Source organism: Pleurodeles waltl, chromosome 3_1 (assembly GCF_031143425.1).
Source record: "Pleurodeles waltl isolate 20211129_DDA chromosome 3_1, aPleWal1.hap1.20221129, whole genome shotgun sequence".
In the NCBI taxonomy this organism is placed as follows: Eukaryota; Metazoa; Chordata; class Amphibia; order Caudata; family Salamandridae; genus Pleurodeles; species Pleurodeles waltl.
Genome location: NC_090440.1, coordinates 1,607,057,750 through 1,608,211,182, shown reverse-complemented (window position 1 = coordinate 1,608,211,182; position 1,153,433 = coordinate 1,607,057,750). Strand labels below are relative to the sequence as shown.

Here is a 1,153,433-nt window from a genome sequence, read left to right as displayed (position 1 = left end):
ATGAACATGATAAAGATAATGAACAATCCCACTACTGTGAAAGAGTTGTAGATATTCCTACATATCCCTCAGTCTATATTGAGAGCATAGTGGGTGTACTCACTGCCTTTGCCTGGTCTTAGGGATTAGCCTTATCCCCACACCTGAAATCTGAGTCATGGGTCAGCCTGTAGTGGGGATGGCGATCATTTGAGGAGGCTGGAAGATTAGAATCAGCAGAGTTGCAGGTGAAACATAGCATACATCACAGGGTCAGTGCACCATTGGTATAATAAAGCCACACTATGTTAGAAGCACAGCTCTGATGCAGTGTTAAGTACAGATGTTAGAAGATGTCTCCTGAATGACAATGCAAGCACTAGGGTATTGTGTGCTGTGTTCCTTGCCTCGAACAGTATATACAGATTGTATGTTGAGAAAAGACTAAATAAAACAAGCAACCTGTACAATATATTTCTAGAATAATATCATGCAAGCAAAGTGTGTAAAATCACTGCTAAAAGCACTGCAACTAAAGCGTATAAAATATGAAAACATAAAATGAAGCTAAAAATGGGGAACCAACTTAGGTCCAAGAGGGCTTCACTACACCAAAAGTATATAAAGTTACGGATGGGCCATTGTGGTCCTGCAACTTATGTAGGCTGGGAAAGAAGGACTGCAGCCAAACCCTCTTCATTGCAAATACTGTTCCTCTTCCCCTCAAGCAGTTGTTGCTCCTTCTCTTTTCAGAGGTTCATGAGACCCTCTGCACCCAGCCTTTTCTAACACTTCTGCATCTTCCCTTCTCTTCTTTTGGCTTTCTGACCATAACACTAAGGGCCAGATGTAGCAAGCAATTTGCATGTCGCAAACTGCGAAAATCGCAGTTTGCGCCATGCAAACAGCCTAACATGATGCTCATTCCCAAATTGCAAGTCGGTACCGACTCGCAATTTGGGAATGCGACTCGCAAATAGGAAGGGGTGTTCCCTTCCTATTTGAGACTCGCATCGCAATTCAGAATTGCTTTGTGACCGCGAAGGCGGTCGCAAAGCAACTCACAGTTACCACCAGTGTCACACTGGTGGTAACTCATTCGCAAAAGGGAAGGGGTCCCATGCCCTTTGTGAATGTCAACAAAAATATTTTTTCAGAGCAGGCAGTGGTCCTATGGACCACTGCCTACTCTGAAAAAACGAAACCAAATGGTTTTGGTATTTTTTTTATTTTGCAACTCGTTTTCCTTTAAGGAAAACGGGCTGCAAAATGAAAGAAAAAAAACGCTTTATTTAAAAAGCAGTCACAGACATGGAGGTCTGCTGACTTCAGCAGGCCACCATCCCTGTGAGTGCAGGGACTCGCTATGGGGTTGCAAAATGCGACCCACCTCATGAATATTGATGAGGTGGGTCTTTGCGACCCCATAGCGAGTCGCAGACGGTGTCTGAGACACCGTTCTGCTTCCGAGATTGCGACTCGGAAATTGTGAGTCGGACAGACTCGCAATTTCCGAGTCGCAATCTTGGAAATTGCTACATCTGGCCCTTGATCCCTACTCTTTGACTGCCTCAACTATATAATTTTTGCACTAAGCTGCAACTACCCACTTCCTTTGTGGTGTGAGAGATGATCAGAGCTCTCCCACTGCAATGGGGCTTTTTGCTACGAGGTGCAAACCTCATGAACATTAATGTGGGAAGAATTATCTTACCAATCATAGTTAAAATATAATAATACTAAAATGGAGTCCTGCATGAGAGAGGATATTTATGTTCAAAATTACAGTGTGCTTGCATTGTGAGTCCTGTTGTTTAAAGAGGCAGGAGTTACAATGCCACACTGTGATTCTGACATTTAGAAGTGCATGCAGTGATTTATGGGACCACTGTAAGGACCTCCGGGTGTGTACAGCTTGCACAAGGAGAGTGCATTTGTAACATTTGAACAGCTTGCGCTTTGCGAATGCTTCGCACTTCCCGTCAGCGGACACAAGTGATCACATTTTATGCAACTACAAAACATGTGTGCATAGCTTTGCGAATCACATTGGAGGGGCTTGCTCTGAAGCCTTCCCTTTTTCTTGAAATTCACATGGTAGTCACACTAACGCTCTGTGATTTATAGTTGAAATTACAAGTTGCAATGCACTTTGGTGCATTGCAAATTCTGTCTACAGTATGCCTTCATGAAATCACTTGCACTAATGTGCGAATGCAGTCTTTTGTACATTAGGCCAATAGATGGCGATCATTGTGCTTACAATTGCACTCTTTAAGACTGAAGCCTCAGAACGTCTTGCACAGTCACCCTAAACTACTACTGTGGTGCCGTACCAGTGGCAGACTGTGTACTAATCAAATGCTAATGCCATTACACGTACGATTTGCCAAAGAAAAATAAATTTGGTAAACTTACCAAGTCACTCATTAGGATATCTACAGATATCATGATAACTACGTTAATATCCTTGGAATTGCATTATATTGGAGCATTTATATAGCACTTCATATCATTTGTGGGGCCACAAAGCGCTCTGGTTAGAATCAGAATTCCTGGCGCACTTTCAGAGAGTGTGGTTGTGATGGTGTAGGATGTTGCTGTTCTTTGAGGGGATACTAGGTGAGTTGAGTAGAATTCCAAAATATGTTTCGAAAATGGTGTGTTGAAGGGGATTGCTGCAGGAAGGCATAGCGTATTACAGCGCGTGACTAGAAGCAGCCGTGCATGCTGGTATCTGCTGCCTAGTTACCCATTTCTGTCTGTCATGTGATAAAGAGTCAGGTTTTAAGTGCTATTTAAAATTCCACATAATTGTCTATTATTCATATTCTTATTCTTCTAGGAATCAAGTTGAAGATTTTTTTCTCTCTCAGCAGAGAAGGAGGTTTGCAATTCGTTGTGGGTTTGGAGACAAGGAACATGATTTAATTGATTTTGTATAGGACGTAATAAAGACAATCAGAATATCTATTCTCTTTTAAAAGAGCCTCAGTGAAAACGCTGAGCTTTAACGGGCAGAGATATATATTGGTTATTCACTAGGCTTAATATCCCATAATAAATCTATTAACAATTGCCTTTGTCTACAACAGCCCGAAGTGCCTTCCTTTGTTGGATTTGGCATGGATACAGAATAAAATGGTAAGCAATGCCATAGTTTTGGGTATGTTAGTCTGTCAAATTAGAGTTAGATGTAAGTTGCACCGTTAGGTAAACTCTGAGGTAATTAGAAATACACTTAAGTACATTTTATATTTCAGTGCTCATTGAAATCGTGAAGTTTTCAGAGGTGCAGTAATTGTACATGCACGTAAATTGCTGCTGAGTGGCTGAATTCAGTGTACTATAATAGATGTGCCAATATTAACCTTGTAAACTGTTAATCCTGCAAATGAAAAGGATAGTTCTACATAAAGCAATATTCGAATTAAATTAGTTAGTTTAATTGATCAAAGTTAATCTAATTTCCTAAAATCCTGTCACATCTAGATAACTAATGGCTTCGAGATTAAATAGCGAAAGTTATTTTCTGTTCAATTGATATGCTGGTGAATTGAGCTAGGCCTATAAAAAAGTCAGTTAGAAGGGGCTAAGACCTCTGTATTAAATCTCATCTGTAGGGTTGGCGCGTCAGACCTTATTAAGTAAACTTACAAGGGAGAGGCGTATAGGCTGATGGACCTTTTGACTGCGCTTCGAGTTGTTCCCACCAAGTAACCCTGTGCCAATACAAATCAATAGTAAATAACAATCAATGACATCAATAATCAATAGGAGTCAGTAATTCAGTAATGTCCACACTCCATGACCTAGTGGTCATGAATAAACACACTTTTATGTAAAAGTTAGAATGTTTATTTCCCTTTATTAACAATGCTAATGTCACATAACTTAGGGCCAGATGTTATGAAGCCTTTTTGCATTCGCAAATGGTGTGAATGCCCGTTTGCGAATGCAAAAAGGACTTTCAGAATGTATGAAAGGAATTCGGAATGCAATTTAAAGGAATCGCTAAAATAGCGGTTCCTTAAAATTGCAACCCCATTTAGAGAATCGCAATTTGCGATGATCTAAATTCGGCATCGCAAATAAGGAATCCTTATTTGCGATTCCTTAAGCAAATGTATGAAGTAATTGCTTAATGCGAATTGGGCATTAAGGAATCGCTATTACCACCAAGTTGACCTTGACCTTGGTAACCATGTGCAAGTTTTAAAAATGCATTAAAAATGCATTTTTTAAATTTACATGCAAAGCACCATGCCCTTTTGGCATGTGTGCACCTTACATGTCTTCCAAAATTGTTTTGGGGTGCAAGAGAGGGGGCCTTCGGCCCCCAGCACCCTGTAGTTTGCATTTACCAAATTGCAAATTCCAGTTAGGAATTTGCAATTTGGGAAATGCAAAAAATTCGCACATATGCGCCGGCAGGCCCATAAGTGCGAATGGGGCCTGTATCGCAATTTGCGATTTGGTAATAGCATTTGCGATTTTTAAGAAATCGCTATTACCGAATCGCAAATATGATACATAGCATTTTGCGACTCAGAAATATCGATTTCTTAAAAATCGCTATTTCCGAATCGCAAAAGGCTTTTTTCATACATCTGGCCCTTAGTCTCAAAATCAAATGGTAACCATATAGAAAGCTTCATCAGTGACAACCCTAACTAATATCAGATTAGAATAGCATGTTTGGACTTCATGCAAAACAATTTAGTCACATGAATTTAAAAAACATCTAACTCAGGCTCTGTCAAAATAGCGGTAGGTACCTAGAAACAAAGCAAATGGTCATAACAATCAGTAATATCATCATGGCTCCTCTTCTCCTGTTCCCATCGTTCGGCTTGTCAGGGATCAAAACTTATTCTCCAGTCAGTGCATCCATTGTCTTCTCCTGGGAAGGTCAGTCTTTCACACACTACGATATACATTGTTTCTCTAGCTAGTACAGCATCTTCTAGCAAACAGTTTCTCATGAGAACGAACTTCAGCTACGAGCACATGGTCATTACAGAGAAAAATCACAATTTAATTCTCTAAGCAACCAATTTGTAAAATGCCTAAGAAATGCAGCTTGAGGCCGTGCAACTAGGCCCAAAATCTCACTAAGTTAAGGCCTACGATTAATAAAACTAATACATAATGCATAACCCTCAATATGACATATTATTACATTAATCAAACATAAGCTCAACCTTTCATATTAATAAGCTACACTTCGTTAACATTGGCGGCCACTCGCGTGGGCGCACCATCAAATGCGTGCATTATTTTCCTCTAAGTTAAAACATTTTCTATGCAAATTCAACACTCAGAATACATGAATATTCATTAATAAAACTCATTAATAAACTCAGCATTAACAGTAATCTCCGCCATTCCAATGTGAAGCATGTACAGTGATCATCCACCTCAACTGCAACAATAAAGAAGAAATTTTAAAAAACGTGCAGCCTATAGTAATTTCCTGCCATTTGTTTGTTTTATTAATTAAGTGTAGTTCCAAACACCTAATCAAGGTACATAACAGCTGATTTTGAGTTTGGTGCAACAGTTGCTCTTTCACAAATGTGATGGATAACCCCCTTGCATCATTACAACTAAGTTATATCCTAAGGCACTTGTAATAAGGCAGACTGGATCACTGTCATGTTAGTGATGGAGTAACCTTTTCACTAAACTCTAAATCAGGTCCTAGGAGGTTTGAATAAATATTATTTTTATAATTTAAAATGAGAGAGACTGAAGACTAGGACCTACATTTGACTTTGGCGGGCAGTAGTCCATCAGAAAGGAGGACAGAGGACAATGCATCCCCCACCCTGAGGGACTACCACTCACCAACTTTAGAGATCACCACACTGCCAGCTATGATCTCTGTGCCTTCAGAACAACTACCATCATGCGGTTTCTCACAAGGTACCAAAAAGTTGGTGCAGGGCTGACATTCATTCTGATTGCCATCCATCAAACCTTTTGTTTTAAAAAAAAAATAAGTTTGTTTTTGGAGAAGTGGACTAATTACTTCACACACGGGGAGGCCTTGGTGAGGATTAACAGAAAAATAAAAATCAGAGAGTCAGCTCTAAAGAGGTGGGCTGTGTGCTACTCTTACTGAGACGACCAGCACCCTGTCAAGCTTTCCATCAACAGAGCCAATGGGGGCACTGCCGACCAAAAGCTGATTGTCCCCCAACTCTAAATAGGGTAGGCGAACAGAGATTTCCCCAGACTGGGTACTCAGGGACCTTTGTGATGGAGTACCCTCTCTGCCAAACTCTAAACCGGGCTCTTCGTTACATCATTATCCTTTGTACGAAAGACAATTGTTTTTCCTGCATACTAACTAGAATAAGAATATTTTAATCCCCCTTCTGAAAATAAATAAATGCAGCGTAATTGTTACTAGCTCTGCCAGTAATTCCTTGAAAATTGTGAAACAATGTTCATTTCTGTAACTTGTCTTTAAATCTCCTTGTAATATTTTGACAAAATCAAATTATAATCTCAGAGCTGCAGCTCTGTGAGTGAGCCTTAAGACCTCACAAAGGAATTCACAGTTTTACCAGTTGTAAATCAAATCTTTCAGGTTTTCATGATTCAGTTCTTGAGTTTGTCCTACTTTAAAAAATCTAAAGCTATTTCCATCTTTACAAACATTAGGAAAGGCCATGGTTTTTCCTTTCATGTTGGTTAACTGGAGATTTTACTTGCACATGTTAAATTCATCATATGCTCCAAAACTGTTCTGTGAGGAACACCTTATGAAATTTCTCTAGCCTCTAGAATGCCATAAGAACTTGCCGTTTTAGTACTTAAAGATTTTTTCAATTTCAAATGATGCTATCATCTATTTCAATTTCAGTCTCATAACTGCAGTTATCTGGGGAAAATCTAGTCTTTAAAAAAAGGAGTATATCTTTACAACATTATGAGGAGCTGATTCTTCTATGTAGGTTTGAAAACAGGATTGGCTAAACTGGAATATGAATACTCTATACACAGAGAACCATGCATTGTCCCATGTCATGACTTAATCTTGTGCCCTATTTACTGTGGGTTTTACTGCCAAGCTCATGTCATCCTTACCTTATGGTGCCTCCCTGTTCCGAGCACTCCAAGTCATCTTTCCCTAGAGGCGCCTTCCTGTCTCAAACACTCCATTGCCCCCTCTCCACCTCTCACAGGAAGCTTGAATCATTGAACCCCTATTCTATTGCAAACCAAATTTAGTCTGTTTTGCACCTGCAGATTATCACGTGTCCTTAGGACAAGTTATGCTATCCACTGTGACGCATTGAACTGTACCACTATACACTTGGGGTCCCATTATACTTGTTTCCATTTACTGTTTGCACCTGCCAACTGAAAGGCCTCTTATCCATTGTATGATAGATGTGGTTTTCCCTAGGTTCATTGGAATTTTCCACGCTCCACATGGGACATATGCCTTTTGGAACAATCCCTTCTTCCAGCATAAACACCCCCCTCTGAACCTGCATCAGCACTTGGCCTCATTCCAGTCCTGCGCAAGCATCATCCCTATACTCACCTCCTGAGTCACCCAGTATTTCCAGCTCTCTAGACCTCCAAGACTTCCTTATGATTCCATGATCATGGCTTCTGCGACATATTGTCTTTCTTCGTGATCTACGATTCCACCTTCTCTTGAGCTTCTTGCACCATAGCCTCCTGTCATCTATATATTCCAGCTAAAAAGCAAGACATGGCTAAGTAGTTTCCCCTCAGGTTAGTGTGCACAAATTCATAGGCTGCAGATAATTCCTCTGAAGTCATGAGCACGTCTTTGGACATTGAGTATTAACCCCCATAAGACCCAGCGCTCCGGACACTTGCATTGCAGCACTCTGAACTTTATTGTACCCGAACTGAAAGATTACCACTCTGTTTTTTGACAAATTGTATCTAATAGTTTGGGAGTAACGTCTAGAGCTTGAAGTTGTATCCAAGTCGAATCGGAACCTTGTATGTTCTGGGAGTGCCAGAAAATCTTCAGTTTATTCTTGAAATAGTTTCTGCTCTCTCTCATGCAATATTTATTATGAATTATGTAAGTTACATATCATGTAAACAATTGATAAATCATTCTGGGTTGAGAACCTATGGGTAACATTGTCTCTTGTTTTTAGTGTTCCACACCTAAATAAAGGATAATGAGGTTCAGGAGTCCAGAACCTACTAGGCAGTGCACAAGACAGCAGAGCAGTCCCCTCATGTAGGAATGTAGCCCCTTTCTAGCATTGTTACCCCCACTTTTGGCCTTTTTGTGAGTATATGTCAGGGTGTTTTTACTGTCTCACTGGGATCCTGCTAGCCAGGACCTCAGTGCTCATAGTGAAAACCCTATTTGTCAGTGTGTTTTATATGTCTCACTGAGAACCTGCTAGCCAGGGCCCCAGTGCTCGTAGGTTGTGGCCTGTATGTGTATCCCTGTGTAGTGTCTAACTGTGTCACTGAGGCTCTGCTAATCAGGACATTAGTACATATGCTCTCTCTGCCTTTAAAATTGCCACTGCAGGCTAGTGACCATTTTTACCAATTCTAATTGGCACACTGGAACACCCTTATAATTCCCCAGTATATGGTACCTAGGTACCCAGGGTATTAGGGTTCCAGGAGATCCCTATGGGCTGCAGCATTTCTTTTGCCACCCATAGGGAGCTCAGACAATTCTTACACAGGACTGCCACTGCAGCCTGAATGAAATAACATCCACGTTATTTCACAGCCATTTTACACTGCACTCAAGTAACTTAGAAGTCACCTACATGTCTAGCCCTCACTTAGTGAATGTTAGGTGCAAAGTTACTAAGTGTGAGGGCACCCTGGCACTAGCCAAGGTACCCCCACATAGTTCAGGACAATTTCCCCAGACTTTGTGATAGCGGGGACACCATTACTTGCGTGCACTACATATAGGTCAATACCTATATGTAGCTTCACAATGGTAAATCCGAATATGGCCATGTAACACGTCTAAGATCATGGAATTGTCCCCCATGCCAAATCTGGTATTGGGGTGCCAATCCCATGCTTCCCCAGGGCTCCAGCATGGACCCCAGGTACTGCCAAACCAGCTCTCTGGGGTTTACACTGCAGCTACAGCTGCTGCCAACCCACAGACAGGCTTTTTCCCTCCTGGGGTCTGGGCATCCGAGTCCCAGGAAGGCAGAACAAAGGATTTCCTCTGAGAGAGGGTGTTATACCCTCTCCCTTTGGAAATAGTTATTAAGGGATGGGGAGGAGTAGCCTCCCCCTGCCTCTGGAAATGCTTTGCAGGGCACAGATGGTGCCCTCCTTGCATAAGCCAGTCTACACCGGTTCAGGGATCCCCCAGCCCCTGCTCTGACGCGAAACTGGACAAAGGAAATGGGAGTGACCACTCCCTTGTCCATCACCACCCCAGGGGTGGTGCCCAGAGCTCCTCCAGTGTGTCCCAGACCTCTGCCATCTTGAATGCAGAGGTGAGGGCACAATGGAGGCCTCTGAGTGGCCAGTGCCAGCAGGTGACGTCAGAGACCCCTCCTGATAGGTCCTTACCTGACTAGGTGGCCAATCCTCCTCTGAGGGCTACTTAGGGTCCCTCCTGTGGGCTTCTCTTCAGATAACGAATGCAAGAGCCCACCAGAGTTCGGCTGCATCTCCCTCTTTGACTTCTGCCAAGGATCGACCGCTGACTGCTCCAGGACACCTGCAAAACTGCAACAAAGTAGCAAGAAGACTACCAGCGACATTGTAGCGCCTAATCCTGCTGGCTTTCTCGACTGTTTCCTTGTGGTGCATGCTCTGTGGGCTGTCTGCCTTCACCCTGCACTGGAAGCCAAGAAGAAATCTCCTGTGGGACGACGGAATCGTCCCCCTGCTAACGACGGACCAAACTTCTGCTTCACCGGTCCTCTGGGTCCCCTCTCATCATGACGAGCATGGTCCCTGGAACACAGAGCTAGATCCAAGTGACCCCGACAGTCCAGTGGTCCATCTGTCCAAATTTGGTGGAGGTAAGTCCTTGCATCCCCACGTCAGACAGTAATCCTGTATACAGCGTGAACTGCAGCTGCTAGGGCTTCTGTGCACTTTTGCAAGGAATCCTTCATGCACAGCACAACCCAGGTCCCCAGCACTCTGTCCTGCATTGCTCAACTCACTGAGTTGACCACCGGTGTCGTGGGACCCTCTTTTGTAGTGTTGAGACAATTGCCATGCTCAGTTTTTTTGAACCCATGTTCAAGTACTTCTGCAGGTGCTGCCTGCTTCTGCATGGGCTCTCTGTACTGCTGAGTTCCCTCTCTGTCTCCTCCTCCAAAAGACAACCTCCTGGTCCTTCCTGGGCCCAAGCAGCACCCATTTTTTTTAACCACAACCTTTGCAGCTAGCAAGGCTTGTTTGTGGTATTTCTGCGTGAAAATAACTCTGCATCCTCCAGCACACCATGGGACATCTTCTGTGCAAAGGAGAAGTTCCTGGCATCTTCTGTTTTGCAGAATCTTCAGCTTCTTCCACCTGGAGGCAGCCATTTTGTACCTTCATCCGGGGTTTAGTGTCCCCCTGGACACTCTTGTGACCCTTGGACTTGGCCCCCTTCCTTTGTAGGTCCTCGGGTCCAGGAATCCATCTTCAGTGCATTGCAGTCAGGTGTGGTCTTTGCAGAATCTCCTATCACTTCTTTAGTGTGTTTGTGTGGAAGTAGGGTCACTTTACTCCTATTTTTCAGGGTTTTGGGGTGGGGTATCTTGGACAGCCCTAGTGTTTTCTAACACTCCCAACAACCCTCTACACACTACACTAGGCCTGGGGTCCCCAAGTCATTCGCATTCCACTTTCTTAGTATATGGTTTGTGTTGCCCCTAAGCCTATTGCATCCTATTGTATTCTACAGTGTTTGCACTACTTTTCCAACTGTTTACTTCCCTGATTTTGGTTTGTGTGTATATTTTGGGTATTTTACTTACCTCCTAAGGGAGTATATCCTCTGAGATATTTTTGGCACATTGTCACTAAAATAAAGTACTTTTATTTTTGGTAACTCTGAGCATAGCGATTCTTATGATATAGTGCTATATGGTATAAGTGGTATAGTAGGAGCTTTGCATGTCTCCTAGTTCAGCCTAGGCTGCTTTGCTATAGCTACCTCTATCAGCCTAAGCTGCTAGAACACTACTAATCTACTAATAAGGGATAACTGGACCTGGCGCAAGGTGTAAGTACCATCAGGTACACACTATGGGCCTGATTACAACTTTGGAGGAGGTGTTAATCCATCCCAAATGTGACGGATATACCACCAGTCATATTACGAGTTCCATAGGATATAATGGACTCGTAATACGGCTGGTGGTATATCCGTCACTTTACCGTCACTTTTGGGATGGATTAACACCTCCTCCAAAGTTGTAATCAGGCCCTATAAGCCACGCCAGCCTCCTACACCTCAGTAATGCAAATTCATCTTTTTTTTTTTATCCCATCCCACTTTCCCCTCTAGGGGCAGGTGATGGAACTAGACAGTAGTTACTTGCTTCATTAAGGTACCCCTACTCTGATTGGAGGTCCAGCAACGTCTCTGTGGCTGGAACCAATTGAGTGTCTGACATCCACATGTCCATTTGTTGCCTTTGGTACAACAGTCACGACACTCGCTAAATTGTGATACTTTATATAGGTAAGTTTTGGAGAAAGCATGCAAGTTTTGGCTGATCTTCCAAGTTAAATGAGAATAATTTGCAATTGCTTCTCATGGCTGCACAAACAGGGCAGTGCTCTTTGATTCCTATCCCAAACCAACAGATACAAATAAATTATGTATCTCTTACCTGCAAGCTTTTACTTTCCCAAAGAATGGCAGGCTTACTATAAAACTAATTATTGAAGTTGAGGGAGATGTGACAGATAGGAAAGGGGCTTGGAAACTCGAAGGAAATGGGGGCTGTTAAAAAATGGGATTTTGTAATACATTTTGTAGTCCTCCAATACATACGAAAAAATGCTATTCACAAACCTACATGAGGAATTTATGCCTCTGCTTCTCCAATACCTACATGTGCAGACATCTCCTCCCCTAATGCAGAGTCTCTGCACACAAAGGTGTACGTTTTAGTAGTAAATGTGGGTGGGGCACAGTCGAGTGGCTGGAAAATGGGGAATACTTATAAATAAAGTGGATGGAAGCAGGGAGGAGTAAGCAGTGATTTAGGGAAAGCCAGGAATGGATTTAGGAAGGGGCATCAACCCACAAACAAAAGAGTAAGCCTATTCCGAGCACAAACTGCACTTCTCTGGTTACTACAGCAAAAATGGGGCCCAAAACAGCAGTGGATCATAGCTGAAGTAAGTCTAGTACCACACATGGCAAACCACTGGTATTGCAACCCCCTCTAGTAGAAAATAATGATGTTAGAGACTTAAAATAAAACCCCATAGAGAATACTGTTAAAATAATTTCAATTATTTGAAATTATATTAAAAATAATTATATACATTTGTGTTAAGAATAATGTATAAATATAGTGCATATTTGTATCTTAATTATAAAAGAGCAAGCTTTTTTTGCATTTAACACTTAACCTAAAAATTAACATATAATTAAATCACATATAATATATTCTGTTGATCACTTTTCATAATTACTAATGAGCAATACATTTCTTATGGTGTTACTTTAAGTAGGAATTTCTTTTTTAATTTAAGATTTCAAAAATGAATTTGAATTGTATTTATTATTTTAAATTAGTTAAAGATTTAATTCAAAATTAAGTTAATAGTGTACTACCGTTTATTATGTAGTTAATTTTTTTAAATACGTACAATTAAAATCCAATAATATTTAACATGAAATTTTTTTTATACACTTTCAGCCTAAAAAACATTAGTAATTTTGACTATACTTTATCATGGGTAGACTCTGCAGTCATTTCCAAATCCAGTGCAAATGCTTTTAAGATCAGATACCTCTCACATCTTTCCAAACTTGCAATGAAAAACTTAAAACACAGGACCTTGAGAGACGTCCCGGAAACCATCTTTGAAGACCTAGACCACCGCCAAAGGAAAGGCTTCCTCAAAACTGACCTCCCCTCTGACCTATGGATAAGATCCTTAACCATTTTTCTCCCATTCTCTTCTCTCTCTAACATCCCCTTTGGATGCAAACTCAAATGCTGTACCCCTTTGGCCTTTCAGGCAACCTTTCTATATCCATCAACAAGAATGAGAAGATCATGTTCCAAGCCAATGACACAATCCTCGACATAACTGACCTAATTTATCTCACCCTCAAGCCTGACTATGATCCTCCACAACCCCCCTCTTTGTCCACACATAACATCCCTCACCCGCTCTCGCCACTTCTGGTCCACCTAGACAACTTCTCTCATCCTAGACTCTCCTACAATCCATTATGAACCGCACAACCCGAAGCCCATCATCAATTCCCGACCTTGAACATCCATCCCACATACCATCTCCACATCATTCCTCTCCAACCTTCCACAGGCAATTATTTCCCACTCCAGCTGCTATCACCACCCTTCTCTTATCCCCCACAGTCAGGCCATATGTCACCCCTTTCCTCCCTTCCTTTTTCACCTCCTGCCCCAACATCTCCAAATACCAGACACCAACAACCAGCACCTCCCCCTCTTGCACCTCAACCCCGCAGGGTTCATTTCTGACGGTCCACCCCAGTCCTCTCACAATTACCAAGCATACTTGGCCTCTGCTCAACAAGCTCCTTTCCTTGTTCTCACACCTCTCTTGAAGAATCTACACACTGGCTCTATTCTAGCTTAGCGACTCTCTGTCTCCCTGTCACTCCTATCATCATCACCCGCTGCGAACCCTCCCCCTACACCTTTCTAGCATACCAAGAAACAGCCGGCTACCTAGACCCAAACGGACACAACCACCCCATGACAACTCAGACCTACTCCTTCTCCTAAAGAGCTAAGCAGCTTCAAATTCCGTTACCCCCTCCTCCTACTTTCTTCCCGTAGGGGGCTGATAGATTTCTACCATCATCTCCGACCACATTAAAACTCACACACACCATCGCAGCGCACATTCATTCCCTCTTAACTTGATAAAAGATCCCAACTACCTTTCCCGATCAGCCAAGTCAGAAAAACAACAGCTTCTCCCTGAACTGCATGCTACACAGTTGTCGATCTGCAGGGAAACACTGCCTAGAGTTAGCAGACTTGATCCTGGCCCATAATCTTGGCATCCTGATCCTCAAGGAAATGTGGCTCAATGTCTCATCTACCCACACTGTAGAAATTCTTCTTCCTCCCAACTAAGTCATTTTGCACTGCGACTGGGAAGATAGACACAGTGGAGGTCTTGCACTCATTCGCCGAAACTCTCTGAGATGCTGAACCCTCCAAACAACTCACTTTCAGTGGTTTGAAAGCTTGTTGGTGGAACTGTTCAGATCCACTTCCTCCAACCTCAGATTGAATGTGATTTACCATCTACCGGGTCAAAACAATAACTTCATGGAGGAATGCATGGATTTCTTCAGCTCTCAACTCATCAGCTCAGACAACAATGTCTTCCTTGGTGACTTCAACATCCACTGGGGAGACGTGGGCAAAAGCTATTTGGACACTTTTACTTCCTTCCTCAATGTCAAAGATCTCCAACAAGACTTCCATAAACATACACACCACAAAGATACCATTCTGGATCTGAAACTCTCCAATTCCCCCTACCAAACGACATATAAGCCCACCCCAATCGACTGGTTTCATCATATGCAGATCCCATTCTCTCTAACCTGCTCTTACACCAAAACATATGGGCAATCCAAGAAAGAGAAAATATGGTTCAGACACATCCAATCTTGACAGAGAAGCCTTTCCCACCCTAACTGCTATTATACCTCATCTTCACATCAACAAGGCCACCAGCAAGTTCAACTGCTGCATGGAATCCCTTTCTGACAAATGTGCACCCCTGAAGTAAGTGCAAATTATCCAGACCAAAACCCTCTAGGCCCTGGTTCACTAAAGAGCTTTATGAAGAATGAAAGCTGAACAGAAAATGCAAGAAAGAATGGAGAAAAGCACTATCTTTCCTGAGCATGACTATGCTTCGCAAAGCAAGAAAATAATACAAAGACCAAATCCTCAGAACCAAATCCTCCCATATCAGAGCCCTTGTGAATTCTTCAAAGAATAGACTGAAACAGCTGTTCAAGGTTATTACAGAGTCTACTAACCCCTCCATCACTTCAGCTCCAATGCCATCTGTGGCCTGTTGCGATGACTTCATGGATTTCTTTGATAAAAAAGTTAGAGGCATCCATACTTCGCTTCCCATCAACAACTCCCGTAAAAAGGCTGAGTCTCTACTAAGCAAGGCACTACAATCATGGTCATCTTTCTCTCCAGTCTCTGACCAGGGCCTACAACATATTATCTCAGAAATAAAAGCCTCAAACCATCATCAAGACGCTACTGCAAGCTTCATCACCAAATCTCTTGTCACATACCTACTCCCTATATGGATCACCATTTCCTCAATTACTTAAAATGGGTCAAATTACTCTGCACTTAAACAAACAACCTCTTGATCCAGAGAATCTGAACGACTGCCCAGTCTCCACACTCCCATTTTTATGCAAAGTCATTGAACGTTGTGTGACCTCCCAACAAGCCTCACACATTCAAACAAACAATCTACTACACACTCTCCAATCAGGTTTCTTCCAGGGTCACAGTACAGAAACTGTGATCCTCCAAATAGTCGATGACTTCCTTAGAATAGTCAACTCCGGCAACTCCTGCCTCTTGGTCCTCCTGGATTTATATGCTGCAGTCAACACTATCAACCATTATGACCTCCTTTGTATTCTTGAACAGCGCATGGAATGTGGAGGCACTGTCCTCAATTGGTTCTCCTCTTACCTATCCAACCATTCCTATATTTTGAAAGTGGGCAACTCTCAAGACCAGTCAGCATACACCAAGGTGTCCCCCAAGGTTCAATCCTTTCCCCAACCGTCTTCGACCTCTATCTAGAACCACCATGTTTGATTCTCAGAATCGCTGGGATTATCTTCCATCTCTATGCTGGCGATACCCAAATATACATGAAAATCTCATCCCTGGAGACCATTGACCTGCTTTTAAATACACCCTTAAAGATTGAAAACTGGATGTCCAATCACCATTTAAAACTCAACCCAACAAAAACAGAATTTCTATTCATCCCACCTTCGAAAGCAAAAACACCAGTACAAGAATGGATGATCAATATTCCCACCTTCGAAGGCTGCGCCACCATTGTCATGAGTGCCAGATCACTTGGTGTTATACCTGACAGCCTTAGAGTGGTCATCCCCTAAATTTTTGCCTGCCTCCCTCCATTTTTCTGACCTCATTTTTGCTGGTTTCAGAACTCTGTGCACCTTACAACTGCTGACGAGTGCTAAAGTGCATGTGCTCTCTCCCTTAAACATGGTAACATTGGCTCCTACCCAATTGGCATATTTAATTTACCTATGAGTATATAGTAAATTGCACTATATGTGTCCAGAGCCTGTATATTAAATAATATTAGTGGACCTGCAGCACTGATTGTGCCACCCACACAAGTAGCCCTCTAACCAAGTCTCAAGCCTGTCATTGCAAGGCCTGTGTGTGTAGTTTCACTGCCACCTCTACTTGGCATTTAGAACTACTTGCCAAATCTTAAACTCTTCTTTCATTACATGTAAGAGACCTCTAAGGTATGCTGTAGGTATCCCACAGGGCAGGGTGCTATGTAAGTAAAAGGCAGGAAATGCACTTCTAAGTTTTACATGTCCTGGTAGTGAAAAGCCTGGGGACTGGAAACACACCTAAATATGCCCTATCCTGAAGAAACCTTTGGCCATCAGAACTAAAGAATTTCCGGCCCATCTTGCTGCTACCCTGCCCCGCCAAAGTACTAGAGAAAGCAATCAACGCACAACTATGGAATTTCATCAAGGCCAATAACCCCCTGGACAGCTCCCAGTCCGGCTTCCACCACCATCACAGCACAGAGATAGCACTTCTGGCAGCCACCGATGACATCCGATTATTCCTAGACTGCGGCCACACCGCAGTACTCATACTCCTCAACCTCTCAGCAGCTTTCGACAAGGTCTCCCACAGCACTCTGCGCACCAGACTCCATGACATAGGAATCCGCGGAAGAGCTTTGGAACGGATCCTGTCAGGAGATTACCCATTAAATCAAACTTCCTCAGGAGCAGATGCCTTTTACCCAGCTCCCTCCAAAAGTTGCGTGCTCAGACTTTACTGATTATCTGAACCCTGCATACGCTAGGGGGAAAAGGGGGTAGGAATAGAAAAAGAGAGACCGTCTCCAGATCCAGTTCCAGCCTTTGTTTCCCACTTGAAGATAGGATATTCAGTGTCTGCTTCTGTAATCTGCACCTTTCTTCTTATTGGGATTTCTTTAAGGGAAGGACCTGCAGTTGGGTGATAAGAGCATAGATGAGTACATTCCTACTGCACTTTCAACTGTTCATCCATTCACATTCACCCAATTCTATTGTTCTCCTAACCTGAATCTTTTGAGAGTAATGCCTCTCTCTAAGAGAACAATGTTAACTTAATATCTTCTTTTCTCCAGGAGTCAGAGGTATACAAGGTTCTCTGGAGAACAGTTCAAAGGTTCACAAATATACAATTTACTAATGTCTTTTACAGTAAACGAAAACTCCTTCTCAAGTTTCAGTTTTCTCAATCACAGTCTCTAGGAATTAGTCTCAGCACTGAGGTTTGTCTCTAAGACTGGCAAGTCTACAAGGCAGAGAGTTTTTGAATATATATGTATATATATATATATATATATATATATATATATATATATTGGAGGGTCTGGAAATCATAAAAAAGGATTCCTTACTGCTGTTGCTTAAAGTTCTGTTAAGCCAAAAACGAATTCTCTTCAAAAAGCCGATAGCCATTTGTTGGAAGAAGGAAGAAATTCAGCTTCTCCAGAAGGGAAAAAGGAGCTTGTGGGCACACCGCAACAAGAAAAAGAATAAATTACTCAAAACTGGAAGAATTCTCTTTTAAACAAAGCGCCTCAGGAACACTGCTCATTCTCCTCAGGATGGCAGTTGAAGTGCAGAGCTCCCTGAGAGAAACATCTGGAGGGAAGCTTCAGCATGAGACTAAGGTAGAAACACTAGAGCGCTGACCTCACAAAGATTTGTGGCCACCATCTTGAGTGGCAGTTAAACCTGAAGAAGCTAGTTCTAAGAACAGCCTCTACCAGAGCCAGCGGGAGTTAGAACGCTGCTGCAACCAACTTGGGTACCAGGAAAAGGGGAATCTTGTTTGCTGAGAGAAGAACTTAACAACTCTGGCAATAGTTTTCCTGACAGTTCCACTCCTTCCTCTCCAGGAGGATGCAGAGAGTCAGACTCCCACCCTACACCTCCATACCCACAGGATTAAACTGCAGATTACCCCAAGGATCCTCACTGAGTCCCACATTGTTAAACGTATACATTGCCCCTATTGCTGCCATCCTCAGAAGCCACGGTGAGAACATTATGTCATGTGCCGATGACACACAACTAATCATTTACCTCACTGAAGACCCGGACATGGCTAAAAGGAACTTTCACGCAGGAATGTAAGCCGTCACCACCTGAATGAGAGAAAGCTGCCTCAAGCTCAATTCCGAGAAGACAGAGCTCATTATTACTGGAAACGGCACCTCAGCTTGGAAGGACTTCTGCTGGCCCACATCCCTCATCACCCCCCCCCCCTGCACTGACCGAGCATGCCTGCAACTTAGGAATCATCCTCGACTCCTCCCTATTCCTGACCCGCCAGGTAAACTCTGTCGCCTCCTCCTGCTGGCAAACACTCCACAAACTCTGAAAGATCTTCAGATGGACCCCAGCAGACTGTCGCAGGACAGTCACCCACACCTTAGTCATGAGCAAGCTCGACTACAGCAACGTCCTCTATGCTGGCACCTCAACTAGGAACATCAAAAAACTTCAACTCATTCAGAACGCCACCGCCAGACTCATTATGGACCTCCCTCACCAAGAACACATCTCTCAACACCTGATGACCCTCCATTGGATACCGGTCGAGAAGTGAATCACCTTCAAGCTTCTCACCCACACATACAAGGCCATACACAACCAGGACCAGCCTACCTGAACCACCACGTCTCGTTCCACACCCACGCCAGATCACTCTGCCCAGATGGCCCTGGCCACCGTCCCTCGCATCCGCAAAACCACAGCTGGAGGACGATCATTCACCTACACTGCAGCAAAGAGCTGGAACAACCTCCCCCTGCACCTCAGACAAAGCCCGTCGCTCACCATCTTGAGGAAGAACCTCAAGACGTGGCTCTTTGGATAAGGCCCTTCCCTCCCCCCCCCCAGCGCCTTGAGACCCTCACAGGTGAGTAGCTGCGCTTTACAAATATTGATTGATTAACTGATTGAGTGAAAACTCATTTTCAATACTGGGAAGCATGCTCCTCTCATAAGCTAGCATTGGGAAATCCATTATATACTTTTAGGGGTAATGTTTGATCTAAAAAAGTGGCATTGTCATGGTTGGTATGGTCTGATTGATAGTGAGAAATCCTGCTTACATTGAAGGTGGCCTTAACGTTATTATTTTTGAAATGCCACATTTAGAAAGTCGGCATTTCTTTGCACTTACTGCTTTCCGTGTCTTACAGCCTGCCTCCAACCCACATTTGGTATGTGCTGGTTGGCAGCTCCTCTTGTGCATTGCACCCAGACATCCATAAAACTAGGACACTCTGCTGCATCTGCATTTATCTGCATACTGATGGGACTTCATGGACAGGAAGGGTGGAGGGTCTCTAACTTACATTTCAAAGGCTAGTGTCCTGACCCCACACGAAGAACTGATAACCCCCCACAAATGTCTTGGCAAACATGACTGTGTTGAAAGGGGAATCAGTGCACTTCAAAAATACTCTTTGAAGTCTCCTCCGCTTCAAAGGCACATTTGGGTATATTGTATTGTATTGTAATCATATTTATATAGAGCTTACTACCCCTGACGAGGCGTCGAAGCGCTTTTTGGCGAGTAGCACGCTACTCTGAAACCCAACAAGAATTAGTGATGGATTAGTATTGGGAAATAATGAGTACAGTTTTAGTATTATTATGAGTTAATTTGAGCTGCGGGTATGAGAGTTTGTTAATTAGATTGACTGGAGTAATGGAGGGGTGGAGGAGGAAAGCAATCCAGAAGTGTTAATTGGGAGTATATCCTTAATTTACTCAACCCAAAGGCTTGGGATGAGTAAAGGGGAATGGAGGAGGGAAGAGTATGTGGACGGGTTAGGATAGCATAGTAGCAGGGTGAGATAAATGCGGGAGAATTTAGTAGGGTTGTGTGGGAGGTCACGGTAGAAGAGTGAGGTTTGGTGAGTTTGATGTGGAAGCAGAGGGAAGAGCTTAGGCAGAGTTATTTAGGAGATGAAAGTAGTAGAAAGGATTTGGGATGAGTCAGAGTGAGAATGGAGGATAGTTTGATAGAGACATGACATATGATGATGGGCAGATAAGTGTGATAAGATGAGAGCAGGAATTCATAGATATCTAGTATAACAAACCACCCAGGAGCCATGCAATGACCCGCGAACATGCCATGCAAAGAAACAACATATATACATACATACATACATAGATGTATATATATATGTATACATACACACACACACATGAATACAAACACATATGCACATACAATACATAATTAGAACCATGGGTAAAATATACTTAGTCAAAAAGGTTTAAAGAGTGTGTGTGTATTTTATTGTTATGACATAGTAGCGATACATATTTTCTAAAGAAACTATACATAATTAGAAATATACACATAATCTGAAAAAAATATTTATCAACATAGGCATATGCAGTTCATAGTTGTTTGAATGTGGTGGTTATAAAGGAAAGAGCCAACTCTTGAGTAGTTTTCTGAAGACAAGAAAGTTATCTGTGGCTCTTATTGTTGGGGGTAATGAATTCCATAGTTTGGCTGCTTGAACGGAGAAGGATGTACCACCTATAGTCTTTTTCTTGTATGGTGGTGTTCTAAGGCGGGGTGCCAATCTTGAGCGGAGGTTTCTTTGTTGGATGTATTTGGTTATTTACTGGGTCTGTAACCCTCTTAAATCAGGCACTTCTGGACCTGCAACTGGATTCTGTCAGAAGGACTGCAGTGCTGCCCAAAGGACTCAGATGGACTGCTTTTCTTGAAGGACTGTTCTTCTGCTTGTTTCCCTACTGCCTGCTGCTCCCTGACTCTGCTGGAAGGACTTTGGCTTCCCCCACAAGTGATCTCCAAAGGCTTGGACTGAGTCTGCCTCCTGTTGCGAAGTCTCAGGGACACCAAAGACTTCATCTTCCAGCATCTGGACTCTTTTGCTGAGAGTCCTGACTTTGCCAAGTCACGCCCAACCCAATTCTTGGTCCCTTGGGAGTGAGTTCTGGTAAAACAAGGAAGAAACCAGTGTCCGACACCCAAAAGGACTTCAGGACCGGCACCGCACACTGATGTTCTGCCGCCTGCACCGAAGCTGTGTTCCTTGCAGACTACGACCTCTGACGCAGACCTTACGCTGCCACAGTGCCTTCATATTCCTCCCACAGCATGAATCCAGAGCGCTGTGTCACTAACATCCATGGCATACAACTCCGACTCTGCTGCAACACCTGTGGCCCCGGTGTGTGATAGCAACCCTGCAAAGGTGGCACCTCCTGTCCTCGCCTGCAGGATTCATCGTCCTTACTGCATTGCATGGAACTGATGCCTCGCAACTGACGCCACATCAACACACCAGCTCTAGCAACGCCTCAGATCCCCGACTCTGCGCAATGTCTTTTTTTCCTCATCTTTTCCAAGGTACTGTACTCCGGGTCCGTGCACCTCAGCCGCCCAGCCTCCCCGTAAGTGGTGTTGGACTATTAGAATCAACTCCGTCAAACGCTGTGGTAGTCCCAGTAGGAGCTACTGTGTTTCTTCGCACTATACCATATTTAATCTTTAAAAATGTGCAACTTCTCTTGTGAATGTTGGATTTTTACTGTTTGGGTCTTATTTTGTTCAGGTAAATATGATTTATTTTTCTAAATTGGTGTGGAGTACTTTTGTGTTTTTTTCTCTTTTACTGTATGATTTACTGCACAAATACTTTACATACTGCTTTCTAAGTTAAGCCTGCCTGCTCTGTACCAATCTACCACAGGGTGAGCACAGGATAATTTAGGTTGTTTTGTTACATATCCTGACTAGGATTGTGGTCCCTACATGGACAGGGTGCATACCTAAGCCAACTAGAGACCCAGTTTCTAACATTGGTGATCAGCGGTGAGGATAGGACTTGTCTTTGTGCAGTGTCATACAATAGCTATGTGTACACAACCTACCCACTTTTAAAGACCATTTAATTTCTTCTGCAATTTTCCCTGCTTTTTATTTTTAATACATCCTATACAACATGTCTCTGACTGGTTCTATAAGTGGAGCCATGATGTTTGAGCTGGCTAAGCCGGAGGAGTACAAAGTGAACCAGCTGAAAATCTTTTGCAAAAGAATGGGGTTACGTACACGAGGAGCCACCAAGAAGGTGGAGCTTCATATGGCAGTGAGGGCCTGGGCAGATTACTGCTCCCAGGAGAATGATGAGTTGGTTGAGCCTGTGAATGGCTCTTCTAAGCAGCAGTTGAGGGGGACACCCCTGTGTTTGTGCTATCCGGGAAGGCAGAAAGTAGTGTCTTTAGTCATGGACTGAACCTAGAGGAAAGGAGAGAGGAGAGAGAATTCCAGATGCAGTTGGCAAAATTTAAAATAGAGTCTGAAAGGGAAGCCAAGCAGGCTGAAAGAGCATTAGCAGAAAAGAAACTACTTCTTGCTCATAAAGTGAGTCTGATATAGTTGGAACGCAAGGTCAGGCAGACAGATTCCAGCAGTAATGGTGGCAGCATACATGCAGTACCTGGTAGAGACAAGAAGGCTCGTACATTCAACAATTTAGTGCCTGGTTATGTGGTGGGAGATGACATTGATAAGTGGTTTTCTGCTTATGAAGTTGCACTGAGGGTCCCTGAAGAGAACTGGGGACGGGTTTGTGGAAACACAAGCCAACACATGATAGGGATACACTTCTAACATTAGAGGTTGGGGCCAGATCAAGTACACTCCCATGAAAACCAGTTTGATTGCCAAATTTGGACTGACCCCTGTGAAATATCGGCAAAGATTCTGGGACAGTCAAAAGCTCCCCCACCAATCCTGGGTAGATTTCATTGATTACTCCAGAAAGGCAGTGAATGGCTGGGTGTGTGGCAACAAAATCAATGATTATGTTGGGTCATACAATTTAATCTTGAGAGAGCACATGCTCAGTACTTGTTTTACATAATTGCACCAGCACCATGTTGATAGTAAGCTGTCTGATCGCAGGAAGCTTGTTGAGGAGGTGGACCACTAGGCTAGCACCAGTGTGTTCAAAAAGGTATCTGCGGGGGACACCGACAAAGGTGGTCAGGGTTCACACCAGGAAAGAAAGGGGGAGAAAAAATCTAAAATAGGGAGTTATCTAAGGGCCCCCAAAATAATTCCCAAGGGAGTAGTAGTAACCAGCCCCAGTCTGCTCCTCAAAAGAAAGGGTTATTTTACCATACAACAGGGAGGATTGTACCCCAATGCAGAGAGTGCTCCAAGTATGGTCACTCTAAGGGCGATCAAAATGTCCCATAAAGGCACAGCCTGCAACTGATGGGCAGACACCTCAGTTGGCCAGTGTAGCGCTCAGGGTGGAGATAGTCCCAGCCAGCTTTGGGGACCAGACAGAGGTAACCCTAATGTCCCTGGAGGATAAAGATATGGTGCCAAATTCCCACATGCCTGTCAATACTTCCAGGTATAGGCAGTAGATCACCAATAATGGCAACGGATGTAGGCTCTGAGTGACACAGCAGCCAACATGACAAATGTCAAATGTCAGCTGGTGTCAGCAGACCAGGTCCTACCGAACACATTCCACCAAGTCATAGTTGCCAAAAATCGTGAGAGCCATCTACTGGTGACTCTGATGCCCTTTGAGTGGGTGAGGGTCTCTGGTGCTCTAAAAGTTGCTGTGAGCCCAGCCATGTTTGTAGATAGTCTTTTAGGCAATGATGTGGAGCACTTTACCTGGAGAGAAGTTGAGCTCAGGTCTCACTTGATGATGATGGGATTGCCTGAGTGGGTCTGTCTGGCCATACAGTCCATGGCTGCTTGGGAAGGGAGCCAAGGGCATTTGGAGCTTGCAATAATGGCCCAAACAGCTGCCAAGTAGAGGGGCAAGGAGCATGGGAAACCGGTCCCTGAAGTTCCAGCAGTAGAGGTTGACAGGGTCTCAGAGAAGGAGGCCCCTGAGCCAACCAAGGAGGACATTGCCATCCTGAGTGACCTACCTGAGCTTGCTAGCTGGCAAGTTGAGGGTGGGCACACCAGGGAGTAATTCTACAGAGTGCAGAGAGATTGCCCCACTCTTGATGGCTTGAGGCAACAGGCCTCAGCCCATGCAGCATGTGAAGCCTGTGGTAATCACCTAATCTACTGGGAGAATGATCTCCTCTACAGCAAGCCTAGGGCTCCAGCTGCTGGGGCAGCACTGGGTCTGGTGGTCCATAGTGCTGCTGAGCCTTCCTACTGGGTTTGGCTCATGACATACCTCTGGCGGGACATTTAGACCAAGACAAGACCTTTGTCAGACTTGCCATCCACTTTTCTTGGCCCAGAACGTAGGCAGCCTCACATAAGTTCTGCAGGTCCTGTCACATCTGCCAGCCAGTGGGAAGTCAGGGTAAAAGCTTAAAGCTCCCCATATCCTACTTCCCATCATTGGCACCCCTTTGAAAGGGTGGGCATCAATGTCATTGGTCCACTGGACCCCAAGACAGCCCTAGGCAACAGGTTCATCCTGGTCTTGGTAGACCATGCCAAACTCTACCCAGAGACAATCCCTCTGAGGATGGTGACTCCACCTGTGGTGACCAGAACTTTGGTGGGGATCTTTACCTATGTGGAGTTCCCCAAAGAGATAGGCCCTCATTACGACCCTGGCGGTCTTTTGACCACCAGGGTAAATGGCAGTCATTATGAGTATGGCTGGTTGGCCGCTGCTAACCCGCCACATCTCCACTCATACTGCCATGGATGTACATCTCTGACCCGGCAGTCCACAGCAGAAAGCCGGTGGCATTATGAACTGGCCTACGAAAACCAGGGCGGTAGGGCTACTGGTGACAGGGAACTCCTTCCCTGTCACTGGTAGAAGGCTCCCCCACCTTCCCAGCAAGCACCTGACCCTTTCTACACAAATAACACCCCCTACACACATACCGTCCTCCACACTCCCTCCCCGCATGCATGCACACACACACCCACACTTTCAGACATGCATCCACTCAAACTCATCCATACACACATTCACTCACACATACTGATACGCATTCAGGCAAGCAAACATACTCACATGCATACACACTGACAGGCAGACACTCAAACGCATACACCACAACACTCACAAACACATTCACACATGCACACACACGTTCATATACACAGGCAGACACCACACAGAACACCAACCACCCTCCCACCCACTCCCCTGTCGGACGCCTGACTTACCTTGTCCGGCGAGAAGGTCATCCACAGGAACGGGGCGCGCTACCGCCGGGAGCATCCTGCCAGCAGGACACAGCCAGGCCATATTAATGGTCTTAATACAGCTGGCGGCGTCCTTCTGGCAGGTTGGTGCAGGTGGTAGCACCGCCCAGACGCCTCCGACCACCAGCATGGATACTGCCAGATTTCCACCCACAGTGTGGCAGAAATCTGGCAATACCCATTATATGGTGGGTCTCTGGCACCCGTGGCTTCGGCGGTCTTTTCTTAAGAGGGCCATGGTGTCTGACCAAGGCACTAAGTTCATGTCTGCGTACATGAAGTCCATGTGGGATGTGTGTGGTGTAACTTATAAGTTCACCACACCTTATCGCCCCAATCTAATGATCTAGTTGAAATGTCCAACATGGCCTTAAAGGGCATGATTGCAGGCTTACATGAGGCATCAGTGGAATGCCCTCCTGTCATGTCTTCTCTTTGCCTATACAGAGGTACCACTGAAAGGAGTATGGTTCAGTCCCTTCAAACTCCTGTATGGCCACCCTGTCAGGGGGCCTCTGAGTATTGCCAAGGAGGTTTGGGAGAAAGCTCACAGCCCCCCCCTCCAGGATGTGGTCAGCTACTTGTTGGCCCTCTGGAACCAGATGCACCGCTTCTGGAAAAAGGCCAAGAGCAACCTCGAGGCCAGCCAGGATATAATGAAACACTATTATGACCAAAAGGCCACTCTGGTAGAGTTTCAAACTGGCCAGATAGTATGGGTCATGGAGCCAGAAGAGCCCAAACTCTCTAGGACTGCTGGACTGCCCCATGCCAAATCAAGCCTCACTTTGAGAGATGCAAAGTGAGCATGTTCCTTGTGACAGATAAGAGTGTGGAGGGTGTAAACCTCTCTGCCACCGTGACCCCAGAGCAGCAAGGTGACTGTTTCTAGTTGCTGGGACAATTTTCCCCACTGTTCTTGCTCACCCCTAGACTCACACATCTGTGCATCCTTGATATTGACACGGGAGAATGTCCCGTTGTAAAGAACAACATTTACAGGTTGTCAGACAGGGTGAGAGCCAGCATCCAGGAAGAGGTCACCAAGATGCTAGCTTTAGGGGTGAGTGAACCCCCTGGTAGTTTCTGGTCCAGTCTTGTTGTGTTAGTACTGAAGGACGCTCCACCAGGCGCCAACCAGAGCTTCAGTTCTGTGTGGACTACAGAGGTCTCAATTCCATCACCAAGACTGACGCACACCCCATCCCCAGAGCTGATCAAGGTACTGGCAGATCACCTCAACTGAGGGAGTAAAAGAGAGTTCAGCATTCTCAACCCCTGAGGGCCAATACCAATTGTGGGTGATGCCATTTTGCTCGAGGAGTGCCCCTGCTACCTTCCAATGGTTGTTTAAAAGGGTCCTGTCCAGTTGGGAGGAACAACTGCATCATCTCCAAGAGGTGCTTCAGGCCCTGCAACAGACAGGCCTGACAATCAAGGCCAGTAAGTGCCAGATTGAGCAGGGCTCTGTGGTGTATTTGGGATGACTGGTGGGTGGTGGCAAGGTGCAGCTCCTCCAGGCCAACATTGAAACCATCACGGCCTGGCAACCACCTAAAACCCAAAACGAAGTGAGAGTCATCCTAAGCAGACAGATGCTTCAGAGCATGGCAAGTTCAGACAGACCACAGGCCCCCCAGATGGCTCATACAAATGAGGGGTGAAAATCCTAAACTCTTGAGGTGGTCCATCTCCCTACAGGGAATAGACATTATGCGGAGCATCGCCTGGGGACTCACCATGCTAATGTTGATGATCTCTCCAGATTCTTCCACCTTACTGATGAGAGCTCCCAAGTGGTTCAGTAGCTCTCCCCACTTTTAGCTGATAGCCTTAGGGTGGTCTTCCCCCAACTTTTTGCCTGCAGCCCTCCATTTTCCTGACCTAGTTTTTGCTCACTTTACCACTCCTGACCAGTGCTGAAGTGCTTGCGCTCTCTACTTCAACATGGTAGCATCGCCTTCTACCCATTGGCATATTTAATTTAGTGATAAATGCCTAGTAGATTGCAGAATATGTGCCCAGGGCCTTTAAATTAAATGCTGCTAGTGGGCTGCAGCGCTGATTGTTCTACTCTCATAAGTAGCCCCTTAACCATGTCTCTGTCCTGCAATTGCAAGGCCTGTGTGTGCAGTTTCACTGCCACTTCAACTTGGCATGTAAAACTATTTGTCAAGCCTTAAACTCCCTGTTTATTACATGTAGATCACCCCTAAGGTAGGTCTTAGCTAGCCCACAGGACAGGGTTCTATGTAAGTAAAAGGCAGGACATGCACTTGTAAGTTTTACATGTCCTGGAAGTAAAAAACTCCCAAATTCATTTTCACTACTGTGAAGCCTGCTCCTCTCGTAGGCCAGCATTAGATATTCAATTTTATACTTTTATGGGTAATTTCTGATCTGGAGGAGCGGCATTGTCATGTTTGGTATGGTTGGAATGGTAGTGAGAAATCCTGCTTACTGATGAAGTTGAATTTAACATTACTATTTTAGAAATGTCATTTTTAGAAATCAGGAATTTCTCTGCACTTACTGCTCTCTGGACACTCAGCTGCATGTGCATTAATCTGCATACTGGTGGGTCTTCCTGGGCGGGGCACTCACTTACAATTCAAAGGTTAGTGGCCTGACCCCACATATAGAACTGATAAACCCCCACAGGTCTCCTGGCAGACAGGACTGGGCGAAAGGGGAACTGGTGCACTTTAAAACCACTCTTTGACATCTCCTCCTCTTCAAAGGCACATTTTGGTTTATATAGTGGGTCTGTGACCCCCTAAAATTAGACACTTCTGGTCCTGCAACTGGACTTGTTCAGAAGGACTGCAGTACTGACCAAAGAACTCCACTGGACTGCTTCTCTGTAAAGACTGCTCTTTTGGTTGTTGCCCTGCTACTTGCTGCTCCCTCACTCTGCTGGAAGAACTTTGCCTTCCCCCACAAGTGATCTCCAACGGGTTTGGACTGAGCTTGCCTTCTGTTGAGAAATCTTAGGGACTCCAAAGACTTTATCTGCCAACTCCTGGGCTCTCTTCCTGAGAGTCCTGACTAGCCAAGACATGCCCAATCCACTTCCTGGGCCCATAGGGGTGTGTTCTGGTAAACCAAAGAAGAAACCAGAATACTGACGCCCAGAACCACACCAGAACCACTTTGCCATCTGCACTGGAGTCGTGTTCCTTACAGACTGCGATCTCCACCGCAGACTTGAAGCCGCCACAGTGCTTCCAAAGTCCCACCACACAACATGAATCCAGAGTGCTGTGTCACCAACGTACATTACACCCGACTTCGCCACAGCACCTGTGGCCCAGGGGTGTGATTGTGACCCCGCAAAGGTGCACCCCCTATCTTGACCTGCTGGATCCATTGCCTCGTTGTATTGTAAGGAACCAAAGCCTCACAACTAGCACCACATCAACTCCTCTGCAACCAGAAGGAACCAATGCCTCCAGTCCCCTGCCTAGCAGTAAGGAACCGGCTCCAGTGACACCTCACCGCCCTGACTCATCTTTGCTTCCTCGTTGTTTCCAAGGTACTGTACTGGGATCTGTATGACTCCGTGACTAGCCCACACTTCCCCGTGAGTGGTGTTGGACTGTTGGAAGCGACTCCGTCATTTGAAGCAACTGTGTTTCTAAGCGCTATACTACATTTAGGTCCTCATTTTGACAATGGCGGTAAAAACCGCCTACCACCGCGGCGACGCCCATCAAAAGACCGTCGCTGCAGCTACCAGCCACCCACCGTATTATGACCACAGCTGGATTTCCGCCACAAGAAGGGCTGAAATCTGGCTGTGGTCATGGCAGCAGATGGCAGTAAGGTGGTGCTGCTGCTACCAGCAGTGCCACGCCAGTAGTCCGCTGCCAGCCAAATTATGACCCATAAGACGGCCTGGCGGTGTTCTGCTGGTGGGCGCTGCCCATCTCCTGCCAGAGGGCCCCCTGAAAACAGGTAAGTCGGGTCTCCGACAGGGGATGGGTGTATGGGTGTTGTGTGTGTGTGTGAGGGTGTGTGAATGTTTGTGTGTGCGTGTATGCGGGTGTGTGTTGCATGTTGAATGCGTGTGTACATGTATGGAGGTGTGATTGTGTGTATGTTGTGTTATGTGTATGTGTGTCTGCGTGGATGCATGTGAGAATGGGTGTGTGTATGCGTGTGTGTGTGTGTGAAGGGGCGTGAATGTAAGGGGGGTTGGGAGGGTTTGGAGAGGTAGGCGGCTGGGGGGCTAACTGGAGTGGTAGTGGGGGAGACCTGTATCAGTGACAGGTAAGGAATTCATAATTCATTCAAAATATGCAGCCCTGTCTTCGTGGATTCTAGCCATGACAGAAGTAGGAAAGAGGGGACTCTCTGCCAGGTATCATTACAGAAGCTTGGCAGTCCTGAAAGTAACTGAGCTGATAAGCCATGTATATAGGGAGTGGGGCCAGTAAAAATCCCAAATATTGTCGTGAGTAATGGATGTTGCAAGAGAGGCCTGTCAGAGTGCTGAAAGGTAGGTCAAGACAAGAGAGTAGATGGTGGGGTCAGAATTTTCTGCCCTGGAAATCTGGTCAAACGAAGCCTGAGGTAGACCAACACAAGACCAATGAAATACTCACTATGGATGTATGTATTTAAATTCCATTGTTATTTTATGGCAAGCCACATTGTTGATATACTCCATTTTAACTAATAAAAATGTACTATTGACTTTAAAAAAAGTGAATCAGCTGATATTAGTAAAAAGGATACATAAATTATGCTGCAAGCATTTTTCGCACTAAGTAGCCCGAAACGTCAAATTACGCCCAAGTCTAATGTAGTCTCACAATGTACAGGAAGCCATACACTGGCAGTCGCCTGATTCCTACTAATCAGTCAGCCATGACTTTAGTGACTAAGAAGAACGGGAAAAAAAATTGAGAAAATGGTTCCTATAACCACAAGCGTTACTCACTCAGCAATGATAAAAGAGCACAAACAATAATGAGACAGACGCGGTTGGTCCTCTCTCTCTCTCTCTCTCTCTATCCCTCTCTCTCCTCTCTCTCTCTCTCTCTCTCTCTCTCTCTCCTGCTCTCCAGTCCAAAGCCAATCTTCATGGTGTTCATAGGCTACCACAGAAGAGACCATAGCCCCTATTGAATAGAAAGAGGCCTGCAACATACCTAGAGCAACAGACAGAAGCAGTGGAAGTTCATCAACCATGCACACTAAAAACCCGGTAGCCCCAGGCACACCAGACCAATTCCCTCCATAGTCTTAAAATGGGAGTAATGTGAGAATAAATTCATCCAAACAAGTAAGTACAAACTGGCAGAAGTAGAAGAACCTCTGATCCTCCAAATGAACCAGTGCCAAAATTTAGGGGCAGATTTATGAAAGTGGTGCTGCACCGAGTGCAGCACCACTTTCCCTGTGACCCTTAGTGCCCCCTACCGCCACCATGTGTGCATTGCATTTAAAATACGGTGCACAATGGCTCAGAGTAGGGGGCAATGATGTTATTTCTCATAACGCTATTGATGTACTCTGCATGAGTAGCGCCAAAATATTGGTGCTAGTGCTGCAGAGTACATAAGAATGGAGGCCCCCTTTTGACGCAAGCTCTTGAGCAGGCATTAAAAGTGCAATTCTTCCGGGTCCCTTAACTGGGGAATGCCCCCTTTGCATTTATTATGCCTGGTGCATGCATAACGTAGCATAAGAGGTTACAGAGTGGCGCAATGCATGCATTGCGCCACCCTGTAAATACGATGCAGGGATTTTGGCCTCGCTGGGCCACATTAACATAAAAAATAATGACGTTAATGTGGCACAAGGTGACTCTAGGGCATTATAAAAATGCCCCTCAGTTTCTTTAGTTGAATGGCTGAGGACGAATTTAACAAAAACAGATCAGAAACATCTACTCAAATAACATCTAAAACACAACAAGAAACAAGTGATGGCAGCACTGCGATTATATAAAAAACATTATGTATCACATGATTTCCAGACATGGCTTCCTATTCCGTCTGAATACATGTCTGAAATGAATCCCGAACCCCTTCTGGCGAATTCAACATTTTCCTCTTGTGATGGTATCAAAGCACATGGTTGAACAGTGCAAGTTTCTGTGTGTGATCTAGAGGTAACATATACATCATTACATCACGCCTAGTGGTCTAGTCTATCTTTGAGATGTAATTGCATAGAAATTGAATGAGGGCTGTTGGTCATCGTTAGTAATGCAACATATGTATCAGCTAGCATATGTATCAGCAGAGCTGCACCTCCCATCAATGCCATGATCATTCACCACTTGCCTAGCAGTTGAATTAATGCCATGAGGCTTCCAACTGCCTTGCCACGCCAGTTCCATATCCTAGCAATGCTATTTTGGTTGACTCAAGAAGTAGGTACAGAGTGATATTTGATGATGGACTGCATTCCATATGTGTATAGAGCATGGTATTGCTAGCATAGATGCAGAAAGTAAAGTCTGCCAGTGAGTGAACACATTGTTGACATACAGAATTATATGAGGAATCTGGTCTGTGTAGGTATTTAGATGTTTAATTTACTCTATGTATGACGTTGAAATGCACCAGTTTGAATCTGATGTTGAACTGTTTTAGTTAGAGGCGAACCTTTTGCTTGGTTGAGAAGACTATACTTGTTGCTATGTGTGTGTCATACTAACTAATACACAAAAAGGTGAAGTGCCCCTATCTCTAATTCATGAAGCAGGTAAGGACACTCCTTCACATAGTTGGATAATGTTTAGCATACCTGCACATGGCAAGGAGTTCTGCCCTGATGCTTCTGCTAAGAGTGGGAGGATAGGATTCTCTTTCCAATGGAGTGCAGGTGAAAACATTTGATTGTACCCTACTTGTCTCTCCAGCCTATACTATGCTCAGTTAGAGGCTGCCACAGTGCTTGCTTCTGCAGTTTGGCCATGCGGTGGCCAGGAGGCTTGGCAGTGGCCGTCCCTCGAGCTGGCCCCTTTCTACCACCATATGAGGCAGTGGAAGGGAGGGGTGAAATCACTAAACTTCCAAGTGTGCTTGCATTAAATATTAGAATATTTGATGCTGAACGGAACGACCGCAAAGGTCAAATCGGAGCCTTTGCAATGGCAAAATGGCATTTATAAAGGTACACAACCCAAATTGTAATTCAGGAACTTGTTACCGAATCACAATTTGGATATTTGGATTTGTGAATAAATACACGATTGACATTTGAAAGAGGAGTGTAAAGGATGTCTCTTCCAAATATCAATTCCTTGAGGTATGTATTAATGTTTTGTGACCAAAATCCTGTAGAAGAACATTAATATTTTAACAGAGTAGGTGGTAAACATAGAAGGGATCCCCGCGGGAATGCAGACAAAAATATTTTCAGGAGCATGAGGGGTCCCTGGGACTACTGCTTACTTTTGAAAAAACTGTTGTGAAAGTTTTTTTTTTGTTTTTTGTAAATGTATACTGTTCTAGTTTTAGGAAAACTTGCTGCATACAGACCTGTGGTCTGCTGACCCTAGCAGGACACTAAGCCTGTGACTACAGCCAATCAAAGTGGGTCACAATTTGAATCTAGTGATTTGGACATTATTCGTTTGTTTTATGGACTCATTGGAGCATGATGACTTGACAGTGGAGTTGTCGAACCATATTAGGCTTGGGTTAGGCCAGAGGTTTTGGGTTAAATGTGGGGTATTTATGCCTATTTCTGATTTGATTATATATACATGTTTTGTTTTGCTGTCTTGTTTGTTACATTTCTTTTGTCATACATGTATAATATGTCTGCATCTTTTTTCTATTTGTATTAAATATATAATTGTAATAATACAGTCTTTTGAGACATTGCATACCTACACCATTGCCATATACATATGCTGTCTTTTCTTTTTTGATTACATTGTGAGTATGTACTAAACTTTTCAGTAGAATTCAGGATTATTTGGACTTGATCAGACAATGCAATTTCACTTACTTTCCAAGTGTGCTCCATTCTTAGTTTAAGCCACAATTTGAATCTACCTCATACATATTAATGAGATATGTCAAACTGCAACCCACTACGATTTAGTAGTTTGTGACACAAACTAATAATGCACAGGTTGGTTTGCAAAATACCAATGCATCTGGTAGAAGTAGGTGCACAAATTGCTTCCACTTCTACAAATAAATTAATTACATTCCAAATATAAACATCACAAATTGCGACTCGTTATTATTGACACTTTACAATTTATTTTTTGGAGTATTAGTACAAGAGGCCCTTAATTCTTTCTTTTTTGTTTTTCCCGCTTCCGCCTGTCAATAGTTGCTTCTACCTGCACACATATACACTGGATTACAAATGATAGTTATTGGGAGTTAATATAGTGAAATGATAAAATACATATACAGATGTATTTATGGTCTTTAAAAAAACTAAAAATGTTTTCAGACCATGCAGTATTCAGAGACTCAGAACAATTTAAAATGTAACACAAGCAAAAGGAAATTAATATGTTCAGGTATTCGTATTCGTTTATTCCAGGAATTTGTAGCAGCAGAGTTATTAATCATTGCCATGTACACAGTCTTCTCTTGCATCAGGCAGGCACATTCTGTGAGCTAGGTGAGCATTCTAGCTCTTTATTAGAACTCTGTGGTCTTGAAAAGCAGCTATCTGAAGAACGCCTAGTGTGATATTTTGGTTAATTTTGCAAAGGGGCTGCTTTCTATATCTTTATGATCTCTTTTCTGACCTCTTTACATGCCCATCTCAATATCAGTTTGGCTATCACAGGCGCAGTTGTAGTGGACATCAAATTACCCAATATGCTGATGTAAATATGGGACTACAGCCTAGACATGTTTGTGTGCTATATTAGTAATACTATGTGCCACTCTTCTAATGTGACTGTTGAAAATTTAATGCAACTAATTTGAACAAAAAATACTGTAATGAGGCTTGTCTCATATAAAAGCTGTAAATCTCCTTGGTAGATTTCAGCCGGTTAGGAGCTAATGAAAATGCAAACTATTTGGTAGTCTACAGCTGTTTGATTTACAATAGCGATTAGATATCACATTATCTAACATTGGCACAAAGAATTAGAAATAAACAATAGTCCCTAGAGGAAAGTGTCTGCTTTTCTGTGGCGTGCAGAATACAAAACACCAGATGCTGCTCATACTGAGCAGATATCTAAAGAACACAAGTTCGAACCCGAGGATAATCACACAAATGTATGAGCCTAACTTGTATAAACACCTATGCCAGGTCAAAACAGTCTGTTGACAATACCTTCCCCACTTACTGTCATTTTTTTCTTCTTTTCTTCGACACTGATATAAAAATCTGCGACAAATAGAATTCCTCTGGTCCAAGGAAATTCAAGCCTTAGACTGCCAATAAAGAGTTTTGTTCAAACGTTAAAAGCTGACTTTTTTGACCCAAAACGTTTATAATTGATTCATGCCTCCTCTTTTGTTTTTGTGTTTGTTACACATTTTTTATACTCAACCTCTGCAATTTCTATATTGCTTCTCGGGGCACAACCCCCATTATATTCGCCTATTTAATTGTTCTCTACATTTAATCATTGTTCGAAACGCCAGATAAAATGTTTCCTTAGAATCAGAAGTAAATCATGAATTAGATCTTGGTAGGTATTTTACCTCAGTTTTCGATAACAACATTATCCCCTCCTCGTGCAGTGTAGTTTAGAGCATATCGATGTACTACTCTCTCCAATCCTCCATCTCCGGTATACTTCAGTTCCGGCCTTCCCTTTATCCCATCTCGTTTCAATTTTCTGTATTTCTCTCAACATGTGCTTAGACACACCAAAAGAATATCGCTGACAGTTGGCACTCTTCAAACCTAGCAGACTTGTCAAAAAGGTTTTCGTGTTGCAGGGAGCACTGATTCGGTTTTACGTTAGTGATAATGGAAGAAAGATTATAAGACATAATGGACTGCAATGGAAGAACGCTGGGAGTGTTCTGTTTTGCTGAGGATGCGTGCTAATGAGGCAATAGTAAGGCTAGCTGAACCTTCATTAACAGTTCACAATTGCTCCATATAGTTAATTTTTTATGTAGAATAGCCATTAAGGGTCCCAGGATAATTGCTTTTCCTTTAACTCACAAAGTAACTTAACCACAAGGAAAAGAGACTCTGGGGCATACTTTGCAGTTAAAGTTATGTTCCACTATTTCGCATTCAGCAATGCAACTGCACGGGTGATTAGCATATGTGCAACACCAATATGAAGCTGGTAGCGTTCTGTTTTTTTGGGGGAGTGACCACAGTTGCTTACATTATTCCATATGTTAATATTTTCTCTGGTACTTATCGCCAATAAGGTGTAGGGAGCCTCTAACTGAAACTGGGTTGACACTATAATTCACAAAGAATAACCCCTGACTGGTGTAAAGATATATGCACAAGGCAGATAAGCAAGGACGTAGCAGACCTGTAGATAGACCATGGCTTGGTGGGCTTTGGAGGTCACATGGAGTTACAGCACCCTAAAATGATTACTGATACAGATTTTTAATGACCCTGGTATATCAAGATGTTTGTGTGAAGGCAGGGCTGTACTCTAAATTTGTGGCTCATGTATCTTGACCTTTATGATGGGAATATTTCTACAGAGTGTCTAACCCAGACTTTGGAATGCTGTGAATCAGCTAAAGATTCCAAATTTCTGTATAGTAATCAGGTTTTTCACACAAAGCTCTTTACTGCTTGCGGCTGTGATTCTTACTAAGTGTGAGTTAGGGATATTACATGAATATACATTCACGGGACTCTCTGAGCTAAAAGCAACAACATTGGAATGCCAAGCAATTGTGAAGTTAGAGTGGCCTACGTACAAAGGCATTTTGTAGTACTCCAGTAGTATTCTTTTATGTACAGTGCCTAATTTGAGCTGGTGGGTGCCTGTGGGGCTCACTGGAATTCAACTTTTGGGGACAAACTTTCCTCATCAGACGTTGATTGCGAACAAACACACAAAGGGGAAAGAAGTAGGAAGAAAACAATGGAAACACCTTCTCAAAGGGAGAAAGCAGGATCCAGCACGAATGAGATAAAGGTTGCAGGGAGTGTCTGAAAGTGTATAGAATAGCCATGAGTCGATTCAAAACTATGCAGCTTTGGTATTTGGAAGCACAGACCTTTAAAAGCACTGGCCACTGGTTTCTGAGCAGAGTTTTGGGCACCAGTACTCATTCCATTACACATTAAGCACTGGCTGTTATATACCTTTGTGACTTGGCCCCACACATTTAAAAAGAGACTACAACAGAAATGTATGAATATTAATATACAATTAGTAAACATAAAAAGGTGTGTGCCCTATTTGCAGTTTTATTAATAAGGGCGTGTTCACAAGGGCATAAAAGCGTATGCAAAAGAGTACTCATGTAGTACTACCTCCTATACTCATAAATGCCTTTGTGAATAGGCCTTGCTGTGTTTTGGTTTTAAACTAATAATTTGTGAGTTAGGGGTAGACCAAAAGAAGAAGACAAGCTTCCAGCAATACCGCAGAGTAGTCCTGATTCTCACATCCGTTTGTATAGCATTGAAACTAAGGGCCTGATTTTGGTGGATGAATCATACTCCAAGGGGGCGACGGAGTACCATTCTGCCAAATTCTGAAATGTCCATCAGCCCCACGAACATTTCACCCATTGACAGAAATCGCCATCAAGACATTTCCTGCCAATTTCTTGCAATTTTGTTGTATGGTAAAGTTTTAAAACATGTTTTATTCTCAGAAACTAATCGCCAGAGTGGGTTTTTCTTTTCAAAAATAAAAAAAGCAGTGCCTGGTGCTAAACCACAGGAAGACGATAACGCTTCAAGCAATATCTCACAATAGTCCTGATTCACAAAGGGATTTTAATACCTATGATAGGTATACAAGTATCATAATCACACTTAGAAATTCTTGCCAGTGAGACTCACAATGTGCCTTCGTAAATGGATTTATATACACTTAAAAGTAAGACAGTACAGTGTATTGTCCACAGGATGGATTGTGGGTATTCCTGGAAATAGAAACCTAAAAAGGTAGCTAAAATGTCACAAACATGAATTTTGGGGTTTTCACAAACAGTGAAAGACACATTTGCATCTTGGATACATACGGTCAAACCTTTACTTCCGTCTGGGGCATAAGGAAGTCCTTATCTATGGTAGAAAAGAGAAGGGAGCACCATGTAATTGATAGGGGGGAGGTGGTTTCTCTATGGGAAATATAATTCCTCCATGTAGAAAATAAAAATAAACAGGCTCAAATGCACTAAAGTATGACAGTTCCACATGCAGGAATAAGAATGTTCTACATTTATGTATGAAAAATGCTATGGTTTAGAGTATTACAAGAAATCTGTGACTGTCCCAGATTTTACAGGCTACCTTTGGAATTCTTTGAGAATTCCCAATAAATCAGAAACTTGCTCCAAAGAGAGGTGTACATCCCATGAGAAAATGTCCTGCTTACTCAATAGTGCCTTTGTGAATCGTCGCCAGTGTGTATGTTGATATGCTGGATCACCTACATAAAAGATAGAAAACGATTATGTTCAATATATATTGGTTCAACGTGTGTAGAGGATATGGCTATCAATCTTAAAAATTTTAACATAAAAACAGAAGGTCAGCATTGAAGCATGTGTTAACGCTGAGTTTTTTAAATAAATATTCATGTATAAGTGTGTTGGATTTGCATAGCAAATGTATTAACGTAGAGATAAATAATGCACGCATTTGAAGGTGCGACCATCAGAGTGGCCGCCAATGTCCACGAAGTGTACTTATTAACGGCATATTTATATGAAATATTGAACTTATGTTTGATTAACGTAGTAATATGTTATATTAAAGGTTATGCATTCTGTATTAGCTTTATTAATTGTAGGCCTTAACTTAGTGAGGTCTTGGCCTAGTTGCACCGCCTCATGTCAAGCTGCATTTTTCTGGCGATTTATAAAATGTCTGCTAGATAATTAAATTGTGATTTTCCACTGCACTGACCAAGTGCTCGTAGCTGAAGTTAATTCTCATTAGAAACTGCTTGCTAGAAGACGCTGTACTTGCTAGTGAAACTATGTATATTGTAGTATGTGTAAGACTGACCTTCCAAGGAGAAGACAATGGATGCACTGACTGGAGTATAAGTATTGATAGCTGCCGAGCCGAATGACGAGAATGGGAGAAGAGGAGCCAATCATTGACATGTAAACCACATAGTAGTAATAGTTTAGATTAAGGGTTTTAGTTTCATTGGACTAAGTGTGAACATGCGTTCCCCTGACCAATTTGAATGGAGGAAGTAGTTTTAGGACATCTAACTTAGCCAGACTGCACTGAGAGAAGACAGGCCATTAGCTATTTTCTTCTTAATGGTCCTGAGAGGCCATTCAGCGATATTCTTCTTAACTGTCTTGAGAGTTTAACTTTTATTCTTTCCTCACTGCTTAAAGAGACTTTGGTTTTCTGAACTTTGATGCTGAATCTTGATGTCTTGCTGACCGAACTGATGTCCTATTGACGGAGACTGTCACAGCTTGCTGAATCATAGTGAGGACAGGTATACTGAAAAAGTTACTGATTGTTATGTCTATTTGTTTTGTTTCTAGGTACCAACCGCTATTTTGATAGAGCCGTAGTTAGATGTTTTTCCTGATTTGTGTGACTAAATTGTTTTGCATGATGCCCAAACATGCTATTTTGATCTAAGGTTAGTTAGGGTTCTCACTGATGAAGTTTGCTATATGTAATAACAGTTGATGTCTTTTCTTTGCTGAATCTAAGGGCCAGATGTAGGTAGCCTTTTGCTCGGGGCAAACGGCGAAAAACGCAGTTTGCGATGTGCAAAAGGCCAAACGCGATGCAGAACCTCAAATTGTGAGTCGGTACCGACTCGCAATTTGAGACTGCGACTCGCATATATGAAGGGATGTTCCCTTCCTATTTGCGACCGCATTGCCATGCTGAGTTGCTTTGTGACCGCTAATGCGGTCGCAAACCAACTCGCAGTTACCATCCACTTGAAGTGGGTGGTAACTCATTCGCAAAAGGGAAGGGGTCCCAGTGGACCCCTTCCCCTTTGTGAATGTCGAAAAAAATGTTTTTTCAGAGCCTGCTCTGAAAAAACTGAAACCAAATGTTTTCGGAAGTTTTTCGTTTTGCAGCTCGCTTTCCTTTAAGGAAAACGGGCTGCAAAATGAAAAAAAAAACTGCTTTATTAAAAAATCAGTCACAGACATGGAGGTCTGCTGTCTCCAGCAAGCCACCATCCCTGTGAGTGCATGGACTCACTATGGGGTCGCAAACTGCGACCCACCTCATAAATATTCATGAGGTGGGTCTTTGCGACCCCATAGCGAGTCGCTGAAGGTGTCTGAGACACCTTTCTGCATTTGGTTTTGCAAGTTGCAATTTGCAAGTCGCTATGACTCGCAAATTGCAAGTCGCAAAATTATACCTACCTACATCTGGCCCTAAATGTATTTAATATTGTTTGCTCAGTTATTCTTGTTATTAATTTGTACTGTAACTTTAGAATGTGTAGTGGCCCAAACTTTGATTAGATTGTGATTTGCGGCTTTGGTCAGCCAGTATTGTTTCTATATGTTTATCATTTGATTTTGAGACTAAGTTACATGACATTAGCATTGTTAATATAGGGAAATAAACATTCTAACTTTTACATAAAGGTGTGGCTATTCATGACTGCAAGGTCATGGTGTGTGGAAATTACTGACTCCTGTTGATTATTGATGTTATTGATTGTTGCGGGTATTGATTTGTATTGGTACGGGGTTCATGGTGGGAAAAACTCGAAGCGCAGTCAAAAGGTCCATCAGCCTATTCACGTCTCCCTTGTAAGTTTACTTAATAAAGTCTGAAGCGCTAACAGAGATGGTAGCAGAGGATGGTTTGTCTCCTTAAGAGCCCATCATAGAGGCCTGGTACATGGTTTGTCTCTTTAAGAGCCCATCATACAGTTCAGAGATAGGTAGAAGAGTATTTGGTCCCGGAGAAAATAAGCTAGGAAAACAGGTGTTCCCAGAGATTTTGGATTTTTTCTGATTAACTGATACAAATTGGAGAGAAAATGTGCCCCTGAGTACCTAAAATGACTTTCCCAGAATCTTGGAGCTTGCCAATGATAGTTTGAGGATGTTCTCAGAGTTCTAGTGTTGGTGCGAATGAAGTAGGTTTTGCGGTTGCACAGTTTATGCAAATCGTAGGTGAATTGTGATCTTGTGAGGATTTAGGGAGTTTGCGTACTCTAAAAGAAGTTGGGGAAGGAGTGTGCATACTCCAAAGTGTGAGAGTAGGGAAGTTGTCAAACTTAACATGTGTGTGGCGCTTTGTGCTAAAAAATTGTACACGTGGTTGTTGGTACATGGACCCTGTGTGGACTAAGACTCCGGAGTATATTGAAAAGTGTAGAAGACACTTGGTTTTTGTTGTAATTTGTCTGGCTTAATATGTTGATCGGGCGTGGTCGACGAGTCAGAGTGTGAGTCAAAGTGAGTGAAAGAATTTCGACTTAGATTTGGCGAGTCCTATGTGCACCAGGACAGCCCCACTGGTCAGTTGAGAGTAAAATTTGTGGGTCAAAATTTGCTTGCGAATCAGGGAAATTGAGAAAGAAGGCGTAGCTGCTAGAGCGAAACGCCGTCAGTGAAAAATCCATAAAGTTTCTGAAGCGATTCTGTTGCCTTACCTGTAGTAAACAGACAAATTGGGTTTTGATTTTGTTGAGTGCTTGCAATAATTTTGCATTAGTTTTGTGTGAATCTGAGTTGGGAGGACAAGCCGCAAGACTTTGTCTGCCGCAATACGTGTGAGTGTGAAGTCATTGGAGCTGCGCTGGGATAGGTTGGTTAATGAAAAGGGTCGCGCATGGATTGGCAGCCATCCGTGAAGCCCAATTGGTTGAGAAGGTGGGTGAAGAGGATTCTGGGATTAAAAGTCACTTCCTGATTTGATTTAGAATAACATAAAGGTCGCAAAAATGACACTTTTCAAGCTTTAAAGAGTGCTTGAGGAGAGATACATACATTACATTGAGTACAGGGGATATTGCACCGCCAGAAGGTACACCCGCTTACATTGTAATCGAAGAGCAGGGTGTCATGCCATATCTTTGGTTGAAGCAGTGGTGCAAAGTAACAGAGAAAGATGGGAGCTTAGCGTTTCCTGCATACAGAACATTCAATTTGAGGAGCTTAGAGGACCTGAGGAGGCTGCTGTATGACCTGAAACCCCCTCCGTGACCGCACAGTTTGAGGCATTGGCAATCTGGGAGTTATTAGCCATAGACAAACAGCAACAAAAATTTGAGAGGAGGATGAAAAAGGCAGAAAAGACACTAGTGGAGGAAACATGGGACCATGCTCAGAAATTGTGGAGAGCCAAGACTTTACAGGGAATTAAAATGTTTCCAGCTATTACACAAGACAGCAAGGGAGAAGGAAAGAAAGCTACCAGAAAAGCAAACAGGAGCCCTTCTAAGAGTAGGAAGTGGAGACCAAAGGAGTCTAGAGGATCATTGGCATTTGAGGAAGAGTCAGATGATGATGAGTTTATTTTGCAGTTATTGAGAAATCGTCCCCCACCATATGTAACACAAGAGAATGGTCCGAGCACCAGTGTAAATCCTTCAACTCCGAACCAGGTTTACATGACTACGAGTCCAGTGCAGGTAAATCCTAGCATGACATAGAGCCCAGTGCAGAGCAGTCTTAATGCACCTATTACTCCGATAGCACAAAATCAGGTGGCACAACTTAATGTCCCGAGGATTTACCCTGATGTACCTATAGTGGAAACTGCCACAAACCTAATAGTGCCTACAGGACAGGTTTTCCAGAAACCGATGTTGGTTCAGACAGAGCCAACTCCACTTTTACTGCTGAAAGTGCAGCCAGAAGTAATGTCAAAGTACACTCCAATAACAGGCACCCACAGAACTTGAGTATCAGACCAAGCCCAAATGCTGTATCGGTACCCGTTACCATTGGTCCAGTAATACCTTTGTTCACACAAGAGAAAACCGGTGCAAATGGACAGGTTGTCCTGAGCCAGAATTCAATGAGGAGAGGACTTAATGAGAATATCCGAGTAGTCTCTCCTAGGGGACAGACCTTTGACGGATCGAGATCATTGCTAAACCTCAGCCCATTCGGAGTTCCTCCGGAGACTGTGATAGGGTTGAATGCTAGTCAGAGCCTGAAATTACTGATGCTGCAGTCCCCGAATAAATTGTTACAGCAAGTGCCACATGCCCAAATTAATAATATTGCACTACAAGGTTTGACAGCCCAACAATTGACTGACTGGTTAGACAAGCTGAATACTCTGCAGAGTGCTCCTTGGGGAGAAGAGTACTTGAACTATACAAGACTAGGAATGGAAGAGGATGAGCTCAGTGAAGGGACTATGGGTGTGAACAGATTAGAGTCTTATACAGAAGCAGAATTGTGATATCTGTGCCTGAAAATTATGAGGGAAGTGAGCAATGTGCATCAAAGGTTAGCAGACTTGGCAGAAAAGTACAGCATAGAAATAGAGAAAACCAAGCATTTGAAAAGGAGTTACAGGTTAGACTTTGACACAAAAGACTTTGAACACATGAGATCTGCAGGGATGAAGGCTCACCTTCAAGAGTTACTCCAAAGTGTCCAGACATGAGGAGCCTTAGACAAATGGGAAGGCAGATGGGCAAAGAAAATAGATAAAATGAAAAGGGATTTTGCGGAGCTGACTGCAAACGTGCAGCAGGGCAAAGATCCAGTGAAAATTTTACCAATGAGAGAGATTCCAGTAGGGGATTTTTTTTTAGTGTCCCTTGGAGCAGAAATGATATTCTGTCCTTTACAAATGACTATCCCAGGCTGAGAGCGAAGCCAGTAGAATGGTATCAGCTGACAGACAGGTTTGTGAAACTTGCAAAATGCCTGTGGGAAGACTGAACACTCTGTTAGAAATAGAAGTCCTAGCTGATTCATGGATGTAGAGTAAGAGGAGTATAGATTGGCCAACAAAAGAACCAGAGGGAGATCTGGGTACGGGTGTACCATGTCCTGAAGTAATGAAATATTACTACAAAGTGATAGAATTTTTGAAGACGATAATTCACCCAAAAACATTGACTGGCAGAGAATAGACAGGACAGCTCAGGATGCAAAGGAGTCGATTCATGCGTATTATGAGAGATTGTTGCAGGTGTTTAAGTATTACAGTGGTACAGAAATGATTGAGCAAAAAGACATGATTCATTTTGTGTTCAGATTTGTGTAAAAGCTTGATACCTGAAATTAGCCAGGTGATTAATAGTCATTTGATTTGCAGGCAAGAAAAGCCGATTGATGAGGTGTTGCAGAATGCAAAGTAAATTGAAGCAGAGAAAGTTGAAGGAAAAGGCGATGGTCATGTAGATTAAGGTGGCACAGACAGGGATGCAGGGAAATTTTCCACAGCAGCAGCAGCAGGTAAATGTGTTGTTTCCAAATCCGATGAGAGATAGAGGCCATAGAGTAACTGGAAATGGAAATCGTAGTCCCAATTTGAATACTGTAGTTGTTCAGAATGATGTGCAGGGAATGAAGGGAGTGTTGCCTTGTCATGCATGCAGAGTGGTCGGACATTGGAAGTGGGAGTGTCCGATGATGGTGCAGGAAGGTGTCGTTCAGCAAACAAATGACATCAATTTGTTTCAAAACATGACAGGACCAACAATGAGAGGTTAGAATACGATTTTTCTTAATAATGAGAATCAAATGCAGAATTTTCAACCCATGCAGCAAGCACAAATGACACAGTTGCAGCCAATGCAACAGCAGGTTCAAATGGTACCTAGAGAGCAAATTCAAATACCTCATGCCCCAATATAACAGCAGCAGGTGATGCTCCTCAACAAGTCAGAGGTCAAACCAAAGTAGTAACAGAGTACACCAATTCCCGTTACGCAGTGAGAATAGAATAAACGATGATTGGGTGAGCAAAAGTTTAGATGAAGAGGAATGTGTGCTTGCAGCTTCTTTAGAAGTAGATCAGAAAGGCCCATATGTGAAGGGAAAGGTGATGGGTCACAAGGTTTCATTCTTGGTTGACACAGGAGCTACACACTCTACAGTAAGAACTGCAGAAGTTCAGAACTTGCCCCTTTCAGGAAAGACAGTTTGTAGGAGTAGCAAATCAGTATTTGACCAAACCGATTACAGAACCAGTTCAGGTTACAATTGGTAATTTTAAAGGATTGCACAACTCATAGTCTGTGATTGAAGTCCGGTTCCCTACTGGGAAGAGACTTGCTGTGGAAAACCAGGTGCTCAATTACTTGCTTGAATTATGGAATCGAGATACAGATGAATAGTGATGATGAGGACGGCCCAGCTCCTGAGGCCAAGTGTGAGACTATAAATGAGGAGTACCCCCTAATTAATTTCTTTCCAGTGTTCACGGTGAAGGAGCTTCCTCCTGATTAGCAGGGAACGGTTAAAGAGAAAGTGTGGGATTTGACAAGGAAAGAAATAGATCTGATAGAGGGAGTTGAGCCAGTTAAAGTTCCTGTAAATCCGAACGCAATTTTTCCTCAGATTCCCCAGTTTCACATGCCACAGGATATCCTTATCAAGATGTGTGTTATGCATGGCGTAAACAGCTAAATTCGCTGTTTGCACCATGCAAAATGCTTTCTACATCTGGCCCCAAATCCAGCTGTGATTCTGTTTCAGATTCCATGTGATGCTGAATGGTTCACCGTCATAGACCTGTCACAAGCTTTCTTTTCTGTGCCTCTTCTTGAGGACAGCCAATTTCTCTTTTGTTTGAAATTTTTTGATTAGTTTACTGTTGGTCTCGAATTCCTCAAGGGTTTTCAGAGTCACCATGTGTTAGAAATGGGGTTTCTGGTTGGCTAGGGTATGCAACTCAGCCAGGCAGAACTTACCCACTCTAGTCAGGGCAAGGGAGTTACACGTCCAAGATAACTCGTGCTCACCCCCTTGGTAGCTTGGCACGAGCAGTCAAGCTTAACCCGGAGGCAATGTGTAAAACGTTTGCACAACACACACACACATGTGACGCAATATCCCCACCACAAAGGAAACACAACACCAGATTATATGAAAATATACTGTATTGTACACAACGTAATTATTAGACCAACATCACATAACAGTACTATACTGCTACATTAGCAGTTGTCAGAACGTTACACATTAGTTACTCTGCAAACTAGCAGTAGTCACACATAACACACAGGTTACTCAGTATTCTGCAACATAAGCAGTAGTCAGGAAACACGTTATCACATTAGAACACTTGTCATAAGAATATCATAAAATGCCCATAATAGGAACATTAGAAAAGATATGACAAGTTAGGAAAACATATTAGCAAGTCATGCCCATAAAAGGAACATTTGCACATATATGAAAAAGCATCATAGAACAGGTAGGCAAGATATCACAATCAGAAAAGTCTTTAGAAATAACTTTGATTATAATTCTATTAGTCCTTTTAAAAGTACCTGGTAGATGATAGAGGCACCTCCAGTGCCTGAAGAACAGAAATAAATGGGGCCCCTGGCGCTCCCTGCACCAAACGGGGGCCTCGTGATCCTGTAAAGGGAGAGGGGCAACACGCACCCTCCCCGATCCTTATTGGGTCCCTCCTGGGGACTCGTGATCTTTAGAGCCCCCCCTCGGGCCTCAAACAGCCCTCTCCAAAATGGGGGAGCCCAAAGCGCCAAAGATTAGGGCCGGAGGGGCGTTCACGCCCCTAGCGCAGTGTCCAGTGGAACCCCCTTTCTCCCCCGCGTCCTGCTTGCAGGGAGGCAGCCGCCCTTGTCCTCGGTGCGGCTGCCACCAAAGTAGTGAGGGAAACAGGGGCCTCCGTTGAGACACTGCACCCGCTTCCGAAAGCGGCCGCACCCGGTCCGGTGCGCGAGCCGCTGTTCTGCCTTTCCTCGTCCTCGAGGGAGGCAGCACAGAGATTTGAAGACCAGGTGTGCCCCGGGGGCGCTCTGAGAAGCGCGCGTCACCCGGGGGCACAATAGGAGTGTGCTAGCTCCTTTCTTCACTTCGGGAATTGCCCCGGGGGCACTAGAGGCAGCGCGATCCTCGCGCCCAAAACCAAATGCTCTGCCCAGGCTGCGGTGGTGATCCCAACAAGGAAAAGGCGCGGTGGAGAGCGCAAGGGCACATTGAGGCTCCCGGGCTGCGGCGGTGTTCTTGTTGTTCAGGAATAAAGCGCTTCCCAAAGCGCTAGAGCCATCTAAAGCTCGGGCTGCAGCGGTGATCTTTTCCAGCTATTTTGAGAGAGAGCGCTTTTGCTAAGCGCTTCAGACAAAGCTGTGGGGATCGTGGCAGGGGACAGGGACCACACCACCCTGCCCCTGGGAACAATAAAGCAAGGAAAAGGTACAGGGCTGGTGGGCCCAGCTACAGGCCAGCACAAGGGGTGCAGATGGTGGCAGTTCCTCCTAGTGACCAGGCAGGTCACAGGTCAGCACAGCAGCAGCAGTCCAAGGCGGTTTCCTGGTGAGTCCATTCATCAGCGTTCTGTGTCCAGTTTCGAGTTCCAAGGATGTTCAAACTGTGGGGAAAATTCCCCTGTACTTATAGTCAGTTCTTACAGTGTTTTACAATGGTAGGGAGAGGAGGTTTCAGCCAGTTACAACTGGTTCTGGGAGTGCCCCCTCTCTCCTTTCAGCACAGGCTCCAAACATCAGTGGGGGGTTAACGACCCTATTGTGTGAGGCCAGGGCACAGTCTTTACAAATGCAGGTGTGCCCCGCCTCTCCCTTCTCTCAGCCCAGGAAGACTATTCAGTATGCAGATGCACCTCTGTGACACCTCCACCCTCCCTGTGTACAGGCTGTCTGAAAAGTATGCACAAAGCCCCAACTGTCACTCTGCCCAGACGTGGATTGGAGTCAAGCTGCAAAACACCAGAGTCATAAGCAAAGATAAATGCGCACTTTCTAGAAGTGGCATTTCTGTGATAGTAATAAAAAATACACCCACACCAGTAAGCAGCATTTATTATCACCATCACAACCATACCAAACACGCCTACGCCACCCCTCATAAATCAGACAATACCCCTTACACATAAGGCAGGGCATTTCTAATGCAATCCTATGAGAAGGCAGCACTCACAGCAGTGAGACACCAGTTAGGCTGTTTGTCACTACCAGGACAGGCCACTCAACTTGGCACATGTCCTGCCTTTCTACATACAAGGCACCCTGCCCATAGGGCTAGCTAGGGCGTACTTACATGTAGTAAAAGGGGAGTTCTGAGCCTGGCAGAAAACTGCGCACACAGGCCCTGCGCTAGCAGGCCTGAGACAGGTTTTGAAAGTCTACTTCAGTGGGTGGCGCAAGCAGCGCTGCAGGCCCACTAGTAGTATTTAATTTACAGGCCCTGGGTATAGAGATACCACTGTACAAGGGACTTATAGGTAAATTAAATATGCCAATTAGGTATAAGCCAATCATACCAACTTTAGATGGGAAAGCACCTGCACTTTAGTACTGGTCAGCGGTGATAAAGTGCTCAGAGTCCTAGAGCCAACAGCGAGAGGTCAGCAAAAACCAGGAGGAAGGAGGCAAAAAGACTGGGGATGGCCCTGCGTAAGGCAAAAAGTCCAACACCATGCATATTCAATCAGATTTGAAAAAGAATTTGGAGTCATTGGAATTGCCTTTCCAGTTGACCTTGGTACAGTACATTGATGACTTGTGGATTGTATCGAAAATAAGGGACGAGTGCAAGTATGACACAATTGCCTTATTGAACCATTTGGGAAAGAATGGTCATAAAGTGTCTCTACTTAAATTACAGTACTGTCAGAAAGAAGTGAAGTACTTGGGTCACCAGATTGAGAAAGGAATAAGAAAAATATCCAGAGAAAGGGTCACAGCCATATTGCAGATGAGTCCCCCAGCCACACAGAGAGATGTCAGGATGTTTCTAGGTATGGTAGGCTATTGTCGCCAAAGGATTCCCAACTTTTCAGTCATTTCCAAGCCATTGCAGAAGCTGACTCACAAGGAGATTACTGATCTCCTAGTGTCGGACCAGGCTTGCATGAAAGCATTTGCTGATCTGAGAGAGAGTTTGTGCAAAGATCTGGCTTTGGCTATGCCTGACTACACAAAGTTCTTCATGTTGTTTTGTCATGAGCGTAATGCATGTTCTTTGTCTGTCCTGGCTCAGGTCCATGGAGGTGTAAACCACCCTGTAGCATATTTTTTATCTACTTTGGACCCATTTGCAGCAGCTTTACCAGGCTGTTTGCGCACAGTTGCAGCGGTTGGGACAGAGCCTCACACAGCGTGAAGGCATTTTGATGGGACATCCTTTAACAATAATGGTCCCTCAGTTTTACTTACTAGAACCAAGGCCCAAGGCCCAATATTTGACAGGTGCAAGATTGACTTCCTACGAGAAGAGTATTCCAGGGTCACCAAATGTGTCATTGAAAACATGTACAGTGCCAAACCCAGCAACCTTGCTTCCAAATGAAAATATTGAAATTGAAAAGTTGGAAAACATTGAGCATGAAGTAACTGATCTGTGCACAAAACCGAGACCTGATATTAGAGACACTCGATTGGAAGAAAATTACCAAATTATCTTTGTTAATGGGTCCCGTCTAGGAGTACTGGGAGCAGATTATGCCATGAGCACAATTACTGGTATTCTGGAAGCGCCCTGGCTTCATGGAGTATATTCTACACAAGTAGCAGAACTGGTAGCCCTTACTAGAGCGTGCCATGTTTCGGCTCAACTTAAAGTTACCATCTATACGGATAGCCAGTATGGATTTGGAATAGTCCATGACTTTGGCCATTGTGGTCACAGAGAGGTTAAATGACCTCTTCTGGTTCAACAGTGAGAAATGGTGAAATAATTTGAGATTTGTTTCATACTATCCAAATGCCTGAAAAGATTGCCATGGTGAAATGCAGTGCACATCTGAAATCGCAAGATTTTGTGTCAATGGGAAATGGATATCAAGTCGCAAGATTTTGAGCATTTAACTGTATATCGTTCAAGGATAAGTGGAAATTGTTACCTCAAGAAGATGAAACAATTCCAAGTTTTGCATTGCAAGAAATAGATACCTTGGAAGACACAGCAGAATAATGTTGACAGGGAGGAAAAACGATCATGGAGCGAAATGAAATGTGTACAGAGACCAGATAAATTATGGGTTTCAGAAGGGCGTCAATTGGTTCTGCTGAATAGTCTGTTGTCTCAAATGGCTAGGTATTATCACGGTCAAGTACGTGTTGGGAGGGATGCAATGGTTTGCCTTTTTAAACATAACTGGTTCAATCCAAGGTTCAGACAAGTTGCTGAAGCAGTTTGCCATCGTTGTGTCATTTGTCAGCAAATGAACGCAGGAAAAGGGCCTGTGGGTAATTTGAGCCACATTGGAAGAGCAGGATGTCCATTCAGCAGAATGCAGATGGATTTTATTGAGATGCCTTTGTGTGGAGGTTTGAGATATATGTTGGTGATTGTCTGTACATTTAGTCATGGGATTGAAGCATACCCTACACAATGAAATGACAGCCTCACAGTAGCAAAATTACTGCTAAGGGAACTGATACCACATTTTGGGTTTCCATTCTCTTTAGAATCAGATAGGGGAAGTCACTTCAATAATCAAGTAATTAAATTACTGTGTGCAGCACTAAACATTGAACAGAAGTTGCATTGTAGTTACCACCCTAAGCATCAGGACTGGTGGAACTGATGAATGGTACCTTGAAATCAAGGATGGCGAAAATGTGTGCGTCCACAAATCTGAAATGGCCTAACACACTGCCATTAGTTCTGATGACAATGACCCGACAGAAAGACAGGATTGTCACCGCACAAAGTCCTCATGGGAAGAGCAATGAGGCTGCCAGCAGTTCCTGCAAATGCTCTTGTGAACATTACAGATGATATGGTGTTGATACTACTGCATAAGTCTTGCTGATGCGGTTTGCTCTTTCTCTCTGCAGGTGAAAGCCATCACACTGCCACTGATCCAAGATCAAGGACACCCCCTGAGGGTGGGTGCCTGGGTGGTGGTCCGGAAACACGTGCGGAAGATGTTTTTGGAGCCTTAGTGGAAAGACCTGTTTCAGGTAGTTTTGATCACTACTACAGCTGTGAAGTGTGCTGGAGTTCTGAACTGGATACACACAAGCCACACAAGAAAAGTGGCATGTCCTTTTAACAATGAAAAGGAGTTGTTGAGAGTACCAACAACGACAAGATAATCCTCAGAGCCAGAAAGAGAAGAAAGAGGAACTGAGACCGGATCTGAGCAGGTTGAGGACGGTTCAGTCACTCCTGTGAGAGACAAAGGAGAAGACCTCCAGGAGAGTGACAGTGAGCCATTATCGATTGAAGCAGCAGGAGGGTATAGTCAGAGGAGGGTTCTCACAGAAATAGACGATTTTGAGAGACAATCAGAGCAAACACCAGACCTCGAGGGGGAAGGAGTCGAGGCGGATCAAAGACAGTGTGGTCTGACTCCTCCTGCACCAGTTGCAGGTCCATCAAGAGAAAATCCTGCAGAGCAAGGAGAAGTTTCAAGTTCAACACTGAAAAGAGCATTGACCAAGGGTCCACTTAAAGGAGATAAGTGGCCAGAGTCACAAGCAAAGAGAAAGGAAGCAGTTGTTGTGACAACAATTGAGGAAGAAGTAGACACAACAAGGAGAGAAGACTTAAGTGAAGGAGAATTGAATGGAGATCAAAAGTTAAAAAGAAAGAGAATAGCAAGTCGAAGGTTTGCAGGTCCTGAATGGGTGTATGCAACAACAAGCGAATGGCAAAGAGAGTTTTTGTCTTTTTGTTTAGATCAAGACATTACAGGTCAATATTTTGGCACTTGAAGGAAATCACTGAACCGAACTCTTGAGACTAATTGAAAAAAAAAGGTAAAAGGAGAAAAGACACTATTGAAAGTAACTGGAAGAGACTTTGATAACCTGATTTCACAAGATAACCTGATTTGACAAGCTGCTAAACTGATTTTTGACAAACTTACGTCATGTGCCATTGGTTTAGGCCTGTGTTTGACTGTGCCACTCTTGTGTGATGTCTTGTGTGCATGTTTGTCTGTATGTGTGCATTGGATGGGTTGGAGTTGAGGAGACTGGGACTGGGAAGTGGTAGTTGGAAGGGGGATGGTAGGAACAGGGACAATGGCTGCCATCAGAGAGGAAGCCAGAGCCTGAATTGATCTCTTTTGGGCCCCAAATTAACCGTGGATGCCCTCCAGGAATGCATTGTATTGCTGCATCTGGAATGCCAGCCCCTGGATGGCATTTGCAATGGTTGACTGCCCTACAGAGATGGATCTCAGGAGGTCACTAGCCTTCTCATTCAGAGCAGCAGGGCTCACTGGGGCAGGGCCAGAGGTGTCTGGGATGAAGGAGATGTCCACGCTCCTAGGTGAGTGGGCACGGGCAACTCACTGAGGGGCTACTGGGAGGGCAATGCTGGTACGGTGTGGTGGCTGTACCTGCAGCTGGGGTGGTCACAGAGGTGTCTGCCACCACCAAGGAGCTTCCATCGGAGGAGGTATCTGAGTCAGTGTTGTCACCTCCTGTCTCTGCTGTGGTGCTCCCCTCACCCTCTGTCCCACTTGTTCCCTCAGCGTCTGTGGACTCTGCCTCCTGGGTCCTGTTGGATGCAGCTCCCTCTCTCACCGATGCCCCTCCTCCTCCGCCAGATTATTCTAATGCACACATGGCCAGGATGACAGAAAGAGAAAGGGGGAGGGAGAGAAAGGGACACTGGGTCAATTACAGCACCAACACCACAGTTGGCATACACAACATTGTCACACACAGGGATCAGGATTGAGCACTATGCATTGCACTGGCATTGAATTGGCTAGATGCCACAGCAAGATGAGGGTCAAACACCGCCAACTGCACACCTCCTGGGACCCACAAAGCCCTGACTGACATGGAATGCAAACGAGCTAGGTTACCTGCATTTGCCATTGACCCATTACCCTTGAGTTGGATCACGCTTCAATGTCTGGCCTGGCAAGGGGCACCCACTAACTCACAACCACCACCCGGATCCCATGCCACCTCACAATTATTGTAGTAAGGCCCACTGTACTCACCTCCTTGTGGCTGCTGTGATGCCCTTCCAGCTCTGGGCAGGCCACTGGCAGTATGCAAGCAATCATTGGGGTCAGGTTCCAACGGTCACCCTTTCCTCGTTGGGAGGCCATTCCCAGCTGGGCATCCGTGGTCTTCCGTAGCCTGCGTCTAATATCCTCCCAACGTTTCCTGCAGTGGGTGCTCCACCTGCTGTACACCCCAGGGTCCGCCATCTTTGGCGATGGCATGCCACAATCCCTTCTTTTGATGGGCGCTGACCTGCAGAGGGAACACAGACAGGAGGACAGCATTGCACATGCAATCCAGCCTGTTACACATACGGCCTCCAAATCCCATTTCCAACTCCATTGGCACACACATCGCCTGGTGCACACCATGTACACTACCACCAGACATACCACCCCACATATTACATGATGCCTGAACACACATCTCCATGCAACCCTCCCACATGCATTGTGGCTAAGGTGTACTCACCTGTTGGTCTGGAGGCCCATACAGCTGTCCATACTGGGGCAGGGCCCTATCCACTCCATCAAAGTGAAGGCAGGGGCCCTTTCCCCAGTCACACAGGCCATGGTAGGTTCCAGACACAGGTCACAGCAGCACACACAGTGTTAGTGGTCTGTGAAAAGTCAGCAATCAAGTGAGGTGATAGTCAGATAATGGCGGAAATGTCCACGACAGTTTACACTGTAACCGGTGACTCTGATCCCCATTGGCCACTATACTCCATAGAACCCCAAATTAGCCAAGTAGGAATTGCACGGTGGTGCAAGACCCCCTTCCGCCACGAAGCCCAACGTCGGCAGAGTTACCTCACTTCCACCTGTCCCTAGATACAGGACAGGCGGTCGCCATTTCATGGTGGTGGACTACATACAGAGCTTCCATAACTGCAACATTTATGGAATTTGCACATGCATTGCCATTCCCACTGTCCCATCACATTAATGTTGTATGCACACTGAGGTTGTGGTTTCATTGAACAAATTGTGACAGCCTTCTAACTCTTATGTCCCTTATATACCTACCACTGCGGATGAATAGGAGGCGGAGACAAACCCCTGTGTATACAGACCCCTTGTGGACTTGGCTGCACTGGAGGACAGGCACATTATACTCACCTGTAAACTGGACACAGCCACAATCACAGAGCTGTGTGCCCAATTGAAGCCTGGCCTGATATCAGCTATCAGTCATCCCACTGGGACCCCCCTCTTGTGCAGGTTCTATCAGTGCTTCATTTCCTGGCAACTGGTTCTTTCCATGTTACAATGGGCTTGGCAGCAGGAGTATCACAGCCAATGTTCTCTATTGTGCTGGCCAGGGTATTGTCTGCCCTGGTGAAACACATGTGCCGCTACATTGTTTTCCCCCAGGTGGAAGATTTGGCCCCTGTGAAAGTGGGATTCTATGCAATGGGACATACTCCCAATATTATTGGGGTGATTGATGGTACACATATTCCGTTTGTCCCCCGCCAAATGAACAGGTGTTCAGGAATCCAAAGAGTTTCCACTCACTCAATGTGCAAATGGTGTGCCTGGCGGACCAGTACATCTCTCACGTTACTGCCAAGTATTCTGGGTCGGTGCATGACACATTTGTTATGAGGAATAGCAGCATCCCAAATGCGATTGCCCAACTACAGAGGCACAGGGTGTGGCTAATAGGTGAGCCTGAGTCCCTATCCACTGTATGTCAGTGTATGCCTTAAAGTGTTATCCCCATTGCATTGTGTAAGGCTACATTTTGTCCCTCAATTCTTGCAGGTGACTTTGGCTACCCAAACCTATCGTGGCTCCTGACCCCTGTGAGGAATGCCAGGATAGGGGCTGAGAACCGTTATTATGATGCACATGGGCGAACCAGGATTCAAGAGGACCTTCGGCCTCCTAAAGGCCAGGTTCAGATGCCTGCATCTGACAGGTGCCTGTGCTACTCACCCAAGAAGGTCTGCTATATAGTAGTGGCATGCTGCATGTTGCACAACCTGGCCCTCAGACGACATGTGCCTTTTCTGCAGGAGGAGGGGACTGGAGATGCCCCTGTGGCAGCAGTGGACCCTGAGGAAAGTGAGGATGAGGAGGCAGAGGATAAGGATGATGACAACAGAACATCAGTTATACGTCAATACTTCCAATGACACACAGGTGAGCGAGTGGAACTGACCATTCCTCTGACTATTGATGTTTTCTGTGTGGCTGTAGCATGAAGACAATCACTTCCTTTGCAGCTCAACTTACTGTTATCTATGGCTTGTCCTTTTACAGATGTTGGTGATATGACAACAGTGTCCTGATGTGTTTACTGCAGACAGCTGCAGGTCATTATTTGTATGGTATCACAGTGTTGATATTATTTGCACTAGATGTGACTGTTCCCTTAAACGCACATTCAACACATAAAATGGTGTCACTCAAATTGTGTTCAAGGGTGTTTATTTCTAGTGCAAATAATTGACTGAAAAGTGCAATAGAATGGGGTGATGGTAGAGAAAAGTCCAGGGTATTGTTCCAGTCTGTTTGTAGCACAGGTCCAGTGTCCAAGGGGCCACAGGAAGGGCAGCAAATGCAGTTCAAAGTGGACAAGGAAACAGGGTGGGACACAAGGGGGACAATCAGGAGATTCCCATTTCCTGGTGGTGGTCTTGGTCTTTGCAAGTGTCTATGGCTTCTGTCTGGGTTGCAGGGACCGTTGGTGGGGTAGTTCACCTTCTGCAGGGGGAGGGGTGCTGGTGGCATGTGGGTCCTGTGGTGGCACCTCCTGACCACTAGCTGCAGTGTAAGTGGAGGGCTGGTCAATAGACTGGCTAGTGGTAGGGGCCCGCTGGTGTGCTGTTGATTCCCTCATGATGTTGGCCATGTCTGCTAGCACCCCTGCTATGGAGATCATGGTGGTGTTGAGAGCCTGCAAGTCCTCCCTGATCTCCTGATGGTGTTCCTCCTGCCGCTGCTTGTTCTCCTGCATGCTGTTAAGAATCTGACCCATCGTGTCCTAGGATTGTGGGTAGGCCCCCAGGATCTTTGTGAGTGCCTCCTGGAGAGTTGGTTCCCTGGGCCTGTCCTCCCCCTGGCAGGGCACAGCGGTCCTCCCAGTGTCCCTGTTGCCCTGTGCCTTTGTCCCCTAAATGGTGTGCTCACTGCCACTGACCCCAGGTCCCTGATTGTCTTGGGGGCGAGGTGTGGACTGGGGTCCCTGTACAGGTAGGCAAACTGCTCATTGTCGTGTCCTGGGGACAGAGGTGTGGGGACGCTGGGTGGGTGCTGTGGTGTTGGATACTGAAGGGGGAGGCTCAGTGGTTGACTATGAGTGGGCTGGGGTGACCGACTGACCAGTGGTCCCTGATGGGCCAAGTAGTTGATCCAGATCCAGAAGTCCAGAGTTACTGTCATCACGGGGGGCATCTTCTGTTGGGGGACTGGTTTGTTGTGGTACCTCCTCTCCGCTGAGATTGGCTGGGGGACCTGTGGAGATGTAAGTGATGTATTATGCTTCAGGTCTGTGACATATTGTACATCCCTAGCTTCCGCTCTATCGTTGCTGTAGCCCTGCCACCTTTGTTTGTGTATGGTGATGTATTGTGGGATTGTTAGTTCTCCATGCTGTGCACGCTTTTGTGATGGGTGTCCATGCAGGGCTGGGAGGGCTGTCCATGTATTGGTATTGCATGCAGGACTTGGCATTTGGGTTAGTCATATGTGTAGGTGCAGTGTGTGGGATGGATGGAGTCATGGGAGTGAGGGTGAGGGTGTTAGATGGCATGCAGGTATGGGGAGTGATAAGCAGTACATTTTGACTCACCAGTGTCCAGTCCTCCTGCAACTCCAGTGAGTCCCTCAGGATGCAGTAATCCCAGGACTTGCTCTTCCCATGCTGTGAGCTGTTGGAAATGAGATGGGGGTCCACCGCCAGTCCTCTGTAAGGCGAGCTGGTGCCTTGCTGCCACGGAACGTACCTTCACCCGTAGGTTGTTCCACCTCTTCCTGATGTTGTCACTTGTTCTTGGATGCTGTCCCACGGCGTTCACCCTGTCCACGATTCTCCGCCATAACTCCATCTTCCTGGCAATGGATATTTGCTGTACCTGTGCTCCAAACAGCTGTGGCTCTACCCTTACTATTTCCTCCACCATGACCCGCAACTCCTTATCTGTGAAACGAGGGTACTTTTGTGGGGACATGGGTGTTGTGTGGTTTGTGTAAGTATGTGGATGTTGGTTACTGTGGTTGGATGTGTGAAGTGGGGTGCATGAGGGATGTATAGGTGTATGTGGTGTTGATGTCTAGCTGTCGCAGTGGTTTTGGTGTCAATCTGGTGGCAGTAATTTGTATTTGTAAAGGGTTGTAGGTAATGTGGTTGTGTGTTTTATAGTTCTGTGGGTGTGTGGGTGTGGTGTGTGTATGACTGTCAGGTGTGTATTTGGTATTGGCCAATGTTGTGTAGTTCAGTATATGGGTGTCCATTTTGAGCGTGCCGGTGTGTACCGCCAATGGTTTACCGCCATTGAATGTCCGCCATGGTGATTTGTTCATCATAATGTGGTGGGCGTAGTTTTGTTGGCGTAACGGTATGGGTGTTGGTACCGCCACTTTAGCACTGACCTCTGGGCTAGCTGATTTGTGTATGTGGCAGTATTCTGTCGGACTGTGGTGTGTGTGTCATAATTTAGCGAACGGATGTTCGCCTCCGCGGCGGTATGTTGGCGCCCGTCATCGCGGCGATAAGCGGCATTTACCGCCAATGTCATAATGACCACCTTAGTCATCAGAGGAGGGATTGTTAATGCTGAGTTTTATTAATGAATATTCATAAATTAGGAGTGTTGGATTTGCATAGAAAATGGATTAACATATAGAAAATAATAGCACGCATTTGAAGGTGCGCCCACCATAGTGGCCTACAATGTTCACAAAGTGTACTTATTAATGGCTTATTAATATGAAATATTGAGCTTATGTTTGATTAACATGTTATATTAAAGGTTATGCATTATGTATTAGCTTTATTAGTTGCAGGCCTTAATTTAGCAAGGTCTTGGCCTAGTTGCACCGTCTCATGTCAAGCTGCATTTTTCCGGTGATTTATAAAATGTCTGCTTAGAGAATTAAATTGTGTTTTTCCACTGCACTGACCAAGTGCTTGTAACTGAAGTTAGTTCTCATGAGAAACTGCTTGCTAGAAGATGCTATACTTGCTAGTGAAACAATGTATATTTTATAAGACTGACCATCCCAGGAGAAGACAATTGATGCACTGACTGGGGTAGAAGCTGCAACAATATTGATACCTGACGAGTCGAGTGATGAGAACAGGAGAAGAGGAGTCAATCTTTGACATGTGAACCATGTAGTAGTAATAGTTTAGATTAAGGATTTTAGTTTCATTGGACTAAGTGTGAACATGCGATCCCCTGACCAATTTGAATGGGGGAAGTAGTTTTAGGAAATCTAACTTAGCCAGACTGCACTGAGAAAAGAAGGCCATTAGCTATTTTCTTCCTAACAGTCCTGAGAGGCTATTCCGTGATATTATTTTTACCTATCTTGAGAGTTTAGCTTTTATTCCTTCCAAACCACTTAAAGAGACTTTGCTTTTCTGAACTTTGATGCTGAAGCCTGATGTCTTCCCGACCAAACTGACGAAGACTGTCACAGCTTGCTGATCCATATTGAGGACAGGTTTACTGAAAAAGATACTGATTGTTATGTGTATTTGTTTTGTTTCTAGGTACCAACCGCTATTTTGATAAAGCCATAGTTAGATGTTTTTCCAAATTTGTGCGACTAAATTGTTTTGCATGAAGCCCAAACATGCTATTCTGATCTGATGTTAGTTAGCGTTCTCACTAATGAAGTTTGCTACATGTAATAACAGTTGATGCCTTTTCTTTGCTGAATCTAAATGTATGTAATATCGTTTGTGCAGTTAGTCTTGTTATTAATTTGTACTGTAACTTTAGAATGTGTAGTAGCTCAAACTTTGATTAGATTGTGATTCTTTTGCTGTGTTGGTCAGCCAGTATTGTTTCTATATGTTTATCTTTTGATTTTGAGACTAAGGGCCAGATGCAAAATGCGCAGGGTGTTCCCTTCCTATTTGTGCCTCGCACCATGATGCAGAATTGCTTTGTGACCGCGAACGCAGTTAGTACCAGGGGGACCCCTTCCCCTTTGTGAATGTCGCTATTAATGTTTTTTCAGAGCAGGAAGTGGTCCAATGGACCACTGCCTACTCTGAGAAAACAAAACCAAATGGTTTCATTATTTTTTTGTATTGCAACTCGTTTTCCTTTAAGGAAAACGGGCTGCAATACAAAAAAAAAAAAACTGCTTTATTGAAAAAGCAGTCACAGACATGGAGGTCTGCTGTCTCCAGCAGGCCACCATCCCTGTGAGTGCAGGGAATCTCAATTGGGATGCAAAATGCGACCCACCTTATTAATATTAATGAGGTGGGTCTTTGCAACCCCATTGAGATTCGCAGAAGGTGTCTGAGACACCATTCTGCATACGATTTTGAGAATCGGAAATTGCGAGTCGCACCGACTCGCAATTTCCGATTCGCAAAATCGATTTTTGCTACATCTGGCCCTAAGTTACCTGACATTAGCATTGTTAATATAGGGAAATAAACATTTTAACTTTTACATAAAGGTGTGGTTATTCATGACTGCAAGGTCATGGTGTGTGGAAATTACTGATTCCTATTGATTAATGATGTTATTTGTTGTTGCGGTTATTGATTTGTATTGGTACGTTGTTCATGGTGGGAAAACTCGAAGCGCAGTCAAATGGTCCATCGGCCTATTCACATCTCCCTTGTAAGTTTACTTAATAAGGTCCGACGTGCTAACACATGCATATTAAGGACATGGATGGTAACTTAGACTCATTTAGATTTGGGCAGGTAGCCACTAGTTTTGTCATGATAACTGAGGCTCTACCTCCTCCCTAATAGCAAATAAACCCCCACCTAATTTTGAAATCCCGCCATGTCACCAGGATTCTTGTTTTACAAATGTTCTTCAAGTGGTGGGAGGAAGCATTTGCAGCAAAATTTAATGCTAGGGATCCTGCACCTATATGATGGCGTCCACTTGTCATTTTTTTATAATGGTGTCTATCTGTCATTTTTTTGGTGTTCCAGAAGCAAATCTACAAATCATTGGTTTATTTCTGCAAACTCAAACATTGTTTTTGCCTCCCAAACATACATACCCATCCTAAACCCTAAAATTGCCTTTGCTTCACAAAAAAAACATATCCACCCAAAACCCTTACAATTCCCCTGCCACCCAAAAACCCATACCCATCCTAAAACCTACATTTCTCCTTACCACCCAAAAAGCCATACCCACCCTAAAACTTAAATTACCCCTTGCCACAGAAACACCCATACCCACCCAAACCCCTTATATTACATTTGCCACCTATAACCTAATACCCACCATGAACCCTCAAATTACCCTTAGCACTCAAAAACCCAAACTGACACTAAACCCTAAAATTATCCTTGCCACCCAAAAACCCATACCCGCCCTAAACCATAAAATTACCCTTGAAACCAAAAATCCATACCCACCCTGCAGCCTAAATAACCCTTGCCACTCAAAAACCCATGCCCGCACTAAACCCTAAAATTACCCTTGCCACCAAAAAACCCATACCCACTCTAAACTCTAAAAATGTTCTGGCCACTCAAAACCCCATACCTACTCTAAACCTTTAAAAAAAAAAATAAGCCTTGCGGGTGGTACCAGGGGGACCCCTGAACCAAGCCTAGGGGGTTAGCGAATATATACCCTGCTCCATTTTTTTTTTTTTTTTTTTTTTCTGTGGTACTTGGCTGAAGCCAAGTCCCATAATGGCTGCCAACACTTCCTTGTTGTAACTTTGGTAGCCAATCAGAAATCAGCACGGGGTCAGTTGGATCCAAGTAGGATATGCGTCCCTAGATATTTATATTTTTCCCCCTTGAATTTCTCAGGAACTACTAAACGGATTTACACCAAGTCACAAAAGCACAATCTACGCAGTGGGATCTAGCTTCCTGCTAAATTTGGTGTAATTTGGTTGAGCGGTTTGGGCTGTAGGTGCACCTTAAAACCCTGTGGGAAAATGAATGGGAAAATTGTGTTTTGAGACCCACCCTCTTTCTCGGCTCCCCCTCAACGAATCACCCAGAAACTTTTAGGACAGCAACTGAACCAACTGTCATATTATTTTTGAAAATTTAATGAAGATTCGTCAAACAATCAATCAATCAATCATTCATTTGTAGAGCGCGCTATTCACCCGCGAGGGTCTCAAGACACTGAGGGGAAGGATGCGGAGGAGATGGTACTGCTCGAACAGCCAGGTCTTGAGGCGTCTCCTGAAGGTCAGCAGGTCATGGGTCTGTCGTAAGTGGATGGGGAGGGTGTTCCAGGTCTTGGTAGCGAGGTGGGAGAATGATCTGCTGCCGGCTGTAGTCCTGTGGATGCGAGGAACGGTGGCAAGGGCAAGGTTGGCGGAGTGGAGTTGACAGTTGGGGGTGTAGAAGGTGAGTCATTCGTTGAGGTTAGCTGTGCCGGCATTGTGGAGTACTTTGTGGGCGTGGGTGAGGAGCTTGAAGGTGATTCTCTTGTTGACAGGGAGCCAGTGTAGGTCTCTCAGGTGGGCTGAGATGTGGTTACGGTGTGGGATGTCGAGGAAGAGGCGTGCGGAGGCGTTGTGTATATGTTACAGTCTTTTCTGGAGTTTGGCCGTGGTTCCCACGTAGAGAGCTTTGCCGTAGTCCAGTCTGCTGCTGACAAGGGCCTGGGTGACCATCCTTCTGGTTTCGGTGGGGATCCACCTGAAGATCTTGCAGAACATGCGGAGGGTGTTGAAGCAGGATGATGAGACGGCGTTGACTTGCTGGGTCATGGAGAGAGATGAGTCCAGGATGAATCCCAGGTTGCGTGTGTGATTGGTGGGCATCAGTGTGGTTCCTAGAGTGGCAGGCCACCAGGAGTCATCCCAGGCAGAGGGGGTGGAGCCGAGGATGAGGATCTCCGTCTTGTCCAAGTTCAGTTTCAAGTGACTGCTCTCCATCCAGTCGGCAATGGCCTTCATTCCGTCATGGAGGTTAGTTTTGGTGGTGGCGGGGTCCTTGGTGAGTGAGAGGATCAGCTGTGTGTCATCGGCGTAAGAGACGATGTTGAGGTTGTGTGATCGGACGATGTTGTTGAGCGGTGCCATGTAGACGGTGAAAAGGGTCGGGCTGAGGGAGGATCCTTGGGGATCGCTGCAGATGGTCTCGATGGCTTCAGATCGGAAGGGAGAGAGGCGGTCTCTGGGTTCTGCCAATGAGGAAGGAAGTAATCCAGTCCAGGGCTTTGTAGCAGATCCCTGCGTCATGAAGGCATGTGTGTAGGGTGTGGTGGCAGACAATGTCGAAGGCGGACGAGAAGTCTAGGAGGATGAGGGCTGCAGTTTTGCTTCTGTTTAGCATGGTCCTAATGTCAATGGTGGTGGCGAAGAGGGCGGTTTCGGTGCTGTGGTTGCTGCAGAAACCGGATTGAGACAGGTCCAGAGTGTTGTTGTCTTCAAGGATCAGTTGACTGTTGACGATTTTTTCAATGAACCTTCGCCGGGAAAAGGAGCAGGGAGATGGGCCGGTAGTTCTTGAGATCGCTTGAGTCTGCCTTGGGTTTCTTTAGTAGGGCATTGATTTTGGCATGCTTCCACCTTTCCCGGAAGGTGGCAGACTCGAAGGAGTTGTTGACGATCATTCGGAGTTGGGGGGCGATGATGGAGCTTGCTTTGTTGAAGATGTGGTGAGGGCAGGGGTCGGATGGTGAGCCGGAGTGAATGGTGCTCATGGTTTTGATGGTATCATCGTCGTTGACGCCGGTCCAGGAGAGCAAGAGGTTGCTGTGGCCCGGTGAGTTAGGTTTTGTGGTGACAGCGGCTGTTGTGGGGGTCGAGATATTGAAGCTGTCGTGGATGTCTGTGATCTTGCGGTGAAAGAAGGTGGAGAGGGAGTCGCAGAGGTCTTGCGAAGGTGGGTTGTCATTGGAGCAGGATCTGGGGTTGGCGAGTTCCTTAACGATGTTGAAGAGCTCTTTGCTGTCGTGTGCATTGTTGTCGATGCGTTCCTTGTAGGAGGATCTCTTGGTGGTCTAGATGAGCTGGTGATGCCTACGGATGGCATTCTTGAGAGCAGTGTGGTTGATCTTTGTTCGTGGTGCCACTTCTTATTGAGTTTTCGGCACTCCCGTTTGGAGTCCTGAAGGTTGGCGGTGAACCAGATGGCCTTAGTGTTGGTGCGGTTGTTGGAGGGTTTTTTGATCGGGGCGAGGATGTTGGCGCAGTCGTCTATCCATTGTCTGAGGTTGTGGGCGGCTGTGTTTGTGTCAGAGGTGTTGGGTGGCGGGGCTCGGGCGAGGATGGAGATCAGTTGGTCTTCTATGACCTTGTTCCAGCTGCGGCGGTGGATCTGTTGTAGGTGGTGGTACGTGGTGTGCTTCTTGAAGGTGAAGTGGACGCAGCGGTGGTCGGTCCAGTGTAGTTGGGTGGTGTGGCTGAATGTGACGTGGCTGCTGGCGGAGAAGACAGGGTCGAGCGTGTGTCCGGCGGAGTGGGTGGGTGTTGTTTGAGACCGAGGTTGGCAAGGTTGTTGAGCAGGGCGGTGGAGTTGCTGTCATTGGCAGTCTTGAGGTGAAAGTTCAGGTCGCCGAGGAGGATGTAGTCCATTGAAGCAAGTGCGTGAGCGCTGATTACAATGGCAATGGAGTCACTGAACTGCGGACGAGATCCGGGGAATGTGTAGACGATTGTTCCTCTGAAGGTGGTGGTGGCGTTGATGTGAATCTGGAAGTGCAAGTGTTCGGCAGCCTCGAGGGTATTTCGGTATTGGTCAAGATTCTGATGGTGTTCCTGTTGATGATGGTGAACCCTCCTCCCGGTCTGTTGGTGCGGTCTCTGTGGGTGATCTTATAGCCGTCCGCGATGGCTATGGCGATGTCAGGCTCCGAGGAGGGGGTCATCCAGGTTTCTGTTAGGAAGGCGACGTCCAGGGAGGGTGAGATGGGTAGGTCCCAAAGTTCGATGGTGTGCTTGTGGACGGAGCAGGTGTTGAGGAGGACGCATCTGAGGTGGTTGCGTCTGGTTGTGGTGGGAGGGGCGGCGGCTCGGGGGCTGGTGAAGCTGCAGCTCTGGCAGGAGAAGGGTCCGTGGGTGAGTTTGGAAGCAGTTGGCTGAACGGCTGGCATTGAGGGCGTGGAGGGCATTGGCCCTGTAGCAGCATGGGGTGGCGTGGGGATCGCGGGGGCCGAGGGGTCTGGTGCTGGGTGCAGTCCAGGCACGGATGGGCGCAGACAGGCTTGCCTGCTGCTCACTCGATGCGCGGCCGCGCAGCAGCCAGCATTAAGAAGGGGAGGTGGGAGGGAGGAACAGCTGGGAAGCGGGAGTGGTGGGTGAAAGGGGGTGTGAGGGGGCGGGGCCCTAGGGGGCGGAGCAGCGGAATTAGGGGAGGGGGAGAGGGCAAGCAGAGCGAGAAGGCTAAGGAATTAGAGAATGGCTTAAGAGAAGGAGAAAACAGCTAAAGAAAAGGAGAAAAAGGCTAAAGAAAAGGAGAAAGAGGCTGAAAAATGGAGACAAAAAGCAGTGAAAAAAAGGCAAAATTGAAAAGACTGTCACAAGACAGACACACAATACTTTCGGCACCACTAGACACCAGGGAGGGCCTTGAACTCGCAGCAGCAGCGAGGGCAGGGTAAAGGGCACGGGCGCAGTCAGGTGGAGCTGTGCGGAGAGGGGACTTCTCCTGATCAAAACAAGGTCAAGGGTCGCTCCACTGTTATTGACCAAACAAAAAACGATTTTCTTATGGAAACTAGGCCCTAACTATAACTACCGACCACCAGTAGGAAACATATATATATGTGCTTACCTTAAAAAGCAAAGGTTACAGGGATGTTATAGTTAGGATCTGAATTTGCTAGCACAAAACTACATTTACTAGTTATAGTTATGGTCAGCTCAAGTAACTAGAACTCGTGCCCTAAGGTAACTGTAATACACTCCCCCGCCATGCACAGTTTTTTCCTAAATAATTTTACTGCAAATGTTACATTGATATTATCAATGATGTTATCAAAGATGTCATGAATGATGTAGTATGTGGGGTAATTAGCAGTGCATGGCAAATGCGCAAGTTACAGTTACCTTAGGGCACGAGCTATAGTTACTTGAGCTAACCATAACTATAACTGAATTTAAAAGGTTTTGTGCAACTAAATGCAGATCCTAACAATAATGTCCCTGTAATCTTTGCTTTTTTGATTGAATTTCTGTTTTTTTAACTTCTATTTCCTAACTGTAATGCTCCTGTCTCCTTTGTTTTTTTCAGTGGATTTCTATGTTTTTTTACATAAATTAATTTTAATTACTATACGTTAATCCACCCTCCACCGTATGTGGCTGGGGTTGGCTGCAAGGCCTGACCGCGATAACTATCCAACCCCGTGCCATGCTACAACTACCCAATCATGCACCTGTGCCCTGCAACCAACCCCCTATAACCACCCAACCCGCATGCATAACTCTAAGAGTGGGTCTGAGAGTGTGCGCATGAGTACCTCAGTGGGTCGGTCAGTGGGTGCATGGGTCCCTGAGTCTGTCAGTGGGTGCATAAGTCAGTGAGTGGATGTGTGAGTGGATGCATGAGTCTTTGAGTATGTCTGTGAGTGGATGCATGACTGAGTGAGTCTGTAAGTAGGTACGTGATTGTCTGAATGGGTCTGTGATTGGGTGCATGAGTGTCTGAGTGGGTCTATGAGTGAGTGAGTCTCTGAGTGGATCTGTGAGTGGGTGTGAGAGTCTCTAAGTGGGTCTGTGAGTGGGTGTGTGTCTCTGAGTTGGTCTGGGTGGGTCTGTGAGTGGGGGCATGAGTGTCTAATAGAGTCTGTGAGTGGGTGCGTGAGTGTCTGAGTAGGTCTGTGAGTGGGAACATAAGTATTTGAGTGTATCTATGAGTGAGTGCCTGAGTCTGAGTGGGTCTGTGAGTGGGTGAGTGAATCTCAGTGGGTCTGTGATTGGGTGGGTGAATGTCTCAGTGAGTCTGTGAGTAGGCACATGACTGTCTGAGTGCATCTGTGACTGGGTATGAGAGTATCTGTGTGGGTGTGTCAGTAGCTGTGTGAATTATTCATTCTCAAAGGAACTTCATCTATCCTTTTATCCAACAAGAGTCCACAGTTTTGCAAATAATATCTACCCATATTGAGTTCCTTCTGCCTCCTTCGGTAAATGTTCAGTATGTATTCCACACTACAGCTGCGTGTTGGAGCACAATGAAATGTCACCAGTGACCTTGTGTGCGTTTTGCAAATATGATTGTTCCTGGTGCATGTGTATCCAGAAATATATGGTGACATGAATCCTCCTATAGAGGGGCACATGATACTACTAAGCCCAAATGGTCCTTCCTGTTTCCTATATAGTGTAAGTGATGCTTTGTTTTGTGGAGATGTCCTATCATTCCTCAGCATCAAGAACGTGGCACCAAAATGAGTGGGAAATGCACTCGGAGCCCTTTAGTAAGCTGTCCATCATCATGGCAAAAGACAGGAAGATCTTTGCATACTGCTAAGGTGGACGGTGAGGGGCCAAGCGGGCGACGCTTCAAGGTGATTTTCACATTTGCATACCCATAGCACTTTAAAAGGAAAACCATGCATTCTGCTCTCACCAGGAGTGGCCAAAAAAGAACCCACTTGTTGCAGTCATATATAGATACACTTCAATAGATCAACAATGCATTCACCACCATGAAGGATGGATTTCAGATCACTTTTTAATATGGAATCGCTGATAAAACACACTTAATGGGGGCCACATATCCCCCTCCCCTGGCCAATTTCAGCCCGGGGCGGGGACCCCAAGCCACGTCTCCTGGGTGCCCTTTGGCACCCAGTGTGCAGGATCGGGACCGTGGGAAGTCCTCAAGGCCCTAACAGTCCCAGCTAGCTTCCTGCCTCCTGCAGGAGCTGGCATTGCTATGGCACACAGGGAGCTGCTAAACATGCAGCTCCCTGTGTGCAATGGCAACAGTTTCATCCCCTACCCACATGTCTGTGGGCAGGGAAAGAGATGAAACCTCCTCTTCCAGCAGGAGGGGCACTTTTACAGCTCCTGCCCAGCTGGCTCCCCGCCTCCTGCAGGAGCTGGCGTTGCTATTGCGCACAGGGATCTGCTAAACATGCGGCTCACGGTGTGCAAGAGCAACAGTTTCATCTCTTTCTCTACCCATATGTCTGAGGCAGGGAAAGAGATGAAACCTCCGCTTCCAGCAAGAGGGAGCACTTTGACAGCTGCCACCCGCTGGTACGGAGTGTTTTCCTTTGCTTGTTAGGAACTGTTAAAGCTTCCACCAACCAAAAGCAAACAGCTATATCCCAAGGATGGGCAACCCTGGACATAGCAGGATCCAGACTGGGAAGTGGCGGTCCCCAGGGCCGAGCATGGCTTCAGGTGGGGGGGGCGTGCAGCCCCCCTCCTTCAATTTGCATGGGCTACCCCAGAGAATTGGAGGGGGGCCAAGAACGGCCTCCTCCTTTTCTAAAAAAAAGAAAGCCCTGATGAAGTGGTGGTCCCTGGGATGTGAAGTAGGGGTCTGCTTGCGCCCTGGCTCCATGTTTAAATCAGCCCTGGGGAAGTGGTGGCTCACGGGGCTTGAGGCTGGTCTGCGCAGCCCCCCAGTCAATTTATATATAGTTTCGGGAAGGTGGGGGTCTTAGGGTCTCGGGAGGTCCACGCGGCCCCTCCTAAGCATTTTAAGTGTAGCCTCAGGGAGGTGGTGGTTCCCGGGATGGTGTGCGCCTCACCCCCCCACTTAATATTAAAATTAGCTCTGGGGAGGTGGTGGTCCCCAGAAGGAAGGGGGCCCCATGCGCCACCCTCCATTGTTTTTATTAAACCCTGCATGTTCCCAGAACCTGGTCCAGTCGAGGCTACAATTAAAATAAGCATAGGAGCCCGCTTTTGATTCTGTAAATTTTTTTTGCTGCAAATTTGCAGCAATTTTTTTAAAAAAACGAATGCTTTTTTGCCATGCTGTGGTCCCTCTGGAACCCTAAGACCAAGGCTTGGGGGGGATCAGTTTATTCCTAGCCTGCCCCCTTTTATTTTGTATTTTTGTGGGGCTGAAACCGAGTCCCAAGATGGCTGCCAACAATTCCTGAGTGAAGAGTTGGCAGGTAGGCAGAACTCTGCAGGCAGATCCCTGCACTAGCTTGGTATTATTTGCGAAGGCTTTGCTACCACAGATATACAAATTTGAATTTCCTTTAATTTCGAAAACTACTGAACGGATTTACACCAAATAACAAAAACACAGTCTGTGGAACAAAATCTAGCTTTTTGCCAAATTTGGTGCAATTCGGTCCAGTGGTAGAGGCTGTAGTCGTGTTCAAAACTCATATAGGAGTTAACATACTTTTTTTGACTCCCCCTTGTTCTCGGCCCTCGCTTGACGGATCACCCCAGAACTTTCCATGCACAACAAGAAATACTGGCACGCTTTTTTGTTTAATTTTATGGAGATCTGTCAAACAGCACCAAAGCTACAGGCAAGTTAACACTTTTCCATGGAAACATATAGACACAGACACACACACACACACACAAAAAAATAAAAGCTTGCACGGATATTATAGTTAGGTTCAGATTGTACACGCACAAAACCATAGAAATTCAGCTGTAATAGAGTTATTTCAAATAACTATAACTCATGCCTTAAGTTAACTATAACTTCCACCCTTCCCATACACAGTTACAATCTTACTGCAAATGTTACATTGATATTATCAATTATGTCAAAGAAGATATCATGAGTGATGCAATATCTCAGGCAATTAGCGGTGCATGGCGAGGGAGCGAGTTATAGTTACTTTAGGGCAAGAGTTATAGGGGGTCATTACAACATTGGCGGTATGAGGCGCTTACCGCCGTGCAGAAGACCGCCAATACACTGCAGGGGCCGTGGTAGACCGCCACAGCTATTATGACACACATCACGGAATCCGCCGAAATTCAGACACCCACAAAATACCGCCACACCAAAGGTCAGCGAGAAACTGGCGGAAACACATCCTCCACCTCCACGCCAACAGAAACACGCCCATGCCATTACGACCCACGAATCCACGCGGCGGTCTTTCAACCACGGTATTCCATTGGCGGTACACGCCGCCGCGCTCAAAATACACACACATATACAAAACACCGCCACATTGGACAATTTGAAATACACACACCTGACACACATACACACACTACTCCCACACACCCAATACTATATAAAACACACACCCACATCACCCACAAACCCCTACTACCAAAAATTCAGAGAGAAGGCCAGAGAGACAGCACAGAACAGACAACCCCATCACACAAAGGCACACAACACCATCATCCACGCAACATCCAAGGACAAAACACCACATACCACTACACTCACCACACTCATCAACACATACACCACCCCACACATCACCTACACCACCCCATGTCACGCCAAAGACACCCCGCTTCTCCGAGGAGGAGCTCAGGGTCATGGTGGAGGAAATCATCTGGGTAGAGCCACAGCTATTTGGCTCACAGCTACAGCACACATCGCCAGGAAGATGGAGCTATAGCAAAGAATAGTGGACAGGGTCAACGCTGTGGGACAGCACCCAAGAAATAGGGAGGACATCAGGAAGAGGTGGAACGACCTACGGGGGAAGGTGTGTTCCACGGTATCCAGGCTCCACATCGCGGTACAGCGGACTGGCGGAGGACCCCCACCTCCTCCCCCACAACTAACAACATGGGAGGAGCAAGTCTTGTCCATCTTGCATCCTGAGGGCCTCGGAGGAGTCGTTGGAGGAACGGACACTGGTAAGTCTAATCTTAACCATCATACCCCCCACCCTACCTGCATGATATCACATACCCCCACCATCACACCCTCCCCTATCACCCCAAATCCTCACCTATCTACCCATGACACCAACCACCCATCCCAACCCCAAGACCTGCATGACATAACTAAGCATGGACACCCATCACCAAAGCATGCCCACTGCACAGACCCACAACACCCCCAACCATCAGCACACAAGCCCCCACACAGGAATGCCTGCACTGGGGTTCACGAACACCCAACCATTGCACTCCATGAAACACACACATGCAATAATCATGTACTTATACCCCCGCAGGAACCCAAAGGAACGTCACCACACCAGAGGGTCCAGACAACACCACTCCACCCCCAGAAGAGGCCCATAGTGACGACAGCAGCTCTGCCCCACTGGATCTTGATGACCAGGCCGGACCATGGTGGGCCTCAGGACAGTCGGTTCCCCTTGCCCAGCCACAGCCCAACACCGAGCTTACACCCTCTGGTAACACCAGCACAGCACCCACCCAGCGGGCCCAAACCTCACTACCCAGGACAGGTCAATCAGCGATGTGTCCACCACTACAGGGCACCCAGGCGAACCCACCACCCCAACAACAACAGGGACCTGGGGGCAGTGGTAGTGGGCACACGGTCCAGGGGACGGAGGCACAGGAACACAGGGGAACTGGGAGGGCTGCTGTGCGACAGAGGGAGGACAGGCAAAGGGAACCAACTCTCAACGAGGCCCTCTCCTCCATCATGGGAGCATACCACCACTCCCAGGAGACGATGGCCACGGTCCTGGACAAGTTGCAGGAGACCCTGCATCTGCAGGAGGAACAATATTTGGGGTTCAGGGAGGAGCTCAGGACCATCGGCTCCGCCCTGGGCACCATCGTAGGGGTGCTGACGGACATTCAATAGACCTTGAGGGACACCGTGGCACTCCAAGGGGCCCCTGACACTAGCCATGACGATGAAATGCCCACCACCTCCGTCGGCGCTAGTGGACAGGACGTCCCGCCACAGGACCAACACACCAGCACCCCATCCCCTGCAGACAGACAACCACCACGCAAGCGGGCCCTGAGATCCAGGAACAGGACAGAGCAAGATGGCAAGACCCCCGCCAGGAAATAAGACCACCCTGATTGTCCCCCCACTGTCCCACTTTGTTACCCTGTCCAAATCGGAACTGACCTAGCTCCACTTCCAATGCCCAGATGTGCAATGTACCTGTGAGACTAATAGACTGGACTCTGCCCTGGACATTCCTCCACCATCACCCATCACCAGTTTACAACCCCCCTTCATTTTTTGAGCACTTAAAGAAACACTAAAAACAAATGGAGTCAGACTATGATTTGTAAATATGTATTATAAATTACAGTTTCATAATGGGTTACCTATTGGAAGGCTAACATACCTATGTCACACATCACAAGCCCTTCAAGGATGCAAACAGTTGACACGTAGGTTACCACACTTGTGAAACTGAAATGGAAGGGTGCAACTCAATTAACAAATAGTGAGTGAAATGTAGGTACAGGATAGAGGTAGATGTGTGAAAGTTAATGTAATGGTAAAAATGAAAATGTTCTCACCTGTTTGTCACTGGAAATATTGCTGTATGACTGACTCCCTGTTGTCGTTTTCGTCTTCCTCAGCTTCATCCTCATCACTGTCCAGAGCCTCCACAGACTCCACAGCTGCCACAACACCGTCATCTGGATCATCCTCCTGCAGAAAAGGCACCTGGCGTCGCAATGCCAAGTTATGGAGCATGGAGCAGGCGATGATGATGTCGCACACCTTCTTCAGTGAATAGAATATGGCGGCACCAGAACCTGGCCTTAAGGAGGCCGAAGGTGCGTTCGATAACCCTCCTAGTCCGCCCATGGGCCTCATTGTAGCGTTCCTCTGCCCTGGTCCTGGGATTCCTCACTGGGGTCAATAGCCAGGAAAGGTTGGGGTAACCAGAGTCCTCTAATAGTGCCTCTGGAGTTCACCCATCATATCAGGGATGCTGCTATTCCACAGGATGTAGGCGTCATGCACTGAGCCAGGGAACATAGCATTTACCTGCGAGATGTACTGGTCTGCCAAACAGACCATCTAGACATTCATTGAATGATAACTCTTCCTGTTCCTGTACACCTGTTCAGTCCTGCGGGGGGGACCAGAGCTACATGGGTCCCATCAATGGCACCTATGATGTTGGGGATATGTCCAAGGGCATAGAAGTCACCTTTCACTGTAGGCAAATCCTCCACCTGAGGGAATATGATGTATCTCCTTACGTGTTTCAGCAGGGCAGACAACACTCTGGACAACACGTTGGAAAACATAGGCTGGGACATCCCTGATGCCATGGCCACTGTTGTTTGAAATGACCCACTTGCAAGGAAATGGAGCACTGACAGCACCTGCACGTCAGGGGGGATTCCAGTCGGATGGCGGATTGGTGACATCAGGTCTGGCTACAACTGGGTACATAGTTCCTGGATTGTAGCACGGTCAAACCGGTAGGTCACGATTAAATGTCTCTCTTCCATTGTCAACAGGTCCACCAGCGGTCGGTACACCAGAGGATTCCGCCATCTTCTCAAATGTCCCAGCTGACGGTGCCTAAGAAGGACAACAGCGAAGAACCAGTCACTATTCCTCCAGGTATGTACCCACAGTTACACACAAGACTACAGCAGACACAAAACCCTTCCTGTATGTGTGTTGAGTGTAGGCCTCAGTATGTGTGACGCAGTTGAAAATGAATCCATTTGGGCCCCTGAAATGGCGGCTGCCTGACCTCTAAACTGGGACAATGGGATTGTGGGATAACAGCGCTGGCGTTGCACACCGTCGCGGTAGAGGCGGTCATAGACCGCGGCGCAATGCTGCATTGGTTAACATTGGACCCTATGGTTCCCAGGAGCCAATGAACAGGTGCGCCGGTGGTGATGATGCACCCCGCCGCGGACGTCACCGCCACAGACGTCACCACCATTTTCTATCTGTTCAATCACTAGATACCTGACCTTCGACAGGAGAGGACCTACACTGCTAGTGCTGCTGTGACCTCGGTCTGGAAGCGACGATGGCTGCTGCGTCTGGGGAAAGGGCCCCTGCCTTCACTGCACAAGAGTTGGAGAAACTTGTGGATGGGGTCCTCCCCCAGTACATGCTACTCTACGGTCCTCCAGACCAACAGGTTAGTACACAGGGAGCACGTTGTAGGGGCTAGGCCTGGGTGGACAGGGCTGGGTGGAAGAGGGAAAGGGGCAGAAGTCATACTACAGTAAAGCATGGGAATAAATGGGCCACATGGTCAGAGTAGGGAGGGGGCCACTCACATTGATGGTGCTGTTGGTAATGACTGTTCCTCTTTCCTTGTGCATGTCATGTAGGTCAGCGCCCACCAGAAGAGGGACATTTGGGGTGCCATCGCCAAGGAGGTCCGGACCCTGGGGGCCCACCAGAGACGGGGCACCCACTGCCATAAGAGATGGGAGGACATTCGCCGCTGAAGCAAGAAGATGGCGGAGGCTCAGCTGGGGAAGGCCTCCCAACGTAGGAGGGGTGCCCGTCGTACCATGACCCCCCTGATGTTCCGGATCCTGGCGGTGGCCTACCCGGAGTTGGGTGGGCGCTTAAGGACATCACAGCAGACACAAGGGGGTGAGTACACTCTCATTCTGCGGACTTTGCGTGCATTGGAGGTGTCTGGGTGGGGGAGGTGGGCTCTGGGTGTCCCTAGGCCAGGGCGAGTTAGGTATGCAAGGCCCCTCCGTAATGTAGGACATGTGGCACTCTACCCCACCTCAGTAAATTATCAAGTTGAGGTATAGTTGCCCCTGTGGCATCCATGTGCGCAGATTTCCACCAATACCATGTAGGCCATATCCCAGAAATTGCATGTGCAGAGGGCAGGAGCGCGGCGTTGTGCATGGGGCTGCTGCGTCTGTCTTGTCCGCCAACGGTAGCGGTATGCCATGCACTAAAACTCTCTTTGTTCTGTCGCCCCCCCTTTTCCTGCTCTCCCTGTCCTTTTGTACATCAGCATCAACAGGCGGAGGTACAGTGGCACCGGAGCACGAGGGAGCTGCATCCCACATGGCCATGGAGGGCCACACCACAGACTCTGAATGCACCAGTGGGACGGAGGGCGAGGGTAGCTTCACGTCGGCCACCGGATCACCAACCAGCGATACAGACTTGTCCGCCGATGTGAGCACCCCTGTGGTGGTGGCACCATCTGTGCGCCCCACTTCTATAGGTACAGCCGCCACCCCCCCTACCAGCACTGCCCTGCCAGCAGCCCCTCAGCATTCGCCCTGTGCCCGCTCACCCAGGAGGGTGGGCATCACCTTCGCCCCAGGCACCTCAGGCCCTGCCCCAGTCACCCCTGCTGCCCTCAGTGAGGAGGCCATTGACCTCCTCAGGTCACTCACTGTTGGGCAGTCTACCATTGTGAATGCCATCCAGGGTGTAGAAAGGGCGTTGCAACACGGTAATGCATTCCTGGAGGGCATTCATTCTGGTCAGGCTGTCCTTCAGCAAACCCTGCAATCTCTGGCCTCAGCACTGATGGCAGCAATTGTCCCTGTGTCCAGCCTCCCCCCTCCAACTTCCTCCACCCAGACCCAATCCCCTGTACCCCAGCCCATCCCAAGCACACCTACAGACTAGCATGCACACAAGTCAACACCCAAAAGTAGCTCAGGCAAACATAGGCATCACACATCCCACAGGCACTCACACAAGCATCACACCCATACAGACACAGCAACATCCACTGTCTCCACTGTGTCCCCCTCCTCCTCTTCTCCCTCCTCCCTCCCAGTCTCGTCTACACACACACCTGCATGCACCACATCTACAGGCACTAGGACTCGCACCAGGACACCCAGCACCACACGCCGCTCACCTGCACTCACCACCTCCACTGCCATTTACACGTCCCCTGTGTCCTCTCCCAGTGTGTCTGTGACGCCCCCTCCCAAAGTACCCAAACGCCGGCAATCACTCACCCAACATCCATCCACCTCACGACAGCCGCCAGTACCTGCACCTGCACCCAAAACAGCTAAAGTGACACCTCCTACAACCACCTCCTCTTCCTCCACTCCCAGACCCCCTCCAGCTACCCATCCCAGTGTTCGTCAGAAACTGTCCCTCTGTCAAATTGACCTTTTTGCCCCCACCCCCCCTCCAATTCATCAGTCCCGTCGTAGCGCCTCAGCCAAAAAGCCACCAGTACCAGTGGTGCGTGTTCCAGGTTTTTGGAGTGCACCGTCCACCAGGGCAGGCAGTAGGACCCGGAGGCAAGGCACTGGCAGTCCACCCCCTGTAAAGGCTCTTAAATTGGAGAGTGGATGACGGGACCGTGTCAAGACTCCTGGTGGGACAACAAGTGAAATGGGATCAAAGGCGATTGGTGAGTCAGCTGTAACTCCAAAAAAGGGGGGAAGGTCCTGAGGAAGTCTGCCCAGCCTGTTGTGAGTGTCACGGCAGAGAAGTGCGCCATTATTTCCGGCGGTCCAGACACAACCGCCAGCACCGTCGTCACTGGCCCAGAGCCCACCGCCAGAGTCAGTGCCCAGGAGGGCCTAAGTATCGTAATGGGTCCAGAGCACACCGCCAGAGTCAGTGCCCAGGAGGGCCCAAGTATCGTAATGGGTCCAGAGCACACCGCCAGAGTCAGTGCCCAGGAGGGCCCAAGTATTGTCACTGGTCCAGAGACCACCGCACAAGACACAGCCCAGGAGGGCCCAAGTATCGTCACTGGTCCAGAGACCACCGCACAAGACACAGCCCAGGAGGGCCCAATTATCGTCACTGGTCCAGAGACCACTGCACAAGACACAGCCCAGGCGGGGCCATGATGCCACAGCCCTGCTGGGCAATGATGGAACGTCATGCCACACACCAATGTCCAGTATGGAGATCGTCATGCCACACACCAATGTCCAGTGTGGAGATCGTCATGCCACACACCAATGTCAGTATCAGAACCGCCATGTCAAAGCACCGCTGAACAGTCCAGAACCGCCATGGCAAAGCACCGCTGAACAGTCCAGAACCGCCATGGCAAAGCACCGCTGAACAGGGCAAAGACGCCATGGCAAAGCACCGCTGAACTGGGCAAAGACCGCCATGGCAAAGCACCGCTGAACAGTCCAGAGACCGCCATGGCAAAGCACCGCTGAACAGGGCAAAGACCGCCATGGCAAAGCACTGCTGAACAGGGCAAAGACCGCCATGGCAAAGCACCGCTGAACAGGGCAAAGACCGCCATGTCAAAGCACCGCTGAACAGTCCAGAGACCGCCATGACAAAGCACTGCTGAACAGTCCAGAACCGCCATGGCAAAGCACAGCTGAACAGCCCAGACACCGCCATGGCAAAGCACCGCTGAACAGGGCAATGCACCGGGTAGGAATGAATGGCCCACCACATCAGGCATCCTTATCCCATGTGCAGCTGGGACAGTGACAGGACACTTACTTTCACGGGGAGACTCATCCAGTCTGGGCACCAGTCACCCCCCAGTACCAGTATGGACCTGCATCGACTTGAGAGACTGTGGCTTTGCACTCCCCAGGATGGTACAGTGGGCAAGCCACCCACTGTATAGACTTGAGAGACTGTGGCTTTGCACTCCCCAGGATTGAACAGTGGGCAAGCCACCCACTGTAGAGACTTGAGAGACTGTGGCTTTGCACTCCCCAGGATACATCAATGGGCATGGAGCCCTGTCGTGGATCTGGCTTTGCATTCATCTGGCTGAGGTGCCCCCCCTTCCCTTCCCCCTGAGGTGCCTGTAGTGTTTCTATCTGATGCCCCGGCAGTGTTCTCTCAGATTTAGGTCAGGTATCTATTGTGGGCCTCGCCCATGCATTTTTGGACTGTTTGTGCACGGACATTGTTGTGTACATATCTGCAATACTTCTCGGATTATTTATGTAAATATGAGTGATTTTGGAATACATATATTTGTATATTTTTGTATGACATGTATATTGGCACATTTTAATGTTTGCCCGAAATTTGCATTGTCTTTGCATTCTTCCGGGGGGATTGTGGGTTGTTACTGTTCTTTTTGTGACTGCATTGGTGTGTATGTTGTACTATGCGAGGGTGGGGGTGTTTGGTGGGTGTCCCCCTAACTTTTGCCTCCCACCTCCCCCGAGTCGTAGGTGCAGTACTCACCGGTATCTTCTGCGCCTACGTCGCTGTTGGTCATGAAGGAGCAGAAAGACAAAGGCAGGTAGTATTTGGAGTTCCAGCTCCATGGAGTCGTCGTTCCTCGTGGGATGTGTAGAAGGTGAGCGTTTTCCCATAGCAAAAGCTGTTTCCGCCGTGTTTTTATCCACGGTGAATCCGCCCCGGAAAAGGTGGCCGATTGGCCTGTTGTGATACTGTGGGCGGTACATTGTCTCCCGCCTGTCTGTTGGCGGTGACCGCGCGCTGCTTGTCTGTACCACCGTGGCGGGCGGTGTGTTAAAGTGGCTGTCTTTGTTGGCGGTTTCCGCCAGGGTCATAATTCCCTTTTTTTGTCCATCTGACTGTTTGCGGTATTACCGCATCTTTAACACCGTCCGCCAGGGTTGTAATGACCACCATAGTGACTTGAAATAACTCTAACTATAACAGCAGAATTGTTATGGTTTTGTGTGTGTACAATCTGAACCTAACTATAACGTCCCTGTAACGTTTGTTTTTCACTAAATTTCGATGTTTTTTTTAACCCCTTCTGTGCCTTGGATGTAATGGTTGCGTCCTACGGCACAGTGCTCATGTGCTGAGGACGTAACCATTACGTCCTGGGAACTGAGCTCAGAGGGAGCGCTAGCACTCCCTCTGTAGGCTTATAAGGCAGGGATGGAAGGGGAAGCCCTTCCCCTTCCACCCCTCCCTCCCCACCCCACCCCATAATGCTGATCGCGCGCTGATATCATTACAGAGTGCCGATCGCACTGGAAGCCATTTGCTTCCAGTGCGACGAGGGAGAAACAGGTGAGTTTCTCCTCCGGCGGGTGGTGTGTTTGGAACAAAGAAGCACCGGGGAAAGGAAAGGCTTTCCGATCGGGCAGCAGGAATGCCCACTAGACGCCAGGGATTTTTTTTTTCTTGATTTATGTATTGTGTTGGGGAGCGGCCCCTTGGGCAAGGGTCGATACCATTTGGGGGGTGTTAGAAATGGGGGTTAGGTTACCCTCTGTCCAAGCAAGAACCCTCACTCTAGTCAGGGTAAGTCACACACAATCCAAAATCAGCCTGTGCCCACCCTCTGGTAGCTTGGCACGAGCAGTCAGGCTTAACTTAGAAGACAATGTGTAAAGCATTTGTGCAATAAATCATACAATACCATAATATAACACCACAAAAATACACCACACAGTGTTTAGAAAAATATATAATATTTATCTGGGTATTTGCAGGTCAAAACGGTCAAAGATGCAATATGAATTTGTAAAGATATCACTGAAAAGTGATATGTAGTGCCTTAAGTCTTTAAAAAGAAAACAAATTGTCTTTCAAGCAGAAAGTACCTGGTTTCTGGTGGAAAATCTCCGCAAAGGGCCGCAGAAGAAGAGATACGTGGAAAAATAGTATGTGAGTCAATTTCTCCCCAGCACACACGGACTTGTGTGGGGGAGTTGTGCATCGTTTTTCGTCTTTCTATGGGTCACGGGGATTACCAGATGTCCCGGGTCTGTGCGTGGATTCTCCTGCTTGTTTTCCAGCTGCGCTTCATTCTGTGGGGCTGTGCGTTGAAGTTTTGCTCTCACAGCAGGCATCGCGTCCATTTCTCCTCTGGAAGTCGGGCGGCGTTATCCTTGCGAGACCGTGCGTCGAAGTTCCGGTCATCCCGAAGGCGTCGCGTAGATCAGCGACGGTGTGCGGCGTTTTTCTCGGCGCGGAACAAGCGGTGTCTCAAAAATTTCGGCGCACGAAGCATCCAAGTGAAAAAGAGAAGTCTTTTTGGTCCTGAGACTTCAGGGAATAGGAGGCAAGCTCTAGCCAAGCACTTTCACAGCCAGACAAGAGTTCGGCAAGGCAGCAGGCAACCGCAAGGCAGCAGTCCTTTGTAGAAAAGCAGACAGGTGAGTCCTTTGAGCAGCCAGGCAGTACAGCAAGGCAGCAGGCCAACAGCAAGTCAGCAGTCCTTTGTAGAAAAGCAGACAGGTGAGACCTTTGAGCAGCTAGGCAGTTCTTCTTGGCAGGATGTAGTTTCTGGTTCAGGTTTCTTCTCCAACAAGTGTCTCATGAGGTAGGGCAGAGGCCCTGTTTTATACTAAGTTATGCCTTTGAAGTGGGGGTGACTTCAAAGAGTGTCTAAGAAATGCATCAAGCTCCCTTTCAGTTCAATCCTGTCTGCCAGAGTCCCAGTAGGGGGTGTGGCAGTCCTTTGTGTGAGGGCAGGCCCTCCACCCTCCCAGCCCAGGAAGACCCATTCAAAATGCAGATGTATGCAAGTGAGGCTGAGTACCCTGTGTTTGGTGTGTGTCTGAGTGAATGCACAAGGAGCTGTCAACTAAACCTAGCCAGACGTTGATTGAAGGGCACAGAAAGATTTAAGTGCAAAGAAATGCTCACTATCTAAAAGTGGCATTTCTAGAATAGTAATATTAAATCCGACTTCACCAATCAGCAGGATTTTATATTACCATTCTGGCCATACTAAATATGGCCTTCCTGCTCCTTTCAGATCAGCAATGTTAGCCTATGAAGGGAGCAGGCCTCACAGTAGTGTACAAACGAATTTAGGAGTTTTACACTACCAGAACATATAACTACACAGGTACATGTCCTGCCGTTTACCCACACAGCACCCTGCTCTAGGGGTTACCTAGGGCACACATTAGGGGTGACTTATATGTAGAAAAAGGGGTTCTAGGCTTGGCAAGTACTTTTAAATGCCAAGTCGAAGTGGCAGTGAAACTGCACACACAGGCCTTGCAATGGCAGGCCTGAGACAAGGTTAAGGGGCTACTGAAGTGGGTGGCACAACCAGTGCTGCAGGCCCACTAGTAGCATTTATTATACAGGCCCTAGACACATATAGTGCACTCTACTAGGGACTTATAGGTAAATTAAATAGCCAATCATGGATAAACCAATCAATAGTACAATTTACACAGAGAGCATATGCACTTTAGCACTGGTTAGCAGTGGTAAAGTGCCCAGAGGTCAAAAGCCAACAACAACAGGTCAGAAAAAATAGGAGGAAGGAGGCAAAAAGTTTGGAGATGACCCTGTCAAAAAGCCAGGTCCAACAGGGGGCATGTTTGTTGTGCCCATTTTTGCCCCCCTTGGGGGCAGATCACCCTATTATTTTTAGGCTGATCTGCCCCCAAAGGGGGCAGAAACCAGTAGAACCACAAAGGGGGCAGAAACCACTAGACACCAGGGATTTTTTGTTTATGTTTGTTTATATTGTGTTTTGGTGTTTGGTATATGGGGGCGCCCCTTGGGCAAGGGTCGCTCCCATTTTGGGGGCATGTTTGTTTTGCCCATTTCTGCCCCAGCCTGTTATTTTTAGGCTGATCTGCCCCCAAGAGGGGTAGAAACCACTAGAACGCCAGGTATTTTTTAAATATGTTTATTTATATGGGGTGCGTCCCCCTGGACACGGGTCATTAAACTGTTGGCCATTTCTGTCCCCCTTGGGGGCAGATCGGCCTATTATTTTTAGGCTGATCTGCCCGCAAGGGGGGCAGAAACCACTAGATGCCAGGGATTTTATTTTTTGTTTATTTCTGCTGAGTTTTGTGTTGGGGAGCGGCCCCTTGGGCAAGTGTTGCTCCCATTTGGGGGGCATGTTTGTTGGGGGCAGAGCAGCCTATTATTTTAGGCTGATCTGGGATATTTTTTGTATATGTTTATTTATGTGGGGGGGCATCCCCTTGGGAAAGGGTTGCCCCCTGAAGGGGGGCATTTAACTGTTGGCCATTTCTGCCCCCTTTGGGGGCAGATTGGCCTATTATTTTTAGGCTGATCTGCCCCTAAGTGGGGCAGAAACCACTAGACTCCAGGGATTTTATTTTTTGTTTATTTCTGCTGTGTTTTGTGTTGGTGAGCGGTCCCTTGGGCAAGGGTCGCTCCCATTTGGGGGGCATGTTTGTTGTGGCCACTTCTGCCCCCCTTGGGGGCAGATCATTCTATTTTTTTTTTTAGGCCCATCTGCCCCCAGGGGGGGCAGAAGTCACCTGGACACCAGGGAAAGTGTGTGTGTGTGTGTTAGTGGATGGGAGGAGTGGCCCCTTGGGCAAGGGTCACCCCCACCCCCAAGGGGAGAATTGTACTGTTGGCCATTTATGCCCCCCTTGGGGGCAGATCGGCCTATTATTTTTAGGCTAATCTGCCCCAAAGGGGGGCAGAAACCACTAGAATGCCAGGGATTTTTTTTTCTATGTTTATGTTTGGGGGCGTCCCCTTGGGCAAGGGGGGCCCCCCCAAGGGGGTCATTAAACTGTTGGCCATTTCCCCCCTTGGGGGCAGAGGGGCCTATTTTTTTCTTTTTAGTCCCATTGCCCCCAAGGGGGGCAGAAGCCACTTAGGCACCAGGGATAGTGAGTGTGTTTTTTTTTGTTTTGTTTTTTGCTTGGGGGTGGCCCCTTGGGCAAGGGTCGCTCCACATGGAGACACACTACTAAAGGTATTTTCTGCCCTCGTTTGGGCAGATAGGCCTATTTTTTAGTAGGCCCATCTGCCCTTATGGCAGAATCCACTTAGGCACCAATTTCTAAATGCTTGATGGTGGGGTGTTCGTCAACTGACGAAGTATTTGCATTTGTGATAAAAAAAAAATCTCCTTTTTGTTCTAGTTCAAAGTTTTAGCTTTTTTTGCTGTGGCTCCTTGCGGTTTTGGCGGTGGTTGACCTGCGGTTTGCGTAGTTGCATGTTTTAGGTAAGTAAAAACAATTTACTCCAAAGGAGTATTGTTGCCATGCATAAATGACATGTTTGTAGGTGGTGTACTAAATGCAGGTTTGTGTGTGAAATTGTCCTTAGATTTGTGCACAACGATATTTGTGTTGTCTTATTTCTAATTTGCTTTTCTTTCTTTCTTTTTAGCGGGATATCATTGGTGATTGCTGTGTCTGTGCAGAGTAGTTGCTGGTGAGTCAATATTTTTCAGGCAACTGAGCGGTATAGTTTTTGAGTTTATAACTCTTACTGATAAAGCTACACTTTATTACTCATCTTACACAGTGCTGGTTGTTGGTGGTGCATTTGTCCAGTTAATTTTCGTAAGAAAGATCATGGCTAGCCGCAAGATGACCGCTCAGCAGGTGGTTGGTATGCTTTTTGAGTCATTGTCTGATCATGATTATGAGACGGACTCTGCAACTGAGGCAGAGGAGGAAGTGAGAGACTCTGGCAGTGAAGTTTTTGTTGGAGAGGAATCTTCTGATGAGGAAGCCACACTCAGTGCAGATGAAAGGCCTGTTTTAGAGGAGGACACTGATGTGCCATTAGTGCAGCAACCTGCGGCTGAAAGGTTTCCTGTTAGAAGACCTGAACTCTGGATTGCCCCAAACATGGAGCAGCCAGAGTTGCCTGCCTTTACTGGTCTCCCGGGGTGTAGAGTCAATACAGATAACTTTTTGCCTGTCAATTTCTTTAAGTTATTTGTGGATGATGTGTTTTTGGAAGAGATTGTTGAGCAGATCAATTTGTATGCTGAGCAGTATTTGAGGGACAACGCTGCTAGACTTAGGCCACACTCTAGAGCTACCCAGTGGATTCCCACACATTTGGAGGAGATGAAAAGGTTTTTGGGTTTGACTCGTTTGGTGGGGTTGATAAGGAAGCCGTCACTGGCTTCTTATTGGTCTACCAGTCCCTTGATGGCAACAGCTATATTTCCTGCAACCATGAGTCGTAATCGGTATTTTCTTCTTCTTAGGATACTGCATTTTGTAGACAATGCATTAGCCTTGCCACAAGATCACCCTGATTCTGACCATCTTTTTAAGATTAGGCCTGTCCTTGATCATTTTGTAGATCGGTTTCCTGAGGTCTATGTTCCAGGCAAAGAAATAGCTGTGGACGAGTCTTTGGTCCTCTTCAAGGGTTGTTTGGTTTTTAGGAAGTACATTTCTAGCAAGAGAGCACAATATGGAATTAAATTGTATATGCTGTCTGAAAGGGAGGATACAGGATATGTGTATAGTTTCCGTGTCTACACTGGTAGGGATTCCAGTATTGACCCCCCTTGTTGTCCTCCCACTTTTGGAGTTACTGAGAAAATTGTGTGGGAACTTGGTAGACGACTGTTCAACAAAGGTCACCATTTGTATGTAGATAACTTCTACACTGGAGTGCAGTTGTTCAAGGAATTGTTTATAGTGGAGACTGTTGCTTGTGGCACAATTCGTTGTAACCGGAAAGGCTATCCAAGGGAGCTTGTTTGTAAAAAACTTGAGAGGGGACAGTGCAGTGCCTTAGGAATGATAAGCTGCTAGCTTTGAAATTTTCAGACAGGAGGAATGTCTACAGGCTAAGTACCATCCATGATGAGAGTACTTCCCCCGTGACTGTTTGGGGCCAGGTTGGTGAAGTACGCAAACCTGTGTGCATTTTAGATTATAGTAAGCACATGGGAGGTGTAGATAGAGTTGATCAAAGGTTGGAACCTTACACTGCTATTCATAAGTCTTACGTTTGGTATAAGAAGTTAGCAATTCACCTCTTCCACTTAGCAACTTTTAATGTTTTTATTGTGTTTGAGGATAGGTCTCCAGAGTCAAAGATGATATTTGTGAAATTTCAGGAGTCAGTGATAGAGAGCCTTATTTTGGTGGAACAGGCCCGAGTTCCTAGAGAAGCTGTGGTGGAGGGTGTGGCTAGATTGAAAGATCGCCACTTTGCTGAGCACATTCCTCCCACACCCAAAAAAGACTTTCCAGCTAAGAAATGTAGAGTGTGTGCTCGAAGAGGTATCCGGAGGGAGACTCAAATGTATTGCCCAGATTGTCCTTCAAAGCCTGGGCTGTGTTTGGGTGGTTGTTTCAAGAATTACCACACCCAGGAGAATTACTGAGAACAACCATGAGTGTAAACTGCCTGTTTTGTATTTTCATGTTTAGCATTTCTGTCATGTACTTAGTTAGAGCTTTTGTGTTTGTAGTTTTGTAATTATTTCTAATACGTTAGTGGTTTCTTTGTTTAAAAAAAAAAAGTGATGCCATTGTGTGTGGAGTGGCTACTGCAACACACTGCTAGCCAAACCACACACTCCCATCAGCTGGTGTGATTGCTGTATCAGGCATGTGGGCGTATGTAAGTGATGGGCCCTTGAGTGGCGCTGTCTGTCGATGCGACTGTTGTAATGTGCTGGGCCCGTGGCTGGCGGCATGAATGATCTTGTGCATGTCATGTATGAAAGGTGTGTGAATGGACTGTAAAGCGGTTGGTGCCTTGCTGTGGCTTTACAGCTCACGAGCTGTGAGTCATTGGTTCAGTTTTTTGGCCTTTCAGTTATTAACAGTGCATTTCATTTTTGTGAAATCTCTTGTTAATAAAAAATGTATCCACTGAACCATCACTCACCCTCGTGCCAAATCCAACCAGTATGTGTGGTAAAAATGACAAAACCTGCACCGCTGTAATCAGGTGTCGCAGCACACCTGTGACACGCTAGGTGTCTCGGTTGGGACCCCGATGATGAAGCATGCCACCAACTTGGTTGGTGGGTGAGGGGTCTTTTTAACATAACCTAAGTGTGTTTCTTTTCACAATTTTTGTGTTTGGAACATCACATAAGTATGAGGACACACCAAAATGATCTATTGCAAAACTACCTGCGTTTGGGGGGGGGCACCTATGTTTTTGGTCCCGGGTGTGGCCTTCACCTAGATCCACAAGTCACCCCATCTTGGATTCCCCTAGGTGTCTAGTTTTCAAAACTGTGCAGGTTTGCTAGGTTTCCCTAGGTGCTGGCTGAGCCAGAGGCCAAAATCCACAGCTAGGCACTTTGCAAAAAAACTACTCTGTTTTCTTTGTGAAAATGTGATGTGTCCACGTTGTGTTTTGGGTCACTTACTGTCGCGGGCGCTAGGCCTATCCACGCAAGTGAGGTACCATTTTTATCGGGAGACACAGGGGAAGACAGAATAGCAAAACAAGTGTTATTGCCCCTTGTCTTTCCCCACATTTTTTCCTTCCAAATGTAAGACAGTGTGTAAAAAAGACATCTATTTGAGGAATGTCCTGTAATTTACATGCTAGTATGCCCCCCCGAAATTCAGAGATGTGCAAATAACCACTGCTTCGCAACACCTTATCTTGTGCCCATTTTGGAAATACAAAGGTTTTCTTGATACCTGTTAGAAATTGGGTTTTTGGTTGGCAGTCAGGTTACCCTCTGTCCAAGCAAGAACCCTCACTCTAGTCAGGGTAAGTCACACACAATCCAAAGTTAGCCTGTGCCCACCCTCTGGTAGCTTGGCACGAGCAGTCAGGCTTAACTTAGAAGGCAATGTGTAAAGCATTTGTGCAATAAATCATACAATACTATAATATAACACCACAAAAATACACCACACAGTGTTTAGAAAAAATATATGATATTTATCTGGGTATTTGCAGGTCAAAATGATCAAAGATGCAATATGAATTTGTAAAGATATCACTGAAAAGTGATATAAAGTGTCTTAAGTCTTTAAAAAGCAAACAAAGTCTCTTTCAAGCACAAAGTACCTGGTTTGGAGTGGAAAATCTCTGCCAAGGGCCGCAGAAAAAGAGATACGTGGAAAAATAGTGTGTGCGTCGATTTCTCCCCATCACACACGGACGTACGTCGTTATTTTTCACGCGGGGAAGTCGTGCGTTGTTTTCCGGCGCGCGGACAGTCTCTTTCTATGGGTCGCGGGGATTACCAGATGTCCCGGGTCTGTGCGTGGATTCTCCTGCTTGTTTTCCGGCTGCGCGCCGTTCCGTGGGGCTGTGCGTCGAAGTTTCGCTCTCACGGCAGGCGTCGTGTCCATTTCTCCTCTGGAAGTCGGGCGGCGTTGTCCTTGCGAGGCCGTGTGTCGAAGTTCCGGTCGTCCCGAAGGCGTCGCGTCGATCAGTGTCGGTGTGTGGCGTTTTTCTCGCCGCAGAACAAGCTGTGCGTCGAAAATTTCGGCACACGAAGCATCCAAGTGAAAAAGAGAAGTCTATTTGGTCCTGAGACTTCAGGGAACAGGAGGCAAGCTCTATCCAAGCCCTTGGAGAGCACTTTTACAGCCAGACAAGAGTTCAGCAAGGCAGCAGGCCAACAGCAAGGCAGCAGTCCTTTGTAGAAAAGCAGACAGGTGAGTCCTTTGAGCAGCCAGGCAGTTCTTCTTGGCAGGATGTAGTTTCTGGTTCAGGTTTCTTCTCCAGCAAGTGTCTGATGAGGTAGGGCAGAGGCCCTGTTTTATACTAAGTTGTGCCTTTGAAGTGGGGGTGACTTCAAAGAGTGTCTAAGAAATACACCAGGTTCCCTTTCAGTTCAATCTTGTTTGCCAGGGTCCCAGTAGGGGGTGTGGCAGTCCTTTGTGTGAGGGCAGGCCCTCCACCCTCCCAGCCCAGGAAGACCCATTCAAAATGCAGATGTATGCAAGTGAGGCTGAGTACCCTGTGTTTGGGGTGTGTCTGTGTGAATGCACAAGGAGCTGTCAACTTAACCTAGCCAGACGTGGATTGAAGGGCACAGAAGATTTAAGTGCAAAGAAATGCTCACTATCTAAAAGTGGCATTTCTAGAATAGTAATATTAAATCCGACTTCACCAGTCAGCAGGATTTTGTATTACCATTCTGGCCATACTAAATATGACCTTCCTGCTACTTTCAGATCAGCAGCTGCCACTTCAACAGTGTATGAGGGCAGCCCCAATGTTAGCCTATGAAGGGAGCAGGCCTCACAGTAGTGTAAAAACGAATTTAGGAGTTTTACACTACCAGGACATATAACTACACAGGTACATGTCCTGCCTTTTACCCACACAGCACCCTGCTCTAGGGGTTACCTAGGGCACACATTAGGGGTGACTTATATGTAGAAAAAGGGGAGTTCTAGGCTTGGCAAGTACTTTTAAATGCCAAGTCAAAGTGGTAGTGAAACTGCACACACAGGCCTTGCAATGGCAGGCCTGAGACAAGGTTAAGGGGCTACTGAAGTGGGTGGCACAACCTGTGCTGCAGGCCCACTAGTAGCATTTAATCTACAGGGCCTAGGCACATATAGTGCACTCTACTAGGGACTTATAAGTAAATTAAATAGCCAATCATCGATAAACCAATCCATAGTACAATTTACACAGAGAGCATAAGCACTTTAGCACTGGTTAGCAGTGGTAAAGTCCCCAGAGGTCAAAAGCCAGCTACAACGGGTCAGAAAAAATAGGAGGAAGGAGGCAAAAAGTTTGGGGATGACACTGTCAAAAGGCCAGGTCCAACAATACCTATTTTTTCACTTTTTATATTTCAGCAAATTAATTGTTGTATACACGGTATAGAATGAAAACCCATTGCAAGGTGCAGCTAATTTATTGGCTCTGGGTACCTAGTGTTCTTGATGAACCTACAAGCCCTATATATCCCAACAACCAGAAGAGTCCAGCTGACGTAAAGGTATATTGCTTTAAAAAATCTGATATCGCAGAGAAAAGTTACAGAGTAAAACGTGGAGAAAAATTGCTGTTTTTTTGCCTCAATTTCAATATTTTATTATTTCAGCTGTTATTTTCTGTAGGAAACACTTGTAGGATCTACAGAAATGACCCCTTGGTGAATGTAGAATTGTATCTACTTTTCAGAAATGTTTAGATTTCTGGGATCCAGCATTGGTTTCTCACCCATTTTGGTCACTAACTGGAAGGAGGCTGAAAGCACAAAAAATAGTAAAAATGGGGTATGTCCCAGTAAAATGTAGAAATTGTGTTGAAAAATTGGGTTTTCTAATTCAAGTCTGACTGTTCCTGAAAGCTGTGAAGATGGTGATCTTACCACCCCAAACCCCTTGTTGATGCCATTTTCAGGCAAAAAACCACAAGCCTTCTTCTGCAGCCCTTTTTTCCAGTTTTTTTTAAAAGAAACTACATTTTTACTGTGTTTTGGCTCCCTAATTTCCTTTTAACTGCAGTATCATCAATAGAAAATGCTTTCAGTTTTCCACTTCGATTCCATTAAATGGCATTCAGATGTACCACACTTTTGGCATGAATTCATATTGTTATCACTCTAGTTGCTCATTAGAATACTGTAAGCTGCTGATCATCAGGGAATTCACTGGCAGTCTGATGCTGGTATTGAAAGTGCATGTTTCAGTCACATGTTTTAATGAAATAGAAGAGAAAGTGATTTGAGAACTCACTTAAAATATGTGCTTATTTTTCTTTCTATAGCACTAACTATAATTTCAGTGAGAAAATGAACCTCTTCATTTTATTCTTTCTCAATTAAATGTTTTACTTTTTACCCGTTTGGTTCAATCAAGATGGCTTAAGGTGTTCCACAGTTTTGTCATAAGTAAAACTGTTAGCGCTCTAAGGGGCAGATTTAAGAAAAGTGGTGCTGCATACAATGCAGCGCCACTTTTCTAGGGGCCCTTAGCGTCCCCCTAATTCCACCATCTGTGTCCCGGATTTAAGATACGGCACATCATGGCGATAGTTAGGCAACAGGTGTCAAAATGTTTTACTCTAGTTTGACGATTTGCAGTATTAGCATAAAAATGTTGATGCAAATTCTGCAAAGCACATAGAGGCCCATCATAAATAACGCTGTGCCTGCTTTTAATGCCTGCTCTGGAAAGGCATTAAAAATGCTGCAAAAAATGACGCAAAGAAATCTTCTAGAGTTCTTTGAGACATTTATTTTGGCTCCCTTATTGAGGGAATGCCCCCCTTGCATACATTATGCCTGGTGCAGGCATAATGTGGTGCCAGGGGTTACAAAGTTGCACAATGCATGCATTGAGCCACTTTGTAAATATAGTGCAACGATTTTGGCATTGTTGGGCCAGATTAGCATTAAAAAATTATGCTAAAGTGGCGCAAGGAGGCACTAGGACCCCTTAAATCTGGGCCTAATTGTTCTTTAGAACACTACGGGAGGCTTCAGTAGAACTCAAAGGAATCATCTGAAAGACTGCGCCTGTTGGAAGTACAACAGGAAGATATTTGAGAACTCACTGAAAACGTGTCCTAATTTTTTTTCTACAGCACTATCATTTATTTGACAAAACAAACCCCCTCATTTTGTTCCTTTCTAAATTAACTGTTTTAAATTTTACCAGTTTGATTCAATCAAGATGGCTTCAGGTGTGCAACACTTTTCTCATAAATAAGACTGTTAGCTCTCTAGCTGTTCTGAGAGGCTGCAGCAGAACACAAGGAAATCAACTCAAAGGCTACTCCTGTTGGAAGTACATGTTTTACTGAGAATGTCTGACTTTATTCTCACATGGCAGAGAAAGATACTGTGAACTTACAGAAAATGTGTTCTCAGCAGCACCTTCCATAACCTCTAAGGGAAAATCATCAGAAAACAGTTTTCTCTAAAACATGATTCATGAAACCACAGCAGGGTAAAATTGCCTTTGACCACACCACAATTACTAATATTAGTATGGTACCATCAACAAATTATTAATATTCTAACAACAATTTGTTATCAGCCTTTATTTTCTTGTTTTTGTGATCTTCAAAATCTGCCATTCACCACAATGCATTTCAATGGGGTGCTATCATGCATATTGGTCCAAAAATGGCTGATATCACTTTCTGTTTGAAAAGCTGACAGCCAGTCAGATCTTAGCATGAGATCTGTGCTAAGGCTCCACCCAGATATACACATTTGTTTTTCCTTTAATATCTCAAGAACTACTGAATGGATTTACACCCAATGAGAAAAGGGGTGCTTTCTGGACCAAGAGATACCTTTCTGCTAACCTTGGTGTAATTCCGTCCAGTGACTTGGGCTGTAGTCATGTCCAAAATCTCTGTGGGGAATTAACATGGGAAACACACTTTTCTTTACCCCCTCTTTTTCTTGGCCCGCGCTTGACGGATCACTCTGAAACTTTCCATGCACAAGGCCCTTGGACACACTTTTTTGGGAAACTTTTGTGAAGATTTGTCAAACGGTGCCAAAGATATAGCCAAGTCAGAAAACACTTTTTCAATGGAACTAGTTCCTAACTATAAGTACCTACACATATATATATATAAAGAACTCAACGGATAAAGTGATGTTAGATTTAAGTGTCAAAAGAACAGAAAAATGAACATTTAAAAATAAAAATAAACTGAAATTCACCAGTTATAGTTCACTGATGACTTGGGCCTCTGCCATGCGTTGCTTATCACCTCAGATATTATATCAATCATGACATTTTTAATTATGTCATTGATGACATCACTGATGACATCTGAAATTACCTCATTGATGACATCACTGATGAGAACAATGATGCTTTCATTCATCAGATATGACAGTCTGTTACCAGCTTTTTATACTGGAAGGCATGCAATAAAATTACCATCGACCCAGTTTTCCATTACCTTTGCAGTACTAACTGGCATAACTTGTTGCAGCAAGCAGAATATGAAGCATTTTAGTGAAATCAACCACATTAAGAAAAAAACCTTTGGCAGTGCAGAGTGAGGGAGGTTCAACGCAGGGCCTGGCCTTATCGCAGACCCTCACTGGAGGGCCCCACTGGGCCCTCTGGAGTACGGTGTTACCCGCAGCACAAAAGTATTTTGTTTCCTTTAGGTCCCTAGGTGGCCTGTCTAGGCCCACCAACATGTGCCTGGGGATCAGGGTATCCTTACCCTGCACCCTTCTACTATTTTTAAATAAACATTTAAGGATAGTGAGACCACAAGTCTTAAAATGGGCACTACAACATTTTCTTCCAAGTTGGGGCTGACCAACCAGATCGCGCTGTACCAAAAAACCAGTACCAGTCCCACGTACTGAAAAGGGCCGATCACAGAAAAAATATCACTCAATCAATCAGAGGACTCTATTTTTTAACTTTTTGTGCTAAGGCTGTCTTTAGGGCAGATGTAAAACTAGAACCCTGACACTGATGAGGGGCTACATGAATGGAGCTATTCTTATATGATCTGAGGTGCAAGGATTGTGCTTTGAAAAATGGCATGCAATTAGCATAATTTATGCACTATCAGGTGGCCCTTGTGAACAGGGAATCCACGTTTTCCTCATCTTGTGTTTGGACAGCACACATAATTGAGAAAAACAATTCACAACTGAGTCTCACTTTATACAGCAATCATAGAGTGACACCAGAAATTCAGTTTCATATGTCAAAATTGTGGATAGCTTTTTAGTTTGATTTAATTTTAGATTTGTTATTTTAGTCTGAAATAATAAAATATTCAGTAATAAATAGTAATTCAAATTAGCAGAATTTTTTGATATCATATTTTGAGTCTAGCTATAACAATCACAAACCTTTCCTATTGAGTAGCATTATGGCATATAAGGCAGTACTTAATTTGAGCTGGTAGTTTCCGGTGCTCAGCACTGCAACTTAATTCTCAACACTGACAATTATGAAAGGCCGCCACAGGGTGGCATTGTCTGTCTAAATTTTAGATGAGCACAACAACAAAAGTTGTTTAGTAATTTAAAATATATTGAATATGAATAATATCTGCTTCCCACACCATTTTTATAGCTTTGGGTGTCCTCGAGCAGTCTGAATTGTTACACTTGTAGGTGTGTGATGGCTAGTAGTTGTGTTGGTACTGTTATTGGAAGCACTGATAGGGTCAACAGGACATGCAAGCTGCAGTGACCTTTTGAGAAGGACCCTGGCACTTACTTTTCTTCAAATTAAGCACTGATAAAAGGCCATATCTTCTGCATGTTTATAAGGGCAGATTTTTTAAGAGTCCCTAGAGCTTCCTTGCGCCACATTAGCGTTATTTTTTTAATGCTAATATGGCCCAACAAGGCCAAAATTCCCACACCATATTTACAAAGTGGCAAAATGCATTGCATTGTGACACTTTGTAACCCTTTGCGCTACATTATGCCTGCACCAGGCACAATGTATGCAAAGAGAGCCTTCCCCCGTTAGGCGAGCCGAAAACATGGTGCACAGAAATCTAAGAGATTTCTTTGCGTCATTTGTTTTGCCACTTTTAACACCTGCTTGAAGCAGGCATTTAAAAAGAGGCACAACATTGATTACACTGGGCCTCATTGGGCTTTGTAGGATTAGCTTCAAATATTTTTATGCTAATCCTGCAAAGCTTCGGACTAGCGTAAAAAATTCTGACGCTAGTCCCCTATCTGCCACCTTGGTGCACCATATTTTAAATACGGTACACACATGGTGGCGTTAGGGGGGTGCTAAGTGGCCCAAGAAAAGTGGTGCTGCAATGTATGCATTGCCACTTTTCTTAAATATGCCTTATAATGTTTTATAACATGAGTAGATAGCACAGCTATTCACCCCAAACTAATAAATTGAACTGAGCATTGCTGAAGGTGCTCAGCCTTCACAGTTCGATTACCCACCCTTACCTTCAAGAGCCATAGCTCTTGCTCGATAGCTACCAATTCCCCCAGCAAGCAGCGGTGCATCCCCCAGGAGGCCACAAGGTAGTTGCCAAGTGTGATAATCTTATGCAAGAGCCATTCTAGGGCCTGGGATGAGGCAGAGCCCTCATTTGATTGTAAAGTAGTGTGTCATGCATTGCGCTAGCTCCTCATGGAATGGGAGATCAGAGACAGCCTCCTTTTGCAGTCGCCAGGTATAGCGGGGCATTGTCTAATCTAGTGCAGGTGACCAACACAGAACAATGATCCGAGAGGAAGCAAGCCAGGTTCTCTGTCTGGGTAATCAAGGGGCCCAGCTGCTGCATGCAGAGGCAAAGATCGATATAGTATGGACATTGTGAACTAGTGAGTAGAGGGAATATTCACAGTCTAGTGGGTGCCCTAGCCACCATGCATCATGTAAGTGTTGATGAATGATCCGATTTTGAAAGTATTTTGTGATGCAAACACATGTATCAGCCAACAAGGGGAGGTGGAGCTGTCAAGACCAAGATCCAGTACCCAATTAAAATCACTTCAACCCTCCAGAGTCCCAGGTGCAGTGGGTCCCGAAAGAGTGCCAGTGTTAGCATATCCAGGAAGCCTGATTACTTAGCATTGGGGGCATAGATTGCAACCAATGTAAGGAGAGCCCTCGTGAGGGGGCCCTCCAAAATCACAAAGTGCCTGTCTATGCCCACCCTGTAAGTCTCCAAGACATATAAGACCACCTCGTGAAATCCAGATGAGGACCCCCTGGGTGCAAGCTGACAGTTTGTGCGGACATTGTGCAGCTCCACTAATGTGAGATGAGATTTGTGGAGCATGGCAATGTGCACATGACAGCGTTTGAGGTACACATGGAAGCGGTGTCTTTTAGAGGTAGTGGTCATACTGTGCACATTCCATGTGAGGATGTGAGATTGCAGGTTGTGAGTGTCAGATGTTGTCCCCATCATGTGACCTAAAAATGAGATCCGCAGAGGAGGGTACAATGCCCCTGTGTGCACCCTGGTTATAGTGACCCACAACCAAGGAGGCCATCCAATGTTAGACGGGGTGCCCCTTTAGAACATGGGTGTGAGCTGCGGATCCTTTAGCAGACTCCAACAAAACAAAAATCTGTGCCCTAATAGCAGCCCAGCAGCCCCCCCAACCAGGAAAGTGGTCACATGTGACTCTGTCCAAAGTTACCCAACTTTTAAACAGAAACAAAACAAAAAAGAAAACCAATCAAACAAGTCCACATTAGAGCACTCACAGGGTGTAGTACAGAAACTTGGGTCATATTCCACCAGCTGGGCCCATCATAGAGGTTCCAAGATCAGGCCTGCCAATGCTAATATGAAACCTCACAATGCAGGGAAGCTGGAGTGCGTCAAGTGCTGACCCAGTTATGAGAGGAAGGTCACAGTAGGTCATCGGCTGATCGTGGTGTGATTTTAGGATCAAGTCTACTGCATGTGATAGAAGCCTCAGAAGTGCCTGTGTGTGAATCAGAGTCTATGATTGGTTCTGAGTGCAGTACTATGAAAGGGTTCTTGATGTGCAGGGAGGTCATCTCAACCATCTCAGCTCCGCAGCTGCCTAGTCCTGAGTAGGGCATGCGCCTCCTGCATTTGGGTCACAGAATCACCCAGCCCCCTTCACCTGATAATTTTTGGTCGTGTATTTGCATCTCTTCATGTGAAGCCAGGTCCAAACATCCTTCGGTGTGGAAAAGACGTGAGAGGACCCACCATTGATGACCTTGAGTTTCGCAGGAACCATTAGTGCATAGCGAAGGTGCAGCTCTACCAGGCGTTGTTTCACCTTCAGGTAGCAGCTCCTTAGGCACTGCAATTTGGTTGTGTAATCTTGGTATGCTGCGATTTCAGTGTTCACGTAGTGCCAGGGGACCTTCGTGTGGAAACGCTGCAATATAAGGTCAGAATCACAATAGTTAAGGAAGGAGCTATTAGTGGGTGAGGCAGTGCTCCAGGTGGGATGGATGGCCCGGGATGCAGTGTGCTCACTTCACCGAGAACCTTGCTCTCCAGCACAGTGGCCATCAGCCAGTCCTCAAGGAAGAGTTCAGTGTTTGGGTATTGTGACCACCCCAGGAACACCAGAAAACTAATGTTGTTGCACCATGCACACCCCGTGGCATCCTCCGCACGACGGTGTGAGGAGGCCACTTCCTCACTTATGCTATCCAGCTTGGCCTGTAGTTCCCCCACTGTGGGGCCCAGGGATGTCAGTGCAGATTCTGCATCAGTGATCCGTCCTCAGCAAGTTCACATCCAGAGATACTGCATCTATTTTCACTTTCAGCTATATCTTTGTGTCCAGAAAGGCAGGGAGAACCTTTTCAAATTGCTCTGAGTGTTTGTCGAGTGTGGATTCAAAGTGTTGCAGGATGCCCATAGTTTAGTCTGAGAAGGTCGCTGGTGTGGCAGGGCACCAGGTTCAGAGGTCAAAGTTTTGGTGAGTCTGATTTTCCCCATCATTATACGATAAAAGTGAATAGATACAAATAGATCCTGCAGAGCAAATGTGGAAGAGTATCCCATTGGTGCTCTGGCTCCTCAAACAGAGGCAGTAAGCTATAGGGGTGGGGGGATTGACATAGTCACAATCCTCTAGGGAAGCCGCAGCAGGGGAGCAGGTGCCCACTCACACAGTCCAACAAGGCAAGCAGCAAAGAGTAATCCCAAATGCTGTAAGAAATAAACCCTTTATTGAGCAGCAGAACCCCAGATGTACATGTGCAGACCACCACCAACAGAGTTCATCAATTGAGAAGTGTCCAGGCCAGCACCGCTCCCAGAGCATGACTCCTTGGTCAAGATGGGGCTAGTCCGTTGGGTGCCCTGGGGCTGCTGACACTCAAGGGAACACAGGAGGGTAGAGCGCTCTCCAACATGGTCTTACATGAAATACCTGATTGTTGTACAGACAATAGCAGTGCAATAGGGGGCAACCAATGAGGCCAGGACACACCAAAACTGATCTGATTCTGTTCAGCCACACTCACCACACTCATCTGGGGACCAAAAGTGAGCCACTATAATGCCTATGCCAACCAGGCATGCCTTGCTCTTCATGCTCCAATGTTGCCCCTGGGTGCACGTGGGGGTAGACACATCTGTGTCTTTGGCTGACTGGGCCTGCAGCAGCTCAAGGGTGTTTCCCCGTGGATAAGGGGGGCACTACCCCTGCAGCAGCCTGTTAAGTTTTTATTGGACTCACTCCCAGTGGCAGAGTCCCTGCAAAGGGGCCAAGGATGCAGATAGTGCTGTGCAACTACATATCACCCAACAAATGTTGCATTGGAGATAAACTGAGTGATGTGCTCAAACATACAAACAGTTCATGAGTGCTACAAGCTCTTTTTTTCCAATTTAACTTAGTAGCGGCAGGAGGCGATGATGCATGTCACTCCATCTGTCATGGTCCACCAGGTGTGTCACACCGCTGCGACTGTGTTCTGCATACAGCACCTAGGGGTTAATAGTGGTGGTGCACCGCTGCATGCCTGGTCTTGGAATACTACTATCCTCGCTCCCCAGTGACACCACCTATTCTCAGTCAAGCCTCTGGAAGCTGAGGCCAGATTCTGCATACATGTAGGGTGGAGCGGTTGAGAGGGCTGCCTTCCTGAGACCAGTTTTAGGCAGGGCTGTGGGGGTACTCCTCAGGTGGCGGGGTCCAGTGTTTCAAAAGCAGTTAATCTCTGCAGCACAGTCTCATTGCAGCCTCATTGCACCGCTCTCCGGGGCAGCCCAAGTGCCACTCTGGTGTTCAGGTGGCAAGAGAGAGTTGCAGGCCTCACACTTCAGCCTCACTTCTGACCATTCTCAGAAAGGCCATCCTGCAGGGACACTTGTGAAACACCGCACAGTCAAAGGGAGGCATGTTGTTGGGCAGATGTTGCAGATGAAATAGGATAGGGAACAGGCATCGCATGGACCTCATTCAAGGAGCGTCCGGTGCAGCACCATCTTAGCCACCCTCCACATATATGTACCTTGACAATATATGTATCTTCGGGATATGTAGATGTGGAGTTAAGAATAATAGATCTATCCTTACGTATTTGCACTTACCTTCTCGATATTTTGATCTTTGATATTTTTGACACAATATTATTTTCACACAATATTTCTGTTTCCAATATTCTGTCAGTGATCAGTCTGTGGCAGCATCCCAGAAACAAATAATTTATTGGATATTGGACCAAACTCCTATTTTTAATTGCATTTGCTTCCCATTTCTCCCAGTAGCATCCCTCTCTCATTAATGTTATTTGCGAATATCTGAACTTCCTACCTACTGCCATCTTTGAAACACTCTTTAAGGTATGACAAGCTTAGGGAGACTATGTCTACACCTGTTCCTACATTCTTCGATGAGAACGTGAAAACACAACATTTACTGGTCTGTTCAACTTTCGGACTTCGATAAAACTAGGACGAGGGCCAGATTTAGGGGCAGTGTGACCAGTGCGCACTTGGCACTGAACTGGGAAAGGGGGTTCCACTGTTTGGAAGTAACACAGCTATAAAAGCACATGCTGCAGAGTTCCATGTGTGTCCAGTGCTTTGAGGCAAAAATAGCAAGCTTTTGCAATGCAATAGGTCTTGCATTTGCTTGGGCTAGAGCTCTTGGCATTGTAAATTCATATCTGGACTCTTCTTGCCACATAACTTGGTCAACCCTGCCTCATAATTTTGTCTTTTGCTACCATATAATTCTAGTGGCCCTGCCACTTCCATTTACCTTCTACCTCTATCTGCAGCAAAAAAATGGAAATGTTGCCATTTAGCATTCTAATTGAAATCTGCCAAGCTAATTCCAGTAGAATACCTCTCTTACCACCTCACTATTCGAGGTGCTGGCTGACTAACACATTCCACCAAAAAAGACACAAGACAGCCACAGAGGAGAATACAACTAGAAGGGTCACCCAAACATATAAAGAGTGTTTAAACAGTTGTAGTGTAATACGGATGTTAAGTTGTCCTGAATTATGTTCATAATTGTAATAAGGAGAGATTATTAAAACATATACAATAATCATATAAACCTTTATTAGAACTTTTGGCATTAGACTGTAATGCTCAAAACAGCCCCAAGAGAGCACCGTAACAGAAAATATAATTTGTAAGAATGGTCATGTAACCACATTGTCAGCCTTTAAGCATAACTTCATGAAGAAAAATAGAAAAAAATAATGCCATATAACTATACACTTAGCCCCTAAAGAGTGTTTTTAGGACTAACAGACCTGCTGCAATGACATTACAAACAAAACAAAACTTCCCCCAGCTATTAAACAAACACTGAATAGTGGGAGGGGTTATTATTTTAGGTTCCCCCAGAACCTAGTGTGGGGACCCAGAGATGATATAGACAGATAGAGCGTTTTGTAGGTGGACCCATTGTCCTAGGACCACCACAGGCTGAGTTATGAGCAAAAATGTTTTGTAAAAGTAATGGCCTACAAAACATTATATGGAGTGTTTTTGTGCCATGAATATTTTAGTATGTCGATATGACTGTAATGCTTAGAAAAGCCCCTAGAGGACACCACAATGAAAATAGCATTTATAAGAAACATGGACATATAACTATATAGTTAGCCCCTAGAGAGCATAACTAAAAAGAAAGAAAATGGCAGTAAATATAACCATATATTTAGCCACTAGCGAATGAAGTGCATTACACATTTTCAGGAGTAGCAGGCCTTTAGCAATAATATTACAAACAAGGCCCTTAACATAAAAGTTATTCCCAGCTGTAAAACAAAATTTCCAGTCATGAGAGCATTTAAAAAGACACTGAATGATGGGAGGGGTTATTATTTTTGGGTCCCCACTAACCTATTGTGACCTAGAAAGAAAGAGTGCATCATGCTGTACATTTTGGTGGTGGTGGTGCCATGCTCCTAGGACCACCACAGGCTTAGTTATGAGCAAACAGTTTTTTTAAAAATAATGCCCTGCAAAGCACTATAGGACGAGTTTCCAGAGTGCAGTGAATATTGTAGTATCAGCTCTCCCACTGTGGTTGTGCTGGGAGAGCCACTTTCCCTTTGAGCATTTTTTTTCTACGCAAAGCCTTTACCAAGAAATGACTGATTAGGTAACTGTGAACAATTTGATACCGCCAATTGAGTTCATGGTGTTGTGCCTGTTCGAACTGTTAGCGCCATGACCGCCATCCAGCAGGAACGGGAGAGACAAAAGAAACAAGCATTTTCAATGCAACGGGGCTCGCATTTGCTTGAGTTCTAGCTATTTGCATTGTAAACTGGCCTTTCCTTTCCTTTCATGTCTCTCTGCTGCCCCCAGGATCAGAAGAGAAATACAAGCGCGCTGACGTCATCAGACATCACTGGGGAGGTGGCGGAAGTGGAAGCAATTTCCCTTCCATCCATGGACGTAACAGTTTCGTTCTTGGCACCTCAGCGCCGCAGCCAATGATATAACTGTTACGTCCCTGGTAGGGAAGGGGTTCATCTTGCATCTTCATGCACCAAGCAAATAAAGGTAGGAGGGAAAAAAGGAAGTACAAACCGTTTGTGCCCCACACCAATCATGCTCCTCACCTCATGAAAACTGAAACTGCACTGGAGAAATCAAAAGCGATCAGGTACAACAAATGTAAACTGTGCTCTGAAACGGTACTTCTAATAACACTTCTACTCTGCTGTGTGATCTTGGGCAGCTCAGCTCCACATCAGTCATAACTGGGAGCATTTACACTAAAGAGGCTCCTGATGTTACAAGCTATATAATACATGGGATTCTCTAATCCCTGTATAAACAGCAGTCAGTAATTTCTTTATAATCAGCTACTTGTGATGCACGAAGTCACCAATTATAAGGAAAAGACATCGGAACCTGAATATTATAATGTTATTACAGTTAAGTTCTGATGTCACAATGCCTTCTGCCAGAGCCAGTAGCCGAGGTGAAAGGCAGGTCAGGCCATGAAGCATCATTAATGCAGCTGTTTAATACACATGGAATGTTGTTATTCTTTCTTCTGCTCTATTTTAGTTGCTTACATTGACAGAAGCTATGCACTAAGGTTTTAACTGATTTGTGGGAAAGTTGAGGGTGTGACCATGTATTATATAGAATAAAGTGCCCCATGGCATTCACTATAAGGATATTGCAAGTCACCTCGGAGTTCCATACCTTATTAATACGCATTGGCAAAGCCAATAGGTCTCACCTATGCAAGAGGTATTGGCTTTGCCAATGTGTTTTAGCCATGTGCATACTAGTGTGGCTACTGTTCATCATGGGTTAAAGTTAATGGCATAAAGGAGAATGGTGTGCCTTGGAGTGTCATTGATTGGTGTGGTGTAGAGTATCACAGTGTGAGTAGAGTGTTGTATAGAGAGTAGCGTCATAGAGTGGAGTAGAGTGGCAGAGTGGAGTGGCATTGAGTGGATTAAAGTAACATGGAGTGGCATAGAGAGAGTTGAGGGTCATTAAGCGTAGGACATTGTCATATAGTGAAGTGGCATAAAGTTTTGTAGAGTGTAGTGGCATAGAGTGGAATAGACTATTGTAGATTGAAGTTCCATATAGTGGAGTGGAACAGAGTGGAGAAGTGGATCATAGAATGGAGTGAGGTAAAGTGGCATGAACTGGCTTAGAGAGAGTTGCGTAGAGAGTCACAGAGTGGAGTAAAGTGTCATACAGTGGCACAGAGCAGAGTAGAGTTCAATTGAGTAGAGTGTCAGAGTGTATTATCAAGGAATACTATGTTGTTGAGTGACGTAGAGTGGTCTAGAGTGAAGTGGCGTAGAGTACAGTGTTACAGAGTAGTTGACAAAGAGTACAGTGGTGTAGAGTGCATTGGCGCAGAATGCACTTGTTTAGAATAGAATGCACTAGGTTGGAGTGGTGAAGAGTAAAGGGCCATGGAGTGGAGAGGCACTGCATAGATTTCAGTGGCACAGAGTGCTGTGGTGCAGAGTGCTGTGTCGTAGAGTGATGTGGTGCATGGTAGAGTGAAGTGGTGCAAGGTACAGTAGTGTGGTAGGGAGTACAGTGGGGGAAGAATGCATGAAGCAGAGTAAAGAGAAGTAGCATTCTTGCAGAGTTGAGAAGAGTGGCATAGAGCTGAGCAGTGCAGAATAGCAGTGTCAGCCGGCAGCTTTAGGAGGGAGGGGGGGTGGGAAAGCACACACACACTCATTCTTTCACACACACATGCATGCACGCACGCACATCCATTAACAACAGTCAACATTCAAACATACACACATGCACCAATCATTCAGTTTAAAAGATCACACACACACACACTCATTCTTTCACACACGCATGCACATCCATTAACAACACTCATAACATTCAAACATGCACGCACGCACCAAAAATTCATTTTAACAGATCACACACACACTCATTCTTTTACACACACATGCACGTACGCACATCCATTAACAACACTCATAACATTCAAACATGCCTGCACACACCAAACATTGATTTGAAAAGATCACACACACACACACTCATTCTTTCACGCATGCACGCACATCCATTGACAACACTCATAACATTCAAGTATGTACGCACACACCAAACATTCATTTTAAAAGATCACACACACACATTCTTTCAGACACACACACACACACACACACACACAAACACACATGCACTCACATCCATTAACAACACTCATAACATTCAAACATGCAAGCACACACCAAAATTCATTTTAAAAGATCACACACACTTCCCTTCAGCCTCTGAGCTCCCAGGAGGGTTGGGACTGCTGCCTTCCCTCATTGGCTAACCCTAGGTCAGAGAAGGGAGCAGTGCCAGCCTCGTCACAGAGTGGGATGGGGTCAGTAAGACTGCTGACCCCACCCCACTCTGTGACGAAGTGTCACTGATTGACACTCACCCTGGGCGCTTCAGGGCTTAAACCTGAAGCGCCCAGGTCGAAGTCAATGGGTGACGCTTTCCTCATCACCCAGGGGAGGGCCTCGTGGCACCTTTGCTGAGCCAAGGAGGTCATGCCTATAGGAGCTGTGACCTCCTCAGCCCAGCAAAGTTCAGCTCAGGCAACCAGGAGTCTGCGCAAATCGCGCATGTCTGCTCCTGGCTGCCTGACCTGAACATGAAGAGTGTCTGTTAGACTGACCTTTGTTCAGCCTGACAGTCACTCTTCATGAGGGGCAAACGGTGAGGGGGGTGGTGCCTTCGTCCCAAAGGATGGGCTGTGCCTGCAGAGTAGAGTGCAGTGGTGCAAAGTAGAGTGATGTAGAGTTCAGTGACAAAGAGTGCAGTGTTGCAGCATAGAGTGCCGTAAGGGCAGCTGTGTACAGTGTAGTGGCATAGGATGCATTGGTGTAGAGTGCAGTTGCATAAAGTGGTGCAGAGCAGAATACAGTGGCGAAGTGTGCAGTGTTGCAAAGTATAGGGTCATAGAATGCAGTTGTGTAGAGTGATGTAGAAAGCAATGGCATAGAATGCGTTGGTGCACAGTAGAATAAAGAGGCATAGTGTAACATGGTGTTAAGTAGAGTACTGCAGAGAAGAGTATAGAGTGGTGCAGAGGTGAGTACAGTGATGTAGCGTGCAATGGCATAGAGTGGTGCCGAGTAGAGTGTTGCAAAGTAGATTGGAGTGTTGCAGGGTAGCTTGGAGGGGTACAGGGTTGATTGCAGTGGAGTAGCATAGAGTGGAGTTGCGTAGAGTGCAATGGTGTACCGTAGATGGTTTCAGGGTACACTGAAGTGCAAAGGAATGGAGTGGTGTTGAGTAGATTAGAATGGCATAGAGTGCAGTGGTGCAGAGTAGAGTGGCATAGAGTTCAGTGGTGGAGAGTGCAGATTTTCAGATTAGAGAGCTGCAGGGTAGAGTGGTGTATAGTAGAGTGGTGAAGCGTGCAGTGGTGCAGTGTAGACTGTCATAGAGTGCAGTTACCTAGAGTGCATTGGTTTTGAGTAAAGTGGTTAAGAGTGCATTGGCATAGAGTGCAGTGGTGTAGTGTGCATTGGTTAGAGTAGGATAGTGTAGATTGTGGTGGCATAGTGTAGAGTGGTGCAAAGTAAAGTGGTGTAGAGTGGAGTGGTACATCATGGATTGCATTGGCATAGAGCGCCGTGGCATAGAATACCACTGAGTGGAGAAGAGTGACATAGAGTGCAGTGGCCTAGAGTAGAGGGATTCAGAGTAGAGTGAAGTGGCCCAGAGCGGAGTGGTGCAGGGTAGAGTGCAGTATTATGGAGTGGTGTACAGTGTATTGGACTGGCATAGAGTGGAGCATGCATGGTGTGGTAACGCACTGCCATTACATTTGCACAGACATACAGATTTACTGCTAAAAGTACATAGCACATAAAGGTTAATATTTGGAAATGTCATTACCTAGTGTATTGATTTGTTTTGATCATATTATAATATTTGTTTCCACCACACATATTCTTAAATATCTGCACATATCATTTACAGACATTTACATTTTGTTGTGTGGTAGAAAAACAATAGCATTCTCCAGCCTTCCTCCAGCACACCCCCTGTAGCCAGGATGATTATCATAGAAATCCTTTCACTTTGAAGCCAGAGAAAAACAGATAAACACCAAGCCCCACGGGAAGACAGAGCCTGTCATTTGACCTTGGTCTTTGATCGCACAGGAAATGTGACAAGATAATCAAAAGATTTAAAGTCCTGTTTATAGAAATCAAACACTGGTGGAAGGATACAGTAAACAATAAATGCTCAAAGGGAGGGACAAACTCAAACCAGACAGTCTAAAACAAATACAGTTAGTAAATAGAAACAAAGCAACTGTGAGTTACAAACCACAAAGCCAATGGAAAGCAATTGGTGGAATGCGTTACCAGGGACGTTTTCCAAATGTCCCCTAAATGTCTTTAGCAAATCCAGCAGCTGCACGGTCTGGTAGGCTTCAACCTAATGAACTCAGTCTTTAGCCTTGTCCCTCTATATGGTTATGAAACTCCTTATAATGTACATCAGGGGGAGTTTATCCCTTATATTAAGAACTGTGTACTGGACATTACAACCTGATGCAAAGCTGGGTGGACGTGCACACTGAACCTCCATGCCCCCCTCTCCTGGACCTGTGCACTGCCCACCAGCCCTACTGGGAGCATTTAAACTGAAGAAGCTCTTGGTTTTACAGACTATTTAATACATGGGATTCTGTGATCCCTGTCTAAACAGCCATCATTCATTTCTATGTAATCGGTTACTTCTGATGCATCAAGTCAACGAATGTAAAGAAAAGACATTAGAGCTAAACTATTATAAGGTTATTACAGCTGAGTTCTGACTCACAATGCCTTCTGCTAGAGCCAGCAACCAAGGTGAAAAGCAGGTCAAGTCACAGAACAAAAATAAAGCAGCTGTTTAAAGCAACAAATAGAACGTTGCTCTATTTTAATAGCTTACAGTGACAGAAGCTATGCACTAAGGCGTGAAGTGTGGCACAATGGTTAGAGCGGCAGACCCTGAAGCAGAGACCTGGTTCAAGACCAGGGTTCAAGTCCTGCTTTGGCAGGTCTTGGGCTCAATTCCCTAAGACCAGATAATTCTTGCCTCGGTGCCTAATCTAATTAATGAGTTCAACTCTGGGCAATAGCTTGCTTAATCTCCACAACAGCCCCAACAGCGCTTGGATGCCTGGGGGTGCCCAGGAGTGGGCACCTCACAGGGAACAGCTAGGAGGGGTTCCATAGTGGTATGAGTACAGTGCCTTGAGACCCTAATGGGTGAGTAGTGCGCTGTGCAAAGTTTTTTAGTTTTACCAGTTTATAAGGCAGTGATTCCCAACCTTTTGACTCCTGAGGACACCCACTGAATCACTATTGCAAGCCGGGGACCCAAAGTAATTTGTATGATTTAAACTTCAAACATCAATACAGTACTTCACAAAAAATACACAAACAAGTTCTCACCAAACAAATACTCGAATTACTAAAGATATAATTATGTTATATTGAAAAAATATCCGAGAATCAAAAAATGTTAATGGGAAGGTTGCCGCTGTATCTCAGGTGATTAACTTTTCAGTGTTTGGTCTTATTTAGGAAAGCTGAATCCTCAGGTCAGATTCTACATTTCCTAGCACACACAGGGGACTACAAGGTGTAGGTTTCACATATCATCCACACTTATAGGCATTTTTTAAGAGTACTTGGTCTGGAGAAGCACAAACTCAGGATCAGAACATAACACAGTGGTTAGCATTGACTTTAATAATCAAAATATACACAAGCAAACCTTTATTAACAGCATAAAAAAATGAAAAACTGGGAACATAAGTTTCTAATTTGTGCCATGAAGTTTTCATACATCTCTTTGATAGCAGTCCGTAGCTCACTGTGCTAGATTACGATTGTAATTTATGAACTGCACAGTAACAAAATAATCTCTGTGACAAAAGTAGTAACCCACTGTGCTAGCCACATAAAATACTGTTCTTTGCAAGATACACACTCTTTGCAGCAGGCATATTAACCATCTGCGCTACCTTAGATGAGTCAAAACTGCAACTAGACAAAATGCCTACCTCTCTCCTGCAGGTACATTAATCACCAGAGTTCTCTTGAAGCTTTTATTTTTGCCCAAAAGCCAGCGGTGGCTGCTATGGAATGGGGGTGGCAGGAGGAATGAAAAAAAAAGAACACTTAATCTGTGTATGGATGCCATCTCTCTGTCCTCTTCTCTTTCTGACTCCCTGCAGCACGGAAGCACACTGGCTCAAGACCCCCCTAAGCCAATCACAATGCTGCTGTCACCTGCATTAAGGCAGCATTGTGGTTGCTCTGGGCAGCCTGGTTCAGCACTTGGCAAGGAGTGGGAGCCTGAGAATGCTCTCTACCTGGCTGTGGAATACAGCCGGGTGTGGAACTGCTAAGTGCGTATGTCTGTTTGGGCGACCCAAGATGGCCAGCTAAACTGTCAATCGCACTTATGGTGCGATTGACAGTATGCCATCCTTGCTACAAAGCCCAGCCCGCCCTAACCTGGCTCTGCACAAAAAAAAGTATACTAACATTGTGTAGAATTTTGAGGATTGACGTGGAATAGAATGTCTATCACTTCACAGGTATATATGAGAGACATGGTTTTCATTTTGTTCAGCCCCTGCATATAAGAGATAGGTATGCACTGTAAGAATGTCACATGTGTTGGCATGTCTTCCCTAGTATTTACACAAATAACAATTTAAATACCACTATTTGTTTTGTTTTATAGCACTGCTCAGCCCAATGCAGGGTGTCCAAGCACTTTACATCATACGTACACACTATTATTTTGCCCTGAGCTATCCTGGGCACACAAAGATCTTTTCAGCAGATGCCTTAACCCCCACAAGATATTTTAAAATGCAGACTTTGCAACCAGTTAAGCAGAACTGATTTACTGCCACATGTCTCCTTTATGCCAATTTATTTGTGGCAGAGACTCTAAAAAATACATTTATAAACTGAGGCCCAGATTTTGTATCAGGATTATCTAACTGTTGTGGCACAACCCCAAAGCTAAATCTCATTTGTTAAATATAGTAATGCACTCAAATGTACTCACGATAGACCTGCTAAACATATGTCTTGAGATGTTAAAATCTGATGCCACTTTCTGTGAGGTCATGGGATGTGATGCCAAGTACAATGTCATGCGCCATGATGTCATGCATTGTGATGTCACTTGCATACTGCCAAACTTGGTTAGTCCCCCCACTTCTTTGTTTAGGACGTGTGCCCGGAGTATTTGTAGTTGCCTAGGATCACACCATTAAGTGAAACAGGGAAGTTGAGCTTTTACTTTTTCACGCTATACAATTTAGCTATTAAAAGGGTATCTCTTTCCAATATTTACACATAATGTTTTTTTTTATCTAAGTGATGAAGAGTTGGATTACGGTGTGGCTAACAGGAAGAAGGCATATTTAATTTTGGGGAGTTTTGCCTAGCGTTATTATTTATGTTGTTGTTATTGTTACATACTTAAGCATAGTGAAGTATATTGAAGTATATTATCTTTTTGTTTGACTTTTATGAGTAGAGACAGAAAAAAATGGAAAATAAAGAATAATCGTTATAATTTGTGTGATGTAAAGTGCTCTGACACCCTACACTGGTATGAATAGCGCTATAAAAGAACTGAATATGTGAGAGGCAGAATATAAAGAGATGAAGGGCTCTGTTTGAGAGTGCTAGTGAGAAAAGCCATGGACACAAAGATAATTCAGGTGTGCCAAAAAATATTCTCGCACTAGGCGCCACTAATGCTGATGCTGGTCCTGACTAGGACAGATTTCTGCATTAGTGTAGGAGGCTGGCTTGGTTTGTAGTGGGTACCTAAGCCACTTACACCTTATACCAGGTCCAGTTATCCCTCATTAGTGCAATGTGGGCAGTGTTCTAGCAGCTTAGGCTGTCTAGGGGTAGCTGTAGCAGAGCAACCACGGCTGAACTAGGAGACATGCAAAGCTCCTGCAATATGACTACAGTTACACAGTACTTATACACAATAAAAGACAATAATCAGTGTTACCCAAAATAAAGGTACTTTATTTTAGTGACACAAGGCCAAAAATATCTAGGGGCAATACTCCTTCTGGAGGTAAGTATTATTATACACAATATATAGACTAGTAACCAAAATGAGGTAAGTAAACAGTCATAGAATAGTGCAAACAGTAAAAAATACAATAGATTGCAATGGGCCTAGGGGCAACACAAACCATATACTAAAATAATGAAATGCGGATGTCGAATTCCCCCTAGGCAGGTGTGGTGTGTAGAGGAGGCACTGGGAGTGTAAGAAAACACCAAAGGTATGTAAAGTACCCCACCCCAGAGCCCAGGAAAGCAGGAGTAAAGTACAGCAAGTTTCCTCGGAACACACTGCAAGCCGTGATGAAGAATTATGCAAGATCCAAGAAAGACTGCTAGCAACAAATGATGGATTCCTGGACCTGAAGACCTGTGGAGAGAGGAGACCAAGTCCAGAAGTCGAAGAAGAGTCGAGGAAGAACAGGAGCCCCTGCCAACCTGGAAGAAAGTGAAAAAGTGGATTCCACGGTTAGAAGAAGAGTACAGAAATGCACCAAAGAAGATAGCTGTGGGTTCCTGCTTGGTGCAACAGATGTCCCACGTTGAGTTGTTGGATGCAGGCTGTTTGTGTCACTGGATTCTGCCAACAAGCCTTGGTTCAAGCAAGTACGTGTTTTGCGTCAAAGAGAAGCTGCCCGGACCCAGGAGGGACCTGGGGGTCTCAACTCAGACCGAGGAGACAGAGGGGATGCTCAGCACTTCAGAGAGCCCTGAGAAGACCTGGCAGCACCTACCAGAGTCCCAGAACATGGGGACAAAGGAGATACAAAGTGTGGTCATTGCCGCACTACAATGGAGGATCCCACTCCACTGGAGAGCAACTCAGGGAGCTGTGCGTCACAGGATGGAGTGCTGGGGACCTGGGCCACGCTGCACATGAAGAACTGTTGGAAGAAGTGCACAGAAGTCCACCACTTGTTTTCCAGGGATCATGCTCATCATCAGGAGAGAAGTCCCAGAGTACAGGTTGTCATCGCAGAGAGGTGCTTACTGAAGGAGGGAAGTGACTCTGTCACTCCACAGGAGATTACTTCAGCTCTTCTGGTTCAGGGTGAAGACAGGCAGTCCTCAGAGCGTGCACACCTTGGAAACTGTTGCAAATGCTGGCTGTAGCTGAATTTGCAGGTCACAGGAGTCATCCTGGATACTTTGTTGCAGTTACAGCGGTTCCTGGAGCTGTCTGCGGTTGATTCGATGGTCAGAAGCTGAAGCAGTGGATGCACAGGAGTCCTGGAGGAATCTTGCAAACTGAATCTGAGAAAACACCCAGAGGAGAGACCCTAAATAGCCCTGAGAGGGGGATTGGCTACCTACCCAGGTATGCACCTATCAGGAGGGGTCTCTGATGTCACCTGCTGGCACTGGCCACTCAGATGCTCCCAGAGGGTCCTCACACCTTTGAATCCAAGATGGCTAACCCCAGGGACACTCTGGAGGAGCTCTGGGCACCACCACTGGGGTGCTGATGGACAGGGGGGTGGTCACTCCCCTTTCCTTTGTCCATTTTTGTACCAGAGCAGGGACTGGGGGGTCCCTGAACTGGTGTAGACTGGATTATGCAAGGAGGGCACCATTTGTGGTCTGTGAGGTGGCAGCAGCTGGGGCTGCAGTGGAAACCTCAGAGAGCTGGTTTGGCAGTACTGGGGGTCCATGGTGGAGCCCCCAGGGTGCATGTGAGTGCCCCCCAATACCACATTTGGATTGGGGGGGTCAATTCACATGGCCATATTCGGAGATACTATTGTGAAGCTACATATATGTTTTGACATATATGTAGTGCACGCTTATAATGGCTTGTAATGGTGTCCCCGCTAGTCCGGGGAACAGGCCCTGGACAACGTGGGGGCACCTTTGCTAGTGCAAGGGTGCCCTCACACACAGTAACTTTGCACCTAGCCTTCAGCAAATGAAGGTTAGACATGTAGGTGACTTATAAGTTACTTAGTGAAGTGAAAAGTGGCTGTGAAATAGTGTGTGCACTGTTTCACTTAGGCTGCAGCGGCAGTCCTGAAGAAAGGTTTGTATTAGCTCCTTATGGGTAGCAAAAGAAATGCTGCAGCCCATAAGAATCTTCTGGAACCCCAATGCCCTGGGTACCTAGGTGCCATATACTAGGGACTTATAATGGTGGTCCAGTGTGCCAATTAGAATTGGAATATGGAGTCACTAAACTGTAGTGACAAATTTGGTAAGCAGAGAGAGCATAAGCAGTGGAGTTCTGGTTAGCAGAACTTCAGTGACACAGTCAAGCATACTGACAACACATATGGACCACAAACTGTGAGCACTGGGGTCCTGACTAGCAGGATCCCAGTGAGACAGTAAAAACACACTGACAAATAGGACTCAAACTATGAACACTGGGGTCCTGGTTATCAGGATCCCAATGAGACACTAAAAACACACTGACAAACACTGAGAAACAGGCCAAAAATGGGGGTAACCATGCTAGAAAGAGGCTACTTTCTCACAACTAGGTTATGTGTTGCTATGTTAAAAAATGACCATTAAAGAAGTATTACAAAAAATAAACTAATTTTTGTACAATTCATTTTCATTTTTTGCTGATTAAAATAGTGTTTTTGGAGAAGGATCTTCCTATGCTTTTTTGATTTCCTACGTAAAAATATGTATTTCTTTTAGGGGGAGTACCTTTTTTTGGGGTGATGAAAGTTTCATTAGCTTTTCGTTCCAATCCCTGGATCTCAAAATGATTCTCCCTATCTACGATAATTAAAGGAACAAAACCTTAACCTTTCTGTCCCTGGTACTGCTTTGGTACTTAATCCAAGCTTACACGACCGTGGCAATATTAATTTTCAAATCAAATAGGTATGCATGCTTCTTTCTGATAAACACTTTTGTCAGTGATATATAACTCTACACCCACAGATTATTCCTGCTGAAGTCATTGCTTGCAAATCATCCGCTCCAGCCTTTCACAGATTTTCAATTATTTAACACAAGGCTTAAGCCAGTTGAGAAATGTTCAAAATTCATTGATGCAGTTCTTTGCCACTTCATTGCATTTAGAACAGGTCTGGAATGCTGCACATAGTCCAGAAAGCATGACTCTGCTAGTAATATGCATCAATATTTTAAGGGCAGTGGTCAACATTCTGCTTGAAAACCTGTGTGATATTCTAAAACATCTTCTCCCGTTAGCTTTGGTACTTCCGGTGTCCCAGTTAGTAGCATCACATAGAAGAGAGTTCCATAGTTTTACCGGGCATTGCCCGAAGGACATAACAACAAGAAAAGACAGTCATGTCCGTTTCCTTTCCCTGCCCCAGAACATAACTGCATAGGTTTAATCTGTTACATAACATCTACTTAGTCATGTCGACAAGATCATTTATCGCCTTTTTAAATGTTGCTTTATAAGCTTGGTCACTGTTTTACCGGTTTTTGGAAATTATTGTTATTGTTTTTCCAACTTAAAGTATTACACGACATTAGGTGAGTCATCCCAACTTTTGCCTCTCACCACCTTCGTAACTTTCTAGATCAATGGGCTCTATAAAGCTTGTCTGCAATCAGTAGGCACATTCAGTGTCCTAAATTCAAGTTGCCCCTTCAATACTGTAATGTCTTCCCAAGCCTGGGTGCATGTAGATGAAATACACCACACTGAAGCTGCAGTCAAACATTACTTTATTCTTCAGCATGCACTCACAAACTTTCCATTGTATCATACTTTCCGTTAACCACACCCTAACACCTTCCTGCACATTACGTACTCCCTATTCAGAGTCTGCCCAGAACCAAACGGATTCTAATGCGCATAACATTAATATGCCGCATCTCCCCCTTTTTTAAATAAAAGGGTGGCAGAAATCACCAAAATCACATTTCCTTGATTAGTTGGCAAGGCGCTCTCACTTGTCTACTAGATTGGGTGATCCGAGATGATGGAGGCCCACCCTGTTCAGGCAATAGTGAGATAGGGTCAGGCGCTCGAGCTGGACCTGCTGGCAGAGCAGCCTCCTATATGGTTTCAGGACTTGCCAAGTGTTGCAAGAAGGTGCTTAAAATGTGATGTGTTCCGAGTGATGGATTGTCCAGGAAAATGTGCTGTCACTAAATGTCCTTTACACGCCACAGCCTGTAATGGATAAGCAGCAAAAGAAGGGCCCATTTTCCATTCACATTTTTCCCTAACCAATACCCAGGCCCTCATTATGGACCGCCAGACTCATGGTGGTAGTCGGACTGCCGCCAATGTGGCAGTCCGACGGCCACATTTTGACCTTAGTGAAAGTGCCACGTTCCGACCGCCGGCACCACCACTTTTCCGTCGGCCAATGGCCTGGTGATGCCGCCCGTCTTAATCCGCTAGGGCAGTGTTGCTGGGGAATACGACTCCCATGTCCGCCAGCTTTAGCATGGCTGTTCCACCGCCATGCAATGGCTGGTTGAGACGGGGTGCCGTGGGCCCCATGGAAAATGGGACTATTTGTATATGACTACCATGAGATGGTGTTCCTTTCCTAGAGGCCCAAAAAGTCAACTGCAACTCTCTCCCAAGCATGAGAAGGAAGGTTAGACATTGTCACTGGGTGCTATGTTGCCTTGGAGGACATGTGGCGTGCCTTTAGCTCACTCTCAACTCGCTCATCTAGCTGAGGGAACAATTCTCATACTGCCTTTTTGGTGTCTACAACACCACGGTGTCCTTTATGGCCCAGCTCGATGTCCCACTGTCTTAGACTTGCAGGTATGGCAATTCTCAAGCCTCATAGTATTACACCTTCTTGGGTGACTGCTAACTCATCCTGAACATTTTTGAATTTTTAGATTCTACATCATCAGCAAGGAGCTGGGTACATCTCCACCATAATTGTGTGGTAATCAGTTCTTCGATTATGTTCATGTCTTTATCTGCATTGGTAGCAGCAAAGGTTTGTTTCATAGACAGCTGCTAGTGTGCTGGATTTCACTATGAAGTTGAGATATGCTTCAGCTGCCTTGTATGTAGAACTGTGACAAAGCAATGGCACTCTTGAAAAGTGATCAGCTTGGTTTTGATCCTTCCACGGTTTGTGCACAATCTCATATTCATATTTTTGTAGTCTTAACCCCCACCTCTTGATGCTAGGTGGCATCTTAGCTTTTGGGTTTCTAAAAATTGTAAGCAATGCCTGGTGATCCGTGATGACGGTGAGTCATTTTTTGTCAAGGAATAAATGAAAATGTTTGCAGGCCCACACCACAACCAGACTCTCTTCTTCCAGCTGAGAGTAAGCACGTTCTGTATCAGATAGGCTTTGACTGGCATAAATCAGGATGTGTCTCTGAGCATGAGGATGGCCATTGGGTTGAGCAAGAAGTGTCCCTAGACCTGCCGGACTCACATTAACTGCTTTTCAGGATGTAACTTAGGGTCAAAGACTGCCATTTCCATTGCATTCTTAATCACATGCTTAATGCCTTTGAAACTTTGGTCACTTTTTGGAGAATAGAATGGTCCATTTTGCTTTTTCAAGTCTCTCAAAGGGACACTCATGGTAGCAAAGTTGTGAATGTATCTTGAGCAATAACATGCCATACCCAGAAAGGATTGCATCATGGTAACATCGTGGGGAGGAGAGTCAAGTGGATGACAATGTTTACACCTTGTCTGGGTCTGGAGTCATTCCACCATCAGAGAATATGGCCCACATTATAACTTTGCAGGTAAGTACCACCTACTGCCACTGCGACAGATGCCAAAAGACCGTCGCCGCGGCTAACATCCGTCCACCATAATATGACCACAGCCGGATTTCCACCACAAGAAGGCCGGAAATCTGGCTGTGGCCATGCTGCCAGATGGTGTTAAGGTGGCGCTGCTACCACCAGCAGCGGCACACCAGTAGACCGCGCCAGCCGTATTATGAAAAATAATATGGCCTGCTGGTGTTCTGCTGGCGGGCACTGCTGGCAGTAGCAGCGCCCCGTCCCGTCCCCTGCTGGAAGACCCCCTGGATTCAGGTAAGTCGGGTTTCCGACAAGGGGGGGGAGTGTTGTGTGTGTGTGTTGGGGTGTGCGCATGAATGTGTGAGTGTGTTCGTGCATGCGAATGAGTGTGTAGTGTTGCTTGCGTGTGTGCATGTGTGAGAATGCGTGAATGAATGGAAATGTGAATGCGTGTAAGTTTGGATGTGTGTAGAGATGTGTACGTGAATGAATGGATGCATGCATGTATGAATGCGTGTATGACTGTGTGGTTGAGTAGGTGAATGTGTGGTGTGTGCCTGCAAGTGTGCATGTATGGGGGGGATTGAAAGGGGCAAGTGTGGATGGAGAGGGGGTGGGGGTTGCTTGGGGAGTGTTAGGGGCTGGGTGGGCCTCCTACCAGTGACAGGGAAGGAATTGTGGTGTTATGAACACCAGGAACACCATGGCGGTAGGCAGGGTCATAATGCCACCGGCGGGACAGTAGCGGCCTCTGGGTTGGAGATTGTTATCTCCAGCCCGGCGCATGCTACCGCCATGGTGGTCAGTGTGGTATTCGAGTTGGTGGTATTCTTTATTTTGGTCAAGGCAGGAAATTACTCTGGCTCTGTTCAATTGCATTATCATGTATATTATGTGCTGACCAGAGTGCATCTTCTTTTTAATGCCTTTGTTTGCCTGGCACATATCAACGCAAATGCGCACCGCTCAGCTACTGTCCTTTTTTTAGTACCACTACTATGGGTGAAACCCATGGTGTGGGGCTGCAGGAGCATTCAATGATGTTGTGTTTTAAGAGGGCTTCCAACTTTTTCTCTACAGTTTTTCTAGATGGAAAGTAACTCTGCGGTGTCACTGAGCAACAGGGTGAATGTATTCATTGGTATAAAGCTGTACTTTCATTTTATTGAGTTTTTCTTGAGTTTTCCCAGGCCATAAAACAATGGCAGGAATCAATTTGTGATCTCAAATGGAGCACAGAGGATGTAGTTAACAGATTGTAATCCCATGTCAGCCGCAGTGGCAAAATTGAGTAAATAGGCACTGGATTAAATCACTGGTAGAACATGAAAGGTAGCTCAAACCTATGTCTTTTTGTGTAACATTGTTGCTAAGAACAACCATTGGCTTTCTTATGGCTCAGAAGCAGCCTAAGTATACACCATTGTGCTAGATGGAGCGAGGCACAGGTGATAGGCTGTTAAACTTTTTTTCTGGTAATATGTTGGTCAACTCACCTATGTCTATCTTGAATGTTATTGGGCAATTGTTCACTTTCAACTTGATTTTGGGACAATTTCCAAATGATGTTTGTTACTCTGTTTGTTGAGCTTTCTTTGAACTGTGATCTTCTTTGCAGGTAGCTAACGCCACACGTGCACGCCGTCTTTTGGTAGTTATCATCAGTGCACATTCATCTTCTTTGCTGGCACTCAATAGTGACGTTGACGAACCTTTGACAATGATTGATTTTGCCTGGTTTCTTCTTGTCGTAGCAGATGTTGCTTTCTGGTCTTAGGGACATGGCACAGATGCTTCTGGAATGTTTTTGCTGCTATTTATTCTTGCTGGCATGACACACTTGAGTTTTCCTTGGCTTTGCAGACAGTTATGAAATGGTTCTCTTTCCCACAAACTTTACAAACTTGTCCTACAGGTGGACATTTATCTTCATAGGGAAATTAAAACTCACATCAGAAGCATATTTTTGTTTTCATTGAAGACGTCAACCTACGTGTATCTTGTTTATGCTTGTGCTTGTTTTGCACGATGTAGGCTACAACTCTCTTAAATTGAAAGAAGCTCTAGAGGTGTTTTGCTTTTAATGACAGTGTGGGTCCCTGTGAAGATAATGGTATGAGTGAGGAATAGAGAGTGCTAAGGGTGTGTGTGTGTGTGTAATCAAATTAAAGCTACCTCTTGGTAGGCTAAATCTAAATTTGATTCTGATGCCTCCAAGGAATGGAATAAAAAAGTATACGGCTAGTCAAAAAACTTCACACTAGTGAAAAAAAGTCAACTTGTGTTTGCCCTATATACTTTCTTAAATCTCTTTATTGCCACTTTCTGGCAAATCGACGCATCTGGAGTGGGATACAATAATGAGTATATATAAATGTGATATGTACTGGCCGATTCCTCACATTATTCCCGCATTGATAACATTATAGTAGAGTTCATACGATAACATGTGATGGGTGGCAAAACGTAATGAGGGAGAAGGGCCTAGTGTAATACCTAAGGGAACGTGTTGCACCCTGACATACTGATAATTAGCTAATGTGTACATCGTTTGGTAAAACAAATCAACACTGTAACTTTATTCATTGTTTTTAAAAAAGAAACCATATGGCTGGCACTACCATGTGTAGTTATTTGGGACTACATGGATGTGTGTGATTGGAGGATGCTATAGACATTTAGAGCACTTTAGCAGCATGTCTTTGGGGGAGGAAAGAAGGGGAGGAGAAGGGAGCACGGGACACATCTCATTGTGTTCTGTCCAGGAGAGTGCCAGGTTTCATAGTGGTGTTTTGCCATCAGTGTGGGGGGTGGATGGATTGCATATTGGTTTGATCCTGTCAGTTAGAGAACCATTGCCGATCTACCAACTTCAGGTAGTGCTTATTGTGCTTAGTTCACTTCATAACCCCTAGAAGACAGAGGAGATGATCTAGCGGCAGTTGGACTTCAATTACTGGCAACACCTATTCCAACACCTAAGTCCAGATACGAAGCAATAGCGGGCATTCCCAAATCATGTGAATAAATGTAGCATCCATGTGGTCACATTTTGGGCATGCCAGGGACGCCCTTGGAAACATTTTCTGTAGGCAGTGTGGTGTAAGGTAAGTTTGGTGTATATAATTAAATTGTGTGAACTTTAAACGAGCATTTAGCTAAATTCGTATTACTTGTTCTAAGGCCATGTTCAAATTGTATGGAGGTTAGTTCGGTGCCCAAGCTACCATCAAATCTGGGCTTGCCCCGGGTCAATAAGTTACTGTTTCCCCCGTGCAGTGCTGCATATAAAACTGACACCTCCCGACGGCCGAGCCCCTGCATTGAAAAATATTGCAGCGGGGTTCCGCCGGTCCCAATGCCCATATGTCCATGATAGCTGCCTTAATGGCAGTGTGTGCAAAAAAGAGACCTGCCCCAATCTCAGAAACATCTTGTAGACCCTGGAAGGACAACAGGACCTGTTGCTGTACAAATCACCTAATTGGGCAAGTCCAGCACCACACCTTGGAGAAGGATCATGAACCCTTCGCCGATTCTTCATAAGCGGTATGCTCCATTAGGGTAGCTGTAGTGCATGGGAAGTCGGTATGTGTCTGGGATGAAAACAACAAGTCCAGATGAGCTTGGCCACTCACGTAAATCTGCCCATCTCTCTAGTTGGCCTGCCAGCTGAAAACAGGCATTGCAATGAATTTATTTCTCCCAGGACTGCCCGAACCAGGTTGCCCTCCATCGTTCTATCTCCAGCCAGCCAGCACATAGGCCTTTGCAACTGGGCTACTGCAAAGTACAGCTCTAGATCTGAGACCCCAAGCCATCTTCAAGCAGGGTGCATTGAAGTAAGGGCAGCAAGACCTGCTTCTGAGCAGGTCCCCATGCTATTTCAGATTGCAGATTTCTCACAGTCTTGAAAAAGGATCTAGTCGATATCACTGGCAGAGCCTCAAAGACATAGAGGAGTCGCATAAGAACCAGCATTTTAGCCACTGATGCTCTTGCCATTGGTGAGAGGGGCAGTTGCGTACAAAAATGCATGGATTGGCGAATCGAGGCCAAGGGCTTACCATGATTACCCTCAAGTAAATCCTTATCTGTGGGGTAAACACTCACTCCAAGATGTCAAAAGGTCTGAAAATGCCTAGGGAGGTACCCCATACTTAGCAACTCCCGGTGTTTCTGTTCAATCAAGCGTAAAGGGAATATACATGATTTACCTCAGTTCACCTTGAGGCCAGCTAATTCCCCAAAGTGATCAAGTAGGACGTAAAAGGCTGGCAGCATGGAGACATGGTCCCGTAGATATACTAAGATATCGTCCGCGCATAGGGACACAGTATGCCAGACCGTCCTCCCTTGATGCCCTAGTCTGGGCCCCTGATGCATAACATGGCTGCTAGTGGCTCAATAGGCAAAAAGTACCAGAGATAAGGAGCATCCTTGGCGAGTCCCTCTTCCTAGAGGAAAAGAACATGAGATCTGATGGCCAGTGCAGACTCACACCCGTGGGGTAATTTATAAAAGCTGAACCCAACCTAAGAAATTCAGACCCATCCCAATTGCCTCTAGTACCTGTAATAAGTAGGACGAACTCAGCATATTGAATGCTTTCCCAAAGTCCAGGGAGAACGCCACCGGTGGGACAGTCCCCCTGGATAACACATTTATTATGTGACATAGGTGCCAAATGTTGAAGTGTGTTGCTCTGCAGGGCACAAATCCACATAAAGGCTCCATTTCAGGCAGTTCAGAGCAGGAGAGCAGTTATGGGAACCCGCGGTGGCTGATCTCCCAGGGACGGGAGCCCCACAACTCCACAAGGCAGCTCCGCTGCAGCTGAGGCCCAGATAACGCTGCTCAGGGAGGGTGTCAACAATACCTAGGTGCCCACACAGCCTAGTTGCTCCGCTGCTCCTCCTTGCCACCGTCATCACCAGTTATTCACCATCACACTTCAGCGGTGATTTCTGCACTCTAGCCCTAAATCAATGACCAGGCAGAGTAGCGTTGGTGGGAAAGGAACATTAATGTGCTGGATGCCGCTTATAGAGGCAGGATGTAAGTCGGACCCTGCACGGAGCTTGGTTATAGAGCATCAGATGTGGCTGCCATCTTGGCCACACCCTGTGTTATTGCCCTATTTATTACCTTGCTATGAGGTTCTTGGAAAATCTACAGGACCAGCAATAAATGTCACTCTGCAATAAACATTGACAACTGTATAGGTTTGTGGTGAACTGCCAGATACAGAAGGTGGCTCACAACTTTGCATCAGACAGTCCACTGTGGTTCTCACCTGAAAGAGTACAAATAACTTTTACATTTACTCAATCAACAATAAAGTACTACAAACTTGAAGTACAATAAATGGTGTCCATAGTATGGAAACGCAAGCATGCATAGGTAATATTGCCCGTCATGAGTTTCATGCTAAGAAAGTGTGTACTCAGTAATGAGGTGAGTGTAACCCTACAGCCCTATTGTGCTCTACTTCAATTCAAGTATAAATGTAAGGCTACTTATGAAGTGAACATGAGAGAGTAAAGAAAGTTAAGAACTTTAATTAGCTATTTTCATGTAAATATTCATATTAGATAATATCTTATTACAAAGAGCCACCAAATGTACATAAGCAATATAGACTAGCCTAACACTGTGAAGAAAATCTAAGCACACTCGAGTGAGTTGTGTTATGCCTGTACATTGGTATCATTCACCCAAGTGCTAATCAAAAAATTGCCAGGAAAACGAGTAGAGCATGACGGTATATAAGAATGTGAACTGCATATTCATAATGTGGTGTATTCATAAAAATAGACCTCTGCCAAAGATTATGCAAGGAGCCTGGTCAATAACATAGGGTTTCGCAATTGAGCGCAATACAAAAGGCATCTATTTCATAAAGAATCAAAAGAAAATATATTTACCCGTAAATGGACCATTGTGTCCTGTCTCTGACATGCCTGGCCCAAAAGCAATGTGGGCTTCTGGCGGACACCATTTTAAAATGTGTGTCTGCTGTCACACTTGTAGCTTGCATGAGCTAAAAATATTCAGGAGAGAGCATGAAGGATGTAGGGAAAAGTAGGCACTTTGCAAAGGAGACATGTGTGGTAGACTCTGTTAAATCTGACGATAAAGATGTTAATAATAAATAGTCAAATAATGTATGTCTCGGCTATGTGTTCCGTTGTATGACACTGGTGACAGGCAAAATCACCTACAGATGCCCAAAGTATGGACAACATTTATTGTACTGTAAGTGTGTAGTACTTCATTGTTATGTATGTTTAAAGGTAATATGTACTCTTTTAGGTGAGGAGGACGGTGGATTCGGCAGATGCAAAGTTGTGGGCTACCTTCTGTATCTAGTGGTTCACCACCAACCTGTATTCTTTACACTATATAATCGTTTGTGTTTATTGCCGAGTGACATTTGTTGATATTTCTGAAGAAAGCCTAAGAACCTTGTGGCAAGGTGATAGATAGAGCTGAAGCATGTTGACCTTTTTCACTAGGGTAAAGTTTTTTGCCTCTCCTTAAACCTTTTTATCCTACCCCTTAAGGCTATCAGAATAAATTGTTTTAATTCACCTTACACACACACACACACACACACACACACACAGTTGTAGCCCATCCCAGGTACCATTGGCCTGGTGTGAGGAGGTGCCCTATGATGAAGCATGCTACCTTATAGTGAGTGAAGGTTGTCATAAATAAAATATTTTTTTACTACAGACCTACCACACATATCTTGTTGTGTTTTGCTTCAAATGGGATGTCATCACTTGGTGTCACTCCATTACCAAGCCATCTCCACATGGCCACGCAACCTGTCTATGGGATAAGCAGACATAGAGACAGGGTCTGTAACAAAATATTGACAAGGAGAAGCCATTCCAATTGATGATCACCCCTGAGTTTGTGTATTGATAGTTTCAGTACAGCCTAATAGTTTTGCTGTTCTCAGTCACGTTTTGTATAGATCTTATTGAGGGAGACAGAGTTAAATTGGGCAACAAACAAGAAGCCCTTTGCATTTGAAAAAAATATTTGTTGTTCTCCACTACAGAATAAAACCACTGAACAGAGTCACGTCAAATATATAGAATGTTCATCAGAAGGGGTCTTTCTTTTGGATTGTTGTGAGTCCAAGTAGTGGTATCTGAGATATTGATGTTATGAAATTGTGTTTCTGGGACTTTAAATGGTTTTGATAAAGATACTGTACTGGTTCATCTTTGAATTAGAAGATCATTTTGAAAAATACTTGTACCCTCTTGGGTGAGGAAGCTTTTACACCAATCCACTGTTATGGGATCCACTCTTGCAGGATATACTTGGTGGGTCAGCAAGCCCTGATGTCAGCAACAAAGTGAAGGAAGCCACATGAGTGTTGGGTGAGCACAGCCCACCCCTCAGTACTTACAGGGGTAAAACCCAAAGGGGTAGAAAATACACAAGAACAGTAAAAAAGAATGAGCATATTCACAATATGTCTGCAGATTGATTTTACTTTGAAACAAAAAAACGATTCATAGTTCCCTCTACCTTTCCTTGCATAAGATGAAGGATATGTGCAATCGCTCATGAATCAGCTTACTAGTGAGTGGAAAAAACATACAGCTTGGGGGAATAAAAGATTAAATACCCCTGCCTAGCCAAAGTGTCTGAGATCCTAAGGGGCATATTCACAAGCCTTGTTGTGTTGCTCTTGCACCACGCAACATGGTGCAAGATCAACGCAAGCCCAAAATGAAATTTATGAAGCAATGGAAGGCCACCTATCATGGCCCTGAGTGGCTTCATAAATCTCAAGCAAAGAAACATAGGGCAAATCACTACATTGCCTTACTCTGCCCTAAAGGAGGCATTCAATTGGTGTTGCATGGGTGTTCCCATGCAGCATCAATCAGATTAGAAGTAGATTAGGGCAAGACTGTGGTCCTGATTCTACTTGACTACTCCACATCATTTGATACTGTCAACACCAGGATAGTGCATGCTCTACGGGCGACTAGAATGCAAAAACCCAACACTCTCAAGATAATGTAATTTATGCATTGTGCTGATATGTTATTGTTTAACCTTTTGTATTGCAGAATTCAATCCAGAAGATTCATTCTTAAAATGCTTATAAATAGTGTTCATTTGCAATGTATTGTTGCAGGCTTTCAGAGTGAGTCAGGGTGTGGTCCCTTTCCAGGGCCTTCTAGAAGCTTTCCCTGCAGCATGCCTACGTGTGGTTGTGGGCTGGGCCAAGACTCTATAAAGGGGAGCCAGCCCAGCTCCACGTGCTCACTATTCAGAGGTCCTGGTGCAGAGCAGCAGCAACTTCCTGAGCTCCTGTTCCGGTGGCCTACCTTGACCTTCTAGGCCTCTGCGCTTCATACTACAGTGGTGATCCTTAGTCAGGGCGGTAAGACGGAGGTTGGGCTGGGCCCCCGACCCCGTAATCAAAGACGCTTGAATTCTTGGGCCTAATTCTTCATGGTAAACAATTCTTGCGAGTGTAAATGTGTGTTTTGGACTTTTCATGGCATTTGCATGCTTTCATTCGAATCAGCAAGACGCGTGATTCTTTTCTTGTGATTAATTCATGATATTCATTGTGCGCTACCATTTCTTGACAGTTACATGGTGGCCTTCGAATCGGCAAGACGCGCAATTCATTTCCTAGTGATTTAACCCTTGATGTTCATTGTACGCTACCATTTCTTGGGCAGTTTCATGGTGGCATTCGAATCGGCAACACGCGCAATTATTTTCCTTGTGGTCAATTCATGATATTCATTGTACGCTACCATTCCTTGGCAGTTTCATGGTGGCATTCGAATTGGCAACACGTGCAATTCTTTTCCTTGTGCTTAATTCATGATATTCATTGTACGCTACCATTCGTTGGCAGTTTCATGGTGGCATTTGAATCGGCAACACGCACAATTCCTTTCCTTGTGTTTAATTCATGATATTCATTGTATGCTACCATTCCTTGGCAATTTTGTGGTAGCATTCGACTCGGAAACACGCGCAATTCTTTTCCTTGTGGTTAATTCATGATATTCATTGTACGCTACCATTCCTTGGCAGTTTCATGGTGACGTTCAAATCGGCAAGACGCGCGATTCGTTTCCTAGTGACTTAACCTTTGATTTTCATTGTGCGCTACCATTCCTTGGCAGTTACATGGTGTCATTCGAATCAGCAAGGCACGCAATTGATTCCTCGTGTTTAATTCATGTTATTTACTGTGCTACCATTCTAAGGCATTTACTTGGTAGTTTCCGAGTTGACAAGCCGCGTGATTTATTCCTTGAATCTACGTTGTGTTATTCATGGTGCACAATCCTTCTATGGTGTTTAATACTTATATAAAAACCTGCAATGTGCACAATTCATTTTCCAATGTTTTGAGAGAACACAAAAAGACCAGAGTTCTAGATGTAATGCTGTGTTTTCCTGATATGTATTCTTAAAATAAGATTCATATGATGGTTTTAGAAATAACTCAGACTTTTTCCTGATTCTCATGCTAAAAAAGTACTTGAATCTGAAAGTTCTATCTAACCTCTCTTGCTTCCCCCACAGGTACTCAGTCATCTAAAAGCCTAATCATTTTAAGACTATTCTAAGGTTGTTTATGTTTTCAGAATGACGGTGCTTAGAGTCATAGCATAGTACTGATTTTCATGAGATGTAATTTTGATATTGTGTGTTTTAACCTTTTGCTTCCTACTGGTCTCCTTCCCAGCTGTTCCCTTCCTAATCCCCTTTTCCCCACTTGGACTCTCTTAGACTCTGTGACAAATCTAATCAGAGTATTGGCGCTGTCTTGTGGTGGAAGTGTTGAGAACGTGCACAGACCCCGAGGATCTGGTGACTCTGACAGATACTGTCTCTCACAGCTTATTGATGAAGAAACTTCATGAGATTAGACTACACTCTAAAGCCCTAAAATGGTTCAGATCTTGTCTAAGTAAAAATACTCAGTCTGTTCAGCTACACACCATTAAATCGCCTCCCATGTATCCAAATGTAGTGTCCCTCAGGGCTCTTTGCTGAGCCTGGCACTTTTTAATGCATATGTCTCTTCCCTGGAAAACTTTGTCAAAAACTGGGGCTTCGAGATTTGCTCATATGTTGACAACACCCAGCTGGTTATCTCCATTAATGAGAAGCATCACAAAACTATGAAAAACCTCATTAGCTGTCAATTCAGAGGTAGCGATATGGATGGTAGAATATTGCTCAAACCTGAATGCCGATGAAATGGAGATGTTACTTTTCGGAAGTGCACACCACATATGAGACTCTATCTGATGGCTGTCTTCATTTCCTAGTGATTTAACCCTTGATGTTCATTGCACGCTACCATTTCTTGGGCAGTTTCATGGTGGAATTCGAATCGGCAACACGTGCGATTCTTTTCCTTGTGGTCAATTCATGATATTCATTCTACGCTACCATTCCTTGGCAGTTTCATGGTGGCATTCGAATCGGCAACACGCGCAATTCTTTTCCTTGTGGTTAATTCATGATATTCATTGTACGCTACCATTCCTTGGCAGTTTCATGGTAGCATTCGAATCGGCAACACGCGCAATTCTTTTCCTTGTGGTTAATTCATGATATTCATTGTACGCTACCATTCCTTGGCAGTTTCATGGTGACATTCGAATCGGCAACACGCGCAATTCTTTTCCTTGTGGTCAATTCATGATATTCATTGTACGCTACCATTCCTTGGCAGTTTCATGGTGGCATTCGAATCGGCAACATGTGCAATTCTTTTCCTTGTGCTTAATTCATGATATTCATTGTGCGCTACCATTCCTTGGCAGTTACATGGTGGCATTCGAATAGGCAAGACGCGCGATTCCTTCCTCGTGTTTAATTCATGTTATTTACTGTGCTACCATTCTAAGGCATTTACTTGTTTTTTTTTCGAATTGACAAGCCGCGTGATTTATTCCTTGAATTTACGTTGTGTTATTCATGGTGCACAATCCTTCTATGATGTTTAATGCTTACATAAAAACCTGCAATGTGCACAATTCATTTTCCAATGTTTTGAGAGAACACAAAAAGACCAGAGTTCTAGATGTAATGCTGTGTTTTCCTGATATGGATTCTTAAAATAAGATTCATATGATGGTTTTAGAAATAACTCAGACTTTTTCCTGATTCTCATGCTAAAAAAGTACTTGAATCTGAAAGTTCTATCTAACCTCTCTTGCTTCACCCACAGGTATTCAGTCATCTAAAAGCCTAATCATTTTAAGACTATTCTAAGGTTATTTATGTTTTCAGAATGACGATGCTTAGAGTCATAGCATAGTACTGATTTTCATGAGATGTAATTTTGATGTTGTGTGTTTTAACCTTTTGCTTCCTACAGGTCTCCTTCCCAGCTGTTCCCTTCCTAATCCCCTTTTCCCCACTTGGACTCTCTTAGGCTCTGTGACAAATCTAATCAGAGTATTGGAGCTGTCTTGTGGTGGAAGTGTTGAGAACGTGCACAGACCCAGAGGATCTGGTGACTCTGACAGATACTGTCTCTCACAGCTTATTGATGAAGAAACTTCATGAGATTAGACTACACTCTAAAGCCCTAAAATGGTTCAGATCTTTTCTAAGTAAAAATACTCAGTCTGTTCAGCTACACACCATTAGATCGCCTCCCATGTATCCAAATATAGTGTCCCTCAGGGCTCTCTGTTGAGCCTGGCACTTTTTAATGCATAGGTCTCGTCCCTGGAAAACTTTGTCAAAAACTGGGGCTTCAAGATTTGCTCATATGCTGACAACGTCCAGCTGGTTATCTCCATCAATGAGAAGGATCACAAAACCATGAAAAACCTCATTAGCTGTCAATTCAGAGGTAGCAATATGGATGGCAGAATATTGCTCAAAGCTGAATGCCGATGAAATGGAGATGTTACTTTTCGGAAGTGCACACCACATATGGGACTCTATCTGATGGCTGTCTTCATAAGGTTCCACTACTGAACACAAGAAAGTGACAAAAAAAACTCTGCTTCCTAATTGATAAGTCCATTTCAATCCAGGAGCAGGTCAACGTCACCTGTGGCAAATGTTTTGCCTATTCAAACTCTTACGGAAACTCTCCAGCTGGATCGCCATTGACTGGTGCAGAAACATGGTTCTCCTATGCCATGCCCACAAAGCACTTTACAACATTGGCCCTGCAATTCTGCACTCAAAGGTAGAAGTCTATGAACCTGCACAAAACCTGATATCTTCAAATTTGGCTCTAGCCAAACACTTCAAAAAAGCCAGAATGGGGGAGTCGCTTACCCACCCATTTAGCAGCTGCCCACTGGAACCTATTGCCCATGGACCTCCATTGCTCCGACCATGTCAGGTTTAGAAAGAACCTAAAAACCTGTCTTTTCCCAGAATAAGATGAGCGCACTAACTCTTAGGGACAGGAGCAATCTAGTACCATGATATCCCTTTGGGGATGAGTGTTGCCCTTTACAAGTTCCTTAAATAAATTAAATAGACAAACATCCATGGATTTACTAGAAGTGATAGACCTGGGAATGTGCCAAAAATCTATGCCTTCCGAGATGAGGCTTGTTATTTCCTCTTTCTATGTGTGTTGCATTCTGCAGTACACATAGAAAGAGACAAAAGCCTCAGGGGGTTGTTTTTGTGCAGGAAGGTGCCCCTTCAAAACAATTGTACATGCAATGGAGGGATCCTTCCACCATGGTGCAAGGGTGCTTGCTTTGGCGTGAGGCAGCCTATTGTGTGCCAGTGCTGGGTAAAGGACAGAAATGCACTGTATTGGGATAAATACAGCACATTCCTTCCATTTCCCTGTGACGCAGTGCAGCAAGGTGACCACTTGGTCATAAATATGGCCCTCAGTGAGCCGTAGTCATTCAACCCTCTCTTATTCCAAATGTTAAACATGAATGAATCCTTCAAAAGAGGGTATCCAGGATCCACACACTGCTCAGGACTTTCTAGGAATATTATGAATTACTGTCTGAAGTGAACTTCTTCGGAGTGTGGCCTCTTTGACATTCAGCAAACAATGACAAGGAGCTACACTGACCCCAAAACATAACCTACTATTCAAGAAAAGGTTACAAATCAAAGGCTCTATTATCATACAAGGCAAACCAGTCTGCAAGTGAAGCTACCAGAGCTTCTGTCCCTTGGCCTTTTCCCATTGGCCTGATGGACCTTTGTTGACTCCATTTGCGTAGTTGACATGGCCAACCATAACACTACTCTGGCAAAGTAGGGCATTTAAAAAAGGCAAGTAACACATCAGTGATTACAATTGAAACCTCACCACTCTTTTCTTCAATCTTTCATGAAGATCCAGAGATGGTGAATAGTGAAACATTTTAGTGGGTCATTATGAATCTGGTGGTCAACTGACCGCCAGACATGCAGTGGCGATTGGACCGACAGACTTTCGGTGGTGGTCCAAGTGCCACATTATGACCACCACGGTTGTGCCATGGTTGGACCACCAGCTCCGCCAGGATCAGAGATCTGAGGTCTGGCAGTTGTGGAGGTCCTTATCCACCAGGGCTGCAGTGCAAGCAGTGCTGCCCTGGGCATTACGATCTCGTTCTCCGCCAGCGATTTCATGGCAGTGACACCGCCATGAAAAGGCTGGTGGAGAGCCAGTGCAGGGGGCCCCATGGGTGCCCCTGCATGCCCATTCACGTGGCATGGGCAGTGCAGGGGTCCCCCAGGCTAGCACCCTCGCAATGTTCACTGTCTGCTCTGCAGACAGTGAACATTGCTAGGGAGCTGGTGCACCCTGCATCCCACAGCATTGCCGCTGGCTTGGTAATCAAGCCAGACACAATGCTGAAGGGTGTTTCCCGCTATGCCAGCGGGCGGAAACTCACGTTTTCGTCTGCCGACCATGGGGGAAACTCTTAATGGGCCCGGCAGGGTGGTAGCCACTATGGCGCAACCTCCCTGTCAGAAGTTCTATGGGCGGCCTAAACCATCCGCCAAACTCGTAATGATGCCCTTAGTGTCATGAGCGCCGGAGTACAGTACCAGAAGCTCAGGACATTAGAGGGCAGTTCCATAAAAGGGAGCACTGTACAGATAAGAAATTAACAGTACGCCACTCTGACATTGTTGAGTGTGTTAACCTTTCTGCAACCTATGTTCCCTCCTTTCCTCCCGCTCTCCTTGAAAAGCAGAGAAATATTAATTGTGTCTTTAAAGCAGGACTAAGGTTTCAGAAGCTTGGAATCCAGCAACACAGCTCCAAAAAAGTGCACCATGTGCAGTGAATACATCAACAATACATTACTCCTCCAGAGGAAGGCATTTAAAATGGTCCCACTGAACACCAAGCAATCTCATCACAAGCCGCTCCCTATTCATTCCAATCATTCTAGCCAGTGCACACGAATTGTTATTAAGGAAACAAGGGAGTATATTTAGATAAGGATCAGAGTCAGATGTACACAAAATCAAAGTGGCGTTTAAAATTACCCCTCCCTCAACCACTAAGCTATCCCGTCCCCTCCTTTCCTCCCACTCCCACCCCACTAAGATGGTGAGTGGGGAAATAGCAGAGCATCTTAGATATGAGAGTTCACTGACAAAATATCGAAAACCTAAATACACTGATACCAAAATACTCTGTCACAAATAGCATGCACAAAAATATTATTTTCCTATACTTATAATTGAAAATACAAAAATATCGAAACAAATATTGTTGTACACTAATATCTAAAAAAATAGACAAAAATACTGTTTAAAAAATATATATAGTTAACAAAATAATACATTAAAAATTTTAACATGTAACAGTACCTTGATGTAGATTAACCATAGCTAAACAATATACAAAATGTATATGAATATATACATATTTAAGCACACACATATATATGTATACTTGTATGTTAATTTACTTATATATAATGAAAAATTATTCTTAAAATAATAATTTGAATTTATATATATGTAATATTTTGTAATTTAATAATATAACATATATATATATATATAGATATATCTATAAATCTCTCTCTCTCTCTCTATGTATATATATATATATATACATAAAGTCTCCAAATCCAGCAAACACAGGGGGCCACTGACACAGCAGTCCGTACTAGGGTGCCGGCTACCCAACAAATCACAAAGAAAAGTTCTCTTATGGAAACAAGAAGAATTATACGAACACCAGAGTCCAGTAACTAGATGTGATTTAATTATGTTAGCTTCACCAACGCATTTCGTCCAGAGTCTTGATCACGGCAATCAATCAATTATTAATTATTGATAATTTATTAATTGTTAATCAATTATGTATATTGTTTAATCATTATAATTGTGTATTTTGGGTACAGGTTGTTGTGTTTGTAGGGGTTAAGCGTCAGAAGTTAATTAAATAATTAATTGCTCATTATGCATACATTATTAATTAGTTAAATCTTAATTATGTCAATTGTGTAATAATTATATATTTTTGATTTACATTAAGGGTGCAGGTCATTGGATGTGTAGGGATATACGGTGGGAAGTTGATTAATTTATAATGAATTAATTGTTAATGTATTATATAAAATGTGTGAATATTATAATTTTTTTATTTTGATATATGTTTAATGTGCGACTATAGTGTGGGAATTTAATGAAATAATAATAAAATAACATTTTCTCATTTTAATTATTTGGTACTTTCCTTTCCATGATCGTGATGGCAAAGGGGAGGATGATGGTAAGTGTTAGGTTCAGCACATGTTTCTTTTTTAGCAAAGTGGTGATAATCGGTGTATTTCAGAAAGCCACAAACAAATCCAAAATGGACGGAGGCATTAATCATGTTGATAGAGTCCATGTGAGAGAAGGGAGAAATAATTTAAAGCATAAGTCTGAGCAGAGATCTACTGGAGAGACAGATGCTTTTATAGGTAGATGGCCAAGCTAAGCAGCTCAGCCATCTCCAAATTTTTTACTGCTAAATCTGACTTTAACAGAGGTGATGAAATGGATGATGAGAAATCTAGTTCACTCACATATGTGCCTTAATGCTTACCTGTTTACTATGAAAATGGAAATGCCCCTATATGTCTTAATGTGTTATGTTACATTCTATTAATCAATTGCAATATAATTTTTAAACCTGTTTGAAGACCATTAATGCTTTAGTATCATTGCACATTTGCAAACATTTTAACTGAATTCTCATTTTGTTACTCCACATTGTACACTTTAGGCTTCTAGTGAGCCATTCTAGCAAAGCATAGCCTTGTTCTGTTTTTTAAACAACTTTATTTATAAATTGTGAGAAAGTGAGTTTCTTGTTGAGGGGAGAGTGAGCCTTTCTCAAGCAATCCTTGTGTGAGTAAAGCACAAAAAGTCACTAAACTAACCCGTTCTTAACCCTCTGGTTGATTTACACAAAAGCAGGCAGGCTTAACTGAGAGGCAATGTGTTAAGTATCTATGCAGCACTTAAACAATGCTAAAGTAAAAACACAACACAAGAACAATCCTGTAGCAATTTAGAAAAATGAAGAACAGTGTAATAAATTATTTAACACCACAATAACAAAAAATCAATCAGTAGTACAACAGTTATGAGTATTTATAGTTTAATGTGAAAATAGCACCTATAAGGTCAAAGCGCCAACTGTAGACATCTAGTTTCACTAGATCTTGGCAAAGTTGAATGTTATGGCCGATCTCAATGGAGCAGGGCTCAGATACACAAAGAGGATTGGGTCCAGTATTCACTTAACTTCAGACTTAGAAGACGTTTTGTAGAAAAATGTCTGAGATGGTGAGGTTCAACAGTCAAGGCAGGTGGCAGTGTCTGATGAGGAGGTGTCGTCATCACTGTCTGGTAGCCGCTGGGTGAAGTCACTGTGAATATTTCTACATTTGTACGTAGACTCATTTTTGGAAATTAAAATTTTCCAGGGGGACAAAGCTGCAGGATGAGTGACCATGAGCCCGGATATCCCTTCTGAGAGGAGCCACAGAACAGGATTTGCTTCTCGAGAAAAACATAGCAGGAAATACCGCAAAGTCAGGTTGATGAGAGATGCAATTTGGCTCAATTGGAGAGCAGGTAGGTTCCGGCCCCTCTCAGTTCTCAGAGCACTTTTTGGCTAAAAATTATTTAAGTCCCAAGTTTTGCACCACTTTCAAAGGGTCCAGGACTGGAGGGACACTATTTTGAGGGTTAAGACTCACTCAGGCTAGATCCAGCTTCAGGTATAAGATTATTGGAGCCTTTTCTGTCCCTAAAACTCTGATCACAAGGCCAGCAACAAGCCCTTGGAGTCACTGTGATAATCCTGGCTTCAAGCAGAAAGGCAGGTCTCAAGCAGCAGGGGAGTCCTCTGAGGGCACAGGGCACGCTTAAGTCAGCAGGATGTCTTCTGAAGTACACAGCAGGCCACATGTAACACACATTCATCAGTCTTCTGAGAGTCCTTCATAGGTTCAGATGTGAACTGAAGAGTGGGTCTGAGGGTCCTATTTATATACCTGGTGCCAGTTTTAAAGTGGAGAAAAATTCTAGAGTTACCCCCACCCCCCTTTTCCCCCCAAGATGGTGCTGGAATTTCCTTCCTACCAATACTGGTCTCAGGATGGTTGGGAGCACACAAGGCTAGTGTGATGGCTGAGATAAGTTCTTTGAAGAGCAAGTAGGGCTATGCACAGTTCTGCCTTTCCCATCCGGTGAGGATGGCCCATGCTGCCAACACCCAATGCCTCTACTGTGTGACTGTCTGGGAGGAATACAAAATGGTCAAATGCCATCTAAGCCTAGTCATGTGAACGAGGAAACAGGCTGCAGGTACCAAATGATTAGGACAAGAAAATCACAGCTTGGAAAAGGTGGCATTTTCAGAATTGTGAATAAAAATCTGACTTTATCATTAAAGAGGATTTGAAATTACAATTCCGCGCTTTCTGATCTCTTTCACCTGGGGGCTGAGCAGCGGAGGCAAAGGGCAGGAGCCCTTTAAATTTCTTCATAGCGCTCCCGCTCGCTGGAACGCGGGACGCGCTTTCTGATCTCTTTCACCTGGGGGCTGAGCAGTGGAGGCAAAGGGCAGGAGCCCTTTAAATTTCTTCATAGCGCTCCCGCTCGCTGGAACGCGGGACGCGCTTTCTGATCTCTTTCACCTGGGGGCTGAGCAGCGGAGGCAAAGGGCAGGAGCCCTTTAATTTTCTTCATAGCGCTCCCGCTCGCTGGAACGCGGGACGCGCTTTCTGATCTCTTTCACCTGGGGGCTGAGCAGCGGAGGCAAAGGGCAGGAGCCCTTTAAATTTCTTCATAGCGCTCCCGCTCGCTGGAACGCGGGACGCACTTTCTGATCTCTTTCACCTGGGGGCTGAGCAGCGGAGGCAAAGGGCAGGAGCCCTTTAAATTATAGCGCTCCCGCTCGCGGGACGGGCGCGGGCGCGCCCGGGCCAAGGGCGGGCCCCTCTGTGCCCGTCAGAGGTCGAAGGAGGCCGGGCTGGGCCCCCCCTCTGGGCCCTAAGGCACGGCATCAGCCTACCTTGTATAGGGAAGTACCCTAAATTCTCCCTCACATTGTGTTGTAGTATCATTCTCCAATGGGGAAGCGTAAGGCAAAAGATAGCCCGGCATCAGGCTCTGTTAAATCAAAAATATCCAAAACCAATAAGGCTACGCTACCCCACACTAACTGTGTTGCCAAGGAAATAGACGATCTGATAGAAGAGGTAGAACAGATCTTAAACAACAAGGAGAGGACTAAACGAAAGGAGCTGAAATCTGGTACTCTTATTCCATTTTTAACATCTAGCTCACATATTGCCTCCAACTCACAATCTGCTGTTTCATCCCACCAGTCATTTCACCATTCGTTGGCTTGCCAAGACCCCACTGCTCTTTCTGCACCCCACTCTGACTCGGAAGCACCAAGAGCCTATACAATACACCCTATAATTCCCTGCTCCAACCGTTTTGCTCCCCTGGCACCCAATGACCTGGATAACCAGCAACCATTCTCCCCAACTTCGCCACGCACAGAGAGTGCTCCTTTACAAAATGACCTGCTAGCACTGGTGCATAGCCTTCAGACTGAAGTTGGTGAGTTGAGATTATTATTGCTTGAAATTACCACTTTTCTCAAAAATAAACATTCTCTCCCTATCAGCGAGCCCAAGCTAACCCTTCTGTCAACCAATCATTCACCTGCAAAAGGCGTCTTATCAACTGAGCCCCCCCCCGTCGCCAGCATGTGCAGCAGGTCCTACAGAAGTCCAGTGTCCTGATAAACAGTCCATGCCCTTTCTTGGAAGAAATATTACTCTTCCCTCTAATGTTCCCTTTAAATGGGACACCACCAAAGCTTTCTGCCGCAACTCTAATCTAACTAACAACAACTACATATATATGTGCAACGTTCCACCTTTGCCCCCAGACATGAGAGAAGACAAAGCTTCACTAGCCAACAAGGTCTCGCATTGGTTGAGACATGTCAGGGGCTGTGGTTCAATCATCCATGACGACATTTTATCTGTTGAACGATCCAATGGCTCCTGTGGTCTTCCTGGTCGCGGTGACTCCATAAGACTTAATCTCAAAAATTCCCATCTGGTAGCAGGCCTTTTAGAAATGGAAGCGCGGTCTACAAGTAGGAAGCCCTCAGCAATTTTTCTTTCAGCTAGCTGCCCTGCTGTCAGTCATATGCGAGCGAATTCTTCCACTAGTACAGCTTATTTGGTCCCGAACCACTCTATAAATATCCAAGACCTCTAAGCCACCAGGCCCAGAGAGACCCACTATCCGATCTGATTCCTACGATCAGCCCTGGTCTTGCCCCAAGGGCCCAAACAGTACACGATCCCGATCTTCAGGGGGCTACCTCGGACATTGATTGACTATGTCTTACCAACCCTTGCACTTCCATTTTTAGTCCAGTCTCAGCGGCTACTCACTTTCCATCTAATCCATCCTGTCCGGGCGTTTCTCTTCCATCGGATCTACAACCTGAATCTATTAACAAAGTCACAAATTCATCTAAGGCGAATCCTGCTGACAGCTATTTTCCAGTCGATACTATTACGAACTCAAGCAACTCTACCGCCCAGGACACAGCAAAACTTCTGTCCTGGAATGTGGCTGGCATCAATAGCAAACTCATTGATACTGAGTGGGGGGCCTTTATCGAAACTTTTAATGTCTGTATGTTCCAGGAAACATGGGCAACACATTGTATGTACAAACAAGGGTTTAGCTCCTTTTTTAAACCTGCCAAGCCATCTCCAGCAGGTAGGGCGGCAGGGGGTTTAACCACTTGGGTAAAATCTAAAGAGGTGAGAGATGTAAAGGAGATACACGTGGATTCTTATGACATTTTGGCTGTTGCCATTCACCCAGTCTCAGGCTCTCCTGTCCTTTGTATAAACATCTACAGCAGGCCGGGACCTTCCAACCACCGCTCTTCCACTATCGAGCTATTGAATACCTTAATCCCAGACCTCCGTCTTAAATACCACATCATAATAGCAGGAGACTTTAATGTTCAACTTGAACTTAATGTAGACCACATAGAGGTCATGCAGCTTGAAGATAGTGTATGGAACATCCCTTCCTTTCTGATTCCTCATTCCATCCAGCGAAATCCACATAAACCATGTGCCAGGGCTACACAGCTAATAGACCTTATGATATCCCACGGCCTCCGTTTTGGCAATGGCCGCTTCCCAGCTGACACTCCTGCCAGACCAACTTTCTTTAGGGGCTCATACAGTAATAAACTGGATTATATTTTTTTCGATTTAAGAGCTTGGCACTATATACTAGATGTGGATGTGGGCAACCCACATACTAGCGATCATGCACCTCTCCAGATTACGTATAAGAGACCTCTCTTAGCAGGAGTTGTACTCCCTCCTGTCTCCTCTACGGCTATGGAGCTGTCTAGTAATAGGCGTACGGTCAGATGGGACTCCTTTGTGCAATCAAAAAAGCTTCAAGAAAAACTGTGTGTCTTAACTTCTTCCCATCAGTTATTTGACGATAACCTTACTCTCGCTCCAACCGAAGTACTGCCTCTCCACTTGAACCTCTTTGCTACCTTGAAAGAGTTGTTTACTAAATGCCCCAGGCCCTTGACTAACTCCTGTACCCAACCTCACTCTAAATGGTTCAATAAGAGGTGTAGGGAGGTTAAAAATACTTTGGTCAATGTGTTAAGGACAAAGGATAGATCAGGTATTATTAATGCTAGACGTCACTATGTCTCTACATGCAACAAAAGCAAACTCGAGTATGAAGAGGGGCTCTGGAGTAATCTACTTGAGGCAGCTACAGTCCACGACTCCAAACGGTTCTGGCTTCTGGTCTCTTGCAGCGACCAGAACCGAGCACCTTATCTGGAGTCTCACATTTCTCCTGACATTTGGCTGTCTTATTTTAAGGAATTGTATGGCCCCTCTCTGGCCAGTCACATTCCTGACACAACCTTGGGGGAGCCAATAATTCTTGGTGAGGCCACGCCCTTCTTGCCTCCCTTTTCATTGAACGAAACCGTGCTGGCCATCACTGCTCAGAAAGCAGCGAAAGCCCCTGGGTCGGATGGGATTCCCTCTGACATGTTTAAAGTGGACCAGAACACCTGGGGTCCATATATCAATAGGCTTTCTAATGCCATTTTGACTACCAGAATTTATCCTGATTCATGGAAAGAGGCAATTATTGTGCCCATACACAAGAAAGGAGAGAGGAACATCCTGGGAAATTATAGACCTATCAGCCTCCTCGACAACCTTCAAAAAATATTCTGCTATCAGTTGTTGAGTAGGCTGAATAAATGGACAGTAGAAAACCAAATCCTAAATCACCTCCAAGCGGGTTTCAGAGAAAAAACTAGCACAATAGATCAGATATTCCGTTTTATTTCTATAAAATGGAAAGTTGTCGATGTAGACTTAGGTCATCTATATGTAGCATTCGTCGACCTAAAACTGGCCTTTGATCTAGTACCCCGCCACAAACTGTGGGAAGTCCTGTCCAAAATAGGAGTCCCTTGCTCTATTTTAAACATTATCAGAGATCTCTATACTGGTAATTATGGAAGAATCAGATGGGGCTCCCAAGGCGAATTAACAGAAAAATGTCTTACTGCTCGTGGTGTAAGACAAGGCTGCGTGCTTGCCCCTACTTTATTCCTCCTCTTTATAAACGCATGTATTCCTTATCTCATGGAGTGTTCCAACGATGCCCCTAAACTAGGAGGGCAGAAGATTCCCTGCCTCCTATTTGCCGACGACACCCTGCTGATATCCCAAACAGCCACAGGTTTCTCAACTCTGCTTTTGAGGTTCATGGATTTTTGCAATGACCATGGCCTCGAAATTAATCGATCAAAAACTAAGTGTATGGTGTTTGGGGACAAAAAAGGCAGGATGCGACGACCTATCTATCTAGAGGGTGCTGTGTTGGAAAGAGTCAGCGACTTTGATTACCTAGGCTTGAAATTAGAAGACTCGCATAAATGGCACGGTCATATCCAGAAAGCCACCCTACGATTGAAACAGCGAGCGAGTGGCATTATAAGATTCGCAGCTAGATCTCCTAGCTTTGCCATGACGCCCGCTGTCGAAATCTACAAATTACAAGCAAGAGTGGGTGCAATCTATGGAGCCGAATTGTGGGGCCACTGTAGCTTAGATGATCTGACAAAGGTGGAAAACTCCTTCTTAAGGTCGTTGCTAAGAGTTCCTTCCAGTACCCCATTGCTCCCAATACGAATGGACCTAAACCTGCCCCCCATCAGTCAGATCGTCGCACTCAGGCCCCTGTTATACTGGATTCGTTTATGGTCTTTAGATTCTTTCGCCCCCTATAGATGTGGGGTAGCTAATCTGATGGCCACCAACACCAGCCCAAAAATTAAGTGGTGTGCATACGTAGAACGGACCTTCTCACTACTTGGTTTGGGTTCTTATTGGAAGGACCCGCTATCTATCCCAAAAAATGCATTACAGATATTAAAGGATGCATTTTGGCTCCATGTCCAACTTTCACAATTGTCTGCTGTCTCGCCATCTTCCATGACGGGCAATTTCCTACAATTCAAATGTCACTACGAATTTGTACAATATATGGACATAGTTTCTTCTCCGTTCGTTCGTGCACTATATATTAGATTTAGGGTAGGCTCTCTTCCTCTGCGTACCCTTACTTATAAATGGTCTAACTCTAGCTTCACTTCCAAGATGTGTCCGATGGGCTGCGCCAGAGAAGAATCCATAACCCACATCCTCTTCCAATGCCCCGCATACCACAAACAAAGAGTCCGCTGGATTATTCCTTTATGTAGGAAAATGGGTTTTAAAAATTGTTCGCTGGCTCTGAGAATTTTTAAATCTGACTCATCTGTTTTAGTGGTTTGCTGTTTGGCAAAATATTTAGATTCAATCTGGCATATTAGATTGAACATTCTCAAAAAAATAGAGGGAAAGTTAACAACGGATGTGGGGACCAGCCATTGATAAATGAATCTATCTTTGTATGCACTTACTATTCTAATTGGCCTAGACGCATCTCCCCTTCGCCCTTTTTACTTATTTTGTTTAGATACTTTTACACTTTTAAATAGAAATGTTTTTTTATCTGATATGTTTGGCCAGGTCAGTATTTGATTTTTAATACCTACTATGTATTTTTACGTAAATCTATAATAAGGTGCGATTTTACAGTAGGGAAATGCTTATATCCAAACACTTCTTCTCTCTTTTTTAATCTATCTTTGTATGTACTTACTATCCTAATTGGCCTAGACGCATCTCCCCTTCGCCCTTTTTACCTGTTTTGTTTAGATACTTTTACACTTTTAAATAGAAATGTTTTTTTATTTTGATATGTTTGGCCAGGTCTGTATTTGATTTTTAATACCTACTATGTATTTTTACGTAAATTTATAATAAGGTGCGATTTTACAGTAGGGAAATGCTTATATCCAAACACTTCTTTTCTCTTTTTTAATTTTCTATGACTAAAACTGTCTATTATGTAGTTTGTTGTTCTATTTTAATTATGAAATTGTCAAATGTGATGTGCTTTTATGGTATTTATACTTACCGAAATAAAGCTAATAATGAATGAAATTACAATTCCTTAGACATGAAACATGAGATTTCTTCCTGATCCCAAACAAAAGTTCTTACTTTTTTAATGTATTACGGTAACCCAATGTTATCCTATGAGAGAGGTAGACCTCATAGTAATGCGAAACAAATTTGTGAGTTTTTTAACTACCAGATGATGTAAAACTTAAGAGTACATGTCCAACTTTTTAAATATAATGCATACTCCCCATTGGGCTGTTATGGGCCTACTCTAGGTGTGACTTATATGGCTAATCAAGGGAATTTTGGGCTTGGGAAAAGGTGTGTTTTTCCAAGTCAAAATGGCAGTTTAAAATTGGAAAGTTGTGTTAGAGAGGAAAGAAATGTTGTTGTATTTACGAAGATCAAAGTAAAGGTAGCAACTACGCGAGGTCTATGTTTGTGGAGCAACCATAGAAAGCAATTTAATGGCATAAAGGAGTAAGATTGCTCGATTGCGGTACCATGACAAAATTGTGGTGCCAGTTGAGTGCAAAACATAGTCGAGCTGCATATATAACTTTCAACATTAGGACGTTGACCTTAGCACCCTGAGAACCTTATTTGTCCAGATAAGCAAAAGTAGTTCACTTTGAATCTGAGTAATCGTCATTTTAGAGAGCTGAAGTAGTAATCCTTGAACACATACAGGAATAAGGGACTAAAGTTAATTTTGATAGTAGTTACTTACCCAACTACATGATCTCCAGTTTCTGTCACCTGTACAGATCTTTGTACCAGATATCTAGTAAAGGTGGTATATTGTACTGGTATGTGTTCTTCAGTACTCGTGTCAGGTAGATCACCATATATTGCATTGATTTCTCATTTCATTGGAACCCTACAGAGTGTATTGCATCTTTGCTTATAGTCCTGGGGTCAGAAATCTCCATTGTGGCTGATCTAGAATTGTTGACCTCTGTAGATTTGTCCAGTACCCAGAACATGCTGGAATTGACGATTTCAGGTTCTCTAAGGAAACCACTTGAATCAGGAGCTCCATTGATAAGGTGAGTATCAACAGAAAAAGAAAGGAGTTTAAAGCTAATCATTATAAACTTGACGATTTCCGTGCCTGTGCCAGTTTTGACAAGAACTTCCTGTATGAATATCCAACATACTCCGTCAAAGTCTGGTTGACATGGCCCTTTTTGTAGGGTCATTCCTAGAATTTTCCCTAGGTTGGGAACAGAGAACTGACCCAAAGGGTGGAATGGGCCACATCACCTTGTTGGCCCTGCTGGTACTGCATGCCTACTGAGCTGCATCTCTGAGGAAGTTAAGGACAAAGATGGGATCCACAAACAAGGAGGAGAGTTTTTTATGGACTAGTGTATTGACCCCTTAGGATAGTTCCAGGGGATACAGTTAGGTTTGGATGGGCATTGAACTAACAAGTGCCACTGCAGCAGATGGCCACTGTCCATGTTCTATTACTTAAGCCGAGATATCCATCAAGGTATTGATTAGTCCACCCTTGCTTTTGGCATGAGGGGAATCATGTTGGACCTTGCCCTTTTTACAGGGTCACCATCATATGTTTGCCTTCTGTTGCTGAACCCATTCTTGATGGCACTAGAACTCTCACCAGTTTTCCCCTGCTATCTAGAGGTAAAGTGCTTTTTCTCTTTCCCTAAAACATGGTAAAATGGGCCTACACCTAAAAGATATACTTAATTTACCTGCAAGACCTTAGTAAAAGGTACCACATGTGCCCATGACCTGTAAATGAAATGCTACTATGGGTCTTGCAGCACTCATTGTACCATCCACTAACACAGAACTTTAAGCATGTCTCAGGCCTGCCACTGCAGCCTCTCTTGCAGTTTTAAACTGCCATTTCGCCAACCAAAATAAACATTTTGCCAGGCCTAACCCACCTTTTTAATACATATCAGACACCCCTGGGTAGGCCCTAAAAGCTCTTACAGTAGGGTGCATTGTATTTAAAAAGTATGAAATGTGTGTTTAAGTTTTATATGTCCTGGCAGTGAAAACCTCCTGAAGTTGCTTTCCACTGCTGCAAGGCCTATCTCTCTCAATGACCAATACAGGGTTATCTTACCATCTTTAAAAATGCTAACTTTAGATTGGGAACAGATACAAATATATTGCTTACACTCAAACTATTTGTCATTTAAAACCATATTCATGGTGAAGTTGGATTTTTCATTACTATTCTGAAAATGCCACTTTTAGAAAGCTGACATATTCTTGTCCCAAGCAACTCTGCCTTCTGCCAGTGTACTGGCTGACATGACTGTGAATGGTGCTAACATTGGGCATTGTGTATTTCTTTCAGGCAGTAACACAGAGGAGGCTCAGGTGTGGGCAGTATTGGTCATCATCACAGCATGACTGGGATAGAGCTATACCCAGCCTCACGTGAACTTTAAAGGGCTTTGCCTCCAGCACACACAAAGGAAACTGACACAAGGCCTGCTTTGCCTTTTGTCAGCCCAGACAGTTTGGGGCCTTGAGACGGGAAGGGAAAGAACTCTCCAGAACAAGATGTTGGAATAGTCATCTCACACAATGGCTGGCACCTGGTAAATATTGGGCCTCCAGAGCCACTCTTCAGAACACTCCTGGACCTGTGGAAGACTGTCCTGCTGTCAGAGGGCTGCCCTGCTGCTTCAAGGACTGCCTAGTGGTCTGAGAAAAAAGGCTGGACCTGCTTGTCTACGTCCCAGGCTACCTACTGTGACAAGGGTCAGTTGGCTGACCAGGTTTGTGAGCTACAGGGGCGCAACAAGCTTCAGAAGCTTCCCTTCAACTGCCCAGCTTTCCTGATACAACCTGACCACCCTGGACCTACAATTTGACCTGGCACCTGGCCTCTGCCGGAGCAAGTGCAGATCCCTAAGATGTGGCACCCGGGACCTGGACCCTTGGCTGACATAATTGAGGGGCCCTCCAAATACAAAAAGGTAAAAATCCTGAAGATTGGGCTCCTTGCAGCAGTGAACGGGCCTGCACATGCCAAGACCCTGCTGCCCGTGGCGGTCACCAACACGAAGCTTGGTGAAACCTGTTCTTGCACCAACAATGACTTTCTGCAGTGTTTCGCCAATACGAGACCTGCACTTTGCACTACAGCAATGAGAGTGCATGACAACGCAAAGGAGAACCTACAGCAAAGACCATCCTCAATGCCTGACTAGCTTTTTGTGCTACAGTGTTGACTATCCACAATGCCACACCTGTTCTTCACACTACAGTGACGATGTTCTGCGGCACTCAGCCTTCTCCTTTCGGCCTCCTTGACCACGAATGGAACTCTTCACCCCAGATTTAGAAGATAACATTGTTAGCCATATTAACCTGGTCCCTGTTACCAACCCACGCTTCTTCATGGTCCGCCTGTAATTTGTTCACGTTCTGGCTCCATCAGATGACCACAAGTGGATTTGTGGCTTTGGATGCTATTTTTACCTCAAATTTTTAAATTTAATATCATCAGTTATACTGATAAATTTTTTGTTGATCTGGTATCATTATATTTAATAAAATGAACTCTATTTTGTTAAATTGGTTTATGATTTTACTTCTGTTTTCACTTTATCACTGTATGTGTGCTGCATAAATACTTTACACATTGCCTCTAAATTAAGCCTGACTTCTTTGTGCCTTGTTTGTGTCAATCGAGAGAAGAACCATTTATCCTCTCTACCCCTCAGTGGTATTGATGAAATCTTAAGCCAGTCTAATATTGTCAGTAGTATGTCTATTTAAAACGAATCCTATCTGTTCCACCCATAACAGTGAGGCTATATATCTCACAGGCATGCCAGGAATGTGGACATAATACATTTTACTCCAAAATGTTCTAAGGCTGTAGGCCTGTATGATTCACAAATAGTTGGGACTTTGCCTGCCTTTGGCTTCAAAGAAATAATGGATTCTGTCATGGTCTTTGTGACCCTTGCTGCCAACTAAAACATGTTACCTACTGTGGTTAAGGGGCATATTGGCAGGTCTGCACATGCCTTAAAAAAGGACACAGACAGGCCATCAGGTTAAAGTGTTTTGTTTGTCTTAAGGTTTCTAAGGCTTTTAATTGCCATTTTGACTTCATCAGTGGTTATGGGTCTACTTATGGAGCAGAAGTGTAAATCGCTTCCACCTGTGAATGATAGACTGCTCAACTAAAGACTGTTCAAGTAATGGTCTTGTAACTCTTCTTAACCCCTTCGCTGCCAGGCCTTTTCCCCCTCCTGTGCCTGGCCTTTTTTTGGCTATTTGGGGCAGTTTGTGCTTAGGCCCTCATAAATTTTTGTCCACATAAGATAGCCAAGCGAAATTTGCGTCCTTTTTTTCCAACATCCTAGGGATTCTAGAGGTACCCAGACTTTGTGGGGTCCCCTGAAGGAGGCCAAGAAATTAGCCAAAATACAGTGACAATTTCGTTTTTTTTTTTTAAATGGGAAAAAGTGGCTGCAGAAGAAGGCTTGTGGTTTTTTCTCTGAAAATGGCATCAACAAAGGGTTTGCTGTGCTAAAATCACCAGCTTCCCAGCTTTCAGGAACAGGCAGACTTGAATCAGAAAACCCAATTTTTAAACACAAATTTGGCATTTTACTGGGACATACCCCATTTTAAAAAGAATTTGTGATTTCAGCCTCCTTCCAGTCAGTGACCGAAATGGGCATGAAACCAATGCTGGATCCCAGAAACCTAAACGTTTCTGAAAAGTAGACAAAATTCTGAATTTAGCAAGGGGTCATTTGTGTAGATCCTACAAGGGTTTAATACAGAAAATAACAACTGAAAAAGAAAAATATTGAAATTGAGGTGAAAAAAACATAAATTTTTCTCTACGTTTTACTCTGTAACTTTTTCCTGCAATGTAAGATTTTAGAAAGCAATATACCGTTATGTCTGCTGGACTCCTCTGGTTGCGGGGATATATAGGGCTTGTAAGTTCCAGAGCCAATAAATGAGCTGCACCCTGCAGTGAGTTTTCATTCTATACCGGGTATACAGCAATTCATTTGCTGAAATATAAAGAGTAAAAAATAGCTATCAAGAAAACCTTTGTATTTCCAAAATGGGCACAAGATAAGGTGTTGAGGAGCAGTGGTTATTTGCACAACTCTGAATTCCGGGGTGACCATACTAGCATGTGAATTACAGGGCATTTCTCAAATAGATGTCTTTTTTACACACTCTCTTATATTTGGAAGGAAAAAATGTAGAGAAAGACAAGAGGCAATAACACTTGTTTTGCTAACCTATGTTCCCCCAAGTCTCCCGATAAAAATGATAACTCACTTGTGTGGGTAGGCCTAGCGCCCGTGACAGGAAACGCCCCAAAACGCAACGTGGACACATCAAATTTTTTGAAAGAAGACAGAGGTGTGTTTTGCAAAGTGCCTACCTGTAGATTTTGGCCTCTAGCTCAGCCGGCACCTAGGGAAACCTACCAAACCTGTGCATTTTTTAAAACTAGAGACCTAGGGGAATCCAAGATGGGGTGACTTGCGGGGCTCTGACCAGGTTCTGTTACCCAGAATCCTTTGCAAACCTCAAAATGTGGCTAACAAAACACATTTTCCTAAAATTTTGGTGACAGAAAGTTCTGGAATCAGAGAGGAGCCACAAATTTCCTTCCACCCAGCGTTCCCCCATGTCTCCCAATATAAATGATACCTCACTTGTGTGGGTAGGCCTAGCGCCCGCGACAGGAAATGCCCCAAAACGCAACATGGACACATCACATTTTTTTAAAGAAAACAGAGGTGTTTTTTGCAAAGTGCCTACCTGTAGATTTTGGCCTCTAGCTCAGCTGGCACCTAGGGAAACCTACCTAACCTGTGCGTTTTTTAAAACTAGAAACCTAGGGGAATCCAAGATGGTGTGACTTGTGGGGCTCTCACCAAGTTCTGTTACCCAGAATTCTTTGCAAACCTCAAAATTTGGCCAAAAAAAACAGTTTTTCCTCACATTTTGGTGACAAAAAGTTCTGGAATCTGAGAGGAGCCACAAATTTCCTTCCACTCAGCATTTCCCCAAGTCTCCCGATAAAAATGGTACCTCACTTGTGTTGGTAGGCCTAGTGCCCTCGAAAGGAAATGCCCCAAAACACTATCTGGACACATCAAAATTATCAAATACAAAACTACCTGTTTTTGCGGGGGCACCTGCGTTTTTGGTCCTGGGATCAGCAGCCATCTAGGGAAAACTACCAAACCCAGACATTTCTGAAAATTAGACACCCGAGGGAGTCCAGGGAGGCGTGGATCCCCCAGTGTTTTCTTACCCAGAATCCTCAGCAAACCTTAATTTTAGCTAAAAAATCTCATTTTTTCCACATTTCTGTGTGGGATCACTGCACGGGGACAGATGTCCCACAACCCAACGTTCCCCTCAGTCTCCCAGTAAAAATGATACCTCACTTCTGTAGATGGGTCAAGTGCCTGTGACAGGGAAGAGCCAAAAACATGTTGAAATTGAGGGGGAACCAAAGTGGGTCCAAAGGGGCAATGTGAAAAAGAACATTTTCAGGTTGACAAGTGGGATAGAATTTTTATCCATATAGATGAGACAATGCTGGATGGTAGGAATTTTGTGGATTCCTGCAGATTCCAGAACGTTCCATCACAAAAATGTGGGAAAAACGTGTGATTTCCAGTAAAGAGGTTTGCAGGGCATTGTGGGTGAGAAGATGGTGCAGGTGCATATGAAGCACACCATCCTGGACTCACCCAGATGTTTGGTTTTCAGATGTGTCTAGGTCTTGTGGATTTTTCTAGATGGCAGCGTCCCAAAGTCCAAAAAGTGCAGCCCTCACCATTCCAAGTGGAACGATTTTGAGAGTTAGAAAAGCTCTCATGGCCCAAATGTAAAACCAAAACCCAAAATAATCAAATGTCCTCTTGCTTGCCATGGGATAAGATGTTTTAGTGTGCAGGGGAGAGCTGAAAGACTGTTACCCCCTTCAGTTGGGGTGGGTCGTAACCATGCCCATACTGGTTGGTAGCCACCACCACACTATTTTTTATTTTTTTTCATTCCCTGGCGTCTAGTAGACTTTCTGCCCCCCTGGGTGTGGATCGGGGGTAATTGCCCCATCTGCCCACTGGTGGGTAGAATAACTTTGTCCCCATTTATCTGGGGTGGGGGTATGGGGTTTGGCCATACCCCAACCCTCTTATTTTGAAAACAAAATCTTCCCTGGTGGGCTTTCTGCCCCCCTTTGGGCAGATGGACTTTCCAAAAATAGGCCCATCTGCCTCCACGGGGGGCAGATCTGGCCAACAGTAATGTTCTCTCATGGGGAGTAACCTTTGCCCAAGGGGCTGCCCCCAAACAAAACACACACACACCAATCCCTGGTGCCTAAGTGATTTCTGCCCCCCCGGGCAGATTGGCTTAATAGAAGTAGGCCTATTTGCCTCCAAGGGGAGCAGAAATGGCCTAAAATAAATTTGCCCCACCAGTGGAGTGACCCTTGCCTAAGCGGTCGCTCCCCTTGCGTGAAATTGATGCAAAAAAATAAAAATCCGTGGTGTCTAGTGGTTTCTGCCCCCCCCCTTTGGGGGCAGATTGGCCTAATAAAAAAATACAATTTACCCTTGCCTAAGGGGTTGCTTCTCATATATAAAAAAATAAAGTAAGCAAAATAATATATATATCCCTGGTGTCTAGGGGTTTCTGTCCCCCCTGGGGGAAGATCAGCCTAATTATAATAGGCTGATTTGCCCCCGGGGGCAGAAACGGCCTAAAAAATAAATTGCCCCCCTGGGCAGCGGCCCTTGCCGAAGGGGCCGCTCCCCTTAGTCAATAAAAGAAAAAAAAAACTCCCTGGTGTCTAGTGGGCATTTCTGGTGCCTGATCGCATCGCGATCGGGCAGCAGAAATGCTGAGAAAGCCATCAAAGGAAAGGAATCATTTCCTTTCCTTTGATGCCTTTCTCAGTCCCTCCACGCGATTGGAAGAGAAATGCTCCTCCGTTTGCAGCGCGGAGGGGCAGGCGTATGATGAGGTCAGCGTGCGATTGCGCGCTGACATCAGATGCCACAGGGGGCCAGGGGATCAGAGGGGTGGGAGTAGAAGGGGAAGCGATCCCCTTTCCATCCCTGCCCAGGGGAAGGGGGTGCGAGGCCCCCAGGGGGAACACTAGTGCTTACCCCGAGGACCCTTATCTGGACGTAATGGTTACACCTGGGCACCCGAGCAGTGCTGCCCAGTATGTAACCGTTGCATCCAGGGCACCCTAAGGATTAATTTCCCACAGTTTACGCTTGGGTCTAAGAGGTGATGTTGTATGTAAGTGCCGAAGGACCAGACCGGTGTATGGTCGCATAGCACTCTGGCTCCTTTGTGAGACTCTGGTATCAGGGGAGTTAGTAAGTCCACTCAAAAAGCCAATTCTAGTATAAGATCTGTGAACATTAAAGAGGAATGTATCATTTCTCTCACCTTATTGTTGCATTCTCCAAACATCAATGAGCGCTAGATCTCCCATACCATGTGTGAGAGAAAGAAGCACCTGTACACTTGTTTCTATATGTGCCAACCTATCACGTGAGGGGTTCAAGGTAGTGTTGAAATTTCCACCTACTATTTTTCACCCTCTATGGAGTGGAGTTATTTTCAAGAACAATCTGACATACGTTTGATGTTTGTTTTCTTTCAGGTCAGAAATTTAAAACACAGTTAAGGCTGTGTGGTCAGTTGTGCCACTGAGACTCAATATTCGACCATCTTTATTCTTGAGTTTTTCTATTAAGGCAAAGAGTAATTCACTGTTTATCAGTATAGCAACCAACCCCTATAGTTTCAGTGTCAGATGTTGCATGGGACTGTAGGGAATTCAACTATAACCACAATCAAGCTATATCTTGAGCCACCAAGTGTGTATCTTAGAGTATGATTGTGTCAATCTCCTTATGGTGTGCCCATGTAATCAGTGCTTTCCTTTTGATAGGTGAGTTAAGGTGTTGCATTCTCCAAATTTCAATGAGCGCTAGATCTCCCATACCATGTGTGAGAGAAAGAAGCACCTGTACACTTGTTTCTATATGTGCCAACCTATCACGTGAGGGGTTTAAGGTAGTGTTGAAATTTCCACCTACTATTTTTCACCCTCTATGGAGTGGAGTTATTTTCAAGAACAATCTGACATACATTTGATGTTTGTTTTCTTTCAGGTCAGAAATTGAAAACACAGTTAAGGCTGTGTGGTCAGTTGTGCCACTGAGACTTAGGGAGTCATTCCGACTCCCGCTGGCGGCGGTAACCGCACGCCCGGCGGGAGCCGCCAAATGACCGCACCGCGGTCAAATGACCGCGGCGGCCATTCTGGCTTTCCCGCTGGGCTGGCGGGCAACCGCCAGAAGGCCACCCGCCGGCCCAGCGGGAAAGCGCCTTCAACGAGGAAGCCGGCTCCGAATGGAGCCGGCGGAGTTGAAGGCGTGCAACGGGTGCAATGGCACCCGTCGCGATGTTCAGTGTCTGCTTGCAATCCGGCTTTTGAAACGTCCACTAGACACCAGGGATTACTTTTTTTTTAAAAATAGCATAAGGGAGCGACCACTTGGGCAAGGGTCGCTCCCAATGGGGGGCATTTTTTAGGAAGGCCTTTTCTGCCCCCCCTGGGGGCAGATCGGCCTATTATTAGGCCGATCTGCCTCCAGGGGGGGCAGAAACCTCTAGGCAGCAGGGATCATTTATTTATTTATTTTTTTGGTGGGGAGCGACCCCTTAGGCAAGGGTCGCTCCCCTAGGGGGCAAATTATATTTAGGCCATTTCTGCCCCCCTTGGGGGCGGATTGGCCTATTTTGATGAGGCCAATCTGCCCCCAAGTGGGGCAGAAACCACTAGACACCAGGGAGTTTTTTTAGTTTTCGTGAATTTCACGCAAAGGGAGCGACCCCTTAGGCAAGGGTCGCTCCCCTGGGCGGGGGGGAATTATTTTAGGCCATTTCTGCCTCCCTGGGGGGTAGATAAGCCTATTTTGATTAGGCCGATCTGACCCCAAGGGGGGCAGAAACCACTAGGCAGTGGGGATTTTTTGTTTTTTTTGTTTTACAGATGGGGAGCGATCCCTTGGACAAGGGTCACTCCCCTGGAGGGGAAAATTGTATTTAGGCCATTTCTGCCCCCTTTGGGGGCAGATCGGCCGATTTTTGCTACGCCAATCTGCCTCCAAGGGGGGCAGAAACCACTAGGCACCGGGGATTTTTTTTTTGGCGCCAATGTCACGCAGGGGGAGCGACCCCGTAGGCAAGGGTCGCTCCCGGGGGGGGGGATTGGGGTGGAGGGGAGGGGCAAATTTATTTTAGGCCATTTCTGCCCCCCCTGGGGGCAATTCGGCCTATTGTTATTAGGCCGATCTGCCCCCAGGGGGGGCAGAAACCTCTAGGCACCAGGGCAATTTTTTATTTTTATTTTTTTTATTTTTTGTTTGTCTGTTTTTTTAGAGATGGGGAGCGATCCATTAGGCAAGGGTCGCTCCCCTGGGGGTCCGATTTTAGGTCAATCTGCCCCCAAGGGGGCAGAAACCACTAGGCACCGAGAATTTTTTTTTGGCGCCAATGTCACGCAGGGGGAGCGACCCCGTAGGCAAAGGTCGCTCCTGGGGGGGGTTGGGAGGGTGGGGGGGCAAATTTATTTTAGGCCATTTCGCCCCCCCTGAGGGCAGATCGGCCTATTGTTATTAGGCCGATCTGCCCCCAGGTGGGGCTGAAACCTCTAGGCGCCAGGGCAAATTCTTTTTTTGTGTTTTTTTTTTTTTGTTTGTTTGTTTTTTTAGAGATGGGGAGCGACCCATTAGGCAAGGGTCGCTCCCCTGGGGGGCAAATTGTATTTAGACCATTTGGCAGATTGGCCGATTTTAGGTAAATCTGCCCCCAAGGGGGCAGAAACCACTAGGCACCGGGATTTTTTTTTTGGCGCCAATGTCACGCCAGGAGTGATCCCATAGGCAAGGGTTGCTCCGGGGGGGGGGCGGGTTGGGGGGTCAAATTAATTTTAGGCCATTTCTGCCCCCCCTGAGGGCAGATCAGCCTATTGTTATTAGGCCGATCTGCCCCCAGGGGGGGGGCAGAAACCACTAGGCACTGGGGATTTTTTGTTTTTTTTTGTTTTACAGATGGGAAGCGATCCCTTGGACAAGGGTCGCTCCCCTGGAGGGAAAAATTGTATTTAGGCCATTTCTGCCCCCTTTGGGGGCAGATCGGACGATTTTTGCTACGCCAATCTGCTCCCAAGGGGGGCAGAAACCACTAGGCACCGGGGATTTTTTTTTTGGCGCCAATGTCACGCAGGGGGAGCGACCCCGTAGGCAAGGGTCGCTCCTGGGGGGGGTTGGGAGGGTGGGGGGGCAAATTTATTTTAGGCCATTTCGCCCCCCCCCCTGAGGGCAGATCGGCCTATTGTTATTAGGCCGATCTGCCCCCAGGTGGGGCAGAAACCTCTAGGCGCCAGGGCAAATTCTTTTTTTGTGTTTTTTTTTGTTTGTTTGTTTGTTTTTTTAGAGATGGGGAGCGACCCATTAGGCAAGGGTCACTCCCCTGGGGGGCTAATTGTATTTAGACCATTTGGCAGATTGGCCGATTTTAGGTAAATCTGCCCCCAAGGGGGCAGAAACCACTAGGCACTGGGGATTTTTTTTTTGGCGCCAATGTCACGCGGGGAGTGATCCCATAGGCAAGGGTCGCTCCGGGGGGGGTTTAGGGGGTCAAATTTATTTTAGGCCATTTCTGCCCCCCCTGAGGGCAGATCAGCCTATTGTTATTAGGCCGATCTGCCCCCAGGGGGGGCAGAAACCACTAGCCACTGGGGATTTTTTTTTGTTTTTTTGTTTTACAGATGGGAAGCGATCCCTTGGACAAGGGTCGCTCCCCTGGAGGGGAAAATTGTATTTAGGCCATTGCTACGCCAATCTGCCCCCAACCGGGGCGGAAAACCACTAGGCACTGGGTATTTTTTTTTTGGCGCCAATGTCACGCAGGGGGAGCGACCCCGTAGGCAAGGGTCGCTCCGGTGGGGGGATTGGGGTGGAGGGGAGGGGCAAATTTATTTTAGGCCATTTCTGCCCCCCCCTGAGGGCAGATCGGCCTATTGTTATTAGGCCGATCTGCCCCTAGGTGGGGCAGAAACCTCTAGGCGCCAGGGCAAATTCTTTTTTTGTGTTTTTTTTTTTGTTTTTTTGTTTTTTTAGAGATGGGGAGCGACCCATTAGGCAAGGGTCGCTCCCCTGGGGGGCAAATTGTATTTAGACCATTTCTGCCCCCCTTGAGGGCAGATTGGCCGATTTTAGGTCAATCTGCCCCCAAGGGGGCAGAAACGACAGGGCACCGGGGATTTTTTTTTTGGCACCAATGTCATGCGGGGAGCGATCCCGTAGGCAAGGGTCGCTCCGGGGGGGGGGAGGTTGGGGGGTCAAATTTATTTTAGGCCATTTCTGCCCCCCCTGAGGGCAGATCAGCCTATTGTTATTAGGCCGATCTGCCCTCGGGGGAGCAGAAACCTCTAGGCCCCAGGGCAACATTTTTTTGGGTGTTTTTATTTTTGTTTGTTTGTTTTTTTAGAGATGGGGAGCGACCCATTAGGCAAGGGTCGCTCCCCTGGGGGGCAAATTGTATTTAGACCATTTCTTCCCCCCTTGGGGGAAGATTGGCGGATTTTAGGTCAATCTGCCCCCAAGAGGGCAGAAACCACTAGGCACCGGGGATTTTTTCTTTGGTACCAATGTCACGCGGGGGAGCGATCCCGTAGGCAAGGGTCGCTCCCGGGGGGGGGGGGGGGGGGATAGGAAATGTGTGGCTCCTCTCAGACTCCACAACTTTCTGTCACCGAAATGAGTGGAAAATGTGTTTTTTTAGCCAAATTTTGAGGTTTGCAAAGAATTCTGGGTAACAGAACCTGGTCAGAGCCCCACAAGTTACCCCATCTTGGATTCCCCTAGGTCTCTAGTTTTCAAAAATGCACAGGTTTGGTAGGTTTCCCTAGGTGCCGGCTGAGCTAGAGGCCAAAATCTACAGGTAGGCACTTTGCCAAAAACACCTCTGTTTTCTTAAAAAAAATGTGATGTGTCCACGTTGCGTTTTGGGGCATTTCCTGTTGCGGGCGCTAGGCCTACCCACACAAATGATGTATCATTTTTATGGGGAGACTTGGGGTAACGCTGGGTGGAAGGAAATTTGTGGCTCCTCCCTGTCGCCAGAACTTTGTGTCACCAAAATGTGAGGAAAATGTGTTTTTTTAACCACATTTTGAGGTTTGCAAAGGATTCTGGGTAACAGAACCTGGTCAGAGCCCCACAAGTCACCCCATCTTGGATTCCCCTAGGTCTCTAGTTTTCAAAAATGCACATGTTTGGTAGGTTTCCCTAGGTGCCGGCTGAGCTAGAGGCCAAAATCTACAGGTAGGCACTTTGCAAAAAACACCTCTGTTTTCTTTAAAAAAATGTGATGTTTCCACGTTGCGTTTTGGGGCACCTCCTGTCGCGGACGCTAGGCCTACCCTCACAAGTGAGGTATCATTTTTATTGGGAGACTTGGGGGAACATAGATTAGCAAAACAAGTGTTATTGCCTCTTGTCTTTCTCTACATTTTTTCCTTCCAAATATAAGAGAGTGTGTAAAAAAGACATCTATTTGAGAAATGCCCTGTAATTCACATGCTAGTATGGTCACCCCGGAATTCAGAGATGTGCAAGTAACCACGGCTCCTCAACACCTTATCTATTGCCCCTCTTGGAAATACAAAGGTTTTCTTGATAGCTATTTTTTACTCTTTATATTTCAGCAAATGAATTGCTGTATACCCGGTATAGAATGAAAACACATTGCAGGGTGCAGCTCATTTATTGGCTCTGGGTACCTAGGTTACTTTATAAACCTACAAGCCCTATATATCCCAGCAACCAGAGGAGTCCAGCAGACGTAACGGTATATTGCTTTAAAAAAATCTGACATTGCAGGAAAAAGTTACAGAGTAAAACGTAGAGAGAAATTGATGTTTTTTCACCTCAATTTAAATATTTTCTTTTTCAGTTGTTAATTTCTGTGGGAAACCCTTGTAGGATCTACACAAATGACCCCTTGCTGAATTCAGAATTTTGTCTACTTTTCAGAAATGTTTAGGTTTCTGGGATCCAACATTGGTTTCAAGCCCATTTCTGTCACTGACTGGAAGGAGGCTGAAAGCACATACAATTGTTAAAATGGGGTATGTCCCAGTAAAATGCCAGATTTGTGTTGAAAAATTGGGTTTTCTGATTCAAGTCTGCCTGTTCCTGAAAGCTGGGAAGCTGGTGATTTTAGCACCACAAACCCTTTGTTGATGCCATTTTCAGGGAAAAAATCACAAGCCTTCTTCTGCAGCCACTTTTTCCCATTGTTTTAACAAAAACTAAATTTTCACTGTATTTTGGCTAATTTCTTGGCCTCCTTCAGGGGAACCCACAAAGTCTGGGTACCTCTAGAATCCCTAGGATGTTGGAAAAAAAGGACGCAAATTTGGCTTGGCTAACTTATGTGGACAAAATGTAATGAGGGCCTAAGCGCGAACTGCCCCAAATAGCCAAAAAAAGGCCTGGCACAGGAGGGGGAAAAGGCCTGGCAGCGAAGGGGTTAAGATGCAGAATGTATCTTGCCTCAATTGGGATTTTTACGGTTTAGAGTTTATTGACCTTGATAAAAGATAAGTGAAACAGGTATCCCCATTTGCAGGGGGTTTTCACCTGCTGCAAAAAAAGATGTTTTTCCCGTAAATTCTTATTGGCTGAAGTTGAAGCAGAGACATCCTGAAACAATAAAATGGTATTTTCCTTTAATTAGATTGCATCATGGGTGCGAAGTGCTGCAAGGAGAGCCTCATTTGTTTTGAAGTTGTGTACTTTTGTGATGATGTCCGCAGTTAGTTTGTTTTGTTGAAAGTCATGAGTCAATTTTATTGTGGTATGTTCAGAAAGTCAGAGAAGGTAGCAAAACAGTGATGTATGTGGAGTTCTGGATCTGTGTCCAATAGCTCTTTGTTCAGCCCTGAAATGTGAACGCTATTTCTGCAATATCTATTCTCACAGACCTCCATCTTGTCTTCAAGCAAGACCTGTTTTGATTCTAACGTTTCCAGTTTGTGTGGCGGCTCATCACTATTATGAGCACATCCTGCCATTTTGGTTTCAAGATGATCTATCTGTGTTTCTGCATTGTGAAGAGGGCAGTCAAGATATCCAAAGGCGTTTTGGAAATCCTGTCACAATGATGCCATATTTTTCTTAAAATCAGATAGTAATAATTGAATGTCTGCTTTAGTAGTTGGGGCTTGCATGTTTTCATGGTAAAAGCTTGTCTCAGATTCAAGTTGAACTGGTCCTTATGAGAAGCACCTTGATAGAGAGGGAGTTGGGTGCTTTTTTTTTAATAGTGGCCATTGTTAATAATCACGACCTGCGCACTTTTAGAAGCTTACTGGTTAGATTGTTTATCAATAGAAAACTTAATCCAATGACATACATACTAACCTGTTAGTTTAGCGGGTCCCTTAGAAGGTCTCTCCACTGCGTCACACGTTTTCAGCTTTTAGAATCGGTGTGGGAAAATCGTCCTTCCTCTCTTATGAGGTTCTTGTTTGTTTGAAAGTTAAAGAGAACAGGACCTTACAGAGGTGTAAGTCTCTTTGGTGATTAAGCTATATATTCAGTTTTAGCGGGGAAGTGGGCAGAGTATCTCAGGATTGTGCCACTCAGTATTACAATTTCGTGTATGTGTTTGGGGGCCATAGGTCAGGTGCTCACTGTTAAAGAGTTGTGACAGCCATTCTTGAATATCAGCCTATCCTTCGGGCTGACTGCATTCGCACCCACTCGTTGCTACGTCCGCAATCTGGTTGAGTTTAAGTTGTCCGCTGTCATCCATAGACTTGATCTCAACTATCCCAGATTTCAGCTGCCAAAGCACAGCATTATGATGGCTTCTGAAGGCCCAGAGGGTTGAACTCCGCTAAGGTGCGTTTTGTTGGGTATCCTCATTCCGAAGGTAGCACAGTGAAGCGAGGAGTTTAGAAAATAGTAGAATCAGCTCTTATTAGTGTTAATTGTGTCAGTTTGCCAAGGTCTTTACACATTCTTCACACAAGAATATCCTGGCACCTGCTTGTTACTGCTTATCGGCCAGTATCTTTTCTATGTTTTCTGTTTTTGCTTCCATTCACTCGCGTTGCGAAAAAGTGCATAAATATTTCACCAAAATGTATTTATTTTAGGACTAAATGCTCCAACTGATCGGGGGCGAAGCTCTGGTCCATTGAAAAGGCAATTGTCTGGATTATTTTAATTGTTTGCTGGCTATTATTGTCTTAAATGCATGTTAGACTTATAAGCGCTATCCTGCTTGCTGCCTTTTCTTAGACAATGGGAAGAAGGATTGATTCAGTGGCTGGGGAAAAAAATGGAGATTTTGAATCAAATCAGTCAATGAAATCAATCACGGATTTGTAAAACGCGGCTAATGACCCATACGGTCTCAAGGGGCTGAATGTAGGCATGCTGCTCAGTCAAAGAGTCAGGTCATGAGGTCCTTCCTGAACTGCTTCAGTGATGCGGTCTGCCTGAGCTTGAGGGGAAGTGTGTTCCATGTCCGGGCTGATCTTGGGGACGGCTGCAAGGGTGAGCTGTGAGGAATGGAGACTTCTGTTGGGTATGTAGAAGGTGAGGCGGTGGTTGAGGTATGCTGGTCCTGTGTTGTGCAGTGCCTTGAAGATGTGGATCAGGAGTTTGTATGTGATGCACTTGTTGACCGGGAGGCAGTGTAGGTCTCTGAGGTGGGAGCAGATACGGCTGTGACAGGGGATGTCCAGGATGAGTCTTGCTGCTGCGTTCTGGACTCTTTCTAGTTTAGATTGAAGTTTCTTGGTACTGCCGGCATAGAGTGCCTTATCGTAGTCTAGTTTGCTGGTGATTAGTGCTTGGGTACTGTCTTTCTTGTGTCGGGGGAATCCATTTGAAGGTCTTCTGCAGGAGACGGAGGGTGTGGAAGCCTGATGAGGAGATGATGTTAACTTGGCAGGTCATCGATAGAGAGGCCCAGGTTGCGCGCATGGTCAGTGGGGGTGGGAGCGTTACCCAGAGCGGTGGGCCACCAGGAGTCGTTCTAGGCAGAAGGGGTGGAGCCGATCATGAGGATCTCTGTCTTGTTCTATTTGAGCTTGAGGCAGCTGGCCTCCATCCAGGCTGAAACTGCTATTATCGCATTGTGGAAATCCCTCTTGGCTTGCGTAGAGACCTTGGTCAGGGAGAGGATAAGCTAGGTGTCGTCGGGGTAGGAGACTATGGGCCTCATTTCAACCTCGGCGGTCTTTCAGCAAGACCGCCGAGGTACCGCCGTGCTGGAGACCACCAGTGCAGGCGGTTTTCTGCACAGCGTATCATGACTGCTGGCAACCCTCAGCCCTTTTTCAGATGGAGAGCCACTAGCAGCCATACTGGTGGTCGGCGGGGAAGTGGAGGCTGCTCCACCGCCACGTCAGCAGAACACCACCCACTGAATCACCATGATTCGGTGTGGCGGTGTTCTGGTGACGGGGAGCTGGCGGCGCAGCAGCCCCCATGGATCCCGTTCCCTCCCGGAGGATCACCAGACCAGGTAAGGTGATCGTCCGTTAGGGGAGAGGGGTGGAGGGGTGTTGTGTGTTGTGTGCGTTCATGGGGGTGTGCGTGTGTAGAGAGGGTGTGTGAGTGTGTGTATGAATGCAGGGGTGTTGTGTGTTTGGAAAATGTGTGCGTGTTTGTCTGTGAGTCTGTCTGTGTGTCTGTGTGTATGTCTGTGTGTGTGTGTGTGTGCGTGTATGTGTGTGTGTATGTGTAGTTGTAGTGTATATGTGCGTGTAGGGGGTGTGTGTGTGTCAATGTTGGGGGTTGGGGAGGGGGTCCTGCCACCTTTGGGGGTTGGTAGGGGGGTCGTGGGTTTGGGGGGAGGACTCTGGGGAGGGGGAGATCCCTATCAGTGTCAGGGAAGGAACTCCATGGCACTGATAGTACCTACCGCCATGGATTTCATGGCAGTACAGAACCCCACAAAATCCATGGTGGTATGCGGGGTCGTGATGCCACCGGCGGTGTAGTAACGGCCGCCGGGCTGGAGACCGAAGTCTCCAGCCCAGCAGTCTTTACCACCCTGGCGATCGGAGTGGAGAAGGGGCGGATTTGCATGGCGGTCACGCCATGTATGCAATTCCAATTTTTTACCGCAGCTTGTTTGTGGTATTACCGCTACTTCTCCACCGACCGCCAGGGTTGTAATGAGGGCCTATGTTTAGCTCGTGTTGTTTGGTGATCTTAGCAAGCAGGCCATGTAGACGTTGAAAAGCATCAAGCTGAGTGAGGATCTTTGGGGCACTCCGCAGCAAGTGTTTTTAGGTTCTGATGTGAACGGTGGTAGTCTCACCCCCTGTGTTCTTCTTGTGAGGAAGGACCTGATCCAGTTCAGGGCTTTGTCTCGAATGCCAGCGTCGTGCAGTCTGTTGCAGAGAGTGGAGTGGGAGACGTTGTCAAATGTAGTGGAGAGGTCGAGTAGGATGAGTGCGGCCGTGCCTCCGCAGTCCAGTATGAAGCATATGTCATTGATGGCTGCTAAGAGTGCGGTTTTGGTGCTGTGGTTGCTTCTGAATCCCACTTGGAAGGGTCTAGGATACAGTGTGACTTGAGGAACTCAGTAATTTTCTCGTTGATGGCTTTCTCTGTTACCTTGGCAGGAAAAGAGAGCAGAGCGATGGGTCTGTAGTTCTTCAGCTCTCTAGGGTCGGCGGTGGGTTTCTTGAGTAGCGGGCAATTTTGACTTCAAAGAAGTATATATTTGCTGTGCTGCTGGAAAACAAAAGGAGCACATTACAGGACCTCAAGATTAGGCAATTCATGGTACATTTTGAAAAATGTCCTTTAGTTCTGGTACATTTAGTGATGTAAGCCTTTTTCACGTTTTGAACTGTTGGTGGTTGCCTCTCCTGTTTATCTTCTTCAGTCTGTGATGTGTGCCATTGTCATTCAAGATTGAGGTTAATGTGTGCCAATTCAGATAGTTCTCTGGTGAATCACTTCCTAGATCCTTTTAATGTCTTGGGGACTGATTTAGAGTTTGGTGGACGGGTTACTCCACCTCAAGTGTGTCGGATATCCTGTTCCCCATATTATGATACCCATAAGATATAATAAGATCATAATACTGCAGACTGGATATCCTTCACATTTGTGATGGAGTAATCCCCTCTGCCAAACTCTAAATCAGACCCTTGGTCAAGTTGGTAGGGTTTGGCTGGAGCTTGATATCTAGTGAAAAAAGGATATTGGAGAGAGTCTGTCCAGCATAGTTTGACAGTGTATGTATGTCTATTCAAAGTTCCCAGAAGAAAGGATTGTTTCTAGAAATGGTCAGTCAAACGTTGTTGTTGCCCTGCTAAGTTTTATGCATCAAACCATGTGTCTGACAGTGGGCAATAGGCAACACACCACCTTTGCGAAGCTAAGGACCTACATATTGTGGAGGAAGTCTGATACAAGTTTTGACCCTAGGTTATTGAGTCATCAATGGAAATCTCCCTTTAGCAACATTTTGTTAGTTTTAGCCTGAAAAGTGAGTGTTGTCCTAAAACATTCTACCAGGAAGTTCTGCTTTAGCCTGGGGCTTTACACCTTATCTCTAATGTGTAGTTATAAAAGCTGTTATACAAGGGGGCAACTGTGCATTCAAATGATAAGTAGGTTATGTCAAGAATGCAGGTGCAAGTCAAGTTATTTACACTTACTAGAGCTAGCATATGCACACTAGCCCCTTTCTTGCCATCTTTATTTCTAGGAAAATATTGTGACTGGGAGAAAAGTAGCCATGAAAGAACATAATGGAAGTATCTCAAAGCCATGTTTCGGTGAAAACATCTATGTGGCACTTGAATGTCACAAGTGGGTAACAGGTATTCAGTGAGTGCTTCAAAGCTGAGTGGTCGTTAATGAGGCTGAGTTTTATAAATGTATTAACTGAACCAGATCGATTGTGCTGCACTCAAGCGAAGGTGTGCTGCATGAGGTGCTCAAGAACATTACATAGTTGAGGATTCTGATCTTGTATGATGTGTTACTTTTAGGATGAGTTGACCACTTTTAAGTCCTGGTCAGGGAATTGCACCAGCAATTTGCTTGGAGTCAAAGTAGTGAGGGGATGAGCTTCTGAAACGGGTAGTTTTGTGTTAGTGCACAGCAACAATGTGGGAGTTCAGAGGCAGATTAATATTGTTTTAGTAGATATGGTCTTGAGTTGTGGCTGTGAGTGGGAGAATTTTGGGGCTTCACTGGTGTGCTGCTTTGTCTTCTTGAGGCACTAGCAGATGTCTTTGAAAGCAGTAACTTCCAATTGTTCTTTTTTCTTTTTGTCCTCATCCACCTCCGGCCGCAAAACAACCCGCTGGTTCTAAATATAACACTCTTCAAATGGGGAGAAAAGGATACCATAGAGGTATTTGTTCTATCTTTCAGGTTTCCCAACCCAAGAGCCGCATAGCACCACTGTAAGCTGTGGAAGGTGCAATCATTGGACATTAAGTGAACTCAACAGTGTTAATCAAACTCTTCACCATTCCAGTCCCAACACCTCAACAGGAGGGACCAAATTGTATTCCTTTTGGAAAATCTCCCTGCAAGGTTGTAGAAAGGTGATGGTATTATATGGTATGGCTAGGTAGTCTGACTATGGAATACCAACACAGTACCCAGTAGTGGACCTTGGATTCCCTCTCAGCAAACCCTAGCCCAGTCCTGGTTGTGTGGCAAATAGTAGTCAGGCTACCTAGAGGAACATGTGTAAAGCATGTCACATTACCAACATTGACGATAAGTAAATGACACGACTCAACAGAAATCCAACACCAATTTAGAAAAATAGATTTGATTTTAATCTTAATTTAGATACCAAAACAAAGTTTGTCACTTTTGTACAACTGGAGTTGTGGATTTTTAAGCCTTTGGAAAATACAGTACTTTGTAGATTTAAAAGGCTTCCATTGAAGTCAATGGGGAAAATAGCAGTGTGCACTTGGACACTTGTAAAATGAGTTCCGGTGAACCGAAGGTAACCTAAGGTTCTGCGTGGATCTAGACCAAGATTCAACAGTCAGTCTTTTGTTACCTTCCCCAGGGAGCCCGGTTGCAGAGGTGACTTGGCTATCCTTGGTGCTGAACAGTCCACAGTGGCTGGTGCGTTTTGCACTCTGTTGTAAAACTGGACTTGGGGGTGGATGTACACTACACCCTTTGGGTGTAGAGGTCTTTGGGGGGCCAGGGCCAGGAATCAATGCTCGGATCTTCACCACCTCATCCGTGGCTCTGGGTGCAGAGACAGCTCCTAGCTCTCAATCACTGTGCTGGTCGTGCCAAAGATGCTTTGCTGCTCCAGTCGAAGTCACGCCCTTCAGGCTGCAGTCCCGCAGGAGAGGGGTCACTGGCAGCGCTGGTCTTAATGCTGGGGGGTGCCCTGGAGTTGGTGAACGTTGTGTGGCTGTTGGTTTCTAGGCAGATGACAGACAAGCCTTGGTACCTGAAGGGATCGTCCAGGGGCTTTCTGGTGGCTGGAGGTCATTTGGCAGGGAGTAGAGGCTTGAAACTTGGCACAGGCCTCACTCCCACTCCTTAGATGCTGGACACTTTGTTTCTTCAGGCTCAGGAACTCAGAGCCCGTCAGGTCACAGTTCCTTTAACTCAGCCCTTCTTTACTCCTGCAATTTACAGGGGACTGGTGTCACCAGTCAGGGTAGTCTTCCTTGGAGTTTCAGTGTTCACACGGGCCCCTCTGCTCGAAACCCACAAGTTTACACCCCCAGAACACGTCGGGCATGTTGGAGGCTGCTCTGGTGTGTGGTGGGTACCTATGGTACCAACACCTTATACCAGGTCCATGTATTTCTTATTAGTGTAGTGTAGTCAGAGTCTAGAAGCCAGGCTCTCTAGGGTTAGCTGTGGATGAGCAGCCTAGGCTTGTCTAGGAGACATGCAAAGCTCATGCAATACCACTATAGTCACACAGTACTTACACACATGAAAGGAAACACTCAGGGGGTCATTACAACATTGGGTGTAAAAAGGCGCTTACCGCCGTGCAGAAGACCGCCAATACACCGCCGCGGTCGCGGAATCACGCCACAGCTATTATGACACACATCTCGGAATCCGCCGAAATTCAGACACCCACACAACTCCGCCACACCAAAGGTCAGTGTTAAACTGGAGAAAACAATTCCTCCACCTCCATGCCAACAGAAACACGCCCATGCTATTACGACCCACGAATCCACGCGGCGGTCTTTCAACGCGGTATTCCATTGGCGGTACACACCGCTGCGCTCAAAATACACACACATCTCCAAAACACCCCACATTGGACAATTCAAAATACGCACACCTGATACACATAAACACACCACTCTCACACACCCAATACAATATAAAACACACACCCACATCACCCACAAACCCCTACGACCAGAAATTTAGACGAAGGCCAGAGAGACAGCACAGCAAAGACAACCCCACCATACAGAGGCACACAACACCATCACCCACACAACATCCACGCACAAAAAACCACACACCACTACACATCACCACACACATCAACACTCACACCTCCCCACACATCACACACACCACCCCATGGCACGCCAAAGACACCCCCGCTTTTCCGAGGAGTAGCTCAGGGTCATGGTGGAGGAAATTGTCCGGGTAGAGCCACAGCTATTTGGCTCACAGGTGCAGCACACATCCATAGCCAGGAAGATGGAGCTATGGCGAAGAATAGTGGACAGGGTCAATGCTGTGGGACAGCACCCAAGAAATCGGGAGGACATCAGGAAGAGGTGGAACGACCTACGGGGGAAGGTGCGTTCAACGGTCTCCAGGCACAACATCGCGGTTCAGCGGACTGGCGGCGGACCCCCACATCCTCCCCCACAACTAACAACATGGGAGGAGCACGTCTTGACCATCATGCATCCTGAGGGCCTCGGAGGAGTCGGTGGAGGAATGGACACTGGTAAGTCAAATCTTAACTATCATATCCCCCACCCTACCTGCATGCTATCACACACCCCCACCCTCACCCCCTCCCCTATCACCCCAACTCCTCACTAATGTACTAATAACACAAACTACACATCCCAACACCAAGCCCTGCATGACACAACTAAGCATGGACACCAATCACCAAAGCATGGCCACTGCACATACCCATAACAACCCCCTAACCATCATCACACAAGCCCCCACACAGGAATGCTTGCACTGGGGTACACAAACACCCACCCATTGCACACCATCACACACACACATGCAATAATCATGCTCTTATGCCCCTGCAGGATCACGACGGACCGTCACACCACCGGAGGGTCCAGACAACTCCACTCCACCCACAGAAGAGACCCACAGTGATGATAGCAGCTCTGCCCTACTGGAGCCTGATGACCAGCCCGGACCATCGTGGGCCTCAGGACAGTCGGTTCCCCTTGCACAGGCACAGCCCAACACTGACCTTCCACCCTCTGGTAACAACAGCACAGCACCCAACCAGCGGGCCCAAACCTCCGTACCCAGGACAGGTCAATCAGCGGTGTGTCCACCACTACAGGGAACCCAGGATAACCCACCACCTCAACAACAACAGGGACCTGGGGGCAGTGGTAGTGGGCACACGGTCCAGGGGACGGAGGCACAGGAACACAGGGGAACTGGGAGGGCTGCTGTGCGACAGGGGGCGGACAGGCCAAGAGAACCTACTCTCCACAAGGCCCTATTCTCCATCATGGGAGCATACCACCACTCCCAGGAGACGATGGCAACGTCCTGGTCAAGTTTCAAGAGACCCAGCGCCTGCAGGAGGACCAGTATTTGGGGTTCAGGGAGGAGCTCAGGACCATCAGCTCCGCCTTGGGCACCATCGAAGGGGTGCTGAAGGACATACAGCAGACCATGAGGGACACTGTGGCACTCCAAGGTGCCCCTGACACTAGCATGGACGATGAACTGCCCACCACCTCCACCGGCGCTAGTGGACAGGACGCCCCACCACAGGACCACCACACCAGCACCCACCCCCTACGGATAACCACCACGCAAGCGGTCCCTGAGAGCCAGGAACAGGACAGAGCAAGATGGCAAGACCCCGCCAGGAAATGAGATCACCCTGATTGTCCCCCCACTGTCCCACTTTGTTACCCTGTCCATACTTAAACTGCCCCAGCTCCACTTTCTATGCCCATATGGGCAGTGCACCTGTGAGACTAATAGACTGTACTCTGCCATGGACATTCCTCCGCCATCACCCATCACCATTTTACAACCCCCATCCATTTTTGAGCACTTCAATAAACACCCTTGAAACACAAAACAATCTGGAGTCAGTCTATGATTTGGTAACATGTAATATCTATGACAGTGTCAAAATGCGTTCTTAGATGTAAAGGCAACATACCAATGTCACCCATCACAAGTCCTTGAAGGATGCAAGCAGATGACACACGTTGGTAACCACACCTGTGAAACCGTAATGGAAAGAAACAACTCAGTTACAAAATAATCCCATTAAATTACACACAGGATAGAGGAGGACGTGTGACAGTGAATGTAATGGTAAAACTGAAAATGTTCCACCTGTGTGTCACTGGAAATATTGCTGTATGACTGACTCCCTGTTGTCGTTGTCTTCTTCCTCAGCTTCCTCCTCATCACTGTCCACAGGCTCCACAGCTGCCACAACACCGTCATCTGGACCATCCTCCTGCAGAAAAGGCACCTGGCGTCGCAAAGCAAGATTGTGAAGCATCGAGCAGGCGATGATGATCTGGCACACCTTCTTCGGTGAGTAGAATAGGGAACCACCTGTCATATGGAGGCACCTGAACCTGGCCTTCAGGAGGCTGAAGGTGCGTTCGATCACCCTCCTAGTCTGCCCATGGGCCTCATTGTAGCGTTCCTCTGCCCTGGTCCTGGGATTCCTCACTAGGGTCAATAGCCAGGACAGGTTGGGGTAACCAGAGTCCCCTAATAGCCACACAGGGTGCCTCTGGAGTTGACCCATCACATCAGGGATGCTGCTATTCCGCAGGATGTAGGCGTCATGCACTGAGCCTGGGAACATAGCATTAACCTGGGAGATGTACTGGTCTGCCAAACATACCATCTGTACATTCATGGAATGATAACTCTTCCTGTTCCTGTACACCTGTTCACTCCTGTGGGGGGGGACCAGAGCTACATGGGTCCCATCAATGGCACCTATGACGTTGGGGATATGTCCAAGGGCATAGAAGTCACCTTTCACTGTAGCCAAATCTTCCACCTGAGGGAAAATGATGTATCTCCTTACGTGTTTCAGCAGGGCAGACAACACTCTGGACAATACGTTGGAAAACCTAGGCTGGGACAGCCCTGGTGCCATGGCCACTGTTGTCTGAAATGACCCACTTGCAAGGAAATGGAGCACTGACAGCAGCTCCACGTCAGGGGGGATGCCAGTGGGATGGCGGATTGGTGACATCAGGTCTGGCTCCAACTGGGTACATAGTTCCTGGATTGTGGCACGGTCAAACCTGTAGGTGACGAGTAAATGTCACTCCTCCATTGTCAACAGGTCCACCAGCGGTCGGTACACCGGAGGATTCCGCCATCTTCTCAAATGTCCCAGCTGACGGCGCCTAGGAAGGACAACAGCGACGATCAAGTCAATTTTTTTCAAGGTATGTAACCACAGTTACACAGAAGATGACACCATACACAAAACCCTTCCCATATGTGTGTTGAGTGTAGGCCTAGCTATGTGTGACGCAGAAGTAAATGAAGCCATGTGGGCCCCTGAAATGGCGGCTGCCTGACCTCTAAACTGGGACAATGGGATTGTGGGGTAACTGCGTTGGCGTTGCACACCGTCGCGGTAGGCATTCGTAGACCGCGGCGCAATGCTGCATTGGTGAACATAGGACCCTATGGGTCCCAGGAGCCAATCAACAGGTGCGCCGGCGGTGATGATACGCACCACCGCGGACGTCACCGCCGCAGACGTGACCGCCATTTTCTATCTGTTCAATCACTAGATACCTGATCTTCGACAGGAGAGGACCTACACTGCAAGTGCTGCTGTGACCTCGGTCTGGAAGAGACAATGGCTGCTGCGTCTGGGGAAAGGGCCCCTGCCTTCACTGCTCAGGAGTTGGAGAAACTGGTAGACGGGGTCCTCCCCCAGTACACGCTACTCTACGGTCCTCCAGACCAACAGGTTATTACACAGGGAGCACGTTGTATGTGCTAGACCTGGGTGGAGAGGGCTGGTTGTAAGAGGGAAGGGGGCAGAGTTCAGGGAACATTAATGCATGTGAATGAATGGCCCACATGGCTAGAGTAGGGAGGGGGGCCACTCACATAGACGGTGCAGTTGGTAATGACTTCTCGTCTTCCCTTGTGCATGTCATGTAGGTCAGCGCCCACCAGAAGAAGGACATTTGGCGTGCCATCGCCAAGGACGTCCGGACCCTGGGGGTCCACCAGAGACGGGGCACCCACTGCCGTAAAAGATGGGAGGACATTCGCCGCTGGCGCAAGAAGACGGCGGAGGCTCAGCTGGGGATGACCTCCCAATGTGGGAGGGGTGCCCGTCGCACCATGACCCCCCTGATGTTCAGGATCCTGGCGGTGGCATACCTGGAGTTGGATGAGCGCTTCAGGGCATCACAGCAGACACAAGGGGGTGAGTACACTCTCAATCTGCGGATTTTGCACGCAGTGGAGGGTTCTGGGTGGGGGAGGAGGCCTGTGGGTGTACCCAGGCCAGGCAGAAAAAAGTAGACTAGGCCCCTCTGTAATGCAGGCCATGTGGCACTCCACCCCACCGCAGTAGAGTGCCAAGTACAGGTATAGATGCCGCTGTGGCATCCATGTGTGCAGCTGTCCACCATAGCCATGTAGGCCAGATCCCAGAAATTGCATCTGCAGAGGCCAGGAGCACGGCGTAGTGCAGGGGGCTGCTGTGTCTGTATTGTCAGCCAACAGTAGCGGTATGCCATGCACTCAACCTGTCTATCTTCTGTCTTCCCCCCTCCTTTTTGTGGTCTCCCTGTTCTTTTGTGCATCAGCATCATCAGGCGGAGGTACAGTGGCACCGGAGCACGAGGGAGTTGCATCCCTCATGGCCATGGAGGGCCACACCACGGACTCAGAATGCACCAGTGGGATGAAGGGTGAGGGGAGCTTCATGTCGGCCACCGGATCACCAACCAGCGACACGGACTCATCCGCCGATGGGAGCTCCCTTGTGGTGGCGGCTCCATCTGTGCGCCCCACTTCTACAGGTACAGCCGCCACCTCCCCTACCAGCACCGCCCTCCCAGCAGCCCCTCAGCGTTCGCCCCGTGCCCGCTCACCCAGGCAGGTGGGCTTCACCTTCGCCCCAGGCACCTCAGGCCCTGCCCTAGTCACCCCTGCTGCCCTCAGTGAGGAGGCCATTGACCTCCTCAGGTCACTCACTGTTGGGCAGTCCACCATTGTGAATGCCATCCAGGATGTAGAAAGGGAGTTGCAACACGGTAATGCAATCCTGGAGGGCATTCATTCTGGTCAGGCTGTCCTTCAGCGAACCCTGCAGTCTCTGGCCTCAGCACTGATGGCAGCCATTGTCCATGTGTCTAGCCTCCCCCCTCCAACCTCCTCCACCCAGACCCAATCCACTGTACCCCAGCCCATCCCAAGCACACCTACAGACCAGCATGGACACAAGTCAACACACAAGGGAAGCTCAGGCAAACATATGCACCACACAACCCACAGGCACACACACAAGCATCACCCACATGAGGACACAGCAACATCCACTGCCTCCACTGTGTCCCCCTCCTCCTCTTCTCCCTCCTCCCTCCCAGTGTCGTCTACACTCTCACCTGCATGCACTACATCTACAGGCACCAGGACTCGCACTAGAACACCCAGCACCACACCCCGCTCACCTGCACTCCCCACCTCCACTCCCATTTACACGTCCCCTGTGTCCTCTCCCAGTGTGTCTGTGACGCCCCCTCCCAAAGTACACAAACGCGAGCACCCACACACCCAACATCCATCCACCTCACAACAGCCTCCAGTACCTGCACCTGCACCCAAAACACCTAAAGTGAGACCTCCTACAACCACCTCCTCTTCCTCCACTCCCAGGCCCCCTCAAACTACCCATCCCAGTGTTCATCAGAAACTGTCCCTCTGTAAAGTTGACCTTTTTGCCCCCACGCCCCCTCCAATTCATCAGTCCCGTCGTAGCGCCTCAGCCAAAAAGCCTCCAATACCAGTGGTGCCTGTTCAAGGTGTGTGGAGTGCACTGGCCACCAGGGCAGGCAGGATGACCCGGAGCCAAGGCACTGGCAGCCCACCCCCTGTAAAGGCTCTGAAATTGGAAAGTGGCCGACGGGACCCTGTGAAGACTCCTGGAGGGAAAACAACTCACATGGGTCCCAGGGGAATGCAGAGTCAGCTGTGACTCCTCCAAAGGTGGGGAAGGGCCAGAGGAAGTCTGCACAGCCTGTTGTGAGCATCACGGCGGAGAAGGGTGGCATCCTTCCCAGCGGTCGGGACGCCACCGCCAGCACCGTCGTCACTGGTCCGGAGAGCACCGCCAGAGTCATTGCCCAGGAGGGCCCAAGTATCGTCACTGGCCCGGAGAGCACTGCCAGAGTCAGTGCCCAGGAGGGCCCAAGTATCGTCACTGGTCAGGAGACCACCGCCACCGCCGGAGTCAGTGCCCAGGAGGGCCCAAGTATCGTCACTGGTCAGGAGACCACCGCCGGAGTCAGTGCCCAGGAGGGCCCAAGTATCGTCACTGGTCAGGAGATCCCCGCCACAGGAGGGCCCAAGTATCGTCACTGGTCAGGAGACCACCGCCGGAGTCAGTGCCCAGGAGGGCCCAAGTATCGTCACTGGTCAGGAGACCACCGCCGGAGTCAGTGCCCAGGAGGGCCCAAGTATCGTCACTGGTCAGGAGACCACCGCCGGGGTCAGTGCCCAGGAGGGCCAAGTATCGTCACTGGTCAGAAGACCACCGCCACCGCCGGAGTCAGTGCCCAGGAGGGCCCAAGTATCGTCACTGGTCAGGAGACCACCACTGGAGTCAGTGCCCAGGAGGGCCCCGGCTGCCACAGCCCCGCTGGGCTATGAGGGAACGTCATGCCACACACCAATGCCCAGTCCAGGGAACGTCATGCCACACACCAATGCCCAGTCCAGGGAACGTCATGCCACACACCAATGCCCATTCCAGAACCGCCATGGCAAAGCACCGCTGAACCGTCCTGAACCGCCATGGCAAAGCACTGCTGAACAGTCCAGAGACCGCCATGGCAAAGCACCGCTGAACAGTCCTGAACCGCCATGGCAAAGCACCGCTGAACAGTCCAGAGACGCCATGGCAAAGCACCGCTGAACAGTCCTGAACCACCATGGCAAAGCACCGCTGAACAGTCCAGAGACCGCCATGGCAAAGCACCGCTGAACAGTCCTGAACCGCCATGGCAAAGCACCGCTGAACAGTCCAGAGAACGCCATGGCAAAGCACCGCTGAACAGTCCTGAACCACCATGGCAAAGCACCGCTGAACAGTCCAGAGACCGCCATGGCAAAGCACCGCTGAACAGTCCAGAGACCGCCATGGCAAAGCACCGCTGAACAGTCCTGAACCGCCATGGCAAAGCACCGCTGAACAGTCCAGAGACCGCCATGGCAAAGCACCGCTGAACAGTCCAGAGACCACCATGGCAAAGCACTGCTGAACAGTCCAGAGACCGCCATGGCAAAGCACCGCTGAACAGTCCTGAACCGCCATGGCAAAGCACCGCTGAACAGTCCAGAGACCGCCATGGCAAAGCACAGCTGAACAGTCCAGAGACCGCCATGGCAAAGCACCTCTGAACAGTCCTGAACCGCCATGGCAAAGCACCGCTGAACAGTCCAGAGACCGCCATGGCAAAGCACTGCTGAACAGAGCATGCACCGGGGAAGAATGAAAAGACCGCCACATCAAGCATCGTTATCCCATGTGCAGCTGGGACAGTGACGGGACAGGAACTTTCACGGGGAGACTAACCCAGTCTGGGCACCAGTCCCCCTCCAGAGCCAGTGGAGGCTGTTATCTACTTGCGAAACTGTGGCTTTGCACTCCCCAGGATGGTACAGTGAGCAACCCACCCACTGTAGAGACTTGAGAGACTATGGCTTTGCACTCCCCAGGATTGAACAGTGGGCAAACCACCCACTGTAGAGACTTGAGAGACTGTGGCTTTGCACTCCCCATGATACATCAATGGGCATGGAGCCCCGTCGTGGAACTGGCTTTGCACTCATCCGGCTGAGGTGCCCCCCCTTCCATTCCCCCTGAGGTGCCTGTAGTATTTCTATCTGATGCCCCGGCAGTGTTCTCTCCGATTGTGGACAGGTATCTTTTGTGGGCCTCGCCCATGCATTTTTGGACTAGTGGTGCACGGACATTGATATGTGCATATCTGCACTACTTCTTGTAATGTATATATTTTTGAATGATTTTATAATATATCTGTATATTTTTGAAACATGTATATTGATACATTACAATGTTTTAACTGATTTTGTTTTGTCTTTGCATTCTTCCGGGGGGATTGTGGGTTGTTACTGTGATTTTTGTACATGCATTGGTGTGTGTGTTGAAATATGCGAGGGTGGGGGTGGGAGTGTTCCGTGTGTGTCCCCCTAACTTTTGCCTCCCCCTCCCCTAGGTCATAGGTGCAGTACTCACCGTTGTCTTTGCCCGCGCCGGCGTTGGTCTTCGTAGATGAGTAGGAATATAAGGGCCGGTAGAATGTGTAATTCTGGCTCCATGGAGTCCTGCTTCCTCGTGGGATGTGTTCAGGTGAGCGTTTTCCCATTGCAGTAACTGTTTCCGCCGTGTTTTTATCCACGGTGATTCCGCCCCGGAAAAGGTGGCGGATTTATGGGCGGTACATTGTCTTCCGCATGTCTGTTGGCGGTGACCGCCGCGCTGCTTGTCTGTACCGCCGTGGCGGGCAGTGTGTTAAAGTGGCTGTCTTTGTTGGCGGTTTCCGCCAGGGTCATAATTCCCTTTTTTGTCCGCCGGCCTGTTTGCGGTATTGCGGCACCTTTAACAACGTCTGCCAGGGTTGTAATGACCCCCTCAGTGTTACAAAAATAAAGGTACTTTATTTTGGGGACATAAATATAAAAAATACCATAGAGGCTAAACGCCCTTAGGAGGTAAGTAACACACAAAGGGGGTAGTTACAACATTGGCGGTAAAAGCCGCTTACCGCCATGCAGAAGACCGCCAACACACTGCTGCGGCCGCAGAAATCCGCCACATCTATCATGACCCACAGCTCGGAATCCGCCAAAATTCAGACACCCACACAAGTCCGCCACACCAAAGGTCAGTGATAAACTGGTGAAAATAAAACCTCCACCGTCATGCCAACAGAAATACACCCACACTATCACGACCCACGAATCCGCCGCGCTCAAAATACACACACTTTTACAAAACACCTCCACATTGGACAATTCGAAATGCACACACCTGATACACATACACACACCACTCCCACACACCCTATACAATATAAAACACACACCCACATCACCCACAAACCCCTACAACCACAATTACAGAGAGAAGGCCAGAGAGAGACATCACAAACAACTACCAAGCATCCACAGGCACACAATACCATCACCCACATAACTTCTACGCACCTCACACAACACACCACTAAATATCACCCCACTTATCACTACACACACCACCCCACACGTCACCCACACCACCCCATGGCACGGCAAAGACACCCCAGGTTCTCTGAGGAGGAGCTCAGGGTCATGGTGGAGGAAATCGTCCAGTAGAGCCACAGCTATTCGGATCACAGGTGCAGCACACCTCCATAGCTAGGAAGATGGAGCTGTGGCACAGAATAGTGGACAGGGTCAACACAGTGGGACAGCACCCAAGAAATAGGGATGACATCAGGAAGAGGTGGAATGACCTACGGGGGAAGGTGCGTTCCGTGGTCTCAAGACACCACCTTGCAGTTCAACGGACTGGCAGCGGACCCCCACCTGCTCCCCCACAACTAACAACATGGGAGGAGCAGGTTTTGGCGATGCTGCATCCTGAGGGCCTCACAGGAGTAGATGGAGGAATGGACTCTGGTAAGTCAAATCTTAGCTATTACATCCCCCACCCTACTTGCATGCCATCACATAACCCCACCCTCACCCTCACCCCAATCACTCCAACTCCTCACAAATGTCCCAACATCACAAACCACACATCCTAACACCAAGCCCTGCATGCAACAACAAAGCATGGACACCCATCACCAAAGCATGGCCACTGCACATACCCATACACCCACCTAAACCACCATCACACAAGGTCCCACACAGGAATGCAAGCACCGGGGCACACAGTCACCCACCTATTGCACACCATGGCACACACAGATGTAATAAACATCCTTTTATACCCCTGCAGGACCCGTACCCAACGTCACCGGACAGGAGGGTCCACACATGCCCACCCCACCAACAGAAGAGGCCCACAATGATGACAGCAGCTCTGTCCAACTGGATCTAGATGACCAGCCCGGCCCATCGGGGACCTCGGGACAGTCGGTTCCCCTCACACATTCACAGGCCACCACATAGCTTCCCCCCTCTGGAAACACCAGCATAGCACCCACCCAGCGGGCTCATACCTCTGTCCCCAGGACACGTCAATCAGCAGTGTGTCCACCACTACAGGGAACCCAGGCTAACCCACCACCTCAACAACAACAGGGACATGGGGGCAGTGGTAGTGGGCACACGGTCCAGGGGACGGAGGCCCAGGAACACAGGGGAACTGGGAGGGCTGCTGTGTGACAGGGGGAGGACAGGCTAAGGGAACCCACTCTCCACAAGGCCCTCTCCAACATCATGGGAGCCTACCACCACTCCCAGGAGACAATGGCAACTGTACTGGCCAAGTTTCAGGAGACCCAGCACCTGCAGGAGGAACAGTATTTCGGCTTCAGGGAGGAACTCAGATCCATCAATTCCACCCTGGGCACCATCGTAGGGGTGCTGAAGGAAGTACTCAACACCAGGAGGGACACTGTGGCACAACAAGGGGCCCCTGACACTAGCCTGGACGATGAACTGCCCACCACCTCCGCCAGCGCTAGTGGACAGGACGCCCCGCCACAGGACCACCACACCAGCACCCCACCCCCTGCAGAGGGAGAACCACCCCGCAAACGGTCCCTGAGATCCAGGACAAAGACAGAGAATAATGCCAAGACCCCCGCCAAGAAATGAGACCACCCTGAATGTCATCTTTCTGTCCCACTTTGTCACCCTGTCCATCCTCAAACTGCCCCAGCTCCACTTCCAATGCCCATTTGGGCAATGCACCTGTGAGACTAATAGACTGGACTCTGTCATGGACATTCCTCCACCATCACCCCTCACCATTTTACAACTCCCTCCAATATTGAGCACTTAAATAAACACCCTTGAAGCATAAAACAATCTGGAGTCAGTCTGTGATTTTGAAATAGTGAATTAGCAATTACAGTGTCAAAATGCTCTTTCAAATATAATGTCAACATACCTATGTCACCCAGCTCTAGTCCATGAGGAAACAAAGCAGATGTCACACAGAGGGACCCACGTCTGTGAAATCGTAAGGGAAAGTGACAACTCAGTGACCATACACTGGGTTAAAACGACAGACAGTACAGAGGTAGTAGTGTTAAAGTACATGTAGTAGGCAGGTTTGTATTCTTACCTGTGTCTCACTGGAAATATTGCAGGATCACCGAGTTCCTGTTGTCAATGTCCTCTTCTTCTGCTTCCTCGTCTTCACTGTCCACAGGCTCCACAGCTGCAACAACACCGCCATCTGGACCATCCTCCTGCAGAAAAGGCACCAGTCGTCGCAAAGCTAAGTTGTGAAGCTTACAGCAGGCCACAATTATCTGGCACACCTTCTTTGGTTAGTAGAATAGGGATCCACCTGTCCTATGGAGGCACCTGAACCTGGCCTTCAGGAGGCCGAAGGTCCGCTCTATTATCCGCCAAGTTTACTCATGGTCCTCATTGTAGCGTTCCTCTGCCCTTGGCAAGGGACAACTGTTAGACACACACTAACCTGTAGGGATATCCCCAGACCCAGACAACCATTCCCACTGACTTGCTTCCAGGTGCTCACCTAATAGCCACACACGGTGCCTCTGGAGTTCACCCATCACATAAGGGATGGTGCTATTCCGCAGGATGTAAGCGTCATGCACTGAGCCAGGGAATTTGGCATTAACATGGGAGATGTACTGGTCTGCCAAACACACCATCTGCACATTCATGGAATGATAACTCTTTTGGTTTCTGTACACCTGTTCACTCCTGCAGGGGGGGGGGCAAAGCCACATGTGTCCCATCAATGGCACCTATGATGTTGGGAATATGCCCCAGGGCATAGAAGTCACCTTTCACTGTAGGCAAATCCTCCACCTGAGGCAAAACGATGTAGCTCCGCATGTGTTTCAGCAGGGCAGGCAACACTCTGGACAACACGTTGGAAAACATAGGCTGGGACATCCCTGATGCTATGGCCACTGTTGTTTGAAATGACCCACTTGCAAGGAAATGGAGTACTGACAGCACCTGCACTTGAGGGGGGATTCCTGTGGGATGGCAGATAGCGGACATCAGGTCTGACTCCAGCTGGGCACACAGTTCCAGGATTGTGGCACGATCAAGCTTGTAGGTGATGATCACATGTCTTTCCTCCATTGTCAACATGTCCACCAGCGGTCTGTACACCGGAGGATGCCGCCATCTCCTCACATGTCCCAGCGGACGGTGCCTATGAAGGACAACAGTGAGCACAGAGTCAACCAACTGAGAGGTACGTACCCACAGCTTACACAGAACACCAATCATAATCTGAAATTTGGCCTGTATGAGTGTTGAGGCAAGGCCTCGGTATGTGTGACGCAGTGAAAATTAAGCCATGTGGGCCCCTGAAATGGTATGTGAGGTAACTGCGCTGGCGTTGTACACTGTTGCGGTAGGCGGTCGAAGACCGCAGCGCAATTCTGCATTGGTTAACATTGGACCCTATGGGTCTCAGGAGCCACTGCGGACATGACCGCCATTTTCTATCTGTTCAATCACTCGATACCTGATCTTCGACAGGAGAGGACCTACACTGCAAGTGCTTCTGTGACCTCGGTCTGGAAGAGACAATGGCTCGTGCGTCTGGGGAAAGGGCCCCTGCCTTCACATCGGAGGAGTTGGAGAAACTTGTGGGTGGGGTCCTCCCCAGTACACGCTACTCTACGGTCCTCCAGACAAACAGGTAAGTACACTGGGAGCATGATGTATGGGCAATGCCTGTGTGGAGTGGGGTGGATGAAAGAGGGGGGGGGGAGATTGAGGCGTGCATGAAACGACGGTGAGTGCATGTTCCACATGGCAAGGATAGGGATGGGGGCCAATGACTGTGACAGTGCAGTTGGTAATAACTTTTCTTTTCCCCCTGTACAATTCATGTAGGTCAGCGCCCACCAGAAAAAATATATATATTTGGCGTGCCATCGCCAAGGACGTCTGGACCCTGTGGGCCTACCACAGACGGAGCACCCACTGCCGTAGGAGATGGGAGGACATTCGCCGCTGGAGCAAGAAGACGGCGGAGCCCCAGCTGGGGATGGCCTCCCAACGTAGGAGGGGTGCCCGTCACACCACAACCCCCCTGATGTTCAGGATCCTGGCGGTGGCGTACCCGGAGTTGGATGGGTGCTTGAGGGCATCACAGCAGCCACAAGGGGGTGAGTACACTCTCATTCTGCTGATTTTGCAGGCAGTGGAGGTGTCTGGGTTGGGGAGGTGGGCTGTGGGTTTCCCTAAGCCAGGGCGAGTGTGCTAGTTAGGTCCCCTTGTTCTGGCAGACCCTGTGGCATCCCACCCCACCTGTGTACAGTGCCAAGTACACCTAGTCAGGCTCCTGTGACATCCATGTGTGCAGATGTTGGCCATAGCCTTGTATGCCATGTCCCAGGGATTGAACAGTGGACCCCAAGTGTGTGGTGTAGTGCAGGGGGCTTCTGTGTCTGTCGTGTCCGCCAACGGTAGCGGTAATGCATGCACTCAACATATCTTTCTTCTGTCATCCCCCACCTTTTTGTGGTCTCCCTGTTCTTGTGTGCATTAGCATAATCAGGCGGAGGAGCAGTGGCACCGGAGCAGGAGGGAGCTGCATCCCACCTGGCCCTGGAGGGCGACACTAGGGACTCGGAGTTCACCAGTGGGACGGAGGGCGAGGGGAGCTCCACGGCAGGGACAGGAGCTGACACCACTGACACAGACTCGTCCTCTGATGGGAGCTCCCTTGCGGTGGCGGCAACATCTGTGCCCCCCGCATCTACAGGTACAGCCGCCACCCCCCCTACCAGCACCGCCCTCCCAGCAGCCCCTCAGCCTTTGCCCTGTGCCCGCTCACCCAGGAGGGTGGGCATCACCTTCGCCCCAGGCACCTCAGCCCCTGCCCCAGTCACCCCTGCTGCCCTCAGTGAGGAGGCCATTGACCTCCTCAGGACCCTCACTGTTGGGCAGTCTACCATTTTGAATGCCATCCAGGGTGTAGAAAGGCAGTTGCAACAAACAAATGCATTCCTGGAGGGCATTCTTTCTGGTCAGGCGGCCCTTCAGCAAGCTTTTCAGACTCTGGCATCAGCACTGATGGCAGCCATTCTTCCTGTCTCTAGCCTTCTCCCACCAACTTCCTCCACCCAGACCCAATCCCCGCTACCTCAGCCTATCCCAAGCACACCTTCAGACCAGCATGCACACACGTCCACACACAAGGGAAGCTCTGGCAAACATAAGCACCAACATCCCACAGGCACTCACGCAAGCATCACACACATGCAGACACGCCAACATCCACTGCCTCCACTGTGTCCCTCTCCTCCTCGTCTCCCTCCCAGTCTCGTCTGCACTCACACCTGCTTGCACGACATCTACAGCCACTATTTCCATCACCAGCACGCACACCACCACACCCTGCTCACGTGCAGTCACCACCCCCTGCCATTCACACGTCCCCTGTATCCTCTCCCAGTGTGTCTGTGACGCCTCCTCCCAAGATACACAAATGCAGGCACACCCCCACCCACCAGCCATCCACCTCATGACAGCCTCCAGCGCATGCACCTTCACCCAAAGTCACCAAACGAACATCTCCTCCACTCCCAAACCCCCTCCAGCTACCCGTCCCAGTGTTCCCAAGAAACTTTTCCTGTCCAACCTTGACCTCTTTCCCTCACCTCCCTCACCCCATCCGCCTCCTAGGGACCGACTCTCCCGGTCCCAACCTAGCACCTCAGCCACAACATCTCTGGGACCAGTGGTGCCTGTAGTCACCGGAATCTGGAGTGTACCGGCCACCAGGGCAGCCAGTGTGGCACGGAGCCACAGCACAGATAGTCCCCCACCTGTCAAGCATCAAAAGTTGGCCAGTGCCCGGCGGGAGAGGGGGAAGACTCCAGCCACCAAAGCCACTCCCAGGGGTACAGGTGGGAGTGTGGAGTCGGCTGCGACACCTTCCAATGTGGGGAAGGGCCACAAGAAAGTCAGCAAGTCTGGGAAGAGCAGCATGGTGGAGAAGACCGCCATCATTCCCGCTGCCCAGGAGGCCACCGCCATCATCCCCGCTGCCCAGGAGGCCACCGCCACCAGCCCAGCTGTCCAGGAGGCCTCCGCCAGCACCAGCCCAGCTGCCTAGGAGGCCACCGCCATCATCCCCGCTGCCCAGGAGGCCACCATCACCAGCCCAGCTGCCCAGGAGGCCTCCACCAGCTCCAGCCCAGCTGCCCAGGAGGCCACCGCCATCATGCCCGCTGCCCAGGAGGCCACCGCCAGCACCAGCCCCCCTGGGCCAGACAGGACCGCCAGCACCAGCTCCGCTGGGCCAGACAGGACTGCCAGCAGCTGAGTGTAGGAAAGTACCATCTTGCCTGGCATGTTACCCCCATTTTTCACTGTATATATGTTGTTTTAGTTGTATGTGTCACTGGGACCCTGGTAACCCAGGGCCCCAGTGCTCATAAGTGTGCCTGAATGTGTTACCTGTGTAGTGACTAACTGTCTCACTGAGGCTCTGCTAATCAGAACCTCAGTGGTTATGCTCTCTCATTTCTTTCCAAATTGTCACTAACAGGCTAGTGACCATTTTTACCAATTTACATTGGCTTACTGGAACACCCTTATAATTCCCTAGTATATGGTACTGAGGTACCCAGGGTATTGGGGTTCCAGGAGATCCCTATGGGCTGCAGCATTTCTTTTGCCACCCATAGGGAGCTCTGACAATTCTTACACAGGCCTGCCACTGCAGCCTGAGTGAAATAACGTCCACGTTATTTCACAGCCATTTTACACTGCACTTAAGTAACTTATAAGTCACCTATATATCTAACCTTTACCTGGTAAAGGTTAGGTGCAAAGTTACTTAGTGTGAGGGCACCCTGGCACTAGCCAAGGTGCCCCCACATTGTTCAGAGCCAATTCCCTGAACTTTGTGAGTGCGGGGACACCATTACACGCGTGCACTACATATAGGTCACTACCTATATGTAGCTTCACAATCGTAACTCCGAATATGGCCATGTAACATGTCTATGATCATGGAATTTCCCCCTCTATGCCATCCTGGCATAGTTGGCACAATCCCATGATCCCAGTGGTCTGTAGCACAGACCCTGGTACTGCCAAACTGCCCTTCCTGGGGTTTCACTGCAGCTGCTGCCAACCCCTCAGACAGGCAGCTGCCCTCCTGGGGTCCAGCCAGGCCTGGCCCAGGATGGCAGAACAAAGAACTTCCTCTGAGAGAGGGTGTGACACCCTCTCCCTTTGGAAAATGGTGTGAAGGCAGGGGAGGAGTAGCCTCCCCCAGCCTCTGGAAATGCTTTGTTGGGCACAGATGTGCCCAATTCTGCATAAGCCAGTCTACACCGGTTCAGGGACCCCTTAGCCCCTGCTCTGGCGCGAAACTGGACAAAGGAAAGGGGAGTGACCACTCCCCTGACCTGCACCTCCCCTGGGAGGTGTCCAGAGCTCCTCCAGTGTGCTCCAGACCTCTGCCATCTTGGAAACAGAGGTGCTGCTGGCACACTGGACTGCTCTGAGTGGCCAGTGCCACCAGGTGACGTCAGAGACTCCTGCTGATAGGCTCCTTCAGGTGTTAGTAGCCTATCCTCTCTCCTAGGTAGCCAAACCCTCTTTTCTGGCTATTTAGGGTCTCTGTCTCTGGGGAAACTTTAGATAACGAATGCAAGAGCTCATCCGAGTTCCTCTGCATCTCTCTCTTCACCTTCTGATAAGGAAACGACCGCTGACCGCGCTGGAAGCCTGCAAACCTGCAACATAGTAGCAAAGACGACTACTGCAACTCTGTAACGCTGATCCTGCCGCCTTCTCGACTGTTTTCTTGCTTGTGCATGCTGTGGGGGTAGCCTGCCTCCTCTCTGCACCAGAAGCTCCGAAGAAATCTCCCGTGGGTCAACGGAATCTTCGCCCTGCAACCGCAGGCACCAAAAAGCTGCATTACCGGTCCCTGGGGTCTCCTCTCAGCACGACGAGCGAGGTCCCTCGAATCCAGCGACTCTGTCCAAGTGACCCCCACAGTCCAGTGTCTCTTCAGCCCAAGTTTGGTGGAGGTAAGTCCTTGCCTCACCTCGCTGGGCTGCATTGCTGGGAACCGCGACTTTGCAGCTACTCCTGCCCCTGTGCACTTCCGGCGGAAATCCTTCCTACACAGCCAAGCCTGGGTCCACGGCACTCTAACCTGCATTGCACGACTTTCTAAGTTGGTCTCCGGCGACGTGGGACTCCTTTGTGCAACTTCGGCGAGCACCATTTCACGCATCCTTGTAGTGCCTGTTTCTGGCACTTCTCCGGGTGCTACCTGCTTCAGTGAGGGCTCTTTGTCTTGCTCGACGTCCCGTCTCTCTTCAGGTCCAATTTGCGACCTCCTGGTCCCTCCTGGGCCCCAGCAGCGTCCAAAAACGCCAAACGCACGATTTGCAGCTAGCAAGGCTTGTTGGCGTATTTTCGGCAGGAAAACACTTCTGCTCAACTCTCCACGGCGAGAGGGATCCGTCCACCAAAGGGGAAGTCACTAGCCCTTTTCGTCCTTGCAGAAACCTCAGCTTCTTCTGTCCAGTAGAAGCTTCTTTGCACCCGCAGCTGGCATTTCCTGGGCATCTGCCCATCTCCGACTTGCTTGTGACTTTTGGACTTGGTCCCCTTGTTCCACAGGTACCCTAGATTGGAAATCCACAGTTGTTGCATTGCTGGTTTGTGTCTTTCCTGCATTATTCCTCTAACACGACTACTTTGTCCTTAGGGGAACTTTAGTGCACTTTGCACTCACTTTTCAGGGTCTTGGGGAGGGTTATTTTTCTAACTCTCACTATTTTCTAATAGTCCCAGCGACCCTCTACAAGGTCACATAGGTTTGGGGTCCATTCGTGGTTCGCATTCCACTTTTGGAGTATATGGTTTGTGTTGCCCCTATCCCTATGTTTCCCCATTGCATCCTATTGTAACTATACATTGTTTGCACTGTTTTCTAAGACTATACTGCATATTTTTGCTATTGTGTATATATATCTTGTGTATATTTCCTATCCTCTCACTGAGGGTACACTCTAAGATACTTTGGCATATTGTCATAAAAATAAAGTACCTTTATTTTTAGTATAACTGTGTATTGTGTTTTCTTATGATATTGTGCATATGACACTAAGTGGTACTGTAGTAGCTTCACACGTCTCCTAGTTCAGCCTAAGCTGCTCTGCTAAGCTACCATTATCTATCAGCCAAAGCTGCTAGACACCCTATACACTAGCTGGGTCTGGTGCAAGATGCAAGTACCCCTTGGTACTCACTACAAGCCAGTCCAGCCTCCTACACTGAGTCACTGCAAAGGACCCCACCGCCACAAGCACCGTTGAACAGGGCACCGCCGCAACAAGCACCGCTGAACAGGGCACTGCCGCCACAAGCACCGCTGAACAGGGCACCGCCGCAACAAGCACCGCTGAACAGGGCACCGCCGCAACAAGCACCGCTGAACAGGGCACTGCCGCCACAAGCACCGCTGGCCCATGAACGCCAAGGGCCCTGACGCTACTGAGTCCATCACAAGCAGGATGAAGCACTCTGGGCACCAAGCCCTCTCCAGAACCAGTGGAGTATCACATCCACTACCTCAGTCCTTGGCAGGATGAAGCACTCTGGGCACAAAGCCCCCTCCAGAACCAGTGGAGTATCACATCCAATACCTCTGTCCTTGGCAGGATGAAGCACTCTGGGCACAAAGCCCCCTCCAGAACCAGTGGAGTATCACATCCACTAACTCTGTCCTTGGCAGGATGAAGCACTCTGGATACAAAGCCCCCTCCAGAACCAGTGGAGTATCACATCCACTACCTCTGTCCTTGGCAGGATGAAGCACTCTGGGCACAAGGCCCCCTCCAGAACCAGTGGAGAAAGGCATCCACTTGAGAGACTGTGGCTTTGCACTCCCCAGGATGGAACAGTGGGCAAACCACCCACTGTAGAGACTTGAGAGACTGTGGGTTTGCACTCCCCAGGACGGAACAGTGGGCAGACCACCCATTGTAGAGACTTGAGAGACTGTGGCTTTGCACTCCCCAGGGTGGAACAGTGGGCAAACCACCCACTGTAGAGACTTGAGGGACTGTGGCTTTGCACTCCCCAGGATGGAACAGTGGGCAAACCACCCATTGTAGAGACTTGAGAGTCTGTGGCTTTGCACTCCCCAGGATGGAACAGTGGGCAACCCACCCACTGTAGAGACTGTGGCTTTGCACTCCCCAGGAATGAACAGTGGGCATGTGGCCCCCTCGTGGATTAGGCGTCGTGCACTCAACCGGCTGAGGTGCCCCCCCTTTCCCTTCCCCCTGAGGTGCCTGTTTTATTGCTATCTGATGCCCCTGCAGTGTTCTCTCCGTCATGTTCGGGGATTGAGTGTGGGCCCAGTGTTCCATTGACTTTAATGGAGCACTACCTGGGCTACTATTCTTGGTGTATATTTTGTTTATAGTGTATATATATATTTTTGCGTACTGGATTTTAATATATTACAATGGTTACACTAATTTCCTTTTGTCCTTGCATTCTTCCAGGGGGGGTTGGGGGGTGTAACTGTAATGTATGATGCTGTATTAGTGTGTGTGTTGCCGTGGGTGAGGGTGGGGGTGTTGAGTATTGCGTAGTGTGCCCCTGTTTTTTCCCTCACCCTCCCCTGTGTCGTAGGTGCAGTACTCACCGTGGTCTTCGCCGCTGGCGTTTGTGCTCCTGGAAGAGGAGCAAGAAGATAAGGGCTGGCAAGATCTGGAGCTTGGGTTCCATGGCGTCCGGATTCCTCGTGGGGTGTGTAGAGGTGAGTGTTTTCCCTTCCAAGTACTGTTTCCGCCGTGTTTTTGTCCGCGGTGAATCCGCCCCGGAACAGGTGGCGGATTGGTAGGTTGTGATACTGTGGGCGGTACATTGTCCTCCACCTGTCTGTTGGCGGTGACCGCCAAGCTGTTTGTTTGTACCGCCGTGGCAGTCGGAGTGTTAAAGTGGCTATCTTTGTTGGCGGTTTCCGCCACAGTCGTGATTCAATTTCTTTTTTCGCCGGCCTGTTTGCGGTTTTACTGCCGCTTTAACACCGACCGCCAGGGTTGTAATGACCACCAAAGTATATACACTAGTATGCAGAAATAGGCATAAATATAGTTAAAAAACAGTGCAATTAGTGAAAATCACATTAGCTAGAAATAGCCCTAGGGGGACCACAAACCATAAACTAAAAAAGTGGAATGCAAGAGTCGGTCCCCCACCTAGGTAAGTGGCGTGTGTGGAGGGGAGCTGGGAGTACTAGGAAAGCCCAAAGTTAAGTACCACAACCCACCACAGCGACCAGGAAAGCAAGAGTAAATCACTGTAATTTCCCCAAAACACCCACTTGGAAGAGAATAATAATAATAATGCAAAGCCCAGAAGAGACTGTGAGACACCAACAGTGGATTACTGGACAAGAGGACCTGTGGAAAAAGGGGACCAAGTCGATGTCCCATGCAGGAAGGAGGATTGCAGTCGGGTTTGCATCTTCAGAACAAGCGTTGGCACATGCAAAACTCATGAAAGTGGAACTGCCCGGGGCCAAGAAGGACCAGGTGGACTCTACCCAGGAGTGACAACACAGAGAGCCCACAGAAGCACAGTCAGAACCCACTGGAGTCCCAGAGGATGAAGACACGAAAGTTGAAGAGGCCCACGCAGCACTACGAAAAAGGCTTCCACGCCGCCGGAGAACCACTCAGGGAGCTATGCATCCCAGGATGGAGTGCTGGGGGCTGGAGCTTCAAGACACCTGAAGATCCCTTGGAAAAGATGCCAACAAGCCTTGTCAACTGCAAAGGATGCAGTGCACGGAGGTACTGTCTTGCTTGGGCAAGCAAGGGCTTACCTCCACCCAAGTTGGACAGCTGGAAGAGAGGACCATCGGGACCACTTCAGTCCACCATCCGTGATGCAGGATTCAGGCAGCCCAGCAGAAATGGGGATCCACGCAGCCGGTCATCGTTGCAGTTGATGCCTGCAGAAGCAGAGGAGTGAATCCTCAACCCAAAGGGAGATTCCTTCTTCCTTCTGATGCAGGCTGAAGACGGGGTGTCCTAAGAGGATGCACAACCGGGGAAATGTTGCAGTTGCTGGAAGGAGCCCTGGATACAATGTTGCACGAGGCATCTTGCTTCTTTGTTGCAGCTGGTCGGGTCCTGGAGCATCCAGATGCAGTTTCTTCAGTCAAAAGTCGAAGTGGAGGTTGGAGAGGAATCCGGCTGGAGTCTTGCAATCCGAATCTGAGGAACAACCCAAGAGAGAGACACTAAATAGCCGTGAAAGGGGGGGTTGGTCACCCAGCCGGTTGACAACCTATCAGGAGGGTGCTCTGACGTCACCTGCTGGCACCTGCCACTCAGATGCCCCCAGTGTTCCCTGCCAACCTTGAATCCAAGATGGCAAAACCTCTGGAGGAGCTCTGAGCACCACCCCTTGGGTGATGATGGACAGGGGAGTGGTCACTCCTCTTCCTGTGCCCAGTTCCGTGCCAAAGCGCAGAGTTGGGGTCCCTGAACTGGTGTAGGCAAGGAGGGCACCAAATGTGCCCTTTAAAGCATTACCAATGGTTTTAGGAGGTTACCACTCCCAAGCCTGTAAAGCCTATTTCCAAAGGGAGAGGGTGTAACACCCCTCTCCCAAAGGAAATCCTTTGTTCTGCCTTCCTGGGCTTGAGCTTCTCAAGCAACAGGAGGGCAGAAACCTGTCTGTGAGGTGGCAGCAGCTTGGGCTGCCCAGAAACCCTTGGAAGGCTGTAATGGCAGTACTGGGGGTCCTCTAAGGAGCCCCCGGAGTGCATGGGATCATACAACCAATGCTTGCAAAAGCATTGGGGTATGATTCCAACATGTTTGATATCAAACATGCCTATGTTCTTTGTTACCATTATGTAGCTGGACATAGGTAGGTATTGACCTATGTCCAGTACACGCATAAAATGGTGTCCCCGCACTCACGAAGTCTGGGAAAATGGGCCTGGAGTTCGTGGGGGCACCTCTGCTAGTGCAGGGATGCCCTGACACACAGGTACTGTGCACCCTGCCCTCTGGGCTAGAAGGCCTGCAATAGGGCTGACTTATAAGTGATCCGATGCACTAAAATGTTACAGTGACAAGGTGCTTGCACCTTTTCACGCAGGCTGCAATGGCAGTCCTGTAGAACACTTTGCTTGGGCTCCCTATGGGTGGCAAAATAGATGCTGGAGCCCATTGTTATCCCCTCGAACCCCATTGCCCTGGTTACCTAAGTACTATATACTAGGGATTTATAATGGGGGCACCAGTGTGCCAATTGTGCAATAAAATACAGAGTGTTGGGAGAGAGAGCATAATCACTGGGGTCCTGGTTAGCAGGATCCCAGTGAACACAGTCAAACCCACTGACATCAGGCAGAAAAAGACTGTAACCATACCAAGAAAGAGGGTACTTTCCTACACCCCCCCAAAAGAAGGACAAGAAGGCTAACCTTGCCCAGATGAGTCTTTGTGTAAGTGGAAATATCTGGAGAGTCCATCTGCATTGCAGTGGAACAGGTCTATGTAAAATCCCCCATACAATGTGGGGTTTTCTCCTTTCATTTGTTTTAGCAATAAGAGATGTTTGTGGTCTGTCTTAACAATGAAGTGAGTGCCAAAGAGGTATGCTCTCAACTTCTTCAAGGCCCAGACCACAGCAAAGGCTGACCAACACTTTTCTCTGGGGGCTCAACCTTCTGCTAATGAAAGCTACTGGTTGATCCTCTCCCTCTGTATTAAGTTGAGAGAGAACTACCACAACCCCTACTTTGAAGCATCAGTTTGCACTATAAACTTCTTGGAGTAGTTAGGACTTTTTAGAACAGGTGCAGAGCACATGGCCTGTTTGCGATCCTCAAAAGCTTCTAGACAGCTCGCTGTCCACAACACCTCCTTAGGCATTTTCTTGGATGTGAGGTCATTAAGAGGGGCAACAATGGAGCCATAGCTCTTAATGAACCTTTTGTAGTCCCCATTGAGGTCTAAGAAGGCTTTGACCTGAGTTTGTGTAGTAGGGGGTTTGGATCTTCCCCTGTAGTGGCTGAATATGTTCCCCACCTACCATGTGTCCCAGATAAACCAATTTCCCCTGCCCTATCTGGCACTTTGAAGCCTTGATAGTGATGCCTGCTTTTTGCAGAGCCTCCATAACATTCCAGAGGTGGACCAGGTATTCATCCCAGGTGGAGCTAACAACAGCTATATCATCAAGATATGCTGCACTATAGGCTTCAAGACCTTGGAGGTCTGTGTTCACCGACCTCGGAAAAGTGGCAGGTGCATTTTTCAGACCAAAGGGCATTACTGTGAATTGGTAGTGCCCTCCAATGGTTGAAAATGCAGTTTTAGGTTTAGCATCTTTTGACAACTTAATCTGCCAATAGCTAGCAGTAAGGTCAAAAGTGCTAAGATACTTGACAGATGCCAGTGTTTCTATGGCATGCCCTGGGGGTAGGATGAGCATCAGTATTGGTTACTGGATTGAGCCCTCTATAATCAACACAAAACCTCATCTCTCTTTTCCCATTCTGAGAGTGGGGGTTTGAGACCAGAACCACTGGACTAGCCCAGGGGCTATCAGAATGCTCAATGTCGCCTAGGTCCAGCATCTTTTGCACCTCTGCTTTGATGCAGTTCCTCACATGGTCAGGCTGCCTGTTGATATTACTCTTAACAGGTAGGCTGTCCACTGTATCAGTGGTGTGTCTACACCATTTGGTTTGTCCAGGTGGAATGGAAAACAGTTCTGAGAACTGCCCTAAGAGATTTCTGCAATCTTCTTTTTGAGACTCAGAAAGGCAATCTGCTAAGACACCCCTCAACTGAGCCATCAGCTGCAGAATTGGAGAAGAGATCAGGGTGAAGGTCACTCTCTTCTTCCTGTCCCTCATCAGTGGCTATGAGCAGGGTTAAGTCAGTCCTGTCATAGTAGGGCTTTAGGCGGTTCACATGAAGTACCCTCAGGGGACTTCTTTAAGTGCCAAGGTCTACTAAATAAGTATCCTCACCCTTTTCTCCACAATGGTGTGTTGTCAACTCCACTTGTCTTGGAGTGCTCTGGGAGCTACAGGCTCCATGATCCACACTTTCTGTTCTTTCAAAGGGTACCCCAACCACTGGAAGCGGAATTAAGGGGGCCATTGGAGTGCTACCTGTCTTGCTACTTGGTTGACAGGTGACACAGGAGCAACACAACTCCTTTGTGTCTTTTGACATATGGGGCCACTGAAAGTGAGAGACCAGTCTGTCCCAAGTTTTGCTTTGCCCCATGTGACCAGCTAGAGGAATGTCATGAGCTAAGGTCAACAAAAGCTCTCTGTATTGCAGAGGTACTTCCAATCTCCTGGTGGCACCAGGTTTGGGTTCCTTAGGTTCTAAATACAGGAGGTTGTCCTCCAGCACATCTTGTGGGTGCCACTGACATCCCTTACTTCTTGTTTGACAGCTTGCTGTCTCAAACCCTCAAGCGTAGGACAAGTCTGTTGAGCCACTCTTAATGTCTCCCTGGCAGGCCCCCTGCACCTAAGAGCTCAGCTGTGTCAGCCTGGAGTTCTTCAGGTGTAGGTTCTGTCCAAGGACTAGATTCTTCCTCCTCAAAGGGGGAATCAGAAGTGGTTCGAGGGATATCGGATAATTTCTTATCTTTTCCATCCATGCTTTTGGGAAGCTCTTGGTCCATAGTTTCAGGATCCAAGTTCCCCTGTTTGCTGTGCCTCTTGGCCTGGACCAAGGTTAAAGCAAATATATGCCCAGGAATGCCCAGCATGGCTGCATGGGCCACTAACTCTACTTCAGCCCAAGTTGAAGTCTCCAAGTCGTTCCCTTGTAGGTACTCTACAGGTTGGTCTATGGACACTACAACCTTTTTAGGACTAATAACCCCCCCAGCTGAGATCAACAACTGCCATTGGATGGCTCACAGGATTGTTGTGGACGTCAGTCACTTGGTAGTGATGACCAAGTAGGTGGTGCTCAGGCGACACCAGTTTTTCAGTTACCATGGTGACACTGGCACCTGTGTCCCTGTAGGCCTCAACCTGAACACCACTGATTAGGGGTTGTTGCTTGTACTTATCCATATTAAGAAAACAAGCAACAAGGGTGGCAAGGTCAGTGCCACCATCAGAAACTTAAAAGCCTCAATGGATTCCCTAACTAAACGAGCCCCCACTACACTTCCCAGAGTTAGCCCTGTTACACCCTTGGATTGACTATTAGTAGTATTAGTCTCTCCACCACTACTGCTATTGCTAGGGGCACTGGTTGTAGGAGTGAGGGTAGTAGTGGTGGAAAGGTTGGTGCTTTTCTTAGGACAGAAGCTGCCTCCTGCCCTATGGCCTTTATTTCTACAAATATAGCACCAAGGCTTTTTGTTCTTATTGTTGTTGGAAGAGGGTTTAGACCCACTACCAGAAGAGTTTTGTGGGCCTGATGAAGACTCTTTCTTATCTTTGTCCTTACCTTTGTCATGTGACTTACAACCTTGCTTCTTCTTGTCTTTGTCACTCCCTGTATGAGCATTTCTGCTCACCCTTGTTCTAATCCATTTGTTTACATTCTTTCCCAGTTCTTGGGGAGAGGTCAGATCTGAGTCTACCAAGTATTAGTGCAACAAATCAGATACACAATAATTCAAAATATGCTCTCTTAATAGCACATTGTACAGGCCCTCATAGTCAGACTGTTTGCTGCCATGTAATCAGTCCTCTAAAGATTTCACAGAACAGTCCACAAAGTCAACCCAATCTTGTGAGGCCTCTTATCTTGTCTCTCTGAACTTGATCCGGTATTGCTCAGTGGTGAGACCAAAACCAGCTAAGAGTGCAGTTTTGAGAATTGTATAATTGCCTACATCCTCTTCTGTGACAGTGAGAAGTCTACCCCTCCCCATGTCAGAGGGCAACCAGAGGATAGCAGCCCAGTGCCTTAGAGGGTCCCTCTAAACTTTACAGGCCCTCCCAAGTGCAGCAAACCACTTATAGATGTCATCCCCCACCTTGTATGGGTGAATCATTTTGTGCAGGTTTCTGGAATTTAAGGATTCCTCCCTGACTCTGTAATCCCTGAAGCCTGAGCTGCTGCCACCATGGGGTGTTAACCCCAACCCCTGCCTCTCTCTCTCCACTGCCAAGGCCTCCCTGTCTAGGGCTAGCTGTTGCTGCTGCAGCCTCAGCCTGGCCTCCTCCAGTCTCAGTTTCCTGAGTTCTCTATCTATAGAGTTATCCCCTGGAGTTTTGCAGTGTGATCCCTCAGACACTGAAGTGATGTGAGAGTGAGCAGAGGGGGACCTATTCCTACATTTAGTGACCTTTCTACTTGCCCTCTGGGTGTAAAAGGAGCCCTACCAGTGTGACTTCCCTTCCCACTACCAGCTATGCTTGTGGGTCTGCTAGGAATATGATGATCGCTTGAGGTACCCTTCCCAGATCTAAAATGTCATGTTGTACCTCAGTGGGGTTAGGGTCTACTTCTTCCTCCTCCTCCCCCTGGCGACCAGCTTGATCTTGGTCATCCTGGAGGAGAAGGCCTAGGAGCAGACCTCCCCATGTCTAGCTTTCTCTCTGCACGCAACCCCTTCAATTCCTTGAAGGTCAGGTTCTCATAGGAAGAGTCCATGACCTCAGAGGTGTGTCCAGTTGCAGACATGGTGTGTGTTAGGATAGTGTAGGGTGTACCTAACCTACCTAACTCCTAGTCTCTCTGAAAGAAGTTTAGAGCAAGGGCTATGCATATACCCTAGCTTACCTAAACATTAGAGACTGCTTTCTGTACTAGGTACTATGTATACCTGTAGGTAACAAGTGGTCTTTCCTGTGGAAAGCACCAGGTGACAGAGTGATAAGGCAATTGCAAGTGCTTAGACCATCATCCTACATTGGTGCCAGTGGTGGGATTCAAACCCACACCTCCATAGAGACAGGAGAATGTAGGAGGCTGCTCTGGTGTGTGGTGGGTACCTATGGTGCCTACACCTTATACCAGATCCAGGTATCCATTATTAGTGTAGTGTAGTCACTGTCTAGATGCCAGGCTCTCTAGAGGTAGCTGTGAATGAGTGGCCAAGGCTTATATAGGAGATATGCAAAGCTCATGCAGTACCACTGTAGTCACACAGTACTTGCACACTTGAAAGAAAACACCCAGTGTTACAAAAATAAAGGTATTTTATTTTGGTGACACAAATACCAAAAATACTATAGAGGCTATACTCCCTTAGGAGGTAAGTAATACACAAATTATATACACTAGTAGGCTGAAATAGGTATATAAACAGTTAGAAAACAGTGTAATTAGTGAAAATAACAATAGGGAGAAATAGCCCTAGGGGGTGCACAAACATATACTAAAAAAGTGGAATGCGAGAGTCGGTCCCACACCTAGGTAAGTGGAGTGTGTAGAGAGGAGCTGGGAGTACTGGGAAAGCCCAAAGGTAAGTATCACAAACCACCCCAGCGACCAGGAAAGCAGGAGTAAATTACTGTAATTCCACAACACCCACTTGGAAGAGAAGAAGATAATGCAAAGCCCAGAAGAGACTGCAAGGCACCAACAGTGGATTCCTGGACAAGAGGACCCGTGGACAAAGGGTACTAAGTCCAAGAAGCACAGCAGAAATCCAGAAAGGGCAGGAGCCCCTACCCACCAGACTGAAGGTGCAAGAAGTGAGTCGACGATGAAGAAGGAGAGTCAGCACTGCACCCAAGAAGACGAAGTCAAGTTCATGGAGGATGAAGGTGATGTTCCTCACCGGAAGGAGAGTTGCAGTCAGGTTTGCTTCTTCGGATTCCACCAACAAGCCTTGGCACACGCAAATGTTTCGGTTAGCGGAAAGTGACCCTCACTCAGGTGGACTCTACCCAGTAGGGGGAGTCAGAGAGGGCTCTCAGCAACAAAGAGAGCCCACAGAAGCACAGGCAGCACCCACAGGAGTCCCACAGGACAGGGACATGAAAGTCAAAGAAGAGGCCCACACAGTACTACGAAAATGATCTTGATGCATTCCTTAAATTGGTTAGACAGTCTGTACAACTTGTTCTTGACAGGTAGGCTGTCACAGGTGTCCACATCATGAGTACACCATGTTGTCTGTCTAGTGGTTGAGGAAAAGAGCTCAGAAAACTGACTGGGAACCTCCCTATAGTCAGCCTGCTGTTGTGCAGTTAGGGTAGCTGACAGCTCAACACCCTCTACTGTACCATTGTGTGGGTTGGATGACAGGAGGTCTGGGAAAGGCTCACTCCCCTCCTCCTGCTCTCCATCTGTGATCAACAGCATGGTCACATCATGTTGTTGTGTCAGTATTTTAGTTATAGCTCCATGCATGTTATTTTAGCACACTAGGCCTGTCGCTGTGCACTTGAATCTAGATATATTTTATTCAGCTTTGTTAATTATTCTTACAATAGCCACTTTTGCGGTCTTGTTTTATTTCTCGCAATCTAGCTCTTTTTGCCTAGGCCAGCACTACGTTCTCAAACAAGACATTCTTGTTCACTCTGTGCGTCTTTCAAGGCTGCAGTAGGATGGGTTGCCGGTGAATGTGGTACAAGTTTTGTTTCTGACATTCATAGAAAAACACACATCCTTAAGTAGGGACATTTTCTCAGAACATCAGCTGTTTTATTATATAAACACTTCCTTGTCCCTTACATGTTAGAGGGAGATTCCAGCCAGAGAACCACAACTGTATGCTGATTGCTGAACTCTTCACTACTGCTGCTTATGCAGACTTCAGGCCTTTGCTCAGATATGGGGGATAATGTCTTCCCAGGGGAACCTGGAGGGCAGAATTAGAGCTTATCATTCTGTGCTCTATTATAGTCTAGGTAGGAATTAGTCTATAGACTCTAGTAACAATATGGTAGTGTTATTACTATGTTTTACTCTCCTTGTCACAATTTTAATCTTGTCATGCTGAATTGTCCTGGTTATTACAGCACATGCTTTGCTATCTAAGATGCAGTCGCTTCATTAAAATCTTATTGAAACATATACTGCCTCTGTTTGTCATTGTGTTTGTTAGACTAAGGTAACTGAGAGAAACAGATGAGACCTGTGTGACCATGGTTTCCCTGAGAAATCAATTATGTCATGCGCTTGGCTGCCCAATCATCCCTGCCTTTGGGTAGAGAGGAGGCACTGCTAGTTAGCTGGAGCAAAACCCTGGTTGGGGCAACAGGTGTTACCTGTAGTGGACCAGACTCAGTCTCCCACACCGCAGGCGATTCTGCCGCTCAAAATCCAGTAGTCTCATTAGAATAATGAGAGCCTACGTGACATGGCGCCCAACATGTGGTCAGGCTATAATTTTCGGGTCCTCCTGAGGATCTCTGTCTCACAATATACAAAGACACCTCAGTACTATATACGGAGACGTTTGTGGTATTGAGAATTTCCTCCTCTGCTAAGCAGGGCACCCTATCTGATGCTGGAGGTTGTTCAAGTTTAAACCCTAAAAGGAAAATCCCCATTTGGTGTGCTTATCTCTGAACAAATTAACATCTAATATGGCGAATCCGCAACAGGTAGCAATTGCAGTAAATATGAGACAACCCCTGACTGCAAATTTATTGGAAAATGGCCTAACGGCCCAGGGGGGTCCAGTCACATTTAATCGTGGACGCACATGCAGCTCACAGAACAGAACTCTTCTATTCTTAGGTCAGATTTCCAGCAGTTGATGGGAACGCAAATACATTTCATTACTGTACACCTCCAAACATACCTGGACAATACAGAGCATTCGCATATTTAGAAATACCTTTATCTTATCAAGAACATAATAATTGGCTTGATGGCGCCCTACCCCACACAATTTTACCTGTTAGGTTAGGTCCTCTAAGCAATGACGGTCCTACCTGGCCTTTATTGGCCACTTATACACCTGACCCTGCTGCACCGAACCTAGTGGTAGCTAAAGTCCATTGCTTATATACTGAGTTGACGGCAATATACAGACGACTAGTACAGTTTGTAATGCAAATATTAAATACAAACCCAGCACGTGCTGCTCCAGCGCAACCACATGCAGGCATTAACCCTGCAACTGTACATTTGATCATGGGTAAGGTATCCGCCAAACGAGAAGAGATTCAATTTTTGGTTAGCTCAAAAAATAAATGCACTGGAAGCAGTATTTCCCCTAACTGGACATCGGGATAACATAGGATAGTAACAGTGTGCTTGCCATTTGGGATGGTTCCTACCTTAGATAACTGTAAGACATGGGGATGCAATAAATGAGCAACTTTGCCACAGTATCCTCAATTATTTTGTGTAACCTTAAAGGGAAAGCGGTCGCATTAGCGGTGCACATGCAGCTCTGGGATGTTCCTCAACAGGATCAAGAGCGCGAGCTGCCAAAGATTATCGGGGAGACCTACTCTAATATCGATCGAGATAGTCTGGGGGCCATACCAATAAAACCACATCTTCTGGGTAAATCTAATAAAGATTTTACCAAGCAAGCTCCTGAGGGTAATAAGAAATGCTGGGATAAAAAACAACAAACTCCTAAAAATGAAAGGGGAGAATCTCTGCGCACCACAGAATAGATATAATATCAGGAATAGAGATAATATAAAAACGCCTGACAGATATCAATATACTGATACCCTCAATCTCGATCCTTTCAGGACTCATCGGAAAAACGCAGTGAGAAAAGTGGGCAGTCAGAGCGAAGAACAGAGTACGTGAAACCGAGACAGGAAACACAACGCTCAACAGAGGTTTCTGTTAAAAAGGAAGAGAAACCTCCCCAACAAAAAAAAACTATTTAAAAAGACAACTGTGGCAGAAGTTGTGGTTCAACATGCCACTCAAGAAGAGGGTCCTCTTGAAGAACAGGAAGTGGGCATTAGCGCTGCTAGACAGTGCGGCAGAGGTCACAATAGTTCACCAGAATCTTCTAGAGCATCTGTAGGTGAAAGCAACTGAAGACTTCTTACAAGTAGAAACTGCAGACATGCGGGTCTCCAATCCTGATAGTGTGTACAAAGCAACGTTACAATTAGAAGGAGATATTGAACGCACAACAGACGCACTCTTTTGGGATCGTGTGGTAAATATATATGACATTTTGTTGGCTGAACAAGATTGGCCACCTGAATTTGTCCGTACATGCCCATATTGGGAAGATGTTATTAAACATTCTTTCTCTCCTCTTGTTCTGGATGAACTTGTAGAATCCTATACCATTGATTGGGCATTTGCACAGGCACCCGCGTTACATCGCAACAATGTAGGTTGGGACAAAGAATCCCCCTACAATGTAATTCCTATTAAAAGTCAACCCCAACCTGAACTCCAATATCCAATAAAACATGATGCTAAAGCAACTGTGAGAGAAATTCTCACACAACTGGAGTACCAGGGCGTAATTGAACTCTGCGTTTTCCCAATGAATAATCCTTTATTCCTAGTAGCTCAACCTGGACCATTCATAGAGAATAGTCTTAGACAACAGACACCTAAACAGTCATACACAAAAATATCCTATACAAAACTCACATAGCACAGCACTGATGAGCAACATAGTGTGTAAAAAATACAAAACAACACTGGACATTTCCAATGGTTTTATCTGCCAAAATGTAGCGCCTGGCAGTAGAGACTTAACAAGTTTCAGCGCACTTGGCTTCCAGAAACAATTCTGTTGTTTACCCCAGGGGTACAAGAACAGACCAGGACTGTTTGTGGCTCGTGTGACTTCAATCTTGCATGACATTGATCCTGAAGCATTGTCCTGTGTGGATGATATCTAACTCACGGATGATTAATTACTACATTTAAGAATGGTAGCCCGCATTGTTGTGGGATTTGCTGAATTTGGCTACAAATTCAATAAAAAAAAATAGCCTTCCTCAGTGTCCTGTTTCTGGGACACGAGCTTTTGAGTGAAGGAAAGAGCCTAGCGCCACAATTCTTGGAAAATTGTGCACAATTACAACCTCCAAATAACATTAAAAAACTCCAATCTCTATTGGGTTTCCCTAATTGTGGCAGAACTTACATTCCTAACTATTCATCATGCATAAAACCTTTATATGACTTAATACGTCCTTTTCAAGTAAGTTTTGGACAGTCGAACACATGTGCATTCTCAGAGACCTGCAAACAGACATTGCAGCACAACATCTACACACAAGGGACAACAAAACACATTTGGTCATCAGAGTAATTTCTGGTGCCATTGGTTTCACCTATGTACCTTTAAATGAGGGTGAGACTGTCCCGATTGCATACAAATCACACTTGTACTCAGCAGCAGAACATCACTTTTCTCCCACTGAGTAAACTTTCACTGCTGTTCAGATGGCTGTCATTAAAGAAAGACCTCTAGCCCAGGGCAAATGCATTATTGTCGCTCTCTCCAATTCCAGCCCTTGAGGCTGTCACCAAATCCAGCGTTCCAAACGCTAAAGCATTACATCCATGTTGGATGCAATGGGCCATGTCTTGCCATGTTGGGCAGCCACTGATGTAGACTACATTTTTGACCCAAAACTACAAACTCAAGAATTTTTCAAATATGAACTAGAATACCCAGTTACTGCAAATACACTGCTTATTGATCAGTATCAAAGAGTCATGTACACCGATGGCTCAGCACAAACTGTAATTGGCACACAGCATCAATACTCCACTGCTTGCGCAGTTGTAAGTTGCTACATGGAGGAAAATACATTTTGTCCCCAACATTCATACACGCAAACCCTAGGGGATTGCACAGCACAACTAGCAGAGCTAAAGGCTCTTGTGATTGCATTGGAACATACGGATCCTGCACAGCTGACACTGATTGTTTGTGATTTATACTACTGTGTGCAGTCCTTCAATGAATACCTGCATTACTGGTGCCAGAATTGGTTCAGAGATTCTAAAGGCAACACCATTACACACAGACTTCTGTGGGGGAAAGTAGAGGATCTGACGGAAACGCTACCAAATGTCCATGTTGTACATACACTTGTACATCAGCACATTGGAATACATGTTGCTAGGAAAACACTGGCTGATGAAGCCGCAAAGTCAGCAGTAGCTGCGGCCACTGTTGCTGCAGTAACCCGCTTAGGTGCAAAACCAGATGAAGACATATGGGCTGCCATGAAAGCTACGGCTGATGGTACGCCCTATCCAAAAGCATTTCCTGATACATATTCCTACCGAATGGGAGGCTGCCTAAACGCTGAGGTTAAAATACCAGGCGTAGGGGTTAGAGATATTACCAACAAAGATATAAGACCGGAGTTGAATAAAGCGGCGCATGCAGACAGGATCTGCCAATCCTGGTGTGGCGGCTACAACATCACTGTTACAAACCTGTTATTGGTGGCGAGGCCTATACAAAGAGACAAAGTAGTATGCCCTTTGTTGTGACATCTGCCAACAAATTAAAGTTTCCACTGCTAAGCGCCCACCGCAGACACCACTCCAAATTTCCAACAAACCTTTACAATGTGTGTAGGTGGACCATTGTGGTCCCCTAATACCAGTTAGTGCATACAAATACATCTTAATCGCTGTTTACACCTGCTCCAGATTTCTATTGGTGTGGCCACAACGCTTGGCTGACACTCAGACTGTTATTAAAAATGTGTGAGTCTTTATCAGTGCATATGCAGTTGCGGCTTTCCACTCGGACCAGGACCCTGCTTTCACCTCAAGGGCATTCCATTTCATAGAGAGGGAAATAGTGTTGTGGAGCGACTAAACTGTGATTTAAAGCAGTCCTTAACAGCCAGAGTCTTAGGTACAGGTCGTAGTTGGCGTAATCACCTGTATGGAGTCCAGAGAGCACTCAACAATCTGCCTAGAAGGTCCCTGGGGGGTCGTACTTCATATGAGTGCCTGGTTGGAACTCGAAAGTATGTTCCAGATGTTGATGGTCCTGGCGTGGAGGTGCAGAAACACCCTTTGACATAAATAAACGTGCCACTGTCTTACAGGAATTGCAACAGTTCCGTGATGATAATGATTCTGGCAGTGCTGCCTCCACAGGAATTAGGGATGTACCTGTACACCTACAGGCTGGATTCCTAAAGTTGGGGATCTAGTATGTGAAAAGGTTGCTCTGAAAAAGGAGTTTGGTCCTTCCTATCGTGCACCAGTCCTAGTCTTGGGAATACTCGGCACAAGAACTGTCATCCTACCACTGTTGGCAGGTGCCAAAGAAAACCGCTTTGTATCTATTGACAATGTCAAGTTACACCATGTGGCCAATCCTGCACAGCCGACCAAAAGAAACAGCCAGTAAGTCCCGAATCCCTCTCACTACTGGTCAAGAAGTTCCTCTACAAGTTGTAAGCAGCAACACTGATACCTCTCCGAGCTTTGGGAGGGTGGAAAATGATCTTGCATTGGTTTCAACAAATAATGCAGAAGCAATTGACCGATTTGACACAACTTCAACACAGATGGATGGCGTCTTTTATTCTGAACCACCGCGGGAAACACTCACTCCACCTACAAACACAGCTCCAGCCTTTGCACAAACGGCTTCTGGATACTTTGCCGACATCAACGACAATGTTTCGGACTCATTCGCCTCTTCGACACCTGAACTCTCAAAAACTCGTAAGCTGATAAATTGGCTTAAAGCAACTCACTTTATTCTTTCATGGAACTATCTGTGGCTTTCTTTGACTGTACTGACTTTCCTGCTTTGGATTGGGTTTGCTATAACATTCTTTTTGTTAATACATGGTGATTTTCTTCCTGAAAAATCAACCGTTGAACTGGTGGCTGAGGTCCTAAAACTGCATTTTTCTTCTCACAAGGTCCGCAGAGACTTGTCTTTTGTGAACGTTTCCACTATACCAATTCCTGATGGAATTGTGTGGGATGAAGTAACATTCTATAAATACGGCCCCACAAAGGTCATTCAGATACCATATGTGTTTAAACTTGAACGATATAATAATACCCGGAGTTGTTTCTGATGATTGGGATGTGAAAACAGTTGATTCTATGATGACTGAGTTGCAGTATTACACTGTATTTGAAAACGAAGATGTTTATCAATCTAAAGAGAATTATGGTGATATGTTTTGCTATAATTATTATGGGCACCATTTCATCCACTGAGCAAGTACCCGGAATACTGTTTTTAATTGCACACAATGGGAACATTGTCCAACTCCACCACAAGGGAGTTCTAAAACATACTCTGAAAAGTTTACATATTTTTCTGGGCACAATGTTAAAATTGCTGAGTCATATTATTTTAAATTGCCACCTACAGAAAATGTATGCATATTATTGACAAATACAAAATGTATTTAATGGATTCATTTGTTTCCCGGTTGACTATAGAAGGCTATGACTATTGGCTGAAGTCGATTGACTTAAAAAGTGTGTGGGGAACTAGACATTGGCTAATAAGGGGGAAGGAAGCTTTATTTAGACCATGCCTGGTACCTGTTCAAATTATATTTTTTTATGAAACTGTACAACAAACAAGTTGTTTAGGCCTAGCAAAGATTAAGGAATTGAACATTTCCAGTATTCCTGCCCCTGCAAAATTTCATAAATGGCAAAAATATATAAATGCAACTGAAGATCAGCTTGATGAATGGGTCCAGAATGGCACATTTACTGCTTCACTGTCACGTCAAGGCGGGTGATTATTGTGGCCAATAGATACCAATGGGTGTCATAAGCGTTTTATAAACTCAACGGGAGGGTTTTAGAACTAGTAAGCCGGACCCTCGCTATATATCATCCGAACATGCGGGTATAGTAACAACATACAGTGTAGGAAAACTATGCCAGCAATGGTTAAAGAGTTCCTCACTAGATGCGGTTAGAGAACACCTCAGTCTCCTGTCTAATAACACCGACTTACAGGACTTCCTGTTAGGCCCCAGGAAACAAGGCAGAAAGCGCTTCTTATATGAAGTATAGAATGAAATTTGGAAGCTTTCCTAACAAGAAGCTGCTGCCTGGTTAAGGCAATTAGACCAAGAAAACATACAGAAGGCATTAGCTGTTGTAGATAATGGGACTCATACCCTGTCCGACTGGATATACACTTTAAATAACATTGTCTCTTCTGCTACATCATACAAACAGATATGTCTTCCTTACACCATGGACAGGGTCAACTAAGGTCCATTATGCAGTTGGGTTGGACACTTCAAACACTAAAGGCAGGTTGCGTTTCCTGGCAACATGTCAGCGAAAAGGAAATAAGGCCACATGTACGTACGTTTTGCAACTCGCAATTGGTCACAGCGCTATTTGCGACCGTGCAAAACGTGAAATGGTATGTACAAATGCCATTTCGGAGTCCCAAAGAGCGATGTGACCAATTACCGAGTCACAAACATTTGCGACTCGAGTTTGCGACTCGCAATTAAGAAATCACAATTTGTGAGTCACAAACGGAATGTACAAGGCAGTCACAAATTGCAAATAGTCGCAAATAAGCTGTTTTGCACACCCAGATTAGAACTAATTCCAAACAGGTGGTAACCAGAACCAAACTATAAAAGCAGACCCAGAAGGCATCTGGGTTTTTCAAAATGGCTGCACTCTACGTGATTGCATGGAGGAGGCGAGTCCAGGCTGCCCAGCAGAGGAGGAGAAGGCGGAGACAGGAGAGGATAAACAGAACCAGGCAGACCATATTTCAACAGACTGAGGAGGAAATATATGACAAATACAGACTGAGCAGCGCAGTCATCTTAGAGGTTATTGAACTGCTGAAACTTCAGCTAGAACGCCAAACCCTGCGCAGCTGCTCCATCCCTACACATCTGCAAGTGCTGTGCTCACTGCACCTCTTGGCCTCGGGTAGCTACCAGGGGGTGATTGCAGTTGCTGGTGGGGTGTCCCAAAGTGCCCTGTCACGATTCTTTAGAAGGTTCCTAGATGCCATACCCGCACACATGTCCAGATACATATACCTTCCCAGGAATGCAGAGGAAATACACAACACTAAATTGGACTTCTACAGAATTGCAAACTTTCCCCATGTAATAGGGTGTGTGGACGGGACACATATACCCATATGTCTTCCTATAAATCTGGAATATGTGTTCCGCAATAGGAAATGTACTCACTCACTCAACATCCAGGTGGTATTTGATGCCCATAATGTCATAACTGATATAGTGGCAAAATGTCCAGGGAGCACACATGACGCGTACATCTTCAGGCACAGTGGGATACACCAACCCTTAGAATGTGGGGAGTTTGGTGGAGGATATTTATTAGGTACTGTGTAGTACACACCAGTGTCAGAAATACATTTCAATGCATAGCCATGTGAAGCCATGCTCATATATGCTGTTTTGTTACACAGGTGACAGTGCATAAGTTCTGAGGCCATGGATACTCACCCCATACCTAACACTTGACAATCAGAATCAGAGGCGCTACAACATTGGACATCGGTGAATCAGAACCATTATTGAGAGGACCTTTGGCATGTTGAAGTCATGTTTTAGATGCCTGCACAAAAGTGGAGGTGCACTCCAAGAAGCCTCAGAGACTGCATGCAAGATTGTGGTGACATGTGCCATCCTACACAACATAGCAACCAGACGTGGTCTACATCTCACCCTAGATGACACAGATTCTGAGGATGAGGAGCAGGAGCCAGCCTGGGGTTGGTAGCATCGCAATGGAGGGCAGACGGAGACGGGATCACATAGCAACTCATTACTTTGGCAGGTAAGTGCCAACCGTAACAGCACTCACAAATGTAAGACACACAAAGCCAGGTTGTGCAAAACAAAACTATCCTTTAATGTCAGGAGTGGCGTATAGCTAGTAGTAAAGATATATAACGTAACAACGTCTGACACATTAAATTCATGTGCCTTAGGCTAAACCTAGGGAGACAACATCACACCCTGCTACTGCTACGACCATCGTAGCCTGTGCCTGGTTGGTCCACTGATGTCTGGCGGGCACTGCTACTACGCAGGTTGTGGGCATCTGAGGCAGAAACTCTGCTTACGCTTGATATGTCCTCACTGTCCTGAGGGGTGTCACCAATACCTCTTGCTGCCTAGGAGGTATGAATGAGGTTAACTGCAGAAGTAATGCACCCTAGTCCCATTGCCATATCTCCAGCAAAATGGCCTAGCTCTACCTGGAGCGTGACAGTGCGCCTTGACTGGCAGCTAGTTGTGGTGGCTAGGCGGTGCCTACACAGGTCATTGATGGCGGTGAGGAGGTTGACCATGTTGGTGTTCACGGTGGATAATTGGTTCTCAGCATTTCCAAATCCCCATGTGGGGGTCTGTTGCATTCGGTGCAGGTTCCGGTGCATCATCCGCATTTGTTTGTTTTGCAGGCGGTGACTGCCAATGAAACCAAAATCCCTACACCATATTTACAAAGTGGCGCAATGCATACGTTGTGCCATGCTATAACCCTTTGCGCTACATTATGCCTGCACCAGGCAAAAAGAAATCAACAAATATTTCTACCCTTTGAAACACCTGCTCAAAGCATTGAGGGGGCATTGATTACAATGGGCCTCAATGAGCTTTGCAGGATTAGTGTCAACATTTTTTACATTAATCCCACAAAGCTAAAAATTCTGATGCTAGTCCCCTAACTACTGCCATAGTGCACCGTATTTTAAATATGGCACACACATGTGGGCATTAGGGGGCATTAAGAGGGCAAGAAAAGGGGTGCTTCACTGTGTGCTGCACCACTTTTCTTAAATATGCCCCTGAGTGTCACCAAGTTTAGACAAAAAATGGTTGCGAGCACCTCCAGGATCTTTTAGCATGGCCTGAACAACAAACCTATCTCCAGACAATCAGAGGAGTTAAAAAGCATTCTGACACTCTTCAGTTGAAAGGCCCAAGAGTAGATTTGTAGATCGGGAGTATCAAACCCCCTTTGTTCCTCCTTCTATGGAGCTTCTTCCATGATACCCTTGCACCCTTATTTGCCCAGATAAATGAATTGATGCCTTATTGCATTTTATCTAACCACTCCTCCCTAAAATGCAAGGGAATTGTGTTAAAAAGAAAGGTGACTTAGGGGAGAATGGCCATTTTCACTAAATTAATTCTGCCAAAGGCCGACAATGGAAGGTGGACCCAGCCCTTCATTAGTTTAATGGAATCAGCTAAAACTTTAGCAAGATTCACAGCAGGAATCATACCTATATCTTGGAAATAATTATGCCAAGGAATTTCATATTTCTTTTAACTAGGTCATTAGTGCATACCTGGTTCCAAACCATAACCTCAGTTTTCCCACATTAACTGAATAGGCAGATATCTTTCCAAATTCAGAAGTCAACTCACCTATAAGTGGATGGGTGGTCTGTAAATTTAAAGTATACAGCCAGTGATCGTCGGCATATAAATCAACTTTTTTCTCCCAGTCATAACAAAGCAAAGGGGGTTATGGAGGAAAGTCTCCTAATCCTGCATACTAGTAGCTCAATATAGAGATTAAAAAGCAAGGGAGAAAGTGGGCACCCTTGCCTCATGCCTCCGATATCTTAAGGGGAGAAGTTAAGGTGCCATTCACTAGGACTTTAGATGAAAGGGTCTTATAAATCAAATGCAATGTTCTACAAAAAAAATCTTCCTGCCTATAATGTTGTAGAACAGTGGCCATATAGGTCCAATTAACCCTATTGTAGGCTTTTGTGGTGTCCAGGGTTAAAACAGTTAAGGGTATATTCAGGGATGTGGACAAGTCTATAGAACCAATGAGGCTATAAGTTATTCATGCAGATGTCTCCCCTTTACAAAACCCTTCTGGTCTGAGTGCAAAACCCACAGACAACTCCACTCAACCTCTCTACTAAAACCTTTGCAAATATTTTATAATCACTGTTTGGGAGAGAGATGGCTCTGTAAGATTCACACATAAAAGGGCTTTTCCCGGGTTTCAGGATTAACATAACTAATTCAAACAAGTATTGGCAAAACCAATAGGTCTGCAATTGACTGCCAGCCTTTTGGGTTGAATTTGCACGATTTGGTTAATAAAAAAAGTTGAAAAGAAAAAATAAATATTTCTTCTCAAAAAGCATACATTGCCATAGTAGTCATGATGTGAGTCAGTGAGCAAGATGCCCTTGATTTGTAGCCACAATTGTGATAGCAAACTATTGAAGTATTATTGAGACCTGAAAAGACATGCTAACTCATTTGCAAAGTGGAAGCTGTTCCTGAATACAGTTTCCACCTTATGAATTTTGGCTGCCAACATCACGGGGAACAGATATCAATCCAGGGTACCACTGTGTTTGTGATGTTGTATCAGTGAGTTAATGAATCCACTCCTTGAATCTGTATTTAACCCCATGATCACAGGTTTGATTCATGGTGGTTGCATTCAGCCTCTCACCCATCTGAGGCTGATAAAATGTTTACTATTCCGATGGATAATAACAAAGTTATTTCAGTGGCAGGGGACCTAGCTATGAATGAGTGCTAAACAAATATGCATGTTATGTTACAGTGTACTTTCCTCTTCCATTTACTGTTAGTCAATTTTTTTTCAATTCACATCCTGTCCCGTTAAGCTTCCAGTCAGTACAATTGCATGGATCAGGTGGTTGGCTGTTACAGGTCCCCACACCTTTATTCACAACCATGAACAGTGAGTCACCACTGCTTAATTGGAGTCTGTGGTTGCCAGTGGAGTCCCTCGCACTAATTTGTAGGGACCTGTACGGTTTCCTCATCGGACGTTTACCGTAAGCAAGAGAGGAAAAACACACAAAGAAGAAACAATGAGAAAGAGGAACACAGCAAAACTGTAGCAAAAAGAGAAAGCAAAAATCTGAAAGAGCAAATTAAAGGGACTGGGAATGTCTGATAGTGGATCAAAGAAACATGAGGTGGATTCAAGACTACGCAGCCTTGGTATTGAGTGTGCCAGCATTTGAAAGTGGCTGTCAATGGCCTTTAAGCAGAGCTTTCGGAACTGGCAATGTTGTGGGCTTCCCTCTTTAAGGAATTACTGAGGTTGTACATTCCACTGAGTGACTCCAGGGGTGTCAATGGAAACGATGGAAGGTATTGCAGTTGGGCTTGGCTGACAAATGTAGCAGGGAGCTGATGGACGAGCTGTGCCATGTCGGTGGAATAAAGAAGTGAAAAAGATATGGGTTTCTGGTCTCTAACTTTAACACTGGTGATGAGGACTACCTGTTAGGTGCAGGTTTGTTCTACCTACACTACTCACAAGTGCAGTGGGAACACAATGTGAAACCCTGTACACCGTGCTGTGTGCAATCAAGCGAAGTCTGGTCTCAGATCGAGTGAGATTCCTCGCAGGTCCTATGTGAAACTCTTTTACTGTAACTTGTAAGGGAATGAACATTTATGGATGCAAAGCTGCAGAAGTGAATCGTTCCATAATCGGGATGGAGAAGCATAAAGTGATATTTTACTCTGAACTGAAACTCCTGAGCAAAGCACAGCTTGACAATTTAGGCTGTCTAATTTCTTTATGCTGACTTGTTTATCTAATTTATTGTATTAATTTATTATTTTAACTTCTTGTTTTGATTTATTATTCCAGTTATTTTCTTTAGTTTGCTGTGAGGAATTTATTGCAGGTTAAGATGGCAGTGAGAAACATGTCCCACCCACCACAATTTCTGTCTAAATCTGGAGAGCCAATTCTACCACGTAAAAGGTGGAAAAAACTACTTGACTTGTACTTGATAGCGATTGGGGCTGAGAAATTCTCAGCAGCAAGAGAACAAGGGGTGTATGGACATAACCTGGGCATATAGGGGGTCATTACGACCCTGGCGGCCGGCGGTATGTTGGCGGTAACACCGCCAACAGGCTGGCGGTGTTCCGCCAGCAATTATGACTGTGGCGGAAAAGCCACGGCCATACCGCCGGTCCCTCCACTTTGCCGCCAGGATTCCGCCTGGCAGTCATAATCCCCTGGGGATTCCCCGACCGCCGGCTTGTCCATGGCGGTACACACCGCCATGGAAAGGCCGGCGGTAAGGGGACTTGGGGTGCCCCTGGGGGCCCCTGCACTGCCCATGCACTTGGCATGGGCAGTGCAGGGGCCTCCAGGCATAGCCCCGTCACGCATTTCACTGCCCGAATTTCGGGCAGTGAAATGCGCGACAGGTGCTACTGCACCCGCTGCACATCAGCATTGCCGCCGGCTCAATTACGAGCCGGCTGCAATGTTGATGTGGCATTTCCGCTGGGCCAGCGGACAGTAACACTGTTACCGTCCGCTGGCCCAGCGGAAATGTCATAATAGGGAGACAGAAATACCACCGGCAATGGCGGTATTCTGTCTCCCGCGGCCTCGGCGTTTTTTTTTAAAAGACCGCCGAGGTCGTAATGACCCCCATAGACTTGAAACTTTTAGGAGAGTTCGGATCCAATTCTGGTGGGCAATTGGGCGGGGGAGCCAAGGGATGTATGTAAAATGTCCATGGTGATGCTTGAATAATCTTGCGCCAAGTATAAATATTGTGATAGAGCGGCATACATTTTTCTCTCAGGTGCAAGGCAGGGATGAAAGAGTAGCAAATTACATAGCTTCTTTCAAAAATCTGGACCATGCTTGCAAATTTGGTGAATTGGCAGAGTTCCTTAACAGGGAACAACTAGGCCCATATTTATACTTTTTAGCCCGGCATTTGCATAGTTTTTTTACGCAAAATTGGCGCAAACATACAAAATACAATTGTAATTGGCCTGAGAAAATTACACAGGCTACCACGCTATCGGACATCGGACAACTGGATATGCTAAGAACATAGGCTTCAATAAGTAGGAACTCATCGGCCTTTATAAGCTAGGAGATGTATGGTCCCAGGGATGAGTCTCCGTTCTCTGACCTACAAGTAGAATATCAACTTGCAGACACTGAGGTTTATTGTTACCCCCAAATCCAAAGTGCGCTATCAAAGCTGCTGCCAAAGGGAGAAGATCCACCTGAATCATTGCACTTGGAGGATAGACTCCTTGATGGTTACATGCCCCATGTTGCAATCTCCCTCGCCTATAAAATGATACTCAATAACTCCCCGACCCACAGGCCCCCGCCTGCACCTAATCCATGGTGGCCTAGTGGCCATCTGCATCTTCAGGTCTGTCTGTACTTTTGCCTTTTTTGTCTCTTTCTCTCTCCTTTCACCCTTTTTCTACTCCCATGCTTTTCCTGCTCCCAGCCGCTGCTGCCCTGTGACTCCACCCCCTCCCTCATTTTGCTTCCTGCCCTCCCGCCTTCCAGCTGACCAATCCCCCCTCCCCTTCTTAAGGGTGGCTACTGTGCGGCCACGCTGATGGTTCGCCAAATGCAAGTCTGTCTGTGCCCATCCACACCTGGACTGTGCCTGGACCGTGCCAAGCCCCACGGACCCTGGATCTCCCACCACCCACTGGTACAATGCCAGGACCATCCACGCTCTGAACCCTGGACGCCATGGAGATTTGGGACCTGATAGACACCACCTGCCCAGACATCGCTTTTTTTACTGAGACATGGACTAGCACAACATTCTGACCAGACATAGCGATCGCCATTCCCAGAGACTACAAGCTGCTATGCAACTACCATACATCCAGAGCAGGAGGAGGCATAACCATTGCCCACAAGACCACTCTCTAACTGACAATAAACTCACAGGAATTCAGCCCTGTTATGAAGCATCTTCACTTCCAAGTGCACACCATCCCTAAGACCACCACCCGCGGCACCCTCATCTACAGACCACCCGGACCACACCCGGCATTCAGCGACGCCATCATCGACTTCATAGCCCCCTACACACTCACCTCCAGCAATTACATTCTCCTCGGCAATCTCAATTTCTATTTCAATGATCTAAGCGACCACAACACCTAAACACTACTCGAGAACCTGGACACAATCAGCACTACTGGATTTTGATTGTATCCTGTATCAACAGAGTCTGTGGTTGCAAAATAGAAGCCTCGACAAAACTGTGTCTACTGAATGCATGGGGCCCCACCGATTTAGGTACTAAAGATTATATTAGGGTAATGCTGTGACTCATGGTGACGAAGCAAAATATTGCACGATTGTGGAGTGCGGACCAGGTTACCAGAAAGGGTTGTATATGAAGGAGGAGGTTGCCTAGGCTAATGGTCCAAAGTAATTTGAAATTGGTGGTAACTGCGATTGTTTTGCGGCCGCATCAACGGTCACAAAACAATCATACCTACCTCTGCAATTCGGTATTAGGAAGGGGCACCCTGGACATGCCCCTTCCTAATACTGAATCGGCATGTAGTCGCAAATCCAATGTGCGATTCGGTATCAAGTTACCGAATCGCAAATTGGATTTGTTACATACCAAAATGCAGTTGTTGTGATCGCAAACAGAAGGGCCATTTGCGATCGAAAAACACTTTGGTGCATCTAGCCCTAAAACCCTAGCGACGCTTGTTGTCACACAGTAGAAGGCCTTTTCTGAATGTTCACTCCTCATCTTCCTGTAGGTTATTGGGTGTTGAACTGGTGCTAATTAGTTGCAACTATGACCAAAAAATATTACCAAGTGTTGAAATGACAAAATAATATAGTAACACTCTCAGAAATTGTGCCACATTACATAGCATAATTTGTTTTTTCCTGCCGCATAATTTAGTCACCCCTGCCGCATAATTTGGCTCTTCCCGCCACTTAATTCCAGGGGCCCTGCTTGTAAAACCCTCTTATGCTATGACAATGGGTCCCAAGAAAGTGAATCCTACCTTGACAAATGGCTTGCAATTCCACGTTACGTGGTTTCTGATAAGGGTTGTCTGTTTGCTTGCAATAGGTTAACAGAGCTGGCAAATATACCTGTCAATATGTTAGGCACAGAGTTTATGCATCTGCTCCTTTCGTTTATTGAGGTGTTTATTTTCTGTTGTAAATAAATGGACTGCGCTTATTAATTTTTCGCACTGAATTGCGCTGAAAAGATTGTTTTTGTTGGCATGCTTCAAAAGCATGCATATTTTGTAGTGTTCTTTTTTCTCCTGGAATACAACTCAATAAAAATCTAAATACATGATTCACGGCAGTTTTTAAACATCCGAGAAGTGCTGAATGCCTAATTACGAACGATTCCCGGAGCCTCTGGCGATTGTATTGTAGTTGTAGAAATTAGGAAACGCTTAATTAAATCAATAAATAACGATAAGCAATGACAATCTTTAGACCAATGAGGAAATATAAGTGGTTACCTTGTTTTTTTCAGTTATTGATCGGTTGTAAAATAAATTGAATTTATGAGCTTCAGGCAAAATGCAAGTGCAGGATATATGGCATATTTCTTTGCTTGTGCAATTTATGAAAGCCAGCATCAACTAGGTTGTGTTGAGAATTTTGTCTGGGTCAGTTATTATTTCAATTTAGAGTTTTACTAATTTTTTACACCATATATAGTTGACAGCAACTGCTCTTGAGCACCTATGCAGCAGTAAAAATAGCAGACATAGAAACATTTATTTTGAAAATGCAGAGGCCAAAGCCTGCTGAATCAATATGGAGGGCCCTGCACCATGTCTATTATGTTTCTCGGTGAATTTCACTATACTATGAAGCGGGCAAGATGCACTGCAATCATTTGTTCATTTACATAATGATAAATCGTCATGGGGGCCTGTTCTGATCACTTCTACTCTGGGAGGCACACCTGGTTAGATTTCCTACTGAAATTAACAGAACAAATCTGTCGGGACAGAAAGGTCCTTCCCATGGTGATGAGCATGCACCCTGGCCTGTGTGCCCCAGGTGTACTGATGCTAATCTTTGTTGTCATGGGCATGTGCCATGACATAGGCCTGTCTCACGCATTGTGGTCTTTTTGGACTAGGAGGGACATCCAAGGCACTAAGTTCATAGTGGTGACAGGCTACTGCCTCTGCCAGGAATTAAGCAGCATGAGCACAGTTGTGGCTCCATACTGTGTAGTGCTCAGTAGAAGTGAACAGGGTCTTTTTACCTGTGTCTCTGAAGTGAGGCCTATGGGCTAACTCGTTCAAAGTTCTACTTCCATGTGTTTAACTTACCCTCGCAAACATTGGTTTGGACTGTAGTGCTGCACAGTGCTTGTGTAGTACACATGTGCTTGGTGGATGAACATGAAGAGAGGAGGCAGAGAAATGTTCCCTTTCAGATTTGTCTATTACTGTATTCCTGTAAGCTGTGTGGGGCACACTGGATGAAGAGAGAGCAAGGCTTTAAAGGGTGCTCTTTGATTCAGAGAGAAAAGGGGTCTGGGCACATTTGAGGAAGGAGATGGGGCTGATAAGATAATGCTAAAGAGTAGGGCTAACCTTTTGATACACATATCACTGAGTCCGACATCCTGGTGTGAATCTCTAGTCACTCCCATGACCAGTGTTGTGAGACTATGAGATTTGGAGTCAATCCTGCTGTGACAGAACAGAGGAGAGGGCACTTTAAAAGGAAGAAGACCCTCAACCTAAGCTCCAAAGACTCAGGCTCCAAGACCAGTGGCCCTACAAGGAAGAAGAGAGCTCTGGAGGGAATGGGATCCTGTCGAGTGGACCCCCCTAGCGGTGTGGGGAAACAGCTGCTGCTCCAATCGGGCCATTTCCCATGAGCCTAGAGAACCAACCTCTGCCGGCTTGCCAAGACCAGTGGCCCTACAAGGAAGAAGAGAGCTCTGGAGGGAACGGGATCCTGTCGAGCGCCCCCTCCCCCCAGCGAAGTGTGGGGAAACAGCTGCTGCTCCAATTGGGCCATTTCCCATGTGCACGTAAAAGTTAGCTAACCCCATATGCCAGAGGAGGGCCACAGTGAAAAATGCCATAATCTTTGCTGCACTGAACGGCTCATTCCCTTTGTGCAGTCCCAAGTTGGCGACCCCGTATTCCACGTGTTCCCTCTGCAAAGATTGTTGCTGTGCTGATCAGCTGTAGTTCCTGTGCAGTATCAAGCCGGTGACCCCGTATGCCAGGCGGGGCCACTCTGAAGATAACTGCTGTGCCAAACCGACAGTAGTCCATTTGTGTATCTAGTCAGTGACCATGCGAAGAGGAGGAACAGTGACCCCATATGCCAGGATGGGCCACCAGAACAAAATCAAGAGGCGTGGTTTGGTTGAGACTGTTGATGTAGGAAGGATACTGCCAGGGGGACCCTCGCAGGCCCAAGTCATAATTGATGAACAGCACCAAGATAGTCACAACACCTCAATCTGTGGGACGTAACCCAAAAAACGTACCAAGCATTGGACGAGCATCAAGAAACCCCTGGACACTGCAGGACAACATGTGAGGAACTTGAGGACACCTGACATTAGCCTACCTAGGGTGCATGTTAAAGACATACTGGAGGGAACCACTACAGCTTCAGCACTCATAAAAGAGATTCACTCAGTGACTCGGGTCTCTTGGATTCTGCTGGTGCATGTAAGACTTATTATTGGGCCAGACAGCCCCAGGGGAACTTGCTTGTCAGATAGTGCTGTGGTGCTGGAACACTTTTGACTTTAATTGAGAGGTTGAACAGGACTCCTAAGGTTCAAACTACTAGTGGGGATTAATCTGAATATAGACTAAGGAGAATGGTGATAACTATTACCGCTAGCTGGGGAGTGGGACTTAGGGACCTGCCTATGAAACACTAGAGCCCTGAACTCAGGGGACTGTGTGTATTGTATTTTATTTTGTGGTGATATGTAAGTACTCCTTTTTTCATGAAAGTAAATATTTAACTGGACAGTCATGTATTGATGCAGCAGAATCAGCTGAATTTTTACTGAATCAGTGCTGGGGGGGCTATCTCAGACCCCGAGCACTGATTCTTATGGGAAGGTACCATTGGAAAGAGGAGAATCTCACCTTTCCAAAAGTATCTCTGCCCAGTGGATCCCTGCTTGGGAATCACTGCAGGAGAGCGATCCCAATCAATCAATAAATTAATCAATCAGTACTTCTATATCGCCGCTTATCAGCCATGGGATCTCAAGGTGCTGTTGTGGGTGTGCTGCTCAATCGAATAGCCAGGTCTTGAGTTCCTTCCTGAACTGCTTCAGTGTTGCAGACTGTCTGAGTTTGAGAGGTAGTGTGTTCCATGTCTGGGCTGCAAGGTAGGAGAATGATCTTACCCCTGCTGTGCTTTTGCAGATCTTGGGATTGGCTGCAAGGGCTAGTGGGATAGAACGGAGTTGTCTGTTCTGTGCATAGAAGGTGATGTGGTGGTTGAGATAGGCCAGTCTTATGTTGTGTAGTGCCTTGTAGGTGTGTGTCAGAAGTTTGTAGGTTATCCACTTGTTGACTGAGAGCCAGTTTAGGTCTTTGAGGTGGGATGAGATGTGACTGTGTTGGGGGATGTCCAGGATGAGCCTTGCTGCTGCATTCTGGATTCTTTGTAGTCTTGATTGCAGTTTCTTGGTGATGCCGGCATAAAGTGCATTGTTGTAGTCCAGTTTGCTACTGACGAGTGTGTGGGTGACTGTCCTCTTCGTCTTGGTGGTGATCAACTTGAAGATCTTTTGAAGAAGTCGAAGGGTGTGGAAGCATGACGATGAGATGGTGTTGACTTGGAGAGGTCATGGACATAGAAGAGTCCAGGATGATGCCTAGTTTGCGTTCGGGTCGGTGGAAGAGGGGGGAATTTCCCAGCGCAGTAGGCCACCATGAGTCATTCCAGGCAGAGGGGGCGGAGCCGATAACCAGGATCTCCGTCTTCTCTGAGTTGAGTTTGAGGTAGCTGGCTTCCATTCAGGCAGTGACTGCTCTCATTCTATTCAGGAAGTTTCTCTTGGCCTTTGCTGGGTCGTCGGTCAAGGAGAGGATCAGTTGGTATCGTCAGCATAGGAGACAATGTTTAGGCCATGATGTCTGGTGATTTTGGCAAGCGGGTCATGTAAATGTTGAAGAGTGACGGGCTGAGTGAGGATCCTTGGGGTACTCCACAGCAGATTTCTTTGGGTTCTGATTTGAACAGTGATAGTTTGGCACTCTGTGTTCTTCTGGTGAGGAAGGAAAGCTCTGATCCATTCCAGTGCTACATAGCGGATGCTGGTGTCATGTAGTGGAGGGATCCACCCACTAGCCACCAGGAATGGGGTAGTGGCCACTTGGGTGAGGGCTTTTGCTCCCCCTGGGCATTTGTTTTGAAAATCAGTCTTTCCGCACCCCCCGGAAAAATTGGGACAATAGCCCAATCCAAAGCCCGTTAGCCACCAGGGACTATTTTTTCAGTAAAGTGTAGCGGTGACGACTGCTCAGAATGAGCATGGCAATGGTCCACTCTCCGAAACATGGGCACAGCAGTCTTTCTGCCCCTGGAGGTCAGATAGGTGTTATAACCCCTGATGTGCCCCCCAGGGGGCAGAAAGCACACTAGACCCCAGATAATTATTGTTTTTATTGTTTTAAAAGAGGGGTGGCGGCTGCCCACCATGGACATAGTCATGCCCCTAGCCCAAATAGATGGGGACCTAAGTCTTTCCCTGGGGGCACATGAGGCAGTAACCCCTGATCTGCACCCTCTGGGCAGAATGTCCACTAGGCCCCAGGGATTTTTTTTTTTTTTAGTAAAATGTAGGGATGGGGGCTGCCCAGAATGGGCATGGTAATGCCCCCCACGCCCCGAAATGGGTACAGCCATTTTGTCCACAGCACAATATCCCACACAACCTGCAATTCTTGCATTCTAGCTCAAAGAGCACTGTGGTCTGACCAAAGACAAATACTGAAAGTCGTTTCAAACTACGTCTTTTAGATCAATTTTATTAATTGGTTATTTGGGATGATTTTGTATAAGCTTTATTGTTCTTGTATCACATATCCAGGATATTATTTTCAAAAATCACATCATCCAATCATGTCTTACATTTTCATGTATCAGGAACATTCTCACAGAACTTAAAAACATAATTGCATATTTTCCATAGAAACCTTTTGGTGTATGTGTACCATGGTTGGCACTGTTATGAGTGGTATGTGTTAGAGGATGTCTTTTGAGAGTGAGTGAGTGGATTGGTGGATAGGGGAGATTAAAAAATCATGTATGTAGTAATTTTGTGATGGATTGTGTTGTAAAGGTTTTTATGATTAGATAGGAGTCTCCACACAAGGGCTCCATTGCCCTTGGTTTGATCCGTTCCTGTTGTCAACACCACCAGCCACACAAGTGGGGCACCATTTTTATTGGCACAGGTTGGGCAACATTGGGTGGTATGAATTTGGTGGGTTCCTGTGGATTCTGGAACTTTCCATCACAGAAATGGAAGGAAAATAAGTGATTTCAGGCAACGATTGAGGGTTGCAGGGCAATGAGGGTAAAAAAACCTAATGGGATTCATGCAAGTCACACCATCTTGAATTTCCGCTAGGTGTCTAGTTTTAAAATTTTTTCAGATTTGCTGGTTTTCCCTGTGTGTCAACTGAACAAGGGTGCAAAATACCCACATTGGAAAAAGACTGTCAGTTTTCAGTGGAAAAATGTGATGCGTCCATGTTGCGTTTTGGACCGTTTACTGTCGTGAGCAGTAGGCCCACCCACACAAGTGAAGTACCATTTTTATCAAGAAACTTGGGTGAAGGGCGGGTGGAAGGAAGTTTGTGGCTCCCCACAGACTCCAGAACTTTCCATTACAGAAATAGGAAGGAAAAATGTTACTTTAGTAAAAGCCTGAGGTTTGCAAGGGATTCTGGGTTAAAACAAAAAGTGGGGAAAGCCACGCAAGTCATCCCACCCTGGATACCCCTAGATGTCTAGTTGTCAAAAATTTACAGGTTGGCAAGTTTTCCCTAGGTCCTGGCTGTACTAGGGTCCAAAATCTAGAGTTACCCAATTTGAGGAAAGGGTCAGTTTCCTGTGGAGAAATTCAGTGCACCCATGTTCGGTTTTGGGGCGTTTCCTGCCACGGGCACTAAGCCTACCCACAAAACTGAGGTACCATTGTTATCAGGAGACTTGAGGGAATGCCAGGAGGAAGAAAGTTTGTGTCTCGCCGCAGATTCCAGGACTTTCCATCACAGAAATGTGAGGAAAATGTTTTTTTTTAATCAAAGTTTGAGGTTTGCAAGGGATTCTGGGTAGAAAAATATGGTGAGAGCCACATAAGTCAGCCTACTCTGGGTAACCCAAGATGTCTTGTTTTAAGAAATGTACAGGTGGCTAGGTTTTCCTGGTGCTGGCTAAGCTAGGGTCCAAAATCTAGAACTACCCACATTGAAAAAAAAAAAAGGTCAGTTTTCTCTGCCAAAATGCGATGCATCCTTGTTGGATTTTGGGCCGTTTCTGTTGCGGGCACTAGGCCTACCCACACAAGTGAGGTACCATTTGTAATGGAAGACTTGGGGGAATGCCGAGTGGAAGGACATTTGTGGCTTCCCACAGATTCCATCACAGAAATGTGAGGAAAATGTGTTTTTTTAGTCAAAGAAGTTTTGGAAGGGATTCTGGGTAAAAAACGTGGTGAAGTCCATGCAAGTCAACTCTCCCTGGGTACCCCTAGGTGTCTAGTTTTCAAAAATGTACAAGTTGGCTAGGTTTCCCTAGGTACCAGCTGAGCTAGGGTGCAAAACCTAAAGCTGCCCACAATGGAAAAAATGGTCAGTTTTCGGTGAAGAAATGCGGTGCGTCCATGTTGCCTTTTGGGCCATTTCCTGTCATGGGCATTAGGCCCCCACACAAAATGGATGTACCATTTTTATTGGGGGAGCATAGAATTACCAATTTGATTTTGCTGCATTGTGCTTTTCAAATGTACGTCAGTGTATAAGAAAAATGATATTTTGAAAAATGCCCTCTGGGTACCCACAAATTCAGAGATGTAGAAATAACCACTGCTGCTAAACTCAATACCTCGTACCCATTTCAGAAATACATTCGTTTCCTTGATACCCATTTTTGACTCTTTTAGAAAAATTCATAGAATGCCCACCACAAACTAGAAGTAGATTGAGAGCACAAAAAATAGAGAAAACAGGATAGCTTTCAGAAGAATGCCAAAAACTGTGGTACAAAAGATTAAGTTTTCTGATTCAGCTCTACATGCTCCTGGAAGATGGGAAGATGGTGATCTTAGTACAGTAAACCATTCACATATGCCATTTTTAGGAGAAAAAAACATACACTTTTATCTTTCTCAAAAAACTCAAAATGTTGCTATATTTGGAACTCTCAGTCCCCTCCAGAGGAATCTACAAACCCTCGGTACCCATAGATTTCCCAGGATGTTGAAAAATAGGGCGCACATTTTGTCTGGATACCTTATCTGGAAAGATAGTTATGGAGCCCTAAGTGCAAACTACCCCAAATAGTCAATAAAGGGCTCAGCAATGAGGGGGGAAAGGCCCAGAAGCTAAGGTGTTAAATAAAAGGGAGGGGGCTGTGTGGCTTCCTCCCTAAGCCTTGATAAGCCCTGGAGACCCCATTCACCAGGGCATGCAACCCTCATTCCAGGGGCGATTTCTGCCCTGGGGACTCCATCTCCAGGGCCCAGCACAACTTTTATGAGGAAGGGGCACATGGCTCCCTTGCTGGGTCAGTTTTGCTAGGTGGGACCCCATCCCTGCGGGGCCCAATAATATATAGGGAATATATATTGGGATGGGGGCCTGTGGCCTGCCTCACTGGGCTGATTTTGACCTCAGGGGCCCCACCCCAAGGGGTCTGGTGCAATTGTTCTGGGAAGGGTACATGTGGCCACCCTCCCTGGGCTTTCTTTGGCCCCAGGGATCCCATCTCCTGGGGTCACGTGCACTTTTTTAAGGGGATGGGGGCACATGGTCCCCCTCCCTGGGCCGATTTTGGCCCCAGGGTCCCCATCCCCAGGTGTTACTATGATTTTGAAGGATAGGGTGGCACAGGGCCCCCCTCCCTGGGCCACTTTCAGCCACGGGGACCCCGTTCACTGAGACCAGGCAGTATATTCAACGGGGAGGGTGCACACAGCCCCCCCCCCCCCCCGCCGGCCTATCCCAGGCCCCGGGACTGCATTCTCCTGGGCCAGGCAGCATTTTATAAAGGGAAGGGGCACACAGCCCCCCTCCCTTCGCTGATTTTGGCTCCGAGATCCCCATCCGTGGGGCCAATGTCAACAAAAGGTGGGTTCACTGGTGCCTACCTAGGGCATCCACCACATTGTCGTTGAGGGATGTGTGGGAGCCTCAAGGCCCCTGTGGCCCCAGTTGGCTCCCTGCATCCAGCGGGAGCCAGCAGTGCTCCTGCCCACTGGGAGCAGCTAATAATGCTGCTCCTTAAGACTGGGCGCAATATTTAGATCTGTTTCCTTACCCCCGTGACTGTGGGCAGGGGAACAGATCAAAAGCCCGCTCCCAGTGAGTGGGAGCATATTTGAAGCTCATACCAGCTGGGAACAAACCTCCAGTTTGCTTTATTTGGTGGGAGATTTAAAAATGCTCCCACAACAAAGAGCAAACACAGATTTCCATGCCTGTGTGACTGCGGGCAGGTAAGTTGCTATGTCCCAGGGGTGGGCACCCCAGGACATAGCTTCTGAGCCGGCATTGAGGTGGGCTCTCTGTAGCCATTAATGGCACAGGGATGGGGCCACATGGCCCCTGCCCCATTTTCAGAATTTTTGGCACTGGGTTGGGCTCCCTGGGACCATTAGAGGCTTGGGGAGGGGGGACTCGGGAGGCAGCCAACCCCATATTGCACACAGCATTCGGCCATGGGCAGTGGGGATTGGCCAGAGGGCCTAGACTATTGCCAGGCCCTGTGGCCAACCACCCCCAGGCAGCCAACTGCACACTGTGCACAGCCTTGGGCAGTGCATAATGGAGAGTTTGGCCTGAGGGCCAGGCCTGTGGCCAGGCTCTGTTATCAACCCACCTGGAGGCAACCAAACTCACATTGCACACAGTCTTTGGCAGTGCACAATGGGGAGTTGGCCACAGGACCTGGCCTGTGGGCAGGCACTGTGGCCAACCCACCCACAGGCAGCCAACACCTCTAGACAGGCTAACCCCATGCCATGCACAGGATTTGGCAACATGACATAGAGTTGGCCTTAAGACATTGGGGGCAGCTTTCCCAAAACATATATATTAATGGGAGGGGGCTGCTGAGCCAGCACTCTGGGCTCTCTGTGGCCATTAATGGCACAGGGATGGGGCCACATGGCCCCTGCCCCATTTTCAGAATTTTTGCCACTGGGTTGGTCTCCCTGAGACCTTTAGAGGCTCAGCGAGGGGGGACTCGGGAGGCAGCCAACCCCATGTTGCACACAGCCTTTGGCCTTGAGCAGTGGGGATTGGCCAGAGGGCCTAGCCTATTGCCAGGCCCTGTGGCCAACCATCCGCAGGCAGCCAACCACACACTGTATACAGCCTTGGGCAGTGCATAATGGAGAGTTTGGCCTGAGGGCCAGGCCTATGGCCAGGCTCTGTTATCAACCCACCTGAAGGCAACCAAACTCACACTGCACACAGTCTTTGGCAGTGCACAGTGGGGAGTTGGCCACAGGACCTGGCCTGTGGGCAGGTACTGTGGCCAACCCTCCCACAGGCAGCCCACACCTCTAGACAGGCCAACCCCATGCCATGCACAGGCTTTGGCAACATGGCATAGAGTTGGCCTTAGGACATTGGGGGCAGCTTTCCCAAAACATATATATTAATGGGAGGGGGCTGCACACCGCCTCCCCAAATAACAGTAGGCTCCAGGAACCACATCCCCAGGGTGAAATTCAACAGAAAACACGAGGTTGGCTGCGTAACCCCCTTCCCAGAGCCTTAATAGGGACCAGGGACGCTATCATCCGGGGCCAAATTCTAATTTGATAGGGGCATGTAGCAACATCTCTGAGCCCTGGAGATGCATGTTACTATAAAAGGGAGGGAGGCTGCATGGCCCCACTCCTCAAGCTTTTGTGGCCGTGTCCTCATTCCCCGGGCTGTATCAAATGTAAAAGGGTACAGCATCAGGGTGTTCTGCCTCCCAACCCTTTTTGGCCTCCGGGACCCCATCAACAGGGCCAAATATACTTAACAAGGAGAAGAGAGCCAGAAGGCGTCCAGTCCACGCCTCATTAGCCATAGGCAACCCATCCCCAGGGCCAAACCTAACTGAAAAGGGGAGGAGGATTGTGACCTTACACCATATATCACATGTTAGGGTCTGTGGGGGAGCCCCAGGGCCCCAGCTGCTCCAGTGGGCTCCCTGTATGGTGCGGAAGCCAGCATTACTCCTGCCTGGAGGGAACGGCTATTTCTGATTGCTCTCTCCAGGCAGAAGCTATATATATTCTGCTTCCCTGCCTGCATCAGTGAGGGCATGAAAACAAAAAACAAGTCTGTTCTGAGCCGACAGGAACATTTTTAAATCTCGCACTGACTGGGAGCAAACTTAGGGGGTCATTACGAACATGGCGGTAAACACCGTTCCCCGCCGTGGTGACAATGAACAGAAACCCACCATTGACGGTGATCAGAAACTCGTCATATAAAGATGAAAAAATCTGAATCCGTCAAAAATGTCTCAGCCACCAGTCACCGCCAGGACCTTGTCGGCAGAAATCCAGGACATCCCACCCTGCCACGGCCGAGCACACAAACACCCCGCCCTCCAAATAATGATGCACAAATCACGGCGGTGGTCAGTGGAAGTCAAACGACCATTGGCAGTACAGACCGCCACTGCCTGCAATGGAACCAACAGTAAGTATTGAACCCATTGGCAAGTCTGAAACCCACACACCTGACACACATCCACAACACTATAAAACATTCAATGACACACCCCACAATCCTTTGCAACGCCAATAGGACAACTGAGATTGAGAACTCCACTAGCAGACATTGAACGCCACAACAGACAAATCACACACCTAACCACACAACAGCACCTTCACCTAGATCCACACAACACACACCATGGCACTCCCCAAGCACCCACGCTTCACAGAAAGGGAGCTAAGGACCCTGGTGGACGAGATACTGAAGGTCGAGCCACAATTATTCGGGGCACAGGTCAAGCATACACCCATCGCCAGGAAGATGAATTTATGGCCGACCATTGTCAACATGGTCAATGCAGTGGGACACCATCCACGCACGAGGGACGACATCCGCAAGAGATGGAACGACCTGCGCGGGAAGGTGAATTCCATGGCATCCCGGCACAACATTGCAGTCCAGAAGACTGGGGGAGGACCTCCACCAACACCACCCGACTACACTGACTGGGAGGAAAAGGTACTGGCCATCCTGCAGCCTGAGGATCTCACTGGACTCACTGGAGGAACGAACTAGGGTAAGTCGTCTACTGTTACCCCATATCCATCACACCTGTAATGCATGCACCACCCCACCACTCCAACATCCACAAGGACCACTACCCCACCCAGGGCACAATCACAATATCCAGTCACCCTGCATGCCCACAAACCCACCAACAGGCCCACATACCTCCCCTGTGCACATCTACCTACCCCCGCAAGTAATCACAAAGGCACTACACCATGCACAATGCACATCCTAAGCAAAATGCAATGGCAGCCTCACAAAGGCATCCTGCATGGCCCAAAAGTGGAAAATCTGCACAAAACAGCCCAGCCCTGTGCACCCCATCCGATTATGCAATTGTAACAGACATATCCATTCCCCCCAACAGGCACCACCACCCATGCCACCCTGACGGACAGGACAAGGAGTGGCAGTGCCCCACATGGAGACATAGGCACCACCCAGGACACTGGAGAGGTAACCCTGGACAGTTAGGAATACCCTGGCCCCTCACACAGTCCTGGACTGTCACCATCCAGCAGCCACACCAGGATACCACTGACACCCCTACCACACACCCACCAACATCATGCCAGGGCAACCGGACCCACACCTGTGTATCCAGGCCACAGACTGGTGGAACACAAGGACAGAGGCCACAATCACCACCTACCAACAGGCAGGAAGACGATGGCCCCAGTACAAGTCGTACCCCCAGACCTGTGCAGGGGACACTGGCCCAGGAGGCTAGGCCCAGTGGGAGGGCATCAGTAGCCCGGGGGGAGGCCACAGGATGGATGCTGCAGCCCAGGACGTGATCTCTGAGGTCCTGTGAGCATACCACCATACCCAGGACAGATTGGCCCAGATTGTGGCCACCCTGGAGCAGAGTCAAAGGCTGCAGAGAGCCCAACACCAAGAGACCATGGAGCAGTGGAAACTGCACAATACCACCATGGCCACCATATCAGGTGCGCTGCTGCACCTTGTCCCAGCCCAGCCTGATACCCCCACAGGCCAGGAAGCAACTGGACTTGTGCCACCATCAGAGGACACACAGGAGACCTGCACCCCAAACCGTACAGGCCAACACCAGGCACCCAAACAGTCCCTCAGGCCCAGATATGGCACTGGAATACCTGCCAAGACCAAGGCCCCCTCTAAGAAGTGACTCTGACAAGAACTGTCCTCCAAGTGTGCCACTGAACCACCGTCTACACCGTGCAATAACAACCCCAAAAACTGTAAATAACAGATGGACATATTACCACTGCCAACAATCGCTGAGACCATGTAGCCAATATGGACATCCACCAGTAGCCCACTCCCATCACTGTAAAGAGCACCACGGCATCCCTGACACCAAATAATACACCTTTTCACCAATGTAAATGTCCCCTGTCGTTATGTGGAATCAAATGGAAGTGTGCATGTCATTCAAATTATTTATTAATTTCTTAATTGCCGGAATGGCACCCCATGCATAACATGGGGTTGTGCCAACAGAAATGTCGAACAAGTTGTCCATAATGTCACATGGCCCATGCAAACCTGGTTACAGTGACAATGTCTATAGACCCAACACCCCCATTGAGCATGTTGTAGTTTGTTTGGACTCTTGCTCTAGGCAAGACTGCTGGTTTAAGGATGACAGTACTTATGTTTGTAGGCGACTATGCCTATCCTACAACAAGTCGCAACTGTCGTCCCAACCCTTCCGGCTCACTAGCAGCACCTCACCAAAAACCAAAATAGTAAGAAGTGATTTGTAGCAGCCTTTATGCATGGACTTGAGAATATGACTTCTCAGGGAGTGTCGTGGTTAAACGGAGATTACCCCTTTCTCACAGATACATCATGTCACAATCAAACACAGGCAATAATGAAGACGCAGTCAAGTTTCAATAGTTTTTATTGAATTTTTACTGCAATCTGCAATATGTTGCATGGGCTGCAACGATTAGGATAATGAACAGTGCAAAAAACAGAATTGTAAAGACAAGAGTCATTATTACAAAGACCCCCACCATCTTGCAATAGCATGTAAAAGACATACAATGTGTAATATGTCCTAATACCCTAATATTATAGGCCTAACCTCCTACCTAAAAGAGAGCTGGGTTTGTTAAACCTAATCTGCCAATGCCATGTCCATGAGAGGAGCCCCCAACCCTTGTTACATTGGAATGAGGACTCTATCTCAGACTCCGCAGGGACACGAAGACTGGGTCAACGTCAAGACGACGTGCAACATCGATATCAGCGATGGTGGCGATGCCCTCTGATTGGAATCCCTATGATTATCTGTCTAAAGTGTGATGTATTTATACAGATCTACCAGGACCCATGACATAGGTGTGTTCCCAAACAATAGATATCAGACATGCTTGGGACAGCAATTATTATAAACAAATCCCTCAAAAGTGTAGAGATGGAAAGTCCCTACGTGTGAACACCTACTGTTTGTTTGTCTTTGTCACTTGACCTTGACGCCTTAGCGCGGCGGCACTGATAATGCAAAGCATAACAAGTGGCCTAACTATAAACAAGGCAGCTATCTTAGATGAATTAAATAATTAAATAGGCTAAGACAGAGCAAGCTAAGTAGGTTAAAAGTCACTAGGTGACAGGGGCACGAGTCTGCAAGCCAAAGGCTAAGCTAACTCCTGTTATCCCATTAAAACAAACTAGGATTCACTACAAGCATAAGACATAACAACAGTATGCTGCACAGACAGCAACAGCATCAAATAATACCACTTAGTTACTGGAAGTACAGTTGGATCAGTTGGATCAATTGGTTCCTGGAGTGTACATCTTCCCCCTCCTCATCATCACCATCACTCTCATCCCCTCTCTGAGGAAGCTGGTCTGGATATACAGCTCCTTCCTCCTCCAAGAGGGGAATAGATTTCCTCACAGCCATGTTGTGCAGCATGCATCAGGCCACAACTATTCTACACACCTTTTCAGGCTCATAGGCCAGAGATCCTCCAGAGATATGGAGGCAACAGAATCTAGCCTTCGGGAGACCTATTGTGCACTCTATCACCCTCCTAGTACGTCCATGGGCCTCATTGTAATTCCTCTCTTCATCTGTCCTAGGATTCCTCACTGGTGGCAGGAGCCAACACATGTTGGGGTAGCCAGAATCACCTGCAAAAAGGGGCAAAACAGGACTGTCACTGACAACGCTCAATTGCAGGCAGCCTGGCTGTCTGCTATGTGCCAAAACGTGTCAGACACACTTACCTATGATCCATCCTCTGTCCCCTTGTAGTTGTACCATCATGTGTGGCAAATTGCTGTTCCTCAGCACAAAGGAATCATGGACTGATCAGGGAACATGGCATTCGCATGTAAGATGTACTGGTCTGGAGTACATACCAATTGAATGTTCATGGAGTGAAAGTTCTTCCTGTTTCTGTACACCTGTTCACTTACTCTTGGGGGATGAGAGCTATGTGGGTTCCATCGATGGCACCTATCACAAAGGGAATGTTTGCAAAGGCACAGAAGTCTGACTTGATGGCAGGGAGGTCAGCACTTTGGGGAAACCTCACATAGGACTGCAGGTTTCGTACAAATGCATTCAAGAATCTGGACAGTATAATGCTAAACATTGGCTGTGAAAAACCTGCACCCATGCCCACTGTCACTTGAAAGGAGCCTGTGGCCAGGAAACGGAGTGCAGAGAGCACTTGCACTTAAAAAAGGGATGGCATGCTGATTCTGAATAGCCGGGCTCAGTGCTGGATCCAGTCATGCACAAAGTTCATGAATAGTAGCACGGTTGAGTCTGTAATTGATAATGATGTGACGCTCCACCATGATCCCCAAATCAACAAGTGGTCTGTACACCGATGGGGCCCTCCTTCGCCACATGGGTCTGCACTTAGGGGGAGTTGAGAACACATGTGAGGAACACACATACATCTGCCCAACCTGTTAAATATTCAGCACTGCTGGCATACAAGTCGATGATACATGCATGGTAGGATGTTAAACTGGAGTGACATGTCCTCAATGATAAATCAGGACTGTTGTGGTGAGTAAATGTATATTTGTCCATGCCTAAGGAGGTTGGGGACAAAATGGGCCTGCATGGGGCAAATAAAAAATTAATACCTGCGTAGTAATGGCCAAAATATCTGTCCCCTGTAATCCAGAAATGTTGTAGTGGAAGTAACCTCATACCGCTAGCGGTTGGCCTAATAGCATAAGGCAGCGTTCACCGCCATGCGACCATTCATTGGTTAACATGTCAATGTGGAATATTAGTGTATCATGATCGCTGCCGGCGGTGATGGTGCACACTGCTGCAGAGCGTACGCCATCTTGTCATCCCAACTTCACTTGACTCCCGGATTACGTGCATGCAGGTTCTCCACTGAGTGTGCTGCTGTGTCCTTACTCTGGTCCTAAAAATGGCACGAGTGGCAGGGAAAAGGGCCCCGGCCTTCACTAGCGAGGAACTGTACAAGCTTGTGGACGGGGTACTACTCCTGTACGCCAAGCTCTATGGTCGACCAGAGGTCGACCAGAGGTACAGGTGAGTAGGTGGATTGGGGGGCATGGATGTGTGTAATGGTGGTAGATGGCTGTAACCATGTGTGCACGTTTGACACTGTACAGTCGTGGGATTCATAGCATGCTTTGTGTGTGAGGTCCTGTTCTGCTGTTGTGAGTGTCCGACCTATAGGGGTACGTAAAGCCAGCAGTATCTAATGGGCATTGTCTGACCTCTGTGTTACTTTTTCTGTGTGTCCCATATAGGTCAGCGCCCATCAGAAGAGGGGACTCTGGCATGCCATCGCCAGGGAGGTGTGGACCCTGGGGATCTACAACCGGCAGAGCACCTACTGCATGAAGCGATGGGAGGACCTGCGGCACTGGGCGAGGAAGACCTGCGAGGCCCAGCTGGGGAAGTCCTCCCAACAAGGAAGGGGTGCCCGTCGGGCCCTGACCCCTCTAATGCGCCGCATTCTGGCTGTGGCATATCCGGACATGGATGGGCGCTTGAAGCCTGCACAGCAGACACAAGGGGATGAGTACAGAAACCATTGTATGCCTCCTTCATGGATGTGTGAGTGTGCTGTGGTATGTTTGCTGTCTATTAGCAGGGACTCTGACTAATGTCATTTTACATAATGGCCCCCATGGGAAGTAAGGTTGTAAGGGACACGTCTGCAGTACTTCAGGTCCCTCTGTGCTGTAGGAAATGGCTGTAGAGCAGGGTTTTGGCCAATATTCAGGGGCAAAGCCATGTGTATAGCAGTAGGTACTGCATGGTGGAATATTTGCAGGGTAAGTGTATGTGTGAACCATTTATGTACCTCCATTCAGCTATTTACAAGTGTCTCTCCTGTTTTGTCACCCATCCCTGTTCTCTTGTGTTGTCTGTGTACATCAGCATCATCTGACGAGGGAGCTGTGGCACAGGCGAGTGGGGATGCAGGGGCCCAAGGTTCCACAGAGGCAGAGTCGAGCGACGCCAAGGGGACCAGTAGGTTGGAGGGCGAGGGGAGTACCACGGGGAGGCAACTATCACTGGAGGTAGTGACTCTGATACCTCCTCCGATTGGAGCTCCCTGGCGGTGGCGGAGCCTAGTGGGCCCACCCATTCTGTGTCATCTTCCACCACCCCCATACCATCACCGTCCTCCCATTTGCTCCCCACCGAGTTGCCCGTGCCTGCTCGCCCAGAAGGGTGGATGTCTCCTTTGCCCCAGGCACCTCTTACCCTGCCCCAGTCAGCCCTGCTGCCCTCACGGAGGAGGATATTGACCTCCTGAGGACCATCTCTGTAGGGCAGACAACCATCGTCAATGCCATCCAGGGGCTAGCATCAGAGGTGCAGCAGACCAATGCCTATCTGGATGGCATTCACGGTGTTGTGTCTGGCCTACAGAGATCTTTTCAGGCTCTGGCCTCCTCTTTGCCGGCAGCCAGTGTCCCTGGTCATTCCGTCGCCCCTCCAACCACCTCTACCTCTTTCAGCACCCCAATCCCTTCACCCATCCCAAGCACACATTCTGACAGCAATGAACACAACTCAACACACAAGAAGCACTCTGAAAAACACAAGCACCACACTTCCTACCACAGGCATACACACAGCCAACATACAAAGGCACACACACCAACATCCACTTCCCCCAGTGTGTCCACCTCTTCCGCCTCCCTGTCTGTCACCTCTACATGCCCACTCACAGGCATTTTACCCTCATTCACTGTTACTGACCCCAGTCTGGCAGTCACCACAAAATCAGTCATCCATTCATGCACCCCATACACCACACCTGAACTCACCACAACGACTTTGGTTTACACATGCAGCACACTCACCAAACTTGCAGACACATAGACAACATACATTTACACTTGCAGCCTGTCTTGTCCCACTGTGTCCACCCCTCCCTCCTCCCAAGACACTGAAACGTTCCAAAACACCCGCCCAACACACATCCACCACACCTCAGCACACTGTACAGTCACCTGCACCCACGTCACGCACACCTCCACCTGTCATGACCACTCCCTCTACCTCCACTCCCATGCCTTCCTCCAAGTCCACCCTGATTGCACCTAAAAAACATTTCCTATCCCACGTTGACCTATTTGAACCCACTGGCCCACCCCATCTCGTCCCTAAACGTGCCCACCTCCTTGCCCTGTCCACTCCTCCACGTCACAGCCCACCCCTGTCCGCCCTTCCCATTCCAGTGCTACCTCCCCTGTGAGCAAGAGACCCGTGCTGGCCCAGGTACATCTGCCGAACCCCAGTCCAAGGCCACTCCACCAGCTTAAAAGACCAGACCCACCTACACCTCCCAAACATAAAGCCAAGCCCCCCCTCTCCCAGTAGTAAGTCCCCACCCCCACCAGCCCCTACCCCTGTTCCTTGAGGTGCCTGGATGCCCCATTGTTGCCCCTTTAAGGTGGAGTACCATTTGTACTTGTTGGAGTCACGTTGGGGCCATTTGGGCCCATCAGACTTTAGACTATGGACTGACCATTCGCCTTCTGTTGGACTTCTGTTGCTCCTGGAGCTTAATAAAAGTTTGTGTGGCTAGTGTTGGTATTGGCACACTCTGGATCCGTGGTTCATTGTTTCTTTGTGGGAGGGGTGTTGTGCACATGTCTGTACATTGGGCAGGTTGTCTTGGCCTTGTGTCGGGTAAGTACCTCTTGCTCTTGGGTGTATGGCTTGTGCTGTTGTGAGGGGTTGTGGGTGCTTTGCGGGGTGGGTGGAGTGGATGGGTATGTAACTGTGCCCTTTCTTCCCTTGTTTAGTAGATTGCGGTACTTACAGTTGTCGTCTTCGTCGGCAGTCTCGGTCGTGGGGGTATATGGCAAGGAGCAGCACTGGCATGATTTGCAACTCTCTATCCATGTCTGCTTCGACGTGTTGTGTGAGCCTCCGGTTAGTGTTTCCTTATATTTGGCTCAATTTCGCTTGCCTTTGCGTGGCGGTGGTTTCCACCCCGGAACTGACGGTGGTCTAGTGCTTTATTATTTGATGGGCGGGTAGGGCCTTTCCGTTGGTCTGTGGGCGGCCTCTGCCGTCGTTGTCGACCCTCCTCTGCTGGCAGTGGGTGGTTTTCAGGCTGCCTGTTTTTCAAGTGGTTCATAATTTGGCGGCCCAGACCACCTGACTGTTGGCGGTAGTTACCACCATCACCGGCGGAGCGGTCTTTCCCTCCGTGTTCATAATGAGAGCCTTAGTCTTTGCTCCCGCTCCCACCAGATGTGAGTAAAGACATGTTTCCCTGCATGCACTAGTCCGGACAGAGAAAAAGTACCATGTCCCAGGGGTGGGCTGCCTGGGACACAATAAGTGTGACAGCCCTGAGGGATGGGGATCCAAGGGCTATTAAAGGCTCAGGGAGGAGGGGGCTTGCAGCCGTCCTCCATTTTAATTTAAGTTAAGGTCCTGGAGTCCCTTGGGCCTTCTTAAAGCTCAGGGAGGGGGCTGAGCAGACCCCGCTCTCTTTAAACTTTATTTATATTTGTTTTATCTTTGTTTATTTGTTTTCTACAGGTAGAATGTGTAACTCTTTCTTCATGTGGAAAAACCCACTGTAAATGGAGAACGGACCTGTGGGCAAAAAGCTCTGTGTCTTGCCAGACGTTGCTCCCGACTCTATGAAGTAATCTAATTTGACCATTTCTACACACTATAGTTTTAACAGTTTTGAACTACTGTTCTTTTTTAAACTTTCTATTTTTTTACTTTTTAAAAGATATTTTCACATAATTTTTAATTATAACTATAAATTTTTTTCCCAAAGATCTTTATGTTCTGCACAAAGATGATCTTGCGTGGATTTTTGAAAATGTACTTTGATTTCTTCTATTCGTTTCTCTAGAAGCCACAAGTTGCAAAATGCTACACCATGTCATCACATTCCTCTCAGTGTTGAAGCAGCACTTCTTCTTTTGCACTTGTCAATCTGCCACTTGTCTCCTCCCAGCACAAACTATGCTGTTGGGATGCATAGCCTGCAGGTGCTTCCATATCCCACTCATTCCCATGGAATATTTTCTAGGGCACATGTAATCTTCTGCACACTTAAGTTTTTTTCAGCCAGCTGGAAGTTGGAAAACTGCCACAGCACTGATTATTTCTCAGACATCTGTTGTTGTGGTGCTGCAGAAGCCAATGGAATGACAATAATGTCATCACCATGTGATTCTGCACCTGTGATATGCCTGGTGGAAAGTGTGTTTGGTGTCTTTTGAAGTCTGATTCCTATAGGCTGCAGGCTTTTCTTTTGAGTACTGTTCCCTGAGGAGCCAATCTAATGGCTGCTTTAATTTTTTTATGTTCCATGAGTACATCAGTCCTCTGCAGATCCCATTGGGCCAATGGCAGAGTGCTGTGTGTCTCCGTGGTGCCTTAATTTGATTTTCGAGTTCCGCAGGGGTACAGTGAGACCCGGACATTTTTTTGAAAAGTTGTGTTCACTATGAAAGGGTCCTTTTTTTTGGTTTTAGCCTAGGGTCTTCCTTACAGGCACAAATAACCACAATCTTTTTAGGTGTTACAATAACACAGAACTTGAAAATGAAACTGCGATCTCTCTCACTCCAAAGAGAATCTAAATATCATTGGCTGATATGACTGTATTGATGTATTTTTGATGGAGTATTCACAACCTCTGAACTCTGATGGCTTTTTTTGTGGCTGCCTCATTTATTTGGGACTCATCTAAAAACAAAACATGCATTTGCATTTGATGAACAGGAAGAACAGGAACAGCAAGAGGATCCACATTCCATTATTTGGGACTTTTTCATTTATGCTAGGGGAAAACATGCCAGGAAAGTTGGTGTCCTGCAACCTCTGCCACCAGAAGTTTTCCTGGGGTACTGAATTAGGAATGGTGAAGCATCTCAGTGCTTGGCATACCACTGAATTTAATGCAGCAAACAGCAGACCACAAGAGGATGAGGGAGCCTTAACATTGTCTGCTTCAGGGCAGAGTCTTCAGCCTGTAGATGTAGTTGCCACCCAAGCACAGGATGTAAACCCCCTAAATGTGAACATTACATTATGTTGCATTGTGACAAAATTAGAGTGCAGAAGCCAGAGACCAGCTGTTGGCAGAATGTCTGCATAAAATAGAAATGTCTCCCGGAAGACTGTGGGGATTTAAATACCCCCTCCCTCCAGCTCTGAAGTCTGTATTTCACGGCTCTTTCTATAAATGTTGACCAATTATAGCTGTGATCATGATCATGGCTGTTAACTGTTGAGCATGCAAAGCCGACAGCTGTGAAATGAGGTAGAAGTGAGTCCCTGGTTTTCCCAACCTCATCCAAATTGCTTTTCCTAGCTCAGGCAAGCCAGGGACACCCAGGAGCATAGCAGAATTTCCCTCTAACTCTTTGCCGAGCTCCAGTGACACTGTGTAATTGAAGGCGTTAGAGCTTTTCTTTGACCCTGGTGCACTTACTTACATTACAGAGGCAGGGGAAAGAGAGAGGCTGTGTATTAGGGAATTGCAGTTTTGAAAGCAGTAGGTATATGCCAGCTTTGCCTGCATTATCTTGCTTTTTAAATGTCCCTCACTGCCATATTTGCCCTGGTGGTGACAGACAATAACAAAAGCTTTTACATCATTAACTATGAATTGGACATATGGTGTAAAGTTCTTCCGCCTACGGACCCCTACTCCGAGGGCCCATCAGAAGATATATTTCATCGACAGCTAAAGATAAAACAAACTGTGATCCGCTCAAGTGGCAGACCTTCGGCTTGTTAAACAAGGTATTCAGGCCTATCGTTCCTTCCCTGTTCTATAGCGTATACAATTAATGAGACTCCAAAAAGACATGCACACCCCTCTATAATACAATGCAAATATTTCTGAGTAATATTTAGCATATGTTTCATACTTTAATAATTTTCACACATAGTCATGTAGTACAAAATATTGTGTTTATATAAACTATAAAAAACTGGGCACTTTTTATGTATTGTGCAATAACAGGAATGACGTTTCAATGTTAGTACATGTCAAGAACATAGTAGGGGAAGGGTAAATAAAAAAACAATTATTTGTACTCACTAGTGACATGCATTATGCAACTATAATCTAATGATGGTGACAGTGTGAGACAAATTAGTACCTAGATAATATAATGACTTGGGTCCTCATCAAACCCATATAAAATACGCATTATTTATAGCAACTTGTTGAAAAATACATTGCATTCCTCTTTAATACCATCCTACAAAGTGTTTTCTTCTCTATGAGTTCTACATCACCTGATAACCATCTATTGGTGGCCATTTTATAGCTGTTCTTTTTCGTTCATTTCTTAATTCAACTACTTAAAATAAGTCATTTGAATTCTATTACAATACTTTCACATTATACTTCAGTATCACTGATTTCAGTGTCTATAAATTAATGATGTTTTGCTTGATCTGTAGTAGATATTTTTACTATTTCTCACAGCCCACTGACATGGGTAAAAATATGATCAATATGGGAAATAAGTGCCATGTACCTTTTGAAAGAACATCCCTTAGTTTGTTAGGATAACTCCATAAATGTAAGGATTACCACAACTGAAAAGGTCTTTTTTATTGTCAATGGTTGCTATTTCAACTTGAGGACTTTTTCACCACTTGTGAGTATCCAGATTTCTTCAGCACCCTAAACACTTCAAAGAAATGTTGTCCTCGTCAAACTATGGGGAAGCATCCTTTGGATTTAAAAAAATAAAAGCTGTTTATTAGTGTGCCAATTGTAAATAGCGGATGTTTTATTTCACTATGTGATGGACCCGATTTTCATTACAACTTTACACAACGTCTAGTTAGAGAAAAACGAAGATTATTTTAAAATACACATATACTTCTCTAAACTAGCACTAAAAAATTATTACTCTCTTAAACTGGCTCGGGTACACTGGGAACTATATTTTTTTTCGAGAAATAATGTATATTATTTTTTTTAATTTCCTTGGCAACAACCTCTCCTTAAAATGTAAGACGAGTTCTGTTAAATTCAGCACAACCTATCCTATTTTTCAGGTACATTGTGTAAATTACATGACAGTATGATGTGTTTCATGAAAAATGATACAAGTGGATCTGACCTGCACACCATTTGGGTGGCTGGGCTGTATACTATCATGAAAAATGATGCCAACAATGTTGTATGTTTTTCTACATAAGACACTTGACCATATCTGAAGTTTGTAATTTCAGTGTTTATGTTAATGACGTCAGCTACTTTCCCTTTCAGTCATTTAAATAATTCAGTTAGAGGTAACCTTGCACTTTTAGGCTGTTTGCGAACTATAGCCTGAAAAGGGTATACCATTTGGGTGATAATACCCTTTTAAAAATCCAGTTGCTGAAGTTTAAAAGGGACAGTAGGGATCTTTAAATTATTATGAATGCCTCTCAGAGGCATTTCATTATCATCCAATTTATTAATATTTGCAGACATTTAGGTTGTTGCACAAATCAAAATGTTACTCGGCTATTAAGTAAAGAGCTAGATTAAACCAGTCTTCCAGACCTTTATCTTTAATCTTAGCAGTGTGTCCATCTTTTAAATCTTGTAGTTCACATGCTGGCAACAAACACACACCTTTTGGAATATTCTGCTGATGTTGCGGTGACTTCAGTGATTTCTTTTCTAAAAGTAACACAATATCTAAAGTGATCCTATCATTGAGACCTCCACTCTACTTAATTTTCCGTAGTGTCTTTCTAGTCCAAATAATTTAATTTGAATTTCTTCTGAAATTCTTGTTACATCAGAGTGTGTCCCATGTCACAGTGTTCATTTCTTTGAGATAAATAGTAGGGCTTTTCGCAAAATACTACTCTCTGACAAGGTTGTGCATCTTACTGTGGTAAACTGACAGCATTCGTATATGATGGAGTGTACTGTGTCACATCTCTTTCACAAACAAGCCAAAGGATGCCCCTGCAAATCTGAAAGTTTCCTAACTTTGCATGGAACAAGGGTTTGTAAAAATCTAAGTTTCTGCATGACTGTTTCTTTGCTATATTTGTGTAAGAACTCAGTTTATCAATTGACTGCTGTCCCATGTTAACACATTACTGCACTAATGTAGGAGATGAAGGATGTATTTGGAACACCCTCCATATATCTTCTTTTTTCTTGGCACTGGCTTCTTTTTTGAGACTGGTATACCTTTTTTCACTCCATATGGATGTGGATGTGTATCAACAGTAAAAAACTAAACTATGCTGCTGGTAGAGTTCTCCCTGTTTCAAAACAGTCTTCTGCACTGGAAGTATGTTTCCTGTCTCCCTCAAACATGCACAAAAGTTGGACTTGTTCATAGACTGCTTTTTTGCACTTCTAAAGTTTTTATTCTGTTGAGAATAAGAATGAACAGCTTTCTTTGGAGTAAATGACTTTCTACAAACTGCTTCTGCCTACGTCTAGTAAATCTTAATTTTACTTACTTCAGTGACTTCGTAATGTTCATTACTGATCTATTGCCGAACAATGTTTCATAAAGCTCTTTGAATGTTTTGCTCCTTACCCTGGTATTCTCATTTCTAGGTTTGGACATATTCCTGGGTTTTACAAATCTGCCATGAGCTGTTCTTGATTTTCCTGCTTGTTGTTAATACCATCAGCTTTATTTCTTACTTTTGTTATTCTTACTAAGGGCCTGATTTAGATCTTGGCGATAACAGTCCTGCTGTTGGTTTTCCATCAGAAAACCGGCCCGCCGCCTTGGCAGTTTGCCCACCCGATAGAGATGTTAGCGTAACCATAAGCAAAAGACTATAAAAAAAAGAGCGAATCGAGCACACAAACGATAAGTATAGTCCCTCTATTCACGATAACCAAAGATTCTAAATGTTTCGTCTTGTCAATGAGATCATATCATAAATTCCCACAATCGTGGTATCAGTAACAAATGCGACCGTTGCAAAATTTAGGAAAGACACAAGTATATTTTGATAAGTGAAACACAGAATTAATCTAATTTAAGAAAGAAAAAGGTTCAATCCATAGAAATCTAATACAAAAAGTAAACTAGAATTAGTAACAAATAATCTGTACAGTATATACACAAATTAGTTCAACATAAAACACATTGAGTGTTGAGTCAACGCGAGAGCAGTAGTCCCCAAAGATGTCCATTTAATGTCCAATATGAGAAAGAGAGGACATAAGGGGATAAAAGTTCTCCACTCCAACAATTTAAGAAGTAGAAAAAATATCTTCATCCAAATAGAATGAGAGAATGTCCAATTCTTCCAAATTCAGCCGACACGTGTTTCGTCCTTCTACAGGACTTTATCAAGGCTTTCTTAATTGTATGGTTGTTGATTGAGAAAAGAAAGTCGAACCAGAATATATTCCAAATTTCAGAAAGAGATTTCTGTATTTCATAAATTTCTAATATGCGAGGATGTAAATACGGATCCTAAATTCGTCTGATATTCCAATTGTAAGGTGCCTCTATAAAAAACGAGTTATCCTGACAAAAGTTCCTCCGATACCGGCTTTCCGAAAAGACCACCTAAGTCCTGCCGACTCTGCCAGGAATCCTCACCAATGTTGGCAGCACCACTGGAAATATCAGCTGGTGGCGGAACTCCAGCCACCCTTCCCACAAAGCAGATTTTGATGTGCCTTCCCACCACGCCAAACGAGGTGGTGCTACCGCCACACCTGAGTTGGCGGATTGGAGAGAAAATAAATTAAAAACCTACCTTTTTTCCTGATTCCACTTCCATTTTTGTCTGGACATGACTGGGCAGGACCTTCCATCACTGCTGCCACTGGACCACAGAGAAAACATGACCCCCCTCCATATGGTCAGACTCGAAGGTAGGGAACCCACATTGCCAGTCTACGATCTGTGGTCACTGCACCTGAGCTCGGGACCACTGCAGTCATATACATGTCACCGTAATTTTTTTAAATTACTGTGAAATGCATATGTAGGGAACGAAATTGTGTCAGAGATGGATGGGGACAAACTGCTACAAGACACATATCGCACACATACGCAAATGTCATTTTGGTTTCAGTATTCATTTTCAAATAAATGCTGGCACCATAATTACATTACAATCATACTTGTCAACTACATCCAGGTGTGCACACTGAAAGGGGACCTGTACTTGTCATGTTGTGCATCTAGTTGTGTATGTGAGTCAGTACTTGTATCTGTGTGTGTGATTGAATTGGCTGGGTGAGGTGGAGGGAGAGGGTGATTTGGTTGTGCCAGTATGTGTGCCACTTGCATACAGGTCTGATTTGTTGTGTATGTTTGGGTGGGTGTTTTGTTGATGTGTGTAACATTCAGGTGAGTGTGTTGTTGTTATGTGATGGTCATTGTTGTGATGTATGTAGTTGTGCTGTTGTGTGGGTGTCTGTGTAGATGATTGTGTAGTTATGTTGGTTTTTGTGGTTGTGACATGTGTGTGGGTGTAGTATCAGTGGTGTGCATATGTCGTGTCATGGATGTATGGCAATCTGGGTTTTCGGCATGTCCATGTGATTTTGTGGTGGAATAGCAATGGATAATAGTGTGTGTGTAGTGTGTTGTGCAGATGGACATATATGGCTAGGGTACAGTGGGTGTGTGGGTGACTTACCTCTATTCCATAGCCACTGCCATTGTACACTGTGCATTGGCTCCAGTGACAGTCTCTCTCTGTTGGCAATCCACCGCCAGTACACCCCTGCAGAACTGTGACATCTCAATATAGTCAGCAGAAACCTCCAGCCTGACAGCTAGGAAGAGCACTCCATTGTGGCGGTCAGTGATGTAGCCGCAATAAAGCTACCTATGGTGACTTGATAGATTACTCGGGTCAGCCGCCACAGTGGATTGACGGAAATACAGTCAAGATCTAAATCAGGCCCTTATTCCAATTTATTTTGGATTAAAGGTATTTCAAATAGCATGGTGAGGCTAAAGAGTTGAAAGCTTGAGACAGAGCTGTATTAGTATTGTGTTCTCTATTTGAAAGGCAAGTGTTAGCAATGTGTCACTAATCACTGGTGCAGTAGAAGTTCGAGAAAACATGGTTTGGTTAAACGTGGTTTAGTTATTCAAAATTAGATGGCTGTATGACATCCTGAGTCGTACCTACAATCCAAAATATTTTATAGTGCCAAAAGACTAGGAAGTACACAAAAAATATAGTTGAGGAAAACAGTTTTTAAATAGTATGCAATACTACTGTACATTAGTTATTTACAATCTAACTTATAAAATGTAATATTTCTGACTATATTAGTATATTGTTCCTCAACCTTCCTGTGCACATGAACCAAGCCATTATCTCCTGGACCCCGCTCAACACATTGGCCACCTCAACCATCATGTCCTCCATCCACAATGGGGCACCCAGTGACCCCTGATGCCACCACTTCTTCAACCTGGGAAAAAAATAAATAGGCGTAGAACTTACCAGCATGGTCAATGCCTTCATCACCATGGCAACCTTCCCCAACTAATGGAAACACTCAGAGGTCAGACCCCTCCTAAGAAACCCTCCACTGACCCCGGCAAACTCAAAAATTACCACCCAATCTCCCTGCTCCCTAGCTCCAACAAAGACCTGGAGATGGCTATCAACATCCAGCTTGCAGAATACCTGGAAAGAAACCGCTTGCTCAGTCGCTCCCAATCCGGCTTCTGCACCAACCACAGCACAGAAACAGCCATAATAGCAGCCACAGACAGCATCAGATCCCTCCTCCACTGCAGAGAGACAGCAGCCCTGATCCCTCTCGACTTCTCAGCAGCATTCAACACTGTATTCCTCCACACCCTTATCAACAGGCTCAACAGCAGTGGCATCCAGACAACACCCTCAAGTGGATATCTTCATTCCTCGTTGGAAGAACACAAGGGTTCTTCCTGCCATGCTTTACCTCAGCACCTAAATACATAATTTGCAGCATACCCCAAGAATCCTCAACACCTACATGACCTTGCTCGTGGACATCGTCAGATCCCACGGACTCAGCATCATATCCTATGCAGATGACACACAACTCATCCTCTCTCTCACCAACGACCCCTCCACCACCAGAAAGAACTACAGCAACACCATGACCAGTGTAACCAACTGGATGAGAACCAACTGCCTCAAGCTTAACTCAGAGAAAACAGAAGTGCTCATCTTTGAGAAAAACATATCCACATGGGATGACAACTGGTGGCCACTAGAGCTAGGCCCTACACCCACACCAACTAACCATGGTCGCAACCTCAGCTTCATCCTCCACAGCAAACTCACCATGAAATTCCAAATCAATGCAGACTGCATACTGCTTCCACACAATCTGCATGCTCCACAAGATCTTTGGCTTGATCCCCACTGACACCAGGAAGACCGTCGCCCAGACCCTCATCACAAGCAGACTCTACTACACCAATGCACTCTACACCTGCATCTACACTCTACTCCTCAAGAGACTCCAAGTCATACAGCACCCCGCTGCCAGACTCATCCTAAACCTTTCCAAATAAGCTCACATTACCCCCCACCTCAGGGACCTCTACTGGCTTCCCATCCAGAAGAGATGCCAGTTCAAGATTCTCACACACGCCTACAAAGCTTTAAACAACCAGGGACCGACTAACATTAGCTGCTGCCACAAACCCTTGTGACACCTTTGTTCCGAATCTGTGGCCCTGGCACACATCCCTTGCATCCGTTGGAGCCACAGTGGAGGCCACAGCTTCTACTACACTGCCCCCAAGACCTGGAATGACCTGCCCCTCCACCTACGAACATCACCTTTCCTGACTGACTTCAGGAAGAAGCTCAAGACTAGCTCTTCAACTGAGACCCTTCAACCTCAGCACCCTGAGGGGTGATAGTGCTGCGTTATACAAATACTGATTGATTTTAGTTAGAAGATGCATAAATGTGCTACAAGTATAGTGATGTAGAAGGTGTCTACTGTATGTACAGTTTTTGCTGCATCCTCTTTTCTCTGCTTAACAGGCTCCCATCCCCTTCCATGTGCCATTGATGACATTCTCTATACTCTTCTTTCCTCTCCTTTTCCTTGCCTTTCTTTCCAAAATAAATTCCTCTTACAGTCTAGTATCTTTTCCATTTTTTTCTGTGCTCTCCTCACGTCACTGTTTTTGCTCACCTCATAGAAAAGCAAGATTGAGGAAGGTGTTGCTGATCACTGGTGTCGAAGAAAAATGGGGAAAATGCTTTCTTTAGTCAAAATTGGATGCCTCTATGACACTGTAAACCACACCTAGGAACCCAAACTACTTCATAGTTCAGAGCCACTGAGCAATACAGAAAAGATTTGAAGCTTTTGTGGTGTTTAAATAGTATAGAACGGCACTGTACATTATTTATGTACAGCATAACTTACAATATGGAATGTTTCTGATTGTCATAGTGTGTTTTGTACAGTTAGGAAGTCAAAGATTATAAGCATGGTAAAAGTATAGTGAGTTAGAAAGTGTTCAATATGTGTTTACATTTCTGCTGTCTGTTTTGTACATTACACCTTCCTATTCCCTTCAAAGTCAATTCTCTACTCGTCGTTCCCTTTCTATCCCAAATAACTTACCCTTTCTTTCTTCTACCCTACCCATCCTTTTTTCTCTGCTTTGCTACTCCATGCTTCTTCACCTCACCCATTTGTTTTCTCGCCTCACATAAAAGCAAGTGCCCTGGTGCTGAAGAATGATAGGGAAAATTGCTTTGATACGTGAAAAACACATACTTCAATGACACTATGCAATAGACCTATGAGCCCAAAATACTGTGCAGCGCTGACACACAAGCCACTATAGAAACGTTTTTTAAGTGTATGTGCTTTTTAAATAATGTACATGTAATATGGAATATCCTTGATCAGAGACTGTGTTTTCTCTAGTTGGAAAATCAGTAACAGTAATGGAGTTAAACAAGTACAGTCTAGAAGATATTCAAGTAATTTACGTCCATGTTTCTGCTATCTTCTCAGTTGTATGCTTTATACCCACTTATTTCCTTCCAGGTCCAGTCCATGAGTTTCTCTGTGCTCTTTTTCTCTCTTGTTTTCTTCTCCTTTCTTTCTACTACTGTACACTGCAGTATGGTTGTTGTGTGAATCGTAGCACAAGCTATTACCTGAATGCTGTAAACTGAAGCTGCATATCATTATAAGTGTATTCTGTTTGAGCCTCTAACTTGAAATTTTAATATAATGCCATAAAGATTACTTTGTTAAAGTTACATATTTATGACACACAAAACATTCTTCTTTATATTGGAAATATTTATACATTATGATCATTAATTTTACTTTTCAAAAGAGGCAAGACATTATGGCCCTCATTTTAACCTCAGCAGGTTACTCCCGGCCGAAGACTGCCAGTGGTGGCAGTCTTCCGCCAACCGTATCATGACTGGGACGGAGAGCCGCCAGCAGCCATACTGGTGGTCGGCGGTGAAGTGGAGGCTGCTCCACCGCTACGTCATCAGAACACCGCCCACCGAATCACGTGCCAAGATTCGGCGTGGTGGTGTTCTGGTGACGGGGTGCTGGTGGCGGAGCAGCCCCCATGGATCCCATTCCCTCCCGGAGGATCACCGGAACAGGTAAGGTGATCGTCCATTAGGGGAAGGTGGTGGGGGGGCGTTGTGTGTTGTGTGCCTGCATGGGGTGTGTTTGTGAGTGTGTAGTGGAGTTGTGTGAGTGCGTGTATGCATGCAGGGGGTGTATTGTGTGTATGGGAAATGTGACGTATATGTCTGTGTGCATGTGTGCATGTATGTCTGTGTCTATGTGTGTGTGTATGTGTATGAGTGGTGTGAGCGTGCCTGTAGGGTGTGTGGGGGGGTGTGTGGGTGTTTCTGTGGGGGGGCGGGGGTGGGGAGGGGGTCCTACCAACTTTGGGGGGTTGTAGGGGGGTCGTGTGTGTTGGAGGAGGACTCTGGGAAGGGGGAGGGGGGAGGAGGAGACCCTAATCAGTGCCAGGGAATGAATTCCCTGGCACTGATAGTGCCTACCGCCATGGATTTCATGGCGGTAGAAAACCCCATGAAATCCATGGCGGTATGCGGGGTCCTGATACCGCCGGTGGTCTAGTGACAGCCGCCAGGCTGGTTACCAAAGTCTCCAGCCCAGCGGTCATTACCACTCTGGCAGTCGATGTGTAAAAGTGGCGGTTTTGCATGGCAGTAACCGCCATGGTCGTAATTCAATTTTTTTTCTGCCGGCCTGTTGGCGGTTATAATGCTACTTTTACACCGACCGCCAGGGTTGTAATGAGGGCCTATGTCTTTGCTGTTGTACGGTCTTGGAAACATTATCATATTAAAACTTGATTTTGCCTTTAAAAATGGTTTAGTTTTATATTTTATTATGTTTGTGAATTGACAAAGGGAAAAACTCAATTTCTACAATTTTTTTCTCGGGTAGCTCTTTTGTCTGATCCATCACAGTGCCACAGTGCTCATAAACTTCAAATAAATATTTCAATAACTCTTTCTAACATTTTACTGATTGGAACTTACTTTCTCGAGTTTGGCTTTCAGTTTATTTCCTGATCCACCATACAAATAATGCATACTTCAACAACTGAACTTTCTAGTTAATACTCTTCCCCTTTTCGGTAATCATAACAGTCTGTAGGTGTATGTTTACTGGATCTCCTCTTCTCAAGCATAACTCTCCACAAACCTACCCTGCTATATCTATTCAGATGGTGCCAGTACTCCAACACTAAAAGTAACAACTTGTTGAAGTTTTTCTGCCATTTCAGAATGGTAAATTGTAGTCCCATATTAACCACATACAGCTCATCTCGACCGGACATGGTAGGTTCTGCTTGGGAAAGAGTTATGCTAGCTGTACATGATGTTTTATGCATCTTCCTCCTAGTTTTAGCTCTTGTTTTCAGTAGTGTGCATGTCGGTGCAAAAACATGTGCCTCATTTACTCACTCAATGTGCCAAAGGCTTGGACCAGGAGTAGTGTAGTCCCTACATGGAGTTTGCTGCTCCCCGATGAACCTTTCTGAGTGCAATCAATCAATATACTTGAATAAGGTTATAAACATTCTCAATAGGAATGATAGACAAGGAGTAAAGTTTACTCAAAGAACATAATCACTGGAATACATTAACTGGACCAACAATTAGTTAAGCAAATAATCGACACTACATGGAGAGCTCAGTAAAGTGCCACAGAGAAAACAGCACAGGTTTGCCTTCCAAGAAAGGGAAACAGTGAATTCCACCTCAGAAGAAAAGCAGGCCCTTCATAGAACTTTAGGCAACATACTTCATACATTTTCTATACATGTACCTGGTTCACATGGTATGCACCAATGAGGAACAGCAAGGAGAGACATTTCACTACAGAATACATTCAAGGATTTCATTACAAGACCGGAGGCTACCATTATGCAATAACCTTTTATTGCTGCCCCAACATGCAGCACTTTAAAGAAACCATCTGCATCATAAAATATTAGAATATTCAGAAGAAAAAAAATATCCAGCACTGTCAACCCTCTTCCTCTTTTATTCGCTGCTCCTTAATGGATAAGTATCTTTTTAACTTTCATTTATAAACCTTGTTGTTTTCTTAGCTGGGTTTATTATTATTATATATATTTGTATATGTATTTATATATAAATATTTGTTTATCCTGCTCCAATTTATGGTTGGGCTAGGTGAGTATATTTCTGGGTCACTAGCTGTATTTTTAATTTCTCAATAACAATCTCTTTATTTATACAAACAAAAAGGGGGGCTAAAAAAGAGAGCTATTAATCTATTTAAGCATCTATTCAGCTATTTTAAGCCTCTTCAGGCTACTTCCTTTTTGAAGCTACTCCCTCTCACAAATCTACTACATTAGGCTCAAGAATTCCTAGGGTCTATTTAGGTGACATGGCTTGTTACATTGTATAAGATCCAGGCTGAGACAGTTAGTTTGTTCTTGAGTAGGTACATCGCTTTCAGTGTGAATGAGATAATCTTGGCTTCTCAGTGTAAGCCCACAATTCTTTATTGCAGCAGGAAATACCAACACCAATAGTGACTCCAGGGTAAGTTACAATGTTTCATCCAAAATGGAAGAAAGCATGAAATTTAATTAAGCTAGCAAACGCTTAATTTCTCGTGCATTAAAGAGTACAAATCAGGAAAACAGATTCCACACGCATGTTAAACTTGTAGCCATGAGCAACATTTCTTCCTCATTCAATACAAGAGTCTCCAAAAAGTGCCTAGTATGAACTGTGATCTACAGTACCTTTTAGGCCTAGTTACAGATTTTGCATGTTTTCATGGGTTACTAGCACAGTGTTCTATGTTGAAACTGCTGTTTGTACTTCTTGAGATATAGTGCTTGTATAAATAAGCCAAGTGCAATAGGGAAGAAAGGTGGAACAGGAGTTGAAAGTCCTATTTCGAAAGGCAATTCTTTGTTAGGCATAGCTACTGCATACTTTTCAGTCACTTTGTGGAGAATATTTTTAATGGGCTTTATATGCATTAATCTGCAATTTCTTTCTAAGAATGAAACAAACAAAAGTATAGATGTATGTAAATGTGAACTTTTAGAGCTGCCTCACACCTGACATCAAAGCATGCAGTCTTTGTAGAATTTGCAGTTTCCCACCTTAACACCTATGCTGGTGTACACTGGTTATGACTTTTCAAACACATCTTTTAGGGAGCAGGGGAGACTTAGTTCACTTTGAGTTTAGTTTTTGATTGGTGATTAACTCAAATCATCCCACAGACAACATGAAAGAAGTTAACCTTTTAAACTTCTTTACAGTTTCAAACTTTCATCCTTTCAGGAAATGACAAATCTATAGCTTTAGCTTTACTTGATCTGCAATTTTCAGAGGCAAAACTCTCCCTAAACCTACCCTGCCATCCCTATATACATTCACCAGTAAACACTACTAAAATCAGTGTGTTTCACTTTTCCATATAACAGATTGTAACACCACAATAAATACACAGTACATGCCTACATCTCAAAAGGTGTGTTATACATGGAAAGGGGTTCAGGTAGCTGTACAAGTGTGCCTTGTTAGTTAGGTATGCTGTCTGATATTGTCTTCTAACATGCCTCTACCCACTTAAGGTATTTGTTTCAGTTTACCAGTACTTCCATGTTATTTTTCAAGTTTAATAATGAATAGGTATGTAAAACAAAGTGAACAGTTTAATTCCTCTTGTAAAGAAAAGCATTTATCAAACTGCAGTAAACCATTCATATTCAACCAACAGTGAACCCTCTCCCATTACTGTACACCAGTATCCTAGATAACCAAAAAAGCCTGCCTCCAGGTCAATATTCACCAAGTGTAGTTTGCGCCACAGAAGCCTCTTAGGTATCCCAATGCATTTTTTTCAACCACAATTCAGAAAAGAAATGTCAGTTACTTGATACCTAAATTCTGTTATACCTCACTAGCAGAAACCAGTCACACAGGTAGAAATTCAGGGTACGTTTCAGGACTGGCTTCACAACAACAATGCAGCTATTGTCAGACATTATGTGATCAACCTAAGAAAGTGCATTAAGAGCCACAGACAGTGAGTGGTTTTGGTTCCTCCCACATATTAGTAGCCTGCAGTACATGTTTTGATTGGGTAGAAGTTGTGTTCTGCCTTTCAGTGTCTTACTGAGAGAGGGGCTAAGGCTCCACACACATGTTGGGTCTCCTAAGCAAAGTTTAGCCTTGGTAGTGCAGGACTGAATTGGTTATAGTAGCAAGGCAACAATCATGGCTATAGGCCTGATCTATTTATTCTGAAACATTATGGTAAATGCCCAGGCCTATTGCATTTTTTTGAAAAGGATATGTTAAAATTGATAGATATTTAAATGTGGATTGTTTTTACTTTATATTAAAGCCTACAGATATTTTGTTTCATGGAATGTCACAGATTACTGTAGTAGGCAAGGGTTTTGGTGTTGGCCACCCACTCTGACAAACCTTGAGGGTTTTCATTGCGATGATTCCTATTACGCCCTGTTGAGAGTGGTTGATTATTGTTTTTCAAGCTGCAGTTTTCTACATATTTGTCATTTTAAAACTGTATGTGTGCACTTGAATAGGTCGGTGTTAATTAAAGTATACATTGTAAAGCTAACTTTAGAGGCTTCACCAGTTCATTTGGGAAAATCGTCATGTTTCATAGTTTTCATCTGCTTATTATGAAATGTTATGAAAAAGCCAGAAGGCCTGACCCACTTATTGTGGAAAGCATGCATTAAAGACAATAGGCTTTTAAGGTTGGATTGTTATTACTCTGTGCTAAAGTCTGTAGGCAGCTATTTTGTTACGTGGACTTTCACAGATGACTGTAGTGGACAGAGGTTTTGGTGTTGCTGATCTACCTGAACAAACTGTGGGGATTGAAGATATACAGCACAATAATCATTGTTTTGCTCTCTTAGGAGAGATAGCATTTTGCTTTGTCAGAACTAATTTTGTGTACATTTGTATTATGTGTCACTGTATGCCAGGTAGTTGCCTTGTGGAAAATGTATGCTCAGTACAATGAGCTTGAGTTGATGTGGTGACAAGCCGTTGATAAAGGCCATATGTGTAATCGTTTATTATAAAACGTTACAATAAAGCCAGTAGGCTTAACCTATTTATTGTAAAAAGTGTATGTTGAAGTCAATAGCAATTTATGGGGTGATTGCTATTACTCTGAATTAAAGCATATAAATAGTTGTTTTTACATGGAATCTCATAGATTACCTTAGTAGGCAGAGGTTTTGGAGTGGATTACCCCCTCTGACAAACCATACTTATAGAAGATTTTCACTGTGAGAATCCTTGTTTTTCCCTGTTAGGAGAGACAGCATTTTGCCATGCCAACTCTAATTTACTATAGATTTGCAGTTGTCTGAGTGTATGCCTCATGGTTGCCACGTGGAAACGATTTTGCTGAGTACTGTAGGCCTGTGTTGGTTATGGTAACAAACCAATGTTAACATCTATTAGCTTAATTGGCGAGCAGAGACATTTTATGCCAGATGCATAGGTCTGGCTTATTTGATATGACAAATTATTATAAGACAGTCAGATTGTCTTATTTACTGTGAAAAGCATATGGGAAAGCTAGTAGGCCTCTAACATTCGTTATCATATTATGTTACAGGCCATCGAAAGGTGTTTGGTTACATGTAATCTCACATATTAACATAGTAGGGAAGGGTTTTGGTGGTGGTCACCCACTCTGAAAACTGGAAGTAGAATTTTACTGTGATGATTCTTGTTAGGCCCTGTTGAGAGGAGTTGTATGTTGTTTTGCCAACAGTTATGTTGCACATAGTTTAAATTTACAAATGTATGCCTGAAGTTTGCCAGCTTATATTCACTTTGGAAGGCATTGGTTGTATATAGTATCATGCCACTAGGCTAGAGGCCTTATCGGTTTACTGGGAAAAGTTAAGTCAAATTTCTTAGGTATGATCTGTTTATAATGAAACGTTATGATAAAGCAAGTAGGTCTTACCTGCTTATTGTGAAAATCATGTGTTAATGACAGTTGGCATTTAAGAGTGGGTAGTTACACTATGCTAAAGTTTGTAGGCAGGTATTTTTTAAATGGACTGTAGTAAGTTAGGGTTCTGGTGTTGGTGCCAACCTGACCAAACTATGGGGATAGACAAATTTCATTTCAGTAATCATTATTTGTGTATATCATTAGGGATTTTATTTTGCTTCACAACTCTATTTTGCAGATATTTGTAATATTATTATGGTATCCTTGATGGTTACCTTGTGGGAAGGCTTATGTGTATGTTGACAGGCCAATGATAATGGTTTAGGTCTGATTGTTTATTATTAAATGTTATGATAAATACAGTTGGCCTCACATACTGATTGTAAAAAGCATATGTTAATGTCAGTAGACATTCAAGTGTAGATTTATATTACCCTGTATTAAAGCCTACAGATAGATATTACATGGAATCTCATAGATTATTTTATAAGTCAAGGGTTTTGGTGGTGGTCACCCCTCAGACAAACCACGGATACAGATGATTTGTACTGTCAGAATCCTTGTTAGGCCCTCTTATGAGGGTTAGTATTTTGTTTTGCCAACCGTAATTTTGTATTCTATGTGGTAAAGCTGTATAGTACAGGAGGCTTCAGTTTGTTATGGTGATAAGCCATTGATAACAGTTTCAGGCTGATGGCTTCATTAGGAAAAAATATTTCTGTTTCCACAGGTCTGACCAGTTTACTATGAAAGATATTATAAACACACTAGGTTTGGCATATTGTTTGTGAAAAGCATATTTTAAAATTAGTAGGCATCGTTATTTTTCTGAGTTAAAGCCTACAGATAAGTATTTTGTTACATGAAATGTCACAGATTACCTTTGTAGAGAATGATTATGGTGTTGGTTACTGCCTCTGACAAACCCTAGAGAGAGGACATTTGCACTGACATATATCCAAATAGATACATAGAGGGTCTTTGGGTCCACTCCATTCTGCCATTGGTCTGTCTAAGTGTCGTTTACACTCGACTTCTGTCTGTGACAGTAAACTGCATTGGGGGTGTAGTGAGCCACCAGAGCTCACAGTAAGGACCGTGACGCAAACATGCACCAGCTCAGCCGGCCATGGCCGAACTGATATAATGAACAGGGACAAGCCGCAATGGGCTCAGTCCTGAAGTGCATATCAGTGTGTCTGTTGTCATTCACTGCACACTGTCAGCAGCGCGTCTGGTCCTGCGCAGCACACTGTAGATGAAAACAGAGGTGTGCGAAGCTATCAGTTGTTACCAAGTCTCTTTCAGGGCTGGCGGCAAGCTGAGGCAGAGCCCCGCCAAGTGAGCGACTGCCGCCTAGTTCCCTGGTTGTTAGGGACCATAAAGGGAGAACACCTGCTGCCATGTCTTTGTTCCCAAAGGTGTAAGGGAGCTTCAATGGGGCTGTGCAGCATTACCTAGGGGTGATCAGTTGCTACCACGTACCTCTACAGCAACGAAGCTTGAGGGGTCAGGCATCTTGGTGGTGCTACAAACAAGGCTCACCTCAACCAGCCATGGTGAAGAAAAGCGCATAAGTAAGGTCCTGGGCACATGTAACCCCTGAGTGCAATGCCAATAGGAGTGTGGGCCCTAACTTGAGGCAGGTACACGAAAGTGTGAAAAAGACGGGTAAACGTGATAAGGAGGACCAACCGGGGTACCACACTCACCGAAGTTGGAATGGTGGAGCCAGGTGTTTTTGCTGCCACGTGTACCTGAAGATGGTGGAGAATGCACAGGCAGGTGGCGCCGAGGGAGCAGGTCCAGACCCTATTACTGCAGCCACACTGGCACACTGAGCATTGGCGCAGGTGTGGGCAGACTGTAAAACTACTTTAGGGCCACGAGAGAGAAGGACAATGAGGTTAGATGGTGCCTGCTGCTGCATTTTGAGGGAGATTAAATCTACAAGCAGTTTCACCACCGTCACAGGGGTGTTGATGATTATGACTCTGCCATACCAAACCTGAATGCAGATTTTCAACTAACTAACTAACAACTAAATCCTGATTTTAAATGTTTCAAGCTGCCCAGACAAGGCAGAGGAAAAGGGAGTCGATGGACAATTTTTACACATGCCTACAGACCCTAGCAAGTACTTGCACTGATGATGACCAGCAGAAAGAGGTCCGGGCCAAACTAATACAGGGGTGCAGGTCGGCAAACCTGTGTAGACTTATTCTAAGACAACCGTGGATAAAGCTAGAATACTTGCTAATCCTAGCCTGGATCTACGAGCTCTTCAGCACCAGAGCCGATGAGATGGAGATTGCGCTCAGAAAGGGATCAGGTGATGTGACCACCCAGGAAATACCTGCCGTAAAAACAGAGGTGGTTGACGCAGTCCACAGCAGACCCTCACCCTGAAGAGGGAGAATGAGTCTGAGTGCTAAGGTGTCCTGCAGGAATTGTGGTCTAGGGAACCACCCAGTGGAAAGATGCCTGGGGGCAAGCCATATGTACTCAGTGTGCATTTCACAAGAGCTTGCAGAGGTAGTGATTGTGTGTGGAAAGGCCGGGGCAGGAGACCACCAACCACAGCGATCCAGCACTTGTCAGTCAATGAGAGGCCCACAGCGGCCAGCAGAAGTGGAGAATAGTGGCCCAATGAGGAGGGCAAAGAGGAAGATTCAGAAGAGGAAGAAGTATTCCTCATATCCTAAACAGATCTTGGCAGCAAAGGCTGCAGGCCACAGCCCTGTTGCAATGTGGTCATCACAGGCACAACACAGGGGGCCTCGCTCTATGTGATGACTCACCGGCAGTATTTACTGTTGCAGCCAAGACCACGCCTTAGCCCTTTGTGTACCAGAATATACACCAGCAGAGGGAAAGAGCTATTGGCCCTAATAGGCATGATGGAAGAAGAGGTTCTTCATAGAGGCAGAGATGTCAGGGGGTGTTTTCATGTGACAGAGGATGCAGAAGGAGGAAGGAGAAGGCACAATGCTCACGTGCCATACGTCTGAAGACCTCGACATTGTCTTCATCGCCAAGGAGGTCCAGGCCTTTTAGGTGGATGACATGCTGGAACCATTCCTAGAGCTGTTCAAAGGACTCATCTGTAGAAAAGGGCCCCCCATCAGACTGTACATAGACTAGATGAAACAAGCCACCGCATTGAGGCACAGGTGAGTACCTTTACACTTACGACATCAGGTAGAGGCCGAGTTGGAGAAGTTGGAAAAGATGGATGTGATTGAGAAAGTCTCTGGGCCCCCGCAGGTATCACCACATGTGATCACAGAAAAACCCAAGCAGCCAAGAGCCATCTGAATCTGTATCGACACAAGACTACCAAACAGAGCGATCAGAAGGGAGCGTCACACCACATCAATAATGGATGACATCACCGCCAAACTTAATGTGATGAAGTGGTTTTCTAAGTTAAACCTAAATGTGGACTATCACCAGCTAGTACTCTATCCGGGCAGCTGGTACATCACCACTTTTTCAGCACACTTGGGACGAAGTGCTACAAGAGACTACATTTTGGAATATCTTTAGCCGCATTACCAAAACTTTATCAGGGCTCGAGGGAGTACTAAATATCAGTGATGATATTTTGATATTTTGATATTTTCATCCACCTTAGCGGATCATCACAAGTGCCTCAAGCCACCCTCCAGAGATTAAGGGAAAGCGGTTTGACATTGCACAAAGACATGTGTTTTTTTAGCACAAGGTGGAATTCTTTGGCTTTGTATTTTCCCAGGAGGGCCTGCAAGGTGATCCCAGAAAGTGGTCAGCAATCAACAAAGCACCAGCTCAAAGAAATGCAACAGAGGTCTGCAGTTTCGTAGGAATGGCGATGTATTGCAGAAGGTTCTTCCAGAGCCTGTCAGAGACCCTCAGAGTGCTCACAAAAACTGGAGTATAATGAATGTGAGGCCCTGTGGAGCAGGAGGCGCTCCCCACAATCAAGAACCCCCTGTTGTCAGATGACACAATGGCATATTTCGACCCGGACAAGGCAACCAAATGCAGTACATGCAAATTGAGCACGTGGCTCTAGCCATTAAGTGGGCATGTCACCATTTTCTCCTCTTCATCTATGGGTGAAAATTTAAGGTAATCACAGACTACAAGCCACTGGTGAGTCTATTTGCAGGGACAGCACCCCACCCACCTCCCTGAATTGAATGTTAGGCAGTGCAACTTCTACTGTACTGATTCATCATAACATACAGGCCTGGAACCAGCAACCCTGCTGATTTTCTTTCATGGCATCCACCTGAACTTGAAGGAGAGTTGACCACAGGCAGTGATGGAGTGTAGGAGTTTGCCAGTATGGTGACCACTGCTGCATGTCCAATGGTAATGATGCTTGACGACATCAGGTGAGCAGTAGCAGAAGGTGATGGTCTCCAGCGGTTCAAAGACTCGATCAGCAGGAATCCTTGGAGGCTATCCTTTGAAATGCGAACCAATGGCACTCTGACAAGAAGTCAAGGCGTTCACAGATGTGGAAGGTGAGAAGTGAGCTAAGCTCCATGGCAAAAGGCATCATCAGGAGGGGTCACTGCATCATAATTCCAAGATGTTGGGGAACCACATCATTGCCCTGGAACATGAGGGACATCAGGGTGTGGAAAAAACTAAAGCAAGAATGTGAAGCAAAGTATAGTTTCCAGGAATGGATGGGAAAGTGGGGGAAACTGTGCGGCTCTGCCAGACATGTCAGATCCTAGGGAGCCCACCTGCACCCACACCAGTGGTGACAGAAAACACAGGCACGTGGGAGAGATTGAGTGTGGACTTTGGAGGTTTCCCCAATGGGAGACTGACCATTGTCATGGTCAATGGCCAGTCCAAATATTCAGTAGTAGAGTTAGTGGCAACCACAGCATTTACCAATGTCAAATCACTGTTAAAGAAAACTTTTGCAACATATGGCATACCTGAAATAATGAATTTGGAAAATGGATCCACCTCCCCTTTCATGGGGCATAATTTGGAGACTACCTGGCAACACTAGGGGTCAAACATCAGAAACGTATCCCTCTGTGGCCTCAGGCGAATGGCACAGAACGGTTCATGCGGACACTGAACAAGGTGATCCGTGTGGCTGTTGATCAGAACAACAACTATGAGTGGGAACTTCACTGTTTTCTAAGAATGAACCACAATAAATCCCACTGTATGACACAGTGCACCCCAATGCACCTCATGTTCCAAAGGGCAGTCAAGGACAGTATTCTGACAAGCCCAAGGTGGCATTTTCCCTTAGATAGAAATTGTTAAGAGGCAAGAGCTCAGATTTATCTAAATTTAATTTATGTCCTGGAACAATGGCAAGTTGATGAACTTCAGGTTGAAAGGCAGAAATATACGTGGATGGGGTAGAGATAAAGGAGTATATCTTCGGCATACACTGACAGTTTGAGGTGGGATTTTTTATATGAAAAAACACATATAAGTTTGTTTTGTTTAATTCATAGCAAAAATTGTTCCAAAGCTAATATGAATACAAGTGGGGATAAAGGACAACCTTAGTATACTCCTTGTTGTAGGGAAAAGTATCCAGAAGTCATACCATCGACCAATATAGCTGCTTTTGGATATGGTGAGAGATTAGGGTTAAGAATTTGGGACCTAAATCAAACCACTGTAAACTTTGAAACATGAACTTTCAAGCTTTCTCCATGTCTAATGTGATAGCAACTAATTCATGAGAAAGTTTAGACGCCTTTCCAAGAACAGTAAATAGGCATCTCATATTATCAGAAGAAAAACTACCTTTTATAAAGCCAACGTTTCTGGGCTAATCTTATAGGGGAGCAAGGGATACAATCCGAGCGCTAAAATGTGGGCTAAGATTTTGTAATTCATATTTACTAGAGATATGAAACAATAATGTTTACACTGTTGGGGATCATTGCCTTCTTTAAGAATTAAACAAATAAGAGCTTCTTGAAAAGTACCAAAGGCAGCATGAGAATGAGCAAAGGATTGATAGAGTTTGAGAAGCCAATGAAGTAAAAATGTAGAGAAGTTAGAATAAAATTCAGATGTGAAATCATGTGGTTCAGGAGATTTATTAGGCTTCAATTTTGTGACATCTGTCGAGATATCTTGAAGAGTAATATCAGATTCTAATGGGCAGAAGTCCAGGTCACAAAGACTAGATTAAGGAATGGAGTTTAAGTATGTGGAGATATAAAAGATGGAGGAGGTTTCTGGGGTATATAAAGATTTATAGAAAGAAGCAAATTATTTTATTATATCTTCATCCTTGAACGTGAATCCTTTTACATTCTTGTTTGACTTTTAAACAATTATGTAAATGTTTACCTGTCTTATTTTGAACCACTTAATAACTGGCATTTTGTTGGATTAAGATTGAAGAAGCTTGTTCAGTGAATAGCCTATTAAATTTACATTTTGCTTTTATAAGGGATTGAAGGGATTCAGAAGATTTGGAAAGGCAAAAAGTGTACTCCAGCTTTTTTATCTCTGCCAGTGGGAATTTAGAGGCATTTTCAGTTTGTTTCCTTTTACCTTGAACATAATGAATAATAACTCCTCTTGCTTAGGCTTTAAAAGAGCCCCATATGGTATGCATTGGAATGTCTGGAAAGTCATTGAGTGTGAAAAGTTAATTAACAAAGTTGGTGAATTGCGTGTTATAAAGAAGGGAATTTTCGAATCTCCATCTCTTTGGGTGATGAATTGGTAGCAAATAAAAGTCAGCAATAGAGGGAGCATGATCAAAGATCAAAATAGGACCAGTTTGAGCATGTGATCTGGAGGTAAAGATGTAATCAATTCTAGATTGAGTATCATTTACTGGGGAAAATAAGGTATATTCTCTTGTGGTTGAGTTAGCAAATGTCCAAGAGTCAATCAAAGCTCTTTGCATCATGGCTGAACAAAACGCTTTGTGCTAAACTTAACTTTAGAAAGCCTATCTAAAATTTGATCAGCAATCTGGTTGCAATCTCCTCCCAAGATAAAATATTCAACAGCAATAGTCATGAGTTATTTAGTAATATCACTCCAAGAAGAGTTACTTACTTCTGGGGGACCATATTCATTAAAAATTGAGTGAAGAATTTTGTCAATTAATAAGTCAACTACATTCCAGCTACCCTCTGTATCTACAGATTGGGAGATGATGGTAACATTAAGTTTCTTATGAACAAGATTTATAGTACAATTTATTTCGCTACCACAGGAGAAAAAACATGACCAACCCAATTTGTTATTTATTTAAAGGATTCTATATCAGTTAAACGTGTATCCTGAAAGAGTGCAATGTCTGTTTACAACTTAGATAAGTGTGAGAGAACTCTTTGTCCTTTTATTGGGTTGTTTAAACCCTTAACAGTATAGGAAGTTACTCTGAATGGTAATAATACATGAAAGGTGGTAAAAGGTGGTGCATACAATTAACAATGAATTAAAATATGAAATACATAACTTTAAAAAGAAAGAAGAAACTTCTGAAGGATACAAAATGCGAAAGAGAGAGAGAGTGTGTAATGGTTAAACAAGAGTAAAAAAAAGGGAAGAAATCAATAAAAAGAGTAACAAATAAGAAAAAAAGAGTCAGCACAAGCCATAAAACTGTTGACTGTAAGCCATACCTAGGGGAAGGAAATCCATGTGAGAGTAGGATGTGGGGGACACCACGACAAACAGGACAGACACAGGCGAACTCCTGACGGTCATTACATCAGGGAAATACATCATGGGATGGAGAAATGTTGTAAAGGAAAGAAAATGTTAATCAAATAAATTATTTGACTTAAGAAGCAATATGAATGCAAACAAGCTATAAAGGAAGAGAAGATTAGTCAGTGTTTTAGCTATTCCATTGAGTTTTCTCTACACTCTACACTGTTTGGTTACAAAGATGTGGTATTAGTATGTTGGGCCAAGGGAGCTTGCTGGAGGATAGGCTAATCAGAGACATGGCATATGCCAAGAAGATCTCCAGTTGGCATAGGACAATCTTAGAGATACTTGACAATGACTTTAAGCTACCTGGAAAGCTTTGGGAAGGAGATATGTTGTTGCCGGCAGAACAATTACAAGACACATAGCAGTCGTCTATGCACATGTTGTTCAGTGCAGTGAGGCCTGCTGCGTTGAGGAGGAACCATCTTTTCACATTGCATAGAGCCTACTACTATCTCTTCAAACTCTCAAAGATGAGGAAGGAGGGTATGGTGAGCTGTCCAAATGTGGATTGCTGAGTGCACCTGATGTCCATATGTTCTAGGACTGCCCAGTTATCTTCCACTTCTGGGAAGAAGTCTGCAAAACGATTTCAAGTATATTAAAACAGGAAGTCTTGGCTACCCAATTGTTAATAATTTTTGGTCTACCACAAGATGGGGAAATTAAGAGCAGGATGGTGAAGATGGCATTGTTTTATGCAATACTGTTGGCCAGGAGGGAAAACTGTTGGCAGAGGGCTTCTGTAGCCCCCTCACATGAAGACTGGCTTAGTGAGCTCTTTCGAGTATCAAAATTAGACATGCTAGTGGGCACTTCAAGAGAAAAGAAGGAAAACATATGGTCTCCGCTGTTGGAATGGAGGGATCGCTATGGGTAAACTGTGAATAGTGATGGACTACTAGGTTGTGTTCATGTCCTATGATTAACCACCACTCTACTCTCCCCCTACTGGAGACAGGCTCCGCCTCCAGGGAACTAGTGAGAGAGAATCTGGCACCCTGGCATTAGCCACCTCCACGTATGCAATAGTGCACCGGATTACAGTATGGAGTGGGTTAAGAATCTGAGGTGTATGAGGACAAAAAGAAAATTGACTTTATGCAGTATTGACAAATCCGCAGGTAGTTAAGGTGACGTTAAATCCAATGAATCCAAGAGTAGCAAAATAGTAAATTAGAGTATCAGCCCAAGGAACCAGAATATAGAAGACTCCTAAGGTAAAATTCAAACAGTGTGTGATAAGGCAGAGAAAGCAAAAAACGGGAGCTGTTTATATAGACAGTAAAATATAATACCAAGAATTCCACAAATAAATAAACTGAAGCAGCTGCCAATATAAGAATAACCCCAATTGGCTTTTCCATGGTTGCAAGCATGTGTTTAATGAATCGAAGTCAGCGCTCTTGAAGGAATTAATCAGCGCACTGAGAGGCAGATAAAATGGTGGCAGTCATATGAAGGAATGACACACTGCTTCGAAAATGCCAAAAAATAAGGTTGAAAACAGCCAACAATGGAGTTAAATGCTCACCATTGTCTTTACACTTGAAATTCCTATGGAATTAAAGAGGAAACAAGGTATTCTTCATCTGTATGACATCATCAAACCGACCATCGGCGTGGAGCTCCACAGTTACGTGGCCATCCTGTTAGGCTTCCAAGCCACGCCCCCACTTACAATGATTTTTGCAAAATAAATTAAATGTAATATCATTTGTGTGAGTGTTTGATGATTGCTTCTTTCTGTATTTTTTGTGTATTGTTTTGCGGTTCAAATTATCAACAATAATTAGGCCCGGATCCCCCTGACTTCCAGTAATGACTCAGTGGGGATCCCCGGGTTCCAGTAATGATAAAGTGAGGGTCCACAAAAGTCAAAAGGTTAAGAACCACTGACCTAGGACATTTCTTGGATTGACCACATGGGGATCAATTGGCATCACCTATTATGGTTGAATGCACCCTGATGTCATAATTGGTACTGCCAAGGAATTGATTTGGGTACAATCAGAGTGGTTACCCTATAAATTCAAATGAAGGAAACTTTTGCAGAGTTGATGGATCTCTTCCCTTGTGCTGCCTATGTCTATTCCAACACACATCAAAGGCAAAAGTGGTCCTACCAACTCTGTCTAAAAGTTGAGAAAGCCCAGAAACATGTCAATAAAGTAACTTTGGCTTTTTTCTGACACAATAACATTCACTAGTATCTATAGAAGAGATAAAGTACATTTCACAGCAGAAGGAAACATAATCTTCCTAAAAAACGTTGAGTTAAATTGAATTGAATTCCATTAAGGAAGCACACGGCTGCTCAAACAGGGCTTTCCAGCACTAACACAAGCAGATTAGAGAGGGCAATGTTAGAAAACTAAAATACCCATGACTTCACTTTCTTTCAAAAGAGCTGTAAGGAGTTAGAGGTTCTTACCAAAAAAGTTAGCATGTTTCATAGTTTGGGGCATAAATAGTCCCCTTTGCCTCACCAATTTCGCCTGAGGCATTACCATGAGGCCCAAACTGCATTAATGTAGGGGGCATTTAGGAACGTAACGGGTGGCCAAGCTGTTAAGATATTTAGGGACATTCTGATTCAAAGCCCTGTACATAAAACAGAGGCCCAGATTTACAAGAATCTGGCACATCAGTACTGACGCGCCAAATTTCTTGTGCCCCTACCGCCACAGGACGACACAGTGTCAAAATATTTGATGCTATTATGGTGCTTTGCTGTACTAGCGTAAAAAATTTGGACACTAGTGCAGCAAAGTTCAAGGAGGCACATTGATTTCAATGGTTGCATCCACTTAATGCCTGCTTTGAGCAGGCATTAAAATTATGGCAGAAATGGTGCAATGAAATCTTGTAGATTTCATTGCACCATTTTTGCAGGCTTCCTAATGCCGGAACGCTCCCTTGCATACATTATGTCAGGCACAGGCATAATGTGATGCAAATATGGGGCAGCAATTTTTTGCCTCGTTTAGCCACATTAGCGCAAACAAAAATATGGTAATGTGGATTAACGAGGCTGTAGGGCCTTGTACATTTGGCCCATAGTGCTTTAAACTTGACCCATTTCTTGATAGTCAACCAATGAAGCTTATCTAGATGGATAGAGACTGAAACACGCCTATTAGTACAACAACTCTTGTCAGAGCCACCCAGTTCTTACTATGACACAGTTTACTTCTATTTAAAAAAAAAAAGAAGTGGTACTTCAGTACTCCTGAGGTACTTGCAAAGTACCTATATAGACCATATTTTCTAGAAAGCACCTTTCCCAGTACAGTGGGAGTACCACGTCACCAATGAATCTCAAAAGAAAAAAATTACATTACCAATTGTAACCTGTTAGAAATTGAGTTTCTGGTTGGCAGAGGTATACACCCTGTCCAAGCAGGAACCACAATCCTAGTCAGGATAAGTCAGATGCACATTATAGATTAACCTGTGCTCACCCTTTGGTAGCTTGGTGCAGAGCAGGCAGGCTTAACCTAGGATGCAATGTGTAAACTATTCTTGCAACACCTAAAACAGTGAAACAGTGAAAAAAGTACAGAAAGTAATCCACATCAGGTTAGAAAAATGTAGCTTTTTTTAGTGAAGAGAACAAGACCAAAACAACAAAAATCCAATAAGTAGAAGTCTAGATATGAATTTTTAAAGAATGTCTGCAAATATAATGCTTAGAAACTTAAAGAACCAACTACAGCTAACTGGTCATGCTAGACCAGGTAAAATTTGAAAAGTCAAGCTAACCACAATGGAACACGGGTCGGATACAGGGACCAACCTTGTCCCGCTGAAAAAGCACCAAGTGATGCATTGTTTCCGATCTGTGCAGTCCGGATGCGTTATCTGCAAGGCCTTGGTGATGAAAGTGATGGTTTATTGTCAAGCCACGCAGGTGCCGATTCGAAGGGGATGTGTCAGTGCTGAAGACAAAGGGCTGATTCCAAGCCATACATCCACCATTGAGATATTCTCATCTTTAGTGGCAGCGGCGATGCATCAAGGAGAGGTGTGACTGTTCCAATTGGCGCAGTGACAGAGATACATGGATGTTTGCAGCTAAAGAACCCATTTCCAATGGCCCACGACTGGATAGGCACTACTTGGCAGTGCAGGTCTCACAGTTGGCAGAGTCCAGAGGCTTTAGCAGGGGTGAGTGAAGTATTTGATGTCCCTGGGACTTCAGAAAAGGAGGCAAGCCAGCAAGCCCTTGAAATCACGTTGGTTCTGGGCATGTAGAGATGCAGGTCGTCCACTCCCAGACAAGGAGGGAAGCAGGCAGTGGGGCAGGCACAGCAGAGCAGAAGTTCAATAAAGTCCAGTAAAGTCCAGCAGAGTGAAATTCCCTTAAGCAGCACAGCAGTCCTTCTTCTTGCCAGAATTTCCTCAAGTCCAGATGTGTACTGATTTGGTGGGGTCAAAAGTCCAGTTCTTATACACAGTGGTGTCTTTTGAGTTGGAGGAGACTTCAAATACAGGCCTCTGAAGGGCAGAATGTCCTTGCCTTTCCTGCCCTGGCTTCAGACACACCACAGGGGATGAGGGAGCCCTTTGTGAGGGCTCAGGACAGAGCCCATTCAGGTGTAAGTGTCAGCTCCTCAGTCCCATCCTGCCCAGGATTGACGATCAATATGCAGATAGCTACTCAGTCACACTTAGGCTCCCTTTGTGTGTGGCTGTCTGGAGGGAATGTACAAGAGCCCAGCTGAAGCCCACTCAGAGGTGTATTCAGAAACAGGCAGAAAGCACTGGGTGATTTTAATTAAGAAAATTCCAACTTTCTAAAAGTAACATTTTTAGAATTGCAATTTAAAATCTGACTTCACAGTAAGGTGTGATGTTAAATTGTGGTTCCAGAGACTCCAAACATGGGGGTCCTATCCCTTCCCAATTAGGAATTACACTTATAAAATGCAATAAGGCTACCTCAATGTTAACCTATGGGAGCGATAGGCTTTGCACTAGTGAAAAACAAATATTAGTGTTTTCACTACCTGGACATATAAAGCTTAAACGTACATGTCCAACATTTCAAATACACTGCGCCCTGCCATTGGGACTGTCTAGGTCCTACATTAGTGGTGACTTTTATGTCTTAAAAATAAAGGTTTGGGCCTGGCAAGAGGGTTGACTTGCCAGGTCAACATGGCAGTTTATAACTGCACACACAGGTTTTGCAATGGCAGGCCAGAGCCATGTTTGAAGGGCTACTGCTGTGGGTGGCATAATCAGTGCTGCAAGCCCTCTAGTAGCATTTGATTTACAGGCCCTAGGCACAGGTAGTGTGTTTTAGTAGGGGCTTATAAGTAAATTAAATATGCCAATTGTGGATAAGCCAATGTTATCATGTTTTAGGGAAAGAGCACATGCATTGTAGCACTGGTCAGCAGTGTAAAAAATGTCCAGAGTCCTAAAGCCAACAAAAACGAGGACAGAAAAACAGGAGGTCAGAAGGTAAAAAGTTAGGGGAAACCACACCAAGGTTCCCATGTTTAACATACCCATTCTTAAATAACCACCCAACTACTTTAAAACATATGTTCTTCAGTCAAACCCATATACGCAACCCTCACACACAAATGTAAAAAGAAAATCATCCATTGCTAACGCTCCTGTCAATGACAGTCACCATCTAAACAGTCTATGCAGCCAGGTCCCCTACACATAAACCATGAAACTGGCTCAGTCCTCAAAAGCAACTGATCAAGTCCCCTGCTACACACAATAACAGACAGCAGGTGTTGAGGTTGGGGGCTCAACCCCCCTGAATGAGCACCACCCCAAACCTGCACAAGACCTTTGACTGTGTAACAGGAGGTTTAGACTGCAGGGCCAGGGCTGTAGGGAGACCCTGTGTCCAACCCCTCGAGTGAGCGATCAACCCCTCGAATGAGCCACAACTTCCCTCCGTTCACAGTCTTAAGCTGTGTGAAGATGGGTGGCACTGAGCTGCAGGGTACAGCCTGTGGCCAGACCCTGTGCCCATCCCTCCAAATGAGCAATCAACCCCCACCTGAGCCCACCATTGCCATGTGCAGGTGGAGGGTTGGCTAAAGGGTCTGGCAGGGCCAACCCCCTTGTCTGGAGAACGAGCTTCCAACACACAGCAGACATTCTTTAACAGTGTGAAGGGAGTTGACTGGATGAAGGGCCTGGCATGCCCCACAAGTGAGCAAACGATCCCCCACTACACTATCAAAAGGAGTCCAACCCTTAAGAATGAGACCCATTGTCTCATATTTCAATTTTTTAAAATTGTAATGTTGGTGAGGTACCTTTGTACCTCCCATTCATGGGACAGAGTGCTAGGGTGTGCTCACCCTGCCCTCTCCATGGCATTTCAAGACATTTTTTAACCTTGTGGATTGAGTACCCTAGTTCTGTAATGGCTGACCAACATTTTGTTCAATGTTGTGCCAGCTAATCATATTGGTCAGTCAGGCAGGACCAAGAACGATCTTGTGGTACCGAAAACACAGGAGAAAACTCCCTCCATCATTCAGAAGGCCATTTTTTTCAATTGTTTTGGTAATGCAGGACTTTCACAGCACCATCCGCACAGAAATACAATACTTTTTTGGGAATTAACTCCTTCATGCCTAACCCAAGCCCTTTTTAAACGCAAAGGTTCTGAAAACAACTGTATGCATCTATAACAAATGAGAAAAAGACGATTTCTGAGTAAAGTTTTTGCCAAATTTGGTTCAATTCATTTCAGCCTTTTTTTCTGTATTGGAGCGCAAAGCTTCTTATGGGAATTAACATGGGAAATCATTTTAATTTTGGGTACTCTCTCCCCCGGTTTTATTTGGCCCCTGCTAGACATATCAGCACAAAACACATCCCAGTAGCCACAGTGTATACAAAAGGTGTCAAGCACAGTGGCGGCCTGCAGCTTTAGGAGGGAGGGGGGCTGGTGTGAAGCACACACACACACTCATTCTTTTACACACAGACATGCACACATGCACATCCATTAACAACACTCATACCATTCAAACATGCATGCACGCACCAAACATTCATTTTAAAACATCACACACACACACTCATTTTTTTCACACACGCACGCACATCCATTAACACTCAGAACATTCAAACATGCACACACGCACCAAACATTCATTTTAAAAGATCACACACACTCATTCTTTCACACACACACACGCACGCACATTAACAACACTCATAACATTCAAACATGCACACATGCACCAAACAGTCATTTTAAAACATCACACACACACTTACCTTCAGCCTAAAGGTCCCAGGGGGGTTGAGACTGCTGCCGTCCCTCATTGGCTGACCTAACAATGAGGGAAGGCAGCAGTCCCATCATTGTCACAGACTTCTGACCCCACCCCACTCTGTGACGAAGTGTCACTGATTGACACTCGCCCTGGGCACTTCAGGGCTTAAACCTGAAGCGCCCAGGTTGAAGTCAATGGGTGACGCTTTCTTCATCACCCAGGGGAGGGCCTTAAGGCACCTTTGCTGAGCCTAGGAGGTCACGCCCATAGGCGCTGTGACTTCCTCAGCCCAGCAAAGTTCAGCTCAGGCTGAACAAAGGTCTGCCTTACAGACATTCTTCATTTTCAGCTCAGACAGCCAGGATTGAGACATGCGCGATTTGTGTAGACTCCTGGCTGTCTGAGCTGAAAATGAAGAATGTCTGTCAGGCTGACCTTTGTTCAGCCTGACAGACACTCTTCATGAGGGGCTAAAGGTAGGGGGGACGTGGCCCCTCCGCCCTAAAGGACGGGCCATGCCTGGTCAAGCATGTCCTTAAAAGGATCCCTGTTAGGAGTGAAATCACAGAGGTTATACTTTTCCTTGGCAATCTTACAACTCTTGATTGATGATCAAGAATAATACAGACGTTATTAGCAAGGCACCAAACTCCCCTAAGATTAGGTAAGAGGAAAGAGCCAAGCAGTAATATCAAGAAGTGTATCCAGTAAAAGTTTCAACTGCAAGTACCAAAACTGAGGAAACAAAACAGCAGCAAGAGGGCAAAAAATACACCAAAAAAATAAGGAAGCAAATGTGTTGCGATGCATTCATCACTTGGAAGTGCCTCATTATATACATTTTAAACGGGAACTGACATCACTGGAAAAAATCTACTTCATCTTGAATTGGGAACCTCCAATAGAATGCTCTGAAGAGACGGCTATCTTTCAAAAGGCAGTGCATAAAAGTTGTTCACACTTCTTTCCTAAAACTCATGATGTCAGTTTGAATAATAAAGGGGAAGCCCAAGTTTAATATCCTTTGAAGAACGAACTTTGCAGCTTCCCTGTTGCTCTTTTATTCTGACGCTCTGTGCTTCACATGGAATACCCCTCCAGATGACTTGAGCACAGAAATGTCAGTACTGTCTAGGTAGGAAGGATGCTTAGCCACGCCCTTAATAGGGCATCAAACAAAATGCTTCCTGATTCTTACTGCCCCAGGAGCGCACACCTTCTTCTGAATGCCTGCAATCTCTAATACACTCTCAGCATGTATGTAACACATCATACCTTTATTGAAACAAGCCACACATCTGAACCACTAGAGATTATTTTCTTCCTAGCTCCATTTGGTTTCCTTTTCCAACTCATTCAATTTTTTTATTTTGTGACGAGCATTTATCAAGGGCTCTGACTTATTACCTGTCTCAAACCCTGCCCAAGGACAGCTTGGGGGTTGGTTATACTTGTCTTGTCTTTGCTCTCAAATATGTCTAGGTTCTATGGTAGAAATCTTAATAGGTCCAAACTTCTAAGTAACTCCGATTGTATGCAATTGCGAGGTGACCTCTTAAACTGATTAGGTCCCTGTCAGAACAACCAGAACATTTAGACAATTGTGACTATTTTTTCACTTCCCACTGGATTTTAATGTAATGTCTTTTTCGTTTCATTTCAATAGGACAATCTCTTTTTTACCTAAACCGGATGTCAATAGTTACTGTTAGTTTCTTTAACTCTGTTGTTGTTTGTTTCTTTTTGTGCATACAACACCGCATCACATTTTCTCACGCTGTTCAGGCCAAACTACCAAAGGTGAGCTATGGTTGTCCTTCTTGGAACATCTCTACCTCTTTGGAAAGGTATGTCTGGAGCACTGCTGAAGCGGACTCTCCCTCTCACATCAATTCAGTGGTTTTCCCCAGGGCCATAGGTGAAATCGTGAGTGCCAAACATATATTTTCTTATATTTGAATTTCAATGAGCGGTCAGGCAAAAAGGATAAGAATCAGGATTCCCATGAGTTGCGAACTACTGCTATGTGGGAGAAACAGTTTACTAAGGTCCAGTGGTGGCTGGCTTATGATTACGGTGGGGGGACACAATAATATTAATAAAAAAGAAAAGGCAAAGAAAGGCACTTACCTTCAGACGTCATCCTCGCAGCGTCCTCCTGCTCCTGGAAGCTTCAAAGCACAGGACCAGGAAATGCCACTAACCAATTCTGATGCTGCATTCATGCTGGTAATCAGCATGAAAGCAGAGTCAGGATTGGTGGGAGCGGCATTCTTAGTGCTCATCAGAGTGCTGGAGGCCTGTGTTTTTTCAAATCCAGCTGTCATAAGACAGCTGGGTTAGAGATGATTAAAGTGCACATGCCTGGCTGGCCAGTGCAAGACGGACAGCTAAAGGGACATGTGCAGTTTAAACAAGTGCACAGCTCCCTGCTGTCACTTAGCAGCAATTGCCCCGCCCAGATACTCGATTCAGGATGGGGTGCTGAAAAATCAAATGGTAATAAACAAAGTGGGGGGTGCTCTTCCACTCAAATGGAGGGGACGTCCTTGGTAAGGCCCTGTGATCCAGGATGTCCAATAAATTACTGTGACTTAATATTACCAGTGTTTGACCTGGCCCTTCTTGCAGGGACATCCCCAAAGGTTTTGCCTCCTCCCTCCTAATATTTCTGACCAGTTTTTGTTGGCTTTAGGACTCTGTGCACTTTACCACTGCTAACCAGTGCTAAAGTGCATATCCTCTCTGTGTAAATTGTATTGGTGATTGGTTGATCCCTGATTGGCATATTTGATTTACTATTAAGTCCCGGGTAAAGTGCACTAGAGGTGCCCGGGGCCTGTAAATCAAATGCTACTAGTGGGCTTGCAGCACTGGTTTTGCCACCCATGTGAGTAGCTCTGTAAACATGGGTCAGACGTACCACTGCAGTGTCTGTGTGTGCAGTTTTAAACTGCCAGTTCAACCTGGCAACTGCATCCATTTGCCAGGCCCAAACCTTTTCTTTTAATCCATGTAAGGCACCCCTAATGTAGGCCCTAGGTAGCCCCATGGGCAGGGTGCAGTGTATGTTAAAGGTGGGACTTGTTCTGATGTGTTTTACATGTCCTAACAATAAAATACTGCCAAATTTGTTTTTCACTGTTGCAAGGCCTATCTCTCTCATAGGTTAACATGGGGGCTGCCTTTAAATATCTTTTAAGTGTAGTTTTCTTATGGGAGCAGATAGAGTTATGGAGTTTGAGGTCTCTGAACTCAGAATTTAAAAATCATCTTTTGGTAAAGTTGGTTTTTAAATTGTCTGTTTGAAAATGCCACTTTTAGAAAGTGGGCATTTTCTTGCTTTAAACCTTTCTGTGATTCAGTAGGGCTGTTTGTGAATCTCCACTAGACAGTGACACGAAGGGAGCTAGGGTGTAGCCTACATATCCTGATGGGCCACCTGGGCTACAGTAGAGGGAGTGGCCATTTACACCAGAATGGGCTGTGCCTGCCCTCACACAATGCAGTCTCCAACCCCCTGGAGTTAGTTTGGAGCCAGACCTGAGCAAGGCAGGATCTTGTGAAAAACAGAGACTACCCTTTGAAGTATACCTACTTCAAAGGCAACAAGGGGTATAAGTAGTGGACCCAAAACCCCAAATTTTCAAATTACGTCTGGAACCAGGATGAAGCTCTGCCAAGGAAAAGAGCCAAAGACCTGGAGAAGGAGTACTGCCCCTTTGCCTGTGTCTGTGCTTTGCTGGGTTGGCCTGCAATTACTGCTTCTGCCTGAAAGAGGACAAAGACTGGACTTTGTCGTATATTCCTGCTTGTGAAGAATCTCCAAGGGCTTGGATTGAGCTTGCCTCCTGTTTTGATGTCTCAGGGTCATCAAAGACTTCGTCTGCGAGCATCTGGACTCTCAGATAAGACTCCTGCCCTGCCAAGTGGTGCCCTATCCAGTCCCTTGAAAGGTGAAGGTGGTAGAACAAGGACTGAAATCCACACACAGGAAGCTATGCGTAGAAATTTTTGATGCACCACCTGCAACGCTGCTGTAAATACGAAGCGCCACCTGCCTTGTGGCTGAAATTGATGCACCACCTGCATCGTGGCTGGGAGATTGACGCATTGCCTGCATCGCAGCTGAAGAAACAACGCATCACCTGCTTGCGGCAGCTGAAAATAACGCAAACCCCACAAAGCGAGGTTTTCCATCACCGTGCAGCTGGATTTCTCATGCATCATCATTGGGCGTCAAAATCAACGTAAACCTGCGCGGCCCCAAGATGCCCCATCCGGAAGACGATACATGACCTCACATGCGAGTGAGAAAATGACATATTGCTGACTTTTTCAACGCATGCTCACCCAGGTACTTTATTTCTAACTCAAACCAGATACTTTGTGTAACAACAACATTTCCATTGTATTCTATGGATTAAGAATCTATTATTATAATAGGCTTCATAACTTTACTTGTGTATGTTGGATTTTTGTCTTTTTGGTCTTTTTTGATTTAGATAAATATTGGCTATTTTTCTAAACTGGTGTGGTGTCCAGGTAGTGTTTCCACTGTATAACTGTGTCTTTTGGTATAAATACTTTGCCTTTGGGAAAAGCCTGACTGCTTAAACCAAGCTACCAAGGGGGTGAGTAGGGGTTGTCTTAGGAGAGTAACTCCCTTACCCTACTAGAGTGAGGGTTCCTGCTTGGACAGTGCAAACTGATTGGGAACCAGAGACCCCATTTCTAACAACCAGCATACATAAGTACCTTCATTGCTCATTTTTATTGCATTGTCAACATTTTAAGCAGAGGGATTTTAAGTTCAGTGGCCAGTATGTCAGATTGCAAAATCGGTGAAGGACACATGGTTGCTGCACTATTCAAGAAAGTGAAGCTGATTTTAATTTCATACTAAGACCAAATCTGCCTAAATTCTTTTTTCCCACTATTATCATTAAGCAGACAGCTAGGAATTTGACAGTGTGGTCAGTTTGGAAAATATTCCTTAAAGTAAAAGCAAAGTTACAGGTAGGATATCTTCCTTGGTAAAAAATAAAATGAAGCTAATTAGGACAAAGCAGTTGCCCCAGGAACTTTGAACAACTCCTAGCTTTAGAGTGTCTCGGACCCAATGCACTAAAAGTAATTCCAACTCATTGGGGACTCTAAATACTAATCCTGTTTACACTTCTGAAAAACATGAAAATTCAGATATCAAGCCCATTTGCTTTAAGTGAGGTGAACAAGGATACCTGTAATAATGTATCAGTTTGTATCTGTTTGTTAAATGAAAGTCAAAAGTTTGAAACATGGTTACACATGTGAGTTGTTCAATAAAATCAAAAATGTTCCAAATGCTTTATAGTGCATAACTGTCTTTGACTAACTACATTATCAGGCTCTGTGTGACCACAAAGCCACTAACATACCATTGACCATGCTGAGGACCAAGGATATTTATCACTCTAGGAGAAAGAGTGAAGTATTACATTCTTGTAACATCCTGAATCCAACTAATGACCTCTGAAAAAACTGTATTGCAGGAGCTTCATGTACAGTTTAATATGGGCATGAATTATAGCTTGTGTGTTGAGCCTGACATCCTTGGCGTGGTTTTCACCCAAATTTTTGCCTTCAATCCTCTTTTTTTGCTGACCTCGTTTTTGTTGGCTTGTAGGTCTCTCTGCACGTTACAGCTGCTAACCAGTGGTAAAGTGCTTGTGCTCGTTCCTTTAATCATGGTAATTGGCTTACACCCAATTGGCTTATTTAATTTACATGTAAGTCCATAGTAAAGTGGTACTGAATGTAACCAGGGACTCTACATTAAATGTTACCTGTGTGCCTGCAGCATTATTTGTTCCACACCCTTAAGTAGCATTTTAAACATGCCTCAGGCCTCCTGTTGTAGTCTATGTGTATAGTTGTAAATTATCATTTTGACTTTGCAAATTAAACCTTTTCCCAGGCCTAAACCTTCCTTTTTAATAGATATGTCACCCCTATGGCAAGCCCTTAACAGACCATATGGCATGGTGCAATGTATTTAAAAAGTTGGACATGCACTTTTAACTTTATATGTTGTGGTACTAAAAAACTCTTATATTGTTTTTTCACTACTGCGAGGTCTACCTTACTCATAGGAAAACATTGTGTCAACTTAGTACCTTGAATAAGTGTTAACTTTCAATTGGGAGCAAGTGGGAATGTCAAGTTCGGTGTCTAAAGAGCTGTAATTTAATACCCTCCCCTCTTTAATAGTAACGTCAGATTTTAAAGTCACAATTCTTAAAATGCAACTTTTTGAAAGTTGCCTTTTTCTTGTCCTAACCATTCAGTACCTGCCACCTGTATCCTAGGTCACATGACTAGGTGTAGCTGGTAGTGGTCTTTGTGTATTACTCCCAGACAGTGAGACAAAGGGGAACAGAATGGACTATCTCTGACTTGATAGTGGGGCTAGGCTGTCACCTACTACACTTGTACATCACTAAGACTGCCTCAGGACACTTACAAAAGGTTTCACAGAAGCCTTTTAGGCCCCAGACAAGCTTGGGGCAGGGCACCTTTTAGAGGTGGAACCCTCTAGAAATGTCATCTACTTCAAAGCTGGCACCAAGGATAAATAGTGGACCATCAGACCTACCTTTTCAGTTCACCTTTGGACCTGTGGAAGGGTCAGAAGGACCGCTGTATTGCTCTCCAGCAAGGAGTACTCCTACTCTGCTGCTCTGCTGCCTGAGAGAGAAGGTCTGGACCTGTATCTTGAACCGAGAACCACCGGAGTTACTCTAAGGGATAGATGGCTAACCTCCTAATCAGAGCCTCAGGGACAGAAAAAGTTTCAAACTCTCTTGAACCCTGCACCTGGAGTCTGGCTGTTGTGAGTCCTAAACCCCCTAGCAGTGCGCCTCCAGTCTTGGATCCTTGGAAGTGAGTATAGAGGTGATCTGCCAAATCAGCTGTTGCCTTCACCAAATCCAGCGCAAAGCCTTGCCACACAGCTACCATCCTCAACAGAATTGACGCCGAGTGTGACAAAGCTACGCCAAGCCTTGCCACACAGCTGCCACCTTCATTGGAACTGACGTGACTTGACCCAAAGTTTCACGTAGTTTCTCTATGCAGCTTCATCCAAATGAATGCAGCATGACAGAGCCCAACACAGGATCTCGCATTGTGGGCCTCGGAACCGACGCCAGACGATGCAAAGCCTTTCTAAAGAATGCTGCGCAATCCACACACCAAGGACATAAGGTACTTTGTTCAGCTGGCCTAAATGGGTCCCTGCAGGGTTGCACTCCATCGCGGTGAGCCTGAACATGTAACTTTGTCCTGGTTCTGTGTACCCAGATAACTACAGTTGGCACTTTGCACTTTTTAGCACTATTTTTACCTACATCTTTACAATTGCATAGCTCTGGGTATACTAACTGGATTTTTGTTGTTTTGGTGTCAAATATCTTATATTTTATTCTAGTTTACTAAGTTGTTGTGGGATATTTCTTGTGTTGTGTTTTCACTTTACTGCTGTTTGAAGTTCTGCATAAAGACATTAAACATTGCCTCTAAATTAAGCCTGACTTTTTTTGTTCCAAGATACCAGATGGTTTGGTACATGTTAATTTGGGGCTTGTTTGTCTTTTCACCCTGACAAGAATTGTGGTTGCTGCTTGAATGGGATTTCACCCTCTTGAACAAGTAGCCCAATTTCCTGCAATGATTTTTCATGTTTTCGATGTCACTTTAATGTTCAGTGCTATATATGTTAGCTTAAACTAGGTGTTTCAGCACAAGTTTCAACCAAACTGTGAGAGTAGCATACATGTTTCAGATAAGCTAAAGTGCGACCTTCAAAGATTACAAACCTAAGTGAGCATTTTTCTCACTGCTACAAAAATATTTCTCTGATATTTGACAAACAGGGACCTAATGGTCATTGAATCAAACTATTATTACGTTTAAAGCATACAGAATCATGGTGCCATCCGTCTCGCTATTGTTAGAACACAGCTCTGAGTCCGAGGTAATAAATGCGTTTCCATTCGTGAAAGCCAAGGGGCATATTTATACTCCGTTTGCGCCGAATTTGCGTTGTTTTTTTCGACGCAAATTCGGCGCAAAACTAACACCATATTTATACTTTGGCGTTAGACGCGTCTAGCGCCAAAGTATGAGGAATGAGCGTAATTTTTTTGCGTGAACGCCTTCCTTGCGTTAATGAGATGCAAGGTAGGCGTTCCCATCTAGAAAAATGACTACGACGCAAATGCGTCGTATTTATACTCCTGGGCAAAAATCACGCCCGGGAGTGGGCGGGGCAAAAAAACCCGCATTTGCGCCTCTTTTTAACTCCTGGGTCAGGGCAGGCGTTAAGGGACCTGTGGGCTCAAAATGAGCCCACAGCTGCCCTCCCATGCCCCCAAGGACCCCCCCTGCCACCCTTGCCCACCCCAGGAGGACACCCAAGGATGGAGGGACCCATCCCAGGGACATTCAGGTAAGTTCAGGTAAGTATATATATATTTTTATTTTATTTTATTTTTTGGCATAGGGGGGCCTGATTTGTGCCCCCCTACATGCCACAATGCCCAATGACCATGCCCAGGGGACATAAGTCCCCTGGGCATGGCCATTGGGCAAGGGGGCATGACTCCTGTCTTTACTAAGACAGGAGTCATGTAAATGGCGTCTGGGCGTCGTTAAAAATGGCGCAAATCGGGTTGAGGCGTTTTTTTTGCCTCAACCTGACTTGCCCCATTTTAAGACGCCCTAACGCCATTTTCCCCAACGCCGGCGCTGCCTGGTGTACGTGTTTTTTTTCCACGCACACCAGGCAGCGCCGGTCTGCTAGCGCCGGCTAGCGCCATTCAATAAATACGGCGCCTGCATGGCGCTTCAGAAGGGCGTTAGCCGGCGCTAAACTTTTTGACGCTAAACTGCGTTAGCGCAGTTTAGCGTCAAAAAGTTTAAATACGGGCCCAAATCCCTTAAAGAAGGTTCAGTGAAGTTAAGGGTTGTCACATTTTTCAGTTTCTTTGTAAAATGTGGAAACTAAATTATCTAACGGTTATTATAGAATGGTTTGCCAGAACCCCGGGAGTTCACAGTCTCTAACGCAGTGGGTATTGGAGTCAGAACACCAGGTTGCCTACTCCCTGGCATTCCAGGTGTTATGTTCTTTGATCAAGTTGACAAGAAGTGACAATGGTGGTCCGGCACTTTGCCAAAGAAAGCTACCAGCAACCCAGCGTTCATCGTGGCAGGAAACGGGAGTTGACAAAAAGGCATTTTGAGCGTGTGGGTAGCAGTGATGTATTGATGTTTGACTGCCCGAGCAAGTTGTTTCCGATGTGTTTTCAGTAGCTCCTAATTATCTTTAAGCCCAAGTGCGATCTGGGCCCCTAGGCAGCACGTGTTTATTTTCGACCTCCAGCTGACCCTATTGGACGGTGGTTGTGTCTCATGGGATCTATGGACTCAATCTTTTGGTACATTAAGGAATTATGACATCAGAATAACTAGTGGATGGGGTCCTTTAGATTATTAGTGAGACTTGGTATGCTTATGTATCGGACTGAATACTGATTGTTTGGGTTTCTTTCCCTTCCGGGATTTTTATGAAATTGATTGCGCCATGAAGAAGGTGGCCCATAGTCCTGCAGCTTCCACAGAAACGCGCGTCCGCACTGCTTTCGTGCCCACAAAAGATCACAGAAAATCATAACATCTTGATGTTTATTAATCTATGTTCTGAAAATGTTCATGTATCAGTATCCTGAAAGTGAAGACGACCAACATCGGAAACTTTACGTTGCTATGTATCCATTGATGAAATCACATAATATGTGTTGTAATGTAAACGGCATGGTATGTAAACAATAGTATGGGTATAGGCATGTTGTGACTAATGAGGCCTGTATCTTTAAACAATTTTAATGTGTGGTTTTGTTTGGTATGCATGATATGTGTTTGTATTATGCTTGTGATGTGATTTCATGATGAGCGATTTTTAGTTAGGATGGTGAGAGAAACCTTGAGAGCCTTTATCATTATAATAGTTTTGGAGTTATCTATGTATGTTTAGAATGATTTACAGATTAATAAACATTTTGTATGCTATTCTGTAGTTCATTGTTTAATGTATTTTGGAGGCTCCAACACAGGGTAAAATATATGAATGTAGGAGTAATACTTATGTGAAATAATTGAGTTTGCAGGATTTTTTCTTTTTGTCTTACGGGTTTCCTCTGGTCTGCAGCTTGCTTCTTATTTTCAGGGGTCCTCTGATTTTCTTGGAGGAAATGGGACTTTAACACTTCAATGGTTGTAAATTATCTCCTGAGTTAGGTCCCTGTACCCGCTCTATTGTAAATGTTGCAAACAAATGTTGACAGTTATCACAGTTGAAAGCCCATCAGGGAATGTTAGAGTTCTCTATATCATGTCAAATTCTGGATACCGCAAGAAACATATTATGGGTACATTAGTTGCATTGTTACTTCAGAGTGTTTTGTTTTCTTGTGTCCTTGTAGACGTTCTAAGGTAGCATGAGGGCCACTCAAAAAACGGAGACTGGCACTCAGTATTGTTGTAGTTTTTATTTAATTCATGCAAACTTTCCTATTCGTCTACTTGGGCAGGAACTCATTTACCGCACGTTCGGCTCTGCTAGAACCTATACAGGTCTCCCATTACCTTCCCTTCATGTTCAGCTATTGGCCTAAAATGGTGGTGTCAATTGGCCAGGAACTGGGCCCTGCACCTCACTGTTCAGGTTCTTGCGTAGGAACCTAACAACTCTTTCTCACGTGTATACTTACCATTCACTTCAATCTTTGGACGTTAATGTCTCTGGCTGATATTCGCAAGAATGATAGTGATTAATTGATCATCTATACTTCAGGCCAACTAATAAGTAATAATAAATTATTTTGAGACCCAAGCCTTGTATCTGACGTTCAGCTGAAGGTCTTCCAGATGTGGGGACCAATATTTTGAAATGTGAGACATCCTTGGTCGTGGTGCAGCTTATGACAAAACCATGTTCCCAGATTCGTTTCTGTCAGCTATCTAAACTAGAGTTCTGTCAAATAATATGTCGGTCATCCTCTGCAAACAATGGATACCTTTGGCAATGCCTGACTTTCTTGCATGACTGTGTTTTTCCAATTGCTCTTCATTTTGCTTTGTTGGTGCACTGATGCAGCGCTGTTCAGTCAACTGAATTAATGGGGTAAGGTATTTGATGTTAGTGCTTTGCAGTGTACAAGGGAAAACAATGACTTTCTCCTACAATCTTTTTTCTGTAAACTGTGTTGGTATTCTGGTATCTACCTTCTTGAGTATTCTAGAGAACCTCTCCACCAATCCAATAACCTAAAGCTGAAGGTGTTTTTTTTAATGTCACAGGTTCTTACAGTCTGCAAGCTTCTCAATCTCTTGTCTGCAGAACACTGGTCCTTTGCCAGGTTTGTGAACATCAGGAATGTCCAATAGCTATAAAAAAATGTTCCAGGTTCGAGATGACAATTACTGCACTTGTGGATAACAAGAGCTCATAAATGGAAATCTTAACTATTATTTCATACTGCATGTTTTTGCCTGACGTCATATTGTTGAGTAAATGTAAAGTCATTAATTCCCAAACTCCACAGGACCTGCTGTTTGGCTAAGAGAATCAACTTGATTCCTGAACTCGTGAAAGGGCACTGATTGAAATCTTTCAGTGTTTTCTCCACCAGACGACCTTGTGATGGGAAGGAAGGTCTATCTCCTAGCCCTTTCTTTGCAGTCACAATTTCAAAATAGGTGTTATGCTTAGATTAATTACGTCATCATGTACGTGTTTTGGTACCCCAACTTGTGCCCCTATCTGCATAATGCCAGTCAAAGCAATCAACAGATTATTGTCAATATGTCTGAGCACCTTTTATCTCTTGCCAAGAGTGTTCAAGCATCACTTCCATGATGGCAACCTTGTATAACCATTACGTTTCTGACCTATATAAAGTGGCTCTGCTTTTACCGATTCATGTAAGCTTTGCCACGGGTAGTACAGACACCAAGACCTTGAAATCAAAATAACCTTCCATTAGTGGTAGTCATGCCACTATCATTTGAAATGGGGCCCTGAAAATCAATCAAGCATATTTTTCCCAGGCTTGTGAGAAATCCGGTAGTTTTACCATTACATCCTAATACATTTTTCTGTTCTGGAATGCACTTTGCCTTATAGTTTCTGGTGATGATTTGCAGAGGATGGTGATTGGTCACAGTAGAGATCTGTATCCCAAATTACAACATTTGATAATGTTTAGAGATCGATACCTCCAACAGCCTTTTCTCCCCAGGATCTACTTCACGAGACTTTGACTGGCATGAATAAATTTTCTCCACCTAATAGTGAGCAGCCTGAGTGTATATTAACCTCAAAGTGCTGTCACCAACTATCAGTTCTGTGCTGAGAAATATATCAAAATTGCCCATGTGTGACCCACTTCTGACTTGATTACCCTCTGTGCTGTTTTTCATGTTGAGAACCATGCAAAATCTTTCCTTTTGCAGACAGATCACACAAAAGCCTGCTTATCATGGCATGTTATCAATGGAGCATGCACAAAAGACCACTTGGAAAAACTCATGCCTTGGGAAATGCTTTATTTGATTGGTGCACATCCACCCTGTGATGATGAAGGTGAACTATTTGTCATGGATGTGGAGCCTTATCCTGCGGTGCAATCACAAATACCATCTTGGGTCCAGTCAGGCTTGTTTACTTAACCTTACCCTCAATGCTGGGTAGCTGTGGCTGCGATCAGTAAGGCTTGGCAAAGGAACTATGTGTAAAGCATTTAACAGCACCAAACAACTAAATAAGAAAGTCACACAACAAGAACGAAATACACCAAATTATAAAAATAGAAAAGAATTGCATGAATTTTTAGAGCCCTTGATCATCACAATCTATCTGAGGGTTCACAAGAAATGTATGTTTAAACATTAAATTATTCTTCAAATCAAACGCAAACAAGCACTGGTCAAAAAAAGTATGTAAACTTATGAAAAGTTTTAAAGAGTTAGTTTGGCAACTCCGACCTGAGCTGGGAGACCAATTCTGACAGGACAGTTTAGGAGGCCAGTAAGGATACTTTGTACAGTTACCTGGCCACCATAGCATTTTAAAGGCGAGATCCAAACTTTACTGGACAACCACCATAGACAGCAATGGAATGGTCCTGATGATGAGGGATGCAGGCAAACGATGCTCAAAGGATGCTCCGGTTGTGGTGGTGTCTTTGTAGGTGCTCCTTGGTCCATGGGTGAAGTGGGGCAAACTTGGCCACAGAGATCGGGTCCCTCGAAGTCCTCTATGTTGCAGTAGCAGGCCGGCCGAAGCTACTGGCCAGTCTGCATCACAGTTGGAGCAAAATCCTTTAGTGGGGGCTAGTGTCCTTTTGGTGCTATAAATCCAAACTTGAATAGCACTCCTGGGTCAGGCAAACTTGAGTGCAGATATTGGCTATCTCAGATTTGTCCTTTTGGGTGCCCAGTGACTGGTAGCAAAACCTGTGTGATAACTACCAACTTATTGGATTGGGCTTCTTAAGCTCTTGTATCCCTGGAGCTGATTCAAGGAGATCAGCCAACTGATCTTTGGGATCACTGCTTTTCCCCATAGCCAGAAGCCGCAGCTAGCCCAAAGTGCAGTAGGTGCAGTCCTTCTGATGGTGCAGCCTATTTTCATGCAAGTCCAAGGGCAGCAGGGCAGTCCTTCTTTAGTCCTTTCTCCAATTCCAGCATGACCTAAGGGGCAGAGTGCCATAGGTGTCATATTTAACCCAGGAAGAGCCATAGGACAACACAGTCACTAGCCAATGGGCTAGTATGTACACTCGTCTTGGGTGACATAGTTTTTGTCTTGTTTGGCATATGGTTATCCCAGAGTGCAACATTCTTGCCCCTTTCAAGATGGCACAACCCTTCCTCTGTTGTTAGAAGCTTGGTATCCCACCCCAGAGATGTGGTTACCTAAGGGCTACAGACCCATGGGAAAACTGGATTCCAACACTGGATTTTACTCTCTGCCCCTGTCTCCAACTTGTCTACAGAAAAAAAGGCCGCCTGATTGGAAGTGTTATCACCAATTACCCTTTAAAGAGGGCTTCCTCTCTGAAGCTCGCTTCTTCGGTTAACACACTGAGTGGCCATCCTGGTGGGAAGGAGGTCACACTTCACTCGGCGGCAACTGCCTTTGTTCATGAGCTTGGGAATCATTCACACATCTCCCCTGGCAGGCAGGCAGACAGTTGTATGTGTGTGTCCTAGGGCCTTTATGAGGCCACTATACTAGCTGGGACACAGACTGGCAACTTTCTAAAAATTGCTTAACTTTAAAAGTGAAATAAATGTTGACTTGACCATCAAGTTGCATCTAATGCCACGGTTAATTTGATACCTTGCAGTACCTAGTTAGGTAGTCCCATTCGGAGGTTAGCCAGGCTGGGATGCCAATCTGGGAACTGTGTGTTAGCCTATGGGGCTACTAACTTTCCTCAGGAAAATGACAAATTTTGGAGTTTTGCTACTAAGATATATATATAAAACTATGGGACAGATTTACAAGAATCTGGTGCATCAGTACTGATGCGCCAGATTTGTTGCACCCACGCCACCTAACGACACCATGGGTGTGCCGTATTTACAATATGGCGCACTATGATGCATGTTAGGCTAATTGCATGAAAATGTTTGAAGCTAATGAGGCTCTTTGCTGCACTACCGTAAAAAATATTGATGCTAGTGCAGCAAAGTGCAAGGAGACTTCAATGGGTGCATCCTTTAACAGCTGCTTTGAGCAGGTGTTAAAAATTACGCCAAAAATGGCGCAACGAAATCTTGTAAATTTCATTATGCCATTTTTGCGTTCCTCCTAATTACGCATCGCCCCCCCTTTGATACATTATGCCTTGCGCAGGCATAATGTGGCACAAAGGGTTACAAAGTTTTGTAAATGTGATGCAGCATTTCTTGCTCCTTGAGCAACATTAGCATAAAAATCGACTCTAATGTCGCGTAAGGTGGCGCTAGGGCCTTGTAAATTTGTCCCCATATGTCTTGCCTAATAATATACAGCTCCTTGCCATAATGCTTGTTGACCTTCCTTGGAAGCCTTACAGGAGACATATATATTAATGATGGACTTGGGGACTTTGTCATTAATGGCAATGGCATAGTCAAACTTGCTATGTGACTCTGCCTTTCCAGTCTGCGGCGGCAGGCTGGGAGCCATGTTTTCACATTGTCATGCACAGGGTGGCACAACCAGTGCTGCAGTCATGTGTGGCCACTCTGCCTTAGAGTCCCTTGGTACCTGGGTACAATATACTCGGGTCTTATAAGTATGTCCATATTTGCCAACTGGGTTCACCCAATCCAACATAACTTTTGTAAGGGACTGAACACTATCACTGGGGTCTGGGCAGCAGGCCTAAGCAGTGGCGTAACGGAACGTGAGGGGAGCCCCCTGCAAAGTACAGGGAGGGGCCACCTTTCCCAGGCCCAAGCAGGAGCCTGCTGCCTGTGCATAGTGTATTGTGCTGAGGGAGCTCCCTGGAGCCTGTCCCCTCACCCCCACCTGCACAACAGGGACTGTGTAGGACTGTGTTACACCACTGGGACTAAGTGCACTGTTAGATTCTAAAAACAGCAGCATATAGTCCGAATTGGGGTAAAATGTGGAGAGAATCTGCAAAAAGCCTGTTTCCTTACACTCCCATACAGTCAGACTACCTTCTGTCTTATTTAATGGGGGCAACAATGAGCATGAATACCAACAACACCTGGATTCTTGAAAACATCAAGCATCAACACGTTATTGAGCTTCTCTTGAATTCCCTTTTGTGGAATGAAAGACACATTTACATCACTGTGCACTGTTAGTATCAATGTGCCATGGGTATAAAGCAGAACTTGCTCATTTTACCTTGTTGTATAATTAGATCTAGGAATTTCTGTGTTGCCGATTTACATTTGTGAAGTAGTTAGTTCATGGTAGACCACCTTTCCTGGTGTGGCAATGCACAGGAGAGAAGGAGGCAGGAAACTCTGACAGAGTCTGGATTAATGAGTTTATGCAATTTTTCCTTTCTGTTTGCCTTTTCGGCCTGTTTGCCACCACATTACGTCAGATGTGTACTTGTTTACTATCGGCCCATATTTTTTTGTGGTACCTGCACTTTAGCCCCAGCATCTGACCTTGCCATTTTGTTGTATTTTTCTAGATAGATTATTTTGTTCAGCAATCTGCACCTAAACAATTCCACCTAAAACTCTGAGTGGGTTTGAAATAAATAATCTCCTTTCTTGATAGTTTATTATATAACAGACTCATCCAATGATTTTTCTTCCCCCTGTTCCACTTTGTAAAATGTACACCTTTTATAGTCAGTATTTGTTTTTGTGTTAGACATCTAGGGCCGAAATTATAAGCTTTTTTCGTATTACTCGAAATTTATTCCAAAACCGGAAGGATGACTACGTACTATAGCAGTTCCTCTCAGTGCTGAATGGGTCTTAGGCTTGTCCACAGGGAATATATTCACCTCACAAAGAGGTCAGAGAATGTCAACTCATCATCATCATTTGCAGATGGGGCTCGGATCCACCACTGTACTATGTGTTGACCTTTTTTACCCACATATTCCCTAATAATATTAGTAGACATAGGCGCAAGTTTACATACCAAGTGATGTAACAGCGCAACTCCATTAATACCATCATTTCACTAAACAGAAGCATGATGCCTTTAAATTAATGAAGCATAAACTGGCCAGCAGCCCAATCTGATTTCTGTCTAGAAGAATGACATGAAATATCAATACACCATTCTGAAAAATTGATATGAGAAATATGGTTTCTGGTTGAGGAGGATGTGAACTCTTCTCAAGCAGCAGCCACAGTATCTGTTAGGATGAACCACCGAAGTTGCTCAATTAACCTGTGCTTAACCCTCTGGTAGCTAGTCAGGCTTAACTTAGAAGCAATGTGTAAAGTATTTATGCAGCACCCGAACAGTAATAGTAATAAAGGGTAGACACAGTACAAGAAAAATCCCATACTAATTAAGAATAATTGAATAGTTTTTCATTAATTAATTGAGGCCAAAATGAAAAAAATAGTATCAGCAGAACTGGAGTTTTGAATATTTAAGTGTAATGAAAACAAGTGCCTAAAGGATCAAAGTGCCAACTGTGGACATCTATTCGCGTGACACCGGAGCAAGCTCTAATGTTATGGCCGACCACAACGGAGCATGGTTCAGATACACTAAGGGGCATATTTATACTCTGTTTGCGCCGGAATTGCGTAGTTTTTTTTTATGCAATTCCGACGCAAAACTAACTCCATATTTATACTTTGGCGTTAGACGCGTCTAGCGCCAAAGTCCATGGAGTTTGCGTCATTTTTTAGCGTGGACACCTACTTTGCGTTAATGACATGCAAGGTAGGCGTTCCCGTCTAAAAAAGTGACTCCGAGGCATGTGCGCCGTATTTACACTCCCGGGCAAAATTCACGCCCGGGAGTGGGCGGGTCAAAAAAAATGACGTCCAGGCGCTTTTGCGCCGTTTTTTAGCGCCTGGTCAGGTCAGGCGTTAAGGGACCTGTGGGCTCGGAAGGAGCCCAGAGGTGCCCTCCCATGCCCCCAGGGACCCCCCCTGTCACCCTTGCCCACCCCAGGAGGACACCCAAGGCTGGAGGGACCCATCCCAGGGACATTAAGGTAAGTTCAGGTAAGTATATATATATATTTTTTTGTGGCATAGGGGGACCTGATTTGTGCCCCCCTACATGCCACTATGCCCAATGACCATGCCCAGGGGACAAAAGTCCCCTGGGCATGGCCATTGGGCAAGGGGGCATGACTCCTGTCTTTGCTAAGACAGGAGTCATTTCAGTGGGGGTTGGGAGTTGAAAAAAATGGCGCAAATTTGCCTCAGCCTGACTTGCCCCATTTTTTGGCGCCCAAGCTCCATATTCCCCTACACCGACGCTGCCTGGTGTACGTCATTTTTTTTCACGCACATCAGGCAGCGCCGGCGGCTAACGCCGGCTAACGTCATTGAATAAATACAGCGCCCGCATGGCGCTTCAGAATGGCGTTAGCCGGCGCTAATTTTTTTGACGCAAAACTGCGTTAGCGCAGTTTTGCGTCAAAAAGTATAAATATGGCCCTAAGTGGATTGGGCCTGGCCTCCACTTATCTTTGGACTTAGAAGAAGTTTTGGTGAAACATGTCTGAGAATGTAAAGTTCAGCAGGGCAAAGCATCTGGAGGTGCTTGAGGAGCAACCACCAGGCAAAGTTGAGGTGAAGATTCATACATTCAGAATTAGGGATCTGATTTAGTTCTTGGCGGATAAGGTACACCGTGACAATGGTGATGGACATCCAGTCTGTCAATATATAAATCCCTTTATATCCTTTGAGAGTTATATTTTGTCAGATGGGATGTCCATCACTGTTGTGACAGAGTAACATGGCCACCAAGAACTAAATCAGTCCCTTAGTGTTGGAAAATGGGTTATTGGTAGGGCAGGTAGGTACCTACACCTAGCAACAAGCCACTAACCTCCACATAGGTACAGTTAGGTCTCAGTAAATTAATCCCAGCTCAACCCTTGGTAGCTTGGCAACGAGCGTCAAGGCTTAACTTAGGAGACAAAGTGTAAAGCATTCAAATATCACAAAACAGTAATTAAATAAAACACAGGAAACAGTTTAAAAATCCAAAACCAATTTATAAAAATAGTTTATATTTGTATCTTTAAAATGACACAAAAACGATTAAAATCGGTTCAGGGGAACCGGAGATATGAATTTTTAAAGAATTATTACTTTTCTAGCGCTTAGAAACCAAAAGCGCCAATCGGGTCATCTGGTTGCACCTCGACCGGGGCAAAGTCAAACTTTCAGGCCGACCGCGATGGAGCCCTGCTCGGCTACAGGTCGCGGGAGGCCTCGGTTAAAAAGTTACCTTCTGACTTAGTCTTTATTTTGAAGTTTTTCTTCACCGGGACAAACCTGCCAGTTGAATCCGACCTCCTGGAGCCCTTGTCCGGATACGCGATGTGGGTTTCCTCGGTGGAGACTTTTACCTTCGGACTTAGTCGTTTTTTCGAGATGAAAATCCTTCGACCGGGGTAAACCTGGATCTTGATCCGACGTCCATGGAGCCCTTCTCGGATACGATGGCTGGGAGGTCCCGGTCAACTTTTTACGTTCGGACTTAGTCTCTTTTTTGGATGTTTTTCTTTACCGGGACGAACCACGAAGTCAGGCCGGGTCGCGGTTGAGGCAAGCCGGCTAGAATTTCCGCGGCGGGTCGGTCCCTCTCTGGAGCTTTTTTCCAAAAATTCTCAAATCTTTTCCAAACTTCTGGGGCTTCACCCAGACGTTCTTTTAAGGTTCTTTTGGGGTCCACAGCTCACCCCAAGGGTCCAGAAGTTCTGTGATGGTCCTTGGGGGGTGCGGACTTCAACTCCCAGAATGCACCTGGCGCAAACTCCTTTTTGGCCACTGGACAGTGGTCAGCTGGTCGCTTTCTTCAGGAGTTGGTGCAGGGGACTCTGGTTAGCAATTTTTCACCTGTAGCAAACAGGGAGTCCCTCCTTGAACTAGTTGAAGCCAGGCAAAGTCCTTCTTGTGGTGAAGCCCCAGTGTGCAGCTGGTGCAGTCCTTCTGAGTGCAGGGTCCAGGTGCAGGCCAGGGGTCCAGCAGGGCAGTCCTTCTTCTTCTTTAGTTCCTTTCTTGTTGAATTCTGGAGGGGATCTGAGGCGTGGGTGCAGGTCTGCCAGTTTTATCCTTGCTCCTGGGTGAAAAGCAGGGGGGCCCTGGTTCTCCAATCAGGGACAGGGTCGTCCCCCTGTGATGACCACTTCCTGGGAAGTGTGGCAAAAATCCATCCCAGAAGGCAACAGTCTCTAAAAATCCAAAATGGATGAATCTGATTTTTGGAGGAGAGATCTGGCTGAGCCCACCCACTGGTGTGGCTAAAAATCATAAACACACCCCTCTCCTGCCCTCTCCTAATCTAATCAAGGGGGCACCTAGCTGTCTGGGTTTGCAGGATGTGGGGGTGTTGCTGGGTGCTCCAGATGTCCTTCTCTGCCTTTGAAGACCAGTTTGGCAGCCCTCCCCCTTCCTGCCTCACCATCTGCTGAGGGGAGATTCTCTCCCCCAAGCACATTCCTTTGTGTGAAGCCAGGCCACTTTACACTTCATTAAAGTAGCCTGGCAGAAGCTGCTGCAGGCTGGCCAATCAGAGCACAGCAGCAAAAACAATGCAGAGCTGAAATTGGCAACTTTTTAGGTAAAGTCTAAACTTTTTACCTGAACTGGTTATATTAAATCCAACAACTGGAAGTTGTGGGATTTATTATAACAATCAATTTGATACCAAATTCTTGGTATGTAACATTTAAGGAGACTTTAAAATTTAAAATAAAGTCTGCCCATTCTAGCCTATGAAGGCCATTTACTTCAATGAGGGAAAAACGAATTTGGCTGTTTTTACCTCACCAGGGCTTATAAATCTATTTTTATAAAGTCCCTGCTTATAGTTACATGGCACCCAGCCCTAGGGGCACATAGGGCACACCTTAGGGGTGACTTATATGTAAAAATAAGGTAGTTTAAGACTTTGGAAGTACCTTTAATTCCAAAGTCGAATTTGCATATAACTTTAATTTAAAAGCAGCCAGCAAGGCAGGCTTGCTTTTAAAATGACACTGGGCACCTCAGCAATGCACCTAGGTGTGCACCACCTATGCTGTGGTCCCTAAACCTACATGCCCTACCATATACTAGGGACTTATAGGTAGGTTAACTTAGCCAATTATAATTAGCCTAATTTGCATATCCATTTTACACAGAGCACAGGCCCTGGGGGGACTGGTTAGCAGTACCCAGGGCACCATCAGAGTCAGGAAAACACATAGCATAAAGTGGAAAATGGGGGCAAAAAGTTATGGGGCCTCTGCAATCAGCCCTAGTTTCTCACACAACCCCCCCCCAGCCCACACGCCCAGGAGACTCAGCCCAACCCTGGGAGAGTCTTCCTGGCTTGTTAGGCGAGGAAGACAGTGAAGAAAACTGGCTGTCCCTTTGCAGGGCCTACTCTGCCTTATATCCTCCTGTCAGGGTCACTCCCTCTGGGTAGTGAAGCCATCCCAACAGTAAAAGGACCCAACTCAAACTGAAACTTCCCTCTAGGGGGGTTTTCCTCCTCTCTCTCTGCCAACTTGGGTAGTGAGGTGCCCACCTCCCCTACTCCTAACTTTGCTAGGGCAACACCTAGCTTACTCAAAGAGGTCACCCAACACTTGAGCAACCCCACCATGACCAATAGGGTCAGGGGGCCTACTTTGCTATTGGCCTTGGGGTCTGCCTCCCAGGCCAAGTACATTGCTACCAGGAAGGCTAGCACCCAGCAGAGGCTACTGACAGCTGTCAGTACCCAGAACCACACCCTAAGCTCTCCACTGACAGGTGGCTGAGCTGCTTTAGGGGCATCTTTGGGGTTCTGGCACCCCTCTTGCTGTCTAGAGTGGGGGGCTACCACCTCCTGTGGCAGACACCCTCCTTCCACTCTCCCTTCTGTCAGTGCAGGGGCAACACCTTGCATCTGGACAGCTGCATGACTACTCAGGACTTCCTTGGGGTCAGGTGAGGCCTCACCAATGCCAACTCTGGGCTCCCCCCCTACTGGGGCAGAGGGCCCTTGGCTCCCTGGAATTCTCTTTAAGAGTGGCCTACCCTTCCTTTTCTTCTTTCCTTTTCTTGGGGACCCCTGTCTCCTAACTGTAGGGACTGACTCCCCAGGACTTTGGGTTGGGGGGGCGCCCTGGGCGACCACCCTATCTGTGACCAGACTCACCTCTGGGAGGTCATTGCCCAGGATACAATCTAGGGGAAGGTCAGCACTGACTACCACCCTAATCCAGTCAAGGATACCCTCCCTTTCTAGGGGCACTATGGCTACAGGTTGGGAGGTGACCTCCCCTGTGGCTATCCTGACTTTCTTTGTCTTTCCTGGGACATACATATCTGGGGTCACTAACCGGTCACTCACTATAGTGTGACTGGCACCGGTGTCTCTCAGGCCAGTGGTAGGGATCCCATTCACTTGAATGTGGTGAAAGTGCCTACTCCCACCCTCAGGGATCACCAGCTTACCATCTGGTCCTGTCTCCCAGCACAATGCTAGGAGGACTTCATCATCTGAGGAATCCTCTTCTATGGCTACACTGGACAGCCCAGTGCTAACCACCTTCTTTGGACAGGCTGCATCTCCTCTGAAGTGACCTGTCTGCTGACAGTCAAAGCAATCCCTACTGTCCAAGAGCTTTTTTAACCCTGGGTCTCCCTGTCTCTGCTTGTCAGAGTGGGAGTGGGATTTACTCTCCTCCTTCTTAGGGTTCTGGGGTACAGAGGGAGTCTCTGTGGTGGGCTTACCACCTCCCTCCTTAGGTTTTTGGGGACCTGTCCCCCCCTTCTTGGAGTCTCCCCCCTGGGACTTGACAACCACCCTGGTTCTCAACCACTCATCAGCTGCCTCCCCTAGCTCTCTAGGGTTGGTCTGCTTAGAGTCCACTAGATGCTGGCGTAACCTTTCTTGGATACAATTGGTCAAGATGTGCTCTCTCATGATCAGATTGTATAACCCCTCATAAGTATCTACTTTGTTACCAATAATCCAGCCCTCTAGTGCCTTTAGTGAGGTGTCCACAAAGTCAACCCAAGACTGGGTACTGACCTTCTGGGTGTCCCTGAACTTCATTCTATATTGCTCTGGGGTCAGACCAAACTTCTTGGCTAAGCACCTCTTCATACTAGGGTATGAATCTGCCTCCTCCCCCCTTAAGGTCAGAAGCCTATCCCTCCCTGAGTTGGGGACCAACTCCCACAAAAGGGAACCCCAGTATTGAGGCCTAACCCTTCTCATTTGGAGTGCCCTCTCAAAGGCCCCCAGCCACTTATCTATGTCATCCCCCTCTACATAAGCAGGAACTACCCCCTTGGGTAATCTGGGGCAAACTCCCCCACCCATGGACACCTCGGCTTCTTTATCGCTGCTTCCATCTCTTTTCTCTTTGTATGCCCACTTTTTCTTTTCTAGGGCCAGCTTCTCTGCTTCCAAAGCTATGTATGCTAGCTGGGCCTCCAGCTCTCTTTCTCTGATGGATGGGTTCTCTCCTCCTGAAAGGACCCCCTTCCCACCACTAGCTTTGGATCTGCCCCTGGTGACTGTATTTACTGAGGACCTTTCTTCCTCATCCTCACTTAGGCTGAGATGCCTTCCCTCCCCTGAGTGGTTAGAGTTAGCATCTTCCCCTTTTTCTTCCCCCTCTGGAGCTTCCTCTGTGCCTAGCCCTTGGGCCTCAGCCCATGCTGTCAGGGATTTAATCAGGATTTGCTTCCTGAGATCAGTGGTTGCAGGCAACCCTCTCTCAATACACAACCCCCTAAGCTGGACTACTGACAGTGTGGGTAGGCTAGCCAGATCAAGCTCCATGGTTCCCTTGTTTTGTGTCAACAAAAACTTTTTGCAAAAATTGGAAACAAGAATTTAGAAAAATTTCAAAAATGCAATAATTGAAATTAATCCAAATTAATAATTAATAAAAAAAATTAAAATTAAAAATTAAAAACAATTTTTGCACTAGGACAATTTAAAGGATTTTTAATTTGTTTTATCTAAAACTGTAACGTGATATTGAACACAAGTACAGGATCCCACCGCTGCCACCAATTATGTTGGAAAATGGGTTATTGGTAGGGCAGGTAGGTACCTACACCTAGCAACAAGCCACTAACCTCCACATAGGTACAGTTAGGTCTCAGTAAATTAATCCCAGCTCAACCCTTGGTAGCTTGGCAACGAGCGTCAAGGCTTAACTTAGGAGACAAAGTGTAAAGCATTCAAATATCACAAAACAGTAATTAAATAAAACACAGGAAACAGTTTAAAAATCCAAAACCAATTTATAAAAATAGTTTATATTTTTATCTTTAAAATGACACAAAAACGATTAAAATCGGTTCAGGGGAACCGGAGATATGAATTTTTAAAGAATTATTACTTTTCTAGCACTTAGAAACCAAAAGCGCCAATCGGGTCATCTTGTTGCACCTCGACCGGGGCAAAGTCAAACTTTCAGGCCGACCGCGATGGAGCCCTGCTCGGCTACAGGTCGCGGGAGGCCTCGGTTAAAAAGTTACCTTCTGACTTAGTCTTTATTTTGAAGTTTTTCTTCACCGGGACGAACCTGCCAGTTGAATCCGACCTCCTGGAGCCCTTGTCCGGATACGCGATGTGGGTTTCCTCGGTGGAGACTTTTACCTTCGGACTTAGTCGTTTTTTCGAGATGAAAATCCTTCGACCGGGGTAAACCTGGATCTTGATCTGACGTCCATGGAGCCCTTCTCGGATGCGATGGCTGGGAGGTCCCGGTCCTTTTTACGTTCGGACTTAGTCTCTTTTTTGGATGTTTTTCTTTACCGGGACGAACCACGAAGTCAGGCCGGGTCGCGGTTGAGGCAAGCCGGCTAGAATTTCCGCGGCAGGTCGGTCCCTCTCTGGAGCTTTTTTCCAAAAATTCTCAAATCTTTTCCAAACTTCTGGGGCTTCACCCAGATGTTCTTTTAAGGTTCTTTTGGGGTCCACAGCTCACCCCAAGGGTCCAGAAGTTCTGTGATGGTCCTTGGGGGGTGCGGACTTCAACTCCCAGAATGCACCTGGCGCAAACTCCTTTTTGGCCACTGGACAGTGGTCAGCTGGTCGCTTTCTTCAGGAGTTGGTGCAGGGGACTCTGGTTAGCAATTTTTCACCTGTAGCAAACAGGGAGTCCCTCCTTGAACTAGTTGAAGCCAGGCAAAGTCCTTCTTGTGGTGAAGCCCCAGTGTGCAGCTGGTGCAGTCCTTCTGAGTGCAGGGTCCAGGTGCAGGCCAGGGGTCCAGCAGGGCAGTCCTTCTTCTTCTTTAGTTCCTTTCTTGTTGAATTCTGGAGGGGATCTGAGGCGTGGGTTCAGGTCTGCCAGTTTTATCCTTGCTCCTGGGTGAAAAGCAGGGGGGCCCTGGTTCTCCAATCAGGGACAGGGTCGTCCCCCTGTGATGACCACTTCCTGGGAAGTGTGGCAAAAATCCATCCCAGAAGGCAACAGTCTCTAAAAATCCAAAATGGATGAATCTGATTTTTGGAGGAGAGATCTGGCTGAGCCCACCCACTGGTGTGGCTAAAAATCATAAACACACCCCTCTCCTGCCCTCTCCTAATCTAATCAAGGGGGCACCTAGCTGTCTGGGTTTGCAGGATGTGGGGGTGTTGCTGGGTGCTCCAGATGTCCTTCTCTGCCTTTGAAGACCAGTTTGGCAGCCCTCCCCCTTCCTGCCTCACCATCTGCTGAGGGGAGATTCTCTCCCCCAAGCACATTCCTTTGTGTGAAGCCAGGCCACTTCACACTTCATTAAAGTAGCCTGGCAGAAGCTGCTGCAGGCTGGCCAATCAGAGCACAGCAGCAAAAACAATGCAGAGCTGAAATTGGCAACTTTTTAGGTAAAGTCTAAACTTTTTACCTTAACTGGTTATATTAAATCCAACAACTGGAAGTTGTGGGATTTATTATACCAATCAATTTGATACCAAATTCTTGGTATGTAACATTTAAGGAGACTTTAAAATTTAAAATAAAGTCTGCCCATTCTAGCCTATGAAGGCCATTTACTTCAATGAGGGAAAAACGAATTTGGCTGTTTTTACCTCACCAGGGCTTATAAATCTATTTTTATAAAGTCCCTGCTTATAGTTACATGGCACCCAGCCCTAGGGGCACATAGGGCACACCTTAGGGGTGACTTATATGTAAAAATAAGGTAGTTTAAGACTTTGGAAGTACCTTTAATTCCAAAGTCGAATTTGCATATAACTTTAATTTAAAAGCAGCCAGCAAGGCAGGCTTGCTTTTAAAATGACACTGGGCACCTCAGCAATGCACCTAGGTGTGCACCACCTATTCTGTGGTCCCTAAACCTACATGCCCTACCATATACTAGGGACTTATAGGTAGGTTAACTTAGCCGATTATAATTAGCCTAATTTGCATATCCATTTTACACAGAGCACAGGCCCTGGGACTGGTTAGCAGTACCCAGGGCACCATCAGAGTCAGGAAAACCCCAGCATAAAGTGGAAAATGGGGGCAAAAAGTTATGGGGCCTCTGCAATCAGCCCTAGTTTCTCACACTTAGTTTCTATTTTAGTAGTTGAAAATCTCCTGCAGGACGAAGCTGCAGGCTTTAGCTAATGAGGGTTCCAGATGGCCGGATACCCTTTCTGCGAGGAGCCGCTGAACAGGATTTGCTCCTATGAAGAATAACATAGGAGGAGCTGCAGCAAATCAGGCTGACCGGCGATGCACCGACATGCAGGTAGGTCTCAGGATTCTCTCAGTTTTCAGTGTAGTTTTTGGCAGAAAAATGTTCCTATGTCCCAAGATTCCAATTTGGACTATTGGGTACCTTTAGCACCACTTCCAAGGGTTCAGGACAGGAGTGACACCACTTAGAGGGCCAGTACTCATTCAGGCAGGGTCTAGGTGCAGGTTCAAGATGTTCAGAGTCTTTTCACTCCCTGACGCTTTGATCAGGAGGCCATCCAGCTACTCCTTCGAGCAAAGCAGGTGACAGACAGCAGAGCAGCCCTTCTTGGTGCAGTAAAGCAGCCTTCTGAAGTATACAGCAGGCCACAGCAGCAGTAAGAGCTTGACATCGGTTATTCCACCAAAATATCCTTACAGATACAATTCTTTTGATAGGTTGAAGTACCAATGTTAGTAGTCTCATTCAGATGTTAGCACAGCTGAGATGTCAGCTTGTAGCCCCATAACCGCCAATGGGGGTGCTAACCATTCTACAACAAAAAAAGCTAAGTTATGCCAATTATAGATTAGCCAATCAAATATACACGTTTCAAGTGTCAGAGCACTGGCAATGAGGCCTGGTTAGCAGGCCTCAGCGCAATCTCAGATATGAAAAACCAGCATCTTTAGCACAAAGTTTTGGGGGTGATTATGAAAAAGAGACATTTCCTTACAATAACCTCTATTGCTATCCCAATCAGGTCTCCGAGCACCAAAAAAAAAAGATCAGCTGGAGAAGTCAGTCATGTCAACCCTAGAGTATTGCAATAAACTCTGGCCTCCCTCAGCACTTCCCCTCGCAGATACATTTCGCAACTTTGAAATCTCTTCAGGCTAATTCCAAGTTATACACCTTTGGATGCAACCTGTAACTCCCTGTAGGTAACTTGGATTCCGATAGCCTTTCAAAATAGAATTGTCCACGAGAAAACCGTGCCAAAGGTTGTGAGCGTGTCTGTCCTGATTTGGTCCTTTATTATTAATTGATAAGGAGACGCATTAGAGGTTTGATAGACCTTTTGACTACGCTTAAAGTGATACCACCATAAATCCCAAATACAATGCAGTGACATCATCATAATCAATAAACAAAACCAATTACACTTAGAGTCCGAAACCTTCACACACCATGACCCATTTGGCCACGAATAACCACACCTTTATGTAAAAGTTAAAATATTTATTTCCCTATATTAACAATGCTAATGTCACGTAAATTAGTCTCAAAACCAACTAATAAACATATAAGAACAATACTGGTTCACCAAATCTTTTACAGAATCTCAATTTAGCTAATGCACTGATTACTAAACATTAAATGGTCACAGTACAAATTAAGAGCAAGAACAACTTCATAACCGAAATAGCATACGTCTAGATTCAGCAAAGGAACAACATCATTAATTTGTTCGCATTTTCTAGGTCTCCCTAACTAACCTTTAGATTAGAATAGCATGTTTGGGATTCATGCAAAACAATTTTTAGTCAGTTCATTTGGAAAAACATCTAACAATGGTTCTGTCAAAATGGTGGTTGGTCCCTAGAATCAAAGAACATAACCCACTACAAGAACAATAGCATTTTGTTATACCTCTCCTCAAATGGATCAGCAAGCTACAATTATCTTCGTCAGCTGGACATCAATTCGGTCAGCATCAACAATGGGCAGTGAAATGGAATGGTTCAGAAAAATGGACTCTAAGCTATCTGAACCATTTAAGAAGCAATATCTAAGGCATCAGCATTCAGCATTAAAGTTTGAGCAATGAAGTTAAGGCTAGAGATAAATCATCACGAACTGTTCTGCTCCTCAGACAGAATAGAATGAGAACATCTCTAAGGAGGAAAATCAAAATGTAAATAGGCACAGTCCTCTCTGTGCAGTCGGGTTAAGTTAAAATCATCGAAAGGACTTCTCACGTTGTCTTTGGTCAAAGAATCGTACATTTACAACTAGTCCAATAAGGATTAAACTTCAAATCTATGATATAACTAAACTGTCTTTCACATGCCAATGATTGGCTCCTCTTCTCCTGTTCCCATCGTCACGCTCAGCAGGTAACATTTTTGTATCCACCCGTACTCCAGTCAGTCCAGCTCCTGGGATCATTGCTGTCACAGGCCTCAAACTATACAGTGTAACAATTACTAATACAAGATTTTCTAGCAAGCAGTTCTTATGAGAAAGTTAAAGAAATCTGCTAAAGTTTGGTAAACACGTTGTGAATAATACAAAAATTAATTCTCTAGACAAGCATTCCCACAACAGTGTAGCTTAACATGAGGCTGTGCAACTAGGCACAAACTTTGTTAACTTAACGCCTATAATTAATAAAGCAAATACATAATGCAAAATCATTAATACACACTACTACAAACTTTCTTAATGTGAGCACTTCAATTAATATTAACACGCATTTAATAATGACACTTTGTGATCAATGGCGGCCACTCAGGTGGGCACATTTTCCAAGTTGCACATTATTTTGTATGTTAGCGAAATTCTATGCAAATCCTTAATCCAAAATGCATGAAATTTATTAGTAATAAATTCAGCGTTCACAACTCCTCCTCTGATGACTAAATATGTATTCACACTTTACATCTTCCCATGCAATTTGTTTTTGTTCCCCTAAAATTTGTCCTCTCTGTAGCCTTTAAATCTTCTTTACCTTTTCAAATTTTTCCTAAATAATCTTTCCATTTGAATGTCTTCCCTTCTCTGACCATTTTTCAGTTTCTTTATTTTAATTACATGATACAGTTTACATATTCTCCATTCTTCAATTATGCAAATTACAATAATCAATATTATGTGTATCATTTTCAATATTATCCCTTTCCCTAAGTTGCCAAGCCAATTTCCCACAGAAGCAAAACCTTTGCCCCCATTTTCCCAAACTCCAGGTTCTTTCAGCGCTTTCAAATCAGCGCTATCATTAGTCAGGTTGTTAATAAGTCTCCTAATTTCTTCACTATTGTTAAGTATATCTGAGCAACAATGTTAAGAATTCACCATTTTACAAACTCCGCCCTCCTTTGCTAAAAGAATGTCTAACACAAGCCAGTTCTGAAGAGTCATAGATCTTACTGCAGCCATTTCTGTGTCCATTAGGATCATGGCTCATGAAAATTTTGTCAGCATGTTATCCACGACAGTAGACAACGTTCAAATTTTCAAAGAATTCAGAATAACTTCCACTGAAGGAATTATTGCTCCAAATATGTCTCCAACTATGCCAGAATATGATTCTCGCTTTTGTCTAACATGATGTAATTCAATCAATTTAGGTATCTTACTCAGGTTTTCAAGCGGATAAATCTTTAGGAAAACTATCCCCACGTAACATGTGCCATACCATCCTCTAGGAAGACGGTAATATGCATTTGGTCCACAGGTGTAATAAATTCCTGGAATTGCTGGGTCTTGTCCATTCAACCTAAATGTCCATTCACTATGAAACAAAAGCACATGCCTACATTCACTCATTCCCACAAACAATGTCTCAGTTCTAGATTTAGGTCTATATACACACAGCTTTCCTACGGATTTTGCATCTAAAGCTAACCTCCCTTGTGTCTTTATGTCACTAAGTGCATGATCATTTTTAAATGTCCTTTTCTCTAAGCCCTTTTCTAATCTCTCCTTTAATGCTTTTCTCCTGTCCTTTGTCTGATCTAGAAAGCACTTTTATATAAGTATAAGCAAGCATGTTAAATTGTTCTGATATGCATAAGCAGTGCTAAATGTCAATGTAGGTTCAAAGAATCCTCTCCCTAATTCTATATTATTTTCCTTAGCTACTCTACTCAGGTACTTAATTATGGGAACAAACGAAAATACTACATTATAATTAGAGTAGAAGTACTGAATGTGCTCCTGGTAATAGAATCTTGTTAGTAAAAGGCTGCAGCTTATTCCATAAGTAAGGGGTAAACTATGGTAAGTAACTCCTTCTTCCACAATCTCTCATCTCAACATACCCATGCAATAAGCGATAGAAAACATTAAATGAAAGTTCTCCCTGAGTGCTGTCTGCGTGCAAATATTTCTCATCTATCCTAAACCTATCCTAAACCTATCTACGTATGTGAGTGTAGTAGTTGTCTCTAAATCCGAAGTATGGTTGACCACACTCTTGTCAAGAAGAGTCATACTCACAATCAACAACAGACACAATGTCATGCATACAATCACCAAACCAATACCCATGTTTTCACAAAACCTATTTTTCCTGCCTGATGATAAGGTCACTTAAGAAGTGTAAAGAATCAGAAAGTAGAAGAGAAAGAAAAACTATGCTGCAAAATCAAAAACAAATCTCCAATCTTCATTTAGCGGTTATTTACAGCCTTCAATCTTTCTTCCAGGACCTTGTTGTCGAAAATAGGTAGCTTTGTCAAAATTGGGTTAGCAGCTTGTCAAATCAGGTTATTTCAAAAGTCTTTTCCAGTTACTTTCAATAGTCTTTCCTTTTGCTCTTTTCTTAGATTTACAGTTTTCAAAGTTCAGTTCATTGCTCTTCTTCACGTGCCAAAATATTGACCTGGAATGTCTTGATCTAAACAAAAGGGCAAAAATTAATTCTGCCATTCACTTATCATTGCAGACACCCATTCAGGACCTGTGTGCCTTCGATATGCAATTCTCTTTCTTTTCGACCTTCGATCCCCATTTAATTCTCCTTCACTCAAGTCTTCTGTCCTCGTTGTGTCAATTTCTTCGTCGGTTGTTGTCACTGTAATTGCTTCTTACCTCTTTGCTTGTGATTTCGGCCATTTATCTCCTTTCAGTGGACCTTTTGTCAATGTTCTTTTCAGTGCTGGACTTGCAACTGCTCCTAGTTCTGCAGGATTTTTTCTTGACATACCTGCAACTGGTTCAGGAAGAGTCAGATTGTTTTGACTTTCATCGGCCTCAACTCCTTCACCCCTAGGGTCGGTAGTTTGCTTTGATTCTCTTTCAAGAAAGTCTGCTTCTGGGAGAGCCCTCCTCTGACTAGACTGTTCTGAACTCAGTTGAGGTTGGTTCACTGTCAATCTCCTGTAGGTCTTCCACTTCGTCACTCACAGGAGTTTTTGCTCTGATTTCAGTCTGCTCTGATTCAGTCTCAAATTCTCTTTCCCTCTTCTCCAATCCTGGAGTTGGTCTGGATGTTGTTGGTACTCTCAACAACCCTTCTTCATGGTCCAGAGGACACAGTACTTTCTGAGTATGGCTGGCATGGATCTAGTTTGGTACTCCAGTGTGCTTCATAGCTGTAGTAGTAATCAGTACTACTTGGTAAGGACCTTTCCACCGAGGCTCCAAACAAGTCTTCCTCATGTGTTTTCTGATCACAACACATCTCCCGCCCGCAGGTTCCTGCTTTGATCTTGAGACGGTTGTATTGGGGGTGCTCCACAGGACCTGAGGTTTCAGGGCAGTAACTACAATGTAACTTCTGCTCAATGTTTACAGCTGAACATAGTAATTTAATGACTTCATTATTGAAGTGACTTCTCCTATCTAATTCTAAAGAGACCAGAAACCCAAAACGAGGTATCAGTTCCCTCAGCAGTAACTTTGCTACTGTAAGGCTGTCATTTCTTCATGTAGGGTAAGCTTCAATCTAATGGCTAAAGATACAAACAATCACCAACACATATTTCAGTCCTTTACACACAGGCATCGCAATGAAACCCAATCTGCATTCTGCTAAATGGCCCTCCCGCTCTTCCAATGTGGCTCATGTTTACCACAGTCCCTTTGCACACGTTGATTTGCTGACAAATGACACATTGATGGCAAACTGCTTCGGCAACCTGTCTAAACTTTGGATTAAACCAGAATTTCTTAAAAGTACGTACCATGGCATCCCTCCCAACATGTGCTTGACCATGATAATATCTAGCCATTTGAGTCAACAGGGTATTCGGCAAGACCACTCATCCTTCTCCTGAAACCCATACATCATCCTCACGCTGAACACATTTTAACTTTATCCAATCCTTTTTCTCATCTTTAACATTATCCTGTAGCGCTTTTAATTCTTCCAAGGTATCTACAACATGCAATGCATAATTTGGGCACCTTTCCTCTTCTTCAGGTAACAATTCCCATTTATCTTTAAATGATATACAGTTCAATGCACAAACTCTTGCGACATGATCCGCATATTCATTTCCCATTGACACAAAATCTTGTGATTTCATGTGTGCACTGGATTTCACCACTGCAATCTTTGCACGCCTTTGAATAGCTTGTAACAACTCATAAGTCCATTCAATATTCCTTATTGGTGAACCAGAAGAGGTCAAGAGGCCTCTCTGTGACCACAGCAGGCCAAAGTCGTCGGCTATTCCAAATCCACACTGGCTTTTTGTATAAATGGTAACTTTAAGCAGCACAGAAACATGGCATGTTCTAGTAAGAGCTACCAACCCCGCCACATGTGCGGAATACACTCCTCGGAGCCAGGACGCTTCGAGTATACCAGAAATTGTGCTCTCAGCATATCGGTTTTGTGCACAAATCAGTTACTTCCAGACAGTCATCTTCAACTTTTTTCAATCTGTCAAGTTCAATATTCTCTTTTGGAAGCAAAGTTGCTGGGTAAGCACTGTACACCTTTTTAACAACACATTGGGGGAACACAGGGTGACAGTTTCATACCGCATCAGCCTGGCATTAGTTAAATGCTGAGTCTAGGTTCTGGTGAGTAAAATGTCAATGGAGTGAGGGACCATGACAGTTAAAGGATGTCCCATCACAATGCTCTCACTCTGAGTAATGCTCAGTCCAACCGCGGCAAAAGTTTGCAGACAGCCTGGTAAAGCTTCTGCAACTGGGTCCAAAGTAGCTGGAAAATATGCTACTAGGCAGTTTACACCACCATGGACTTGAGTCAAGACTCACAAGGAACATGCATCACGCTCATGAAAAAACAACATGAAGGGTTTTGTGTAGTCAGGCATTCCCAAAGCCAGGACTTTCCACAGACTCTCTCTCAACTCAGTAAAAGCTTTCATACAGGCTTGATCTAGCACTAAGGGATCAGTAACTTCATTGTGAGTCAGTTTCTGCAATGGTTTTGAAATTACTGAAAAGTTGGCAGCTCGCCATTCCCAAAAACATCCTGACATCTCCCTGTGTAGCTACAAGATTCATCTGCAATGCGGCTGTTACCCTTTCTGTAGAGATTTTCCTAATTCCCTTATCAATTAGGTGACCTAAATATTTCACTTCTTTCTGATAGTACTGTAAATTAGCTGGGGACACTTTAGGCCCATTCTTCCCTAAATGATTCAGCAAGGCAATAGTATCATACTTGTAGGCTTCCCTCATCTTTGATGCAATTAACAAAGAAACAATGTACTGTACCAAAGTCAATTGAAAAGGCATTTCCAATGAGTCCAGGTTATTTTTCAAGATCTGATTGAAAATGGATGGTGACTCTGAAAACCCTCGAGGAATTCTACACCAGCAGTAGACTTGATCCAAAAATTTGAAACAGAAGAGAAATGATGATCCTTGTGAAGAGGTACAGAAAAGAATGCTTGAGACAGGTCCACTACTGTGAACCATCAAGCATCACATGGGATCTGAAACAAAATCACTGCTGGATTGGGCACAACGGGAAAACATTTAATCACAATATAATTTATTTTTCTTAAATCCTGAACAATTCGAAATTTCCCACATGGCTTTCGCAATCCCATTATTGGTGAATTACATGAACTGCTCAGCACCTCTTTCAAAACACTTTTTTATTTACAAATTCTGCAATTGTGAGTGCAATCCCATCAATTGTGTATTGTGTCATGTGGTGTTGGGGCATCTGGGGAAAAATCACGTTTGGCTTGGCAGGAACCTTTACTGCCTCAACTTCATTTATTAAGCTAATGTCCTTTCCTGTGCAATCCCACACCTTCATTTTAACCGTTCCCTGTAAATCAGAGGGAAGATCTCTCACTGTGAAAACTGGAAAGAAACCCATCAAAGGGTACTCCTCTTTCACTGCATCACAGTCTGTTTCTGTGGACAAGTCATCTTCATCATCACTGTTTGTCTGAATGGCAATTACATCATTTGAGCAAGTAATTGAACATCTTGTTTTGCACAACAAGTCCCTTCTCAATAGGGATACCAGACTCAAGTCATAAACTACAGATTTGTGTAATCCTTTAAAAAATGCCAGTTTTAACCTGAACTGGTTCTGTAATTGGGTTGGTCAAATACTGGTTTGCAACTCCTACAATCTGGACTGTTTTCCCTGAAAGGGGCAGGTTTGGAGCTTCTTCAGTTCTCACTGTAGAGCTTGTAGCTCCTGTGTCAACTAAAACTAAAAATGAGAATTTGTGACCCATTAACTTTCCCTTGACATGTGGACCTTTCTGATCTACTTCTATCAAAGCTGTTAACACACACTCGTCTTCATCGAACTCTCGCTCACCCAGTCATCCTTTGTTTCATCCTCACTCTGTGATGGGAATTGGCGTACTGTGTTATTATTCTGATTAAATCTTTGACCTGTGAATTGCTGAGGAAACATCACCTGCTGCTGCTCCATTGGAGCTTGAGGTATTTGAATTTGCTGTCTAGGTTCCATTTGAACTTGTGGTTGCATTTGCTGCAACTGGGGTATCTGCCAACGAGGCATTTGCATCTGTTGCATGGGCTGGTAACCTTGCACCTGATTCACTTTACTTTGACTATTTGGATTTTGACCTTTCATTCTCGGTCCTCTCATATTTAGGAAAAAATTGATTTTGTTTGTTTGCTGAGCAACACCTTCCTGACCTAACATCGGACACTCCAGTTTCCAATGTCCGAGGCCTCCGCAAGCGTGACATGGCAAAAGACTCTTTATTCCCTGGACATCACTCTGAACAACCACAGTATTCAAATCAGAACTACGGTTCACGTTTCCAATTCCACCACGACCTCTGCCTTTCGTTTAGTTCTGTGACCACATTTTTCCCTGCTGCTGCTGTTGCCAAAAACTTCCCTACATTCCTATTTGTGCTGCTTTAATCTGCATCATCATTGCCTTCTCTTTCTACTTTCTCTGCTTCAACTCCATCTCATCACTACAGTATTTTGCATACTGCAATACTTTATCAATCAGCTTCGCTTGCCAACAAATCAAATGGTTCTTAATCATCTGGCTAATCTCGGGTGTCAATCCTTCAACAAATTTGAACACAAAATGGATCATGTCTTTTGGCTCAATTGTTTCTGTGCCATTGTAATGTTTGAACGGCTGTAGCATTCATTCATAGTATGCATGTGTTGACTCCTTTGCTTCCTGAACTGTCCTGCATATTCTCTGCCAGTCAATATTCTTGGGTGAAATTCTCGTTTTCAAAAATTCAATTACCTTATAGTTATATTTAATTACATCAGGAGACAGTGCTCCTGTTGCTGGATCTCTCTGAGGTTCTCTTGTCTGCCAATCTACACTCCTATTGCACTAGACCCATAAGTCTGATGGAACCACTATTTCTAACAGGGTGTTCAAATCCTCCCATAGGCATTTTGCGAGTTTCACGAACCTATCTGTTTCCTGGTACCACTCTACTGGCTTCTCTTTCAACCTAGGATAATCATTTGTAAATGACAGACTGTTACTTTTGCTCCAAGGGACATGCACAAAACTCCCTCTGGGAATCTCTCTCATTGGGAGAATTTGCATTGGATCCTCAACCTGCTGCACATTTGCAGCGAGATTCGCAGAATCCCTTTTCCTCTTGTCTCTTTTCTTTGCTCATCTGCCTTTCCATTTATCTAATGCGCCCCATGTTTGAATGCTCTGAATCAACTCATTAATTTTCATTCCCGGGACTCTCAAGTTTTCAAAATCCTTAGTGTCAAATTCTAACCTGTAACTCCTCTTCAAGTGCTTCGTCTTCTCAATCTCTAAGTCATATTTCTCTGCTAAGTCTGCTAATTTCTGATGTACTATTCCTGCTTTGTAGGAATCATTTGCACAAATAACGGAACTCGGCTAATCTAGGTCTGGTCAAATTCAGGGCATATCCTCCAGTGGAATCTCCTTGGATACTACTTAACTTTTCTAATCATTTGGTTCACTGCTGAGCTGTCAAACCCTGTAATGAAAGGTTGTTATTGCTCACACCTGGCACTTGCTGTTATGTTGGGCTCGGGGTCTCTGGTGTCACTATACTTGGGTTAGGACTTATATATGATGTTACCTCACGATTTGGAGGAGTCCTGAAAGGACTTAAGTCAATTAATGGACCTGTTCCATCAAATGTCGGTCTAATGGGAGTTATCATTCTTGCACCTTCTTCAAGTCTTTCCTTCGCTATGCTTGGGTTCAGGACTATCTGCTCACTGTTCTTATTGTTTCCCTGGGTGATCAACGGTATGACTGGACCTATGGCAACGGGTACTGACTTAGGCCCTCATTCTGACCTTGGCGGCGGCGGAGGCCGCCCGCCAAAGTCCCGCCGTCAGATTACCGTTCCGCGGTCGAAAGACCGCGGCGGTAATTCTGACTTTCCCGCTGGGCTGGCGGGCGGTCGCCTTCAGACCGCCCGCCAGCCCAGCGGGAAAGAGGCTTCCACGATGAAGCCGGCTCGGAATCGAGCCGGCGGAGTGGAAGCTGTGCGACGGGTGCAGTTGCACCCGTCGCGTATTTCACTGTCTGCGCAGCAGACAGTGAAATACATGTAGGGGCCCTCTTACGGGGGCCCCTGCAATGCCCATGCCAGTGGCATGGGCACTGCAGGGGCCCCCAGGGGCCCCGCGACCCCCCCTACCGCCATCCGGATCCCGGCGGTCCGACCGCCGGGATCTGGATGGCGGTAGGGGGGGTCGGAATCCCCGCGGCGGTGCAGCAAGCTGCGCCGCCGCGGAGGATTCAATGGGGCGGCGGTACACTGGCGGGACCCCGCCAGTGGTGCCGGTCCGACCGCGGCTTTACCGCCGCGGTCGGAATACCCATTGGAGCACCGCCGGCCTGTCGGCGGTGCTCCCGCTGTCCTCCGCCCTGGCGGTCAAAGACCGCCAGGGTCAGAATGACCACCTTAATCTGGGCATTTGGGTCTCTTGGGTGCATTACTCCTGCACTTGGGCTAATCAATGCAGACATTTCTGTCTGTGATCCTGTTATTGGGGTGTACCTCGGGACCATCTGTGTCTGTATCAGGGACATCACATTTGGGTAGACTCTACCTGGGCCAAAGTCTGCTTCTGGTAAACCTGTCCTGTCAGCACTATTAGGTTTGTTGGGGTATCTGCAATAGGTACATCTGGGTAAAGTCTGGGAATATCCATATGCGGTATTGGCCTTTGAATCACTGAAGTAGCTGGAAAATGATGATGAACCTGAGTCTGGCCCTGTGTAGAGTCAATTGGTGTCAGAGCTGCAGGATCTATACCAGTGCTTGAGCTCCTCTCATGCTGCATATGGTGGGGGACAATTTCTCAATAACTGTAAAATAAACTCATCATCATCTGACTGTTACTCGCATGTCAAAGACTTCTTGGACTATGTGGATTTCTGCTCTCTCTCGTCTGAAGAGTATGAATCCCTCTTCCTAGTACTCCTGTTAGCCTCATTTCCGTTTTCGTGTGTGGTTGCAGGAAACAGCTTAATTCCCTGTAAAGTCTCAGTTCTCCAAATTTTCTGTTCACTACCCCATCTAGCCTCTGCTAGTGCCATCTCAGCTTTTCTCATTCTCCTCTCAAATTTCATCTGCTGTTGTTGTCTAGCAACTAGTTTCAAAATCGCTAATGCCTCAAGTTGTGCAGGTCTCATAGAAGGTTTCAAATCATACAGTACTCTCCTCAAATTCACTAAAATCCTCAAATTAAATGTTCCATGGGCAGGAAATTCTAAACTTCCATCTCTCTCTGTCTTTTTGCACCATTGTTTCAGCCAAAAACATGACACAGCACCTTGTTCCTCAAATACAATATAGGCGGGTGTACCTTCTGGCGGCGTGATTTTAACTCCCCTTAGGGCACTCTTGAAAGCTTTGAAAAGTTTAATCTTCGGTCATATACGCTACTTTCAATTAAATCAAAAAGCGACTTTCAGTCCCCAAACATTTTTCACCAACCTTTTCAACCAATTACACTTCACGGTTGTCCATCAATCCGTTTGCGACCTTTCTCACTAACCGACCTATCCAGGCATGGCTCCAATGTCATCACTCTCACACGTACAGCGGCTGACAATGTCTTTGGGCTTGTCTTCCTCAATTCAAATTCACACAAAACTAAATGCAAATATTGCGAGCACTAAACAAAATCAAAACCCAATTTGTCTGTTTACTAGAGGTTGGGTAACACAATCACTTCAGAAAGTTTACTGATTTTTCACTACAGCATTGTGTTCTAACAGATACTCCGTTTATCTCAGTTTCCCTGACTCGCAAGCAAAATTCGACCAGCAATTTTCACTCACAACTGATCATTGGGTCTAGCCTGGTGCACATAGGACTCGTCAAATCTCAACTGAAAACCTTTCACTCACTTAAACACGCACACTCTTGAGTTTGGCAACCACGCCCAATTGACCTATTAAACAGACAAATTACAAAGTAAACCAAGTGTCTCGTACACTCATTCAATACTCCAGAGTCTTAGACCGCGCAGGGTCCGTATACCAACAAGCATGTGGACAATTTTTTAGCACAAAGCGTCACACAATTATGAAGTTTGAAGACTTCCCTACTCTTCACACTTTGGAGTACGCAAACTCCCTAAACAACTGCCTCTGGAGTACGCAGACTCCCTAAACCCTCACAAACATCACATTCACCTGTGCTATGCTTAAGCTGTGCAAGAGCAAAAACGATTTCATTCACACTGTCACTAGAAAGCTTAGAATATCCTCAAACAAGCATTGGCAAGCTCCCACCTTTTGGGAAAGTTATGGTAGGTTGTTAGGGAGACATTTTCTCTCCACTCTGTATCAATGAATCTGAAGATCTTAACCATTACCAGTTTCTCTTACCAAATCTGTGAACTATGTTTTGATTTCTTAAGGAGACTACCCAGCCAACTTTTTTACCACTTCTGAGGAAACTGTCCTTATGATGACTTCTTAAGGAGACAACCCATGTAAAGGACTCTATAATTGCCCTCTAAGGAGACAGACCATCTTACCTTTCCACCTACTTCTAAAGAAACAACTTTAGTGGCTAACGGGACGTAACCATCCTACTCTTTTACCCTTTCTAAACTTTATATGAAGGCCTCTTAAGGAGACTAACCAAGCAAGGGACCCTATGATGGGCTCTGAAGGAGACAAACCCTGTGAGGGAACTTATGATGGGCTCTTAAGGAGATAAATCATTCTACTCTGCTACCATTTCTGTTAGCACATCTATCCCTATTTATTTTTTTATTATTTATTTATAAGGGGACGCGTTAGAGGTTCGATCGACCTACTGACTACGCTAAGAGTGACTCAACCATAAATCCCAAATACAACGCAGTTACATCATCACAATCAATAAACAACACTGATAACATTTGGAGTCAGAAACCTTCACACACTATGACCCATTTGGTCATGAATAGCCACACCTTTATGTAAAAGTTAAAATGTTTTTTTTCCTACATTATTAATGCTAATGAATCTCAATTTAGCTAATGCATTGATTACTAAACATTCAATGGTCACAGTACAAAATAAGCCAGAGAACTGCGTAACTGAAATAGCATACATCTAGATTCAGCAAAGGAACAACATCATTTGTTTTAATAATAATTTGTCAGCATTTTCTGGGCCTCCCTAACTAAACTTCACATTAAAATAGCATGTTTGGGCTTCACGCAAAACAATTTTTAGTCAACGTTAATTTGGATCTAACTATGCCTCTGTCAAAATAGTGGTTGGTACCTAGAAACAAAGAACATAACCCACAACAAGAACAATAGCATTTTGTTATACCTCTCCTCATGTCAATCAGCAAGCTGCAATTATCTTTGTCAGCTGGACATCAATTCAGACAGCATCACCAAGGGGCAGTGAAAGGGAATGGTTCAGAAAGAAGGACTCTAAACTATCCAAACCATTTATTTAAGAAGCAACATCTAAGGGATCAGCATTCAGCATTAAAAGTTTGAGCAATAAAGTTAAAGATAGAGATAAATCATTAGGAACTGTTCAGCTCCACAGACAGAATAGAATGAGAACTCCTCTAAGGAGGAACATCAAAGTGGGAATAGGCACACTCCTCTCTGTGCAGTTGGGTTGAGTTAAATTCGTCTAAAGGAGTTCTCACGTTGTCATTGGTCAAAGAATCGCATGTTCACAATTAGTCCAATAAGGATTAAACTCCTATTCTAAGATATAACTAAATTGTCTTTCACATGTCGATGATTGGCTTCTCTTTTCCTGTTCCCATTGTTAGGCTCGTCAGGTAATCCATCTGTACTCCAGTCAATGTATCCATTGTCAGCTCCTGTAACGTCGCTGTCACATGCCTCAAACTATACAGTGTAACAATTATTAATACAAGGTTTTCTAGCAAGCAGTACTCATGAGAAAGTTAAAGAAATCCGCTAACGTTTGGTCAACATGGTGTGAATAATACATTATTAATTCTCTAGACATGCATTCCCACGATTTTATTAAACAATGAAGCTTAACATGAGGCTGTGCAAATAGGCCCAAACTTTGCTAACTTAAGAACTATAATTAATAGAGAAAATACATAATGCAAAATCATTAATATGACTCACTACTACAAAACTTCTTAGTACGAGCATTTCAGTTAATATTAATATGCATTTAGTAATGACACTTCATGATTAATGAAGGCCACTCAGGTGGGCACATTTTCCAAGTCACACATTTTCTGTCAGCCAAATTCTATGCAAACCCTTAATCCAAAATACATGAAAATTCATTAGTAATAAATTCAGCGTTCACAAGGTCCATAGGCAGCTTATTTTGGTGGGGGGCTCTGGAGCTGAATTCCCAGAGAACGGGCAAAGGGATGAGTATGAATGCCAAACCCGAGCAGTTGTTATTAAAGCCAGTAACATATCGAATATTATGTCATTACAATGTGGGCGTCTGTGATCTGATAATGGTAGCAACTCTTTACTGCGTGTGGTGGGTTCACACTGAGCTCGTAGCAGTTAAGATTTACCTGAAAGTTGGTGAGGGCCATATGGGAACAAATAATTCCAGTCTGGTAAAAATGTATTGTGAAGTCGGCTTATTTTTTTATCATTTTATTTCCACGGACAGATGATCTTGATTCGAAATGAGACAATCATGAAATCGTTTTGGATTCAAGTGCTTATGAAACTGGGTGGAACAGTGTTTCCCAGGAGATGAAAAGGGTTAATTATTTGTTGATGAGAGGTCTGAAGCTTTTGATGTATGCCGGATGTTGTACCCTACAGGCATTAAATTAATTTGGCTGTTATGATGGAGCACCGGTTTGCTACAAGGGATAATATTTTTAACAGTCCGGAAAACCATTGACAACTGAAAAAACTGTGCTGTGTGATTGTTTCTGGATAGAAACATCTCCTCATGTATGATAAAATTTCATTTTGGCTTCAAAACCGTCACTCGCATTTACGTTGGGTAAAAACAAACCCGGAAAGTTGTATGTTAAGCAACCTCAAAAATTCACTGTAAAATAACATATTGCCATCTATTAAATAGCATGTCTTGAGGGGGAAGGGGTGGAGGGCATTTTCTAAATTCCAGCTGAAATGCGTTAAATTGAAATTATGTTCAAATAGATGAAATAAGCAACAAAAAAAAGTCCGAAGTGACTAATAGCTATAAAATATGGGCTGCCTTTCAATATAGAGAAATAGTTAGGAGGGATACGAATGTATTGTCGTTGCTGAAACATTCATTGGTAACAATACACGTTTTTGAAATGGGTGAGCAAAAGGAGAGATCCCAATATGAGCTGATGAGCGACACGTACCACTAATGTATTTTGTTTGTTTTTATATAGCACAAACTTGTCCCAAGTGCATTAGAGTGCTTTACACGAGAACCTGCACAGTAATTTGTCATGCATTGGGAGTCTAAGGGTCTGATTTAGATACTGGCGGACCAGTTACTATGTCACAATGGTGACGGATATCCCGTCCGCGGAAATATAAATCCCATAGGATATTCCACGGACAGGAGCTTCATCAGGCCAATAACTAAATCAGGCCATAAGTGATTTGCCCAGAGTTACAGGATATTGAGCCATGACCAGGATTTGTGCCTGTTTCCGGAGTTCAAAGGTCAGCAGGTTTAGCCTAGACCATATCTCCTTTCAAAATATTTATCTTTAGATGACTCGGTCCAAATTAAAAAATGCATGCTCTGATTAGGAGTGACTAATTAATTCCAGTCCGGTCAGTAAGGGCAGTTTCTGACTCCATCAGAATTATAAATTGTGTGCAAACACTATGGACCTGTTTAAATTCATTCAGTGATTTCTGCTGCTGAAAGTTACCAAAATCCCCGAGTCAAAGTCTTGGGCAAACTAATGAAGTAATAATAGAATTTGAACCAGAAATTAATTGTTCCCGTATAATTCCTTGTTTCTTATTTCGATCCTCAGAATCCAATTGATAATCAGTCATTTATTTACACACCTCCATATTTACCAGTACCCCTGGAATTAGCACCTCTGAAAGTGTGTTAATACTGACCCATTTCCCGTATCATTCAAAATAAAGTCCTTCAAAGGACTGATTTCTACAGTTCATTATTCTTCGTATGCCATAGACAGTCTACTCATTATTTTATTTAATGAAGAATAGACGCTTCTTCCTTTTACTAACCTTAAATGTGACTTTCTCCGACGTTTGGACCTAGCTAGGGACAACTTACGCAATACATAGAGAGAGAGGGCCTTTGGCTTCGCCCTGTGCTGATCTTCTTTATGGGCATTTGGGTGTGCAGCAGTTGTGTTAGCTCATTGCTCAGTGCTGATTCAGATGCACTAATCATCATTTGTAGAGACCCCATTTCAAATATGTAGGGATATTTATATATAGTGTAGCCCCATGACAAATGCAGTAGGAACATTGTGAACTCTGGCAAATTGTATAGGAATGGGTTTTACATTATAAAATCACTGAAAAAATCAACAGCTGGTAGTTTTGCATTGCGAACTCTCTGACAAATATATTAGCAATATTTTTTTACAATGGAGCGCTGTGACATATAAATGCATATAGTGTTAGCATTTTGAACTCTGGAATAAACAACCCTGAGTGCAACAAACACTACAGAGTGCATGTACAAAAGGATGAATGACTGCATGAATGGAATCATAAAGGCGCGTTCAGTTATTATCAAGTCCAAGTTGCTTTACTAGTGCCTGTTTAAGATTGGGAAGTAGGCAGAGGAGGAAGCTACTAATGTGCTGTATTGAGGATCATAATGGAGAGACGGTTCTTCGAGTATTGAGGACTTAAAGGATGGTGGTATTGCAGGGTTGAAGTGGTGCAGACTGACAATGAATGATTATTCGTTGGATAGGGGGAGAGACATGGGGTTGGCAATATGATAGGATGGATGTACAGGGAGACTGATAACTGGATTCAAATATCAAAAGCAAAATGGATGGATACCCAGTGGCAGTGGATCACTGGTATTTGGGTACATCAATACTAATAACTTGGAACTGAGGGTGTTGGAAATTCCATCTACATTGGTACTGACTGGCAATTCAAAGTGGTTGATGATTGGAAACTAATAATGGGAAATGTCCAGTTGTGGAGAGTCTGCTAATGAGGTGGGTTGCATGTTTATTAACAAGGATGTTAGAACAGGAAAACTAGCAATGGGGCCGTACAAAGGTTGATCATTAGAGTTTTTATGTGCTTCACAGAGCTATGAGTTTCCAGCTGACTCCATCGCCCTCAGTAAGCTACGAACTGCGTTGCCTTATTATCACGAATGTCATTTTCAAAAGAAGTGTACTTAGAGATCAGTTTGTGCCCAATTGTTGGTGACCACAGGACTTGACTTTCACTCTTTGAGGGCGATCTTGCAAAGATATCTAACTCAGGTGCACTTAAAGAAGTTTGATTTTCATGGTCTGCATTGTCAGTTTTACATTCACTACTTAGGCGGTCATTCCAACCCTGGCGGTCCGAGACCGCCAGGGTTGGGGACCGCGGGAGCACCGCCAACAGGCTGGCGGTGCTCCCATGGGCATTCTGACCGCGGCGGTACAGCCGTGGTCAGAAACGGAAAACCGGCGGTGTACCGCCGGTTTTCCGCTGCCCTGGGGAATCCTCCATGGCGGCGCAGCTTGCTGCGCCGCCATGAGGATTCCGACCCCCATACCGCCATCCTGTTCCTGGTGGTTTCGGCCGCCAGGAACAGGATGACGGTATGGGGTGTCGTGGGGCCCCTGGGGGCCCACAAAGATTTTCAGTGTCTGCCATGCAGACACTGAAAATCGCGACGGGTGCAACTGCACCCGTCGCACCCCTTCCACTCCGCCGGCTCCATTCGGAGCCGTCATCCTCATGGAAGGGTGTTTCCCGCTGGGCTGGCGGGCGGCCTTCTGGCGGTCGCCCGCCAGCCCAGCGGGAAACCCAGAATAACCGCAGCGGTCTTCTGACCGCGCAGCGGTATTCTGGCGGCTCCCGCCGGCCCTGCGGTTACCGCGGCCAGCGGGAGTCAGAATGATCCCCTTAGTTCTGTGTGAAGTAGATTCTTTTTTTCTCAAACAGTTTTTATTATTTTTTGGCACATACAAAATCAATGCAATGTGACATTTCAGGTAGGCACCAGCCAAGGCTTTGCTGTAGTACAAATCAGCTGTGAACATTGATTGAGTATGTTAATAAGGCCAGAAATACTCAAACACATTGCAGTGCAGTCTCCTGCAACAAGATAAGCATGTGCCGTAAAATTATCCCCCCACCAATACTGGAACACATAAACAAGAAAGGAAAAAGGAAAGAGGAAAAGTAACAAATCTGTAAAAATCTCAACACATTAATCAACAGAAAAAGGTGCATGTCTAATGTGGCAGGTATTGACTGTTATTCAATGGTTAACATTGAGGTTGTGGTTGATTATTGTAAGTTGACTGCAGAGCTGGACTGCAGGGGTTATCAGCAAGAATGGGGTCTCAAGTCTGGAAAAGATGAATTGCTGTAGTGCATGTGGGGCAGGAAAATAGAGGAAGGCCCATAGCTAGGTATTTCACCATTAGGCTCCATATAAATTCAAAGCCCTTACGAGTGTCCGTACGTTTGTCTGTCAAGGGCTCCATGGTAATACTCTGCCAGAGACAGGCATGTGATTGAGACAGTGAGGGGGTTGTTGGCTTCTTTCTGGCCGTGGCTAGAGCCATCTTGGCTGCCTCTAGGCAGAGCCACATGATAGATCTATCCCCAACTGTTTTCTGTTTAAGGGATGGGTCACACAAACCTAGTAGTATAAACTCAGGTGTTTGTGGTAGGGGGTAGCCCAAGATGTCTTTCATATTTCCGGACAATAAGGTTGGATCATGGGACAATCCTACCATATATGGTGGAAGTCATCTAATAGCCCACAACCTCTCCAACATCTGTTAGATGTGTTGTGAAATATCTTGTGAAGTTTGGCAGTGTATAAGTACCATTCATAAAGCACTTTGTAATGGGGTTATCTTTTTCCTAGCGATCAGCTGAATATCGGGATGTCCCTCCATAATCTGCCCCAGGATCTGATTCTAGAGGTTCCTGTGTCTCAGAGTGGGGACTTCATTCGAGGAAACCAGGAGAGAATACAGGTATGAGATAGTCCCCTATATCCTTCCTCCTTATGCACAAATTTCTCTATTGGGAGTAACTCCTGTGTGGCTGCTTGTCGCGTTTTGGGAAGTGTCACTCAATATTTGAGTTGATTGTAGTGGTATATCACAATGGCAGGCAAATTGAAGTTCTGGCTGCAGCTGTCAAAAGTAAGGATTTCCCAGCCATGGAATATGTCAGAAATGGTGAGACATCCTCCCTCCCTCCAATTATCAAACGGGACCAAGGTTAGAGAAGGCTGAAAGTCTCTGTTGAAGTAGATAGGGGTGTGTGGGGAGGAAAAGTTGTCACTTGATTGCAGCAGGTCCCCTTGTCCCAAGCTTTCAGTGTAGTTTTAGTTGGGGTGCTCAAGTAAACGTTAAGGGGGCAATTGGCCTTAGGCTTGCAAAGGCAGCCCCATATCATTTTCTGCACAATTGCCCTGTCCGTATGGAGCCAGTGTTTGTCTGACTCCTTTAATGACAACTCTTTATTACTCAAGGTTGTGCTGCTGTGTAATAGAGGGGGAAATTCAGTAGTGCTAATCTGCCTGCCGTATTGGATAGGGACAGAAGTTTATTTGGGAGACAGGCTCTGCTCTTCAGCCATATGAAGGCCATAAGCACTGATCGTAGAGATGTAAAAAACTGCCTGTTAACTTCCACAGGAAGTCCTTGAAAGAAGTATAAAATACATGGTAGGACTGTCATTTTAATAGCATCTATTTGACCTAACTAAGTTAAATAAAGGGGGTGGTCCCTTTCTTCAGATCTTGTTTTAGCTGGTGTAAGAGTGGGGAGTAGTAAGCTTTATATAGGTCTTCCACCCATGGTGTGCGCTTAACGCCTACATATGTGATTTCTTTTTTGCCATGCTAAAAGGCGTATTGAGAGTCAGTCTCTCCAATTCCCCCAGTGCGACTGTTGAGTAAGAAGGATTTGGTGAGGTTAACTTTAAATCCTGCCACTGGTTCAAACTCCTGTACCTCTGCTTGCAGGGCTGTCAATGATGTCTAGGGGGAGGTTAAGATAAGAAGGACATTGTCCACAAATAGTGACATTTTATGTCCGATTGACCCAAAAGGGATGCCTTGAATGAGATGGGACTCCTGAATTCTAGCGGCTAAAGGTTTTATATTGAGAGCAAACAGTAGAGGAGAGAGAGGACAGCCCTGTCATGTCCCTCGTCCTAGTGGGATGTGTTCGGAGGCTATTTCATTGATAAGTACTCTCAAGCGAGGGTGAGCATAAATGGCCTGTGTCTGTGTTATAAATCTGTTTCCAAACCCCATAAACACTGGAAGAGGACAGACCAGTCAATGTGAATAAACGCTTTAATGTATCTATATATATATATATATATATATATATATATATATATATATATTACCTAATGACGGTCACCACCAGGTAATTATAGTTAGCACCATGTTTCCATAGAAAAAGCGTTTTTTTGACTTGCCCTTTTCTTTTGCACTGCTTGACGAATCTTCACAATTTTTTTTCCAAAAGAAGTGGCCTGGTGATTCTTCTTGCACACTGGAAGTTTCAGGGTGATCTGTCAAGCGGGGGCCGAGAAAAAAGGGGCTGAAAAAACGTTGCATTTCCCAGGTTAGTTCCCAAAGGACCTGTCAACATGTCTACAGCCCAAACCACTGGACGGGATTACACCAAATTTGGCATAAACTAGCTGCCGGTACGCAGATTGTGGTTTTTGTTATTTGGTGTAAATCTGTTCAGTAGTTTAGGAGATATTGAAGGGCAAATAAATTTGTATGTCTCTGGCCACGAATAATTTGTTAAAATTTGCAAAGTTTCATGAATACACATGCAAAAAGAAGCATTGCAATTGCCTGACTGCAACTTGACTAGAAAGTTGCGACCAAAACACAAATGAGAGTACGGGGTTCTTATACCGGGGGCAAGTCAATAGTGCAACATATGTTGCACTATGCCCCTCGTAAACCTGCAAGCGGTCCTGTCGAGAGGTCGGTCTAGGCGCAGAGCGAGTGCCCGCCTTTGATGTAAGTCTGACTATAAGGGGACGCTCCCTCTCCAGGACACCAGAGGCTAGTAGCCTCTAGTGATAGGGTCCCCCCAGGTATTCCCTTGACAAGGTAGGCCCCCCACCCGTTCGGGTGATACTTATTATATTTCTTGATTACTATTAATTACTTAACATGTATAGTAGGGATCCTTCGCCCTAACGAATGCCCCGAGACCCTCCAGCTCCTTGTTGTGGGCAGAAACATGTTGGCCTTTTTCATTTAGATAGGAGACCCAGTGAGTCATTGCTCTCACTTGGTGTCCCAGCCTTCTTTTTAATCACACCAGACAGAACCTTCAATTAAAATACACATACGGGTATCTGTTTAGGTGTTTTTATTTCTTAGTCTAGCTGGATCCCCTTTTCCAGAATCAGAATTGATTTACGCACTCCCTCCTGTTCCTTTAACAGAGAGGTTGAGTCCGCCCAGGTGGCATTGCCCTACCTGGGTGGGGCTAGGTGGTCATATGATGGAGCATGACACCATTGAGTGTGTGAGACCACCTAGTCCGTAAAGGAAATTCCCATTTTCTCATTCCACACACTAGAATCCACTGCTGTCCCACCTCTAGTCGAGGTTTACGAGGGGCATAGCGCAACAAATGTCGCACTAATGACCTGCCCCCGGTATAAGAACCCCGTACTCTCATTTGTGTTTTTGTGTAGACTTCTGGGAGTTGAGTACGGTTGTGTTCTCCATTTATTCCCCCACTCCCAATATCTCTCTCTGTGTGTTTCTAGAAAGTTGCGACCACCATTTTATTTCATGGGACAAGGTCCCCCGGGGTGAAATTTCAAATTGAAAGTGGCAGAAGAGATCAGAGTGAAGGTACCATGACCCCAGAGGTGTGATATAGGTGTGTTTGAGGGGCAAATTATAGGTTTAATATAATTTCAAATTACAGTTTTAATATAATTTTGCATCAGGGCGCACAATATTTATGAAAATTTGTGAATTTTCGCTAATTTCTATGAATTATTCACAAACTATTTGCCATTATGGAAAATTTGGAAACAAAAAACACAGACTCATTCATACACTAATTCATTTACTCATACATGTACTTAGAGGCTCAGGCGCCCACTCAGACCTACTCAAAGGCTCACACACCCACTTTCAGGCCCACTCATCCACCCACTCACACATCCACTGACAGAGACAGGCCATGTGGCCAACCTGCACTGTGCACAACTAAAGGCCAAGTGTGATATGGGGTTGGGTGGTGATAAGTGAATTCCCTGACAATGGTGAAAAGTTCCTTGCTGTTGTGCACATTGGTGTTGAGTCTCTCCTGAATGGCTGATTTCCTAGTCGATCTGATGAGCCAGTTGTGTGATGTGACAGTGTCTTGAAGGCTTTGTGGTCTGCTGCGCTCTTTTTGCTTCTACACTTTCTCTCAAGTCGTCTGCATGCACTCTTTGATTCTTGGAGGTTGGGGGAGAACCAGCTGGGTCTCTTGTGGTGATGGTTGCTGGTGGGTTTCCTTAGGAAGGCTAGGGTATTGGTGCGGTCAGTGATCCATTAGTGGAGGTTGTTGGCCGAGATGTTGGTGCCACATTGCCTGTTGGAGGGGAATGGTGGAGCGCGGGGTGAGCTGGGCTTCGGTGACCTTATTTTAGTTCCTGCTCTGGGGTGGCGTGCTTGGTGCTGTTCAACCATCTTGGTGACGAAGAAGTGGACACAGTGGTGGTCAGTCCAGTGGAGTTCAGAGGTGTGTGAGAAGGAGATGTGGTTTCAGGCGGAGAAGACAAGGTTGAGGTTGTGTCCTGATGAGTGCGTGGAGAGGTTGACCAGGTGCTTGAGTCTGAGTGTGGCGAGGTTCTCCATGAGAGTAGAGGTGTTCGGTCACTGTGGTTGTCGAGGTGAAAGTTGAGGTCACCAAGGAGTATGTAGTCTGTTAGGGTGAAGGCATTGAGGGTGATGAAGCTGGCTAGTGCTTCTCTGAAGGGTGGGTGGGATCCGGGAGATCTATAGATGAGCCTTTTGCAGAGGGTGGTGTCAGGATTATTCTGGATATGAAAGTGAAGGTTTTCAACCAGGGGGCTCTGGATATCGAGGCTGGTCATGAGGCAAAGGGATTTTTTGTGGACGATGGCGACACCTCCTTCAGGTCGGTTGATGCGGTTTTGATTTATGATCTTGAGCCATCGGGGTTGGCAGTGGCAATGTCCGGGGCTGAGGAGGCGGTGATCCAGGCCTGCGTGAAGAAGGTGACATCAGGGCAATAAAGTCGAGGAGGTCCCAAACTTCTATTGCGTGCTTGGTAAGGGAGCAACTGTTGAGTAGTATACATCTGAGGTGTCCGGGAGGTCCAGCGGAGGGGGGGTTTAGGGTGCGAGGACAGATGAAGGTGCACTTGCAGCAGGAGAAACAGGTCTTGGGTGTCCTGGGGCGAGGCGCAGTGGCAGGCGGTTGAACTTCCGGTCCTGGCGTTGTATCAGTGGATAGGGTGGGCACCAGGGTCTGTGGCACTGGGAGCAGTCAAGGCATTGTGCAGACAGGCTTCCCTTTGGCATGCAAGCGGAATGCCCGCTATGTGCGGCCGGCAAGCGGCTGCCTTTAAGAAGGGGAGGGAGCAGGGAGGGGTCACTAAACTGGAAGGCGGAAGGGTTAAAGTTATGTCAAGTACTTATAACTCGTACCCTAAGGTAACCATAACTTGCGACCCCGCAAAGCACAGTTTCCTCATCAATAACGTTACTGCAAATGTTACAGTGATATTATCAATGACCTTTTAAAAGATGTCATGAGTGCTGTAATATCTGGGCTAATAAGCAGTGCATGGGCCCGGGATATGGTGGTCTCCAGGGCGTGGGGGGACCATGTGGCACCCCTTTAGTATTCGCATTAGCCCCAGGAAGGAGATGGTCCCCGGGGCATTACTAAGCTCTTTGAGGGGGGCCTGTGTGCGAATATCCACAAATTGCACTGTGAATTTTGAAAAAAAAAGCTTTTTTGCCCTGGCGTGGTCACAGGGGGACCCCAGGGCCAAGGCTAGGAGTTTATGGTATTCATACCCTGCCTCCTTTTTCTTTTTGGTGCTTTTCTTTGAGACTCAGCAAAGCTGAACACAAAAATGTCTGCCAATACTTCCCGGTTGAAGTGTTGGCAGCCAATCAGATCTCTGCAAGAGATCGGGCCTATTGGCTATTTAGTCGCAATCTTAGATATACAAATTTTGATTTCTTTAAACATCTCTTTAAATATCTCAAAAACCTTGGAAAAGATTTACACCAAAGAGGAAAATGGTGTGTTCTGCTACTTTTCTGACCAGTTTGGTGTAATTCCATTCAGCGGTTTGGGCTGCAGTTGTGTCTAAATTTTATATGGGAATTAACATAGGAAATAATCCTTTTTTTGCCCCGCCTTTTTCTCAGCCACTACTCAACGGATCACCACAAAAGTTTCCATGCACAACAAGACCCAACGTGACACTTTTTGTTTGAAAGATTTCATGATGATTCATCAAACGATGCCAAAGACCAAGCCATGTAAAAAAAAAAACAAATCTATGGAAAACCAAGTCCTAACTACAACTACCTACTGTGTAGATATCTATAAACATATATATAAATATATATATAAATATATATATATATATATATATATATATATAGGTGTGCATCAGCTGGAGCAGCTCACTGGCAATACAAATCAACACACACCTGTCTCCCGACAAAGACAATGCATGTGCTCTTGAAGTATCTTACCTTTCTTTATTGATTCCAACAACCAGCCCCTACAATGCATTTCGGATTTACACCTTGTTCATGCACAGGGTTGTAGTGCTCCCACTCTAACTTATAACATGTTGTGAAGAGAAAAAAAAAAAAGGACTACAATGTCATAGATTGTTGCTTTTGTAATCATACGCCATCTTGTAATGGGGATTCCATTAGCTAAGTAGAATGACAATTCGTTATTACCAGTGCAAATCTGGTCTTTGCTCCTAGACAAAATGCATTCTCCACAACTGTGCCCTAGTATCATTAAAATAAAAAACAAATGTTGGTTTTACACAGTTCTCCCAGTCTGGGGACATTTCATTGTACATGTATAACGTATCTAAATATTCCATGTGATAATATCCTGTCCAACAACCAGAGGATTGACATGAATGCGACATATATCAGTCAGATACCATGACAATACAACATAAATCAAATATAGTTAGAGAAGTATACACCAGATACTGCCAAAATAGGCACATTTCATATAGTGCTCTACAGATACCCCTGGCCCAATTAATAGCAGGCTATGGAAAAATTACATAGCATTAATTCAGTCCTCTCGCATTGTAGTTTCACAAAAGTAAAAAGTGAAATAACATCACCCATGTGTTTGGTTTATCATGCTGGAAGAAACGGTAGGGTACCCCAGCCGGGGTCCCATCTCAAACCTAGCTCCCATAGTGAGAGTTCCTTTCTCTCCTCCCTAATGATAAAATAAAACATAAAAAACGTTTAGGCACTAATCCAAGACGGGTTAATTAAATCCGGTTTTACACTTAAAAAGAGTCTCCATAACCATGATACTGTATTCCAAGTCCATCAAAAGAAATTCTACTCTAAATGTACATGTAACTCCTCATCACAGTTTAGACCTCATGGGGTTTTCTATAATTAGCCTAGATTCAATTCTTCTCAGCCTGGATACCCAGCCCCTGCTGCTCACTGCCGAAGGACATTGATGGCAGAGATTGGCTGCCCGTGTGGTAAATAAATATGACTTTACAGTTGTAAAAACTTTAGAAAGTCACTGAAAAAAACAAAGGTTAGAGTGATTTTAAAATTAGATGACTATTTCAGTAGCAGCATAAAGTTTTAAACTAAAAGAAAACGCTGCAATTCACCAATTATAGTTACCTTTAGCAACTACATCTCGTGCCCTAAGGTTACTATAACTCAAACCCTCTCCATGCACAGCTAATTACACCACATATTACACCATTCTCAACATTGTAATTATAATTGTATTTGTATTTCTTTAGCGCTTACTACCCTTGACTGTTGTGTGGTTCCTATTACGGTAATAAGACTGTGTGTTTAGGGCGGCAGCACCACCGAGTGTGGGTTACCTTTAGCAACTACATCTCGTGCCCTAAGGTTACTATACCTCACACCCTCTCCATGCACAGCTAATTACACCACATATTACACCATTCACAACATTGTAATTATAATTGTATTTGTATTTCTATTGCGCTTACTACCCCTGACTGTTGTGTGGTTCCTATTATGGTAATAAGACTGTGTGTTTAGGGCGGCAGCACCACCGAGTGTGGGAGACTGAGTCAACTCCACACTGTCAGCCTGACTCCTGGCTAGCCTGCAGTGCCTTATCCAATCTAGATAAGAGGAGGTGATTTGTGGCAACCTAAACTTGACACTCTGACTCACATCGTGGAAACAGATCATACCCCCTTCACTCAGTTACTCAGTGACTCACACATGTCAAGGCAGGACACACAATGCAAAATGGATTTCAATGCTTTTATTGAAGCAATTGCATCTTAGTATAAATAGCATGGGCTGCGATAATAAGGCAGATGAAACATAATACGCTATTCATTATTACTATCAGTATAAAGAAGATAAACAACCCTATAATTTTGTATGATTCTAGAAAGCCTAGTGATTCCTGCCTACAACCTATGTCTAGATCTGAGAACATAGCATAGTGGTTGTAACCCTTCTGCCTCTACAGACCTAAGGGAGTAACTCTGATCCCATACCTGTATAGGATGGCAAGGTTCTGCCTGTTGTCTGGGTGGCAATCGTTTCAGGAAGCTAAAAATAAGGTGCCAGGATCAACAAAGCTGTCAGCAATATTGTGTGCATCCCAGGATGGTCATGACCGGAATGCTCTCTGCCCTCCTTAGGCCTATGTGGTGTTTATATAATAACCCATACAGAGTTCGTGGGACAGTCCTGATGTACTGATGTGTCTAGTGAATAGGGACTGGCTCCTAGACTGGCAATACCAGATAACATATCATGTACCGTAGATGACAGCCCTGAGCAGGGCACAGATTGCGTGTTGTACAATGGCTTGTGCATAGTGAACTCTGTCGTCCTAGGAAGTGGCAGCTGATTGAAATATAAAAACAACAAGCTAAAAGCAAGCTGTGTTAAAAATATTGGGCATTTGAAAAAGGAAGGAAATGTTTGTTCTCTGCTGATGAAGGCCTGAACCCAGAAACATGTGTCCAGGGATGCTTGAAAACATAAGGCCTGAAATAATGAAAATGCGAAAGAATTCTTTGTAAGTTGCTGACTTTGCTGCATTCCATAATGACCTGTTGTGAGTGCGCTTTCGTTCAGGACAACTTTCTCTCTCTATATCTATATACATATACATATCTATTTCTCTCTCTCTCTATATATATACATATATATATATATATACACATATATATATACACGCACACTTATATATTTGTGTACATAAATCAACTCAGTCACACAGACTGATGCTCACCCTATCCCCCGAGCGGATGAGCTCGTTGACAGGATAGGTGCTGCCAAGTCCCTGAGTACGCTTGATCTTACATCAGGGTACTGGCAGATCGCCCTGACTGAGGGGTCTAAAGAGAGATCTGCATTTTCCACACCTGATGACCATTACCAGTTTCGGGTGACGCCTTTTGGGTTGAAAAATGCCCTGCTACCTTCCAACGGTTGGTTAACGGGGCCCTAGCTGGCAAGGATTCCTACTGCACAGCCTACCTAGATCACATAGCTGTCTACAGTTCCAGCTGGGAGGAACACCTGCTCCACCTCAAGGAGGTGCTTAAGGCTCTGCGACAGACAGGCCTGACCATCAAGGCTAGTAAGTGCCAGATTGGGCAGGGTTCCGTGGTGTACTTGGGACACCTAGTAGGTGGTGGCAAGGTGCAGCCACTCAAGGCCAAGATTGAAACTATCAAGGCCTGGCAACCATCTAGAACACAGACTGAAGTGAGAGCCTTTTTAGGCCTCACTGCATACTACCGTAGATTTGTCAAGGGCTATGGTACCATTGTGTCACCCTTGACAAAACTCACTTCCAAGAAACAATCTAGGTTGGTAAATTGGACGGAGGCTTGTCGGAAAGCCTTCGATTCTCTGAAGGAAGCTATGTGCATGGCCCCCGTGCTCAAGGCCCCTGACTACTCCCAGGAATTTATTGTGCAGACGCTTCAGAGCATGGCATAGGGGCTGTTCTAGCACAGCTAAATGAGGAGGGCTCAGACTAACCAGTAGCCTTTATTAGCAGAAGGCTATTACCACGGGAACAGAGGTGGAGTGCTATTGAGAGAGAAGCATTTGCTATGGTCTGGGCACTGAAGAAGTTAAGACCCTACCTGTTTGGGACTCACTTCCGGGTTCAGACAGACCACAGGCCCCTCAGATGGCTCATGCAGATGAGGGGTGAGAATCCTAAACTCTTGAGGTGGTCCATTTCCCTACAGGGGATGGACTTTACAGTGGAGCATCGCCCGGAGATTGACCACGCCAACGCTGATGGTCACTCCAGATACTTCCGCCTTAGTGATGAGAGCTACCAGGAGGTCGGGTAGCTCTCCACACTTTCAGCTGGGGAAGGGGGACACATGTTAGACCTGACAGCCTTAGGGTGGTCATCCCTAACTTTTTGCCTGCCTCCCTCCACCTTTGGACACTGTTTCAGCTGGTTTTTAGACTCTGCACACTTTACCACTGCTAACAAGTGCTAAAGTGCATATGCTCTCTCCCTTTAAACATGACAACATTGGATCATACCCAATTGGACTATTTAATTTACTTAAAAGTCCCTAGTAGTGTGCACTGTATGCGCCCAGGGCCTGTAGATTAAATGCTACTAGTGGGCCTGCAGCACTGATTGTGCCACCCACTTAAGTAGCCCCTTAACCTAGTCTCAGGCTTGCGATTGCAAGGCCTGTGTGTGCAGTTTCACTGCCAATTCAACTTGGCATTTAAAAGTACTTGCCAAACCTAAAACTCCCCTTTTTCTACATATAAGACACCCCTAAAGTATGCCCTAGGTAACCGATAGGGCAGGGTGCTGTGTAGGCAAAAGGCAGGACATGTACCTATGTAGCTTACATGTCCTGGTAATGTAAAACTCCCAAATTCGTTTTTACACTGCTGTGAGGCCTGCTCCCTTCATAGGCTAACATTGGGGCTGCCCTCATGCATTGTTTGATTGGTAGCTGCTGATCTGAAAGGAGTAGGAAGGTCATATTTAGTATGACGAGAATGGTAGTATAAAATCCTGCTGACTGGTGAAGTTGGATTCAATATTACTGTTTTAGAAATGCCACTTTTAGAAGTGAGCATTTCTCTGCACTTAAATCTTTCTGTGCCTTACAATCCACGTCTGGCTGGGTTTAGTTGACAGCTCCTTGTGCATTCACTCAGACACACCCCAAACACAGGATACTCAGCCTCACTAACATACATCTGCATTTTGAATGGGTGTTCCTGGGCTGGGAGGGTGGAGGGCCTGCTCTCAAAGAAAGGACTGACACACAACCTACTGGGACCCTGGCAGACAGGATTGAACTGAAAGGGGAGCTGGTGCACTTCTAAGCCACTCTTTGAAGTCTCCCCCACTTCAAAGGCTCATTTGGGTATATAAATAGGTCCTCTACCCCTTCACAACTCAGACACTTCCTGGAGAAGAAAACTGGAACCAGAACCTGCATCCTGCCAAGAAGAACTGCCTGGCTGCCCAAAGTACTCACCTGACTGCTTTCTGTGAAGGACTGCTGCCTTGCTGTTGGCCTGCTGCCTTGCTGCTCTCTGGCTGTGGTGAAGAAGTGCTCTCCAAGGGCTTGGATAGAGCTTGCCTCCTGTTACCTGAAGTCTCAGGACCAAAAATACTTCACTCTTGCAACTGGACTCCTTGAGCGGCGAACATTTTACGCACAGCTTACTAAAGCCGACGCACAGCCTGCCCCGCGGTGAGAAATTCACTGCACGCCGAACCGGAATGACGCAGCACGACTTCGACTTTGATAGTTTTGATCTGCAAATATCCAGATAAATATTGTGTTTTTTTCTAAACACTGTGTGGTGTATTTTTGTGGTGCTATATGGTGTTATTGTATGATTTATTGCACAAATACTTTACACATTGCCTTCTAAGTTAAGCCTGGCTGCTCAGTGCCAAGCTACCAGAGGGTGGGCACAGTATAATTTGGATTGTGTGTGACTTACCCTGACTAGAGTGATGGTCCTTTCTTGGACAGGGGGTAACTTGACTGCCAACCAAAGACCCCATTTCTAACATATACAATGCAGTAAATTACAATTTTAAGTGTCACAGAGACAGAAGTCAAAGGGGCTGGCAAAGAAGTATTCTGGAAAGATTTATTTTGAACAGTGTGCCTGCAGAGAACACTTTACTGAAATGTTTAAACACACATTCTGCTAATGAATTAGCTCTGTGTGAATGTCGTCTTTATTAATGGAAATACGAGCATAAGAGCACTGAGCATTAACAACACAGCGACTGGTATGACTTCTCATAGTTTGTTTACTTGTGAAATAAGCAGAACGCAAATATTGATCAGCTACATTTAAAGAAGGACTCTGAAAGTGGCACTTTGAACTATAACTACCGGAATGCCCCTGTGTGTATATAAGGCAGGTAAATCAGTACCATGTGTGCCTACAAACTGAAACCACCTGTGGATGATGGAATGTTGAAATGCGTAGTGGTGTTTGAAGTGCTGCTCTGTGAATAAATAGAATCTGCTAATCTTTACGGCTAGGAGTGCAGCAATTCTTGCTAGCTTATTTTTCTAGGGTCCTGGTCTCAACCCTATGCTGACACTGGCAGTCAGAGCGCACCGCTTTTCAGACCAATTGTTTTGCAATATAGGACAAGACCCCCCAGCAGCCCGGGGGACCCACACCTCCCCAAGGCTGTAAATAAATCAAATGCAAGGGGCCACCCAGCCCTAATGCAGCCCCAGGGACCGCCACCTCCACAGGTCTCTTAATAAATCAAAAATAGGGGGGCGCCCCCCTCCGCAACCCTGGGGACTACCTCCTTCTCGGGGCTAACTTAAAAAGACATAGGGGGTCTGTTGCGGACACCTGGGCCCCGATGACCACCATCTCCCTGGGTCTGCTAATGTTGGAGGGGTGCTGCGCAGCTCCCCTCAAGAAGCCACAGATGGCCCTGGGGGCCAGCTCCTGCTCTGTCCCATGGTGCCCACCCCCGGGCCATAGCTGTTTGCTCTGACTTTGCTGGAGCTTTGACAGTTCCTGCAGGTCAGAGCAAACACTTCACTTTCTACAAGTGAGAGCTGTCAAACAGCTCTCACTTGCAAAAAGTGAAGTTTTCATCTGTTTCCCTGCACACAAATGTGCAGGAAAACAGATGCAAACATTGCTCCTGCAAGCAGGGAGCTGCCATTTAAAGAAGCTCACTGCCTGTGGGAGCAATGCTGTGCTCACGCAGGATGAGGGGAGCCTGCTATGACCGCAGAAACCATGAGCCTCCCCCCCGCAGTCCTGTCACTCTCTCTCTCTCTCTCTTCCATCCCACAAATGGGTGGCAGAAACAGAGAGAGAGAGATTGTCATTGCAATAGTCTCTCTGTGCAAATACTTCACAGAGTCAGACAGTCAAGATATTTGGTATGAATGCTATAGTTACATGTGGAAGCACAGCAGAACAGAGTCACTTCTTGACTAATAGTTAAGGTCTTGTGCTGTCACTCAGTAGGCTAACAGTGCAGGTACTAGCATGGCTTGGCAGTCTGTTTATTTACTAGTGTTGTGACTGTTAAACCTTCCTAGTGATGGAACATTCATGTTTCTTTCCAATCACATGCGTGGTTTGACTGTCATACTTATGCCTGGAAGCATCACAGCAGGGAGTAACCTGTAGCCTAAAGGTTAAGGTCACAGACTCTCCTACTGAAAGTTGAGTGTTGTACTCCAGTTGTGTCTGTGGCCATTTGCCTTCTTTCATTTCTTTTAAACTCCAAAAGTTTAAGGTTCATACTGAAAGGTGATCTCACTTTTTTTAAATGACAAATACACTATTCTATTTACTTTGTCCTAAGTAAATCTCCTTCTACGTATATCATTCATCAAAGTCTAAAAAAATGCTCTCCTTTTCTCTCCCTCTCAAGTTCTCTCTGTCAATCTTTTTCTCTTAATTTCTCTCCCTCTCTCTCAATCTTTCACTTTTGTGTGTGTTTCTCTCTCTCTCTTCCATCCCATCATGGAGTGGAAGAGAGAGAGATTTTTGTTGAAATGATCTCTCCATACTATGACTTCAAAGTGTCAGACTAGCAAGATGTTTGATAAGAATGTTATAGTTACGTTTGGATGCAAAGGTAAGCAGAGGCACGTCTGGCCTAATAGTTAAGATCTTGTACTATCACTCAGTATGCTGAAGTTTCAAATCCTAGTATTGCTTAGCAGTGTATCTGTTTATTTTCTAGTGTTTCACTGTTAAATATTCCTAGATTCCTAGTGATGGGACATATAAGTTGTTTTTCCCTCAAAGTATGTGGGTTGAATGTCAGCTAAGTTTGGACACTACACCAAACGGGGTTACCTCTGGCCTAACGGTTAAGGTCTCAGACAATCACTCTAAAAGGTTAAGGGTTCTAGTCTAGGTCAGCCTGTGGTTATTTCCTGCTTTAGTTTATTTTCTATACATAATTTAAATATTTAGGATACATACTGAAAAGTGATCTCACTCTTCTTAATTGACAAAAACATTTTCTTTTAAATGTTTCCAGAAATAGCTCTTTCTAAGCATATCATTCATCAAAACCTAAATCGTTCTCTTTTTTTTCAGTCTCTCACATTCTCTCTCTCTCTCTCTCTCAGGGTTGGGTGGTTAGGGGGGTTTGACCACAGGGACTGACCACAGGCCAGGCCCTGCTGTCAACCCCACTGCGCACAGCCAAAGGCCATGCGTGGCACAAGGTTGGGTGGTTATAGGGGGTTGGAAACAGGGCTTGGCCACAGGTTGAATTAATGTATAGGAATGAAAATTACTATACGTTAAAAAACCCTAGAAATTCACTGAAAAAAAAACTAATATTACTTGGATGTTATAGTTAGGAAATAGAATAAAAAAACATAGAAATTCACTTAAAAAAACAAAGGTTACAGGGACGTAATAGTTAGGTTCACATTTTAAACGTACCAAACCATAGAAATTCACCTGTTATAATTAGAATTATCTTAAGAGACTAATACTCGTGTTCCTAAGGTAACTATAACTCACGCCCTCGCCATGCACTGCTAATTACCCCACACATTATGGCACTCATGACATCCTTGATAACATCATTGTTAATATCAATGTAATATTTGCAATACAATTTTTGATGAAAATACTGTGTATGTCAGTGGCGCGAGTTATAGTTACCTTAGGGTATGAGTCATATTTACTTGGGACAATTCTGACTATAACAGGTGAATTTCTATGGTTTGGCACATATAACTATATATGTATATCCATATCTATATATATCTATATATTACAATAAGTAATATATATATATAATAGTTGAGCAAACCTAAGGAATATCTGTATATTTTACAAACCATAGTTAGTATACATATTTGTACAAAGAAATACACATGTCTAGATATATACATATAATTAACTTAGAAATGTTTATATGCACAAGAAAAGACTGTACATTAGTGTTTAAATATGGTGGTTATGCAGGAAGGAGCCAAGTCTTGAGTAGTTTTCTAAAGATAAGATAGTTAAGGTGGATTTTACATTAGGGGGAATGAATTCCATAGTTTGGCTGCTTGAACAGAGAAAGATGTACCACCTATGTTTTTTTCTTGAATGGTGGGGTATTGAGGTGAGGTGCCAATCTGGAGTGGAGGTTCCTTTCTTGAATGCACTTGGTGGTTGTATTCCTGATGAAAAGTGGTCCAGTTCCATGCATTGGTTTGTGGGTGATACAAAGCAGCTTGAAGGTGGATCTTGTGGCAACCGGTGACCAGTGTAAACAATCTAGGTCCCTCAAGGCAGGGGAGATGTGGGCTTGTGGCTCTATATGTAGGAGTAGTCTGTCAGCAGAGTTCTGAATCTGTTGTAGTCTTTTTATAGTTCATAAGGATGATCCGTGGTAGAGGCCATTCGGGTGATCAAGATTAAACAGACCAAGAAAGATAGTAGTCTGGACCTCGTGTGGAAATCCCAGGTAGGGGAAGATGTGTTGCAGAGTTTTCATAGTAATGAAGCTTCATCTTGCTAATTTGTCCACTTGGGAATTCATTGATAACTTGGAGTCTGTGGTAACTCCAGGGTTTCTTACTTCCTTAGATACTTTAGGAGGTGGTCCGAGGTTGTCAGGCCAGGCGCAGAGTGGGTCATGGTTTTTCTAATAGGAACTTGTGAGTATTTCAGTTTTGGAAGTATTCAATTTGAGATGGCTCCATGTCTTCCACTCATCAACAGCTCTGAGGCAACTGAACATTTTTGAGTTTCCAATGTCTTTTGCGCTTTCCAATTTGAGGAGTATTTCTATGTCATATGCATAGTTATAGCATGTGGCTGAAATTCATTGATTATTGGTGATAATGACATCATGTAGATGTTGAAATGCAAGGGTGAAATGATGGAGCCATGAGAGACCCCTGCTTTTGTGAAGTATGGTACAGATGAGAAGGGGAAGTATGGATGGCATTGGTTTGGTTTTGAAAGTAGGATGTGATCTAGTTGAGAGTTGCCCCCTCAATCCTTGCTTTGTAGAGTCTTTGTATTAGAGTGTCATGGTCAACTGTGTTGAAGGCAGCTAAGGTTTAAGAAAAGTAGTACAGTGACCCTGTTGCAGTCTACTGCATTTTTAAGGTCATCCCAGATGGCAATGAGGGCAGATTCTGTACCTCTTATTGGGTGAAATCCTGTTTGGTAGTCTGAAAGTATTGTTTTCTTCAATGAATTGTGACATGTGGGTAAATACTACTCTTTATATCAGTTTGCCCTGGAAAGGTTAATTTGTAATTGGTCTGTAGTTGGGAGTAGGTATGTCTTTTTTAGGTCTTCAGGAAAGATTCCCATAGTTAAAGAATTATTGATGATTCTTCTTAGTGATGTGGCAGCAGAGGTAGTTAAAAGAATGTTGTTGAAGATTTGTGGTGGGCAAGGGTCAGAAGGGCAGCCAGCTGGCCTGCTTGCTTTGACCATATTCATAAATTCACTTTGTAATATTTGTTTAACGGAATGCAGGGGCTGAGTTAGCCTGCTCTTGGAGCGGATTTTTGGAAATGGGTTGGTGCTGGTGTTTTTTCTTTGTTTGAAATAGGAGTCCAATGTGTCTGCTTTGGTTGTGTAGTGATTTGCCAGTTTGTCAGTGAATTCATGAGCAATAGGATGGATTTAGGTTTACCAAATTCAGTTAGAATGTTATAAAAATATTTATTTGCACATTTAGCATTCAGAATTCTGTCTGAATAGTACCTTTTTTATTTTTTGATTGTTGACTTGTATATTCCATTATGTTTCTGTAGGTGAAGTTTGCCTTGATTACTGTTTGTTTTGAGCCAGGTGTGTTGCAGCTTTCTAATTTGTTGTTTTATCTTTTTAATTTTATATTTCTCCAATGTGCTTGCTTTCTTGTCCTGTTTTGTTATTCTCAGTGGTATTAGGATATTTAAAGCTTCCTGCAGCCACTCGTAAAGTTTTTGAATGGACTTTATGGTATATATATCTGTGTTGGATGTTAGTTGTGTTTCTAAGTATTCAAAATTGAGTTTGTTCCATGATCAATAGGTGGATGCATGTAAGGTGTTCTTAGGTGTGTTGATTTGTTGCATTTTATGTTGGAAAGCAAGCAAATGGTAGTCTGACTATGTGGTTGGAGTATTTTTTGAAAGGTAACTAGTTCTGGATTTGCAAAAATGACATCTAGGATGTGTCCAGAGATGTGTGTGTGTTTGTGTACAATATGATGTAGGTTCATTGTGACTAGGCTAGTGATTACAGTTTTTGGGCATACTGGGTTTGTCAAACCAAATGTTTGGGTCACTAAGAATGCATAGGTTTGAGTGTTGTTTTATAAAGTTTGAAACTGTGTATAGAAATGGGCCTGGAAATGTTGCATTGCTAGGTGGTGATCTGTAAAGGAGGAGAGAGTTACAGGAGTAAATTGGTGTAGGGTTACATCTAATGATGGGGCCTCACAACATTGTATGGAAATGTCATCAGGTTTGGTGAGATTTATTGTTTCCGTGAATAAAATAGGTGTGGGTGGCGAACTCCCCTCCGCTCGTGGAGTTTGCTGAGTTTTTCCCACTCTGCGCCCTGATTAGAGCGCAGAGTTCTTAAAAACTCAGCAGAGCAGAGTTTTTTCCTCCTTCGCACTCACCAAGGTTAAGTTGACGAGTGAGTAAAATCTTACTTCAGACCGCCTCCCAGTGAAATTTCTCAATGCAGGCGGTCGTGGACGGTTGCTACCGCTTGTGTTGAGAAACCTTCCGTTCGCGTTGAAGAAGCTGCTGCTCGAGTAGAAAATCCACTTGAGTGGCAGAAAAGAAGCAGCGCCCTCTTGCACTGTGCATGGTGCTGTTCACGCTGATTTTTCAGTGCGGGACAAATACCTGGCGCTAAAAATCTGTGCAAATGGCACAACCTAACGTACTCCGCCATGTTTTTTGGGCACTTCGCAAAGTTCGGCTTAGAGGAACTTTGCAAACTCCTCCCAGGCCTACAATAAAAGAGCTAGTCCCCCTTCTCTTTTGCCTATATGAATTTGTGTGATAGTTTGACAGCCTGGCAGAAGAGTTTCATGCAATACTGCTGCCATGTCATCTCCAAAACATGATTCACTTATGAAGAGTAAGTCAGGTGGTGTGTCAGTGAGTAGGTCATAGATGTGGTGCTTATTTTTTTAGAGTGAATGAGCATTTATTAGTAGGCTATTTAGAGATTCTGTTTTGAAGGTGGTGTGATGTTATTTTGTAAAAGAATGAGCAGTAGTTTTTAGAACTTGTAACAGGTGTGTCAGTGCTGATATTAAATGTATGAGGATAGGAATAGTGTTGATTTCTATATCATATTCCTTTTCTAGCAGGATTAGAAAACATTTTACTGGGTCTGCATGTGTAGGTGGTGGAGATGGTGGTTGAGAGTGAGTTGATGACCTGTGTTGTTTTTTTAGAGTAGCCTTGTTGTGTAGTAGACGTGGAGATGCAAAGTTGTGAAGATTGACATGTTGTTTATTTTGTTTGTATCTGTTTAGGGTGGAAAGGTAAGGGGTGGTGGTGGAGCATATAGATCATGTTTGAAGGCCCTAAATTCTGCAATGGATAAGAGGCAGGTGAGTGTAAGTTGTCGTGTTGATGTATTTGTGGTAGATGTTGATAAAGGTACAAAAATGGGTGTTAAGATGGTTTAGGATGTGTATTATTTGTGTAGTCAGGAGAGTGAAAGTGGGTGTATATTTCTAATTTGTGACGGACTGTATTATGAAATTGCGTGTGTGACAGATTTTGATGTGCTAGTGTATGTGTATTATTTTGGTTTTGTTGAGCAGTGAGAGCAGATATTGATGTAGTGGTTTTCTGAGAAGGATTTGTATGTAAAGTATTGTTGGGGAGTGAAAGTTGAATGGGAAATGCGTGGTGATGTGTTTTGGAAAATAATGTATGCTGTGTGTGAGAGGGGATTGGCAAGAGTTTTTGAGTGTTTGTGTTAGATCTGATAGCTGGAAGAGGTAATATGTTCAGTGGATTGGAGTGTAAGGATTGTTTAGTTGTATGTTTTTGGCAAAAAAAGGAGGAGGATGTTGGTGGATGATACGATTGGGGGCTGAGTATAGGTTTGGTGGTGACAGAAAGAGATCTGTTAGGAGCAGGTAGAGGGTAGAGTTGGTGTTTTGTATGATCAGGGAGTATGTATCTGGATGGAATAAAGTTATGTATAATGTTGCTTTGTGTTGTGTTGGTGAAATCTGGCTTTGTTAGTGGGGGAAGTGGCCAAGCACCAATGAAGTGAGGCAAGGAATTCAGAGCTCTTGGCTGTGGAACCCATCCAGCAACATCCTGAATTTATAGTGAGCCGAGGGGACACCCATAGGATGGGGGAGACCTGACTGTGCCCCAGGAGTGAGGAGGCAACAACTTAGCAGTCCCAGCTGACCCAAATAGGCCCCTTGAGGTCATACTGACAAAATGGCAGCTGAGCAGTGCCACTGAAGACCGAGTGTGGGTGTCAGGCAGCAGAGAGGGTGGCACTCCTTAGCAGCAACACCCCTTACCCCAGTAGTGTGAAGGCAATGACTTAGTGATGCATGCCAATCTGGACTACTACACTACCATTGGGACCAGGGAGCACTCTGCTGTGCTGACAAGATGGTGGCTGACCTCAGATGCTGAAGGCCAAATGAGGGCACCAGACAGCAGAGGGGGTGGCACCCCTGAGCAGTGGGATCCCAAGGAAGTCGACAGTGTGAGGCAGACAGCCATATAACATGGTAGGATGATTGCAGTAAATTGCAGGGGCACTCAGAGTGACCATGGCCCTAGGGGAACTCTGCCAGCTCCATGGGGCCCCCTCCATGCATGTGGACACAAGAGTGGGGCAAAGAAATCTTCTCAATACACCTGTAAGCAGGGTGGTGCTGCTGAGTGGGGGTCTACACCCGCATGCAAGACCCCAAAAGGTTGACTGCTGTAGTCAATCACCAGGGGAGGAGACAGCAGCTCTCTGAGCAGGTGGTGGGAGTGTCACCTCTGGGATGTGAAAACCCCAAAAAGGTGGATGGCCTGAAAAAACAGAGGAACACCCAAGGTAAGCCATGAGGGTAACAAGAGGGAGCAGGACCTCATGACAGCCTTACCTGCATGTAGGAGGCTCCCCCTGCAGGCAGCCATATACAGACAGTCCAGAACCCTCATTGAGACACAGGGAATATGGTGCTGCTGGCAAGAGGGGATGTGCGGTGAAGCTCGAGCAGTGGTGTGGCAACAAAGACCCTCTGAGAGAGTTAAGGGAGTAACCCTTGAGTGGCAGAAAACCCCAAAAGAGCAGTCTAGGAGAAGATGGCCCAAAACACAGTGAATCCCCTGTGGGGAGTGACAGGGACAGCAAGTGGAGCCAGGGCTCCTGGGGGAGACTTATCAGCACCAAAAGATCACCTCCCAGACTGCAGACACTGCCAGGGGGTCCAGGACTCTCATGAGGACACGGTGCAGGGGGTTTCTATTGATGAGTACAGGTGAGAGGGCCATGCTCAGGGCCACTTCAGATCAGTAGGCGGGGAAAGAAGACCCCAGAGCAAACCAGGCAGGACACTGTGTCTGGCATAGGTGGACGCCGCTCTTCAAAGACGAAGCATCAGACAGGGATTGAGAAGGCCCCATAGGAGACAGAAGGACACAAAGCAGTGACTCTCTGCTGGTGAACTGTGGGTGTTGAAGGTTCACCATGCTAAAAGGACTTGAGGAGGAAGGCAAAGCACGGGCCGACCGGGATCCTGAGGGCCTAAATCTGTTCTGTTTTCCCCTGCCATAGCAGGGCACTCTGAAAACAGTGGCAGCATGCCCTACTGCCTAATGCAGCAGTGCATCTGCTGCCCATCACTGCACTGAGGGTGAACCCCCCCCCCACAGCTGGGGTAATATGGAACACTGTCAGGCTCCTGCCTAACTGCACTACCCGTTGAGAGCGGCCATGGGAGAAGTCACCAAACAAAAGGGAAGTGGACCACAGGGTGCCACCCTCATTGGGAGCCAGTGAAACTGAGGGAGGTGGGGAACTAACAGCCACTCAATCAGGGCCTATCAAAGGAACCACCTTAAACAACATATTGCAGCCAATAAGTGACTCCCAGGATGCGCTAGAGTAAAAGAATAGTGACATTAGTGGCAGATATTGGGATCCTGAGGGAAAAATACAGGCATCTAGCATAACGGGTCACAAACACAGAACAAAGAGAGCCTTGCTTGTATGATGAGTAAAGTCAAAACCATAGAATGCAGAGTGAAGGATGCCAAAATTAGCGCTTGGAGGAACAGTATCCATATGGTGATAGGCCTGCCTGAATGTGCTGAGGTGCCTGACATGCTGCACTACCTTGAAAAAAAGCTGAAGGGTGACATAGCACTGAATGGGTTCTTCCCCTGCTTTGCCCTGGAGAGGGCACACAGGGTCCAGCCAAACCTCCTCCTCCTGGGGGCTGCCTTGCTCTGTAGTGGCCAAACTACTTGACTATAAAGACCAGGACCACATCCTACAACAGGCCAGACTATGTGGAGACCAAATGTGGGGAAGAGTAGTGTCATGCTGTTCCTGGATTTCACCAGAGAGGTCCAAAAACAGAGGTCCACATTCCTAGAGGCTAAACAGCGCTTCCACCAGATGGGAGTGTGGTATGCAATGTTGTTTCCAGCTAGGCTGAGAGTGGCCACTGAAGCAGGGGGGCAGTTTTTCAGATCACAGCAGGAAGTATGGGAGTGGATAGATCAGGGCCCATCCTCTGAAAATAACCGGGCTCCCTTATGAAGTAGATTGGTTTGGAAAAAGCCAAGGCACCAAGATTCAGTAAGGTAGCCCCCTCAAGGGCGGAAGCCCAGCACAAACAGATGAGAGTGGTGGAAGTGGTGGCAATGATGAGCAGATCAGGAGTGAGCCCCACATCAATAGTGGAGGAAAATGGAACTCAGGACTCTGAATCTGATCATGGATCAGTCTCTTTGCGGGGCTCAGATACCGTGTTAAGTATGTTGACACACCAGGCAATTGTTGATCTAAAGCGACTCTGCGTACTTACAGATTGACTGGAAACAGCTCCTGGGAAAGGGTTACCAATTGGGTGCCCTGCAGGAACTCTGGAGAAAACATTTGTCCCTTCCCCAGCGTGCGTATACTAATTACATCATGCTGGGTGGTGAGGCTTCCAACCGGGAGGCATCCATATTGTACACCCCTCACTGAGAGTTTCATGTGTGTTATGCATGCGTGTTGTTGCAGGTGGAATGCTAGTTTTGATGGGGGTGTTGCCTACTGGGGTTGGGGAGATGGGATAATTGTTGTTTTTGTTTGAGCCGCATCTTTGTGGGACCATTGCTTAGGCTTGGGACCTGGGACAGCAAGATGCTCGGTGGAGGCAGCACTAGTTTAAGGGTCCAGAGGGAAGCAATTGTGAATTCCTTATGGAGACCTCCATGAAACATTAGTTCCTATCCTGGAATGTACAGGGAATGAACAACGTGTCCAAACAGTTTAAGGTATTTTCACACCTTAAGAGGAAGGGGGGGTCCATATAGCCCTACTAACAAGAAACACATCACACTGCTAAAGAACAATTAGTGCTTCACAGGCACTGGCATGAACAGACTTTTTACACTACGTATTCAGTGGTTGCAAAGGGCGTACCTATCTGGGTGCTCCCTGGGGACCTCTTTCAGACAACCAGGGATCTTGTGGACCCAGCAGGGCATTACCTGGTAGTGACTGGGAGACTGGCTGGGTGAGATCTGGCAGTGGTCAGCATCCACGCCTCGTATGTAGACCAGGTGGGCTTTCTAGAAGAACTGTCTAGAAGAACTGTCACAGGTTTTGGCACCCTATCTAGTGCAATCTGTTTGGACTACAACTGTGTTTCCGACCCCACCTTGGATAGGTCGCATCCACCAATGGGAGACTCCTGTTTATCAGAGTGGCTCATAGATCAGAGAGCATTTCAAGGACAACATGGAGATGGCGTCCACACCACAGCTCCAATGGGATGCCTTCAAAGCAGAGATCTGAGGGAAATGTATAGCAGAAACAGTGGGAGTCAAACGCACACTGTTAAAGGAGGCAAAGACCCTAGAGGCAGAGTTGAGAAAGGTGGAGCTGCAGAGGCCTGGGCACCCAGAGCTTCCCCTGACACTGCTGGAATCCAGGGAACTCCTAGAGGGCTGTATTGAGAAGCTCAGGGACTACATGGTCTGGGAACATGTAGAACAAGGCAAATCTGGTTCACTGCTAGCTTGGCTTGCCAACCCTGCTAAAAGAGGCTCTGTCATTTTGTTTTTTATTCTTTTTGTTGACATTTTCAAACAAACCACAGGCTAGCAATGTACAATCCAGTACTGTCACAGAATTTGTAATACAACATGTCCTCCAAATAGTATCTGCAGTTGCTGTATTGTTGTTTACATTGCTGGAGGGGGGAATAAAAAAGGAGAGAGGGCACTCAGCTAGGGAAGACAATATCAAGATTTTGCAAAGGTATTTTAAAGGTCCACACTCCAATGTATGACAGCTGCGGTTTTGCATCACAGTCAAACTAAACCACTTATAGAGCCTTTATTACAACATTATGGGGGTCCAGCAAGTCATTCACCTCAAATGGCTGCTCCAGGTTCCTCCATCTCAGCCTGAGTGCCAAGGTACCGCTCTAAAGGGGACCCCACATCTTCATGGTGTGATTTCCCCAGCATCAGCTCCCAGTTGGCAGTCAATAGTTCTTGGCAGTAAACCACATCCAGAACCCATCCCATTGGCTGCAGCATCTGCTGCAAGCCCCAATGTATTGTCATTCAGTGCTTTTCCAAGAGAAAGAGAAGAGCTGTCAATTTGTGCACTTCCAAGGGGAAATCTTTCACAAAACCTTAAAGGGCTATGTTTGGAGAACGCTTGAGTGAGTGCCCAGTAATTTTCACTAGAGTATCAAATACCATGCCCCAGAAGTGCTGCGCTCCAGGGCAGGCCCGGCCAGATGTAGAAAGTCAGTGCAAGACACAGCACAGTGTTCTCAGCATGCAATCAAGCTCATTATGTGCATTATTTCCTGGGTTGGTATTTAATCTATGCAGATATTTGAAATGCATTAATAGCACCTATGATTGAGGGAGAGCATGCGAGATTGATAGCAACAATACTTTCACTGGTCGTCAGTAAGAGGAGCTGCCAGATCTCCATTCCACGCCAGCCAACTGGAAGGAACATGCACTTGTGCAGTCTCCTGCATAATAGAATAACGTTTTGTGACCAGCCTGCGTGGGGAGGGGTTTGTAAGAGTCCCCTCCAGCACATGGAAAGTAGGTGGAACCCCGGGGAAAGAGTTGTGAACCGTCCGGATGGTAGCCCGAAGCTGGTGATATGTGAATGTATCAAGTAGAGTCACGTCGGGTCCTTGTATGGTTTGCTGTGGTTCAATAAAGGTACCGTCTCGATATAACGAACCCTTTCATGTCAGCTGCATGTTGTGCAGCCTGTTGCAGGTCCCAATATTGAGGGTAATAGAAAAGGAAGGGTGTCCAATAAGTGGCACCAAAGGCGCAAATAGGCATCCCAACCAAGGCCACCGCCAGAGCTCGTTCCATGCCCATACAGTGCAGGCAACAGTGTCTGTCTGAGCCCGCTGGTGCTGGGGGGCCAAAAACCGTGCCATCTAGATGGGACATGGTGCAGCATGGTCATGTTCTGACGCTGTGTGTGCCAGGAACTGAGTAGGGTGTGCCAGCAATATACCAACTGTGACTGGGCACTATAGTAGTACAAATCCACATCAGGAGCGCCGGATGTCTGCCACACTTTGGGTAGAAATCCAGCAGTAGTCATGCTGGCGGGAGGTGGAGCTCTGACGGTTCCACCACCTGCCCCGCCCCACCAGAAGGACTCCACCAGCAGTATTATGCCCAATAATACAGCCTGGCCGTTTCCTGCTGGTTGGGAGCTGCCGGCGGTGGAAGCGCCCATTCCTGTTCCCTGCCGGACAACCTCCTCCCTGAAACAGGTAAGGTGATCATCCAACAGGGGAGGGGGTGGAAGGATGGGGGGTGTTGTGTGTGCGTGTATGAGTGTGTGGTGTCTGCCTGTGTGTATGAATGCGTGTATGCATGGTTGTATGCGTGTATGAATGTTGAAGTGAGTGCGAGTCTGCATGTAAGTGTGTATGCATGTGAGTATGTCTGTTTGGATGTCTGTGAGAATGCATGTTTGGTTAGGTGTGAGTATGCATGCCTGAAAGTGTGTAAGTATGTGTAGGTGAAAGTTAGTATGGATGCGTGTGAGTGGATGAGTGTTTGTAAGTGTAGGTGAATGGATGTATGCGTGGTGTGTGTGGGTGTCTGTGCATGTATGCAGGGAGGGGGGCACTGTGACTGAAGGGGGTGGGGGTGCTGTGACTGAAGTTTGGGTGGGGAAGGGGAGGTCTAGTGCTTGCTAGGGGGTGGGGAAGCCGTCTACAGGTGACAGGGAATTAATTCCCTGTCAACTGTAGCCATTCCGCCAAGGTTTTCGTGGCGGTGCGACTGCCGTGGAAACCATGGGGGTAAGCCGGCTCCTAATACTGCTGGTGGTCTTCCGGGGACCACCGGGTCAGAGATGATCATATCCGGCCCGGCAGTTCCGACCGCCATGGCGGTATGAATGGAGATGTGGTGGGCTGGCAGAGGCCAACATGGCACACTCATAATGTGGCGGTCTTCACCGCCAGCCTGTTGGCGGTGGGACTGCCATATTTACCCTGGTGGTCAAAAGTTTATAGTGATCCCCAATATTCTGCCATACATAGTAAATTCATTAATCAGTGGGTCTAAATTATTACATGGGTCTCTGACATATAGGATGATGTCGTCTGCATACATAGAGACAATAATTCTGCGAGGCATAAACGCCAGACCCCAATGTACATGGTGCTGATGCAATTGAGCCACAAGCGGCTCCGGAGCAAACCGAATGGGTGACAATGGGCATCCTTGAAGGGTGCCCTAGGACACCAGGAAGGAGAGGGTAGCCATCCCATTGACCTACAAGTGAGCCACTTGCTAAGCATACACAAGACTGATTAATTTGATGAATTTGGGGCTCCCTCCAAAGCATGACAAGAGAGTAAAGAAGTAAGGCCATTCGAGCGCATCAAACACCTTAGTGGCATCTATGAAAAAACACTACAGCACTGAGGGTAGGGTCAACAGCATGGATTACTGCAAAGAAGGTGTACAGGTTGTGAGTCTAGATACCTGCTGGGAACAAAGCCTGACGAGTCCAGAAGCAAGGCAATCAACTTTGCAAGGATTTTATTGTCAGTGTTAATCATGAATAAAGGTGAGTCTGACTTACAGCTCTGAGGATTCTTATCCTGAGGATTCTTATATGGTTTGAGTAACATCAACATCAGAGCCTCCTGCAAGGAAGGGGGCAGGACACCAGCAACTAGAGACTTCTCATACATGGTAAGGAGATGTGGGACCCGGGAGTGGGCGTGTGCCATATAGAAGGCAGCGGTGAGGTCATCCAGGCCAGGAGCCTTGTCTCCAGGTAGTGCATTGATAACCTGTACAACCTCTTCCACTATGAAGGGCTCATCTAAGAAGTGCTGATGGCCCTCCTCAAGCCACAGAAACTACAAGGAATCAAAGTAAGAGGCAATATCCAGGAGTGATGCCGGAGGAGAAAAAGGTGGTCATCTCTCTCTCTCTATGGCCTTAGTTTCCATGCGTTCATTGGATTAGTCGTCTTTGAGCGCAACTATGTAATCACTTGCCCAAGGTCCTCACAGCAAGTTGGCCAATGTCTTGCCTGACCAGTCACCCTAACCATAGTGCTTAGAATGGTCTTCTTTCCTCAAATAATGAGTTTCCCTTTGTGCTGCTTCTTCATAATCTGCGAGTTTACTACGGATAGACCCTAACGTGGCTGTGCTGCAATCAGCAAATTACTGGAGTTCCAGCCCTCTTATCCCCTCCTCTAAGCATTCAAGCTTGCTCTACAGCGCTTGCTGCACTCCAGCCAGTTTTGCAATACATGCTCCCCTTCTCACAACCTTGAAGGCCTCCCAAAGAGAGGACCACAACTCCACTGAGTGCTCATTGAGTTCAGAGTAGTCCTAGAGAGACGATCAAATCTCCTCCCTGAAAGCCTGATCACAAAATGTCCCAGCTTGGAGATGCCAAATAAATGCATGCCTGGAGGGACCATCTCCAACAGCACCAGTGCATGGTCAGACAGTGTCTTTAGCAGGTGTGTGACATTTGTGACCCACAGATCAAAATCTTGTGTTGCCAGCCAGTAGTTAATGTGCAACCAAGTGGCATGGGTAATAGCAATGCATGTACCCTCAGCACTATCCAAGTGTCGGGTACGTCAAAGATCCATGAGGTCATTGGCCTCCATAAGCAGACATAACTGCATGGCTGTCTTTGGATGTGGGCAATGGAAGTTTCTTGATCTATCAGCTATCGGGTTTAAGAATACATTAAAATCATCCCCACAGAATCGCCCCAGCATCCCAGCCAGTCTCCAAACCTCCATAAAGAATTTGGGATCATCCACGTTTGGAGCATATACAGAGAGGAGTCTGATCGGGTATTCTTGCAGTATACCAGAAATCAGGAATTAGCGACCCTGTGGCTCACATGACTTTGTATATCAGCCATGACAACCTCCTAAGGATCAAGATAGCCAACCCACAAACATAATTGGAGTAGTAGGCTGTAAGGCATTTTCCTTTCCACCCGCCCGCATACGCACCTGTATGCACTCTGTGAGATGTAACTCTTGCAACACACAAATATCTATGTTATGTCCCTGCAGATGTGCAAGAATGTGTTGTGCCTTGTGCCTATCATTGAGGTCTCTTATATTCCAATTTAAGCATGTAATGGACGGCAGTTGCATCTATTTGTAAGAGTGAAGTTTCTGATGCGCTAGTACAAACAGCCAAGCAGGAGAGCCTACATCAATAAACTGAGCGTTAAGCAAGTCGGGTAGCAACAAAACCTTTTACAGCCATGAGGCTGACAAAAGCAACACCCTCTCATACTCCCACCCACCACCCACATTGCCCCCCACCAGTTGGATCAAATGCCACTGACCCACCCTCCATGTAACACCCAACAGGCAACCAGTGAGCACAGCCAGGGACTCATGCCTAGGGGGTCGAACCAGCGATCTAGGGGGCAAGGGCCCACCCAAATTGGCCCTTAGTGGCAGTCTTTTGTTCATCCCTGCCACCAGTTCCCAACACATCTCAAGATCAGGTCCTTAAACCATGGTGTAGGAAGAACTGCAACGGGATCACCATCAATTTCCCAGCAGCACAGCTACAAGCAGCCTCTGCAGGGGGTGGCATGCCTTCATCATTGTCACTCAAATGTCTCAAATCACCATCTCAAGCTGCTGATGGTGACCCCTGCATGTTAACAGGGATAATCTTGACAAACCTATAGGCCGCTTTTGGATCTGTAAAGTAGAGTCTTTCCGAAGTTGTGTATGCTCTGCTTGCTGGGTAAATACAGCAGTATTTAGCATCTGTTCATTGGGACAAGCACTTGACTGGCAGAAAGTCCCTCCTGGCAGCCTGCATGGCAATCGTGAAATAGGGGAATATGGAGATCTCATTACATTGGTAGTGGAGCAATTGCTTATATCTTGCCAGGCATAAGGCAGTATCTCTATAGCTCAACAAGCGGGCTATTATTGGGTGGTCCAGTTCACCAGGAGGGGGCCACTGTCAAAGCAATCTATGGACTCCCTCCACAATGAGGATGTTTGAAAGAGCATCACCAAACAGTATACGAATCATCACCTCAACATAGTCCTCCAAGCGGCCCATCTCCGTCGATTCTGGTACTACCAGTATGTGCAGGTTATTACTCCTTAAGCAGGCCTCCAAATCTTTGTTTTTGTTATGGATAACTTCCAGAATAGTTTCTACCCAGCCACGGAGTGTGCATGCGTTCGTCATGCTTGTTAACTTTTTCTTTGAAGCTGTCAAACCCGTCTGTCAAGCGACCTATATTGGTATCAATAGCAGTCAGACTGCTTGAGGTTGAGAAACATAGTGTGGATGCCTAGTTCTGGAGTTGAACGCTCTCCATCATCCTGACTGAGCTGATATTTATCACGAGGTGGGTCGCTGTTCTTGTCTACTTGCGATTCTCAAAAGAGAGTCTGGACTGCCTTGCGTCTGTTTTCCCCATCTTGTACCAGAGATAGTGCAGCAGTCTGCAGTGTTGGGCACTATAGTAGTTGCACTCTGAAGGCAGGCACCACTCCTAAGAGGTCCCTCCACTTCCCTAAGGGTGTGCAATGGGGGGCACAAGCAAACAATGGCCTCCTTAGCAGGGCTACTATGTGGAGCAGGCGTCCTCCGCAGACACAGTCTGGGTACCAGTGTGATCAACTGCAGCTTGTGGGAAGGGGGCCTCTGCAGCCCCATCCAGGCCCTGCCACACCCTGGTTCTCCCATCCCGGGGTGCACGAACAGGCCAGTGCTCATCAATGGCCCCCCCATGTGGCAGGTGAAGGTACTATGCAGCCAATGCAAATCAGAGGGTGTGAAACACGTAGCCAGCCCCACTCATTCAAGCGCTGAGTCTCAGGTCCAGGTAGAGCCACACATCATCAGACTGGCCCTAGATATGAGTTTGTAGGCTCCCCACAGTGACGGGGGGTGCTGTGTAGCCTGCACCGCAGTCCTGGAATTGGTTCTCCTTCCTAAGTCCCAGAGATAATGCGGTGAGCAGAACAGCTGTTCCGTAGTCCACATGAGCCACTGAAAGTCAGGCTTCCGTCTGCCCATGCAAAATAGTCCAGGAGGCACTCCACCCATCGTGATGCGCCGCAAAACCCAGTTACACAGCAAAGCTCCCCATGCTGGCTCCTAAGGGACTGGCCAGCACTCCAGCCCAAGATCACTCACCCGCCAGAGCCTAGACTAGCCCCTAGTGTCACTTCTTCATACAGCCGGATGCAGGGCACATCAAAGATTCAACATGCCCGCAGCTTCACTTCCATGCCTCGGTGTCAGCACCCATCTGAGGGACCACAACCAAGGATGCAAGCCAAAAGTGGGCCACAGCCAGCTCCATCTCAAAAGTGGTCCTCTGCTCACTTCCCGGGCACAGTTCTCATCTCTTTTGGTGCAGCAGAGATTCTGTAAAACAGGCACTTGTCAGCAAGTCCCAACGTGCCCACTGAAACCAGATAATTGTCGGTAGGTAGAGCATCACAGAGTGGCAGTCATCTTGCAACCGGGCACATTAGCGCCCCCCTAGCTCTGTAGTTGTTGAGTTGAAAACAGAACTAGAGGAAAAAGCTCTATATGGAGGACTATATCAATAATCACTTTAGGGAGTACAAAAAACATTTCTATACGAGCACCCCCACCCACTCCCAACACAATGTGGACACCTTTCTGGATCTACTTGATATGTCAGCACTCTTGAAGGAAGAGGCTGAGGCCTTTGGAGGCAACATAACGCTGCCGGAAATTAGAGCAGCTCTTAAGGGGGTGGTGGCAGGGGAAGCACCCAGGACTGATAGGCTGCAAGATACATTTTATATAACAAACGCAGAGATACTAGCACCCACGCTGATGGAGGTATATAAGATAGCGTGCACTTCGGGACAGCTACTGGCCTCCACTTGCACCTGCATTATTGGTACCGCTGCTGCAACAGGGCAGACCTCCCCCACGATAGGCCTGTAGGCCATTACGATGCTAAATATCAATTATAAAATACTGAGCTGGGTCCTGGCAACAGGGCCCCTACCCTACATGACTAACCTAGTACATGCAGACTAAGCACAGTTTATCCCAGACTGTTACACAGCGCTTAATATCCGGCGGCTGTTGACAATGATAGGTGCTGATATCTACGATTGATGGGCAGCGGTGATAGTTGTGGTGGACATAAAGAAGGCCTTTGTTAATTTGGACCGGGGATTCCTCTATAGAGTACTGCACAAGTTGAAACTGGGGAGAGGCTTTATAGGCTGGACCAGATTATTATTCACTGGCCCAGCTGAAGACCGGTGGAATTATATTGAGGGAGTAAGCACTGGGATGAGGCACCCAACAGGGATGCCCATTATCCATGCTGCTCTTCATGCTAGTGATGGAGCCGCTGGCCAGCAGCACAAGGACTGGGTTCCCATATCGAGGACTGCAAGTCAGAGGCTTGGCTTACCACATAGCTCTGGATATAGCCGATTTGCTATTATTTCTGTGCAACCGGACTAGTAGATAGATTCAGAGCACTCTCTGTCATGGGGGTGAACTGGCAGAAGTTGTGGTAGTTCCTTGTGAGAGAGGGTCTACAGCCTCCTGCGACCCCAAAGGCATTGATATGGGAGCCTACCTGCCTGCAAGATTTGGGAGTAAAAATATTCTATGACACTGGAGACCTGTTAGACAGGAACATAGAGACAGTTTGCCAATCCCTCCGGGCTAGTGGTGATTTTTAGAAAATGCTCAGAGTCTCCATTGCTGAGCAAGTGGCCATCATTAAGATGGTGGCACTTCCCATACTGTTGACCTTTTTTGCCTCTATTGATCCAACACAGCAAGATGATGGACAGAGTGCTGAAACTTTTCAGACACTCACTCCCAGTCACAGATCTGGGTTAAATCCATTGTTCTTTTGCTCTCCATGCCACCCCAGTTTTAACCCAGCCATTTTCTAATCAATCTTGATCCTGTTCCCCATGAGAACAGTCCAACCCGAATTGCCAGGCCAGGTCCTCCCTGGACAAGAAACAAGTATTCTGGGATCAGACATTCACTCCTAATAACAGATTTGAGTTCAATACATCAATTATTTGCTCACCACACCACCCCAGTTTGGACCCAGCCATAAGCAAATCAGTCTTGACTCTAGTCCCCATGGGAACAGTCCAGCATATGGCTCGGTCCAAAAACGCCATTTTTGGCATCTTTTTTATGCCTGCTCAGATCAAGCATTTAAATAACTCTCCCATAGTAACCAATGGGCCTCCTTGCACTTTGCTGCACTAGCATAGAACATTTTGATGCTAGTGTAGCAAAGCGCCACAATAGCATAAAAAATGTTGACACTATTATCTGAATGACCACCATGGGTCACTGTTATAAATATGCTGCAACCATGGTGTTGTTAGGTGCCAGCAGGGGTGCGCAAGAAAAGTGATGTATCATAACTGATGCACCACTTTTTTTTACATATGTGCCTAGGTTTCTAGATTTGGCTCTAATAGTGGAAATTACCCAAAACTGGAATGCAGCTATGGGGCCCAGGGTAGCGTCCAGGCATAGTGAACTTGAGAGATGGGCAGGATATGAAAGTGGAGTGCTGTTCCGGGAGGCCTAGCAAGCTTGTGGCTCCCTCGAGGTGACACGAGCATGGGAGGCTTTGGTGGACTGTATAAAAGAACTGGACCCTCCATCGACAGTGGAATCTCCCAGAAATCTGGGCACACAAGAAAGCGATGTGAACTAAATGAAATATAATCATTAGGACTGCTCAACATGTCCTGCTAATATACGCTGCCTAACACTGTGGGACTATGAATGTAGGTAAAACAAGTTGCACAGACCAGAAACTGCTGTGGCTGACAAGATACAGTTGTTAAATGACATGGCTTGGGGAGGGGAAGTGGATAGTTAAGGAAGTGATGTTGGACACTGTGAGAGTTAGTATAATGGTTGTAATGGAACCAACATATTGCCAGTATGGCTTTAAATATGTGTATGGATGTTAAGTCCCAATAAAATTCTGTTAAAGTTAAAAAACAATATGTGCATTTGTCAGTGGTATAGGACAGAATGGTGTTTTGGGTGAGACGGAAGGTGCCATAGTGTGGTACTTGAGGTAGAAAGGTGTATAGGTTTCTTTTGTGGGGACTTGTGATTGTTGTTGAGACACTGAAATGTGGATAGGGTTTGTTTGTAGTTAATTAGGAAAGTGCATTTGCTGAAAGTGTGTTATTCTGTTTGTGGATGTGGATGGGTTGAGGTGGTGGCTGGTGAATGGAAAAAAGGGCAGCATTTCTGGCCCCATATTCTTTCCCAGCTGAATAGGTCTAAAATGACAACTGCCATTGTCCTCGCTGCCTCTAGCCTTGACGCCCTGGATGAGATGACCTGAACCTTCAGGTATATAGCACTAAGTTAGATAACCCTAACCAATCAGAGCCCTGAGCCCTAGGGCCAATGGGAGACCTGGACCCTTCATCCTATCACTGCCCTATCAGCCATTCAAAACCCAAAGGTCCAAAAGAAGCCATAGCCCTAGGAACCAATCAGAGTCAAGATTACATAGCACAAAGTGTGTGTTCTTACTACTTTCTTTGTCTTTCAGTGTGTTTCTTATCAATCAGTGAAGCACAGGCTGGTAGGCAGGAAGGCAGGGGCTTGCATCTCTAGTCAGAGAATCTCCTTGGATACAGACAGGCTCAATCCACACTTTGTAGTTCCTGATCAATCCTGCAGATAAGGCCCAGATCTGAAATCACAAAAAATACTGTTTTTCACACTTTTTCTAGCCAAAACCAAGTGTTACATACACTTTCCAAACACAGTTAAAAGCATAAAGCAGACTAAGCAGTCTCTTAGCCCTACTTTGGTTAGCCTCTGAGGTGTAATTTGCCTTTTTACCATGTAAGAAATAGTGGGGGGAGTGGATTGCCTTCTACAGGCCGTATGGCCTGATTTCGATGTTGGCGGTAATAGTCCCCCTGTTGAGTTTTCAACTGAAAAAGCGGTCCACCCACTGTATTTAGATGTTGGGAGACTCATAGACCAAAGCCTGCATTCAAACTGTCATCTCTGCCCAGAAACACCGCCTGCTTCAACAGCAGGATAAGGAAAAGTGGCTCCTGGCAGAACCCCAGCCAGCCATCCCGCCGTGCAGATTTGGGTGTGCCTTACCGCCAAGCACAAAGTGGCGGTCTGACCTCCACTTCTGAGTTGGCAGATTGGCAGGGGATAGGGTTGAAAACCCAATGATTTTCCTGATTCCACCCCTGTGGTCAACTGGATATGACTCAACAACACCTGCAGTCACTGCTGCCACAGACCCACGGAGTAAGCACAACCCCCCTATCCCCAAACTCAAAGATAGGAATGGTGCATTGCCAGAGTACATTAGGTGGGCACTGCACTGGAGGTCGGGATCACTGTAGGCATATACATGTCACAGTTAAATACCTGTGACATGCATGTGTCAGGGTGACAATTGTGTCACACATGGCCTGGGGCACACTGGTACAACACACGTATCACACACATACACAACTGTCATTGTGGCATCAGTATTCATTGCAAGTGATTGCTGGCACCACAATGACAGTACAATCACACTTTTCAAAGGGGTCTATGTGGTGTATTGCAAAGGGACCTGTACTGGTAGGTTTGTGCTATCTGTTGTGTATGTGAGTAAGTATTTGTATGTGTGTCTGTGTGACTTGGCTGGCTGAGGTGGAGGGAGCTGGAGTGGGTGGTGTGGTTGTGTCTGTATGTGTGTCACTTGCATGTGAGACTGATGTTGTGTATGTTGTGTTGCTGTGTGACACATTCAAGGTAAGTGTTTTTGCGTGGTGGAAGTTGTCATGATGTGTATATTTGTGCTTCTGTGTGTATTTGTTGGTGTAGCTGAGTGTATAGTTGTGTTAGTTGCTGTGGCTGTGTTGTGTGGGTGCAGTGTCAATGGTTTGAGTGTGTAGTGTCATGAATGTATGTCAATATGTGTTTTCTCCCTGTACGGGTAGTGTTGTGTTGGAACTGTAATGAATGAAGGTGTGTATGTGGTGTGTTGTGTAGTGTGTAGTGCAGGGGGGCACATGTGGGGAAAGGACAATGGGGCATATTTACAAGTAAATGGTGCATAAGTGATGATGCTCCAGTTTTGCTGCGTCGTGCCTGCCCCACCTAACAACACCATGTTTGTGCCGTATTTACATATTTTTTACACCATAGTGGCACTTTGCTGTACTAACATAAAAAATATTGATGCTAGTGCAGCAAAATGCAAGAAGGCCCATTGATTACAATGGGTGCGTCACTTTAATGTCTGCTTTGAGCAGGCCTTAAAAATGATGCAAAAAATGGTGCAGTGGAATGCCCCTCTTGATTGCATTAGCAGACATAATGTGGCCCACGGGGTAGCAAAGCGGTGCAATGCATGCATTGACCACTTTGTGGTGCACTGAAAAATGCCTCCTTTGAGCCACATTAGCGTAATGTTTTTAATAAATTATGCTAGTGTGGACCAAGGAGGCACTAGGGCCTTGTAAATCTGGCTCAGCGTGTGTGGCACTTACCTCTATTCCATAGCCACTGCCATTGAACAAAGTCCATTGGGTCCCACTGCCATCTTCCTCCATCAGCAAACCACTGCAAGTGCACTGCCTGCTGGACTGTAACATCTAAATACGGTGGGTGGAACACTGTTGAATTGATGGTCTTCTCAGATCTGCTGCTGCGGTTGTTTGGTGGATTCACTTTGGTGGACCACTTTTTTGGAAAAATTTGTGAAGATCCGTCAAATGGCACCGAAGATATAGTTAAATCAAAAAATGCTTTTTCAATGGAAACATGGTCCTGGCAGTCGACAGTAGGTGGTTATAGTTAGGACTATTTTTTTCATAGCAGTGCATTTTTTCTTTTGCCAATAACTTTGGTGCAGATTGATGAATCTTCACAAAATTTTAAAAACTTATACCTTTGTCAGTTCAACTGATGTCTTGAAAGTTCCAGGGTGATCCATCAAGAGGGGGCTGAAAAACAGGGGTGTCCTAAAACACATGGTCCCCATTCTTTTTTCCATATGGGCTTTAGACGCGCCTACAGCCCAAACTGCTGAACCGAATTAAACCAAATTTGGCAGGAAGCTAGATCCTGTTCTGCTGGTTGTGCTTTTTGTAATTTGGTGTAAATCTGTTCTGTTATTTAGGAGAAATTAAATGTAAAAAATATAGATATCTTGGGAAGGGGATCCTCTGCGGATTCGACTGTCCCCATGCAGATATCTGATTGGCTGCCAACACTTCAACAAGGAAGTGTTGGCAGCCATCTTCAGCCGAGTCCCAGGAATATTGTTTTTTAAAAAAAGCAAAGGGGGCGAGGGTAGGGATGCCCTGACCCCTTAGTTCTGGTGCTGGGGTCCCAGAAGGGCTCCACCTGGGTTTAAAAGCTTTTTTTTTTTAAATGTCAGAAATACCCACAGGTCCAAATCCGCAGATTTTTCTGACATTTTAAAACAAAAAACTGGAATTTTCCTCCACTTTTTGTGAAGTCCCCAGGTGAGCCAAGTCCCAGGGGCATGAGAAAGTTAGGAGAGGAGTGCACAGGCCCCCGTCCTGGGCTTGCCACAGCCCAGGGGACCACCACCCCCCAGGGGCTTTAATCAAAGTGGCTGAGGGGGGGCACTCACCCTCCCCTCAGCCCCAAGGACCACCACCTCCCCGGGGCTAAAATAAAATAATCATGTGGTTCCCACAGTCCAAGGGACCATCACCTCTCCAGGGCTTTAAATAAATACAATGCAAGGGGTTCACTGCCCCTTCCCTCAGCCCCAAGGACAACTACCTCTGTTTCGGATCCCCGAACCCTAGAGAGCACCTCCTCACTGTGGCTATTAAAATTGAATGGGGGCCGCACAACCCCCCTGGAGCCAATGATGGCCTTGAGGACGACTACTCCCCAGGGCCGGCTTCTGCTATGTCCTGGGATGCCCACCCCCGGGACTTAGCTGTTTGCTTTTGCTTGGTGGGACCTGACAGCTCCTACACAAAGCAAAAGCAAACTAAGGCCCTCATTATGACATTGGCAGTAAGTACTGCTTACCGCCATGCTGACTGTCGCCAACATACCGCTGCCACAGCAGATTACCGCCACCCATATTATGATCTACGCATAGCAATCTGTCACTATACAGCCACACACACAAGTCTGCCAGCCCAAAGGTCAGTGATAAACTGGCGGTAGCAAAACCCACACCATTACACCAACAGAACTACACCCACAGCATTATGACCCACAAATTACCGTGGCGGACATTCAATGGTGCTAAACCATTGGCAGTACATACCGCCACGCTCAAAATACACAAAACCTAACAAAACAACACCACATTGAACAATTTGAATAACACACACCTGACACACATACACACATCATACCCACGCACCAACACCACTATAAAACACACACCCACATTACCCACAACCCTTTACAAATACAAACAATTGCCACAAGCGAGATAGCAAGACCTCAGACAAGACCACAGCCACACACCACAATCACCTATACACCATCCACGCACCTTGCATCACACACCCCAACACATCACCCCACACACCCTCACCCACACCACTCACACTACACCCATGGCACCACAACAACACCCCAGGTTCTCAGAGGAGGAGCTAAGAGTCATGGTGGAGGAAATCATCCGGGTTGAGCCACAGCTATTCAGATCACAGGTGCAGCAGACATCCATTGCTCGGAAGATGGAGCTCTGGTGGAGAATCGTGGACAGGGTCAACATCATGGGACAACACCCCAGAACAAGGGATGACATCAGGGAGAGGTGGAACGACCTACGGGGGAAGGTGCATTCCACAGCAGCAAGACACCAAATAGCTGTACAGAAGACTGGCGGTGGACCCCCACCTCTGTCCCCACAACTAACAACATGGGAGGAGCAAGTGCTGGCAATCATGCATCCTGAGGGCCTGGCAGGAGTAGAAGGAGGACTGGACTATGGTAAGTCAACTCTCTATTACTATCACCCACCTCACGTGCATGCCATCACAAACCCCCACCCTTACCCTCACTCCCATCATTCCACCACCTCACATACACCCCACCATCACAACCCACCCCTCCCAATACCAAGCCCTGCATGTAACATCAATGGACACCCATCACTAAAGCAAGCAACCTAGAGAGAATCACCTAGCCCACAAAATAACTACTCACACAAGGCAAAGCTGCCAGGGCAATAACAAACATAGAGGGCAACACACCCATGCACAAGATGACACACACAGAAACAATAACACTGCATTTATATCCCCACAGGTCCCCCACCCAATGTCACCGGAGAGGAGGGGCCAGCAACATCCAGCCCCCCCCCTCCAGAAGAGGCCCACAGTGCTGACTGCAGCTCTGGACACCTGGAGCTGGATGACCAACCTGGCCCATCATGCATCTCCGGACAGTCGGTAACCCAGGCACAGTCCCATACCACCACAGAGCCTCCCCCCTCAGGAAACACCAGCACAGTACCCACCCAGCGGACCCATACCTCTGTCCCCAGGACACATCAATCAGCAGGGTGTCCACCACTACAGTGACCCCAGGCCACCCCACAAACACAGAATGATCAGGGACCTGGGGTCAGTGGCAGTGAGCACACGGTTCAGAGGACAAGGGCACGGGACAACAGGGAAACTAGAAGGACTGCTGTGCGACAGGGGGCAGACAGACCCAGGGAAGAAATTCTCCAGGAGGCACTCACCAACATCCTGGGAGCATACCCCATTCCCAGGAGACGATGGACCAGATACTGGACAAGTTGCAGGAGACCCAGCGGCTGCAGGAGGGACAGTTACTGGGGATCAGGGAGGACTTGAAGGAAATCAACACCACCCTGGTCACCACTGCGGGGGTGCTGGCAGACATGGCCAACACCATGAGGGAGGCAGTGGCACACCAGCGGGCCCCTGATACTAGCCAAACTGATGAACAGCCTTCCACCTCCGCTGCTGCTAGTGGACAGGAGGCTACACCACAGGACCAACAGGCCACCAGCATCCCACCCCCTGCAGAAGGGGAACCACCCCGCAAACAGTCCCTGCGATCCAGGCAGAATCCAGAGACTATTGCCAAGAACCCCGCCAGGAAATAAAACTCTCCTGATTGTCACCCTTGTGTCCCAATCTGTCACCCTATCCACCTTGAACTGCCATTGCTCTACTTCCTATGCCCCCTTGGACAATGCACCTGTGATCTACATAGACTGGACTCTATCCTGGACATTCCTCCACCATCACCCCAGCCCATTGCACATCCCCCTCTACTTATTAGCACCTAAATAAACACAATTTGAAGAAATACAAGTATGGAGTCTGTCAAATGATTGAATTATGTATTCGTTTAACAAGCTTTAAACACTGCATTACAACTGTACAGTAATGTACACACAGGAATGACCTGTAGTTGGCTGCAGTAAACACACCAGGAGCGATAGTGGGGCACAAATATCTGAAAATAGAGATGCATGCCAAAGGGCACAGTCAGTGGACATAGAAGTGGGAGAATCAGCCTGCCAGTGACAATGTCAAACACTAAACTGTCAATGTAAAGTGAATTCATAGTGTCTTACCTGTGTCAGTGGAAGTATTGCCGTATTATTGCACTTCTGTTGTCCTCATCCTCATCCTCTGCCTCCTCATCTTCACTGTCCACAGGGTCCACTGCTGCCACACGGCCATCTCCAGCTTCATCCTCCTGCAGAAAAGGCACCTGGTGACGTAAGGCAAGGTTGTGCAACATCCACCAAGCCACGATGATCTGGCACACATTTTTGGGTGAGTAGTACAGGGATCCACCTGTTAGATGGAGGCAACGAAACCTGGCCTTCAGGAAGGCCGAATGTCCTTTCTATGATTCTTCTTGTGCGCCCATGTGCCTCATTGTAACGTTCCTCTGCCCTTGTCCTGGGATTCCTCACAGAGGTCAATAGCCATGAGAGGTTGGGGAAACCAGAGTCACCTGCAAATATCGAGGGACAACTGTTAGTCACACACTAACCCTTAGGGCCCACACCATACACATACACCAACACCTACTTGGTGTGAACCAGTTCTCACCTATTAGCCACACCCGGTGCTTCTGGAGTTGAGGCATCACATATGGGATGCTGCTATTCCTCACAATAAAGGCATCATGCACAGACAAGGATACTTTGCATTGACATGGGAGATGTACTGGTCCGCCAGGCACACTATCTGCACATTCATGGAGTGAAAGCTCTTTCGATTTCTGAACACCTGTTCTTTTCTCCGGGGGGACAAATGTAATATGTGTGCCATCAATAGCCCCCATAATGTTGGGGATATAGCCCATTATATAGAAATCAGCTTTCACTGTGGCCAAATCCTCCACCTGGGGGAAAACAATGTAGCTGCACATGTGTTTAATCAGAGCAGACAACTCTCTGGTCAGCACTATTGAGAACATTGGCTGAGACATTCCTGCTGCCAAGCCCACTGTCACTTGGAAGGAGCCAGTTGCCAGGAAATGGAGCACAGATAGGACTTGCACAAGAGGGGGGATCCCAGTGGGCTGACGGATAGCAGATATCAGGTCAGGTTCCAATTGGACACACAGCTCTGTGATTGTGGCCCTGTCCAGTCTATAGGTGGGGATAATGTGCCTGTCCTCCATTGTTGCCAAGTCCACCAGGGGCCTGTACACGGGGGATGTCTCCATCTCCTATTCATCCGCAGTGGTTGCAATCTAAGGGGCAAACGGTGAGCAGCTGGTCAGTATTCCATTTTTCCAAACACAACACTGCATTGCATGTTGTGACTGTAACAGTATATTGTTGGGCAGGCCCAAATGGTACCTATGTATACTGCGACACAGTTAGGTGCCATGGCCTGCCCCCCCTGAAATGGCGTCCGCCTGCCCTGTATGGAGGGACATGTGGAAATGAGGTAATTCCGCTGACGTTGTGCGCCGTTGCGGGAGGCGGCCGAGAACCGCCATGCAACTCCTCATTGGATACCATTGGGCCCAATGGTTTACAGTGACCAATGGTGATGTATGCCGGCTGTGACGGTTCGCACTGCAGCAGACATGACCGCCATTTTTTATCTGTTCACTCACTTGCGACCTGACCTTCAACAGGAGAGGACCTACACTGCAAGTGCTGCTGTGACCTGTGTCTGGAACAGACCATGGCTCGTGTCACAGGGGAAAGGGCCCCTGCCTTCACCGCTGCGGAGTTGGAGAGACTGGTGGATAGGGTCCTACCCCAGTATCGAATGCTGTATGGGCCTCCAGACCAACAGGTGAGTACACTGTGAGCACGATGCATGGGGCATGAATGCAGGGAGTGCTGTGTGTGAGGGCCTCGTGTAGGGGGGGTTGGTGGAAGGGCCCTGGGCAGCGTGCTGCATGTATGGTGGGCAGTGTTGGTGAGTTAGGTGATGTGAGGGCTATGGTGGGCCATGAGTGTAACAAGCAGGACGGTCTGACTGATACCTTTTCCTATGTGTATTTCTCTGCAGGTCAGCGCCCATCAAAAAAAGGGTATGTGGCGTACCATCGCCAAGGACGTACAGACCCTGGGGGTCTACGGCAGGTGGAGCACCCACTGTCGTAATCAGTGGGAGGACCTGAGGTGCTTGGTACGGAAAATGGCGGAGGCCCAGCTTGGGATGGCCTCACAATTAGGAATGGGTGCCTCAAACCCTGACCCCCTGATGGCCAGCCTACTTGGGCTGGCCTATCCGGAGCTGGATGGGAGCTTGGGGACATCACAGCAGCCACAAGGGGGTGAGTACAGTGCCCCAATATACTACTTGTGCGTGGTGGGCTGGCATCTGGGTGGAGGATGTGGGCCTGTGGGTGCCCCTAAGCCAGGCCGGACATTGCAGGTTAGGTCCCATGTTGGGCAGGGTCTCATGTAAACCTCCTCCAACCAAGCTAGTAGTCATTTACTACTGGGCAGGTGTCTGTGGGTCTCAGGTATGCTGCAATTGGCGTTAGGTATCCCTGTCCGTGGGCTGGTGACTAGCATTGTGACTGTTAGTGCATTGCCTAGTGCGTAGGGCTGTTCCCTGTGTGTGTGTGTCTTGTACGCCAACGGTGGTGTTGTTGCCACCATTGACTAAGTGTATCCTATGTCTCTTCCCCCCCTTTTTGTTTTGTCACCCTGTCCTTATGTGCATTAGCATCATCTGGCGGAGGAGCAGAGGCACTGGCAACGGGGAGAGCTGCATCCCACAGGGCCCAGGAGGCCGAATCCACCGACGGTGAGGGCACCAGTGGGATGGAGGGCAAGGGGAGTACCACGACAGAGACAATTCTGACAGTGATACCTCCTCTGATGGAAGCTCCCTGGTGGTGGCGGACACCTGTGTGCCCACCCCAACTACAGGTACAGCCGCCACCCCCGTACCAGCACCGCCCTCCCAGCAGACCCTCAGCATGTTTCCCGTGCCTGCTCACCCAGGAGGGTGGGCATCTCTTTCACCCCAGGCACCTCAGGCCCTGCCCCAGTTAGCTCTGCTGCCCTGAGTGAGGAGGCTATTGACCTCCTGCGATCCATCTCTGTTGGGCAGTCAACCATTGTGAATGCCATCCAGGGGCTGGCAGCCCATTTGCAACAAACAAATGCATTCCTGGAGGGCATTCACTCTGGCATGGCGGCTCAATAGAGATCAATCCAGGCTCTAGCCTCCTCCCCTGATGGCAGCCATTGTCCCTGTTTCTAGCCTCCCCCCTCCAACTTCCTCTGCCCAATCCCATTCCCTTCAACCTATCCCAAGCACACAGGCAGCCCAGCATGCACCCAGGACAACACACAGAAGTGGTTCAGGCAAACACAAGCATCACACATCATTCCACAGGCACTCACACAAACACCATCCAGATGCAGACATACCAACATCCACTGCCTTCACTGTGTCCCCCTCCTCCTCGTTGTCCACCTCGCTCCACCATCATGCCTATCACTACACACCCCTCACTGGCAGTTATCACCCCCACATCCATGCACACGTCCCCTGTGTCCTTTCCCACTGTGTCTGTGCCCCCTCCTCCCAAAGTACACAAACGCAAGCACTCAGACACCCAACAGCCATCCACCTCACAACAGCATCCAGCCCATGCACCTGCACCCAAACACAGCAGACAGACACCTCCTACAACCAGTTCCTCTTCTTCCACTCCCAAACCTTCACCATCTTCCTGCCCCAATGTCCCTAAGAAGCTTTTCCTCTCCACCGTTGACCTCTTCCCTACCACTCCCGCCCATCCATCCTTCTCATCAGGCCAGAGTTGTCAGAACCCAGGCGAGCACTTCAGCCACCCAGTACACAGCCACAGTAGTGTCGACAGCTACTGCAGATTGGAAAGGATCCCAGGCACCAGGCAGCAACACTGAGAGGGTGCCTGCACCGGGTGCATCAAGGAAGGGCAAGGAGGCACCACCAGCTGTGACAGGGAAGGCAAGGAGGCACCACCAGCTGCAGGTCGGAAGGGCAAGGAGGCACCACCAGCAGCGTCTAGGAAGGGCAAGGAGGTACCACCAGCTGCAGGAGAGAAGGGCAAGGGGTAATCCCTGGCTGCTGACAGGAAGGGCAAGGGGCCTGGTGCTGGGACTCATTTTGAGCCCCCACCACCAACCATGGTGGTTAAGCCATCCGAGGCTGTAGGGGAAGGGCTGGAGCCTCCCCCACCACTGCCAGCACTGCTACCAGCACCGCTACCATCACCGCCACCAGCACCACTGCCAGAGCAGCAGCCCCAGTGGGCAGCCGTCTGAGGCTGCAGTGGAAGGGCTGGAGCCTCCTCCCACCACTTCCAGCATCGCCACCAGCACCACTGCCAGCAGCAGCAGCCCCAGTGGGCAGCCGTCCGAAGCTGCAGGGGATGGGCTGGAGCCTCCCCACACCACTGCTAGCACCGACACCAGCACCGTCACTGCCACCACTGAGCAGCCGTCACCGCAGGCGGACAGTGCGTAGTCCTGCATCCATGGGCTGTTGTGCATCCTGGCCCCTGCAAATTCTGTGGGTCTGACACCCAGGTGAGAGGCTGTGACCTTGCACTCCCCAAGATCTGCATCACAGGGTACGATACCCCCTCCAGACCCAGTGGAAGAAGCCATCCATTCACCCCATCCTTCCCAGGATGAAGCACACTGGGCGCAAGGCCCCCTCCAGAACCAGTGGAGATGCCATCCACTCACCCCATCCTTCCCAGGATGAAGCACACTGGGCACAAGCCCCCCTCCAGAACCAGTGGAGAAGCCACCCACTAGAGAGACTGTGGCCTTGCACTCCCCAGGACCAAGCAGTGGGCAGAACACCCACTAGAGACACTGTGGCCTTGCACTTCCCAGGACTAACCAGTGGGCAGACCACCCACCAGAGAAACTGTGGCCTTGCACTCCCCATGACCAAGCAGTGGGCAAACCACCCACTTGAGAGACTGTGGCCTTGCACTCCCCAGGACATCGCACAGGGCATGTAGCCCCCTCCAGGACCAGTGGTTTTGTACCATCCTCCGGCTGAGGTGCCCCCATTTCCCATCCCCCTGAGGTGCCTGTGTATTTTCAACCTGAAGCCCCTTCAGTGCTCTCTCCGTGTTGTTGCAGGAGTGAGGTGGGGCCTTGGCCTATGTGATGTGGCCCTGTGGCCCACGGACATTTGTAAATATGTATATACGTTTGTATTTTGATGCACTTATTCATATTATTTTATCGTATTACACTCACCTTCTACCAATCATTTTGTCCTTGCATTATTCCTGAGGGGTACGGAGTGGATATGTAATGTTACTGTATCTGGTTGTGTGTATGGTGTTGGGATGGGGGGTGTTGCATGTTGCGTGTATGTGTCACTCTCTTTTTCCTCCCCCCCTCCCTTGTGTGCTAGGCATCAGTACTCTCCGTGGTCGTCTTCACCGGCGTTGGTGTTCATAATGCAGGAAAAGGTAGGCGAGCATCGGAAAAATGTGCAGCTTGGGCTCCATGGCGTCGTGGTTGTTCCCAGAGTTTCCTGAGGGGAGTCCTTTGATTTCTGTGTTCTGTTTCCGCCGTGCTTTTGATGTTGTTGGTACCGCCCCAGAAAAGGTGGCGGATAGACCTGTCGTAATAGTGTTGGTGGTACATTGCCTTCTACCAGGCTGTGGTGGTTACTGCCGTGGTGCTTGTTGATACCGCCGTGGCGGTCGGTGTGTTAAAGTGGCTGTCTGTCTGAGCAGTTTCCGCCGTGGTCATAATTCCATTTTGTTTTACCGCCGGCCTGTTGGCGGTATTACCACCGCTTTATCACCGACCGCCAGGGTTGTAATGAGGGCCTAAGTCTGCTAAGAGAATTTTCATGTCTTCCCCGCACAGGGAAGACAGATGAAAACATTGCTCCCACAAGCAAGGAGCTGCTATTAAAAGCAGCCCTCTGCTTTTGGGAGCAATGCTGGCTCGTACAGGACGTGGGGAGCTGGCTAGGACCGCTGGGGCCTTCAGGCTCCCCTTCAATCCTCTCACTCTCTCTCACTCTCTCTCTTCCATCCCATGATGGGGTGGAAGAGAGAGAGATTGTCATTGCAATGGTCTCTCCGTGCAATGACTTCAAAGAGTTAAACTAGCAAGAAGTTTGAGAGAAATATTGTAGTTATGTTTGGAAGCACAGTGGAACAGAGTCACACCTAACCTATTGGTCACGGTCTTGTGATGTTACTCAGTAGGTTGAAGGTTCAAATCCTAGTATTGTTTGGCAGTGTATTTGCTTATTTACTGGTGTTTTGACCATTAAACATTCCTACTGATGGAACATTCACATTTCTTTCCAATCACATGGGTGGGTTGACTGTTATAGGTATGTCTAGAAGCATCACAGTAAGGAGTCACCTATAGCCTAAAGTTGAGGGTTCTACTCCAGGTGTGCTTGTGGTCATTTTCCTTCTTTAATTTCTTTTAAACTTCAAATGTTTAAGGTTCATACTGAAAGGTAATCTCACTCTTTTTAATTGACAAATACATTTTTTGTTTCAGTTTGTCCAGGAATATCTCATTATAAATATATCATTCATAAAGCCTAAAAAACTCTCTACCTCTCTCCCTCTCACTCTTTCGTTCTCTCTCTCGCTTAATTTCTCTTTCTCAATCTCTTTCTCCCATGCTCACACCCACTCAGACCCTTACCCACTCATGGACCTATACAGATACTCACCCACCCACACACAAACCAACACAGACCCTTGTGCACCCACTCACAGACCCACTCAGACACTCACACACCCACTCACAGACCTACTTAGACACTCACGCACCCACTCAAAGTCAAACTCAGACTCTCACATACCCACTCACAGACCCACTGAAACCCTCTTCCACCCTCTCATAGATCCTCCCAGACACTGACGCATCCACTAAGACACTGATGCACCCACTTTTACACCCAGACACTCTCACAGTCACTCTCACTCCCAGATACACATTCTCACACCTATTCTCACACCCAAAGAGACAGGCTGCAACCAACCCCCGCCATGCACGGCCAAAGGGCTGTGTGGAGTGGGGGGTTGTGTGGTTAGGAGGGTTGTCCGCAGGGTCTGGCCACAGCCCTGACCTTGCAGCCAACTCCCACCATCCACAGGCGAAGGCTGTGTATAGCCAAAGTCCATGCATGGTGCAAAGTTGAGTGCTCAGGGGGGTTGGCCTCAGGGCCTGGTCTACAGCCAACCGCCACCATGCACGGCCAAAGGTTGTGCGCGGCTGTAGTTGGATCAACGTATAATAATGAAAATTACTATACATTAAAAAAACATAGAAATTCAGGATTGAAACATGGGACATGAGTCTCCTGTGTGTGTACTAACATTCGAAGACAAAAACAGCCTGGAGGGGCACAGACTTCGAGATACGCTTTTGTTTTTCTCCTGCAGTATTAAGCTGTGCCAAGGAAAGCCTCACGGGCGTGAGTGAGTGTATGTCCCTAGTTAATGGAAAACTTGTCCTTCATGCCTTGTAAGGACTTGTGTGGTAAAGTAATGTGTGGTAATGTCGGAGCCGTGGTAGTGACTGCGTTGTAAAGGCAAGTGGGGTAAATGCATACAGGGCTCCATCATACAACCCATTCAAGACCACAGAAATTCAGCAGTTATAGTTATACTCATAGTCATACTTATGTTAAGAAACTATAACACACTTAGCAGCATGAATTATAGTTTCTTCAGATAAATATAACCTTATCTATAACTGCAGATTTTCTATGGTTTTGTATGGGGAAAATGTCAGCCTAATTATAATTTCCCTGTACTTTTTGTTTTTTTTCAGTGAATTTGTATACCTTTTTTAACATAAAGTAATGTCTAGTTACTCCATGCCGCGCGTGGCTCTTGCCATGCACAGCGGGATTTGGTGTGTGAGAGGGTGCTTTTTTTGTTCATTGTTTGTATGGATCTGCAGATCCTTTGTAAGTTCACACGGGGCCACGCAGAGCACCACGGTGGAGCTGCGGATCTGCAGATCGGCCCAAAAAAAACTTAGGCAATTTGGGCAAATTTTTCCCATGAGGGTCCCTTTCCTATGAGGTCAGGATACCTGTGTCCAGATCCTTTTTGTAAGTTTTTCATTGCTTATTCCTTCCCCCAGCCCAAAACAAAATGGTGGCTTCGAATCTCCTCTCAGGTCCCAGCCAACCTGGGACTTGCTTTTCCTCCAGGATACGTAGATCCTTTGCAAGTGGATCTGCAAAGGGTCTGTGTACTAAGATCGCTATAGTTCATTTTCCCTCAATAACCCCAAAACTACTGAATGGGTTTACACCAAATAACAAAAAGGGCTTTTTCTGGACCAAGAGCTAGCTTTCTGCCCAATTTGGTGTAATTCCATCCAGCGGTTCGGGCTGTAGTCGTCTCTAAAATCCCTATAGCAAAAATGCATGGGGAAACCACGTTTTGGGACCCCTCCTATTTTTTCAGCCCTCACTTGACGAATCACTCCAAAACTTTCCAGCTAAAATGACTGGAATAGTCGTTTTGAACATTTGAGAAGATTTGCCAAACAGCGCTAAAGTTATGGACAAAAGACAAAGGGCCTCATTCCGACCCTGGCGGTCATGGACCGCCAGGGCCGGGGACAGAGGAAGCACCGCCAACAGGCTGGCGGTGCTTCAGGGGCAATTCTGACCACGGCGGTAAAGCCGCGGTCAGAAAAGGGAAACCGGCGGTTTCCCGACGGTTTTCCCCTGCCCCAGGAAATCCTCCACGGCGGCGCTGCAAGCAGCGCCGCCATGGGGATTCCGACCCCCTTCCCGCCAGCCTGTTCAAAGGCCCTGCGCAGCGGTGGTTGTATTAACGTGTAGTAATTTAAATTACTTTATGTTAAAAACAACATGGAAATTCATTGAAAAAAATCTGAGGTTACAGGTACGTTATAGTTAGGAAATAGAATGTAAAAAAACATAGAAATTCACTTAAAAAAATTAAGGTTACAGGGACGAGATAGTTAGGCTCACATGTCAAACGTACAAAACCATAAAAATTCAGCTGTTAGAGCTAGAGTTATTTCAAGAAACTATTACTCTAGCTCTAAGATAACTATAACTCATGTCTGCACCATGCACTGCTAATTACCACACATATTACAACACTCACGACATCTTTGATAACATCATTGATAACAACACTGTAATATCTGCAGTGAAATTATTGACGAGAAAACTGTGCATGGCAGGGGTTTGAGTTATAGTTACACTAGGGCATGAGTTATAGTTACACATTATGTCATGCCCAAGTGGGCTAAGACAGAGACATCATATTCAATTATTTCCATATCCTTTCTGTGTGAGTTCATCTCAAATTCACTTAAATCAGGATTCTCAAAAACTCTTATAATGTTATTTTTCTAAGTTCTACATTGTTATATAAAAAAATCAACTTAGCTCACTCTACACCAAGATGGTCACTCTGAGTTTGGCGGTCATCACCGAAGACCACCGGGCAAGCGGCCACAGAAAGACCGCCAGTGATTGCAGAGTGAAGACCGCTGTATTACGAGTCACCCACACAACACCCCCCCAAAATACACCCAAAAAACAACACTATCAGCCGAAACAAATGCATGAAGGAGGTGGCTGCACCACCAGCACAGCCATGTTGAGAATATCCCACCCGCCAAATAACGAGTCACAAATCAGCACCACGGACCCAACACTGCAGAAATCCATTGGTGGTCAGACCCACCATGGGGAAAAAAGGCACCACTATCAGAACACTTCACCACAATGGACAATACCATTACCCAACACCTGAGACACATACATACACCTGTCCACAGCAGTACAAAATACCCCCCCACACATTCCCTGAACCCTTTGCAACCAGAAACTCTAACAGAGTGAGGCAAGAGCACACTGAAAGGAGGCACTGCACCTAGATACCACAGGCACCATCACACTGAACTCGCATCACACAACACACCACTGCACACAAACACCATAGAGCACACACTCATACCACTACACAAACTCACATCAACAAACAGTACACCCAGAATCCCTGCACAACAAACGCCCCCACCCACAACACTACCACCATGGCACCACCAAAAAAGCCACAATTCACAGAATAGGAGCTCAGGTTAATGGTTGAGGAAATCCTCAGAGTGGAGCAGCAACTGTTTGGAGCACAGGTCCAGAAGACATCCATAGCCCGTAAGAACGACCTATGGCAGAGGATAGTCAACAGGGTGAATGCAGTGGGGAACCATCCACGTACAAGGGTCGGACATTAGGAAGATGTGGAATGACCTTAGGGGGAAGGTACAGGCCATGGCTACCAGGCACTAAATCGCCATCATGAAGACATGTGGTGGGCCCCCACGGGACCCTCCAGAAATGTCACAGTGGGAGGAGAAGGTCCTGGCCATATTACATTCAGAAGGGCTGACGGGAATACCTACTGGACTGGACACTGGTAAGTTTACTGTACTCCCCGGCCAACATGTCCCCGTGCACAGCATGTACCCCCACCAGCCTCTCACCGCCTCACACCACCCTAACGTGCACAAACCCCCATGGACACAATATCCCCTTTGCATGCCACAGCACCCTAATGACTCCATTCCCTCACAGGCCCACCCAATGCATGGATACCCCACACTGCAGAAAGTACCACATTTGCCACAATACAACACTCCCTACCCTTGCATGACTGCTACATCCACATCACATCACTGCAATTGCACCTTAAACCATGTCTCTCCCCATCACCAATAAGAATTGGCAATGCACATCAGTACATGGCAATGACAGTCAATCAATCAATCAATCAATCACATTGCTTAAGCGCGCTACTCACCCGGTAGGGTCTCAAGGCACTGTGTGTGGGAGGGGGTGTTACTGCTCGAAGAGCCATGTTTTGAGGCACTTTCTGAAAGTTAGGAGATCCAGGGTCTTGAATAGGTTGGTGGGGAGGGAGTTCTAGGTTTTGGCGGCGAGGTGGGAGAAGGATCTGCCGCCGGAGGCGGTGCGTTGGATGCGGGGGACTGTTGTCAGGGTGAGGTCGGCAGAGCGGAACTGGCAGGCCGGGATGTGGAAGTTGATTCATTCGTTGAGGTAGGCCGGTCCGGTGTCGTGGAGGGCTTTGTGAGCGTGGATTAGGATTTTGAAGACAATCCTTTTGTTGATGGGCAGCCAGTGTAGGGATCTGAGGTGGGCGGAGATGTGCTTGTGGCGAGGGAGGTTGAGGATGAGACGTGCGGCGGCGTTCTGGATGCGCTGGAGTTTTCTCTGAAGCTTGGCTGTGGTCCCTGCGTAGAGGGGGTTGCCGTAGCCCAGTCTGCTGCTGCTGAGGGCGTGGGTGACCGTTCTGGTTTCTATTGGAATCCACTTGAAGGTCTTGCGTAGCATGCGAAGGGTGTTGAAGCAGGAGGATGATATGGCATTGATTTGCTGAGTCATAGAGAGAGACGGGTCTAGTATGATGCTGAGTTTGCGTGCGTGCGTGGGTGGTAGGTGTCGAGGTGGTCCTAGGGTGGCAGGCCACAAAGAGTCATTCCATGATGTCTTGTTGGGTCCGAAGATGATGATCTCAGTTTTCCTGAGTTCAGTTTGAGGTGGCTTGCTGTCATCCAGCTAGCGATGGCGAGGAGTAAAGCGTGTAGGTTGTTCTTGGCAGTAGATGGGTTCCTCAGGAGGGAGAGGATGAGCTGGGTGTTGTCAGCGTATGAAATGATGTTGAGGCCATGGGGGCGGACGATGCTGGCGAGCAGAGCCATGTAGATATTGAAAAGGGTGGGGCTGAATGAGGATCCTTGGGGGACTCCACAAATGGTCTTGGTAGCTTTAGACCAGAATGAAGGGAGGCAAACTCATTGGGTTCTTTTGGAGAGGAAGGAGGTGAGCGAGTCCAGGGCTTTGTGGCGAATCCCGGCATTGAAGAGGCGTGTGCGATGGGTTTGGTGGCATATGGTGTCGAATGCTGCAGAGAGGTCTAGAAGGATGAGGGCGACGGTTTTACCCTTGTCCAGTGTGGTCCTGATGTCGTCTGTGCAGACGATGAAGGCTGTCTGGGTGCTGTGGTTTTTGCGGAATCCAGACTGGGAGACGTTGAGTATGTTGTTGTCCTCCAGGAAGCGGGACAGTTGTTTGTTAATTATCTTCTCTATGACCTTAGCGGAGAAGGGGAGTAGAGACATAGGTCGGTAGTTTGTGAGATCTTCGGGGTCTGCTTTGGGTTTTTTGAGCAGGGCGTTGACTTTGGCCTGTTTCCAAGTACCTGGGAAGGTTGCGGTCTCGAAGGAACTGTTGATGACGGCCCGGAGCTGGGGAGCGATGATTTGGCTGGCCTTCTTGAAGACATGGTGTGGGTAGGGGTCTGTTGGGGAGCCTGAGTGGATGGAGCTCATGATTTTGCTGGTTTCTTCATCATTGGTGGGGGTCCAGGTGTTCAGCACGTTGGTGTAGCAGGGTGCTGTGGGGTTGGCTGCGTCGGTGGTGGTGATGGTGGGTGGCGGCGATATGAAGCTTTTGTGTATGTCTGCGATCTTGCGGTGGAAGTAGTTGGAGAGGGAGTTGCAGAGGTCTTGAGAGTGCAGTGGGTCGATGGTGCAGGGTTTGGGTTTGGTGAGTTCTTTAATGATGGTGAAAAGTTCCTTGCTGTTGTGTGCGTTGTTGTCTATGCGTTCTTTATAGAAGGATCGTTTGGTGGTCCGGATAAGCTGGTGGTGTTTGCGCATGGCTGTTTTGTGGGCGGAGAAGTTGTTCACTGATTAGCAAGGCAAACATGAACTATCCTCCAAAATAGGCCCCTTGTAACATTCCACAGATGGGAACACAAGCAGTGGACTGCTAACTTTCAATGCCATTACTGCCCTGAAAATCCAGTCAATGATGGCACATAACCATGTGTGTCACTGTTACAATACCATCATCTGACACAATACCTCTCATTACACAGGTCTCCCAAGTACTGCCACACAGCAGAGGAGCCCAGTGACAGAAAGCCCAGGCCTGGAAGCATGTCTGTAAGACCTGAAAGCCTTAGGGTGGTCACCCCTAACTTTTTGCCTGCCTCCCTCCACTTTTTGGACACTGTTTTTGCTGGCTTTTAGACTCTGAGCACTTTATCACTGCTAACCAGTGCTAAAGTGCATATGCTCTCTCCCTTTAAACATGGTAACCTTGGATCATACCTGATTGGACTATTTTACTTATAGGTCCCTAGTAATGTGCACTATATGTGCCTAGGGCCTGTAGATTAAATGCTGCTAGTGGGCCTGCAGCACTGGTTGTGCCACCCACTTAAGTAGCCCCTTTACCTTGTCTCAGGCCTGCCATTGCAAGGCCTGTGTGTGCAGTTTCACTGTCACCTCGACTTGGCATTTAAAAGTACTTGCCAAGCCTAAACCTCCCCTTTCTCCACATATAAGTCACCTCTAATGTGTGCCCTAGGTAACCCCTAGAGCAGGGTGCTGTGTGGGTGAAAGGCAGGACATGTACCTGTGTAGTTTACATGTCCTGGTAGTGTAAAGCTCCTAAATTCATTTTTACACTACTGTGAGGCCTGCTCCCTTCATAGGCTAACATTGGGGCTGCCCTCATACAGTATTGAAGTGGTAGCTGCTGATCTGAAAGGAGTAGAAAGGTCATATTTAGTATGGCCAGAATGGTAATACCAAATCCTGCTGACTGGTGAAGTTGGATTTAATATTACTATTCTAGAAATGCCACTTTTAGAAAGTGAGCATTTCTTTGCACTTAAATCTTTCTTTGCCTTACAATCCACGTCTGGCTGGGCTTAGTTGACAGCTCCTTGTGCATTCACTCAGACACACCCCAAACACAGGGTACTCAGCCTCACTTGCATACATCTGCATTTTGAATGGGTCTTCCTGGGCTGGGAGGGTGGAGGGCCTGCTCTCACACAAAGGACTGCCACACCCCCTACTGGGACCCTGGCAGACAGGATTGAACTGAAAGGGGCCCTGGTGCACTTCTTAGCCACTCTTTGAAGTCTCCCCCACTTCAAAGGCACATTTGGGTATAAAACAGGGCCTCTGCCCTAAGTCATCAGACACTTGCTGGAGAAGAAACCTGAACCAAAACCTGCATCCTGCCAAGAAGAACTGCCTGGCTGCCTAAAGGACTCACCTGACTGCTTTCTACAAAGGACTGCTGCCTTGCTGTTGCCCTGCTGCCTTGCTGAACTCTTGCCTTGCTGCTGAAGTGCTCTCCAAGGGCTTGGATAGAGCTTGCTTCCTGTTCCGTGAAGTCTCAGGACCAAAAAGACTTCTCTTTTTCATTTGGACGCCTTGTGCGGCGAAAAGTTTGATGCACAGCTTGCTCCGTGGTGAAAAATTCACTGCATGCCGATCCGGAAAGACGCCGCTCGACGCAACGCCTGCGTTGCGACTGGAACTTCGACGCACGGCCTCGCCTGGACAACGCCGCCCGACTTCAGAAAGGAAATCGACGCGACGCCTGCCGTGATGGAGAAGATTCCATGCACAGCCCACCGGAACGACGCGCAGCCGGAAAACAAGCCTAGAATTCCACGCACAGACCACGGGACATCTGGTAATCTCGCTAACCACAGAAGGAGACTGTCCGTGCGCCAGAAAACAACGCACGACTTCCCCGCGTGAAAAATAATGACGCAAGTCCGTGTGTGAATGGGCGAAACCGACGCACACACCATTTTTCTACGTATCTCCTCCTCTGCGGCCCTTTGCAGAGATTTTCCACTTTAAACCAGGTACTTTGTGCTTGAAAGAGACTTTGGCGGTCATTCTGACCGCGGCGGTCGGCTGTCGCCGCCCGCCAAGCGGTTCCCGCCGAAAGACCGTGGAGGCCATTCCGGCTTTCCCGCTGGGCCGGCGGGTGACCGCCAGAAGACCGCCGGCCGGCACAGCGGGACAGCCCCTTCAACAATGAAGCCGGCTCGGAATGGAGCCGGCGGAGTTGAAGGGGTGCGACGGGTGCAGTGGCACCCATCGCGATTTTCACTGTCTGCACAGCAGACAGTGAAAATCTTTGTGGGGCCCTGTTAGGGGGCCCCTGCACTGACCATGCCAGTGGCATGGGCAGTGCAGGGGCCCCCAGGGGCCCCATGGCACCCGTTCCCGCCATCCTGTTTCTGGCGGTGGACACCGCCAGAAACAGGCTGGCGGGAAGGGGGTCGGAATCTGCATGGCGGTGCTGCAAGCAGCGCCGCCATGGCGGGTTCCCTGGGCCAGCGGGAAACCGCCGGCTCCCCTTTTCCGACCGCGGCTTTACCGCCGCGGTCAGAATCGCCCAGGAAGCACCGCCAGCCTGTTGGCGGTGCTTCCGCCGCACTCCGCCATTGCGGTCATGGACCGCCAAGGTCAGAATGACCCCCTTTGTTTGCTTTTTAAAGACTTAAGACACTTTATATCACTTTTCAGTGATATCTCTACAATTTCATATTGCATCTTTATTCGTTTTGACCTACAAATATCCAGATAAATATTATATATTTTTCTAAACACTGTGGTGTATTTTTGTGGTGTTATATTGTGTTATTGTATGATTTATTGCACAAATACTTTACACATTGCCTTCTAAGTTAAGCCTGACTGCTCGTGCCAAGCTACCAGAGGGTGGGCACCGGATAATTTGGATTGTGTGTGACTTACCCTGACTAGAGTGAGGGTTCTTGCTTGCACAGAGGGTAACCTGACTGCCAACCAAAAAACCCATTTCTAACATTGGTGATCAGCGGCGAGGATAGGACTTGTATTTGTGCAGTGACAAACAATAGCTAAGTATTTCACTACCTACCCACAGTTGAAGGTCAACTTGATTTTTATCTATTTTTTGCAAATTTGTTTTTCCTGACAATTTTCAAAAACTAAATCCTCACTCAACATGTCTCTGGCTGGGTCTCAAGCAGGAGATTTTGACCTAGCCCTGTTGGATACATATACTGTCAAACAGCTAAAAGGGTTCTGCAGGGTGATAAGAGTACCCACCCAAAGGGCCTCCAAAAAGAAGGACTTTCAAGTGGCGCTGAGGGCCCATTTAGAGGAGGATGATGAGGAAGAGGAGCCCGAAAATGGCCCCTCAGAGGATTTGTTGCTATCAGTGGGTGATGTTACCACTGCAATTGTGCCCCCTTCCAGACCAGGGAGCAGTGTCTCTGTGCAAAGCCTGACCGCAGAGGAAAGGAGAGAAGAAAGGGAGTTCCAATTGCAAATGGCAAGACTGAAAATTGAGGCTCAACAGGAGAAAAGAAGGGCAGAGAGAGAAGCCAAGCAAGCTGCGGCTGAAAGAGCAGCCAAACAGATTGAAGCTGAAAGAGCTGCAGCTGAGAGAGCCTTGGCTGAAAAGAAACTTTTGTTGGCTCATGAACTGAGTCTCAAGGAGCTGGATCTCAAGGCAAAGCAGTCTGAATCCAGCAGTAATGGTGGCAGCATACAGACAGGACCGGCTGGAGAAAAGAAGGTTTGTATACCCAAAAATGTGGTGCCCAGTTTTGTGGTGGGAGATGACATAGATAAATGGTTAGCTGCTTATGCAGTTGCACTAGAGGCTTATGAGGTTCCTGAAGTGCAATGGGGTACAGCTATGTGGAGTTATGTACCAATACTGGGGAGGGACACACTTCTCACACTGGATCCTAAGGATAGAAACACATACCCACTTCAGAAAGCCATTTTACTTGCCAAGTTTGGGCTGACCCCTGAGAGATACCATCAGAGGTTCAGGGACAGCACCAAACTATCCACACAAACATGGGTAGATTTCTTTGACTTTTCCAGTAAGGCACTGAATGGATGGGTGCGGGGCTGCAAAGTAGATGATTACACAGGATTATGGGGGTCATTCTGACCCTGGCGGCCGGTGACCGCCAGGGTCACCGACCACGGGAGCACCGCCAACAGGCTGGCGGTGCTCCCAAGGGCATTCTGACCGCGGCGGTTCAGCCGCGGTCAGAAAGGGTAAACCGGCGGTCTCCCGCCGGTTTACCGCTGCCCGATTGAACCCTCCATGGCGGCGGAGCGCGGGATTCAGACACCCCCTACCGCCATCCTGTTCATGGCGGGAAACCCGCCATGAACAGGATGGCGGTAGGGGGTGCCGCGGGGCCCCTGGGGGCCCCTGCAGTGCCCATGCCAATGGCATGGGCACTGCAGGGGCCCCGGTAAGAGGGCCCCACAAAGTATTTCAGTGTCTGCTTTGCAGACACTGAAATACGCGACGGGTGCAACTGCACCCGTCGCACCCCTGCAACTACGCCGGCTCAATTCTGAGCCAGCGTCCACGTTGCAGGGGCATTTCCGCTGGGCCGGCGGGCGCTCTTTTGGAGAGCGCCCGCCGGCCCAGCGGAAATGTTTGAATGGCCGCCGCGGTCTTTTGACCGCGGTGCGGTCATTTGTCGGCGGGACCTTGGCGGACGGCCTCCGCCGTCCGCCAAGGTCTGAATCAGGCCCTATATCAATTGATTCTGAGAGAGCATATGCTCGGTATTTGTTTTACAGAGTTGAGCCGGTACCTAGTAAACAGTAAGCTGACTGATCCCAGGAAGCTTGCTGAGGAGGCGGACCTCTGGACTAGTACCAGAGTGTCCAAGAAGGTATCTGGGGGGACACCCACAAAGGTGGTCAGGGTTCCCATCAGAAGAAAGAGGGGTGAGAAAAACTTAAAAACAAGGAGTTCTCAAAAGGCCCCCAAAATAGTTCCCAAGGGAGTAATGGTAACCAGTCCCGGTCTGATTCTCAAAAGAAAGGTTTCACTGACCATAAGACAGGGAGGTTTGTACACCACTGTTCAGAGTGCAATAAGTATAGGCACTCTGAGGGCGACTCCAAGTGTCCCAAGAGGGCACAGCCCCTCCAAGGAAGGCAGACACCTGGATTGGCTAGCGTAGCGCTCGGGGAGGAGATGGTCCCAGACAGTTTTGGGGTGCAGACAGAAGTAACCCTAGTGTCCCTGGGGGATGCAGAGATGGTGCCAAAAGCCCACATGCCTGCCAGTACTTCCAAGTATAGACAGTGGGTCACCATCAAAGGGCAAAGGGTGGAGGCTCTGCGTGACACAGGAGCCAGCATGACTACTGTCAAGGGTCAGCTGGTGTCAGCAGAGCAGGTCATCCCCAATACATTTCACCAGGTCATAGTCGCTGACAATCGTGAGAGCCACCTACCGGTAGCTCTGGTTCCCTTTGAGTGGGGGGGGGTCTCTGGTACCCTGAAAGTAGCTGTGAGTCCTGCCATGCCTGTAGATTGTCTGTTAGGCAACGACCTTGAGCACACTACCTGGAAGGAGGTAGAGTTAAGGTCTCACTTGGAAATGTTAGGATTGCCTGAGAGGGTCTGCATGACCACACGGTCCCTGGCTGACCGAGAGGGAAGTCAAGGGCGTCTGGAGCCTGGAACGATGGCCCAGACAACTGCCAAGAGCAGGGGCAAGGGGCGCGGAAAACCGACCCCAGAAGTCCCTGCAGTGGTTGACGGTGTTACTGAGGAGGAGGCCCCCGAGCCAACTGGGGAAGACATTGCCACCCTAGGTGATCTACCTGAGCTTGCTGGCTGGCAAGTTGAGGATGGACCCACCAGGGATGAATTCTGCAAGGCGCAGAAAGAATGTCCCACTCTAGAGGTTATGAGGAAGCAAGCCTCAGACCAGGCAGCAGGTGAAGCCTCTGGCGATCACCACATATATTGGGAGAATGATCTCCTCTACAGTGAGCCTAAGGTTCCGGCCATTGGGGCACCGCGTGCGCTGGTGGTCCCCCAGTGTTACCGAACCTTCCTACTGGGTCTGGCTCACAACATTCCCCTGGCAGGACATTTGGGGCAAGGCAAGACCTTTGACAGGCTTGTCACCCACTTTTATTGGCCCAGAATAAGGACAAACTCAGATACATTCTGTAGATCTTGTCCTACCTGCCTGTCAGAGTCACCAGATCCTCGGGGTCTGTGCACGTTCCCAACACGTCCACCACTGAACAGCTCCAAGACTCTGATAGATAAATCACAGAGACTGAGAGAGTTCAAGAGGGGAAGAGGGGATTAGGAAGGGAGCAGCTGGGAAGGAGACCTGTAGTAAGAAAAAGGTTAGAACACACAATATGAAATTTTATATCTCCTGAAATCAATACTAGACTATGATTCTAAGCCTAGTCACTCTGAAAACATGAACAATCTAAGAGTTAAGTTTAAAATTACTAAGTTTTAAGATGGCCGGATACCTGTAGGGGAATCAAGATGAATTAAATGAAAACTTTCTTATTCAAGTACTTTCCTTTACAGGAGAATCAGAAAAACATTCTGACTAAATTTTAAACCAGTCATATAAATCCTGTTTTGAGAATGTATACTAGGACCATACAATATTGCAACTAGAAACTCTGGCCTTCTGTGTCCTCTTAAAATGTTTCAACACAAATTGCGCATATTGCATATATATATATATTATATAGTAAACACCATAAAAGGATTGTGCACCATGAATAACACAATATGGATTCAGGAAACAAATCACATAACTTGTCAACTCGAATATTACATAATAAATATCTTAGAATAGTGGCATACAATAAACAACATGAAATAAACTCGAGGAGAGAATCGTGCGTCTTGCCGATTCGAGTGTCACTATGTAAAATACCAAGAAATGGTAGCACACAATGAATATCAAAGTCAAATCATCATTAATCGAATCGCGCGTCTTGCCAATCCGTAAAACACGATGTAAATGTCAAGAAATAACAGCTCACAATAAATAACAAGATCAAAGTACAATGAAACGGATTGCGCTTCTTTTGCCGATTCTTAAGCCACTATGTAAATGTCAAGAAATGGTAGCGCGCAATGAACAACAAAGTTAAATCCTCATGAAACGAGTTGCGCGTCTTACCAATTCGTAAAACATCATGTAAATGTCAAGAAATAGTAGCGCGCAATGGACAACAATGTTTAAACACCATAAAACGAATCGCGCGTCTTGCCGATTCTTAAGCCACCATGCCAATGTCAAGAAATGGTAGCACGCAACGAATAACAAAGTCAAACCTTTATGAAATAAATCGCGCGTCTTGCCTATTTGTAAACTACCATATAAATGTCAAGAAATGGTAGCGCGCAAGTAATCTGTTACTTATTTAAGAATTCAAACCAAGAATATGAAAATTCTAAATAACGGTGTTGGGACAGTCCAACCACCGTCTTACCGCCTGGAACAATGATCACCAATGAAGGATTAGGGAAGAAGACTGGAAGATCCAAATAGGCCGCCGGGAAAGGAGCTCAGGAAGAAGCTGCTGCTCTGCACCGGGCCCTCTGAATAGTGAGCACTGGGAGTTGGGCTGGCTCTCTTTTATAGAGTCTTGGCCCAGACCAGAACCACGCCCAGGCATGTTGCAGGGAAAGTCTCTGGAAGGCCCTGGAAAGGGGCCACACCCTAACACACTCTGAAAACCTGCAACAATACATTGCAAAGGAACAGTATTTGTAAGCATATTAAAAAGAGGTTTTCAGGATTGAACTCTGCAATGCAAAAGGTTAAACCACAACATATCAGCACAATGCATAAATTACTTTGTTTTGAGAGTGCTGGGTTTTTGCATTTTTGTCGCCAATAGAGTGCGTACTGCTCTGGTGTTGACAGTACTCCCCTCTCCCAGACGCGCTCTAGGGCCTGGTTTGCTTGGATTAAGACAATGAAAGCATCTCACAAGTACTGGAGTATGAACATCAGATGCGGAAACCCATGAGTCACTTTCAGGACCATAACCTTTCCATGAGATTAAGTACCATAGATTACGCCCTCTCAGTTTAGAATCCAACACTTTCTTGACTTCTTCCCCTTGTACTAGAACAGGAGCTGGATGAGGGTGGACCTTTTGGACTGCCTTTTTCAAGAGGGAAGTGTGGAACACTGGATGAATCCGTAAGGATCTGGGCAATTGTAGTTTATAGGTCACCGGATTGATTTGCTGAAGGACAGTATAAGGACCTATGAATTTAGGGTTAAACATGTGCTTCTTCTTGAAGTCTATATGTTTTGTGGAAAGCCACACTTTGTCACCTGGTTGATATTGCGGTCCCTCACAATGTTTCTTGTCATAATGCCTTTTATATTTTTGAGTGGCTTTTTCTAAATGCTGTTGAATCAGTTTCTGGGTTTGATGTAAATGCTGAATGGTTTCTGACACAGCTGGAGTAAGAGAACTTTCTTGAGGAATTGTGATGGGCAAGGGGTCAGGATGATAGCCAAATAAACCAAAAAAGGGTGTAACGCCAATAGAAGTGTGGAATGAGTTATTGTAAGCTAACTCAGCTAACCAGAGTATAAATGTCCAAGAATGAAGTGCCTTTTCAGCATAGGCACGTAGGTATTGTTTCAAAGTCTGATTTAGTGTCTCCGTTTGACCATCTGTTTGAGGATGCTGACTAGTAGATAGCGTAGATGTCACTTGGAGTGTTTTACACCATCTCTTCCAGAAATTGGAGGAAAATTGTGACCCCCGATCGGAGAGGATAACCTTTGGCAGTCGATGATAACGAACCACTCTGTTCAGTAAAATAGTTGCCAATTGACTAGCAGTGGGCAATTTTTTACAGGCGATGAAATGTCCATATTTCGTGAGACTATCTTCCACCACCAGAATTACTGAATGCTGTTGAACCACTGGCAGACCGGTAATAAAGTCTAAAGAAATGTGCTCCCATGGACGACTCGGGGTTGGAAGTGGATGTAACAACCCTTTTGGTTTTGAATGACTTGTTTTAATGCGAGCACAAACTTCACAGTTGTTTACCATTGCTTTTACATCTTTTATTGGGTAGGCCACTAAAAATAGCATTGGATCAGTTCAAGAGTTTTAGGAGTACCTTGGTGACCTGCCGTAGGTATAACATGCAACCAATGAAACACTATCTTGCGAAGTTTGGTAGTGGTAATGAACAAACGAGCGTCATGAAAGGGTAAACCTTGCTTGATTGACCTTTTGGGATCTGCTTGGGCCCATGTTTGCCATTTTTCAACAGTGAAAGAGTTGCGAATTTCTTCAAAGAAATCTTCAGTTTTTATGATACATAGAACCTTGTCAGGAGCAATGATAGCTCTGGAGGCTTGAAATGCAGGCAAAGTGGTAGACTCTTGACAGGACAAGGCATCAGCCTTGCGATTATCTTTACCAGGCCGAAGGTTACTACAAAATAAAATTCGGCAATAAAAAGCATCCAGCGTAATTGCCGAGGGGTCAAAAGTCTGGCGGAACTCATGAATTGAAGATTACGATGATCAGTATATACTGTGACAGTGTATTTGGCACCCAACAAATGATGTCTCCATTCTTTAAAGGCGTCACGAATCGCCAGAAGCTCTTTTTCAGCAATGACAAAGTTCTGTTCAGTTTTGTTCAACTTCCGAGACATATAAGCTACAGGATGAAGTTGACCAGTGTCTTTATTTCGTTGTGATAAGACGGCTCCTATTGCTACATCTGAAGCATCAGCTTCCACTATGAAAGGTTGATTCGCATCAGGATGAGTCAAGACTGAGGCAGTGGAGAAAGCTTCCTTCAAAGTCGAGAAGGCTTGATCAGCTTCTGGGGACCATACAAACTTTTCTTTCTTTCTTAGTAGCTTAGTGATTGGAGCCACTGTCTGGGAGAAATGATTTATGAACCTCCGGTAAAAATTTGCAAACCCCAGGAAACATTGTACATCACGAACAGTCTTTGGGGTGGGCCAATCAGATATGGCTTTTACTTTCTTTTCTGCCATCACCATACCTTGAGGGGCAAGAATAACCCCTAAAAACTCAACTGTGGTAACATGAAACTCACACTTGGTTAGTTTACAATATTAATGGTGTTTTCGAAGGGCTGCAAGACTTTTCTTGACATGTTGTGCATGTTCGTTTTCATTGGCTGAGTAGATCAAAATGTCATCGATGTAGACTATGGCAAATATGTCGAGGTACTCTCTAAGAACGTCATTCAAGAAAAATTGAAATGCTGTTGGAGCATTACACAGACCAAAAGGCATGATGGTGTACTCAAAAAGGCCATATCTTGTCTTGAACGCTGTTTTCCATTCGTCACCCTCTCTCATTCTGACCAAATGATAAGCACCTCGAAGGTCAAGCTTCGTGTAGATTTTTGCTCTCTTTACTTGTTCCAATAAGACCGGAATTAGGGGTAAAGGATATTTATTCTTGATGGTGACTTTGTTCAAACCCCTATAGTCGATGCAAGTTCGAAGTTCTCCATTAGCTTTTGAAACAAAAAACAAAGGCGAAGCTGCAGGAGACTTAGAGGGGCGAATGAAGCCATTGTCCAAAAATTTATCTAGGTATTTTCGTAAATGTTGATTTTCATGTTCTGACAGAGCATATACACGACAGTTGGGAAGTATCGCACCTGGGGCTAGATCAATTTGACAGTCATAAGATCTATGAGGAGGTAGAGTCTCTGCTCCTTTCTCATCAAATACAACTTTGTAAGATGAATACTGTTTGGGCAGCTGAATTTCTTTCTCCGCGGCACTAGCTATGTAAGAGTTGCAAACTTTTGGTACTTGAATCTTTTGGAGACATTGTTCATTACATAGCGCAGATGAGAACACGATTTTTCATTCTGCCCAATTGATCTCCGGATTGTGATGAGTTAACCATGGCAAGCCGAGGATAATCCCATATTGGGGAGCATAGATCACGTCAAGGATGATTTTCTCTTTATGTTTCTTTCTTTTATTCTTATCTTCACAAATCATTGACAAGGGGATAGCCTGAAGAGTTACCGGACCTCCAGTCAAGAGTTTTCCATCGACTGCCTGGATGATTTCTGAGGTCTTCTTTTCAATACATGGGATCCCCCATGCACAAACCAATTGGACATCAACAAAGTTCCCAGTAGCCCCAGAATCGACTAGAGCCTTCTTGAAATAGATATTTTTCTTGACCTGAACTCTTATTTCCAGTTTAAGATGTCTAGATTGTGAAGGGTCCACAGTGACACCCAAGAGCAACCCTTCTCTGCATCTTGGGTGTTTTATTTTTCCAACTCGACCGGTGCTTTGGCTTCGACCTTCTGAACTGGACCTTGCTTGTTCTTTGGTTTGACTGGACAATCTTTGGCAAAATGACCTTTTCGCCCACAATAAAGACATTGTCCATTTTTTCTGCATAGGTCCTTTTCATCTTTGGTCAAAGGTCTTCTGATGGTTCCAATTTCCATTTGTTCCGGCGTTCTTTCTTTCGGAGCTCTTGGGTCTCTGTTCTCATGAACGCGCCATGAATATTTTTCAATCTTTTTGCCCGTTCCTTTACGTTCTGCTAAACGATGATCAAGTCTCAAGACAAGATTTATTAATTCTTGACAGTCTGTAGGTTGTGGGTCGATTTGCGCTAAGATATCTTTTAGTTCCTCTTTGAGTCCCTTGTAAAACAAGACCGCTTGTTTTTCTTCAGGCCAGGATGTCTCGGCAACCAGCCGGTTAAAGTTGGCTAAATATGACACTAGGTCTTGATTCCCTTAGCGTAAATCTAATAATTCACGATCTGTTGACTGTGTTACAGTTCTACGATCAAAAACTCTCTCAAATTTACGAACAAAATTTCTCTAGTTGTACAACAAGGGACTGTTTTTACGCACAAGAGGAATTGCCCAAGTAGCAGCATCCCCAGACAGATATAATAACAAGAAAGCTACTTTGGACTGGGCATCGGGGAAAGTATTTGGTCTGCAGGTGAAGTGTAGTTCCACTTGAACCAGGAAAGATTGCGCTTTCAAAGGGTCACCTGAGAAACGTTCTGGGGAAGCTAAAGGAATTGCAGAAGGAACATTTAGGGAAATCGGATTACTTCCAGATGCTTGAGAAGAAGTATCTGGCCAAGACACACCTGTGGGACTTTGTTCCTTCTTCTCTACCTTATGTTGCAACTGACTCACTGTCTCTGCTAAGCTAGTTGTCAATTTTTTGGATGATACCACCTCTGCTTGGAGCTGGGTGATAGCCTTGACTAGCTCGTCTAGCGTGGCCATGCTGAGAACATACACAAGCCAGGAGGACAATAATTCGTGGGCTCACTATTCTGTCAGAGTCACCAGATCCTCGGGGTCTGTGCACGTTCCCAACATGTCCACCACTGAACAGCTCCAAGACTCTGATAGATAAATCACAGAGACTGAGAGAGTTCAAGAGGGGAAGAGGGGATTAGGAAGGGAGCAGTTGGGAAGGAGACCTGTAGTAAGAAAAAGGGTAGAAAACACAATATGAAAATTATATCTCCTGAAATCAATACTAGACTATGATTCTAAGCCTAGTCACTCTGAAAACATGAACAATCTAAGAGTTAAGTTTAAAATTACTAAGTTTTAAGATGGCCGGATACCTGTAGGGGAATCAAGATGAAATAAATGAAAACTTTCTTATTCAAGTACTTTCCTTTACAGGAGAATCAGAAAAACATTCTGACTAAATTTTAAACCAGTCATATAAATCCTGTTTTGAGAATGTATACTAGGACCATACAATATTGCAACTAGAATCTCTGGCCTTCTGTGTCCTCTTAAAATGTTTCAACAAAAATTGCGCATATTGCATATATATATATATTATATAGTAAACACCATAAAAGGATTGTGCACCATGAATAACACAGTATGGATTCAGGAAACAAATCACATAACTTGTCAACTCGAATATTACATAATAAATATCTTAGAATAGTGGCATACAATAAACAACATGAAATAAACTTGAGGAGAGAATCGTGCGTCTTGCCGATTCGAGTGTTACCATGTAAAATACCAAGAAATGGTAGCACACAATGAATATCAAAGTCAAATCATCATTAATCGAATCGCGCGTCTTGCCGATCCATAAAACACGATGTAAATGTCAAGAAATAACAGCTCACAATCAATAATAAGATCAAAGTACAATGAAACGAATCGTGCTTCTTTTGCCGATTCTTAAGCCACCATGTAAATGTCAAGAAATGGTAGCGCGCAATGAACAACAAAGTTAAATCCTCATGAAACGAGTTGCGCGTCTTACCAATTCGTAAAACATCATGTAAATGTCAAGAAATAGTAGCGCGCAATGGACAACAATGTTTAAACACCATAAAACGAATTGTGCGTCTTGCCGATTCTTAAGCCACCATGCCAATGTCAAGAAATGGTAGCATGCAATGAACAACAAAGTCAAACATTTATGAAACAAATCGCGCGTCTTGCCTATTTGTAAACTACCATATAAATGTCAAGGAATGGTAGCGTGCAAGTAATCTGAAACTCATTTAAGAATTAAATCAAGAATATGAAAATTCTCAATAACGGTCAGTCCAACCACCGTCTTACCGCCTGGAACAATGATCACCAATGAAGGATGAAGGCCAGAAGACTGGAAGATCCAAATAGGCCGCCGGGACAGGAGCTCAGGAAGAAGCTGCTGTTCTGCACTGGGACCTCTGAATATTGAGCACTGGGAGTTGGGCTGGCTCTCTTTTATAGAGTCTTGGCCCAGCCCAGAACCATGCCCAGGCATGTTGCAGGGAAAGTCTCTGGAAGGCCCTGGAAAGGGGCCACACCCTAACACACTCTGAAAACCTGCAGCAATACATTGCAAAGGAACAGTATTTGTAAGCATATTAAAAATAAGTTTTCAGGATTGAACTCTGCAATGCAAAAGGTTAAACCACAACATATCAGCACAATGCATAAATTACTTTGTTTTGAGAGTGCTGGGTTTTTGCATTGTTGTCGCCAATAGAGCGCGTACTGCTCTGGTGTTGACACTGCCAGGCCAGTGGTAAAACAGGAAAAAGGGTTAAGGCCCCCCTGATTCCACTTCCTGTCGTTGGCACCCCCTTTGAAAGGGTGGGCATCGACATTGTTGGTCCATTGGACCCCAAAACTGCCCTAGGCAACAGGTTCATCCTGGTTTTGGTGGACCATGCCACCCGTTACCCAGAGGAAATCCCTCTGAGGACCGTAACTGCACCGGTGGTGACCAGAACTCTGATGGGGATATTTACCCGTGTGGGATTCCCAAAGGAGATAGTGTCTGACAGAGGCACTAACTTCATGTCTGCATACATGAAGTCTATGTGGGATGCGTGTGGTGTATCCTACAAGTTCACCACACCCTATCACCCCCAATCTAATGGTCTTGTGGAGAGATTCAACAAGACCTTGAAAGGCATGATTGGTGGCCTCCCTGAGGCCCTGAGGCGTAAGTGGGACGTCCTCCTACCATGCCTTCTCTTTGCTTACAGAGAGGTACCCCAGAAGGGGATAGGGTTCAGTCCCTTTGAGCTTCTCTATGGGTACCCTGTCAGGGTCCCTTAAGCATTGTCAAGGAGGGGTTGGAAAAAGCTCCAAAGGCACCCCCTCAGGATGTGGTCAGCTACATGTTGGCCCTCCGCAATCAGATGAACCGCTTCTGGAAAGAGGCCAAAGGTAACCTTGAGGCCAGTCAAGAGGTAATGAAACGCTGGTATGACCAGAAGGCCACCCTGGTAGAGTTTCAACCTGGAGACAAAGTGTGGGTAATGGAGCCAGTAGAGCCTAGAGCTCTCCAGGACCGCTGGTCTGGCCCATTTGAAGTAAAGGAGCGGAAAGGGGAAGCCACTTACCTAGGGGAGCTCCAATCCCCTAGGAACCTCCTAAGGGTGCTCCATGTCAACCGACTGAAGCCTCATTTTGAGAGGTCTGAGATCAACATGCTTCTGGTCACAGATGAAGGAATGGAAGAGGAGAGTGAACCTCTCCCCGACCTCCTCTCTGCCCAAGAAGGTGATGGGTCAGTGAGAGGTGACATTCTCTCTGACTCCCTGACTCCAAAGCAGCGAGAAGACTGCTATAAGCTGTTGGAGCAGTTCTCCCTTACTCCTGGACTGACCCACCTCTGTGTTCATGACATTGACACAGGTGACAGTCTCCCTGTAAAGAACAAAATTTACAGGTTATTGGATAAGGTGAAGGCCAGCATCAAGGAGGAGGTCTCCAAGATGTTAGCTTTTAAGGGTTATTGAGAAATCCAGTAGTCCCTGGGCCAGCCCTGTGGTGTTGGTCCCTAAGGCTACTGCCCCAGGTGCGAAGCCAGAACTCAGGTTCTGTGTGGACTACCAGGGTCTCAACTCAGTCACACGGACTGATGCTCACCCCATCCCCCGAGCTGATGAGCTTGCTGCCAAGTTCCTGAGTATGTTTGATCTTACTTCAGGGTACTGGCAGATCGCCCTGACTAAGGGGGCTAAAGAGAGATCCGCATTTTCCACACCTGATGGCCATTACCAGTTCCGGGTGATGCCATTTGGGTTGAAAAATGCCCTGCTACCTTCCAACGGTTGGTTAACGGGGTCCTAGCTGGCAAGGATGCCTTCTGTGCAGCCTAACTGGACGACATAGCTGTCTACAGTTCCAGCTGGGAGGAACACCTGCTCCACCTCAAGGAGGTGCTTCAGGCCCTGCAACAGGCAGGCCTGACCATCAAGGCTAGTAAGTGCCAGATTGGGCAGGGTTCCGTGGTGTACTTGGGACACCTAGTGGGTGGTGGCAAGGTGCAGCCACTCCAGGCCAAGATTGAAACTATCAAGGCCTGGCAACCACCTAGAACACAGACTATGCTAACCAGTGCTAAAGTGCATTTGCTCTCTCCCTTTAAACATGTTGACCTTGTATCATACCTGATTGGACTAGTTAATTTACTTATAAGTCCCTAGTATTGTGCTCTATATGTGCCTAGGGCCTGTAGATTAAATGCTACTAGTGGGCCTGCAGCACTGGTTGTGCCACTCACTTAAGGAGCCCCTTTACCTTGTCTCAGGCCTGCCATTGCAAGGCCTGTGTGTGCAGTTTCACTGTCACCTCGACTTGGCATTTAAAAGTACTTGACAAGCCTAAACCTCCCCTTTCTCCACATATAAGTCACCTCTAATGTGTGCCCTAGGTAACCCCTAGAGCAGGGTGCTGTGTGGGTGAAATGCAGGACATGTACCTGTGTAGTTTACATGTCCTGGTAGTGTAAAGCTCCTAAATTCGTTTTTACACTACTGTGAGGCCTGCTCCCTTCATAGGCTAACATTGGGGCTGCCCTCATACAGTATTGAAGTGGTAGCTGCTGATCTGAAAGGAGTAGGAAGGTCATATTTAGTATGGCCAGAATGGTAATACCAAATCCTGCTGACTGGTGAAGTTGGATTTAATATTACTATTCTAGAAATGCCACTTTTAGAAAGCGAGCTTTTCTTTGCACTTAAATCTTTCTGTCCCTTACAATCCACGTCTGGCTGGGCTTAGTTGACAGCTCCTTGTGCATTCACTCAGACACACCCCAAACACAGGGTACTCAGCCTCACTTGCATACATCTGCATTTTGAATGGGTCTTCCTGGGCTGGGAGGGTGGAGGGCCTGCTCTCACACAAAGGACTGCCACACCCCCTACTGGGACCCTGGCAGACAGGATTGAACTGCAAGGGGACCTGGTGCACTTCTTAGCCACTCTTTGAAGTCTCCCCCACTTCAAAGGCACATTTGGGTATAAAACAGGGCCTCTGCCCTACCTCATCAGACACTTGCTGGAGAAGAAACCTGAATCAGAACCTGCATCCTGCCAAGAAGAACTGTCTGGCTGCCTAAAGGACTCACCTGACTGCTTTCTACAAAGGACTGCTGCCTTTCTGTTGCCCTGCTGCCTTGCTGAACTCTTGCCTTGCTGCTGAAGTGCTCTCCAAGGGCTTGGATAGAGCTTGCCTCCTGTTCCCTGAAGTCTCAGGACCAAAAAGACTTCTCTTTTTCATTTGGAGGCCTTGTGCGCCGAAAAAATCGACGCACAGCTTGCTCCGCGGTGAAAAATTCACTGCACGCCGATCCGGAAAGACACCGCTCGACGCGACGCCTGCGATGCGACCGGAACTTCGATGCATGGCCTCGTCTGGAAAACGCCGCCCGACTTCAGAAAGGAAATCGACGCGACGCCTGCCGTGAGGGAGAAGATTCCACGCACAGCCCACCGGAACAATGCGCAGCCGGAAAACAAGCCTAGGATTCCACGCACAGACCCCGGGACATCTGGTAATCCTGCGAACCACAGAAGGAGACTGTCCGCTCGCCGGAATACGACGCACGACTTCCCCGCGTGAAAAATAATGACGCAAGTCCATGTGTGAAGGGGCGAAACCGACGCACACACCATTTTTCTACGTATCTCCTCCTCTGCGGCCCTTTGCGGAGATTTTCCACTTTAAACCAGGTACTTTGTGTTTGAAAGAGACTTTGTTTGCTTTTTAAAGACTTAAGACACTTTATATCACTTTTCAGTGATATCTCTACAATTTCATATTGCATCTTTATTCGTTTTGACCTACAAATATCCAGATAAATATTATATATTTTTCTAAACACTGTGTGGTGTATTTTTGTGGTGCTATATTGTGTTATTGTATGATTTATTGCACAAATACTTTACACATTGCCTTCTAAGTTAAGCCTGACTGCTCGTGCCAAGCTACCAGAGGGTGGGCACAGGATAATTTGGATTGTCTGTGACTTACCCTGACTAGAGTGAGGGTTCTTGCTTGGACAGAGGGTAACCTGACTGCCAACCAAAAACCCCATTTCTAACAATGTCCAATAAGGGAGGACTCCCCTGGAAGTCTGCATATGGGCGACAAACCTGGCCCATCAGGCATGAGTGGTCAGTCCACCACCACCAGCATCACCCTGCCCACAACTGAAATCACCTCCCCTGTGGCAGCCATTGTACAGAAGAGCCCACCTTCCCATACCTGTGTCCCAAGGTCACATCAAACAACAGTGTGCCCCACAGGACAGGGGCAGGAGTCAACTGTGAAAACCCAAGACAATGATGGTCCTGGTGTCAGTGGGAGAGGGCACACTGCACCAGAGGTAAAGGCACAGGTGGCAAGGGCCAGTGGGAGGGCAATCGTGGGCCAAGGGCCGAAGCTGGTACAGGACATGACTGGCCAGGAGCTGTCTCCAGAGTCCTGGGAGCCTACCAGCAAACCCAGGACAAGATGGGCCAGATACACACCACCTTGCAGGACACACAAAGGCTGCAGGGGGATACCACCAGGAAGCCATGCAGAAGTGGCAGGCACTCAATGCCACCATGGTCTCCAAATAAGGGGAGTTCAAGGAATTGAACAACATCCTGCGGACATCCTCGACCCAACAGCAGGCCACATCCAGTAGTCAGGCAAAACCACTGGCAACAGCATCAGTACCTGCTACTGGAATTGAGGCACAGCAGGAGGACCCACAGGCCACCAGCACCCCTACACCTGCAGCTTAGCCCCCCCCCCCCAACAAAAGATGCTGCCCATCCAGAGATCCTGCAGGACCTCAGGCCAAGACCAATCCCCCCACCAGGAATTTGATCCTTCTTCTGAACTGTCACCCTTGTGTGCCACTGTTACACCCTGTTGGTTGTCCAATACCAAGTACACAGTATAACGGGCAAATAGGTACAGGACCTGTGAGACAAACAGCTGTACCACCCACTCTTATCAGCACCTACACCAATACCCCACTCCTCTGGACTGTGATGTCACACACTCAATAAACACAAATGCACATAAGTAATGGTGCTCATTTCTTCATTGTATGTAGTGGCAATCCTGTTTCCAAGCGGGATATATATACTCATGTTAACACCACAACAATGTTGAAGTGACAGATGTAGTCGGACACCCAGGCAGGTGTGTAAGTAAATCAAAATTGTGATGATTTCCAGTGTCAACGATGGCAACAGAGACTACGGAAATCAGCTTGCAGACAGAGATGTGACCTGAAGACGGAAAATGAAATGGAATCAGGCACAAAGTTGTAAGGTATGTAAACAATACATACATCTACACCATTTGAACACATACACAGGATGACAGGCCAGGCAGATATGATACGACATATGTGAGGGTCTGCATAGGCAGTCACACATGTGTGGGACAGGGAAATTGTAACATAGGTAACATCCTCTATTGTACAGCTCCCTGAGTTGTCAGGAGCATGTACTTGCCACATAGCAGCTGATATTGCACCATGACATGCCTACACAACAGAACAAGACTGATAATTTCCCCTAACATATCCCCAAACAGGCAGACTGAGCACCCTAAACTTTTGTAACAACAATAAGGCTATACTGCAATGGCACCAGCATTCCACACATGTACGTATCAGCAGTGCATTACCACTACCCCTCATGATAAGTCTACTAATCAATGAATCAATGAATCAATCAGAGTAATTGTAAAGCACACTACTCACCCGTGAGGGTCTCAAGGCGCTGGGTGGGCTGCTACTGCTCGAACAGCCATGTCTTGAGGTATCTCCTGAAGGTAAGTAGGTCCTGTGTCTGTCGCAGGTGGGTGGGAAGAGTATTCCACGTCTTGGTGGCGAGATGGGAGAACGATCTGCCACCGGAGGTCGTTCTGTGGAATGCTTAGGACGGTGGCAAGGCCAAGGTCGGCGGAGCGAAGCTGTCGGGTCGGGGTGTAGAAGGAGAGCCATCTGTTGAGGTATTCTGGTCTGGTGTTGTGCAGTGCCTTGTGAGTGTGGGTGAGGAGTTTGAACGTGATTCTCTTGTTTACAAGGAGCCAGTTTAGGTCGCTCTGGTGGGCGGTGATGTGGCAATGGCGGGGTATGTCCAGGATGAGGCATGCGGAGGCCTTCTTCAAGGTCGGAAAACAAGGTGGAAGGCTGTAGTCCCCACACACACCTTGATGCATGCAAATAATGGCTAGTGACTGGCTTCAGCAATACATCTTCCATGTGCAGATGACATACAATTCACACATACCTGTACATCATTGAAAGTTGTGACGAATCAGGTCAGTCCTGTTGTGGTGTGCCTCATCCTTGTCTGCTTCCCCCTCAGCATCAGAGTCACTGGTCCCAAACACTGCTCTAGCATCAATGGCCCCCTCCTCCATCAGTGGGATGTGCCTTCTGAGGGCCAGATTATGGAGCATGCAGCATGCAACAATGATCTTGCAGACTTTCCCTGGTTGGTACTGTAGAGCACCACCAGACACATGAAGGCAATGAAATCTTGCTTTCAAGAGACGGAAAGTCCGCTCAATCACTCGTCTTGTCTGGCCATGTGCCTCATTGTACCTGTTCTCCTCTCCCATAGTTGGATGTCTCAGAGGTGTCAGGAGCCAGGAGTGCTTGGGGTATCGGTGGTCACCTGTGTGGAAAAGGGAACATGATCATAGGTAACAATGCTAGGCAGAGTACTGACTGTTTTATGAGGAGTAAAAACGTCTGACATGGACGGCAGTACACATACCTATGAGCCATGCCCTTTCTCCTTATAGCTGTGAAATCATTGTTGAGACACTGCTGTTCCTCAAGACGTAGGAATCATGTACTGATCCTGGGAATTTTGCGTTCACTTGTGGTATGTACTCGTCTGCAAGACACACCACTTGTACATTGAGCGAATATGTACTCTTCCTGTTTCTGTGAACCTGTTCATTCGTCTTCGGAGGTACCAAGGCAATGTGAGTCCCATCAATGGCCCCAATTACATGTCGTACATTTGGTATGTTGTAGAAGGCTGCTTTTACAGCGGGCAATTTTGGAGGTTGTGGGAACCTTATGTACCTGTGCACATGCTTGAGTAGGGCATCCAGCACATCCTGTAACACCTCACTGAACTGGGGCTGTGACATCCCTGCAGCCAGTCCCACTGTGACCTGAAAAGAGCCACTCTCCAGAAAATGCAGGACTGACAACACCAGGACTGTTGGAGGAACGGCATGGGGATTTCTCAAACCCAGCAGGAGGTCTGGCTTTAACTGGGCAACCAATTCCCTGATTCACAAACAGTTCAGTCGATAGGTCAGGATGATGTGGCGCTCTTCCATGGTATCAAAATCCACAAGTGGCCAGTAAACTGGTGCATTCCTCATCACTCCATTGGGGCGATATCTGTGGTGGGACACAAACAACAATCTGGGAACCTTCACAATGTAGGGCACCAAGTATGACATACAACAGTCGCAAAGTGTCATTCATGCAAGTTGGCTGTCATGTTGTGGGAAGACACATTACTCCACATTCCATTCCTAACCAGACAATGGCACATGATCCCTGTGGCAATGGACTTATACAGGACATGTACACGTACATCTTCCATGTGTTCCACTCTACTGATCATATCTGCTGACAACTGTAGTGACAAATGTGGTGATGTCACCAGACACTCACTAAATGTGTCATTATCCACAATGTGTGACCTGATGTATCTATTTGTGACAACATGCATGTACTTATGCAGTGTGCACTCAGGAAAGTGATGTCAGAGACTAATAAGGCATCCGCCTGTCCGATATGCATTGTTCAGCTGGAAGTGACCTTGTTCCGCCCCCAGAAGTCATCATGGCATAAGGTGGTCTGAACCGCCGTGCAACTCCCCATTGGTTAACATTGACATCTATGGGAGACTGGAACCAATGACGATCACTGTTGGAGGCGATGGTCATGACCGCTGCAGTCGTAACTGCCATTTTGTATGGATCAGCTCACTTGACTCCTGGCTTTTGGGCAAGACAGACTTCCACTTCGTGTGCTGCTGTGCCCTGTCACTTGAAGCAATGATGGCACACACTGCAGGAGATAGGGCCCAGCCTTCACTACGGAGGAACTGGAGAAACTGGTGGAAGGGGTCCTACCCCTGTATGGGCGGTTGTACCGTGCTCCAGGGCAATAGGTTAGTACAACATCCTTTGTCCCACATGTCGGGTGGTGTTTGATGATGTATGTGTGTGCACATTGACATGTTGTGACTGATCAGGTGTTTCGCATGCACAGGATATGTGTGGAATACTGGCAGTGTGCATGGTCCCTGTTTGTTGTGTATAGCCAAAGGTTACTGCTGTATTGTTGTAAATAACATCATGTCCACCCTTTTCTGACTGTTTCCCATGCAGGTCAGTGCCCACCAGAAAAAAGGGCTATGGAGAGCCATCGCCAAGGAACTGAGGACCCTGGGGGTCCATAGCCAGAGGAGCACCCACTGCAGGAAGCGGTGGGAGGACCTGAGGCGCTGGGCCTGGAAGACTGCTTAGGCTCAGCTAGGGAGGCCCTCCCAATGTGGGAAGGGTGCCCGTCAGACCCTGACCCCCCTAATGGCCCACATACTGGTGATGGCATACCCAGAGTTGGATGGGCGCTTGAAGGCAGCACAGCAGCCACAAGGAGGTAAGTCTTGACTGTCAGGTGATTACTGCATGGTTGTGTTCTGTGACCCTCACTGGATTAAGAATTGACATGGTCAGATGTGATTTAGGGAATGCACAGTCCTGGTTGTCACACCCATCATGTAGGAGAGTGTGCATGTTGAGCCATGCAGAAGAAGAGGTGGTGGTACTGTGCACACGTTCACCTGTAGGTATTGGTCACTCATGTATGCAATTATGTCACTGGCTGCATCCTCCAACTCTGCGTGTACTGTTTTAGTACAAGGTGGTCATTTAGGCACTGTATATGGGTTATGACCGTTATGTTACATAAACATTGCAACTGATTGACTTTCTACATCAATGGACCTATGTAGCACATGTACTACACACATTCCTGTCAGTTAGTTAGTGTTCCACTTCCTCTGTGCTAAGATTGGTATCATCCTGTAATGGATGACATGTGGATGGGTATGGTCCTGGGCTGGTTTGTAGGATAAGTCATTCATGCAGTTGATAGCCATGTAGTGATCTTCATTCAGGTGTTTAGGCTGCAGGGATGGGGTGAGTTTGGGTATCGATTGCATGACCCAATAGTAAATGATTGCTAAATGGTCTCTTGTTTCCCTGGCAGGGGCTGTCATCTGTATTGTTTGTATGTGAAGTGGATGTGTGGGTTAGCATCATTTCCTCCCTTTCTGTTCATCCCACCCCCCTTCTCTCTCTCCACCTCTGTCTATGTGTTCATTAGTATCATCTGGCAAAGGAGGAAGGGCACTGGTGAGTGGGGCTGCAGCAGCCCACAGGACCCAGGAGGCAGACACCAGTGAAGCCGAGGGGAACAGTAGGACGGTGGGCGAGGGGAGCACCACGGGGATGACTGGAGCTACCAACACATCTGATTTAGATTCCTCCTCTGATGGCGGCTCCCTGGTGGTTGGCGGCGGATGACTGGAGCTACCAACACATCTGATTCAGATTCCTCCTCTGATGGCAGCTCCCTGGTGGTGGCAGAGCCATCTGGGACCACCCCAGCACCATCCTTGTCTGCCACCCCCTTTACCAGCCCCACCCATTTGCCAGTGCCCACTCACCCTGGAGGGTGGGCATCTGCTTTGCGGAAGGCACCTCTGCCCCTGCCCCAGTCAGCCCTGCTGCCCTCAATGAGGAGGCTATTGACCTCCTGAGGTCCATCTCTGTGGGGCAGACAACAATCGTGAATGCCATCCAGGGACTGGCATCCCAGATGCAGCAGTCCAATGCATTCCTGAAAAGCATTCACGTTGCCTTGTCTGGCCTACAGTGATCATTTCAGGCTCTGGCTTCCTTGTTGACCGCAGCCAGTGTCCCTTCATTTTCTGCCCCACCTCCAGCTACCTGTTCCCAATCCACATCCCTCTCCCTACACCCGTCCAATGCACACTTACATACCAGCATACACCCACTACAACAGACAAGGTGCGCAAAGACAGTCATAGGCATCACAAACGTTCCCACAGGCATGCACACACACAACACACATCTGCAGACATACCAACAGACACTTCCCCCACCATCTCCTCCCCTGCAGTCACATCTCCACTCACACCGGCCAGCACTGCATCATCACACACTGGTCCTACTACCATTCCTGTCATACCCTCAGTCACCACAACAGTAGACTCACAAACACACACCCCACACACCACATCTGCACTCACAAGAACTATCGTCTCAGCCACCTGCAGCACATCCACCCCACTTGCTCACACCACCACAACATTCACTCACACATCTCCCATTCCCTCTCCCTGCATCTCTACCTGCCTCCTCCCAATGCATGCACACACACCCACTCACCCACCCACCATTCAGCCACCACACACATACAGATATTGCACACACCAGCATCCACGTACAGCACACCTACACGTCAGACGAGCACTCCCTCTACCTCCACTCCCAACCCTCAATCATGTGACGGCCACGTGTACCTAAGAGAGTTTTCCTTGTCTCCCTTGACCTCTTCCCTACTCCTCTCCCACTCCATTTTCCCTGTAAATGCAGTGTCCCCTGCCCCTCCCAGGCCCTTCCACCTCCCGTTCCTTGGGTGCCCCCTCTGGTGTTTCCCCTGCTCCTCCACCCAGCATGAAATCCACTCCACCCACTTCCAATGTCACCCCTCCTAAGCCCAAACCGAAACATGCCCCTTCCACATCCAAGTCTCCCCCACCACCCCACACCCCTGAGGTGCATGCAAGTCCCATTGATGCCCCTATTATGTGGAGGCCTATTTGCTGTCCGGAGTCAAGTTGGGGCCATGATATCTGGACAATGTGACCTGCATTACTGGACATTGAACTTGCCATTTGGCACATTTTATACATGTTGTATATGAATACATCTGCCCACATTGCTGTGGTTGGCAAGTTGAGATGCTTGTCCTGATTTCCTTCTACATGGTAGTGTGACATCTGTGTGTGAGGTCTGTGTATGGATTGTGCTGTGTTGTTGCATGCGCTGGGTAGATCGTTTGGCCATGGGGATGTTGTGATGTGTGTGAATGTTTACTTGTGTGATTGTATGGGGTGTTGTGTGCGTTCGTGTGTATGGTGCTGCATGTGTGAATTTCCTTGATTGTTGGTTGTACGTGTTGTGTCACCTGTATCATTGTTTGGATGTGTTTTCACAGCTATTGATTGTGTGTCTTTGCTACTTTGGGTTCATGGTGTGTGTGTATATGTGGTGTCGCACAACGTGCCTGACTGTGCGTGCGTTGAGGTGTTTGTGGTCTAGTTGTTGCTGTGTGGTTATGGGGTGTGTTGGTGGTGTTGGTGTGCGTTGTGCTGTATGTTTGGCACGTATCAGCTTGGCTTTGTGTGTGTATTGGGTACTTGCTATTGACATATATTGTGTGCCTGTATGCAGCCTTAGCTGTCTGTGCGAGGAATGTGTGTTATGTGTTGGATTGTATCACTGCCATTTCCTCCCCTCTGTGCTAGGCGTACTTATGGTTGTCATCTTCGTCGTTGTCAGTGGTCATGAAGGTGTATGGCAAAATACAATGCTGGGAAGGCTAGCAGTTCGTCTGCCATGGCGGCCGCAGTGGTGTCTCTGTGCCTGGAGGTGGGTGTCTCCTTTTGTACGTTCTGTTTCTGCCAGGTTTTTCATGGCGGCCAGCCCACAGTGGAAATACTGGTGGTGTGGTGACTCGGAATATGGCGGGTGGGACATTGGCTTCCACCTGCATGAAGTTGGCTTCCGCCGCCGGTTGCTGCTCGTCGCCGGTGGCGGTGCTGGCAATGAGTTGTCTGTGTTGCATTCGGTTCACCGCCTTCCTCGTTATATGCGTGGCGGTTCAATTACCGCCAAACTCGGAATAACCACCCAAGTCTCTTGAGTGCTTTTCTCAGCATCTGTGTGAAAAAGAAATTAATTAAAAATGCAATTAAAATAAACACAATTTCAAAGAACTCTGCATCATCCAAGCTTTAAATACACTTGATTTATGTGTGACTGGTAGTCACTACTATGTTTCCTGATACCTTATTCTTAACCCGGGTGTACTGCTAATTTCTCATCGGAATTCAAACCCACAGGGCTCATGATGTTAAATGTGATTATAAAGCGTGATTCCAAACGTCTTAAACTCAAGATCCTGTCTCCACCTCTAGGGTAGGTGCTACTCTTTCTACGACCACCATTTGTAGTTGTCTAACATCGCTAGCATGGATTTCCTTAAAATGTCTGGCCACTCTACATTGTTTGTCATTGATCACGATCACCCTGATATGTTCCATCATTCTCTTTTTCACTTTGTGAAGAGTACCCTGTATATAGTACTTATTACAGCTGCATCCTAGAATATAGATACAGTAATTAGAATTACATGTCAGGTGCTTTCTTATCACATAAGGTTTTATTGTCCCTGAAATTTTATCTCTTTTGTGTTTGTACTATGCTTACACACTTTGCACATAGCATATTTCTAGAAATCTTATGGAAGATTACATATATATGGTTCCATAGTAAAAATCATGTTTTTATATAACATATATTTCAAAGGCCTGCATTTCTTAAAGGTTAGTCTTGGCTGTACAATTAAAGGTTTGGTCACTACCTCAACCGTCCGTAGGATATGCCAATGTCTCTGCATCAATGTGTCAGTTTTCTTGTGCCTGCCGCACATGCCGTAATGACACCATGAATGTGTTGTATTCGCAATACAGGGCTCCATGGTGCAAGGATTCATGGGTGCATCAGAAATTCTGATGCATCTTTTGGCGCTAAAGTGACACATTGCTGGAGTTGGTCATAAGACTGATGCAACTCCAGCAATGCATCAGAACACAGAAGCCTGTCCCATGTTAAGAGCCCTGTGTCAATCCCTACTCCTGGTTTGAGGAGGCGTAGGGATTTTGACGCAATCAAGTCGTAAAGTGACACAGTGAAAAGTTGCAAATTTCACTGTGTCAGTTCTACGTGGCTTTTAACATAGTTACGCCTCCCCTGCATACATTATATTTGGCACAGGTATAATGTGACGCAGGACTATACAAACAGATGTATTGGTCTCAATGTGTCAGTTTATAAATATGGAAAAGTGTGGAGTACTCATTTAGCCAGTGCTACGTCAAAAAAAGGATGCTCAGGTGGCACAAAGCTCCTTATAAATATGGTCCTTAGGGACATATTTACAAGAACTGACATATCAATGCATCAGTTTTCTTGCGCCTGCCGCAAATGCCCTAATGATGCCAAGGATGCGCTGCATTTACAATACAAGGCTCCATGGCACAGGGATTCATGGATGCGCCAGAAATTCTGATGCATCTTTTGGTGCTGAAGTGATGCATTGCTGGGGTTGGCTGTAAGACTGACACAACTAGAGCACTGCTTCAGAACACAGAGGCGAGTCCCATATTAAAAGCCCTGCCTAAATTCTTATGCCTGGTTTGAGGAGGCGTAGGAATTTTGACACAGTCAAGTCGTAGAGTGACACAGAGAAAAGTTGTAAATTTCACTACGTCAGTTCTACATGGCTTTTAAGGTGGGAATGCCTACCCTGCATACATTATATCTGGCGCAGATATAATATGATGCAGGCATCTACAAACTGTCGCATTGGGCCCAATGCGTCAGTATGTTAATTTGGAGCAGTGTGGAGTACTGATTGTGCCGCTGCTGCATCAAAAAATGAAGCTGCAGAGGCCCAAAGCGCCTTGAAAATATGAATCTTACTGTCCACCTAAATCCTGCACTCAGTGTAGCTTTCGGGGGATGGGGCCACCTCTGTCCATATCAGGCGCTGTGGGCTTGAGATAACCAAGCAGAAAGGGTTCAGGAAAGCTCAATGATCGTCAGTCCTACTCCTAAAACCCCGTGTAGACTTCTCTACCCTGTGGCACTATGTCCTTCAAAGCAGCCCAGCCGAGAACCCACCCTGTGGTGTGAATCAGCTCTAACTGCACTATCTCCTGCGAAGAGTCTCAGACCAAGCAGGATGCGGCATACCCTTACTTGACCTTCCAGTCATATTCTTCCTCATGCTCCCTATCGTCCAGATAAGCCATACAGTCTTGGAACCTGCTAACTTTTAATAGGGAATGCCTTTCAGCTACCTCGTACCCTGTAGGCACTGGCAGTGTACGGAACGCTGTGAGCCTTGGCATTCACCCTCGTCCACACTCACCGTGGACTGTCATGGCATTCGTCCACCCACACCCATCATTCTATCTGTAAGAGCTGGCCTCCGATTACCTTTGTAAGCCGTGGAGCGTTACTATTAGCGCCGAGTGGTAGTGCCCAATAACAGTCAATAGATCGAGCAAGCCACTGGCTCAATCTAAACCCCGCCCCAACGCTAGGCCTCAGGAATAAATGCTATACAGATGAAGAGGCTTTTGCCCCTTGTCCTCAGCTGTAATACTTGAACTGCTTTATCCCCTGACACGCCACTGATCATGTGTAAGTCGGTCACATACTGAAATCCACCATGTTTATACACCGGAAGTTATAGCCAGGTGCTTGTTCTGAGATCACCTGTGCTTTTGTGACACTTTCAAAATCTTTGTCAGCAAATTCACGGCCTCTGTCCGAGGTCGAAGGATGCTCTTCTGTTACGTAACATCGAGTCCAGTGAACGGGTGGTGTAAGCACATAGTGATAGAGACAGACACACGTTTTTGCCTTTTTATTTAATGCTGACTATAATGCAATCATTAAAAAAAAAACTTCTGCGTCACACACTGAGTGGGACATGCTCCAGTTCATTTGCTTATGTATGGCTTCCCATACACAAAACGTACGTTGGGATCAACTGCAGCGTTTCCTCTAAGCTTCCCCCCTGTCGTTTACACCTTCTGAGCATCCACAATCACCCTCGAGGTGTCATTAAATGTATATCTGCATGGAAAGAAAAAAGTATTGTAATTCGTCTATACCATAACACTCTTTAAATTCAGTGCTCGTCTGTGTGACTAAAGGGGAATGTTTCGGATGGAACAGGACTTAAGACACCTGCAGAAAAAAAAATAAAGGAAGGATACTCTGACCATGCTTGCGGTGAGTAATTTTCGCCCGGCTGCCGGTAGATGTCGCTACCATGTAAGGTGCAGTCTGCACCGTGTAAGATGTTCCCCTGATTTATATGAGCTAATACCTACCATAGAGTGATGCTCAGAACAGGAAGCAGAGGCTGAAATGGTGAGGATTCTGGAGAGGTTTCTTTGTTATTATCGGTATTAATGGACTCGATGGTGATGCGTATTTGCTATAGAGACTAGAAACGAACTCGTCTTCAGAAGGAAGAGGCTTCGAACCCAGTGTTTTTGTGGATGCCAGCCACTCCGATGCTATGATTTGACTAAAGGGGTTTCTTCTTCAGGTAAGCCTGCGGAATATTTCACCAGGGAATGGACATCGGGTATCCTAGGATTGTATTTCGTGCTGATGTGGGACATCGGGGTTTGCTTTGAAAATCAGGTGCAATGCAGAACGAGAAAGCCTCTAATCGTATTACTATTGGCAAGGTTTTTTTTTTCGCTCTTGGTGTGACAAAATGACATTGGGTGTTTGGTTGGTGTGACTGAATTTTACTGCAGTTCAGTGTCATTGTTCCCGGCATTCGGATATCACGCATGTGTTTCTTTTCCGTTTTTCCTTTTCTGTGAGAAATGATTATCAGTGCGATAATTTCCTCGGCAGTAGGCTCTGAGTTTCACACCTCCTCACCGGAGGTCATATTGCTGGCTGCTTGTTACTGTACACTGCGCAAATTGGAGGCGCTGTGGAAACCCCGCACATTCATGCTGAGGCTGCCAGAACACCCCTCGTTCCTCGAGGAGACCAGCGCCCCGCTACCCCCGGGTAAAAAGGGCCTTTTAAATGGATGCCTGTCTACCTTCGGCCTCAGTCTTTTGTTGTTTGAAAAAAATCAATGTCTTTGCAGTGAGATCTGCTATCGAATTTCTTGTCGTTGGCTGAACTGGCTAGTATGCTGACGGTCCACGTCTTAGGAAACTCGAATGTGCGAACGCATTTTTGGTTATATTGACGGTTTGCTGTAAAATGCACAGTGGATGTTACTGGTACTAGGGCATCCTTTTTTATATAGCCTATGTGTCTAGATTTTCAGTTTGCAAGGGGGCATCTGCGGCTCTGCTGTGCTAAATCAGTCGCACAGAATGGTTTCCCGTGAATGAGCGCCCCGTTTCACGGACAGCCGCCTGCGAACGGCCATCGCTTTGAATTGGAAAGCTAACGCCGCATATGACTCAAACCAGGGGCGTAACACATACCCCTGCAGCCCCTGCGGTGCAGGGAGCCCCCCGACCACCCAGCCCCCCAAACATCCGGGGGAGGGGGGCCTCTTTCAGCTTGAGGCCAATGAATTGTGATATATATGACAATCTGGGGGCCCCTTTTCACATTCCGCAGGGGTGTCCCGTCATTTACCGTTGCGCCACTGACTCAAACAGCCATTTCTATAGCAAAGAAAGCCGCGGGCGTGTTTCATTCAACACACGACGCTGCGGACGGGATGCTGCCTCGTGAGATCTTTAATTTGTAGAACGGGAGGGTGTGTCGTGCAAACATACGAAGGTACACACACAGAAAGGCAGCTGCGTGCGGCTAGTGTTCGCCTTTATGTCTCTGACCAGAAAAAGACCGTATCTTCCGCAGCTGCCGGCCGGTGAGGGCGGGTCTTCCTATAGGTGGCGATGTTTAGTCTCCGTGTATGGGCTGATGCCGCAGCATTGCTGCTGGCTGAGGGGTGCGGACGCTGGACCTCGGACGGGCTTTGCCAGACTGCACAATGATAGGCGTTCCCATATGTGAATAAGGGCGCTCGACCTCAGGCGATATGAAAGGAAACTAATTTCAGCACAAGAATGATAGTGTGTCTAGTACGTGCTACTTCCTTTTACTATTTCAGACAGTACTCTTAATAATAGCAACGATAACTAGTTTTAATGCAGTGCTTCATTGCTTCTGTCTTTCCTAGGCGCACTAAATATTATTCGTCGCATTTCTTAAATTTATGGTGTACATGTACTGCTTTGAGTTTGTACCACAACCATTCAATTGAGCGCAGCAGTGTGGTATTGTAATATTGCCATGGACGTCATTTAGGGGTCGCCAGGGGTCGCAGCTGTGTCCCCTGACTTGCCCTTTGCGAGCACTGGCACTTCCTTTGCGACCCCTGGCTTCAGAGGTGGCAAATTCAGTGCCAAAAACACAGTAGCAGCGCGGGGCTTTCGTCAGTTGGGGCTTTGCTCTCATTCTTTTCTGTGAAGTGTTTATTACCCTAATAGTGAATAATAAAATGTTATTCACTATTAGTATAGTAAAAATGTGAATGTGCCCTCCCATGGCTTGTAGGTAGGCCTTCACTTTTTAGGGCTTGGGCTATTGAGTACGAAAGGTAAATGTAATTTGTTTTGAGTGCACTGCTGAGAATTTAACGTAGCTGGATTACGAGGATGCAGTGAGTGTAGTTCTTGACGATGTCATTTCTTGTCAGCCGGGACCCCTCTCAGAAAGATCAATTTGGACACAAGTGGCTGAAGTGTTACCTGTAGTAACACCTCCCTGCGCACTCGAGACAGCTCCTTCTACGTGTCGATAGCGCTTCTCTGGTTCTGATGCTGCCCCTCCAACCTCAGCTTGCATCCCAGAAATGGTCGAAGTGTGGCCTCCCAGGGGTTAGGGGTTCACGCAGCATACTGCTGCAATCAATTGCTGTCGTTAATAATTGAAAGGCCCCGCAGTGATGCTGACATGTTAAGGGGGATTATCTTCGCTGCATCTGGAAGAGAAAGTGCAGGCCTGGAGGTGAAAGCGTACAGTGCTCATCATTTACCGCCCAGCCCTCTCAAAGTAGCTCTCCGGCGGTTTTCCATTTCCTGCCTCGCTGTTCACCAGGATGTGCTGACGGTCAGAGAGTGCATCATGGAGGCCCGGGCCGTCCCCGGGGGGCTCTGCAGTGCTTTGTAATTGAGGCGCACACGGACTCTGCTGACGGCACCGCGGCTGGACGGGGCCACCAGTGAAAGGAGACGGAGGGTGTGGGAAGTATCAGTCACGTGGTGCCGTTACACCTATGCAGTCCTGTCAAGCCCCCGGCGCGAGGATTCCATTTTGTGCCATTCAATGATGGTACCTACTTTTTGGGAAGCCGCCAACATAACCCTCTAATCTCATTGTAGATACCCAGCGCCCTTTATTTCGTTTCCTGTCAACCCGATGACCCTGCAGGCACCTTTACCAAAATCTCGAACATCAGGCCCCAGGGGCTCAGGTTAATGGGTACATCTTGTACGCATAGCTATTGCACTCAAGAGTCTTCTTTGTCAGACTCGACAGTGACACTTAAAGAGAGGGTAGATTTTTCAGAACTTCGCAATGGCACAAAGCCCTGACTAATCCAAACAAGGAATTTGTCTCCTCATCCCCTAAATTGATAATAAAAAGCCACTAATTGGGGTCAAGTGGCCCCCCTGAACCCCTGTGCAACGGCACTGCTGCCGTAGTGTAGCCATGCCGCCGTAGACCCTACAGTTAAAACGTGTTACCTTATATTTATGCAAGTTGCTTAGACATAAAGCCTTCTATACCTATACATAATATACATACCTGGTATTCTGCTGACATTTGTATGTGTTTGTACTTTAGTGATTCGGATGGATGCATCAGTTTGCCACCCAACACTAAACTACCACCTCTGTGTACCATTTAAGCTTGCGATGGCAAGAAATGGTCAGCAAAGATGGTTTATAAACTCGTTTCACAAATGTAGTGCGTGCAGTTACTGGAACACGAGTCACGTGACAGTGAGCTAAAGTGGTCTCTGTAGATGCTAAGCTGATACAGGATACATTTTGGATTCACCAGTTCTTGAAAGAACATTAGCAATCATTGCAAGCCTTGGAATGCACGATGGGTGAGGACCGCTGGCTGCATTAAATACTGCCTGCCGCCCTTACTGAATTCTCAAAGTGTTGCAGCCCACTCTGCATGCTCCCTGGCCTGAGCTGGGGGCTCTGCTAATGGATGACTTGGGAAACTCACTACAAGCAATATCCATCAATAATTTATTTGAAAAGAAAGGAACGTAGTCAAACGTTTTACTAGCAGATATTGCATCCATTTCACACCAGTGTGTCCTGCCCTAAACCTTTTGAGATGTGTTTCATAGCTGTAGTTGAACAACAATCTCAAGGACCTCTAAATAAAAAACACCAATTCAGTTTTAGTTTTTTACTCATTCTACATTTGTGCAATTTTTGCAAAAGTCCTTAATTATACAGATTAGACTTCACAGTCTATCATACAGTGTGTACACCATTCTAGACTTTCAAAAGGTGCATAAGTGATTAAACAAAAGACATAATATTAGTCTTAGAAATTAGTGTTTAAAGGACAGAAAGGAACAACCGCCCTGAACTGTAATATAATCTATAGAGTAACAATTCCTTTTGCCTTGAGCGAGTTAAACTATATCCTTATATAATGCACAGAATAGCCTCAAGTTTAGGCTTCCCCAACGAGTAGCTCGCATAGTCTGGCCACTGATGTAATCTTGTCTGATGTGATCCTATTACAACTCTACAATATTCCTAATATTAGTAGCTCATGATGATTTTAATTGAGCATAAGTAACTCTTATTAAAGAAATGGTTGAAGAGCCCTGCTCTAGATACTCCAGTTTTTAGGAGCTCAAAAATACGAGTTACAGAGAGACACTAATTTGCTTAGGATCACACAGTTTGGGTTAAATGGGGAAACGTGGATGACGTCCCATGTCTCTAGGATCTAACTTCTATAGAATAGCCACTTTATCACACCTCACCCCAAAATACATTAGAGTAATTCTTCAATATAATAAATCTCCATGAAAATTAGACAAAGGACGCAAACTTCAACATCTGACTCTAATTGTAAATTGACTTTATTGGTCTAGACTGGAGTTCAAAACATATCCGTGGATCTCAGACTTGTTGTCTCTAAAATGTGCAACACTCAAATAAAGAGGCATCCAAATAAATTATTAAACACATTCACCCTGTCTCCCACTTTTGTAAAATGTTTTTGGTGGAAAAGACACTACTGTTAATAGACACTGGTTCAAAATGTGTCTGAGCTAAATTTTGGTGATTTCTCTGAAACATATTATGCTTTGTTTTAGGACCTCAGCTTATACTTTGTACGAAATGCATTTAATATTAGAACTTTCTGTTGCTTGAATGTTTGATTGTTCAAGCAAGTTTGCTGACACGAGAAAGTTTTATTGTCGGTGGGTGGGAGGGATGAAAAAGGGGCATGTCCATGTTACTTACATGTTTTTACATTTTTATCAACACAATCCCATATGAGTTTCTATGAAAATATGAATGCAAATTATATCTTCTAATTCACCCTTGAATAAGTGGAGCAAAACCACAAATGGGATTTGCAATTTTTACTTTGTGCCGACAGCTAATCAGACACACATTGGGGGTTATTACAACTTTGGAGGAGGTGTTAATCCGTCCCAAAAGTGACGGTAAAGTGACGGATATACCACCAGCCGTATTATGAGTCCATTATAACCTATGGAACTCGTAATACGGCTGGTGGTATATCCGTCACATTTGGGACGGATTAACACCTCCTCCAAAGTTGTAATAACCCCAATTGTGCTTGATATTTTGTAACAGAATGTGACTAAGAAATTAACCAAGCAGACATTAGCATTGTGGTCTTATTTAATGTTTTATGCAGGCATCAGGCACGTGGTTCAGAACATGCCTGTCACTGACACTTACTAGTCTTAGACTGGGAAGTGGCAAAGGAATGGAGCTTCTCTCTTATACTGAAGTCATTTGAACGTCATGTGTTGTCATACGTTCCATTCACATTGTAAACATTTGAAATCATCATAGCACAAAGCAATTCTTCACGTGCCGTTTCGCGGAGTGATTTTTAGGGATTATGTCTAATTTAAGACCTTTAATTGACCGGTGTGTAATTTCGTTTGCTTTGGCATATGCAAATTAATCAAAGTATGAGTGAATGGCCACTAACGCACAACATGTCATTACCGAAACATCCCCCGTTGGTGACTGTGTTAACAGTATACCTTTCCTCCATACCTCTTCCTATAGCCTATCATTCATCATTTATTTAACTCGTCCACGTGATGTGCCTGCTTATGAGTCAGCAGCACAGTATGATGCTGATGATGATGTCAGTTGGACGAAGGGTTCTGTGACATCAATAAGAGATAGACCAGCAAATATGCAAATTTTAAATATAGAATATTACATCATCTGTCATCAGGGTCCTGGTGATGCATAACCTTTTACTGAGAAACACTTTTGTGTTATGTGAAAACTCTTTTCAAACTTGTTGTTGAAAACAATATTTTCTTTGATACTCACGAAGGACAAGGCAGCTTTCCAAAGCAGGAATACACTGTTTTTGCACACAGTTTTACTAGGTAAATTCTCTTTATCCTTCTATCCTTCTATCATACTGCTTCTGTCTTCCTGTCGATACACCATCGGATTATGTCATATATGGTCTAAAATTACTGTCATTGCTTTATTTATTTACTAATTTATAAAAAAACGATTGCAAGGACAGTTTGTGAATAGACAATGCCCGCAATAAGCAAATACAAATCCATTTCACAATACTCTTGTAATAATACACCGTATTTTGCGATGCCCATACCTGGCAGGAAAGACAAGCTGTAAATCACTGAAAACAGTAGCTTTCTATCTTGTCTTTAGAGGCAGTGAGCAGCCGATGACCATCAAGAGGTGTGAAAACATCTCAGGACATGGGCAACAGACTAAGCTACCCTTTGTTTCAAGTGCCTCTAAGTTAGCTCCTGGCATGAGGTTCTGCCTTCCCAATGCACACCCTCCATCCTCAAAAAATGAATTTATTTACTAGTTGGCAGGTGTGAATCCCTGTTTAAAAACCTGTTTCTAACTTCTTTGTAACCAGGGACATCTGATGCACCCAGTCGCTGATTATGAAGAAATTATGTCAGAACTCAACTTTAATAACTTATTAAAATCGAGTTCTGATGTCACAATGCCTGCTGCTAGAGCCAGCAGCCAAGGGCAAAGGCAGGTCAGTTCATGGAGCATAATTAAAGCAGCTGTTTATAGAATGAAAACAAAACATGGATATTTTTTCTTCCACTTTGTTTTTCTAGATGTGCAGTGACAACCAGAAAGGAGATATTTATGGCAACATGTTTATTTTTCACACTTCCTATGTAAATATGGACAACCCAGAATCGTTCTGCCGAGTGAAATATCTTTGTGTAACAAATATTTCACAGCTTTTGTGATGTGTTTAATGTTGCATTAGAGATTCTATTTCTATTTTTCATGTTTGTAAACATGGTTTGTAGGAAAGGCGATGGTGTGACCATGATTTATAAGGAATAAAGTACGCCCTACTGTGCATGATAAGGTTTTTGTAAGCCACCTTATAGTTCCATAACTTTATAAAGCAACGCGGCCTTCGGCCTCATTCCTTTTTATGGTCATGGAACTCCTCTGTGACTTGCACTATCCTTATGATGTATGGCAGGGGGTAATTTATCCCATAAATTATCACTTAGGAATTTTGTAAAAGTGAACTGTACATAGTCTTGCAACAATTAGTTCTCGAAAAACGTTTTTTTATATTCTTTGAAAACAGTCAATTCATAATTATTAATACTTATAAAGGCCAAACTCTATCCACACCAGAAATTATGTGTATATACTAGGGCAGTCCCTAAAAGGTTTTTTTCAACTAGCAACGTTGTTGGGGCAATCATGTATGCCTTATTACTTTTCCCCATTGTTGGAAGTGGCCTTTCTGCACGGTCATCCCAGACTTTTTGCCTTCCTCCTTCACTTTTTCTGACCTCATTTTTGCTGGCTTTAGGACTCTGCGCACTTTCCCACTGCTAATCAGTGCTAAAGTGCATATGCTCTCTCCTTAAAACATGGTAACATTGGATCATACCCAATTGGACTATTTCATGTACTTATAGGTCCCTAGTAGAGTGCACTATATATGCCCTGGGCCTGTAGATGAAATGCTACTAGTGGGCCTGCAGCACTGATTGTGCCACCCACTTAAGTAGCCCCTTAACCTTGTCTCAGGCCTGCCGTTGCAAGGCCTGTGTGTGCAGTTTCACTGCCAATTCGACTTGGCTTTTAAAAGTACTTGCCAAGCTAAGACTCCCCTTTTTCTACATATAAGATACCCTTAAGGTATGCCCTAGGTAACCCATAGGGCAGGGTGCTGTGTAGGCAAAAGGCAGGACATGTACTTATGTAGTTTATATGTCCTGGTAGTGTAAAACTCCTAAATTCGTTTTTACACTGCTGTGAGGCCTGCTCCCTTCATAGGCTAGCATTGGGGCTGCCCTCATACATGGTTTGAGTGGTAGCTGCTGATCTGAAAGGAGTAGGAAGGTCAGATTTAGTATGGACAGAATGGTGATATAAAATCCTGCTGACTGGTGAAGTTGGATTTACTATTACTATTTTAGAAATGCCACTTTTAGAAAGTGAGCATTTCTCTGCACTTGAATCTTTCTGTGCCATACAATCCACGTCTGGCTGGGTTTAGTTGACAGCTCCTTGTGCGTTCACTCAGACACACCCCAAACACAGGATACTCAGCTTCACTTGCATACATCTGCATTTTGAATGGGTCTTCCTGGGCTGGGAGGGTGGAGGGCCTGCCCTCACACAAAGAACCTCCACGCCTCCTACTGGGACCCTGGCAGACAGGTTTGAACTGAAAGGGGACCTGGTGCACTTCTAAGCCACATTTTGAAGTCTCCCCCACTTCAAAGGCACATTTGTGTATATAAACAGGGCCTATAACCCTACCAACTCAGACACTTCTTGAGGTAGACACTCTAACTCACAGACATTTCCTGGAGAAGAAACTTGAACCAGAACCTGCATCCTGAGCAACATCCAAAGATCATTAGATAGAGTTTAATTTAATCTAAGTTTATGAAATGGGTAATTTAAAAGTGACAAAGGGAATAAGCTGCAAATAGGATGGACAATAGTAACACAGGAATAAACAAAGAAATAGCTAAGCAGATTTTGCAGGATCCTATAAACAGGGAACTGATGAAGGCAGTTAATACAAATAACTAAAGGTATTGCTTGAAGTGGTAGCTTCAATTTTTCTGGTGAATCCCAAGTATCAGCTTGGGCCCTACGTAGAGTTTGACAGATGGGATACTCTGTCAAAATGTGGCAGATATCCTGTCTGTCATTTCACACGTGCCATAGGCTATAACACAGTAGATGTAGCATTACCCACTTTAGTGGTGCAGTTTCACATCCGGAAAAATCTCAATAAGGCTATAAGTAATCAATAGTCAAGTATGTGATTTTTGAATTTCATCCTGGCAGATATACCATTACAGTTTTTAAATAGAACAACATTTTATTAAGTTTATTTAATTAACTGTGACTTCACAAGTCATATTACAGTAGAAATGCAACTTTATAAATATTACTAATAAAGTGAGTTTTATAGGACAGTCAGTTGTGAGAAGACATCACTGACACATTCATTTAAAATGATATTACTAGCAACTTAATAATCATAGTTGAAGAAGCGGAACAGGGTGATTAATTTACTGATCATTTGAGGTCTTTGTCTAAGGCCAAGATAAGAAAAATCACCTGCTGCAGTAAAGTGGCAAATTTGGTTACTCAAACGTTATGGTCACATTTACAAAAAACAAGATAAAAGAGACCATGGATTAGAAATGTTATGTTCTCAGCTTAGAAGAAATTCAGTATTCAAATTGAAAACAATAAACCATAGCATTTCAGAGAAAAAAAGAGAAACATTTATAAAGTGGGGCAATACATACATCAAAATACACTACAGAGAGTTGATGTAAAACTGTACATCTACAATGGTTGAAAGATAAAAGATGCTTTAAATGAATACAATTATTTTAATGTGAGTGCCAGTGTGTAGGGATAATGGTCACGTGGGCAAATAAGACACACACTCTTCTACTTGCTAGAGGACTCAAGGGAGTACACTGAATAGTCTCTAAAGCACAAAGGGGAAAAGACTGGAAAAACATGTAAGGGAAAATACATTAGCAGAGGAAATTACTATGAAATTGATCAGGACAGATGATAAATTGCCAAAAAAGACAGACACCCCCCTTGAACTCTTCAGAAATCTTACATACACTTCCGATACAAGACTGCCGAAGGTAATGGATGCAAATTCTTAAACTGCAATTTGCTTACACAGTCTGAAATGGTAATTGCTGTGTACTCTCCCGTACACTGTGTGTAACCTAACAGCACAATATGTTTATTATGTCATGTTAATAAAAATAACAAAAATCAATATATATTTATACATGTTTAGGGAGAAACTACGATGTATAACCTAGCTCTCTCAGCACAATATTTTGAAGAAGTGCCCTTTGAGTTAAATGTCTAACTTCACTGCCACTCCCACAATTATTCACTAGTTTGGGTGGTTAAATGAGGTTTAATATTATTTTATTGTCAAACAAATAGGCTTAATGAAGGGAAGGTATTTACTTGCTTACATTTATACCCGAAATAGTTTTTATTGTAATAACAGCTTGATCTAAAAAATGTAGAGAGCAAAATTCAAATCATTGAGAAGCGTGCTTATCTGGTTTGTTAAGGTCAACTGAAGAAAGACTGAGGTCTTGCTTGCAATACTGCAGTGGATTCTAACATCAAGTTTAAGTAAACCTAATTATTCTCAAAAGTGACACTGGGGAATAAAATCTCCAGGAACAATGTTAATTCTTATGCTATTATTTAGGACCATTATTACTGATGCAATAAAGTATTTGATAAAAATGCTGTTCCTTCCACAGTCTTTTTTATGAATCTCACATTTCTTGGTTATTATTTTCATTTTCTTTAATAGGTAGACTGGAATTAATTGCAGGCTCTTAACTTGGAGCCCTGAAATGGCAGAATAAATGCTAATAAAATTACTTAGTCGCTACTTTGCTGCTACTTTCAGCTATACAAAGTGTCTGATTTTCAATAGCAATCCTGGTTCCTGCAACTGCTTCATATTGTTGGAAATGAGCAGTTCATCCCATTTAAAGTATTTTAGAAGAAAAATTAATTTCTTTGTGAGGTAGGTAGATTCTTTCAAGGTATACAGGCAACTATGAAACCACAATAATATGTGAAATCCTAAGGGATTGAGGTACACATTTTAAATGTATACTGCAAATGCAGACTTGCATGCAGTTCTGAAGATCAGATGTATTCTCACAGATCTGCACATAAAGAAGTCTCACTTGTTGCAAGGGGTCTACAGTTTACCGAAACAACTTGAAGTCTTGTGTGTGACAATTTTACATTTTTATTGAACTCATCTAAAGTGTCTGTGTTTCATATTTGGTATTTGTAATACACAACAATGACATATATGAGTCCCTAATTGTTTACTGGTTCAGCTTTAATGAAAATATTGTTTTAGAATTTATTTTTATAATTTTATAAAAACAAACTAAACTCACCAGGCAGCAAAGTGCTTTGCAAAGGAATCCAAGCGCTACATGAAAAGGTTGACAGGAACATGTAGTTACATATTGTATCATAAATGCTTGTTTGAGAATTTGTGATTTTTTTCAAGAGTGGGTCTTCGAGCCAGAGAGAATCTGCACTTTGGAGAATGAGGCCCCTCCTAAGATGATCAAATTTGATTTTAAGCTAAATACTTTACTGACTCACTGGGGAAAAATGTATGTATTATATTGGTTGTTTTGAATGAAATCTGACTTCTATGTGAAACCAGTTGAGCAATATGAGGACTCAAGTAATGTGGTCAGATTTTCTTGCTATGTATATCACATTCTTGGTAGCTTTTAGTGGGACTCAGTAGACTTTTTAAGTGCTGGTTGGAGGAAAACTCCTTAATCTAGTTTTGATAGGTAGGGGTTGGACTACCGTTTTGAGGGTTGTCTGGTGGGATAAAGATCTTAATTTCCTGTAAAAGTCTTTTTTGTTTTTGAGATCCTTTAGATAAGGTATTCATTTGTGCCTGGAGATGTAGGGCCTGATTTAGAGTTTGACAAACAGGTTACTCGGTCACAAACATGATGGATATCACTTCTGCCTTATTACAAGTGCATAATAGTTGATTGCACTTGTAATAAGGCAGACAGGATGTCCGTCATGTATGTGACAGAATAATCATCTCCCAAACTCCAAATCAGACCCTTAGATTGTTATCTAACATGATGGATAGCCCTTCTGCCATTTTACAAGTGCATAATATCTTAATGCACTTGTAATAAGACAGACAGGATATCCATCACGTTTGTGCCAGAATGCCCATCCCCCCAACTCTACATCAGGCCCTTAGGTCCTTATCAAGAATGATGCCCAGGTATTTCACATTTTCTATGGTTGAAGGCTTGCATTCCAGTAGCTTAGATACATCCAACCAGGGAGGTACGTGTATGTTGCAGGTGGTGGGGATCAATAAGAATCACTTTTCTAGTGGCTCAGTTTAGGATGCTGTCTAGTCAGCCTTGCTTGAATATCTTCAAGGATTTTAGCAATATATGGTAAATCCTCCATCAATAAAACTTTCATGAAACTTTCCTGCTTAGGTGGGTATCATCAGCATACAGATGGAAGGAAATATCAGATTATCTCAAATTAGAGCAAAGTCATTTTATGTTTAGACTGAAGACTGTTTTGGAACTCCTTGCTGGAGCTCTAAAGTATCATAGGGATACCTTAACCATTTTATTCATTGTCTGCTATTTTTGAGTATGAGTCAGATTATTTCAAGAAATTGCCAGTGGATCCAGTCCAGTCTTCCAGAATTTGTGTGATGGTGAAATGGTTTACATTGTTGAATGCAACCGTATAACTCCCTGATGAACGAGAAGGCAGGACCCTTCTTTGTTAAGGAAGCTCAGTGAATCATCAACTATGTGTGGCATTGTAATTTCTGTGCTACAGGCTAATCCAAGCCTTACCTGAATTGTTTAAGGAGAATGTTATCTTCAATGACATTGTCAAGTCATTTTGTGATACAACCATATCATATTTTTGCTATGAAAACTATGACTAGAATAGGGCCATCATTGTTAACATATTCTGTTTTTGTGCTGTGCTTTTTAGGAATAGGAGCAATCTAGCCAATTTTGAGGCAGTTGTGAAAAAATGCCATTCGTTCAGCCAGGATTTGATCACAATATTTAGGAAAGTAATGCATGGTGTACTTATTACTGTCATAATTTCTGCAGTAAAAGTGTTAACAAATTAAGTGGACGGCATAAGATTTGAAAGTGTGTTGATCAGGTCAGTGTGGTTTAATAAATTGAAAGGGAGCAATTCTATTGTAGATATTCTAGGGTAGGATTATTTTGGGGTTGTTGGTGGTGTAGATTACAGGGAGAGCTCAGTCTTTAGAGGGATAGGAACATTTGTCATAGTTATATCTGTGCTAGAAAATTTATCAGAGCAGAAAGTATAATTCACCTATTGCCTGTGCTGAAGGGAGTCTTAGGTCTATTTCTCGCCAAGTTAATTTCCTCCCTGAATGAGCCAGCTTTCTTCCAGCATTTTTGTATGCTTTGGAGGGAATTAAGATTTTGTACATTTGGATTCTGGCATCATATCCATTGACTTTCCCTAAGAGAGTTTTGTTCTTCTAGTATGTCTTTTAGGAAACTTTGGCAGGATATTTTATTGTTATGCCATTTTAGTTATATTAGGGCTAGCTCATCAATTTGTTACCATAGAAGTTACTTATGACTCATCTGGCATTGATCTCAGCTTTGAAGAGATCTTGTTTTCTGAGGAATCAAGACTAATGTCTTCAAAATATCTCACCAAAGCTTTGTCTCAAATGTGGTGATTTGGTGCAAAACAAAGTGAAAAGAAAATGATCAGACAAACGCACCAAAATAGGGGTTGGCCCTTAATGACATTTTGTAGGAGGTGAACTAAAGCTCTTTTGTCTTGGGGATCTGAGCTGAATTGGTGAAGGTTGGGTTTAAGAAGAAAAAGAGACATTTAGGATACTACCAAAGAACTAAGAAAATGTTGTTAGCAGCAGGATGGATTCTTATTGACATACTTACCATCACCTGTTCAGCAAAAAGGAGATTATCTTCAGGTGGATGACAGATGGCATGGAAGAGAGTTTGTGCAAAATATCATGATTGCTTGGATTGGAAGACATTGGAATTATGAGAATTCATCATTTATTGAGCTTTTGCATTTTATTAATGTTCTATGAATGATCACTACTCTTTTGTCTCTTTTCCCTTCCTGATCCAATTGAATGTCAAGTATTCTGATCATAGAATTTGGCCAATTACTAGTTGGGAACATTCTGTTAACCATGTTTCTACTAGGAATAGTAAGATTAAATGTTGTGTTTGGATCAATTCTGCATTTTCTATATTCTGCCTTGCCATAAACCTACAATTGTCCAGCAATCTCTTGATTACAAAATGCTCAGTTTTAGTAATGTGAATAGAAACAATCAGAACACCAAATAGATTTTGTGGGTGGAGGGAATTTCTGTTGTGTTATGTATTCAGTTTTCTTATTATTGTATAGTTTGAAAATCTGGTTCAATGAGCGAGTTTTGGTATTGTTCATTTGAGATCGAGGATTGGGGTATAAGCAGGTGATTTCTTATCTACTGTCTGCTGGTTCTTGACTAGAAAGGGGCAGAGATATTCTGAGGAAATTATCTTGCCGCTCTTTTAGAGAGATTTGGAGGGACAAATATTTTAAATTATTTTTTACCTAATTTGGACTGAGCATGGGAGCTATGTAGCAACAGAGTCATCCTCTTATGTCTACAGAATGCTGCACTGTCTTACATTCAGATTCCAACCAAGTTGTTGGTGGAGCTCAAATCAGAGCTCTTGGCCTAGAATGTTTGAATAAGCATTGCACACAATTAAGCTTCTATAATGGCACACTTAGTGACCTGTAGGTTTATTGTGATTTATTCAATAGACATATTTTTTCTTCATGGACATAGATCTGGCTGTAGTAAGTAATATTGGCAATGTCCAAAGCCACAGATTATTTTATCTATTCATGCAATACTGTTTATTGTTTTTTGGTGCTTGGGACATTCATAGATTCTCTGCTTGTGCTTGCAATGACCCTGTCTTATTCACACTGCATTTTGGCCTATCATTCAAAAGCATTGGTTGTGGCAATGTTTGTGATATTCCCAATGTCACCACCGTGGTTAACTTCATACTGTGTAAAAAAGAACAGAGCTAAGAATGGAGATGGTTAAAGTGAGTAATTCATCAAATTCAATTGGGTAAGGATCACTATGGATCCAGTTCTTAAGCATAGGATTGTTCTATTATATCCCAGAAAATTAATTGTTGGCCACCTGACAATCATCCACGAGGTATGAAATGCATAGGTATATGAAGTTGAAAAATATGGCTGCATGTTTTTTTAACTGTACAAAATGATCGCATAATTGTATAGCAATTTTCAGTTTGTTTGGGCATATTAAAGAATTAAAGCTCACCCCAGTGATGATTACGAAGTTTAAGACTTGAAAATCCGAAGAAGCCTATAATTTTTCTCTGTGGAATTATGAACTGGAGAACACCTATGCTAAAAGTAGTCCTTGCATGAATGAATTTGATGGAGCTTGGTTGTATGTAAATGAATTCAAATCAACGTTTGATTTTTAGATAATATGTATAATTCCAAATTGAATTTTAATTTGAACTTGAATTTCATTTTATGTTTTGTATGTTTTTATTTTGTTTTCTGAGCAGTTCTTTTCAGAAAACAAATAAAACTGCACCACACATGTTCAAATAAAATTTAAAACAAGAGACTGAAAATATGTTTTGAGACTAGGACTAGAAGGGAAACCAGCTCAGAGTTGATTGTTCTCGAGCAGGTTTGCTGGTCCCTCAATCATGTTATTGTCATAGCATGACATAATCGACATATTGTCAGTTACCATTACTGTTGGAAAAACATGAAGAAGGATGTATCAAGGGGTGCTTTGAAGTACCTCACACTTTTTCTAAATAATGTTCTTATAGGTACAATACATGAAACATTTGTAAAACTATGATCCTCTGTGGTATGAATGAATAGGTAATCTGTACCGATCTAAGGGACTGGAGTGGTTCCTGAAATTCTCCTATAACATGTGTCAGTTTCAGGACAAATTCTGTACCACACTATCACAACCTTAATAATAGCAAAAGCAAAACCATTCCATGGAAAGCATTTCCAAGCATCTGTAGGATATTCTGGTGGGTTGCTGTCTAAGGCAGACAAAGGAGGATCCATTGATAACGATAAATAGCTAATTGAAAAGTTTGATGAGGATGGGACGGACAGATAGATAAAATATGGATGAGGGCCCATATTCCTTTAGAGCAGTGGAGTACCTATGAAGTAAACCCAGAGTACTCCAGGCATAGAACTGTGAAATAAATTTGGTTGTTGGTTGTGGGGGCCGAGGGGGTTATGAAACCCTACTCAGGCAACAGCCATATTCCTTGTAATGGTAAATCACAAGAAGTCTCAAAGTCATTAAGTTAACCTGTGTATAACCGTCTGGTAGCTTGACACAAAAGCAGTCATGCATAACTTAGAGGAAATGTGTGATGAATTTAGGCAGCACTTAAACAGTAATAAAGTGAAAACACAGCACAAGAAAAATCTTACACAAATTCAGAAAAATAGAATACATTTTAATAAATTATTTGACACTAAAACAACAGAAATCCTATCAGTAAAACTAGAGGTATGACTTGTTAAATGTTAAAGTGAAAAATAGCAATAAAAATATCAAAGCGCAAACAACTATGGCTATCAAGTCGTGCAAGACCGGGGCAAAGTCGAACAATATGGGCGATCGCGATGTAACACAATTTAGCTGCACAAAGTGGATAGGGCCTATTTCCACTCACCTTCAGAAGAAATTCTGAAGAAAAATGTTGGAGAAGGTAAAGTTCAGCAGGGAAAGCCAGCCTTCAGTGTCCAAAGAGGAGGCGTCATCGTCAGGGAGCCGCAGGACAAAGTGGCAATGAAGATTTCTAGGTTCAGACTTGGGGACTGATTTATAGTTTGGCGGACGGGTTACTCCGTCACAAACGCAACAGATTTCTCGTCCACCATATTACGATCTCCATAGGCTATTTTGGGATCTTAATACGGCGGATGGAATATCTTTGATGTTCGTGATGGAGTAACACCCTCTGCCAAACTCTAAATCAAGCCCTTAGTTTCCTTTATGGAAGTCTAAGGCCTGCAGTGGGATGAAGCTTCAGGCTGTAGCCGAAGAGGGCTCCACGAGGTTAGATAGCCCTTCTGCCCTTCTGTGAGGAGCCACTGAACAAGATTTGCTGTGGTGAAGAAGGATGTAGCAGGAACTACAGTAAAGTCAGACTGACCATGATGCTTCTTAGGTGCATCAGCTTGCAGGTAGGTCCCTGTTTCGCCTCAGATCTTGGAGCCCTTTTTGGCTGAAGATTTTTGGATTTGGCTATCAGGGCACGTTTAGCACTACATCCAAGGGCCCAGGACTGTACAGGCACCACTTTGAAGGCCACACCCACTCAGGCTGGGACCAGGAGCGGGTTAAAGATGGTTGGAGCTTTTGTTGTCCCTGGGGCTCTGATCAGGAGGCCACCCAACTAGCTCTTGGAGTTGCTTGGGAAGGCCTGGGTTCAAACAGGAAAGCAGTTCTGAAGCAACAGTCCTCTGAAGACACAGGGCAGTCTTCAAGTAGCAGTGCAGTCCCCTTGGTACAGCAGGGTAGTCATCTGTAGTACACAGCTGGCCAAAGAAAGCAGATCAGTACGCCAATATTCCTTTCACAGGTCCAGAAGTGAACTGAGGAGTGGGTCTGAGGGTCCTAATTTTATGGTTGTATGACTGAACAACACAGGTAAAAACATCACATTTGTTTACAATGCATTTTTCACCCTGCATTTTGTTTTACCACACATATGTTTTTACCACACATTATTTGTCTAGCTAGGGTAAGTATTATCAAGGTAAGTTTAAATAAATACATGGTTTTATGTGTATCTTTTTGTTGGGAGAGCCCCCAAACCCACATACTTACTTTGAATGCATGGTAAAGGCATGTGTGGTAAAGGCCTATATGTGGAAAAAACTTGTGTGGTAATAAATGTGTCGTAAATGTACAGTGATGTAAAAATCATGTTGTAAAGACTGTTTCCCTAATTTTATACCTAGTGCCAGCTTTCAAGTGAAATATACTTCTGAAGTTTTCTCTTCACAGAAGTGCCTGGAATGGTCTGCCTCCCTGCCCTGGTCCCAGACTGTCTGCAGGCACAGTAGGCTAGTATGAAGTCATTTTTGTGTGTATGCTGAGGCAGTATCTTTGAAGTACAAGTGTGGCTGTGCTCAGCTCCACCTCTTCATCTTGCAAGGATAGCCAATCCTGCCTACATCCATTCCTCCTATTGTGTGGCTGACTGGGAGAAATACAAGTATACTTAGTCATATGACCTAGGAACAGGCTGCAGGCACCATTGCCAGGACTAGAAAAATATCAGCTATATAAAAGTGGCATTCTCAGAATTGTGAGTTAAAATCCAATTTTACCATGAAAGAGATTTCCATCGACATCAAACATCATATTGCCACCTGCTCCCAATCAAAGTTATCACTTATTTAATGTAATAAGGTAACTCAACGTTATCCTTTTGGAGAGGCAGGGCACCACAGTAGTGAAAAGCAAATGTGTGAGTTTTTCAGTACAGGAAATGTTAAACTTAAAAGCACACATCCAACTTTTTAAATGCAATGACCCTGCCCTAACGCCTGATGAGGGCCTACTTTAAGCGTGAGATATGTACTAAAAAGGGAGCTTTAGGCCTGGGAAGAGGTTTATTTTTTTAGGTCAAATTGGCAATTAAAAACTACACATACACTCAAATGGTAGGCCTGACTCATGATTTAAGGCACTACTTAAGTGGGAGGCACAATAAGTGCTGCAAGCCAACTAGTAGTATTTATGTTACCATCCCTGGGGATATGGTATACCACTTTACTAGGGACTTATAAGTAAATTAAATATGTCAATCAGGTGTAAGGCAGTTTTACTATGTTATAGGGAGTGCACATAAGCACTTTATCAACGGTTAGCAGTGGTAAAGTGCACTGAGTTCTAAGGCCAACAACAATGAATTCAGCAAAACAGGACAGGAGAAGGCAAAAAAAGGCTTGGTGGAAGTCCACCACAAGGCTGAAAGGTCTAACAACCAGTAAATGAGTAAATAATATGTATTCAATGAAACTTTAAATGAAAGTGAGTGACACCCATCTTGAGAAATGTTGCTGTGAAAATAAATAACATGGATGAAATATTGACACAGCTAAAGATACATTGTAAGGGACCTGGAGCAGCTCCATTCTAGTCCCAAATGTCTGTGATTTCTCAAGCTCTTGATAGAGCCCCAATTTCATTTCCTGTTTGCTACCCTAAGGGTGCTTTGAAAATATATATTTGGCAGGCACATTGATAGAGGTCTATGTGCCATCCATGTGGCCTACTGTGTGGGGATAAGAGGGTTGTACACTGACAGTGGCAGCCAGCTTGTCCCCTGTCCTCTTAACAAGAGAAATGGCAGCCTGGGAGCAATGGACTTTACAGTGGACCAAAGAGGAGACACATCAGACAATCCCTGAGGAGCACCATAGTGTCCTGGAACAACAGTGGTCAAAGGAAACAAGGAATGAGCCAGAGTACAAAATAAACCTTGTATTCCTTGTGGGCCCCGGTCATGCCCCTACAATGCTGATAGAGGAGCTTACATTTGGATCATGGGTCTCCCAGCTGAGCTCTCATCTGAATCTGCCCTTTGATTTGAAGGAGATATTTGTCATTTACTGAGCCTACCACGTGGCATTGAAAATGGAGTAGTAAAGAAGGCATACAGACTGTCCTCAAGCAACCCGAGAGGTCAGAAAACCACCTAAGGGGCTATAATGTAGCAGTATAGCCACAAGACTGGACAGGTCAAGATATTTTGTGTGCAGGATACTGAAAAGGCCAGTAATGTCTGGAGAATGTAAAGTTTTATTTTGTTCTTTAGCTTTTTGTAATGGGACCTGAGAAGGTAAAGGGCCTTGATGGCTATTAGGAGCTATATGGTAGCCTGAGGGCTGAAGGCTAAGGTGGGGTTCCTGATATGATGCAGGGTCAAACATCAGGAAAAAAGGTATATGAGAGACAAGGAGATTACACTGAGCCAGTTGGAAGGTTTAAACTTTTACAGTGGATAGATTGTAAGTCTTAAATTAATCTGATTGTCCTGTGGCAATATTTCAGAGATGGGAGAGGATGATTCTTTAGATGAATAGGGTCTGGAGATGAAACTGTTATACTGGTAGAGGGTAGCCTCTATATATTGTTTGTCTTTTGTTTCTTTATCACATCTCTCCATTCCCTTTCCTATCCATAGTCTCCCCTGAACTCAGTTGTGTTTTTAGATTTAGTGTTCTTGAATGTAACAAAACGATTATTTTAAACCAGGTGTTTTAGGTTTTTCTTAATGAGTCTGCTGGAGTCTGAATTCCACCAGTGATATTCATATTGCCCATCTTATTACACTGAGTGACAGCAAAAAAATAAAATAAAATGGGAACCAGATATCACTGTTACAAGTCTGTGCTTTTGTGTGACCCCACTTGATGATGTTTTTCAATGCTAGCAAAATTATTTGGTAATTGATACAAAAGCACACTTAGGCAGATTTTCACCACTTGATCAAGAGAGCTCTAATTATAATATTCAGACTTTATAATTTCATTATTTTATGAAAATGTTTACCTGAAAGTTTAATCTTTATAAATACATCTAACTTTATATGTATGAATAACTGTGATGAACATACAAATGAATTACAAATAGAGCAACAAAGGTATTTTTTTCAATTCAAAACATTACTTTTTTAATACCGTAGCTCTTTAAACTTAAAACAATAAAATAGAATAAAACACCTTCATTGATACAATACCACTTAATAAAACACTGTAATTATATTATGATTAATACATAATAAAACTTGTTACTGAATATACTACATCTAAAAATCTACGCCTTTCTCTATATACAATCTAATATGCATAGTACAGATTTGGGCCTATCCTGACTCTAAGATTGTTTGCCTCATTTCAAGATTTGGTAAAGTAGAAATGTAAGGGAAGACTATTTCCCTGTTCCATGAGTCCCACAATGGAGTTGTTGATTGCTTGAATGATAGATTGCAAACAGCCCTTTCTCTGGAAACTTCTTCAATCCTTCTTTGTATGTCTCATTTTAAAAGTTCTACTGGAGCTGTTAAAAAGGGAGAGCCTATGGAGCTGTTCTGCAGTTCCTTCCAAATTCTCACATAATTGAATTGTCTTTCTATCATAAGATGCAATCTTATTACCTCCTGACATTAGTAATCTACTCCAAAATCGTAATCTTGCCCTAACTGAAATATGATACCCAGATGTTACACCTATCTCCATTCGTATAATCTGAAATATAGAAGTGTTAGGCAAATTCCAATTATGAACTTCTCTCATGAGTAAAATTTGTTTCACAAAACACTTCTGTGTGAACATTTCTTTAAATGCAATTAATATTATTTACACAAACCCAATATTGTTGGCACAGTACTTGACCTCATCTCATTGAGGTGGGGTTTCCAGTTTAACTTTGCTGTAAATGTGCATACCTCAATATTGATAGGATTTTACCTCATCAACCCTTGCCTTACCCAGATGCAAGTTAAGTCCAAAAACATCATTTTTATTGTTTCCAGATTATTCTGTAGTTTTTTAATTCCCAATACATATAAACGTCATTCCATTTTCTCTGCAGACTTCTTTGTGTCATGTTCATTATTACAGGATTATCTGCATAGAGTAGACATGGGAAATTGCAACTTCTCATTTTAGGAGTAAAAGAGGCCATTAAATGACAAGACTGTTCGCAGATCTCTCAAATAAAGTCGAACTAATACACATCCTTGCTGCAATCCATTTCCTATCTCTGTCATCTCGGATAGGGTACCATTGTGATCTAGCTCCACTCTCACACAGTTTTCCCTATACAGCTTCTTCAACATAATAAGCCACTGGGTAATTCCATCTCTTTTGAATTATCCAATACCATCTCTCAATTCACCAAGCCAGAAGCTGCTCGGAAGTTGGCATAACAACAAAAATGATTTCCCTTAATCTCTGTTGACTTCTTTGCTATTGGCCGTAGACCATAGACGATAGGCTGAAGCAGTGGTATTTTGTTGAGTGGACTTCTTAAATCGACTGGAATCAGCCTGTTTTCCACTGCCCATTCTGTCAGCCTCTGAAGGATGAACTTTGGCCCCCATGCCCTTTAAATTTATTCATCTATAGTTAAAAATGTCCGAGGAGTACCTTTTTTCATATATTGATTTTGTGAATACCCCTTTCCAACTTTCTGAAATCAATCCTTTTAAGGTTGTACCTTTAAATACAGCCAGGAGAACCTTAGTCCATCAGTCAATATTAGTCTTTTTTAATTATAGTTTATAGGAGGGGCCCGCTGCTTTTGACAGGGAGAGTGCTCTAATAACTTATTTTATGGATTTAACAGGGAAGCTTTCTAACAAATCTTTATCCGCCACATAGTCTCCACGGAAAGGAATGATATATCCATTAGTATAGGTATCTTCCAAATATTTTACCTTTGACACTTCTGGGTCCTTACAGCTTACATTAATTTGTTTCCTATCCATCCCAGTTCAAACTAATTTCCATTTTTTAAATTTTAGTTGATATAGCATACACCAGTTCTTCTCAAATTGAAGAGAAAACATATTTTTTATTTTGTCACTGTTTTATACTCACAACGTAACATACATAAATTTCCTGCACATTATTTCCTTGTTTTATTTTACTCTTTTTCTGGAAGGTCCTTATCTGAATCTTTTCAATTTGATATTGTGAATCTCACCAATCGTTCTTGCAATCCCCCTTTATTACTAGTCCAGCTGATGACCTTATGTCCACTAGCATTCTACCCTTATACGTTTAAAACTACAAAAACTGTTTCCGTATACCAACTGATTATATGCTCAACTCCAGCACTAAATCTTCGACTCTCCACTTTATTTGGCAAATTACATAACTTTCCAACTTTTTTTTTCTCTCCGATACACTTGTTATTATCTTCCTTGAGCATTCTACCTGTGTAATAGAGATCTTTTCCCTCTCCTCTGTTATACCAAGTTGTAACAATGTTTGCAATGGATAGTAATCACTGCCCCTTAAAGACAGGGAAATCAACAATTGGAAAAATGTCACATTGGAATAAAAACATAATCTAGTGGGCAACACTGTGCACCTATAGAAAACATTTCTGCAGATGGGTATTTAGTTGTAAAACAACTTTTCAAACTTATCATTCCATTATTTTGCATTAGAACTCTCCAATTGTGATCCATCTTCATAGCTGTACGATCAGGAAAAACTGTGTTCTGAATGTCATATACAGATACTAACTTATTCTCTGTATCTACGTTTTCATATGGATCAATTCTTGCTTAACAATCTCTCAGTAGCAGCATTATAGAATTCGATGCAAAGTTTATGGAATCACTAAAGTCCTCCCTAATTAGGTTTAGCTGATCTTCATTATACAGCTGTTCACCCATACTTAAATACACATTTGCCAAAATAAGATGCATAATATGTGCATTGTTTTGACAAAGCTCAGTTTTGGTTATTGCATCCAGTCACATTTTGTTCTTAATTGTTTTATATGACATCCTATTTTAGCTGAAACTAGTGTTAATAATCTTCCTGACGGATGAGCCTGATAATTTTTTCTTTTGTATTAGTTTTTATTGGTCAGGGTTTTGCCACACAGCGAGGTTTCTTGGAAACATATCACTTTGTTATCTGAACACAATCTATCAACGTTCCTGAAATTCTTCAAGTCTTAGGTTTTTCAGTTGATAACTTTCAGTATATAAGGGGGGACATTTTCCTAATCTATGTCCTTAATGGAATTTTGTTCTCCCTTTTCATAGTTTAAGCATTCATAGTAATTCCTTATTTGTACTTGTGGCCATCTTTGTTCAGTATTTGTATTATAACCCTTATTCTCAATGTTTCCTTGTCCATATCTATATGCCATGCTGACATTTTATTTCTTTTTCCTCTTTCTGTTTTTCTATAGTCTGATCTAAGGTCAATTCTGGATGAAATTTCATGATGGTTTGTGATTGTTGCTGCTACAGTCCAATGCTTAGAATTATCTTAATTTCAATAATGTCAAAATCTTTTTCTTTACTTTCTATTAATTCCTTTACTAATTGGGAGTGGAATAAGATCTTTGTTACTTTCTCCCCTTTGTTATCTGATGTAAAACCCACTCATCTTGTTTCACTGATTGTCACTAGACATAGGGCTTTACAGTTGTGGAAATTTTCCAAGTGCTGCTTTCTATTTAGAGGTCTCAATTTGTTACTCTTTTTCCGTGTTCTGAGGATATTTAATCCACAAATTATTTTCTATTACCCCATTTTCTCCTGCTTACTTTGGTCCTTTACTCTTACACCGTTTACTACACAGTAGAGGCTGATTTCGAAATTAAATTGCGTTCCCTTTTGGGCGGAGTCCTCCCCTCACTAGTTTTCCTACATTTTGATTGACTTCACATTTCCATGTAATGTTTTCCTGTTTAGGGTTAGTGTTTTTATCTTTCTCCTGATTTCCCTTCACAACTGTTGATGCTTTGCTCTTCATTCTTCAGTTTGTACACAATCTTTTTAATCCAGAAACTTTTGTAGAACCTTTCCTTTTTTTTATACCTTTCTATTCTCTACCATATGCAAAGGACAATCTTCTGATATAAAATAGACACACTCTTCTTTTTATTCAACATAGGTCTATATAAGGGATACATTGAGTTAGCATTGTTGCCTATTGAGCAAGTCTCCTGAGGCTTTACCTCTACCAGTTTAACCAAGCAAGGCATTCAAGAATTTATGTTTTTTTAGTTCCATCACTATTGTCCTCAAAAGACTTGAAGGAAGCTGTCTCTCTACACAGTGCACTAGAATGACGTGCATTGTGCAGAGAGTCCAGTGGATCCCCAATTGGTTTGCAGAGGCAAAAGTAGATAGGACTAATGCTAAATTTTGTGGTAGTGTAGGCTAGCAGTTAGACTTATCAGAGGGTAGTCCTAAGCATCTGTTGTACTCACAGAGGCAGCAAATGAGACACACTCACAGAATAAATCCAAGACCAATTTAGAAAAATAATTATTTTTATATATGTTTCAAACCTAAGAACTTTGTAATCAGGCAAGTAGACTCTTAAGCATAAATACTTTGCATTTTCAGAAATCAATTCTTTGTGCAATTTTCAGAGTTCTCTCAATGTTATCGTGTAGAGGAAAACAGTGTTTAGCAAACACAGGGTTATCAACGATGTTAGAAATGGGGTCTTTGGCTGACAGTCCGGTTGCCCCCTGTTCAAGCAAGGACCCTCACTCTAGTCAGGGTAAAAGAGAATCACCCTCAGCTAACCCCTGCTTACCCACTTGGTAGCTTGGCAGAGCAGTACGCTTAACTTCAGAGTGCTAGGTGTAAAGTATTTGTACCAACACACACAGTAACTTAATGAAAATACTACAAAATGACACAACACCAGTTCAGTAATATAGGACATATTTATATAAACAAAACAAGACCAAAATGACAAAAATCCGACATACAAATGTCAAGTTATGAATTTTTAAAGATTAAACTCAAAAATAGCACTTAGAAACACAAAATGCTTCGCTGAGATATTAACACGGCGTCGTGACGGAGTCGTTCCCAACAGGCCGACACCAGCGGCACCAGACACGGAGTCGTGTAGACCCCCAAGTACAGTACCTTTGGTGAAGAGTGAAAACAAGTCAATGCGCAAAGTCGGGGACCGCGGCGTCTGTGCGAAACATTGAATCCGTGCACTTCGAGCGGCGTCGGTCACGACGTGGTGCGGCGACTTCCACGGAGTCGCAGACTTCAGCGGGGCTGCAGCGGCGTCAGGTCTGCGAAGATCGCTGCGTTCCAGCGAAGGTCACAGCGTTGGGTGCAGGCGGCGTCACCGGATTCAGCAGCGGCGGTAGTCCGAAATCGTCCGAAGTCGATTTCCTTGGATTTCCACCAGCTTTCCTTTCAAGGGCCCAGGGACTGGATAGGGCACCACTTGTCAGAGCAGGAGTCTCTCCAGAGACTCCAGGTGCTGGCAGAGAGAAGTCTTTGCTGTCCCTGAGACTTCAAACAACAGGAGGCAAGCTCTAAATCAAGTCCTTGGAGATTTCGTCACAAGGTGGAAGGCACACAAAGTCCAGTCTTTGCCCTCTTACTCTGGCAGAAGCAGCAACTGCAGGATAGCTCCACAAAGCACAGTCACAGGCAGGGCAGCACTTCTCCTCAGCTCTTCAGCTCTTCTCCAGGCAGAGGTTCCTCTTGTTTCCAGAAGTGTTCTAAAGTCTGTGGTTTTGGGTGCCCTTCTTTTACTCAATTTCTCCTTTGAAGTAGGCCTACTTCAAAGTAAAGTCTCTTTTGAATGTGAAATCTGCCTTTCCCAGGCCAGGCCTCAGACACTCACCAGGGGGTCGGAGACGGCATTGTGTGAGGACAGGCACTGCCCTTTCAGGTGTAAGTGACCACTCCTCCTAGCACAGATGCTCATCAGGAAATGCCAACTACACCCCAGCTCCCTTTGTGTCACTGTCTAGTGTGAGGTGCAACCAGACCAACTGTCAAACTGACCCAGACAGAGAATCTACAAACATACAGAGTCACAGAAATGGTATAAGCAAGAAAATGCTCACTTTCTAAAAGTGGCATTTTCAAACACACAATCTTAAAATCAACTTTATTAAAAGATGTATTTTTAAATTGTGAGCTCAGAGACCCCAAACTCCACATGTCCATCCGCTCCCAAAGGAAATCTACACTTTAATCAGATTTAAAGGTAGCCCCCATGTTAACCTATGAGAGGGACAGGCCTTGCAACAGTGAAAAACAAATTTAGCAATATTTCACTGTCAGGACATATAAAACGCATTACTATATGTCCTACCTTAACCATACACTGCACCCTGCCCTTGGGGCTACCTAGGGCCTAACTTAGGGGTGAATTTTCAGTTAAAACTGCACACACAGACACTGCAGTGGCAGGTCTGAGACATGATTACAGACCTACTTATGTTGGTGGCACAACCAGTGCTGCAGGCCCACTAGTAGCATTTGATTTACAGGCCCTGGCACCTCTAGTCCACTTTACTAGGGACTTACTAGTAAATCATATATACCAATCGTGGATAAACCAATCACATACAATTTACACAGAGAGCATATGCACTTTAGCACTGGTTAGCAGTGGTAAAGTGCTCAGAGTTCAAAAGCCAACAGCAACAGGTCAGAATAAATAGGAGGCAGGATGCAAAAAGATTGGGGATGACCCTGCATAAGCAAAAAAATCCAACAAACGACTTATGAGGCCAATCTAAGGGAGTTAAAGTAAGCACTTGGCATTCATCAGAACCACACCAGCAGGTCACTCCGGGCAGCGCTGGGGCGGCCGGTTGCAGGAAGGCGTTGGGTGCCCAACTGTTTCATATGGGAGTTTGGTCCTTGTGAAGACAGACTGCAGTCCTGGGAGTGTAAGCCAGTCGAGGACAACAAACAGATACGTTGTAGACTTGGGGTTCTCAGGGACATAGTTGCACCTATGGTCCTTTTCTCCTGTTCCTAGGGGTGACGGATGCAGGGTTATCTTTAGGCGTTGATTTTTCACACCCAGGAGCACCCGCGATCAGAGGTCTAGCATGTTAAAGCTGTAGGCTTCGTCAGAGAGTCTGGCAGGGTTGGATCCAGGGTGGACTCAAGCTCTTAGGAGCTGGTGGACATCATCGGCACCCGTGACTCATGTCAGCTGGGGTCAGGGGTCAAAGGTGCAGTGGTTGTTGGCGGTGTTGAATTTTCTCTCAGCACAAGCTTTTAGGGTGGGGGTCTGCGTGCAAAGGCTGCAGACATCTCAGGAGAGTCCGAGAGGGGTCAGACCATACTGGACTCGGTCTCTGGGCAGCTGGGGAACCACAGTGGCACTGTTGGTTGGCTTCACCTCGGGTTGTGGATGTTGGGTGCAGTGGTACCTTCAGGTGTCGGGTTTCTGTGGTTCCAAGCAGCTGAAGGTTCTTTTCCTTGGAGTTCCTTCTTGCAGGGCAGGTCCGCTGCCCACAGGAGACTTAAGTCATAATTGAAGGCTGGACAAGGTGGCTTCTTGTGTAGGATCCTTTGAGGTCATCAGGCAGTCTGACGTGGTCAGCTGCATCTTCTTTTCCTCGTCTGCAGGTGCAACTATTCTTTGTCCAGGTCTTCTTAGGTTGTCAAAATCTGACTTCTAGGATTTAGGGGTGCTGACTAAATGCTCAATTTAGAGGCTTTACAGGGAGTGCTAGGCGGTAGCCAATGGGCTGACCACCTTGAGGGTGTCCACAGCCTTCTTATGACCATTTATGCTGGGAAGTGGGCATAACCCTAACCCTAACCCTAGTGGTCTAATTCCTTCCAAGCAAGATGGAGGAATTTAAAGAATAGTGTCCATTTCAGCTGAACCACCTTAGGGGTGGGACTGGCATGAAGTGGTCACTCCTCCTAAGTTAACTAATTTTCCCACCTGTACTACCGCCAAAAGAGGGGTCAGAACAGGGGGGTTGGTCATCTTTGCCATTTGGAGAGACCTGGGTCAGATTACAAGGGTGGCAACGCCTTTGAAGCTTCCCGCCCTGGAATATCCATTCTGCCTGGGAGAGGAGGTCCCTCCTCTACCCAGAGCAGGCCTTTCTTATCAGGCCCTCGAGAGCATTAGCTCACACCTTGGTGGGTGGAGGGGGCAGGAATCCATCTGTGGTGGCTGAACTGGTCAGGACCTGTCAGTCAGCACACTAATTGCTGGTAGGTTTTCAGGGGGCACCTCTAAGATGCCTACTGTGTGCATTTTTTAATAAATCCACCACTGGGTCAGTGAGGGTTTATCATTCTGAGATGGTTGGTACCAAACACCCCAGGAGTCAGAGAAGCCATCATGTAGCTGGGGGACTCATCATGACCAATGTCCAGCACATGCATTTAAAATGGCTTCCCTGTGCACTTACCATGTATCAGAATGGACAGAGACATAGCATAACAGGGGACCTGGCACACAAGGGTGTGTGACAGGTCTTATTTTCAGTTTTGCCTGCAGAAACACTCAGTCTGGAATGGCAGCTTTCGTGAGGGGTCCCCGAGGGTGACACAATTGGTTCTTCAGCCCTCAGAGCCCTTGCTTAGTCCCCCAGGCCCTAGGTACATTGGTAGCTAAAGAGTTTGTCAATTGTGCAAAACAACTATGCTGTTTTGGGGAAAGAGGTCTGGCACTGAGGACCTGGTTAGCAGGTACCCAGTGCACTAACAGTCAAAGCCCCATCAGAAACCAGGCAAAAAGTGGAGGCTAACCATGACAAAAAGGGTACTTTCCTTCAAGACTTGACTGGGTTTTCATTTCATTATTCAACTCTAAAGACTGCCAAATTCCGTGCAAGGTACTCTGTATCAGGGGTATACATCCAACAACGATGATGAGGCACAAGCTGAGGTATCCAGTAGGGATGGCATTAGTTTGCTTCCATTATTCTAATTCTCTTGTTCCAGGATTTTTACTCTCTCTGGTCTCTGATCCTGTTTGTCTACTATACAGTTAATAAAACTACATCCTCACGATGGACTACGGTATATTGTGCAGAGTATTACATGTACTGTCGGCCTGCAGAAGTGAGTAAGCATGGAGCAGACTATTGATCCGTTGTAGATATCAGTTTTATATGCCATATTCTATTGAGATGTAAAATCAGTAAAGTACAAAATCAACAGTAGGCGAAGACTGTATTAGGAAATACACGGACAGCTTTTAATAATTGAATGAAAATGAACCTCTAAATAAAGTAAAACACAGCCCATCTGGTGTCACCCTTGGAATAACACTTAAAGGTAAGTTAATATATGCATATAAGCAAGTAATCACTGCAAGAAATGTTTGAAGGGAAATTCAATAAGTCAAACATTACATCTATGAAAACGGCTGCATTGGCTTTCATATATTTGCAAAGTATTCGTGCATCAGTTTATTTGTTTTTCAAGAGGATGCTTAAAGAGGTAAGTCATTGGTCCAGGTCACACTTTTCAAGCCCAGTTTTGTAGCAGCAATTAGGTATAGAATCATGAAGTTACAATGAAAATGTTTGCAAGTTGTAGGAGTTGCCATTCGAAACAGAAGACTAAACGCGTAACAGTTCTTGATGTCCATGTCTCAAAGTAATAAAACCTTTATCCTATAAAGGCAATATTTTTTTACACGATCATACCCTGTACACTAGGTTCCAGTGCCCTTTGTACCTCTCCAGTAAAGATTGCCATCTGAAAGCTCCCAATTAATCACCAAAGGAGTGGTGCAGAATTATCAGTAGAATATTTTCTGATGGCTTAAGCTTAGTTATGGGCCCAAAACTATGTAAAATGTTTGAACAGGATTTCTGTAAATTCCTCAGCGAAGATCTAGTTTTTAAACAAAAAAGAGTTTATTAGAGATATCATTTTCATTAGTGGTTTTCTAAGTCTCCATAGTCTGCTAAAGTCAAAAACTTGTTTTACCACACTTTAAAATAAAATGATCGAGTTTTCATGGAACAAACAAAAAAGCGGGTGGCCTTAACCCTACTTCAAGTTGACGTGCAGATAAAGACTGATATGTAAAAGACACCCTTGGAACCGATATGTGAGGTAAAGTTGCAAAGGGTGTACAAATTGCTCGCACTGGAGAGATGATCACCTTGACAAAAACCTTGGTCAATCAAAGATTTGCATGTACATTTTTCCCAGTAATGTTTAGGTTACTTTTACAACACAGTAATGAATGTGGGTTTAGTATCTTTTAACAGCATATTACTTACAGGGATTTCTTCTTTTTTTCCAGTTCTAAATTACAGTTAGGTGTGATATAAATACTTCTCAGACAATCCAGTTTTCAGACTTGGATATTCCTTGTGATATTGGGAATGGGATTGGGTACGGTTTTAAAAATCCAGGTGGGTTTTTCAAGAGCAGCTGATATAGGGTGAGTCTGGTGATTAAGATAGAATGCTTACTGAAAGATATGACAATAGCAAGAAAAATGAAAAAACAAAGAGTGATGTTTGACATTTTTAATGAAAAGCTTTTGCAGGACTGGAAATGACTACAAAGTACAGTGTTTATTATAAATGTACTATGTAGATGTCAAGGGCTATGAAATGTCGAATTGTACTTCGTTCTTCTAGATTTTCTCACCATTACTTAGTTTCCGAAACCAAATGTGCCTTTAAGCAGAATTTCAATTGTTTCCTCACGCTTTTTGCAGATCAGATGCAATGATAATTCACTAACAATTTATACAAGCCCTCAGTTGTGAAAAAGTGATTTACAGATGTTTGTGAATCACCACCAAGATCAGTTTCCAATGAATGTATGTTCATCACATTTCCTGTGTATTTTCTCTGAACATTTCTCCTACTCACCTCTGGAAATGTCCGCCCCCGATAATTACCTATGATTAATCAAAATGCCATGTGTAAGCTTAATTGGTGAAATGCTCATGGCATGCAGGCAAATCTTAAAAGATACCCACAAGGCGAAACAAGTAGCACAGAAATATATCAGTTGCAACTTACATCTCAATGTAAAATAGCCCAGATGCAGTTTGTACCAAAGGAGGTATACAAAGACTTTGGAACATGGAGGATTCTTAAAAACCCTAGAACTCCATGGGAAATGTGGTACACAAGAAATAGTTATGTATGTCATGATTAAGATGTATGAGGATGCCCAGGAGCATCCATAAACCCTTCCTGTACCTAAAACTGTCTTCATTATTATACATTATTCCTCATGTAAAGAAGAACCAGCAATTCCATAAGTACTTGGTAATCCCATTCCAGACTCAAGAACTCATACTTGGCCCTTAAGATAACTTGCAGTGTTATACAGTAGCAATGCAGCACTGCTGTCAGACTTACAGAACTACAGGTGGACTCACCGTTAGTTCTTAAATTCCCTTGACTCTATCTACAATGAGGTAAAAATCTCCAGTACGGGATTTGAGGATTAGAGGGGAAAGAATAGTGCTAAAGAGAGATAGAAAGAGAGAGGAAGAGATATTGAGAGAGAGAGAGAAAGAGACTAACACAGTCCTGCTATTCACTACAGTGCTCAGTCTTGTTCATTAGATGGAAGGCAGGACACGAGGCACACAGACCTTTAGACAAAAAACAACATGTTACAACTGATAGCAAATGGAATAGGTTGTATAATAGTTGGAATAGCGAAAACCCTTTTTACCCTTCAGGTGATGGTATGCATTGGTGAGCTCAAAGACGAACCATGATAACTATGGAACCTGAAAAAATATCCCAGAGACTGAAGTATCTATAAAGGAGAAGGCAAATGGAAGACAGCAAGCAAAGTAAAACAGCACAAACACAGACACTAAATGGGGACCTAGAACCGGAGGGTACTGAGATGGAAGAAAGCAACACAGGTGTAGGAATACAGAGCCGGATAATGGACTATGCAGGAGTGAAATGCTGAGTGCAACTCACCAATCATAAGCAGGCTAAGGTGTACTTAGGAAACTTCCAATTGTGCTGACTCCAGCTCCTTGGCCCAGGAAGTGTAACACACTGACCCCTACCCAAGGTCTTTCCCTAAAGACTCTGATGGGCTGGCCCCCACAGACTCATTCTCCACAGTCTCAGTGCTTCTGCTTTGTTGTTCTTAGTGGCTATTTGGATATAATGTCGGCTTGAGGTAACTGCGTAGTGAAATTAACTGACCATTGGCATCTGTAATTCCCAATTTCAAGTCTTACTCAAGCCTGAGACCTGGCAACTACAGTAAGTTAAATTAGTATTTTTGTAGTTAATGTTTGGCAATTTAAAAGCTTGTAAACTATAAAATAACCAGAGCCTGTCAATGACTGTGTGTTGTAAGAAAGTTTCAAAAGCATAATAACAAATATTTATGCCATTCACCAATGCCACTGCAACGGGGGCCATGTGCTGCACTCAATGGAGCTGTGTGCATTCTGAAAAAGCTCTTGCCTGACCCCGCGAACCAGCAGAGTAATCTGTTACTCATCCTACTGCCAGAGGGTTGAGCTCCCCACCCCAGTTCACTGGAGGTGAGGACTAAGAATTGGCATAGAGGCCCGACAAGAACGACTATGGGAAGGCCAAGTTCTGCATCCCTTTGGAGGTGAAGGCCACAAGGGAAATTGGTGGCAAATGTAAACACTAGCAGCAGCACAGAGATGGCACTATGGAACAATGCAGCATCCTTTGCGGCTCAATTCTCAATAGAGGGATGGAGGTGGAAGGGGCATGAGGGACACCAGCAGGTAGCAAATGGAACTGAGCTCAGAGGAAGCCAGTCCTTAAGGAGTAGCAGTGGTACACTGAGGCTGGCCTTTGAGACAATAGGATGCTGGCGGGGCATGTCTATACTAGGTGGAGCTGCAGTTTGGAAGCCTCTAGTGGTGCTTCTGTGAGTCACGGACAAGTTGCTTGTGGACTTGAATGGGGCTTCCCTCCCCTCTGTTCTTTCATTAAGAGGAGAAATTAATAGTGAACTGCAACTGCTACAACCCTTGTACACTCCCAACGTAGCAAGTTTTGTTGAATGGTATGCCCCTTCATGGACAGGGTCTCCTGATGCTGAGCTCAGTGTGCATGGAGGACTGCAAGACTGCAAGGCTACAGAGCTAGTTGGGGGATCCAGGGTTGCCTCGCCAGCCTGATGAGAGCTTCTTCTGGTGCTGGGGGACCTACATCATCTCTGAGCCTACGAGGCAAGTACACTGGTTGATGAACTGTAGGAGCTGCTACGGATGCCCAGGGCTACATGGCAGACGATTCAGGAGTGGACAAGGGTAGAACCTTTATTAATGACTGGAGGAAAATTGGCTGAGAAGAATTCCTCCTCTACTCCTCCCACACTTGCTGAATCCACTGTGGAGCAGACTAAATTGGACTACATAATAAGTGCAATCAAAAAATCACTGGAAGCTCTTGAAAATAAATTTGACGCTGTGGTCATGGACCTAACGTTGCTCAGGGCAGATCAGAAGAAAACAGCAGAACGTTTCACCAACACTGAACGCGCACTATAGAGCATCCACCCTTAAGCCAAGCAGCTTAAACAGAAAATGTTGGTAGTTAACCAGCAATTTTGAAATCCTGGAAGCCAGACCCCAAGATGCTGAAGGAAGGCCATGGCCTAATAATATAAGAATTTTTGGAATCCCTTAAGAAAATGACACGATCACTTTCTTTGAATACAGAGAGGCTCTCACGTCATTTCAAGCTGGAAGGGGTGCACGGGGTGCCAGCACTGATGCCTCCACCCAACACTCATCTGCACCCGATAGTGGCTTGACTCCTCAACTACAGGGGCAGGGATGAAATCTTGCACTTGTGAAGGAAGTTTGTCAAGCTGTCAATTTACAATCACAAAATGTTCATTTTTCTGGATTATACTTTTGCTGTTCAATCCAAACTCTGATCAATTCTGGAGGTAAAAAGGTGCTTGTGACAACTTGAGGTGAAATATATGCTGATATTTCCAGCAACTTTGTAGGCCATTCTAGCATATGAGTTCCATGTCAGTAGCAACCAGCTTAGCAACCACATTGTTCAAGAAAGCATTGTGCGAATCAACATATGAAGCCCACTGGGTCAACTGCAGAGCACTTACGGTGGCTTAACAAGATGCCCTGAGCTCCATATGTCAATAGGATAGGAGGGTCCTGATGCCTGGATCTGGCAACACTGCCTCAGACTCTGAGCCATTGAGGTCAGGAGAGGAGGAGAAGGAGGGTCCCGATGAACAGGCACACTTACATTTGACACAGATGACTGCTGAGGGTATTGTGGCTTAGTGGTTCTTCTTACCTGATAAATGATGTGCTGAGGTTGCTTTACTTTGCTTATTATTAGAAGCTCTGGAATATAGCCCTTCAGTTAATCAGCCTTTCAAGTAAATTGTGCAGAGGAGATGGTGACATTCCCCTTATTTATGGGCAACAACGGTTAAATGTGATTTGATAGTGACTGCGGAAGGAGTATTGTGTTTGGTGGTATGTTACTCTCCCTCTAGAACAGCAGTTGTGTTTCTATCACAAGCGAATGCACAGCAAATGTTTGGTTATGATGGGCGGCAGTAAGTTTCTACTGGGCCCTGGCTGGTAAAAAAAGTTGGGGTTGTTCATTATATTAAATCTTTGTTCAAGCAAGATAGTTTCACTCGCATGAATCAAGGAAATTTCCCAGACTTGTGAAATATGTTCCTTTGTTGGAGAGAGGAATTCTGGAGGACTCTGATTACTCTGAATGAAACTGGAGGGAATGGGAGCACTATGGTGATCAGACTTTTCGACTGTATCAATGAAGAGGAATCAGAAATATAATTTTTGGACACGGTGTGTAAGAGTACAGGGCAACCCTGTGAAATGCCATAAAATACACCCTTACATAAGATGGAGATGCATTAATGTGACCTTTCTCTGGGAGGCACAGTTGAATGAGATTAAGTTGGGGAAACTGTCGTTAAAGTAGGGGCAAATTACATGGTATGATTTCCTCCTTGTTTGCAAGAAGAACTTTGATATAGATTGACCCTCAGGTATCCATCTAGGTGGTGCAGTCTATAGTTGTCCCTGATGGGAGGTATATGACAGTGACTGGCAGGCTGAACCATAGACTGATTAGTCTGGTTAATGTGTATGCTCTAAATTCTGCACAGCAGGGCTTCCTTTTCAGAGTTGTTTGGTTCCTTGTGAATGTGGTTCATTGCTCATACTGTGGAGGAATTTCAATTGTGAACCATCTGTAGCCCCTGACAGACCACTGTCTGCATTACATGGCACTCAATCTATGATGCTGGCTATCCATTCACTAGCTGGATCAATGGTTGGGGTTGCTGATGTTTGGTGCACCATGCACCCCAGAGAACCTGGCTATTCTCACTAGTGCATACACTGCATACTAACATTGACTTGTTTGTATGTCCATTTCTATGGCAAGGTGAAATCGTGCACATTGAATACCTTACCAAATGTTGTCAGATCATTGCCCATTGATATTGAAACTATGCTGGAGGATATGCTTCTGCAGGATTTAATTGTGGCGCTTTCAAGCAGCGCACTGCTTGATGGTCCATACAGGAAGATGCTCCAAACTTCAGTGATGCAGTTTTTTAATGAAAATAGCAGCCCAGCTGAGAATGCAATGGTTGAGCAGGAGGCCTTAGGGTAATGATAAAAGGGTCATGAGTGGGAATGTCATATGGTGTAGGCCAAGATTTTGAATGACACACTGGAAAGTTAGGGAATGACTTAAGATTGTTGGTGGACCCCACAGTGAGGCTGCACTTGGTGCAAACCAGGTTGGAAAACAAAGAAGCCATGAATAGATTGGGTTCTCAAAGTTATAGGAGATACCATGCCAGTAGGCATGCAGTGGAGACAAAGCTGGGAGGCTTCAGGCTAAACTGATAAAACCAAGCACTAGATATGCCCCTGTGTCTGCCATACATAGGGCAACAGCAGCACTAATACGATACAGGCAGACATCTGCAAAGAAGTGGCCCAATATTACTCAGCCCTATGTGCCAATATTGGGGTGTATGACATTGAAGGGCAGTGGAAGTATGTGCAGAAAGCCTGCCTAACACCATTCCCAACTGAGGAATCTAGTCCCTTGACTTACCTATCCCAGTTTTTCAAGATGAAGGTTTCTATCTGTGGGCTAGCTGTAGGGAATCTCTAAGCTGATATGGGTTACCCCAAGAATTCTATGCTCATTATGTGACTGAGTTTGCCTTGTGGCACCTAGCGATGTATAAAACAGCCCAGGAGTTGGATGCACTCTCCCATCTCTGTGTGAGGTGATCATTATAACCCTATTGAAACCAAGGATGGAGCTTTTGGTGGTGAAATCATTTTGTCACCTGTCCATGTTAAACCTGGACTGTAAAATAATAGAAAAACATCTGGTAAGTAGACATTTTATCTTCTATGGCCGACTTGATACACCCTGATCAGTCAGGTTTTATTCCTGATAGTGACACTGTCCCTAGTGTCCGCAGACTTTTTAATTTTGTACAAAACCCCTTGCTATGCCTGGAACCCCAGCAAGGGTGGCAATAGAGATAGAAAAGGTGTTCACCACTCTCCATTTGGACTTTCTCCAAATAATGTTGAAGGAGATAGGTTTAGGAGCTGGGTTCAGGGGATGTGTAAATCGTTATATTTGAACCGCATGGCAAGGTGAAGACAGGCAGTGTAGATATGGAAGTATGGCAGATGAAGCAGGGTACGCATCAAGGTTGTCTATTGTCTCCATTGCTATTTCCCCAGGCTATGGAGACAATGGTAGCCACCCTCTGAAAAGACAAACCTCACAAGGGGAGAGGGGTCAGGGTGTAGAGTCACACACATGTACTGTCCTTGTGTGTGGACAATGTACTGCTATATATTTGCGAAACCCAATGACAGATCTATTTTTGACCAGCTGAAGACTTTTGGATCTTACTCTGGCCTGTCAATCAACATAAGAAAGTCCTGTGTCCACATAGATCCTGTATGCAGGGTCAAGAGCCAGATCTACTCTCGCTACCGCAGAGCACGTTTTAAGCAAATTTAACTCAGAATATGACATAGAGCGCACAACACAACTATGTGCTTACATCAAATGTACCCTGGCACACCTGATAATTGCCTCCACTGATGGCAGCCTGATGCAGAGGTGACACACCTGTTGGCCCGGCCATGAGCTCCCCCATTATTTGAAAACAGATCATTGCTTGGTCTGGGAGGTGATGAGTAAAGACTGACCGCATTCATTTGAGACAAATGTTTTAGGGCTGTCTAAACTAACCAAGGCTACTAAATTAGAGGACAGATTTGCGGACCTTGCATGGATACTGGCCAAGTTGCAGATTACAATGACATGGACGCCTGCGCAGGGTCCCTGACTGAACGTAAGGTCACATAAGTTGCTCATGTGGGCTGAGGAAGAGAGTGATGTATTGAGTGATGTGAAGCGTGCCGGTGAGTCATGTGTTAATCAAATTATTGGGTGCCATGATAATCAGGTCAAAGCTAAGAAGGACACTAGGACTCCCTAAACTCTTTCACTAGATCTAGTATGTGATAGACACTGTTTACTGACCTGATGTGCACCATAATTGAAGAATAGAGGACTCTCGTATGTAGGTACACCAGAGGGGATTTTATGATTGTGTGTTAGGGGATTCATTGAGAACTTCAAGCTATCTCAGTGTCTTTAAAATTAGAATAAGTTGATCGTGGTAGTACTGTGTCACTGAGTTTATCTTCATCCCCTCGATGTATGTCTGTTCAAATTCAAGATAGGAACTGACCTTCTACCCGACCATGAAGTTTAGAATAGTTTTTGATTATGCTTATCTACATTTCCTTTTCGAATATTTTTCTGTATTTCACAGTATTTGGACATCCAATTGCATTTTTTCTTTTTTTCTTATGTCATTTTATCTGTTCCTGTATTATAAGTTGGTCTCCTGATTGCATTAGTTGTGAGTCGTTTCATAATACAAATGTAGGTTGGTTTATAGTGTGGCATGTAAGTACCGTTCAGATAAGGATCTGTTCATTTAGCTGTTGTAGAAGTGTTTAACGGAAGGTTGCTAGTTGTAACTTTAAATTCAATAGTTTAAACGAAACGGAAAAAAAAAACAATGCCTCTGCTACTACGTACATGTGCTTGCAGCGAACCGGGCCATAAAATGAGCCAAACAGCAAGATATTAACAGCCAGCCTTAGCAAACGCGTGTAATTATTAAGGTGTTGCTCAGAGCACACACAGTGTCATTTAGTGCTATGGATGCCTTTTATTTGATCGCATTATTTGCTGTAGACAATTTAGAGGTGACTGGCTTTTTCTGAATACTTAATCACTTATGTAGGCGGCAACCGCGTTTGGTTGATTTAGCCCATTAGTCTGACTTATTTTGGAAGAACCTCCAAGAGCTAAAATTATGCCTGTTAGACATGCTGTGTGCGTTTAATGCAGGGTACAGTCTATTTTTCTAAAATTATGTGATAAACCCGCCATTTAATAAATCATTAATAAGCCTACTTATATGAACATGTTTTCACATTGTTTCTACAACATATATGGAAATTGCTTCCACGAAAGCAACACTGCTTGTTACTGTTAACAGAATGGTTACATTGCTGACTGTTGTTGCTTAAACCTGCAACCTGGGCCCAAGTTATATATTAGATGATGATGTAATACTTCAGTCTGAACACACATACGTTAGCGGTCTTAGGCCACGATTGGGGTTTTCTATCTGTGAACAATGAAGATATTGCTTAAATTGTTTTTGGTGAAAACCTGACATTAATATTGTGCCATTGTGGGGACGTGTTTTGAGCATGGAAATGTCCTATTTGAAAAGCTTCTGCTATCTCAGACCTGCAGGTTGAAATTAATGCAGATTGAATTAAGTCAAACAATTTAGACTTGGTAGCCACTTCAAGAAAGTAACCCCTAGCTTGTGCACTCTGACGGATTTACCTGTGACCCTCCTGTTCAGGCTCAAAAAGGCCATGGTGGTTTCTGGCACGAAGTTTACTGGGCCCTGAAGGGTATTGGTTACATTTTTTTACAGTCCTAAATCCTGCACTAGAAAGGCAGTAGTTAGAACCTAGAGACCTTAGAGGATGCACACCTGATGAAAACAAGAGTTTGCTTTCGTCTTTATGTGCATATGTTCTTTCAATCTTATCACCAGAAAAGTACAATTATTTGTAAAGGGTGATCTAGCACTGAGCCCTATCTCTAAATCCATGGTCCGATTCATTTTTCTTCTCAGTTTTGAAGGGTGAGTAGACAACGCTTCAAATTATTCAAATTAATGAGAGTGTAACTCAATCGTTACACATTAACTTCCAACTTATAGCCCAAAGAGCTTTATTTCAGACTTAAAGTCAAACTTACATATATGAGCCTCAAAATCATAGTAAAGGAGAATCAAAACGTCTCACAATATGAAATTTAACTAACATGTAAAAGGCCACTAATTGAGTAGCGATAATACAGAAAATAAGAAAAACAATTGATGCATTTAGGTTCAATTCCAAGTTTTCCTGCCTAACCATTTGATCTACAGTCCTAACAATGCTAATATTCTATAGGGTCAGGAAAGTAGTCAGCATGACAGAACTTCTGTAGAAGTTTCCAGCAAGAAAAGAAGGGCAGCATGAAGCCACATAGAAATTACATTTCTAGAGATGTATCTCAGTGAGGTCCGCTCTCATCTAAAGACAGAAGGAATCTGAACCTTACTGCTAACTAAACCACACTTAAATCTTGATTCTCCCAAGGGTGATCTTATAGGCAAATACCTTTCCCAGTTCAAAAACATAGTCACAAATCATAAGTTGCCAATTGACATTTGAGCCTTCTGAAGTTTTCAGCGTCAACCTTGATAGACCCTCGGGCTTTGGAATTCCACAAAAGTTACAGCTGCCAACCCAGGATACTCCTCTCGTCCTCGAAAAGCATTCCTATGGGCTTTTCTTATCTTCCAAAACAATGAGCTCCCTATTAACCTGGTCTCAGATCCTGACATCTGCAGCTTTAGAAAAACATAAAAAAATGTTAAGATTGAAGGTTAGAACACTGCAAAATATATGGGCCTTCACTTTGGCCAAACTAATTAAACACAAATACAATACAATTTCAGGTTAAATAAATTCTATACATCTGTTATGTCAAATATGTTATGATTTAAAGAATAACGGGCCATATGTACGAACACTTTTTCCCATAGACACAGAATGGGTAAAAACCTTTGCTACATCTGGCCCAACATTCCTAAAATACTATAACATCAATTTTTCACCAAAACAATGATAAAACTTGAGACATTGCATTCATATGTGCACTTTACTTGCACCACGTTTAAATTAAAACATTTCTTACATTGAGCAGAAAACAACCACCCCTTCATTTTGTGTTTTAAGAGATGTAATGGCAGAGCTTAGATATGCTTTCTTATCCCTCCCTCTGATGACATTTACAGTCATCATAAATCCATTTCAGTCTTGAATGAGAGTCTCTAAAATCTGGCTGTTCTGAAATGATTTTACCTTGATTCCTCCAAAAGCTTCATATCATCATAATATTTACACTGGCTATCTTCCAATACAGCTTCTGCTCTTTTTCTCTCTCTGGATCTTCCTTCTCTGAAAGATTTTGCATCTAACCAACAAAACTATTCCCAGTATTGAAATAATCAACAAAGGTCTCAACACAAAACCTACAATTAAGAGAAGCGCTCCAGGGACGGAGACCAAGAGATAGCGCAACACAATGGGATTCATTACTGGAGAGTTTGAAAACCCTAAACGACCCAACACCGGATAATGACCCGACGGCCTCAGTCGCTGAATCAGAAACAGCTCCCACACCGACAACATAAACTTTGTATGCGTACACTGCACGGCTTAGCCCATCAAGAACTGTCAGCAATATAACTTAATACGTTGATTTAAGTGCAATATGGGGGGGGGGGGATTTCATAGCTAAAATTGGAGAATTTACTGTTTAAGGTTAAAAAACAATAAAGGATATTTAAAAAAAAAAAAAAAAAAACGTACAATTCCCAAATCACCTGCCTATAGCAGAAAATCCATCTCTAATTGATTCCCATGCAGCAGTCACCTCCAACTCCTTCAACGCCTTTGTGACCCCTGAAGTGTACTAGACATGCTTCTTCAAATCTTTACTTTTATCCAGAATAAAGGTACAATATTTTTGAACCTTAAGCATCCAACAGACTCTGCCCTCTTGACCAAGAAACAAATCTAGTGCAAGCCGATTTTGTAAAACCATTGATCTTATCTCAGTGTTTACCAACTACAACATATTTGCTGTGCTAGTAGCAAGTTTATCCACTATTGAAGGCAGCTTTGTAATCTTCAGATCTTTCAAAACCACTCCCATTGGTTGAATCAATGCACCAAATGTATCTCCCGCTATTTCTGCAGCACTAGATCCTCGTCTAGTTCTGGGTTTCATCTTCCACACAGGATCTTCAAGATTCTCCACATAATAGATCTTTGGAAATACTATTGCTAGATAACACATGCCACCCCATCCTTTCAGCAACTTAAAATATGCATTCTGTCGACAGGCAAAATACACTACAGGAATCACAAGATCCTTTCAATCCAAAAATAATTCACTCTTTCCTCTAACAGTAAAAACATGCCCACAATCACTCTTCCATATGAACAATGGATCTATATAACTATGATCATTATATGTGCACAATTTCCCTTTATGCTGCCAGTCTAAAGTTAAGCTGTTAAATTCCCTTGCACTTTATGTTCTATTTTTTTCCATCTTCCACCTGTGTTGTGTTGCAAGATCTTTTTCTGTTTTTAATTTAGTTTCTAACTCCCTCCTTCAGTCTTCCACTAAATTCAAACATGTCTTTTCTAACTGAGTCCTTAAACAGGTCAGAGTGTGTATATGTGTATATGCAGTATCTAAAGGTTTTAATGATATAAATATTTACCTGCAATCTCTGCACTTTTAAAATACAGGTTCTTATTCAGGTGTTCCAACAAAGGAACTCTAAGTCATAATTCAAAAACTAATATTGAAAACTTCCCTCATTGAAAAAATATACTCAATAGCAAACTACAAGAAATATGATATAATTTACATATTTACAGTTACATACATTAGCTTAATATATACGTTGTCCGAATAATCTCCAGTAGGACTCATCTAAGTGTAATGCTTACTCATCTAACATATAAACATTATTATACTTAGGACTAGGAGTTTGTGGGAAACACTAGGAGATAACCGCTTCTCCTCAGAATGTGTAGAGGGAAACATCCCTACTAACACTATTAATACTACAAGGGAAGTAAGCAATAAGGCACCTATTATGTATCTACTGTTATTGCTCTTACTTGTCTCCATCACGCCTTTAGAATCAGATCTATTATCATAATAAGTGCTGCAGCAGCAAAATATCTTCATTGGTTTCCCCAATCAGAACAGCAGCAGAGTTCAAATTTTGTTAAGCAACAATGTGTAAATCTTTCTTAGATTTCCCTAGCCCTACTCCATGTTCTCCTAAATGACAACCACCTTTCTTCTTCTACTGGGGCCTACCTAGGATATTTTCTAAATTCTCTATCCCAATTATTAAAAATGTTTGTAATAGTTATACAAACCAAGTTCATTGATGGCAGTGAAAATTCAAAATACAACTCAACCAGAATGTTCGGTTCATAGAGGTTCAGCCAAAACAGTATATTCATTCCAAAATTCCCAGAACTCCTTATGTGTGACTGTGTAATTTGCAAAGTAAGTCAACTCTGGTGAAGAATACCTATGATCAGGCACTCTTGTTTTCTTTGATCTTCTTAGTGCCACACCTTTGTCATCACTTTCACTCCAATGACACCTTTCAGTTTCTTCAGCAGTCATTGGTGGCACTTTTTTGGGCAGACTCACTTTCCCTCTTTCCTTCCTTCTGGGCCAATGGTTTTCCAGCTTCAAATCGCTTTCTTCCAGTCCTAGTTCCTTTTTCGGAGTCGAATTCTTAGTCTAACTCATTCACCACAGGGCAAGGTTTGATTGTCCCTGCTTTGGTCTCAGACGTGACTTGTTCAGGACCCCTTTGAGCATGATCAAGTGCTGTTTCTGGCTCACTTTGTTCCCCAAGAGCCTGTCAGTACTGTTCTTGTCCTCTCTCTCTCACCACTGGTTCTTCTGGAACAGGCACTGCCCTGTTGAGGGGACACTCAACTTTGCAATTGTGGGAAGCATGCATCCAGTTGGGGAGGCCTCCCCATTTTACAGCAGTTATCGTCACCAGGATCACCTGGTAAAGCCGATGCCAATGAGGTTCTAAACATGTCTTTCTGATATGTTTCTTCACCAGGACCCAAACACCAGGATTAAGGTCATGGCATTGTTTTTGATGGGGAAGTGTTGAGGCTGCTCTGACCTGATGGGACACAGAAAGCACCACATCAGCTAGTCCTTTGCAATAGTCTAGGACCATATCATGAGTAATATTCACAAGTGCATTCACAGGAATCACTGACAGTCTTATCACGCTCCCCGTTATGATCTCATGGAAGGCAGTCCTGTCTTTGAATCAGGTACACTACACACACTCATTAACACAAGAGGCACAGCATTAGGCCATTTCAATGAGGTTGAGGCACACACTTTTGCCAGTCTGGATTTCAACATGCGTTTCATCTGCTCCACAAGACCTGAAGCCTCCGTTCTATAACTAGAATGTAATCTCTGCTCCACTTGCGAAGCTGCACACAGCAATTTCAGGACCTCATTGTTAAAATGAGTCCCTTATCTAATTCCAAAGAGGTTGGGATACCAAACCTAGGAATGAGTTCCCTCAGTAACAGTGTAGTACAGTGAGACTATTATTTTGCCTAGTTGGGTAAGCCTCAACCCAACGGGAAAGACATACACTACAAACAGAACATATCTTAATCTACTGCACTATAAAATCCATTTGTATTCTGTTAAAGGGTCCTCCTGACCTTCCTATGTTACACAGTGTAACTGCAGTTATTTTAACAAGATTGTTCTGTTGATACACAAAACATCTATGACACAATGCTTCAGCCATCAACCTGAATTAAGGATTGAACTAAGTCTGTCTGAGCAATGCCATAGTGTCCCTTCCAATATGAGCTGGACCATAGAAATGTCTAACCATAAGGGGTAACAGACTATTTGGCAACACCGGTCATCCATCCATTGAAACTCAAATGTCATCATCTCTCTTGATACAACCAACTCTGACCCAACTTTATTATTCCTCCTCAGACACTTCCTCCTGAAGTCCCTCAAATTCATCCTAGTTATTCCTTCATTTGTGAATTCATCACTAAATGTACAAACATTGTGTGCACAGTATTTTGCAACCTTGTCAGCACACCTATTGCCTAAAGCCACATAATTATCTTAAGAATGTTGTGGAAGGCACTTAACCATTGCAATCTGCTCAGACAAGTTTAGTGCGTTGAGGAGGTCTCTCACTGGTTCACCGTTCTGGATCAGAGATCCAGAATATACCATGAATCCTATCTGAGACCACAGTTGTATGAAGTCATGAACGACACCAAAGCCGTACTGAGTATCAGTAAATATTGTCACTTTCAATTAATTGGAACAACATGCTCTAGTAATGGCAATCAATTTGGCTACTTAGGTAGAGAATATTCCTCGAAACGGGAAAGCTTCAACAACTCCAGAAAGAGTGCAAACAGAATAAGCTGCTCTCAGACTTTCTCCACTGTCTCTTAAGCATGATCCATCAACATAGAGGACATAATCAGATTCAGGTAATGGTTTGTCTCGAATGTCTGGTCTCGGTTTGGTGCACAGTTCAGTAACATCAAGATTATCGTGGTCCCCTTCACAATCTTCAGCAATTTCATGATTCAATATTGGCAACAGATTGACAGGATTCAAAATACCACAACCATTGATAGTTACATTCTCTGCATCCAATATCACATGCTCGTATTTGGTAAGTGTGAGATGCTGTGTTCTTGTTCTATTCAACAGAAGCTCAATGTACACAGTTAATGGGTGACCCATAACACTATTTTCATACCTCTCTATACTAGTGCTGATTGCAGCTACCAATTTAAGGCAGCTGAGGAATGCAGAAGCAATAAGATCTAATGTAGCTGAAAAATATACCACATGTCTCTTAGCATTTCTATGTGTTTGAGTTAGCACTGAGAGAGCACAGCCCTCCCTCTCACAGCTGAAAAGTGCAAAAGAGTTGTTATAATCAGACATCCCTAGATACGGGGCACAACAGAGACATTCCCTCAACTCTAGAAATATGACAAGACAGTTGTTATCCTATGGTACCGGATCGGACACAGCCTCTGTAAAGGCTTGGCCATCAGGGAAGAGTTGGGTATCCACTGTATACAGAAGGCCACCATTCCCAGAAACATCCTGACGTCCCTCTGTGTAGTTGGTGGACTCCTTTTCAGTATGACTGAAATTCTATGTTGTGACACTTTCCTCACTCCCTTTTCAATGTGATGTCCAAGATATTGAACTTCTTTTTGACACAATTGTAACTTTCCTGGTGACACCTTTTTGTCCATTCTCAGCCAGATGGTTCAGCAATGCAATAACGTCTTGTTTACAAGCTTCTTGGGTAGTCAGCGCCACCATTGGGTCATGGATGTATTGGCGAAGACTGAGCTGCAAGGCATGACCAAAGATTCCAAATGTTTCTTTAAAATCTGATTAAAAATAGATGGAGGTTCAGTATTCTCTTTTGGGACACAAATCCACGTTAAGACCCTGTTTCTGAGCTGGAATGCAAAAATGAACTGACTGTCCTCATGCAACAGTATTGAAAAGAAGGCTTGACACAAATCAGTGACAGTGAACCACTCAGCCTCACATGGAATGTGGAACAGTATTACAGCTGGATTTGGAACCACAGGGCAACAATGAACAATGGTATTTATTTTTCTCAGGTCCTGTATCCTCAAAAGATCCTATTTTCACTTTGACTGGGGCAGTTGCTTATGCTGTCATTTGTTTATTCTCCACGCCACCAACTTGGATTGTTTTTCCGAGAAAGGTAGGTTTGAGACTTCGACTGTCCCAAAGTAGAACAGGCAGCACCAGTATCAACCAAGAGTGACACAGGATGGCCATTCACTTCACTGTCTATAAATGGTCCACTCTGGGCCACCTCTAAGTCTGTGTCAAGTACGCGGTCTTCCTCCCGCTTCAGGGAATGCCAGGCTGACTGATCGGAGCGATTTGTCTCATTCAAATTGAACAGGGGAAATTGTTAAAATGGATTATTATCCTGCATCAGATTCATATTCATTCTGAATCCTGATTCATATTCTGATGTGACCCAACAGCATTTTGCTGTGGCATTGGAGGTTTAGGGCACATTAACATTTTGACTTCTGGGTCTTTGCACACCCTGCATCTGATTGGAATTATTATTCTGAGAACTGCACTCTATTGCAGATGTGACATGGACTTGCTCTCTTTAGACTATTTACATCCATCCCTGTACCTGGAACTGTATGGAATTCTTGATCTCTACCTTGCATTGGATTTTGTGGTTGCGCCTATACACATTGCATTGTGCCCACATTATTACAGCTAGGGGCGTCTGGCTAGTTCTTTGAGCTGCTTTCATTTGAGCAACCATCAGTTTTTCCTTAATCCTTTTCTGCTTCATCTCTATCTCATCATGGCAGTAGTTTGCATAGCACAACATTTCAATTAATTTCAATTTCATTTATTCTGCCAACAGATCAAATGTTGCTGTATCATCATCCTGATTTCTGGCCTCAACCCTGTCACAAATCTTGACACAAAATGTTCCATATTCTTTGCTTCTAGCATTTCCATACCAATATATTGTTTGAATGCCTGCAACGACCTCTAATAGTAAGCATGGATTGACTCCATTGATTCTTGAGTCGTTCTGTCAATTTTAATCCATTCAACGTCCTGAAGATGCACCTTCACTTTCAGGAATGTCATGACCTCCTGATATTTCTTTCTTACCAACAGTGAAGGACTCTTTGTCAATGCATTTCTAGTCGGTTCCACCTCAGGCCATTGAACAGCTATATTACATTCTATCTACAGAGCAGTCGGAACAGCAATGTCAAATAACGTATTCAGATCAATCCACAACTCCTGTGAAATTTCCACAAATCTTTCAACCTGTTGATACCGTTCCACTGACTCCTCATAATTTTGGGAAATCATTGCCAAGTGATGCAAGATCACCCCCGCTCCTTGGCACATGAACATAACTTCCACAAGGGCGCTTCTCTCATAGGGAAAGTTGTAACACCTCCCTCTGCTCCAAACGGAGGCGGTTCACCTGAAGGCTTCTTTACCTCCTTCTTTTTCACCCATTTAGTCTCCCATTTAACTAATTCATTAAATTCCCTAATATTCAGAATCAATTCTCTAATCTGGGTTTTCAACCCTGGAATTCTCATATCAGCAATGTCTCTTTCACTAAAGTATACTCAATAGCTCCTTTGCAGAGCCTTAGTTTTAGTTAAGTCAACCTCATATTTCTGAGCCAATTTTGCCTATTTATCATGAACTCGACTCAATGTGAACTCTTCCTCTCAATAAGTCTCCAATTGTTCTAAGCCAAGATTTGCAAAAATCATTGCATCCTATTTTACTGTCAGCTTCGTTACATCCAGAGTTCTTTCTCTCTGTGTCAATGAAATTGTTCCCTGACTCACTTCTGTACTCGTGCTCTCCTTAGATGGAGTACTTCCATTAAAAATTATACCCATTTGTCTATCTCTTTTGCACTAATAGATTGGGTTTCCTACAGGAAATAAAGGGGTGTGGAATTGTTTCTCAGTGCGCCATTCCCCAAATTCAAAGACAGTTCCCAAGCAGGAGCAGTATCAGTTGGCATCTTCTGATATGTACCTATTGAAGTACATTCTGGCATATTCAAAGTCGTATCAGAACTTGTTGCACATGGAGGGCTTGTATGTGTAGGAATCAAGGGAACAAGTTCCCTTAATACCTGAATTTATTTAGAGCATTTGTTGGTCCCACAATACTATTAGGTACTGCCAAATTGTATATATTTCCACCAGAGCTTTCTGATTAATACACAGAAACTACCGGACTAATAGTAACTGGTACTGTGAGAGCATCAATAGTACTCACGGTGGGATCAACTGGGACACATTTTCTCAAACCCTCACTTTTTAATTCGCAATGCAGGCCAGTAGGAATAGGTCCACAGGATTAAGAGCCTTCCTAACTGGGGCGGTAGGGAAGGTAATTATGCCACTCCCCCCAGTACCAGTGTTCCCACCCTCACCTCTAACTTCATTATACTGGGATGGATGTTTGGATAATAACACATCCAAAAGACTATCTCCGGAATGGTTGTCACTGTCTATGCTCATGTCATGATGCTCTTTTTGCTTCTTCTCCTTTTCTTTTCTGATCATCTTCCTTTACCTTTTTCCTTCAGTCACATCTGTGGGCAAAGCCGGATACAGCTTAACCCCTTCTTTCAACAATGTTCTCCACCTTTTCCACTCAACATCTAATCTAGCATCTGCATAAGAACTGCATAGAGCTTTCTTCACTCTACCTTGGTATCTCTCCCTTCCCCTCAAATGGGCAGTACGTTCCCAAGCATTAAGTGCTTCATATTGTGTAGGTCCAGGGGGTGGCTTCATTTTGTACAGCACTCTCCGCAAATGTTTTGTAATTCTCAAATTAAATGTGCAGAATTGTGGTATCTCAATGGGCCATCCTTTTCTGTGATTTTGTACCACTGACCAAGCCAAACACATGTGTGAAGCCGTACATTAATCGCCATATTTAATGACCAAGAGTACTTTTGGGAGGGGCCACTTTGCCCCCTCTTCTAGGAATATGAACATCACCTCTGAACAGGTCTCACAACACTTTAAAACATTTAATTTTCAACAATTTTCACAAGACTTTAATTCAATAAAAACACCATATGACGTTGTCGACCAATAGCAGGATGGCACTACACCAACTGACCTATATTATGGCAGTACACTGTGATGTAAACCTTGCTCCTCACAGCAGCCCCACTCGTTTACAATCTGCACACATGCTAACTTTGCAATATTACATGCACCAAAAATATAAACCTTTGTCTGCTCTGCTAAAATGAATAGTTTCAAACACACAAGGAAGTTCACAATCACTTATGATGAAACCTTCCCCCAGGGCATCATCCAGACGTGTATAGTTTCACTCTGTGCATTGAGATCCACTGTACCAATCACCTCACGTTCACACAAAATAAGTCCCTATCTTAATAATGCCATTGACGACGTCTCAAAACAACACAACCTCTGAGCAGATAATGTAATATTGTGTCTTCTACACCATTTAAACTATCCCAGGATCTGAGGCCATGTCAAACCCGATAACCTCTTCAACCTCTTTATAAATCATCGCACTCACACAACATGCAAAAACATCTCTGCAAGGCACCATGTTTTCACAAATCACCGCAAGCTAAATGCAACTGTTGCAGTCTACAATCCTTTTAATACTTACTCATTCACCGCAACACAACTCTCATCCGAATCACCATGATTCCGCTGATCTTCGCATCCAAATTGGACATTGGAGACTGACTGTTCTAGAGCCTAATTCCATTTGTCCTCATTCTGGAAAGAGAACTGTTAGAAATGCGTTTTTTGGTTGGCAGTCAGGTTACCCTCTGTCCAAGCAAGAACCCTCACTCTAGTCAGGGTAAGTCACACACAATCCAAATTATCCTGTGCCCACCCTCTGGTAGCTTGGCACGAGCAGTCAGGCTTAACTTAGAAGGCAATGTGTAAAGTATTTGTGCAATAAATCATACAATAACACCATATAGCACCACAAAAATACACCACACAGTGTTTAGAACAATATAGAATATTTATCTGGATATTTGTAGATCAACACAATAAAAGATGCAATAATAAGTATCACTGAAAAGTGATATAAAGGTGGTCATTCCGACCTCGGCGGTCTTTTTTCCAGACCGCCGAGGCCGGGGGAGACAGAATACCGCCATTGCCGGCGGTATTCATGCCTCCCTATTCCGACATTTCCGCTGGGCCAGCGGAAAATGGCACATCAACATTGCTGCCGGCTCGTAATAGAGCCGGCGGCAATGTTGATGTGCAGCGGGTGCAGTAGCACCCGTCGTGCATTTCACTGCCCGAAATTCGGGCAGTGAAATGCGCGACGGGGCTACGCCTGGGGGCCCCTGCACTGCCCATGCCAAGTGCATGGGCAGTGCAGGGGCCCCCAGGGGCCCCGTGCGTCCCCTTGCCGCCAGTTTTTCCATGGCGATGTCTACCGCCACGGACAGGCTGGCGGTCGGGGACTCATAATCCCCAGGGCAGCGGTGCTTGCACCGCTGCCCTGGGGATTATGACCGCCAGGCGGAAACCTGGCGGTTAAGTGGAGGGGCCGGCGGTATGGCCGTGGCTTTTGCGCCACGGTCATAATAGCTGGCGGGACACCGCCAGCCTGTCGGCGGTGTTCCCGCCAGCAAACCGCCGGCCGCCAGGGTCGGAACGACCCCCAAAGTGTCTTAAGTCTTTAAAAAGCAAACAAAGTCTCTTTCAAACACAAAGTACCTGGTTTGGAGTGGAAAATCTCCGCAGAGGACCGCAGAGGAGGAGATGCGTGGAAAAATGGTGTGTGCGTCGGTTTTGCCCCTTCACACACGGACTTGCGTCGTTATTTTTCACTCGGGGAAGACGTGCGTCGTTTTCCGGCATGCGGGCCGACTCCTTCTATGGTTCGCGGGATTACCAGATGTCCCAGGGACTGTGCGTGGATTCCTTGGCTTGTTATCCAGCTGCGCGTCATTCCGGGAGGCTCTGCGTGGAATTTTCCTTCTCAAGGCAGACGTCGCATCGATTTCCTCTCTGGAAGTCGGGCGGCGTTGTCCATGCGAGGCCGTGCATCGAAGTTCCAGTCGCACCGTAGGTGTCGCGTCGGGCAGCGTCGGCGTGCAGTGAATTTTGGGCGCACAAGGAGTCCAAATGAAAAAGAGAAGTCTTTTTGGTTCCTGAGACTTCAGGGAACAGGAGGCAAGCTCTATCCAAGCCCTTGGAGAGCACTTTTGCAGCCAGACAAGAGTTCAGCAAGGCAGCAGGCCAACAGCAAGGCAGCAGTCCTTTGTAGAAAGCAGACAGGTGAGTCCTTTGAGCAGCCAGGCAGTTCTTCTTGGCAAGATTCAGGTTCTGGTTCAGGTTTCTTCTCCAGCAAGTGTCTGAGGTGGTATGGCAGAGGCCCTGTTTTATACCCAAATGTGCCTTTGAAGTGAAGGAGACTTCAAAGAGTGGCTTAGAAGTGCACCAGGTCCCCTTTCAGTTCAATCCTGTCTGCCAGGGTCCCAGGAGGGGGTGTGACAGTCCTTTGTGTCAGAGCAGGTCCTCCACCCTCTCAGCCCAGGAAGACCCATTCAAAATGCAGATGTATGCAAGTGAGGCTGAGTACCCTGTGTTTGGGGTGTGTCTGAGTGAATGCACAAGGAGCTGTCAACTAAACCTAGCCAGACGTGGATTGTAAGGCACAGAAAGATTTAAATGCAGAGAAATGCTCACTTTCTAAAAGTGGCATTTCTAAAATAGTAATATCAAATCCAACTTCACCAGTCAGCAGGATTTTGTATTACCATTCTGGCCATATTAAATATGACCTGCCTACTCCCTTCAGATCAGCAGCTGCCACCTCAACAATGTATGAGGGCAGCCCCAATGTTAGCCTATGAAGGGAGCAAGCCTCACAGTAGTGTAAAAACGAATTTAGGAGTTTTACACTACCAGGACATGTAAACTACACAGGTACATGTCCTGCCTTTTACCCACACAGCACCCTGCTCTAGGGGTTACCTGGACACACATTAGAGGTGTGTAGAAAAAGGGGAGCTTTAGGCTTGGCAAGTACTTTTAAATGGCAAGTTGAAGTGGCAGTGAAACTGCACACACAGGCCTTGCCATGGCAGGCCTCGGACAAGGTAAAGAGGCTACTTGAGTGGGTGGCACAACCAGTGCTGGAGGCCCACAGTAGCATTTAATCTACAGGCCCTAGGCACATACAGTGCACATTACTAGGGACTTATAAGTATATTAAATATTCCAATTGGGTATGATCCAAAGTTACCATGTTTAAAGGGAGAGAGTATATGCACTTTAGCACTGGTTAGCAGTGGTAAAGTGTGCAGAGTCTAAAAGCCAGCAAAAACAGGTCCAAAAAGTGGAGCGAGGCAGGCAAAAAGTTAGGGGTAACCACCCTAAGGCATGTCAGATCTAACATGTGTCCCCCCCAGCTGAAAGTGGGGAGAGCTACCCGACCTCCTGGTAGCTCTCATCACTAAGGCGGAAGTATCTGGAGAGAGCATCAGCATTGGCGTGGTCAACCCCTGGGCAATGCTCCACCGTAAAGTCCATCCCCTGTAGGGAAATGGACCACCTCAAGAGTTTTGGATTCTCACCCCTCATCTGCATGAGCCATCTGAGGGGCCTGTGGTCTGTCTGAACCCGGAAGTGAGTCCCAAACAGGTAGGGTCTTAGCTTCTTCAGTGCCCAGACCACAGCAAATGCTTCTCTCTCAATAGCACTCCACCTTTGTTCCCGTGGTAATAGTCTTCTGCTAATAAAGACTGCTGGTTGGTCTGAGCCCTCCTCATTTAGCTGTGCTAGAACAGCCCCTTTGCCATGCTCTGAAGTGTCTGTCTGCACAATAAATTCCTGGGAGTAGTCAGGGGCCTTGAGAACGGGGGCCGTGCACATGGCTTCCTTCAGAGAATCAAAGGCTTTCTGACAAGCCTCTGTCCAATACACTACCCTAGGTTGTTTCTTGGAAGTGAGTTCTGTCAAGGGGGACACAATGGTACCATAGCCCTTGACGAATCAGCGGTAGTATCCAGTGAGGCTCAAAAAGGCTCTCACCTCAGTCTGTGTTCTAGGTGGTTGCCAGGCCTTGATAGTTTCAATCTTGGCCTCGAGTGGCTGCACCTTGCCACCACCCACTAGGTGTCCCAAGTACACCACGGAACCCTGCCCAATCTGGCACTTACTAGCCTTGATCATCAGGCCTGCCTGTTGCAGAGCCTGAAGCACCTCCTTGAGGTGTGTGAGAAAGTAGCCTCTTTCTAGCTTTGTTACCCCCATTTTTTGCCTGTTTGTGAGTATATGTCAGGGTGTTTTCACTGTCTCACTGGGATCCTGCTAGCCAGGGCCCAGTGCTCATAGTGAAAACCCTATGTTGTCAGTGTGTTTGTTATGTGTCACTGGGACTCTGCTAGCCAGGACCCCAGTGCTCATAAGTTTGTGGCCTATATGTATGTGTTCCCTGTGTGATGCCTAACTGTCTCACCGAGGCTCTGCTAACCAGAACCTCAGTGGTTATGCTCTCTCTGCTTTCCAAATTGTCACTAACAGGCTAGTGACCAATTTCACCAATTCACATTGGCATACTGGTACACCCATATAACTCCCTAGTATATGGTACTGAGGTACCCAGGGCATTGGGGTTCCAGGAGATCTCTATGGGCTGCAGCATTTCTTTTGCCACCCATAGGGAGATCTGACAATTCTTACACAGGCCTGCCAGTGCAGCCTGAGTCAAATAACGTCCACGTTATTTCACAGCCATTTACCACTGCACTTAAGTAACTTATAAGTCACCTATATGTCTAACCTTCACCTGGTGAAGATTGGGTGCAAAGTTACTTAGTGTGTGGGCACCCTGGCACTAGCCAAGGTGCCCCCACATTGTTCAGGGCAAATTCCCTGGACTTTGTGAGTGCGGGGACACCATTTCACGCGTGCACTATACATAGGTCACTACCTATGTATAGCTCACAATGGTAACTCCGAACATGGCCATGTAACATGTCTAAGATCATAGAATTGTCCCCCCAATGCCATTCTGGCATTGGGGGGACAATTCCATGATCCCCCGGGTCTCTAGCACAGAACCCGGGTACTGCCAAACTGCCTTTTCAGGGTTTGCACTGCAGCTGCTGCCAACCCCTCAGACAGGTTTTTGCCACCCTGGGGTCCAGCCTGGCCTGGCCCAGGATGGCAGAACAAAGGACTTCCTCAGAGAGAGGGTGTTTCACCCTCTCCCTTTGGAAAAAGGTGTCAGGGCTGGGGGAGTATTATATCTGTGTATTGTGTTTTCTTATGATATTGTGCATGTGACACCAGTGGTATAGTAGGAGCTTTGCATGTCTCTTAGTTCAGCCTAAGCTGCTCTGCTATAGCTACCTTCTATCAGCCTAAGCTGCTAGAAACACCTTTTCTACACTAATAAGGGATAACTGGACCTGGTACAGAGTGTAAGTACCCCTTGGTACCCACTACAAGCCAGGCCAGCCTCCTACAAGGTGTAGCAGGTGTTCCTCCCAGCTGGAACTGTAGACAGCTATGTCGTCCAGGTAAGCTGCACAGTAGGCATCTTTACCAGCTAGGACCCCGTTAACCAACCGTTGGAAGGTAGCAGGGGCATTTTTCAGTCCAAATGGCATCACCCAGAATTGGTAATGGCCATCAGGGGTGGAAAATGATGATCTTTCTTTAGCCCCCTCAGTCAGGCCGATCTGTCAGTACCCTGAAGTAAGATCGAACATACTCAGGAACTTGGCAGCAGCGAGTCTGTCAACAAGCTCATCAGCTCGGGGGATGGGGTGAGCATCAGTCCGGGTGACTAAGTTGAGACCCCGGTAGTCCACACAGAACCGTAGTTCTGGCTTCGCACCTGGGGCAGTAGCCTTAGGAACCAATGCCATCGGGCTGGCCCAGCGACTACTGGATTTCTCAATAACCCCTAAAGTCAACATCTTGGAGACCTCCTGCTTGATGCTGGCCTTCACCTTATCCGACAACCTGTACATTTTGTTCTTCACAGGGGGACTGTCACCTGTGTCAATGTCATGAACACAGAGGTGGGTCAGTCCAGGAGTAAGGGAGAACAGGGGGGAGAACTGCTCTAACAGCTCATAGCAGTCTCCTCTCTGGGCTAGAGTCAGGGAGTCAGAGAGAATGACATCTGCCACTGACCCATCCCCTTCTTTGACAGAGAGGAGGTCGGGGAGAGGTTCAATCTCCTCTTCCATGCCCTCATCTGTGACCAGGAGCATGCTGACCTCAGACCTCTCAAAGTGAGGTTTGAGCCGGTTGTAATGGAGGACCCTTAGGGGTGCCTAGGGGTCTTGAGGTCCACTAGGTAAGTGGCCTCCCCTTTACGCTCCTTGATCTCAAAGGGGCCAGTCCAGCTGTCCTGGAGAGCCCTGGGCTCTACTGCTCCATCACCCAAACTTTGCCTCCAGGTGAGAACTCAACCAGAGTGGTCTTCCGGTCATACCACTCCTTCATCACCTCTTGACTGGCCTCGAGGTTACTCTGGGCCTGCTTCCAGAAGCGTTGGGTTTGGTTGCGGAGGGCCAGCATGTAGCTGACCACATCCTGGGGAGGTGACTTGGGAGCTTTCTCCCAGCCCTCCTTCACAATGCTTAGGGGTCCCCTGACAGGGTGCCCATAGAGACTGAACCCCACCCCTTTCTGGGGCACCTCTCTGTAAGCAAACAACAGGCAGGGTAAGAGGACGTCCCACTTACGCCTCATGGCATCAGTCAGGCCACTAATCATGCCTTTCAGGGTCTTGTTGAGTCTCTCAACAAGCCCATTGGATTGAGGATGATAAGGGGTGGTAAACCGGTAGGTCACCCCACACTCATCCCAAGGGGACTTCATGTATGCAGACATGAAGTTTGTGCCCCTGTCAGACACGACCTCCTTAGGGAATCCCACACGGGTAAATATTCCCAAAAGGGCTCCGGTCACCACCGGTGCAGTCACTGTTCTCAGAGGGATTGCCTCTGGATAGCGGTTGGCATGGTCCACCAAAACCAGGATAAACCTGTTGCCCAAGGCAGTTTTGGGGTCCAAGGGACCAACAATGTCGATGCGCACCCTTTCAAAGGGGGTGCCAATGACTGGGAGTGGGAGCAGGGGAGCTTTAAGCCGTTTCCCTGTCTTCCCACTAGCCTGGCAGGTGGGACAAGCTCTGCAGAAGTTATCTGAGGCTGTCCTCATTCTGGGCCAATGGAAGTGGGTGTCAAGCCTGTTAAAGGTCTTGCCTTGGCCCAGGTGTCCTGCCAGGGGGATGTCGTGAGCCAGACCCAGTAGGAAGTTCCGGTAACACTGGGGGACCACCAGCACACGGGCTGCCCCAGGACCTGGAACCTTACGCTCACTGTAAAGGAGATCATTCTCCCAGTAAATATGGTGAGTGCCAGAGGCGTCACCTGCTGCTTGGGCTGTGGCCTGTTGCCTCAGACCCTCAAGGGTGGGGCATTCCTTCTGCGCCTTGCAGAATTCTGCTCTGGTTGCCCCCCCCTCTACTTGCTAGCCAGCAAGTTCAGGTAGGTTACCCAGGTCAGCTATGTCCTCCCCAGTAGGCTCAGGGGCCTCCTCCTCCTCAGGGGCCTGGTCCACCACCGTGGAATCATTTGAGGCGGGTTTCCCGCGCCTCCTGCCCTTCCTCTTTGCAGCTGTCTGGACCATTTTTCGACTCCCTTCCCGGGCAGCCATGGACCGTGTGGTCATGCAGACCCACTCAGGTAACCCTAACATCTCCAGGTGAGATCTGAACTCTACTTCTTTACAAGCAGTATGCTCAAGATCATTGCCTAACAGACAATCTACAGGCATGGCAGGACTCACAGCTACTTTCAGAGTACCTGAGACCCCCCCCCCACTCAAAGGGAACCAGAGCCACCGGTAGGTGACTCTCATGATTGTCAGCGACTATGACCTGGTGGAATGTATTAGGGACTATCTGCTCTGTTGACACCAGCTGACTCTTGATAGTAGTCATACTGGCTCCTGTGTCACGCAGAGCCTCCACCTTTTGCCCATCAATGGTGACCCACTGCCTGTACTTGGAAGTATTTTGGGGCATGTGGGCTTTGGTCACCATTTCTCTTTCCCCCAGGGACACTAGGGAAATCTCTACCTGCTCCCCAAAGCTATCTGGGTCCATCTCCCCCCGAGCTCTACACTAGTCAACCTAGGGGTCTGTCCAGTAGTGGACGGTGCCCTCTTGGAGCACTGGGGGTCGCCTTTATAGTGACCATACTGGTAGCACTCTAAGCATTTGGGGTTTGATCTCCCTGATTTATCATAAGTCCCTGGCCTTTTCCCAAATCTTGAAAAGGAATGGTTGCCACCCCCTCCCTAGGACTTCTTTTGGGGGCCTTTTGAGAGTTCCTTATCTGTAAGTTTATCTCCCCCCTCTTTCTTCTGTTGGGAACCCTGACCACCTTTGTGGGTGTCCCCCCCAGGTACCTTTTTGGACACTCTGGTGCTAACCCAGAGGTCCGCCTCCTCAGCAAGCTTCCTGGGATCAGTCAGCTTACTATCTACCAAGTGCTGGTGCAACTCTGTAAAAGTAGTATTGAGCATATGCTCTCTCAGAATTAAGTCATATAACCCTTTATAATCCTGTACTTTGTTGCCCCGCACCCATCCATTCAGTACCTTACTGGAAAAGTTAAAGAAATCTACCCATGTGTGTGTGGTTTGTTTGGTGCTGTCCCTGAACCTCTGATGGTATCCCTCAGGGGTCAGCCCAAACTTGGCAAGTAAAGTGGCTTTCTGAAGTGGGTATGTGTTTTGATCAGGTTGATCCAATGTGAGAAGTGTGTCCCTCCCCAATGGCAGCACATAACCCCACATAGCTGTACCCCATTGCCCTTCAGGAACCTCATGAGCCCTTAGTGCAACTTCATAAGCAGCTAACCATTTATCTATGTCATCTCCCACCACAAAACGGGACTCCACATTTTTGGGTATACAAACCTTCTTTTCTCCAGTAGGTCCTGTCTGTATGCTGCCAGCATTACTGCTGGATTCAGACCATCTCTCCTTGATCTCCAGCTCTTTGAGACTCAGTTCATGAGCCAACAATAGTTTCTTTTCATCCAAAGCTCTCTCAGCTGCAGCTTCAGCTCTTTCAGCTTCCATCTGTTTGGCTGCTCTTTCAGCTTCCACCTGTTTGGCTGCTCTTTCAGCCTCAGCTTGTTTGGCTTCTCTCTCTGCCCTCCTTTCCTCCTGTTGGGCCTCAATTTTCAGTTTTGCCATTTGCAATTGGAACTCCCTTTCTTCTCTCCTTTCCTCTGCGGTCAGGCTTTGCTCAGAGACACTGCTCCTTGGTCTGGAAGGGGGCACAATTGCAGTGGTAACCCACTGATGGCAATAAATCCTCTGAGAGGCCATTTTCTGGCTCCTCTTCCTCATCACTTTCCTCTAAATGGGCTTCTGCCCAGGCCCTCAGCGCGACTTGAAAGTCCTCCTTTTTGGAGGCCCCTTGGGTGGGTACTCTCATCACCCTGCAGAACCCTTTTAGCTGTTTGACAGTATATGTCTCCAGCAGGGCTAGGTCCAAATCTCCCACTTGAGACCCAGCCAGAGACATGTTGAGTGAGGATTTAGTTTTTGAAAATTGTCAGGAAAAACGAATTTGCAAAAAAGAGATAAAAATCAAGTTGACCTTCAACTGTGGGTAGGTAGTGAAATACTTAGCTACTGTATGTCACTGCACTAATACAAGTCTTATCCTCAACGCTGATCACCAATGTTAGAAATGGGGTTTTTGGTTGGCAGTCAGGTTACCCTCTGTCCAAGCAAGAACCCTCACTCTAGTCAGGGTAAGTCACACACAATCCAAATTATCCTGTGCCCACCCTCTGGTAGCTTGGCACGAGCAGTCAGGCTTAACTTAGAAGGCAATGTGTAAAGTATTTGTGCAATAAATCATACAATAACACCATATAGCACCACAAACATACACCACACAGTGTTTAGAAAAATATAGAATATTTATCTGGATATTTGTAGATCAACACAATAAAATATGCAATAAGAATTTGTAGAAGTATCACTGAAAAGTGATATAAAGGCCCTCATTCTGACCCTGGCGGTCGGCGGAGAGGCGGCGGTCGAACCGCGACCAGACCGGCGGTAAAAAAAATGGCATTCTGACCGCGGCGGTCACCGCCGCGATCGACCGCAACTTCACCACTCCGACCGCCACGGCGGTCATGACCGCCGGGCTGGAGGTTGCGCTCTCCAGCCCGGCGGTCGACCCAAGACCGCCAAGGGTATCATGACCCTGCTTACCGCCGCGGTTTCTGGCGGTCGGGAACCGCCATGCAAACCATGGCGGTAGGCACTATCGGGACCAGGGAATTCCTTCCCTGGCACTGATAGGGGTCTCCCCCACCCCCCACTAGTCCTCCCCCCACACCCTCCACCCCCCTGCCACCCTCAGAGATGTTACAAACCCCCACCCCGACATGCACATACACGCACCCCGACATGCACACACCCCCAACATGCACATATACACACCCCCTACACACACTCACACGCACACCCCCATGCACGCACACATCACACAACACCCCCCCACCCCCTCCCCTCACGGACGATCAACTTACCTTGTGCGTTGGTCCTCCGGGAGGCGATGGGAGCCATAGGGACGTGACCGCCAACAGAAGACCGCTAACAGAAGACCGCCACACAGAAATGTGGGTCGTATTTCTGTGGGCGGTGTTCTGCTGGCGTGGCGGTGGAGGTTGACCAGTCTCCACTTTCCCGCCGACCGCCAGTGTGGCTGCTGGTGGTTTTCCGGCGGAATGCTGCCAGCGGTCGGAATACGCGCAGCGGCATACCGCGCGGCCGGCGGTCTTCACCGCGGCGGTAACTCGGCGGTCTTGCGAAAAGACCGCCAGGGTCAGAATGACCCCCAAAGTGTCTTAAGTCTTTAAAAAGCAAACAAAGTCTCTTTCAAGCACAAAGTACCTGGTTTGGAGTGGAAAATCTCCGCAGAGAGCCGCAGAGGAGGAGATGCGTGGAAAAATGGTATGTGCGTCGGTTTCTCCCCTTCACACACGGACTTGCGTCGTTATTTTTCAATCGGGGAAGACATGCGTCGTTTTCCGGCACGCTGGCCAACTCCTTCTATGGTTAGCGGGATTACTAGATGTCCCAGGGTGTGTGCGTGGATTCCTCGGCTTGTTATCCGGCTGCGCGTCATTCCGAGAGGCTGTGCGTGGAATTTTCTTTCTCACAGCAGGCGTTGCGTCGATTTCCTCTCTGGAAGTCAGACGGCGTTGTCCATGCGAGGCCGTGCATCGAAGTTCCGGTCGCACCGTAGGTGTCGCATCGGGCAGCGTCGGCGTGCGGCGATTTTCTCACTGCGGAGCAAGCTGTGCATCGAAATTTTCAGAGCACGAGGAGTCCAAATGAAAAAGAGAAGTCTTTTTGGTCCTGAGACTTCAGGGAACAGGAGGCAAGCTCTATCCAAGCCCTTGGAGAGCACTTTTGCAGTCAGACAAGAGTTCAGCAAGGCAGCAGGCCAACAGCAAGGCAGTAGTCCTTTGTAGAAAGCAGACAGGTGAGTCCTTTCAGCAGCCAGGCAGTTCTTCTTGGCAGGATGCAGGTTCTGGTTCAGGTTTCTTCTCCAGCAAGTGTCTGAGGTGGTAGGGCAGAGGCCCTGTTTTATACCCAAATGTGCCTTTGAAGTGGGGGAGACTTCAAAGAGTGGCTTAGAAGTGCACCAGGTCCCCTTTCAGTTCAATCCTGTCTGCCAGGGTCCCAGCAGGGGGTGTGGCAGTCCTTTGTGTCAGAGCAGGCCCTCCACCCTCCCAGCCCAGGAAGACCCATTCAAAATGCAGATGTATGCAAGTGAGGCTGAGTACCCTGTGTTTGGGGTGTGTCTGAGTGAATGCACAAGGAGCTGTCAACTAAACCTAGCCATACCTGGATTGTAAGGCACAGAAAGATTTAAGTGCAGAGAAATGCTCACTTTCTAAAAGTGGCATTTCTAAAATAGTAATATCAAATCCAACTTCACCAGTCAGCAGGATTTTGTATTATCAATCTGGCCATACTAAATATGACCTGCCTACTCCCTTCAGATCAGCAGCTGCCACCTCAACAATGTATGAGGGCAGCCCCAATGTTAGCCTATGAAGGGAGCAGGCCTCACAGTAGTGTAAAAACTAATTTAGGAGTTTTACACTACCAGGACATGTGAACTACACAGGTACATTTCCTGCCTTTTACCCACACAGCACCCTGCTCTAGGGGTTACCTAGGGCACACATTAGAGGTGTCTTATGTGTAGAAAAAGGGGAGCTTTAGGCTTGGCAAGTACTTTTAAATGGCAAGTCGAAGTGGCAGTGAAACTGCACACACAGGCCTTGCCATGGCAGGCCTGGGACAAGGTAAAGGGGCGACTTGAGTGGGTGGCACAACCAGTGCTGCAGGCCCACTAGTAGCATTTAATCTACAGGCCCTAGGCACATACAATGCACATTACTAGGGACTTATAAGTATATTAAATATTCCAATTGGGTATGATCCAAAGTTACCATGTTTAAAGGGAGAGAGCATATGCACTTTAGCACTGGTTAGCAGTGGTAAAGTGCACAGAGTCTAAAAGCCAGCAAAAACAGGTCCAAAAAGTGGAGGGAGGCAGGCAAAAAGTTAGGGGTGACCACCCTAAGGCATGTCAGGTCTAACAAGAACCATCCTCATCACTACTGTGTGATTCAGCACCGGGCCCTATCTCTAAATCCAGGCTCCGATTAATTTTTCTTCTCTGTTCCGAAGGGTGAGGAGACAACACTTCAAATTATTCAAATTAATTACAGTGTAACTTGATCATCACATATTAAATTCCAGAGACTAACCTTCTCTTCACAATTCAGAATACACCAATTTTTACATGATTAAATCCTGCTTCCAAATTCAAAAAAATCAAATAAAATAATATCTTATCAAATGAAGCTTGAAATATCTAGGCGCGTAAGGCTTAGAAGTGGGACCAAGCTGAAAGTTAACATGGGACCTCCACAGCAGAATCATAAAGGTATTGTGTACTTACTAGGAAAAAAGCTGCCTTTCTATTGCTCAAGACCTTTTAGGTTAACAAAAAAATCAGATTTGTAACTTGATTTATGGACCACCAGAAATTCATCTTTGGTGCACTGTGTTCATTATTAAAAAATCTAATTAATTGAATAACTTTGACAGTGCATAATGACACAAAGATGATATTTGAAAAATTAATTATGGATAAGACCTGACAGACCTTAACCTCTTAGCTGCTGGGCCTTCCGCCACCCCCCCTTTCCCCCCCCCCCAGTGCTGAGCCCTTTTTTGGCTATTTGGGGTAGTTCGCGCTTAGGCCTTCATAACTTTTTGTCCACATAAGCTATCCACACCAAATTTGCGTCCTTTTTTCCAACACCCTAGGGATTATAATGGTACCCAGAGTTTGTGGTTTTCCCATGGAGGAGACCAAGAAATTAGCCAAAATACAGTGAAAATTTCGTTTTTTCCCAAAAAATTGGAAAAAAGGGCTGCCGAAGAAGGCTTGTGGTTTTTACCCTGAAAATGCCATCAACAAAGGGTTTCTGGTGCTGAAATCACCATCTTCCCACCTTTCAGGAACAGGCAGACTTGAATCAGAAAACCACATTTTTCAAAACAAATTTGGCATTTTACTGGGACATACCCCATTTTTACTATTTTTGGTGCTTTAAGCCTCCTTCCAGTTAGTGACAGGAATGGGTGTGAAACCAATGCTGGATCCCGGAAAGCTAAACAAAATTAGACAAAATTCTGAATTCAGCAAGGGGTCATTTGTGTAGATCCTACAAGGTTTTCCTACAGAAAATAACAGCTGAAATAAAAAAATATTGAAATTGAGCTGAAAACAACAGACATTTTTCTTTATGTTTTACTCTTTAACTTTTTCCTGCGATGTCAGATTTCTGAAAGCAATATACCGTTTTGTCTGCTGGACTCTTCTGGTTGCGGGGATATAAAGGGCTTGTAGGTTCATCAAGAACCCTAGGTACCCAGAGTCAATAAATGAGCTGCACCCTGCAGTTGGTTTTCATTCTATACTGGGTATACAGCAATTCATTTGCTGAAATATGAAGAGTGAGAAATAGGTATCAAGAAAACCTTTGCATTTCCAAAATGGGCTCAAGATAAGGTTTTGAGGAGCAGTGGTTATTTGCACATCTCTGAATTCCGGGGTGCCCGTACTAGCATGTGAATTGCAGGGCATTTCTCAAATAGACGTCTTTTTTACACACTCTCTTATATTTGGAAGGAAAAAATGTAGAGAAAGATAAGGGGCAATAACTCTTGTTTTGCTATTCTATGTTCCCCCAAGTATCCCGATAAAAATGATACCTCAATTGTGTGGTTAGGTCTAGCGCCCGCGACAGGAAATGCCCCAAAACACAACGTGGACACATCAAATTTTTTGGACAGAAAACAGAGCTGTTTTTTGCAAAGTGCCTAGCTGTGGATTTTGGCCTCTAGCTCAGCCGGCACATAGGGAAACCTGTGCATTTTTGACAACTAGAGACCTAGGGGAATCCAAGATGGGGTGACTTGTGGGGCTCTGACCAGGTTCTGTTACCCAGAATCCTTTGCAAACCTCAAAACGTGGCTAAAAAAACACGTTTTCCTCACAATTCGGTGACAGAAAGTTCTGAAATCTGAGAGGAGCCACAAAGTTCCTTCCACCCAGCGTTCCCCCAAGTCTCCCGATAAAAATGATACCTCACTTGTGTGGGTAGGCCTAGCGCCCGCGACAGGAAATGCCCCAAAACACAACGTGGACACATTCCATTTTTTGACAGAAAACAGAGCTGTTTTTTGCAAAATGCCTACCTGTAGATTTTGGCCTCTAGCTCAGCCGGCACATAGGGAAACCTACCGAACCTGTGCATTTGTGAAAACTAGAGACCTAGGGGAATCCAAGATGGGGTGACTTGTGGGGCTCTGACCAGGTTCTGTTACCCAGAATCCTTTGCAAACCTCAAAATGTGGCTAAAAAAACAAGTTTTCCTCACATTTCAGTGACAGAAAGTTCTGAAATCTGAGAGGAGCCACAAATTTCCTTCCACCCAGCGTTCCCCCAAGTCTCCCGATAAAAATGATACCTCACTTGTGTGGGTAGGCCTAGTGCCCGCGACAGGAAGTGCCCCAAAACACAACGTGGACACATCACATTTTTTCATAGAAAACAGTGCCTACCTGTGGATTTTGGCCTCTAGCTCAGCCGGCACCTGGGGAAACCTAGCAAACCAGCGCATGTTTGAAAACTAGAAACTCAGGGGAATCCAAGATGGGGTGACTTGTGGGGCTCTGACCAGGTTCTGTTACCCAGAATCCTTTGCAAACATCAAAATTTGGCCAAAAAAACACTTTTTCCTCTCATTTCGGTGACAGAAAGTTCTGGAATCTGAGAGGAGCCACAAATTTCCTTCCACCCAGCATTCCCCCAAGTCTCCCGATAAAAAAGGTACCTCACTTGTGTGGGTAGGCCTGGTGCCCGCGACAGGAATAGATCACACAGCGTTCAATGTTGGTCCTTACATGAGGCAGCTGTTGACCCTGGGGTGATCCATTCCTGATGCAGGCACTAGGTGTAGGCACTCAAGTGGGGTAGTGTTTTTATCAGGACAGGTGAGGAGTCACTGGGTGGTAGGAATTTTGTGGATCCCAGCATATTCCTGTAGTTTGTGTGACAGAAATGCGAGAAAAATAGAGTTTTTATTCAACATTTCAGCTTTGCAGGGTATTCTGGGTAAGAAAACTTTGGGGAATCCACACAAGTCACACCTCTGTGGACTCCCCCGAATGTCTTGTTTCCAGAAATGTTTGGGTTTAGTGTGTTTCTCTATATGGCCGCCGAACCCAGGACCAAAAACACAGGTGCCTGCCTTACAAAACCAGTTTGTTTTGCCATAGATAATTTTGATGTCTCCACAATACGATTTGGGCGGTGGAATTTGTGGCTGAACTAAATTGGGGAGCTCCCAAGAGAGCACTCACTCTCTCTCTCTGCTTGCCGCCGCATTCACCTGCTCTCTGGGTTGGGCTAACCCACTATTACCCAGTTGCACAGACTGCTTGCGAAGGGACAGCAGGACTGTCCTCATCACCTCCCTCATAATGTACTGGAAGAGGAGTTATTGAATGGGACTCCTCCGACTGAAAAATCACTCCCAGAGTCTGCGCCATTGTCCTATCCCTCAGATGCTGTCTCAGTATCTGATGTCTCAGTCTCTTATCCTATGTCAGAGCTGTCCTCTATAACCCGAGTGCCGGCAGCAGTCATCCATCAAGATGCCATCTCTGCTATTGGCTAAACTGTTGCTCTAAAACACTAGCCTACATAGACAGTCACAAAATCGATGGTGTGTGTGAGATACGTGCAACAGTAGAGGCCTCCTTACCTGCGCTTCTTCCCTCAATCAGCACGTTCTTTCAAGACACTCAAAAAACACCTTTTCACATACCATTCGTCACAGTCTTTAGCACCTCCTGAGCCCAGTCCAACAATCATTATTGGTGCTCCCACTCCCTCCTCCTCGGATTCCCTCATTACCACCCAGCAAAAGTGCCCTTCATCTCTCCATAGCCGCCCTCCACCCGCACATACATTTCATTGGTATTATAGCACAGGTAATGGCTGACTTTACTAATGTACTCAGCTATTTACATAAAATACAGATTTGCTCTTTGCAGTAGGCATATAAACCTTCTGCGCTTCTTTATGGCACTAAAACTGCCACTAGACAAGTCTGACCCTTTTGTAGCAGAAACATAGTCACAATACTTACTTGACTTTTTTATTGCTGCCTAAAAGCTACAGTTGAAAAGCATCAGTTGAAGTATGTGCATTGCTTTGAAGACGCAAGCTGCAACTGCAAGACAACTGGCAGCAAATCTATATATATATATCACTTTTATATGTGGGTCTGGTTTTCCTGGGGGCCGATTGCAGCCCCCAGGGAAACCACACACGTATTGACAAAAGTGATATATATATATATATATATATGTATATATATATATATATATATATATATATATAGATCTATCTCTCTATATATATATCTATCTACATAGATATATCTATAGATAGATCTATAGATATATATAGATATATACATATATCTATATATATCTATAGATCTATCTATAGATATATCCATGTACATAGATATATCTACATAGATATAACTATCTATATATATAGATCTATATATATACATATATATATATAGATCTATGTTTTTTAGTTGTTGTATGGTTTCCTTGGGGGCCAAAATGGCCCCCAGGGAAACCCTACAACAGCTAAAAAAAATATTGCCCCCAAAGGGGGTCGCCCTGCCCACGGGCGACCCCCTGTCCATTTTTTTTTTTTTTTTAAAGAAAAAAAAAATGTTTCCCCGGGGGGGCGAGATCGCGCCCCCCGGGGGCACCTACCTTTTATTTTTTTTTAATATGCCCCCGGGGGGGGGGAGCAGCCCGTTTTCCGAGGGGGCCGACCCCCCCAAGTGAAATCCCTGGCGTCTAGTGGTGTTTCCTGGCCCCCGATCACAGCTGTGCTGCGATCGGGGGCCAGGAAACACTTTCAGAAGGCCTCGTAAGAAAGGGGAGACTCTCCCCTTTCTTACGAGGCCTTCTGAAACTGTTTCCTGGCCCCCGATCGCAGCACAGCTGTGATCGGGGGCCAGGAAACAGTTTCAGAAGGCCTCGTAAGTAAGGGGAGACTCTCCCCTTTCTTACGAGGCCTTCTGAAACTGTTTCCTGGCCCCCGGATCGCAGCTGTGCTGCGATTGGCGGCCAGGGAACCTGAAAGTGTTTCCTGGACCCCGATCGCAGCACAGCTGCGACCGGGGGCCAGGAAACACTTTCAGGAAGGCCTCCTAAGAAAGGGGAGAGTCTCCCCTTTCTTAAGAGGCCTTCCTGAAAGTGTTTCGCTGTGCTGCGATCGGGGGCCAGGAAACACTTTCAGGAAGGCCTCGTGAGAAAGGGGAGACACTCCCCTTTCTTACGAGGCCTTCCCGAACGTGGGGAAGGCCGTTTTCCCCATCGGAGCAGGAAGAGGCCGCAAGGCTGCTTCCTGCTCCGATGGGGAAATCAACTTTGTAACGTCAGCGCGCCTCGCGGCGCGCTGACGTCACAAAGGGGCGGGTGGGGGGCAGAGGGGGGAGACACGTAAGCTTCCGTGTCTCCCTGGGATATAAAAAAAATAAAAATAAAAATCCTCGGGTGCGACGTACCTGAGGATTTATTAACCCCCTCCCTGGTGTCGGCCACTGGTCGTGACCCGCGCCCGCAGTGAAGGGGTTAAGCCAGTTCTGCAAGGTTCCCACTTACTACAGTGTCTGTAACTAGATGTCCCATAGCCCAATACTCTACATAGAATAGGTGTGAATGAGTGTCATTAGCTTATGAACCTAGAGGACAAAAGGTATTATGCTGTACTTGCTCTGCTGTGGGATCCCTCTCGGGTAAACAAGAGAAAGTTAATCAGAGGGCATCACACACTCTTGAAACATAAGCTTGCTCTCAGAGGAGAGGGTAGAGAAGAAAGTAGAGGCAAACTGTCATGCGCAATGATAAACAGTAACCTCTTGAAGTTTCCTGCCAGTGTCAAAGCAAAGGCACAGAGACATAGGCCCTCATTACGAGCCTGGCGGTCTGTGACCGCCAGGCTCGCGGTTGGCGGGAGCACCGCCGACAGCCTGGCGGTGCCCCTTAGGGCATTCTGACCGCGGCGCTTTGGCCGCGGTCAGTGCAGGAAAACCGGCGGTCTCCCGCCGGTTTTCCGCTGCCCGTCAGAATCCTCCAAGGCGGCGCAGCATGCTGCGCCGCCTTGGGGATTCTGACACCCCCTACCGCCATCCTGTTCCTGGCGGTTCGCCCGCCAGGAACAGGATGGCGGTAGGGGGTGTCGCGGGGCCCCTGGGGGCCCCTGCAGTGCCCATGCCAATGGCATGGGCACTGCAGGGGCCCCCGTAAGAGGGCCCCGCTTGTATTTCACTGTCTGCATAGCAGACAGTGAAATACGCGACGGGTGCAGTAGCACCCGTCGCACCTTCCCACTCCGCCGGCTCGATTCCGAGCCGGCGTCCTCGTGGGAAGGTTGTTTCCCGCTGGGCTGGCGGGCGGCCTTAAGGCGGCCGCCCGCCTGCCCAGCGGGAAACTCAGAATGCCGGCCGCGGTCTTCAGACCGCGGTGCAGTATTCCTGCGGCGCAACTTTGGCGGGCGGCCTCCGCCGCCCGTCAAAGTTGTAATGAGGGCCATAATTCTTTGAAGCTTCCCTTCCCCTAGCTACAGTAGCATTTATCACCAGGGAGCTACCAGAGAGCAAGAACAAGTAGATTAGATGTGCCATTTTAATAGGTAATATTCTTGGCCAGAAGAATGCTTTCTGGAATAATATTGGCTAGATGTCAGAGGAAATGTAGAAAATCTGTGAAGTTGGTATTGTGTGAACTATGTGAACATAGATTCAAGGCTTCTGAGCAAGCACTGATGAGCTACCCCTATAACTGGCTCACACCACTTTAAAATTAGAACGAAATCTAGAACAGAGAAGGAAAGAAGGTGCTGGTGTGTAGATATTCCTAATTCCCCTGGCAGAGGTCTGAGGAGTGACTGACATTTCTTTTCTCTTGAATCTGTATGTCTGAAAGCTATACAGAGTACCTAAAAGGGCTAACACAAAAAGGAAAAACGGAGACTCAAGACATACAGGAGAAGGTACTGCTGCTGATCTACTTCCCAAAAGATTGTAAATAGGAAGAGGGTTACTGAAACAGTGAATGGTCCTTCTTTAGACAAGACCAGCCATTTTGCTCTAGTTCTGAAGTGAATAATTGAGAAACCTTTCGTCGAAAGCAATAATTTTTTGTCCTTATATAAGACAAGAAGCTGGAGTACTTTGTGACCTTCCAACATGGCCCGTCTAGCTAAGCGCCACTTTCTCCTGATCAGGCCATGTTCAACATTTCATGGAAGATTCCCCAAATAATCTCTGTACTCCTTCCATGTTGATTTCTGTCTTTAATCTTTGCACTTCTAGGTTAATTCTTAAATCGTACCAGGAATCCCATATCTTGACTCATTTATCCAACCTGTTTATACAACCCATCCTAGCAATTAACTGTGCTGATCTGACCTATTCAGTGCATGTCGGTGGAACACCCATTTCATACAGATTTCTCTCTCTTGGATTAATATTAGTATGAATAATAATTGTGTCTTTAGCTTCCCAAGATTTCTTTTAGAACCTTCACCTTCCAAGATACCAAAGATTATTAGTGCAAGGCTTACCGTGATTTCTTTTTTCATCACCTCTGTTATTATCTTACCCTCTTCCTGTCAGAAGGGCTCGATTTTCGGACACTGGCAGAATAAATGTACATCATCTTCTTTTTCCATTCTGCATTTTTTGCAGCACCTCACCTTCTGCTCCCCCAGCCTTGACAACTTCTTCAGAGACCAGTACGCCCTATGTAATGTAAATAAATGGTTTCTCTTTGGAGGTGCAGGTTTTTGAACAGCACAAAATGTAGACTCATACTTGTCATAGGTCTGATAGCTCCAGCGTTAGCTGTTCCGCTGGCCAAATATCCTGTTGCAGAGTAAGGGGCCCATCTTCGCTTTGCAGTATCATCCAGTACCTCCTTCTGAGGGGATGTTTTGTAATTTTTCCTCCCATTTTCTACTGTCTTTCTCTCCATTACCCCATTTCCATACCTAAGTCATCATTTGCTAAAACTTAAATTTTGAGAGCCTATTATTCGAGAGATGAAGTAGTGTTTCCAATGGGCTCAGGGTACCCCCCTCCATCAGTTTCCCCCATCTTGGTATCCTAGCATCCATTAAAGATCGTGCCAGTGTATCTTGCAGACAAGCTGGCATTCCTGGTGAGTCCCATATCAGTCCCAAGTCACTGTAATATGAAATTCCTAAAATCTGCCTAATCTGCAACCATACCTTGCACACTACCTGAAAAGACTTCAAATTGATTTTCTAAAAGAATATTGGGTAACTACATTTGAATTGAAAAAAGTCTCCTTCTCCCAGGAAAACTGTTGGAAGCCTCTCATTAGTAAGATTCTAATGTTGTTCAATTGAAACTCCCAGGAGTATGGTTGAAAATTTTGGAAGGCTATCCCGCCCTCAAGTTTACACTTGTGCAACTTCCTCCAGGCTAGTCACACACCTTTGTAACTCCAGATGATGCTACACAGTTCTCCCTGTAATTTGCTAAACCATTCTGCCCTAAAGTTCAAAGTTAGAGCACTAAAAATGAAAGTGAACTTCGGAAGAACAATTTTGATTATATTGGTTCAACCTAATATTGAGAGCAGTTTCTTATTTTCTAACCAAAGCTTATTAAAGTTTATTTGGGCCACTTTGTCCAAATTCATCACTACTTGGATACCTGAGTATCTGATTTCTTTCTTCTCCATCTCTTCTACATGGGATTATCAAGTGAGCCATTCCATGTCATCAACTCGGTTACTAGATATCCTGACACCCACCCCACCCTGCCAAAGTCATTTAAAGAATTTTGAATAGCAGAAAGGTAGGTCTTATAAACTTGGATGTACCTTAGCAAGTCATCTGCATTAAGTTCCACTTTTTTACCTAATCATGATGTTGGAATGGGATGATCACCTGTTTTTAATTCATCCAAGTTGCTAATGGATCGATAGAAAGGTTAAAAAGTAGGGAAGGCAAAGGCCAACCTTGCCTGGTACCTCTACTGAAATTGCTTTGTTAGGTTTCCGTTGATTATTATCCTTGCCATTGGTGTTTTGTAAATAACCGTGATTGCTCTAAGAAAGTTTTCTTCTACACCATATAGTTTAGTAACTTTTTTTTAAAAAGTGGTCAGCTCATCCTATCAAAGGCCTTTTTGGCATCAAAGGTCATAATAGCAAGATGGAGGTTTGTATCTAGTGCCACATCTATTTCATGCATGGTCCAATCACTTTCTCTAGCCTTTTTGTCAAAATTTGAGGGTAAATCTTAAAATCATTGTTCAGTAATGATACTGGCCTGTACGATTTACAACTTTTGGAGTCCTTGTTTAGCTTTCAAATTATAGTGATTATCACCTCATACCATGACCTTCCAATCATTTTTTAGTTAATAAACTAGTCAGGAATGGAATGAATTCCTCTCTCAGAGCACTATACACCTCAAATTGTATACAGTCAGGGCCCAGAGCCTTCCCCTTTTTTAATCCTTTAAGTGTTCTCACCAATTCCTCTGCAGTTATTTCTCAATTTAAACTCCATTTCAAGTCTGTCTGCAATACAGGTAGAGTATCCTCTCGAAGCCAAGTAAGTATCTGCTCATCTGTAGACTTAGAGTCATTGGTACACAGATCCTGAAAGAATTGAACAAAGGTCGACTCTATGTCAGATTCTTCTGACCAGTGTTCCCCAGTCTCTCTATTTACTATCTCCTTGGTTATACTTTTCGAGCTGCCCACCCTCATCTTCCAGGTCAGTCATTTTCTGTAACAATCCCCATACGCATGGTGCACCAACTTACTGGCCTCGCACCTTCTCCGTACCATCTCTTCTAAATAATCTGCTAGTTGTCCCTTTGCATCTTTAATCATGTTATTTAGTGCTGCCTGTGGATCAATACAGTTAGCAGATCTTTTTGGAACCTCTCTATTTTCAACTCCAGTTCTCTCAATTTTTTCTATTTTCCCTACTTGTATACACTGCATAACTGAGAAGCCTCCCATGAATAAAGGCTTTATGCCTGTCCCATATAATCCGTAAGAGGCCAGAGTCTATAATTACTTCAACAAATTCGACTGTGTCATTTTTTAGCTGTCTGATAATTAGAGGATCCCCTAATAAAGTCATGTTCAGTTTTCATTTGGGCAGAGCTAGGTTCTTGCCTATCAGAAGGTCTAACTTCACAGCAGAGTGGTCAGATAAATGTTCTGATTGATGTAGCACTGCTTTTATTTTTGGTGCCAGCTTTACATCTATCAGGAAAAAATCTATCTGAGAAGCATGACCATATTTTTTATTGTAGTAGGTAAAACCCTTCTTTTGACCTGCTCTGCCTCCTAATATCCTCTAGACCCAAATCTTTCATTATATAGTGAACACAGTCCTTCATCTTAGGGGAAGTTACTAATGACCGAGTTGTGGATTTATCCAAAGTGGGATCTAGCAATGTGTTAAAGTCTCTACCCATCACTAAATGATTTCTACTATCCACTAGTAGGCTACATAGTTCCTAAAGTGGCTTTGGATCATCAATATCTGGACCATAATACCCTACAAACGAGTATTCTACTCTGTAGATTTTAACATTTGCTTTCACTCATCTCCCCCAAGGATCAGAGAAATAATTTACCATTCTTACGTTGGTCAACTTTTTCAGCAGGACAGCTACCCCTTTCACATTGAATCTCTGATTTGTGCATGCTAGCTGGGTGATCCATTTTTGCCCCTTACGTATTTTGTCCCACTCTTCTTGGAGTAAATGTGTTTCCTGGAGTATTATGAAGTCACTGACTGATTGTTTTAGGAATTCTAAAATTCTCCTCCTCCTACCAACTACTCTGGGCCCATTTACGTTCTATGTTAGGAGTTCCACAGAGGACCTTAGAGGAAAAAAAGCTAGCCCTCGAGAAGGAATAAGTTGGCTGAAAGGAAACTGGTACTGGCTCATGAAGGGAGTCTTAAAGAGCTGGGCATAAAAGCAAGGTAAGTGTCAGAGTCCAGCTACAATGGTGGAAGCAATACCCCAGTGGCCAGAGGAGACAGGAGGGTACTCCACATCACCAGCAATCTGGCACCTTAAAGTTGTTGTGGGAAGTGATATTGATGAGTGAGTTGCAGCCTATGAGGTTGTCTTGGTGATGCATTGGGTCCATGAAGAGGATTGGGGAGCCAGTCTCTGGAGGCACATTCCCAATGAAGGGAGGGAAGCATTACCGGCATTACCGGCCCAAGGGAAGTTGGACAGAAAGAGGTATTCCTTCATTATTGATGCCCTTGTCAGTAAGTATGTACGTATGGATTATAGATAGAAGTTTAAGGACAGCCACAAGATACCCCAACAGTCCTTAGTGGATTATGTGGATCACATTTGCAAGGCACTGGATTGTTGGGTGAAGGGCACTGATTTGAGTAATTACAAAAGGCTGTACAATCTGATTGCCAGTGAGCACATGTTTAGTCCTTGTTTTACAGAGCTGTGCCAACAACTAGTGGCTAGCAATCCCAGTGACCACAGAAAGCTTGCCAAAGAGGCTTAGCACCAGGGTCCATAAGAAGGTACCTGTGAGAAACCACAAGAAGGGTGGTTCAGGCTCCATACAGCAGAGTTAGGGGGAGCTTCAGTGAGACAAAGACAGGTCCCAGAATAAGGTGAGTGAAGGGCTTACTATGACACTGAGAAGAAGAGGAGGGATGTTCTGGTGGGCAGTGGCCCAGGGTATCCTATTTCTAATCCTGTTGCTTTGAGTATTCACAGTTAGGGCACAAGCAGGGGGACTCTGTCTGTCTCAAGAAACGACCCACTGGTGGGAACGCTAAGGAGAGGCCAGTGCTGCCTTTTTGGGGCAATAGTAATAAGGGACAGGTGGTACCACTCCTGGAATTGTGGGAAAGAGAGTGGAAGTATGGTGTCTAACACCCAGGGCAGTTAATGCCCACCCTGAGAAACCTCAGAAGTCAGAGAATCCTCAAGAGCAGTTAGGGAACTCCTTGCCAGGCCCAAAGTTGGAAGTTAGGCCTGCTCAGGACCCCGACTTGGAACCTCCAGTTGGCAGTGAGTGGCCCGGGTCTGCTTTTTGACACTGGCAGCTGTCAGTGGCCTCTTTTGGCTGCTGTTCTTATGGGCAGAGTTTTCCTTGGAATGGGGACAGAAGTTTGATCGAAGGAGTGGAATGGGCCATGTAACTTTCTTGGCCCTGGTCGTATTGTCTATCTACTAGAATATATCTTTGAGCAAAATAAGGTCAGGAATTTCATGGATGGGATCCACAGATGGGGAGAAGGATTCCCCATGGGCTAGTGTAGTGACTCCAGAGAGTGTTGACAGAGGGATCCAACTGGGTGTAGACGGGGAATAGAACTGACAAGTGCCAGTGCAGAAGAAGACCTTTGTCCACGTTTTGCTACCTGAACAGAAAAGCCCATCACGATATTGCTAAGTATACCATGGCTTTGAGCTGGGAAGGGGTTGTATTGGAATTTGCCCTCTCAGCAGACTCACCTCCAAACTTTTTGCCTTCACCCCTGTTTTCTGAATTTCATTTTTTGTTGTCATTAGGGCTCTGTGCACTTTGCACTGCTAAACAGTGCTAAAGTGCTTTTGCTCTCACTGCATGTACCCAATTGTCAGGCCTGGGTAAATAAAGAACCATTTATTAGGGAATTGTAATTAAATTAAAAATGCCAATCAGGTGTAAGCCAATTGTACCATGTTTTAGAGAGAGAGCACAAGTACAGGCACTGATTAACAGCGGTAAAGAGTCCTAATGCCAACAAAAACAAAATTCAGAAAACAGGAGGGGTAAAGGCAAAACTTTTTGGGGTGACCCTGCTGTGAGGCCAATATCCAAAACTTCTTAGTTGTGTTCCGGGTACCTAAATACGTTTACTTGTATTAATCTGCCATTTCTTACAATTAATGAGATCCATTATTCAGCCCCTATTTTTTGATGATGGCCCCTTGCACCATTTCATTTCTATGCTTCCTTTTGCCAAAAGTCACTCGTTGGCTATGTATTTTGTCACTCCCTTAGGTATCTTCTACATTTATACCAGTAGAATTCTAAGGGACAAAGGTGCTATTCCCACATGTATCTTTTTTTTAAGATTCTTGAAAACTTAGACACAATATTGTGAAATAGATGGGCATAGCCAGGCCACATATATGTAGACTTAATTAGTGTGACGCCATGGGCAACCTGAGTTTAGCTACAAGCCCTTTAAATAAAGCTTGGCCGGTGCATAATGTAGGCATTTAAAGTGCATAAATATGTACCTACTATTCATAGATAGCTTCTCTATTTCTGCACATCAGTAATACTATACATCATTAGAGAATGTTTCTCCTGTATCATACTCACATTTTGCCCTGGCTATAATGCTAGAAGACACCCTACCATCCACAATTGCCTAATGTAGATTAACCATGGTTACGCTATGCTTGTGATTGGTAATAAGCTGTGTCAGGGCTATAAGTGCATGCAGCTCAGAAGGAAAAAGTAGTATATCTTGCCTCTTACAAAAGTGGCGAAGCATAAAATCCTAGAAAGTATCTGGGGAGAACGTGTCCCCTGTTTTTAAAGTTGTCAAGAGATATACATGTTCCTGCTGTGTAGAGATCTCCTTATTCTGTGATTGAAGTTGTATTCAATCACAAAAGTTGCAGTTGCGTTCTAGGTTCCTCACAGCTTCTAGCTGAGGATTATTGCAGATAGGTAGTTCAGGGGAATCTAGTCGTCCAGCGCAGAGTATTAGCAAGTTCCTTGGCATAAACTTGCTAATACTCTGCACTGGACGACTAGATTCCCCTGAACTACCTATCTGCAATAATCCTCAGCTAGAAGCTGTGAGGAACCTAGAACGCAACTGCAACTTTTGTGATTGAATACAACTTCAATCACAGAATAAGGAGATCTCTACACAGCAGGAACATGTATATCTCTTGACAACTTTAAAAACAGGGGACACGTTCTCCCCAGATACTTTCTAGGATTTTATGCTTCGCCACTTTTGTAAGAGGCAAGATATACTACTTTTTCCTTCTGAGCTGCATGCACTTATAGCCCTGACACAGCTTATTACCAATCACAAGCATAGCGTAACCATGGTTAATCTATATTAGGCAATTGTGGATGGTAGGGTTTAGTCAGGAGAGAGGTTGGTAGGATGGGGAACACCATGTCCTGTTCTATTTTGACATGTGTAGATTTGTGTTGATTTATGACAAAGATGGAACTAATGAAAGCGTATTTTACTTGTACTACCCAAAAATAATCTTGTGGCATTACAAATCCACCCATTGCATATGGAAGTGTCAACATCTCCCAACTCAGTTGGGGTCGCTTCCTTGCCCATACAAGCGTTGTGCGGGACATCCCTAATTGTATAAAAAAGGATCCCAGGTGTAGAGTGGGTATATTGGTGAACAAAATGTTATAACTTGGGCAAGGGTATCATTTTAATGATCGCAACTCTACCCGCTATATACAGTGGAGAGGTCACCAAAGCTGAATTTTCTCCTTGATCTTGACTATAACTGGCCCATAGATTTCTTGTATAACTTTACCCAGATTCCAATGTATTTAACACACCTAAATAGCACACTAATTAAGCACACAGTTTCAATAAAAATTCAAGTTGTTGGCTTGTTTGTAATAGGTGTAATTGGGATGTGTTGGGTCTTATGTCAGTTGATCTGGAGTCCCGAAAAGAGTCCAAAGTGTATAATCTCTCTGACTAAAGGAGAAATGCAATTGGTTAGATCGTTCACATAAAGATTGGCAACAGGACAGGTTCAATCCACTCAAATACTTTATCTGTCGTTCGTGAGCAGGTATATTCCATAGTGGTTTTCAACTATAAAGACTCCTGTGGGCAAATGGTTTTGGTGAATTGATTGACTGGTGGAGCGGTCCGACACTACAATGTCACCATGTTAGCTGACATCTCTCTAGCGCCACTAAGGGGGTCATTCTGACCCTGGCGGTCACCGACAGCCAGGGCCAACGACCGCGGAAGCACCGCCAACAGGCTGGCGGTGCTTCCTGGGCCATTCTGACTGCGGCGGTAAAGCCGCGGTCAGAAAAGGGGAACCGGCGGTTTCCCGCCGGTTTTCCCATGGCCCAGGGAATCCTCCAAGGCGGCGCTGCTTGCAGCGCCGCCATGGGGATTCCGACCCCCTTCCCGCCACCCTGTTCCTGGCGGTTGTTACCGCCAGGAACAGGATGGCGGGAACGGGTGTCGTGGGGCCCCTGGGGGCCCCTGCACTGCCCATGCCACTGGCATGGGCAGTGCAGGGGCCCCCTAACAGGGCCCCATAATGATTTTCAGTGTCTGCTTTGCAGACACTGAATATCGCGACGGGTGCCACTGCACCCGTCGCACCCCAGCAACTCCGCTGGCTCCATTCGGAGCCGGCTTCATCGTTGCTGGGTCTTTCCCGCTGGGCCGGCGGGCGGCCTTTTGGCGGTCGCCCGCCGGCCCAGCCGGAAAGCCGGAATGACCGCCTAAGTCTGTTCTTTAATTTGGAGGTGTTTTGCTTTAAAAAAATATATACATTTAAATGAATCATTGCCATTTTTCTGTTCTTTTTTTAGTGAATTAGTGTCAAATATGTATTTATTTTATTTCCTAGCTTTAATGTTGTTTTGTTGGTATTATCATACTTTGCACACATTTTTTTTGAGAGGATCTTTTCACTTCAGTCACATCCAACTTGGGTAAGTCTAGGATTTCTCACTGAAACCTAATTTTGCCTCCGAGAAAATAGTTTACGTAAACGTTTGGAAACTTTTCCTCCCTATCCAATCTCTTCAACAAACCAACTTTGTGCAAAAAAAACAGAGCAGGTATTTTGCATTCCAATAATCAGACAAAAGACTGATTTCCTTGACAATGTGCAATCAACATATAACCTTATTTTAGCAGTGTTTATTCAAGCCCACCAACATATTTATTGTTAATTCTATTTACCATCATTTTATCTAATTTGCCAACCTTGGGACTTTTAATGATAATCCGTTATTATAAAGACACTTTGATATGCAAGTGAATGAACGACATTGAGCAAGAATAGTTTTTAGTTTGTAAATATTATTTAAAGCAATTTCCACAACCAGTGTTTCATGATTAAATTTTTTTCTGTTGTGGTGTATTACGAGTGGTCGACCAACATTAGTAGCTGGATTATCTTTCATTTATAAACACAACTGTTATGAATTTATTCCTTGCTTTTGCTCGCACATTGATGGTGAGCTTCTACTTTCTGAATTGCAGCTACTAGGTCATATGGCTGGCTGGCCGTCACCGCTCAGAATAAATAGTCTTTCATTAATAAAAGCAATTGCCTTCAAAACAGCTGCTCTGGCTCTTTCAGGCTCCAGCTCAATTTCAGTGCTAAAAAAACAATGACAAGATCAGCAGTTTCTGTAAATGATACTCCAGCAGCTCATCCACTGAAAGCCATTTTGTAGTCCAGTGCTCTTAATAAGAAGGGTGTTTATAGTCTTGCAGTTTTCTCCCACCACCATTTATGCTGCTGATTTTTATTGTGTAGGTGTATATGTTAACTTTGTAAAGGGGCAATTCGCCAGGAGGTATGTCCACAAAGAAATCATAAGGATTTTGTTAAGAACTGCTCTCCGCAAGTTTCAAAGATGATTTATTTTCAGATAGTGAATAGTCAGCCTGCCAGTGACACTGATTGCCTCCAAATGGCATTCAATAAAACTGCCACCATGGAAACATGAACTATCCCGGCATGAACTGATTACATACACTTAAAGGTAACTGCACCTATAACATACCCCCTTATACAGCAATATAAAGACATTGCAATAAGTATGTATATAAATAAAACAAAATAGAAACAATACCTAACGTCAATATTAATTGAAAAGGAGAACATTCAACAGAGATTGTATATATACATAAAAATAATTTAAGCATGGTAAAGGGGAAAGAAATTATGATGCTTCAGCTGAAGCCTCCCAACAGTAAGGAAGGGCACTAATTCATAATGTAATCTTAATATTTCAATGGCATTCTTCTGGGTCTCGTGGCACCATTGTTCATAGGATCATCACATGAGATCCCCTTTTTTCTCAGGTCTAACTCTGCCTTTTTTTCCAGCTGAGAAACACAGATTTTTACCATGATTCTTCACCAACCTAGACATAATCCATTTACAAACTATGTTAACAGTTACAACATGTCTCTTAATGGAAATAATGATGAAAGGCCTCATAAACTTAGTCACACCCTTCCTATCTCATCTCTTTACTAAGACTAGGTCTCCAACATTTCTTTTTCATCATATCTGAGTTTATTCATCTGTTGATAGGACCTGAACCTGGCCACCATCTCCTCTATACCCAAATTAACAGTTTCCTTAATAATTAACCTTTGGTTCTGAATGTGAAGAACGATAATGAAGAAGTGGATGCCGTAATTGTGATTGTGTGAAGTTGACAATGGAGGAAAATAATTTGTGGTGCAGACTCTGGTTCCCCATTCACCTTGATTGGGAACAAAGAATAGTAAGATACATTTCCAAATGAGATTGCTTCCCTTTGGATATCATTCGTATTAGTTATGGGGGCACGCACATTGATGTAGTGGGTTATGTTGTAAAGAAAATTTAGTTTAATGGCTAAGCAAATCATTGGAAAGGTATATATTCCCATAAAAGGAGATAACCTCCTGGTCTGGAGGCATCAAAGGGATAGGGCATTATTTGAAATCCCAATGCACAAAATCCACGTGAGCAAATTATGCTCATTGCAGAATGTGGGGGAGGAGAAGCGTTTTACAATGAATTCCCAGAGGTATTCAGGGATGAGTTGGGACTACTAAAAGACTTTTAGCATTGCATAGCCTTGAAGAAAGATGCAAAACCATGTGTGTGTAAAGTTTGCAAAGTACCTAACATTATGCTTGCATCTTTGAAAGAAGAGTTGGATAGATTATTAAGCTTGGGGGTTATCGAAGAGATTGAGTCATCAGAGTGGTTGGCTCAGGTAGTTCTAGCACCGGAGGATAGAGGGAGTTCTATCAGGATGTGTGTGGACTTGAGAGGACTCAATAAGATTTGGGTGGATTGCCAACCACTCCCAAATATTTCTGAATTAATTAGCATTTTGAAAGGAGCAAATATATTCAGTGTTTTAGACCTCTCTTCGGCATATCACCATCTACAATTGCATAAAGAATCAAGGCATTTGACCTCCTTTGTGATGCCACCGATAGCTTATCTATTTTTATGGATGCCTTTTAGGCTGGCCTCCATGGCAGCTTGCTTTCAGAGAATCACAAAGATGATTCTCGGGAAACTACCTAACATTCTGTTTTTTTTCAGGATGACATACGCATATATGGCAAGGATATGAGTGACAATGATGACAGTTTGAGGAAAGTGTTGAAAATACTAGTGGAAAAGGGACTTACTGTAAAAAAACAAAAGAGTGAAATTGGAGTAGCATCAGTCAAATACCTGGGGCATGTCATATCAGTTGAGGGCATAAACCTAAGTTAGAATTGGCAGACAGTATTGTAAATGCCCCCAACACGGTTGACAAAGGTACGATTATTCTTGGGGGTGGCATGGTTTTACTTTAAATTCATCAAGGGTTTGTAAGTGTTGTCCAACCCATCAAAATGTGGTGGAGAAAAGCAGTTCATTTTTAGTGGTCAAAGCAATGTGAGGAGGCATTTAAAACTGTGAAACAAGAAATTAGTAAATTGCCTATGTTAAGACATTTCAACACCAGAAACAAAAGCATCCTGACAACGGATGCCAGCTTTAAAGTGTTGGGCACTGTAATTATTCAAGTTGGGAATGGTGCTGAGAGAGTGGCAGCATTTGCTTCAAGGGCACTCTTGTGGGGTATACATTTCTCAGTGAGAACAGATCACCGCCCCCTTGTTCTAGTTTTTTTCTGACAGCCACAGTAAGTGGTTTACCTCCAGAATTAAATGTTGGTGTGAAGATCTGGAGGAGTTCAATTTTCAAGTGCAGTACCTTCCTGGTTTCACAAACAACGCAGCGGATTGTTTGTCATGGCTGCCAATAGAGCATGAAAGTGTGGTGATTGTGAATGAAATGTGTTGTATAAAATGTGTGAAGGAACCGGCAATCACGAATGATGAGTGGGATGAAAGTAAAGAAAAAGATGAGTTGTTTCCCATTATTAGAACCTTTATTATTGAAGGCTGGCCTGATTACAGAATGTTGTATCCAGACTTAAGACCATTTTGGTCAGTGAGAGATGAACTCACTGTACACCAGGGTGATCTAATGAGGGATGAGAGAATCATTCCTCCCATGATTAGGGTAATCTCGGGAGGAGTCTCACCAAAGCTCAGGTCAGAGAGAAGTACTGATGGCCAAGCATGGATCTCCAGGTGGAGGAAGTAGTCAAGGAGTGTTATTTATGTGCCTCCAATGATCAAACTTGTATCACTAATATTGCTCCTCTATAACCTGTGGAGCAAGTTAGGTCTTGATATAATGGGCCAATTTGAGTTATTGCTGCCACCGAAAAGATTAGTGTTGCTATTGGTAGACTACACCACAAAATGGGTTTCTACAAAGTGTGTGAGCAATGTAACCACCACGGTGGTCCTAGAATTTCTCAAAGATGGGTTTGCGAGTGAAGGTCCGTGGGGTTTCTACATAGTAGTTTCTGCTGTACTCTGCTACTGTTGGTGCATCGTACCAATTGGTCTCTTATTAAAGAGTCCGTTAGTTGTCCAAATTCACCGGTCCTAGCTAATGTTTTTAATGACGCAGTATAGTTGCCCACTTTTTCATTAGGCTCTTGGGTCCTGGTGAAAAATGTGTGCCTCTCCAACACAACATTTATGCATGCACCAAAATATTGTTCTAGCATCTACATAGACATTTTAAATACACCTGAAGGTTCCCCATCACCATTTCCAATTGGTATCTCATCAATACTTTCATAGATATTGCGCCCCTTGAACCAAGGTTATGCAATAAAATTGCTTGTTTTCTAGGGGCAGAATTATTTTCCCCACCAATGGTCACTAAATATGAACCAATTTTCTCCATCTTTTCCTTGGTACTATGGGTTCTCCTTTCTGATAAAAAAAGGTGGGGGCCGTGACATGTTACTGACAGGCATTATAAATGTTACAGGCAAACTAAATCAGTTTAGGGCACTGAAAGTTACCTTACTATTTGCCTATTGTTGCAGGTGTGGCTATGTGCTATTGGGGTAACAATGCACTCCTACTAGTGTGCCACCTTATCCTCCTCAATAGCTTAGTTGTGTAAAGTGAACATTATCTCTGCTGTGGTATTTTCTTTTTTTAAATTTATCAATGTGTATCTCTGTACTTAAAAACTCTTTAACGCAATGGTTCCTTATGGGTTTTGTCCCAATTTAAGATGGCCGCTGTTTTATGTGGTGCGCAATGACAGCAACAGCATCCTACACCCTATGAGCTCATGAGGTGTCTTTTCAATTTAGGAATACGTCAACAGACTGCGAGTGCGACAGCGCGCACAGTATCCAGCTCACCGATCTCGCTAAGTGCTTGTGCCTGGTGAGGGTGAAGGAACTTGTTGTTAGGGCGCTCGTGTCGGTGATCATGTTCACAACATTTGCACTAGTGAGCACACCATTTGTGGTGTAGTGATCCACCAAATCTGGCCCAAATTTAAGGTAACTGAAAACCTTACTGTTGTGGCATCCCCTTGTTCTGCCTGTAGTGCTCTTCAATCGTTGATGCAGTGCAATCCAATAGTTGGATTCAGTCTTTGTCATACAGTATTTCATATAATTTCTGCTGCATTGGCCCTTGGGGAATTGGTTGTGTGCTTGTCTCCAATCAAGTTTGCTTGTCCTCAATGTTAAGAACTGCTCTCTGGAAGTTTCAAAGGTGATTTATTTTCAGATAATGCACCGGCAACACAGCCTGCCAGTGACACTGTCTGCCTCCAACTAGCCTTCAATAGAACTCTGCCTCCATGGAGTCATGAACATTCCTGGAATGAGCTGATTACATACACTTAAAGGTAACTGTACCCGTATACAACTGTAACAGATTTCAAAGGTTGCATAGGTGTCAAGTCTTTGTAGAAGAGAACGATGTGCCATTTCAGCCTGATTCAATCAATATGGCCAAATCAAACATGCTAAAATAGGAGAATGTATTCATATATTTATTTACTGTTTTTATTTATTTATCACTGATTTAACCAGCCATGCTAAATTTGAGAACTTAATTTAGTAAGGATTTAATCAATATGGCCATATCAGACATGCTCAAATTGAGAATTTAACAATTTATTTATTCATTTGCAGTTTCTACAAATCAGTACGAGACACTTGATGGCAAATATGAAACATTTTGCACACCTACATTATTCAAAAGAGTGTAACACCTTTGTGAATTGGCCCACAGTGAAATCAACAGCATTATAAGCGCCAGACACTTAACATCCCAAAAGAATTGCAGATTAACTATTTTTTCTAAAATGTTAGAGGCACTCTTCTTTCAAGTTACAGAGTAAATCAGTATTCATTATGACAAGCAGTTCAGAACTATTACAGATTTTGTATTGGTCGTAGGTTTTCCCGGTGCTCTATGGGCGTGCCCTTTTTCAAAGGCCGATAATCTCTAATAGAGGTTATTATGGTTTTCATTAGTAACTTCATTTTCATACTTCTCATCTTCTGTGCAGGGAATTATCAAAAATGCACAGATAAGAAGTTTTTCTGGATTCCTTTAGGTTCTGAAAGGCGTAGGTGAGAAGAGAGCATTTTATTTATTTCAGGTGGTCAGAGAGGGCTCTTAGCTATTTGTTTTTCGCGTATTAGAAGCAATAGAGTAATTAACGCGACACCAATCTGTTACTGCATCTCATGGAAGCTGAGCCTGGTATCCCTTTCACTTTCAAAGGCACGCTTGAATGAATGATTGACAGGTATTCAGAAGTGGAGAAGCACCCTGGAACCACCGAGCTCCAGTAAAAATGTGCTCATGGTATTCTTTACACGCCTTTGTAGTCTTTTGTCCTGTGACTACTGAAAAGGTGTTGATAAAAAGGTACCACATTTACTCTACGACTAGACTACTATTATTAATATTATTAATACTCATAATATATGGGATAAAGGCCCCTCCACCATACATTACAAGTATATTGCAAGGCATTTAGGAGTTAAAAGACCACATAGAGCAATGAGGCTGAACATTTCCCACAAATCACTTGAACCCTTGGTGCGTAGCTCCTTCATATGAAGCAGAAAGCATGTGAGCAAACATTTGTTTTGTTTTTGTTCTTTAAACAGTTTCTTTAATTATGCTTCATGACCCGTTTTTTTTCCTCAGCTGCTGGGTCAGGCAGCAGGCATTGTGACATCAGAACTCAACTTATTTTTTTACATTATTATAGGCGACTAGGTGCCCCTATTAAATACATTAGACACTGTTTTTTTATACAGGGAGTGCAGAATCCCATGTAGTATACAAATACAAATAAGTAAATGTCTTTACGGTGCTAAATACTACACTTCTTTTACTTGCAAGCACAGTATGCAACTAGTGTTGTTATTCCCCAATTGATGGTTCTTAATTTACACACCTCTTAGAGATGGAAGGCTGATTTTGATTTAATCAGATTTGATCCAAATATTTTTTGAACCTCACATTTGACAGCAGCGAAAGTTCAGTTCAATGAGACATCCTCCTGGACAAATACAATTTAAATGTGATATTTGCAGACAAACAATATCTGTCATTTTATAATGTGCTGCAAAGTGGCCAGTCATGTCAACTTGGTCACTTCATCTCTGGTGTAAGATTCTCTGAAACCTCTAAGTTAGGCCCTCCTGCATTCATAGCTGAATATATAACACCTGTGTTCTAGTTCACATTATTTTACAGATCTGTGATTCAACATGCCATCAGTGTCCAAAATATGACTTACATTTAAAGTGTTCGAAAACCTGCCTTAGGAAATCCCAAAGAGTACATATGAAAGTGTGTGAAAATCATACATTTTACAGGTGTGCCAAGAGTCAAAGAATATGAACTTTTTTACAGTTTCATTGAAGACCTTCATTCAATGTCAGGTTCGGCAACTAAGGACTGATTTAGAGATTGGCACATGGGGTTACTCCATCACAAATGTGACACATATCCCGTCTGCCATATTATGAGTCCATTATATTTTAAGGACATTGTAATGCGGTGGATGGGATATCTGTCACGTTTGTGACGAAGAACCCATCCACCAGACTCTAAATCAGGCCTTAAATCTGTTGTTATCTGATGTCTGCAGCAAAAATAACCAAATAATTCCAGTGGTCCTGACAAACGTGTAATCTCTTGAACATGGAATGAAAATTGTTAAGGCTACAATTCAGCTGGAGCCATACCTTGATGTCATGATTTAGGTGGCTGTGTTTAGTTTGTTAGAATGAAATCCATATTTGAATTGGAGTGACTCTCATTCCACCAAATTTGCTGTTTACCTACTCTGCTCAATTAAGAGTTAGGAAACAGTGAAGCCTCCATATAAGTCAGTCATTGGTAGTGGCACATCCACAACAAAGATTCCACGTTGATCAATTGGGAAGTACCTCCAAATACAAAGCTTTCCTGCCTTGGACCATCATGAGGTGGGCATGGAAAATTAACAATGACTCCCAAGTGTATAAAAATAAAATCTGTGCAAATGAAGAGCATTTTTGTTTCTTAGGTCAACCTCAAGCTATTTGTTTTCCTGAGAAACTACCAAAAAATGCTTAGCAGGCTGCCCCTTCATGGGTATTAATTTGTGATAAGTGTGCCATTGTTCTGTCAGGACATTCCTCAGAAATTATGTGCACGTTCAGTGGATTTCTGATGTCAAGAGGATATCGACTGCAAACCTCATAGCCTAAAACCTCAAGCGAGAGACATTTCTAAGTTTTAGTATATAAATATGGGTGTTGTAGTTGACAAAGTTCTAATGCACAATGATGTGCTGGGAATCTGTTTAGGGCCCTCCTTGAGTGACAAACCTGTGAATGGGTGAGTGTCTGCAACATCCCTCCTTGAAGATAAGGTGTCCTTTAGACAGTTTCATCATTGGGGGTGGCCCAACAATAGCATCCCTTCCCAGTGTTTAAATGGAAGCACCAAATTGAATACAAAGGCATTTCACTGTGTAGAAGAATAGAGATTGGCCAGAGAATTGTCTCTCGTACCCATGCTGTAGTCTAGCCTGGAGGCTAAGTCAGATGGAGAGGTGTAGCATGTGTTTTCCCACTCTGTTGGGTGTCACATTATTTATATGTATACAAGGTCTTGCTGCTGTAATATCCCATGCATTGTTGTGCATGCTCACAGCGCACTCTCCCTCTGTCTCCCGTTCTGTCTAATGTTGGATGTAGTGTTACTTTGTGATTACCACCCGATGGTAGGGTAGTGGGGTCAAGCCTCTGTACAGTGACTACAATGTTTGAAAAAAGTCTGGGTTGTGTAGTTTGTCCATAGGGATGTATCAGGGCTGTGTGAAGTCATCTCCCTGTGTAATTACATACTGATCCTCTGGATCAGTGATGTCCTGGATGTGTAGCTATGCTAGCCCTTTATGGATAAATATTGCCACCCCCTTGCATACATTGAAAATGATGCCAAAAATCTAAGGGAGCTCCATTGACGTGCAATGTTCAGCTCCTGTTCTCAGACCAAGTGCATTTCCTGTAAACACAGTGTATCTACTGCATTGCGTATGACATCCACCAGTATTTGTTGAGTGTTTTTGGGGTTCTTGAGGCCCTGGACATTCCATGTCAAAAATGTGTCTTCCTGTCAGCTATTTGTACAGTGCACTAAGTTCAGCTGGTACTAATGAAGGCACTATCTCTCTGCCACATATTATTCTGATAGCACTCCCCCAGTCGTGGTACTATATGTTTAGACCCTGCAATCTCTGTTCCTACCTCCACCCACACTGAACCCCAACTCTCCAGTGGCATCCACCCCCCTGGCGATATATTCAAAGAAAATTCACATAACTCACAAGCCAAGGTCATTTAGAACGTCATAACAGGCTGCAGCTGGTGACATGCAGCCAGAATGTGTCCAACATACTAAATGCTCATTGCCTGAAAGTTCAAGAGGGGTGTCATCAGCTCAGTGTCGCAGGCAACAAAGCAGTCCCCTGTCTGGTCACTCTCTTCTTTTATATTCCAGTCTAGGTGAGTTGCAGTGTTTTATTTGACTGCCTGGCACACTATTCTCAATATTTCATTCATTTATACGCATTCCATTTGATTGTGCGCATCATTCATGTAGTAGTTCAGCAAGATTCACCTCTTGGGGATGTCCTTCCCAGAACATGTATGGTTAATAGTTAAATCCATACTCAGTTGATATCAGTTCTCGTACCTCACTCCCATTATACGTCCCTTAGGGACTAAGTCGTGGATGGCTTCTGGTTCCTACTTTTGGGGCTCTTCTTTGGTAGAACTATGTTCAAGAATTCTGCTGATGCGTGAGGTTCTGTGAAGAAGTACACCATTCTGGCCAAATTGAATCTGAATCACACTGAGTATAGCATGGAACATTTGACATTGGCATCTTGTAGTTTCCTTTTTACCTGCAGGAATTTTCACCTTACTTTCTGCTAGGTGTTCCTGTTCCAGCAGTGAGGCCAGATTTTCCTCAATGTAGTCTTTCATTCCCCCTGTTTCTGGCATCTCAGGGATGCCCAGAATGTGCAAGTTGCTCTAGCGTAGGTGTGCCTCCAAATTCACATTACACAGTTTAAGTCCATCAATATCTTTGGCTATTTCTTCCTGTAGTTTAGTCTGCTAGATAGTTTCATCTTCGATGCCCGATATGCGCTGCTTGGTTGCTCTAATGCACATTGTGTGTTTATCTAGGCACTCCTTTAGATCATCTACACATCTTGTGCGGTCCTCCACTTTACCACCCAGAGACCTTGAACCCTACGCCTTGCCTCTGCCAGGAGAGGATCCTGACTCCAACAAGTGGTGCCAAGCCTGTCCTGGAGCCTGCTAAGTGGTATTTCTCCAGCCAAAACCTGGAACTTGGGACTTACAATTTTTTTTACTAAAAAGTAGACTGAGAACTTACAGAAGAACAGTATCTATCTGCTCCCTGATCCACCGAGGTGTATTGCCAGTTGGCCTTACTTTGCAGTAGCTCCCATTATGTATTTCTCCACGACAGCAAATCCTATTCAGCAGGATATTTCTGGAGGGTTATCCAGCCATGTGGAGGACTCATTGGCTACCGCCTGCTTCTCTGTACCACTGGAGATTTTTGACTTCCAAAAACATCCTGACATAGACATCTTCACCACAACTTCATCCATTGGCTCCCTGATGACAACACCACCTTCTTTTCAGGTGCTTTGCCCTGCTGCCCTGCTGAACATTTCCTTCTCAGAAACTTTTCTTGAAAATTTCTTCTTAGCCCATTCTACCCCGTGTAGCAGAACCACAATGCATCACGGTTGGCCTTAACCTTTGACTTTGCCCCAGTTTTGCGCGACTAGATACCCGTGGTTGGTGCGTTGATCTTTCAGGCATTATTTTCCACTTAAAACAGTTAAAATTCATAAATCTGGTCCTTCTGATTGGATTTAATTTTTCTAAATTGGTGTGGGATATCTCTTGTTTTGTGTTTTCACTTTACCGCTTTTTGCATGCAGCTTAAGTACTGAACACAGTGCCTCTAAGTAAAGCCTGACTGCTTTTGTACCAAACTATCAGAGAGTTAAGCACAGGTTAATTTAGTGACTTTTGTGGTTTACTGTGACAAAGATTGTGGCTGCTGTTTAAGAAGGGCTTACACTGTCCCACAACTAATAGCCCAATAACCTAAAATCATCAAATGCAATATGAAGCCATTGCACAAAGCATCCAATATATTAGGCACAGAGATTGAAGTAATTTCTAGACAGCCTGTTCAAATAGAGATTTGGGTCTCAGATAAATGCTAACTGGGAATCTAAAAGATGGCATTTTCTTACAACTTGCTATTAGGTCTGGGTTTTGAAAGTCTAACAGTCAAACAGACCTACAGTGTTTTTAGAGTGAGCTTTGGCTCTGCCCATTACAGTCATTGACTTTCTTTGACCCGCCACTTTCAGCCATTTGCTTCCGACTGTGTCAGACATTTGCTTCAGACTTTGTCAACAATATTTTTTGGCTCAGCCATTGGAGTACTCATCTTTCACCTAATGCTATTGGCTATTTGTGTGTATTCCCCCACAACAACTTACATTCTCACGTTGAAGGATGAGGGGCTTCTTTACAACCACAGGCCTCTTTATATGAAATGTCAATGAAAACAGTTCTGCATCAAAGGAAAGGGAGTCTTGGATACAGTTGGCCCTTTGCTCCTTGTCTGGCTTTAATTTGCTTACATTGCTGCAATACTAAATTAAGCCCAAACCTATTGGCTTTTCCAATGCTTGGTTTTCATAAGGATTTTGACCAGTTGAAGACAATTCCTAGGCAATCCTGAGACCTAACGAGGTTTAATATTTATTTCTGTGAATTTTCACCTTTGGAAATAAATTTCACTTGGATGCTTTCTCCAAAAGGATTATCACAATTTGGATTTGGGGAAACCCAGTTAAATCTTTGCTATGCCACATGTATTGATAAGTGACCTTGCTTCTGATTTTTCTGAATATTAGGCAATTGGACACATGAGTGCCTAGTTTTTGAATTACAGTTTGTCATAAAGCTGTTACTGGGCGGGGTCAATGCCCCTCTCTCTCTCTCTCTATATATATATATATACATACATATATATATATATACATATATATATATATATTTCACAGTGAGTAACTAAACTCATGCTTTTGCCAACATAAACAATTTGTATACAATTCAATGGATTAAAACAAAGGGGGTCATTACGACTCTGGCGGCCGGCGGTATGTTGGCGGTAACACCGCCAACAGGCTGGCGATGTTCCGCCAGCAATTATGACCGTGGCGGAATTGCCACGGCCATACCGCCGGCCCCTCCAGTATACCGCCAGGATTCCGCCTGGCGGTCATAATCCCCAGGGCAGCGGTGCAAGCTCCGCTGCCCTGGGGATTATGAGTCCCCGACCGCCGGCCTGTCTGTGGCGGTACACACCGCCATTGAAAGGCCGGCGGTAAGGGGACTTGGGGTGCCCCTGGGGGGCCCTGCACTGTCCATGCACTTGGCATGGGCAGTGCAGGGGCCCCCAGGCATAGCCCCGTCGCGCATTTCACTGCCCGAATTTCGGGCAGTGAAATGCGCGACTGGTGCTACTGCACCCGCTGCACATCAGCATTGCCGCCGGCTCTATTACGAGCCGGCTGCAATGTTGATGTGACATTTCCGCTGGGCCAGCGGACGGTAACACTGTTACCGTCCTCTGGCCAAGCAGAAATGTCATAATAGGGAGACATGAATACCACCGGCAATGGCGGTATTCTGTCACCCGCGGCCTCGGCACTCTTTTTTAAAAAGACCGCCGAGGTCGTAATGACCCCCAAAGTATTTTGTTCAAATTTAGAAAAGTTGTAAGTTCCAAATAAATGGTCAATAGAACATAATTATGTGTTGAATTTGTGCAGGTAATGAAGAGGGGCCCTTGTAAACTCTTTTAGTGATTTCCATAGCACCAGAGAAAATCTGACACTTCCGTTGGTGATCTCATGGAGCATTCCACTCCCTTTGATCTGCTAAATCTTGTGGTTATCTTGGGTGATTTTCATTAATGCTTTTTTGAGCCTACCCCAGTCACTGTGGTCTGGAATATGTTTTATGACTTACTGTTCAATCAACTTGCTAGAAAACACACATATAAGGGAGTGGCACTGGTTAAGTACACTGTCATCAACAAAAATAGACAATTGGGTTGTCATGACGGATATTAGTGCTGTAAACAGGTATGTTATAGGTGGATATCCTTAACAGGTACCTAATTGACCAAGTTATCCGACATTTACTTCAAATGAATATTGTAGCTCATCATGCTGTGTATGGCAAAAAAAGCCAGAGGTGTCTTAAACTTAGCAACTTTGACAATCACAATTAAAGATCTTGGAAGTCCACCTGAGCATTCCTTTGGATTTTAAAAAGCCTTTCTGTGGCTGTACATGTTGAATATTATCTAGAGTAAACAGGTACACCATGCCTCTGGGGCCAGACTAACTAAGATTGCTGCCACAACTGTGACACTCCTAAGGGGCAGCCTGATGAAAAATTCATGTTGGGATTTACAAAGCCACACAAATCAAGATTTGCATGACTTTCCATGGTATGTTAGCCTAAATGTAATGTAAGGCAGCTCATTTTGTGTCAGGTAGGCATTACATTGGTGGAACATGGGCTCTTCCATGCACCCACACAGCAATGTTTACGCAAGTCCATATTACTAAAATCAGTAAACATGGGTTTGCTCCAAAATGGTCCATCTAGATGAGGCCAGGGTAATAAGGAAAAATAGCTTTATTTCTCCTGTTTACTTCCTCTTTACCTGTGTGCTGCATTTTGCAGCACATATGCAAAGTGGAATAGGCCTCTAACAATAGTTTTTGTGCAGTGAGGTATCCCTCCCTTTAAAAAAATATTCTGACAACAAAGGCACAAATAGTTGTGGCACAACATTGGCACTAGGCAGCCAATTTGCCCAAGCATTACGATAGAGTTAAACATCAATATCTTGCAATATCTTAGAATATCATTTCTGCTCTCTCCAATGGACACAACACATTGCAGCAACTTCCCTTGTTGCTTTCTGTTACCTCAAAGTTTAGGAAATCTGGCACTTGATGTATACCAGTCAGTGACTGCCCTGAGTGTAGAAGTGACGTCATGGTTAGTAGTGTCTAACACTGATCTTTTTACTAAAGGTATGTGAGTTCTTGCAGACTAGCAGAGATGAAACTATAATTAACATCTTATACTTATCACTCCTGATATGAGTGCTGTAAAAGCACTCAAGTCTTTCAGTTTTGGTTTCAGAGTAAGTTTACGTCCTTGAGCCCAAAAAAACAACTTATTCCATAACATGTGCTCCAAATGGGAGTGTGAGATCTGCTCATTTAATCCTCCTGGGCTTTTTACTTTTGGACCTTTACTGTGAGTGAGTCTTAACAACTGACTCTCATTCACCAGAAATTCTGTGAAAATGGATGACTGCTAACCACCAATGTCTGCCTTTGTGATAAGGCCTGCTGCTGCACATCTAGGATAAGAAGCTCCGAGCTGGGTATAGCTGAGCATGTGAACATATGTAAGTGGACATGTGTGCAGGCTAAGTGTGTGAGACTATCGTCTAGCTCAGCTCGATATCTGGGCACAGGTAGACTGTCACAGAAGGGACCCTTTGCTGCGGTCCTTGTGTAGGCCTTATAATGTCGTAGTTTGACTCTTGCTCTAGGCAAGACTACTGGTTTAAGGATGACAGTACTTAGCTTGTAGGTGACTATGCCAGTCCTAAAACAAGTCGCAACTGTCGTCCCAACCCTCCTGACTCACAAGCAGCACCTCACCAAAAACCCAATCAGTAAAGGTGATTTGTGGCAGCCTTTACACATGGACTCAAGAGTGTGACATCTCAGGGAGTGTCGTGGTTAAACGAGATTACCCCTTTCTCACTTGAAAAACATGTCTCAATCAAACACAGGCAATGAAGAAGATGCAGTAAGGTTTCAATAGGTGTAATTTAACAAAACTGCATTCTACAATAAGTTGCATGGGCTGCAATGATTAAGATAATGAATAATGCAAGAAACGGTAAATACAAGAGTTATTAATACAAAGACCCCCACCATCTTGCAATATTGTTAATGACATGAAATATGAAATATGTCCTAATATTCTAAAAATGTGAACCTAATCTCTAACCTAAATAGAGCTATGTATGCTAAACCTAATATGCCAATGCCATGTCCATGAGAAGAGCTCCCCAACCCTTGTTACCTTGGAATGAGGTCTCTAGCTCAGACTCCATAGGGACACAAAGACTGGATCAGCATCAAGGCGATGTGCAGCATCGATAGCAGCGATGGCATCTGGTTGTAATCCCTCTGACTAGCTGTCTAAATGTGGTGCATTTATACAGATCTGCTCGGACCCCTGACGTAGGTCTGTTCCCAAATAATAGATAACAAGACATGCTTGGGACAGCAATTTATGTAAACAATTCACACGAAGGCGTAAATAGGGAAAGTGCCTAATGTGAACACCTACAGTTTGTTTATCTTTGTCGCTTGATATTGACGTCTTAGCGCTGTGGCACTGATAACGTGAAACTAAAACATTCGCCTAAGTAGAAACAAGGCATCCACCCTAAAAGATATAATTAAATAAATGTGCTAAAATGTGCTAAAACAGAACAAACTAAGTAGGGTAAAAGTCACTGGGTGACGGGGACATGAGTCTGCAAGCCAAAGGCTAAGTTAACTCCTGTTTCCCATTAAGACAAAATAGGATTCACTACACGCTCCCCACTGCCGTAACAAGTATGACGCCATATGTTGACGCCACCGATGGTGAATGAATCCAAATGCTAAACAGTGCTCTGGACTAAAAGTTAAAAGCATAAAAAGTAGGTAAAAATCACATTTTAAAAAGTGTTAAAATAAATAGCTAAAAAACATACAAAGAGATATAATGTCGACCATGACAAGCACAGCAGGCCAAAGTAAAGACAATAAATGAAAACTTTGAATTTGTTATAGTAAGCCAATCATCAAATCTTTCTAACAATAGTCATGATCTTGAAGAGGATCCTCGAAGCCATTGAATGGAAAGGACCTCAGGAAAGAGGCCACATCGTCAGATGCTACAACGATAACAGGATAGGCAGACGGATCCACGGAGCAGTAGTGCGTAGCAGTCTCCTGTATAGGTCCACCTGCTGGAATGGCAATCTCCACAGTGCCAAAAGAGCCAGATCGTTCACCAAGGATGGCTCATAAGTGGCCTCACGAATCAGCCTTAGTCTCAAGGGACACGACCATGAACGAACCCTCATCCGGACATCAGCAGTGCTTGGTCCACAGGAGGCGCTGGCGTAACAGCAAGACACACTGAGGTCAAATGTTCGAAGAGACATCATACGCAGTGAAAGACTGGCTGCACGCATCATAGGAGTGGACGGAATGACAATGACCAATCACGCTCCAATTCTTCCAGTAACGGGGCATTAAAGACCTGAACCATGCATTCTCGGCACAGTTGAGGTGGTGGCAGTGGTTCCATTGCTTCACATAGCTGGAAAGGCACAATCACTGTGAATCAGACGTAGTAGCAGCAGTATTCCGCCTATTAATGCCAAAATTATAGGGAAGCCACCAAACACACGTGAAAAGAGTAAATGGATGGTGGATGGAATGACTTTGAAGACAGTCTGGAACATGGACACAAATCCAGACCCAACAGCCTTAAAGAAATGGACAATCCCTGTAGTGCTTGAAGTGTTGAAAATTCTGGATACCAGCTCTCCAAAGTGCTCCAAAGTGCTTCGGGAAGTTGGTATTTATAGGGATTGTATCTCTCCTTTAGTCTGCTCAGCTTGTCATAATTTACATTAGCAGTATCAATGTGAGGCCACATTTCTGATACTTTTATCTCTCGTGTGGGGTGGAATAAAAATTGTCCACAACACGTAACGGCCTTAGAGACTAAAATTGCGTAGGCAATTCCTGGTCGCATACCGCAACAGCTTTGGTTGCTCAGCACCACATAACTTCATTCAAAAGTACATGAAATGCTGGGCGAATCAAAGTGATGGGAGTACCCTTCAGAAAACAGGCCAAGTTTGTTACCCCCGCATTGCAAAGGCTGTGAAAGGACACCTGCTTGCAGATCATTGAATGACTAACTGTAGACTCGGATTCGCTTCCGCTGAGAAAGACCTCTGCTTCACCGTTCAGACATTTATATTCAAAAGGCAACTCCCACTCTTCTTTAATATAGCAATCGCCTAGTCGCCCATGGCAAAATGTTTCAGGCATTTCGAAAAACGAAAATTGGAAATGGGCAGATTAATAACGCCATGCAGGAGCCATACTGTTAAAGGACTCTCCCCAACTGTGAAAGGCAACTTCTCTATGTGAAGCATGGTGAAACTTGCTTCCCTTTTAGCCGTTGTCTGTTGTTCCTTGGATAAATTAAAAGCAGTGAACGATTCACTACCGTTAATATACTTCCATGGAACTCGACCATTTTTCAAAGTCTGTAACGTCCAACCTGACTGCATGATGGAACGCAGCTGACTTTGCCCATGATATAAAATGTCTATCGCAGACAATACTATGTTTGTCAGGGAATAAGTCCTGTTGGACAGAGTGTTCATGCCCTTATTTACAACAGCTAAAGCCTTTTCTAAGTTTTCCTTATCTATTTGCTTTAAACCTGCAGCAGCTTCTATCTGAGAAATCTTCCAGATCTTATTATATATAGCATAGCTGAATCTCTTAGAGCGTGCCTTTCTAGGACCTAACAAAAAGTCATGCAAGTCTATATCTTCAGAAAGAGTGTTAAGATGTTCTTGAACTGCGGCTAACCTGTTAGACTGTAACCATTGTTGGCACAGTTTACCCACACTCTATGTTGTAACTATACCGATGTTTTGACCCGAGACAAAGCAAGGGTCTGGCCAGCTAATCTTGAAACCCCCTGAGCAATTCACAAAACATGGCTAACACCCGTCTGTGTCTATTGGCCATAATAACCACCCGCCTGGACTGGAAAGTGAAGAATTATATGTACTAGCCTGAACCTTTGCATCTAGTTCTTCTCGATGACATTCAGGAAGGATTGCCAATTATTAAACTTTGCCGGTGTGGGGATACTGGGCGTGTTCATTTATTTTATGTTTGCTAACCCCAGACCGGATGTCTGTTGAATGGTGTCATTCAAAAAGATCCTTTGCACAGGAATAAGGCACGCTCTGAACAAAGCTTCCTTACCCTCTATTTGCCAATCTTGTGTTTCCCATACACTCTTTAAATCAATAGTATTCTTCCAGGATTCGTAACCTTCAACTGCAAGACGGGAAACAAAGGAATCTGAATAAATCATTTTTGTATCAGTTAGCAAACTTTTCCTAATTTTTGAAGGAAGTAATTTGAAATAATATGACTCTGGATGTTTTATGTCGTGCCCAAAAAAATAAGGGCATTTATCTGAATATTGTTTTGGGTTTCCCACAGGTGGTGTTGAACAGTGTTCCCACTGTGGGTAGTTACGTACTGGTCTATGACTAGTAGCACGGTGTAGGTAGTAATGTCCCCAATTGTTATAGCAGAACGTTTCCCCATAATTCTGTGTACTTGTGTATCATTACTTTCAAATACTGAATAGTCCTTCATTTCAGTTAACATAGAATCAACTGTCTGGACATCCCAATCATCAGATGCAACACCAGGTGTAATTATATTAGTCATAGAAATTTTGAAGACCTATGGAATTTGAATGACCTCAGTAGGCCCGAAAAAAATGGAACGTCCCACACAATCCCATCAGGAATAGGTACAGCTGAAATGTTCACAAAGGACAAGTCTCTTCGGACCTTATGGGAGGAATGATATGGCGTTAAGACTTCATCCACAGGCTCAACAGAGGAGCATTCAGGAAGGTAATGACCATTTATAAATAGAAAGAAAACAGTCATGTAACCAATCTATAGAAAGATGCAAAAAATATCAAGCAGAACCATAAATAGTTCCATGGGTGAATTAAATAGTTATTTTTGAGCCATAGGTACAGCTTACGTATCTTTGAAATATTTTCAATCACAGGAGTGGATGAGTTTGAAGAAAAGTCATCAATGTCGATGAAGGAGCCAGAAGCAGTCTCTGTAAATGCAGGAGCAGGTGCATTACCAGTGGATGCATCCAGTTCGTGTGGAGGCACATAGTAGATGGTGCTGTCAGTCTGTGTAGTGTTGGTGTGGAAAACAGCCAAACCTTGGACAGGTGTTGTCATCGAAGTGGTAACTAGAATCAGCAAGAGCTTATTTTTCGCCCTCCCCATGGTAGAGGAGGTATTTGTAGCATGGTTGGACATGCTTGTGTAGCCAGAAGTAATGTTGTTATTTCTGCTTTGAAGAGGTATGTACTGTTGGGTAGTGAGAGGGAACTGGGAACTACCTAAGGGACCTCTGGGTCTACTATGCAAGATGGGCCACATGGTGAAGTTTGATGTCTTATGGAAATGAATATGTTTGCTTTAGAACCAGGCAGCGGTGGTAAGATGACAGTTCTGGTACCGTGTACTTCCAGGACTGGGACGGTGCTCTGTAGGATGGGCTGAATTCCTTCTTCACATCGATGTTCTCACAAACCAGATCCCTGACTTTAGGAATCCAGCCAGTGGAAGTTGTTAGTAAATCCCTTATTCCTGAGGTGGCAGCACTGGTGGATGATTTATCATCACAAAATTGCTGAAGCTCCTGTAAGACAGTGAGACGTTAATTTATGTAAAAAGTTGTGTCTGCTGCCACCAAACCAGGGCCCTCAAGATCTGGGACATACAAAGGTATCCCAAAGAGAACCTCATAGGGAGTGCGTCCCCCAAGGACTGTCTTGGCAGATTATTCAGTGCTCTCTGGACCTCCCCATAGGTGATGAAGCCAGCTACGACCAGAACCTAATATTCTAGCTGTTAAGAGCTGCTTTAGATCACGATTCCTCCTCTCCACAACCGGATTGCCCTCAGGGTGGTATGGTGAGGAGTAATGGAGTTCAACACCCATCGTCCACATGGTGTCCCTGAATACCTTGGAGGCAAAGGCAGGGCTCCGGCCCGAATGGAATGTTGCAACTGCATATGTACCGATAAAGATCAGCAAGTCTTTTATAACAGTTGGAGCGTCAGCCGACCGCTGTGGCCATACCCACAGGAATCTAGAACAAGAATCTACAGCGACTAAGACATTTTTGTATGCACCATCAGGTTGGAGTGGACCGCAGTGGTCCAGGTAACAACTAATAGTGGCCTGCTGGACACTAAGAGGGATGTCCGCCGTGGGCGTTTGATGTTGGAGCCCTTAATTTGCTGGCAATGTCACAACAAAGGATGTACTGTTTTGTCTGTTTGTATAGACCTGTCCACCAGAAGCGTTTCTGTAAGAGTGTTACTGTGGCCGAAATACTAGCATGAGCCGATGCGACACCCTCATGTGCTGCTCTAATTAGATCTAATCTCTGGTCTTGATTGGGGTTCATTTGATCACAAACCCCAGGAAGTGTTGCATAGGCAACATTCTGTGCACTGATGTGGTAAGAGCATTTTGTAGGGGTTCCTTTTGGAAGAGACTTGCCTTCAGCCGAAGCTTTCACGGCAGTCAGAATTTCATTATGCACTCTCTTCTGAGAACGAGTCACTGCAGCCACAGAAGCGGTAGCTACTGCAGATTTGGCCGCTTCATCAGCCAAAGTATTGCCGATAACGTGTACTCTTACATATTGGTGGCTCAATGTATGTACTACATGGACACAAGGTAGCTTATCCTTGAGATCAGCCACCCTCCCCCATAGAGTTCTGTGTTTTATGGTGCACCCTTTGGAATCTTTGAATCCTTTCAATCGCCAATGATTAAGATGATCATTGTGAGACTGGACGCAGTAGTATGAGTCACAGACAATTAAAGTCAATAATCCAGACTCTGGGGGTCATTCTGACTTTGGCGGGCGGCGGAGGCCGCCCGCCAAAGTACCGCCGTCAGAATACCGCTGCGCGGTCAAAAGAAGGCCGCCCGCCAGCCCAGCGGGAAACCCCCTTCCATGAGGATGCCGGCTCCGAATGGAGCCGGCGGAGTGGAAGGGGTGCGACGGGTGCAGTTGCACCCGTCGCGATTTTCAGTGTCTGCCGGCTCTTTTGTTTTGCCGATGATGCCGCGGAGCCAAGTGCGGGTCCGTGGGGAAAGAAAATACAAGAGTAAAGGATAAAATTGGCTCAGGACCCTCACTAATTATTTTTATTCTTTGATGTTGGGAGATGGCCAAGATTAAAAAATGGCAAGGGAGTGCAAATCGAGGTAATGCTCAAACACTCACACAAGACAATCGAATAGAGGAAGTCGGTAATTATCCGAAATTCCTTAATATGCGGTCGACATGTTTCGTGTCTTCTTATGGTCCCAAAAGGATCCTATGACGCTTCTTCAGGACCTATTAAATGATTGGACTTCTTCAATTGAAACCAAGGTGAAAAAATGTATATGTATAGACTCCTGCAATCTATCGTTTACAGTCCAGACGTCATCAGTCACTTACTAGGATGAAACAGGACTGGCTTTTTCCTATCAGTCACCCTGAATATAAAAAGAACAGAGGTTAAAATTGTATAATCTCTTCGTTGAACATGAAAGAGTAGTTTGATCAAGTCAGTGAAAACATAGTGACAAACTGTGCAACACAACGTGGTGGAGTGGAAGATAGCAACCCATGCTGATAATATATTGGTTCGGCTTACCATCTCCACTAGAGAAGGGGCTTCATGGGATCACGTAGGCCTGATGCCCGATACACAACAATTCTGGTCAAGGTAAAAGAGATACATAATACGGAGAACACAAGGGTGAGTAAAAAAGTAAACAACAAAGTGACTGTTCCTCAATAGTAAACCAAGCCATTAGTACGGTACCTGAAAGCAAGTAAGACAAACTTTACAATGCAAGTCAGATAAAGAAAGCTACATGATATGTTCTAATATGTGCAGAGAAACAGCATTCACATAATCATGGAAAAAACAAACAAACACAATAGTAAAGGCAATTACCCCGGGTTCTAGATGCATGTTCATGCAATCAGTGTCGCAGTCACATTCAGACAAATGCTAAAAAATTGTGAGACAGTCATGCTAGTGGCTCGAGGTTTAGGCGCATACTCGGTCCCTCCCTCTTGTTGCCAAAGTCAGTTGAGCGATTTCACAGACAGATTCAGAGTAACTGTTAGTTAACAGATCGCTTTTAAAAGGAAGTGCCGACGGAGGAGATACGCGTCCCCCCTATGGGACCGGTGTCTCGAGTAAAAAAGACGGTATTTTGTCCAGAAGTATTTTTAAAGACGCGGAGGCACTTACTTGTGTGTGTGTCGGTGCCCTAACGCAGCACCTACCCTCAGGCTCCGTTCCCGGATGAGAACGAAGCCGGGTGCTCAAGGGGCATAAATAGTACGCGTGCAGAGCGCGCGGACGTCAATTGTTCAATTAGTTGCCTCGCAACATCTCCCTCCACACACAATGTGATCGGGACAATAAAAATAGAAATAGAAGAGGGGGCTTCCAAATACGTTACTAGGTGAGGAAAAACATGGCGGCCATCTTAGGCTAGTTTGAATGTAGGGAAAATGGGTGTGTAATCCACTCTAGGACAGCATAAAAAACTCAAAAGGCCACCCCATCTGATACAGTGACATGATCATGGCTAATTCAATCCCGTAGGGGCACTCGTTTCAATAGTCAAAAGTGTTAAAAACTGACGTGGGGGATGTTACCACCATAGCCCACATTGTCATAGTCATAAGAGAAAAATTGTATCCATTTTTTCTGCCATAAGCGGATGATAGGTCAACCGACAGTTATCTACATTGAAAGGTTAAACCAGGGTATATTGTCATTCAACCCTTGACGATGGGTGTTGAGTCTGTACACCCAGCGCTGTTCAAGGTCAAAAAGTTGGCGAGTACCTTTTGAGGCACTAGTCTGTAATACAACCCACCACATATCATCTGGTGTATGGTTGGACTCAATGTAATGGATGCTGAGTTTAGTTGTGGTTCTCCTGCAGCGAATGTTGCTGCGGTGTTCATTTATTCTTACTTTCACAGCTCGTGTGGTCATCCCTACATATCGCAGATTGCATGGGCAGGTGATCAAATAAACGCAATTGCGAGTATTGCAATTAGTATGTTTCAACAATCGCCATGTTAGTATGGGTTCTAAATCTAGGGTGTCTGTCCGTTTAGTGAGTGAGCAAACATTGCAATTTCCACATGGAAAATGTCCCTTGACTGGGGGAAGATCCCACAGAGACCTTTGGCTGGTCGAAGTCATAGTAAGTCTCGGTCGAGTGTGTACTAACATATCTTTAATGTTAGAGGTCCTCTTAAAAGCAAAAACAGGTTTAGGAATGGTCTCGCCTCCACTGCAGAGAACAGACCATCTCTTGTTGATAATCTTTTTGACTGTATTAGAGAATGGTGTAAAGGTAGAGACACACGTCAATTTGGTTTCCGTGGATCTGGGAGTCAACTGTAATAGTGAATCTCTGTCACTATGGCGGTGATTCTAACCGCGGCGGGCGGCGGTCGCCGCCCGCCATGCGGTTACCGCCAAATGACCGCACCGCGGTCACAAGACCGCGGCGGCCATTCTGGCTTTCCCGCTGTGCTGGCGGGCGACCGCCAAAAGGCCGCCCGCCAGCACAGCGGGAAAGACCCAGCAACGATGAAGCCGGCTCCGAATGGAGCCGGCGGAGTTGCTGGAGTGCGACGGGTGCAGTAGCACCCGTCGCGAATTTCAGTGTCTGCCAGGCAGACACTGAAATTCCTTTTGGGGCCCTCTTACGGGGGCCCCTGCAGTGCCCATGCCATTGTCATGGGCACTGCAGGGGCCCCCAGTGGCCCCGCGGCACCCCCTACCGCCATCCTGTTCCTGGCGGGAGACCCGCCAGGAACAGGATGGCGGTAGGGGGTGTCAGAATCCCCATGGCGGCGGAGCGCGCTCCGCCGCCATGGAGGATTCTCAAGGGCAGCGGAAAGTCGGCGGGACACCGCCGACTTTCCGTTTCTGGCCGCAGCTGAACCGCCGCGTTCAGAATGCCCAGCAGTGCACCGCCAGCCTGTTGGCGGTGCTACCGCGGTCATTCGCCCTGGCGGTTTTTACCGCCAGGGTTAGAATGACCCCCTATATTTGGCTCGTTTAAAGACCGCCCTTATGACTTTATCAGGATAGTGGCGGTCATGTCGTTTTGTCTGGAGATCAGTAGCTTGGGTATTGAATAGCTTAAGATCACTACAATTCCGACGGAGACGCAAAAATTGTCCGTACGGTAAATTGTCTCTCAATGCCTTAGGGTGATAGCTGTCATATAATAATAAGCTATTCCAATCAGTCACTTTATGATAAGTTCTTGTCTTCAGTTTACCTTCCTCAATGCTGATCACTAAGTCTAAGAAAGGAATCTCAATAGTAGAGACAGAAGATGTAAAATTCAGAAAGGGATCCAGACCATTTATCCAGGTCGTGAAGGAGTCAACTTCTGAGACAGATCCATGCCAGATAACTAAAATGTCGTCTATATATCGACGCCATAGTTTAATGTTGTCAAAGAAAGGATTAGTCTCTGGCAGAATGAAGCGCTTCTCAAAGTCATACATATACATACATGCTAGACTAGGGGCAAAAGTACTGCCCATCGAGGTGCCGTGGATTTGATGGAAAAGTTTATCCTCGAACTGAAAAAAAATTCTTGTCATGGGTAAGCTAGCACAGTGCATGATGAAATGAACGGGGGTAGTTGACTCCAATCTAGCTGACAAAAGGGCTGCCTCAACTACCTCCAGTGTAGCTGCCTGTGGGATGTTGGTATATAGAGCCTCAACATCTAGAGTGATGAGGGCATGGACGTTGACTGTTAGGTTTATAGATTCAATAAGATTGAGGACATCTTTAGTATCCCTCAGGTAAGTTACTGATTGTTGTACAAGAGGTCGTAGAAAATGGTCACAAAATATGGATAGTGGTTCGAGGACAGACCCAATCCCTGAAACTATCGGGCGGCCTGGAGGGGGAGACCGGCCTTTGTGAATCTTCGGGAGACAGTAGAAGTATGGGGTGCGAGGGTCCTCAGTATCCAGAAATTCTGCTTCTTTCTGGGATATCCACTTGTTACCACAGGCCTCCTCTATCATACCCCGGATCTCAATTTGCAAGCTGGCTGTAGGATCCTGGGCAATCTGTGCATAATAAGTAGAGTCTCCTAGAAGGCGTAGGCATTCCTGTCTATAATCCTCTGTGTTCATCACAACAATTGCGCCCCCCTTATCCGCTGGTTTTATGATAATGTTGGTATCCACTGCTAGGTTTTGAAGGGCCTCGTTCTCGGCTCTTGGAATATTGATAAATCTATGCCGAGGTTGTATTTTCGTAATATCAGAGGTGACCGCTTTTTCAAAGGCCAAAACCTCGCAAGGCATAGAGGATGAGGGAGGCATAAAATTAGAGGGTTTTTTTAGGCCAGAATCCGGTGGAGAGTCATCAATGGGTCTATCTTAGAAAAAGAATTGCAATCGAATCTTCCTGAAGAAACGGGAAAGTTCGCATTGGAGGCGAAAAGGGTCGTCCTTGGGAGTGGGATCATAACCCAAGCCTCTATTAAGTGCCTTTGTTTCATAAAAGGAGAGAGGCCTTGAGGACAAATTAACCACTAGATCTTGGTTGGTGGGGTTTTGCCCTGGCTCCTTGTGACCATCTGTGGTTCCTCCTGAGACCAATGGACTCTCCTGAATCTTCCTCGCCTTCTGCCTCTTCCTCTGCCGCGGCCTAAAAAAGGCATATATGGTGGCATTGGACGGGGTTGATAGAAAGGGAAAGGTTGCTGCCATGCCATCGGATGGCCCGGTTGGTACTGTGGAAAGTTATAGTAAGGTTGTGGTCTCTCATCTTCGGAGCTCCATCCATCAGAGGATGAGCTCTGACTATATTTACGAGGTCTTCTACCTGAAATAGAGGATTCATCTGATGATATAGATGGTGTATCCATCGTGTAATCCTCCTTAATATAAGGGTAAACTTTCTCTCTATTGAACTTGTTAATGTCTTTCTGTAACTTAGTGATCTTCTGTTGGGTTAGAAACTGTTTGGTTTCATTCAGATCCATATTTATCTCTGCGAGTCGACTCTTGAATGCTGTTATGGAAACAGTAGTTTTAAGTGTATTCTCCATGAAGGTGATCTGTATAGCCATGGATTCCGCTAGTCGTCTAGATGTATTAATGATCAAGACCAGCCAATCCCGAGTGCATTTCCATGCAATCTGAGCCCAGTCCTTCCTAAAGACAAGGTCTTGTAGGAAGATCCTGGGCATATTGGACACAAGTAGTCCATTGGGGGCTATGTTTGCTCTGAGGTATTCGGTCATGATAGTCCTGTGTAAATCCGTTTTGACCAGGTCTCGTTTAAGTGAAGACAGTTTGTCCCATTCTTCCTTAGTGGGACCAGATGGTCCTGCACCGTCATTGGTCAGAATGGAGGGGGTCTGCAAGATGGCAGCCAGAACATCATCATCAAAGCTGAGACCTTGAAAATTATCCATATTAAGGGTCTCAGAGAAATTATCTAATCAATAACCCCACAGCAAACCTGCTGTACTAGATACTTCAAATAAAAGGAGGGGATAGGAGGATTAATGGTCCAGTGTATGTCCTCCAGAGAGCCTAATAATAGAATATGATACACTGTTCCAAAAAAATAGGGAGAAGGAGTAAAAGAGTCCTGATCATCAGGAGCAAGAGTCCTCACACACCATACTCGGTGTCATGCTTCATCATCGGACAGCTCCTCGTCAGACCGGCGCTGCAATGTCTGACGGGCTCCCCCCGAAGGGGGGCTCTTTGCCGGAGATCTTTTGTTTTGCCGATGATGCCGCGGAGCCAAGTGTGGGTCCGTGGGGAAAGAAAATACAAGAGTAAAGGATAAAATTGGCTAAGGACCCTCACTAATTATTTTTATTCTTTGATGTTGGGAGATGGCCAAGATAAAAAAATGGCAAGGGAGTGCAAATCGAGGTAATGCTCAAACACTCACACAAGACAATCGAATAGAGGAAGTCGGTAATTTTTCCGAAATTCCTTAATATGCGGTCACATGTTTTGCGTCTTCTTATGGTCCCAAAAGGATCCTATGACGCTTCTTCAGGACCTATTAAATGATTGGACTTCTTCAATTGAAACGTGCCCATCCGTAGTCTCAACTGCATTGAAATCGCTAGTTGCTGTCGCATCCAGATGATCTTTCAGACTCTGGCGACTTATCTTGACCGCTGCTGCGCTGTCTGACAGTGTCACTGCTCACATTTTGTTCTTCAGCAATGTTATCAAGTGAACTGGCATTTCTAATTAACAGTGCTGCCACCTTATTCTTTTTAAACTGTGGCTTTTGTTGTAGGAACTTATCTTCCTTTGTTGTCTGAAGAATGTGGTGAGTCTTTCTTCTGTTTCATGGATTCAAGACGTCGATCAGGATAGCCCCCTCTCTCACTACGTCTATCCGGTGCGTCCTGAAAGGAACGAGAGGGACTTGAATCAGTGTACCTGTCAGGAGATTTTATATTTTCTCTATTTCTGAGAGTATATCTCCTGTCAGAGTTCTCCGGGTGTGGAGAATCTGACATCTGATTTTGTCTATCTTTAGATTGTTTTGTTTATCCCAGTGCTTCTTAAAACCTTCCTGTGCATGTTTAGTACCGTTTTTTCTTTGGCTTGGCTCCCAAACTATTGCGTCCTATACTGGTATAGGTGTCAGAAATAATTTTTGGAAGCTGTTTCTCCTGGTCCAAATGTGGAATCTCCTGGAGGCGCTGGCGTATAGCCAGTGCTACTGCTTCCCCTTTAATGTTACTGAGTATGATTGAGGATACTGCTTCAAAGTTTCGCATTAATTTCATCCCCAAATCTAAGGCTGGAGCAGCCTCATGCTCATTCTGAATTTAACACTTCCGGTAAATTGGCAAGTGTCAGGGAACCATGTGTGGTAGTATAAATTGCAGCGAAGACTGTACCCCATGTGGCACAGTCATCCACCAAGGTGACCATCCCGAAGGGCAAGCACATTGTGAGAATTCTATGTTTTTCCTGTGGTCCCGTATGCGTGAATAAAGCTTCCAACTGATTTGTTTTCTGGGCTATCCAAAACGATATTTTCTCTTGTTCCGTGGGTACCTTACCCATGATAGTATGCACTGTTTTGGGATTAATCCCAGTAGCAAATTGGTATCCAGCAGGTGCTGGTGGTGCTAGATACGCTGGTATAGTGTTCAGAGTTTGCATTACAAACTGAACAAGTCGTCTGTAAAGTGTTACTAGCTCAATGTATATGTTTTGCGGGTCTGCTGCCTGTATGTTTTGTACACCTGGGTGGGGTGTGTATGTGGCAAACATAGGCCATGTTGGTCTGTCATTACCTAACGGACCTAATCGCACAGGTTGTATTACATGTGCTAGAGCGCCTTCAAACCAGTTCTGTTGCTCCTGATAATTGAGCGGTATTTCATGATACTGGTATGCTTGGTACCGATGACGTACATTTTCAATTCTGTATGTGTGGAATGTGAATGTAGTGTTGTCTGCCTTAGGAAAGTGAACCCAGGAATAATATGTTTCCGTTTGATAGGCTTTATTGGCTTCCACTATGAATGTAACATCCTGCCCTCTTCTCTTAAGCCATGCGCTACTAGGTGCAATATTAATGCTTGTCTAGCATTTTCAGGAATATCTACGGCATTAGCCATATTGTATGATGGGTAAAGAGGTGGAACACCAAATGAGGATTAAATGGTTTGAGCTCGAACAACTTACAGCCTAATTAGGTACTTCCTGTTCAGCTGAGGAGGATCTTCCCAAAGACAACGGACGTCTTCATATAATGGTACTTAGGGTACCTGTTGTATGTGAGACAGTGATAATCAGGGCATCTGTAAGTTAGGACCTAAACACCATGGTTGGTGGTGCCATGTCGTAGTTTGACACTAGGCAAGACTGATGATAGTAATTATGTTTGTAGGCGACTATGCCAGTCCTACAACAAGTCCTAACTGTCGTCCCAACCCTCCCGGCTCACAAGCAGCACCTCACCAAAAACCCAAATAGTAAAAGATGATTTGTGGCAGCCTTTACACATGGACTCAAGAGTGTGACATCTCAGGGAGTGTCGTGATTAACCTGAAATTACCCCTTTCTCACATGAACAACATGTCTCAATCAAACACAGGCATTGAAGAAGATGCTGTAAGGTTTCAGTAGTTTTATTACACAAAACTGCAATCTACAATAAGTTGCATGGGCTACAATGATTAGGATAATGAATAATGCAAGAAACAGAATGGTAAAGACAAGAGTCATTAATACAAAGACCCCCACCATCTTGCAATAGCATGAAATGACATGAAGTATGAAATATGTCCTAATTCCCTAATTATGTGAACTTAATCTCTAACCTAAAGAGAGCTAGGTATGTTAAACCTAATCTGCCAATGCCATGTCCATGAGAAGAGCCCCCAACCAATGTTACCTTGGAATGAGGTCTCTAGCTCAGACTCTATAGGAACACAAAGATTGGGTCAGCTTCAAGGCGACGTGCAGAATCGATAGCAGCGATGGCATCTGGTCAGAATCCCTCTGACTATCTGTCGAAGCGAGGTGCATTTTTACAGATCTGCTCAGACCCCTGACATAGGTCTGTTCCCAAACAATAGATAACAAGACATGCTTGGGACAGCAATTAATGTAAACAATTCCCTCGAAGGCGTGAAAAGGGAAAGTAACTAATGTGAACACCTACAGTTTTTTTATCTTTGTCTCTTGAATTTGATGCCTTAGCGTGGTGGCACTGATAACGTGAAACTAAAACATTGGCCTAACTAGAAACAAGGCAGCCATCATAAAAGATATAATTAAATACATGTGCTAAAAAAAGCAAGCTAAGTAAGGCGAAAGTCACGTGGTGACGGGCGCATGAGTCTGCAAGCCAAAGGTTAAGTTAACTACTGTTTCCCATTAAAATAAAATATGATTCACTAAATAATGTTAATGTGAATTTCTACTGTACATCAGAAGTGAATATTGAAAAGGCTGTGTGCGTCACTGATTTACACATCAATGGGTAAAATCTGTACCAAAGTACAGTTTTACCTTAATGAGACCTAGCGAGGTTAGGTACCAATCATAGAGTACAGCTGTACCCTGAGTGCATATCAAAAGTAAATTCTGCAATATCTGTAATCCTTGTGTTACATGGAGATTTGCCCTATTTCCCTGATTCAGCTCATAATTAGATTATAGTCCTTAGCCCAACCTATTGGCATAATTATTCTGTGGGATTCCCCACACAGTAGGGCTGTTTGCCAGTGTTTGGACCTGTTCCTGGAAAAGGAAGTATTGGGGACGGAGTTTGCCTGTGCTAATTACCTTCCACACTGCACCTGGCCTGAGACGGCTCACTCCCACAGAAACAAGGGAAAATAACCAAACCTCTCAAGACATTCACAGGAGGGGCTCCCCTTTAAAGTATTGGAATAAAGGGGTCAGCCACCAGTGTCAGTTAGACGTGGGCTGAGGCTCTCAGGGAAGTGCTTTCTACAGACCACTTCAAGTTGGCATGTTGGAATGTCCCAGAATTCTGTGCAGTAGGGTTGTAGTAAACATAAACATGGCATATAGTAGGAAGAGATCATACATATCATACATTGCGGTATGTCACAAGTAAACATTTGTTTGTCAATGAGATATCAATATGATTTATATGCAACATTTTATTTACTTTGCTTTCATATAGTAGTCCTCTCTCCTCAACTATAGACGTACCTGGACTGTATATTGACAGCACATAAACAAAAGAACAAAATAGCAAGAAAAGGAAGGACAGAAAAAAATCTCCATAAATATTAAACTAGAAAGTAACAATTTAAAATGCAGTCATTCTTGTCTTCAGGCTTCCTACAATATTACACATGATGTGGTTACACTCCTTATTTTATGTGTAATCTGCCTAGGAGGTAATCCTTGTGTAGTGTCCAATACATGAGCAGTTTTTAGCCCCACACCATTTTGAATATGTGTCCATATGATTTTTGCATTCTTGAACTTTCTATTGACTCCACCAATCAGAACTTGTCAACGTGTTTCGGCTGCACTGTTACTTTAGGCCTCTTCAGGGCTCCGGAAGAACAAAGGCCCATGTTTATTCTATTTTTGTGCCGCATTTGCGTCACTTTTTGATGCAAAAATGGCGCAAACTTACAAAATACAATTCTATTTTGTAAGTTTGCGCCATTTGTGCGTCAAACAATGACGCAAATGCAGCGCAAAAAAAGTATAAATATGGGTCAAAGTACCTAATAATCAAGTGATATATACAACAAATAGAACCTTTTTAAATGACTTCACATAACCTCCAACCAAATGTCAAGAACAGGTGCAGCCACATAATTGTGTGGTAGATGCCATACCAGGTTAAAAAACCTCCAGAAACCACATGCCATTCAAGTGACCTGAGCTGGGATTGATGCAAAACTTAATGTTAGAAATGGGGCCTTGGTTGACAGTCAGGTTACCCCCTGTTCAAGCAAGGACCCTCACTCTAGTCAGGGTAAAAGAGAATCACCCTCAGCTAACCCCTGCTTACCCCCTTGATAGCTTGGCAGAGCAGTAGGCTTAACTTCAGAGTACCAACACACACAGTAACTTAATGAAAACACTACAAAATGACACAGCACCAGTTTAGAAAAATAGGAAATATTTATCTAAACAAAACAAGACCAAAACGACAAAAATCCAACATACACAAGTCAAGTTATGAATTTTTAAAGATTAAACTCAAAAATAGCGCTTAGAAACAAAAATGCTTTGATGAGATGTTAACACGGTGTTGTGACGGAGTCGTTCCCAACCAGCCGACACCAGCGGCGCCGGACACGGAGTCGTGTAGACCCCCAAGTACAGTACCTTTGGTGAAGAGTGAAAACAAGCCGATGCGCGAAGTCGGGGATCCCGGCGTCTGTGCGAAATGTTGAATCCACGCACTTCGCGCGGTGTCGGTCACGACGTGGTGCAGCGACTTCCACGGAGTCGCGGACTTCAGCGGGGCTGCTGCGGCATCAGGCCTGCGAAGAGCGTTGCCTTCCAGCGAAGGTCACGGCGTCGGGTGCAGGCGGCGTTACCGGATTCAGCAGCGGCATCGGTCTGGAGTCGTCCGAAGTCGATTTCCTTGGATTTCCACCAGCTTTCCTTTCAAGGGCCCAGGGACTGGATAGGGCACCACTTGTCGGAGCAGGAGTCTCTCCAGAGACTCCAGGTGCTGGCAGAGAGAAGTCTTTGCTGTCCCTGAGACTTCAAACAACAGGAGGCAAGCTCTAACTCAAGCCCTTGGAGATTTCTTCACAAGATGGAATGCACACAAAGTCCAGTCTTTGCCCTCTTACTGTGGCGGAAGCAGCACTGCAGGAAAGCTCCACAAAGCACAGTCACAAGCAGTGCAGCACTTCTTCCTCAGCTATCAGCTCTTCTCCAGGCAGAGGTTCCTCTTGGTTCCAGAAGTGTTTCTAAAGTCTGTAGATTTGGGTGCCCTTCTTATACCCATTTTAGTCTTTGAAGTCACCTTTCTTCAAAGGGGACTCACACCTACTTGTGAAATCCTGCCTTGCCCAGGCAAGGCCTCAGACACACACCATGGGGTTGGAGCCGGCATTGTCAGAGGCAGGCACAGTCCTTTCAGATGAGAGTGACCACTCCACCCCTCCCTCCTAGCAGAGATGGCTAATCAGGAAATGCAGGTTACACCCCAACCCCCTTTGTGTCACTGTCTAGTGCGAGGTGAAAAACAACCCAACTGTCAAACTGACCCAGACAGGGAATCCACAAACAAGGCAAGAGTCACAGAATGGTTTAAGCAAGAATGTGCTCACTTTCTAAAAGTGGCATTTTCAAACGCACAATCTCAAAATCAACTTTACTAAAAGATGTATTTTTAAATTGTGAGTACAGGGACCCCAAACTCCACATGTCCATCTACTCTCTAGGGGAATCTACACTTTAATCATATTTAAAGGTAGCCCCCATGTTATCCTATGAGAGAGACAGGCCTTGCAACAGTGAAAAACGAAGTTGGCAGCATTTCACTGTCAGGACATATAAATCACATTACTATGGGGGTCATTCCGACCCTGGCGGTCCATGACCGCTTTACCGCCGCGGTCAGAAAAGGGGAACCGGCGGTTTCCCGCCGGTTTTCCCAAGCAGCGCCGCCACGGGGATTCCGCCCCCCTTCCCGCCAGCCTGTTTCTGGCGGTCTTCACCGCCAGAACCAGGATGGCGGGAACGGGTGTCGTGGGGCCCCTGGGGGCCCCTGCACTGCCCATGCCACTGGCCCCAAACAGATTTTCACATTTTCGCTTTGCAGACAGTGAAAATCGCGACGGGTGCCACTGCACCCGTCGCACCCCTGCAACTCCGCCGGCTCCGCTTCCTCGTTGCAGGGGCTTTCCCGCTGGGCCGGCGAACGGCCTTTTGGCGGTCGCCCGCCGGCCCAGCGGGAAAGTTGGAATGACCGCTGCGGTCTTTTGACCGTGGGGCGGTCATTCGGCGGTAACCGCATGGTGCCCGCCGCGGTCAGAATGACCGCCTATATGTCCTACCTAATCCATACACTGCACCCTACCCTTGGGGCTACCTAGGGCCTACCTTAGGGGTGCCTTACATGTAAGAAAAGGGAAGGTTTAGGCCTGGCAAGTGGGTACACTTGCCAAGTCGAATTTACAGTGTAAAAATACACATACAGACACTGCAGTGGCAGGTCTGAGACATGATTACAGGGTTACTTGTGTGGGTGGCACAACCAGTGCTGCAGGCCCACTAGTAATATTTGATTTACAGGCCCTGTCACCTCTAGTGCACTTTACTAGGGACTTACTAATAAATCAAATATGCCAATCATGGATAAACCAATCAACAATACACAATTTACACAGAGAGCATATGCACTTTAGCACTGGTTAGCAGTGGTAAAGTGCTCAGAGTTAAAAAACTAACAGCAACAGATCAGAAAAAATAGGAGGCAGGAGGCAAAAAGACTGGGGGTGACCCTGCATAAGCAAAAAAGTCCAACACTTAATAATCACCTTCAGTGTCTATACTGAACTTACTGGTACAAATGCCTGCTTTAGACGTGATGGTGGGTTGAGACATGGGCAGAATGATGTTTCACCCTAGGATTGGGCAGAGTAGCCTACCTTGTATAGCTTTTTGCCCCAACTTAAAAACCACTGCACAAGGGAGAGACTGTTGAGAGCTTACAGTACCCTGGAGAGATGAGCCTGATGAATGCCCAGCTGGAAAGAGAGGCAACCTGATGTAAGGATCGACATAAGGATTTTTGGACTTCATCTGGCACCCAGGGACTAGGAGGTTTTCTCCAGGGCCAGTGGTGTCTGCTCATTACACCCTTTAAGGGACTATAGAGAGATGCACCTGCTGGGGGAACCCTAGAGTATTCCCCTGGAACTTCTGTGGACTGGTGCTGTGGATGGGTGACCTCCATCAAGATGGGAACCACTGACTTAGTTGCTGATACACAGATGCCCTGCAAGGTGACCAAAGCTATGTGACATGTGGAGTCTGTTGGGGGCTATGGAGGAGCGGCTGAAGAAAATCCCAAGTGAAGGCAGGTGCCAGGAACTCATAGAGAGAACTATTTAAACATTAGGTGCAATAAAATCAAGGGCTACAAAGAAGGATGAATGTAGCAGCAGAAGAGTTATTTGCTGGTGGCTAGAGCCTGCCACCAGAAGTAAAATGACACCAGAGTTGTGTAAATGTGTCTAACGGGGCCAGAGAAAATAGTGCAAGGAGCCTGGTTTCTTGAGAAACCGCACAGGAAATAGGTGCAAATAGAGTGCAAAAATCAGTGTCATGGTCATAGCTTACAAAGTACATATTTCCTTACTTCTTACCTAAAAACCAATACATCTAAAACACAAATAACCATGACAAAAAATAATGTGCGGTCCATGGTCCAATACCAAAAATAAAAATATTTTTTATAAAAACTCTCCCATCACAACAAGACACTCAATAAAACAAATCTTACCGTCCACCATGAAAATAACAATCCAGCTAAAACATCAGAGATTCCTTCTGCTAACCGCACACTTTAAAAAGAACAAATATTAATACAGTTAGATGGGAAGTCAATTTGTTGAAGATACACTAAAGCTAATCGAGAAGTTCTAATTCCCCTCTCCCTTATAATGGGGTTTATAAACCTTTTAGTAAAATCAATAAAAAAATTACAAAAAAAGTAAAATGCAACAAGCTTTGTGGGGAGGACTCATCACAAGGACGTCAATACTTTTGATGGCTTAAACTGGCCGAGGGGTAAACTAGGGTGCCACCTCACAAAACCTAACCTGAACCTAGTTAATAATTGTCTATCCCAGGAGCCATAGATCCATTCTAAATATGGTTCCATAGTTGGAGAACTGTGTACCTCTGCATGCTCTCTAATAGGCCATTTGTTGAGTTCAGAATCCTCCCTAAGGTCTCTCGTCATATCCCTGAATGTAGACTTAACCCAGGCCGTATCTGTTGTGGTTAAAGTTGATGATTTAATAAAAAGAGTTGGCCTACCCAGCTTTGTCATACTGACTTAATGTAATCAAACAAAGGGGATTTTCAAGCCTCTCATACACAAGGCTGTCATAAATAATCTCTCTGTTTAGAGAGGTGTGTGGGTTTGTCCAAATTGAGCACCACAGAAGTTGGGGGGCCAACTTGATAGTATCTTTAACATACTCCAGCCCAAGCTCCTGGTGCATGATATAAGTGGAACATACAAATGGAACACCCAGAAGCCGTCTAAGCATTCTATTGTGCTCAACTTGGAGGGAGCTTAAGTTGGAATATCCCCATATTCCTGAAACCTAAGTAAGGACCAGGAGACACTTTGGGCCTGATTTAGATCTGGACAGAGGGAATACTGTCACAAATGTGATGGATCTCCCGTCAGCAGTATTACGATCTCCATAGGAGATAATGGGATCGTAATTTGGCAGGCAGGATATTGGTCCAGTTTGTGACGGAGTAACCCCATCCGCCAAGATCTAAATCAGGCCCCTTCTCATATAAACCACCAAGAGGGCAGCTACAGATTTTTCCCCAATGCTCAAAGATATGCCCCTCTGAACTTGAACATTTTTATCTTGCTTTAGCTATACAAGGACCCCTGTTGGTTGGTCCTAAAGCTGCAGTGGCAAAAACTTGTGGGCACATGTTAAAATTACAATGCTTCATTTACAAAGATGGAATTTACAATGAACTGTTATATGGTTTAATAGAGGTTATTATAAGATGATATCATACATAGGACTTTAATGGTGTTGCACCAGTTGTATGATCTGTTTCAGATTTATGTTTATGTGGTGACACCTTGACAAATCCAGCAGGCCTGCCTTTTGATAATGACACCCCACTGTATTGTGCGTAGAATATATGGAAGGTACTGTAGTCTTAAGTCAGAGCTCACAAGAGGTGTAAACTATTAGAAGGGTGTTACCATAGACATTTCCATCTGCCTACTTTTAAACATTTGTAAATTAATACATAGTATTCAGTAGTGTGGATGTGACAAAGTACTTTTACTTTTATAAGAAAAAGCACTAACTGGGCAATGATTTATTTAGTGCTGGTGTTGCGTACCAGTGAACTGTAGTGAATTGGGGTACTAGCCCACACCACCTTCACTGACTGGGACTTGAACTGCTCTGCTTCACTATGTCGAGAGAGTCAAGTGCTAAAATGTGGTACTTGGTTCCGAGTTATCAGAAGGTTGGGGAATTATTACTTGTGAGTTAATCACATTCTTGGTAACTAGTAACCCACTTTCTTACAGGTAGCATTAAGTAATTCATGTGTTCAGAATATAATCTGATCATAGATTTCTTAGCAGGCACCTGTTTCACAAGTGACATCATACTCCAGATTTTGAATTGTATACTTGCTATGCACAGAGTCACTATTTCAAAAATCATGCTTGGAGTGAGTGGTCATTATTGATTTATCTGACCTCTTAAGTGTTCCAAAAGATAAATGCAATGCATTAGAACAACAGTCAGTCATTAATGACTTGATTTAAAGCCAGATTCTATTGTTGGACTAGCCGGCGAAGCAGCTTCCTTCACTTTGTGTTTGCTTCCTGACATAAAAATAATAATTTTGCTTTAAAGATTTAAAGAGAGGAGTAAATATTAAGGAAGCTGTTCAGCATATCATTTTGACTCAATCCACAGAGATTACTCCTATCTAAACTTGGTTTATTTTTACTATTTTTAATCCTTGCTTTAAGTGGGCTTTAGAGTCATTCCTATCAAATATATTTTCAGAAAACAAACATGATTCTCAGGAAAGTCAACTGGATGCAGTTTAGCTTCTGTTCTCATTTGTCCATTGTATTGCGGGTTCCTGATTGGTTGGATTCAACATTTCAATGTGTGTGCATCCACCCAAATTTACTACTGCATGTCCACCGTACTCTCCTAAAGGAAAATGTGTTCTGCAATGTCAAGTTCATGACTCAGGAGAATACTTGTCATTCATGTGGACCTTTTTAGGTCTCATATTATCACAAAACACACCTCCTCATATCACTAATTTAATGTATGGTTGGCAAGAGGCATACATGCCTTGCAAACCATGATGTGGTTTCTTGCTGCATAGGGCAGAAAACATTATTCTGCCTCAAAAGTACATGCAGCAAATGCCACATTCAAATGTTTGGGCTTGTTTATATAAAGGATCAGTATTCCTCCAAGATGGCCAACACTGTAAGTTGCTTCATCGTAAGGTTTGGTGGAGCACGTCTCAGAATAAAAATAAAGTAACACTTCTTCTGTCCATTGATTTTCAATTCTCTACAGTACCATCCCACAAGAAGCCACAAGAAGCAGTGTGAACTTTGCCAAGCCCCGTCTCATTGGCTGCAAGTGCAGATGGCACACCCTGAGCAAATGAGTTTGTGCTTGTTTATACTTGGAACCGTACGACTCCAAAATGACTGCCATACCAATAGTGTGGCCCAAACCTGTCTGCTTTTACTGCCCTAAGCTGCCATCAGCACTGGAAGCAGTGTGAGGTCAGTCTCTGGCACTATGTACTAGACTGCTTAGCACAGCCTTAGCATTGTTCCTGACACAGTGATGTGCCCTGCAGTAGCATTCTGTATGTGGGGGCCATTGTTATGCCACTGTATTCAGCATGCTGACATTTAGTTCCATTCAGTTCAATCAACTGTGGGCTTCTAAGCACAGCACTGGGCAGTATCACTCATACTTTTACAAGTTAAGCTCTATATAACAGGATTGCTGGCTCCCATGCATTTTATATATGTTATTACTAAAATCAAAAGATGTTGCCCAATGCTAGACCTAAAAAGGGCAAAACAGGTTTTACCAGTCAGTATTAGCAAAACTTCATGTTATCCCCCATAGAACTTGGAATAAGGAAATGAATATGCCCAACAAAATAAAACCCAGGACGTGTGCTAATGCTATTTTATCTGGGTAATTCTACTGACTACGATTCCTGAGGTAGTTAAGTTACAGGCTGTCTTTGCTGTCACACATTAACAACTATGCTTACAAATATATAATATATGAATATATAGCAGCACAGATAAATAGGTACTGAAGTCAAAAGCAAACTACCAGTTCTACTTAGTTTGGCCTTGTCTGAAGGAGCACGATAGTCCATTTCTCTCTTTGCACTTTTGTTATGATAATATTTAATGTAAATGTACGGATATAGAGAAATGAGTATGGACGGCCCATCACACATCAGCACTTATCAAGAAAGTCTTCTCAAAGCATTTGCTCCCTATAAGGGGTCAGAGTCTTAGGGGCATATTTATACTCTGTTTGCGCCAGAATTGCGTCGTTTTTTTTTACGCAATTCCGACGCAAAACTAACTCCATATTTATACTTTGGCGTTAGACCCGTCTAGCGCCAAAGATCTTGGAGTTTGCGTCATTTTTTAGCGTGGACACCTACCTTGCGTTAATGATATGCAAGGTAGGCGTTCCCGTCTAAAAAAATGACTCCGAGGCATGTGCGCCGTATTTACACTCCCGGGCAAAAATGACGCCCGGGAGTGGGCGGGTCAAAAAAAAATGACGTCCAGCCGTTTTAGCGTCATTTTTTAACGCCTGGTCAGGGCAGGCATTAAGGGATCTGTGGGCTCGGAAGGAGCCCAGAGGTGCCCTCCCATGCCCCCAGGGACACCCCCTGCCACCCTTGCCCACCCCAGGAGGACACCCAAGGATGGAGGGACCCATCCCAGGGAAAATAAGGTAAGTTCAGGTAAGTATTTTTTTTTTTTTTTTTTGTGGCATAGGGGGGCCTGATTTGTGCCCCCCTACATGCCACTATGCCCAATGACCATGCCCAGGGGACAGTAGTCCCCTGGGCATGGCCATTGGGCAAGGGGGCATGACTCCTGTCTTTGCTAAGACAGGAGTCATTTCAATGGGGGTTGGGAGTCAAAACAAATGCCGCTAATCGGGTTGAGGCGAAAATTTTGCCTCAGCCTGACTTGCCCCATTTTTGGGCGCCCAAGCTCCATTTTCCCCTACGCCGGCGCTGCCTGGTGTAAGTCATTTTTTTTACGCACACCAGGCAGCTCCGCCGGCTAACGTCATTCCATAAATACGGCGCCCCCATGGTGCTTTGGAATGGCGTTAGCCGGCGTTAAATTTTTTGACGCACAACTGCGTTGGCGCAGTTGTGCGCCAAGAAGTATAAATACGGCCCTTACTGTGGCGAAAGGAAGATGCAAATAAAAAAAAACTCCTCAAAAGTAGGTGGAAGCGATTCAGCACTGGAAAACGGAGATATGGGATATAATATGGGTCTAATTACTCAAATTGGAATTAGAAATGTAGAACGCCTGGAAACCTTTATGAATGTAAAAAATAAATAAATAAACCTACTCCAACCTAAACCTTTGAGAGTAGATATAAAGTTTTACATGAATTTACCTTGTTGTTTCTATTTCGATGTGGGCCTTATTACGACCTTGACAAAGGGATTTCCTGCATCACAAATCTGACGGATATCCTGTCCACCATATTACGATCCCATTATATTCAAAGGAGATCGTAATATGGTGGACAGGATATCCGTCACATTTGTGATGGAGGAAACCCCTCCGTCAAGGTCGTAATAAGGCCCTGTGTTATCCTAAGCACGCCCATATCCCTCTGTTGCCAAAGCCCTTAGCATCAAACACGTTGTACTTCTGAGGTGAATGAAAACACTGTTAACAAAATTACTTCTGCATATTGTGAGCCATAATGAGGAGCAGGAGAAGATGTTTCCTGAAGCTCTGGGGCTCTATGGGATTATTTTAGGTTTGCATTCATACTAAGAATCTTTGGGGCATATTTAAAAGCCTTTAGTGCCACTCCCACATTAGTGTAATTTTTTTATGGTAATGTGGCGTAAGAAGGACAAAAACACAGCTCATATTTACAGAGTTGTGCAATGCAAGCATTGCGCCACTCTGTAACCCTTTGCGCTACAATGGGCCTGTGCCAAGCATAATGTATGCAAAGGGGGTATTCCCCCGTTAGGGTGGGGCTAAAAAAATGGTGCAAGGTAATCTAAGAGATTTCCTCGCTGTCTTTTTTTCACCACTTTTAACACCTTCTCAGAGCGTGCGTTAAAAGAAGGCTTCCATTGGTTACAATGGGCCTCTGGGTGCTTTGCAGGATTAGCATCAGAATGTTTGATACTAGCGTCCCCTAACTACCAGTATGGTGCGACCTATTTCAAATACGGCACACATATGGGGGCGTTCAGGGGGACATTAAGGGGCGCAAGACAAGTGGTGTTGCGCTGTGTGCAGTGCCATTTTTCTTAACTATGCCCCTTTGTTTGCAATTCTAGTCTGTATTTGACACCAGGGAACATATTGTGCAGCATTTGTAACATCCAAAGGAATTTATTTTTGTTCCTATTTTCCAAATTCGGTATTTTCATCTACTTGCAAACAGAGAAATGCAATAGGAGCCTACGAACTCCAAAAAAACTAATATTTTAAAATATTTATCAGTTCAAAATATCAAGACAAATTTGCCATTATAGAAGACAATATGGGTGTAACAATAGAATGAAATAACACAATGGCAGCAAGCAAACAATTTCTGTTTGCACTGCATTTGTGACCTCATTACTGTGTGTTACCTTTAAAGGGAACCACATTGAGCTGCATTATACCGCAGGGTTATTTGATCTGTGTTTTTGTTATGCCACAACATTCTTTTACATCTTTTCATATTGTGCCCAGAGTAATTGCCAAGATTTACATGGCATCTATTTTGTGAAAGTTTATTTATTGCGTACCATTACATTTTGACATAAGCATTAGTGATTGTAAGAAAATAATAAGGGTAACTGAGTGGAAATACATATGCAACAAAATGTTATACTTTCAGTGTCCGTGTAGCCCCTAAATCACACCTCACAATAAAGAAAGAAATGGCAGGCTTTTTAATTTTAAAATTTCAGTAGATTTTTGCGTCTCGGTGCCTTTGCATACAAACAATAATTCCGACAAAGACTAAGTATGCATTAAAATTGTAAAGTAATAAAAAGTTTGAATTCTGCCATCTAAATGTGGTGTGAATAGTTTTAGTAAAAAAAAGAAGTAAAAAAGATTAACTGTAAAAATAAAAAAAGAAATGAAAAAAAGAAAGCAGACATGAAAGCAGTAATGGCCTACCAGCATTGGCATTTAGAGGCATACTTTATAAGAGGATATCACATGTGTGCAAGCAAAATGCCATCACTCACAGAAAAGACAGCAAATAACTAAGGGCCACATGTATCAAGCCTTTTTGCATTTGCAAACGGTGCAAATGCCCGTTTGTGAATGCAAAGTGCCTTTCAGTATGTTTGAAAGGCATTGGCAATGCAATTTTAAGGAATCGCTAAAATAGCGATTCCTTAAAATTGCGGGCCTGTTTAGAGAATCGCAAAACAGCCACCAGCCGCCACTGCCATTGACATCATGTCATCTTCTGTTTCTGTTTCCTCTTGGGTTATTGTGTCTGGTAAGTGTACTATCAGTCCTCACCTGTGTATAAGTGTTTTCCTTTGTACTGGGGTTGGCTCCTAGTTTCCAGGAGGCAATTCCTGCCCCATTGTTTGTTTGTCTGGTGTTTGTCTAGCCTATCAGTGATAGTGTGCTATTCCTGTTTTCCAGGAATTGCCACTGTGTTTCCAGGTGGAACCACAAGGGCTTGTCTTGTGTATGTAAGTACAATCCTTGTTTGTGCCCGAAGGGTCCAGAGACAGAATCACTTCTGCTGCCTGCTTTCTATGGGCTTGCGGGGTGACTATCTGTAAGAGTAATCTGCACAGTGGCATTGACGTTCCCTGTTGCTGTGAGAAGTTCTGAGCCTTACCTGTGTACAACCTTAGTGGTACCTCCAGTGTGGTTGTCCATTACTGATTTGTTCTCTGTTTGTTCACACTAAGGTTGCTCTGTCTTCACTATCCTGTTTCTGTGCCTTACCATAGGTTTCCCTTCCCAGTGTATGCCTTTAGCTGCTCTTCTGCTTCGGTACACTATCTCCATAGGGAGATATTCTGTGACCTCAAGGGGTGCCCCAACCAGAGTCTAGACCGAACCGCCCGGAGCCATGACAGAATTAGGGTGGGGTGGATTGGATTGAGGTGGGGTGGACTGGATTGACGTTAATTGGGTAGGGATAGATTGGAGTGGGGTGGGGTGGGGTGGATTGTAGTGGAATGGAGTGGAGTGGACTGTGGTGGATTGGACTGGAGTGGGGTAGATTGGAGTGGGTTGGATTGGATTGGATCTGAGAGGGGTGGATTGGAATGGTGTGGGTTGGACTGGATTGGTGTGGGGTGGATTGATTGGAGAGAGGAAGACTGGATTGAAGTGGGGTAGAATAAAGTGGTTTGGTGTGGGGTGGATTGGACTGGTGTAGGGTGGATTGTGTTGGAGTAAGATGGACTGGTGTGGGTGGGATGGATTGGAGTGGGGTAGGATGGATTGGAGTGGGGTGGGGTGGAATGGACTGGATTGGAGTGGGTTAGATTGGAGTAGGGTAGGTTGGATTGGGATGGGGTGGGATGGAGTGGAATGGGTTGTGATAGACTGGAGTGGGTGGATTGGACTGGAGTGGGGTGTATCGGACTGGACTGGGGTGGATTGGACTGGAATAGGGTGGATTGGATTAGAGTGGGGTAGATTGGACTGGAATGGATCAGGGTGGATTGGATTGTAGTGGGGTGGATTGGATTGGAGTGAGTTGTATTGGCTGGAGTGGGGTAGATTGGACTGGGGTGGACTGAGGTGGATTGGATTTGAGTGGGGTTGACTGGATTGGTGAGGGGTTGACTGAATTGTAGTGGGGTGGATAGTGGTGGTTGGAGTGGGATGAATTCAGTTTGAGTGGGGTGGATTGGGTTGGGGTAAAGTGAGGTGGATTTGATTGGAGTGGAGCAGATTGTTTTGGATTCAAGTGGGTTGTTTGGGATTGGAGTGGGGCAGGGTGGAGTGCTGCAGGTTGGAGTGGGGCAGGTTGTTTTGAATTAAAGTGAGGCAGATTGGAGTGGGGCAGACTGAAATCGATTGGAGAGGTGCAGATTGTTTTGGATTGAAGAGGAGCAGATTGTTTTGGATTTGAGTGGAGAAGAAGGGAGTTGGACAGTTTGTTTTGGATTACAGTGGGGCCGATTGTTTTGGATGGAGTGGGGCAGATTGTTTTGGATTGGAATGGTGCAGATTGGAGTGGGGCAGTTTGGAGTGGGACAGATTGCCTTGGATTGGAGTGGGCAGACTGGAGTGGGGCAGATTGCAGTGGGGAAGATTGTATTAGAGTGGATTGGAGTGGGGTGGATTGGGTTGGTGTGGGATGGGGTGGATTGGTTGAGAGTGTGATGGATTGGAGTGGAGTAAATTGGGATGGAGTGGGGTGGGGTGGATTGGAGTGGGGCGTATTGTTTTGGATTGGAGTGGGGCAGACTGGAGTGAGGAAGGTTGTTTTGGATTGGAGGGGGGCAGATGAGAGTGGGGAAGATTGTAGTGGGGAAAATTGTTTTGGATTGGAGTGGGTGGATTAGAGCGGGCAGATTAGGTTGAAATTGGTTGGGAGGATTGGAGTGGGGAGGGTTGCACTGGGTTGGGGTGAGTGCTTTGGATTGGAGTTGGGTGGACTGGTGTGAGGTAGAGTGGGTTGGATTATAGCGGAGTGGATTGGAGGGGGATTGAGTGTACTGAACGATTATATGTTAGATCACCTTTTGTATAAATTATACATAATAAAGAAACAACGTTGCATTGCAATATTTAGAACAAGATAATCTTTTGAGAAGAGCTCCCATGAGCAAAAATTAACCTGATTGGAAAATGAGAAAAGACAGCTTGGCAAAATAAAAGAAATCTATAAAAAGAAAACTGCAATTTTGTTTGTCCTACTGGGCACATTTTTGCCAGTCACAAGCCTTCTGTTTGCAGGGCACTAGAAGTTAAAAAGAACAAAATAGTACTTCGATCATGAGTGGACCGGCACTGATTAAGTTCAATCAAGCAGTGCTTGGTCCCTTCACCAAAGAGAGGAATGGAAATGATGCCAGGCCTGAAGTGGACAAATTACGAGGCTGTAAACAAGAGTGCTACGCAAGCCAACAAATGGCGAGCGACAGGTGGGCTCCAAGCCCTTTACTGTACACAACAGAGTCTCACAAGTGAGCCACATGCTGTAGCACATGCACTTGCAAGCTAGGCCCTGAAAAAGATAGATTTCCTGAGTGATGAGCTTCACTGCTGAAGAAGAGCGGACCATCCGCGATGCAATTCTGTACCAGAAGAGGACCACTAGCTGTGTTGTGCTGCTAAAGCCTAGAATTCTCTGCCTCTTGAGATTAAAGACACCCTTGGGTATTTGATCGCTCTATAAGGATTCTAACATTAGCATGTGGGGACTATTACAGTCAGACCTCACACATACACAATACATTTATGACATGCTGCACTAGCGCCACAAAGAGCAGCATGTCAGATAATGGGGCTTGTTAATCATATGCCCTCTTACCCTGTCAGAAGTTGGAACAGAGAACAAAGGTTTACATCAGTGCCTTCAACACTATTCTAGCTCTTGATAGGGTGGAAGCTCCTTGGTCTTCCTCTGGTGTGTTGCAGACAAGTAGAGGGGTCAGAAATTGCAGGCCTATGCTAGAAAAGTTTGTGTTTAGTGTTTAAAGGCCTTCATGTGTGGTTGACTGTGTGCTGGAGGGTGCATGTGTATGTCTGTGGGACTGTCTTTTTATGCATATCTGCAACTGTGTGTGTATATCTCTGCCTGTATGTCTGAATGCGTGTGTAAGTGTATTATGTGTGTGTGCGATCTGAAAGCCTGGCCCAGGGTTTGACAAAGCTGAATGCTGCATAGTGCTTCTGGGCTTCCAGGGGTGCTACCACTTCTATTAGCCACCAGCCACCACTGCCATGGACATCATGTCATCATCTGTGAACAACAATATTTTGTGTTCTGCCCCTTCACACTTTATCCTTTTATAAAGAGGATTTATTCTGGGCTTGGTTATTAATAGGTCTATAGATAGGACAAGTAGAAGTGGTAATACCCATGCTGCCCTGGCCTGTTCTCCTCTCAAGCTTAAAAGGCTGTCTTTGACTGCAGTGAATGTTAATGGTATTGTCATCTCAATAGAGGTTGTTCTCAGTCCAAAAGTGGCATGTTGCCATGAGGAAGGACCAGCTCATCTTGTCTAGCACTACCAATGCTTCCTTGATTTTTTTTCTTTTGAGAGTTCTTTACAAGGGGAGCCAGCGTGCCTATGTTGAAAAACCTTTTCATCACCCTCACAAGTTCCTATTGGCCCTTGTGCATGAATGTAGGTAATATTAGTCTAACTTCTAGTATCTTCATTTCATTTTTTTAAAGCCTTTACAAAGAGCAGCCTTCTATCTCTGCCCTCTGTTTTCAAACTTTAGATAATGTTCTTATTTTTGTGCTTTCAGTCTGTTTTCCAGGATTCTGTGAGTTTTAAAATCCGTGGATCTGAGGGTCAGTAGTGTTTTTTAGCTTTGTTTGTTTAGATCATTCTTTAGCGTTCTGAACTTCTAGACTTCTCTGAGATCCTTTTGGAATTACATGATTTCTTAGCTACCTCCAAATGTTGCACAGGGTATGATTTAAAGCCCTCTATCTCTTGGCCCCACCATCATCAAATTAATTTTCCAGGAGGACAAACTTCAAGACATCTCAACACCTGTCAAGGCATGTTCATATATAACAAAAGAAATACCAATGTGATTGTTAGATAACTCATTTAACATATTAAACAATTAACAATGATGAATATTCACATTGACAATAATAATAGTCACTCATGCCCCAATACAAACCCACTAGCTGTAAAAATAAATACAGTAATAAGAGAATATTTGTATACAATAAATTAATTAACATATGAACAGTAATTTGAATATAAATATATTTAAATAATTAGGTACTCTTCAATATTAATTTACATTTTATTTAAATAAAACCTACCCAATCCCCGAAATAGATACCAAAACCCCAAATTAAGACCTTGTAAACTATTACAAAATAATTTACCATGCAAACAAACAGCAAATAAAATAAATAAATGAATCGATTAAGTAATTAATATATATAATAACATTACTTAATGACCCAACAAGCCCAACAACCTAAAAGAAAATATACATTGCTGTGATATAATTTGTAAATCAATTAAACTATGTTTCACTGTAATACAAACAAATAAAAGTATAGTATGGTACACTAAAACAACTAAAACAACTTAATAAAACAATATTATAGTAAACTTCAATATTTATGGAACTTTAAAAAAAAAAAAAGATATACTTTACTTAAATAGTTTTGTAGTCACCATATTTTGACCTCTCTATTATGGTCATCCAGTATTTTTGTGTCAGTATTGGAACACTCAGAAATATGAGACAGAGCATCTTGTATTTTTAGGTTAAGTTTACGTGATACTGATTAGAAGTATACGCAAATTGATACATTTTCTTCTTCTGTTTCACCCTTTACTATCATATGCATCCCTCCTTTATCTGCAGTGTCAAGAAATCAAAAGATTTTTAAATTAAAATGGACTCTTCGCTGGTTTTAGTTAGGGCTACCACTTGGATTTATGTGTTATATTGTCTAAATGTCAGTCCATGAGTTTCATCTCTTTTCAAGTGAATCTTTTGCAATGCCATTATCTCTTTTTAAGACTTGGGCCTTGTTAAGAGTTTGGTGGGTGGGGGAGGCCACTCCCCAAACTCTTTGGGCTGGAAAATTGCCACTCCAGTTGTCCGCTGGCTGGCCCTATTACGAGTTTCCTGTTTGCCCAGTGGGAAACTCACCACAGCAATGTTGTGTCAGGTGCGACAGCACCCATCACGCTTTTCACTGCCCGTAATGTGGGCAATGAAAAGCGCAACGGGCCTGTCCATGGGGGCCCCTGCACTACCCATTCCAAGTGCATGGGCAGTGTAGAGGCCTCCATAGGGCCCCCAGCACCCTGTCTCTGGCAGCCTTTACATGGCGGTGGAACTGCCATACAAAAGCCGCTGGAAGAGGGAGTCGCAATCCCAGGGCAGCCCTGCTTGCAGGGCTGCCCTGGTGGATTAAGACCGCCAGCACCATCAGGCTGTCAACTGGCGGCAACCTAGCGGTGTCGGCGGTCGGACCATGATGGCTTCGCCAGGGTCATAATGTGGAGGCCTGACCAATGCTTTGGCGGCAGTCCGACCACCACCGTGAGCCTGGTGGTCCCGGGACCGCCAGACTCATAATGAGCACATTTGTGTACTTTTGTTCTTGGGACTGGGGAGTACAGCGCCTCAATAAGTTAGAACCCTGAAAATTGCCCATTTACTTGAATATTCATCTCACACTCCCAAATGACATTATAATATGTCCTCCATTGGGTTCCAGTCAACCCCTTCTCTATCCTTTCCTCTTGGTCATAACTAGAACATGCTAACAAACACCAGTTAAATTTGAAAACTGTTAGCACCACTGCGCCCATTTGATTTACGTATGTAGGCGTGTGTGTGTGTGTGTGTGTGTGTGTATACACATATATATAGTCACTAAAAAAACAAAGGTAACAAGGATGTTATAGTTAGGTTCAGATTTTACATAAATAAAACCATTGAAATTCAGCAGTTATAGTTATTTCAAGAAACTATAAGTCATGCCCTAAGATAACTAGAGCTCCATAATCATGTAAAATAAAAATATGTCATGCTTTTTTTAGGTACTTGCAATGGCATTGTTTATTCTTGTTATATATTTTGTATTTAATTAGTGTTATGTCTTGTGCCCTTATGCTGCTTCTTGACAGCTTGAGGCCACCATTCATTCAATGAAGTGAAATGGTGATTGATATAACTCTGTACTTTTATACTACCTGTGAGATAGGTTATGGCATATGTTGAACTTAAAAGCAGTGAATGACAATAGGTGCGAGGGCAGATGCAGTAATGTAGTTAGTTCCATTCTGCTTCCTGAAGAAGTGATAGACCTTTGCAGAGAATTGTAAGTTGTTGATGGGCACCTTTGCTGACAATGTTTATTTAGGTAGGGAAGGAAAAGTCTGAATCAAAAATGACCTCTAATCTTCCCCCTGGTGGCAGCATATTGCAATACACACCCCTAATGCGTAAGTGATTACTAGAAGGCCTATAGGCAATATCATGTGGCTAAACAGTGATTCAAGAACCGATCCTTGGTCAGAAACAGTAGTGAACAGGATGAATGATAGCTTTTATGTATATTTTGGGTAGTGTGTAAAAAAATAATTCCTGGCATTTTATGGGTTGAGGTGGAGAAGCCATAATATTAGCAGTGAGAGTTGAGCCAGGACCGAGCCCAGGGTCGGACTTTCCTATAAAAGACCATGCACAAGCCTGGAAATTAAAATATTTTATAGGTAAATCATGCAATAAACATCATGTAAAAATATGATAAAGTCACTTTAAAAAAACATGTGGAGCAGCCTGGGGAACAAAACAGATTTTTATACAGCGTACTTCCTTAATGAAAAAGTAGAAGGCTCAGTGAAATAAAATTATTGACTAGGTGTCAGAGTCACCAGATCCTCGGGGTCTGTGTACGTTTCCAACACGTCCACCACTGGACAGCTCTGATAGATAAATCACAGAGACTGAGAGAGTTCAAGAGGGTAAGAGGGGATTAGGAAGGGAACAGCTGGGAAGGAGACCTGTAGTAAGAAAAAGGTTAGAACACACGATATGAAAATTATATCTCCTGAAATCAATACTAGACTATGATTCTAAGCCTAGTCACTCTGAAACCATGAACAATGTAAGAGTTAAGTTTAAAATGATTAAGTTTCAAGATGGCCGGATACCTGTAGGGGAATCAAGATGAATTAAATGAAAACTTTCTTATTCAAGTACTTTCCTTTACATGAGAATCAGAAAAACATTCTGACTAAATTTTAAACCAGTCATATAAATCCTGTTTTGAGAATGTATACTAGGACCATACAATATTGCATCTAGAAACTCTGGCCTTCTGTGTACTCTTAAAATGTTTCAACACAAATTGCACATATTGCAGATATATATATATAGTAAACACCATAAAAGGATTGTGCACCATGAATAACACGATATGGATTCAGGAAACAAATCACATAACTTGTCAACTCGAATATTACCTAATAAATATCTTAGAATAGTGGCATACAATAAACAACATGAAATAAACTCGAGTAGAGAATCGTGCGTCTTGCCGATTCGAGTGTCACCATGTAAAATAACAAGAAACGGCAACACGCAATTAACATCAAGGTCAAATCATCATTAATAGAATCACGTGTCTTGCCGATTCGTAAAACACGATGTAAATGTCAAGAAATAACAGCTCACAATAAATAACAAGATCAAAGTTCAATGAAACGAATCGCGCTTCTTTTGCCGATTCTTAAGCCACCATGTAAATGTCAAGAAATGGTAGCGCGCAATGAACAACAAAGTTAAATCCTCATGAAACGAGTTGCACGTCTTGTCAATTCATAAAACGTCATGTAAATGTCAAGAAATAGTAGCGCGCAATGGACAACAATGTTTAAACACCATAAAACGAATCACGCGTCTTGCCGATTCTTAAGCCACCATGCCAATGTCAAGAAATGGTAGCACGCAATGAATAACAAAGTCAAACCTTTATTAAACCAATTGCGTGTCTTGCCTATTTGTAAACTACCATATAAATGTCAAGAAATGGTAGCGTGCAAGTAATCTGTTACTCATTTAAGAATTAAACCAAGAATATGAAAATTCTCAATAACGGTGTTGGGACAGTCTAACCACCATCTTACCGCCTGGAACAATGATCACCACTGAAGGATGAAGGGCAGAAGACTGGAAAATCCAAATAGGCCGCCGGAACAGGAGCTCAGGAAGAAGCTGCTGCTCTGCACCGGGACCTCTGAATAGTGAACACTGGGAGTTGGGCTGGCTCTCTTTTATAGAGTCTTGGCCCAGCCCAGAACCACGCCCAGGCATGTTGCAGGGAAAGTCTCTGGAAGGCCCTGGAAAGGGGCCACACCCTAACACACTCTGAAAACCTGCAGCAATACATTGCAAAGGAACAGTATTTGTAAGCATATTAAAAATAAGTTTTCAGGATTGAACTCTGCAATGCAAAAGGTTAAACCACAACATATCAGCACTATGCATAAATTACTTTGTTTTGAGAGTGCTGGGTTTTTGCATTTTTGTTGCCAATAGAGCATGTACTGCTCTGGTGTTGACACTAGGATCACCCAATTTGTTCAAGCGTGGAAGCAGGATTGACCCCCCCACATATTCTGGTGTCATATTGTGCAATTCAACTACTAGATGCACACCTTGTCGATCTTTTGATTAGTCTTTGAAACACTTTTTCCTGCCCATTTTAAGTTACAGGTCACTGCTTGAACAGGCAGACCCCGGCTCACGGGAACCTAATGGCCTCAAGATGAGCCAGAGACAGCTAGCTGGCTTGAGTTTTAAGTAGCTCGCCCACCTCCTAGATTTGGCCTAGAATTGCAGTGTGACCTATGAAGATGTGTGTGATATGAAGACAAGGTCAAGGGCATGGATTTGATTGGGCTCCTGCGTGTCACTCATTCCACAAAAATGTGCCACCTGCAGGGCTTTAGGTGGGTCAGTCCTGCCAGGTCTCAGATGCAGCAGTAATTAAAAACTTAGAATGAGGTCCCTATCGGATCCTAAATTTATGCCCTTTTCAGGTAAAAATAATGCTTTAATTCCCAACAATGACTGCATAAAACCTTGAGGTTATCCATAACAGCGATAAAGTTCCCATTTACATTTAATTTTAACATCATCTTGCAATCCCTCAGATATTTGTTTTGTTCCATACATTTGCCCTCATTACAACCCTGGGGGTCGGTGATAAAGCAGCAGTAAAACCGCCAACAAGCTGGCGGTAAATAAAATAGGAATCATGACCATGGCGGAAACCGCCCAAACAGACAGCCACTTTCACACACCAACAGCCACGTTGGTAGCAAGAAGCACCACAGTGGTAACCGCCAACAGCCAGGCGGAAGTCAATGTTCTGCCCACTGTATTAAGACAGGCCTATCTGCCACCTTTTCCAGGGCAGTATCAACGACATCAAAAGCACGGCAGAAACAGTACACAGAAGTCAAAGGACTCACTTCTGGAGACTCAGGGAACAACCACAACGCCATTGTGCCTGAGTTGCACATTTTTCCCATGCTTGTATACCTCTTCATGCATTACGAACATCAACGCCGGCGAAGACGACCATGGTGAGTACTGCCGCCTAGCACACAAGGGAGGGGGAGGAAAAAGAGAGTGACACACACGCAACACACAACACCCCCACCCCCAACACCATCCACACAATCAGATGCTGTAACATTACATATTCACCCCGTACCCCCTCAGAAATAATGCAAGGACAAAAGGAATTGATTAAAGTGAGTGTAATAAGATAAAATAGTATAAGTATGTGCTTCTATATCAAAACAGAATATACACATATAAAAATGGAGGGACACTGCCCAGTCCTCAATGCCCGTGGGCCACAGGGCCACTACACATAGGCCAAGGCCCCACCTCAGTCCTGCAACAACACGGAGGGAACACTGCAGGGGCATAAGGTTGAAAATACACAGGCACCTCAGGGGGACGGGGAATGGTGAGGCACCTCAGCTGGAAGATGGTACAACACCACTGGTCCTGGAGGGGGCTACATGCCCTGTGCGATGTCCTGGGGAGTGCAAGGCCACAGTCTCTGAAGTGGGTGGGTTGCCCACTCATTGGTCCTGGGTAGTTCAAGGCCACAATCTCTCAAGTGGGTGGTTTGCCCACTGCTCGGTCCTGGAGAGTGCAAAGCCACAGTCTCTCAAGTGGGTGGTTTGCCCACTGCCTGGTCCTGGGGAGTGCAAAGCCACGGTCTCTCAAGTGGGTGGTTTACCCACTGTTTGGTCCTGGGTAGTTCAAGGCCACAATCTCTCAAGTGGGTGGTTTGCCCACTGCCTGGTCCTGGGGAGTGCAAGGCCGCAGTATCTCAAGTGGATGGCTTCTCCACTGGTTCTGGAGGGGGCCTTGTGCCCAGTGTGCCTCATCCTGGCAAGGATGGGTTGAGTGGATGGCTTTTTCCACTGGTTCTGGAGGGGGCCTTGTGCCCTGTGTGCTTCATTCTGGCAAGGATGGGGTGAGTGGATGGCTTCTTCCACTGGTTCTGGAGGGGGCCTTGTGCCCTGTGTGCTTCATCCTGGCAACAATGGGGTGAGAGGATGGCTTCTTCCACTGGTTCTGGAGGGGGCCTTGTGCCCTGTGATGCAGCACTTGGGGAGTGCAAGGTCACAGTCTCTCACCTGGGTGTCACACCTACAGGATTTGCAGGGTCCAGAACGCACTACAGCCCATGGAGGCAGGACTACACACTGCCCGCCGGCGGTGACAGCTGCTCAGTGGTGGCAGTGTGTTGCTGGTGTCGGGGCTGCCAGTGGTGGGGGGAGGCTCCAGCCCTTCCCCTGCAGCCTCGGACAGCTGCCCACTGGGGCTGCTGCTGCTGGTGGCAGTGCTGGTGTCAGTGCAGGCAGTGGTGGGGGGATGCTCCAGCCCTTCCCCTGCAGCCTTGGACAGCTACCCACTGGGGCTGCTGCTACTGGTGGCGGTGCTGGTGGCAGTGCTGGTGCCGGTGCAGGCCGTGGTGAAGGGAGGCTCCAGCCCTTCCCCTGCAGCATCGGATGGCTGTCCACTGGGGCTGCTGCTGCTGGTGCTGGTGCTGGTGTTGTGCTTTTGGCGGTGCAGGCACTGGTGAGGGAAGGCTCCAGCCCTTCCCCTGCAGACTCTGAAAGCTGCTCACTGGGGCTGCTGCTGCTGGAGTCGGTGCTGGTGGTGGTGCAGGCACTGGTGGGGGGAGGCTCCAGCCCTTTCCCTGCAGCCTTGGACGGCTGCCCACTGGGGCTGCTGCTGCTGGTGTCGGTGCTGGTGGCAGTGCAGACAGTGGTGGGGGGAGGCTCCAGCCCTTCCCCTGCAGCCTCAAAAGGCTGCCCACTGGGGCTGCTGCTGGTGTCAGTGCTGGTAGCAGTGCTGGTGGCGGTGCAGACAGTGGTGGGGGGAGGCTCCACCCTTCCCCTGCAGCCTCAGACGGCTGCCCACTGGGGCTGCTGCTGCTGTTGGCAGTGCTGGTGGCGGTGCAGGCAGTGGTGGGGGAGGCTCCAGCCCTTTCCCTGCAGCCTCGGACGGCTGCCCACTGGGGCTGCTGCTGCTGGTGTCGGTGCTGGTGGCGGTGCAGGCAGTGGTGGGGGGAGGCTCCAGCCCTTCCCCTGCAGCCTCGGACGACTGAACCGCCATGGTTGGTGGTCGGGGATCAGAATCAGTCCCAGCACCAGGCCTCCTGTCCTTCCTACCCACTGGTGCAATCCCCTTGCCCTTCCCTTTGGCAGCTGGTGGTGCATCCTTGCCCTTCCCCTTGGCAGCTGGTGGTGCCTCCTTGCCCTTGGCAGCTGGTGGTGCCTCCTTGCCCTTCCTTTTGGCAGCTGGTGCAGGCACACTTACAGTGCTGATGGCTGGTTCTCTGGAGCCTCTCCCACCTGCAGTAGCTGTCAACATTACTGTGGCTGTGGACTGGGTGGCTGAGGTGCTCGCCTAGCTTCTGACCACCCCCGCCCAACGTGAAGGACGGGTGGAAAGGGGTACGGAAGAGGTCAGTGGTGGAGAGCAAAAACTCCTTAGGGACATTGGGGCAGGAAGAGGGTGAAGGTTTGGGAGTGCAGGATGAGGGAGTGGTTGTAGGAGGTGTCTGCTGATTTTGGGAGCAGGTGCATGGACTGGATGATGTTGTGAGGTGGATGGCTGGTGGTGGAGGTTGGGTGTCTGAGTGCTTGCGTTTGTGTACTTTGGGAGGAGGGGGCACAGACACAATGGGAGAGGACACAGGGGACGTGTGCATGGATGTGGGGTTGGTGACTGGCAGTGAGGGGTGTGTAGTGATAGGCATGATGGTGATGGAGGTAGTGGATGAGGATGTAGTGCATGCAGGTGTGAGTGTAGACACTACTGGGAGGGAGGTGGAGGACGAGGAGGAAGGGGACACAGTGGAGGCAGTGGATGTTGATATGTTTGCATCTGGATGGTGTTTGTGTGAGTGCCTGTGGGATGATGTGTGGTGCTTGTGTTTGCCTGAGCCACTCCTGTGTGTTGTCTTGGGTGCATTCTGGTCTGACTGTGAGCTTGGGATAGGTTGGGGTTGAGGGGAATGGGACTGGGTAGAGGAAGTTGGAGGGAGGAGGCTAGAAACAGGGACAATGGGTGCCATCAGGGAGGAGGCCAGAGCCTGGATTGATCTCTGTTGGGCCGCCATGCCAGAGTGAATGCCCTCCAGGAATGCATTTTTTTGTTGCAAATGGGCTGCCAGCCCTTGGATGGCATTCACAATGGTTGACTGCCCAACACAGATGAATCGCAGGAGGTCAATAGCCTCCTCACTCAGGGCAGCAGGGCTAACTGGGGCAGGGCCTGAGGTGTCTGGGGTGAAGGAGATGCCCACCCTCCTGGGTGACCGAGCACGGGAAACTCACTGAGGGGCTGCTGGGAGGGCAGTGCTGGTACGGGGGTGGCGGCTGTACCTGTAGTTGGGGTGGGCACAGAGGTGTCCGCCACCAGCAGGGAGCTTCCATCGGAGGAGGTATCACTGTCAGGACTGTCCCCTCCTGTCTGCTGTGGTGCTCCCCTAGCCCTCCGTCCCACTGGTGCCCTCACCGTCGGTGGATTCGGCCTCATGGGCTCTGTGGGATGCAGCTCCCTCCATCGCCGGTGCTTCTGCTCCTCTACCAGATGATGCTAATGCACATAAGGACAAGGTGACAAAACAAAAAGGTGGGGAAGAGACAAAGGATACACTTGGTCAGTGGCTGATCCAACACCACCTTTAGCGTACATGATACACACACACAGGGAACAGCCCTACGCACTAGGCAATGTACTACCAGTCACAATGCTAGTCACCAGGCCATGGACAGGAATACCTAATGCTAATAGCAGCATACCTGGCACCCACAGACCCCTGCCCAGTAGTGGATGCCAACTAGCTTGGTAGGAGGTGGTGTTCATCAGCCCCTGCCCAACATGGGACCTACCCTGCAATGTCGGGCCTGGCCTAGGGGCACCTACAGGCCCACATCCCCCACCCGGAGACCACCCCACCACGTGCAAGTAGTATATTGGGAAACTGTACTCACCCCCTTGTGGCTGCTGTGATGCCCTCAAGTGCCCATCCTGCTCCGTATAGGCCACCGCCAGTATGCAGGCCATCAGGGGGGTCAGGGTTCGACGGGCACCCCTTCCTCATTGGGAGGCCATCCCCAGATGGGCCTCCGCCGTCTTCCTTGCCCAGCATCTCAGGTCCTCCCACCGTTTGCGACAGTGGGTGCTCAGCCTACCGCACGTCCTTGGCGATGGCACGCCATACACCCTTTTTTGATGGGCGCTGACCTGCAGAAAAATAAACATAGAAAAAGGTATCAGTCAGACCGTCCTGCCTGTTACACTCATGGCCCGCCATAAATGCATCACGCTGCCAGAACCCTTCCACCAACCCCCCCCCCACACGAGGCCCTCACACACGGCACTCCATGCATTCAGGCCCCTTGCATCGTGCTCACAGTGTACTCACGTGTTAGTCCGGAGGCCCATACAGTGTTCGGTACTGGGGTAGTGTCAGAGTCACCAGATCCTCGGGTTTGCGTACGTTCCCAACATGTCCACCACAAGACAGCTCCAATACTCTGATTAGAATGTCACAGAGTCTAAGAGAGTCCAAGTGGGGAAAAGGGGATTAGGTAGGGAACAGCTGGAAAGGAGACCTGTAGGAAGTAAAAGGTTAAACAACACAACATCAGAATAAAATCATTGACTGTCACTAGATTATGATTCTTAGTATTGTCTTACTGTTACCATGGATACTCTAAGGAGTGATTTTAACTAGGCCTCAAGAACTCTGGATACCTGGAATAAAATCAAGGGTGATTAATGCAATGTTTCTTAAAAGCTTTTTATAACATGTCATGTAATGTCTAGAAATACAAGAACCTTCTAGAATGTAGTTTCAGAACAAACACTGCCTTATTTTTAACATGAGGACTAAAGCCTGTCTGAAACCCACCTCTGGAAAACAATGGGGATTATGCTAGGAACTTAATATGCACAAGAACATCACATTTAGGATTTGTCATCTTCATAAAAGAAATGTGTGCACATTAAATAACATTACACTTCAAAAAAAAATTGTATGGCCATGAAATGATTTCACACACTGTTTCTGATCTGGGAATCAAGTTTTACATGAGGGAAATGAATCGTGTACTCTCCAGCAGGAATATGTAAGTGTCTTGAAATGATCGTGCAAGCCTTTGCCGATCCGAACACCAAGGTTGTCATGCAAGAAATGAATCGCGCACACAGCCGATTCTAACCAGAATATGTAAATGCCATGAAATGATCGAGCAGGCCTTTGCCGATCCGAACACCAAGGTTGTCATGCAAGAGATGAATCGCGCACACAGCCGATTCTAACCAGAATATGTAAATGCCATGAAATGATCGCGCAGGCCTTGGCCGATCCGAACACCAAGGTTGTCATGCAAGAGATGAATCGCGCACACAGCCGATTCTAACCAGAATATGTAAAAGCCATGAAATGATCGCGCAAGCCTTTGCCGATCCGATCACCAAAGTTGTCATGCAAGAAATGAATTGCGCACACAGCCGATTCTAATCAGAATATGTATATACGATGAAATGATCGCGCAAGCCTTTGCCGATCCGAACACCAAGGTTGTCATGCAAGAAATGAATCGCGCACACAGCCGATTCTAACCAGAATATGTAAAAGCCATGAAATGATCGCGCAAAACTTTGCCGATCCGTGCACCAGGTTTGTCATGCAAAAAATGAATCACGCGCTCAGCCGATTCTAACAAAATATGCAAATGCCATGAAATGATCATGCAAACCTTTGCCGATCCGAACACCAAGATTAACATCAAAGCAATGCTTCGCGTACTCTGAAAGTTTTCAAGAATAGGCCCAAAAATTCAAGAGTCTTTTTTAGAGCTGGGTCAGGGGCCCAGCCCGACCACCGTCTTACCACCCTACTCTAGGATCACCAAGATAATGCAGTGCAGGACTGGAACTTCAAAGTAGGCCTCTGGAACAGAAGCTCAGGAAATTGCTGCTGCTCTGCACCGGGACCTCTGAATAGTGAGCACGTGGATCTGGGCTGGCTCCCTTATATAGAGTCTGGCCCAGCCCACAAACCACACCCAGTCATGCTGCAGGGAAAGCTTCTAGAAGGGCCTAGAAAGGGACCACACCCTAACACATTCAGTAAGCCTGCAGCAATACATTGGAAATGAACAGTTATTGCAAACATCGTTAATAGTGTTTTTCAAGGTTAAAGTCTGCAATGCAAAAGGTTAACATACTGCATATAAATACAATGCATGAATTATGCTCTTGCATAAAGGCTGGGTTTTTGCATTTTCGGCACCCATAGAGCGCGCACTGTCCTGATGTTGACAGGTAGGACCCCATCTACCAGTCTCTCCAACTCCGCAGCTGCGAAGTCAGGGGCCCTTTCCCCAGTGACACGAGCCATGGTCGGTTCCAGACACAGGTCACAGCAGCGCTTGCAGTGTAGGTCCTCTCCTGTTGAAGGTCAGGTAGCAAGTGAGTGAACAGATAGAAAATGGCGGTCACGTCCACTGCGGTGCGTACCGTCACTGCCAGCGTAAATCACCATTGGCCGCTGTAACCCATAGGGCCCAATGACAACCAATGAGGAGTTTCACGGCGGTAGTCGACCGCCTCTCACAACGACACACAACGTCAGCGATATTACCTCATTTCCACATGTCCATACACACAGGACAGGCGGATGCCATTTCAGGGGGGGGGGGGGGGCAGACCATGGCACCTAACTTCGTCACAGTACACATAGGCACCATTTGGGCCTATACAACAATATACTGTTACAGTCACATAATTCAATGCAGTGTAGTGTTTGGAAATGTGGAATACTGACCAGATACTCCCCGTTTTGCCTGTTAGATTACAACAGCTGCAGATGAATAGGAGATGGAGACATCCCCACATGTACAGACCCCTGGTGGACTTGGCAATAATGGAGGACAGGCACATTATCCTCATCTATAGACTGGACAGGGCCATAATCACAGAGCTGTGTGCCCAATTGGAGCCTGACTAGATATCTGCTATCTGTCACCCCACCGGGATCCCCCCTCTTGTGCAAGCCCTATCTGTGCTCCATTTCTTGGCAACTGACTCCTTCCAAGTGACAGTGGGCTTGGCAGCAGGAATGTCACAGCCAATGTTCTCAATAGTGCTGACCTGAGTGTTGTCTGCCCTGGTTAAACACAAGTGCAGCTACATTGTTTTCCCCCAGGTGGAGGATTTGGCCACAGTGAAAGCTGACTTCTATGCAATGGGGCATATCCCCAACATCATTGGGGCAATCAATGGTACACGTATTGCAATTGTCCCCCCCCCGGAGAAATGAACAGGTGTTCAGAAATCGAAAGAGCTTTCACTCGATGAATGTGCAGATAGTGTGCCTGGTGGACCAGTACATCTCCCATGTCAATGCAAAGTATCCTGGTCTGTGCATGATGCCTATATCCTGAGGAATAGCAGCATCCTATATGTGATGGGTCAGCTCCAGATGCACTGGATCTGGCTAATAGGTGAGCCCTGGTTCCCACCCAGTGTATGTTGGTGTATGGGTATGGTGTAGACCATAAGGGTTAGTGTGTGTCTAACAGGTATCCCTCAATATTTGCAGGTGACTCTGGTTTCCCCAACCTCTCATGGCTATTGACCTCTGTGAGGAATCCCAGGACAAGGGCAGGACAATGAGGCACATGGGCGAACAAGAAGAATCATAGAAAGGACATTCGGCCTCCTGAAGGACAGGTTTTGTTGCCTCCATCTAACTGGTGGATCCTGGTACTACTCACCCAAGAAGGTCTGGGAGATAATTGTGGCATGCTGCATGTTGCATAACCTTGCCTTGAGATGCAGGGTGCCTTTTCTGCAGGAGGATGAGGCTGGGGATGGGCATGTGTCAGCAGTTGACCCTTTGGACAGCGAAGATGAGGAGGCGGATGATGAGGATGAGGACAACAGAACAGCAATTATACGACAGTACTTCCAGTGACACACACTAAGACACTGTAACTTCACTTGACATTGCCAGTTTTGTGTTTGACATTGTACATGGCAGGCAGATTCTCCCAATTGTATGGCCACTTTGGCATCTCTATTTTCAGATATATTTGCCCTACTCTGGCACCTGGTGTGTTGACTGCAGCCTACTACAGGTCATTCCTATGTATTTATTACTGTACAGTTGTATTGCAGTGTTTAAAGCTTGTTAAACTAATACTTTGTTCAATCATTTGACAGACTCCATACTTGTATTTTTAAATGGTGTTTATTTAAGTGCTAAAAAGTAGAGGGGGTAGTGGAATAGGCTGGGTTAGTGTCCAGTCTATTTGCATCATAGGTGCATTGTCCAAAGGGGCATAGGAAGGGGAGCAATGGCAGTTCAAGGTGGACAGGGTGACAGAGTGGGACAAAAGGGTGACAATCAGGAGAGTCTTATTTCCTGGCGGGGGTCTTGGCAATGTTCTCTGGCATCTGTCTGGATCGCAGGGACCGTTTGCGGGGCGGTTCTCCTTTTGCAGGGGTAGGGGTGCTGGTGGCCTGTTGTTCCTGTGGCGGGGCCTCCTGTCCACTAGCGTCAGCGGAGGTTGAGGGCTGTTCATCGGTGTGGCTAGTGTCAGGGGCCCAGTGGTGTGCCACTGCCCCCCTCATGGTGTTGGCCATGTCTGCCAGCACACCTGCAATGGTAACCAGGGTGGTGTTGATATCCTTCAGGTCCTCCATGATCCCCAGGTAATGTCCCTCCTGCAGCCGCTGGGTTTCCTGCAACTTGACCAGTATCTGGCCCATAGTCTCCTGGGAATGGTGGTATGCTCCCAGGATGTTGGTGAGTGCCTCCTGGAGAGTCAGTTCCCTGGGCCTGTCCTCCCCTTGTCGCACAGCAGTCCTCCCAGCTTCCCTGTTGCCCTGTGCCTCTGTCCCCTGAACCGTGTGCCCACTGCCACTGACCCCAGGTCCCTGATCGTCCTGTGTTTGTGGTCCCTGTAGTGGTGGACACACTGCTGATTGACGTGTCCTGGGGAAAGAGGTATGGGCCCGCTGGGTGGGTGCTGTGCTGGTTTTTCCTGAGGGGGGGAGGATCTGTGGTGGTATGGGACTGTGCCTGGGTAACCGACTGTCCGGAGATCCCTGATGGGCCAGGTTGGTCATCCAGATTCAGGTGTCCAGAGCTGCTGTCATCACTGTGGGCCTCTTCTGTGGGGGGACTGGATATGGCTGGCACCTCCTCTCCGGTGATGTTGTGTGGGGGACCTGTGGGGATATAAATGCGTGTGACATCTTGTACATGGGTGTGTTGCCTTCTATGGTTGTTATTGCCCTGTCAGCTTTGCCTTGTGTGAGTAGTGATTTTGTGGGCTAGGTGATTCTCTCTAATGTGCATGCTTTAGTGATGTGTGTCCATGCAGGTCTGTGATGGGGGTCCATGCATTGGTGTTACGTGCAGGGCTTGGTATTGGGATGGGTGGGTTGTGATGGTAGAGTGTATGTGAGGTGGTGAAGTGATGGGGTGAGGGAAGGGGTGGAGGTATGTCATGGCATGCAGGTAGGGGTGGTGAAAGTAGTAAAGAGTTGACTTACCAGAGTCCAGTCCTCCTACTACTCCTGCCAGGTCCTTAGGATGCAGTATTGCCAAGACTTGCTCCTCCCATGTTGTTAGTTGTGGGGGAGGAGGTGGGGGTCCACCCCTGTCCTCTGTACAGCTATCTGGTGTCTTGCTACCATGGAAAGCACCTTCCCCATAGGTCGTTCCACCTCTTCCTGATGTCATCCCTTGTTCTTGAGTGCTGTCCCACGGTGTAGACCCTGTCCACGATTCTCCGTCATAGCTCCATCTTCCTAGCACTGGATGTGTGCTGCACCTGTGAATTGAATAGCTGTGGCTCTACCCGGATGATTTCCTCCACCATGACCCTTAGCTCCTCCACAGAGAATCTGGGGTGTCTTTGTGGGGCCATGGGTGTAGTGCGTGTGGTATGTGTGTGTGAGGGTGTGTGGGGTGATGTATTGGGGTGTGTGCTGTAAGGTGCGTGGATGGTGTATGGGTGATGGTGTTCTGTGGCTCTAGTCCTGTGGATGCTCTTGGTGTCTCTCTCTCTCTCTGTTGTCAATTTCTTTTTGTCGTAAAGGGTTTTGGGTAGTGTGTGTATTTTATAGTGGTGTGGTGTGTATATGTGTTTCAGGTGTATGTAGTTTGAATTGTCCAATGTAGTATTGTTTTGTTAGGTTGTGTGTATTTTGAGTGCTGCAGTATGTACAGCCAATGGTTTAACACAATTGAATGTCCGCAGCAGTGATTCGTGGGTCATAATGCTGTGGGCGTAGTTCTGTTGGCGTAGCGGTGTGGATTTTGCTACCGCCAGTTTATCACTGACCTTTGGGTTGGCGGACTTGTGTGTGTGGCTGTATAGTGATGGATTGCTATGTGTGGGTCATAATATGGGTAGCAGTAAACCGCTGCACCGAAGGTATGTTGGCGGCAGTCAGCATGGCGGTAAGCAGTACTTACCGCCAATGTCATAATGATGGCCATTTTGTCTATAAAGTTTATCATGCAACATATGTCTCTTTGATGTGAATCAAGTTGCTTCTGGCATCTGGGTGAGTTCCGGTTCTAGCTGAGTGATCATGATTGGACATGATTGAGAGATCTAGCGATGAGCCTTAAGCCAATGTTAATTTGTCACAGTACCTTTCAATGTGTCATATAGATGTTAACACTTCATGCACATGAAATCTGGGCTACTAAAAACCCTGCTCTGGGTGCTTATCATTAGCCTTGCTGTTGATATTAGGTACAGACTTTTGCTAGCCAACTTTCCTGGTCCTCTCTGCCTTATAAACATAGTCCAACTGTCTAGACTGCCTGGCCATATTTTTTCAAAAACTGAAAACTGACACCCCCAACACAGTTCACTACCACCATTCAGTGGCCGCCATCCCATCCTATCCTTTTTAGCTGGGCGCACCTCATTGCTTCTTGGAAAATCTCAGCATCACACACCCTAACATTATTGATTAAGCTACGCCCCTTGCAAAATATGTTGGTCCAGCACATTTATTGTGGTGGTGGGGCCAGTAGAAAATGACTAGTTCCTTTACTCTGACCTTTATTCCGGCTGATTGACTCATCTTCACTAAAGATCCATTTAGAGAGAATCTATCTCTATCCTTTGTTCTTTTGGGTTTTCTGCTGTGGTTGAGAAAAATATTCATGTGATGTAGGGATAGGCTGTTCTATGTGATATAATTTTTTTAATTTGTGTTTTTTTTCAAACTGGAAGGGCATTCTTTGTGTTGTGCCATTTCCTTGATGATTTAATTTAGTAATTCTTATAGATATTTATCTGGACAGTTTTTTTTACATTGGATTCTCTGGCAGGAATCTCTACCAGTATGGCATCAGAGATGCGCTTCAAAGTGCTTATGATTAATATCGACCAACTTCAAATACAAGTCCAAGTGAAGTATGACCAATCTTTTCTGAAGAGTGTATGATATTCAGAAATACAAGAGCTCCTTGCTGGCTATTAGTCACTTTGGCCGATACTTGCCCATAGGTATTCTATTATTATGACAACGTGGAGTGCAGACCTTATCTGATTTTTCTTAAAAAAGATAAAGGTTCACATTCATTGACATTGTCAGTGTCTTCATTACACACTAAAGCCATCTGTTCAGCCATGTTTGTGAGTTCCAGTTCAAAGTTCAGGTATGTATAAACAAACAATGAAAAATAGACCTACCCCCTCTTTTATTCTGCTACTTCAATAACCCACTCTTCAGCCCAAAGGTTTAGTTTCTGCTATGCTACTCCAGTCAAACACTTACAGTTCTGATACTCAATCTCTGAAGCCTCCAATCTGCCATTCATGCCTATTTACTACAACTCTGCATAATCTGCAAAAACAACTAGTCAGGTCAAAACAACTGACAGAAAGAAGGTTTATGTACGTTTATACAGCTTGCTTCTTCTAGTGCTGCTCGGCACCGCGTATGAGGCGAAATCAGGTTGTAAACCCTGTTTCTGTTGAAACAGGCAATGTTATTTTTTTAATGGGTTACCTTACCTTAAGAAGGTTAGGGCTTGGTCTTGGCTTCTCTTCTTTTGGGCCTGCTGAAAGACATTGGATGATTTAGGCTACCAAGATTTGTCATATCTGTGTGTCGCGCTAATAGCAATTTACCAGCTAATGATGATTGAGCTGACCTTATTTGTTTTTTTGACCCTTGTTTGGCATATGTGATTGCTCGGAATTCTAGAGTTACAATAGGTAAAATTAAGTGAGACACCACATGTTTTTACCTCTCTGTTCAATTGTGTCCTTCCACTGCTCTTCCTTCAGGTCACTAAAGGCCTTATTTAGCTTTTGAAGGGTTGTACTTCATTCCACCAGGTCAATAGAGGGTTGTAGTCCGCTGACTTTTGTTTTTAAAGAACATTCTGTTGCAACAACTTTTGGGGAGAAAAATAAATGCTTTCCTTTCTTACAAAATCAAATTATTGTTTTGCTACTATGCATAGATTTGTTTCCTACTGTAAAGGCTAGTATGTCGAAATACCATTGTCAATAATATCACTTCAGTTATATTCTTTCAAGAATGTTGACTACCGGCCTATCATCAAAGTAAACATCCACAGAGAATTATATAGTTACTATTAACATCTATTTACCTTGCTTATATGTTGATTCTTGATATTGTAGAGTCAATGTAAGTGCAGGTCATTATAAAAGTCTCAATATGTGGTAGAAAAAGTGTAAACATAGTTTATCCTCATTTTATTGACTCTGTGCATCAAGGAACTGGTGACAAAGGAGAATTTTTTCCAGCACAAGTGTCCCTCCCTAACCTGGAGTCAATGAAGCCAGAAACAATAAGACAAGAAGGGCTTTCATTGTTGGCAGAGAGATCCGCTGAGCCTCATAACCCTCATAATACCCATTAGCCACAATTCAAATTTACACACAAATGGAAGAGGCTTCAAAGAAGAAATAGGAAGGGTGGTAATTGTAGGAGGAGACCAACACTATCTTAACGCCATCACACACAACGTTTCAAATTATCACATGGTGTGTGACTCTTTCAGTAATTTGTGGCTTTTAGCTATGGGCTGGCAGGTACATCAAATGATTAATCCAGAGACTGGTTCTATGTGTAATTACAAATAAAAAATATCAAGTGAATGATATATGTCTTCTTTAAAATGTTTGTGGTAGAGCGATGAATTTACAGCTACAGGAAAGTCAATTTATTGATCATGTTTATCAATAATCTACATGATTTAGGGGCCACTAGTCTATAATTGTTATACCTTCTTGGAGAAGTCAGAGTTATAACAAATGATCTGCTTTCAGTCGGTGAACCAGATGTGTCTTAATTTTTCATCTAAATGCCTCCGAAGCATACATTATGTAAATAATATACCGTTTTGTGGATATTTCAGCATGGGGCAAACACCAACACACACTTGACGCTGGTCTGTGCCCCGCAGTGGTTGCCGTTTTTTATTTTGTTTATGTAGTTGTGCCCTCTGAGCCCCTGCTACACTCCCCACACTGCCCCCGGGCATTTCGCTACTTCCAACTGAAGCATTTTTTGATTAGTATAGTACAAGCGACTAAGGGGGTCATTCTGACCCTGGCGGTAATTACCGCCATGGCGGAGGTCGGCGGTAGCACCACCAACAGGCTGGCGGTGCACCGCTGGGCATTCTGACCGCGGCGGTTCAGCCGCGGCCAGAAACGGAAAGTCGTCGGTGTCCCGCCGACTTTCCGCTGCCCTTGAGAATCCTCCATGGCGGCGGAGCGCGCTCCGCCGCCATGGGGATTCTGACACCCCCTACCGCCATCCAGTTCCTGGCGGTTCTCCCGCCGGGAACAGGATGGCGGTAGGGGGTGCTGCGGGGCCCCCGTAAGAGGGCCCCAAAAAGAATTTCAGTGTCTGCCTAGCAGACACTGAAATTCGCGACGGGTGCAACTGCACCCGTCGCACCTTCCCACACCGCCGGCTCAATTCTGAGCCGGCGTCCTCGTGGGAAGGGTGTTTCCCGCTGGGCTGGCGGGCGGACTTTCGGCGGTCGCCCGCCAGCCCAGTGGGAAAGCCAGAATGACCGCCGCGGTCTTTTGACCGCGGAGCGGTCTTTCGGCGGGAACCGCGTGGCGGGCGGCGACCGCCGTCCGCCGCGGTCAGAATGACCCCCTAAGTGTTCACCAGAAAAATAAACGTTGCACACCTTATATAAATCTTATTTAATAGAAACGATTGCATTCTGGATGGTATCCTGATTAATGAAGACCTATTATGATGGAGGAAGTTTAATTAAGTTTGATTATAATTTTCTTGTTAAGTGAAGTTATGTTTGGAAGACCATAACGAATTTGATTTTTTTAATGAATTTTGTGTGAAATGTGTATGTAATCTATACACTTTATTGATTAGTATACCACATTAATTAATATAGTGTAAAGGACTTCCAAAGCATGTAATTTAGTTTCTTTATGTGATGTGTTGCTCAAACTAAATACCTCAATGTATGTGCACTGATTTGTATGGTTACTCAGCAATGGATAAATTTATAAACTGTTGTTTCTTATATTTACCATTCCACTGCAAAATAGGGGAAAGGACATTTTATACATACACAGACTCACAAAGCAAATCCACACGTTCAGAAAACGCATAGTGGGTCTGCAGTTTATGTCTTCTATGTGGTTACCCAAGTGCAGAAAGTAGACTTAAAGGGAGGACCAAGGTTGTGGTATGCACAGATCTCAACAAATCTCAACTGGGCCTCTTTCGGCCGGTAGCTCCTTGCCTGGAGCGGGGTGTTTCTTGGCCCCCTTTGCACATTGGGCGTAGGGACTGGCCCTGCATTGCGACCCCTCTGTGGGACACTAATATAGAGGTGAGTAGGCATCCGGGGGCCCTGGGGGATATTCCACACATGCCCGGAGAGACTGGGCTGCATGGGGCCTATTAAGTCCCAGGACCTTGGGTTGCAGATGTATGAGGGTGGCACAGTTTGTTGTGGCCTAAAACCAGACGGTGGCACAGTGTTTCAGAGGTGCACAACTGGACAGCCCTGCATTCATCTATGGCGCCTTCTGCTCAGGGCTAAAGTGATGAAAGAAGTTACTGCATGTTCTGGTTGGGCTGCCCCCTTGATCTTGCATAGAGACACAGTTTCCTGTGCCCACAGATATAGGGCCTGATTACAACTTTGGAGGAAGGTGTGAATCCGTCCCAAATGTGACGGATATACCACCAGCCGTATTACGAGTCCATTTCATCCTTTGGAACTCGTAATACGGCTGGTGGTATATCCGTCACATTTGGGACGGCTTAACACCTCCTCCAAAGTTGTAATCAGGCCCATAGACTCTTCTGTGGTGGGCTATGGGCGTGCATCATCCATGAGGAATGCTGTACAATGAAATTGCCGGCCACTGTCACCTCACATAAGGCCTGCAACAGGTTAGGGTTCCCCCTGTGCATCCCATACTGCAAGAATCTGAATCTGGACGGTTGTGCAGCGATTTTGACTATCCCCCTGCTCTGTCCTACACAAACATAATAGACTCCACCTGGCTTCTGATAGTGATTTGGGCATTATCCACTACAATTGGCAAAACTGATAAAATGCAACCCAAGCCTCATTTCAACCTGCGGATAACCCTCCGGGCATGTGAGGGAGGGCATGCCTGAGATGGAGCCCGACAACTCTGGGCCAGAGATGGATGGCGAACTTCTCCAAATTGTGACAGCCATGCAGCACAGCCTAACCAAGATTGACTGGAAGATACAGTCCCTCACATATCATATGAATAGGATGTCGGAATGCATTGACAAAGATGCGGAGTGCCTGGATATGGTGGAAAGGCAGATCTCGGAGGCCAAGGATGGGCAGGTCTAGTCTGCAAGGGGCACTGAAGCAGCTTGAGAAGACACTACTAACGCTGCAAGCCACATTAAAAAACTTAGAAGCCTGCACCCACAGAAACAAGGTCCACATTGTGGGCCTGGCAGAAACTACCAACGTCGGGAATATGGAAATCTTTGTGGAACACCTCCTTATAGAGCTGTTTGGGTGAGAGAGTTTTTCCTACATGTTCGTGGTGGAGCCCGCTCACCAATCTCTTGTACCCAGAGGGTTGCTGGGGTCCAAGCCTCGCCCAAATATTGCTAGAATGCTCAATTATCAGGAGGCAGTTCTACGCCAATCTCAGGAACTACAAACACTCCAGTACGAGGGTGCAGAACTTTCCATTCTTCAAGTCTTTACTTCTCATGTGCAAGAGGCATGGAGATAGTTCCGTCTTGCCAAGCATAAATTGCAATAACTGAAGCTTGATTATGCCATGCTATCCCTGGCCCATTCATATGTGACTGTGGAAGGCAAAACCAAGATCTTCACTGACCCTAAGCTCCTACAACAGTTTCACAAGTAGTGGAAAGTGACAAACGGAAGGCGTCGATCACCAAGGTTGGAGGATGGCAAGCTGGCATCTTTTCTAGACCTTGAGAGACTAGACTGATCATCATATTGTATTCAATATCACTTGAATATATAGCTGCAGTGTTACAATCAATGCTAGTTTTATTTATATTTCGTTATTTTAATTCTTGCGGAAAAATCATCATGATTAATTTCTTTTGTAGAGCAGAACTGTAGAAAGGGGTATCTAGCTTTGCTGCAGTGCTGCAGACTGCTGGGATCCCCTGGTGGTATGAACTGAATGCTTGCTTGGTTTCTCAGTGGTAGGGCAGCGATGGAGTATGTGGTTGTGTTGGCGTTTTCGTGCAGGTCAAGATCCTAGCAAATGGTTGTGGAGCGATGTTCCATGCTTAAGTTTGTATGTTACACAACATATTGTATAATTTGGAAGTAGCCCCTCCCCACAACTCTTGGTTGTGGGGGTGATCGGCGGGCACCATCTGTCCCCCTGTCCCCATGTGTACACCACATTGTTTCTCTGAGGGCATTATGCTTGAGGTCCTGGGGAGGGATAGCGGTGGGTTACGTATTGCTATGCATGTTGTTGGGAAGCATAGCGTGAGTGGTGAGCAGTTTAAGATAAATTAAACTGGATAGATGGCACTGGTGAGTTCTGGTACAGTTGTGTGGCTCACAGCACGGCTCTTTGTTTTTTAGCAAGGAGTGTATATGCCTGACAGTGGGGAGGACAGTGAAGAGGACGTGAGTCATCTATTATTGCTGAACTTTCTCACCAGGAATGTCAAATTACACTTGAAAATGTCATGAAGTGGTATTGTATCTGCAGCGACATAACATAGACATTGACATGTTTCAGGAAAATCACTTGGCCACTAGTAGTGGGTTATTAATGCAAAGGCACTTGCTATGCAGCGGGATTTACTGCACATGCACGTGGAGTCCTGATCTAGACTGGGCACGACTCTGGTGTCAAGTCAAAAGATGTTCAAGTGGACCCTGGTAGCTGCTTTGTGGGGGACTGTTGTTATGAGGAGCCCTTCTCAACACTCCTGGAGTTCTGGGCAGTGTATATGGCCCCAGCTACGATGCCCCACAGCTCTACCGCACACTGCATGCTAAACTAGCTAGCTATGATAACCTATATTAGATCTGGAGTGATGATTTTAATTGCATCCTGTCGCCCGACCCAGACCTCCCTCGTGGTGCAACTAAGCAACCCTCAGTTGCAGCCTGTGCCATAACAGCTGTGGCTGGGCAGTATGGTCCGGTGGAAGTGTGGCGTCACCGTTCACCACAGGGGGTACATCCATTACTCTATGGTCCACGGCATTCACACATGCATTGACTACTGGCTTGTATCACATACTGTTCAGGATCTGGCAGTGCGACCATTAACCACAAACATGCTCTGACCACTCCCCAGTACTGCTGGTGCCAAAACCTGAGGGTCTGCATTCCCATGCATTCTCCTGGCATTTCCCACAGTAGTCATTGATGGATGTAGTGTTCCGTGAAGTACTAGTGCAGGTGATCAATGCATATTTCAATACTAACCTAGGGTCAGTTGAGAAATTTGCCATTATTTTGGAGGCCTGTAAAACCTTCATTCGCTGAGTCACCATCTCAAAGCATGCAGGCGTTCTACACTCGATAAGAAGCCACCTGGCATAACTGGGGGTGGACCTAGTCAATCAAGAGTGCACTCATAGGGTGACAGCAAAGCAGAGCCTATTGGGCAACATCAGAACCAAATTAAACTAACACAACAAGCTGGTGCAAAGCGAGGTCGCACACTTAGGTAGGTATGCACTGGTGCAGGTTGACAGTGAGGGCGAACAGCCCTGGCGGCCCTCATTTGACCCAGCCATGAGGATAGCATAGTCCTAAACATTATGGATGAACAAGGCAAGCCTCTGCATGGGGTCGATCAGGTAGCAGATCGGTTCCGCCGTTGCTATTCTGACCATTACACCACCTGGGTCCCTCATGATGAGCAGTTTATTACTGGCTGTTTATCCCATATTACCATGAAGTGGCTGATGGCAGTGCATATGGAGAGGCTTATGGTGCCACTCAGACCCTCAGAAAGTCGTTGCTGCATTGAAAAATATGCCAGGCGGGAAGGAGTTAGGCACTGATGGGCTCACAGTGGCTTTCTGTAAGGCCTACTGTAGAAAGCTGGCTTTCTATGCAGTGTACCAAATGTAGGGCCACAGTATGCAGATAGTACAAGTTACCCTTATTGGTTTACAAGAGTAAAAGTAATAATCCCAAAAGCTCTCTTTTGTGGTAGTATGGGTGAGCAGTTAGGCTTATCAGAGGGTTGAGCTAAGCATTTGTTGAATGCACAGAGTCAATAAATGAGGCACACACTCATGAACAAACTTGAGACCAATGTTTAGAAAAATAGTTACTTTGTTTATATTATGTTTGAACACCAGAATGCTCTCAAGAAGCTAAATACTGTTGCAATTTGTATCGTTTACGCAAGTAACTAACACTTTTACTCAAATGTGCTTTTACGCAGTAAAGGTTCCTAAGTACTTTTACTGCAAAGAGGCCTTTGCAAACAGTTCTCTGGGGTTCCCTGTGGATTCTAGGGTGCTAGGGGTGCAAAGTCACAAGCAAGAACAGCAATACAGTTTTACCTGCCCTGGGGCATCTGGGTGCAGTGGTGCTAGTTGAGTCAGGTGCCTTGAGCGCCGCACTGTTGGCAACGAGGGGACCACCAAAAGAGATACTGCAAGGAGGAACTTGGGGACAAGTCTGGGAGCTCCCAACGGGGGTGGGGGGGCTCAGTCAGCAGAGGTCCTGGGTGCAAGGGAGCACCATCGGTTGTAATGGACTCAGGCTGTGGAGCTCGGGTGCAGCGGGTCTTTGTTATTGGTGCCCCTTCTTCAAGGCTCCCACTGTTCTTTGGTGGACCTGCAAGAAGAAGGACAAAACAAGATGGACTCCTCTGGATGATGTTCTCTGTGATGCTGTTGTCCCGCAACCACTGGTCTTTGAATGCAATGTTGGAATAGTGATTGGACTTTTACAACTCTTGGCTGCTGCAGGGGGTCCGGTACCTCAAGCATTGGTGCAGGGTAGTTGCTGTTGGTCCTGGTGTCTTCTCACTTAGTGGGAAGATGGGACTGGCTTCCTAGAACCTGGTGAACTTCAGAGGCTTTTTGAGTCCTCACAGCTGCAGGATGAGTCTGTTGTCATGATTGTTGGGACAGAAACAGATAGGCAGGAAGGATTTGGGACCAAAGGTCCACCAGTTGTCCACAGTTCTCACTCTTTCGGCTGTTCTGTGTCCTCTTCTTCTTGAAGCAGATGAATCTGTACTTCTGGTGTCAGGGGGCCTACTAAATACTCTTTTTACGGCTGGTTAGGGCAATGTTGAGTACTTCAGAGGCTTTTTGAGTCCTCACAGCTGCAGGATGAGTCTGTTGTCATGATTGTTGGGACAGAAACAGATAGGCAGGAAGGATTTGGGACCAAAGGTCCACCAGTTGTCCACAGTTCTCACTCTTTCGGCTGTTCTGTGTCCTCTTCTTCTTGAAGCAGATGAATCTGTACTTCTGGTGTCAGGGGGCCTACTAAATACTCTTTTTAGGGCTGGTTAGGGCAATGTTGAGTAGTAGCCAAGGGCTACTTATCCTTGGGGTGACTACACCCCATATGACCACTTCCTGTGAAAAGTTGGCACACCCTGTCCCAAAATTCCTAGTTTCACCAAAATCAAGATGGTGGAATCCTTCCTAGAGTGTCGACTTCGAGTAGCACAGCCTAGGGGTGTGGCTAGCTCAAAGGTGGACCATGGCTACTGCCTCACTAATTGTCCTGTCTGTCCTGGTGCCAAGTGTCCTCGGGCGGGGTGGCAACTCCCAGGTCCAGGGAAGCCCGGGACGCATGCCAAAGACAGCAGGATCTTTTAAGTCCCTGGCCTTGGTATGCAGATTCACTAGCAATCCTGCTGGAGTAGGTGTTAACACCATCTTCCAGAGCAGACATTGATTCTGGCGTCTGAGAGCGAGGCCTCTCACCTTCAAGGGTTCAATGTCTGTGGTGGCAGGCTGGTTGAGACCAGTCAGCCAGCACACTTAGAGATTAGTAGGTTTCAGGGGGCACCTCTTAGGTGCCCTCTGGGTGCACGTCACAATAAATTCAAGGCTGTCATCATCCTGGATTTTTTGAGACAAAGTGTTTGATACCAAACATAATAGGTTTCAAAGAAGCCATTATATAGCTGGGGAACTCATAATGATGAGTGTCCAATACGTACCTATAGATGAATTCCCTGTTCACTTGCAATATCGAGTTATCGAACTAGACATCACAGGGACATGTCTGCTCATGCAAGTATGTCCCATATTACATATAATGCACCCTGCCATAGGGCTGTAAGTCCTGCTGTAGGGGTGACTTACGTATATTTAGAAGCAGTGAGAGGGGCATGGCACACAATGGGTGTGTCATGTGTTTTCACATGGTTTGCACCAGAACACACAGTGTGCAATGGAAGCTGGGTGCAGCCTGCTTTAGGGGGGTCCCTAGGGTGGCATAATGCATGCTGCAACCCTTGGGGATCCTCTCCAGTACCCAGGCCCTAGGTACCTAGGGCACCATTTACTACGGACTTACAGAGGTATGGCAGTGTGTGGCAGTTGTACACATTTTACCTTGGTATAGGGAAATAGCACTGACACAGGGGACATGATTAGCAGGGACCTAGTGCACCTCAGTCGAAAAACCTCAGTAAGTGGATGTGACCATGTCCAAAATGAGAACTTTCCTACACCTACCAAGACAAACCTGTGCCACATTTGATCAGCATCTTTGAGGAGATGGTGAGGGATGGACAGATACCCCCAACAATAGATGAGGCCCTGTTTACTCACTTTACTCAAACCAGGTAAGCCACGGGATCACGGTTCATCCTATCGCCTATTTTTGCTCTTAAATACAGATAATCTTCACCAAAGTATTAGCTAACAGATTAGCACCTTTGCTCCCAGGCATTGTGGGTCCCAAGCAGTCTGATTTCATACCTGGCCAGACTCTCTTATACAGTTGCCATACTCTTTTCGGTGCAATCTCCCTCATTGAACATAATGTGCACTATAGCATTTTTCTTAGATGATTCTGTTGAGTGGGGATTCATGCTCTCTCTGTTGGGATGCGTGAGGGTGGGAAATGTCTTCCTAAAACTTGTTCAGGTCCTCTATACTGACCCTACGGTGCAGATCCGCGTCACTGGTTTGGTGTTGACTCCAACACACATCCCAAGAGGCATGCGCCATGGTGGTGTCTTGTCCCTGCTCCTGTATGTGCTCGTCATGGAGTCTTTGGCTTGTGTGCTGCTGGAGTACCACACTCATCAGGGTATTAGTTTCCCCATTATAATCTGATAGTGTCTGTGTACGCGGATGATACACTCTTGTATGTTCAAAATCTCAAGCATAACCTTTTTCCAGTCCTCAGTGAGGTCATCCTCTTTTGCAGTTGGAGTAAAAATCTACTGGGCTAGATCTCTTATATTCCCCTTGACTGCCACGCCACTGCAACTTGAGTACCCATTGAAGTGACATCGGGACCAGTAAGGTATCTGACCATTCGGGTACACCCTGACCCGGAGATTGTAATGCTGGAGAGTAATGGGAAGGTGCTACAATGTCTCAAAGAGGCAATAGACTGAAGGGCTCGCCTCCCTCTGTCTTCATGTGGCCGCATAGCCATCATGATATGATAGTGCTCCCTCAATTTTCGTTCTTACTCACAAACATCCATATGCTATTACCCAGCACAGTCTTCAGCACTCTGCGTGCCCAGATGATATGCTTGGCATGGACTGGTAAGAGGGTGTGAAGAGACACACTCACACTGCCGTTTAGTTCTGAGGGCTTAATGCTCCAGATCTCAAAGCTTATTACAGAGCTGGGCAGTGCATGTTTGCCTATTTCTGCCTACATCTATGGTTGGAGCGGAATGCTGCACTTCCACTGTCCCTCCTCCAATTTCCATTTATTAAAACTGTATGGTGTTTTCATATTGTGGACCTCATTGGAACCACGTTGTGCCTCTGGAAGAAAATGGAAGACTCACTGGCTTGGGCTTTGCTCTACTCCCCACAGCTTCTCTTGGAGTGGTGTATTTGGTTTACATTAGGGCAGGAATGGGCGGCCATGGAATACAATATGTGGGAGACCTCTCTGTAAATGGGTTCTCTGGAACTGGGTGCAGGTCAGTGCACAGTGTGATGCACTGTGCTTGCGCAGTTTCATTGTTATTGAGTGTGATACACAATGTGCACCTTGCTGGGTGACTTATTGGTGGAAACAAAGGAGAAACCAGCTCTCACTTACTTGCTGCTGGCAACGTCGCTGCAGGGGTGGTTGCAACATTATGGCCCTCATTCTGACCCTGGCGGTTTGTAACCGCCAGGGCAGAGGGCAGAGGAAGCACCGCCAACAGGCTGGCGGTGCTTCCGGGGCAATTCTGACCGCGGCGGTAAAGCCGCGGTCAGAAAAGGGGAACCGGCGGTTTCCCGCCGGTTTTCCCCTGCCCCATGGAATCCTCCATGGCGGCGCTGCATGCAGCGCCGCCATGGGGATTGCGACCCCCTTCCCGCCAGCCTGTTCCTGGCGGTTTACACCGCCAGGAAGATGCTGTCGGGAACGGGTGTCGTGGGGCCCCTGGGGGCCCCTGCAGTGACCATGCAACTGGCATGGGCACTGCAGGGGCCCCCTAACAGGGCCCCATTAGGATTTTCAGTGTCTGCAAAGCAGACACTGAAAATCGGGACGGGTGCCACTGCACCTGTCGCACCCCAGCAAATCCGCCGGCTCCATTCGGAGCCGGCTTCATCTGTGCTGGGGCTTTCCTGCTGGGCCGGCGGGCGATCTGCTTGAGATCGCCCGCCGGCCCAGCGGGAAAGTTGTGATCACCGCCGCGGTCATTTGACCGCGGTGCTGTGTTTGGGCGGTATGACCCCCTATATACCCACTCACAGGAAGCCCGGCATCCTCGTATCGCCAAGGCATGCCTCAACCGTCAGGACGACCTAAATATAGTTATTAGTGACAAGCAATGGGCTAACTGTTGCTCTGTGGTTTGCATTGTGTCTTTAAATGGCCACCATTGACTGGCGCACTTCAAGTATCTTAAAAGGGTATATTACACCCCAGCTCAGTTGTTTCGGTATGGCCTAGTGATGACTCCCGTTGCCTATGCTGTGTGGTAGATGATGGAGGCTTTGCACATGTAGCGTGTAATTGCCCTGGGGTGCAGTGCTTTTGCTGTGCACTATTTTAAGAGCTGTCAGAGATTACTGGGGAAGTAATTTCGAAGAGCTGTAGGCGTCTTGTTGCATTGGGAGTCTTGCTTTCATGGCAAAGAATAGCGATGCATTGGATGAAAGTCCCCCTTCCAACTGTGAGTGGCATATGAATACGGCATATTGTAATCCCCAGCTGGACGCTTACCACAACCTAATGCCACTTTGCAATGGCCCGAAAGATGTATGGGGCCCATACCAGGAGTACTTGATGATGTTGACACTTATGGGGACGAGAATGGAAATGTGTCATAGATACTGTGCACAGGCCATCTCCTGCAAGGAAGTTGCAAATTATCCCCCAAAGCCTAGGCACCTCTGATGGAAATACAAATTTCATCTCGTTAGTATATCTTGCTGTACTGTCTATATCACCTTTATTGTACACGTCAGCCATGTGCCTGTCATGACTTCATTCATATACACTTTACCTCGTCAGTGCTTTACAAATCATTTTCTTGCTGTCTGGTTGTTAAATAAAATGAAAATGAAGTTTAAAAAATGGTGCAACTCAGGCATGGGTTAGAAATGTCCCCCACCCGTACTTTGTTGCTCATGCACATAATAGTGAAACATAGAAATACATTCCTTCACATTTCTCTGATATCTATAGAGGGATGGACAGAAATGTGGTTCACAGATGTGATTGTCAATTGATGTCTGTATAGCCAGATGATACACCTGTGCAAGTGTAGGGGAAATCATCCTTCTGCTTGATATTTTCATTTCTTTATTCTATGGAATAATGATCATTTGTCACCTTTTTATTTGGTATCACATGTATATTGACTGGTACATGAAAATATCTTAGATAACATTACTTCATCAAGATTTGGAAGATCTTCCTCATCATAAGATATTGGCCCTCATTATGACCCTCGAGACACACTGTATCCTAGTTCTTTCCAAGTCCAGATTAAGAAGCAACCACAGCACTGAAACCACACTCATAGCAGCCACAGACCACATACTGGACCTCCGAGGCACCGCCGCACTCATCCTCTGCGCCCTCTCTGCTGAATTTGACACCGCCTTCCACTCCACCCTCTGCAACAGACTTCATGACACCGGTATCCGAGACAAAGCCCTGAACTGGATCAGGTTCTACCTCACCAGAAGAACACCGAGGGTCAGACTACCACTGTTCACATCAGAACCTAAAGACACTTGCTACGGAGTGCCCCAAGGATCCTCACTCAGCCCAACGCTTTTCAACAACTACATGGCCCCGCTCCCTAAGATCATCAGACAACACAAGCTAAACATAGTCTCCTAGGCCAACAGCACCCATCTGATCCTCTGTGTGTCCGAGGACTCTACGCAAGCCAAGAGGAATTTCCACAACGGGATGAGAGCAGTCGCCACCTGGATGGAGGCCAGCTGCCTCAAGCTCAACTCAGACAAGACAGACATCCTTGTGATCAGATCCACCCCTTCTGCCTGGAATGACTCCTGGTAGCCCACTGCTCTGGGTAATGCCCCTGCCCCCATTGACCATGCAAGCAACCTGGGCATCATCCTGAACTTCTCTATCAATGACCCGCCAAGTTAACTCCATTTCCTCATCAAGCTTCCACACTCTCTGTCTCCAACAGATGAATTTCAAATGGATTCCCCTCGACATGAGGAAGACAGTCACCCACGCTCTCATCACCAGCAAACTGGACTACAGCACTGCACTCTATTCCGGCATTACCAAGAAACTTCAGTCAAGATTACAAAGAGTCCAGAATGCAGCACCCTTACTCATCCAGGACATCCGTCTATATATCTGAATCTCCTCTCACCCTAGAAGCCTACACTGGCTCCCAGTCAACAAGCGCATCACATACAAACTCCTGATCCACACCTTCAAGGCACTGCACAACATAGGACCAGCATACCTCAATTACCGCCTCACCTTCCATGTACCCAATAGATGTCTCCAATCCTCCCAACTCGCCCTTGCAGCCGTTCCAACATCCGAAAAAGTACAGCAGGAGGAAGATTCTTCTCCTACTTAGCAGCCCGGACACGGGACACGGAACACACTGCCCCTCATGCTCAGGTAGACAGCATCGCTGAAGTAGCTCAGGAAGGACCTCAAGACCTGGCTGTTCGACTGAGCAGCACGTCTACATTCAGCATCTTGAGACCTTATGGGTGACTAGCCAAGATTTACAAATCCATGATTGATTGATTGATTGGTCTTAAGACCAGGGTATGCGGTGGTAGTCCGACCGCCGCAGGATGGACTAGCGGTGCTGGTGGTCCTAATCCACTGGGGCAGCACTGCAAGCCGTGCTGCCCCAAGGATTATGACTGCCCTCTCCACCAGCGGTTTCACGGAGGTAGCACCGACATGTAGTGGCTGGCAGAGACGGGGTGCAAGGGGCTCCACTGGAGCCCCTGCACTGCCCATACGCTTGGCATGGGCAGTGCAGAGGCCTACTGACCAGCACTGTCTCAAAGTTCACTGTCTGCCTTACAGACAGTGAACTTTGTGACAGGTGCTGGTGCATCCTACGCATGACAGCATTGCTGCCGGCTCTATTACGAGCCGGTGACAATGCTGTAGGCTGTTTCCTGCTAGGCCAGCGGACAGAACTTCTGTTTCTGCCTGCTGACCCAGTGGGAAACACGTAATGGGGCCGACAGGGAGGCGGCAGGACTGGTGGCAACCTACCCGTCGGGACTTCGTGGATGGGCTTTTCCATCTGCTGAAGTCGTAATCGGCCCCATTATGTTAAAAGTTATTTTTCTCTAAACTGGGCGAAGGTCCCTCTGTAGAGGTATTCAAAATGAAATGTTGAAGAAATAGTGGAATGCAAGTTGTTTCCAGATTACTTTTGGAACGAAACTATGAGCAGAGGGACTTTTAAGAAAAAATAATTTGTCTTTTACTAGCAAAGCACTGATTTCAAACAGCAATGCTAACCTCATTAGAAAGAGTAACATTCAACATCATTGGTTTGTAAATTGATATAGTGATGCCTAAGGCTATTTTTTACAGGAATCGTTCTAAGTGTGCCAAGGGCACTTGAGACTTATTTTTATATCCATGGACACCTCTGGTGAAGTACTAATTGTACACCACCTATCAAGTGGTGCACAGTTAAAGTCCTTCCTAGGGTGCTTTAAGGGAGGAGCAATGGGGATCCCAATATCCCTTGTAGTGTCACACTGCCGGTGGATGTATTCACAGCGAAGTGGTTTGAAACTGCCACTCCTTCATAAACGTGATGTTCTCAGTGCAGGATTGCAGCAAGCATGCACAACAAGCATGCACAACAAGGATGCACCCAGCATAGACTGAGTATGTGCACTGGTTTATTGTAATACATCCCCTGGGGGCCCTTTGTGATTGATTAATGTATTGGATGGAGTCTGAAGAATATAAGCTTATGGTCCATTCAATAGAAATCAAGGTCAATCTATTAACAGAAATAATACATTTTTCCTTTCATCTAGTGCTGTGCTTTCCTCCTCTTGCCCATCTGCATGCTTGTTAATCATTATTGTTATGATTTGTTGTGAACTATAAAGTAGTGTATTTATTCTTGCAGAATGCATGTTTGCTTTTCTTAGAAATGTTTTACTTATAAAACCTATTTTTTGCTACCCTGCATTCTAAAAATGAATACAAATGTAAACAATAAAAGGTGTAGTTACATAATTCCGTGTGTGACTACACAAATGCTAATTATTCCTTGAGTTGGTTTGCTGCACTGTTTAACTGATTTACAGATAAAGGGTATCTGGCACACTTTTTTCCTATGTTTGATTGTTTTGTGTTCCTTTGAGACTAGCACCGATCTTACTTACAGACGAAGGGAAACACATTGCTTCTTTGTCTAACTTTGATTTCAGCACAAATAGTCCTGAAGTACTTCTTATGCATGTGGGGTAACTTGACATTACATGCTTAGGGCAGAAAATGTGCCTGAATACCACACTAAAGATAGAATGAATCCTCTACCAGCTGAAACATTTAAGTTTAAATGATTATGCATCTTGTAGTGAAAGAAGTGCTAAGCAAGGCTGACCTTTGTGCCATGTTTTATTCATACTTTCCTTAGAACATTTCTTGACAAAAATTCTGCAATACCAAAATATTAAAGGATTTCAATTTGTGTCTTATGAAATAATATATTCTGTACAAGTAGACAGAGACAATGTTCTCTTATGTTTTAATAATCCTGCATTGCCATAACCTGCGTTCTTTAGAAAAGCTATTAGTTATTTCATAGTATGTTTATAAATTGAAAATTAATATGAAGTACTACCCCTACGTCAATTTTGTCTTTTCAATAATGTTAAACAATATAACTTAAAGTGAAATATTGAACATTTAGGAGTATTGTTTCCAGCACAGTATAACAAACAATTTGAGCCTTTAGTTAAGAATAGATCTCCTCATAATTAAGACTCCCTGTTTTCCATTTATACTGATTTTTACAGTGTGTTTCCTGTCAGTATTTATTTTTAAAAGCAGAAAGAAACAGAAAATGTTGAATCTTTTTGAGTGATTCTCCATGCTGGGATTATTGAATGTCAGGCCAATAGCTGTCCTGATTGGCAGCATGGGGAGGTAAAACACTCGAAAGACATTTGCTTAAATCACTGCATATCTTAACATTTATTTAAACAATTATACTAGTTTTTCATGTGGATGTATTGTTTTGCTATTTTTGAATGATGAATGTGGTAAAACCTGACAGGCATCAAAGAATGAGTGCACGTTTATCTAATAAATAAATGTGGAAATATACAAGTTATTACCTCATTTGTTCACAAAACACAAAGTAAATGTGGATAAATACCAATGAGATGGCCCAAACATAAATATGGATAAACATAGATAGGAATGTTAAAAAAAAATATATAATAAAACTGTGAGCCCTACTCATAATCTGGCAAAGTGGTATTGCTTGGATCTGTAAAGAGAGTGCATGCCCTGATAACCTTGTGTTCTGTTTCTACATTACCAGTTAATTTACCAAAACCAGTTTTAGCTAGAATATTGCCGACATTGTTTTAAATAATAACAAGGAACACATTTCTTTATATAGGTTAAGGACCTAGGAAGAAGAAATTGCAATTCGGTTTCTCAAATTGTTACTATATCATACATCTTTTTGTCTTAGGTATGCTAGACATTTGATACGCTTATCTGAAGCTGTTGAGATTGACTTTTAATTTTTAAAGACATTTTATGTCTATGCCTACGACTTCTTCTATTACTGTCCCAATTTTGATAAGTATGTGTCAGCTAATCTCATCTCATGTTGTGTATTACTTTTCAAACAGAGATAGGTGCATCCATGCTCCTATTTGTTATAATGATTTCATTAAAATATTAACAGAGTGATATTTAGGAAAAATGTAATTTGAAAGGTATATTCTGGGTGTATCAGTTATTTGAAAGTAATAGTTTATATACTTTTAGTTAATCTATTTTGGAGACAGAATAAAACTGCTATTCTAAAATCTAAAGTTCAGCTCTAACAAAGGGGAGTCTAGTTGAAGACAGGCATACCTTTGCATCGAAAGGTAAACTAGGTGATATATCAATTGCTGCTGCTATTCAACAAGTAACTCTGTACTGGAAAAATAACACATAACTGTCATATATAGCATGGTGAAATTGCAATTGCTTTAATTATAGAAGACAGAATGGATAAGCCAGCTCTTTAAGCAACAGAAACAGATTGTTATGGCCTCGTTTAATAAATTCACTATCCATCTTCCTATCATATATTAAGCAGGAATTGATAATAGAGCAGGGAGCTGCCATGGCTTCAACTGATAGATACCTATATTAAATTTAGGTTGATTATTATTACATGTTTTTGTTTCTGTAGAAAACATGTCTGTTGTTCAGTAGTTGTGTTGTAATATAGCACCATGTTGTAATATAGCAACTTCATATCTTTATTTTTTCTCTTCTGTCTCTTTTTGTTAAGAAATGTTCTTGCTCTTATTGATATTGATCACATTTTTGTCAGTTAGGGTTTGATGTAGATGGTGGAGGCGAGTACGCCTTTCCCAAGCCTGAAGGATATGCCTTCTGCCATATTACAATCCCATGATATCCCATGGGGATCATAAAACAGTGGACAGGATATCCGTCACATTTGTGACGGAGTATTCCCTCCGCCAAGATCTAAATCAGGCCCTTACTGTTTTTATGAGCAATGTAAGAATATAACTACTGTTTCATCCTATTTATACTAGCTTTGTCTTCAAAGTGAACAATGTGAACTATTTACTAACTTAATAAAAACTTTTATACAAAAACCAAGATTAGATAAATGTGACTGCCACAGATGTTTAGTAGTATACATTAGAAGGGCATCATAGTCTTCAAGAGTTACAGCAAACACATCTATATAGTGACACAATTATAATGGTAATGGTAGAGATACAAAGCTTTGTATTGCCCCTGATGAGACATCAAAGTGTATTTTTAGATGACTATCACCCTAATCTGTGCGTGTATTTGCATGGCAGAATGTGGGTGTCTAGTTTGTGGAGTGCCCTGTCTGGGAAGTGTTTAGATGTTGTGCGTGATGACCAAATTTGTGCTAGCATTGAGTTTGTGTCAAGCTGCTTTGGAGTGTTGAGAACCAAAAAGAGGGAGACTTTTGATGCCTACGTTTGTAAAGTCTTAGGACATGATTACAACCTTGCCGAAGGTGACTACTTCATCACTAACGTGACGGATATCCTGTCTGCCGTATTACAAGTTCCATAGGATGTAATGGAACTTGTAATTCGGCAGACGGGCTATCCGTCACGTTTGTGATAGAGTAATCCTCTCCACCAAGGTCGGAATCCGGCCCTTAGTGTAAAGATGAAGAAAAGTGAGCTCTTTTGGGTTGCCTATAAAAATGTGCTTTAGTACTATGTTGTCTGCAGAGGCTGCTGATATTGGATTGCTGTGAACAGGTTACAGGTGTTATGCCTTGATTTGAGGGATCACTGCATATGTGGATCTGTCTACCATCCTTGAGGGAATTTGTTCTTCCTTGTGGTGGATATGATATTGAGTTCTGAGTCTTCCATCCCCTCATTATGATATAAAAATCCCTTCAACATCAGTTCAATAATCAAGTCATAATTGCCTTCTGCCTTCTTTCACTTCAGATGATCTTAAAAATGTATTGTTTTTGATTCCTGAGATCCCTTACAAGAGAGTTCCACCTTCTTGTATAAGTGGCTAGCCATCAGAGTTGCAATCTATAGATGTGGGTTATCTTCTGCAAGTGTCTTTGCAACTTTTTCTGCAAAATGATGATGGGTGGTATATGTTTTTGCTGTCCTAGACATGCCCTAACATGCACTGCACTGGCCAACGTTTCCTGCTTGTTGGAGAAATCTGCTACCTCCTGCTGGTGACGTCCTCAGCAGTCATCGTGTCTCTCTTTGCCCTAGAACTGGCACTAACAATTACTTTAAGTTCTGTCTCTTTACCTTACCTACCTTGGTGTTTAAAATCTTCCTTTTTGTCATATAAATTTTAGGTTTTTATCACTCTTCAATCTTGCCACTGCAACTATCCGCCCATCTGCAAGCTATGTCATTTTTTCCTATCACATTCTCAAACCAAGCAAGGATATTTATCCACAATGATGTGCTGATGTCTTCCATACAATCAAACATTGGGTTAAAGGACTGGAAAGATGGAAGAGGTTGAGAATAACTGGGGACACAAGTACATGCCTTGTTTACTAGCACGGCCTCAAGTACGGTATACTAAGATTGAAAACAAAAATCAAGCTTCCATTCACTCAATTCTGTAGCTAACATGTCCCCAAAAGAATTAATCCTGATCTGCCAGGAGATATCAGATATATTTTCTAAACTGAATGCAGTTCCATTTGTGCTGATTAAATATTGTTTGTGATATTCATTCAAAAGTATAAATGCTGTCATTTCTTTGTTGAGCCTTTGGAATGTTGACAATTCTTCCTCCCTTTCCATAGCATTTATTATTGCTCATCTATATTAATATAGTAATTTTCTGGACATTGTATCCTAAAAATCTTACAGTTCCACAACATGTTTTCATATATTCTGTGACAAATAGATTTTATCAGAATGGATGTAAATGTTCTATCTGCTTTCATTCCATGCAGTGAACTCAATCAGTGTCAGCAAAATTGTGTCAGTGTCAATAAAACAGTTTATTCTAGTGCCCAAGACATCCCTGAGATATCATTGCACTATTGTCTTTGCATCTTGATTTGCCAGACAACAGATTTCCTACGCATATTTCAAATACTTTTATAAGCTTCACAAAAAAGACAAAAAAACAATATTTTATGAATGATGAGATGTAAACATAGGTCAATATTATTGATTCTTTAGAGAATTTCCTCATCTATATGGATGAGTGATTACCCTGTTTTTAATATCTTTGCTATACACTATGCTACCTTCAGTTTGGAGAAAGGCACAGAGGCACAGACGAACAAAATCAAGCGACTCTCAAAGAGTTTGAACAATCTAACAGAAAAATGTTTCACAAAAATCGGGCATTATTTAAAATTCTATTGATTATCTGAATAGAATATTTTTTTTAATTAAAGGCAATTATATAGGATAATTTTTGAATCAGGAACCCTGCCTTTGCAGCTGGTTTTGCTCTATCCCACCTAAGCCCTGTCCTCTGATAAAGCACCACTGGATCCTTCATACTTTTCAGAACATATACGAAATGCTATGAAACCTGCGTTCATTTCTCTAAATGCACAAATGTATCAGAAATATATATGGTCATGTTTATATTTCCCTCATTTTTTGTTCTTTTGACATTTTTGTGGTAAGATAAAAATCCACACTATTTATGCAAAGACTTGAATACTCCTACTTGACGAATTGAATGTCTTTATTTTTTGTTATTTGTATGTAGATTCTTACATCTTAATGAAAAGATTTAAAAAACTGAAAATCACGTATTTGTGACTATCATTTACAAAATCATTTACAAAACTGATTCGGGGTGCCTCAATTGAGTGTGAGAGTAATTCCTCAAAATACTCCATTCAGTTAGGGATCCAGGGCCCACATGTCAAAGGTCAGTGTTTGGGATTACCAAATAGCGAATTTTTGCGATTAGCTATTTGTTAATTGCAAAGACCCATCTGTTTAACACATTTTCCAATTCCCAGTTGGTCGCAAATAGACCTACCTGATAAATAATAATAATGAGGTAGGTCTTGGTTTTTGACTGATTGTAAATAGCAAAAATTACAGGGACGGTGGCCTGCTGTCTTTGATTGCTTTTCAATAAAGTAATGTTTTTTTTTTAATGCAGACCGTTTTCCTTAATGAAAAACGGGATGTGTTTCCAACAGAAAAATGGAAAGTTTTGTTTTCATTTTTTAAGTCTAGGCACAGGTTCCTTGGACCACTGCCTGCTCTTAAAAAATGTTTTTGCAAAGATTCACAAAGTGGAAGGGTCCCTTGGGAAACCCTTCCCATTTGTGAATTGTTTACCACCTACTTGATGCAGATGGTAAAAATCGAATGTTTTCAAGAGGACTTGGAATAGGAGTTAATTTTTTCGCCCAGTAAATACCTCACTTCCCGGCAATGCTGTTTACCAGGTGCCCGCTTATAATTATATTCATAACCTTTTCACACCAGTAGTTGATTTCACTTTTTCTAAAATAAGCAGCAATATTGCTCCATTCTGCAAATCGAAATCCTTGCTATCGTTGCTGTTACCGAAAATTGGGTTTGAGATTTGGTATTAAGAACGGGTGTGTTTAGGGCGTCCCTTCCTAATACCAAATCGCAGTGGTATGTAAAGAATGTTTTGCGACTGAAATACGGCTACAAAACAATTGCATTTTACCACCTACATGAAGTAGGTGGTAACCCATTAGTAAATGGAAAGGTGTCCCTAAGGGACCACATACCCTTTGTGAATGTTAGTAAATACAGTTTAGAAGAGCAGGCAGTGATCCCAGGGACTACTGCCTAATTTTGAAAAACGAAAAGAAAACTTTTCATTTTTCTTTTTGAAACACATCTCATTTTTCTTTAAGGAAAACAAGATGCATTTACAGAAAAAAAGACTGCTATATTGAAGTTGTAAGAATGTTTTGCGTCTGAAATGTGGTCAGGTATTAACCAATTCACAAAGGGGTAGGGGTCACCAAAGGACACCTTCCCCTTTGTGAATCTTTGCAAAAACATTTTTAAGAGCAAGCACTGTTCCTATGGACCATTGCCTACGCTTAAAAAATTAAAAGAAATCTTTTCATTTTTCTTTATGAAACACATCCGATTTTCTATTAAGGAAAATGGGCTGCATTAAAAATAAATTGCTTTATTCAAAAGCAATCAAAGACATGATGGTCATCTGACAACAGCAGGCCATCATCCCTGTAAATTTTGCAATTCTCAAGGGGTTATGAACCGAGACCTACCTCATTAATATTTATGACATAGGTCTATTTAGGGCCCACTAGGAATAGCAAAATATTTTAAACACACATAATTACATTGGTCTTTGCGAATACCAATTAGCAAGTCAGGAAAGATCGCTATATGGTAATCAACAAACTCCTTTGTACATGTGTCCCCAATTCCTTCTGAAGCCAAACAATATTTGAGAGCCAACAGTACTAGCAATATGCAGTGTTTGACTACAGCAGAAATTTAGATACAATCCATAGTGCCTTCTCCAAAGAAGGACCGCCAGGGGTTCCAGCAAACTGTCTTAATGGTTTTTAGGCAGTTCATAAGACTGGATCAAAAAATAGTTTACTTCTATGTTCTATTAATTTATTTTTTTAAATAGCCGTCTTAGTATTAAGTCTTTTCATCAGTTGTCATGACGATCTTATGCAGGGTTTATACAAATCTGTGTTGATCCATTGACATGCAGAATCTCTGTCAGCAGCCAGGATCACAAAGAATCTTATCAAAAGATCCACCATGCGGTACTCTATATAGACACCAGGAATAAACATACATTTTGTCCTAATTTCAAGAGATGCAATGAGGTCCACAGGTGGAGCCCACTCTTATATACAGGTTGTAGTTTTCTATTTCATTGTTCCCAGTGTGAAATAGTATGTATCAACATGTTTGCAAGTTTAAACAAGCATTTGCAATGCTAATAAATCTGGTGTTGGCTACCAACATTTTGGTTTGTCAATGTTTTTTATTTTTTTCATGCTGTTTGAAAAACTTTAGTGTTATAGAAGTTGCTGGGCCTCTGTAATTTTTTGCAAAAATAAGAATTGCCTAAGACATAAAATATTTGTTTTTGGTCTTCAAAAGCAGACATTGCCCTGGTAGTCCCTGGCTATCAGGGGAACTATTTTGTGTGTGAATATGCATCTTGTGAAATGGCTAGATGCTGTCACTCTCAATAAAGTTATCCAATGCCTGAAGTGGGCTGACTCATTGCCACCTGCGGTCTGCTGTAGCAGGTAGAAGAAAAATGTGAACAAAATAATAATAGATCAATGGTCGAAGAGGCCTAGCAGAAAACTACTATACATCAACTATTCGAGTAAAATGAAAAGGTAAAATCAAAAGGTCTTGGCTAATACCAGACCTAATCATGACCCTTTCTAAACATGCAAAACTATTTTGTTACAAGGATGTAAAGAAAGGCTTCTTTCTTTCTTGCACAAAGGTAATGTTTCCAATAAATTAGGCAAAATATCCCAATCACATGCGGGTAATCCTCACCCATAAATCATTTTGCAAGAACGGATTCCTATACAAAACGGTAACAATTCCTGGTCTAATTTTAGGTATATAGCTACACAGATGTTTTTAAGACTAAATAATGAATGCAACATAAACAGAAGTTGCGATTTTAGCTCTACAGTTATGCATGAACGCATTTCACTGGGAAACGCATAGCATAATTCTAGTGAGTGAGGTTGGGAAGACAGATGATAAAGAGCAAATCGCCATCCTTATTTACCTGGATGCAGGGGCCAGATAACATGTTGGTTGAATTCCTGACAGGGCTGGCTTTAGCGCTGGTGGCACCCAATGTGACAATCTTTGTTGGCACCCTGCCTCAAAGAAACTCAGTTACCACAAATTCCCTCAAAACCATGCTCCATCTCATCTCTCCAGAGCTGCTCTCTAACATGCATTACATTTATTTTGTAGCACTACTCATACAAGTGTAGGGTGTCAGAGCACTTTACATCGCACACACATTATGCAGAGCCAATGAATCATACAAGTTTAAATAAGTCTACAGGACATGCTACATGAGACAATGAGTATTACAAGGTGTAGGAACCACATCATCTATACTAGTCTAGTAGGCAGTACATTATAAGCTTGTTTGATCTAGAGAAGCACAAACACAGAATTTAGAAACATACCATAGTGGTTGGGGTTGGCTTTACTAATTTCTACTCCACAGTGGAGTAACAAAACTTGAGAGGGCCTCCCTACAAAGTACATTTAGTGGCCCCATCGGGACTTCGTCAGGAGCTCTCAGGCCTGGGTACTGTGCTGAGGGGGCCCCCTGGAGCTTGGTGCCCCTCCGAACTGCTAGGGCTGATGGGGCCTTTGTTATGCCACTGCTACACCATCTATCAAAATTAGGATAATGAAAAACTGGGGGAAAAACATGGGGGCAGATTTAAGAGCCCCTATCGCCTCCTTGCGCCACATTAGCGTATTTTTTGCAGTAATGTGGCCCAATGAGGCCTAAATCACCACGCCAATTTTACAAAGTGGTTTAATGCATGCATTGCGTCACTTTGTAACCCTTAATATATAATAGTATATGCAAAGGGGGCGTTCCCCCATTAGGGGGGTGAAAAAATGATGCAAAGAAAATCTAAGAGATTTCTTTGTGCCGTTTTTTTGGCACTTTTAACGCCTGCTCATAGCACCTATCACCCCCCAAACATCTTTCTGGGTAAGACAGAGTGTGCAGATCCCCAATATGATGAGAACTGCAGCAACAGACTGCACATCAGTAATCAGTATGGTACTGCAACCTGTGCTCTGGTATTCAATGAAAAAACCTAAGGTTACAGCTTAGTGATAGTTAGGGAAACTTATTTCCCATATACAAACCAAGTTTAAATTAGACAAACTTTAAAAGTTATAGTTAAAACTTTCATTTACAATTTATCCACCACCTTCACATTACTATAAGTAGCAGACCTTATTACACTCTTTTTTCAGCTCGCTAACCAGACAACACTAGCTATAACTCATCACTGTAATTTAAACTTGGCTGGTATATGGAAAATCTAAAAGACTAACCTTAGACCAAAAGTCTAAATTTAGACCTTATGTCTAATTTTACTACGAGTAAAGTTAGAATTTAGGTCTAAACTTGGACTTTTGGCCTAAACCTATACTTTTGGTCTCTGTTTACCTTTGTGAATTGCACCCCATATCTCTATCTGCACCCAGTGCGAAATTACACTTAAAAGATGTTTCAAGGCAATCCCCGTGTTACCGAAATTATCAATATCTCACTATCAGGACGTGTAAAACACACCAGTACATGTCCTACCTTTTAAATACACTGCATCCTTCCCATGGGGTTGATCGGGCCTGCCTTAGGGGTGACATACAGGTAATAAAAGGGAATGTTTGGGCCTGGCAAGTGGGTGCACTTGTCAGGTCGACATGGCAGTCTAAAAACTGCACACACAGACACTGAAGTGGCAGGTCTGAGACATGTTTACAGGACTACTCATGTAGGTGGCATAATCAGTACTGCAGGCCCACTAGTGACATTTGATTTACAGGTCCTGGGCAAAATTCGTGCACTTTAATAGTGACTTACCAGTAAATCAAATATGCCATTCATGGATAAAAAAATCACCAATACAATTTAGACAGGGAGCACTTGCACTCTAGTACTGGTCAGCAGTGTTAAAGTGGCCAGAGTCCTAAAGTCAGCAAAAACGAAATTCAGCACAGGATCAAAAACAGGAGGTCAGAAGCAAAAAGGCTGGGGAAACCATGGCAAGAGCTGACAGATCTAACAACCATACAGTAGAGGGACAAAGACTGAGTTTGCATACAATGTAATTAGCGTACAGTAGAGTACAGTGGAGTGGCATAGAGTAGAATAGCATAGAGCAGAGTGGCATAGAGTGGAGTGGCTTACAGTAAAGTGGTGTACACTGAAATTGTGTACAGTGCAGTGGGGTAGAGTGGAACAGCAATTAGTTGCATACAATGGAGTGCGTCCAATGTCCTAGCATTGAATGAAGTGGTTAGAGTGAAGTGGTGTGCCCTGGAGTGGCGTAGAGTGGAGTAGCATTTAATCGAGTGGCATTCAGTGGAATAGCGTGGAGTGGAGTGGTGTACTGTAGAGTGGTGTAGACTGGAATAGAGTATAGGGGCGTACAGCGAAGTGGTGTAGACTGGTGTGTCATACACTGGAATGGGGTTGAGAAAGCATAAAGTGACGTGGCATACGGTGGAGTGGTGTCTAGTGGAATAGCTTAGAATGGAGTAGAGTAGAATAGAGTGGTATACACTGGAGTGGTGAAGAGTGGAGTATACAGTATAGTGGCACACAATGGAATAGCATAGAGTGGATTATCAGGCAGTGGAATAGCATAGAGTAGAATAGCATATACTTGAGTAGCATACAGTGGAATGGCATACAGTGAAGTGGTTTATACTGAAGAGGTGTAGAGTGGAGTTCCATACAGTGTAATAAGGTAAAGTGAACTTACGTAGAGTGGAGTTTTGTACGCTGTAGTAGCATAGAGTGAAGTGATGTTGAGCGGAGTGTTGTAGAGTGGAGAGGTGTTGAGTGTAATAGTGTATAGTGGAGTAGCATACAGTAGAGTGGCATTTAATGGAGTGGTGTCCACTGGGGCGACATATAGTGGCAAGGGTTATAGTGTAATAGCATATAGTGAAGTGCCGTACATTTGAGTGGGATCCAATCTATTAATATAGAATGAAGTGGCATAGAATGGAGTGCATTACAATGGAGTATTGTAGAGTGGAGTAGTGTACATTAGAGTGGCACACAGTGGAATAGCAAAGAATGGAGTAGCCTTCAGTGGAAAGTCATAGTGTGGAATAGTATATACTAGAGTAGCTTATAGTGGAGTGGCAAAAAAGTGGAGTGGCATACAGTGACGTGGCGTAGAGTTGTACACAGTGTGATAGCATACAGTGGACTGGCATAGACTAGAGTTGTGTTCAGTGTAATAGCCCTAGAGTGGAGAGGCATAGAGTGGAGAGCTGTACAGTGGAGTGGGGTAGAATGTAATAATGTGTAGTAGAATAGCTTACAGTGGATAGTCGTAGAATGGAATGCTGTAGACTAGAGTGGCACACAGTGGCGTGGGGTAGAGTGAAATAGCATACAGTGGAGTGGCATACATTGCAGTGGAGTCCAATAGAATAGGGAAGAATGAAGTGGAGTACCATACACTAGAGTGGCGTAGAGTGGAGTAGTGTACAATGGAGTGGCATACAGTGAACTAGCGTACAGTGGAGTGATGTAGAGTGGAGGGGCATACAGTGGAATAGAGTAGAGTGGAGTGTCATACAGTAGAATGGCATAATGGGGAAACGTGTTTAGTGGAGTAGCATCCAGTGGAGTGGCTTGCAGTGGAGTGACATAGACTGGAATGGCATACAGTGGCACTGCGTATAGTGTAATAGCGTACAGTGAAGTGGTGTAGACTGGAGTCTCATACAGTAGATAGGCATAGAGTAGAGTGCCGTAGAGTAGAAGACTGTATAGTGGAGTGGCTACAATGGTGTGGAATACAACTGTATGTGTATGTTGGAAAATGGGTTATTGATAGGGCAGGTAGGTACCTACACCTAGCAACAAGCCACAAACCTCCACAAAAGTACAGTTAGGTCTCAGTAAATTAATCCCAGCTCTACCCTTGGTAGCTTAGCATCGAGCGTCAAGGCTTAACTTAGGAGACAAAGTGTAAAGCATTCAAATATCACAAAACAGTAATTAAATAAAACACAGGAAACAGTTTAAAAATCCAAAACCAATTTATAAAAATAGCTTATATTTTTATCTTTAAAATGACACAAAAACGATTAAAATCGGTTCAGGGGAACCGGAGATATGAATTTTTAAAGTATTATTATTTTCTAGCGCATAGAAACAAAAAGCGCCAATCGGGTCATCTGGTTGCACCAGGACCGGGACAAAGTCAAACTTTCAGGCCGACCGCGATGGAGCCCTGCTCGGCTACAGGTCGCGGGAGGCCTCGGTTAAAAAGTTACCTTCTGACTTAGTCTTTATTTTGAAGTTTTTCTTCACCGGGACGAACCTGCCAGTTGGATCCGACCTCCTGGAGCCCTTGTCCGGATACGCGAAGTCGGTTTCCTCGGTGGTGATTTCTACCTTCGGACTTAGTCGTTTTTTCGAGATGAAAATCCTTCGACCGGGGTAAACCTGGATCTTGATCCGACGTCCGTGGAGCCCTTCTCGGATACGATGGCTGGAAGGTCCCGGTCAACTTTTTACGTTCGGACTTAGTCTCTTTTTCGGATGTTTTTCTTGACCGGGACGAACCACGAAGTCAGGCCGGGTCGCGGTTGAGGCAAGCCGGCTAGAATTTCCGCGTCGAGTCGGTCACTTTATGGAGCTTTTTTCTAAAATTTCTCCAATCTTTTCCAAACTTCTGGGGCTTCACCCAGATGTTCTTTTAAGGTTCTTTTGGGGTCCACAGCTCACCCCAAGGGTCCAGAAGTTCTGTGATGGTCCTTGGGAAGTGCGGACTTCAACTCCCAGAGTGCACCTGGCGCAAACTCCTTTTTGGCCACTGGACAGTGGTCAGCTGGTCGCTTTCTTCAGGAGTTGGTGCAGGGGACTCTGGTTTAGCAATTTTTCACCTGTAGCAAACAGGGAGTCCCTCCTTGAACCAGTTGAAGCCAGGCAAAGTCCTTCTTGTGGTGAAGCCCAAGTGTGCAGCTGGTGCAGTCCTTCTGAGTGCAGGGTCCAGGTGCAGGCCAGGGGTCCAGCAGGGCAGTCCTTCTTCTTCTTTAGTTCCTTTCTTGTTGAATTCTGGAGGGGATCTGAGGCGTGGGTGCAGGTCTGCCAGTTTTATCCTTGCTCCTGGGTGAAAAGCAGGGGGGCCCTGGTCCTCCAATCAGGGACAGGGTCGTCCCCCTGTGATGACCACTTCCTGGGAAGTGTGGCAAAAATCCATCCCAGAAGGCAATAGTCTCTAAAAATCCAAAATGGATGAATCTGATTTTTGGAGGAGAGATCTGGCTGAGCCCACCCACTGGTGTGGCTAAAAATCATAAACACACCCCTCTCCTGCCCTCTCCTAATCTAATCAAGGGGGCACCTAGCTGTCTGGGGTTGCAGGATGTGGGGGTGTTGCTGGGTGCTCCAGATGTCCTTCTCTGCCTTTGAAGACCAGTTTGGCAGCCCTCCCCCTTCCTGCTTCCCCATCTGCTGAGGGGAGATTCTCTCCCCCAAGCACATTCCTTTGTGTGAAGTCAGGCCACTTCACACCTCATTAAAGTAGCCTGGCAGAAGCTGCTGCAGGCTGGCCAATCAGAGCACAGCAGCAAAAACAATGCAGAGCTGAAATTGGCAACTTTTTAGGTAAAGTCTAAACTTTTTACCTGCACTAGTTATATTAAATCCAACAACTGGAAGTTGTGGGATTTATTATAACAATCAATTTGATACCAAATTCTTGGTATGTAACATTTAAGGAGACTTTAAAATTTTAAATAAAGTCTGCCCATTCTAGCCTATGAAGGCCATTTACTTCAATGAGGGAAAAACGAATTTGGCTGTTTTTACCTCACCAGGGCTTATAAATCTATTTTTATAAAGTCCCTGCTTATAGTTACATGGCACCCAGCCCTAGGGGCACATAGGGCACACCTTAGGGGTGACTTATATGTAAAAATAAGGTAGTTTAAGACTTTGGAAGTACCTTTAATTCCAAAGTCGAATTTGCATATAACTTTAATTTAAAAGCAGCCAGCAAGGCAGGCTTGCTTTTAAAATGACACTGGGCACCTCAGCAATGCACCTAGGTGTGCACCACCTATGCTGTGGTCCCTAAACCTACATGCCCTACCATATACTAGGGACTTATAGGTAGGTTAACTTAGCCAATTATAATTAGCCTAATTTGCATATCCATTTTACACAGAGCACAGGCCCTGGGACTGGTTAGCAGTACCCAGGGCACCATCAGAGTCAGGAAAACACCAGCATAAAGTGGAAAATGGGGGCAAAAAGTTAGGGGGCCTCTGCAATCAGCCCCAGTTTCTCACACAACCCCCCCCCAGCCCACACGCCCAGGAGACTCAGCCCAACCCTGGGAGAGTCTTCCTGGCTTGTTAGGCGAGGAAGACAGTGAAGAAAACTGGCTGTCCCTTTGCAGGGCCTACTCTGCCTTATATCCTCCTGTCAGGGTCACTCCCTCTGGGTAGTGAAGCCATCCCAACAGTAAAAGGACCCAACCCAAACTGAAACTTCCCTCTAGGGGGGTCTTCCTCCTCTCTCTCTGCCAACTTGGGTAGTGAGGTGCCCACCTCCCCTACTCCAAACTTTGCTAGGGCAACACCTAGCTTACCCAAAGAGGTCACCCAACACTTGAGCAACCCCACCATGACCAATAGGGTCAGGGGGCCTACTTTGCTATTGGCCTTGGGGTCTGCCTCCCAGGCCAAGTACAGTGCTGCCAGGAAGGCTAGCACCCAGCAGAGGCTACTGACAGCTGTCAGTACCCAGAACCACACCCTAAGCTCTCCACTGACAGGTGGCTGAGCTGCTTTAGGGGCATCTTTGGGGTCCTCGCACCCCTCTTGCTGTCTAGAGTGGGGGGCTACCACCTCCTGTGGCAGACACCCTCCTTCCACTCTCCCTTCTGTCAGTGCAGGGGCAACACCTTGCATCTGGACAGCTGCCTGACTACTCAGGACTTCCTTGGGGTCAGGTGAGGCCTCACCAGTGCCAACTCTGGGCTCCCCCCCTACTGGGGCAGAAGGCCTTTGGCTCCCTGGAACTCTCTTTAAGAGTGGCCTACCCTTCCTTTTCTTCTTTCCTTTTCTTGGGGACCCCTGTCTCCTAACTGTAGGGACTGACTCCCCAGGACTTTGGGTTGGGGGGGCGCCCTGGGCGACCACCCCATCTGTGACCAGACTCACCTCTGGGAGGTCATTGCCCAGGATACAATCTAGGGGAAGGTCAGCACTGACTACCACCCTAATCCAGTCAAGGATACCCTCCCTCTCTAGGGGCACTATGGCTACAGGTTTGGAGGTGACCTCCCCTGTGGCTATCCTGACTTTCTTTGTCTTTCCTGGGACATACATGTCTGGGGTCACTAACCGGTCACTCACTACAGTGTGACTGGCACAGGTGTCTCTCAGGCCAGTGGTAGGGATCCCATTCACTTGAATGTGGTGGAAGTGCCTACTCCCACCCTCAGGGATCACCAGCTTACCATCTGGTCCTGTCTCCCAGCACAATGCTAGGAGGACTTCATCATCTGAGGAATCCTCCTCTATGGCTACACTGGACAGCCCAGTGCTAACCACTTTCTTTGGACAGGCTGCATCTCCTCTGAAGTGACCTGTCTGCTGACAGTCAAAGCAAGCCCTACTGTCCAAGAGCTTTTTTAACCCTGGGTCTCCCTGTCTCTGCATGTCAGATTGGGAGTGGGATTTACTCTCCTCCTTCTTAGGGTTCTGGGGTACAGAGGGAGTCTCTGTGGTGGGCTTACCACCTCCCTCCTTAGGTTTTTGGGGACCTGTCCCCCCCTTCTTGGAGTCTCCCCCCTGGGACTTGACAACCACCCTGGTTCTCAACCACTCATCAGCTGCCTCCCCTAGCTCTCTAGGGTTGGTCAGCTTAGAGTCCACTAGATGCTGGCGTAACCTTTCTTGGATACAATTGGTCAAGATGTGCTCTCTCATGATCAGATTGTATAACCCCTCATAAGTATTTACTTTGTTGCCAATAATCCAGCCCTCTAGTGCCTTTAGTGAGGTGTCCACAAAGTCAACCCAAGACTGGGTACTGACCTTCTGGGTGTCCCTGAACTTCATTCTATATTGCTCTGGGGTCAGACCAAACTTCTTGACTAAGCACCTCTTCATACTAGGGTATGAATCTGCCTCCTCCCCCCTTAAGGTCAGAAGCCTATCCCTCCCTGAGTTGGGGACCAACTCCCACAAAAGGGAACCCCAGTATTGAGGCTTAACCCTTCTCATTTGGAGTGCCCTCTCAAAGGCCCCTAGCCACTTATCTATGTCATCCCCCTCTATATAAGCAGGAACTACCCCCTTGGGTAATCTGGGGCAAACTCCCCCACCCATGGACACCTCAGCTTCTTTATCGCTGCTTCCATCTCTTTTTTCTTTGTATGCCCACTTTTTCTTCTCTAGGGCCAGCTTCTCTGCTTCCAAAGCTATGTAGGCTAGCTGGGCTTCCAGCTCTCTTTCCCTGATGGATGGGTTCTCTCCTCCTGAAAGGACCCTCTTCCTACCACTAGCTTTGGGTCTGCCCCTAGTGACTGTATCCATTGAGGACCGTTCCTCCTCTTCCTCACTTGGGGTCTGATGCCTTTCCTCCCCTGAGTGGTTAGAGTTAGCATCATCCTCTTTTGGTTCCTCCTCTGGAGCTTCCTCTGTCTCTACCTCTTGGGCCTCAGCCCATGCTGTCAGGGATTTAATCAGGATTTCCTTCCTGAGATTAGTGGTTGCAGGCAACCCCCTCTCCATACACAACCCCCTAAGCTGGACTACTGTCAGTGTGGGTAGGCTAGCCAGATCAAGCTCCATGGTTCCCTAGTTTTGTGTCAACAAAAACTTTTTGCAAAAATTGGAAACAAGAATTTAGAAAAATTACAAAAATTCAATAATTGAAATTAATCCAAATTAATTTTAAAAAAAAATTTAAAATTAAAAATTAAAAACAATTTTTGCACTAGGACAATTTAAAGGATTTTTAATTTGTTTTATCTAAAACTGTAACGTGATATTGAACACAAGTACAGGATCCCGTCGCTGCTTCCAATTATGTTGGAAAATGGGTTATTGATAGGGCAGGTAGGTACCTACACCTAGCAACAAGCCACAAACCTCCACAAAAGTACAGTTAGGTCTCAGTAAATTAATCCCAGCTCTACCCTTGGTAGCTTAGCATCGAGCGTCAAGGCTTAACTTAGGAGACAAAGTGTAAAGCATTCAAATATCACAAAACAGTAATTAAATAAAACACAGGAAACAGTTTAAAAATCCAAAACCAATTTATAAAAATAGCTTATATTTTTATCTTTAAAATGACACAAAAACGATTAAAATCGGTTCAGGGGAACCGGAGATATGAATTTTTAAAGTATTATTATTTTCTAGCGCATAGAAACAAAAAGCGCCAATCGGGTCATCTGGTTGCACCAGGACCGGGACAAAGTCAAACTTTCAGGCCGACCGCGATGGAGCCCTGCTCGGCTACAGGTCGCGGGAGGCCTCGGTTAAAAAGTTACCTTCTGACTTAGTCTTTATTTTGAAGTTTTTCTTCACCGGGACGAACCTGCCAGTTGGATCCGACCTCCTGGAGCCCTTGTCCGGATACGCGAAGTCGGTTTCCTCGGTGGTGATTTCTACCTTCGGACTTAGTCGTTTTTTCGAGATGAAAATCCTTCGACCGGGGTAAACCTGGATCTTGATCCGACGTCCGTGGAGCCCTTCTCGGATACGATGGCTGGAAGGTCCCGGTCAACTTTTTACGTTCGGACTTAGTCTCTTTTTCGGATGTTTTTCTTGACCGGGACGAACCACGAAGTCAGGCCGGGTCGCGGTTGAGGCAAGCCGGCTAGAATTTCCGCGTCGAGTCGGTCACTTTATGGAGCTTTTTTCTAAAATTTCTCCAATCTTTTCCAAACTTCTGGGGCTTCACCCAGATGTTCTTTTAAGGTTCTTTTGGGGTCCACAGCTCACCCCAAGGGTCCAGAAGTTCTGTGATGGTCCTTGGGAAGTGCGGACTTCAACTCCCAGAGTGCACCTGGCGCAAACTCCTTTTTGGCCACTGGACAGTGGTCAGCTGGTCGCTTTCTTCAGGAGTTGGTGCAGGGGACTCTGGTTTAGCAATTTTTCACCTGTAGCAAACAGGGAGTCCCTCCTTGAACCAGTTGAAGCCAGGCAAAGTCCTTCTTGTGGTGAAGCCCAAGTGTGCAGCTGGTGCAGTCCTTCTGAGTGCAGGGTCCAGGTGCAGGCCAGGGGTCCAGCAGGGCAGTCCTTCTTCTTCTTTAGTTCCTTTCTTGTTGAATTCTGGAGGGGATCTGAGGCGTGGGTGCAGGTCTGCCAGTTTTATCCTTGCTCCTGGGTGAAAAGCAGGGGGGCCCTGGTCCTCCAATCAGGGACAGGGTCGTCCCCCTGTGATGACCACTTCCTGGGAAGTGTGGCAAAAATCCATCCCAGAAGGCAATAGTCTCTAAAAATCCAAAATGGATGAATCTGATTTTTGGAGGAGAGATCTGGCTGAGCCCACCCACTGGTGTGGCTAAAAATCATAAACACACCCCTCTCCTGCCCTCTCCTAATCTAATCAAGGGGGCACCTAGCTGTCTGGGGTTGCAGGATGTGGGGGTGTTGCTGGGTGCTCCAGATGTCCTTCTCTGCCTTTGAAGACCAGTTTGGCAGCCCTCCCCCTTCCTGCTTCCCCATCTGCTGAGGGGAGATTCTCTCCCCCAAGCACATTCCTTTGTGTGAAGTCAGGCCACTTCACACCTCATTAAAGTAGCCTGGCAGAAGCTGCTGCAGGCTGGCCAATCAGAGCACAGCAGCAAAAACAATGCAGAGCTGAAATTGGCAACTTTTTAGGTAAAGTCTAAACTTTTTACCTGCACTAGTTATATTAAATCCAACAACTGGAAGTTGTGGGATTTATTATAACAATCAATTTGATACCAAATTCTTGGTATGTAACATTTAAGGAGACTTTAAAATTTTAAATAAAGTCTGCCCATTCTAGCCTATGAAGGCCATTTACTTCAATGAGGGAAAAACGAATTTGGCTGTTTTTACCTCACCAGGGCTTATAAATCTATTTTTATAAAGTCCCTGCTTGTAGTTACATGGCACCCAGCCCTAGGGGCACATAGGGCACACCTTAGGGGTGACTTATATGTAAAAATAAGGTAGTTTAAGACTTTGGAAGTACCTTTAATTCCAAAGTCGAATTTGCATATAACTTTAATTTAAAAGCAGCCAGCAAGGCAGGCTTGCTTTTAAAATGACACTGGGCACCTCAGCAATGCACCTAGGTGTGCACCACCTATGCTGTGGTCCCTAAACCTACATGCCCTACCATATACTAGGGACTTATAGGTAGGTTAACTTAGCCAATTATAATTAGCCTAATTTGCATATCCATTTTACACAGAGCACAGGCCCTGGGACTGGTTAGCAGTACCCAGGGCACCATCAGAGTCAGGAAAACACCAGCATAAAGTGGAAAATGGGGGCAAAAAGTTAGGGGGCCTCTGCAATCAGCCCCAGTTTCTCACTGTGTAATTTAGCTGCAATGTAGATTATGGTGTGCAGAGTAATGAAAAACAGTGAATTGCATTGCCTTGCATTTCTCCAGATTTACCAGGCACCGCAGGGTCATAGATGGTGACCTTGCATTCCTTTTTAAATCTGACTTAACAACACCATGAGTGACACAAGGGTAACGCAATCCAATATTACAGCTAGGCCTTAGCTATATGTTGGCCCATGGTATACCCGTGATAGCTTTTAGGTATACCATGGTACATGGTGATGACAAACCAGTATACAATTGGGTAATGGCTGTTTTTTTAGCATGAAAAGGCAGTTATATTGTTTTTACTACAATTAGGCTGTGTTCAGGCCTTAGATATTACTAAGTAACTAAAGATAAGTAATAGGTCCCTATATATTGCCACTTTGTGAAAGTCGTAATAGGTAGGGAAATGTATTTCTATGTTTTATTTTATTTTTTTAATATGTTTACGGCCATGTACCAAGTTCATGAAATTCCACAAAACTACAGTGGTGACTGATGTCACTGAGGGTAAATGCCTTGTAACTAAAAAAAATACTTATCCTACTTACCTGCAACATCCAAAATGAATCATCTCTGCACCGTAATGTATAATCCTGGCAAAGATAATGTAAATCCATTTAGCCGTTTTCACGATACGTCACATGAATAGGATAATGAAAATGCATTGATGGAAAAACATGTTTTGGGACCTTCTTTTATACTTACAACCCCTTAACAATTCGCCACAAAAACTTACATCATCTCAAAATGTAGAATGATCTAGGTCTGGAAGGTTTTGTGGTGATTCTCAAATGGGTGGAAAGTTATTGGGAGGGAACATCCCAGGAATTCCTATCTTTAGGAACAGTAACTATATCTAGAGTGGCTATCAGATTTAATGTAATTTCTTTCTTTCTTTTTATCTATTGTACTTGGTATATATTTGTTTATTGGTTTACATAATCATGTGACCATAAATGTGACTTTTAGATGTTCATGTAGTAATTATGAAACTTTACCTATGTAATCTAGTTTTTTTTTTGGAGTTCCTTGCTACTTTTTGTAGGATTGTGCTACATATGAAGCTGAAAATGAATAAAAGCTAAGCATTGTTGTTTTATAAAGTAAACGCATGTCCTCCATAAAGTACTCTGTGTAGCTCACTGCTAGGTCACTTTTCTATTTTGTTGCACAGGAGTACACAAGAAAGATGGCTTTTATTTGGCTTGTTGGGCACAGTTTTATTTTGTGAGCCAAACAGCATGTTAAGAAAACCTATGTAGATTAGGATGTATTCTATTTGTTATGTATTTGTTTATAGGTTTCCATTAGCATGTGACAATAGGTGGGTCTTTCAGCTCATGCAGTAACTCTGAAACTTTACATATGCAATCTAGTTTATTCTTTAAGGTTCCTTGCTACTTTTAGTAGGGTTGTTCTTCGTATGAAGGCCAAAGTGAATGATGGCAATCATTGTTATTGTTATAAAAATTTTGGATCATTATTTTTTTCCTAGTGATCAATTATCATGTCCTCTGAATAGTAGTTTGTGTGGCTTATTGTTAGGGCATTTTTTCATTTTGTTGCACAGGGGTGCATAAGAAAGATGGTTTTTGTTTGGCTTGTTGGTCCTGTTTTATTTTGCAAGCCAGAGAGATGTAATCTATTCGTTATGTATTTGTGTCTACTTTTCCATTAATATGTGACCATTAATGGGTATTTCAGTTGTTCATGTAGTAAATCTGGAACTTTCCATATGCAGCCTAGTTTTTTTGGGGGTGGGTCCTTGCTACTTTTAGTAGTATTGTGTTAGAAAATATCACTAAATTGAAAAACCTTGGGCCATATTTATACTTTTTGACGCGAAACTGCACTAACACAGTTTTGCGTCAAAAAAATTAGCGCCGGCTAACGCCATTCTGAAGCGCCATGCGGGCGCCGTATTTAATCAATGACGTTAGCCGGCGTTAGCCGGCGGCGCTGCCTGGTGTGCGATTAAAAAAACGACATACACCAGGCAGCGCCGGCGTAGGGGGGTATGGGGCTTGGGCGTCAAGAAATGGGGCAAGTCAGGTTGAGGCAATTTTTTCGCCTCAACCCGATTTGCGCCATTTTTTTCGACTCCCAACCCCCATAGAAATGACTCCTGTCTTAGCAAAGACAGGAGTCATGCCCCCTTGCCCAATAGCAATGCCCAGGGGACTTATGTCCCCTGGGCATGGTCATTGGGCAAAGTGGCATGTAGGGGGGCACAAATCAGGCCCCCCTATGCCACAAAAAAAAATGAAAAAAAAGACTTACCTAAACTTAACTTAATGTCCCTGGGATGGGTCCCTCCAGCCTTGGGTGTCCTCCTGGGATGGGCAAGGGTCCTTCAGAGCCCACAGGTCCCTTAACGCCTGCCTTTTGCAGGCGCTAAAAAACGGCGCAAAAGCGGCCGTACGTCATTTTTTTTGACCCGCCCACTCCCGGGCGTGAATTTTGCCCGGGAGTATAAATCCGACGCACATGCCTCGGAGTTGATTTTTTAGACGTGAACGCCTACCTTGCATCTCATTAACGCAAAGTAGGTGTCCACGCAAAAAAATGACGCAAACTCCATGGACTTTGGCGCTAGAGTATAAATATGGAGTTAGTTTTGTGTCGAAATTGCGTCAAAAAAAACAACGCAATTCCAGCGCAAACGGAGTATAAATATGCCCCCTTGTAACTAAACATTTAATTACTCTACTTACCTGCAGTACACCACAGAAACATCTGAATAATGCAACAATTCATTAAAAAACTGATGACATTTTATACGCTATCCTAAATACAAAAGTATATGGAAAATGCAAATGTTTTGCAGCCCATTTTTCTTTGCGCCCCCTTGACCAAACACTGGTAAACTTTCAGTCATCCCAAAATAAAACTTGGGCAGCAGGCCTAATGGTGGTCGCCAGTAGGTAGTTATAGTTAGGACCTAGTTTCCATAGGAAAAGCATTTTTTTTTTGCCAATAACTTTGGCACTGTTTGATGAATCTTCCCAAAATTGTAAAAACTAGTAAACCACTCACTTTAGCTGCTGTCTTTAAAGTTTCGGGGTGATCCGTCAAGGGGGGGCAAAAAAAAGAGGGGTCCCAAAATACATATTCACATGAATTTTCCCATAGGGATTTTAGACACGACTACAACTCAAGCCGCTGAATCGAATTACACCAAATTTGTCAGGAAGCTAGATCTTGGTGCTCAGGTCGTGCTTTTTTTTATTTGATGTAAATATGTTTCATAGTTTTTGAGATATTAGAGGAAAAAGGCATATAAATATCTGGACAGTTGGTGTTCAGATATTCTCTGATTAGCCAATTTACATGAGGCTAGTCAATCCTGATCGGTTGGTGCAACCAACAGTCATTACAAGACTCAGGTTCTTGACCCCTGTATCCTGAAAATGGAAACAATATATGTGTCAGTGGGTGGGGTGAACACACCCATACCCCAAAGGCACATATGGGGGTCTCAAATGGACCCCACTCCCCCATTGTCTAGCCACAACATGGACAACATGCTGTGGAAGCACTTTCAGGACTCTGAGGCATAGTCCCAAATTGAAATGCATTGAAGTGAATGGCAGGTTTTAGAGTCACAAAAAAGAGAACGTATAAAGGGTCATAACATATTTTAGTTACAATATAAATCATTTGTTGATGATACCATACACACTTTATGAACGGTGGTGTGTTCTAAGGTGATTTTGCTCTGTGAAAAAGCCTTCTGCTGAGATGTCCTGAATTATGTTTGAGAAAAAACTGTTTTCTCATGATTTTCCCATAAAGGTTATGTAAGGTGCTCCAGAAGCTAAAAGGAGACCATATTTTCTGTAAATTAACCCTCTCTTTCTCAATCATATGAGAAAGAAGTCTGATATTCTCAGTAAAACATGCACTTCCAACAGGAGCAGCCTGTCACTTGATTTCCTTGTGTTCTACTGCAGCCTCCCAGAGGGTTCTAAAGAACAACTAGAGTGCTAACGTTCGTACTTAATGACAATAGTGTGGCAGACCTGAAACCATCTTGATTGGATCAAACTGGTATAATGTAACACATTTAATTTAGAAAAAAACAAAATGAGGGGCTTCATTTTGTCATAGAAATGATGGTTAGTGCTATAGAAGGAAACATTAGGATATGTTTTAAGTGAGTTCTCAAATATCTTCCTCTTCTATTTAATTAGAACATTCTGACATGCAGACTGAGACATGCACTTTTATCACCAGGAGCGGACTGCCAGTTAACGTCCTGGTAATCAGCAGCTTTACTACATTATTCTAATGAGCAACTAGAATGATAACATTCTGAGGTTATGCCATAAGTGTGGAACATCTGAGTGCCATTTTGATAGAATTGAAGTGGAAAATTGAAAGCATTTTCTACTGAGAATACTGCAGTAAATGTAGAAATTAGGGAGCTTCATAACAAATACTGTATGTCTCCCAAGATGGCCACCAGGGAACAAAGAGCCCAAATGTGGCACAAATATCACCCAGATGCAGCCCATGTATAATCCAATGACAGAGGTGTTCAAAATACTTAATTCTTGTTGTTTTTTTGCAGTTTTGTAAAGCGTACACTTGATCCAAAAGTACTGGAGTGCTTTACATGAGCATCAGTTACATTATACAAGGACACATTCACTGGTGTTAGGCATGGGGAGATTAAGTACTGATTTGCCTAGAATCACAGGATGTTGATCTGACACTGAAACTCAAACCTGGTTCCCATGTTGCAAAGTCTGCAGCTCTGGCCGTAACCCCACATCCTCTCCTCTACGTGGAACATATAATCAATTGATCAACTGGATAAAAAACATACAGATAGCAAATAGTTTAAAAGTGCTTTGTCGCTATTTGACTGAGAATAGAGCTGTAACCATAATGTCTATGGGAATAAGACCCTCTAATTTTTATAATTTCTAAAGGAAATTTTTTAGGTATTACACTTATGAATACATTAAGGTGAGGTCAGGCGTGCCACACTTTTGTAATAAATATAGAACCTAAGCAATCTATTTAGATTACTGTGGGGAGGCAGGTGGCAGGGGCATGGACTTGGATTATTGAGGGCAGGGAGGAGGGTACAGAGTGGACAAGCTGATCACGATGGGCAGGCCGGAGGGACAGTGGCAGCACAACAGACAATGAAGGTCAGGGAAGAGGGAGGCAGGGCCAACAAACCAACCATTCAGGACAGGGAAGAGAGGCTGTGACAATATGACAAAGCATGGAGGGCAGAAGGAAGAGCAGTGGCAGTGGCAGTACAACCATACATGGCAACAGACCCGATTCATGCAAGAGGCCCCTGATGTGTTTAAGCTCAAAAGGGATATATCTTGTCTGTCTCCTGCCTAAAATACCTCTTTTTCAATGTAAGTCAATGGAAAAAATTAATTCCCCAATTATTTAAAAAAATGTCCCTCTTACCAAGTTAAACATTTTGGCAAGTATGGTACATTGGATCACGGAGTGCAGGATGAATGGGTTAGGGGCATTGACTCGGATAACAGAGGGCAGGAAGGGGATAGGCAGGTGCACCAAACTGGCATTACGGGGCAGGCGTCAGGAGCTGCTGCAGCACAATACACCACACAAAGCAAGTGGGACAGCAGTGCAGCACAACAGACCATGGAAAGCAATAGGGAGGGGACTGGACCATGCACATGGAGAACAGAGAGCAGAGGGGAAAGAGGCAAGGGCAGCAAGCTGACCATACCGGACAGGCAGGAGAGACCGTTATAACATAATGGACCATGAAATGCAGGAGGGAGGGGCCAGGGGCCCAACAACAGACCAGACAAGGCAGGAGGAAGGGGATAGGGGCCTTCACATAGAAAATGGAGGGCAGGGAGGAGCAGCAAGCTGACTATGGAGGACCGGGAGGATGGACATTGGAACCACATCACACCATGGTGGGCAACAGTGAGATTATAATGGCATACACACAGACAATGGAGGGAAGGTGGAAGGGGGCGGGGGCAGCAAGCTGACCAAACTGGGATGGTGGGAGGGGCTGAGGCACCACAGAAGACCATGCATGGCAAGTGGGAGAGTAAGTGGCAGCACATCAGCCATGGTTGGAAAGAGGGAGGGGGCAGGGGCGTGCACAAAGGACCGTTGATGACAGAAGGGGCTGGAAACAGGCAAAAAAGGGGAGGGGAAGGGGCTTCACAACAAACCACGCAGGGCAGGCAAGAGTAGCAGTTGCAGCACATGGAGGGCAGAAAGGAGTGGCATCAAAATGGATCATGGAGTACAGGAGGGAGGAGAAAGGGGCATGGAACTCGGGCAAGCAGGGTGGAGGTGGAAGGGGCAGGCAACAGCCATTTGACCATGCTAGGCAGGTGGGAGGGGCAGTGGCAGTTCAACAGAACACTCATAGTAGCTAGGATGGGCAGTGGCAGGTCCATTGAACATGGTGGGCAAAAAGGAGGGAGCAGGGGCTTGCAAGCAGGAGGGAAGTTATGGGGCATAGAATTGGGCAACAGAGAACAGGAGGACTGGGCAGGAACATCAAGCTAAATGGAAGGCAGTGGCAGCACTCGGGCCATGCAGGGCAGGAGGGAGCGGGCTGGTGTATGGACTCGGACAACACAGGGTAGGGAGGAGGTGGATGGAGCAGCAAGCTAACTATTCAGGACAGGTGGGAAAGGCAGTGGCAGAACAACAGGCACACACGGCTGTAATCATGGAGCAGGGGCATTTATTAGAACAGAGGATGGCAAGGAGTGGGAGAAGCAGGAGCAGCAAGCTTGTGTGGGGGTGGTACAATGCCAGCCCAGCGCATGGGTCCAAACACACCATGCATTGTCATAGGAATCATACTTGACATTAAAAAACCATAGAAATTCACTGAAAAACTAAAGGTTACAGGGATGTTATAGTTAGGAAATAGAATTAAAAAACCTTAGAAACTCACTACAACACCAAAGGTTACAGGGACATTGTAGTTAGGTTCAGATTTTACACAATCAAAACCATAGAAAGTCAGCTTTTATAATTAGAGTTATTTCAGGTAACTGTAACTCATGTCCTAAGGTATCTATGACTCGCGCCCTCACCATGAGTTGCTTATTACTCCAGATATTACATCACTCATGACATCTCCTATGACATCATTGATAATATCACAGTAACATTTCCAGTAAAATTATTGATGAGAAAATTGTGCATGGGGAGCGTGTGAGTTCTAGTTACATTAGGGCACAAGTTATAGTTACTTGATATAACTCTAATTATAAAAACTGAATTTGTATGTGTAAGGAAATGCCTCCTTGGCATGGTTACCCTCTAACTTTTTGCCTTTGCTGATGCTAAGTTACGATTTGAAAGTGTGCTGGGACCCTGCTAACCAGGCCCCAGCACCAGTGTTTTTTCCCTAAACTGTACCTTTGTCTCCACAATTGGGACAACCCTGGCACTCAGGTAAGTCCCTTGTAACTGGTACCCCTGGTACAAAGGGCCCTGATGCCAGGAAAGGTCCCTAAGGGCTGCAGCAGGTCTTATGCCACCCCCTCACTCAGCACATGCACACTGTCTCACAGCTTGTATGTGCTGGTGGGGAGAAAATTACTAAGTCGACATGGCACTCCCCTCAGAGTGCCATGCCAATCTCACACTGCCTGTGGCATAGGTAGGTCACCCCTCTAGTAGGCCTTACAGCCCTACGGCAGGGGGCACTATACCACAGGTGAGGGCATATATGCATGAGCACTATGCCCCTACAGTGTCTAAGCAAAACCTTAGACATTGTAAGTGCAGGGTAGCCATAAGAGTATATGGTCTGGGAGTTTGTCAAACACGAACTCCACAGTTCCATAATGGCTACACTGAAAACTGGGAAGTTTGATATCAAACTTCTAAGCACAATAAATGCACACTGATGTCAGTGTGCAATTTATTGTAACATACACCCACAGGGCATCTTAGAGATGCCCCCTGAATACCAATCCAACTTCTAGGGTAGGCTGACCAGTTTCTGCCAGCCTGCCACACACCAGACATGTTGCTGGCCACATTGGGAGAGTGCCTTTGTCACTCTGTGACCAGGAACAAAGCCTGTACAGGTGGAGGTGCTTCTCACCTCCCCCTGCAGGAACTGTAACACCTGGCGGTGAGCCTCAAAGGCTCACCCCTTGTGTTACAGTGCCCCAGGACATCCCAGATAGTGGAGATGCCCGCCCTTCCGACCACTGCCCCCACTTTTGGCGGAAAGGCTGGAGGAGATAATGAGAAGAACAAGGAGGAGTCACCCACCAGTCACGACAGCCCCTAAGGTGTCCTGAGCTCAGGGGACCCCTACCTTGAGAAATCCTCCATCTTGAGTTTGGAGGATTCCCCCAATAGGATTAGGGATGTGCCCCCCTCCCCACAGGGAGGAGGCACAAAGAGGGTGCATCCACCCTCAAGGACAGTAGCCTTTGGTTACTGCCCTCCCAGACCTAAACACACCCCTACATTCAGTATATAGGGGCTCCCCAGATCCCAGGAAATCAGATTCCTGCAACCTGAAGAAACAAGAAGGACTGCTGACCTACAAGCCTGCAGAGAAGGAGGAAGATGACAACTACTTTGGCCCCAGCCCTATAGGCCTGTTTACAACTTCGAAAACCTGCTCCAGCGATGCATCCGACAGGGACCAGCGACCTCTGAAGCCTCAGAGGGCTGCCCTGGACTAAAGGACCAAGAACCTCCAGTGAACAGCGGCCCTGTTCAAAACCAGCTACTTCTTTGCAACAAAGAAGCACCTTTCAAAGACTGCACGTTTCCCGCCGGAAGCGTGAGACTTCACACTCTGCACCCAACGCCTCCGGCTCGAGATCCAGAGAACAAACACATCAGGGAGGACTCCCCGGCGACTGCGAGCCCGTGAGTAACCTGAGATGACCCACCCTGGGCCCCAACAGTGATGCCTGCAGAGAGAATCCAGAGGCTCTCCCTGACCGCGACGCCTGGAACCAACACTGCACCCGCAGCCCCCAGGACATGAAGGAACCGAATTTCAATGCAGGAGTGACCCCCAGGCAACCCTCTGCCTAGCCCAGGTGGTGGCTGTCCCGGGAAGCTCCCGTTGTGCTTGCCTGCTCCGCTAGAGTGACCCCCAGGTCCCTCCATTGTTTTCTTTCTGAAACCCGACGCCTGCTTTGCACACTGCACCCGGCCACCCCTGTGCCGCTGAGGGTGTGTTTTGTGTACCTACTTGTGTCCCCCCCAGTGCTCTACAAAATCCCCCTGGTCTGTCCCCCGAGGATGCAGGTGCTTACTTGCTGGCAGACTGGAACCGGAGCACCCCTGTTCTACATAGGCACCTATGTGTTTTGGGCACCTCTTTGACCTCTGCACCTGACAGGCCCTGAGCTGCTGGTGTGGTAACTGTGGGGTTGCCCTGAACCCCCAACGGTGGGCTGCCTATGCCCCAGGACTGAGACTTTTAAGTGTTTTACTTACCTCCTAATCTAACCTTTACTTACCTCCCCCAGGAACTGTTGATCTTTGCAGTGTCCACTTTGAAAATAGCTTATTGACATTTTTACAAAGACTGTACATGATATTGTTTTCATTCAAAGTTCCCAAAGTAACTAAATAAAGTACCTTACATTTAAAGTGTTTAATGCAAATCTTCAACCTGTGGTTCTTACAATACACTAAGAAAAGCTATTTTTCAATATAAAAACCTATTGGCCTGGAGTAAATCTTTGAATGCGTGTTCCTCATTTATTTCCTGTGTGTGTACAACAAATGCTTAACACTACCCTCTGATAAGCCTACTGCACGACCACACTACCACAAAATAGCATTAGAATTATCAAATTTTGACACTATCTTACCTCCAAGGGGAACCCTTGGACTCTGTGCAAAGTATTTCTTACTTTGAAATAGTATATACAGCGCCAACTTCATACACTATGTTTTTGTGCGTGTAAATTCTGAACCTAAATATAACATCCCTGTGGTTTTTTTGCTCAATATATATCTCTGTACCTCTACAACCAAAGGTTACAGGGACGTTATAGTTAGGTTCTGAATTTACTCATGCCAAATCATAGAAATTCAGCTGTTATAGTTATAGTTCGTCCAAGTAACTATAACTCGTGCCCTAAGGTAATTATAACTCTCGCATTCGCCATGCACATCTAATTACGCCACATATTATATCATTGATGAGATCTTGTATGACATCTTTGATATTATCACTGCAACATTTGCAATAAAATTGTTGATAAAAAAACTGAGCATGGCAAGGGCACATGTTTTAGTTACTTGAAGGAACTCTAACTCTAACATCAGTTTCTGAACATCAGCATACCCCCAGATTTCAGCTCCAAAAGGAGCTGCACTTTGGACTTTGTCGCTGTAGGCCTCAAGAGCAGGGGAAGTTGGTCGAGAATAAAATTGCTTATGCAGGCAAAGCATGGCTTTAGATTTATGTGCTATGAGCAAGGAACTCATAGAGAGTTGAGGTTTCAAAGTTAGTTTGTCTTTGAGTCAGATTCCTAAATAATCAAAACTAAACACCATTTCAAGGGGCACATTCGCCATCTTTATGACACTGCTCCAAATGTCATAAATTTAGTTTTATTTACGTTCAACTCAAAGCCCCAATGATTGCAAAAATTTACAAATTTGTTTATAAGCATTTGTAAGCCCATAGAGGTCTTCGAAATAAGTACAAAGTCATCAGCAAATAACAAAATAGGAACCCTTTTGCCAAAGTAGGAGTCATTATTGCATGACATTAGCTCTTCTACCACCCATTTGTGTACAGTGTAAACAACATGGGGGCAATGACACATCCCTGCTGGACACCCCCAGAAATAGGAATGTGATTAGTCCAATCCCCTCAGCTACCCCAGTGGACCTGCACATAATTCCCATTGTGCAGCCTAGCCAGAAGATTGATAAGAATAGCAGGTGTCTCTATGTGGCAAGCACTTTGCATAAATTATTTCCTGGGACCAACTCAAACGCTGCATGCAGATCTACGAATGCAATGTATAATTTTTGCTTAACTAACAGGGCATACTTCCAGTACATGAGTCCAGATCTGAAGGCCAGGTCAGAAGTGCTAGTTTTCACATGAAACCCAGCTTGTAACCCCCTGCCACAATCACATTTGACAAGGAATTTATATAACTAGCTCTCGCTCAGAGTTCTGATTTGAATAGGTCACCTGAGATCTGATCAGGGCCCTGGGCTTTGGCTGATTTCAACCAACAGATGGCAGGCTGAGTATCCTCTAAACTAAAAAAGGGCCTCACTGAGCTCCAGTGGAACAGATCTACTATAAAGCCCAGGAGAGATATTAGATCTAACGACAGCAAGTTGTGTGCGAGGAGTGCTTTGGGCATAAAGCCTAGCAAAGTGATCTTCCCATTTCTCTTGTTGAATAAAGTGTCAGCAAGTGTCTGCACTCCCTTGAGAGACTATTCACAAATATGATTGATTGTCATCAAATTTAACAGCACACTACATATCTTGCTGCATTTTTTCATCTGAATCTCGTTTAGCTTTTTCCTTTACTGCTTTACACTTGCTTGGGACCTCATCGATTTCTGCACGTGCTCCTTCTTTAACAGCCGCCTTCAGAGTTTTTTTTTCAAATTTACATGTAGAGTTGAATAATTTCAGATCATGCTGGGAAATGAGCTGATAGCAACCACTATTTGTAAAAATACTTTGTAATTTACTGAAAAGTCATTGGTGGACATCAAGGAAAGCTTAATTTAATTCAGGATTATCTTCAATTTCGGACACAAAAAGCACATACCAATGATAGATCTCTGCATGTAGTTTGGGATTAGCCATTATCCAGGGCCATGAGACTCTCCTATGGTTACTATCAATGATGGGTGCTGGAACCACAGTATGGCAAAGAGTAGCTGACCTTCTAAGAGCTTCTCCTTTTAGACTAGTAATCAAAGGATTATGGCTACTATCTGAGTGGTAAAACATGACCATGTCAGTAAGCAATGGTCAATGCCTAAAATCAAGATAGATATAGTCAATGACACTTGAGTAGGTTCCCCTTTTAAATGTAGGTTCTCTTGCAAGGTCTGATTGAGTACGTCCATGCCAAGCCCTAAGTCCCCAACCAACCACCAAAAATGCTAGTTGGGAAGCAGCACTAGAAAAGTGATGCCAAGATTTGCCCTTGAGGCTCAGTCAAGTCATTTATATAAGAAGAAGGCTCAAAAGATAAATTAAAATATCCTGCAGCCACAATTTTAGCCTCTTGCTGGTACCCCTGAATTAATTCATCCAGAAGAGCAGCAGTTTATGCGATAATTGCTTGCAGGTACAGACCTGGAATACACATTAAACAGCACCACATGAAAGCCTGACGGAAATACCAATAAGGTCATGACAGTAAATTTTCAAAGGCGAGGGCAAGCATGCAACAATATTCTTTATAAAAATTTACAGCCCCCCAACTGCTTTCCCAAACCCTCTCGAAGGCATTGGCTCCACATTTTAGGTGGCAAAGCCGCCAAGAAAGACCTTCTCTGGTGCCCAAATTTCCTGAAATAAACAAATATCATAGTTCGCGATAAAGGTAATCCAGCCTTGGTCTAACAATTTTGGCCTAATCCCTGCCTGATTCCATGAAATCACAGTAAGACCATCGTACAGAGCTGGTGAAGTGTGGCCGAGGTTTCTCTCACTAACAAAACCATTGGAAGGCTCCAACTACATGTGGATTTAATATACCTGTAGTCGACTCAACTCTACAATTAGCTTAACAACAAGCCCCAAGGGCAGTAGATGGGCTCATGGTATAAACTTCAAATTGAGAAGCAGGTAAATCAGAGTTAACAGTTTGCCTCTGTCATTCAATCGAATTTAAGGTGGAGGCCGCATCACCATCCAGAACAGCAGATACAGGGCGCCCTGAAGTAGGAGCAAGCACAAGATGAGCTGGAAGCGGGCTGTGTTTGTGTGGGTTTTCATAGGTGAAGGTGGCAGCATTCCTAATTGGATAGCAGAATTAGCATACCTAGTAAGGTGGAAGGTTCAGAGTTCCATACCAATAAGACCATGTACTAAATGTTCACTCTTTAGTGTCAGTACAATATACTCGAAGTTTGAAAAGCCACTATTATAGAATTGGGCATATTCAATATCTGATTGAATTGTAGAAAGGCACTTGCATTTTAATCTGAGCCAATGGGGTGCTTTATTTATTAGTGCCTCAGTGTCCTCCTAAACATCCTTTCTCAGTATAGGTATTGATGTCATATAAACTTGTCTCTTGAGCACATTCTCCTTTGGGTAGATTCTTGGCCTGATAGGTTAGCCTGCAACAGAGTACTTATTCAAAACTAGAAATTGACCATTAGCGGCCAGATTGACATGGTTGACATAGGGTGGCTGGGACGGGAGGAGTCTCTCATTCGACCACAAGTAGCGTGTTCATTAGAGGGTGACGTGCTCATGAATCCTGGCAGGGCCCGCCTATGGAATGGAACTTCCATTGATTTACTTTTAGTTGGAGTCTGACTCAACTCTACAGGAGGCACGAGTTGTCAGGAAATTGCTTGGGTTATAGACATGTACACTTATTAAGCCACCATCAGAATGTCCTGTTTGTTGTGAGACTTTGCAGGCCTCATTGCATCACACACCCAGAGTGTTATTGAAAACACACAACCTGATTGGACATGTCAATAAGAGTGTATTGCAGACCGTCTCTAACCCCCTGAAACCGCAAAGTAATTAAAACTAGCTGCTGCTACATCCCAAATTTGAGCCTGCCCACCCCGCCGCCCTTCAGAGTACTTGTACTCTCCCTGGCCCAGAAGAAGTTCTGATACTCAAAGGAGGAGAAATCACAAGTGCTGGTACTCAGTACCAGTGCGTATGCGTACTAGCCCATTTGAAGCACTGGGGCTGATGCCTGAAACTACGCTGGTTGGCAGTGTGTACCTCTCTTATCAATGACAAAGGAAAATATCAAAAGACCAAGGAGACATGCTCACAACAAATAGTAAAATAAGACTACATACATATGTGGAAGGAAGCGACCACCCAACCAACCCTTGTTTCAGAGTATTTAACATAGTCCAGCAGCACCGTGGCACTAATAAAAAAAATTCAGTGTCCATAGCTTCAGTCAGAAGGATAGGGATACTTAAATTGCAGATATACTCACAGAATCATTTAATTTGCGATAGATTTGTGATTTTTTTATTTCTAGATGGCATGTGAAGTGACTGTACATACTGTATCAGCTTCTAAGCTCTATACTTCATTCTAGTTGGAGTTGGATTACGTAGACGCATTATTGATCACCTGCTTCAAGACTTAATCCCACCAGACTCTTCATTGAATTATTCTTCGGGGGAGCTTACTTTTAGTTATTCCAAGAATAGACCACAGTAATGTAGTGACCACATCCTAAAAACTAGGTCAGATGTAGCAGTTACAATTATATCACAGTGAAAATTCAGCAACTGGGCCAGACCGTACAATGATGGAGCAAGATTCTAAAATGGTGGTGAATTAATAATTCAGTTAGATAGCAGAAGTTGGATAGAGGGGTGCCTTTTGTGTGCTTACTTGTCTATGTTTTGAGTATTGCACCATTTCTTTACTATACTGGCTGATAGATAGATCTAAATTGTCTGTGCTACTTGGTGCTGCACATTTCGAAACGCATAAGTAATTTGTATTTCATGTTTCATAAAAAAGACTTCTACGTCTGTATCAAATGAGTTATTTGCTTGCTGAAATGCAACTGGTTTTAAGGATGAAATAGCAATAATTTTAATTCCAAACGCAACAATTCTTGTATTTTATAACTAAAGTTTGCTTGTCATATTTAAATGTTTAGAGCACAGAAAGGATACAATTGAAGAATTAAAAAAATACCATGGCACTGCTTTCTCCTTCTGTGTAGGAAGAGTACTCACTGAGCTAGGAGAGTCCAGCAAACATTAAAGCTACTTAATACCTTGTCCGTCTGTTATTTAAGCTGTCATTCAAAATTCACTCACTGTCCAGTAACACGGATTGGAAACATGTATAGTAGCCGACCATTAGTGTAAATCTTTCTGTACCTGTCAGCACACTTTGATATGATGGGCACTGCTGTGCACTTTGATTGACTATAAAGGTTGATAGGAGCATTTAGATGAGCACCAGCATGATTCAGGCCATTCCTCTAGACTAAGATATAAAAAGAAAAGGATGCTGTCTTGCTTTCTCTGGTCAACATTCAGAAAGCGTTCCTTGAGAACAAGCCTGGTCTCCTCTGAAACCTAACTGTTCGATCCAGAGTTCAAGAAGCATGCTAAAGATATTCAGCCTTTTTTACGTATGGGGGGAAAAGATGTGTTGATGTCAGGGCTGGACTGGGGAACCAAAAGAAGCCTTAACAAAAATGGTCAAACCAGCTTGCACCCTTCTTTACCTTGCACAGTTTCTCTCTTTACATCCATTTACTCTCTCTCATCTCCTTTCTGATTGCTTTCTTTCTACCCCCTTCTCTCTCTCTCTCTCTCTCTCTCTCTCACTCTTTCTTTCACTCTGCGCCTGCTGCAATTAAACTTGGGGAGCTGGGGTAAGTGGCACAGCCACCAGAAATGGCTACAGCTTTTGAAATAGGCTTTCAAGAGTCCCAGCCCACTGGGGGAAATGCCTGGTGGAAAATGGGTCCTGTCTGACCATAGTTGATGTTGAGTGGGTCCCCCTCCCGTGGAATACCAGTAGTGGTGGTTATTTGAATGGTTTGCAAAAAGATAGACTATCCTTTAATAGAGTTAAAATTGAAATCCTGGTCATTGTACTCCCTACTAACTCTCAGACAATTCCTTGTTGGTCTGGCTACTTGGCTGATTAGCCAACTTCAGGCCCAGGAGTTTGCAAATTGACCACCTTATTTCACTAAAGGTATCCTGAAAGCCTTGAATATTTAATTTTGTGAACAATTCTAATCATAATGGCTTTCCAGAAACATCACACTTTTTCACACGTTCACACAAGGCTACTGAATGCTGAGCTCATGGTTAAACAAAATGATAAAAAGTGAAATGTGTGTGTCATTTGTTGCATGAGGTTTGGTTTACTTACTGTTAAAATTTGGTGAGGACTACATGTGCGATAAATACTTTAATGTGTAAAATCTAAGAATCTTAAGAGGATGTACTTCCTTTCTGCATCACTGCACATATCCTCTACCAGAACATCTGGTTAATTATAGGGAACACAAGACCAAAAGATATTGATATTGATCATTCTTACATAGCGCACAAATGACAAAAGGCATCTTGGCGCTAAGTCTGCAGACATAGAGGGAGGAGAAAAAATAAAAGCACAGTGTTAATGACAGCCAGACCTATGACTGTTCATATCACATGGGAAAACAGACATGTTTTAAGAAGCTTCCTAAAACTGAGAAGATTTGGCTTACGTCTAAGTTGGAAGGATAATTTATTCCTTAGTTAAGAAGTAATGTGAGTAAAAGTCCTGCATCCCCAGCTCCTTCTTCTGAATTTGGAGACGTTAATTGTCCTAGAATGTGCTGAACGCAAAGTTCTTCTGGGAATATACCAGGAAAGATATCCTACCAAGTAAGCTGGACCTTTGCCATGCCAAGTTTTGTGTGCTACACATAAGGTTCTAAAGGCTACTCTTTTTCAATGATGTTTATGCAATGCCTCGGCCATTGACTCGAATTTAGGGATTTTCTTTGGAGAAAATATTGCGCAACTATGCACTTATAGAATAATAAAGTACCTGCTTCATATGCAGAAAGTATTCCAAAAGTGGATCATGCAACAGGACAGTGATCCCAAACCCACAAGTAAGTCTATAACTGATTGGCTAAAAAAGAAAAGAATCATCACTTTGGAATGGCTAAGTCAAAGTCTGGCCCTCAGCCTCATTGAGATGCTGGTGTGAGAGTTAATGAGAGCTGTGCATAAACAAATACCCTCAAACATCACCAAGCTTAAACAGTTTTGTAAGAAATGGGCACACGTCTACCCTGATGATGTGAGAGACTGATAAACTCTTACTGTAAATGTTTACTTCAAGTTATCGCTGTCAGTCGGGGTTCCACATATTACTGAAGCATGGGGTGCATTAACTTTTGCACCCACGTCACTGAACGTTGATGATTTTCTTGTTAAATAAACAATAACAAAACGAATTTGTGGCTGTCATTAGTCACATGGCTTTAGACTTGTGCTGTTAGGACTTGGTGAGGAATAGATAATACTAGAAACATTTCAATATTCAAACCAGTAGAGTTTTAAGAAGGCGTACTTTCTTTACCAATCAATACTGTGAAAATAAATACATCAATGTTAAGAGTCTAACATGTTGCAAACAATTATTCAAGACTGGGAGGTTAAAATAACTTTCAAAGCCCTGTCAGTGTTTTAAAATATTTGGTAACATGCCGCTTGATTTCTCTCCTGCATGGGGTCAATTAGTGATAGCCAGGCTGCTACCCTACAATAACTACTGCTACCTCGGCAGCGTCCTTAATATAACTGTTCTCAATGGCAATTAAGATACCAACAGGATCATAAAATCAACAGGCATTTCTCGAGTTTCCATTCTTTGTTCTTGCTAGAAAGCAGCCAATAGGACTCAAGGGTAGGATATAGAGTCAATCTTGTGCTGCCGCCTACTGTCAAATGGAGCGCAATGTCACTTCTGCTACCCCCTTGTGTCAAGCAGAAATGAAATGCATGTTTTGCTGCTCTTAACAAACCTGATGATAGAAAAGGTTCGCTATCAATTGATCATAAAATATTCCAAGCAAATAATATTTATTAGAAAATTATGTGAATGGTTAGTCATCTCTCCAATAGCCCTTGGTGGTGTATCACAGTGCTGGCAGCAGGCACTCTGATGTCAGAACTCAACTGCACTAAGCTACTGTAGTAGTAAAGTGAGGTAATGTTCTCACTGCTATCTGGTGTCCAATAACAAGCTCTTGTGCAATGCAGTGCTGTCTGTGATAGCTAATATTTTGTATTTTGGAATAATATATTTTGTTTGTGCTTTATTTAGCTTTGGACCTTTAGAATAAGCAGGTGCTTCCATCGGTTTTATTTTCTCTTAAATGCAAGCTGGCTGGGGCTTCTTGGAGCTGCCTGGAGTAAGATTGGAATTGCTGGGTTTGCTTTTCCTTGGGACCAGCCAATAATTATTAATGTGTTCATGGGATAGAAACCTAGAGTCTGTAGAGAGATGTGTGCCTCTCCTGCTTTACCACACCTTAACCTCAGAACCTAAATGAATGGCGTAATTGTAACAGACAGTTCCATAAGTAATTCATACAAATGGCGTGGCCTAAACCATGACACGTGCACAAAAAACAGAGGAAACTAGGGGAGCAGAGCGGTGAATGCAAAAGTACCCGCACCATTACACGTGTAAATATAAATAACTCAAAATTGCACATACAGAAAATATGTTTCCGAACCCATCGGATTTATAAATACAATGCCTCTCTATAAATAAGAGTTTATAGAAGCATCTGATTAACCCGTACTGGAAAACTGTAGGGGAGGTGAGTGGACGGTACTTGCACTATTTTTGGAGGTCTAACTCAGTGCTTTAAATGGGAAAAAGAAGTGCAGGTACTTATTACCATCAACTAGTAGTGTAGTGGGTGGGGCTAGGTACGGGGCTGAGAGCAAGAGAATATTTTATGACATATACAATTTGCAGCACATAACAAGGCCCATGAGAAATGAGTTTAAATAAACAAAATAAGCTAACTCGTTACACAAAATGAAAGCGAAACAATGATGTTTATCTTAATGCCATACTGTTATTTGCTGTCGTTTTGCACAATACTATATATTCTTGAACGTGCACACACACAGAAAGAAACAAGCAGACACACACACACAAAGCATTCCACACAGTCCTCCTTAATGTGTTCCGATTCTCTCCCTCTTTCATTCGCTTTTCTCTCACACAAAAACACACACATACAAGCAGCAGTGCTTAATTTGTAAATAACAGCGTGCAGGTGCCCAAAGCCCTCCTCTGAAGCATGCGGCTGCTGTATTTAAATATGCATGCACGGAATACTGAGGCAGAGTAATCCTGAAGCCATCTCTGGCCTATTTAATCCATTTAAAGCCACTCCCTGCCCCTTCAGCTCACTCTTGCAGCTTTCTGCTTTCTCCCATTGTGACACTTTTTCGTTTTTGTCTTCCTCCGTCTTTCCCAAATGTGTCTTTTGCTCACAGTAAATGCTTGAGGCAGAAGACTAAGCGCCGGAAACAACAAGCATAAATTAAGCACTGACAAGCAGGAATACACACATACAGAAGCAGACTCTCGTTCAAAAGACTCGGGTGGGATTAAAGCCATTTTAAACTTATTTCCTCTCATGGCTTTCTTAGTTGTCACTGTCACAGGGCTGCCTCTATTCCTGTGTTTGCACTAATGCACACAATAGTGTAAATGTGATTGACAGCACAGGGTCTGAATGGACCCTGTTCTGTCAAACACAGCGTGATAGTGAATACCCAGACATTAGGCACATAATCCCTGCTGAATAGCGAAGTGGGGGCCAGTTTAGGGCTACAGAACCACTTTAGTTGTCTGAGGAAGCTTCAAATCTGACAGCCTAGTGCTCACCTACACTAGCAGCTAATGTGCCTACCTTTCATGAGTACCGGTACTCTCCTTGGCAACTGAGAAGTGCTGGTTCTCAGAGTGAGAAACATAAGAAGTATCGGTACTCAGTACCTGTGAGTACCGGCCCCTTTAGAAGACTGGTCTAACTGCTTTGTGTGTCTCCTGCGAGACTAATCCTTTTATTAAGTGTTCATGATGTCGGCAAATGCAATAAAGTCGACTTTGTTTAAATAAGCTATACTGCAATAATGAACCAGAAATATGAAAACATGTAAATACACCTGGTAAAAATAAAGAAATGTAATTTCAACCTTTAGTTATTTTGGAAAATAAGGAAAGTCCCACGTAAACAGGTGGCCTGAATCACTGAGCGAATGCGCAAGTGGGGACTCCGTCCTCCTGCGACTATATCCAGTAGAGAAGTAGGAATGTAAAGGACTCTTTTGATTTGCTTGTCAACCTAGAATGTTTAGCAAAGGTACACATTGTTCAGTTCCCTTCAGGGTCTAAGTGCATGGTTTCATGTTAATGTAGTCAAAATGTTATGTTCCCTAGGGACCGCGTTTATGATTGCGTTTTTATGGTTGGGAAGTTGATAAAAAAACACTGACACATGTTTTGATCACATTAAATGCTGTACTGGGTCTCATTTTAAACACTGTATTGATTTAATAAAGTTGACAATGATTATTGATAAAAGTGAATACACGTTATTAACATTAATAAGTGTATTTACATCTGATGATTATAATTGATTATTGCATTTACCTGCAAAATAATGTCTTTAATATGTGTTTTGTTGATCTTGAACCTCTGACAAGTCAGTAGACTTGCCTTCTATGTTGGTATGACCCCCTTAGGGGGGTCAAAGGTTATTATGTAATGACATCTGCCAGTGCATATATTTGTAGGTTATGATGTAGCATTTGCTACTGTGTTGTGCAATAAGTCTTAAGAAAAAGTTCTGACTAGGCAATCGTTTATTAAGTGTTATTGAGTGATAATTACTAGCCCACACAACCTCTTCTGAGTAGGCCTTTTATTTGAGAGTATTTGAGATGTGAAAGCATGGATTCTAACCGCATATTTGCTTAAATGTACCCCGTACATGTTGTGTTTTTCTTTTTTTTTTTGTGATATTGCTGAAATCTAAAGCTTGAATATTTGGAAGTTCTGGACTTTCCTTCCATTTTTAATCAACAATTTGGATGCAGGATAGCTATAATAATAAAGGTCTTTGCAACATTACACTTCATGCTGCACCTAATTTCACTTTCAAATGAAAGCATTCCCAATACACAAATGTTATTGCTTACAAACTGAAACATCTCCAACCAGTAATTACGTAGATGCTGTCACAGTACACATTACAACATGTATTGCCCAGGGTTTATTATGTTAAAATGCCTATGAAAAGCATCCCCAATTGTCATATGAATACTGAGCCCAATTCACAAAAGTGTTTTTAGGCCGTAAACATGCACTTAAGGCTGAAGGGATGACATTGATGCCTGACAGACATTCACGAAAGGAAACCCTGAAGACATAAATGGCTTTGCTATTGCATATTTCTCCTCCATGAGTTATTTACCCTGTAAGTAATTATACCCTATGTAAAATTACACGCAGGAGGAAGAGGAGCCTGGGCAACATGTTGCATGACGTTCACAGTAGTATGCTTCACGAAATTCTCAGTAGAAAATTCCAAGAAGGACATGGCATGTTTAACTGTACCATTCTGGGCATCCTCAAACTCCTGTGCAACCCTTTACCAGCCTTGAAATAGTCATAGATCTACTCCAACTGGTGTACTTCGCCTTCTAGAATGGGAAGGTGAATTATTTTGGTGAGGTGAAGCAGAAGAGCTTTCTGCAGGGTGAAGAATGTTTGGCCCGTGAAGAAAAATTAGAAAAAACATGTGTTTGCACAGAAGTCTCCGTTCCCTCTGCCGCTAATTCTAATATATGTAGGATTATGCACTGGGGAAATAGAAGTCTGTCATGTTGCAAGGCATTCTCAGTAGTATGTCTGGAAACCAGTGTTTGAGTTTGGTTAGTTTGGGTCGAGTATGAAGTCCCTGATTGCTGAAGAAGATAATTTATCCTACAATGGACCTCATTACAAAAGCCAAATTTGGCAACACTAAGCAACAGTATCAATGCACATTTCCTAATTTACCCAAGTATAAATGCTGTTAGGTAGTGCTCATACACTAATGCACATCGTTGCCCTGATGTGCTTTCCGGTTTTTCATAGAAAAGACCGTAATAATAGAACCAAACAAAATGTACTAGCGGAGCAATACAATTTTTTTCTTTCTTTCTTTTTTCTAAAGTATTGATAATCAAAAAGTCAAAAAGTCAAATATGACTATATAATTAGTAAATTGTGATAGACTGTCCACCATCCATATACATTCATATATTATTAACCTCAAGCAATGTAGGTTCTCATAATTTTATATAATGAAAATATTTATTTCAAAAATTGGTGACAATGATAAATAACATACAACACTAGACCCCTACAGTAGACAACCAATCAACATAAAAGACATTGATATTTTGACGAATCCACATGTAACATCAGCCGACACGTGTTTCGTCCACACATTGGACTTCTTCAAGGATGATAAATCATAATTCAAAGTGCCTGTAATTTCATGTGGCTCTGTGTCAGGACATCCATTCACATGAACTCTGCTGCAGGTCCACGGGTCCATACATAAATGTTCAGAAAGATCTCAATTTCTTACTAAGAGAGTAATCGATGAACCACTTTTCTCTGAAGGTGTACCTTTGCTAGAACTGCAGGTGTGCACTGACACTGATACCCTATATAAAGTTCCATAGGGATATTCGACTTGGCCATCTCTGTAGGGTCACCGCCAAACATTTTTGCTTTCACTCCTCCTATTTTTGCTGAATTTGTTTTTGTTGACCATCACACTCTGTGCACTTCACCACTGCTAACCATTGCTAAAGTGCTTGTGCTCATGCCTTAAAACGTAGTAAAAGTGGCTTCCACCTGATTTCCTTATTTAATTTACGTATGAGCCTATACTAAAGTGGTATACCATATACCCAGAGCCTGGAAATTCAATGCAACCAGTGGGCCTGCAGCGCTTATTGTGCCAGCCACTTAAGTAGCCCCTCAAAACATTTTACAGGTCTGCCAGGTATGCAGTTTTAAACTAACAATTCAAGTTGGCAATATAACCCCCTTGCTATGTCTAAAATACCTTTTTTAGTGCATAAGAGTCACTCCTAAGGTAGGCCCTAGACAGACCCTAGGCAAGGGTGCATTGTAATTAAAAAGTTGGCCATGTACTTTTAAGTTTTATAGGTCCTGGTATTAAATAAGTCCAAATTTGTTTTTCATATTGTGAGGCCTACGTCTCCCATAGCATAGCACTGGCTTAGCTCATTACATTTAATGCTAACGTCTGATTGGGAGCAGGTAAGAAAGTCATATTTGGTACAATCAGATTTTAAATCACAATTATGAAAATGCCACTTGGAAAGTTGGTATTTCCCAACCGTTTGGTACCTACAGCCTGTTTTTGGGTCAGATGACCAGGTGTGAGTGGCATTGGCATTTGCATATTCATCCCAGACAGCCACACAGTAGAGAGCTTAGGTGTACCTTGGATGGGCCATTTGGGGCAGGATGGGTGGTGGAGCTGAGTACTGCCCAACTAGCACGCTAATAGTCTGAGCTCTGCTCTCACTCAACCTCACACTCATCTATTGTGCCTGGATTGTGGCTGTTGTCTAAAGAGGGTTCAAACCACCCTCAACCAACATCACGATTTCTCACAGAGGGCATTACATTGTAATAATGCATGATTTATTACAGTTATATTTATTAGAACATTGGTGGTTTGCAGAAGTTTAAGCAAATTCCAAAACAAAATTATGCGTTTTGCCATACAAACGTTTTGTATATTTGTTTCTGATCTGCCTACAGTGTTATTGTTTGTAGAGACAAATTGCAGAAATCTACTTGGGACAAGAAGAAATAATCACTTGCTTTCTTTTACAATACCATGTAAACATTATAAAGCATGTGTAGCAAGTGGACTATAGTTAATGACACATAGCAAATGGTGATGATCTATTGAAATGTTGAGACTGGCAAATGCAATACTTTTTTGAATTGTATACTATTAAGAAACGTATGGAAATATTTTTTCTGAAATCTTTATTATTTTTTCAATGTCTTTAAGCCATACATAGTTCACAATGGTTGTGTATGCAGCTTTGCAAATGAATTCCTAATATGTATTATTTCACAATTTTTTCAGCACGTTCTTATGGAAGAGGGACTCTGGTAACTATTGCAGGATGAAAAGATGGAGCCGCCTCTGCATATACCACCAGGACCTGACAGCCTACGCTTCTTCACCAGGGAATCTCTCCAAGCTATTGAAAGGCGCATTGCTGAAGAAAAGGCCAAGAAGCCACCCAAACAAGATCGTAGAGATGACAATGATGACGATGGCCCAAAGCCAAATAGTGACTTGGAAGCAGGGAGATCACTGCCATTTATTTATGGGGACCTCCCTTCAGAAATGGTTTCCACACCATTGGAGGACCTGGACCCATACTACAGCAATCAGAAAGTGAGTCCACATTAGCAAACATAAAGCTCATGAAGCTATTAACATTTTAAATGTGCTCCTTGTGGGGCTGATTATTGTTTTTGTTGTGTTTGTATTATGATATTAACTCACAGACCTCTAGAGTGCTAATGCTTTTGGGCATGTTTTCTTGCTTGTTGAATAGGTATTGGTTATGCTCATTGACAATGGGTTTGACCCTTCTTGATTATTGTTACAATTTATGATATTGATGTTGTAATTTTTCATTAGTCAAAGAGGTTCACATATCTTGTATTTTGTGGGTTTAGGAATTGTTCAGCCCGGTGCCACAAACCTCTTTCGCCAAACACCAATAAAACATTTTGTATTCCAATCTTCCTTAAAGGGAGATGACTCTGAATGATAATCCAATGTATATAGATCTAAATCAAAATCAAGAGATGTTGCACTCCACTTTTATTATTTGATCCTATTTATTATGCTTCTTTATGGTTCTTCATAAACATAGGACAGCCAAAACATGTTTCAAGGTAAAAACCTATTTTTCAAGGCAGTCTAGTATATAATAATCTTCAAGTCTATCCCATCTGATCAGTTGGTGATTAAAAAGACCAAAACTTCCACTTACACAGAGACCTCACTGGTAGCCACAATAAGTTGAGTTCTCCTCAGACCATACAAGATGGAGGTTTGGTCTTTTGAGTCAGAGACTAATCAGATGGGCTAAACTTGCTGATGAAAATTGCAAAATACTGATGTAAATATTAAAGGATCTAGGTTATCCCATTCTAAAAATTGTGACACTCAGTTAAATGTCCCTAAAGTAATTCTGTTTAGAGAAAACTTAAATCTAATCTTTACTCTTAAGGGTATTCACAAGTGTCAAAACATCTATTGATTTTGATTTAGATCTATGTACGTTGGAATATCATTTAGAGCCAACTACCTATAAGGAAGAAAAGAGGTAAACATGTTTGTTGTTTGGAAATCTTTTTTGGTTTGATATAGCAGAATGCTTTGATATTAGCAGCAATCTCCATTAATAATTATATTAATACAAATAAATAATTCTCCATTAAAACATTATTGGGTACCTCAACTGTGTGATGACCGAATGGATTTAAATGGCCAGTATATAAATTTACTAGGCAATAATTCAACAGTATAGGATATGTTGTGGTTGTAAAGGATGAAGATGGACATTTAGGGGCATTAACATTACGTTTTTCTCTTGTGCAACTAATTCCAAAACTCAAACCTTGAGGAAACCTTTAGTAGCTTATTTAGTTTATTAACCTATATTCCCATTTAAAATGCATTGCTTAACTAAAAAAATCTACACGTTTTATTTTCTTGAAAATGATAACTGACACGCAACATTCTTAGGGCCTCATTAGGAGTTTGGTGATCAGACGAGCCGACCGCCAAACTCATGGGGAGGACGCCACTGTTAACTGGTGGCATCCCCCCAAGCCTATTACAATGTTCCCACTGGGCTGAACAGTGGTAACATGGTATTACGCATTCCCGTCAGGCTGACCGGCAGGATCAGAGCTGCGATGTTGGCCTGGAATCCTTTAAGGGATCCAAGACCAATACCGCAGCACACCAGCACCATCGGAAAGCGCACTGATGGTGCTTGGCAGGGGGGGGGCTGAACTACACATGCCATGGACATGGACCTTTCATGGTGGAAAGCTGAGTTGTAATCAGCCAGGCAGCGCTGAGATCAGCACTGCTGTGGCTGAGTACAACTCCCACCGCCGTCACCTCATCAGAAACCATGTTCTTGGTGGTAATGGTGGTCCCCTAGCAGGTCCACCGGCAAGGGTTGTAATGTGGAAGCCGGACCTCTACAGTTCTGGCAGCCTTTGGACAACCACCCTTGTATTGAGGCCCTTAATATGTGTATTGTGTAGTAACCCTGACACATACGTTTAAAAGTTCTTGAAATCACATGTTTATTATGATTATACTTAGATGATGGGCTGTTCAAGGTAGAAAGAAGAGAACAATATTGACTTTGCCCTTTTAGAGATTGGTTTACATCATCAAAGCATAGACCAAAATGTGAAGAAATTACAATTTACTAGACTCCAAAACAAAGTAACCAGATACATATAGTCAGAGTTATGGAGTTTCAAGTGAAAAATAAAACAGTACATTACAAGCTCTCAAACTTTACCATTGCCGTCAGTAGGGAAAATCATTTGTGATATCCGGCCACATGCGGAATGAGTTCAGAGGAACCCACTTGAGGTTAAGGTGATGCGGGTCCCAGGACAAAGCTTCAACAATCATATTAATTTTACCAGGCTTGTCGGGCCCTACCAGGCTTGTCACGCCCGGTTGTAGAGGTGTCCTGGCTGCCTTTAGTGTTGAATGCATGAGCCACTGGTGCTGATAAAGGACACTTTAACATGTTCAGTTCGTGGGAGCCTTCCGCTGGTTAAGCTTCTGTGGACCCCTAGACCAAGATTTACCAGGCAGAACAACTCTACCTAGCTTTGGCATCTTGGGTTCAGAGGTGTGCTTGACTATCCTTGGTGATGGACGGGAGCTGTGCTGATGGTTTTACCACTGCGAATGTGAAGATGAGGAAGCAGATGCAAAAACTCGTCAACGGAGCCACTGATGACATCGGATGAAGGTGTTGTGGTGTGCCCTCAAGTTGGAGTGCCAAGTAAAGGTGATGATGACAGGGCTGGCCCCCAACATGCCTTGGCAGTGGTAAGGTTGAGGAGAAACTATCTTTCCTTCTGGAGGTCCTGTGGAAAATGTCAGCTGGCTATAACTTGTTGGAGAGCTGGAGTATCATTCCCATACTGCACTGAACCACCTGGTTTTGGGCAATCCTTCAGAGGGCGGATGGCCAGCGCTTCCTCAGTTTCCATAGGTGCGTTTTACCTGTGGTTGTAGAGTGCTAGTGCCACTAGCCCAAGTGAGTCTGGTCTTACCTTTGGCTCACAAAGAGTTTCCTCTTATTGGGACAACAGAACTTTGGTCCAAGACGACCTGCAGTTCCAGAAATGTTGCCACAGGTTCAAGGTATCACACCTTTTGTTTGTGTAGGCTTATGTTGTCATCGATCCAAGTCTTCTGTCCTTTCTTGGCAAGTTGTTTCATATCTGAGGTTCTGTGCCAGGGGTGCACCATACATTCTACATTTAGGGGTGTTAGTGGTGTGGGTACAAGTAGCCAATGGGCTACTAACCCCAGCATCTAATCCACCCCTAAGGTGACCACATCTGGTGGGATGTGGCACCTTTTCTACCCAGAACCCTCCATTTTGCCACTCTTCAAGATGACAGAAGACTTCCTCTGCTTACAGAGCAGGTTGCACATCCTTGAGGTGTGGCTAGCCTTGTGGGAGTGTACGTCTCCTGATGAACTAATTTTCCCATCTGTCTGGGTACAGATGTGCCTGGGTCCGGGGTATGGACTTGTCCTCCACTGGCAAAGGCTTCCTTGCATATCAGTGGTGGTGTGTCCTTTGAAGTTCATCCCCTTAATGTGCCACTTCACCAGCCTTCCTGGGAGGGAGGGAGGTGTGACCTCCTTCCCATCCAGGCCTTTATTCTGACTACTGGGAGTGTTAACCCTTCCTTCCAAGGGGTCAGAATCCTGTCTTGGTGGCAGCAGCTGCGAGCTGGCAGACAGAGCACAGGAAAGCTGGGGCAACCAAGTGGGCAACATCTAAGATTGCCACCTGGGTTTATGCCACATTGCCCTCAACACAAAATTCGTGTCAGGGTTAGAAGGCACATTGTTTAACACCAAACATGACATATTTCAGAGAACCATAATGGAGCTGGCGACCTTGGGTGCCAGTCCCATGTTTTCTTATGGTCCGTCTATCACTTACAGTAGCCTTTATTGGGAAAAGCCACTATAGGAGCTTATTAGCTTGCAATTATATGCTCACACCTTTAATATAATGTGCCCATCTTTTTGGACTCAGGGGACCTTCCTTAGGGGCGACTTACAGATATTAAAAATAGTTTATTGCCTTTGTCACATATGGTGTGGGCAAAGTCGAGTTTGAGCAGAATACACTGCCTTGGCAGGCTGCAATGTCAGGCCTGATGTTAGTAGTTTACTTGGGTCACTCAGGATGGCATAAATAGTGCTTCAGGGCCTGGAGACCCCTTTAACACCCAGGCCCTGTGTACAACTGGTACCATATACTAGGGAATTATAAGGGGAGTTAAAGTCCTTGCCAGTTTTAATTACCAATTCACTTATACCAATTTAGAAAGAGAGCACTGGCAGTGAGACTGGTTAGCCGGCTCTAGTCCCATTTCAGAGTCATAACCAACAGGATATAGAACGAAAAGTGTGGGTTGACCGTCCAAAAGAGACACTTTCCTACACTGAAAATTTTAATGAAATGTGCATTATGTCATAGACACTATCAAAGAAGATGAATACATTCCAAAACATTCAAAGGTCTGTACTATATCAAAATACTTCATATCAGTCTGGGTACTGATCTTTTCCACATAGCAACTTTTAAAAGCATCACTCAACACAAGGTGACCTTTCATTGATTATGTCATATCCTCCCACACGACCATCCTCTAGTACAGATGGGGAAATGGATTAGTTCTCTCTCCCATGTGGCAACAAAAACATAAGGGCAGAAACCCTCAAACAAATAGGGCAAATAGTTAACCAAGCCATTTCACTGTATACAAAATATATCATGTAAATGATAAAGAATTTAGGTAATCCCATGCTTCAAACTGTGACACTCAATTAAATGTCCATAAAGTAATTTTGTTCAGAGAAAACATACAGTTGATCTTTCGTCTTAAGGGTATCCACAAATGTCATAATATAACAATCACAACATTAAAATTTCTAAAATATTTTGGAACTAGTAAAAGTTATGACTGAGCTGTGAGTGGCTAATGACTGAAAAATTGGAGACAAATTGACTTTGAGGAGCAGGCCTTGCTGTAGATCTCACTATCAGTACTCATTTCGGAATCCAGAATTGTCACAGTCAGCATTCAAAGTAAAGAAGGCAAGAATCTCCTGCATGTTGGGCACAAGGAAAGATTGAACAGCATATAATAAATGCATGGTGCTTCCCACCCTATCTCGGGGATGGCTTAGTGTAAACTCTATTTGTAAATGATTTTACTTTATCATTTGCAGTCCTTCCTACAGGATGTGGGTGATGTAGATACTTTAAAATTGGTATCAAAACTGTAAAGTAAATGAGTACATGATTAAAAGCTATTCAGAGAAATGTAATAGATTATAGTAAAGATAGTCACAAGGTCAACTCATCAGAACACTGACATTTGAAAATGAGCAAATATACACATAAAAACTCTTATGCAGACTGTGAGGCCTGTCAAACAGGATATCATTGCTATCTGTATGGTAGAGTTTAAAATGTAATCCTATTCTCCATTTATCCAGATGGGGTCTGTGGGATAGCCTTTTGACCTCCTACTCTTCATCAGAGTTTACATGCTCTGTTCAAAGGGCTGCAGAGCACATATGCTGTCAATGTTGGCACTCTTTCATCATAAAAGTAATGTAACTGAATTGGCATCTGTGTACAGGAATTTAGCCCTTGCAGATCTCCAAGTACCATTCTCGCTATCACATATATGTGACATCAGATTTGTGAATCTGACCTGGTGGTTCTGTAATGCATAGTTCCATCCTTTGATCCTACACATAGAAAAAGAGGATGTGGTGCCAGAAGGTGTTACAATTAAAGAATGTCTGACACTCATATTCTGATATTTTACAAAAGCAAACTCCCATAATTAATCTTTACATAGTAAAGGCTCCTCTGCTTTTTCACTAGGTTAGTGCTATAGAAAAGCCATAATCATGCATGCATACACAAATATTTCTTGCTGTTGAGAACCACCATAACTTTGACTATTTGAATCACTTTGAGTGCCTCAGTAACTGAACTATACTAACATTTTGCCCTTGACCCTGCAAAGAGAAAAAGAGTGTAAGGGAAGGTAAAAGGTACATGTCACTTTAAATCCACTCCTAAGACCTGCAAGAGGCAAATCCTATGTCAGATTTTACACTTTTAGTAACAGATGATTGAAACGTAGAGTGATCAGGATGTTTTCCATCACTGATCTTCAATCCATCTAATGTGGATTATTGAGTCGAAATGATCAGTTTTTAAAGCTTTGTTTAATGAGGCATCAGTGCATTAATCTACAGATCTTCATGTCTGCAAACTGGCTTAGTGGGGAAAAAACTGATGCTCCATGATTTACAGTAGAACACTGAAAGGTAATAAATAGGCTCAGTGCATCTTACATCTCTGGTTTGTTTTCCACATAGCTACACTGATTGCTCCATTGTGTATAAACTATTTTCCAAGCTGCACTGATGAAGCAATCAGCTCTCCACAAAAATATTACTAGAAATCTAAAAAAACAGGACCACCTCAAGTAAGGATATACAGCGGATTCTTAGATTATTTTTTACAATATTCCAAGTATGTTGTCAGATGTAACAGTATGGTATCTATCTAATTCCATAAAAAAATATTACCACCTTTTACCAACACTTAGCAGAATCTCACAATTGCTGATCTGTGGTGAACAATACCTCTGTTGTTTTTCTTGAAACTGGAGATGCCTTAAAACAGTTACAGAGCTCAGGATTCAATAAATTCAGTGTGCACAGTGTCATCGATAGGTTTGCACTGGGCCACAACCTCCTACCCTCTGTTGTAGCTTGTCAACTGCGACACATGGTACATGGGTGACCCTGAAATGTATACTTTTTTAGCAAATCTATTCTCACAAGTTTTAACACCATAGAATAAGGCTCTTCTAATTTGGAAGTTTTTTTCCCATTGTTCACTGTGGCCATCATTGGTATAGCTGTCTAGAAAACCTTTGCATTACTGAATATTGTGTGGAAGAAGCATAATAAATTATTCGTTTCTATGTCTGAAGTGAGATCAAAATTGCATTGAAGGTCTGTCTGCCAAAGCTATTGATCATACTTGATCTCTTACGAAAAAAGGGCTAGACATATTTCTCCTTTATATAGACGCATGGTTACACTGTATGGGACATGGAAAGTTGTAACTGCCAAGTCAATAACTGAAGGTAACCTGTTCTTTTTCACCTTCAAACACTCATCATTTGACATTTTCTTCTTCATAGCCTAGATCTAAATTCTATAGGATACAAAGAGGTTCAGCATTATAGATACCCCACACATATAATGGAAATAACAATGGTGTAGGCTTGCTTAAGAAAACCCTGCAACATAAGTGTACAGTGTGTGTAAAGTGACACTCTTTGAATAGCCGTGCACTCTACAAATCATTACAAATCAAATCATATTCATAAGTGTACAGTAGTTGGTGTAGAACTGCCCCATGTTACAAAATACCATACATTTAATGTTTCACATTTTAAAAAGTAAATTTTTGCTCATGTAACTTCTAGACTTTTTAACTTTTCCTGCATGGGTATACCTACGTGTGAACTCCTCACCATCTTTATATATTGGGAAGGCAGTTATTCTTTGTGTATATTTCATTGTCTATGTTTATAAAGCTCTGATAAAGTCCAGTGAGAATTAAAGCTAATGAATCTGGGCTACAGCCTGACATAGAAGGATTTGGGTTACTACTTTGTTCTGGTGCTCCCTTGATTCTATTTCTTTACACTAATGTTCATAATTGGCAGTTCATGAATGTACTCCTCTTCTTCTGGAGACTTATTTCATGTCATAATGAATGAACGAGATAAGATTGGATTCAGACTACCCAATCATAATATCTTCCTCATCAGGAAGAATCTGCAAGAAAATGCCTATGCATGGTATTTAAATCATGACCTATTGTGGAACAGAAGGGAGCATTGTTCAGTGCATTGCAATCCATCATTTATAATCATAGGAAGAGCACACCTAAACTCCCATTAAGGGGGTAAGGTGAGCAGCGCTGGAGGCTTTTTGTGAGAAAAGGGATTGCTTACTGGGGATTGGTATGTACAAAGGCTATTTCTGATTTGGTAACCTATTCCCAAATCGCAAATTGGGTTTGAGATTAGGTATTAAGAAAGGGCATGCTTCGGGTGTCTCTTCCTAATACCGAATCACAGTGCTATGGGTGAATGTTTTGTGCTCGAAATGAGGTCACAAAACTTTCACATTTCACTATCTACTTCAAGTAGGTGGTAACCCATTCACAAATGGGAAGGGACCCCAAAGGGAAGGGACCCCTTTCCCTTTTTGAATGTTTGTAAAAACATTTTTTTAGGAGCAGGCAGTGGTCCAAAGGACCACTGCCTGCTCTTAAACAATGAAAAGAAACCTTTTCATTTTTTTGTGTGAAACATCCCATTAGCCTTAAAGGCCTAAAAGGAAGCAAATCGGCTGCATTGAAAAAAAATATATATATGTTTTTTTTTTATTTAAAAGCAGTCACAGACATGGTGGTGTGGTGTTGACTCCAGCAGGAGACCATCCCAGTTGTTTTAGCAATTCCCTATGCTTGAGAAACCAGCGTTTAATTCAAAATGCCAGTTGTCTAACTAAATACTGTTATGAGTGGAGGTGGCTATGAGAAATCAAAAAAGCCATGAGAAAGCAGGTGTCTATGCAAGCCCATCAGCTTTAGCTCTGGATGTTCTATTGTAATAATATGAACTGTGTGTTCATGTAAGATGTTTATGTGAAATGGAGACTTTTTAGAAAATCTTGTGAAGAATAGAGAAGAAAAATAATCGAGTCTGTCTGGATATATGGACTCTGATTATGTATTGATTAGCTTCTTCATCATTTTGGATTTATCCAAGGCCCTTCTGACTCACAAAATAGATTTTGCTGTCCACTCCAAATTACAACCAGGAAGCAACATGAAAGGGGGTGTTCCTTTAATAATGTGATTAGCAATGGTTTGTATCTGTGTTTTACAACCATAATTATGGCCACTAAACCTAGATCAGTTACAGACTACTCAAAAGTGGCATTTGATTCACAACGAGGAATATATCCTCTTGGGATACTTTCGTTTTTATGAACTATAGGCCCAGAGCCTAATCCCCACACTATTTTCCCAATTTGAAAAATTATTTTTAAGAAGCATCATTTCCCGTAAGGAAAAGGGGCTGCTTACCTAAAAGTTCCCATTTCAGAGTATATATACAGGGATAGTGTTCCTTACATACCACCACTCTTGAGTTTGTAGGCAATCACAGTGGTTTGCAAAGAGCAACCTGCTTCATTAATATTCATAAGTCATGTCGACCTGTGATTCATTGCGTGTGAAGGTTTTGTGGCACACATTTTTAGTATATAGGTCACATCGCAAAATTAGATACAGGTTTCAAAAGGTTGTTCTGCGAATTACCACTTTTTGAATACCTATCTCTTAATACATTAGGGCCGTTTACACCAGTCTCTTTCCTGGAGCTTAGCAGCTTTATTCAAAATCTGTTTAATCATTTGCTTATATCTTTCCACAAGTCTATCTGTTTGTGTATAGTACTCAAATGTGTGTAGGTGTTTGATGACAAGAACTTCACATATTTGCTTATTATTTGGGACATGAAATTAGTCACTTCTTCTGTTATTATTTCAAATAAAATACCAACGCTAGTAATTAAAGGTAGTAGTTTATTACAGATACTTCTTTTGAAATGCCTTTGGATGCCTTGCCTCATAATTTATAATCACTAATATGTGTCAGTGCCCCTGTACGAAATGAAAAAGAGGCTCTACCAAATTCACCCTGATAGGCTTAAGAGGCACCTGGAGGATGGGCATTTCTTGTAAGGATCCTCTTCGCATTTTATGCTTATTATTTTATTGGCAAACACTACACACTTCTCACAATACTTTGTGATTTCAGCACCAAGCCAATACAATCGTTTAATTATGTTGTTTTTGCCCCTAAGTATCCACTTGTAGATGGTAATTAACCAACAGTTAAATAATCTCTTAGAATGGTGTGGGTAGAGGTATTTGCTTGACACTAGTGTTTTTTTCTTTGGGAATTACATGAGGCAGCAGACCTTTTTCCTTCTGGGCACCCTCCCCATAAAAAATAGACTTCTGACTATTCTGTTATAGATCCATTAAGCAAACATATTGTAGAGTTGTGTGTCTTCACAGGGCTGATCTAAAGCTACGGCAGTCTGCTTGGTTCCTCTGTTAGAGTTTGACTCTGGGCAACCAATGACATTTTTTCTTCAACTCACTTTCTTATTTTGATCCTACTAGTATTCTCATCTCCTTGGGAAAAGGCAACTCTCCAATCACTTTGTTAAAGGATCAGAACTATAAAATACTTGGAAACATCCTTCCCTGTTTCTCCTCCTATCTATCCAAGCAACACCATTTTGTTCACAAGGGCACGGCCTGATTCTAGACAAATCTGATAGCCTGCAGAGTTCCCAGGAGTTTAATCTTTTCCCCTGTCATCTTAATTTATTACATTGAGGCTCTATTCACTGAAATCAAAATTCAGTGATGACACACACAATTATATAAAAAAGTCAACCTTACTGTAATCATCTAATGCCCCAAACACTGCATGTACCTAATTCAGACCGGGATGTTCACCACCTACCTGGCATTTGTTCCCACCAAAACAGACTTTTTGCTATTTACCAAGGAATACCAAGCAACTACTAGACCAGATCTGGCTCAATTGCATGAACCTCAAGCGATTCAAACCCCAACTTTCATTAACTGCAAAGTGACTCAAATTCACCCTGGACACCATTCTCTTCCTCAAGGAGTATATTGTCAACCTAACCGAGATACCCTTAAAAAAGTGACAATATTCTTCACAGAAAATCACTTCAGAATTGTTGTTCAATGCTTTGAGAGCTACCAACAGTTTATGGAAATGCTCTACTCTGTGATCGCCCACACTTCAGAACAGCCTCCCAGGAGGGCATCTGCACCATGATTCCTTAGCGGCTGAAGAAATATAACTACAACATACCCACTCTGATGGTGCTTCACTGGCTCCCATTGATGGCCACCACCATCTTCAAAACCAGCAGCATTATCCTGCTGCTTCTGCTTTCTTAGATGAGAATCTAACCATCTTTGATGGCTGTCTGCACATCCACTGGCAGGAACTATCTGACTGGAGACAAGGATGTGGAAATAAGAAAAAAACAAGGCAATAGATCTTTTTCATATAAACATCTAGATTCTGGAACAGTATTCTTATATCCATTAGAACAATTCTGAACCTAATCCAATTTAGGAAAGAGCTGAAGAATCCCCTCTTTAAAAGATAATATGGGCCTGATTAGGGCCCTGGCGAGGGGATTACTCTATTATAAACGTGATGGATAACCCATTTGCTGTTTAACAAGTTCCATAGGATATAATGGAACTTGTAATACGGCGGGCGGGATATCAGTCACGTCTGTGACGGAGTATACCCCTCCGCCAAGGTCATAATCAGACCCTATATTATGATTACGTTTCTGTCCACAACAAGCCACTCCTCTTATCACGTTTACTTTGAATTTGTCATTGACATTATTTAGTGCTGCACTGGCTTTTGGCTAGGTGTGCACTATATCCACATATACTTACGTTCATACAATTGAAAACGTTATCCGTACCCATGAATATGAGTTCAAGGAGTTGAAGCAAAATCCCTACTCTTATTCGAAGAACCTTTTTCCATATTTTTAGATTCACTAAACAGTAGTAGTTGTTCTCCTGGGCTATTTACTGGTCACATTTCAGGACTAATCCTAGTTTGAAAGCAGTCACTATCACCTAACCCCTTGTTGATTCTGCTATTTACACCTACTGTGCATCTGTGCACATTTAAGGTAGACATCTAGTAATGGAGTTTTTAAAAATTCACTACAAGATAGCCACTGTGCAAACGCATAGATACTGAGGCCCTCATCACGAGGCTGGCAGTCATCGGTCTAACTGCCGCGGACCTGGCGGAAAAGACCGCCACATCACGAGTTGTGGGGCTTGGCTGCCAAAAAACCTCTACAATGCCACATGTGCACCTCCAACTTGGTGGCAAGCCTCAGCCTGCCGGCTTAATTACAAGGCTGCAGACCGCCAGGCTTTTTGCCACAAAAACCATGGCGGTCACGCACCCGGAGACAGGAATCCCCATTCCTGTCACTGGTACACGCACCCTGACACATCCGCACACATGCACACACCTGTCCACACACTTACAAACAACCCCTTCAAGCATGCATGCATTCACATTCACACCCCTCGGCATACGCATTCATCCACACAGACCCCCCCACTAACTCGCACACATGCAGACACCCCCCCACTCACTGGCTCACATGTAGACACACACACCCATTCGTGTGCACATACACACACACAAACATTCACATTCAATCACATACACACAGAAATGGGTGGAAGTCCTACAAAGACTTCTAATATGGCAGGCAACAGATCGCCTGCTCTGATGTTCTGTTGCCTGCAGCGGCTTCGGCGGTCTTCAGAAAAGACCACCAAAGTCGTAATGAGGCCCTGTGTGTCATTTTGCACTTATTTGGATTTGCCAGTGCTTCCACAGCAATTGAACAAACATTCACAAAGTCCTAATATGAGTTCCCCTGCACCAGATAGCGGGTAGTGCAGAGTAAGGGTTGTATTGCCTCCTACACTACAGCAGTGAGGGATGAAGCTGGAGCACAATAGTTAGAAGCAGAGAAATTGACAGGTGTGGTGGCAGAACAGTGCAGATGTTGCTACAGGGGATAATTCAAAGTCCTACGTAACCTTCCACAAAATGTCTTGGCTTTAAGGACAGTCCACCCAGCCAGTGACAACTACTAGAATTTTCTTACAGCCAATAGCGTAAGGGGCCTGACTAAAAGCCCACTCTTTTGTACTGTATGTATTTACGTATATGTTATGCAGCTCTTTGAAGGTGAAACAGTCCTTTAATGTAGATGCCATAGTATGAGAAGGGGCATCCTATTACCAAACAATATTCTTTATATATACACATTATCTATCAATGCAAAACTGTAATTAGAAGCAGATGCCCACACACTTGTTCACAGATGATGCAATTATGATCATATAACTTGAGTTGCCTACTTCTACACTATTTCATGTGTTTTGCAGAATTACATCTAAAAAAACATGTAGAAATGTCAAAATGTGTAAACAAAACTTACTTTGGACCTAAAATATTGACCTTCAATGTTATACTTAATTTACATTACAGTCGCTTGCATAATAATGATTCTATTATTACTGTGGGTTCAATCTGATAAAGTCTAAGGAGGATTCTTCTAATTGGATTATCAGTAGATATAAGTAGACATTAGATCCTTATTAATAAATGTAGTAAGTGCTCCGGTAACTGAAAGTACCACACAGCAAAGTATAAGTAAGCCCTACAGTCGTATAAAATAGGCCTGTCTAAATCAAGTACAAACTACCTAGTTCAAAGAAATGAAAACCATCCCTCGCCCAGGCACAATTTGTTTTTTACAGAGTAGACAAAAGGAGCTTCAGTCTATAAATTGCTAAAGAGATTTGGTGCACAGTGAAATGCAATGAATCAAACAAACACACCAAAACATGATTGCTCAATCCCAACCTACATATCCCAGGCACACAGTTCACACCAAAGTCATCAACTTTAAAGTAAAACATTTTAATTTGGAGAGGGAGTAGGGGGCAAGTCGGCAAGGAGACATGCTGGAACTTAAGCAGGAGAGGAACTAGATGTTCTGTGTCAGTACAAGGAAATGCTGTCAGTTGCTCTTTGTTACATATTTTTACAACTGACCTCTAGTTTAAGCCATGCCAGAAGGAGTAAAGTCCTCCGTGGCCCATAACAACATGTAGGCACACAGAACAGCTTTGTTGCATGGGCTCCAACATTAAGGGATCCTTCCTGCTTAAAGTTGTTAGTGGAGGGTGAGTCAGCGGAAGGTCGCTTGGTTGATGCATCCAGCAAACATCATTTCTGGTCCTACTTAAGGAGGTCTTTAAGGAGCTGACGTACATTGTGCTCACCAAAAGATTCATTCTCTTCCTTCGATCTATCCTAAAAGTACACTTCGGTGATTCCTAACTAATGATAAATAATTTAGGGCTAGATGTACTAAGCATTTTTGCATTTGGAAACAGCCCAATTCTGCAAATGAGGCCGGTTGCCACCACGGTAATGCTTTTTTTGAGGGAGTCCCTTCCTAATACCAATAGGAATTATATGTACAATGTTTTTCAACCAAAATGCAGTTGCAAAACATTCACAATTTACTGACAGTTGACAGTTTATGGTAACTCATTCACAAATAGGAAGGGGTCCTCAAGGGACATCTTCCTCTTCGAGAATGGTTGGGATTTTCTTTTTAAGAGCACTGCCTACACGTCAAAAAATGCATCTTCCAAGCTTTCTTTTAAAACGCTTCCTGTTTTCCTTTAAGAAAAACAAGCTGTGTTTAAAAAAAAGATTGCTTCATTTAAAAGCAATCACAGACATGGTGTTCATGAGGTAGGTCTATTTGTGACCCACTATGAATCCTTAATGAAATTCACAATAGTTTAATACATTAGTAATAGTGATTTTCTAATTGTGATTCACAAAAAATCACAATTAGGTAATCACTATTCCTGTTTTCATACATCTAGCTCTTAATTATTCGACGTTTGTTGTGGGTGCATGTTTGGAAGAACATACCATGGAATATAGCAAAACTTGTTGAAACAATGTCCCGTGCAGCTGCACGACAAAATCTAACACTGGAAATGAAAGGAGTTAGTTTACACTAGTTATACCTTGTAGAGAATATGTACTGGTTCAGAAACTTCAGTAAAACCTATTAATAAATTGTTACTTTGATCTCAAATGAGACTATCTCTTCACTATGCTTACTTGCCTACCTAGTTACCGACTTAGGGCCTGATTTAGAGTTTGGCAGAAGGGTGCCTCCATTACAAACATGATGGATATCCTGTCCCCCATATTACAATCTCCATAGTCTAAAATGGGACCATGATATGGCAGACAGGGTTGATCAGGTGAACAGGCTAGTGATCTAGGTCTGATTTGGATCTTGACAGTGTTACCGCCAAGACTCATCAATGGCAGGCCCAAAAAGACTGTCAAGACAATGGTGTTTGGCCCGCTGTATTTAGATGTATTGTGACTGAGTCGAAGACCGCCACGACAGAGCACTCTTCTTAGTGCTCAGGCAGGTGGGTTCCTGATGGCCAAATTTAGATGTTACAGTTGTAGAGGTGGTGTTCTGACAGCAGTTTGCTGACAAGGGGGGGGACATCGCCGGACCCCATGGACATTGGACTATGCCAGTGGCTGTGGAATACAGGTAAGTCACACACACATCCTACCCATCACACATACATCCCCCTGTATCACACACGACACAACACACCACATACACACCAATATACATTGGCATTCCACCACAACACAACACGTACATGCTGCAGTCACACATGGACGTACCTCTGTGACACATCATACACAAGCTAGTGACACTGCACCCACACAAGACACAACCACAGTTGCCCACTCATCTACTCAAATACGCACACACAAGCATAATTACACACATCACAACAATGACTGCCACACAAAAGCATGCAGCTGAATGTTGCATGCAGCAACACAACAACTTCTATGCCATTTGCAAGTGTCACATATACTGACAGAACCACATCGCCCACTACACCTCCCTCCACCTCAACCAGCCAATCGCATCGTACACACACATGCACATATTGATTCACACACACATCTCAATGCACAACATGACAGGTACAGGTTCACTTGCAATGTGACTCATTGGCACAGTTGCATTTGGCAATGAATACTGGCACCATAATGACAGTCGTGTATGTGTTCGATATGTGTTGTATACCAGTGTTTCCCTGTCCATATCTGACACACCAGTGTCCTCGACATTTGCATGTCACAGTAATTTAAAAACAAAATGACTGTGATATGTACATGTCTTCAGTGGTCCCGTGCCCATGTGCAGTGACCTCCCAACGCTCACGGCCAATACAGGTTCACTACCTTCGTGTCCAGTGATGTGGGGTCATGTTTTCTCTGGTGTCCCATGGCAGCAGCGACAGAGGGTCCTGTCCAGTCGTGTCCAGTCGTGTCCAGACAGAAACAGAAGTGTCACAAGAAGGAAAGGAGAGTTTTCACCTCTTTTGCCCTCCAATCTGCCAAGTCAGAAGTGAAAGTCGGACAACCGCCTTTTGTTTGGTGGTTTGCCTCATCCAAATCTCCTCAGCTGTAAGTGGAGCTGGAATCCCACCATCAGCCACACTTTCCTATAGTGCTGTCTGGGTGGATGAGAATACTTGGCGGAGTCAGCGGGACTTGGGCAGGTTAAAGTCTATGGGACTGCCAACATCTAAGATGAGCAGATGGCGGACGGGTTTTCAGTCGAAAACACAATGGTGGGACCGTTACCACCAACATCTAAATCAGGTCGTTAGTCGTAGCACTACTGACAATTCCCTATGCTCCAGTTTGCCAGCCTCACATGTGATTGGCTCTGCTCTAGCCGTACAGAACTAGTATGTGATATGACTCTGCCGCACCTCGGTCAGCCTGATATGCAATAGATCCTGCAGCACAATGTGAGCCTGACATGTGAATATCTGTGCTCCAGGACCACTTACTTGTGAGTCGCTCTGATCCAGTCCCACTGACCTGGTCCATGAAATGGCTCTGTCACCATCCTGAAAACCTGAGAGGCCACTGACTTTTCCGCAGCTCCACTGTACTGCCATGAGATTGGTAGTACAGCCTTGCCTCTCTGACATGGCTCTGGCTTTGCCCTAGCCCCCCAACTTGATACGGTCCTGGTCCTGACCCAGCTCTGCTGGCCTAGCATGCTTGTTCATTTTGCTTCCTGAAACACATCAAAATCTTTTTTATTTATTGATTGTTTATAAAGGTCAGGACTCCCCAAGCAGTAAATAAATCATTTGAGCATGACCTGATGAGACACGTGCCCGATATAACGTAATCGCATAGCTTTTGTCAATATGTGACACACGGCTGTTGGGGGCTTGACGTGGCAGAGATTACCAAAAGGAAGGGAGATGCTGGTTGTTGATAGTTAAATTAATTTTGTTAATGTTTTGAAAAATTGACAGATGCTACATTTTTATAATAAACCAAATCACGAATCTGGAACTTTGTTTTGTGGGTTATCCAGTATCCAAAATAAGTTGAGAGGAGCTTTCGCTTAAATCGTACTAGGGCTCAAAGGTAGTCATTTAGCCAGAGTTGAGGAAAACGCAATGTTGTAACACAATAACACACATTAAAAGGGGTAGTATTTCAGGATTCTTCAGGGCCTCTGCCCCACGTTGTGAGATTTTGACTGCCATTCGCATGGATAAGTGTTTAACAAACTCGACAGTGACATGTTTAGAAACAAGTTTTATTGGCAACGATATTAGACTGTCTTCCGAAATGATAGCTATAAGCATGTGATTTGTTAGGTGCGTGCATCACTCTTTCACTTTGACTGAATCACAATTTACCAATTATAATTCTACGATGGCAGTAAACCAGCTGCATTTGTTATTGAAATCCGATAAAGGTTATCTAAAATTGTGGAATATTGTGTAATTAATTTAGAATTTACAACACTTTCTACTAAATGGTGCCATTCACGGTTCAATAAGGCAAGTGTTTTTCTCAGTCAGGAAAGTCACATTAGTAACGTGAAGATACAGCGAGGGCAAACTTTGTTTCAAAGATAATTCTTGTTTATCACGTGTGGGTCTGGATATCTTTGCAGTGAAAAATAAAATCATCTGCAGTCATAAATTTACTATGAACTCGTAGTTCGTTAATACCAAAAACAGGTAAAGTACAGCAAAGTGTAAAGTTACCTTTGTAAATCAGGCCCGTAACACCCACTATCAGTGGCCAAGGCATACCTTCACCAGGTCAGCTATTCGTAGAAGTGCAGTAGTGCACAATGGACGACGGGCACACATCATCCTTTCGTGAAGCATGTCATCATCCAGGTCAGAGGTGTCTATAATGCCACCGTTAAATATGTAAATTCCAGAGCACACAGCATAGCAAATGCTTCCTCAGCATCCATTTTTATGAACAGTTTTCGATATTGTGTTCAAAGCATAGTCATGCATTAATGAAACTCGAAACCCCGGGCTTCGTTAATTTCAATTGGCCAGTGCCAAGGTTATTTTGAGATAATATTTTGTATCGGTGATGTTCTATCTTATAGTTAAATTCCAAATTGTGGTTTAAAGTGTGGCAATGACATCTCAATTTGTAATTATTTTTTCTCCACAGGAGAGATAAAGAATGTGCATTTGACATTAGTCGCAATGTTAAAATGTTAACAAATGTTTCATTGTTTTTCTTTTGCAGACTTTTATAGTATTAAACAGAGGGAAGGCAATCTTCCGCTTCAGTGCCACTTCTGCCTTGTATATGTTAACTCCTTTCAATCCTCTCAGAAGAGTAGCTATTAAAGTTTTGGTTCATTCATATCCTTTTCAAGTTACATGTTATATCATACCAACCATATTTTGATCAAATATGCTGTGTTTTAATTTTGAGGAGGCCACTAAACTGTATATTACATTGTTGGCAATTTGAGTTCATAAAATACTGGTCATTTCTAGCATAATAGTGCACGTTTTCTGATTAAGAACTTGGGCGGTAGTTGTGTACTATGAACTGAGCTTTCACCCCATCAGGTGCTTCAGAGCTATTCTAGTCAAAAGCATTAGGCTGTTTCCCCCTTACACCGCACACTTGATGTCGCAGGAATCCCTTGCATTGCTATGAACTGGAAGAGAGCATGAGGTAGACCTCCCTTTGTTATGAGAACATGCTTCGCTAACTCAAAGAATCAAGGACCAGCACTTTGCATCCTGCTGTGAGGACCATGGACGTATGAGTACAGTACTGTCAAGACTGGAGACATGTGGCTTGTCCAGCCATGCTCCAAGGCAACCATTGTTTACAGAAGGGCTCTCACTAGCATTTTCAAAGTAAATGAAATAAAGAGGCCTTTATACCGACCACCATGAGTGAGTGCAAAGGAAGCGCTAAAGAAACCTAAGGCATCAACGACTGTGCAGCTCACCTTGCTCGAGTTACATTTTCTCCCATTGTTGCGATCATGCTGCTCATATGCCACCTACGATGTGTGGATCTCATTACAACCACTGCAATGTTCCAACGAGGTGCTAGCGCGCCTGGTCCTTAGTAAGTAAACTTACAAGGGTACACGTATAGGTCGATGGACCTTTTGAATCACATGGAGTATCCTAGTCATGCAGTGGTCTCCAAAATGGTAGCTAACCTCAATAATCAAGAAACATTCTATGAAAAACAACTTTAAACCATAATACTCAAGAATAACCACTACTCAGGAAGGAGTTAACAATTTTTATTCCATATTGATTACAATTCTAACCATCTGTTAATTCAATCTTTATTAGTCTATCTTTATTAATCCATTATAGAGAGACATTATTCTTAATGAAACATATGCAACAATGCAATACCATATACTATGAATATTAGCATTAATAATGTAATTCAGCAACTAAGTTTGTCAGTCATTTGTCACCACTAACAGCCTACCTAACCAATATTAGCATTAGCATGTGGGTCTTCATGCGAAAACAATTTAGAAAACATTAATTTGGAAAAAAATCTACCTAAGAGAGTGTCTCTGTAAAGTGCGCAATTGGTACCTAGAAGAAAAGGCACAAAACCATCAGTCACATTTTCATAGTTACCTATCCAAGATGGATCAGCAACAAGTCAGTCTTCATCTTCAGGTCATCGATCAGTCAGCTATGGATCAGGCTCACAGAGTATGAGCCCAATATCAGCAACTAGAACAGAGTCTCCTGACGTCATCAATTTCTCCCCGAAATCGCCTAAATTCTGAAGTCTTAGCCCCTTGTCATGACTTTTTATTAGGGTCTCCCAGTCCATCCCACTAATTGCTAATTGGTCCGTCGGTCGGAAGATATGACTTTAACCTATAGTTTTTGTTTATCAAATCTTTTAATTTGCATATAGTTTATTTCACAGAAAGCTGATTGGTTCTTCTGGCGATGAGGACATCATCCGACTCTTCAGGTATCAAAATTGTTGCATACGGCTTTTCAGTCAGTGCCTCTATTGTTCAAGTGCTATGAAAGTACATTTAGCCTACACTACACATATTTGTATCAAATTGTCTTCATCATCTCCTGTCCGTCTGTAAATTGCAGAATGTTCTAGCTAAGCAACTTGAATTCTGAGAAGTTCAAGGTCTCTGCCCCCGGTTACCAGTCCTTTGCAAGGCGTTCGAATTCTCCATGTCCAGAGCGAGCAAAGCCCAGTGGAACTAGGCCTCTGGTTCAGCTAACTTAACAATACAAAACAAAGTTTATACATTTTATTCTGATATATTACTACATTTTTCTCATATATTTTCATTATTTCACATATTTTAGTCAATTTAGTACATATGGTGATCACTCCCCGAGGGCACATTTTTAAACACACACATTATTTTGTGCCATTAATTTCTCTATGCATTTTTCTCATTAGTAAACATATATTTAAGTCATTAATAATTTCTTAATTAACATATCTGCTCCAACAGAGGCCTACATCTCACCTCAAGGATCACATCACCAAAGGGGCAGTACTCACTCATCTCCCTTGAGTACATTGATTTGAGGGGTGCCCCTGCCATGACCTTCTGTGGAAAAAGGAGAGTTGGACAAATCACACCAGCCAGAAGTTACCAAATGGCAGCTGCAAATCGAATGAAAGACAGTAAGACACTTGCAAGACTCTCTCACAGAACCTGCTGTCTTTGCTTGTCAGACCTGGTCATGACCTATTGCCACAATGCTAATAAGCATATCTCTGTGTCTCCATAGTGATAATCATAGCAGGGTCCCCTGTGCATACCCGTAAACCTAAATCCAATAACCCACCCTTAAAAACATATGATGTATGTATCTCCAAAATAGGGGTTTGTAAAGTCAGCAATATATAGTCTACCTTAAGACATCTGTTTATTACTTTGGTTACTAAGGCTCACAGTCCCCATTGACAAATATCTATGGTCCAAGCACAAAAAACATTTGTTCAATAAGGGCAAATGTGATTTTTGGGTATTCCAGCAGTATATGGTAAACGTTTAATTGTATGTGTTTGTGAGGAGCCTTGTCCTCCAAGAATTCCTGTGGGCAATGGGAAAGGTTCTCATCAGGACTCCGGTGAAGCCCTTTGCTTTCTGCAGGGCAAGGCAGCTGGAAACATTCTGGTATTCTGATGACCTGGATAGGATATACAGAAATTCTGAAGTACAAAACAGTGTGATTATCTGAGACAGTTATCACTGATAAATACAAAGTGGCCTAGGCGTTCTCTTACCCATACTTTCTACGAACCAAGATGGAATCTGATAGGTGGCACAAAATATGGGATTGATGCACCTGATGCACCCCAGGAGTGACAAAGAGGTTGTAACAACCTTGACTGATAGAACAACCTGAGAGTGAGAGTTGTGTACTTGTCCCTATGACCTCCTGAGTATGCACTTCAATTGAGCTACTACCATATGGAGTTTATCACAGACACCCTCCTGCTATACATAAAAAATGGTAATGATGCTTCAGTAACAGCATACTTTCACTGCAATGTACATTGGCAACAGGCTGTAGAAATTCCCAAAAGGTGTGCCTGTCCCCATAACTCACACCAGGAGCAGTCTGTTTTTTAAGAAATGCAATCTTTAATGAAGGTGTGCATGTTACCGTTAAACACACTGGCAACAGGCTGCAACTTACAACAAAATAAGCTGCCCCCAAGTAGATGCTTCAGGATGCAAAAGCATAAAAAATGTAACAAGGTGTGCCTGTCGCCGTAAAAAACAGGCTGGAGGAAATATGTCTGCAATTGATATTTGTGAAGTGCATATAAATTCAGTTTTTCCTAGCTTTAGTAAAGGAAAGTCTAGATTTTATTAAAGACACAGAGGTGTGTATTGTGCTTCCTTTTCTTGCTTTAATTTAAACAGCAGCCAAGATAGTACAACAAGAATACTACATCTCCAATGAACCCATGGAAGAAACAAGTCACCAATGAAGGCACAAAGTAATAGCCAATAGGGAGAGCTCATATGCAATAACTGTCTTAACTGCGAGCAACAAATCCTCTTTTCAAGCATGTCAAGGATAACAAAACAATGGAATAATAGCAAGAACAATAGAAACCACCAGTAAAGGAGCAAAAAACTATTTAGCAAAATCCAAGAATGAAGGTGAAAAGGCGTTCAACTGTTATATAGATTGCCAGGAAGTTAGAAGACGCCAATCATGTAGACTCGTTGATGTAGAGAGATCCTGCGTGATAAACTTGGTAGAAAGATGAACAGCCTTATGATGAATTAGAGGGTGTAGGGGGAGCCGGCACTGAAAAAACAAATAGGGAGGATTATCAAAGAGAAGCGTTGGGATAATACTCATCTCTGTGTTTAATAAAATCTAGATTTTCCTTTACTAAAGCTAGGAAAATCAGAATTGTATTACAAGACTGGAGGCTCCTACTATGCTTGTTTAACAACATTTTAAATTGGTTTCCAATAAAAGGAAACTGTAAATATTAGACTAGTCTGCAAATCTGAAAATGTCCTCCAATCGAGCACCCGCCCAGAAGGCTTTAGAAGCCATAGCCCCCCTAGCCGAATGGCTCCAAAAGAACTGGTGTCAATTCTCTCCAGGGACATAGTCCACCTTACCCAACCGGCAAAGGTAGAGGAAGACACAGGTTTAAAAGGTTTCAAGAAGGAAATTAACAATGGGGTGAGGAGGATGTTCACAAATCTGCAGTTTTTGAAATATATATTTTTAAACAATTTCCAACACAGAGTTTAGGATGGGAAGGAAAGTAAGGATAATGTAACACAGACAAATCTGTTATTGTTCTTCTATAAATTCTGAAAGACACCCCTGTAGGAGAAACTTGTAGTTAGGATACATCTAGAGCTCTAACATCAGATACTCACTTTAATCATACTAAATATAACAATGTTGTTAGTTTTGCTGAAAGGTATTTAAGAGTAAGAAACTTATTATCCTGCCAAGAAATGAACAAATTAAAAATTAAATTAACATCCCACATATGACTGTACTTTAGAGTAAGAGGATTAGACAATCTTACTCCCTTCAAAAGACAAAAAATCAAAGGATGTTCACCTACGGGGTTTCCATCCACTCTAACATGTTCCGCAGAAATAGCAGATCTGAAAGTATTTACTGTTTTATATGCCTTACCTTGAGAAGCTAAGGGGGCAAAAAAAATTATAATTAAAGTCACATAGGGGATCTGAATCTTGTCCATAAACCAGCCACACCAGACCAGCCAGGCGGAGTTATAAACTTTTATCGCCCTTGGAGCACAAGAGTGGCGCATGTATTCTTCCGAAATTGCAGGGGTTCTCCAGGCTGATCTGAAGTTTTCCATGCCACTAGGGTTAGAGAATGATTGAGAATCATGTCACGAGGAAGACCCTCCAGGTTGAGAAGAAGACTGGGAAATAAAACGGGGAAGTTGGTTGACAGTTCTAGAACAGAAGGAAACCAAGGCTGGGTTTGCCAAAAGGGGTTTACTAGAACCAGTAAAACTTGCTGACAGCGAACTTGAGCCATGACCCTGGCTATCATCATGAAGGGAGAAAAGGTGAAGAAACCAGTCTTGCAGAATAGCCTCCGTTGCTAGAGCGTGAGGACCTGGTCTCCAACTGTAAAATTCAGGAAGGTGTGAATTCAAACGAGAGGCGAACAAGTCCACTGAAATTACGCCGTATTTCAAATAAAAGGCTTTTGAATATTGAAGTATGAGGACGCCAATCGCTTGTGTCTTTGAGGTGTCTGGAGCACCAATCTGCTGTAGTGTTCGGTTTCCCTGGAATATATTGAGCTTGGACTGACAGTTTCTGATGTAGGGAGAATTCACAAAAGCTTATGGCTAGGTCTGCTAATGGTTTTGATTTCTTTACCCCAAGATGATTGATGTATTTTACTGTGGCGATATTGTCTATCCTCAGAAGAACTGAACAACTTACCTTGTCTTTCGTGAATGTCTGCAGCGCAAAGGAGCCTGCAAGCATCTCTAAACAAGTGATATGCATTGAGAACTCCTTCTTTGACCATACACATCCAGTTGAGATGTTGCCACACCTTGCACCCCAAACTATCCAACTTGCCAAAGAGAAAATAGCTCTTCTGTTCTAGTTGTCCAAATGATGTAGCCACCATTGGAGTTCCGTTTGTGTCTCCTGGTCCAAATGGATCAACTCTGAGTAGAGAAGACCTCTGCAAAGATGTTGAATCTTTCATCTTTGAATGACCCTGTAATGTAGGGGTCCAGGAAAGATAACTTGGATAGAAGAGCCTAAAAGACCACAATCCTTGCGCGGCACCGGATAGATAAAATGGAAAGGTTGAGTACTTGCCGAAGTTCGTGTTTTATTTGATTGACTTTTTGTTGAGGGAGAAGCAGAGAGGATGTTTCTGTGTCTATGAGGAAACCCAGAAATTCGGTCTGAGTTAGGGAACAAGAGAAGATTTCTTCATGTTGATTAGAAAACCGAGAGCATTTAAAAGGTGAAGGCATGTATCTAAATGACACAGGAGAATACCTTTGTTCTGGGCCATAATAAGTAAATCTTCTAAATAAATGGTCAGTTTTATCCCATGTGCTCTTATATGTGCCAATACCGGTTTCATTATCTGCGTGAAGCACCAAGGTGCCGAAGAGAGTCCAGAGGGAAGAGCTGTGAACTGGAAGATTGAACCTTCCCATTGAAATTGTAGAAATTTTCTGTAAAATGGACGCATATGTATAGTGAAATAAGCGTCTTGGAGTTCTAAGCGGACCATCCAATCGCCTTCTAACAAAGTGTCTCTGAGATGAACTACATAGTTGTCGATCATTTTTAGGTTGATCACAGGATGAAATTTTTTTAGGGGTTTTTTTGCGCAAGCAAAATGGTACTGAGAAATCCTGATGGGTGAAAACTTGCTTTCTCTATCATATTCTTCGAGATTAGAGAAATAATTTCCATGTTGATTAAATGGGTTTGTTCTTTGGAAAATTTTAAAGGGCGTGGAAGATGAGTTTGTCAGGGGTTTTGGTAAAGGTCTATGCAATAACCCTGAACCGTTTGAAGAACCCAGGGGTCTGTGGTAATTTTGTACCAATTTGGAAAAAAGAATGCCAAACGAACACCTACAGGAAGAGGGCCAGAATTGAAATTTCTTATCTGAGATTTGGCCTGTTTTTTTAACGGAAACCTCTGCTCCTGAATCCTGTACCCCTTTGAGGGTAGAACTGGGCTTTGAATTAGTCAGAGAAAGTAGAGGAGCCTCTGAAGAAGTTGCCACCATGGAGGCCTAATGGCCGGTAAAGCAGCTCCTCCCTTTATCCGCCCTGCCAAAAACTCTGGGGCTGAAGATCTTTTTTAGGGAAAACTAAGCTGTTAGAAATGGGGTTTTTGGTTGGCAGTCAGGTTACCCCCTGTCCAAGCAAAAGCCCTCACTCAAGTCAGGGTAAGTCGCACACAATCCAAGATTATCCTGTGCCCACCCTCTGGTAGCTTGGCACGAGCAGTCAGGCTTAACTTAGAAGGCAATGTGTAAAGTATTTGTGCAATAAATCATACAATACCACCATATAGAACCACAAAAATACACCACACAGTGTTTAGAAAAATATATAATATTTATCAGGATAATTGTAGGTCAAAACGAAATAAAGTTGTAATGTGAATTTGTAGAGATATCACTGGAAAGCGATATAAAGGGGGTAATTCTGAACCCGGCCGGCGGCGGAAGCCGCCGGCCTGGCTGGAACCGCCAGAATACCGCTGCGCGGTCAAAAGACCGCCGCGGGTATTCTGGGTTTCCCGCTGGGCTGGCGGGCGACCGCCAGAAGGCCGCCCGCCAGCCCAGCGGGAAACACCCTTCCATGAGGATGCCGGCTCCGAATGGAGCCGGCGGAGTGGAAGGGGTGCGACGGGTGCAGTTGCACCCGTCGCGATTGCAGACACTGAAAATCTTTGTGGGGCCCTGTTACGGGGGCCCCTGCAGTGCCCATGCCATTGGCATGGGCACTGCAGGGGCCCCCAGGGGCCCCATGACACCCCTTACCGCCATCCTGTTCCTGGCGGCCAAAACCGCCAGGAACAGGATGGCGGTATGGGGGTCAGAATCGCCATGGCGGCGCAGCAAGCTGCGCCGCCATGGAGGATTCCCCAGGGCAGCGGGAAACCGGCGGTACACCGCCGGTTTTCCGTTTCTGACCGCGGCTGTACCGCCGCGGTCAGAATGCCCATGGGAGCACCGCCAGCCTGTTGGCGGTGCTCCCGCGGTCGTTGGCCCTGGCGGATTTTACCGCCAGGGTCAGAATGACCCCCAAAGTGTCTTAAGTCTTTAAAAAGCAAACAAAGTCTCTTTCACGCACAAAGTACCTGGTTTGGAGTGGAAAATCTCCTCAGAGGGCCACAGAAGAAGAGATACGTGGAAAAAGGGTGTGTGCGTCGATTTCTCCTCAGCACACATGGACTTGCGTCGTTATTTTTCATGCGGGGAAGTCGTGCATCGTTTTCCGGCGCGCGGACAGTCTCTTTCTGTGGATCGCGGGGATTACCAGATGTCCCGGGTCTGTGCAGGGATTTTCCTACTTGTTTTCCGGCTGCGCGTCGTACAGTGGGGCTGCGCCTCGAAATTACGATCTCACGGCAGGCGTCGTGTCGATTTCTCCTCTAGAGGTCGTGCGGCGTTGTCCTTGCGAAGCCGTGCATCGAAGTTCAGGTCGTCCCGAAGGCGTCGCGTCGATCAGCGTCAGTGTGCGGCGTTTTTCTCGCCGCGGAACAAGCTGTGCGTGGAAATTTTTGGTGCACGGAGCGTCCAAGTGAAAAAGAGAAGAGTCCTTTTTGGTCCTGAGACTTCAGGGAACAGGAGGCAAGCTCTATCCAAGCCCTTGGAGAGCACTTTCACAGCCAGACAAGAGTTCAGCAAGGCAGCAGGCCAACAGCAAGGCAGCAGTCCTTTGTAGAAAGCAGACAGGTGAGTCCTTTGAGCAGCCAGGCAGTTCTTCTTGGCAGGATGTAGTTTCTGGTTCAGGTTTCTTCTCCAGCAAGTGTCTCATGAGGTAGGGCAGAGGCCCTGTTTTATACCCAAATGTGCCTTTGAAGTGGGGGAGACTTCAAAGAGTGGCTAAGAAGTGCACCAGGTCCCCTTTCAGTTCAATCCTGTCTGCCAGGGTCCCACTAGGGGGTGTGGCAGTCCTTTGTGTGAGAGCAGGCCCTCCACCCTCCCAGCCCAGGAAGACCCATTCAAAATGCAGATGTATGCAAGTGAGGCTGAGTACCCTGTGTTTGGGGTGTGTCTGAGTGAATGCACAAGGAGCTGTCAACTAAGCCCAGCCAGACATGGAATGTAAGGCACAGAAAGATTTAAGTGCAAAGAAATGCTCACTTTCTAAAAGTGGCATTTCTAGAATAGTAATATTAAATCCAACTTCACCAGTCAGTAGGATTTTATATTACCATTCTGGCCATACTAAATATGACCTTCCTACTCCTTTCAGATCAGCAGCTACCACTTCAATACTGTATGAGGGCAGCCCCAATGTTAGCCTATGAAGGGAGCAGGCCTCACAGTAGTGCAAAAATGAATTTAGGAGTTTTACACTACCAGGACATGTAAACTACACAGGTACATGTCCTGCCTTTCACCCACACAGCACCCTGCTCTAGGGGTTATCTAGGGCACACATTAGAGGTGACATATGTGGAGAAAGGGGAGGTTTAGGCTTGGCAAGTACTTTTAAATGGCAAGTCGAGGTGACAGTGAAACTGCACACACAGGCCTTGCAATGGCAGGCCTGAGAGAAGGGAAAGGGGCTACTTAAGTGGGTGGCACAACCAGTGCTGCAGGCCCACTAGCAGCATTTAATCTACTGGCCCTATGCACATAGAGTGCACATTACTAGGGACTTATAAGTAAATTAATAGTCCAATCAGGTATGATTCAAGGTTACCATGTTTTAAGGGAGAGAGCATATACACTTTAGCACTGGTTAGCAGTGGTAAAGTGCGCAGAGTCTAAAAGCCAGCAAAAACAGTGTCCAAAATGTGGAGGGAGGCAGGCAAAAAGTTAGGGGTGACCACCCTAAGGCTGTCAGGTCTAACATAAGCTTTGTCCAAAGTGGCAAAAGTAGTCACATTCTTGCTCAATTCTCTTATAAAAGAGTCTCTGAAAAGCAGTCCATTGGCCTGTTGGCCTTCTTCTCTGGTAGCCAAGTTCCCCAGCTTTGAATTAATCTTCAATAAAATACTTTTACGTCTCTCCTGGGAAATGGCAGTATTCGCATTGTCCAGAATGCAGAGTGTTCTCTGAGCCCAGTTTGATGGAACTTCTAGATCAATTTTTACGCCTTCCAGCCTAGCCTCCTCCGCTAAATCTAAGATTCTAGTTAGAGGACCTACAAAATCAAGAAGCCTTTCTTGACAAACTGACCAGGCCCTATCCATCACTTTTTAGGGTCCTGGCCAAAATTTGAAAAGAATAAGACCATATTAGGATCTATAACAGGAGTGGCTGTAATATTGTGTAGAAGAGAGAGACAGGGACATTCGGAAAGTAATTTGTTCCTGGTGGATTTATCCAACGGATGTCTCAAATAAAGTGAAAAGTGTTCAGCTACATCATTAGATGAGAACCATTCTGTAGAATTTGGATGGTGGATTAAAATAGGATCAACAGTCGGTTCCCCAATACAATCAAGAACAGTGAAATCTATGTTACTGGATGAATCACCCAAATCTGTTTGAGAAATTGTGCGCCTTTTCTTAAAAGGCCCATGTCAGAGATTGTCTGTATCCTGGTCACTTACATCATCCATATCATTGCTATCCATGTCATCATCAGCATCCCTCAACTGGGTAATATTCAGTTGTAAGAAAACCTTATCCACCATATTAGAATCCTCATGGGGGAAAGGACTGGAATTTTCGGGCAAATTTGTATTGATTTGGTTAGATTGAAGCTTAGAAAGGGTGCGTTTCATCCAATTATTTAATTCAGAAATTCTAGTATTTTGAGAAACAAATTTTTGAAAAGAGACTCCTACATTTTTTTACACCTGCAGCATGGAAGCTGAGACCGCTTGTGGGACAGAGTTCTGAATAAAAGTGTTTAAATGATCACAAACTTCTTATACCTCATTATCATTAATGGCATCAGAGGAGTTTTTTGACATTTTTAAGAAGAATATATGTAAATACTCACTGTAGGCTGGAATGCTCACAAATACACCCAACTAATTAATAAAATTATATATATATATATATATATATATAGAGAGAGAGAGAGAGAGAAAGCGAGAGAGATAGATAGATATATAGATAGATATAGCTATATATAAAGAAATATATATATATATATATATATATATATATATATATATATATATATAAAATAAAATAAATGTGTGTCAAAATATTAGGAAACAGAAGAGGCTCAGAAGGGGTTAAAAGAAGAAGTATCCAGGCAAGAGGCGTGGACAAGGGGAATGCTCAAGACTGAGACACTCCCACACACAATGGATATAGGTGGGCTGAACCCACAAGCTCTGTCCGCTAGGAGGACGAAGGGCAAACAAGAGGAACAACTGTGGTAAAGAAGAAGCAGACACGAGCTGCGTAGGAATCATTTCACCACTGAGGCAAGCGATTGGGAGGAAGCCCCATGCAGTGAGGCTGCAAAAGTGAAGCGCATCTCCTCAGAAGACATAGAGCGCGCAATAAGGCATGCGCTCGTAAAGAACGCTCACTTCAGAACATAACGGTGGAAAGAAGCACTCGTGCGTGAAATGGACAGCATGCTCAACAGAAGAAAGCCATGCACATTACATATAAAGAATTAAAATTCAGACAATTAGCAATGAATAAATAAATTATTAAGGCATGCACATATAAATCATGAAACTTATCTTGACTGCGAGCAGCAAGAAAAGAGGATTTGTTGCTCTCAATTAAGACAGTTATTGTATATGAACTCTCCAGGTTGGCTATTGTTTTGTGACTTCATTGGTGACTTGTTTCTTCCATGGGTTCATGGGAGATGTAGTTCTCTTCTTGTAATATCTTGGCTGCTGTTTAAATTAAAGCAAGTAAAGGAAGCATAATATGAGCCTCTCGTCTTGTAATAAAATCCATCAACACCTTCCCAAACACGTAAGATGGTCTCCATGTGATGCAAAACGTGTTGTTTTTACTTTCAGTGGGGCTTGTTTAGTGCTGCTTGATTCTGGAGACACAAAAGGCACTCAAAGATGGCCTCAGATCATGTGCATCTGAGAATTAAGTGCAAGGATATGTGCATTTAAATTTCTGAAAGCAGTTCAGATACTACCCAAATACTGCCGTACAGTCATGAAACCTATATGCAGCCACCCATATTAAAATGACAATAAAAGTGACCTGAATGCAGTCTCTCAACAGGGTCCTAAGTTACTTCACAGATTTCCTTCGCGTAAGTTTATTACTATCCTTGTCACTAATGTTACATTGAAGAAAATATATGCAGAAGAAATATTATCCATGCCAAATTACGTGCTCCATGTTCATTTCCAGATGAACCGCTCCTGTGCAAAACCAACAAAAACATGGAAAAAACGTCTGATTTAAAATGAAAAAGTAATTAATTAAATTTTATAATTAAAATGAATTAGCTGAAAAAATTAAAACTAAGATGTGTTTAGAACACAGCCAGTTTAAATATATGCAGAGCTCTCCGCTCATTTATGTGCTGGTGTAGTATTGTTATAAATCTAATATTCAAAAGTGGTTCAAGAGATTGTAATTTCTGTATTATCTTTCAATTTTTTTTTACTTTGAAATTTCTCCATCAGAACTGTGAATTTACCTTTACTCATTTTTCTTATCTAAAATGAAATTTACTGAACATTACTGAATTATATTAATATATTTCATTTTTCACAGTGTATTAATGTCTCTGAAAGATCGGACTTAAAATAAATAATAATGTGATTACAAAGTGTTTGCTTTACTATTGATTTACTGTTGGTGATTCAAGCATTCACCACTCTCATTTATTCTGAATGGTAGAATTGTGAGTAGATTGTGTAGCTGAGTCATTCATAACCTTACCAAATCGTTGACAACACTTCCATCTAAAAATGTCTCTGCATAATGCAATCTTATTAGTTCTTTGACATATATTCGAACGGCCCTGGTTACTTTTAGTGGGATGCCTTAAAGGATTGTGCTTTATTTTATTTTATTTTATTTATTTTATTTTATGTTAGATTGAATTGTTTCTGTCATAAATATAACAGGCTGGACAGTAGATCACTGTCGGAAGAATGATTATGTAGACAAGTTGTGAGTGCAACAATAGACTGGCAGTTCATTACACAATCGTAGTAAATAGACAGTTACATATTTAAAGTGTAAGGCATATGGATACTAAATGATAAAATAAGAGCTGCACCATTATTAGTCAAATGAAAAAGCTAAGATTAGAACCCTATACTAGAGCCACAAGACTCCATACCATCCATCAGTATACATCTTAAGATGTCAATTGACTAAATACATAAGGGATCAGTCAAATAGGAATTGGTATAATACTGGGTTATGCTTGCAAATCTTTAATGTATGCATATTTATTTTCCACTCAATGTTAACTGTGAGGTAACTCGATGCATGTTATAGAACAAGTGTAAGCACTGTATGCTTAAGTAAATGTACATGTTCTCTAATTAAGCCAATGATTCTGTGGATTCCTTAACTATCCTCTACATTATTCAGCATGCTCATCATGTTCACAATTTTAACCAACTGTGTGTTTATGACCTTGAGTAACCCACCGGAATGGACCAAGAATGTAGAGTAAGTGGGAAATAAATTACTTTTATTTTTGTGATTTAAACTGTGTACATGTTGGTAGTTGGTGTGCATCTTTATACAAGATACAAACATTCAAATGTATCTCTGTGATGTTTGTATATTATTGATTAACAGACTGTATGGTGATATGTATAGCTATATTCCTACCTGATGTATCCTTTTAACATAAATATATAACTGCAGCACATTCAATTGAAGGTTATTGTGGCATTAACTTGTTTTGATCTAGACATACCTCTTCTTCACCCCAACTAATATTCTGGGGTTTAAAACAAGTAAGTATTTACTTTTGTGATATTGTTAGACATTTTAGTATTTGTGTTGGCTTCCGTTTGAAGTGAACCTGTGCTATAAAAGAAATCTGGCCTCATTACAATCGCCCCAAACCTCCAGCACCTGGGAAGACTCTACCCCTAGAGCTTAGGTTACTGGGGTGTCATGTTAACTCCAGGGAGTGCGATTAGGAGTTATTTTGATTGGACCTCTAAGGGTGCACTGGAAAATGGTAAATTACTGGGTAAGTTGGTCATTCCTTGTCTGATTCATCCACATATTTCTAACACCTCTCTGCTGTTTTGCATGAAGTTTAGGTTGTTTCAAACCGCTAAAAGTTCTAGAAAAAATAAGATTAGTCTGTTGTGATTTTGCTGAACTTGTAATTTCTTATGATGCTGGTAACTATTTTAGTGGCCCCACTGGAAATTCTGGGACACATGTAATGAGCCCCTCCTTAGAGTACTAGGTTCTAATCTACTGATTTGCTAGGTAGACAAAGAAACAACTTGGCCAAATCACTTTAGTACTCAATGTACAAATAGAGTATCTGGCGGAAATAATTTTAGAGATTAGTGTTGTGTTCCATATGTCATGTTCCTACAACTAATTCAGGTAGTTATGATTTTGTCTGTTTACTCAAGGTGTGGCTTTTATCATACTTGTCCACAGAGGAAGTAATTCCATTGCAAAGTATTGGTGAAACAAGTGAAAACCATGGAACTGTTTTATTTTACCATTTTGGGTAGTTACATGTGCATTCCAAGATTCAAAGGGAACTTTGCATTTGGATAACTTTGTATGCACTGCATGCACATTTTCACATAATTATCAGTTATTTGCTTAACACTGCCTACAAATACAGGATCAATTCCAAGCAATGATAGCTACAAACTTTACATTACTTTTTAAATTGCATAGTTATATTAATTAAATGATAAATCATTTTGATAACAATTTAATCAAATGAATAGTACATAACACGATTACGATTACAATTACAATACAATTTACAAGTGGTGATAAAATGCAATTATATTTTGGAGAGTATAGAACAGATGAGGCTCATTGCAGGAGACTGGAAATTCAGAGAAGAAGGAATAAGAATCAAGTGGGAACACTGTTGAAAATATTAAATTGGATGCAGTTCAAATGCTGAACTTAGAGACTTGATAAATAATGTGAAAGATGTGCTGAGCTAAATCAATGTTATGAAATCAGGTGCTTGATGTTTGCTTTAAAACACTCATTATAGTGAATATTAAATAAGTGACTGTCCAAAAAGGTGCAAATGCCAAGTAAGAACAATACAAAAAAGCTACAGATTCCGAATTGCACAGGCAGTCGGTAGGTACTACCCAGTAAGCGACAATCATAGTCTGTACAAGTGCAAATCTAGGAGCAGAAGGCATATTTTGGCCTCATGAATCATACCAGTTTGAAGAGATTGTCCATTCTTTCCAATTAAAACTGTCCACTTCCTCTCCTCTTCTTCTGACTCTCTGTGTCTATTACCATCTCCCCTTGAAGGTAAAGACAAAAAGAAAGAAATTGATGCAAAAGCAACCCTTTTATGTCATAATTGTAGGCTTATGCTATGGGTAAGATTAAAGCATGTGAATCTTCATAATGTTCTGAAAATAATTTCATTTTTTTCTTTTTAGTTAAATTTATCTTTTTGATATTCTTAACCCCATCTCAGGACCAACTTTGTTGGTTCCAGACCACCAGTATGTTATACTACTTTAGTTATAGTTGTTGTGATTCCACACCAGCCTCTTTCCCTCTGTTGTATTATAAATCCACCATATTACATGTAGCCTTTCTCAGTCCCACTTGTAGTTCCTGACCTGGATAATAAGCAATCAATATAAATACGTTAAGCTTCCCACTGTTTTTCCTAGACCTAAAGTATCCTGCGTAATAAAAAAACGGAATAGTAAGCAATGCTGCATTTGAGATACAGCACCTTCAAGGGACATAATTGAATAATACAGACAGGAGCAGATAATTCCACAATTGTAGGTTAGCTCATTTTTCTTTCTGAGGAGGTGTGTGTTCCCTCCACCCAATAGCCTGGGATCCACTATCCATATGCTAATCTTAATTTATTTTCTGTTTCTTCTGTTCTCTATTCATTCATGACCAGCATCTTCCTACCTTTTCTTGCTTCCCTCGTCTTTTCATGTGGGTAGCCGGCAAGGAATGAGGCCCTTAAATTGCTGTGTATTTTCTTATTATGGCTCCCGATGCTTTCTGCTTGAATTATGGTAACTCATTCTTGCTTAAACTCTAAAAATCATCCAGTTAGCCTTATATTTGGCCTCAATCGTTTGTATGCTAAAGTTCTTGCCTTGGAGTTTACTACTAATGTGAACCTCATCAACTTAATCTAACAGAACTTTTGTCATGCATATAATTTAAGCGTAAGCAAAGCGTAAAAGTGCAGGGACTTAATGAACATTTGAAGCCATATCTATTATTCTTTAGGAACCTTGATGAAACAATAACATCAGCTTGAGTATGGCTCTGGCAGTTCCCAATGAGTGCATGTATTATGATCATGATTCAGCCAATGGGGTCAGTACCACATGTAGCATCAGTAATGCATAATATTCCTTAGGTATCTCCTTTACAAATAGTAATAATGATAAAGCTCTAACTACTAATTATCTTACATTATTATTTCTCAGCTTTTTTGTTGTGTAATCTATAGCCCCTATAACTCCACCTTTCCCTTTGGAATGAGTAATTGTACATTTCTTAAAGTGCTGAAATCTGACAAAAAAGAATTGCCTTTGATGAGTCTTATGTTTTGGTTGGATATGTTGTACATATTAATCTGATTAAAATATTTTAATCCATGATTTAATCAATGAGTAACCTATTTATAAGATGACAGTTCGATCTTCTATTATTGGTTTGTATGCTATGGTCAACCCAGCCAAGATACACTACATTTGGTTGGTGTTTGCCTCATCTATGGTTCAAGCCTTACCATTCTTCTTACTGTTGATCCTATTTTGTGCTTATGCATGTTCTCTAATTGTTTGATCTATGGGTTAGATACTACTGCCGCAATAATGCCAAGTTAGGTAATGACTCAGGATTATCATGCTCCTTGGTCTTTCCTGAGCTGATGATAGCAAAATCTTTATGAAAGAAGGTAGGATTTCTTTACAATGTATTTACTAAATAGAACTAATTATAAATAGGCAAGAAGTTAAAATAGTCCATCTTGAAATATCATCCTTTTAGCTACAAAATTGTGTGAATCTGGCACCTAATTTAGCTACAGAGATGCATTCCACTATTAAGAAAGCACCCCTCCTGACTCTCCAGCTAAAGCACTTCCTTCTGAAAAAATGTTAAAGAACTTGCTAACATTTGGATTTCTAAGTTTCCATACTAATGTGTGGATATTAATTATTACCAGGGATACCCTTGTCATTAACTATTCTGGATTTATGCTGGTTTAGAGTGCTTTTATTAGGTTTGAGAACATTTGAATTAGATTCATCAAATTTTATTGCATGGCAGAACCAAATTTTAATTGGGTTTGTACATTTACCTAGCCATTTTCACCTCTTGACTTGTGCGCAAAGAAATTACCAAAATGAGTAGTACACAAATTTGGTTTCTCCTTAATATCTCATATGATGCCAGGATTGCTTTGGGGTCATTAAATGCACGACTGCCCCAACTCTTTAAAATAAAATGTTCTTGTCCCTCAGATTGCCTTTAGTTTCCTTCCCAGCTCTGTTGGCAGCTGTTGCCAAGATCTTTGACAGACCCAGCACTGAGCAGGCATACCTTGTGGTAAAGTGCAATTTGCTTGATGCTGCGTAATAAGGCTTTTGTTTGTCTTGCGGCATGGATTTTCTCTTGGGCCTGGATAATCTTTCACAGCACATAGATTTAGACCTATCACCTGCATTTGACACCAGTAACCATTCCAATTCCTTCTTGGCAGCCAGTCATGTTACGATGGCCATACAGAACATGGCACTGAGTGCAATTTCATTCTCTCTTTCAAAGAACTAAGAAAGTTCCTTGCCCACCCTTTTCATTTCTTAATTTGAACCTTTCTTGTGTGGTGAATCCAGTCCCTTTTTACTGAGCAGCTTCTTTTTAATCATTATAAGGCTACCTTGACAGCTCTGATTCAATCTTTCAGTACTCATATTTTGGTTGTATATCAGAATACAATTAGACAGTCAGTAAAACTATCATCTGACAGAAAGATCTGGTCATAAATATTTCTTAGAAAAATAGTACCACATTGGATATTGATTTCCCCATTACTAACTTCAATAGGGGGGTGTCTTTATAAAGGATATTTAGAACAGAATATTTCTGTCCAACAATATTTTGTTTACATTTTTATGATTCCATACTCATTTAAGACTGTTGCCGATGGCATTCACATAATTTCCACCTTCATTAAGGATCTTAGTGTCATTACCAGATGATTTCAAAATTATTTAACCATCATTGCAAATTAGTTGATAAAACATTTCAAACCTTCAATAAATGTGAGTTTTAATTTTGGATGCTCCTCTTCTACTTGACCCTCTGTTTTTTGCCTGAGTCTGTCAGCTGTCTTACACCCCAGCCCAATCCATTCAGAATCTCAGAATTAAGCTTGATCAGACACCTTGATACCATACCTTGCTCAGTTGCATTATGTTGATTATTTTTGCCTGCTATAGATTGTAGTTAAGTGTGCATTTTCCTTCTACAAGCATCCCAAAAATGTTAGTAACATAAGCATTTCATCTTGCCTAGATAATTTCAACTTCTTGTACCCAGTTTTTGTAATGGTACTCCATAGCTCACAAAACAGTACCAGCATACTCATTCTGGAAACCTTCATTGTTAATTTGTCAAGAATGATTTGTGGAAAAAACATTGGTTACCAAGCCTATCATTGTAACAAACTAAGCTTCTATATATGTCTCTAATAGTAACACTGACATTGTGGAACTCTTTTCTGCTTCAATTAAAAGTGACCATGTATTAAAATTTGCTCTCAAAATGGCCTTACAATCTGGCTCTTCTGAGCTAACTGTATGATACAAGGCATTGCAATATTTAGCACAGCTCTTGAGATTAGCACCACATGACCCCTGACTATCTAATTTATTAATTCACTGACTTTGTGTAATGAAAGCACTACTAAGATCTAAAGGAGCATACAGGAGTACCTTAATCAGTGTTGTTAGCTTGCCTTCATATCAATCAAACAACAGAGCAGGTAAGTGCTTTTTACTGGAGGCATAAAGCACGTGTGCAATAAATATATGATGTCCATCAAGTAAGAAATGCCAGAGCCCATGGACAAGATATAATTGACTTCTACCATGTTAAAAAGAAGACATCACAAGTTTGTGGAAAATAGATAAAAAAACTAGAAAAACTGTGTGGCTTTGGACACAGGGGATTGACCAAATTTCACTCCAACAATCAGGATGTTTATTTTTCACAGTCTTTCTTTCTGTTTGAGACTTGTCTTAAACAGTACTTACGCTATCTCATTTTCCATGCAACCATCGACCTTGATGGGCAAGCCCCCCCTAGACAGTCCATTAGGATATATTGTCTTTCTCAACAGTGGTTGGACCATGTGCTTCCAAAGACCAATATGCTTACCTTTCGATGATGGATTATCCCACAAATATCCATTGAGAAAGAAGGATCCATAAATGTGATCTGAGGCTAGCCAGCTGCCATTGTAAGTGTAAGGTGATCTCATTGCCACAAAGTAGAAGTTATGTGGCCTTTTGACCCTATAGAAAAGACCCAAATAAACAAATAATAAAAATAATTAAACAAAAAGTCATTCAATGGCCATTACATTTTTACGTCCTTTCATTTAGTCCCAATTAAGGGAATTGAAACATATGCAGTCAATTCTACTCATACCATTTGTACAGGATGGTTGCAAAACCAACCCTTTTGGAAGGTGTAAGCTGGCAAACTCTCAACTACCCTGAAAACAGAAAAAGCAGAAGGTTGTGCTGTAGAACTCCTTTTCCATCCTCCTTCTCCCCACAGAGTAGCTGCCACTGCTGAGGGTTGAAGCTACAGTGATCCTCGCTGGTAACAGGTTACAGTCATATCAAAAAGATCAGATCAGAGTTGGAAGCATCATTAAAAACAAAGACAGTCAAAGAAGGTTGTAGCATCCTTACATTTTAAAGCCATGGATTAACAATCACATCAGATCCTTAGTTACCCACACTCTCACTTTCAAGCGGCCAACTTAAATGTGGGTACAATCACATGGAAGATACAGAGAAGCATGTTGTTCTATATAAATACAACTGTAGCCTGCTATTTACTTAGTGTAGCAGTGACTGGCACTATATTATTAGTATATCATTAGCAAAATGCTAGCACTTTGTAAAATGCATTTTCTATCCCATAATGACTTCGTAGTTTGCACATTCCAGTTTTGCAACCTCAGTGATCCTTCTGCAAATATTGAGCTAACTAGTAAATATCCATTTTGCCCTGTTCTTCTTACCATATATATCTCAAGACATTAGTCAAATAATGTGCTGTTTCTCATCATAATTTTATGTTATATGAAAATAAAGCATTTACCACTACCATTGTTCGACAATACCTGTGTATTTGCCACAAGTTATTGCTAGCTTTCTAGTGCATTGCTTTGGTGAATTTATTGCATGTTTGTATGGTCAAATTCTTTTCAGGTTGTGTAATGGTAGCAAATTTGTCCTTTCTGTATGATTACCCCCGATTTGTTTCCTTTTCCTGGACTTTATTTTTGTTGGCATTAATCCTCTCTGCCCTGTGACACTGCTAATCAATACCACAGTGTGGGCACTCTAACCCGAAAATTAGTATTGAGAAAATTTGTTTTTCCCAAGTGGTCCATTAAACTTACAGTAAGGTAATAATAGATAGCACAGAACATACACCAATGACATGGGAGTTAAATGTAATCTGTGGGATGCATCTTGCAGCTACACCATCCACATATATGACAAAACAGATGAAAGCAACAAGCATAATGCTTCTTGTATAATGTTTTAATGACATCCTTAACGTGTACCTTGTAAGCTCATCAGGCAGAGTACCTAATATACATAAAAAGTGGTGCACCCTATATTTAAGGAGTGTGCCCCTACAGTGACTGAGGCCTAAAAACATTTTTCTGTGTAGATCCAGCTGCATTTTCCATAGGGCAGGCCTAAGTGTGATTAAAATCTTTGAATCCTTATCTCTGCCTATGAAAATGCCAGAGAAGCCATTTAGAGTTATTTCCGAATTAATTAAGTAGGAAAGTAATTTTATAAAAATGTACTTTAGAGTGCATGACCCATAACTGGCTTAAAACCAGTTCTGCAACTCATCGTACTGCCAGAGCTGAAGTACACACCGTTGGGTGGTAGACAGGTGTCAACTGTTGACCACATAACAGGCTAAGCTATCTGGGAGTAGACAGTAACAGGTGGAAGAACAAAGACAGCCTAACACAACTTCTTTTGCCAGAGACAGCTTCTCCTATTCATTACCACGACCCTCCAAGGTAGGCAAACTCCAGGTGGGAAGAGAGCAGATCTAAACAGTGGAGTGGCCAAGGAGCTGAATTCAGTCCTGCATTGTGTCTGAAGAGTTTTGCCATGTTGAAATAGGAGGCCTGGCTAATTTTAAATTTAGGCAAAGAGGGGCTGCTGCAAAAGAAGATGGGAGATTATGAGAAAATCGTGATGAAAGAGAAGCAGACTTTCTCCAGTCACTGGTTAGCACATAGGGTAAATGTGGCACCTCAACCATCACCTCCTCAGAACATTCCTTGACCTGGGGAGAGTCCACTTTAAGAAGAATGCTGTGATGGAAGTAGATTCCTTACTCCTTATTGCTGACTCCAGCTGGAAGAAGAAGACTGACTGAAGGCCCCAAGATTCAAGGCCCCAAAGATGCAAGGACTAAAGGCCTCTTGAATCATACTGGTATCTAGGGACTGGAACTGATCTCCAAAGGTCAAGTGGTGCGCCTCCTGTTTTCCTGCCTCAGTGACACAAAATGACTCCTGATTCCAAGAAGGCCAAGCTAACCATAGGGTACTATATCCTCCAGGAGACCTGGCTGGAGAGATACATGGTGCCTAGAAACATGCAATAGGAAGGTTGGAGTTGCAGAATTGACCAGCACTTTGAGTGAAGTGGGTTGTAGCCACAAAACACAACTTGGTCCCGCTTGGAGCTTTTGGTGCCAAAACAACTGCAACAGGAACTCGATAATGATGTTTCCTAATTCGAGGAATCCTATATTTAAGGAGTGTGCCCCTACAGTGACTGAGGCCTATATGCTATTTTACTGTGTAGATCCAGCTGCATTTTCCATAGGGCAGGCCTAAAGTGATTAAAATCTTTGAATCCTTATCTCTGCCTATGAAAATGCCAGAGAAGGCATTTAGAGTTATTTCCTAATTAATTAAGTAGGAAAGTATTTTTATAAAAATGGACTTTAGACTGCATGACCCATCACTGGCTTAAAACTAGTTCTGCATCTGATCCTACTGCCAGAGCTGAAGTACACACCCTTGGGTGGTAGAGTTAGAAACCCTGGTTAAGAAGGCACTAGCCTGCTCATAGCCCAGGAAGGACAGACAGGTGTCAACTGTTGACCATATAACAGGCTAAGCTATCTGGGAGGAGACAGTAACAGCTGGAAGAACAAAGGACAGCCTAACGCAACGCCTTATGCCAGAGACAGCTTCTCCTATTCATTACCAGGTCCCTCCAAGGCAGGCAAACTCCAGGTGGGAAGAGAGCAGATCTAAACAGTAGAGTGGCCAAGGAGCTGAATTCAGGCCTGCATTGTGTGTGAAGAGAGACTAGGACTGCAGGTAAATGTTTTGACTGGGATGACCCACTTGGTGTATCTGACCTCCACTCTATTGCAGTTGTCTTGAAATTGCAGCTAAGTCCCATTCAACTACATTGAGTTATTTTCAATAGTGTTTATGTTTTTTGCAGCCTTTTTGCCTTAAAACTTAAAAAAAAATTATCCCCAGTTGTAATTAACCTATTTTAATTGCCTCAGTGTCTCTTTGCTCATTAAATAGTGCTCTGTTTTCTAAATTTGTTTGGGACTTTTCATATGTTGTGTTCTTTACTGTGGAATTGTTGGTCTGCTCCTTGCACCATAGCTAAATAGGGTTGTGCAGAGTTTCTCGGAGAACTGTGCTTTGACCTAACCGTATTGTGTTTGTTAAGTTGTTAGGATTTACCTTCAGTATTAATACCTCAATTTCTGACAGTAGCCTACTCTTTTCTAATAACCTTTCTTTTAGAAATGGGGTCTTTGGTTGGCAGTCAGGTTACCCCATGTCTAAGCAAGGACCCTCACTTTAGTCAGGGTACAGGAGACTCACCCTCAGTTAACCCCCACTCACCCGCTTGGTAGCTTGGCACGAGCAGGCAGGCTTAACTTCAGAAGCAACGTGTAAAGTATTTGGACCAACACACACAGTAACTCAGTGAAAACACTATAAAATGACACAACACAGGTTTAGAAAAAAATAGATAATATTTATCTATACAAAACAACACCAAAACAACAATAATCCAACAAACAGAAGTCCAGTTATGAATTTTCAAAGGAAGAAGAGTCTTAGGCCCTCATAATGAACACGGCGGTCGAAACCGCCGTGTTCATGCTGGCTGTCAAAACACTGACCACCAGCATCCCCGGATCCCCGCTGGCCGTATTAGGAACATGTTGTTTTCCCTGAGACTTCAACAACAGGAGGCAAGCTCAGTTTCAAGCCCTTGGAGATTCTTCACCAGTGGGAAGTCACACAAAAGTCAGTCTTTGTCCTCTCTCAGGTAGAAGCAGCTACTCCAGGCCAACCCAGCAAAGCACAATCACATGCAAAGTGTCAGTTTTCCTCCTCCAGCTTCTCCAGCTCTTCTCCTTGGCTGAGGTTCCTCTTGGTTCCAGACGTAATCTGATTTTCAGGGGTTTGCGGTGCTCTTCTTATACCCCTTTCTGCCTTTGAAGTAGGCCTACTTCAAAGAGAAGTCCCTGTGGTTTTAAAGATCCTAGCTTGCCCAGGTCAGGCCCCAGAAACACACCAGGGGGTTGGAGACTGTATTGTGTGAAGGCAGGCACAGTCCTTTCAGGTGTAAGTGGCCACTCCTCCCCTCCCCTCAGCCCATATGGCCCATCAGGATATGCAGGCTACACCCCAGCTCCCTTTGTGTCACTGTCTAGAGGAGAGGTGCAAACAGCCCAACTGTCAAACTGACCCAGACAAGGAATCCACAAACAAGCAGAGTCACAGAATGGTTGAAGCAAGGAAATGCCTACTTTCTAAAAGTGGCATTTTCAAATACACAATCTAAAAACCAACTTCACTAAAAGATGTATTTTTATATTGTGATTTCAGAGACCCCAAACTCCATATAGCCATCTGCTCCCAAAGGGAATCTGCACTTTAATAATTTTTAAAGGCAGCCCTCATGTTAAACTATGAGAGAGATAGGCCTTGCAACATTGAAAACCGAATTTAGCAGTATTTCACTGTCCCACCTTTAACATACACTGCACCATGCCCATGGGGCTACCTACGGTCTACCTTAGGGGTGCCTTACATGTATAAAAGGCGGCAGGTCTGAGCCATGTTTACAGGGCTACTAGTGGGCGTGCCACAACCAGTGCTGCAGACCCACTAGTAGCATTTAATTTACAGGCCCTGGGCACCTCTAGTGCCCTTTACTAGTAAATCAAACATGCCAATCATGGATAAGCTAATGTATGCATACAATTCATACAGGGAGCACTTACACTTTAGCACTGGTCAGCAGTGCTAAAGTGTCCAGAGCAAACAAAAACAGCAAAAACAAAGTCCAGCACTCAAAAACAACCTGGGAAGTAGAGGCAAAAAGTTAGGGGAGGCCATGCTAACACTTTCCATCCTTCATTCTAAAATAAAGGGGTCATGATGACCTGTGTTTTGGGATGTGTGCTTTGATCTGTGTGTATGTGTGCACAAATATAGTGGCGCAAACATTGTTAACATTTCTTCAGTGTTTATTTTATTTAAAATGTCTTGCAATAGTGCAACAGAAGAATGCAGAAAGTAATGAGTCCAAAAGAAAAATGCAGAAATTAATGTTTGTTCAAATTCTTCCCATTAGGTACACATTCACAGGAATTTATACTTTTGAGTCTCTTATAAAAATTCTTGCAAGAGGTTTCTGTTTAGAAAACTTTACTTTCCTCCGAGATCCATGGAACTGGTTGGATTTCAGTGTCATTTCGATGGCGTAAGTATACACACAATATTTTATCTGTAGAGAAGGACATGAAATTAGCAACATTGAGTAACATATAGAGTTTAAACCTTTTTACAAACATAACTCCTAATTGGCCCACTGTCAACAGTGTTACTAAACTTGGGTTTCATTTCAGTGTAATTGTGCAATTAGTTGGATTATACAACAGTGTGACCCATGCTATAGATTCATCGTTAAGTATGTGTAAATGTCTGGGATAAATATGTCACTGCAAATATCCTCCAAAAGGGGTGATTATATGATTTTCATGCGGGTGATGGAGAGGGAAGGAGTCTCCTTGTGAGGTTCAGTAAAGATATAATACATTTTCCAAACCACATGCGTCAAGGGTCAGTTTAGTATTCAATTGACAATCAGTTACATCATAATACCAATGTGATGAAAAGCAGGATGAAGTGAGAATAACACTGACATCTATAGTAAGTTATTTTAGCAGATTAACATATTTCTGAAGGCGGTGCTCTGTGCATAAACTCAAAATCAAAAGTATGATTCTGTTCTGGCACTACTAAACCATACACCCTTCTGAAGGGGAGCAAATAAGACATAAGAGCATTTATTTAGAACACTTTAAGATTATTCAGTGTGCACTATGTAAACGGTCAAAATTTCTTCTCAGTGTTTTCTCAGATGAGTTTCTAAGCGAGAGAGCTTGGTTTGATAATATAGTTGCTGTCATTGATGGTCTAGCATTAATAAACTTAAAATAGTTGTGCACAGACATGTGTATCACAACGTTCATTAGGGCCATGAGAATGAGGGGAGAGAAGGTATGATTTCATCAGGCCTGCACTTTTTAGGGTCCCATACTCACACTACCAAACATATTTAAGATTTTGATGAAACCTTGCCCTGTTAGCTAGTGATGAGGCTGATAAAATAGCTATTCCATGGTGCCAGATGCTTGAGTGCCATATTTGCTTTTTCACTGGAAGAAATGTTTTTTGTCATGCTAGGTGATGCCTCATGCATGGTTGACTCATGCCCTGCAAAACCTTCTGACATGCCTGAGGTCCAGGAGAGTTGGGGCAGAGTTAGTTGACATTGTACAGTCCACCAGAACGGTGACTAAACCATGATCACCACCCCTCCCAAAAATATTACATTATGCCATTATTGTGTTGCTTCCAGGTCACAGGTTGAAAATTGAAGGGGGTGATTCAGCCTTTCAATGTCCAAGAACTGATCAATTTATACTGTGATATTAGTAACAAATAACACTAAAAAACTATAAGATCTAGTTCAGTAGTTCTTCCCGGATCTGTACTTTTGACTTCCAGCTCACACACATTCCAGCGTGCACTTTATCCACTGACATTTTTCAAATATATAAAGAAATACTTTGGAGAACTCATTTCCATCAGCTTCTCAGAACACATTACCATAATTTGAGCTATTTTAGAAATTATCATTTGTTTTCTTGTAGTGAGCGTGTAGCAGGAATTGTTATAGCTCGTTGAATCCTTGTTTATGTTAAAAACAGAAGACTGGGCTTGGCCCAAACTAATAAATAATATTTTCATGACATCTCTAATGAAAATATTAGAAAACTGAAATTACCCACAAATCCCTATAGGTTATAATTACCTCAGATTGATATTCTCATGTACAATGCATATTATAAAAAGCAAAGAATAGAAAATAACAATTCGATGCAACGCTGCAGAGTAAGTTTGTACTGTGAACATAGCATATCATCAACAGTTCACTAGAAGACAATTCAACAGTTCTAAAACAATGAAAATATCAGAGATGAGGTTTAGCAAGAGAAAATGGACATAGTGCACATTTTCAGCGCTCCTTCTCCAATTATAGTTTTGTTTTCAGGTATGAATTTTTAAAGTGAATAGGAGTAGTTTCTTGTCCTAAAATTCCAAAGCCAGCTCAGACCTCAGACGGAAGCCTAGTGAACAACACATTCCTTTGGCTTGTACTGCTGCCTAGTGATAGCTGTTTGGTTCCTATTCCCCACACCTTATTTTATTCAGTGCATATGTTTTTCCCTGGGATTCAATATTCCTAAATATCTAATCCACAACAGAGTGTGCTACAGCTATGTAGTAAATTCCAGATCTTTTCATCCTCCGTGAATAATTTACTGACAACATTTGTGCATTAATTTACATGTCTTATATCCCATCTGTTTCCTGATTGCTTGAGTACACTGAAATAGTAAAATTTGTTCTGACCAATTAGTCTGCATTTTACCTCCATGGAAAGATAAAGAAGGGAAGCTTTTAGGTGTATTAATCACTGACATTAGTATTTTACAGTGTTTTGAATTGCATGTTTTTATATGATGTTAAGTATTAAGAGTGTTTGATATATTTAATATTGTTATTATTAAATTAAGCATTTCTTTTGTTGGTGGATATCATTATAGAAAGAGTGATTCTCTTATACAGAGATAAGAAAATGTTTGCTAAAGATATATTAAGTAATGAATACCAGTGGAAATGCTTTTCCCATTCAATACGTTTTGCTAAATTACAAGCTATTAATTCACCACTATTGGGAACTACAATTAGGCTCAACTTTGTTTTAAGCATATCTTTAACAAGGGTGAGGGCGTGGGAACAGTGTGGACTGCTGCTAATTTGCATGCTATTATTTCACAGTGTTGATTGTGAAATCTGGCCTCATGAAAGCTGACTTAAAATGCCATGTGGATCTCCATTACTGAAACAAACCTATCAGACTTAAAGGGGTCAGTTACTTTTCTCAAATCGTAATCAATGGGAAAATACATTGTCACTGTTGATCCCATCACAGGTATTACTGTCAACCATCAGTAAGACAAAATCAAAATGTAAAGCCATAGATGTCTTAGTACTTCTTTTCCTTGTGACTGCTGTGCTAATGCAGTGTTTTATCTAATAACATGGGTCATACTGTAATTGCTCCATTACCCACTGAGTGAGCTAATTTCATGGCCTTCATCTTTTGTATTCTCGTTCTTGCATGACTAAAAGATCTAGATAAATTAGAGGCTTGATAAATAAAAAGTAATGAGATAGATTTTGTTAAATGCCCTTGTATTTTGGATTGAGTTCATGAATGTATATTGTTGTGAAATGTTCAGTCTAGAGCAGGGATTCAAGATTATCTGATTTGGTAGAAATCAAATCCACACATATTGTCCTGTTACAGTGCTTTCAGCCATACAACCACGCTGACTTTTAAGTGAAATTGAAGGGAGATAAGTAATATATTTATTTTTGCAGCATAATTTTTTGCTGGATTCACATGCTGTGCATTATTCTTCCATCTAGTGGTTGGGTCCAGAATGTTTACTACTTCACCAAAATGTTTACTACTTCACCAAAATGAACATTTTCTGCTGGTGGCCATCACCGGAACCTTTATTTGGTGTCTACTTATGACGTTTTGTTCTTTCTCTGGATGTTCTCACCTTAGGTCGCCATCTTCAAATTCTTTTGGTCCGTCATTGGGTCTGAATGTATTTTGCAGAGACATCTCCAGCTTGTAGGAAATATTGAAGATTTGCTGGGAAAAATTGGTCAAGATCTTTATTTAAAGCCACAGAACATCATTGAAGGACAGCGGTCAACCAAAGTAGCGGGTGCGAAGATTTTACAAAACTTCGATGTAGGGCCAAGAATGCCCGGGTGGGGTGCTTCCCGCATGGTGTGATGGAGAAAACACCATTCGAGTTTTGCAATAATTGCTATCACAAATCCATGTAGAAGGACGAGCATCCAGTGTGTAAAATCTGGCTTCCGCTCAACCACCGAAGTGAAGATTATAACACCAGGGCCATTTTTACACCGAAGACGCTGTGGGTCGGAGCGAAACAAAGAATGGCCCATCATTCAATGCAAGGCTAAAAATCCACAACATCCCTGAAAGATCTGGGACTTTCCAGTAACAATGAGGAAAATGTTGCTGAGGATTCAGGGAGAGATCTCGGAGGGTGATCGTGAGATCATACAGGTCAAAGAAGAGCAGCTGAATAAGATCAAGAAGGGGGTAAGAGAGTCGGACACCTTTGTTAAGGTGCCCGAGTTGAAAAAATCTGACTCACAGGCACAAAAGGGAGTCTCGGCTTCAAAACCCTAGCCATGCACAGGCATGCCCTATGGAAAGGAGTCACTCAGAGCCCTTGAAGGGGTTTCTGGTGGAGATAAAACTCCGGAAAAATATTTTTGACAAAAGACGAAAAGGCCTGGAACCTCAAACTGTTCGCCGAAGCTCCGACTCCAAACAATCGGTGAAAGAGCGTTCCTCTTCAAAGGGGAAACACTCCACTATCCTCCCAGAAGGCAAAGCCTCGAGATGGAAAGGAAGAGGAAGAGACTTGAGGCCGAAGTGGCTGCCTTGATACAGAAGAAAAAGGAATTCAACAAAAGTTTAAGAGGGTTCTGAATTCCACCAAAAGCTTCAAGATTGAAGGAGGTTTCAGAGACAGAAGTCAAAGCGATTCGGCCCCTTCTCATACCTGAGCCTCAAGAAGAAGAGGAAGAACTCTTTTATGAGGAAGAGGAGGAACAGGTACCGTATCAACCTTTGGAGGAAGGTGAATTTGAGGAAATGCAGTGGGAAGACTTGGAGGGGATTCACCAGAGGAAGAGGTGGAAACTTATCCATCCAAACCCTCACCTCCTAATAATATTGGCATTTATAACATGGTCATTAGAAATGCAGCAGAAAAAAATAATGTCCAACTGGAGGAGGAGAAACCACAGCCATGGTTCCTTTAAGAGACACTGCTGCTGACAAGAAACCAGTATCTGCCCATGCTACCAAGCATCCTCAATCAAGGCAGGGAAGCCTCTAATGAACCAGCCACCTGCAGAGCAGTTACACCTAGGGCAGAGGAAAAATACAACTTTTCCTCTAAAGCCCCACCGTACATTAAGAGTATACATTCAGCTCATTCTATAATGACATCTATGGCAAGAAAGAGGGTAAATATCCCAGCATTATCAGGGCCACCCCCAAATAAAGAAAGTAAAAGGATGAAACTTATGGGCTGCAGGATGGAAAGCAGTTTGGCAAACCAATTGTGCATTGAAAATTCCAGTCCTTTGCTTAACAGACACGCAAATCAGCATTGGAAAGAGATAGGAGAATTAATGAAGCATCTCCCAGAATGGTTAAAAAAGAGGGCTACTCATCTGGTAAAGAGTTGAATAAGCATATCAAACACTTCCTTGACATCTGCATTGGATGTGGCGGAAACATCTAGCCACCAATTGATTATGGGTGTTAGTTTAAGGCATCATTCATGGCTAAGAATTTCTGGATTTAAGCCAGAGGTTCAAGCAATCATTATTAATACCCCCCTTTACGGACAACAGTTGTTTGGAAATACAGTTGATGAAATCCTCAATTAGCCAAAAAAGGACAATTAAATGGCTAAGTTCATGGTTGCATTGCAGTTTCGTGGGGGAACCTAAAGGAGGTCATTCACGACAAGAAGTCCAGTCTCTAGGGGCACATTTCAGGTGGGGTATCTTATCAGAGCATCTGCATCACAACAAAGTTGGCAGTACCAACAACACGGAAGGAGTTCCTTTCAAGGAAGAGCCAGAGGACGGGGACATGCAGCTAGAGGAGGTATAACTCTCATTGGTAAATTATTGTATTTCAGCAACAACAAGGGACACAAAACCATCAGTGATAGGAAACAGCAAAGGCTTACAATACTTTCACAGCACACCAGTAGGTGGCAGACTACAGAGTCAAATGGACACTAAATCAATACAATACAGATATTGCATAGAACTAGACAAATTCCCTCCAACAAGAGGTCCAAAGAAAAAGATACATTCAAAAGAGGAAACAGATCAACTTCTCAAGGAGGTTAAAGAATTGTTAAACAAACAAGCAATAGAATAGGTCCCACATCAAGAAATCAACCAAGGAAATTACGATACATATTTCCTAATTCCAAAGGTAGACAGAGTCCTACGTCCAGTCCTAGACCTCAGGTTCATCAGCAAGTTTATAAAGACACTAAAGTTCAAAATAACTGGAAGTTATTCCACAATTGCAAAGAGGAGATTATGTGGCAACAATAGATTCGAAGGATGCATACTTACACATACCAGTGAATGCAAAGCACAAAAAATACCTCAGGTTTGTGGTAAAAAGAAAACATTATCAATTCAAGGTACTAGCCTTCAGAATAAAGTCAGCTCATAGAGTATTCACAAAAGGTGTAGCTGCAGGAGCAGCACATCTCAGAAGAATGGGTATTCATGTATATTCATACCTCGATGATTGGTTAGTAAGGGCACACTCTTATCACAAATGCAAGCAGGATATTCAAATAGTGATGGGACGCTGTACACCCTAGGCTTCTCATTAAACATAGAGAAGTCATCTCCAGAACCAGAACAGGACAAGATTTTCTTAGGAGCAAGATTGAATTTGAACACAGTCTCTTCTGGAGGAGGTTCTCTGACTGCAAGGTCTGTGAGGAGATTATTGGGAAAGATGGAATCATGCATTTCCTTGATCCCATATATGAGACTTCATAGGAGATCAATCCAGGAGTAGGTTCCAAATCAATGGTCACAAGCAACAAGGAGTTGAGAAGATCTAGTTGTTGTCAGATAGAAAGTGCAGGTGGAAATTGCGTGGTTCAGCAGAGAAAACATTACACAAGGAAGACCATTTCAGTAAACAACTCCTTCAGGAACAGTACCCACAGACGCCTCCCATATAGGATGATGAGCAGATATGGACCCTCCGAAGTTACGAGAAATCTAGAGGGAGCAAGATGTGGTCAAACATATCATCCTCCTGGAATTAAAGACTGTTTTTCTAGCATTTAGGCCCGTATTTATACTATTTTTGCGCCGCATTTGCGTCGTTTTTTGATGCAAAAACGGCGCAAACTTGCAAAATGCCATTGTATTTTGTAGGTTTGCGCCGCTTTGCGTCAAAAAGCAGCGCAAATGCGGCGCTAAAAAAAGTATAAATACGGGCCTTAATACTTTCTAGAAACACATTCAGGAAAAGACAATATTTATCCAAACGGACAACACAACAACAATCTCCACCCCTTTCAAAACAGGTCAGCAACTCCGGAAATGGACAATTCAAAGGAAAGTAGAGGTTCAGGCAATACATCTGCCAGGAAAGGACAACTGCAAGGCAGACAAACTGAGCAGGCAGGCCTCATGTTCACACTAATGGGAGCTCAATCAGAAAGCAGTACAGAAGATTTTCAAATTGTGGGGCACACTAACAATTGATCTGTTTGCATCTCCTTTGAATGCAAAATGCCTAAACTTTGCCTCCAGGCAGCCACATATCAGTCTAAGGGGAATTCCTTTTCGATACACTGGTCAGGGACATTTGCATATACTTTTCCACCAACTGCTACACAGGGTCATCGGGAAATGCAAAATGAGTCACATGACCTTGATTTTAATTGCTCCACAGTGGCCAAAACAAACGTGGTACTCAGAAATTGTACAGTTAGCATAAGGAACCTGCTGTCAATGGAAAAGGTGCTGCACCCAGAGCTCAAATATTTCAAACTGACACCATGGCTCCTGAAGATTTAGAATTTGGATGCATGAAGGTACCTGAAAAGACAATGGCATTGATAAGAGAAGCTAGGAACAAAATAACTAGGAAATCTTATATGGTAAAATGGAAAAGATTTACTTTTTGGTGTGTTAAAGATAAGTTTTCATAAGGAAAAAGACAGTGGTAAAATATCTGACTCACCTGTTAAAAGAAGGTCTGACATACACATCCTTAAAGATCCATCTGGTTGCAATTGTGGCCTATAAAACAGATCAAATGGGAACAAGTTTCTTCACAGCGCCAGTGGTTAAAAGATTCTTAGAGGGTGCTAAAAGATTAGCACCACCAAGAAGTATACCAGCACCTGCATTGAACCTAAATTGTGTTCTGTCACAACTCCTGAAGAAACCCTTTGAGCCACTACACAAGGCTACTTAACAGGTGCTTTCTCTAAAAACTGATTTCTTAGTAGCTATTACTTCCTTGCGCAGATGTAGTGAGCTACAAGCACTCACAATACAAGAACCCTATTTGGAAATCCATAAGGACAGAATTGTCATGAAAACAGATCCACAATTTATATCAAAGGTGGTTTCACAGTTTCACATTAACCAGTCTATTCAAATCCCATGTTTTGTCCTAGAAGCCAAAGACGCATGCTGAAAGAACATTACTCACATTGAATGTGTGATGGTCCATTATGTTTTACATTGAAAGGACAAATCCCTTCAGGAAAACTCAGCAATTGTTTTTATCCTTCTCAAACAGCTACTTGGGAAAAACAGTTACAAAGATCACAATATAAAGATAGATTCCACAAATAATTCAGTTATGTCACACAGGTGCAGGTGAAGCATTAACCATAGCACCAGAAGCTCACTCAACAAGGAAAAAGGGTGCAACTATTGCATCTATGTCAAATACTGTGTTACAAGAAATCTACATGACCGCAACTTGGTCATCAGCGCACATGTTTACTAAACATTATTGCATTGGCATTCAGAAGAACAAGGAAGCTCAAGTTGGACAAAAGGTACTAAAGCATTTATTTACAAGTCAATGTCTTCAACCCAGCCCCGCTTTAAAATCAATGCACAGCATGTGAATCCAGAAAAGATTCACGCTGCGAAATGTAAAGTTTCCTACCTGTGAGAGTAGTTTTTCAGTTTGAAAAATGTTCCGTATTCACAAGTGACCCACCCACCACCACCAAGAAGATCGGAGTAGAAAACAAGTAAAAAAAAAAAGAAAAAATGTATCTGAAGATGGCGACCTAAGGTGGGAATATTTGGGGTAAGTACGACAACGTCACAAAGAGACACCAAACTGAGGTTCTATTGAGGCTCACCATCAGACAAGGGTAGAAAAAGAAGATGGACAAAAATGTTAATTTTGGTGAAGTAGTAGAAATTCCGGACCCAACCACTAGATGGCGGAATAATGCACATCATGTGAATCCAGAAAATTCTTCAAGCTGCAAAACTACACCTACAGGTAACAATCTTTATGATATAGATATATTAAAGGCTTAAAGGCAAGTGGAAGGAAGACATACACATAGAAATAAATGTATACATACAATACTTACAATATTTATCAATATTTATAAAGTGGCAAGTAGTTGGGTAACCTAAATATAGACATGAATTTTTTGAGGTAGTTCCTCTTTGTGGCTCGACTGGTACAACATCGTTTTTTTTTTAAATGAAGGAAAATTGCATTTATTTTTTACTTATTTTAGGATGTGTGTGGAAAATTATAGTAGAAAATCTTGATAGTCACAATGGGGTCTATATGTTGTACCATCAAATTTTTTCTCACTTTTGCCTTTTAATCATATCAGAGCACCTGTGGTTAATACCCAGTAGCCTACAATAGGTCTGACCACGAGCTAACAAGAACATATAATGCTCAAAGACAACAGTAGTCAGATACACCTCATTTTAATTACTGATTCCTTTGTAAGTATCACAGAAAAAGGGTCATATAACAGTATTAACTCAACTAAAAGTACACTTTTCTAGACTTCTGAATAATTGTGATTTAATTCTACAGGTATGTAACAGAATTTGTAAACCTAGGCAATGTTTCAGCTCTTCGAACTTTCAGAGTGTTAAGAGCTTTGAAAACTATTTCTGTAATTCCAGGTAAGAAGTAGTAATTGGTGTAAAGTGTTAGGTCCTTGTGTACATCCAACTGTTTCTTTGTGTCCTGTCATTGTGTTTGTGTGTGAACTCCCCTATTACAGATATTTGACAGAGTTTGTGGACTTGGGCAATGTCTCAGCGTTGAGAACATTCAGAGTTCTCCGAGCATTGAAAACAATATCAGTCATTCCAGGTGAGAGCTAGGTTAAACACTCAGGCTGACTTTTGTTTCATCAAATTTGAGAATGCTTCTTTTTAGCATAAGCCTTGTTGCTTGCTGCTCACATTGCAACAAAAAAGCGGGAATCAAGATACAAAAGCTGGACTGCAGCATGATTCCATGCTTTTATCGTTATATAGATTTTCTTTTCAAAATCAGCCTTGGAGTTTAACATATTCTTGCATGGGACATCGCAAAAGCTAGCCTTGTGTGATTTGCATCTTATGACATACAGTTTTAATTTTTTTACACCTCCATACAAATTAAGTAAACTTAAAATTAATTAACAACCTGATTTTATTGAGATGTCGGTATATATACATAGAATATCTGGCATACAGTATGACTAAAAATAGTATTCACTTTTAACATTAATTTACTAATTAATTAATGATTTTATGAGAAAATAAAACTCAAACTGAGAGCATGGATGTTGCATGTGTTAACTGGCTTAGGAATTATCTGCATCTCTAAACCAGTTACAGTTTTATAACATACAGTATTGTTTCGTTTTCAAACATATGATAGCGTGTTATTACCAATAAAGTATGTTATAAAAACAGAATTCACTAACCAAATTTTGGGAAACAGCAGTGATAACATGAAACGTAAATATGTATGTTTATATAGCTATTTTCTTAAGGTGGATATCAGATTTTGCATGTATAATAACATTACTTGTTTTTCCATAAAACAAGTTTTTTTGGAACGTGTGTCATTCATTTCCATTCACAAGTTAACATTTGTGAGCACATTAAGCTGCTTTCTAATCTTTGCAAGCCACTGTCATCACTATTGTGCGTCAGCAGTTCATTTTATGTAAATGTTTTGCAAATATTTAAAGTAATTTATTTGGGCTTCTGCATGGGATATTTATCCTTATCTGGATGATGTTTTATTTTTTTTCAATTTGGAATTTTATATAGAAAGAAACAAGAATTCTTCTGTTTTTTTTCAGGTTTGAAGACTATCGTGGGGGCCTTGATTCAGTCAGTAAAGAAGCTTTCCGATGTCATGATTCTGACTGTGTTTTGTCTCAGTGTATTTGCACTAATAGGGCTGCAGTTGTTCATGGGCAACTTGAGGCACAAATGTCTGCAGTGGCCGCCAGACGATTCTGCTACTGAGCTAAATATTACTACCGTCTTTAATAGCTCAGCGGGCGTCAATGGAACATATTATAATGTAACAGAAACAGTCTTTAACTGGGAAGAGTACATCGCCGACTACAGTAAGAATAATTTTAATCAGTATTATTCCATTGTTTGTACCTAAAAATAAAATGTCAATTGGAGTGAAAAAATGTCTAAGAAGGGTCACTTGGATCTACTGAATAGTATAACATAGTAAGGGACATATTTGTCAAAGAGGTGCGTTGCTGTTGAGCCACGCAAGAGGGTGCAAGAGCAAGGCAAATCTTAAGTTATATTTATCAAGCCACGCAAGGCCACCACGCGTGGCCTTGCCAAGCTTGATAAATCTAGAGTAACGCAAAGCAGTGCAAATCTGCATGTGCACTACTCTGCCCTGGGAAGGCATGCTATGGGTGGGACATGGGTGTCCACCCATGGATTTTGGTATATTCCCAGATTTACCATTACTGGTAGACCTGGGAATGTGCCAAATCCTATGCCTGCTTACAATGCAGGCACCCGTTCACCACTGTATTGTTGTTAGATAGCACATTGTGCGTCAGCACAGGTAAAAGGCAGGAATGCACCATACAGTGTTGAATACGGTTCATCCCTGCCCTTTCCCTATCATGTAGTGTAGCACAGCAAGTGGTATTGCCTCACTGCATGTTTTTTTTAATAAATGTGCCCCTAAGTCTTGTTAGGTCAACCACAATTAAATGTTTGAGGCAAATTTGGATTCAATTAATTTCAGTGAAGATGATTTGGCTATTTTTATCATTTTGAAAAACAAATTGGATTTTGTTGTTTAATGGGTCAGTGAGCCTAATCTTAAAACGTTTGTTTTTTATGTAGCATAATCCATGCTAAAACTAGTATTGCAAACAGCGAACATGCTAATTCAGACTTCCTTGGCTTTTAAATTATTATTAAACGGCGTATTGCCATGAGTTACTTATTTGTGACTTTATTCTCGAGTCACTACTTTGAATAGTCAAAATTCTACTCTGGTTGGTTTCATCTTATATTTGAATAAATTTCCAACATCTGAAAATCACTAGCATCTACAATAGTGTTCCTGAAAATCAGCGACAGATTTCTAGATATACTCCTGCAACATCTGCAGTAGTACTCCTAAAAATCAGTCAGAGGTGTCCAGATGTACTCCTGAAAAGAAAAACAATAATTACTCAAGTGGATAAACTGCCATACCAACCTCTAAATATTGCATGGAAGGTCAGGCGTTCGTGAATTGGACATGTGCCAATTTTTAACAGATGGCCCTTTAGTGCTAACATCTAAATGAGTTGGTAAGGGTCTCTGCCATTAAAAATGAAGAGGGTCTTCCACAACAAGTGAGGTGGGGTACTAAAGAACTTGAATGATTAAGGGAGCCCCCAACTTTTGCCAAATGCCCCATTACCACTAAATCATTATGTTATTGTTTATCAGGTGCATGCTCAAGACATTTGTGATGTCATCTGTAGTTAAAATGCAAGGACAACTAATAATGAAAACAGCAAAAATGTGTATTGTTTTACATTTATTTATTTCAACTAAAGTTACATATTTTCCACATTTATCATGCCACTAAAATGTGTAAGTGTAGCTAGTGCTTGAAACATTAGTGTGATGCAAATATCATACTGAGAATGACCCTGAGTGTCCATTGTAATTTCTACACTATTTTTAATACAACAATATTGCACATTTACATTATATTCATTGCATCCAGTTGAGTGATTGAGTTCCATATCTTCCCTTCGTTTTCTTCATTGTGATAGAGCAGTGCTTAAAAATGCTATAAATAAACAGTAAGCTTCTGGTCTTAAAGTATATGAAGACAGCAGGAGGAAAAAAGCAAGCAGGGCTTTAGGATACCTGTTTACTTTCTATTGTCCCCACTGCTTGGCCACTTGCAATCCTTCATCGGGGCGACAGAAGCTAGAGATGATCTAACAGTTGTGCAAGGAGTCAACCCTGTGAGGTCAATCAGTGTAAAATGATGCATGATGTCACAATACTTCCACTGACATTTTGGTGAAACAATATTCATATGATGGACATTTGGAGACTGATGTACTATTGTTCAGAAACCAGGGATGTTATATTTGCACACCAACCGGGAGAACAGGAATGCCGATTTTGATGCAACAATGTACTAATAAGTCCAAACTGTCCATTCACAGAGGGTCACAAAATGATCTGCCTAATCCACATTAATTAGGCAGATCATAATTTAAGCTCTCAGTGGATTGGCTGTGAATGCGGGGGCAGAGGCTGCAAGAGACAGTATATTTTATGCTTGCATTTCTATTCCCAAATTCAAAACATTTGTTTTAAAAAGTGGCCCATCTAAAGACAAGTGCTGCTTAAAAAATGATGCCTGTTAGCAAGGAACGGGAAGTGGTCCTGGGACACCTTCCCTTTAAAAATCAGTTACCACCACAACTCAGGAGTCAGTAACTGGTCAACAGTTTGTGACCCCAATTGTAGTCACAAATCATTGATACATTCCATTATGATTTTCAAATAGGAGACATGCCTTTTTATACCTCCTTCTATTTCCAGTTTGTATTAGATCACAAAACCCATCGACGAGTTAGAGATTAATTTTTCGACTCAAAAAGGGCTTCGATATATTACAAAAAACCATTTCAGTGGCTGCAAACCCATGGATGGATTTATCAATATTTCACGCAATGCAGCAAGACATCTTGCTACCCTGCATGAAAAGCAGAGGTCAGGAATGCACCATATTTAATATTATATGGCACATTCTTTCTCTTCTCCTTGCACTGGCGCATTTTGGCTGCCTACAGCCAACTCAGGCACCCCTACATCCTGCTGCAAGAGTGTTTGCTTTGCAGGCAAGATTGTTCTTGTGCAGAAAGGGATACCTTCCTCCACAAAGTCTTTGAGACTTTTTCCTCCTTCTGCGTGTGTCAAAGAATTCAGCACATGTGAAAAGAGGAATAAATGAAAAAAAGACAAAGATATTTCTCTTTGTTACACCTCCTCTAGGAAGGTGTACCATTTAGATGCATTCTCACATCTACTACTTATCGCAAATGTGGGAATGCGCCAAGATCCATGGGTAGATGCCTGGGGACACCCACGCTCCACCCATGGAACTCTTCCCTGGGAGAGGGTAACACATGGCAGTGACTTGCGCTGTGTTTTATTACTTCATTTTTAGCAAGCACCTCAGACCCAAGCAGGGTAGCCTTGTGTGGCATGGCAAATCTGACTTTAGTGTTGTGTTGCCCTTGCATTATCATGTGTGATGCAAGGGCAGTGCAACACTTTGATAAAAATGTCCCCCAGTGTTTTTAGAACTGCAGGCATTGGGACCATTAAACTTATTTGTACAAAAGGCACTCAATTCATCATCATCACATTTTGCATGGCTAAGCTTTGCATCGTAGTACTAATGACAACCTGTGGTATCTTCAAAAGCCTTTGGCTCATCCATGATTTCTACTGATACTCCACTATTGGTACTCATTTGGACGTTCTGTGGGCCATTCTGTTGTGCACTGGACTTCACACACACATAGAAATGCAAAAATGCTTATAACTAAATACCTTAACACAGCTGATACATCTGGTCCATGCTTGAATTCTAAGCAACCTCCTTCCCTTCCCTTCCTACATTCCACTATCCACTTCTGCAGCATTCCTGCCTAAGAATCCCTAATAATTTGCTCTATTGCCTACAGATGGTGTTGATTTTTCACCTTTTGACAGAGGTCTGATACCCTCATTTACATTGCGCCATGGCATGGGTGGCATCAATCAGTATCCAATTATTTTTAAATTATATTGCTGGAATAGTTAATTGTATTTATTTACTTAGTGGCGGTATGTTTGAATTGACGCTGTTCTGTGTGCTCATAGCTAGGGATATGTTTCAGCCTTCAGTATGTGGATGAGCAAGTCAAGTGGTCATCCAAAACTAAAGAAAAGCCTAATTCATTTTCCCGACCCTTTCATCCCTGAAACATCTCTTTTTTCCAGGTCATTGCCAGGCAGTTTAACTGAGGAAGTAATGTTGCTGTAGGCCTTTATTACTTAGACCATGATTTGAGCAGAAGATTTTAGTAGGCCCATTCCATTTGGATCGCTGTCTTCAGTGATTCAGATATGTTGCTCTAGTGTTATGTTATAATAAAACATACTGTCTCCCAAGGTCGGACTGGGACAGAATATAGGCTGGGGCACCAATATAAAAGTGTCCCCCATTAGTGAATTAGGTAGCTAAAAAATAGTGATCCATGTTTGTAAATTAGGACAGTTTTTAAAGACATGCTGAATAAGTAGTTTGCAGGGTATGGAAAACTGCATGGATTTGAGCTTGCTGCACTCAATGTTTGTTTTAAAATCAGGGAAATTAACGGAACAAAATAGGCCAGGAGACCATAAAACAGGCCCACAAAAAAATGACCCACATACTGAACTGTCAAATTAGCCCGTTGAACACTGCCTGATTGCCCAATTGACCAGTCTGACACTGCTGTCACTTCACCTCAAATAGGCCTCCTGGCCCTAGAAAAGAAAACAGGAGTGATACAGTTTCTGTGACCTTATCTGGGACACACAGGCATAAGTAATTTACTCTAATGGCTAACAGTCTGAAGAAGAACTTTCATTTATTAAGTGTTGCATTTGAAGCTAATATAAGCATTCTTAATTATTCATTCTAAATGTGTCCAATTTTGAAGGTCATATATAAACATTCTTATTTATTCAAAATATGTCCATTTCTCATGGGAGACAGAGTTTAGTATATTTATGATTGCAAAGATATGTGCTTGATTGTACTCTATAATATAGTTTATGAAAAGGTACATTTGCTCTATATACTGATGCCAGCAGCATTCAGAATTTACTTTCTTCATCCCTGCTGAATCCAGACTGTATAGTAATAAGTTGTTTTACTTAAATATTGTTCCTAAAGTGCAATACATTTGAGGCACATTGTGCTGACAGAAACAAAAAGTACCTCTTCATAGAGCTTCCATATGCCACAATTTCATGCCTTCTCATTGAACACGCATTAGGTTAGACAAAAACACTGCACGTCAGTCGAATACAAATTTTTATTGCATCTTAATGTGTTCATCTTTAATAATTGTTCAATGTGCTATTTGTTGAGGTATTTCAATTCCAATATTGTTTTCTCCACTAACAGTCAACAACATACATAACATTCATACAAGGTGCAGTAAAAGTAATAATGAGAAAGTGGATTATTAGTTGGGATGAATGCTAGTCCACCACAATTAATAATGTCTCTATTTGTGTTACATCCAGTCAAGGTTTCAGTAATTAAAGCCTGAGCTCAATCCCTGGTAGCTATGGTGCAAGCACAAATGCTTAATTCAAGAAAATCATTTAGAAGTGCCAAACCATTTAAAAAGTCGAAATCACAACAGAATACAAATCTTATTCCAATTTATAAACATAGAAACTAGTTTACGGAACAAAATGACAAAGATATGACAAAAATCCAATAAGGGGTGCCAGAGATATGACTTTTTAAAGTTCTAGATGAATATAGCAAGAAAAAGCATTTTGGGGCAACCACTGTCATCACTTTGTGCTTGACTAGTACATAGGCATGATTTAAGGCAGACCCCAAAGGAACATAGGTCGGAAAGAGGAACCAGGTTCATCCTGGTAAGGAGTTTCACCTTTTAACTTGTGGCTGATAGGGGCTCAGAAGGTCATCTAGCCATCAAACTAAGTCCCAGTAAAGCTGTTGACTTCTGGCGGGAAAGCTGTGAGCGGTAGAAATTCAAAATTTGCACCCCAAGGAAGGTCTGTCACCGGCCACTTACTTTTAGGCACCATCGCCTGATGAAGATTTCTATGATCAGACGGAGTGCCTTTTTTTGAAGCTCGGATTCCCCCAGTGGAGTAAGTCGGCAAACAGTATCCAAAATGGGCTCCACAAGGCCAGATACCCTCCTGCAAGGTCCTGCTGAGCCGGAGTACCCTGAATCTTTGGCCTAGCGGCAATGCGCCTTTGTCAGATTGGCTTGGCAGGTTTGTCCTCTATGTCTCCAAAAGTATTTCAAATCACAGGTTTCCAAGTCCCAAGCTTTCAGGATAGCAGGAGTTACCCAAAGGTCTGTAAAGACAAAAGTTACTACATCCCAAGATTTCAGGATGTTAAGAGGAGTACATTGTGTTAGTGCCAAAGGCCCCAGGACCTTAGGAACTGCCCTTGGTTCAGAGGAGGTGTCAGGACTCACTCATGCAGAAGCCACCAGCAAGGCCCAGGGCAGGTCCAGTTGGAACTGGTCATCTGGGCTGTTTCAGAAAATGGTTTGTAACAACTTGGTATGTCCCTGTAGCTTAAATGGATGTCAGCTAACTGACCCTTGCAGTCCATGTCTTTGTCCTGGAAGCAAGTGGGAGGAGGAACAGCCTTATCATCTCCTCACAGGCCTTAACAGCAGGATCAATCCTTCCTCTGTCTACCACTGGTCCAGAATTGTACTAAAGCGGGTGTCCAGGGGTGCCACATTCATGCCTGGTGTGGGCAGAGCAATGAGCAACTCCTTCTCTGTGCTTGCTTAAAACAAAGTGTTAGCTACCTCTGCATGTGACATGGTAGGCCTCTTTGAAGTTAATTAACTTCCTGAGCACTGCCCTGCTGGTCATCCTGTCAGGGGAACATCACATCTCCCCACAACCAAGGCCTTGGTCTCAACTGTAGGAGCAAGTTCTCACCTCCTCAAATGGGCTGTTCAGCTCCCGGTGACAGCTGGAAGTTATGCATATGGGCTTCTTGATGCTTTAGGCAGTAACTTTCTTAAACTACCTGTTCTAAGATATGTATTACAAATCTGACTTCATCAATGAATTGGGCTTGGAATAAATATTTTAAAAAGTCCATCATGGAGTTTGTAGCTGTTTCCCAGGCAGAGATGACATTATTACATTTAATATTATAGCCCAATTCATTCCATTAGAACAGCTAATCATGTTGCAGCAAAAATAGCTTTTGAGACCTTGTCATTGTCAGGACATGTTAAACATTAAACTTTTACATGTCTTACTTGTAAATACTATGCATCCTGCCTTATGGGCATTAAGTTTTACTCAGGGGTGACATTAATATTTAAAAAGAGGGTTTAGTTCTGCCATATTTGTAAGTTACTGTAGTGGGTGGCACCATGGGGGTTGCAGTCCCCTAGTGGCATTAAACTTACCGGCCCTGAATACACTTAGTACCACATACTAACGACTTATAGGTATGTTAAATATGCCAATTAGAAGTATAGGCAATTTCGACATGTTTTAAGGCTCAGAGCACAAGCATTGGGGCCTGGTTAGCAGAGTTCCAGTGCACAGTCATAAATCCAGCAACATCAGATGAGACTGATCATACAAAAACAGGGATTTCCCAAGCGTAATAATTAGTCAAAATAAACAGTATACAATTTTACAACCATCAAAATATCATTGTATCAAGAATCAGAATACAAATTCTAAAACTAACATTTGTAGAAAATTGAATGAAATCCTAGCTTTTCTAGGATAAGCTCAGATGTTCTTTTTTCAGCATTTCACACATAAATCAAAATGCAATTGAATGTTGTTTAGAGTCCAATTTTTTAAAGCAACTATCAGATCTTTTAATGATTTCCATTTTCGTGCATTAATTTATCAAAAATAAATCTGCTGAAATATCATCAATAGACTACAGCTAATTCAGAATGCTGTGGCTCGTCTAGTGCTGAATCTCCTGCGCCGTGCATCGGCTAGCAGTAGCATGAGACAGCTGCATTTGGTTACTGGTGGAAAAACGGATCACGTTTAAGACACTTTGCCTCAGGTATAAGGCTCTCCACCAGGAAGGCTGTAATTATCTTAGCTCTGCCCTACAGCCTTGCCTAACTTGTCGTCAGCTTAGATCTTCTGCTCTTCATCTTATACCAGTCCCCCGCTGCCGTAGGGCTAGATGGGGGGATAAAGCCTTTTCAGTGGTGGCAGCGAGACTCTGGAACTCACTTGCACTGTCCATTTGGAAGGAGGAGACGTACCTTCACTTCCGGAAGCGACTTAAAACTTGGCTATTTTTGCATTAGGGAGGGCTCCCCCGTTTTTTTTTTTCATAGCTTCAGTAACTGGTTTTACACTGTTAGGACTCCTTCAACTTAACTTTCGTCTTCAGCTCTTCGATGCTACGGCCAGAATGCGCTCAATTAATATATATAATACAATATAATAATACAATAGCAGTTTGCAGTTTTCTGTGCAGCAGGTATTGTCCCTCACATGTTTTAAGTGCCTATTGTTTTAACTCATTCTGTGTTAAGTTATAAACATTTCTAACTTTTTGCCTCAAGTTTCAGCTTTCACATTAAGGAGAGATGTTGCTGGAATATTGAATGCTTCATCTGCTTCCTTGGTCAATACCTGACCTATGCATTGTTGCATGGCTTCCATTAAAATCGACTGCTAAAATCTAACAGACTTAAAACGACTTTCAAGCTGGATGTAACTTGTGGCCTTAGCCCAAAATATTTCTTCTGTTTTTGGTAGGCTTAACACTTATCAGCCATTTTCAGAATGAAAATGGCCTCAAACTCGCAAGGTCATAAGCTTACAATGCAAACCACAACTTGTTCCACCCACACCCTACGCATCGTAGAGTTTGTTTAATTCTACATAATCCTGGTGGAGAATTGCACTTAGTAAAATCATTTACCCCTGACAGTTATCCATTTGAGGATAGCTGTCAGGAGAATATGGAAGCATTGAAGGCAATGAATTAATGAATTAATGAATTATACTTTTATAGCGCAAGCAGCTATTCAAATTGAGTGTCCTGGCACTGCAACATGAGTAACGTAGGGAGTGAGGACATTATTGGCTCAAAAGATAGATTTTTAGGGTTTTGCAGGAGGCAGAATCAGTTTATATGCTTCTAAACTAAATTGGGAGACGGGTCCATATTTTGTCAGTGCGTACTAGAAAAGACGTCCCATCACATCGGTTTTTTTTAAGTGTTGGGTTGGCAAAAGGTGAGCCTTACTGGACTGCAGATTTCAGCTTGGCTGGTACTCTGATTCTTTAAATCGGATAAATGGGGCCAGTGTTGTGCAGGTCCCAGTGTGCTAGAAAATGAGTTCTTTAAAGGTAAACCCATTGCTGATTGGGAGCCTGTGCAGTTTGGCGACGTAAGGTGAGGTACGAGTACCTTTTCAGAGGTTGTAAATTACAGATGTAAATGGTTGTGAATTAGGCCCATTGTTACTAAAAAATTTTTACAGTTTACATGAAAGTGATTCTTTGATCTTGTGACCTCTACAGCCGGATCCCAACTTCACTATCTTGATAGGTGCTTCATTTCCACGGTAAACCAATTACGCCTGCTATTCAACTGGCTCTGATAGAAGGGCAAGTTCGCCCTGGTCTCACTGCTGTACAGGTCTGAGCTGTTCCTCTGGATTCTTTAGTAGACACCTTTGAGGCCACTTTATGTGGTGATGTGCCATGTGTTATTTTTTCTGCACCAGACTATTGCTGCTTGGCTGATGTGAAACCCTGCTTGATCTGCATGCTGCTGTCAGTCATCACAAACAGCCTTCTTGTATATGGTACGGAGTGCAACTGTCCACCGCCCCCACTGGGTCAGCTGCATTTCTGTGTGCTTTTCCACATATCCATCATTCCCGTTTCAGATAAGTGTGTCATGTATTGTCCTCCAAGACCTGTATGTCAGAGTGTTCCTGCCAGCCTGTTTAACAACTGTCTCTCATTCGTAATGCTCATTTATCAAAGGATTATATTCGCCGCATTCGCTTGTCGGCTTGAATCTCAAATGATCTGCAGTTTGATGGCTGCTTCGTCCTACAGGACTGACGATATCCACCCACCTGGCTGCGTGTCGCCTCTGCTGCTAGTTTTACTGTATTTTTGTACTATTTTTGGATTGACAAATCTCGATTGGAGCACAAAAAACCGGAGCACAACCAGTGTAGCTGTACTTGTTGAAAGCAGTAAGGCTTTTTGCCCTACTGACTTGTTCTGGCCAATTGTTTCTGTTTTGGATCTCTTTCTCTCATCCCCTGGAGGAGTCCCCTCCTTATGGACTCAGATCCTTTCCTCCCACGTACCTGCCGTGTCTTTGCTGCAGCCTGTCTGTAACTGTGAGAACAAAGATTATATCTCATACAATGATGCTTTCTTCACTTGCATGTCTGTTGTTAACGTTGGCTATGCCACCAACAAGAATGCAGGCATGCAGAAATTGGCCCATGCAGCTAAAATGCATCAGTATTACGGACTCTTCTGAATATTTAGCCTTTTTGCAGAGCCAGCATACCGGAACTCGCATCTTCATGTACCATTCTGTTTTGGACTGGATACCTTTATCTTTTTATCTGTTTGTTTGCTTTGTTATTTGAAGCGACTTTAGCCTCCTTTGCTTGCATGTAAGACGTGTTTTCTATTTCTTCTTTCGACCATTTTTTTGTGCAATCATATGTCCATCATGCCACTTGCTTTCTACTAATTACTGCATCTGCCTCACGCCCTCATTACTAGAAAGCAATTAATTAGGGGGGCCAGTAATAGCAGTTACTGAAATCCTGAAATTATGAAACACTGCAGATTTGTTAACTTTCACCCAGATAATTTGTCAGAAAAAGGAATAATTGCTAGGGGAATAGACCAGAAGTTACGGATTCCTCTAGTATTTCCTCATTTCTTAGTGAACTCTCATGGTTGAACTGATAATCGGACTGATTTTCTTTGCTTTATTGTTTCCGGTAGAATCAGTATCAGTAACTCTGTGAGTGATAACAAGGGTGGGGAAGTACCATCCCATTTCCTGGGCAACTAATTATGAGGGCCAGCTCAGAGATGATTGCAGTGCAAATGAGGCATTGAAAACGTACCATAATAACACATTTGTTGAGTGCCACAATGGTGATATTTTACCATTCTTAACAGGTTTTTTTTAAAAGTCCAGACAAATATTAACTTGTTTTCTTAAATGCAAACACATATGGAAGCAATTGTTTTGTAATTTTTAATTCTCAAGAGATATATGCTCCCATTGTTGCGATGCCTTACTGATGACTGATTTTGTGCTATAAAATGTTATTATGTAATATCGAAAGTAGCTCCTTTCGTTCTAACTTTTATTGCTGTGAACGCTAAAGCATCGAATTGCCACTGAAGAACTGTTTGATTGCTGCACATTTCGTCCACCAAAGATGTTAAGTGCCAAACTTTCTTTTGTCATCTTCTCACAACACCTACTGAATGCCTTTTTATGTTTATGTAGCTGTCCTCAATTGCTCTTAGATGTTTTCCTTACATCAGAACTCACCCGAGAGTATCTTACCATGTCCAAATTGTTGAGCAACAAACCAGTGTCATCATTCCAAGAGGGGCTTGTTTCGTAGAGACTTGTAAAAGTACCAATTTTAGATGTACATGTTCATTTTGCCAACATTTTCATATTTAAAGGAATTCACAAAAAATCCAGGAACATACCTGGGAACCTACAAAAAGCTGTTCTTTTTCTTGTGAAGTCTTACTCCACTGTAGGAGTCTGTTGGAATCGTTCATATTTATCCGGTTTCTACTTTTTCTTTACATAGAAAGTATTTTCCCATGTGGAGGAATCGATTCCTTTGCACCCTCTGAAAATATGAAAATCATTAGGGCACTTCCTCATCCAATCTTTACACTTACTACAGCTTTTTTTTAAAAACTAAAACAGGTGCTCAAACTGGTCGTGGAGTGTCTGTAAGTGCTGAGAAAGGTATGACAGCAGATGTTCGTATGATTGCAAATGACAACTCCCCTTCCTCTTCTCCAGTGACATCCAAGTTCTAACCAGTTATTCCTAGAGGAACAAAACTTTGGCTGCTTGTTTAGCATTTATAGGCAAACATTTGACCCAATCTGGCAAAGGTACCTGTAGCAAAATATTAGTTTTTATTCTGGGAACTGTCTCCTCTGCTGAATGTTTACTCATCTCTCCTATTTTATTAGCGATTTATCAGTTCGTGCAGTTATATTGGTTGAAAGGTGGCAAGAGTCAAACTGTTTTGGAGTGGCCTTTATAAGGCCTTCTAACTCAATACCCACATTTTATGTTACAGAACAAATCTTTGCTTCAAGTATTGCAGGCAAAATATGGTAGCCTTCACGTGTGACTAGCTAAGGTCTTATGACCAAAGATCATGGAATGATAACTGTTAAAAATGAAGGCATCTCATAATGGAATAACTGATGACTCGGTTTAATCCGGAAAACAAGCTATGGCAAATAGGTATATTTTAGGAGTTGTAGTCTTGCTTAAGGTCAACAAAACCAATTGTATTTACACACCCGAATGCAGACATGTGTAAAAGAAAGTCACAGGACTGTAAAAGTTGTAACCCAGTACCATTGAGTTATCCCATAATACTAAGCTGACTTAAAATGGAGAGTATGTTTGTGTGTGTGTGTGCAGTATGCGTGTGTTGCACTTGCAAACTTCACCTGTTGTGCTTTTAGAAGATTGATTGGTGACCCCCGCAGATGACTGCATTATTTGCTTTCAGAAATCTACACCTGAGATTGGACATTTTTGGCGCATCTTCTTGTCAAAACTGTGCTCAGACAGTATCATACTTGTCATATTGGTGCACATTTTGCTTTTCTTGGAATTATATTTTCTAGCATTGTGGGAAATAAAATGGCTGATGGATAAACACTTTGCCAAGTCTGAAGTCGACAATTTGGAAGTTTGTTTTTACATCAAATATGCTTTCTCAAAAAGTGTAATACATTGAATATCAAATCGTTTGCACATAAAACATTGTACGAGTTGAATGTACTCGTGTTTCACATGCAGCAACGTTGTGATATGATTGCGCTCACTTTTGCGTGAGTACGTTTTCCTAACATCGATTTAGACTGTGTTTTCGTACAGCTAATGGACTGACCAAAGGTTTCCATAGCGTTACTCATTACTTAACTGTCTCATGCATCCAGGGCACAAAAGTGAAGCTTAGTTTAAAAAAGACCATAGCTTTTTTCCATATCTTTAAACGTACTATTATTTCAACACACGTATCCTTCAGATTGCAAAAAAATACATTATGCCATATTTTTCCATTTCTTATGCAGGTCATTACTATCGTTTGGAAGGTCAGAGGGACGCGCTGCTGTGTGGTAATAGTACTGATGCGGGGTAAGAAAATGAGCTTCAATTATATATTTTTCTAAGTTGTGCCAGGCAGGGTCTCATTCAGCAAAGTTGATAGCTGGAGGGCCCCACTCACGGCTTTATGTGCAGCATTTTAAACATGTGCACCTGAAAGGGAAATTATTACAACATTAATGACTGTTCTAGAGGGCTTTATCGTTATCACTGAATGCACGGCTCCTAATGCAAACTGGCAACATATGCCCTAGGTGTATACCGGAAGAAGAGATTGAGGCATGGCCTCTCCGAGACAGCTGGAGACAGTTGTGACGTGCTGGGGCCACATCATAAGATGTTCGGAACTATGTACTAAATCATTACTGGCAACAATATCATTCAAAGTATAAAGCAGAGTAGGAACATTAACATTTTAAAAATAGAATGAACTTGAGCTCTGTTAATGTCCCCATTGGTAAATACTGCCTAACCCCCTCTCCTTTCTCCTGTGTCTTCCAGGCAGTGCCCAGGAGGGTATATATGTGTGAAGGCGAACAGAAATCCCAACTATGGCTATACAAGCTTCGACACCTTCAGCTGGGCTTTTTTGTCATTGTTTCGTTTAATGACTCAGGACTACTGGGAAAATCTTTATCAACTGGTAAGAACGTTTTTGTGTCTTTTAGGAAATTTGTAGATTTATGGCATGTGTAAGCTACTGTTGAATTAATTAACCTATGAAGTTTAATTTATTCATCAGTAGCTTTTACATGCCATAAATAGTTTTGTTTCTCTAATGCTAGCCTGAAAAACATAGTTGGTTTTCAATTGCTATTTTCTAGTTTAATTTCCATAGCCATGAAAATTAAAATAGAAAATAGAATTTCAAAACCAACTATCTTTTTCAGGCTAGCATTAGAGAAATAAAAATATAAATACATTAATCTTACAGGATGTCCCTCAGTTTAATCTTTTCCAAACTACCAACAGAGGAATCAAAATATACATAAATAGATCTTACAAGACTTCCCTCCAGTTTATTCCTTTCAATGTAATGGTTTTGTTGGAAACGACCTAACTATGAGCACATTCTGTTGGATTCTGTCTGAGTTCAGTTTGCAAAACCATCACACATCGCTGTATTGATAATGGTTGAAAAAGCTAACTGAATGTTTAAGAATTTGGGATGTTGAGAATTTTGCTTAGCACCAGTACTTTAAAAGTGAAAGATCAACATTTGCATAAGCTGTCCAGTGAACATGCATCATATTCTCTAAAAAACTAAAGTTCACAGGGAGTTATGGTTGACAAATACATTTATAGTGATAAATAAATTCCCAGGTCAACATGCTATATTCATTTTGTGTCCCGTACCTGCCCAAATAAGTCAGTCAACCATAGCTCCTACCCTTGTTTTTACATGTTAAATATGGTGTTTATATATGCATGAAAGGTTCAATGAAGGGGTGTTTGTGAATCGAGAGAGAAAAACAAATCACACCTGAGGATCGGAGGGGTGTTCATCTAACACCCCCTTGATCAGAGGATTACATTTTGATGTAATCTGTCCCAATGATTGCCAACATTGGGAGAGATTTCAAAAAATGTGTTTGGGATGTGGCTTGGTGTAATGGTACCCCTCAGAGGAACATCAGGGGATTTTCCTCCACCTCCCCAAGGTGGGAGAGGCAGTTTAATAATTTCGACCAATGATTTGCCCAAGGGCAGAGGTAATATGTTCCTTCCCCATTGGCGTTGCCCAAGTGTGGTGGTCAAATTGCTTCTCCTCTCTTCAGCTTACTCAAGGAAATAAAAAACAAAACTAGCATCGATAAGTGTCAGCTGCTTCTCCTCTCTGTTTCCAACTTGGGGACAGTTGATCTACTCCATTCTGTCTTGCCGTATTTTGTGGCCATGGAAGAAGGAGCCAGAATCACCTGTCACATACCCATGTGTCCTCTTTAAAAATTACAGCATGTTTCTGGGGAAAGGTAACTGATAAACTGCTCACTCGTTTTTATAATCCCCACAAAGTGGGATGCACAGCAATACATTTCCTATCGGATTGGGCAAGATAGGGGACTGGAGGAATTCCATTAAGGTTGCTGTTATCAACCCCCTTGTCTTTTGACAAAGTGAGGGGGTTGAGGGCAAAAACCCGGGTACCTACTACTTCTCTGTTGTAATCTAAAATGTTGCTCCTGCCTTTGGGTAAGAGGGATGGCCGGGGCTAAGTTGTCTCCTCCCAACCCTAATGCAAAGCCAATGAGGGACTAAATTAACTCCACTGCCTTTGGTCAAGGACGGAGGTTCTCTGATTAGCCTCCCTGGTTCTGGTCATACAAAAGGAGAGGGGGTACCGGGGTGTATAAGAGATATTAATTAGTGGTTGGGCTTTCCTGGCTATCTTATGACTCATGCAACATTAGCTCTTCTACAATGCTGCTTTCTTTTTCAAATTTTCCTTTTGTTTTCCTTCCAGTGTTTGCGAGCACTGCGAGGAAAGCCCTAATTATTGTCCAGTGCCCATACCCAGAGGGCCTAATTCACAAAGGTAAACTTTCATGGAGGGCCTATCTTTGTATGCACACTGTTCTCCATCCCTACTGTGAAGTCCCCTCACTTGTACATTTACTATTAAATTGCAGTTTTGGAAATACTGAAAAGGAGTAAACTTACACAACGGTGTAAGTTTACCTGTGTGAAAGAGGCCCAGAGTGTTGTTTGGGAACCCTGGCCAATTAATTTGCTGACATTTTAAAGAACATACATGTTTGGACATGGGCACTGGACATTCACATTTGTGTTCACATCTCCAAAACAACTGGGTGGACTTTCACTAAACCAAGAAAAAGTACTGAATGACTGAAAGACACTTGCCTTTCACAATAAATAATAACATTTTGCTGGTCATCCATTCATCAGTTTCGGAGCTAGGCAATGGGATGTGGATCTCCTTTCGGAGGTCACATTTTAAAGACAACTGTAATATGATTTTGAGAGCCTTCTCCTTCCAACTTTCGAACCATTTGACCTAACTACATCAAAGCTGGCATTCGCCAAAACAATTACTACCAATGGTTTAAACGATTGTCCAAAGGTGGCCAAAGTTATTAGATTAGAGATACAAAAATATTTCTTCTTTTGGATGGATACATAAACCTTTCCTTCAGAGCTGCAACTGTGCATCTTTAATTAGTGATGCTGGTCACTTCAAATGTTGATGAAGACTTACACTAGCTCCAGTTCAATCTATTTGACCTGGCATGCCAGTAGGATGGCTTAGTGCATTAAATGATCACTATCAAGATATGCGGTGAGCTGAAGATCACAAGATTAAATGCTAGAAAACCTGCCCTATCCTTACCATGTTGGTAAGCCGAGTAGAACAAAATTAGGTAATTTAATTTAATTTAATATAGGTAATTAGGTAATTACACCAATTGTGTGCTGGGCTCAGAAGTAGCAGACGTGTAGTATGAAACACTACGAACAAATCAGGTATTATAAATATGAATTGTAAATGCAAAATTGCTCAATCCAGTATATGTAAAAAGAACTTGATGGTGATGATGACTGTAGGAAAGTCCTTTTTTTTGCCTGATCACCCCCACTCTTTCTGGATAGGTACTGGTGGTTACTGACTCTTGGCTGTGCCCTGGGTACTGCTTACCAGTCCCAGGGCCAGTGCTCTGTGTAAAATGGATATGCAAATTAGGCTAATTATAATTGGCTAAGTTAACCTACCTATAAGTCCCTAGTATATGGTAGGGCATGTAGGTTTAGGGACCACAGCATAGGTGGTGCACACCTAGGTGCATTGCTGAGGTGCCCAGTGTCATTTTAAAAGCAAGCCTGCCTTGCTGGCTGCTTTTAAATTAAAGTCATATGCAAATTCGACTTTGGAATTAAAGGTACTTCCAAAGTTTTAAACTACCTTATTTTTACATATAAGTCACCCCTAAGGTGTGCCCTATGTGCCCCTAGGGCTGGGTGCCATGTAACTATAAGCAGGGACTTTATAAAAATAGATTTATAAGCCCTGGTGAGGTAAAAACAGCCAAATTCGTTTTTCCCTCATTGAAGTAAATGGCCTTCATAGGCTAGAATGGGCAGACTTTATTTTTAATTTTAAAGTCTCCTTAAATGTTACATACCAAGAATTTGGTATCAAATTGATTGTTATAATAAATCCCACAACTTCCAGTTGTTGGATTTAATATAACTAGTGCAGGTAAAAAGTTTAGACTTTACCTAAAAAGTTGCCAATTTCAGCTCTGCATTGTTTTTGCTGCTGTGCTCTGATTGGCCAGCCTGCAGCAGCTTCTGCCAGGCCACTTTTATGAGGTGTGAAGTGGCCTGGCTTTACACAAAGGAATGTGCTTGGGGGAGAGAATCTCCCCTCAGCAGATGGGGAAGCAGGAAGGGGGAGGGCTGCCAAACTGGTCTTCAAAGGCAGGGAAGGACATCTGGAGCACCCAGCAACTCCCCCACATCCTGCAACCCCAGACAGCTAGGTGCCCCCTTGATTAGATTAGGAGAGGGCAGGAGAGGGGTGTGTTTATGATTTTTAGCCACACCAGTGGGTGGGCTCAGCCAGATCGCTCCTCTAAAAATCAGATTCATCCATTTTGGATTTTTAGAGACTGTTGCCTTCTGGGATGGATTTTTGCCACACTTCCCAGGAAGTGGTCATCACAGGGGGACGACCCTGTCCCTGATTGGAGGACCAGGGCCCCCCTGCTTTTCACCCAGGAGCAAGGATAAAACTGGCAGACCTGCACCCACGCCTCAGATCCCCTCCAGAATTCAACAAGAAAGGAACTAAAGAAGAAGAAGGACTGCCCTGCTGGACCCCTGGCCTGCACCTGGACCCTGCACTCAGAAAGACTGCACCAGCTGCACACTTGGGCTTCACCACAAGAAGGACTTTGCCTGGCTTCCACTGGTTCAAGGAGGGACTCCCTGTTTGCTACAGGTGAAAAATTGCTAACCAGAGTCCCCTGCACCAACTCCTGAAAAAGTGACCAGCTGACCACTGTCCAGTGGCCAAAAAGGAGTTTGCGCCAGGTGTATTCTGGGAGTTGAAGTCCGCACTTCCCAAGGACCATCACAGAACTTCTGGACCCTTGGGGTGAGCTGTGGACCCCAAAAGAACCTTAAAAGAACATCTGGGTGAAGCCCCAGAAGTTTGGAAAAGATTGGAGAAATTTTAGAAAAAAGCTCCATAAAGTGACCGACTCGACGCGGAAATTCTAGCCGGCTTGCCTCAACCGCGACCCGGCCTGACTTCGTGGTTCGTCCCGGTCAAGAAAAACATCCGAAAAAAAGACTAAGTCCGAACGTAAAAAGTTGACCGGGACCTTCCAGCCATCGTATCCGAGAAGGGCTCCACGGACGTCGGATCAAGATCCAGGTTTACCCCGGTCGAAGGATTTTCATCTCGAAAAAACGACTAAGTCCGAAGGTAGAAATCACCACCGAGGAAACCGACTTCGCGTATCCGGACAAGGGCTCCAGGAGGTCGGATCCAACTGGCAGGTTCGTCCCGGTGAAGAAAAACTTCAAAATAAAGACTAAGTCAGAAGGTAACTTTTTAACCGAGGCCTCCCGCGACCTGTAGCCGAGCAGGGCTCCATCGCGGTCGGCCTGAAAGTTTGACTTTGTCCCGGTCCTGGTGCAACCAGATGACCCGATTGGCGCTTTTTGTTTCTATGCGCTAGAAAATAATAATACTTTAAAAATTCATATCTCCGGTTCCCCTGAACCGATTTTAATCGTTTTTGTGTCATTTTAAAGATAAAAATATAAGCTATTTTTATAAATTGGTTTTGGATTTTTAAACTGTTTCCTGTGTTTTATTTAATTACTGTTTTGTGATATTTGAATGCTTTACACTTTGTCTCCTAAGTTAAGCCTTGACGCTCGTTGCCAAGCTACCAAGGGTAGAGCTGGGATTAATTTACTGAGACCTAACTGTACTTTTGTGGAGGTTTGTGGCTTGTTGCCAGGTGTAGGTACCTACCTGCCCTACCAATAACCCATTTTCCAACATAATTGGAAGCAGCGACGGGATCCTGTACTTGTGTTCAATATCACGTTACAGTTTTAGATAAAACAAATTAAAAATCCTTTAAATTGTCCTAGTGCAAAAATTGTTTTTAATTTTTAATTTTAATTTTTTTTTAAAATTAATTTGGATTAATTTCAATTATTGAATTTTTGTAATTTTTCTAAATTCTTGTTTCCAATTTTTGCAAAAAGTTTTTGTTGACACAAAACTAGGGAACCATGGAGCTTGATCTGGCTAGCCTACCCACACTGACAGTAGTCCAGCTTAGGGGGTTGTGTATTGAGAGGGGGTTGCCTGCAACCACTAATCTCAGGAAAGAAATCCTGATTAAATCCCTGACAGCATGGGCTGAGGCCCAAGAGGTAGAGACAGAGGAAGCTCCAGAGGAGGAACCAAAAGAAGATGATGCTAACTCTAACCATTCAGGGGAGGAAAGGCATCAGACCCCAAGTGAGGAAGAGGAGGAACGGTCCTCACTGGACACAGTCACTAGGGGTAGACCCAAAGCTAGTGGTAGGAAGAGGGTCCTTTCAGGAGGAGAGAACCCATCCATCAGGGAGAGAGAGCTGGAAGCCCAGCTAGCCTACATAGCTTTGGAGGCAGATAAGCTTGCCCTAGAAAAAAAGAAGTGGGCAAGCAAAGAAAAAAAAGATGGAAGCAGCGAGAAAGAAACTGAGGTGTCCCTGGGTGGGGGTTTTGCCCCCAGATTACCCAAAGGGGTGGTTCCTGCCTATGTAGAGGGGGATGACATCGATAAGTGGCTGGGGGCCTTTGAGAGGGCCCTCCAGATGAGGAAAGTCAAGCCTCAGTACTGGGGTTCACTCCTTTGGGAGTTAGTTCCCAACTCTGGGAGGGATAGGCTCCTAACCATGAGTGGGGAGGATGCAGACTCATACCCCAGTATGAAGAGATGCTTGACTAAAAAGTTTGGTCTAACCCCAGAGCAGTATAGGCTTAAGTTTAGGGACACCCAAAAGACAAGCACCCAGTCCTGGGTGGACTTTGTGGACATTTCAGTGAAAGCACTGGAGGGCTGGATACAGGGCAACAGGGTAAGTACCTTTGAGGGGCTGTACAATTTGATTATGAGGGAGCACCTTCTAACTAATTGTGTCCAAGAGAGGCTCCGCCAGTATCTAGTAGACTCTAGGATGACCAACCCCAGAGAGCTGGGGGAGGCAGCAGATGACTGGTTAAGAACTAGGGTTAACCAGAGACCCCCAGGGGGTGATCAGAAAAAGGGAGGACATGGTTCTTCTCAGGGGAAGAACCAGGGGAAAGATGACAAAAAACCCAAAGAGTCCTCACAAGAGTCCCCAAAAACTTCTCAGGGAGGGGGAGCCCCGAGCCAATTCACTTCTAAAGGGAAAGGGTATCAGGGGAAGAATTTTGATCCTGCTAAAGCAGGAAGGTTTCAGGAGCTTGCTAAGGCCGGCAAGTGTTTTGACTGTTATCAGCCAGGACATAAAAGAGGAGATGCTATCTGCACCAAGAAGCCCCCCACTGGTGGGCAATCCCAGGGGATTGCTAGTGTAGGGTTGGGGGTGGAAGTTGGCCCAGGGGTGGAATCAGGGTACACTGAAGTCACCTTAGTATCCGTGGGTGGGGTGGACATTGCAACTATGGCCACCTTACCTCCCATCATGCAGAGGTATAGGCAGAGGCCTAAAGTCAATGGGACTGAAGTGGAAGCTCTGAGAGATACAGGAGCCAGTGTGACAATGGTCACAGAAAAGCTGGTTTCTCCAGAGCAGGTCTTACCTGGTGTCTTCCACCAGGTGACTTATGCAGATAGCAGAACCAAACTCCATCCCATGGCTATGGTGAGTCTGGAATGGGGAGGTGTGACTGGCCCTAAAAAAGTAGCTGTAGCTCCTGCCCTCCCAGTAGAGTGTCTACTGGGAAATGATCTTGAAGCATCTGAATGGTCAGAAGTGGAGAGAAGGGTCCATGCAAAGATGCTGGATCTCCCTGAATGGGTGTGTGCTGTGACTAGGTCACAGGCAGCACAACAGGGAAATGCTGGACACTTGGACCCTGGAACAATGGGCCAAGCCTCCAAGAAAAAGAGAAAGAGCACTGGGTCTGGCTTGCCAGCCCCAACAAGTACAGAGGGTCAGGAAGAATCCAACCCTGAGGGGGAGGATCTGAACTCTGAGGGAGGGACACCTTCCCTGCAAACTCTGCCTGACTTGGCAGAACTGCAAGGGGCAGGTGGGCCCACCAGAGAAGATTTGTGCCAGGGACAAAGAGAGTGTCCCACTCTTGAGGGCCTGAGGCAGACTGCTGCCAGGCAAGAACAAGGGGATACCAGTGGTACCCACAAGGTTTACTGGGAGGATGGAGTTCTCTACACTGAGGCTAGGACCCTCAAAGAAGGGGCTACTAGGAGAGTAGTGGTCCCCCAAAAGTATAGAGAATTCCTCCTTACCTTAAGCCATGATATCCCCTTAGCTGGTCATTTGGGACAGACCAAGACCTGGAACAGGCTGGTCAACCATTTTTTTTGGCCAGAAATGTCCGAAAAAGTCAAGGAGTTTTGCAGCTCCTGTGTCACCTGTCAAGCCAGTGGCAAGACAGGGGGCAAGTCAAAGGCTCCCTTAATTCCACTGCCAGTGGTTGGGACTCCCTTTGAGAGGGTGGGGATTGACATTGTTGGTCCTCTAGACCCACCAACTGCTTCAGGTAACAGGTACATTGTGGTGGTAGTGGACCATGCCACCAGGTACCCTGAGGCAATACCCCTCCGGACAATCACTGCACCCACAGTGGCTAGGGCCCTACTTGGTGTGTTCACCAGAGTGGGATTCCCAAAGGAGGTGGTCTCAGATAGGGGCACAAACTTTATGTCAGCCTATCTGAAAGCCATGTGGGAGGAGTGTGGTGTTACTTATAAGTTCAGCACCCCCTACCATCCACAGACCAATGGTCTAGTGGAAAGATTCAATAAGACCCTGAAGGGCATGATCATGGGTTTGTCTGACAAACTCAGGAGGAGATGGGATGTCCTCCTCCCATGCCTGCTGTTTGCCTACAGGGAGGTGCCACAGAAGGGGGTTGGATTCAGCCCCTTTGAGTTACTGTTTGGGCACCCTGTAAGAGGCCCATTGTGCTTGGTGAGAGAGTCTTGGGAAAAGCCTCTCAAGGAAGCCAAGGAGAATGTGCTGGATTATGTACTAGGCCTGCGGTCTCGCATGGCTGAGTATATGAAGAAGGCAAGCAGGAACCTGGAGGCCAGTCAGGAGCTCATGAAGCTCTGGCATGATCAAAAGGCTACCATGCCTGAGTATCACCCAGGACAGCTGGTGTGGGTTTTGGAGCCCATGGCTCCTAGGGCACTACAGGCCAAATGGACTGGGCCCTATCCAATCCTAGAGAAAAAAGGTGAGGTCACCTACTTGGTGGACCTTGGCACCCCCAGGAATCCTCACAGGATCCTGCATGTTAATAGGATGAAACCCCACCAGGACAGGGCAGACATGACCATGCTGATGGTCACTGATGAAGGGAAGGAGGAGGAGGGTGAACCTCTGCCAGACCTCCTGTCCTCAAAAGAAAAAGATGGGTCAGTGGAGGGAGTGGTACTCTCTCCCAAACTGACAGATCAGCAACAACAAGACTGTAAGCAAGTCTTGGGACAGTTTGCTAGTCTGTTCTCCCTGACCCCTGGACTCACCAATTGGTGTGTCCATGATGTTGACACTGGTGACAGCTTGCCTGTCAAGAACAAGCTGTACAGGCTGTCTGACCAGGTCAAGGCCAACATCAAAGCTGAAGTGGCTAAGATGTTGGATCTGAAGGTAATTGAGCACTCTGATAGTCCTTGGTCCAGTCCAGTGGTACTGGTGCCCAAAGCTAGTCCCCAAGGTGGGAAGAAAGAATTAAGATTCTGTGTGGACTACAGAGGTCTAAATGCAGTCACTAGGACTGATGCTCACCCCATACCTAGAGCTGATGAGCTCATTGACAGGTTGGGGGCTGCCAAATTCCTGAGCACATTTGATCTGACCTCAGGATATTGGCAGATTGCCTTAAGTCCAAGAGCTAAGGAGAGGTCAGCATTTTCCACACCAGAGGGCCACTTTCAGTTCAAGGTGATGCCCTTTGGGATGAAAAATGCTCCTGCCACCTTCCAACGGTTGGTGAATAGAGTCCTATCTGGGTTGGAATCTTTTAGTGCAGCTTATCTGGATGATATAGCTGTATTTAGTTCCACCTGGAGGGACCACCTGCTCCACCTGAAGGAAGTGCTTCAGGCCCTGCTTCAAGCAGGCCTGACTATCAAGGCAAGCAAGTGCCAGATAGGGCAAAGTTCTGTTGTGTACCTGGGCCACCTTGTTGGTGGAGGCCATGTACAACCTCTCCAGCCCAAGATCCAGACTATCCTGGATTGGGAGGCTCCAAAAACCCAGACTCAGGTCAGGGCCTTTCTTGGCCTGACTGGGTATTACAGGAGGTTTGTTCAGAATTTTGGGACCATAGTGGCCCCTCTGACTGAGCTTACCTCCAAGAAACAACCCAAGAAGGTCATTTGGACCCCAGAGTGTCAAAAAGCTTTTGACACCCTAAAACAGGCTATGTGTTCAGCACCAGTGTTACTGGCCCCTGACTATAGCAAGGAGTTTGTAGTGCAAACAGATGCTTCAGAGGAAGGGATTGGGGCAGTGTTAGCACAAGTTAATGAAGAGGGCCATGATCACCCAGTTGCCTTCATCAGCAGGCGACTACTCCCCAGAGAGAAGAAATGGAGTGCCATTGAGAGGGAGGCCTTTGCTGTGGTTTGGTCCCTGAAGAAGTTGAGGCCTTACTTGTTTGGCACTCACTTCCGTGTACAAACTGACCACAGACCTCTCAGATGGTTGATGCAGATGAGGGGGGAGAACCCAAAACTGTTAAGGTGGTCCATTTCCCTACAGGGGATGGACTTCACAGTGGAGCACAGACCTGGGACTGCTCATGCCAATGCAGATGGCCTTTCCAGGTTTTTCCACTTAGCTGATGAGGACTACCAGGGTGTAGGTTAGTACCCATCACCTTTCATCTGGGGGGGGGCAGTGTAGGAAAGTCCTTTTTTTTGCCTGATCACCCCCACTCTTTCTGGATAGGTACTGGTGGTTACTGACTCTTGGCTGTGCCCTGGGTACTGCTTACCAGTCCCAGGGCCAGTGCTCTGTGTAAAATGGATATGCAAATTAGGCTAATTATAATTGGCTAAGTTAACCTACCTATAAGTCCCTAGTATATGGTAGGGCATGTAGGTTTAGGGACCACAGCATAGGTGGTGCACACCTAGGTGCATTGCTGAGGTGCCCAGTGTCATTTTAAAAGCAAGCCTGCCTTGCTGGCTGCTTTTAAATTAAAGTCATATGCAAATTCGACTTTGGAATTAAAGGTACTTCCAAAGTTTTAAACTACCTTATTTTTACATATAAGTCACCCCTAAGGTGTGCCCTATGTGCCCCTAGGGCTGGGTGCCATGTAACTATAAGCAGGGACTTTATAAAAATAGATTTATAAGCCCTGGTGAGGTAAAAACAGCCAAATTCGTTTTTCCCTCATTGAAGTAAATGGCCTTCATAGGCTAGAATGGGCAGACTTTATTTTTAATTTTAAAGTCTCCTTAAATGTTACATACCAAGAATTTGGTATCAAATTGATTGTTATAATAAATCCCACAACTTCCAGTTGTTGGATTTAATATAACTAGTGCAGGTAAAAAGTTTAGACTTTACCTAAAAAGTTGCCAATTTCAGCTCTGCATTGTTTTTGCTGCTGTGCTCTGATTGGCCAGCCTGCAGCAGCTTCTGCCAGGCCACTTTTATGAGGTGTGAAGTGGCCTGGCTTTACACAAAGGAATGTGCTTGGGGGAGAGAATCTCCCCTCAGCAGATGGGGAAGCAGGAAGGGGGAGGGCTGCCAAACTGGTCTTCAAAGGCAGGGAAGGACATCTGGAGCACCCAGCAACTCCCCCACATCCTGCAACCCCAGACAGCTAGGTGCCCCCTTGATTAGATTAGGAGAGGGCAGGAGAGGGGTGTGTTTATGATTTTTAGCCACACCAGTGGGTGGGCTCAGCCAGATCTCTCCTCTAAAAATCAGATTCATCCATTTTGGATTTTTAGAGACTGTTGCCTTCTGGGATGGATTTTTGCCACACTTCCCAGGAAGTGGTCATCACAGGGGGACGACCCTGTCCCTGATTGGAGGACCAGGGCCCCCCTGCTTTTCACCCAGGAGCAAGGATAAAACTGGCAGACCTGCACCCACGCCTCAGATCCCCTCCAGAATTCAACAAGAAAGGAACTAAAGAAGAAGAAGGACTGCCCTGCTGGACCCCTGGCCTGCACCTGGACCCTGCACTCAGAAAGACTGCACCAGCTGCACACTTGGGCTTCACCACAAGAAGGACTTTGCCTGGCTTCCACTGGTTCAAGGAGGGACTCCCTGTTTGCTACAGGTGAAAAATTGCTAACCAGAGTCCCCTGCACCAACTCCTGAAAAAGTGACCAGCTGACCACTGTCCAGTGGCCAAAAAGGAGTTTGCGCCAGGTGTATTCTGGGAGTTGAAGTCCGCACTTCCCAAGGACCATCACAGAACTTCTGGACCCTTGGGGTGAGCTGTGGACCCCAAAAGAACCTTAAAAGAACATCTGGGTGAAGCCCCAGAAGTTTGGAAAAGATTGGAGAAATTTTAGAAAAAAGCTCCATAAAGTGACCGACTCGACGCGGAAATTCTAGCCGGCTTGCCTCAACCGCGACCCGGCCTGACTTCGTGGTTCGTCCCGGTCAAGAAAAACATCCGAAAAAAAGACTAAGTCCGAACGTAAAAAGTTGACCGGGACCTTCCAGCCATCGTATCCGAGAAGGGCTCCACGGACGTCGGATCAAGATCCAGGTTTACCCCGGTCGAAGGATTTTCATCTCGAAAAAACGACTAAGTCCGAAGGTAGAAATCACCACCGAGGAAACCGACTTCGCGTATCCGGACAAGGGCTCCAGGAGGTCGGATCCAACTGGCAGGTTCGTCCCGGTGAAGAAAAACTTCAAAATAAAGACTAAGTCAGAAGGTAACTTTTTAACCGAGGCCTCCCGCGACCTGTAGCCGAGCAGGGCTCCATCGCGGTCGGCCTGAAAGTTTGACTTTGTCCCGGTCCTGGTGCAACCAGATGACCCGATTGGCGCTTTTTGTTTCTATGCGCTAGAAAATAATAATACTTTAAAAATTCATATCTCCGGTTCCCCTGAACCGATTTTAATCGTTTTTGTGTCATTTTAAAGATAAAAATATAAGCTATTTTTATAAATTGGTTTTGGATTTTTAAACTGTTTCCTGTGTTTTATTTAATTACTGTTTTGTGATATTTGAATGCTTTACACTTTGTCTCCTAAGTTAAGCCTTGACGCTCGTTGCCAAGCTACCAAGGGTAGAGCTGGGATTAATTTACTGAGACCTAACTGTACTTTTGTGGAGGTTTGTGGCTTGTTGCCAGGTGTAGGTACCTACCTGCCCTACCAATAACCCATTTTCCAACAATGACAGTGATATTTCAGTATCATCCTACACACATCATTGTCCAACTGAAAATGTCAACATCATTTGGTGAGCTGAGTTGAAAAGGGTGGATTGTGACCTATTATGATTGGTTATTATTACATAAATAGCGTGCCCAGAGAATATCACTTCTCAGTTTTCATGCCCTCAAGGAAGTCACTATTAGAAAGACCACTCTTTGCAAAAGTGAAAATCTGAGGCGCGGCCTAATCTAGCCACAGTATTTTAATCAGAAAGTCAGATCAACACAGCAATGAGAAGCCAATGCTAAGCATCTGCTTCATTTCAAGAGTGTAGGGTCACATGACCTATTCTTGGATTATAATAATATTCAAACTTTTTTGTACATCTTTAAAATGAAAAACTGAATTTTGGATACATTCATGATAAAATGAGTAAGGGCCAGATGTATCAAACTGCAATTTTACATTTCCTAAATAGGGACTCCATAAAATTCGCTATTTAGGGAATGCAAAATGATATGTTTGTAATTACCGATTTCCTAATAGTAGAAAGCAAAAAGTAGGAATCGCTATTAGGAAATCGCAATTATGAAATCCTATTGCATTTGTTTTAACGGCCCGGTTTTGCAGCCATCCTTGGTTTTGCATTTCTCAAATAGCGACTCCATAGAAATCGCTATTTGAGAAATGCAAAACCAAGGATGGCTATGGGCAATAGGCATCCAGTGATGCTCTCCAAAAATAGTGGTGCACAAGTAGAGCACACATATGCCCTAGGGGCATGTGTGTGCTCTATTGCATTAAAAAAAAAGCATCTTTGGGTGATTTTTTTAAATTGCACATGGTTGCCATCAACTTGGAGTATATTGTAATTGTATTTCCTAAAGGACCATTTTGCATATGGTTAATGCCTTGTACATCTGCTTTGGAAATCACAAATGGGAAAATCCTATTAGCGATTTCCTATTTGGGTATCGCAGAATATGATTTCTAGTGGGTAGAAATCACATTTTGTGATTCCCTAACAGGCTTTTTATGTCTCAAAAGCCCATAGTGATTCGGACCATTAAGAAATGCTAAATGACTTTGTACATCTGGCCCATAGTTTGCTGTATACTCAGGTTTCAGAATGTCATTGTATAGCTCATTAACCATGAAGTACATTTTTATATTTTGAGCACATGTTTATTTTTCTCCAGACTCTTCGTGCTGCTGGCAAAACCTACATGATATTTTTTGTTCTGGTGATTTTCCTTGGTTCCTTTTACCTGGTGAACCTGATCTTGGCTGTGGTTGCCATGGCCTACGATGAGCAAAATCAGGCTACCTTAGATGAAGCTGAGCAGAAGGAGGCAGAATTCCAACAAATGATGGAAGCACTTAAAAAACATCAGGATAACTTGCAGGTAGTACAATCACAAATAATGATTTTTTTTATTGTAGTTATTATTACTGTTTTACATAATCAGGTTATTGCTGCTCAAAACCTTGTGAGATACACTCATGATGAGCATGAACTTTAAACAACCTTTGTATAGAAGTTCTGATTTTTACGTTTAGAAATAGAAAGTAACAAGCATGCCAATGATATTTATGTACTACATTCTTAAATCCTATATTTAAGTAGCCATGTATAAAGGTGCTGTGAAGCAAATCCTATTTACATATTTGACACTATTAAAAACTTTGTGAATAAGGAAACTACCACAGTATTTTCCATGATGTTTATGGCACACTGTCTGTTTCCAGGTGGACAAGTAAAAGCTGGTTTAGAAATGTGTCTGGGGATAGAAGATGTTCATCAGGGCTAGACTGGAACATAGTTAAAGTTCAATATGCTCAGATATATTTTAAGAATGATCCTGCTTTGCCCATTATTATTCTTAGAGCAGGACAAAAACTCCTAATCTGAGCTGGCATAACCAAGATCAAGCACTCGTTAGGTAGGCAAGGTGGATATTTATATTGCTTTTTCCAGTACCTCAGATTCACATTTAGAAAAATGCCACAGCACACTACTTCTCGTTTTCTAACATATAATGCCACCAAAAGGGGGTAGAAGGAAGAAGTCAAAAGCTAATATGAAGTAACTAATGTCTAGTTATAAAGGGGGTGAATTACCTAATACATTGGTTTGTTTGGGGTTTTTATGAAAGGAAGTTATAATTTAAAGCATTTTTGAATCTGAATGCATGACTTACAAGCTACAAAGATTTATTTGTATGTGACTGTCATGAATTTAAAATGTTGTTGAAGATTATGTCTTACAGTTGCAAGATCTACAAGAGAATTATAATACAAAAGTATAACCCATAGAAAAGATTGAGTTAAAGTACATGTTAACCAAAATAACTGAGTTAAAGCACATTGCATGATTGCCCTCAAGTAAACATGTGACCAGGAAAAAGGACCAGGTTGATATGATACATGAATGAAATGACTTGTGAAGTCAATGAAGTGATGGGATTATATGAATCTGATCTGTGTTGCTCAATAAATGTTTTTGAAAGGTCTCAGGATTTTATATGCACCTAAAGTGCACATAAGCTACAAGCACACAATTTCCGATGAATTTTGGTAGTAAAATCCCCCTAATCCTCCATTCTTGTCAGTACTACATACAGCATACTGTAGGGTTATCACATTGTTAACCAGTTATGAAACGTTCCTTAATCCCAAGTATTGCAAAAAGTACAATAAGGCTGTTTTCTTAATGTTTTCTTGATGTGAAGGGTCTTCAAATCTTCATGAGAGATGTCCCAGACCACATTCCAAGGGTTCCATATGTTTTGTAGTTTTCAACAACTCCAGATCTAGTCTATTACAAAATGTAGAGTTTAAAAACAGGTACACATTTATTTTCCATAGTAGGCGTTGCTGCCTGCTTCCTAAGGAGGAATATCCCACCAGGGCAAGCAGACTGGCAGGATTGGGTCCCCATTGTATTGTGGGTCAGTATTAGAGTGGAGAAAACATCCCTGGTAAACATGCAAGAGCTGTGTGTAATACTGAGTTGGAGACAGTTTTCTTCACCCTCCAGCCAGGTATGTAGGAATTGATCATTGGACGCTATGGTTTGTTATAGATTTTACACACACATAACCATAGAAATTCACCAGGTTACAGATATCCCAAGTAACTATTACTCGCGCCCTGATGTAATAGATGATGTCATGAGTGATGTAATATGTGGGGTGATTAGCAGTGCATGGTGAGGGTGTGAGTTATAGTTATCCTAGGGTACAAGGTACAGTTACTTGAGATAAATATAACTGCTGAATTTCTGTGGTTTTGTTTGTGTACAATCTCTAACAAACCATAGCGTCCCTATAACCTTTGTTGTTTTCAGTGAGTGTTTATGTTTTTAAAAAAAAATCTATTTCCTAACTGTAACATCCTTGTAACCTTTGTCGTTTATCAGTAAACTTCTCCTATTTTTTAATGCTATTGCCTAACTAAAACATCCCTGTAACCTTTGTTTTCACAATTTTTAATATAAATTGTATTACGATTTGATCCGTAAGTTTAATTTACTAATATGCATTTTCACAAATTTATAAATATATTTTATTCACTCATTCTTATTATATGTTTTAAACAAAATGTAAAAATTAATTTAGGGTTACTTATGTAGTCTTTCTATAAATGCAATGCACCAAGTGTTTCTTATTTTAAAATTTATTTTTTAAGGATCTGCAGTTATGCTGCGAATCCTCAGACAAATAGGTTGTCTGCTGGTTGTATTGCACACATTCATTAATAAAAAACAACACATTTAATACAAACATGTGCTATTGCAATCTCTACGACCGTATCAATGCCTGTGGGTGGGTGTGTCAGTGTGTGTGTGAGTGACTGTGTGAGTGGCTATATGGGTGTGTGAGTGGGTGTGTGAGTGGCTGTGTGGGCAGGTGTGCGAGTGGCTGGGTGAATGTGTGAATAGGTGTGTGAGTGGGTGTGTGAGTAGTTTTGTGGGTGTGTGAGTGGCTGTATGGGTGCATGAGTGGGGGGGTGAGTGGCTATATGGGTGTGTAAGTAGGTGTGTGAGTGGGAGTATGAGTGTGTGAGTGGTTGTGTTCATGTGTAAGTGGTTATGTGAGTGTGTGAGTGAGTCCTGTGTGGGTCTGTGAGTGGATGTCTGAGTGGTTTTTTTGGTCTGTGAGTTGGTATGTGAGGCTGTATGGGTGTGTGAGTGGTTGTGTGGGTGTGTAAGTGGGTGTTTGAGTGTGTGAGAGAGTGTGTGTGTAGATGTGTTGGTCTGTGATTGCGTGAATGTGTTTTTTTAAAATAAGGTCTGGATTCGTGGAACCACCCGAATCCACCTGAATCCATGAGGATCCAGGTAGTCCCTTGGATCCACATGCTAAAAAAAACACTTTGGACAAATTTTTGGACTCGTCCATCAGACCCATTGGGTCATGGTACCTCTACCTTGACCCCTTCTATCACTTGTTAATGTTATTTTACTCACAGGAAACAGAGTCGCAATAAACAAAATGGCAGCCACAGCTTTCCTTTCAGGTTGCAGCCAGCCAATCAAAGCATCGCTGTTTGCATGTGGGTCCACAAATCTGCCTGGATCCATGGAGGAGGTGTGGTGGATCCACGTTTCAAGATATACATAAATCTTTTTACTTTGATAACTCCAAAACTACTGAACAGATTTACACCATATTACAAAAAGGACTCTTTCTGGACAAAGATCTAACTTTCTGCCAAACTTGGTGTAACTCCGATCAGCATTTGGAGCTGCAGTCATGTCTAAAATCCCTAATGGAACTTGCATGGTGAAAATGCATTTTGGGACACCCCCTTTTTCCTGCCCCCTTCAATTGACAGATCAACCTGAAACGTTACAGACAGCAGCAGCTGAATTGACTGTCAATCTAGTTTTGAGAATTTTATTAAGGTTCGTCAAATGCCATCAAAGTTATTAGCAAAATAAAATAAAAAATTCTTATGGAAACTAAGTCCTAACTATAACTACCTTCTGGCGACTGCCAGTAGGTTATATATATAACAGAGTGCTGATCTCTTTCTGAAGTGCAAGAGGCTCTGTGTAAATATATATATATATATATATATATATATATATATATATATATATATATATATATTCAAGAAAGACAAGTCTCTTCTCAGCCACTTCCCCCGGACCAGTTGCACGGTGGCACAAGAACAGCTGACTCCCAGTCCAGTTCAAAAACATCAGGTGATTTTTATTGCTGTTCTTCTTTGGGCATCCTAATGCTAAATTAAATAAAGTGCAAAACAAATGAAATAAAAACAGCCTACGCGTTTCGGCTACGCCTTCAACTGGGCCTATATATATATTTATATATATATATATATATATATATATATATCAAACAAGGATGGTCTAAAGGTTGCTGGGTGGTGCACCCTACTGCCGGTGCTCGTGACGAAGAGGACCAATCTCGAAAAATACAATTCACCAAAAGTATTCACTGCACTCCGTGAAGTTCCAATAGTGCCTATTTATTGATGCCAAGGTAACAACCACCAACGCGTTTCAACTCCCCAAGGAGTCTTGTTCACAGTGAATGAGTCCCTTTTCCCTTTCGCTATTTATACTCCATGGTGCCTCATTATTTCCAATGCATTCTGGATAGTGTAGTTTTTGAATAAAAAACATTTATATCATTTTCTAATTTCACATACAAATACTAAAAACAAATAACAAATACAAAAAATAGTGCTTATAAGCAACCCTCAACCTACATAATAAAATAATGCTTGTTACGTGTATTATCCCCTGTTGTGCCATTGCATTCAATTACCAAATTCTAACTTGATACTAATTATGTTGAACATTGACCTTTTACTATGTTCTATTTTGACAAGAAAGCTACGCACAGGTGACACACATTGCCCAATAACAACTATTCAATTTTTCATATATATTTTGAGAGAAGTATCACTCTAATATTTCTGTATCTCACTAACAAAATACTATGTAAAAAGTAGCTAACTCCTTAGTCGTATAATGACAGGCAGTACTCTGGATAGAATTGATATAGGTTTGCCTAAAATCGAGAGAGTAGAATTCACTAAGTAACTTACTAAATCTCTCACGGTCATTAACGACTTATAGGAATGTGTGAGTTAGAGATACAGAAATATTAGAGTGATACTTCTCTCAAAATATATATGAAAAATTGAATAGTTGTTATTGGGCTCCTTGGGGAGTTGAAGCGTGTTGGTGGTTGTTACCTTGGCATCAATAAATAGGCACTATTGGAACTTAATGGAGTGCAGTGAATACTTTTGGTGAATTATATATATATATATATATATATATATATTGTTGTTTTTTTTTTCCCATAGATGGAGTATTTTTTGCTTTGCCAATACCTTCCCTCTCCATTTGATGAATCTTCTAAAAAATTTCAAAACGTATACTTTGGTCAGTTCAGCTTGTTTCTTAAAAGTTTCAGGGTGAGGTATACTGACCCTATCGGACATATATAGAGGCCCCTAAGGAACCCCTTGTGGGAAAAATTGCCCAATTATTTTTTAAACTATAACTTGGGCCTTCGCCATGCACAACTAATTATTCCAAATATTACATCATTGATGACACCTTCAATGGCATCATTGATATTATTACTGCAATGTTTGCAATAAAATTATTGATGAAAAAACTAGGCATTTCAGGGGTGCAAGTTATAGTTACCCTAGGGTGCCAGCTATAGTTACTTGAGTTAACCATAACTATAACTGCTGAATATCTAAGGTTTTCTGCGGATGAATTCAGAACCTAACTATAACGTCCCTGTAACCTTTGTTTTTTCTGTTTATATATATATATATATATAGAGAGAGAGAGAGGGAGAGAGAGAGAGAGAGAGAAAGAGAGCGAGCGAGAGAGAGAGAGAGCGAAAAAGAGTGTGTACTGCATAAATTATGCAAATCATCAGCTAGGAATAATTCCCTTTCTTTAGGTGGAGAGCTGCTCCTTTTTATGGAGCTCGCATACAGCACCACTGACATTTTAATTCTGCCCACCCCAAATGTATTTTTCTACAGTAAATTTAAAGCATTGCATTTTTTATAGCATTAACCAGGCAACCTCTTCCTAAGTGCTTGAAGTGTTTAAAACCCTTCCACTACATTTACCATTGCTTTAGACAGTAACACTGAACAAACAGAAGTAATCGTAAAACAATTAAATAAAAAACATACGCCAAGAGATTTGTTAAGGTTTCTCCCACACTCTGATCTTCAGATAAAAATTCAAAGGAAGTGAAGAAAGATTTTCCATCACATGTTCCTGCACTGCTGGTGATCTCTTATCACAGAGAACCCATTGAAAGTTCTGCACTGTATAGCTCTATTTCTAAAATGTGCGTGGGGTCATGAGGATGTTACTGATATTTCCCATGACGACGCACCCCCACCAATGAATGAAGAAAAGGAGGGGAAGGCTTACAGCTCCTTTGAACATAAAAAGTTATTATTCTTTAGGACTAAGCTCTCTGGAAATTTTGCAGCAACCCTTAACTCGTGGGACCATATTCATCAAACTTTCACGCTGCACAACGCAGCAAGACACCTTGCTGTATTGAGCTACACGAAAGAGGGAGGGCAGAAATGTGCCATATCTATCACGATATGGCACATTTCTGTCCTCTGCCTATAATGGTACACAATTAGAAGCATATCAGTAACATAGGCACCCTTCCATCATGGTAGAAGAGTGCCGGTGTTACAGTCAGGATTGTTTTTATAGGGAAAGAGACACCTTCCTACACAGAAACAATCGTCAGAGACATTTTGTCTGCTGCATTCTGCAGCACACAAAGAAAGAGGAAAAACGAGGAGAAATAATGATAGTCCTCTTCCGTAGGCCTCTCCTGGGTGAACGAAGCATTTTGACGCATTCACAGGTCTACCACTAACAGTAAGTCGGGGAATTTTCCACCTATGAAGCTTCTTCCTGGGGCAGAAGGACACAAAGGAACGGTTTGTGCTGCCTTGCGTTTCTCAAGATTTATCAAACAATGCAGTGCACTGCAAGGTGTGCTTGCGTGGTTTGATAAATCACACTTTAGTTTTTCGCAAGGGTGACGCAACACTAGGATAAATCTGACCCGTAAGTGCCTTACTTATGGAGCATTTTCGAGGGGCAAGCAATTATTTTGCCCACCTTTTAGAAAATACATTAAATCGAAATGTCATAAAAAGGATGTCCACAATCATTTGTATGTGTGCCTTATTTTGAGGGCATTAGAAAAACAAACTAACATCGGGCACTGTAAAATTGCGCCGAGTTTGTGATGGCGACTAAATTTAATGGCTCGTTCTTCAAAAAAATACTAAAGTCCTAAACATCTGCGAAACTGTAAATGTAGCAAAGTAGTTAAAGCTTTACTACTGAGCAGAGATCTTTTGATAATGCCACAGTTTTAGTGTAAGGAAGAGAACTATGAACACTTTAAAATGTTCAGAGTTCCCCATAAATTTACGCGTCAGTTTATGTTCATTGGATCAGCAAGGTGTTTTCCTGACCTCCCCGTGAAACAGCCAAGAGAAGTGCTCACAAGTGAAACTTAGATGAAATACATACGCACTGGTTATTCCCTTGCATTTTGAAGATTTACTATTTTTTGTCTTTTTGTAAAGATAATGAAACTTACACAATCGTTACTCAAATTTATCAGTGTAAAGGACACGCTCGAGCTCCGTGATAATTGTGCCCCGAGATCATTTGTGGTAGGTTTTCATGATTATTTTTTTTCTGTCAATAGTTATGCTCAGAAAAGTGATGCTGACTTGGTTGGGCCAAACATTGGCAAAGGCAATAACCTTGTCAAGCATGAGCCTTTGTATTTTTTTTCAATATACAAAAAGAATGTTGGCATACCTTTAAAAATAAATGTGGCCCAGCAGCCTAGGCACCCCAACCCTGTCACACCAACCTTGGCACTGAAGTGCACGGCTTTTCAACCGGCTGTGCACACATGATCAGGGAAAATGTAATTATCCACAATGCAAGTAAGTGAAGTGATGGCCCGTTTAGCCCAATCAAAATGTGACCAAAACGGAAAAGGGCTGACCACAACACTCTACGGAGCATATTTAAGAGCCCCTAGCGCCACCTGAGCGTCACTTTTCGTGATGCTCTGGTGGTGCTAAGCACTTCTCCATATTTACAAGGAGGTGTAATGCCACTTTTTTGTGGCGTTACGCCTCCTTGTACATATGGGCCCCACCAATGCAGTTTTCTGTGTCAGAGGGGCTTGCAATGGGTGCAGTTGTGGGCGTTCTACCGCAACACCCGTTGCTTTTAACACTGCCCAGATTTACAAGGTTTCGTCAACCTGAGGCAGCGCCAAAAACTAACACCACCCCATAGCATTCTGCAGCACACATAGAAGAAGCAAAATGCCATGGACAATTACACCTTTCTGCACATAAACAATCATTCAAAATGATGCTTTGGTACTTTTATGTGTGCTACATTTTGCAGCACACATAGAAGTGCCAAATCGCCATTATAGATTGTTTATGTGCAGGAAGAAACACATTCCTGTACATAAGCAATATATCCCATCAACGCAGACACCCTTACACTAAGGTGCAAGGATGCCTGCGTTGGCGCTAGGCAGGTTAATTCAGCACCAGTGGAGGGGAAAACGCAGGGGTGTTCCGTATTCTAAAGTGGCGTGGCGTGGCGCTGCTAATTTTAGCGCAGCACAGCGCTGCTCCACTTTAACAAAAATCTGCACCTATATGTATAAAATATGTATATGAATATGTATGTGTTTTTATTATGATTTTATGGACAAGGCAGGTAAAGCTAATAAGATTAATGAATGCTCTAATTGCACGTGCAAATGAATATATGTCAGAAATGAGGGCAAGGATTGGTCTTCTCAGTGAGATTTTGCACCAAATACTCAGAGTACCCATTTCATGCACTATTTCAGGCAGCGGCAGCAGCAGCGTCATCAGATGCTATGGATGACGGTAGAGGGTACAGTGAAGTCTACGGTGGAACACTGTCAGAGAGTTCTTCAGAAGCATCAATGCTGAGCTCGAAAAGTGCTAAGGAAAGAAGAAATAGAAAGAAGAAACGGAAACAGAAAGAGTCTGAAGGAGACGAAAAAGGGGATAATGAGAAATTCCACCAATCAGAATCTGACAGCAGTTTCAAAAGAAAAGGTTTCAGACTGACATACGAAAAGAAGTACACTTCTCCCCATCAGGTACACGAGCATTATGAACTGCACTCTTCTATATGCTTTTTGTTTCCTCATGTATTTTCTTAGAAATGTTGGTTATAATCAGTTGTATTATCATTCACAAGAGGAGTGTAGTGGTCTGTTGTCTTACAAAGCTCTGTTATCCAAAGTATTTTCCACAAGACACTTTACATACATATATACTTTATTATTGCCCAATCTAAATTGGTGAAAGTTTATCGACCACAGAAGGATGAAAGCCTGATTAGACCTTATCAGGATTCAAATATGCTATCTGCAGAGGACACACACTATCTTACCCGCTGAGCCATTTTGTAAAGAAAAAAACACAGGTCTGAAATATTTGCCCAATTACGTTATGGTATGAGTATTTCTATGCACGCAGGAGGGTATCCTGGCTCCTTGAGAAGGAGGGTGCTGTCCTGACTAAGGCCTATTGGAATATACAGGTTTTCTGTTTCTTACAAACTAATAGGACTGAACTATTATAAAAAACTTTTTTGTAATATTTTTGTAGAACTTTCTTACAAACAGGCAACCAGACAGGTGTACACAGACAAATATACAGAAAGGCTTGCCCAGACAGACAGATAGAGGCTTAGCAGGCAAGCAGAGGCTTGCAGAGAGAGACAGAGGCTTACACAGACAGAGAGGCCTGCAAAGACAGGTTGCACAGAGAGGCTTGAACAGACAGGCAGGAAGATATACAGATGTGTGCACAGGCAGACCGACTAGATTGCACAGACAGAGGAAGGCTTACACATGCAGAGAATTGGAAAGTGATATAGAGCACATATGTTTGCAAAAGCTGGTGGACAGATATGGTTACAAAGGTAGACAGAGAGCTGTAAAAGTAGCCGGACAGATAGAGTTGCATAGATAGATAGATAGATAGATAGATAGATAGATAGATAGATAGATAGATAGAAATAAATGGCAGAGTTAAAATTAGAAATATAATAGTAAAATGTGTACATAAGCAGGACATATCAGAGCACACAAAGCACATGAGAAAGCCATACAAGTAGGATAAAGAATGAATTAGTTTACAAATATACCAACATAAAAGAGCACTAAAAGCTAACTAGAAAGCAATGCAAACTGGACTACATTTTTTTACAAATCTAACTGTAGTCCTCAATTAAAATGCTTATCAGAATAACATACAGGAAGGTAGTTAGAAATGTACTTTATTGTGTGCACAGTAAAATAGGATGACAACTTCATGAAAATAGTATCAAATGGAATTTGGTAGACTAAGAAACAGCGAAGCCAGAAAAGAAAAGAAAAAAAGCATTGGCTACTCCAAAAGGAATTTGAACACCATTAGCAGGAGCTAGGAACTGATAAAGATGGACCATGCTCTGTGCTTCACATGGAATAGAGAGTACAAAGGGGCCTTCTATCATATCAAACCCTAAACACAAAGGCCACACCATAGCAATAAAGTGCAAACAAAAACCCTGGCACTGAAGAGAACTACTTTGTGTGTGGATGTACACCTTGTGAAACAGCACAATGCAGTCACTCAAGGTCGAGTTACCCAGTGGCCAAAGTGGGCTCACCCACTGCCCCATACTGTATGCTGTAGTGGATAGAAGTAAAATGTGAATAATAACTAACAGACCAATGGATGAAGTCAGCTGGATAAAAGCCCAAGGTCTTGGCTAACACCAGACCTAAACATGAGTATTATAGACTTAAAATGGCAGCACAGTATGAAGCGATCCTGCATCGCTAGTAGCCCATGCTTACTCTGCGGCTATCAGCACTAAACTGTTAAGCCACTTTTAATGAAATGTAGAATTGATCGATTGAAGGCATTTCTTCATATTATGTGTATTGCAAAGGTTTATAGCATCAGTTATGTGAAGAAAGGCATGGCAAACTTCTGCAAGCCCAACTGCTGCATGATGTTTGTGCAATTACCTCTAATTGAGTGTAAGGATGCCTAATTCTGTAAAAGAATATTCACCGTAAAGTGATGGCATGTAAAAGCAAGTATATCGTACTGAAACACCAATTCATTTTTCCAAATGCATGACTTACCCTTATGCCCGCAAAAATAAATTCAAAAGGTTACCAATTGAGGGGTGACATGTTCAAGCAAAGCACGAGTGTTGCTCTGTTTTTGGTCAGAGAGATGACCGAATCAGACACACACGGAGCTTCATTGACATTCAACTGACTGTTTAGGCAATTGGGTCATTCCTGTTACACCATACGCATGCAATAATAGAACAAGCATTTGCAACGCAACGGGTCTTGCGTTTGCTCATGTTCGAGTTGATAGCGTTGTAAACTCCTAACCCGACTTTTCACCTATCGGCAAAAGTGCATTTATGTACGTAAGACGAAAAAGTGCATTTAACTATGTAAAGCGCTCGACTTCTGCAAAGTGAAATCCCGCTAGTAAATTAGGGAAAAAGTAATCCACGAGCCGGACAGAAAACAGCGAGCCTCGCATGTTTTCTGTACTTGGTCGATGCGCTCGAGGAGGGCTAGCCACCGGAAAAGGCATGACGTATGCATGCCTTTGACTAATGAAAGCAAGCAGATTTTAATAGGCAAGCCCACTAACCAATGAAAAACACTGACGTGAGGTAGACAGGGCTCCGAGGCCTTTTCTAAACCCTAAAGCGCCTCGCTGCGATACGCATGCGCGAGCGCAAGCAACGCAGGCTGGACCCTAAAGTTCTCTGACTCATATGTGAAGTATTTGCTAGTGTATAAGTTCCTTGGGCAATCTTAATATACACAGCCCCACAGCCCAGGTATTATTTATTCATCAGCACTGGCAGATCGATGTCCACAGACTGCAAGAGACAGACAGTGCATACGTAGCCTCATTTACAGGAATGAAACAAGAGAACCCCGCTGTTTCAGACTTGCCTGACTCAGAAGGGTCAAATCTCACAACCTCAACTTGCAAAGCGCATTTGCAGCATTGTCTGTGACATAGTTGTGGCTGACCTCTGCCCTGTAAAGTCGCGGAGAATGGCGCTGGCACATTTCTGTCTTTGGCGGTGATTCTTGTGTGCTCTGTATTGAAACAATGGTAGAACCTGGTGTTTTTAGATATACTCAAAATCAATTACGAGTCAATAGAGACAGAGACACAACGGAACGGCAACATAGCATGTCAGACCAGCAACACAAAAAACATCGGACCAATAACACAACAAAAACAACAAAACGCATTCACAGTGCACAACGAAGCAAACACAATACACCACAGAAATTGCAAAACTACACTGCAACGCAATATGAAACCAACACAATATGATTCAAAAGGCACCCAGCACAATAAGAAAACACAATAACACAACTGAGCCTAACACAACAACACAAATCACCACACTTGGAAGTTTTGCTGTGGTACATATCTCATTTGTGTTTTTTTGCTTTATTGTTCCATTGTCCATCTGTTGTGTTGTGTTAGTGTGCTTTGATGATGTGTTCATTTGATGGCTTCTTTTGATGTGCTATTATTTTTCTATGATATTGTGTTTTGATTTGCCGTGTTCCAGATCTTTTATACTGCTGATGTGTGCTGTATAGTACTGTGGTGATTTTTCATGTTGTTGTGTGGCTTTATCTTGAAACGCAACTACAGTCCATCCGCTTAATCATGCACAAACACTCCTCACTCAATAGCACGCTACAAAACCGCGTTTATTACAATTTGGGAAAAGATGCTTGGACAACATTTTCCATCTAGGGCCTGTAATGGGGCTGACCGAAAATATTTTGTGATTTAGTCCTAATTTTCTGTTGAAACGTATCATGTGCAGGTGCATTGTCAGTACCTGAATCTGATCTGCAGTGTTGTATGCTTTGAGGCCCTCTAGGGAAGGGTGCGATGTGCAGGTATTGCATGTAGAATACTGGTGCAGCAATTACCTTGAAATATAGGAGATTATGGGGGTGATTCTGACCGCGGCGGACGGCGGTCGCCGCCCGCCAAGCGGTTCCCGCCGAAAGACCGCTCCGCGGTCAAAAGACCGCGGCAGTCATTCTGGCTTTCCCACTGGTCTGGCGGGTGACCGCCGAAAGTCCGCCCGCCAGCCCAGCGGGAAACACCCTTCCCACGAGGAAGCCGGCTCAGAATGGAGACACTGAAATTCTTTGTGGGGCCCTCTTACGGGGGCCCCTGCAGTGCCCATGCCATTGGCATGGGCACTGCAGGGGCCCCCAGGGGCCCCACGACACCCCATACCGCCATCCTGTTCCTGGCGGGTGAACCGCCAGGAACAGGATGGCGGTATGGGCTGTCAGAATCCCCATGGCGGCGCAGCAAGCTGCGCCGCCATGGCGGATTCCCATGGGCAGCGGAAAGTCGGCGGTACACCGCCGGCTTTCCGCTTCTGGCCGCGGCTGTACCGCTGCGGTCAGAATGCCCGGCGGAGCACCGCCAGCCTGTTGGCGGTGCTACCGCCAACCTCCGCCATGGCGGTAATTACCGCCAGGGTCAGAATGACCCCCTATGTCATTTATACTGCCCAGACACAGTTATCTCTAAATGGTGGATATTTTGTTGATTGGTCCACTATTTCAAGACAAAGGCTTCTCATAAGGCTTCAAGTACACACTAGGTTACCAGTATGCCACTCTGCCCAAACAGAAGGAAATTGGTATTTCTCATTTATCGTTAAATGTATGTACATTTTTGTATTGGCCCAAGTTGTTGTCACAGTTCTAGGATATTATTGATGTTTGAGCAATATTCTGACTCTGTTTTTGTCTCTTCTATTTTTGCAGTCCATGCTGAGCATACGTGATTCTTTGTTTTTCCCTCGGCGCAATAGCAGAGCCAGCCTTTTCAGCAACAGAGGACGTGGAAAAGACGTTGGCTCAGAAAATGACTTTGCTGATGATGAGCACAGCACTTTTGAGGACAATGAAAGCAGACGGGGATCGCTCTTTGTGCCTCATGGACATAGAGAACGGCGCAACAGTAACCTTAGCCAGGCCAGCAAGGTGTCCAGGATCCTGCCAGTTTTTCCAGTGAATGGGAAAATGCACAGCACAGTGGATTGCAACGGAGTGGTTTCCTTGGTCGGTGGTCCATCAGCTCCCACATCGCCTGTTGGATTACTTCTGCCAGAGGTGATAATAGATAAACCACCCTCTGATGACAATGTAAGGAGGTTTAAAATAGTTCAGGCATGGTGGCCCTTTCTTATTGCATCAGCCAGTGTTTCCCCACCACGGAATTCCTTGGGAATGATACCTGGTTGGTCTAGCTTTGAATGAACCTGCTTCTTGCAATGCCTTTAATATACTAACTGCACCCCATCAATATTCCCATAGCCAATTCCTAACTCCATGCATTTACAGTACTTGTTAACACTTTCTCATGACAACATATGCTAACAATGTCTTGGAGTTTGTTTGGCAGGCCAATGACACTACATTTTGAATCATCTTTAAAGTTACACTTTAGCCAACGGGATACAGGTTTTTTCTTCCTGACCACATATGCTACATTAATTTGATTTAAAAAATGAAACTCGTCATACTGGGAACAATAACTGCACAATTTCTACAACACTGCAAATGGAACAGCCTCAGACCAGAGTGAAACACATATCCATTTGTCATGGAAATCTTTCCTAACTAAGAAGATTTGTTTTGAAAATAGATCTAGTATTATGTTGAGATTAACAATAGTCTATCTGAAGTTTCTGGGACACTGTATACATAGGAATGCACATGGCAAAAATAGGCATCCATGGACAGTTATTGTATACCCTTGCACATAGACATTGGGGCATTTGTGTAGGTTTCAACATGTAGATGTTTAAGTCTATGTTCCTTTTAATCACTTTTTGTCTGATATCACCATAGGAGCCTGCTTATGACGTCTCAGAGGGGTAATCAGCATTTTTGCACCTGGGGAATTTATTGGGTGAACTAAAGAGCATCTATTCTGACTTTTTCGGGTACCCACCAGACCTTTTCGCTATAACATTCCAGGAGATGTCCCCTGCCGAAATTTAAAACGACTGCAGATTTTATCACAGCCGGTCAATACCCAGTGCCATAACTGTGACAAACAGGTGTTTGCACAGTGATTCCAATTTACTGGAGCACGTATGGTCAACTGTATCATGAGAAATAAACAAGAATCCAATTATTTGTATATGCAATGTTATAAGTAGAGTTCGAGAGAATATGGCTGAGTTGACTGGCACATGTAATTGAAATTCAAGAGCCTATCCTTGAGCTAACTGACATATATTACTAGGATGTAATTGGCTATGTTTAAGGGAACTGCCATCCATCATCTAGCAAATATTTGTCACTGTAGCACTTGGTTGAAAACCTCCATTTATATGATAGATACAGGAGACTAGGATAGTCTGTTGCTATTTTTACTCAATGTGAAATGTTGAAGTACACCAGGAGATTTCTTTTTTAGTCCATAGTTTAGGCTTATCTGAGATCCGACACTTGTTAATGGCCAGCAACATTGTGAGACTTCTCATAAAATGAATATCTTGCCATTTTAACAAGTAAACTCTTGATAATAATTTTACAGTTTAATTAGTTCTGCTGTGCCTAAGACCTTGATTGTTGGATACAGCGAATATCGTGCAGCCTTTCTGTTGCCCCATCCACAGTTCAGAAGAGAAGAGACAGTCCTCATCTCTTGTGCAGGAAAGGAGGACAGCAGAATTGCCTTGCAGCAAGGCGCCACACACAATGGTTAGTTTAATGATAAAAAATGCCGACCCATGTAGTATGCCATAGACAAGCAAACCATTAATATTCATCAGATATTAGCCAAACGCAGAAATAGAATTCTAAAAAAAGACATTTGATGTCCAAATTAAATAATCCCATTACTATTTCTGTAAATTCAAGATTATCCATTGAGGATTCTGCAGCAGCCTAATGGTATGTGCAATTCTTGCACTAAACAAGAGGATTATGACCGGTTTTCATATTTCAACACTGTCAAAATTTATTATAGCTATAGGGTAGACATGCCTGGCATGATTAACAGAGATATAATTCTGCATGGAGCATGCCTATCCTTGACCCAGATCCTTCCTTTCCAGGATGTGAATGGTAAATGCTGAGTCTGTCACTGTAGCTGTCTATTTAATATACCATTGCCTAATTTGCAGGCTGGCACGGAAACAGAAATGAAGAAGCGGAGGCTGAGCTCTTACCATGTGTCAATGGATTTGTTGGAAGATCCTATGCTTCGGCAGCGAGCTCTGAGTGCAGCCAGCATTCTATCGAACACAATGGAAGGTAATTCAACTCCTTCCTAATATGATTTGATTTCTATATCGTGGTTTGTGGTACTGCATAACACTGTACCTCGAATTATCTTAAGTATGTGGAAAGATGGGGTCATTACTGAATGCAGTGTGCTGGATAATAAGGGTGCTTCTTGAAGAAATCAAATAGGAATGTGTTTTGAAAAGTGTTAGCTATGGAAACTATTTTCAGTGTACTTCAAAGACTAAAGTGCAACTTTGTATATATTTTTTGCCACCAAAGTTGCAAACAACACATATTTTTGACAAGTATTGCACATCAAATTTCCGAGCGGGGCTGCCTTAAGTCAACCGGAGCAATACCATGGTAGCATTATCCAAATAATAAGTATACAACATACAGATGGTATCCACAAAAAGCTGGTGGAGGGATATGTCCAACTGTTCTATTTATGAATGACTATATTGCGCAAATGTGTCTCTTTCTGCAAACTGCAGATTGCACAGTTTGTACTCAGAAAGTTGTGAAAAGAATTCAGGAGGCGCTTTCTGGACCGTGTCCTACTTTATTGAAGAGAGATCAAGCGAGATGCTAAGATTCTGAAGATGTTAAGAGCAGCTTCGGAATATCCTGCTTGTTTTGTTTCAGTGAGATAATCGAAGTAAAACCTATGATAAATGTAAAATGAATTGACTAAAATAACTAATGGTCTATCCCAGGGCCCACCATGTGATTTAGGGAAACCCAATATGTTCCGTGTTGTTTTTCCGGGGCTTGGTCATCTCTCTCTTAGGTGAATAAGGAAATATATTTATGCAGCTTTAACGCAGTTTGCAGACTACAGATTCATGCATAAGTCAAAAATAATTGAATATATATTTTGAACATTTAAACAACCTATTTAGCTATTGAGCATTTGTTGGATTTTCTTTTTAGGAATGCAAAATGCCTCAAATATTTTGTGATGTATTCAAACCGTGTGAGTGGATATTTTTAAGAGTAGTATTGCAAATTTAATTTCTAAGGTTTCATTTAGAAAAATATGTGATTTCTAAGATTTTTGTCATTAAAGTCGTTTAGAAAATGTTTTAATGCTTGCTATCAGATTGAAACACAATATTACTTTAAGATTTTAGAAGCTCTCTCATTCCATAAGTTGAAAGCGACAAATATTGAAAGCAGTTTACATGGTATATTGAACATTTAACTATAAAAACACACTATGTAGCTTTTTTTCCATTGTTGGGTCTTATTGTGTGAGCAGCAAGAGTGTGTGCATTAGTCTAATAATATGTTAAACGACTCAAATAGATTAATTCAAGATCTTTTTGAGATGGATCACACAACTATCAAATTGCAGGTACATAGGCAAATGAGCTGGATTGCAATTGACCACCCAGGACATTCTTAATGCATAGTATGCCTCAGTGACCGCTTACCATGCCATAAGCAACAGCATGCACGATTTTGTGTAAAAGTAGTAAAAGTCAACTAGCAGGTGGGTACAACAGAAAAATGTCACTTTGTTGAGAGTGGCAAAAATGTGTATGGCAGCCCCAATAATAAAACCCGTAGCTCAAGCTAAAGAAACTATCATTAATATATATTAATTCACATATGGGCTATTTGGATATATTTAATCTAAGACAAGACCACCTTAAAGGCTCTCACCAAGAGCGGTCATGCACAATTGTGATGTTTTTGTCAGTGTATGGAGCACCTTTCAAATTTTTCCACCCAGTTTAGCATGCAGGCAAAGAAACAAATATCACGTTTTCTTTCAATTCTGTACTCACAGAACTATATAGTGGCTGTATGGACATTGGAGTACTGCCATTTTAGTAAAACTCATATGTGAAGTGAAAATAACACTTCTGAGGGGTCTACATAAATACAGAACCTTAATACGACATGAAGTTGTGATCAGAATTAGACAATTTTATGAACACAACAAATCTTCAATGGGTGAATGAGGTAGCATGCAAAACAGTAGTTTTCAATTTTCATCTAGAAAAGAATCATATATGTTTCACCCAATCACATTCTTGATCATGGACATTTTTATCCTTTTTTCTTTTTCATTTTTGTAGATGCTTAGGATTTAGTGATTGGCTAGTTGTTTTTTAAAACATTGCTACTCACATGGACTATGTCACACTTTTGAGACTTAATTCTGGTCAATAAATGCCAGCATACCACTTTGACCATCTTTTCACCACCCGATGGTGTATATTTTGTTTTTAGTCTATTATTTGTCCTATTTGATGTTACCCAACATTCCTATACAGTGGGCTCACGCTGTGGAATAATTTTTGATCAATACCATTTCTATAAAGGTGTAACTAATTTCTTTCACATTTATACTTACCATTAACATATTTTCATGGCAACATTTACTACGGTGTGATGTAATACAGCACAGAAACCAAGGCTGCAGCGCAGTGTTGTTTCATAGGTGATGTTTTTCCCTCCCCCAGTGCTGATGCAATTTAGACTGCCATGCACCACTGCACACACCCTTCCTCCACAGTACAAGGATGTATGCATTCTGTCAAACATATATTTTTACTGGAATGAAGCTGTACAAAAACTCTGCTTCAATACCTTTTACATTTTGTATGTGTGCTGTACAGTGCTCACACATGCAAAGTTTGAAAAGGATGGAGAAATTTAAACATTTCTCCTTCATTGTGCCTGCTTCAAGGAGGCTTAAGGATTTGCCACCAATCCTTATCTACAATTGTTAGTGGATAGGAATTTGCTTCCAAACACATGGATGATTGCGTTGGAAGGCTTATGCGATACCCAGGAAACCCCTTGATACAAGTACCACAAAGTAGAACTATACTACATTGGATATGTTTTCAATGCAAATTCTGATTTGTGTTAGAAAGTAAATACCCACACAACACTTTGCGTAGGATTTTCCTTATAAAACTAAACCAGCCCCAGTGCAAAATGCTGGTAAATGTGGAACTAAATGTTTATTTTTTGCTGCTACTTTTGTAACATGCACTGTTGCATTTCCTATTCCTCAACATTGTATTGTAATGTTTTTTCTCTTAATTGGAATGCACATGTATCTGGTCATTCAATTTAAATCCATTCACAAAGAGAGCACTCAAATTAGACATTTGGGGCCAGATGTAAGTCCTTCTGACTCGCAAATTGCAACTCGCAATTTGCTATGCAGAAAGGAGTCTCAGACACCTTCTGCGACTCGCTATGGGGTCGCAAAGACCCACCTCATTAACATTAATGAGGTGGGTCGCAGTTTGCGACCCCATAGCGAGTCTGGGCACTCACAGGGATGGTGGCCTGCTGGAGACTGCAGACCACTATGTCCGTGATTGCTTTTAAATAAAGCAGTTTTTTTTTTCTATCTGCAGCCCGTTTTCCTTAAAGGAAAACGAGCTGCACTTAGAAAAAAATACCGAAACCTTTTGTTTCGGTTTTTTTCAGAGTAGGCAGTGGTCCATAGGAAAAAATAATTTTGTGATCATTCACAAAGGGGAAGGGGTCCCATGGGTTCCCCTTCCCGTTTGCGAATGAGTTACCATCCACTTCAAGTGGATGGTAACTGCGAGTTGATTTGCGACCGCTTTTGCGGTCGCAAATCATCTTACATCGCGGTGCGAGTCGCAAATAGGAAGGGAACACCCCTTCCTATTTGCGAGTCGGAAACACATTTTGCGAGTCTGTTCCGACTCGCAAAATGTGTTTCTGCATCGCGCGCAGGCATTAGCGCCTCGCAAACTGCGTTTTTCACCGTTTGCGAGGCGCTAATGCCTTGTTACATCTGGCCCTTAGTTCAACACTAGTGGTTGTAATTTACATTTTGGATTACCTCATCTTTTATTCTTTGGTATGTTATCTATTGCAAACTATTTCAAAGCTTTCAGATTATTCTGATGGTCCTTTTGTTAGTACCTTGTGATTAATGTGATAGCAATAGCTATATTTTACTTTCATTCAAAGTTGCCTATTGAAGGCATCTGAAAAACATTTTTGAATTTTAACAGTTAACATGAATAAACAGAAAGAAGTGTGATTTTCTGCACTGCAAGCAGTAAAATGTTTACTTAGCTTGTTAAAAGTTTTTTCTCTGGCCGCTGCGGTGAGAATTCCCAGATGACCAATACGGGCAAGGATGCTTGGCTTTTAATATTGTTCCTCAAAATAATATCAGATTTGTTTTCGCCAGATGCACTGAGTTAATTGTTTTCTTGAAATCTGTTATTTTACGCAAATCAGTGACTTTGAGCTACTGTGCTTCAACCGAACTTGCAGAAAAAGAGTCAGTAATTGGAATGATAACACACATTTGATACAGTAAAGATGTGACCTTGGTAAAGTCAAGGATTGTAATAATTGCCTTCATACTTCGCAATGTACCAAGATAGAAGAAATGCATAGCTGTGGTTTGCATCCAAAAGGGTGCTTTAACCCTTACTCAGAATATGGAAGTATAAAAGGAGTAACTTTGCATAGTTGTATCCAACACCTTCTGGTCTCCTGAGCAATGAATTGTGCTCCTTCTGTTCCTTTTCTTCACAAGTGGAGGATGTTGTTAGAAGAATCATGATAGATTTTTAAAGATAATCAATATGGCTCACGGTCTCAAAGTTCTTGTCTAGGTGTTGAGGTCTGTTTGATTGGTTCATGGATTAAAATAAGGTAACATTAGGAATAGTTATCTCTGCATTCACAGGACTTCCAATGTACATTTTGTGCTTTAAGCTATTTCCTTTTTTCAGGCCATTTTCATAAATAAAGGAAGTGTTGTACATACTGCCTATTAAAATCAGAATTTTAATTTGCTTACCTTTTAAATGTCTCCTGGTGCTTGGAGAGCTTAGCCTTAGAAAGAGTCCCAAAACATCAATGTGGCCTTCTTCTACTGCACTGGACTAGAAAGGCTTGTGCAGCACTATTACGTCTAGCATTTCATATATTGCCTAACTGGCCAATGTAAAGGGGGATTAATGTTTTCTAACCTAGGTGATAGAACAGTATTTACATGGTCCACCTCTTTATGAACCACTGGTCATATGAATTGTCGAACCTTGGGTTAGGTATTGAGTTAAGAGTGCTGGCTTAGACCACAGAGGCTTTGAGACATGTGTTACATCAGAAAAAAACCTTTGAGACTTTAACGTTTGCTTCCGTTTGTTGCCTATGTGTGAATATGAAACGAGGTGCTTGAAAATAAAAGATTCCAGTCATTATATCTGAACCAGGTTCAGTAAGTTCTACCTTTATCTACCCTAAAAAATGAGATGAGATAACTCAAACACTATAAACCTAAAGCGATTCTGAAAATGTGAAAATCGATCAAAGTGGGTATTGCTAGGCAAAACATAATTTCATATACTTTATTTGATACCCTACAAATTTGAAGTAAAGCGTCAAAGTCAGTAATTGGCATATGTGGCATCATTTTGATAAGCAGAGCTGCTTGACATAATAGTATGTCTCGACGAAATGCAAATTTCACTTGTGAAATTCGTAACATTTCCAAAATTTACTTTAAGTGAAATTTCCATCTTTTCTTCATATTTCTGAATTCCGTGACCTTTTTTTCCTGCAGGAGACGGGTTTGAGCAGAATATGTTTTGCCAAGAGCCAAGCATGAAAATTTCAAGGAAGATACTATTAAATATCACATTTCACACCACACATATAATTTCACGTAATTTGAGCAAAATTGCACTAGTAAATAATATGCACTTTGACACCTCTTAAATATATAGGGGCTCATTTACAAGCCCCTTGCGCTGCTGTAGCATCATTTTGTTTTACGCTGCGGTGGTACCGAACAACCCTCATCCTATGCCATATTTACATACTGGCGCAATGGCACCATTGCGCCAGTTTGAAAACCCTTGCTCCAATTTATACCTACCCCCGCTAGGAGCCCACAGGAATGGCTCAGAGAAATCTACAAGATATCACTGCGCCATCCTAGCATCATTTTCTTAATGCCTGCTCAAGGGCAGGCGTTAAAGTGACACTACGCTTTTTTAAATGGGCAAAGCGCCACAACTGCGTCAGAAATTCTGATGCGGCTGTTTTAACGAGCGCCATGGTGTGATGTTTTGTAAATATAGCACTAGTATGGTGTCCTTAGGGGGGTGCAGGGCAGCGCAAGCAAACTGAAGTATCATGATCGATGCACCAGTTTGTAGTTAATAAGGCCCATAGCATAAATCCTCTCTCCTAAATTTGAGTGTGGTGTGTTATTCCCGGGCGAAACCTGGTTAGAAATTAGGTACATTGGGTCCCGTCCTCAAATAAATCCGAAAGCTGCTACTTTGCTTTAGCTGAAATAGTCCAATTTATAGGCAGTCACAGAGGTTTCCAAGGCATTAAACTCTGTTCGATTTAGACAGTAACAGTGAGGGGGCAAGATCAAGCTGTTGGTTAAGATAAAACAATAGAAGTTGTTTAAAACAATAGGGAGGTGGCAAAATACATGAGCTCCAGGATGGAACGAAAAGGAAGACTGCCTTACTTTAAAGCTTTCCAGATGTGAGATTATAAAGTGAGATAGTTCAAGTTCTCCTTGCAAGCCTCCACGTGAGCCGCGGGCAGCTCTTAAGTGATGCGGCTGATGCTCAGCTCTGTCGCTGGTCTCATTACCCAAAGATCCTATCTAATAACTGTCAGGTTTCTTAATGTAAGCAAGCACCAGGCTGATGGCGTCTGCCCACGGTACACCGAGCACTTGACTTACGACGCCAACGTACTTAGTAGCTATATATTTGCCTCATTCTCTAAGTGTAATTTATATAAAGCATGGATATTTGTTTATTGTCTTATTCGGTCATCCAGTAAAATGTGGACCGCCCGCTGTTTGCACGTTGGGATTGTTGAGTGTGCTGGCCTCGCACGTGCCTATCTTCCATTGGAAAACGTGTTTTTAGTGTGGATTGACCTTAAGGTGTGGCATTGCATTAGATATGGTTTGCTACGAAAGGCTGGATATTTTCACCAGAACATCGGCATTCACCAATTTTATTGTGTATTCTTCATTTGGCCCTTTTCACAAATATCACGCCTGGCCTTTCTTAGCCCAAAAAACGCAAAACATGTAGAGACTGGGGCCAGATTGGACACCGAAAATGAGGCCAGTTCGAGCCAACAGCACATATGCAGAAGGCCGCGACTAGAATGACACGAGGGCTTTCATGGTTAGGTCATGGCAGCGCATTCAGGTCTGAAAGCAGCCTGCTACCCTCTAATCCACTAGGAACAATCGAGTGGCAAAACGGGCACTGATAGAGACTTATTGGTAGATTTTACGTTAATGCATTACAATATTACATTATAAGAACGTTTTCTTTCACTCGAGAAAGGGAACTTTTCTTTCTTTATTTTTCTATTTTAGTGGCACAGGTTAAACCAAAAATAACATAGCACAAACAACTGACAGTCCCCACTTAACTGTGCTGTATCCAACCATATAATCGTGATATAATCTTCAGGCAGTTCTCAGGTTACATCTCATTGCGCAGACTGCACAATCCGCTTTCGCCCTGCAACATTGATAACAAGTAGATAGGACAGCACAGGACGACCAGGCGGCATTGTATTCATCATACTCCCTATGACATCTCAAAGTACCCCACACATTTACAAATTTGTAGAGACTGCCAGGACTTTCGAATATTGATTTTTTTGAGCACATAAACAAATCCAAATATTTACTCTATTGTTTGGATGAGAGTGGCACACACTCCTTGGCTGAGCAATGTTTCGCTGGGCCACAATAAGGCCCAAATTTCAAAACAGTGTCTGATACCAGATACTCCTTTCCTCAGTCATATTCCAAGACCAAGGTTTTATTACTAGTGGTCAGCTGTGCTTTAGCCACTTTAGAGATACTTTGTGGTGACAATACTACAGCGCCTGCACATCCAGAAGTATCCTCACAGTTTGGGGTTAAGTAAACACAGAAGGAAGTCCACGATTGTCTACTTCAGAGATACATCCAGTCACTTTATCCCAAAATCTCCAAACCTAAGGTCATTCCGATATAGTATGTATGAATGTTCCAAAAAACCTGTACCCACTAAGGCACACATCGGAATTTGCTCGACCAATCCATGCCAGCTCCCTGGTGTAATACACCGTATGCAAAAGGTTCAAGTGTACTAGGATAAATTCTTCTTTAACTGCAACCTTCCTAGGTCACCAGTATTCTTCTGTTAACACCCCTAAATCTCTTTCCAAACTTTTCGAATTTTCACTAGTTTATCTAGCATGTTATTAACTCGTTTTCATACATGACTGATACTGCTTTATGTGGCAAACGTTCCATAAGTAGTCTATCTACCAGAGGGCTGAAAGGTCTTCATTGTGTTCCTCAGCTTGCACATCACCAACCTTACTTATGCCTTTAGATCTCATCCTCCAAAGCCGGTTCAGACAGGCAACATTTGGGCTAAAAATGCACCTGAAGAGTGAAAACCTTCATATTAAATATATATGTTCAGTCCATGCTAAAATATCAAAGTTGGTAATGCCAGGGTTACACCAGTTGAAAAAGCGCCATCTTTGTGGCTCCTTTCTAACTCCAACAGGTGGATGAGAATATGAGTTGCTAATTCATTATACCATAACATTGCTGAAACATATTAATTCCTTTGCAATGACAAATATACCTCTAAAATTAAAAACTTTCAAGGAAAAGTAAAAAAATATCAAGTGGTAATAAATGCCATAGAACATACCTTGAATAATACACCTATGCACTCATTATACATATTTTTCATTTAAATCTTTTTTTGACATTTCATTGTAATCAACAGAGAACTCATTTGATAAAGAACATGATGGGTGCACTCCAACAGTTTATTATTCACATTTAAAAAATGTAGTAAATAACTCACATTTCAGTTATATTTCAGCCTCATTCAAGTACGTTCCATAACAACTAATTTGTTCCGAAAGTGGAATTTTCTTACCGATAATGTGCTGTTTCCGGATGGGAACCTTAAAACTAAGTATATAATTACTAATAAAAAACACTAACACATTTCCTTGGTAACAAGGAGAGAGGATGAAGGTAACACATTAAGGGCCTCATTAGAACCCTGGCAGTCTTGAGACCGCCAGCTTTGCAGTGGCGGTCTGACCGCTGCCAAAGCAACAATCTGACTGCCACATTACGACCATGGCGGTTTCGCCACGGTCAGACCGCCAGCACCACCACTTTTCCTCCATAGGAGGGACTGGTGGTGCTGGTGGTCCTAATCCGCAAGGCCCGTGCTGCAAGCAGCGCCGCTATGCGGATTACGACCCCCCTCTCTCTGCTAGCTTTTACATTGCGGTAGCACCGCTATGTAAAGGCTGGAAGAGATGGGGTGCAGGAGGCCCCAGTGGGGCCCTTGGCAGGGGCCCCCATTGCCAGCCCTGCCCCAGTGTTTACTGTCTGCTTTGCAGACAGTGAACAGTGCAATGAGTGCTGGCACACCCTACACACTGCAGCATTGCCGCTGGCTCAATTATGAGCTGGCGTCAATGTTGTAGGCAGCTTCCTACTGGGCAAGCGGGCGGAACCACAGTTTCTGCCCACTGACCCAGCAGGAAACTCCTAATGGGGCCCGCAGGGAGGCAGCCACACTGGCGGCAACCTAAACGCGGGAGTTTGGCGGACGGCCTTTTCCATCCGCCAAACTCAAAATGACCCCATAAGCCTGTATAGGGTTTGAACTGTGTGCGATGCTCTTTATGGAGTGATTGTAGTAATATGAATGAAGGCGGGTATATGTTTAAGGAACATCCAAGTGTGAATCATGTGGTTTGTCCTTATTTGCAACACCATACAGAACTAGGCTTTTGTTTTGGGAATAAAATACATCAGCTAATGAGGGCATCATGTCGTTCTTTTTAATTTCAGATAAAGATGAACATAACTTGTCACACATCCTAGCAATGGGGAATTTATGTCACTCATTATAGGAAGGGATAAATTCGGATCCCTACTCAAACTCTTGTGTGAAAAGGGATCAGCAATTCTGAAAATTTCAGCAAATTCCGCAGCCCCACTAGTTTCACCTTTCGGCAGCTCAAATCACAAAAATATTCGGATTCATCCCGAATTTAGTGCAGAATATGAATGTTATGTAGGGACGGAGGAATGGTAGGTCTCCTCTGTATTGCACAAGGTTAGGCATTTATCAATTAAGGGTTGCCTCTGAGATTTTCCTTTTTTTTGGAAAAGTTCGATATCTATCTTGCCTGTGTCCCCCCTCTTTGTTCCCCTTAACTCTCGCCAGCTAAATTTTTTTTTGCATTCCTTTGTGTGTAACAGATCTTGCTGATGATGCAGGCCAGAGTGGAGATTCATAAGGGTAGAAGAAATATGACTGAGGAAACATGTGGTTTAGAAGTGTAAGCTTGGACTTGAAATCAGGCTACTGTATGGAATGCTGGCAAACTCAGCATTTCCCTCATCCAAACAGTTTATGTCTTCATGTAAGCACTAATGAGTGCATTGGGATAGTGTCAGATGTGTGCTCTCTGTTACCTCCACATACATTCACAGCTGTGTCCCTATACACATTTTGTGTACTTTGGTATCATTTTTGGTATTTTTGCTGTGCATACATGCAAATTAAAAATAATAACGTTCTACACAGAATGTTTGGAGGTTGGGTCATAATGTGAGCTGAGAGTATCTGTAATAAGTCAGTCTCCCAAATGATTATTTGCTCTCCGATACAGAAATAATGGTTCAATGGAACTACACCTAACATGGCATGACAGTGGAGCTTTGCTCATTGGAGTGCCTTTGTGTAGTTTGGTGTAAATCCATTCAATAATTGCTGATAAATTAGTGTTACAAAAGTGTTTTTAGGCTTCCATCAAAGCTGAGCTGTCAATCAAGGTAGAGATATCAGGATCTAAATTACATATCAAGCATTCTGTCCCTGTTTTCACCAGTACACACCATTAACAAGGTGCATCTTGCACAGACCAGGACAGTGCACCTGATTACACCACAAAATCACTCTCCTCTGTGCAAGCACAAATATTGACATTTTGTGCCTGCACTGGGGAGATGGTGTTAGAGAAAAGTCAGACCGCAGTTTGAAACTGCGCTCTGTCCTTTACTGGAGGCATATATTTGAAGAGGTATGGCGATACCTGGGGTCCATTGCGGTGCACTCAGGCATGGCTGAAACACTGTGCCTTCCAACAACAACTTTGCCTCTGTGTCCACATGTGTAATATGGCACAGGTGAAAAGGGAAAGTGTTCCTTTGCATGAGGCCGCACAGCCATGTAAAGGAGGTAACACCCCATTGTGATCGTACTGGCACCAAATATGCACAGGGCAATTCATATTAAACACAGGTCACGCTCAAGCATCTGTGGATGCTCCTATAATACCAAATTGCAGTGGGGGAGGAATTAGCAGGCTGAATACCCATTGCACCATGTTGGGGCACATTCTCTAATACAGTTCCTAAACTGTTAGTCTGTTAAATGGGTCTGTGAACCCAGGTCGATCACTGCCTGCACATCAGAATTTTGATACATACTCAAATCCAACTGTACAAAAGAGCATTTTCCTGTCATTCATTTTGTGTAGGAGGTCCCAGAACTAGCCCTACAGATCAGAGTGATATGATTGGCTAGCCACAAGAGAAAATCTTCACTTACGGCTGCCATTATAGCATAATGGATCTGTTGTTCTGCACAGTTGCAGAGTAGATATAATGTCTCCTGGGGAAGGTTTGAGACATTTCATTCTAAGACACTTGTCAATTTGACAATGGAAAAGAAAGTGGATTAAATGGTATCATTCCATATGCACTTAGCCAGTTTGCGGCTGCAGCCTTTTCAGCCATGCCTCACTGTAGCTAGTGGTAGACAGTTGAATCTGGATCTTATATTTATGGATCCAAACTCTACCCATTATTCATTTATCTATGCATTGCATACTTGCCCACTCTTTCATTCAAGGTGTATTTAAGCCAGTGTGATCTCAAAAGCTTTGAGTAGCCATTGAGAGCAGCTCTTTGCTAGTTGCCTTCGTACAGGCGGCTATACCTGTGTGACTGGGCACTAACACAGGTACATTTCCACTCTCTGTATGGCCTGAATTGACCTCTGTCAGGAGTAGAAATAAGTTTCTGTCAGGTTGAAGTGTGGAATTAACTCCCCAAAACCAGTCTAGGTGCAGGGGAAGGGAGTGCTCCAAGAAGAGGCTTATTTTTTTGTGGAGAAAAAAATCTGCAAAGTACAAGTGGTCTACTGTTTCACATTTAGAAAATTCAGAGCACCGCCTAGGACACTATGACTGTCAAAGATTCCCAAGAGGAGTCACAGAATCCTTTGTGAAATCAATGCTAATAAAACATTCCTATGAAATGTAAGTAGATGCTTAAAGGGTTACATTTTAGATTATCTTGTGTGTATCAAATCCAAGGAACTAAAGAGGACAGGTGCAAGATTGCATCCCTGAACCACTTTATTTACCATAAACTGCTTTGTTAACTCTCTGAACTTGGCACAGAAACCGCAATGCAGATCAAAATTTCTATGTAAAAAGTCCATACAAAGGCTGTGAGATGCTATCTGTGGGCTATTTTAAGCTCCATTGTTAACCACCTACAAATGTGACTGAAAATTGCAGGGATGGAAGCAGGAGGGAAGTGTGACAGTCAACGGTGGGAGGCAGGCAAAATAAATGCTAAGAGGGGGAAAAAGGTGCAAGAGAATCAGCAGGTAGGCTTCATTGGGGCACAAAGTTAGAAGCTGGAATGAGAAGGAGGAGCGATATTTAGGATCCAGGTAAGTGGAGTAATTAGATATGGAAGCACAAGCAGACAACAGGAGTGAAATGTAAATACAGGGACTGAACCGGATGAGTAACAGGGAATTGAAGGGAATGAGTCAGGAGGAGGGGATGCTAGGTGCTTGCGCGCGATATGAGAAAGGTATGGGACACGTGCGGGAGCTCAGGTGTTGATTGGCTGGCAGACGATGGTTGTAGGCTGGAACACGGAGAATGACAGAAACAGAAGAGGAGAAATAGAAAAATATAAGACACAGTAGAACAAAAAGTAGCATTGAAAGGAGGCAGAGGACAAGAGCAGCAAAAAGTATCTTACTTTTTGTAAATGTGTACAGCAAGAGAAATGTGGCCGACAGTGTTGGTGGATGAAGGAGAAAAGTGGGCATAGGAATTTCTCCGTCACTTACCCACTGGGCAAACATTTGGCTGCGACATGAATGTAGATGTTGAAAGGAAGATGGCAGGTATAAACAATGAAGAAGTCCCATACCATGGCTGCTGAAAATAAAACGCAAGTTACCCAAACCTCTGTTTTGGGATTGATCTTTGCACGCAACAGAAGGGCCCTCGTATATCCATACCAAAAAAAAACTTTCCACTGGATCCAGCTTGTTTTCACATGGTACTCTTTGAAGGTGGATGCTGTGTGTTTAAGGTGCTAATTTAGTTAGGGATCATACAATGCAGCGCCGTAACCAAGATTTCTGTGCTTCGGTGTGCGACAGGAGAGTGTAGGACATCTCCATATCGATTGAAAAAATTGCATTGTTGCTTCCTGCACTGGTGTACTTTACGATGTATTATGCTATGCACACACCCTTCTACCATAGTGTATGGGTGTCTGTGTTATGTCTGGAACAATTTTGCACAGGAAGGACATTTACGTACAAAAATACTATGCTTAGACTTACTTATGAAGATTTCCCACTTCGTATGTGTGCACACATACCAAGTTAGAAAAGTTTGGAGAAAAGAAAACTTTTCCTTATTTCCACCTGCTTCGAGAAGACCATTTTTCAGTGGAAAGCTCTGTCTACAAAAGTTAGCACGTAGGTCTTTGTATCACAGACCAGATTGAACGGGAATAGTCATGCATCACCTATGGGATGAATACAGTGTTAGTAATTTTAGGCAACTTTCCAAACAAAATTTTTTTGCCTTGGAAAGCAAATCACAAATCAACACTTTGCTCCAGTTTGCATCACTTTTCTGGTGAAATGTGTTGATAAATCTGTGCCAACGTGTTTTTCTATGCTGTGTCATCTGTTACTATAATGAAGCTCAATGACAACTCAAATAAGGGAAAGGGAAGCTTGGATAGTGATAAAAAAACAATGGTTCCCTTGGACTTACTTAAATATTCCATAGAGTGGGTATCAAAAATTAATTTAGCACCCACAACATCTTTATTAACATTTACATGCATTTAGAGTCTGAGCCTGAGTCATCACATATAAAACCTAAAAAAAAGCAAGAAGCTAAAAAAGTAAACTTGAGACAGGCCTATCTTATTATGTGTAGAGTTTAGTGCCCCGACTGCTAGCCTCCACAGTCATAAACTTACTATTACATTGTTGGTATAGGAATAGCGAAAAAGACTAAAAGAACACATATGTATGTTTACCTTTGTGAATCGGGGCCTCAGTATCTTGTATCTGTTGTGGTGCTATGTTTGCATATTTTTGAGGTGGAAATATGTGAAAAGATAGTGGTTTAAAATTACGTTTTCACCTTCAATGGCCTTATAGAGAGTATCACGAGACCCTAGTTCTTCTGCAAACTACTGTTAACATCACTTCAATTTATTGGTGTAAATAGAAGAACACAATACCATGCTCACAAGAGTCTTTCAACCCATTGTAATATGAAAACACCGGGTCTCCTCCCTTTTATCAGACTGCTCTAGTATAGATCTCGTCCTTGGTTGTGAGGCCCGATTTCCAGTGCTTAATTGGAGCTTGTGGTTGCCAGTGAGTGCCACTGGCACTCATTTTTGCTGACCAGCACTTATTTTTCTTCATCCGTCATTTCCCAAGAGAAAGAGGGGAAACACACAAAGGGGAAAGAGAAAGGAAGACAAAGATGGAAACAACGTATCAAAGGTAGGAACCAGAAAAAGTGAAGTAAGGAGGAAGTGTGTTGAAGTGATTAGAGAGGCGTGAGGTTGAATGAAAACTGTGCAGCCTTAGTGATCGGCACACTTACATTTAACAGTGCCCGCTGCAGTTTCTGAGCAGAGCATTGGGCATCGGCACCCATTCTTTTACAAAATAGGCACTGTGTATTTAACATCTGCCACAGCTTTGCCTGCTGATGACATTGAAGCAAATATATCATATTGTACTTAATAAGTGAAGCAGCAATAAACTTTCTTGAACAAGAGTAGATTTGAAAATGTGCATACATAAGGTAAATCACAGGCTCATTGTTTGGCATGCCAATATAACAGGAGGTTTCAAGCTTCATGTGGAGGAACAGCAAGACCTCTGAAATAGCGAACATGCACCCCATTGTCACACAGCCAGCCAAGTGACTTAGGGCCAGATGTAGCAAGGCTTTTGCGCCTCGCAAATGGCGAAAAATGCAGTTTGCGAGGCGCAAAAGCCCTCACGCGATGCAGAAACGCATTTTGCGAGTCGGAACCGACTCGCAAAATGCGTTTCCGATTCGCAAATAGGAAGGGGAGTTCCCTTCCTATTTGCGACTCGCAACGCAATGTAAGTTGATTTGCGACCGCGAAAGCGGTCGCAAATCAACTCGCAGTTACCATCCACTTGAAGTGGATGGCACCTCATTCGCAAACGGGAAGGGGTCCCCATGGGATCCCTTACCCTTTGTGAATGATCACAAAAATATTTTTTCAGAGCAGGTAGTGGTCCTATGGACCACTGCCTGCTCTGAAAAAAAGCGAAACAAAAGGTTTCGGTATTTTTTTCCAAGTGCAGCTCGTTTTCCTTTAAGGAAAACGGGCTGCAGATGGAAAAAAAAAAACTGCTTTCTTGAAAAGCAGTCACGGACATGGTGGTCTGCTGTCTCCAGCAGGCCACCATCCCCGTGAGTGCCCAGACTCGCAATGGGGTCGCAAACTGCGACCCACCTCATTAATATTAATGAGGTGGGTCTTTGTGACCCCATTGCGAGTCGCAGAAGGTGTCTGAGACACCTTTCTGCATAACAAATTGCGAGTTGCAATTTGCGAGTCGCTCGGACTCGCAATTTGCAACGTACGTACATCTGGCCCTTGATGTGTTGGGAGAAGCCACTCAATATCATTCTTTAGTGCTGTGCGGGCAGGCTTCCACAGAATGTTTCCCATTCTCAGTTCTTGCCCATCCTTGCCTGAAACTAAGACCCATCAAGATTCTTCTGTATAATGCAGCAGTGTGGTGAACTTTCTTTGAACCCGGTGACCCCATCTAGGGTCTCAGTAAGCTTCTATGTTCTTTTGAAAGCAGTATTTCCCAATTCTTTATTTTCATTCAATATTTCGTACATTCACCTATCCTATGATTCATGGTTCAAATCCTTCATCGGTTTGTAATATTTCAATTAAGATTGATACGGTTTAATCCTACATATTTGATTAGGTACCTGGCTTAATAAATATCTATTGTTTTTACTTTGGATAGTTGTTGTTACTTCACTTTCTGTCTTTCACTGCTTGAGATGTATTTATTTTAGTTAACATACTTCAACGTTTCAGAAAGGAAGCTTTGGATCTTTTACCATCTTGAACATTGGTGACCTTAAAGAAGTCATCCTTCCCCAACAGAGCCTGATTTACATGGAAGTGTAACTTAGAACTAGCCACAAATCTTTACAGCGCTCTCATTTATCTGACTGGAAAAAAATCTGAACATAAAGATATATTTATATTTGCTGCAACAGTAACTAGATGAATAGAAATATTCTTTACTAACGTGTGTACCGAGCACCTTTTAGTAATGTAGGTCAAATTATTTTCTTCACACTAGAATTTGGATCCCCTGTTTTCCTATTACAATCAGAGATGTATATATGACGCCTGCCTGTTTAAATTGCCATCAATGTCAAAGCAATACAACCATGACAATTAGTGGTATATTTCACTGTAGAACTCATAATTTGTGTAAGGAAAGCACACATACTACACATAACCCACATACTGAGCCTGAAACTCAAATGATGAATATGTAATTCAATGACAAAATAAAATATTTTATTTCTGGCTTTCAAGGTTGGACTCAGAAACCATTGCCATTTTATTCCGAAAAAGTGTCAAATTCTCCATGTGTATGTGGCTGAATGTAAGAAATAGGATTCGCTTGGTGAAGCCATTCATTAAAAACACTGGAATTATTTGGCACAACCAGCATTCTTGTTAGCTATTTTTTTTAAGTCTCCAATTTTGTTGCAACTAGTGTGTGTTTGCCTGGAGAATTTGCTGTTAATTGGAGGAATCCATGGATGTATTTTGATCAGATGTTATTTGAATCTGCCAGGAGTATAAAGCCTGAATTCTTGGGGATTACTAAGAGTATTCCCTCCGAGCTAGGGAATTTGGAACAAAGCACTCAGAAGAATGCTTCTCCCCACCCAGCTGTTTATACATTATGCACCCCAGAGAAGCACCAGCCTTTAGAGGACCAATTCATTGAAAAGGCTGAAAAATACAGAAGGGGAAACGTAACTTTCCTACCTTTCTCCACTCACAAACATTGTCAGTAGTATGCCTTGAAAGTTGTGAGGTGTACACCTCTGGAGGTCACTTGAGTTTCCATGAGTGTTCCTATTCTCGCTGTAATGAGATCTCCATAGTGGAGAAACAGAATCCTATGTGCAAATACACACTTCTTGCTCTCTGTGGGGAACAAAATGTTCTCTTTCTTTAGGTCGAAAGAAGAGGGAGAGGAGTTTGGGAATTTTCCTCAAAAGTACAAGTTTGTGGCATTTCCAAACTTCACAACAAATCATGTGATGGTATGCTCACGGAGACCCCTTTAGTGGCATTTAGGGCTGCAAAGGTGAATGAGTTCACATCTGTGAGAAATCTCTCTGTGATTTGCTGGTAGGCGTAAAAAGGCGAAATTTGAAAGTAAACATATATTTATCACAAACTGTACCTTTATGAATAGGCCCCAATATCTCCAGCCAGATAAGGGTAAACGGGTCTCTTCTTAGAGATTGGATGGTATGCAACAAACTCTCAGCACAGGGGCTGTCAGAGAACAGGGCCATTGCCCCTACATTGCACATGAAAGACTGCTGTAAATATTGACCCTGTTTATTCTGTTACCAACTAATTTTTAACACATAACCAAAAAAACAGCGGATATACTTTTCCAACAAACTTGCAGTTCCCAACTCATTTAGAGATGGGGGAACTCCTGGGATTCCACCTCAAGAGTCTCAGCTGATCCACCAGTAGAAACTTACTTGGCTGTTTGTCTTATTTAAGGTGCATCAGCCATCACTTGGTTTCCTTTCCTAGTACTACCAGGTGAGATATGGAAGTCCCATTAGGGAAATTGTGCAGTGGCCCTTTGTATAGGTGTAAAAGTCCATATGTACCAGGTCATTGTTATTTTGCAAGTGTAAAGTCTTGCTGTAGGACTTTATTTTACAGAACAAAGGATGAGTGTCTTTACTGATGTCTCCACAGCAGTGGTATCACTAAAGACACAGAGTTCCTAGCCAGGTAGCCAGGCAGGCAGAGATCTTTAAATGAGGTAGCATTCCTCTGCCAGAAGAGTGAAGGGCATAGTCTTTTCTGAACTAGCAGGTCATCCGACAACCTGCCAGACTAAGCTCCAACCTCTCATATGCTTACCATGTCAGTGCTTATAGGAATGGCCTGCATCAACTATGTTGAAATCTTTTTTCTGTTCAATACCTGTAACAGAATTTTGAGAAATACACTTGGCAAGTTAAGGTAAAGTAATGGCTCAAGCTATTTATTTGCACTTTATTTTAACTCTTTTTGACCCCCCCCAATTGCTTGAAGATATGGAAATGAGTAGATGAAGTGGATTTTTAGGCCAAGGAGATGGGGGGTTGCCAGAACTGGTGCAACACAGTTGTTGCAGTTTTCTGATGGGACTGTGAAAGATTTAAACATTTGGTGTGTGACAATTCTTACCTTCTGGCAGTACAGCCCTGATGTTTTTGAAGTATTTGAATCCTACTTATCAGGTTCAGTAGTTTGGGTGGGGGGGGCATCAATCAGCAAATATCAGAGGTGTTCCCTTATGTTTTCACTCTTAACAACATTTGGCCACTGTAGGTAAACATGTCACACTTTTTCTCTGTGAGACTAGGCACACCCTTTGCCAGAAGATTCATAGTTTTAAAGAGCATGTCTTCTGCCCTCTGAGTCCCTCCATTATTCTGGACATTTATTATTTTTCTTGTATTTATTTATCTAATAAGTTTATGTTTATTGTGCCTGGGCTTGTGACCCCTCAGAATGGCTGTTAGATCGTATCACATACTGGCTCATCACATATAAACAGAAAGTTAAGTAAAAACATAAGATAAGAATACAGGCACATATTCGGACACTTTCAGAGATTACAGACCTATTTACAACAGTCTTATCTGTTGAAAGACATCAAGAGATTTTTTTGGTATTGTGCTTTATCTTCATAATTTTTCATCTGAGTTTATGTTTATGATATGCAGGTATTTGCAGCTCTGAGGCTATTTTGGTATTTTGGTAGTCTCTTTTCAGATATAACTGTGTGCCATTGGGTTGTTGGTGAAGGAAGACACACAGGTGCACTCCGTAAAGGATAAACATGAAAGGGGGTAATATGTAGACTTGTAGCATACTTAAAAGGTGTGTAGTGAGCTTTGAAGCAGAGTTTCAAGTTGTTACTTGTTGGAATTGGTTCAGAGGTTAGGGCTGGAACCAACTCAGTGTAGTATCCTCAAACCCATGCATACTGATAAACGGATGATAAGGATCTCATGGCCAATCGTAGAAAATGCTAATGGTAGATAAAGTTACCTTTATTTGTTAGTTGAAGGTAGTCCTCTACACGTTTGTGGAGACTTGTTTTGGTTCAGTGAACATCTCTAAAGCCTTACTGAAAAGGTCCTAGAAGTTGGCTGCCATTAATTTGCTGTTTGCTTGAACTGCCACACATTTACCAAGTAATTTTGTCAGACAAGGAAGGTCTTTGATTTTAAGTTTCTGTGTTTGATAGGGTCGGTGTCACTTCTTTTTTTGTAGAGGATATGCACAGTTGATTTTTAGAGGGGCAGGAACAATGCCACAAGGAAATGAAGCCCTGCAAAAAGGAGCTGTCTTTTCATGTTCAGGAATGCAAGTTGAGTAAGAGAACAACAATCTTGCAAGTCCACTGCTCTTCACCATCTTGGCCAACTGACTTTAATTGTTCTTCACCAAATGTGTTTCAAGTGTTAAAGACATAGGTTGGCCTGCTTAGGGCTCAGCCCAAATTCCTTAGCCTGAGGAAACCTACACATCCTATTTAAGATGTATGTAATGTCCAAACGCTACAGGTAATTGGATTATGACACCATGCTTTTTGTGAGTTCTTAAAGGTCAGGGCCTCATTTCTGCTGTCAGTCAGTACAAGGGTCGAAACCACCTACTCTGAAGTAAGCTAGTGACCTCTTGTGGGTCTTCCTAAGAGAACTCGTCATACAACTTATAGAATAACCTATTCTTCAACTGTCCACACAGAAATATAATACTGAGTTTCTGGTGTAAATTAAAATTTTAAACATTTTCTAAAATATAATTGTACAAATCTCACTAATGATAGTTCACAGCATTCTGCCTAAATGAAATACATTGAACATTGCACGAGTGTGATATTATTAAGATATATTTTGTATAAAAGTAAAAGCAGAATCTCACAGAGGAGGATGGAAGACTCTGGCTTTCCTTTTGAACAATCACAGCCCCTGACTGTAAAACTTTATTACCTTCAGCAGAGGCAGAGGAAAGAAAGAGGAAAAGAGTAAAATCAGGGTACAGGAATGATGACAGCAATTGGTATACAACAATGTTAAAAATATGCAACATTTTCTATGCTTTGACTTAAGCTCCCAACATTCCAGTGTTCTGGTGCAGCATATTTTAGGGTGAACTGCGAAAATGTTTTCACTTAATTGTGCCTGTGTGTTATTGGTTCTGAAGCAGGGATGAGCACATAGGTGCAAAATAATCCACAGTTTATATGACCAAACCAAGCAACTGGTGGCATGGCCAGGTCAATGAATTGTGAACACATTAGATAAAGTATTACTTTTCCTGACCTTAGAATAAGATTTTTGTTTATTGTGTGGATAGAATTGTGTGTAAAGTGTACTGCCTTAAACCTTTTGAACCACAACAATTGATCAAGATGTCCTTAAGGAATAAAGTGAAAAAGGGGAGTATGGAATTCAACATGTAGTCTTCTTTCTCTTTGTCGATTAGTAATTTTGTGGGTAATGTGTTACACCATTTCCTTATGATGGAGTGGAGTATTCAATTCTCAAAGCAGATACTAGAAGTGTAACACTGGTGATTTCCCCCTGGCTGTGATGCGAATCAAGTGCCTTTTGATGGACCGGTCACCCTGAATCAATAAATGAAATATATATAGGAAACAAGTCTAAAGGAGGAGTGTTTTGAGAAGTGGCAATTTCACTAACACAATTGTCTTATGCATACCTTTGGGTCCCATATTTGTGACTCAGAAATGTGCAGGTATATTTAGGGGTTTGTCAATTGATGATACATCTGTGCCATAACTATATGTCAGTTTTTAAGTCACTTGATTTTAAGCAGAAGAACACTAATTAGTGCACAATGCCCCAATAATATAAATATGATTCTGGGAGGTCATTCATTTTCCAATCTCTAGTTATGGGCTCATTAGTTAAATAGAATCACATGGGGTAGGAAATAGTGTTCTGGTAAAACTGACCTACAAATGCAAGCAAAACATACTGACTTTCAGGAAAAAATAAAAACAACAAGGTGAAGGATGGAATACTTGAATTAATGTCAGCCACAGGCAATCGCTCAGGCTGCATCCTAATCTATCATTTTTTGCCACCCATGCCACTTCACGTTAGACCCAGCCATATGCAAATCAGTCTTGACCCTGCTCCTCATGGTAACAGTCCAGCTCGAACCACCAGGTCAGGTCCTCCCTGGACCAGGACTCAAGCAACCTAGGACCGCTTTTGCCCTAGTTAGGGCTCTTCAGCCAGGTACAGCTTGATTCCAGTGGCATAGTAAGCCCAGGAACCATGTTGAGGAATACCAGGTACTCTTAGGGCGGCAAAAGCAAAAACAACAAGGTGATGGATGGAATGCTTGAATTAATCTCAGCCACTTGCAATCGTGCAGGTGGCATCCTCATCCATTCTTTTTATATCCCCATGCCTCTTCAGTTTGAACCCAGCCATATACAAATCCATCTTGACCCTGCTCCTCATGGAATAGTCCAGCCGAAACTGCCAGGCCAGGTCATCCCTGGACCATAACACAAGCAACCTAGGAGCTGATTTGCTCTATGTAGGGCTCTTAAGTCAGGTATAGCTTGATTCCAGTGGCATAGTGAGCTGGGACCCATGCCTGGGCATACCCAGCAATCTTAGGGCAGCAAAAGCAAAAACAACATGGTGGTGAATGGAATGTTGTAATTAATCTCAACCACTGGCAATCGCATGGGCCACATCCCAATACATTATTTTTTTGCCCACCATGCCACCTCAGATTTATGCAAATCATTCTTTACCTTGCTCCTCATGGGAACAGTTCAGCCTGAACTGCCAGTCCAGGCCCTCCCTGAACTGGAACACAAGCTACCTAGGACCGTTTTTCCCTATTTAGAGCTCTTTTGCCAGGTATAGCTTGATTCCAGTGGCACAGTGAGCCCGGGACCCACGTCTGGGGTTACCCGGTTGAGATTATATCAAGCATTCCATCCTTCACCTTGTTGTGTTTGTTTCAGAAAAAAGCCCTTGTCTGTGCATTTTGGAAACACAATACAAATGAAGAAGCTTGCAGCACTCTAGTCATTTGTTTCATGGCTGTTAGTGAACCGTAGTGAAACTGGTATGGCTGACTAATTTCTGTATGCATATGCCCATACTGTGCTTCTGTGAGTTGCAGGATGCAGGTTTAATAGGTACTCAGACCTGCACTTACGTGGTAGAGGCAGTGTCTGAACAGAAACTATTTAGCGCTATTTCAACATTTACCAGGGAAGTGTGTGGACAAATTTAAAGGGATATCATTTTGGTGTGTGCCATATTCAGTAAAACAGATCATCTCAATTAGTGAGCAAAGTTGTATGTTGTATTGATGTTTTCTGGCATTTTCATACTACTAAGACTGTATTTTTGCTTGATGTAGTTGTAAATACAGAAAAATTAATATACCTTGTTATTGGACCACTAGAAAATGAAAACAGTTGACTATGACATCACAACTTCAGGGGAATTGGTCTTCTGCCACTAACTCCTGAAATCGATCTGCGTAAGTCCTAGGTATAGTGATGATTAGTCCATTGGTAATTCCCAAGGATCGGAAGATCACGTGGTCCAGTATCTTCACGTTACTCAGCAGCTTTTGAAACAGCCTTTTAGATTCCCAGGACCATCCTGGGAAGGTAGCTGTCCTTGGTCCCCTGTACAACTTTGCAAGATAATGTATAGGTCATTTGACACATTCTCGATCCTTCTTTGTACTGTCCTCAAGGTTGATTTATAAGGCTCTCTATGAGTAAAACTATAGCACATCTATTTCCAAACTAACATTTTATGTGAAAGCCACCTAAAAAGAAATGGCATGTTAGCAGAAATGAAAAGCAGTTTCCCACATTAGGGAGATTCGGCCTAGCAGACCTAACATGGTTAATCTCAAACAGGATGAGAATCCACATTTTATTCATTTTCTTTAAGCATGTTGACTTTTGCAATTATAAAATGTCAGTTACATTCTCATATAACTTCATGTTACAGTAAATGCAAAATGAAATAACTATTAATACATGTAAGTAAATATGATGGAAAACTACATTTCTTCAGGTTTAGCCTATACATTGTGTGCACACATGCTGTAAAAATCATTAGCGTTTCAAAGATAAACACTTTCTAGTAATATCAGGATTATCATAAAATCAGAATCAATGTTTACATTTAAATTAATATGGTTATACTGCACACATTTCTTCTAACACTAAAGTTATGGACTTCAAAATGGGCTTTGGGTGCTCCACTTCCCAAATAGTTCAGCATTCATTCATACGTTATGTTTTCAGTATGGTTGCATATAGATCAACATTGTGACACCAAGGGTAGCAGTAATTTCTCAGCTGCACAAACATGTAGCAGCCGATCCAGCCACAGGTAGGAATAACAATAATTGGTGGCTTTACCCAACAGCACTTATGGCAGTTTCGTGGTAAGTACAAACAAAAGGCCAAACACAAAGCTTCTTGTCACTTGATCAGTCTAATGATTTTCTTTCACAAATACATATACCTTATTCATATATTAACAAAAGTAGTTTGTGAAAGGTTTTTGGTAGGCCAGCTTTTGAAGATGGTGGCCACATTTTAAATGTGCATTTGGCCCACAAATCCCCAGTCGTCCACTGGGGCGATCCATTGATCCGACCTGCCTCACACTGGGCCTTGCCTTTCAAAGACAGAGTTAGCTACACTTGTGTTGCATGGAGTGCTGGGAGCTGGCCATGGACTTCCTAAGCCCAGATGCATGGAGGGCCGTGGCCTCATGGGTGACTCTTGCTGGAGATAACCTGGTCATGGCTTTGTTGGGCTGGCTCAAACATGCAAATTCTGCGGTCCTCTGCCCTGCTCCAGCCCTCTTTCTGGCCAGAAGCCCCTCGACTGTGATGTTTGTCTTCCATTGGTGCTCTACACCTGGCCACTCTGAATGAGTGGTGAGTCAAGCACTGGCAAGGGGGAATGAGTGGATGGAGCCCTGTGGCACAATTTTGGGCATGTGCACCTTATTACGACCAGAGGTAATAACATTGCTTCTCAACATGACTAAGCGGGTGTGGGCCTCTGCCCCTTGGCAGCCGGCGCTGAGGGGTGGTCACTTCAATATGGCCTCATGGGAGAAGAAGGGGGTTTCCCTGTTTGCTTCAGATTACACCAGTTTCGGAGACAGTGTTACTGGAGTCCTTCAGTCCCCATCATCAGTGCAGCAGTTACACCAGCACCAGAGAGTGTGCTTCCTGACAATCGCTCCCCCTCTGCTGATCGGCCCATCACTTCTTGCTGACCGGTCTTGTCATCACTGCTGGACATTGAATTGAAGTCTGCAGAACACGGGGCTTGCTGCCCCTCCCATGCAACTGGCCCTACAGAGAGGTGACCCCACTTCACTATAGCCTTCCTTACTCTGTGCGGTTGGGTTCTGGAATGTTAGATTGAGTCTTCCTCTGAGATCGTGAGAGGGTGGCTGCATGTGCCAACCTTCCCCACATTCTGCCATAGTGGGGATAGGTATATGGCTTACTGCAAATGATTCTATTCCTGAGTATCCTGGATGACTTTAGATTGACTCCAGTCTATTCAACCATGCCTCAGGTGGCCTGGGAGCTCCATGACAGATCTCTTCTTATCACAGTGGTAGTACGTACCATCCTTTGGACTGATCTTGGCATTCTCGCAGGTTGTGGATTGGGGTCTTGCAAGGACGTAACTGTTGACTGGTTATTGGGAGATGCTTTGAACAAACCATTAAAGACATTAAAGGAGGGATTACTGATCTAGCTGTAGGAACAACTCTCAGAATCAATGGCCTCCTGGAAGAGTTTTAAATAATTTTTACAGGTTCCTTGGGACTGAAACTGGTTAAATTGTTCAGTGATGCACTTAGCTTGGGGAACCTCCCAGCCTCCGGTTGAGAAGCTCTATTGGTTTCGCTATTAAAACTAAACGAACCCAGCATCTTTTAAAAACAGATTACAAAATCCTAAGTAAGATTTTGTGGAATTGCATCCAGCATGTGCCCCTCAGTTTGATTCATGCAGACTAGAATTGGTTTGTTCCCAGTCGAAATGCGCCTCTCAATATCTGAAGGTTTTATTGAATTATGGAGACTGCAAAGATATGATGGCCACGAGTGGCCATCCTAATTTTAGAGCTAGAGAAAGCATTTGACTCCCTTGCTTGAGAGCATCTGTTTGACGTCTTAGCCCAGTTTGGGTTCAGAGTGCCTACCATCAAATTAGTCCAGCTTTTACCCTATCATCATCAGACTAACATCTGCAGCATTACCTGTCAGTAGGGGCTTCAAGCAGGGACGCCCCATTCCCCTATTTCTATTTGCATTAGCGATAGAACCCTTAGCAGCTCGCTCTTGCCTGCACAAGAGGGACTGGAAAATCCCCCTGCAGGAGGGGACCCACTCAGTTTCATTTAATGCAGATGGTGTACTGTTTTACATTAGGGATCCGCGGGATGATCTTTCTAATATATCTGACCTCCTTGCTATCTTTGGAGGGATTTCGGGGATGTGGGTGTCTCTTTAGCTGTCCTAGTGCAATGGGACCTGGAGGATGGCCCATTGGGGTGGCAATCAATATGCTTTAGGTACTTGGGGATTCAAATATTTGCAGCAGATCAGGATCTCCTTGATGGCAATCTCACTGTGACTGTAACATCTCAGCGGCTCCATGTTACCTTCTTTTGGTCACTCCCATTGTTGGCCTTGGTAACTATTGCTGTCCTGAATGTAGCGATGCTTTCAAAACTCTCACTTTGCCAATCTTCTGATAGTGCTCTTGCCAAAGACTTTCTGGGACCTTGAAAGATTGCCCAGTGAGCTTATTTGGCATAACTCCTGTCACTGGGTGGCCTTGTCAAAGCTACAACTTCCCCAGACCAGAGAGGTCTTGGGGCCCCTAACTTTGAGTTCTATTATCCCCACCACAGTGGCCAATCTCCTTGCTTTTAATACACATTCCAGAGCACACAGGCACGCTTGCTCCACCGGAGTGGTCGGTGTTTTGGATTTAATGACTCTCAACGCCTGTCAGTGCACCAATCTCTGTCATCTCTTATGAGTGTATTTTATAGCTTTGAAGTATCTAACCATGGGATGTGGATTACCATGAGTCTCCCACCCTATGTCCCAGTGCTGCCTCTCCTGGATCTGGTCACAAACCGAGGGCACCAAACGGGCCTGAGTGGCAGCTTGGGACAAGGCAGGAAACACCACCCTGGGAGAACTCTTCCAGGATTTTCAGCTTCTTTCTTTCTCAGCCCTAATAAGCAGTTTGGCATCTAGGGAGGACGTTTATTCACTGCATCCTTTCTGACACTGGGTGCTGGGAGACTGAACCATTCACCAGCCATCTCATACATAATCTGCGTACAATGGGCAACAAGCAGAGACCTATTACCTCACTGTATAGGGTTTTAGTTGCTCAAATGTCACAACAACCACTGAGGGACAACTGGAAGGCTTGAATAGGCTGAACCTTTCATGATGAAGTGTGGTCGAGACCCCTGTAATACCCCCGGAAGATCTCCCACAATGCCCACCTAAAGTTAATCCAGTTTTACACACTGCACAGGACTTACCTCTCCCCAAAACAAATCCGCAGGATCTTTCCTGATGCTTCAGACACATGTTCTAGATGAGGTACCCCTGCTGTGGACTTCAAGCATGTGCTGTGTGACGGCCTTCGACTGAGTCTATACTGGGAAGAGGTTACACAAAGAATCTCCACAATCAGGGGCAATTAAGGGGTGGACAAACAGGAGGCTAGAATCCTGGGTATCTATAAATGACCTAGCAAGCACAAAACAGTCACATGCTTCCTAGATCATAGCCCTGATCATCGTGAAATGCACCATTACCATGAGGTAGAAAAAGATATACCACTATCTAAGGAGACTTGGGGGCAGGCTCTAGACCTGTGGACTAAGGCCAAAGCTACGGTCTTGCATAGAGAGGAGGTGCAGCGCCTACTTCACGACCAGATCACCAGCAAATAAGCAGGTCTCCTCTGCTCAACATTGGGGCCTTTCCCTCCATCGCTAGGCCCCCAGTTTGTGTGCTGTGTTCTAGACTGGTAAGACAATTCACTAGTCGACTTCCCTTATTCAGCACCTGACAATCTTGGGGGCAGATTTATGGAAAGTGGCGCTGCACAGAGTGCAGCGCCACTTTCCCTGCGCCCCTTAGCATCCCGCCTACCGCCACGATGTGTGCTCCGTATTTAAAATACGGTGCACCATGGCGCAGGGTAGGGGGCAATAGAGTAATTTTTAATGACTCTATTGATGCACTCTGCGGGATTAGCGCCAAACTGTTGGTGCTACTCCTGCAGAGTACATAGGGGCCCATTCTAAAGAATAAAAGCCCCCTTTTAAAGCCTGCTCTTGAACAGGCGTTAAAAGTGCTGTAATAAATGGTGCAAGGAAATCCCATAGATTTCCTTGACCATTTTACTGGCTCCCCTAATGGGGGAATGCCTCCTTTGCATACATTATGATTGGTGCAGGCATAGTGTAGCGCAAAGAGTTACACCCTATAAATATGGCATGGGGATTTTGGCCTCTGGCCACATTAACGTCTAAAATAAATGACGTTAATGTGGCTAAAGGTGGCGCTAGGGGCCTATAAATAAGCCCCTTGGTTCCATCTCCACACTTAGGGTATCCGCACTGGGGGTGCATATCCCGAGTGCAGAGTTTGCTGAGGGCAGAGGTATAGATACAACTCGTATTTTACCTTATTGAATACTGAAAAGTCATTAAGTTAGAGTTTTGGTCTAAACTTAGACCAAAGGTCTTGCTTTACCTTAGTGAACTGGGCCCTTAGTTTTTAAATTCTAACAAAATAAAAAGGGATTGCAGAAACATGAATCGGTAAATCATAAGGTTCAAATTCTGAAAGTCAAAGACAGAGTGATCTCCACAGCTAAAGGGAAACCCTGCTAAAAGTAAAAATTAAATTTACTTGACTTGGTAGAATATTACAAATAAATCATACTTTGGGTCCACTGTCCACAATGCAGACAGATTACACAAAGCATTGTTTGGCTGTGAGAGCTGCCAATCAGTAAACTGACTATTTCACATTTTAGACATAATACACAGATTTGTGGAATCACATTTTGCTGTAATCCACTATCCTGCCAGCAAACTTGGGGCTGGCAATCATCAAATAACCACATCATGTAGCAAAATATAAATAAAATATATGTAGTAATAATATAAAACAAATAGGTATTTATACTGTTTCCGGCATCCCCCAGTAGAGGTACAGAGGATTGCCCCAATTTTCCAAAATAAGGAAAGCTGCAAATTGAATTAGGAAATGAATGAGAATGAAAATGGGTTTCTTTAAAGTTAAAGTGAGTTTAGCATTTCGTTTTAATCCAGTATCTTGCCAACAAACTCGGGGTTATTTATAAACGGAGCAAAAGTTCCTCAAGTGAAAATGTAAGAGTCAAATATCCCATAGAAACTCAATGGAGTCTATGCTCTTTGTACAAATGTAAAAAGTACATTTATTTAAATTCAAAACAGTTGTAGTAGGGAACAACAGGCACAGGAAAAATAACATACAACATATAGAAAACAAACATGTAAAAAACAAAGTACAAATATTCAGGCATTGTATATGTGACAGAAATTGCAAATCAAGAGATGGGGTCACAATAGTACATTATCCTTGCTCTTACACACTTAGAAAATTGTTCAGAAACCGAGTCAAGGTACTCCAGTCAACGAAGTTTTAATCCCTTAGTAAAGTGCTGGGATCATCATCAGGACATAAGATCTATGACTGAGATAAGAGGGTTGCAGAACACATAACCCAATGTTTGCTTAAGTAAGAATCTCAATCAAAGAGTAGGCTGGACAATATGGCACCAACAACTATACTCTCACCCTAGTTGGGGCGGTGTGAGGCAAAATAGTCGAATGATGTGCTGATGTATACCAGCACCCTCGGGGAGATCAGTGTAGCCTCATGTGAGGATCGGGCATGCCGTGGAGAATGAGCCACGAGGGTGTAGAGTGCGGCGAAAAGGAGGCAGCAAGGATAACCAACCACGCTTGTCTACGCAATGAGGGCGGTGCGTCCGAATCCTCATGAAGGAGAAACCAGTGGTCCAAATTTGGGGGTGGCAATCATCAAGTAACTGCTTCATGTAGCAACATACAAAGCAAATATGTAGCAAATATATAAAACAAATATGTATGTAAAGCATCAATATGAGACCATCAGATGAATCACTGATATACACTGATATTGATTGTGAACCTACAGCACCATGATTTGACACTGTTGACACAGTCTACATATATTATTCTGTAATCGAGACTGTGATAAATGAATATCATAGACATAGTATATGAATGGATGACAAAAATGTGATCTCAGTAGTATGCAGAATTTAAAATGAATCTTTAAATTTTGATGTTGGGTTCAGAACTATGCTATTTTAGGTACAAAAACACTGAATGCACTATTAATGTATGTCTGATCTGAATATAACCACATTGTGATGTAATTTCCCTTTAGAACTTGAAGAATCCAGAGAAAAATGCCCTCCATGCTGGAATAAATTTGCTAATACGTTCCTCATTTGGGACTGCTCTGAAAAATGGCTGAAAATAAAAGAAATTGTCAATATCATTGTGATGGATCCATTTGTGGATCTAGGAATTACTATATGCATTGTTTTGAATACCTTGTTCATGGCCATGGAACACTATCCAATGACTGAACATTTCAGCAATGTACTAACAGTTGGAAACCTGGTAAGTTCTAAGCATTATTTATTACACTGATTCGTGTTTTTTTGGTGGGTAATATGACTGGTCACTTTTGAGTACTGTGGATTTTTGCTATCTCAGTGAGAAATGTTGGAAGTCTAATCAGGTGCATGTGGGACCTGGTCTGATGCTCATCATTCACAACCCCCATATAATGAAGAGTTCAGTGGAAGGCAAGTTTAAGCAGTGTTCTGAAGTTTCTTGATGTGAATATTGTTTAGTTAAGTCATTGTGTTTGGGAAAACGGTGACCCACCGTAGTAATCTGTCTCTATATTTTATTTGCTTGAAGCTTTGTTAGGCGATCGGAGGTGCAGCAATAGCACACAATTTCCCATTTGGCTCCATTTCTATATGTATATTGTCCATCTGCAGAGACTTTGCACATAATCCCCATGTCTACTGGGCACTGAAGGGATAATTTAGGCTCTGGGTTTATGTGATAATCTTTCAAGGGTTCACATGCTAGCCACCTGGTTTTATTATGTTCAAAACTAATTGACATGCTTTTTTGGGGAAGAGGAGATAGTATTACATTCGTCTAAGCATGTCACCAACAATTCTCTTGCCGGCTCCCCCAGTAGCAGGTACAGAGGATTGTCCAGATCTTCCTGAATAAGAAAAGCTGCCAATTGGTTTAGGAAATGAATGAGAATTAAAAGTCAAAGGTGGCATAGAAGTTGACAATCCCTGCTTTGGCAGCAAGGTGGAGTGATATTCCAACACAGGCATAAATGACAAAAACATGCCCCCCTAGACTCTCAAAGACTGTCATTATTTTCAAACCTTCTGCATGGTTGTTGAACATCATACTGGTTGTGTTTGGCTATATGACTAAAGACTAGTAGGCTATAGTTTAATGCTGGTAACCAAGCATATCTTATGAAGGACTACTGATGACATCTGTAAAATAGTTTTGTCAAGGGGAGGGATGCCAATATATCAGCATATTGAGAAAGCACTAAGCCAGGCTGTTAACTTTTACCTTTCACTTTAGCACCTTATTTTATCATTGTTATCTCTATTAGAATAGATTTGATTTATGATTGATTCAAAGACAGTATATTTAAAACCGCATAAATTGGTTTCTTTGAATTTCAGTACTTCTTGAACTGTTTATACATTTTCATTAGATATCAAATTATTCCATGAATTTGTTTTGTTCCATGATTATTCAGTTGCCCTTCACGCTTGCTTAAGAGTACCTCCAGAAGGAACCACTGTTCTCTCTTTGTTATACAGCCCAGATTTCCATGGTTAATGGGTTAACCGATATACCGTGGTGGGGAGCTGTCTTAGTGTGCAGGTTTTGCATTGTAGTTTTGTAGTATTGAACATGATATCATTGTTAATGTCAACTGTGGGGCATATAGCATTCTAACAGTTCTGAAGATTACTTGCTAATTATTATGTGCACTCTGAAGACCTATTTCCTATTGTCATTTGTGCTTGTGAGTTCCACTTACAGGAGCAAATGATTTGTTTTATTAGTGCAAAGCATACTTAAATTTCACAAATTCTAAACATATATTTGTAAAAGGATGCCCACTTGTCAACTGTTACTACATGACGGTGTATCATTAAACATGTGTTACTCCTACTTCAGGGACATGGAGAGCACATTGTGGTGTTGGAATGGCTCAGAATGCTTAGAAATATATGGGTTTTGATGGTATTTACAAACTTGTTTCTGATGTATTCTCACTCAGGAACCTGAAAACCCAATAAACCCCTTTTTATGCTAGAAATGGGCTTAGCTTACTTCCAGAATTTGTGGCAGTGTACTGGAGGTTTTTTTCAGTGTGACAAATGTGCTATCTGATGAGCATAAAAAAAGTAATTTTCACATGACAAATTTTGCCTTACATACAAATGTTCATGCAGAAAGTCTTACTCCTGAATACAAACAGGAATTCTAACAAGTGTTCCTGCATTATTCATAGAAACCTACAATAGGTCGCCAGCCCATCCATGGAAATTTTGGAGAATTTTTTAAACAAGTAATTCTGCACCCATACAAAGTAATACACCTGCAGACCCAGATTTCTGAATTTTTATCTGAATAAGAACGTTAAAGTTTTTCTGTATATAAGAGGTTACGCTTTGTGATTGTGCAGCATGGTGGTAGGTGTTTGAAGCTATATACTTATGAGAGTAGCATGCAAAGGATGCTTGTTTTTAACTATTAGACATTCAACAGAATTTTATTTGTTTGGAGATACTGTTTTATGACTAAGGCTTATCACTTCTGAAGAGGATGTTGTGGTGTCGGCTTTACAACAGGGCTGATTTGGCCATGCTGCCTTTAATGATGTATCCCACATTCAGATGTCCCTGTCCCTCCATACACAGACCATTTGAACGACAATGAAAAAAAAATGTTCGTGTTGATTGGCCGGAATGACAATTCTCAGCCCCATCACACATACAGCTTATTTGTTTACCCTCTGTCAAAGCTAATCAATATGCAGTTTGGCTATGTCAAAGTAAAACTTTGTAAGTGTCTTGGCCCACTGTTCACAATAGCATGGTTGGTGGCAGGCATGGAGCAAGGACTGCAGAGGACAAGTAACCCCTATAATCATTTAAAACAAGGTACCAATGATCTAACTCTACTGGTGTACAACAAGATACCATGTATTGTTAGTAACAGTGGAATGGCTTACTAGAGGATGGAAGCAGAGAGGCCGTAACCAGCCTCCATTTGACCGGGACACAGTCTGGGAACCAAATACAAAGGTCCGTCTACAATAGCAGAGATGCCAGGTTGACTTCTAGTGTTAGAAGCTAGTGCAGGAATTCTGTAATGGGAGCAAGCAACGCACAGTATCTGTGAAGGAAAGGATTAACCTGAACTGCCCTATACACCCATGGGAACTGAAGGGCATTATACCAAAGAAGGTGCAAGGAACACAAATGTTACAAACTATGCGTTCGGAGTAGAGAGCCCATCACTCGCTGTTGCCAGGCAAAATGTAGTGCTGTGAGGGTTGGAGGGTTGCTTATATCCTCCCATTTTTTACTGATCTGGGAGTGTCTGGAACATTCTGTCTCCTTCTAGAATATTCTGGCTTTTTCAGAATGTTCCAGATCTTCCAGAATGATCTGGCTCTTACCACCTTTCCCCAGAAGTGCTGATCCATGCTACCCTTTGACTCCACACTTCTTCAGCTCCCCAGCTACCTCTGTACTGTCTACCACAGTCTCCAATGCCTTTCCATAGCAAGTTTGTGTTGTGGAGTCTGAGACATGTGACTGCTTCCCTGCAACAGTGGACATGATCCTCAGAGATGATAAACTCCAGGATTCCTGACAGGCATCCAACATACCAGTGTATTCATTATTGGTGAATAAATACTTACCTTCAACCTTGCAAACATATGTATGCAATTTAACCTTGCTATTAAAATCATGGGGACTTTCAGGATGTGCAAAATTAAAACAACTGCTGTTTTAGGTCATGATAACCCCCTGATTCATCTGGCATAGGTAAGGATTTCTTCTTGCTTCCGCTGTTGTACCAATGATAAACAATTAAGTTGGCCCGTATTGACCTTTTTCCAGTTCCTGCGTTCTCTACCAGTCATAACTTTGTCCTCAAGTAGATCTCATCAATGGCAATTTTTTAGGGGTTGAAATATCAACTTAACCCATATTTCAAATTGTGTTTACTTTGAACTGTTCAGTGAAAGTAAGAATACAAATAATTGTTCTTTTGTGCACTCTTGTTAGACAGCCAATACATTAATAAATGTATTTTAAAAATTGTTTTGACTTGTAATATTTTTCTATCACAGTTCACAAGTCACACGCCTTGCCCATATGTTGTCACTTGTAAAACCTTACAAGTAAATCATTCTGTGGATACTGCACATGTATCCTGACTCTAAATTCTCAGTTGCATTCTCAGTTACATATTTGTTGACAGTGGTTGTAATGTTTGGTATTCTTAAAATAAGAAGCTTATTGAGTTGGGCATTTAATGACTCCACTTCATTGAGAAATTCACTTATGAATAAATCCGGCGGGAAGTATTGTTTTACTTATTTCACCTGTAATACTGATCCTCCTATGAATAAAAGGTTGCCTCTTGTTTTTCCTTCCATCTTTCATTTACACAAGAAACACTAGATGTGTAGTAGATGTGTGGTGTGTTATATCTCCCAAGCCTCTCCACCCTCTTGGTCCTCCACAACCTTTGATTTTCCCCCTTCTTACTATCCTTTTCATTCACTACCTTACTGCTCTATCTTCACGGATTACTGCTGTGTTTTTTCCATAGCTCCCCCCTCTGTAAAATGACCCTCGCTCACTATTGCGGAATTGATGAATTGATATTGATCAATAGCTACTGATTACCTGCTGTGCTCTTCACCATCAGTGTTAACATAGAACTATACTATATTTCCTCCCCCACTTTTTTACCCATTTTTACATCTTCCCATCATATCTGACACCCCTCTGTTTCCCCCTATTGTTTTTAACTTTACAGGACATTAAACACTCTCCAATTCTCATCTTCCAGTTTTCTACTTACCCTCACACTTCCCATCCCTCAGTTTACTACCACCCTCACTGCTCTCTCCTGAATTCTGCCTGTTCTGCCACCCCTCAGTGTCACCAACTATTGTTAATATCCTATTCCGGCTCAGAAATGGTTTTGGTTTGTTTACCAATTGTTTTTTCCAGTTTCAAGGTAAGAGATATCTTTCTCAAGATTGGTTATTGATAAAAAACCCTCTTGCCAAAGCATCACTTTATTAAATCATAACACAGAAATGTATAAAATGAATAACTGGAGCACTGTTAAAAATAGATCATTATTGGCCTTGATATCCTGGATACAGCTTATTCCCTGGATTGTTAAACCACCCTACTACCTCAGTTGGCAGATCAGGATTTACAGGCAGCAGTGATGGCACATAATGCCATCAAAAGGTGTACTGTCTCCTTATGCCTACACTGAAAGATGAGAAACTCTGTATGGATCACAGTCTATAATATGTGCTTTTCAAAAATCAGAGACTAATTCAGCATTGACTTTGAGAAAGTGTATTATGCATTTCATCACATACAATCAAAGATGCCCACTCGAGCATGCAAGTATCATGGAAAAAATATATATCAGTATTCCTGTATGTGAATGTGCTGAGTGAGACATTACTTTACATGGAGGAGGAAGAGAGGTAGGCCCTAACACAGCATTAACCCCCAAACATCTAATAAAAACAAGGAGTTAAGTCACAATATATTTGTGCAGCGTGAATGGTCTCTGAATCTTGTGATTGATCTGGAAATCTTTGTAGCGTAGTAAGGGAACAGCAAAAAACATTCTGCAGTAGAATGTGTGCGTATAGTACAAGTTTATCTTTCTACCACCCTCTCTTTCTTCCCAGGCTCAGCTTTTCCTGCCTCTCTATTTCTTCACTCTCAAGGATTTGTGGCATGGATGAGTAAAAGGTAGTCTCTGGTTTTTGATTTCCTTATGCACAGGCCCGACTAGCATACTGACCTTGCAATTGCAAGTGTAAGGGTATGCACACTTTTTTCACTGACCAGTTGCCATAGACATGGTGGGGTGCATAACCTCCCCTCCTGCTTCCCACTATCGAAAGACGTACTTTGATTCAGCTCCTGCACTTGACTTTGATTCCAAGAGCCTCATCTGAAGGCATGGTTTGTGAACATTTGCAGTGACTTCATCCAAAGTGCTGTGGAAGCTCGATGTCAGTGCATGGCACCGAGACAAGGCCATCGTCCATGTGGTAGTTACATCCAGCATGTTTTCAACAAGAATCCCACAGCACAAACATCAGAAACATAAATTTAATTTTGCCAATCTACTGTAAGCAGCATTTGTTCATGTCTATTTCACTCCACTGCGTTTTTCTCATGTCAGTCTCCCTCTGTTGTGGCAATAGAACTAGAAATGTTACGTTGCACTATAATAAATGTGTTAATGTGTCTTTATTAGTACATTTCTTCTAAATATCATGTTATTGAGCCGCATTTATTTTCATTGCCATCGCATAAAATTAAATATGCGATATATTTTTAATCTTCCTATATAGATGAAAGATTTATTTATGTATAAAGTTACAGGTTTCAGATGCAATCGACAGCCTTCGTTGGACACATTCCTGCATCACTGTGTGATCTAGGGCCTATGTTTGGGAAGCCAGTGACTTTCATTACGCTGATGGAAACCCTTTTAAATGATGTACTTTTTCTTAGCTTCTTCGCATGCTTTCATAACAAACTCATGAAATATTGATATTCTTCAGTGCACTCTGTGTTCCCCATAATTACCTATTTGGCTGAGGTTGTCAGTTATGTTCTTTTTTCTTCTATTCGCAACAGTTAAATTATTAAACAGATTGCCAGTTAACTCTGTTCACTTCTGAGGATGTGTAGATGGTGAACTTGGGTATTTAAAATATTTAACATTCCCATACTATATCAAGACCAGGTTTAGCTTTTCAAAAGAAAGGTGTGAATGTAATGCTTTTAAATAATCAATGAAGGGGGTTGTGAGTAGGGTTGGGTGAAATTTACATAGTTTGCTTTTGTGTAATTACCAGGATTGTTTATGATATACATCTTTTTCTAAATACAAATAATAGCTGTCATTATGCTGAGATGTAAATATGATGCAACAATCTCCCATGTGGATTGACATGCAAAGTATCGTTAACAACCACATTTCTAAAAAGTAGAAGGATGATCGAAGTACAATTTCTGTTGATTTGTAACTCTATGAGCATATGTACTTATATAGTTTGTGTATGATTCCTGTTGTGAATTAATGTTATATGCTGATTTGGACTTTTTTGTCGTCTGATTAAAAACATACGAAAAGAATTGTACAAATGAACTGTTGTTCCAGTGATTGATTTATAGTTTCACTGTTGGACTGACAGTTGTACATTATTTCCTACTATTGTACCACTTTTTCTTATTATGTCTTAATTTACCCAGGTCTAGTAGGGTTACTAGGGTAGACCCCTATTTTTTCCTATTGAGGAGGAGGATGGCAGTTATGTAAGTAGTTTAGTAAGTAGTATAGCAAGAGTGGTTCTAATTGTGGTGATTTTGGTGGAGAAATAGAATGCGAAATTGTCTACTGTAAGGGACTGGTGTAAGTTCTTTACAGGTGTTGGCTTGAGTAGTATTTAGTGTTCTTGCGATTGTAGTTGGAAGAGGGCAAAATGCAGTGATAAGATTTTGACAATATGAGGATTTAACGTTGTTCAGACTTGTGCATAATTCTGTCAGTGTCTGTCTATGTATGATCTTAAGATTTATTTGAATTTCCCTTCTGTAATTTTTTGGGGAATGAGTGGATAGCAAGATGCAGGACTGCAGCCCTGGAGTGGTGGGAGTGAAATTACATGTGGGTTAGTGTGAGTCGAGCACATGCTTCAGGATCTTCTTCAAGCAGCCAAATGAAAAGGGGTTGTATCTGGTGAGGAGTTTTTTAGAGACAGTGGGAGAGATGGAAGGGTAGATAGTGATCAGAGTATGCAGGATAGCATGATCGGTGGGGAGGTAGCTCAATAGTGGGGGGTCAGTGAGTAAGTGTGTTGAAAACTAGTATTGTGTCCCATGGATTCCTATTAGTATGTGTAGTGATGATTGTTGATTACAAATGATCCAAGAGTAACTGGGTGAACAGGGTTTTTTGCAAGGGGATGGCAAGGTCTAGGTAGTCAAGAATGATGGCAGCGTTAGTGGTAGTGGGTCAATCAAATTATTAATCCAATTTATCAATACATTTGTCTTTAAGGGGGCAGTCATTGATTTGTGATGCTCAAATGAGGAATGAATCAGCATAAGCTGGAATGGGAATGGTTTGAAGAGCCTCATTTAGCATAATGCCTACTTCCTCCCCTCGTGTAATGTCATGATATATGGGAGAATGCAGCATTTTCAGTGTGTTGACGTGCCATATTGTCACTGAAATCGTGACTGACTGTATTATTCTCGTGAGATGTAGTTCATGAATCAACAAATATCGTATGATAGCAATGCCAAAAAGTTGCCCTTGCCGGCATCTTCACAATCCTCCTCTATCATGTGTATCCTTAGAGTATTCCTTTGCATTAAATTCTTAAACTCATTCATGAACTTTCATTCACTCATGAACTTTCATACGTAAAAACATAATTTATATTTTCTGTTAACATAGCCCGAATGTTCCCAACGCGAGTGTGATCATAATGCACACTAATTAATGTTTAAAAAAAGAATCAAAGAAAACTTTAAAATGATTAAATATTTCTAAATATACATTTTGTTATCCTGTAAGAATGAATATGGTTATTTTATCAACGGATACGACCCAAAGACAGAGCCTGTTACAAACTAAATTGCCCTATTTATGCCACATTGAAGCCAGGTAGCTGCTTACAGCACATCTTTTTTTGCATTTTTCTACAAGACACCTTCATCCTTATCACTGTTATAATCATTTGCCCTATTCTCTCAAATGCTTAACAATAGCCTAAAAATCCCTAGATGTGTAACAGGTTGTTCACATAACTGTGAACTAGAGGAGGGGAGAATGTGTGGTGTAATGGCCAGAGCTGCCGACTTTGGAGCTGAAGAACCAGGTTGGTGCCTCGGTGTCGGTTTAACATCATCCTCTGATTATGGGCAAATCACTTCATCTCTCTGTGCCTACCAAAAATAAATGTGTCCTTGTGTAATGTGACTGGTGCTTCCGCGAAGCACTCTAACACCTTCGAGTCGAGTTCGTGCTATACAAAAACTGCAAAAAAAATAGATGAGAACTCTTAAGGTGAATGCCATCCCACAAGATTACATTTGTAAGATGTAGGAGTGGTCGGGAAAAACAACTTTTACCCCATGCATTTTCCCCAGACAATGTCTTGACTACAGCTCTATGCCACCTTCTGGGCAAAGCACTGTCCCTATCTGTAGTGCTCACTATAACAAGCCGTAACCCAAGCTCAGTTTCTGGTACCTGTTAATAAGTATCGAGTGCAGTGTGTTCGCTCAAGATGCAAACATTCCTTGTTTGGTAGTTTATGTACAGATTGTGCCGCTACTGGACAGTGTGTGATGACGTGTGCATGAGAGACAACAAGGTATGCACATCATCACAATCTCTTCTGTCACTGTAGATTCCAAGTGGAGAGCCTGATTATTGGAACAGTAAATGAACTCACCACTCGTAATTCTGTCACAAGTCGAGTTGGTTGGCTAACCATTAGGAACATAAGAACGTGCTTATGCCTTTTTTAAAAAAAAAATGCAAAATACTACAGTACAAGTAGCAGGCACTGTGAGGCCACTTTTCATCCTACAAACTTTGAGATGAGTACATAGGTTTCCCAGTGAGGCATGATTCACCTTCAAGAGCACTTGATCTCAATTCTCCTTACATGCACTTATCACACCAGAAGTTTCTTCGAGTAAATTTAGTTCGAACAACAGCAAAATGTTTTATATAAATTCATCCATTAATTGATAGAGCGTTCCGTACTAATAATTTTACTCGTATCTTGGACGCTCTTTAGGCCGATGAATCTTTTGGCTAAGTGGGACTCTCTTCACCCGAGATCAGTCAATTTAATCAAATCGATAATCAATAACGAACATAAGCAATACCCTGATCAACATAACACTTAACAATTAATCCAGAGTACATTTCGGCGAACCCTGACCTTTCAGTCAGGAATAACCACACCAGTTTATTCAAAGTTAGTGAATTTATTTCCCTATATTAACAAAGCTAGCACAATATAGATGTGTCTCAACACCAAATGATATACGTAAATGAACATTAATAGCTGTCCATAACGGCGAAACAGGTGCAATCTATGCAGCATTTGAATGACAAGGCATTCGATAATAGCAATGCAAATCACTAATATTATAATCTGTAATGAACTAATTGCATACATTTAGTCAGCATAACAAGGTCTCAAATTGCATCGTGCAACAAAAAGAATCCTCATCTAACCACAAATTAGCATCGGCATGTGGGACTTCATGCAAAAACAATTTAGCAACATAAATTTGGAAAACTCCTAGCTAGGGATCTTATCAAAATCAGCAGTTGGTTACCTAAAAGAAACACAATGCAATTTTACAATTTCCTTTCATATTTACCAATTACGATCAGCATACAAGGAAGTCTTCGTCTCACAGGTACCGTTTCCCGATCAGCATGGGACGGGGCAAAGGGGCAAGGTGGACGGGACAGTTGCCTCACAGCGGCAAGGTAAACTACTACTTCATGCAAAGGGACAAATCAAAGTTAAAGTCTCTAGGGTAAGAATCATTTAAAGTCTCTTTCTCTCCATTAGAGAAAGCATCAAAGTCTCTTTCAAAATGGCGTCGCAGCAAGGTGGGCCATAATAACTACAAAATGGCGCAATGAGTGCGATGTCGGGTAATAGCTGGTAATGGCTAATTTCTTCTCGTACACCTGGTTTAAATAGACAACAGTTCAAATCCAGTAGGGTCTTCCATTGGAGGGTTCATAGGTTGGCTTCAAATTGTCCAATCAAAAACAACAGTTCTCAAGCTTTTACTTAAGCATACATTATCCTTGGAGACGGGTACGCAAGTTGCAACATTTTATACCAATTAACTCACTTTCAGAGCTTCCATTGTCCGCACCTGCAGATTGACCTTGGAGCAAAGAGAAAAATGCCAGGCTGGCACGAAACCTTAAGATAAGCATGTGAACGATCTCAGTGGAAAAGTACAGCTTCAAGCAAAAATACACGTTTATTAGCACATTGGAAAAATACGAGCATCTAAACCGTGAGACCAGGCAACTAGGCCAAAGCCTGCACTAAAGTAATGCTAAGCTAAAACATTTCAAACAAGCAAATCATAGCACACGTTTATGATTATGTCGGATTAGTGCACTTCTAATACATCACGTTATATAAAGCACGCTTACAAATGTTGGCAAACTACTCTGAGGGCACATTTTGTCCCCGTACAATATTTATTAGTTCGGTTAAAGTCACTCTTGATTATTGCAGCACTACGTTTAAGCGTCAATAAATGAAAACCTTAATTTTCTGCGTCATCAATCCCTCCTCTGATGACTACTTGTCATCACACAAACTATTCCCACAAATTTTATTCCATTAAAATTCTGTCAGTTCTCTTTTCCTTTTAGTTCCCCTAGTTTTCGCTTCATATTCTTCTGCCATTCTTTTCATCATTTTCTCTTCCTTCCTTCTTTTAATTCTTTCCATAATCATTATTATTCCCCTTTTTATTCCCCAAATTCCAAATATACAAATCAGTACTATTAATATTCCCTGTATTATTTTTAGTAACATTCCATTCCAAATTCCACCAATCCAATTTCCCACTGAAGCAAGTCCTTTTCCAACCTTCTCCCACACTCCTGGTTCTTTCAGTTCCTTCAAATCTGCACTCTCTCTTGTTAGATTAGCAAGCATTGTTTTAATCTTCACACTATTATCTGGAATATACGTGCAACAGTGTCGTGCACCAAGCATTTTGCAAACGCCGCCATCCTTTGCTAAAAGAATGTCTAAAGCAAGCCTATTTTGAAGAGTCATAGCTCTTTCCGAATGATCTACTGAAGTCCTCTTGCTTAGCTCTTTTTCTAATTTCGCATTCATTTGTGCCCTTCTATCATCTGTGCGATCTAAAAAGCTTATTTCTACTGCAGAGAGCGAGCAGGTAAGGTTTTCCCTATGAGCGTGAGCCGTTTCAAAAGGTTGCATTGGCTCGAAAAATTCCCTCATTATTTTAGCATCCCAATCTTTAGCAATCTGGCTTAGCTGCGCTATTATAGGAACATATGCAAAGGTAACATCATAATTTGAGTAAAAATACTGTATGTTAGTTTGACCATAAAATCTAGACATTACTATACTACATGTAATCCCGTATGTAAAAGGCATGTGGTGATAAGTCACCCCTTCCTTTACTGATGTTGGTATCTGTGTACACACATAACAATCTTTCGCATCCATAGTCTCAACATATTCTGTTAGCAAGCGATAGAAAACATTATACGAAAGTTCTTTCTTATCATGCAAGTGTCTCTCATCTAATTCTAGTCTTTTCAATGCGGTTAGTTCAGTGACAGTAACAGGAGCAAAAGTAGAAGCATCAATTTTCTCATTCTCACCCTTACCATGCATTCCAAGCACGATTGCCATTATTGTTAGTACACATGCAATTATCAAGCCTATAAACGCATATTTACAATATTTCTTTCTACTGTTTTGCGTCATGATCTGTATAGAATCAGAGAGCTAGAAGCACCTGTAAAAGAAACTATTTAGCAATTCAGTTACAAAGCTGAACGAGCGCAATGTTCACACAGTTTTCTTCAAGAGGCCTGTCACTTCTCGGTTAGCAGCATTCGTCTCAATTCGGCAATAACTCAGTCTTTATCAGTTCAGCAAGGGTCTCATCCGGTTTAGCAATATCTCAGCTGGTTGTATCACGTTAGATTGTAGCAAGCAATGTCATTTATCACCCTTTCAATCAACAGCGTCCATAAAACTTTTCTTTTCTATTGGTATCTCTTCTTCTTCGTTCTCGAGGCTTAGAGATACAAATTCGTCAGTCCAATCGTCATTGACTGCATAGGCCCATTCTGGACCGGAATATCTCCTATTCGGTATCCTTTTCCTTTTCAATTTTGCTTCTCTTTTCGATTCTGCCTCACTGGTACTTTCCTCTTTAGCCAAGTCTTTTCCTTCACTTGAGGATGATACCACGACAGACACTTCCTTTCTTTTCTCTTTCACTTTTGGCCTTTCTCCGTCGTTCAAATTTTCTTTAGTCCTCTGTTTTATTGGTGATATACTTAGTCTTCTCTTTGCACCATGTCCATTTGATGGACCTGCGATCTTTTCTGTGGAAGCTTGAACTGTTTCGTTCTGTTCTGCCTTGTCCCCTCCTTCTGGGGAATCAATCACGTTCTCTTTTTCTTTTTCTGTATCGTCTGCTTCTGGGAAAGCCCTCCTCTGATCAGGCTCTCCTGCTTTTTCACCTCTTTCGAGCCCTTCGTCACCGTTACTTTCGTCAGGCTCTTTATCACTTTCAGCTGTTTCAGGTTCTTTGTCACCTTCAGCTGCTTCAGGCTCTTTGCTACCCTCAGCTGCTTCAGGTTCTTTGTCACCTTCAGCTGCTTCGTCGCTGTCTGAGGTTTCTCCTTGGTCTTCCCCAAGTGAGTCTGTTGCTTCGTCCTCAGAGAATGTTTCCCTCTCTTCTGTTCCTGCCTGTTCTCTTTCAGTTCTGTTTTGCTCTGTCTCAGCACTCAGCACTGTTTTATCAGGCACTGGCAGTTTCAGCGCTTCAACTTCCTCATCTGTGGGACACAACACTTTCTTTGTGTGACTGGCGTGAATCCAGTTGGGAACTCCTGCGCACTTCACAGCGGTAGTTGTCGTCAGGATCACTTGGAAAGGGCCTTTCCAACGGGGTTCCAGACACGACTTCCTCACGTGCTTCTTTACCACGACCCAGTCACCTGCTTTCAGTGCGTGTCCTGGACCTTGGATCGGTGGCAAGGTGGTTGCTTCCACCTGGTGAGAAAAAGAGCGAACCACGTCAGCCAGACCCTTGCAGTAGTCTAACACCATATCATCTGTAATATTCAAAAGCGCGTTTGCGGGAACTGCAGGAAGTCTCATAGCCCTGCCCATGAGAATTTCGTGCGGAGACAATCCAGTCTTTCTATCAGGGGTGTTTCTCATTGACATTAGCACCAAGGGCAATGCGTCAGGCCATTTCAAATTTGTCGATGCACATATTTTCGCCATTCTTGATTTCAGTGTACCATTCATCTGCTCCATCAGTCCTGATGCTTCAGGGCGATAGCTACAATGCAGTTTTTGCTCAATGTTCAGCGCTTCGCAAAGTAACTTTATCACCTCGTTATTGAAGTGACTTCCCCTATCTGATTCTAAAGAGATCGGGAATCCAAAACGTGGTATCAACTCCCTCAACAATAGTTTTGCAACTGTAAGGCTGTCATTTCTACGTGTGGGGTATGCCTCAATCCAGTGACTAAAAATGCACACAATCACCAACACATACTTTAGACCTCCATGCACCGGCATCTCAATGAAGTCCATCTGCATCCTACTAAATGGGCCACTGGCCCTACCAATGTGGCTCGCGTTCACAACTGTTCCCTTTCCTGGGTTCATTTGCTGGCAAGTGACACATCGATGGCAAACTGCTTCTGCAGCTTGACGGAATCTGGGGTTAAACCAATCAGTTTTGAACAATCTTATCATGGCATCTCTCCCTAGGTGAGCTTGCCCATGATAGAACCGCGCTAGCTGTGATAAGAGACTATTTGGCAAAACAAATTTTCCCTCATTTGAAACCCATAACTCGTCTGGTCTCTTTATACATTGTGATTTAATCCAGGAATCTCTTTCATCCTCCCTGACGTTATTCTGTAATGCTTTTAGTTAATCTATTGTATCTACGACCTTCAAGGCAAATGCTTCGGCTGGTTCGAGTTCTGGTTCACTTATCGAATTCCATTCATCCCTGAGTAATATACAGTTCAAGGCACAAAATCTTGCGACTTGATCCGCATATGCATTTCCCAGAGAAACATAGTCCTGTCCTTTTGTATGAGCACTACACTTTACCACTGCAACTTCAGCTGGCATTTGGATGGCGTGTAACAATTCCCTTATTCTCTCCCCGTTTTTCACTGGGGATCCTGAAGAAGTCAGGAAACCTCTCTGTGACCATAGTTGTCCAAAGTCGTGCACAATTCCAAACCCGTACTGACTATCAGTGTAAATGGTGACTTTCATCAATGTAGACAATTGGCATGCTCTTGTAAGGGCTACAAGTTCTGCTACTTGTGCAGAATAGACTCCTTGGAGCCAGGATGCTTCCAAGACACCTGTTACAGTACATACAGCATATCCTGCTTTCAAAATTCCCATCCCATCTCTTAGACATGAACCATCAACGAAAACAATTTGGTCATTTTCATCAAGCTTAGTATCCTTAATGTCAGGTCAAGGTTTTGTGCAAAATTCAGTCACCTGAAGGCAGTCATGCTCGACGTCTTCAGCGTTTTCAATTTCAGCATTTTCACCAGGAAGCAAGGTTGCTGGATTCAACGTAGTGCACCTTTTCAGCTGCACATTCGGTGAGCCCAGAATTATCGTTTCATACCTTGTGAGTCTTGCTCCAGTCATGTGTTGCGTTCGGGAGCGGGTCAAAAGTATCTCAACTGAGTGAGGGACCATGACTGTTACTGGGTGTCCCATCACTATTCCTTCACTCTGAGTGAGGCTGATACCAACTGCTGCTACGGCGCGCAAACACCCTGGAAGTGCTGCTGCGACCGGATCCAAAGTAGCTGAAAAATACGCTTCTGGTCTGTTTATGCCACCATGGGCTTGAGTCAAGACAGACAAAGAACATGCATCACGTTCATGACAAAACAATGTGAAAGGCTTTGTGTAATCAGGCATACCTAAAGCTGGAGCCCTGCACATGCATTCTTTCAATTCGATAAAAGCATCCATCTCATCTCCTTTCAGCTCAATTTGATCCAAGGCATCCTTCTGGGTCAGCTTCAGTAAAGGCTTTGCTAGAGTTGAGAAGTTGGGAATCCACTGGCGACAGTAGCTCACCATCCCCAAAAACTTCCTCACCTCCCTCCTTGTCTTTGGTGGACTCATTTGAAGTACACTTGTTATTCTTTCCTTCATTATTCTCCGTGACCCTTTCTCTATCTGGTGACCCAAGTATTTCACTTTCTTCTGACAGAACTGCAACTTGGAAGGAGACACCTTGTGTCCATTCCTTCCCAAATGGTTCAACAGAGCAATGGTATCGGCTGTGCAGCCACTTTCTGTCTTTGATGCAATCAGTAAGTCATCGATGTACTGTACTAGGGTTGACTCGAATGGCAATTCTAATGCTTCCAAGTCCTTCTTTAGAATCTGATTGAATATTGACGGTGACTCAGAAAACCCTTGAGGAATTCGACACCAACTGTACACTCTGTCTAAGAATTTGAAACAAAAGAGAAATTGACTGTCCTCATGAAGAGGCACCGAAAAGAATGCTTGTGACAAGTCGATGACTGAGAACCACTCAGCATCGCAAGGGACGTGAAACATTATCACAGCTGGATTTGGTACGACAAGGCAACACTTGACTATGATGTCATTTATTTTCCTCAAGTCCTGTACAATTCGGACCTTTCCACTCGGCTTTATTAGTCCCATGATTGGTGAATTACATGGACTGCTTAACACTTCTTTCAGTACTCCCTGTTTTACAAATTCGTCAATGAGTTGGGCAACTTTCATGAGGGTGTCTTGTGCCATGTGGTATTGTGGGGTCTGGGGAAAGGTTGCATTGGGCTTTACAGTCACTTTCACTGGTTCCACTCCTTTCATCAATCCCACCTCTTTCCCTGTCATATCCCACACTTCCTTTCCGACTGTTTCCCGTAATTCAGCTGGAATATCTTCTTCAGTTATCATCGGGAAAAGACAAATCAGAGGATACTCTTCATCAACAGTTTCCATCTCATCCCCCTCTACACTGTCCTCTTCTTCCCCATCACTGCTCGTCTGAATTTTAATTCCCTCGTTCGAACACATAATCGAACATCCCAACTTGCACAATAAGTCTCTCCCTAACAGTGCTATCGGGCTTGAGTCACATACCACAAATTTATGTAACCCTTGATAGTTACCAATGCTGACTGGTACCGGATCTGTAATTGGGTTTGTCAGGTGCCTGTTTGCTACTCCCACCACTTGAACTGTTCTCCCTGAGAGTGGCAAATTTGGTACTTCAATGCTCTTAACAGTTGAACGTGTTGCTCCTGTGTCAACCAAGAATGAAACACGATGACCCATTACTCTTCCCTCCACGTACGGATCCTTTTGATCAACTTCCAAGGATGCTGCAAGCACACAATCTCCTTCCTCTCCTGAACTTTCACTCTCCCACACATTGTTTATTCCACTCTCACTGTGTAATGGGAACTGTTGTACGGTGCCATTTGTATTCATTACCTGACCCGAGACCTGTGGAAGAACCATCACTTGCTGCTGACTCATTGGTGCCAAAGGTATTTGCATTTGCTGATTAGGTACCATGGGAAACTGCTGTTGCATTGGCTGCATTTGCGTCATCTGCATACGGGGCATCTGCTGCGGCTGCATAGGTTGTAATCCCTGCAACTGATTTACGGTCTGAAAATTTGGGTTTGGACCTCTCATTTTCGGTCTCCTCATTGTCTGAAATGCATTGACATCATTGTTTTGCTGACCAACACCTGCACCTTCCTGCACCACCATCGGGCACTCGCGTTTCCAATGTCTGACAATTCCGCACACGTGACACGGCATCACCTTTTTCAATACCTGCACACCATTCGGAGTCACAACAGTGTTCAAATCCGGACCATTATTCCCAAAACCTCCTCTGCCTCTGCCTCTCGCCTGTGGCTGAAACATCATATTTCCCTGCAACTGCGGCTGCGGTTGCGGTACCTGCTGTTGGGACCCTTGCAAACCTTGCAGACCTGTCTGAGCTGCTTTAAGTTGCATCATCATCACTTTCTCCTTCAACCTTTTCTGTTTCACTTCAATTTCGTCGCTACAGTATTTCGCATAATTCAACACCTCATCAATAGGTTTCGATTGCCAACAAATCAAATGCGACTTTATCATCTGACTTATCTTTGGTCTCAGCCCTTCCACAAATCTGAACACAAAATGAAGCATGTCCTTCGCCTCTATTGTTTCCATGCCGCTGTAGTTCTTGAACGCCTTCAACAACCTCTCATAGTAACTATGAATCGACTCTTTAGCCTCTTGGGCAGTTCGATCGATCTTCTGCCAATCCACATTTTTCGCGGCAACCTTCGTCTTCAAATGCTCAATCACCTTATAGTACAGGCTCATCACCATAGGTGATGGTGCACCCGTATCCCTGTCTCTCTCTGGTTCACTTGTCGGCCAAACTACAGCTCTTTTGCAATCCTCCCACAAATCTGCCGGAACCACAATCTCAAAGAGAGTGTTCAGGTCTTCCCAGAGACATTTTGCAAGCTTCACAAACCTGTCAGTCTGTTGATACCATTCAATAGGTTTCTCTCTCAGTTTGGGAAAATCATCCATAAAAGACTGAATGTCGCTTCTGTGCCATGGTACATGTATTAATTTTCCCCCTGCTGTCTCCCTCATTGGTAACATGGTTACTGCATCACTACTCTGTGGTCTTTTCTCGTTGAGCTCTGGGACACTGTCTTTCCTCTTTTCCTTTCTCTTTACCCATCTGCTTTCCCATTTGTCTAAGCACCTCCACACTTGTGCACTCTGCAACAATTCTCTAAGGTGGGCCTTCATGCCTGCTGACCTCATGTGTTCAAAATCTGTGGTCCCGAACTCCAACCTATAGCTCCTGCTCAAGTGTTTTGTCTTGTCTATATCAACCCCGTTTTTGTCAGCTATTTCTTGCAAGCTTCTATGTACCTTGTTCACTTCTCTCGTAATCCTGGGACATAGATACCTCAGCTCTTCTTCCGAGTAGGACTCTAACCTATTCACACCCATAGTCCCTTCCACCAATTCTTGTGCTTCCATGTTCAACCTGACCCTATTCAGATAGTCTTCTCCCTTCCCACTGGCTGAGCTTTGTGTAGAATTCAGACTGTTAAACCACTGTGTCAGCTGTTGCGCATTCAATCCCATCAGTGTAGCATTCACATCGACTGCCATTGATGGTTGCGGCAACTTTTCAGTGTTCGATGACAGCGGTATCACCAGTGGGGGACTCGACCTCACCAGTGTTGACTGAGCACATATGGGACTAAACTCCATCAAGGACCCAGATCCAGTTGGCTGAGCCGCTATCGGAGTTATCCCTGGAGTGTTTTCTATGCACCTCCTTTCTGTCCCATTCTGCAGCATTGATCCCTGACCGCTCATACCTAAGTTAGGCTGACTGTACAAAGGTACCGGTGGACCTACAGTAATGGGTAGCGATATCGCATCTGGGTTTTGTCCATTTCCCATGTTCTGAGACATGTTCATTCCCACACTATGGGTCATCATTGCCGGCATGCCCATCTGACTCCCCGTCATCTGAGCATGTGCTGTCCCCCCCTGCATCTGCTTTTGAGGCATCAAAAACTGGGTTGATTCGGCTTGTGCCAATGTCGGGTTGTGACCATTCTGTACTCCCCTTACGGTTGGATCTAGAATCATTCCTGCACTGTTGTCACTGCTGTAGTACCCTGGGATCTGCGGCTGATAATTTTCTGCTGGTTTCAACATGGGCACGTCTGGATATATTCTCCTAACCTGCGGTATCTGCGGGGTGAACAGTAAACTCGGGTCCTTAGACCCCGATGATGCTCCTGAATTCTGAGTTTCACTGTTCTGTACCGGTGCCGGAGGGGCAGAACTGGTACTTGAACCTTGTCCACTCTCTGCATAAGGTGGTGGACGGTCGTTCAGCAATTGCATGATTAACTCCTCATCCTCTAACTCCTCTTCTCTTCTCAACTTTTCCTCGTCCTCTCTATCCTTGGAACACCTCCTGTTTGTCTTACAGGTAGCTTTCTTACCTGTCTCCTCTTCTTCCTTAGTAATTGCGGGGAACAATTTTATCCCCTGCAATACATCTGACCTCCACACCTTCTGTGCATTATCCCACCTAGCGTCCGCTAGTGTCTTTTCTACCTTTCTTATCCTTGTCTCGAACTTATTTTGCTGTTGCTGTCTAGCCATCAGTTCCCAAATCGCTAGAGCCTCAAACTGTGCTGGCCTTGGAGGTACCTTCATGTCGTACATCGCGAATCTCAAATTCTCTAGGATCCTTATATTGAATGTCCCATGGATCGGGAATGCTACGCTCCCATGTTTCTCTGTCAGCTTGTGCCATTGCTTTAGCCAAAGGCACGGAGCTACCCCCTTTTCCTCCATTACAATGTAAGCTGGTGTGCCTTCGGGCGGCGTCTCCTCTCCTACGCTCGCTTTAATGTAAGACTCCCCCTTCATCGCACTCCTTAATGCTTTAAAAAATTTCATTTTCTCGTCTTTTATTTCACAAAGTTTGTAATCAATAGGTGACTTTAATTCCCGGAATACTCTTTGCTTGCCTTTCCCCTTCCAATCGAGCCCCACGGACTGCGTCCAATCCGTGCGCGACCCTTCTCTGCAACCAACCTATCCCAGCGCGGCTCCTAGTGACGTCACACTCACACACTCTGCGGCTGACAAAGCCTCGCGGCTAATCCTCCTTCACTCAGCTCCTCTCGTAACAACTTCTGGCATGTATCGCGAGCTACCAAAAAATTATAATAAAACAGATCTGTCGGTTTACTACAGGAAGGGTAACACAATCGCTTCAGGACCTTAGGGATTTTTCACTAGCCTCGGCAGTTATTCCATCTTTCTCGGTCCCCACGTTCGCAAGCAAATCTGACCCGCAGACTCTGCTCTCAACTTGTCAATGATCTATTCTAGTGCACTTAGAATTTTGTCAAAGCCCGAAGTCGAAGTTTTCTTTCACTCCCTTAACACACGTACCGACTCGTTGACCACGCCCGATCAACCTACTAAACCGACCAGACCACAACATAAAACAAGTGTCTCATACACTTTTCAACATACTCCGGAGTCTCTTGACCTCGCAGGGCCCGTCTCAACAACAACAACCACGTGGACCTTTTTATGCACAAAGCGCCACACGCACATGAAGTTCGACGACTTCCCTACTCTCACACTCGGAGTCGCACCTCCGCTATTTTCTATGAAGTTCGACGACTTCCCTACTTCTACACTCGGAGTCGCACCTCCGCTATTCTCTAAAATCCTCGCAACCTTTTCACACAATCTGCGGCAATAAGCTGTGCAAGCGCAAAACCCTAACTTCACTCATACCATCACCAGTACCGCCAACGCCGATCTCACACCTCCATTCTCTTCATTCGCAAGCTCCGAGATCCCGGGAAAGTCGCGGTGGACTTAGCCCATCATCATTCTGTCAATCTGTTTTACCCAAGAAAATCTAATTCAACTTCTCGAGTGGGATCTCAAAAGTCGAAACCGTTAATTCAACACCATGTATGTCTCTAGTGGGGTCCCAAAAGTCTAAACCGTCCTCTGCTACCATCTACTGATAGAGCGTTCCGTACTAATAATTTTACTCGTATCTTGGACGCTCTTTAGGCCGATGAATCTTTTGGCTAAGTGGGACTCTCTTCACCCGAGATCAGTCAATTTAATCAAATCGATAATCAATAACGAACATAAGCAATACCCTGATCAACATAACACTTAACAATTAATCCAGAGTACATTTCGGCGAACCCTGACCTTTCAGTCAGGAATAACCACACCAGTTTATTCAAAGTTAGTGAATTTATTTCCCTATATTAACAAAGCTAGCACAATATAGATGTGTCTCAACACCAAATGATATACGTAAATGAACATTAATAGCTGTCCATAACGGCGAAACAGGTGCAATCTATGCAGCATTTGAATGACAAGGCATTCGATAATAGCAATGCAAATCACTAATATTATAATCTGTAATGAACTAATTGCATACATTTAGTCAGCATAACAAGGTCTCAAATTGCATCGTGCAACAAAAAGAATCCTCATCTAACCACAAATTAGCATCGGCATGTGGGACTTCATGCAAAAACAATTTAGCAACATAAATTTGGAAAACTCCTAGCTAGGGATCTTATCAAAATCAGCAGTTGGTTACCTAAAAGAAACACAATGCAATTTTACAATTTCCTTTCATATTTACCAATTACGATCAGCATACAAGGAAGTCTTCGTCTCACAGGTACCGTTTCTCGATCAGCATGGGACGGGGCAAGGGGGCAAGGTGGACGGGACAGTTGCCTCACGGCGGCAAGGTAAACTACTACTTCATGCAAAGGGACAAATCAAAGTTAAAGTCTCTAGGGTAAGAATCATTTAAAGTCTCTTTCTCTCCATTAGAGAAAGCATCAAAGTCTCTTTCAAAATGGCGTCGCAGCAAGGTGGGCCATAATAACTACAAAATGGCGCAATGAGTGCGATGTCGGGTAATAGCTGGTAATGGCTAATTTCTTCTCGTACACCTGGTTTAAATAGACAACAGTTCAAATCCAGTAGGGTCTTCCATTGGAGGGTGCATAGGTTGGCTTCAAATTGTCCAATCAAAAACAACAGTTCTCAAGCTTTTACTTAAGCATACATTATCCTTGGAGACGGGTACGCAAGTTGCAACATTTTATACCAATTAACTCACTTTCAGAGCTTCCATTGTCCGCACCTGCAGATTGACCTTGGAGCAAAGAGAAAAATGCCAGGCTGGCACGAAACCTTAAGATAAGCATGTGAACGATCTCAGTGGAAAAGTACAGCTTCAAGCAAAAATACACGTTTATTAGCACATTGGAAAAATACGAGCATCTAAACCGTGAGACCAGGCAACTAGGCCAAAGCCTGCACTAAAGTAATGCTAAGCTAAAACATTTCAAACAAGCAAATCATAGCACACGTTTATGATTATGTCGGATTAGTGCACTTCTAATACATCACGTTATATAAAGCACGCTTATAAATGTTGGCAAACTACTCTGAGGGCACATTTTGTCCCCGTACAATCTTTATTAGTTCGGTTAAAGTCACTCTTGATTATTGCAGCACTACGTTTAAGCGTCAATAAATGAAAACCTTCATTTTCTGCGTCATCATAATCTATTGCTTCATTCTTCCCTTCCACCTCTATTCCGTCTTACGTGACTATTGTTAAAGTGCCCAAGGTTAGTCATGCTTCACGTTTTGTTCAAAAGAGCTGGCTCCTCATAAACCTCCAGTCATAAGCATTACCACAGGAGGCAGAGAACAAGCTGCCTAAAACACCAAGACCCAGATTTACTAAACTTTCATGCCATGCAACACATCAGGGAACTAGCTGCACTGCACTGCTTGAAAGGGATAGCAGATAAATGCGCCACATTTGCTAGGCTTTGGCACCCTTCTGCTCTCTCCTTGGACTGATGCACTTGTGGCTGCCTAGCACCAATGCAGACACCCATACATCATGCTGCAAGGGTGCCTGCATTGTGGTCAGGACAGTGGTTGATAGCTTTTGTGCAGGACGGGACAGCTTTTTGCACACAAATTATGCTTATGGGTGTATCCTCTTTGTATGTGCCTTGCATAATGAATCATAATACATGATAATATACAGGCATTTCGCCTCATTACTCCAAAGTTGAGAAGGTGCACCCAGGTTTACATACTTAGTAAATCAAGGTTTGAGTTAAAATACATGGGTGGAAGCACTGGAATGCCTATACTCAACTCTTGGAATACCTCCCAGACGCAGGGGTAATGCAAGGCTGGAAGAAGCCGCCATGTCCGGTTGCCAGCTATAATTTTGCATACCCAAAAAATGTGCACACTGAGGTATGTGGAAACTGGGGCTGTGGAAAAGGCCTATTTTAAGGTTTTGTCTTGTACTCAGAGCCTTCTAGCCTTCTCTGCATAGCCCACAATTGTGCCTAGCTGTTTTATTGGGTGCGAAGAGTGGGTGCAGGATGTGGTCAGAGGCCTCACTCCTCAATCTCACTGCACCATCCAGTGCCAAGTGCTTTTGTGTAATATGTTCCGTGAACATTATGGCGGTCATTCCAACCCTGGCGGTCGGTGATAAAGCGGCGGCCAACCCGCCAACAGGCAGGCGGTCAAAAAAATGGAATTCTGACCCTGGCGGGAACCGCCAACACAGGCCGCCACTTTAACACTCCGACCGCCATGGCGGGAAAGACAAACAGCGCGGCGGTCACCGCCAACAGGCAGGCGGCAGACAATGTACCGCCCACAGTATCACAACTCACCAATCCGCCACCTTTTCCGGGGCGGGAGTCCCGCCGATAAAAACACGGCGGAAACAGACTATGAACGGGAAAACGCTCACCTCTATACACTCCACGAGGACGGAGGACAGCATGGAACCCGAATTAAACATCCTACCAGCTCTTGTCTACCTGCTCATCTACCACGAGTACGAACTCCGGCGCAGAAGACAACGGTGAGTACTGCACCTACGACACAGGGGAGGGGGGAGGACGAAAGGTTACGGGCACACACATACGCCCCCCCCCCAACTATCAACATACCAATGCAGAGCAACAACTGAGTGACACCCCCCAAACCCCCCTGAAAAATGCAAAGACACAATAAAATGTTAAGTTAAATTTATGTATAAATTAGGTTCATTGAAGTCATGGAAAATTATCGTCATGAAATATCAAAGCAAAAATCATGAACAGTGCGAAAGCTATGTACATAGTCAATAAGTCCTGCTCAGTGTGTCAAATATCCACAGTCCGTGGGCCAATGTCTAACAAACACATGGGCAAAGCCCACACAGGAGACCTGAGTCCGTTGGAGAGAACACTGCTGGGGCATCAGATGACAAAACTACAGGCACCTCAGGGGGAAGGGAAGGGGGGGCACCTCAGCCACAGGAGTCCACGACGCCAGAACCACGAACGGGCCATCATGCCCACTGTGCCATCCTGGGGAGTGCAAAGCCACAGTCCATCAGGTGGATTACAGACTCCACTGGTCATGGAGGAGGCAGGGTGCCCAGAGTGCAGCGTGAACACTAGCTCGACACAGAACCGGCACTGTCAATGGGCCAGCGGTGCTTGAGACGGCGGGGCCCAGCGGAGCGGTGCTTGAGAGGAAGGGCCCAGCGGAGCGGTGCTTGACAGGAAGGGCCCAGCGGAGCGGTGCTTGAGAGGAAGGGCCCAGCGGAGCGGTGCTTGACAGGAAGGGCCCAGCGGAGCGGTGCTTGAGACGGCGGGCCCAGCGGAGCGGTGCTTGAGAGGAAGGGCCCAGCGGAGCGGTGCTTGACAGGAAGGGCCCAGCGGAGCGGTGCTTGACAGGAAGGTCCCAGCGGAGCGGTGCTTGACAGGAAGGGCCCAGCGGAGCGGTGCTTGACAGGAAGGGCCCAGCGGAGCGGTGCTTGAGAGGAAGGGCCCAGCGGAGCGGTGCTTGAGAGGAAGGGCCCAGCGGAGCGGTGCTTGAGACGGCGTGGCCCAGTGGAGCGGTGCTTGAGACGGCGGGCCCTGTTCAGTGGTGCCTGTCTTCACGGCGGGGCCCTGTTCAGCAGTGCCTGTCTTCACGGCGGGACCCTGTTCAGCTGTGCCTGTCTTCACGGCGGGGCCCTGTTCAGCGGTGCCTTTCTTCTCGGCGGGGCCCTGTTCAGCGGTGCCTTTCTTATCGGCGGGGCCCTGTTCAGCGGTGCCTTTCTGCTCGGCGGGGCCCTGTTCAGCGGTGCCTTTCTTCTCAGCGGGGCCCTGTTCAGCGGTGCCTTTCTTCTCGGCGGGGCCCTGTTCAGCGGTGCCTTTCTGCTCGGCGGGGCCCTGTTCAGCGGTGCCTTTCTTCTCGGCGGGGCCCTGTTCAGCGGTGCCTTTCTTGTCTATCAAGGGAGCCAGACCTGGCCAGGACTCTCTGCTTAGTCGCCCTCCGACCGTGCAGTTGCTGGACCCTCCTGTGACGGAGTCCTGGGCCCGTGGGTGTCCTCCGTCACACCCGGGATGGGGCTTGTGGGGCCCTCCTGGTCCGCGCCCCTGCTGGCTGACTTCTCCGCCCTGCTGCCCTTGCCCTCCTTCGATGAGGCTCTCTGGCCCTTGCCTGCCCTTGATGTTGTGGCAGGTGACGGGCCACGACTTTGCTCCTTGGGGGCAGCCGTGTCAGCCTTCTCACGGCGGGCCTTGGTCTTGCGGGTTCTCTTTCCAGGGGGGGGGGCTGGCTGTTCCCTTGCTGCTGGCCGATGTATCTGTGCTGGGAAAGGGTGGACTCCAAAACCCGTGCACAATGGTCAGACTTGATGCAGGGCTGGTGGTGGCTGAGGTGCTCTTCGGACTCTTACCAGATGGAGGGGGTGGGTCAGGTGGTGCAAAGAGGTCAAGTTTGGAGAGGAAAAGTTTTTTAGGAGCAATGGGAAGGGTAGGTGCAGTGGGTATGGGAGTGGAGGGAGAGGATGTGGTTGTAGGAGAGTCAGGTGTGCTGTCTATGGGTGCAGGTGCTTGTGACGTAGGCTGTTGTGTGGTGGTTGGCTGTTGTGTGGGTGGCTGCCTGCGTTTGTGTGTTTTGGAAGAGGGGGTGATAGACACAGTGGGAGAGGACACAGGGGACGTGTAAATGGCAGTGGGGTGGTGACTGCACGTGTGCGGACAGTACTGGAGGGTGTGGTGGTGATGGAAGTACTGGCTGATGGTGGTGTGCATGCAGATGTGAGTGGAGACGTCACAGGGAGGGGGGAGGGAGACGGGGAGGAGGGGGACACAGAGGTGGTAGTGACTGTTGCCATGGCTGCATCTGGATGTTGCTTGGGTGAATGCTTGTGGGATCTGTGGTGCTTATGTCTGGATGAGCTGCCCTTGGGTGTTGAGGTGTGTGCAGGCTGGTCTGATGGTGTGGATGGGATAGGCTGAGGAACAGGAGACTGGGAGACGGTGGAGGCAGTTAGAAGAGGGAGGCTGGAAACAGGGACAATGGCTGCCATCAGTGCTGAGGCCAGAGCATTGAACGATCGTTGATGGGCAGCCTGACCCGAATGAATTCCCTCCAGGTATGCATTGCCCCGATGCACCTCCCTCTCCACCCCCTGGATGGCATTCAAAAGGGTAGACTGCCCAACAATGATGGTCTGTAGGAGGTCAATGACCTCCTCACTGAGGGCAGCAGGGGTAACTGGGGCAGGGCCTGAGGTGCCTGGGGCGAAGGAGATGCCCGCCTTCCTGGGCGAGCGGGCACGGAGCGCAGGCTGAGGGGCTGCTGGGAGGGCGGAGCTGGTGTGCTGGGTGGCGGCTGTACCTGTTGAGGCGGGGGGCACGGATGTTGCCGCCACCGCTAGGGAGCTCCCTTCCGAGGACGTGTCAGTGTCGCTGGTGTCACCACGGGTCCCCGTTGTGGAGCTCCCCTCGCCCTCCGTATCACTGGTGACCTCGGTGTCTGTAGCATGGCCCACCGGGGCCTTGTGAGTTGCAGCTCCCTCGTGCTCCGATGCCAATTCTCCTCCACCTGATGATGCTAATGCACACATGCACAAGAAGATAAAGAAAAAGGGTGGGGGGAGAAATAAAGACAGGTTGAGTGCATGCATTGTCAACACCGTTGTCGGAGAGGATAGACACAGGAGCCTCCAGCACTACGCCGCGCAATCGGGGTACACTACTCAGTACTTGTGACTAGGCCTACAGGTCTATGGACAACAAATGCACACATGGGTGATGCTGGACCATGGATTGCTGTACTTGGCACCCTACAGAGGTGGGGGGCGGGGGCACAGGGCCATGCCTAAAGGAGGGGACTACACTACAGAAAGCGCCCTGGCCTAATGTCACCCACAGCCCTCCTCCCCCACCCAGGCACCTCCACTGCGTGTAAAGATAGCAGAATGTGCTGGTACTCACCCCCTTGTGTCTGCTCTGATGTCCTCACGCGCCCATCCAAATCGGGGTAGGCCACCGCCAGGATCCGGGACATCAGGGGGGTCAAGGTACGACTGGCACCCCTCCTACGTTGGGAGGCCATCCCCAGCAGTGACTCGGCGGTCTTCCTGGTCCCACGGCGGATGTCCTCCCACCTCTTTCGGCAGTGGGTGCCCCGTCTGTTGTGGACCCCCAGGGCCCGGACTTCCTTGGCGATGGCACGCCAAATGTCGACTTTCTGATGGGCGCTGACCTATTTGACATGTACAGGGTGGGAAAGGACATTTCAAAATTTTTCTGCATGTTAGATGTGATTACCCCCCCCTCCCCAACCCTGCCATGTGGCACATGCTCTCATCTGTCGTGCCTTGCACTCCTCATTCGCTCCCCACCCCACCATCTTACATCCACCATACACAACCCAGGCATAGCCCATTCAACGTGCACCCAGTGTACTTAACTGTTGGTCTGGAGGACCGTAGAGTTGCGCATACTGGGGCAGGACCCCATCCACAAGTTTCTCCAACTCTTCTGAAGTGAAGGCAGGGGCCCTTTCCCCAGTCGCAGCAGCCAATGTCTCTTCCAGACCGAGGTCACAGCAGCACTTGCAGTATAGGTCCTCTCCTGTGGATGATCAGGTCTCGAGTGATTAAGCAGATAGAAAATGGCGGTCACACCCGCGGCGGTGCGTACCGGCGCGGTGCGTACCGTGACCGCCGGCACACCTCGTCATTGGCTCCTGAGACCCATAGGGTGCAATGTTAACCAATGCGCCTTCGCACTGCGGTCTTCGACTGCCTACTGCCACGGTGTGCCACGCCAGCGCTTTGACCTCACATCCCACTGTCACACTTCTCAGGTCAGGCAGCCGCCATTACAAGGGCCCACATGGCTTAATTGCTACTGCGTCACACAGGCCTAGGCCTTGCATTGCCACTCATACAAGCCTTTCAATGCATAGCAATTCGTGTACTGTGCAAGCTGGGTGAACGTACCTGTGGGTTGCTTGACTCTGTGCTCCATGTTGTCCTTCCTAGGCACCGTCCGCTGGGACTTGCGAGGAGAAGGATGAATCCTCCCGTGTACCGACCGCTGGTGGACCTGTCGACAATGGAAGAACGACATATTATACTTCGATACCGACTTGACCGAGCCACTATACATGAACTGTGTGCCCAGCTGGAGCCAGACCTGATGTCCCCCATCCGCCAACCCACAGGGATTCCCCCTCTGGTGCAGGTTCTGTCAGTACTCCATTTTTTGGCAAGTGGGTCTTTTCAGACAACAGTGGCCATGTCATCAGGGATTTCTCAGCCTATGTTTTCTAAGGTTTTGTCCAGAGTGTTGTCTGCCCTGATGAAATACATGCGGAGATACATTGTTTTCCCTGAGGAGGGTGATTTGGCCACTGTGAAGGGTGATTTCTATGCCCTTGGACATATTCCCAACATCATTGGTGCCATTGATGGGACCCATGTGGCTTTAGTACCCCCAAAAGACAATGAGCAGGTGTACAGAAATAGAAAAAATTACCATTCGATGAATGTCCAGGTGGTCTGTTTGGCTGACCAGTACATCTCCCATCTAAATGCCAAGTTCCCTGGGTCAGTGCATGACGCGTATGTCATGCGAAATAGCAGCATCCCTTATGTGATGGAACAGCTACAGAGACACCGTGTGTGGCTAATAGGTGACTCTGGTTACCCCAACCTGCCTTGGCTATTGACCCCAGTGAGTAATCCCCGGACCAGGGCAGAGGAACGGTACAATGAGGCACATGGGCGAACTAGGAGGATTATAGAACGGACCTTCGGGTCCTGAAGGCCAGGTTTAGGTGCCTGCATATGACAGGTGGATCCCTAATGTACTCACCAAAGAAGGTGTGTCATATCATCGTGGCCTGCTGTATGCTTCACAATCTTGCATTGCGACGCCAGGTGCCTTTCCTGCAGGAGGATGGTCCAGATGGTGGTGTTGTAGCAGCTGTGGAGCCTGTGGAGAGTGAAGAGGAGGAAGACGACGGGGACGACACGGACAACAGGGACACAGTTATACAACAGTATTTTCAGTAGCACACAGGTAAGAATCACCCACGCCATTTTACATTTACTTCTGGCCTCCTGCATCTCTACTTTCTGTGTTTCCCCCCAGTTCCTTTTAACTGATTTTTGACTTTCCCTTCCCTTTTCAGAGCTGTATGACCCACAGCGTGACTTCTGCTTTGTTTGCCCATGGACTAATGCTTATTGACATTGGTATGTTGTCATCACAATGTAACTGAACATTATTGCACCGTTATGTGTAATACATTTGTAAAGAATACAAGCAGACTCCTGAAATTTGAAGTGCAATTGGTGATTTATTTTAAGTGCTGCATATAGATCCATGATAGTAAAACGGTGATGGGTGGGGGTGGAGTAATGTCCATGGCAGAGTCCAGTTCTCAGTAGCACAGGTGCATTGTCCATATGCCTGTGGAAGGATGGAGCAGGGGCAGTTCAAGGTTGGACAGGGTGACAATGTGGGACAGTGGGATGACATCAGGGGGTATCTTATGCTGGCGGGGGTCTTGGCATCCTACTCTGTCTTCTTGTGTGATCTCAGGTTCCGCTTGCGGGGTGGTTGATCTTCAGCAGGAGGTGGGGTTCTGGTGGCCTGTCGTTGTGTGGGGGCCTCCTGTCCACTAGCGCCGGCAGAGGTGGTAGGCTGTTTGTCGTCCGGGCTAGTGACAGGGGCCCTTTGGGGTGCCACATGGTCCCGCAATGTGGTGACTATCTGGTTGAGGGCCAGGACGATGGTCCCCATTGCGGTACCGATGTTCCTGAGTTCGTCTCTGAACCCCATGTACCGTTCCTCCTGCTGTGCCTGGATCTCCTGGAACCTGGCCAGTACTGTCGCCATCGTCTCCTGGGAGTGGTGGTATGCTCCCATGATGGTGGTGAGGGCCTCTTGGAGAGTGGGTTCCCTGGGCCGGTCAACCCCCTCTCGCACAGCAGCCCTCCCAGTTTCCCTGTTTCCCCGGGCCTCTGTCCCCTGGACGGTGTGCCCACTACCACTGCCCCCAGGTCCCTGTTGTTGTTGGGGTGGTGGGTCAGCCTGGGTGCCCTGTAGTGGCGGACACACCGCTGATTGACGCGTCCTGGAGACAGAGGCATGGGCCCGCTGGGTGGGAGCTGTGCTGGTATTCCCAGAGGGAGTTGGGTAGGCTGTGGCCTGTGTCTGTGTGTGGGGAACCGACTGTCCAGAGGTCCCCGATGGTCCGGGCTGGTCATCAGGTTCTAGGTCGACAGAGCTGCTGTCATCACTGGGGGCCTGTTCTGGGGGCGGGATGGACAAATCTGGACCCTCCTGGCCGGTGTGTTGGCGTTCGGGCCCTGCAGGGGTAAAAGAGTATGGTTATTGCTTCTGTGTGTGCCATGGTGTGCGATTTGTGGGTGCCCTTGTCCCCCAGTGCTGGCATTCCCTTGTGGGAGGAGCTGTGAGGGTGGTTTGTGGGGGGGATGGGTATGTGCAGTGGTCATGCTTAGGTGATGGGTGTCCATGGTTTGTGTTGGCATTCAGGGATTGGTGTTGTGTTGGGTGGGTTGTGCTGGTGAGACATTGGCAGGGAGGATGTGTGCTGGGGGGTTGGGGGTGAGGGTGGGGGTGTAGGTTGGCATGCTGGTGGTTGGGGGGGGTGAAGTAGTTGAGATTAGACTTACCAGAGTCCATTCCTCCGCCTACTCCAGCGAGGCCCTCAGGATGCAGGATGTTCAAGACCTCTTGCTCCCATGCTGTGAATTCGGGTGGAGTGGGTGGGGGTCCGCCGCCAGTCTTCTGCACAGCGATGTTGTGTCTTGACACCATCGACCGCACCTTCCCCCGTAGGTCGTTCCAGCGCTTTCGGATGTCTTCCCGGTTTCTGGGATGCTGTCCCACAGCGTTGACCCTGTCGACGATCCTTTGCCATAGCTCCGCCTTCCTGGCTATTGTGGTGTGCTGCACCTGTGTGCCGAATAGCTGGGGCTCTACCCTAATTATTTCCTCCACCATGACCCTGAGTTCTTGGTCCGAGAACCTGGGGTGTCTTTGGGGTGCCATGGGGTGGTGTGGGGTGGTGTTTGTGGTGATGAGTGTGGTGTGTGTGGTGGTGTGTGGGGTTTTGTGCGTGGATGTAGTGTGGGTGATGATGTTGTGTTCCTCTGTGTGTTGGGGTTTTCGATAGCTGTGCTTTCTCTCTCTCTCTCGCCTTCTCTCCGAATTTCTAGTAGTGGGGGTTTGTGGGTGATGTGGGTGTGTGTTTTATAGTTGATTGGATGTGTGGGAGTGGTGTTTGTATGTGTATCAGGTGTGTGTATTTCAAATTGTCCAATGTGGCTGTGTTTTGGAGCTGGGTGTGTATTTTGACTGCGGCGGTGTGTAACGCCAATGGAATACCGCGGTTAAATGACCGCCGCGTGGATTCGTGGGTCGTAATGGCATGGGCGTGTTTGTGTTGGCGTGACGGTGGAGGTTTGGTCATCTCCAGTTTATCGCTGACCACTGATGAGGCGGCCTTCCGTGGATGTCGGGTTTTTGGCGGTTTGGCAGTTGTGGGTCAGAATGACCGTGGCGGTTTACCGCGGCCGCGGCGGTAGAATGGCGGTCTTCTGACCGACGGTAAGAGCCTTTTACCGCCGAGGTCAGAATGACCCCCTATATTTGGATGCCTGGCAAAACTATAGCCATTTGCTGCACCTACTGTTTAATAGGCCTCAGTTTTAAAACTAATGATGACACAGTCATTTTTATTCATCTTCACCGAATTTTCCTCCCAATCTACTCTCTGCACCAAATTGATTTGGTCACGTGACCCCCCAAGGCTTTCTATCCCCTCATTCACCCATTGGACCACCTTCTTCAGGGGCTAGATATGATTTTGTCCGACTCCCTGCTTCAAGTGAGGCACCCCTTTTAGCACCATTACAAACAGGGTGGCTTGGGGGGAGCTGTAAGGTTGGCAATGGAAAGGGTTCGTAGGTCGGGGAACCGATTGAGTTGAGATGGTGCCCGAATTCAGTGAGCAAACCTCTCTCCCCTTAGGACCTCCTACCAGATTACAAGGGAGATTTGTGCACAAGCCTTGTGTTCAAACCACACTACTTCAAGGGCCTGCATCCTTTGAGCAACCCCTATAACTTGTTGGCTGCTTGGTGGCTCCCAAGCAGGTCCCTGGGCTCCCAGAGGGGTGATCCCCTGGGCACAACCTCGCCTACCATACTGTGAGTCCAAAACATTTCCCCCTATGCCCGAATTGGTGCCACTCACACACAAACTCCTCCCCAGCCCAGATTTCAAATGGATAGTTTCTCTTCAAACTTAGGTAGACGGTCAATAAAGGACTTTAATGCATCCAAAAGTAATCCAAGCACATCCTCTATAGACACTTTGGCCTGAGGGATAGTGCCTATGGTTTGCTCCTCTCCACCTGTTGGTAAATTGTCCCTAGTGTCATTAGCTCTGCCATATTGACTCATCAAGGCATTTACATTTCGAGGTGAGTTCCCCCTCAGTTCTCTTCCTCTTTCCTCCTTTGTATTTTAGCTTTATTCTCTTTTATGAGGGCTTGGACCTTTGAGTTGACTCCATCCTCTTGTTCTCCCAAGGATGGGGCCAAGATAGAATTTAGGGGACCAGGAGTATCAGGGATGAACTAAGATGTTGCTGCTTGGCTATTGACCGGTGTTGGTGCGATGTGACCACTGTGAAGAGGTGTAGAGCTATTAATGACCAGAGGGGAAGACATTGATAAGCACTATTCCGCTAGTTCAATTTCTTTGTTGATCACACTCACAGCGCGCTGCAAAAAGCTGTCTATGGTGTTCCCGGGAGCCAGTGCAGGTGTTCTTCATTTTCCCATATTATCAGTATAAATAGTGCTCACTTCTCCGGGTAGATGCTAGAAAGGAGACACATCCCACCCTCTAACAGTCACTGACAGACGGAGACGGGCCCGTCCTGGCCTGGTCTTTACTCCGTCACACGCCTGGGCACGTCCCACACTGCAGTCGGCAGAAGCAGCAGAAATCAGTGGCGGGGCTTCTCCCCTCATCAGTGACCACAGGGGGACGTACTTCCCAGCGAAGAGCCCGTGGCCAGAACAGCAGGTAAGTGAAGCTGGTGGTACAGAGGCCGCCTTTCCAGTTCAATAGGCTTTGTGAAAGAGCCCCTGTGAAATGCTTCTTTGCTTTGACAAGCAGCTGAAGTAAAGACAAAAAAATCCTTAAAAATAAACCATAGTAATTCGCCCAAAAATATTGTAGCGAAAATCCATTGAACAGTATTAATGATCACAGTTTCAGTTCGATTTACATATTATTGCTTACGCTGAAACATTCAAACAAAATGGTGCGTAAGAAATACTGATGTATTTATGAAATTAATTAGATAGTATACAGTAAAATAGGCATCTTTTTGTTCCATGAATGCCCTTTGTGAGGTTAAGTTTAAATTGGCCCAAACCAGTGTATGTGCCGGATTGCATGGGACTTTTGTCTACATTTTACCAGATAGAAATCAAACAGGGAAAATAGGAAAAAAATCAATAGGGTTCAGTTTTACCACACGTTACTTCCCATATGGACCTGGTAATGAAGCGGTAAAACTACTTTTAATGATGCTTTAGCCTTATTTATTTTTTATTGTTTTCAGTTAATAAAAACCATCACAATATAAATGCATTCATGATACAATTTAAAATATATACAAAAAAACACATGAATAAGACTTATAGGCAGTGCGCCAACATCAGAAAGGACACACCGCATCCTGCCAGCCTTCACCACCACCGTGATTAAGTCTCTGCTGTGCCCTGTGGTGTGCTAGTACAAAGTATTTTGTTTAACTAGTGTTTCATGAAAAAAACAGATATTTAATTAAATTACAGTTAATCTGCAAATCCAGAGGATGGCCCTTTGTAATGGCCTTTCCGCATGATCTAATATCCCTGCTGTTAAAGATGTTTTTCAGCATCTGGGTGCAAGCTGTCTTTAAATAAGGGCATATGCAAACCATGTGAATAATGCCTTCCTTTGTTGCTCTGCATAGCCTACACAATTTCAGGCCGCCGTATTTTAAGGATGGTTGGTCGGCTAAAGATGGAAGGACACTGAATCGGATTGCCATCAGCTTTCTTTTTAGATAAACCGAATACGTCATGTTTTAATATACTGATGGCTCGAGTTTGTGGTATGATTGGCTTACTATCCAGGCATGGCTTCGGCTGGCCAGTGTGAGGTTGTCATTTATAAGTGAACGCCTTGTGGCTACTTTATCGTATTGGAAAAAGCAGGGTAGGGTATGTTCAAGCTCCATAGGTTCTTGTGGAGTGGATTTGTTTGGTTTAACCATACTTTGTACCACGTTTCAATAGTGGCGTAGCGTTTTGCGATGAATTGTTGCAATAATCCAAACTCTAAATGAACATGCGCTGGTGATGCGCTCCGAGGCAGTCGGAATACCTGCTTGTACGTATTCGTTTGCCATTTCTCCAGGGTTGAAGCATCTGCTCCATGCATGGCGGCCCTCGTGTGAGCTACAGCTGGTAGAAATTTAGATGCTATAACTGCAAGTAGTGGTTTAAATGCAGTCCCGTCCAGTTTTTTGGCGAGAACAAAGAAGGTGTGAATCAAAGCGTTTCCCTTCCTCAGGATATGCTGCTAATATACTTGAAAGGTCAGATTATTGTATAAATATAGCCCCAAGTATTTATAGCTACCGACTTCCTCTAGTGTCTTGTCTTCCAACATGATGTAGAGGGTTCCCAGGTTGATTTGATATGGACATTATTTTTGTTTTTGCTGTGTTTATTTCCAAGTTATTGAGATTGGCAGTGACTGCGAAATCTGAGAGTGATCGCTGCAGCCCAACTCTTGTGTGCACGATATCGTCCACGTAGGAAAGATGTGACAAAGCTATTGAAGATCCGGATTATTATCGACCCCTTCCAACTGCTTGGAATTTTTCCTGATCTTTCCACCTCACTATAAAACAGCAATAGCGGTTTTGCCCAGTATTCGAGATCAAGCTTGTAAATTGCCTGCGGGATACCATTTGGGCCTGGGTCCCATCTGTCCATCCTGACCGTATCACTTTGGCCACCTTGGTCGCTGTGTAACACAGCTTAACTAGAGCATGTGGGCCTTCTGCATTATTAAGATGGACATTGTGGAGTGTTGCAGTGGTTTGGTGTATCCTGTGACCTGAAGGATGACAACGGTGTTTTGGGGTCTAATACGTTCAAAGGGCTGCTACAACACTCAGGGTCCGAGTTTCGGGCTTCAGAACCTTCCAGGAATGCCTTGGTCAGATAGACTACCCAGTCTCTCTCCGGCACGCTTGAGCAATTTATTACCTTATTACCTGTGGGTTCCTATTGATACCATTTATTGCTTCGCAGAATATTCTGGTATTGGTTTGCTTGTTGTCAATGAGTAAATTGGACCAGAACTTGTCTCTGGCTGCCTTCCTGTCTTCCCACAACTGTTTTTTATATTGCCTCCGTATTAATTTTATCCTCTCCCAGGCCTGATCTTCAGCGTTAGATTTTCTAGCGTACCTTGCTATCCGCCTCAGCTTATTTCTCAAATTTAAGCACTTGCTGGTTAGACAATTTTTTTGTTTGATGACTTCCCTTCTGGCGGAAGTTGCCACAGGGCCACATAGTAGCAACCTTCTTGAAAAGGATGTTCAGGCATTAATTATGGTGGTTTAAGGTATGGAGCTGGACTCCAATATGGTCTTTGCTTTATTAGCTAGCCTTGGTAGTGCATGATGTGTCCATCTTAGATGCTTCAAGTTTGTTGTATTAAGGTTTCCTATTTCCCTTGGCGATGACACGTGCCTAGGTGGGTTCAAATTCAGCTCAAAGAGTTGGTACGAGTGGTCACTTTGCATTGTGAATTTGACTGTGTATTTCCTTAAATGCTGGTGTAATAGTAGAGGAAGAACTGTGTAATCTATTATTGATCTTGTATTCACTCCGAAGAGGTTGTGCCTTCGGGGGTTTTCATCCTTGGTTCTGCCATTAATTACTCTTAAGCCTAGATTTTCAAGAGTGGTAACTAATTTTTTCCCTTTAGGTTTAGGGCATAGCCCAGGTCAGACAGCCTGTTGCGGGATGGCACAGATTACATTCTCAGCTGTCAAATGTTCGTCTTCATCCAGAGTGCATATTAGGTTTGTGTTGAAATCACCTGTCACAATGATTTCCAAAGTAGATTTGTGAACCTTAGTTTCAGTATCTCGTAGATTAGAGTGTTGAAGAGAGCAGCCTTTATTTGTGCGCTAGGGTGTGCGTGACGATGAATAGAATAATTATGTTTGTGACCTTTTTAAGTTGCATGTTGAGCCTAACTACTTGTAAATTGGGACCTGAGTTCAGTAGTTGCTCAGTGGCTACATTTAGTCATGTGGACACGTAAACAGCAAAGCCCCTTTTGGTCTCCGGGATCGATGCTGGCATCAGCCAGGTCTCTTGAAGTGCAAGGATCTCAACTTTTCCCCAGTTTGAGGGGGGACACTCTGTCACAGAGCTCACACCTTGCTCCAGCTATATTCCATGAGAGGATGTGTAATATGTTTTCCTGGTTTGTACTCAGAATACTGGTTAAAATGGCTAGAATAAAGCTTACCATGTTGATGATTGGGCCACAACTGCACATTTCTTGTCGAACTGGGAGCTTTTTCTCCTTGTGCATTGATCATCTCTGTACTTTTTCTAGCTTGATGTTACTGCCGGAAATGTGGGTGGCTATGATGTTCATTAGCTCTATCTGAAGGTCCAGTTTGTCCCATTGCATATTGAGAGCTGAGATAGTGGCTTGTAAGATGTTCAGTAGTGAGGAATGTAGATTTGAAAAACTGTCCACCTTTAGAGTATGCTTTGTGCGCAGTTGGACGCCGCATCACTTCCCCCTAGTGTGTGATTACTGCGGCTGCGGATTGCAGAAGGTGAGTGAGGTGGAACAAGTGCATCTTGGTTTACTGTAGGCTGCTGCCTCCACCTGGTTAGATGATCCCCCCACCCGGTTAGAAGGAATGAGACACAAACTTGTGCTGGAAAGTGGCCGTAGGATGCCGCCTCACCTCCCCCCTAGTATATTTTCTGAAGCTGTGAGGTGGTGGAGGGGCATGAGCGCCTCAGTTGAAACCTCAGCCCATTCTATATCGGTGTTATATTTATTTTGGTGCCAACTCCCCCTCCTAACTGAAGGGAAGAAGCACAGTTGTCTTGCACTTTTTGCACCTCTTATTTCACGCTCTTTCCCCCCTCTTGCTAGTAGACAGTTGGGCGTTGCCTCACCTCCCCAGAATGTACACAAAATGGCGGGGGGGAATAAAAAAGGGGAGGGGCACACGCATGCCTTAATCTTTGATCCTTGATCCAACAGTTAAGTGGCAGTGCTAATTAGTACTAAATAAAGGCCAGCTGGACCGTATCCTTGGGTCCGTCGGGCTCCGACGGGCTCGGGCTCACTGCTCGGGCTTGCTACCGCTACACCTCTGCTGCACCTCCTCTCACCACTCTTCTTCTGCCTCCACTACATCTGCTGCATCTTCTGCATCTTTCGTCAGAACCACTGAATAGGTGTTTCCAAGCTGTACTGCCTGCACTGATGTTATTCTGATGCAGATACAGTATTTTCACATCAGAATGGGGTTAGTGGAACTGAGGTGGAGGGAGCTCATACACTTAAGGCCTGATTTCGATCTTGGCAGATGGGGTTACTCTGTCCCAAACATGACAGGTATTGCGTCCACTGTATTACAATTCCATGATATCCTATGGAGATTGTAATACGGCGGGTCAAATAACGATCAAGTTTGTGTCAGAGGAACCTGTTGATCTAAATCAGGCCCTTAGTTTTGGTACTCCATTCGAATTGTGGAACAGTTGATGAAGTTGCAAAAGAGTTAATTTGATAAATACTATGAGGCTGTGCATACAAAATAACCTGTTTTCATAATTGCTTTCCACTACACCTTAAACTACTGTACAGGTTTATACTAAATTTGCAAAGAAGCCAGATGATTTTGGAGAATTTGTCCACTGGGAAGACTGTTGCAAACATTTACAGTATATTTGGGGTTATTAGCAATTAAAAATCATTAATTCACAATTGGAAGAATTAATTTTATGTACATCTATATTGTAAGAATTGACAGATAAGCTCTCAGCCAACAGTTAACCTGATTGGTTGGCATCATTAACAGTCTACTCCTGCACACTTCTGATGCATCCACAGAACTATTGTGACTGGCCCTCCAAGTAACAACCACAAACATTTGAACCATGGGGAGAGAAAGGGTACACTTAAACAAGTTGAAAATGCTCTTATCCCCTATAAAAGCTGTGCATTTGCATCAGTGACATAAATGGACAATTTTAGGTTGTTTTCTTTAAGAATTTAAGTTGATATTAAACATAATGCCCCTAACCATACTTTTTCAGGGAACACATATGTCAGGGTACAAAGTTATTTGGGATGAATCAAAAATGGCATTAATTTTAAGCCCCATATCAATTTGTGTTCTGAAGTACACCAAAATTAGCATAAATATATAATTTTACTCATGACAGGTACTTCTTTTGGTTTGTTAGGTAAAAATGCGCACCATATTTTTTTAAATATGTGTTACAAAAAGATCTTGGGCTATTTATATGTAAACCCGTGTTTTATCCAATGACTCTGGCACTGTTTAATGAGTCTCCATAGATTTTTGAAGCAGGTGGAGAAGGGATCAACACACACAGTGGTTTCAAACTCATCCTTCAGTGAATGGTCTGAGCTGCCAGGAGAAGAGGGACAGGAAAGCCCTTTTGACACCCCTATGGCATCAGACTTTGTAGTGGGGTGAAGCTGAATAGAATGTATGGTAAAGAAATGAACAAATAACCCCAGGAGTGTACATACATGAGGAGGGTTGGATAGTAGAAGCATGCAAGATTGAGAGAGGAAAGATATAGAAGAGTACTGCAGTAAGGTGCTATTTCAGTTCCTGCTGTAGTGTTAAAGACAGGGATATGGTCATGAATATTGAATATACTCTGATCCTGACAGAAATTAAATAGGCACCCACTATAGGACCATTTTCTAGGAGTTAGGGTGTAATAGTTTAATCTGAGTCCTGGGAGGGGGTTACGTTTAGTTCATGTCATTATACTTTAGGAAGTTAGAATGAGTTTATGCTGAAATATGGAGTCCTACAAAGAGAAGAGAATGGGCTGTTTAGAGGGGCACGATGTGGGAGACAACACAAATATTAGACAATGGACGCAAATATATACAAACTACTGAGATGGAATGCTAGGTGTACCAGGGTTTTAGTACAGTCAAATATGTTCATACCTCTAACGGTGGGGCGTAGATTTTGCATGTTTTTAAAAAACATAGCTGTCCACTTAAAAGGCACAGAAGATACAAAGGCTGTGGTGGGTACAACTAATCCATACGTCTTATTAATCTTATGCAAGGGCCGTTTTGCTCTAGGTAAGATCAGGGTGTCAACTTGGAACTGATGGGCATGATTGACACATCAACAAAATGGGCAGCAGATTACAACTGTGTGGTGGACATTATGCTGGAAAGATCATGATAATTGTTTGCTATACCGCCGGCTGCAATGCTGCCCATGCCCCACCTGACTGCTTCCCTCGAGTCCCACTCTGTACAGCGAGACATGCCTTTCACTTACCTGCAGGGCTGTGGCGATGCCGGTGGGCCACCGTGAGTAACCATGAGCATTTCTTGATGGCAGCAGTGAAGTCTTTGGTTATTCACTCCCCGGGGGCCACACCTGAAAACAGCATGGCCCTCCTTCCCAGAATTCCTGAGGTGCTTTATGGGGTTTTTCATCTTCCCTAACCATGATGGAGGCCTCTCCATTGATTCCTTGGTTTGCTTTCTGTCCTGGGGTATAAAAGGACTTGGTTTTTCTTCATCCTTGTGTTGCAACACTTCTCTCCTGTTGGTGTGTGCCACGCTCCTGTTGGTCTTCTATGCTCCTGTATGTGTGTTCCACGCTCCTATTGTTTTCCTCACTCGTGGAGGTGGGTTCCATGCTCCAGTTGGTACTCTTCGATCCTGTTTGGGATTCCTTTTTCTTGACGCTGTCTCCAGTGGTGCTCCTATAATATGTACTTGTCTGCTGGGTCCATTTTCTCTGCTTTTGTCATCTCGAAGTCCTACTACCTTTGGTGGAGGTTTTCTTCCATTCACTGTTTTTCCTCCTTGGATCGCCCTCTGAAAGCCACTATCTGCAGAGGTGCTTAATGTATCAGCAGCATCGTGGCTACTGGAAGGGGTTGCCCATATCTCTGGCCGACAATGACTGGTCTCTAAGATCTAGTCATCGTCCCAGGCCAACGGTCAGAAGTTCCTCTCCTGAGAGACCTGACACCTTCACAGGGCAGCTATCATTAAAGTCACTGACATCTGCACTAAAAGGGCCCAAAACTGGTGGCTATCAGATGGGTGGAGAGTCCAATATTTGATGGAGAAAGAGTAAACGTGCTACACCCCAACACATGGCCTTCACACAAGCCTGGATATGATGTAACACATGGAGAACATGGTAGAGCAAATAACATATGAAAAGAACTTAGGTCATACAATTTCAGATCATTGCCCAGTTAGGATACATATTCAAGACTAGGCCTGCCGTTTGAGGTATACATTTATTGCGAACATACCATTCACAGTAAAAATGTACAATGAAAGCATGGAAACAACAGATCATGAGCAGCTGTTGTTCGCAATGCTTTTGGTTTTCTGTACTTTTTCTAGTATGAAATGTGTCCTCGCATTACAAATTGACATGAGGATGCATTTCACACTAAAATATACAGTGAAATGCTAGATAAGCATTTTGTGTAACTATGTGGAATTTTGCTGAGATTTCACAGTATTATGCACATTTTGCACACCCCTATTCAAGACCATGGATCCCTGTGTGCAGACTGCAGCTTGGGGCACTGAAAAAACACTTTGAATGGGCTAAGTCAGGAGTACATAAATCAATACCAGAAAGGTGGAGATGGAAATGACGACATAATCGACAGTACTGGCAGACCTCAAGATTAAGAGAACAGAATACAGGGTAACAGTGGCTAGATTGAGAGGGTTTGATTGTGAACAACATCTTAACACAACTCTTGAATTATTGTAGGAATGTTGTAGAGCATCAGTACTGTGAATTAACAGTGGTACGTTCTGTATCTTCCCGCTTAGAGCACAGGAAAATAGATTCTAAGACTCATTCAGCTCACAAGTGGTTCGGAGCCAAGGCACCGTTAAATACTTTGGAATTCAGGTTTCCAAGGAGGAGGATGATCTGATTAAAGGGGGTGTTGATAACATTAAACAAAGTGAAACATTCAGCTGCCTTTCCCGAAATCCTTACCTCTCTCTACTAAGGGGAGAATAGGCATCCCCACGAAGGTGATTTTGCTGAATATATTTATTTGAAGTTACTTCCATGTGCTTAAAGAGAGTCTACATTATAGAAATATATGCAACTGTAATAGATATGGTGTGTTGCCCAGCTAGACATAGGATTGCACTGAACAAACCGCAGCTCACAACCAAGGGGAAAGGAGTTGGAGTTCACAAGTAAAGAGGTAGGAGTTGCAGATCCAAATCTAGAACTGTAGTATCTAGTGACCCAGCTGCAGTGGGTAGCTCTATGGTGGGACGAGGACCATATCTAAGAGACCATACACTTGTATAATAAGCAAATTGGGAACTGGGCAATAATGCTGGCAAAAAAGGCAACAGCAGGGAAATGAGAATGAGTTGAAGTTGATGAGGTTAGAAAGACATTGTTGGAGTAGAATGTTGCTAATATTGCAAACAAAAATGGCTTTTACCCCATGACTACCAATTTGGAGTCTGGTAAATTTCAAAAAGGCAGACCACCAGCAGACACTTTATTGTGTTAAGAGGTTGGAATTGGTACACTTGGAGAGCTTTACAATGGGTAAAACACATATGAAACATTACAAGATGTGTGTACAACAGAGCCGGAGCAATTTCTTATATTGAATACAATGCTGTGTGTAGCAAAGAGATTATGACCTGAGGGCAATGAGGTTAACAAGGTGTATCGTAACCTGGAAACTGTGATCAGCATAGGATTATACTCACCAATGCTGAATATGACATGCCTAACACTACAGAAACTTAAAAATAAATGGGAGGAAGACATTGGTAATGAGATACAGAAAGCTCCTGCATTTGACCCTTTTGTACTGCACCCACCTGACATCATACCAACTTTATAAGATGTTTCCAACAGTGTTGCACTAATGTTCTAAATGTATAGCTGAGGAAATTGGCCTAATGCATATAATGCACATAATTCCTTGGAGGAGTATTTTCTTGAGGTGAAGAGAGTGATGGGAAGAACAGTACCCATGAACCCGGGGGCAGTGTTATTAGGATTGATGTTTAGGAATAAGCAATGTAGAGTAGAAGCTAGACATTTATCCTGCCCAAACAGGCCGTAGCCTTGCAATGGAAAGCAAACTCCTCCCCAAAGTTGGAGGGATAGGAAAAGGATCTGATTAATTGTCGGAAGCTGAAAGTATAGCCATGGCAGTATGAGCCATAAATTAAAAAGAGTGGACCCAGACTGTAAACTGGAATCTTATGACGCAGAACTTGAAGGCCAAGAAAGATGTGAGACCATGATGAGATGTAGTCAGCAAAGTTATGTGCAGCACAGATGACAATGAAATTATGCTTCCAATATGCCACAAGACTCCATATTGATGAACTCCCCGTAAGGAGGTGTGCTCCCCCTCTCTTCTTTCTTCTCCTCCTTCCAACCCCCGGACCCCCACTTTAATATGGCTGTTACCTTAGAATAGACGGTCTCTTTCGGCACACACAGCCCTCCCTGTAAGTAAGGCTTTATGTAAGTGCGTCCTGGGTGGAAAAAGGAGGTATTATCTGGATTGTGGATGGATGCATAGTGGACCATGTAACTTCGAACTCCATCGAGCTGCTGTTGCTTGGGCGTGTATGTATGACATAGATTGGTAATACAGTAGAAAGATCATTAGGACTCCACATAAGAACGACTTGTATATTGTTAACGTTGTTTGTATAGAAACAAGCGTTTGTTTATATAAAAGTATATGGAGTAATCCGAGAATAATATTGAAGCATTGTAAACTGATGGATATTCAAAGGAAAATAAAACAAAACATATTTTAAAAAATCAGTAATTCTGTATTTAATTGTTTAGAACATTTTATGCTGTGTGGAGAGCCGTAACTGACTTTCACAAGTGCCAAAAATGTGACCCTGAAGGGGAAACTGTACTAAGTTATAAATTCCAAATTTACCGTTTATAGCTTGGCTCAAGCAGCAATTTGTTCTCAGATACAAGTATGCTGGACAAGTGCAACACTTTGCACTTGCTCCACACACCAAAGCAACAAAATAACATTACTTTTAGGAACTGAAAAATAAAAAATTACGAAGTCAATTTAACACAGGAGTAAAATTCAATGAGTATTATACCACAGAAACCATTCCAATGCAAACATTATGAAACAAAAAATCATTGCTGGTTTATAAGATGCAGTAGACAGGGATCCAGGCATCCTTTGCACCTAAATTTGTGAGGACCACAGATGGGAAAGGGTCAATGGTTCATCTATATCTAAGATAAGGGGTGTTCAAAACTCATGCAATTTGTTTTATTTCCGTGAAATTTCACCAGAAATATGCAAAGTTATACAAAATACAAATACGTAATTTGTGCTATATTTTGTATGTGCGATAAGAATAGTGCAATAAACACACTGCTTGCAACAGTCACTCGCGTTCTGTTGTACCCATGCATTTCCAGTACATTTGTACCCCAATAGAGCGTAATTATGCAAAGAGAGACAATGGGGGAATTACAAGCGTTTAACAAGTGTAAAATCAAATTCGCGAAATTATACACATTACGCTGGTATAATTTAAATTTCACAAAAGCCTAGATTTTATCTTGAGATTTAGAAATGTCTCCTAAAGATGAAGATTTTGTCAAGTTTAGACTGGAAGCTGTACATTCTCAGGCAGGGAAGTCAAATTTGGTGGGAGATGTCACAAAAATTCTGCGCCTGCCCAGGCTGGCTCCTGCCAGCATCCTGTATGGGGCTGGCTGGAAAGCCAACAAGGGTCTTGGCCTCCTATCACACCTGGCGTGTCAGTACTCTAGGTAGGCACAGGGGCGCACCCACCTACAAGTAAAGTGACCAGGGGGCCCTGGGACTTCTCTTGTGGCCCCCAATAGACTGGAATTGTGGGTGCCTCGGTTGGGCATCAGGGTACCCATCTACTAAATAAAGTGGCTGGCTTCTGCATTGGGACATGCCAGTTGTAGCGGGGGCCCTGGAGCTCCCAGCAGCCCTCAATAGATTATCATTGTGGATGCCATGGGTGGGCCCTGAATAGATTGTCATTGTGGGTGCCATTGGTGGGCTTTTGGGCATCCACCTACAAATAAAGTGGCTGGCTCCCACAAGAGAAGCCGTCTGGGGCTGCCGGGGCCCTCAGATTCACCCTTCTGCACCCAACTAAAAAAATTGAGCTATGGGTGCCTGGGTAGACCCCAGGGCACACACTTAAAAAACGAGCTGGCTCCCACCAGCACCTACAATGGGTATTCACTGCTCTGGCAAGAAGTGTCCCAAAATGCTCAAGGTCGTTTTTTAAACAAACATTTTCTCACTGGTGGTGGATTTACAAGAAGCAAGGGCACCACAAACATGTTTTATGTTGTGGGGGGCTGTAGAAAATGCAGCAACTCCCCAGCAACATTAAAAAAAAGTAAGTCCCCTGGGTCAATAATTCTATGACGCAAGGAGATTAGCATATTTCTTTAGAGCACACATAGCTGAACCTCTATGCTCTTCAGCAGGAGTGCAAAAGCATCTTATTGGTGGTTTTTATGATTGTGTTTTCTGTCTTGAAAAATTTAAAGGAAAGATACGGAGACATGTAGGTTTTATTTTTGGGGAAAAAAAACAATGTGTTTCTGAGTATTTCTTCAAACATTTTCAGACCACAAAATGCAGTCATAAAATCTCATCAAAAAGAAAGACTCACAGACATGTTGATTTTATTTTTATGAATTAAACCTTTACTAAATATGTTTATGATAATCACCGTTATTAGACATTGTATTGTGTAAATTACTCAAATATGATAGATCTGCTTTATATATTTCTTGGTTTTGTGCATGTAAAATCTGAACCTAAATATAACGTATCTGTAATCTTTGTTTTTTTAGTGAATTTCTAAGCTTTTTTGGAGTTCTGTTTCCTAACTATAATGTCACTGTCACCTTTGTTTTTTTCACTTTTTCAGTGAATTTCTAGGTTTTTTTTAACATTAAGTAAAATTCCTATTGCAATGCATGGTGGAGGGGCAGAGTAGGACGCAGGGCCTGGCCTGGCATTGTGCTGCCTACATCCAAGCTTGCCTCCCCTCCTCCTTCCCATCCATTGTCCAACTCCATGCCCCTGCTCCCTCATTACAGCCCTGTTTGATCATTGTTCTGCCACTGCCCTCCCGTCCTGCCCTGAACAGTTACCTTGCTGCCACAACCACCTCTTCCCTACCCCCTGTTGTCCAAGTCCATGCACCAGCCCCGCCCTCCTTCTCTGCATGGTCCAATGTGCTTCCACTGCCCTACCTTTTAGTTTGATGTCCCTGCCCACTCCTCCTGCCCTCTGTTGCCCAGTTCTATGCCCCGTCATTGCTCTTCAGCTTAGCTTCCGTGCTTAGCTTGGTGTCACTACAGTCCTTCCCCTGCTCTCCTATGTCTGTGTGCTTGCCCCTGCTTCCTCCTTTTTCCTCACCATTTTCCATTGGCCTGCCACTCCCCCTCCTGTCTACTGTGAGTGTTCTGTTGAGCTGCCACTGCCCCTCCCACCTGCCTAGCATGGTCAGATGACCGCCACCTCTCCCTGTTACCTCTACCCTGCCTGTCCGAGTTGCATGCCCCATCCCCTCCCTCCTGACCTCCATGATCCATTTGGCTGCCACTCCCTTCTATTCTCCATGCTCTGTTGTGCTGCAACTGCTCCTCCTGCCTGCCCTGGGTGGTTTGTTGTGAAGTCCCTTCCGCTGCCCTCTCTCGTCTGTGTCTAGCCCCTACCCCTCCCTTCTGTCCTCTATGGTCTCTTGTGAACACCCTTGCCCCCTCCCTCTTGCCCACCATGGCCTTTGTGCTATCACTTACCCTCCTGCTTGCCTTGCACGGCCTTCTGTGCTAGCAAAGCCCCACCCTCCTGCCCTGTGTGGTCAGCTTGCTGCCCCTGACCCCCTCCCACCTTCCCTCTGTTGTCTGAGTGTATGCCACTATAATCTTACTGCTGTCCTCTAAGGTGTGTTATGCTTCCAGTGCCCATCTGACCTGGTCCCCATGGTCAGGTTGCTGCTCCAGCCCTGCCCCTTGCCTCCTGCCCTCCGTTTTCCATGTGCAGGCCCCTATCCCTTTCTTCTGCCTTGTCTGGTCCTGCTGTGCCTCTGTACAGTGTGGTCTGCTTGCTGCTCTTGCCTCTTTCCTCTCTACTCTTTTGTCCAAGTGCATGGCTTTTCCCCCTACCTATAGCTTTGCATAGGTCTTGTGCTGCACTGCCATCCAGTTTGCCCTGTGTGGTGTACTGTGCTGCTGCATCCCCTGGTGCCTGCCCTGTAAGGTTAGTTTGGCATGCCTGTCCATCGCCCCCCTGCCCTCTGTTATCCAAGTCCATGTCCCTACCCCATTCCTACTGCCCTCAGTGATCCAGTGTACCATACTTGCCAGCATTTGGAACTAGGTAAGAGGGAGATATTTAAAAAAACCTTGGAATTGATTTTCCTCATTAACTTATATTGAAAAAGAGGATAATTGAGGCAGGAGATAGATTTAAAAAAATGCCCTTTTGGGCTTTAAAACATCATGAGTCTCCTGCCTGAATAGGATCTGTTTGCATTTATAGTTGTACTGCCACTGGCTCTTACTTTTGCCCTCAATGGTCTGTTAAACTGTCACATCCTTGCTTGCCTTTCCTGCATGGTTGATTTGTTGCTCCTGCCCCCCTTTCCCCTGCCCTCCAGGGTCTGTTGTGCTGCCTCTGCCTCTCCCGCCTGCCCAGTGTGGTCAACTTGTTGCCTCAGCACCCTCCTCCCTGTCCTTAATTATCCAAGTCCGTGCCCCTGACATCTGCCTCCCCACATTATTCTAATGAACAACTACATTGCTAACATTCGTCCGCCAGTAGGTAGTTACAGTTAGGACATAGCGTATATAGGTCCATGGAAAATCTCCTGAAGATTATTCAAACAGTGCCAAAGATATAGCCAAGGAAAAATGCATTTACAATAGAAACTAGGTCCTAACTATAACTACCTACTGGTGGATCGCCAGTAGGGAATTCAAATATCTATATCTATATATCTCTCTATATATATCTATACCTACTAGGTTACTAGGTAATAGTTTTTACATATGGTTCCGTAGGGAGAGTGATTTTTGTTTTTCCAACAACTTTGGAGCTGCTTGGTGAATCTTGAGGAAATGTTCAAAACATATGCTTTATTCAGTTCAGCTACTGTCTTGAAAGCTTTGGGGTGATTCGTCAACTGGGGCTGAGAAAAAGGGGGTGTCCCAAACATGTTTTCCCCATTCATTTTTCCATAGGGTATTTAGACACACCTACAGCCTTAACTGCTGAACTTAATTACATCAAAATTGGCAGAAAGCTAGATCCTGTTCTGCAGTTTGTGCTTTTTAAGATTTGGTGTAAATCAGTTTAGTAGTTTTGGACATATTAGAATCTAAAAAATATAGAAATCTAGGGACGTAGGTGCTGATGTCTGATCGACTGGCAACACTTGCTCGCGTCAGCCGAACCCCACAAAAAAGTTTCAAAAAAAGAAAAAGGGACCTGGGTAGGGTCACCCTGAGCCCCTAGCCTTTGTGCAGGGGTCCTTCACGGACCCCACCAGAGCTAAGAAGCATTTTTATAAAAAACAAATCTCAAAAAAATCTGCAGATGAATCTGCGGATATTTCTGTGATTTGTTTTTTTATAAAGGGCGGTCTCCCTTTTCTTTTATTTTGCACCCAGGAGGGCCTGGGGACATGGGGAGTTTAAAAATATAGGGGGCTCCCGAGGCTACTGTCCTAGGGCTTGTATTAGACCCGGGTACCACCACTTCAATGGGACAATGAGACTGAAATATGCCCACAGCCCTAGGGACCGCCACCTGCCAGGGGCAAAACACTAATGGCCTGATTAGATGTTGGCAGATGGACTACTCCATCACAAACCTGACAGATATACCATCTGCCAGATTATGATTTCCATAGGATATAATAGGATTGTAAAATGGTGGACGGGATATCCATCATGTTTGTGATGGAGTATTCCCATCTGCCAACATCTAAATCAAGGCCCAAGTTGTAATGGGGGAGGATCGTACAGCCCACTCCACAGCTCTGGGGACACCACCTCGCTGGGCTAAATATGAAATGAATGTGAAAGGGCCTATGGTGCCCCCCCACCTCAATGACCACCACCTCCCCAGGGCAAAACACTAAGTTGTAATGGGGGAGGCCTTTATTGCTAAATATGAAATGAATGCAGGAGGCCTACACACACCCCCTGCTGCACCAGGGTCCGCCACTTCCCCAGGGCTGAAATAAAATAATGAAGGGGGTATATCGCAGATTCCCGGCTCCGGGCACCACAACCTCTCTGGGGAAAAGTTAAATGTTTGAGTGGGGCTGCACGACCCCCCTCATGGATCCAATAATGGCCGTGGGGACTCCAGGGCTGGGTCCTACTATGTCTGGGGTGCCAACCCCCAGGACATATCTGTTTGTTTTAACTTGGCAGGAGCTTAGACAGCTCCCGCCAAGTCAGGGCAATCACTTTACTTCCAGCGGGCGAGAGCCGTCAAAGTGCCCTTACCAGCTGGAAGCAGAGGTTTCAGGGAGCCGGCTGAGACTGCGGGGGTCTTGAGGCTCACCTCGCGGTCCCATTGCACACTGGGTGCCCTGTGGGGCACCCAGGAGACATGGCCGGGCCCCAGGACTCAGATTGGCTGGGGGGCCGTACAGCCCCCCTTCTCCATTTGTTTACGGCCAGACCCTGGGGGATAGGGTCTCCGAGGCCAAAATTAGCCCGGACTTAGGGGCCATGCAGCCTCCCCTCCCCTAGAGTATGGTTCTCACAAATTTGTCAGGAAGCTAAGCCTTGGTCTGCAGATTGTGCTTTTTGTGATTTGATGTAAATCCATTTAGTACTTTTTAAGAAATTAAGGTTCAAATATATTTGTATATTTGGATGGTTGAGTCCATGAGAGGCTGGGGAGAATCTTGCAGAGTGCAATTAAAAAATGGAGCACTTTAATTAGCCCAGGGAGCTTTTTTCCCCTTGGGCCATTTTACTCCAGTGGCAGTCAGATTCCCACAGGTGAGCGCTCTGATTGGTGGCCAGCAACACGAGAAAAATGTTGCTGGCAACCATTACAGCCCGCTGTCCTGAAGTTTGGAAAAAAGATATAAGGATTGGCCCCCATAGGCCTCCTGGGGGGAAGCCAGAGGGTCCCCCTAGGGCCAAAAGAAGAAAAAGCATTTTTTACTGCAATCCCCCAGGTTTCCTGCTGGATTTAAAAAAAACAAACAGGCGGTGTGGGGCTGTATGTTTATTTAAGGGGGGGGTTGTGCTGCATTATAGCCCCGAGGGAGCCCACCCCTGGGGCCGCATTTCATAATGGGAGGGTGCACGGCCTCCCTCCCCAAGCCATTGAAGACCTCGGAGAGCCTACCCCCTGGGCTGTATTTTATGAGGGGTCTAGAAAAGGGGAGGAGGCCCCTCTCCCTGAGCCTTTAAAAGGTTCTGGGGACCCCATCCCTCAGGGCGGCTATTTACATTAAAAGAAAGGAGGGCTTCATGCCCCCCCGCCTGAGTTACTGATGTGGGAACGGAAATAGTTCAAAAGATTACTCTCACCCGGAGGGAGCAGAATAAATAGCTGCTCCCTGCAGGCGAGATCTATGCCAGCTTCTGCAGCATGCAGGATGCCAGCTGGGGGTGTGGGCCCTGGTCTTCCTTCGTTGGGAGATACACTCAGGGAGTGGACTTGTATTCCCAGACAGTGGGGGTCTTCACTTCCACGAGGTCAAGGTGAATGGAGTCCCTGCTCTAAAAGACACCTGGGCTAGCCAGACCATAGTAGTGGAAAGGCTGGTTTCCCCAGAGCAATTTACTGGTAGGTAGAGAGGCACAAATGAAGGGTAGGGGAATGAAGGACTTACCCCTGACTCCTGCTCAGCCTTAGGGTAAAGACTCTGGGCTAGATGGCCAGTCTCAAGCTTCCACTCCTGGAATGGTAGGGAAGGGAATGGCGGAAGGGTCTCTGCACTTGGGGATTTTGTCCCCCTCTGAGAAAACTCAGAGGTCAGAGATGCCTGGATGGTCTGAGGCCTAGCTCTTGACATTGACAGCTATAAGTGGCCTCTGTTGGTTGTGGGCAGAGTTTCCTTGGGTAGGGAACATAAGTTTGATACCATACAGGGAGTGGTTCACATCACTCTGTTGACCATTTTGGTACTCTCTGCCTACTAGGATGCATCTGTGAACAAGTTATGGTTAGGTCCTGTACAGATGGGGTCCACAGATGAGGAGAAGGGTTGCTGATGGGTCAGTTCAGTGGCTCAGAAGAGGGTAGTTCAGAAGGACATAGAACTGACAAGTACCTCTGCAGTAGCCAACCATTGTCCACGATCTATTGCCTAAGCAGGGAAGACCATCAATGTATTGATTAGTCTCCCCTGGCTTCAGGCTGGAGGAAGGTCATGCTGAACCTGGCCCTCTTTGCAGAGTAATTTCCAAACTTTGTGCCTTTGCCGTCCACTTTTTGCTGAATTTGTTTTTGTTGGCCTTTGGACTCTGTGCACTTCACCACTACTAGCCAGTGCTAATGTGCTTGTTTAATTTCCTTATAAGTCACTAGAAGAGTGACATACCATTTATGCAAGGCCTGTAAATAAAATGCTACTAATGGACCTTCAGCACTTATTGTGCCACCACTTATGTAGCCCTCTCCCCCCCCCCTTAAAACATGTCTCCGGCCTGGAATTGCAGCCTGCATGCAACTTGGCAATATAATCCTATTGCTAAAACTTAATCTCCCCTTTTAATGGGAATGGACACATGTCACTCCTAAGATAGGCCCTATGTAGGTCCTAGGTAGCCCATAGAGCAGGGTGCATTTCAATGAGATGATTGGACATGTACTGGTAGTGAAAAACTCCTAATTCAGTTTTTCACTACTGTGAGGCCTACCTGTCCTATTGGATAACATTCGGTTGACTTATTACATTGAATAAGTGCTCAATTTTGCTTGGGGCAAATAGGCATTTCATGTTTGCCATCTATGACATTGTTATGAAAAATCCTCTTTAATGTTAATGTTGGATTTTTTATTACAATTTTGAAAATGCCACTTTTAGAAAGTTGCCAATGTCCTGCCCTTAGCCATTCAGGGCGTGCGGCCTTCCTCAGGTCACATGACTGGGTGTAACTGACAGTTGAACTTTATGAATTCCTCTCATACTGTCACACAAGAGACAGATTAAGTATACCTGAATGGACCATCTGCTGGCAGGATATGGGGAGGAGCTGGGCACAGCCCCAATTGCAAATGAATAGGCTGTGATCTGCCTTGATACAAAGGGCTTGTCACCACTTCATTGTTTATGCAGCCAGCTTGCAGCCAGGGCAGGAAGGTCAGGAACATCCAGGCACTTCAAAGAGAAACATCTAGAAAACTTCTACCAGCTGCAAAGATGGCACCAGGTATAAAATAGAGCCCTCAGACCCACTCTTCAGTTCACTTTCTGGAACTGTAAAAGGACTCTCAGAGGAATGCATGCTGCTGTGGCCAGCTGTGTACTCCACAAGACTGCTTTGCTGTACCTTGAAGGACTGCTTTGCTGCCTGGATCCTGTCTTGAACCATCAAAGGTCTGCCCTGCTGCTTGGGCTCTGTTTTTTCACTTGAATCCAGGATTACCAGAGTAACTCCAAGGGGTAGTCTTCTAACCTCCTTTTTAGAGCCACAGGGACATAACAGGCTCCAACCATCTTGACTCAGCACCTGTACCCAAGTGAAGTGAGTTCCTGACCCCCAAGTGGTGCCCCGTACATCCTAGGCCCTTGGTACGGTCTCAGTTGAGCTCTTATGAAGTTTTTAGGCTCTTAGCAAACTCAAATCGGCCGATTGGCACCTACATATTTCCACCCACGCCACCTACCAATGCAGGGTTCAGGTGAACCAACTCTTTGAGCTACAGCATCAACCGTTCATGGTGACTGGGAATGAAAAAGCTCTAGACACCACCGTCCATGGCGCTAACAGGATCTTCACGCTACTGAAGCATCTTCAGCTACTCCAGAATGTGGCGGCAAGAATGACATGTACGACTCCTGTAAGCACACACACACACACATTATTTAGGCAACTTCATTGGCTCCCAGTCACCCAATGGATATTGTTTAAGCTGTACAGTCTAGTATTCAAGTCTCTCCATGGCTTAGCACTGAATTGCTTTGCTAAAGGTTTAATTAGATACACCCCTAGGCGGACTTTGTTGTCTTCTAAGGCCTATCTGTTGGTTGTACCTCGATCTTCTAAATCTAGGACACAGCTTCTCAGTCATGGCTTCCGTGGATGGGACTCTCACTCTCTTTATTGTTACCTTAGGGCTCCAGCTATAGTTACTTGAAATAACTATAACTATAACTGCTGAATTTCTAAGGTTTTGTGCGAGCAAATTCAGAACCTAAATATATATTTTAAATTCTATGTTCTAACTAAAACATCCCTATAACCTTTGTTTTTTCAATGACTTTCTATTTTTTTAATGCAAAGTAATTTTAATTACTATATGTTAATCCACCCACAGCTGTGTATGGCCTTCGGTGGGGGCTGGTCACAGGGACTGTCTCACTGGGTGTGAGAATAGGTGTGAGAGTGTATCTCTGGGTGTGCGAGTGGGTGTGGTAGTGTCTGGGCGTGAGAGTGGGTGTGAGAGGATCTATGTGGGTATGAGAGAGGGTGTGAGAGTGTCTGAATATGACAGTAGGTGGTGTGAGAGAGAGGCTATGGGTATGACAGTGGGTGAAAAAGTGTCTCTGTTAGTGAGTGTTTGAATGTCTGTGTGGGTCTGTGTTGGTGTATGAGGGTCTGAGTGGGTCTGTGAGTGGGTGCGTGAATGTCTGAGTACCTCTGTGAGAGAGGTCATAAGTCTCTGAATGCGTCTGTGGGTGGGTGCAAGAGATTCTGAGTGGGTCTGTGAGTGAGAGCATGAGTCTCTGAGTGGGTCTGTGAGTGGGTGTGTGACCCTGAGTGGGTCTGTGAGTGCCTGTGTGGGTGTGTCAGTAGCTGCTTGAGTGACTTGGCTACTAAGGGAATCGCACTTGCCCGTTTATCTAACAAGAGTCCACAGTTTTGCACAAAATGTCTACCCAATTGAAGTACTTTCTTCTGGTTAGTTAGTAAGGGCTAACTCGTTGGGTAAATGTCCAGTGTGTATTCTACACTACAGCTGCATAATGGACCATGAGGAAATGTTGCCAGGTGACCTTGTGTGCATTTAGCAATGTGATTGTTCCCTGTGCATCTTTCACCAGAATTCTGTGATAGCATGAATCCTGCTATAGAGAGGCCAACAAGACTACAAACAATTAAATCTACAGGGTCCTTCCTCTTATCAATTTGATGTAAGTTGTTTTGTGGAGAAGTACTCATATTTCTCAACTTCAAGAATGTGCCATCTCAATTGGTGGGAAAAGCACTGGGGGGGCTCTTTGTTAAGCTGTCCATCATCCTGACAAGGGGTGGGAAGACCTTTACATACTACTAAGGTGAACAGTGCAGGACCAAGCAGGCAGAGCTTTCAGGTGATTTGCACATGTGTGTACTTGTAGCAATTTAAAGGGAGACCCATGGATTTTAGGGGAGGGGGCTGTGGGGCGACCTCCACAAATCGATTTCGGCTTCGATACCTCATCCCCTGAGGCCCGGCCATAAATAAAGGACGGAAGAGGCAGTGTGGTCCCTCTCCCTGGGCCAATCTCAGCCCCAGAGACCCCATCCCCCAGAGCCCAGCCTTCATTAAATAGAAGAGGGGGGAAGCACAGCTCCTCTCCCTGGGCCGAACTGAGCCCAGGGAACACTATCCCCTGGGGCCCAGCCATCTGTCCAATGGAACTGTGGGGGGAGCCTCAAGGACCCCACAGTCCCCGCTGGCTCCCCACGTCCTGCAGGAGTGGGCATTGCTTTTGCAGACAGAGATCTGCTAAACATGCAGCCCGCTGTCTGCAAAAGCAATCATTTCATCTCTTTCCCTACCCTCATGTCTGCGGGTAGGGAAATAGATGAAACCTCTGCTTCCAGCGGGCTGGAGCACTTTGACAGCTCTCACCCACTGGAAGCAGAGTGTTTGCTCTGACTTGATGGGACCTGTCAAAGCTCCTGCCAACTCAGAGCAAAGGTATATCCTGGGAGGGGGCACCCCAGAACATAGAAAGGAGCCGGCCCTCGGGAGTGGAGGTCCCCAGGGCCATTATTGGCTTCATGAGGAGGGCAGTGTGGCCCACTCCAATGTTTAACCTAGCCCCGGGGAGGTGGTGGTCACCAGGGCCACGGCTCCACAATGGTCTCCTTTCATCATGTAATTTCAGCCAGGGATGTGGCGGTTCACAGAGCTGCAGGGAGGCCTTACGAGCCTCCTGCATTTCAAGTTACAATTTTGCCCTGGGGAGGTGGCAGTCCCCAGGGCTGCAGCAGGGCGAGAAGGGCCCTCTGCATGAATTTCAGTATTAGCCCCAGAGAGGTGGTGGTCCCTGGGTGTGTGGGGGAGCATTATAAATCATTGGTTTGCCCTGTGTGGTGGTCCCTGAGGCGTGTGGGGCAGCGTGGCCCCCGCATATTTTTTAATATTTGCCCAGCGGAGGTGGACCCTTAGGAAGTGGGCCCCATGCATTGCCCTCCTTTTCTAAAAAAAAATGCCCCTGGGACCTGGTCCACCCTGGGACTCTATTCGAAACAAACAGATGCCCCTATGCTTGTTTTTTTTAAAAATATTCAACAAATTTGCAGTTCCTCAGTGATTTTTGCTGAAAAATGAAAAAAAACAAGGCTTTTTTGCCCTGGTGGGAGAGCTAAGGAGTCAGGGTGTCCCCACCTTGCCCCCTTTTCTTTTTCTTTTACATTTTTTCCAGAACTCTGCTTAAGCGGAGTCCTAAGATATCTGTCAACCCTTACCGGTTGAAGTGCTGGCAGCCAATCAGACCTCAGCACAAGATCAGGAGTATTTGTGAACCCTTTAATATCTGAAAAAGTACTGAAGAGATTTTCGCCAAAAAAAAAAAAAAGCTTCTTTCTGGACCAAAAGCTAAGCTTGGTGTAATTCCGTCCAACAGTTCAGACAGTAGTTGTGTTCTCTATGGGAATTATATTGTGAAAGACGCTTTTTTTTTAACCCCCCTTTTTCTCTGCCCAGTTTGATGGATCACCCCGAAATTTCCCATGTACAAAAAGATTCTCGGGAACACTTTTTTGAGGAAAATTTTGTGAAGATTTGTCAAACTGCGCCAAAGATATAGGCAAGTCAAAAAATTCTTCTTCTTTGTCCTAACTATAACTTCCTACTGGTGACCATCATTAGGTAATATATATAGGTCATATTTATATATATATATATATATATATATATATATATATATAACTTACTGGCGTCACCGGTAGGTAGTTATAGTAGGGAGTTATAGTTAGAATAACTTTGGCGCTGTTTGACCATTCTCCATCAAAGTTTCACAACTGGTTTGCCACTCACTTCTGCTGCTGTTTGGAAAGTTTGAGGTTGATTCATCAACTTTGGGCCATGAAAAAGGAGGTCCCAAAACACTTTTTTCCAATGAAATTTCCAAAGTGATTTTTAGGCATGACTACAGCCTAAACTGCTGGACAGAATTACACCAAATGTGGCAGAAATGTAGCTTTTGGTCCAGAAAGCGCCCTTTGTGTTATTTGGTATAAATCTGTTCAGTAGTTTTGGATATATTAAAGAAAAAAGAAATATGGATGTCTAGGGACGCTGATCCTCCATTGATCCAACAGTCCCCATGCTGGTATCTAATCAACAACAAAAGGCAACTCATTACTTGAAATAAATGCACATTCTAAGCATGTGAAGATACATTTTTTGAGTGCTCATACACTGACACACATCGTTGCCTTAATGTGTAATACCGGGTTTACAATAGTAGACCCGTTTTGACAATAAATAAACAATACAGTGGGGCACATCAATAGTCAATGTCTATATTAATATAATATCCAAATAAGATGATGTGAGAGATCCTAGTATATTGTAGACTAATATATAAATGAGAAAAACTCCCTTTCCTAAATGTGTAGACCAAAAATTACTAAACCAAGAGAAAAAAACATGTATTCATCTAAACTTGACCAAACGATGTGTGTACATGCAATTAGAAAGTTTTTAATACAAAAGAGAAATCATATTATATACATAAATACATATATATACAGACACAACATAAAAATGGGAATGAATAGCCATCAGCCGACACGTGTTTCGTCCTGACTGGACTTCTTCAAGGCTTTGTTCACTTCTACATTCATATGTTCATATTCCATTTATCTTCCTCTGTTTATAATCACAGTCAGTTACTTCCTTGCTGTCTTCAAGATAAGTCAAAGTTACAGGCATCACAAACCTCCTGCATTGAGGAGTCAACTCTAAACTTCTCTTTCTGCGCTTAAATTACAACCCAGTTCAACTTTTCGATGTAAATCGGCAAGAGCATCGAGGGCCCCTGTACCGCGCCTCACTCTTCCAGTTTTTTCTAAGGCGAGTGTGAGTTACTGGGTTGTAATTTAAGCGCAGAAAGAGAAGTTTAGAGTTGACTCCTCAATGCAGGAGGTTTGTGATGCCTGTAACTTTGACTTATCTTGAAGACAGCAAGGAAGTAACTGACTGTGATTATAAACAGAGGAAGATAAATGGAATATGAACATATGAATGTAGAAGTGAACAAAGCCTTGAAGAAGTCCAGTCAGGACGAAACACGTGTCGGCTGATGGCTATTCATTCCCATTTTTATGTTGTGTCTGTATATTTATGTATTTATGTATATAATATGATTTCTCTTTTGTATTAAAAACTTTCTAATTGCATGTACACACGTCGTTTGGTCAAGTTTAGATGAATACATGTTTTTTTCTCTTGGGTTAGTAATTTTTGGTCTACACATTTAGGAAAGGGAGTTTTTCTCATTTATATATTAGTCTACAATATACTAGGATCTCTCACATCATCTTATTTGGATATTATATTAATATAGACATTGACTATTGATGTGCCCCACTGTATTGTTTACCCATGCTGGTATCTGATTGGCTGTCAACACAACTAGGAAGTGTTGGCAACCATTTTGGGCCTCATGCTGAGCTGAGCTCCCCAAAAATAAAGTATATTAAAAAAACTAAAAAAGAGTACAGCGAAGGAATACTCTGACACCCTAGCCCTTGTGCAGGGGTCCCCCAGGTACCCTGTCTGGGGAAAAAAGCATTTTATTTTAAAATTTTCATCAGAATCCGCAGTGGATCTGTGGATTCAGGAAAAAAATGAAGAAAAAATGAACAAGAGCAGGTTCCCGTGATTGTGTTTTCATCAGCTCCTGCGTGGGCCACGCCCCTGCGGCATGCAGTGGATTAAAAATGAGAGGAGGGGGCACACGTGGCTCCCCCTCCTTGGGCTCCCTTGAGTCCTAGAGACCCTCACCTCCCCTGGGTTTTATGTGCATACTGGAGGGGGGCCTTGCGCATCCCCCCTCCATAGCACTATAGGGAACCGGGGACCACCATCTCCCTGGGGCCAGAAATCCAAATTAATGGGGATGGGGGGGGCTATGTTCCCCACTCTTGGGCCATATGCTAGCCTTACCACCACCTCCCCAGGACTGGTCAATGTAAAATCAAACTGTCCCCCTCCTAGAGCCATTTATGGCCCTGGGAACCACCACCACCCTGGGCCGGCTCCCTATCTCCTGAGATGCCCACGCTTGAGAGATAGCAGTTTGCCTTTGCTTGATGGGAGCTTTGACAACTCCTGCCAAGCAAGAGCAAACTGTAAGTCTATTCCCAGCAGGCGGGAGAAGAAAAATTGCTCCCATCAGCTGGGAGCAGACGTTTCATCTGCTCCCACAAACAGGGAGCACAATATTTTATGTAGGGACTGTAATGAGTGAGTTCTTTTTTGTAACCTGTTGTTGAGGCCAGAGATTGCTGCTCTCGCTTTTAACTACTACTAGTATGTAAAATGACCCAGAAGCCCTGCCTGTTTGACCCCACCACAGATACCCTAGTAGTATGCAAGGTCTTCACTTTTTTCCAGGATGACGGACAACTTAGCAAAAAGCGCCCAAAGCATGTTCCCACCAAATTTGGAGATGCATTCTTGATGCAGAGGAATATGAGTACATTTCCACCAAATGAAGAAGCACTTGCTACATATAATTAAGAGAAAGTACCCTTCTTTGTTGGAGAGTCAACTCTTTGTAGCCTCTTTGTATTCTCTACATGAAGATTCATGTTATGGCAGGTTTCTGTATGAAGACACTTGAGGAAAAATCACATTGATAAAATTACAAAACACACAAGGTTACTGGAGATATGACCTTGTGGTCGTTTACACAGCTGCAGTGTGGAATATTCACTATACATTTGTCTAACAAGGTAGCACTTACTAAGTAAGCAGTAGAAAATATTCCAGCTATGTAGACATTTTGCACAAAACTGTGGCATCTTCTTGAATAAATAAGCAGGTCAGGATGAATTCTGGCACCAATTCTCATTTCACAAAAACTAAACCTTGACCCCCCCTTAGGGTGACAATTGGGGATTGGCCACAGGGCCTTGCTGCAGACCAGGCCCTGCTGCCAACTCTCCCGTGCATTGCCAAAGACTGTGCGTGGTTGAATCCCAATGGTGGGGGTTGGCTGCAGGGCCTGGCCAGGCATGGCCACAGTCCAAGCCCCCCAGCAAACCCCTGTCATGCACCGCCGGAGGCAGTGTTTGGTGCTGGAAATGGTTGTCTACCTGGCGTGCAACCAGAAATTCACTGGAAAAAAACAAAGTTTACAAGGAATTATAGATAGGAATTAGCATTTTAAAAACCTTAGGATTTCAGTGAAACAAAGCAAAGATTAGGGAGACGTTATAGTTAGATTCTGAATTGACGTGCACAAAACCATAGAAATTCAGCTGTTATACTTAGAGTTATTTCAAGCAACTATAACACGTGCCCTAAGGTAACTATAACTCAAGCCCTCACCATACACCACTAATTACCTAGATATTACATCACTCATGACATCTATATGACATCATTGATAATATCACTGTGAACTTTTTGGTAAAATTACTGATGAGGTAACTGTGCATGCCGGGAGCCTGAGTTATAGTTGCCTTAGGGCCCTAAGGTAACTATAACTTGCGCCCCAGCTATTCACAATTTTCTCATCAGTAATTTTATTGCAAATGTTGCAGTAATAATATCAATGATGCCATAGAAAGTGTAATCAATGACGTAATATGTAGAGTAATTAGCTGTGCATAGCAAAGGCACAAGTTACAGTTACCTTAGGGCACGAGTTATAGTTATGTGAGTTAACCATAACTATAACTGCTGAATTTCTATGGCTTTGTATGAGGTAATTCAGAACCTAACTATAACGTCCCTGTAATCTTAGTTTTTTTAATGAATGTGTCTGTTTTTTTTAGCATGCACAGAAATAAATATAACTAGCGCTACACACTGCCTTTGGCCGTTCGTGGTGGGGGTTGGCCACAGGGCCTGATCTATGGCAAGGCTAGGCAGCTAACCCTCCTGCATGCACCCAAACCTAAGCTGCGCACAGCCTTCAGCCATGTGCAGCATGAGGTTGGATACAGTGGGTGGTTTTTTTTCAATTTTTCTCTAGATCCGCGGATCCACCGGTGGGTCCATGGGTCTGCAGATCTGTGGATCCATGGATCCATGGATTGGATGAAAAAAAATATAATTGGGCACTTTTTTGTCTACGAGGTGTCTCCAAGAGAGCCCTCTACTTGTTCTGTCGGGTCAGGATACCTATATCCTGATCTCTTATGTGCTTTTGTACTCTTCTTTTTCCACCCCTAGTTGATGCGACAAACAAAATGGGGGCTGCAACTTTTCTGTCAGGTTGTGCTTCCACTCATATCCAGACCCAGATCCGTAGGTCCCGATCCGTGTCCCTATATAGCTATATTTTTTAAACTCTAATATCTCAGAAACTACTGAACATATTTACACCAAATCTGGATCAAGAGGTAGCTTTCTGCCACACTTGGTGTAATTCTGTTCAGTAGTTTGGGCTGTAGCCATGTTCAAAAAGTTCCAAAAATCCCATTGATGTAGAGTGGGGAAAAAGAATTTTGGGACCACCCCTTTTTCTTTGGTCACCTCGAAATTTGTAAGACAGCAGCTAAAGTGACCAAAGTATATGGTTTGAAATTTTTGTGAAGATACATCAAACGGTGCCAAAGTTATTGGCAAAACAAATAAACTGTCTGTCTACTGAAAAAAAGATCCTAACTATAACTAGCTAGTGGGGTTTGCCACTAGGTAATATATATATCAATCAATCAATCAATCATTGGATTTATAAAGCACACTACGTACCCGTGAGGGTTTCAAGGCGCTGGGGGGGGGGGGAAGTAGGTGTTACTGGTCGAAGAGCCAGGTCTTGAGGAGTCTTCTGAAGGTGAGTAGGTCTTGAGTGTGTCGCAGGTTGGTGGGGAGGGTGTTCCAGGTTTTGGCGGCGAGGTATGAGAAGGATCTTCCGCCGGAGGTCTTTCTTCGGATGCGGGGGACAACGGCGAGGGCGAGGCCAGAGGAGCGGAGCTGACGGGTGTGGGTGTAGAAGCTGAGTCTGTTGTTTAGGTAGGCTGGTCCGATGTCGTGGAGCGCTTTGTGAGTGTGGGTAAGAAGCTTGAAAGTGATCCTCTTGTCCACAGGGAGCCAGTGAAGGTTTCTCAGGTGGTGGGAGATGTGGCTGTGGCGGGGTACGTTGAGGATCAGTCGGGCGGAGGCATTTTGGATGCGTTGGAGGCGTAGTAGGTCTTTTGCTGGGATGCCTGTGTAGAGTGCGTTGCCATAGTCCAGCCTGCTGCTGAGGGCCTGTGTCACTGTTCTTCTTGTTTCTGTCAGGATCCATTTGTAGATTCTGCGGAGCATGCAGAGTGTGTTGTAGCAGGAGGAGGAAACTACGTTGACCTGTTTAGACAAGGTGAGGGAGGAGTCGAGGATGAAGCCCAGGTTGCGAGCGTGGTCGGTCGGTGTTGGTGGGGTTCCTAGTGCGGTGGGCCACCAGGAGACTATATATATATATATATATATATATATATATATATATATATATATATATATATATTAACCTTTAATGTGTGGTGAAAGCATATCTGGTAAAGGCATATGTGATAAAGCCATCAGCATGGTAAAGGCATGCATGGTAAAGGCTGATGTGGTAAAAGCATTACTGTATGTCATAAAGGCATTGTTGTAAAGAGTGTTTCTTGCTTAGATCTGTCATAAATTAGCAAGGGGTAAGGACTCTGACTCTTGGAGAATGTTGCATTGTTGGTGCGCTGGCACAAAGTAGTCACACAAGAAACAAGGTGACCTCCTTAATGTTTTGGATTCAGCTAGTACAGAATGCCACCAGGTGATGGAACTCAGGTTAGCAAGACAAAGTGAAGAGCTTTCTAATTTGGCTTGTGGGCACTTCTTCTGGCTTACAGATCAGTCTCTATAAGGAGCAGGCAGTTTCCATGCAGGCAAGGTCAGCAGAGGCCGTAAAGGAATCCAGCAGACGTTCAACTAGGCATCAAACCTAGATCTATACTTGAGTAAATGGACGCTGCACAGTTAGGTTCAGAAAGCATCTGTGCATGAAGTTCTTCAGAGTGCTATGCAGAGTGTCAGTTTATATGCTCAGTCCTTGGCCCTTAGGCAGTAGCATTCTGACAATTGGATTAGTACATTCTCCAGGTTGGAAAATGAGGTCAACGTGTGGAAGGATTTCCCTCTTAAGAGAAGATGTGTGGCAGAACTGCCCTTCCCTTGCTTCCTGAATGCAGCGCTGAGGATGGTGCATACGACATCAGGAAGTTAGGCATTGCACAGATGTGTTCTTGCTGGAAATCTTGTGCATATTCCTTATAGAATCCACAAATACAAAGGGCCGAAATGGGGTTAGATGTGGGTGACTGGGCTGTCGCTATTATTTCTCTGTAAGCAGCAACCACCATCCATCTTTCATTAGCCATTCGTGTAGAAAATGCTTGCAAGCATCTAAGGGCTAACCTAATAAAAGATGTACACTAAGAGATCGTGATGAGTCTTCTCTGTACTGTCTATTCACGATAACTTTCTCAAATACTAACTAGAAAATTATCAAAAATCACACAGTGGCCCATTTAACTGAGGGAGTTTAACTTCATTTATCTGGGAACCCAGAAGGCATCTCCCCTGAACCAATCTATTACACCTCAAAACTAAATGTAGCCACAAATGAGGGCCTGGGTAGCAAGGCAAGGGCAATACTTACCAAGGTTACAGGATATAGAGGCCAGTTAATTGTCTTTTATGTAAGGTTTAACAAGGGTTACCCTTGTATAGAAGTATTACCAAGCGTGTCCACAGGAAGCGCTAGATTTGCCACTTGAAGTGTTCATTTCAAACAAGGTCCCCTTGTACTCATCAAAAGGGAAAATGCTGGTGAATCGCAACAATAAAGCTAGAAATGGCAGAAACGCAACCGCTACACAGTTGGGAAGTTTCATTCTCACAAGAGTACAAAAGATATCGGCTTTCAGTTGTCTAGGAAAGAGATGGGTGGTCTTTTAATTTGGGGGAGAAAGAGACTAGAGGTCTGAAGAAAGTGTCTTCCAGAACTTTTGTATGCATAGCTAAATAAACATAACACCAAACAGTGACAGAATATTTAGAGAGAAGGGGTTTGGTCAGCCTTTGCATGTTTAGAAGTGTCATCCATAATGTGGAACAATTCACACTGTAGCCATCTGGTGTTTGGAGTGCCATTCAATGTCGTACATGGTTTTGACACTGCACCAGAGCTTTCATTGTTAGAGTTTCCCATGAATCTGACAGGCCTGTACGTGTGGGAGCTGTAAACACTATTAGGCAAAGTAGTCCGTTTTAGAAGGTGCGCTCTTGTTCCTTTACGCTGTGCGGCTGAGGCGCCACGACGACATTTCATATTCTTTTGTCAGCCTTATGTCCCTGTGGGGATGGGTCTGATATTCCACGGCAGTAATCATTGGGGAGTTTGAGCATAAAGGACAGTGATGGCCTACCAGTTGCTACAACTGGGTGTGTTAGCTAAACTTGCATCTCTTCCCAACATCCCAACACCTGTTAAATGCTATACGCTGCTTTCATCTACACATCTTCCTGTTCGCCCAGTTCGTGCCTCTAACTAGATGCTGTGCACACCAGACGCCACTGCGACACACAGAAGGGACCACAACGACAGACACACAGCACTACACATGCACTTTGGAACAAACAGCATGTACACATAAAATAGCCCAAACTTTTTGGCTAGTTTATTCAGTGGTTCAGGAATTCTGATGCTAGTCTAAGATGGCTGGCAGGATTCTAGGTACACTGTCCATCACACACGTGTTACTCCGTGAATTCCTTCCTCACTCTTTGACACACTGTGAAAGTTTTTTTTTGTTGTAAATCCCTTTACGAGAATAGATAGGTGTCAGATAGTGAGCGCCCTTGCCGATTCCTTATGCGGCCCCAGGGCAAGCGCGTGCACCCACCACATGTGACCATCCTTCAGTATGATAAATCAGGATTTCCTCATCGCAGATGACCTGTTTTTCCTCGAGGTAGGCTGCGTGATTTCCAAACCCTGACAGATTTTGAGATAAAAATGGAGTTTAAACTATGAACATACAAGAAGCAAAGAAACACTGGACTTTTGAGACACGTGTTTGAATGTTAATTGAATTAGGAAATTCGACAATGTTTACAGTTAAAAAAGTTAACAGTTTTAAACGCGATGCGTGTACCTTATATATACACGCCTTACAGGCTGCTGTATGCTTTTGCTATAATTGCGTGTTAAATTAAGAGAGCTGACCTTCTGAATTTAAAGTTTAATTTCCTATTTTTATAACATTACCAATAAAACTGCATTGCTGTGAAATCTCAATGCGAGAGCCACCAAGGAATATTGAATGAAACTTTCTGTCAGAGGTCATTATTGCACAGAACTGCATCAAAACAATTACTTCAAATCGGCCAGCATTGATTTTTTGTGGTTTTCTGACTGCTGCTTTTATGAACATCTACAGTTCCGGCCAAAGCCGTATATTTTTAAAAGAAGCGAAATATGGGTCGCAGGATAAGAAATATGTTCTAAAACCGCAATTGCTAATGCTTACGAAAGAACTTGTAGTAATACTGCATCATGATTCCCTATTTTGTGCTGCAAATCTTGGCATGTACAATGTTCTCCAGTACAAATTCCACTGGGTGTTACTTCATTACATTTGGGTAGGGGAAAGTACAGTATTACTACAAAAATTGTGATCTGGGTTTTGTCACAATCTCTGCTTCCTGGATTGGAATATTGAGTCCTATTGGACTGTGGGTCTTGGTAGAAAAGATGGCCTGTACGCCTGCAGAATTGGAGCATGAACTGAAGCAGTTAAGTTATACAGAATTTATTCTCCCTCCATGGTATTTTATTTAAATGTCACTTTGCTTTTTTAGGTTTTCACGGGAATCTTTACAGCAGAAATGGTTTTCAAGCTAATCGCCCTCGACCCTTATTACTATTTCCAAGTCGGGTGGAATATTTTTGATGGAATCATTGTCAGCCTCAGCTTGATGGAGTTGGGTCTTCAAGATGTGGAAGGACTTTCTGTTCTAAGATCTTTCCGTTTGGTAAGTATACTTTCGCCTAATAATCAATATGTGTTTTACGTGTGTCTATATGTCAATAGGGGTACTCTGCACTTCTAACGTTTTCCTTTCTAGATACAAACCCCGTGTTCCCCTGAATACCTTAAAAAATTAAAGTACATTAGTTTACTTCATAACTTCGGTGACTTTTTTCACAATACTGTTCGGGGATCCACTTCAGCTGCAGTTTTAACAAGAGAACATCATGCCAGCTGAAGACAGTTACCAGAAACAAATTACCACCACACTGCAATTTTACAATGCATTCATCACTGCTGTGCGATCTCAAACGTATTGTGAAATTACTGTAAAACCTGATCAATAAACTCCACATTGTATCACGAAGGGTGTGCTTTACTTACACTGTGTACTGCTTGCATTCTTCCAGTACTAGAGCTACTTCGAATTGCTTAAAAAACGAGCTATTTCACCTCCACCTTGGAAATGGTTCTTCTTTCAAAGAATTTCTTGAGCTGCCACGCTTTGGTTTTCATTCTTTTGCATGGGTAATTGGTGGCGGTAGAGCCAATGCAGTATAAATCTCATTGCTTTAAAACTACAAGGAAGGAAGTAGTATCACAAAAACAGACATGCTTTAAAAATATTTCAGCCGTTTTTATGTTGTATGTAGGTATATAGTGCACGTTCTGCCACAAGTTTGGCTTCGAAGTGGCAAGTAAGTTCTCTGTAAAAATGAGGGCATTTTCTTTGCCCGGTGGGTGCTCCAATTATGGAAGCATTGCTGGGTAAACATACATACATACGTACATACATAAATACATACATAGGGACCGTCTAATCACCCTTCGCTGGAAACAGATGGGTGTAGTACATCCTGCACATATATCACCCCCACATTTTTGACTTGCTTTATATAATCCAGGTAAAGGGATGTAGAGTTAGAATAGCAAATCTGTACTTCTCTGTTACTTACCTTGGCGGTCTAATGAAAGTGAATATTTTGGAGCTGATGTGTTATGTTATTTTATTTGGTTATTGTACCCTCAAAAAGTCTCTTGGTGCTAACGTCTAGCATAGCAATAAGGTAAGCATTAATGAATCTCAGATAGCCATTATTCATAGAAAAGATATAGGTTTTAATTTTTTTCTGGAAATGTGAAGGGAAGATTTCTGATGGATATTAAGTGGAATTCTGATCCACAGTTAATTAACTGGGCGATCTAATGATAGTCAATATTTTGGCGTTGATGTGTTATGTTATTTTATTTGGTTTTTGAAGCATCAAAACTTACTTGGTGCTATCGTTAAGCATAGCTGTAAGGGAAGCATTAATGAAACACAGACAGCCATTATACATAGAAAAGACCTATGTTTTCATTTTTTTCCTGGAATTGAGAAGGGAAGATTCATGACGGATATTAAGTGGAATTCTGTTCCATGGTTTCATTTCACAAACTCAGAAAACTCTTCCACCAAGTGTTTTGGAGTTACTTTTCAGAATGGGAAACAGGAACACCATATGTCGTTTGAGAGTATATTTTGGTGCGTATTTTACACAAACAATTCTCAGAAAAAAGGACCAATATTTTGGTTAAACAATACAAACTTTTATGAACATAATTTGTTTATGTACTGGTAACTAGTGAATATAATTCAAAGGTACCAAAGCTCTCAAATGTCCTTACATTGTGAGTAAGACTTACTGTGCCATTTTGTTTAGGTTGTAATTTAAGGATACTTTCCCATAAGAGCCCAAGATAGATTGACTTACAGAAAGCAGTTTGAGAATGAGTACTGGAGTCAGCTGTTGTGATTCTCTGTGAAGATATGGAATGGAAAGATGTGTTTCAGAATATGGAGATTGAAGAAACAGCTTTTATCTGTTGAAACAGTATGTGTAGTGTTCTTTAGATTGAGGTCAAGCAGGACCCCAAAATTCCAAACACATCGTCCTGGAGATGGGATGCTTTCCTCCTTGGTTGGTCACAGTCTAGTGCCCCAGAAATACACATTACAGTAATCAGAATTATGGACTTCATAAGGTTAAATTTGTGGAAGTCCTTCCCCTCCCAGCTTTCCACCGCCTCTAAAGCCTCTGTGACTTCTGATGTATCCTCCAATTGTTACGCTCTCAGGTTGACTATAATTGTGTGTCATTTGCATATATATTTAGAGAGATATGAAAATCCCTTAGTACTATAGCTATAGTTGTCAGGTATAATTTAAAACAAGCATTTGCAATACACCAGGCCTCGCATTTCTCCGAGTTAGAGCTATTAGCAGTTGTAAACTCCCAACCGGACTTTTCTTGCCTCATTAAATGGAAAAAAAGAGTTTGATCACGCTGCTACAGTTCACTCATAGTGAAACCTATCGGCAAAAGTGCAATTATCTACGTAACCCGCAAAAGTGCAATTAACTATGTAACAGGGTCGATGTCATGCAAAGCGTTCGACTTCTGCCGAGCGAGATCGCGCTGCGAAAAAAGAGAAAAAGTAGTCCACAAACCGGACAGAAAACAGCAAGCCTCATATGTTTTCAGTACTTGGTCGCTACGCTCGAAGAGGGCTAACCACTGGAAAAGGCATGACGTAGGCATGCCTTCCACTAATGAAAGCAAGGAGATTTTAAAAGGCAAGCCCGCAAACCAATGAAAGACACTGACGGGACATGGACGGGGCTCCGAGCCCTTTTCTACCTACTACAGGGTCTTGCAAGCAATACACATGTGCAAGCGCACACTACAGGCTCGACCCTAAAAAAGGCCTTGCCCTAAGCCCTCCACTTCACATCCCGTTCCTCCCATTCGAAGGCACGTAAGCTCCTGCCCTTGACCCTCAGTTGCTAGTTTCAGGTCTTAAGGCCCGACTCTACACCTGATACAAAGGGAAATAATGATGCTTGCACAACTTAACCTGATAAACCACAGAAATTGTAGAAAGAAAATGGAATGGCTGGACCTACTCACATCAGATTTAAATAGATATAAAATACTTTTTACTGCCACCCAAACCACAATGACAAAATAATAATTTACAATAGCTTCCTTATATAATTGGACAAAAGTCAACCAACCACCATGACCGAGACAACCTACAAGTCCAATAATAATAGGATATTTCTATGGGAAAATCTCAGACCCCCAAGCAAATATGAACGGTGTATGATTAAGAAATGTGTTCAAACACATAACCAACCAAAAACTGAATTAATGTACAGCTGAATCTGGAAAATAATTAATAAAAGCTCAAGGCCAACATCATTTCTACACACCATATTAAGTATCCTCCACAGAATAACGTAGTCCGCAGACTGACTACACCAAACAGGATAAGGACAGACTAACAGATGTCAAGCAAATGGAACCATAGTAGAACTCATGTCTCTTTCATACCCCAAATTGCAACATTATTCAATAAGCATCACTGATAAGTGCTAGAAATTGTCATCCCTAATTATAAAAACTAATTGACAAACCTCCTTTTATCATCTCTAGGTCTATGATGTATCTCCTAGACACTCTATTATTATTGTGCTTTATAAAATAACAAACACAAGTAAACCCCCTCACCCCACCAAAAGTTATTGAAGTGTGGAACCATGCTAGCCACTCTCCTAAGCTTGAATTTAAAGTGCCACCTCTTTAGGTCTCTGGGTATAGTGGAAGCTACTCCTTATAAGTTTGATGGAATACTTCAAAAGAAAACCAACTAACCCAGTGTCCAGAAAGGACTGCCTCAGAGAGCACAGAAAAAATAATAATGGATATGCATATTGACCTGCCACAAGGCAACACAAACATAAATAGCTCCCTTCACCTTCCCCATCCTTACATTCTTGCTCCTCAGTCATGAACCCATAGCCCACAGTACATGTTCAATATGTTACTCACCGTTTGCCACCTCCATCTCTGTACCATTATTGCTCATGTCAAGTATTGTTCTACCTACAGATGTTGTTCACTTTGTCAACTAACCAATGTTTTTTGAAATCAATAAAATATTAGTCTTAAAAATCTTTAAATACGTGTTGTTGAAGGAGTGTGAGTCCTTTGAAAGCTTGGAGCCTGAGGCATAATGCCCTCTTTTCTTGATGGCGCTGTCTTATTGGTTAATACACTCTTGTAGTTTTCTGTCAATGTCTTTTAGTCTGTTCACAGACTGGGATCTCATGTTATTCCCTACCAGGGAATACATTTTACACCACCCTCTTCGTTCTTTATATTCTGGTGCTTATCATTTCGCTTTTTTGTTTTCAAACATAGCACCACATAAGTCAGAATGCCAAGTAAAGCCGAGTATCTGACGAGCTTCTCACAAATGACTTGGAGTAACTTAACATCATCCACAAAAGTGTAACTGCCCATTGATGACCGGGTGGTCACAGCGTATTCTAATAAGGAAAATTGTCTAGCCCTCACAAAGAACAGCTGAGTAAATGATAAGCATGCAGCTGAAGTGAGTTTTATGAAATCTGCACCCTCAGAAACACTGTGAATGTATTTATTGGGTCCGACTAGACAGAGCTTCAACTCTCTTCCAGAGCTCTTGTAAGATAGGAAAACAAGCAAGGCTCTTCCTGCAAAATGCAGATTTGCAAGAGGTTTGATTGGCTGCTGGGCTACTTCTTGTATTTCTCTGGCATCATGTGATTGAATGTTGTACCATTAGCGTACAGCATCCCCATTGTATTGGATAATACTGCAGAATTAGCACAGCGTTTGAAACTCCTTCCTAGGCTGCAAATCACTTCCGGATGGGCAGGTAAGAGCCCACCACGTTTGTTGTGGTAGAATATGGGCTTGTATGGTGGTCTGTGTCGGAAGCGTTGGGTATAATCTGTGTGATCTGGAGGGATGCTCCAATCGTGTCATGGTGAACCTATGGCTGCATTCAAACAGGGAGTGAACAGAGAGATTTGCAACAGACAGAGCTGCACTTGATGGGTCACTACAGATGCATACAGTAAATGTTTGAAAATGAATATAAGTAATTCGAAGCAGACAGTGACAAGCGAACCTGTTAATGCAGTTGTTTGGCTTTTCTGGGTGTGAGCTGCATCTGAGCAGCATTCACAATTTCAGAGAAAAGTTTATAATAGCCAGGTTTCGATAGGGAGATGCCAGCAAGTAACGTATATGATTCCAGCCCCCCATATTCCAAAATTTGGCTAACTCCTAAATAGGCCATTAGAATCAGGTGCTGCTGATCACACCTTTCCAAAACAGAAGAAACATCCAGAGGGCCCTGCAATACGTTTTGGATACATACTTTACATTAACTTCTGCCAAGCATGCATGCAGGGCCAATATGTGGACCAGTGTTGACCGATGTTTCTCTCAAATCCTAGAAGGAGACCCAGAACGCTACTTTTCTTTACTCTTACAATAAGAAAAACATCAAGGAAGTCAGTTAGAATCTGGCATGCCGGCTGGCAAACACCTGGGGTTGGTGGGGGCACTGCATACCTAACATAGGCCCTCATTCTAAGTCTGGCGGGCGGCAGAGGCCGCCCGCCAGACTTCCCCCCTCCAAAATACCGCTCCGCGGTCCAGAGACCGCGGAGGGTATTCCAAGTTTTCCCCTGGGCTGGCGGGCGGCCGCCAAAAGGCCGCCCGCCAGCCCAGGGGAAAACAACCTTCCCACGATGAAGCCAGCTCGTAATCGAGCCGGCGGAGTGGGAAGGTGCGACGGGTGCTACTGCACCCGTCGCGTATTTCACTGTCTGCTATGCAGACAGTGAAATACTAGCGGGGCCCTCTTACGGGGGCCCCTGCAGTGCCCATGCCATTGGCATGGGCACTGCAGGGGCCCCCAGGGGCCCCGCGACACCCCCTACCGCCATCCTGTTCCTGGCGGGCGAACCGCCAGGAACAGGATGGCGGTAGGGGGTGTCAGAATCCCCAAGGCGGCGCAGCATGCTGCGCCGCCTTGGAGGATTCATTTGGGCAGCGGGAAACTGGCGGGAGACCGCCAGTTGTCCCGGTCCGACCGCGGCGTTACCGCCACGGTCGGAATGCCCAAGGGAGCACCGCCGGCCTGTCGGCGGTGCTCCCGCCCCCGTTGACCCTGGCGGTTCTGTACCGCCAGGGTCATAATGAGGCCCATAATGTGAGAAACTCACTGTGTCAAAAGGGCTTCTTCATCAAAAGTGCTTCTGCCAACATGGCCGCAGCACTTCTGGCACAACAATCAGCTGCAAGGCTGCATGGCTGAACATTTGGCATTTTTTACATTTTCAAAAGACAAACCCCCAAAATAAGCATTGTTTTTTGGAAAACGTAAAGCCATTCCTCATAATAGCTGGAAGGTATTCTTTTCAGCTTGTTAGGAACTTGTTCCAGAGTAAAAACCTGGCTCTGCCGATCCACACATTAGACTGGCTCAGGCCACAAAGGGTTACTGTGTCGTGATTTATGGTTCAACTTCCACTCAGGCTGCTGACCTGCACAGTGAGTGTTCCGTAACTGAAAACAATATGAAGTAATAGTATGTATGCTTAGCACACCATGTACCAAATGAGTGATGCAACGCACTGCCTGGCCTTCAAAAAAACTATGATTTTCACCAACACAGCTATTGATATTATAATAGCAAGGAGGTCTTACTCGTTTGAGATTTTAAAGAGTTGTGTAATTTTAGTCAGAGATTATTAACATGGTTCCGGAGGTGGTGGCTGGCTCTGGTGGTGTGTCATGTTGCCCTCTCCACTGAACCAAGGCTATCGATACTCCTTGTACAGTGGGAGTTCTTTCTATGAGGCAGCAGGACTCCGTGCATTGCAGGAAGAGGTCGTCAGCTTCAGCACTTGCTCCCTCCGTCTCCCTGCCTTACACTGTTTAGCGTGTAACATGTTTGCATTGCACAGTGTAGTCCAAAGAAAGGAAAAGCAACATGCTCATGTCTGTAGCATGCGTTCATCTGCAGCAGAATGTCAATCACAAGGCAGTTGTGAGTCACGCTGGTGCAGTACTTCATAACACAGAAATTGACAAGAGAAAGCATTTTACCTAGGCTTTGCATTTGCATACTCTTTTTCTGATACAGCCAAAAAAATATACATTTTGAAACCCTGGAATATGTTAAAAAGGAACATTATCTCGTTTTCTGCTGAATATATCACAGTGAGGAAGGCTTGAAATAGTCAAAATGATGCTCACCTCCAAATTCATATATTCCATCACTACGTTCCCTATCTCATTGACCCAATCATTCTTCATTGAAATTAACGCACGAATGAAGTTCTGTGGAAAGGTAAGACTCAAGAACACCAATACACCAACTACAAAAAAGATGCTAGTTTGACAAGACACTTTCCCAAACTTTTATCTTTCTCAAGAAGAATAACATAGGCCTTAGAACAGCAAAAAAATCCTATGGACTATGACACGCCACCTTGGGGTAAACTTAAAGCCCCCTTAACTGAAGATGTAGTTCTAACAGTCTTCCGCCAGTAACTAGAAACTACCTCATTCCCCATATTTTGTCACAAACACAAAAAGAATCGTAAATAAATATACAAAAATGTGATGTTTAATGAAAGAAGAATATTTTAGCAGCAGCATTGTGTGTAGCAAAGAGTTGAACACAGAAATGCGGGAACTCCGGGTGTCATGATGGCGGATCGGTCACAGGAAGAACAATCAGACATCGTGCTCATCTCGCTACTCCAAACCATAAAAAAGATGAAAAGTAGTCCACAATCCATACGGAAAACAGCAAGCCTCGCATGTTTTCAGTACTTGGTCACTGCGCTCGAGGAGGGCTAACTACCGGAAAAGGTATGGCGTATGCATACCTTTCACTAATGAAAGCAAGCAGATTTTAACAGGCAAGCCAACAAACCAATGAAAGACACTGACATGACATGGATGGGGCTCCAAACCCTTTTCTAACTACTAAAGCGTCTCACAAGCGAAACTCCTCCATTTTATGTTCTTTGGTTCTGAGCGTTAAAAGCATATGTGAGTCATCTGTATTCAGTTTGTGAGAAAAGAGAAGAAACAGGTTTATGTTTGTTTGTTTAATTAGCTATATTGGCTCAAAGCCATTAATGTACATTACAATAGAAAAAAAAACATACACTGCACAATTCAAAAATTCAAATTCCCAAAGGAATGCTCGTAAGTGGTGTATATGTAAACACCACCTTAACTCGCGTTGTTGAAACAGCACGTAATAGCGTGTCGTGGAGCCATGCAATGAGAGCTCCGGTCGGCAAGTAGCTACTTTGGGATTTCTCTACACAGAGCCACATAGGTTGTTCTTTGGTTTTAGGAACCAGAGGGATTGTATTGCTACTTGGTTTCTTGAATATTTGCATTATACCTTAAAGAGCCCTGAGGAAGTTGCGGGGACTAGTTTCTCCTACGACGAAACACGTGTTGGCTGTTTTTCTGTTTCAATAAAAGATGAACATTACATTCCAAGAATAAATTGGAGTTTCTGTTAACCTGTATGATCTATTCAGATTTGGAAATTGACTTGGAAATCAGTATACATGGACTACTGTTCTCATAATATTATTTCACGTGTGCCTTGACTTCTGTTGAGCTTATAAGTGCGCACAGCCTTAGACTTTCTAATAGATGATGAACTAGGCACTGCACTCCTGGCCGTGCTCCTCAGGTGCTCATTTGTGGGGGCCCGGCCCTGGTCTGTTATTTCTGTACACTCAGTGCCAACTGATGGATCGCATACTACAGTCTCTGAGGATGCGGCGGTGTTGGTCTGAGAGTCTAGAGAGAAGCCCGATATATCACAACCTAATGAGAGCAATTTCTCTGTTAATTCTATCTCTTATGCCAAAACCCCCATAGCCATTTGGAGCATCTTGCCAATCGATGTGGGCTTGATGGAGGCAACTGGTGACAACACCCTGCCCAGACCATTTCTCTTCCCCATATTCACAGCTCAACCAGCCTGGACCAAACCACCAGCTATCAATCTAAAATTAACAACCTTGTGAGCAGGCAATTAAAACAGTGAAAGTAAATTGCTGGAGTTGTGACAAGCTCTTAGAGTCACTCACTCCACCAGTTACGTTTAGCACTAAATCCAACCAACTGAATAACAGAAGAAAGTGGGGGTCCCAGTCCAACCTCATACAGGCGCCGAATGCGCAGACAGGCCTGCTCCTGGCTGAGTCTTCGCCCGGGCACGTGCGTGGGAGTGTCCCAGGTGCCTCCCGTGCAGCAGAACCAGCATGGTACTTTTATGCACCTCCGGGTGTGTGTGCTGTACGGAGGTGACAAAGACTGCTGGGGAATAGAGTACAGGCTTCCCCTGTTCCCATAGAGGATCCTCCCGCACGGCAGGACCAGCAAGTTACTTTTATACACCTCTGGGCATGTGTGTTGTGGGGAGGCAGTCATCCTGCAACAAAGACTGCTGGGGAATGGATCTCAGGTTCCCCCGGCCCCATAGATAAGCATAGTATGAAGCAGGACTAGCGAGTTACTTTTATTTGCCTCTGGGGGCATGTGTTGTAGGTATGCAGTACTCCTGCCACAAAGGCTACTGGGGAACGGATTTCAGGCTCTCCCAGTCCCGTAGACAAGCATCCCATGCAGTAGGACCAGCGAGTTACTTTTATGCACCTCTGAGCATGTGTGTTGTACGGAGGCAGCCCTCCTGCCACAAAGACTGCTGAGGAACAGAGTTCAGGCCACCCAGTCCTGTAGACAAGCATCCCACGCAGCGGGACCAGCAAGTTACTTTTATTCGCCTCTGGGAGCGTGTGTTGTAGTGAGGTGGCCCTACTGCTGCAAAAACTGCTGGGCAATGGAGTTCAGGCTCCCCTGGTCCTGTTGACAATCGGCCCATGCAGCGGGATCCGCAAGCTACTTATATGCTCCTCCAGGTATGCGTGTTGTAGGGAGGCAGCCCTCCTGCTGCAAAGACTGCTGAAGAATGGAGTTCAGGCTCCCTCGGTCCTGTAGACAAGCGGTTTATATTCCTTTTCTCGTTGCTCCAATTTTAGATAAACTGGGGGCAGGATTCCAAAGTTCACTGTTGCAGATGTGACAGACAGCTCTAAGGGGCCCAATTCTCTGGCATCACCTCTATCCAGTGTCATGCATAAATTGTCTGAGACAGAGTTCAACACATATTTCAGATTTTGTCTGTGGAAGAAACCTTCTTGAATTCAAACAAGAATATTACTATGACCAAAATAATCTTGTAATTGGGCAGTCACTACCTACTTTAACATTTTGCTACATAAAGGAGGATAGTGGTGGGTCTAAAGTTGTCCAGATCTTCCACATTTTTCCCAGGTTTCTTCAGTAAGCAGTGGATAATGGTTATTTTAAATCCAGTAGTAATGACTTTGGAACGTAGTGAGACAGTACCATTGTACTTATTGCAAATTACTGGTCCAACACCACAAGAAACAAACACAACATTTTTATTTGGCTACTTTTTTAATAGGGAGGAGTGTAAAGATTAAGTGCAGGTTTTCATTTGGTCCTATGTACTTACCTTCTGAGGGATTGTGGTTGCCTTGTCATGTATCATTTATTTTTACTTTGAATAAGCAGTTAAGGCAGTACAAGCTAGGTTAAAGTGTAGTTACCTGGAGAAAATAATTTTGGGAGACTAAAATTAGTTTTATAAATTATATAATTTCCAGCATAGCTGTGACAATGTTTTGTTGACTCCTTGTCACACACCTGTTCCCCTTCACATCTATGTCACCCTCGTTAGCCCACTATCACTATGGCTTTGGACCTCAACGAGGCACTGAGATGCATTAAAATGGAAAATACTATTGTTAAAATTATTGATTCGAGTGACCCATCCTTACTCATTCTTCTGGACCATTTCAGCAGCAATTGACACTTTAGTTTATACTCAGCTTCTAAATAGCGGTAGAAGCAAGGTTGGGATGTTGGATATTTCCAGTCACTGGTTGGATCTTCTTTCTGTAAAAGGAAAGTTAATGTGGTGGCTGGATCAGAGCTTGTGGAGACAATTACAGACCTGCAAGGACTCTTTCTGTCTCCCTTTGTTTTCAAATTGTGTGTGCAGTACTGAAACCAAATCCTATGAGACCTCGGTATGGAATTTCAGAATTATGCTGATGATACACAAAATGTATCACACTTGTTTCAATATCCAATTTTAGATAAAGCAAATATTTCATAGGTAATTGACAAAATATAGAGCTTGCTTAGCTTATTTGCATAGGTCCTTATGACAAAATAAACAGAGCTCTATTCACCTCTTTCATAGCCGGCAACTCTGGTGATCTTAGTGATTTGGTCAAAGTTATAGGAGGAATATTGTGACAGTCACATGACTAAGGGCCTAATTAGGAGTGCGGCGGAAGTAAAGACCCGTCCTCTGAACTTCTGACAGGGAGGTTGTCGCCACACTGGCTACCACCTCGCCAGACCCATTAAGACTTTCCCATCTTGCTGACTACCGGAAACCGAAGTCAGTCAGCCTATCGGGAAAGTGACAGCATCATTGTCTCTGGCTTGTAATCAACCCGGTGGCAATGCTGCTGCCTGCACGGTGCACTAGCAACTTCTCAATGATCACTATCTGCACAGCAGACAGTAAACATTCTGAGGGTGCTGGGCAGGGGGACCCCTGCACTGCCCATGCAAAGTGCATGGGCAGTGCAGGGGCCCTCCTGTGGCCTCCTGCACCTGTTCTCTGCCAGCCTTTTCATGGCAGTAAAATCCCCATGAAAAGGCTGGCTGAGAACCAGGTCGTAATCAGCAGGTTGGCACTGCGTGCAGCGCCACCCTGGCTGATTCTGACCTCCGCCACTGTCAGGATCATTGATCCCAGCGGAGATGGAGGGACCCTGGCAGTCTGACCACTAGGGTCTTAATGTGGTGGTTGGACTGCCACAGCAGGGTAATGAGGCCCTAAGTATTGTGTCCTTCTTCCTTTATCATCTGAAGAGACTGCCAAAAAAGTATGTGCCTTTTGTCATTGACAGGAGAGAGTCTGTGGCTAGTTAGATTACAGCAATGCTATGTTGGCCAGAACATCTAAAGCCAACATAAAAAAAATGAAATTAAATTGGCAGCCTTTGCCTTCAATGTTCAATTTAATAGCTTGGTTCTCACGCATAAAACTATCTACATGGATGCACCTGAATATCTGGCTTTGAACTTTGTCCCTTAAATGCCAAGCCGGAATTTAATATTTTCTGACAAAAAGCTCCTTGTGTTGCCAAAACATTTTTGGCAAATGTCCTGTGGGAATTTCTTATGAATGAGTGCACGTTTCACCTGGAATATGGGAATATAGACATGGAAAAGGCATTGATAATTTTTTTGTTATTTGGTAAACCAATGAAGACCTTGCAGTTTTAAATGCATTGTGGTGTATTCAGTTCTTTGTTGCCACTCTTTCTTTTTCTGCTGTTCACAAAAGCCGAACCTGATTGAGTGAATCAAAGGTTGTTATCAAACATAATTTTAAGTATGTAAATGTTTTGAACATGTCAAGGCTTGATTCCAGTGGGGTGAAGGTGCTGCTGTTGTGACTAATGCGCAATCTGAATACATAGCCAGTTAAGGTTCAAAAACGTCATAGAGACAAATCAATCCTGGCCGACTTTATAAATTCACGGATAACCCAAAAATATATTTTTTGCAAATACTCCCATCACCTCTGACAAGCACATGTGAAGTTTGCATACACCTTACTATCAATGCCTCTTCAGGATATTAATCATTCTGCTGAAGAATCTCCCACCCACAAACTCATCTATAGATCCATGCACAATCTGGGTGGTTTAGAGCATGCTACAATGATTGGATTTGGGGTGTCATGTTGGTAAACAAATGCAGCTCCACAGGAATAGCACAAGCTACTTCAGAGAGGTAGGAGTCAGACCTGTTCGGAAGAATAACCTTTCCCCTTGCACTTTACCACTATTGACCTATTAGAGACATATTGCAGATCTTTTTTCCTAGCCAATTTGATGAAAACGATCATAGTCTTTCAGCTCCAGTCTAATACAGACCATCACCTTTGTCTCTCGCCTTGCAATCTGGGTTTAGGGTGGGTCTTCATTCGAAAGGTCATTGTCTGACCCAATAAGACGTTTCTTCTTTGGAAGAGTCACATCCAGGTTGTAATGTCAGGCATTAATTACAATATCCTTCAGGTTTGGATTTCTGTGTTGTGAACCTTGATGAGAAAAGTTTAGAAAGTTGTTTTATTATCAGACATGTCAATAAATATAATAAATTATTTAGGAATTGTCTTGATTTCATTTTTATTATTAGACGTTTCCATAACTAAAATACTTGAATATTTTGTTTTTGTTCTGTACTGTACTACACTATACTTCTTGTGCATAAAATCTAGAATGGGTCAATACCACACCCATATGAACTTATTCAAATGACGATATTACTTTTGTCTTTGTTTTTAGCTTCGCGTTTTTAAGCTGGCAAAATCTTGGCCAACCCTCAACATGCTGATCAAGATTATTGGTAACTCTGTGGGCGCTTTGGGAAATCTAACATTGGTGCTGGCCATCATTGTCTTCATTTTCGCTGTTGTTGGAATGCAGCTATTTGGTAAAAGCTATAAGGAATGTGTCTGCAAGATTGCTGAAGACTGTGAACTTCCACGCTGGCACATGAATGACTTCTTCCACTCCTTCTTGATTGTGTTCCGGGTACTGTGTGGAGAATGGATAGAGACCATGTGGGACTGCATGGAGGTTGCAGGACAATCGATGTGCCTCACTGTTTTCATGATGGTGATGGTGATAGGAAACCTTGTGGTACGTATTAAAAAATATGCAAAATTCAATAACCTATAGTGACACATTTTTAGAAATTGCATCAGTATTGTACTATATACATATATTTCAGCAGTTCAGATGACAATATGCTAATCCAGCAAAACATTTCCAAAATGACGAAAAACCTAGAATAAATGATAGACATTGCATTTTACATATGGTTCCCTATTCATGTCTGAACTATGAAATATTGCAGGCAATATTAATTAATAAACAAGCAGAGGCAATTAAGTCAAACCCATTTTTAATATTGGTAAATTGGTGATAAGTACTTACATCTGCTCATGGTGATTTTCCATTTTTTTCACTTTTTGAACCTCTAGATTTTGGTCTCCTGGAGTGTTTTGAGCCCTGGTGAGCAGGTCACAACCAGTAAAGGCTAAGTGTAAAAGTGTTGTCTCTTCACTCTCGGTGTATCTCATAGTACAAGAGCATTGGCTCGATAATGTGATAATGTGTGAAGCCACTAGACTGAAACTGAAAGGTACTGAGAATTAGTGACTTACGTACTATAGGTTATATTTAGTAGTTATGGAAGTAATCAGAACAGTTGCATGCATCTGTTTCTGTAGTTCATATTTTATGATTCTGGTATTGAAATACATCAGGGAATGGCTATTCATGGCCTTAACCTCTTCGCTGCTAGGCCTTTTCCCCTCAAGTGGCAGGCCTTTTTTCAGCTATTTGGGGCACTTCACACTTAGGCCCTCATAACATTTTGTCCACATAAGCTACCCAAGCCAAATTGGCGTCCTTTTTTCAAACATCCTAGGGAATCTAGAGGTACCAAGAGTTTGTGGGTTACTCTGGAGGACACCAAGAAGTTAGCCAAAATACAGCAAAAATTTAGGTTTTTTAAAATAAAAAATGGGAAAAAAGTGCTGAAGAAGGAGGCTTGTGGTTTTTTCCTGAAAATGGCATCAACAAAGGGTTTGTGGTGCTAAAATCGCCAACTTCCCAGCTTTCACAAACAGGCAGACTTGAATCAGAAAACCACAATTTCAACACAATTTTGGCATTTGATTGGGACATACCCCATTTATATTATTTTTGGTGCTTTTAGCCTCCTTCCAGTTAGTGACAGAAATGGTGTGAAACCAATGCTGGATCCCAAACAGCTAAACATTAACAAAATTCTGAATTCAGCAAGGGGACATTTGTGTAGATCCTACAAAGTTTTCCTACAGAAAATAACAGCTGAAATGAAAAAATATTAAAATTGAGGTGAAACAAACAGCCTTTTTCTCCGTGTTTTACTTTGTAACTTTTTCCTGCAATGTCAGAGTTTCAAAAGCAATATACTGTTACATTTGCTAGACTCTTCTGGTTGTGGGGATATATAGGGCTTGTAGGTTCATAAAGAACTCTAGGTACCCAGAGCCAATAAAGGAGCTGTACCTTGCAATGGGTTTTGATTTTATACAGCAATTCATTTGGTGAAATATAAAGAGTCAAAAACAGGTATCAAGGAAACCTTTCTATTTTCAAAATAGGCACAAGATACGGTATTGAGAAGCAGTGGGCATTTGCACATCTGTGAATTCCGGGGTCCCAATACTAGCATGTGAATTACAGGGCATTTCTCAAATAGACATCTTTTTTGCACACTGTCTCCCATTTGAAAGGAAAAAATGTAGAGAAAGACAAAGGGCCAATAACACTTGTTCTTCTATTTTGTGTTCCCCCAAGTATCCCGATAAAAATGGTACCTCACTTACAGGAGTAGACCTAAGGCCCACAACAGGAAACGCAACATGGACACATCACATTTTTACATTGCAATCAGAGGTGTTTTTTGGAAAGTGTCTAGTTGTGGATTTTGGCCTTTAGCTCAGCCGGAACCTAGGGAAACCTAGCAAACCTATACATTTTAGAAAACTAGACACTTAGCGGAATTCAGAATGGGGTGACGTTTGGGGCTCTCACCAGGTTCTGTTACCCAGAATCCTTAGCAAACCTCAAAATTTGGCAAAATGAACACTTTTTCCTCACATTTCGTTGATGGAACGTTCTAGAATCTTAGAGGAGCCACACATTTCCTTCCATACAGCATTTCCCCAAGTCTCCCGATAAAAATGGTACCTCACTTCTGTGAGTAGGCCTAGTGCCCGTGACAGGAAATGCCCCAAAACACAACATGGACACATCACATTTTCCCAAAGAAAACCGACCTGTTTTTTGCAAAGTGCCTTACTGTGGATTTTGGCCTGTAGTTCAGCCACCACCTAGGGAAACCTACCCAACCTGTACATTTTAGAAAACTAGACACCTAGGGTAATTCAAGATGAGGTAAGTTGTGGGGCTCTCACCAGGTGCTGTTACCCAGACTCCCTTGCAAACCTACAAATTTGGCAAAAAAAACTGTTTTTCCTCACCTTTCAGTAATGCAACGTTCTGAAATCTGAGAGGAGCCACAAATTTCTTTCAACCCAGCATTCCCCCAAGTCAGTCTCCCAATAAAAATGTTACCTCACTTGTGTGGGTAGGCCTTGTGCCCGTGACAGGAAATGCCCCAAAACACAATGTGGACACATCACATTTTCCCAAGAAAACTGGCCTGTTTTTTGCAAACTGCCTAGCTGTGGATTTTGGCCTCTTGCTCATCCGGCGCCTAGGAAAACCTAGCAAACCTGGACATTTCTGAAAACTAGACAACAAGGGCAACCTAGGATGGGGTTACTTGTGGCACTCTCACAGGTTCTGTAACCCAGAATCCTTTGCAAACCTCAAAATATGACCAAAAAAAAACACTTTTTCTTTACATTTCGGTGATGGAAAGTTCTGGAATTTGAGAGGAGCACATATTTCCTTCCACCCAGCATTCCCCTAGGTGTCCCGATAAAAATGGTACTTCACTTGTGTGGGTAGACCTAGTGTCCGCGACAGGAAATTCCCCAAAACACCAGTTGGATACATCAAAATGATCAAATACAAAACTACCTGTTTTTGCGAGGGGCACCTGCATTTTTCATTCTGGGCTCAGCAGCCATCTAGGGAAACCCAGAAATTTCTGAAAACTAGACACCCGATGGAGTGCAGGGAGGTGCGACTTGCGTGAATCCCACAGTGTTTTCTTACCCATAATCCTCAGCAAACCTCAAATTTAGCTAAATAAAATCACATTTTACTCACATTTCTGTGTAGGATCACTGCACCTTGCACAAATTTCCTACCACCCAACATTCCCCTCAGTCTCCCGATAAAAAGTATGCCTCGCTTGTGTAGGTGGGCCAAGTGCCTGTGACAGGGAATAGCCAAAGACAGGTTGAAAATTAGGGGGAACCAAAGCGGGTCCAAAAGGGCAGTTTGAAAAAAAACATTTTTAGGCTGACAAGTGGGGCAGAATTGTTATTGGTATAGATGTGACAATGCTGGGTGGTAGGAATTTTGTGGATTCCAGCAGATTCCGCAAGGTTTCATCACAAAAATGTGGGAAAAATGTGTGACTTGAAGCAAAGTTGGAGGTTTGCAGGGCATTGTGGGTAAGACAATGGTGCTGGTGCATGTGAAGCACACAACCCTGGACTCACCCAGATGTTTAGTTTTCAGATGTGTCTAGATCTCATAGATTGTTCTAGATGGCAGCGTCCCAAAGTCCAAAAAGTGCAGCTCTATCCATTCCAAGTGGGACGATTATGAAAGTTAGACAAGCTCTCATGGCCCAAATGTAAAACCAAAACCCGAAATAATCAAACGTCCTCTTGCTTGCTTTGGGATAAGATGTTTTAGTGTGAAGGGGGGAGCTAAAAGGGCCCGCTCCCCATCTGTAAAAAAAAAAAAATAAAAATCCCTTGTGCTTGGTAGTTTCTCCCCCCCCATTGGGGGCAGATCGGCCTAATTAATATAGACCGGCCAGAAAAGGCCTAATAAAAAATTGCCTCCTGGGGAGCGACCCTCGCCTAACGGGTCTCTCCCCTTATAGACATAATTAAAAAAAAAATCCCTGCTGTCTAATGGCTTCTGCCCCACCAGGGGCAGATCAGCCTAATTAATATAGGCCAATCTGCCCCCAGGGGGCAGAAATGGCCTAAGTAAAAATGCCCAGCCTTGGGGAGTGACCCTTGCCACAGGGGTCACTCCTCTTATGCCAATTAAAAAAAAAAAAAAAACCTGGTGTCTAGTGGCTTCTGCCCCCCTGGGGGCAGTTTGGCCTAATTAATGTAGGCCGATCTGCCCCCGGTGGAGGGGGGGGCAGAAAAGGCCTAATAATGAAATGGCCCCCTGGGGAGTGACCCTTGCCTAAGGGGTCACTCCCCTTATAAACATAATAAAATAAAAAAACATCCCTGGTGTCTTATGGCTTCTGCCCCCACTGGGGCAGATTGGCCTAATTAATAAAGGCAGAAATGGCCATTGATAAAATGTCCCCCCTTGGGGAGCGACCCTTGCCAAAGGGGTCGCTCCCCTTATGCCAGTTACACACCAACACAAACATAAACACAAAATCTCTGGTGCCTAGTAGGCATTTCTGCAGCCCGATCGCCTCACCATTTGGCTGCAGAAATGCTCAGAGAGACATCAAAGGAAAGGAAAGGCCTTTCCTTTCCTTTGATGCCTCTCCTGCCCCCAGCACATGATCGGAAGAGAATTTTTTTGCATTTCTCTTTTGCGCTTCCCCTGAGGGCTGGTAGCAGTACGTAATGGTTACATCAGTGCCTCCTCAGCGCAGCGTCATCGGACGTAACCATTACGTCCATGGCAGTTAAGGGGTTAATCTGATTTGGCTTCAAAATTACATAAAATAATTAAATTAGCTTTTTTAGTTTTTGCAATATATATATATATATATATATATATATATATATATATATATATATATATATACATACGTTTCCAAAGAGTCGAAGGATTATTCACCCGTGAACAAAGAAACTTAGTTTCGGAAACGTTTTGGGTGTTTGGTTGCACTCATGACATCTTTGATAACCTCATTGATAATATCAATGTAATATTTGCAGTAACATTTTTGATGAAAAAACTGTGCAAGGCAGGGGCGCGAGTTATATTTACTTTAGGGCACGAGTTATAGTTACTTGTGATAACTCGAACTATAACAGGTGAATTTCTATCATTTTGTATGTTTAAAATCTGAGCCTAACTATAACATCCCTGTAGCCTTTGTTTTTTCAGTGAATTTCTATATATTTTTTTAACATTACAGGGAGTGCAGAATTATTAGGCAAATGAGTATTTTGACCACATCATCCTCTTTATGCATGTTGTCTTACTCCAAGCTGTATAGGCTCGAAAGCCTACTACCAATTAAGCATATTAGGTGATGTGCATCTCTGTAATGAGAAGGGGTGTGGTCTAATGACATCAACACCCTATATCAGGTGTGCATAATTATTAGGCAACTTCCTTTCCTTTGGCAAAATGGGTCAAAAGAAGGACTTGACAGGCTCAGAAAAGTCAAAAATAGTGAGATATCTTGCAGAGGGATGCAGCACTCTTAAAATTGCAAAGCTTCTGAAGCGTGATCATCGAACAATCAAGCGTTTCATTCAAAATAGTCAACAGGGTTGCAAGAAGCGTGTGGAAAAACCAAGGCGCAAAATAACTGCCCATGAACTGAGAAAAGTCAAGCGTACAGCTGCCACGATGCCACTTGCCACCAGTTTGGCCATATTTCAGAGCTGCAACATCACTGGAGTGCCCAAAAGCACAAGGTGTGCAATACTCAGAGACATGGCCAAGGTAAGAAAGGCTGAAAGACGACCACCACTGAACAAGACACACAAGCTGAAAAGTCGAGACTGGGCCAAGAAATATCTCAAGACTGATTTTTCTAAGGTTTTATTGACTGATGAAATGAGAGTGAGTCTTGATGGGCCAGATGGATGGGCCCGTGGCTGGATTGGTAAAGGGCAGAGAGCTCCAGTCCGACTCAGACGCCAGCAAGGTGGAGGTGGAGTACTGGTTTGGGCTGGTATCATCAAAGATGAGCTTGTGGGGCCTTTTCGGGTTGAGGATGGAGTCAAGCTCAACTCCCAGTCCTACTGCCAGTTCCTGGAAGACACCTTCTTCAAGCAGTGGTACAGGAAGAAGTCTGCATCCTTCAAGAAAAACATGATTTTCATGCAGGACAATGCTCCATCACACGCGTCCAAGTACTCCACAGCGTGGCTGGCAAGAAAGGGTATAAAAGAAGGAAATCTAATGACATGGCCTCCTTGTTCACCTGATCTGAACCCCATTGAGAACCTGTGGTCCATCATCAAATGTGAGATTTACAAGGAGGGAAAACAGTACACCTCTCTGAACAGTGTCTGGGAGGCTGTGGTTGCTGCTGCACGCAATGTTGATGGTGAACAGATCAAAACACTGACAGAATCCATGGATGGCAGGCTTTTGAGTGTCCTTGCAAAGAAAGGTGGCTATATTGGTCACTGATTTGTTTTTGTTTTGTTTTTGAATGTCAGAAATGTATATTTGTGAATGTTGAGATGTTATATTGGTTTCACTGGTAATAATAAATAATTGAAATGGGTATATATTTGTTTTTTGTTAAGTTGCCTAATAATTATGCACAGTAATAGTCACCTGCACACACAGATATCCCCCTAACATAGCTAAAACTAAAAACAAACTAAAAACTACTTCCAAAAATATTCAGCTTTGATATTAATGAGTTTTTTGGGTTCATTGAGAACATGGTTGTTGTTCAATAATAAAATTAATCCTCAAAAATACAACTTGCCTAATAATTCTGCACTCCCTGTAATAATTTTCATTACTATACTTTAATCCAACCACCGCCGTGCACGGCCTTTGGCCCTGCCCAGCAGGGTCCAGGCCCTGCGGTAAACCCCTGATAACCACGCAAACCAGCGCTGCATATGGCCGAACACTCTGTCTCTCTTATTGTGAGAATAGATGTGAGAAGGTGTCTCTGGGTGTGAGAGTGTCTGGTTGTGAAAGTGGGTGTGAGAGTGTAGTATGGTGTGGTGAGAGGAAGAACAACCAGAATGAAACTTCCCAAAAAAGTATGTAATCCAAGAAAAAGGTAAGTTTCTTTATTTGGGATCCAGGGCAGGCACACATGTCCAGTACAGAATAAACCAGGACAGCAAGTGCCAACCGAAGAACATGAGAACCTTAAGAAATGTTCTATGATGATAAAACAAAGCATAACAGTTAAATGAAAGAAAAGATGCACACACAAATGTAAATACAACATACACATATTACAGAGAGGGACTGAGTGGTTCTGTGAGTGGGTGCCTATGGGTTTAAGTGGGTGTGTGAGTGGGTGCATCAGTCTCTGAGTGGGTCTATGAGTGGGTGCATGAGTGTCTGAGTGGGTCTGTGACCTGGTGTGTGAGGGTCTGAGTGGGTCAGTGAGTGGGTGCGTCAGTGTCTGAGTGGGTCTGTGAGTGGGTGCATCAGTGTCTGAGTGGGTCTGTGAGTGGGTGCATGAGGGTCTGATTGGGTTTGTGAGTGGGTGCATGAGTGTCTGAGTGGGTTTATGTGTGGGTGCCTGAGTGTCTGAGTGGGTCTGTGAGTGGCTGCGTGAGGGTCTGAATGTGTCTATGAGTGGGTGCATCAGTGTCTGAGTGGGACTGTGAGTGAGCGCATAAGTGTCTATGTAGGTCGGTAAGTGTCTGAGTGCATGTCTGAGTGCATCTGTGAGTGAGTGTGTTAGTATCTGCATGAGTGACTTGGACACCAAGGAACTTTACCTGCCCATTTATCCAAAAAGAGTCCATAGTTTTGCACAAAATGTCTACCCAACTGAAGTACTTTCTACTGGTTAGTTAGAAAGTGCTACCTCATTGGATAAATGTCCAGTGTGTATTCTACACTACAGCTGCAAATGGCCCAAAAGGAAATGTGTCAAGAGACCTTGTGTGCATTTGGCAATGTGATTATTCCTTGTGAACTTTTCTCTGATAACATTATTCTTCCTATAGAGAGGCCAACAAGACTACAAAGAAGTAAGTCTCCAGAAATCCAGGGCCCTTCCTTTTATCTATATGACATAAGTGCTTCTTTGTTTTGTGGAGATGTCCTCATCTTCTTCAGTATCATGAAAGTGCCACCGAAATTGGCATGATCTTGGTAAGCTGTACATCATCCTGGCAAAAGGTGGTAAGACATATGCCTACTTCTAAGGTGGGCAGTGAAGCCTGCCCATTTATTAGAAGGGGAAGTGGCACTCCCTAGGCTGATTTCAGCCCCGGAGCGCCATCTTCCAGGGCACACCACAATTCAATAGGGAAGGGGGTCAGTGTGCCCTCCCTGGGCTAATTTAGGCAATGGGGACCCCATGCCCCAGGACCCTGCCATCTGTCCCTAGGTGCCCTAGTCCCAGCCAGGTTACAGAGTGTGCTGTACAACCCCAAGCGGAGCCTCAATGCCCCTGTAGATCCAGCCGACTGGCCCCTTCCTGCAGGAGCAGGCATTGCTGTTACACATAGGGAGTTGCTAAACATTCAGCTCCAAGTGTGCAAGAGCAATAGTTTCATCTCTTTCCTTGCCTGCATGTTTGTGGGCAGGAAAAGAGATGAAACCTCAGCTTCCAGCCGGCAGAAGCACTTTGACAGCTCCTGCTCACTGGAACTGGAGTGTTTGCTTTTCCTTGGTGAGAGCTGCCAAAACTCTCACCAAGCAAAAGCAAACAGCTTTGTCAAGGGGGTAGGCACCCCAGGACATAGCTGGAGCCAGCTCCAAGAGGGGAGCCACATGCCCCCCTCCTTCTGTTTGCATGGGCTGCCTGGGGAGGTGGTAGTCCCCTGGGCTGAGAACGGCCCGGAAGGGGGGAGGGGGAGTGAGGCCCTCTGCTTTCTTTTTAAAAACGAAAGCCCCAGAGAGGGGGTGGTCTTCTGGATATTGGGGTCTGCACACCCCCCACAGTCAATTTATTTATGGCCCCAGGGCTCAGGGGCACCATTCAGTCACCCTAAGCATTTTATTTGTAGCCCATGGGAGGTGGTGGTCCCTAAGGTTCGGGGTGGGTCCATGTGGCCCCCCCATATCATTTTAAAAGTGTAGCCCCGGGAAGGTGGTGGCCTCCATGGCTCGGGTGGTCCATGCGGCCCCTCCCCCCACTTACTATGAAAATCCACCTGGGAAGGTGGTGGTCTCTGGGGCATTTTAAGCCCTTAGAGGGGGGCTCTGTATGCCCGCCTCAATTTTTTCAATTAAAATTTGCATGCCCCAGGACTTGGCCAACCTGGGGGCTACAATTAAAAGAAGCGCAGGCTTGTTTTAAAAAATATTTTTACAAGAATCTGTGAATTGGCGGCAACTTTGTTTAAAAAACAAATGCTTTTTTGCCCTGCTGGAGTCCCTCTTGGACCCCAAGACCAAGTTTTCCTATCCTGCTTCCTTTTCCTTTTTTTCCTTTTTTTCGTGGGCCTCGGCTGAAGTCAAGTCTCAAGACAGCTGCCAAAACTTGTGAGTTAAAGTGTTGGCAGCCACTCTGGGGCTTTTGCATTCCCCTGCATTAGCTTGTTACTCTTCGCCAAGTTGTTGCGGAGGAACCGCTGCCCTAGATATACAAATTTGGATTTCCTTCAGTTTCTCAACAAATACTGAACAGATTTTCACCGGATAACAGAAAGCACAATCTGCAGAACAAAATCTAGCTTTCTGCCAAATGTGGTGTAATTACATCCAGCAGTTCAGGCTGTAGTTGTATTCAAAATTACTATTGGAATTAACTTGGGAAACACACTTTTTTTACCCCCTCCTTTTCTCCACCCCCACTTGACAGATCAACCTGAAACTTTGCATGCACAACAAGAATTACTGGTGCACTTTTTTTGGACATTTCCGTGAAGATCTGTTAACCGGCGCCAAAGATATAGTCCAAAAACACTTTTCCTATGGAAACATAGTCCTAACTATAGCTACCTAATAATAATGGTGCCCACCAGTAGGTAATATATATTTATACACACACACACATATATTAGATTATATTTGTAGTTAGGATTCGTAGAGGTAGGAATTCCTCTGATTTTTTTAACCTTTAATAACTTTGTGCTTGTTTGATGAATCTCTACAAAACTTTGCAGAACAATAGCTTTTTCTACATTGGCCGATGATGCAACGTTTTACAGTGATTGGCAAGGGAATGCAAAGAAAAAATAGGGGTCCCCAAACATGTTATACTACTAATGCATTTTCCTTAGGCTTTTGTATTGCACGTAGCACAAAAGAGCTGGTCGAATTTGGGTGACATTTGGCAGGAATATATTGTGTGGTGTGTAAATTATCTTTTTGGGGAGTACAGGTAAGTAGAGTAAGTATTTTAAAGTTAGAAAGCATTTTAAGTTCGCAATATCTGTTGTGGTAATTTAGTGAAACCTTGTGGTATTTTGAGAAAGTACAGCTGTACAGAGTGATGACAAGGCATCAATGGGTGGCCTGAAAAGCAAGCCATTGCCTTTCAGGCTAGAACCATTCGCTTTCCTGCTCTGGAGATGTGATGAGCAGTAGAACTGGTTTTACACCATTGATGGTACAGGCAGTCCAAAGTATATTTAAATTAAGTTACTTCTCTGCTTAAATGATCAAAAATCAGATTTTATCATTATGCCAGAATTGGGAAATTAAGTAAGAAACAACTTTGAAGGACTTTGATAGCATGAATTAAATATTTTACTCATACCTAAGTCTGTGTTTTGGAAAATATATATGGACATCCATAGTGAAATAGTCTTTAGGCCTTTAGTTACTCTGAGGGAACACTTTTTAAAAATAGAATGTCTCAATTACTTTTTTATATATTATGTACTCTATGTTTTGTGCCTGCAAGGAAAACTTTAGGGGTAACTTATGCATATATACAAATACGTTTTCCTACATGACGAAGGCACTTTCCTTTGCCATCTGTTATTGCAGTGCTGTTAAATATTAGCCCAGTTCGGCACAGTGCTGCTCCTGACAGTCATATATTTGTGTCATAAATGACACATTTAACACCCAGGCCATTGGTGTATTTAGTGTGACACCTACTACGTCATCTACTATGGCCCTGCAGAAAAGATAAATAGCCAGCGGGTTGAAAGCTATTTTACCAATATCATTTTAGTTCCAGAGAACACACAGGCCCTGATTCTCACCCTGGCGGTAATTACCGCCAGGGCGGAGGTCGGCGGTAGCACCGCCAACAGGCTGGCGGTGCTCCGCCGGGCATTCTGACCGCAGCGGTACAGCCGCGGCCAGAAGCGGAAAGCCGGCGGGGTACCGCTGACTTTCCGCTGCCCGTCTGAATCATGATCCGCCGCCATGGGGATTCAGACACCCCCTACCGCCATCCTGTTCATGGCGGCTCTCCCGCCATGAACAGGATGGCGGTAGGGGGTGCCGCGGGCCCCTGGGGGCCCCTGCAGTGCCCATGCCAATGGCATGGGCACTGCAGGGGCCCCCGTAAGAGGGGCCCGCAAAGTATTTCAGTGTCTGCTTTGCAGACACTGAAATACGCGACGGGTGCAACTGCACCCGTCGCACCTTCCCACTCCGCCGGCTCAATTCTGAGCCGGCATCCTAGTGGGAAGGTTGATTTGCCCTGGGCTGGCGGGCGGCCTTTTGGCGGCCGCCCGCCAGCCCAGGGCAAATGTCAGAATCACCGCCGCGGTCTTTCGACCGCGGAGCGGTGTTCTGACGGCGGTACCTTGGCGGACAGCCTCCGCCGTCCGCCAAGGTCAGAATGACCGCCACAATGTGGCAATAATTATCAGTCTCACGAGCATATAGCCTTAATATTTGCATAAATATGGTCAAGTATGGCATAGAAAAAGAACAGGAAGCCATCCTATGCTGCTTTTGCATTTTTAATTCACCCCATTCTGGTATTCATGTTTCTGATTTTAGCAGCAAAACTGAGATAAAGTGATTAATTCAATAGTATATATAGAGATATAAAATGAAATTCTAGAAAATCCTATTCTGTGTCCACACACAAACAACACATGTAACACATGTAAATTAAACCTTTTCAATAACTTATTTGAAAGAGACAGGAATTGATTCAACTTCCAAGGCATCCCTGCCCTGGAACACTCACTATCCTGTTCACCAAAGCAGACATGCTCGCATCTAATATTATTACATCATACGTATCCAATATTACATGTAAGCACATAACATTGCGAGTCTAAATTCAAGATTTGGGGATACACACACCCGAATTTACACTAGTTCGGTGTGATAATGGCTGCATAGATAAGGCCCTACGATCTCACTCTCACACATGGGCGAGATAAAAAATTAAAGCACATGGACAGAAACACTGAAATATTTACTTGCTCCCATTGTAAATATCATGACACAGCCTCTTTCCTAAGCAGTATATGCAGCAGTACAATTTAGCCCTATGTTGAATGGCTGCAAACTCTATAAAGTGATGTCAGGGTAGTTAAAGGTTTGACGTTTGTTGCTGATGGTTTTATGAAAATAATTCTAACCAATTAGTGTTGTCACACCTATTTCAACTGCATGTTTTTTTAAATAACATTTGCAGAAATTGAGTTAACTATGTTACACATGAAAGGATTTTTTGTTGAAGCATGTTATCCCTTTTTCTTCGATGCATTTCTAGGTGTTGAACCTATTCCTTGCCTTGCTACTGAGCTCATTTAGTTCAGACAACCTTACAGCAACAGAAGATGATAACGAAATGAACAATCTCCAGATTGCAGTGGCAAGAATGCACATTGGAATTGCTTATGTGAAAAGAAGTGTGAGGGAAATTTTTGAAAACGCTGTTATTAAGAAGAAAAAAACTTTAGATGAGCTCAAACCACTTGAGGAGATGCAGAACCAGAAGGATGGATGCATTTCCAACCACACTACAGTGGAACTCTGCAAAGATTTCGAATATCTTAAAGACGGGAATGCAACCACTGGCACTAGTGGAATAGGGAGTAGTGTGGACAAGTACATCATCGATGAGAGCGATTACATGTCCTTTATACATAACCCGAGCCTCACTGTTACTGTGCCTATTGCTGTGGGAGAATCAGATTTTGAAAACCTAAATACCGAAGAATTTAGCAGTGAATCAGACATTGAAGAAAGCAAAGAGGTAGGACATTAATATTTTATTTTATCGTAAAAGATTAAGATGTATCTATTATTGCTAAACTGTTAAATGTTCAACTCTGACTCTCTAAACAATTGTATTTACTTAAGACAGATGCTTGTCACTCCTCAATCCTGTATGACAATGATGCAAGAGCGTTGTTGCAGTATATAACAGAGCAAGTGCTCATAAATGAGTGGATCATTATGGTTGGAATATGTTAACAATCTATACTTGAATTTTAAACAATCGTAAATTAAAGTTTGATGGAGGGCTGCTATTAAACAACAGGACTCCCGCCCAATGAAAGATTTGGTTTGCCAGCCTCATTTAGAAGTGAAAAATTGAAGGGCCTCCACTGGTGGAGCACGCTTTATACTTCAAAGTAATTGCAGCTGCATTGCGTTCTATGAATGCTCAGAGATCCCGCTCAAATGAGTATCTCTAAATAGGGCAGGCAGTGATCTCTTAAATCAGGTTGGCTGGTAGGTCACACATCTGGATCTAGATGGCACTAAGGTACTCATTGTGAGACTGGCGGTCCTGGGACCGCCAGACTTGCAGTTGGACCGCCACCATAGCAGCGGTCTGGCCTCCACATTATGACCGTGGTGGAGCTGCCACGGTCTGACCGCTAGCACTGCCAGGTTTCCGCTGGGTGCCAATGGTCTTAATCCACCAGGGCAGCGCTGCAAGCAGCGCTGCCCTGGGGATTACAAGTCCCCTGTCCGTCAGGTGGAACCGCCATGCAAAGGCTGGTGGAGACCGGGGGTCCAATGAGGGCTCCTTCACTGACATGGACAGTGCAGGGGGCCCATGGACAGCCCTGTCACACTTTTCACTGCCTGACCCACAGGCAGTGAATAGCGCGTCCGGTGCTCTTGCACCCGACCCACCGCAACATTGCCACTGGCTTGATTACAAACTGGCATCAATGTTGTGGTCTGTTTCCCACTGGCCCAGTGGGTGGAAACACTGTTTCTGCCTGCTGACCCAGTGGGAAACTCGTAATAGGGCCAGTGTAGGGAAAACCGGAGTGGCGGTTTTCCATCCTAAAACATTTGGCAGGCGGCCTCTGCTGCCCGCCAAACTCAAAATGAGGCCCTAAATGTTAGTTGTAAGTGATATATGCACAGATAGGTAAAAGACAGAGCAAAAAAATGATAAATGCCCATTCACAGCCTGGTTTCCATGGTGATTTGTTCCTGTTGCCCACTTTACCAGAAATGGTTACTTTCGAGGCAAAGAATAGAAAACACATAAACAAATATTCAGACAACTTATACACTATTAATCAAAAGGAAAGGTAGACAATGGATAAGTGTAGATGGGCAATGGCAAAGTCCCATTAAATCTGGAAAATAGAATGCATTAAAGTGACTTGCAAAGGAGAGGAATCAGCAAATATTTCTCTAACGAAGGGAAAGAAGAAATTCACACAGAATTTGGTGGGTTCTGTTTAAGTTTGCCATAGGTTGAAAGCTTTTTGTGCTAAATTTTGTCCTACATGTTGGAGTGTCCAAACCGAGGATACTTTCGGCCTGATTATGATCTTGGTGGATGGAATACTCTGTCACAAATGTGATGGATATTCCATCCACCGTATTACGATTTCCATAGGACATAGTAGAATCGTAATATGGCACACGGGATATCCGTCATGTTTGTGATGGAGTAACCCCGTACGCCAAGATCGTAATCAGGCCCTTTGACTAGTCAGACCTGTATAGCTCCTGATGTTGTTTGATTTGCAGTTAAGCAAACCCAAATTACAAATCAAAATTTGGGGATAAAATCTGTGCAATTATCTGCTGAATTTGCCATAGCCCAATTAAGAAACCTTAGGGTTATTTAGAGTAGGAAGGCTGTTCTCCATTCTGCCAGAACTGCAGAGACATATATTCCACCTGTGTGTTGGAGATCCCTTTCCCTTCAAAAACGCCGCTGCCTTGTGGCTCCACCACAGTCACTTTAAGTTTGCCGATTGACTACAATACTTCATGGAATAGAGCAGCAAACATTTTGTTTGTCAAAAATAAACTTACAAAGCAGGAGTTTATATCTGAAAAAAACAAATATCTAATGACTATGACCTTCTGGGAGTTTTCACACCAGGATGTGAGGGCTTCTTTTGTTTATTTATTTTTGCAGTACCACCAAGCTTTTCCTCTCAGTCCCAAGCAGGAAAGTAGTGCATCAGAACATCTGCCCAAAATAAGCCGGATATTCTGAGGTACTTAGAAAGACTACACAGTGTCCTTGAGAACATTGGTGTAATGTTTCTGCCAACAGAGCCAATTGGGCTCTGCTGGCAGAAACTTGATGGTTCACCTAACTCTAAATAGAGCATTTGGATAATTGGTGTGGGGCACGCTACTCTGTGATGTTAGTGACAGAGTACCCTGACCACCAAAAGCTAAGTATCCCCTTAGTATTTGTATTTGCAGAATGGGCTAATCTTGTTTGAGAAATAAAGGTTTCAATGCAGCTGAATTCAATGCATAATTCTTTATTCATCTGAGACACACATAAAAAAACATACAAATGCTACACATATTAATACAATTCATAACAAATTATTAGTACATTAATATTTACAAAAAAGTGATTAATTTTAAAAATGACCTTCCTTAAAAAAAGATTCATTTTTAAAAGAATCCTACCCTGAAACATATTATACATTATATAGTTCATGATTAATTATCTATGCAAAGATTTCCTTGAGTAAACAGCTGATTTTAAAAGGATCCAACCCTACACACCATTTTGTCTCCAAATTGCAAATATCTTTTCGCTATTCTACTTTGCACAAAGTCATGCTTCTTTAAAAGTGGAATTAAAAACCACTTAGTATAAATTACATAATATTTACAGAAAGAAAAAGCTAAAATGGAGTAGTGACAGGTCTGAGACCCTATCACAAGGACACACATAAATAGAAAAATCATAAAAATGGCCAAACGCTAAGCACAGCAAATATTTAATTGGCCCTGCCCCCAAGAAAGGCAGCAATGACCTTTCCTAATTCCTGAGTGCTAACAATAAGTACCATTCTATGCCAGTCCTCACCTTTAAATTTGCATAGACTTTCACAGTAAGTTTTGCTGGACTCCACATTTCTCCTGGCAAAATATCTTCTTTCAAGAAACAATGAGCCAACTACATTTTTATCCGGTATAGTAATAGAAGTGAGGTTGTCAGAAAAAAAGAATAACCTAACTCTGGGAGTGTTCAATTAACATAAGCAGGCCATGGGACCTTGAGCCCCTCATGACATGCAAGACAATCTTTTCTAATTAAATGATCCATACTGGTTATTGAGTTAAGCCAAACAGATAGCCATAAAGACAGCAGACCCAATTTACTTCCATCTTCTAAATAGAGGAGACCAAACTCCCTGTGACAGACAAAATATGAAGCTGAGGGAGGTTGTAAAAGTAGAAACCTGCAAAAGCGATTCTCCTCAACCTGTAATGTAGAAGTGTAGGCACAATCCCCAAAGCCCTGCTCCACACGCAGCAACCGGTGAAGACTGAGTCTTATAAACCGCCTGCTCCAACAACCAGAGGAATCGAATGAGACCCCTAAATTGGGAAAGCTATTAAACATTATCTGATAACTATTAAAACACTGCTAAATATACCCTGATGTTAGGGGCCACATTATATGTGATTTTGTGAAATTGATGTGTAAATCAACACCTGCCATAAACTCTACAAAGGAGCTAACTAACTTAGGAATGCCCTATGTGTGCATGCCATCAAGACTGCATCAAATCATACAATAATCCAGGAATGGGGACTTTATTTATAAGTGGAACATCCCTTAGAGAAGTTATTAAAAAGGAACTCAATTTATTAATGCTCAAGCTAAATAAAAGGCTTCAAGAACACACACCTGCTGAACACCTGTGGAAAGATTAAATGTATCACATAATTCTCCATTCACACCAATCCTAATTTCCTACAGTTAGTTCATCATGTAGTTCTTAAAGAAAGTGCATAAGTACCCTGTCCAGCCCCAACTCTAGAAGGGTAAACACAGTTTGGTGTAATTGGCACACTAAAAAGCTGAACCCAAGGTATGGGGGCAGCACTTGGTGATGGTATATTTTCCTATATTAAGGTTCAAGCACTGCTGCAAGGTACCAAAGTGCTCAGGGAACCCCTATTGACATTGGTCAAGAATGTTATTACTGCTGACACAGTCCCACATCCTGTTAGGAATCACTCTAGCTAAAACGTTCAGAGACATATCTATCAAGGAGATTGGATGGTAACAAAGTGGATCAGAACCATCACTCTTCTCACAAACATGGACAATGATCAAAGTAGACCATGATCTTGGAAAGAAATGACTGTCCAGGGCATTAAAATCTTTTTCAATAATGGTGCTCAGAGATCTATTTGACATTTTAGCAGATCAACAGGCATCCTATCCGGGCCAGGTGCTTTAGTGCCTAAACTCTGGCATACTGCAACAATTGTCTCTGCTAAAGAAAAAAGTAGTTTTTTTGCTTCACTGAAATAGGGCCATAAGGTATTCTGTGAGGGCTCCCGGATAGAAGCACAGTAGATATCTGCAAAATGTGTAACCCAATACTCACCTCTAATATGGATACTTATTAAATTGGTTGGATTGGTATGTAGCCTGCACAGATTTAATGTAGTCCAGAAACCCTAAAAGTTTTTGTCTGCCGAAGCTGTTACTAGACACTTCCAATTTTCATTATTTATCTCATTTTTCCTCCTTTCAGAGAATCTTTATAAATTGAACATGATTGTGCCACCTCTAAAGAGTCCCTAGGATCTGCCTTAAGGCTTTCTGAAGTCGCATAGTTGCTAAAGAGCAGTGAGAGTTGAACCAGCTGGGATTGTCCTTAGGTTTTTTTACCATTTTTTACAAAAAGCAGATTTAATACTCTTACCTAGTCTCCACAAAAGAATATAGAAAATAGTTACTACTACAACCCTTGCAGAAACAGTTTAAAAAGGATCACAACGGTTGTCAAGGAAATTAGCAAAGTCCAGCATAGTCACAAAATGATGGGCAAAGTTGTAACTGCTACATCTTCGTGTAAGGAGGACCACTAGCCAATTTTCCCAGTACTAATGGTCATTTGGAGTCAGCACATTAAATAATTTTAGGTTGCTGCTGGACCAATCATAACTACGTTTTTAAGTATTGCTTTGCTGGAGAATTTTCTGTATACTCTAATTTGAGGCCGCTGGTCTTGGAGTTTGCACAGGGTGTTAAATTAAACACTTAAACAAAGCACAATCAACATTTAGTTTACATAGTAACCAATTTGGCCACGCAATGAACACCCAAATCGGAAATAAAGTTAAAGGGTTTTATTACAAGTTAACACTCAAGTTAATGTAAACAAATCTCAAGAAAATACTGTAAAGGTACAGTATTACCATTAGGTAACAGAATCAGCAGAAAAAAATGTAATCTAGTCAGTATGATGCATACCAAAAACTGCAAAATATCAACAGAAGAATTTGGTGTTCCAAAAACGAGCGGTCATTTTTCTTACACATTAGCGCACGTTAAAGAAACCTAACTAAATTAGCTCTGGGCAAGGATGATTTCCTTGAAAGTACCTAAACCAACGTAAAAAGGATTTTAAGTAAATCAGATATAAAGTTACACCACACACTATATTTTCTCCTAACACTACACTGAATACACATTATTACTGAGTCTGAATGCTTCAATGCATCACTTTACATTAAACAAGGAATAAACCACACTCTCTGTTATGTCTGATGAGTACACATATGTCATGTTTGTGAACTCAAGGATAGCAGCAAATTCTCGGCTTCACCAGACTAAACCAAATGAATTAACAAAATTATTATTGCTCACACTTGAAAAATCATTTTTACAAAAAATAAATAGCTAATAATTTAAATGATGCCTTCCTATAATACAAACTAACTGGATTTTCAGTACTGTCCATTTCCAAAATTTCAACCCCAACTTTAAGAGACAATTTTATCCAAGTTGATGAATGACCCCGTTTTACACCCCCTCAACCGAGAGGGGAAAGTAGGCATAGAAAAACAGGCATATATATCACAGGCTAAAGGTGTCCTAGGTTTCATGGAACATAATAATATTGAATGATTTACCCAGACTAACTCAATCACGAAACAATAGTTTTGAACTGATCCCGACTATGTTTCCAATTTTTGTCAGGCTAGACATATTTTGCTGTAGAACCCATCCTCAATGTGATGGATGCCTGAGGCAGCTTGATTAGGTGACTGCAACGTACCATCCTTAATAGGATGCACAAATCAATCCACCCACTCCAGATTTTACAGCACATCATCCCTATTGGACAGAGGTATAATAGCCTGCATTTAATAAGGATAGGAGACTGGAAATTAATCTGTAATTTAGAAATAGAGTATCATTTGGAACTCTTAATTTGCCATCCATTATCACTAGCCCAACAACATTTTTAAGGCCATTTTTTTATTTTACAATACGTGGCTCAAACTAGAAAATGTCAGCAAAACAATTATAAATTGTGACTCCTTAGATAATATGGTGAGTTTGGGCCATGTTTAATATGTACAAGAAGATGGAATGTTAATGTTTTATAAATATTATGTTTTGAATTTGATATCTTATGTGCATGTTCTATTGGCACATGTTGCACGGTCAACATGCCAAAATTAGCAGATTTATTATTAGAAAGTGTCTGGGGTATGCAGGGGTCTTAAAATATTGAGCTTTATATGATAAGTAGATATTTCTATATAGATTTTGGCCTCCAAATGAGAATCATTGTTGGAGCTTTGATATATCTTTGGCTTGGCGAGAGCTGTGCAGACAATGTGAAACCTGAATTTAATATGGACAAGGTGGAAACTGATAGACGTTATTCGACAGAACAGCCTTAGAGGATGTAGAGGGTGATGGCTGTGTGAAATACAGATTATAATTAAGTATAAGCTGATTTTTCTAAGCAAACATAGCCAAAAGCTCCATATGCCATTCAGTGCCAATGATTTGGTTCCTCTTATGCACCTGGGTTTGAGCTGATTCTATATGAGACAATACAAACATTTAAATGGATTTGAATCATATGAATTGGATGAGGACAATGACTGATGTCTATAATTAACTGTGTGAGGCATCGTTTACACTGGAATGCCATAGTTCTTTGCAGTCCCTAGAAATGTAGTGTAGACACTGGTCTAATTAGGGAATGCATTTCCAGTAATTACTTATTTTTTACAATAGCTTAACAATACGTGCTGGATAGGTATTTAATTTATTAGTTTCCGTCCCTACTATAGAGAAGAACAATTGTTTTTATCAGCTTTTATTCGATTTAGCATGAAAATAATAAAATAATACTAACACTAAAAAGTATTTAGCGTGAGAAATGAAAAGGTTTGTGCTTTGATCCCGATCTAAGTGTATCTATTTGGGATTCCACTAAGCTGTTGTAAATGTTTACGATAGTAGAACAGTCATTTGAATAATAATCTTCAGAAGTGAGCATTTATTGTGAATTATAATACAATTTTTTAAGAATGTCTGCCAGTGAGTGTCGATGAATTTCACCAATTACGTTCTAAATCGTTCTAAATTGCTTTTCTTCTCTCATTCACATTTATTTCTCTATCAAACTCTCTCCCTTTCCCAAGCTATCTATATCTCTTATTGTGTCTGTCTCCCACTGTCACCGTATGGATTTTAAAAAAACCCAGAAAAAGCTGTTTTGTGTGACACAATTCATTAGAAAGAAAGAAAGAAAAGTTTTATTCGGTATGAAAAAGTTCATCCATTACAGCAAATAATCACCAATACATTATTAATATACCAATAAAACCATATATGATAAAAACACCCATCATAGATATGAACATATAAAAACCACATTCATAAAAAACAATAAAATAGAAGAACTCATTCTAAAAACTCTACATTATTACGCCAGGTGATAGCTCCCTTCAAGAATGATCCCAGGCTCTTCCATACCAATATATCTGAGGCCATTTGTAACCACAGAAAAGCAGGACGATATTGCACGAAACCCTTGGGCCTTAGGAGAGGTAATACAAAACGAGTTCTAAACAATGCATAAAAAACACAAAACAATGTAAAATGGAGCAAGGTCTGATGGGACACCCCATCGCAGGGCAAAGTCTAATACATTTGTCCCCATACTGACCTAGCGGGAAACACAAATTACTTCTAATGCTTCCCAGGCGGAATCGAGTTATGAGAGACCTTTCCCTCACATCCTTTATTTCTAAAAGATAGCACTCAGGGCCCACCCACATCTTTAACATGATGTAGTACCTGATTGATTTTTTCCCTAAAGCCTCCCCCTCCCTTTTGGAGGCCTGTATTCTCAGAAAATTGTCCTTAACCCATTTCTTGTCATGGCTAGTCAGACCCTCGGGATAATCAAACAATTCAGGCCGCCCCAGGTCATGAGCCATCTTCCTTATGTGCATCAGCCAGGGAATATTCTTTGCATTGTCGCAAGCCAAACAATCCCTTAGAATTTCCCTATTAAGAGTAGCATGTTTGTTACTCCAGATTGAGATCCATAGCAGAAGGGGAGCCAACTGGATAGTATCCTGCACAAACTCAAGCTCCAGTTCCAGGTGAAGGCAAAAACCAGGGATGTTTTGTCCAACTCCCAGGAGCCTTCTACAAAAGCAATTTTCTTCCACCGTAAGAGCTCGAGTATCCCTATACCCCCAAAGTGCCATGCCATACAGCAGGACAGGAAGGCATTTCCGCCTATAGATTTCAAGCAGGGGCTTGATAGGTCTACTACCTACCCTTACAGCAAAGTCAAAAGCCGCACCAACTGTTGCATGGAAAAGCACAACCCTTCTGGCAATACAGGGTTTCCAGGATCCGTTCTCATCAAAAATCACCCCTAAGTATGGGAACTCATGGACCCTGCTAATAACTTGATCCTCCACCCTAAGCTCCCCCACCCTGCTCAGGGGTCTTCCACAAACCATAAAATGTGATTTCTTAAAATTGACCTCTAAACCCAAAGCTGACATAAAAGTAACATAAGCTCTAACTATTTCCTGGAGACCATTCATCGTGCGGGCCATGAGGACTGCGTCATCCGCGTACGTCAGCACAGGGATATCAATACCCTTCACCTTTGGGACATCCCTACAGTGTTTCATCAAAAAATCAGACAGTCCATTTGTATATAGAAGGAACAAAGTAGGAGCCAGGACACACCCCTGACGCACACCTCTTGAAAGTTTAAAAGTCTCTGAGCATTCCCCATTAGGCCCTACCCTTACATTTGCAACTTTCCCAGAGTGGAGATATCGGAGCAGCTCTACAATATTAGGATCCAGACCTAAATGATTTAGCCTCTCCCATAAAATAGACCGGTTCACTTTATCAAAGGCACAATTAAGGTCCATAAAAGCAAGATAAAGGGTACCTTTCCTGGCCTGCGTGTATTTACCGATCATCATCAGTAAGTTAAGACATTGTTCTCGCGTACCGAGGCCTTCCCTAAAACCATACTGTTCCCGGCTTAAGATGTCATTTCCTATCATCCAGGCCTCCAGACGCCTTAGAATGATCCGTCCCAGAATCTTCGCAGAAGAGTCCAGGAGGGATATAGGGCGATAAGACTTAGGGTCATTACAATCGCCCTTTTTAAACACTGGGACAATACATGCCAGTCTCCAAGAGGCAGGAATGCCCACTGTAACTGCTGCATTGAGAACATTCAGGAGAATAGGTGCCCATAGCTGGGGGTTAGCTTTATATAAATCCATAGGGATTGAGTCCGGGCCCGGAGCTTTATTGCTCGCGCTACTCTGTAATGCATCAATAACCTCCTGGAGCAAAAACCTGATTGCTAGGTTTGGGGCCACATCATATACGTTCTCCCGGATATTTCTTAAAGGAATACCCTCAAAGATTTTACAAAAATGAATTACCAAGGCCCTCAGATGTTTCTGTTTCAAAGGAACCTCTATTTACCACCTTCCAAAACAGGCCAGGGTCCTTCAGAGCAGTGGCACGCTCTAACTCTTCCCAGGCTTTATCTTTATGTTTTAGCTTACTATCCCTCAGGGCCCTTTTATACCTCATTCTAGCTTCTTTTACAAGGGCCCAATCTCTAGGGTGATTCTTGGTAACCATCTTTAGGTTTGCCCTTGCATCATAGCAGGCCTTGTCATACCAGCCACATTTACGTTTACTGGGGAGGCTGCCTACTGAGAGAAGGCAGTCTCTGACTGCTGCATTTACCACTGTTATAGCATCCAAAACAGTCTTAGGATTCGGAGACTCTATCAGGAGTATTTCCATAAATAGATGTAAATTTTCCCCCACCACCCTTCCTACAACTTTTTGGGGGTCCACTTGCTTACACCCAAGCCGCCTCCCCTGGTCCTTTATCATCATTGCTACAGGCCTACCTCGTCCTAGTTTACGTAGGGCCCCAGGCAGTTTAAAGGACACTATAAGGGGATTATGATCGCTAAAGCACTCCCCTAGCACTTCACCCCCAGTCACTAAGTCTCTGATAGGGGGAGACACAAAAATGTAATCAATGGTGGATCCAGACCCTCTTCCCACATAAGTTGGGAGTTGGTGGGTACCTACTGCTTCTATGTCATAAAAATTCAGAAAGCCCATCTTCCTGAGTTCCTTTATTAGCTCCCTACCTCTTGAGTCCTGCAGACCATACGCTGAGTAGTCCTCGCAGTCACGAATAAAGGGATTAACCACAGTGCTGAACCTGCCCAGCTTGGCATTAAAATCTCCAGAGACGATAGCACAAAATTCCAGCCCCACCTTCTCCATTCTGTATTTCAGAACCTGAAGAACGGAGAACAGAGCCCCAATTTGGCACCCCCCATCCCACACAGCATTATAGAAGTTAACCAATAAAATATTAAAATTATTGGAGAAGATTACCCATACCAACAATATACCTTGGTGGTTGCAGTTAATTTGAAAGGCACCCACTATCTTGGAGAGGCGAATTAGGGTAACCAAGCCACCTTTCGAGCGGCCACCAAGAGACTGCACAGCTGGAACTGCATATCTAACATACCCATCCCACACAGACAGCCCCTCCGACCAGGTTTCCTGAAGCATGATAATATCATAGTTAGTCACACACCCAACCCATGCTTGATCGGATAACTTAGCATCATAACCCGCAATATTCCATGAGATAAGATTACATTGGGGAGGAACCTCTTCCTGTACAGCCAATGCATTGGCGCATTGTCATTCCACCCTATCCAAGGATAAATTGCTATTGGTAGCAGTTCTTCTCCTAGTCGCCTGCAGGTTATTCTGACCCTGGCGGGGATTCTTGCCATAGCCAAGAGACACCCCAGTACTCAATCGCATGTGGTTGTAAAAAAAGCCCAGAGGGACCATACTCATTGAGCCTGCTCTGAGGACAGCAGAACGATAGATAGAAAGGAGCCTTTGGGTCAGAGCAGGATATCTGACATTTATAATGATACAGTCTTCTTTCCCCACCTTATTTTTGGGGCCGACCCAGCCAATTCTTCTAGCAAACAGAATGTCCTTAAAGTCCTTATATGAAAAATCACAGTTGTTACTCAGCCAATGGCCCACCTTATTTATGAGTTGGTTCGTAGACTCAATTGCCCCAGGAGCAAGGACAGGCACATTTGTCAACACTACCACGTAGGGGGCACATGCTGGGGGGAGATCCAGACAGGCCAGGGAAGGCCTGGCCATCAGCAAGTTTAAATTATCGTTTCCAATCAGCTGTTGGCCAATCCCCCCGGCTGCCACAAAATCCGGATCAGGCTGCCTACTGCAACTAGACATGTTAACAGTCCTATCCGCCCTCAATAGAGAGGTCGGTGCAGCCGGAGCAGTCTCAGCACAAACACCCTGACCCCCAGAATTTACAGGATTTACCACTGGATAAGACGTTTTTCCCAGGGGCCCCGCAACTTCCTCTGGTAGGGACAACTCATCACGGGGTGGGGATGCCTAGTCAAGGCCACACATCCACCTACCCCATGCCTTCCTTGTCTTCCTTGCACACATATCTGCGAAACTGTTTTTTCTATGGCTGATAATTTCACCAAAACGGGGGACAGAATCTCCTGGATCAGTTCCCGAAATTTGGACAATAAATTGGTTGCATCACACCCCAGGTGCTGACAAGGTGCGGGGTCACCGCTCGCACCTTTAGGGAGCTCCAAGAAAGATGTTTTTGGCTTGGATATCAATTTCTTTAGGGCCTTTTTTTTCCTCGGGGGAGGGCTACATTTATCCATGGGGCAGGCCGGGGGAGAAGATAATAAAAGTATTTTACTTCTTCTAGAGGGGCCTTGGCCACCAGAACCCTCTATTGACTCTGTTGGCTCAACCTGGACATACTCAGCAGCAGCTATAACAGCACCTTGATCCTCCCCCAGATAAGCAACCTCCACATCCACGGCCTCACGAGGACCATTGTCTATTGGGGCCTGGCGCCAATCCTCCAGTTCCATGGATAACCTCCTCTCTGCCAAATCAATTTCCTTTGTAACAACCCCGACAGCTCTTGCGAGGAAGGAATCCAATGTGGTAGTGCCACTACCCTGTCTGCTACCGCCACCACCACCCCCCAGTGGACCAGTTAATGGACCTTTTTTCCTGCCCATTACTACAAAAATAGCAGAATAAATAAAAACAATGCAACAGCAGAGCAACAAACAAAAACAGACTAATTAAGCTGTCAAAAACCCAGTAAAAGCAACAAAAAAAAACACCAGTTTATACTCCAAGTGTTATTAGATATGAATAGTCACCTTCCACTGAAAACAAAGGAGGGGTGACCCAGCCCAGCCTCTTACGGGCGATGACGGGCGCAGGACGGGCCCGCCCTTGGCCCGGGCTTTGCCCGGGCACCGCCCACGCGCGTCCCGCGGGCGGGGGCGCGAGTGTTCAAATTTAAAGGGCTCCTGCCCTTCAACAAGTGGCTGCCGCCGCCTCCCATCAATTGCGTGCTTCCCGCAGGGCGGGGCGCGAGTGTTCAAATTTAAAGGGCTCCTGCCCTTCAACAAGTGGCTGCCGCCGCCTCCAGACAATTGCGCGCTTCCCGCGGCGGGGGCGCGAGTGTTCAAATTTAAAGGGCTCCTGCACTTCAACAAGTGGCTGCCGCCGCCTCCCGTCAATTGCGCGCTTCCCGCAGGGCGGGGGCGCGAGTGTTCAAATTTAAAGGGCTCCTGCCCTTCAACAAGTGGCTGCCGCCGCCTCCCGTCAATTGCGCGCTTCCCGCAGGGCGGGGGCGCAAGTGTTCAAATTTAAAGGGCTCCTGCCCTTCAACAAGTGGCTGCCACCGCCTCCCGTCAATTGCGCTTATACAATTTTTTAAGAATGTCTGCCAGTGAGTGTCGATGAATTTCACCAATTACGTTCTAAATCGTTCTAAATTGCTTTTCTTCTCTCATTCACATTTATTTCTCTATCAAACTCTCTCCCTTTCCCAAGATATCTATATCTCTTATTGTGTCTGTCTCCCACTGTCACCGTATGGATTTTTAAAAAACCCAGAAAAAGCTGTTTTGTGTGACACAATTCATTATTATTTGGCATTATGCAGTCTTGAATTTGCAGAAAATGTGTAATGACATTTAAATTGTTCTGAAAAGGGGCCCCCAAAATATATCTTGCCTGAGGCCCCATCATTTCTTTGGATGACACTGAGACTCAGCAGCAGGTTGACATTGCACGTTGTTGGATCACTTCTCCACTTATCTAGCAGCTAGAGAGCTGGATGGCTGGTAAAAAACATAGGAAAAATTAAGAATCTGGGGTTCTGTGGTCTAGAAGTATAAGGTGGATAGGGCCTCAATACACTTCTGTGAATATCAGTGAAAGAGTGCAGAAACGTTGAGCTGGGAGTATCTAATAAAGAGCTACAGATACATCCTAACAAAATAGCACTGCTGATGATCAAATTAATGTTAGGAAACTAACTGACTACCTAGTGTCCACCATGGACTGGTTCGCATCTTGCTGGGCTAACCTCAGGTCACATTGAAGATTTCAGAATTATGCTGTAGACGCCTACATTACATGTATTTCTTCAGCTCTCGAAAGCCTTACCTGACATTGAAGTAGGTTTTTAGTTCTTAGGATTTTTATTTTAAAAAGTAGCATTTGATACAAATATTGGGGTTTTGCTGAAGAGAAAATGAATGCAGCATTTCCTTTTTATCATTAATGTATGTTCCTCCTTGGCTAAATGTGCATATTTCTTAATCGGTTCAGCTTGTCTACAGTTAGACGGTAGGAACAAACGGAGACGTGTAGACTGATTTGTTGCTCAGTCTGAGACTATAGAGCTCTGCATTATTTATCTGTAATGTGTTGGCCTTGCAAAATAAGAGCAGGTTTTATGTTGCACAGCGGTACTTCCTAAATGTACTTCTGTTACAAAAATGGGTGCTGTTTCTTCCATTAAAACATTATGATTCTTGTTCAAATGCTATCATAAGATGTTCTGATTGTACAAAGTGGTGGCAGCGTGTCACGTTGCTAGCACTTCTGTAAGGCGGTGGCTCTTTAGCCAGCCTCCAGGTAAATAGTGAATTATCTTCACTGATGGCTAAACAGTGGGGATTATTTACTAGCTGACCAGCTGCCTTGCAACAGCAGAGAAAGTTCACTATTTATCCAGCCACCTGCTAAACAGTTAAGATTCACTGCTAGGCTGGAAAGTATTGAAATAACAAAGAAATGTGAATATTCACCCTGCCAATGGCTAAATAACAAATATTTTTTACTATTTGTCCAGCAGCAGTGCAACTTGCCAAGACACTACCCTCTTTAGCCGGCTGCTGGCAAAATAGCAGACGTTATATACAATTTGTCTGATGGCCCTAAAAATAGCAGATAATTTCATAGTTTCCCTGGTTAGTGGCTAAATAGCAGAAATAAAGTCGCAGTTGGTTGGTGGCCTTGCAATTAACAATGATATTTCACAATTGTTCCAGCTGCTGGCTAAATAGCTGACATTAAGCACTATTTAAATGGCAGCCTTGCAAATAGTAAATAAACTTCAGAAAAATCCTGGCCACTGACTAAATAGCAGAAACTATGCACTGCTGGGCTAGCAGCCAGGCAAATAGTAACAAGACTTCAGGAGGATGGTTAAATAGCAGACAGTATGCGTAATCTGACCTGAAGCTGAGAAAACTGGGAGAAACATCAGTATTTACCCAAATGTGCTGTCTAAGCAGCAGAAATGATGCATTGTTATGGTGTGGATTTAAAAAGGCACTGAAAACCAGGTTGAACTTCAGACAAGGACTGAACACAGCTGGCACCCATCTCCTTCTACAAGTTAGTGCTAAAACTGGCTTCAATACAATTAAACCCTTAACAGCACCAAGTCCCAGGTCTAAAGGTCTCAACAGCCATTGAAGAGAATGCTTGAATGTTTCCAAGTTAATTTGGGAAACAAGGCACAAATGTCACTCCACTATACCAAGGGCCATTGCTCAGCAACTTGGAAGGCCCATTATGGGGCTCTTATGTACTTTACAAATGCTCCTTAAATTTGAAGTGAACAAGGAACTAATGAAAAAGACGCTAGGATTCTTTGCAGGACTAAGGGGGTCATTCTGAGCTTGGCGGGCGGCGGGAGCCGCCAAGCGAGAACCGCTAGAATACTGCTGCGCGGTCAAAAGACCGCCGCGGTTATTCTGAGTTTCCCGCTGGGCTGGCGGGCGACCGCCAGAAGGCCGCCCGCCAGCCCAGCGGGAAACCCCCTTCCATGAGGATGCCGGCTCCGAATGGAGCCGGCGGAGTGGAAGGGGTGCGACGGGTGCAGTTGCACCCGTCGCGATTTTCAGTGTCTGATTGGCAGACACTGAAAATCTTGGTGGGGCCTTGTTAGGGGGCCCCGTGACACACGTTACCGCCAGCCAGGTTCTGGCGGTCAAAACCGCCAGAGCCAGGCTGGCAGTAAGGGGGTCGGAATCCCCATGGCGGCGCTGCCTGCAGCGCCGGCATGGAGGATTCCCCAGGGCAGCGGGAAACCGGCGGGACACCGCCGGTTTTCCGTTTCTGACGGCGGCGGTACCGCAGCGGTCAGAATGCCCATGGATGCACCGCCAGCCTGTTGGCGGTGCATCCGCGGTCGTTGGCCCTGGCGGTAGTCTACCGCCAGGGTCAGAATGACCCCCTAAGTGAAGCTGTTTACTCTCCCATTGCTAAGCACTTTCTCTCCCTAAAGTTATGGAAACGTATCAGGGCCAAATATAGTATTATCAAAAGTCTCCATAATATAAGAACACCTCTTGCTGTGTCCTGTGTTTCCATGCAACAAATCAGTGCATTCTGGCAATAGTATTTCAGTTAAATTAAACAAATCTGACTAAAATACCAGAAAACATGGATTTGTAAAAGCAAAGGCCAGATCTACATGCTGTATCCCAGTGACATCTAATATTGATGGTGATTATTTAAAAATACAAGTCACTAATAGAGTATAATTAAAAGGCTTTATTTCAATCTCATGACAGAAAGAAGAAAGATATTTATCTTTAAGAAAAGCACAATCTATGTACCTAGCCAAAGGTCAGTCAGTGTTTTCGTTAGATGACTTTGTAGCTATGTTCAGCAAGTAAAGATTTAGGCCCTCATTATGAACACGGCAGTTGAAACCGCCGTGTTCATGCTGGTGGACTTCTCAGTGACCGCCAGCTCCCCCGGAACTCTGCCGGCCGTATAATTTACATTCCTCTGGGCCGGCGGGCAGAAACAATGTTTCCGCCCGCCGGCCCAGAGGAATGCCTGGCTGGGACATTGACGGCGCCAATGCTTCTGTGTGGTGGGTGCAGCTGCACCTGTCGCACAGATCACTGCCCGACCTGCGCAATGGGGCACTGCACAGGGGCCCCTGCACTGCGCATGCCAAGTGCATGGGCAGTGCAGGGGCCCCCAGGGTGCCCCGGTGTACCCCTTTCACCAGCCTTTCCCTGGCAGGGAAACCCGCCAGGGAAAGTCTGGAGGCTAAGAGATCATTATCTGAGGGGCAGCACCGCTGCCCTGTCGGATAATGATGCCGTCCACTGCCAGGCTGCCTGACGGAGGCAGCCTGGCGGTGGGTGAGGGCTGCCTATGGCAGGCCTTCATGGCTTCATTATGTGGCGGTGTGGGCTGCCATGCCGGCTGGTGGAATTTCCTGCCACCGCCGGCATGGCAGCCCACACCGCCATGTTCATAATGAGGGCCTTAGTATGACTGACTGTGTGGTTGATAATGGCATCAACATTTGAGTCTAATTCTTTTAAAAAGAAATGTCAGGAACAGTGGATCAAGGATGTTTCCTGCATTATTTAATTTCTAAAAATATGAGTCTTAACAGACTGCATCTGTGCATTATGTTTATAGATCTGTTGACCCAGTCGACATTCCAGACTGATGGGTATTGATTATCCTCTCATTGAATATGAAGCACTGATTTCATACAGCCAGTACTCAGACTACAGAGTCAACAAGGATAGGCAGGAAGGTGTGCTGCACTTGAGTCCCAGCTCCTCTTATATTCTCTGCATGTAAATAAGATGCATACCCTCTTTCATAAGGTCACTTTGTGTCTCTTAAAGACCTACACTGAAATCATTCTTTCATGTCTGTGCCGGTGTTGTGTTATGAATAAAGATTGTATTGGGTAAACGTTTAAAAACATTAGAAATATTCTTAAAATAATCATCTTGAGACTTTGAGGTTGAGGGAGTAAAGGGGTGTGCTAATATCATTGCTTTCCCAACACCAGAAAAGTTTTACTAAATGAGTGTGTGGAAAGTAGTGTGCATGATGGAAATTTTATCCTAGACTATACTCTCACTTATTCTGATTGTGCCTGTGTTGCAATTATGTATGCCTTCTGCAAGTGTTTCATCCTTTTGTTGTTCAGTTTGGTGTGAATCTGATGACTGGGAAACACATAAATTGTACCCATTCTCAGTGAGATTGGCTACTGAGCCATCAATTTGCGCTATACAGTCACAGGTCCTAGTTGAAAAAGTTTAATATTGCATGGGCACATGTAACCAGTGTTTTTTGGTTTCAGAGTCCAGGAAACGTTGGACAGCAAAAGGAAGAAGCACTTCCCCAGGCTTGTAGTACTTTGTTTTGCAAGATTTGTAAAGTGGTTCTTGCTTCTGATAAGGCTACAAGGCACTCCTGAGTCATAAACTAAAAAGCAAGTCTATTTGTCATGCGTGGTTCATATTGTGTGGCCTATGTGGGAATACTGGGTATCATGTGTAAGGGTCAGAAATGTGATCCGGTAATTTCACTGCAAACGTGTGGTTGTGCTTAGACAAAGTAAATCAGAGTTGTAAGAGAGATAGAGTTGCATTTTCAGACATGTGCCTTTTATAGTTGATTGTGCTTGTTTGATACTTGTGGATTTGTAGGGTGGCCTGTTAGAAAATGATTTAGTATCACATCGGATGTTCAGAGAAATGCTACAGTTTTGTGACAACTATCTTGAAGGTACTCATATGCATGGAGTGTGGCAGGAAAGTGTAAAATAGATAGAGTCAAATTTGTAACTTTGTACCATCATGAACTAATCAGAGCTTTGTATGATAATCTGTGAAAGAGCAGTTTATACAGTCCACTAATATTCAGAGCTACACCATGCAATGGTCTAGGTTCCTTTAAAGTAATCATAAAACAGACCCTTTAACAGCAGAATATGGTACTTTATGATACAACAATACTCCCTTAATGACGTAGGCACAGTATAGGCAAGCAAAGAATGCAAAGGGTGGCAAAGTAGCTTGGTCCTAAACCCATTACATCCCTTGCATATTTTACAGTGACTGACTCAATGGCTCCCCCACTTCACAGTTCATTTTCCATTCTTATTATGACTGTTAATATTAGGTAATAAAACACTGAAAATACTTTCCAAAAAAGGTGATACTATATTGGCTGCACTCCAATGCTTGGCCTATATCTTCAGCATATTCAACTTGAATTGTCATGGGAAAACTTTGGAAATATTAAAATTGTTGATGTGGCATTCATGTATTAATTTATATATCATAATCAGTTCTCCAGTAGATAATCTCCAAAAGTGAAAACAACACTTTTGAAAAATATTTATAATTTTATGTGATTATTAATACTGGCTAATAAAAAAGCATAGATGCAAGTTTCACAAGCATTCATGATAGGGGTACACAGCTGTACTTTGCAGGGGACATTTCGGTCCCAGCGTTGTCTATATTACTTTATTTAACAGTTCTATTTAGTGCCTCTGAAAAGTCTAGTAGTCTGGTACCCACCCACAGCACCTATTCAAACAACCTTCATCCACATCCATTTTCACAACTCCATCACAACTTCTTCTATTCCTCCACTAAAAAATCCTACCTAAACAGTTCGTAATTTGTAAAATAATATGTGTTAGTGCTCAAAGTTTTCCTTAGAAGCCTACAACATGTGCAGCGGAATGTCAGGATTGCCAAATACCAATGCTCCATAGACTTTTTTTAAACATCATTTTATTAAAATTTCCATTTCATAACATACATGATAAATAATGAATCAAACTGAAATGTTATAGCTCAGCCAAGGAAAACATCTGTCATAAACAGAAGAGAAGTACATAGCACACATACAAAATACTTTTAGTTCACTGTTTCCCAACCTCACATTATTACACCTTTATGAACATCTGAATTAAGTTTCAATGAGGCTTGTTGTTAGATACAGTAGGAGCAGCTCGCACTCTCCACAATCAGGCTATTTCTCTTTGGTGATCATCAGACCTAGTGCAACTAGTTTTATTACCTGCTTACTTACCATCCCATTCTGACATATTCCCCAATCTTGTCATCTTAGATTCCACCATTAAGTACAGCTCGATCATCCAGGATAAAGGAGCATAAATGATATACCAATATTTTCGGATCACTGGGCATTCCAACATCATATGAATAAATGTAGTCCTCCCCCTCCAATGTGTACAGATTGGGCAGGGGCTTTTCCCGAATTTATAGTGATATACAAGGGCAAAGTAATTCTGTGAAAGTAATTAAATTAAATAAGACAGAGCCTCTCCGGTACCTCCAGTTCCCTGGTAGACATTTTTGCCTCTGTTCATTCTTTGTCTTCCAGGGAGCCCAACTCTAGTTCCCACCTGTCGCTGAAAGTCTGCATTGGATCTGACAAACTGACTATTGACTATATACAGTCTGAAAATGGCTTTCCCCGTGATGTTTGAGGAACAATTTGACTCCAGTGGATTAAAGTCCTGGACTAATGCGGTGTAGTCTTGACTTCACTTCATGCCTCTTTCTTCCTTCACCAGACTCTTCCTGCCCTTTTAGTTGGCTTGTTTTCTTAACGTATTTATTGAAAATCAAGGCAGCAATACATTATATTTAAAATCTTGGTATACATACATTTCCAACAATGCTAGCATGCATCAGATAAGTGAATCCATTAATCACAAATTTGTAATGGCATTAGAAAAAACCAGGAAGACGTAAATAGAGAATCTAAGTTACCCATTTAAGAACAAGAAAAACCCGCTCCTAAGTGCCTCTTTATCTTTAGCCCTTTCTTCTATCTTGCTTTGATAATCGCAGCTTACCTCTCAAATAGCTGACAGAGAAGTACCTACCAATTGTTCAAGGAAAGCAGGCTAGGCAATTTCCATTCTCGGGCAATGCAAAGCCTAGTTGCAATTATTGATATAAATAAGGTGGATATAAACTGGTCCGGAAGACTCCATTCTGTACACATCATGATGATCTTTGTGCTTGGTCAACTTGCAACCTAGTTAATAAGTATTGAGTAATTTTAAGTAATTTAAAACCAAAACCTGTGTAGTTTTGGGCAAGTGGCAAACATATGCACGATGTCTGCATTTTCCATCATGGTACTGGGGCAGAGAGTAGGTCCCTCTCTTTACCATCTATATATTTTATCAAGTGTAGAGTAAGGCAAACAGACCGTTTTGAAATGTTGCAGCTTAAACCTTGCAGAAATCAACATTTTATTAGCCAAAATCAGGGACTGCTCAATCTTCTCCAGATGAACATCATACCGGATCTTAGATGTCCATCTAGCCAACAACTGATCCAAATCATCTACTCATTGAGCTGACAGAATATTATAAAATTGTCTGACTGTGATTTTATTTCTTTGGAAAAGAGAAAATCTTAAAAATCAAATCTATTGAGATTAATGCTAAACTACATTCTCTTAAGGACATTTCAAAAGTAATTGCGGTTCTGCTGGTATTTAAAATTGAGAATGATAGGTCTTATTTGTATATATTTGACCTACATTCTTCAGCCCTTTGCTAACCAAGCCTTGAATTACAGAGTTGTGGAAAATATCAGGAAAAGAGTAATATTTTCCGGATTCTTCAAATGAATGTATCATCCATTGAGCGTACATTTTACAGCACACCTGCCAGATTTTCAGGGCATCCAAAGTTAAAGCTTTTAAAATAGTTCAAAATTATGAGAACAAACCCCCTCCTTGCCCTAAAGCGATGCTGACAGATACATAAGTATCCTATGTCCCCTTTATCAGAAACCAACATTCTCACTCACTGCTCCAAGCAGCCCAGCAGAATGATTTAAAATTGGGAAGAGGCCAATCTCCTCTTTGAGGAGGTATCTGCATAAGATGAGTTATCCTTCTTGCCCTTTTGAGAGAGCCAATGACACTACTAGCCAACAATTCTAATCTCTTTGAAATGGAATTAGTAACATACATGGGATAGAATGAAACAAATAAAGAAATAGGAAGTATCGCCACTTTAATGAGATTTCAGCATCTCACCAAACTAATAGGAAACCGTAGTCACAGATGCACCAAACTGGCAAATTGCTTCAAAGGATTGTGTTGATTTAGATAGATAATATCTTGTGTCGACTTGAAAGTTTAATCCCCAGATACACTGCTGTCTTGGTAACCCTTGAATCTTCATCCCTAATCTTTTAGTTGGCCACAATTTGAGTATTCCTCATATTAAATTTATAACCTTACCAAATTCTGTGCCTTCTGCTTCAATGTATTTAATGGCTTTTTCTGTATTAGAAGAGTAGATTGCAACATCGGTGGTGTATGCAGAGATCTTAATTGCTTTCCCATTAAGCGTGATAGGGCGGAGATCCTTTTTATTCTGTATACAAAAGAGATATGGATCCAAATAGATTGAGAATAGTAGCAAAGATTTCAGGCACCCCTGATGGGTCCCATGAGAATAACGAAAAGTGTCAGAATGGCAGCCGTTTTCTGTAACTGTAGCCGCTGGGTCTCGCTGAGAGTCTGCATTGGATCTGGCATGTTGACTTTTAATTACCTATACAGTCTGAAGATTATGTTTTTCCCTTGGTGTTTGAAGACCAGTGTGGACTCCAGTGGATTAAATTCCTGGATGAATGTGACATGGTCCTGATTTTACATCATGCCTTTTTTCCTCACCCAGACTCTCTATGCCAAGTGTTCCAACTCCCATATCACTTCCTTCTGGTTCTTCAATCTCCACTTCTGAACTTAAGACCATCCTGCCCATGCAATCATTACCTCTACCCCAGGCCAGCCCTCGGAGGTCCTCTGCCAGTCTGAGCCTTGTCAGCCTCGTTGTCCTTTAGATTGCCCTCCAATCTCCCACCAATTTCAGACATGCTCTCTCCACTCCCATGCTCTGGCTGCCATTAGCTCTTATACCATGCCAGGAAACCTCATCCATAATATCTCCAGCAGGTCTGAAACCCCTCAAACCACATCACATAGCCTCTTTCAGACTCTACACAGACCCATACCCTGTTTGATTTTCTCCCCCTTTCACTGCCACTAAGAGATTTTGGGCCACATGTACAAAATTTCGGATTTGCGACCCGCAAATTGTGAGTCAGAGCAACTTGCAATTTGCGAGTCACAAATGCGAATGTAGGATGGTGTCCCTGACACCATCTGCGATTCGCAAGGGGGTCGCAAATGTCACCCCCTTTCGTATGGCGGCCCTCACATCGATGGTGGCCTGCTGCGGACAGCAGACCACCATGTCTGTGACTGCTTTTCAATAAAGCAGTTTTTTATTTTAAATGCAGCCTGTTTTCCATAAAGGAAAATGAGATGCATTACAAAAACAAAAAGTGAAACGTTTTTGATTAATTTTTTCAGAGCAGGCAGTGGTCCCTAGGACCACTGCCTGCTCTGAAAAAATATTTACAGTGACATTCACAATGGGGAAGGGGTCCCATTGGGACTCCTTCCCTTTTGCGAATGAGTTAGCACCCATTTGAAATGGGTGCAAACTCTGATTGGTTTGCGATCACGTTCACGGTCACAAAACAATCCTACATTGCACTGCGAGTCGCAATTAGGAAGGGAACACCCCTTCCTAATTGTGAGTCGCTAACCCGTTTGCGATTCGGTAACCAGGTAATTGAATCGCAAAACTGGGTTTGTGCATCGCAAAGTGCTTTTTGCATGTTGCAAACAGCGAAATTCGCTGTTTGCGACGTTCAAAAAGCTACCTACAGGTGGCCCTTTGTCCTCCTATTATGACCATCAGTGCCAAGAGCACCTCTTTCTTTTGGATCTCACAGTCCCACTATCAACACTTTGGGGCATATTTAAGAGCCCCTAGCGCCACCTTGCGCCACATGTGCATACTTTTGTGTATGCAAATGTGGCGTTAAGGTGGCACTTCCCCCGCACCATATTTACAATACTTGCATTGCGCCACTTTGTAAACCCTTGTGCCACATTATGCCTGCGCCAGGCACAATTTATACAAGGGGGCGTGTTCCGACGGTATGAGGCCCGAAAAAATGGCGAAGTGAAATTTAACAGATTTCACTGCATAATTTTTTACATCATTTTTAATAATCATACCTGCTCAGAGCAGGTATTAAAATTACGCACCCATTAAAATCAATGGGCCTCCTTACACTTTGCTACACTAAAGTCAAAATATTTGACGTTAGTGTAGCAAAGCACCACAATAGTGTCAAAAATCTTGATGCTATTGTTCTAAATACTACCACGGTGCACTGTGTTTTAAATACAGCGCAACAATGGTGTCGTTAGGTACCAGTAGGGGGGCTCATAAAAAGTCATACATCAAAGCTGATACGCCACTTTTTCTTAAATATGGCCCTTAGTGTGATCAGTATCTCTCTAATCACTACCACTAACTCCTGAGCCTGCAATCAAGTGCCACAGGCCCTCAGAATCTCTTGACAATCATTGATCCTTCAAAACCCACCAGGATCTCCCCTATGCCAGTTCTAAACCCTCATCTGACCTGTATGGCTCTCTCAATCACATTTTTCAGCTTTTTGCTGTCCAACAGAGATCTAATTTCAGTTCTGCCATCCACACCTCTAAGAACCTATATGCTTATTGCACTTCTGTTCATATAAGAGCTCATCCAGCCCTGTCAGCACTTCCACCTTTCACTGGTCCTCAAACTTCTAACCACTTTTTTGGCAGCACTCAGAGCCTCTATACCAGTGCACACACCACATCCCTCATCATTACCTTTCAATGCCACTGGTTTTGGTATATTCCTTTGCTGGCTCCTACCACTACTTGGCTAGCCAGTGGGTGCCCTTCTTATACCCAGTTTCTCCTTTGAAGTAGGCCTACTTCAAAGTAAAGTCTCTTTTGAATGTGAAATCTTGCCTGGCCCAGGCCAGACCCCAGACACTCACCAGGGGGTTGGAGACTGCATTGTGTGAGGGCAGGCACAGCCCTTTCAGGTGTGAGTGACCACTCCTCCCCTCCCTCGTAGTACAGATGGCTCATCGGGATATGCAGGCTACACCCCAGCTCCCTTTGTGTCACTGACTAGTGTGAGGTGCAACCAGCCCAACTGTCAAACTGACCCAGACAGGGGATCCACAAACAGGCAGAGTCACAAAAATGGTATAAGCAAGAAAATGCCCACTTTCTAAAAGTGGCAATTTCAAACACACAATCTTAAAATCAACTTTACTAAAAGATGTATTTTTAAATTGTGAGCTCAGAGACCTCAACCTCCACATGTCCATCCGCTCCCAAAGGGAATCTACACTTTAATCAGATTTAAAGGTAGCCCCCATGTTACCTATGAGAGGGACAGGCCTTGCAACAGTGAAAAACGAATTTAACAATATTTCACTGTCAGGACATATAAACCACATTGCTATATGTCCTACCTTAACCATACACTGCACCCTGCCCTTGGCGCTACCTAGGGCCTAACTTAGGGGTGCCACCCATGTAAGAAAAGGGAAGGTTTAGGCCTGGCAAGTGGGTACACTTGCCATGTCGAATTTACAGTTAAAACTGCACACACAGGCACTGCAGTGGCAGGTCTGAGACATGATTACAGAGCTACTCATGTGGGTGGCACAACCAGTGCTGCAGGCCCACTAGTAGCATTTGATTTATAGGCCCTGGCACCTCTAGTGCACTTTACTTGGGACTTACTAATAAATCAAATATGCCAATCATGAATAAACCAATCAACATTACAATTTACACAGGGAGCATATGCACTTAAGCACTGGTTAGCAGTGGTAAAGTGCTCAGAGTTCAAAAGCCAACGGCAACAGGTCAGAAAATATATGAGGCAGGAGGCAAAAAGATTGGGGATGACCCTGCATAAGCAAAAACGTCCAACAGCGGCTGTGGCACTTTGAATCGGCTCGCTCACATGAAACTGTTTTACTTTTCATTTTCAATTTATGTGGCAAGAAAAGTCCGGTTTGGAGTTTACAACGCTAATAGCTTGAACTCGAGCAAATGCGAAACCCATTGCATTGCAAATACTTGTTGCCTATTTCAATGAATTTTCATGCCCACAAATGCTTCCTCGTGGGATAACATAATCCTGGAGCAATGTATGTTAAAAAACCTGCCTCCCCTATTCATTTTGTTATCTTTGTCAGTGATGATGGCAAGACGTATAGGATACTAGAAGTAAAATGTCAGTGCCAGATAAAATAGACTTAACATGACAATGTTTTCAGTGCATTATTTGGTATTATGTGGTGTTGAGGCTGTTAACGATGCATTTATCAGGTGGTAACTGCACCCAAGAAATATTTGAAGAGAAGATAATCCTTGATATGGTAAAGTGGACCCGAGAACCAGTAATCCTCTTAAAAAACATCTATATTCCTTAGGTAATTATAACTTCACCCGATGACTCCAAATGTAATATGGCTAAAGATGCCATCAATTCAGCTAGGCAACACGATAGTCCTGCCAAGTTTCTCATGCTATTTAAAGCTATTATCTCATAAGAGAAGTGCTTGGCAAACACACCCTAGGGAAAATCTGTAACCTGGCATGACCCAGTACCATAGCATGTTCAAGAAGTAAGCAACTAGTATTTCCTGAATTCACAAATGCAACTAAAGGTGATAATTAGTTTCCAAAGTGCGGGTTAAAAGAACGCCGTTGCTAACTTCGCTGATCATCCTAAAACCGTAAAATGATAAAAACATGCACTGGTATTAAAAGGAGCTTCATTTGGTTGCTGGTGGGTCCACTGGCACTCATTTTTGGGGACAAGCGCGAGGAATATGAGTGCACATAGTGATAATGCTGCACTAAAAGCACGGCGTGTGAATATTGTTTAAAGGGGTATGCAGGGGAGGTCTAAATTAGACATTTTACAAATATGAGCAAGCCAAAGTCAGGCCACTTTTAGTGAGAACTTCAAACCGATGGCTGGCTAGGGGCACAGCCACTAGACCATAATTTTATGTAATAAGGGGTTACCCAATACCCCTAAAAGGGTCTCGGATTATGCATGAACATTTATAAAAAGATACCCTAGAGGAAAATCATTTAATTTTTTTTAAATTTCTTGAACTAATTAGTTAAAAAGTATACGCTAAGACCTTGATTTACTAAACTTTCACTCAACACATTGCAACAAGTGAAGTTGCTGCGCTTCTTTGCATGACCAGAACACTTCTGATCTCTCCTTACGTTCGCACACTTGTGGCTGCCTAGTACTAATGCAGGTACCCTTGTGCCAAGACGCAGGGGTGCCTGTGTTGTGGTCAGAACAGTTTTGCGCTGTATGGATTACCTTCTTGCACAAAAACTATTCTTAGAGGCTTAGGGGCTTATTTACAAGCTTCTTGCGCCACCGGTGCATCACTTTTAATGACACTCCAGCGGCTCAGAGTGCACACTCATATCTACGAGGCCACGCAAAGCCACTTCGCGTGGCTTTTTATGGCCTCATAGATATGGTGTAAGGCAATTGCCGTCTCCATTGTGAGTTGTCCCAGTTTTTCAGGAAGGTTCGACTTCATTTTTTCTTTAAAGATCGACCAGAACCTCCTGTGATCCATGACACAGGCTTGAAGAAACCCTCTACCTTCATGCCTCCAACGAGCTCTCTTCCATGTGAAGTACTAGCCTTTGAAAAAGCAGTTTTGCAGGATCTTGAACAGATTATTCCCAAACGTCCCTTTGTCAATCTTCCTGCAATTGAACGTGAAGCACTCAAGACTCTGGCCCTCATTCTGACCTTGGCGGGCGGCGGAGGCCGCCCGCCAAAGTCCCGCCGTCAGGTTACCGTTCCGCGGTCGAAAGACCGCGGCGGTAATTCTGACTTTCCCGCTGGGCTGGCGGGCGGTCGCCTTCAGACCGCCCGCCAGCCCAGCGGGAAAGAGGCTTCCACGATGAAGCCGGCTCGGAATCGAGCCGGCGGAGTGGAAGCTGTGCGACGGGTGCAGTTGCACCCGTCGCGTATTTCACTGTCTGCGCAGCAGACAGTGAAATACATTTAGGGGCCCTCTTACGGGGGCCCCTGCAATGCCCATGCCAGTGGCATGGGCACTGCAGGGGCCCCCAGGGGCCCCGCGACCCCCCCTACCGCCATCCGGATCACGGCGGTCGGACCGCCGGGATCTGGATGGCGGTAGGGGGGGTCGGAATCTCCTCGGCGGCGCAGCAAGCTGCGCCGCCTTGGAGGATTCAATGGGGCGGCGGTACACTGGCGGGAGCCCGCCAGTGGTGCCGGTCCGACCGCGGCTTTACCGCCGCGGTCGGAATCCCCATTGGAGCACCGCCGGCCTGTCGGCGGTGCTTCCGCGGTCCTCCGCCCTGGCGGTCTTTGACCGCCAGGGTCAGAATGACCGCCTCTGTCTCTAGATTCCACTATAGTCATAAAACCAGCAGACAAAGGCGGAGCTATAGTCATTATGGACTCTATTGACTATAGACAGGAATGTCTCCGCCTTCTGAGTGACATGACCTACTACACACCATTGAACCATGACCCTACCCACTCCTTACAATTACAGATAAGGAGCATGCTCAATGAGGCAAAAGGCAATTCCTGGATTACCCCGAGAGAAGCAGAGTTTCTTGAGAACACACACCCCCGTGTTCCCTACTTTTACTGCCTACCCAAGATCCACAAAGGCTCTCATCCACCTCCGGGCCGTCCAATAGTCTCTGGCATTGGTTCGGTCTTGGAACCTTTGTCAACTTTCTGTGACTCTTTTCTTCAACCATTAGTCAAAAGTTCAAGCACCTATCTTAAAGACACCAAGGATGTCTTGAACCTCATAGAAACAATCAACTCTACCATCCAGGTCGAGGTACTGATCACATTGGATGTAGAATCTCTATATACCAATATTCCACAGACAGCCACCTTAGAAGTCATTGAATCTGCCCTTCGCCTTCAGCCTTGGGCTTCTCCAACTCCGGTAGACTTCGTTATGCACTGTGCAACCTTGGCAATGACACAAAATTACTTTCAATTTGAGGACACCATATACCATCAAATTAGAGGGACCTCGATGGGTAGTACTTTTGCTCCCAGCCTGGCCTGCCTATATATGTATCAGTTTGAAAAAAAATTCATTCTACCGGTCACCAATCCTTTCTTCAATAATATCAAATTATGGCGACGCTACATAGATGATATTCTGATCATATGGCAAGGCACTATTTCTAAGATTGATTTGTTCACCAATTGGATCAACACTTTAGATCCCTTTTTGAAATTCACAGCACACGTTTCAACAACACAAGTACCGTTTCTGGATTTATTGATCCACAACGTGAATGGCAAATTAGTAACAGACACCTTTCATAAGACCACTGACAGGAACAGCTTACTCAGATATGACAGCCATCATCTGAAGGCTCTACGCGACAATCTTCCCTTTGGCCAATTTTTGACATTACGTAGGAATTGCTCTTCTGTCCAGTCATTTGAAACCCAGGCTCGTGAGTTGAAAGACAAACTCCTACGTCGACGTTATCCTGCAAGGATTATCAACTCATCTTATAAAAGAGCTAGAAATAACCACAGAGACGCCCTTTTAGAACCATCGATACGAGATGAACAAACACGATTTACCTGTGTATCTACATACACTCCCCTCTCGAATACTGTCAAAAGACTTATTAACAGAAGGTGGCAAATTCTATTGAGCGGGGGAACACAGTTAGCGAAACCCCTCTTTGCATTTAAGAGATCCTCTAACATTAGGGACCTAATTATTCACACACGACCGCAAAGAAAGGAGATATCTCCAGAGCAGTCCACACTATGGAATCTTCCACCAGTCTCTGGACACTATCCATGCGGTTCTTGCAATGTGTGTGCATTAACTAAACGGACAGACAGTCTTCAGTTGAAATACTTTGGAGACTGGCGATTGACTAAACACACCAATTGTAACAGACGTCACTGTATATACTTGATCACTTGTCCTTGCAACTTACAGTATGTAGGAATGACAACGAGACCAGTAAAGTTAAGAATTAATGAACACCGTAGTAACATCAGATGTGCACGGGTGACGACTAAATTGAGTGCACATTTTCTAGAAGCAAGACATGGCCCCAATGATTTGTCGTGGACAGTCTTAGAAGTACCCAGATACAATGAGAATGACCCCAAATATCTGTTCAGGATTGAGCAGCGGTGGGTCTTTCGTCTTAAGACAGCAAGGGAGGGTCTCAATGATGATATTCCTTGGTGGACCCTATCCCCTTAACCTCTTTTGACAGCACTACAGAAAGAACCAGGATGTTGCAGTCTATAGACAACATATCAGTATAATACACCATCTGATAATGATACTGGTACTACTTTCTCATCTCCTAGATGTCTTTATATTAAGTAGAAAACTATTTTTTTCCTTTGATTGGAGATTCCTATAGATTGGGACCTATTGACACAAATTTGTGAATATGTACCCCTATTTTAAGCAGGTAGTTGTCCCGTTTAAAGATGGCCGCCGCCAGACTCATTTTTCACGCGAGTCCTTTGTCTATTTTGATTTCTACAACATGACGCGACGTACTGAGGGCTTATCGCCCTAATTAACTGCATATTATTTAAACGCGGACAGGACACGCTAAGCCTGTCATGCAGGGACGCGACCTGGGGTAGGTGGACGGCACACGAACACGAGAGCCAAGTAAGTGAACAGCTGACACGCCGTATACGAGTGCGCTACTCGCACCTTGTTTATTAGCCTAATCAACGGTTAGCGCTCAGAGAGGGCTTCTAACCGTGCCCGTTCCGTGTAACGATCACGCGTTACCAGAGTGTTCAAGTTCCATTACCTTCCCATACGTTGCCGGCATTACCCAGCTTACGATATGGATGATGTTTTGTTTTTCCGTGTGCCTTATAACCGACATGTCATTTTAACTCAGACAGATGCTGTAAAAACTATTTTAGAGAACACTGTCATAATTGACAGTGTGGGTTAAGAGAACATTACAAGACCCTGCTTCACCAACGTGAATGACATGAGAATATCTTTTGCAGACATTGAACTCCCTCACAAATGAGTGTTTTAAGTTTGTTAACCCTGTGCAGTCATGACTTTTTCCATGCATAGATGTTTCAGTTACACTTGATCTCACTGTATAACTTTTCATTTAGTGAACTCACGGTGCTTACAAGGTTTACGCGTCCCAATGATGCCTTATCCTCACATGGGATGGTAAGCCTTTATTTCTATTGTCATGTTTGTCTCCACGTCTCTCTTCTTTGTGATCTGATGCCTAACACTCTTATACTAGTTTGGACACCAATGAATGTCTATTGATTGCACGTTATTTTTCATATGTGTTTTATCCTTTATTCAGGGCGACTCTCCATTAGACTGACTGTGACGAATGGTCCATAGACTGTAAGTGACCTCCCAGCATTTACGGTCTTTTCCTACCTTTTGGTGTTTTTCTTTGTTATATGAAGGAGAAGTTACAACTATATGGTCCTGATGAAGCGCCGATGGATCTAGCCTTGACCAATTAGGCGCGAAACATGTCGACCCAGCGGTAGGAGTGGAGATTCTTCCCTCCTCCCCTCCTCTTAGGAGTATAGGAGACATTATTTCCTGATTACTCCTTCCAGTTTTTAACCTTGGCCTGACCCCCATTATAATCATTAAATCGAGTTATCAGGTGTTCATAGCCAATTTTAATATTTTCTCTCCTTATCTCCTCTGCCAGCATATCCTGCGGTGTTGAGCTGATTAGTCGAACTATCTTTCGGTTTAAGAACCACCACCTATGAGTGGTGGCCCGTCAGATATTGCAGTGCCGGTCTGGCGAGGAGTTAGCCCGATGATGATGCTTAACATCCTATTGTGATGTTTGAGGGCACTCCTACAACCCTTTTAATATCAGCTTCACAGTCTCTTTTCTTCGCCCGCCTTTATTCTTTTTTCTTGGAACAGTGTACACATTTATTATAAGTTTATGATTAGGGAGAAAGTACACTGGACCAGTCTAATCTCCCAGTCCTCTTAGTTATATGAGTAAGGCAATGCAGCTCAAGTCACTGCATTGTCTTCCACAACGTCAGGGGAGTGTCCCATGGGTGCTGTAGTGGGTTTTCCCACACAAGTTCCATGAGTTTTGAGGCATTCCCAGATTTACAAGGGTCTGTAAACCTGGGAATGCATCAAAACTGTATGCCCCCCTAGGGTAGGTGTAAAAAGGATAAATAACTTTATTTCTCCTAGTGTTTTCCACTTTCTATGTATGCTGCATTCTGTAGCACATTTAGAATGAGAAAAAAGCCACCATGGATTGTTTTTGTGCAGAAAGGTGTCCCTTCCTGCACAAAAACAATCCTGCCAACAACGTAGACACCCTTGGACCATGGTGCAATGGTGCCTGCATTGGCGCTAGGCCCCAAATTGTACATGGTGCTGACTGAAAAGACAGAAATGCACCATATCTCATAAATACGGTGCATTCTTGCCCTTTTGAATTGGCATAGGGCAGTGCAGCAAAAAGACTTGCGGTGCTGCCCTATGTCAATTAATTGCAGATATGCCCCTCAGTCTTATATATAGTCTTATTTGTAGGTGTGCTGCAGAATGCAGCATACATCTCAAGAGGCGATAACAAGAAGAAATAAAGATAGTGCTTCTCGTTGCGCCAGCCTCCAATAGGTGCTCCATTTCAGCGCAAACCCATGTTTACAAGTCTTTGTAAATCTGGGTTTGCATCAATATCCATGGGTGAATAAACAGGAACTCCCATGTTCCAATAATAGTACACCTCTCTGATGCAAGGTAATGCAAGGCAGTGATGTGCGCTGCATTGCATTACTTTCTTTCACAAACCCAGGCAAATCCACACAAATTGTACTAGTCATTTAAAAATATGGTACACGTATTTCACAGTAGAATCAATTATTAATATCCAATGGTATTTCTTGTATTCTCTCAAATAGTATGCATACAGATATGGATTGTGTGTGTGCTTGATAGGAGACTAGTATTCCTTCTCACAATCTGTGCCACCTTAAACGGTGTTGGCTGCAACCCTGTCAACCCAGGTTATTCAATTAATGTTGGCAGCCATTCCATGCATAAATCGGATCAACACAACACAAGGACTTTAATGTATAGATTACTTTCAGAAATGCATTTTGCCACACAACTTTACACAGCTTCAACAAAGAGTTTGTAATGCTGGTAGCACTCCATGACAAAATGTAAGACCTCATTATGACTTCGACGGTCAGAATGCTCTGACCACCAGAGCCATGGGGAAGAGGCAGCCGTCATACCAGCTGTTCCCCCCCACCCCGGTCGTATTACGATGTGCCCTCCGGGCTGACTGGTGGGAACAGTGCTATGGTATTGGTCTCGGCTCCCTGAAGGGACCCTCGGAATGCCCACTGTCTGTAAAGAGGCTGTGCTCATTCCGAGGGTGCTGGGCTGGGAGGTCCCTGCACTGCCCATGTCCTGGGCATGGGCAGTGCAGTGCAGTGACCCCCTGTGGCCCCCTGCACTGTGTTTGTACCGGCCTTCCCATGGCAGGGTCCCCACTATGGAAAGGCTGGAGCAAACAGGAGTCGTGATCAGCACAGTGGTGTTGAGTCCAGCGCCACCGTGGCTGACCATAAGTGCTGGCAGAACCTCTTATCATATTCTGCGTGACAATACCCAACAAAACATTTAACATTTGCACCATTACTGATGCTGACTGAGTGCTGAGCAAATTTGGTAGTTTTCCTTCAAGAATGTAGGCAGCAATACCTGGCATAAAAGTAAAAATATATAGGGGGTCATTCTGACCCCCGCGGGCGGCGGTCGCCGCCCGCCTGGAGGGTGCCGCCATATGGCCGCTCCGCGGTCGAAAGACCGCGGAGGCCATTCTGGCTTTCCCGCTGGGCTGGCGGGCGACCGCCAGAAGGCCGCCCGCCAGCCCAGCGGGAAACCCCTCCCCACAAGGAAGCCGGCTCCGAATGGAGCCGGCGGAGTGGGTATGTGCGACGGGTGCAGTGGCACCCGTCGCGTATTTCAGTGTCTGCAAAGCAGACACTGAAATACAAAGTGGGGCCCTCTTATGGGGGCCCCTGCAGTGCCCATGCCATTGGCATGGGCACTGCCATGGAGGATTCTGCAGGACAGCGGAAAACCGGCGGGAGACCGCCGGTTTTCCTGTTCTGACCGCGGCTGAACCGCCGCGGTCAGAATGTCCTGAGGAGCACCGCCAGCCTGTTGGCGGTGCTCCCGCATCCCCGGCCCCGGCGGTCGGAATGACCCCCATAGTGTCAGGAATGTTTACACTACAGTGACTGCATTTTTAAATAAGTTATAATGACTCACTTACATATAGTGTAAGCAACCTATGGGAAGTGTAAGCAGCAGCCACTGGCATACCTACTTCACCATTCTATTGAATAACGTCAGTAGTATTCTGATTATTGGTGGAAGCACAGGTCTGTCATAAGTTTGGTAACACAGTGTGATATAAAGTCAGTACTTTCTGGGATAGGGTTGGCAAAGATCTGTTGCAAAATGTACAGCATTAAGGCTGGGTAACTGAATAGAGGGAATAGTTTTCACTGAATGGTTTTGAGTAACATCAAATAGAGAACAAGTGCAAATCTTGAGTTTCATTTGGTGTAATTCAGAACTCTGAGGTGCAAATCATCCCTATTATACAAATTTTACCCATTTGGAATTGTATATGACCCCCATTTTATCTGCTTCTGCATCCAATATGTATGCAGGAGTTAAGGAGTATGGGGGACGCTTATAAACCTGTAAAAAAAGTTACAAAATAACCAGGTTGCACAACAACTTGCTCATTCTATCAATATGTTACCAGCTCACAGAAATACTCCCCTCTGGGTTAAGTTTGAAGTAATTACGTACGTTTGACAGGGAATTGGTGATTTCCTGTACCAAACATCTGTGACTTACAAATTCCAATAACTCCATCATATATTTATCACAATTAGCTTGGCAGAAAGCACATACACTTACGAGTACTCATAATCGTTTACATTCCCATGCACCACTCTGGAAAAATAAAGACGTTACACATACGGGAGGTGAGTTCAACTGGCCCCTCTGGACTAAAGGTAAAATGAATCACCCCTCTGGACTAAACATAAAATAAAACAAGCTAATGACGTATTCATGAAACAGCAGTCTTTAAAGTCATACTCACAATTACAACAAAAATTTGAACTTCCTTCTTCACAATTTAATAGATGTATTCAGCTTAGAGGTGTTCTGTCATCAATAATGGCAAAAGATCAGGACATTGCCTCCCAATTCTGAATTGCACTATTGTGATTCACGGGAATCACTTCACTATTTGAAGAGCTTCACGGGAATCGGGAATCGTTCCTCGTCTTTATTCCATTATAAATGACCACTTTTTCTCTACAGATACCTCTTCTTCTATAAAACTTTGGTGGTCTTCATAAAGCTACTGAACAAGGGTTGGGACACATTACTGGTAAACTACAATAGAGGGCTCAGAGAGTCCCATCTTAAATTTTGTTATTTTAAAATACTACACTGCTGGCACAGGTCCCCCTGCCAAGCTACACTCAGCCAAATGTAGTCCCAACTACCTTTGCTGGAAATACCAAGAACCTGATTGCAACATAGTTTATATAATGGGGAAATGTCAAGAAATTGTACTTTTTGGTTGTGCATTGAGAAATATTTGAAAGAATACTCTCCCATTACCCTTTCCTTAACATCACGATTATCTCTTTTGCATGATATTTCTGACATAACCCATGTCCATGCACACTTATAAATGACTTTCCTCAGTCTTCGGTTTATCCAAAGTAAACATATTATGTTTTTGGAAGACAGATGTACTTCCGAAAATTCAATCCTGGCTTGAGGATATATACAAAGTGGCAAATTATGAAAAAATTATATATAAGCTAAATGACAAGTGGATACAATCTGATTATATTTGGGGTGCTCAACAGTTTTAACTTTGTTACCCCATAAATATTCAGGACTATAACTACTCAGAATTCATTGTTCATGTAAGTGTTAATATTCATTTGCATATTCATATGATATGTTGAGATGATTGATCACATATACCTCTAACAGATGTACTAGATTGTTCTTTGTTCTCCATTTTTTCTTTCTTTGATTATCGTCACATGTATCATTTGTACTTTATGTATGAGAATATTTATATGCTGAATGTAGCATGTTCCTGAAATCCCAATAAGAAAAATGGAGAAAAAAGCATGTCACATACAGCAGTGAAGTAATGTTGGTCATCACTCTTGCACAATGTTCATTTATGTCTGTCCCAAACAAATTGATTGCATTTGGATACATTAAACATAACTCAGACTGAGGCCCTCATTACGAGTGTGGCAGTCTTAAGACACAGCAGTAAAGACTGATGCATTACAAGTAGGCAGGTTTGGCAGAAGCCAAACCGCCACACCATTGCCCGGTCTGCCGGTGCGTTCGCACCGGCGTGGCCAGCGGTGAGCTCCTCCAGGCAGGTGGCAGGCATCAGACTGACGGCCGTATTAGGTGGCATCATACCACCAGGCTTTTCGTGGCAGTTGCCCTGCCATGAAAAGCCTGGCAGTAATACACCCGGCAACAGGAATCCCCATTCCTGTAGCTGGCACATGCACCCCAACACGTACACACACTTCCATGCACCTCCCCCACCCATCCACACACTTGCAAACACCGCCCTCAACTGCACACTAGCACACACCCAACTGCATACATGCAGACACACACCCCCAACCACATACATGCAGACACACACCCCTAACCGCACGCATTCATCAAAAACACCCCCACTCGCCCACTCACAAACATGCACTCGGACACCCCCATTCGCACACATACATGCACTCAGACACCCCCACTCCACTACACATACACGCACACACCACACACATGCACCCAACACCCCCCTCCTTTCAGACACCCATTAAGGGCAGAAATCCAAAGCAACTCAAAATATTTCGGTCTTCGGAATGCCAACACTGGTGGTCTGTTGGTGGCAGTGGCTTTGTAATCTTCCAAAAAGACCACCAAAGTCGTAATGAGGGCCTGAGTATCTTTTAGGAGTTGTGTCTGTGTTATAATTTTTCCAGATAGACTTGTGCGCCCTGAACTATTTTCCCATGCACACAGCAATCCCCTGTTATATGTAAGCATTGTCCATTTATGCACAGTATACTAACTAAAGGGGAAAAGAAGGCTTTAAGGGGGCTGGGTCTATCCTCCTTAAAGCTTCAGTAAGCGTACACAAAGGTCCAGCCCAAAATAACTTTTCCCAGGGAGACAAAAAGGGTTTTTTGTATGGAAAAACCATCACCCACCAGGGTTACCCCTTGGTGGCATGCTTCATCATTGGGTTTCCTCCCGTTCTGCTACAGAACGAGGCGTGCTGCAACCCACGGAATACGTGGGAGCACTGTTGGTTTCAACAATGTGAATGCTAAAAAGGGATAGGAGTGGTGGGGATTTGGTGAGTTAAAAATACTACCCTCTGGATGATATCACTAATTTAATACATCTCACAGGGGTGGTATGATTAAAAAGGGGTGCTTGGAGGGTGGGTATATTATGTGCCTTGACTCCTAAGTGGTCTACATGTTTCGGAGTCTACCCCCAGACTCCTCATCAGGACCACAGTGAACTCCCTAGTGTCACTCCTTGTGCACCTACCATTAATAAAAGCACTACTACTACTTGCTATGTGGTAAGGTAATATATACAACTAAATTAAATTAGATAATACCCATCAGTATTGTTGTTCTGCTCGGCAAACCTGTGAAAGAAAAAAGGAATAAAGGAGTAAATGCATCTCTCAGGGGTGTGGTGCTATTGCCACCATAACCCAGCCAAATGGTAATCCACATAGAAAAACAAATACAAGACATACTACACATAAGAAACACTACAACACACTTCAACACGTGAGGTACCTGTAAGAAAACACACGTGGTGCATGCATGACCTACTTTCAGTATCTATGCTATTCGCATCTTAGGTCCTCCGGGAGGGGTGTGTGATTGTAGTCACACACTGAAAAATATATGCGGCAAAAGTCAAACTCACCGAGTGCATCGCTACCACTGCAGGTGGTCAGGGGCATTGTGCGCACTTACTTCGTGAAAGCGACACTCCCGCATGCAGCCTAGTTCTCACCTCACCCGGGCCCGAAAAACTGCTTGTTTCATATTATGCCACTTAGTCAAAACAAACATTACCACTTAATAAAGCATTTTTAAAAACACAATACGAATCTCAATATATAACTTAAACTGTAAAGCATAAAAAAACTTTTTTTTAAATACCAGAAAATAGTCATGAAATAATATCTAAAACTTTTAAGCACTGACTACAGTAATAAAGTGCAAACTGGAGTTTTTATAAATGGTTTCAACTGAAAGAGGCATGTTTAAGTTGTTCTAAAGGGCAAAATGGGTTAACACATCATTGGTGTATGTATGATGAGAGCACCACCTGCAGAATATTGCGTTGTTACAGCAAAACAAATGCTCAACCATTGGCGGTCGAGGATCCCTCTTGTATGATGAACGTCAAGCAACAAGCAATGTTCATTGTGTCATGGCTGGAGGTCATCATCTAGGTGTCAATACTTTCAATCTGAAAAGAGTTGTTCTGTGCTCCAATTTTCACCCTCCTCTAGAAAGCCTAGTTCACAAAGTTCCCTTTTCCGATGGAGAGTTCAGAACTGAAATACATGTTTGTCTTACATTTCTTGTCTGATTTTTTGAAATATTCTCATACAGAGTTCCATGACCTGTTTTGTAAATTCACAGAATAGCCTTGTATAGGCACTCTTAGCATATGAGGGCCTGGAGCTGAAATGAGACACTGGTACTCCAGCTATTTCCCGGAGGATTAGTGAATGTCTATAAGCATTCTGCAGTGGCAAAGGTTTTGGGTAGTGAATTAGCAACATTATTGTCCTATTCAAGCATTGCCATGCATCAGAAATATACATCATGAGGGGCCTTGAATTTGGAAGTGCATATGCTATTAAATATTGGTAACCACATTATTTAGAAAAAAGAACAGAAAGTCATCTGTCAATATTTTGGCAACATTAATGTTCAGCTTAAACACTTTGAGCCTCATTACAAGTCTAGCAGTCACTAGACTGCCAGACTTGTGGATGGCGGTCGGACTGCCACCAATGCGCCAGGATCAGAGAGTTCTGGAGGTAGGTGGTGGTCCTAATCTGCCAGGGCAGTGCTGCAAGAGACGCAGCCCTGGGGATCACAGCCCCCTGTTCACCAGTGGTTTCATGGTGGGACCACTGCCCTAAAAATGCTGGTGGAGAATGGGTGAAGGGGACTCCACGGGGGCCCCTGCACTGCCCATGCACTTGGCCCCCTCCCTTGGACCCCTTGACCAGCACCCTTGCAATGTTCACTGTCTGCTTTTCAGACAATGAACATTGCAAGGGTGCTGGTGCACCCTGAAGGCTACAGCATTGCAGCCGGCTCGATTACGAGTTGGTGATAATGCTGTATCCTGCATCCCGCTAGGCTGGCGGGCGGAAACTGAGGTTCTCATAATGAGGGCGGCGGGGAGATAACCTGTGTGGCAGCAACCTCCCTGCTGGAAGTTCGGCTCATGGTTAAAAACACTCCACCAAAAATCGTATTGAGCCTCCTTTGTCATTCTCCATATGGTATTTGTCTCATTTCAATGGCAAGAGATATAGCCGACTGCCACATTGCCCCACAAGTAATCATATTTCTGTTTTATCTTTCATAATTTATGGCAGGGTTAGCACTGCCTGAACATCTTTCACCATCTATTATGAGTCATTATTAGTATGTGAAAGGTTGCCTTTCTGGTTAATGTAAATGCCTTTGAAGCTAGTGTGGTATCACACATGCTGTCTTTGTTGCTTTATTGAGTACAGGCCAAAGTGATACTTCTGATACTTGTTGCTGGCTGTCCCTATGTTCTGATCACACACACCATCACTCTAATGAAGAAGTTTTGTTTCTGGGAGATCTCAGCTATGATGCTCCTAAATGTAACTTTGTCCTCATCCTTCTCACACTATTTCTGCACAATGCAAAAAAGCATTAGCAAAGCCAACCTGTCTCGTCTTTGATACCAGCTTTTACACGTGTTAGCTTTGGCAATTTTTGTTTCCTGCCAGCTGGACATCAATCATACTAGTATTTGCATGGTGGCAATATTCTAAGGGATTTAAAAGATTTTTTTGAAAAATCGGTAAAAGCTGCCTACTGTATATGTGCACATATACATTGTGTATTCTTACACGCAAGGCAGCCATTTTAATTTATTTCACTATTGGCTTTGTCAATGCTTCTGAGACTATTCTGAAAACATAGGCAAATTTAAAAGCGCAAGTAGTGCTGGTGCCAGGTAGCAGGCAGCAGGTGGTGGTGGAAGTGGCTGGCAGTGGGGTCACATACTGCACCATTGGGATGGGTACAGAGACATCTGGGGATAAATATTGGCAACAGTGGACGGATGCTGACAGGGACTACCCCTATGTAGCCTTCCATGAATTATGGACCTCCTACCCAGCCAAAGGTAACTGCTAAAATACAGGTAATAGCTTGAAGGGGCTAACCAAACATCATCTAGCAGTGCTGCATGTATGCATGTATGTTGTACTATGCTGGTAACATAAGGTCTTTAGGCCAGATCTAAAAAGGAGGCAAAATAAAACTTTTTTTCAATGCTGGTGAACTATTTCCACACTGATTTTATGAGAAGATCAATATGTAGACAGTGTAGACATTAAAGAGAAAATGGATGCTTAATGAAATATAAAAATCATCTAAAATAACCAAAATTAAGCTATTTATAGACAGTGAGTAACAAAAATGCCTCTATGGTATTATTGTATTTTCTTGTAATACCATGTCTGAGTTCAAGATGCAATAGGGGATGAAAGAAACAATTTGGAAAATTAAAAAAGTTGTCAGATAAAGATCATAGCGGCAAGGTAATGGTTTAATAATAATCAGAAAAAGGTATTAGTTAAATAAATACAAGGAGTGAAAACAGCAGCACTGTGATGAAAATGAAGAATCTGATAACCCAAATCTTTTCTATGAGTAGTAATGTTTTACTCTTACATTATGTGTAACTTACTTCTAAATTTCTGTAAGTTGCGCTGTCACACTGCAAAATGCCTTCTGAATTAAGAACAAAATTAATGATTCACTGAGCTATATGTTTTGTTATGCTACGTTTCAACAGTTTTGAATCACGTTGCATACATTATTTACACACGTCCTTAATGCTGTTTGAATGGTAATAGTTTGTCCCTGTGACGAGCAACTGGGACAGGACATGCCACTTTCCACCAAGACTGAGGGGTGCCTGCACACTGTCCCTATGCTAAGAAATGCTTCAAGTTATTTTTTGTTGTGTTCATATCCACTTGTCACTGTTGAGTTCCAGGGAGGATATGTGGCATCACACCGAGGTCAATGTATCTATGTCTATAGGATTTATCTTCCAGAGCCTGTTGTCTGCTGCGAGATAGGGTGTTCCAAATAGAAAATTCCAGAGTGTTCGCGTTCTGCGTAACAGTGTGGAACTGTACTGAAAACCTCAATCATGTTCATGTTGTGGTTGATGTGGTGCACAAGCCTGAATATTGTTAGTGGCTTATCATCTTGATTGTTCTTGTTGATTACCAGTGTGGCAACCGGTGTGCCATGGTTTCCAATTATATGATGTGCAAGAGTGATAATTTCATTGCAGCATGTAACTGTCCCTTACATCTATTTGGAATGACAAGCATTGCATGCATGGTGTAACTTCATTAATTGCTTACAGCACAGTGGTGAGATGTGCATGCTACTCGAGTTATTAGTGAAAGGTGTGTTATACCTGCTGTATCATTACTAGTGTTGATACTTGCCACAAGTGTCACCAATACTGCATTTAATATTACCAAGGAGAGTACTGCTGTCTAAGATAATTTGGTGATGCTTGGTCTACCACTGATAGTACCCTGATGTCATCAACAACCTTTATTTTCTCCTTACTTTGGATTCAGAACATCCCAACACTAATGTGTCCATATTTTACTGGAAGGACAGAGAATCCTAAATTCATAAAATACTCTGCACCTCTTAGACACCCAGTAGGGAATATTTAATGTGAGTTGAAAAGGAATTTTGGAATGTTTAAACATCAATTCATGAATTCCTTTCTCTCAGGAGGAATAATGAAAGTTATATTCAGAGTTTAAAAGTTTTATTTATCAGAAGTGTTAAATATTTTTTTTAGTCAAATAAGGTTTACAGAACATTGCATAAAGCATGTACCATAGTTTATCACTACTCTAGCATTCTAAATCAGTAAAGTAATTAATTTTTAGTCGGAAAAAAACAAAAAGGAACAAATATTTTAGAGGCAGTCTGGCCAGCAGAGCTAACAGTACTCATAAAGAATAATATAACAGACTCTGCTAGAGAATAGCATAGGCAGAGAGCAAAGTCGGTCTGAGTCTCGCAGTCAGGAGCTCTGCACCAGAATGACAGAATTGGTCAGCCATGAGAGGATTGAGGATGATCTTAACTGTTCTGTCTCTGGACACCTTCATAATAAAAGTGCAATCAAAACAATATAATACAATTGTTTTAAGCTGAGATATTCAGTCAGCCAATCATAAACAAGAAAGAACGTGGGATAGGAACAGTTTCCGTTGAGATGGTAACTTCTAAGAAAGACAGTTTATAGAGATATATTTGACAAACATTTTTTAAGCAAGCTGATACACTAAAACACTTTCTCAGCAACGTTGGTCTCTGAAAGAAAAGCCATTCATGTACATTTTATGTACAAATCGTGTATATCATTTTAATTCTCACACATTTTTACACTAAAAGATGTTCATAAAAGATGCAAGATTCAGATTAGTTTGCAAGTTTCAAGATTCCAATGCAGGTCAAGCTGCGGTTAAAATGAATGAAATAATAAAGTTTTCTTTGCTAGCATAGGAAGTTTACATCACACAAAGGCCATGCATAAGTCACAGTAGAAGCATTTCTGATGAGTTAAATGCTGTTTGGAGTTTGTTAACATTAGCAAATCAAGCAAGTCAAACAAATGTGGGTCATGCAAAGTATAGAAAGGAAATGTGCGTTTAAAATACAGCTTTTGGTTAGGCCTAGATTCTACTCATACAAGTTGTTAAATAATTGCTTTTTATTTTTAATGAAATCTACTAATGAAATGTAGCAACGTCCCCTTCTGATGGTTTGCAACCATCACAAAAATTCCATTCACAAATTTATTTGTCAGAATTTACTTTCATCTTCAGTATCTCGTCTTTTCCTCTTACGATTTTCTCTTTTTTTTTATCTCTTATACACTTCATTCTCTCTGTCACTCAATTCTAAATCTTTTATTCATGTCTATTGCTCTTCTCTTTATTAAAATCATTTTATTACCTTGTATATTGCTAATGTTGAAAGGAAGCAGCTACTACTCTTAATCCAGGAACTAATATTGCTTTAAGAATCCCTTCTCCTATTGCACTAAGCCAATTAGCTACTGTCGAAAATCCTTTTGCAAAACTTTGAACTATACTTGTGGTTTCTAAAGTTTCAAGATCAAGCTTTAGAACAATATTCTTTGCATACTCTACTATTTTTCTATTCTTGTCAGGAATGTATGTACGATTCTCAATTTTCAGCATTGTGCAGACTTCATCTTTCTCAGTGAGTAAGATATCTAAAGTGTAGCAATTTTGCAAAACCACAGATCTAATTGCTACAAGTTCAGTGTTTTCTACTAACAAAGCTCCAGATATACTCATTACTAATCAGTCAACTACTGTTGAAAGCTTTCTGATTTCCTCCTCATTTAAACAACTCCTCATTTACACTACAAGCATATCTTCTGTGTGCAGGTGTCATTGTTAATGCATCTAAGATTTGAATGTGATACATATTTGGAAAAAGTAAACCTAAATAGTATATACCCTACCAATAAACCCTCCCAATAAGCAGGCAATCTAATATATGTATTCTCTCCACATTTAAAGTACACTCCAGATATTGTAGGATAATCTTCTTGCAAAATTTGCCATTCTCCATCAGACATGCACAAAATTACTATTTCCCACTGGTGTCTTTTTCCCACTATTTTCCTTCTTAAATACACACAGCGGGTGATTCTGACCCCGGCGGTCCTTGACCGCCGGGGCCAGGGTCGGTGGGAGCACCGCCAACAGGCTGGCGGTGCCCCGCAGGGCATTCTGACCGCAGCGGTTTGGCCGCGGGCAAAACAGGAAAACCGGCGGTCTCCCGCCGGTTTTCCGCTGCCCTGCTGAATCCTCCATGGCGGCGCAGCTTGCTGCGCCACCATGGGGATTCAGACACCCCATACCGCCATCCTGTTCCTGGCGGTTCGCCCGCCAGGAACAGGATGGCGGTATGGGGTATCGTGGAGCCCCTGGGGGCCCCTGCAGTGCCCATGCCAATGGCATGGGCACTGCAGGGGCCCCCGTAAGAGGGCCCCACAAAGAATTTCAGTGTCTGCTGAGCAGAAACTGAAATTTGCGACGGGTGCAACTGCACCCGTCGCACCTTCCCACTCTGCCGGCTCCATTCGGAGCCGGCTTCCTCGTGGGAAGGGGGTTTCCCGCTGGGCTGGCGGGCGGCCTTCTGGGGGTCGCCCGCCAGCCCAGTGGGAAACACAGAATAACCGCAGCGGTCTTCTGACCGCGGTGCGGTATTCTGGAGAGGGGAACTCTGGCGGGCGGCCTCCGCCGCCCGCCAGAGTTAGAATGACCCCCATAATTTCCCTTTGTGTCTTTTATCTAAATTAAGCTTAGGAGCAGACATGTTCTTTCCATCTTCATCCTCTTCTTTTCTCCATACATTCTTCTGAACATCCTCTTTCTTATACTCACTTCTTGCAAATTGCTAATTTCTCTCTTCTAACATTAGAATACAAGCATTTTCTTGTGAGTTCATTAAGTGTGTTAGGTTTTTTTTGTGTTCTTTACCAGTATTTACATGAAGAAATGGTCTAAGGTAATGCTATGCAGTCTTCATTTCTTTAGCTTGTGGGGGTAGATTCATATTCTACCATGTCAAAGTTTGAGTAACAGTATTTAAAATGACATTGTCTATACACTAAACCAAGAAATATACTACATGAGATAGCACGGGAAAGTGAAATATGATGATAGGAAACTTGTCCATCTTCTGAGGATGACATGTGTGCACAAACATGGCAGTCTTTAACGTCCATAACCTTAGTGTATTCTTGAAATAATCTAGAGTAGACATTCATTGAGTAATCTTCATTCATATAATCCACAAAGGAGGTCTTCAACTCATCTTTATCTATACCTGGATTATATATTACATTCACATATTGTATTGCAGCTTTTTCTGTTTCTGATGTGAAGTGTATAGTTAATAATATTACTTCTCCTACTAAAACTATGTAGGTGTAAGTTAAGTCTCTAAAAATAGGTTCTTTTTAATTGATGTTTTTTTTTTTTTCTTTTAGTCTGGTTAATGGTAATATGGTTGCATAGACAATGCTTAACCCTTCTCTGTGCTCCTCTAAAATGTTATCTCTACTTATCAGCTGCTCTTTCTGCTATAGGTGCTCTTCTTATCTTCTTACACAATCAATTATATTAGTCTATTTATTTCATAAACAGTTCATATGACGTCTCAGTTTTTTATTTTTCAGTTCTCAAAACTTTAAGTCAATAGTTTGTTTGTAATCAAGTGCTTTCAAGGAGGCTCTGGTAGTTCTTTGCTCCAATCAAGCCTGTCAGAAAGGGAAACTTGGACGCATAATATATTTATTAAGTTGACCAGTATCTTCAACAAGGTACTCTAGATGGTTTTGGTCTTCTGAGTCTGTTTTCTTCTCCTTCTGAGTCACTTATACCACTTGACTCTGCTTCTTTCTTGATTGCCGGTGGTATTGATTCGGCTGGCAGACTCAATGTTAATTTCTTTTTGCTGTAAGGTTTTGGACATCTTTTATTATGTGGATAACTTCTTGTCTCTGTTTAAGAACTCATTCCTTCTGTTAGATCATCAAGATTCTCTGCTTGTTCCAGAACTGGTCCAGCAGTCACTTCATCAATTTGTGTTACTAGTTCTTCTCCAGTGTCACTGTGTGAGATGTCCAGCAGTTGGACTTCTTTACCTGTCAAAGATTCTTCATCCCTTACTCCTTCTTGCTGTCTCCTATCACAGTCTTTTCTTTCTGGATTTTGTTCTTGTATAACATGCAGTAGTATGTACACCAGTGTACTAGGTTCTTGCTCATAGAACACTATTTCTTCATAAGCATCCCTTGTTTTCTGGGTATGTGAAGCATGTACCCAGTTTGGGATTCTGGAACATTTAACTGGTGTATTAGTGATCGGGATTACTTGAAAGGGGCCTTTTCAATGTGACTCTAGACAGGACTTTCTCAGTTGCTTCTTGACTAAGACCCAGTCACCAGTACCAGAGCTGTGACAATGCTCCTCGTTCGGATTTGCAGTAAAAGCTTCAACCTACTGAGAACGCACCACAACAATCCCTTGCAGTAATTGAGTACCATATCATCTGTAATATTCACAAGTGCATTTGCTGAAACTGCATTAATCTCATTGCTCTGCCCATTAAGATCCTGTGCGGCAATAAACCAGTTTTCCTGTCAGGTGTACTTTGTAGACACATCAACACTAGCAGCAAAGCATCAGGCCATTTCAGAAAGGTGGAGCACATACTTTTGCCAATCTTGATTTATTCATCCCATTAAGTTTCTCCACTAAGCCTGAAGCTTCCAGATGATAGCTGCAATGGAACTTTTTTTCAACTTCTAATGTTGCACTCAACATTTATATAATTTCAGTGTTAAAGTGAGTACCTCAGTTTGACTCTAGACAGACAGGCATACCGTGTCTGAGCACTAACTCCCTCAACAGTAACTTTGCTACAGTGACACTATAATTTCTCCTGGTTGGATAAGCTTCCACCCATCTGGAGAATATGCAGAAAACCACCAGGACATCCCTCAACCCATTGCAAATGGGCATTTTGATGAAACCCATCTGCATCCTGTTAGAAGGACCTCCTGGTCTTCTTAAATGACTCAATGTAATGTATGTCCATTTGCCTACATTCATCTGTTGACATGTTACACATCAATGACACAATTCTTCTGGTTGGGCTCCGAATCTGGTGTTAAACCATAACTGTTTAGAAGTTTGAGTCATGGCACCTCTACCTAGGTGAGTCAGGCCATGGAAGTGTCATGTCATTAGAGATAACAGACTTTCTGCAAATACTGGTCTTCCATCCATTGAAACCCAAATATTGTACTCATCTATCCCACATCCTGCTCCGATCCAACCCTGTTTCTCTGTGTTTGGTGCATGTTCTTGCATTTCTCTCACTTCCTGCCACGTATCTGCCATTCCCATCATCATGGAAAAGACAAATTCTCCTGGATTTTCATTTGTAAATGATCCGTCAAATATGCAGGCCACAATTGCACAATAGCGTGCCACTTTATCAGCATACCTGTTGCCAACTGTGACAAAACTACTACCACTCTTGTGTGCTGCACATTTCAGAACAGCAACTTCAGTGGGAAGATGCAGGGCTACCAATAGGTTCTTTACATGTTTCCCATTTCTAATAGGGGAACCAGATGAGATCATGCTTGCTGTGACCACAGTTTCCCAGAATCATGGACAACCTCAAATCTATGCTGACTACCTGTAAATATAGTCACTCTCATTTGTGCTGTCAAGTTGCAGCTCTGGTAAGGGCAATTCGTTTTGGAACTTGTTCTGAAAGAAATCCTTGGAGCAATGAAGCTTCTGTTATTTTTTGGATTGTGCAGACTGCATAAGCTGCCCTCAAAAAACCTTCATTTGTTTGTAAGCATGAGCCATCCACAAATAAAACCTAATCTTGACTTATTAAAGGCTCATCTTTTATGTCTGGTCTGCATTTGGTGCATAAGTCCATGACATCAAGACAAACATGTTCAAACAATCAGATTAAATCTCCTTCAGGGATTGGTAACAGTGTGCTAGGATCAAGTACTTGAGGCTTCTTAGCACATCATTACTTCCCACCAACATTTGCTGTTCATAACGAGTTAGTCTAGAGTTTGTAAAGTACTGAGTATTAGTTAATGTAAGTAATACTTCTACAGAGTGAGGGGCCATGACAGTTAAAGCATGTCCCATCACCATGTTTTCACATTTACTGCAGTTACTGCTTTGAGACAGCCAGGCAAAGCAGCAGCTATGGGATCGAGTAATAACAGAAACATAAGCCACAGGCTTTTTTGCGTCTACATGAATTTGAGTTAGCACCGTGAGAGTGCAGCCCTCCGTCTCACTAAAAAGCAGTATGACATCATTTTAATAATCTGTCATTCCCAGTGCTAGGGCACAACAGAGACTTTCTATGAGCTCTAGGGACCCCCTTATGTATTCGTTGTCCCACGGAATTGGATCTGGTACATCTTTGTGTGTCAACCTCATTAAAGGTTTTGCCACTAGAAAAGTTGTGTATCCACTGTGCCAGCCAGTCCCAAAAAAACCCTGGGTTTTCTCTGCATTTTTGGAGGTCTCACTCTCACGATAGCTTTGACTCTCTCTTATGACACTTTACTTGTTCCTTTTTCAATGATGTTTCCCAAATATCGGACTTCTATTTGACAATTTAGCAATTTGTTTGGATACACTTTATGCTCATTCTCTGTCAAACTATTCAACAATGCAATGGTGTCAATTTGGAAAATTCATTTGTCTTAGATGCAATGAGTAAATCATCAATATATTGCACCAAGACTGAACTTTAGGCATGATCAGTGTTTCCAGATTATTTTTCAAGATCTGATTAAAAATGCAGAGACTCTCAGTGTACCCTTCTCTTGAAACACGAAGGAGAGCAATGTAATGGAATTGAGAAGAAATCTTGACAGAGATCAATAACAGTAAACCATTCAGCTATACATGGGATTTGATAAAGTATGGTGGGTGGATTCAGTACCACAGGACAACATGAGATTATGATCTCATTCACCTTTCTCAAATCCTGTACAATCCTAAATTTGCCATTGGCCTCTCACAATCCCATAACCGACGAGTTGCATAGACTCCCAATTATTTCTTTCAAAATTCCCCTTTCTAGGATGTCATTAACCAAGGGCGTTATTCCCTCTATCACTTCAGGTGTCACATGATAAGGTGTTGTTCTTGGAAAAACTGAATTTGGTTTTATTTTTATTCTGACTGGTTCAACTCCTTTGATTAATCTACTATGCTTTCTTGTAAAATACCACACTTCTGGATTCACTGTCCTTTTTAAATCTGCAGGCAACTCTTTTGTTCTTAACATTGGGTAGATCCCTACTGTCTCTTGTTAGGCAATTTTAAAATCGACTTTCTTATCATGAGTCTGAAACTCGACAATAGATAGTGCAGTTTAGCTTGCACAAAAGATGTCTCCATAATAGGTTAACAAGACTTGAATTGCACACCACAAACTGATGACTTTCTTGAAATTATCCTAGTTTACAGGTAATTTCTTATACATTGAATTAGCAATCTGTCTGTTTGTAACCCCCACAACTTGAATCTCTTTCCTGCGACAGGTAGGGCTCGTGATTCTGCTGTTCTTACAGTGGAATGGGTAGTTCCTGTGCCAATCACAAATGACACTTGGTGTTCATTCACCTCACCTTCTACAAATGGTTCATTCTGGTCTACCGCTAAGACTACGCCAAGCATGCAAGCTACCTCCCCTCTCAGGCACTGTCATTGTTACGTGATTGTATCTAACATCTCAATGTTATCAAACATGAGAAACTGCTGGACTGCATGTTGTTTTTGAACGTGCACCAGATTTTAATTTATTTCAGGCAACTGATTCTGATTTAATGTTGCACTGCTTACATTTGACTGGACCACAGGTGCTTGTGGCATGGGTAGTATTTGAGTTTGATTTTGAATTGGCACTTGCATCTGTCGCAGAAGAACATTCAGCATCTGCATTTGATTTACTCCCTGCATCTGCTTTTTGACAGTTCTATCTGGATTAAGCCTACACTTGCTCTTCCAAAGCCCCACCCTGTTACACAAGAGACAAGGTGCATCTTATTCAGTGTTGCAACATCAACACCTATACTCAGATCAATCAGAGCAATTCTTCCTCTTCCTTGAGACACCATTATTCCTCCCTGTACACTTTGCATTCCTGCTTGAAAACCACCTGTTTGCATTCCACTATCTCTGCACCAGCATATCATACAAATGGCTGATTTTGAAAACCTCGCTGTACAAACTTAGTCTGAGCCAACCTAAACTTCTCCTTGATCTCACACTGTTTCTTCTCCTGCTCATCATTTCAATACTTTGTATACTTCAAAATCTCAATTTAAGACTTTGTCTGCCAACAAATTACATTCTGGTGTATGTTCTGAGAAACTCAGGTTTCAGCCCAAGCACAAACTGTGTAATGAAAAATACCATATCTGTTGGATCAAGATGCGCTTGTCCTATATGTTGCTGAAATGTTTTTATAAAATTCATGCAAGGTTTCCTTAATTTTCCCCTGCATTTGATTCATTTTAAAATACTTAAAATCCTTAGGCAGAACTCTGCCTCTCCAAAATGTTATCATCTCATTATACTTAGTCATTACCAAAGGAGAAGGTGCATTTGTGACAGAATCACTCACTTGTTCTGCAGCTGACCATTGAACAGCAATCTTACATTCTGCCCACAAATCATTCAGAATCAGATTATCAAAAAATGTATTAAAATCAACCCATAACACCCCTGAAATCTTAACAATTCTTTTGCCTTGTGTATACTACTGCACTGGGCTTTCCTTCAACTTCAGAAAATTGTTTGTAAATGATGCAAAGTCTGCCCTACTCCCAAGAACATATACCTACCATACAACTGGTATCTCCCTTAAAGGATAGGCTGTAGTTTTCCTTTTCTTTTCTGAATATATGATTTGTTTTCTTTTTTCCTCAGCTTCTTCTGCCTGTTTCTTTTTCTTTTCATGTTTTTGTGACCGTTTACTTTCAACCTTGTCAAATTAACTCCATTTGCATGCGCATTTCATTAATTCCGTGAAATTTGTATTTGTATCTGTTTGTATTTGTAAAGCGCGTTCGGGCTGTAGCATCGAAGCTCTAAGCGAAAAGTGATACAAGTGAGAGCAGAAAGAGATGGAGGAGCAGCATCAACTTCTCATGGACAATAAGTTATAGGGCAAAAAGCCATGTTTTCAGCTGTTTCCGGAAAGACATAAAAGTTCCCTCTTTCCTGATACAGAGCGGGAGAGCATTCCAAAGCTTAGTTGCCGCCACCGGGAAAGCTCTGTCGCCCCATTTAGATTTTCTGCAACGTGGTACTGAAGCCAGATGGAGACTGGTGGATCTTAGGTGATGACTAGGCACATACCATCTCAAAGTTGGGCAAAGGTATTTGGATGTCTGGGAATGTAGAGCCGTATGAGGGAGCAGAGAGCTTTAAAGAAAATACGCTTCTCCACAGGTAGCCAATGCAGCCGCCTCAGACTTTCACTGGCGGACGCCGACCGTGGAAGATCCAACACCAGACGAGCTGCAGTTTTCTGTATGAGTTGCAGCTAGTGGAGAGATCCTTGGTTGATGTTCCGTATCAAAGCATTGCAGTAGTCCAATTTAGATATGACTAAAGCAAGAATCACTGAAACCCTGAGATCCTTCTGGATGAAAGGTAAAGTTTTCTTGAGGGTTTTAATCACCCAGAAACAGGTTTTAATAGTATGGTTAATCTGTAGGTCAAAGGACATGGCACTGCTGAACAGGATTCCTAAATTTCTCACCGCCGGTAAGGGTGCAGGCAGGTCACCACAGGATTGGGGCCACCAACGCGAGCTCCATAAAGAGCTTTTAGAGCTGTTTCTCCCGCTCATTTTTAGCCAATTCTGGCTCATCCACTTATTGACTTTATTCATACAACTGTGAAACCTATCTGCTACCTCTTCCCAGTTCCTATTAACCGGGATGATAAGCTGGGTATCATCAGCATATGAGGAGACCAGAAAACCAATCGAGCAGACCAACTTCACCAGCAGTGCCACATACAGATAGAACAGGGTGGGGCTAAGTGATGATCTCTGGGGGACCCCACAAGGAAGTTGGAAAGGGGTAGCTCTAGCTCAAAAATCTCCCCAGCTCACAATGGTGAATCTTTCACACAGAAAAGGCTCCAGATTATCCAGGGCGCTGTCTCTTAACCCAGACTGGCAAAGGTGATGCATCATCAGTTGCAGAGAGATGGTATCTAACGCAGCCGAAAGGTGTAATAATACTAATATGGCTCCCCACCTTGATCCACCATCTGAGGAATCGGGTCAGAAGTGGCAATAAGGGTGGATTCTGTACTGTGTGCTTTCCAAAACCCATGCTGGAAGGGGTCTAAGCAGCCACTTTCCTGGAGGAAACGGGCTAATTCGATATTGAGATGCTTTTCTAGAATTTTAGCCAGGGTAGGTAATAACGAGAGAGGGTGAAGATTCTTGAGACCATTAAGTTCGCCTCCTGGTTTCTTTTTAAGAGGGATTACAATTGCTTATTTCCAGAAAGGGGGTGAACCCCGGTGTTCAATACCTCCTGGTAAGCCTATTCCAATGCCTTGGACATCAGGTCACGGGTGAGCCTCGTTACTTTAGGGGGGCAGGGATCGTTTGGGGACCCTGACCTAACCCCTGACAGCAGTACTTTAATTCTGTCCGCTGACAGTGGGTAGAAATTGGTGAGTTGGGCACTGTTGTGAGTCTCAGTACCAGGCCTTGAGACTTCAGGGTCCAGATCCAAAGGATGCTGAACAAAATTTGCTTGGATCTGTAACACTTTGTTTTTAAAAAAGTCTGCTACTGTGTCGCAAGAGGCTTGGGAATTCTCTAGTTCCAGGGAGATGGCCAGGGAAGTAAGGGAGTGGACCACCCTAGAGTTCCCTAGGTGAATTGGCTGTTTCCTTAACTTTAAGAGAGAAATAATCAGAGTTGGCTTTCCTAATCACCTGTTTGTAGTCTTCAAGCAAATCCTAAGCTTGTCTCTCTCAGCTGAGTTTTGATCTAGTTTCCATCTGCGCTCCTGCCTTCCATACTGTCTTTGTAGGTCTTTGAGTTCCTTGGTATACCATGGGGAAAAGCCAAGGGTCTAGTCTTCCTCAAGGGAGCCAGAAGGTCAATTGCTGCCCTTATCCCCTGTTCATACCTTTCTACTGAGGAGCTAAACAACCCCCAAACCTGTTCCCAGCCATCCTTCAAGGCCTGCGCAAACTTCTGCTCCCCAATTCAACCCCAATGTCTAACCATCTTGACGGCTGGAGGGATAAGTGCTAAAAGATAGCAGAAGATGATCGTACCAATCGAAGGCTCCATTCTCCATAAAGGTGCCCCCAATCCCTGGCGGGTGCGGATGGGTGCAGACGAGCTTGCCTTAGGTGCCTGCATCCCGATCGGTTTAAATACCGATGGTCTCTCCATATGGCGTCAGCAGGCATCAGCAGGCCTCCAGAAGCTAGTCTGCTAACCCCCCGATCTCCTATACCAAAAATGAGGGCCACTGAAAAACGGGGAGGACTCTGACAGGCCCTTTGGCCCCCCCAGGCAGCGGCGAGCAGAGTGCAGGCGCAGCGCGCGTCTCACAAGGTAAGAAAAAAAACATAACGAGGCTAGAAATAGATTTTTTGTTGTATTTCTCTTTGCTTTTGGTTATTTTTTTAAAAAGGCGATATTAAATATAAATGGTGAGAAAATGTAAGGTAAAAGCAAGATAAAAGATACTAACATAACGGCCCCACCACAATTAGTGCTCACTCTTGGATCCACTGCGCGCCCATGGCCAGATCGGTTCAAATAACGATGGCTGCTCAATATGGCGTCAGCAGGCCTCCAGAAGCTACTCTTTCAGCGGCGAGTAGAGTGCAGGTGCAGCTCGCGTCCCATCAGGTTAAGAAAAGAAAAAAAACGAGGCTAGAAATGTCAGTAATTTTTTTGTTGTTTTTTTTCAAAGGCGATATTAAGCACAAAAGGTGAAAAATTTAACGTAAAAGCAAGATAAAAGATACTAACATAACGGCCCCACCACAATAAGTGCTTACTCTTGGATCCGCTGCACGCCTGTGGCCCGCTCAGTTTAAATACCCATGGTCGCTCTATACGGCGTCAGCAAGCCTCCAGAAGCTGGTCTGCTAACCCACCCTAGACTCCTACACCCAAAATGCAACTGCCGAAAACCAGGGAGAGCACTGACAGGCCCTTTCGCCCCCCAGGCAGCGGCGAGCAGAGTGCAGGCACAGAGCGTGTCCAACCAGGTAAGAGAAGAAAAAAAATGAGGCTAGAAATTTCAATAGATTTTTTGTTGTATTTCTTATTGTTTTTGGTTATTTTTTAAAAAAGGTGATATTAAAAACAAAAGGTGAAAAATGTAGGGTAAAAGCAAGATAAAAGATACTGACATAATGGACAATTAGTGCTCACTCTTTGATCCGCTGAATTTGCATTTCTGAAGACCTCATGTTTTCAATTGATTTGTCATCTAATAGCACCATAAAACGTCTCTGTAATGGTATGCTTTTAGAAATATCAATCTCATATTTGCCTGCTAATTCAGCTAATCTGTCATGAACAGTTGCAGCTGTTCTCATAATTTCTTTGCACAACTATGGCAATTGTTTTTCTTGATATTGGTTTATGTGATCAAGATTCAAACATCCTCTAATAGTTTATTCTAATTCGACTTTCAACTTGGGCACATTTAAAGGTCTCCCCTTTTCAGGAGTTGAGATGGTATCTTGAAGTAGTACTCGATCTTTCTGCATCCTCAACTTTCACGCAACTTCTAGCAGCCTCTTCAAACCAGCGAGGAAATAAAACGCCTTTTAATTACATTCACCTGGTCCTGTTTCTGTTGTGACGACAAATCGCCTTCCTTCTTCTAATGCTTGGATGGTCTGTGGAGGTGTCCACATTACAATCTTTGAGTTTTACTTGTGTTCCCCCCTTTGTTTCCTGAACCATTATAACTGGCGTATGAACAACCTGTGCAGATACTGTGCGCGGTGTAATCAATTCAGTAACCTGTGTTGGAGCTGTCACCACAGTAACTGGAGTATCTGTTCATGTCAACCTTTGAGCTGTACTCATTGGTACTGGAGCACCTGCAACTGTTTGCTGAGTGAGAAGGCTGTGTAGTAACAGGTTGTGCAACAATCGGTTGAGTTGTTACTGGTTGCAACACAATTGGCTGAGGTAATTCGGGTTGTAGATTTGCAGGCTGTACTACTTGCATTGAACTAGTAGCTTATGGAACATCTTGATATATTGTAGCTGTAGCTATGGTCATATTATTTATCAATTGAGTCTCGTCATTTGGCTAAGACCCACATATGGTGGTGGACCCATAGCCAAATGTACATCTAAGATATCATCACCCAAATAAGTATCTGAATCAAATTTTGTTTCTGTTTTCACTTCATTATCCCCCTTTAATCTTTTTCCTTACAGGTTTTTCAGAGTCTTGCAAAATGACAAAGCCAGCGCTAAACTTTTTGCCGCAAAACTGTGTTAGCGCAGTTTTGCGGCAAAATGTATAAATCTGGGTCTGAATTTTTCTTTATTAGTCACATAAGGTTTACAGAACAATGCATAAAGCATGTTCCATGCTCTATCCCTATTCTACCATTCTTTGTCAGTAAGTTAATTTATTTTTAGTCAGAACATTTAAAAAAAAGGAACAAATGTCTAGGAGGCAGTCTAGCCAGTGAAGCTATCAGTGCTCATAAAGAATATTGTAACAGACTCTGATAGAGGATAGTCTAGGCAGAGAGCAAAGTCTGTCTGAGTCTTGCAATCAGGAGCACTACACAAGAGTGTGAAAATAAATCAGGCATGAGAGAATCGAGGGTGATGTTATCTGTTTTTCCCTTGGACACTTTAACAATAAAAGTACAATGAAAAACAATATAATACAATTTTTTCAGCTGAGATTTTCAGTAAGCCAATCACAAACAAGAAAAACTGTGAGACAGGAACAGTTTACGTAGAGACGGTAACGTCTAACAACGATAGCTCTAATACAAGGTACATTTAACAAACATTTTTATACAAGCTGATACACTAAAAGATTTTTTCTCAGCTGTCTTGGCCTCTGAGAGGAAATTCATTAATGTACATTTTATGCACAAATAGATTATATCATTTTAATTCTCGCACATCTTCACACTAAAAGCTATTCATAAAAGAAACACATTTCAGATTACTTTGTAAGTTTTGAGATTCCAATGCAACTCAAGTGGTTAAAAAGAATAAAATTATATAGATGTCTTTGTTAGTATAAGAAGTTTGCGTCATGCAAAGGCCATGCAAAACTCATGATAGAAAGATTTCTGAATTGTTAAATGCTGTTTGAAATTTGTTAACATTAGCACACCAAGCAAGTGAAACAAATGCTGGTCATGCAAAGTTTAGAAAGGAAATGCACATTTAAAATACATCTTTTGGTGAGGCCTAGTTTTTTCTAGGTTACAGATAATAAAAAATACCCCATCCTGTATGAGTTTGACCTGGCCCTTGACCCCACCATAACATTATGGGGGTCATTACCAGTGTGTCGGTCTATAGACCCCCACACCTGCGGTGGTGGTCTGGACCACCCCCAATCCAGCAATTCGTCTGCCGCTTTACAACCCAGGCAGTTGGACCATAGGAGAACTGCCAGTTACACCAGGATCTTGCAAGAAGCACTGCCCTGGGGATTACTAACTCGTTATCCACCTGACCTTTTCATGGCAGTTTCATCACCATGAAAAGGCTAGGGGAGAACAGGTGGAGGTGGCCACAGGGGATCCCTGCACTGCCCATGCACTTGGCATGGACAATGCAGGGACCTCCCTGCCTAGCACCATTGCAATGTTCACTGGCTGCTTGCATTGCGGCCGGCTCAATTATGAGCCTGAAACAATGCCTATTTCCCTCTAGGCTAGCGGGTGGAAACTTTGCATTCCACCCAGCGACCTAGCGGGAAACCCATAATAACTCCAGCGGGGAGGTCGTCCGCCAAACACGTAATGACCCTCTATATCAGGAACTTGGGAATGGATTGCTGTAATTTGTGTATGTGTGCCTACTCGGGTTCCCCACACAAGCAAAACCTTGCTTATATGTCCATTTTCTGCTTTAGCATTTGAGGGGTCTGACATTGCACAAATTGTGAGCTCGTTTATGCCTTCTTTGCTTTTGCTAGTCCCATTTTTCAGGGAAGTGATTACTTATACATTTTTCCATAATTAGTAGGAATCACCATGGGAGTAGTTGCTCATTCTACATATTCAGGAAATTTTCATGTGTTAGTAAGACTCCTAATGATCAAACGTTAGCATTGAACAAGTATTTGACATTATATTGTATTGTATTCCTTTTGCATTTATATAGCCCTGTGACAAGGTTCCACAATGCTTTAGCTTATGAGTAGCATGTTACTCAGCAAGCTTTGTAGGTGGAATGGTGTAGGTTTGTACCATGCAATATGTGGGGGATGCTTTGGTGTCCTGATGAGAGGGTTAGATTTGAAAGATGATTTTGGTTGATCGCTGACTGGTGATTTATTAAATTATTTTTAGAATCTTCTATTATTTTGAATATTATCACAGTACCTTTTGTACGAAAACATTTGCTCTGCAGCTAAAAAGATGTTTAATTACTAAAGATAAAGGAGACAATAGGAAGAGCTATGTGATAATCTTCATATGGACTGAGAGAAGGGGAAATTGAAATCGGCCATAATCCACTGATTTACACGATGACAGAAAAGTACTACACTGTTTCAAAACCATTCTGCCACAGATGGATCCTGCTGATGTATTCCCATGATGCGTGCTTCACTCAATATAATTGTAAGTGATATTTACAACTCAATATTTCTGTATTATACTGGTTTGGTTCTGTAGCAAGCTACAATACCTCATGCACTAAGGGCCAAATATGCTAAGGCCAAGTGATAGGCCAAGGCTGGGGGTTGCAAACTATTTGTGATTCTCCAAGCACACACTTTCATGTTCTCTCTATTCCCTAACCGCATAGTTGTGATCCTCTGGAGTGAGAATGGCTGCAGGATTATGATCTTTTCCCATCCCTTTCAGGTAAGAGATTGGTGAATTATCATTGGTGTAGGAAATGGATTCTACCCATTCAATCTCTCTGGATTTTTCTTAATGGACTACCCAGTTCTTTTACATGACCATGTCATGAGTGATGAAATATGTGAGGTCATAGGCAGTGCATTACGGGGGTGCAAGTTATAGTTAGCTCAGGTAACTATAAATACTGAATTTCTATGGTTTTATATGAGTTAAATGTGAGCCTAACTATAACATATTTGTAACTTTTGTTTATTTCTAGTGAATTTCTAAGGGTTTTTAAATTATTTTTCTTACTATAACGTCACTGTAACCTTTTTTTTTTTTTTCAGTGAATTACTATGTTTTTTTTTAATTCTATTTTCTAATTAAAATATCTTTGTAACCTTTGTTTTTTTTGAGTGAATTTCTATTTTTTCTTAACTTGTATTTCCTGACTATAACCTTTTTTTTTACAAATGTATTTGTATGCTTTTTTGTAATTTATGTCTTGTAACTCTTACCTTTACATTTTTGTAATTTTTTAAGCGATGTTTTATTTTTTTATTTATCATGCCTCTAAGGTGTGTATATGAACATATTCTGGAAATATCGTTGTAATATATACATATTTTTTTATTATTCTGGAGTTGCGTCCCCATCGTGAATAGACGCGTTCCAGTTGCGACTCCATAGTATTTTTCATACTGTGAAAAGATATTTTAAAGCATTTCATAACGTTTTGTTACATAAAGAGATTAATTTATAAAGTATTAAAATCAACTATTTTGTACTGTAAATTAATTTTACTGATGCTTTTGATACTTTTTCTGGAGTCGCGAAGCATACGCGATCCCCTGTTGCAATGTATGTCTGGGGTCTTAGTGGAGACGCAGCTCCACAGTATTTTCAACAGTATGAAACAGTATATAAAACCCCAATAAAATACCAAAAGTGGTATAAATATAAATACATAAGTTTTAAATCATGTTTTTATTAGATTGATGAAGCCGTGACTTGCAGAGTTGCAGAGTGTACGTGATGCCGTTGTGTACCCCATGTGACTACACAAAAGAAAATTTGATTGGTTGAACACATTTTCATTATTTCTACAGGAAGGTCCCACCTGTTTTTAGTCATCCTTTGGGTGTGTTACACTGGGAACAGACCTCTGTTGCAATAGCAATTTTGGTGTTTTTTGGGGTGTTTTACTTTTTTGTAGAAAAAGATAAGATGGCAGCTGCTTCACCACCAAATGCAGACCTTCGTAGCAGTAATCCTAATGAGGAGGAACTCCTCTGGCACTTCATCAATGATGAAACATCTATAGTGAACACCATGCAAGAGCAGAAAGGGAAAGGGAACTCTCCTTTGGAAGATGCACATACCAGGATTCACAACTAGGCACATCATCTGGACCTGTGTTGTCTGCTAACTCACCACTAACTGTTCCAGATTTTGTTGCTGTTGGACAACACTGCCTCAAATGTAAGGCTATTTTGAGTGTGATAGAAAAATCAATCTCAACCATCATAAACAGCATCAGCACTCATAAGTGTTAGTTTGGTTGGATGGGTGACTAAGCGTTTGCATGAGTGGGTGTATGTGTGAATGAGAGGGTGTGTCAGTGGTTGTATTAGTGAGTGAGTGGGTGCATGAGTGGGCATATGGGTGAGTGAGTGCATGAGAAGATGAATGGGAGAGTACATGAGTGGCTGTATGGGTATGCCAGTAGGTGTATGAATGGCTGTATGGCTGTGTGAGTGAGTGAGTGCGTGCATGTGTGGCTGTATGGGTGAGCAAGTAGATGTGTGAATATATGGGTGGGTGTGTGCCTGAGTGGGAGTATGGGTGAGTGATAGGGTATGTGAGTGGCTGTGTGAATGAAGGGTTGCATGAGTTGTTGAATTAATTGTTGACTGGCTGCATGAGTTTCTGTATGGGTGAGTGAGTAGGTGAGTGACTTTATGGGTGAGTAAGTGAGTGCATGAGTGGGTGTATGAGTGAGTGATATGGTGCTTGAATAACTCTATAGGAGTCTATAGTGGGTGTATGGGTGTGTGAGTGAGTACATGAGTGGCTGTTTGAGTGAGTGAGGGGTTGTATGAGTGATTCAATGGGTGAGGGAGTGGGTGTATAAGTGGGTGTGTGAATAAGTGAGTAGGTTATGAGTGGGTTTATGTGTGATTAAGTGAGTGCATGAGTGGTGTATGGGGGAGTTAATGCACCCATGAAGCATGGGTAATGTAATGACTGTGTAAGTGTTTTATGTGTTAGTGAGTGAGACTATATCTGTGTGAAGGAGTGAGTGAATGAATGAGTGAATGAATGTATAAGTGGTGTATGTACAGTTGTGTGAGTGCTTCCATGGCAGACTGAGGCCCTAGTGATCAGTTTGGCAGGTGGAAAAGGACGCCTACCAAACTCCTGCGATCAGGTTACCGCCTATGCGGCAGCCATCTTGCAGTGCCTATCATGAGTTGTCCGCTGGCCCAGCGGGAAACACACAACAACATTGACAACGGCTCATAATAGAGCCTGCGGCAATGCTGTTGTGCATCGGGTGCACCAGCACCTGTTGCACAAATCTGCACAATAGGGCTTGCCCGGAGGGCCCCGCGCTGCCTATGCCAAGTGCATGGGCAGTGCGGGGCTCCCCTGGGGCCGCCGGCACCCCATCTATGTCAGCATTTACTGGTGCAACTGCCATGTAAATGCCAGCGGAGAGAGAGGTCGTAATCCTGGCAGATTGAGACTGCCAGCACCACCAGGCCGACGGAAACATGGTGGTGTTTGGGCCCGACCGTGGCACATTCACTCCACTTGTAATGTTGCGGTCGGACGCTGCTTTGGCGGAGGTCCGATCGCAACTCCAAGGCTGGCGGTCTAAAGACCACCTGCCTCGTAATGAGGGCCAGAGTCTGTGCCAGGTACTGTATAGGTGAGTAACAAAAAAAAACACTGCTGGTAACACATATGAAAACTGTCTAAGGATGAAGACTGTCTTCATAAGGGTCTGAAACAAATATTTCTCTGCCACTGCTACTATCTTCACAGATTTTATGACATATGTCTCCAAACACTATTGAAAAAAAAGAACATAAATATGTTAGTTTTATGCTTAGAAGAGATCTGAATCAAAACATTATACAATACCTATGCTGCAGGAGTATAAGCATTTTAGTAAAATATTTTATTTTCCCTCTTTCCTGTTCTCAGTCTTTATACTAGTACATATAAATAGGGTACTGCATAATCATCATTGAACAGTGTGGGAAAAACAATCATATAGACTGTAGAAAAAAAACATAACTCCATAGTATTTCACTACAAGTAAGTGATACTGTGAATTGCACTCACTACAATTTTTAAATTATCTAATTAAGCCACACTTACTACACTAAGCAAAAGACCATGGCTCTCATTATGACACTGGCTTTAAATGCCGCTTACCGGCCCGGTGACAGCCGCCAACATACCGTCACGGAGGCAAACATCTGTTCGTGATATTATGGCACACACACTCTAAACTGACAGAATACTGCCACAAACACAAATCCGCCAGATCAAAGGTAAGTGGTAAAGTGTAGGTATGAACACCCACACCGTCATGCCAACAAAACAACGCCCTCCACATTATGACCCACAAATCACCATGGTGGACATTCAACAGTGGTAAACCATTGGTGGTACACACCGGCTCTGTCAGAATGGCCACCCAAAAACAATAAAACACAACATTGGCCAATACCAAAACACACACCTGACACTAATACACACACCACACCCACCCACAGTACTATAAACCACACACCCATATAATTCACAACCCTTTAGGAACATGAAAAATTGCCAAGCGACAGACATGCTAATCACAGACACAACTACACACACCACTAACACCCAGTCATCCGTTATGCACCCCACACCCCACCACATCATTCAACACCCACTGCACAACACACAACACCCATGTCCCCAGAAAGGCACCCCTGTTTCACTGATGAGGAGTTGTGGGTCATGGTGGAAGAAATAGTCAGGGTAGAGCCACAGCTGTTTGGAGCACAGGTACAGCAAATATCCATTGCAAGGAAGATGGAGCTATAGTGGAGAATTGTGGACCAGGTGAATGCCGTGGGACAGCATCCAAGAACAAGGAACAACATGAGGAAGAGCTGGAATGACCTATGGGGGAAGGTACGTTCCATGGCAGCAAGGCACCAACTCGCCATCCAGAGAACTGGCGGTGGACCCCCACCTCCTTCCCCACAGCTGACAGCATGGGAGGAGAAAGTCTTGGCAATCCTGCATCCTGCATCCTGAGGGACTCACTGGAGTAGCTGGAGGACTGGACACTGGTGAGTCAAAATGTACGACCTATCACCCCCATACCTGCATGCCATCTCACCCCTTTACCCTGACTCTCAACACTCCACTCCATCCCACACAGTGCACCTAAACATATGCGTAACCCCAATGCCAAGCCCTGCATGTCATACCCACTGCATGTACAGCCCTCCCTGCCCTGCATGTGCATCCACCACCTATGCATGCACAGCATGAAGAACTAACAATCCCACAATCCATCACCAAACACAAACAAAGGTGGCAGGGCTACAGCAACGATATAGGGGAAGTTAGGGATGTAGAATATGTCACAGACATGATGCATAATACATCACTTACATCCCCGCAGGTGCCCCAGCCAATCCCAGAGACGAGGAGGTGCTGCGGCTATCCAGTCCCCCAACGGAAGATGCCCCCAGTGATGACACTAAGGGGGTCATTCTGACCCCGGCGGTCATGGACCGCCGGGGCCAGGGTTGGCAGGAGCACCGCCAACAGGCTGGCGGTGCCCCGCAGGGCATTCTGACCGCGGCGGTTTGGCCACGGTCAGAAGAGGAAAACCGGCGGTCTCCCGCCGGTTTTCCGCTGCCCAAAAGAATCCTCCATGGTGTCATGGGGATTCTGACACGCCATCCCAGAGCCGCCAGGAACAGGATGGCAGTGTGGGGTGTCGTGGGGCCCCTGGGGGCCCCTGCAGTGCCCATGCCAATTGCATGGGCACTGCAGGGGCTCCCGTAAGAGGGCCCCACCTTGAATTTCACTGTCTGCATTGCACCCGTCGCACCTTCCCACTCCGCCGGCTCCATTCAGAGCCGGCGTCCTCGTGGGAAGGTTGTTTTTCCACTGGGCTGGCGGGCGGCCTTTTGGCGGTCGCCCGCCAGCCCAGTTGAAAACCCAGAATCACCGCAGCGGTCTTACGACCGCGGTGCGGTATTCTGGAGGGGGGAACCCCTAAGTCTGTACATCTGGATCTGGATGAACTTCCTGGCCTATCAGGGACCACTGGTCAGTCAGCCACCCCAGCCCACTCCCAGTCCACCACAGAGCCTCCCCCTCAGTATCCAACACCACAGCACCCACCCAATGTCCCCACACCTCTGTCACCAGGAAAAGTCAATCAGCAATGTACCCACCTGTACAGGGACCCCAGTCCACACCTCACAGCCAAGACAATCAGGGTCCTGGGGTCAATGTCAGTGGGCACACCATTCAGGGGACACAGGCACAGGGGCACTGGGAGGACAGATGTGCGCCAGGGAACCGACTGTCCAGGAGGCACTCACTGATATCCTGGGGGCCTACCAATAATCCCAGGACAAAATGGACCAGATTCTTGACATCGTGCAGGAGAACCAGCGGCTGCAGGAGGTACACTATCAGGAGATCAGGAAAGATTTGCAGGCCCTCAACACCACCATGGTCTCCACATCAGGGGTGCTGGCTCATATGGCCAACATAATGAGGGAATATACAGCAAACCAGCGGGCCCCTTCCACTAGCCAATCAACTGAACAGCCTACGACATCTGCTGTAGCTGGTGGACAGGAGGCGCTGCCACAGGACCCACAGGCCCCATCACCACTCCCCCTGCAGTAGGTGAACCACCCTGCAAACCTTCCCTGCAACCCAGACAGATGCCAGAGACACTTGCCAAGACCAAGACCACCATCAGGAAATGAGACCCTCCTGAATAACCCCCTTGTGTCCATTCAATCACCTCGTCCCCTTTGAAGTGCCTTTGCACCCCTTCCTATGGCCCCTTGGACCCTGGACCTGTGCTACAAACAGACTGGACCAATAGCCTGGACTTACCTCCACCATCACCCCATTCCATTGCACTATTCCATCTATAAATTTCACTACAATAAACACCCTTGAACACAACTTGAGTGATAGTGCTTTATGTGATGAAAATGTGCAATTATGGTAACAGTTACACCTTGTGCAAATTACCTGAATTCTATCATAGCATACAAATAATGAGCTGTAGCTGTCTGTAGCCATCAGATCAGTACACAGTTGTTATAACATCAACATCTGCAAAATGAGAAGGCATTGGTGACAGTCAGTTGAGGTGCAAAGGATATGAATGCTATCTTGCTACAGCCACACTGAAAACATAAATAATCAGAGGAATGGTTAGTTCCACTGTCTCACCTGTGTGTCATTGGAAACACTGATGTATAACTGATGTTCTGTTGTCCACATCCTCATCCTCACTTTCCTCAGGGTCCACTCCTGCCACAGAAGCATTTCCAATCTCCTCCTCCTGCAGATAAGGCACATGTCGTCTGAGGGCCAGGTTCTGCAACATGCAGCATGCTACAACTACCTGGCAGACCTTCTCAGGGGAGTAGCAGAGGCACCCACCTGTCAGATAGAGGCATCTGAGCCTGGCCTTCAGGAGGCCGAAGGTACGTTCTATGATCCGCCTGGTTCACCCATGTGCATCATTATACCGATTCTCAGCCCCTGTCCTGGCATTCCTCACAGGGGTCAGGAGCCACAATATGTTTGGGTTGCCAGAGTCACCTGCAAGTATTGAGGGACAAACATTAGCCTTACATAATGGTATAGGGGATGACTCCTGAAGGCATACACTGACATACATTGGGTAGGGACTCTGGCTCACCTATTAACCACACCCTGTGCCTCTGCAGTTGTGCCATCACATTTGGGATGCTGCTATTTGTAAGGACGAAGGTGTCATGCACCAACCCAGGATACTTGGCAGTGACATGGGGGATGTACTGGTCCGCCAGGCACACCTTTTGCACATTCAGTGAGTGGAAACACCTGTGCACTGTGCCGGAGGGGGACAAATGCAATATGTGTTCCGTCAATCACCCCAATAATATTTAGTATATGTCCCATTGCATAGAATCCAGCCTTCACAGTGGCCAAATCGTCAACTTGGGGGAAAGCAATGTAGCTGCACATGTGTTTAACCAAGGCAGACAAAACCCTTGCCAGCACAATTGAGAACATTGCTGTGACATTCCTGCTGCCAAGCCCACTGTCACTTGGAAAGCACCAGTTGCCAGGAAAGGAAGCACTTATAGAACTTGGACAAGAGGGGGGATCCCAGTGGGTTGACGGATGGCTGATATCAGACCAGGCTCAAATTGTCCACACAGCTCTGTGATTGTAGCCATGTCCAGTCTATAGGTGAGTATAATGTGCTTGTCCTCTAGTGTAGCCAAGTCTACAAGGGGTCTGTACACAGGGTTTTGTCTCCTCCTATTCCTCCGCAGTAGTAGATATCTAAGGGACACAAGAGTGAGTACGGTGTCACAGACTGAACAATGGAACCACCACCTCAGTGTACATAGAGCATATATGTAATCAGACAATGTAAGTGGCAATGTATGTGCAATTTACAGCAATGACGTAGTTACTCATTTCTGAATGTTGTCCACCACCATAAAATGGCGACCGCCTGTCCTGTATGTATGGACAGGTGGCAGTAAGGTCACTCCGCCGGCATTGCGCGTCATGGCGGAAGGCGGTCATGCACTGCCGTGCTATTCCTCATTGGCTAAAACAGGGCTCTGTGGAGTACAGTGTCCAATGGGGATCACCGGCGGCAGTGACGGTGTACACCGCCGTGAACGTGACCACCATTTTCTGTCTAAAACCTCACTTGATTCCTGACTTTCCATAGGACAACACCTCCATTGCGTGTGCTGCTGTGACCTGTGTCTGGATCCTGCCATGGCCCGTGTGACCGGGGAAATGGTCCCTGCCTTCACTTCGGAGAAGTTAGAGCAGCTGGTGGATGGGGTCCTATCCCTGTATGGATAGCTGTATGGGCCTCCAGACCAACAGGTGAGTACACCATGGGCACAATGGATGTGACAAGGTTGCATGGAGATGTGTGTGCTAGCAGCGTGTCAATTGAGTGGGGGTATGTCTGGTGGTAGTGTACATGCAGGGCTCCGGGTGATATGTGTGCCAATGGAGATGGAAATAGTATTTGTGGGCCATATGTGTGGCAGGCTGGATTGTATGGTTAATGGCGTCCTCCTGTCTGTATTACCTCTGCAGGTGAGTGCCCATCAGAAGAAGGGATTGTGGCATGCCATCGCCAAGGATGTGTGAACCCTGGAGGTCTATAGCAGGCAGAGCACCCACTGTAGGAAAAGGTGGGAGGACCTGAGATGCTGTGCCCGGAAGACTGCAGAGGCCCAGCTGGGGATGGCCTCCCAACAAGGTCAAGGTGCCTGTTGGAACCTGACCCTTCTGATGGCCCGCATACTGGCGGTGGCCTAGCCAGAGCTGGATAGGCACTTGTGGGCAGCACAGCAGCCACATGGGGTGAGTACAGTGAGCATGACAACAATTATTGTTGGGTGGCATGGGATCCTGGTGGTGGGTTTCAGTTAGTGGGTGCCCCTTAATGCCAGCTCAGCCATTGCTGCGTGATCCAGCTCAAGGTAAATGGGTGTATAGCAAAATCTAGTAACTTAGCTAGGTTGCATTCCATGTCAGACAGGCCTTAGTGGGTCCCAGGAGGGGTGCAGTTGGTGGTGGTTGGCTCTTATCTTGTTGTGGCACCTAGCCAATGGAATGCCAGTGCGATGCATAGTGCTCAATCCTGATCCCTGTGTGTGATGGTAATGTGTATGCCAACTGTGGTGTTGGCGCTGCAATTGACCTACTGCTCCCTTTCCCCCCCCCCTATTTTCTTCTGTCATCCTGTCCATGTGTGCATTAGCATCATCTGGCGGAGGAGCAGGGGCAGCGGTGACTAAGGGAGCTGCATCCCACAGGGCCCAGGAGGCCGAATCCACCGACGGTGAGGGCATCAATGGAACAGAGGGTGAGGGGAGCACCACGGCGGAGACAGGAGGGGACAGTTCAGACAGTAATACCTCCTCCGATGGAAGCTCCCTGGTGGTGGTGGACACCTCTGTGGCCACCCCAACTACAGGTACAACCGCCACCCCCGTACCAGCACCGCCCTCCCAGCAGCCCCTCAGCGAGTTTCCCGTGCCCGGTCACCCAGGAGGGTGGGCATCTCCTTCGCCCTAGGCACATCAGGCCCTGCCCCAGTGAGCCCTGCTGCCCTCAGGGAGGAGGTTATTGACCTCCTGGGATTCATCTCTGTAGGGCAGTCAACCATAGTGAATGCCGTCTAGGAGCTTGCATCCCAGATGCAGCAATGAAATGCATACCTGGAGGGCATCCACAGTGGTTTTGCAGCCCTCCAGAGATCGTTTCAGGATCTTGCCTCCTCTCTGATGGCAACCAGTATCCCTGTTCCTACCGCCACCCCCCTCCAACTACCACTTCCCAGTCCCAGTCTCCTCTACCCCAACCTGTCCCAGGCACAGAAACAGACAAGCATGCACACAAAACCTCACACAAGAGTAGCACCGTCAAACACAGGCAACACACTTCATGCCACAAGCACTCACATGAACAACAGACAGTTGCACACACACACAACCACATCCACTGCCTCCACTGTCTCCACCTCCTCCTTCCTCACAGTCACATCCTCACCTATACCTGCATGCACTCCATCAACAGCCACCGCCACGATCACCAAATCAAGCAGCACACACACCTCACTTGTAGACACCTCCACAACATCCTTCCATGTGTCCCCTTTGTCCTCTCTCGCCCTGTCTGCCCCCCTCCTAAGGGACACAAACACACGCACTCAGACACCCAACAGCCATCCAACTCACACATGCACACTGTCCATGCACCTGCACCCAAGTCCAGCAGATGTACACCTCCGATGACCACTCCCTCAACCTCAATTCCCATTCCTCATCCCACATCCCACCCCAACGTCCATAAGAACCATTTCCTTGCGCAACTCGACCTCTTCCCTACCCCTTCACCTCCGTCCTGCCCTTAAGAACAGGGTCCCAATGACCCAGCACAGCACCTCAGCCAAACAGTCTGCCACTGCTCCCAACAAATCATCAGCTGCTAGCACAAAGTGCCCCCAGAGTGTGATGCCTGCTACTCCTACTGAGAGCACACCTCCGGCTCAGAAAGGAAGGACTAGGGTGGTGAAAAGCAAGGGAAAGGAGATGGGGAGAGTGGACGTAACTCCTAGTCCTGGAGGCAAGGACACAAGCAACATGTTAAAAGCCAGGGGGACCCGTCACAAGAGGGGACACATGGATCCCTCTCCACTGCCAAAGATTACCAAATATCCCCCTCTACCAGCAAAGAAAGGGAAGGTTCTCACTCAACTACCAATGAAAGTAAGGGCTCCCACTCAACCACCAATGAAAGGCAAGAGGCCCACTCAAACACCAATTAAAAGCAAGAAGCCCACTCCAACAGCAGAGGGCAAGGAGCCCCCACCTCCATTTGAGGCACAGGAGCCCCCAGCTCCAGCACAGGCACAGCAGCCCCCACCTCCAGCTGAGGCACAGGAGCCCCCACTTCTAGCTCAGGCACAGCAGCCCTCACCTCCAGCTGAGGCACAGGAGCCCCCACCTCCAGCACAGGCACAGCAGCCCTCACCTCCAGCTGAGGCACAGGAGCCCCCACCTCCAGCACAGGTATAGCAGCCCTCACCTTCAGCTGAGGCACAGGAGCTCCCACCTCCAGCAGAGGGCATGTTGGCCACCTTCCAGGGACTGTTGTACAAGGAGCCCCCTCCAGAACCAATGTGCAAGTTCCCCATTTCCGAGACTGTGGCCTTGCGCTCCCCAACAAAGACAAATGGGCATGGAGCCCCTTCCAGAACCAGTGGGCAAGTTCCCCACTTCAGCTGAGGTGCCCCTACCCCTCACCACTTTCCCCTGTGGCCTCTGTGGTGCCTATGTTTGTCCTTGCGTACTGTGTATGTTGATGTGGATCAGTAGGTGTACCTTGGATGGGTGAGGGGAGAGGGATGTGGGATTGGGAACAGGTAGCTGGAGGAGAGACAGAAGAAGAAGGGACACTGGCTGGTCAACGAGGAGGCCAGACCCTGAAACAATCTCTGTAGGCCAGACAAAGCATTGTGAATGCCTTCCAGGAACGCATTAGTCTGTTGCATCTGGGATGCCAGTCCCTGGATGGCATTCATGATAGTTCTCTGCCCCAGGTCAATAGCCTCCTCATTGAGGGCAGCAGGGCTGACTAGGGCTGGGGCAGAGGTGCCTGCAGCAAAGGAGATGGGCACCCTCTTGGGTGAGCGGGCACAGGCAACTGTTTGGTGAGCTACAGGGAAGGCAGTGTGGTGTGGGGAGTGGCGGACAAGGATGGTGCTGGGGTGGTCCTAGATGGGTCCACCACTGCCAGGGAGCCGCCATCAGAGGCGGAATCAGAAGACGTAGTAGTCAATCCGGTCTCCCCCGTGGCCCTCCCCTCGCGCTCCATAACACTGGTCCCCTAGGTCTGCTGGTGTCAGCCTCCTGGGTCCCGTGGGTTGCAGCTTCACCTCTCACCGGTGCCCCTTCTTGTTCACCAGATTATGCTAATGCACACAAAGATAGAGGAGGACAGGGAGGGAGAAAGAGAGAGAGACAGGGTGCAGTCGGTCAGTGCCAGCACAACTGCCACACAGGGTAGTACATCTACTCTTGATGGTGTCATGATACATTTTGCCCACCTATGAACATCCTACTACTTTGTGACACCATGGGGGAAAGAACAACAATTCACATGCCAACCGCTGATGGTCTAACTGAGGCATATCTCGACATAAGGACCTGTCCAGTACCTGCCCACTACCCATGGCCGTCGTGACACATGCAAAGTACTGGACACCCAAGGGAATCCTGCACAACTAGTTGGATGGCCCCCTTGGTCAATGTCAAGAATCATTGTCACAACCACATTTTTTAAATCACAGGGTTGCAGTCTCTGTACTTCTTAGGTTATATGTGTTCTATGGTGATTTCCATGTCAGAGTATGTCTGACTGAAGACAAGAAGCTGTTTACTTTTGAAATGACGGGTCTTGGAAATCCAAATCGACATCTTGTGTACAAATTTCATTTGGATCTGTATTTAGGATGACAGTGTGAGTTCGTATGGTACATGTCACATACTGTTCTATAAAAGACAGTACAGAGGCATCAGTGTGTGCTTTAAATTTGGGTGCCTCTTTTATCCATGGCAGCACATGAAAATGAGGAGAACCTCTTGCCTGGCACTCTTTCTGCCACAAGAAATCAATTACTTCTCCAAAAGGGGATTGCATTTGTTACAGATAAAAGCCAGCATAGCTTGGAATCCACGGCTGAAATATCTACCATCATTAGCAGGGTCTAATGAGCAAAGTTCTCCAGCTGTTTTTACATTGATGTATTTTAGGTTTGAGTTCGCCTCTCTCGAAAATTTAAGGAAGGTATCCCACACATACTCAGTGAAACTGAGTGTCAAACCAGGTTGGTGCACCCAGGTTTCTCAGCATGCATTTCAGTTCTCCATGACAGCGGAACAAATGTTCGTTGCAGATAAAAGCCAGCATAGCTTGGAACCCATGGCTGAAATTTCTACCAAGATTAGCATGGTCCAATGAGCAAAGTTCTCCTGCTGTTTTAACATTGCTGTCTTTTAGGTTTGAGTTCACCTCTCTAGAAAATTAAAGGAAGTTATTCCACACATACTCAGTGCAACTGAGTGTCAGAAACTAGGTTAGTGCACAAAGGTTTCTCAGCATACATTTCAGTTCTCCGTGACAGCGGAACCAATGTTCGTTGGTACCACATTGGCATACCATTAAGGTAATCAAGTTGTATTCTAGGTTTTCATCATTTTCTTGGAATTATTAACAAAATCTCTTGCAAAGAAATTTTGAAGATTAACTCCTGTTTTTAGATTGTGATTTACTGCATACTGTAGTCCAGACAGGTCACTCTCAAATGGAAGGTGAAATATGTATGGGATACACTTTCTGAATCTTGGATCCTCTGAATACAATCTTGTAGGTCGGTATTCAGCTACTGGTATTTGTAAGGGCTAGTCAACATAGTAACCACCTACTCCAGTGGTAAACAACTGGGGAAAACAGCAAGCCTCTAAACGTTTTTCCCCACACACTTATGGGAACTCACTTTGCTTGTTTCATTTGGAACAGCTCAATAGTATCACAAATGGCTTCTTTGGAATGTAACAGTTAGATGCTGTATTGCTCAAAAATTTGTTCTGATCGTAATCCATCCACGCATTCTATTTGTTGACTTGCTGGCAAACTGTCATCTTCAACATTTGATATATCAGGTTCAACATCACCATTTTTATTATAAACAATATTTTGTACCAGGTATAATGTTGCTTGTTTTACTTTATTAACATCAACTAAATCTTGACAAATTGTTTTATTCTTAGTCTCACACCATTTACTAGGATATTAAGTGGCTGATCAGTGTCTTTGTCAACATCTACACTTTCAATATTTTTTTAAAGTTTAATAGCAAATACACTACTAATCCTTTAAGGCTTTTCTGCAACTCTTTTTAATGTAATTTACCTGTTTTTGGCTCCAATCGTATGATTGCTTGAAATGAAAGAACAGACTGTATAAGGATTGATTCATATACAGGTTCCAGCCCGTTATGTACTGCTCTAGCTGGTGTTTTATGATCCTCTGACTTGTCACAGCAGTTCTTACATATAACTTGCTACATGGACAAGCCAAATTGGTTTCTTTTTTTTGCTGTTTTTTTGGCATCCTGAATGTCTCTTCTTAGTAGAAATAGATGTCTGAAATGAAAAAACATATCAACATATTTACACATACTGTTCATATATATATATTGTTACAATATACTTTTAATACAGTCACATAACTATATTGTAAGCACTCTATATTTATTAACATTTGCCTGGCTATCTCAGCGTATTAATGAGTGTCCACCGGGGTGTCTCATTTTATGCCTGAGTGTATGTTTCTGTGTGTTAGTGTATGTATGAGTGCAAGAGTCAGTCTGTCACTGTATGTTAGTGAGTACCTGATAGTGTTGGTGTATATATCAGTGTGTGTCTAGGTATCTCAGCGTATGCATCAGTGTGTACCTGGGTTGTACAGTCTATATATTATTGTATCCTAGGGAATACAATTGTATGTATGAGTGTGTTCCTAAGTGCATATGTGTATTCATTAGTATGGGCCTGTTTTTTCACTATATGCATCATTGTGTACCTGAATGTCATGGTGCGCTAGGTTGTATCACTGCATACATCTGTGTGTACTTCGATATGTCACTGTATACATAAGCGTGTACCTGGGTGTGTCACTGTATACATGACTGTGTGTTTCTGTGTCTTATTCTAGTTTCTGTCTGTCTCATTGTATACATCAGTGTGTATATGGGGGTGTATAGGTATTTATCAATGTGTGTCTGGGTGTCTAAGCATAAGTGTCATAGTGTGCCTAGAGATGTTGCTGTATGCACAACTGTACGGTTGGGTGTACTAGTCTACACACAATTGTGTGTCTGGGTGTGTGTGTCAGTGTTATACTATTATACTGAATGCACAAGTGTATGCCTGAGTATACTCTGTTATTATGTTTTCAAATGCATCACTTCCTAAATTTCTTTTTGACTTGGTGTGTCACACTCAGTATCCTTATAACAAAAGGATTGTGACACATACTGTAGGTGAAACACTGCACCTACAATCCACCATATGGAACTTCAAGTGCAGAAGTGATAAGCTACAATTTCAAAGTGTGTGTCTTATACTATAAGCATATACCACCCTCCTAATAACCAACATACATCCTACTTTAGACTTGGCCTGCCGGTGCAGCCACACTGACACGGCCAGCAGTAAGCACCTCCAAACTGGTGACAGGCCACAGCCTGCTGGCTGGATTACAAGGCTGCAGACCGCCAGGCTTTCTGTGGCGGTCACCTCACCGCAAAAACCCTGGCGGAAATGCACCCAGAAACAGGAATCCCCATTCCTGTTGCCAGTACACGCATTCCCACACGTCCACACACATGCACACATTCACCCACACACATCCACACTCTTACAAACTCGCACCCCACTCACCCATGCACTCGCTACACACACCCCCATTCACTCGGAGACACACACTCAAACACACATACTGAAACACGCATTCACACACTGACGCACTCAGGCACACCCATGCAAACGAGCACACAAACAACCCCATTCATGCGCACACATGCACACAAACATTAACATTCAATTGCATACACGCACGCATTCACAACCCTCTTCCCCCTCTGCAAACTTGCATGCATACTACACCCCCTGCCCCGCATACTCGCACTCACACACACACACACTGACACCCCCCCTGTACCGCATACATGCACCCTCAAACACTTCCAACCGTATACATCCATTCACACACCCACACTCACACATACGCCCACCCATCCGTACACTTGCACACAGACACCCCCACTCACTGGCTCACAAACACGCACTTGTGCACCCTCATTTACACACATACACACACTCATACACCCCCATTCGCACACAAACACACACTTATACACTCTAATTCGCACACATACATCTTTTCCGGCAAGCTGGTCATCCAGGAGGGGATGGGTCCTGGTGTTATGGCAGCGCCAGCACCACCACGCCTGAAGACTCCGCCAAGCTGTATGACACCTCGTAATACAGCGAGCAGAGTCTTGCTGCCGTGGTGGTGCTGGTGATGCTACTGCGGAAGTCCTCTAATGACTCCAGATATGGTGGTCAGCGACTTCAGCGGTCTTTGAAAAAGACCTCCGAAGTCATAATGAGGGCTATAGTTTTAAATCAGCTAGTGTTCATCATTTTCTAATGTGATAAATACATTACTACATATATGAATAAAAGTATCAATACCTCTCTGGCTAAATATGAGTTACTATAGTTAGAGTACTATTTTTCTTATTTACAGACCCAGCTTTGTTTTAAACCAATACTCTAGTTAACATACCGGTTAAACAGCTTTTGTTGATAAATAAAATGCTGTCACAATATCACTTTAACTCTTTCCTTTTTATAACCATGAAATCACAGCATAAGAATGGTACACCACTCTTAGACCAAGGAGCCAGTAATGACAACCTGTTAACCTTTGCTCCCAATGATACTGTTCTAGTTAGCAAATCACAAACTGTGCTTCATATTTTATTCCCAAATCTGAACAGTTAGTGTTGGTTAACCCTTTCTTGTATTTTTTAAAAGCAGCTCAATTTGGTACTGTGTGCCTCTAAGCACGTCACCCCCTTGTAACTTCATGACAGAGTCGAGAATTTAGAGGGGGGTCGAAAATATATTTACCATTATATTTTGGTAATGTTTCACATAATATTAAAATTCAATGATGATACTGATTTAGAAAAAAAAATTCCAGTTGCTTCTCTACCAAATTCTCTCTTCTTTGAAAATTGTAAGTCTGCTTTAATAGCTGCCCTTCCCCCATACTCTTTCTCCTCAGCTGCCATAGCAAGCTCCTCTAGCACACTCTTCTGTACCAGTAGTTCAAAAGTTCATAGCACTTTTTCTTAGCAGCAGACTAGCATCATGTAGCAGGTGTGGTTGACTATTACATAATGCATAATGTAAGCATATACAAAATGGGGTTACTTGTTTATGAAAAAATAACAATTAATCACAGATTTACTGACTTAATATTTTTAATCACAACCTATTTTTTTTATCTAGGAATGTGTTTACAATATCTAATCACAATAGTGTGTTTTTTAAATCCAGTGCTCCCTCCATTTTAACCACCTCACATTTAAAAAACACCCTCATTCAGCTGCAGCCTTAGCCGGTTTGCTACTGCTCCTCCCCTTCAAAATGGTCAGAGTGTGGATTGCAGGTCACAACTATGTTTTTTGGGCTAGTGAATATGCTAGCAAGAGTGGCATTGACAGGAACCTGGGTTTGCCTGATGTGGATATTACTTGGGTTGGCCACAGAGGGTTACAGTGGCAGCAATTGCTTCAGTAGGTTGAAAGCTTTACAGATTTCCAACCACCTCACCTCATGATTGTGCACTGCGGTGGTAATGACTGGGATAGGACTGGACTTTGTTCAATTAATGAAACTTTTCCCTCACACTGCCTTTGTGTTCTCTAAGATATGCCAGAGGCAGAAAAGTAGTCAACTGAATTCTGTCCACAGATAGACAAAGCCACGAAACATGTTAATTAACCTGTTTCAGAATTCTTCAGAAACCATAAGATGGGCTCTATATACAATAATAACCTGCACTTTGACATGGATGGAGTATATAGAAGAGATGGTGTTCAATTCACAGATGAAGGTAACAAAGTGCAACTTAAAACTCTGCTTCTGCTCTTATGTGTACTAATGATATACACAGAGTAAACACAAAGGCTCTTCTTAGACCCACCCTACATCCCAAACACTATTTACATTTAAGAGAAAGTCTGATTAACAAAAATCGGAGTTACAACTCTGTCACAGGTCCTCAAATCGAAAGCACACACTCAATGCACAACACCGAATATATTGTACATATATCTTTGTTTCACTCTCTCCGTGTCACAATTCATTTCTGAATACCTCAGTGGAAGTCTAATGGGGTCTCTGAGTGGGTGCATGAGTGTGTGTGGGTGTGTGAGTAGGTCTGTGAGTGACTGAGTGGGTGTTTGAGTGGGTGTATAAGTGTCAATGGGTCTGTGAATGGGTGTATGAGTGATTGGGTCTTTAAGTGGGTGTATGAGTGTCAGTGGTTCTCTCACTGGGTGCACGAGTGTATGGGTGGGTGTGTGAGTGTTTGAGGGGCTGTTTGAGTGTCAGTGAGCCTGTTACTGTGTGCATGACTATGTGTGAGTGGGTCTGTGAGTGGGTGCAAGAGTGCCTGAGTGGGTCTTTCAGTGGGTGTATGAGTGTCAATGGGTCTATGGGTGGGTGCATGAGTGTGTGAGTGGGTCTGTGAGTAGGTGTATGAAGGCATCTGAGTGGGTCTCTGAGTGGTTGTCTGAGTGGGTCTTAAAATGGAAGTATTAGTGTCTGTGTGTCTATGAGTGAGTGCATGAGTGGGTCTGTGAGAAGGTGCATGAATGTGTCTGAGTGGTGAGTGGATCCCTGAGTGTGGGTGTGAGTGTCCGAGTGGGTCTTTAACTGGATATATGAGTGTCAGTGGATATCTGAGTGGGTGCACGAGTGTGTGAGTGGGTCTGTGACTGGGTTTATGAGTGTCTGAGTGGATCTCTGAGTGGGTGTGTGAGAGTGTGAGTGGTCATGTGAGTTGATATGTGAGGTTCTGAGTGAGTCTTTCACTGAGTGTATAAATGTCAGTGTGTCTGTCAATGGGTGCAGTCGTGACTAAGTGGGTCTGTGAGTGGTTGTATGAGTAACTGAGTGGTCTTTGAGTGGTTATATAAATGTACGACTGGGTCCGTGATTGGGTGTCTGAGTGTCTGAATGGGTCTTTGAGTGGGTCAATGAGTGTCAGTGGATCTGTGAGCAGGTGCATGAGTGTATGTGTGGGTCTGTGAGAGGGTGTGTAAGAGTGTGAGTGGATCTGTGATTGGGTGTGTGAGTGTCTGAAAGGGTCTTTCCTGGGTGTATGAGTGTTAGTGGGCCTGTGAGTGGGTGTATGAGTGTCTGTGTGGGTCTGTGAGTAGGTGTGTGAGATTGTGAGTGGATATGTGAGTGGGTATGTGAGTGTCTGAATGGGTCTTTGAGTGAGTGCATGAGTGTCTGTGTGGGTCTGTGAGAGTGTGAGTGGAGGTGTGATTGGGTATGTGAGTGTCTGAAAGGGTCTTTCCTGGGTGTATGAGTGTTAGTGCATCTGTGAGTGGGTGCATGAGTGTCTGTGTGGGTCTGTGAGTAGGTGTGTGAGATTGTGAGTGGATATGTAAGTGGGTGTGTGAGTGTCTGAATGGGTCTTTGAGTGAGTGCATGAGTGTCTGTGTGGGTCTGTGAGAGTGTGAGTGGATATGTGAGTGGGTGTGTGAGTGTCTGAATGGGTCTTTGAGTGAGTGCATGAGTGTCTGTGTGGGTCTGTGAGAGTGTGAGTGGAGGTGTGATTGGGTGTGAGTGTTTGAATGGGTCTTTGACTGAGCCTATAAGTGTTACTGGGTCTGAGTGGGTGTATGAGTGTCAGTGCATCTGTGACTGGGTGCATGTGTGTCTGTGTGGGTCTGTGAGTGGGGGTATGAGAATGTGAGTGGGTGCCTGAGTGTCTGAATGGGTCTTTGACTGGGTGTATGAGCGTCAGTGGGTGTGTAAGTGGTTGTATGAGTGTCTGTGCATCTGTGAGTGGGTGAATAAATGTTTGTGTGGGTCTTTAAGTGGGTGTGTGAGAATGTGAGTGAGTCTGTGAGTATATGTGTGAGTGTCTGACTGGGTCTTTCAGTGAGTGTATGAGTGTCACCGAGTTTTTCAGTGGGTGCATGAGTGTGTCAGTGGGTCTGTCAGTGGGTGTATGAGTGACTGAGTGTGTTTCTGAGTGATTGTACAAATATCTGTCATGGTCTGTGAGGAGGTGTGTGATTGTCTGACAGTACGTGCATTAGCGTGTGAATGAGTATGTGAAGGTATATTTTTCAATTTGTTTTTCAGCAGGGTTTGCAACTCCATTTTGGCGTTAGTTGGCAGGCCACACTGAGCACTGCAACGGAGTCACAACTCCACAATCATGACCAAAAAAGGGGTTTAAAATGTTTTAAAATAATAAGGGGTCCCTGAGATCCCCATTGATAACCCTTGTGGGGTCAGAGTACCTCTACCCTGACTCCTTCTATTGTTTTCAGCCTCTAATTTCATTTCATAAAATGGTGGCCACAATTTTCTGCACAGGTTGCAGCCAGCCAATCACAGTACTGCTTCTGGCACGCGGAGTTGCAACCCTCTGCGTGGGAGTCGTGGTGGATCCGCATCCCTATATATACAAATTTGTTTTTCACTTAATAACTAGAAAACCACTGAATGGATTTACACCAAATAACAAAAAGGCTCTTTCTGAACCAAGATATACATTTCTGGCAAATTTGATGTTATTCCGTCCCACAGGTCAGGCTGTAGATGTGTTCAAAATCTTTATGGAAAAATGAATGGGGAAAATGTGTTTTAGGAACCCCCCTTTTTCTCGACCCCCATATGATGGATCACCCCACAACTTTCCGAACAGACGCTAAAGTGAGCATTGTACTTTTATGAAACATTTCGTGAAGATCCGGCAAACAGAGCCAAAGTTATTAGCAAAACAATAATACTTTTTCTATAGAAACTAAGGCCCATATTCATACTTTTTTAGTGCCACATTTGCGTCATTTTTTGAAGCAAAAATGGCGCAAACTTCCAAAATACAATTGTTATTTGTAAGTTTGTCCTGTTTTTGAGTCAAAAAGCGGCGCAAATGCGGCACTAAAAAAGTATAAATATGGGCCTAAAACCTAAGTATAACTACCTAGTGGCGAAGGCCTCTAGGTAATATATGACAGGATAGACTATATATATGTATATATATATATATATATATATATATATATATATATATAGGATTCTTTCCTTTTCCTATGCTTGTGAACAAGGTCGGTGAGACTGAAACGCTAAAGCTCTTTCTCTGCCAGAACGAGCAATTTTCCAAATAAATATATGCCAGCAGAGTGCGGTTTATGTCTTTTCTGGATAAGTAAGAAAAGGAAAGAATCCTTTGTTTATTTAATTCAGTGCCCCAAATGAAAGGAAAAAGCGAGCCATAAGATGCCTTGACAGGGGAAACTCTTTTGAATGTATATACATTTATATGTACATATACACATGTGTATATATATATATATATATATATATATATATATATATATATATATATATATATATATATATATATATATATATTTCCTGCATATAATGGAAACTTAGCACTGGGAAGTTAGCGGTCCCTGGTGCCTGGGGGGTCCTCTGGACCCCCCCTTACTATTATAAATGTATCTTGTCCCAAACAGGTGGTGGCACCTGGAGCATAGGGGTCATGTGACCCGCCACGCATATTTTCGCATCATCACCCCTTGGAGGTAGTGCTCCCTGGGGCTAATAAAAGCCCTAGTAGGGGGGCCCTGTGCACCTCCCTCCTTTTTTAAATCCCCAGTGCCCTCTGAACCAGGCCCACCCAGGGGCAAAACAAAAGAAAAGTACAGGAGGCCACCCTTTTTTTTATAACAAATTAAGAGAAATCTGCAAATCCATCAGTGGATTTTTCAAAGATTTAAAAATAAATGCTTTTTAGGCCTGGCCCTAACCTGGCCCCTTTCTTTTTATTACCATTTTTGTGTGACACAGCTGAAGGTCAGTACCAATATGGCTGCGAACACTTCCTTGTTTAAGTGTTGGCTGCCCATCAGATATCAGCATGGGGACAGCTGGATCCATGAACAATCTGCGTCCCTAGATATCTATATTTAATAACCTTCAATATCTCCAAAACTATTGAACATATTTACACCAAATCACAAAAAGCACAATCTACGTAACAGGACCTAGCTTCCTGCCAAATTTGGTGTAACTCTGTTCATCGGCTTGGGCTGTAGTCTTGTCTAAAAAACCTTGGAAAAATGAATTGATAAAACACATTTTGGGACCCACCCTTTTTCTTGGCCCCCACTTGACAGATCACCCCGAAACTTCCAAGACAGCAGTTGAGTAATATTAGTTTTGAAAATTTTGTAAGAATTTGTCAAGCGGTGCCAAAGTCATTGGCAAAACGCTCTTCCTATGGAAACTAGGCCTTTACTATAACTGCCCAGTGTCAGTTCAGCTGCTGTCTTGAAAGTTTCAGGGTGATCGGTGAAGCAGGGGCTGAGAAAAAGGGGGGTCGCAAAACACTTTTCCCCCATTCTGCGTCAATAGGATTTTAAACATTTTTGTACACGCCTACAGCCCGAACCACTGAATGGAATTACAACAAATTTGGCAGAAAGATAGCTCGTGGTCCTGAACGCGTACTTTTTGTGATTTGGTGTAAATCCATTCAGTAGTTTCTGAGATATTAGTGTATAAAAAATATAGATATGTAGGGACGTGGATCCTCTGTAGATCCAGACTTGCAGATCTGGGGGAAAAGCAAGGCCCTAATTGGGCAGAAAAGTCAGCTTGGGTGTGAAAAGAGGAGTGCAAAACTCATAAGGGTTCAGGACACAGGTATCCTGAACACATAGGACACATAGAGGGGTCCCTTAGGGACCCCTCACGGGCACAAATTGCACCATGGTGCAAGGGTGCCTGCATTGGTGCTAGGCTACCAAAAGTGCACCAATGAAGAGGGAAAGGAAAGGAAGCACCGTTTTGGATAAATGCAGCACATTTCTGCCCTTTCCCTGTGACGTTGGGTAGCGCAGCAAGGTGACTTGGGTTCTCCAAGAGCGTCAGGTGCCTCAACTTTATTAAGTTAGGTGTAACAAGCAGTGCCTGGCAACAGTATACTTGCCAAATAATCAATTAAGGTAATGGCATTGTTCAACAGTACCTAGGTGCTCTTTAAACTAATTTTGACAGCTGCTCAGAATGCTCTCAGCATTTGTCCACTCCCAAATTCTGTTAAATTCTGCCCTGCTTAAGATGTTAACTGAGGAACTTATCTATTTCCTCTTTTGACAATAGAGAAGATGAGAGATGCTGAACAAGATGTAGGTAGTTGGGCAGTACAATAATTATTACAAATATGAGTGAAAAGAGGTGACCATAGCTTTAAGTTACATTTTAAAAGATCCAAAGAGACACGGTCTGGTCCGGCTGCTTTGTTTGATGAACTCTGACATATAGCTGGTGATATTTCTTCAACATTAACATCTACTTTAGATTCAAATAGATTATTATGCAAAGCAGCAGGTTCACATATAGAATCATCATAAAAAATATCAGTCATCTGGGAATCTGATACCCATTGTATCACATGCCAAAAAAGTTTAGCTGCTTTTTCCATACGCCATTTGCACTTTTTGGAGTTCTAAAAACAAAGAAATGGTTAGGAAAATGCCATGTTTGTCTCAGACCGTATGTTGAGAAGTTGGTTGCGGAGTATATTCTACAAACATAATAACAGGAAATGTGGTATCCCAAATGATATAATTTACATTTAAAATCCAGAATATTGCTGCTTACAAAATATTTCAAAAGACCATGAGAAAAAGATAATCACTAGTAGAAGCACATCCACACCCAAAATAGGTAGGTCAAGGAGTAGTGGTAGATTTGTATATTTCATGTGGCTGGGTTGAATCATGACTTAATATCTAATTACATAATATTTGACACCTGGAATCTCTTTGCACTCTAAGGGGTGTATTTAAGAAAAATGACACTGCACACAGTGCAGGGCCACTTTTATTGGGCCCCTTAGTGCCCCCCTAGTGCCACCATGTGTGTGCCGTATTTAAAATATGGTGCACCATGGCAGTAGCTAGGGGACTAGCATAAGAATTCTTGATGCTAGTCCGACCCTTTGCAGGATTAGCATCAAACATTCTGACGCTAATCCTGCAAATCTCCCAGAGGCCCATTGCTCTGAGCAGGTGTTAAAAGTGTCAAAACAAATGGTGCAGGGAAATCTCTTATATTTCCTTGTGCCATTTTTTGGCCTCCCTAAAGGAGCAGGCATAATGTAGCACAAAGGGTTACAAAGTGGTGCAATGCATGCATTGCGCCACTTTGTAAATATGGTGTGGCATTTTTGGCCTTCTAAAGCTACATTAGCATCAAAAAATTACTCTAATGTGGCGTTTGAATGGCGCAAGGGGCTCTTAACTATTCCCCTAAGGGTCTACTCTACTCACAAAAGCCATTTTCTAAAAAATGCTGTCCCCCAGATGGGCCACAAACTCCTCCTAATGCTTTGAGGATGTTTGAGTTTGTCAACTGGCAATGATTGAGTGTTCCAGAATGTGTTTATGGCTATAAGAGAGGCTTGGCCAAAAACGTAGCAAAGTGGACTGCATAGTAACGACTTTCAAGAACTCCGTTATTATAGAAAAAATGTTGTCCTGGTATGTTAGTTGGCCAAATTACAGCAGTAATAGCATTATGAGGACATTTCCATTGGGCTATTTCTACAGATCAGCGGAATGTGACAGGCATACAGACATCAGCTTGTATTGTATATCTGTGAGGGATTTAGGGAAGTTCACCTGGTATACACTGTAGAAACTAGCGATGTCTTTCAGCCCTTACATGACCATGGGGACAATGTCTGACTGAAACAAGTTGCTTGACTAGAAGAGGAGCACACAGAACTTGGCAATCACTTTGTTCACCTATTAAATCCAAATCCAATTTTATTTTCACCCAACAGAGCCATTGGAAGGGCATTTAACTTAGGAAGTGGTATACAGATACTGTCCTGGAATATAGCTGGGATAGGTACTAAGTTGGTCACTGCAGACTGGGTGTCATAGATATAAAAGTATGAGGTGATTTGCGTCACATGGGTGGATGGGCTAGATGTTTACACATCCGTCCTTGTGTACCCCAGCCATAGCAATAAGTACGGCATAGGAGGATTGGCAACCTTTGTCTCAGTAAATTATGAGGGCAAGGTTAAACATGTCTTATGTAGTTCAAACTGTTACCATCTAGAGCATTTACATTGTGCAGAGTCATATAATATCCTCTTTGTTAGTTTTTATTATAATATTTTCTATCACAAAGAACTGAGGTAGTAGATAAACTAGGTCATGATCTAGAGACGTTTGCTTGTAAACGTGAGTGCATTTACCACATTTTATGACTAGGTGATTTCAAATGAAGAGTGTGTAGCCACTCCCAGATTGTGGATACATAGACACCTTTGAGGAAGGGCATGTTCACATCTCATGACCCTTACAGGAACGCCCTGAATAGTCTTGTGATTAAATATATTGTGGTGTTTGTTTCAGAGGCCTGTCCAGCCCTTAAAGTGCCCAATCTCAACTTTTAATATAGGTAATATCAGAGGCACAATAGATCATATTTTAATTTTAGAGTCCACTGTATCCTACAATGCAGATTTTACAATTATCATAAATTGTTCCAGTGATCACAATCCATTATTTCTAGATTTAGGTATTGTAAATGTCACTGTTTGACACCCTATCTTAATCAGTGGTAATGATTATTTAAAGAACAAGGAAGCTACAAGGAAATGGCCAATGGTTGGTCCAGCGCAGCTGGCAACTGATTTATGGAAGGGAAATCTGGGAGCATGCTGGAAGTGTTTAGAGGAGACAAAACTAAACGTGAGTCTGATGGCACTTGAGGTGATATGTGGTTATCTGAAGTCATTGTTAACAGTTAAGGCAGATACACATGAGATTAAACTCTATAGATGGCTTGTTTCACAATGCTCTGCAGCACATATGAACCTCATGTTGGCACTCAAAAGTCTACAGCCAAGAGGAGGTGCAGGAGACAGAAAACAATATAAAGAGGATCTAGTAGTGAGGGAAAAAGAAATAAGGGAAAAGTGCAGGATTCATTTGTATTGGTAGGAAAGAACATAGGGGGTCATTCTAACTCTGACGGGCGGCGGAGGCCGCCCGCCAGAGTTCCCCCCTCCAGAACACCGCTCCGCGGTCAGAAGACCGCCGCGGTGATTCTGGGTTTCCCACTGGGCTGGCAGGCGACCGCCAAAAGGCCGCCCGCCAGCCCAGTGGGAAACACCCCTCCATGAGGATGCCGGCTCGGAATGGAGCCGGCGGCGTGGAGGATGTGCGACGGGTGCAGTTGCACCCGTCGCGAATTTCAGTGTCTGCTCAGCAGACACTGAAATTCTTTGTGGGGCCCTCTTACGGGGGCCCCTGCAGTGCCCATGCCATTGGCATGGGCACTGCAGGGGCCCCCAGGGGCCCCACGACACCCCATACCGCCATCCTGTTCCTGGCGGGCGAACCGCCAGGAACAGGATGGCGGTATGGGGTGTCAGAATCCCCATGGCGGCGCAGCAAGCTGCGCCGCCATGGAGGATTCTGCAGGACAAAGGAAAACCGGCGGGAGACCGCCGGTTTTCCTGTTCTGACCGCGGCCATACCGCCGCGGTCAGAATGTCCTGCGGAGCACCGCCAGCCGTTTGGCGGTGCACCCGCCGACCCTGGCCCCGGAGGTCCGTGACCGCCGGGGTCAGAATCACCCCCATAGTTTCTTCTGTATTTTGCAGTTATATTAATCATCCTTTTTTTAGAGATTTTAACATTCCCAGAACTGTATTGCTCACCTCAATAAAATCTACTCTATGTCAACATAATGCACTGCAGGCGGGGCGGCATGACACGGTACAGTGGTGCTGGTTGCTAAGTACCCCTTTGGGTGATTAATGCAATAAGAAAAAGTAAAAGGGGGGAAGCAGCAGGTCCAAATGGTATTTCTATTTCCATCTACAAAAATAATACAGTGCTTTGGACACCATTATTGACAAATGTCATTAGAGCTGCTACTAGGAGCACATTGCCTTCAACTTGGTCAACCTCCGTTATCATGCAATATTCAAGAACAATGACAAAAATGAATAAAGTTATAAACATTTAATATCACTTCTGGACACCACTATGAAAGTGGTAGGTAGAGGCCTCTTGGTAAGTGTAGGAAATGTGGCTACTTGTTGAGGGGGGGGGGTCAAACAATACTCAAGCAGCAATCACACTTCTTGTCAAGATGAAACACGCGCAAACCCCAAATTAACCTTTGCTTAATCCTCTGGTAGCTTAGCACAAAAGCTACTTACAGACCATGTCTTAAGTGAAAACAGAACACAAGAAAAATCCCACACCACATTAGAAAATGTAATACATTATTTGAGACAAAATGAAAATAATGGAATCAGTAGAAATAGAGATATGCAGTTTTGAAGATTTTAGTATAAACAGTGCTTAAAAGCACAAAGCACCAACTGTGATTATCTGGGTATGTCGGACTGGGATAAAGTCAAAAGTTCAGGCTTACCATGATGGACTGCCGGCCAGATATGTCGTCCAATTTAAGTCCACTGAACAAAGTAGCCCTAAATCCTGGTTATCGAGATCCCACTCGAGGGTCCGTCACACAGCGATGCGTGTGAGATCCTGTGTTGAGGATGATTTGAACAGCGGCAGTTACAAGGAGCCGCAGGGCTGCAACACAAGGTCCTGATTTGAGGATGTGCTGCACAGCGGCTGTCCAAAGGAGCTGCGAGGTCATGCATTGGGGAGGCTTTGCAGCGGCAGTTCCAATACGAGCCACAATACAATGCAGCTCACTGCATTAATTCTGCTTAGACCTCAGCTGGCCTGGCGGGGCACCTTCAGGCACACTTCCAAGGGTCCAGGACTGGAGTAGCACCACTTGGGGGGCAAGTCTCACAATAGGCAGAATCCAGGTGCTAAGAGTTAGGTGGTTGGAGTCTTTTCTGTCTCTGAGGCTCTGGTCAGTAGGCCAGCCAGCAAGCCATTGGAGTCACTCTGGTGATCCTGGGTTCAAAGTGCAGGTGGAGTCCTTTTTTACTCAGGCAGCAGGGCAGCAGAGTAGCAGTCCCTCTTCCAGCAGAGCAGTAGTCCTTCTACCTCTTTCACAGGTTCAGAGGTGAACCAAGGAGTTGGGACTGTGGATCAACTATTTATACAGTTGTGTAGCCGTTTTAGTTATAGCTCCATACACATTATTTTAGCAAACTAGGCCTGCGGCTGTGCACTTTCACCTATATATATTTTATTCAGCTTTGTTTATTATTTTAACAATAGCCACATTTGCAGTCTTGTTTTATTTCTCTCTATCTAGCTGTTCTTTACCTAGACGAGCACTGCGTTCTTAAACAAGATATTTCTTTCAATCCGTGCTTTTCTCAAGGCTGCAGTAAGATAGGTTGCTGGTAAATGTGGTAACGCTTTGTCTCTAGTGTTCATAGAAACATACACATCCTTACATAGGGACATTTTCTCAGAACATCAGCTGTTTTAATATAAAAACACTTCTCCGTCCCATACACTCTTAAGGGAGATTCCAGCCAGATGACCACGACTGTATGCGATTGCTGAACGCTTCACTACAGCTGCTTCTGTAGGCCACAGGCCACTCGCTCAGGTATGAGGGATGATGTCTATCCAGGGGAACCTGAAGGGCAGAACTAGAGCTTAACATGCTGTGCTCTAACATAGCCCAAGGTAAGAATTATTTTAATGACTCTAGTGACACCATGGTAGCGTTATTTTTATGCTTTACTCTCCTTGTCACAATTTTAATCCTGTCATGCTTTATAGTCCTGGTTATTGCACTACATGCTCTATTATCTAAGATGCAGTTGCTTCATTAAAATCTTATTGAAACATATGCTGTCTCCGATTGTCCCTGTATATGTAAGACTAATGTAACTGAAAGAAACGGATGGAATCTGAGTGACCACGATTTCCCCTGAGGAATCAATTGTGTCGTGCGCTCGACTGCCTAATCATCCCTGCTCTTGGGTGTGGATGAGGCACTGCTAGTTAGCCGGAGTAAAACCCGGATTAGGCCGACAGGTGTCACTTGTAGTGGGTTCAGACTCAGTCCCCCTCAGCGATAGTGATTCTGCCACCCAAATCCAGTAGACTCATTAGAATAATGAGAGCCTACACGACAATACATGGTGCCCACTTTGAAGTAGGAGAAGCTTCTGGGTGTCTTGTAAATATTCTCCTATCCTGACTTCATTATTTGTGAACACTAAACAAGAGATTAAGCAGGGGTTTTTTAATCAAAAGGATAAATTAATAGTGAGAAGTATATAAACCTATGGTGCAATCCCATGAAGAAATACTGACATCAAGTACTCCAGAGCCTTATTTGTTTTTTATATCAAATGTACAACACAGGTTTTATGTAAAGCACTTCATATTCACATGATTCACTTTTTAGTCATATTTCCTTCAGGTGGTGTTTGGTTTAAGCATCTCCTATGCTGCTCATGTGATAACGTTTCTGCTCAAACTACATTTCACTTTATGCTCCTGTGTACTTTTTTCATCAGGGATAGGAAACGATTTGAATGCCAATTTTGCATAGTGTACAATAGAGGAGATTTAGACCAGATCTGAGTCTCATGCAGCAGTTTAAATCAGAGGTACTCTGTGTGAGGGTAGTAAATTTTATTCTGTGTGCACTTCAATTTAGAAAGGGACGGAGCAGCTAAAATGTATTTCACTTTGATGTATTTGTTGATAAATGGGTTTTAGCGCAATTTTACATTTTCTAGTTATGAAGCGTTATTTTATTCAATGTTAATGTATGTATATATTTTTTATGGCATGAATAAAGATTATATTGAATTGAATTCAGTGTACTAGTGAATGAAGTTACCAAGACTGAGGTGGCCTGGTGTGAACTTCCAAGACTTCTCATTAATATGCATGTAAAGTCCCTAGTGACATCCCACACAAATTAGATGGTCTTGGGATGGATTACCTATCACCTAGTAGGTCCATTCAAGGGCTGTGCTGGTATGTGGGGCTACAGGAGTCTGAAGGCCACTTTAACCACCCACGTCACTCTTTAGCCAGCCCCACCAGATCAATCCAATGTTTTTCTATGGGTGCAAGGAAATGAAGTATGTCTTTGTGTATTCAAAAAGCTAGGCACTGTTTTGATGTTTTTTTAGCTTAAGAAAAAATTCACACAGTGTTTGGCTTTTTTATAGGGTACAAAAACACAGTTTTGAATGCCACCAAGGAGCCAGTTGCCTTTTGGATTTTTTATTAGGCAAACAAAAAATACAAGAAGCTTCTGGCTCCTTGCTGGGGCACACACATGTAGACATGTTCAAAATTATATGGTTGTGACATGCTTCAATAGAGCTTCTATAGCGCCCAGGGGTAATGTCTGTGACCAAAACACAGGGGCCATACCACGCCATTTCCCTTCCAGTTGCTTTCAGAATTTCCAAAATGCACTAGTCTCAGTTTATCGACTTTAGTCATCCTGAACCCACAGAAAACCCATGAATTTCTGATATCCGTACTTAGGAGTCTCAGAGAAACAATGCTAGTGCCTAAGCATAGGCGGGTCTGGTGGCTTAGTGGACTAATGTGTCCTCTGTAGAGGCCTGTGTTGTACCTCATGATCATAGGTTCAAATGCTGGCAAGTCCACTCAGCCTTACATCCTTCTGAGGTCAATAAAATTAGTATCATTGAGTCAGGTAACAATAAGCATCTGTTGTTCAGCTCCAAGTTATAGTTCTGGATTAATGTGAGCTTTACAAATACACATTATGTTATGTAAGTCTTGGTAGATATTTGAGAAATTTGGTTGTTGAATGACTGGGGTGTGAGTCCTGGTCAAGCAACAGCCATAATGGCTGGCAGGGTGAACCACAAATAGTCACGAAGTCAACCTGTGCGTAGCCCTGGATAACTTGGCACAAAAAATGCAATAAGGCTTAACTTGGAGGAAATGGGTAAAGTATTTATGCAGCACACAAACAGCAATAAAGTGAAAACACAACACAAGAACAATCCAATAACAATATGGAAAAATAAAGTAAATTGTACTATACTACTCCACAGCAAAAAAACTAAAATCCAATCAGTAGGTCAGGGCTTATGAATTGTTAAAGTTTTTTGCAAAAGATATGCCTAAACAGTCATATCACCAACTGCAGACGTTTAGTTACATGAGACTGAGTCAAGTTTGTAAAATATTGCTGACCATGATGGAACATGGTTCAGATGCAAGAAGTAGATTGGGTCCAGTCAGCGCTTACCTTTGCACTTAGAAGCATTTTTAAGACAAATGTTCTGAGAAGGTAAAGTTCAGAGGGGCAGGGCTGCAGGCACTGTTAGAGAAGGGAGTGTCACTGTCGGGGAACCTTGGGTCGAAGCCACAAGGAAGGTTTCTATTTTCAGAATTAGGGCTTCATTGTGAGCTTGGCAAATTCCGGGCTGCCAAGCTCCAGGTAGAGGTCGGACTACTTCACTCCTGTCGGTCTGACTGCCTGATTATAACTCTTAAAAGGCTGGTGGAAAGGCAGCATTGGGGTCCACTGGGAAGCTCTTGCACTGCCAACAACCATGTTCCCCTTCCAGCACCCTCAGAATGTTCACGGTCTGCTAAGGCAGACAGTGCACATTCTGAGGGTGCTGTGGGTGACGGCGTTGGCCTTGGCTCCCTCAGGGAGCCGAAGTCAATGCCGCTACACTGTTCCCATCTGACTGACTGGCAGAAACGTCATAATACGACATTTCCACCGATCAGCCCGGTGGAAACATCATAATACGATGGTTGTAAGGCTGCCGACTTGATGGCCTCCTCACCACCGTCATATTGGAGTTGTGGTGGTTCAACCACTCAACTCATACTCAAGCCCTTAGACTCTTTTTTGGAAGTTGAAAATCTCCAGAGGGATGAGGCAGTAGGCTGTGGCCAAAGACAAGTCCAGTTGCTCGGATTCCCCTTTGGTGAAGGACCGCTGAACAGAATCTACTGTAGTAGAGAAAAATATAGTGCAAGCAGCTGCAAAATCAGGCAGACAGATGATGCATCCTGAGCGTATCAATGTGTAGGTTACTCCTGGTCTTCCTTTGGTTCTCAGAGCAGTTTTTAGCCAAAAAAATTCCCAACTTTTGAACTTTGGCTATCTGGGAACTTTTAGCACCACAACCAAGGGTCCACGACTGGTGGGCTACCACTTGGTGGTTCAGGCCCCACTCAGGCTGGGTCCAGATGCTGGTTCAAGATGATGGAGCCATTTTATGTCCCTGTGGCTTCGAATAGGACACAAGCAAACTAGCCCTTGGGGTTACTCTGGTAGTTCTGGGTTCAGGTGAAGATGCAGTGCTCAAAAAGAAGAACTGGCCTCTAGGGGTCAAGCCAGGTTCCAAACAGAAAAGCCGTCCTTACAGGTACAGAAAATCAGTCTTGCAGAGTGTACAGAAGGTCACAGCAGCAGGCAGTCCTCTCAGAGTCATTCTGCAGGTCCATGAGTGAATTGAAGAATGAGCCTGAGGACCCTACATATATATTGGGTACCTCCTTTGACGGGTGAGAGATGTCTCTAGAGGTTTCTCTTGGAAGTGCTTGGAATTTCCTCACTCCCCTGCTCTGGCTCCAAGCTGACTGAAGGAGCAATGCAGGGGTGACAAGCCCTTTCTGTGACGGTAGAGCACAGCCTAATCAGTTGTAAGTGGGGTTGTGCTCCACTCCTCCCCCCAGCCTGCTGGTAGGTGGCCCATTCAGGCATATTTAATCTGTTGGACCTGGCCCTTTTTGCAGGGTCATCCCCAAACGTTTTGCCTCCTTCTTCCTATTTTTTCTGACCTCTTGATGTTGGCTCTAGGACTCTGAGCACTTTATCACTGCTGATCAGTGCTAAAGTGCAGGTGCCCTTCCTTCTAAAGTTGGTATGATTACCTAATTCGCACATTTAATTGACCTTTAAGCCCCTTGTACTGTGGTATCTCTATAATCAGGGCCTGTAAATTAAATGCTACTAGTGGGCCTGCAGTGTTGCTTGCACCACCCACAAAAGTAGCCTTTCAAACCTGTCTCAGGCCTGCTAGAGCAGGGACTGCATGCAGAGTTTACTGCCCCGGGGACCTGGCATCTAAATTTACTTGCCAGGCCTGGAACTCCCCTTTTACCACATGTAAGTCACCCCTAAGGTAGGCCCTAGCTAAACCTATGGGCAGGGTGCTATGTATGTAGAAGACAGGATATGTGCCTGGGTGTGGGGCCTGTTCTGGAGTGACAAACTGCTTATTTGGTTTCTCACTGCTGTGAGTGCTCCCTTGCTCATAGGATTGCATTGGAAATGCCCTGCCTTATGTCTAAGGGGCATTGTCTGCTCTATGAGGGGTAGTGTAGGCATGTTTGGTAGGGTTGTAATGGTAGCGAGAAATGCTGCTTATTGGTGTAGGTGGATTTTTATTACAATTATAGAAATGCCACTTCTACAAAGTGAGCCTTTCTCTGGCCTTATGACTCAGGTGTTTTGCAACTTTTCTCTAATCCACGTCTGGGGCAAAGTGACAGTCGGGCTTTGTGCATACTTTTCAGACAGGCTGTACACAGGGAGGGTGGAGGAGTCACAGACGTACATCTGCATATTGAATGGTCTTCCTGGGCTGAGAGAAGGGGAGGTAGGGCACACCTGCATTTGTAAAGGCTGTGCCCTGGCCTCACACAAAGGGCTTGTTTACCCCCAAATGATATCTTATACCTGTGCTGGAGGAGAGTGAGACACTCCTAGAGCCAGTTGGAACTGGTTGGAACATTTTCTTCCCTCTTTGGAAAAGTTGTGCAAAACTGAGTATAAGTACAGGGGGTTTTCCCCATTTTGGGGAGACACGTGGAGACATTCTTGAAGAACTGACCTGGACACAGAATGCTTCTGGAGGGACTCACCAGGAACTGCCTTGGACTTCTGCTGGGTCACTAGGAGGAATTTCCACTGACAGCAACCTCTTGTGTTGCCCTGCTTGTTGGACCCTACCGCCCTGTGCTCCCACTAACTGTTCTCCAGGGGCTGGGTGCTGAAGTCCTTGTTCCCCTGCACCTTTTCCCTGCACTGAAGAGGTGCAGAAAGAGCGCTATATTCTTTTTCCTTAAGAGCATGAGAGGAGTGCTTTATTCTTTTGAATTAGTGCATGGTGAGCGCCTTTCTCCAACTTGATTGTGCCCAAACATAAGCAATAGGCGGGGTGACTCACAATTCCACAATCTGTTTTCTAGCGCGTGAAGACTGCTACAGTGCGTGACTGCCCAGGCACCTCTGCCCCTCACCTGAAGCAAGGAAGACCGAAAGGAGCCCACTGGCAACCCCTCAGCGCAGAACGGGGAGAACTGCTCTCTTGAGTGCACCGGGGGCACTGGCAATCCCCACCTTTGGTGACCCTTCGTCGGTGTGTGGAGAGCATGAGCCCACTCTCCTGCTTATGTGAGCGAGGGGGGCCCACTGACGTGTCTGTGATCAGTAGCCTCCACTCATGTGAAGAGAAGGAGGACCAGCCAGCATCCATCTCTGGGGTCAGAGCAGCGAGGACAGCCGTCCTCTGCTCTGCCGTGCTACTGTGGCACAGCCCAGGTTGGATGAGACCCCAGGGTGCCCAGTAGCAAGGCACCGGCAACAGCACTGGGGTAGCTTGTGGGCGAAGGTTCGGCGGGGGACCATTCTAGGTCTCCCCTGGTGGACAGAAGGCATGTGGGATTTCTTTCCCACCCACCACAGTAGGATTCCCCCTGGTCACGGGAGCCTTGTTATTCGGGGAGGGGGTGGCACTTTTTGGGTTTCATACCTATCCCTGGCAGGGCAGGAAGGTATGGCCTTTGTGTAGAGGGCGAGATTGTGCTGACCTTATTACTTAATTTGTATTCCTTTGCTCCTTCACCCTACGTATTTCTCCTGTATTTCCAGACCTGAGTGAGTTTGTACCTTGTATTTCCAGGTTCAGGTGATGTGCCTGTTTGCAGGATCTACTGAGTATACAGTGAGAGTGGGGGTAATGCCTTGTGAGACATATGCCACATGGAAAGATGTTCATGAGATGGTGTAATATGTTGAAGATCTGTGCTACTGATATGGTTTTCATGACTTACCCTTGTGTACTCTGATGTTCCTTGTATGGGCATTTATGATGGTGTGTTTACTGGGACCATGTGCATTTTTGTTAACATGTTTATTATGACCTTATGCATTTCTGGTACTAAGGGGGTTATTCTAACTTTGGAGGAGGTGTTAATCCGTCCCAAAAGTGACGGAAAAGTGACGGATTTACCACCAGCCGTATTACGAGTCCATTATATCCTATGGAACTCGTAATACGGCTGGTGGTATATCCGTCACTTTTGGGACGGATTAACACTCCTCCAAAGTTAGAATAACCCCCTATGTGTTTTACCATGATGTGTGCATTTTATCAATATTTATTTATATGATATTTATCTGACTACTGCTTATGTTGCAGGCTAACCAGTAACCTATGGAACAGTTAGGCCTCACGATAAAGAAAAATCAAGAGTGATCACTTATTAAATTTACTAAGGCAACCCAATTATATACTGTGGGACAGTTAAAAATGAATTTAAGAGTTTCTCACTACCAGGGCATGTAAAACTTAAATGTAGATGTCCAACCTTTTAAATACAATACATTCTACCCGGTGGGCTACCTAGGGCCTACCTTAGGGGTGATGTATTTTCAATCAGAGTGCAGTATAAGGTTTGACAAGGGAGTTATATTGGCAGGTTAAACTGACAATTTTAAAACTGCATTCAGGCTGCAAAGGCAGACCTGGGACACGTTTTAATATGCTACATAAGTGGGTGGCACAATAAGTTCTGCATGCTCGCTAGTAGCATTTAATTTACATGTCCTGAGTTTATTTTATACCACTCTACAAGGGACTTATAAGTAAAATAAATATGTGAATCAGATATAACCATGTTTAGGGGAGTGCACTAAGTCCGAAGGACAACAAAAAGTAATTCAGCGAAAACTGAAGGAAAAAAGGGAAAACAACTGAGGGTGACCCTGCAGAAAGGACCAGGTACATTTACCCTCATGAGGGAGTCTGGAGGGAATTGATATAGTTTGGGGAAAATTCTATAAATCTGAAAAAGATAATTTTCATTGTAATCCCCTGACACCAATTAGGGTGAGGGAGGTCTGGCAGTCCGTGAAAGAATTCCTATGTGTAGATGCTAAAAGTATATAGTTGTGGTATGTTTTACTGCAGCCTGGAACTGTTTCCTGTGGCAAAATTGTAGCCTAAACCAAAACTTTGCATGTAGTTGCTTTCCAGATTTCCAAAATGCACTTCACCCAGTTACATCTTTAGAAAACCCATACTTGTCTAATATCCTGATGCCGAGGAGACCCGAAAATAAAGTTGAAGCTCAAGCCTTTTCAGATATATGTACAAGTACAGGGAGACTTAATTACTATGTTTTGGGAAACAATTGCTGAAAATCTGACACGTCAGCATGTTTTTCCGACCAAGTACTGAGGGCAAGAGAAGTCTGGCTTGCACCAATAGATTTGTTACCTAGTACAGAATTAGAACTACAAAATAGATTGGGCCTGATTTAGAGTTTGGCAGATGGTTTTAGTACTTTACTCCCACCATGATGAGAGTACTCCCCCAGCCACATTTGTAGGTGTCCACCAGCCCTCAGAAATCTCCTATGTTTACAAGAACTGCTGTCATGGTGGTTCCTAAAAATGCTTTGAAAGTTTGATGTATGGCGCCATCAACATGATGGATCTGTACAACAAAATATCAGTAGTTTTTATTTATTTTCACAAACAAAATCGCAAAAAGAAGGATTTTCTTTTTAAAAATTAAAAAACAAAGACCCTACCCCTGCCATTGGAGATTTATTTAGCATGGGTGTTATTTTTCAGTTTTCACTCCCTGTTACTGCCAGGTTTACCTGGCAGTGAAAGACAGTGAAAATTGGTCATGTATTCCATTTATCCTAAATATGAAATAAAGGAACAAATGCCCCGTACTGTCTCATACAGTCTGAGATGTATGCAGGCAGGGAAGATAGAGTAGTGTCTGCAGTCTACATACCGAAGTACTACCCGACTCTAAATTTTGAAAAACAAAATTGTGAAGCAGGATTTTCCTTTTGAAAAAAACAAAAAAACAAGGACCTCTCACCATGGGAGATTTCTCCAGGGTGGGGGTCATTTTCCAGTTTTCAATGCCCATTACTGCCACGTTTTGCCTGGCGGTGATGGACCATGAAAACTGCCCATGTGTTTGCCCATTCTAAATAGGGGCTAAAGGATTTGACAGCCCTTACTCCATGGGATTGTCTGAGGTGCATGTATGTGGCAGAGGCAGAGGCAGAGTAGTCTCAACTGTCTACATACTGAAGTCTACCCTACTCTGCGTGAGGCAGGCAGAATTTAGCTTTGGCAGAAAGGGTACTCAGTCACTTTTGTGAAATAGTACCCTGTCAGCCAAAGTCTAAATCAGGCCCAGAGTTTTTATACTTTCCATACAGTACTAATTTTCATATCTGCAGACATGCCAACAGTTTGAAATTGGAAAGAGGGGGATTTTGAAAAAAAATTGGGAAACTGTATTTTCTCTATAGACTTCCCTTGAAGCAGAGGCAATTTCAGGCAGGAGACTGGTAAAATACAGCTTTTATGGCTTAAAAAATTGAGGGGTTTATTTATAAGAATCTGACCCATCGCCATCGATGTGTCAGATTTCTTGCACAGCCCTACATCCCTTAACGACGCCAGAGCTGTATTTACCTTACAGTACTCCATGGACCACAGTGTCCACAGATGCCTCAGAAATTCTGACGCATCTGTGGCACTAAAATGACCCAATGCTGGACTAGCGTCAAAGAAATGATGCTACTCCAGCAATGCCAGGAGGCCCCATTAAAAAAAGGCTTGAGTCAGTTTAACGCCTGCTCTGTGCAGGTTTTAAAAAAGTGACGCTCTGAATGCGCAGAACGAAGCAGTGAAATCTTTTAGATTTCACTGCATTTGTTCTGCGTGGCTTCTAACAGGGAAATACGTACCCTGCATACATTATACCTGGCGCAAGTCAAGGCTTTACAAACTAGTACAATGGTCCCTTTGCGCCAGTTTGTAAATGTGGCACACTGTAGGGGATTGCTTAGCACCACTGCAGCATAAGAAAAAATCATGCTACTTTGGCGTAATAAAGCCCCCTAAAGTCTTTGGCCTAAATGATGTTTGTTGGCATGTATATATCTGTCATCAAAAAAATGCATTGCATTTGTACTCCTGCCACAATTTTGTTATCTGTACCACTGTTATGTAATTGATTGTGTCAAGTGCTTCCCTTAGAAAATCCCTCACATATTTGGCATTGTTGAATTCCAGACATTTAGGGACACATTTCCTTAGTTAGCATTCCAGGATTTTTATTTCTTTATTTTAGAAATGCAAGAAAATATTGAGCACATTTGTTTAAAACAAATAAAATATTCCCACTTATTTTATAATAATATCTTCAAGTTGCAGTGTGATATTGATAGTGTAGTTGGCACAAACACATAGGTCTGAAAGAGCAGAAAAAAAAACACATAGGCTAGAGTTTGATAGAAAATTTTACTTCATCACAAATGCTATGGCTTACCCTGCCTTCCACAACACTTGGTCTGCTCGCCTCATTTAGAGATGGGCATGCTTTAAGATTTCTGTGGACGGAGCCCCCATTGGCTGTTTCAAAGGAATGCTTCTTCTGGCAGCCTGGAGTAGGGGCTGTCAGAAGAAGCATATTGCACCATTTACCCTTTTTAGGGTGGATGATGTAATGTCTTTTTTCTGTATGTCACCTCTAGGACAAACATGGCGATGAAGGACAAAAAATAATGACCCATCCTCCCCCCACACAATACATCCTTCAAGAAAACTCCTAATGGTGCTTAGGTCATGAGGTTTTTTTTCAGAAACAAACTCCACATTTGGGAGTTGTTTGTGAAAAACAAAACTTTGGAAAAGTTTGGTACACAGCTGTCACATTTTATGGCGGAATTCCCTTAACCCGCAATTCTCTTCAATGTGCAAAGATGACCGCTGGTCTCACAGTTATCTCTAAATTTGTTAGGCGGTAGTCCATCAGTGAGATGGAGGTAATATCCTTTGCCACCAAGATGTACAGAGTACCACCAGTTAAACCTTAAATCAGACCAATAGTTTGAATGGGTGTGAAAAAAAAAGCTGTACACGTTTTTATACAAACTAATACTGTTTTTTGAAAAGTGCTCCTGGACAAACGTGCTCAAAAACTCAGACACTGAAAGGTATAATGGGATGGTGTAGAGGATGGGTTTCTCCATGTGCAAATGTATTTTTCACATGGAAAAGAAATTAAACAAAATGAAAGTATACCTGTTTCACATTTACATTTGCGGTGTTTTACACTGGTAGAACATTCGCATTTCTATATTTTAGGTATTAGGGCACTTCAGTCATTCTATGACTAAATAATTTAGAAATCTGCAAGACATTTGCAAGAACCATATTGGTCACAACTCTGAACTTTAAAAACAGTTCCGTTGTACTGTTGGTGTTGAAGGGCAATATGTTTGCTAGGAGTAAGCAACACTTGTAAATATTGCCCCAATTCCAGCATTATGATATACATATAACTACCTACTGCATGATTATCTTCCTTTGTAATGTGAAGTACGGCTGGTTAAACACAATTTCCTTGGTGTTTTCCAGAATATAGCCTTGTCTAGCCCATCAGAAGGAAGCACTGTTGACATAAGGCCAATAGCTGAAGGGGTACCGGAAGTGATTGAAACTCAAGAACCAGAAGAAGAACCAGAAGCCTGCTTTACAGAAGGTGAAAAGAACAAAACATCTTAATTATATGTAAATTCTGCATAGGTGCTTTTCCTTGTCTTTATCTTTGTGTAAACACTTCATTGGATGTTCTTTGTTTAATCGACAGACTCACCCTTTACTTTTCCTACTTCTTAAAGATAGTACTTCTATCTTGAGTTCTTCTTTCTAATTAAACCACTGTGCATTTTTGAACCTATGTAATGTTTCTGTTAGTTTGGGCCTTTAGCCAAACTACTGTAACAAAAGATCACTAGAGTGACTGTCTTGAAGATTTGTGGCAATGAATTGACAATTACAGGTTCTGCAAGGGCAGAAGAAGGTATAATTGCATGCATCTGATATGTGTTTCTCATTGTTGATTTTCATTGGCCAATCAGACTTTATTTTACCCAAAAAAGTACATTCTTTAATTAAAGAGTTGTGAGGGAGGAATATTTACCAAGCAAACGACTCCAATTTTAGATACAACACTACTTGAAAACGTCATGGTCTTCCAATAAATAGGACAATGCAGCACAACGTTTGATGTTACTACCCTTACCCACCTAGCCTACACTTGATGTAACTACACCCACCTCGACACATCCCTGCAGATACCTCAAAACTCCACTGGATCAATTAAAATGTTCCATTCTAAAACATACTCCACAGTGACTCTTTCATACACCACAGCATGCCGCATCTCACCTCAGACAGCTTTGGCACACTCCAACTTACTGCACCCTGTTCATACTTGAAACCCAAAAGCCTTCTTACCTCCACAACTCACTGAGCCAAAGTTGACCAATCTTTCCAGTAACTCAAACAACTCTTCATTTCCACTACACCCCACCTCACTGCAGCACACTTAAACACACTCTGCTACACAAACCACCCCATCAAAGTCTTTCCTGGATACTAAACTGACCCACATGCACCACCCACACCAAACTCTAAACCCTAATTAAAACATGTTTCCCTTTATAGTTTGAAGTTGTAACACCGTCTGACATACAACATACCACCACCTATAATCACGCTCATTGTAATTGAAGTTACATACGTTTAAGGACTTGGTATAACCAAATGCGACTATATACTCCCATCGCATGCATCTTCCCTGCAGTTTGCTCTTACCAGTACGATTGGCAGAATAAGGCCCTCATTTCTATGAGTGGTACAGAAAATGTGCAAATAAAGAACTTCTTTAACTATTACGACTCTAAATTCAACATGGTGCCAATAACCTATGGCTGGATTCAGAAACTATTTTGATGGCATCCAATCGCCATAGATACTTTCCTGCCAGTCACCCCATGACGAGCTGGGCTTGCATTATACACTTCATTAATTTTAAACTTTAAAAGATGCTGTAGTAGTACGAATGTTCTGAGGACTGTTTGTGGCATTATGAGTTCATGGTGATACACTTTTGTGCATAATTTCAGAATTCTTTATTTAGTGAAATGTATGTGGTTAATGTGTGATGGATCAAATCACGAGGAGAGCAGGTCAAAATATATGCCTCTGTTGCAGCCACGTTCACCATCATAAGCATGATTTGTAATTTATATCCAAGTATATCCAACTATATCCAAGTTATCTTTACTGTTATTTTCTGTAAGATGGATACTACTACTACTGCAACTGTTACTACTAACTACTAGCTACTACTACTGTTACTACTGGTTATTATTATTATTATTATTATTAATATTATTATTATTATTATTATTATTATTATTATTATTATTATTAATATTAATGAAGGTAATAATAATAACAATAATACGATTTATGACAAATAAATAAATCAGATTATCGAATTAGGAGTGGCCAGAACTCATGCATCTTTTACTACTCTCATCCTAATTGATATGTAGTTGGGATTTTTTGTGTTTCAACTGAATAATATGGGGACACCCAATTTGATCCCACTGGTTTAAATGGCCAAAGGTAGCGTGTTATTCATTTTTACTTGTTTTGAAGCTCTTGTTTAGTTGTGTTGCACAGCAATGCCTTTATTAACATGAATACTGATGTAGTAACTTTCTTAAAAATATGTGCATTCTAGTGAGGTTGGCAGTACCTCTAAATGGTGAGAATCTAGGTGAAATATCACTCAACCTTTTACAATGAATATCCTCTTCGTGTTTAACAAGAGGAATTTGATTTTTCAGATGTATTCAAAATGTTAGTCAGCTTTAAGTGATTCTAAATGTGTATGGCCCCCATCTAGAATTTTCTGAGGTGAGAACACAGTCATTATTTAAAGGTGGGAAACTGCTCTTGATCTTGCAATACGCCTGCCACACAGTTGTCAAGTTGAACCACCTAATTTAGAATGGGGCAATATTTATTGTATTTCCTGCCTGGGTCTGCATGTGAGGCACGGTGGATCACTTATCAGTGATAGATCTTCAGGTCGCAGAGATCTGTATGACTGACCCGTGATGATAGGGCAAGAGGTTTAATGTCCCACTCTTCAATTTAACAAATGGATAGTTTTCTAGTCGTGTTTCCTTAATTGACCCAAATAGGCTAATGGCCCATTCACAAGGAACACCAGTACTTCAAACACGCTGCACTGGTGAAAGGAAGCAATCTGGTAACCCTACTGTCATCTTATTTCTCAGCACTAAGCAAAAACCTTCCTTTGACCAAGGCCTCTGTGTGCACCCATCACTAGCATGCTACTTTGCATTTGAAAGACGCTCTACCTCATACCTCCTAGCAGCAATTTACAGTGCTGGGATACTTCATTGAACTACTGTGAGTACTTTGTAATTATGGGTATGATTCCATAGCCGCAAACAACTTTGCATGCTTTGACCTGGAGCCAATACTTTTTATTCAGAAAATTGAATCTACAAGCCCCATAATCCTTGTGGAGTGGTGTGGAGGAACTGTGTCCTGACACAACACTTATCACATGTTATAGGTAGGCGGCTTTTAAGGGGAGTGGGTTTAGAAACAAATAGCATTTACTATGCATTATTATGCTTTCATAGGGCATATGTCACCCTTTTTAGGGGCTGTAATGTGCAAGAGAACGACTCTGGGTATTATAGCTTACCAGTAAACAAAGGTTGTATTCAAAGGATAAGTTAAGTTGTGCTCTACCTCAGTGCATTTCATCAAATGATTATCTATATGTTATTTGTATTGCAGCTCTAGAATCATTAGAGAGGGAGTGTGGCCAGGATGGCGGTTGGACAGGACATGCTTTTTAGTCCCTCTGTCCCCACCGCGGGATGACCCAGCTACCAGCCCATTGAGGTGACTCAAAATGCATACCTGTGCTCCTTAACAAAAGAATGCAAAAACAACAGATGATGGACGGAATGAAGAGCAAATCAAACAGTGATCCCCAGTCACAGATCTGGGTTTAATCCATCAGTTTTTTGGCTTGCCATGCCATTCCAGTTTGGACCTAGCCATGTGTAAATCAGTCTCGATGCTGTTCCCCATGGGAACAGTCTAGCCCAAACTGCCTGGACCTGAAACAAGCTCCCTGGGACCGGTTTCAGGGTATCACCCTTCATCAGCCAGGCTAGCTTTAATCTGGTGGCCAGACATGGGTCCCGCACTCACTGTGCCCTTGGGGTGACGTTAGCAAGGTGCAATGAGGACAAAAACATTTATTTCTCCTCCTTTTTGCTTTTTCCATGTGTGCTGCATCCTGCAACATACATAGAAGAGCAAAAGACTGTGAATTATTATTTATGTGCAGGAAGGTGTCCCTTTCTGAAAATAAACAGGGCACTCTCTAACCATGCTGTAGTTTCTCTAGAACTAAAGCTGCCTCCGGCACAGAGAAGACCTCAGCAGTGGAGAATGAGCGATACCCTTCCACACAGGCCCGTAGTGGTGAAGCAAACTACCTGAGCTATTGCCACATTTCTAGAAATAAATGACTCCATAGACACCCTGTTTCCATATTGTGGGAAACGCTACAAGCTGGTAGCAGGTGAGAATTTATAGCAATCTCCGCTGCATATATTAAAATCTGTCAGAAAAAGAGGGGCCAATTGGACCAGCAGGTGTTAGAACTGGAGAGAATACATAAGTGCACAGGTGCGCCTCATGTTTGGAGACAGTGGAGGCGAATAGGGCACAAATCGCAGGCCTGGACATAGACAGGGCCAAATACACCTTACTACACCTTCTTCACTCCTTTTATATGGTAGGTAATAAATGTAGACGCCTACTGCCCATTAGACTTCGAACATAGAGACAGGTGCGAGAGTGGACTGCTTAAGTCCCCTGATGGGCTTGAGATAGCGGAGGTTATACATATTGTCTCTGTTTCCAAGGCTTTTACAAAGATCTGTATCCTCCACAGACTCCCTGTGGGGAGGATCCACACCAGTACCTCAGCAGTGCTCACACAGCTCGTCTGACGCCTGCACAAGCAGAATCACTGGATAGCATGATCAGAATAGAGGAGGTGATTTCTGCAATCGAGTGATTACAACCTCTTAAATCACCTGAGCCAGATAGTTTTCTGGCCTTGTTTCATAAAACATTCTGCGGAGGTCTTGCACCCATCCTGACTCAATTATTCAACGCTATCACAGGTCTGGTTACGGTTCCACCCTCCATGGTGGAGGCATCTATCAGAGTTATCTCAAAATCCGGGAAAGATCCCACCCAATATGGGTCTATAGAGCTAATTCCCTCCTCAACATCAATATTAAACTTACCACAGGCATTCTGGAGTCTGCCCCAATCCCCTCATTCCAGGGCTGGTGGATCCAGACCAGGCAGGATTTATTCCGCGCAGGCAGTGTAGCAACAATAACAAACAGATATTACTCCTCTTGGACAAGGACAAGCATCCTCATCGAGAACTTATGCTCTTGGGCATAGATGCCGAGAACGTGTTTAACTGAGATCACTGGCCGTACCTCAAGACCACCCTAGAAAATTCTGGCCCTTGTCCTAGATTCAGATCCTGGATCACGGGTATTTAAAGCCACCCGACAGCTTCCGTAAGAGTTAATGGTTTGATCCCCATTTTCCATTCAACGTGGGACACGACAAGGATGCCCATTCTCACCCCTATTGTTTGTTCTTTATATGAAGCACTTTGCCCAGGAGGTGCGTGATAACCCAGATATTACGGGCGCTGTTTTGGGGTACAAGAGCACACCCTAGCACTATATGCAGACAATGTTACAGAAGTAACAAAACAGCACTCCCCACCTTCATTCAAGAGATAGAAGCTTTCAGGGAGATGTCCGGTTTGGGGATAAACATCCAGAAGTCCTAGGCCCTTAACGTTTTGATTCCTTCAGCTCACCAATACCCAATTCAGTGGCAGCTGCTTTTCATCCTGTATCTGGGAATACAGCTTGCCTCTAAGGTTCTGGAGACATTGGTGTTGAACTACTAGACCCTTCTACAAAGAGTCAGGAGGGACATTTACATTTGCGGTGTTTTACACTGGTAGAACATTTGCATTTCTATATTTTAGGTATTAGGTCACTTCAGTCATTCTATGACTAAATAATTTAGAAATCTGCAAGAGGAACTTTACCCCATCTCCTGGATAGGAAGTATAGCGGCAATTAAATTGTTTCTGCTTTAGAGAGTTCTTTTCTTGTTCCAGGCCTTGCAGATCGAGCCTCTGCCTGGGATGCTCTAAACACTACTAGGTGAAATAAATTGCTTTGTCTGGGCAGAGAGGAGACCTCGTATGCGCCAGGCCTTTGCCTACCAGTCCCCACAAGGGAAGGGCCTTGGCATTCCCAACATTTTGCAATATTACCAGGCAGTTAAACTCCGTTACCTATTGGAGTGGTCCAAGGTGATCAGATATGCCCTGGTTTTTCATGGACCGAGCTATGGCGGGGACCCTTTCTTCTGTGGAAACACCAACCCTGGGGTCAATTCTTCTCACCAGTTGCCCGCACAACCTCAAAGGTGTGGGACCATGTGGCATGGCAAGGGGGTCTCACCCCCTTTCCCTCCCCTTTGACTCCTATAATGGGGAATGCGGTCTTTGTGCCTGGCTTGGATCAGGGAGCCCTTTGCACCTATTGTTGTCCTATCGGACACTTAGTTTAGTTTAGTTTAGTTTTTCAGAATTTGTAAAGCGCATGGCGGCCCAGAGGCATCCCAGCGCTAAAAGTAACGAAACACAAGAAGGAGAGAGAGCCGGTATTAGTTACAGAATAAAAAGGTTTTAAGCTTTTTCCTAAAGAGGCGCTCGGAAGGTTCCAAACGGAGCTCCGTAGGAAGGGTGTTCCAAAGGTGGGAGGCTCTAGTAGAGAAGGAGTTATTACCCCAGGCTCTCTTGAAGCGAGAGACATGTGCATACCTAAGAGAAGAGGAGCGAAGGCTCCTGGAAGGGATGTGCATGAAAATATGTTTCCTCAGAGAGATGGGACCTTTGTCCTGTAAGGCCCTATGAACAATGAAGAGAGATTTGAACTGGATCCTTTCTCTGACAGGAAGCCAGTGGAGGGTGGAGATAGCCAGTTTAGTGGAGGCGAATTTTGAAGAGTGGGTAAGAAGTCTGGCCGCTGCATTTTGTACTCTTTGCAGCTTCTTTAAAACATAGAGCGGGGAACTAAGGAACAGAGAGTTTCCGTAGTCCAAGCGAGAGAGAATTAGGGATTGAATAAGGATTCTTCTGGCTGTGGGAGGAAGAAGGGTAAGGATCTTTCTAAACATCCGCAAGAGGCCAAAACAGGTAGAAGAGATTTTACTGGCTTGAGAATCCATAGTAAGCCGGGGATCAAGTATCACACCTAAAGTCTTAACTTGGAGTTTAGGAGGAGGAAGAGATTTAAAGGCATCTGAGAGAGATGGAAGAGGGAGAGCGAGGGGGCCGTTACCAAGGATCAGAACTTCCAATTTCCCATCGTTGAACTTGAGTTTGGACTTGGTCATCCAATTGGCAATATCAATAACAAAGAAGACCCAATTCCCTTTGAAAGCTTGAGGGCAGACCATGATCTCCCAGAGATGGCGAGGATGGAGTACCTATAAATAAGACACTGGGTGATGCATCCCAAGATGCGGACAGGAGCTCAAAAAACCCTTACGGATTATGAGAAATGGCTGCTATTGAGCACTATGGACAAATACCTTTTTTCTGACATATGCACTCTATTACAGTGATCGTCTCTGGCACCTAAATCACAAAGTCAGGCACGCTGGGAGGTGGAACTGGGGAGGACACTCATAGCCAACGAATAGGAGGAGGTATATTAGAGCATACCACATTGTGCGTAATACAGCCAGTGTTGAGACTGCCACAAAAATTGCCACTTACTGGTACTTTACCACTGTACGCTTACATAAGAGTGACCCTACCTGTAATGCTGATTGTTGGAGATAATGTGGGGCGCCCAGAACATTGGTACACCTGCTATGGAATTGCCCAAGGCTAACTTCATATTGGGAGGGAATCTTAAATGATATTTGTTAGACTTTTGAGTTTATGCAGGGTCATCCCCAATCTTTTTGCCTACTGCCTCCTATTTTTTCTTACCTGTTGCTGTTGGCTTTTTAACTCTGAGCACTTTACCACTGCTAATCAGTGCTAAAGTGCATATGCTTTCTGTGTAAATTGTATTGTTGATTGGTTTTTCCATGATTGGCATATTTAATTTACTAGTAAGTCCCTAGTAAATTGCACTCAGAGTGCCCAAGGCCTGTAAACCAAATGCTACTAGTGGGCACGCAGCACTGGTTGTGCCACCCACATTAGTAGCCCTGTAATCATGTCTCAGACCTGCCACTGCAGTGTCTGTGTGTGCAGTTTTAACTGTAAATTCAACTTGCCAAGTGTACACACTTGCCAGGCCTAAACCTTCCCTTTTCTTACATGTCATACACCCCTAAGGTAGACCCTAGGTAGCCCCAAGGGCAGGGTGCAGTGTATGGTAAAGGTAGGACATATAGTAATGTGTTTTATATGTCCTGACAGTGAAATATTGCTAAATTCGTTTTTCACTGTTGCAAAGCCTGTCCCTCTCATAGGTTAACATGTGGGCTACCTTTAAATCTGATTAAAGTGTAGATTCCCTTTGGGAGCTGACGGACATGTGGAGTTAGAGGTCTCTGAGCTCACAATTTAGAAATACATCTTTTAGTAAAGTTGATTTTGAGATTGTGTGTTTGAAAATGCCACTTTTAGAAAGTGAGCATTTTCTTGCTTATACCATTTCTGTGACTCTGGCTGTTTGTGGATTCCCTGACTGGGTCAGTTTGACAGTTGGGCTGGTTGCACCTCACACTGACAGTGACACAAAGGGAGCAGGTGTAGTCTGCATTTCCTGAGGAACCATCTGTGCTAGGAGGGAGGGGAGGAGTGGTCACTCACACCTGAAAGGGCTGTGCCTGCCCTCGCAAATGGAGTCTCCAACCCCCTGGTGAGTGTCTGGGGCCTGGCCTGGGCAAGCAGGATTTCACATTCAAAAGAGACTTTGCTTTGAAGTAGGCCTACTTCAAATGAGAAATTGTGTATAAGAAGGGCACCCAAAACCACAGACTTTGGAACACTTCTGGAAACCAAGAGGAACCTCTGCCTGGAGAAGAGCTGAGGAAGAAGAGCTGCCCTGCCATTGACTGTGCTTTGTGGAGCTATCCTGCAGTTGCTGCTTCTGCCAGAGTAAGAGGGCACAGACTGGACTTTGTGTGCCTTCCATCTTGTGAAGATCTCCAAGGGCTTGATTTAGAGCTTGCCTCCTGTTGTTTGAAGTCTCAGGGACAGCAAAGACTTCTCTCTGCCAGCACCTGGAGTCTCTGGGGAGACTCCTACTGTGCCCTGTGGTGCCCATCCATTTCCTGTGACCCTGAAAGGAGAAGCTGGCAGCCTAAGAGGAAGAAATCCACGCACAGAACTCCGTGTGGGGAAAAAATTTACATGACTCTGATCTGCGGCTGGGAAATCGACACGCTGACGGCTTTGTGGCTGAAAATCGACACTCGTCTGGAACGCAACTGAAGAATTGATGCATGGAGCTGGAGAAACGAAGTGCAGCATCGCTGACAAAGGCTGGTGAGATCGCAATCCGCGCTGCGTGGTATTCAGATCATCGTGTGGCTGGATTTCTGCGGCAAGCACCACTGGGTGTGTAAAAACGACGCAAGGCCTGCCCGGACCCGACAGGATCGACGCATCGCTCTCTTATGGAGAGAAGAAATGACACGCCCGACCCGACGAAAGGAGAAACGACGCAAGGTCTCGCTTGTGAGTGAAATCGATGCATCGCCAGCCCCTTTTTGATGCACACTCGCCTGTGCGGGGTTATTTTGACTCACCCAAGGTACATTTTCACGCTAACAGTGTTAGACTCTTTTTGCTTTTTAATTGATAACTTGACTTGTGTATTGTGGATTTTTGTCATTTTGGTCTTGTTTTGTTTAGATAAATATCCTCTATTTTTCTAAACCTGTTTTGTGCAATTTTGTAGTGTTTTCATTAAGCTACTGTGTGTGTTGGTACAAATACTTTACTCCTACCACTTATGCCAAGCTACCAAGGGGGTGAGGAGGGGTTAGCTGTGGGTGATTCTCTTTTACCCTGACTAGAGTGATGGTCCTTGCTTGGACGGGGGGTAACCTGACTGCCAACCAAAGACCCCATTTCTAACAATATTGATACTCATTTACAGACCCAGCGTCCAAGATTCCCTGCATACATAATACTGGGACTTCTCAACCCCTTGACGGTCCCGCTGAAGTCTCTTAGGGAATGAAAGATCGGGCTGGCACTTGGGACGGCATTCCAAAAATCTTAGCTTTCTGGGGCACGCCAACAACTGCAATACATCTGGGATGGTTACACAGAATGTGGCATGTTTTGAGAATGGAGAAACCCACCTTGGTGCTCACGGATCAAGGAGATTGCTTTGGAGATCTGTGACGTCCCAATTTGTCTCTCCTTGTCGGAGAGTTTCTGGAATTGACTTGACTCAAATATCAGCCGTAGGTAACTCACAGTAATTCACACAGGGGAAATGAATGTAACTGGGCATGTGGTCCGGATGCCTGTAGATGTGATTATTCGTGGATATATCCAGGTGTAGGAGGTATTAGATTGTTTACTTGGGAGGTTAATCAATGAGGGCGCTGTGTCGCCCTGCTGGTTGTTCCATTCTTTGATGTATCCTAATAATAATAAAAAAATAAATTGGACCATAAAATCATTAGAGACAGCCTTGGCTCCTCATACAACGTTGTTAATCTACAGAAGGAAAGATTCATGCTTATCCAGAGTTTGCTTGCAATTTTCAATCTTGGTGAACTCCAATGGATATGTGTGTCGCATTCAGGTCCTATGATGTGATTATATTCCAGTGTGACTCATGTTAAAGAACATAAATATTTATTAATTTGCCTGTTAAACTATGTAGGTAGTACAGAGGGGTAGACATACCTTGGAGTTAAGCTGCAATGTGTACAATTTAGTAATTGAAACACACATAAAACGTATATCTTGTCATCAATACATGATGCTTACCCAAAAGTGGAATATGGTAGAATTGGCGTAGATTTATGCAAGAGCCTCTATGATTTTCATTTGCACAAATAATGCAAGTATGTATATGCATGCAATATGAACATAGCTTACAGTTTGTACAATCAATGACATTCTATTCTGCAATACCAGACCAAATTAAATACCTGTTTCTTGCTGATGGTAGATCTTTGATGTGGTCATGGGACCTTTTCCCTAATAGATGTCCAAGAATGTCCCCCAGACACCATGAGGGGTGGAAATGTACAACACTGATTTTTTCACAGTGAAGGAAATGGCCCTACACTGATCCAACTCCTTAACTGATAGTGACAACAGAAATTCGCTGTGCAAGTGTAAATAGGGCAAAACCGCAATCTCCTGGCATCTGGTCCTGGAAATGGTAGTGAGATCTATGTACACGTTCACACACAAGTTGGAATTATTGTGTACTCTTCTTTTGTCATACCTACTCGTACAGATGGTAACACTGGGCACAGTTGCAAGAGAGGAGTTCATTCTTTCCCATCAAAGTAGTCTTCAGAGACCTAAAGGTTTGCCTTGCTGCAGGGTAATAACATAAAACGAGCCGGGCATTTAATTAGAGTTCTTCTCTTCCTTCTTGAACATTTGGATCAAGAAGAGGAAAAGTCATCCTTGATACCACTCAAATATCTGGCTGTATCTCATCCGTAACTGAATTCACACATAAAACAATGTCCATGCTCTGGATTGATGGTACACAATTCCACTTGTTCATTAAACATTTATTGGTATTCACAATGGAGTCCACAGGTCTTTCCAACTTTGCTATGAAATGTGCTATTCAATGAGTTTATTATCAATTGTAGGTGCAGATTTACATACTGGTGTAGCATTTAATCTCCATGTGTTTCCTTGACTACATATAATTTGCCAGTGGAAGGGTCCCTCTGGCAATGAGTATGCTGTCAAACACATTTACTGTTTGGCCTCTGGGAGGATTTACTATTCTCAGGAGACTTTACCCAAATAAATTCTATTTGTGTTTATGTCATCTCGAGGCATGTAAAGCTAAAACATAATTTGTATCTTAAGTAGTGTGTTACTCATTTCAGCCCTGAGAGCGTTAGATCCTTAAGGCTGGCTACATTAATAAAACCTCTTTCCACTCACCATATCTCAGTGAAGTAAACAAGGTTGGCGGTCTGTTCTCTTCTAATCTCTTAAGCCACTCAAGAGCTTTTGGGGGTCATGGGCACCATTCCTCCATGGCACACAATCATTAGTATATATGTTTGCCTCTCTTTCAGTCCTCCTTGTTTGCTGAAGCTCCTGAGCCACACAGTTTTTGGAAAATAATGGAGGCCTTTCCCTTATATGAGTTTCTAGGTGATAACACACTTCCTTTAACACCTTGGTGGTATCAGGGATACCCAAAACTCTTCCTGGGTGCACTAAGTGACCATTCACTTGTTATTCACCTGTACTGCCGCTTGTTGCCATTCAACAGTAGGATGCCCCTCAATGCTGTTGTACCTATTTGGAGTCTGTGGGCCCCTCCAGAGGCATAAACATCTTGGATCCCCTCTCACCATTGGTGCTTCTCTACCTTGGCAGTGTGGCTTACTCGGGCTGAGCATGACTTCAGAATCGTGAAGCTCTCCCAGACTAACCCGCAGAAGGTTCACACGGTGGCACTATGAATGGTAGAAATACACTAGGCTCAGCTTTGACTTTTCCTGGCTCCGTTCTGGGAGTCTTGACGGGTCCACTGGCCTGTCCTTCATTCGGTTCCTCTCACGCACTCCCTGCATCCCTATCAGATAAGATCAAATCCGTCTGAGCATTGTTTTCACAATGGCTGTCCTATGAGTCTGCATCACATGATTACTTTCGCACTGCAAGCACCATCATAATCATACACGGTGGACAAAAGAAAAAGGGTCCTGCACTCCTATAAACAAAATACTAACAATCAAAGTGTAATACTTGAGGATTATGATGGTGAGAAAACTGGCACTGGAGGAATTGTCATCCTCTGGTAAGATCCCTAATATTAAATTGGCAGCTGACATTAGCTGGTGTTAAGTTGCTGTTCTGACAAGAAAAAGTGTGGTAAATTCACATTTAATTTAAGTTTGTTATATCTTTAAAGGCATCTCACCCATCCGACCGACCCCACACCAAATCAATTACATTTTGAATACTAACATTCTTTACGGAACTCAGATGGACCTGAGTTCTACTGTGTATTCCACAAGATGCTTCCACATAAAGTGTGTCAACGCATATATAACAGCTGGTATTTCCTGGCATAATGCAGTACCCTAAACACAAGATGTGCATCGCAGACAGACTATGCAAACCCCTAACAATTACCATGTCTGGCATAAAGTGTGTACCTAGGCCATAATGTGAGCACTCTTAACAAAAGTGGGCACTTGGATTAGAGTGTCCCCCAGCATTTTGGTGGGCATTGTTGGCACTAAGTGACTATCAATGGCGTCTGGCAACATTCTTGGTATATGTTGGATATCCAAGGCGTCCTGCTGAAAAATGAACTTAAATTAAATATCTGTCGGTTTTGGCAGTAGAATCATGTGTTAATTTACCAAAAGTGACAAACTGGAATTTTCTGACAAAAAATAGCACGCGGATGTGTGAGGAAAACAAATATTCTCTTTAATGTTTACATGAGTTTCTGATCAGACTAGTTCAGGTGTGAGTTTGTGCATGATTAATGCCCCTTACATTATAAAATGAACGTTTGAGGCACTCTTTTATAATTCTCTTTTTGTATAGGGTAAATGCACATTCAACTTCTACACGTATAACTATCACCCATCTCTGGAATCTTTTTTTGTCAATATGTTTGAAACAAAAATGTATTCTCAATTAAAAATGACAACCGCTTATTTTACACACACCTTTTGAATTTTAGACCTTGCTGCAACACAAAATTTGTCACAGTAATGCTAAACAGCAATATTTCTAGACAATTTGATACACTTAATTAATGCCTTTTTATCCTATTGGATCAATATTAAACACTTAGAGCTTTATTTAGAGTTCAGTGGACGGGTTAGAAGTGCATTATATCCAATGGCGCTTACAATACGGTGGACAGGATATTCGGCATGTTTGTGACAGAGTTAGAAAATCCACCAAACTCTAAATCAGGCCTTTACCACAAAATATTGAATACCTTTACACACTTAGGCCCAGATTTACTGAATTTCCAAGCAGCGCAGTGCAGCAGCCAAAAATGCTGCACTGCGTGAAAAGGAGCGAGCAGGAGAGTGCCCCTTTCCCTAGCAGAGGCGCAGAAAGTTGCTACAATGTACATCATACACTCCTTTGTACCATAGTGCAAAGATGTCTGCGTGAGTCTAGCATAGGTTTTGTACAGGAAGGATAACCTTCCAGTGTAAAACACTATCTTTAGACTAGCTTTAAAACTTGTCCTACTTTGTTTGTGTGCTGCACACATACAAAGTAGGAAAAGAAAGGAGAAATAAAAGCTTTTCTCCGTGATAGCGCCTAGTTGGGATGGGTGCTATTTTGTTTACACAAAACCCTGACTCCTTTTTTTTAGTAAATAGGGTTTTGCATAAAAAAACGTGGGTGGTTGCATGGGAATGACCATGCACCACCCATAGAATGCCCAACCCTTGCTGTTAAGTAATACAAAGCAGTGCTATGTTCTTCTTTGCATTACTTTCAAGTGAGTTTCCAGTGTAAAAAGTTTTGCGCTGGAAAGTAAATAGGTAAAACATGATTTTGCATCACTTTTGTGAAGCAAACACAGCACAGCCTCTTAGTAAATATGCCCCTAAATGTTCTAAGTCATGTTTGTCCTAACACATTCAGTGAAAATTGCCTTCAGGGAATGCACCCAACGGCTGCTCCTGTTTCTCTTGTTTCTCTTGTTTGGCTTGGCAAAGGAAATACAGCTCCTTCCTGTAGCCCATATGCCCTTCGATATTGAGAGAATATAAATAGAAGTAGCATGCATTTCCTGGGAAGAGTCACTGTTTGGAAAAAAGGCTCAGGAGCCTTTAAGAAAACTCAAAGGAGCAGTAGAGTCTTTGCATCAGGACAGAAGAAAATACCAGGCACCAAATATGTCTGTTGGGCAAGGCTAGACATAATCAGGACATGGTGAACCTGTATCACTCTAGCTTTGGACTAAAAAGAAAAAAGTGATACAAATAGAGACAGAATAGGAGAAGATTCTGTTGTAAACAAATGCTCTGTAGTTCATTGAAATATAGTGTTCCTTGTTTCAGGGCTGCATATAAAGAGGGAAACAGGAAGTGATGCATAAGAGCAGGAAATACTGTGTAAGAACATCTGAAGCCATGATAGTTTGGATTTTTTCCACAGACTCCATTTGTGAAGACAGCCATCTTGAATTAAGAGACTGAACATCTCTTCCTCTCAGTATGCATCCTGAGCCTCCATACACTAACCCTTGTGAGGAAACACACGGCTCTTCCTCTTACACTTGCCTCTGTATCAAGTGACATACTGATCACAGGAAAGAGTTGCCCTTTCCTCCACATCTCTCGTCCTCACCACATTTCAGTGGTGCACTTTTCTCATGGAGACGGTGATGTCTGGCAATCAGATCCGTATAGAGATATACTGAAGTGGCTCACATCCAGAAGCTCTGCTGAAATAATTCACAAACTCTCTTCTCTAGCTTGTAGAGCATCAGAACTGGAGAACAACTTGTGGCTAGGCAAGTGTTGATCCAGGTTTTGCTTCTTCAGGTATTTGGATTAAGGTGATTGAGGACTGCTGATGGGATTAACTGCCAGTAATGAACCAAGCAAGGTCCAACCAGTCACATGGTGTTTAGGCAACTTGTTCTCTCTGCACCATTTTGGGGCCCACTTCAGACTAAGGCCACAAAGGAGAAACATTGCAAAATAGAGAACAGATGGGTGATGATTTAATTGAGAAGTGCATTACACTGCATTTTGATGTGCTACTTGCATCCTGGCCCCTTATAAAAGAGAAAACAGTAAGTGATGCATGCAAAGAGGAGGAAGTTATGTGCATAAACTACTATACTAATAATGGCTTGGATTTTCTACATAGACACTATCTGTAGAGCCAGCCACCTCCAATTAAGGGACTGAACATTTCGTCCCTTTGATATGCACAGGAATCTGGTAGTAAGTAAGCCCCGGAGATGATATAAAGATGACACCAGCAGAGGATGCTGCCTCATTTCTTTTAAATTGGTCAGCTGCTTTATGGGTCCATTGCTTGCATGTAAGCCCTCCATCATGCTGCAGCCACACTAAATTGAATGCTTGCCCTGGCAAACATTGGAAGGACACTTGCCAAGGTAGGGACAGTACTCAGTGCTGATGTCCAGCAGGCTTCAGCAGAGCTCCTCTCCCTCAGACCCTGCTGCCAATCATCACCTTCATCCTGGGAGGAGTGTGCACCGCTAGGCAGCGATGTAAACAAGAGATGCAAGATGCCTTGGGTCTAGTCATTAAAAAATATCTTTTTATACTGAATGGTGTTCCTCAGGGCTCCACAGTTACAGCAATCAATTTCAACATTTATGTTAAACCTGTAAGAGAATTGCTAACCAATTTAAGTGTTTCATTTCATCAGTGCATGGATCTTACTCAGGCATAGGTGAAGACTGACTTACCTGTATCCAATACCAATCTAAATGAATTAAAAGTGGGTGTAGCACTGACGCGTGAAATTCACCTCTTTCACTCCTGATCATAATATTGACACAAATCAGTCTTCAATCAGTGCACAAAAGTCTGCAAATGTCAAAAAGCAAACACCATGGCTAAATTCCTAGGCTTTTTACTAATTGAAAAACTTCACCTTAAAGGCCACATCCAAGCTTTGGCCCAATGGACTAGTTTTCATTTACAGACTATGGCACATACCGACAGTACAATCTTAATATAAACTCTACGGCTCTAATCATATCCCCTTTGATTAATGAGTTGCTTTTCTTAGCACATTTCCAAAGCTGCTTTGGCCCATTAGAAGCAGTTTTCCTGCTAAGGGTTCTTTTGTAAGAAGACTCACACAACTGTAGAAGAAATTCCCTCTTAACACCCCTGTCTTAAAAAGAGTATTCTGGCTACGTACTTCTCAGACAGCGCCCAGAGTATTTTGAATGCATTTCTAATTCACATCAGAAACACCACTTTTTTAGGTTGAGCCTAGACAGTGCGCATGCGCCATCTACAAGACCTGATGGAATGAGTAAAGGACTTTACCCCCGTCTGCCGCTGCCTGCTGCTTACCATAGGTTGAAGGCAGCATTGGTCTTGTTTTGCTACCTCCTGAAAGCTTTGGCAACCAATGCGTCACTTCTTGTTCTTTGCTGAGGAGCACTGGCCAAATACAGTTTAATGACACCTGGATTCCTTTTCTGTTGTTTGGATAGACAATTTTTTTGTTTTCTGCATCTTTGGCGCTTTCAAGTTTTATACAGTGGTACTGCTGATCGAGTTACTGCTGTATAAAACTTGAAAGCGCCATGAGCGTGACTGAAAAACAAAACAAACTTGTAGTTATTTGTCATTGTTTGCTTTGCTTTTCAGTTCCGCTCATGGTGCTTTCAAGTTTTATACAGCGGGAATGCCTACTGTACAAAACCTGTTCTTTCCTTTCCAGTTTCTCACCCCGTCACCTTTTCTTTCCTACCTCTTCTCCCCCCTACATGGCAAAAATAATCCAGTTAGGAATTTAAAACGCTAATAGCTCTAACTCCAGCAAATGCGAGACCTATTGCATTACAAATCATTGTTTCCATTATTATCAAGAGATGATAATCTTTTTGCCTGACAAGAGAACCATAGTCCTCTCCCACCTAGAAACAATTTCCCTTACTCCACATTCCCAACTAGGAACAACTATGTTTCAAATGCTTCTTTCACTGTCCACTGACTAGCTGGCACTGCTTTTTCCTACATCTCTTTGATTCTGTCTTCACCTTTCTCTTTGTTTTAGTAAAAGATACTCATTAGGTAAACATCGCTCAAACGTTACTCTGTACATTAATCAATATCCACTGTTTCTAAAATCAATATATGTAATCATGTTTTTAGTTTCACTGTAAAATGATCTCCCTTTTTATTCCACTCCTTAATGACCAAATCATAAGATTGTATGGATACTCAAATTGCAATATTATACAATGGCTCGATATTGCACTTAAATTTAATTTTTTCTGTTATTATGCAAGCTGTGGGGCACTCTGGATCCTGCTTGGGTTAGATTTATACTGTCTAAAACAACTTTAAATTCAAACATGGAAAACAATGTTCAGAATAAATCCCAAGCATACAGCATCTGCCCTCTTTAAAGTGTATTTACGTAATACGCAAATATAATTGCAATTAAAAAGTAAAGCAAATGTTTACTTTTCAAAAATTAACACCAGAGGTCTGTGCTTTCCAATTATGTATATCACACATAATATTCGACCAGACTTGAATGTTTACTCTTTTCAGATACCTTTTGCAGATTTTCAAAAAGTCAAATTGCTAGGCCATGCATGCCATGCATGCATAAAAAATACATTTTTACCAAATGAGCAATACGGTTTATTCTGTTTGCTTAACTGTGACTCCACCACCATAGTGGAGGTGATGCACAATGCACTTACTACCAATCACACTGGTATTTTTCAGAAAAATCCATATGTTGTGTAAAAAAAAAAAACATTCAGCCCTATGTAGGCTTACTAATAGCAAAGGAAAGGCACTGTGGGACTGTACAATCTGTGAGATCAAGGCACTTCACTTAGAAGTACACGGGCTCATGCTAGACACATACTTACAAAATCAGACTCATGCAAAATGGCAATCCAGTAGCGCCAACTCTCCTCTGGCCATTTTTCCAGAGTACGGCCTTAAAAATATATGACATACTAAATTCAAAGTTATTTAAAACACTGTTATTAGTCTGTATACTCTTGACATCATCTCCCACAATCACATGTGTTTCCCTTGCCTTCTATAGCTAACAAATGTCCAATCAGTCCAGGGCTTCCTAATGTCATGGGTTATGGTGCGAGACCCAGTTTTCTTGATCTATTTAAAATAAGCAACCCATTCTCCATCATTTTATGGTAAATCATTCACTCTACTCCTGTTCTGAAGTCCAAATTTTTTTTTTTCTTAAAGAGGGAGTTGAACTCCCTTTCCTAAAATAAAAAAAACACATTGTAGAGCAACATCCTCTTCCTAGCCTATGTCCTATCAGAACCACTCTTCCCTTCTAACGGACACAAAGACAACCAATGTCATGCATTCAGTCTCATGTCCCATTCTGTCAGTCATAATCTGAACTTCATCTGATTTACTGGATAGAACATATCATGACTTTTATTCTGGACAACATTCAGAAATCATATGATTAGGGCTTCATGACTGTATAACATTTTCTGAGTGGATTCTGTTTCCCTTGACTTCCTCAGCCAACCAGTCGTATTTCATAGACTTTCAGCTGTAGAGATGGCATCAAGGGCATCCCTGACTTTGATCTACGTTTTATGATTAATTTCACTTGACCTGTTCTTTTTATTTGGTAATATCATATATACATTACCCTGTTGCCACTATGGAACCATACTTCATAACATGGTGTTCAAGTGGAAAGACTTGGGGCCTGATTTATACTTTTTTAGCGGCGCCACATTTACGTCATTTTTTGATGCAAAAGTGGCACAAACTTACAAAATTCAACTATATTTTGTAAGTGTGCACTGCTTTTGCATCAAAAAATGACGCAAATGGGGTTGCTAAAAAAGTATAAATCAGGCCCTCGATGTCTAAAAACCTTTGATAAAAAAGCTATAAAGTAATGAATAAAAAAGCCAAGATTTTATCAATTTTCTAAAAGAGATTAAACAAGATTTTGAGTATAAGCATAAAGCCTTAGAATAATAAATGATGGGTATAACCATGGAAAATGTTCTGTTCCATAAGCGGATAGTCTAAATTTGTGTATCTGTAGGAGGAACTGATTTGTGACTGCAGATTTTTGGCCAGTGTATATAATGAGAATTTAATGGCGAGCATGGCGGGATGTTTGATAAATGGCTTTCTGAGGAACAGTCATGTGTTTAGAAAAAAACTCTGCTGTGGATGGGAAGCCAATGCAGTGATCTTAAAACCAGTGTTATGTGGTCAAGCTTAGGGCAACCTCCAACAAGGATAGCTGCTGCATTCTTCACAAGCTGGAATTATTGAAATAGTCTGGTGGGGAAAGCAAGGTAAATAGCATTGCCATGTTCCAGCCAGACCAGAACAAGGGTGTTAGCAACTGGAACATGCAGATGAGATTCCAAGAAGGAAATCATTATTTTGATATTCAGGTTAAAGAGAGAAATTAGGAAAATGGCAAAGTTTCTACTATCCTTTAGGGTTGTGAATGTGGCATCATTACCGGAGGCCAAATTATAGCATTCCATGGTTCTGTATTAGTAGAGGTAAGAATAACATAGCTTTCAGAGTTCAGTTGGCATCCACCATTGGGCAATACATAAGAGTTTTTCCTTTTGGATTACATTTTGCCAGGTTGTGGGTCATTGTGGGTGCAGGAAGAGATGGCCGCTTTCAATTGCCAATTACAAGTTTGATGGGAATAGCAGCTTGATATTTCCCCCAGGAGATAGTAATCCCACAGGGATTGGTATTTCATCAGGGAGAAATTCACAAGAGATAACACGTTTTGACCATCACACTGCAGAATAACAGCAACCACAAGTTTTTCACATTCATTCAGAGACTTTTCTTGCAATTTTTCATCAGGATAAACCTGCTGAAATATGCTCAGTAAAAAAAAAGTTAGTGATGTCAAACACACAGCTTGTACTTCCTGATGTTGATGAGTTACCAGCCCAACGAGGGCTTATGGGTCGTTTAAAATGAGGTTCCAGAGAATTGCACTTAAGAAGTAAAATAGAAATTTCTAGCTATGGTTTCCATTGTAAATACTCTCCACACACATAAGTCACTTTTTGCTTGTTGTAAATTGTCTTTGTAAGAGTTAGTTTGGCAACTTACAAATGTATTTTATCTTTATTTATTGTCTCTCAAACCCGTAAATCCATTTATCTACATGAATTCACTCACCATTGGTATTGAATAATTGTATCTTCTACAAATACTTATTTTTTTATTTCCACAAGGTTGTGTCGCAAAGTACAAATGCTGTCAAGTTAGCGTGGAAAGTGGAAGATGGAAACAGTGGTGGAATCTGAGAAAAACATGTTTCAAGATAGTTGAGCACAACTGGTTTGAAACCTTCATAATCTTTATGATCCTCATGAGCAGTGGTGCACTGGTGAGTAAAGAGCATCAATAGAAGAACATACTTTATACGTTGACACCAGGGTCCTCATTATGAGTGACCTGCTGGAACACTGCAGATTTCTTCTTTTCTTCTTTTATCTGGAGATTTTGGGGGCTAAAGCTGCTAAAATGTCTAGGTGAAAGTCCAGCCCAAAATGTGAAATGACCAGAGAATAATATAAAAGGTTGTAACCTATTGTATGCACTCCTTTAACAATTATGGTCTTACTTTCATGTCAATTTTCAGTATGTAGCCTTACTACCTTGGGGTGCCCTCCTGCCAAAGACACAAAAATCAACAATTCAACAGCTGCACTCAAAAGGTGCAGGCAATAAATGCTCTAATGAGCTTCAGATTAATTGGTGATTATACCAATATTAAAGTTATTTATTTTATTTAATTAATCATTCCTTTTCATTCCATCGTCAGCAACCAAGGTCACAGGGATTTAGTACCATGTTGTAAGGGCTACAGCATCCTAACTCTTTTGAATCATAAACTGATATATTAAGTCATTCCAAGAAGGCATTCAGCATCACTACAAAATGGCCACAGTGTTTAACTGTGTCACTGAACTCACACGTCATAGCAGGATATGCATCTTTTAAGTGGTTTGGATGAGACGCGAACACACACCATACAGAACTGAAGTCAGCATGCACAGTGCATGGAATGCTGCTCACAAGAAATTCAGGAGTGGTTTCTTGACTCTGTAGGATGTTAACCAATTTCAGAGAGACTGACGTTTGGATGAAGTTAGATTTGAAAGCAGTGTATACACTGCTCTTCTAGGAGAACTGTAGAAGCACAATTGCATGATAAATATAATTATTACTAGTATCTGTAGCAGATAGCATTTTGCTTGGAAGCAATTAAGAGCATGTTTTGACTGGTTTAAAGTTCGGGTGTGTTTGAATTTGGTATCTACATAAAGCATATGTTGATTTGTTGATCTTTGCATCACAGGAAAAGTTTCTAATGCCTTAGCAGAAAGTAAGCAGGGGGCTAGTTCTTTAATTCTCTAATGAACAAGAATACCAAGCCATGAGGCAGGTAGAGAAAATACACCTATTGTAGGAAATGTACAATTCACTATGTTGTTCTGTGGGACCTTGTTTTGTGTTTTGATCATTGCAAATTATTGAATAATTTTCATTGAACTTGGCTTTATTTTTTGTCTGTATTGTTGATGTTCCCCAATGAAGGACCAGAGAGGTCCAAAATGCATTGGTGTAAAAATTGAAGGGGACAGTATGACAAATTAGCGTAATAGATATTGACGAGCCAATGTTGGATATAACTTCAAATAGATCAATTTTAACTTATTGGATGATGTATAATTGCACCAACTGTGGTTGCCAATGATGGAATGAAAATAAATGATCAATTAAACAATTTAATAAAAGTAAATAACTTTTACACTGACATAATATGCAAGTCTTTGATGTTCATTAGAGCAGTTATTGCCTGCGCACTTTGGGACTGCACTCATTTGTGTGCATCTATTGTTTTGATTTAACAGAGAAATCAGATCCAGAGATACTCATTTCCTGGTAATTCCTAATTTTTGTGTGGACCCTCAGGATCTAACTAGTCAAAGGCTGGATTTACCTCACCCTCAAAGTTACTGGTACCTTGCAGTATTGGTAAATCCAGGGGTGGGGCAAATACAGCCCATTTACTGGGCCCTCATAATGAGGGACAAACACCTCTCTAGTATTATTATTCATGTTTTAAATATGAGAACAGCAGAGGTTTTTCGACTGTATCATAAGTAATTGCTTTATTAGCAATATTGCATGTGTCAATATAGACATGTTAGGTTCAATTACAGCATTAGAAAAGAACAACACAATAACACACCTATGATGTTCAAATCACATTCAGAGTACGTTGTAAGAGTGAGCACCATCACCAATGAAAAATGTGAGAGAATCTGATAGAAAAAAACTTTTTGATTCAATTAATAAAAAGTGTTAGTTATAGGCAGACATCCAACTAGTGAAGAAAATAGGGTATGAAAAACATGTCTTGAAGCATTCTTTCCCTGTGGCAATAAGTATACATAAAAGGGTAGCTGGAACCCTAAAGCGCATTCTGGGCACTAACTCACTTCAATCAGTTCTTGAACGATGCCACATTGGTTACATTTCTGGTAGCTTCTGTTCCTTATGTCAATATTAATCTTGGTCTGGCCTTCCCTATTTTTAAGGAGCCAACCACATTTTTTTTAACTTTCATAAATGTGCAGCTGCAATTTGTTGTGGCCAAAGGTCCTGTTTACATTCAGGAAATGTGGTGGGCAAACTATGAACACAGCTCCTATTCACTCCTGATCTCCCCCAAATGCCCTGGCTACCACAAACGATGTGGATGTAATAATGGGACCCTATTGATTTCATGTGTCTCCTGCCTCTGCACTCATATTGAGATGTATGGCCAAAGACCCTGTGGTTGTTTGATCCTGTCTTAGTGATACCATAGGTGCTGAATCAAGCGTACTCTTCTGTTGTGAAGAGAAAACAGGTGAATGTGCACCTGATATAGAACTGGCATGCTCCGAAAAACAGAATTAAAAAACCATTGCATATACAAAATGCACTGGCAGAGATAAAGCATTCAAATCTTAAATCAGGCCTATGTTGTGTACCGGTATATCATTTATTATAAATGACCTAAGAACTTTAAAACAGACTGCATACATTACATGTCTCAACATTCTGTAGTCCAAAATTCCCAGTAAAACATTTTTGGCTCATACCATGTAATCTAAATGGCGTTTATATGGTATAAACACATTGGGGTTCATTCACAAGAAATTGGTGCATCATGATCAGTGCACCAGTTTTCTTTCTCAGCCCGCGCCCCTAACGATGCCACGGAAGCGCTGTATTTACAATGCACTGATGCATGGCACAAAGGGCCTGATTACGACCTTTCTGGGGGGATTACTCCGTCACAAACGTGATTGATATCCTGTCAGCCATATTACAAGTTCCATAGGATAAAATGGAACTTGTAATAAGGCGGGCAGGATATCTGTGAATTTTGTGACAGAGTAATCCCCTCCGCCAAGGTCATAATCAGGCCCAAAGTGTCCACAACAGTGTCAGAAATTCCGACGCTGTTGTGGTGGTAAACCTTAACACTGCTGGACTAGCGTCAACATTTTGAAGCTAGTCCAGCAATGTTAAGGGGACAGACAACAGCACAGCATCACCTCGAACGCTTCCCCTGAGCAGGTGTTAAAAAAAGACACTATGCTGGAGCACCATGGTGCAGTGAAATCTTGTATTCTCCGTGCCATTCCTGCTGGACTTTAAATGGGGGAATGCCTACCTTGCATACATTATATCTGGCACAGGTATAATGTGGCGCAAGACTTTACAAACTGGTGCAATGGTGACATTGCGCCAGCTTGTAGATATGGTGTGAGGTGGGTGACTGTTTAGCGCCGCCTAAGCGTAAACAAAACAAAAAAATGACATTAGGGCAGTGCAAAAGCCTTGTGAATGAGGCCAATTAAGTGGTTTTCATTTCAAGGTTGGACATATGTTTCATTTATGCACTGCGTTTTATACCTCTTTATATCATTGTATAGCTCCATCCAATATAATTGAAACTACACTATATCATTGGACATTATGCTCTACAATTTGACTCAACAGCTAATTAGTCTGTATACATTGTAATCAAGACTTCAAAATGAATGTTATTCTTTAATATTCACATTTATAATTAGATCCAGCTCTTTATCATTAGAACTGTAACTTGGGGCCTCATTACAAGTCTGGCGGTCCATGGACCTCCAGACATGTGGTGACTCTTGGACAGCCTCACTCCTGGTGGTCTGACTGCCACATTATGGCCCTGGTGGTCAAACCACCAGGTGACCCCTGTCCCCACCAGGAACATGGTTCACGGTAGCATGACGGTGGTCGGAGTCGTGGTCAGCCACGCTGATCACAAGTCCCTTTTCCGCCAGCTTTTCTATAGCGGGGAAACCGCCATGAAAAGGCTGGCAGAAACACAGTGCAGGGGCCCACCTGGGCAGCGCCTTCAGAATGCACACAGTGTGCCTTTCGAGGGTGCTAGAGTTCTCCTCTGTGCGTCGGCATTGATGAGCCGAGGCCAAGGCAGCTCATGGTTTCCGCTGGGCTGACCGGGAGAAACCTCTGATTTGCTGAGATTTCTGCCAGTTAGCCCAGTGGAAACTCATAATGGACCTGGTTGGGGGGGGGGGGGAGGGGTGAGACCGCCAGCTCCGTGGCTGTGTCCTCTCCACAAGTTTGCACGTCAGCTTGTCCGACCACCAAACTCGGAATGAGTCCCTGTGAGAAAGTAGCCTCTTTCTAGCCTTGTTACCCCCACTTTTGGCCTGTTTGTGAGTATATGTCAGGGTGTTTTCACTGTCTAACTGGGATCCTGCTAGCCAGGGCCCAGTGCTCATAGTGAAAACCCTATGTTGTCAGTATGTTTGTTATGTGTCACTGGGACCCTGCTAGCCAGGACCCCAGTGCTCATAAGTTTGTGGCCTATATGTGTTCCCTGTGTGGTGCCTAACTGTCTCACTGAGGCTCTGCTAACCAGAACCTCAGTGGTTATGCTCTCTCTGCTTTCCAGATTTGCCACTAACAGGCTAGTGACTACATTTACCAATTCACATTGGCATACTGGTACACCCATATAATTCCCTAGTATATGGTACTGAGGTACCCAGGGTATTGGGGTTCCAGGAGATCCCTATGGGCTGCAGCATTTATTTTGCCACCCATAGGGAGCTCTGACAATTCCTACACAGGCCTGCCAGTGCAGCCTGAGTGAAATAACATCCACGTTATTTCACAGCCATTTACCACTGCACTTAAGTAACTTTTAAGTCACCTTTATGTCTAACCTTCACCTGGTGAAGGTTGGGTGCAAAGTCACTTAGTGTGTGGGCACCCTGGCACTAGCCAAGGTGCCCCCACATCGTTCAGGGCAAATTCCCCGGACTTCGTGAGTGCGGGGACACCATTACACGCGTGCACTGTACATAGGTCAGTACCTATGTACAGCGTCACAATGGTAACTCCGAACATGGCCATGTAACATGTCTAAGATCATGGAATTGTCCCCCCAATGCCATTCTGGCATTGGGGGGACAATTCCATGATCCCCTGGGTCTCTAGCACGGAACCCAGGTACTGCCAACTGCTTTTCCCGGGTCTCCACTGCAGCTGCTGCTGCTGCCAACCCCTCAGACAGGTTTCTGCCCTCCTGGGGTCCAGGCAGCCCTGGCCCAGGAAGGCAGAACAAAGGACTTCCTCTGAGAGAGGGTGTAACACCCTCTCCTTTGGAAATAGGTGTCAGGGCTAGGGAGGAGTAGCCTCCCCCAGCCTCTGAAAATGCTTTGATGGGCACAGATGGTGCCCATCGCTGCATAAGCCAGTCTACACCGGTTTAGGGATCCCCCAGCCCTGCTCTGGCATGAAACTGGACAAAGGAAAGGGGAGTGACCACTCCCCTGACCTACACCTCCCAGGGGAGGTGTCCAGAGCTCCTCCAGTGTGTCCCAGACCTCTTCCATCTTGGAAACAGAGGTGTTTGTGGCACACTGGACTGCTCTGAGTGGCCAGTGCCAGCAGGTGACGTCAGAGGCTCCTTCTGATAGGCTCTTACCTCTCTTGGTAGCCAATCCTCCTTCCTTGGTAGCCAAACCTCCTTTTCTGGCTATTTAGGGTCTCTGCTTTGGTTAATTCTTCAGATAACGAATGCAAGAGCTCATCAGAGTTCCTCTGCATCTCCCTCTTCACCTTCTGCCAAAGGATCGACCGCTTACTGCTCAGGACACCTGCAAAACCGCAACAAAGTAGCAAGACGACTACTAGCAACCTTGTATCGCTTCATCCTGCCGGCTTTCTCAACTGTTTCCAGGTGGTGCATGCTCTGGGGGTAGCCTGCCTCCTCTCTGCACCAGGAGCTCTGAAGAAATCTCCTGTGGGTCGACGGAATCTTCCCCCTGCAACCACAGGCACCAAAAGACTGCATCACTGGTCCTCTGGGTCCCCTCTCAGCACGACGAGCGTGGTCCCTGCAACTCAGCAACTCTGTCCAAGTGACTCCCACAGTCCAGTGACTCTTCAGTCCAAGTTTGGTGGAGGTAAGTCCTTGCCTCCCCACGCTAGACTGCACTGCTGGGTACCACGTGATTTGCAGCTGCTCCGGCTCCTGTGCGCTCTTCCAGGATTTCCTTCATGCACAGCCAAGCCTGGGTCCCTGACACTCTAACCTGCAGTGCACAACCTTCTGAGTTGTCCTCCGGCGTCGTGGGACTCCCTTTTGTGACTTTGCGTGGACTCCGGTTCACTCTTCCAAGTGCCTGTTCAGGTACTTCTGCGGGTGCTGCCTGCTTCTCTGAGGGCTATCTGACTTGCTAGGTGCCCCCTCTGTCTCCTCCTCCAAGTGACGACATCCTGGACCCTCCTGGGCCACATCAGCACCCAAAAACCTCTACCACGACCCTTGCAGCTAGCAAGGCTTGTTTGCGGTCTTTCTGTGTGGGAACACCTCTGCAAGCTTCATCGCGACGTGGGACATCCATCCTCCAAAGGAGAAATTCCTAGCTCTCTTCTTTCTTGCAGAACTCCAAGCTTCTTCCAACAGGTGGCAGCTTCCTTGCACCCTCAGCTGGCATTTCCTGGGCTCCTGTCCACTCTCGACACTGTCGCGACTATTGGACTTGGTCCCCTTGTCTTACAGGTACTCAGGTCCGGAAATCCACTGTTGTTGCCTTGCTGGTGTTTGTTCTTCCTGCAGAATCCCCCTATCACGACTTCTGTGCTCTCTGGGGGTAGTAGGTGCACTTTACACCTACCTTTCAGGGTCTTGGGGTGGGCTATTTTTCTAACCCTCACTGTTTCCTTACAGTCCCAGCGACCCTCTACAAGCCCACATAGGTTTGGGGTCCATTCATGGTTCGCATTCCACTTTTGGAGTATATGGTTTGTGTTGCCCCTATACCTATGTGCTCCTATTGCAATCTACTGAAATGTGACACTGCTTGCATTACTTTTCTCGCTATTACCTGCATAATTTTGGTTTGTGTACATATATCTTGTGTATATAACGTATCCTCATACTGAGGGTACTCACTGAGATACTTTTGGCATAGTGTCATAAAAATAAAGTGCCTTTATTTTTAGTACTTCTGTGTATTGTGTTTTCTTATGATATTATGCATATGACACCAGTGGTATAGTAGGAGCTTTACATGTCTCCTAGTTCAGCCTAAGCTGCTTTGCCAGAGCTACCTTCTATCAGTCTAAGCTGCTAGAAACACCTCTTCTACACTTATAAGGGATAACTGGACCTGGCACAGGGTGTAAGAACTTCTGGTACCCACTACAAGCCAGGCCAGCAGGACCCACGTTTTGAATTTCTACTGTAGCTCATGTGATTGAAACATATTAAGCATTTTGAATAAACACATACAAAATCCTTTCATTCATAGGCATTTGAAGACATATACATTGAACAACGGAAGACAATTAAGATTGTGCTTGAATATGCAGACAAAGTTTTCACTTACATCTTCATACTGGAAATGCTTCTGAAATGGGTGGCATATGGATTCCAAAAGTATTTCACAAATGCCTGGTGCTGGCTCGACTTCCTGATTGTTGATGTAGGTATTACAATTTCTTTAACACTCTTTAATAATGCTTGTGTAAAATCAAAATCCTACTGAATGCATTTTGCATTTTTATAAACGCAGTCAGCGATAAGATGTTAGTAGTGATGCATTGCATTGTAAAATGAAGATGTATTTGGGTTTGGAATCTCTCTGCTTTCATGCTGACTCACCAGTACAACTCACACCTTATTCAATGTGTCAGTAAATACCCATTTAGAAAATTAAAAAATTTACATTAACCAAACATTGACTAGTTGAAGGTCAATGCCTCTTTAACAAGAGAAAATATATTTGGAAAGCTTCCAACATTTATTGTCTGTCTTTATAACCTTCTTTTGATACTGTACTGCACATGAATTTGGTTAAATTGTAATATATATGGCTCTTTAGATTATAAAGGACCATAGATCAATTTATTATTACACATTAACAAGCATGCACCTAAAATATATATATTTGAATAACAAAATAACATTATTCAACATAAGCATGATCTCAGAAATAGGATTTTGATTTCTAGAAACTATGGGGGCCGGGGTCGGCGGGAGCACCGCCAACAGGCTGGCGGTGCCCCGCAGGGCATTCTGACCGCGGCTGTTTGGCCGTGGTCAGAACAGGAAAACCGGCGGTGTCCCGCCGGTTTTCCGCTGCCCTGAGGAATGGCATGGGCACTGCAGGGGCCCCCGTAAGCGGGCCCCACTTTGAATTTCAGTGTCTGCATAGCAGACACTGAAATTCGCGACGGGTGCTACTGCACCCGTCGCACCCTTCCCACTCCGCCGGCTCCATTCGGAGCCGGCTTCCTCGTGGGAAGGGGTTTCCCGCTGGGCTGGCGGGCGGCCTTCTGGCGGTCGCCCGCCAGCCCAGCGGGAAACACAGAATGGCCGCCGCGGTCTTTCTGAATGACCCCCTATGTATTAAAAATATGAAAATGCAGTGAAACAGAGTCTCAAAACCCTGGACATTCATGCAAAGTATGGAAGTCACTGATGAAGTTGAGGTATCACTTCAACCATATCCCTACAGCTTGAATCAAAAAGAAACCTGATCAGAATTGGTCTGTGTCTACTCAGAACTGATATTGCTTTCCACTCGCAACTGTTCCTCAAGAAAACAGCTTTGTCAAATGAGAAAATGTAGGTTATTGGAGACTTTTTATTTTTTTGTAAGTTTGGTAATTTTTTATCATTAAGGGCCTGATTATGACCTGTCCAGTCATTGGACCGCCAAAAGCTGCAGGTATGAGGCCACAGTCAAGCCGGCAGCCTCCTCCCCGTCATATTACGATGTTTCCACCATGCTGACTGGTGGAAAAATTGTATTATGATGTTTCCGCTGGTCAGCCTGGTGGAAATAGTGTGGCTGCATTGGCCTTGGCTCTCCTAGCAAGCAGAGGCCAATGTCATCACACACCAGCACCCTTTGGAATGCACACTGTCTGCATAGCGCATTCCAAGGGTGCTGACGGTGGGGCTGCACTGCCCTTGACATGGTTGTGGGCATTGCAGGGCCCTCCCCTGAGGCCCCCAGCACTGGCTTTCCACCAGCCTTTCCACTGCAGTGCAACCTCCATGGAAAAGCTGGCAGATAGTGGAGTCGTGATCAGCATGGCGGGGTCGCCATGGGCACCACCATGGCTGACCACGACTCCGATCGCCATCAGCCCGTCAAGATCCATGATCCTGGTGGTGGTGGTGGCAGTCTCCTGGCTGTCCGACTACCAGGAGACTAATAGTGCAACAGCCTGAAAGCCACTGCAGGTTTGGCTGTCCTCGGACCACCAAACTTGTAATGAGGCCCTAAGTGTTCATTATGCCGGGGTGAACCTGTTGTTATGCAATGTACAAATAATAATGAGTTTCCATGAGCCTTAACAAGCTGCAAGTGGATTATATGTTTTTCTCTACAGTAACTCTTTTTGTTAAATTTGTAACTCTTCATAGAAATATCCAAAACAATATCTACTGGCACAGTGTTAGTGATATATAAACAGATGCTTCCCAGGTTACCCTTGAGCATACAGTCAATATTACCTTCTCCATTATATAAATGCCTGATGAATTCTGCCATCATAGAAAAATACTGAAGTAATATTACTGTGAAATAGTAGCATGTTATGTGCTTGCACCTCAGTCTGAAAGAAAAAAAAGCATTCTTAATAAAATACTGTTGAGAAATATGCACCATTAGACATTTAAGAACCAGTGGTCAGAAGTATATAAACAAATACATGACAAGAAGAGAGAAGGAAGCAGATGAATGAAAATAAAATACAGTGCAGTGTTCCAAACCTATTGAAGTACCAAGGACCCCTTTCACATATTTGTTTGCAGGTGATCAAAAAAACAATTACAAATGCATATTCAAACTTGTAGTTAACAAAATGTAAAAGTAGGCTCATAAGTAGAATTCCTAACACGTGAAAACAACAACATGGTGTAATTTAAAGTGGGCTTAAATCTCCTCATGGGAAAAAACAGCTCTAAAATATGATATGCCCCTACCCAGTTGCAGGTTTGACAGTTTGATTCCTCAAGTAAGCCAAACTCTTACACATTTAGTCAGACCAAATATTCCACTTATAAATTCCACATCAAGCTTATGATTTATGCATGTATTATTACTACACTGTATTAATAATTTGTGGCACGTTCATCTAGTAGAAGGTTGTTCTGATAGCAACTGTCACTAAAATGTGAAATCTTATTTATTACGTTTTCTCTTTTTTAGCCAACTAAAATGACTCCCTGTTTAATGAGATAAGTATGAATCCATTGAAAATACTTTCACATAGATAGGTTGTATGGGAGCTTGTACCCAAAAAATAAATAAATAATGAAATCTGGGCAGAATCTGATGTTTGGTCCTTTGCTGTCTTTGTGGAAGGTAAGGTAATAGGTCACTTAAGTTGAAGAAAAGATGTTATGAAGTTCAGAACCTCAAGTTTGTTCCCAGAAATGTTGTGACTTTTCACTTTCCAAGCATTGTTAAAACAGCCTACGGGACACAAGCACCCAACTCACAGCCCGCTGGTATCCTATGGAACAGCTATTCGTCAATCTCATATTTAAAATGTGGATGTGTGCAATACGTTATGTAATGTCATCCTAGTCCACTAGCAGGTCCCTAAAACGTTTGTGGGAGGTTTCCAACCTGCCGTCAGCCATTGTGTACAAACTTAAAACGTATAACATTAGTTATGGATAGGAATGTGTGTCATATGTAATGCAGATATTTTGTAGTATTCAACAATCAGGCTGCCTTCTTCTGAACCCCATGAAACATAGACAAAGACAAGTGTTTTACGAGGCTGGATAACATTCACATATAACGCGAGGCAGCACTGAACAGATCTGAGGTGGTGTGTACATCTGCTTATGTGCTCCTGGGTACATGTCTAATCGAAGGCTGATGTGAACTGGAGAAAGGCCAGGTGGTCACTTTTATGAATTTTGAGATTTAGTCAGGGTACGCAGAAACCTTGTTTATTAGTCCCATTGCATACATTTTTTAGGTAAGTTAAAAAAATAACGATTTATAATGCAGTCGACAATAATACCTTCATAGATTTGGACTTCACCTTAAAATGTGTGTCACAAGTAATAAGCAAATGTCACTAGCTGAAAACCAAGCAAGGACAAAGCTCTTTGCAGTTACCAGATTTGAGGAACAATGAATTATTTAATCTTCAGTGTATGTTGCTGCTGCTGCTAATAATAATAATAATAATAATAATAATAATAACAATTTTAATAATAACTTGTCCCTCTTCTCCCTCTTCTTCTTTTTCTACTTCTTTTTCTTTTTCTTTTTCTTCTTCTTGTTCCTGTCCCTGCTCTTCTTCTTCTTACTATTATAGTATTGTCATTAATTAGATAGTAACAATAATAACAATACTACTACTACGACTTATAAAAAGAAGATATCCACAGCAACAAAAACAACAATAATAATAATAATAAAAATAATAATAATTGGGTTCCTGGTATAAATATGACCGGTGTCACTATTGGTCTTAAACCCCCCACACCAAGCTATTGAAGCACGATAGGAATGTAACTATCCAGCTCCAGGGTATACTTTTGTTATATTGCAAGAAGTTCACAGTTGATACTTTTAATCATCATGAAAGCATTGAGACATGCGTCTGAACAAATAAAAGTTATTTTGGCTGATGTTTTAGGTGTGTATGAAGGACCTATGGCCCCCAATGGCCTATCTTGAAGTGCTAAATATATTGTGTTGTTAATGTCCATCTTCCCTCTTCTATGTTGTGTAATAAAAACAACAGTATATTTTTGTGTGGTGTTTGTATCCTCTGCTGATGTGCATGCCTTATTTTTATAACGTGTCATTGTAACATGTACTGCTTAGACATTTCGAGCCTTTTCATGTAATTTCCCAGAACAAAAATGAAATTATCTATCTATCTATCTATCTATCTATCTATCTATCTATCTATCTATCTATCTATCTATCTATCTATCTATCTTAGAAAGGTGGGTGGTTGGATGAATAGATAGATAGATAGATAGATAGATAGATAGATAGATAGATAGATAGATAGATAGATAGATAGATAGATAATTTCATTTTATTTAGATAGATAAATAGATAGAACCTTCGACTAGGATGAGCTTTTGATTGCCAGCCAGATATACCTATCCAGTTCTCACATCTGCCCTTTTACCTCCATTGCATTCCAGGGAGCATTAGGAAGCATCACAAAATATTTAAAAAATACCATTGTTATACTTTAGTTGATAAAACGCCCATTTATAGAAAACATATGTAGCCCTATTCAGCATTGTACAACTGAACAAATGCACGGTGCGCGGAAAAGGCTGAGGATTTCACAGTATGGGCATGCAGAGCCTTTTCCTGGTCTCAAACAACAAACGGACTGTAGTACCATGATCAATAATGCGCAGTGACCCCACATGCCCATTTAAATGGTATTGATCAAAGGGAATCAGACATCTATCGGACTCTGGACAAAAGCCCAATGTTCCTTCAAGCAGAAAATAAGCTGCTTATAAATGCTTCACCAGATGGTTAAAAGTAAAGAGCGAGCGCACTTCGAGCTACTTGGATTACAAACGGTATATTGGATGTGTTTTGCGCAGCATGTAATAGCAAGCCATTAGTTAGCCCTCGGAGGTCTATGATTTGTCACAGAATTCCTTCTTGTAAAATAGCACTACATATTCTAGCATGCGTACACGTCGCAGGATCAACACACTAAACAGAACCATCTGCTTACGCCTTTAGTCATAAATTGGGCCACTCGAATTATTCCGCAATGAAGGACCAAAGTTTGGAGCAGAGTTGACTAAATGATCGAGTGGAAAAAACTAATTTTGCAGCATAATGTGGCACATTCAGCAGCACTAATTTGTTTCCTATATACTCCGGGGAAAATGCTCCACTACATTAAAGGCAAGTTAACACCTGGCAACAGGAATCAGGAAATGAAAGATGACCAGTTTACCTTTGTAAAGGGTTTGTCACTGTGAAACTAGTTTTCTTAAAATCTGCGAACTATGCGGTAGATGGTGGATTATGAGGTAAACATGGTAAATCTGGCCCAGACATTTTGTAGTATAAGTGAAGCAATGCACCTCTGCTAAGAAGCCACCGAGTCTGGTTATTTAAATAGAAGTTTAGACAGATGGTATGAGAGAAGATGTGAATTGTCTGCTTGATTATCAAACTGATCAACTGCTCATCCACAAACTTAGAGATGGAGAGGAAACCCAAGTTCTTTTTTTATTAGTGTTGGTATAGGGGAGTCACATCTTGATAAACAAAGGCACTAAAAAAGAATCAAAGATAAGGTAGATCTAGTTGTCAGTATTTCAGTCTTTTCCTGTGGAAGAAGGAATACCTCTCAGATAAGATGACTCGACAGAGATATTATCAGGAGATTCAAGATTGTTCTGAAGAGATAGAGTCAAATATCTATGTATCATTATCATACATTTGGAAGGGAACCTGATGGCATGCTTGACGATGTCAGCCAAAGGCCCAATCTAGGCCCTGAAGATATTCTGCTGGTCCTGCTCTCAAAGTCAACAAGTGATTCTGTATTTGTGTTTGAAATTATCAAAGACAAATTGCAATCTTGTCTGTAGAGCTGCTCCCCAGAGATGCAGAACCTGACCACCTACTCTTAAGTGAAATACTAAATGCTGAACCACTGAAAACTTGAAGAAGTGAATGAATGACAAATGAAGCTTAGTCAATATGCCCAATTAATTATGCAAAGTGTATTCCCATAACTCTGGCTACAGGAAATACCATAATTAGCCTCAAATAACATTTGACGCAGTGCAATAGAGCCCTTAGGAGAGATGATCAAACTGATATTGAGTTGGAATTTAACTGAATGCACACAGCATGGTAACAAAAGCGGTCCATATAATGGATTTATCTTTGGAAGGATATTAACTACTAGCCAACACATCATCAACCAAACTCTCAAAACCAGAAATCCCCACGTTGTGGTGCTAGGGCACTTAGAGGCATATTTACATGCCCCTAGCACCAGTGGAGATTGAATTTTTGTGATACTTTGGTGGCACTGTGCACTGTGCAATATTCACAATGTGGCGCTAAGCCACTTTTTGTGGCTTAAAGCCGCATTGTAAATATGGGCCCCTCTTACGCAGTTTTCTGCTGCACAGGGGTGTGCAATGGGTGTTGCTATGGGCGCTCCACCACAAAACCCATTGCTTTTGACGCTGCCCCAGATTTCCAAGAATTCGTAAATCTGTGGCAGCACCAAAAACTAACATCACCCCAGTGATGGCCCTAGGGTGGCGCAATGAGGAAAAATACTTTTATGAATGACTGCTTATGTGCAGTAAGGTGTTCCTTCTGGCACATAAACATTCAGTAATGATAATTTGCTACTTCTATGTTTGCTAACAAATCAGTGTAGATTTTTTATGTACAGGAAGGGATACCTTCCTGTACATAAACAATCATTCCCTTCAACCCAAACACCCTTGTACTATGGTGCAAGGATGCCTGCGTTGACGCTGGCCGCTAAATTTAGTGGCAGTGGTAGGAGAAACACAGGGGTGCGCCGTATTTGTGTAAATACGAAGTATCCCTGCTTTTCAGAGATGACACAGCGCTTCACCAAAATTGGTCCCATTCCTGTGTAAATATGCCCCTAAGTATAGAGATAACAAATGGGAAACAAACCCTACCTTGAACACTCCTTTTTAGTAAAAATCACCCCTTTTATCATTTGTAATTTCCTTACTGACAGGTGGACACTTTTGGGGCTTTTAAACAAATTTATAATTGAAACTTTCAATCCCTCCCATGTGCATGTGCGCACACCAGAACACAAATATTCATACATTCACATACACAGACACACTGATACACACACCTCCTCCCAAACTGAACAGTAAAAGATTAAAACGTGACTTGGGTAATGACAAAAAATAGAATGCTTTTGAAAAAGTACACAAAGTCTGGTAAGCTGGCAACAACTTAACAGACTGTGTAAGTGCCCAGGGACAACTATTTGCACAAAACCCAAGGTAACCAGTGCTCTGCGGTTTTAATAACAAAAAATGTTTGGAAAGTGCTGAGTGGATTAATTTTCAAACTGCAAAACAACAATGACTAGTTTGGTAAGCCAACAATCTATTTTGTTTGTGCAGGACACTAAGGGGGTCATTAGGAGTTTGGCAAATGGAAACATCCATCTGCCAAACTCCCGAAGAGGAGACTGCTGCAGTGCTGGTGGTCTTCCCACCTGTCCCATTGCAACTTTCCCACTGGGCTGACCCAGTGGGAAAGGTGCGGGAGCATTGTTCCCGGCTCATAATTGAGCCGGCGGCAATGCTGCTGCACAGAGGGTGCACCAGCACCCTTGACATTTCAAGGATGCTGGTCAGGGGCACAGGGGGCCACCTGCACTTGTTCTATGCCAGCCTTTTCATGGTGGTGAAACTGCCATAAAAAGGCTGGCGGAGAACAATGTTGTAATTAGCAGGGTGGCGCTGAGTTCAGTGCTGCCTTGGTTGATTACAACCACAACCTCCGTCACCCCGTGAGGATCATGGATCCTGGCGGAGTCGGTGGTAGGTTAGTGGGTCTGCTCGCTAACCTTGTAATGTGGATGTTGCGGTCTGACCACTAAGGTCTTGTGACTGCCACACTCATCATCAGCCCCTCTGTCTGGGCTACCAGGCCCTGTTACAGTGCAGGTTATATCTATGGGCTACAGCTCTGCACAGTCTTTGAAATTTTCCCGCCTGATTGATGCTTACCCCTTTTCCTTTGCATAATGCATGATTAGAACATATTAGATGTTTTTTTATGTTTAACTTTTAATAGGCATGCCCTAAAAAATACAGGCAATATGAAAATGGCAGTGCTAGAAGTCTGATTTAGGTTAACCCAGACACATCTGGGAAGAACCAGTATTTTTAAGGTAGTCCCATCTGACGCCAGTGGTCTAAGCTGTAAAAACTAAAGAATAACTAGATATGTTTCTTACATGGAAAGACAATGGTCGAATCATACAGGTGATTACTGAAATGGATCACTGACACAATATCATCAAAAAATATACAGTTGTCAAAAATATAGTTTACCACAATGTTGTGTTCCTATACTACGTATAAATACAGGAAAAATATAGTTGACACTAATGTTGTCAAAAAACATACAAAACTATACATTTCTAAAATATATATACAGTTTAAAGCAGTAAATGTATAATGTTACAATATACAACATTAGTATAGCGTAAAATAAATAAATTCCACTAATATTTAATGCTCTCTATAAATATATACTTAGTTAAACACATTTATGTTTATATATGTATATATATATATAAATATATATGTGTGTGTATATATATATATATATATATATATATATATATATATATATATATATATATATATATATATATGCTCAAACAGATCCACAAAAGGAAGCGCGCTCTACTCGTCGGTGCCGGCATCCGGGAAGGACCTATTCCCGTAAAACATTATACCAGTTTAACACTAAGGTCACCGTGACCAAGACCGTGAAGGTCGAAACGCGTAGGTGTTAGGTGGTGGGATGTTTCGTTATTGAAAATAAAAGTGGATTCATCACAATCCTGTGAGTGCGGCATTTTTAACCTTAGTGTTAAACTGGTATAATATATATATATATATATATATATATATATTACTTAGTGGCAGTCACCATTGGTTCTATAGAAAAAGCATTTTTTTTTGTTGCCTATAGCTTTGACGAAGTTGATCAATCTTCACAAAAGTGTCCCAAAAACTTTGACGCTCATGTCAGCTGCTGTCTGGAAAGTTTTGCGGTGATCTATGAAGTGGGGCCAAGAAAAAGGGGGAGCCAAAAACATTTCCCCATGTTAATTCCCATAGCGTTTTTTTAATAGGTCCACAGCCTGAATCGCTGGACGGAATTACACCAAAGTTGGCAGAAAGGTAGCTCTTGGTCCATTCAGTAGTTTTTGAAATATTAAAGAAAATTAAAATTTGTACATATAGGGATGCGATGGCTCCGCAAACCCTCCTGATCTCGTGCTGAGATCTGATTCGCTTCAGCTGAGTCCCAGATAAAAAGATGTAAAATAAGAAAAGGGGCCAGGGTAGTGACACCCTGACCACTTAGCTTTGGTGCTGGGTCCCAGAGGAACCCCCACTTACAGCGAAACAGCACTTTTTTATCAACATTTTTGCTGCAAATTTGCAATGGGTTTGCATATCCACAGCAAAAATTAAAAAGAAAAACAAACGTGGTCTCCCCCTTGTTTTAGTAAAGGCCCAAGGCAGGCCAGGTCCTGCGAGCATATAAAAAACAAGCATTTGCAATGCAATGGGTCTTGCGTTTGCTCAAGTTAAAGCTGTTAGCGGTGTAAACTCCTAACCTGACTTTTCTTGCCACATAAACTGAAAGATGAAAAGTAAAAGTTTCACATAACTAACCGGACTTATCTTATCACATAAACTGAAAATGAAAAGTAAAACAATATCACATAAGCGAGCCATGAGTGCAAAGCAGACACACAAAAGGAAACAGAAGTGCGCTCGCAGTGAAACGTGTCGGCAAAAGTGCAATTATCCATGTAACCAGCAAAACTGCAAATATCCATGTAACAGGGTCAATGTCATGCAAAGAGCTCGACTACTGCCCAGCGAGATTGCACTGCCTATGAAATAAAGAGAAAAAGTAGTGCAGAAACCATACCGAAAACATGGCGCCTCGTATCTTTTCAGTATTTGGCTGGTGCGCTGGAGGCGGGCTAAACACCAGTAAAGGATTGCTGTATGCATGCCTTTCACTAATGAAATCAAGCAAATGTTAAAAGGCAAGCACACAAACTAATGAAACTGATGGGCGTGACATGGGTGTGGTTAAAAGCCCACAGAGAGAGATTACACCAGGGACAGAGCGCTTTGCACTCAACTCTAATAAAGGAGGGGGATGCAAGGGTACCCCCTCTTGGGCTTATTTATGCCCTGGAGATTGCCACCTCCCCAGGGCTTAAATTAAATAGTATGTGGGGTCGCACAGCTGTCACGCAGCCCTGGGGACCACCTCCTCCCCGGGCTGAACTGTACCAAAAAATAGCGCATTCCCCCGACCCTCGCAGCCCCAGGAACCGCCACCTCACCAGGGCTAAATTGAAATAATGAAGGGGGTCCATTGAAGAGCCCCGGCCCAACAAACTACCACCTCCCGAGGGCAAATTCAAATGTTAGAGGGGGCCTCATGGCCCCCCTCGAGGAGCACATAATGGCCCGGGGGAGCGCCACCCCGCCAGGTCCTACTCCTGTTATGTCCCAGCAGGGGCTCTCACTCCCAGCAAGTGAGAGCTGTCACACAGCTCTTGCATGCTGGGACTGGAGAACTTCTCTGTTTTTCTCTTGCTCGTAGACATGCGGACAGGGAAACAGAGGAAACTATTGCTCTCACAGACAGGAAGCTACATGTTCAGCAGCTCCCTGTCTGTGACAGCAATGCCGGCTCCCACAGGAGGCGAGGAGCCAGCTGGGACTGTGGGGGCCTTGAGGTTCCCCTCTGGTCCCATTGCACACTGGTTGCTCTGTGGGGCAGCCAGGACAGATGGCCAGGCCCCAGGAGATGGGGTCCCTGGGGCTGAGATCAGCTCGATAAGGGGCCACGTGACGCCCTCCCCTAAAACAAATAAAATATTATATAAGACCAGGACATGCGGGATGGGGTCCGTATGTTTGAGATCATCCCACCCGGGGAGGCGTGGGGGAATATTCCTCCCCCCCCCCATTGATTTGTAGTAGGCCCTGGGGTCCCCAGGACCAAAATCAGTCCGGGGAGGGGGGCACACGGCCCCCCCTCCCACACACTGGCCATTAACCCAGCGAGGTAGCTCCTACTAACCAACCAGTAGAATGTATTCTAGTTGTATGGACATTTTGTGCAAAACGGTGGACTCATGTTGGATAAACGAGCAGGTCAGCTTCCATTCTGACCATGATGCTCATTTCACAGAAATTAAACATCAACAGGAAGCACTTACAAATATAAACGTAGCAGGTGCCCCAGTTGAAAGCTCCACTTCTGGAAAGGACAAATTATCCTAACTCCTGGGCTTGGCGAAGGCAAAGCAAGTGTGTTTACTCTGCGATTCCATATTTAAAAATTATCTACATTTCTTTGTAGAGGTGAATGCATCTTTTATCCATTGAAGCGCAATGAGACACTCTCACACCAACTCTCACACCCAGGCATACACTCTCACAGCCACTCTCACACCCAGAGACACCCTCTCACACCTATTTTCACACCGAAAGAGACAGGACCTGAGGCCAACTCTCACTGCCCATGGCTGAAGGCTGTGTGCAGTGTGAGGTTGGATGGTTAGTGGGTTTGGCTGCATGGACTGGTCACAAGCTAACCCCCACCGGGCATGTGCGGCACGGGGTTGGGTGGTTAAAGGGGGTTGCCCAGGTGGTTGGATTAACGTATAGTAATAAAAATTACTTAATGTTAAAAAAAACATAGAAATTTACTGAAAAAAACAAAGGTTACAGGCACATTTTAGTTAGGTTCTGAATTTACTCGTACAAAACCAGAGAAATTCAGCAGTTATACTTAAAGTTATTTCAAGTAACTATAACTCGCGGCCTACGGTAACTATAACTTGCGCCCTCACCATGCACTGCTAATTACCCCAGATGTTACAGCACTCATGACAACTTTTATAACATCAACAAAAATATCAATGAAACATTTGAAGTAAAAATATTATAGAAAAAACTGTGCATGGCAGGGCCGCAAGTTTTAGTTCCAAACCAACTCATCAAAAAAAAAAAAAAAAACACAACATTGAAATATGCATGTGTTTTACACATATAAATACCAAAATTCATAGGAAATACATTAAACAGTAGAACAACTACACAATTATTTATAACTTGATTTCTTGACAATGTAAACTAATACCAAATAATGAAAAAAAAAGAATTAAATTACATTTAATTTTATGTAACTTCTCACCCTATACCCCTACAAACTCAGCAACCTGCACCTAAAATACATTTCAAATAAATTAGTATTAAACAATTTACATAATTAATAATCCATTAAATAATTAATTAACAATTAATAATTGTTAATTAATTATAACCAAGTAACTTCCCACCCTATACGTCTACAAACCTAGCAGTTTGCACCAAAAATATAACTAAAATAAATCACTATTAAGCAATTTACATATTTAATAAAATAACTAATTAACAATTAATAATGATTTCTTAAATAATTATTAGGTAATGAACTTTCCTAACACTCTTAATCTTGTACCTATGCAGAGCATTGTGATTCAGTGCAGCCTTATAGCTGGGCCTGTAATGATACAAGTTGAATAGTAATTATCATCTTTAATCACGTAGTCACTTTTAACAAACGTAGCCCATTCCCATAGAACAAAAAGCTTGGGACATTTTTCCTGTTGGATATAATGAATGTCAAAGCCATTAATTTCTCCACAGCTCTGCATAGAGGGCAGAATATTTGTATATATTTATGATTGGAAACTGGATCCTGCTCTGTCCCAAGAATCTGTTTTGCTTTTCCAGTTTTCCTCCTTAAATAGATAATTAGGTTACAACAAGTAGGTGACTCAGAGAACCCTCGGCTATTTTGCAGTGCCTGAACTCTGGGGAGGCAGCAGTTTGTTTTTTGTAGTATTTCACTGGAGCCAAAATGACTCTTTGCAATTGGAAGCAGTTGATTTTAAAAACGGTAGAGTTCATAAACTCCTTCATCCTTGAACAGTTTGTTTTAGAATACTAATTTCTTTGTAGCCTGAAGTGTCTGGAAACCCTTTCATCACTTAGTATTACATATGTCTTAGATGCAATGTGATCTTCATAACGGAGACTACGCAAATTCCAAGCATTAAGAAAGTTGGCATGAGGCATGCAGATTGGAGGAAGAGCTATGAAACAACACCTGTATCGTGGAGAAGGCAAAAACCGAGCATTAGGCAAATTAAAGTTTGGCACAATGTGAAATTAGGAATAAGAACCGGTTAGTATCAAGTCTTCTACAGTGGGGATGGGAGGAATTAGTCTGTGTCTACTCTTTCCAGGCAAAAGGGTGAACCAAAATATGAAGATTGAAACTGTCCCATTGTGTGGATAGTTGAGACTGAATCACCTATGATGGGTTTATAGTGTCATGTCTTAATCAATCTCTCCTGACAAAAAATGGCATTGGGAATTCAGGTTTCATAAGAACAGAGCTGAACAATTACCCTTTCACAGAAGACATGAACTAGAATGCTTCATGATAGAATTTTTAATCAGATAGATTGCATGTATCCCTTCATTTGCAAGTCCCCAGTCAAAATTCTTGGCCTCCTACTTGCCCAAAGCTACCTCAGGGATTTAGAAAAGCGAATTCAGAATGCCTATAGTTTAGGAGTCCTTAATATGATTACCACAGATTTAAGGGTTTACCCACTAGAAAGCATACCAATATTTGTACATAATCCATCAAATCACAGAATAAAGATGGTGCATTTAAGAAGACACAACACATGAGTGAAATCCATGTGGGTGCAACTGCTTGTCACAAATGACACATACAGGAATTCCCTGTGTAAATTACCAGATGGAGAGCTTATGCAGATATAAAATGAAAAACTACATCTCGTGTGCATGGTTAATCAAAAGACTGCTTTGTGCTTTAAATCTGGGAATCCCGCACATTGACTCAATGATTGGCTTGACGCTGATCTAAGGCACCTAACAAAAGAATGACTTAATAGGAAAATTCAAAGGAGTACAAAAACTCATGGCAATGTATAGTGCATTATCAATTATCAGGTTTCTGAAGGTTATGTAAAGGAGGCACGCATGTAGCGGCCGTTGGTTAAACCATATTAATAGAGTCATTTACTTGCTCCTCCACATGCCTGAATGAACAGCTAATTTCAAATTGCTGTGTGATTTAACACCCTGTAAAGCCTAGTTTTTAACACTTTAAAAGAGTACCTCAACAGTCTTAAACCACCACTGGGATCCCATGGATTCTGGTTATCCTCCTTGCACTGTTATAACACACCAGAGTTATGTACCCAACCTAATAAAGTTTTTCAACACAGTCTTTACTCCTCTATCTCTGTCTCTCATTGTGATGCACAAACCAATCACAAACGCTGAGGGCATGATTACGAGTTTGACGGAGGGGATTGCTCCATCACAAACGTGACAGATATCCCGTCCACCGTGTTACACCTTCCATAGGACATCCTGGGACTTGTAATATGGCGGACGGGATATCCATCCATGATTACTTACCGGTAATCCTCATTACTCCTCGTCCTACTTGCCCTCAACCCAGTCCTGAAGTCATGAGGTTATCACCTGTCCAGACAGAAAAAAAACAGGAAACATTCTTCAGCCCCATCCACCCTCCAGGTCAGGCATATAACCCCATACCAATAGAAGGACATCCTGAAATGCCAAGCCCAGAAAGGCATGAACCGGGAGGGTGGGTGGTAAGCAGGACTGGGTTGAGGATGAGTAGGGCTAAGAGTATTGGGGATTACCGGTAAGTAATCAGGGCATTACCTTTACGTCCCTCATCCTCAACTTAGTCCTGACGTCATGAGGCATACCAAAGCAAGCACCTCAAGAAGGCCTCTGTGTAGGCCCAGAAAAGGAAGTAAGCACAACCCACACAGCCAAAAGTAAATGCAGTGATTTAATGAACACACAAAAACAATCAGATCAAAGGGTTTACAGCAATAGCTGGCAGAACATCACAACCAAAAATTCCCAGAGGCAGACTGTGCACCGTTCAGATGATAATGTTTGACAAAGGTGCAGTCCAAAGCCCAGGTCCCCACTAGACACATTTCTGCAAAAGAGACCCCTTAAAAAATAACCCAGGAGGCCAAGAGACCCCTAATGGACCGTGCCTGGACGGACACAGTGCAAGAAAACCCTGCACCTTAAGCCAGGGAAATCATCTCCTTGAGCCAGCAGCGCAGTGTCAATTTGGAGGCTGCCTTACCCCGACCTGGAAACCCCAAAAGTCACAAAAAGACTGTTGGAGGACCGCAAAGGGGCAGTGCATTCCCCGTAGACAGAAAGGGCACATTTAGCATCAGTGAGGCAGAACTTCCTCAGGAGAAGAAGGAGAAGGACAAAAACCTGGAAGAATCAGTTACTGGGAAGAATGGAAGAGGGAAACAACCTTAGGAAGGAATGCCAGATCCAGACAGAGGACCACAGCATCCTTCAGGGATTTCAGAAAAGGAGGGGAACAGCGTAGAGCAGTCAACTCACCCAGCTGCCGAGCAGAAGTAATTGCCACCAAAAAGGCCACCTTACAAAAAAAACTTCAGATCCACAGAGGACAGAGGTTCAAAAGGAGAAGAATAAAGTGCATGAAGAACCACAGAAAGGTCCCAAGAAGGAAGAGATGACCTCATCACAGGTGTAGGAAGAAAAAACTGCAGAACAACTGAGAAAACAGAGTTGAAGCAAGGGAGGACCACAAAGCAGAATCCTAAAATGCGCAGATAGCAACCCATTGCTTTTCAAGGTGGAAAGGGCCTAACCCTTACAAAACCCATCCACCAGAAACTGCAGAATAGCAGAAACCGGACAGGAGACAGCAGAAAAATTGTGAAGGAAACACTAACAAGTAAATTGAGTTCAATGCTTAAAATAGGAGGAGAGCATAGACTGCCTCCTAGAATCCTGCCCCAATGAAACAAGATGAGCAGGCAAGCCATCTCTCAGCAATGCTCTCCATTTAACATCCAGACCGCAAGCGTCAGGGAGGTTGGTAGAGGAGGACCCATAAGCCACAAGGGGGAGGGAATCCACAAAGAACCCAAGGAGGAAAAACAGCCAGGCCCTGCAGCAACGGGAACCAGGACATACCGGTCCAGTAATGAAGGTCTGCCACCACCCGAGCACCTTCCAGCCATACCTTTAGCAGAAAGGATTTGACAAGGGGAAAAGGACTAACAGCATGCAACAGACCCTGAGGCCATTAAACTGACAAAGCGTCCAGCCCCCCAGGCACCCTCCTCCGGACTCCTGCAGCAGAACAGGGGTAGAAGGGAGTTTCCCTTGGAGACAAACAGATCCAGACGAGAACACCCAAACCTCCTGCAAATCAGGCAAAACACTTGAGGAGAGAGCCTCAGGCCCAGGGAAGAGGGCACCTTCCAACTAGAGAGTCTGCCATCACATTGCCCATCTCCCAGCTGTGCTGGGCACAAAGTGATTGAAGATGACACTCGCCCCACTTCACAGTAGAGCAGATCACCATATTGTGAGACCGACTGTGCGTACTGCCCTGATGGTTGATGTAAGCCACTGTTACTGTGTTGTCTGATCAAACTAACATTTTGCAACCCATCAGGAGTCTGAAAATGTTGCAGAGCCCTGGTCACTGCTGACATTTCACTCCAGTTGGATGAGTGACGGGCCTCTGAGGGAAGCCACCGCCCCTGCACTACCAGTGGACCCAGTGTAGCACCCCAGCCAAGGGGGCTTGCATCCTTCACCAGCACTACCGGAAGAAAGGGATGTATCAACACCCCCCTGTCGAGATTCAAGATGTCCAGCCACCATTGCAGACTAGAGATCACTGCCTGATGCACAAGGACCAACTGGGACAGGTTCCACATGGGCAGGGTCACAAACGTGCAGAGATGCCGCAGCAACGGTCTTAGATGAAGATGGACCCAAGGGACAGTGAAGACCGCAGCTGCCATATGACCCTGAACTTCCATTCACAGGCCTAGAGGAGTGGATGACCGGTCCAACAATGATGGAACCAGACCCTGTCACTTGAATGGGAGAAACACCTTGCCTAGCATGTTGAATACTGCTCCGATAAACAACTTCCTGGTTTCTGGCTGGAGATGGCAATTGGGAAGATTCAGAAGAAAACTATGGCTATTTAGTATATGAATGGTCTGCTCCAGATACAGACTTAGCACTGGGATGGATGGAGCTTGAAGGAGCCAGTCATCCATGTAAGGAAATATGGATACCCCCTGAAGATGGAGAGAAGCCACCAAAGGGGGCACACCCTTCGTAAACACCCCAGGGTGGATGAGCAAATATTGGAGGGCAGGACACAAAACTGCCAATGGTAACCCATCACAACAAACCTCAGAACTAGAGATCCAATGTGGCCAGAATAGCATCCTTCTGAATACAAGGAATAATGCGCTGCAGAATCTTCATTTTGAAAGGAATTTTCCGCACAAAAGTGTTCAGGCCCTTCAGATTGATTGCGATCCTGAAACCCCTGTTACCTTTGCACCAGACAAATGGCGGAATACACTCCGGACCCCCACTGGACATGGGGGACGGGCACAATGACCTTCTTCTCTATGAGGGGCTGGATGCCAGATATCAAGGCCTGGTGTCTCACCCGATGATGTGGTACAGGGGTCATCACTGTGCCGTATGGGTCAGATCAGGAGAGGAACTCGATCCTGTAGCCCATCATCCAGTATGTCTAGTACCCACTTGTCCGATGTGGTAAGGTACCTAGTGTCCCAAAACCACAGTTGCCTCCCCCTGACCACAGATGGAACCCCATGGGGAGTGTTGCCAGCATAGTCAGGACCACTGAAAGTCAGTGCCTGGGTCAGTGAGGGAGTTCTTCTGAAATTTCCCATGCAATCCCATAACTTGGAATTTCTGATTCACAGCAACTGCAGGCTGTCTTCTGGAATGTTGCTGAAAGGACCTGGACGAGGAACCACCAAAAGGTGGTCTGGACTTCTGAGGCTTCCAGACGGACAAAGAATACTTCCACTCCTTAAGAATATGATGCAACTTCTCCTCCAACTCATGCCCAAACAGACGCTACCCTGTAAAAGGCAGATGGTGGGCCATGGAGCATTGTGAAGCACATCTATTCCAACCCTTCAAATACAGGTTACAACAGGCAGCCACTGAAGCACACAGGAAAGTGTGGAAGCCATCACAGAGTCAAAAGCAATATCTGATAAGAACTCAGCCTGCTGCTCCATTGACTCTAGGAGATCTGTGTACGGTCTCCCCTCCTGAATAATAGCAAACAGGATTTTAAAGTCATACAAAAGAGACTGAGACACATAAGGCCCATAAATCCCATCCATAAAAGTGAGATGTGCACCCACATAAGCCTTCTTCCCGAAGAGTCCACTTTCTTGTATTCCCCATCCTTCAGGATATTGTACTTCACTATGGATGACCTACCCACCAAACTGGCCCTCACAGAATCCATGTGCAATGAGTCAGGCAATTTATCCTCCATGTCCTCCAAGGGGTAAAGCTTGGTCATAAAGCTAGGCAAAGCAATACGATCAAAATCCCTCCATTCCTGTAACTATACATCCATAACAAACTGATTTATTGGAAGGGCCACACTAGGCAGTTTCTTAAACTAGGGCAACACTGAGTCCTGAGAGGCACCAGCCACAGTGTCCCCTGAAAAAACCATATTAATGCACACATGTCCAAGTAAGGCAGGCAGCAGATCTTTAGAAATGTATTTCCCCCTATGGTCAATGCAGTGGGATGAGTCATCTGAAGAAGAGAAACTGGTAATATCGTAGTACAAATCCTTCGCTTGGAAAGACCGGGAACCTGACTTCTTCATTTTCAAGGAAGACAAGAACTCCAGAATCAATTGCCTCAACTTCGCTTCCTTGTCCACTCTCGCTTTCCGAGGGGGAGGGGAAGAAGGCAACCCCACTGCAGAAGAAGAAGAGGAAGAAGAAGAATCTGAGGTGCTGGCAGAGCAATGCCTCAGCTTAGCCATATACTTCCCCATCATAAACCAGGAGCAACATGAGCCCACCAACACACAGGAACAAATTGCACAAGACTGCCCCAAGAACAATCCATTTAAAAAAAGCAGATACGCAAATTAATCTGAAACAGCTGAGGACCACTCACCCAGCCCAGAAATGTCAAAGTAACATCACTCACATAGAGGCGGTCCACTGCAGCATATGTGGGGAGGGAGAGAACCACTGTAACAATGCACCAGCAACAAACGTGGGTGAAGCATCCATACACCATGTGAATCGCTGTCAGGAATGAGGCGGGACCGTCCAGCAAACTCAACTCTTGTCCGCTCATGTCTCGGGATGCGTATTGCAAAGGAGTTTAGGCGACAGCAATAAAATCAGCTCCCCTCTCCGCAAGGGCAGCCGGTCCGCCCCATGCTTCCAGAGCGAAAACATGGCACGCAGCCAGTAACAACACGGCCGGTGCGCAACACCTCGCTACGGCCAAAAGTGGAAAATATCCAGCAGGAGCCCCCGACGCAACCTCACACAGTGCCCAGACACACCTGCCTGACAGCCGTGGAGGCCCAGCGCAATTCCAATGTCACGTGTTGCTCTCACAAAGAATACATAGTCCCCTAAAGCCCAGCAAAAGGGGGACCCCTGCAACAAGATGGAGGTGATAGCTCAGCAGTCAACTCAGCATCACCTGCAAACACCTATCACAGACAGTAAACAAAACAGGAAGTCGTCCTATTGGTAGGTGGTTAAATGCCTGACCTGGATGGTGGGTGGGGCTGAAGAGTGTTGCGCTGTTTTATTTCCTGTCTGGATAGGGGATAACCTCCTGACACCAGGACTGGGTCAAGGACGAGGGATGTAGAGGTAAGGTCTTGTTGAGAGAATATGGAATGGGCAGGAAATATCTTGTGGTAACAGTAAAACTATGACTCAGAGACTTTTTCCTTAACTCAATCTCAATTTGGTATCTTGCATGACTTTTGAATGCAAGGTATGCAGTTCCATTAAGTATTCGCATAAAATACTGACAACTGTACTTTGGTGGGTTCTTTGTACATATGCTTAAGCATGTTTAATTTTTGGCCACAACCATGCATAGGGAAAACAGATTTGGAAGTGTAGAGCAGAGAAGTGGCAATCTGTCCAGTTATGTTATATAGAAGCTTCCGAGAGGTGCCTTCTTCCCCAGGAAACGAACATTCCAGGAAAACACATTTCCCATTCCCTTTTTTCCCAATGATGCACTTCCAGTGCCTAATTTAAGCCAGATGGTTGCAGGTGGGACCCTCCTTCGCTCATTTAGGGGAACCAGCACTTATTTTTCCTCGTCAGACTTTAACCCAGAGCAAGAGAGAGAAAAACACAAAAGGGCGAAAGAAGAAAGAATAGAAATACGGAAAATAGTGGCAGTGGGAGAAAGCAGAGATAAAAAAAATAACCAGAAAGAATGAGATTAAGGGGAAGGAGTGACTGCTGGTGGATTAAAGAATCATCAAGTGGAATCAAGCACTGCTTTGGTATTCAGCAGCCGGATGTTCGATCGCACTGGCCACAGGCTACCGAGCAAAACATTGGGCCCAGGCACTTAGGGCCCGATTCACAAAGATAAACTCACATTTACGATTTTAGGAATTCACAAACGTCATTTACAGAGTAGTATCTTTACGTCCGCACTCGGGGTGGGGCGAAAATGCTACTCTTAAATGCCCTTTCTGAATTCCCAAGGTCGAAAACTTGGACGTTTGGTATAGGTATAGACCAAACAGTTTACCTTTGTGAATCGGGAACAAACTCTTATACAAATTAAGTACTGTGAACTCGTGTCAGAAGAAATGTCATAAAAGCCTAAAACGTTTCCAATGTTTACTTCATGAAGATCCAGATTGACTAGTAGAATAGTAAAACAAAATAAAAGACAGAAAGTAAGTATCGATGGCCTGCAGGTTGTGTACAAATGTGGCATTTGGAAGCCTAATTTACTGTAAAAGTATTGGCGTACTGTGAGATGGCTATAGAATGTAAGAGACAGACGTACTCGGTTTTTCTAGTTATCTATTATTCGTTACTATGTTGCTTTTTTGTTGGTGTGCACTGTAACTGTATGTTCAGCCCTCTTATCGTGATTATCTGAAATGCTATCTTGCCTGAATCTCCCAAATTTTGATGCCTGCAGTTTCGTAACATATGTTTCACATTGTATACCTCATAGACCTTCACTTTCTTCGTGACTTCTTAGTACGGCTAAATCCAGAGCTTGTAAAACACATATAAAGAAAAAAAAAGTGCAGTGGTGCGCTGCCTATCTCTCGTGCTCTTGATCAAAGTCTGACGATGAGCAGTACGTGACGGTCCCCAAAAAACGTGTGCTGTACCCAACAACCTGCAAAAGCCAGAAAACTGCTAAGCACTGCCTAACCACGAAAAATGTGCATCGCTAACATTTCCTTTCTGCAACAAGACTACTTACTGCACGAGTGTACATCGTGCCGCAAGGCAGTACCAGGCCTCCGGTTTTCTTTCTGTGTTTCTGTGTTATGCCATTACCACGAGCAATAATCATCACAAACTCATTAGAAAGTGGCAAGGCGCCTGAGGAATGCTGAGTGGCTGAGCGAGCACCCATTTGAAAAGGCAAAACTCCCAGGAGGACAGCCAGGAAACTGGTGTCCTGTTAGTCTGACATCAATATTGGGAAAGAGGATTGAGTGTATCATTAGAGAGGGAACTGCAAAGCACTTTTAGAAGCATGAATTGTTAAAAGGAAGCTAGCTGAGATCTACATTAGCAAATACTCTTGCCAGCAAATCCAATAATGCTCTATAAAAATACTGTATTATGAAGCCATTTAGGCATTCTGCAGTCCCTCGCGTTGCTGAAAGGCAGCAGGACAGCATGGGAGTGGGTAATTATATGTGACCAAATTCAAATATTCAAATTCAGGAGCCTGGCATAATGGTACAATGTCTGCTGCCATTCCTCCTGAGGAATATTGAAATCCACTCGATAGATTTAAGTATTGCCGCTGTGTTATGTCCCGTCCAATTGTGGTTGCAGTTTCATTCAATGTGCCCATATATTTAACACACATTTGTTTTTTTCACAGTCACCTAAAAGTATTTTTGATTATATCAGTTTGCTCCTAAGAGCAAAATGAAATCACACTGCTCTGTATTCTGCCATAAAAAAAGATGTGTACAGGAAAATGTGGTATATGTTATCTCATGTTAAAAATCTTTTAAATGCTTGCATACCGTGAGAGGGTTAAAGGCACTGCAAGGCTCAGTCCAGAATCGATAATGCAGACGACCACAGTCAGGGAACTGCACAGGATTCACCCCACGTAGGGGAGCTAATAATGGCTGTTGGACCTCGAGTTCATTCTGTGGTGGCAAATCGGATGGTTTGCCATTCTTAGAGCAAACTGGTCACAGAGTGTAGGGGCCTGTGGAGAAGGAGCTCTGCCCTGCGCACATTATCAGCCTGATAAAGTATACCAACTCATGGCTTTAGCAATCCTGGCATACGTGGCATGGGGGTTTGTAGAAGGCATAGATAGGGCATGGTTCACCTTTTTTCCGCTCCCTCACTTGTTTATCTAGTCGTCTTGCGATATTCCACATTTACATGGAATCCTCGAATGCTTAGTTGGGAATACACTTCCCCCAAGAGGGTCATTAATGCCTGTCCAAAACTGATTCATCTGCTAAATACCATGACTCACCACCACAAAAACTGTGCCAAGACTATTCAATTATTTGGCCAAATCCCAACCGAGCTCTCGCTTTTAATGCTAAAGTAAATGGAAATAGTTTAATGTTGGCTGCTCCAGAAAATCATTGACTTATGACTGCCCACCTGTAAAGTCACCAGTCACCTCATTCAACTGACCTCCTTGAATGTGAAAAACATAATTAAGATCACATTATTTTAAGATAACTGAATTGTATTAGTCCCACTCATAGGTAATGGAACCCAACACCACACACAACTTTCTATTCACACCCTATGAATAGCCAACTCTCCATGTTTTGTCTTCTTTCTCTTTGGCAGAAGTCACCTACCTCTTCCCCTAAGTATCATTGCACAGGTGCATGTTGACTTTGTGCATTCTATTTCTGTATTATGTTGTTATTGCATTTACATAGCGTTTCAGAGTCTTGAAGAAGCACTGCAGTGCATTGGCGTGAGTCATGTCTTTCTTCTTTCTACCTGTCTTCAAGCATTGGTTTGGCAATTTTAGTCCAGAGCAGGCTATATCATTCCTGAGGTCTATTAACACAATGAGCACAGCAACCCCATGCTATCTCAAATAATGTAGTACAGCATTTGAAATGACAAAATAATGTAAACATTTAATTAAAAACACTGAATGAATTAAACTCATGTTGATTGTAGAGAATGTTCTCTGCCAATATCCTGATTATAAACGTTGGTTGAAAATGCTGCTGTAAATAACATATTGACCTTCCTTATTGTTTGTGGAATATCACGTTCACACACAGCCATACCATTTCCACCACCCTAACGTCAATTCATCAGTAATGTGCTTTCAGTTGCTCTTTAGGACTATTTCTTTGGATTACCGTGAATCTGCTCGACTTTCTCTAATCCTGCTTTGATGGGCTAAAGCAAACAGCTGTTGCAATGCAACATAGCCAGTTCTCTCAACTTTCATGCCAAGTAAGACAAGCTAATAGACGAAGGAATAAACAACTGAGCGCAAAGTTATTAGCACTGTAATGGTCCAACTTCAACATATATGGGATCCTTGTGAACAACATTGCATTGAACATTCTAAAAACCTAAGAATTTTGAATACAATCTTGTATCATTAACGCTGTTAATGAAATAGAACATGTGAATTTTCATACAGTGTAACAAGTTTTTACATTATAGTTGGACAAACAATGCCAACATTTAGTATTTTACAGCATGATGCTTTGATCTCTTCGCTCTAACATTCACTTTAGTCATGCACATCCCACCATACTCCTTGAAACCAACTGAACAATAGTGTTAAGACCCTGACAATAGTCCTGTTAGCAAACACATATTAACTCCTACCATCCCTCTCTACTCACAAAACATTTTTGCTTGACGCTAGTTTATGTCCTTCGTGGTAAGTTAAGGTGGTGCTTGGGACTAACAATATTTACAACCATATTATGAAATTAGGTTTCTGGAGATAGTAATGTCTGACAAGACTGCATATTTATTTTGCCAAATTTTCTTGTAAGAGTGACATCATCTGTTATTTCCTGTGAGGCATTATTGTAATGTGATATTTTGTTGTACCCTGTTGGTTATGCTCTCTTCTGTTTTAATTGTGTTGCTTTGTTGCTTTGTATATGTTATTGTGCTGTGTTCTGTTGGTTGCTTCAGCTATATTAACTAATGCTGATACATTTCCATCCAAAAGCAACACATTCCTTAAAAGTTCCTACAACAAACAACCATTTGTTGCATGGTCTGTGGTGGTAAAATAGAACTGCTGTATATCGTCAAACATTTAGGGTATTAGTTAACAAAAAACTGAGGCTTGTCATAAATGAACACTGCTCACATTACGAGATAAAGTCTTGTTTTTCAGTATGTTCCATTTCAGTCACACAGCAAATGTCTTTCTTGCAGCATAGAAACCCTTGTCTTTCTTGCAATTAGCTCACAATTTGTGAGTACCAGGCCCTGCAGTACTGAAGAGGCTAAAAGGTTTTAAAGCATTTTTAAACGCTGAACCTGCTCAGTTGATATTTAATTGCCCAACTAGATATTCTATTAAAGTACAGAGGTCCAGATTTACTAATGATTTGCGCCAGAATAAAGCATTGCGCAGCAACACAAAGTCTGGAATCATATTTACTGGCCATCCCAAAATATGTTTTGCAGTGGGAAAGTGCCCTTTTCACAGTACAAAAATCTCTGTGTATTGCTTCAGATCACTTTGCATCTCTTTATGTCAAGACTCTTCACTGGGGCCCTATTGGGGTGGAGCAGTCTACACAATAGGTTTTGATGCAAAGCCCAATCTGCTAAGCTAGCCAGATCCACCTTTGCCTAAAAACAAATGCCCACACATGTTCATTTTTCAAAAGATGGGTGCATTGCATGAGTGTTGCGCTGCACTGCACAGTACACATCAACGGTGTGGGATCCTTCTGTTTGTCTAGATCTAAGAATTTGCATTGGAAGCCAATGTTTGACAGACACAATCATCTGTGCGCCATTTTGAAAGGCTATACGTCAAGCAAGGCAATCTGTCTGTGCTCTAGCACAGGGAATGACAGCATCAGTAGGCCAATTTTAGTAAGTATGGTTCCTGCTCTGTGTTTTTCCCCTTGTGAAAATTGTAAAAACTAATTTGGTGGTTCCACTGCTTTGCTTGAAAAAATTAGTACATCTGGGCCAGAGACTCGCAGCCATGCAAACTGTGGAGGCCTCCGTGATTTCTCTCCACATAAAAGGGCATAAAGGTGCAATCCACTTGTCAAAATTCCATTAATAAACAGAGGCACAATATTTTGGTCAATTGAGCAATCTTATCAGCAGTTCATTTCCTTGAGTTATCTGCTTAATTGTCACTAAAACCTCAGAAATGCAGGATCTTGCCGTACTGTCTGTGCTAATTGTTTGGTGATTTTCATCCTAAAAACAATAAAATTTGTTTATAAAAAAAAACAACTCAGAAATGCATGCAAGTGAAATCTATTAGCACAATTCAGCCCCAATTCTGACTTGGCCATCATAGTAGCACGTTACTGGTAAGTGGCAATTCACATAAATAAGATAAAGTACTGCTGCCAGGTTAGCATTTTATAGAATGTGTTCCATTATTAGAAATTATCTAAATATTGATTAATGATCTTGCTACATTGCAGTGTTACTGTCAGTAGCTCCATTCAAATTGTTTTTTGTGAGGACTGGAGCTGTAACAGTAAAACAATCCAAAAGACTATGAAATAAATAACTGAGTGTAAATATATTATCTCTATAACAGTCCCAGTTCAATATACTTTGGATCCTTGTGAACCATATTCCATTAATACATACTAACACTCAATGACATTTTAATACAATCTTATAATGTTAATGAAAGAGGACATGTGCATTTTCATGCAGCGTAACAAGTGTTCACCAGCTTTCTCAGAAAACTGGTATTCAGTATATTTTACATCATGACTGTTCCCAAGGATGTTTGAACTCTCACTCATATCTGTCAAAGGTTTTTTTTTTTAAAACTGAAACACAATCATTCTAAAGAAGGTACATTAGATTAAACGAAGAGACTATCAAACCCAGCTGAAAAGTGGCAATTCAAGGATCTGCACTAAAAGTGTTTCCTCCTGTTATAGGCACCAAAAGAACAATATTATGGTCCCACGTCGCATGATATAACTGGAATAAATGTAAAGATATAAGAGTAACTATCTTCCTTGATTGACATTGCCAGATTTGGCCCATTCTTCCTCAAATTCAGAGGCTCCTAATTAGATCCTTGGAACAATCCAATATCTTCCACAAATAAAAATACAACTTATCTCCCGTTCAAACTAACCTTTCCCAATCAAAGCTAACCAGCCATAATCAGCCCTATTTACATGACAGTCCTTAAGTAGCAGCTGTCCTATTCCAGAAGCTTATCATCTATGTTCTTTGCTGGTACTGCAAGAGCTTTGCAGCTAGTACACTGTAGAAATCGCAAACATACATAAACCACATACATGCAACAGTATTTTTAAGTCAGTCATATTTCCTTTGATATTTAGCTATTATTTTATGATTGAACTATCTTCTGAACACGTTGTTTATTAATACTCCATAATCCATTGTATTAATGGCAATTTGCATTTTGATGCCACATCAGTTTAATATGGCTACATGTTTACAAATCACTTTGATATTGTTAGTCCCTTTTTTGGATAACCTTCCCCTCAGTCACACTAATAATGACTTCTGAAGAAGAGTGCCATGAATTTTGAATGTTTCTTTGATTGAAACAGTTGATACACTTATTTTGTTGTCTATCCTTTATTGTAAAGTAGTGGTTGCTGTGACCATGCATATCATGCACCTGCACAGATCTCCAGGATCTGTTCTCTTCAAAATGAAATTACAGCGCATTGATTCTGTTTATTTTAAACCATTTGACATGTCAACCAGAGGTACTAAATACTTTCACTAGACCCTGATGCCTGAGCAACATAAACAAACAATTTTTTGTCAAGGCCCACCTTCTCCAGTTTCTTGGTTTTTATGTGTGGTTTACAAGAGTGAACCACCTACAGGATTGGGCCATTTGCAAAGGGATGCTGTGGGAAAAATGGAATGATATATTGTGTTCTAACCAGTTTTACAAATCTTGCCCAATGGAATAGCATTTGTGAGAACTACTGCTTGTTGTGTGTTGATTTGCCATTTCCACCCTAGAGTCGATTGTCTTTTCTGTCTTTCCAGCAGGTAGACCTCTTTTAATCATGAAGCTTACTTTATGAGCATGGCCTACAAAGCATTCATCCAACAGTCAATCGATTGCCCATACAAGTACTATAGATCGACTAAGCTCGTCAAGTGTTGATTAACAATGCCATTAATTCTGAACAGATTTCTATCATTTCCCTTTTGGCTGTGGCCTTCGGGTACGACCAACTGGCCGCTATTAAGTCCATGAGGACGTTGAGGGCACTGAGGCCTCTGCGAGCATTATCAAGATTTGAAGGCATGAGGGTAAGGCCAATACAAATATTGGCAAACAGTACACATTCACCTATATTCTTTTTTGTAGGTTCCTTTTAATTGTGTGGCTTAGTTTTCCTTCAAAGTCAACTGGACCTTCAACAAAATATGTGAGAGGGTAAGGCTTTTATGCTCGCTTGTGCCACAGGTTTTCATCAACACATGTTGTTTTTATATGTTTTCTTTCCTACCTTTACCCGCTTAACAAATTTCTCCTAGGTGTAGTAGTTCATGTCGGTGGATATGGTTGTGTCTCAGTTCTGCTTCTTCAAAGGCCCCTGGCACATACAATAATGCATCCAAATGTATGTATAGTAGGTTCAGAAGACAAATTAGAATTATTGCTTTTCTGTTTTTGTGTAGGTCTCTTTGGTTAGCTTAATAGCTAATGCCATGGGCTACTCAGAACTAGGTGCCATTAAATCACTTAGGACACTAAGAGCATTGAGACCTCTAAGAGCCCTGTCACGATTTGAAGGGATGAGGGTAAGACAAAATTAAAGCACCTGAAATAATGCATGCATTAAAAACATGCATGTGAAGTAAGCATAAGGAATGATAAATCCATGCAGAAATGCTGCAATGCCCTCTTACCTTCTGTCTATCAATAACAGATGTGAGGTAGGATGCTTCAGCACATTGCCTATATCCATATGCTATCACACATACCAGCTTTGCTCATTTAGAACACTGTAGCTTCTTCCATAGAAGAAATCTCCTTTTGTCATTAGATGCATGTGTATGCTGTCAATGTCTAACACATTTAGTAGCAAAAAAGTAAACGTGAACTGATTCCATATAAAGATACTGTAATGTGTGTTACTAAAAATATATATATTCCAATTGACATGTTAATTATTTATAGTTTATATTAAGACCTTGTTTTATCCAATAACAATAACCTGATGGCTACAGGTTAGAAGTAGGTGGAGTATATGATAGGATTTGTTTCATTCATCTGATGACTGACATACAAGAAAGTATTTATTGCAATTGTACAAGGATGTGCTTGCCCCTCTTATTTTATCAGTGTTGTTTGCTCTTTACCCTAGAATTTGATCACAGTGACAAAATACCTATAATTAGCATGATTTAATCATTTTCAACTCATGTCAGAGTAGGCAAATATTTTCACCCAGTCCATTTTGGGCAAGGAAGGATGCACTGTGACACTGTAATGCACTGTAACACAACTAAGATAACATAGGAAGTGTGTTTTCCTTCTCTCTCACATGGGTAGCCCAGTCTAAAATGGGATCATATGGATTCTGTCTTTCGAAAGACATTGAATATTCATGCTCTTTTTTTTGGTATATTCGAATTTAGAAATGTGCATTTTGGATCTTGCAGCTTGAAAACTCTCTAGGCAGTTGCCATTGCTGAACTGATCCCAATAAGCAGGAGTTAGTTGCACTGAAAGCCATATTTCAGCCAGAGCTTGTGCACAAAGTGTATTCCTTACATATTGCACTGAACAATTGTACAGCAAAGTGAATACATCTTTATTTATTTAAAATCATACTGTAAGAGGATTTGACACATGTAGCCCCCTGTTTAATGAATGGGGGAAGGAAAACAATCAGATGAAAAAGCACTTGAAAGGTCCATGAAAGTGACATTAAAAGAAAATGAACTCTCTTAGAGTTGCATGAGATAACTGTATCTTGTGATACATAGTCTCATTTTAGTACACCTTAATCACAGCATGTTTGCTACAACTCATATTCCAGATAAGTTTCTTTCCATTAAAATGTAAATATATACCTATAGTTCTTTGAAATGTATTTTAGTTGTGTAAAAAGATAATTGCAATCAAGTTTACATATCTCAGAAACACATAGGGAAGTAAATGTTATATATGTTTTAGATATATTCAAATATGGGTGCAGTGGACTGGTATCAGCAATAGTTCTGTAACAACAAAATTCATTTGATGAAGCCCATAAAATAAAAAATAAAAAACATTGTGTTGTAACTTGTATGTCAGTCTCAGATGATATAGGTCACCCCTTAAACCATGTATGTGTTTTTAAATTATATTTAATGTTTTGGCAGTTTATTGTTTAATGCCTTTAAGTATTATTGCTATGTATCAGTTGTGGCTAACAATTGTAGTGATCGTTTTATACATAGGTCAGGAGATTTCAGAAAGTATATGTTCAGAGGAAATTGGAGCACAGAGCAACCACAAGCTAAAATCAGATTTACTTTTTGGTTGGTTGCCTTTGAAATCTGTCTTGGTGGCATATAAAATACCTCCAAGAGTATAATAATATTTCAAATAAAATGAACTTAGTTAATTAAAACCAAATTTAAAATTACTCCATAAATGATATGCCTAGTTTCCTTAGTACTCCTTATGGTACACTTTAGAATCAGTGATTCATCTGCAGGATAAACTGAATGCACTAAAATGTCTGCATTGATTTAACAAGTGATATAACAAATAAACCAATTATTAATGCATGTATTAGTGTACAAAAGCACTTGAAGCATGACACATAGTGCTTGATTACTATATAGCAAAATAAATATGCAGATATCAACTTTAAACACTTCTTAAAGTTGCATTTTTGATTTGCATGCTCTGAGCACATATGTGGCTGACTGCTTTAAATTTTACCTGCATTTGAAATTTCCAATGCATACTAACTACACACCATTGCTGTTCAGCTTTTATGTTAAATTACATGTCATACTGTTTTGCAGATTAAATTTATTTTTGTATATATTGGATGATTATTTGTACAATTGTGTAGGGCTGACAGTAATTTCTACTGCCTGGTTGAGCAGGTTAGATACCAGATTTCAAAACATATTTGCTATTTATTAATTCAATCAACTAAAAAATATAATTATTTTATTTTGTGGGATATGGTTACTTAAATTTGTGGCAGAGGGAGGGGGTTTACTTCACTTTTTCATACATTCATTAATCCATTTCCATGCTCCTAAACAAAATATCTCTTTTAAAATATTTGTAGACTAAACTGTTTCATATTTTTAAACCTTAGACGGTTATATATGCCCTAATAAGGAAGGAAAATTATTTCTGTTAAAATTAATGATTATATTAACTGGCATTTTATTTAGTTTTACTGAACCATTTGCAAAAATTGCTGTATGGTGAATATTCAGAAACATGGATTTAATACAAGCAGCTATAAAAACAGTGAAGAATGAGGTGCTCTTCATTTTCATTGCCCAAATTACTTACGTGGTTCAGTATTTAACCTACTTGCAATGATCGACTTGTATTAATTTATTTAAGCAGTGTTACCCTTATGTGGGCAATAAATGTTTCAAGGTATATGAAGAAATTCACACGAAAGCTGGGAGGGGAAGGGATATTTGAACCCATTAGAATACAGTCAAATTGTATGTACATTACTCTTTCCCTCTGTAGATGCATTTGTTTAGTTCAGACTAGATGAGACAAACACTTTACAGAGCTTGCATACAACCATAAGAATGTAAAATGATACCATATGTGTTAATGCAAGTATGGCTGCTTCCTTCATGTAATCCTAACATAAAATATTTCAGTACAAATAAAAATATATTTAGAAGATTAAATGGAATAGCACAGATTGTAAAGCTATTTGCAAAAATATAAGCATTGTTGTCAATATACATTATTGATTTCAGTGGATATTGGAAGCATTAATATTGGTAGAACATACCCAAATACTTAATATTCTCCAGCCATACTCCACACATGTAGATGCAGATTGTATAATAAATTCAATAAAGTCACTTCATTATCTGACCTTGGCAGCTCGCACAAAAACAATGCACAAGTACCATAGCCCATCATAATGATAACCAAAAAGAAGCAAGGGCGGTATGCAAATAGTAAGATATGGTCGCACCGGCTATGACGCTGCACGTAGATTACACAGAAAGGCAACTGAAGAATACAAATCACAATCAAAACTTGTTTAGCAGTTATTTGAAATAGTATAGATGATGCCAATTCATGTGAGAACCCATCTCCGGCATCCACATATTTTGGGATTGATTACTACTCAGTGGTGTGGTACACTGCTTCCCCGATCAGAACTGGCCTATAAATCCTGCACTTTAGATTACTGTATGGGGAAACACAGGTTTCAATTTTACTAGCAGGAAATCCCAGCTGGCAAAATCATCTTTTTCATTCTATTGTGTCTCTGTCTTTGAGGGACTTTGAAATATCATTTCAGAAGAGGTTGCAGGCTGGCTTGTTTTCTTTCCACATAATATGACATGCACATGCTCTTTGTACATATGATCAAATATCAACTCCCACTCTCACCTCTCAGAATAAGCTGTGATTGGCAGATGAAATAATAGCCCTGAACCTCTCCTGGACATGCTGTCTAAATTAAATATCTTTAGTGGTTATGTTCAACAGCAGCAATTGCTTAATTTATTTTTTATAATTTTGCTAGTCACAAATCCTTTATGAATCAGTTCCCTTAAGGAATTTTTATCGTTTCAATTAGACAAATAAGGAAGTCAGACATTTTAAAAAATACAGTTTTTTTGTACAGGTGACCTTGAGACATTCTTGCTTTCCTAGAGCAAAGTGGCAATTACATGCTTTTATGTCCAAAAATCCATACAAAAAAGTATCTGCCATCAATAGACTTCCCTCCCATTATCACTATCGCCCTATCAGTTTCATCATTGGAGAAATAAAATCATATTGACAAAGTCCCTTCAGTATCCTGATCAGAGGACCTCATATAATCAAATTAAAGACTAACACATGAATTCTTTCTCTTAGCTTCCGGTAATGCAAATCTAGCACATGACTTTATCTTTCAGAGGGTTTTTGGCATAGGCAATAACAAGAAAAAATGTAAAACATAAGAAAAATAATGCTCCAGAGCAAAATTGAAAGAAAATAATAAAAATACAATAACTAAACAATACGATGTTTTTGTGATGCAAGTAGGCCTATCTTGTTTAAGGCATTACAGAACTTTACCATAGAGTTAAATAGTATCCTCTCTTTGACTTGGAGCCAATGGAGTTCTTTCAATGCTCCAGAGGATGAGTCATATCAGGATTTGCTCAATGGCAGTTTTGCGGCTATCCTTGTACTCAATATAGCCTTCTTGTCAGGTGGTCCCATGGAGAAGAGCATTACACTAATCGATTCTACCTAGAATCATGCACTGGACCACTAGCTTCCTTGTAGGTTGGAGTAATAGCACAACAATCTCCCTAAGCCAAAACTTGTTCTTCACTACCTTGCTAGCACAGTTCAAGGTGACCCTGAGTATGTGTATATGTTGGGGACTAACCAGTAAACAACAACCTCCCTCTTATATATAGCCACTCACTCATGAGTCACTTCAGCCTCCCACTTTTATATTGCCACTCACTTGTAAGTCACAGAGATACACATAACATACCACTACAAAAAGAAAACTCTACTTATTATTTACCCTGCCATGTTTCCGTCCTGAAAATGTCATGCACCTAGAGGAGCATCATACACACTTCCAGAGGATCTTTGTAGAACCATTCCACTATAACATTTAGCTTTAACTATAACCATTATTTAACAAGTCCATTTTGCACTGGATAGGCACTGTAACATGGTGGCTCCATTTGAAAGCAGAGCCCCTTATTCAAATAGCAAACGCTAGTAGGGTTCAACTTAAAACTCATTAGCTAGTGTATGTGTTTGAATGAGGGTGTGGTTACTTGAAGGAGAATGGTGTCTTAGTTTCTCATAAAGCCTGAAGTAGTTGATGAAACTGAGATTTCTAGGAATCAACATTTTAAAATCTGAGATTTGAAAATGACTGTGACACCAAATAAATGAAACACAACAGGCCATATTTTTGGCAGAGAAATGGAATAAAAGAGGAATCTTTCTTGCTCAATGAGCGCTGAATATAACAGTAACGTCTAATTACGTTATTTAAAAGAAGTGTTAATTCCTTTAGCTGAATCAATTTACACTAAAACATAAGAATTCATCTGTATTTTCTCTTTTCTTGGCAGCCATCTTTGATCAGTCAGTCCTCAGTCATGAACCATTCTTTGCAGATTGTGCTCTACAGTTTTTCAATTGATTTTATTTATATTTATAAATTAACAGGTATCTCTTTTTTATAGTCCACACACTGTACAGTCTGACTACATTATACCAGGTTTTTCTTTTGTGTTTTTCTTTAAATCTTCCTCCTATTTTCCATCTAGATATTTTAGTCACCTCATTATTTGTGCTTCTTCATTTCATCTGTGCTTTGCTTCAACTCTTTAAGTGGGTAGATTGTGATACTTTGTCCACCTACATTTAGTGTAACTAGTTTTGATGTTGAAAAATGGTTGTAACTTTCATTGATTCTATACTTATATACTTCTTTTCTGCCATTTTTTGCATTAGGTGGTTGTGAATGCCCTTGTAGGAGCAATCCCATCCATTATGAACGTTCTTCTGGTGTGTCTCATATTTTGGCTAATTTTCAGTATCATGGGAGTAAACATGTTCTCTGGCAAGTACTATCACTGTGTGAACACCACGACAGACGAAATGTTCCTAGAAACTGAAGTCAATAATAAGTCTGAATGTGAGGCCCTCATATACCAGAATAAGTCAGCTCGATGGAGAAATGTCAAAGTGAACTTTGATAATGTAGGATTTGGATATCTTGCTTTGCTTCAGGTGGTAAGTAATTGTCAATATACAGTATGTCACATTACAAACAATACTGATTTATTAACTTGTCCTCCTGCTTTAAACATGTGTTCAGACAGGTCACGTTTTAGGTGTCTTTATCCAGGCAATATTTTTCATCATTTGTGGAGTTGCACAGTAAAGCAATATACACTTACTGCCATACACTAGCACTCTCTTCTGATTTCTAAAACATACATTTGTCCTCTGAAGAGATGCTCTAGATGGGCCTCCCTTTACTTGATAATGTTTATTTTTCACTCTATCTCAGTTGCCTTTTTCCTCATCTGCTGAAAAAATCCACCTTTAAGTGCTAAAAGTATATCTGTGTATTTCTATGTTATGTATGTGAATGTCCAATATTCGATGTACCACCATCCTGAAATAATATTTGCCTTTCCAGTTGGAGTGATGCAGGACCAACGTTTATAACAGGATGTGGTGTTCTGATGTACAATATTATTTCTAACATTATGTTGTAAATGTTAATGATCTATGTAATGATCCCTCTCTGCACCTGTTTAGAGGTGCTAGAAGGCATGCACCTGTTTCCTTTTAAACTGTGCTGTCTGCAGCATATACCCTAAGGTTGAGGTTTGTGATGCATCCTGTAAATTCTGACAATGCAGGGTGTGGCATTTGTCAGGTGCTGTAAATACCACTGGTCCAAAGTTTTCTGTATGGAAATAAGAAATTACATTCAGATTTTGGTGTTTCAGGCACCAAATGTGCATGCAACTAAACATACTGCATGGTTTTGCCTGGTAACTTTTGGCCAATTTTACTTGTTGATAGCCAGCACTGGATAATTGAGGGTTATATCCACAAATACCAGAATTGCTATCCCTACGCAAATATGGATTTGTGGAAGGATCACAATTTAACAGCCCACGTGAAATCAGGGCCTCACTTAATGAACTGCAGAAAATGAAATTCGAAATTAAACAGCTGACAATTATATTAGGCATCTCAGTTTTAATGAAAACAGTCCCTGGGCCACTTTTTGTTCTGTGCATGTGCACAGAATGATTTGAAAAGATCGAATTTCTTTCACTCACAGTTACATTTTTATTGGCTTGCATTTTATTAACAATGGGTGCAGAGGAGACCTCAGCCTAGGGCCGCATTCTGCTTTCTGGAGTCATTTGAATTTGCTATTAAAGTTATTTGTGGTGATATATGCACCTGACATAGTAATACCAATACTAATAATTACAATAATAATAATATAAAAAATAATAATACTCCTGTACAACTACTACTACTATGACTACTACTGCTACTACTACTAATAATAATAATAATCACCATCATTATCATCATCCTTACAATAATTATAATCATGTTTTAGATAGCTCTTCATGCTGCATCTTTATCATTTTAAGTGTTGTAAATACAAATTTAACCATTACTCTAATTATGTTACAATTCCCTTACTTTCAGGACAATGGACACAAAATAGCATGTGCATCACACTTATCTCAAAGTCTTCCTAATACACTATAAACATTGTTTTCTCAAGGTTATACATTTCTAAGTCTTCATTGCATAAATATTTTTTGTATGCAGAGGTGCATTCACCAACTAAGGTTGTGAGGCCTATTCACAAAAGTATTTTATATGTAAAGTAATACCTCTTTAGTAGTACTCCAGTAGTAGTCTTTTATGTACACCTGTATGCCTTTGTGAATTGGTACCAAAACACTTAAAGGTGTTGTAGAATGTGAATATTCAGGGAAAAGGAATATACAATTAGTGAAAATAGAAAGGGCTGTGTCCTCTTTGAACATTTACCGATAGGGAGCTGGACCTTCTGCGGCCAAATCACAAAGGCACAGAAGAGTATGGAAAAGAGTTCTCATTTGTAATTTATTCCCATGCTCACAAATGGCTTTGTGAATCAGCCCCTATGTGTTTAGCCATAGGAAACTATTTGACAGAAAACTGTTTTATGCAAATACAAACATAATTTTTTTTCATTCCAAACATGTCAGTATTGGTCATGCTGCTGGGCCACAAGCCCGGCACATCCAATAGTAGATAAAAAAGAGATCAGAAAAGAAAGGTGGTGACTATTCTGTAGAAGGTATAAAATTGATTACATTGGTATATGGAAATTCATGGAGGAGCGGTCTTAGAGTGGAAGCTGAACTAAAAACATAATCATGATTTCTGATTCGCTTTGAAGAGCAACTGAACTTTCAAGGATCTTTTCTTCAGCCACAGCTCAAACTAGGGACTGAACAAGAACAACAAAAAGTATTACTTCAAACTGATTAAGCCCTCTCACATATTGTCTAACTCAGTTATCTGCACATAGCAATACAGTATTCATAAACGTAGGTAACAAGTTTAAGCATGGCTGTAAGTCAATGGTTGTGAGGCTAGGTAAAACACTTTAAATACATAAACACACATACAAACATTATACAAACTTCAGTTCTTGCTGATTTGATGCCAAAGGACAATACCAGAAACAGAATGTTCAGATTTACTTCTGCGGACTGAAAGAACTGATTATGCCTCTGAAGGGTTAGAATACTCAAGTATGGTTGTGTAGGTCTACAGAAGCAAATACTTTTGTTTAGAAGGACCAAGGTGATGACATTCTACAGAACATAATGGGGTAAAAGTGAATGTCTCATCCAGTAGAAGTTACTGGCAAGCCATAATTCTGTGCCTGTCAAATCTGTATAGTATCTCACATTGATTCCCTCTTCAGAGGTTCTCTGGGCCAGTAAGTGATCAGAATACCTGGTTCTGAATGTAATACATCTATATTCCCTGTATTTACAATGAGCACAATGCAATATTCCAAAACAGATCCTTTCCTTCCCTAGAAACAACTTATGGGACCACACCCTGGAGCAGCCCTCAAACTGGCATAGTCATTCATGCTTATTTGGGGAGATTAGGGGCCACATGTACGAACTTCAGGTATTGCAACTTGCAAATTGCGAGTCATAGTGACTCGCAATTTGCGGGTCGCAAAACCAGATGTACAACAGTGTCAATTACACTGTTTGAGATTCCCAATGGGGTCACAAATGACCAACCTCATGAATATTCATGAGGTAGGTCGCAATTTGCAACCCCATTGGGATGGCCGCCTCACAGGGATGGTGACCTGCTGGAGACAGAAGACCACCATGTCTGTGACTGCTTTTCCATAAAGGAAAACGAGATGCATTTCAAAAACAAAAAATGAAAAGTTTTCTTTTCATTTTTGCAGAACAGGCAGGTCCATAGTACCACTGGCTGCTCTGAAAAAGTATTTTTGATGCCATTCACAAAGGGAAATGGGTCTCATGGGGACCCCTTCTCGTTTGCGAATGGGTTAGCCCCAGTTTGAAACTGGTGCTAACTGCTATTGTTTTGCGACCTCACTCGCAGTCACAAAACAATCATACATGGAACAGCAACTCGCAATTAGGAAGGGAACACCCCTTCCTAATTGCGACTCGCAAACCCTTTTTGCGATTCGGTAAATAGATCACTGAATCTCAAAAATGGGTCTGTACATCCCACATAGCATTTTCCACGTCGCAAACGACCCAATTTGCCGTTTGTGAAATGGAAAATGCTTCGTACATCTGGCCCTGGATGAGGAACTTCCAGATATGGAAATGAAAGGTGCCTTTTTCTTTAAGACTGCCCTCATCATTAGTGATTTTTAGAATATAACCAAAGACCAAAAAATCTGTAAAAATCTACTGTTTACATTTATCATAAAGAAGCAGAGCTTAGTTTCTGTTGAGGAAAGCCATAGTGGCCAGATCCCTAAGTTTTGATCCAAAAAGTTTTCAACTAGAAAATGTGAGTTTGAGATAAATATTCTTCAGAGAAACTTTGTCTTCCAGCCTGTTATCCAGTGTATCTCTCTGCCAGTATAGCAGCACCAGAAATGATGGCATGAAAACGGATCTGATTATAAATGAAAGTTGAATAACAATAAAAAGTAGTCAGGGGGATATTTTTGAATAATTTATTATGAATCGATATAGGTTACGAATCACAAGTGACTAAGGGCCAGATGTAGGAAGCCTTTTGCGCCTCGCAAACGGCGAAAAACGCAGTTTGCGAGGCGCAAAAGGCCTTACGCGATGCAGAGTCACATTTTGCGAGTCGGTACCGACTCGCAAAATGTGATTCCGACTCGCAAATAGGAAGGGGTGTTCCCTTCCTATTTGCGACAGCATCGCGATGTTGAGTTGCTTTGTGATCGCAAAAGTGGTCGCAAACCAACTCGCAGTTACCATCCACTTGAAGTGGATGGTAACTCATTCGCAAAAGGGAAGGGGTCCCGATGGGACCCCTTCCCCTTTGTGAATGACACAAAAAAGTATTTTTCAGAGCAGGCAGTAGTCCTATGGACCACTGCCTACTCTGAAAAACCCGAAACTAAATGGTTTCGGTATTTTTTCTTTTTGCAGTTCGTTTTCCTTTAAGGAAAACGGGCTGCAAAAAGAAAAGAAAAAAACTGCTTTATTTAAAAGCAGTAACAGACATGGGGGTCGGCTGTCTCCAGCAGGCCACCATCCCTGTGAGTGCCTAGACTCGCTATGGGGTCGCAAACTGCGACCCACCTCATTAATATTCATGAAGTGAGTCTTTGCGACCCCATAGTGAGTCGCAGAAGGTGTCTGAGACACCTTTCTGCATTTCATTTTGCGAGTTGCAAATTGTGAGTCGCTAGTACTCGCAATTTGCAACTCGCAAAATGAAACCTACCCACATCTGGCCCTAAGAGTCTCATTATAAGTCTGGGGGTCGGAAAAGCCGGCCGCTGGACTCGCGGTGAGGAGACCATCGTGGAGCTGACAGTTTCCCCACCAGACCCATTTCAAGATTTCCAGTGGGCTGAATGTCAGAAACCAAGGTTTGCACTGGCCAGCCCAGTGGAACCTGTATGACGGCATTGGTCTCGGCTCCACATGGAGCCAAGGCCAACATTGTTGTACAGGGGGGCCTCCAGGACCATCGGAATGCACACTGTCTGCTTTGCAGGCAGTATTCATTCCGATGGTGCTGAGCAGAGGGGACACTGCACTGCCCAAGCCATAGTCCCCAAAAACATACAATGAGGCAATATTCAACCTACCGTTAAATTTCCAACTCTGCTAAGTTAGATTTTACCAGCTGAGATAAATATCACAGAAGTTACAGGCCACTCATAATGTGGGCCTTAAAGAGGTCTTTAGGTTAGCCCCTTGCTCATGACTGGATGGCTGTGCTGTTTATCTCAATTGTCTGCTCTTGAGTTGATGTTTTCCCTCCATTCCTGTGTTTGTCCAGTCTAGGAGCATTTCAGCCTCACAATGGTATGAATGCATAACTTCTGTGCGTCCCCCAGCATTCTTGAGGGCACTCTTTTTCATTAACTCTGAGCCATTCATGAAAGTTTGTGTTTCTTTGTTCTATGTCCTTTTTACCCTTTCCTGTTTTCCTCTTAATCGTACTTCCTCTCCTCCACTTTATTTTTGCTCCCCTCACCCCAAATGTGTCCCACTCAACTCCCCCTGTCAAACTTTTTTTTAATTTTACTTTTTCTGTTTTTATGAAGGCAAGGCAGCTGCAATGGACTGCTGGGCCACTCCACACTTTGTGTGCTCTTCTCTTTGAGTTCACACAACTGTCCCCATTCCCTCATGGTACCCACCCCCTCCATATCCCTCTCCTCATGTTATTTATTTATTATTATTATTGTTGTTTTTATTATTGTTATTTGCATTATTATGTCTACTAACTCCCAAGAAGCTGCAAACTGATGCTACAGTAGTTGGTGTCTTTTCAAGTTATACATGTGTTTTTTTTCCCCTTTTTTCATGTCTGCTGTTAGACCTGGCTGCTTTTCGGCATGTCTCCCCTGTCTTTTTGCCTTCTGACCTCCTGTTTTTATGGTATAGTGGACTCTGTTTTAGCTGGCTTATTGTCTCTGCGCACTTTATCACTTCAGATCAGTGCTAAAGTGCAGGTGCTCCCTATGTAAATTGTATTGGTGATTGGGTAATCCATGATTGGCATATATGATTTACTGGTAAGTCCCTAGTACAGTGCACTAGAGGAGCCAGGGCCTGTAAATCAAATGCTACTTGTGGACATGCAGCACTAGTTGTGCCACCCACATTAGTAGCCCTGTTATCATAACTCAGACCTGCCACTGCAGTGTCTGTGTGTGCAGTTTTAAACTGCCAATTCGACTTGGCAAGTGTATCCACTTGCCATGCCCAAACCTTCCCTTTTCGTACACGCAAGGCACCCCTAAAGTAGGCCCTAGGTAACCCCATGGCCAGGGTGCGGGGCATTTAAAGGGTAGGACATGTAATGGTGTGAAATACTGCCCAATTTTGGTTTTCATTGTAGCAAGGCCTATCTCCCTCATAGGTTAACATGGCGCTGCCTTTAAATAACTTTAAAGTGCATATTCCCTTTGAGGGCAGAACATCAATGTGCCAAGCTTGGTGACAATCTTGGAATGGGTTTTTCTTTAATAGAAAACTCATTACAGGAAAGCAGTTCATGCATATGCTTATGTTTTGGTGCAGTTACAGGCATGTGCAAGTGATTTTTTTTAAAGCATTGTCAAAGCAAAAAGCTCAGCCTAATAGAGGTAAGACATATTGACTATGCCGATGATTGTTGTAAAAATGCTCATGACAGGGAACATCATAAGGCTGTTATTCTAGACCAGTGCACTTTTCAATCAGGTTAAGATTTGCTTTATATAAAGAGATGAAGCACTGTGGAATTCAAAGATTTAAATGTATTTATTAATAACCCAGTAATCATGAACATGATAAATGTCTTCTGCTGATGAGTGCGGTTTTGGTTTGAGTAACATTACAATAATTCCCCATAAGAAATTGTGCTGGATCAAAAGCAATTGATAAAATATCCAAACAGCTGTTTAGGGGTCCTCGCTGGATGGAGCTCCCCCTCTCCTACACTTATGACTCTCTAGTTGACCGTGATACAGTTGTGGGGGCTCCAGCCCTGACGTACCAACTGCTCAACTTCACTAACAGTAAACCTAGACTGGTACAATGCAAGCTGGCAGCTCAGCAGACACAAATCAAAATAAACAAATGCATAGCCTTAATGTCAGGTGCTGGCAGGACAACTTGACAGATGGGGCAGCCTGTCCAGCTCCCTGAGGCAGCTGACTCCAATACCACCTTCCATGCAACCCAGGCCTCAAGAGGGGCCCACGTACCAAAAACTGGGGAGGTCAGAAATGAGGTCTCACTGCTTTGCCATGACCTTTGGGGTGTGACTGAGCAAGATCACTGAAGCAAAAGTCTGCATCTCGGAGATGGAGGGCAAGGTGAAGGAACTCACAATCATGGTGTCCCGTCTCTCAAATATATCATGACTATGGAGAACCAGGTGGATGGTCCCAAAAAACAGTACTAGACAGTGCATCCTTCGCTTTGTGAACTTTCCTGAAGGGTTGAAGGGCTCCACTCCAGGGGCCATTTGTACTAAAGCATTTTCCCATAGACACAGAATGGGTAAAATCCTTTGGTACATCTGGCCCCAGAATCCTTCCTGAAACAATGGATTATATCCAGGGTTCCCACAGACCATCTGTCCACCTGCTACATACTTGAACAGGCCTATAGATCCCTAGCACAGAGGCCCCCTCGAGGGGCTACTCCACCCCCTTCTATATCAAAAATCCTTAATTATAAAGACAGAGACATGAACATGTGAGCGACAAGTTGAGTGGGGGATCTTGTCTTCCAATTATTATTATTATCATTATTATTATTCCAATTTACAAAGTGCATTGCTACCTCAAGGGGGCTTTGATGTGCTACCATAAATGGAAGGGGATAAATGTGGAAGGTTAAAAAATCCACATCATCAGGAATCCCTGAAGCGTTTGAAAATAATTGAAAAGCTGAATTGTGGCAGACAGGGAATTCCAGAGTTTGTGGCCAAGGTATGCAAAGAGCAATCACCTTGCCTCACCTTATTAATCCGAGGAACAAATGCATAATTCCAATTGCTAGATCAGAGAGCGCAATTAGGAAGATATGGCAACACCAACGACCTTAGCTATAGCCAACCAGAATTAGTCAAGGTTTTGTACATATAGCACCGTGCCTTAAACTGGACATGCTTGCCAATTGGGAGCCAACGTAGGTCTCAAAGATGGTGAGAGACTAGGGCGTGTTCAGGTAGATTGTAAAGTATCTCTGTCATCACATTCTGAATGACTTGTAATCTCCTAATTAAGGTTTTTGTCGCACCCACATAAAGAATGTTACCATAATCAGGTTTTTAAATAATCTGGCTTGCACAGCTGCCCTTTGGGATGAGGCAGGAAGGAGCCAAAGTATTTTCCTCAAACAACTAAGTATGCTGAAAGAAGAAGCTGCTACCTTAGTGATTTGCAGGTCCGTGGTAAACTTGTCATCGAGCAAGAAGGCTAGCTTCTTAACCACCTGAGCGTAAGAAAAGCCCCTAAGTTGATAGACCAGAAGTGAGGGGTCCCAGATTTGCCACTCATTGCCAATCAATAAAACTTCAGACTTGTTCCCGTTTAGCTTTGAAGAGTTGTTATTCTTCCAGGTCGCCACACTAGTAAGGCAATAATTAAGAGCAGCTGTACTGCGATCTTCATTAGAGGATAGGGATACAAAAACTTGTATATCACCCACTTATGAAAACAGCCCCTCACCCTGCGCCCTAACACCCGATACCCCAGCCCTGCAATCCACCCTGCCCAATCCCTTAAAAGTACCCCTCCCACCCGCCCGGAGCCCGAAAGTGCAGATCCAGCCCTTAAAACTACTCCTTCCCCTCCCCCGAGGCCTAAACCCTGCCCACTGCCAAATACAACCCCGACCCCAGCCTCCCCACCCGAGCCCTAAAACTGACCCCACCACTGAAAACTCCCTCTCCCCCCTGCCCTGAGTCCTAAAGCCCGGCCCCAGCCCTTAAAGCTACCCCGACCTGACCCCACACCCTGAGCCCTAAAACCCTGACCCCTGCCAAAAAGACTAACCCAAACCCCCAAACACGGCCACAGCCCCACTTACCAGGGTGCGTCAAGAGCTTCCTCTCCCGATCCTTCCTGTTCCTCCTCCCACCCATCCGCACTGCTAGATGGGTGTCTGCCTTAACCACGGGCAGATGCGGGGTTTGGCAAGCATCGTTCCACTTCAGTGGAAATGGCACGCATGGCTTAGCCCACATTGTAAAGGCTGTTTTCCTTCTCAGATAGACTGAAATCTGTTGATTGACATGCTTTTAAAAAATGTTAAAAACTGTGGCAACACTGAAATGGGCCAATTAGCCCTATTTGATATATCCAGGTTAGATTTCTTCATTAGTGGTACCACCAGCACATGTTTCCAAGGCTTAGGAACTAAGGGCCAGATTTACAAGGCCATTGCGTCCCTTAGCGCCACATTTGCGACAACAATTTTTCTGCAAATGGGACGCTAACAGGCCACTACCATAGCACAATATTAGCAAGGTGATGCAAACTAGGTTTGCGCCACCTTGTAAAGTCTTTGTGCCACATCATGCATGATATATGCATAATGTATGCAAAGGAGGGGTTCCCTCGTTAGAGGGTCGCTGAACACTGCAAGATTCCATTGTGCCATTTCTGGCATAATTTTTAAAGCCTGCTTAAAGCAGGCTTAGAATGAGGCTCCCATTGATTTCAGAAGGCTGTTTAACAATATACTGGATTAGAGTCATTTTTTTACACTAATCCAGTATAGCGTTACAATAAAGTAAAAAAAATGATGCTATAGCCCCTAACATGTGCCATGGTACACTGTATTTTAAACACAGCGCTACCTTGGTGGTGTTAGGGGATGGAAGGAGGCCCCAAAAAGTGGCACATCACTGGTGATGCACCACTTTCTTATAAATATGGCCCTAAACCCCTCGATATAGAAGAATTTAGATGATTTGTCACAATAGGAGAGTATAAAGGACCCATTTTACATATGATAGCAGGTGGCAGAGAGTCTAACGGTAAGCCTGATTTTATGGCGTTCAAAAGAGACAAAAACTTAGGGCCTGATTTAGATGTTGACAGAGAAAATACTCCATCACAAACATGAAGCATATCCTGTCCGCTGTATTATGATCCCCATAGGATATAATGGGATTGTAATACTGCGGATGGGTTATCCGTCATGTTTGTGATGGAGTATTCCCTCCACTAGCATCTAAAAAAGGCCCTTAGTGTTCCCAATAGCGGAAAAGGTCTCCATAGAACATGCAGAGGAAGTAAGAGAAGAGGCACCGGCTTTCCTATCTTGAGAGGGGGAAATAGAGGCATGTATATCGGCCCCTTTTTAAAAAAAATAATCTGCTAAATAATCACACTGTTTTTTGCAAAAGTGAGGGGCGCGGGGAAAGAGCAGCAGTATCAATTAAAGATCTGACAGTCTAAAGGAGCAGGTTAGGACAATTGTGTGCATGGATAATTTTATAAGAATACTAAGTGGCCCGTGCACTGTAACTGGTTCTATGATAATCCCTCCTGGCCAGCTTATACTTAATTTTATCCTCATAAAGGTAGTGTTTGTGCCAAGCCCCCACCAGGCGTTTACAACTCTGTTAGCCAAAGTGAGGAATGAGCAAACCGTGGAGGCGGGGGGGGATGGGATTTATAATTTCAGGTTTTGTTTGAGTAGAAGCACAGATTCAAGGGAAGGCTGCAACCAGTTGTCAATCGCACTGGAGACAGTATCCACAGTCCTGACCAACTCTGGCATAGTCTCTTGAAGGAGGGAACTGAAGGTCGCTGAAATTAATTTAGATCTATGTCTAGAGAAGGTCAAGGAAGCCAGAGTTTGCTCCATGTGGGTACCAATTGAATTTAGATTTGATAAAAAGTGAACAGAGCAGGTAAGTGGAAGAGGGGGGTTCTTCCGACGCAGTCCTATGATTAAAAATTCAATTTTTACTTCTAAACCCAGCAAAATACAAAGTGCTTCATGCCTCCAAATAATTTTTCTGTGACACTTAGGAGGCTGTCTAGGACCGGGCAAAGGAACAGTGATGCCACAGGAACAATCAGAACCTCCCCTGGGGCACTGTGCATGTCAAGACATGTTCTGGCTGGGCAGCATCACACAGGGGCCATAAGAGGTGGCACACAAAGCCCAGGAGGCAACACTACTGAGCTTCAGACAATGCTCTACATGGCCAGGTCCTGATCATCAATACACCAGCACCTTCAAGCAAGTCTCAATTCCCTCAACCTTATGACTGGGAGACCTCGATCGGCTTCAGGGCACCAGCATGAGGACATCATCTGACTCACATTGTGAGACTCAATTAAGACAATCGCTTAGTTTAGTTTGTGAGTTGACAGATGCTTATAGGAAGAAGTATGGGGAAAGGGGTGTTTGAGGGTTTTGCTACTATTGTTAGCTAGACTGGGCTTGTGCATCCTTAAGGATTTCATAGTGTTTGTCTTATACAAGTCGCCCACCTATTTCCAGGTTACCATACTGCTTCATTCACCCTTCACTGCCCACTTGTCAGGGCTTCAGGGACCAATATTCACCACACAACACTTTCCTCAGCAGTATGCAAGAGTTTACTTTCATGAATTGGAATATAAACGGCCTCAATAACTGTATTACACGTACCAATGTCCTGAGATTTGCCAAACGTCAGAGTCCAGCTTTTCTGTTCCTCCAGGAGACCCATTTGTTGGGAATAGCTGCCCACACCTAGCTTGTAATGGGTACGAAAGAGTCTTCACTCTGAATATGCAAGAGGGTTCCAGGAATCATGATCCTTATGCATAAAGCCTTCTCATTTGCCATATCACCAGTTTCACACAACCCCCTTAGTGAAGCTCCAGACCTGATACTAGGGCTACCTCTTGGACCTAACAATATAAGGGGGAACTTAAAAGATGTGGTGAACCCTGCAATAGACCCCACAGACCCCATGACTCATGGGGTGGTGCTAGAGGAAAACATAGGGCATGGTTCTGGGACTCTGTGTTTGTGCTGGTTCATCTTTTTGGACATGTTGACTGGTCCTTCATGGACACTGTACTCACAAAACTGGTCTTTGGTCTGAGATTTCGTTCCTATGTCAAAGTCTTATACTATCACCCAAATGTGCATGTCCACAAAGGTGTCCACTATATCCCCTTGTTTTTGCTCTGGCTATAGAACCGCTGACAACATGAGTGAGTTGTGACACCCTGGGTCCTTGATTGGACGCAGGTGGTAGAGGACCATATATTATTTTACCTGGATGACAGCCTTCTATTCCTTTGTTCAGCTTTCCTTCACAAGCCCTCCCCTCCTCCTCCAAATGCTGGGCTGCAGGTCACTTGGACCAAATCTCTCTTGGTCCCATTGAAGGGCAACTTGAGCATGGTGGTAGAGGATGTATCCCCCGGATATTTAAAGGGCCCTGAAATTCCCCCAAATTCCTATTAGACTTAAAAGCAAAGTTTGATCAACTGGGGGGGGCTCTTGTTAAGCCAGATTGGAGGGATGCTTGTCTATTAGAGTGCTGGTGATCCCCTTCAGATTCTGGCTCATCCTACTCAAATATCTGCACATTGCCTGTTTCACACCTATGTATTTGCAGCAGGTAAAAAAAAGCTGCCCACCCCAACATATAATCAGAAGCCCCTTTCTACCATCTGACATGGGAATGCCCAATCTTTGCGGGTTCCAGGCGAGGGTTTTCACTGAGATCCCACCAGTAATTGGGGACACTCTAGAATCCTCCCCAAGAATGGCTCTGCTCTGTAGTGAGCACGACTTTGCTGGGTCAAGAGGAGACCATAAGCTCCTCAGTTCTGGTATGATAATTGGCAAACAAGACTTAGCTAAACAATTGCACTCCCCATTAGCTCCACCATTGCCCAGCTGGAGAGTGGCAATGGGCTGGTGTGCTAAACTGTAGAAGGTGATCTACAAAATTAGGGGATGCCCCTAGATGTGAGGGGAAATGGATGGCTTACTGCGGCCTTAGTTGAAACGCTATGTAATGTGCTTTGTCCAGATGTTTTGTATGGATTATATTGCCGGTCTGTCAGCTGTTGTGTTAAAGTATAAGCTGGCACAAAATGATTACAAAAAAAATATGAAAATAATGGGCTTGTTAGAAATGGGGTCTTTGGTTGACAGTCAGGTTATCCCCTGTTCAAGCAAGGACCCTCACTCTAGTCAGGGTAAAAGAGAATCACCCTCAGCTAACCCCTGCTTGCCCCCTTGGTAGCTTGGCAGAGCAGTAGGCTTAACTTCAGAGTGCTAGGTGTAAGTATTTGTACCAACACACACAGTAACTTAATGAAAACACTACAAAATGACACAACACCAGTTTAGAGAAATAGGAAATATTTATCTAAACAAAACAAGACCAAAATGACAAAAATCCAACATACACAAGTCAAGTTATACATTTTTAAAGATTAAACTCAAAAATAGCGCTTAGAAGAAAAATGCTTCTATGAGGTGATACCACGGCGTCGTGACGAGTCATTCCCAACAAGCCGACACCAGCGGCGCCGGACACGGAGTCGCGTAGACCCCCAAGTACAGTACCTTTGGTGAAGAGTGAAAACAAGTCGATGTGCGAAGTCGGGGATCGTAGCGTCAGTGCAAAACGTTGAATCGTGCACTTTGAGCGGCGTTGGTCACGACGTGGTGCGGCGACTTCCACGGAGTCGCAGACTTCAGCGGGGCTGCAGGGGCGTTGGGCCTGTGAAGAGCGTCGTGTTCCAGCGAAAGTCACGGTGTCAGGTGCAGGCGGCGTCCCCGGATTCAGCAGCGACATTGGTCCGGAGTCGTCCGAAGTCGATTTCCTTGGATTTCCACCAGCTTTCATTTCAAGGGCCCAGGGACTGGATAGGGCACCACTTGTCAGAGGAGGAGTCTCTCCAGAGATTCCAGGTGCTGGCAGAGAGAAGTCTTTGCTGTCCCTGAGACTTCAAACAACAGGAGGCAAGCTCTAAATCAAGCCCTTGGAGATTTCTTCCCAAGATGGAAGGCACACAAAGTCCAGTCTTTGCCCTCTTACTCTGGCAGAAGCAGCAACTGCAGGATAGCTCCACAAAGCACAGCCACAGGCAGGGCAGCACTTCTCCTTAGCCCTTCAGCTCTTCTCCAGGCAGAGGTTCCTTCTTGTTTTCCGAAGTGTTCTAAAGTCTGTGGTTTTGGGTGCCCTTCTTATACCCAGTTTCTCCTTTGAAGTAGGCCTACTTCAAAGTAAAGTCTCTTTGGAATGTGAAATCCTGCCTTGCCCAGGCCAGGCCCCAGACACTAACCAGGGGGTTGGAGACTGCATTGTGTGAGGGCAGGCACAGCCCTTTCGGGTGCGAGTGACCACTCCTCCCCTCCCTCCTAGCACAGATGGCTCATCAGGATATGCAGGATACACCCCAGCTCCCTTTGTGTCACTGTCTAGTATGAGGTGCAACCAGCCCAACTGTCAAACTGACCCAGACAAGGAATCCACAAACAGGCAGAGTCACAGAAATGGTATAAGCAAGAAAATGCTCACTTTCTAAAAGTGGCATTTTCAAGCGCACAATCATAAAATCAACTTTACTATAAGATGTATTTTTAAATTGTGAGCTCAGAGACCCCAAACTCCACATATCCATCCGCTCCCAAATGGAATCTACACTTTAATCAGATTTAAAGGTAGCCCCCATGTTAACCTATGAGAGGGACAGGCCTTGCAACAGTGAAAAACGAATTTAGCAATATTTCACTATCGGGACATATAAAACACATTACTATATGTCCTACCTTAACCATACACTGCACCCTGCCCTTGGGGCTACCTAGGGCCTACCTTAAGGGTGTCTGACATGTAAGAAAAGGGAAGGTTTAGGCCTGGCAAGTGGGTACACTTTGCCAAGTCGAATTTACAGGTAAAACTGCACACACAGACACTGCAGTGGCAGGTCTGAGACATGATTACAGAGCTACGTATGTGGGTGGCACAACCAGTGCTGCAGGCCCACTAGTAGCATTTGATTTACAGGCCCTGGCACCTCTACTGCACTTTACTACAGACTTACTAGTAAATCAAATATGCCAATCATGGATAAACCAATCACATACACATTTTGTAAAGGAGAACTTGCACTTTAGCACTGGTTAGCAGTGGTAAAGTGCCCAGAGTAAAACAAATAGCAAAATCAGAGTCCAGCACACATCAACAACCTGGGGAACAGAGGCAAAAAGTTAAGGGAAACCACACCAAGGATGAAAAGTCTAACACGTGTCCCCCCCAGCTGAAAGTGGGGAGCAACTACCCAACCTCATGGGAGTTCTCACCACTAAGGCGGAGGAACCTGGACAGACCATCAGCATTGGCGTGCTCTGTACCAGGACGGTGTTCCACCGTAAAGTCAATCCCCTGTAGGGAAATGGAACGCCTCAACATTTTTGGATTCTCACCCCTCATCTGCATTAACCATCTGAGGGGCATGTGGTCGGTCTGAACTCGGAAGTGAGTCCCAAACAAGTAGGGTCTTAGCTTCTTCAGTGCCCAGACCACAGCAAACGCTTCGCGTTCTATGGCACTCCACCTACGTTCCCTGGGTAGTAACCTCCTGCTAATGAAGGCTACGGGTTGATCTAGGCCCTCTTCATTAAGCTGTGAGAGTACTGCTCCAATACCATGCTCTGAGGCATCTGTTTGCACAACAAACTCCTTGGAGTAGTCAGGTGCCTTCAGCACAGGTGAGTGCACCTGGCAGCCTTCAGGGCATCAAAAGTTTTCTGGCAAGCCTCTGTCCAGATCACTTTCCTGGGTTGCTTCTTAGAAGTCAACTCAGTTAAGGGGGTAACAATGGTACCATATCCCTTAACAAACCTCCTGTAATATCCTGTGAGACCTAAAAAGGCTCTCACTTCAGTCTGGGTCTTGGGATGCTCCCAAGCCAGAATCGTGTCAATCTTAGGCTGTAGGGGTGCCACCTGGCCACTCCCCACCTGGTGTCCTAAGTACACCACAGAACCTTGCCCTATTTGGCACTTGCTCGCCTTAATAGTGAGGCCTGCCTTCTGCAGGGCCTATAACACTCGCCAGAGGTGTTTCAGGTGTTCCTCCCATGTGGAACTAAACACAGCAATGTCATCCAGGTAGGCTGCACTGAACTCATCCAGTCCTGCCAACACCTGGTTGACCAACCTCTGAAAGGTGGCAGGGGCATTCTTCATCCCAAATGGCATCACTTTAAATTGAAAGTGTCCCTCTGGTGTAGAAAATGATGACCTCTCCTTGGCCCCCTCAGTTAAGGTAATCTTCCAGTACCCAGATGTTAAATCAAACGTACTGAGGTACTTGGCAGCTCCCAACCGGTCAATGAGCTCATCAGCTCGGGGGATGTGGTGTGCGTCAGTGTTGCTGACCACATTGAGTCCCCGGTAGTCCACACAGAACCTGAGTTCTGGAGTGGTACCCGGTGCAGCAGCCTTTGGGACCAATACCACTGGGCTGGCCCAAGGACTGCTGGAGTGCTCAATAACCCCTGGGGTAAGCATTTTGGATACCTCATCCTTAATGCATGCCCTGACCCTGTCAGTCACCCTGTAAACCTTCGGTTTAATAGGTGTACTGTCCCCAGTGTCCACATCATGTGTGCACAAGTGTGTGACTCCTGGGATCAGGGAAAACAGTTAGGAAAACTATCCCAACACGTGGTGACAGTCACCTTGCTGCTCTTCAGTCAGGGAGGGAGAGAGGATCACTAACTCCACTGACCCATCTTTCTCTCCTGCAGACAGGAGGTCAGGAAGAGGCTCACTCTCCTCCTCTACCCCATCATCAGTCGCAAGGAGCATGGACAGTTCAGTCCGCTCAAAGTGAGGTTTGAGGTGGTTGACTTGCAGGACCCTTAAAGGGTTCCTTGGAGACCGCAAGTCTACCAGGTAGGTGACTTCGCTCTTGCGCTCCACCACCTCAAATGGCCCAGTCCACTTATCCTGGAGCGCCCTAGGCTCCACTGGCGCCATCACCCACACTTTCTGAGCAGGTTGAAACTCGACCAGAGTGGCATTCTGGTCATACCACCGTTTCATATCCTCCTGGCTTGCTTCCAGGTTCTCCTGAGAGAGACTCCTGAAGCGGGCAGTCTGGCTTTTCAAAGCCAGCATGTAACTGAATGCATCCTGTGGGGGGTTTACTAGGAGCTTTCTCCAAAGCTTCCTTAACCAGACTCAAAGTTCCCCTCACAGGGTGGCCATAGATCAGCTCAAAGGGGCTAAACCCAAGTCCCTTTTGAGGCACCTCCATGTAGGCGAACAGAAGGCATGGTAAGAGAACGTTCCACTTCCGCCTCAAGGGCTCTGACAGGCCCATGATCATGCCTTTTAAGGTGTGGTTGAATCTCTCAACCAGACCATTACTTTGGGGGTGGTAAGGGGTGGTGAACTTGTAGGGTACCCCACACTCCTTCCACATAGACTTCATATACATGGATATGAAGTTGGTACCCCTATCAGATACCACTTCCTTGGGGAACCCCATGTGGGTAAAAACCCCCAACAATGCATGACCCGCCACAGGGGAAGTGATTGATCTCAAAGGAATGGCTTCTGGGTACCGGGTGATGTGGTCCCCCAAGACTAGGATAAACCTGTTGCCCATGGCTGTCTTGGGATCCAGAGGCCCCACAATGTCAATGCCTACCCTCTCAAAGGGAGTACTGACAACAGGCAAAGGCTGGAGGGGAGGTTTACATTTCCTCCCACTCTTGCCACTTGCCTGACAAGTCTGACAAGACCTGCAATGTGCTTCTGAGTGCCTGCGTATTAGTGGCCAGTAAAAGTGGGTGACAATCCTCTCAAAGGTCTTGTCCTGCCCTAAATGTCCAGCTAAAGGCACATCATGAGCCAACCCCAGTAGGAAGGCCCTGAAGCACTGGGGTACCACCAGCACACGGGCTGACCCAGGCTCAGGAACCTTAGGCTCGCTATACAAGAGGTCATCCTCCCAATAAATCAGGTGTGATCCTGGCTCCTTGCCAGCTGCCTGGTCTGCCGCCTGCTGCCGCAAACCCTTCAAAGTAGGGCATGACTTCTGTGCTGCACAGAATGCTTCCCTGGTGGGCCCCTCTTCCTGCTGCCACTGCGACAGCTCAGGGACCTCCCCCAGTTCAGCCATCTGTTCCCCTGTAGGCTCTGGGGCGTCATCCTCGGGCTCTGCCTCCTCCCGGACTGTGGGAACCTCTGGGGCCGGTTTCCCGGGCCACTGTTTCAGGCTCCAGTGGCTCTTGATTACACTGACAGGCTGCAATTGACCGGGTGGATACGCATACCCACCCAGGCAGACCCAACATCTCCAAGTGAGACCTGTGTTCCACCTCCTTCCAAGGGGAATCCTCCAGGTCATTGCCTAACAAACAATCAACAGGCATGGTTGGACTCACAGCTACCTTCAAGGAACCTGAGACCACCCCCCCCCATTCAAAGGGAACCTGCGCCACTCTGCACAGGCGCTCTGAGTTGTCCACTGCAACTACTTGGTGAAGTACCCGGGGATCAATCTGCTCTTCAGACACCCGCTGACTCCTCACTGTAGTCACACTGGCTCCTGTGTCTCTCAGAGCCTCCACCCTCTGTCCATTAATGGTCACCCACTGCCTGTAGTTCTTATTGTTTTCAGGCACTAGGGTTCTCTGGACCATCTCACTGTCCCCTAGTGAGACAAGGATCATCTCAGCTGGTTCCCACCTACCTGAAACCAACTCCTCCCCAAGCGCTACACTGGCCAAACCATGGGACGGTGCACCAGTGGGTGCTGGTGTACTTTTGGGGCATTTGGGGTCCCCCCTCACATGACCCACCTGGTCACATGCATAACACTTACGTGGGGGACCACCTGCCACTGGCTTCCCTATGGAGAACCATGGCTTCTTTTCATTGGGGGGTTGGGAATCCTTACCCTGGGAATCAGTTTGGGGCCCTTTAGAGAACTCCCCCTGTTTGCCCTTACCCCCCCTTTCTTCTAAGAGGGACTCTGCCCACCCTTGGCGTGGTCTCCCACATACCTCTTTTGGACCCTGGTGCTCTCCCAGCGGTCCGCTTCCTGCGCAAGCTTCCTGGGGTCAGTCAGCTTGCTGTCAATCAGGTGTTGGCGCAGCTCTGGAAAACATAACCTGTACAAGTGCTCCCAAGCAATCAGGTTGTAAAGCCCCTCATACGTAGTTACCTTACTGCCCTTCACCCAACCATCCAGTGACCTGCAATAAGAATCAACACATTCCAACCATGTTTGCGATTCCTTCTTCTTGTAGGACCTAAACTTATCCTTGTACTGCTCAGGGGTAAGACCATACCTTGTAAGCAAGGCATCCTTCATGTTAGAGTAGGTGAGGTTTTGAGCATCCCCTAAGGCTGTCAGTGTATCCCTCCCCTCTACCTCAAAGTGCTTCCACAGACCCACCCCCCAATGAGCTTCAGGGACCAGATTCATGCGGAGAGCAGACTCATACCCCTTGAACCACAAGTATATGTCATCCTCCCTCTTGTAATCTTTCACAAGGTCTTTAGGAATGTGCACCCTCCTCTCAGGCTGCACTGTAGGGTTGCTGCCACCATCTCAACTGGACTGGCTTCTATGATTCATCTCTTTCAAGCTAAGCTCATGAGCCATCCCTAACTTCCTCTCCTCAAGGGCTAACCTCCTCTGCTCCAATTGGTACTCCCTTTCTGTCTGTCTGTCCTGTAACTCCTCAGGTGTCAGACCCTTGGATGAGACACAGCTACCTGACCTGGAGACCTTCTCCCTGGACATAACAGGCCCACCCACAATACCATTGTGTACTGAACACTCTTCCTCCTCATCTCCCTCATCCTCTGTGTGCCCTTCAGTGCTCTTGGCTGTCACCCAGGCCCTCAGCGCCTTTTGCAGCTCCTCCTTCCTGGATGAGCTCTTAATGGGACAGTCAAAACTTTTACAGAACTGCTTCAACTGAGCTTTGGTATAACTCTCCAATTTCTCAAGGTCAAAGTCAGCTCCAACTGATGCATCTCCATCATGGGACATGATGAAGATTCAAAAACAAGTGCAAAGTTCCAAAGGCAGAAAAACAAGTTCCCAAATGAAGTTCCAAAGAATTTCAATCAAGGAATCAGCTGAAAAAATGGAAGTAGAACAAAAACAGTCCAAAAGAGAAAAAATCTAAAGATCACCAAACAAGTAGTATGTGGTCACGTAGTGGTCTGACTCAAACAGTAGTGTACACTTAACACTGTATGTCAAGTACAAATACAAGTCCAAATCCCAAACGCAGATCACCAATGTTAGAAATGGGGTCTTTGGTTGACAGTCAGGTTACCCCCTGTTCAAGCAAGGACCCTCACTCTAGTCAGGGTAAAAGAGAATCACCCTCAGCTAACCCCTGCTTACCCCCTTGGTAGCTTGGCAGAGCAGTAGGCTTAACTTCAGAGTGCTAGGTGTAAAGTATCTGTACCAACACACACAGTAACTTAATGAAAACACTATAAAATGACACAACACCAGTTTAGAAAAATAGGAAATATTTATCTACACAAAACAAGACCAAAACGACAAAAATCCAACATACACAAGTCAAGTTATGAATTTTTAAAGATTAAACTCAAAAATAGCGCTTAGAAAAAAAATGCTTCGATGAGGTGTTACCACGGCGTCGTGACGAGTCGTTCCCAACAAGCCGACACCAGCGCCGCCGGACACGGAGTCGCATAGACCCCCAAGTACAGTACCTTTGGTGAAGAGTGAAAACAAGTCGATGTACGAATACGGGGATCGTGGCGTCAGTGCGAAACGTTGAATCCGCGCACTTCGCGCGGCGTCAGTCACGACGTGGTGCGGCGACTTCCACGGAGTCGCGGACTTCAGTGAGGCTGCAGTGGCGTCAGGCCTGCGAAGAGCGTCGTGTTCCAGCGAAGGTCACTACGTCAGGTGCAGGCGGCGTCCCCGGTTTCAGCAGCGGTCCGGAGTCGTCCGAAGGATTTCCTTGGATTTCCACCAGCTTTCCTTTCAAGGACCCATGGACTGGATAGGGCACCACTTGTCAGAGCAGGAGTCTCTCCAGACACTCCAGGGGCTGGCAGAGAGAAGTCTTTGCTGTCCCTGAGACTTCAAACAACAGGAGGCAAGCTCTAAATCAAGCCCTTGGGGATTTCTTCACAAGATGGAAGACACACAAAGTCCAGTCTTTGCCCTCTTACTCTGGCAGAAGCAGCAACTGCAGGATAGCTCCACAAAGCACAGTCACAGGCAGGGCAGCACTTCTCCTCAGTTCTTCAGCTCTTCTCCAGGCAGAGGTTCCTTCTTGTTTCCAGAAGTGTTCTAAAGTCTGTGGTTTTGGGTGCCCTTCTTATACCCAGTTTCTCCTTTGAAGTAGGCCTACTTCAAAGTAAAGTCTCTTTGGAATGTGAAATCCTGCCTTGCCCAGGCCAGGCCCCAGGCACACATCAGGGGGTTGGAGACTGCATTGTGTGAGGGCAGGCACAGCCCTTTCAGTTGTGAGTGGCCACTCCTCCCCTCCCTCCTAGCACAGATGGCTCATCAGGATATGCAGGCTACACCCCAGCTCCCTTTGTGTCACTGTCTAGTGTGAGTTGCAACCAGCCCAACTGTCAAACTGACCCAGGCAAGCAATCCACAAACAGGCAGAGTCACAGAAATGGTATAAGCAAGAAAATGCTCACTTTCTAAAAGTGGCATTTTCAAGCGCACAATCTTAAAATCAACTTTACTAAAAGATGTATTTTTAAATTGTGAGCTCAGAGACCCCCAAACTCCACATGTCCATCCGCTCCCAAAGGGAATCTACACTTTAATCAGATTTAAGTGTAGCCACCATGTTAACCTATGAGAGGGACAGGCCTTGCAACAGTGAAAAACGAATTTAGCAATATTTTACTGTCAGGACATATAAAACACATTACTATATGTCCTACCTTAACCATACACTGCACCCTGCCCTTGGGGCTACCTAGGGCCTACCTTAAGGGTGTCTGACATGTGAGAAAAGGGAAGGTTTAGGCCTGGCAAGTGGGTACACTTTGCCAAGTCGAATTTACAGGTAAAACTGCACACACAGACACTGCAGTGGCAGGTCTGAGTCATGATTACAGAGCTACTTATGTGGGTGGCACAACCAGTGCTGCAGGCCCACTAGTAGCATTTGATTTACAGGCCTTGGCACCTCTAGTGCACTTCATTACTAGTAAATCAAATATGCCAATCATGGATAAACCAATCACATACACATTTTGTAAAGGAGCACTTGCACTTTAGCACTGGTTAGCAGTGGTAAAGTGCCCAGAGTAAAACAAATAGCAAAATCAGAGTCCAGCACACATCAACAATCTGGGGAACAGAGGCAAAAAGTTAAGGGACACCACGCCAAGGATGAAAAGTCTAACAGGGCTTATGTGTTTTGATTGGGATTTCTTTTCCTGCTACTTTCAAGAAACATAAAACGGTTACTGCGTCCCAGCCAACCCAAGACTTTATCAGTTCCACCTCTAGTTAATTGCATTAAGTGCTTAATTTGAGCTTCTTTTGCAGGAGCTGACATTGTGTGTGCCTAGGTGAGTAAGACTGGAGGATGGCAGCGGTGGTGTTTATTTGAGATTTCCTCATTGCGTACTCAACTTAAAAATATAGGACCATATTTATTATTTGTTCACGCATGCAGCAAGACATCTTGCTGCACTGCGTGAAAAGGGAAACACAGAAAGGCACCATATCTATCAAGATATGGATGCTTTACTGCTCTCCTTGAGCTGGCACACTTTAGGCTATCTAGCACCAATGTAGGCACCCTTGCACCATGGTGCATGGTCTCTGCACTGCAGGCGGGAGTCCTTCTCCTTTTTAATAAAGATTTTTCTCCCCACTACTCCTCCCAAAGGAAGGTATATGATTTTGAAACACTCACAGATATACCACTCCTGGCATATCTGGGAATGAGCCATAATCCATGAGTGGATGCGCGGGAACACCCATGTGTCTCCCCCAGGGTAGAGTATTGCAAGGCAGCAACTTATGCTGCCTTGCATTACTTAAGATTTAACAAGCTCCACAGGGCCACAAAAGGTGGCATTCCATGGCTTTGTAAATATCATCTAGGTTTTGCATCTCCCTTGCGTGCCCTAATGACAACCCAAAACCTTTGCTAAATATGACCCCTGATGTGCCGTGCATGGGTAGCTAAGTGTCTTAGGAAGGTCGAGGGGCGTATAGCATTGGCTGTATCCCTTTGATGAAAATCAACACTTTGAAGAAAAAGGAAATATTATTATTCAAACTCTTCAAATCTATTAAAGCATTTCTTTGTGTTGTACAAACACAGCTTTTGGGAATCTGCAACTAGAATCCAATTCCAGGAGGTTGAGAGATGTTGCACTGATCCGAGCATAACGTGCAGGTGACTCTTAAGAAGATGTACATAAAACTGGCATGTGTACGTGTACCCGGCTGAAGGAAGAGTACTACAAGCATTGGCAAAACCAAAGGTCTTGTCCTTGTGACCTATTAACTTTGGCAACGGGGTTTAGTTCTGTTGCAAAAGAAGCAAGGCCAAAGTTCGAAAAAATAAAAACACCTTCGACACAGCTGCTGCACCATTTTGTAGGTGCACATGTGCACATTTACAAAATAATATGAGCACTTTTTTCTTTTTAATTATCAATCCGAGTTGCATCACTAACTAAAAAGAAACTAAAACTTGCCAAAACGTTTTTCAAACAGGCGGAAGAACAGAGTGAAATCAACACAGGAAGGGTGGGGGGGACAGCAAGGCAACGTAGGGGATGATGGGAGGCAAATGACAAAGTAAGAAATGGGAGGGTGAAGGTAACACCAAAGTAGAACAGAAGGAGCATGCAATTGGGAGAAGCACACAGGTGCACGCAAGAGGGAAGGGACGGGAGAAGCAGCTGAGCAAAAGGGAGCAACACTGAGTACAGGGGAAGAGATGTACATGAGGGAGGAGGCTTAAAAACACATGCTCCATAGTTGGAGTGATTCACGCAAAAGAGAAAGTAGTGCTTGAACAGTGTGCAGTGGATGCAGCAATATCAGCCGTTCAAAGAGATTGTAAGAAAGCAATGCTCAATGGGAAGGACAAACACAAGATTGACAAACTGTGATAGGCAAATGAAAGGGACAAAGAATAACCATTCAATGGTAAGAAATGGACAGACTCCAAGCCACTCTGGGGGTTATTACAACTTTGGAGGAGGTGTTAATCCGTCCCAAAAGTGACGGTAAAGTGACGGATATACCACCAGCCGTATTACGAGTCCATTATATCCTATGGAACTCGTAATACGGCTGGTGGTATATCCGTCACTTTACCCTCACTTTTGGGACGGATTAACACCTCCTCCAAAGTTGTAATAACCCCCTCTATGTTTTTGTGAACTGCACTATGCCGTGTGCTGTCTAGTAGCTTGGCCTAAAAGCAGCTTTGATGATCAGATAGGGAAGTATCATGTTGGGGCATTGGCAACCCCTGCATCTCAATCAGGCCTATATCCAGGAGTATATCCTTTGTATTATGTCTTCTGTACCAACAACATCAAAAGAGTCTCTGTGGATAGAGGCCAAGAAATTGCATGGAATATATTTTTTTTAAATTAGAAAATATGGTGACAGTAAGAAAAAAAATAAAGAAAAAATATATATATATATATATACATGTATATATATTATATATATATTTTTTTTTCTTAATTACCACATTTTCTAATTTCACTATATAAAATAATTTGTATTATTCTACCCAATAAATTATCCATTAAAAGTGCATTTGGTCAAGAACATTGGCCAAAGCAATATTGAATTTGGAGACTCTTTCCCTAGACATAGCTGGGGAATTTGTAACATATGGTGTTTTTTAAAAGCATTTTTGGTAATTACTATTGATGAACATTGGATAGCGTGTATGTGTAACTATACATGCCTGCTGCCCTTATAATGGGAACATTAATCAGCAGAGCAGCAATATTTTCCATGGACAGTATGAACACTTCCAAGCATGACAGCTTTATATCTATTGTGTATTTAAAACATAATCTTTACTAGAACGGTGCTAATACATTTTAGAAACTATACAATGGTTTTCATAGCCAGCTACATTTTGGAATTTTTTACTAGATGCTTGAAATTTCCTTTTATACATGTAGCCTGCAAATCCCCATTTAGACTGCTGGAAAAACTGAAAGCTTATCGTAAATTGGGTTATTGGTTGAGGGGAGTGAAACTCCACAGAAACAACAACCACACTCCTTGTCAAGGTGAACCATAAAAAGTCAGTAAATTATACTTTCCTTAACCCAGTGATAGCTTGCCACAAAAGAAGTCAGGCTTAGCATAGAGGCAATGTTCAAAGTAATCATGGAGCCCTCAAGGTGTAATAAAGTGTAAACAAAAAACAAATCCCACACCAATTTAGAAGAATAGAATAAACTTTAATAATGATACAAAAACAACAAATATTCAATCAGTAGAACCAGAGCTATACAAATTCAAGATTCTTGTAATTATAGTGCCTAAAAGCAGAGCCTAAAACCTGCCATTCGTGGGTATCTGGTAGTGAAAGACTGGATGAAAGTCGCAAGTTCAGACCAACTATGATGGAGTGCGGGCAAGATACAGGGACCAGGTTAGTCCCATTGAAAAAAGTTTCCTTCTCAAATTGTGGCACGAAGAGTCCAGGTAACCCAATGTTATCCAATTGAAGAGGTAGGCCTCACAGTACTGAAAAACGAATTTGACATGAAACATGAAAACTTAAAAGTACAGTCCAGCTTTTGAAATACAATGCACCCTGCTCTAAGAGCTGTTTAGGGCCTACCCTTGGGGTGACAAATGTATTAAAAAAGAAGGTTTAGTCCTGGCAAAATAGTTAAAAACTGCATCTAGGCAGCAATGGCAGGCCTGAGACATGTTTTAGAAGGGCTACTAAGTGGATGCACAATCTGTGCTGCAGTCCCACAAGTAGCATTTATTTTATTTGCATGCCCCTGGCTACATTTAGTGCCATTTTAGTACAGACTTACAAGTAACTTGAATGTGGCAGTTGGGTGTAAGCCTTTTTAACCGTGTTTAGAGGAGAGAGCACAATCACTTTAGCACTGGTTACCACTGATAAAGTACACAGAGGTTTAGCTAGGGGGTCACAGGTGCCGACATTGACTTGCCCATTTCTTCCCTTGGTACTCTCTTTGGCCTAAAGATTCATGAAGGAAATGGCAGAAATAGAAAGTAATCAGGATTGCCAAACCCATATTTACTTGTCATTACCAATTTATGCCATTTAACGTATCCCGTTAGGATCAAATAAGATGTTGTTGAGAGGGGAATGGTGCAAAGGTGTTGCTTCCTGTATGTAATCAGGGATCAAACAGGGAATTAGGTCACGTATACTATCCTGACATTTTGGAGAATTGACACCTTGGTTTTCACTCCCATGAGAAAAAATAGTAGGTGGCATTTCTACCATGGATATATGCTAGTTATGTGACCCGCTCTTGGTGCGGACTGTCAAAGGACTGAGATGTTTATTTGGGGTCACTGTCTTGCTTGTGCTGAAGTCCACAGTCTCTAGGTCCCAGGTGTCTCCACGTTTCCAAGGCTCTGTGGCCTGATTTGAGCCTCAGCATCAGTGGTCCATTATCCTCATATATGTGTGCCAGTGTCAAAATACATTTCTCAGAGTTAGTGCTCTAACATCACTGCCAATATCCGATTGTCAACATCCCTTCACTAGTGACCATGTGCCAGTGGCTCAGTCAGTGACCCACTGTCAGTGTCCCTATGAAAGTGCCCTTGCTTCATTTTGCACAAGAGGTGATGTACCATTATAAGTATTCTTCTGTCTGTGTCCTCATGTTTGCTTCTGTGTCAGAACGAGCACCTCATTACCAATATTCCCATGCCAGCATACCTGTGTAGGGGGTATCTTTTCAGTGTCAGTGTTCCACTGTCCACATGTCAGTTTCCCTGCTATAGTGTTCTATTTGCAATGGCATGGAAAGCAATTTATTATATGGTGTGGTTGTGCAGCCTCATTGTGTGAGTGTGATATTCTCACACATCCATCTTGGGTCCCGTCAGGCACATTTGGAAAACCTTAGCTCAACTTTTGATAGCTGTTGTTTTGAGCAGTCAGGCTTTATCAGTGGAACAAGTGCAAATTATTTAGAAGTACCAAAACAGTTGAATAAGAAAGAAACATGACACAAAGAAAACCCAACACCAAGATATAAAAAATAGTTCTTATTTGTATGCATTTTTACACACCAACACAAACAAAATCCACCAGAGGGATTCGGAAATATAAATGAATAAGCAAATAATAAATTGGTGTTTTCACTCAAATAGAAAACAAGTATTGGCAATTACTACAGTTAGTGGTTACTGGTTAGTGGTTACTTTAAAAAAACTTCTGTGAAGTTGTATAGCACTACTGCTTTTTCTGGGCAACTAACTCCAGCAGGGAGCGAGTCTCAGGGGCCAATGAGGCTTGGCAGAACAGTTACCTTGCAATCAAAGGAGTCTCAAGCCCAGTTCCGGTGAGCTGGCCAAAGATACCAATGGAATGGACCGGAAGCAAAGGAGACAAGATGCTGAAGACAGGTACAGCGGGCTCTGGTGCATCTTTTGAGTGTCAGGACTCAGTCATCCAGGCTGAACTTCGGCAGTCAGCGGCAGTCAAGCGTTTGTGGCTACCAACTCACCAAGGCAACCTTTTTAAGCTTTTGTGGCCCTGTAGATGGAGCAGGAAGTCATCCAACTGACTCTTGCAGTAATTTCTTCTAGCTAGGCCTCTAGGATGACTTTTCCTCAAGCAGAGCAGCACAGACACAATTCTTTCTTTGCTAGCCCAAGGATCAGCATGTGCAGTCCAGTCTTTGGTGCAGCCTCTCTTTGAAGGTTCCAGGAACAACAGAACAGTCCCTCTCGGGTCCTTTCCACAGTGCGGATGTGATCTCAGGTCTGGGTGCACTTTTATGGGCAGGTCTTGCCCTCTGGGGATACAGTGACTAGTAGCCAATGGGCTACCAGGCACCCTTGTGCCTTATGACAACTTTGTGCCAAGTGTGCCATCTTGCTGTTCAGGAATGCAACATTCTACCCTTTTCCAAGATAGCAAGATCCTCTCTCTAGAGGCAAGGCTACCTAGAGCTTGCATGCCTTTCATATAGAGCAACCTGCCTTAGGGATCTGTAGGCCTGCCTTATGGATGACATATATATATTAAAAAGGAAGATCTGGACTTTGTCATCAGTTTAAATGGCAAAGTTGAGTTTAGCAGTTTGAAACTGCTCTGCCAGCCAGCAGAGGCAGGCCAAAAGTCTTGCTTTTGATTTCTGACACTCGTAGTTGGCACAATAGGTCTTGTAGTCCATGATGGACACTTTAACTTACAGGCTCAGGGTAACCCTAGTACCATACTCTAGGAACTTTTGAGTATGGTATTCAATAGAGTATAAGCTAATTGAACATACACTTTTAAGGGTACGGTCACATGCACTGAGGTCTGGTCCACAGGATCCAGTGCATCACAGCCATTGTGCCAATATCTAATAGAAGGTGGGACAAAACCCGGGGGATGAACCTGCAAAAAGCCATTTCCTAACAGTTACTGTGCAATTTGCAGTGTCCTATGTCACAGCCTTACTTTCTCTATTTGTGTTATTGTCCCCATTTGGTTGTAAGTGGGCGCTGCCAGTATACCTGTGTTAATGTCAAGGTACTACTATTGGGTCCAAGTGCCAGTGTTGTACCCAAAGGTGTTAGTGGTGGTGCCCTGTCTCAATGTCCTACTGCCATTGTCCAAGCTCCTATGTCAGTGTTCTAGTGGTAGTGCCCATGTGTCCATGTATTATTGTCAGTGCTGATACTCCAGTGTCAGTTTTCTAATATCTGTGTCCTAATGTCATTGTTTTTGCCCCTGTGCCAGTGGCTTAGTGTTAGTGTTCCACTCAAATTATGTGTCCTCCTGTATCAGTGTTAGTTTGCCCATGGCAGTGTCTCAATGTCAATGGATGGCTCCTGGTGTCCCCATGTCAGTATTGGAGTCTGTGTGTCAGTGTGGATGTCCTAACCTGCTATCATATGTTTTAATTATAACAACAATATCATTTTTAATATTGCACATAATACCAGATTTTGAATCTTCAAGCACTGTTTATTATGACTATTTCTATCACCTAGTGTAATTGCGGTTGATCGTCAACTGCTGCCGGAAGAAAGACTGAATTAGCCCTTTAGGGATTTAAACTCAAGATTTGCTGGTCACCATTAACCTCCCTTAGAGGATAGCAGTGAGGCAGTGAATCGGAAAAGTGTTCAATAAAAAGGTTATTGCACATATGTAACCATAACAGAACCAGCAGCATTTCAAGGTAATTCTCAAAATGAGCAAAAGCTTACTTGGAAAATATTGTAGAAAATTAGGATTGCATTTGACTCATTCTTTGCACAGCACTCTATACCCTGTTTTCTGCCAGGGCTAGAAGGCAGTACTAACTGAATTACAGATACTGCATTTTAGCAATATTTTACACATCGGGGTTGATAGAAACCCACATTTGTGAGCAGGGAGTGTATAGGATGCTTGAATCCTGTCCAGGGAGGACCTGGCTTGGCAGTTCGGGCTGGACTGCTCCCTTAGGGAGCAGGGTCTAGACTGATTTGCACATGGCTGGGTCTGAACTGTGGTGACATTGCAAGCATAATAACGATGGCTTTGTGAATGGGGGCGCCAACATGTTTTAGAGCAGGCAATGGTCTCACAGACCACAGCCCATTCTGTAAAAATGAAAAAAACAATGTTTAATTTTCATTTTTGAAATGCATTCCATTTTCCTGTAAGGAAACGGCTGTATTTAAAAAAACTGCTTTATTTAAAAAACAGTCACAGACATGGTGGTCTGCTGATCCCAGCAGGCTACCATCCCTGTGTCCCTTGCAACCCATTTGGGAATTGCGAGCAGTGTCTCAAACACTGTTGTACATCAGTGTTTGCAAATCAGAATTTGAGAGTTGCAAAGAAATGCAAATTGCGAGTCGCCAATACTGAGGGTCATACATCTGGACCCTGGAGGGGAGTGCTGTAGAGTGGAGTTGCATAGAATGGGAACAATTGAGTGACACAGTGTGGAACAGTTTAGAGTGGAGTCCTGTAGAGTGGAGTGGCATAGAGTGGAGTAGTGTACAGTAGAGTGGAATGGAGTGGAGTAGCATCAAGTGGAAAATTGATAGTGGAGTGGTAGAAATGTACAATGAAGTGGAATATAGTGGAATACCGTATAGTGGACTGGCATAGAGTAAAGTGTAATTGTGTGGCATAAAATGGAGAGACATAGAGCTGAGTGTGGTAGAGTGGAGTGGCATTGAGTAGAGAGGTGTAGAGTGGTGTGGTGTATAGTGGAGTAGCATACAGGGGTGCAGTATAAAGTGGAATAGCTTGGAGTTGTTAGAGTGGACTGGCATATAGTGAAGTGGCATAGAGTTGAATACCGTAGAGTGGAGTGGCATGGAGTAGTGTAGAGTCAAGTGCTGTAGAGTGAAATAGCATAGAGAAGAGTGTCATTGAAGAAGTGCCTTACAGTTGAGTGGCGTAGAGTGGAGTGGCATAAAGTGAAGTTGCATAGAGTGGGGTGGTATAGAATGGAACAGTATAGATTTGAGTGGTGTAGCGTGGAATAGACAGAGCGGTATACAGTGGAATACCCTAGAGTGGAGTGGCATGGAGTGCAGTTGAGGAGCATAGAGTAGAGTGGTGTACAATAGAGTGGTGTAGAGTGGAGTGCCATAGAGTCAGGTGGCATAGAGTGGACTGGCATAAAGAGGAGTGTCATAGAGTGGAGTGGTGTACAGTGTAATGGCACAGAGTGGAGTGAAGCAGAGTGGCATACAATTGAGTGGCGTAGAGTGGAATAGTAGTGTGGGGTGGCATAGAGTGGAATAGAGTACAGTAGAGTGGAATGGAGTGGAGTAGCATCAAGTGGAAAATTGATAGTGGAGTGGTAGAAATGTACAATGAAGTGGAATATAGTGGAATACCGTATAGTGGACTGGCATAGAGTAAAGTGTAATTGTGTGGCATAAAATGGAGAGACATAGAGCTGAGTGTGGTAGAGTGGAGTGGCATTGAGTAGAGAGGTGTAGAGTGGTGTGGTGTATAGTGGAGTAGCATACAGGGGTGCAGTATAAAGTGGAATAGCTTGGAGTTGTTAGAGTGGACTGGCATATAGTGAAGTGGCATAGAGTTGAATACCGTAGAGTGGAGTGGCATGGAGTAGTGTAGAGTCAAGTGCTGTAGAGTGAAATAGCATAGAGAAGAGTGTCATTGAAGAAGTGCCTTACAGTTGAGTGGCGTAGAGTGGAGTGGCATAAAGTGAAGTTGCATAGAGTGGGGTGGTATAGAATGGAACAGTATAGATTTGAGTGGTGTAGCGTGGAATAGACAGAGCGGTATACAGTGGAATACCCTAGAGTGGAGTGGCATGGAGTGCAGTTGAGGAGCATAGAGTAGAGTGGTGTACAATAGAGTGGTGTAGAGTGGAGTGCCATAGAGTCAGGTGGCATAGAGTGGACTGGCATAAAGAGGAGTGTCATAGAGTGGAGTGGTGTACAGTGTAATGGCACAGAGTGGAGTGAAGCAGAGTGGCATACAATTGAGTGGCGTAGAGTGGAATAGTAGTGTGGGGTGGCATAGAGTGGAATAGAGTAGAGTGGAGTGAGGTAGAGTATAGTAGCATAGATTGGAATAGTGTAGAGTGAAGTGAAATAGAGTAAAGTGGTGTAGACTGGAGTGGCATTGAGTGTAGTGGTGTGGAGTGAAGTGGCATTGAGTGTAGTGGTCTAGAGTGCAGTGACATAGAGTGGAACAGCATAGAGAAGAGCAGCGTAGAGTTAAGTGGCATAGAGTAGAATAGCGTAGAGTGGAGTGGCATAGTTTGGCATGGCATACATTAGAATGGCATAGAGTTGAGTGGCATACTTTACAATGGCATTGAGTGGAGTAGCTTAGAGAGGAACATCATAGAGTGGAATGGCATAGAGTGCAGTGGCATAAAGTGGAGTGGTGGAAAGTGCAGTAGCATACAGTAGAGTGGTGTGGGGTGGTATGGCGTAGTGTAGAGTGGTATAGTGTGGATTGGCATAGAGTGGAGTGGAAGTGGGTGGCATAAAATGGAGAGGCATTTAGTGTAGTGGGGTAGAGTGGAATGTCGTAGAGTGTAGCTGCAAAGAGTGGCATGGTGTGGAGTAGAGTGGAGTGGTGTATAGTAAAATGGTGTAGAGTGGGGTGGCACAGAGTGGCATACAATCGTGTAGCATAGAGTGGAATGGTATAAAGTGGAGTGGCATCATGTACAGTGGCATAGAGTGGAGTGGTGTACAGTAGAGTAGAGTAGCATTAAGTGGAGTGGTATATGGTGGACTAGCCGAGCGCTGAGTGGCATAGAGTAGAGTGGTGTAAAATTGAGTGTCATAAAGTGGAGTGGCGTAGTGTGGAGTGGCGTGATGAGTGAAATATCATTTAGTGGAGTAGAGTGACATATACTGAAGTGATGTAGAGTGGAATAGCATAGAATGGAGTGTGTAGAGTGGAGTGGAATAGAGTGGAACATCGTAGAGTAGAGCGGTGTACAGTGGAGTGTCACAGAGTCGAGCAGTGTACAGTGGAACGCACAGAGTAGTGTAGCATAGTGTGGAATACTATAGAGTGGAGATGAGTAGAGTGGAGTGGCATAGAATGGAATGGCATACATTGGAGTGGTGAAGAGTGGAATAGCTGAGAGTGGAGTGACATACAGTGGAGTGACGTACAGCAGAGTGACATAGAGTGGATTGGCATAGAGTAGAATAGAAGTGGAGTGGCCCACAGTTCAGTGCTGTAGAGTGGAACAGTGTAGAGTAGAGTGGCATTGAGTGGAGCTGCGTAGAGTGGAGTGGCATACAGCGGAGTGGTTTAGAGTGGAGTGACATAAGCTGGAGTGACATAAGTGAAACAGTGTTGAGTGTAGTGTACAGTGGGATAGTGTAGAGTGAAGTGTCAGAGTAGAATGGCATAGAGTGGAATACCATACAGTGGATAGAATAAATTTGAGTGGTATAGTGTGGAGTGGCATAGAGTGGAATAGCATAGAGTGTTGTGGGGTAGAGTGGAATGGCATAAAGTGGAATACCAAAGAGTGGAAAGGCATGGAGTAGAGTGGCATAGAGTAGAATATAATAGAGTGGAGGGTCATTCAGTAGCATAGATTCAAGTGGTGTACATTGGAATAGTGTAGAGTGCCATGTCGTAGAGTGGGGTGGTCTATGGCATCTTGTGTCACTATATGTAGTTTGTAGAGAACTAGCGAGAAAATGACTGAACTGATGTAGATGAAATTGTAGAGGAAAATATAATTTGTTAGTATATGTAAATTGGTTCAGCAGTGTCAAAGTTATAAGCACAAAATGTTTTGTTGTATATTGGGCCACAATAAGAAAACAGTATATGGGTGGGTAATGAAAGTCCTTATATAACTGAAAGGTAGCCATATTGTTTACACCACCCTTATTCTGCATTCTGGGATTTAAGGGTAGTGTACTACTGTATTATAAGTGAATATGAATAAATGAAACAGTTTAGTTAAAAGTAAGCATCCAAAGGTAAGGAAAAGTAGTTTTATTTCTTAATGTTTTAACCGAAATCATAGATTATTGTGCTAACACCTAGAAATTACCCTGCCATTTTTTACAGAAATTTGACTGGCTATTCTGCTGATATGTGTGTTTTAAAAGTCTATGGAAAATGCATTTGGAGGAAAAATGCATTTTGGAACAGCTTTTATTCCTTGTACCCCCTGAAAGAATCACCACAAAACATTGAATCAGTGCCTATGTAGAAAAAGTCTGCAAAGGTTTGCGGAGATTTTTCATACAGTGGCAAATGTATTAGGGAGCAAAAATCCTATTCTAGATATAGTAAGGATCCTTTTTCCATAGAAAATGCATGTTTTGGTTTAGACAAATCTTCATTAAAGTTCCCAAAATAAAAAATGTTCACCTGAGCTCCTTCATGGAAAGGTTTTGGGGGGTACGACAAGCAGTGGCCGAGAAAAAGGGGGGTATCAAAACATGTTTTCCCCATTAATTTTTCCATAGGAACTTTAGATACAGCTTCACCCAAACCACTGAACAGCTTTACACCAAATTTGGCAGAAAGTTAGATCTTGGTCCAGAAAGAGTGCGTTTTGTGGCTTGGTGTAAATCCGTTCACTGGTTTTTGAGCACCTAATGCTCAAAAATCTAAAACTTTGTATATTTCATTCAGCCGATCCACACCTAGCATTGTGATTGGTTGGCCCCATGTCCTCCTAGTATTTTATAAAAAACGTAGAAGGATTGCTTGTGGGTGGTTTGGAAAAGGACCCTCTCTGTGCTTGAAGCTGTTAAAAAAATTATCTTTTTTTGATCATGTGGTGGATTTGCTGAGCCATTGTGGTGCTCAGCACAGCCCCCTGAAACTTTGTGATGAATCTATGCTATTGTTTTTTAAACAAAAATACATACACAAATGCACAGACACACAATCACACAATCCTATGAACAGAGTCATACTCACACACACACATATAGATATAATTACACAACTCCACACAGACAAACTCACCCACACAACTACATGAATTCACGCATAAACCAACAGAATGTAGCACTCAGAAACACACCCATGCTACACCAGCACACACACTTACAGACACAACCCCAACATAGAGTCACACACACTCTCACAATCCAGTACTTAAAGTCACTCACACACACCCACTGAACCGCACACTGTCACACACACATATGGACATGTCGACAACCTCACACACACGTAGTCACCCACACGATGCCACAAAAGCACAACCACACAGCCAGAGAAACAAGCCCACATAACCACACAACATCCTTATCATACTCACACACAACCACCACCACAGACACAGAGTCACAACCACCCTCATAACAAATGTTCATAGACACATACAGTGACAGACGCAACCACACAATCTCACAAGCACATGGTGACCAAAAACATACAAAACCACACAAATTCACACACACAGACGTTTATACAACTTGCAGACATATAGTCACCCACATAATGCTATAACACCAAGCAAGCACACACATACACCCACACATTGAAATACACACCCACACACCCAGCCTCCCCACTCATTAAAAAAAACAACCCCATACAGCCACACACTTGCACAACAATGCTATACTCTGACCCACACAATCACCATCAGACTTAGGGGGTCATTCCGACCCTGGCGGTCATGGACCGCCAGGGCCGGGGACTGCGGATGCACCGCCAACAGGCTGGCAGTGCATCCAGGCCAATTCTGACCGCGGTGGTAAAGCCGCGGTCAGAAAAGGGAAACCGGCGGTTTCCCGACGGTTTTCCCCTGGCCTGAGGAATCCTCCATGGGATTCCAACCCCCTTACCACCAGCCTGGTTCTGGCGGTTTTGACTGCCAGAACCTGGCTGGCGGTAACGGGTGTCGTGGGGCCCCTGGGGGCCCCTGCAGTGCCCATGCCAATGGCATGGGCACTGTAGGGGCCCCCTAACAGGGCCCCACCAAGATTTTCAGTGTCTGCATAGCAGACACTGAAAATCGCGACGGGTGCAACTGCACCCATCGCACCCTTTCCACTCAGCCGGCTCCATTCGGAGCCGGCATCCTCGTGGAAGGGGGTTTCCCGCTGGGCGGGCGGGCGGCCTTCTGGCGGTCGCCCGCCCGCCCAGTGGGAAACTCAGAATTACAGCGGCGGTCTTTTGACCGCGCAGCGGTATTCTGTTGGCGGGACTTTGGCAGGCGGTGGAATAATGAGGCCCTTAGTCATTTAAGTTAATTTCAAATATGCTGTATTTGAATTATGCATAAACCATAAAATCATCTTCATATAATGTAGTGCAGACAATAACTGCCAAACAATGGTCCATGTGCAGAACAATGAATACAAAGATATAAGAGATAAAAAGCTAAATAAACACATGATTTCAATAATCAAAAGTTGATAAAAAATTGTAAAAATCCATCTATGTACACATTTAATGGACCACTAGGACAAGGTAAAATCCATCCTACAATTAACACCATATTGTTCATAACTGTTTCTCAGTCTCGCTGAAGCTTTTAAAAAACTAACCACACTAAGGCTAATTTCATCAGGGAGCATTTGAAGGTACATGAGTACTGGATAAACTTGGATAAAATTGGCTCTCTGTAATATGGGGATAATGTATGTCCTTCTAGGGGCCACATAAAACTTACAAAATATCATAAAATGGAGGATGTGCTGCATAGACAAACTGTCGCAGACACATGGCCCCAAGCTCTGCCCCCTCGTGCTCCCAGAGGAACTGCTAATAAATAATGCAGCATGTCCAGTCTGAATCTGGTGAGTGGAAAACGATCATAAGTGTTAACTACCACTGATAAGTAAGACTCCCTATCAGGAACTGTTTTCAACAGAAAATAGTTCCGGACTTTAGACTTTAGAAAAGCTGTTCTTTAGCCGGGGCCCTATGCTGTAGGAAATTAGATTTGAGGTGCAACCTGTCCGCCTTAACCATAAGCTCCTCTGTATGAAATAGTTCACTCCTACCTAAAATCTGCAGAGTATCATTAATATACCTAACCCATTGCATACAATTACTATAATGAAGGGATAAATAATCTTTTAAGATTTCCCTATTCAGCTTGGCCTCGGGCCTAGACCAGATATTCAGCCAACGAGAGAGGGGTGAAACGCTATAATATCCATAATATAACCCACTCCCAACTCTTCAAGCAGAGAAATAGGGGGGCACATTGTGGGACACTCTAAAATGGCGTAAGCAAGTGTTCTTCACTGTCTGTAACTCAAAATGCTTTGCATATCCCCACACTTCGCTCATGTATACCACCTTTGAAACATATGTGGCTCTGTACATTTGTAGCGTAGCCCTCAAAGGTTTTTCCCCATACAAGCAAAAACATTAAACACAGCAGCATTAGCACAAACAAATTCCTCTTTTTTCTTATTGACCAGGGGGAGCCAATCAAAAAATATGGTTGAACAATATACCTAAGTAAGAAAATACTCTTCGGTAATATGCTAGTACTTAGGAAGAACATTTTAGTTTTAGTAGTGGTGGAGTCAAAATCACCCTCACAACACACACAGCCAGTGATACACACAAGCACTGAATCTCACATGTATGTAGTCACACACACTCACACATACACAGAGATCTGTAAACAACCTCACATACACAGTGTCACCCATACACCCACACAATGCCACTCAGCCACAGACATATGCATCTGCATAATGATACACATGAAAATACACCCTATGCCCCCACAGAGTCACAGGATCAAACTCACACAACCACAAATTAGGACACCTCTGCCACAAACTCAAATACAATCACCCCGCACCCACTGACATACAAATGTATATATCTCCACACATCCAAAGCACATGCAGACACATATAAACCTCAAATACTCACACACAGATGTACTTAATCACACACACACACATATTTTCTTACACATGCACACACCACCACACTCAAAGGAAAACAATATTAATTCAGTGTATAACAAGTGTATTCCTATAAAAAACTTAAATATTTGTTGAAAAAACAGAAGGTAAAAGAATGGTTCTAGTGAGAAGAAATTAGTAAGTGTTTTATATCTTTAAAAAAACCTTAGAAATTCACTGAAAAACAAAGGATAAAGTGACATTGTAGCCAGGAGAATATTTCAGTGCTAGCCTAATGCTTTGAACTAAAAAAAACACCAAACTTCACCAGGTATAGTTGGCAGAGCTAACTATACCTTGCACCCTGCCATGCACTGCTTATGTCCCCACATATGACATGTTCTATTACATCATTTTGACATCTCAAATCAAGTCACTGAGATCACAATTTAAGCTACTTTTGTACACAATAGTCGATGTATGAAAGTAAGTACTTCTCAATTATAGGAAGCATCATTAATCTAATTGCTTATACAACCACCATAGGTCATGCAAGCTTCTGTTATGTGCAACATTGACACTATTTGACATACTTAATGGGTCATCGAGCTCATGGTTGCAATCAACCATACATAGATGGGTAACCCCTACTGCTAGTGGTTTTTAATCTGTATATAACACCTTCTTGCTGACACTCAAGCCCTGTTACATAAGTAATGCCCTACTATGGGCAGCCTTTAGCTTTTATCAAACCATTTAAAGTTATCGAATCTCTTGTGAGAAACAGTGTGTACCCTATTTCAACAGTTTATCCTGTAACACACTGTTTGCTGACAGTCAAACTCACATATGGAATACACGCACAGATTATTAAATAGTATCTACTAAGAACAGTATTCACTGTATGCAAGTCTCTATCCAAAGAGAAAGTACTCATTGTAAACACCCAAGGTCTGAAGATTTTAATGGTCATACTACCCACACCCTTTATACTCTGCTGAATCCATACAGTATAGAAAGGTCAGTTTCAGTACACATATACAGGAATAAGTACCTGGTGCAGTCATTCATCCTCTATAGAAATTATCATGCTGAGACATTTTCCTTAAAATACTCAAGGATGTGTACAATACATAGGGCCATATTAATGGCCAGGTTTGCATTGCTTTTACACCTTGCAACATGGTGCAAGAGCTATGCAAACCATAAGTGAGATTAATGAAGCCACACAAGGCCACCTTGCTTGGCTCTGCATGGCTTCATAAATCTCAAATAATGTAACGCAGCTCAAATTATTGTGTTACATTACTCTGTGTTAGGGGGGCTTTTCCATGGGTTTTGTGTGGGTGCTTCCACACAACATCCAAGTATTTTAATGCATTCCCATATTTACATGAACATGTAAACCTGAGAATGCGCCAAAAAGATGCACCTTCCCAGGAGAAGCATAGGGAGGAGAAATATGTTTATATCTCCTTGTTTTTACCCCTATATGTCTGCCTCAAAATGCAGCGCACATAGAAATAGGAAAAAGCCTGTCTGGATTGTTTTTGTAAGGGAAGGTATCCCTTCCTGCACAAAGACAATCTTGCATGCAACACAGGCACCCCTTGCACCATGGTGCAAGGGGTGAAAGGACAGAAATGAACCATATTGGTTACATACAGCACATTCCTGCCCTTTCCCTGTGATGCAGTGCAGCACAGCAATGTCACTTGCTGTGCTGCCTTGTGCCGCAAAGCTTAGAATATGAAAATAGGCCTTAGTGTCTACTATGTAGAATCTTAACTTCGTTGGTAACTTTTTCTGAAGAACCAAAAAACTTCTGTGAAACATACTGAACCCAGTCATCAACAGTCACCATCACTCAGAGTTACTCCTGGAAAAAAAAGATTTATAACATATTTAGTACCTCTTGGCACCTATGATGCACATGTGCTTTGTAAACACTTACACCCATTAGCCGAACCTAGCCTGTACTAAATTAGAAGTAGTATGGTAGTTAGCCTCCACAATGTAAACTATGAAACTAAATAACACACTCTTTGAACAATGTCATCGGTGATGTCATCAATGATGTCATTGGAGATGTCATCAAGGATGTCATCAATGATGCCATAATGTCATAGAACATGTCATGAGTGATGTAATATGTGACAGCACTGGAATAAAACACAATATTAACATGTGCATTTGATACATGCGACAGACATAATGTAGAATTTTCCACAAATAGACAACAGTCTAAGTGGGCTCAATTACAAACCAAAGATCAGAATACATGGAGGACAAGTAAAATAGACCAGACTCTACAAAGAGCATAGTTGAAGCCATTTTGGAAATCTCCATAAGTAGTATATATTTGGAATCACGTCCTGGTGGGTCACCATCATGAACAGTTCACGGTTAAAATCCATTCTTGCATTGATTTTAAACCACAGAAGTGAATGGGTGTAGTGCATAGAAACCCAGTCATATATTAAAATAAGTCATTTTCAAAGTAAAAGAGTTTGAAGTTGGGACTCCTGAATTATGTACTGCAAAGTAACCATAGAATTAATTTGACTGTGCATGGTGTGTGTATTATGAGGTAAATGAAGTTTTAAAAAATAGCTGAGGAAAGACTTTTATGGATTGTCTGGACCTGCTAGTCCCTCTCACGCCCATAACGTCTCCCACCACTGCACCAGCTATAGCCTATAGATAATGAGTGTTAAATATTCCTTTGCTTACTTTCTTTCTAAGTGCCCTGTTCTGTGTGTTGTAAAGAGTGGGGGGTCCTAGAATAGAAATTGATAAACACAGGCATCTGCTCAATTGCTGTTTGCCCCAAATCAGACGCAAACAATAAAGTAGAGTATTAATATTTTAGAGGGTGTAATACCCTAAACAAGTTATTAAAGATGTACTACTAGGTTTTGGTATTTACACTCATTTTTTGGGACTGGGGCTTACTTCTTATCATCATTCTTTGATTCAAAGCAGGACAGAGTAAGGCAGAAAAGGAAGAATGAAGGAAAATGAGAAAGATTGGAAAACAATGACTGAAGACTCACCAAATTCATCTCCACATGATAGGATTTACCACCAATGAATATCCTATGTCATTGTAAATTACCTTGAATTGTAACTCTGGATCCCTCTTGTTCAGCGTTCTCATGCTCTCTAGTTAGGATTGAGCTCTAAAATTTCTTATAGATACATGCATAAAGTAACAAACAGAGAAAGTAGGAATGATGAAAAAAGACGTGACACAGTAATAATAAGGAAGAGGAAGTGTACAGTGGTGGAAGAAAGATGCATGATACGGAGGCAAGATCAGGAAAATGTATTTTTTATGTTTTGGAAACTAAACACTATTGATCTTGTTTGCCATGCAGTATAACACAAAACATAATTCTGTCCCAACTATCGCACCAAAACCTCAAGACACAGTAAGAAGGCCAGACCCTGCAGCAGTCTCTACTGCACGCAGCCAAAGGCAGCACAACGCAGGGTTTGGCAACCTGTGACAGGTTGGGCACAAGAACCTTTTGGATGTTGTATATAATAACAAAATTAAAATTTACTGGAAAAGTGATTTTACATTTTAGCTATGGGTAACTTTGGTTATTCTGAAAAAATACACTCAAATTGTAGTTTTGGTTAAATTAAAACCAAAAAAACACAAAGATTGTGGTTAGGACCATTATCAGTAACTTGCACAATAGTTCTGCAAAGAAAAACACACAAGTGCAATGCTTATTATCACATCTTTGATGCAGGAGATGCAATTTGAAATTTAAATAATCCTACAGATGAGATTTCATGTTACTCTGCCCTTAATGCTATGAAAGCAATGACTATGACATATTTTTGGGATGGTATCTGGTTATCTGCTTAATAAAGATAAGACTCAGATAGTGGTAAATGAGTACGCTAGGACAACTGATACTCGAAGGGTCGACCACGCAGTATATTTAGAGATCGATATTAGACCCAATGTGGAGCAGATAGTTCAGTCTAATTTATTGCCGATTGTAAGAAAAGCTAAATATAATTTTGGTAGATGGAATAACTTGCTTATGTCAATTGTGGGACGATGCAATTTGGTCAAGATGATGTTTCACCCTAAGGTTTTATATTTATTCGGGGCTATCCCGCTGGAGTTTGAGAAATCTTGGTTTAACATGCTGGATCAAATGGTGATTCGGTTCATCTGGTTGTATGGTAAGATCAGGAGGGCGGGTAGATATATGACGTTATCTAGGGAGAAGGGGGGTTGGTCCCTTCCAAACTTTAAATTATACCAGCTGGCGGCTGCACTACAGTTCATGCATCCTCTGTTTAACGCTAGAAGACCCACGAGTAGTGCAGGGTATATCCAGGATATATACGAATTACTAATTGGATCTCTGGCTAGGGGTGTACTCTTGACATTCCTGGAACCAAGTTATTATAAGAAGACGCGGTTTAAGTTCCTAAATGCTGCATATAAGTGCTGGAACCCCTGGCGGAAAAGAATGGGACTAGGTAGATATAATTAATATAGGATGATTGCAAATAACACATCGCTTCCTGAGATATTTAGGGATAACTACATGGAGCGGTGGAATAGACAAGGGGTACAAAGACTAGGGGACCTCATTCTTGGATCCACTGTACACACATTCGAGAACCTGCGGGAGAAATTTGGTCTAGAGCAGAGGGGATTCTTTAAATACTTACAAGTTAGGGATTTTATACATAAGAAAACGGGGGGAAGTAGGATTTGTAAAATGCCCCATGATGGAGATTTTGGTGAATGGAGATAGGTTTACTATAAAGACAGCTTATGCCAGACTTAATGATGAGTTGACAGATGATCTGCATAAGTATTTTAAGAAGTGGGAAGCGCAAATTAATGTGAGCGAGGGAGAATTTTATGAATCCTTTGGGTTGGGTTGTAGAATTTTGTTGTCTGCTGCACTCTAGGCACAATATTACAAAACAATTTTTGATTTATAGTTCACCCCAGGGAAAATAGCTAAGTGGGGCAGGGCAGAGGGGGCAAATTGCCCAAGATGTCAGGTACATGGTGCAGACCTAATTCATATGTTTGCCACATGCACAGTATTAACAACCCTGAGAAAGGATGTCGGACAGTTTATCAGGGGAGTAGTTAATCAGGATGTGGATTTGACCCTTGGGGTGATAGTGCTTGGGGTATCGGATGCAAGCAGCCATCGCGCGTCTAGGTTTATTTTTGTATCCATGGCATAGCCATAGCCATCCCTGAAGGCTACAAAATCACAAGAAGAGACTGCACCAACAAACCAGGAGGAGGAATCGCCGTAGTCCACAAAAGCACCATCAGAGTCTCAACCAGCACCCACGACACCCTCAACCCCGCCGAGCACCTCCATTTAAAAATTCATGTCAATGCCAACACCACCCTCAGAGGAACACTGGTCTACAGACCCCCGGGCCCCCGACCTCACTTCTGCGACCCCATCGCCAACATCATCAGCACCCAAGCCCTCGCCTCAACAGACTACATCCTCCTCGGCGACCTGAACTTTCACTTAGAAAACAACAACAATATCAACACCACCACCTGCTCAACAACCTCGCCAACCTGGGCCTTAAGCAACTCGTCACATCGCCCACTCACACTGCAGGCCACACACTTGACCCCATCTTCTCAGCCAGCAGCCACGTCTTCTCCAGCCACACCACTGAACTACACAGGACCGACCATCGCTGCATCCATTTTTCCTTCCAGAAGCCAGTCACTCACCACCACCCTACACAACCCCCCCGCCACTACTGGAGCAAAGTCTCATCAGAACAGCTGTTCTCCACCCTCGCTCAGGCCCCACCTCCTAGGATCCCAGACCCCAACACAGCCGCCGCCAACCTGCATCAATGGATAGACGACTGCGGCAACACCCTCACGCCACTCAAACAACCCTCAGACATCCACTACAGAACCAAGGCGAGCTGGTTCACCCTGACCTACAGGCCTCGCAGGGAATGCAGAAGAATCGAGAAAACCTGACGCCATGAAGCTACCGAATCCAACCACATCACCCTCAAGACTGCCATCCGCAAACATCACCAGCTGATCCGCACCACCAAAAGAACCTACTACAAAAGCCGCTTAGACACTAACACTCACAACAGCAAAGAGCTCTTCGGCATCATCAAATAACTCTCCAACCCCAGGCCCTGCTCCAACGAGCCCCCGCCATCACAGGAGCTCCGCAACTCCCTCGCCACCTATCTCCATCGAAAGATCGAAAACATCCACAACAGCTTCAACCCCCAGACCCACCAGCCAACCACAGACACCCACGACCCCAACGCACCAAGCAACATCAACCTCCTATGCATCTGGACCCACGTCAACAATGAAGACACCGTCAACACCATGGCCTCCATCCACTCCAGCTCTCCCTCGGACCCCTGCCCACACCATATCTTCAATAAAGCCTGCAATATCATCGCCCCCCACCTTTGTGCCATCATCAACAGCTCCTTTGAGACAGCCACCTTCCTGGAGAGCTGGAAACATGCCAATGTCAACGCCCTGTTGAAGAAACCCAAAGTGGACCGAGATGACCCCAAGAACTACCGGCCCATCTCCCTCCTCCTGGCCCATCTCCCTCCTCCCCTTCCCAGCAAAGGTCATCAAGAAAATTGTGACCGGCCAACTATCTCGCTTCCTGGAAGACAACAAGGTACTTGACACCTCCCAATCCGGATTCCGCAAGAACCACAGCACTGAGACCGCACTCATTGCTGCTACAGATGACATCAGGACCATGCTTGACGAAGGTGAAACCGCAGCGCTTATCATTCTGGACCTCTCTGCAGCGTTCGACTCTGTTTGTCACCATACCCTTCGCACATGCCTCCACAACGCCGGAATCCGCGGCAAGGCTCTCGAGCGGATCTTTTCATTCCTCTCCGGCAGAACCCAGAGAGTCCACCTTCTGACGTTTTTGTTCGAAGCCTCCAAGACCATCTGTGGCATCCCCCAAGGATCCTCCCTCAGCCCAACACTCTTCAACGCCTATATGGCCCCACTCACCAACATCGCACGAACCCACCACATCAACATAGTAACCTACGCAGACAACACCCTGCTGAACCTCTCCCTCACGAAAGACCCTGATTGAATCAAGCCGCCTTAAGTTAAACACTGACAAAACAGAGATCCTCATCTTCGGCACCAACCTCTCAGTGTGGAACAACTCCTGGTGGCCTACCTCCCTAGGAACTGCACCCACACCCACCACTCAAGCACGAAACCTAGGATTCATCCTGGACTCAGCATGACTCAGCAGGTCAATGCAATCTCCTCTTCCTGCTACAACACCCTCTGCATGCTCCACAAGATCTTCAAATGGATTCCCGTCGAAACCAGGAAAACAGTCACCCACGCTTTTATCAGCAGCCGATTAGACTACGGAAACGCACTCTACGCGGGAACCAAGGCCAAACTCCAAACGAAAATGCAACTAATCCAAAACGCAACCGCCCGCCTCATCTTTGACGTCCCACGCCGTGACCACATCTCATCCCACCTCAGAGACTTACACTGGCTACCCGTAACGAAGAGGATCACCTTCAAGCTCCTCACCCATGCACACAAAGCCCTCCACAACACTGACCCAGCCTACCTCAACAATAGACTCACCTTCCACACTCCCACCCGCCATCTCCGCTCCGCCAGCCTCGCCCTCGCCTTCATCCCCCGCATCTGCCGCACCACTGCCAGAGGAAGATCCTTCTCTCACATTGCCGCCAAGACCTGGAACTCCCTACCGCTCCACCTACACCAGATCCAGGACCACCTGACATTCAGGAAAAGCCTCAAATCATGGCTATTTCGATCAGTTGCTTCCCTCCCCGTGCCTTGAGACCCTGATGGGTGAGTAGCACGCTCTATAAATTACGTCATTGATTGATTGATTGATGGCCATATATGGACTCTGCAGCACCTCAGCGTGGCTCCACCAGCAACCTCCCACATTTCAGTCGTGGTTGGGTCGACTTTTTTCGGTTTATCAGCTCGAACATGCACTATGTGAACATAAGGGGAGGAAGGCGAGACGGAAAGGTCAAGATATTTGGGGAGTACTGGGCACATGGCTAGCTAATCGATGGACCCAAAGACTGAGGGAGTCCCTGCCCATCGATTTCTGTGCCCTGCCCACAGGGTTTGTGGACCCCAAATCAATAGTTTCGACCCTGTGCTCTTTTGTGGTCTTTTGAACATTTCTTCAGAATGCCACACTTTATGTAGTGACCTTGCAGAGAAGGCTAAATCCAACAATACCATAATAGCAAATCTGAAATAAAAATGTGTAACCAGTCTTAATGCTTTTTCGTTTTACTCATTGTCTCAGCATCACCATATACTTATAAATCAACAAATTGTACTCATATGTCCACGAATCTATTCCATTATACATGAGAAAGACAGGACTTCTAATACAATTTCCAAGCATCCCTTTTGGTGGACTCAGTGTGTGACTAAACCAAACTTCCTGGGTTGATAAGTGGTTCCTGGGACACCTATCTTCTCCACCAACATATGGTAGTAGTTCAGCTTCTTATGTTGCACAAAGATAGTGCACCTCCCAAATGCCTGTTTGCTCCTGCACCATTGCACATGGATAAGGTATTTGCACATTTGTGCAATCTTCATGCAGACAATCGGACTGCCCCCTTGAGATCGCTTGTGGAAAAATGATGGCAAGGCTAAAAAATGTAATCCAAGTGTATGAAACAATGTGGCGGAAGGAAGGTGGTTTGGAAGAAAAATAGATCTGTGGCGATTTTAAAAGGAGAATGTTAGAGTACATGATAAAGGCTGCTCACGTGCTTGCTTGCAGTGGTAAAGACTGGGATGTTTTAATAAAGCTGTCATCTGTGAGTATAGAGTCTGTATACTTCTGTTAAAAAGTTTATGATATTTGTATTGGTATGGAAGGGCCTGGGATCATTCCTGAAGGGAGCTACTACTTGGCGCAAAAATGTAGAATTTTTAGAATGATCTCATTTATTTTTCTTCAGTTTTTATGAATGAGGTTTTTATCTTCTTCTGTTTTTTATTTTATATATGTATATATATATATATATATATATATATATATATATATATATATATATATATATGTATATGTATGTGTGTATATATTTATATGTACATGTTTTTATGATGCGTGCTTTTATTATACATGGTTTTTATTGGTATTCTTATAATGTTCTGTTGATTATGTGTTGTAATGGATGATTTTTTTTATACCGAATAAAGCAACTGTAACTGTATTCAGTCAATATCTGATTTATGAAAAGGGAGGTTAAATGACATGTTTTGATCATCATCACTGTGGATTTTATATCGTTCTTCAAAATGTGATTTCTTGTTCGCAGGCGACTTTCAAAGGATGGATGGAAATTATGTATGCAGCAGTTGATTCACGGAAGGTAAGTGCTTGGCATAATGTTATTGTATTATTAATGCATATCTATATCAAGAGAGGAGAGTTGTAATAGGAGCCTCTAATCTTTCCGCCCTGATACAATATATAATACACACAACGGTTACTGAGCACAGGAAAAAAAAAAAAATTGAGGTGTGTTCCTCTCAGGATTACGAAGGTCCCTCATTAAGGATACCAGATGTCACCCTCAATTTGTAGCATGCTTCATATTTGGGCTTTTTTCCGCACCCAAAGCACCAAGTAGTGTTTGCGTTCAATCAACCATTAAGTGGGAGCACAAGATGTCGATAGGGATAAGTTAATAGTTAAATAAGGTTAAAACTGCCTAAGGCTCAAGTACCCGTATTCAGTTTGTTCAGGGCTATTCTGGCAGAATTAAAAGAAAGAGGAAAATTGTGCCGCTAATGGGACAGTATTACTCTGCTACCCTCGATAATGGTATCCTCGAAATGCTTCAACTTATCCGTGGTGCCTAAATTCCACCTGCAGTTCCTGAAATTCAAATGTTAAACAACCCCAGATTCAATAGCTAAAACAAATTGATCAAATTCAGGAAAGATCAGCCTCCTCATTCAGGAATATCACATTTTCTGTTTAAGAAGTCAAACGTGATGAAGGCCTTATGTACCGAAACATCAGCTAAAAGCAAGTTTTGTTTCAGAAAATAGACGCAGTAGAAAACAAGGGCTGCGTTTCACTTTGGGCCCTTCTTATCCTTGGAACGCCCATTACAGCAGTGGACTTATTGAGAGGCATCCATGACCCTCGATACACGTGAATACTAGAAGCCAGATCGCAAGTTTGCGGTACCACCAATTCCTTTTTTCACTAAACACTGCTGTTTGAACACACACTGGGTCAAGTGAGGCAAGGATGAGTGGAATTGTAAAATTGTGCAGACTCCACCGCCAGGCACGCAACTGAGTAAAATTTGGACTTAAACATCTTACCACAATGAGCCCCTGTCTCTGAAACAATCTCCTCTTATACATTTAGGGCATACCTTCTAACCTTTCAGTTAGGAAGCTCCTAAAAAACTATCTATTCATATTTCTCTCCTTTTAGTGTTTTTATCATTGAAATGTTGTAATGCCCTCTGGTTCCATAGTGCCAAGATGACTGTTGATAAATGAGTGTTTTAGAAAATAAATCAAACCAACTACAACTTTAGGAATAGCACTCAGCAGATAATTAGGTCCAGCCCTATGGTACAACACTAAAAATCTTTACAAACGTTTTTGTGGCATGTTTTAAATCAGAAAGCACCTCATCATTAAATGTATCCTAGTGGCTATTCTCTAAGAAGAACTACTGCCCTTCTTTCTGAGTTAGTGTGAGGGTATTCTTTTGCTACTTGCAAATCATTTAAAAATCAGCTCGTGTATGAGCATTGTAAAAGTCCTATCTTAAAAAAACATTTAATTTCAGATTCTAGACATAGGCTTAAGAAACTACACAATGAATCACAGCATCGGTTGTAACCTATATATTTTAGACGAAAACAAATGCTTGTAAATCTTATACTCTGGTTGTCATTTTAAATATTGATTTGTTACTTGTTTCACATATACACATTACCTAAGAATTACCATTTTGTACTCACTGGCCCCATATTGAAATACAGCTTCCAGTGTTGAGGTGTCACTGTGGGGCCTTCCCTTGTTCCCCCTATAACCTGTGAAGTGTCATAGCAACGTCCCAATACCCCTAAAAAGCACAGTTCACATTTTGTCAAAAATAGCTAGACTTATTCTGTTTATTGTTTGGCCTCACCCCACTTGCACTGTAACCCTGTGAGGAATCTTTGGCTTCCTCGGCACCATTGTGGGAAGCTAGGGAGGGCAGTCACTACTCCTGGCTTGCTCTCCTGTACATCAGCCACTGGCCTTGATAGTAATGATTTAAACAGCCACCATGGTAGTGACTGGAATAGAAAGTAAATAGGACTCTTGGAGTTTTGTTTACTTTCTGTAGTTTTTACTCCTTGCCCACTCCCTACCACCAAAAAGCAGACAGGTGAAGGGCTAAGGGTCAGAAAAGGGGCTAATGCTTTGATGTGGTGTCATCCTATGTCAGCTGTAACAGACATCAGTGCACGTATTGTGTCCAATCTGCCGCCCCTGGTATTTTGGTGAATCAACGTTTGTTTAATTTCCTGGAATCAATAACTTGCTGAAGTCAAGACCACAATATAAGCTCTTGTGATATTTGCGTGTCAGATGAGCAACATATTGTATTGGTATTTAGTGTTTGTCATAGGATTAGAATATAGGGGACATATTTATGAAGGGTTTGCACCAAGTTTGCACCACGCAACATGGTACTTGCATGGCGCAAACTAATAGGTCATATTTTTGAAGTCAAGCATAGGCACTTTGCGTGGCTTCAAATGGCTTCAAATTTAGGGAGTACGAAAACATAGCGCAAATCACTGGGTTGCCTTACTCTACGCTAGGGAGGCGTTCCATGGGCGATGCATGGGTGTTCCCACGCAACTCCCATTGTTTTTGACACATTCCCAGATTTACCAGCCTTGGTAAACCTGGAATGCACTAAAATCCAACACCTTCCCAGGTGAGGCATAACAAGTGAAAATATCTTTATTTCTCCTCGTTTTCCTCTTTCTATGTGTGCTGCAGTAAAAAGCCTCTCAGGGTTTGTTTTTGTGCAAGAAGGTGCCCCTTCCTGCACAAAACAACCCTGCATGCAACGCAGGCACCCTGTTACCATGGTGCAAGGGTGCCTGCGTTGGTGCTGGCAGCCAAAAAGGATTAAGCAATGGGGAAAGGACAAGGTGACTTACTGCGCTGCGCTTTACGGCACCACAAAGGTCATACATCTGTGCTATGGTCTTAAGTGTTTCTCCGTCATGCTAGTAATTTTGAAAAATATTGATTGTTGTTTTTCTTTTTGGATCTTAGTGAATCTCATATGACGTTACACTTCAATGCAGAATTCTAAAAAAAATTCTGCAAGTAAAAGACATAAACATAAAATCACAATATGTTGAAAAATGCAAACTTTAATCTAAACCCAAACATTCTGTGCTCTTTGCAGGTGGAGGAACAGCCGAAATATGAAGACAATCTCTACATGTATCTGTATTTTGTCATCTTCATCATCTTTGGATCCTTTTTCACCCTCAATCTGTTCATTGGTGTCATCATTGATAACTTCAACCAGCAGAAAAAGAAGATAAGTATTTTATGTGCAACAATCAGGAGAGCTGCCTGCAGACATTTTCTGTTGTTTATTTTCCTGCATTTAACTTAATGATTGATAAGTACAATTAATTCAAATTTCAATCACTTTTTACTATGATGTCACGTTTAGGATTGGCTGAATTACACATTCATGAAATTATGTACATAATTGAATCAAGCTTGTGATAGTCAATTTTACACTTGAGCCCAGATTTATGGGCTTTGTGGTGCAGGGCAGCACAGCAAGTCACCTTGCTGAGCTGCCCTGGATCAAAGGGAAAGTGCATGAGTGTGCTGTATTTATTCAATATGGCGCATTCCTGCTTTCCACCCTGTGCTACTGCCCTTCTACCTGCCTAGTGCCAATGCAGGCACCCTTGCACCATGATGCAAGGGGACCTGTGTTGCATGCAGGACTGTTTTTGTGCAGGAAGAGAAAAAAAGAATAAAAAACGAGGAGAAATAAAGATATTTCTCCACGTAATGCCTTATCTGGGAGCAATATCATTTGGCACATTCCAAGGTTTACCAGGGTTGGTAAATCTGGAAATGCGTCAAAAACCATGGGTGTTCTGTGGGAACACCCACGCACTGCCCATGGCACTCTTCCCTACCGCAGAGTAAGACAATGCAGTGATTTGCGCTACATTGCCTTACTCCATAAGTGGCTTTGTATGGCCTCAAATATTTGACTTAGTGCTACTCACCACACATGTACCATGTTGCATGGTGCATGCATGGCACAAACCCCTTATAACTATGCCCCTTAGTTCCTGTTTTTCTCATCACACTTCTTACTTGCTGAGTGCCGCATGGTAGAATAACAGAAACAAAGTTGACTCCAGTGAGACAGGTATAATATAAGGAACAGGGGTCCCTTATCCACAAAAATAAATTGCAATTTGCACATAGAAATATGACGGAAATGGAAAGGCATATTACAATAATCCTCATTTTATTATAATTATTGTATTGCCTTCATCAAAATGTATCAACTACTATGTTTAATTGAAAACCTTTATACATATAACTGTTGAACCTGAGACAAATTATTGTGTTTCCTTTTCACAACATCAGATGTGCTGGAAATCGTCTACTTTACTTTATTCCCTTACATGTATGTCCACGTTCCTTTATCTTTTTTATGATTTCTTTATTAATAAATATATTTTACTCAGAGACTATACACAGTCCTCATTGTATTTCTATGTGCAAATTGCAATTTATATTTTGTGGATAAGTTCCCTTTTCCTTATAATATACTTAGAGCCCTGGTCTCTTTACATCCTTGGGTTTCCCTTGTTGTATGTATCCAGTGAGAGAGGTAGCACTGTGAAAAGGTGGTGGTGTGTTTAGAAACCTTTGACTACTCCAGCAGGTTCTAAGCAGAGTGACAATCCCACCAACTACTCCTGTGTCTTCTCCCACAAAGTGCCTTCCAAACAAGGTGACATGTCAAATCAGAGCTGTACGTTTTTGTACTCTAATAATGACTAGTACGCCAAAGGTGATTGTGATCAATATTCACTTTGCACAACGTTTACAGTCCTTCTTGCAAAACCCAAGCACGTAATGTTCACCAAATCTGCATGACTTTAACAAATAAAAACAAAGGGGTCTGACTTCCCACATATCACTACATTTTATTTTGAAGGGGAGGTCTGAAGGCATCACCATTGTCTGCAGCTACTGAACCCCTCCATACTATAAATACTGTCACATGCCACAAGCTGGGCAAAGACCTGAAGTGGAATAGCCCCTCAAGACAGTGTTTGAGTTTGTCATAGATGTTCACAGAAAGCACAGCATATAATGGGGATTAGAAACCCAGCATACTGCAGGAGAACATCAAAGTAAATAAAATATGATGAGGCTAAACCAGATGCTTAATTGGTTGTAGTTGTCCACCTTTACAAGAGGTCTATTAAATATTCAGACATGAAGACTGCAATATCCATGGGTAGACCTCAGATTCACAAACAGCTCATCAGATTGATAAAAAGGAGTTGAACACTCGAGGTAAATCTGGACTGCCCACAAACATACAGAAATTGAGAAAATTCATATTTGTAACAACAGGGTTAGGAGAACAGTCCACACAGCAATCTTCTGGTTTTAATGAAAGTGGAAAGCGACCCAGCAAACGACTGATTCCTCAATCTATGTTCTAATATAGTGGCAACTAAATAATACATTACCCGCAAGAAACACCAGGGAAGCTGTAGGTAGGGACTCAAAATGAGAAAACAACAAGGATTAGAACTTGATGAGGAGACAAACAGAGATAACTGGTTAGATAACATGGCTTTATAGGATTATCAGTGGATAATCCTATAAAGGTCTGGTAGTGACCACATTCATCTGGGATACCTACTTCCAGGATTTGCCATTTGTTGAACTGCATCCTGTTTTTGACCCATTTGCAAATGTATCCTTCAAAAAAAGGTAACCTAGACACAGGACTTGCCCACATCCAAATAGAGTGCACTGAAATGAGGAAAAATGGTGGGCCAAAGATGTGAGTTCAGATGGGAGCATGCAATGCATTGCCAAAGAAGTCAAATCTAAGGAAGACCCTAATGCATCAGGCATAACCTATTGTCTCTCAAACTAAGAGGAACATTGCAGCAAAACTGTAGGGTGGGAGACCCACTGCAATATGGATGAGAAAGTATACCACCACCCCAACCTGAACACTCACCCTTTCATTTCTACAAGGACAAGTCAAACTGGGGAGGGGTGGGAAGGTGGGCAATAGGTGTGGACAGAAAGAAGAGAGCATCCAGTCCACATACTTCCAACTCCTGATTGTGAGATCAAAACTCAAGGAGAAGGGTAGCCTGTTCTAGTGTATGCAGGGTAGCCAAGGATTCACTAACTACTAGGAACTGTCTTAGATGACAACTTTCTTGAAAGGAAAGTCTCTGTGTTTAGGACTGAGACTAGGCATCTAAGGGTCTGATTTATGAAACATTAGCGCTGCCTTTGCGTCAATTGTTTACGCAAAGGCGGCACCACCTTTTCATAAATCAGGCCCTAAGTATGCTACTTTCACTTTATTAATTAAAGTCCACTCAGAGTTCATGCGTAGTACCACAGGCTAAGTATACCTCTCCACATATTGGATTACAGTGCTGAGTTCAATATTGATCTTTTGTAGAAACAGTTTTCCTTCTAGACAGATATAGGCCAGATTTAGAGTGGTAATCAGAATCTTCCCCTGTTGGATAGTCCTCCTTTTTGCCATGGTCACCCCCACACTTTTTGGACAGGTACTGGTGGTTACTGACTCTTGGCTGTGCCCTGGGTATTGCTTACCAGTCCCAGGGCCAGTGCTCTGTGTAAAGTGGATATGCAAATTAGGCTAATTATAATTGGCTAAGTTAACCTACCTATAAGTCCCTAGTATATGGTAAGGCATGTAGGTTTAGGGACCACAGCATAGGTAGTGCACCCATGCACTGCTGAGGTGCCCAGTGTCATTTTAAAGGCAGGCCTGCCTTGCTGGCTGCTTTTGAATTAAAGTTAAATGCAAATTCGACTTTTGAATTAAACATAGGTCCAAAGTCTTAAACAACCTTATTTTCACATTTAAGTCACCCCTAAGGTGTGCCCTATGTGCCCCAAGGGCTGGGTGCCATGTATCTATAAGCAGGGACCTTATAAAAATAGTTTTATAAGCCTGGTGAGGTAAAAACAGCCAAATTTGTTTTTCCCTCATTGTGGTGAATGGCCTCCATAGGCTAGAATGGGGAGACTTTATTTTATTTTATTTTTAAAAGTCCACTTAAGTAATGGATACAAAGTTTTTGGTATCAAATTAATTGTTATAATAAGTCCCACAACTTCCAGTTGTATATAACTTGTTCAGGTAAAACGTTTTTAACTTTACCTGCAAAGTTGCCCATTTCAGCCCTGCATTGTTTTTGCTGCTGTGGCCTGATTGGTCAGCCTCTGGCAGCCTGGCCAGGCTGCCTTGATGAGGTGTGAAGTGGCCTGGCTTCACACAAAGGGATGTGCCTGTGGGAGGGAATCTCCCCTCAGCAGATGGTGAGGCAGGAAGAGGGAGGGCTGCCAAACTGGTCTTCAAAGGCAGAGAAGGACATTTGGAGCAGCCCAGCAACACCCCCACATCCTGCAACCCCAGACAACTAGGTGCCTCCTTGATTAGATTAGGAGAGGGCAGGAGAGGGGTGTGTTTATGATTTTTAGCCACACCAGTGGGTGGGCTCAGCCAGATGTAACCTCCAAAAATCAGATTCAGCCATGATGGATTTTTGAAGAATGTTGCCTCCTGGGATAGATTTTTGCCACACTTCCAAGGAAGTGGTCATCACAGGGGGAAGGACCCTGCACCTAATTGGAGAATCAGGACCCCCCCTGATTTTCACCCAGGAGCAAGGATAAAACTAGCAGACCTGCAGCCACACCTCAGATCCCCATCAGATTCCAACAAGGAAGAACCAAAGGAGAAGAAGGACTGCCCTGCTGGACCCCTGGCCTGTACCTGGAACCTGCACTCAGAAGGACTGCACCAGCTGCACACTTGGGCTTCACCACAAGAAGGACTTCAACTGGTTCAAGGAGGGACTCCCTGTTTGCTACAGGTGACAAATTGCTAACCAGAGTCCCCTGTACCAACTCCTGAAGAAATCAACCAGCTGACCACTGCCCAGTGGCCAAAAAGGAGTTTGTGCCAGGTGCATTCTGGGAGTTGTAGTCCACACCCCCAAGGATCATCTCAGAGCTTCTGGACCCTTGGGGTGAGCTGTGGACCCCAAAAGAACCTTAAAAGAACATCTGGGAGAAGACCCAGAAGTTTGGAGAAGTTTGGAGAACTTTTGAAAAAAAGCTCTATAGAGGGACCGACCCACCGCGGCAACTCTAGCCGGCTTGCCTCAACCGCGACCCAGCCTGATTTGCAGGTTCATCCCGGTGAAGAAAAATCTCAAAAAAAGAGACTAAGTCCGAACCTACAAAGTTGACTGGGACCTCCCAGCCAGCGTATCCGAGGAGGGCTTCAAGGACGTCGGATCAAGACCCAGGTTTATCCCGGTCGAAGGATGTTCACTTCAAAAAAACGACTAAGTCAGAAGGTAAAAATCTCCACCAAGGATTCCCACTATGCGTATCCGGAGAAGAGTTCCAGGAGGTCGGATTGGACTGGCAGGTTTGTCCCATTGAAGAAAATCTTCAGAAAAACGATTAAGTGCGAAGATAAACTTATGACCGAGGCCTCCCGCGGCCTGTAGCCGAGCCGGGCTCCATTGCGGTCGGCCTTCAACTTTGACTTTGCCCCGGTCGAGATGCAACCAGATGACCCGATTGGCGCTTTTTGTTTCTAGGCGCTAAAAAAACAATAATTCTTTAAAAATTCATATCTCCGGTTCCCCTTATCCGATTTTATTCGTTTTTGTGTCATTTTAAAGATAAAAATATATCTATTTTTATAAATTGGTTTTGGATTTTTAAGCTGTTTCCTCTGTTTTATTTAATTACTGTTTTGTGATATTTGAATGCTTTACACTCTGTCTCCTAAGTTAAGCCTTGTTGCTTGTTGCCAAGCTACCAAGGGTTGAGCTGGGTTTAATTTACTGAGACCGAACTGGACCTAAGTGGAGGTTAGTGGCCTATTGTTAAGTGAAGGTACTTACCTGCCCTTACCAATAACCCATTTTCCAATACCCCCCAATTTATTGCCTTCCTCTTCCACTTTTTCTGACCTCGTTTTTGCTAGTATTAGGACTCTGCCCATATTACAATTGTTAACCAGTGCTAAAGTGCTCTCTCCTCTAAACATGGTAATATCAGCTTATCTCCAGTTGTCCCCATTAAAGTGGTACTACTTGTGCCTGGGGGCAGTAAATTAAATTCTACTAGTTGGCCTGCAGCACAGGTTGTGCCACCCACATAAGAAGCAGCTTTAAACATCACTCAAGCCTAACATTGCAGAACGTGCGTGGTGTTTCACCTGCAATTCTTACCTGGAAAAATAAACCCTTTGCCAGGCCCAAACCTTCCCTTTTTATGCATGTAGGTCACCCTTTGGGTAGGCCCTGGACAGTCTGGAAGGCAGGGTACAGTGTATTTAAAAGGTATGACATGTACTTTTAAGTGTTACATGTCCTGGCAGGAAAATTTTTACCACTGTAAGGCCTGTCTCTCCCATAGGAAAACATTGACGTTGCCATATTATTATATTTTATATGTATAATTTCTCAATGGGAAAAAATTACTTCTTCATGTTTGATGTCTCTGGATTCACAATTTAAAATCCTAGCTTATGGTGAAGTCAGATTTTAAACTGCATATCTGAAAATGCCACTGTGGTGCCCGAGGCCTGTCTCTAGTCAAATGACCAAGTGTAGTTGACAGTTCTAATTTGTTTATTCCGCCTAGACAGAAACACGCAATGGAAGCCTAGGTGTGACAAGATGGGCCATCATTGGCAAGATTTGAGGAAGGAGGTGGACCCATCCTCACTTACACCGGAATAGGCTGTGTCCTGTATCCACATAAAAGGCCTAACGACCCTGTGTTGTCACTTCAGCCGTCTTGAAGCCAAGGCAGGGGAGGCAGGGAATTTCTTGCACTTCAAAGCCACTGTCTAGAAGTTTATCTCACCTTCCAGATCCAGGGCACCAGAGGATAAAAATAGACCTCAGATACCACCATTTCAGTACACCTTTCGGACCTTTGGATACTGTTCCAGGAAGAAGGACTGCTATTCTGCTGAAGGACTGCCTCTCTGCTGGACTGCACTCTGCTTAACTCTTTGCGTGTGCTTACCTGCTGGCTGCTGCCCTCTTGCCTGTGTGGGAAGGACTGGACATGCATCCCTTAAACATAGAACCCAGAGTGACTCCAAGTGCTAGTTGGCTGGCCTCATGATCTGAAGCCTAAGGGGCATAACAGGCTTCCAACAACCTTACATCTATACCTGGACCCTCCCATCTGTGAGTCTGCCCTACCAAGCAGGGCCACCCCAGTCCTGGACCCTTGGAAGTGGACCTAAAGTGCTCTGCCAGCCTGTGGATCCAGCGGAACCACTGTATCTGCTCTGCTGCACGGTGCCAACCCAGGCAGAACCACTGCATGGATTGGACCCATCACAAAGACTCCCACCCCATCTCAGTCAGCCTGAACTTGTGACTTTGTCCTGTCCAATGCAATCAGATATCCACAGTTGGAGCTTTGTGCCTATTGATACTATTTGTACCTAATACTTTAAAATTCAGTAAATCTGATTCTACTAACTGGATTTGTATCAATTTGGTCTTCTTTCATTTACTAAATGTTAGAAATGGGGTCTCTAGTAGGCAGAGGTATGCACCCTTGTCCAAAAAGGGACCACAATCCTAGTCAGTGTAAGTCACAACACAATCAAAACTATCCTGTGCCCAGCCTCTATTAGCTTGGCACTGAGCAGTTAGACTTTAATTAGATGGCAATGTGTAAAGTATTTGTGCATTAAATCATATAGTAACACAAGGAATACACCACACAGGTTTAGAAAAATAGATAATATTTATTTGAATAAAAGAAGGTAAAAACGACAAAGATCCAATAAGCACAAGTTGAAATATCACTTTTAAAATTTTAAGAGAGTCTCAATCCTTAAAAATCAATAGTGATTTATTTGTATCACACAGTACCTGGGATGCGTAAAAATAACGATGCACAGAGACCACAAAGGAGGAGATGCGTGGAAAAATAAGGTGTTGTGTCGGATGTTCTGGTGCAGCACAGAAGATGCGTTGTTTCTTTCCACACTGTAAGGGGTTGTGTAGTTTTTCTGGCACACAATCTTTGCTCTTCACTGTGATGCAGGGATATTTTGACACCCAGGGGCGATGCGTTGAAAATCCTGAATGCGCTGGTAAAAGAAGCAGTCGCAACATCGATCCAGTTGGTGATGCGTCGAATTTTCAGTCGCAAGGCAGGTGCTGCATCAAATTTTCCATCAGGAAGTTGGTGCTACGTCGTTCTGGTAGGAGGTGAGGTGATTCCCAGACGCGATGCAGGCATTGTAACAGTTTCTGCAGGCGGTGCATTGATTTTCGATGCACAAGGATTTTCTTGAAGAGGTGAAGTCTTTGTTGGCCCTCAGACTTCAGAAACAGGAGGCAAGCACAATCCAAGCCCTTGTAGAGCACTTCAGGAGGAATGCAGAGTACTTCCAGCAGAGTCAGAAGCCAGCAGGGCAGCAGGGCAGCATTCCTTCTCAGCAAAGCAGTCCTGATGAGTCCTTTGGGCATCCAGACAGTTCCTCTGACAGAGTGCAGGTGTAGGTCCAAAAGTGTCTGATTTGTTAGGGCCGGAGACCCAGTTTATATATTTAAAAATGCCTTTGAAGTGGGGGAAACTTCAAAGTGTGGTTTTCAAATGCACAAGTTCCCCTTTCAGCCCAGTCCTGTCTGCCAGGATCCATGTGGATGGTTATCAGTCCTTTGTATGAGGTCAGGCCAACGGCCTTTGAAATGTAAGTGTGAGCTCCTCGACCCTTCCTGCCCAAGAAGACCCATTCAATATGCAGATGAATGCAGATATGACTGAGTGTCCTGTGTTGTGTTTATGGTTGTCTGGTTGGAATGCACAAGGGGAGCTGTCAACCAGCACAGACCAGATGTGGACTGGAGACTGGCTTCAAGGCACAAATGGCAGTAAGTGCAGAGCAATACCCACTTTCCCAAAGTGTAATTTCTAAACTAGAAATATTAAATCCCAAATTCACCAGAAAGCAGGATTTTCTATTACCATTCCGGCAAAACCAAACAAGACATGACTGCTCCTTCCAGATCAGAATCTAACACTTAAGAGAACATAAGGGCAGTTCTAATATTAGTCCATGAGAGGAGCAGGCCTCAAAGTAGTGGAAAACACATAAGTACATGTCCTGCCTTTTACCTACATAGCACCCTGCCCTATGGGTTACCTAGGGCCTACCTTAGGGTGCCTTATATGTAGCAAATGGGGAGTTTAAGGCTTGGCAAGTAGTTTTAAAGGCCAAGACAAAGTGGCAGTGAAACCGCACACAATGGCAGGCCTGAGACATGGTTAAAGGGCTACTTATGTGGGTAGCACAATCGGTGCTGCAGGCCCACTAATAGCATTTAGTTTACAGGCCCTAGGCACATGTAGTGCTCTTTACTAGGGACATACAGGTAAAATTAAATATGCCAGTTGGGTAGGAACCAATGTTACCATGTTTAGGGGGCAGAGCATATGCTCTTTTGTGCTGGACAGCAGTTGTAAAGTGTGCAAAGTCCTAACACCAGCAAATCAGTGTCAGGAAAATGGAGGGAGGCAAGCAAAATGTTGAGGGATGACCACCCTAAGGCTGACAGGTCTAACGCTAAAAATATTCTATTATTCTAACTCTGTTGTAGGCTCCTTTTGTGGTGTGTTTTCACTCTGTTACTGTTTGAAGTATTGCACAAATACTTTACACACTGCCTCTAAGGTAAACCGGACTGCTCTGTGGCAAGCTACCAGGGGATTGTGCACAGTTTAATTTGGGGTTTGCTTTTGCATTACTCTGAGACTCACACCCCAGTCAACCAACAAATCAATTTCTTACTTAGCGTTGAGGAGGAAAGGCCTCTGGTGGATTTAAGTCTGGATATACCTCTTAAACCTAATAAGGGGTTGTTTGCAAAATAAATACACAATAATAAGTTGTAAACAAATAAACATATTCCCACCTCCAACCGTCAAGGACCACTCAAATAATTTGTTGAACCTCTCAGCCAACAATGTGTTTAAACAATCCCTTCATGTCCCACTAAACTTGAGACCTAAGAAGACATAAGAGAAACTTAGCAAGATCTAAATCCAGTTTAAATTGAGAATAGAAATAGTCATGTGTCCTCGCCTATGAGACTGCAAGCCCTAGGTGCAATGTAAAAGGAGCAAGGCATTATAAGGTTGAATAATTGGTGTGCAGAATACACTATGAGGCTTTATCAAAGATTGTTTTGAATAGCACAGAGTGTACAAGCCTGTCTTAGTGGAACGAACTATCAGCTGGCATGCTCGCAAGGGGAATGAAGGATGAACATCAGTTTTATGCAGCTGAAAACATAAGGTTGATAACTTTGATTGCATGTAAAGTCAAAGCCCTCTTTAGGTGACAAATGCCCAGTGTCAGGGGCAAATTACTGTACACCCATTTTCCAAGTTTGCTGTTGCTATGCCGCTGCAGAAGAAACACAGCATCAGGTACTAAGACAGCAGTACTTAGAGTGGAGCATCACTTGAATACCATTATACAGATTCCAATCAGAAGTGCCTAGTCTGAAGATGTTGCACAGTGTATGAGTTATTGGAAAATTCATTAAATCTCTCAGAAAGCATTCCAACTTTAAACACTGCAAAGGGTGGCAGGAGATTAAAAAAATACTTCTATATGAAAAAACACCTTACATACACTGGGAAGAAAAATGAACTTGCATTCTAAGATGCAGATCTGGGCCGTACAATTAAAGAGATCACACACCTGTTCAGAAGCATTTTCAAGAAAGTGTATTACTAATTGTTTATAGCTTTTCAAGAAAATGTGTTATTCATGCATACCTACCACAGATAAACTACAAAGTCACAAAGAATCTATGTGAAGAAGCCATCTTTTCAGTACTCTGCATATGCCAGCGTTCTTCAGTATTCTCAATAGGTCATTGCAGGTATTTCAATAGGATAGACCTTCCATCATAAAGGTTGTTTCAATATTTTTCATTCTGTGGATATTAGGGGCCACATATTTGGCCTATATAGATTTTATACAACTGCTTTAGGACTGTAGTTAGATATCAGCAATCAACAAAGATGTTTATGCTAGACAAATAGACTCAAACTGAACACTCCCCTTAATAGAAAATGAATATAGTTGTTACAAGACAAGAAACATGCACCTTCTTTTGTTTGAACGCATACGCATTTTGGGTCTGTGGCCGTTTGATATTTTTAGAGGGCAAAATAATTGTTTGTGTTTTACATTAATCTAGAAAAAATGATGGCAGTACAGCGCCTTAAGCCAATGTAATGTGAAATGGCAAATCTTCCATAGAATGTTATGAGTAAATAACATACTTTGTGGTAGAAGAGTCAGTTTTGAGTCCAAGAGAAATATATGTTCCTCACTTTATTAAAAAAAAGTCCAGTAGTATATTCAGTGACACATGAATTGCAATGAGCTGACTAGTCACCAACCAGTACCAGCTCAGATTTCCAGGGTTAATTTCAATCATTTAGATTTCTTCCAATAACTAACTGCTGCTTAAGAAGGTATGCAGTTTTCTAGTGGATGACACCTGTTAAATTTTTATATATTCTGCCTATGAGTAACTGAGACAGTAAATAATAGAGGATTGAATTAAATATGGAAAAGTGGTTGAACTTGAACGCTGGATAACAGACACAAGAGTGATGTTCTAATGATCTCTGCATGCCAAAGGGACAGCTCTAGATCTAAAAGGGGCCACTGCACCACTGGTTGTGATGAAACAGAGATTGTCCTACACAGGAAACACTGTCCACCTGATGCCTCATTTCTGCAAACACCTTAAAAGAGATTGGTGGGCTACCGTATGAAATGCTTCAGACAACATAATGATGATCAAGGTGCCTGTCTAGACAGAAATCAAATCAGGAATGCACTGTGAACAATGCGGGTTGCACACCAGTGAGATAAGCAACACCCAGTAGGATGATGAAAAGCTGAATTTGACATACGGAAATGAATCACAGACAAGTAGGTATACTCTCTCCTACAGAAGATGCAAGGGATGGTTTTCTAAGGGAACTTAAAGTAACACCCTCTCTGCAGTGAAACTTGCCAATAGAGAACAGGCTGGAAGGAAGGCATAAATGTCATGACAGAAATGTGATTTATCAAAGATAAATGGAATGTTTGGTTCTTAACAGTTTAGATCCATTTGACAGCACGTTGGACAAAAAACAACGGAAGGACAGTGATCCACACCTTAGTACAAATCTAAGTAAAGTGCCACAGTGCCAAGCGGCACAAAACGCTTGTATCCATTTTCATAATTTCTTAGCTCAATACAAATCAACAGATCATAGAGTTTCCTATCATCCTCATAATTTCTTAGCTCAATACAAATCAACAGATGATAGGATTTCTTATCATTTAGATCCAGTCACCAGTCAACAATAAAATTGATCTATTGCTCAATTCATCCTCTAGACAACAGAGGACAAACATTCAACTACTGAAATTTTGTATCACCGAATTAGAACAAGGTCAGCATTGCACCTTGGTCATAGCATACTAACATCATAGACTTAATTTGACAAAGCTGTGACAATTGCTGACATACGAAACACTCTCTGAATGACTTGGTTTCCAGCACTTCTCTCATAATCATTAAATATGTGGTAGTAGTGGATCACATCATATGCTGTCAGGGAGCAACCAGTATATCATTTAAAACCATATGTTAACAGAGTATTGGAAGAGGCAAGTACATTGATGCAATTCAGTATTTAAGATTTACAACAAGGAGTGGAGAGCCGCCCACATCATCATTCTGATATCATTAGCAATACAAAAGAGAGGAGAGCATTTGCACCTATGAAATAGGGATATGCCAAATTTGCGCATTTTGTTTTTATCTAATTAGGCAAAATTTCATAAAAGTTATGAAAAATTATGTGTAATTACACAAAACCAAGACTGGAATTTGGTGCTATATTTTCTATACTTTGTATGTGAGGATGCATTTCGCACTTAACAAAATAGGCCAAAAAAGCAAAAAAGCATAATCGCCACAAACAACAGCTCCCTGTGTTCTGTCACATTTGCTTACTTTCCGTGCATATGTTAAATTTGCTGTAAATGTTTACCCATAATGGTGGTTAATGATATGATGTGCCTCAATATCATAATTTCTCTAACAAGAGTAAACAAAATTACTGGAATTACACTACTCTATGGTAGGACACAATAGCATCATGTAATTTAAGGCTTACACAGTTGACTTTTGGTAGAACTTTTTTGGGGGGTGGTACAAGAATTCACTTACTAGCCTTTAACATGCAGCTTTATTTTTACAGGAATGCACAAACAAATACTTCCATAGTAGTCTTCTACGTACCCCTACATACTTCTGTGACTTCTCCTCAAAACAACTAAAATGGGAATAACACGGAAATAAAGAATACATATTCATATACAGTTAGCACAAACTGAAAGGACCCTGGCATCTCTGTACTTCTACTAATAGGTAGTTGGGAACTTCTGGGCCAATTCACAAAGGAATGCAACAGTATATAGAAGACCTGTTCATGTGACACCACATTCAAAAACCTAGCCAATTTCTGATTAATTGCTGTCAGCATAGCCATGACAACATTTAATGCACAGAGTAAAAATTAGTTTCTAATTTTAACTACACTAAACATTGATATTGTCTCATACATACACTTTAAAAGCAGTGTGTCATTTAAAACAAATATCCAATAATATTCCAGTAACTAACAGGACTACTTCATAGACCTTAAAGCATCATTAGACCTCACTCCAAATTGTTTTCATTAGTAAAGCCAACATTTCTTTGACACAGTCCAGATCACTTAGTACTTGGTTATTCTAGAGCTACATTGATAATAACTGTTAATGCACACTTACTTTGGACCATTTCATACCATTACAACACATGATTTACTTTCAATGTAAGCTACAGAATATAATTGCCTATGCATCACCACATCAACCTTCCACTGCATTATGATCATTCATGTAGTTAGTTAGTGTTTACTTGAGAATTGGCTTTGGGGCAGGAACCAATTTAAGTCTGGCTCATGGTAGGCTGGAAGTTCTTGTGAAACCCTGTCCACTTTCTGGCGAGACAATTGACCAACACCTGAAACCAGCAAATGAGCTGAATATTCCTATGTTAAAGACTTTTTGTGATATTTGCATATTGACTTCTCTCATTATTTTGATCACAGTATGATGTGCAACATACGGTATAAAAGAAAGATACAACACATTTTTCTGACACCTGCAACAATAACTTTTGATGGTGTGGTGATATTGCAATCTCTTCTTCTGTAAACCAATGCAAGTTCTACTATACCTTAAATGTATCAACATGCAACACCTGTTGCAGTTTGGTGCTTACGGGTCATGAGTCACAGGTGTAATAGGCATCCCAAATCACCTGGATGTAGATAAATGGCTGGTTTGTTAGGATGTTGTACAAAGTAATAGTTGCATCTCAGCAAATGGAATTACTATGGAGGACATGACATATTTTGCAGATCCCACACACCTGGATCAGAAATGGTCAGCAGTAAGACAGAATCAAAGATGGTTTGTCTGTTGATGTCATACTTACAACCTGGGGCAGGGTATCCTTGGCCACACAATCCTATAAGGAATATAGGTTATTGCTGGATCTGTAACTGCTGTATTATTACACCAATGAATGCATTGGTCACATTCTCTTTGTGCAGCATACTTGTTGTTGCTGTATATGTAACTATTGTTCCTTTGTGACAGCATGGCATGGGCCAGTCAATGTAACCTCAATCCATAGTCCTAGATGCAGGGGGTATATTTATCAGTGAGTTGTGTTGCCCTTGCACCATGCAAGGGGCACAAGGGTGATTCAACTGCTAAGTCAGATCTGTCAAGCCACGCAAGGCCACCATGTGTGGCCCTATGTGGCTTGATAAATCAAAGGTAACACATAAATCGCATAAATTGCATAAATCGCTGTACTGCATTACTCTTCCCCAGGGAGGCGTTCCATGTGTGGAGCATGGGTATCCCATGCATCCACTCATAGTTCCCAGTGCATTCCCAGATGTACCATTACTGGTAGACCTGGGAATGTATCAAAATGCAACTCCCCACGAGGAGAAATATCTTTTTTTCTCCTTGTTTCTTTCTTGTTTCTATGTGTGCTGCAGAATGCCTCTTCTTGCACAAAAACAATCCTGTTTGAAATGCAGGCACCCTTGCACCACGACACAAGGGTGCCTGCATTGGAATAGGCAGCACATCGTGCACCAGTGCAAGGAAAGGACCGGAATGCACCGTATAATGTTAAATACAGCACATTCCTGCCCTTTCCCTTTGATGCATCACAGCAAGGTGGGTTGCTGTACAGCGTGAACATTTGATAAATATGCCACAAAACATATACATACCCCTAAACTGGATATCAAGAATTACTGCCACCATAATATGTCTCTCATTAATTGAACCTGTGTACATCCAATTATGCCAGTAAAGGCAAATATGGTATTGTTTATGCTGATAGACTGTTAATTTACTAAAAGAATCAATTGTCGGTTACAAAGTCTACTACAAACAGTTAACTGTGCACATTCTTATAACATGCTTTGGTCTTCTTTTCTATACTTTGGAGGTCAAGACATCTTCATGACAGAAGAACAAAAAAAGTATTATAATGCAATGAAAAAGCTGGGTTCCAAGAAACCACAGAAACCAGTGCCAAGGCCACAGGTAAAATATGTTTTATTTTACATGCACTCAGTCATAGATATACATTTTACATTCAGAAACAGGTATCACATTAGAATGTCTGGACAATAACAAAACTATATCATGTCTAAGCACCACATATGCATGCCAAAATTAATTGCAATAGAACCTGGCCTTTCCTCTTTCTGCTCTTCTGGAACTCATACATCACCCAAGAAAGTCTTGTTACAGTTCTATTGATTTTGTTACGTTCTGGGTTACTCATATCAATATGGTAGACACTGGCATGCAAGTTGTTAGACCTGGCATCCTTTGCATGGTCTCCCCTAACCGTTTGCCTCTACTTCCCAGGTTGTTGCTGTGTGCTGTTTTTGTTACTCTGGGCAAGTGCTTCCTATGTGAAATTGTATGTGTAACTGGCTTTTCCATAATTGGCATATTTGATTTACTAGTAAATCCCTAGTAAAGTGCACTAGAGGTGCCTAGGGCCTGTACATCAAATGCTACTAGTGGGCCTGCAGCACTGATTGTACCACCCACATATGTAGCCCTGTCAACATGGCTCAGACCTGCCACTGCAGTGTCTGTGTAGTTTTAAACTGCCAATTTGACCTGGCAAGTGTACCTATTTGCCAGGCCTAAACCTTCCCTTTTTGTACATGTAAGTCACCCCTAAGGTAGGCTCTAGGTAGCCCATGGGCAGGGTGCAGTGTATTTTAAAGGTGGGACATGTACTGATATTTTTTACATGTCCTAATAGTGAAATACTGCCAAATTTGGTTTTCACTGTTGCAAGGCCTGTCTCTCTCATAGGTTAACATGAGGGCTACCTTTAAATTTCTTCAAAGTGCAGTTCCCTTTGAGAGCAGATAGAAATGTGGAGTTTAGGGTCTCTGAACTTACAACCTAAAAATACGTCTGTTAGTGAAGATGGTTGTTAGTTTGAAAATGCCACTTTTAGAAAGTGAGCATTTTCTTGCTTAAAGCATTCTGTGACTGTTTATGGATTCCCTGTCTGGGTCAGATTGATGGGTGGGTTGTTTGTGAATCTCCTCTAGACAGTGGCACAAAGGCAGCTGGGGAGTAGCCTATATGTCCTAATCTGGGCTAGAGTGGAGGGAGGAGTGGTCACTTACACCTGAATGGGCTGTGCCTGGCCTCACACAATGCAGTCTCTAACCTCACGGTGTATGTCTGGGACCTGGCCAGGGCAAGGCAGGATCCTGTAAACAACAGAGACTTTTCTTTGAAGTTTACAACTTCAAAGGCAGAAAGGGGTATAAGTATTGGACCCAAAACCCCAGGCTTGAGATCACTTCTGGATTCAAGAGGAACCTCTGCCAAGGAGAAGAGCTGAGGAGAAGTGCTGCCCCTGCCTGAGACTGTGCTTTGTTGGGCTATCCTGCAATTGCTGCTTCCAAAGACTGGACTTTGTGGTATATTCCTGCTGGAGAAGAATCTCCAAGGGCTTGGACTGAGCTTGACCTGGGTTCTGAAGTCTCAGGGCCATCAAAGACTTCCTCTGCTAGCACCTGGACTCCCTGCTGAGACATCCACCCTGCCAAGTGATGCCTAATCTAGTCCCTGGGTCCTTGGAAGGAGAAGCTGGTGGAAAATCAAGATAAAACCAAGTGCACCCACTTCGGACGACCCCGGACGTACGCCTGTGCCGTACTCCATGATGCCACCTGCACCTGAAGCCATGCTCCCCAGAGTGCGATGACCCAGCAGGCCCGACAACGCATCTGCCCCACCAAAGTTCACGACCCCGTGAGTCCTGAGGTGCCGGTTTCACCGATGTCCCTGGCACCCGACTTTGCCACACCATGCTGTGACTGACGAATATCCACCCTGCCAGAAGTGCACGGATCCTAATCCATTCCCTGGGCCCTTGAAAGGCTGACACCGCTGCTGGATTCCGTGACACCACCTACACCTGAAGCCGTGGTCCTCATTGGAGTGTGGTGACCATGAAAGCCTGACACTGCAGCAGCCCCGCCAAAGTCTGCGACTCTGTGAGTCTCGAGGTGCTGTGTCAATGATGTCCGTGGCACCTGACTTTGCCACACCACGCTGTGACCACCGGATATGGACCCTACCGGAAGTGTGCGGATCCAGTGATTTGCACCGACACCGCCTCACCTCTACCGCTCCTCAGCAAGGACCCGATGCCTCTTCGTGATGCCTCAGCTCCTCTGCTCCGCAGCACCAGAAAGGACACCGCCTCGGATCCAGCAACACTGTGATCCCCGACTTCGTCCATTAGCTGTTTTCCACACTTTTGCTAAGGTACTGTACCTGGGGGTCTGTGTGACTCCGTAAACGGCGCTGGTGGCGTCGCATTATTTGAAATAACTCCATCACGGCACCGCTTAACATCAAATTGCATTATTGGTGCTTCTAAGCGCTATTTTTGTGTTCTTAATTGCAAAAACCATACTTTAAACTGTGTATTCACGATTTTTATCGTATTTGGTCTTGATATTTAGATAAATATTTACTATTTTTCTAAACCTGTGTGGTGTCCATTATGTAGTGTTTCACCGTATTACTGTGTGTGTTGGTACAAATACTTTACGCAATGCTTCTGGGTTAAGCCTTTCTTGTGCCAAGCTACCAAGAGGGTGAGGGGGTTAACCAGGTGTTTTTCTCCTTTGCCCTGATTAGAGTGAGGGCCCTTGCTTGGACAGGGGCAACCTGACTGCCAACCAAAGACCCCATTTCTAACACAAGTATTGAAGAATGTGCTGTCTCTTTTCAAATCCAAAGCCTTAATCATGTTTTCTTCAGGTGTTTCCTTGTGGGAGGAGACATTCTCTTCATCTGATTGTATTTCAAATAACATAATGATTGTAAAGGAAGCTGAGCTGGCATGTAGTTTTCCAGGGGTGTACAGAAGATACATTTTGAATTCTTTAGTGGTTTATTGGTTTTAGTTGTTTTACATTACATTGCTGTGATGGTATGTAGCCACTGCTGGTTTTAACAGACTTTTGGAGAATTTCCCAAGGATGCTAAGATTGACATTATTATCCTGAGTAGTCTGTTGATCTAGTGACTATCTGTACAACATTTGGATTCTCACCCAAATTCATTCTGAATCAGGGTACCATGCTGGGTAGCAGAAGATCCAATGGCATAAACGAAACCTTTTTATAATAATTATAAGATTTTCAAAGAGAGTACAACACTATTCAAAATACGATTGTGAAACAAAGAGGGAAACAAGCCACCCCAATTTTTTCCAAAATAGAAAACACAAGACTCCAAAATCTAGAAAAATATATGTCTGCACACAAATCCCAAGAATTAAACATGAGTGTCCCTAGGCATCTTGTAGATCAAAGTTGGTATAAGTAAACCTTCCAGCCAAAAAAACATCTAATCAACACATTTGTTTCATATGGGTACGTGACCACACAATGTCTGCAGGACTAGAAAGCCATTTTCATCACTTTTCACTGGAATGCCACATCTAACATGTACAACATTAAACTAAATAAAGGATAAAGTATAAAGATCAGTCTAAAAGGCATAGAATAAAATGTCCAAATATACCAAAAGGAAAAACTTTATGTACAGGATGATTGGAATTTGTAAAACCTTTGCAAGATATTTATAAAATTTACATAAGGATACAAAATGCAAGGTTTGATCGAAATGTCATCACATGGCCAACAAAACTGATGGCATCATGTTAGCCAAGAGGGAAACATAATTTCCACCTGATTGAGCCCACTAGTCAGAAGTGACCTTTCCCGGAGATAGCTAACCCACTCCAGATATGGTTCCATCGTGGGACACAATTCCTTCATCGCATAACCCTTAATAGAGTCCAAAGTGACAATGCCATATCCCTATCCCAGGCACTATTCACCAGATTGTTTTCCTTTACCCATACCTTATCCTCCTTTGAAGATTTGGTCTCCCCATGTTTGAAAAGTTTGACCAGATATATTTAATGCAAGGTCTCATGGCACAAGAGGCACATGCCAAACAATCCTCTAATATTTATCTATCAAGAGTTGCTTGAAATGTTTCACCAGATAGAACACCAGAGTAACAAAAGAGGCAATTGTATATGGTGCTCCACATAATCCACGCCAAGTTCCTCTTGCACCATTAAATTGTGGGTACTAGGTGGGGTTCCTAGAATTCTTGTGAGCACCCAGTTTTCTTCAAGCTGTACATTTTTAGTATTGCAAAAACCCCATACCTCTGCTCCATATGTAAGAACAGCAACACAGAGACATTTATAATGGGCAGATAGGCTTGTTTTCTATACAAGCAGAGACATTAAAAATAGTGGCAGTTGCTTAGGAGAAGCCGACATTTCTGTTCACCAAGTAGGTGGTCCAGGTGTAATTTTGGACAAAGGAGATACCCTCATAGGAAAAATAACTCACTCTCTCTAGCCATTTTCTCTTGATGGTAAGAGTTTGGGTTTTCACATTGTTTGGGCCACAGGACATGACAAGGATTTTAGACCTATTAGTTTCCAGGTTAAGATTCTCCATGAAGGCCACAAAGCCTTCAACGATGGCTCTAAGGCCAGTGGGAGTCCTGGCTAACAACACAGCGTAATTGGCATAGAGGAGCACTGGCAGTGATCTGTTCTTAACTACCAGCACATCTATTCCATCTCCATGAAGGGAGGTCTGTAGCTTGTTGATATATAGTAAGAAGAGAAAGGTGCCAAGACATACCCCTCATGAACTCCTCATGTAAGACTAAAGGAGTCCGTACATTCTCCATTATTCCCATATCTCACTGAGGTAAAAATACCAAAGTGTAATATTCACAAAAACTGTACCAACTTCTTTTCAATCCAAATGGAGGATAAAAGGTCCCAAAGCTTAGTCCTGTTCATACTATCAAACATGCTAGAGAGATCCATAAAGGTGAGATGGATCGCTCTGCACTTGACCAATTTATACTTTCTCATTAAAAAACACAGGTTAGGGCATTGTTCATTCATGCCACGTTCTGGCCGAAAACTGTACTGCACTCCAGTCAGGAAATTGTTTTCAGTAATCCAAGTTTCGAACCTATCTAGAATTATATGTCCCACTATTTTACAAGAGGAATCTAAAAGGTAAATGGGGCAATTACAGGCCGAGTCCTGTCTATTACCTTTTTTTAAAGACTGGCACTATAATTGCAGTCTTCCAGGACTTGGTAAACCCTACCACACAGGACATATTTAATAGGTTCGTAAAGTGGGGTGCCCAAAATTAGACATTACCCTTATACAGATCCATAGCCAGTGGCAATCAGTTTTGTGCTTAAAGCTATCTTGTGCTGAAAGTTGACAATAATGTACCTCCAAAATTGATTTGCACCACAAAAGGCTACTCAACTCTTTAAGGAATTGAAAGGAGGTTTTATTGGGGTTGGAACCATGCGAACACCCATGGAATTAAGCATAAAGCTATGTCATTTAAAAATGCATGAACAGCCTTTTTATCAAGCCCTTGTGCCCTTGTGCCAACTGAAACCAAGCGCAATCTCAAAAGGGGTACTGAGTACCATTACAGCATGTTATATTCGTACAAGTAAGATATGATTTATGCCAACTCACACATTTGATGCATCTTAAACATAAATGTTTACCATGAAATAGACATTTATATGAAAAGGTATAGCTAACAAGTACAAATCTCATGCTTGATATTCCTGGTTCATCTTCGCACCCTAGCACAATATGTTTTTTCATGCAAATTAGGCTATTTCTGTTCAAGCTCTGCAGATGCCACTATCAGTGCATGATGTCTAGTGAATCACACTGCTTGGATATACACAGAAAGAAGGGATCTTGTTTGGTGGTAGAGGAATGAGGAAAATAAAAATACAATGCAAATATTAGGTATTTTGCAGTTCTTGTTATATATTATAGAAATCAACAACAATTGTTTGTTGGAGTGGTTGGTGGGGGTGTGGGGTTGTTAGTCTTTTTGGGACTCTAGTAAAAGGAGGTGGGCTTTGATTACTGTTTTGAATAATTGTGTGAAGACAGCTTGAAGGTCATATGTAATTACGATCCAAGGTACATCCACTGGAAGAGCAGCAGTATGTTTAATTTCAGGGAGATACAGAGTGGATTAGGAAGAACTAGAATGTTTTGATTGGCCATGTGCAGTTTGCAATGGGGATGTAATGAATACAAGTTTGAGTGAGACCGTTGGCACAGGTGTCATTCATAGCTTTAGACACTTAGGCCCTCATTCTGACCTTGGCGGGCGGCGGAGGCCGCCCGCCAAAGTCCCGCCGTCAGATTACCGTTCCGCGGTCGAAAGACCGCGGCGGTAATTCTGACTTTCCCGCTGGGCTGGCGGGCGGTCGCCTTCAGACCGCCCGCCAGCCCAGCGGGAAAGAGGCTTCCACGATGAAGCCGGCTCGGAATCGAGCCGGCGGAGTGGAAGCTGTGCGACGGGTGCAGTTGCACCCGTCGCGTATTTCACTGTCTGCGCAGCAGACAGTGAAATACATGTAGGGGCCCTCTTACGGGGGCCCCTGCAATGCCCATGCCAGTGGCATGGGCACTGCAGGGGCCCCCAGGGGCCCCGCGACCCCCCCTACCGCCATCCGGATCCCGGCGGTCCGACCGCCGGGATCTGGATGGCGGTAGGGGGGGTCGGAATCCCCGCGGCGGTGCAGCAAGCTGCGCCGCCGCGGAGGATTCAATGGGGCGGCGGTACACTGGCGGGACCCCGCCAGTGGTGCCGGTCCGACCACGGCTTTACCGCCGCGGTCGGAATACCCATTGGAGCACTGCCGGCCTGTCGGCGGTGCTCCCGCGGTCCTCCGCCCTGGCGATCAAAGACCGCCAGGGTCAGAATGACCACCTTAGGCCTTAATCACAACAGGTAAACTTACACATTTGAGTATGTTTATCCTTTTTCCGAATTTACAAAAAGCAATTTAATACTATGTTTATGGGTGAGGATGGCTCCGCTGTTGGGTCAGTGAGCTCTGCACATAAGACAGACCTGTCCTGTCTTTTTCTGCGTGACGCTCTCCGGTCCGATAGCTGAGTCTCCACACTCATAAACGGACTATTAAAATGCAGTTTTGTGAATACTATAAAAGCGTAAACTTACACAAAAGTGTAAGCTTACCTTTGTGAATCAGGTTCTCAGTGCAGTAATCCAAGATTTTTTTTCTCTCAGTGATCCAGTCTGATTGTGATAGAATGAGATAGTGGAATGCCGGGGAGAATAACTGTGTTTTCTTCACAAAGGTTAGAGCTTTATGCAGTTGGAGGAAGGAGACCAATCTGCATCTATTGTAGTAAGAGTAGGGCATAATGCCTTGGGTAAAAGGAAGGTAATGTTTTGGTGGATCTTGCATATGTTTCAGTCTTAATTACTCTCTATTGTCCCGGTTATGAATGACTCCCAAACCCAATGAAGTTAATAGCACCCCAGTGTTTCTCTTCTTGTTGATTGCAATGCTGTCAAGTACCTGAGGGAAAAGAGATATCAACAGGTATAGAAGTAGATATGGCAAGAAAATAAGCATTTTAAATGAGTTCAATATAAGAGAGGAGACACCTATCTGGTGAAAGATTTTGGTGAAGCATTGAGAGATGTGAGAATGAAGATGGGAGGGGAAATCTGGAAATAGTGGTAGAACACAAAATAGGAGATGATGACACGAAGGGAGGTGGTAAATGAAAGAAGAGAGGTAGTGCCAAAACTGATCCTTAAAAAGTCAATGAGAGGTGAGGAAGTTGGCAGAACGAGTTTTAGGAAGTGACACTAATATTCAGTGAATGTCAGTAGTCAGAGAGCATCAGGTGAAAAAGAATTGCAGAGTGGTGGCTGTAGTTGACAGTTGTAAGGAAGTTATTCATATCAAACTGCATAGTTTCCAAGGAGATGTGATTTATTTGGAAGAAATTGAGCAGGCTGTCTACATCAGGAAAAGTTATGAGGCAGCTGATTAAAATGTGTTACAGAGAGGTTGAAAAGAGTGGCATTTTAGAGACCAGATGATATGTTATGGTGATGGGATCAGTACTGTTTTTGTTTGCTTTTTTAATCATCTGTAAGACCACTGCAGATTGAAAACAACAAAGCACAAAGTTGCAAAAGAATTGTCTCCTTCTGTAAGCCGCTGAAGGAAATAACACCATCAGCTTAGCAAAGCATGCCTCACTCAGCCTGATTCATAACTGTGAGTAACTCAACAGAAACAGTCACATGGGACAATCGGTCAGGGCTTATTGACAGGCCGGCCACTCCACTGTAGGACTGTTTTCCACAAATGTTTGTTACAATACTCTCTCAGCTGACTCATCATCCATTGTTTCAAGGCAGTTTGCCATCCTGTTAAGACTGGATTACAAGCTGTCATTGATGTTTACAAAATGGACGGCAAACAACCAAAATGTAGGGTGGACAAGAGTCCAGAAAGGTCACCAAGTCCTTCTACTCTTCGCTGACTCCCACATTGCCGCATGCTGGGGCCCTTTGTGTACAAAAATGTTTTACACAGTACACAACTTATACGTATGCAAGCAAAATGTGAAACAAAGTATGCAAGAAATGTGGACAGAGACGATCAAATAGAGGGACAGGAAAAGAAGGGGTTCAAAGGAAGTGGAAGGAAAAGGAGGAATATGAGATACATATCATAGAAACATACCTACAAATATGGAAATGCAGCTGTCAAAGAAGCTAGCAAGACAGGACAGATCACTAGATTGCAATATCGAAAAAAAATATATATTTTAGCCCTCTGCTCTTCACCTGCTTCATTGATTACTCCACCACGTTTGATAGTGTGGATAGAAATATTTGATAGTCAAAATTAGTACAACACAGCATTCCTCCTCCGCTATTGAAGCCAATTATATTTCTTTATTCAAACACATGAGTCCTCATTATTCTCAACAACAGAAATAGGGTTAAATCTGAAATACCGATGAAAGGTGGCTTGAAACAGGGGTGCGTGCTAACACCAATTCTGTTCAACTCATATACAGCAGACTTTGGGCAAGTCATATCAAGAGCTAAAACTATATCACCAAGGACTGGGTCTCTTAGACTGCTAGTACTTTAATATGCAGATGATCTTATCATTCTGGACCACACGAGAAATGGGCTGCAGAGCGCTCGGGACCAGCTAAATTCATATAAAATTTGCAGTAACTTGATTGCCAATGCTAGAAAGATCAAGGTTATGATATTTAGCACTTACAAACACAAGTAAACTCAGCAAGGGAGTCTAGGAGAAACGAAGATCAATAAGTCAACAAACTACAACTACCAGGGAGTTGTTTTCTGATAACTGTAAATATGGGACACATCAGCAGCATCTCAAGAAAAGAGCGGCTGCAGTCATTTGCCCTCTGCAAATGAAACAAACTCCTGCATAGTCCATCAGTTGCAGCAATAATTTGAGTTATGTGAAGCAAATGTTTGCCTACTGTTTCCTATAGCCATCAAACTTACCCTGGGAAACTATCAACTACACTTGGCATCAAACAGTGCAAGGCCTACAGGCAGATATTTACGCTACCAAAATACACAAGACAGTTGCCGTTATGGCTGGAGCTCGGCCTTCCCAGGCAAGAGCTGGAGTGTAAGGCATCACACATCAAATATTACTACTCACTAGTCTCTGCCATACTGGGAACTTTGAGATTTATAAGATTGTGGATCATACTTGGGGACTATATGTAGCAGCTGCCGCTAATGACTTAAAGATCAGCCTAGGCTCTATCTCTGCATTTACAACTACATATATCAATTCAGCATTGAAAAAACAAGCCATGTGTATTTCCCATAAAGATGACAGAGAGAAAATTGAAGATGTTCCCTATGCACCTCTAATTATCGAAACGTATGAAAATGCGAAGATCTTGCCCTATCTTAAAGAGTCTCTAAACAGACAAGCTCAAGGCTCAATTCTATGCCTTAGGCTAATGATTCTTCCGATCAGAGATAATTGAACAGTCAACATTGCAGATTTGTGATTTCAGGCAAGAATCAATGCTTAATCTATTGCGCCGTTCCCCAGCATTTTTAAAAGCACAATGCACTTTATTGAGACCTATGTCCTCAAATCTTGGTACTTTTACCTGTAAGGAGCCCTGGGCATACTGTTTAAGCACTAACAGACTGTAGCTCCTTGCCCAGTTTTGTTGTATAACGCCATGAACTCCCTTAATACCTCTGCACAAAAGAAGGTTAAATCTATCCTCACTGGATCTCTACGACTGGTATCCTTTCTGCACAAAACCTACTCATGTACACTTTAGAACTTATATTTATCCATCTCATAATATTGTCTTTTTATAATACAGTGATTTTAAACAGTTACATTTTAATCAATTGCCACAATAGAGGTTTTACTCTATTGCCATTTAGAGTCAACCTGTGACTTAAAGTTTATTTTTGAGACATTAGAAATACATGGAATAATCTGGTAGTTTAAAAGGAGAAATTATTATCATCAAGCCACTGCTGTGCAGAATTATAAGCTCCTATAAAAAGAAACCTGAAAGTAAGAAGCAGGTTGGTCAGAATCTGTGATCTAGCCTGCAGGTTCTATTGAAGCATGGACGTATTAGCATCATGGGTTGGGGCACTTACAAAGAGTCCTAGAAAAATGGATCTCTTTATGAAGCTGACCATGAAAGAAGTATAATTCTGCAAAATAAGGCCAATTTACATATGTCTTCCTATGCTAAAATAGAGATGCCTTAGGGCTTCATTTAAGGTCTGGCCTGGCCTCAATGAGCTTGGCTGAGGGACACCACCCAGATTTAGAGATCCCTATCTGCCTGGTAGAGATGTATGTGCCTTCAATCAATGAAGTTGTAGATGTGGAAGCTCTGTTGAAGGCATGTTCTTCTAAGCGGTAGTTTCCCATGTTTGATGATCCTGCTCAGCAAATTATTTGTTCTGCAAGAACCCAAAACAGGAGGAACAAAATGCCAATTGCCAAGACATGTGAGGAGTGTTCTCCTTTTTTTGTGAGGACCATTGTGTAACCATTACCTTGGAATGCTTTGTCTCACATGGCCTGCAAAACCTCGATCCACACAGCTCTGCAGAGACTGATACCTTCCCATTCCTGAAAGAAACACAATGCAATGAAGTTTGAAGTATCGCTCACCTGCTCTTGAGCAATATTAAGTGGTAATCAGTGCCTCCAGCCCTGCTTCGTAAGAGAATCTTCTCAGCTCCCACTTCTTGTCATTCTGCTCAAATACGCACAACACACAAATGTAGAGGCCTCAAAGCAATTGGATGGGCTTATAACCACAAGGCCCAGAACTGAAATATTCATATTAGGATTCCTCTGCCTCCTCAAATAACTGAACACTGTATGTCCAGTTCACCTCCCAGTTTCTTCAGAGACGTGCTCCCCAATTAACCCATGCTCAAAATATTAGGTCTCATGTGTTCTTGAAATGATCCTTAACTCTCAAATAAAGATAGTAGATAATTTCACTGTGAGAAATTGGGTTGTTGGTTGAATGAGGTGTGAACCCTGTTCAAGCAACAGCCACAACCCGTGTCATATTAACCTGTACTTAACCGTCTGGTAGCTTGGCACAAAATAAGTCAGGCTTAGCTTAGAGGTAAAATGTATTTATACAGCACACAAACAGTAATAAAATAAAAACACAACACAAGAAAAATCCCAAAACAGTTTAAAAAAACAGAGTAAATACTAATAAATTATTTGACACCAAAACAGCAAACATCCAATCAGTCTCTAAGTTACGCCTGGCTGCTTTTGGTGCCAAACAACCCAGGGCTGCACACAGGTTAATTTAGTGACTTTTCGTAGTTCACCCTACAAGGGAGTGTGTTTTTTGCTTGACCAGGGTTCACATCTCAGTCACCCAACAACCCAATTTCTCACAAATACATTTCAAACAATTAAACTTTCAGTGCAAGTGCAAGGTTAAAACCCTTATGATCAATGCCGCCCTTACGAAATCCTGTGAGTTGATAACTTCCTAGCGAAAACAACATAAACATATAGAAAGGGCCTTGCATAAAGACATGCACTGGCAAAGCAATATGTTTGGCCTTTGTATCCCCAAGCTGTACATATTTCAAACCTGATGGCTTTGCCAATGTTGGTTGAACCAGGAGCACAGGGGAATGAATCCCACAAAAACATCAGATAAATAGATTATAAAAGAACATTGCTTTCTTTTCTATGGGATCCAAATGTTTTATCATCTTTCAGTCCTGTCTGACAGCGATCTGACTTATTATAAATATAACAGGCATTTGGGAAGGTTAAATAATAATAGAATGTGTTGTGTTAAGGAAACTGTGCTCAGAATAATTCAGATCTTAAAATGTTTATTAATAAAAGAAAACTATTTGTCTGTGAATCATAGAATCAGCCCACAAGGATGCCCCACAACAGTCATGGAAAAATGAGTGTTGCTAAGCAGACACGAAAACTAACAGGCTTTCAGTGGAAATCATATGGCGTTGGGGAACAAATGGAATAAACAACTGTTAGGTACTTTATTCATAGGAAAGGAAGGAGACAACCTTTGTTTGATTCATGAATGTACGTTTTTAGGGGGAGCAAGCTTATCAGTTCTTTCTCATCTTGAGAGAGCCATGATATGAAAGAGGGACTAGAAAGACCTGCTTCACAATAGTAAACTTACATTTTGTTCTTAAGTTTAAAAAAATTTTGCAATTCAAAAAGCAATTTTACAAGTAGTATCCTTATGACTTAGTGCGGATTCTTCACCACTACTCATAAATTTCCTTTGTGAATTTTAAAAACGTGTAAACATACTCAAAAATTTACATTTATTTGTGTGCCTATGGCCCAGAGTGTCATACAACGGCACATCCTTTGGGCACAGTTTGCAAGAGAACATGGGTGTAGCAGTCATGCTATGTTAAAGGGTTCTGTTGCCAGTTCTTCCCTCTTTTACCATTTATCGATGCACTTCAGGTCATTCCAGTAATCTTTAAACAATTGACTTTTAAATTCATTTCAGGCTCAAAACATTCTAATGAACCATAATCTGATTTCCAATCAATCTCGTCATTACTCTCCATTACTCTCAGTGGGTAAGCTGGCAAAGTATCCTTGACATGAGTAATGTAGTTGATGCAGGCAATGCAAAGTTAAACAATAATGTAAATCAGTATGCGAATGACAAAGATGGCCAGTACAATTTCGGAAATCTTCATTCCACAGCCTTCAACAATATTCTTTAGCCAAATCCAAACACTAACCCCCTTGAAGTCAGCCTAACCATCGGTCATATTTAATTCTTTAACGCGTTCACAATTTTGAGGTATCCAATCAAGAGATATTAGGTATAAAATGTGCAATGTTCAGAACTTATGGTTGCACAGACTCCAACTTTGACAGCCACTACAAAATTGAGTACTATCAGACAAGTCAGCCCTACAGTGTATACCTGAGGATGGAAGATGTTGAGAAAACAAATCAGTTGCTTGAGGTGTTGCAGAATCATATCATCATTCAACTGTAGGAGTCACACGGGTAGATAGAAGCACAGTTCTTAAACAAACTTAGATAAGCCTTTTGATTAGAAGTGTTATTAGGAAGAGCATCGGACCCTCAAGCCATGTTTTACTACACATCTCAGCTATTTTGTTTTTAAAGCACCATTGAACCTTCCCATTCTCCAAGAGGACTTGGGTCGGTAAGTACAGTGAATGGGTTGCTTGAGTCATAAACATTTACACAATTTTTGGAGAACAGATTAGACAAACTGATTACAGTTGTCATTCTCTGTCCAAAGGGGAATGCTGAACCAGAAAATTAATCAGCTGGTTTAGAGTTTGGTGGAGAGAGTACTTCACCACAAAAGCAATGGAGTACCCTCTTTGCCAAACTGAAAGGCATCTCTACTGATCCACAGTCGGCGGACCTTAAGTATGTCAGCAGCGGAGACATATTCCACTGATGGAGTGAGAACCATCAGAGGTTTGGCCACTGAACAGCCTTCCCAATTTTGAGTAGGCAATCGAATGGCCTGTTTTTACTCTCCATAACTGCTTATAAATATGGTGGTAAGGAACAGCAAACATGTTTAAATGTCCCCCACGCCATTGAAGAAAACTCCCATGTCATGGAGTTATTACTTTTTGTTATATTCAAAAAAGGAAATGCCACTTTGACATTTGTTTTTGAAAAAACAAAAACAAGTTAAAAGTTTGACAGACATTACTGTCATTTTGACAATACCCTCCGTCAAACTTTTAACTCATTGACAGGAACCACCATAAAGTTGGTGGTTCCTGTCAATGACTCAAGATGTCCGTTGGCCCAATGGTCAACTCTAAATATGGAGCACGGGTACTCTATCAGGGTGACAGAGTACTTTACTGTCAGGACATGTAAAACATAAACTATCTATGTCTTGCTTTTTAACTATCATGCTCCCTGCCCTATGAGTCTTTGGGGCCTACTTTAGCGGTGACTTATAAGAATTAAATGGGAAGGCTTAGGCCTGTCAAAATGCCTCCATCAAATGACAGTTTAAAACTGCACTACGGGCTGCAGTGGCAAACCTGAGATGTATTTGACTGTTTTTTTAGAAGGTGGCTCAATCAGTGCTGAAGCACACTAATAGTACTTATTTTCGATGCCCTGGGGGCATGTAGTACCACATAATAGGGTTTATTAGTAAACTAAATGTGCTAATTAGGTGTATGGCAATTTAGCTATGTTTAAAAGGAAGAGCAGAAGCAAGTTAGCTCTGATTAGCAATGCTAAAGTGCACAGAGCGAGAATGCCAACAAAAACTGGCTCTGCAAAAATAGGGTAGTGAAGGCAAAAATCTAGTGTGATCCTGCAGAAAGGGCACATTTTCACCAGTAAGGAATTGTCACACCAGTCATCTTGTAAGCCAGAGCCTCCCAGTGACTGAACTCAGTGCTAACCAGGCCACTTTATCCTCACTCTGGCCTGCGAGACATTCAGAGTTTTATGCATGCCTATGTTTTGCTAACACGTACGTGCAGCTGCCCCCAGGTTGTACCTCATTGTGGACCATGCTGCGTGGTGGTTAGAGTCCAAACACTGGTTGTGTGTCACACAGTAGCAGAGCAGAACTGAATGACAGTCAGATGCTTATTAGTTGTGGGTGTGTGATGTGAACAAAGTGTGTGCTTTTAGACATTGACCAGATTAAAGATGTGTTGCTAAAATGCTGCAAACATCAGAGCTACTTTTTATGTGACCCTCTGAGCTGAAATGTAGCTGAGAGCAGACATGAAGAAATGGAATAAGCATGGGCACTTCGCCTAGTTTTAGATTTTAACTAAAAACAATGCTATCTCCTGAAGTAACATAATTGTTTTGCGATGTTGGTATACTGATGTTTTTAAGGTAAGTGGACTAGTTGGGCAGGGAAGGTGTAGCACCTCTATGTGCTTAGGTCCCAACTGTATTTGTGAAACAACACTATTTTCATTAGATTAATCAATTTCTCATTGTGTCCTGATTTCTCTGAGTCAGTAGCAACAGCGGCTGCTGCAAATCTCAAAGGGAATGGGGAGGGGGTCTGTAGGGGGGGAAAAAAAAATTACCTAGGACCACCGTCTCCCACCATCTCACCAGCACAGACACCCCAGCAATCCTGGTGCTGCTTTCATGCTAAGATTAGCATGAAAGCAGTGTCAGGATTGGTCTGTGCATCTGAGACTGGCGCTCAGACATAGCCGTGGGGTCTGTGCAGTTTCTCCAGTTCGACTTTTAAGCAAAGCCAGGCCGGAGACACCTAAGTGCGCATTTATGTTTAGCCAGCCTGAGAAGGCCATACAAATACACATACGCACTTAGGTGCACTCCATTCCTCCTCCTCCCTCCCACCTCTCGTGGCCCAGCCCCGCCTCCCCCTGCACTGCTGGCTGAGCCAGAAGCAGAAAAATAAAACAATTGTGAACTATCATTTTATTTTTCTGCTGCGGGCTCAGCCAGGGGGGCAACGCTCCTTCACTATAGCAAAAGAGCCGCCCCTGGTCAGTAGCAAGTTTCAATATTGTATATGTAAGTATGTTTTTAACATTGGGAATACCAATCCTTTAAACATTCAGTTTGAGTGATTAATATATTTAGGATTGAAGTGCATCCCCAGAGCAGGTGTGTGTACCAATTCCAGGACTTGCTCCACTACAAGACTGTGGTGAAGTAATAAAATATTATTGTATTAAAGACATTTTAACAAAATTGTTATGAGCAGGGATTGCAGCTTACCAGAATTGAAATAGTTTGCTGTATGATATTATGTGCATTGCATTCCTATTACAGGATGAAATCAATGCATATTTATTTTCATTATTCCATAAACAGTTCATTTCTTTTCAATATTGAACTAACTGCACATCCTTGCTATGTATGGGACACAAATGTCATGTTCATTTTTCATTACGGAATAAGACAATGCACATTCTTTTCCATCAAGCGATCAGACAGAGCACATCTCGTGCTCTCGGGTTACCTATGTCATATACGAGTAGCTCATCCATGTTTTTCATTACATTCTGATACCTGTAGTCCTGTATTTATTATTTCAAAGCAGGATTACAAGAATAGGAATGGGCAACTCACACATGAAATCAGAAAACTTCAGAACTTTGCATTTATAGTACATGGAGGCTGAGCAATTAAGCCCATTGTCACTAGCCTCGCCCTTGAGCCCACTAGTAAACTGCATCCTGTTTGCAGAAGGGCTAGTGAGGACCTGAATGACGGGGCCCTCAAGGGATGATTGTTGTAACAAACTTTAAGTTAGCACTGTCTGGGGGCTTGCCTGTCCACCTCAATTCTCCCAAGGTATTGTCCAAAGGACTGATGAAAAACAGTGCAGTTCTAAACTATACCATTACCCAAAGTGGAGAAAGGCAACCAATGCTTCGTGGTCCACTGAGTGGATGTCCCGTTTTCAGAGGAAAACCACGAATCGCTTTCCCATCACTGAATAAAACTGAAGTATATTTTGGGTATTGAATACAATCTCAAATAACTAGAACACTGCCAATAAATAATAAATGCCTTCAGTATTCCACTCAAATGCTGCCAATTAGTGGCTTCAGTATTATTTAGTTTGACACCACCAACGTTTTGAACGATCGTGTTAGTAAACATATGTAGATTTGTTATGTTGCACAAGAACTTTAAGAATTTTGACGTTGTTTTAAGAATGTTTATCTAGTTAATTTACTTTCTGTAATGTATATGATTGCACTGTGATAACTGTTCTTTTCTAGTTTGGAATGTGTCAGACACAAAGCATTGGGATGTCACACAAAACTCTCAAAACACCACACCCAAGCCGCTGAAAATTTAGCAGCTGTGCCTACGTTTTTTATGTTCAGTTTTTTAAAAAGACCAGAGTACACTTGTTAGAGCAAAAAGTCAAAATTGATTTATGAACACAAAAGTAAACGTAATTTGATTCTGCAACGTTTGTGTTTGTTCTGTGTTCTTGCTGTATAACATTCATACAATGCATACAGACAGAAAGGACAATTCACTAAACAAAGATTGCCTAACATGACAATGACAAACAAATGTATTCTGGCCCAAACGGCAAGCAAGGCGAGAATTACTGAAGAAGGATGGTTGGCGGGAGAGTATTTACCTCTTACAGCTGCTAACACTAAGGTGCCAAATGAGGGGGCATGTAGAGGACTCTAAGTTCAAATGTCCACAACCTATGTGCATTTTTCTATAAGTGCTTCTATAAATTCTGCCGATAAATCAGAAATTAACTTGCACTATACAAATAATAGAAATCGTAGACGTTACCAAAGGACATTCCCAATAACTGCTTTAAAAATAGGTTGATCTGCATAGCTCAATTCGTGCAACAATCAATAGGCATATTCACAAGGTATGTGGAGTACTCAACTTTGTGAATTGGCTCCAACACATCTAAAATGGGAATGTTCATGAAATATTCATATGAAATGAGTACAAATAGGAAAGCCTTTGCCCTCTTTTTAACTGTTATTCGTAGGAAGTTGGACGTTTTGAGTCCTATTCACAAAGTCACGTAAAAGTATGTAAAAGAGTACTCCTGCAGATCTACTTTCTTTACTCACAAAATGATTTTGTGAATTAGCCCTTCAACATTGAGGGGAGTTCAGCGGCTCAATTTAGGAGTGTTTGTTGGTAATTCTATCCCACTAGTCATTAATCCTTTGCCTAAAACTCATCACTTATTTTCACAAATCCTCCTGAAATGTACATGTAGGAGCATCAAATTATTACTGTGCTTCAGAGTAAATGTGGCCCCTCATCCTAATACTGGCATGATCATTAACTGTACTTATAGTATTTGCTCCCTTCCAGTTATTGCAAATAACTTCAAGTAGAGTGCCCATGAAAATATCCATCAAATTCACAGCTGAACCATACCACTCTGAGTATTACAACAGCCAAAGGCATTAGTATCTCAGTGCAAACAATTGTCAGGATAGTAAACCACACTGTTCACTCTCACTTAAGCTTCATACAATGAAAAGCTGTGTGCACTAGTGTCACAACCCTGTACTGCAATATTGTGAGAAATTGCATTGCTGATTGACTGGAGTGTGAGCTCTGGGAAAACAGCAACCACAATCCTTGACAGGGTAAGGCACAAGCAAACCCAAAATTAACCTGTGCTCAACCCCCTGGTAGCTTGGTACAGAACAGTCAGGCTTAATGTAGAAGCCATGTGTAAAGTATGTGTGCAATACTTCAAACAGTAATACAGTAAGAAAAATAAACAAAAAGGATCCCACCCCAATTTAGAACAATAGAGCTGAATTTAATAAATAAAACAATACCACAATGACGATATTTCAATCTGTAGAACTAAAAACATGAATTTTAAAGAATTTAGTGAAAATAGCACCAAAAAGCCCAAAGCACCAACTGCAGGTATCTGCTTGTGCTGAACCAGGTCAAAGCCAAATCTTTAGGCCGACTGCGGTGAAGTGCAGATTGGCTACAGTCCTGGATTAGTCCCGCTGAAGTTTTACTTTCTCAGGTTTTGTGCCAAGAATCCCATTCATGTTGCAGAGGAGCAAGGAGAGTGTCATAGAATGCTGTCAGCGAAGCATGAGGAGCTGGCTAGCGTCTCATGCGGACGTTGCTGGAACTTCACCGTGGTGGTCCCTGTGAGCGGTCGATAGTGAGAAGATTTGGGCTGACAAAGCTTTGATAGAGCCGAAAAGATTTCAGTGCCCTTGAGACACACTGAGGGTCCAGGACTTGAGAGGCACCTCTTGGGGGGGCAGGAACTCGCTGCAGCTGGGACCAGGAGCTGTTTGGGGTGCCTTTAATATCCCTGAAGCTCAGATCAGGAGGTCAGCAGACTAGCCCTTGGAGCCACTCTGGGTTTAAGATAAGGTTGCAGGTCCAGTTCTTCCTCCACAGGAATGATGGCAGCATGCAGCAGGTCGGCAGGGCAGTAGCTTCCTTGGAATAGCAGTCCAGCAGAATGGCAGTGATTTTAGCAGCATAGCAGTCCTTTCTGTGGCAGGGTATCCACAGGTCCGAAGTGTAGCCAAGAGTTGGTGACTGAGGTCCTTTATTTATTTACAGTTGTACCTTTGAATTGGGAAGAAGGTTCTAGAGGCGTGCATTTGGAATGCACAGATGCCCTGCCTTCCTGGTCATGGTTCCCGACTAACTACAGGGGGTAATCAGCCCTCTGTTTGGACACAGGACACAACCTATTCAAGGGTAAGTGGGGCTAGGCGCAGCTCCTTCCACTCCTCCTGCCAGTGATGGCCCATTCAGTCACTCCTAAGCTCCCCATTGTGTGTGGCTGTCTAGGAGGAATACACAAACCCAGCTGCCAGCTACACCCAGTCATGTGATCCAGAGGCAGGCTGCAGGCACCAAATTGATAAGGCAAATAAATATCAACTTTCTAAAAGTAGCAGCTTCAGAATAGCAATTTAAATTGTGACTCCACCACAACCTATACTCCTTTAAATTGTGATTCCAGAGACACCAAACATGGAGTGATTACCTATTTCCATTTGGTAAATACACTTCCAGAATTGTAATATTGCAATTCAGTGTTATCCTATGGGAGAGGAAGGTCTTGCAATAGTGCAAAAATGAATGTAAGAGTTTTTCGTTACGAGGACATGTGAAACGTAAAAGTACATGTCCATATTTTAAAATACATTGCACCCAGCACCCTGGGCTGTCCAGGGTCTACACTATGAGTGGCATATGTATTAAAAAGGAAAGTTTGGGCCTGGTGTACTTTGCCAGGCTGACATGGTGGTTTAAAAACTGCAGATACAGGTTCTACAATGACAGACCTGAGACAGGCTTAAAGTGCAACTAAAGTGGTTGGCACAATCAGTGCTGCAGGCCCACTAGTAGCATTCCATTTACAGGCCCTGGGCGCAAGTAGTGGCACTTTACTAGGGAGTTCTTTAGCCAACAAAAATAATTCAGCAAAAAGTGAAGGGCAAAGGCAAAAGGTTGGGCAATTGCCCTGCAGAAAAGAGGAAGTCCAACAAGTACTAGGAGTCTTTTATCATCCTTAACTTCACCTTATTGAGGGTAACTGAAATCCAGAATATTGTTTAAGGGTAGTTATAGTCTAGAACCAATGCACGAAGTCATTGCCTTCCATAAACATTTGTTTATTATTTTGTAATTCATTCTAACATTTCTGTTGTATTTTCTGTACCTTTTGTTGAGGCCTCGCAGTGCCTCTCCGAGTGGGCAACCAGATAGGGCCCAGTATTCCATTGCATGGGTGTGGAAACATGTTATTTGCTGTGTTTACCTAAATGTAGAAGTTTATTGGAGTGCTTGATGCTCAGAGAGTGTGCTTCAGACTTTTTGCAGCAGCGTAGCAAACTCCTCTCCTACCCATTCTCACCATGGAAATTACTAGCAAATTGCTGCTGCAAATGGTAGAGTAAATTTCCTTTTAGGGGGAGAGGTTGAACAGAACATCTCAAAGTCTGAAGGGGAGACAAATGTAGAAAAAGAAAAAAATGTGCAATTGTGCAGCTGGGCAGACTTTTCCCATTGCGAAACTGGGTCCTACACACAATTCTGAACTGAGGAAACAGCAACATCAAAAAAGTAATTTTCATATCCAACTAGGATGCTTGTAAAGCTGAAACCTGCATATCTTTCCACATGTATTGTGTGTATGGTAGAGAACTATAAATCTGCAATCTTGTGGGAGATTACCTTCATGGGTGACTTTTTGAATGGCCTTTGTGAAGACAACCTGTTTCCTTAAACAAAACGGTAACACAGGCTTTGATATCATTGGCCCTTTTGAGGTCACATTGGCTAAACCCAAAAAACGTTTTCCAATTTAACAAATGTGCCATTATACCCTCTGAAAACCATTGGTTTGTGTTCAGTGAACACATACCAGGTGTTCTGTTCTTTAACTAATAATTTACAAAAATACACAATACAGAACTCAAAATACATTTCCTGCACAATGTCAGGAATAAATATCTAAATCTCCAAAGAAAAACTATAAAAACCCAGCTATCCATTATCAATTTATTCTAACAAAATAATCCTTATTTGCTGAGAAATCGACTTCATCATGATAGAATAGGACCTCACTAGGGGAAATGAATGGAAAAACATAACAGGGGGAAAATACAAGACATCAAGGGCCAGTTGTAGGAAGCATTTTGCACATCGCAAACAGTGATTTTCGCTGTTTGCGACGTGCAAAATGCACTTTGCAATGCACAAAACCCGTTTCGCGATTTGGTAACCTAGTTACCGAATCGCAAAACTTGTTTGTGAGTCGCAATTACGAAGGGGTGTCCAATTCCTAATTGCGAGTCACAGTGCAATGCAGGATTGCTTTGTGACTGCGAACGCGGTCACAAAGCAATCGCAGTTTGCACCTATTTGAAATGAGTGGTAACCCATTCTTAAAAGGGAAGGTTTCCCCATGGGCCCCCTTCCCCGTTGTGAATGGAACTGCAAACATTTTTTTAGAACAGGCAGTGGTCCCATGGACCACTGCCTACTCTGAAAAAATGAAACAAAATCGTTTCATTTTTCGTTTTTGTAATGCAACTCGTTTTCCTTAAAGGAAAACAGGCTGCATTACAACAACAAAAAACTGCTTTATTTAAAAGCAGTCACGGACATGGTGGTCTGCTGTCTCCAGCAGGCCACCATCCCTGTGAGTGCCGCGATTCTCAAGGGGGTCGCAAATTGCAACCCACCTCATGAATATTCATGAGGCGGGCATTTGCGACCCCCTTACGAGACTCAGTGTCAGGGACACTGTTGTGCTTAAGGTTTTGCGACTCGCAAATTGCGAGTCGCAAAACCCAACGTACCTACATCTGGCCCCAAGACACTGTTAACAATTGTGACAGTCAACAGCATCAAAGGTGTTCATGAACAACCTAATTTTTATGTAGTGAAACGTATGCACGCATTTAATAATTCTGACTTGGTTTGCACTATACTCTTCTATGCCTGAGTGTTTTGTTCATGCAAGCGCTATCTCATGTAAATCATGAATCTTTTGATTTGCGTATTTTCATGTTATATCTGTTTTTCTTCCACTTTACCTTTTCATGCAATTTACATCTGTGAGAGACTGTTTTGAACTGAACATTTCTCAGGTGAATTGTGAAACAGAATTAGAGCCTTTACTGCATTTGCTGTGTTAGCAACATTCACCATGTGACCTTAGAAACTGGGGCCCTCATTTACAAGAGTCCTGCGCCTCCGGAGCGTCACTTTTTTAGATGCTCCAGTGGTGCAGGACTCTAAATCATCTCTATGAGGCGATGCAAAGCTACCTTGTGTGGCTTTGCATGGCCTCATAGATATGAAGTAAGACAGGGCAGCGCAAAGCACTGCATTGCCTTACTCTACATCAAGGAGGCATTTCATGGGCTTTGTGGTGGGTGTTCCCTCACAACACCCATGGATTTTGATGCTGCTCCAGATTTACACAAGCATTGGCAAAGCCAAAATGTTTTGTGTTTGTCTTTTTTTCTACGTAACTGGCTTACAAAGATTAGAGAAATTGTATAGTAATGTTTGCTTTGTTAAAGTAAAAACAAACATTATTATAACATTTTTCTAATATTTGAAGCCAGTTACATAGAAAAACAGACAAAGGTGAAACGTATTGGCGTGCATGTTAGAAGATAGAAGATAGAAGAAAGAAGATAGAAGATGGAAGAAGACAGAAGACTCGAGACGACAGAAAATGTGAGAAGAGTACATACGTAAAAGTCAGAATACAGCATGTCGAAAAGAAGACAGAGAAGACAGAAGACGGTATGCAGAAAGAAAAAAGAAGACGGACAGCAATGAAGAAAGAAGACAGAGAAGTAGGCATCAAAGAAAGAAGACGTCAGCGAAGTAAGAAGATGGCATCCTGTAAGAAATAGAAGACAGCAATGAAAAACGGAGACAGAGAAGATGGCAGCGGAAAAAAAAGACATCAGACATCAGCAAAGAAAGAAGACATCATGCAAGAAGAAAACAGAAGTATCTTCTGCGTCACAGCCAGAGGAAGGACACTGCCCAGTGTCCAATAGGAAGTGACCCGAAGGAGTACCTGGTCCACAGGCAAGTCAACGGCAAAATCGGCGAAGAAGACGAAGACAGGAAGTGATGTGAAGAAGACATGATCCCCAATCCGAAGCAGGTAAATCAGAGAGACGGAATAAGCCAATGGTATGTTCATGTAAGTAAGGGGCTGGTTCCAAGCCCCTTTTATTTTTTTTTCTACTAACAAAAGATTTCACAAGCATGCACACAGGCACATGTGCATGCAAAACCTAAAAATCATGTAAAGCGAGGGCAGAGCCAAAAGCTTTCGCTTCCCTGGGGGTGGCATAACGAGGTAAAATGTTTTCATGCCTCCTCATTTTTTCCTCTTTCCATGTATACTGCATTCTGCAGCACGCAAACAACGAGAAAAATGCCTCTATAGATTGTTTGCTATCACACTGTTCACAAAGTCAACTCTGTGCTTACTCTCAACCCAACTGTCTAAGCTAGTTTGAGAGGTGTTAAGTGTGCAGGTCTGGCTGGGCATTGCAAGAGAGCCAGCCAAATAGACTTAGGGCCAGATGTACCAAGCCTTTTGCATGTTGCAACCTGCGAAAAATGCAGTTTGCTGCATGCAAAAGGCCGAACGCGATGCTCATTCCCAAATTGCGAGTCGGTACCAACTCGCAATTTGGGAATGCGACTCGCAAATAGGAAGGGGTGTTCCCTTCCTATTTGCGACCGCATCATCATTCAGAGTTGCTTTGTGACCGTGAATGCGGTCGCAAACCAACTTGCAGTTACCACCAGTGTCACACTGGTGGTAACTCATTCGCAAAAGGGAAGGGTCCCCATGGGACCACTTCCCCTTTGTGAATGCCGAAAAAAATAATTTTTCCTATGGACCACTGCCTACTCTGAAAAAAACTAAACCAAATGGTTTCGGTTTCGTTTTCATTTTGCAACTCATTTTCCTTTAAGGAAAACGGGCTGCAAAATGAAAAAAAAACTGCTTTATTGACAAAGCAGTCACAGACATGGTGGTCTGCTGACTACAGCAGGCCACCATCCCCGTGAGTGCAGGGACTCGCTATGGGGTCGCAAACTGCGACCCACCTCATGAATATTGATGAGGTGAGTCTTTGCAACCCCATAGCGAGTCGCAGAAGGTGTTTGAGACACCTTTCTGCATCCAGTTTTGCGAGTTGCAAATTGCGAGTCGGTCAGACTCGCAACTTGCAAGTCGCAAAATTGGAGTTTACTACATCTGGCCCATACTTATTTTAAACAAGTGCACAGGCAGCCCACCACTCCTCCCTGCTACTTGCACTCAGCTAGCCCCGCCTTGCCTGACATTTAGTTCGGGATGGGTGATGAAAAATAAAATGGTAATAAATTAAATCTATTACATTTTATTTTTCATCTCTGGACAGTGTCTAATGTATGAGCTGCCCCTGGGTTTTATCATATGAAAGTCGTTTTAAGGTGGATGTTAAATATTGCAATGCACACATTTTCAGGTACATTTCTGGTGCCCGAAGCTCTGCAGGGAGCCCATGATCGGTCAGTGCATTGAATACCAAGTCTGGAAGCCTTAAATCCTCCTCCTTCTCACTTTAATCCACTATAAGAGACCACCTGTCCCCACATTTTTGCAGATTCCTGCTTTCTCTTTTTGCAACTGTTTTCCATACTTTTCTTCTTTCGTCTTTGTGATGTTTTTTTTTTTCCCTGTCTTGTGCTCCGTACTATTGGTTGGGGATAAATAAGTGTTGGTCATCAAAAATAAGTGACAGTACCCCTCCACTGGCAACCACCGGCTCAAATTAAGCACTTTTTATGGGGACTGAGATGAGAGTTATGTCCTTCCTAGAAGTTGGGAATACATAGATGCCACCAATGATCAATAAAAAATAATGCTATATCCCTTTTGAATTATGTCTTGCATGCATACTAGAGTTAAACAAGCTTCCGTCTACAATTCAGGGCTCAAGTGGTGGCACATATGCCTTCTTTTTTAATAGAGACAAAGCTTCCTCTGTTTAATTTATCAAATTATACCAGACCTTCTTGGTCCATGCTAGAAACTGCAACTTTCTTGTTTCCAAATGGAATTTGCCTCTCCTCAACTACCTCCTGCACAACCTTTCCTCCCTGCTTCAATGCTATTGTGTCTAGTAAAAGGTGTAAAGGGCAGCCCCGTGCCTGGGAGGAGGGACAAGTTGGGCAGGGGAGGGCTCAAACTAGGCAGGTGCTGCAAGGAGGAAAAGCGTGAACAGATAAGACGAAGATCAGTTTAGATGAGGATCTGCAGAAGAAGACAAAAAGGCGAAAAGGGATAACAGGGGAGTGGGAACATAAAAGCAAGGCAGATGTACAAAAAGGTAGCAACAAAATTAAAAAATAGCTGAGGAGAGTGATCATAAGAGAATAGATTGACAGCAAACAGCAGAGAGGAGGATAAGGATCAGTTTAGAGTACAAAGCAGGTTATGTTTCAAGATATATGAAGACATTTGTCTACAGAGAGATATATATATATTAGGTGCATACCACAATGGTGGAGGAGCATCGCCCCACTGGATTAAGAGCCAGCAGCTGAAAAATAAAATGATACTTAAGTATCATTTTATTTTTTAGCTGCTGGCTCAGCTAGCATGTGAAGGGAGGGGCGGGCTGTGCTATGGGACGTGGGAGGAGGGATGAGGAATCGAGTGCATTAAGTGCGCATGTGTGTTTGGGTTTGGATGGCCTAAGATGGCTGTCCAAACACACATGCGCACTTAAGTTCCTCCAGCCCAGTTGTGTACACAGCCGGAATGGAGAAACTGCACAGGCCCTTGGGGTTGGTGTCTTAGTGGCAGTCCAAGCCACTCAGACCAATCCTGCCTCTGCTTTCATGCTAGCTTGTGCATGAAAGCAGTGCCAGGATTGCTGGGGAGCCTGTTCTGGTGTCCCAGCAAATGTTGGAACACCAGAACAGGAAAGGAGGAGGAGCGAGGCTGGAGATGTGGATGGTGGCGGCGACGCACAGTAAGTCTTTTTTTTTATTTATTCCCCCCCCCTGTTGTTCCCCCACCCATCCCCTTGATATTTGTGGAAACTGACACATGTGCATACCTCAGTTTTCTCTCAGTTTGGAGGAGGTACTAATCGTGGATCACTCTAGTGGACCGTAAATTGTGGAAAGAACTTCAGAAGCAGCTGTATTAGTTTGTTTCAGTAAATTCCCTGTCATCTTGGATGCCCATGTCTTATTTAAAGCTTCTGACAGCAACAAGGGAATGAAACAGGTATGCCCTGCACTCTATGAGTGTACCTCGGTATACATAAAAAACAAACACAGACCCCACTTAAGTGATTCAGGAAAAGAGGGCCGCACCAATCTTCCAGTTTAGCCACTGGTGTGCAGCTGCTCAACAGGTACAGAACTTTGATAAATGAGACCATAGGGGTCATTACGACACTGGCGGTCAGAGACCGCCAGGGGTAATGTGGCGTCCGTACCGCCAACAGGCTGGCGGTACGGGGAGCCGTATTACGACCGCGTGGTAGCGCCGCGGTCGCACCGCCGGGGCCGGCGGTTTCCCACCGTTTTAGCCCCGGCGGTGATAATCCGCCAGGGCAGCGCTGCAAGCAGCGCTGCCCTGGGGATTATGACCCCCATACCACCAGCCTGTTTCTGGCGGTTTGCACCACCAGGAAGAGGCTGGCGGTAAGGGGTGTCCTGGGGCCACTGGCATGGGCAGTGCAGGGGCCCCCTAACAGGGCCCCGGGCAGCTTTTCACTGTCTGCATAGCAGACAGTGAAAAGCGCGACGGGTGCTACTGCACCCGTCGCACGGCCGCAACACCGCCGGCTCCATTAGGAGCTGGCTCCTATGTTGTGGCCTCATCCCCGCTGGGCCGGCGGGCGTAAACTTGGTTTGCATCCGCTGGTCCAGCGGGGATGTCGTAATGGGGTCCGCAGGAGTGCGGCAGCATTTGCGGCCGCACGGCGGTTACCGCTTGGCGGGCGGCGGTAGCCGCCCGCCAAGCTCGTAATGACCCCCCATGTTTGTTACTCCTCGTTAAATAAATTGTGTTTCTCAAGAACAAACTCTCAAAACAGGAGTTTGGTACTGAAAAATCTTAATGACCCTGATGCACAAGCCAACTTCTCATTGTGCTTTGGAGCCATTAATTGATATGCCAGTCCAGGAATGCCAGGCCTTGCATTGGCGAAGGGGATATCCAGAGTTTTTGACAGATGCCCTGCACCCACAAAAACTCTAATTGATTTCCAAATTCTTGTATTGTCTTGAAGATAGATGATAGCTTGCAACCAGTGCTGAGATTACTCGTGGCCCTCGGGGGGTAGCACCTGTAGACCATTCTGCACCATTTCAAGGCAGGGTCACAAGCAGGTGCTCCGAAATAGGGGTACCACCACATTGTTTCCTTTCGTAGTGTCTATGTTACTTGCATTGTTCTTGCAAATAACGTATTTAGTTCACCAAGGCGTGTCAATATTAGTCTATTAGGTGACATCTTCCTATTTGCACTTGAAAGACTATCTCTGCCCTCTCACTCACTGGGCTGTTTAACCCTCAAGAAAATAGGTAAAAAAATTAAGTACACATTTTTATTTTGCATTTCACAAGTCTGTCAAGTGCACTATGATATCTCAGCCATTCCTCACTTTTCAGCCAACAGCATATTGCATTGCGGGGTTTGTATTTTTGCCACAAGTATTTTTTATGGCTTCAACTTCCCAGAATATAAAGTGATATTGACTAAAATGCCGGAACGGGCCTAATGTGTTGTACATGGCATGGAGACACTTGTCAGGTATGTTTTAAAATAATTCTAACTCATCTTGTCCATTTCAAATTCTGATTGTTTCACACAAAAAAGAAAAGTAAACTCTGCTCACATATTTTGTGAGGGTTCATGTTTTCATTTAAATTATGCATTCTCTCTTCAAATCGTTTTGTCTTTTATCTAGTGGAATGTTTTATACCAAGTTTCACAACACAGCAAAGATTCAATGTGGGGAGTTGCAGCTAAGCCTTCCCTAAATCAAACAATACTTAAAGAGCAGGTGGCAGTTGCAGGAGGACCACACACATCTCTCACTCATAAAGGACAGGGAGAACATGGGTAGCTAACACATTAAAGCTGTAAGGAGAGGTGTTAAAGGAATGGTTTACACTCTCTGTAAACATACATAAACATACAAAAAGTGCATCACACCTGGAAGAAAAAGCCAAGCCTCTAATAGAATTACCATACATTTATGTACTCATTTAGGATTTTGAAACACACCTACCTAGTGTGGAATGGTTTGTCTGTGGGTTCCACATCTAACACTGTAAACATTCAAGAGTACTATTGTTCAATGGTTGTACAGTGTCCTAGTTATGTGTTTCCTATGTTTAGTAAGGTTATGTTCCTTATGTTTTCATGTATGTTCTACCTTTATCAAACTCGCAGACCTATATTCAAATTGTGTATGGGTAAGCCAAAAATGATTTCACTGTTGTCTTCATGCCACAAGATTGCATGTAGAGGATGGAGCAACAGAGTCTCCTTTACTATTCTATCAACATGTTTCAGCAATATTGCCTGTTTGGAGACAGAAGCATCCTCAGGAATACAGGCATCTCACATCAAATATTGTGGAAACATCCCCGTTCATAAGGCATGCTATGCAATTGCACTCCACTTATACATCTTTTTCTCCATAAGCAATGGAAACACTTTTATTCAGCAGAGGGAACACCCCATTTTTCATAGGAGAGGTTTACCTTGGGTAGAAATAGTGCAAGCTCCCTCCTGCAAAGGACAAATATAGGTAGAGCACTGAAGTGCTAGCTTTCCCCAGCACATGATCCATACAAATCATGCAGCAGCACTGCAAGTTTTGCTTCCTCACAGAATGGGTAAATGATGGCATTAGCAAAGCAAGCTTCGAGTTCTCGCAGAAGGCAGCAACTGCAATTTTCCATTACCAGCAGAACAGATCCAGCACGGCAGACTAGTACAAACTTTCATCAATCACAAAACATGCACAGTTATTGCATGAGTGACATGATTTCTGGAGTGGGTGCTTACCTGAGAGGAAGGTACATGAATGAATGAGTTTACATGCATTTTCTGACACCATTCTCACTTAGGTAATATTCCACATCAACATCTTGAAAGTTCCAGGTTTTCCACATATTAAGAAGTAACTGTTAAATCGTACATCATTGTTATTTGGAGCACTTCAGCCACAAGAAACATAATTATGCCATATACAGGCACACAGGTGGTAACTTCTTTGAAAAGGATTTCAGTGTCCCCACACCAGGTGCTGTGAGACCCCAGCCTCAATGATGCATCTGTTGAAAATGTTGAAGGCCACCAGTGGCTGAGTTCATGCATCCTTGGAACAATGTGGAGCTTCAATGGTGTTTAGTTAAAACAAGCAAGAACATTTGTTAGGATAAACTAGGATCAATCAGGGGTACAGACAAATAAGTGAACACATTGGAGCTTTCAATTTGTCATCGTCATTGTGCGTTGGGTATGTGGGCCAGAGCTGCTGAATGCAGCAAGTGCAAAGAGACCGAGTGATGGTAGATAAGGACACAAATATTGCCTGATTGTACTAGAAGTAAAACAGGTATGAGTGGGGGAGAACGGGGAGCGGAGTGGATTACATATTTCAGTTTGTTGACTAGTTAATGGATGAATAAAATGCCGAATGATACGAGAAACGCTGGCAGTTCTCCAACGTTTGGCAAAGCATGACATCTGTTGGGTTTCTTGTTATTTATCGAACCATATAATTGGGTAGCTGCTTTTTGAAGTGCTAATATACAAGCAGTGAATGTGCCAGACACGCCTCTTGTGTCTTTTTATTTTTTATTTTGCCAGTCCACCAAGAGATGGCTGTATGCACTTTCTTAGAGACTGACATGATTCCTATGCCACCGCTTTAAAAGCGTTAGTATTTAAATGAATAGATGTTAATGGGCTCCATGGTGTACAATGTATTCATTTGTTCCAGGAAATATACACGTCCGCCTTGAAAATCTGATTCTGTATACAGTTTTATTTCTTATTGTACAGTATGAACCATTGATTGTATATCTGCCATTGATTGCACTGCAGTGAGAGCTGTTGCTAGGTAACATTGCCATTTCTGCTGACAGTTTTTTTTGTTTTAATAACTAATGAACCCAAAGAGCACCGTCTTTGTGATTGTCTTAGAACATGATGATCTGTGCAGCAGGTATATGCGCTTCAGCGGCTGTTTGATAATGTACCTCTACGTGTCTGCAAAATCACGTATACAGCAATAGAATTGAATTGGACCATGGGGCAAAAAACGAGGAGGAAATGATTGGCAACTAGTGTAAGGGATAAAAGCATAAACTATACAAGTGTGAATTATGTTATCCTGCAGCTGCAACATTTTTCGCACAAGTATACATTTGCTGCATGCATCGCACAGTTGAGGAACTGCTGCACAGTTTGCAGATTCCCACAAAAAATAATAGTTTCTAGCACAAATGGTTCAAAGGGTAGCATGGTACAGGTGATGCACCTCGGTTGAGATACTCTGCATGCGATAGGAAGTCACATTTCATCCGTTTATTGCTGTATTCATATGTTAAACGGGTACTTGAGGGGTGAAAATGTTGTCCATATAGCAGGAGTGCCCAAACTGATGGACTGGAGAAAGGAACCTGTTTAAAACATAAAAACCTGTTTCATATATGAATGCAATTCAAACATGGTAAAAATAAAGATCGCTTCTTTTCCAAAGGAATATCTTTCTTTTATTGTTCATGCAAATATATGCTACTCTATAGACTGTTCCAAGCAGGCGTCATTTCATCAGTTCCTCGAAGTGTATAAAAAAATTCCAAATCTGTACTCTTCTTTGTAAGGACTGAGGCCTTGAATATTGCAGTGCCTCCTAGTGAGACAAATACATGATGCATTATGTAGTGTACAATACTGTTCTTTAGGCCTGTTTCTTAATGGAAAGAGGTGCTTCCAAAACCCCATTCAAGGACTTAGAATAAACCCTACACTGAAAATCAATATTATAATATTTTAGTTTTTTGTTGTCCGCCCACTGAACTATTGTATGTCATTTGGAAACAACTTTATGATGGGCGTTAGAAGCCAGTGTAAACAAGCACTGAAAAAGCCAATTGATTTCACTTTGCCACTGCTGCGCAAGCCTTCAATTGGTACGATGGGGGGCAGAGCTGAACACAGCCCCTCTTGAATTTGAACAGGCGGTGTCCTTTCTCCACAAATAAGGTGTACTGATCTTGTATTGCCACTGCAGCCAGCTTGTAGCCAGGGCAGGCAGGGAAGCCCATGCACTTCAAAGAATCTTTCCAGAAGCTTCTCCCACCTTCCAGGAGAAGGGCATCAGGGTATAAAAATAAGGCCTTCAGAACCACTATTCTGTTCACTACTAGACCAACAGAAGGACTCTCAGAGGACTACCTGCTGCCGTGACCTAATGTGGCCTGCTGTGCCCTCTGCCAGACTGTTGCTGTACCTGGAAGGAATGTCCTGACCTGGAGCCTGCCTTGAACCATCATAGGCTAGCCCTGCTGTTGAGCTCTGCATAAATATCTGCCAGAAGTGACTCCAAGGGCTAGTTTGCTGGTCTCCTGTTGAGAACCACAGTGGCATAACAGGCTCCTACCATCTTGAATCCAGACCTGGACCCAGCCTGAGTGAGTCCTGAATGCCCAAAAGGTCTTCATCCACTCCAGGACCCAAACTAGTGACAGGCAAAATTTGGCCAAAAAGTGCTCTGAGAACCAGGAGGAGACTGGGACCAACCTGCTCGCCTATCTGCCCGAGGTACATTGCCGGTCGGATCGACTTTGTGGCTTCTCCCACGATGTTCTTCTCTGCATCAGCAAATCCCTTCAGCAAATGGTTGTTTGCCAAAGGGGTATTCGACCTCTTGGAATTGTTTTGGGTTACAGCCTTCTGCTTCATCTTGCTGGAGATTTTCAACTTGCATTTCAACGATTAAGTCAGAGGTAAAAATCTTCACTGCAGCTTCGCTCAACAGCCATCCTACGATGATAGTCCCTCCTCGGACACTGCTGCAGCCTTGCCCCAGTGAACTTCTACTTTCTCACATATTTTTCTCTCAAACATTTTCTAAGTCTGAAGGTAAGAGTTAACTGGGACCAATCCTCTACTTGTATCTGAGCTGCGCTCCATCATGGTCAGCCTTAACGTTCAAACTTTGACCCAATCTCGCATGATCAGATGTTCGCATTTGGCACTTTGCTCTTTTAGGTGCTATCTTGAACCTTAAACTTGAAAAAATCATAACTCCGTTTTTTCATACTGGATTTTTGTGGTTTTGGAGTCAAAAAATGTATTAGAATTTACTATATTCTTCTAAATTGTTTTTAGATTTTTCTGTGTTGTATTTTCACTTTATTACTGTTTGTGTGCCACATATATACGTTACACATTGCCTCTGAGTTAAGCATGACTAATTTTTGTGCCAATCTATCCAGGGTTAAGCACAGGGTAATCTAGTGACATTCATTTTTGTTTCATCCTGCAAGGGATTGTGGCTATTGCTTGACCAGGGCTTAAACCTCAGTCAACCAACAACCCAATTTCTCACAGATACCTTGAGGGACAACAGACCATGAATTTGATTAACATGTCGACCTTGGGTATCTATATAAACAAGTGGTTATTAGCAGATGTATCTATTATTTAGTAATAATTACAATATTCAGGTTGAGAGTCAAATGTTTTGGAAATTAATATGTTTGCAGTGTTGTACTTTTCCTAAATGTACTTCTTGATTGTTTAATGTTGTTGATATTTGTTTAGAAATTTGAGGACCAAAACAACCTAATAAATATTTCTGAATATTTTATAAAAAATTCTGAGTTTCTTGCTATCACTTTTTGCCAAAAATCAATTTTCACTGTTCCTATCCTTCTACGTTTTTAATACTATATATATATATATATATATATATATATATATATATATATATATATATATGTATGTATATATTTTATTTTTCACTTAAAAATACAAAAGTTATAGGGACATTATACTCACATTTTAAAAGTACAAGACCATAGAAGTCCAGGTGTTATAGTTATAGTTATTTCAAGTAACTATAACTCATGCCTTAAGGTAACTATAACCAGTGCCCCCGCCATGCACAGTTTTCTTATCAATAATGTTACTGCAAATGTTACAGTGATATTATCAATGATGTTATAAATGATGTCATGAGTACTTTTATATCTGGGGTTATTAGCAGTGCATGGAGAGGCTGCAACTTATATTTACTTTAGTTACCTGCGTCCTACCCCATGGCCATCATGAAGTGCTTCTTTGATTGGTGGAGATGTAATCATATTCCTATGGATCAAGAATGTGTCTCCAAAATCTGTTGGAAAACACGTTCAGTGGGTTCCTTCTAGTAAGCTGTCCATCTTTCTTGGAAAATGGGGGGGGGGCGGGTTTGCATATGACTAATGTATATGGCTCATGACCAAAAAGGTGGGGCTTTTAGGCCATTTTGCATACTTGTAGTTTTTAAAAGGGATGAGACAATCTCTGGTCTCAGCATCAGATGACAAGTATGAACCCACTTGTCACAGTCACTACATGAGATATTGTGCTAAAAAAAGCATGGATGCAAACACCTCCTTCAAGGTTTAGAAATTACTTTTCACTGTGGAAATGCAGAAAAAAACACACTTGCTTTGCCTTAGTCATGCGCATGAAGTTAGGATGATTAGTACTATACAAAAGCTGAGCTTCATTTAGGGCACTGATTTGTGCCAGAATGAGTCCTTCACTGTATTTTTACCAGGCATAAATAAACAGTAGGACTCTTTTATTTTTTATTTTTTATTATTGGGGTCCACAGGGGAGCCTCAAGGTCCCCACAGTCCCAGCCAGCTCCCCGCCTCCTGTGAGAGCCAACATTGCTCCCGCCAGAAGGGAGCTCCTGAAAATGCAGCTCCCTGCGTGCAGGAGCAATCTTTTAATCAGAAAGGGATGAAAACTCCACTCCCAGTAAACAGGAGCACTTTTAATGCTCCTGATTGCTGGGAGCAAAGTTCTGTTTGCTTTAGCTTGGCGGGAGCTGTCACAGCTTCTGCCAAGCAAACAGCTACCTCCTGAGAGTGGGCACCTCGGGAGGTAGCAGGAGCCTGCCCTGGGGTGTGGAAGTTCCCAGGGCCATTTATGCTTCAGAAGGGGGAGGGCACATGGCTCCCCTCCTTTTTTCTGCGCGGGCTGGGAACGGAGAGATGGTGGACCACATATTTGGCCCAGGAGGGGGGGGCCATGCACCCACCCTCCATTTTTTTTAATTGTCTATGGTCCTGGGCAGGTGGTGGTCCCCTGGGCCTGAGGGGGCTGCGCAGCCCCTCAACAATAATTAAAATGTAGCCACTGGAAGGTGGCAGTCCCCAGGGCCTGGTGGTGCCCACGCTCCCTTCATATACTTATAAACTGTAGGACACCCCTATTGTTTTTCATTATGTGGTCCTGGGGAGGTGGGTTCCTGGGGGCCAGAGTGGTCGATACAGCCCCGCGTATTTATAAAATATAGCCCTGGGAAGGTGGTGGACCCCAGGGCCCGTGGGGGGCTGCAGGGCTCCCCTGTTCATTTTAATATCTAGCCCTGAGGAGGTAGTGGTCCTTAGGTCCTGCGGGATTCATGCACCCCTGCATATTTATCACATATAGCCCCAGGGAGACAGTGGTCCCTGGGGCTTTTCTACAGCCCTAGGAGTGTGGCCCAGTGCACCCCTTCATCATTTTTCCATAAGCGAGTATGCCCTCTGGACCTGGCCCACCCACGGGCAAAAGTGAAAAGCAATAATGGGAGACCGCACTTGTCATTTTTTTAAATTCACTGCAAATTTGCGAATATCCGCAAATTTTCCAATGATTTTAAAAAAAACATGCTTTTTTGCCATGGCAGGGTCCCAGGGGCACCCCAGGACCAAGTTTAGGGGGTTAAGGTATTCCTATCCTGCCCCCTTTTCTTTTTTTTCACTTTTATTTGGGGGACTCTGCTGAAGCTGAGTCCCAAAACAGCTGCCAACACGTCCTGTTTGAAGTGTTGGCAGCCAATCAAATCTCAGCACGAGATCAGGACTATTCATGAAGTATTCACACTTCTAGATATACAATTTTTAAATTTCTTTATTCTCTAGAAAACTGCTGAACAGATTTACACCAACTAAGAACAATCAGGATCTATGGAAAAAATGTTACCTTTCTGCAAAATTTTGTGTAATTCCATCAAGCGGTGCGGGCTGCAGATGTGTCTAAATAGTGTATGAGAATTAACATCAGAAACACACTTTTTTGACCCCTTCCCCCCTTTTCCTTGACCCCCGACAGATCATCCGGAAACTTTCCATGCACACAAGACCCCTCTTGACTCTTTTTCTAGGAAATGTCGTGTAGATTCTTCAAAGGGCACCAAAGATATAACCAGTCAAAAATTGCTTTTTCTATGGAAACTTGTTCCTAACTATAACTACCTACTGGCGACCGCCAGTAGGTTATATATACACATACATATATGTGTGTGTGTGTGTGTGTGTGTGTATGTATATATATATATATATATATATGTGTGTGTGTGTGTGTGTTTGTGTGTATATATATATATATATATATATATATATATATATACATACAGATATATATACATATATATGTATGTATATATATATATATATATATATATATATATATATATATATATATATATATACACACACAAACACACACACACACACATATATATATATATATATATATATATATTAAGTCCTGTGACTTTATGATATCAGATACATCCTGAGATCCTGAGAGTTAATAATAAAAAAAAGTTTCTTAGCTCAAGCAGTCAGGCAACATCTCCACAGTGATCCCTATACTACCTGTGTGATAGATAAAAAAGTGACGTTAAAAAACCCATACATAATGAAGGGAATATAAGCACAAAAACATACAGTAATATTATTTAACATCATCCTAAATGTACCACCAATTCCTCATCCATATTCAGTACTGCTGGAAGAAGAGTATCAAACTTGATTATGTACTTTGATTCCAACCTCCGCAGTGATAACACTCTGTCACCCTCATGGGTAATGGGAAGAACTTGATCCAGTACAAAAAACTTTAAGATACTACTATCACTGGAATGATACTATTTGAAATGCCTGGCCATAGGGTATTGCTTATCTTGATGGTTAATGCCCCACATATGTTCCAGGATCTGTTTCTTTGCCCTGTGAATAGTGCTGCCTAAGTATAGCAGATTGCATGGACACTGCAGTGCATATACGCAAAAATCAGAATTACAAGACACTATTTTCATTATCTTAAATTCTTGATTGGTATCGCATATATTGAAGGACTGTGCCCTTTATCTGCACTTATAAGCTTTACAGTTCCTGCATGGCATAAAGCCAGGTGTTCTTCTCATCACTAATGATCCTTGTTTTTTTTATAATCATATTTCTTCACAGTATAGCCTCAGATTTGTGTTCCTTCTGAAGGTAATGCTTGGTTCGGTGAATAAGTATCTGGATAGGGTGTCCTCGGTATGAAGGACATGCCAGTGTTTCCGAATAATGTCACTCACCTTGTTGGCCCTGCTGTTATAAGTAGTGATAAATGTGGCTTTCTCTCCTTAATTTGTCTTCCTTCTGGGAGCAGTTAATAAGCTCTCTCTTTTGATCATATCTACCATTCTCATTGCAGCTGATAGGGTGTTGGTGTTGTATCCCCTTTGACAAAAGCTATCAAGCATTACCTCTTTTTCTTCTTTGAATGCCTCATCACTTATGCAGTTGCATCTTGCTCTTATAAGCTCCCCATATGGGATACTGCATATTAGATTATTCAGATGACTGCTTGTCACATGCACTATGCAATTACCAGCAGTCACCTTGCGAAATAGCTTTGTCTCAGTCTTGGAGCTGCATACCTCCAATGTGAGATCCAGGAACTCTAAAGATTGTTTATGAATGTGACTAGTAAAACTAAGGTTAAAGTCACTGATTGAGTTCCCTCACAAAATCCAGAGCAGGTTGTTCTGATCTTTTCCATATGACAAATATGTCATCAATATACCTTGCCCAGACCACCACGTGGTTTTCTTAAAGATGGATATTCCACACTACCTCTTCTTCCCACCGGCCTATGTACAGAGATGCATAGCTGGGGGCAAAACAAGTACCCATCATGGTGCCCCGGGTTTGGAGATATTATTGGCCAGCAAATATAAGAAAAGTTGTTCTTTAAACAATATTCCATCATATTCCAAATAATTTCATTGTGCAACAGGTAAGATAATGATGTTGCTCTCAAGAAATGACGGCAAGCATTAATTCCCAGTAGGTGGGGAATACATGCGTAGATGCTGCATACATCCAATCCCATTAGTAAGTGATCCATATGATACCCTGAATGATAGGAAGGAAATCCCCACTCCTGTATATAGGAAGGCAAGGCCTCTACAAGGGGTTGAAAAAATAGTCAACATATCTAGAAGTATTTTCCAAAAGACAGTTGATGGAAGATAGATTTGGTGTGCAATAATGTCTGCCAATGTCCAGTTGAAGGCGTTTGCCGAAATGCGTAGACATTTGGCCAGGACAGCGTGGTGGTGAATTTGTGTTGAATTTACTACTACTATGGATTTTTTTACAATAAATTGCTGACGGTGGATTTATATTTGAGAGATTTTTTGGGATTCTTTTCTCCCAACCAAACACGATCCCCGGGACATTGTGCAGCCGTCCGGTGATTTCTTTCTCACTGGGTTTGACATATATATATATATATATATATATATTTAGAGCGAGAGAGAGAGAAAGAGAGCCTGCAAGCTGATCCTTAGCACAATACAGAGTCTTATTCAGATTTCTCAGAATGAAATGTGTGCAGTATCCAATGCTTACAAGCAATGAAAACATAAAAATCACTTTATGTTGGACTTTTTAGCTTATGCAGGGTCATCCCCAATCTTTTTGCCTCCTGCCCCTTATTTTTTCTGACCTGTTGGCTTTTGAACTCTGAGCACTTTACCACTGCTAACCAGTGCTAAAGTGCATATGCTTTCTGTGTAAATTGTATGTCATTGGTTTATCCATGATTGGCATATTTGATTTACTAGTAAGTCCCTAGTAAAGTGCACTAGAGGTGCCAGGGCGTGCAAATCAAAATCTACTAGTGGGCCTGCAGCACTGGTTGTGCCACCCACCTAAGTAGCTCTGTAATCATGTCTCAGACCTGCCACTGCAGTGTCTGTTTGTGCAGTTTTACCTGTAAATTCGACTTGGCAAGTGTACCCACTTGCCAGGCCCAAACCTCCCCTTTTCTTACAAGTAAGGCACCCCCAAGGTAAGCCCTAGGTAGCCCCAAGGGCAGGGTGCAGTGTATGGTTAATGGAGGACATATAGTAATGTGTTTTACGTGTCCTGACAGTGAAATATTGCTAAATTCGTTTTTCACTGTTGCAAGGCCTGTCCCTCTCATAGGTTAACATGGGGGCTACCTTTAAATCAGACTAAAGTGTAGATTTCCTTTGGGAGCGGATGGACATGTGGAGTTTGGGGTCTCTGAGCTCACAATTTAAAAATATATCTTTTAGTAAAGTTGATTTTAAGATTGTGTGTTTGAAAATGCCACTTTTAGAAGGTGAGCATTTTCTTGCTTATACCATTTCTGTGACTCTGCCTGTTTGTGGATTCCCTGTCTGGGTCAGTTTGACAGTTGGGCTGGTTGAACCTCACACTAGACAGTGACACAAAGGGAGCTGGGGTGTAGTCATTTCCTGATGAGCAATCTCTGCTAGGAAGGAGGGGAGGAGTGGTCACTTACACCTGAAAGGGCTGTGCCTGTCCTCACACAATGCAGTCTCCGACCCCCTAGTGAGTGTCTGGGGCCTGGCCTGGGCAAGGCATGACTTCACATTCAAAAGAGACTTTACTTTGAAGTAGGCCTTCTTCAAAGGAGAAATTGGGTATAAGAAGGGCACCCAAAACCACAGACTTTAGATCACTTCTGGACATCAAGAGGAACCCCTGCTTGGAGAAGAGCTGAAGAGCTGACGAGAAGTGCTGCCCTGCCTGTGACTGTGCTTCATGGGGCTATCCTGCAGTTGCTGCTTCTGCCAGAGTAAGAGGGCAAAGACTGGACTTTGTGTGCCTTCCATCTTGTGAAGAAATCCCCAAGGGCTTGATTTAGAGCTTTCCTCCTGTTGTTTGAAGTCTCAGGGACAGCAAAGACTTCTCTCTGCCAGCACCTGGAGTGTCTGGAGAGACTCCTGCTCTGACAAGTGGTGCCCTATCCAGTCCCAGGGCCCTTGAAAGGAAAGCTGGTGGAAATCCAAGGAAATCGGCTTCGGATGACTTCGCACCGCCGCTGCTGCTGAATCCGGTGACGCCACCTGCAACCGACTCTGTGATCTTTGCTGGAACGCGACGACCTTCGCAAGCCCGTTGCCGCTGCAGCCCTGCTGAAATCCACGACTCTGTGGAAGTCACCACGCCACGTCGTGACCGATGCCTGCTCGAAGTGCACGGATTCAACATTTCACAAAGACGCTGCGATCCCGACTTTGCGCATCGACTTGTTTTCACTCTTCACCAAAGGTACTGTACTTGGGGGTCTACGCGACTCAGTGTCTGGCGCCGCTGGTGTCGGATTGTTGGGAACGACTCCGTCACGACGCCGTGTTAACACCTCATCGGAGCATTTTGTGTTTCTAAGCGCTATCTTTTAGTTACTCTTTAAAAATTCATAACGTGACTTGTGTATATCGGATTTTTGTCGTTTTGGTCTTGTTTTGTTTAGATAAATATTTCCTATTTTTCTAAACTGGTGTTGAGTCATTTTGTAGTGTTTTCATTAAGTTACTGTGTGTGTTGGTACAAATACTTTACACCTAGCACTCTGAAGTTAAGCCTACTGCTCTGCCAAGCTACCAAGGGGGTAAGCAGGGGTTAGCTGATGGTGATTCTCTTTTATCCTGACTAGAGTGAGGGTCCTTGCTTGAACAGGGGGTAACCTGACTCTCAACCAAAGACCCCATTTCTAACACTTTACAATTGTCTCCCATCTTTTGCAAGGAAAATAGTACTTTCATACTAATATAAGTATTTTATACCTAAAAGAGAGACAGCGTTGTGAGTTTAGAGACTGGATAGATGCATACGATTCATACACGTTCAAGGATATTAATGAAATAAAATGATATGTCAATGAGTTTTTGTAAAATGGTTTGCTTTTCTGCCTTCAAAACAAGATGAGCCTCTACCCTCAGTGACTGTTTCAATGGAAGTACTAGTGAAATTAGTATATATGTCACAGGGCTCAGAAAGGCTGAGCGCTCCCCTCACACATCTCATATGATGTATACATAGCAAGTGTCTTGTAGTTCTGTATATCAAAATGTGAAGCTCTGGAAATATGTATATAAAAAGTCACACTTTGCATATTTTTTAATAATTGTTCTTGAATATATGCAGACTAAAACAAGTTTGCATAATGTATGCGTTTTGCCTTGTTTTAATCATCAATCAGCATTTTTATCTTATCTCCTTTTATATCTGTTGTGAAGTTTTCATTTTATTATAACATTCCAATGTTTCCATGAAGCTAGACTTATATGTAATTTCTTGCCTGGTTGTTAGAATTATGGATAATATAATTTAATGCAGCAATGCAACTTTTTGAGTCAATTCCTTTCACTGTTGTTTCCTGAATGGCACATGCATGTCAGACATACTGATTTATTTCAACTAAATGTATTTTATTCCAGTTGGAAATAGATAGTGTTACAAAAATAGGAACCCCCCACCCGTAATGCCAAAACTGTGGCACAGCAAAGACTGGTATTGCATCCCAATTAGTGATTTAACATTTAGTCAATTTCATTTCAATGGCACACATGCAATACACAGGTGCTAAATCAGTTTAAAAACACTGAAGGATTATTATTACTTACAATGGAAGTAGACTACAATAGACATTGTCTAAAAGGTATCAAGCCAATACCAAAGAAACCTAGAAATAAATCATAAAGTCACCCTCCCTGGCATTTTAGATTCTTATTAGACCAACACTGCAGGCAAAATATAGGAAAATTACAAATAACTTTTTTTTTTACTTTAGAGAGGGTGTCTCACAAAAAGAAACAATCTCTCTAAATCTGTATTTCTTCTTCGCAACAAGTCATAAAGGTTCTAAAACGCAAAGGAAAAACAATATTTTTCATGTTAACAGTCTTTTGAAAGTAAATGCAATTCCTTGCAGCAAGGAATGAATGCAAAAACCAGCTGAAAATATGATGACATAAAAATGAATGACCCAGAGGCAGACTACAATGACAGCATGCTTAAGCAGACATAAGGCCCCCAGTTTAACACTCAGGCATTAGTCTGTTAAATTATTAGAGCTCATTATTAAAATAAAGGGAGCAACCAATGCCTATTGCATAAACAAATTCCCCTATGGCTTTTCACTATTGTTATTGTTGGACTAAACCTAAAAAGCAGATTTTTTGATGTGTCTACTTACAATACACTTTAACTTGTAAACAATTTTGTTTTCATAATAGAAGACTACTAGGTACTCAACCTCTTTTTAAAATATGAAAAGAAAATGTCTGTAAAATGTGAATGTGAAACAATAAAGAATCTTTTTGTTGTATTTTTCAGAATAAATTTCAAGGTGCTGTCTTTGATTTTGCGACACAGCAAGCATTTGACATCACCATCATGGTTCTGATTTGCCTCAACATGGTAACGATGATGATAGAAACGGATGACCAGAGTAAAGAAATGGAGAACAATTTATACAATATTAACATGGTCTTCATTATCCTTTTTACTGGAGAATGTGTGCTGAAGTTGATCTCTCTACGCCATTATTACTTCACCATTGGTTGGAATGTTTTTGATTTTGTGGTTGTAATTCTTTCCATCGTAGGTATGTAAAGACTCTTAAAGGTGAAAAACAACTGTTCAAAAATAGTTAAATGGCTTCCATTGCTTTCATTTTTCACATCTTACAGGCAAACAAATTTAACTTTAGTTCTGTATTCCATTTTATGTGTCTAAATAATATGTGATTGTCTTAGACAGTCTTTTTTCACAGTACTTTCACATTGTCAAAAGTACAATGGAAATATTTGTAATAGTTGTACGTTTTATTTCACAATTGCCCTATGAATGCACATTGCTCTGGAATGATAGAAAATACCCAATATATGTCAATGTTCACAAATACTAAATGCTTTCTGTGAACTATATCATGTGTCCTTAAGAAGAAATGTGATTGATGTGCTGAATGTATTTAAATATTAATTTCCATGCATGTCTATGGGAGAAAACAGCAGAGTTATTATAAAAGTCTGGCCAGTACATCTTTTAAATAAGTTTATTTATCATGTCATAAACAATGTACAGCATGTAGCGACATGCATGTAGATATATTCTTCGAGGAGGCAGTGCCATTTCTAACTTGAAAGATATCACATTTTGCTTTTTACCTCCATGACTGATATACAATCGCTAAATATTTCAATGATGTAATGCTTTGCAATTATTGTGAGTTTAACAGCTCACATCAGCAATTGTATTGTAAACACATTGCATATTGTATACCAATGCAATCTTTTTCACCATCTTTCTTTCTTTCTTTCCAGGTATGTTTCTATCTGAAATTATTGAAAAATACTTTGTTTCACCAACCTTGTTCAGAGTGATACGACTTGCCAGGATTGGTAGAATTTTGCGACTTATTAAAGGTGCCAAGGGAATACGCACACTCCTCTTTGCTTTGATGATGTCACTTCCTGCTTTGTTTAACATTGGCCTATTACTTTTCCTGGTGATGTTCATCTATGCGATATTTGGAATGTCCAACTTTGCCTATGTTAAGAGGGAAGGAGGAATCGATGACATGTACAACTTTGAAACTTTTGGCAATAGTATGATCTGTCTGTTTATGATCACCACATCTGCTGGCTGGGATGGCTTGTTGGCCCCAATTCTCAACAGTGGGCCACCAGACTGCAACCCAACAGTGTCTCACCCTGGAAGTAGCACTGTAAAAGGAGACTGTGGAAATCCTTCAGTTGGGATTTTCTTCTTTGTCAGTTACATAATAATATCATTTTTAGTAGTTGTAAACATGTACATTGCTGTTATATTGGAAAACTTCAGTGTTGCTACTGAAGAAAGTGCTGAACCCTTGGGTGAGGATGATTTTGAGATGTTTTACGAGGTCTGGGAAAAGTTTGATCCAAGTGCAAGTCAGTTCATAGAATTTCGTAATTTGACTAATTTTGCAGATGCATTGGATCCTCCTCTACGCATAGCAAAGCCAAACACAGTGCAGCTCATAGCGATGGACATGCCCATGGTAAGTGGTGACAGAATTCATTGCCTTGACATCCTATTTGCTTTTACAAAGCGTGTTTTGGGTGAAGGTGATGAAATGGATGCTCTACGTCAACCAATGGAAGAACGATTTATGGCATCCAATCCTTCAAAAGTCTCCTATGAACCAATTACATCGACTCTACGACGGAAACAGGAGGAGCTATCTGCTATTGTTATTCAGCGCTGCTACAGACGCTACCTTTTGAAGAAAACAGTCAAGCGAGCTTCATTTATGTACAGCAAGGATAAAAGCAAAGGTGGGGACAGCTCACTTATAAAAAAGGATCTTCTTAGTGACAGGCTAAATGGAAACTCTACAACAGAGAAAATGGACATGACTCCTTCCACTGCATCGCCTCCTTCCTATGACAGTGTAACAAAGCCAGACAAAGAGAAGCACGAATCAGACAGAGCTGAAAGAGAAAAACAAAGGCAGAGACGTTAGACATAACAGAAAATAGCATGTAAACAAAACATCAGTTTGTGTGACAAATTGTTTACAGCCTGTGTGGGTGACATATGAGTGTCAACAGGACTCCTTTAGGAGAGCTATGCCAAACTGACAGTTATTATAAATATGTACTTATAGTCAGTGCCTATAATAAGACAGTGACCTCTCATCGGGGAATTACTCAAAGAAAAAGGGTGATAAACTTGCCTGGAGGGCACTGTTTTCCCTCCCAGCTGACACTGCTGAAGAGGAGAGTCGGAATGATTACTCAGACTGCGGGGACCAGTTAAAGGGATACAAAACTATACTTTTTTGTGTGTTGAAACACTTTAGTACAATACCTGTATCAAATGTATCCACTGTTTGCATTTCAACTGCCATATTTGCCATACGTTTACAAAATCTATGTTGATGGATCCATCATTTTTTTAATTCATAGGTTGTTTATTATATGTGACTATTTTTGTAAATGGGTTTTATGTTTGGGAAGGGGTGGGGTTTGCCTACTACATAAAAGGTAAGAGGACCAGGTGTTCTGCGATATCTTTCGCTAAAAGACATATAGAAAAGCTAATTTGCATGAAAGCATGCTGGACTCATAGGTCATGCATGAAAAACCACAAAATCACAGAAAACACCGGGTTTGTAACTTTGTAAGTGTTTCAGGGGTGACACTAAATTGTTGAGGTGCTTAACGTTTAATGCTGTCATATCCACATGATTCTCAATGTGCCTGCAATGCCCACTCAGTCAATGTGCAGGAAGCAGATGGATTTTTGTAAGCCAATTAGAAGACCCCAATGAGCGCAACACGTCATTCGAAGCAAACATTAGGAACTTTGTCAAGTGCTCTTCTGTTGAAAAAGAAATACTTCCTTGACCTTCCCTTTAATGAATTGACCAAAACAAACCCTTTCAAAAACGTTCTGCATCATCCTGCAGTATTGTTTAGCCATCTATAGCTGCCAGCAAAGCTAATGTTTGACGGTCGCGCTCAACAAAATCTAATTCACATTGTGTAAATAGTTGTTTCACTCTTTGGTGGATGTTTGATCAGAAAATAATGACCTGAGCACAGTACATGTTGCATCAAATATGTACCACAATAAGTGTAGTTTGCAAGCTTTCAACAATACTATATATTCTGTAACAATATAAATAGTTTGGACGCTATCACAGATGCATGTTTATATTGCCTGTGCTGCTGTGTTCTGTTTCTTCCACTGTTGAGAAATCTTTAATACGGGAAGCCATACGTCAGTGGTAAAGTAAGACAAATTGTTTAACAAAATTTAATTTTTTCATGTCATTAAGCAATAGATTGCTGCTACTTTACTTTCTATTTTTTTTATTTGACATGTTGCATTATTTGGCAGTACTGCCAGGTTTTAATGGACATTTTTGACACTGCTCGAAAAGATATGGTTAGATTTTTCTAAGAAAATATAAATACTGTAAATATTCATTTTATTTTACTTTTCTGCATTTTGTACATAAGATAGGAAATTAAAATTAACTTCAGGTTGATGTCACTGTCACTTTTTTACTTTACATTGACGAACTTCAGAAAGCATGAGAAGATAAAGGGTTACAGAGCACACAGAGAGGATGGTTTTAGACTTTATAAAATAGTTGGATTAATCTGTTGTTAAAAGATGTATGCAAAATAGTGGCCACAAAACACTTATTTTGGAATATTCCTAATTACAGAGGAGACGTAAAGCTTTATTTTATTTCATTTTTTAGCTATGCCTGCATCAGACATTTCAAATATTTTTTTTTATTTGCAAAATCGGTAATCTTTCAGGGTTTGTTTGCCTGAGTTATTTCCACTCTTGATGATTCATGCTGCACCGAACTGTTCAAGGGGAATGTGGGGTCTACAAAGTTCTTTCCAGGAGAACAGGCTTGAATTCACATAAACAACCATGTTGGGTCATGTTCTGTTTCTACACAAGTGAACATTAAACGTAGACTCCTTTTATGACAACTATTGACTTGTAGTGTGTTAGTGAACTGCATGCAGGGAAATGCTACTATTACCCGAAATAACAGTGAATAACATTACAAACAAACCAAAAGAATAAAGAATAAATTTTTTATTGAATTGATTTGATCTTATCCGTGTTTTTTTTCCAATTTGTTTTCATGAAGAGGTCACAAAACCTTATAGAATGGAGAAGATGTGTAATGCAAAAACATATGTTTTGCTTTAAATGGTGGACATTCTCAAATGTCCACGGCTTGGAAGGAAGAATGGAAATGACTTCATTTTTGCAAGCACTGTTGCAAAATAAATCACAAATTTTTGTTTTCTCAATGGTGATAGTAACGAACAAAAATAGATGTTAATACTTATGGATGCAGACACTGGTGGTCATTCTGACCTTGGTGGTCTTTTCGCAAGACCGCCGAGTTACCGCCGCGGTGAAGACCGCCGACCGCGGCGGTATGCCGCTGTGCGCATTCTGACCGCTGGGAGCGTTCCGCCGGAAAACCGCCAGCAGCCACACTGGCGGTCGGCGGGAAAGTGGAGACTGGTCAACCTCCACCGCCACGCCAGCAGAACACCGCCCACAGAATTACGACCCACATTTCTGTGTGGCGGTCTTCTGTTGGCGGTCTTCTGTTGGCGGTCACCTCCCCATGGCTCCTGTCACCTCCCGGAGGACCAACGCACAAGGTAAGTTGATCGTCCGTGAGGGGAGGGGGTGGGGGGGTGTTGTGTGATGTGTGCGTGCATGGGGGTGTGCGTGTGAGTGTGTAGAGGGGGTGTGTGAGTGCGTGCATGCGGGCGGGGAGTGCTGCTGTACCTATGGGCAATGTGTGTAGTTCGGCGGGTGCGCATGTCGGCATGTATGTGTGCGGGTATGTGTCCCCGTTGTGTATGTGTGTGTGTAGGGGGTGTGTATATGTGCATGTTGGCGGTGTGTGCATGTCGGGGTGCGTGTATGTGCATGTCGGGGTGGGGGTGGGGAGGGGGTTCGTACCACCTCTGGGAGGTGGCAGGGGGGTGGAGGGTGTGGGGGGAGGACTCGGGGGGGCAGTGGGGGGTGGGGGAGACCCCTATCAGTGCCAGGGAAGGAATTCCCTGGCCCCGATAGTGCCTACCGCCATGGTTCGCATGGCGGTTCCCGAACGCCAGAAACCGCGGCGGTAAGCAGGGTCATGATACCGTTGGCGGTCTTGGGTCGACCGCCGGACCGGAGTGCGCAGACTCCAGCCCGTCGGTCATGACCGCCGTGGCTGTCGGAGTGGGGAAGTGGCGGTCGGTTGCGGCGGTGACCGCCGCGGTCAGAATGCCATTTTTAATACCGCCGGTCTGTTCGCGGTCCGACCGCCGCCTCTCCGCCGACCGCCAAGGTCAGAATGAGGGCCACTGTCTTTAAAAACGCCACCAGTTTTTATTTCCTAAATCATGATATTGGGAAGGAAAAAACAGCAATGTAACTAGGAGGACATAAGGTAGTGTGCTAAAACGATCTGGAAGATGAATCATTGTGAGTGCTTTTGCACAGAAATATATATCTATGTATCAGCGGCCATATTTATCAAAAGTTTACACATCGCAATGCAGCAAGACAGTTTGCCATGCTGCATGTAAGAGGGAGGGCAGGAATGCACCATATCTATCAAAATATGGCATATTCCTGTCCTTTACCTGTGCTGGCACAAAATTAGCAGCCTAGCCCTATTGCAGGCAACCTTGCACCATGCTGCGTTTTAAGCAGGATTGGTTTTGAGCAGGAAGGGACACCTTCCTACTCGAACTTGAGCCTTAGAGGTATTTTCCTCTTTCTACATGTGTTCCAGAATACAACACACATGAAAAGAGGAAAAAACAAGGAGAAATAAAGTTACTTCTTGTTACACCTCCTCTGGGCAGGCGTATCATTTTGATGTACTCCCAGGTCTACCACTAATGCTACATCTGGTATGTGCTAAAATCCATGGGTGGATGCGCGGGAATACCTATGCGCCACCCATGGAACACCTTCCTTGGGCAGAGTAACGCAAGGCAGTGATTTTCGCAGCCCTGTTTTACTCTAGATTTATCACGCCATGCAAGCAAGCAGTTTGCGTGGTTGATGAATGTGATTTAGGTTTTGCATTGCTCAAGGGCGACACAAATCCATGATAAATCTGGCCTTTTAATTTCTTAAGGTAAATGATCTCAAATGTGAAGTAATAGCTAGATTGCTTTACAATGTAGCACTTACTATAAAAACATAAATACTTTGTTTTCATATATGTGTGGTTTGTGGATTCTTGCAAAAATGTAATGATTAATCAAGGGGGCACTTCAGAAAGCTGAACATATTTGCAATTGTTGGGTAATGAAGACTGGACTACAGTGCATGATCTCCAAAGGTGCATCCCATTCTTTTGGGGTCAGTTCAATTTCTTAGATGTTGACTGCTACTAGTATCCTAGTATCCTGAAGATATTGTTGAAAAGCTTTATCACATTGGTGAGTGGTTTTGACATACTCCAAACGGATCAATCAACTTCAAAAGGTTGAAAACATTTAGCTACAGGATTTTAGGGATGAGTTTCATTATGCATTTATTACATTCTTGGTCACCCCCTTTTTTAAACATCAATAATACACTGATTGCTGCATGGAGTGTTTTTCCAAGTTTGTAAGTGGTTCTGCCATTCACTGGAACAATGAAGTCAAGGTGTTGTGTCTTCATTTATTACTCAGGATCTGAGGTTCTGTTTCTCACAACACACAGGATCATATAAATATTGTATATTCATCTTGAGACTTTTTGTTTGCTGAAAAATGTGATTCATAGGTTTTTGTGTTTTCTCAGATGCTGCTAGTATTTGTTTTCCCTGTTTATTTCTAATTGTGCTTAAGCAGATTCATGTTGAAGGGCAAGCGTAGTCCAAGTACATTTTCATAATAACAGGTGAAAATGAGGGTCAGGTGGATTGATTTAAATGGGCACTGGAAGGGCATTCTGTTCAACAAAGCCATGAAGCAGGACAGAATTCGGGTAGTATTAAGGGCATATTTACCATTATTTCATGCAGCTCATTATAGCAAACTACCTCGCTGTGCTGTGTGAAAGGGCAGAAATGCACAGTATTTAGCATTATATGGTGCATTCCTGTCCTTTGCTTGTGCTGGCACCCACTTGGCTTCCTAGTGCCCATGCAGGCACCCATGTGTCATACTGCAATAGTGCCTGCATTGTAGGCAGGATCATTTTGCTAAGGAAGAAGCATCTTTTTAAGTGTGCTCTAGGATGCAACCTTACACCCTAACACTTAACCCAGAAAGGTAATCCCAAACCCTAAACATCTACCTTAACTTTAATCCCTAATCTATCCCTAAATTCAATCCCAAAATTAAACCTTACATGTCCCCATACACTAATCTTCACACTGAGCCAAAACATTCATCTTACTCTAAGCCCCTCAGTAAAACTAATGCTAAACATCTCCAATGCTGCAAGCAGTGCAAATTCCAATTGTCCACTAACCCTAAATCTAAACCTAAGGCTAACACTAACCCCTAGTGTACAAAAGTGGAGTATGAGCTGAGGGGTCGAATACCAACCTCAAATAATAACCACAACTTTTGCCACAGTGAGCCACTGATGTCATTAAATAAACCTGAGCTCACCCACCTGGTAATTATAACCCAGAGCAGGCAGGCTTCTCTTAGCCTGTGTAAATATTTATGCAGTACCAAAACAGTAAACATCACAAGACTAATGCCAAACCAATTCAGAAAAATAGAGTACATTTTAATACATTATTTCAAACCACCAGTACAACAAAGATATGATTTGTTTTAATTCATGTTCAATATAGTGCCAAAAAGTGTTAAGTGCCAACCACTGTCATTTGATTGCACTTAACAGGTGTTTATGCACAGTTTAAGGCTGACAGCAATGGATTACTGGTCATAAATCAGGTATGACCCAGTCTGCAGTTTGATCTTCAAACTTGAGGGCACATTTATGGGATAGTGGCGCAGTGCTTCGTCTCTGGGAAAGGGCAGGAATAAGCTGCGTCTAAGGCATATGGTGCATTCCTGCTTTTTTCCCATGCGCTGATGTGCTTCTGGCAGCCTAGCGCCAATGCAGGCACCCTTGCACCCGTGTGCAAGGGTGCGTGTGTTGCATCAAGGATTGTTTTTGTGCCGAAAGGGATATCTTCCTGTACAAAACCTGTCCTGAGAGGCATATTCCTCTATCTATATGTGATGCAAAATGCAGCACATAAGAGGAAGTAAGGAGGAGAAATAAAGATATTTCTCCTTGTTTCGCCTCTCCTGGGGGGGTGTATCTTTTTGGCACATTCCCAGGTTTACCTGTTCTTGTAAATTGGGGAATCATGGGAGTTGAGTGGGAACACCGACGAAACACCACTGGAAAACCTTCCCAGGGCAGCGTAAGGCAATGCAGCAATTTGGGAACACTCACGCAACAGCCATGGAATGCCTTACCAGGGCAGCGTAAGGCAATGCAGCAATTTGACCTGCATTGCCTTAATCCAGATTTTTGGAGCCACACAAAGTGGCTTTGCATGGCTCTACAAAACTGTCTTAGAGGCTTACGTCATGCATGTACCATGTTGCGAGGTGCAAGCGTCACACAACCCTCTCATAAATATGCCCCCTTAGTCCCTGGCATAGAATTCAAAGATTCTCATCGGGGCAAGGCAGCAGGCTGTGGCCAAAGAGGGAACCAAGCCATCGGATAGCCTCTGGTTAAGGTCTCAGTGAAGCTCCAAAGCTCAGAGTGGGCGAAATTAGAATTTTGCCCCAAGAGAAAGTCCTTTACCGGCCAGATACTTTTGGTGCCTTTGTAGAGTGAAGATTTCTATCTTCGGATTAAGGCTTAATTTAGAACTCGGCAGACACGTTACTCTGTCATAATGGTGTGCAGGATATACATCACTGTTGTGACAGAGTAACCCGCCCACCGAGTTCTACATTAGGCCCTTTGTCCCATTTTGGAGCGTAGATGTTTCCAGCAGGGCAAGCCTGGAGGCTGTAGCTGAAGAGACTCCACGAGGCCAGATACTTTCTTCATGAGGTCCTGCTGATTTGAATTTGCTGCTGCAAAAAAGCTCGGTGTAGGAGAAAGCTTAATCTTTGGCCCAGTAGCAACACATCTTCATCTGACATATTTGGCAGGTTGGTCCCCGTCCTCTGGTGGTCTTTGAAGCCAAATGGTTTCTAAGTCTCAGGTTTCAGGATGTATTAGGAGATGTATACTTCAGCCCCAGGCCAAGACCCTAAAGACAGTTCTTGGGGAGTCAAGACTCATCCCAACAGGTTACAGACAGCAGTTCCAGTCCTTTTCTGTTGCTCCACAAGCCCCGAAGGTGTTCCAAGGAGAGTTCTGTGAGTGCCACATTTATTCTTTGCATCGGACTGTGGGTGAGGTGAATCCTTGCCTCTCCCTAACTGAGTAGACTTTCCTAGGTGAAACCCTAACCTCCTCTGTAGAAATTCCTGTGTGCACTGCTGCAAACAATCCCACAGTGGCCTTCTCTACCTAAATCTAAGAAAGTGAAACCCTTTTCCTCTTGTGCAGATCCTACATGCCCACCCGGGTAGGTTTAGCCAGGGAAATTACCAATCCTTCTTCTCTGGTTACACTAAACCAGTTCTGGAGACAGCTCCCCTTCCACTGGGATTGGTGCCTGCTTTACTAGGGAAACAATGAAGGGGCCTGCCCAAGTGTCAGCTAACATTTACTTAAGAAAGGGTAGGCCACCTTAAAGTTAATTAAGTTCCTAGGCACAGCCCAGAAGCTCATCCTGCCAGACACCGAAGCCTTTGTCCTGCTCTGAGAGCAGTTTTTCCATACCTCATCAAGAGAGATATTCAGCTGCCAGGTGGCATTTGGCGCTCATTCAAATGGGACTCCAGAGGTGTAGGGAGACAGAAGGTAACTTTCTAAAACTCCCTTTTCCAAAATACATATCACATCCAAAATACATATCACAAATCCAACTTCGTCAGTGAATTGAGTGTTGCATAAATATTTCAAAGAGTCCAAGAATGAACTTTTTAGCTGCTTGCTAGCTGGAGATAACATTATTAAATGTAATATTGTATTCCAATGCTTTCCTATGAAACAGCCAAAACTGCCACAGTGAAAATAGCTTTTATGGTAATTTCAATATCAAGACAATTAAAGATTTTAATGTCCTACTTTACATTCTGTGCATCCTTCCTTACGGGCAATAATGCTTACTTAGGGGTGAGTGTAATATTATTAAAAAAAGGTTTAGGCCTGTCAAATGGAGTTATTTTTAATTTGCAGATTACAATGGCACAGTCAGGCTGCAAATGGTAGGTCTACAGTTGTGTTTACACTGTCATTATAGTAGATTGCACAATGGATGCTGCAGTCCACTTGTGATATTTAACTTACAGATTCTGGGTATACCGTTGTACCATGTACCATATACTAGTGACCTACAGGTAAGTTAAGAGCATGCTAATTTCATCATATTCAAAGGACGAGCACAGTCACTTTATCACTGGTTAGCAGGGGTATGGTGCATAGAGTTCTACAGCCAGTAAAAACAGGCACGTCAAACATCTAGGGACACACCCTGCAAAAGATGGACACCTACTCTAAACCCAGCCTAATCCAAATACTAACCCCAGACCTACAAAGCTAGCTTCACCCCTGATCATAACCCTCAACCTAACAATATTCCTTCATTCAAACCCTTCCACTTATCCTTGTACTTATCTTGCTTGATGTAGGCATATTTTCAATAGTGACACTCTCAGCAATGGCAAGTTGTGTATGTGCACTCCAGACCTCACTGTAGTGTCTTTTAAGGATTGAGATGTGTTCCCACTAACCTAGGAGATGTCACAATTATGTTAGACCAGATGTGAATATTTAAAGAGGAAAGAAACAATAATTTTGAAACGATGTCCACTCCTGTTGGACACTTCCAAAGCCACACAGGAATGTATATGCTTGGGATTCAACCTGCCTCAGCACAGGGGAAATCAGCTATCTGCGGACTTAAAGTCCCCCAGACGTGTGTGTGTCTGTGTGCAGTCATAGACTGCTTTCACCCTTTTTAGAAACCATAGCTTCCATTTAAGGTCCATAGTGCCAGCTTAGAAACGTCGAGGTTTGATTACCTTCCTGTCAAGGTAGTCTGAGTAGTCTGCTTCATAGGAAGACATTAGGGCTGTCAGGTTTGAGTTTCCACTGAGGAGCAGTTGGTTTTTATTTCTCAGTAAGCCCAATTTTCTGAATTCTGGATATTAGTAGAATCAGCTTTATGTGTGGGTTTGGGTAAAAGGAAACTTTTGTCCTGGCATCATTTACTTGATTTCCCCTAACCTTTTTGCCTTCAGATCTCCGGTTTTTGCAGACTTTGTGTCTGCTGGCCTTAAGATTCTGCACACTTTACCCCTGCAAATCAGTGCTAAAGTGTTTGTACTCTTTCCCTAAAACATGGAAACATTGGCTTATCCCCAATTGACATATTTTAAATTACCTATAGGTCCCTAGTAAAGGGGATCACATGTGCCCAGGTCCTGGAAATTAAATCCTTCTAGGGAGCCTGCAGCACTAATTGTGCCACCCACTCAAGCATCCCTTCAAATATGTCTCAGGCCTGCCCTTGCAGAGCCTGTGTGTGCGGTTCTAAACTGCCATATCGACCTGAAAAGTGAACTTTTTGCTGTCCCATTACTTTCTTTTTAATAAATTTAAGTCACCCAGAGAGAGGCCATAGATATCCCTAAAAACAGGGTGCAATGTATTTTATAAGTTGGACATACACTTTAAGTTTATATGTCCAAGTAGTGAAAAACTCCCAAAGTCATTTTTCAAAACTGCAAGTCCTATCTCTCCAATAGGATACGATTATTACCTTAATTACATCTTATAACTGTTATTCACAATCTGAAAGAGAAAACGTTTTCGAGTTTAGTGTCTCTAGAATCACAATTTAAAATCATAACTTATGGTGAAGTCTGATTTTAAATTGCAATTCTGAAAATGCCACTTGTTGCCATTTTTTTGCCTTAACCATTTGGTGCCTGTCTCTGTGTCTCTGATCACATGTCTGGGATGGGGGACAGCTGGACTTTGTGTATTCCCCCTAGGCAGCCGCATACAATGTGAGCTTAGGTGTGACTTGATGGGCCCTCTATGTCTTGATGGGCTATCCTGGGCAAGATAGGAGGGAGAAGCTTGACACAACCTCACTTACACCTTAATAGGCTGTGTCCTGTCCACGCATAAAGGGCTGTATTCCCCCATATAGTGAGCCTGGAGCCAGAACAGTAAGGACAGGTACTCTGTGAACTTCAAAGGCATCTCTTTGACATCATCCCACTACAAAGACACAAATGGGCATTAGTTCAGGACTTCTCACACCACCAACCCGCTACACTTCTGGACCTGTTGATACTCTGCCATAAAGAAGGACTGCTGTGCTGGTACAAGGACTACCACTCTGCTGGACTACTACTCTGCTGGACTCATGCTTTGTTGTGCTGACCTGCTGCCTGCTGACCTCTTGCCTAGGAGTGAAATTGTCTGGACCTGCATCTCTTCAACGCAGAACCCAGAATGCCTCCAAGAGCCAGCTGACTGTCTCCTGATTGAAGTCTCAGGGACATAAAAGACTTCAAACCAACCTTCATATACACAGGGACTCTGTCATCAGTGAGTATGCACTGTCAAGTAGTGCCACCCCAGTCCTGGACCCTTGGAAGTGGGCTTAAGGTGTTTGCTGCGGCTGAAATGACACATTGCCTCTGCTGCACAGATATGAATGAGTGCCTCATCCCGTTTGCGTGGACCAAAACCAGAGCATCGGCCTCAATGCGTGGATCATAATTGGCACATTGGCCTCATTGCATGGATCGGAGTTGATGCATCAGCTCTCTAGCGTGGATCTACCTTGGCGCATCAACTTTGGAATCACCCCATCTCAGACCAGATGCATTGGTGCTGTTGTGTGGAGAAAATTCAACACATCTTTGCTACTGTGTGTGAAAGATCAATGCATTGTGATCTTTGCCGGGATCGAAACCGACGCATTGCTTCAGTCTGCTCCCCGCGTCTCCAATGTTAGCGGAACCAGCATTAAGGTACTCTTGTTCAGCCGGCCTATCCAAGTCCCTGTCGCTGGCCTCTGCTCCATCACATATGCCTGAACTTTTGACTTTGTCCCGGTCTGGTGAGACCAGATAGCCCTGGTTGGCACTTTGTGTTTCTAAGCCTTTTTTTACAGCTTATTAAAAAATCCATAAGTTCTACTTATTGGACTTTTGTCATTTTGATCCTTTTTTATTTATTAAATCAAGGTATATATTTCTCTAACCAGGTGTGGTGTCTTGTTGTGAGGTGTTTTCACTCTTTTATTGTTTGAAGTGTTGCACAAATACTTTGCACATTGCACTTAAGTTAAGTCTGACTGCTCTGTGCCAAGCTACCACAGGGTGAGAACAGGTTTAGGGTGTGTTTCTGACTTACCCTGACTACGATTGTTGTTCCTGTTTACTAAGGGTGCATACCCCTGGCAAACAGAAACCCAATTTCTAACGCAAAGTGAAACGTCCCTGTAGGAAATCATTACTGTACAAGAGGCAGCAAAGAAATAATTGATCATCTGGTACACAATGAGTATGACAGACAAATTTTCTTTGGTTGAAATTAATAGTTTATGTCTTGGAACTATGTTGCTGCAAGAAAGAGACAGTAGAAAATAGCATGCTGCCCTTAATAGCCATATATCAAAGATTATTGCATTGAGCACCATTAAAAGCAGTTGTGCTTCAGGTACAAACAAACTAATCTTGCTACATATTCATTGAAACATTACTAACCAAGGAATTGAAAAATAAATAAGAGAAAAACAGCCAAGTTTTCATTCTAGTGCATTACAGAAATACATGTTTGTTAATTATATATTTTTTATTTATTTAAGGTTTGATTTATGCCAAAATTAGCAAACAAACCATTAGAATTGCAGTGAAATATTTATATTCCTTCCACATTTTTTATAATGATTTCTAATTTCATAAATATTTAAAACAAATTTAAATAGTACATGTATACCAAGTTTAATCCTGACATCCATGTTAAACCTCTGAAAACGATGTGCTTTGTAATAACAAATGTTTAACTTCTTATTAAACATTACCATATTTTTCTTTTAGTTTCATAAATATAAGACAAAATACTCAAAGTTTGATACATAATGTTATATTCTTGCATTCCATAATATACTCAGTTATTAGTAATATATGACAAATATTCTTTATTACATGATGTGTATATCTTTTTAATGAAGTGCATAACAGTGCAAAAAAGACAAGGTGTTGTAGGGATAATTAATTCTGCTCACACAGTGGTCAGAGAATCAATGACTTTTTTTCAATGTCTTTGAAGTTCCATTTTATCAAGTTTATTATTTTGCCCATTCTCATTTTTAGCATGTATCTTTTCACTTCTTTTCTTTGCGGGTTTCTTAAATGCACTTTCCCTTGGGGCTTGCCACATGAGCATAAAAGATATTCTTCTTACACAGTGTTGATCAAAATTATAGGATACTTACTTACTTAGTATGGCTTGCTTATATGTTTCAAAACCTACTTCTATGTTTTCCTACTCTCCGTCCATTTAAAGTTTATGTAAAATGAGATTAATTTAGTATTTATCCTAGATATGCACTTGTTCCAATTTTATTCCAAGGTTAACTCTGTATTTTTATACAATACAGACCTAAAAGAGCTGGAGGGAGAAGTCTTAAGGTCATGGCATTAATTGGGGATTTTCTTACATCTTTTCAAACAATTATTTTCTCTAACCCCAATTTCTAGTCTTAAGACATAAGTTTGGGAACTTTGGTGCAAAACAGACCATTTCTTCCAGATGGCTCCCTCTACTGACTGAAATCTGATTTCCTCTTTCTCTCCCAAAATGTCTATCCAGTAAAGCAGAACACTGACATATTTTACTTCATACATTTCCTTCAACAAGTCTATGAACTTAGGGGCATATTTAGACTCCATTTGCGCCAAATTTGCGTCATTTTGTTTATACAAATTCAGCACAAAACTAACTCCATATTTATATTTAGACACTAGACACATCTAACGTCAAAATATTGGAGTTTAAACCATTTTTTAGATGCGTGAACCTACCTTGCATCAATGAGATGCAAGGTAGGCATTCCCATCTAAAAGAATGGTGCTAACCTCATAGCCCAATATTTATCCCCCTGTGCTAAAATGACGCATGGATGGGAGGAGAGGCTAAATATTGGTGCAAAGCTTGCTGTGCACCATTATTTAACGCCTGAGTTAGACCAGGCGTTAGGGACCTGTGGTCCCATTTCCATGGTTGAACACCATGGAATGGGTCCACGGGTGCCCTCCTCAAGGCCCCAGGAACATCCCTACCCACACCAGAGGGACACTGCAGGATGGGGGACCCCATCCCAGGTAAGTAGGGTAAGTATAGGTAAGTATATTATTTTTCTAATTAAATTGCCATTGGGGCCCAACTTGGGGCCCCCTGCATGGCAGATGGTGCAATGGCCATGCCCAGGGGACACTGGATCTGGCCTTTGCATGGGTGGGCATGACTCCTGTCTTTCCTAAGACAGGAGTCATGTAGTATGGATGGTTTTGCATCAGAAAATGATGCCAGGCTGGTTAGAGGCATTTTTTTTGCCTCTAACCAGCCTAACATCATTTTTTGGTGCAAAACCCCCTTCTCCCATACTGCCACCCCCACCTGGCTAAATAAAAAAAAATGATGCTAGCCCACTTTTTGCGCCAGCTTGCGGCATTCCATAAATTTGGTGCCCGGCTGGCGCTCTGGAATTACACAAGCCGGGGCTATAATTTTTTATGCAAAACTGTGCAAAAAGTATAAATATGGGCCCTTTGTTTTGCCTCAAATTTTCCTAGTATACTTGCAATTGCATATGCCTGAACTGACAATTTTTATACAATGCTGTTTAAAATTCAAATTGCACCCAGATATGTGAAAGCATGAATGTTTTCCAATATTTCCAATATTTGCACACCTAAACATGTGAACATATTGCTTACTTTCCTTTTCCTAAATATCATGATATTTGATTTTGCTGCAAGTATTTTCAGACAGTTCATCTCACAATGCTGGAAAATGGGTTTTGAAGTTGTCTGTAAATCTATTGCAGTTTGTTCTAAAAGTAACATATCATCTGCATAGGAAATATTTTGAACTTGTGTTTTTCAGGTTTTGGAGTAGATTACTTTCTTTAGAAGGTATTTCAGGTTGTCTGCTATACAGATGGAAAGTAGCAATTGGGCCAAGATACTGCCTTACTTCAGGCCTTTTAGGGTACCAATTTTTATTGACACTTCTCCATTTGCACCCAATTGTATTTGTGTCCATGACCCAGTATGCAATTCAATTATCAGTTTTAAAAAGCCCTTCTATATTCCCCATAATTCCATTTGTATCCACAGTCTATTCCAATCTATTGAATCAAAAATGGTAGATGAGTCAATAAATGCAGCATATAAGTGACTTCCTTGAGGCTTTATATATTTCTCGTGAGGAATTGGCCAGCTACACAACTATCCAATGTAGAATGATTTGGCCTAAAGCAACTGTTGGGTAACCAGCAATATTTCCTCAGTTTGCACATAATGTTCCAAATACTGCAATAAATGTTTGCCAAATACTTTTCCTGAAAAATCCATTAAGGCTATCATTCTGTTGTTGCTGGGGCTAGCTTTGTCTCTTTTTTTACATATCGGTATTCATATGCTCATTTCCCATGTATCCAGGAATTTACATGTCTGTATCATAGAGGGATAAAGTAGATTGAGTGACGTTGACCAAATCTGAAGTATTAATTTTATTATGTCAGCTGGTATCCTTTCTGGCCCCTGAGCTCTGGAAGGTTGACATTTTCTTGTATGTGATTACATTTTTTCTGTGTGAGTGCTTGAATTCCAGTTTTATTTATCACGGTTTCTAATTTCATAGATCCCAAAAATGATGTTGACTTTATAAGGTTTATTAATTTATTATCTGTTGTTTTCTGTAATTCATTCAAACTGTATATCTTTCTTGTAAAAAATTTAGCCACTTTTTTTTTTGAGATTGCTGTTATTCTTTTTCTCCTACTACTCATCTAGCAATAGGCTCTCTTTAACATCATAATCATATTTCCTTATGGCTTCTATCTTATCCAGTATCTTGAAAGTACTCAATTCCTTTCATTTTTACTTAATTTAAAAGCATTTTGTATCTGCTTACTTAAGTCTTGTTTCAATTTTCTCAAGTATTCTTTGAATTGTTCTTCAAATGTCTTTTCCTAAAAGTGTTCTTCTTGTTAGTTAAAATTATTTTGAATGAGTCATAAAAGTATTGCAGAATTTAAATTTTTCTGTGCTCTTTTTTCACACGCTATTGTTTTACACATATATTTATTTCTCCTCACATATACTTTTATTATGGGTGGACCAAATTATCCTATTTTTGTTCATTATCTCTAAATGTTTGTCAATATATCATGTGCTTGTGGTGATACCATATATGTTAGTAGCTAAGTTCTGGGATCACTACTTAGATTGCATAAGATCTTAAACCCCTTTATTCCATCAATCAACTCCAGAGACACCATTGTACAATCAATTAAAGAGGTAATCTTCCCTTTACTGAAAGTGGTGGCTGCCCGCTGATCTTTAAGATATCTTCTGCTCACTATTAGAAGACCATGAATTTTACTTAATAGAGCCAATAGATCTAAGTGTCTTCCCCTCTTACTAGTCTTTGTGTTTTTAACACTTGATTCAGTATTAGCAATGATTATCTGGAGCACAAGTAGCTTTTTATTGTCATGTACAAAGAGTAAGACCAATGTATTTATAATAGAGTGGTGATTTATTCTATACAGTAAAAATAGATGGGCTGCATTTCAGTCAGGTTGTAAGTGATAGTGTGCAATTCCATCACAGTATATAGGTTACAAAGCATATATAAATTATATATATGTCCCAGCAAGTTGTTATTTGCTCCTGAAGTTGGGTAGTGGAATCTCTGTGGAGTTTCAAATTCCATTGGATAGAGCTGACCAGTGTTTTATAAGATTAACTGTTTTAAGGCTGTTGAGGTCTGCAGTGCCAACCATGATGCTGATTGTAATTGCAGAGCCAATGATAGAAGTATAAGTGATGATCAGTCCTCAGGGTAGTGGCTGTTTTGTATTCTTGATGCGTCAAACGTTAATGCTTGCTGGGTGAGTAATGCCCATTCAACAAATTATTAGCAGTAAATTGGAACCCAAATGTATATGCATTGTGAAATTGTCATGCACAGTGTATGAGAAACTTGGATATTTCGAGTTCCTTGTCTTGCAGTCTGTAAACTCAGTCACAATTTGTGCAGAAAGGCATCTTTTGTAACAGGAGCATGTATTTGGATGTGTTCCCTGACATTAGGGCTGATGCCCACACTCAGGGTCAGTAAACACTGTTTCAGTATTGCCATCTTGATTGCTTGAACCTTTATTCTTGTGTGAATAGGAATTTTAGCATTAATGTCTTCTGTAATGGTGGAATCTCTGGGTATTTTAATTCTAGTTCTTCCAGAATTACATTCAAATCATTTAGATATTCATTGCACTGTTTGTCCTAAGGAATATAGATGTTCATAATTATCAGACTATCCTCCTTTTATTATCAGGAATTTATCTGGCTCTTCATGCATATGAGTTATATCTGCTTTCAATTGTATCAAGATCAGTATTGATAATCTTCCACTAGGGTGCCCATGATTTATCTTTTTGCCTAAAACTTTGTTGTTTGCAATTATCTCATTACAGTTTTAACTTTAACCATGTTTCCTGCAAAACTATTATCGTATAGTTTATTTCTATAAGGAAATCCAGGACGTTTTTACCTTTCTCTTTCGTTTTATACCTGCTATGTTTCACAATATGATGTTTCATGGACTGTGGTTAGGCCTTATATGTAGCTGAGGTTGTATCCTTCAATTGGTTGTCTCAGCTATATAGTTCCCACCCTTTTGTCTAACAGAATTGTCGTTTCCATTCCTATTTTCACGATTATTATATTTTCACCGGGTTTGACCATTTCATCTATATTTATTTCCCCTTGATATTTTTTTATTGATAGATCATCAAAACTTTTTTCAGACCCTTTGTTCTATTGTATAATAATCATTCATCAAAGCCAAGTTTCCAGATGTTGTCTATGGCTTTCAGTATTTCTTCAGTAATGCTTTAGGAGTAACAATATACTATGACCTTAAAGAGATTTTCAGATCTATTTTCATTTTTCCAAAACATACTTTTTCTTATCTTTATTTGTTATGTTCCTCATTTTGAAAATTGACTAGAAATTTGTCAGCAGCCTTGAATGGTTTAGGGTACCACTATCCTTATCCACAAAAATATCCACAAAAATTAAGGGTGGTGCGTGAGAACTTATTTGATTATTCAGTAGTGTTAGCACCTGTTAATTTCTAAGTCCTTTTTTGATTTTCTCTTTTATTTCTTCTGTTAGAAATTCAGTTCCTGGTTGGCACAGGTATGCACTGTGTCCAAGCAGGAACCACAATCCTAATCAGGGTAAGTCGGATACACACCCTAAATTAACCTGTGCTCACCTTCTGGTAGCTTCACACAGATCAGTCAGGCTTAATTTAAGAGATAATCTGTAAAGTATTTGTGCAACACTTCAGGCAGTAACACAGTGAAATCACCACAAAAGACTTCACACCAAGTTAGGAAAATAGATTAGATTTTTATAAATAATACAAGACCAAAACAACACAAATCTAATGAGTAGAAGTTAAGATATAAATTTGAAAATAATATGTGTTAAAATAGTGCTTAAAAGCAATATGGGCTTAATGGTGTACCTGGTTGCACTGAACCAGGACAAAGTTGAGAGTTCAGGCCGTCCATGATGGAGTGCAGTATAAGATGCATTGATAGTCCCCACGCAGTTGGGGGGTTGCGTTTGATGTCTCCATCCAAGTGCAGCAATGCTTTGGTTCTGTTGAGTGAATCGCTGGTTCTGAGTGTGGCGGTTCTGGATGCAATTTGCCATGTTAATCCACCATGGAGGGGGTGATGCGTCGATCTTCTCCACGCAGTGGTGGTGATGCATTGGTTCTAAAGTGTAGTTCTGGGGGTTGTGCAGTGGCTCTGAGTGTGATGTGCCGGGTTTTTACATGCAACGGCGAAGATGCACTGGTTTTGATGAAAATGCATGGGTTCTGGTAGTTTCACCAATTTATACTCACTTCAAAGGGCCCTGGGCTGGTTTGGTACCACTTGACAGAGCAGGACTTCCAGCACGCAAAGCAGAGGTGCTGTTTGTAGATTGAAGAGATGTCTTTGATGTCCCTAACACTTCAGAAAAGGAGGCAAACCAGCAAGCCCTTGGAGTCACTCTGGGTTCAAATGAGAAGCGTCTAGTCCCTCCTCAGCAGGGCAGAGGGCAGCAGGCAGCACAACTGAAAATCAGTTCTTCCAGAGCAGCAGTCCAGAGTAGCAGTCCTTGTAGGAGCACAGCAGTCCTTCGTCCTGCCAGAGTTCTTCACTGGTCCAGCAGTGTACTGATCTGGTAGGGTCAGAGGTCCAAAACTTATACTCAGTTGTACCTTTGAAGTGGGAGTGACTTCAAAAAAGGGTCTTTGAAGTGCACAGAGGTCATTTCTTCCTGCCCTCGCCCCAGACTATAGCAGGACACTAGTGATTCAGATATAAGTGTCAGCGCCATCAGGATATTGGTGGTCCACCAATGACACTTAAGCTCCCTTTGTGTGTGGCTTTCTGGAGGGAATGCAGAAAGTCCAGCTGTCACCCAGCCCAGGCCTGTATTGGAGACAGGCTGCAGGCACACAGGGCTAAGAGCAAGAAAATGCCAACTTTCTAAAAGTGGCATTTTTAAAGAAAAAACAGTACATCCGACTTTCCATTAAAGAGGATGTATTATTACAATTATATAGGTTCTACACACGACATATCTAATTCTTCTCAATTAGGAGTCAAACCTTATTAAATGTAATAAGGAATCCCCATTGTTAACCTACGAGAAGGGTAGGCCTCACAGTAGTGAAAAACTAATTTGAGAGTTTTTCACTACCAGGACATGTGAAACTTAAAAGTATATGTCCCACCTTTTAAATACATAGCCCACTACCCTATGGGCTACCTAGAGCCTACTTTAGGGATGACATATACAATAAAAGGGGAGTTTAAAGTTTGGCAAGAGGTGGTTCAGTTTAAATTTTTTGTCCTCATATCACTCCAACCAGTACCAGATGAATTTCTGAGACCCACGTGCTGAGTATCGGGCTCAAATTCAAACAGATCCGCTGGGCAAAAACTGTGAGTTCCAGCCCATCCCAGCTATAACTGTCTCGAGAGCGTGTAATCATAGGGCATGAAGGTCATTAGAACTTCAACAAGTCCCCAAAAATGTCTCCCTCATTCCCACTTTTCCTCTTCTTATCCAACTCCATAAAAAAAGACCTTAGATCTCTTCCAGGATTGCCAACTAGGGACAAGAGGTTGGGACTGGAGCTTGCAAATTTCCCTTCTCGCAAGTAAAATGAAGCAAAAGAACAGGTAACAATGCTTCAAAAGGATGGGAGAACAACCCTCCTCCAGCTGGGCATCTCCAAAAATGATTTGAGAGGTGCTTACCTCTATGGTTGTTACTATAGAGTTGGAAATAGTCTTACCCACAGCAGACCAAAATGCCTCCAGATTTGGGCAAGTAGCATAATATGCACATCATCAGCTTCACAGCTACTGCACCTCTTGCACTTCGATCCCTCACTCCCCCTTATCTTCACCAGTTTTTTCAGGGACCAGTATATTCTCTGGAGAGTAAAGAAGTGGTTTTTCCTTAGAGCAGCGGGTTTAACCACAGAGTAAAGTGTAGACAAAGGGCCAGATGTACAACATTTTGTTTTGTGACTCGCAAATTGTGATTTGTTTGCGAATCCCAAAATGTGAGTCACAAAACTAAATGTACAACAGTGTTAACCACACTGTTTGCGATTTCCTAATGGGTCGCGAGGGACATGCTTCATTAATATTCATGAAGCAGGTCGCAATTTGCGACCCATTTAGGAATGGCCACACTCATAGGGATGGTAGCCTGCTGGGATCAGCAGACTGCCATGTCTGTGACTGCTTTTTTTTAACGCAGCCCGTTCTCCTTAAAGAAAAATGGGATGCATTTCAAAAATAAAAATGAAAAGTTCTCTTTTAATTTTTTCAGAGTAGGCGCTGATCCTTGGGACCACTGCCTGCTCTGAAAAAACATTTTCGCTTCCATTCACAAAAGGGAAGGGATCCTAGGGGACCCTTTCACAGTTGCAAATGGGTTACCACCAACTTGAAGTTGGTGGTAACTGCGAATGTTTGTGAGCACATTCCCAGTCTCAAAACATTCTTACACCCCTCTACGAGTCGCAATTAGGAAGGGGCACCCTTGGCACGCCCCTTCCTAATAGAGAGTCGCAAACACAGTTTGTGAGTTGGTAATAGGTTACAGAGTCACAAAATGGGGATGGTAAATGGCAAAAAGCATTTTACCAGTCGCAAATGGCCTGATGGGCCATTTGCGACGGGTAAAATCCTTTATACATCTGTCCCAAAGATGCTTGCCATATCTTTTCCAGTTTTGTACCCGGCAAGTCTCCGTCTCATACAAGGTGTGGAGATTTCATCTTTACCTCGGGTGCTGCCAACAGGTGCTGGTAACAGCAGGCCACTTTCTTCTTCGTGATGTGATGATCTTGGAGTTCTATTTCTATTTGTCTGGACTCAATATCAGACCAACCCTGGCTCTTAAGCCATCCATTTATTTTAAAGATTTTATATCTAGAGACAGACCCAGGTGTCTTGCTGTTTCAATAGTCCTAGGACAGTCTCAACCCATTGCTCACCAACTGACCCGCAACTACATATGCCACTTTGTCTCAGAGGCTTCACAAGACTGTCGAGCAGACACTTAGGTATCCCTGGGGAGTCCCATATTGGGGACAGTTTTCTACAGTAGCCATTACCCAGGGGTGATCTGACCTTACACCAAGGTTTGGCTGCTGCCTGCAGGAATTTCAGCCTAACCTTTTTGAAGTATTTAGGTGCCCCAAATTTGTATGAAAAACCCTCTTCTGGCAGACCTAGTAGAATAGCACTGAACATTACCCCCACTGCTGTCTCATCTGGGCAGAGAAGAAGCATTCTATTCTTTTTTATTTGAAAATCCCAGCAGTAAAGTTGTAGATCTGGGAGCCCTAATCCTCATGTCCTTATTTTCCTTCTCAGTTTCTTCCAGCAGAGTCGAATTCCCCTGCTAGCCCAAAAAAAAGATGTTATTTTCCCTTGTATTTTCAGGAGAGCCTTCTTATCGAATGATGTAATGTTATCAAACAAAAAAGTAAATTTAAGTAAGAGTGACATTTTCACTAAGTTTATCCGACCACATATGGAGAGGGGAAGGTTCTGCCATCTTTAGCAACCCATCTATTTCACAATTTATTCTTTCAAGGTTCGCTGCTGCTATTTGTCCTAGAACCTGAGTGATCTTTAACCCTAAATATCTCATTTCTGCTACCCTTGTTATCCCACTGGAATTCTTGTTCCATGACATTATCTCTTTTTTTCTTTGTTAATCACATACCCAGTGAGCCTACCGAAGTTTCCAACCTCTGTCATAAGATGTGGTAAAGTTGAAACAATATCTGAGGTGTAAAACATTAAGTTATCAGCGTACAGGGGTATCTTCCTGGAGTGGGCACCTATTGTATACAGTTGTGATCCCTCATTAAACCTTATACCTTGAGCAAATAGCTCTATGTAGAGATCGAAGAGGACAGGCGAAAAAGGACAGCCTTGCCTAGTCTCTCTTTCAGTTTTCACAGGTGCCGATAAACTATCATTCATCAATATCCAAGCAGTTGGCACTCTGTAAATCTTGGATAATGTCTTTATTATGGCTTTATCCAACCCAAAATGGTCCGATGTGGCCATAAGATAACTCCATATAACACGGTCAAATGCCTTAGTGGCATCCAAGGGCACAATTGACAGTGGAGTTCCTGATTTTATGGCTAGATCTATTGAACCTATCAAAGTGTGATTTAACTCCTTCATGTTCCTCCCTGTAGAAAAACCCTTTTGGTCATCATCTATCAAGCTTCCCACTACTCTGTTCAAACGAGCCACAACAATACTAGCAAAAATCTTATAGTCACAATTGAGTAGCGAAATTGGACAGAAGTATTGACACTGCATGGAATTCTTGCTAGGTTTTTAAATTAACATGGATACTGCTTCATTCCAGGACTCAGGGATTGGCTGACCTTCTATCAAGATGGAAATAATCAGCTTTACCCAGAAAGTAATAATCCCATCAGCAATCGCAGAATAATGTTCTTTGGGGATCCCATCTGGACCTGCAGCCTTTTCTTTTTTTATCTTTTTAACTGTTACAGCTGCCTGTAATCTCTTGACCGAAGAATTGTTGTTGGTCTTCGGAAAGCTTGGGGAGATGCTTTTCCAAGAGCCATTTATCCATAAAATCCCTTCCAATTTTCTTCTGAATAAAGTTCCTGGAAAAAATTATTGAACGCAACCTTAATTCTGCTATTCACTTCAGTGCTCATCTTAGTATCCTCCTCTGTTATCCTCTTAATATATTTCTGATTTCTATCTAACCTTGTTTTTCAGGGTAAGGATTTTCCACAGCATTCCCCATGTATAATGTCTCTGGCCCTACTAGTTTCCCATTGCTGTTGAACCTTCCCTCTACTTTAACTCTAAACTTTAATTGCAGGTCTTCAAGTACTTCTAACCTCTTTTTTCTATCTTTCCCGCCCAATGAGTTGGCCTTTAGTATTTCCTCTGATTTTACAAACTCTGCTCTTCTAGTTGTGTGCGCTGCACTGTCTCTTCCCTCACCCAATTTACTGATAGACTTTTAAGAGTACCCCTTAACCAGGCCTTACAGGTATCTCAAACTGAAGGGCATATTTAGGAGCCCTTGGTGCCAACTTAGCGCTGCCATAGTGTCATTATTTTGACACTAAGGTGGCGCTAAAGTGGCTTTCTCCACATGCCATATTTACAAAGTGGTGAAATGCATGCATTGTGCCACTTTCTAAACCCTTGCGCCACATTATGCCTGCGCCAGGCACAACGTATACCGGGGGGCTTTCTGACACTAGGAGGCCAGCAAAAATTGGTAATTTCTGGTGTAATTTTTAATGCCTGCTCAGAGCAGGCGTTAAAATGATGCTCCCATAGAATCCTAAGGGCCCGTTGCACTTTGCTACACTAGCATCAATATTTTTAATGCTAGTGTAGCAAAGTGCCACAATAGCGGAAACATTTTTGATGCTTTTGTCCTAACGACCACCACAGTGCGCTGATGTGCCATTTAAAAAAAATATCAGCCTATATGTATAGAGGCAGATTAAATGTTTTAGGAAAATAACTCATCTGTGCCATAAAACACCTCAGCGACTATCTCAGACAGTAACAAAATTCTCCTATTGACTATCCACCACCTAATGCCGTGACAATCTTTCAACTCAATTTTTAAAAACATCGCAGCATGATCTGACAGGTGAAAGGGAAGATGTTCTATCTCAACTACCTTTTCCACTTCTTTATTATCTATAAAAAAGTAGTCCAATCTGGAATAGTGTCCATTCTTTTTACTGTGCGATGTATAATCCCTGCACTACCCTCTGACTTTGCGCCAGGCATTGCAGATGTTAAAATGTTCTGCCATGGAAATAATATTACTTCATTTTTTGTAACTACTCTGAATCCAAACTGAAAACCTGTCAAGGTTATTATCTAATAGGATATTAAAATCCCCACCCAGAATAGTAGGGGCCCCAAAATCCACTAAACTAGCAAAAAGTTGAGTCATGGAATTTATATAATCAATGTTCGGGCTTAGTAACTCGCTAAGGTGTAGAGGTGTTGCTGTATCTTTATTTCAGCAATTATCCAGCGTCCCCCTTTGTCAGCCCTATACCGAAATAGCACCACATTTTATTTATTTATTTATTTATTTATTTTAGAGTTTTATATAGCGCTGGCAAGACCCAAGAGTATCAGAGCGCTTTACAATAGTACATGTTCAGAACAGATCAATCATATAAACAGTATAGTTTCCCATAATTATGCATATTGCAGTGTAAACAGGAGTTAGGTGGAGAAATCTTGTGGGCGATGGATTACTCATTAGGTAAGATGTTGGTTAAGGAGGAGGTCCTTTAGCTGCTTCTGGAAAGAGGGGTTTGACCTGATGTGTACTGGAATAGAGTTCCAGATTTTAGGGGCACTGCTTATAAAGGAACATGTCTGGGTTTTTCTTTGTGAGCTTTAGGTGGACTGAGGAGTAGGGTGTTTGAGCTATTTTTCTTGTCTGTCCTGCCTTTTTGAGTTTAGAGGCAATGTATGCTGGTTTTCCAGTGTGCAGGACATTGTGAGTTAGACAGGCAGTTCTAAAGCTACAGCGAGCTTCAATTGGGAGCCACTTTAGTTCTTTCAGGGCGGGGGAGATGTGATCATATTTTTTAATTCCTGTGACCATTCTGGCTGCTACATGGAGAGTGGATTCCATGGCTGCCATATGGCCTTTTGCTGTGCCTTTGAGGATGGCGTTCCTGTAGTCTAACTTGGACAGTGCAGGCGCTTGTGTGGCATTTTGTAGGTCATCTGGCGGTAAGAGTGGTTTGATTTTGTTCTGCAGTTTCAGGTTGTAGGAAGCATTTTTCACACTCTTCTTTATATGGTCCTTCATTTTACCTTAAATAGTATAAATAGTATAGCTACACCTTTAGTCCAGTGAGACTGGTTTGTAGAGATCATATTCTTGACCCATCTTTGTTTTCAAAAAAAGGTCCCTATACTCCTGTCTGAGAAGATGGGTTACCTGAAGCATGACGATTTGAAATGTATTCTCTTTTAGATATTGTAGGATATGATGTTGTCTTTTTTTCACCTGCAAGCCATTTACGTTACAACAAAGGATAGGCAAGACCTGTGTCATGCTCAAATCTACACCCACCCTATCTATAGACATTCCTGAGGGCAAAGTGAGTGTAATCATCTAGTGATTTACTTATGCTTCCTTTATAATACATTGAGTACTTAAAAACATTTTTGTTGCTTTTTACCCTATGCTCCCCCCATGTGTACTCCCACCTATGGGAACCCTCCCAACTCACTGGATAGGCATATCTTGTGCCTGTTTTTAACTTGTTCCACTTGGAGTGTCAGCTAATACTGCAATGCTTCCCTTCTTTCTTCTCATTTATCTGAGCTCCCCCCTTTCTTGATTTCTTTAATGAAGCCGTCGAGCTCTTCTGAACCTGAAAATGTATGCATTTTATTCTGACACATGACCTTCAGGATGGCTGGAAATCTCAGTTGCACAGTAGCGCCCACTCCCCTCAGGTCCTCCGTTCTACTCCCTAATTCCCATTGCCTGTCTGCTGCCTCCCTTGAGGTATCTAACCGGATCCTAAAAGTGAGCTGACCTGGGTGATATCCTATGGAAAGAAGTTTTTCATCAAACTAATCATGAAAGAGTTAGGGCCTGATTACGACCCAGGCGGTCTTCAGACCCCTCTGCCTTATTTTTATTTTTAAGACAAGACTGCCCCCAGTCTCTCTGACTGTTTTGCTCAGGTAAATAGGTAATAGACAAGTTACCTGGGACTGAACAGCGCTTGTCCTCACTCAAAACGCTGTTTGTATCCATCAGAGCATTACGCTCTGCATGACTTTGAGATTTCCCTCTGCTGGCCACCAACTTCTGCTGGGGGGACTCTCCACAATCCTCTGTATGAGGTGTTTCTGCACCTGACTCCCAGCCCCACTCTAACAAGCATGTGCTGCCTCTGCCACTAACTATGTCAAAACCTCTCAGTGGCAGTATGCACTGTGCAGCACATAGCTCCTTAAATCTGTGTGCGGCTGCATAACAGTTCAGCGTTCATCAAGGCCGCATCAACTTGGCCATGCAATGCCAACTTCTAAATCTGAGATCCTTCCACCCAAAAAAAAGGGAGGTTTTCAACACTGCCAATGAAAACTAGAAGAAGGTAAGCACTATAATTCCATGAAGCAGACACTACTTTGAAGAATGGGCTCCCAACCGGCTGCCTTAGCCAGTTGCCATGTTCCCATCAGTCACATTCTCTTGGCAAAAGGTGTTAAATGGCAAGTCGACATAGTAGTGTAAACTGCACATATATGCTCTGCAATGGCAGGCCTGAGACATATTTAAGGGCTACTTGAGTGGGTGGCACAAGCACTGCTTTAGTTCCACTAGTAGCATTTAATTTACATGCCCTGAGCACATGTATTGCACTTTACTAGGGACTTATAAGTAAATCAAATATACCCATTGTAGATGTGCCAATCAAACCATGTTTAGGAAAGGGAGCATATGCACTTCAGTGGTAAAGTGCTCAGAGTCCTAAGGCCAATAAAAAGAAATCAGCAAGTAGGTGAGGCAAACAGGCAAAGGGTTTGGGGGAAGGCCATCCTAGGGCTGTCAGACCTAACACCTTATGTGCCAGTGTTGTGTAACTTCATGTCTATGAACTCCATCTCTACCATGTTCTCTCTCTATAATATCTATTTCAGATGGGTCTTTGTTTCTATTTCATTTGCTCATATTATCCATCTGTATAATTTTATTTAATTGTTAGTACTTTTTCCCATACCTTCCATGTCCTGAAATTTCTCCATCACACAGACATATTTTGCCAGGGGATAAAATATTTGTCCATTTTTTAATTCTCATATATATGTTCATAGCCACTTGGATACCTGACTATACAGGGTCTTTTTTTCGTTTATGATTCTTCTCCTCTGCTTGGTACTGCCCTTTTTTGTTTATTTTTACTTTCTTTTTATTATCTAATTGAACCTCCTCCTTTCCCTTAAAGATTGGAAATATGTAGTGCCTTTAGGCATTCATTCCAGCCTGCTTGAATGAACGGGATCCTATTTAATTTATCTTCCTGTCGGTAGAATTCTTAATGTTAATATTGACTGAATTGCTCTCTTTTTTTGTATTGACTCATCTACTTCATCACTACTATCGAAACACTTAGGGCCTGATTACAACTTTGGCGGAGGGGGTTAATCCGTCCCAAATGTGATGGATATCCCGCCTGCTGTATTACGAGTCCATTATATCCTATGGAACTCGTAATACGGTGAGCGGGATATCCATCATATTTGGGACGGATTAACCCCCTCTGCCAAAGTTGTAATTAGGCCCCTAGTGTGTTAATATTATTGTCATTTCCAGGATCATATTTTTTCTCTTTTATCTCTTTAAATCAGAAGCTTTTTGGAATGAATCTTTTCCAGTCTCTCGAAATTCACTTGGGGTCATTGCTACCTTTACTAATTTTATGATTTTGATCATTTACTCCTTTTAAGGCCTCACCACTTGTTTTTATCTCCTTTTTGTTTTTTACTTCTCATATAATTTCCTTCCAGGTGACACTTTCCTCCTCATATAACATTTATGCTCCACTGAGGTTTTATCATTTCTACAATTTAATATAATCTTGGACTTTGTGCCTTTGATTTTGTGCTTGGATTTAAGGATTTCTTTAAATTATATTTTAAGACATCTCTTTTTATTGTTCTATTCCTTAAAGTTGTAGTGCCATACTTATCCATGTTTGGTTCCGTTTGTGGTTGCAGTGTTCTATCTTTATATCTTGACAGTTAAAATTTTGGAGCCTTAGATTTCACAACTTCTGTTGCAAACATTCAATTTAGGCACTCTTCTAATTTCTATTTCAGTTACTAACTCCTCTTGTGTATACACTAACTCCTACACATCTTTATTCACTTTATGTGCTTATCACTCCGCTGCTACTTATGCTGCTTTTTATATACGAGAATATCACTGTTAACACTTAGGAGCTGTTACAGTTTGTTAAAGCAGGACGTTGCATAACTTGCTAAAAGTTATAAGATGCAACCCCTTATCAGGTCTTTAAGACCAAAGGGTCTACTTCTCAAGAATTACCCACAAATGATAAGTATGTCAACGGATCCATTGATTATCAGTCTCTGGTCAGCATCATAGTTCTTAGATATCAATGAGATCAGTGACTATATCCCATCTTGAGACTTTTTACATTTACTTGTAGTAAATTTAACTGCCACTGTAAACTGAATCACGTACAATCAACAAAAATTGATTCTGCCATATGCTCAGGTCATGACAGACAAGTACAGACTGCTGGTAACAAATGTCATGATTCACTACAATCACAACTAGCTTTGTGGTAAAAAAACAAAAAAAAAAACCCAAAAGAGTCACTCCACCCGCCACGCTGGACTTGCCGTCACTCCATTGCTTACTCTCCGGGAACTAGCCAAAACCACTGAAATCTGCCCTGAAATTTTCTGTGACTACTTCTGCTACCATTAGCTCTCCCTGCCACAGGAGGACACTCTCTTTCCCTCTCTTCTTTCGCGCAACCCCACCTCATGGTGGCTCACCAACTCCAAGATGAGAATTAGTTAATGGATAACCTCGGCGGACCACTCACTGCGACAATGTGGAAACCTGCAGTGGGTTGATAGTGGTGCAGCGCAGCACTGCTCGATAGGCCTGTGAAATGAGCCTGCACATCAAGGAGGCATCGAGAAGTTGGGGACTCGGCCTAGCATGGAGGGACATGTGCACGTCTGGCTGCAGCTAAGATACTGATGGTTGATTTATCATTGTATTGTGTTGCCCTTGTGTCACACATGTTGTCGCAGGGACAATGCAATACTTAAGTCAGGTGGCCTATCATTGCTTGGTAAACCTGGAGTACTGCAAGGCAGCGGACATTATTGCCTTCTGTTAGTCTGTCCTGGGAAGGCGTTCTATGGGTGGAGCACATGTGTCCCCACGCATCCACCCATGGATTTTGGCACGGTCCCAGATTTACCAAGACTGGTGAACTTGGGAATCAATCAAAATGATGTTTTCCCCAGGGAGGCACAACAAGGAGAAATGTCTTTGTTTTTGCAGCGCACTTGGAAAGAGGAAAAATTCTCTAAGATGTTGTTTTTGTGTAGTAAGCTGTTCCTTCCTACACCAAAACAATCCTGCCTGTAACGCAGGCAACCTTGCACTATGATGCAAGGGTACCTGTGCTGGCGCTAGGCAGCAGATTGTGCGCCAGCACAGCTAGAGATCATGAATGCACAATATATTGATAGATATGGCTCATTCCTGCCCTCTCCTATTCATGCAGCACAGCCATTTGTCCTGCTGTGTTGCGTCACCTGAAATATTGATAAATCTGACCATGAGTTTCCAAGCAGCTGAGATCCCAAGCAACAACTGTGGTCTTCAGTAGAGCGTTTGCCAGATAACAAAACAGGTGTTTTAGTTTTAGAAATTCCTCATTGGCCTTCTCTGTAAACATCTCTGTATGATGAAAAAAATATATATATGTGAAGTGCAAAGTAGACCAATAGAACATGCATGCTTTCAGTGTTGAAGAAAACAGTATCCGAGTTAGTTGTTCACAAACTTTAGGGCAGAGTTTGGTCTATGCAGATGGCTGTTATCCCCTGTTTAACATGATTGGTAAGATAACGTCCACATTATTTCAGTTAGATGAATGAGAGGAACTATAATGATTTTCACTCCCAATCTTAGAGAAGGTTGCTTTATTAAAGTTCAAACACCCAAGTTAAAGATCTTTGCTCCATGCTGGTTTCACAAATGTCACTCTGCTGTTCCTGTGAATAGCTGTTTCCTGCATGAACAGCACAGCCAACACGTGTTTCGTCATGGGAGTGAATGCTCCCCTTGACTTTCTCAAGGCTCAACCAAGTAAAACACGGGAACCTTCAGTAACCCAAAATTCATAACCAATAGATATATCCGACTCGGCAGTTGACCAAGTGTATGCGGGTTCGTGTAAAACAAAAGTGTGTAAATGACACCTCAGTTCCGAAATAACCAACAATACGAAAACGGAGCCTGAGTTATTGGCCACTTTCGGGATACTGAAGGTTCCCGTGTTTTACTTGGTTGAGCCTTGAGAAAGTCACGGGGAGCATTCACTCCCATGACGAAACAAGTGTTGGCTGTTCTGTGTCTTATTAAAGATGAACTCTTCTCTCAAAAGGATTCCATCAGACTTCTGTTCACTTGCATGTCTCAGGGGAATTGGATTATTGAACTATGAATTTACGAATTTTGAATTATTGACCCTATAGTCATAAATTTACTTACGAGTGCCTTGGTCTTTGTAAAAAAGTTTTGTTGTGTCTTTGTTGACACGGTATTGGAGGAAGGGGCGAATCCTCCTAGGCCGGGAGCACAGTATCTTTAATTGATATTGTTCTTTGATTTAAGAGGGGAATGTTGGGAGCGCTTTCTTTCCCGTAATGTTTCTTCCCATCTAGTATACTATAAAGTCATAGAAACATATTAGTATGGTATGCCCTTAATAGGAACATTTACATACATATATAAAAGCATCAAAAACAGGTAGGCAATATATGCATCAACAAAGTCTGTAGGAATAATTTAGAATATATATAGTGTTCCTTTAGGGAGTACCTGTAAAAGATGAAGGCACTTCCAGTGCCTGGAGGATGGAAAATGGGGCCCAAGGGCCTCTGTGCCAAACGGGGGACTCTGGTATCCTTTCAGGCATAGGGGGTGGCACGCACCTCCTCTGTGCAATTGACAGGCCTCTCTAGGGGCCAGTGATCACTGGGGCCCCCTGGGCCTCACCCGGCCCTCACAAGGGGGGACCAAATCCTCAGAATAGCGTAGGGGGAGCCACGCACCTCCTCTGATTGGTGACGGGCCCCTCCTTGGGCCCGTGATCGCTTGGGGTCCAGTGGGGTCTCCGGGCCTGCACTGGCCCTCCGAGTCGGGGTGACCACAAAACTGGCACTGGCTTACGAGGGGCCAGCAAGGGGCCTGCGGCGCAGGCGAGCCTCTGGTGAGGCTGCCGCCCCACCCGCAGATCGACAAAGAGCCCTCCTGGGCTTGGCATGCTAAGGAGAGGCGTCCTCCTCTCCTTCCTGCCTCTCTGCAAGGTTTTCTGGCTCAAGTCAGGGCCTTCTGGTGCCCCGGGGGTTCTCTACAGAGGGGACCTAACCCCGGGGCACCAATAGGAGCACACTTGCTCCTGTCTTCGGAAGAGAGGTTTCCTTCGTACCCCGGGGGCACTGCGAAGCACACCTCACTCGCGCTTGGGTTGAACAGCCTCCCCGGGCTGCGGTGGTGATTCCAGGCACCACGACGCGCTTTTCAAAAGCGCTTGGGCATTAAATTAAGCCCGGGTCGCAGCGGTGAACTTTCATGCCACAATCTGGAAGAGCGCTCTTCAAGCGCTAATAACATTACAGCAGCAGCGCTCTCCACAGTGCCACTCACAGATATCTGTGGAAGCACTCCTCGTGTCTGAAGATCGTTGCAGGGGTCAGGGGCCACAGCACCCTGCCCCTGTGGGACAAGAGTCTCAGAAAAAAGCCCACAAGGGGAGGGGCCCAGCAGCAGGCCAGCACAGAGGATGTAAGCAGGTGGCAAGCCCTTTACAGTGACCAAGCAGGTCACAGGTCAGCACAACAGCAGCAGTCCTTGTCGGTTCATGGTGAGTCCTTCCAGTCCTTTGTGTCCAGTTCCAAGATGATTCCAAGAGTCTCCAAATTGTGGGGAAAATTCCCCTGTACTTATACTCAGTCCTTACAGTGTTTTACAATGGTGGGGGAGAGGAGGTTCCAACCAGTTACAACTAGTTCTGGGAGTTCCCCCTCTCTCCTCCAGCACAGGCTCCAAACATCAATGGGGGGTAAACAACCCTATTGTGTGAGGCCAGGGTACAGCCTTTACAAATGTAGGTGTGCCCCGCCTCTCCCTTCTCTCAGCCTAGGAAGCCTATTCAGTATGCAGATGCACCTCTGGGACACCTCCACCCTCCCTGTGTACAGACTGTCTGAAAAGTATTCACAAAGCCCCAACTGTGGATTGAAGTCAAGCTGCAAAACACCAGAGTCATAAGCACAGAGAAATGTGCACTTTCTAGAAGTGGCATTTCTGTAATAGTAATACAAAATACACCTACACCAGTAATCAGCATTTATTACCACCATCACAACCATACCAAACATGCCTACGCTACCCCTCATAAATCAGGCAATCCTATGAGAAGGCAGGACTCACAGCAGAGAGACACCAAGTTGGGCTGTTTGTCACTACCAGGATAGGCCACGCAACCTGGCACATGTCCTGCCATCTACCTACATGGCACCCTGCCCAAAGGGCTAGCTAGGACATACCTTAGGGGTGACTTACTTGTAGTAAAAAGGGGAGTTCTGGGCCTGGCAAGTAAATTTAGATGCCAGGACCCTGTGGCAGAAAACTGCACACACAGGCCCTGCGCTAGCAGGCCTGAGACAGGTTTGAAAGTCTACTTCAGTGGGTGGCGCAAGCAGTGCTGCAGGCCCACTAGTAGTATTTAATTTACAGGCCCTGGGTATAGAGATACCACTGTACAAGGGACTTACAGGTAAATTAAATATGCCAATTAGGTATAAGCCAATCATACCAACTTTAGATGGGAGAGCACCTGCACTTTTGCACTGGTCAGCAGTGATAAAGTGCTCAGAGTCCTAGAGCCAACAGCAAGAGGTCAGAAAAAAATAGGAGGCAGGAGGCAGGAGGCAAAAAGACTGGGGATGACCCTGCATAAGGAAAAAAGTCCAACAGTGGTGCACCAGTTAAGTACCCAGCTTGTCTTTTGTGACTTTTTGGCGGCCAGTGCAAGGACATGTGCACTACCTGGTTAGCGGTCTACTTTCCTGATGGACGCCCCTATTTAGCTACTGGCTTGAGCAGACGCGCAGTGGCAGGTAGGGTGTCTGCTGGTACTGCCTAAAGCTGATGTTTTTTCAGTTTTCTTTAAAAAAGTGTACTTGTACTCTGTTTACTGTTTGGTTATCTTTAAATGATATAGAACGTGGTTGCACCAGTTAACTGCCCCGCTGAACTTTTTGTTACTTTTTGGTGGCCGTTACAGGGACGCGCGCATTACCCCATCAGTGGGCTAGTTTCCTGACGCATGTCCCTAATTAGCTACTGCCCTCGCATGGATGCACAGCGGCAGATAGGGTGTCTGCTGGCACTGCCTAAAGCTGATGTTTTTCTTTGGAAAAAATTTATTTGTACTTTGTTTACTAATGGGGTGAGGGACCTGGGGCCTTTATTTTTAAACGGCATAGAGCGTGGTGCATCAATTAAGTGCCCTTCTTGTCTTTTTGGCAGCCATTACTGGGACGCACACACTACCAGGTTTGTGGGCTAGTTTCATGACTCATGCCCCAATTTAGCTAAAGCCCTGGCAGGGACAATCATTGGAAGTGCACAGCGGGTGTGCTACCAGCGCACCAAATGTGTGGCTAAGGCAAGCTTGTCTTTGCACATCCGGGCCCAAACTTGTCCAGGAACTCTGCCCCGTTTGTGACAGTTTTGTTAACATTCTCTACTGAACAGCTGAGGGCATTTTGTCCTGCCTGCCCAGAGGTCTGCCGAGCCTCAATCAACCCATGAAAAAACTAATTTTGTAACTTTACATGTAAACCACATGGCAATTGGCTATGTTTTCTCATGGGTAATACAACCCCTGCTGAGGCATCGGGGTAGTGAGGCTAATGCTGTATGTAAGGCGCCAGAAATCGAATTCTGCATTTTTAGCTTTGTCGTTTTGTACGTAGCCATCAACAGTATGTTTATAACTTTCTGATGGATTACACCCCGATCACGTATTTCTAACAGAAAAATGGCCCCATGAGGTCTCTATGCCTGATGTCATCGCAGCACTACTGTGTAATTATTCTATTTTGAGAAGAGAGAGGTGAACTAAACCAGGAGGTGGCATTGCTATTGTGTTTATTGATTACTATATACATAACATGCAAGAATTATCAATATCTGCTTGTTAAGCAGTGACCTTCTCACTTGGGCTCATACACAAGTTCACAGTCTCTGGTACATTAATCTACCATCCACGGGTTATGCTGGAAACTGGTGTGCGGTGCTTCCTGACCTGCTTGCCTCACAAATACTTAGACATGCTAATCTTATATTACTAGAGGATCTAAAGAACCTTTTAGAGGATAGGCTATGCAGCCCTGGCCAGTCCTTAATAGAGGCCCTCCGGGCACTGAACTTGGTTTTAATTAACTCCTACTCCTCACCAACCCACAAACCTGGCCACTTATTAGACCCTATCTTTTGAAATATACAACTTATCGACACTGGCCCTTCTTCGCCAATATTGTGGTCAGACCACTTTGATTTATCTTTTTCAGTGCAGATTTGCCACACCCCTGCTATAGTACGGGCAGTCTTCAGGTCAAGACCAGGATTTGGTCGAAGCTAGATGCCCTTGCCCTTAACAGCCAGCTGAAAAGTATGATGCCCATCCTCGTACAAGTGGCTGAATTATATCAGCCTAGAATTGACAGCTGACTATGGGAGTCATTGGACTTAGTCCTACCAACCAAACTCAGTGGCCCATCTATATTCCACCGCCTTGCCCCTTGGTTTACTGAAGTATTAGGGGCAGAGAAAAAAAGATGCAGGGGCCTGGAGAGGTCTTGGAGGAGCTCCTATGATGGGAAAAGTAAGCTTAGATATAAAACAGCACGGAAAAACTACCACAAACTTTGTAGAGCTGCTCAGGCTACCGTTTGCTCAGATCAAATCACCACAGCACAAAACTCTCCTAACACTCGTTTCAGAGTAGCCAAGGGACTCTCAGACACTAACAACATTGCATCAGCACTGGTACTGTCTCAGCCACAATGTAAAGAGTTGGCACTTTTTTGTGTGAAAAAGGTGATGGACATCCAACTCTCATTGAAGGCTAGTTGTAGGCAAGATTCTCCATAAAGCATCAGCTTGATGTCTTTGGTTATCGAGGACTTTAAAGTCACAGTCCCCGCACAAGCCTGCCAAAAATTAAATTCATGGACGACACTTGCCCCCCCCCCCCTTTGTTTTTGTCACTGCTTCACTCAGTAAACGCTGGTTCCCCAAGAGTTCCCCTCCCAGAGCTAAGCTCAGCATCTTGGATCTTGATATCATGATGCTTTTGGTGGGACTCCTCAACTCATCTTTACAAGAGGGGTTTGTTTCACAAACATGGAAGCATGTTATGGTCCTCCCCCTCTTGAAGAAACCCGATTTGGACCCTTCCAATTGATCTAATTATAAACCCAATTTCAATGCGTCCCATTATGTCCAAAATGCTGAAGAAACATGTTAATAAACAACTTTTCACCTTTGTGGAGTCTCAGAAATGTTTACATCCCTCCCAGTCTGGATTCAGAGCACGACACAGTGCCGAATCCACCTTTTTGGAGTCATGGAACATCTCAGATGGCTCCTGGATGAAGGCAAGATGGCTGCGCTGATTCAACGTGATCTGAGCACCGCCTTCAATACTGTGTCCCATGCCACTCTTCTAGAGAAGGTGATAAACTTGGGTCTTAAAGGAACAGCCCTATCCTGGATGACATCCTTTCAGAGTCGCTTCTAAACCATTTGCCCTAATCTCTGGAGTTCCCTAAGGATCAGCACTAAGTCAGACTTTATTTAACATTTATGTCCGCCCACTTGCTGACTTGATGGGAGGTTGTGGTCTTGCTTTATTTTCATATGCAGATGACATGCAAATTGTTTTTTTCTTGCCATCTGTGCAAGACCACAACCCAGAGGCCTTGAACTCCTGTTTGGGTTTGGTGGCTATGTGGGGGGACAACAACTCGCTCAAACTCAACGGAGACAAGATTGAAGTTTTGGTGCTGGGAAAGGACCCCTCGCTTTGGGGCCCACAGCAGTGGCCTGAAACCATGAGGGTTCTTCCAGATCCAGCCCCCAAGGTAAAAAACCTTGGCTTTCTGCTGGATGCGAAGCTGTCCATGAAGCCTTAGGTGGCTAATGTGGTCCCCACCTGTTTCAAAGTTCTGAAATGGCTGAGGAAAATCATATGGATACTTCTATTCTCAGCCCAAAGGATGGTCATCCAAGCACTTATTCTGTCTGGGCTGGACTACGAGCACATCTTTTTCTGGGGGTAGATAAACCCTCCATCAGATGGTTGCGGATAGTCCAGACTCGGCTGCCAGGATACTCTATAGACTCCACCAGGGTACATTGACATCTGCCCTTCTCCTTGAACTTCACTGACTCACGGTGGAAAAGAGGATTCAATTTAAAGCTTTGTGCTATGTGCACAGAGCAAGGTCAGGTGTCGGTCCACGATGTCATCAAGAATTGGTGAGTTCTGAGACTTGTTGGCTAAAAATTTAATTATTTAAGCTCAGTACATCCCTCCATAAAGCCATTGTCATTGATTTGTTCTATATGTTGTCTTGTGAGGATTTTCTTGAGTCTTTTGTAGTGAGTGGGTTCAGAAATCTTTCTTAGACCTTCTGCAATGTAATCATCTTTGCCAACACCACAATGGCACATGCTTTACCTGCTAGTTTTATAATCAGATCAGCCCTCTCACCCCCTGCCCTCAAGTGACCTGCCTTTGTGCATAGTTCCTAGAATTAGACAAACACACGCGGGAGGCCTGTCTTTTGCATATCAGGGTTCCAAGTTGTGGAATGCCCTACCTGAACCGTTGCGAAGTTACACCTCTTTCACCATCTTCTGAAGACCTGAATGTTCTGAGTCAGTAGTGGCCTTGCCAGACTCAAACTGTTGCCAAAGCCCCAGGAAAACATGTGTGGATAGCTAAGAGCTATATAAGACTCTAATGATAATAATGATAGTAATATCAAACATACCATCATAGAATCAGAATTTCACAAATCAGACACACTTTAGGCTGCATTTTTTGAAGAAGGGTGATCTGCATCAGTGATACACCAGAATCCCCTTACAATACAGATTTGGATGTATAAAATTGGCTATATCCAAGCCATATCTGTTGCATCAATTCTATACAGCTCAAACCTACACACCTGAGAGAACAATAGAACACTAAACGTTTGCTACAACTGATACTAGTGATCATGCAAAAGACTAATCATGAACAGCCGAAGATGATAGAGGATATGTATCTGATTCAGCACAAACTCAACAGCAACAATCTGAAGCTAACTGGCTGTGTGATAGAGATTTGAGGTTACGAAAGAGGACATTGAAAGACTCACTTGCAAACCTGAAGACTTGGATAACCACACATGTCACTCCAATTTCCAATAATTAGTAATCTTGAAGATTTTGAATCTCAAATAGTCCTGGCATAGTCAATGAACAAATTGCCAAATTACCCTCTTTTGCACCACAGTGGAGCACAGGATCTCTCCATTGAGTTAATAGATTCCCCTTTCATAAATCCTCAAACAGCCAACATCCAGGTACATTTATGCTTGTTTTTCTAAATATCTTATAAAAGAGGCCAGTCTGGCCCTTTCTGCTACAGTAACACAAGAGTGGCCTTTCAAATATAGTGAGTAGTTCACCCATAATGTTTTCCCTGACATGGTTTATGAGACTGCTAATGGATTAAAGTAATGTGGAGTTGGATTCCTGATATTCAAGCACAAGGGAGTCAAGCACAAATCACCTAGCAATCAAATCTGTGGGTAATGTGGAATTAAGTTTTCAAAATTATTTCAGGAATTTTGTTTGTTTGGACATTGAAATAGGCTACTAAAGGACATACAATGTGATAAGCATTGAAGTTGTTTTTCAAGTTAACATTCTGCATTTATTTAATCCATAAAAACATGGACAAGAAAACAGAGGGAGAATATTTGCTTCATGGTGGACTCCTGGTACTAGTCAAAGCATGCCTTCCAGGGCATTCGCTCATCAGGGGGCTTCACTCCTGCCAACCCAAGGAGCGAGGTAGGATAACAAGCTAGGTGTGGGTTTGGCACAGGGTAAGATGGGATAAGATGGGAAGACTGGAGGGATAATGAAGGATTGAGCAAGCGGGGTAAAATTTTATAGAGTGGACCTTCTTATGGTGAGTAAGCCTGTAGTGAATCCTATCTTGTTTTAATGGGAAACAGGAGTTAGCTTAACCCTTTGGCTTGTAGACTTGTGCCCCCGTCACCCAGTGACTGTTACCCTACTTAGCTCGCTCAGTTTTAACACATTTATTTATTTATATCTTTAAAGATGGCTACATTGTTTTTAGTTAGGCCAATGTTTTAGTTTCACGTCATCAGTGCCACCGCGCTAAGGCGTCACTATCTAGCGACAAAGATAAACAAGCTGAAGGTATTCACTTCAGGTATGTCCCCTCATGCACTTTCGAGGGAATTTTTTACATAAATTGCCGTCCCAAGCATGACTTGTTATCTATTGTTTGGGAACAGGCCTACGTCAGGGGTCCAATCAGATCTGTATAAATACATCTCACACAGACAGATAGTCAGAGGGATTCTGACCAGATGCCATCACTGCTATCGATGCCGCACGTCGCCTTGAGGCTGACCCAGTCTTTGTGTCCCTACAGAGTCTGATCTAGAGACCTCATTCCAAGGTAACAAAGGTTGGGGGGCTCTTCTCATGGACACCGCTTTGGCAGATTAGATTTATCACACCCCACTCTATTTAGGTTAGGGGTGAATTTCACCTCTTCAGGGTATTAGGACATACATTATATCTAATATCATTTCATGCTATTGCAAGATGGTGAGGGTCTTTGTGCTAATGACTCTTGCTTTCACAATTTTTCCTCTTGTGCTGTTCATTATCCTAATCATTGCAGCCCATGCAATTTATCGTAGATTGCAGTATTATTAATAAAAACGTATTAAGACTTTTACTGCATTTCTCTTCATTGCCTGTATTCGATTGAGACATATTGTTGATGTGAGAAAGCGGTAGTCTCTGTTTAACCACAACACTCCCTGAGATGTCGCACTCTTGAGTTAATGCGTAAAGGCTGCCACAAATCACCTTTTTCTGTTGGGTTTTTGGTGAGGTACTGCTAGTGAGCTCAGAGGGTTGGGATGACAGTTGCGACTTGTTGTAGGACAGGCATAGTCACCTACAAACATAAGTACTGTCCTCCTTCGACCAGCAGTCTTGCCTACAGCAGGAGTCAAACTGCGACATGGCATCACCAGCTATGGTTTTTAAGCACTAATTTACGGATACCCTGATTATCACTATCTCTCACACAACAGGTACCTTAAGTACCATCATACGTCTGTCATCTTATGGAAGATCCCCCTCAGCCGAACAGGGAACACCTAATTAGGCTGTAGGTTGTTCGAGCTCAAACGTTTAAAAGGACGTTTTACTCCACACTTGGTGTTCCATCTCTCTTACCCATTACACAATATGGCTAATGCCATATACATTTCTGAAAATGCTAGACAAGCATTAACAATACACCTAGTATTGCATGGTTTAACAGATGAGGGCAGGGATGTTAAATTCATAGTAGAACCTAAAGCAGCTTACCAAGCAGAAACATTCTACTCTTGAGTCACCTTTCCTGAGGAAGACCAAAGATCATTCACATTCCACAGCTACAGAATTGCAAACGTACCTCAACTGTACCAAGCATACCAGTAACTTGAAATTCTGATTACTTATCAAGAACATCAGAACTGGTTTAATGATGCCCTACCACACGTAATACAACCTGTGTGACGAGGTCCCTTAGGTAATGATGGACCAACGTGGCCTATGTTTGCCACATACTCACCGCACCCCGGTATACAAAACATGCAGGCAGCAGATATGCGCACCTTACATAGACAACTTGTTCAGTTTGTAATGCGAACTATGAACACGACACCAGCATGTCGAGCACCACGAGCACCTGCTGCATACCATTTGGCTACTACTAGGATTAATCCGCAAACAAACAGTACATTCTATCATGGGTAAAGTGCCCACAGAACATGAGAAAATCCCTTTCTGGATAGCCAGAAAACAAATCAGTTGGAAGCTGTATTTTCCCATACAGGACCACCGGAAAAACATAGAATTCTAGCTATGTGCTTGCCTTTCGGGATGGTTCCCTCAGTGGATGACTGCACCACATGGGGTAGGATCTTCGCTGCAATATACACTGCCATACATGGTACCCCGGCACTTGCCAATTTATCGGGAGTGTTAAAACAAAATTAGAATGAGCACAGGGTTGCATCAGCCGTAGATTTGGGGATGAAATTAATGAGTAACTTTGGAGCATTATCCTCAATACTACTCAGTAACATAAAAGGGGAAGCTGTAGCACTGGCTATACGCCAGCAGCTCCAAGAGATTCCACACTTGGATCGGGAAAAACAGCTCCCGAAAATTATTTCCAATACCTATACCAGTATAGGATGGGATAGCCAAGCCGAAAAAGCCTGAAATACAAAGTACCACCCTAAGGAAGGTGCTAAACAAGCACAGGAGGGTTCTAAAAAGCACTGGAATAACAGAAAATAAATTTAGAGAGAGATGTCAGAGAGCAGATTCTCCACACCCAGAGAACTCCGACAGGAGATATAATCTCAGAAATAGAAATAATATAAAAGCTGCTGACAAATATACTGATTCACGACCCTCTCGTTCCATTCAGGACGCACCGGATAGATGTAGCGAGAGAGAGGGCCATCCTGATCGAGGTCCTGAAACAGAAAAAAGACTCACTACATTCTTCAGACAAGGAATAAGATAAGTCCCCACAGCAAAAGCCACAGTTTAAAAAGAAAAAGGTGGCAGCACTGTCGATTAAAAATGCCAGCACACTTGAGAACATTGCTGAAGAACAAGATGTGGGCAGTGACACTGTTAGACAGTGCAGCAGAGGTCATGATATATCGCCAGAGTCTGAAAGATCATCTGGATGTAACAGCAACTAGCGATTTCATTGCATTTGAGACTGCGGACGAGCATGTTCTCCCACTCGATAGGGTTTCCAATTTAAATATACAAATTGAGGGAGACGTAGAGCGCGCCATTGGGGTGATCTTCTGGGATGAACTTAGTTGTGATATACTACTGGCCGAAAGGGACTGGCCACCTGAGCAAGTCCGTAAGCTCCTACATGTGTAAGATGTAATTTTGCCTTCTTTCTCTGATCCTGTTCCAGAGGCAGTAAAACAAGTCCACACTCTCAATTGGGCTTTAGCACAGACACCTGCGTCATACCACAACCATGTTGGTTGGGACAGGGATTCTCCTTGTCATGTAATACCTATCAGGTCTACACCCCAGCCTCAGCCACAGTATCCTGTTAAACATGAAGCAAAAGCTCCACTGAGGGAGATGCTCACTCAGCTCGAGTACCAGGGTGTAATTGAGCCCTGCATCTGATGAATAACCTGTTATTCCCCATTGCAAAGCCAGACCATTCATACTGAATAGTCTTGGAATACAGACATTTAAACAGTCATACACGCACAGCACTAAAAAACAACATAGTGCATAAAAAATACAAAACAACGTTGGACATCTCCAATGTTCTTTTCTGCCAAAACTGAGCAGACAAAAGTCGGGACCTGAGAGGATTCTCATTTGGCACACAAAAGCGTTTCTGCCATTTGCCGAAAGGCTATAGGAACAGCCCAGGTCTGTTCTCAGCCAGTGAAACATCAATATTACATGATATTGATCCTGAGGCATTGTCTTACGTGGATGACATCTCTCTCACAGATGACGACGTCAACATTCATCTTGCCAGGATCGATCGGATCTTTTTAGGATTCGCAGATCTTGGCTACAAATTTAATTTTAGGAAAACAAAAATAGCCTTTCTCAGTGTGTTGTTCCTGGGATACAAGCTATCAAACGAAGGCAAGAGCCTGGCCCCGCACTTTCTAAATAAAATGTGCTCAACTTTAGCCACCGAATACAATCAAGAAACTATAGTCTCTAATAGGTTTCTTTAACTTTGGCAGAACTTACATTCCTGACTATGCACAACATATCAAGCCACTTTATGACTTAATACGTCCTGATTTTTCTAGCAGATAATGGACAGTTGAACACATACGCATCCTTAGGGAATTGCAACAGGACATGCTAAAAGCAAAACTCTTACACACCTGTGACAACAAAACAAATTTGGTCATCAGAATAATTTCTGGTGCCATTGGGTTCACTTATTTCACCCTTGAGGGCGACACAGTGCTCATTGCATATAATTCACATTTATACTCTAATGCAGAACAACGTTTTGCACCTACAGAAAAAATTCTAACTGCAGTTCAGATGGCTGTCATCAGGAGAGGCCACTTGCCTGAGGGAAACGCATCATTGTTGTTACCGCGGTGCTAGCCTTAGAGGCCATCACCAAAGCAAACGTTCCTAACAAGAAAGCATTACATCCACTTTGGATTCAGTGGACAACTTCCCTGACTGCCACCGATGTAGATTACATCTTTGATCCAAAACTTCAGACACAAGATTACCTCCAATACGAACAGGAATACCCTGCAACTCTAGATATTTTGCCACTTGACAGATACCATGTTTTCATTTACACTGATGGTTCAGCACAACCAGCCGTTGGTACTAAACATCAATACTCAGCCACTTGTGCAGCAGGGAGCGGGGTGATGAAGGATGGTGTAATCCCCCCTCATAATACCTCCATGCAGACCCTAGAGGACTGCACAGCCCAGCTGGCTGAACTCAAAGCCCTGATATTAGTGCTAGAACACACAGAGCCAGGACTACTCACTCTGATTGTCTGTGACTGATACTACTGCGTTCAGTCAAACAATCATTATCTTAATCATTGGAAGTTGAACGGGGTTAGAGATTCCAAAGGGAACACCATAAAACACAGAGCTCTGTGTGGGTGGGTGGCTGATCTTAAGGATAAGCTACCTTGTGTCCATGTATTGAATACATTGGGCCACCAACATGTAGGAGTACACGTTATTGGTAACACTTTGGTTGATGAAGCAGCCAAGTCTGCAGTAGCTACGGCTTCTGTGGCTGCAGTGACTAGTTCTCAGATGAGATTGGATAATGAAATTCTGACTGCTGTGGAAGCTCCGGCTTAAGGCAAGCCTCTTCCAAAAGCATACCCTACAAAATACTCATACCACATCAATGCACAGAATATTGCTTATGCCATTCTTCCTGGGGTTGGAGATCGAGTGATCTCCAATCAAGACCAGAGATTAGATCTCATCAAAGCAGCTCATGAGGGTGTTGCATCTGTTCATGCTGGTATTTCGGCCACAGTAACACTCTTACAGAAACACTTCTGGGGGCCAGGTCTATAGAAACAGACAAAGCAATACATCCTTTGTTGTGACATTTGCCAGCAAATTAAGGGCTTCAACATCAAACGCCCACAACAGACATCCCTCTTAGTGGCCTACAGGCCACTAAAATATGTATACTTGGACCACTGTGGTCCGCTCCACACCTGACGGTGCATACAAATACATCTTAGTCACTGTACATTCTAGATTCTGGTGGGTTATGGCCTCAGCAGTCAGCTGACGCTCAAACTGTTATAAAAGACTTGCTGATCTTTATTGGTACATATGCGGATGCAGCATTCCACTCAGACCAGGGCCATGCCTTTGCCTCTAAGGCATTCAAACACACCATGGGAATGATGGCTGTTGAACTCCTCACCATCCCATCCCAAGGGAAATTCGGTCATGGACAGGAGGAATCGAGATCTAAAGCAGTCCTTAACAGCTATAGTATTAGGTTCAGGCCACAGTTGGCTTCATCACCGATATGGGGTCCAGAGAGCGCTGAAAAATCTGCCAAGACGGTTGTTGGGGGGACGCACTCCCTATGATGTTCTCTTTGGGATACCTATATATGTCCCAGATCTTGATGGCCCTGGTATGGTGGCAGCAGATACGCCATTTGACATAAATGAACCTCTCACAGTCTTACAGGAGCTTCAGCAATTTCGTGATGATAAATCATCCACCAGTGCTGCCACCTTAGGAATAAGGAATTTACCAACAACATCTACTGTCTGGATTCCTAAAGTCGGGGATCTGGTTCATGAGAAGGTAGCTGTGAAGAAGAAATTCGGCCACTCCTAAGGAGCACCAGTCCCATTCCTCGGAGTTCGAGGTACCAGAACTGTCCTTTTGCCACCGCTGCCAGGCTCCAAAGCTAACAGATTAATTTCCATTGATGATATCAAACTACACCATGTGGCCGATCCTGCACATTAGACCCAGAGGTCCCTTGCCTAGTTACCGGTCCCCTCTCACTAACCAACAGGACATACCGCTTCAAAGCAGAACTAACAACACTACTTCTGACTACACAAGCGTGGCCCACGATACTACAAATACCTCCTCGACCATGGGGAGGGCAGAAAATGAACTCTTGCTGATCCCTTTTACCACTTCAACCTCGTCACCTGTCCAAGATGTGGCTGTTCTCTATCCCAACAAAAAACAAACTGAAGATGTTGTTTACTATGAGCCTCCACGTGAAGTGTTCCCATCCACCGGTAATGCACCTGTTCCTACATTAGCAGAGACTGCTTCTGGTTATTTTATCGACATTGATGACTCTTCTTCCACTTCATCCTGTCCTGTGATTGAAGCTGTACTTATGGCTTAAAAATAACTATCTAACTAGCCCATGGAACTATCTATGGTTCTCACTGATATTTTTTGCAATATTTTTATGGACTGGTTTTGTGACTGTTTTCTTTCTACTTATAAATGGTCATTACCTTCCTGAACACTCCTCTGTTGAGCCTGTGGATGAAGTCTTAACTCCATATCATTCCTCACATAAGGTCTGTAGAGACTTGCCCCCTGTAAACATTTCAGCTGTGCCAATTCCCAATGGGATTGTGTGGGAAAAAGTTCCATTCGATATATACAAGCCTACTGAGGTCATCCAAGTTCCTTATGTTTTCAAAAGATGTATGAATGATGTAATTACACCTGGTGTTGTATCTGATGATTGGGATGTTCAGTCAGTTAATTCAATGTTAACTGAGATGAAAGATTATGCAGTATTTGAAAGTGATGATGTGTATTCTAACACAATGAATTATGGGGAAATGTTCTGATACAACAACTGGGGACATTACTACCTGCACCGTGCTATTAGACATAGACCAGTACTTAATTCACACAGTGGGAACACTGTTCAACACCGCCTGTGGGGAGCCCAAAACATTATACGGATAAATTCACATATTTCTCTGGGCATGACACAAAAATGCAGAGTCATATTATTTCAAATTACCACCTACAACAATTAGGAACATTTTGCTAACTAATACAAAGTTCATTTACTCAGATTCCTTTGTTTCCCATCTTCCGGTTGCAGGGTATGAATACTGGAAGAACACTATTGATGTAAAGAGTGTATGGGGAACACAAGATTGGCAAATACAGGGTAGGGAAGCTTTATTTAGAGCGCTCCCTATTCCTGTGCAAATGATATTTCTGAATGACACGATTCAACAGACATCCTGTCTGGGGTTAGCAAAAATGAAGGAAATGAGTGCGCCCTGTATCCCTACACCAGCAAAATTTTATAAGTGTCAATGCTTCCTGAATGTCACAGAGGCAGACCTTGATGCAAAGGTTCAGGCTGGTACCTATAACTCTTCACTTTCCAGTCCCGGTGGGTTGTTAATATGGTGAATAGACACAAATGGGTGTCAGGCACGTTTTGAGAATACTTCAGGGGGTTTAAAAATTATCCGGCCAGACCCTCGCTTTGTCTCGGGTCAACACATGGGTATGGTTATAACATACAGTGTGGGTAAACTGTGCCAACAATGGGTACAGACTAACACATTAGCCGCGGTTAAGGAACATCTAAATACTCTTTCTGAAGATATAGGGGGTCATTCTGACCCTGGCGGTCCATGACCGCCATGGCGGAGGGCGGCGGAAGCACCGCCAACAGGCTGGCGGTGCTTCCTGGGCGATTCTGACCGCGGCGGTAAAGCCGCGGTCAGAAAAGGGGAGCCGGCGGTTTCCCGCCGGTTTCCCGCCGGTTTCCCGCCGGTTTCCCGCTGGCCCAGGGTATCCGCCATGGCGGCGCTGCTTGCAGCACCGCCATGGGGATTCCGACCGCCTTCCCGGCAGCCTGTTTCTGGCGGTGTCCACCGCCAGAACCAGGATGGCGGGAACGGGTGCCGTGGGGCCCCTGGGGGCCCCTGCACTGCCCATGCCACTGGCATGGGCAGTGCAGGGGCCCCCTAACAGGGCCCCACAAAGATTTTCACTGTCTGCTTTGCAGACAGTGAAAATCGCGACGGGTGCCACTGCACCCGTCGCACCCCTGCAACTCCGCCGGCTCCATTCCGAGCCGGCTTCATTGTTGAAGGGGCTTTCCCGCTGGGCCGGCCGGCGGTCTTCTGGCGGTCGCCCGCCGGCCCAGCGGGAAAGCCAGAATGGCTGCCGTGGTCTTTCGGCGGGAACCGCTTGGCGGGCGGCGACCGCCGACCGCCGCGGTCAGAATGACCGCCATAGACTTGCAGGACTTCTTGTGAAGTCCTAGAAAGCCACGCTCTAAGAGATTCATCCATGCCATGTATAATGAGATCTGGAAGCTTTCTCAGATAGAAGCTGCTGCGTGTTTAAAGCAAATAGATAAGGAAAACTTACACAAGGCTTTAGCTTTTGTCGACAATGGCATAAACACTTTGTCCAACAGGATTTATTCCCTAACAAACATAGGGGGTTATTACAACTTTGGAGGAGGTGTTAATTCGTCCCAAAAGTGACGGTAAAGTGACGGATATACCACCAGCCGTATTACGAGTCCATTATATCCTATGGAACTCGTAATACGGCTGGTGGTATATCTGTCACTTTACCGTCACTTTTGGGACGGATTAGCACCTCCTCCAAAGTTGTAATAACCCCCATAGTGTTGTCTGCAGTACATATCATTCTGATGGAAATGTCCCCTTTATATCATGGGCAAAGTCAACTGCGTTCCATCATGCTGTTAGGTTGGACATTACAGACTGAAAAACAATCACATTCCATGGACGTATATTAACAGTAGTGTTTTTTTTTGCTGCTTTTAATTTATCCAAGGGACAACAGACAATGGCTAAAAGGGAAGCTAGTTTCACCATGCTTCACATAGAGAAGTTAGAGAAGTTGCCTTCTACTTTTGCAGAAAGTCCATTAACTGTATGACTTTTACATGGCATTATTAATCTGCCCATTTCCACTTTACATTTTTTGAAATGCTTGAAACATTTTGCAGTGGGCAGATACGAGCAGCTAGACGATTAAAGGAGAGTGGGAGTTGCCCTTTGAATATAAATGTTTGAACTGCAAAACAGAGGTCTTTGTTAGAGGAAGCGAATGCAAGACTACTGTTAGTCCTTCAATGATCTGCAAGCAGGTGTCCCCTCATGGGCTTTGCAATGCAGGGGTCGCAAACTTGGCCTGTTTTCTGCAGAGTACTCCTGTCCCTTAGTTTCGACCAGCATTTCATGTACTTTGAAATGGAAGTTATGTGGTGCTGAGTGGCCAAAGCTGTTGCGGTATGCGACCTGGAATTGCCTACGCAATCTCAGTCTCTAAGGTAGTTATGTGTTGTGGACATGTTTTACCCCCCCTACACAAGAGATAATAATAGCAGAAATGTGGCCTCACATTGATACTGCTAATCTAAATTATGACAACCTGAACAGACTAAAGATGCTACTGTTTCAAAAACAAGTGGTGTTGACATCAGCTAGAGAGATGTACACTCTCCGGATAGCAAGATCATGATCCGAGATACAATCCCTATTAAATACCAACATCCCCAAGCACTTTGGAGAGCTGGTATCCAGAATATTAAATGCCTGGAGCACTACTGGGATTGTCCATTTCTTTAAGGCTGTTGGGTATGGATTCATGTCCAGCCTCCAGTCTTCGGAGTCATTCAATCAGCCCTCCATTCACTCTTTTCAAGTGTGTTTGGCGGCTTTCCTATCATTTTGGCGGTGTTAGGAGAAATACTACTGGTGTTAGTTCTAATTTGCAGTGGTTGTGCCTTTCCAGCTACACTGAGGAATGGAGCCACTAACACCAACCCAGCTGTGCTGTGAATGCGTGGTTCAGATCTTTAATGCTCCGTTTCTGGAAGAGTTGGAGCGTGATTGGTCATTGTCATTCAGACCAGTCATATGGTGCATGCAGCCAGTCTTTTGCTGTGTGTGGTGCCTCTTCAAACATTTGCCTACAGTGTGCCTTGCTGTTACACCAGTGCCTCCCTTGGACCAAGCACTGCTGATGTCCCTGATGAGGGTTCAGTCACGATTGTACCCCTTGATACAAAGGCTGATACGCGAGGCCACTTATGAGCCGCCCTTGGCGAACGATCTAGCTCTCTTTGGCATTGTGGAAAGTACCTCCCCTGCAGGTGGTCCTACACAAGAGACTGACAGACACCACTACTCCATGGATCCATCTGCCTCCTGCTATCGAACTAACATCTGATGATGTGGCCTCCTTTCTGAGGGTCTTTCCATGTAATGACTGTGACTACTCTCTTCAAGGTCATGACTACTTTTAAATAAATTTGATGATTGGCTTACAATACTAAATTCAAAGATTGCATTTTAAGTTTGGCCTGCCGTGTTTGTGAGGGTCGACATTATGGCCCTCATTATGACATTGGCGGTAAATTCCACTTACCGCCACGCTGATGGCTGCCAACTTACCGGCGCCGCAGCGGATATACGTTCACCATATTATGAAACATATACACCAATCCGTTAGTACACAGCCACAGACACAAATCCGCCACCCCAAAGGTCAGTGATAAACTGGCAGTGTCAAACCCACACTGTTACGCCAACAGAACAACCCCCATTACATTATGACCCACGAATCACCACCGTTGACATTCAGCGGCGGTAAACCATTGGCGGTACATACCACTGTGCTCAAAATTGGCAAACACAAACAAAACAACAACACACTGGACAATTCAAACAACACACACCTGACACCCATACACATACCACCCCCACACACCCACACCACTATAAAACACACACCCACATTACCCACAACCCTTTACCATTACAAACCATTTCCAGCAGAAAGACATCAAGACCACTGACACAACTAGAGACACACACTATTCACACCTATACACCATTCACACACCCCACATCACACACCCCAACACATTACCCAACACACCTTCACCAACACACCTCACACAACACCCATGGCACCACAAAGACACCCCAGTTTCACAGAGGAGGAGCTAAAGGTCTTGGTGGTGGAAATTATCAGGGTAGAGCCACAGTTATTTGGAGCACAGGTGCAGCAGATATCGATATCTAGGAAGATGGAGCTATGGTGGAGAATGGTGGACAGGGTCAATGCCGTGGGACAGCACCCAAGAACTAAGGCTGACATCAGGAAGAGGTAGAATGACCTATGGGGAAGGTACGTTCCATAGCAGCAAGACACAAGCTCGTTGTACAGAGGACTGGCGGTGGACCCCCACGTCCTCCCCCACAACTAACAGCATGGGAGGAGCAAGTCTTGGAAATCCTGCATCCTGAGGGCCTGGCCGGAGTAGGAGGAGGACTGGACTCTGGTAAGTCAACTCTCTACTACTACTACTACCCCCCTACCTGCATGCCATCACATACCCCCTCCCTCACCATCACTCCCATCACTACGCCACTTCCCATACACCCCACCATCACATCCCACTCATCCCAATGCCAAGCACTGCAAGCTCTACCAATGCATGGACACCACTCACAGCCCTGCATGGGCACTCATCACTAAAGAATGCACACTATAGAGAACTAACTATCCCACCATACACCAGCGTACACAAGTGAAAGCTGCCAGGGCAAATCCAACCAAAGAGGGCAAGCCACAGATGCACAATATGTCAGACACAGAAACCATAACACATTATTTACATCACCACAGGTACTCCAGCCAATGTCACCAGAGAGGAGGTGCCAGCAGTATCCCGTCCCCCAACTGAAGAGGCCCACAGTGATGACAGCAACTCTGGTCTTCAGGATCTGGATGACCTACCTGGCCCATCAGGGACCACTGGACAGCCGGTTACCCAGGCCCAGTCACACACCACCACAGAGCCTCCCCCATCAGCAAACACCATCGCAGGACCCACCCAGCATACCCACACCTCTGTCCCCAGGACACGTCAATCAGCAGTGTGTCCACCTCTACAGGTACCCCAGGACACACCTCAGACCCAAGACAATCAGGGACCTGGGGTCAGTGGCAGTGGGCACACCGTTCAGGGGACAGAGGCATAGGCCAACAGGGAAACTGGGAGCAGTGCTGTGCGTCAGGGGGAGGACAGACCCAGGGAACTGACTCTCCAGGAGGCACTTGCAGAGATCCTAGGAGCTTATCAACATTCCCAGGACACGATGGGCCATATCCCGGACAATGTGCAGGAGAACAGGCGGCTGCAGGAGGGGCAATACCAGGGGATCAGGGAGGACTTGCAGGCCATCATCAACACCCTGATCTCCATAGCAGGGGTGCTGGCAGACATGGCCAACATTATGAGGGAGGCAGGCTCACACCAGTGGGCCCCTGCCACTAGTCAGACATCTGAACAGACTTCCGCTGCCGCTAGTGGCCAAGAGGCCCCGCCACAGGACTCACAGGCCACCAGCACCCCTCCCCCTGCAGAAAGTAAACCACCACGCAAACGTTCCTTGTGATCCAGACAGAAGCCAGAGACACTTGCCAAGACCCACACCAGGAAACTAGACTCTCCTGATTGTCACACTTGTGTCCCACCCTGTCACCCTGTCCAGCTTGAACTTCCATTGCCCCCCTTCCTATGTCCCCTTGGACAAACAGACTGGAACAATACCCTGGAGTTTCCTCCATCATCACCCGATCCCATTGCACTTGCTCCTCTATATTTTAGCATTTCGATAAACACATTTGGGATCCCAGTGGGGTGACGGATAGCAGATATCAGGTCAGGCTCCAATTGGGCACACAGTTCTGTGATTGTGGCCCTGTAAAGTCTATAGGTGAAGATAATGTGCCTGTCCTCCAGTGTTGCCAAGTCCACAAGGGATCTGTACACTGGGGTACAGCTCCATCTCCTATTCATCCGCAGTGGTAACAATCTAAGGGACACAAGAGTGAGGAGACTGTCACAAACTGAACAATGGAGCTACAACAGAACTTTGTATCCTGTAAACATGTAATGGGTCATTGTGATTTGTCCACTATGTCCTAATATTTCATGTTACGCAGCATTATTCCAGGGCCTGCCCCTCCTGAAATGGCGTCCGCCTGTCCTGTGTGGAGGGACAGGTGGAAGCGAGGAAATTCCGCTGATGTTGTGCAATGCTATGGGAGGCAGTGGGGAACCGCCATGCAACTCCTCATTGGCTAACATTGGGTGCTATGGGATACAGTAGCCAATGGTAATCTACGTTGGCGGTGACGGTATGCCCCGCCATGGACATGACCGCCATTTTCTATCTGATTGCTCACTTGCTACCTGACCTTCCATAGGAGAGGACCTACACCTCATGTGCTGCTGTGACCTGTGTCTGGAACCTACCATGGCCCGTGTGACCGGGGAAAGGGCCCCAGCATTCACTTCAGAGGAGTTGGATAGACTGGTGGATGGGGTCCTACCCCAGTACGGACTGCTGTATGGGCCTTCAGACCAACAGGTGAGTACACTGTGAGCATGATGCATGTGGCATGAATGCATGGAGTTGTGTGTGTGAAGGCCTTGTGTAAGGGGGGTGGGTGGCTGTCCTCTGGGCGGCGTACAGGTTGTGTGCTGGGCCATGTGTGTGTGTAAATGGTGATGGAAATGAGTATGGTGGGCCATATGTGTATCAGGTAGAACTGTTTGTCTAAGTCTATTTTCCTGTGTGTATTGCCTCTGCAGGTCAGCGCCCATCAAAAGAAGGGCATATGGTGTGACATCGCCAAGGAGGTGCGGACCCTGTGGGTCTATGGCAGGCAGAGCATCCACTGTCAGAAATGGTGGGAGGACCTGAGACGCTGGGCACGGAAGACGGGGGAGTCCCAGCTGGGGATGGCCTCCCAACGAGGAAGGGGTGCCCATCGAACCCTGACCCCCCTGATGTCCTGCATACTGGTGGTGGCCTATCCTGAGCTGGATGGGCGCTTGAGGGCATCACAGCAGCTACAGGGGGTGAGTACAGTTCCCATCATTTCTACTTACGCATGGTAGGGTGGTATCTGGGTGAGGGATGTGTGTCAGTGTGTGCCCCTCAGCCAGGCCTGACATTGCAGTGTAGGTCCCCTGGTGGCTAGGGTTCAGAAGGGAAAATCTTGCAACCTAGCTCATAGGCATCCACTACTGGTCAGGGCTGAGTGGGTCCCAGGTGTGCTGCATTTGGTGGTGTGTGCCCCTTCCCATGCCTTGGCTGCTAACAATTTCTCTGGTAGTGCAATGCATATTGCGTAGGCCTGTTGCCTGTGTGTGAGGGTGCTGTGTATGCCAACGGTGGTGTTGGTGCAGCTATTGACAAGTGTATCCTTTCTCGCCCCCCCCTTTTTGTTTTGTCATCCTGTCCTTATGTGCATTAGCATCATCTGGCAGAGAAGCAGAGGCACCGGCGACGGAGGGAGCTGCATCCCACAGATCCCAGGAGGCAAAGCCAACCGACGGCGAGGGCCAGATGTAGGTAGCGTTTTGCATGGCACAAACTGCGAAAATCGCAGTTTGCGCCATGCAAAACGTGCATCGCGATGCTCATTCCCATTTTGCAAGTCGGTACTTCCTATTTGTGACTCGCACCGCGATGCTAAACTGCTTTGTGACCGCGAACGTGGTCGCAAAGCAATTCGTAGTTACCACCAGTGTCACACTGGTGGTAACCCATTCGCAAAAGGGAAGGGGTCCCCATTTGACCCCTTCCCCTTTGTGAATGTTGCCATAAATGTTTTCTCAGAGCAGGCAGTGGTCCAATGGAAAGGGTGTCCCCTTCCTATTTGTGACTCGCACCGCGATGCTAAACTGCTTTGTGACCGCGAACGTCCACTGCCTACTCTGAAAAAACGAAACCAAATGGTTTCGTTATTTTTTTGTATTGCAACTCGTTTTCCTTTAAGGGAAACAGGCTGCAATACAAAAAAAAACTGCTTTATTTAAAAATCTCCAGCAGGCCACCACCCCTGTGAGTGCAGGGAATCGCAACGGGGACGCAAAATGTGACCCACCTCATTAATATTAATGACATGGGTCTTTGCGACCCCATTGCGATTCGCAGATGCTGTCTGAGACACCATTCTGCATCCGATTTTGCGATTCGGAAATTGCGAGTCAGAATCGCAAAATCAGAAATTGCTACATCTGTCCCCTATTTATTTATATCTTTCAAGATGGCTGCACTATTTTCAGTGCCACTGCGCTAAGGCGTCACTATCAAGCAACAAAGATAAACAAGCTGAAGGTTTTCACTTTAGGTACTTTCCCACTTGTGCGCTTTCGAGGGAATTGTTTATATAAATTGCCGTCCCATGCATAACTTGTTATCTATTGCTTGGGAACAGGTCTACGTTACGGGTCTGATCAGATCTGTATAAATACATCACACACAGACAGATAGTCAGAGGGATTCCGACCACATGCCATTGCTGCTATCAATGCTGCACGTCGCCTTGATGCTGACCCAGTCTTCATATCCCCACGGAGTCTGATCTAGAGACCTAATTCCAAGGAAACGAGGGTTGGGGGGCTCTTCTCATGGACACTACATTGACAGATTAGCTTTATCACACCTAGCTCTCTTTAGGTTAGGGGTTAGGTTCACCTCTTCAGGGTATTAGGACAAATATTATATCTAGGGCCTGATTACAACTTTGGCGGAGGGTGTTAATCCGTCCCAAATGTGACGGATATACCACCCGCCGTATTACTAGTCCATTATATCCTATGGAACTCGTGATACAGCGGGTGGTATATCCGTCACATTTGGGACGGGTTAACACCCTCCACCAAAGTTGTAATCAGGCCCCTAGTGTCATTTCATGCTATTGCAAAATGGTGGAGGTCTTTGTGCTAATGACTCTTGTTTCACAATTCTGTCTCTTGCACTGTTAATTATCCTAATCATTGCAGGTGATTGTTAAGGTTAAGTATAATACAGTTTATTTTACTCTATATTAGATTTGAGTCCAATCCTGATGATCCTGCCAAAAAGCATTTATGACACTAAAACTTACTAATTGGGACAGACCCTATATAATTTGATTAATTTAATTGTGCACTTCATCATGCCATTGATGTCACTGATCTTGGGACACGCAATTGTATGGCTAACGTAAGAGCTGTTATATATATAATCATATAAATGTGCTGGGCTTAACTGATGTTTGATGGACTCGATGTTCCAATGGGACTGGAAGTATATATTATTCACATCCTCACAATCATTATTTCCAGGCTAATGTATTTTTTTGTAATGACCTTGAGGAACTAGGGGAGTGAAATTCCAGAGGTTTACATCATCTGAGACAGGGCTTCAAATATGTATTCCAAGCGGATCAACCTATTAAGTGGATTAACCCCTGACAACCACAATGTGAAAATATAGTAATGGGAAATAGGATGTGCGCTTTGAGTATAACTGTTTACTTGCAAACACAAATTTAAATGTTGATATCCTTCTGTTAGCCTCAGTTGTTTTATATTGGCTGGTTAATTTGAGACATCAAGATTTATGCATAGTGATACATAAACACCCAACACTTATTTCTCCCCGTTTGGCTGGCACGCCTGGGGCTCTTTCAAGGCTGGTAAGATCCATGACATGAAAGCATAGTAAAGAACAAATATACATTAAGAAAGAGATAAAAAATACTTTTAGATAAATATCTTTAAAACAGTAAACAAGCATAAGTTTCATATCAGTTCAGGGGAAATTTAGAGTGGTATCCAGCTTCAAAGTATACATATTGTGATCTTAATTTATCATAATTTGCCTCTATATGAAGTTAATTGTATTAATAGTTCAGAAAAATACTATGTGACCCATGTGGTAATGGTACAGTATTAAGAATCACAAAACACCCGGAAGCCATAAGTGAGATCCAGTATCACCAGAGAACCAGGAGGTGAAAGATGGAATTTCCATGAGAGAGTTAGACACATTTCATTATAAGCATAATGCCTACCCTTTGGCAATAAAAGTGGAATCTTCTATCCATATTTGGATGAAAAGTCGTAGGAAAAGACATAAAATATAGTAATAGGAAATAGGTTGTGCGCTTTGAGTATGACTGTTTACTTGCAAACACAAATTTAAATATTGATATCCAACATTCCTTCTGTTAGCTTCAGTTGTTTTATTTTGGCTGGTCAATTTGAGACATCAAGATATATGCATAGTGATACATAAACAGCCAACACTTATTTCTCCCCCTTTGGCTGGCACGCCTGGGGCTTTTTCAAGGCTAAAATGATCCATGACATGAAAACATAGTAAAGAACAAATATACATTCATTTTCATATTAATCATAAGCCCAAAACAGCTGTACAAATAATAAATGAAGTGACAAAAGATAATTCAAGACAAGACGTAACAGACAAAATCATAAAACAGACAACATACAGGAGAAAAGAAAGAGATAAAAAATACTTTTAGATAAATATCTCTAAAACAGTAAACAAGTATAAGTTTTATATCAGTTCTAGGCAATTTTAGAGTGGTATCCAGCTTGAAAGTATACATATTGTGATCTTAATTTATCATAATTTGCCTCTGTATGAAGTTAATTGTATTATTAGTTCAGAAAAATATTATGTGACCCATGTGGTAATGGTACGGTATTAAGAATCACAAAACACCCGGAAGCCATAAGTGAGATCCAGTATCACCAGAGAACCAGGAGATGAAAGATGGAATTTCCATAAGAGAGTTAGACACATTTCATTATAAGCATAATGCCTACTCTTTGGCAAAAACAAGTGGAATCTTCAATCTCTATTTGGATGAAAAATAGTAGGTGTTGTCCCGTAGAAGATAGTACAACTAGTAATTATTGGCTCATAAAGTTCAAAAGGATGCACATAGGAATGCCCCCAAAATGATAGAAGATATTGTGAGCCCAAGTGGTATCAAGGACAACACAGGCATTAAAGTTCGAGCCATGGGTTGGCCATCAAGAGACCCCCTACCAGGAAAATGGCGACTGGGTAGGGCACACCAGCGAAACTAAGATATTTGGCAAGCACTCTAAATAAATGTAATAAAATATTTGTTGTGATGTGGTAAGTGAACAGCATCAGGGAAGCCATCAATATTCGAGAGTCCACCAAAAAGCGATAAGTTTAATCAAAAGGAAAACAGAAACAAAGAGGTTTGGCAAAAGTAATGTTTCTAACGCCCACAAAATTGATTTAAAAATGATCTTGGTATACTTGAAACAATGAGGTGAAAGTAAGTAATAGTGATCCCAGAAAAAGGTGCCAGAGGAAATTATCTAACATCAGTATAATGGTGGCAAAGAAATAATCAGGATAACAAAAGAATGCATTATGAACTATCCCACAGTCAAAGTATGAGAGGATCCTTAAGTATGTGAGATGTTCAACCATCAGAGAACAGGTTTCATGACGCAAGTAACATCTGGGGTGTTCAACAGAGGTACCCTAGAAAGAATTAGTCTCAGGAGAAGCCTCTGTGCATGTTAGCGGTTATTAAGACCAGGTAAGCATCTTATATACCATATTACTTATAGCTTACAAAATAAAGGAGCAACCTAGAGAAAAGGCATTAAATGGGAATATTCCAACATTTCAAGATATCATGTGTAGCTTTATAAAGTGAATGAAAAGGAAAGGAAAGAAAGAAGAGAGGGCAATGTAATGGACAGCTACTGGCTTTCTGCATTTTCATTATCTTAATGTCAAATCTGTTAAGAAGACCATAGTTTAATGCAACCAATAGTGCATCTCTGCATCTTTATTTTGACAATTTTTCATAGTACCCAATCTTAATATCAGTTCACCCTCCCTTCCTCTCATGGTGAGTTCTCTGGTTCCACCACAGGAGTGTATTTGTTCATGTTCCAATCCAAAGGATAAATTATTGTGGTGTGGGTGAAATTCCTGGTAATGTCCTGTGCGGGGATGGCGTTCCAAGATTCAAATCCTTAGAGATCTAATAGTGCACCCGATGTCGAATTGGTTGCAAGGGCATATAATGATGTAAATGACATAGCATTTTATCAAATTGTTGATTCTAAATGTAATCTCTGGTGAAGGAGAGAAACCTGTGTTTTTATTTAGACTAAATTTGCAGGCTCCATAGTTTTGACATGTATAGAAGCCTCAAAGTTTTGAAAAGAATGAACTTGTTGATTGTCTTTTATCCACAAGTTCTGATTGATTTATAGACAATTTATTTGAGATTCCTCGCTCTGTGCAGAGCCATATGTGAGAATTCCAGGATGTCACCCTTAATAGAGGGAATGTTCATCAGTAAGTACCAAAGTTTTTTAATGATGGCCAGTATGGAAATCCGTTAGGAATCTTGTTTCGGTTATACTCTTGGAACAGATTTTTTGGTGCATATTTATTATGTTGTCTTTGGCAATAATCAAACCTATACCCAAGGTTACTTCTGACCACTATTCTCTCATGTTAACTGTACAACTTATTAGTGAAACACATCATGTCTGTTGTTGGATCTTTCCACAAGGCTTGCTTAACTATTCAAATGCATACTGTGCATATGATAAATGAATACATTAAGAATACCTTAAGCACTACATCTTCTGAGAAAAAACTAATGTTAGAAATGGGTTTCTGGTTGGCTAGGGTATGCACCTAAGCCAGGCAGAACCCACCCACTCTAGTCAGGGCAATGGAGTTACACTTCCAAGATAACCCAAGATCACCCTCTTGGTAGCTTGGCACGAGCAGTCAGGCCTAACCCAGAGGCAATGTGTAAAGCGTTTGTACAACACACCAAACATGTGATGCAATAAATACACCACAAAGGGAACACAACACCAAGTTATATAAATATAAATTGTATTGTACACAACATCATTAGACCAAACATAACATGTCAGTAATACCCTGCTACCCAAGCAGTTGTCAGAACGTTACACAATACTGTTACTCTGCAGAAACCAGGAGTAGTCACACATAACACACAGGTTGCGTATTATTCTGCAACATAAGCAGTAGTCAGGAAAACATTACTATAGAAATGCACTTGTCATGAAAGTATCATAAAAGCCCATACCACAAACATTATTACACATATGGCAAGTCATGAAAACATATCAGCATAGCATGCCCATAAAAGGAACATTAGCAAATATATGGTGCATCATAAAAGAAACAGGGTAACATACAATGCCCATAAAAGGAACATCAGGAAAATACAGGCAGGTCTGGGCAGCAAACATCCCCGTTCAACTGTCACCAAAAGTACCTGTTTTGAATGATGAAAGGCACCTCGAGTGCCATGATTTGAATGATGAAAGGCACCTTGAGTGCCACGAAGTAGAAAAGGGAGCCCCTGGTGTTGCTCCGTGCCAAACAGGGGCCGCTTTGATGATTGGGGGGAGGGCGGCATGCATCCCCTTCGTCTCTGATATCGGGGCCCATCCTGTGGCCGTGTCCTAACTGGGGGACCGCAATCCCTATGGCCCCCCTGGGGCCATGACTGGCACTCCCAAGGGGTCAAAGCCAAAACCCTGATGAGGAACAAAAGGAAGGGGCCCAGCTGTGCTGGGGGGGCCTTGATGAGGCCTCCGATGAGGCTTCTGCCCCACCCGCGGCTCCTAGACCCCCGCAGAGCCTTGGGGGAGTGAGGTGGCCCACAGTGAGGCCTCCTCCTCGCTCTGACAGCACCTGACGGGGTGCGAGAGCTACAGGGCAGCCCACCCAGGCCGCAGCAGTGAGCAGGCCGAAGTCGATGCTGGCTGGTGCCCTAGAGGGTGCTCCTCGGATCGTGCTTTACCCCGGAGGCACCGCTAGGAGTGCGCTCGCTCCATTCAAGGCAGTCAGCCTGGTTTGCTAAAGACATCTTGGGGACATTCTGAAAGCTTTCCTGGGACTGCATTCTGCCCTCTGCTTACCCTTGGTTTTGTGCTTTGTAACTCAGAGTTGCTTGCTTTCTATTTGTGGGTTTTATTTTTTAGGATGTCCAGCTTAAGTTAGTTCCTCCCATGGAGTAGAGCCTGTTTACCTGACTCCTTGTATTTTTCCAAAAGTGCTTTCTGTAAACAGGCTTTTACATTTTGTCCTTATCGTATGATATTTGCTGTGCATTCAAAGACAGAGGTCAAATGTCAGACTTTTCTTTCTCTGACTTCAAAGTGAGAGAGTATATGTCGTCTTGCCTAGGTTGTAAAAGGAAAGGCTTTTTCTAGTACACAACAGAATGTAGATGTCTGCAAATAAATTGGGCAGATATATCAGAATTAGGAAAACACAAATAAAGCATTCTTCTTTTAAACAAATCATTTAATACAATGAAAACAAGTCAATACACTATGGCGGTCATTCTGACCCTGGCGGTCATGGACCGCCAGGGCCGGGGACCGCGGGAGCACCGCCAACAGGCTGGCGGTGCTCCCAAGGGCATTCTGACCGCGGCGGTATGGCCGCGGTCAGAAACGGAAAACCGGCGGTCTCCTGCCGGTTTTCCACTGCCCTGAGGAATCCTCCATGGCGGCGCAGCTGGCTGCGCCGCCATGGGGATTCCGACCCCCTCACCGCCATCCTGTTCCTGGCGGTCACAACCGCCAGGAACAGGATGGCGGTGAGGGGTGTCGTGGGGCCCCCGTAAGAGGGCCCCTAAAAGATTTTCAGTGTCTGCCATGCAGACACTGAAAATCGCGACGGGTGCTACTGCACCCGTCGCACCCTTCCATTCGGAGCCGGCTTCCTCGTGGGAAGGGGTTTCCCGCTGGGCTGGCGGGCGGCCTTCTGGCGGTCGCCCGCCAGCCCAGCGGGAAACACAGAATAACCGTGGCGGTCTTCTGACCGCGCAGCGGTATTCTGGCGGCTCCCGCCGGCACCGCGGTTACCGCGGCCGGCGGGAGTCAGAATGACCCCCTACGCCATTTCCACACATTACCATTTGTGTGATGTATATTTTTACCAGTAAAACTATGTCTGTGCAAATGCAATGGTCATTTCAATTGAAAATGTGTTGTTTGAGTGGCAGTACGCTACCATACGATGCATATTCCACACAAAGCCACTCCACCATACACCACTCCACTCTAAAACACTCTACTCCATTCTGCGCCGTGGCATTCTTCACTCCTCTCCACTTCACTCTGTTCCCCTCCACTTTACGCCACTCCACTCTATGCACTCTAAGACAGACATATCACTCTATGACACACCACTCTATGTCATACCACTCTATGTCATACCACTCCACTCTACTCTATGACATACCAGTCCACTCCACTTAATGACATACCACTCCACTCTGTGCCACTCCACAGTATGTTAGGCCACTCTACTAGATGACACGCAACTATTCCCTACACCACTCCATTCTACACCACTCCACGCTATGCCACTCCACTCTACTCTACAACATGACCCTTCACTCTACCCCCTGCACTCCATGATACTTTATTCCAATATATGCTACACTACTCCACTCCACTCGATGGCACGTCACTCTACTCTAAGACACTTTACTACTCTCTGTGCCACTATACAACACTTTACACCACTCTATGACACTTTACCCCACTCTACATCACACAATGCCAATCCACTTCACTATGTTCCACTGCACACCCCTCCACTCTACATCACAATCTGATACTCCACTCTAAGCCACTCCACTCTATGACACTTACTCCATTCTAAGCTGCACCACTCTATGCCACTCCACTCCAAGGCACTCCACTATACAACACTTTCCGCGACTCTACACCCCTACACTCTACTCCCTTTCACTTTACACCCCTCCACTTTACGCCCCTCCACTCTAGGTCCCTCCACTCCATATGCCACTCTCCACCCTGCCACTCTCTGTTCAGCCAATCTACAACACTCCACAACACTCTGCTCCAATCCACAACACTCTACTACATTCTACGCCACTTCACTCTACTCCACTCTATTCTACTCCACTGTACGTCACTTCACTCTACTCTACTCTTCTTTACTCTGTCCTACTCCACTTCATGCCACTCTACTGCCTTCCCCTTCATGACACTCCACTTCACTCTACCCCACTCTACTCCACTCCACTCTATCCCACTCTATGCCACTCTACTCCACTCTACTCCACTCTACTATATGACACTCTACTACATTCTACCATACTCCACTCTACTCTCCTAAATGCCATGCTGGACTGCATCACTCTGGTGTAGAACATAGCTAAAAAACACTGGCAAATCCAATAGCTCTTGTACAGGCAAGACCTTTTGGCTTTACTAATACTTGTTTCTTATTGGTAGCAAACTGTTGAAGGTGGCATTATTCTGGCATCATGGGAATGAATTGAGATTGCTGCATTCTTAAAAAGAGGTAAACTCCTGAAGAGGTAGAATCATATTGCTAAATCTATCTAATTAACAGCAGTGCTAAAATTTACTTCAGGATACTTGTCAGGTAATACATGAACGGTATTCAAACACTGATATCAGGGCAACTACACAGCTTAATTTCTGTTCAGGATACTACATCGTGTAATAACATGACCATTACTATATTTGGCAAAACTGCCCTCTTGGGAAAGATGGTAGGCATGATCCTCTCAGATGATGAAAAAGCATTTCATCATGCATTTTCGTGATATTTGTAAGTCACTGTGAAACGGATGGATATTGGCCAAATATTCTTGGCTGCTCTGCAACAGCTTTGTAAAACTCCTATCCTAGAGTTGTCACGATGGGCACTGTGAAAGGGTATTTTACAACAGCACATGAATAGCAGCAGGGTTACCCCATATGTACTCTATTGTTCTTTTTATACTTGGGACCATATTTAACTTTTATTATGATGCAATCACAAGAAAGTAAACTATTTATCATCAATGGGCATCACATTGAAATATCAGTTTATGCAGACAATGTGGCTCTATTCCGTTAAGCACCCGAAGATGGCCTATACTTTGGTGAAAGTATACCCGTACATTACAGGGGCATTTCTGTTTTTACATTCTAAACATATCCATAACAGAGAGCTTAGTCAACTATAATGCTGCTTGGGTTGATTCTAGAGCAGTCACAAATGCGTAAGGTTTAGGTACGTGCATTACACAAAAAATGTCTGCATGAATAATAAACTCAACCCATATTATCCTTATCAAAGTAATGTGGTGAGATAATGCTTAAATGTGACAGTAGACCTATTTTTAAAATAGAAAACATAATATTTTAAAAAAGGAAAACATTCTCAAATGTTTATATTTACTTCGCTCCATCGCTTATAACTCACTTTTTGTCAATTCAACTCCATTATCAATAGTTTTATTTGTGGCTACAAAAGAGCCCAAATGACCATCAGATTTCTGAAATCTACAATATATAAAGATGAATGGGTTGTTACTGATATTTGGTTTTACTTCTGGGTTGTAATGGGAAAGTACATGCCCATACAGGCCTCTTCAAAATACCCAAAACTAACCCTGGATGATTTATCAATTTTAGGATTGAGAGAGATCAAATTTTATTAATAAATTAATGGCATAGAAGCAGTGGCGGTTTGCGGGGCACAGAAGGGGCGGGGCGGCGCACAGAGGGGGGAGGAATAAAAATGAAATTAAATATTTTAAAAAACACTTACCTCTTCGCCGTCATGCCGCTCTGCTCCTCCATCTTCTTGGGGAAGGCACAGGCTCCCAGCCTGCCCTGCGGCCTAACCTGGCACTGCTCAAAGCTCAAGCAGACTGGGAGCTTGTGCAGGGTCTCTCTAGCCCAGCAAATGTGTTGCTGGGCTGAAGAGAGCCCTGCGCGAATGTGTTTTTGGCCGGCCCGAGACGGCCTGCCAACCATACATGCGCAGAGCACTCCCCCTCAGTGGCATGTCACGCCCATGGCCCCACCATTTTCAAAGAAAACGATTATAAACTTTGTTTATTATCGTTTTCTTTGAAAGGTTTTGCAGCTGCCACTGCTGGTGGGGGAGTCACGCTCCTCTGCCCTTATGGAGGAGCCGCCCCTGCATAGAAGTTAGCATATGGTGACTAATTAATCATACTTATATTGACATAAATAGATTTCATTAACGTGAGATACTTGTGTGCAGAAAAATAAATGCACGTTTAAAAAATTTCTAACATGTCCAAAATAACGTTTGCAATTAAATAATTTGCTTTGCATATTTGATTTGAGTTGTAAGGTGCTCAATAGGTTTTATTAATGTATTAATTGTATTAATGTTTATTAAGGCTTTCTGAGCTTGACTAGGCCTGAAAGATTTTTTTGCGGCAGTAGAGGAAAAGTATTTGTTCATTCTGTTCACTCTGATACAAATTATTTTCCTAGGTTCCTAGGTTGCTGAGGTGATATTGAATGTCCTATTATACTAAAGGTGAAGAACATGTTTCAGTATTAACTATGTAAAAATATTTGCTCTAGCTGTCAAACAACACAGGAAACTCAAGATCCCTATGTGAAATGCGTTTACTTTAATTTGTGTATCATGATAAAGGATCTGAAGTAATAAATAACTAGAAAATGTAATATTTTATGGAAATTGTGTGAAATAATTGAAATGACTATGAGCTTTTGCTGAGAAAATCTGGAATAGTTGCAAACTTGATGGTGCTATCAGTAACCATTGGATGCTGGATCTTGTGTGTAAGGTGAGCCCACCTGAAGGACCAATCAAGGGATCATGGATATTTCTAATTCTTGAGGAACTTTGAAATTAAAGTTAGTCCACTCCTGCCTCAAGGCTGCCCAGAGCTCTGTCAGAGTCCGTCTACTCTTGTCTTAAGTCTGCTGTTGTCACCTTCTGTCTTCTCCAAGTCTTAAGATGAGTTTCATCTTAGTCTTAAATGACCCATTTGTTTATGCTTTTCAGTTCAAATATGCCCAACTAATTCTGAACTGCTGATCTATCCTATGGGCATCCCATGGTCTGCACTGTCTTGATGCTGCTGTCTACTAATGTCTACTAATGTCGGGAGAAGGTGAATGTTCTTGCTGATGAAGTACTTCTGTCTGCTGTCCCAAGAGGAGAGGCATAAATAAATGTGATTTCTTGTTTCCTTTTCAGCTTAGATAGTTACACCAGCATGATTTATAAAGAGTAACCCTAGTTAGGTGATTTTTCCAAATAAATTTTTGCTTTTGCCCACATGTGTTAGCCCATTCTCACACATGCAAGTCCGAATTCGTGTTAGTGACAGGAATGGCCGAGCCCAGAAACTTGATTGCTAAAATTGTGTTTTGCTGATTTATTGATGTCACCATCACTTGCTTTGAAATCTGAAATTAATGTGCATATTGTAGTTTTACTGAGCTATGTCATTCTTTTAGAGTGTTTTAACGTATATGATGTTAAGTAGACTAAGGCCCTCTAAGACCCTGGTGGTCTTTTGACCACCAAAGTTAATGTGGCGGTACTACCGCCAACAGGCTGGCGGTGTACACCGCCACATTATGAATTTGATGGGTTGGCTGCTGCCAACCTGCCACATCTCCACTCATACCGCTATGGCGGTATGAACCGCAGGGCTGGAGATGTTCATCTCTGACCCGGTGGTGCACAGAAGACCACTGGCGGCATTATGAGCCGGCCTACCGCCATGGTTTCCACAGGGGTAGCACAGTCACGAAAACCGTGGCGATAGGGCTATCAGTGACAGGGAATTTCTTCCCTGTCACCTGTAGATGGCTCCCTCACCTTCCTAGCAAGCATCTAACACCACACCCCCCTACACATATAGCGCCCCAGTCCCATTCCCCTACACACATAGCGCCCCCTACACACATAGCACCCCAAACCACTACACATATAGCGCCCCTATACCCAGCACCCATCCCCTATACACATAGCACCCCCACCGCCCACACACATAGCGCTCCATCCCCCTACACACATAGCGCCCCACACACCTATCCCCCTCCCTGCCGACATGCACACCCACACCCACATGCACCACGCATACACCCATTCACCTCCACTTTCAGACATGCATCCACACAAACATACTCACACGCTTACTCACACGGATACACACTGACATGCAGACACACACTCACTGCAACATTCATACATGCATTCACTCACATGCATACAACCACGCATACACCACAACACTCACAGACCCATTCACACACATTTATACACATAGGCAGACACCACACACAACACACCCCTCCCCTGTCGGACACCCGACTTACCTTGTCCGGCGAGGAGGTCATCTGGCAGGAAACAAGAAGGGATGCTGCTACCGCCAGCAGGGCCCTGCCAGTAGGACACCGCCAGGCCATAGTAATGGTCTTAATATGGCTGGCGGCGACATTCTGGCGGGGTGATGGAGGTGGTAGCACGGCCCAGGCGCCTCCAACCGCCAGCATGGATACTGCCAGATTTCCGCCCACAGTGTGGAAATCCGGCAACACCCATTATATGGCGGGCGGAAGACGGCCAGCACTGGCAGTCTTCTTGCACCCATGGCTTCGGCGGTCTTAAGAAAAGGCTGCCGAAGTCTTAATGAGGGCCTAAATCTCTTTAAACGTTTCGCTCAGCATATGGTTTTCATGTATGTTTACAACATAGTTTTGCGCACCATATAGGTGACATTGATTTTGGGATTGTAATAAAGCTTTGAAACTTTATCCAGATTGGAGATTGATTAGTGTTAAATTGTTCATGGTGTCTATAGTTGCTTATGGTATAATGTCATTGATTTGTGATTGGATAATTCTGACTACTGCACTCTTCCTCAAGTCCAAAGAACTAGTTGACCTCTATTGGTGAGAATATTGATGGTGTCTTACCAGAGTGCTTGCGGTTTTTTACCCTGAGTTGGGAAGAAGACCATCACGAGCGCATCATCAGGATAATTGGTAATAACTATTTTATAAAGCCTTCAGTTTCATTTGCTTTTTTATTCTAATATCATTACTTTCCATTTACAACCAAGGAAGGAATACCCACCTACAAACTACCAATAGAACAAAAACTGGGTAACAGGTACAATTTCTGCCCCCACCACCCTCCATCACATCATATTGCATACATCAGAAATTTGAAGAGAGGTCAACTCAATAGTGTTCAAGGATCATCTGCAGATTGTGCTCTACTCAGACACAGCAGGCCCAAGACCTACCGGTGATTAGGGCACATCAAGTCTCTATTGTCACAGTTGAGATATGTCAGGATAGGGTCATTTATTGTGGTGAATCTGTCTGATTAATTTTGCAGTTCATATGCAATCTTTTCATAGGCTAGGAATTGCTAGATTTTTTGCAGCCACATTGTTGTTAGGAACACGTTCCTGGGGGGCGCTAGAGAGCAGCCAAGCAAGATGGTCGCACTTCGGGGAGGCTCCCGCGGCCCAGCCTAATTATATATCATTATCCTGCCTAAAATCAAGTGCTGAGATCGGCGGCCTGGCATGCTGGTGAAAGGGCCCCCTCTGATTGCTGTAAATGTTAATGGGACGCTGCTAAACACCGGCGTGTTTGGAGCACGTGTAAGATGGGCCTGCTGGCGGTGAGACTACTTCCTGGGCAGCGGAGAACGAAGCCATCGGCCCGCGGTGGGTGGTGAGCGGTTCCGCGACTCGGCGACTGCCGGACGGAGGACGAGTGCCCTGGCGGAGGGCGCAGGCCTGGAACTTGTGGGGAGTTGTACGCAGCCTGGGCTGCGAGAGAGTGGCGTCTGGCGTGGGGCCGGAGCCCATCTGGTCTCGCTGGGCGGTCTGCGGAGGAGGCACTGAGACGCCGGCATAGGCGGTGAAGGTGAGAAGTGCGAGGGACCCTAGGGGTCCGGGAGGCACCACTGACACCGGGATTGTGCTGCAGCAGTGGTGCTTTAAGGCAGTTGATGACGGCGCCAGGGGGACTGCTGGGGCTGCCCCCCCCGGACGCTATACTGATCTGCTGCCTACTTGCCCCTACACTATTGTGCAAAGAGCACTCTGTTTGGCGGTGCGCCTTGGAGCTGAGTGCGGAGGAGGAGCCCGCTGTGATCCGCGCCTGCTTTTGCAATGGGGAGATCAGACGCAAAGCAGCAAAAACTTCAATTTGGGGCCAAAAGATCAACTGGCGCGTCTTTGGAGCACATGGAGGGGGCTGTGCCACCACCCCCCCAGGATGAACAGTCTGAAATGAAGGCATTTCTGCTTGCCATTCAGTCTAGCCTGTCCTCAATAGACAGCAAAATGGACACCATGACCACAAGGTTAGATTTGCTTACCACGGGCCTAGAGAAGCAGTCAGGGCGAATAACAGAAGCTGAACAGCGAATTTCCCATGTTGAGGATGCTATGCAGAAATGACATGAACAACTACTACAGATGGATAAACTCCTCAAAGTCATAGCACTTAAGAACGAGGATTTGGAAGCCAGGTCCAGGCGGAATAATCTACGTATAGTGGGCATTCCAGAATCTACAAACAGTGGTCGGATGGAGCAATATGTGGGCGGCTGCTCCTCACACTTTTTGGAGAAGATGCTTTTTCACAGCTTCTAGTGGTAGAGAGAGCGCACAGGACTTTAATGGTCAGACTGCCACCTGGTGCCCCGCCCAGGCCGATCGTTGCCCGTCTACTAAACTACAGGGACAGGGATACTGCACTAAGACTGAGTAGAGAAAAACACCCCCTGCAGTTTGAGGGTAACGTACTGTCGATTTATCCTGAACTCTCTATGACTGTCCAGGAGGCTCGAAATAAATTCACAGCTTTAAAGCAGAAACTACGGCAGGCAAACATAACTTACGCTATGTTATATCCGGTGAGGCTAAAAATTACCCACAAAGACAGACACATGATATTTACCACTCCCCAGCAGGTACACAAATATCTGAAGCGGGCCCGTTGGGGAGAGACTTCGGAAAATCCTGATGAGGTGACTCCGGATCACCGTATCCGATCAAGACTGAGACTACTCTTCTCTTCGGAGTAGACTCCCCCTGTAAGGGGTGCCCTGTACGCCCCTAGCGGCGTCCCCACGCAACTGTGACTTTATGACTGGCCCCAGTGTGTGCCCTTCGATGAACCGGGCGGCCGCTTGCATTCTAGGGCAAAAACTATCTATCCAGGTGCCCCCTTGATACCTGGGGGTTTTGAGGAAGCTCTCTGGATGACCTCCCACCGGGAAATCCCCATCTATCTTTTTGGAATGCTGAATTGTTTATCTATTGTTATGTTTATGGGTGTTAAGGGGAGTGATCTTCCGGGCGGGTTTGGTCCGCCGAGCTGGGTGGGAGGGAGGGTGAGGAAGTTTATTGCTTGTTCTGAGCCACACTGGTATTTATCTTTTGGGCACCAGGTACTCTATTGGCCCCCTTCTGGTGGCCTATGCACTTGTCGGACCGGGGCCACCTTAGAGACCACACATGACAACATCTAGGGTCACAACTCAGGGCCTACCAGGTGGACATATTCTGCGATGTCTGACGTGGAATGTTAGGGGACTGGGAGATCTTCGCAAATGACACCACATTTTGGCGTATTTGGAACGCCACAGGATACACATTGCACTCCTACAGGAGACACATTTTCCACCTGGGAGACAGATTGCTAGTCTTCATACAGCCAGCACTCTGCTTACTCTTCATACTCCAGGGACACCTCCACCCTCATACGCAGCAATACCCCCTATGTCCCATTGGGATTCAGAAATGACACGCAGGGCAGGTATACCATTATTTGGGGCCGGGTGTTGCACTGCTCTGTTACCATAGTCAACTGTTACGTGCCTAATGCTGATGACCCTTCCTTCTTTGATACCATATGGAGCTGTATTGCCGAGGTGGGCTCGAAATATTTAATTTGGGGTGGGGATTTCAATCTAGCGCTGGATTATCGAAGGGACAGGGAGATGGGGACGCAGCCCCAAATCATAGGGCAGCGGAGAGACTTAGGGCAGACATAGTGGCGCGGGACGCGGTGGATTGGTGGTGCTGGTTACACCCAAGTGATAGGGAGGGTACATTTTACTCCGTGGTGCACTCAGGCTGGCATGATTAGACTATTGGCTTTTATCACGCTCCATGGTGCCATGGCTTATGGGGGTCACGCATATGGCGCGCACGTATTCCGACCACTCCCCGTTTCCGCTCGAGCTAAGATTTCCCCTCGCATTGACTCTGCTTGTGTCGTGGCGTCTATCCCCTAATACTTTGCTGGATGATGTCTTTCGAAGCAAACTACGAACCGAAATAGCAGATTATTTCGATAGAAATATGAAAACTGTGGACAGTGTTGCCACGGTCTGGGAGGCATTTAAGGTCACCTTGAGGGGATACTGTTTGGCTAAAGGCGTAGGCATTCTGCGAGACCTCCGTACCACCCTTGCCGGGTTAGAGACACAACTTAAAAGGCTTGAGTCGGAGCAGGCAGATGCGCCGTCGGCTGATATTGCACAACGCCTACAGGAAACCCTCACTGAGTATCAGGGAACCGCAGAACTTGAGGTGTTGTTTAAAGGCAAGTATGCTCGGACTCGCTCCTATGGGGATGGTGAGAGATCAGGCAAGCCCCTTGCTCATACCCTCCACGCGGCCCGGCTGTAGAATGCTGTACTTGAAATATTTGATGTCTCTGGACGCCTGCTTAGGGATACCCCTGACGTGCTTGAAACCTTTGCTGACTATTACCAGCATTAGTACTCCTCCCCCAGATCGGACTCTCCCGATATTGATGGTTATTTGGCGGAGGTGGTATTGGCCTGGCTCAGTGATACGCAGCAAGATTTTCTGGAGGCTGAACTTGAGCACCATGAAATTCGGGAGGCCGTGATGCAGCTCCAGTCGGGTAAGGCCCCAGGGCCCGATGGCATCCCAGCTGAGTTTTATAAAACCTATGCAGACATACTTGTTCCATGGCTGGGAGAGGTTTATTGTGAGGCGATACAGTTGAGAGTTCTCCCATCTACCATGAAGGAGGCCCTCTTAACTACCATACTGAAACCCAATAAACCTGCGACAAGCTGCGATTCATATCACCCATTGTCCTTTATAAACTGCAACGCCAAGATTTTGGCGAAGGTGCTTGCTAATCGCCTGAGTCTCCTGATGACTTTTTTGATTAGGCCAGACCAATCCGGATTCATACCGGGCAGATCTACTGCACATAATTTGCGCACTTTTTTTGCTGTACAGCAGAGTATGGACCCCGAGATCCCAGCGGTGCCAGTATTTTTGGATGCCGCCAAGGCCTTTGACACCCTTGAATGGGATTACTTAATGGCAATCTTAAAGCGCATGAGCTTCCCCTGCATGTATCTCTCTTGGATTGCCCTCCTGTACTCTGGTCCGGTGGCCTCTGTGCAAATCAACGGCCATCGGTCTACGCAGTCCCTATCAGGAGGGGCACGAGTCAGAGGTGTCTGCTTTCGCCGCTGCTCTTCACCCTAGCAATGGAGGCTCTGGCAGCAGTGCTCCGTCAACATTATACCAACTATGCAATTCGCACCCCTTCCAGGCATCTCCTAATCTCGCTATATGCAGATGATGTTACACTATATTTAAGAAACCCAGAGGAAAGCTTAAATCATGTACTACAAGAGTTTAACAAATTTGGCTACATGTCAGGGATACGAGTTAACTGGGAGAAGTCGCAGATTTACCCACTGATTGCTTGCACAGCACGATATTGCCCGGATTTCCCCCTCCAGTGGTTTTATACCTCCCTTCGATATCTGGGCATAGAGGTCACTCACGACAAACACAAACTGATGTGCCTGAATTATGGGGTATTACTGGATAATATACAGGCAATGGTCACACGCTGGATCGCTCTGCCCCTCTCTCTCACGGGACGCATATCATTGATGAAAATGATTGTACTCCCTAAGCTCCTCTACTTGTTTCCAAACATACCGTTCCCCCAGCCCGACCCTTTTTTAAAGAACTAAGAACGCAGATGATTAGATTGGCTTGGACAGGCAAGCAGCTGTGTCTTAGGTGGGAGATTATGATACAGCCCTTTGAGCGCGGGGGCTTTGAAGCCCCAGATTTTGAGCTATATTATTACTGTGCTCAGGCGCAATTTGTGCATTACTGGTATCGTTCCCTCCCGTACATGGCACATCTGGCGGTAGAGCAGGGATATATGACGCCGGTGCCCAGCTCTGCCTATCTGAGACCGGACCTAGTGGTCACTGGCCCTCAGGACTCGATGGTGGGATGTACCCAGCTAGCCTGGAAAAAACTAGCCGTCTGAGTGGGTAGCAATCTGCTATACTCGCCGGCAATACCACTCTTAGGGCACGAGATGGTCTCCATGGTGTGTGAGTCTGAGGGTGTGCGGCTGCTCACTAGGCTTAATATCCTCAAATGGGGGGACCTATATACGGCCTCCCATTTTCGTGAACGGGGTGATGACTCTTTGGATGACCCACTCTCCCCGTTGTAAACCTTCTTGTATCTGAGCCTTCGGCACTCAGTTAGGGCCCTCTCGCCCTCTTTCCCTCTTTCCCCGAGGAGCCACCCTGTATACATGCGTTTCATACTCTTCTGCAGTCGAGTTCACCGCAGCACCTAGTTTCGATACTTTACCATTTGGTTCAGCGGGATCAGCCAATTCTCAAGGGGGAGCACATGAGCGGTTGGGGGAGGAGCTGCAGCTGCAGATTACAGAGGCTCCGTGGACATATTGCTGTCAGCAGACGGGGAAAATTACTGCTAGCAGTAGATTGCAGATTATACACTATAAATACTTGCCCCGTCTCTACTACAAGCCGGCGAGGCTTCACCGTTACAACCTCTGAGCTACTAACAACTGTAGCAGATGTGGGGTGGGGGGGCTGACTTCCTCCACCTGGCCTGGTCCTGCCCAGTGGTACTGGACTATTAGAGGGAGGTTGGGGAGGCACTGTCTGTCATGGTCTCTGCTCCAGTGATACTCACACCGCTGGCTGCACTATTGGGATACACTGAGGATATTGCCCCAGGCTACCGTGGATATGTCAGTTTCACTCTCTTATTGGCTGAGTGAAGGGTGGCCTGTAGGTGGGGCAGGGCTCCCAAATTCAAAGACCGGCTCTCTGACTTGATATATGGTAGGATGCAGCTGGAGACGTATGCCGAACTGCAGCCGCCCTCATCCCGCCCTAAAGATATCTGGGCCCCATTGGATGCATTCTTGCTTCAGCATCAGGACTCAATTGCTGATGTGTCTCCACTGAGATCCTCCCTAAGAGATGTGAGGCTTCTGGGGTGTGGGGAACTTGAGCCCAGAGATGAGTTGACAAGGGTTGTGTCTCCTGCACCTGTGGAGGCGCGGTCTATGCTGGAGGTACAGTGAGGGAACACTGCTGTGACTCCTGTATGTCTACTGAATATTTTCATTTATTGTGCTCTATTACTATATGATTATTTACTGAGGATGGGTTGAGGCTCAGAAGGGTTGTTATATGTTGTTTTTTTTCGTAATGGAACATGATGTACTCGTTGAAAAATCAATTTAAAAAAAAAAAAGGAACACGTTCCTTACCTCAGAAGCCTAGTCTGGTGTGTTTTGCCACCCTATAGAGGAGTGGAGGGGTTGAGCATTTCTTTGGGAGCTCCCCAGAAGGACTGACGAGCGATCTGCCTTTAACATCTTCAATGGAAGCCACAAACAGATGTAACCAGGGACAAGGCCACCATATGTGGTAAATAGTACCTCTGCCTCCACAGCCCCCCAGCAGGCTTAGGAGCAGCTGTTATCCATTATGTGAAGCCACACTGGTATTTAGTGATATCTGACACACTGTTTCCCTCCCTTTTGTGTGCAAAGTTAGCTGTGTGGATGTGTACTGTACTCCATTGCTTACTGGTTAACTGTATCCCAAAGTCTTCCTCCCATCCCTTCAGCCAGAACCTCCCTTTCATGGAATTTTGTGGCAACTCGGATTAGGATCGCAACCCCCTGTGGTCTTTGTGGTGGCAGATGAATGATATTGAAGGGAAAAGTACAGAGAACGAAGACAGAATTGGTCCCCCTGGAGTATGTCTCTTGTAGGAAGCACAAATCCACCTCCAAGCTCCTCTGCACCAGTATGGTTGAGGTGCTTCATCGGGTTTTTAAGGTCATAGGTACATACTTTTAGGGAGAGGTATGTAGTTATTGTGGGTGGTTAGGGCCGAGTAGCTTGCTTTGGTGTGCAGCAATATTAGTGTTTGGTAGGTCACCTTCTTGTGTGCCTAAGTGGTCTTATGTCCCCCCTGAACTCCCCAACAAATCTTATAACACCAACAGCAAAGCTGTGGAAACTCCTAGTCATTACGTGACGGAAATAAATAATCCCAAGGGGGGAATTAGGTGTGCAGCTCACCTAAATCCTAGGATGTGGAGTGTAGGACTGTGTATGGCTTTCAGCGAGCCCCTTGTACCTGCCCAATAGCCAAATGCAGAAAACTGCCACAGCATAGCAGTTGCAGGGGGCTAGAGGTTGAGGTCATTCTGAAGTATGCTGCACCGGATCAAAAGCTGCCTCTCCCTCTCGGGTCTACGCGTCCTCCCTTGTCACGTGTCTTGAGGGCAGCAATTGTGCTGTACTGTCGTAAATTTCTCTATCCACTGTTATGTTGCTGGAGTTGTTCGGGGGAATCAGGCACAGTGGTGGGCAAGCCACCTCCAGTGAAGTGGGAGACTGGGGCTTGCTATCCCACTGTAAAAGAAGCGCCATCTGTATTTGATTCCATAAGATCTCATATGTTAATAGGTTTAAAGGACCGGCGTTTGGACAGGGTGATCAGTGAGAGGTCCTGGAATAGTTGCTGATGGGTCCATTGAAAGAGATCCGACTGCCCTCCCAGGTTTTAGACATGATGGCCTCTTTGCCCTCATAGAAGTGTACTTTCAAGTCACCTTGCCGCAAGGCCTTGAGCCAAAGGAAAAGGGCAGGAATGCGCCATATATATGGCATTCAGCGCTTTTCTTTCCTTTTCCCCTGCGCTGGTGCCATTTCTGCAGCCTTGCACCATGCAGGCACCCTTCCACCATGGTGCAAGGGTGCCTGCATTGCATGCAGGATTGTTTTGTGCATGAAGGGATAACAGATTGCAGCACACATAGAAAGAAGAAAAAACAAGGAGAAATAGTGATATTTCTCATCGTTGTGCCTCCCCTGGGGAAGCATAAGGCTTTGGCACATCCCAAGGTTTGCAAGGTATTGCAAATCTAGGGATGCGACAAAATCCATAGGTGTTGCCTGGGAACACCCACGCAATGCCCATGGAACACCTCCCTAATGCAGAGTAAGGCAACGCAGCAATTTGTGATGCCTTGCCTTGCTCCATATTTATGCAGCAATTCAAAGCCATGCAAAGAGTCTTTGCACGGCCTCAAAAATATGATTTAAAGGTCTGTGCTTGTGTTCTAGCTCAAAAACTGATGCAACAACAGTGTAAAAGCCTCATAAAAATGGTGCGGTTCTTATTGCTACCAGATAATGCATGTTGCATGTGACTGCTTTTCCTCCTGCAAGCAGAAAGAGCAATGCATTATACCAAACACAAAGTAAATTATAATGAACAAATGAAATATCCTAAGAGTTATTATGAATACAATCACTGCAATTGATGTTGATGTATATGTTGAGATAAAATAAAAATTAAGCATTTTATTTTATAAAAGATGCCATGCCATTTGGCTTTAACAATAGCTATTCACAATGAACACATCAGGATTTCAGGCTGTGGTACTACCATCATATTAATAAAGCACATCTATCTATGAGCTATAACATTGGCTATTCATAATAAGAGAGCCAAACTTAACGGAGTTGACAGCGTCTTTCCACGCAAAAAGTGAACATTTTAATCAAGGTGCACATCTCAGGCCCTGTTCACAAAGGTAAATTTAGATGTATAATTTACACACTTGTAAATCTACTCCTACACCTAGGTGTAAATCTACAATTTTGAGGTATTCGCCATTTCTGACTGTAGATTCATATCCAATGCCCTCATTACCAGTGGCCTGTTCTTTTCTGATCCATGTGCAAACTACTTTTTATTGCAGTTTTTAAACTTTAATCCCCTTGGTATTGATTTTAAAAGGAGCCAAATAGTATTGTCTTTCCATCCAGGCCACACATAATGATAGCTTGGAAGTGTAGCTTGTAAGTGTAGACTTACATTCTTTGTCATGCATAGCTGGGATCTTCTTTCCCATTTCCCATTTCTTCTTTTACATTGAAGGAGCCCTACAATGTAAGATGCTGTCTGACAGGCTCTCTCCAGCCTCCATCTAATGTACCAGTCACACACAGGGTATCTAAAATGGATTCCTTTCAACATACATTAAAGCGCTACAGATATACTCAATAGTCACCATAATTCACACCTGCAAAATTTACAATGCCTCTACACTCTCTATACCTGTGTCCTGTAACCTACCCTAGCCACCCACAGACAGCAGATTTTACATCAAAAGGCAAGCACAACAGATCGCAGCTCATAAAATGAAAAAAGGGCTTACAGGATGGGAGGCTATATTTGGGAGGCTCATCACACAGCAGAGCTCCAAATACAATAGGTCAGAGAGTTTTCAGTTTTCATAGATTTAAAACAATTGTCCTGAAACTCCCTATGCTGCGGTCTGTGCTGCATGTCATATTTGAAGGAAGAAGGCTTGCACTGATGATGTCTATGCTGTATATCTTCTGTGAGGTACACTTGAAGTGATGCTGCCTGTTGGAAATGGTGCTTTCCCCAGAGTTATCCCCAAACTTTTTGCCGTTCTCCTATTTTTCTGACCCTCTTTTTGTTGACTTTAAGACTCTGGGCACTCTACCACTGCTAATCAGTGCTAAAGTGCATGTGCTCTCTCCCCTACAACTTGGTTTAATTGGTTTACACCTGTATTGCTCATTTAATTTACCTATAAGTCCCTTGTAAAATGGTATACCATGTACCCAGGGCCTGTAAGTTAAATGGTACTAATGGGCCTGCAGCGCAGATTGTGCCACCCACAGAGGTAGCCTTTCAAACTAACCTCAGGCCCGCCACTGCAGGGTCTGCATGTGCAGATTACTGCCACATTGACTAGGCAAGTCAAACCTCTTACCTAGGCCTAAACCTCCTTGTTACTACACCTGAGTCACCCCTAAGGTAGGTCCTAGGTAGCCCTATGGGAATGGTGCTATGTATGTAAAAGGTAGGGCACGTCTTTATGTGTTCCATATCCTAGTAGTGACAAACAGCTTATTTAGTTTCTCACTATTCTGAGTGCTACTTCTCTCATAGGATTGCATAGGAAATGCCCTGACATATGTCTAAGTGGTATCTTCTGATCTATAAAGTGTAGCGTGGGCATGTTTAGTATGTTTGGAATAGTAGTGAGAAAGCCCACTTACTGGTGTGGGTTGAATTTTTATTACTATTTCAGAAATGCCACTCTTAAAAAGTGGACATTTCTCTGTGCTTATAAATCTAGTGTCTTGCAGCCTGACTCCAGTCCACGTGTGGGGCAGAGTGACAGCTCCACTTGGTGCATACTTTTCTAGACAGCC

The 1,153,433-nt window shown here is 43.9% G+C and overlaps 1 protein-coding gene across 3 annotated transcripts; it reads left to right on the top strand.

The window, feature by feature from the left end:
- The first annotated feature begins 382,698 nt into the window (after nt 1–382,698).
- LOC138285384 (sodium channel protein type 2 subunit alpha-like) lies at nt 382,699–1,078,913 on the top strand. 3 transcript variants are annotated; one of them, XM_069225253.1, is made up of 27 exons: nt 382,699–382,942; nt 583,881–584,198; nt 602,572–602,690; nt 616,058–616,147; nt 627,616–627,744; nt 637,336–637,427; nt 638,606–638,878; nt 651,930–651,993; nt 652,465–652,606; nt 666,732–666,938; nt 675,486–675,764; nt 680,523–680,870; nt 682,898–683,027; nt 713,334–713,572; nt 779,037–779,210; nt 792,594–792,950; nt 805,522–806,007; nt 903,372–903,495; nt 924,128–924,282; nt 931,784–931,957; nt 960,384–960,506; nt 966,409–966,690; nt 1,013,614–1,013,667; nt 1,016,742–1,016,879; nt 1,032,279–1,032,383; nt 1,074,624–1,074,894; nt 1,075,613–1,078,913. In XM_069225253.1, exons 2-27 carry the CDS (start codon nt 583,929–583,931, stop codon nt 1,076,794–1,076,796), a joined length of 6,009 nt encoding a protein of 2,002 aa, XP_069081354.1. In that variant the 5' UTR covers nt 382,699–382,942; nt 583,881–583,928; the 3' UTR covers nt 1,076,797–1,078,913. The 3 variants fall into 3 exon arrangements, with proteins under 3 accessions (XP_069081354.1, XP_069081353.1, XP_069081355.1); XM_069225252.1 differs by lacking the exons at nt 637,336–637,427; nt 960,384–960,506 and adding exons at nt 637,529–637,620; nt 959,889–960,011 and having other exon boundaries at nt 382,704–382,942; nt 680,523–680,903; XM_069225254.1 differs by lacking the exon at nt 960,384–960,506 and adding an exon at nt 959,889–960,011 and having other exon boundaries at nt 382,704–382,942.
- Nucleotides 1,078,914–1,153,433: the final 74,520 nt, after the last annotated feature.

Coding starts and splice junctions, on each gene's coding strand:
- LOC138285384 (XM_069225252.1), top strand. CDS start 583,929: ATGGAGCCGCCTCTGCATATACCACCAGGACCTGACAGCCTACGCTTC. Junction 584,199..602,571: donor CATACTACAGCAATCAGAAA/GTGAGTCCACAT, acceptor TTTCTTTTGCAG/ACTTTTATAGTATTAAACAG. Junction 966,691..1,013,613: donor ATCTTGCTTTGCTTCAGGTG/GTAAGTAATTGT, acceptor TCTTGTTCGCAG/GCGACTTTCAAAGGATGGAT.